At 38.0% G+C, this 1,153,433-nt stretch overlaps 20 protein-coding genes and 32 long non-coding RNA genes across 125 annotated transcripts; 34 read left to right on the top strand and 18 right to left on the bottom strand.

The window, feature by feature from the left end:
• Positions 1-106,237: 106,237 nt before the first annotated feature.
• LOC136247252 (uncharacterized) lies at positions 106,238-112,619 on the top strand. Of its 4 annotated transcripts, XR_010697242.1 has the most exons (11): positions 106,238-106,913; positions 106,964-107,060; positions 107,106-107,220; positions 107,263-107,342; positions 107,401-107,497; positions 107,547-107,643; positions 107,684-107,780; positions 107,839-107,936; positions 107,973-108,066; positions 112,346-112,508; positions 112,559-112,619. It is a non-coding gene; the product is annotated as an uncharacterized lncRNA (long non-coding RNA). The 4 variants fall into 4 exon arrangements; XR_010697243.1 differs by lacking the exon at positions 107,106-107,220; XR_010697241.1 differs by having other exon boundaries at positions 107,106-107,342.
• A 52,928-nt stretch (positions 112,620-165,547) lies between these two features.
• On the top strand, positions 165,548-165,954 carry LOC136246385 (uncharacterized). The gene is made up of 3 exons (XR_010696366.1): positions 165,548-165,635; positions 165,691-165,754; positions 165,815-165,954. It is a non-coding gene; the product is annotated as an uncharacterized lncRNA (long non-coding RNA).
• A 9,732-nt stretch (positions 165,955-175,686) lies between these two features.
• Positions 175,687-178,411, top strand: LOC136244898 (uncharacterized). Its single transcript, XR_010695633.1, has 3 exons — positions 175,687-176,366; positions 176,421-176,652; positions 178,078-178,411. It is a non-coding gene; the product is annotated as an uncharacterized lncRNA (long non-coding RNA).
• An 8,661-nt stretch (positions 178,412-187,072) lies between these two features.
• On the bottom strand, positions 187,073-187,964 carry LOC136244883 (uncharacterized). Of its 2 annotated transcripts, none has more exons than XR_010695615.1 (5): positions 187,693-187,964; positions 187,523-187,645; positions 187,361-187,468; positions 187,262-187,310; positions 187,073-187,208 (listed from the first exon to the last, which is right to left on the bottom strand). It is a non-coding gene; the product is annotated as an uncharacterized lncRNA (long non-coding RNA). The 2 variants fall into 2 exon arrangements; XR_010695619.1 differs by having other exon boundaries at positions 187,523-187,640.
• Positions 187,965-187,966: 2 nt separating this feature from the next.
• On the top strand, positions 187,967-190,446 carry LOC136244891 (uncharacterized). The gene is made up of 3 exons (XR_010695631.1): positions 187,967-188,053; positions 188,105-188,225; positions 190,284-190,446. It is a non-coding gene; the product is annotated as an uncharacterized lncRNA (long non-coding RNA).
• A 2,008-nt stretch (positions 190,447-192,454) lies between these two features.
• On the bottom strand, positions 192,455-201,910 carry LOC136244878 (uncharacterized). Its single transcript, XR_010695612.1, has 4 exons — positions 201,753-201,910; positions 196,133-196,251; positions 193,878-193,929; positions 192,455-192,693 (listed from the first exon to the last, which is right to left on the bottom strand). It is a non-coding gene; the product is annotated as an uncharacterized lncRNA (long non-coding RNA).
• Positions 201,911-237,223: 35,313 nt separating this feature from the next.
• On the top strand, positions 237,224-237,604 carry LOC136248072 (uncharacterized). Its single transcript, XM_066039886.1, has one exon. It carries the CDS (start codon positions 237,224-237,226, stop codon positions 237,602-237,604), a length of 381 nt encoding a protein of 126 aa, XP_065895958.1.
• Positions 237,605-241,268: 3,664 nt separating this feature from the next.
• On the top strand, positions 241,269-244,853 carry LOC136248070 (uncharacterized). The gene is made up of 3 exons (XM_066039884.1): positions 241,269-241,616; positions 242,143-243,116; positions 243,404-244,853. The coding sequence occupies exons 1-3, from the start codon at positions 241,269-241,271 to the stop codon at positions 244,851-244,853; spliced, it is 2,772 nt and encodes a 923-aa protein (XP_065895956.1).
• Positions 244,854-299,992: 55,139 nt separating this feature from the next.
• Positions 299,993-320,894, top strand: LOC136247261 (uncharacterized). Of its 3 annotated transcripts, XM_066038888.1 has the most exons (9): positions 318,512-318,712; positions 318,838-319,020; positions 319,069-319,231; positions 319,342-319,468; positions 319,715-319,779; positions 319,840-319,868; positions 319,959-320,051; positions 320,498-320,562; positions 320,622-320,894. In XM_066038888.1, the coding sequence occupies exons 4-9, from the start codon at positions 319,425-319,427 to the stop codon at positions 320,695-320,697; spliced, it is 372 nt and encodes a 123-aa protein (XP_065894960.1). In that variant the 5' UTR covers positions 318,512-318,712; positions 318,838-319,020; positions 319,069-319,231; positions 319,342-319,424; the 3' UTR covers positions 320,698-320,894. The 3 variants fall into 3 exon arrangements, with proteins under 3 accessions (XP_065894962.1, XP_065894960.1, XP_065894961.1); XM_066038889.1 differs by having other exon boundaries at positions 318,518-319,020; positions 319,919-320,051; positions 320,622-320,886; XM_066038890.1 differs by lacking the exons at positions 318,512-318,712; positions 318,838-319,020; positions 319,069-319,231; positions 319,342-319,468 and adding an exon at positions 299,993-300,015 and having other exon boundaries at positions 319,919-320,051; positions 320,622-320,886.
• On the top strand, positions 308,001-309,005 carry LOC136248069 (uncharacterized). The gene has a single exon (XM_066039883.1). The coding sequence runs from the start codon at positions 308,001-308,003 to the stop codon at positions 309,003-309,005; it is 1,005 nt and encodes a 334-aa protein (XP_065895955.1).
• A 20,132-nt stretch (positions 320,895-341,026) lies between the features above and the next one.
• LOC136247268 (uncharacterized) lies at positions 341,027-342,401 on the bottom strand. Of its 2 annotated transcripts, XR_010697298.1 has the most exons (6): positions 342,350-342,401; positions 342,241-342,300; positions 342,021-342,189; positions 341,431-341,960; positions 341,191-341,259; positions 341,027-341,139 (listed from the first exon to the last, which is right to left on the bottom strand). It is a non-coding gene; the product is annotated as an uncharacterized lncRNA (long non-coding RNA). The 2 variants fall into 2 exon arrangements; XR_010697299.1 differs by lacking the exons at positions 341,027-341,139; positions 341,191-341,259 and adding an exon at positions 341,315-341,379.
• Positions 342,402-343,438: 1,037 nt separating this feature from the next.
• LOC136248068 (uncharacterized) lies at positions 343,439-345,628 on the top strand. The gene is made up of 5 exons (XM_066039882.1): positions 343,439-343,465; positions 343,551-343,938; positions 344,008-344,496; positions 344,662-344,903; positions 344,969-345,628. Exons 1-5 carry the CDS (start codon positions 343,439-343,441, stop codon positions 345,626-345,628), a joined length of 1,806 nt encoding a protein of 601 aa, XP_065895954.1.
• Positions 345,629-345,640: 12 nt separating this feature from the next.
• Positions 345,641-347,871, top strand: LOC136248067 (uncharacterized). Its single transcript, XM_066039881.1, has 4 exons — positions 345,641-345,880; positions 345,938-346,625; positions 346,890-347,035; positions 347,155-347,871. Exons 1-4 carry the CDS (start codon positions 345,641-345,643, stop codon positions 347,869-347,871), a joined length of 1,791 nt encoding a protein of 596 aa, XP_065895953.1.
• Positions 347,872-356,461: 8,590 nt separating this feature from the next.
• LOC136247274 (uncharacterized) lies at positions 356,462-357,504 on the top strand. The gene is made up of 3 exons (XR_010697307.1): positions 356,462-356,677; positions 357,074-357,178; positions 357,437-357,504. It is a non-coding gene; the product is annotated as an uncharacterized lncRNA (long non-coding RNA).
• Positions 357,505-398,477: 40,973 nt separating this feature from the next.
• On the bottom strand, positions 398,478-399,807 carry LOC136248066 (N66 matrix protein-like). The gene is made up of 7 exons (XM_066039880.1): positions 399,760-399,807; positions 399,464-399,686; positions 399,282-399,398; positions 398,991-399,053; positions 398,863-398,943; positions 398,697-398,777; positions 398,478-398,629 (listed from the first exon to the last, which is right to left on the bottom strand). The coding sequence occupies exons 1-7, from the start codon at positions 399,805-399,807 to the stop codon at positions 398,478-398,480; spliced, it is 765 nt and encodes a 254-aa protein (XP_065895952.1).
• Positions 399,808-402,652: 2,845 nt separating this feature from the next.
• On the top strand, positions 402,653-403,040 carry LOC136244872 (uncharacterized). Of its 2 annotated transcripts, XR_010695608.1 has the most exons (3): positions 402,653-402,665; positions 402,714-402,798; positions 402,853-403,040. It is a non-coding gene; the product is annotated as an uncharacterized lncRNA (long non-coding RNA). The 2 variants fall into 2 exon arrangements; XR_010695605.1 differs by lacking the exon at positions 402,653-402,665 and having other exon boundaries at positions 402,674-402,798.
• Positions 403,041-413,048: 10,008 nt separating this feature from the next.
• Positions 413,049-414,494, bottom strand: LOC136248065 (uncharacterized). Its single transcript, XM_066039879.1, has 3 exons — positions 414,407-414,494; positions 414,208-414,361; positions 413,049-414,060 (listed from the first exon to the last, which is right to left on the bottom strand). The coding sequence occupies exons 1-3, from the start codon at positions 414,492-414,494 to the stop codon at positions 413,049-413,051; spliced, it is 1,254 nt and encodes a 417-aa protein (XP_065895951.1).
• Positions 414,495-414,771: 277 nt separating this feature from the next.
• LOC136248064 (uncharacterized) lies at positions 414,772-418,073 on the bottom strand. The gene is made up of 4 exons (XM_066039878.1): positions 417,050-418,073; positions 415,820-416,965; positions 415,647-415,743; positions 414,772-415,477 (listed from the first exon to the last, which is right to left on the bottom strand). The coding sequence occupies exons 1-4, from the start codon at positions 418,071-418,073 to the stop codon at positions 414,772-414,774; spliced, it is 2,973 nt and encodes a 990-aa protein (XP_065895950.1).
• A 9,769-nt stretch (positions 418,074-427,842) lies between these two features.
• Positions 427,843-430,666, bottom strand: LOC136248063 (uncharacterized). The gene is made up of 3 exons (XM_066039877.1): positions 430,381-430,666; positions 429,565-430,311; positions 427,843-428,885 (listed from the first exon to the last, which is right to left on the bottom strand). The coding sequence occupies exons 1-3, from the start codon at positions 430,664-430,666 to the stop codon at positions 427,843-427,845; spliced, it is 2,076 nt and encodes a 691-aa protein (XP_065895949.1).
• Positions 430,667-463,698: 33,032 nt separating this feature from the next.
• LOC136247265 (uncharacterized) lies at positions 463,699-505,238 on the top strand. 8 transcript variants are annotated; one of them, XR_010697291.1, is made up of 10 exons: positions 463,699-463,844; positions 464,498-464,578; positions 501,499-501,582; positions 502,505-502,695; positions 504,479-504,548; positions 504,602-504,670; positions 504,750-504,801; positions 504,853-504,914; positions 504,970-505,054; positions 505,109-505,238. It is a non-coding gene; the product is annotated as an uncharacterized lncRNA (long non-coding RNA). The 8 variants fall into 8 exon arrangements; XR_010697285.1 differs by lacking the exons at positions 463,699-463,844; positions 464,498-464,578 and adding exons at positions 498,542-498,824; positions 498,898-498,994 and having other exon boundaries at positions 499,369-501,582; XR_010697287.1 differs by lacking the exons at positions 463,699-463,844; positions 464,498-464,578 and adding exons at positions 498,542-498,824; positions 498,898-499,579 and having other exon boundaries at positions 501,028-501,582.
• On the top strand, positions 465,254-465,544 carry LOC136247279 (uncharacterized). Its single transcript, XR_010697313.1, has 3 exons — positions 465,254-465,297; positions 465,352-465,421; positions 465,475-465,544. It is a non-coding gene; the product is annotated as an uncharacterized lncRNA (long non-coding RNA).
• LOC136247272 (uncharacterized) lies at positions 489,157-491,775 on the top strand. 2 transcript variants are annotated; one of them, XR_010697304.1, is made up of 10 exons: positions 489,157-489,361; positions 489,509-489,552; positions 489,611-489,781; positions 489,831-489,891; positions 489,943-490,131; positions 490,193-491,208; positions 491,259-491,319; positions 491,371-491,450; positions 491,506-491,557; positions 491,614-491,775. It is a non-coding gene; the product is annotated as an uncharacterized lncRNA (long non-coding RNA). The 2 variants fall into 2 exon arrangements; XR_010697303.1 differs by having other exon boundaries at positions 491,371-491,557.
• Positions 492,331-729,611, bottom strand: LOC136247257 (uncharacterized). Of its 12 annotated transcripts, none has more exons than XM_066038884.1 (7): positions 729,444-729,611; positions 663,744-663,850; positions 643,321-643,461; positions 604,514-604,724; positions 591,464-591,585; positions 569,230-569,316; positions 492,331-493,908 (listed from the first exon to the last, which is right to left on the bottom strand). In XM_066038884.1, the coding sequence occupies exons 1-7, from the start codon at positions 729,553-729,555 to the stop codon at positions 492,490-492,492; spliced, it is 2,199 nt and encodes a 732-aa protein (XP_065894956.1). In that variant the 5' UTR covers positions 729,556-729,611; the 3' UTR covers positions 492,331-492,489. The 12 variants fall into 12 exon arrangements, 1 of the variants encoding a protein (XP_065894956.1); XR_010697262.1 differs by lacking the exons at positions 492,331-493,908; positions 569,230-569,316; positions 591,464-591,585; ... (1 more) ...; positions 643,321-643,461; positions 663,744-663,850 and adding exons at positions 700,795-701,113; positions 701,198-701,303; positions 701,360-701,450; ... (1 more) ...; positions 701,733-701,815; positions 701,868-704,364 and having other exon boundaries at positions 729,444-729,568; XR_010697258.1 differs by lacking the exons at positions 492,331-493,908; positions 569,230-569,316; positions 591,464-591,585; ... (1 more) ...; positions 643,321-643,461; positions 663,744-663,850 and adding exons at positions 700,794-700,904; positions 700,964-701,113; positions 701,198-701,303; positions 701,360-701,450; positions 701,500-704,364 and having other exon boundaries at positions 729,444-729,568.
• LOC136247263 (uncharacterized) lies at positions 525,044-600,793 on the top strand. Of its 11 annotated transcripts, none has more exons than XR_010697271.1 (10): positions 525,044-525,324; positions 526,448-526,491; positions 526,542-526,719; positions 526,769-526,825; positions 526,937-527,045; positions 527,096-527,237; positions 528,909-528,989; positions 529,041-529,128; positions 529,182-529,239; positions 600,724-600,793. It is a non-coding gene; the product is annotated as an uncharacterized lncRNA (long non-coding RNA). The 11 variants fall into 11 exon arrangements; XR_010697270.1 differs by lacking the exon at positions 525,044-525,324 and adding an exon at positions 525,886-526,297; XR_010697278.1 differs by lacking the exons at positions 525,044-525,324; positions 526,937-527,045; positions 527,096-527,237 and adding exons at positions 528,479-528,663; positions 528,714-528,858 and having other exon boundaries at positions 526,304-526,491.
• LOC136247275 (uncharacterized) lies at positions 527,574-527,818 on the top strand. The gene is made up of 2 exons (XR_010697308.1): positions 527,574-527,642; positions 527,694-527,818. It is a non-coding gene; the product is annotated as an uncharacterized lncRNA (long non-coding RNA).
• On the top strand, positions 556,696-559,185 carry LOC136244867 (uncharacterized). Its single transcript, XR_010695601.1, has 3 exons — positions 556,696-556,991; positions 557,046-557,276; positions 558,728-559,185. It is a non-coding gene; the product is annotated as an uncharacterized lncRNA (long non-coding RNA).
• On the top strand, positions 580,710-581,558 carry LOC136244854 (uncharacterized). Of its 3 annotated transcripts, XR_010695599.1 has the most exons (4): positions 580,710-580,761; positions 580,844-580,923; positions 581,083-581,380; positions 581,441-581,558. It is a non-coding gene; the product is annotated as an uncharacterized lncRNA (long non-coding RNA). The 3 variants fall into 3 exon arrangements; XR_010695595.1 differs by having other exon boundaries at positions 580,718-580,761; positions 580,844-581,380; XR_010695594.1 differs by lacking the exon at positions 580,710-580,761 and having other exon boundaries at positions 580,777-580,923.
• On the top strand, positions 598,825-599,836 carry LOC136247273 (uncharacterized). Of its 2 annotated transcripts, XR_010697306.1 has the most exons (4): positions 598,825-599,312; positions 599,463-599,506; positions 599,557-599,736; positions 599,784-599,836. It is a non-coding gene; the product is annotated as an uncharacterized lncRNA (long non-coding RNA). The 2 variants fall into 2 exon arrangements; XR_010697305.1 differs by having other exon boundaries at positions 598,825-599,506.
• Positions 691,413-978,377, top strand: LOC136247269 (uncharacterized). The gene is made up of 13 exons (XR_010697300.1): positions 691,413-691,605; positions 691,920-692,065; positions 692,117-692,143; positions 832,798-832,878; positions 833,268-833,351; positions 833,407-833,470; positions 833,531-833,597; positions 977,147-977,216; positions 977,270-977,339; positions 977,391-977,469; positions 977,521-977,582; positions 978,090-978,173; positions 978,228-978,377. It is a non-coding gene; the product is annotated as an uncharacterized lncRNA (long non-coding RNA).
• On the top strand, positions 692,767-693,468 carry LOC136247277 (uncharacterized). Its single transcript, XR_010697311.1, has 4 exons — positions 692,767-692,961; positions 693,026-693,109; positions 693,165-693,228; positions 693,289-693,468. It is a non-coding gene; the product is annotated as an uncharacterized lncRNA (long non-coding RNA).
• LOC136247271 (uncharacterized) lies at positions 693,652-694,208 on the top strand. The gene is made up of 4 exons (XR_010697302.1): positions 693,652-693,732; positions 693,786-693,847; positions 693,901-693,984; positions 694,039-694,208. It is a non-coding gene; the product is annotated as an uncharacterized lncRNA (long non-coding RNA).
• LOC136247266 (uncharacterized) lies at positions 734,315-736,003 on the bottom strand. Of its 5 annotated transcripts, none has more exons than XR_010697295.1 (4): positions 735,902-736,003; positions 734,862-735,827; positions 734,551-734,720; positions 734,315-734,496 (listed from the first exon to the last, which is right to left on the bottom strand). It is a non-coding gene; the product is annotated as an uncharacterized lncRNA (long non-coding RNA). The 5 variants fall into 5 exon arrangements; XR_010697294.1 differs by having other exon boundaries at positions 734,551-734,960; positions 735,235-735,827; XR_010697296.1 differs by having other exon boundaries at positions 734,551-734,960; positions 735,332-735,827.
• On the bottom strand, positions 767,652-769,082 carry LOC136244838 (uncharacterized). Of its 6 annotated transcripts, none has more exons than XR_010695593.1 (7): positions 768,767-769,082; positions 768,639-768,720; positions 768,458-768,592; positions 768,022-768,401; positions 767,895-767,965; positions 767,805-767,838; positions 767,652-767,756 (listed from the first exon to the last, which is right to left on the bottom strand). It is a non-coding gene; the product is annotated as an uncharacterized lncRNA (long non-coding RNA). The 6 variants fall into 6 exon arrangements; XR_010695581.1 differs by having other exon boundaries at positions 768,022-768,338; positions 768,767-769,081; XR_010695587.1 differs by having other exon boundaries at positions 767,895-767,976; positions 768,022-768,592.
• LOC136247251 (uncharacterized) lies at positions 769,715-772,228 on the top strand. Its single transcript, XR_010697240.1, has 2 exons — positions 769,715-769,846; positions 771,298-772,228. It is a non-coding gene; the product is annotated as an uncharacterized lncRNA (long non-coding RNA).
• LOC136247270 (uncharacterized) lies at positions 774,173-774,956 on the bottom strand. Its single transcript, XR_010697301.1, has 3 exons — positions 774,831-774,956; positions 774,653-774,714; positions 774,173-774,600 (listed from the first exon to the last, which is right to left on the bottom strand). It is a non-coding gene; the product is annotated as an uncharacterized lncRNA (long non-coding RNA).
• Positions 779,515-781,750, top strand: LOC136247278 (uncharacterized). The gene is made up of 3 exons (XR_010697312.1): positions 779,515-779,598; positions 780,892-780,974; positions 781,485-781,750. It is a non-coding gene; the product is annotated as an uncharacterized lncRNA (long non-coding RNA).
• Positions 814,707-817,453, bottom strand: LOC136244831 (uncharacterized). The gene is made up of 3 exons (XR_010695578.1): positions 815,404-817,453; positions 815,164-815,248; positions 814,707-814,974 (listed from the first exon to the last, which is right to left on the bottom strand). It is a non-coding gene; the product is annotated as an uncharacterized lncRNA (long non-coding RNA).
• Positions 837,304-860,078, top strand: LOC136247262 (uncharacterized). 4 transcript variants are annotated; one of them, XR_010697268.1, is made up of 10 exons: positions 837,304-838,089; positions 838,236-838,279; positions 838,330-838,831; positions 838,881-838,940; positions 838,992-839,176; positions 839,227-839,371; positions 839,422-839,502; positions 839,554-839,641; positions 839,695-839,752; positions 859,979-860,078. It is a non-coding gene; the product is annotated as an uncharacterized lncRNA (long non-coding RNA). The 4 variants fall into 4 exon arrangements; XR_010697267.1 differs by lacking the exon at positions 859,979-860,078 and adding an exon at positions 839,804-839,919 and having other exon boundaries at positions 838,881-838,936; positions 839,068-839,176; XR_010697266.1 differs by lacking the exon at positions 859,979-860,078 and adding an exon at positions 839,804-839,919 and having other exon boundaries at positions 838,881-838,936.
• On the top strand, positions 845,891-849,700 carry LOC136247259 (uncharacterized). Its single transcript, XM_066038886.1, has one exon. The coding sequence runs from the start codon at positions 845,963-845,965 to the stop codon at positions 847,592-847,594; it is 1,632 nt and encodes a 543-aa protein (XP_065894958.1). The 5' UTR covers positions 845,891-845,962; the 3' UTR covers positions 847,595-849,700.
• LOC136247258 (uncharacterized) lies at positions 847,533-849,726 on the bottom strand. Its single transcript, XM_066038885.1, has 2 exons — positions 849,340-849,726; positions 847,533-849,237 (listed from the first exon to the last, which is right to left on the bottom strand). The coding sequence occupies exons 1-2, from the start codon at positions 849,661-849,663 to the stop codon at positions 847,717-847,719; spliced, it is 1,845 nt and encodes a 614-aa protein (XP_065894957.1). The 5' UTR covers positions 849,664-849,726; the 3' UTR covers positions 847,533-847,716.
• LOC136247276 (uncharacterized) lies at positions 858,682-859,116 on the top strand. Of its 2 annotated transcripts, none has more exons than XR_010697310.1 (3): positions 858,682-858,768; positions 858,818-858,874; positions 858,930-859,116. It is a non-coding gene; the product is annotated as an uncharacterized lncRNA (long non-coding RNA). The 2 variants fall into 2 exon arrangements; XR_010697309.1 differs by having other exon boundaries at positions 858,818-858,878.
• On the bottom strand, positions 860,661-1,009,438 carry LOC136247256 (uncharacterized). The gene is made up of 7 exons (XM_066038883.1): positions 1,009,270-1,009,438; positions 949,427-949,533; positions 924,097-924,237; positions 908,632-908,842; positions 895,297-895,418; positions 871,763-871,849; positions 860,661-862,564 (listed from the first exon to the last, which is right to left on the bottom strand). The coding sequence occupies exons 1-7, from the start codon at positions 1,009,379-1,009,381 to the stop codon at positions 860,855-860,857; spliced, it is 2,490 nt and encodes an 829-aa protein (XP_065894955.1). The 5' UTR covers positions 1,009,382-1,009,438; the 3' UTR covers positions 860,661-860,854.
• LOC136247260 (uncharacterized) lies at positions 930,908-933,538 on the bottom strand. Its single transcript, XM_066038887.1, has 2 exons — positions 932,333-933,538; positions 930,908-932,171 (listed from the first exon to the last, which is right to left on the bottom strand). The coding sequence occupies exons 1-2, from the start codon at positions 932,603-932,605 to the stop codon at positions 931,587-931,589; spliced, it is 858 nt and encodes a 285-aa protein (XP_065894959.1). The 5' UTR covers positions 932,606-933,538; the 3' UTR covers positions 930,908-931,586.
• On the top strand, positions 976,436-977,126 carry LOC136247267 (uncharacterized). Its single transcript, XR_010697297.1, has 4 exons — positions 976,436-976,698; positions 976,763-976,846; positions 976,902-976,965; positions 977,026-977,126. It is a non-coding gene; the product is annotated as an uncharacterized lncRNA (long non-coding RNA).
• LOC136244821 (uncharacterized) lies at positions 997,152-998,198 on the top strand. Its single transcript, XM_066036373.1, has 4 exons — positions 997,152-997,506; positions 997,573-997,753; positions 997,830-997,903; positions 997,953-998,198. The coding sequence occupies exons 1-4, from the start codon at positions 997,297-997,299 to the stop codon at positions 998,085-998,087; spliced, it is 600 nt and encodes a 199-aa protein (XP_065892445.1). The 5' UTR covers positions 997,152-997,296; the 3' UTR covers positions 998,088-998,198.
• An 8,068-nt stretch (positions 1,009,439-1,017,506) lies between the features above and the next one.
• On the top strand, positions 1,017,507-1,117,835 carry LOC136247254 (uncharacterized). Of its 13 annotated transcripts, none has more exons than XM_066038879.1 (4): positions 1,030,388-1,032,592; positions 1,032,652-1,033,505; positions 1,055,568-1,055,677; positions 1,115,145-1,117,835. In XM_066038879.1, exons 3-4 carry the CDS (start codon positions 1,055,594-1,055,596, stop codon positions 1,117,662-1,117,664), a joined length of 2,604 nt encoding a protein of 867 aa, XP_065894951.1. In that variant the 5' UTR covers positions 1,030,388-1,032,592; positions 1,032,652-1,033,505; positions 1,055,568-1,055,593; the 3' UTR covers positions 1,117,665-1,117,835. The 13 variants fall into 13 exon arrangements, 4 of the variants coding, with proteins under 4 accessions (XP_065894953.1, XP_065894950.1, XP_065894951.1 ...); XM_066038880.1 differs by having other exon boundaries at positions 1,030,388-1,033,353; positions 1,033,403-1,033,505; XM_066038881.1 differs by lacking the exons at positions 1,030,388-1,032,592; positions 1,032,652-1,033,505 and adding an exon at positions 1,017,507-1,017,595.
• Positions 1,018,719-1,020,651, bottom strand: LOC136247264 (uncharacterized). Of its 4 annotated transcripts, none has more exons than XR_010697281.1 (5): positions 1,020,547-1,020,651; positions 1,019,268-1,020,472; positions 1,019,076-1,019,126; positions 1,018,958-1,019,031; positions 1,018,719-1,018,903 (listed from the first exon to the last, which is right to left on the bottom strand). It is a non-coding gene; the product is annotated as an uncharacterized lncRNA (long non-coding RNA). The 4 variants fall into 4 exon arrangements; XR_010697283.1 differs by having other exon boundaries at positions 1,018,958-1,019,126; positions 1,019,268-1,019,366; positions 1,019,880-1,020,472; XR_010697282.1 differs by having other exon boundaries at positions 1,018,958-1,019,126; positions 1,019,268-1,020,068; positions 1,020,119-1,020,472.
• Positions 1,117,836-1,120,713: 2,878 nt separating the features above from the next.
• LOC136247249 (uncharacterized) lies at positions 1,120,714-1,122,366 on the top strand. 2 transcript variants are annotated; one of them, XM_066038874.1, is made up of 2 exons: positions 1,120,823-1,120,970; positions 1,121,015-1,122,366. In XM_066038874.1, the coding sequence occupies exons 1-2, from the start codon at positions 1,120,958-1,120,960 to the stop codon at positions 1,122,328-1,122,330; spliced, it is 1,329 nt and encodes a 442-aa protein (XP_065894946.1). In that variant the 5' UTR covers positions 1,120,823-1,120,957; the 3' UTR covers positions 1,122,331-1,122,366. The 2 variants fall into 2 exon arrangements, with proteins under 2 accessions (XP_065894945.1, XP_065894946.1); XM_066038873.1 differs by having other exon boundaries at positions 1,120,714-1,122,366.
• On the bottom strand, positions 1,122,311-1,124,089 carry LOC136247250 (uncharacterized). Its single transcript, XM_066038876.1, has 2 exons — positions 1,124,036-1,124,089; positions 1,122,311-1,123,978 (listed from the first exon to the last, which is right to left on the bottom strand). Exon 2 carries the CDS (start codon positions 1,123,931-1,123,933, stop codon positions 1,122,395-1,122,397), a length of 1,539 nt encoding a protein of 512 aa, XP_065894948.1. The 5' UTR covers positions 1,123,934-1,123,978; positions 1,124,036-1,124,089; the 3' UTR covers positions 1,122,311-1,122,394.
• Positions 1,124,090-1,126,520: 2,431 nt separating this feature from the next.
• On the bottom strand, positions 1,126,521-1,127,222 carry LOC136244815 (uncharacterized). The gene is made up of 3 exons (XR_010695575.1): positions 1,126,925-1,127,222; positions 1,126,692-1,126,875; positions 1,126,521-1,126,642 (listed from the first exon to the last, which is right to left on the bottom strand). It is a non-coding gene; the product is annotated as an uncharacterized lncRNA (long non-coding RNA).
• A 4,061-nt stretch (positions 1,127,223-1,131,283) lies between these two features.
• LOC136247253 (uncharacterized) lies at positions 1,131,284-1,132,413 on the top strand. Its single transcript, XM_066038877.1, has 2 exons — positions 1,131,284-1,131,481; positions 1,131,652-1,132,413. The coding sequence occupies exons 1-2, from the start codon at positions 1,131,326-1,131,328 to the stop codon at positions 1,132,267-1,132,269; spliced, it is 774 nt and encodes a 257-aa protein (XP_065894949.1). The 5' UTR covers positions 1,131,284-1,131,325; the 3' UTR covers positions 1,132,270-1,132,413.
• A 4,095-nt stretch (positions 1,132,414-1,136,508) lies between these two features.
• On the top strand, positions 1,136,509-1,153,090 carry LOC136247247 (uncharacterized). 5 transcript variants are annotated; one of them, XR_010697237.1, is made up of 6 exons: positions 1,136,509-1,136,624; positions 1,152,277-1,152,388; positions 1,152,441-1,152,549; positions 1,152,608-1,152,707; positions 1,152,808-1,152,874; positions 1,152,920-1,153,090. It is a non-coding gene; the product is annotated as an uncharacterized lncRNA (long non-coding RNA). The 5 variants fall into 5 exon arrangements; XR_010697235.1 differs by lacking the exon at positions 1,136,509-1,136,624 and adding an exon at positions 1,143,940-1,144,067; XR_010697239.1 differs by lacking the exon at positions 1,136,509-1,136,624 and adding an exon at positions 1,144,088-1,144,409.
• The last annotated feature ends 343 nt before the right edge of the window (positions 1,153,091-1,153,433 follow it).

The raw sequence follows: 1,153,433 nt of genomic DNA, 5'->3' as shown, positions 1-1,153,433 counted from the left end.
TAGAGAGGTCAATAGAAGACATAGGCGGATCTAGGAGACACTGTCAGGGGGGCCAAGGGGGGCAAGAATTTTTAGTGCACAACAGTGTTTATTCTACTAGGAGCTGTGGGGAAATTCTAGAACACAAGTTATATTCATTAGCATAACCTTATTCAGCATATAGCTGGATGAATGATGGACATACAGTTTGTAAAACTGTAGTTGGAGAAGATTTTAAAAATCAGACTTCATAGGTTTGAATTTCAGAGCATTTTTGATAACACTTAGCTTTAAAAGTCTATGCTTTGCAATGCATACAAAGATTGGTTAGCTTATCTGAGATAACCTGTTTGATGGTAAAGTGTATACCAAATCAAAATAAGGAGTAGCTAGCATTGTTACGATTTGTAAAATTTGTAAATTGATGACATCAGAATTACGACTGTTCTATTAGGGTAGTGACTGCTCTATTAGAGTACCTCGATCTTTGCACAAAAATTCAAATTTATTTGCCTCACTTTCTTTACGGTGTACAGTTTAACTATAAATGTTAAGAACATTTAAAAGTGTTGTCTTCTATTTGCCTATTGGCTTTCTATACTTCTAAATACAGTGTGAATGCATGATTCTAGTTTCTGGTGTACATATAGTACTGTAGGTCTAAGGGGGGCCAGAGAATGGCCAAGGGGCACAGCACCTCTTGGCCCCCCCTCAGATCTGTCTATGATAGAAGAAGTTACCTTGCAGAGAGTTCAGCTACAGAGAAACCATCATGTAGAGAGTTCAGCTACAAACAAATCTTCCTGTATAGAGAGATAATCTAGAAGAAGATACCTTGTAGAGAGATCATCTACAAAGAAACCATCTTGTAGAGAGTTCAGCTGCAAACAAATCACCTGTAGAGAGATCAGCTAGAAGAAGTTTCCTTGTAGAGAGTTCAATTTCAAACAAATCACCCTGTAGAAAGATCAGCTAGAAGAAGTCACCTTGCAGAGAGTTCAGTTACAAAGAAACCACCATGTAGAGAGCTCAGCTACAAACTTGTGACCTTGTAGAGACATCAGCTAGAAGAAGTTACCTTGTAGAGAGTTCAGCTACAAAGAAATCACCATGTAGATAGTTCAGCTACAAACAATTCACCCTGTAGAGATAGCATTTAGAAGAAGTCATCTTGTAGAGTGTCAGGGGCGGATCTAGGATTTATGAAAGGGGGGGCTAACTCAATGTACTAATCTCTTGGATAGAGGTGTGTGAAGCACACTTCCCAGCATGCGAAGCGTGCTGGAACTAGGGGTTCTAGGGGCATGCCCCCCCCCAGGAAATTTTTGAAATATAGATGCTAAAATACTGCAATTTAGAGACATTTTCACATAAAATTCATAATATTTTCTGCCTGTAGATATTTTATATACTTCTTTTAGATTATAGGTATGGCTCTCTGAAGCATGTTGTTAATAGAAAAATTTGGGTAGGCACAGACAATCAAGTATACTTGATGCACCCCTCTCACAATTGCACAACACTGAATAGGTGTATGTTAGAATAATAGTGTTGAAAGTGGAAATTTTTGAAATTTGAACAATACAAGATAGAATCTGAGAGCATTTTCAATGGAAATTGTGTACCTGAATTAAGTATTGCCATACATATGTGACCGGGCCTGCGAAAACAGGGCATGTGGGCACAAACTACACCCTATCACTCTACAGGTCATATCTCAGTAGTGGAAAAGTATATTTCCATTCTGTAACTTGCATTGTGATGCCAATTAAATGCTTACTAAGTGCTAAAAATTGCAAAGCCATAGCATAATGGTACAGAAAGGTATGAGTGATGAAAGTGTGAAAAAGTAGGCAAAAATCATGTGCCCACATGCCCTATTATCGCAGGCCCAGTCACATATTAACTACACAAGTAGATGAATGCAGCCCTTTAAACAGACCGATACACTTCTTTGTATGTATAGGTGTAGGCAGATTTGGAAAAATTCCATAACAGAACCAACTACATGTTTTTTTCCTTCCTGTTACAAAAAAAAAGATATGTTAAAAAAGCCCCAAAGCTGGCACTATTCCAAAACAACCAAGCTGTAAAAAAGAGTTAAAAGAGATGTTTAACCCAAGGTGGCAGCCTGTGATGGTGGGTTGATGATAAAATTTTTAATAACGACAATTCAGGTGAATATGGTGTCGAAATCAAGTTATTCTTGCAAGATAAAGAAATCAACATCAGATAAATTATTTAGAGTGAGCAATGTCTACATCTCTTCTTCAAAGGCTTGTTCAATTCTGTAGTCTTTGGATTCCAAGTCATAAGGTTCTTCTTATATACATCCACGACAGTTTCCATTAATCTCATCTACCCAAAATGAATTTATCACCCATATATTCTGTAAGCTCTTCAAAACATGAGCAATGGTTGGGTTCACATAGGCACTGCCATATTCTTAGGCTTAAGTACATTATGCTTTTTAAATTATCTATTATTCTTTCTGTCAATTCTTTTTTATTCACCTATTATTCCCACAATTATTCCCAAATATTCCTGGAGTAATTCCAGGAATTGTAAAAGTCAAATGGATGTTCTTCTGCAGCTGAAAATATAACCACTTGCAAGTATAAAAACTATAACCAAAGGTTGAGATTCTTTAATAGAGCAGTGCTACTCATGTAAGAGAAATGGGGCAAATAGTCTATAATTGCAGCCTAGTGATTCACTATGCTAGAATGGCATGTCTTAGCCTTGGTTTTAGTGCCGACCCCAAGGCTAGGCATGCCTATTGTTTGCATTAATTATCATAAATGCCTACTTCTCCAGCAAAGCAGCGATCATGTATGGCTACTAATACGCATAGTATGCAACATGTCAGAGTTGAGCCATATAGTCAAGTGTTTCCTATCCATTTTTAATCCGTAGGTGTGTGCCCAATGTAAATGTTTTCTCACAAATGAGGAAATAGCAGATCATTCGTGAATGTTTTCTTCTGCCTGTTATATGGTACTTAACAGAAAAGACTGAAACTTTAACAGTCCATTTGTTATTCTTTCTAAACAACACAAATGTCATAAAATGAGGTTTGAGGTAAATGCTAGCGAGTCAGATTTTTGCTTAGTGAGTCACGTATGTCTAACTGTGATCAACTTGTACATTTAGCCATTATTGAGTTTAAAGGCTTCAAGCAGGAATTTTGTTCATCAGTCAGTATACCATTTCAATGAATCATTTAAACAGCCCATTAGAGCTAGGCCTGCATCAAATCTGCCAGTGTAATAAAAAGCATAATAGGCTGGAGTGCTATGCCAGCATTGTGCTAGCATATTAGGTGGATATTTCAAACTACGGAGCTTAATTCCTTGCAAGTAGGCACCGGCCTATTATGCCCAAACTTTTACCTATTATGCTTTAGAGTATTGCCCAAAAATTAAGCCTATTATGCTCAAAATTATGCTTTCAAAATCAAGATTATGCTCTAGAACTGACTGTTTTATTAGAGTATATCAGCCTTTCCTTACTGCTCTATTATAGTAAGTGACTACTCTATTAGAGTATATCGATCTTATTCCTGCAAAGTGTGAATAACCAACAAAGAAACGGTTTAATAAGTTATATTACTAATACCATACCTGTTTCACTGCCCATACAAAAGTCTCAATAGTAGCAGTGAAATTTATCCCGTATTTCACTGACAGCAGTGAAAAAGTTGTAATTGCAATTTCATTGGCTAGAATTTATGTTAACAATGTAGCGCCAATTAGTGTCGACGCGTGTTTAGTACATAGTGACAAATTGCGTACATGGCAACGCTAATGCACAGCATGCGTATATGCAGCGAGTATGGTATTAACTGGGAATAGCATGGGTAGCAGTGAAATTTGGGATAAATACCACTCTTGTTGTATTGGAAATGGTAAATTTCACTCGGCTTCGCCTCGTGAAATTTATCCCCATTTCCAATACAACACTCGTGATATTTATCCCAAATTTCACTGCTACCCATGCTATTACTAGTACGTATTTTTAAATATGAAATGCACTAATGATACTATTGGCAGTGAATATTTGCTTTCTTTCAGGCACACATATTTCGCATTTAATTAATTTTTCAAACATCGTCCCTATTATGCTATAAATTGGTCACCTATTATGCTATAAATTATGCTAGTATAATTGGCCAGTGCCTACTTGCAAGTAGATCAATTTTCCCTAATAAAGCAGTCAGCGGAAACTGTAAGCTGCAATAGAGCACTCATATGCATTGTAAATACCTCAAGATAAATTGTAAGAAATGTTGCTAACCTAGGAGTGTAACGCAAGCATAATAAGATAATAAGAGCACTAAAGAGTATAATAGATGAATTTTTTGGGAAATACCTGAAAGCATTTTAGGCAAAATTTTGAGCATATTTGACACAGGCTCAGTTGGAGCATTCGGATGTTCTTAAAGGCACTTTTGGGATTTATTATATCAACCAATACTGGAAAGGTACTATGAAATTATTGCTGGTTTCTGGTCGACATTATTGTGAAAACTTCTATGATTCATAACTACATAGAACTACAATAGTCTATGATGAGTAATTAATACTCATGATAATGACAAGAAAACCAAAAAGTGCAGATTTTTTATCTTTGAACTGCATTCACACAAAATATGTTATAAAATCAGAAGTACTAGTATATATCACATTATAAATTAAATAATACTGTTCAGCAACCTAGAAATTTAGCATCTGTGTGTTTTCAGCTAAAACAGTGTTTATGCATCCATGTGTGTAAGTCACCAATACTTAAGTGGGTTAAACCAAGATTTTTGGTGCTTTTTGTTAAGTTCCTTAATATCTTCCTCTTCTTTTTGAATTGTTAAGCTTTCTAGACCATGTTTGGCTTTTTCCAATATTTTAACATGTTGTTTGATATATTCATAATATTCAATACGTCGCTGGAAACCAGGTTTAGCTTGTTGTTTTTCAGCTTCTATTAACAAGTTTATATACTGGACTTGTGTAAGTGGACTTTGTTTTAATGCAATTTTATCTAACCGTTGTAAAACTCGTTGAAGTTCTTCTACTTTAAAGATGATACCATTCTCAACAGTTTGAAGAGAATACTCTATTTGTTGTACCATGTTTTCTACTTTTTTTTTTCTTTGTAATGCAGTTTTATATTTTTCATGCAATACTTCTGAAGACCTTTCTTCAGTATCCATGTAAAGCTCAAATGTGTATGGACTGCTTACATGCTGTTGCCAAAAGCATTTTTTTGGACATGCCATGCAATGTGCATTTGATTGTCCACCATTATCCATAGCCGAGCATTGGTACTTGTCTTTATCATCAGCATATATGCAGTTGTAATGGCAAGTAAAATTGCAGGTTAGACAGTTGGTAATGTAATGGCCAGTTGGAAGATCAATTTTTCTTTGCTTTTGAATAACTATAGTATAAGTATAATTTTTGTTTGCTTCGATTTCAGCTTTTATTTGTTGGAGAACTCTCTCTTCTTGTCTGAATTCCTCTAACTTTGTACAACCAGAACTGATTAGCTGTTTTACAGCTTGAGTAGTAGTTTCAAGCTGTTTTCTTTCTCTAATCACTTCTTTTGTTAAGTAAAGACCCACTCCATTTTTATTATAAAATGCACTGAAGAAATTTTTCAGAAAAAAATAACCCATGTTCCAAAACATTTCATTAAAATCTTCTTCTTCGTTCTTTTCTTTTTCCAAATGCTGTATGTGTTTATTGGAAGCAAACAAAGCAGAATTATTAAATTTGTAATATGTTGAGAATTGTATTTTAGCTTTTTTAATAGCAGCAATTACAGGAGGATCCTTGAAATCTGCAAATGTTACCATAATAAATATATTCTGTTCTACATCGTTGCCAAATACAGATAAAATTGAGTGGAAAATATAATTTTGTTGTGCAGTCAGTTGTGCGAGGGAAGCTTGGGTCACAATTCCAATTCCATCAAGATGATCAATTCCATTTTCACTTTGAACAGAAAAGAAATCCTGCATTTGTTGTATAATTTGTTTGCCACGTTCTAAATCAGTAATGTCTCCAAACCCCGGTGTATCAATAATGGTTAATGTATATTCAAACTGTGACCCTTCAGATGGATATATTGTGTATGCAGTAATTAACACTGTCTGACCATGTGCTTGGATTTTTGCTAGATCTTCTGCTATGAGAACTAGTCGAAAATCATCCGTCCACTTTACGCCAAAAAAGTAATTGATCATTCCATTGATTAAAGTAGTTTTACCTGCACCTGTAGCTCCAACTACCATTAAGACCTTTTCAATTACTCGTTGACCTGGTATTGGTGTTCCTATTACACATTTTGCCACTCCCTTAGTACGATTTACCATGATCCTTTTCATGGGAAGTTTGTAAGCTGCAATTTTGCTTTGTGGATTAGAAAGAAGTGTAGATTCGTTTTTCATTTTCAGTACAAGTGAACTTAAAATTTTATCATTTTCAACCTAAGTGAAAAAAGTGAGTGTTGAATTAATGTACTGTTATGTAAAATAGTGCAAGGGTTGGAAGTAGACTTATAATTTGTCTATGTAAAGCAACCTTGTGGATTCGATGTACTGACAATTTTAATACTCTTAACGAATCAGCATTTAAGTATTATTTAAATGCTCATGCAGGAGCGGATCCGGGGGGGGGGGGTTCCAAGAGTTCCATGGAACCCCCTTTTGAAACGTCTCTCTCACTCGAGATACTCTAATACAGCAGTCAAATCGAGATACTCTAATAGAGCAGTCACAGTAGTCTTTTGAGGAGCAGTGTAGCAAGCTGTATATCTAGTTATAAATAAGGAAGGAAATATAGTTGGTGAGGTGGCAGCAGGTGATGACCTATTTATAATTTTTTTTTTGGTCTTCAACTTATACAGCTAGGCTGAAGTCGCAATTTTAAAGTGGAATCCCCCTTTTTAAAAGTCTGGATCCGCCCCTGTTATGTCACAAACACCTATGTTTCTATTACATCCACAAGGCTGATTATGGGTGTAGACAGTAGAGTAGTAATGCTTGTTTATATTATCCAATTTACTGTGTGTACATTACTGTAAGTCTGCATTGTGAAGCAGTGATGACATTAATAATAATACAAAATGCATTAAAACTGTATCATGCTGTAATATTAATGAATGAATTTACATGAAAACTACAAGACATTTACTAACCAGGAATAGAATTGCTAGTGAATGAAGGAACAAATATGATGTATTATAGCTTGAGTTTAAATTTGTTGTAAAAAACTTGTACCTGCTATTGTAAAGCTGTTATTTTCAGCATGACATTGTTAACTTTGTGACTGTTAGTATAAATAAGCTGCTACAGTATGTTATATTATCTTCCTCTGATGCTGAGTTACAATAAAATTGATTCTAATAGTAGTTTGTTCAGTGGAGTATTACATTTGGGGGCTTATCCTAACCAAGAAAAATAAGAGCAGCAGTTTTGTAATGACAGCAATTGAGGCATTAAGACTACAATTGGACAATTTAAAAAAGAAAAGCGAAAGCTTGAGGTCAGACTCTTGCAGACACAGCCTGATACAAAGACTATTATTGAGATAGAACAGGAGAGAGACCTTTGGAAGAAGAATTATGAAGGAGTTGTATATGGTATTAGAGTACTACCGTATAGCGGGAAATTTTCGAAAGGTTAAATTTTCAATAAAAAGTGCTGGATTGCAAATTTGAAAAAATGTTTTCGAAACAAGTCTCTTTACTGCACTGCACAGTAGATAATTACTTCACGGAGGAAGCTAACTGGTTGCATTGGTCACATACATAGCTAGAATTTGCTGCTTTGATTGTTCAGTATAGCTAAATAAATGCCCTATGTTGTTTTGATAGAAGCTTGTCTAGCTACCCTAGGGTCTTCCTTCAATAGTTGAACCATGTTGTTAGGCGGAATTCGCCTCTGGTCTACAGATCTATAGCTATATGGTTAGCTTCTTTTGTGTGGCCCAGTGCCTAGCTAGGCCTATAGCTAGTAGAAATACATGAGTGCACTCGCAAAAAATCTTTTATATAAGAAAGAAAGAAGAAAGAAAGAAAGTTGGTAAATTTTGTTTAGCAGTCGGTCAAATGCTCTAATAGAACAGTCTCCACACAATTATAATTGTAAATTTTGGATAGAAAGAAAGAAAGAAAGAAAGTTGGTTAATTTTGTTTAGCAGTCGGTCAAATGCTCTAATAGAACAGTCACCACACAATTATAATTGTAAATTTTGGATAGAGGCATAGCCTGAACATCATATACAAAATTAAGTAGCTATACCCATTAAAAATCATACATTATATCTAGTATATTCTTAAATTGACTACGGGAGTTGGAGTCAATCACTGATTGGGGTAAGTTTTTAAGTTGGTTTTTTTGTGTTTTCTGCCATTAACAGCACCATGCTAGTTTCAAAACGTCTAATTGTTTCAGGCACAATCATAAGGGTGATATTCCAAAATTCGGTCACATTTGATGTTTGATTGCATATCATAGTAGCTTAAGTTGAGTAAATTTAGTAATGTGTTAGTGATCTCATAACTACATTGGTGAAAATAGCTAATAGGTACACAAAAATTAGTGATTTTGTTAATCCATCAAATATCAAATATGCCTAAAATAGCAGTTATAAACTGAAGGTAAACTGTGTGTTTTGTGTGCATGCTTAATATGTAGCTATATGAAATTAAGAACGTGCTAATCAAAAGGTTGCAGGTTTGATGCTCAGGCTGGGTTCTGTACATGTGAGGATCATTATCCTGTTGTGGCGGAATTTCTTGCAGTTGATCAGAAGATATATGTACAGGAATGAGATTGGTGAGGTCACTGTTGTCTGGTAATAGCACCGATGTATCATGATTAATGGTCATATCATGGTAATAAGTGTTGTTTGTAATTAACCGCTGTAGTGCTGTAAGCACTACTGATCTGCGGATTTTAAAATCTCTGTGAGATTGTGCTACTCCCTCTCTCCTAATTATAATTACATCTAAAGTAGCTGGACACTGTGAAAATGCTGAATTCTTTGTATTACATTTGGATCATCAATTTTAAGTGTTGAAACATTCCTAGACTGTGACTTGGATTATGGTCTGGAGTGTGGTTGTACTGTTTAACGATCAGTTTGCTCTTCTCTCATCATAGCGCATCTGTCTCTTCTTTGTTGCAGTACGGTTTCTCATTCTCTAGTCATTGCTGCTTGTCTTGCTCTGTCATATTCTCTGTGTCTAGCCAATCTATTTACATACAGTTGCGATATTGTATTATTGTTTATTAGGCCATACCACATTCAGTAATTTTAAGTTTCACAGATTGTGATTGACCTGGCAGGTAAAAAAAATAACAAAAATTGTAGCTGCGACCATAGATAATATGACTGAGTATATCAATCTTACGGATGACAGTGCTAAAAATTCAAAGACAAGAAAGAAGGACTTCCATCTCAGACTTCCGTTTTTCTCACTTTTATTCTTTAAGCTCTCCATTGCTACCAGCTACTACGCCAATTACTGATTCATTTTTAATAAGTTTAGAGTTTTTTATCACTCTTTTTAGCCAATCATGTGATTTTAATTTCGTTTTCAAGTTTGGCAAAGCAATGAGCCACCGCATCCATGAAAAATAAGATTAATTCGTCATGGCCTTAGTGATAAACCTTGCATCTCTTTCATCTCGTGATTCTTAGGCTCTTCTTTCTCTATCACGTTCTCTTCTTCTCCTTTATAATCTCTCCATGTGCGTGTGGGTGCTACTGTGCACGTGAGGTAGCTCTGGGACCTCTACCAAGTTTGGGGACTTTCCGATTTGTATAGGAAATCTTGTGCACGCAACGTATGTACCATTTCAACTACCAAGTGTGGGGATTTCCAGTTTCTTTTGGGAATTTTCGTGCACGCAACGCATGTACTATTTCAACTACCAAGTGTGGGGCTTTCCAGTTTCTTTAGGAAATTTTTTGTGCACGCAATGTTCGTACCATGGCCACTTGACAATACTGGGGCTGACTTAGGCTAACCCTAATAATACAAAATGCAATAAAATTGCATCATGCTGTAAAATTAATGAATGAATTTACATGAAAACTACAAGACATTTACTAACCAGGAATAGAATTGCTAGTGAATGAAGGAACAAATATGATGTATTATAGCTTGAGTTTAAATTTGTTGTAAAAAACTTGTACCTGCTATTGTAAAGCTGTTATTTTCAGCATGACATTGTTAACTTTGTGACTGTTAGTATAAATAAGCTGCTACAGTATGTTATATTATCTTCCTCTGATGCTGAGTTACAATAAAATTGATTCTAATAGTAGTTTGTTCAGTGGAGTATTACATTTGGGGGCTTATCCTAACCAAGAAAAATAAGAGCAGCAGTTTTGTAATGACAGCAATTGAGGCATTAAGACTACAATTGGACAATTTAAAAAAGAAAAGCGAAAGCTTGAGGTCAGACTCTTGCAGACACAGCCTGATACAAAGACTATTATTGAGATAGAACAGGAGAGAGACCTTTGGAAGAAGAATTATGAAGGAGTTGTATATGGTATTAGAGTACTACCGTATAGCGGGAAATTTTCGAAAGGTTAAATTTTCAATAAAAAGTGCTGGATTGCAAATTTGAAAAAATGTTTTCGAAACAAGTCTCTTTACTGCACTGCACAGTAGATAATTACTTCACGGAGGAAGCTAACTGGTTGCATTGGTCACATACATAGCTAGAATTTGCTGCTTTGATTGTTCAGTATAGCTAAATAAATGCCCTATGTTGTTTTGATAGAAGCTTGTCTAGCTACCCTAGGGTCTTCCTTCAATAGTTGAACCATGTTGTTAGGCGGAATTCGCCTCTGGTCTACAGATCTATAGCTATATGGTTAGCTTCTTTTGTGTGGCCCAGTGCCTAGCTAGGCCTATAGCTAGTAGAAATACATGAGTGCACTCGCAAAAAATCTTTTATATATACCTAGTTATACTTTATTTGATTGTCACTTCAAAGCTGGGATGTACTAGCTAGCTATTTTCGAAAACACATTGCTGTTTTCAAATTTTTCTAAAATTTAACCTTTTGAACATTTCCCGCTATGCAGTATATAATTATTGAAGTATAACTTACAGGAGGTTAGTCCAGTAGAGAGCAAAAAATCATTCAGTAGCAGGAACAGTTAAAAAAAGAGGAGGTGAATGTTAATCAGTGGAAGAGTAAGTGTGAAGAGTTTAATCAGAAAATTACAAAATGGAAATACCAATGTATAATGCTGGAGAATGAAAGGAGTAAGCTAGAGTAGCAGTGTGCATAGTTAGCAGGGAAGTTAGAAAGGGTAGAAGCTACTATAGAGTTATAATGTCAAAGGCAGAAGCAAAAGTTAAGAATCAGTGGGAAGCCTATGAAGACAGTATAGTTCAACAAATATAAAAATTGCAACGCCGAAACAGAATGCAAGAAGAAAAGTGATATTTACACCGCTAAGAGCAGTTAAACAGAGTGAAGATTTTTCAGTTAACCAAGCTCAGGTAATAGGAAGTACTTGTGTACTGATTGTGGATCAACAGCAGTCATTGAAATGTTGTTCCAGTAAACGACCTACTGATAGGGTACAACAGATTGGCTAGGAAGATGTTTCTGGAGAGCAGCACACATGTGAAATGGTGATATTGGTAGTTCAGAGTCATCTGTACAAATTGTTATTAATGATAATGCATGTGGTGTGTTGAATTCTTCCACATAATGTGTCCCATGTGAGGAACGAGGTGATCAATCTTTAGTAAGAACAAGAGTTATCGAAACAGTAAACACAAACCATACAACTGCTCATGTTAACCTTCCTATTATTTTAGGTGGAATAATCACACTGGTTCCACAACTGCTCATGTTGACCAGATAGGATCAGAGGTCTGACCTTGATCTGACCTTGTTGGCTCAGCAGTTACTACCCCTTCCCAAATTCAGTAGAGAATTAGATGACAGTGAGGAAGTAACTGGTACAATTCAAGAGTAGTTAGAGTAATTGCTGATATTTGCAATTGGTCTCCTCAGACTAAACTCGTGAACCTGATTACCAGACTAGGTAGTCAGGCTTATGCTTTTTTGATCCTGCACTATGGGGCAGCATACCAATTACTCACAATTAGTTGCTGAATTATGTAATAGGTTTACACCAGTCAAGCAATTGATAGAATTAATAAGTTTATTTCATGACAAAAAAAAGGAATAATGGAGACAGTAGATCAGTATGCACAAGATCTTCATTCCGTTTTAAACAAGGCATACCCTAGTGTACAGCAAGGTACAAAAGAAGTGAAAAAAATTGGACAAACTGTGTTAGTAAAGAATTTGTAGCTGGACTCCTTCCTGAAATAAAGTCAAAGGTACGTAGTGGAAATAAAGGATAGCTTTAGTCCATTACTTTCTAAAGCTAGGTTTAGGTTGCTACATTTTGGTTCTACCAGCTCAGAGGTTCTATTGAGTCAGACCAAGTTATATATTTTCCTGGTAATTCAAGATCTGTGATTAATCCTGAGAATGATATGCTTGCTTTAGACTATAAAGATCATGTGTTAATTAATTTTAAGTTAACCCTTTCACGGCTGAATTTCCCAGCGCGCTTTACAAGGCACGCCGAATCATGCGGTATAAGCCTCACTGTACACTAAACCACTTGGTTACTATACCTGTACGTAAACGCTGTGGACTAACAATCTTGACAGGGTTGTTTTTATTTACGTAAATAGACTAAAACCACAAAGCCGTAATTTTATAAGACAACAATACTACATACAAACTACGCTAAAAGCAGCCTTGAGAAACAGGCGGCCACTAATAAACTATCTACAAATAAGTGTTACAGTGTAAGAAACTATTTTATGTTGTTTCCTTACTGAATCATCGTCTTCATGGCTGGTTTCTTCGAGTTTTATCACAAATCCAGTGTCACACATGCGTATACGTACGGTGGGGACTATTCTACGGAACGGAACGGAACGGAACGGAACGGAATGATGGACTAAACTGCGGAACGGAATGCTTTCTCAGATTGAAGCTTGCAGCTTACCATTGCTGTACAAGTTATCAGTGGCACTTCCAGCAGGTAATCAAACGTACCCCAAGAAAGATAAAACGAATTTAAGGATCGATTGTGGGTTCTTGTTGGTTGTCATTAGTAACGAAGTACTAATTGTGGGAATAGCTGACTCAGTGATTTCATCTTCGGATATATCAAGTAGGGAACTTAATGCATGACTTTTTTTTACTAGTATGTGAGTTATTTTTACTTACTTGACTTTAGAATGTACAGTCTGAGGCCCAGCCTTTCTAATCGGCATAAATCAGTATGTGTATAGCTACACTACAAAGGAAACAAGTATGGTGACAAGCTGAATCAACTCAGTCTAAGTAGAATCTAAAGGAATTTTGTGCAGTGTGTGAGGAGCAAACATTCAGATACCTCAAGGAGGCTATATTGTGTGAACATCAATGATTCATTAACAGAGTAGTGGACTATTGTCAGATATCTCAGCCTGAGTACTGAGTTGAATTCTGGATGGGGTCTATTTTACAGAATGGAGTGCTTTCTGAATCAACTTGCAGCTTGGCTAGCTGCTATCATTGCTGAAATTGCATTTTATCAGTGGAACCTCCAGGAAAATGGAATAGGATAATTATAATACATTAATTAAGTGATTGTTTAGGTAATCATGACTTTATTCAGTCTAATAAACAGAATATATGGTTGATTGAGTGAGGTATCACTTTCAGAATGTTCAGACGACCAGTGATGAGATGCATGGATTCATCGAATTTTTGTTGTGGTTGGAGACATTAAATATCCAAAAGCAAACTGACTGTATAATATTAATTCACTTTCTTTATATTTTCTCAATTTTGAGCCTGTATACAAATAATTGAATTTTCCTTGTCAATAGAAATCCTAGAATAAGATGGGAGAGAAACTTATCTTTGTTTACCTATACTGTACAACCAAGAGTTCGTAATACTGATTTGTATGGGGGAGAGTGTCTAACTCTCAGTATGGCCTGTACAAACACCCTGCTTAAAGTTCACCTTTCATCAAATCAACACTTTTACTGGGGGATAGAAAACTGTTGATTAGAGTTGCTGAAGAAGGTAAAGCCTTTGTTCTGAAATAAGGCCGAGGTGTTACTTTAAGCAGGGTGTTTGGTGAATGCATTCAAGTTAGACACTCCCCACCTTATTATGAACTCTTGGTACAACTTCAAAGGAAATGAAGAAAGCATACAGATGAATCAATAAAATCACTACAGTAAGGTGAATTACAGACTAGTGAGATCTTGGTTAATTAATGACAGTGGTTGGAGATTAAGTGTGGTAGCTTCTTGCTCTTGAATATGTTGCAAAGTGGAAGTACAAATCAAAATGGGATATCAATTTCATTATGAAAAATTTGTATACATAAATAATCTAGCATTACTATTTCATTTGTCCTCCACTTAAACATGCTACAACAGTACTAGTGTCAGCAAATTGGCAGTGAGTCTACCTTGAAATCTCAACTCTAGAGTAGATCCAACACAGGACAGCCCGCACTGTAACAAATACATGTGATCCCATTGTAATTTCATGGACCAGCTGGACTGGAAATCACTTGAAAATAGACAAACAAATTTAACCTGTTTTGTTTGAAGCGAAGCATGTGAAATGTTACACTTAAGAAATCCTAGGATTCTTAGGTGGTATGTAATTAATGTAAGTGTTCCATTTCAGGTCTGACTAGATACATTGAAATTACACACACATCCTGGTCCAAATCACGTTTGCCTGGTAGCTACGGGCATGGTTTCACATGCGGCTTATAATAGAGATTTGGCTGATCTTGGAGTTTTGACATTTAGCCTGATTCAAGGCTAGCAGTCAGACACATCCTTGAATTGTGCAACAGATAAAATCAGCTCACTATTGAATGCGACATTAGTCCACTGCACCAGCTGTTAATATATAAATAACTCCATGCATACACTTCAGTGATGTTTGCAGAATATACCCTCCTTGCGGTCTGCCAAAATATTTGTTCCTCACACACTGCACAAAATTCTTCAAGTTTTAATTCAGCTGGCTCTTTCCTGTTACCAGTATCTTCCTGCTTGCTTTATTTATACACTGACTTATGACTTGAAAGACCGGCCCAGACTGTTTTGTAAAGTCTAAATAAGAAAAACAGCTCACATAAAGTTCCCTTCCGTATGGATGAACATCACTGATACAGCTCATCCCACAATAATACTTCGTTACTAATGACAACCAACAAAAACCCACAATCGATCCGTTAATTCTTTTTATCTTATGTTTAACCACCCACTGGAGATGCCACTGCTAACTTATAAGGGAAGTTTCAGCAATGGTAAGTTGCAAGCTTCAGTTTGAGAAAGCGTTCCGTTCCGTGGTTTAGTCCATCATTCCGTTCCGTTCCGTTCCGTTCCGTTCCGTTCCGTAGAATAGTCCCCACCGGAAGGTACACGATTGAATCACGCCACACGTCTGAAAAACCATCCACAGCTACTTTCCGGTTGTCTTAGCCTATCTACAGCGATATATATTTGTTCAAAACATTACTATCAACTCAAACATAAACGAAATAGCCCTATTTTCGAGAGAAAAGTTTTACTAGGTTATGTAATAAACCTGCAATAGTGCGCGAAATATCGTACTATGAAACGCACAATAGAAGTGCTAGCATGTTGGAATTGCATTCAGCGTGTGTTTTATACCGTTGTGCCGAATAAATCCAGTTACAGCCATGAAAGGGTTAAGTTTGAAATAGGGCTTAGGTGTTATAACTGTAAGTCATTATCTCATTTGATCAGGCAATGCCCTTATTCTATGCAGTAAAAGTACACAGAAGCTACTGGGAACAAACTTACTAATTCCAACAATACAAAAGATGTAAAAGGGGAGTCGATGTACTTTCAAATGTTACAACCGTGGAAAACGTTGTTGACAATAGCCAATCAAAGTTTGCAATAAGTAATCAACCCTCAGAGTCTAGCATGTTGAGGTTAACAAAGCATTGGATTCAGTAGTTGTTCTAATGCATGGCATTACATCAGAGCCCTTCACTGGAAATGTTCAGTTGGGTCCTGTCTTAAAAGCTCTGGTAAAAGTAGAAGGGGAACTGGTGGAGGCCTTATTAGATACTGGGTCCCCATTAAGAAGTATACAATTTGAAGCTCTTTAGAGATTTTGGCACAGCAGCTCCATCCAAGACAGACCCTATTGGAGGGGAGGACAGCAGTCATATCCCATTTGGAACCAGCCTCTCTCATTCTGCAGTACTACAGCGAGAACAATCCTAAGATAGTGCAGCAAATTAAGATTGACATGAGTTGTCCAGGGTATTCAACAACAGTAGTGGTCCAAATATAGAAGGGGGCTCCAGCTAAACTGTAATAGGAACAGATTTGCTGTCTCGATTAGGGAATTTTTTATACAGACAACAGAAGATGGTAGTAGTGAATGTGATTTGTTCTCTACTGAGATTCAACAATACAATCACCATGAGGTCTGTCTTCATCACTCTGATCTTCTTGTAAAACACTTACACTTTCTAATGAATTATCACCATTGTTTGATCAGATTTTAAGAATAATTCAGTAAACACGGTTGGCCAACCAAGAGAAATGAAGGCTGTAGATAAATCAAATGGTCCAAGTACTGGGAGTGTTAGTCTTGTTTAGGTGACTAGAATACCTGCTACACATTAATATCAATGAGAGCTAAAGTGACTGATGAATGTTACTGCAAAGTAGGCCTACGTTGAACATGCCATCACAATTTGGGCATAATAGGTAGTCAAAAGTATTGAGCATAATGCCAGCATAATATGCATAATTTTTGTGTATCGGTTGCCAGAGAGGCTAAAACTCTGCTTATTTTACATGATGTACAATGGGATAGTATGAAAACATGGTAAAAACCTGGTTTACAGCTACACTGTGAAGAAAGGATTAGTTCAAGATTGATTGATATTAGTGCTGAAACGATTATTCGGCTATTTGACTAATCGGTCAGCATGATACTATTCGATTCATTAAGACACTATTCGAATATTCGTTAGCACTTTGTTACATATAATTTATTTTAGAGGGAGTGCCACTTTTCTAATAATAAAACCTAAACTGGATGAAACTAAGTACTACCTTCTACTCCTGTATGCACTTCTAGGTAATATTACTATGCATAATACAGTACTTTGTACTGTAATGGACTATTAAGATTGAGGCCTAATCTGCTAGAGGTTTAATTTGCCACAGTTGAGTTCATTACTGACATGGAGTGATCTGTAGTAGGTATCCGCATCAGAAACCTACGGACACCCAGATTCCTGCTAGTTATTTACACAGGTAATGTCGCCAGTAGAGCACATGCAAGCAATGCTTGTGTCTTCTAGCTCGGCCATTCTTTTACGAGGTACTGGAACTGTGGAAAATCGTGGTGATAGACACAAGCCACATGAGTACCTTGCCACAGATGAGAACACTGGCCACTGAGTTTAGTAACTTCATATAGCACTTAAATCAAATAAACATTTGTGACTGAATCTGCCATATTATGTTTTATGCAAGCCTAGTTTTATGGTAGAATGCAATAAACAATGATAGAATGGTGCTAAAATACTGGGCTCTGCAGTGTGGAGAAAACGATTTCCCTTCCCTGAATACCTATTTTTGTAGTTATTGCAGTAGAATATATATGTGACTGGATGTTGGAAAAACGATCTAAGATTGCACATTAGAAGTTTCAAGATAAATGGTTTTAAATAATTCAAGTCAGCATAACTCACCAAGGATAGCAAGCACACATATGAAATTTACACAAAAGATGCATCAATCCATTACATACTTTTCAGATCACTTCCAGTACTTGTAGCTACTAGTAGAGTTTCCTGCCAAATAAGATAGAAAATCTGAGCAGGTGGATGAGTGAAGTAGTATCACGAGTGCTCACAAAAGGTGGAAGGTGGGGATTGTGGGGAGGGAAAGAGATAGACTTCAAAATGGAAGCAGATCACAATTGGAGTCCAGACGTGAGATTACAGGGCTGTGCTGTCTCCTTAGTGGCTGATATGTAACAAAATCAACAGAAAAATACCTGGCCAACATTATCAGGCCATCCACTAGTATACCACTGATTCTTGCCAAGCCAGACCCTTCACAAGGCCAGATACTGTCTTTCACAATTTCTACACCACCTAGAAAAGACGTCTGTTATTACCAGCCTCGAGTAGTTTAAGAAGTTCTGAGTGTCAAAACTAGTACTACAATAGTGTGGCTATCAACTGGTGGTGTTAGTTTGATTTAGTCTGATGTGCAGTATGGATTGGTTTTGTAAAATACGGTCACATATAAAATATTTCTGGAGCACCATGTGAGATCACATGACCTACCAAGAATCCTGGAGCAGTGGAAAGGCGTCTGGTCAGTGTATGATGGCTAGCACTGGTCATAGAATGATTACACAGTATGTTTTATGTGTTTGGCTCCTTTAAAGCCAGATAAATGTTATATGTGACTGGATTTTGGAAAAACAATCCAAATCACACATTAGAAGTTTTGAGATAAATGGTTTTAAAGAATTCAAGTCAGCATAACTTGCCAAGGATAGAAAGCACGGCTATGAAATTTGCACAAAAGATGCATCAATCTATTACATTTCAGACCACTTCAAGTACTTGTAGCTGCTTACAGAGTTTCCTGCCAAATAAGATAGAAAATCTGAACAATTGGATGAGCGAAGTAGTAACATGAGTGCTCACAAAGGGGTGGAGAGTTGGGGGTGGCAGAGAGGGAAAGACATAGACTTCAAAATGGAGGCAGACCACAATTGGAATCTAGTCATGAGATTACAGGGCTGTGCTGGCTCCTTAGTGCCCGATATGTATGTAGAAATATCAACAGAATAATGGTCTGGCCAACATTATCACGCCATCCACCAGTATACCACTGATTCTTTCCAAGCCAGACCCTTCAAAAGGCCAAATACTTCCTTTCGATATCTCTACACCACCCAGAAAAGTTGTCTGTTATAACCAGCCTCGAGTAGTTTAAGTAATGCGGAGTGTCAAAGCTAGTAGAATGAAATAGTGTGGCTATCCACTGGTAGTGTTAGTTTGATTTTGCCTTATGTGAGATTTGGATCGGTTTTGTAAAATCTGGTCACATATTGTAAGGTAGTTAGCTTCAAGGTAACTTGTAGGTGTACATGTTTTGTAGCCAGTTTCTTTTGTTTAGTAGCTACAGTAGTTATTTTAATTGTAATTTGCTGTTTTTATGTTATATCAATCATTATTCTTTTCAGTACTGCTTTGAAAAATAATTTCTTCATAAACACACAATGGGTGGAATGTTTATAAAATCAAAAAAAAAATCTGACTATTTAAAGAGCTTGCTTCATAACAAAGGAAGGTGATAACACTAAACACCTTGGTAGCATCATGATCCCCAAAGCAAGTGGAGTGTAAAATCTTTTGTTTCATGCAAGAATTCCTGAGATATGAGTGTTAGTCTGCCTTGCCTTCAATGAGCGGTTCTCAGTGCCTTTTTCTTAATGAAGGAAGGGACTAACAATAAAACATCTCCCTGTCATCTAAAACATCTGATATCATCTTATTCGCCTCTCAGGAGGAGTAACAAATCTTAGTTTCAGTGTGTAGTAGACTCAAAGGAATGCAAGTTACAGCTATTTGTTTATGTCACGTCAAAGTAATTTTATGCAATTGATCTTTCTTCACAAATTTTTCCTTCCTTTGAGATAAGGAAAGGTGAAAAAGACTTACCCTGTATTTGATTACCCTACTCATGGCTAACACAATGCCACAAATTTCAACCCTATACACTATTCCATTTATAAGTTAGAACTGTTGTAGTAAACACATGTATTTATTTTCCCTATACTTGCTGTACTAATCATTTTTTGTGCTGTTGCTACCATGAAGAGCTGTAACCTCAAAAGTTATTGGCATATTAGGCTGAAACTTTGTTAAACGGTACTCTTACAGTACCACCCAGATGTAACATTACACTCGCGAGCAGTTGACAGTGGTGTAGCCAATTTACGACCCGTGATTCCTTTGGCATGTGTGTGCTAACTAACTCACCATGTGTAGCCACGACATGTGAGCTTCTTCTGGTGGCTGCTCCAGTAACTGTGTGCCTTCACACGTGATGTATTCCAGTTGTGTGTCATGTCGAGTCTTGGCCTGGATTTAAGCACTTGCGAGGGATTGTAACATTACCTCTGGGTGGTACTGTAGCTAAGTAGATTATAATAATAAATTTTAATAAACAGGAGTTCGAAGAAAGCTTTTGTGGATTTTTTGTGTCATGTTTTTTGCAGATACAATCACACACACACACACATGCACACACACACACACACACACACACACACACACACACACACACACACACACACACACACACACGCACACACACACACACACAATTAATGTAAGTATGCCATCGTTAGACATTGAAATAAAGAGTTCAAAGGAATTTATAAACTCGAAAGACCCTGTGTTGTGGCACCCGAGTGAAGTAAGGGCACTACTACAGGATGTGAGGGTTTGTGTTTCAATGTCTAACTTATTTAGAGCATGACTGCTTTGTGGACTTTCTCAGCTGGTTGTGTCACAAGAAATGTAGTGCTCATTAATAGAAACAAGGCCGATACAATTGTCTGTAACTTGTAACAGCACTTGCTATCAAGTTAATTGCCTATGCATTGCCAATGTTACAGGAACTTAATTGGTAGGGTTTTTTTGTTTTTTTTTTCTCCAGCTATTGAAACAGAAATAGGGGATCTACAGCATTTAGATACCTGTAAGTAGCCAATGAAGTTTGCATAATTCATCTTACTGTAATCAAAATAATTATATAGAAATGTGAATTAACTAGTATAAGAAAAGATAGGAATTTTAAACTAGAGTAGGGACAATGTATATAGTACCACTATAAAAAGTGCTGAAACAAGCTGGATTTGAGTAGTATGTAATGTCCAAGAAGCAAATATCCCTACGGTTGCATTTCAATCTCAACAGAACAGTGTGGATATTTGCTCTTATTGTTATACAGCAGTTAGACATTACATATTACTCCAATCCACATTGTTTTAACACTTTTGATCATAGTACTACATTGTCCTTACTCTAGTTGAAAAATTTTAATACTAATTTGTGGATTTTTCTGCAAATTCATGACCACTAGATGTACTGTATATAATAGTAATGTAAATTAATCTAACTGGATTTTTAAAAATAGGTACTAATCCATATATGTGACCGGGCCTGCGAAAACAGGGCATGTGGGCACAAACTACATGCCATCATACAGCAGGCTGTATCTCAAGACTGGAATAGAATATTTGCACTCAGTAACTTTTGTTATAAAGCCAATTAAATGTTTAACAATACCTTAAAATTGCATGACCGTAGCATAGTGGCATAAAACGTTATGGGTGATGAACATTTGAAAAGGTAGGCAAATTTTATGTACCCACATGCCCTATTTTCGCAGGCCTGGTTACATATTATGTAGGAGCTGTGCATAGCCCAGAAATTTTTTCATCAATTTAGCAATGTTGGTGCTAACAATTCACCATATTTGAAGCCATCTGTCTGAAGTATGAATCATTAAAGTTGGCATATTGGATGTGCACACAGGAAGACTCTTTTCACAAAACTGACAGTTAATTAATTATACTGGATTATGCAAGTAGGCAGCAAATTTTGCCGATTAGTTAAAAGTATAACCCACCACATAATTATGTTATTGGGCCTGCAAAAATAGGGCATGTGGGCACATGATTTTTGCTTACTTTTTAAAACTTCCAATGCTCATATAATTATGTAACATTTTATACCATTAAACTATGGTAATGCAATTTCAGCTCTTGGCTAGCATTTAATTGGCTTTAGGATGCAAGTTACAGAATGCATATATTCTGTTCCAGTATTGAGATATCATCTGTTGTGTGACAGCATGTAGTTTGTGCCCACATGCCCAGTTTTCGCAGGCCAAGAAACATATTTGCTAAACTGTATTCACTTAGAAGTTTGTCAAGTTATTTAGCTTAACACAAGGTTCATTGACTTTGTTCGCATGGAAATATAGCTATATTATGTGGTTTGCTTGACACATCATGTGAAAAAATACAAAGAAAGTCATGAAGAAAAGAATCCTACCAGTCCAGATAATGATGAAGCAAACAAGATAAGCAGCTAACGCAGGGGCAAAGCTCTAATGGAACCCCTCTTTTTAACTGACAAGTTTTCTTCAATTCAATGAAGTTTGTTTATCAGTCCAAGAAACATTCATTGCAAAATTTTATACTCCTTGTACCTTTGCTTAGTGCATTAATAGTTCAAATATCAATTGAAACTGCTACATTTTTGCAACAGGTGCCTTTAAAAACAAATATTGCCTTTATCTTCTAAAGCTATTACAGCAACTGTTAAAGGCATCAGTTGCATTTCTGAAGGTCTAAATGGTAAGACTTAACAATGAAACATTGCTGGGGGAGTCTACCATTAAGAGTGGAACTTCCTTGTACAGATCCGTGCTTGTACTGAACATTGTCGGTCACAGTAGTTAGTTAATTTTGCTACAAACAAACACTTGTCTCTGATGCTCACTTATCACTGCAACATCTTCAACACATGTCTGCTGGCATACATGCATTATGTAACATAATGTTGTATAACATATAGCTACATCCGTGGATGCAAGTCCTACTCGCGATGAAGATCCTTCACTGGTACAGAAAGATAAAAAGCAATATAATACACGTGCTTTGTATGTTTATCGATATGCCAAAGGTTTCTTCCTGAGTGAATTTGAAACGTTTTCACGAAAGAAGTAGGGCTGTAGCTATATCCAGTTTTCTGTGATGCTTGATTGAATGGATCAGGCAGGCAGTAGAAAATTCCGTCAAAAAAATATCTAGCAACTTGACAAAAATCTTTTGGGTCAATATGAAAGCACATTTCGGCTTGGTTTTACCCAACCAATACTGTCATGTCACTGTGAAGAAAAATTGAAGCAGGGTTTGGGTGATATTTTGTCACTGTCCATGCCCACACTTTCATCGCACTGTATGATAGTGGTATCATCATCGCCTCCTGGGCTGTGCCACAGCAATCAACATGTTAACTGAAACTACATTGAATTTACAAAAGTATATGTGACCAAATTTGACAAAACAAGGCTTCCACACACATCCAATTTTCTGACTTTAACAAACTGTAACCTGACTGTTCAGTAAGCTATTGACCTAACATTGTCACACAATTCTTCCATAGCATTGTAAAATACCAGGTCAAATTTGAAACTAATGGCGTACTCCAACTTTGAATTATGGTTCTTCAAAGCCATAAAAGTGGATGTGTGTGGAAGCCTTGTTTTGTCAAATTCGGTCACATATACTGTGCCCTATTCCATGGTGAATCCCTGAGTTGGCAAATCTGAAGTGTACATTTCATTTTAAAATGTTTGAAGTGTACATAATTATAACCACACAGGGTATGTCTCTGTGCAAATAAGTTTAAAATATGAGCAAATTCTTGTAAGAGGATTCTGTCACATAAAACATGCACATGATTGTTACATTTTTGACAAGCTTTGTGAAAACATAACAACATACCTTGGCAGTCATTTTCTTGGACAAGTCTTCTAATTTGTTGCTTGATGCAGTTATCAGTGGGTGACTGACAGTATCATCCAGTTTTACCTAAAATAATGAACATTTTTAAATAGATGGTGTGCCAGCAATTCCCTGGAATAATTTGTAACAAATTTGAACTAATATAATTTTACTGGATTTGCAAAATGGGTTTTCCACACACATACAATCCTATGAACTTAAAAGATCATAACTAAGTGCTCAAAAAAACATATTAAGCTGAAAACGTTTCTGTGTACTAGGCTATATTGGTGCTCACTACTGACCACATTTCAGGTCAATATATACAGTGTATAGACTTTTCAATCTGAAAGTTATGAGTCATGAAAGTTGGTAAATTGGATGTGTGTGAGATCCCTTTTTGCAAATCTGGTCACATATGTAAATGTGACTGGATCTGCAAAAAGGGGTCTTATAGCCTTTCCAATTACATGTACTTGAAAATCCATAATTTCACTTGTGAGTATGGTACCAGCCTAAAAATTAGTCACTTTACACTCATATCATAGCATTATGCCTGGATGTAATTCTAGACAATGCGTTATACACATGTTATGACTCACCAAACCTGAAAATTTGGATAAGCTATAATACCCACTTTCACAGATCCAGCCACAGATTAGTTTTACGTAAATTTGTATAATATTATGTGTATGTAACTTTGGGCTAGTCCCCTAGACAAATCAGCATAAGCTTCCTGTTCAGTAGCTAAATTCAAATTTAAATCTGTACTATATATGTAGTAGCTGATTTGCAGTAAATGGGCTTTCAGATGATATGTACAAAACCCAGAAGAAAACATGATGTTTCGGTTTGGGAAAATCTCCATGATCTGTACTATTAATACTGTATAGTACAGATTTTGAAGGTTTGGGCTTTCTTGTCCAAACCAAAGCAGCATCACATTTTCTTCCATGATGCTGAGTTTTGGACATATCATCTATAACCAGCATCATGTCTACCTCTTCATAACAAATTAAGGTATTGGTAAGGTATAAGCATACCCAAAAATATGTACCTACTGTATTTTCAGCTAACTGACTATATAACTGATACTTTCAAACAACTGTGGTTATGCTACTGTTCAACATCACTTCGCATGCCTTTTTGCTAATCACAGCATTTAAGGTTCATGCATGCATCATGAATCTTATCACTGTCCTCCTTTGTGTCTAGACATACATCTGTTATGCCAGCATAATTTTGGGAATAATAGGTGGTTGAAAGAATTAGGGAATGTTCTGGAATAATCAGATGAGTTCCAGGAATAATTGGTACAAAATTATAAGTTTTCTTTGTAGCCTGTTGTAAAAATTTGAATACATCACTGAAACAGTGCAAGCATAAAAACGGTTGAAAACACTGAGATAGTCTAATAGAGCAGTCACTCACTCTAATAGAGCAATCAACTTTGAGCCCATAATTCTATTATAACAGTCAGGTATATAAATTCATAATTAATATGCTTATATATAGCACTAATTTCAGAAATAATTTTGGGAATAATAGGTACGTAGATGGGGAATAATATTGAGAATAATAGGTGAATAAAAAATATCCAGAAAGAATAATTGGAAGATTTTGGAGCATAATAGCCTATTTGTGTCCCATTTTTTCTCCACTACTGCATGTGTAGTTGCTGAGTTGCAGTAAACTGTGGTGACTTCAATGTAGCTGGCTGTCATGAGTATCTCATAGTGACTGGATTGATTGCAGAGACACTTCTCAAACTGTTCTTTGTTTGTAGTGCAATCTATTATAATGGATACAAAATGCTTGAAAACAAAGTGGAATGGCCAATTCACTTCTCAGTACATTAATAGTTGGGGCATGTGCTTAGTCACTATTTCCAGTGGCTGGATTAATTGTTTAAACTTTACTGAACAATACAAATAATAACAATTAGCAGGAATTATTTATAATACAGCAACAAATATAAGTTGTAGTCCTGAAGGTCAACCAGTGTCTGGCATTATAGTCTTCATTATTATGTACCAATTATAATTATCTATAACTACAACTAATTAATTACAAGGGTTAAATAAAGGATACAAGTTATTTAATAAAATAGTTTGTTAGAGCAAAAATGGTCACAAAGAAAAAAAAAACATTGGCATAGGAAGTTGTTGGCTGGGGGCCATCCCCCAATAATTTGGCTAACTATTTCAAGTCATCTCTTAAGTACTCAACTGTCTATACTTACTACCAACATATCAGATAACACTATAATTCATCTTTCTATTCAATGAACAATCCATAAAGACTTTATTAACCTATCGGCTTGCATAGTGACTCCTCTGCAATAGTTCAGATGAAAGATTGTGACAAGTGCCTCTAGAATTAAGTTTTGTATAAACAATGTTATTTTTGAGTGACATAGAAGTAAATTACACAAGTAAGAATACACTGCTGGATTGATTCTAGCATGGTTTACAACTTAATATGCTAAATTCAATCTCAAAGCGTTATATATATATTTTTAAATTTTGCTTAGTGCATGTTCCCAGATTCCGCCTAGTTTAGCATGTTTGTCATGCTCAGCTTTTCTTTTAACCATTATGTGAGGTGCTTGGTATGCCTATGAAAAGTACCTAAACAAAAGTCACTGCTTGAAGGTTCTTAGTTTACTAATTTGTTAAGATGCCTTACTGTAGTTATACTGATAGTAAAGTGTCAGTAAACTTAAGTATATGGAACATAATTATTTTACTAAGTTTTAAACTCTCAGTAAAACATCAGTGAATGCGGGTTTACTGAAAAACTACTAAAATAACAAACAATTAACTGTTCCATATACTGGGGATATACCACTGTAGTAAACTAAGATACTTCAAGCAGTGAGTATTGCAAAAGTATTTAATCCTTGGATTCGTATTCATTAAGTCGAAAGAAGTATTTGAGTTAATCTTGCATATTACTGGTCAGAATTAATGAGTAGAGAAAAGTAAACAATGAGGGCTTGGTCATGAGAACATGTGTTTAGATTTTTTAGAAGCTCTGAGATGATATTTTGGTAGTACATAGTATAATTTGATTGCTTTAATTTACTGCCATATTATTGGAGTAATTACTGTTTCACACTATCACGCTATTGTCAGTAAAAAACCAGCACAAGCATGGATTTTCAGAAAAAAAGAAATTTAAAATTGTAGATTGTGAAAATTATGGAAAACCTACCTTCTGGACATGTGCAAAAGTAAAACTCAATTGCAAATTTCAACAAAAGATTTTTTGCACATTTGGATATAGCAAAACTTTTATAAACCAAAAGCTTCTTGATATGTACAATCTAATCAAAAACAGCCAAGCTGTAAAAAAGGTGCAGCCCCCTAAAATGTCATGGTGGAAAAAGATGTGAAATCTGAGGTGGTGGCCTAGAAATGGCTGTGATGGTACGTTAGTGGTAAAAATTTTAATAACGACAATTCAGGTGAATTTTTTTCTTCTTAGTCATGGCACCTGAATTGTCGTTATTAAGATTTTTACCATTAACCTACCATCACAGCCATTTCTTGCCTGTCACCTTGGATTTCACATCTTTTTCCACCATGGCCTTTTTGGGAGCTGCATTGTTTTTGATTAGACATCACTTCTGTTTGTAATTGTATACCCCAAAGCCATCCTATAGCTAGCTTCTGGACTTTTTTAACATATATTATTTTCTTTACCATAGGAAGAAGAAAAAGACTTAAAGCAAATTTTTAATACTTCAACTATTTTTGATTTTATCAGTAATTATACAAACTATTTACATACATTAATTACATGCCAATTATTCCCTACAGGATAATTTATTTGCAGCTGATCTCTCTACTGTTTGACTTGAAATGTAACTGAACTCTCTAAAGGGTGATTTGCTTGTATTCAAAGCTGAACACTGTACAGGAGTCTCTCTACAGTATCCAACTGAACTCTATACAGGGTTATCTGTTTGCCGTTGAACTCTCTACAGGGCAATTTCTTTGTAGCTGAAGTGTCTACAGGGTGGGTGATTTGTTTGTATCTGAACTCTCTGCAGGGTAACTTGTTTGTAGTTAAACTCTCTACAAGGTGATTTGTTTCTAGCTGATCTCTCTATAGGGGGTGATATGTTTGTAACTGAACTCTTTACAGTGAAATTTGTTTGTAGCTGAACTCTGTGCAAGGTGATTTGTTTCAATCTAATCACTCTACAGGGTGATATGTTTGTAGCTGAACTCTCTAAAGAGTTATTTGTTGGCAGCTGAACTCTCTATAGGGTCAGTTGTTTCTAGTGACATAGTGGTTTCTTTGTAGCTGAACTCTCTACAAAGTGACTTGTTTCTAGCTGATCTCTCTACAAGGAGACTTCTTCTAGCTGATCTCTCTACAGAGTGACTTGCATCTAACTAAACTCTCTACAGTTTGATATGTTCATACATAACACAGGGTGATTTGTTCATAACTGAAGCCTCTACAGGATGACAAGCTTCTAGCTGATCTCTCTGCATGGCGATTCGTTAGTAGCTGAACTCTCTACAGGGTGATTTGTTTGTAGCTGAACTTTCTACAGGATTGTTTCTTTGTAGCTGAACTCTCTACAAGGTGACTTCTTCTAGCTGATCTCTCTACATGGTGACTTGTGTCTAGCTGAACTCTCTACAGGGTGATTTGTTTGTAGCTGAATTCTCTACAAAGTGACTCGTTTCTATCCGATAACTCTACAGGGTGATCAGTTTGTAGCTGAAATATCTACAGGGTGATTTGTTTGTAGCTGAAATCTCTACAGGATGGTTTCTTCGTACCTGAACACTGTGCGAAGTAGTTTCTTCTAGTTGATCTCTCTACAGGGTCTCCCTACAGGGATAAATTCTCTACTAAGTGACTTGTTTCTAGCTGATCTTTCTACAGGGTGATTTTTTTGTAGCTGTACTCTCTGTAGGGTGATTTGTTTGTAGCTGAACTCACTACAGGATGGCTTCTTTGTAGCTGAATCCTTTGCAAAGTAACTTCTTCTAGCTGATCTCTCTACAGGGTGACTTGTTTCTAGCTGATCTCTCTAGTTGGTGACTTGTTTGTAGCTGAACACTCTCTACAGGGTGATTTGTAGCTGAACTCTCAACAGGATGATTTCTTTGTAGCTGAACTCTCTACAAGGTGATTTCTTCTAGCTGATTGCTCTACAGGGTGACTTTTTCTAGCTGATCTCTCTACTGGGTGACTTGTTTCAAGCTGAACTCCTTCTAGGATAATTTGTTTATAGCTGAACTCTCTACAGGATGATTTGTTTGTAGTTTATCTCTTGTTTCTAGCTAAAATCCCTACAGGGTGATCTGTTGGTAGCTGAACTCTCTACAGGGTGACTTCTGTCTAACTGAACTCTCTACAGGGTGATATGTTTTCAGGTGAATTCTATACAGGGTGATATGTTTGTAGCTCAATTCTCTACAAAGTGACTTGTTTCTAGCTGATCTCTCTACAGGGTGATATTTTTTGTAGCTGAACTCTCTGCAGGGTGATGTTTTGTAGTTGTATCTTCTACAAGGTGATTTGTTTGTAGCTGAACTCTCTACAGGACAGTTTCTTAATAGCTGAACTCTCTGCATAGTAATTTCTTCTAGCTGAGCTCTCTGCATAGTAATTTCTTCTAGCTGAGCTCTCTACAGGGTGACTTGTTTCGTGCTGATCTCTCATAGGGTGACTTTTTTTCTAGCCGAGTTCTTGCAGGATGGTTTCTTTGTATCCAAACTCTCTCCAAGATGGTTTATTTATAGCTGAACTCTCTACAAGGTGACTTCTTCTAGCTGATCGCTTTTATCCGATCTCTCTCTACATTCAAAAATTGAAAAGAAACGTGCTGGGATGAATTAGGCCAAGTTATAGGCCATTCATAACTTAGAACTAACTAAAATGAAAGGAAACTTACAGCACTGGTCATTGTCCAACACCACTGAGCAGTACAGCCACACACAGCCATCACCTGGTTGGCCAGGGCTCCATCAAGACCCCAGACCACAAGTACAGCTCGCCACTGTGCTCTAAAAAAGCAGCCAGCAAAGGCAGACCACTTTACTCTGGTCGACTGTGGCAGTGAAACTTGATACTGCATTCATTAAGCTTGACTCTCTACAGGGTCTTGGGCGATAAGAACGGTTTTCGTAGATCCAGTCACATTTTTATTATGTACTCTTGCTGCTACTTTACAGCATGACTTGTTTCTATTTGAACTCTCTACAGGTGATCTGTTTGTAGCTGAACTCTATACAAGGTGGTCTATTTGTAGCTGAGCTCTCTACAGGGTGACTTGTTTCGTGCTGATCTCTCATAGGGTGACTTTTTTCTAGCTGAGTTCTTGCAGGATGGTTTCTTTGTATCCAAACACTCTCTACAAGATGGTATATTTATAGCTGAACTCTCTACAAGGTGACTTCTTCTAGCTGATCACTTTTATCCGATCTCTCTACAGGGGGATTTGGTTGTAGCTGAACTCTCAACAGGGTAATTTGATTGTAGTTAAACTACAAGGTGATTTGTTATCTCTACAGGGTGCTTTGTTTGTAGCTAAACTCTCTACAGGGTGACTTGTTTCTAAATGATCTCTCTGCATGGTAACTTGTTTAATTTATTATTTAATAATAACTTTATGGTGTAAACACCAATGGTCTGTTGGCAACATTGTGCCAACAGCTAGAAAATATAACTACACTTTATATATTTATTCACTTAACTACTTGAATTACATACATTAGTTACAAGTGATGCAAGGTTACAAGTCTCAGGACTTAAAGGGTATACTTACATACATACCTACTTACGTACATACATATGTTGGTTATAAGTGATGCAAGTTATAGATGGAAATGACACCTCAAGCAGGGACAAAGGTAATGTAGTGAACAGTTTATGTTATCATAAAAATTTAATTAAAAGTGGTTCCATTTTATCACAGGAAATGACAATTTCAGGTCTAGCACAGGTATAGAGTTCCAAAGTGGTGGTAATCTGTGAAGGTAGGAGTGGTAAGACATGTTTAAAGTGGTGAGGATGAAATAGTTTGTTTCTGGGACTGGATCTAGTGTTGGCAGAGCTAAATTTGATATGATTAGTAACATTAAACTGGTTGGTTGGTGTCTTAATGGATTCGACTGCAAAAAGTGTGTCCTGGAGTTGAATAAGTAAATCAATGGGAAAAGATTCAGTTTAGCCAGTCAAGATTTAGAGTAATCATTGAGTATGTATTTAGTGGCACGACAATGAATTTTTTCTATATCTTTCATTAAATGTGGGTGCCACAACTGAGTGAAATAAAGAAGATGTGACCTTACCAATGAAATATACAAATGTACAGCGTATTAGCCCTAAGACTTTGTAAGCACGGGAAATGATGAATTTATAGTGCTTATCCCAACTTAAATATTCTAACAATGCAAGTCCAAGATCTCTTTGAGAATATAGGTGAGGTATAGGCATATCAGACATGTAGGTTGTGTTGAAGACATGCTTGAATGATATATCTACAAATTTCCTCACATTGAAGTCCAAGTCTGAGTCATTAGATACAGTAAACAAAGCAGTGAAGTCCTCCTGGAGAGAATTGTGGTCAGGGAGAGAAGCAATGATTATGATTATGAAGAAAGCATTTTGTGTCATCAGCAAATTAAAATAGTTGACTTATATGAATACATGATGACATACCATTGACATATACCAGGGGGCCAAGAATACTGCCCTGTGGCACACCTGAAACAACAGGCAGCAAATCAGAGACACAGGTTGATTGAAACACTTTGGTAGCGGTTTAGCAAATAGTTATTAAACCAAGTCTATAGCATACCAGTTATGCCAGCTTACTCAACAAAATACCATTGAACACAGTATCAAAAACTTTGTTGATGTCAAGGTAGATTACATCAGTTTGAAAAGGGCTATGTATGATATGATCAGTAAACATTAACATCTGTTGTAATGCAGAACAATTTTGAGTAAAGCCAAATTGAGATGGGCTAGTGGATTTCTAGCTAAACTCTCTACTGGATGATTTGTTTGCAGCTGAACTCTCTACAGGATTGTTTCTTTGTATAGCTGAACTCTCTACAAGGTGACTTCTTCTAGTTGATCTCTCTACAGGGTGATTTATTTCTAGCTGAACTCTCTACAGGGTGATCAGTTCATAGCTGAGCCCTCTACAAGGTGGCTTATTTTAGCTGATTTCTCTACAGTGTGGTTTGTTTGTAGTGGAACTTTCTGCAGGGTGATTTGCTTGTAGCTGAACTCTCTATAAGGTGACATTTTCTAGCTGAGCTTTCTCTTGTTTCTAGCTAATCTCTCTACAGAGTAACTTGTTAGTAAAGCTGAACTCTTTACAGGGTGGGTTTTGGTTGTTAAACTCTCTACATGAAGACTTTTTTGTAGCAGAATTCTTTACAGAGTGAATAGTTTGTAGCTTAACTCTCTACAGGGTGCACGACTTGTTGATAACTGAACTCTTTTCAGTGTGACTTGTAATATTCTGAATCTCTACAGTGATATATTTGTAGCTGGACTCCCTAAAGGGTAACTTGTTTGTAGCTGAAATGTCTACAACATTAACTGGTTGCTGCTGAACTCCCTACAGCATAACTTCCAATGTAATAGAAATCTATAATGGAGTAAGTCATGAACTAGCTGAATGCTCTATTAGGGTAGGGTCCGCAAACAGAAAAATCAGTATCTTCAAATCGACTTACAAACTATAGTTATGTGTAGGGGTAGGTCTAATCAAGAAAACACTTGAGTGGCAGAAAATTTTGTCTATCTCTTTTAGTGAAAATAATGCAAAATACCTTGAATTTGATTGATTTTTTGCCATCGTAATTTGCAATGTTATTCTTTTATGCCAAAACTCTCTCTTAAGCTTTGAGAGGTTGTTCACTCTTACTATGGAGTATAGGTAGTTTAATATAATTGATCAATATTTAATAGTGACGTTGCGCGCATTGCCAATTGCCAGAAAAAAAAGACTTCACAATCAGGAGCACAGCAGACTTGCAAGAAATACTGCAACATTTACTGCAGTGATCACCTCCAAGTCAAGGACCTGTGTGCAGAATATGGTGTGGATTGAAGTTTGTTGACCATCTGGCTAAGATCAGCCTCGCCATATTTTGCAAAAATTCCTCTGTGATCCAACAAACACTGCAGTCACATGCACATAAACACCTTTATTTGTGTTGAACTATGGAAATGATTACTCAGCACAAGCACAAACTTTTAGTGAAGGCTAGATTACGAACACTTTAATTAATTACGGCATGCGAAATGCAATTTATTGCACAAAACCAAGCCTTTTGTAGCTAGTAAAATAATAATTTTTACAAAAATGTCGTGGAATATACTTGACAACTAATCTGAGTGGCATTAAATAATGATTTTTTTCAATTTCATTGATATTATGTAGAAAAAAATCAATTTCTGACTGTTCTATAAGAATATCTGACTGCTCTATTGGAGAGTTTCCTTCAAGTTATACATAACATAGCTATGTTGCATTGGTTTAAGTTGACCTATATAATTTAATGCTGGCATTTGCATGCCATAGTAAAATCATTATGCATTTTTCTAAAAAAAATGTCTTTTTCCTCATACTCAACAGGGTGAAACGGTATAGTCTAAACATAGCATCTGCATTTTCATTTTGTTATGCAATGTACTATTTGATATGTATATGAAAACTGAAACCGAAAGACTGAAATTGGTCAAAAACTTATATTAAGTAGCTACTAGTGCTCACCTCTTCAAAAATACAACCTCTATGATAAGACCACATAATTAAAGTGACCGTAATAATCCGGAGTATGCATCCAGATAATTAAAAGTGGGTCGAACCCAGACTAGAACAAAATGTGACCAGGATCTTTTTCATTGACAAAGCATTTATATTTGAAAGTTTTTGTAACTGCCCTCCTTTTAAAGGAGAGGTGTCATATTTTGGGTAGAAGTTTACACACATGAGCTTACCTCATGTTGGTGTGGTCGCCTGTTCAGTGTTGGTTTGATGTCCATAACAATAATACTTTTAACAAACAACAAGGAAATCATCTGCTATGAAACAAGGAATTATTCTGTTCCATATCATTAGTGTTTTTGTCGGTCATTTTATTAATCACATGATATCTGTATATCAACTGAATTACCATTGCCATCACTTGTTGAGTAGTGGCGTAGCTACACCTGGGCATACCCGGGCTCTTTCCCTGGCATCACTTCACTTTTTCCCGGGCATCAGAAAATGGTTGGGTCATGCAACCACTCGAAATATCATTTTTATCACATAAATCCTCCCCCACCCCTGTTACCATTAATTCTACGCTATTTGCCAGCAGCTTCTGCCTCAGGTTTTGCCTGTCATCAACACTTGCACCCTCTCTAAAAAAGGGTGCGCCGCGATAAGAAACAGATTAGCTCTGTGCGTTCAGTTAAAATCAGAAAATAGTGTTCTCCAAGTGAAGTGTGAGTGTTCACAGTTGGCTGTTGGTTGGATTATTGTTTGATGGTGCCAGGTCCATGATAATTCTCTAAACAGAGTCCTCTAATAGCGCCCAAATTTATTAAGATGCAACGTGACACAAGGGGAACAGTGTGCAGTGAGGTGTGGAGTCAGTGTTGTACGATTTAGGAGTGGAGTGTGATATGTGATGTGAGCTATTATTAAAATACAATTGTATTAGTCACAGTTGTAGGAGATCGTCAGATTTTTGCCAGTTTTGCCACCATTTTTTGAAGACCTGAGTTCACTGAAGCAGAGCCAGTCAGTGGATGAATTGTCATGTTTAGTGAGTCATATCTTCAATGGAGGATTGGAGGAGGACTTATCACACAAGATCTCTTAAGTATGTTGTGGCTCTGCACGTGATTACTACTACTACTACTACATATACATCCCACAATCATTCAGGTAGCAATCATGCAGTAGTGATTTAGCTAGATAGGCTGTATAAATGCTTACGTTCATGCACTATACAGATAGAGTTAACAGTTATACAGAATAGCTAGCCATACTTTGCAATAAAACAAATTTTTATGAGTACGTATGAACATCCCACAGGTTGCTCACTTAGTTGCTTGCAAGGTTAATGGTTTTCCTGGGCATCACAATTGGTCTAGATACGCCCCTGTTGTTTAGTAAGATGAAGCCCAGAGAAAGTTTATACAACAAAGTATGGCAAAGTTATGGTCTTTTGTGCATCAATATGCAAATGAAGAAGATGAAGATATAGTCCTTTTGTATTTTAAAAGCACAGAGTGAAGTTCTGTGATGAAAGATAGTACCATTTAAGCAAATATTTAATAGTAAGTAACATGATGTCTGTAGCTTTTAGACATCTTTAAATTTTTGTATTTTAGGAGTTTGCTTAATTAAAAGGCATGCGTATAATCCAGTTTTCAAGATTATGCATTTTCAGTGCTGGTGTATTTTAAAACAGCTGCAGGTTTAGGGGATGAACTTGTTAACTGGCTATGATAAATGATAATAACCAAGTACTAAGAATAATACAAAATGCGGTTAAAATTACATTATAAATTAACTAATAATTAATGTTCTCGAAAACTACGAGGCCTAGACACACAGGGATAGATTCACCTTAGAACGAAGGCACCAGGGCCAGAGGAAGTAGTTTATACGAGGGGGGGCTGTGCTGACTCATACTTATGGAAATGAGGCACTACGTTGTCTTGGTTTGGTAGGGTGAGACCAAGAAAAAGGTCACAACCACCTGACAATAGCTGCCAACCTCATAGGCTACCCATTTATAGCTGATAAACTACATAAAATCCTTACATAGCTCGCTACACACTGCTCTAATACTGTGACTGCTTTAACAGTGCGACTGCTCTATTAGAGTATCTCGATCTTTATCACGGTTTTCAGCCCCACTCCAAGGAGGATAATTTTGGTGTGATATAATTCTGAGGGGGGAGCCCCGTACCCCCCCATTCTGCTGCCTATGGAAGGCACAATCATAATAATTGTTGCGCCTGTTCGTGCTGATGACTTTAATGTACGTGTAATTCTATATAACACCCAGTACCACCACACCCATGCTTTAATTTCAGATTATGTGAAGGAGAAGATTAGCGAACAGGCGTGAGTGATTGCAGGAAAGCCAGAGGCCACTTTATGTGTAAACAATAAGATTGCAAGTATGTTCAGGTGCACATTGAGATCCAAGTTGCCATACCATTTGCCAGTGGACACATCACAGGTGATGAACAAGATTAAGAGTATGTTACGATGATTGTTTGTTGCGTATTTGTATTATTTTGTATACTTTTGTTCATCCTTTACCTGGCTTGCTGGCAGAATCATTTCCCTCTCCAGTGTTCAATACCAGCAATACATTGCTGCATACAGTTCTGTGGTATAAACTGCATCTCCTGTATGTTGTACAACATTGCGATACACATCATTATGCCATTGCCACACCATTAATGTACCAGCACTCAGCTACCAGTAATTTTGCATTGAGTATGGCAAGAAATTGTGTGGAGAACATTAACGCCGGCACAGTTTTTAGTTAATAAGTTTGTGTGTGAAGATACATAGCTCTCAACCTGAAGCCTTTGGTTCCAGGAGCGAGATCACTTTGTCACAGAAGCACAAGACCTCTAACAACTAGACACTTTCCTGAATATGCTGCGCTTTGTCTTTTCACTATTATGTTTTGCTGTGCTGGCTATTCGTGGGAGCAGAAAGCTATAGTCAACAGAACTTCCTGCTGTCTCCACTGAGCTGCGTTTAATGGAAAGCTGTATTCTTGTTGATTAGAACAATTATTGTGGTTGTTTGGTTTCATTTTAATTTATGTTGTTTTGTCATCACCATGCAATATTTTACTTTGACACAACATTTGTGACTTGCCCTGCAAAATTAGGGCATATGGACACAAACTACACACTAGCACAAAACAAGTCATATCTTAGTACTATGATGGAATACTTGCAATCTGTCACTTGCATTATACTGCCAACTAAATGTTCAATAAGGGCTGAAAATTATATGACCATATGATAACCACATAAAAAGTTGAGTCATGAAAGTTTGAAAAAGTAAGCAAATTTTGTGTACCCACATGCCCTATTATCGCAGGCCCAGTCACATTTTAGGACATATGTCCCAGAACAAAAAGACTCAGATAACAGTTTCTAGTGAAATACCCTGCTTCTTTTATCATTGAGGTCTGCTTTTGGAAACTTCAGCAACCATTCATGTCTTAATCCAGTACCCTGATTCATCCTCATTAAACATTACAATTTTAGGACTGTTTAATGGATGTATAAGCTTCATTGCTTGCATGCATGAGATTCAATGCGGTAGATATGAGAGCATGCGCTTGCATCTCGACTTGTAAGAATCATGCAGGAGGGGCAGTGACAATGCATTATGTGGTCTGCCATGGTCGGGTGTTCAATGCAACATAATAGTAGCAGACCCTCACAATTGTAATGGCATGTACCACTTAAGTTAACTGTATGTGCATCTTTTCCATCCACATGTACATTCTGTGCTGGTCGTGCACTGTTGTACTTGCCCCATTTGTAGAATGTCCCATTGGTGGTTGTACTTGGTTATAAGTGCCCCAGGCCTAGTAATAATAATAAGGCCAATGAAACTTGATTACCAGTTTCTCGCTCAGATTTTTGAAAATTTGCTGCGAGGGAGCGGTTATTATTCATTATTCATTATTTTTCCAAAAGCACAACACACATCCAAACATGAAGATTTATGCTAAAAAACAGTGAGATCTACAGTGATTACTCTTGCATTAAATAGCTAAAGTACGTTACTAATCTATAACAAGTGATTTTTCCATTAGAGTATAGCTGATTGCTCTATTAGAGTAAAAGTGACTGTTCTATTAGAGTATTTCGATCTGAAATACCAATATTATAGGCATTCCAGCCCGATTTTAAAATTTTAGAAAATGGGCTTTTTATATGATAGAGTATTGATTGCTGATCTCAGAAATATATAGTTTGTTGGGTTGGAATTAGCTACTTTGGCATGCACAGTGCTTAAAAACTGAAAAAAGGTACATTTTTTCTCCGAGGCTCCCCATACATTTTAAAGGGGAAAATGGCACAATTGAATCAGGAAGCCATCTAGCAATCTGAACTATCTTGAAACTGCAGTTGCTTCTAGCTGCAAGTTTGTACATGTGATGAGAGTAATTTCAGATCGTATCAGATCTCAGTGATCTTTGTATGCTTTGTGGTGAGCAAATATGTTTCACCCACTGCACACTTCTCAATACAATGGTGTATACCCTTAGGCAAGTGGCTATCTCAAGTAAGTAAAAACATCAAGTTAACAACTTATAGCTAAAGTGGAGGTGCCACAATGGTGCAACAATACTTAAGGTGGAGTTGTGGTTTCAATTATGGCATTGTTAGCTATGCCGACTTTGAAGTGGTTTATACTTTTGAGCTGATGACATAGCCATCAGAAAATTACTCTGCAGCTGAAAATCGCTAACCCAAGCGAAGTAATTACGCACTTTAAAGTAAGCACCAGTGACTACCTTCCACCCAACAGTACGTTTTTTAAAGTTTTAAAGTACTCTACATACATTGCATGACTTGAAAAGATTACAGAACAACACAAAACTTACTTATATGTAACGCTCACGATAAAACTAAGATTTTCATGACAATCAGCGTGTGGACAAACCCCACAGCGATTTTCATCCTCATTGGAGCTCGGACGACGGAGCAATCCCAAGTTATTTGTAACTATTATATATGTATGCATGTATAGTTTTTGTAGTTAAGTAATTAGTGCTCTAGGCTACTAGTGCAGGACACTGGTAGTCCTTCAGAATTGTATGTCTCTGTAATCACTATAGCCTCTACTGTATGTAATTCCAATTCTGTAAAGCAATTATTAAACACGAGTTGTTATTTTGTGCCAGGGTTCTATTGGGGAATATACGGAGATTTTTTTATTAAACAATCTCGGATACTGGAATGCCTATTGCCAATAATGAAATTCCATGCGGGTGTATCAAAAGCATGCGGGCGATGACGCGAAACTGCTAATCAAGTTTCATTGGCCTAATAATAGTTATACACCCAAGTACTAAAGATAATACGAAATGCGGTTAAAATTATGTCATAAATAAATAATAATCAATAATAATGTTCTCGAAAACTATGAGGTCTAGAGTAGGGATGCGCTGATTTTTCCGGCAAAATTTTTGGAAAATACGTTGGTAAAAGCAAAGAGCAAAATGCTGGAAAATTTGGTGGAAAATTGGAAAAATGGGCACAAAGGAATGGCAACTTGGCACATTTTGTATGATAAAGATTGAGATACTCTAATAGAACAGTCACGCATAGTATTAGGACAACATATGCTCATAGGAAATGGTGACTAAAGATCGAGATACTCTAATAGAGCAGTCACTACGTACGAAATATTCTAATAGAGTAGTCACACATACTTGTAAGCTAGAGATACTGCAATTAATTTTTACTGATGCTCAGCAAAATAGAAAAATTTAGAGCAAAATATTGAGCAAAATGGGTAAAAAATAAAATAATTGCTGGAAAGAAAAATAGGTGGAAAAAAGCAAAATAGGCTCATCCCTGGTCTAGAGACATGAGCTAACCGGGGATAGATTCACCTGTGAACGAAGGTATAAATGTATAATCGTTGTGCCAGTTAATGCTGATGACTTAATCATACATGTAATTCTATATAACACCCAGTATCACACCCTTGCTTAATTACACATTGCGCGAAGGAGAAGATTAGTGAATGTCCATGGAGATACTGCAGGAGAGCCAGAGGCCATCTTTCACATAAACAAGAAGATTACAAGTAAGTTAGTTTTTATGTTTGTAACATCTCAGGTCTCCATGCCAACGGGTGCGACACTTTCGAAAATCTGTACGTGATTTGGAACTTGATTTGTGATTTGAAATTGGATTTGTGATTTGAAACGTCATGCGTGATTGTCATAGTGTGATTTCTAAGGCTATTAATGGATTCTGAAGGACATTAGTTCTTGATTAAGAACTAGTATTGCATCAGTGTAAGCTTGTATTTTTTATAAATAGGCTATTGCTATTGTTCCGTTAGTCATGTGAATAAAACTTAGACAAAATGGTCCTCAAATGAAAAAAAAAGAAAAACAAACTTCCTTGAACAGGACTTGAACCCGGGACCTCCAGTGCTTCAGCCCAAAGTCCTACCCATTGTGCTACGTGGACCCAGCTACCCAACTCCCTTACTTTCTACCTTATATGTCTCCGAGTGGAGTAACTTCTATATAATAGATATTGAAGGTGAAGAAGAAACTAAAGCTGAACCTGACCCTAACCTAACACTGGAACTACTTTTCGCGTCCACTAAAGTTGAATGCTCGGGACAACAGTACTAGATGCATTCCCTAAAGTCGAACACTCGGGGCAACCTACTAGACGTGTGCCCTAAAGTCGAGTACTCGGGGCATACAGGGGCGGATCCAGGGGGGGGGGGGCTTTTGGGGGAAGCCCCCTCCCCCTTCATATTTAGGCTTTACTTGATCAATATGCTGAGTATTATAATGAAATTTTGTCTTAGCATAATTATATGATCACTAATAATACAAATACGCATAAAACCACCTTATAAACATCTTTCCAAGGTATTATCAGTGGATTTATGCTAAAGTTTATGCAACAAGGACCCGGATCAGCATTGGAGGTGTACAAGATTGAGATATTCTAATAGAGCAGTCAACTAACTACTCTAATAGAACATTCACTGGAAACATGTAGTTGGTTCTGTTATGGAATTTTTCCAAATCTGCTTGCACGTATACATACAATGAAGTGCATTGGTCTGTTTAAAGGGCTTCATTCATCTACTTGTGTAGTTAATATGTATGGCAATACTTAATTCAGGTACACAATTTCCATTGAAAATGCTCTCAGATTCAATCTTGTATTGTTCAAATTTCAAAATTTTCCACTATCAACATTATTATTTTAACATGCACCTATTCAGTGTTGTGCAATTGTGAGAGGGGTGCATCATGTACTTGGTTGTCTGTACCAACCCAAGCTTTTCCATAAGCAAAATGCTTCAGAGAGCCATACCTATAATTTAAAGGCAGTATGTAAAATATCTACAGGCAGAAAATATTATGAATTTTATGTGGAAACGTCTCCAAATTGCAGTATTTTAGCAAATATTTTTCAAAATTCGTCTAGGGCGCATGTGCCCCCCAGACCCCCTAGTTCCAGCATGCAAAGCATGCTGGGAAGTGTGCTTTGCACACCTCTACCCAAGAGATTAGACCTTGAGGTAGCCCCCCCCCCTTTTATAAATCCTAGATCCGCCCCTGGCATAGTATACAACTAGTATGCTTGATAGTGAGAAATCTAGTTGACTGCCGGAACAATATCATTGACAAAATATTTCCGGCTGCCGGAACAATAGCAACTTCGTTATAAATATGTTTTCGAGACTAGTTTTCAAGCAGCATTAATTACTTGTGTGGGAGAATCGCTGGAGATTTGTGATTTGGAACTGAAGGGTGTACGTGATTTGTAGAGGTGTTGTACCCCTTGCTCCATGCCAGCTGCCAGTGGATTCATTCACATAAAATATGTAACTAAACAATACAAGAAAACATTAAAACACATGCCACACTCTTTACAATACAGTTACATATAAAATACAAGTAAACAATTATTTTTGTCTTGTGCAGTTGGCATGGCGAACTTCCTTTGTGTTGGTGTCATGCAATTCAACACGTGATTAATCTTTTTTTCCTTCACCAGGCGTAGCTACCAGGCTGTGGCTGGCTTGGCTGTCTTCCTTTATCTGGTTCATCTGGCTTGTATACTTCTACAGTATTGTGTAGCTATCTTCTGCAAGTTTTGTATGCATAATTATAGTGTGTCACCCATCACTGTGCCATTGCTACACCACTGATGAACTCTATGTAGCTCTAGTTGATGTTGATATACTGTGCTGTATATTGGATAATAATTTTTATCTGGTGATGTTGCCTATAAAGTATTGCTGCATACAATGCTGCAATAATGTATAGTTCTCTCCTGTATGTTTTGTATATATACATATACTTTGTACACATCACTGTGCCATTACCACACCAATGATGTAGTGGCACTTAGCTACTGGTGGCCTTTAGTGACGATGTCACTATTGTATTATATCTGTCACAATTGTGACATATTGAGATGATTTGAGGATCGTGCCTTCGCCACCTAATAGCCTCACCAGGGGGCTGTCACTTTGGTGTTTGTACTTGGTTGCATGTGACGCGGTCCTAGTTATACAACCAAGTACTAAAGATAATACGAAATGCAGTTAAAATTACATCATAAATAAATAAATAATAAATAAATAATGTTTTAGAAAACTACGAGGTCTAGAGACATGAACTAACCGGGAATAGATTCGCCTGTGAATGAAGGCACAAATGTATAATCATTGCGCCTGTTTGTGCGGATGACTTGACCATACATGTAATTCTATACAACGCCCAGTACCACACCCTTGCTTAATTACAGATTGTTCGAAGAAGAAGATTAGCGAATGTCCGTGGAGTGACAAGCGAACTACTGTTCATTTGTGTTTAAAAGTGGGCGACAGCGGCTCTTTCGATTAGTAGACGAGTGGTTGCTACTCCTGCTTAATGAACGACATAATTAATTTGAAGTTGCTACTAATCACTGGAGGTTGATTAAACCACTTTGAAAGTCTTGTTTCTTTAGTCTCGCGTAATTAGGCTACCTTCACTTGTGTATGGGATGGGAGAAAGCCTCACCTGGCAGGCCATAGTGTGAAGAAGGTGCACTGAGTTTCCAGCTGGTAAGTTTGTGTGATGATGCATAGCTCTGCACCTGAAGCCTTTTAGTGCCTGGAGTGCCTAGACTGATCACTGATATGGGCCGGGCCCTGAGAATCTGCCAATTCATTTTATTTTATTTATTACTTTTTTTGGGAAGACTGCATCAGTAGAAAACTACTGCTTTTCAGCAGTGCCCATGCATAACATACAATATAATTACATACACATTAACATACACGCAAGTAAAAAGTAGTTAAAATGAGATTTATATAAATTGCATCTCACATACTAAATGCTGATGGAGAGAATAAACAACATACACAAAATGTGGCCTTCTGCTGTTAATTGCTAAGTGCATGGTTGTGCTTGCCATTAGCTGCTATATATATATTATTTGTTGCTACAGTCTGTAGCCATTGGCAATGCTCCACATACTTGTGCACACTGACATGTCCATGAAATTCTGGTATTGCATTTCAGTCACATTTGTTCTCCAATTTTGTTATTTTGGTCTTTCAGCGTATCCAGGGATGGAATTATGATGTGATCATTTTAGTACAAATGACCCAGCTCATGTTAAATATATACATAACTCAGATATCAGTTGTAGGTGGCAGACAGATAAAATACTCTGCTTTATCCCAATCTTACTGTGGTCTGCTAATACATCCATTACGTATATGTGCCAGTCAATTCCTATAGAAATGTATTATTGTGCATTTTGTCTACTGGCACATAGTGTGTTCTCCACGCACTGTTTGTACATGTCCCATTAGTAGGTTTTACGGTTGATGATTGTACTTGGTTGTATTTGCCTGGGGCCTAGTAATAATAATAATAATAACAATAATAATTATATAACCAAGTAGTAAAGATAATACGAAATGCGGTTAAAATTACTTCATAAATAAACAAATAATAGCAATGCATTGCCTCTGATCAATCTCGTCCTGGGGACATTTACCATCCTGATTTTACTCTAGGCCGTCATGCTTACTTTGACCTCTCTGTCAGCTGCGCAACTCAGCCTTCCTTTATTTTCGCTGCTGCATCTAAGGCTTGTGTAACTGCTGCTGCCGGTGAGGAGGCTAAGGATGACCATTATTTGGAAACTGTTAATTAATAACCATGGTGGTGAATTTTTTCCCTAGTTTTCGAGTCGTTTGGTGTTTGGACACCCTTTGCTTTATCAACCTTATCCACGATTGCCGACCGTACCACTGTTAAAAGTGGTATTCCCAGACAGTTAGCAAGGAAACAATTGCTTCTGCGCTTGCCAGTTACTCTTAGGCGATATAATGACAAAATGATCCTGAGGTATTATGGCTTATGCAAAGAAGATGGCATAGACTTGTTGAACTAAGTTATTAATTAAGGTTGTTTTGTAGTTAAGGTAGATAGTTTTGTAGTTAAAGTACTTAGTTTGGTAGTTAAGCTAGTTAGAATTTTGTATAGCATATTTGTAGTTTAGTTTAAGACTGATGTTTTTATAACTATCCCTATCCCTCATAATTAATAAATAATGTTCTTGAAGATTACCAGGTCTAAAGACATGAACTAACCGGGGATAGATTCGCCTGTGAATGAAGGCACAAACGTGTAATCGTCGCTCCTGTTCGTGCTGATGACTTGACTATACGTGTAATCAAGACACACGGTAGTGTGTCGTGCGGCCCAAGAAGCCGGCGCGCCACACCGTGAGTATGTTAACAGTAAGAAATAAAACGTCATTTTCACACTTTTGTATCTCGGTTATACCTTATCCGATTGACACCAAATTTGCTGCAGAGTTACCTGCCAGCTAGGGGAGTCTACATTCCAAGTTTGAAGGAAATCACTCAAGGAATTTCCGAGATACGAGCGGCCAAAGGTTCGTTTTTATCTTCGTTTTTTCTTCGTCTTTTCGCACACTTGCAAAAAGTGCTATAAAACGCAAACGCGTACTTCGATCGCCTTGAAATTTGGCACACAGAAAGAAAGTCCAAAGGCGAATCATAGCATCAAATGTGGTGCAAATCTGATGAATAATTCAGGAGTTATGACTGATTATTCGCGTAACACAAGATCGATTTGTTGTCACGCCTACAGAGTAAACCGCTTTATGGAATGGGTTGAAAATTGCTATGTAGATGGAGTAACCATCGTAGGAGTGCTTTTTGGTGGTTTGAAAGGAATCGAAATGAAGACCACGCAGATATGACACAAAACCCAACCTGTGTCACAATTACGTGACCGATTTTTAGGAATAAAAATGTGTAAGATTTTACGCCTACTAGGCAAACCGCTTTGAGCAATGAGCTGAAAATCGGTGTATAGCTGGAATAATCTTCATAGAAAGTCCTTGCAGTATAGATGAATTGGATTACAAACCACTGAGTTATGATTCGAAAGCCAACTCCGTGTAGCAAATGCGAGATCGAGATACTCTAATAGAACAGTCACCTAATAGAGCATTCAGCTAATTTATTTACTCCATTATAGAATTCTATTACATTACAAATTATTCTGTATAGGGAGTTCAGCTGCAAACATTTAATCTTATAGACAGTTCAGCAAGAAGCAAGTCACTCTGTGGAGAGTTAAACTAAAAATATATCACTGTAGAGATTCAGAACATTACAAGTCACACTGAAGAGAGTTCAGTTATAAACAAGTCATGCACCCTGTAGAGAGTTCACCTACAATTAAGTCACTCTCTAGAGAATTCAGCTACACACAAGTCGCTGTGGAGAGAGTTCAGCTACAAACAAATTACCCTGTAAATAGATTAGCTACAAACAAATCACCCTGTAGGGCGATCAGCTAGAAACACATCACCCTGAAGAGAGATCAGCTACAAACAAATCACCCTGTAGAGAGATCAGCTACAAACAAATCACCCTGAGCTACAAACAAATCAACCTGTAGAGAGATAAGCTAGAAACAAATCAGCCTGTAGGGAGTCAAGCTACAAAAAAAATCACCCTGTAGAGACATCAGCTAGAAACTAGACACAATGTAAGGAGTTCAGCTACAAGCAAATCACACTGTAGAGAGTTCAGCTAAAACAAATGAACCTGCAGAGAGATCAGCTACAAACAAATCACCTTATAGAGAGTTCAGCTACAAACAAATCAACCTATAGAGAGATCAGCTAGAAACAAATCACCCTGTAGAGAGTTCAGCTACAAACAAATCAACCTACAGAGAGATCAGCTACAAACAAATCACCTTGTAGAGAGATCGGCTACAAACAAATCATCCTGTAGAGAGATCAGCTAGTAGCTAGAAACTAGACACAATTCAAGGAGTTCAGCTACAAGCAAATCACCCTTTAGTGAGTTCAGCTACAAACAAATCAACCTGCAGTGAGATCACCTACAAAAAAGCACCTTGTACAGACTTCAGTTACAAACAAATTACCCTGTAGAGAAATCAGCTAGAAGAATTCACCATGTAGAGAGTTCAGCAACAAAGAAACCACCATGTATAGAGTTCAGCTGCAAACAAATCAGCATGTAGAAAATTCAGTCACAAACAAATCGCCCAGTAGAAAGATCAGCTAGAAGAAGTTACCTTGTAGAGAGTTCAGCTACAAAGAAACCATTCTGTAAAGAGTTCAGCTGCAAACAATCACCTGTACAGAATTCAGCTACAAACAAATCACCGTGTAGAGAGATCAGCTAGAAGAAGTTACCTTGTAGACAGTTCAGCTACAAACATTTCACCCTGTACAGAGATGAGTTAGAAAAAGTTTCCTTGTAGAGAGTTCAGCTACAAACAAATCACCCTGTAGAAAGATCAGCTAGAATAATTCAATTTGTAGAGATTTCAGCTACAAAGAAACCACCATGTAGAGAATTGCAATGCAGTCTCAGTATTGAAATGCAGTATTTGTAGTTTGTAACTTGTACCATATAGCCAATTAAATATTTAATAAGGGCTGAAAACTGCATGGCCATAGCATGTTGCCGTGAAGTATTATGAGCCATAAAAGTTTTAAAAGGTAGGCAAATTTTATGTGCCCACATGCCCTATTTTCGCAGGCCCAGTCACATATGTATTATATATATATATATAATTTGTACATTTACTGATAAATTCAGAAATATTTTAAGAATTTAACATCTGCTTCATCTTTTCTTCTTCCTGTGGTAAAGAAAAAAGATAGGTTAAAAAAGCCCCAAAGCCGGCTATACAAATACAAAAAGAAGTGAAATCTAATCCAAAACAGCCAAGCTGTAAAAAAAGTGTGCGGCCCTCAAAAAGTCTATTGTGAAAAAAGATGTGAAATCCAAAGTGGCGGCCAAGAAATGGCTGTGATGGTAGGTTAATGATAAAAATTTTAATAACGACAATTCAGGTGAATTTTGTGCCAAGACCAAGCGGCGCCAAAATTCACCTGAATTGTCGTTTTTTTCACCATAGCCTTTTTGAGGGCCGCACACTTTTTTTTACAACTTAGCTGTTTTGAATTAGATTCTATAAAATCCCAAGTACCACACCCTTGCTTAATTATTTACAGATTGTGTGAAGTAGATTAGCGATTCCCGTGCAGGAGAGCCAGAGGCCACTTTACGTGTAAAGAAGATTACAAGTAAGTTTTTTTATGTTTGTAACATCTCAAGTCTCCATGCCAGCTGCCAGTGGATTCATTCACGTAAATAAACAATACAAGAAAACATCAAAACATAGGCCATGCTCTTTACAATACAGTTACATATAAAATACAAGTAAACAATTATTTTTGTCTTGTGCAGTTGGCATGGCGAACTTCCTTTGTGTTGGTGTCATGCAATTCAATATGTGATTAATCTTTTTTGCCTTCACCTGGCGTAGCTACGAGGCTCTGGCTGGCCTGGCTGTCTTCCTTTATCTGGTTCATCTGGCTTGCATACTCCTACAGTATTGTGTAGCTATCTCCTGCAAGTTGTGTATGCATAATTACAGTGTGTCACCCATCACTGTGCCATTGCTACACCACTGATGAGCCCTATGTAGCTCTAGTTGATGTTGATATACTGTGCTGTATATTGGATAATAATTTTTATCTGGTGATGTTGCCTATAATTAGGGGTGGGCGGTATTTCGGTTATATCGTAAAACCGCGATATTATGATGTAGCGATACCAGTATCGTAAAAAAATTCTTGGAAACGATATTATCGCGATTTCGTGATTACCGCGGTGTTCTCCAATAATATTTGTATTAGCTAACTACTGTAAACATAGTGCTGCTGTTTAGCTCCAGGAAAGATCGAGATACTCTAATAGAGCAGTCACCTATATACTCTAATAGAGCAGTCAAGTAATTTACCTCTAGAGAATTCATGCGAATATGAAAGTAGCTACTAAAAGGACTTTATTATTGAGGAAAGAATATTTCTGCACATTGTGGCATTATAGCTAATAAAATGGCAATGGGTGAATGAGATTTTGTTGCTATAGTTAGCAGTCTTTTAGTCATGCATAGGAATCTGTAGAATTCCTAAACTTATGTCATGCACTTGGGTGTGTAAGACACATCCTCTCCATACTTAATTGTAGGTCTAGTTAATGTCTATATCTCCATGTATAGTTCAATAAATGGTTAATGCCATGTGTATATATTTTTGCACATCCATTCATGTTGCTGCAGGTTATATCACTTGTATAGGTAGGTGTAGTTTCATAGTACAGCATCTGTCAAAATATATTAAAATATCGTGATAATTAGTAATATCGTGATATTTTCTCCATGATATATCGTGATAGTAAAATTTCAATACCGCCCAGCCCTACCTATAATGTATTGCTGCATACAATACTGCAATAATGTATAATTCTCTCCTGTATGTTTTGTGTACATATACCTTGTACACATCACTGTGTCATTACCACACCAATGATGTAGTGGCACTTAGCTACTGGTGGCCTTTAGTTACCATGCCACTATTGTGTTATATATGTCACAATTGTGACATATTGAGATGATTTGGGGATCGTGCCTTCACCACCTAATAGTCTCACCGGGGGGCTGTCATGTTGGTGTATGTACTTGGTTGTATGTGATGCAGTCCTAGTAATAATAATAATAATAATAATAATCCACTCCACTGAGATACTCTGAGATCCTTAAAGTTTTGGAAAGAATTGTGGGGGAGTCCTTGCCAACATGATATCTCTATTTTACCACATATTAATGAAGCTTTGGGGCCTGTTGATTCCATGACTACTCCAGTGATTTCTTTAGACATTTTTGCGTATGCATTGTCCCGCATTAAGAACTGGAAAGCTCCTGGACCAGACTGTTTACACAGCTATTGGCTTAAACATTTTCCAGCTGTGCATAAGCAGCTTTTAGAATTTTACAATGATATTCTCTCTGGAAAGTCTACTGTTGACCCATGGCTATTACAGGGTCATACTACATTGATTATAAAGAATAGTAGCCGTGGCCCAATTCCATCTAATTACAGACCAATAACATGTTTCAGCACTAATCTATATAAAACTGTCCATCTTGTATTTTTTACTTCATGGTGCCACGAATATTCGATTATTTTTTAAGCATGAATTTCTGTTCAATAAGTACTGAAACCTTTGCTAGGGAGCAAGGTAAAGCCTGAGAGCTATTTCTATTTCTTTTAAAACAGAATCTATATGCCACTTTTTTAGAATATAAAGTTTCAAGACTGGTTTTATCCATCTGATCACAATGTACAAAGTGCTAACGAATATTCGAATAGTGTCTTAACAAATCAAATAGTGTGATGCTGACCGATTCATCAAATAACCGAATAATTGTTTCAGCACTAATCTGTCCATCTTGTAGTTTTACTTCATGGTGCCACTAACAGTGCATATATCAAAATGGGACTTTATTATAAAATTAAGTATTCATCATCTAGCAACTCCAAGTTTGTTGTTACAAGTCGCTACGTGCTTTCATTTGCTCTCTACAGAGCGTTGAAGGTGTTGGTATAGAGGAAAACTTGAGCTACATTCCTGTCAAAACCACCAATGAACAGCCAAAGCAGTAGGCAATATAAATGTTAACCCAAAGATCCAGGGTTTGATTCCTGCACATGACAACTTTTTCCTTCAGTGCCACCTTTTTGTGATCCACTTTTTCATATTTCAGCTATTAATGATGCTTATTCGGCAATCTGTGCATGTGTCGACATTTCACACACTAAATGAAATACTCACGATCCAGCTATGTATGTTGCAAAGTTTATTGGAAGCTTCTACATGCATTCCTTCATCTGCTACAGCACGTTGATGATGTAGAGAAAATATAAGTTGCATTACATTGCTAACCACACAATAAACAGCTCAGCTGGTAAAGCACCTCCCTGAAGTTGTTGTAGTAGGGTGAGAGTTTAAATCCCACCTATGACATTTTTCATTTTTGTGTACGTGTCTCTTTGATGCATTCTTTTTTAACTCAACTTTTTTTTCTTATAGTAAGTCTGGTATTTCTCATAGTATATCTGGTATTTTTCCACAGCATATAGAAAAGTTTATAATAGCACATGTGATAGGTATAGAGTAGGCATGGGGAGGGCAATTGGGTGCATGCTCGTTTGTCTGTGTGTTTGTCCCATGTGTTCTTTTAGGGTAAGTGCCTTCTCTTTGTAACTCTAATTTTTTGTGATGTTATCTACTTGCCTAAATTATAAAAACAATTAGCCAGCCGGAAGTGTGCGCCTTTGGATTAAGTTAATTTTGCTCAAACCTAATACTGCTTTAAACACTTTTTGTTTACCATGTTATTACAGTGCCTGCAGATAGGACAGCACCACATAATTTGCACACGTCTTGATAAGTTTGGTTTAGCTTACATGCAATTCTGCTGTTTAGCTAACCTTCATGTTCACATCATTTTAACTGTTAGGCTTGCATGATGGTGGAATAAGATTCACATAAAGACATCACCATACATGCTACTTTAGGTCATGATCTTTAATGATTAATGTTATTGTGGTTTATGTGAAATCTGAAATAGTCCTGCGCATAGGGCAGGTAGCAAAGCTAGTATCAAACAGTACGGTAATACCATTTAAGTAGAAATTGCCCTGAAACTTTTAAAGTGTTGCCCAAAATTCCACCTTTAAAATCATCCTAGAGACATTTTACATGATAAAAATCAACTTTACAGATTAGTACTACTGTAGTCCATATAATATAAAAATAAAACAGCATTAATGTAACAAAATACTTAGCAAATATTTAATGAGGGCTAAATTTGAATGGCCACATCTTTATGAAGTGTCATAAAGGTTTGAGAAAGCATTCATTTTCATATGTGCTCACATGTAAGACTGGTCACATTGTATGATTGTATATGCACTGTACAACATGTAAAGACCACATACATTTTTTTGAGTCTCCCGAGCTATTAGAATTTCCAGTTTCTTGACTGTTTCCACTCCTTTAACTATCTGTGACAGATCTTGTTTATCCAACATTAAAAAGATATCTCCATCTACATTGTTATCTGCAAAATATTTGCACATACAGTATATAATACAATATCTAAAATAAGAGATTGTAAAATTTTGGAAAACTTACTCTTTGTGCACATAAAAGTTTCTCTTTTTCCAGGGACTCTAGACAGTAATTGCTCATAACCCTGGAATCCTTAGAAATATCAAGCCAAAAAAGATAATTGAACACACAGTCAGGAGTGTATAAGTGTAAATATATAAGAGATTCTGATAGTTTATTCAACTACTCTTGTTAATTTTCTTCAATTAAATAACATGTTTTCATTGTGTAAAGACTTAGCTTTACCCATTCAAATATCTGAATAAATCACCCAACTTTTGGTTTCCTATGCTTGTGAAATTACTAGCTCCATGGTCTAAGATATCTCAGTTACTTTGGTTGTGAAACTTAGCAGCAGTAAGATTTAACAGGCACATTATCCAAATGTTCATTAAATAATAATATTTTTATTTTCAAAAGCTAAAATGTGACTGCCCTGTAAAAAATGGTGTGTTCCAGTACACTCCACTGGAGGCATTATATACTGTATACACCCATGCCTCAAAGGGTCCTTGTGTACAACCACAGAGTGTTTAGGTACACTCAAAAGTGTTTTGTCTGCAGGAGTTGTTTAATAGGCACTGTTAGGGTATAATTCCATACTACGCTGAAGTAAGCCCTCATACACTCCCGTGTTAATTATTACAAGATAAGAGTAAACAGAATGTGGGAACTATGCTCTTGATGACATTACTTGTGTTACTTCACTCCTTCAGTAATATTGCCATCCTATATTTTAATCCCACAATCAAAAGTTATATTCGGTGGTTATATATTATACAAATCCAAAGTCTTTAAAAGACAAGGAAGTCATTGCTGGAGAGAATTGTAGTAGGTAAGCTATTATGGTATTACACACTTCATGCATTACACTGAGTCAGCTGCAGACCTATATTGCTGTATTGTACAGTTCTCACATAGTGTTATACAAGAACTCTGTAGCACAGAATACCTCTTTTTTTTTACAAAAGAGGTATTCTTAATAGGCTCGTGTCAATTATGCTGGTTAATTTCAAGCATAATAAGCTAGCAAAAGCATCAAGCATTATGCCAGCACGATAGGATGATTTTCAAGACTTTTAATTAAATTGTGCAATGCGCGCATCAAAAATACGAACACATTGCACATTATTACTGCGTTTCATACCAAAAAAACTTGCAGTGTTATTATTTTACTATTTCTTGACTGATTATTCACACATTATGGAGATAAGATCAAGATACTTTAATAGAGCAGTCACTTTAATACAGCAGTCAGGAAATGCAGATATACTCTAATAAGTCTGTCAGCTCTTGAGCATAATCTTGATTATGATAGCATAATTTTCAGCATAATAGACTGGATTTTTGAACACTGCTCAAAAGCATAATAGGAAATTTTCAAAGCATAATTGAATGAACACCCCATAAGAGTGTAACTGAACACCTGTGGGGAGCCCAGATGTAATGGCAGATATTAACACCCCAGAAGGTTCTTATGTAAGGACCCATTTTTTTATAGTGTGAGAATGGAAAAACTGGACTTATCGCACATGACAATGGATTAATTTAGCTTGTAATGTACTGAAGGTATGTATTGGCATGCATGTTTGAATTGAGTACATAATTTCTCAATGAGTTTTGGCTTCAGGGTTTTCCCCCTAGGTACTGTTTTATTCCTTTTAAAATCACAAATACAATGGCACAAACTGTTTAGCCATTGAGCTATTGAGTTATAGCACTTTGTTTGGGTGCATGCATAAATGCCAATTTATCGGCATATTATGTGCATTTATAGTGCAGTGTTACTATAATTACATGCAAGTTTCAGGGTTATATGGCCTCTTCCCCTCCTCCTCCCACTCACTCCTTTTGGAACTCTCCTGATACAGTCAACATTGAGTTAAAACTACGTACGTATTCTAAAATGGTGGGAAACTTAGTGGTTAGCTTTTTGTACTGTTGATGCACTAGAAGGTAAGGATTTGGTGTAAAACATGCAAAAATTTTGTATACGTAGCTTCAACCATTGGTAAGTTACAACACAATGATTACTTAGAACTTGAGCAGTCCAACAGAACCCAAAAATCATGTGTAAGATTCCAAACCTCAACACCTTTTTGCAAAGATTCCTGATTCCAAACCAAGATCTCAGATTTCAAATTTTGAAATTTAGATAGCTAGGTACACGTATATCTTTTATGCACTCCAGGCTAATTGGATCCCTGGCAAGGGTGGAGATGTAGGTTAAAGTTGTGATATTACCTGCATGGGCGGATCCAGGATTCTTCAAGAGGGGGGTCTCTGAGCTGGATGGAGGTTAACCCCCTAAAGTTCACATATAAAACTCAGCATATCTGGCCTACAGCTGTAGCATTCATACGTAAAATGTGCCTTTTTAACAAGCATGACATGTGTATCTAGCTATAACTAGTTGGAAAGCTACACTGCTGTTTGTGCAGCTTATTGCTATACTATATTATGCTATTGTAGACTTATAGTACACAACTTCCTGGCATACAGTAATTATGAAGAATGATGGAGTACTTGTTCATCACACTATTCCTGACCAAGTTGAATAACTACTGAAGTAGCTAACTCCTTTGTCACTCCGTAATTCACACTGTCGAGTATGGGGACCAGAGTTCAGTTCAATCTGTGTCTTCTTGGTGAGGTCTCAACAACAGCTGAGTGATATAATGTGCCAAACCAAATGCCGGGCAGAGTCAGGTGCACTACCACAAAATAACACTGTGAAAAATGAGGGATATAAGATGGTATTTCCAGTGGCTTATTGAATACAAAAAAGCTTGATATAACCTGTAGTATACTAACAATCACATGTAAGGCTTTAGTTAATGCATTAAACATACTGAAACCATATATGTGATGGTATAGCGTGGGCATTATATTTGATATAAGCTATGTTAGGTAATGTGGTAAATAAACTGAAACCATATATGTAATAGTATAGTACGCATTATACTAAAGTATAACATGAGTATAATACAGGGTTTATATTAAGGCTTATTTGTATTCAATAAGCCACTGGAAATACCATATTATATCCACCTTTTTCACAGTGGAAACTACCGGCAGTAAAACACTACTTAAAAAGATTAAACAATTCAAATGTTCCTACATATACAACAATATCAGTGACTACAAATGCCGTTGCTTCCTTGCAGTTTCCAGCTCTGCACAGTAAGCGTGTGTCTTCACTTCAGTCTGCCATTTGTTGTACTTTAAACAATCCATATCACATGAACTATCATCACATGATGCTAAATCACAATTCAGTACATTACTCTTTCTGCTTTCCTTTGCTCACTTCCTGTCTTACATTTCCTGTTCAAGGTTCAACCTGAGGGAGTTTTGAGACTCCAAAGACCACCCTGGATCCACACCTGGCCTATACAAATGTGTTGGGACACATGCACAGCATTCACGAGACTAAACTGAGTGCAACACAACACTTGAGTTAATTGGCAAGAAATATATGGAAGTAATCCGACTTATAGACAATTTGTCAATATTTGGTTTGTCACAGATTCCAGGTTATTGAACAAGGTTCCAGTTTTCATGTTGGTTATTTTGGATTCCAGTTGGTGTCGCACCCCCACATTTATCGATACAATGGAGCACATTATTCTTTCACAAATTATGTGTCACCTAAATTGCAATAGTAAATCAACAGGGCTTTTCACTAATTTTCAGAGCAGATCATTGTTGTGGTACTTAGCTCATTACCCTAACAGAAGATATACTGCAGTCCCTAGATCATAATCAACAAGTTCATATTGCTTGATATTGCAAAAGTATTCAACACAGTCCCACATCAGATATTACTTGCAAAATTACAATATAAGAATAACATCTTTAACTGAATCAAAGGATGGTTAACTAGTGAGAACTTCTCAATGGAAAATGGTCAACCTCAGTATTGGGTACCACAAGGAACTATACTTATTAGTCTCATGTTTTTATTGTACATCATACAGGACAATAGTACTGTATAGTAGGGACCATGAAGGATTCCGCATGGCCCACAAAATCAGCTGATGATAAGGTAGTATTGAATAGGTAAACCTAAACCCAAACATGCTTTCAGATCAGCCCAAAATGCTTTCAACAAGTTACTATGGAACTTAAAATATTCTACAGAATTTTCTACTAACTGACTACTGGCTGACTGACTCAGTGACTGACTGATTCCTTCAGACAACCGTAGCTCAATAATGGCTAGGGCTATGGGCTTCATTTTTCACTGTTCGAATTCATTTCAGTCCAAGAGGTGCCTTTTGGTATACCACAGTATGTACAATGCATTTTTCATGGGCTTACCAGTTTCCTCCTTTGTGTCTCATTCATTTTGGCTGACAACAAAAGGTGTTGATTTGGTGGTAGCACATGGTTAGTAACGGAAATTGCCTGTATTTTCACAGTGACTACTTCTAATTGCAGAGGCACTTTTCAAACAGTTCTTGATTTGTAATGCTGTGTAATGGGTTGAACATACGTAGCTGATGATAAAACTGAGCGATAGTGGTGATTAATTGATTATCACGACAGTGATTATCAATCGCAATAACAATAGTATAGAATCGCATGATCACAATAATGTGTATCTGTAATTAATTGGTAAAAATGGATGGTGAGAGTGACAGTGGCGAGAGTTGTGTTGATATTCTTAGTGAAAAGTGAAAAACAAGACTACAGCCTGGACAATGAATTGAATGAAGATAACCCAACACGACAGTTTTTACCATTGGAAGGTTCCAGGAGTAAAGTTTGGGAACACTTCAGTTTTCCAGCATGTGATCTGTATGAAATCACACTTGTCAGTTGGGGAGGGGCTGATTTGGGAAGGGTGGCACAATGTCTGATGGGTGGCACATTGTCTGGTAATGCTACCCAGCCAGCTGATGGTATGGCTATATCCTCTCTATATGTAACAGGGCATAAATAGTATTATAAAATCTTTCCTCCCACATGCATGTATTAGTGTAATAATGTTTTAAAGTATCATATTTTGACTTTTTATAGGGAAAGATATTGAAGAAAAAAAAACTACTGATGACTGAACTATTAATATAATGTTTTTTTTTTAAATCACATAGTCACGTGATCTCAAGTGACGGAAAGTATTGCGAGCCTGACAGGAAGAAACGCAAGGTAGTCTACTGCATAGTTTGTAAAAATGGTTACAAATACTGTGGAAACACCACAAACATGCGATTCCACCTCAAAGAACACCATCCATTGGTCCATTGTTGTTTCAATCACTTCAGAATGACATTGGCAGCAGTAGTACTATCAGTAGTTGTGTTTCCACCGACATACCCCCTGGACAGCAGAGGAAACCCATGTTATTCTGTTAACAAGAACCGTTTTCAAGAAAGTGGATCAAGCTCACAGAGTCACTTTGTTATTTTCTGGCTAAAGATACCCAACCATTTGATACAGTGAATGGTGCTGGATTTCAGAAGTTTGTACATGACCTGGAACCTAGGTACAAGCCTCCTGACAGGAAAACTGTATCTTCTTCCTACATGCCTCAAAATTACAAAAGCAAAAGGCAAGCTACTCATGCAGATCTTCAGAACTCATGCAAAGAATTTTCTTTTACCACTGATATGTGGTCATCAAGAGCCACACATATTCGTATATTAGCTTCACTTTTCACTATATTAATGAACAGCATCTGCTAAAACATTACTTACTGGAAACCAAAGAATTTACGGAAGCACACACTAGTGATAATATTGCTGAAGAAGTGCATTGTGTTATGAGTGAGTGGTAACTAGAAAATATAGATCTGATTGCAGCAAAAACTGACAATGCATATGTACTTCCAATATAAAAGCTGCAATACAGTATTTGGAGTGTCTCCACATGACATGTTTCAGCCATGAACTTAACTGTAGAAAAGGCCATGGCAGTACCAGGAGTTTCTTGAGCTCTTTCTTGCTGTCATCAGTTAACTAGTCACTTCCATTGATCAACTAATGCATCTTATGTTCTTAAGAGAAAGCAAATTTACCTACACAGTCCCAAGCATAATCTAACACATGATGTTGTTATGAGGTGAAATTCTTCATATTACATGGTAGAGAGAGTTGTCGAATTACAGCAACCTATTTGTGCTGCATTGTTGGAGTTAAAAAGAGGCAAGTTGTTGCCTAGTGACACTGGGTTTGCTGCAATGTAAGGTTATCTATTTGTAATGAAACCTTACTGAAGCTTTAGGTGGAGAAAAATGGGATAAAATTACAGTGATATGACTTTTGTTACAAAAGCTACTTAATGTTGATCTGAAAGGTTCATCTACTGACACAAACTTACAAAAGTCTATGAAAAAGGCGATGTTTGACAATTTGTCAGGTCGCTACACTGGCCAAATTCTAAAACACATAACCAAGGCATGCTTCTAGACTCTAGATTGAAATTACCTGCATTTTTGAAAGATATGGAAAAAGATGAATTGATTAGTGATTTGAAAGCAGAATTTGAGCTATAAATAGGACCAGCAGAGTACAGAATTAAGTTATGCAAATGCCTCCAATTCATCACTGACGTCAAGATCACCTAAAGGAAGAAATTTGTTACTGTCCTTAGTAAGTGACATAGTACAATCTGATAATGCTGACTCTAACAATCCTTCACCAGAAGCTTCACAAGCTACTGTTTCTGAAAAAAATAGATCTGGAGATTATTTTTCTATTATTCTGAACCACCACCTATACTAGATTACAAGAATGTAAGAACGTACATTACTAAACTGGTGAAGCAAAACTGTTCTAGATATCCCTTTTTAGTAAAACTGCTAAGCAAGTACTTGTCAGTACCAACAACATCTGTGCCATTAGAAAGAGCTTTTAGTCATGCTGATCATATTGTTAATGACTGACAAGCTTGCCTTCTTCCACAGAATGCTAACATGTTAGTATTCTTCGCAGAAAACCTGTAAAACAAGTATACAAGTGATGAAACAATTGTTATCATTATTAAATAATGTATTTTCTTAAACTATTGTACTTTTAGAAACGTTATTAACTGGTCATCTGAGGTTGTTAATTGCCTTTGGTAATATTGTGATAGTATCGTTATCGTGATATAAAAGCTACTATCTATCGTGATTGTGATAGTTGTACTATTGTTCAGCAATAAAGCGTAATGGATACTTCTCTTTTCAAACAATAATTGGTAGCTGGGACATGCAATGCCATTTCTTTTGTTTGATGTGGTATGTGTGAGTTCACAAGTCATAATTTTTTTTATTATACACAAAGTTAGCAAACAAGTACATTAAAATGTTTGGAATTTTCAACTACAGTATGGACCATAGCATGTTGATAAAAAGTACTGAAACAAGATCAAGTAGTGCACATCATTTAATTGTAGTAAAACAATAAGAAATGTTATATCCCTACTGTGCTTAAAATACCACAAGAAGAGCACAGTAGGAATATAAAACTTCAAATTGCTTAACTGTGATATCGTGCATTACTCCAGCTTGTTTCAGTACTTTTTATTGATGTGCTATGGTCTCTAATCTAGTTGAAATTTTTTTTGCATACTTTTTAATTACATCACAAAAGTGTTAGATCACTACTATGGCTGTTTGCTGATGATTTTTCATAGTGTAGAGTAATCAATTCTCAGAATGACGCTTCTAGACATGTATTGACTTTTATGAGTTAGTTGTTCTGGAGTACCTAGCTATATAACTGTAAGTGTATGTGACCCAGTCTGGTCTTATCATCCATTTAAAAGTATTGAGAAATACTGGTTTTAAGCATTCTGTGTGTTGTAACTCACCAATAAGTGATGTGTACCAATTTTTTACATGTTTACATCAATTCCTTACCTTCCAGAACATCCTCTGTACAAGTAGCCAACAGCTAAGTTTCTACTTTCCTGCCATTTAGATAGATTTTTCCTCAATGTTGGGAGCAGTGAGTGGTAGGGGGAAAATGAGGGGAAGGGACTGTTTATAAAAATTAAAGAGGAATTCATAGGTATGAATTTTAATTAGGGAAAGTTATGTGCCAATTAGGTCTTACAACTACCTAAAAATGGGCTAAAATGAAAGGAGTTTTACAGTGCAGGCCTTAATTTAGCACCATGGAGCTCTACATCCTTTATTTAGCTAATCATAGTGGACTATTCTGATAATAATCATGGTACTGTAATAAGTGCAGCAAGAAGCTGTCTAACTAGTTAAAATTATTATAAGTAATTACATGCTTGCATATATATATACAACCTCACATGACGCAAGTATTAGTTATAACACACCCATGAGGTTTGCATCTGATTTGTAAACATCACACCCAAGGGTTGCAGGCCTGAGGGTGGAGTTGTTTACAATTCAGATACAAACCGAATGGGTGTGTTCTAACTAATTTGTGGTATGGGGCGTGCACAGATTAAAGGCACTTATTTGTAACACAGAAGGAACAAGAAAGTAAGGCTATAGCTACTGGCTACTGCTGAGCACTATGTACAAGGAACAATTTTACTTACTAATTGCTGTCTTGATGGTTGGTTAATTCATTGGTAGTGCTTTTACCATGCATGAGCATGAGGTGCCATCATCAATGCCCATCAACTCCAGCTATTGTACTACTTTGCAACATTTAGACAGGTGTAGCGGAGGTTTGTTCATTGTTGAGTGGTGCAGCAGTATAATAGCCTTGGTTAGCTTAATTTATTGTGGTACACAGTTAGCTACCAACTCAGCTTAGGCAGTTGTATTGCTTCCTTTCATTCAGATGAGTGCATTGTTGTGCAATTATTTGTTCCAGAGTGATTTACCTCCTTGTCAGTCCTTGATGTATTAACCTTGTATTGTGACTTCCTGTGTCAGTCTGATGTTCGGTTTCATTTCAAGTCTTCGAAATAATTAGAGCATGGCCAGACTGTGTGGTTAAAAGGAGCTACTTAGCCATGCTACAATTATTTGTAATTGTAAACCAGTTTACAACTGATTTGTAACACTGGCGACAGCCTTTGACCAGCCCATGCATCATACTACAATAAATTATTTTCCAGAATTTATATTATTACATCTATAATCACATAGTGATTTAGCTTGCCATACATTAGTCTCAATAGTAGGAGTGCAATTAATCCCAAATCACACTGCCTTGTTTCTGTAATTGCACTGTAAAGTAGCCAATAATATATCAGAATAACAGAAGCCTTTAAGCGCAACATTTGTAGACATTTTGAGTAGCCAATGAGAATTGCTGACATGTGAAGCCTTTTAAGTGCAACAGCAAAGAGAGATAACCATCATTATTATAATGAGACACAAACATTTGCATTAACATTAAGGATTCCTCGGTCACTCGATTTAATATAAAGAAGGATGACGCAATCACCTGGTAGAAGTTATTGGCCACAGTCAACTGGATAGATGTGTACTACAAACCATGAAGAGTGGTTACTATGTGATTAGTAGGCAATCACACACATTTGAGTGCAATTAGGGAATAACTGTACGAGTAACAGTCAAAATTGCGCGAGGTGAAGCTGAGTGCAATTTTAGCTGTTACGAGTATAATTATTCCATAATTGCACTCAAATGTGTGTGATTACCTATACTAATTACATGAAGACTGGCGGGAGTGAGTCGCGCGTCCAGTAAAGCAGAAACGCGCCGCATACAATAAATGACGCGACCACTACACGTGAGGATTTTACAGGAACGAACGTTGTCAAATTCGGCCTTCCTGTAACTCACCCGTCACTTACGCTATCCCTCTGAAACTCTAGAGTTAAGGCCACACCAAGTCAAACCTTAGTTTCTGGTCACCCGCCCGCATGGTAAACCTGAAACCCTAGTTTATGAGGACTATTATTAATATTACAGGTGCTTAAGTGCACGTGACCCAGCAAGATACTTATTTTTTACTGCAAAAGATCGATATACTCTAATAGAGCATTCAGGGATTCCAATAGAGCAGTCACACTACTCTTAACTCTAATATTAGGTATATATTAGGTATATATGCCACACTAATAAAATGTTTCTAACTATAGCTAGTTTTATCCTTGATTATATAGCTGTTCAGATTATAACTGTTACTAATGCTTCTGTAACCAAAGTAATTTTAGTAGCATTAACTACTAGTCCATGCAGATGGGCCATAGCTTTAACTTTATAATTCAAATGTAGTCCTCTAATGATTAGTCTAATTCCTTATCACTGAACACTACAGGGGTATGGAAAGCCGGCAACATTCGGTGAGCTTAAACTTAAACTTTTCCATAACTAAAATTAGATTGGCAAGTAGAAACCCTTATAGTTCAAACATTCCCAGATGATCACTAAAAAACAGTAGTCTGGAGCACTCAATGACTCAAAACTTTGACAGTTACTTTTCTCAAGGTTACTGAATAGAAGGCTGGAAACACATAACTAGTGGGCTAAGGCTTTACATTTGAAAGAAGAATTTCTGATGTGAAAATAGAAGTTAAATTTCATTGTGTATCATGATCATTTGAACAACTTAGCTATAAGTCATAGTAATACTTTCCTGACATAGCTAATGAGACCTTTATTTCACTTGGAAAGCATAAGTAGCTACATGAGCAAAACATTTCCTATAGTATATTCTAAATAAATAAATAAATATATACTTAAATGCTATACATCAGTGTATAGCTAGCCATGATCCATCAACAACTTTCCTAGTGCATTTTTTGCCGAAGCACAACTACTTATGTTGTTGGTTAAGTATAAAATCAACATGAATTAGCTAAATTGAGCAAATAATAATACCATACAGTATATTGTCACAGCAGAGTCTATAGTCCTGAAGTCCTGATCATCCGCCCGCCCGCATCCATTTGTAGGCTTGGGAGTGACCAGAAACTAAGGTATGACTTGGAGTGGCCTAAACTCATCGTGTCACTAGTAACTACCACACAAGCAGTGAAGCAAATCCATGCCGATTGTTTCATGATCAAAATTAATACAGCTACATACCGATTTTCAACTCGCTACGTGAAGCGGTTTACCCTGTAGGTGTTGTGAACCATACGCGTATTTGTCCTATACGCGTATGGGATATCCCATACGAATATACCTATACGGGCTTCCTATACGCGTATGGGGTATCCCGTACGCGTATGGGGTATCCCGTACGCGTATGGGTAACTAGCTTAAATCGATCTATTAGCTAAATCTTTCATCCAAGACAGTTTCATGACAGTTTCATGCAGTGGCGAATCTAGACGGTTTAGCTTTACTTTTGATTTTAAGGACCAGCGTCGTACATGTACGTCCAAATATAGCCTCACGCGAAAGCCCAGCGTCGTACATGTACGTCCAATATGTTAAGTAGTAAACAAAGAGCCATATCTTCGCAGTATTAGAAGCTATGGACTTTAAACAAAGACGATTTTGTTCGCCATTAGTAGGCGATTCTTTTGATATACAATGCCAATATATTACGAGAAACTACACTAGAAAGAACTAGCCTTCTGATTTTAAGTATACTATATTTACGTAACAACAAAACTAGCCTTGTACAAATCCGTCCATAACTTTCGCCTAGTAGCTCATATTGAGCAACAATAAAGTTCACGGCGCTCTTCATTTAGAGATGCATCTAATGATATACAAGATCACGTGATGGCGCTCTTTAAAAGGAGTAAAGCAATGGCTTGTAACAGATCGAATCGTGTAGAAGACAGATCGTCACCGGTGTAACAAATCGCTTTGCTAGTTGAAAATGGAAAGTTCTACACACTAATAACTTAGATATTTCTGCTTTAATATTATTGATAGGCGAATCTGTACTACAGTTTGTATTATCCCTTCCTACTTCCTGCGGTTTTAGTGACGCTACAAACTTGCTAAGTAATAGAATATGCAAATTTCATAAAACTTACGGGTTTTCAAGGTAGGCACTGCGTAAATTACTGTGGTCCTTAAAGGGTTAAGTGATCGAGATACTCTAATAGAACAGTCACTCTAATAGAGCAGTCAGGCTACAACTTAGTACAACTCTCGCTCTACAGTTAGTTTATTTGACAGTTATTAAAACTTCACAGCTTAAAAGCTGGAGGTCTACAGGACTCGACGGTCCTGTAGCCTGAAAACAAATTGCAGCTTTGCACACAGTGTTCGCATGAGTGAATTACAAGGAAATTGTGTTGAGTCACTGATCAGAGTTAATTGTGTTAAAAGTGTGGAAATTAGTTAAAACTGGAATGGCTGATCATCAATAATAGGAATAGACAGTATGAAATTTGCAAGATTAAGAATTCTTCCTGGAGATAGTTTATAAATGTTGCTTAAGTTGATGTACTAAAGAGATGTTTTGATTACAGGTAGATGACAGGGGCGGATTTAGGGAGGGGGCAGCCCTTTCCTTTTTAAGTTAGTACGTACTTGGCCAATAAAACCCTAAATCCTCTATGTGTATCAAAGCAGGATTATTTGAGGAACTACAGTATATACATCATTATCAACACAAATGATGTCTATGTAATTATACCTATTGTTCAACTCTGCTCCAGGAGAGTATATGCAGCTTCTTCTTCTTCAAGAATTCTTCAGGAATTGGTTTTGATTGTGGGTTGCGTCTCTATAGTTACAGAAGTTTAAATTGTGGGTTTTGTTTTAACCAGTGTTTCCCTCTATGGCTATAAGAGGTGATAATATGTGGTTTGATTCAAAGTGTTAGTTGGTTTAACTGGTTATAGTCAGTATAAAGATCCAAACTCAGCCATTTAGCAAAACTGTAGTCTTGGTAATTGACAGTCTGATAAGGTAGCTATAGCTATAGCATATTCACTTACTTTTGTCTACGAATGTTAAATTTGTATCTGATTCAGTTACCTGCTGATATGACCCTATGCTGTGGATTATGCATGGTGCTGGCATTTGTAACTACGTAGCTAGATCATGCAGTCTTCATGAACTGGCAGATCTAGTTGACTCATAATCGTAACAGCAAATTAATTCAGAAAGTTCATCATCATAAATGCAAGTATAGCTGCATACACCTTGCAAAGGATGACTAATAGCTACTAGTATACTGACTGCCTTCTGCTTTTACACTTTATTTGGTGCTTAAGGCTAACAAAGTGTCACTAAGCTAAGGAGCATGCATACTAATTATGATATTTAAATGTGTCATTATGCTCAACACTACTGCCATACCTGTTTCCATATCACAGATTTAGCTCCATGGCTAAGAGGAGCTGATTCATTAGGTAACAATAATACATAGCTATAGCTACAATAAATGCTTGGTAGTTACAAATGGAGATCATAATATTATGTGTGATACGCAGTGCATATACAGTGGAACCTCAGTTATCCAAACCCCTTGAGTTCATACTGTGTAGTAGTATGTGTACATTAGTGGTAGCAATTGTAGCTGTTCAAGTCGAGTTTTTAAAATAATAGTTAAAAGATTTAATATTATGAATTTCATTGACCTGCATTGAATGTATTATGAATTTCATTGTGTTGCAATGAATGCATTCCAATGTGAGTATATGTGACTGGGCCTGCAAAAACAGGGCATGTGGGCACATGATTTTTGTCTACTTTTTCAAACTTCCTTGACTCATAACTTCATATACCAATATGCTATGGCATAGAATTTTTATCACTTAAAGTAAACATTTAATTGGCTTCATGATGCAAGTTACAGAATGAAAATATTCTGTTCCAGTACTGAGATATGACGTTTAGTGTGATAGGGTGTAGTTTGTGCCCACATACCCTGTTTTTCATGCCCAGGGTTTGTTAGGCTTTTCCTGCAATGATTTTATAGCTATAGTGCTCTGACAATTGCAGATTGTCAGTAAAAGTAATCAAACCGAGGTCTTTTTTGTGAAATGCTTTGTTTGGAGAGTTGAAGTTCTTGGCCAAAATTGTACATGGATAGCTAAATTCAGCTTCGTTGTAAATAATATTAGTGTTGCAGCTCCAGAGTGAGATGATGTTAAGTCCTTGGTTTATATGAATTGATAATCTGCAGTCATTTAGTATCATCAGCAAACAGAAAAGGAATTGAAGAGCGAATATTCTTTGGAAAATTATTGATAATAATGGTGGCCCCTCGGATACTACCTTGTGGTACTCCTGAGAGAACATTGCACAGCATTTTGACACACTGAGATTGGTACTTTAAGATTTGAGCCATTGCCACAAATTAGTTAAGTGCTTAGTAGTTAAGGTAGCCTAAAATCTTTTAGAATCTCAAAACTTACTAGAATATCAAAATTTTCTAGCTGGGTTTCTTCAGAACTTTCATTCATTTCCATTATTATTTCAGAAACCCCTTACAAAAATCCTAGAACAGCCACAGAGTTTGCAACACCTATTTTAGTTTTAAGGCATCTCGAATTTTTTTGCAACAATTAATGTTTCAGTTTCTGGAAACCTCACAATCGCCCCTGACTGGCCTGGGCAGGATCAGTAGCTAATACTGTATACACGTGCCACCTGCGGCTGGGGCGAGCTGGGGATGGCAGTCCATCAAACCCAGGTAGCTAAATTAGAAAGGAGAGCTGTCCCATACGCGTATGGAGCGCCCATACACGTATGGTCGTCCCATATGCGTATGGGGCAGGTGATCTGCCCCATACGCGTACGGGGCAAAACACGCGTACGGTTCATAACATAGGCATGGCAACAATCGATCTTGTTTTATGCACTTAATTGATCACAAATCCTGAACTATTTATTGAATTTGCACCAAATTTGATATAAGGATTTGCCTTGGACTCCTTTTAAGTTTTGCCAAATTTCAAGATGATCGGATAACTTGTTTGTGTTTATAGCAATTTTTTTGCAAAGTGTGTGAAAGTAAAAAGCAAAGAAAAATCAAACTTTGGCCACTTGTATCTTGAAATTAGCTGGTGATTTCCTTCAAATTTGGAATGTGGACTCCCCTAACTGGCAAGGCAACTCTGAAGCAATTTGGTTCCTTTCAGATAAAGGATCACTAAGATACAAAGGCGTGAAAACGGCATTTTCTTTCTTCCTGGCATATACCCACAGTATAGTGTGCCGGCTTTTTCGAACACACGGCACACCATCGTGTGTCTTGATGCTAGTTAAAGTTGTGAGCCAATGTCATCATCACATGTACGTGTATTAGGTCACCAGTTTAAGTCTGAATGTGCTAGCTATGTAGAATTGAAAAGTGAAATGTGTGTATATTAGCATGTTACCTTTAAAAGCTTGACAGTGTTCTAAAGAGAATCCTTTTGCTTTCAACCATTCTGCAAAGTCATCAGTGTTCAGTTCTTTCACATCAATAACATCAAGGTTTGAAAATTTATGAGCTAATCTGGAAATGGTTGGACCAGCATATTCATCTAATAATGATGCGGAATCACTTCTGTGTTTAGTGGAAGGTAACATTTCTTTTTCTGGATTAGTCTGCAACAAATATACAGACACACAAATATATATTTATATATATATGACTAAATCCAGGCTTCCACATACATTAAATTCTTTGACATTTATTAACCACTTGTAACTTGACCACTGCTTCTGCTTGAGACCTACATTTTTTAAAAAATTCTTACATTGCATTTTGAAGTAACATGTCAATTATTTGAAATAGACAGCATATTTCTACAATAATATATGGTCCTTAAATCTGGATGTGTGTAGAAACCTGGTTTTGTCAAATCTGGAAATATACATTATAAGTATATATGTATATTAACACAGTTACGAGGGATATTAGTAAAGAGCACATGACATGTAGGTTTTATTTTTACTTAAATGTAATGTGTATAATGTATATAGATATCTAATCAAAAACAGCCAAGCTGTAAAAAAAGGTGCAGCCCCCAAAAAGGCCATGGTGAAAAAAGATGTGAAATCCAAGGTGGCGGCCAAGAAATGGCTGTGATGGTAGGTTAATGGTTACATTTTAATAACAACAATTCAGATGAATTTGGTGCCAAGATCAAGCGGCACAAAATTCACCTGAATTGTCGTTATTAAAATGTAACCATTAACCTACCATCACAGCCATTTCTTGGCCGCCACCTTGGATTTCACATCTTTTTTCACCATGGCCTTTTTGGGGGCCGCACCTTTTTTACAGCTTGGCTGTTTTTGATTAGATATCACTTCTTTTTGTATTTGTATACTGCAAAGCCGGCCTATGGCTGGCTTTGGGGCTTCTTTAACCCATGTGTTTTTTCTTTACTACAGGAAGAAGAAAAGAACTTAAAGAAGAATTTTAGTACTTCAATTATTTTTGATATTATTAGTAATTATACAAATTATATACATATATTTATTACATGCCCATTATGCTCCACAGGATATTTTTGCAGCTGATCTCTCTACTGGGTGACTTGAAATGTAGCTGAACTATATACAGGATGGTTTCTTTGTAGCTGAACTCTCTACAAGGTAACCTCTTCTAGCTGGTCTCTCTACAGGGTATTTTGTTTCTAGCTGAACTCTCTACAGGTGATTTGTTTGCAGCTAAACTGTCTACATGGTGGTGTCTTTGTAGCCGAACTCTCTACATGATGGTTTCTTTGTAGCTGAACTCTCTATAAGGTGACTTCGCCTAGCTGAATTCTCTACAGGGTGATTTTTTGTAGCTGCACTCTCTGCAGGGTGATTTGTTTGCAGCTGAACTGTCTACATGATGGTTTCTTTGTAGCTGAACTCTCTACAAGGTGACTTCGTCCAGCTGATCTCTCTACGGGGTGATTTGTTTCTAGCTGAAATCTCTACAGGTGATTTGTTTGCAGCTAAACTCTCTACATGGTGGTTTCTTTGTAGCTGAACTCCCTACATGATGGTTTCTTTGTAGCTGAACTCTCTACCAGGTAACTTCTTCTCTACAGGGTGATTTGTTGTAGTTGAATTCTCTACAAGGTGGTTTGTATGAGGCTGAACTCTCTACATGGCGGTTTCTTTGTAGCTGAACTCTCTACAGAGTGATTTGTTTGCAGCTGAACTCTCTACATGATGGTTTCTTTGTAACTGAACACTCTACAAGGTGACTTCTTCTAGCTGATCTTTCTACAGGGTGAATTGTTGTAGCTGAACTATCTACAAGGTAACTTCTTCTAGCTGATCTCTATACAGGGTGATTTGTTTGTAGTTGAATTCTGTACAGGTGGTTTCTTTGTAGCTGAACTCTGTACATGATGGTTTCTTTGTAGCTGAACTCTTTACAAGGTGACTTCTTATAGCTGAACTCTCTATGGGGTAATTTCTTTGTAGCTGAACTCTCTATATGTGACTGGATCTACGAAAACCGTTCTTATCGCCCAAGACAGGAAGTTTGATTTTTTCACACAAACACAAAGCTTAATGAATGCACTATCAAGTTTCACTGCCACAGTCGACCAGAGTAAAGTGGTCTGCTTTTGCTGGCTGCTTTTCTAGAGCACAGTGGCGAGCCGTACGAGTGGTCTGGGGTCTTGATGGAGCCCTGGCCGACCAGGAGATGGCTGTGTGTGGCTGTACAGCTCTGTGGTGTTGGACAATGACCTGTGCTGTACATTTCCTTTCATTTTAGCCAGTTCTGAGCCCTGAATGGCCTATAACTTGGCCTAATTCACCCTAGCACGTCTCTTTTCAATTTTTGAACACCATCTTGCCCGCCTTCCAGGGTCCCCGCCTCCCACCCCTTCTGGAGCTCGCCTGATACAGACAACCTCGGTTTAAAAACTATCTAAAATGGCGGGAAACTTAGCTGTTGACTACTTCTTCAGTGGATGATTGGGAAGGTAAGAAATTGTTGTGAAACGTGTGAAAATTTGGTATGCGTAGCTACCACCATTGGCCAGCTACAACACACAGAATATTTAAAACCGACGTTTCTCGATACTTTCAAATGGGCGATAAGACCGGTTTTCCCAGAGACAGTCACATATGATGGTCTCTTTGTAACTGAACTCTCTACAAGGTAACTTCTTCTAGCTGATCTTTCTACTGGGTGATTTGTTTGCAGCTGAACTCTCTACATGGTGGTTTCTTTGTTGCTGAACTCTACAAGGTGAATTCTTCTACCTGATCTCTCTACATGGTAATTTGTTTGTAACTGAACTCTGTACAAGTGCGTTTTTGTGGGTGATCTCACTGCAGGTTGATTTGTTTGTAGCTGAACTCTCTACAGGGTGATTTGTTTGTTGCTGATCGCTCTAAAGGTTGATTGTTTGTAGCTGAACTATCTGCAAAGTGTTTTGTTTGTAGTTGATTTCTCTACAAGGTGATTTTTGTAGCTGACCTCTCTTCAGGGTGATTTGTTTCTAGCTGATATCTCTAAAGGTTGATTTGTTTGTAGCTGAACTCTCTGCAAAGTGTTTTGTTTGTAGTTGATTTCTCTACAAGGTGATTTTTTGTAGCTGACCTCTCTTCAGGGTAATTTGTTTCTAGCTGATCACTCTACAGGTTGGTTTGTTTGTAGCTGAACTCTCTACAGGGTGATTTGAACTCCTTACATTGTGTCTAGTTTCTAGCTGATCTCTCTACAGGGTGATTTGTTTGTAGCTGATCTCTCTACAAGTTGAATTGTGTGTAACTGATCTCTCTGCAGGTTGATTTGTTTGTAGCCGATCTCTCTACAAGGTAATTTGTTTGTAGCTGAACTGTCTATAAGGTGATTTGTTTGTAGCTGATCTCTCTGCAGGTTGATTGTTTTAGCTGAACTCTCTACAGGGTGATTTGTTTGTAGCTGAACTCCTTACATTGTGTGCAGTTTCTAGCTGATCTCCCTACAGGGTGATTTGTTTGTAGCTGATCTCTCTACAAGTTGATTTGTGTGTAGCTGATCTCTCTGCAGGTTGATAACCGATCTCTCTACAGGTAATCTGTTTGTAGCTGAACTCTCTATAAGGTGATTTGTTTGTAGCTGATCTCTCTGCAGGTTGATTTGTTTTAGCTGAACTCTCTACAGGGTGATTGCTTGTAGCTGAACTCCTTACATTGTGTCTAGTTTCTAGCTGGTGTCTCTACAGGGTGATTTTTTGTAGCTGAACTCTCTACAGGGTGATTTGTTTCTAGCTTATCTCTCTACAGGTAGATTTGTGTTGATTTGTTCATTGCTGATCGCTCTAAAGGTTGATTTGTTGTAGCTAAACACCCTGCAAAGTGTTTTGTTTGTAGCTGATCACTCTAAAGGGTAATTTGTTTGTAACTGAACTCTCTCCACAGTGACTTGTGTGTAGCTGAATTCTGTGTAACTGAATTCTCTAGATAGTGACTTAATTGTAGCTGAATTCTCTACACAGTGCATGACTTGTTTATAGCTGAACTTTCTTTAGTGTGACTTGTAATGTTCTTAATCTCTATAGTGATATATTTGCTTAACTCTCCACATGGTGACTGTCTTCTTGCTGAACTGTCTATAAGATTAACTGTTTGCAGCTGAACTCCCTACAGAATAACTTGTGATGTAATAAAATTCTATAATGGAATAAATAAATTAGCCAAATGCTCTATTAGGGTGACTGTTCTATTAGAGTATCTCGATCTCGCATTTGCTACACAGAGTTGGCTTTCGAATCATAACTCAGTGGTTTGTAATCCGATTCTTCTGTACTACTGCAAGGACTTTCTATGAAGATTATTCCAGCTATACACCGATTTTCAGCTCATTGCTCTAAGCGGTTTGCCTAGTAGGCGTGAAAACTAATACTTTTTTAATTCATAAAAATTGATCGCGTAATTGTGACACAGGTTGGGTTTTGTGTCATATCTCCGTGGTCTTTATCTCGATTCCTTTGAAACCACCAAAAGGCACTCCTACGATGGTTACTCCATCTACTACATAGCAATTTTCAACTCATTCCATGAAGCGGTTTACCCTGTAGACGTGACAACAAATCGATCTTGTTTTACGCGAATAATTGGTCATAACTCCTGAACCATTCATCGGATTTGTACCAAATTTGATGCTAGGATTCGCCTTTGGACTCCCTTTCTGTGTGCCACATTTCAAGGCGATCGGAGTACGCGTTTGCTTGTTATAGCAATTTTTGCAAGTGTGCGAAAAGACGAAGAAGAAGAAAAAAACGAAGAAAAAAAACGAAACTTTGGCAGCTCGTATCTCGGAAATGGCTGGAGCGATTTCCTTCAAATTTGGAATGTAGACTCCCTTGGCTGGCGGGCAACTGTTTAGCAAATTTGGTTCCAATCAGATAAGTGATCACCGAGATACAAATGTGTGAAAATGACGTTTTCGTTCTTCCTGTCAATATACTCACGGGTGTGGCGCGCCGGCTTCTTGGGCCGCACGACACACTACCGTGTGTCTTGATCTAAACCAAAGCAACCAAGCTGTAAAAAATAGTTCGGCTCCCAAAAAGGCCAGGATGAAAGAAGATGTGAAATCCAAGGTGGCAGCCAAGAAATGGCTGTGATGGTAGGTTAATGGCAAAAATTTAATTACAAAAATTCAGGTAAATTTGTGTTTCCTCCTCCACTAGGATTCGGCACCAAATTTACTCGAATTGTCATAATTAAAACTTTTACCATTGACCTACCATCACAACGTTTTCTTGGCCACCACCTTGGATTTCACATGTTTTTCATCCTGGCCTTTTTGGGGCCGCACTCTTTTTTACAGCTTGTCTGTTTTGGTTTAGATATCATTTCTTTGTGTATTACAAGCCACAACGCCGGCCATTAACTGGCTTTGGTATTTACTCCTAACTTTTTTCTTTTCTGCAGGAGTTGTGGAACAAAGGAAGAAATTTTGCGTACAGCTTTTTGTCTGATTGAAATTATTTTTATATTTAACAATGAAAGATAATCACATACTGTAGGTAATAAGGTTACATAACTGAACTGTAACTGAAACTCTTATTGTTTGTAGCTGAACTCTTTTCAGAGTGACTTGTTTCTAGCTGAACTCTCTATTATTATTATTATTATTATTATTGTTACTGAGCAGACAGCACAGCTAATATGCTCAGGAAAAAAACTCTACTTGGTGATTTGTTTTTAACACATATTTCTACAGGGTGATTTGTTTGTAGCTGATCCCTATAGGGTAACTTGTATCTAGCTGATATCTCTACAGGGTGACTTGTTTGTAGCTGATATCTCTACATGGTGATTTATTTGCAGTTGACCTTTCTACATGGTGACTTCTTCTAGTTGAACTCTCTACACAGTGATCTATTGCAGGTGAACTCTCTACAGGGTGATTTGTTTGCAGCTGTGCTCTCTACATGATGGTTTCTTTGTAGCTGAACTCTCTACAAGGTAACTTCTTCTAGCTGATCTCTCTACAGGGCGATTTGTTTGTAGCTGAATTCTCTACAGTGTGATTTGTTTGCGGCTGAACTCTCTACATGATGGTTTCTTTGTAGCCGAAGTGTATGCAGGGTAATGGAGTTGTAGCTGAACTCTCTACAGGATGGTTTCATTGTAGCTGAACTCTCTGCAAGGTGATTTCTTCTAGCTGATCTCTCTACTTGGTGGCTTGTGTCTAGTTGTACACTCTACAAGGTGATTTGTTTGTAGCTGAATACTCTACAGGGCAGGGGCGTAGCTAGCCAGAAGGTGATGGAGAGGCAGGCATGACCCCACGAAACACTCAAAATCATTCATGATTGCAAAAAAAAGTCTAATGACCCAATGGGGGGCTAGCCAACATACGGTGTTGTATTATTACAGCTTAAATAACTAGTTACGTAACTATATCAGTACTGAATGCTTCCAATCGAGGTAGCTATATTCGTCGAGCATCATCGCACGTGCCACAACTGTACTCCAACAAATTCATCCAGTCCGGTAGAGCTAATACTTTAGTGCAAATACAAGTTATTTTACGTTAGCCACAGCCTGTGCTGCAGTCCTAGCACACTGCTGACAGGATGACGTATTCACTCACTTCACTCGGCGAAATTCAAATGCCATGTATTGCACGAAATCCCACCTGTCTTGCTAGCAGAACTTGTAAGCTTGACTGATCCACCTGACTGACTGACAAAGTAAAAACAGACTGCACTGCCGTACGTACAAAGGTCCAGTGTCTGAGTGATCGATTCGATAAAATAAACTTGGTACATTTATTTAGCTAACACTTTATCACCTCGTAGGCAGCAGGTTCGTAGCATCATCTGGTCTCCTTTGTCACTTGTGAGTTGTGACTCTTGCTGCGGAGAAGCGGGTCACTCTTTTTAGATTCAAAAAATGTTCTATCACGCGAGTAATCTAGGCTAAATATAGTCTCGTGCCCAGCCAGGCTCGCGCTAATGCGCAAACACTCTCGCTAATTCGAGCCCGGCTGGGCACGAGACTAGGCTAAATATAGAAGTATGTCTCTAATATTTTCGTTTGATGAATTCACGAGCGAGTTGAATGTTGTGTGTGCGCATTCACTAGCAACCGCTGCAGTGGTGATACCGCGTAGTAGTGTACATAATTTACAGTCATTTGCGTGTCAGTTTAATACTAGTAAACTTGTGACGAAGGTTTTAAAAAAATCATTTAGTGATGGGGGGGGCAAATTCCCCCCCTTGCCCCCCCTTAGCTACGCCTCTGCTACAGGGTGAAATTTTGTAACCAAACTTTCTGCAGGGTGACTTGTTTGTAACTGAACTCTCTACAGGGTGGTTTTTTGTTGCTGATCTCTCTACAGGTGACTTGTTTCTTACTGATCTCTCAACAAGATGGTTTCTTTGTAGCTGAACTCTCTATATGGTGATCACTTCACAGCTGAACCCTCTACAAGGTGGTTTCTTCTATCTGATCTCTCTACAGTGTAATTATGTTTGTAGCTGAACTCTCTATATGGTGATCACTTCACAGCTGAACCCTCTACAAGGTGGTTTCTTCTATCTGATCTCTCTACAGTGTAATTATGTTTGTAGCTGAACTCTCTACAAGGTGACGTTTTCTAGCAGAGCTCTCCTTTGTTTCTAGCTGACTACTCTACAGAGTAACTTGTTAGTAATGCTGAACTCTTTGCATGATGGGTTTTGGCCGTTAAACTCTCTGCATGAAGACTTATTTGTAGCAATTTTTTTACAGAGTGAATTGTTTGTAGCTGAACTCTCTACAGGGAGCATGCCTTGTTGATAGCTGAACTCTCTTCAGTGTGACTTGTAATATTCTGAATCTCTACAGCGATATATTTGTAGCTGATCTCTCTTCAGTGTGACTTGTTGTAATTATACAGCGATATATTTGTAGTTGAACTCTCTACAGGGTGACTTTCTTTTAGCTAAGCTGTCTACAATATTAACTGGTTGCTGCTGAATTCCCTACAGAATAACTTGCAATGCAATAGAAATCTATAATGGAGTAAGTCATGGACTGACGAGTATAGTGGGTTTACCTGTCGAGAGAACAATCCTGGTTACAGCATCAATCTTAAACGCTATTGGTGCGAGGGGGATACTGTAACGTTGGCTGAAACGAGACCGAAGCAAACGGACACCAACACGTGTTCACACTATAATCAAGCAAATTGGTACACGTGAGCAAAGTACAACCCACAACACATTAATAATTATACACAATTAAATACACGGCAATATACAATAGTTATTTAAGAGCTAGTCATTGTCCATGACATCCTCCGGGGGGGCACGTAGGGATGTGATCCACTCTTTCATTAGACTTTGTCCTCTCTTGGCTGCCTCTCGCATTGGTCTTTTAGAGGGCGGTGTGTCTCTTGTCTCAGGTACTGAGGTGGCAGATGACTGGGTTGCTACTTCTGAATCAGTTGCTGTTACTTCCAGAGGATAGATTCGGGCAATGGGACGATTTGTCTTTCCATTAGCGGTCCGGATGTTGGCTGAGCGGATCATGCCATCTGCTCCCTTGTTGACTGACTCAATAACAGCAAATTTCCAATTGATTCGTGTTGTGTCATCATGAACTAGGACAACATCTCCCACCTTCACCTGTTGGTCATTGGTTCCAGTCATTCTATGGGTTTCTCTTAGGGCTGTTAAATATTCATTTTTCCAGCGGGTCCAGAAATGTCCGATCACAAGGTCTTGCCTCTTAGCTCGGCGTCTCAGCTCAGAGCTTTCTCCGAAAGTGGGGTCAAGAATCTCATCGTCTTGAACTCTCAAGTGCGGTAGGGTAACAATCTTTCTTCCATGAAGTAGATTTGATGGTTAGATCGGTTCGGGATCCTTGACGTCTGAAGATGTATATGTTAGAGGCCTGTCATTGAGAAGTGTCTCAACTTCTACAATAATAGTCTGAAGACCCTCCAGAGTTACATGTGTCCTTCCCAATGTCTTCTTCAATGTGGTCTTGGTTAGTCCAATTAGGCGCTCCCAAAAACCCCCAAACCAAGGGGCGCGCTTGGGTATGAAAGTCCATTGGGTACCTTTGCGGGCAAGAGCTTCTGTTAGTTCTGCAGAGGCAAAGAGTGTCTTTAGTTCTTCCGCCGCCGCTAAAAATGTGGAACCATTGTCAGACATTAGGAGCTGGGGTACAGATCTTCTTCCTGCAAATGCTCGTTTCGTCTTAAATAAGCCTTGGAACAGACACCACCGTGACAGTATCACAGACATGTTAAATGAACTAAATTGGCCATCTTTACAAGAACGCAGAAAGCAAGCACGCCTCATCCTATTGTACAAGATAGTTAATCATTTATTATTAGTCCCAAATCGCTGTCTGCCATCATTAAATCAAACTGCTACCAGAGCCCATCATGATCAGAAATTTAATCATATACAGTCTTCAGTAAACACGTATCTCTATTCATTCCTACCCAGAACTATTCCCCATTGGAACGATCTATGCAATGGCGGATCCAGGATGGGGCATTTGGGGCAAATGCCCCCCTCCCCCTCCTCCTCACCTTTTGGAGGAACTATACTTCTGATTAAAATAACTAAACTTTATGTCAGGGCTAGATCAATTAACTCATGAAAACGATGTGCAAATTTTAGTAGTATTTATTACAAATTCACCGGAAATCAAAGCAAACCAAAGTCAAACTAACTGTGAAATTGCCCCAACACCTTTGTGCGTACTAAGCGCCTCTAAAAATAATTATCGTGTTGCTGTTGTTTAAGAGATTCATAGCCTTTTACACAACTTTTAAGACTCCACAACCATCTGCAAAAGCCAAAATGTCAAAAATCAACAGTGATACACTACTAAGTGGTGATTATTTGCTGCTTCAAAAATGCAGCAACTAACGAGAAGTTCCCCAACCACCTAGCTACAACTCAGCCTGTTTGTGCCCCTCCCCTTGCCAGCTCCTGGATCCGCCCCTGCTATGTATCCCTAATCTATCTACCATTGATCTTGAAACATTTAAACAATCAACTACTCCTACTTTGTAACTGTAACTTAGCACTTATTGTATTTATTGTAACTTAGCCCTCACTGTAATTTAGTATTCATTGTAATTCTAGCACTTATTGTAACTTACCACTTACTGTAATTTAGCACTAGTTGTAACCTAGCACCTATTGTAACTTAGCACTTATTGTAACTTAGTACTAATCATTATTGTAACCTAAATTATAGGCACTTATGTTATTGTAACTTAAACTAGGCACTTATGTGTACGTACCTTGTACATTAGCGTAAAAACCCTGTTGGGTGTTTGCTAATCAATAAATAAATAAATAAATAAATAAATAATCTTCGGAAAGCCTGGAGAAAACTATCTACAGTTAGATCTATGACTATCTCCAGGTGGACCGCACGGGAGACAGCGCATGTGAATAAACAGATATATACTTTTTGCTCTCCCTCTGGAGCTCGAATATACAATGCGCCAGTGAAATCGACTCCTGTCACACTAAAAGGGTCCAATTGGTTGACTCTTGACTTGAGGAGTGGAGGAGGGTCTGGCATGGCATAAGGTCTTCCAGATGTCTTCTTACATATAACACACTTTCTGATGACAGTCTTAATCCGTTGACGAGCTGATGGGATCCAATATTGTTGCCGTAGTGTTGTGAGAGTTGCATTGACTCCGCTGTGTAAGTGGGAAACATGAGCATTCCTGATGACAAGGATGGTAAAGTTGTGACGAGAGGGAAGGAGGTATGGGAACTTCATTAGTTCTGAGACAGGGGCATTGTGAATGCGCCCACCACATCGTAGGAGACCATCACTGTCCAGGAACAAGCGCAACTGTCTCACCAGTGGTAGACGGCGACTCTTCACCTTCAAGTTTGCTACTTCATCTGCAAACATCTCAGTCTGAGCTTGTCGTATCCATTGTAGGTTACTCTGTGTCAGTTCTGAAACTGTTAAGGGGCCTTCTACCCTTGATGTACCTTGATGACTAGAGTTGTAGATAAATCGACGGACATAGGCAGTGACTGCTATTAACTTGTTAAGGTTACTGAACTTGGTGAGATCGATGATCTTGTGGATACCAAGTTGGACAGCTGGAGCAGTACCCGGAGTAGAAGTTTCGCATTCTTCCTCTAATTCATCTGTTACTGCTTGAATATGGAGAACTTCAAGACGTTCCCAGGTAGGCCACTGCGATGGCAAAATCAGCCATTCTGGACCATGATTCCACTTCTGTGAGGTGATCAGTTGGTCAAATGTTATGACTCTGGTCAGTAGATCAGCGGGATTGTCAGCTGAAGGGCAGTATCTCCAACTGATCGAAACAGATCGTATCTCAGCCACTCGATTACTGACGAACGGTTTCAACTTCTTGTCACTGAAAATCCACGACAGGACTATCTGGCTATCTAACCAGAGACAAACTGTTGCAGTTGTGTTGAGTGAAGTTATAGCAAATGAACACAGTCGTGAAGCAACAACAGCTGTCATTAGCTCTAATCTAGGTAGAGTGTGAGGCTTAAGTGGCGCAGCTCTGGATTTTGACATTACAATAGCAGCATGTGTACCCTGCACCATGTAGACAACTGCTCCATATGCCTGAGGACTGGCATCTGCAAAAACATGTAGTGTAGTCTCTGACATAAGTGATAGAGATGTACATTGTCGTGGGAATGGTATTTCTGTAGCTCGAATTACATCATTGGAGATCCTGTTCCATGTCTCACAGAGCTCTTCACTTAATGGGACATCCCAATCCAGTTGCTGCTGCCACAATTTCTGTAGAAACAACTTGGTTGATACGGTCACTGGAGAAATGAGCCCTAACGGATCAAAAATGGTAGAGGCCCACTTCAGAATCTCTCTCTTGGTGGTGGCAGTAGTGACATAGGGAACGTCTGGTTTGGGAGATGAATAAATTAAATCTGACTGTGTATCCCACCACAGGCCAAGTACCTTGACTGGATTGGCACTCTCAGCAACATTGTGTTCGGCAGCTGTGGATCTAAGTAGGGTACTGTTGGAGGCCCAGGAGCGTAGATTAAAGTTGGCATTGCCCAGTACTGATCTTGAGGCTGTAAAGTAATCCATACACAATGACTCCGTTTGGCAGCCAGAAACCACATTGTCTACATAGAGATTACACAGAAGGTCTTGGGATACCTCAGAGTTATGCTGTGTCAAATGATAGGTAAGGGTGGCACTTAACATAAACGGTGAACATGTGGCTCCAAACAACACCACCTTAAATCTGAAAGTAACAAAGGGGCTGTTAGCATCGGATGGGTCAGACAGCCACAGAAATCGGGTGAAGTCTCTGTCCTCTACATCTAGATGAACATGCAGAAATGCCTTCTCTATATCGGAGGAGAAGCCAAAGTTGTGCTGTCGGAAGCGAATGAGAATGCCACAAAGGTCATTGAGGAATGGAGGACCGGCATGAAGGCAATCGTTCAGGCTGGCAGAGTTGGATGATTGTCTGCAGCTACAGTCAAACACTATACGTATAGGAGTGGTAGAGGACTCCTTCCTAACAGGGTGATGTGGTATGTAGTGTACCGCTGTTCGTACACAGTCATGATTCACCCTCTCAATAAATCCCTTTGCCTCCTGTTCTTGAATGATGGCATTGTATGTTGTTAATAGTTGTGGTATTCTTGCCAACCGATAAGCCATAGATCGAGTTCTCCTAGCACAAACGCCATAGTTTGATGGTAGTGGAGGATGAGAATTCTTCCACGGGAACTTGAGGCTATAAGCCCCATCTGGTTGCACTGATATCTTTGTCATCATATACTCCTTAAGAAAGTCAGATTCTGGGTTCTGCTTTGGAGATGTAGTACCAAGTGACTCTACTTGCCAAAGGGTGTTATTATTATTATTATTATTATTATTATTGTTACTGAGCAGACAGCGCAGCTGATATGCTCAGGAAAAGAAAAGCAATCATAAAATGAATTTAGCTACGTAGTTACAAAGATTACAGTTATTGAGTTCTATACAATGTTTGCAGTTCCGCTGAAAAAGAGTCAATATTGTTGCTCTCAATGATGGAAGATGGTAAGTTGTTCCAATCCTTAATTGATCTGGAGAAAAAGCTCTGTTGGTATGAATAGGTGGATGAGTTTGGTAGAATAAAACGATGTGGGTGATATAGTCAGGTGGATCTTGTCATTGAAATAAAATGAGGAGGAATTGACAGTAAATAATCTTGATGTATAATTTTAAAAAGTGCTTGTAATCTGGATATTTTACGTTTCAGCTGAAGGCTTGGCCAAGAAAGATGCTGTAACATAGCTGTGACTGAGCTGATTCGATTGAAATCATTTAGGACCCATCTAGCTGCCCTACGCTGTACTTTCTCTAGCTGTTGAATATTGTTATGGTGGTATGGGTCCCAGATGACTGCAGCGTATTCCATTGACGGTCGTACTATCGTAAGGTAGGCTGTTGCTTTGATGTTAGACGAGCAGCAACTCAGATTGCGTTTCAAAAAGTTTAATGTTCTATTGGCCTTAGCAGCTATATTACTAATATGTGGAGACCATGATAGTTTGTTGTCCAATATAACACCAAGGTAGGAGTGTTGGTTTGATGTATCCAAGTTGTGATTGTTTAGCTTGTAGTTGAAAATGATTGGTGATAATGATCTGGTAAACCGCATAATAGTACATTTGGTTACATTGAATCTTAATTGCCACTTAGTTGCCCATTCGTGTAATTGATCAAGATCATGCTGAAGTTGAATGGCATCCTCCTTGGTGGTGATAATTCTGTAAAGTAAACAGTCATCAGCAAATAACCGTAGTGGCGAATTTACATGTTCTGTTATATCATTAATGTATAGAAGAAACATCAAAGGGCCGAGGACCGTCCCTTGAGGGACTCCTGAGTGAACAGCTATCGAGTCAGAAAAAGTACCGTCCAAAGCTACTTGCTGTGACCTTCTGGTCAGCCAAGTATTGACCCACTGACAGATGTGATCGTTGATACCATAGTGTCTTAATTTAACTAATAGTCTTTGATGTGGGACACTATCAAACGCTTTAGCAAAGTCAAGGAGAATGACATCGGTTTGTTTCTGTTGGTCTAGAGCATGTGACAAGTCTTCTATCAGTGAAATAAGTTGGGTAACACAAGAGTGCTGGGATCTGAAGCCGTGCTGGGTATCAATGAGAATGCTATTAGAGTTTAAATGATTCATTATGGAATGATATATAATATGTTCCATAGTTTTGGAGCATACAGAAGTCAATGATATTGGTCGGTAGTTTGCGGTACTAGTACGGTTTCCTTTCTTGAAAACAGGACATACATTGGCCATGAGCCAATCGGAAGGTAGTATACCTGTGTCTAGTGATTGAGTGAATATAACTTGCAGTATAGGAGATATTTTGTTTGCACAATTCTTCAAGACATATGGATGAATGTTGTCTGGCCCACTGGCTTTGTTGGTATCTAATAGGGATAATTGATGGTGGATACCAGCCACTGAAAATGTAATACTTGGCATAGTAGGCAGAGCATTCACAGGGTTGTTGCAACCATTCATGGAAGGGATATTAGATAAGTTTTCTTTAGTGAAGACTGACTCAAAATAGTTGTTTAATGCATTGGCTTTACTCTTTGTATCTGAGATAGATTCACCATCTACAATTAGGGTGGAGATATTATGGTAGTCCTTACGTTTTGCTCTAATATACTTCCAAAATTGTCTACGATTTCCATTAAATGAGTTGTCAAACATTCTATTAAAATAATTATTGTGTGCTACTTTAATCTTGCTATTTATAGAGTTTTTAATCTTGCGATAGGCATTCCAGTCATTACTAGATTTGGTTCTTTTAGCTATGTTGTATAATTGTTTGCGTCTCTTCATATCCCTCTTTATTTCTCTGTTTATCCATGGTAATTTGGAGTTGGAACGTATAGTTTTGTATGGCACGTGCTTTGCAACACTGTCATTGATTACACCTTTTAGATCAGTCCAGTTTTGTTTGACAGTTTTACAGTAAGGATCATTCCCAAGAAAATAAGTTTGAAATTCAAGTAGGTCTCTTTTAATATTCTCAAGATTAGCTCGGTGGTATAAAGCAACTTTGTGTTCAGATTTAGTATTAGTATTTGTGTTATCTATATTATGATGGAAGACAACGGCCTCATGATCCGACATTCCTGGTGCAGTAGTTAAGTCCAAAATGGTAGATGAGGTAGAAAGTACAAGATCAAGTATGTTGTTGTTTCTAGTCGGAGTATTGACAAATTGATTAAGGCCAATATCATTAATTTGATCAAGAAATATATTATTTAGTTCTACTCCATAGCTAGGATTAGAGATAACCTGACCACTTCCATCTAACCAATTAATACCTGGAAGGTTGAAATCACCCATTACTATTATATTAGGTAGTTCAGTAAACCTACGTGTAAGAGTGTTCAAAGATAATCCCAATTGCAGTATGGGGTCAATGGACAGGTCTGGTGGACGATAAAATGAGCAAACATAAATGGGGGCCCTTTTAGAAGGAGTCACTTTTGCCCAAATGGTTTCAGCATTTACATCCAATTCAGGTTCTTCAGATACATCTAGGCCTTCCTTAATGCATAAGAATACACCTCCAGCACCCTCTACTCGATCCTTTCTTAATACAGTATATGTAGGAGGAAAAATTTCAGCGTTGTAATAAGAACTATCAAGATGTGATTCACAGCCACAAATAATATGAGGGTTGTGTTCATCAATTAAGGCTTGGAAATGAGCTCTTTTTCCGGAACTGCGTAAACTACAACAATTTAGACTCAAGATTTTTAGTTTAGTATGATTGTGATTTTGAAAATTTGAAGCATTGTAACTACTTGTAGCTGAGCAGTCATCAGGAAGACTGCTCCTGTGAGCGCGGTTGTTTCGTGTGTGTTATGTCCATTGGTTGAGCTGACGAATTCGAAGCTGTAGATGAAGAGTATTTAAAAACTGCATTAATAACCTCTCCATGAAGTTGGTTGTTGACAAAAATACGATTGTTGCTAAGTTTGATTTGTTTACGGTTATGACCAGCCTTGATTAGGGACCACCTTTCCTTTAGTAAAACTGACTCTATTGCTCTTTCTTGTGGTGACATATCAGGTTTGATAATCAATGGGGAAGGTAAGGAACTTTTGTTTGCTAAAATTGTATTTACGTCCATGGTACGTTAGAGTTTAATTAAGATGGGCCGTGGCCTAGATTGATTCTGTTTGAATTTCCCAAGACGAAAACAGTCGATTATGTGATCAGGGTTTATCTGAACCTTTATACTACTAAGGATTTCTAAAACGGCTTTAACATCATTCTGTTGTCTTTCGTGTCTAGATGTTCTTGAAGAGCATTCATCGATACCATACAAAACAACATTGGATTTGCGATCAGACACTTGTTGAGTAGGATTGGCTGTATGTCTATCAAGGGCATTTGACGTTGTTTGGATTTGGTCAACCAGCTTTGTCTCCTGCAACTGTAAGGTTTCTATTTTATTAGACAAATCGGACACAGCCTTTTCGATTTTGCAGTGTGCTGAAGCCAGTTGCTCAAGATCTGCTGATAAGGTTGAGACAGTTAGATCTGGTTGGGGTAGCCCAGCCTGGTGGATCATCCAATCATTAATGATACTTTTGAGACGAGTTAGACAATCATTAATATTGCAGTAGTACACACAGTTGTTGATTTCAGATAGGGTGTTAATTGCTTTGTACTGTTCTTGAGAAACATTATCACAATTAGTATGTACCCACATACGACATAAATCACATTGTATGGCATCATCATCTTCCTCACATTTCTTATTACATTTCCCACATACATCTAATTGCTTATTTAACACATAGTGGCACTTATCTGGTGAATCATCAAGTCCAGCTTTTCTCTTCTTGCTTCCAGCATTATCAGCCATTTCAGTGTATTAGGACTAGAAAACTCTAATTAAAGCCCACCTGCCAATGAAAAAAGGAAAATGCGTCAAAGTTGACTGCAATTAAATGGATAAAACCGACTGGCCTGTTAAGTGTACCATTAAGGAAGAAGCACAGCCACGGTACCACAACTGGGTCGCTTCAGGGGTTGCTTCAGGATACTCCACTTCAGGAAATGCGTACTCACTACGCGGGAGACCTTGTAAATATCCAGTGGGAGCAATAGCAGACACTTGAAGTCTAAAACAAGCCCCAAATGAAGAGGACGTACGGAGCGAAAAGGAATCATCCACACGCGAACCGCAATTTTTTTTTTTGTGTGTTCTGCCTCTTCCGTAATGCATGAGAGCATAGAGATGTGGAAGTTAGAAGTCTCAACCACCTGGGGTACTGGCAGTGGACCTGAGAGTAGATAGCCCAATCGTGACTGAACAGCCGTTGGTCCGTTACCACGTACTATGTGATCCTGGATGAACTGCCAGTAGTGATCGGCTCCGACAAGAACTGAGACATGAAAGTTATCATCACTGGTAATAGGATGGGCTAAATACAATCCCTTGAGGTACGGAAGTTGATGCAGGCAAGTGCGAACAGAGTTTCGAATAGGGGCAGCTAGTTTAGGCACAACAAGGACAGAAACTGGAATTCGGCCACCATTCAATGTATGAATACAGATTGTCGCTACGGCAAACTTCTTGGGAGTGGACACTTGTGCACCGAAGGAAGAAACTGTAATAAGCTCATGTCTAGTTGGTTGTAATTGCAAAGTGTCTACCAGTTCTTGCGTGATAAAGGAACGCTGAGCACCTTCGTCCAAAAGAATGTGCCCTTCTACTGTTGTTGACTCAGCTGAAATGTCCGCAATGGCAGTCTTTAAAAGGCAGACACTGGTGTATAGTGCGGATGGAGGTGGAGCTGTTACAGTGGTAAATGAGCTGGTAGGTACTGTGGTGTCTGTCTGTTGGGTAGTCGCACTAGTGTCAACCTGATTTGTGGCAACCTCAGAAGCTGACCGTGTTGACTCTGCACTTGTGCCAAGCGCATGACAAAGACTTGTGTGGTGCTTCTTGTTACAGTGTTTACAGCTAAACTTTGATGTGCAGTGGGACACCTTATGGCGGGCTAAGCAATTGAAACACAGACCAGCACTTCTTACTATGGCAAGCCTTTCCTTTGAGGGTGCGCCGTTTCACACGAAGACGCTTTGCTTCTTCCATCTGAAAGTTCGTCTAGTTGATCGGTTTCAGTCACAGCACCAAATGACGAGTATAGTGGGTTTACCTGTCGAGAGAACAATCCTGGTTACAGCATCAATCTTAAACGCTACAGGTGCGAGGGGATACTGTAACGTTGACTGAAACGAGACCGAAGCAAACGGACACCAACACGTGTTCACACTATAATCAAGCAAATTGGTACACGTGAGCAAAGTACAACCCACAATACATTAATATACACAATTAAATACACGGCAATATACAATAGTTATTTAAGAGTTACTCATTGTCCATGACATGAACTAGCTGAATGCTCTATTAGGGTGACTGTTCAATTAGAGTACCTCGATCTCGTATTTGCTACACGGAGTTGGCTTTGGAATCATAACTCAGTGGTTTGTAAACCTATTGTTCTGTACTACTGCTAGGAATTTCTACGATGACTATTCCAGCTACATACTCATTTTCAGCTAACTAATCTAAGCAGTTTGTCTAGTAGGCCTGAAAATTATTGATATTTTTATTCACGAATCTTAATCGCGTAATCGTTACACATCTTCGGTTTCGTGTTTTAACAGTGATGAACATGTACATGCACACATATACACATGCTTTGCAACAATCAACACATATAGTAGGGTCCTGTCAACGCACCAATGGTCCGGGCAAATAAGGTCCTGGCGGACCATTTATGCTGTCATAATAGGTTCGGCCGGACCGCTTGTGCTTACATACTTGGTCCCCCCGGAACACCCATGCCAGTGCATAAATGGTCCGATCTGAACATAAACGGTTCGCCCCAGTTTGTCATGCATGGACCCGATAATTATGCTGGCATGAATTTTGCAGCTAAGTTAAGATATCTGAAGCAATATGTGACAGAATTTTGGAAAACCGTCGATATACGCACAACAACAGTTTTGTAATAAACGTATTTAAAAAGTATGGGTATAAAACGCAAGCTCCAGAAAAAAATTTCCCAAGTTATTATCGCCTCGCTAGTGGGCGAATTAAGCCGCCAATGGATACATCCTGGGCATCATCTTGTTCACCTGTCCATAGGGAGTACAAAAATCTTTGTTTCATCTCCATACACAAAAAGATTCCAAAGTTACAGACGTTAGTTTACGTTGCGATGACGAAAGAATTTACCGACGATCGTTTTTCAGTGAATTTACCTTCCCTCTCGAACAAAGAAGTATGCCTGGGGGAAAACTATACCTTGGTAGATGCACAAATTGATGGCGAATACAATGAGCCAAGATTCAATTCCGTACGTCGTTGTATCAGTAAGTTATGATGGTTTATGTAAGTGCCTGTAGATACTTAACTCGATAGCTTCTGTACATATAAAAAATTTAATTACTTGTTCGTCCGGCTGTCTAGTGCTGTATTTCCAACGCTGCTTAGCTTAGGAAGCTGAAACTTTGCTAGTCCATTCCCCTGTCCCTGTAGAAAACAAAGAATAAATAAAATACATTTTGAAAATTGTGCGGATATTGACGGTTTTCTAAAATTAGATCACATATGATTGATGCTATAACGTATATATTAAACCCTTGCTCACAACGTAGTTCCTGAAAATGCATGTCGGTATACGGGGCGGATACAGGGGCTCTTGACCCCCTCCATAAATTTTAGTGCAAGTACTAAGATCGAAATACTCTAATAGAACAATCACTCTAATAAAGCAGTCACAGTAGTGTGTAGTGAGCTATGTAAGGATTTTTATGTACTTCATCAGCGATAAATACGTAGTTGGTGAGGTGGGCAGCTATTATCAACTGGCTGTGACATCTTTTTTGATCTCATCTTACCGGACAATGCAGTGCTTCTGTTCATTTTGACCCCTTTTCCATAAGTCTGGATCCACTTCTTCTAGCATATAAAAATTGGCTGACACTCTATAGATTAGATAATCAATTGATTAATAATTCCATTTATTATTAGTCTTCCCTTTCTAATATGATACTCAACTTCACTAAATGTGTATATGTTCCCTTCAAATCTACTTCCAACACTAGATATCTTATTTCTACTATTGTCATGAGACCCACAAAAATGACTTAGGAGTGGTGCTCACCAGTAACTTGAAGTGGATCAATCATTGCACTTTGACTTTGGTTAAGTTTGTAGGTCTAGTAGCCTCGGTTAGGTAATTATTTCGTCACTCAGTATAGCTAATCACAACAAGTAGTGGTTTAGCTTTAATAGCATTGACATTTATAACCCGGACCAGTTTTGCTCTGGTAGGACCATTTTTGCTGTCATAGCAGGTCCGGCCGGACCATTTATGTCAAACATATGCAGTCCAGCCGGACCGTTTATGCACGCAGACCAAATATTTTGTTACAGTCCTTAATCCGAAAAATCAACTTTCACAAATCGGCCCCCTACCATTGTGGGATGTTCATTGTAGTATCCCATTGCTAGATTCACCATTAAAACCGGAGGCAAGATTGTTGTCACAGAATTATCGATTTAGTATTTCGTGAGATGCAAAAAATATTTTTAAAATTCCGTGCTCCGCAGAAAGAACAGGATAGAACTTGCTGCTTACCTAGGTATTTATTTATTGTTAATCAGCAGAACCCTCCAGGGGTATAATGCTGATGCGCAATTACATCTGTACAATTTCAATTAGTTACTTAACTATATAAGTATGTACAATTACGACAGGTTACTTATTTATATACATATGTACAATTACAATAATAAACTATAAAAATGAGAGAGAAGAACGATAAGTTACTTAACTATATACATAGAAGGGGCTAATTTTTGCTTAAATTCTTCAACACAGTCAGTCTTAATAATCTCATCATCTAATCTATTCCATTCTGGTACAGCCCTTGGGAAGAAGGAATATTTATATACATCAATTCTTGGTTGGTAGGGTACTAGTTTAAAGTTGTGTGAGTGTTGGGTCCGCAATACAGCAGATTTAAATGGAATGTACCAGTTTGGTATAATTAATAAATCATGTAGTACTTTATATCGTAAAACTAATCTAGCTGATATTATCTAGAGTTAATGTAGTTGAAATGTACGCACAGTAATAAGTAAATGATTCAGTGGAGTTCCCGGCCCAGGGTTGCTTTCTCTCAAAAAGCATAAAGCAAAACACGAATTTTCGAATTGAAATTGCCCTACCAGCCAAGATAAGAAAGCCAAGTCTTCCTCATAGTGATGTGATAAGGTTGGATGCATAGTCTGTCTATGATGTTAGGATCTTAGACTTCTCAACATCTGGGTGAAGAACGTCAAAATTTTCGTGATCATTTCTAGGGATTCTCTCAATAGTACCAAAGTGTTATCCAGTACTTCTAACGCTACACTGGTCACTTAATTTTGTTTAGAATGATGATAAAGATGGTTAAAAACGTTTGGTAGTAGTAGTGGTAGTTAGTATTTCTGCGATTTCATATGCAGTATACCAGCAGCTCACCAGGAGCTCCACGCAGCTCGAATCAAAAATGAAAGAGTTTGCGAATTTTTCGGTTTGTTTAAGGATGTTTTGCAGCATAATGGTGATGTAGGGTGATCTAGTGAAGATTTGAAGCTGCTGTGGACCGTGAGAGGTGAAATCAAATTTGGACGATTTTGCTGCCTCCCTTGATGTATAGCTTAGAGCGAGGCGTGGAAACTGTGGATGAAATAATAATTGACAACCGCTGTTATCAAACGTTCAAGGACATCTTTTGCCATAGTTTTAGTCTATAATTGATGAATGTTGTGGCTGCAGAAGCGCTGGAAATGGATAGAAAGCGAGACACAATTCACACTGAGAAATGTCTACTGGTCGAATATACACAGGCACTGTGATTGACTGACCTTGGAATGACACAGTTAATTTGAGAGATGCACCCACTGGAATAGTTCACTGACTATAGTCTCTTAAGATCACAACTGGTTGTTGTAGTTCACTAGCTGGGATTTTGGCAGTTTGACCAATCTTCCTAAAGACATTGCAGTGGCGGATCTAGGAATTTATAAAGGGGGTTTCCAGTTTAGAAGGTGGAGATATATATTGACATGAGATACGCAAACGTTTGCACTACATCGTCTGGTTTGGTAAGGTGAGACCAAAAAAAAAAAAAAAAAAAAAAAAAAGGTCACAGCCTAGTAATAGTACATAAAATATATTAAAAACTTCCTACACACTACTTTAGTAGCTACTGTGACTGCTCTAATTACAGTATCTCGATCGAGACGCACGCCGCGATAATTAAAACATTTAATTGTTACGCAATCATTTTTCAAAGGGGGTTTCCGTGGAAACCAATGAAACCCCCCTGGATCCGCCACTGCATTGTATGATATTATTGTAGCTGAAGAGCCTGAATCTACCAGTCCACGAACTGGTATTCCCTCAATACTCACAGTGGCATAGAATAGAGGGCTTAGCGCACCAGTAACAGCTGTGATATCTCCTATGTGAGATGCATATGCCTGGGACATCTGTCGAAATTCAGCATCTGCTAAGGCTAGACGTAATTGTGCACATTGAACCACTGCAGAATTCTGAGGCTTGGGTTGAGAAAGTGATTCAGTGACAGTAATAACACTATTGGTTGCTTTAATATGGCCAGTAATAATAATAATAATAATAATAATATAGATTTAATGTACATACCTCCATAAGCAGAGTATAATCGTACATATCTGAATCACAGTTATGATTGTGTGTGAATGTATATTAACATTTGTAGTCAGTTAATTACAAGTGTGTGCATGTAGGCATGAGGCTATTATGCTCCAAAAATTGAGCATTATGCTCTTGAGCAGTGCTCAAAAAATCACCTATTATGCTTTTGAGAATTTCCCATTATTCCCAAAATTTTGCCACCATGATTGGCTAATAATGTCAGTTTATTGCTATATCAGGCCATTTTCATTGATGTTTAAGCTTCAAGTAGTCTTGAATTCTTCAGCTGGTTGCTGTATTAGAGTATTTCATTTCAATGTGACTGCTTTATTAGAATAAATAATATTCGATCACTGCTCTATTAAAGTTTCTGACTGCTCTATTAGAGTATCTCGATCTTTTTTAACGGAATTGTGCAATCTGCAGATTTTCCTACTGTTAAAGCTTTATAATCACCTCAATATGCTAGCATAATTCCTGATTCCCACGCATACCTATTATTATTATTATTATTATTATTGTTAATTAGCTAAGCCCACTAGGGGCAACACGCTAATGAGCATTACAATCACACATTATATTATATTACTTACAGCGTTCTTAAATGTTTCAAGATCTATTGTGTCGATGTTAGGAATTTGAAGGGAGTTCCATTGAATAATTGTTCGAGGGAGGAAGGAGTATTTGTACACATCAACTATTGTGCCCGAAATTATGCCGGCGTAATCGCCGCATCCCTAATGTGTGTGCAAGTTGGCTTGAAAATTTTCCACTGAGTTTTGATTGATAACATCTCCTGGCAAGGTATTCCAAAGTTTAATCGATGATGGCATATATGAATATTTGTATGCGTCCACTCTTGTGTACGGCTGCATGAGGTGACCACGTGTATAGTGACATGTTACTGGTACTAGTATATTGTCATCAATATCAACATCAACAATATCGTTAATTATTTTGTAAAACAATATCAGCTTTGCATTTGTTCTGCTTTGCAAACTAGGCCATCCCAAAGATTCCATCATTTAAGTCACACTAGCGTATCTGTCTTTCTTATTTAAAACAAATCTTGCTGATCGTCTTTGCACCATTTCTAGTCTGTCTATGTCTAACCATACCACTGATGCATACTCTAAAACTGGTCGTATACAAGTTTGATAGCATGATGATTTTACGGCGATTGGACAGTTTAAGTTTCGTCGCAAAAAAACAAGCACAGAATTTCCCTTCTTGACAACATTGTTGATGTGTTCATGCCAGTTCAGTTTTTGGTTTATGGTGACTCCGAGGTAATTAGCATGTTCAACTTGTTAGATATTAGTATAGTATATGTGATATGTAAGGTTAGGTAAGTTAGACTTGTTTGATATTCTTAAACACTCGCATTTACTTGGATTAAAGTTCATTTGCCATTTCTTGGCCCACTGAGATAATGAATTTAGACTTGTTGTAAAATAGTAATGTCATACTCTGAATTAATATTTAAGCATCATCAGCATATAACTTGACTTTAGATTTAAGTACTGTTGGGATATCATTAATGTAACACAAAAAGAGTAGCTGTCCCAGGACAGAACCCTGTGGCACTCCTGATATTACTGATTGTGGTTGACTGGTTTCTCCATTTAGTACAACTTGCTGCTTTCTATCAGTTAAAGAGGCATTGATCCAATTTAACAATTGGCCACGTATACCATATGAGGACAGTTTATGAGATAACTTATTGTGAGGAACAGTGTCAAAAGCCTATGACAAGTCCAGCAGAATCGCATGTACCTCTCCACCATTATTCAAAGTAGTTGCAAAGTTGTGTATGGTTGATATCAGTTGGGTTTCGCATGAGCGCCGCTTATGGAAGCCATATTGCTGTCTGCATATAATATGATTTTCTTCTAGATTTTGATAAAAACTGGTGGAAATTATATGTTCGAGTATCTTACAAACAATGTATGTTAAGGAAATTGGTCTGTAGTTAGAGGGGTAAGCATGACTTGCCTTCTTAAAGATTGGCACCATGGGGGCATTTTTCCAGTCTTGTGGAAGGACACACTGTTCAATGGAAGCTTGGAAATTAGAGAAAGTGATGGGGCAATTTCATTTGACATTAGCTTTAAGAGTCTACCAGAGATCTGGTCTGGTCCACTAGATTTGTGCGGTTCTATGTTAGAAAGGAGTTGCTCAACTCCTTCGACAGAAATGTTAAGGCTTCTTAATTCAGAGGAAAATTTGGCATCAGCAATAGTTGGGAAATTGTTGTCTTCTCTGGTAAAGACAGAACTAAAATACTTGTTTAACTCTTCAGCCTTTGCCAAATTATTAGTAACAGCTTCACTGCTTACTTCCAAGGTAGGAATTCCATTACAGTCTTTTCGCTGACTTTTGATATATGAAAATAGTTTTTTATTTGGACAATTTGATTGTGGATTTATCAAGTTTGTTAAATAATTATTATGTGCTATTCGACATGCACGTTGGGCTGCCCTTTCAGCTGTATGGTAAGCATTTCAGTCTTTGGTTGAGCCAGACATGCGAGCACGGTTATACAATCGCTTCTTCTTTCTAATATATTGTTTGGTGTTTGCTGCTATCCAGGGCTTGTTATATCTATTAGTCATTAACCCGGATGGTATTAAGTTGACACATTTCAAACAAATAGCTTTAAACTCTTCCCACATCTGTTCTATTGATGAACCTGGTGAATACTTGCTTAGAAATGTCCTAGTAAAGTTATTAATCAAATCTTTCAGATCATTCATGTTGACTTTTGACCACAACAATTGTTTCCTTTTAACTGGAGACGTATAGACAGCCTTCACAGATGATTCAATATAAACTATGTCATGGTCACTTATTCCTGGCAAAGGTATACATTTGTTAACTAAATTTGGTCGGTTCGTGGCAAAAATGTCAAGGGTGTTCTTATTTCTTGTAGGGAAATCAACCAACTGAGTCAAACCAGCATCACAAAACATGTCAAGTATGATATTACAGTAAGAACAAGGATAGTTGTTCCCCGAGATTGAACAATTTGACCAGTTGAAGTTTGGAAGATTCACATCTCCAGCAAACCATATCACAGCATTGGGATTTTTATCAGCTAAGTCATTTAAGCATTGACACATTATTTCTAGGTATCTTAAATCCGTGTTAGGTGCTCTATACACTGATACTATTATTAAAGACTCACTTCGAGATAATTCCAGTTCAGAAGCTATGAGTTCACAAGGGTACTTACTAGTATCAATTTCTTTCCATGAGTAAATTTTATTGCAGGCTAGAAAGACACCTCCAAAACCATCACTTCTATCATGTCTAAATACTTAGTATTCATCACAAAATATTTCACTGTTCTGTATGTCCGACCTCAACCAAGATTCTGTTCCTGCAATAATATCAGGTTTGTAGACAGAAACAAAGTTATCAAAGAGTGGTTTTTTTGCATGAATACTTCGGCAGTTTATAATAGCAAGTGTCAATGCAATGTTATCATTATCATTGCTTGTATTAAGAGTGGATGAGACATTTCTGAAGTTACATACAATTGGTGTAGTGAGATCATGATTACTGTCAGTTGTTAGATTAGAATAAATGGGAGACAAGGGTAAATCAAATTGTACTTTAACACTTTCTATATTAGGTACACTGATCAGCAAGATCAATCAGACTGGGCTGTTTTATTGGTGGGATTGGTTCAGATAAAATTTCCGGCTGTCGTCTAGGCTGCCTTATCACAATTGTGCCATTCTTGATAATTAGGTTCACTTCACCTTGTTGTTTTCTTTTCTTAAGTTCCTCTATCAGCTTCTTGTGTTTCAACCTCTGGAGTTTTGTCATGTCTAGTGCAATAAATGTGACTGTCTCTGGGAAAACCGGTTTTATCGCCCATTTAAAAGTATCGAGAAACGTCGGTTTTAAATATTCAGTGTGCTGCAGCTGGTCAATGGTGGTAGCTACGCATACCAAATTTTCACACGTTTTGCAACAATTTCTTACCATCCTGATTATCCACTGAAGTAATAGTCAACAGCTAAGTTTCCCGCCATTTTAGATAGTTTTAAACCGAGGTTGTCTGTATCAGGCGAGCTCCAGAAGGGTGGGAGGCGGGGGCCCTGGAAGGCGAGCTCCAGAAGGGTGGGAGGTGGGGGCCCTGGAAGGCGAGCTCCAGAAGGGTGGGAGGCGGGGGCCCTGGAAGGCGGGCAAGATGGTGTTCAAAAGTTGAAAAGAAACGTACTGGAATGAATTAGGCCAAGTTATAGGCCATTCAAGGCTCAGAACTGGCTAAAATGAAAGGAAATTTACAGCACAGGTCATTATCCAACACCGCGGAGCTGTACAGCCACACACAGCCATCTCCTGGTTGGCCAGGGCTCCATCAAGACCCCAGACCACACGTACGGCTCGGCACTGTGGTCTAAAAAAGCAGCCAGCAAAAGCAGACCACTTTACTCTGGTAGACTGTGGCAGTGAAACTTGACAGTGTATTCATTAAACCTTGTGTTTGTGTGAAACAATCAAACTTCCTGTCTTGGGCGATAAGAACGGTTTTCGTAGATCCAGTTACAAATATGTTTTTATACTCTTCATGAAATCTGAATTTAGGAGCTCTAGACAGAAGTTCTAACTTTTCGACTTCAGACTCTAATGCAACAAGAAGGGGTCTAGCTTTATTATCAGTTTTACGGCTAAGACAGAATAACTTATGGATTTTAATATCCAAATCAGTAGAATCTTTGCACATTTTTAGGAGCTTATCTCTTTCTGCTGTGTCTTCTGGAAAGTTGTAAATGATTATGTTGTTTTTCTTTCCTTCTGGTTCAGCTAATTCTTCTGCAATAGTTGTTGCTGTGGATGGTTCTTGTGAGCTGGAAATGTTTCCTTATGCCTGAGGTTGCTTTTGGCTAGAGAGAAAATCGTTAAATTTCTTTTTGAGAAACAGGTTGTTCTGGCTTAGTTCTTCGATTTGGGACCCAAGTTTTGACACTGTAGTCTTTAAAACTCCATATTGCTCACCAATCACTTTCAGGTCCTGAGAGATATTAACAGGAGAGTTATGGTTGGCAACAGAGGTGAATTGATTTAAACGCGAGTAGCACTGATTGTACTTACAACAATATACTAGATTAGGGATTTCTCCTACTACTTGGTTAAATAGCTTGTAATTTTCTTTAGGTATTCCCTCACAACTAGCGTGTATCCATCTATAACAAATTTCACATTGAATAGCATCACTTAGCTCAAGGGCAGCAAAGAACTTTATTTCAATCTAAGATGGTTAAATGGGCTGCTGTTTCTATTGGTGTCCCTCAAGGATACATCTTGGGTCCCTTGCTTTTTGCTTTATACATAAATGATTTGCCCTCGGTTGTAAGTCACTGCTTACTGGATCTCTATGCTGATGATGCTGAATTATATTTTTGTGGCTCGAATTTAAGGGTAGTGGAAAATGGTTTACAATCAGATCTGAATTCTGTAGCTACATGGTTAGGGAGCTCACGTTTGTGTTTAAATGTTGATAAGTCTAGTTGTATGCTCATTGGTAGCCGTCAGAGGGTGGCAGGTCAGACCCTTTCTGTCTCAATTGGTGGTAGGGTGTTGTCTCAGGTGCATTCTGTTCGGTATCTTGGAGTATTAATTGACTCTGCGTTGTCTTGGAACTTGCATATTTGTAATAATATGTTGTCTAGAGTTAGATCAAGGCTTGCTTCAATTATAGCTATTCGGTTTGGGTCTCTGCCACCTGCAGTGTTGTGTGTATTATATTCAGCATTTGTGATGCCACTTTTTGATTACTGTGATATTATCTGGATTCCATCTACGGCAAAACAGACTTGTATGATTGAAAGGATTCATTCCAAATTTATGCATAAGCTGCGTCATCTTTCAGTTCCAAGTTTCAATTTACATTGACTGAACGTCGCCGTTTTCATACAGCTATTCAGATTTTTAAATCTTTACATCGAATTTCTCCTCCTTATTTAGATGATATATTTCAGTTTTCGAAGGATGTTACTGGTCATCTTAGTCGTAATGTTAATCGTTTATTTGTTCCTAGAGTGTTTATCAACTATGGCAAGCGAACTTTTTTCTACCGAGGAACTGTTTTATGGAACAACCTTAAGTCCATTGTTACTGGGGCTGCCACTTTGTCGTCATTTCGTAATATTATCTTAATTCTTAATTCCTGTGTAATTTTGTCTATGTATCCTTAGTTGTGTATGTATGTTTGTTTGTTTTTTGTATATTATTAGTTATTGTATATATGTGTCTATTGTATGTTTGTTCAGGGCTCCACTGAAAATCAGTTTTACTGAGTGGACTCCCTGCTTAAAAATTACAATTACAATTACATTTGATTTACCTTTCGACGTGCAGCGTTTCATACAGTGACTACACGTATCACCTGGCAACTTAACTAGCTTGCTCTGGCTTTCTGTCGGCGAAGTATCCTGTGAGGCTGCAGTAACTTGATCCAATGACCGCATCATAGCTATGTCGTTCTAAATGAGTCGCACTGTAATGAAAAACTGCCACAAATAACCGTGTACACGATAACTTTACGCTCGCCTTTAGCTGTACCGTTAAAGGATGCTACGGTACAACAGCTTCTCGGTGTGTTAGTAGCGGAAAAGTACTTGAAGAGGAGGAGCGCGAAGAAGGACATCTGACTCCCACAATCCTATGACGCGTTTTGTTCAGTAGCCTCTGATGGTGGTATTGGAAGTGGACAATAACGCTGACGATGGCTAACCTTGCCACATGAAAAACAAGTTCCGAGAAACTCAGTGTTCTGCAATGGCTTTGCTCCAGTACTCCGTTTCTTTGAAGCATTGGTACTGCTAGGCTCTACATCTCCTAAAATCCGAGTATTGGTATTTCGGATGCTGCTTGTGCAAGTAGGCCAAATCCGAGGGTTCCGACACGAAGACCTTAAATTCAATATTTGCAAAAAATTTTCGGGGATTTCGGATTTTAATCAGGAATTAATGTATTTCAAATATTTTAAATATATTGAAATAAACCACTAGAATTGTGCAAAGTATTTAATTACAAAATAGCAGTGCAAGATCTACTAAATTTGAAGAATTCTGAATTATATTTTGGCGTTTTCTTCAATATCTGTTTAACATTATGAATATTCTATTAGAATAGTTTCAACTGCTGCAGTTGACTGTTCTATTAGAGTATCTCGATCTTGTACAAAGAATATACGGAGAATTGAGGAATAAAATACAAAAATTTACGCAATTTCAGGAAATTTAAGGATTTAAAGATTCGTTCAGCCTTAGAGATTTAAAGAATTTTATCCAAGATTTAAGGATTTGAATCCTGCTTAATGCTAGATTCCATACGTGTCGGACCCCTCGGCCAAATCCCTTTCTTTTTCCTCAGCTATGCGGGCTTGAAATAATGCATCTTCAAATGATTCAGCTGATGGTAGGACCCTCTCTTGCCACTTTAAAATGTAGACCTTGTACAAAACAAGTCGCACTTCAAAGTTGCTTTGGAGGCTGTATCCATTCCATGTCGCACACCATAGCTTTTATCAAACAGGCACTCAAAAGCTTGTGTATAATTATCGACTGACTCACGCCATTGCTGCTTACGATGCATTAGCTGAGCTGAAGCTAATGCATCCCGGCGAACAAGGTGGAGCCGCTCTCGCAGAGCTTCGATGGCTGCATCTAGCAACTTCTTGACATCTGCTGGCAATACTTCATTTATCTGTTCGACTTTCCCAGTCAGACGGAGTTCAAACTGCAACAGTTTCTCACGCGGGCGCCACTTTTGTAGCACTACGTGACGATCTAGTTTACGAAGCCACCTGTTGTATGAATCACCATCGTCTTGTCCCTTATTACCAAACATCGGTAGTTGTGGCAGACTGGTTATCTGTGATCAGTCATTGGCGAGTTCATCTGCTTGCACAAGTAACGCGGTTCTGTGTGATATACGAGTGCCTTCTGTAACAGTACTACCTGCATCGCTGGGTATCCCTTCCCGTGATACCGAAAGGCTTGGGTACGTGTCGAGGCCTCGACTGACCGTATACGAGGGAGACTTATGACTGACTTCCGTGTGTGCACGTGCTTTCGTTATACTATAATCACCGGATATTTCGGTGAGCTTTAATTTAAGCATACCAATTAAATCTGCCTGGGCGTCACACTCGCGCTTATGAGCGCTCTCTATTTCTTCCCTGATCTGGCTGACACGTCTATTAAATCGTTCCTCACACATTAGCAACTCCTGTTTCACCTCAGAAGCGACTGTTTCTTCCGCCTAACTAGCCGTGTGCTCTTCTTCTTCCAACATGTGTTCTAGTTCGGCACATCTCCGTTCCAGAATGTTGTACTGTTGTCTTAACTCATCAAGCTGTGTAGCGACGGATGAATCGCTGGGTTCCTCTTATTCCTGCTCACGACGTTTGAACTCGGCCACCTGACGCCTCAACTTTCGCACTTCTCGTTCCAACTCTGTCTTGGTATGCATCTGTATGACCTCCAAATGTAACCCCGCGGTCGGCGGTGTAGAGAAGACAAACACAATTGACGGATTAAATGGAAACAAAATACTGTCTGCCACGCACAAAAACTACAACATCACGTGACTCTCCCTATGATGCATGTGTACAATACTAATAATGTGTGCGTAAACGGGTTCATGTCACATATGTATGGAGCACCAACCTCCAGTGAACACTCTGTAAATTAGTATGCACCCACTCTGCGTAAGCAACTTGACAGTGCATTTGCTCTTGCACGGAGCTACTAACTATCAAGCCATCTTAGACAGAAGGAACTATATGATAAGAAAGTCCATGGGAAACTCTAAAAGAAAGGTAATTTTGTGTGGCTACATTCTCCCTTAAGTAAAAGAGGGGTCAATAAGAAATTATATCACCCATGGTCTGTACCATACAAAATTGTTAAATAATTATCGGATGCCAACTATAGAATCAAACAATTGCAAGGAAGAAGAAACAGGAAAGTTGTACACTTTGATTGACTAAAACTATGTCCTGCAAATATCCATCTGAATGAAGAACAAGTTGATGGACAAGAAGTCACAGACTCACAGAATGTACCATCAGAAGACGCCCAGCAAACAGAGTTATCTCCTGTTGGACAGAACTTACAAATCATAGACTATGATGATGAGGAACTACCAGTTGTACCAAATGAAGCAGACACAGCAACAGCTATGCTGCCATCTGTGGTATCAAATAGCGGAGTCCCAAGTAGTAGATATCCTAGAAGAGAACATCGGCCACCTATCAGATTTAATGACTTTGTGGCACTGAATTGTGTTGAAGATGGGACATCTTCTTAGAAGAGGGGGGATGTTGTAACAGTGATGGACATGTACATGCACACATATATACAAATTTGTAACAATCAACACATATAGATACTGATAGCCTGTATACGGATACACATATTATTCTGTCCTTAAGACTGTGATGAGTGTAGTGTGTCTAAGCGAGATCTTAATTTGTAACAGTATCATATCTCCATGATCTTTATTTCGATTGCTTTCAAACCACCAAAAGGCACTCCTACAATAGTTGAACTATCCACAAAATGATTTTAACTCATTCCTTGAAGCAGTTTACCCTGTAGGCTTAATCGATCTTGTTTTACATGAATTATTGGTCATAAATCCTCAACCATTCACCCAATGTGCACCAAAATTGATATTAGGATTCGCCTTTGGACTCTCTTTCTGTGTACCAAATTTCAAGGTGATCGGAGTACTCATTTGCATTTTATAGCAATTTTTGCAAGTGTGCAAAAAGACAGAGAAGTAAAAAAAGAAAAAAATTGAAACTTTGGCTGTTTGTATCTCGAAAATGGCTTGCATGATTTCCTTCAAATTTGGAATGTGGACTCCCCTAGCTGGCGGGAAACTCTGTAACAAATGTAGTTTCAATCAGATAAGGTATCACCGAGATACAAAAGTGTTAAAATGACATTTTCTTCCTGTCAATATACCCATAGTGTGGCATGCCAGCTTCTTTGGCCGCACAACACACTATCATGTGTCTTGATACTAGCATAATATTTGTGACCTGGTCTGCAAAAATAGGGTATGTAGCACACAAAATTTGACAACTTTTTCAAGATTTCATGCATTATAACTTTTTAGTTAACCAAGCTATGGCCATGCAATTTTCATCACGTATTAAACATTTACTTGGCATTATAATACAAGTTATAGAATGCAGATATGTAGTCCCTGTACTAAGATATAACTCTTAATGTGATGAGATGTAGTTTGTGTCCACATGCCCTATTTTTGTAGGCCCAGTCACATTTGGTGTTAGCTACAGCTGGACACATCAACTCTTATTATACTAAGTATGTGTGAGCTGCATTGTATTGTAGTAGAATGGCATTGCGCAAGTCATTTTCAATACAATTCTGAAGCTTTCCACATGCACAAATTGTACTCCTTATGACACTTATTCTTTGATATAGTACCATCACAGAGTAGACCTTTGGTGATTTTTTGCAGCCATCTGTGCATTGGAAATTCATCCTTTTTCTTCCTGAGGTATTATTTTACATATGGTTTCAAATTAATGATCTTGTTTAAAGCAACAACTTGAAGTCAAAAAATGATAATGTTTCAAAGTTATGACCATTTATAAGCCATGAAATTTATAAGTTTACCTACTCATTGGTAATTTAGACTCCAAGGATAAATAAATTCTAAGAATTTTGTAACTAAAATACAATGGTCAACATTGTGGAGTAGAATGTGCTATTAACTTCAAACAAATGTCAACTCATTTCTTAGGTCAACATTGATAAAATAATTTCAATCTGAAGCCTTGCCTCAGGGAAATCACACAGAATTGTGAATTTTCACTGTAAAAATGGTTGTAAAGGTCACCAAAGTCAAATCTGCAGTGGCACAAATAAACGTTGAAAGTTTCACAATTGTATCACGAAGTTAATGAAATGCCAATGTTGGCACTACGCCCATCTACCATTACTGCTTTGGTTTTTACTGTTTTGGTTTTCCATTGCCATTATGTTTATCAATACTATCACGTTTATGCATTAGAATTAAGTTGTGGAAGATCAGATTCTCATGTAACTAAATGTAATTGCAACTATGAAAGTACCAAATAGTGTACAAAAAGTTAAATAAAATAAAAATAAAACAGAGGAACTATGTAATAGTTAGACTTCAGGCCACATGGCTCTAAGTAATTTAGTAACCCTCAGGCCCTGTAGTAATGCCTTCACTTTGCTCAGGCACCACAACACAGGGCCATGGAGTTACTAAATTATTTACACCCCTGTGGTCTGAAGTTAAAGTTATTTAGACCCTATATGTAGTTGTAGTACCTTAACACTGTTGACAACTGCTTGTAACAGAGAAATTTAGCATTCATTAGTTGAAACAAGCCATTACTCCACTGTAACAATAGTTATGGGTTTATAATTAATTTTCAGGTTGTGATGCATTGCCAATGCTACCAGTGCAGGTGCACGTAATAAACATGAAAAGGGTCTAAGTAACTTAGACACCTCCAAAATCCACCACATCCACCACAAAAAGGGTCTAAAATAGCTTAGGAGAAGTGCTCTGTTCTGCATGAAAAATCCATTCACAAAAATTAATACCTATCTGAGCAATTTGAAAATGTCACTCAATTTAGTCTGATATTAAATTGGCAACCCAATAAGGCGTCTGTGTAATCTTTCATTTTGTATTTGGATATGCAATACCTTATGTAACTAGATTTTGGAAAATGATCAAATCACACCTTAGGATAAACAGTTTTGGAGAATTCAAGTCAGCATAACATGCCAAGAATAGCAAGCACGGCCATGAAATTTACACAAGAGATGCACTATTCTATAGCTTTCAGGCAACTTCCAGTACCCCCCCTTGTAGCTGCTTGTAGAGTTTCTTGCCAAATAGAACAAAAACTTCTAGTATTTGGATGAGTGAAGTAGTATCATGTGTGCTTACAAAGGGGAGGAGGTTGGTGGTGGCAGGGTAGGCAAAGGGAAGACTTCAAAATGGAGTCAGACAACTATAGAAGTCCATATACCAGATTACAAGGCTGTGCTGGATTCTTAATGGCTAATATGCAGCAAGATCAATAGAAAATTGTTATATTTGTTCATCCGCCAGTAAACTACTGACTCTTGCCAAGCCAGATGTTTCACAAGGCCAGAAACCACCATTCAAAATCTCTACACCACCTAGAAAAGATGTCTACATTTAGTAGTTTAGGTAGTACTGAGGGTCACAACTGGTAGTATAAAACTGTAGCTATCAGGTGGTGTTAGTGTGATTTAGCCTGATGTGCATTTTGAATTGGTTTTGTAAAATCTGGTCACATATTAGAGAATTCATTAAACCAAGGCCACATAATGTAAATTCCAAAAACATCATGTGTATTAAACATTTTGTACAGTAACAGGAATGCAATAACCGAAATCCACAATGAAATAACTATTACCCTTTGTAATATAGGTTACTTAAATTGCAATAATATTTAGGTATGTTAACTAGCTAGTGTATTTTACTGATGTTATATGTTTCTTGCTGTTTAGGGAATGTACATAAATTAATGCCCTATGACGTAGAAGATATACACATTGGCTCCATACTGTTTCCCATCTATACTGTGTTTAGGATATGTGCTGGCCTGGTCACATGTTAAAATACTACAAATTTACCTTTTGACACTACCTATCTCCAGGGTCGCCCAGAGAAATTAAGGGGCCCAGGGCAAAGAGTTAAAGTGGGGCCCTTGACCCAAGTTGTAAAGTGAAGACCAAAAAAAAAAGGTCACAACCTGCTGGCAATGACAATAACTACCCATCACCAACCATATCAAAGCTTGCTACACTGCTCCTCTGAAGAATACTGTGACTGCTCTATTAGAGTATTTAGATCTGACTGCTCTATTAGAGTATATCGATCTTTTAAACAGGGCCCTTCATGGGGCCTCCTGGGGCCCCTTTCAGGCTGGGGCCGGGGCAAAATGCCCCAGTTGCCCCCTGTGGGCGGCCCTGCCTATCTCACAAAATGTCTAGAAATTTGATATTAAGAGATGCCACCAAATCTCATCTATTGTGTGCTTTGAAATGTCAAGAAAATAATGTCATTCAATCCTACTATCAGGAATTGTTATGGAAATTGTGCCCTATACTACTTCAAGAAATGTCAAGTGTTCAAATTTCATGTACATCATAATTATACATTGCAGAGTTACTGTACATTTACAGGGATTTCCTAATACTGGAAATGCAGCTTTTCCTGTGGGTCCAGCTCATTCATTTGTAATGAGCTAAACATGTATAGCTCAAAATGAAACATAATGGCCATTTTATTTGGTGTGTATTCAGATGAAAACAATACACATGGTACCTATCATACTCTAGTAATATTGCAAAAAGGTAAATAAACAATTGCAAAAATGTTGGAATTTAAAGTCCAATTAAAATAAAAGCAGTAAAACGAGGGAGGTTACCTACACCTGAAGATATATATAATTCTGCATTTAATCCCTGATTCAGTCATCGGTAGATTGAAGTGGGGATTACATAAATTCTACAATTGTATCTTCAGATGTAGGTGAGACCACCTTCAGTCAATTTTATTTCTTAGATCCCTAATTGAAAATAATACTTCCTTGTACAATTATACAAGTTAATACTCTGCTGTGAGTAGAATATAGAATGATTAATAGCACAATGGTGCCATTGACAGAATAATATAGCATGAAGCAAGACAAAAGTGCTCTATTAGGTTGGAGAGCATGCAACATAGTTGTATTTTCATAGTGTTTGAGTGTATGTAGTACTTTAATTGGTTTATACACAGCTTAAATCACGATAAATACGGAGAGAACGTAGCACCGTCTTAGCAAGCTGCAAATGGGCAAGGACGTACTAATACGGAAATCAGTCCGTCTATGAAGAATTACGTGAATGCAATGCTGCTATGATTAAATACGAAGAGGACGGAACACGTCTTCGCAAGCTGAAAATAGGCAAGGACGTACTAAGACAGAATCAAGTTCGTCTCTGCGGGCCGTTGTAATGCTGTCATAATTTTTACGTTCATCAAGCTGAGAGGTTTACGAGACGGATGGATGACGATCGAACAGATCGTCAACCATAGATGGATGACGATCGAACAGAAGGGATGGCTCTAGATGGGTTACTGAAACTGGTTACTGCACCCCAGTGATTGCACAACTCTAGTCAAGCATACTCAAGTTACTAGTCCCAGCGCCAAAAATTACCCTGGAGGTTTCCCGAGACACAGCACTCGTATCTGCACAAGGTATACCATAGTAGAGGCGGATCCAGGAGCTGGCAGGGGGAGGGACACAAACAGGCTGAGTTGTAGGTGGGTGAGAAAAACCAGATCATGTTGTTAGTTGTTACATTTATGAAGTAGCAAATAATCACCACTTAGTAGTGTCTCACTGTTGATTTTTGACATTAATTTTTGCAGATGGTTGTGGAGTCTTAAAGCTGTGTAAAAGGCTATGAATCTCTAGACATGATAATTTTTGTTAGAGGCGCTTAGTACGCACGAAGGTGCTGGGGGAATTTCACAGCTAGTTTGACTTCGGTTTGCTTTGATTCAGGTGAATTTGTAATAAATTCTACTAAAATCTGCATATCGTTTTAGCCCTGACAAAGTTGAGTATTACTCATAAGTATGATTCCTCCAAAAGGTGACGAGGGATGAGGGGGGCTTTTGCCCCAAATGCCCCATCCTGGGTCCACCATTGCATAGCTACTTCCCTATGGTTATTGCCTATGTAATCAATGACTTGATCCACTGCCTGTCAAGGAACAATCATCACGAAAATACGTAATAATAAAAACATCATTATTTCTAAGTCTGGTTCCACTGGTGGTAGTGCATGTAATAAATATCATGAGTACTGTCCTGCAATTATTGCATGCATGGTACAACAACCATGCTCATCACAGAAAAAAGTAGAGGATACCAGCAATTATAAGTCAGGCTAATCCAGCTGCTCATATAATGTGAGCCTTGGAAATATAACTTGCTGTACATTGTAAACAAAATGGCACATAAAATGTCCATAATCTATATTTGCTGCACAATAAGATATCAGTACATCCTGAAATTTCACCAAAGCTTTAACAGTCACACTGCCATTCCCAAGGTGTTTATACCTAAGTTACAAAGCTCAATCTTTTGATTTTCATTTTCTTCTTTCAATATTTTTACAGCTTTTTAGCAATCTGTAAATACAAATAACACTGTTATTGGGACACAAAACAGGTCATCTTTGTGAGAAGACATGATACACATACAAGACCCAGAATCAGATTGCAAGTATGTATAATGTAACATGAATGATACACCTACAAATCTCAAAAATATATCAAAAGTGTGGTCACACCACACAATGATGCACATACAAGACCCAGAAACTGGTCAACAGTGTGGTAACAACAGACACACATACAAGACCCGGGAAAAGGTCAACCATATGTGGTAACACATCACAATTGACACACATACAAGACCTGGAAGCAGGTCGACAGTGTGTGGTAACACATCACAGTTGACACACATACAAGACCCGGAAGCAGGTCGACAGTGTGTGGTAACACATCACAATTGACACACATACAAGACCTGGAAGCAGGTCGACAGTGTGTGGCAACACATCACAGTTGACACACATACAAGACCCGGAAGCAGGTCGACAGTGTGTGGTAACACATCACAATTGACACACATACAAGACCTGGAAGCAGGTCGACAGTGTGTGGTAACACATCACAGTTGACACACATACAAGACCCGGAAGCAGGTCGACAGTGTGTGGTAACACATCACAATTGACACACATACAAGACCTGGAAGCAGGTTGACAGTGTGCGGTAACAAATCACAATTGACACACATACAGACCTTCAGTGCAGGCCACTATAAAGCTTTAATAATAATAATAATAATAATAATACAAGATCTGGAAAACGACATTGTGTAGTAACACATAATTAACATACATACAAGACTTTGAAACAGGTCGCCAGTGCTTAAATTACAAGGCGAATACCACACCTACAACGTCAGTGCGTGGAATTACAAAACAAAAGACAAATCTACATGATACAGGTTTCCAGTTGGTAAATACAACCCGAATTACACGTCTAGTTCATCTATTCAAACGAAACTTCGACGATTTCCACAACACTGACATGTGTTCACTAAAACAAACCTGATTGTCGACTGTTGTATTCCGCCTTGAAAAGATGGTTTAATACACCCAATAGCACCGTACCGCACCGTACTTTTCATCCTTTATCCCAGCGGCACTAAATAGAAATTTTCATAATGTGTTACGCACGTGATCGTGCAGCCACGAGGCGGACATGCGGCGAGACGGGATGGGAGACATGTATTTTATGTCGTTTGAGCTTGCGAATTAGACAGAAAATAAGCTCCCGCCATAATATGATGTGCACGTGCAGTAGGTTGGCACGTGAGATATGGTTATTTATAGTGCAAATGTGTGAACATGTGTCATTCTAGGCTGCCAGGCACAAATGTGATGGCTGCCCCACCCACCCACCCTCAAATGTGCTTGAAGCTGATATGTTATGTGATGATGGTGCTTAGTACCGAGACACCCTCCCTCAAATTTGCTTGAAGCCATGTGTAATCTACTGTGTGATTATGGAGACCCCACCTTCAGAGGTTGGCTCGGAGCTGATGTATTATCCACTATGTGATGAGGGCATTGAGTAACAAGAGACATTAATTTATGCACACAGTACACAGTTTGTTGACAAGGTGGTAGCACATGGTTTTTTCCTGGCAGGCAAAAAAAAAAAAGGTATTGCCTGTCTGGTTTTTTCCCTTGAGTTCATTTGGGCACAGTGAACTCTAGATTAATTGCACTGTGCAGGCCCCCACCTTGTGTAGGTACATAATCTTGTATTTTAGTGAGTTGTAAGGTTGGAGTTTTTAAGTTGCTAAATGTTGTAGCAACAGTGATGTACTTAACTACTTACTTTACTTATACAGCTGAGCTAGTGTATAGTTTTTGTACTGTTGTAAATTTATTAAAATAGTAGCCGCGCCTGCAGCTGCACACCTATATCAGTGTTGTAGTGTGGGTTAATGGGAGTATGAGGAGGGAGACAAGGTGGTCGTCAAGAAGTAAAGTATGCTGATCTGTAAAGCTTTATGGATGGGCAGATACTCGCAACAGATGTTGAGTACCAGATCTGCTACTAGTAAGTCGTCTGCCATTGTCGAGGCCATTGTTTAAGAGTCCAGAACGGAATGATTCGTGAAGAGAAATCCTGACGATAACAGCAGTGGAAGGATATATGTTAACGCAGTAGTGGAAGGGAAAGAACATACTTTTAGTCTCTTACTGCTGTAACTCTTCTCCAGATTGCAAGCGCTCATTAATTAGAAACTTACTGAAATACCGCCCCACCATTCTTCAAAAGTTTCTTACGTGAAAACGAATAGTGTTTAAGAGATGCTCTGTATCTAGAATTAACAGTTGTTGGAAATGCTGATGGAAAGGGAACCCAATGATAGTACTAGTGGAAGAGAAGGACTTGCCAACAGTCAGACAATATGTAGTACATTCTTAGATGATTGTTCTAAGCATTTAGAGTGTAATATTGTTTTGAGAAATGCTGGATGGCAACATTGGACAGGAAGAATAGCCGAGTACGATACTGGTAGAGAAAGATTAGCCAGCAGTGAGATGGTACTTGCTTGAAAATATTTCTTGGAAGATATTCCAGAAGAAAAAAAGCAGTAGTAGTGGAATAGGAAGACCTGTCAACAGGATGGTATGTACAGCACTTTAAATGGTTATTTATATGTAAGACGTTGCATTTAGAGTGACATATTTCTTGTAAGAAATGCTGTCTATATTGGAAGAAAGAAAAGTGAACGAGAGTTCTAGTAGAAGTGGAAGACCTGATATCAGTGGGACGGTATGTACAGCATTCTTGAATGATTATTATTGTGTAAAACTTTAGTGAAAGGAATACTGACTATATTGAAAGAAATAAAAGCGGACTGGTGTACTAGTAGAATAGAAAGAACTTCCAGTGGTGGGACGGCATGTATAGCATTCTTGAATGATTATTTTAGGTATGAAACACTGTTTTTAGAGTGAACTATTTTATTTCTCAGAAGAAACGCTGACTGCTTTTGAAGGAAGATAAGCGGACTACAGTACAAGTAGAATAGGAAGACCTGCCAGCACTGTGATGGTATGTACACAATTCTTGAATACTAGTGATTATTGTTTCTATAAATCTTTGTATTTAGAGTGAAATATTTCTCAGAAGAAATGCTAACTACTTTTGAAGAAAGATAAGAGGACTATAGTATAAGTAGAATAGGAAGACCTGTCAGCACTGTGATGGTATGTACAGAATTCTTGAATACTAATGATTTTAAATCTTTGCATTTAGAGTGAACTATTTCTCAGAAGAAATGCTGACTACTTTTGAAGAAAGATAAGCGGACTATAGTACAAGTAGAATAGGAAGACCGGCCAACACTGTGATGGTATGTACAGAATTCTTGAATACTAAAACTTTTTATTTAGAGTAAACTATTTCTCAGAAGAAATGCTGACTACTTTTGAAGAAAGAAATGCGGACTATAGTACAAGTAGAATAGGAAGACCTGCCAGCACTGTGATGGTATGTACAGAGTTCTTGAATACTAATGATTAATGTACCTATAAATCTTTGTATTTAGAGTGAAAATTTTCTCAGAAGAAATACTGACTATACGCAAGAAAGAAAAGTAGACTGGAGTACAAGTAGAAGAGCAAGACCTGATGTACAGCACTTTTGGTGATTATTTTATAAGTAAAACTTGTGCGTTTATAGATTGAAATATTTCTCGGAAGAAATGCTTACTATGCAAGAGAGAATGGACTTGAGTGCTGCTAGTAGAAGAGGAAGATTTACTATCAGTGAGATGGTATGTACAGCAGTTTTGAATGATTAAAATCACGTGATACGTGACGCGAGTGTGGCTAGGGTCTTCCTCTTCTTCCCTTGAAGAGTTTAAGACCCGGGAACTGCGTCTTTTTGTGTTTATTTTGTGTTACTCTACCCGTCCCAGTCGAATTATCGACTGGGATAGTCGCCAGCCTCGCCAGAAGACACTTTTAGATGTAAACTTTTGGAGTGGAAACTATGGCAACCCCTCGAAAACCCAAGAGGAAGCTGGCAGGAAGCTCTCCGCCCAAAAGAAAATCTAAAAACGTCAAGAACAGTGAAGCCGACTGCATAGTCTGCGAAGAAGCGATCTTGGAGCCTGGCGAAAATTCTGATGGTGATGAAGCCGTATTCTGTGAAGGTGACTGTCAAGGCTGGATCCACAGAAAATGCGCGGGCCTGACCCGTCCAGCATTTCTCAAACTAGGTGAGTCTGACTCTCAGTACTTATGCTCTCATTGTATGCTGGTTAACCAAAACAGTGAAATAAACAAATTAATGAATACCATTAAAGACCTAAACGCCAGCATAGTTTCACTTACAGAAACAATCACCCTACTACAGTCATCTGTCAACAACACAAATCAATCAGACCAGACAGCAGGCAACACATCGACATCTCTTAACATCCCATCAGAAGCCAGTGTCAATACTTCTGCAAATATAACCAATACCAAAGCCAGAAATACTGACAGAAACCACAACATTGTCATCTATGGTATCCAGGAGTGCCCTCCAAATATGCCAAGAGTCGCCAGATCTAAACTTGACTTGGAGAAAGTTCTCCCGATCCTTAACACCATCGACACTAGTATTGGTGATACTTCAATTAATGACATTCACCGTTTGGGAAAATTCTCAGCTGATAACAATCGTCCAAGACCAATACTAGTTAAATTTCTCCGTACACTTGATGCCAGCACTGTCTTATTCAACAGAAGCAAAACCAAAAAACCTATCCTGATTAAACCTGACATGACACCTGAAGAGAGAAAGATAGAATCAATCCTTCTTCATGAACGTTGGAACTTTATTCAACAAGGAATAGACCGTAAGGCTATAAAACTTCGCAACGGTCAGATTCTTATCAACAACAGACTTCATGGCATAGTTACAGACTTCAAATTTGTTAATTCCTCCAGTGGTTCATCTACTACAAGCTCTACATCTGCTAGTATTGCACCCGACTCTGTCCCTAATCAACAACCCTCTGTTCCTAATCAAAATCAATGACTACCTAATTGTTTCTACATAAACACTAGAAGTATTGTTAATAAGTTAACACAATTCCAATCCTTAGTTTACTCTCATGAATATGACTTGGTTGCTATTACAGAAACCTGGTTAACCAGCAATGTATTTAACAATGAAATTCTACCAAATCAATACATTATCTATCGCAATGATCGTAGGTCTAGAGGTGGAGGGGTCCTAATTGCCGTTCGAACTCATATCATCAGTAAACTCTTACCCTCCCCCACCAATCTTGAGATGTTGACTGTTGAACTAAAGCTACCCAAACGCCTAATCTTATGTGTGGTATACCTTCCTCCTGATCCAACATCATCTCAAATTCGATCCCTATCAGATCACATATCACAGTTCCAGCAGTCACACAGTGTTGTTCTTCTAGGTGATTTTAATCTACCACATATAAACTGGGAAACAATGTGTGGTAATTGTCGAGCCTCTGAAGACTTATGCGACATGACCTTTGAATTGAATCTTGTCCAACTTATAACCTACCCAACACACATTCATGGCAACATACTTGACCTCATTCTTACCAATGACGAAGACCTCATCACAAATGTCTCAGTTAATTCTCCAGAATGTTCTCAGATTTCATCTGACCATTTCCCAATTTCCTTCAGTATTAACCAAAACTGTCTACCACTTCACAATACTACTACATTACAAGCTTATGATTATTCAAAAGCTGACTTTACGAGTATGAATGACTTTATTTTAAATTCTAACATTGCTGACTGCTTAACCTGTGATGATGTTGAAAGCACTTGGTCTACCATCAAATCGGTCATCTCAGAAGCAATGTCCTTGTTTATACCCAAGTTTCAGTTGCGATCTAATCAGTATCCAAAGTGGTTTAGTCGTGATATAAGGCATCAGTTGAAGTGCCTTCACACTCTCAGAAGAACTCATAAACGTTCACCCACTCCCCATAATACTGCTAAACTTCGTCTAGCTGATGAACATTTTCAACAAAGTGTAGCTTTGGCCAAATCTAATTATGAGTCTTCCCTCATAAACAGTTATGCCGAATCCTCTAATCCTGCTATCTATCACTATATTAGAAGTTATACTAAATCTGGCACAATACCACCTACTGTACATCTCGATGACACTACAGCTTCAAGTGATGCTTCCCGAGCTAGTCTGTTCAATCGATACTTCCACTCAGTTTTTACAGCTCCAACATCTTCTGAACAAACCATTCCATCACTCCATCCAGATCAAATAAATTCTCTAACATTCACTGAGGATGAAGTATACTATGTTCTGTGCCAACTTGACCCTAAAAAAGCTACTGGTATCGACAAAATTAGTCCCAAGGTCCTCAAAAACTGTGCTTTCTCACTAACCCGTCCATTATGCCATCTTTTTAATCTCAGTCTGTCAACTGGGTCAATTCCTGAGGAGTGGAAGATTCATTTAATTGTACCTGTATACAAATCAGAAGATAGATCTTCAGTAAAGAACTATCGTCCGATCTCCCTCCTCAGCAACACGTCTAAAGTCCTTGAAACTCTAGTTTATAACAACATAATCAATCACACACTCAGCCATATCACAAATTGTCAATTTGGGTTCCTTCCTGGTAGATCAACTACCCAACAACTATTGCTATACTTGAACAGCATTCATCAAGTCACCACTCAAGGCCATCAAATAGACTCTATTTATTTGGATTTTCGCAAGGCCTTCGACAGTGTTCCACATATGAAACTGCTAAATAAATTGAAGTCTTGTGGAATCTCCGGTAATCTCCATAAGTGGTTCAGCAGTTATCTACATAATCGTCTACAATGTGTAAGAATCTGTAATTCCATTTCCAACTTACTTCCCGTCCTGTCTGGGGTGCCTCAAGGTAGCACCCTTGGCCCACTGCTCTTCCTGCTATACATCAATGACCTACCATCTGTCATAAAATTCTCAAGTATATTCCAGTTTGCTGATGATACCAAACTATCTAAAAGTATTGCTGTTTCTTCTGACCAACTGTGCTTACAAGAAGATCTCAACCATTTATTCACCTGGAGTGTTAACAATGATTTTAGATTCAGTGTACCCAAATGCATCCACCTGAGTTTCAACAGTAAATTCACTACCACATATTCTATTGATGGCTACCCACTCCCACAGCTTCTTTCTCATCGTGACTTAGGTTTGCAGCTTTCATCAGATATGTCCTGGTTCAAGCACTATCAAATCATAACTGCTAAAGCCTATAAATATTTAGGACTGCTGAGGCGTGTCTTCCATAGCTGCCATTCTATCAGAGCCAGAAAACTTCTCTATTTAACTCTAGTGAGATCTCAGTTAACTTATTGCTCACAATTGTGGAATCCTTATATGATCAAAGATACCACTATTCTTGAAAAAGTACAAAGACGAGCCACCAAGTTCATTCTAGCTGATTATGTCAGTGACTATAAAACACGCCTACTCCGGTTAGGTATCTTACCTCTAATGTATATGCTCGATCTCTATGATATTATGTTCCTTGTCAAAGCTTTACAACAGCCATCTTCTCAATTTAACATATACAACTACATATCATTTAGCTCTTCCAACACCAGGTCTTCGTCTACCAACAAACTAAATCATGTCCGCACTAATAGTAACTATGCCAGAAACTTTTACTTTAATAGAATTCCCAGGATATGGAACCAATTACCTTGCATTGACATCAACCAGTCCCTACCAGTCATCAAAGCTACTATTCAGAACTATTTATGGCAACACTTCACCACAAATTTCTCTCCTGACAATCCCTGCACCTATCATTACTGCTGTAGATGCAGCAAGTGCTATGATTCTGGACTGGCAATTAACTTTACTACATAAGTTTAATTAACTCCCGGCTGCCAGCACAGGTTGCTGGCAGACCATCAATGCAACTTTTTCTTCATCTATACCCACCTACACATGTATAATTGTAATTGTATGTTGCATTGTAAAGCATTAATAATAATAATAATAAAATAATTATTTTATAAGTAAAACTTTGTGTTTAGAGTAAAATATTTCTTGGAAGAATGCTGACTATTTTAGAAGGAAAAGCAGACTATAGTACAAGTATAAGAGAGATCTGCATCAGTTTTCATGGTGTGTAGAGTGGCACCAAAGTTGCTGGTAGTAGCAAAATTAGATGATAGCACTAGAGCAGAGAATGTGACGGTACGTACAAAATTCTTGATTATCAGACTATAGTAATGTATCCTGTTTAGAATTTTTGAGATGAAAGGATTTACGCCAGCACAGAAAGTGATGAATGCAAAAGAGATATGTTGAGAGTTGTTGCATTTTAATATTTTCAATCGATGTACACTAGAATTGAAAGAAATTGAGAAGGCAATCCCAAGGACGGTGAAGGCTGTATGAAAGAACTGACGGAAGTGAATATGAAGACCAGAATTTCATTACTTTTCATATATTTTTTATATTTAAATGAATATCCGGTTTTCGTACCTCAAGTATCCTTCGGGATCACGTGCGCGGCTACGTGACAGCACTTCCATGACGGGACGTAACTAGGTATATACGATGTATTATGACGGGTACTACGTCTGGACGTCTTGAAAAGTGGTCCCACGACGGATTACTACTAATCTCGTCTTGGGGTTACAGACGTTTTCCGTAGTTGCCACGTATCTTCGTTAATACGGGAGGAATTACGGGAAACTTTTCCACCGTATTTGTGGCGAATTTTGCTGTGATAGCATTGCATTAACTAATAAAATTATTGAAACGATTTATCTAGTGTGGCATTGTTTATGAAGGTACAGTGTAAAATTGAAAGATGTTGGCCTGCTGTTAGACCTTCACTTTTATATCAAAAGAATTGATGACCTTGTTGATTGATCAGTGTTATTTAGGCAGGAGATGGAGAACAGTACTGCAGTGTGGGAAGGCAGGAATTAAATTCTTATGATATGGCTGATTTTAGCTGCCAAAAAAGTAACTTTTAACACACAAAATTTGACCACTTCTTTTAAATTTGAAGCTTTAATACTTTTTATTAGGCTTGTACAAATTATGCTGGCATAATTCCGAGCATAATAGGCTAGCAAAAGCATCAAGCATTCTGCCATCATAATATGTGACTAGGCATGCGAAAATAGGGCATGTGGGTACAAAGCCACAAACTACACCCAACCACATAACATCTTGTACTTCAATACTGAGATAGGATATTTTTATCCTGTAACTTTCGTTTTACAACCAATTAAATTGTTAAGAAATGCAGAAAATGTCATGGCCAAACAATAATGGAATACAACGTTATGACAAATAAAAGTTTGAGAAAGTAGGCAATTTTTATGTGCCCACGTGCCCTATTTTTACAGGCCCGGTCACATATGACGATTTTCAAGAATTTTAATTAACACACGCAATACGCATTCCAAAAATACTGCACAACATGAACACACTGCACATTATTGCATTTCACATCAAAAACCTTGCAGTGTTATTATTTTTACTATTTTTGACTGATTATTCACACTTTATGGATATAAAATCAAGATACTCTAATAGAACAGTCACTTACTCTAAATGTGACCGGATTTGCAAAAATGAATCTTTCTTACACACAAATTTTGACCCATTTTCAAACTTTATGACTACATAACTTTTTAATCATTACATAATTATAATCATCTAAAATTTTCCATGAGTGAAGCTACAGTATCTGGCTGCATTTTGATGTGAAGAGCAACTTAATCAGTACAAGGAATCCACTGTTATGACATTTTGTTTCCTGTTATGTAAAATGTGTGGCAAAGGTATCTTTTCTCAAATCCGGTCACAAATAAACAGACAGGAAATGAACAAATACTCTAATAAAACAATCAGCTCTTGAGCACAATATTGATTTTGAGAGCATAATTTGAGCATAATAGGCTGGATTTTTTACCACTGCTCAAAAGCATAATTGGCTATTTTCAAAGCATAATTGGCTCAAGTCTACTTTTTATCATGGCAGATAATTAACTGAATGTTTCTATAAGTGTAGCTACTGTATTTGGCTGTATTTTAGTACTAATAACAAGTTTGTCAGTATAAGGAGTGAAATGTTGCATCATTTTGTTTGATGGTATGTAAAATGTGTGGAAAATGTGCCTTCTCGCAAATCTGGTCATAGATTGCTATAAATCATTAACTGTTTAATGTGCAAACCTCACCACCAAGCGTAGATTGCCGGTACTAAGGGTTCTGGAAAAATTCCCCATAAGGTGAAAGTTCATTGCTTTTAGATTGTATCTGAGTACCTTTTCAGCAGGGCCGCCCACAGGGGGGGCAACTGGGGCATTTTGCCCCGGGCCCCAGCCTGAAAGGGGCCCCAGGAGGCCCCCCTGAATACCTGTTTAAAAGATCGATATACTCTAATAGAGCAGTCAGATCTAAATACTCTAATAGAGCAGTCACAGTATTCTTCAGAGGAGCAGTGTAGCAAGCTTATAGATAAGGAGATATGGTTGGTGATGGGTAGTTATTGTCATTGCCAGCAGGTTGTGACCCTTTTTTTTTTTTTGGTCTTCACCTTACAACTTGGGTCAAGGGCCCCACTTTAACTCTTTGCCCTGGGCCCCTTAATTTCTCTGGGCGGCCCTGCTTTTCAGTGTTGCACAAGTACTCAAATAGCATACTTCTGTTGTAATGATTGTAATTAGAATGTTATAAAATTCACAAGTACATCAGTGTAAGGCCTTTGAAATAGCCAAATGTACTTGATCACCTATAAATCATACATTTAATGTAGACATATTTTAAAGAATTCTATAGCAGAATTAATTAGGTACCTGCTTTATTATCTTGTACACTTCCTCACATAATTTTCCATTGTTCTATTACAATCCTACTAAAATAAAGCGAAGTAGGTTAGTAAATGAGTAAGGGTATGGGCACAGGAAAAAAGAGAGGGGTACTGCCCTCCACATTCTGAAGTGTGGCAGTTACTCCCTCTGCTCCTCCTTTGCCCTGGATCTAGAAATTTCACACTTATAGCCATAATACTGTATTTCCTGGATTAATTAACATTTCTCATACTGTTCTTCATTTGTAATACTATGTAACCAGCAAATAGCTGAAACTGAAGCAATTTCACTTTTCAATTGATTGTTGGGTCATGCATTCAGATACAAAATCATTTTTAATTTTGTGACAAACCTGGTGCAATTATTTCTTTTTAAGTAGTACATTTAGGCAATTAAGTGTATGAAAAAGAAAATAAACAGGTATATAGAAGGAAAATTAATTAGGAATTTTAAGTTGGATTTCAATCTCCCTTGCATAGACTGGACCATGAGAAATTTTCTGGTAATTCCTGCAAGCAGGGAAATTTACAACAAAGTACAACAGTGTGTTTTATTTCAACATGTCCATGATACAACTTGTTTTAGGCCACTTTCAGCTCCTCACACTGCTTGAAGGTTCTTAGTTTACTAATTTGTTAAGATGCTTTACTGTAGTTGTACCTAGTTATGCTGATAGTAAAATATCAGTAACTTTAAGTATATGGAACATAATTATTTTACTAAGTTTTAAACTCTCAGTGAAACATCAGTGAATACAGGTTTACTGAAAAACTACTAAAATAACAAACAATTCACTGTTCCATATACTGAGGATATACTACTCTAGTAAACTAAGAAACTTCAAGCAGTGTCACATCTTAGAATTAGTATTTACAACTATAATAGAGTCCACTGATTACTGTTTGGAACTTGGGTCTAGTGACTATTTGTGTTTAAACGTTACTCTTTTATGTTTACCGACATCTGAAATTTTAATAAAAGGGATAATAGAACTTAGACAAATTCTTGGGGCAATAGACTTGTTAAATGATCTACAAGATTTAAATGAATATCAATTTTGAGAATTTTTTACTAAACATTCACAGTCTACCATGGATTATTGGTTTGTTGCATACTGAAACATCAAAAGCTGGTAATATAAAGTCACCTTAAGTCACTATCTGTGACTTGGTGTGGGAAAACCAGTCTTATCACCCATGTCAGCAGATTCAATTTTTTCACCAAGAACACAAAGGTATCTGAATAAACTATCAAATTTCACAATCAGAATCAGCTAGACTTAAGTGGTCTGCTCTTGCTGGATGCTTTTCCCAAGCCCAGCAGTGATCTATACGTGTGATGTGGGGCCTTATGGAGCTATGGTCAGCCTGGGGATGGCTGAATGTGGCTGTACAGCTTCATGCTGTTAACTAAAGACCTGTGCTGCGAATTTCCTTTCATTTATGCCAGTTTTGAGACTTAAATGGCTCATAACTTGGCCTAATTTATCCCTATGCATTCCCCTTCAATTTTTTTAACAGCATCTTGCCCTCCTTCTGGATCTCCCACCCCATTTGGAGCTTGCCTAATATAGCCAATCTCAGTTCAAATACTATCTAAAATAATGGGAAACTTAGCTGCTGGCTACTTGTACAGTGGCTACTTGTACAGTGGATGATCTGAAAGGTAAGGAATTGGCATAAAATGTGTGATAATTTGGTACACATAGCTTCAACCATTGGTGAGCTACAACACACTAAATACTTAAAACCAGCATTTCTCGATACTTTAAAATAGGTGATAAGCCTGGTTTTCCCAGACTGGGTCACATAATATTAAACATAAAGTAATTGACCTAAAATTTAAGAAGTAATTACGGAGAAAGTAACACTTTATTGGGAACCACTTTGGTTATAAAATTTTTAGGTTTGCTTGTATATACAACAAACACTTTGAGGAGCTTAACACATACTTTAAGAACTAAACTTGAGAGAGCAAATTAAATAAAGATGTTAAGAATAACCTAAAGCTTTGTGCATTATGCAAATTCTACAGTTAACATCAAGTTAAAAACTATCTGAAAATCGTGAAAAATTCAGTTATTGGTTAATTGTAGTACAGTGGATGTACTGGAAGGTAAGGAATTGGTATAACATGCGAAAACTTGACACATGTAGCTTCAACAATTGTCGAGCTGCAGAAAAGTAAATGATTTCTCTATATTGTTAAATACTGTAGTAGGGGTCCGTGAATTATGCCTGCATAATTTTGAGCATAATGATGGGGTAACAGAATTGGGAATTATTCTGGCATTTTAATGCGATTTAAGAGCACAATTGGCATAATATGTGATTTCATGTAAGTTGAGATCAAGATACTCTAATAGAGCAGTCACCTACTCTAATAGAGCAGTCCGCGGAATAATCTTTACTCTGTTGCATCAGTGACTAAGCATCTTAGCAGGTAAAAGTTAACCTACCAGTCTAATGGAACAGCATAATTATTGTACCAAAATCTTTCTTAACATTATAAATTGCAAAAAGTCGAAATTTTTTATAAAAATCGAGAATAATTTTGAGAATAATGAGTACATTTTGGGAATAATATGAGCATAATGATAACTTTTTTCGAGAAATTCAGAATAGAATAACGATGAAAATTTGGAGCATAATTCCCTGAGGCCTATACTGTAGGTGATAAGTCTGGTTTTTACTAACACAGTTACATGTACAATTATTGCAACTACATACATATTGTGGTGTAGCAGCAGGAGGTCGTCTTCTTGGCTTAATTGGAGGTGGATGGTGAGAAGGTGGAGAATCAACATTCTTTGTACTGACTAGTGATATTCCGTAATCTACATTATTACTACTTTCAGGTTTCCTTGTGACCTACAATAAAATACAAGTATTATAATACATGTAATTCTAAAACAATCAACATGAGAAAACAAAGCAGTCCAAGCATGAGTGTCCATGTTACAACTATCATATGCCACATGGGTGAATCACTTACACATGCAGTAGTGCAGACATAATGTGATTATACTGGATGATGTGATTTCTGATCATAGACAATCACAAGCATTTTGAGGATGTAAACATAAGAATTATGCCATAAACAAATTTAAAGCACAGGATAATGAAATGCAATTTGATCTTGTGTAAAAATCATGATTAATGAACTTGGTATTTAAATTTTCCAGCAATTGTATTATAATAATAATTATTGGAACTATTATGCTGAATTTTAAAAGAGGGTTTTTCACACACACACACACACACACACACACACACACACACATACACACACACACACACACACACACACACACACACATAGGTAGGGACCCGCCGATTATGCTGGCATAATTATAAGCATGATAGGTGCCTGAAAGCATTGAGCATAATGCTAGCATAATAGGTAGAATATTTTGTAACAGTATGAATTATTTCTTATAAAAATAGCTAACACAGAAAGGTCGATATACTCTAATAGAACAGTCAGTAACTTTAATAGAACAATCACATAACTGACTGTTCTATTAGAGTATATCGATCTTTTCTGTGATATGCATTTTGACAAGTATAGGTTTGTGCTCCAGCCACTTATTATTTATCCATAAACTGGAAATTATTAGCAGTGCATGGGAACTGAGGCATAAATAATTGGGTATAATTTGAGCATAATGGGTAAGTTTTGAGCATAATTTGAGCATAATAGGTAAGTTTTGAGCATAAATTTAAGCATAATAGGTAATTTTTTAGCAGTGCAGCATAGCATAATAGGTAAAATTATGTGCATAATTGGCGGGTCCCTACACATAGGGGTGGATCTAGGATTTATAAAAAGGGGGGGGTTAAATCAAGGTACTAATCTCTTGGGTAGAGGTGTGCAAAGCATGCTGGAACTAGGGGGGACTGGGGGCATGCCCCTCAGGAAATTTTTGAAAAATAGATGCTAAAATACTGCAATTTGGAGATATTTCCACATAAAATTCATATTTTCTGCCTGTAGATATTTCATATACTGCCTTTAGATTATAGGTATGGCTCTCTAAAGCATTTTGCTAATGGAAAAGTTTGGGTAGGTACAGATAACCTGCAAGTACATGATGCATCCCTCTCACAATTGCACAACACTGAATAGATGCATGTTAGAATAATAATGTTGAATGTGGAAAATTTTGAAATTTGAACAATACAAGATTGAATCTGAGAGCATTTTCAAGAGTTACTGTGTACCTGAATTAAGTATTGCCATATATATTAACTACACAAGTGGATGAATGAAGCCCTTTAAACAAACTAATGCACTTCATTGTAAGTATAGGTGCAGCCAGATTTGGAAAAATTCAATAACAGAACCAACTACATGTTTCCAGTGAATGTTCTATTAGAGTAGTTAGCTGACTGCTCTATTAGAATATCTCGATCTTGTACACCTGCAATGCTGATCCGGGTCCTTGTTGCATAAACTTTAGCATACATCCACTGATAATACCTTGGAAAGATGTTTATAAGGTGGGTTTATGAGTATTTGTGTTATTAGTGATCATATAATTATGCTAAGACAAAATTTCATTATAATACTCAGCATATTGATCACGTAAAGCCTAAATATGAAGGGGGCTTTAGCCCGCAAAGCCCCCCCGACCCTGGATCCGCCTCTGACACACACACAGAGACACACACAGACACAGACACACAGACACACAGACACGCACACACACACACGCACACACACACACACACACACACACACACACACACACACACACACACACACACACACACACACACACACACACACACACACACACACACACACACACACACATAATCAAGATACACGGTAGTGTGTCGTTCAGCCCAAGAAGTCGGCGCGCAACACCCGTGAGTATATTGACAGTAAGAACGAAAACGAAATTTTCGCACCTCCGTAGCTCTGTGCATCCTTGATGAAACAAAACGATTTTTACTGTGGACACATCCTCCAACTTGAGTACTCCACATTCCAAATTTGAGCGAAATTGCTTCAAGCGTTCCGAAGATATGCGACTTTAAAAATTGGCTTAGTTTCTTCGTTTTTCTTCTTGTTTTTCTTCCTCTTTTCGCACACTTACAAAAACCACTATAAAAGCGAACTCCTTATTCGATTTCCTTGAAATTTGGCACACAGAAGGGGATATAAAGGCGCATCTCGGAGCAGTTGTGGGTTAAAATAGAGTTATTAAACTACAGCTATTTACTAATTGGTACTATTTATCGTTCACCATCTACTGATCCCAATGTTAGCATATCCAAATTGTGTTGTGTATTTAAGGAGGTTTTAGAGTCAAGACCACCATATTTATTGATAGCTGGTGACTTTAATTTGCCTGGCATTGATTGGAGTGATGATAATTTTTCTGGCAATTCGTATGAGCAGGAATTCTATGATACAGTACAAGAATGTGTTTTATTTCAGCATGTTAATGAGCCAACACGTTTCAGACCAGGTTCATCCCCCCATGTACTAGACCTAGTACTTACCAATGAAGAGAACATAGTGAAATCCATCAAATATTCTTCTGGGCTGGGGTTGAGTGATCATTTGTGTTTGAATATTTCTCTTTCATGTTCTCCAATAACTATCAACCAGTCCAGTGATGTACTATCTTACAATTTTAACAAAGGGGATTATATGAAGCTTAAAAGCTTCCTTAACGAAACTGCCTGGTTGACGGAATTACAGGATCTAAATGTATGCCAGTCTTGGAATTTTTTTGTGCAACGTTTTAAGTCTGCTATGGAATGCTCTATCCCAAGGTACCATAAACCCCAATGTAGAAAATTACCATATACTAATCATAAAGTAATTGATCTTAAACATAAGAAGGAAACATTATGGAAAAGGTTCCGTAGAACTGGCAATCATTTGGATCATCTTAGGTTTACTGAAGTAAGAAATTCGCTTAGACGCCTTACACGTGACTTGAGATCTAAGTTCGAGATGAGAATTGCTAAGGAAGTGAAGACCAACCCTAAAGCTTTTTGGCGATATGTAAATTCTAAGGTCAGAGTTAAACCCTCCATTCCTACCCTGGTTGATGAGTCACTTAATGATACTGAAGCAGCAACTGATGAAAGTAAAGCGGAAATGTTGAACAAGTTTTTTACCAGCACATTTACCAGAGAATCCATGGATAACATCCCAGAGTTTCAAGACCGTGACTTTGTAACTAGTCTCGATGGCATATCAATTGATGTAGGCATTGTAAAAGAAAAGTTGTGTGATTTAAATTCTAGCAAAGCTACTGGACCTGATGAGCTCCCCCCCAGAGTGTTGAAGGAAGCTGCTGCTGAAATAAGCATACCTCTGTCTATAATTTTTAAGAAGTCATTAAGCGAGGGTAGACTACCCCCAGACTGGAAAGTAGCAACTATTATCCCAATTTTCAAGAAAGGAAACAAATCTTCACCCTGTAATTACCGTCCTGTAAGTTTAACATCTGTTGTTTCCAAAGTTTTCGAATCTATTATTCGTGAGGGAATGTTAGAGCATTTGTTTAACAACAATTTGATGTCACCATGTCAACACGGATTCCTCCCTCGCAAGTCTTGTATGACACAGTTACTGTGTGCACTTGATGATTGGACAGAGACTTTGGACAGTGGTAATTCAGTAGATGTTTTGTACCTTGACTTTAAGAAGGCTTTTGACTCTGTTCCTCATGAAAGGTTGCTCAAGAAGATTTATGCATATGGTTTTAGAGGTGATCTGTTTAATTGGATACAAGACTTTTTGAAAGGACGCAGACAAAGAGTTTCTGTGAATGGTTCAATGTCTGGTTGGAGTGATGTAATAAGTGGAATACCTCAAGGATCAGTCTTGGGTCCTCTCTTCTTTGCAATTTTCATCAATGATCTGCCATCATTATTAAGGAATAAAGTTCTTTTATTTGCAGATGACACAAAAATATATTCCAGCATTAGTCGTGCTAACCCAATATCCTCCCTGCAAGATGATATTAAAGCTTGCATTGAATGGTCAGTAATGTGGCAGTTGCCTTTCAACATTTCTAAATGTAAAATACTACATATAGGTCAGTTTAATCCAAGATATTGATATAAGATGGATGGGATGGACATTGTTAAGGTAAATGAGGAAAAGGATTTGGGGGTGTTGATTGATGGCAATCTCAAGTTTCATAGTCAGTGTTCGGCAGTGGTTAATAAGGCTAATAGACTTCTTGGCCTTATTAAACAGACCTTTTCGGATATTTCTGTAGATTCATTTACATGTTTATACAAATCAATAGTACGTCCTATTTTAGAATATGGTAACTTGGTTTGGGGACCTTACTATAAAACAGACATCCAAAAATTAGAAAAAATCCAACGGAAAGCAACTAGAATGATCAAATCTATAAGAAATCTTGACTACGAGGAACGATTGAAAGTACTTAACTTGCCATCATTACATTATAGACGTTATAGAGGTGACATGATTGCTGTCTACAATATGCTACATGATAAGTATGATATAGACCATTCTGATTTTTTTACTTTTTCACCCATTACCCATACCAGAGGTCATACATTTAAGCTATTTAAATATTTTTCAAGAACAGATGCCAGGAAATATTTTTTTTTACAAGAAGAGTTGTTGAACCATGGAATAATTTACCCCAAGAAGTAGCATGTGCAGCATCAGTTGATGATTTTAAGAAATTGATTGACCAATATTCATCTAACACTATGTATAAATGTATGTAATTAGTCTACTTGTACTTTTTTTACCTGTTGATCAGGTGTAACAGGCTGTTTAGCCTTATAAATTACCTGTAATAAATAATAATAATAATAATAGAATACGATAAACAGGCAAAGAGTTATTAGCGATTATTCACGAAAAATAACACCAACATGTTGCCACGCCTACAGGGTAAACTGCTCACGGGAAGAAGCTGAAAATCGGTAGATGAATAGGTTAACTATTGTACCTCAAACCTTTTGTGGTTTGAAAGAAATCGAGCTATAAACCAGGATGATACGACGAAAAAATCAACAGTGTGTAACAATTACGCAATCGAGATTAACTAATAAAAAAAACACGACTACTATCCACGCCCACCAGAGAAACCGCTTTGGGTAATGCTTTGAAATTCGCTGCACAGATGGAGTAATCATCTTAGAAAGGATCTTCAATGGTGTAGAAGAATCAGACTTAAAGCCACGGAATTATAACACGAAATCAAACTTGGTGTAGCAAATGAGAGATTATGATACAATAGAGCATTCACCCTAATATAGCAGTCACCCTAAAAGAATTCAAAAGATCAGCTAGAAGCTAGTAACCTGTATAGAGACAAGCTACAAACAGTTCATCCTGTAGAGATATCAGCTAGAAGAAGTTACCTTGTAGTGAGTTCAACTACGTAGTTCAGCTAGAAGAAGTCATCTTGTAGAGAGTTCAGCCACAGCTACAAAGAAACTACCATGTAGAGAGTTCAGCTACAAACAAATCGCCTTTTGAGGGATCAGCTAGAAGAAATTACCCTGTACAGACTTCAGCTACAAAGAAACCATCATGTAGAGAGTTCAGATGTAAACAAATCACCTGTAGAGAGTTCAGCTACAAACAAATTACCCTGTGGAAAGGTCAGCTAGAAGAAGTCACATTGTAGAGAGTTCAGCTACTAACTAGTGACCCTGTAGAGACATCAGCTAGAAGAAGTTACCTTGTAGAGAGTTCGGCTACAAACAAATCATACTGTAGAGAGATCAGCTAGAAGAAGTTACCTTGTAGATAGTTCAGTTACAAACAATTCACCCTGTAGAGAGATCAGCTAGAAGGACTCACCTTATAGAGTGTTCAGTTACAAAGAAACCATGCACCATGTAGAGTTCTGTAATAATATATGTATTATATATATCATAGGCGGCGGAAAGGGGGGGGGGGGGCTAGGGGGCTAAAGTCCTCTCTCGGTCTGCTGAGGGGGGGCTTAGCCCCCCCTCAGAATGATATCGCACCGAAATTATCTTTCTTGGAGTGGGGCTGAAAACCGTGGTAAAGATCGAGATACTCTAATAGAGCAGTCACTCTAATAAAGTAGTCAGTGTGTAGCGAGCTATGTAAGGATTTTTTATATAGTTTATCAGCTAGAAATGGTAGCTGGTGAGGTGGAAAGCTCTTGTCAGTTGGTTGTAACCTTTATTTTGTTGTTGTTTTGGTCTCACCTTACCAAACTATAGAAATAAGTCTGGGTCAGCCTAGCCCCCCCCTCCCTCATATCAACTACTTCCTCCGCCGCTGATATATATATATATATAATTTGTACATTTATTGATAAAATCAGAAATATTTAAAGTATTCATCTGCTTCATCTTTTCTTCTACCTCTGGAAAAGAAAAAAAGAGGTTAAAAAGCCCCAAAGCTGGCTATAGGCCGGCTTTGGGGTATACAATTACAAAAAGAAGTGAAATCTAATCCAAAACAGCTAAGCTGTAAAGAAAGGGTGCAGCCCACAAAAAGGCTATGGTGAAAAAATGTGTGAAATCCAAGGTGGCAGCCAAGAAATGGCTGTGATGGTAGATTAATGGTAAAAATTTTAATGATGATAATTCAGGTGAATTTTGTGCCAAGACCAAGCGGCACCAAAATTCACCTGAATTGTTGTTATTAAAATTTTTACTATTAACCTACCATCACAACCATTTCTTGGCCGCCACCTTGGATTTCACACCTTTTTTCACCATAGCCTTTTTGAGGGCCACACTCTTTTTTTACAGCTTAGCTGTTATGGATTAGATATTATATACAAATAAGGTAAGCTTCAGCTACCATGCTAGCTTGGTCATACTAACCCAGTCAGTCCCATTGAACCATCCTGGGACACCTGTGCACTACTCGTCAATGTAAGCAATTCCTTTTGGAACAAAACTTGTAACCTACAGGAGGCTGTACCACGACCCACACGTGAAGGTGATGTTACAGCTGGGTGGGCTGTTTCCCCACTTGACACTAGTGTATCTCTCACCCGCATCTGTTAAAAAATACCCAAAACAGGAAACTAGCAATCAACTTTACCTGGTCTTATGTTATGAACTCTTGCTAAATCAACATACGTTGACAACTGCTTGCTTAGCTAGGACAATGAAATAATTTGTAATGATATATATGTGCATAATGCGCCTTGTTTAGTGGGATGCTGGGTTAATCAGCCACCAACACGACTAACAAGCTACTTACTTATGTGTCTCTCACTTTGAGCAACGTATATGAACACATCTCCGCCTTTTGGTTTGACTGGTGGTGTGCAACAAAACCCACTGTCAGGCCCGCCCAGAGAAATTAAGGGGCCCAGGGCAAAGAGTTAAAGTGGGGCCCCAGGTGCAAGGAGGTTTCCATTCTGGATCATAACTTCACCCAAGCTGTAAGGTGAAGACCCAAAAAAAAGTCAATACATGCTCACAATGACAATAGCTACCCCTCACCAACCATATTTCCTTATTTATAAATTTGCTACACTGCTCCTCTGAAGAATACTGTGACTGCTCTATTAGAGTATTTATATCTGACTGCTCTATTAGAGTATATCGATCTTTTAAACAGGTATTCATGGAGCCCTTCATGGGGCCTCCTGGGGCCCCTTTCAGGCAGGGACCCGGTGCAAAATTCCCCAGTTTCCCCTCCTGTGGGCGGCCCTGTACTGTAAGGGCCATCACATACTAGTTTGTTGTGGTGTGGTGACTGATGTAAGGGCACGAATGGATGTCGTAAAAAAGGAAAGACCATGCTTTGATTGTTTAGGCCAACACAAGGCTTCACATTGTAATTCAAGAAACTGGTGTAAAAAATGCTATAGAAAAGACACCACACTAGCCTTTGTGAAATAGATAGTGGAACTTCCAGTTCAGGTCATATTAATTCAAACCCACAAGAAAATCAACCATCATCCTCGCAAAGTTCACTGCAGCCAACAGCAGCAAATTTTGTCCCTACTCTACCTGTTTCTGGTCTAACCACTGCAACAAATAGTGTTGGTAATTCTAATTGCAGCCCCATGTGTTTTTTGAAAACAGCTGTAGCATCAGTACAAAGTTGGGTGTACCAGTTTTCAGGCTAATATTTTATTTGATGAAGGGGCTAAACGGTCTTTTATCACCCAGGCTTTAATAAACCAACTAGGATCAATTCCACATACCAGAAAAAACATCCTTATCTCATCATTTGGTGGGGATACCAGTAAACAACATGCTGTGGATATTTGTGTTGTGCTTAAGACCGATTTAGGTGATGTAAATATTTCAGCCCCACTATTGCTACCCCACTTCATACCATTGTCAATCCAGATGTTCATAGTCTTCCGTACTTAAGTGGGCTGAAATCGACTCATCCAGTAAACACATCCTGCAGATTTGACATATCTATTTCAATAGGAGTGAACCACTATTGGGAAATTGTTGGGAATCATATTGTCAGGGGCAATGGACCCACTGCTATGCAGTCCAAGTTGGGCTACCTTCTATCAGGGCCATTACTGCAACAGTCTCAGTCAACCATTGCTGGGGTACTACACGCTTACATCTCACAAGAGTTCCCTGAATGTCCATTTGCAACACGTCAAGTTTGTCTACCAGTCCTTTAGCCTCCCATGAGCATATGTTGTCCTAATACTATGCGTGACTGTTCTATTAGAGTATCTCGATCTTTATCATACAAAATGTGCTAAGTTACCATTCCTTGGTGCCCATTTTTCCAATTTTCCACCTATTTTTCCAGCATTTTGCTCTTTGCTTTTACCAACGTAGTTTTCCAAAAATTTTGCCGGCAAAATCGGCGCATCCCTAGTGAGGATTGTATATAACTGCAGTTGTTGTCAATCAAAACACGATGTTAGCTAGAATGATTGCCTAACGGTTGGTGATCCACCCTTAAATGATCTTTGCGGCATACCCGTACGTCTACACCATTACGCATTATCCATAGATATTGAGAAGGCCTTCCTTCATGTGAACCTGAATGAACAAGACCGTGACTTTACCAGATTTTTATGGTGGGGTCTATAGAGGATATGCATGCTATATTATTCGAACGAAAAATGATCAGCGGCGCGGCGCTTCCAAAAAAGTTGATGGTGAACGACTATCGAAGATTTACGAAAATTCCATATAAAAGTACTGGGTAGTGAATGCGGCTCGAAGTATAAATCGCCTTTTAAGCTACAAGCAGACTTTCTGTTGTCGTGAATGATTACCACAAGGTCACGAAAAACTCGTATAAAAATATGGGCAGTGAATGAATGTTCGAACTGGAACTCGCCACTAAAGCCACGGGCCAGCTTCTTCTCGCCAGATGTACTACTTCTTAGGCAGAAGGATATGTCACTTAGTAAGAATTGCTCGTAACTGATCTACCGTCCATGTAATGAATCGATTCGCATTCCGTTCACCGTCATGACGTATGAAAAAATCACGTGTTCATTAGAATGTATTCGACAGTGCATATCCTCTATTCTACGGAACGGAACGGAACAGAACGGAACGGAATGATGGACTAAACTACGGAACGGAATGCTTTTTCAAATTGAAGCTTGCAGCTTACCATTGCTGTACAAGTTATCGGTGGCACTTCCAGCAGGTGCTTAAACGCACCCTAAGAATAATAGAACGAATTTAAGGATCGATTGTGGGTTCTTGTTGGTTGTCATTAGTAACGAAGTACTAATTGTGGGAATAGCTGACTCCGTCACTCAATGTGTTCATCTTCTGATGTATCAAGTAGGGAACTTAATGTATCACTTGTTTTTACTAGTATGTGAGTTGTTTTTGCTTACTTTGACTTTAGAATGTAGAGTCTGGGGCCCAACCTTTTTAATCGGCATAAATCAGTATGTAGCTACACTACAACAAACAAGTATGGTGACAAGCTCTCAGTCTAAGCACAATCTAAAGGAATTTTGTGCAGTGTGTGAGGAGCAAACATTCAGATACCTCAAAGAGGCTCTATTGTGTGAACAATGATTCATCAACCGAGTAGTGGACTAATGCCAGGTATCTAAGCCTGCATGAGAAGTAAGTTGAATCCAGGATGGGGTCTATTTTACAGAATGGAATGCTTTCTGGATCAAAACTTGCAGCTTGGCTAGCCGCTATCATTGCTGAGATTGCTTTTTGTCAGTGGAGCCTCCAGGATAATGGAATAGGATAATAATAAAATAATAACAGCTGTCTCATGCAGTGATTGTTCTACTACCTGATATATTAAGCAGGTCTCTTCAATTCATTTAGTGCATGACCAAGGCAAGTTTTGTTACTACGATACAGTAGCCGATTGGATGTCAGTTGTTTCTGCTGATCTTGACAAGATAAATAGTTCAGAAGACCACTCAATTTTTTCAGTTTCAGAGCATAATATGCACAGAGAAATTAACTAGAAAGTTACTGGTGACAAGAAAAGGCTAGGTGATCATGCCTTTATTCAGTCTAATAAACAGATCGAATAGTATGATTTTTTATGGTTGATTGAGTGAGGTATCACTTGCAGAATGTTCAGACAACCAGCGATGAGATGCATAGATTCATTGAATTTTTGTTGCGGTTGGAGACATTAATGAATATCCAAAAGCAAACCGACTGTATAACATTAATTCACTTTCTTTATATTTTCTCAATTTTGAGCCTGTATACAAATAATAAAATTTTTCTTAGTCAATAGAAATCCTAAAATAAGATGGGAGAGAAAATACATCTTTGTTTACCTATACTGTAAAACTTCAAAGGAAAATGAAGAAAACATACAGACAAATCAATTAAATTAGTACAACTATAATAAGGTGAATTACAAATTTAAATACTTAATATGAATTAGACCCTTTAAATAATTACTGTTTCAAAGCAAAGATGGAAAAAACGAAGACTGGTGAGATCTTGGTTAATTAACAACAGTGGTTGGAGTTTAAAAGGGTGGTAACTTCTTGTTCTTGAATATGTTGCAAAGTGGAAGTACAAATCAAAATCAATTTCATTATGAAAAATTTGTATACATAAATAATCTAGCATCACTGTATTCATTTGTCCTTCATTTAAACATGCTACAACAGTGTCAGTACATTGGCAGTCTACCTTGAAATCTCAACTCTAGAGTAGATCCGACATAGAGCAGCCCGCACTGTAATAAATACGTGATCCCACTGTAATTTCATGGACCAGCTGGATTGGGAATGACTTGAATAGCTGGCCCAGACTGTTTTATAAAGTCAAAATAAGCAAAACAGCTCACATAAAGTGCCCTTCTTGATATATCCGTAGATGAACCATGGATGAACATCACTGATACAGCTCATCCCACAATTAATACTTCATTACTAATGACAACCAACAAGAACCCACAATCGATCCTTTAATTCTTTTTATCTTATGTTTAATCACCCACTGGAGGTGCCACTGATAACTTGTAAGGGCAGTTTCAGCAATGGTAAGCTGTAAACTTCAATTTGAGAAAGTGTTCCGTTCTGTGGTTTAGTCCATCATTCCATTCCGTTCCGTTCCTTAGAATAGACCCCACTGATTTTTATGGCTATCAAACCCCAAGGACCCAGAGAGTACATTCACCACTTATAGATTTAAGTTGGTACTGTTTGGTTCTACTAGCTCTCCATTCATGCAAAGTGCCACTTTAGACTACCACCTCAACTTGTACAGATCTGCAGTTTCAGACAACATGAAACATAATTTGGATGTAGATAATATCATTTCAGGGTGCCAAACAAAAGAAGAGATTCTGCACTATTACACAACTGCAAGAACCATTATGAAGGAAGCCAATTTCAATTTGTGATCATGGGAAACAAACAGTCATAAACTAAAGGAGAAGGCCCTTGCTGACCACACACTTGATTCTGAGACAACAGTCAACATCCTAGGCCTCAAGTGGAATGCCCACACTGACAGTCACCCTTATGAAGAAACAGATCATACCTGATGATGCTCCCATAACCAAATGCAGTGTATTACAATCAGCGTCCAATCAATTTGACCCACTTGGATGGCTCTAACCTGTCACTATACGAGGCAAACTACTTGTGCAAAAACTATGGAAAGGGAAGGCACAATGGGATGCTCAACTAGATGATGACTTACAAAGCAGGTGGAAGGAGACATGGAAGAACCTGCTAATATCATACTAACACATAGGTACACTACCCTGTCTTCCGATTCCCCATTATTTCTCCATGTATTTACTGATGCAAGCACAAAAGCCTATGGAGCAGTGGCCTATCTCCCAAACACCACCACTGTTGATCTGATAATGGCTAAATCTCGTGTATCACCTCTAAAGGACATCACCTTAGCTAGACTAGAATTGAAAGCTGTTGTAATGGCTGCACATCTTGCAAAGTTTCTCATCACAACCTTAGAACTCAATGTGAAGAAAGCACAAGTCAGACTGTGGAGTGACAGTCAAATAGTATATTTAGTAACAAACAACTGAAGCCCTTTGTTGCCAACCGAGTTCAAGAGATTAATGCACTCTTCCCCTGCGCACAGTGGGGATACTGCCCCACAGAAGATGATGCAGCAGATCTCTTGACAAGGGGAATCACATCAACTCAGTTACAATTATCACATTTAAAGGCCCAAGGTCCACCCTGGTTGACATCAATGTGCAATTGGCCTACATGGTCGCCATCATCTGTACTTTACATCACAACATCTGAGGAGATAGAGCCCATCCCTGCAGTTACTAACAGTTCAGCTATCATATTAACCGAAACACACGTTATCATTGATATAAACAGGCACAGCAACCTGACGAAGCTTCATAGAGTAACAGCTTATGTGTTATGTTTCATAAACAATGTGAAAAACCCATCTCTGAAACGACTAGTCCACTAATCGCCATAGAACTTTACAATGCACAAAGGTTGTGGATCAAGACTGCTCAATAAGAAGTATTTGCAAAAAATTTACAGATCTTAAATCAAAAACAACAACTCGACTTCCATTTATTTGTCAACTACACCTCTTTTTAAACAAGGACTCTCTTATCTGCTGTGGGGGGAGGATACACAATGCACCAGTTTCGCATTCAACAAAGTTCCCTTACTTGCTACAAAGGAAACATAAGCTTACTGAACTCATTGCCCATGATGCACTTCCACACTGGAACAAGTGGCACTGTAACATATATCCGACAGAGGTACTGGATACCTGCAGCCAGGCAATGTGTGAAAAACATACTAAGGCAATCTGTTGTGTGCAACAAGCTATGTGGAAACCATTACAAGGCACCTAATCCACTGCCACCGCATACAGAAGATGGAACCATTCACAGTAACTGGCATAGACTTCACTGGAGCATTATACATTTGAACACCAGAAAGGGAGAATAAGACACACATATATATATGCTTATTCACATGTGCCAGTACTAGGGCTGTTCATTTGGAAGTGGTGACAGACCTATCAGAGGACACCTTCCTTCAAGCTTTTCGCCAATTCTCAAGCAGGAAATCCTTGCCACGAGTAGTAGTGTCTGATAATGCATCGACCTTTATGTCAGCTGCAGACGATCTCAAGGCACTGTTTGAATCCACTGTTGTACAAGAAAGTCTAGGTAATCAGGGCATAGAATGGAAATTCATACCACATCGAGCCCCCTGGCATGGAGGCTACTGGTAACATCTTGTTGGCTTGACAAAGAATGCCATAAAGAAGACACTTGGACATGCATTCATCACACTACCAGCTTACAGACTCTGATCGAGATGCACCTTAACAACAAACCATTAACATATATTAGCACAGACCTCGATGAACTGGAACCTCTGACACCATCACATCTTCTATATAGTAGAACCATCAACACTGTTCCACATCCCTTGACGGAAGAAGAAAAAATAATCAATGAGAACTTCCAAGAAACTGGTCTTAAGTTGCACCACACCTTAAGCAAGAAAGCTAAGACACAAGCGCTTATTATACAGCACTTCTGGAGTCAGTGGAAAAGGGAATATCTAACATCTTTACGAGAAACCCATACCAACAACATTGGAACTGATAAGGAAAGAATAAGGGTAGGAGACGTAGTGATAATTCATGATGACATTACCAGATTAAAATGGCATCTGACAGTAGTACAAGAGTTGCAGCATGGAAATGATGGCTTCATAAGATCAACTACCATTCGAACAACCAATGCATTACTAATAGACCCATCAGCAAACTCTACCTATTAGAAGTCAACACAGGAACAATTGTGTCAGAAGAGAAATCTCAAGAAGTGACTAAAGATAATGATGATGATTGTGTTTCAGATACTTTACAAACACCCGGACCACCATCATCCCCATGTCCTCTGAGATCAGCTGCAGTCAAAGCTAGAGAAAGGGTTTCTGAATGGAATAAAATCCTGCAGGGCCTGGAGGATGTCACAGACTGATCATCTACAGTAGTAGTACTAACATTAGTTTGTTGTTGTATTTCTTTCTTGTATTACATTTTAGACCTTAGGTTATATGCATGCGTATATGGTAGTGTGGATACTGTATACTATTGTTTTGGTTCATAATGAGTAGTGTGTAGCGTGCTGTGTTGTATCCGTGCGATCGCTATCCCTCCTACCTTCCACAGACTTGAACCTGCTATATCGTGTGCCATACATGACACTTTTTTCTAACCCCTCCTTCAGCCCAAAGCTTACTGTATAATTGTTGACACATGGATTTATTGTATAGCAGAACAAACAAAGATACTTTTTAATATAGCAACATTAATTTTTTGTATGGTGTTTGTTTTGTCTTAGGTATCTGCACATTTTTGATGCTTGTGAAGCTGATACCCTGAAGGAAACATTCTTACACACAGTGGGAATTAGTATTAGCCCGATACACTTATGCAAATGTGTGTATTATACTCATCATAGAAAGAACTCATTCTTGGCTATGTGTGTTAATGCAAAACCATCCCACCACTGACAGTAGCAATGCAGCACTAGTTTCTTGGGTATTCACCATAGTCTGATTTGGACTAGAACCAGGAGATGTGGGTACACTCTGCAGAGAAAGGTTTACTCTATGGGAAACCCACAACTGCCACAACTATGCGTGAGCGTATTATGATAATGACTAACCTGAAGCTCCACCATGACTGGTGGGAAGATTGGGCGGGCGCACACATGAGAGAGGTTGGCAATAATTGGAGAATAACATTGCGCATGCGTTACAAGAAAAAGGCGCGTGTAGAGGTGTTAGAATGCCGGCATGGTGCTGCATGGCATAGTGAATCTCGTCGTTTCGTTAATATATCGCCTAAAGGACGCTGCAAAAGGGGCTTTAAAATGGCAAAAAATTAAACGGTCACGGAACTATACCGGAAGTTTAGTGCTGCCAATTTAATGCAGTCGTCGTTTCGTCGATATTCCGCCAAAAGGACGCACAGGCGGGGCATCACAGAACAGTTAAGGAACTAGATCGAACGTTATTGCCAGTAGATTCGTCGATATGCTGCCTAAAAGATGCCGAGAAGAGATGATGTAGTAAGGCGTTACAGCCAGAGATAACGGAAAAGTCAGGGAACTTAACGGAGGTTACTGTTAATACAGAAACAAACAGAGGCTATTAAATAGCTCCCCTAATGTGGAATGACGTCCCCATAATCGTCCAAGAAGTTATGAGGTGGTTCCGTCTACACTAAACCTATGTATCGGTGATGCCAAGTAAGTTCTAATTACTATATCTTTGTCTTCGTAGTTTGTAGGCGACTCCCCTTCCATAGATGCTGTTGGGACCTTATTATTAGGGACACTCCTTGGTCTCAGGGTCCGCAGTGCCCCGGCGTGGACCACTGGGTGAATGTGCATACGTCTGTAGTGCCTTAACACATGCCTCCTTAGCATACAAACTGGCAAAGGGTAATTTGCAACAATCAGTGTTGACTGGTAACAAAGAGCATTAACCTGGGCAGATTAAGGTACTGCCCTCACACCCTCCCCTAAAGGAATAGAATGCTCATACATACTAATATGGGTGTGTGTGTATGTGTGTGTGTGTAATACATAGGGTGTTAAATGTTAGTAATTTGCATTTGTAGTCATTTTGGTACATGTATTATACTTACAACAAATGATTGTGTCTGAGGTGATAGTACAGAAAATATACGACCACCTCCTCTTCTCCATATATGCCATTGGGACCTTAATATAATGAACACTCCTCGGTCTCAGGGTCCGCAGTGCCCCAGCGCAGACCGCTGGGTGAATATGTGTGCCTCTGTAGTGCCTCCTTATATGAACTTATAGAACTTTGTGTGGGCGAGAACAAAGGAAAAAGTGTACTTTAAATTTCATAAAGTACACTCTCAGCTGGCTAACAGTGCTTCATCGACCACAAAAAGTGCTTTAATGCACCACAAAGAGTGATTTGGTTGTTTAATAAAACACTCTTTGTGGTGCAATAAAGCACTCTTTGCAGGCAATAAAGCACAGCTGCCCACGTGCTCTAGTGTAGGCTAATAGCCTATGGGGCTCATGCCAGTATGACTAATCACTCAAGCTGGTGAAGGCTGATAGCTTCACCGTGCTGGATGATCAATCCTCTAGCCAATACAAGTTCTACCACTGGATTGCTTTTATAGACATACCTAAATGTGACTGGATCTACGAAAACTGTTCTTATCGCCCAAGACAGGAAGCTTGATTTTTTCATACAAACACAAAGCTTAATGAATGCACTATCAAGTTTCACTGCCACAGTCAACCAGAGTAAAGTGGTCTGCTTTTTTAAAGCACAGTGGCGAGCAGTATGAGTGGTCTGGGGTCTTGATGGAGCCCTGGCCAACCAGGAGATGGCTGTGTGTGGCTGTACAGCTCTGTGGTGCTAGACAATGACCTGTGCTGTAAATTTCCTTTCATTTTAGCCAGTTCTGAGCCCTAAATGGCCCATAACTTGGCCTAATTCATCCCAACATGTTTATTTTCAATTTTTGAATACCATCTTTCCCGCCTTCCAGGACCCCCACCTCCCACCCTTCTGGAGCTCGCCTGATACAGACAACCTCGGTTTTAAAACTATCTAAAATGGTGGGAAACTTAGCTGTTTACTTCTTCAGTGGATGATCAGGAAGGTAAGAAATTGTTGTGAAATGTGTGAAAATTTGGTATGCATAGCTACCACCATTGGCCAGCTATAACACTCTGAATATTTAAAACCGACGTTTCTCTATACTTTTAAATGGGCGATAAGACTGGTTTTTCCAGAGATAGTCACAAATGCTTTGATGATGGGTGGGAGAAGGTAATATTGCTGTTACGTTTGTTAATGTAAACAGACAAATCCTGGAGATATTACGGAAATATTTCACCATGTGAATCACAATAAAATCGATTGTGGGTTACAAGCAAAACCTGGCAAAAGACGTGATGAACATCTACCATGCCAAACTATGGTGAAATACGCGTGAGTTACTTTGTTAAACTAGTTGTGTGTTGTTCAGGCTGCTAATAATTCATGCAACGCGTATTAATTATGAGTCCTAGTGTATGGTGAAGCAAAATGACTAGAAAGTTCCATAAATCATTTAAAGCATAGCCTTGCTCATGCTATTTGAAAAATAAAGTACTCGGCTCTTGGTCTCGATGCTAATAAAGCACTCAGTTCGCCTCATGCTTTATTAGCATCTCAGCCACGCGCCTCATACTTTATTTTTCATATAGCACTCGCGGCTATGCTTTAACATATACATACAAGTTGCAATAATTGGCAGAGGGTAAGTTGCAGCAGGGATAATTGAGTTTATGTGGCAAGCAGTGTTGACTGGTGACAAAGAGTTTTTCACCTGTGCAGAAAAGGTGCTGCCCCCACACCCCCTCCCCTAAAGGGATAGAACACATATATATACAAGTGTGTGTATGTATATGTGTATATATATGCGTGTGTATATGTATGTATGCATATATATAAGCATATGTATGTGTATGTATAAGCAACATGTAGTATATATATATGCATGCATGTGTGTAGATATAATTGTGCATGTTGGTAGTCTCATATACAGTGTAGATACAGTCATTCTTGTACATGTATATATTCATAATAACACAAATTGTTACTGAGGTGACAATACAGACAATATGTTTTGTGATTACGACACTTAAAAATAAATGAAGGAAATAAACTTTTTTTAAATGCCATGGCAGCACATGTTGCCCATTCATGTGATGGTATTTGGTTAGGAGAAGCTTATGCTAATCACTAATTCTCTAACCTGTTGGTCATTTCAAGTATCCCAACCCTGTAGAAATTTCTCATACCAAAGATACAATGAAGACTATGAACAGTGCCAGTCAAGCTGATTGAGAGAATATAAGAGAGAGAATTGACAAAGATAAAATTGAGCATGTCGCACCTGAGATGAGGCCAGCAAGCCTGGCCATTCCAAACAACAGCCAGTGAGTTTGATCCCTTGAATGACCCCAATGCTTTACCTGCTATGTATCTGGGGTGAGTCTGAGGTTTTCAGGGGGAGTTCTCCCCTAATTTCCCTAGAATAAACGCTGTCAATACTAATGTGATTGCTGTCTCAATTTGAAAAAAAATCCTGTAAAAAGTGAAAAGGTGGGTATATACACAGCTTGTATATGGAATATGAAGGAAATAAAACTACCGTTTTTTGGAAATTGAGATCAAAGAAACTTTATCTTCACATGTATGTGATTGTTAAAAGATATATGTTACCAGGCATGTGAAAAGGGATCTTATAGTTTTTCCAATTGTACGTATTTGGCAACCCATATCTTGACTTATGAATATGGTACTAACCTGAAATTAAACTTTGGTTACAGTGTACTACCCCTAACATACCACTACTGCATGAAAGTGATAATTTGAAAGCTCAAGGAGATGTGATTAGTCAAAGTTTGGATTTGGTAAGGATACAAGACCCCTTTTCACAGATCTGGTCACATATATCACCAGAAAGAGAAATAAAATAATGCTGAATTGATAAACAAACTGTGATTTTATGTTTGATCATTCACAAGTTATAGGCATTTTGTGTTTGCCTTTATGTTGCAAAAAGGTTTCCAATAAACTTTTAAGTGGTCATATCTCCAAAGTTATTTAGTAGAACAGGCTGAAATTTGGTGTTTTATTTTTTTAATAGCTAGACCCTTTATGTGCAACAAATTGCAAAGAGGTCATATATACCAATTTCATGCAGCAAAGTAAAATGTTCACAAATTAAATTACAATAGGTTGTTTTTGTCACCTTCAACCTTATGGAGTAGACTTTTTCTTAATTTTGCTGTGTAATTGACTCACTTTTTCCTGTAGAGCCAGTAACTTCCTGACAATACCTATTTTTTTGGCTAAGTCTTTAAAGTCTGACTCAGTCAAAGTCATGAAGGCTTCACCATCAACTTCTTCATCTGCAAAAACAACATACCATTTGCTTAGCTGCATACTCAAACCTTACAGAGGCTGATCTAAGGTAATATTAAGGTAGAAAACTTGGAGATGTTTCTCACACACTCAGTTGTGTGTAAAGCATGAGCTTTCTAGGGGATCTGTGGGTATGCTCTGTTCTCCAGGAAACTTTGACAAAAAGCTTCTGGAGATCTGGTTGTAATTTTGACTTAGGGTTAATTTTGACTTCATAACTAATATTATTTCAATAAAGCCTCAACACTGAAATTTGTAGCAATGCTACTTAGATATAAACCTAAACAGCTATAAAATGAATGGAGATTAGAGTCTATTATATGCCAAAATTAGCCTATTATGCTTTATGGCACTCCCCAATTTCCATCTATTATGCTTGTTTTTATTAGTGCATAAATGAATGTCGATTTTACGCTTGAAGGGTTTTAATGCAACATTCAAAGCTTTGGTGAACATTGTATGTAGCTATAGCTACAGTAGATATTAGGCAGTTGGCATAATTTTGACTGTATTGTAGCTTAATTAACTATGAAATTTAAAGTGGCTAGTAATAATTGTACGTTGTTTTGGCTGTTGGTTGCTACCAACAGACTTTTGGTATTTTCACACAATAAAGCCTAAATTAATTAATAATAATTAATTAACTCATTAAACAATAGTTGTAGTTCTGGCTTCCATTGGCAAAATAATGAGATTAGCACACAACAAGATGTAGCTGCTGTTTAAAAACCTTACAGCAGTACACAACTCATGTAAGGAGGCTCAAGGAGCCTGTAAAGCCTGATTTTCACAAAATTTATTGGCTATTAATAAATACAACTACACATGTTATACAACAATAATTAACTAATTAGTAATCATACAAAAACGTAGACCAGCTACAGTCAAGTATATTTTTAAAGTCATTCAACAAGGTGCATTAACTATGTGATGAGGTACATAGGTTATTCCACTCATTAATGGCTCACAGCAAAAATGAAAATCTCACACTTGTAGATGATTGTGGCTTAAATAGTTTGTAATTATGACCCCTAGTTATTGATGAACTATTGCTGGTTAGTAATTCTGATGGATCTATGTTAAGATTATTATGTAGAAGTTGACAAATCATTATCATATCCCCACGACACTTCTGGTATTTAGGAAAGCACCAATTTAGCTGGCAATTTTTAAGAAAATACTTTGGTAAAAGAAAAGAGCAAAATGCTGGAAAATAGGTGGAAAATTGCTAAAATGGGAACCAAAGAATGGCAACTTAGCACATTTTGTATGAAAAGATGAGGATGCTCTAATAGAACAGTCACACATAGAATTAGGACAACATCAAGACACACGGTAGTGTGTCGTGCGGTCCAAGAAGCCAGCGCGCCACACCATGAGTATATTGACAGGAAGAAAGAAAACGTCATTTTCACACCTTTGTATCTCGGTGATCCCTTATACGATTGGAACTAAATTTGCTACAAAGTTGTCCGCCAGCCAGGGAAGTATACATTCCAAATTTGAAGGAAATCGCTCCAGCCATTTCCGAGATACAAGCTGCAATAGTTTCGATTTTTCTTCGCGTTTCGCACACTTCCAAAATTGCTATAAAACGCAAACGCGTACACCGATCGCCTTGCAATTTGGCACACAGAAAAGGAGTCCATAGGCGAATCCTAGCATTAAAGTTGGTGCAAATCCGATGGATGGTTCAGGAGTTATGACCGATTATTCGCGTAAAACAAGATCTATTTGTTGTCACGCCTACAGGGTAAACCGCTTCATGGAATGAGTTGAACATTGCTATGTAGATGGAGTAACCATCGTAGGAGTGCCTTTTGGTGGTTTGAAAGGAATCGAGATAAAGACCATGGAGGTATGACACAAAACCCAACCTGTGTCACAATTACGCGATCGATTTTTATGAATTAAAAAGTATTAGTTTTCACGCCTACTCAGGGCCGCCCACAGGGTGGCGGGGCAACTGGGGCATTTTGCCCCGGGTCCCAGCCTGAAAGGGGTCCCAGGAGGCCCCATGAAAGGCCCCCTGAATACCTGTTTTACAGATCGATATATTCTAATATAGCAGTCAGATATAAATACTCTAATAGAGTAGTCACAGTATTCTTCAGAGGAGCAGTGTAGCAAGCTTATAGATAAGGAGATTTGGTTGGTGATGGGTAGTTATTGTGATTGTCAGCAGGTTGTGACCTTTTTTTTTTTTTTTTTTTTGTCTTCAACTTACAGCTTGGGTAAAGGGCCCCACTTTAACTCTTTGCCCTGGGCCCCTTAATTTCTCTGGGCGGCCCTGCACCTACTAGGCAAACCGTTTAGAGCAATGAGCTGAAAATCGGTGTATAGCTGGAATAATCTTCATAGAAAGTAGTCTCGCGTGCCAGACGGTTTGTGTGGGGGCGGCAAATAAACCGTCTGGTCACTGTTGCACACTTTCCGTGAACTCACTGGAATGCAATTACATTACATCACGGCATTGTTTTGCGCCAAGGATGATGCAATAATCGTTCCAATCACCTCTTTGAGCAGACTAAGACAATAATTGTACTGGTAATGTCCTGGTGACGTATTCGAAACATTGCTGAACGTCTTCCTCGACAATTCTGTCGTTTCACAAATCCGTAGCGAACCGCTATTGTTCTTATACGAACGCTTTTAAGAGCCCTGTACTAGGGAAACAAAGATCCTAAGCCCATGGCGTTGTTAAACTTTCGAAAAGGTTATCTGTAGCCGAGATTCAGTTCTTTATTACACTAAGAATTTGAATTATTAGTGGTTGTTTCGTCACAGAGTGCGCGAAGCGATCTGATTGGGTCTGCCAATATTCCGGCAGTGGTCCCGGAATGTGTGCAACAGTGACCAGACGGTTTATTTTCTGCCCCCACACAAACCGTCTGGCACGCGAGACTACATAGAAAGTACTTGCAGTAGTACAGAAGAATCGAATTACAAACCACTGAGTTATGACTCGAAAGCCAACTCCGTGTAGCAAATGGGAGATCGAGATACTCTAATAGAACAGTCACCTAATAGAGCATTCAGCTAATTTATTTACTCCATTCTAGAATTCTATTACATTACAAGTTATTCTGTAGGGATTTCAGCTGCAAACAGTTAATCTTATACCTGTTCAGCAAGAAGCAAGTCACCCTGTGGAGAGTTAAGCTATAAATATATCACTGTAGAGATTCAGAACATTACAAGTCACACTGAAGAGAGTTCAGCTATAAACAAGTCATGCACCCTGTAGAGAGTTCAGCTACAATTAAGTCACTATCTAGAGAATTCAGCTGCACGCAAGTCACTGTGGAGAGAGTTCAGCTACAAACAAATTACCCTGTAGAGAGATCAGCTAGAAGAAATTACCTTGTAGACAGTTCAGCTACAAACAATTCACCCTGTACAGAGATCAATTAGAAGAAGTTTTTTTGTAGAAAGTTCAGCTACAAACAAATCACCCTGTAGAAAGATCAGCTAGAAGAATTCACCTTGTAGAGATTTCAGCTACAAAGAAACCACCATGTAGAGAGTTCAGCTGCAAACAAGTCACCCTGTAGAAAATTCAGTTACAAACAAATCACCCTGTAGAAAGATCAGCTAGAATTCACCTTGTAGAGATTTCAGCTACAAAGAAACCACCATGTAGATAGTTCTGCTGCAAACAATTCACCCTGTAGAGAGATCGGCTAGAAGAAGTCACCTTGTAGAGTGTTAAGTTACAAAGAAGCCAACATGCAGAGAGTTCTGTAATAAATATATGCACAGGGGTGGATCCAGGGGGGGGGGGGGGGCTTTGGGGGCTGAAGCCCCACCCCTTCATATTTAGGCTTTACTTGATCAATATGCTGAGTATTATAATGAAATTTTGTCTTAGCCATAATTATATGATCACTAATAATACAAATACTCATAAAACCACCTTATAAACATTTTTCCAAGGTATTATTAGTGGATTTATGCTAAAGTTTATGCAACAAGGACCCGGATCAGCATTGGAGGTGTACAAGATCGAGATACTCTAATAGAGCAGTCAGCTAACTACTCTAATAGAACATTCACTGGAAACATGTAGTTGGTTCTGTTATGGAATTTTTCCAAATCTGCCTGCACCTATACATACAATGAAGTGCATTGGTCTGTTTAAAGGGCTTCATTCATCTACTTGTGTAGTTAATATGTATGACAATACTTAATTCAGGTACACAATTTCCATTGAAAATGCTCTCAGATTCAATCTTGTATTGTTCAAATTTCAAAATTTTCGACTTTCAACATATGTGACCGGATTTCACAAAACCAAGCTTCCACACACACAAAATCAAACTTACGATTTTACCAGAAATGGATTGCTGGTCTAATACACTATCATATTTCACACTGTACTTCCTTCAGCACTGGCAAGTCTGGTTTCTGTAGCAGCTTTCTTCCGACCCTGTCAAAGCCACGAGTGTGAGATTGGCACCATTAAATGGCCATGGCATTGTGATAATGGTGTGTAGTGAGCTGGGACTTCACAGAGAGCTCGCCAATAGTGTTCTCAGTCAATTTGGAGTAATTTGATGGCCATGGAGGGCCATGGAGAGCCCAAACTTGGCCTCTGGATTCCAATCGTCTTCTTACTCCATTTTATACCCGTATATTAAGACCACCGTCCACCCCCACCCTCCCACCCTATTACTATCATCTGTGATATTATTACCCGCTCGAAAAAAGCTGCTCAAAACAGGGCAAATTTTGGGTATCAGAAATGTATACACCCACTCAGTGATAGCTAGTGAACAGATGAACAATTGGTGCAAATTTTGTTTGCACAGCTGTAGGCACTGGGAAGTTATTACACAATGATTCCTTAAAATCGCCATATCTCCTAACAAAGCTTTGTGCGTCGAAGCCTTGTTTTGTCAAATTTAGTCACATATTATTATTCTAACATGCACCTATTCAGTGTTGTGCAATTGTGAGAGGGGTACATCATGTACTTGGTTGCCTGTACCTACCCAAACTTTTCCATTAGCAAAATACTTCAGAGAGCCATACCTATAATCTAAAGGCAGTGTGTAAAATATCTACAGGCAGAAAATATTATGAATTTTATGTGGAAATGTCTCCAAATTGCAGTATTTTAGCATCTATTTTTCAAAAATTTCCTGGGGGGGCATGCCCCCAGACCCCCCTAGTTCCAGCATGCTTTGCACACCTCTACCCAAGAGATTAGTACCTTGAGGTAGCCCCCTCCCTTTTATAAATCCTAGATCCGCCCTGATGCATTATATATATAATTTGTACATTTACTGATAAATCTAGAAAAATATTTAAAGTATTTAACATCTGCTTCATATTTCTTCTTCCTGTGGTAAAGAAAAAAGAAAGCCCCAAAGCCGACGGGGTGTACAAATACAAAAAGAAGTGAAATCTAATCCAAAACAGCCAAGCTATAAAAAAAGAGTGCAGCCCTCAGAAAGGCTACGGTGAAAAAAGATGTGAAATCCAAGGTGGCGGCCAAGAAATGGCTGTGATGGCAGGTTAATGATAAAAATTTTAATAACGACAATTCAGGTGAATTTTGTGCCAAGACCAAGCGGCACCAAAATTCACCCGAATTGTCGTTATTAAAATTTTTACCATTAACCTACCATCACAGCCATTTCTTGGGCGCCACCTTGGATTTCACATCTTTTTTCACCATAGCCTTTTTGAGGGCCGCACACTTTTTTACAGCTTGGCTGTTTTGGATTAGATAATATTATGCTATAGGAAATCATGACTAAAGGTTGAGATACTCAAATAGAGCAGTCACAAATAGAAAAAATAATATTGAGTAAAATATTGAGCAAAATAGGTAAGAAATAAAATAATTGCTGGAAGGAAAAATTTGAGAAAAAATGATGACAAATTTAATTCAACAAGACAGTCATCATAATCATACATTATCCTGAAGGTTGTGGATCAAATTGTTTGCTCTTTTCTGCACTTTCTCAATTATTTTCTGATAAAGGATATACTTAGGTCCCCAGACAATATTAACATAATTTCAACACAGGCTGAATATAAGATTTATTAAGGTTAATAACAGTGTTTTTGTTGAAATGTTGGAAGGTTTTTTGAATACTTGCTAAAAGATGATTGGCCTTCTTAGTAATTGTGGTGGTGTGATCATGAAACTCCAGTTGGCTATCTATTTGTACTCCCAAACCTTTAACAACATTACAAGATGTGATAGTAGTGCCGTCAATCATATATTCACCAAATCTATGTGGTTGTCCCAAGTGTAACCAGTTACATCTACTACTGTTAAACTTCATAGTGCCATTTCTAAGCTCACTCAGAAAGAATTACTAAAGTTGATGGAAATCATCAATTGTGACTGGGCCTGTGAAAATAGAGCTGTGGTAGGCTTGCGTCGATTATGCTGGCATAATTTTTGGCATAATAGGGGATGAAAACATAAAGCATAATGCTGGCATAATGGAGCATAATTAAGAGCATAATGGGTAAATTTCCGCCACACTAAGTATAACTTCTGCTACAACAGTCACAAAGTCAATGCTAACCTGTTTTGGATGGTGAGATGATTCTTGACAATGAGTAGAAAATGCACTATAGTCTTAGCTAGTACTAGACGGAATGAATGCTTTTCATTGTGGGTTTGAGTTTTATAAGACACATGTAGTCATGTGCCAACTAGTACCAAGGAATGGCAAAGCAGTTTAGGAATGCTTTTCATTGTGGGTTTGAGTTTTATAGGACACACATAGTCATGTGCCAACTAGTACCAAGGAATGGCAAAGCAGTTTAGCTGAGCTTCAATAATTGTATTTGGTATTATATAAAGCGTCTCATCAATAAAATGTGATATGATGATTATGATTATTGGAAGCTCGATTGGAAGACAATGCAATAGAAGCTCTGATAACAGTAAAGTTAGTGATGACCCGGTATAGCTAGTGAATATCTGCACATTAAAAATACTGAAGTCTTCATTGGTCTGCAGTGAGACTGGGGTTAACATCAAACCAGGAAACATGATCGAGATTCTCTAATAGAATAGTCAGTCAAACACTCTAATAGAACAGTCATCTCATGCAACAGAGAGAATGACAGTGTTTGCCCCCAGGAGGCTAACATGTTCTTGGCATGGTGCTGCAAATACAAGTAACATATTATAATGAGCAGTTGCTGTCCTTTGAATACCAATTGCTATAACTCAGAAGATCAATCAGCAAGTTAATCAGAAACCATGTGCATATAAAGCTGCAATAGATAATATTCGACAATAAATCCTTATAGCTTTTTAGGGACTATAGTAGGCATGAGGCTATTATGCTCCAAAAATTGAGCATTATGCTTTTGAGCAGTGCTCAGAAAATCACCTATTATGCTTTTGAGAATTGCCCATTATTCCCAAAATTATGCTACCATAATGTCAGTTTATTACTGTACCAGACCATTTTCATTGATGTTTAAGCTTTCAACAGTCTTGCTGGTTGCTGTATTAGAGTATTTCGTTTCAATGTAATGCTTTATTAGAGTAAATAATATTCAGTGACTGTTCTATTAGAGTTTCTGACTGCTCTATTAGAGTATCTCGATCTTTTTTAACGGAATTGTGCAATCTACTACTGTTAAAGCTTTATAATCACTTGAAAATGCTAGCATAATTCCTGATTCCCACACATACCTATTATGCCCGAAATTATGCTGGCATAATCGCCGCATCCCTAGACTATAGATATGCACCTCTTCTCTAATATGCCTACTAACTCTGTATCACATCCCAATTTCAAGCTATTGCTATTATTTGTATTTTGCAGTTAAAGTGACACTTCTCCATTTGTAACTGGGCCTGCAAAAATAGGGCATGTGGGCACATGATTTTTGCCTACTTTTTCAAACGTTCATCACTCATAACGTTTTGTACCATTATGCAATGGCAATGAAAATTTCTGCTCTTAGTAAGCATTTAATTGGTTTTGGGATGCATGTTACAGAATGCAAATATTCCGTTCCAGTACTGAGATATGACCTGTAAAGTGTCGGGATGTAGTTTGTGCCCACATGCCCTGTTTTTGTAGACCCGGTCACATTTAAATTGTACCAAATGAAGAACTTCTCTGTACAGGGGTGGATCCAGGGGGCGTTCAAAGGGTTCCATGGAATCCCTTTTTTGAAAAAGCTATTCTTACTCGAGATACTCTAATAGAGCAGCCAAATTGAGATACTCTTATAGAGCAGTCACAATAGTCTTTTAAGGAGCAGTGTAGCAAGTTATGTATACAGTTATAAATAAGGAAATTTAGTTAATGAGGGCATCTATGGTGAGGGGCAGCTATTGTCAACAGGTGACGACCTTTTATTTTTGTCTTCCACTTACAGCTAGGCTGAAATTGCAATTCAAAAGTGGAACCCCTTATTTAAAAGTCTGGATCCGCCCCTGCTGCACAAAGAAAAAACACAAAATTAAAGCATAAAACATTTCTGAAAAGCATAAAAACAAGCATAATAGGCAAAAATTTGGGGAAATGTCAAAAAGCATAATGGGCAAATTTTGGAGCATAATAGACTCAAGCCTAGCATTTGGCCACAGAAAAGTTGACTACTTTTTCATCTTTCATGTGTCATAACGTTTTTGTTAGTAGCTATGGCCATGCACTTTTAACCATGTTTTAAAATTTTAATTGGCATTATAATACTAGTTACAGAATATAGATATTCCATCCCAGTACTGAGATATAACCCGTAATGTTATGGGATGTAGTTTTTCCCACATTCCCTATTTTTGCAGGCCCAGTCACAGTTGATTAATAGTTCTAAACATTTTGGTGTCATCAGTAAATTGAACAATGGAGGTGTTAATAATTAAAGGCATATCCCTAAAATAGATATTGAATAAACAATGGAACTGTTAACTATTAAAGGCATGTCACTAACATAGATATTGAATGAACAATGGAGCTGTTAACAATTAAAGGCATGTAACTTAACATAGATATTGAACCGTGTAGGGCCTAAGATTGAGCCTTGATGCACTCTGCTTAGCACATCTGACCATTCTGATTCATGGTTGTTCAGAACAACTTTCTGCTTCCTTCCCACAAGAAAATTCTTAACCCATCTGAGAAGTTTACTGGGTATATGACAGCCTTGTAACTTTGAGATTAAAGTCTGTTTGGAACAGAATGAAAGCTTTAGGAAAGTCAAAATACAAAATATCAACATGTACACTGTTAATACAGAAGTGGTCATAACACACTAACACAGGTGTGATATTGCTGTCCAAACTGGCACATCTTTACAAGGGTAGTATGCACACCACATCAATCACACTGATAATAGTGTAACCAGAAATGTGCCACTAAATAATCACTCATGTATTTAGGAGTGGGAGGCATATCATGACATGCTATTATCAATGTCAATCACCCATCTCAGTATTGTTTGTATAATGCTGCATCAACTACAGTTTCGCAATTGGTGTTAAAATCCTGGAATGTCAACAATCTACAAACAGTACACAACACTATATGTCAGTCAACAACTTACCTACTTTAAAATCTATACTTAAACATGGTTTTCAAAATGTATTTAAAACCTATATCACTAAGCATGGAGTTTTTTAAATACTAGGATCATCTATATTGGCAAAGAATAGCTTTTCATGTATAAACATTGGTGTCACACAAACCAATGTACAGTCACACTGCTTGTCTTATGTGCTTTACACACCATATCTTGAAAGTGTGACTGCACCCTAAGGGTATGCTGCTGGTTAAGTGTGCTATGACCACCTCAGTTTTAACAGTGTAGAGTGTCCAGTGTCTAATGCTTTAGTCATTCATAGCCAGTAGTCATTGAGTTGTGGATGCTAATTAACTTGTTAGACACCTACGTAATAACTTCGTGTACACCACTTTCCATTACTTTCTAGTGTCTCAAGCAAAACTGCCCACAGCAAAAATTATACGTGACGTAATGAGCAGTTGGATTCTTGCAGTCTTCTTCGCACCAATATAACCACCAGGTTGCTCATGTACAAAATTCAAACTTCACTTGTGTCATTCAAATAACGCATTTCAAAAGTCTAAAATAATATTATTACTAGAGGTGTACCGATATGGGGTTTTGGCATGTACTGATATCTGATATTGATGTAACCATAAGAAGCCAAAAACCGATAATCGATCCGATAAAATTATTTGCATTAATATTTTAATCAAACAAAAGTGTACATTTACCTACCCTACAACAACATGTGCATGTATTCGTTGCTATATTCTGCCTGTGGTGGTGTACAGGTTGGGTTTCTATTGTGCAATCCAGACAATTAGGCACCCACAAACATTTTTATGCATACTCACATGAAGCCTTAAATGGATATTTCTGCATTACTCCGCATTCTAATGGCTTGTGAGAAAGCTGGTAAAGCAAGTCTCCGTTATCCTGTGATTCTTCTTTTATTACAAAGGTACTCTATAACTGCTTCATTTGTAAAGACTGTGATAAGCTTTCCAGTAATTAACACTAGAATCGCATGTATTTATATGGCTTCTAGTAGCATAGTGCTTGTTGCAGAGTAAACAATAAGCCAGAGCATAAAGGATCTATGGCAAGAACCACATGGATAAAGTAGAAAACCAATGCATAATCCGTTTGTGAACTATTGCTACTGTATAAATATTGGTAGCGATATCGGTCCTCCTGCTGTTCTGTACCGATGCCGATATTGGTAAAAAATAACACATCGGTGGCCGATATTGTAGCCAATCTGATTATCGGTACACCTCTAATTATTACCATAGTTGACCAGTTAATAGCCGTGGCCCTTACAATAGCTGCCTCAGGATTGCACTTGGATAAGAGCTACGGCTTGTATCCGATTATGCTGGTACAAATGTTGATATGACACTTTTTAAGCAGGAACCAGGCTCCTGCTTTTCTTTAAATTTCCCTAATAGAGCAGTCACAAGTAAAATAAGTATACTGTATGTAGTAAACTGCTGAAAATTCGATCACAAATGTCAATTAATATGGGTCATTTTCTTTATGTTTTTTTGGTCTTGAAAACATCTGACCGGCTTGCAAGCTAAAAGTTGCTATAGTTGCATTACAAACTGACACAACATCTACATTTTTGTGGCATCATTAGGGTTATGGGAACAAGGTAGAGAGGCCACCATCAATTGTGACACAAGCAGCAGATGCAGTAAGATCTTGACTATCCAAACCCTTTATTATTCGTTCTTTATTAGTGGCTGCTCTATTAGAGTATTTCTTCATTAGGTGAATGTTCTATTAGAGTAAGTGTATGTTCCATTAGATTACTTGAACGGAATTCTGTATATGTTTAAGCTGGCACACAGGTGTTTGGATAATGGAGGTCCTACTGTATTTATTATGCATCACAGTTAGACAAAGTAACCATAGGTTGTTTCATACATTAACTTTTATTACACCGTGTCTCGTAATTATTGGGATCATTTCCCTGCTTCTGTTGTGGAAAACAATGACATGAAAATTTTGTGGGACTTCAACTTTTATAATGACTATTTAAAAACTGCTAAACACCCAGATATTGTTGTGGTAGACAAACCCCAGAAAACAGTGCAGATTGTGAATATATCAGTTCCTTCAGATAATAATGTGGGACAGAAAGAATGTGAGAAAATTGAGAAGTACAAGGATTTATCAGTTGAACTTTCATCACTATGGAGAATGAAGTGTGAAGTAATACCTCTGGTTTGTTGGAGGACTTGGCTGTGTCACAGCAATGCTAGAAGTCTATTTACAAAGACTCACTATTAATCAGTTTGGTAGTTTAGAATTGCTCCAATTAACAGCAGTTTTGGGATCCAGCTTTATTTCATGCAGATTTTGTAAATTTTTTTAGCTTACAAATCTTGTTCATTTGTGCTATGCTTTTTGTACCAGCACCATTTGTGTTTGTACCATGCTGTCTAGGAAATTGAATCATTGCGCTCTGATCTTAGTAGACTTGAAGAGATTAGGGCAGGCAGGCTACAACAAGAACAATCAAGAGATAGCTTATTCTTCAAGTATAATGTACCTCAAAAATATGTAGGAGAAGTAATTGAGGGCCTGAAACAACAAGTTCAAGCTTTCCATGGTAGACTATATCACTATCACAAGCAAAAACTTAAGAAATCTCAAAATTAACAATCAAAGAGAGTTATATAATTATATAGGCAATTGAATTCTTCAAAATCTGATGATTCACAAAGAGAACCTGATGAGGAAGGCATCAAACAGTTTTGGGAGAGCCTGTGGTCAAGCGATGTTTATCACAACAAGAAGGCTTCTGACTTTAAACGAATTATACTCAGAATCAGTCCATCAGCAAGCTCAATTTACAATTACTTCTGCATCTGTATCCCAAGCACTTAAAAAGATTGCTAACTGGAAGGCACCGGGTAGTGATGCTGTCCATACTATTTGGTTGAAGCATTTGCCAAGCTTACACCAAAGAATTGCTACCCAGCTCCAGCACGCTTTTGTTGAGGGCCCCCAAGCTGGATGACAACTGGCAGAATAATATTTTGCTTATGAAAGACAAATCAAAGGGTCCCATTCCCTCTAATTTTAGGCCTATTACCTGTTTGCCGGTATTGTAGAAACTTTTGACAGCAATTTTGATGAAAGAGGTTTATTCACACCTTCGGAAAGAAGAACTCATCCCAGACGAACAAAAAGGCTGTACAAAATCTTCTAGAGCATCAAAAGATCAACTTATGATTGATTGTACTGTTTGAAGGAGGCAAAAACCAAACACAAGAATTTGGAAATGATATGGGTGGATTATGCTAAAGCATATGACTCTGTCCTACACAGTAGGATTTTGGAACGTCTGTCACTATTCAAAGTGCAACCTGATGTCTTGACGTTTATGACTACTGTCATGGGTATGTAGAAAACTGAATTGTTGCTGAATAATACTTCACTTGGCAATGTTGACATTAGAATGGGGAATTTTTCAGGGTGATTCTTTTTTGCCACTACTATTTATTATATCCCTTATTCCACTGTCAGTTTTGTTGAAACGAACTTCATTAGGATATAAGCTGAGCAATAGGAATGTGGTTATAAGTCACCTATTCTACAGTATATGGATGATCTGAAGCTTTATGCTAGAAATATAAGGGAGACTCAGTCACTGCTTAATTCTGTAAGTTTATTTAGCTCTGACATTAAGATGTCATTTTGCACTACCAAATAAGCACATCTGGAATTAAAGAGAGGGAAACAGTACTTAAATGATGGTTTAACTTTGCCTAGCGGTGAGTTGATAAAATCCCTTGAGCTTGGGAATGGTTACAAGTACCTTGGTGTTCTTGAGGGCTGTGGTATCCTTCACGATAGTATGAAAGAGAAGATCAGACAAGAATATTTTTGATGCCTCAGGTTAACTCTGAGGTCACAACTTAATATTAGAAATAAATTTAATGCTGTGAATTCATATTGTCTCCCCATTATTCGATATGCTACAGGGGTAGTAAAGTGGAATGTGGATGATTTGAGATCTGTGGATAGGAAGACTAGAAAGCTGTTGACAATCCACAGAGGATTTCACCCCAGAAGTGATGTTAATCGCCTATATGTTTCCAGGAAGAAGGGAGGTAGGGGGTGAAATCAGTTGAGATGTGTGATATATGAAGATAAATCAAATGCTCATTGTTTTATTACCTATCTAAAAGCCACAAGCCATTACTGAAAGGAGTGAAAGTATCAGGTCTAATCATAGCGTCTGAGTCTAAGAAGGATTTTATGCAGTGCCAACAGGTAGAGAGATTTAGTTGTTATTCTCAGAAGGCACTCCATGGATATTTTGTAAGATCACATGATAGAAATTTAGATGAGGTGGTTAGTGTGTATTGGCTAACAAAAGGCGACCTTTCTTTGGAAACAGAGGGCTTCCTTCTGGCCGAACAGGACCAGGCGCTCCATAAGAGAGCATTGCAGACTGTTTTCACCTACTCTTCTACCCCACTATACCGACTGTGCAATTCACAACCAGAAACTGTAGAGCACTTGATATCGGGTTGCACTCAGTTGGCAGGCACAGAGTATACGATAAAGTAGCCAAATATATCCACTGGCTGTTGTGCGGTAAATATGACATGCAATGGGAGCATCACTGGTGGAAGCACAACCCTGACAGTGTTACAGAGAATGACTTTGCCAAGATACTTTGGGACTTCAATATTTTTGTGGACTACATGTTATCAGCAAGGCGGCCAGATATTGTGATTATTGACAAGGTTTCTGCTCTTATCACAATGGCTGATGTATCTATTCCTGCTGACAAACATCTATCTGCTAAGGAAGAGCAAAAGCTCTAATTACCAGGACTTAAGAGTCGAAGTAGAAAGATTATGGCGAAAGAAAATATTGATGATTCCTGTAGTGATTGGAGCTCTTGGCTTTATTTCTAAGAGATTTTAGGTTCTTTTGGAACTTTTGAATCTTACCACGTTTAATATCTACTTCTTACAGAAGACAGCTCTATTGGGAAATGCAACCATCTTAAGAAAGGTTCTTCAGCCCTCAGAGTGTGGGTAGCACTCCGAGCTAGAAATGCTTTTACCAGTTCATGTATGTATTTTACATGCTTCTGTGATTAGTTTAATAATAATAATAATAATAATAATAATAATTGTTTTGGAAAAAGAATGAGTTAAAGTTGAATTACCTACTTTACCTTGATGATCTTAAGCTATTTGCCAAAAGTAAGTATGAATTGGAGTCTTTGTTGAATGTTGTCAAACTGTTCAGTAGTTCTATACATATGAATTTTGGACTAAACAAGTGTGCTACAGCTTCAGTTGTGAGAGCAAAACTTGTTGAAAGCACTGACATGACTTTAGTTTATAATGTTACTATCCAAGCATTAGATGTTTTTGATCTCGCAACTATTTGGGATTGTTTGAAATAAAGTTATCAAAAATTTAAAAATCAAGTTAATAGTTACATCTAAATACAAAAAGAGAGTTCGAAAAATTTTGAAGTCTGCTCTTAACGGTAGAACTGCCATAAACACTTGGGCAATCCCATTGATTAGGTACACAGCTGGAATAGTGAAATGGACAAAGGCAAAAATAAAAGCTTTAGATATCTCTACCAGGAAGTTGCTTGCACTACACAAGTGCTTTAGTATTACTGGTGATATCAACAGATTGTATGTCCCATGAACACGCGGAGGACGTGTGGCCTTCTGTCAGTAGAAAGCATTGTAGCCCAGGAAGAACTGGCTGTTGGAAGGTACCTGGAATTAAGTACTGAGCCTTGGCTTCAGAAAGTGTATACTTGCAGTGATTTTGACTGTGATTAGCGAATTCCAACCTACTGATTTTTCACACATACTTTTGCTAATCAAAATACAACCATTCAATAAATGTTTTACGAGCTACTGTTCTAGTACGTGATAGCCAATGCTTCGTACTTCGTAATGCACTTTGCCGAATTAAATTTCATCTAGTAGTTATTGAAATACGCCAAATCAAAGTTCTAAAAATAAAATTCCCCATTGGAAGCCCATACAAAAAATCTGTACAACGTAATGTATAGGAAAGTATGGGATTTTACGGCACCACTTGTTGTCATAAGTTATAGAGTTTTCCGCGAGTTTCTGTGGACTGTGAGGCTGAAAGAAGGCATCCTGGGCAAAGTGGACATGCTGATTTTGACTTTACCATCCGTTTTTTTGGTGAAGAGACGTTTCCGGTGGTCCACGACAAAAGTATGTCTTGTAAAAAGGTATACCACCATCTAGGACTGTTCAGAATCCTGCGTAACAACCACTCTGATGTTCAAGACACCCAACCGCATCAATCCAAGTATAGTTTAACAGTAAGCAGTTTGTTGTGTTGTGAGGAATAACTTTATAGCATGAAACATCATGCATAACTTTTAAAAAATCAATGTTAGGCACATGATGTCTACCTTGTAAAGCTTCTCAACTATACCTGTTGTGATATTCTGATGTACTACTGCTGTTATTGTCAATTATTTTTCAGCTGCAATGGTTGTAATTCTTGTCAAAAACAGCTTATTGTTGTTCTTTATTAAGTACGGTGATGTCATCATAATTATTATATAATAATTACTATTCTCCATACATTTAGTGTTGCATGTAAAGTGAAGTTGTACCTAAATTATTCTACCTTACCATAGCACTGAACAAAACATGATCGTGTATGTTGCAATCCGATTGTAATGTTTTTACTAAGTAATTGTTAACTATTCCTGTGACGCCAAAGGTCATATTCTGTGCATAATTAATTATACACAGGTACCACACATATATTTAGAGATAATTAACTGGTGATATTGTGTGCATTATTCTTAGCAAATTATTGACTCTATCATTAAATATTACAATTGGTCATTCTACAGAGAAGTGGTCACTTTAGAAAGGTTTTACTTATCTCATGCATTTTACTACATTGAGTGGTTTCGTGGTATAAATTTCATGTCATTAAGAGATTCCTGTTAAAAGTTTTGGCACTTTGGATATTGTGCTTGGTGCCATGCTAATGTAAAGAATAGCCCTAAAAATGTCGTACACGAAAATCACCGCTCTACCAACTTCTTTTGCTTGTATTTCTTGATTGGAAACACCGATTGAGGTGAGGTTTGTACTAAAATAATTCTAAAAAAATGCACAATATTTGCCATACCAAAGAATTTAAGGAATGTAAACTTTTTAATTTAGTTGGAAATCTCTACTGTGATGCGTCTCCCTCTGACTACAAGAAACGATGAATGCAAGAAAATGTTACAATGTGGAAATCTAAACCACTACATGGCCAATTTCTTAGAGATTCATCAGACACTGCAGATTACAAGTTTCAGTGGAGCTGGCTGTCTAACAGCAATTTTAAAAAGGAAATTGAAGGATTTCTCATGGCTTGCCAGGAATAGGCCATTAAAACTAATGCAATTAAAGTTGGAATTTACCATCAAGCTGGTTCTGCTAATTGTTGTTTGTGTGGGACACATGATGAGACTATCGATCATTTATTGACTAGCTGTAGCATAATTGCTCAAACATATTGTAAGAAGCGCCATGATGTATATAGTTGCTAAGATAATCCACTGGGAGTTTGCCAAGAGAGGTGGATTTGAGTGTGCTACCATGTGGTGGGAACATTGCCCACAGCCTGTAATACAGAATGACAATATGAAACTTCTGTGGGACTTTACCGTTCAAACATAGACATTCGCCCACAACAGACCAGATATAATATTTGTTGACTTTACAAAAAAACATGTTTCTCATTTACATTGCCATCCCAGAAGAAAGTTGCATATCTCAAAAGGTCAATGAGAAGAATCTGCAGTATATTGTTCTGTTTCACTGCAAGATCACGTGATGAGTATCCTGGTTTTGAAGAAGTGCCCTTCATCCATACCACCTATTAGTATTAATGTTGATGGAGTTAAGCAGCTGCTGGACAGTCTTGATGTGCAAAAATCTATTGGTCCAGATTGTATTCCTGCACATTTATTAAAAGAGTGGAGTTCTGAATTTGCATTAGCACTTGCCCACATATTTCAAGCATCTATATAACAAGGTCATTTACCAACTGAATGGAAAAAAGCGAATGTAGTTCCTATTTTTAAGAAAGACAATCGTAGTACACCAAGTAATTACCGTCCTGTGTCATTGACCAGCATAATATGTTGTAAACAGTTGGAACATATCAGATATTCACATGTATTTTCTCACATATAGATAACCACAATATATGTGACCAGATCTGCGAAAACAGGACATAATCACACATTTTTCGAATTCCTGTTGATTAAATGTGACTGGGCCTGCGAAAACAGGGCATGTGGGAATAAACTACACCCCATCACTCTACAAGTTGTATCTCCGTACTGGAACAAAATATTTGTATTCTGTAACTTTCATCATAAAGCCAACTAAATGCTTACTAAGAGCTCAAAATTGCAATACCATTACATAATGGAACAAAACGTTATGACTGATAAAAGTTTGAAAAAGTATGTAAAAATAATGTGCCAACATGCCCTCTTTTCGCAAGCCCAGTCACAAATATTTATAATCTACTTAGACAAGTACACCCACTGGCAAAGTTTCCGCTTCATATGCCAATAACGTTTGGAGTTACAGCCCTAAAAAGTAGCAACAACAGAAAAATCGATATGTACAGCAAGTATATAGGGAAAATAAATTGCAGGCGCTCACAAAAACGGTTATAATTTACTAACGGATTGAGGTATAGAGCTAAAATGTTCACCATCGTGTTCGCCATGGAATGGGGAATCAATTACTGGATAAGTTTGTCCTTAACTCGCCCTTCTTCATTGTACTATATACAAATGAAAAATTCGTGAAAAAAAATCGATCGCGTACGATCGTTTCGACATGACGTAGACAAACGCTCATAACTTACGTATCCTTGGAGCTACTGCAATGAAACAAAGATGTTCTAACTCCTCTTGAGCAGGCGAATAAGATGATATCCAGGTTTTTATTGTTAGTCCTTTCCTTCACTAAGAAAGAGGGATTTACAAAATTACGGAAGTTTTTCACTAATACGCAAGTATTTAATCCAATGTATTCAATGCTTTATACTGCAAATTTAGGCTTGTGCGATTATGTCCCTTTTTCGCAAATTCGGTCACGTATTATGTGATGAACAACATGGATTCCGAAGATATAGATCGTGCGAGACTCAGCTACTATTAACTCTACACAATTTGGCCAAAAACGTGAATGATGGTTTACAAACAGATGTTATGTTTTTAGATTTTTCTAAGGCTTTTGACAAAGTAGTTCATAACCTTTTATTACACAAACTAGAACATTTTGGTATTCGTGGACAGCTCCTATTGTGATTGACTGACTTTCTTTCAGAGAGAAAACAGGGGCATCATAGCTCTTCAGCTGATGTTACCTCTGGGGTACCACAAGGTTCTGTTTTAGGGTCCTTACTTTTCTTATGCTCTATTAATGACTTACCAACTGATGTTAGATGTAAGATTAAGTTATATGCAGATGATGTTTTGCTTTGCACTACCGTCAGAACAGTAGATCACTGCCACAAACTACAAGCTGAACTTTATTCTCTTTAACAGTGGGCTAAAAAGTGGAATATGCGATTTAATCCAGCTAAGTGTGAATTCCTCAGGTATCCAACAAGTGTAATCCTATATTAATGCAATATTATATTCAAGGACAAGAAATTAAGCACAGTACATTAGCCAAATATCTTGGCATAACAATTGACGAACATCTCAAGTGGAATGATCATGTTAATACTGTTACCAGTAAAGCAAACAAAGTGAAAGGTTTTCTCCAGCATAATATTAAGCACTGTCCAACTAATGTTAAAGTAAGATGTTGTAGCAGCATGATTAGGCCTATACTAGAATATGCCTCTGCCATCTGGTCTCCATATACGTACTCAAAGGAAGTTGACTTAGTAGAAGCTGTACAAGGACAATCAGTGAGGTTTATATTTAATAATTACTCACCTTATGCTAGTGTTGCAGAAATGTTAGAAAGAAATGATTTTAAGACTTTGACAGAGAGAATAAATGAATCAAAATTGATATATTTGTATGAGATTGTTAATAATTTAGTAGAAATAAACACAGATGATATGTAACTGAATTTGACAAAACCCGGCTTCGACGCACAAAGCTTTGTTAGGAGATATGACAATTTTAAGTAATCATCGTGTAGTATCTTCCCAGTGCCTACAGCTGTACAAACAAAATTTGCACCAATTGTGACCCAGTCTGACAAAACCGGGCTTATCGCCTATTTAAAAGTATCGAGAAATGCCGGTTTTAAGTATTTAGTGTGTTGTAGCTCGCCAATGGTTGAAGGTATGTGTACCAAATTTTCGCACGTTTTACACCAATTCCTTACCTTCCAGAGCATCCACTGTGTAAGTAGCCAACAACTAAGTTTCCTGCCATTTTAGATAGTTTTTAAACCGAGGTTGACTGTATCAGGCGAGCTGCAAATTGGGTGGGAGGTGGGGGCCCTGGAAGGCAGAAAAGATGTCGTACAAAAATTGAAATGGAAGGCCAACGGATGAATTGGGCCACGTTTTGAGCCATTGCGGTCTCACAACTGGCTAAAATGAAAGGAAATTCACAGCAGAGGTACTTATTCAACACCACAGAGCTGTACAGCCACATACAGTCATTCCCAGGCTGACCAGAGCTCCATTAAGGCCCCACACCACACGTACGGATCGCCAATGGGCTCAGGGAAAAGCAGCCAGCAAAACCAGACCACTCAAGTGTAGCTGATTTAAATGTGGAATTAGATAGTTTATTCATGTAGCTTTGTGTCCTGGGTGAAAATTCGAATCTGTTGACATGGGCGATAAGACCGGTTTTCTCAGGCTTGGTCACAATTATTTATTTATGTACTAGCTATCACTGAGTGGGTGTTTAAGTTTCTGGTACCCAAATTATGCCCAGTCTTGGGAAGCTCTTTTTGAGTTGGTAATAATATCACAGGTGGAAGTAATAGGTGTAGAGGTGGCAGGTGGCGGGTGGAATTAATATGGGAGTATAAAATGGAGCAAGAAGACAAATGGAATCCAGAGGCCACGTTTGGGCCCTCCATGGCACTCTATTGCCCTGAAATCACTCCAAATTGATTGAGAACACTATTGCCAAGCTCTCTGTGAAGTCTCAGCACACTACACACAATTACAACAAAGCCATGGCCAATTAATGGCGCCAATCTTTCACTCATGGTTTTGACAGGGTCGTAAGAAAACTGCTGCAGAAACCAGACTTGCCAGTCCTGAAGAAAATACAGAGTGGAATATGATAGTGTATTAGACCAGCAATCCAATTCTGGTAAAAACATAAATTTGATTTTGTGTGTATGGAAGCCGGGTTATATGAAATCCGGTCACATATACTTTTCCCTGAACACCTATTTATAATATAAGAGGGCACTAACTGAGATTTTTACCACCCCCCACCAGAATCAACTCCTACCACTACTCCTTTTTTTCCTTTAGCAATTCGACAATGGAAAAATCTTCCAGAATCTGTAATTAATTCATCAAGTGTAGAACATCTTACCTAATTGGTAACTATAGTGTGTTCTTATACTCTATTTTGAGGTCTTGCACAGTAATAAAATATAATAATAAGCAGATGGGTTTTTTTACGCTAACCTCATTCCCAGGCTACAAAAGAGTGTGCTGCTGAGCTCCTCTTATATCTTGCATCATTTTTGTGACTGAACACTGATTCTAATCTTTTGGATAAAGTAAAGAATAATTTAACTCGTGCAAGTTGCCATGATGATTTTTGTATAATAATTGACTTTGGAACTTGAGGATTGTTAAAGTTATTCCTATTGTTATTGGCTGTTTAGAAACTTGTACACCAAACCTGCTGAAATTTTTAACAGGAACTCCCTGGTAAGCATCCCCGGGGAACCAATTCTTAAATTTGCCATACTTGGTTCAGCTCACCTGTTAAGGAAGGTTCTGGGACTCCCAGAGATCAGGTAGATCTCCAGCAACAGAACTTTATTGATTGAGTAACAACTGTAATGTACCAGTAATTGTATACTGTTGTTTTAATTAAATGATAATAATATCTTCACCGTTCATTTCACATCGAGGGAGATGTGGACCACCAGTATGTTTCAAGAAGGATGGGAGGAAGAGCTCTGTTGTCTGTAACAGAGATTATTTCAAGTGAAGAAAGAAACTTATCAGTCTATGTTGCATCTTCATCTAAGAGACTGCTGCAGCTAGGGCACAGCTCTGTGGCATCATTGGTACACAGAGCTTTTTGTGATCACTTTGGAGTTAGTATATGTGATAAGCCATGGCTTCATACTCCACAACCTGTAATCATGGCCAACAATGTCAAGTCCAATTCTCCGTATCCACCTATGCCACATTTTGAGATTACCACACAAGGAGTTCACAATATACTAAATGAATGTAATTCAAACAAATCTCCAGGTCCTAACAAGTTACACCCTTATGTCCTAAAAGCCACAGCAGCAGATATATCACCTATGCTTACCCGCATCTTCCCAACAGTCTCTCAGCTATGGTAGACTACCAACTCAATGGAAGCATGCATATGTCACACCAGTTTATAAAAAAGGAGACAAATCAGATCCAAAAACTACCATCCGATATCACTAACTTCAGTAATCTGCAAAACCATGGAGTACATTTTTGTCAGCCAATTAATGAAACATTTAGAGTCAACCAGCATCTTAACAGAAAATCAATTTGGCTTCAGAGAACATCACTCCTGTGAACCACAACTGCTTGTGACTGTCGATGATATAGCCAAAGCAATAAACAATAAACTACAGGTAGATTTGGCAGTACTAGACTTCTCCAAGGCTTTTGGCAAGGTTGCATATGCTCGACTTCTAAACAAACGGGAGTATTATGAAGTGAGAGCAAGTTTGCTGGAATGGTTTGAATACTTTCTACATAACAGAACACAACAAGTAATAATAGAAGGCCATTATTCCATATCTTGTGACATATCTGTGGACAAAGACTATTTTTTACTGTTAATACCAACCCCACCCGATCTAATGGACTCAAACTTTACAAAAATCGCTTCAACACTGCTATTAGAGGTCATAGTTTTTCACAGAGAATCGTCAATGATTGGAACACCTTACCCCATGAAATTGTATCTGCACCTAATGTACTGATCTTTAAGACTAAATTAGCTGTATTTTTATATGACCGCCGGTTTGATTTTATTTAGATGTACTTGAGATAGGTTTTTATAAGACTTTGTCTTCCTTATACCAATTAATAAATAATAATAATAATAATAATAACATCTGGTGTTCCCCAAGGTTCAGTCCTTGGACCTGCCCTTTTCCTAATCAAGACACACGGTAGTGTGTCATGTGGCCCAAGAAGCCGGCGCGCTACACCGTGAGTATATTAACGGGTTTTACTCTTTTCACCACCTTTCATAACCCTTACGTAATATTAAGCTCAAAAGCATCCAGACTTTCTACTGTAGTTGTTGCTCTCTCTCTTCGACTTTAGGGCACACGTCTAGTAGTTGTCGCGAGTAGTGGACTTTAGGGGAAGCGTCCAGTAGTTGCCACGAGTAGTCGACTTTAGGGGAAGCGTCTAGTGTGTTAGGGTTAGGGTTAGATTTCAGCTTTGGTTTCTTCTTCACCTTTAGGGTTAGGTTCTTCTTACTATATACAGCTTACTCTGTGAGTCACATTTATAAGATAGAAAAGATAGGAATCAAGGGAGCTAGTAGCGGTAGCACACTGGACTATCGCAGTGGGATCCATGGTTCGATCCCCCTTCAGGATTGTATTTTTTCGCCTTTTTGGTTCACCGTTGTTTGTCTAAGTTCTACAGGGATATGAAATAGGGTGAAAAGAGTGATACCATATATTAACAGGAAGAAAGAAAACGCAATTTTCACACCTTTGTAGCTCTGTGATCCCCAATCCGATCAGAACAAAATTTGCTACAAAAGTGCTGGCCAATTATGGGAGTCTACATGCCAAAATGTGAAGAAAATCGCTCCAGCCATTTCCGTGCTCGGATCGGGCTGAAATTTGGCACACCTAAAGGGCTCATTAAGGCGGATCTCCGTACCAACTTTGGTAGGAATCCGATTAACATTCAAGGAGTTATGACCGATTGTTTGCGTAAAATAAGGTCGAAGGTCTGTCACGCCTACAGGGTAAATCCCTTGGAGGAATGAGTTAAAAATTGAAATGTAGATGGAGTAACCATTGTAGGAGTGCCTTTTTGTGGTTTAAAAGGAATCAAGATAAAGCCCATGGAGATATGACACAAAACCCAACCTGTGTTAAAATTACGTGATTGATCTTTATGAATAAAAACTATTAGTTTTCACGTCTACCAGGAAAACCGCTTAGAGCAATAAGCTAAAAATCAGTATGTAGCTGGAACAATCATCATAGAAATCCTTACAGTAGTACAGAAGAATCGGATTGCAAACCACTGAGTTATGATTCGGAACGCAACTACGTGTAGCAAATGCGAGATCGAGATACTCTAATAGAACAGTCACCCTAATAAAGCATTCAGCTACGTTTATAGCTTACTCCATTACAGAATTATATTATATTGCAAGTTATTCTGTGCGGAATTCAGCTACAAACAGTTAATCTGATAGACAATTCAGCTACAGGCAAGTCATCCTGTAGAGAGTTCATCTTGAAACAAATCACCCTGTAGAGAGATCAGCTAGAAGAATTCATCTTGTAGAGAGTTCAGCTACAAAGTAACCATCACGTAGAGAGTACAGCTGCATACAAATCACCCTGTAGAGAGTTCAGCTACGAATAGCTCACCCTGTAGAGAGTTCAGCTACAAACAAATCACCCTGCAGAGAGATCAGCTAGAAGAAGCTACCTTTTAGTGATAGTTCAGCTAAAAAGAAACTACCATGTAGTGAATTCAGCTACAAACAAATCACCCTGTACAGAGTTCAGCTACAAACAGATCACCCTATAGAGAGTCGAGCTAGAAACAAGTCATCCTTTAGAGAGTTCAGTTACAAAGAAAACACCATGTAGAGAGTTCAGCTAGAAGAAGTCACCTTGTAGAGAGTTCAGCTACAAAGAAACAATCATGTAGAGAGTTCAGCTGCAAAAAAATCAATCAACCTGTAAAGAGTTCAGCTACGAAAATATCACCCTGTAGAGAGTTCATCTACAAGCAAATTGCCCTGTATAGAGTTCAGCTACATTTGCAAGTTACCCAGTAGAGAGATCAGTTGCAAACAAATTATCCGTAGGGAATACTTGACATGGAATAACTGTATGTATTATATATATATATATATATAATTTGTACATTTACTGATAAATTAGTTAAAGTGTTTAAAATCTACTTCATCTTTTTCTTCTACCTGTGGTAAAGAAAAAAAGATAGGTTAAAAAAGCCCCAAAGCCAGCTTTGGAGTATACCAATACAAAAAGAAGTGAAATCTAATCCACAACAGCCAAGTTATAAAAAGAGTGCGGCCTTCAGAAAAGCTATGGAAAAAAGATGTGAAATCCAAGGTGGTGGCCAAGAAATGGCTGTAATGGTAGGTTAATGGTAAAAAAAAAATTATAACACAATTCAGGTAAATTTTGTGCAAAGACCAAGTGGCACAACTGAAATTTACCTGAATTGTCGTTATTAAATGTTTATCATTAACCTACCATCACAGCCATTTCTTGGCTGCCACCTTGGATTTAACATCTTTTTTCACCATAGCCTTTCTGAGGGCCGCACTCTTTTACAGCTTGGCTGTTTTGGATTAGATATATATCAACGACATAACTGCAAACGTACATAGTGAGTTGTTACTGTTTGCAGATGACGTTTTAATTTATAGACCTATACACTCACCAAGTGATCATAAGATTCTGTAGGATGACTTAAATACTCTTATAAAATGGGCAAATGAATGGCAGATGGACTTTAATGTATCTAATTGCAACATCATACAAGTTACCACACCACACCACCAAAATATTTACATATCAAATGAATGGAGTACCCTTGAAATCAGTAGAAAAGATTAAACATCTTGGAGTTTACTTGAACAATAAACTTCCATGGGACTATCACGTTGACTACATTTGCAACATAGCAAATTGATACTTGGTTTCCTAAGGCAAAACTTACATTCCTGTTCTAAACACTTCAAAGAATATGCCTACAAACAATTTCTGCTGCCATCTACTGAATATTGTTGTGCTATCTGGGACCCACACCACCAAAATGACATCTTTAAACTTGAAATGATCCAACATTGAGATGCTCGTTTTGTCTTAAATAAGCCTTGGAACAGACACCACCATGACAGTATCACAGACATGTTAAATGAACTAAATTGACCATCTTTACAAGAACGTAGAAATCATGCACCACAGGAGATTGAAGGCCTTTAAACGGTTGTTAACGAGTTACCATTAATTACCCAAATCACGGGACAATTTTGTATATCAAAACACAGCTACCATAGTTCGCGATATACAGTAAATGATTTTGTACACATGTGCATAACCACAGGTATGACCAGCTGCACTAGAAAAAAATGGTGTGGTGAACAGAGCATGTGGTGAACAGAGCATGTGCTGGAGCGTTTACGAGTGTTTACGAGTGCTCTGCTACATGCAGTAACAAAAGAACGGATTTTATAAAGAAAGATGTGCCATCAAATCGACTGAACAGTGTTTAGTTTTCAGCAAGTTTTATATGAGCGAAGGACTACTGCACGAAGGAAGAATTGGTTGTAAGCATACAAGTCATCCAGGCTTAGTCCTACGATTTACACAGAACTAGATGCTTTATGCGACTCTGGGAAGTCCACTTTATTACATGGTGAGCATTTATTAGATAGTCGTTCTGTCTGATATGTACAGTGAACTAGTATTAACAAAAATTGTTTCCTTCTAGGTACATCGCAACTGTAAATTGTAAGACATGGCTAATCCAAGAAGAAAAAGATGGAATGAGAAAATGAAGAGCCCGAAACTACATAATGGACCATGATGTATGATGATATTATTGTTCATGCTTGTATGGTCTCGTAAACAAGGCGTGTTTGTAGTGTATGAATGTGTTTCCCAACCAGCGATCAGCCTTGAGTGGTTTAGCTGTTGGTTATGTATTCATGTATCTGTGTTTCCAACCAGCGATCAGCCTTGAGCAGTCTAGCTCTTGGACTTGTATTCATGTATGTGTGTTTCCCAACCAGCGATCAGTCATGAGCAGTCTTGCTGGGGGGGACATGTATGTAATGTCTGTGTTTTATATAGAAACCCTGTATGTAGTATGTAACAATATTACAATTGATATGATATTTAGGACAACTGTGCGAAACTCTATCAGTCAAATTGATGACCTATGTAGCAGCAAAGATACATTCCACAAGATTTACCTCCGAAACTGATTATCTACATTTTTGTACCGCAAGTGGTTAACAATTTAAATGGATGAAGAATATTGATGAAGTACGTATGGAGAGAGATGGCACACTACCAGCTATTTTTTTATGTTGCCGTTATATTGTAGCTGAATTTCAAGAAAGGTGATCACAAGGTGCATAGTATTTATAGTATTTTTGTGTAGTTAACTTGCATACACAAACTGTATTAATGGAATCACCTCTGGAGAAAAATACTGCAGCTTTGATAATGAGGTGGTCTCAGTAAAGAGGTCATGAAGTACACCTTACTGACATGGCTACTATAATAATAATATTTTTGTAGTGCAGTAAATTCTGCTTTGTTTGACATCATTATTTAACTTATATAAATTAGATCATCTGTGTGCTCACCTGCAGCTAGCAGTGTTATTCCCTATCTCCCCCAGTAAAGGACATTTTCAGCATTATGAAGGGATTTAAATTTATTCCTGAGGGTACGGACATTAACTGAAGCCACGGCATATGGTCAAATCCCTATTTGTATCTCCAAAATGTAAACGTATCTGTTTTGTTATCAACCGTAATTCTGTTGTAGAATCACTTCTTCATTGTTTGGAATCAGAGGATGGGAGCAGTAAACTACAGGCATAGCAACAGTTGTGAAAAACTGGATTGTAAGTGATGCTTAGTTTTGTGTGGCTAGACTGCCTTCCACCTCTGCTCTTGCTTTGTGGCATTGTTTGTCAGCGAGATAGAGCATGGTGAAGTGTAGGGGTGACTTTCAACCAATATCCAGTGAAATTAATTCATTGGCTAGCTGTATGTTAGTATGGTGGACATAAACGCTACAGCAAAACTTGCAACAGAGCTGATACCATTGCTACATAGCATATTTTCCTGCAAGAACAGCAAGAAATTGTGGTAACTGTTTGCCTACGAATGCATTTTGTCAACAGTAATTCACAAGACCCTATCTCGCCAAACAATGACATCACAAAGAAGTAAGATAGTGGTCTGGCCATGTGAGAATTAGTGCCGTCCTGGTTATCTAACTGTTTGTTATAGACTATAAGTTTGTTTTTTTGGAGTAACTGAGGGTGGGGCAGTGAAATAATGCCAGAATAGAAATGGTTGTGAACAAGTGGAATTGTAAGTGTTCTCGTGCTATGTAACTGTTTTGTAATCGACCATAATTCTGTTGTAGAATATTTGGAGGAACTGAGAACAGAGCAGCGAAACAGTGAAAACTTTGATTACAGTTGTGAAATGTATGCAAGTGGTGGCATCATTATGTAGCTGTGTTGTTATCGACCATAATTCTGTTGTAGAATTAGTCTGTCATCGTTTAAGTACAGGAGCAGTGAAATATTGAAGCTACAGGCAGAATAGTGAAATATAAGTATACGGGTGTGCTCATCTTAACTGTTTTTATCTGCCATAAATGTTTAGTTCCTTTTTGTTTGAAATAACTGAACAGTGTAATAACAAAACTGCTAGTAGAATGGATTTTGTTAGAAATGTAAGTATTGGTGTGCTTATCTAACTGTTTTATAATCTGCCGTAATTCTGTAGTGCGGTTTTTGTGTGAAATAACTGATGAATGGAGCAGTAACTACAGGAAGAATAGTGAACAAGTGGAAATGTAAGTATAACCATGATTATCTTACCTGTTATAATTGCCGTATTACTTTAGTCCGTTTTTGTTTGAAATAACTGAGCAGTGGAATAACAAAACTTCAGTAGAATAGATTCTGTTGTGAACAAGTGGAAATGTAAGTATCGATGTGCTTATCTAACTGTTTTAATCAGCCGTAATTCTGTAGTCCCTAGAAATAACTGGCAAATGGTGCAGTAACTACAGGCAGAATAGTGAACAAGTGGAAATGTAAGCATTTGGTTCTTATCTTAACTGTTTTGTAATCGACTAAAATTCTGTAGTCACTTTTGTTTGAAACAATTGAGGCTGGACAGGAGCAGTGAAATGATGACGGAGTAAAAAGCAGTTGGATAGTTTTTGTAGAAGTAAACAGTGGTGTTTTTGAAACTGTTTTGTCATCTGTCATAATACTATTGCAGTGTTGATCCCTTTGACCTCCTTGTTGAGTCACTGTGATGGTGGTGGTGGTAAAGAAACTGGAAAACAATTGATTTTATTAATAAATTTATGCACGTGATCATATGAATTTTAATGATGCGCATTTATTCAAAACAATCTTTTAACGTGATGGGAGGCTTAGAAGACATATTGGGAACATTGTAAAAGGTTTGTAGGGTTATTAGTTACTAGACTGCTGGGTATACAATGAGGGACTATAAGTCTGAATGCGAGTAGTTTCCGTTTGCAAAAAGTCCCATTACAGAAATTTTGAAAAACCCGTTTCACTGCCAACGGGTTTGCAGATTAATGCACCGTAATTTGTTTAGCAGTGGCATTTTATGGGTGATTTTTGTACCGTTTCAGGGCCTACATTCTCCTGTGCATGTCTCATCCTATTGTACACTATAGTTAATCATTTATTACTTGTCCCAAATCGCTGTCTGCCATCATTAAATCAAACTGCTACCAGAGCCCATCACAATCAGAAATATAATCATATACAATCTTCAGTGAACACGTATTTCTATTTATTCCTACCCAGAACTATTCCCCATTGGAACAATCTATGTATCCCAAATCTATCTACCATTGATCTTGAAACATTTAAACAATCAACTACTCCTACTTTGTAATTACAACTTAGCACTTATTGTATTTATTGTAACTTACATAGCACTCACTATAATTTAGTATTCATTGTAATCTAGCACTGATTGTTACTTACCACTTACTGTAATTTAGCACTAATCGTAACCTAACACCTATTGTAACTTAGCACTTATTGTAACTGAAACTAGGCACTTATGTTATTGTATCTTATACTAGGCACTTATATGTACGTACCATGTACATTAGCACAAAAACCCTGCCGGGTGTTTGCTAATCAATTAATAAAATAAATAGATTTTATGGGATTTTGACATATGCACTGATCGCTTGATTTCTGCTCATCACGCTGACATTTTTGTTGTAATAGTGATTGTCGGAATTTTGATTGATGTGGCTATTCTTGCTGATGCAAATATTGTAAGTAAAGAATCTGAAAAATAGCCAAATATCAAGATCTGTGTATTGAGTTACAAAGACTTTGGAACTTGAGGACTGCTAAAGTTATTCCTATTGTTATCGGCTGTTTAGGGACCTACACACCAAACCTTCCGAAATTTTTAAAGGAACTCCCTGGTTAGCATCCCATGGCACCATTTATTAAATCTGCCATACTTGGTTCAGCTCACCTGTTAAGGAGGGTTTTGGCGCTCCCAGAGATCAGGTAGTTCTCCAGCAACAGAGCTTTATCAATTCAGTAACAACTGTGATGTACTATACTGTCGTTTTAAATGAAAATAATAATAAGGGACATCTTGTGGAATCAGATAGTGTTGTTCTTTCACCTGGTGATATGATCCAATCTTTACCCCTATAAGTTTTTACAAGTATTTGGATGTCCTCGAGCGAGATTCTTTGGAGACCTTGTCTATTAAAGGATATCGAATCACTTGAAAAATATAGCGAAGATCCACTAAATTTATTTTATCTAATTATAACTCAGAATACAAATTTAGATTAATCCAGTGTGGTTTACTGCCGTTAATGCACACTTACTAAATTGCTGACATCTTATTGTTTATCGAATCCATCGAACATCCATCTGATAAATTCGACATACTTAATTTTAATACTGGTACTACAAGAGCTGCTGGCTCAAAGTTCTACCCCAAGACAGCCCACACCAACCCTGTTATGAATTCATATTTTATCGTCTACTCAGACTGTGAAATTCCATACCAATAATTGACTTGTTTCAAACTTTAGAAGTGATTAAAGTAAAGCTGAGGAAATTTTTATGGAACCATTTTCTAGCCAATCTTGACAATACTCCTTGCAGATTTAATTACCTGTGCCCATATTATCGATTCTCCAAGACTCCTACACCAAGCAATCATAGACTAGTTATTTGTAAGTTACTTTAGATAATTGTAATTAGACAGCTAGTTAGTAGAGGTGTACCGATAAGGGTTTTTGGCATGTACCGATATCCGATATTGATGTAACCATAAGAAGCCGATAATCGATAATCGATCCAATATTTGCATTAATATTTTAAGCAAACAAAAGTGTACATTTACCTACCCTACAACAACATGTGCATGTATTCATTGCTATATTCTGCCTGTGGTGGTGTACAGGTTGGGTTTCTATTGTGCAATCCAGACAATTAGGCATCCACAAACATTTTTAAGTATACTGCCATGAAGCCTTAAACGGATATTTCTGCATTACTTTGCATTCTAATGGCTTGTGAGAAAGCTGGTACAGCACAGCTGATATGCTCAGGAAAAAAAGCAATCATAAAAATAATGAATTTAGCTACGTAGTTACAAAGATTACAGTTATTGAGTTCATACAATGTTTGTAGTTCCGCTGAAAAAAAGTCAATATTGTTGCTCTCAATGATGGAAGATGGTAAGTTGTTCCAATCCTTAGAGAAAAAGCTCTGTTGGTATGAATAGGTGGATGAGTTTGGTAGAATAAAACGATGTGGGTGATATAGTCTGGTAGATCTTGTCATTGAAATAAAATGAGGAGGAATTGACAGTGAATAATCTTGATGTATAATTTTAAAAGAGTGCTTGTAATCTGGATATTTTACGTCTCAGCTGAAGGCTTGGCCAAGAAAGATGTTGTAACATAGCTGTGACTGAGCTGAATCTATTGAAATCATTCTTTTATTACAAAGGTACTCTATAACTGCTTCATTTGTAAACACTGTGGTAAGTTTTCCAGTAACAAACACTAGAATCGCATGTATTTATATGGCTTCTCGTAGCGTAGCGCTTGTTGCAGAGTAAACAATAAGCCAGAGCATAAGGATCTATGGCCAGAGCCACATGGATAACGTAGAAAACCAATGCATAATCCGTTTATTTACAAACTATTGCTACTGTATAAATATCGGTAGCGATATCGGTCCTCCTGCTGTTCTGTACCGATACCGATATTGGTAAAAAATATCATATCGGTGGCCGATATTGTAGCCAATCTGATTATCGGTACACTTCTACTAATTAGTTAACTACATAGGATGCCAGAGCTGGTGTCTGGTAGACCCTCAGAATTGTATGTTCCTTGCAAGCCAAAGTTTTCTGCATGTGTAGTTGTACCACAATTTTGTGAAGCAATATGTGACTGTCTCTGGGAAAACCGGTCTTATCGCCCATTTAAAAGTATCGAGAAACGTCGGTTTTAAATATTCTGTGTGTTGTAGCTGGCCAATGGTGGTAGCTACGCATACCAAATTTTCACACGTTTCACAACAATTTCTTACCTTCCTAATCATCCACTGAAGAAGTAGTCAACAGCTAAGTTTCCCGCCATTTTAGTTAGTTTTAAAACCGAGGTTGTCTGTATCAGGCGAGCTCCAGAAGGGGTGGGAGGCGGGGGCCCTGGAAGGCGAGCTCCAGAAGGGGTGGGAGGCGGGGGCCCTGGAAGGCGAGCTCCAGAAGGGGTGGGAGGCGGGGGCCCTGGAAGGCGAGCCCCAGAAGGGGTGGGAGGCGGGGGCCCTGGAAGGCGAGCTCCAGAAGGGGTGGGAGGCGGGGGCCCTGGAAGGCGGGCAAGATGGTGTTCAAAAATTGAAAAGAGACGTGCTAGGATGAATTAGGCCAAGTTATAGGCCATTCAGGGCTCAGAACTGGCTAAAATGAAAGGAAATTTACAGTACAGGTCATTGTCCAACACCACGGTGCTGTACAGCCACACAGAGCCATCACATGGTTGGCCAGGGCTCCATCAAGACCCCAGACCACTCGTACAGCTCGCCACTGTGCTCTAAAAAAGCAGCCAGCAAAAGCAGACCACTTTACTCTGGTCGACTGTGGCAGTGAAACTTGATAGTGCATTCATTAAGCTTTGTGTTTGTGTGAAAAAATCAAACTTCCTGTCTTGGGCTATAAGAACGGTTTTCGTAGATCCAGTCACATATTATATTATTATTATGGTAAAAACACACGCTATGTACTACATGAGAATTTAATTATTCTGAAACTATGCCAGAGTTCATGGGTGTTCTGATATAAATCTTCTTAGTATGTGGCAGGAACCCAATAGACGGGTTGCCTTTTTAGGGCGTATCCTTCTGTAACGCGAGCAAACGCGTGTTTCCGTATTACGAATGTTGGTCAAGAAGTCAATAAAAACCCATTGCTAAAACTAGCTTAGCAAACAGTATGGATTCTTTAAAGGTACAAACATTTTAAAACCACTCAGTCTATCATTCTGACTAGTAGCGAAGTCTTAAGAATTTTTCAGTGAGTTTTATACATAGCTAGCTTTCCCAAAACCAGAGATTGTGAGGAAATCACTTTCTCTTTCATCCTTAACCTCACGCGCTGGATATGTTTTGGCTCGAACTTATTGCTATAACATACTTTCTGTTCTAAAACCTGGCTAGTACTAACATTTTAAAATTAACTGAAACATCTGTTTCCCCATTGGCCGTAATACATTTTTGACTTAGCAAACTTGGAAAGTATGCGGTAAGCTTACGGTAAAATGACCAGTGTTGCCATGCTGTGAATAAAGTTCATAGATTTATAAACTTTTTGTCTTGTTTGTGAACCTGAAATAATCTATGAACTTTTTATGAACTTTTGGCTGGTTTGTGAACCTGAAATAATCTATGAACTTTTTTATGAACCTGGAGTAATCTGTGAACTTTTGGCAATTTTAGGTGGTAACTTTTTTTTTTTTTTTTTTGCTCTTTAGTGCCCTACTAACCCAGAGATCCACTTATTTATAATGTGTAGGCTAGTTTTCGGAAAGTGACTATGGATTTATGAACTTTTTATGAACAACTTTATTTTTTCACATGAACATTTGAAGCAAATCATCTGGCAACACTGAAAATGATCACGCCTTAAAAGTAAACCAGTCTATAGGACGCTTTTCTGTAGTTTGGAAATCAAAGTTCCATAGAAGATGTTCAAAGATTGGAGATGTTTGGCCAAACACATGTGGATCAATCCAAGGGAACCAATCACAAGTGGCAATACAACAGCACGCATATTCCACATTCTCTGGATCTCAATTATCAAATCTGTATACCTCTCATGTTTCTCATTAATTTTCTGACTAAGCCTGCTGTCACCAGAGACAGCTACATCAATTTTAAAAAGCAGTATTATGTTGGTGGCTAACACATAAAATGTCAGGCCTTTTATGAGGCAAATGACGATCAGTTTCGATAGTAAAATCCCACAAAAGATTCATGGATGGGTTCTCCAACACAGGGGAGGGATGATGAAGCCACCATTTGTTTACAACGTGAAATCCTCCCTGCTTTGCAAGTTCATAAAGAACAATATTTGCAACAATGTCATGCCTCCATTTATAGTGTGTCTGAGCAATCACACTGCAACAGCTCATATCCACTGACTCAAACTGTTGATTACACAAATGACACTATTATTATTATTATTTCAATACATACAGAAGTAAAACAAATTTATAATTCTGGTACATAATTACAACATCGAAACCTAACAAAGGTTTAAAGATGAATGTTTAGTGTTTGACGTAACAAACCAGCAGTTTCCAACAAAACACTTTTCTGTAGAGTACAAGGATATAAATTTATATGTAGTGATTTCAGCCAGTCATCAAACTTAGGACTCACAGCACCAAGAGCACTGATAACAATAGGAATAATTTCGACCCTGACATGCCACAATCTTTGTATTTGCAGTAACAAATCCTGATACTTTTCAACTTTTTCAGCTTCTTTACGTGTTACATTATTGTCAAAAGGACATGAAAAATCTACTAAGTAAGCACGTCTTTCCTCTTTTAACACTAAAATTAGATCAGGTCGATTAGCATGGATGGTTCTGTCAGTGGTAATAGTAAAGTCCCACAATAGTTTGACACTCTCAGATTCTTCCACAAATCTAGGATTATGTTTCCACCACTCTTTAACAACTGGGAAGCCAAACTGTGAACAAAGTCACCAATGCAGGTGGAATCCAACTGCATCATGACTCTTCTTGTATGATGTTCCCACCAAAGTTGAACAGCCAGAGACAATGTGAGCAACAGTTTCATTGTTAGTGCAACAGAGACGACATAAAGAGTCAGACCCACAAAGGATGGATGTATTAAAATATTTTGTGTTCAGAGCCTGATCTTGGGCAGCCAAAATTAAACTCTCAGTCTCGATTTTCAAGTCAGAATAAACCAGCCACCCAAAAGAATTGAAACAGTTGATATCTTGTAAATTCCACACATACTTGCCATGTAATGGCTTATCTTGCCAATTCTGGAAATAAATGTGCAATATTAAGATGATCTTTGAATGCATCAGGGGCAATAGACATATCAGCTGGAGTTTTCACGAAACCACTAGACAACACTTCCTTCATCAGTACATCAGTATGATCTTCCAAATAGTAATAAAGTGCAGCACGCTTAAAACTGACTGTGTCCTCAACACCAAACAGACCACATCCACCCAAAGTACGCTACACATAAATCCTATCCACATCTGCACGTGCATGGGTGTAGACCACCATTCATTGTGAAAGTCTTCCTAGTTTTGCAATCAAGCACTTGTAATTCATTCTTGGTCCAATCCACAGCAAAAAATACCACATTTCCGGCAGTTATATCGGTACAGGAAATGTCAAGGAAATTTTCTGTTTGAATTTCTGACACATTTCCTGTACTTGTACATATCACCTTTCCAAGTGATTTCCAGTTTGACAGGAAATGCCACTTTCAAAAATGTCAAGGAATATTTTGTTCATATTTCTGGCACATTTCCTGCTCTAATACATACCACCTTTCCAGGCAATTTCCACTCATGCAGGAAATTTCACATTTCCTGGAACTGGGAATGTCTAGGAAATTTTTTGGTTTACATTTCTGACACATTTCCTGTACTTCTACATATCACTCTTCCATCTAATTTCCAGTTGTGCAGGAAATTCCACAACCATATTTTGTCAAGGAGTTCTTTGTTCACATTTCTGGAACATTTCCTGTACTAGTACATACCACCTGTCCAGGTGATTTCCAGTTATGTGGAAATTTCAAGGTAATTTGTTTACATTTCTGGTGCATTTTCTGTATTAGTACATATCACCTGTTACGGTAGTTTGCAGTTAGGCATGTAATATAAGTTTGACACGTGCCACTTTTACTGTCATTGATTTGAAGTTACTATGGAATTTTAAATTGATATGGTTACACTTCAGCTCAAATTACTGTAGAATTTTGCAATAAATTTATTTTCAGTTTGTACTATGCAGTTTAACTGGTAGCTAAAGGTAGAATTATTACATGAATATATCTGCATCCACTTAAAATTCTATCGCACACTTCACAGTTTTTGTTGTCTTGCAGAATATAGAAATTAACCCATGCACCAAACTTTAATCTCGTGATCAATATACCTATATATGTAATAACAAATTGTTACAACTCAAAAAATGCTAAATGCTGTTTGATATAATAGGTTTGCCACAATTTGTAAGTGCTAGTAATGGTTAAACAAACAAATGGGTGGCTTTCCAGACACTCTCTATTGAGCCCCATTGGTAACCATGGCACAAAACAGAAAACAAACAACCTTTGCATAATTACGTCACTTTGTATTATGATTTACACAGGATCACCATAAAATTAAATAATATTATAGGCTGTTATGTGTCATCTCACAATAAGCAAAAAATCATTTTATCGATGAGCTGGAACAATTTTCTATACACAGCGAACTGGGAAAATCATCTCCCATACATTTTCTACAGTACCTGTTGGAACTTCAGCACACACCTTTCTACTATTACCAGAGGAGTACCACTATAACCAGGTCAACACATAATTATGTATACGAAACCAATGAAGCTACCATCCAGTAGCCACTACTGCTACTGGATCATAGCAGTAGTGGCTAGGATCCATTGTGCCACTACAACTACAATAAAATTTCTGGGATAAATTCATAAAATTCTCACCAGCATACGTATATGTAGCTAACTCAACTCAGATATTTTACTATCAGCAGCCACAAACTATAGGACTATAGGGTAGTCCATTGAGAGACTATTGACAATAAGTCAATGAAGGGGACTGAACACCATTAGGAGCTATATTGGCTACAAGAAGTATATGTCTATTTAAGGTAGTATTCCCACACACTTTATCGTAGAAAAACGACTCTACATAATGAATGAGTTTGACACCACATCAAATGGGGTCGACATTGTAATGTGTGCTTTTGCTTTACATCTGATGCATAATTACTTACATAGAATGCACTTAAAAGATTTTGGTGTAGCTATTTGTCAATTTCCAGTTTAAATTTGGCTCAGTGGGAATTGCACATGCTGTGTAGCCAAAGCTGATCATACATGCAAAATTCTGTATCGAATTCAGGGGCAGATCCAGGGGGGGTTCAAAGGGTTCCATGGAATCCCCCTTTTGAAAGAAGAGCCTCTCTTACTCGAGATACTCTAATAGAGAAGTCACAGTAGTCTTTTGAGGAGCAGTGTAGCAAGCTATATGTATACAGTTATAAATAAGGAAATGTAGTTGGTGAGGGCATCTATGGTGAGGGGCAGCTATTGTCAGCAGGAAATTACCTTTTTTTTTTGATCTTCAACTTACAGCTAGACTGAAGTTGCAATTTAAAGTGGAACCCCCCCTTTTAAAAGTCTGGATCCTCCCCTGTAATTATATAATCAACTCCTTCATGTATTACAGTAGCTACTACGTGTTTCAGCATGTCTCGGGCACTGAGCCAGATTGCCAGTTGCTCACAGCACTAATCACCTGTGGGCACTGAAACCATCTCTGCCTCTAGATCCAGATTGCACTACTTGTCCTGAACAATTAAATTGATCAAATCTGATAAGTGTGAACCAAAGTGTGACCAAACAAGACTACCAAGCAGGGCTGGCTCTGGCAAAATAGGGGCGGGTGGGCCACCACAGTTGATGGCATAGCAATTGTAGCATATTTTCAAGGGGGTCTGGGGGCAGGCCCCCCCTCCACCAGGAAAATTTTTAAACTCATCACTCAAGCCTGAGATGCAGCAATTTGAAAGCATTTTTAACGTAATTTAGTTGGGTGCTGACAGTTGCATGCTGCTCAACAGAATCTTTGAAGTAAGTCTGAGTGTACTGAAGGGCTGAAATAATATCAAGTAGCAAACTATTACGTGCAATTGTATGGCTTCCCGTACGTTAGTCTGTGCACTAGAGTTTAAAACCATAGATTATAGCCCTCTATATAATCTATGGTATAGCTACGTATAATATTTAGCTAGCTGTGCATAATATGAGGGAAGATACTCTCTTTCTCTTCTAGAGTAAAAGGTTGGGTGGGTCGCAAAGAGCAAGAATTTTAACCGATCGATTTTAACCTAAACGCGCAACTTAATAGTTTTATTTTTCTGACAAAAGTTGAGGCGTTTGTTATGCTGCGCGGGAACATTAAAAATGGCGACGTTGGCAGGTGCTGGCAGAAAGTTGGAGAGAATCGAAGCGTTCTTCTGTGACATAGAGAAAGAGAAGACTCCGCAAGCAAGTAGTGAAATAAAAGAATGCCAGTGAAGCGGCCGTCTCGACTCGAGGGATTCTGGACTCAAGTCACTACTCGCACATCACCCACCTACCTTAACAGCTGTAATTCCATATGGGTATGTGAAAAGGAATGGTATTATTGCTACTGCTTCTAATGTGAGGAAACAAACAAGCTCTTCTTACTACAACTCGGTGCAGGAAAACAAGGTAGGCATCATTTAGAGTCGCCTAGTCCAGTACACAAATATTTATTATATCCAGGTTATCAAAATCACACTCATCAATAGAGTAGTATGTCTGGAGATAAATATAGTGTTACTCATCAGCAGAATGCACCACCAGATATATTAAGAGAATGGTAGCTTTGCCAAGATGGTGAACTATCATTAAGACTATAGCACCTGTTGAAAAAGTCCATCGGACCTCAGGATGCCAACCTACAATTGAGTTTGAGCTGTTACTGAATGTAGTTGATGTGTCACCTGGTCTGTAGGTGAGGTTCTCTTTTGTGATTACAAGTCTTGTTTGTAATTATGTGTTTATTTGTTTGTAGTATGTGTTTATTCTGTGGTGTATCATTAAACAAGGCCACAAACAGGCATCCTGTTCAAAATATGTGTAACTTTATATCCTACATTGCTCATATCTTGCCTACAGTAATTGTGCTAAGTAGTACCTTTAGTATGTATGCATTCCCAGGTGCATTTGGATTGAACATAATACCACACAGTACTTTACCATTATTTGTAACTTGATTTTAGAAAGCGGATCCAAATTATACACCAGGGGAAATTGAACAACCACCTCTAGTGGGTAGCTACACTATCAAACTATCCGGCGATTTTGATACTCAAAACTGGTTTCTTGAGGTTATGTTTTCTGGGTGCCCTGTCAGGTTCTAGTCACATTTTCTGGCTTTGACACGAGGACCTCACTTCATGAGAATCAGTGGTGGATGGCCTTCAACAGCCAGCCAAAGATTTTGGTATTGATTCTGCTGTATTTCAGCCACTTAAGGAGCTAGTTTTCAAGTATAGCTGCCAACCTGCTACTAATAGGCCTAATGTATTTTGTGGAGTGGACTCACACTAAGTTAGAAACAGCTTCTTAACAATTATCCAGGAATTTCCTAGTTCTTGTACCACTGTAGACACTAATGTCAAGCTAAAACTACTGAAGCTGCTCTTCCTACAAAGTCACAAATATCGTACGTGCACTAATTTATTAGAATATTTACAAGACGTTATAATAGTGCATAAATAGTTAGATATAGGCTACACATAGCCTTTTCTACACAGTCTATATAGTGACAACATATTTTTAGATGTAAACTAGCTTAGCGGGCAGCATTAAGCGGATAGCGCAATACTAACAACATCGCTAAGTATTTACTTCTAGTCATTCACAGTAGCCTATCCACTAGAACTAAGCAGTAAAGCAGCAAAGGAATTAATCCTACACAACTACAATAGCCTCCACCACTGCTAGTATGCACAAGTACATATGTTTTGTAAACATTCTATTAAATTAGTGCATTCGCGAACTCTGTAACTTTGTAGGAAGAGCAGCTTCAACAGTTTTAGCTTGATAATGGTGTTTCCAGTGGTACAGGAGCTAGATAATGTCTGGTAAATGTTAAGAAGCTGTTTAGTTCAGTGCATGAGTCCAGTCTGCGAAATACATTAGGTCCTACTATTAATGTGTTTTCTATGCATAGTATTAATGTATTCAGTTTTTCATATTTGTTGGCCCTGACCACAAACATTTTTCATATGGTTACACTGGATCTGTTTTCAGTAATCTTACATCTTTCAACTTTGTTAAATGTCCAAGAAAAATAGTTATATTGTAGTGTAGGTTGCATTTTTTTGTTAATGTGTATTATACCGTGCATTCATTTACATTATACAATTTGCAGAAACTTCAATAAAGTGGAGCAGCTGTAATATGCCGAACTTAAGGGCAAGGTGGAAATAGCTATCAATCAAGAAGATATTAAGTGACATCGATACACCAAGAGAGCAGAGAGACATCTAGCAAGGAGTGACACGATGAGCTAATGAAAGTTAAAACTCAAGCTTAAGGAGTAAACATGCTGATATGATGATAAAGATGGTAGTCAATTAAACAGGTTCAGCCCAGGTGATCACACTTTGTTCCAAGCAAAAGAAATTTCGTGATGGGTCACAAAATCTGATATATGGTACGGTACTATGTGACTAACTTGTAGCTATACTATACCCTTGACTAACTTGTAGCTATACTATACCCTTACATGTATATAATGTAATACCATGTAGATATTATTGTTTACAGTTTTTACCACATGTATAAGTTTCATTGATACTGTACAAGAAATGTATTTGAAATTTCATTAATACTGTATAGAAGAAATCTGTTGGAAATGTCATAGATATTGTATAATGGAAATCTGTAGGAAATTTCATAGATATTGTATAGGGGAAATCTATAGGAAATTTCATAGATATTGTATAGAGGAAATCTATAGGAAATTTCATAGATATTGTATAGAGGAAATCTATAGGAAATTTCATAGATATTGTATAGAGGAAATCTACAGGAAATTTCATAGATATTGTATAGGGGAAATCTATAGGAAATTCCATAGATATTGTATAGCGGAAATGTATTGGAAATTTCATAAATACCTTATAGAAGAAATCTGTAGGAAATTTCATATGTCCAGTGCAGGAAATCTGAAGGAAATTGTGCCCTATCATGTAGTAGGAAATGTACAGGAAATTTGCAAATTTCCTATACATTTCCATCTCCTGGATATGTGCTGGGAATGTCACCTGTCCTGTAAATTTCCTGCACATATCCTGCTACAGGAAATGCCACATTTTTTCCTGTGATATCAATGATAGTAGCAGAGTAGCGTAAAACAGGAATAGCAAACTCATTAATTGCTATGATCTTATGCCTTGCATGCAATTGTGAGGATAAGACTTTTCGCAAACGACGGAAATACTCAGCCTGAACTATTTCTTTGGTTTTAGGACAGTTGATTGAATCAGCTTCATACATACCCAAATACTTATAGTATTCCAATGGTGTCAATGCAGTAATAAGGCCATCAGGAAGTGTTATTCCACTAGAGGAACACTGTCTACCACGCTGCATAATCACACTTGCACATTTCTGAAAGCCAAATTGCATTCTCATATAGGCTGAGAAGTTGTGAGTAATTTGGACAAGAGTTTCCAGTTGTTCTTCTGACTTGGCGAATAGCTTAAGGTCATCCATGTACAGTAAATGGTTAATAACAGGATCTCCTGTAAAGGAGTATCCTAATTTCTCACGTTCAAGCAAAAAACTCAATGGAGCTAGTGCTATACAAAATAGTAAGGGAGAAATGACATCTCCCAGGAATATCCCACTTTTAATTGATACCATACCAATAACTGATGGTCCAGCTTTAAGAACAGTTCTCCAGGTGGCCATTGATTTCTCAAAAAACTTTACAATGGTAGGGGATACCTTGTAAAGGTTTAGCACAACAGAATCCAGGCATGAGGTACAGAGTCAAAAGCCTTTTTGTAATCTATCTAACACATAGCTAGATTGGTCCTTCGATGGTGACCATCATACATTATCATTTTATCAACCAAAAGATGTTCTTTAGTCCCCCAAACTCCACGCCAGTTTTCCTTTGGTTGGGAGAGTACAAAGAATTGACATTAAAATGTGAGTAAATAGAATTTCCAATAATCCTTGTTAATAGTTTCCAAATATTTGATAAGCAAGTGATTGGCCTATAGTTGCTGACATCAGATTGGCCTTTAGAACGATTCTTGATAAATAGATGAGTCAGTCCCTGAACAAGCCAAGATGGTGGATCATAGAACCATCAAAGGAAGATAAATTGCTGTTAGTTTCTTTAGCCAAAAACTGTGAATTTCATCAAAGCATGGAGCACTCCAATTTTTTATCTGCTTAACAGCACACTGAACATATTTTAGAGTAATAGAAAATTTATGAAAGGGAACTGATTGATTGGCTTTTCAATATCAGTAAACCAAAATGGTTTCTGAAAGAAAGGGATATTAGAGTCCTAGATGCTCCTCCAAAATTGTAAAGCTTCCTCTGGAGGAGGAGAGGGGATGCTATTATCTTCTGAGTTACAAATCTGTCCATAAAATTCAGTATGGTTAGTTTTGAATAGTTTATTCTGATAGTAAAAATTAGAACATTTGGTATATCTAGATAATCGAGATTACATGGCAAGTAGCTTTTGTTTAGATAACTCTAAAGCTTCATCAATGGTATTGTTGGAAGTGATATGGTGTCCTGAAATCAAATGATGTGTAAGCCTACCACAGCCTCTCTTTACAGCTTGTATTTGATTAACATCACGTCTAAAAGAGGTGGGGTCTATTCTACGGAATGGAATGGAACGGAATCATGGACTAAACTATGGAATGGAACGCTTTCTCAAAATGAAGCCTGCAGCTTACCATTGCTGAAACTTCCCTTACAAGTTATCGATGGGCCTCCAGCTGGTGATTAAACAAAGCTCCAAGAAAGATAGAAACAATTAAAGGACTGGTTGTGGGTTTTAGTCGGTTGTCATTAGTAACGAAATACTTATTGTGGGATTAGTGGCTCAGTGATGTTTATCTAAGAAGGGCAGTTAATGGATAGCTTATTTTCTCTAAAGCTTACAGTATGTACCTTGTTTATGCTTAGTGTGACTGTAGACTACAGTCTGGGGCCAGCATTTCAATCATAAATTAGTACACCGAATGTTGTATGCTAGCTACTCAGGAAACAAACAGGAAGGCAATGGTGACAAGAAAGAGCCAGCTGAAGGAACTCAGTCAAAATGTAAGGAATTTTTTGCAGTGTGTGAATGCAAACATTCTGGCGGACAGGGCTGTGTGCCACAAGGATGCTATATTATGTGAACATTGCTATAAGTGCATGAATCCATTAACTAAACAGGTGGGATCTATGGTACAGAACAGAATGGAATGATGGACTAAACTATGGAATGGGGTGCTTTCTCAAATTGCGGAAACTCATTGCTGAAACTATCCTCATTACAAGTTATCAGCAGACCTCCAGCAGCAGCAAGTGATCAAACATACCCCCATTAAAGGATTGATTGTTAGTTTTCATTAGCAACAAGATTAGCCTTCTCAATGATTGTTTCCCTAGTAGTGCTCTTCAATTCATTTATTACATGATTGTGGGGCTGTTATTGGATATATACAGTATAGCTGATTGGATGATGTCATGCAATTAATTGTTTCTGCTGATATTGATGAGATAGTACAATATTTAGAAGGTTAATCAATTTCATTGGTTTCAGAGCATAATCACAGTAGAATTTCCTGAAATTGTCTTCAGAAACCAGAAAAACACTGGTGTGACAGGAAAAGGTTAGTTGATCATAACTCGATTTTATTTGAACACATAGTACATGGTATCACTTTCAGAAAGTTTAGAGCACCAATGTGAAGGTTGATGAGATGCATGGATTCATCAAACTTTTGGACATTGATAAGAATTTTTTTCTCATTAAAAGAAAATTGTTCCATGTTTTAACTGTAAAAATTTTGCCTTATAAACATAAATAATTATGTACTAATAGTCTATAATTATTGTGTGCTAATTAATAAAGTATATGTAATATTTTACAAGTACATGTGAGTTGGATGATACTCTTGTTGGTGTTTCTTACTGACTGAAAACTTCTTTACTATAATCTGTAATCTTTTAGATGGCAGTCAAAGACGAGTGAGCCTAGATTTGGGTTGCAAGGCATTAAATATCCAAATTAAAGCAAATTGACTGTCATAATTATTGTCTTCTAAATTTTAAGTTTGTATAAATTTTCTCAGTTAATAGAATCCTGCCTTACAATTTACATATCTAGCTAATTTGTACTTTACAAATGGAGATATACACATAGCGGCAATTATTCAATATGGTGATTATAAAGAAATGATGTTAATTAGAGTGGCAAGGTTACATATATAATTTCACAAAATCACTGATGGAATAAAGGTGGACTGGTATGAGCTGGGTCTTGGATGAAGGTGAAGGTTGGAGACTAAAAGGTGGTAATTTCTTGTCTTGAATATGTTGCTAAGTGGATGTATGCACATCAAATAACTTCACATGTTGGGATAATCTTAACATTTTTCATCACTATTTTCAAGTGAGGATTCTTAGTCCATGCAGCTGGTCCATTGGGATCACAGGTTCTTGCTACGAAGTGTGCTGTGTACTAGATCTGCTGTAGTTGATATTTCAAGGTAGACTCCCAGGGAGCCCACACAAATCACACTGTTGCAGCAAATTACAGTACATGCTAGTTTCATTGTAAGGAAAGAAGCATGTGAAATGTTACACTCTAGAAATCCTTAGGATCTTGGTCCAAATCAAGGTCTAGACTAGTGGCTATGAGCATAGATGCATGAAAGGTTTAAGAGATCTGGTTGATTTTGTTGGTGGTCTCAAGTATTGATTCAAGGCTAACAGTCGAAGACTTGGCAAGCTCTTTATCATACAACAGAAAAATTTCAACTCGCAACTGGTTTTAGTCCACAGCAGTGTTAATAAATCCATGAATTTTATTGATATTCACAGAAAATAGCCTTGTTGTGGCACTCAGTTTTCCAGAATGTTTGCGCTTCGCACACTGCACAAAGTTCCTTACATTTTGACTGAGTTCCTTCAGCTGGCTCTTTCTTGTCACCATTGCCTTCCTGTTTGTTTCCTTTGTAGCATACAACATTCAGTGTACTGATTTATGATTGAAATACTGGACCCAGACTGTAGTCTATAGTCACACTAAGCATAAACAAGGTACATACTGCAAGCTAGAAAATAAGCGATCCATTAACTGCCCTTCTTAGATAAACATCACTGAGACAACTAATCTCACAATAAGTACTTCGTTACTAATGACAACCGACTAAAACCCACAATCAGTCCTTCGATTGTCTCTATCTTTCTTGGGGCTTTGTTTAATCACCGGCTGGAGGTCCATCGATAACTTGAAAGGGAAGTTTCAGCAATGGTAGGCTGCAGGCTTCATTTTGAGAAAGCGTTCCGTTCCGTAGTTTAGTCCATGATTCCGTTCTGTTTCGTTCGGTAGAATGGACCCCACCCGAGGGGTCACCAACTGCTTCGAAATCTCGTACACCTTCAGTGAAATCCTGCCTGAAATACGAAATCTTATGCAGTTATAGTGATTCTGATTCTATACTCGTTCTGGTACCATAGCTTACACTCAACTGCTCCTGCACAAAAGTAAGAATGAAATCCGATGTTCCCCATCGCTTCGGATTTGTATAATATAATCAAGTTGTGGAAGCTTCACAAAACCAGGAGCTGTGGGAAAGAAGCCGCACAAAACCAGGAGAGAATAATGAAATCTGATGTTCCGCTCCGTTTCGGATTTGTATTAAACGAGTTGTGGAAGCCAAACAAAACCAGGAGTTGTGGGAAAGAAGCCAAACAAAACCAGGAGAGAATCCATGCAAACCGTTCAAAAGTAAGAATAAAATCCGATGTTCCGCTCCGTTTCGGACTTGCATTAAGTGAGTTGTGGAAGCCAACAAAACCAGGAGTTGTGGGAAAGAAGCTACACAAAACCAGGAGAATCTATGCAAACTGCTCCTGCACAAACGTAAGAATGAAATCCGATGTTCCGCTCCTCTTCGGATTTGTATTAAGTGAGTTGTGGAAGCCAAACAAAACCAGGAGTTGTGGGAAAGAAGCCACACAAACTAGGAGAGAATCCACACAAACTAGGAGAGAATCCATGCAAACCGTTCAAAAGTAAGAATAAAATCCGATGTTCGCTCCATTTCGGAGTTGTATTAAGCGAGTTGTGGAAGCCAAACAAAACCAGGAGCTGTGGGAAAGCTACACAAAACCAGGAGAATCCATGTAAACCGCTCCTGCACAAACGTAAGAATGAAATCCGATGTTCCGCTCCGAATTTACTAAGCAAACTACAAACTGAGCAAACTTCATAAACTTTAATAGCAACACACCAACTACAAAAGCAACTTAAGCATACAGATGCTCCTGTTTTGTGGGGTTTCACACCAGATAGAGCTTTGACAGTTGCTCCTGGTTTTGAGGGGTTTCACACGGGATTTCCCCTGAATGCTTGGTCTTCAGGTTTCTTTGTTTATAGGGCTTCAGCTGCGAGTTTCTACTGGTTTTGTAGGGTTTCATTTAATAGTTATTCCTTTGCTTTACCCCTGGCTTTATATGGCTTCGCGATTAATCTCAATTTCGTGAGGCTTTGCTCCTACATGCCTGCTGAACTTCTGTTTCTTTCTCCTACTATTTTTGGTGATTTCAGAACTTATCTCTCCACACCAACCTGTACTTTAAAATTAGATTTTGCAGCTCTCGTTCGATTTGTGAGATCTTTTGAAATCCGTGAAATCTATAGAAATTTGTACAAGATTTTGAAATCCGTACCCCTTTTTCGTGAGTTGGTGACCCCTCGACCCCACCTCTTAAAGACTCAATTTTTCTCTAAAGACGAATCTTCCAAGCAGGAGTAACATCAGGTTGAGTGCCCTCTGACCTGGGTTGGAAACCATTCTTGGTAGATACCACTGTGGCAACAGCATATACAACATAACTTAGTTCCTGCAGTGAATTGACTGGGAAATGAGAAATAATTTTATTTGCAATTCTTGAATCATTACTGACATTCACGATGTTTAGGGGATGCAATCTCACACGTAACTGTAGAGACTGTAATAGTTTACTAACACTATCGTATATTTCCTGCTCCATTATTATTATTATTATTATTATTATTATTGTTTAAATTTTATCACAGCAAAATATACGTGCAAATACATTGCTGGTATACAAAAGAACCGGATTCTAACCAAGAGTCAAGGTTAATGTAAAAAAATTGCCAGCTAGCTATGAGACACACAAAGTACAATAAGCAAAGCATCAGTCAAATTGTTAAATACCGCCGTTACAATGATGTGGTAGAATATAACAGTCTTTTGAAATGTCTGAATTAAAGATGTTGGCAAATTCACCTCTAAATAACATGATAAATCCTTTGGTATGGATCCTAACGCCCCAACAATTATATGAATTATGGATACTTTTCTACATTCCCACACTCTAACAACTTCGAAGCAGCACGATCATGTCGGCTCTTATATTCTTTTTGTGCTAAAAAGGTACAACTTACAAGGTGGTCTATGGTCTCATCAAAAGAACCACAAAGCCGGCATCTAGCTGAACATGGGATTTTGTAGATATGAACTTTAACAACATTAATTTTGTGGATAAGGCCTGCTCTTGGGCCTCAAATACAAGTCCTTCCATTTCTTTAGTAAGGTTACCAAAGCGTAGCCATAACCACTGTGATTTAACACAAATCTGATCAGAAATTTCCCTTATGAATTGCCCATGGAGTAGCTATTATTATTATTATTACTATTATTATAAAACGCATTAAAGCATACACACAATGAAACAACAGTAAATATGACAATTAAACAAATATAATATATCTGTCACAACTGTCAATAAGATGTCTCATCAATAGCCACTCCATCTGCCAAATTTAGTGATCTCCATTTCGTTCGTGATCACGCACACATAATAAGGCTACTCGAATAAATGCAAATGATTTTTTTCGTGCCCTCACATATCCCATCGCAACACTAATTCTTTTCCCATTTAACTGATAAAGAGCCTGCAAGCCTGAGCAAACAATAATCAGTTTCTGAGCCAAATAAACCATCTACAAAAATGCACAGAGACGTGAAACTGGCACGACGCGCCAGACAAGCAGCACCATACTTCCTCCTTTTCTCAACTTCAGCAGTACGAAGGACAGCCTGAGGTGAACGAGATTGATATGAAGGAGCATCTGTGTCAACAACCCGAACATCAAACAAAGCATCAACTTGTGACTGCCAAACACCGCGAATTCTTAGCTACATCAGCAATCAGGGTTTCAGAAGATGGATCATCCATCTTTTCTTCGCAAACCACAGGCTCTTTTTGAACCTGTCCCCTAGCCAAGAAGCTAGATCACAAATTGAATCACGAACCTCGTTATGAGTCTGACAAACCAAGCCACCTATTGAGTTATTCTCATAAACTGCCTCAGGGTCACGCCAATAATCCCTAGTATGGGATCCAACAAGGTAGATATATGTTACCGTCTCAGCAAAACCCGACTTGTTCGCACAATTAAAAAAAGTTTTTTATTCACTCAGCATTATTGGCAGTGTCCAAGGAATGAATCACCAAAGTTTCAGCCTTCTGTGGTATGTAGTTTTGAAATTATAGCACTAGGCAGTACACTGTTAAAAAGAACATGTGCCCACCACACAAAATCTTGTGTGAAACACTTGCAACTTATTTCACACATTTCCTTGTGTGCTTAGCACACAAAATTTGTGTGGTGGGACCACATATTTTTGTGTACCCCATACATGACTTTTGTGTGTCTAGCACATGACAGCCATGTGATGCATACATGATTTAGGTGTTTCCCCCACGCTAGCTTCGTGTTATTTACCATAATACAATACCTTAAAGCAATAAAAAACATACAATAAAAGGTACAACTTGTGATGTATGTATTTGGTCTGTTTTGTAGACACCAGAATCAGGTGGGTAGGAGTAACATGGGCGGCTAGTCACAGACACCCCTCTACCATCTTGAGTGAGGAAGTATGTGGTCCCAACCGCCATCTAGAGAAGCTCCTTCTGTAGGCACCAAGCTTCACTTTATTTTACACTGCATAAAAAATGTAGCAATAATGAACATATCTTGAGTACACAATGTTCATACCTCAAACACCGCAAATATCAGTTCATCTTTGGGCATGACATCACACACACACACACACACACACACACACACACACACACACACACACACACACACACACACACACACACCAGATCTTGCTCTGTTAAATGCAATAAAGTCACAATGGACACAAAAATAAGAATCTTATTACCTAAGTCAAGGACTCCGAGTCTATAAAGTGGTTCATCTCAAACCTGCATTAATATCAATTTGGTAATACTTTGTATAGGAAATAGCACTGGCGTACCGGTTTCGGCTGTATAACTGTACAGTTGAATTTGGTCATTATTTTCTTCCTGCATCAATGAAGTTACATGACTACAACAGCAGTAGGTCGGTGACTCACCAATGGAGTGGACAAACCCATCGTCAATGTAATTTGGTTACATCAGTGGAATATCAGTGATGGGGCGTATGGTGGTAAACTCTTCAGGAATGCATGGAACATTGCAACCTAAAAAAACGCGTGAGTAGCTACAAACAATTTAAATTTTAATGGAAAACCAACTTTATAACAGCTTGAGTACTAGCTATACAAAAAGAACTGTCGTTTGCTTCTTCCAAGCTGCAGCCTGTATGAAGTCTGCATTATCCAGAACACGGCAATTCCACAATTCTAGAAACACCTACACTGACGTTACGGCTGAGTACCAGATTTTCCACAAGTACAAAACTTACACGCTGGAACTGTGTGGTTTACAAAAACAGTCATTATTGGCAACAAATTTCCACGTCAGCTACAGCGAGACTGAGCAGCAGAGCTAGGCTGGGTCAGTTCCGACGCCGCAGTACGGTCACTTCAGTACGGCATAGCACTTCCAGTCGTTAACAACAGCTGAGGTCCAACTAAGGCGACTATTCATTAGTGAAGAAAAGCAACGCAAACTCTAGCTGTCGGAGCCCGTCAAGTAACCAAGGAAACTAAAGTTCCCGGTAATTTTACACAAAAAAGTGCGGTTAGTGTGTAAAAAATATTAGATTTTGGTACCACTCCAAAATCAGCCTTGCAGTATGTTGCTGTGATTAAAGACTTCGAAAGGTGAGTGATTACATCAGCATCAAACCTGTTTGTTATACTCTCGACTTTCAGTACGGTGGGTGTCCGAGAACAGGACTCGAGATATGCGATCGAGACTGTCAGTCGCCTGAGCAGTGAGATGCCAGCTGAGACATCGATTTTTTTGTTAGGTTCGAGGAAAGCTGTATAACAGGTTCGTCTAATAAGTGGTGTTTGCTTGTAAGCAGTAGTTGGCTTACATGTTGTGACAAGAGCACGTCCATTGAACACACGTGATACGTACCTGCCTTGATGCAACTAATTTCTGTCACATATAGTGGACTATTTCTTGGGAATGGCTCGGTAGGCAGCAGCAAAAAATTAAGCCTTGGCTGATTGCTCATGAGGGGTCTTGGCATGCAGTAGCTAGTTGCTTCTTCCTATAGCAAGAGTTCGTAATAAACTAGTGTTTTTAAGACTTGTTATTTTCAGTAAAAATGCAGTAGAGATCCAAGCTATAAAAAGTACTGAAACAAGAGATGAGTGATGGTATTACAGCGTAGCTCTATAAGAAAATCCTTACATTGGCTTTCTCCCCAAGCTACAGTGTATACTGCAATACCATCATTCATCAACACGTGTGACTGTTCTATTAGGGTGTGTGCTGTATTAGAGTGTTTCGTGTCAGTTTCTGGCCTACCAAGGGGTGTGGCCATTATAGTACAGCCAGACCAATAAGTGGTATGGCATCCATGTTTGAGTAAATAGATTGTTAAGATGTATAGTGTATGCTGTCGACTTTTATGAGTCAACCTACTGTGAAGTTACAGGTATCCGGGTGTCCAGTACCTCTACAGTAGCGCAAGCACTTTAAATAATGTTGTGGTGTCTAAATATGCTGCTCAAGAAAAGTGTTGATACAGAAAATTAATGCCTCGAATCAATGTGGTTTCATTGCATGAAGAAGATGAAGAATAGCCTGATTGAAGATAAAAGGAAGGCAGGCCACACGCTCGTCAGAATCCCAAAAAGGCACATCCTAGCTGGTGAGTTTATCTTTGTTGTTGTGGCGTGAAAGGTGGCCATGTGCTGCTTCGTTTGGCCTCTAGCCTTGTGACTGCAGGCTGTGAAACTAAAATTTAAGTATTGGTGATTTTTTTATAAAATAATTATATCCGGCCACCCATAAGTGTTTTGTTGTTTGTAATGCTGCATTTAATGTCAGATGGACTAAACTTTACTACTGTGTCACACAAATAATACGCATGATTGAGCTTGTTAACTGCCGACTAGTCACCAGTCAAACTGTTGGTCAACAATCAAAAATACAAGCACAATTTAATAAGCGTGATTTTAAACTCTCACCATTTCATGTGCCTCACATTTTCCTTTCACTGCTGGGTATCTTCTCAACAACTTACTAAAGTCCTGATCAATTGTGCACAAGAACAGGTACAGTACTATTGTATAAATGTATGCTTAATCATACAGTTATATGGTAGTACTGTATGGTAGGGATTTGGATTTTCTTCCCCTTTCAAAATCATTCAACAGCAGCCTCTTTTTACTTCAAAACAGCTTGGCAGTATTAGTTACCAAGCCCAATGATTCCCTGATTATGGACAATGCTACAGGCTTCATTTCTTCACTGTTTGACATCGCTTCATCATGAGATGAGCATGCTGCAACTACAGTGCTTGCATTGTGGACCTATATCTTTGTCCTTCTTTGTGTCCTAATTTTTTCTCCACAATTGTGTACATGTTGATTCATGCATATGGTAACTCATGAGTGGATGCATATGGCTATCACAGGAATCATGCGTAGTTTCTGAAGTGACTAGATTGATTGCAGAAGTGCTTCTCGTACTGTTCTTCATTTGTAATGCTGTGTAATGGGTAGAATGTTCATTCTTGAAAACAAAGCGGAATCACTTCTCAGTGGTTGGGGTGCAGTTTCTCTGTAGTGAATGAATAGGTTTCAGAGGCGCTTCTCTTACTACAGCTATTCTAGTAGACATTTCCTACTCCAATCAAGGCTAACTCTGTATATGACTTAAGTAAGAATCAAATGTACACTAGCATAGCTGCACCTCCCTTGTTAGCTTTATAATTATACACTTACTGCTACATTTACTGTTTCTTGTCCTTAGGCTTAATTTGCTGTCTAAGTTCCTAATATCTGTGATTATAGATTCAGATTATAAGTTTTGTAACATTAAGCTTTGTGCAAAATATTGGTAATAAGAATTTTAATTGTGCATTGTGCATAGGGCCTTGCTTGATGGTGGTGCTGCAGTGATATCCTTAATTGCTGGCAAGCGTGTTCTAAAGAAGAAATGAAGTAGATCAGAGTTGTGGGAGCAGTTTATTATTGACAGCTTCATTAGAACAGTAACTGTTCAGCTTTATTTTCTGATGTTTGGTAATCAGATAATTCACACCTCAAAAGATAACTACCATATTGCCTCAAATAGTGGCCAGTCTCAAATAGTAACCTGGTCTCAAATAATGATCTGGGTAGTTGTCTACACGTTTATTTCACTGAAGTAGCTTTTCACCCAAGTCACTGGGTCTGGGTGAAAGTTGCTCGAAAGAAATCAACGCCCGGGCCACTATTCGAGACAATATGGTATTTTTATATTATCTGTATACAATTCTTACCACTATTCAATGATCAGGAAGCACTATTACAGTGCTATACTATAGTGACTTATAATACAGTTGAAGGCTTGAAACCAGACCAAGATTTTAGCCCAATTATCTTTTCCTCTCACATAACCAACCAACAGTAGTCAAAATCTAGGTTTTATTATATATACAACTTCATTTTAATTAAACCGCAATCTGATCCACATTACTATTTTGTGTATGTCCGTGTGCATGTGAGACTCATTATTTGCTGGTAAGATCAAGTGAGGATCAACATACTCTAATACAACAGTCGCCTTGAGGTGAAGTTGTAACTATGCTCTTAGAATGGGCAATTAGCAAACATTAATGCTAAGCAAAGGAGCATAATAGGTGAGAATAATAGAATTGTTGGAAAGAGAAATAGGGGGAAGAAGCAAGATAGACTCATCCAACAGCTTATGAGATGCTTCATAAACTCCTGATTCATCCATGCTCGGGTGTTTACAATATCCAAATATATAAGTGATGTGTAAAGTACACATCTTATGTCAATAATTGTGGTAATTGTTGCCTATGTGTCTTCTGTGTGAAAACATACTTCACCAATGTACTATGCAAAGTTGCAGAACCAAAGTTACCAAACACATCGTCTAGTTAAAAGGTGAACTATTTGTGAACATGCAGTGTATGCAACTATTAATAAATATGACACACACTACACATGTGCAGGGTATTCCCTAAAGAGCGGTAGAGTGGTGCTGCACCGCTCTACCTTGTTTTGATGTGGTAAAAGGAATGTATATAATTAATAAATGACTGATGTTGGTAGTAAATTGACAATTTTGCTACTCTACTTTGCTGGGGAAAAGTCTGCATGTGCATATAATACACACCCACACTTGAAAACTACAGTGGAACCTGTCATAGTTACCACCTGTATAGAAAGGCCACCTCTCCAAAAAAGCCAGCTTCAAATTCCCAATACTAACATACTAATCCACTTGTCTAAAGCAACCTATTAAAACCAAAATATTTTGTCCCAAAGATGACTGGTCCACTGTAACCATAATATACATGTGGTCATGTCTACCCAGTGAAACAATGGGCTATCAGGTGCTACAAGTCAGTGTGGGCAAATTCTGGGAATAGGACTTTTATTAGTGTTGAAGGTCTGTAGGACACTTGGTCCAAAAGATATTAATTCCTTCTATAGGTGCCATGTCTCATGTGGTCAACTGAGGTCCCACCTCATCAACAGATACAGTACACGCACAAATAGGCACAACACATACAGTACATGCAATACAGACCTACACTGCAGACAACAGACGCACACAGAGACATATACAGAACGATACACACACTACACATCCAATGCTATAAACTCAAGACTATAACTCAGTGTTTAAAAAATACATTAATCTGAAAGATTTCCATCCGCTAAACTATGTTGTTGCTCACTATACTGACCAAATTTCAGTCAACACCCTTTTCCAATCTTAAGTTATGAGTCATCAAAGTTGGTTGCATGGAAGACCCCTTCTCAATATGTGACTGTTCTATTAGAGTATCTCAATCTTTACTGCTAGGCTAACTGTAATTCCCACATGAGAAATGCATATGTTGACCTTGGTTAAATCTTTGCCTCAAAGATGATCAACTACAGTAGGCTCCTGTATATGGCACACATGCGAGATTAAGACCAAGCTCCACCAGGAAATCAATATAACAGCATCCTTCAACACATCCATGCATAGATGATTTCTCGAATACTGTATCATGTACTGCAATACAGAATGTTGACAAACTATAATTTTGTCAAAAATGTTTAGAAAATTTTGCATGGTATACACATTACACAGAATACAGAACATTAAATGAACCATGCTTCAGTACGATATTGATGACCTAAATCTTTACAAATTCAATTACATCACCATACACAAACTTTAATGTTTTGTTCTACTTGAGTGTTCTTTGAGTGAATGGACACTTGTTCTATGAGAGCTTTTCTGACCTGTTTTCTTTCTAAGGTCGCACGATTGGAATCTGTAGGAATAATATGGTGCACATTAACATCATTACAAACATGTGACCGGATCTGCAAAAACCCAACACAATAGCGCATTTTTCAAATACCTGTTTATTAAATAGTTATAATCTACTTAGCCAAGTATACCTTCTGGCAAAGTTTCAGCCTCATATACCAATACCTTTCGGAGTTACAGCCCTACAAAGTAGCAACAACAGAAAATCGATTTGTATAGTAAGCATAGGGAAATAAATTACAGGTGCTAGCTTACTAAAACAGTTGTAACTTATGAACGAATTGACGTACTGGGCTGAAAATTTCACCATCGTGTTTGCCATGGATAGGGGAATCATGTACTGGGTAAGTTTGTCCTTCTATCACCCTTCTTCACTGCATACAAAGGAAAAATTTGTGAAGAGAAATCAATCACGTACGATCGCTTCGACGTGACGTAAACAAACTCTCATAACTTGCATATCCTTGGGTCTACTGGAGTGAAACAAAGATTTTCCAACTCCTCTTGAGTAGGCGAATAAGAAGATATCCAGGTTTTTATTGTTACTCCCTTCCTTTGCTAAGAAAAAGGCATTCAAAAAATTTACAAATTTTTTCAATAATACACAAATATTTCACCAAGAGTTCATAATATATATACTGAGGAGAGTATCCTACTCTCATATACCCCTGTAGAAGGGCATATCGTGAAGTTATGATGTAATACTTCTGAGTTTGCCCGTTTTTCTTTGTATAATTAATGATGTCATTAGTTGAACATGGTATTGATTGAACGCGTGCCTAACAACGTCTCTAACTACCAAATTAATCTAAGAGTTTCTCACCAAACTACAATCGTTCCTTCATGGGTTAAGACTGCTTTGTAGGCATTTCTTGCTAGGCCATTCGCAAATACGGCTATCCTGAGCGTCACGAGTGTGAAATGGTGCTAACGATTCTTGTACTTTTATGGCTGCTTGCACGTCACAAACTGCAACATCTTGTCGTCACGTCATAACTTCACGATACGCCCTTCTACAGGGGTATATGAGAGTAGGATACTCTCCTCAGTATATATATTATGAACTCGTGATTTCACCCATTGTTTTCAATTCTTTATACTGGAAGTTTAGGCTTGCACTATTGTGTCGTGTTTTTTCAGATCCGGTCACATATATACATGCACTCAAGAAGTATTGCTAGTTACCTGTTCATGATTTCTTCTGAAACTGTAACATGAAGGATCTCATATGAGTTTCCTGTAAATTTACACATCTTAAATTACGATTTAAAGATTGTGCAAACAAGAGATCCTTATGAAAGGAAATACCGAGGGGTCACCAACTGATTCGAAATCTCGTACACCTTCAATGAAATCCTGCCTGAAATATGAAATCTTATGTTCTTATCGTGATTCTGATTATATACTCGTTCTGGTACCGTAGCTTACACTCAACTGCTCCTGCACAAAAGTAAGAATGAAATCATCAAGTCCAATGTTCCGCTCCGCTTTGGATTTGTATTAAGCGAGTTGTGGAAGCTGCACAAAACCAGGAGCTGTGGGAAAGAAGCCATACAAAACCAGGAGATGATCCATGCTGACTGCTCAAAAGTAAGATTGGAATCCGATGTTCTGCTCCGCTTCGGATTTGAGTTGTGGAAGCCAAACAAAACCAGGAGCTGTGGGAAAGAAGCCATACAAAACCAGGTGATAACCCATGCAAAATGGTGAAAAGTAAGAATGAAATCCGATGTTCCGCTTCGGATTTGTATTAAGTGAGTTGTGGAAGCCAAACAAAATCAGGAGCTGTAGGAAAGAAGCCGCATAAAACCAGGAGCATGTAAACTGCTAAAAGGTAAGAATGAAATCCGATGTTCCGCTCCACTTCGAATTTGTATTAAGTGAATTGTGGAAGTCAAACAAAACCAGGAGCTGTGGGAAAGAAGCCATACAAAACCAGGAGATAACCCATACCAACTGCTCAAAAGTAAGAATGAAATCTGATGTTCCGTTCCGCTTCGGATTTGTATTACGCGAGTTGTGGAAGCCAAACAAAACCAGGAGCTGTAGGAAACTGAGAAGCTGCACAAAATCAGAAGAAACCATGTAAACTGTTCCTGCACAAAAATAAGAATGAAATCCGATGTTCCGCTCCGCTTCGGAATTACTTAGCAAACTACAAAAACTTAGCAACACAAACTTAGCAAAACTTCATATTCATAAACTTATAGCAACACACAAACTACAAAGCAACTTAAGCATACAGATGCTGCTGGTTTTGTGGGGTTTCACATCAGATAGGGCTTCGACAGTTTGCTCCTGGTTTTGAGGGATTTCTCACGGAATTCCCCCTGAATGATTGGCCTTGTTTTCCGGTTTTACAATTTTGTGAAGCTTTGCTTCTACATGAACTCCTATTTCTTTCTCCCACTATTTTTTGGTGTTTCAGAACTTGTCACTCTACACCAACCTGTAATTTAAAATCAGATTTTGCAGATCTCGTTCGATTTTGTGAAATCCTTTGAAATCCGTGAATTCTTGAGAAATTTGTTCAAGATTTTGACATCCGTACTCCTTTTTCGTGAGTTAGTGACCCCTCGGGAAATACCCTTAGTAATTTAAATTATGAGCTGGTGCAAAAAGATTAGCTTGGCAAATAAATGTACATATGTAACCGGATTTGCGAAAAGGTACCTTTTCCACACATTTGACATACCAGCAAACAAAATGTCATAACTATTGACTCCTTGCACTGATTGACTTTCTGTTTGTATCAAAATGTAACCAACTAATGTAGGCATATTCATGGAAAATTGCAGACACATGCTTGCAATGATACAAAAGTTACAACGTTTGGAAGTTGAAAAAATGGGTCAAATTTTATGTGTGAAAAAGGTACCTTTTCGCAAATCCGGTCACATATTCAGTTGGGATGTACATTAAACCATACACTAGATTCCAGCATGTGGGAGTGTTGAAGTGATGCACTGGTTATAACTGAGACAGAGTGGCTGCAACTGTGTGATTAGTAAAGTTATCTTTTTACCCAGTAGCGAAGCCACACAAAATAATTGGTGACATAACAATCACAATTGCTATTATCAAATAGCCAAATACAGGGGTCCCTCTTGAGTCCATTATCGGCCATTGATTGACTGAAAAAACAGTAGAAATGAATGTTGTATTAGAATATTTTGTCTAAGGTGTGCATTGTATTAGGGCAGGTAAACAAATGGGGCTTCATTTACCCAAACGTTTCGATTATTTGAATGCACTCAGGATCCAACGAGTTTGGAAAATAGAGGAACCAGATTTTGACAAGATTTGATTTGACAAGTTGACAAAGGTGAACACTGTGTGCCAATCACATTCATGACCCCCCAAACACACACAAATTATTCCTACACCCGTTTGATGCACTGAACAACCAAGCTGAACTTTAAGCCACAAAAATAACTCACAAGTGGCATGTGCCATTTTGGGTTTCATGAAATTTCTGCCCTTTGTCTCTTGTCTCGCCATTAAAGACTCCAACCTTACCAACCATCTTCTATGGCTGCACTGATAACCATTGGTTCTCCTACAGAAAACAAAGCACAGTGACCACACCTCTAATGACTATAATGTACCACCAGAGGATCACTCAAAAAGATGAACAGCTAGTGATGTGAAGATTGGGTATACAGGCTGTGTGTATGTACATTATACATGTATCTATGCTATACATAACAGTGTATAACTGCGTTGAAGGGATCCAAGCAATAACAGATAGCAAACAGAGATACGAATGACAGTTCTATAACATGGCTCTGGAAAATCCCTACTTTTACACTGAACAGATTTTGATAACATGCCAAAACATGCTAGTTAATATTTATAAGCATGCTAGAAATTGTTCGCTTAGATGTTCTATTTAATGCCCACCAAACAGCATATTGTGTTTAAAACCATCGAGTTCAGTAGAGCTGAGCAATAGTTGTGTCTATCGATCATTGTGATAGCGAATAACAATATTATTATTGTGATAATGGTAGTATACAATTGTACTATCGTGATAATTATATTACACACGTCGGTGCTAAGTCAAAAACATGGATAGTACCGTATAGCCGGAAAGTTTGGCAAATTTGGCAAGTGAATGACGTTTCGCCAAACTAAAATGTGCCAAATCGTTTGTCAATAAAAATCTGTATTAGCTCAACAAATTCACCAAACTTTGTTCTCGCCAAAATACTATCTCGGCAAATTCGCCAAAGTTTCCTCCCTCCAAACTTTCCGGCTATACGGTATTAAAGTTGAAGAAACTGTAAAAGTCCTCACCACAAAAATTGCAACTGTAGTACATAATTGTTTTTACTAATGGAGTGTAAGAAAAGCAGATATGTGGAGCGTAACGGGATTATTTATGAGTGTCTGTAACTGGTAGTGATATTGTGATACTGTTATCGTGATGATAGTGATAGTTGTACTAATGCTCAGCTTTAAAGTTCAGTTTAATTGTGATGCAGAAGTACTTCTATATCATTTTAAAAGGTAAAGTACTAATCCTTTAGTAACAGTGAGGCTGGTTCTCTGAAGAGACTATATAATTCTACCAGTGATTTACCCGCTACACATCTTAGTAGCTGTGAATTACATTTAACAGTTCTCTATTTTGCTTCAAAAGTACCTGAATACCCTTGGCACTCTCTTGGCAGACGAGATTTAACTGCACTGCATGTCCTTAGATATACTAGATCCAAACACCCTATTAATGTCAATTACTACCTCTATAGAACGATCTTGAGGACAACTAACCAGCATAAGTATAGAGTTCAATAATTCTCTATCATGGTCAGACCACATTACCAACACTGCCAACAAAGCTATGAACTTTCTCAAACATCACCTCCTAATAATGTCAAAGCATCAGCATTAGTGCTCTGCGATATACCGGTAATACTGTTTATCATACTGTTTATTGTGATAAATTATCATAACCGACTGTCATACCATGACAGTCTTTGATAACCAATATATCAAAATACCGGTATATTAAGGTTACAGGTTAGGCTCTTAATAATAGGTTATTATTTTTCGATGCAATGATGATGATGCAATAGTGGCACCATAGAAACTCGAGCAGGTGTTAGTGAGAACGTTGTTAATTTCAAAGTGTTGTATAGCCATGCGATAATAGCGGAGGAATCATACAAAGTGAGTGTTAATAATTTACTGAGGAAGGTAGTCAAGTGTAAAATTAAGTCCCATAAAATTGGTTGAACCAGCATTTAGAGCTACTGCTTAATGTGGTTATTATTCATCAAAAATAGCAGCTATCAGCCAATTAGTACTAATTTTTTATGGCAGTGTCAATGGGTGGTTATATTATCTAGGTCCTGTCATGGAGACTTTGTGGGAAAACTGACTAAAGGCTGGTTAGTTATCGTATCTTTCAAGGATAATGGCAATTAGTTCTGCTACGGAAATACCGCAAGTCCATTACCGTGCTGTTACAATTTGATAACAACTCAATTCATTCGTGGGGACCTACAGTTGTAGAAATCACTAAGTAATAGCTTGTTAATGCTAAATATCATGATGTGGCTTCCCATGAAACCAATCAGCAGTTTCGCTGTTTAGTGCCTGCATTTCTGTACAAGCGCTTCCCTTGTTGAGTGTATCACCACTTATGTTATCACTTGTACATTAATATAGTACGTATTTTTAGTATGTTCTTCCATGCAAAATGTTTAAAACAGAACTATAAGCAAAGCTCCTACAAAATTACTTATCTGGTAACCCGTAACCTTAATGAATACCAGTATAGGATTGATTTTAACCCAGCCTTTGCTGTTTATTTGTTGATGGTTTAGCAGACATGCCCTAAAAAACTTGAGCTTGTCACATTACAACACATGCCTACTTGTACTTATATTTTAGGTTTTCCATACTAGGCTCAAGAAATGATGCAGTAGTTACAATAACAAGCTAACTATATACCGATATAGGGAGCCTGTATTCCGCGGAATACGGAATAGCATAATTACGGAATAAGCGAAAATCACATTCTAAATATTTTGTTATTGTTTATAGCCTCTATAACATTTAATATACATTCCTCACCTCGTAGAGAACACAATCACAATGACACCGATCCTCGGAGCGATCTTTAAATAGGATATGTACAAAGATATTCACCCTAGAACAATCTAACTAAGCTAAACTACTGTTAAATACACTTCACTACATAATAACTAGAAAACTAGAAGTTCTTTGTGCTATACTTGCTCATACCAGCTGTCACACACAAGCAGCTAGCTAGCTATCGGGCCGAATAGTTTAGGCCTGAGGACAAAACGATCCACCCCCTAGGTAGCTAGCTACCCTGCATGCATGGAATAATCTGACCTTTCTTATAACTCTGTTACCATTTCCTAAAGTGTTTCAAATAAACTCGGAGAATAATACTGCTTTCAGCTCCCAACATCAGAGCTCCAACCTCGGCTCTAACACTTCATATATAACTCTAATAAATTTGGGCAGTTACTCGTGTGTGACAGCTGGTATGAGTAAGTATAGCACAAAGGACTTCTAGTTTTCTAGCGATTGTGTAGTGAAGTGTATTTGATGGTAGTTTAGCTTAGTTAGATTGTTCTAGAGTGAATATCTTTGTACATATCCTGTTTAAAGATCGCCCCGAGGATCGGTGCCATCGTGATTGTGTTCTCTACGAGGTGAGGAATGTATATTAAAATGTTATAGAGGCTATAAACAATAACAAAATATTTAGAATGTGATTTTCGCTTATTCCGTAATACTGCTATTCCGGCCGTTATTCTGCTATTTCGTATTCTGCGGAATACAGGCTCCCTCCAATATACCACAATATTTTCCTGTTAACAGGGCCGCCCAGAGAAATTAAGGGGCCCAGGGCAAAGAGTTAAAGTGGGGCCCTTGGCCCAAGTTGTAAGGAGAAGACCAAAAAAAAAAAAAAAAAAAGGTCACAACCTGCTGGCAATGACAATAACTACCCATCACCAACCATATCTCCTTATCTATAAGCTTGCTACACTGCTCCTCTGAAGAATACTGTGACTGCTCTATTAGAGTATTTAGATCTGAGTGCTCTATTAGAGTATATCGATCTTTTAAACAGGTATTCAGGGGGCCCCTTTCAGGCTGGGGCCCGGGGCAAAATGCCCCAGTTGCCCCCCCTGTGGGCGGCCCTGCCTGTTAATAATACCGAATTTCAATACCGACGAGCAGTAATCAGCATACTTTAACATTTTCCATCCCATAATGGAGTATAGAGTTTGAGATCCCTAAACAGAGCAGATAATTATCCATTTCTGTACCATCTATAATGCATATAAAAATTGTAACTACTTTTCTCAATGTGGAAAACGTTGACATGAGAAATGTTACTAGCCAAGATAGTGCCATACCCACACCACACACACAATTGTTCATAAACCGATTTCAGAAACTAGTAACACACCCTACATCTAGTCTTTAGCTGGCTTCATAGCATGCACCTGGTTGAAATATATCTGGCTGGTGGACTACACTTGTCAACAATGAGGCGGAGCCTAAGAAGGGCCAGAATATTTCCAAACATTGGCTTGCAAGCCAACAATAGGGCTTGCATACGACATATCATGCTTTACTGAACCTATAGAAGTACTTTGCTCTAGAAATTTACAACATAATTACTGTATACACAAAAATAAGAATGAAATTGAACTTACAGCTTGTTACAGGCTTTAGAGGTTATGAAAGTCTATAACCTTGAAGAAAAGTTGAAAATAGATTATACTTAACTCACAACAAAATGAGAAGCTGTAGTCTTAAAGCTTAAGTCAAAAAATTCCCTACATGATACTGCTTTGAGCCAATTAATAATATACCAGTACATCAGCCTATTTGCATGGCTCACTTACATATACACTGTAGATATATCACAGGCCTTGTGTACTGGGCCTGCACAGGTTGTGTCCTTTTCATTTTCTCTTATTTTCGTGTCTCTTCTCTTACTAGGGACTTTAGTGAGTTTTATCGTAAAAGACTCGTAGGGGAGCCTCCCAAACAGTTACTACAAAGAAGAATTGGTTAGTTATTGCTCAAGTCTTCAATCATGTGTATCCATGGCTCCAGATGTCAAGCTCTGGACACCCTGCATTCCCTGTTCCAGCAGACCGCATACTTGCTGAGTCCAGGGTGTCCACTGCTTGTAATTTACCTAGGCTCCCTTCACTCTATTCTGTTCTGTGGCTTCTGTTTGTAGGTGTAGGTATAGGCACAACCTTTTAAACAGCACATCTTAGCATAGTGTTACAGTGTGCTGAATGGGCATGCCTTTAGGGCCGGTTCCTGTATCTTTTAAAACATAAAATAGAATATCCCATAATTTAACACCCAAATACTCTGGCAACCAGGCTGTTATTATAGTTTCTCAGTATCTCCTATAGACCTTGTGTGCACTAAGGCATGGAACTTTATCACATCATTAAAATAATGTATCCACCATTTTTGAGGGCAAAAACATACACATTCTATATATGCTCAGGAAAAATTTTTTAATGCTAATACGAATTGAAGGAATCATACTGAAAGATATAGTGCTGTTATAAAGTTATTAGGTAATAAGTACATAACATACTTGTGCCATGGTGAGTTATTCCACTTAAAAAAGATTTATACTCAATACTTTTGCCCTAAACCATTGTGAAACCTGAAGCCGTAGTTTTGCTGCGTAGTGCACACAAGGTCGTATCTAGCCATCATCGTACATATTTTTTATACTTCAGCAGGAATTAGGACCTGTGTAGCAGTGATGTAGTATACACTACCTTTAGCTGTGGTAATTATACGGTTAACCTATGTGATTCCAAAACTTGCAAGATTCCAAATAGCGCGCGTGTCAGTTCAATCACAGAAATTTGCGTAAGGTTTAAAGTCGCTACCATCGAGGCTACCATAAAGAAGATAGTTTCATAAGTACAGGAACTAAAACTGGTATGGAGTGTCGCAAAGGAGTCACTGGGCCTCCGGAATGTACGTGCATAAAGTGTGCAACCCAGCACATACATCGAAACATACCTCTCACAGCGATTGCTCCACTTTAGGACTGGTCAAGAATCATCCCTCCAGTTCACACCACCTTGTGTGTACCGGCCACACGCTAGACTGGGTACCGCACACGGACTCGTGTGGCAGCCACACAAAATTGAATCGCGTGACCGTCACACTGGCACGTGTGAGCAGGTGGGCGTGTGGCTACCACACGATATGCGTGTGTCAGGCACAACCCATTTTTAACAGTGTAGGAAGAGTAAGATAATCGATTTGTACAGCGACTATACTGAAAATAAACTACAGGCACTTACATTCGCAATCATAACTTCCTTTTGGATTAGTCTACAACGTTGCAATTTGGCTTAAAATGTTCGCCATGGATCAGCACATCAGCCAAGATATAGTGGTAGCCCTGTAGACACTTGTGCATATGGATATGAAGGCGGTTTGGTAGAAGAAACAATGACGATCTTGTTACGTTTACCGCATCGTAAACAAACGCACGTGACACGCATACCGTTGACGTTACAGAAACGAAACAAAGATTTTCGAACTCTCCATGAGCTGGCAAATAAGACAGTATATAGTTTTAATCAATTTGAGTCTTATTTCTTCGAATACTGGCCCGATATAAACTTGCGTTTTTTCTTTGTAGCATGCGTAATTATACGAAATATTTTTAAATTTCGTTTTTCTCAATACGTATGCTTGTGCGAACAAGTCGGGTTATTATTATTATTTTATTTAAATGATATTTAATCAGGGAAAATAGCGTCAGCCAAAGAAAGCTGTTTTTCAGCTATGCCCTGAGAGCACAAAAAATACAATACAATATAAGTACATACATACACAACAAAACAGAATTACATTGTACAAAATAATGTTTTAAAACCATTCACAGTTTTAGCACTGTATAGTGCTTTAGGTAATCTGTTCCATATGGCCGTACCCCTGTACGCCAAAGACTGTTTTCCATAATTAGTTCTAACACTTGGAACAAATAATCGGTGTAAGTTTCTACCAGAGCGACCAGTAACATCCACAGCATATGAAAAAATCCCCTGTAAATAAGGAGGGGAATCTTGTTGAGAATTTTAAAAACCTGTACAGCTGTGTGAAAAGTACGCCTTTCAGTTAAAGATGATCGGAAGTTAAAGGTATCAGAGGAATCGAAAGATGGTGTAAACTTAGAATGGAGTCTTTCCAAACGACGAGTACTACTAGAATTTGATGGTAACCACACAGTATCACAATAATCCAACACCGGTAAAATATAAGCTTGATATAGCAACTACAGAACTCTAGAAGAAGCCGGCCTAACCCGATTCATAGCAAAAAGTTTCCTTCTAACTCTACCAAGAACATAATCCACATGAACCTTGCCAAGAAAAATGCCGATCAAAATATACACCCAAATACTTAGTAGAACAAACTTGCTTCAAGATAGCACCATCCAACATTATTGTGAGATTCAGCCCTCCAGTTCTCTGGCGGGAACCAATGAGCATACATAATGATTTGGGTTTTTGCTGAGACGGTCACATATAGTATCTTTAACACTTGATTATGCCGCCGTAAATACATAGTAGGGGCAAGAGGTATACAGCTACTTAACAGATGCTCCACACTCTCCACACTTCGTCTGCAAATGCGACAGCTGTCGCATACATCAAGGCCAAAAATATGGTTTTGCATCGATGTAGTTGCTACTACACCACCTTGAAAAGCTAAAATGATTGATTCATTGTCACTGGTTATGTTACGATCTTATAACCACAAAAAGGAGAGATCCATATCGAACGTTCCTAAAGCCCTTTTGAGGAAGCCACTATGAAACACATGTGTCTGATAATGGTTTTCTAAGAGCAAATCTTGAAAGGATAAACACTGCTTTGCTAGTTTAAGCAACTTATTATTATTACTATTTGGGGGAAAAGGGCACACAGCAAAGCTGATTAAGCCCAAACAATCACAAATTATAAGTGCTGTTCAATCAAGTTTGAAAATTTAGCTAAAGTGTTCATCAATCAAGTTTGAAAATGTAGCTAGAGTGTTCAGTTCAAATAGGTGAGGTGGCAATGAATTCCATTCCCGGATGGTTCTTGGAAAGTAGCTTGTCATGTAGGTGGTGGTGTTTGTTGGTGGTACAATCAAGTGAAACTTATGCAACTGACTGGTTCCATAACACACACCATTAAACTTGACTGTGTGTCATGAGGTGAAAGCATAATTGTAACCGTCTCAGCAAAAATCCAACTTGTTCGCACGAGCATGCGTATTGAGAAAATCGTAATTTTAAAAGAATTCGTAAAATTACGAATGCTACAAAAAAACTTTTATCTAGCCAGTACTCGAAGAGGAAGATGAAAATCGATTAAAACTATATACCATCTTATTCGCGTGTTCATGGAGAGTTCCCGAATCTTTGTTTCGTTTCTTCAGTTCCAATGGTATGCTTGTCGGCAACAGGGGGTTGGCCAACGAAGCCACAGTTTTCTATAAGCGTCTGGCTTCCCTTCTATCGGCTAAGTGGGGTGATGAATACTCTGTAGTCCTGGGTTGGCTTCGGTGTTGTCTCTGCTCCGCTCGGCTATTCAGTGCATTCGAGGTGTGCGTTCATCCATTGGTGCTTACAGTAGGGCTCCACCACCAATGGATTTAGTGCAAGTGGAGTCCCACTTGTCAGAGTAACATGCTGGCTGTGTTACTCTTCCTTTTCTTTTGTTTTTTACAGTTGTCAAGCACGTGCCTTTGTGCTGGAGGTGTTAGGCAAGGGCAGCCCATAAAGCCCTAGTTTTTATGGTATGCATGTCACGTACGTTTATTTACGATGCGGTAAATGTAAACAGGATTGTCATCGTTTCTTCTACCAAACCGCCTTCATATCAAAATGCGCAAGCATCTACAGGACTAATATTATACCTTGGCTGATGTACTTATCCATGGTGAATGTTTTAAGGTAAATTGCAACGTTGTAGATTAATCCAAACGAAAGTTATGGCTGCGAATGTAAGCGCCTGTAGTATATTTTCAGTCGCTGTACATATCGATTACCTTGCTCTTCCTACTGTCTATCGCTATAATTCTAAAACTACACACCACAGAAGGCTGAAATTTTGGTGGTACACTGCTGATATTGCTGATTGAATAAATTTTTTTTAAATGTGCAAACGAGTCGGGTTTTTGCTGAGACGGTCGCAATTGAGTTACAATAAGCATAAACAATTCATGTTTCCCAGTGAAAAATATTTGAACCACTCCTCTCAAACTCATGTTTTGTGACACACTGGATTTAAATGCCTGTGGAGAGGGCAAGATAGCAGCAAAGATCAACTAGTAGACGCTCATTCAAATGCTCAAACAATAGCAACCCCCTGCCACCTTTAGAACATGGCAGATACAATCTAGACACTGATGACCTAAAGTGATGGGCCTTGCATGTAGTTAGCACTGATCGAACTTTAGTATCTAAGTCCCTGATTGTGGTAACTGGAATCTTCAAAGTGGGCATTATTTAGCTAACAACAAGAACAGCCCATGTATTGTGAGCTTTAACTTTGTGAAACCCACTCAAGTCAGATGACCACACAATATTAGCCCTCTTTAAGTACTCATTAGACAGAAGTCTGAAGTACACCCAGATATTTGTAAGGCTTATCTTGGTCAATATGTTCTATACCATCAATAGCATTTACCTCAGTCCCATCACTAGGATCCACAATCTATCCACGTTCAATAATGCAAATGTTTCTCTTTTCAACACAAAATTGTAGCCCAGCTTTGCTGCTTACATCAGACAAAACAGTAATCATCCTCTCCAGTTCCTTTCTAGAAGAAGAGTACATCTTTAAATCATCAATGTAGTATAAATGAGTGATAGTACACTGAGAATCTCTACATCGTGGCCTCCCAGGGGAATGCCCTTAAAATCTCTTTAATGCAAGACCAATAGAGAATAGACACAAACAAAACAAAGCAGGACTGAGGGAATCACCCTGGTAAAATTCCCTTTCTTATCTCAATTGATATACATGTCTAGTTAACACCAAATCCCAGTTCTAGTTGAGTGCACCAGTTTTGAACAAAGATAGCAAGCAATGATTGAAAAGGCATAGCAAAATGCAAAATAGATACAACCTCTAACATGTATCAATGAGAAATGGAGTCAAATGTCTTACAGTAGTCTATCCAACAGTATGATAAATTCCTTTTGTATAAGTGTACTTCATCCATAATCTTTCTATCAATTAGTAGATTCTCATGACAACCACGTTGGTTTCTGCAGACTCCTTGCTGCTGGGGATCGTACAAACCATCCCTCTCTACATGAAGATTAAAACGCTTCAATAAACAAGATGTTAGTATTTTGTATAAGTTAAGACATGTAATCAGACGATAATTACTAGGTTTTAGAGAATCTCCTTTCTTATGCAACAACACTGTCCTACCTGTGCATAGCCAAACATCATTTTCACCAATTGCCTTGCGATTGTTAAAAGCAATGGTGAAAACAGAATGAGTAGAATAAAACTTCTTATACAAAAATGTATGAATCTTGTCAGGTACTGGAGCTCTCCATTAAGAAAGCTTTTCCACCACAGTTTGTACTTCAGCAGTTGTAAACTTTTCCCATTGTATGGAGTCTGAGTCAAAATCACACCCTGAAGCAAAATCTCGTAGTACATTCAACGAGAAACAATCAGAATCAAATTGTCCTCCTGAGTGAAATAATTTCCAAAACTGTTCTGTAGCATCAGCATCAGGAATATTAATGACAATTCAGGTGAATTTTGTGCCAAGACCAAGCGGCACCAAATTAACCTGAATTGTCGTTATTAAAATTTTTACCATTAACCTACCATCACAGCCATTTCTTGGCCGCCACCTTGGATTTCACATCTTTTTTCACCATAGCCTTTTTGAGGGCCGCATACTTATTTTACAGCTTGGCTGTTTTGGATTAGATTTCACTTCTTTTTGTATTTGTATACCCCAAAGCCGGCCTATGGCCGGCTTTGGGGCTTTTTGAAGCTATTGTTTTTTCTTTACCACAGGAAGAAGAAAAGATGAAGCAGATGTTAAATACTTTAAATATTTCTAAATTCATCAGTAAACGTACAAGTTATATATATAATACATATATTTATTACAGAACTCTCTGCGTGGTGGTTTCTTTGTAACTTAACACTCTACAAGGTGACTTCTTCTAGTTGATCTCTATACAGTGTGAATTGCTTGCAGCTGAACTATAACCCTTCTTCCAGCTGATCTCTCTACAGGGTAATTTATTTGTAGCTGAAATATCTACAAGGTAACTTCTTCCAGCTGATCTCTCTACAGGGTGATTTGTTTGTAGCCGAATTTTGTATAGGTGATTTGTTTGCAGCTGAACTCTTTACAGAATGGTTACTTTGTAGCTGAACTCTCTACAAGGTAACTTTTTCTAGCCGATCTTTCTACAGGGTGATTTGTTTGTAGCTGAATTTTCTACAGGGTGACTTGTTTGCAGCTGAATTCTCTACATGGTGGTTTCTTTGTAGCTGAAATCTCTACAAGGTGAATTAATCTAGCTGATCTTTCTACAGGGTGATTTGTTTGTAGCTGAACTCTTTACAAGGAAACAGCTTCTAACTGATCTCTGTACAGGGTGAATTGTTTGTAGCTGAACTGTCTACAAGGTAACTTCTTCTAGCTGATCTCTCTACAGGGTGATTTGTTTGTAGCTGAATTCTGTTCAGGTGATTTGTTTGCAGCTGAACTCTTTACATAATGGTTTCTTTGTAGCTGAACTCTCTACAAGGTAACTTCTTCTAGCTGATCTTTCTACTGGGCGATTTGTTTGTAACTGAATTTTCTACAGGGTAATTTGTTTGCAGCTGAACTCTCTACATGGTGGTTTCTTTATTGCTGAACTGTCTACAGGTTAATTCTTCTAGCTGATCTCTCTACGGGTTAATTTGTTTGTAACTGAACTCTGTACAAGGTGCTTTTTTGTAGGTGATCTCACTGCATGTTGATTTGTTTGTAGCTGAACTCACTAAAGAGTGATTTGCTTGTAGCTGAACTCCTTACATTGTGTATAGTTTCTAGCTGATCTCTCTACAAGTTGATTTGTGTGTAGCTGATCTCTTTACAGGTTGATTTGTTTGTAGCCGATCTCTCTACAGGGTAATTTGTTTGTAGCTGATCTCTCTACAAGTTGATTTGTTTGTTGCCAACCGCTCTAAAGGTTGATTTGTTTATAGCTGATCTCTTTACAGGTTGATTTGTTTGTAGCCGATCTCTCTACAGGGTAATTTGTTTGTAGCTGATCTCTCTACAAGTTGATTTGTTTGTTGCCAACCGCTCTAAAGGTTGATTTGTTTTCGCTGAACTCACTACAGGGTGATTAACTTGTAGCTGAACTCCTTACTTTGTGTCTAGTGTCTAGCTGATCTCTCTACAGGATGATTTGTTTGTAGCTGATATCTCTACAAGTTGATTTGTGTGTAGCTGATCTCTCTGCAGGTTGATTTGTTTGTAGCCAATCTCTCTAAAGGGTAATTTGTTTGTAGCTGAACTCTCTGCAGGTTGATTTGTTTTAGCTCTACAGGGTGATTTGCTTGTAGCTGAACTCTCTACAGGGTGATTTGTTTCTAGCTTATCATTCTACAGGTTGATTTGTGTGTAACTGATATTTCTACAAGCTGATTTGTTTGTAGCTGATATCTCTGCAGGTTGATTTGTTTCTAGCTGATCTCTCTACAAGTTGATTTGTTTGTAGCCGATCTCTCTAAAGGGTAATTTGTTTGTAGCTGAACTCTCTGCAGGTTGATTTGTATTAGCTGAACTCTCTACAGGGTGATTTTTTTGTAGCTGACATCTCTTCAGGGTGATTTGTTTCTAGCTGATCGCTCTAAAGGTTGGTTTGTTTGTAGCTGAACTCTCTACAAGGTGATGTTTTCTAGTTGATCTCTCTACTGGATGACTTGTTTCTAGCCGAACTCTCTACAGTGAGATCTGTTAAGTTTCTACCTGATCTCTCTATAGAGTTATATCTTGTTTGTATAGCTGAACTCTTTAAATGGTGGTCTTTTGTTTGGTTGCTGAACTCTCTCCACGGTGACTTGTTTGTACTACAGAGTGACTTGTTTGTAGCTGAACTCTCTACAGAGTGACTTGCTTGTAGCTGAACATTGCATATAGTAACTTGTTTGTAGCTGATCTAGATGAACTCTCTACTGGGTAGCTTCTTTCGTAGCTGAAACCTTTACGCAGTGACTTATTTGTAGCTGAATTCTCTACAGAGTGACTTGTTGTAGTTGAACTCTCTACAAGCTGACTTGTTTATAGCTGAATTCTTTTCAGTGTGACTTATAATGTCTGAATCTCTACAGCAGCATATTTGTAGCTGAACTCTCTACACGGTGACTTGCTTGTAGCTGAATTGTCTATAAGATTAACTGCTTGTAGCTGAACTCCCTACAGAATAACTTGCAATGTCATATAATTCTATAATGGAGTAAGTTATAAACGTAACTGAATGCTTTATTAGGGTGACTGTTCTATTAGAGTATCTCGATCTCGCATATGCTACACATGGTTGACTTTGGAATCATAACTCAGTGGTTTCTTCTCCGATTCTTCTGTACTACTGCAAGGACTTTCTATGATAATTATTCCAGCTACATAACGATTTTCAGCTCACTGCTCTAAGTGGTTAGCCTGGTAGATGTGAAAACTTATAGTTTTTTATTCATAAAAATCGATCGCGTAATTGTGACATAGGTTGGGTTTTGTGTCATATCTAGCAATTTTCAGCTCATTCCTTCAAGCGGTTTACTCTGTGGGCGTGACAGACCTGCGACCTTATTTTTCGCAAATAATCGGTCATAACTCCGTGAATATCCATCGGATTCCTACCAAACTTAGTACTGAGATTCACCGTAATGAGCCCTTTAACTGTGCCAAAATTCAGTCCGATTGGAACACGCATTCGTGTTTTATGGCGGATTTTGCAAAGTGTGCGAAAAGAAGAAGTAGAAGAAAAAACCAAGAAAAAACCCAAACTTTGACCGCTCGTATCTCGGAAATGGCTGGAGCGATTTTCTTCAAATTTGGAATGTGGACTCCTCTACCTAGCCGGCACTTCTGTAGCAACTTTTGTTTTAATCGGGTAAGGAATCATGGAGCTACAATGGTGTGAAAATCGCGTTTACTTTCTTCCTGTAAATATACTCACGGTGTGGCGCGCCGGCTTCTTGGGCCGCACGACACACTACCGTGTGTCTTGATATCATAGTTAATTTTTCGTTTATTGCATCTAATTTATGTATGTATATAAATGAGTGTACAGGCTTCTAAGCCTCATCCCTAATCACATCATAATCATAATCATAAGGATATTTTCGTTGTTGTACTGCATTTTTAGTTCCTACACGCACTGCTTGAAGTTTCTTAGTTTACTAGAGTGGTATATCCCCAGTATATGGAACAGTTAATTGTTTGGAATTTTAGTAGCTTTTCAGTAAACCTGCATTCACTGATGTTTACTTAGAGTTTAAAACTTAGTAAAACAATTATGTTCCATATACTTAAAGTTACTGACATTTTACTATCAGTATAACTGGGCACAACTACAGTAAAGCAGCTTAACAAATTAGTAAACTAAGAACCTTCAAGCAGTGACGAAGGAGATGCAAAGAAGCGAAAAAAATGAAGTACGGAAAAGCAACTTCCTGACCATCTCTATATGTTATTCTAGGTGGCCCACCACAATTACAACCATAAAATTTAAAGATCGTTGCTTTATCTACCTTATATGGGGGCATAAAGGCGCACACTATTGTCGAAATTTCGATACTTTATGCACCCATATAAGGTAGATAAAGTAACGCCCTTTAAATTTTATGTTTGTATTTGTGGTAGGTCACCTAGAAAAACATAATAGGGATGGTCAAGAGGTTGCATTTCCTTACTTCATTTTTCACTTTTTTGCATCTCCTTAATGTAGGAGCTAAAAATGCAGTGCAACAACGAAAATATCCTTGATGTCAACCTCACAGTACAGTTCTAGAGTACACTGTAAAAATGGGTTCTTACATAAGCACCTTTTGGGGTGTCATACCTGCCATTACAACTGGACTCCCCTCAGGTGTTCAGTTACACCCTTATGGGGTGTTCCATTACACTCATAGGGTTTTCCTGTACACCCATAAGGTGTTTACCTCTTTTTAAAAAAAATCACTGAATGCTTTGTGCCACACAGTTCTTGGATAATACTATGTGAGAACTGTACAATACAGCAAACATAGATCTGCAGCTGACTCAGTACAATGCATTAAGTGTGTAATACCACATAACTTACATACTACAATTCTCTCCAGCGATGACTTCCTTGCCTTTTAAAGATTCTGGATTTGTATATATAACATAACCAACAAATACCACTTTCAATTTTGAGTTTAAATATAAGAAGGCAAATTTACTAAAGGAGTGAAGTAACACAAATAATGTCATAAGGAACATAATTCCCACATTATGATTACTCTTATCTCACAATAATTAACACCAAAGTGTATGAGGACCTACTTCAGATTACACCCTAACAGTGCCTATTAAACAACTCCTGTAGGACAAATTTTTACAAAACACCCTTGGATGTATCTAGACAGTCTGTGGGTGTACACAAGCACCTTTTGAGGCGTGGGTGTATATATAATGTCTCCAGTTGGGTGTAATGGAACACCCCATTTGTAAGCTGTTGATAAATAGAGTTTCGATTGTGGTAATGGTTGCTTTGAATTCCTCTTCGAGATTTTGATCTTTAAGGCTATAATTATTCAGATGCTAAAATCCTATACCTATCAGAGTGCTATGACGACTACAATCCGAAGAACCAAGAGAAAGCTTCCAGGGACGTCTCCACAGAAAAGAAAGGCCAAAGGTGTTAAAAATAGTGACGTTGACTGTCTAATTTGCAAAGAACCTATTCTAGAACCTGGCAAACACTGTGTCGGTGATGAAGCCTTGTTTTGTGAAGGAAGTTGCCAGAGTTGGTTACATAGAAAGTGTGCTGGAGTGACTCGTCCCGCCTTTGACAAATTGGGTGAGCCAGATACAGAATACTTGTGTTCGTACTGCATGTTGGTGATCCAGAACAGAGAAATATCAAAGCTTGCAAACACTATAAAGGATCTCAACTCTGTTATTGTTTCACTGACAGATACCATAACTTTGTTACAGTCTTCTGTTACTAAACAACCCTCTACCCCAGACCAGGTATCAAACGCCACTGCTGACATCACTGTTACAAAGAAAGCAACTTTTCAAGACAACTCCCAACAGGACCGTAAGTTTAATGTTGTCATCTACGGTATTGATGAATGTCCCAAGGGTACTCCAAGACATGAATGCTCAAGCCTTGACCTCAGTAATATTGCTCAAATTATTACCAAAGTAGATGAGAACATTAACCCTTTATCAATTTATGATCTTCATAGACTTGGAAAATACCAAGAAAAACCTAGACGTCCTCGACCCATCCTAACTAGGTTTACCAGGGCTATTGATGTATCCTTACTGTTATCCAAAACAAGTTCCCTTCCTAGTGATATCAGGATCAAACCCAATATGACTCCTGAAGAACGACATACTGAATCTATCCTTCTGAAAGAAAGGTGAACATTGATCCAAAAAGACACTGAACGTAGAGCAATTAAAATACGGGGAAATAAAATATTTGTAAATAACAAACTTCATAGTGAAGTTAAAAACTCCAGTCTTGTCTTGAATCATTTGCAAACCTCCCAAGACCAGCAAATGGATCAAACAAGTAATAATTGACTAGACCAAGAAGTACAAAGTAGAAGTCAAAATGATCATACTCTTAAATTTCTAATTATTAATTGCCAAAGTGTTAGAAGCCAGAATAAGAGAAAAGAATTAGCTGCTCTACTCTTACATTATGACAATAACATTGTACTCGGAAATGAATCTCATATTGACTCAACATTTTTATCTTCGGAAATTTTACCTAGTTCCTACAAAATTATCAGAATAAACCACTTGTTAGGTGGTGGTAGTGTATTTATTGGTTTTAGAGATGGTCTTATCACCTCAGAATTATCAATTCCATACAGTGAAGCAGAAATGGTCTGGGCAAAACTACAGATTCCTAATAATAAACCATTGTGTCTGTGTTCATTTTATAGACCACCAAATAACAATGTCACACCTATTACTATGTTGAATAATTTTCTGTCAAATATCTTCCATAATGAGTCATCTCAAACACCATAAATACTCTTAGCAGGAGATTTCAATCTACCTAGTATCTCCTGGATAGATGGTACAGGCCAAATCAATCCTAACCAAATTTATGGTACTGATGTTAACCAGTCACTGTTAGAATCCATAAATGAGTTTGGACTATATCAACTAGTTACAGAACCTACCCATGGAGAGAATATTCTTGGCTTAATATTTTCATCACACCCTGAATCAATCAGAAACATAGAAGTAATTCCTGGCATCTCAGATCATGAAGCTGTGTACTGTGAACTTATACTAAACAACAGACCTAAATCTTATGATTAGACATCCAATATTTCTTTATGACAGGGGTAACATGACTCAATTTAAATCTGACATGTCAGATTTCCAAACTGAATTTCTTTCCACAGACCCCTATTCTAATAATGTGCAAGAAAACTGGGACAAATTCAAGCAAGCAATTAATAATGCAATAATCAAAAATGTTCCACAAACAATGTCTAGATCTACTAAAGAACTACCATGGGTAACTTGTCACATCAAGAAACAAATGAAACAACGAAAAAGTTATACAATAAAGCAAAACATTTACAAACTGAGGAAGCATGGCGTGACTACCGTAACATGAAAAACACTATTACAAATCTTATCCATGAATCTCACAGTAAGTATCAAAACAAGATGTTCTCCAATAATGGGGGCATGAACTATAAGAAATTCTGGAGGTATGTCAAAACTATTTGTAAAGATACTCATGGAATTGCACCACTCAAAGTAGAAAATTCACTTGTGTACCATTCTGAAGACCAGGCTGAGATCCTTAACATTTCAATCTGTTTTTACCAAGAAAATCTATCTAATATTCCTGAATGCTCTGGACTTCCCATAACACCATTGCTTAATGTTCCAATCTCAGTTGATGGGGTTAAAAAGTTGCTATCTACTCTGGACCAACGTTGAAACCAGGTAACTACTGCTGACCCGGATGACGCACTGACCCGGATGTGACCCGGATTAGTTAAAGTCGAGGCGTGCGATAAGAGCTATGTTTCGGCTAGTCTCGAGCGAGCGAGCGAGACTACGTTTTGAGCGTTCGATTCGTGTTGAGTAAATATTGCAACTTCAGCCTAGCTGTGGGTTGAAGACAAAAAAATAAAGGTCATCACCTACTGACAATAGCCATAGATGCCCACAGTTTCGTGCTACATACTGTATTTACTAATAAATGGGCGTAGCTGAGTGTATGTTGGCAACGAGATAAGTGGGCGTGGCTCACGAAAGAGTTACGCGATAGCGTTTATAAGTTTTCATGTCGTAAAACGAACAATTTCGTTTCTCACGTGATCCAATCCGGGTCAGACCCAGATAATTTGTAAACCGGGTCGGACCCGGATGATCCGGAGAAAATGTGACCCGGTTGACCTGGATGACCCGACCCGGTTTCAACGCTGCTCTGGACCCATCCAAATTGTGTGGTCCTGATAACATACCAGCTCGTATTCTCAAGTATTGTTGTGATGAAATAGCTCCAGTTTTAACAGTGATATTTATTCAATCTTTGAACTCAGGCAACTTACCAGAAGACTGGCTTTCAGCCAATGTTACACCAATATTCAAAAAAAGGAGATAGAGCTAACCCTCGACCTATTTCGCTTATTTTCATATGTAGTAAACTGTTAGAACACATTGTATAATGAAACACTTAACCGCTTACCAAATACTTAGTGGCAAACAATATGATTTTAGGCCCAATCATTCATGTGAGACCCAGTTACTTAATGTTGTAGAAGAAATCCAACTAGCACTGGATCACCATCTTTCAGTTGACTTAATGTTTATTGATTTCTGTAAAACATTTGATACCGTTTCACACCTACGTTTAATGAAGAAACTATATCATTATGGAATTCAAGGTAATGTGTATAACTGGATATTCAGCTACCTTACAAAGAGAACACAACGGGTTGTCATTAAAGGTCACAGTTCAACTTACATCCATGTTGATTCAGGTGTTCCTCAAGGAACAGTTCTAGGCCCACTTACGTTTTTATTGTACATCACATCAATGACATTACTACTAATATTACTTCTTCTATCAGATTATTTGCAGACAACTGTGTTCTATACCGTGTCATTCACTCAGAACAGGATCATTGTCATCTACAACAAGACTTAAAATATATTATTCAATGGACTAAACAATGGAAAATGAGCCTAAATATCGACAAATGTGCTATACTTACCTGCTCTAGATCTACGTCACCACCTGAATTCCAGTATCACATAGACAATGAAGCACTCACTCGTACAAATCAACATCTGTATCTTGGAGTCCTATTTCATTCATCAATGTCATTCTCTCCACATATCAACAACATAGTGCATGTTGCTGTCAGACCTTCAGTGCTGGTCACTGTAAAGTGCTAATGACAATAACAAAGTAGTGCAATAAAGTCACTAAACTTTGCGAGATGTAACTTAAACAAATCTGATGAATCAGTAAAATTTGCTGCTTACCTGGGATTAGTCCAACCAAAACTAGAATACGCATCTTCAGTTTGGGATCCACACTTATCTAAAGACATTCAAGCTATTGAGAGAGTGCAGAGAATTGCAGCTAGATGGGTGAAATCCAATTATAATAGTGTGACCAGTATGCTCTCAGAGTTGCAGTGGCCAGCACTAAAAATTTGAAGATGTATTTCAAGGCTCACAATCCTATACCAAAGACTTCATAATTTAATATCATTAGAAATACCAGCCTACATCACAACTACCACCACCACCCATTTAACTAGATTCCAACATCCTTTTCACTTTAACATACCTACTGCTAGATCTAATCATTATCATGATAGTTACTTTTTAAAGACTTTCCGTGATTGGAACTTACTACCAATCTCTGATATTGAAGCTAGTACTCTGAATTGTTTTACAAATCAATTACGTAAGTTATTGACTGTTAATAATTAGTAATTGTAACATACATATTGTAACCTGCTGTTAATTGTAACATACACACTATAACTTGACTGTTTGTAATTAGTAGCTGTATATGTGTACTGTAACTTACTGTTTATAATTAGTGATTGTAATGTACATACCATAATTTAATTAGTAATTGTAACATACGCACTATAGCAAACTTTTAATGTAACACATACATACTGTAACTTTTTGTTCACAACTAGTAATTGTAGCATACGTACACTTATTGATTGTAATAAGTACTGCACTATTGTTGGTTTTACATCCTAGGCACACCAGCTGTGCAGTCTGCCTAGTAATTAATAATAAAGAATAAAACCACCAATGTTCGACCACCATCGGTTCGGGCGCGATTTTTCTTTAAAACCGCAACGAAACTTTCTGCTCTTGCTACGCCTTTGGAGAGGTCTAGGCCATAAACTCTTGCATGCAAAATTTCAGACCTGCAGCTTTCTTCATCTGACTGCAGGAGCTGCAAAAGTGACCTGTCCGAATGTTCTCAATTCTCTGACAAAAATATGTATTATCGGTCGAGTGGCACTGCTCAGGGGGGTACGGAAGGGGGTTTCCAGGGGTTTCAACCCTTTTGGATTTTACACAGTACTTGAAACATTAAGAAATGGAAACTTCAGATTTCCAGAATCTGGAATCTGTCATGGAACAGGGCACATTTTAAACTTTTATCTTGGTTATATAATAGTTTCTCACATGATAGTAATACTTATAACATTGATCTGAATTATGATTTTGGCGAAAAGATCGAGATACTCTAATAGAGCAGTCAGATAATATAAAATATAAAATACTTTAATATAACAGTCACTTAGCTGTAGTGGAAATCCCTTTTCAAAATTGCTGCGTACGCCCCTGCTACTCGTAATGCTTGAAGCTGATCAAGTCTTTCTATGCTTGATATGAAAGAGCAACTCTTATACTCTCCAAATATATACAAATATTTGGTTTAGTCCTTATTGGCTGTGAATTACAAAGCTCCAAAGTCACCTCTGTCGTGCAATCTTAAATTCGGCGCATGTGAAGCTCGTGCAAATGAAATAGTTACCTATATCCAATTCAAAGCTATTTTTATGAAAATTTCGAACATCAGCTACCATTCAATAGTAAATAGATACATGCATAATTACCGTACCTTGATTTTTGCCTGAATTGCTACATTGCATTTAGGCTTCTCTGGCAGCCTGGATACTGTACCGAGCACACACATACACAATCCAAATCGACTTAAATGGGGTTTTTACTATCCCCTATCTTTAAAATGTCAAAAGTTTCTCTAATGTCCAGCACATTAGCCAGGTCGAAACACTCTAATAAAACAGTCACCCATTATACAATTGGAGTAGTCAGAAAATCTGAGAGCCACACCCAGGCATATTCACTTCAATAAGACTATTTATATGTGAATTTCGTTGATTACAACGCATAAATGTGACCGGGCCTGCAAAAATAGGGCATGTGGGCACACAAATATTGACTACTTTATCAATTTTCAGCTGTCATAGCTTTTTAGTTAGTGATGCTATAGCCATGCAATCTTCATCACATATTCAATATTTAATTGGCAATATATTGCAAGTTACAGAATGCAGATATGCCATCCCAATACTGAGATATAACCCATAATGTGATATGGTGTAGTTTGTGCCCACATGCCCTATTTTCGCAGGCCTGGTCACAAATACTGATTACATGTGATAAAGCATTTACTGATCGTTATATTAGAGTAATTGACTACTCTATTAGAGTATTTCGATCTGGCTATTGTCCTAGACATTTTAAAGAGACACTTGACATTTTTAAGGCAGGGGATAGTGAAAACCCTTTTTAAGTCGATTTGGATTGTGTGTGTACTGGGTGCAGTAGCTAGGCTGCCTCTGTCAGAGAAGCCTAAATGCAATGTAGCTATTCAGGCAAAAATCAAGGTGCGGTATTTATGCATGTATCTATTTAATATTGAACGGTAGCTGATGCTCTCAATGTTCATAAAAATAGCTTTGAATTCGATATAGGTAACTGTTTGATTTGTACTAGCTTCACATGCGGCCGAATTTAAGATTACACGAAAGAGGTGACTTTGGGGCTTTGTAATTCACAGCCAATAATGACTAAGCCAAGTATCTGCATATATTTGGAGTATAAGAGTTGCTCTTTCATATCAAGCATAGAAAGACTTTTATCAGCTTCAAGCATTACGAGCAGTGCCACTCGACCGATAATACATATTTTTGTCCGATAATTGAGAACATTCGGACAGGTCACTTTTGCAGCTCCTGCAGCCAGACAAAAATGCTACAGATGTAAAATTTTGCATGCAAGAGTTTATGACCTAGACCTATCCAAAGGCATAACAAGAGCAGAAATTTTCTTTGTGGGTTTAAAGAAAAATGGCGTTGAACGATGGTGGTCAAACATTTGTGGCTTGCTCTATATATGCAAGGTGTTTATTTAACGATTTCTGTACTTTAGCACTTGTGCATTTCTTGCAGAAGCGTAGAATCAACTGGTGGGCATGGCTAAATAAAAATAAATAGCGTTGTTCGAAAATACCGCTAACTACTTCTAGGCTAAAGATATCGAAACTATTTTCTGGTCATTGGTAGCTAATGAACGCAGGTATATTATGCATAAATTTGAAAAAAAATGGGCATTGTTTTCTGGTAGCAAAACACAATGTTCGTAAATGGATGGTTTTGTTCGAACCTGGAATTATTGGACCTTGCATGCTATTAGCTGCAGCTCTCACTCTATTAATCCTACATACCTAATTATCGGAGGATAATTGCTACTAAGTTAGTATAGTCTACTTTGTGGTTAATAACCTAAGTTGTTGGATTTCGATGAAGTGAGTAACAGCTGTTCGAAAACCATAGTTCCCGATAATTAATAGTTGACTCTATAATTATTAAGACTCACGGTAGTGAATCGCGCGGCCAATAAAGCAGAAACGCGTGCCGCAGACAATAAATGACGCTACCACTACACGTAAGGTTTTATATATATTTATTACAGGTAAATTATAAGGCTAAAGGCTAAACAGCCTGTTACACCTGATCAACTGGTAAAAAAGTACAAGTAGGCTAATTACATGCACTTATACATAGTGTTAGATGAACACTGGTCAAGCAATTTCTTAAAATCATCAACTGCTGCTGCACATACTACTACTTGGGATACGTTATTCCGTGGTTCAACAACTGTTCTTGTAAAAAACGATATTTCCTGGCATCTGTTCTTGAAAAATATTTAAATAGCTTAAATGTGTGACCTCTGGTATGGGTAATAGGTGAAGAAGTAAAGAAGTCAGAATAGTCTATATTTATTTATTTATATATTTATTATTACTTTATGGCAAGTATGCCAAGGGTCTGCAAGCAACCGGTGCTTGCAGCCTAAAACACAAGTTATACATACATTATAATTACTTTAACTAATTATAACTTAGCTATAGTGTTTGAAAGTTTGATGGTGGCGAGAGATCGTGACATTTGCTGCACGGACATAGATAATGGTAGGTACAGTGATTGTCATCGTCAAAATAAGTTACAAAATGGTTCCACATAAATTTCTTTAGTTTAGCCTTGATGGTTGCAATTGATAAACTGGTATTGATTACAGGAAGAGCATTCCACAAACGAGGAAGACGATGGAAATAAGAGTTTCTAGTTAAGTTTGTACTATGGGGACGATGTTTGAGTTTATTATGTGTAGAGATCTGGTGTGACCCTGAGTAAATGTAATGTACCTATTAATGTCAAAGTTTCTTGTGGGTGACTTAAGTGACTTGATCGCAAACAAAACATCCTGAATCTCGAGGATATACATGAATGGTAGAAGATGAAGTTCTACTAACCTGGATTTGTAGCTGATATTATAATTATTCAAGATGTGTTTGGTTGCTCGACGTTGAATACGCTCAAAACATAAGATGTCCTTGATTAGGTATGGTCGCCATAACTGAGAGCAATAGGTAAGATGAGGATGAACTAAAGTAATATACAGATGTAGCTTGACTGATGGGTAGTGATTGGAACAAAAAGTACGTCATATCAGAGCCAACGATTTATATGCTTTAGATATTATAGAATTGTAGTGATTTGACCACTTCAGGTCACTGGAGACAATCACTCCCAGGTCTTTTTGAGTCTCCTTACAATTGATTTCTGAGCTGGAAATAAGGTATCTGGTATTGGACGTTGATTTGAAGGGAACATGTACACACTTGGTAAAGTTGATAGTTAGATTGGAAAAGAATGTTTAGTGAATAATAGAGTCAACATATTGTTGGAGCTTGATGCGGTCCTCATCACACGAGATGGTCATAAAACATTTCATTTCATCAGCAAACTTCAATACTTGACTAACTTCTATACTGGAAGAGATATTGTTCATATAAACAAGAAATAACAGGGGACCTAAAATACTTCCATGGGGGATGCCAGATATAACTGGTAGTACACTGTCAGATAAGGTATTGTTGATACATACCTGCCATACTCGGTCAGTGATATCATACTTATCATGTAGCATATTGTAGACAGCAATCATGTCACCTCTATAACGTCGATAATGCAATGATGGCAAGTTAAGTGTTTCAAATTGTTTCTCATAGTCAAGATTTCTTATAGATTTGATCATTCTAGTTGCTTTCCGCTGGATTTTTTCTAATTTTTGGATGTCTGTTTTATAGTAAGGTCAAGTGACCATGTTCTAAAATAGGATGTATTATTGATTTGTATAAACATGTAAATGAATGTACAGAAATATCCAAAAGGTCTGTTTAATAAGGCCAAGAAGTCTATTAGCTTTGTTAACCATGGCTGAACGCTGACTATGAAACTTGAGATTGTTATCAATTAACACCCCCTAATCTTTTTCCTTATTTACCTTAACAATATCTATCCCATCCATCTTATAACAGTATCTTGGATTAAACTGACCTATTTTTAGTATTTTACATTTAGAAATGTTGAAAGGCAACTGCCACATTATTGACCTTACAATGCAAGCATTAATATCATCTTGCAGGGAGGATATTGGGTTAGCACGACTGAAGCTGGAATACATTTTTGTGTCGTCTGCAAATAAAAGAATTTTATTCCTTAATAGTAATCGCAGATCATTGATGAAAATTGCAAAGAAGAGAGGACACCAGACTGATCATTGAGATATTCCACTTATTACATCACTCCAACCAGACAATGAACCATTCACAGAAACTCTTTGTCTGTGTCCTTTCAAAAAGTCTTGTATCCAATTAAACAGATCACCTCTAAAACCATAATTATGCATAAATCTTTTTGTGCAGCCTTTCATGAGGGACAGAGTCAAAACATGTACAGAATTACCACTGTTCAAAGTCTCTATCCAATCATCAAGTGCAAACAGTAATTGTGTCATACAAGACTTGCAAGGGAAGAATCCGTGTTGACATGGTGACATCAAATTGTTGCTAAACAAATGCTCTAACATGCTCTCATGAATAATAGATTCAAAAACTTTGGAAACAGCAGATGTTAAACTTACAGGATGGTAATTACAGGGTGAAGATCTGTTTCCTTTCTTGAAGATTTGGATAATAGTTGCTACTTTCCAGTCTACTCACTTAATGACTTCTTAAAATTAAAAATTATAGACAGAGGTATGCTTATTTCAGCAGCAGCTTCCTTCGACACTCTGGGAGGAGCTCATCAGGTTCAGTAGCTTTGCTAGAATTTAAATCACACAACTTTTCCCTTACAATGCCTGCATCAATTGATATGGCATCGAGACTAGTTACAAAGTCACGGCCTTGAAACTCAGGGATGTTATCCATGGATTCTCTGGTGAATGTACTGGTAAAAAACTTGTTCAACATTTCCACTTTACCTTCATCAGTTGCTGCTTCATTATCATTAAGTGACTCATCAACCAGGGTAGGAATGGAGGGTTTAACTTTGACCTTAGAATTTACATATCGCCAAAAAGCTTTAGGGTTGGTCTTCACTTTCTTAGCAATTCTCATCTCAAACTTAGATCTCAAGTCACGTGTAAGGCGCCTAAGCGAACTTCTTACTTGAGTAAACCTAAGATGATCCAAATGATTGCCAGTTCTATGGAACCTTTTCCATAACGTTTCCTTCTTATCCTTAAGATCAATTACTTTATGATTAGTATATGGTACATTGGGATTTGCAGTACCTTGGGATAGAGCATTCCATAGCAGACTTAAAACGTTACATAAAAAATTTCCCAGACTGACATACATTTAGATACTGTAATTCCGTCGACCAGGCAGTTTCATTAAGGAGGCTTTTAAGCTTCATATAATCCCCTTTGTTAAATTGTAAGATGGTACATTGCTGGAGTGGTTGATAGTTATTGGAGAACATGAAAGAGCAAACACAAATGATCACTCAACCCCAGTCCAGAAGAATATTTGATGGATTTTACTATGTTCTTTTCATTGGTAAGTACTAGGTCTAGTACATGTGTTTTTTTCGGCTTCGGGCCATTCTTGTGATTCCTAAGTCCTATCCAAGTCCTCACAGGAGTTTGTATGTTCTCTTCGATACTGGCTTGGTGTCCCTCTCTTTTCTGCCACTTCTCCGGTTCACTGCCCGTGTGGTAGTGTCGTTGATCAATTTGGTGATCTTCTACTGGGCTGTGGACAAGGACCCGTGCTAGGCCTGAGCCTATTATGCTTTTGAAATTGCCTATTATGCTTTTGAGCATTGCTCCAGAATTTCCCTATTATGCTCCAATTATGCCCAGTTGTGTTCCATCATGCTCCAAATATGCTCATATAAAATTGTGTCTTTACTGCTCTATTAGAGTACCATGCATCTGTGAACGTTCTATTAGAATATTTCATTATGCGGTGACTGTTCTATTAGAGTATATCGATCTTTAACTACCGTAAGTTCTCTAAAAATTCGGCCCCTCTATTTATTCGGCACCCGTATTTAACAGTGAAATAATTTCCTCTAATAAAAAATTCGGCACGTTTCCTATTTTTGCGATGGATGCTGATAGTGACGAGAACGTCAGAGTTGTCTAGTCTTAATATCGATGATACAAATTATACTGTGACGAGTGGTCAATCAACTAAAATTAGTGGTGATTACTATCTAATTATAGGCCGAAATTCGGCGAGACGAAAATTATTGATTTAAAAATATGCCGAATTTTTAGAGAACTTACGGTAATCTTTTTTTCACAACGTAGCTGTAAATCTGATTTTTACCATGTTTGCACACTATCCCATTCTGCATTATGCAAAATAGGCAAAGTTTCAGCTTCTCTGATAACCAATGCACAAAAATTTTGCCTATTTTGCTGGCATTATGCTGATGCTTTTGGTTACCTATTATGCCCCAAATTATGCTGGCATAATCGGCGCAGGCCTAACCCGTGCATATACGTAGGCATGATGCATTATGTGATGTAATATATCATGGTTTACTTCTGGTTGCCATAAAGAGCAACGGTGTGCTGGTTCCTGATTGAATCGCCCAGGTGATGTTGTTCACCCTGACTGTGCATGGGAAGCCTGTGTACTTTGATGTTACTGTGGGTTGTCCATTACAGGTATCTTTGTTGTGTCGGTCTGCAGTTTCAGAAGGTGTGGCGGCTGCTAAGGAAGAAGACAAGGATGCTCACCATGATGAGCTTGCAGGCTGCTGGAGATGTCTTTGTCCTCCTGATGGTTGAGTTCTTGGGTTTGTGGTCTGCTGCTAGTCGTCCTGTCTTGCAGGATATTGCTTTGAGGACAACCACCAGGAGTGGCATTTCTCGTGGCCTAGCATACCGCCATCTGCTAGAGCAACTCTCTGTTTGTCTGTGGCGCCACAATGCCTGGACATTTTTACATCTATTTAGCCTGTTGCCTGGCAGTCCTTTGTGGGAGTTGAACTCTTTTTGTCACTTGTGCCGTGCAATCCTCAGCTACATATGAAATTCGTGCACATGAAAGAGTCATCCATTCTCAAAAGTAACAAGATTTGTGAAACGTACCTTTCCACACATTTCAAGTACCAGGCGGATGTAACACTTGACTGCTTATACTGGTTAACTTTCTCTTAGCATCAAAATAATATCAAAAACTTTACGAACCTTCAAAGTTAAAACATGGGTAAAATTTTAATATGGAAGGTACCATTTTGCAAAACCGAACACAAATGCAAAACTATTGTATGAACGAAGTTGCTATTGTTCCAAAATAATTTACCAGGTTTATTGTTCCGACACCACATGAAGAAGGCCGTTTTACCAGGTTTCTACCACAATGAAAACCAAGCAGTAAACTAACAAATGGGAACATTTTGTTTACTGATGATTTACTTGCAATAAACCAACTAGTAAATCAACAAAACTGTGGATTTACTAGTTGGTTTACTTCAAGTAAATCATAAGTTAACAATACTATTATCATTATTGTGGAAGGAAATCACAACAACATAGTGGTACAAACACAAATGGTACTGGTATAACAAGTATAGCATAAATCAGCAAGATTTGTAAGCTAACAATAATTTACAAATATCTATGTAAAATAAAGTTGGATTCTAAAACTGCTGTATGCAGGAGCAGATCTAAACTACAAAACTGATTAATGATGAGCTTGTGTAAAGAGACTTCTAATATTACTGTGACACAGCCAAGTCCTCCAATAACCAAAGGTATTACTTCACACTTCATTTTCCATAATGATGAGAGTTCAACTGACAAATCCTTGTACTTCTCAATTTTCTCACCTTCTTTCTTTGTCACATTACAATCTGAAGGAACTGAAACATCCACAATCTGCACTGTTTTCTGGAGCTTGTCAATCACAACAATATCTGGGCATCTAGCAGTTATTAAATGGTCAGTATAAATGTTGAAGTCCCACAAAACTTTCATGTCATTGTTTTCCACAACAGAAACAGGGACAAGATCCCAATAATTATGAGACACAGTGTAATTATAGATATACTATACACATATGGATTGGAAACGGAACTCGCGCACTAAAACATCCGTGTTTCGGTTTGCGTCATCATGCGGTTACTAAGGACGAGATGGCGAGCATGTGTGCCCGTAGCTTATCTGTTTGTGGCTAACCTCACTTCAGGATGAAGAAGTTAAGTCTCCCAGGACAGTAACAAAAGTTTGAAGAGTTTGCAAGAACCATGTTTCGGCGAATTTGTGGTAGTGACACATTGGACGCTGGCGATTTATCAGTGTGACAGTGTCTGTTTAGTGACTGATTTTCAGCTACCCGTGGCCTTGTAGTCGTGGAAACGGAACTTAATCTATTCCTTACTGTGCTGTAAGTGTCCGCAACTATCGAACACCACCAGGCCACGTTCAACTGATTCCCAGTCGTATGATTAGATGAAGCCAGGAGACCTGAATGGAAGTCTTACGTTCCAGACTATGGAGTAGAAAACATATGATTGGTCCCAGTTATGACTTATTTCAGTGGTTTACTACACACCAATAAAGAAGCTGTCCAGTCGCTCTATCGCAGCAACGGTACACCTATAGACATAATAAAGTTTTACATATTCTGGCATCCAAGCTAACAACCCTCTTCGCTGACTGTCATGATGTCAAGGTCCACGCTGACCTACAGGGATTTCGCTCCAATGATTCTCCACCTGAAACCATTCATTTATCTGTCTTAGTCACCCCCTATAGACCTGATGTTGTTATCTACAATGCTAATTCCTCATTGCTGGGTATTGTAGAACTCACATGTCCACTCGACTCAGTTCAGCACAACGAATCAGCCCGTGACCGCAAACAGTTTAAACCAGAATATCAGCAACTTTTGGTTGAGTTAGATCATTTGAATATTTCTACCTGCTATAGAACTGTAGAAGTCAGTGTTTTGGGTCACTTTCAACCTAAGTCTATCCATGCAATCAAGGACGTAACTTGTTTCACCCAGCAAGTATTTTCTTTGTCTAAAGCTAGTATTAGAGGACTTTTGAATGAGATGGCCAGAGTCTCAATATCTGCTTCTCAGTAGATATTCTTTGATCGAAGCTCAAGGGAATAGACTGTCAACCCGGACTGCTTTTAAATTTACTAAATCTGATTTGTAATTATTTTTTGTGTGTGTAAATAGTCTTTCTTTTCCTTGCCATACCCGCGTGCTGACTCAATTACCAGTCAGTTGTGTGGTCGCATGTTGTTCGAAGATCCACTTGCTTTTATTTTGTATACACCCTGTTCATCATAATTTGATGGTTAAAAACCATTGCTACAAATGGCTAAAGCTATAGGGGTAGCTCCATCAGTACAGAATGCATTAAGTCAATAGTTCTTTGATAGTCTTTCACACTGTAACTAATGAAGAAACCATTTATTTCAACTGTACAGTGCAATATGTGTACATTGATTATGAATTACAAGTGTGCAATGTAACTGTGTTTTACATCAGTTCTTTTGAAGGTAGTCTGACTGTTTCAATGTATAATTTGGTAGTGCATCTTGAGCTCTTGCTTGTCGGTCATCAGTACACTGTCATTTGCTGTTCTTTGATGGATGTCTAATCATGTGGCTTGTGTGAATTCTTCAAAAAATTGTGTCTTATCAGAACATTCTGCCTTTCACCCCCATACCATATGGCACTGGTTTCAGAGCAATCCAACACACCCATTACACTTCCCTAGTGTGGTAGTAGTTGATGATATGGTCTGGCATTGCGTAGAAGTCCACTAAAAGTGAACAATTGAAAAGTGATAAGTAGTGAATTTATACAGTGTGACAATTAATACAATAAATCAAAGGTGCCCTTTACACCACACACTGTACATAGATGTTGAAACAAAACTAGCTGAGCTGCTTCCCAACACAGAAATTTTGTGAAAAGTCGACAAGCATGAGAGGGTGTGACCATAACACAATTTGCTTACCTCGTGACCTACTAGTGGTTTTGTGCATTAACAACAACAAGCTCCTGTGGTCACACACGCATTCCTGTTATCGTGTTTGTGGCTAGTTCACCAATTCGTTACATTACTAGTCGACAAATTCACAACCAATTGACATAAAAGTGCATTGAACATAAGCTCGCGCCCGTAACTACGGACAGTATCTATGGTGACTGTTTAGCGCAAGCGAAACACGAATGGCTCTTGGAGCTTGTTACGTCACATTGGGAATTTGTACAGAGGTGTCACGTGAGTTATTTCCGTTTCCAATCCCGTTGTAAAGTATATTGTATCTATGGTGTAATTAAAATGCTTCAAAATATAGTTCTCTTTACCATAAACTTTAAAAAATTTTGTCACAATTTTTAAAAATCATAACTCAGTGATGGGAAAATGGTATTACCGTAAAACTTGAAACTATGGCACAAAATTAGATATTTATTTTGAGAACCTATTGGCAAAGTATTTGTAAGTTCTGCATGAGAGACATTGATATTTGAGCTTGCAACTCTCTGATTTTCATACAAGTGAGTGACAGTTAAACATATTCTACATTTATAAGATTGAATGTGCTCAACTCTGGTAAAGTAAAAAGTTACAGAGCATTTTTTTGATTACTACTTTTAAATGATTTATGCGAACAATTATGTGACAAACCCATAAAGCGTATGTACTACCATATACTTGTAGGAATTAAAATTCTTTTGTGTGGAACAGACTTCATACTGCAATGTAGACAGAGCAATTTTAGCATAGTTTATTTGCTTGTGTATATATTACTCAATCTCCACAGACATGCAGTGATTCTTGCTTCAAAATTTTATGAAATTAATTTAAAATATGTTATAATCTAAGTTAATTGGCTTAATTTTTGTTTAATAATTCATATCTAATCAAAAACAGCCAAGCTGTAAAAAAAGGAGTGCGGCCCTTGAAAAGGCTATGGTGAAAAAAGATGTGAAATCCAAGGTGGTGGCCAAGAAATGGCTGTGATGGTAGGTTAATGGTAAAAATTTTAATAACGACAATTCAGGTGAATTTGGAGCCGCTTGGTCAATTGGCACAAAATTCACCTGAATTGTCGTTATTAAAATTTTTACCATTAACCTACCATCACAGCCATTTCTTGGCCACCACCTTGGATTTCACATCTTTTTTCACCATAGCCTTTTCAAGGGCCGCACTCCTTCTTTTACAGCTTGGCTGTTTTTGATTAGATTTCACTTCTTTTTGTTTTTGTATACCCCAAAGCTGGCCTATGGCCAGCATTGGGGCTTTTTAACCTATATTTTTCTTTACCACAGGAAAAGAAAAAGATGAAGCAGATTTTATAAATACTTTAACTTATTCTGATTTTATCAGTAAATGTACAAATTATATATATAATGCATATATCAAGAGTTCATAATATAAAAAGAGAGCATATATTTATTACATGTCAATTAATCCCCACAGGATAATTTGCAGCTGATCTCTCTACTGGGTGATTTGAAATGTAGCTGAACTCTCTAAAGGATGATCTGCTTGTATTTAGACTACAACAAGTTTGATACTGAAATTTGATTGGCTGAAAACGTGGTCTCTAAATCTCGTAGAGCCACGCTCATGTCCAATAGAGACCACGCTCTGAGGCGATACGAAACACGATAATTATGCGCCTGTAACATTGGCAACGCATGGGCGTTTAAATGGCTAGTAACAGCCGTACTAAATTAGAGGGAAGTGTAATGGGCTTGTTTGTACTAATCAACACTACATTACTTGCTTACAAGCAGCTGTCGAAGCACAACAACAGCAACAATGAGTTGTAGTCCAGTCGCTCAGTCCAGTACTTCGATACATACCACGCGCCTGTAACATTGGCAAAGCATGGGCGTTTAAACGGGTAGCAACAGCCACGCTGAGGTCCCGCCATGTAGGGAGGTGTAGAGGGCTTGTTTCTAGTAATTAGCCATTGATTTCCCGTTTACAAGCAGCTGTCAACTCAAGGTACAATAACGAGTTGTAGTCTAAATAATTTAGACGTCAAGAACCACTGGGTTCTTGACGTCTAACTATTATGTAGATGAACTCTATACAGGATTCTCTCTACAGGGTGACTTGACTCTAGCTGAACTCTCTGCAGGGTTATCTGTTTGTAGTTGAATTCTCTACAGGGTGATTTGTTTGCAGCTGATGAACTCTTTACAAGGTAACTTCTTGTAGCTGATCTGTCTACAGGGTGACTTGTTTCTAGCTGGTCTCTCTACAGGGCTATTTGTTTGTAGCTGAATTCTCTACAGGGTGATGTGTTTGCAGCTGAACTCTCTACATGGTGGTTGCTTTGTAGCTGAACTCTCTAAAAAGTGATTTCTTCTAGCTGAACTCTCTACAGGGTAATCTTTTCTTAGCTGAACTCTCTGCAGGATGATTTGCTTGCAGCTGAACTCTCTACATGATGATTTCTTTGTAGCTGAACTCTCTACAGGGTGATTTGCTTGTAGCTGAAATCCCTACAAGGTAACTTCTTCTAGCTGATCTTTCTACAGGGCGATTTGTTTGTAGCTGAGTTCTCTACAGGGTGTTTGTTTGCAGCTGAATTCTCTACGTGGTGGTTACTTTATAGCTGAACTCTCTACAAGGTAACTTCTTCTAGCTGATCTCTCTACAGGGTGATTTGTTTGTAACTGAACTCTCTAAAGGTGATTTGTTTGTAGCTGAACTCTCTACAAGGTGATACTTCTAGGTGATCTCTCTACAGGATGACTTGTTTCTAACTGATCTCTCAACAGGGTGATCTGTTCATAGCTGAACTTTCTACTGGGTGATTTGTTTGTAGCTGAACTCTCTACATGGTGGTTTCTTTGTAGCTGAACTCTCTACAAGGTAATTTCTTCTAGCTGAACTCTCTGCAGGGTGACTTGTTTCTAGCTGATCTCTCTGCAGGGTGATCTGTTCATAGCTGAACTTTCTACAGGGTGATTTGTTTGCAGCTGAACTCTCTACATGGTAGTTTCTTTGTAGCTGAACTCTCTACAATGTGACTTCTTCTAGCTGAACTTTCTACAGGGTGACTAGTTTCTAGCTGATCTCTCTACAGGGTGACTTGTTTGTAGCTGAATTCTCTACAGGGTGATTTATTTGCAGCTGAACTCTCTACATTGTGGTTTCTTTGTAACTGAACTCTCTACAGTGTGATTTGTTTGTAGCTGAACTCTCTACAGGGTGATCTGTTCGTAGTTGAACTCCCTACAAGGTAACTTTTTCTAGCTGATCTTTCTACAGGGCGATTTGTTTGTAGCTGAGTTCTCTACAGGGTGTTTGTTTGCAGCTGAATTCTCTACGTGGTGGTTACTTTATAGCTGAACTCTCTACAAGGTAACTTCTTCTAGCTGATCTCTCTACAGGGTGATTTGTTTGTAACTGAACTCTCTAAAGGTGATTTGTTTGTAGCTGAACTCTCTACAAGGTGATACTTCTAGGTGATCTCTCTACAGGATGACTTGTTTCTAACTGATCTCTCAACAGGGTGATCTGTTCATAGCTGAACTTTCTACTGGGTGATTTGTTTGTAGCTGAACTCTCTACATGGTGGTTTCTTTGTAGCTGAACTCTCTACAAGGTAATTTCTTCTAGCTGAACTCTCTGCAGGGTGACTTGTTTCTAGCTGATCTCTCTGCAGGGTGATCTGTTCATAGCTGAACTTTCTACAGGGTGATTTGTTTGCAGCTGAACTCTCTACATGGTAGTTTCTTTGTAGCTGAACTCTCTACAATGTGACTTCTTCTAGCTGAACTTTCTACAGGGTGACTAGTTTCTAGCTGATCTCTCTACAGGGTGACTTGTTTGTAGCTGAATTCTCTACAGGGTGATTTATTTGCAGCTGAACTCTCTACATTGTGGTTTCTTTGTAACTGAACTCTCTACAGTGTGATTTGTTTGTAGCTGAACTCTCTACAGGGTGATCTGTTCGTAGTTGAACTCCCTACAAGGTAACTTTTTCTAGCTGATCTTTCTACAGGGCGATTTGTTTGTAGCTGAGTTCTCTACAGGGTGATTTGTTTGCAGCTGAACTCTCTACATGGTAGTTTCTTTGTAGCTGAACTCTCTACAATTAGGGATGCGGCGATTATGCCGGCATAATTTCGGGCATAATAGGTATGTGTGAGAATCAGGAATTATGCTAGCATTTTGAGGTGATTATAAAGCTTTAACAGTAGGAAAATCTGCAGATTGCACAATTCCGTTTAAAAAGATCGAGATACTCTAATAGAGCAGTCAGAAACTCTAATAGAACAGTCACTGAAGATTATTTACTCTAATAAGGCAGTCACATTGAAATGAGATACTCTAATACAGCAACCAGCTAAAGAATTCAAGACTATTGGAAGCTTAAACATCAATGAAAATGGTCTGATACAGCAATAAACTGGCATTATTTGCCAAATATAGTGGCATAATTTTGGGAATAATGGGCAATTCTCAAAAGCATAATAGGTGATTTTTTGAACACTGCTCAAAAGCATAATGCTCAATTTTTGGAGCATAATAGCCTCATGCCTATCTACAATGTGACTTCTTCTAGCTGAACTCTCTACAGGGTGACTTGTTTCTAGCTGAACTCTCTACAGGGGATTTGTTTGCAGCTGAACTCTCTACAAGGTAGCTTCTTCTACCTGATCTTTCTACAGGGTGATTTATTTGTAGCTGAATTCTCTACAGGGTGACTTGTTTCTAGCTGATCTCTGTACAGGTTGACTTGTTCCTTCTGAACTCTCTACAGGTGATTTGTTTGCAGCTGAACTCTCTTATATGGTGGTTTCTTTGTAGCTGAACTCTCTACAAGGTTAATTGATCTCTCTACAACATGACTTGTTTCTAACTGAACTCTCTACAGTGTGATCTGTTCATAGCGGAACTTTCTACTGAGTGATTTGTTTGTAGTTGAACACTTTGCATGATTGTTTCTTTGTAACTGAACTCTCTACAAGGTAACTTCTTCTAGCTGATCTCTCTACAGGGCAATTTGTTTGAGCTGAACTCTCTACATGATGGTTTCTTTGTAGCTGAACTCTCTATTAGGTACCTTCTTCTGGCTGATCTGACTACAGGGTGACTTGTTTGTAACTGAATTCCCTACAGAATAATTTGCAATGTAATATAATTGAGTAAATTATAAATGCAGCTGAATGCTTTATTAGGCTGACTGTTCTATTAGAATATCTCGATCTCGCATTTGCTACACGTAGTTGCCTTTCGAATCATAACTCAGTGGTTTGTAATCCAATTCTTCTGTACTACTGCAAGGACTTTCTATGATGAATATTCCAGCTACATACTGATTTTCAGCTCATTGCTCTAAGCGTTTTGCCAGATAGACACGAAAACTAATAGTTTTTTATTCATAAAAATCGATCGCGTAATTTTGACAGAGGTCGGGTTTTGTGTCATATCTCCGTGGTCTTTATCCCGATTCCTTTCAAACCACAAAAAGGCACTCCTACGATGGTTGCTCCATCTACATAGCAATTTTCAACTGATTCCTCAAAGGAGTTTACCCTGTAGGTGTGACTGACCTTCGACCTTATTTTACGCAAATAATCGGTCATAACTCCGTGAATGTTCATCGGATTCCTACCAAAGTTCGTACACAGATCCGCCTTAATGAGCCCTTTAAGTGTGCCAAATTTTAGCCCGATCCGAGCACGCATTCGTGTTTTATGGCGGATTTTGCGAAGTGTGCGAAATGAAGAAGTAGAAGAAGAAAAAAAACCAAGAAATTAAAACGAAATTTTGTTCGCTCGTATCTCGAAAATGGCTAGAACGATTTTCTTCAAATTTGGTGTGTACACTTCCCTTACTGGCCAGCACCTCTCTAACAAATTTATTTCCAATCGGGTAAGGGATCACAGAGCTACATAGGTGTGAAAATTGCGTTTTATTTCTTCCTGTTAATATACTCATGGGTGGCACGCCGGCTTCTTGAGCCGCACGACACACTTAACTACCTTGTGTCTTGATAAAGCAGCATAAAAGTTTATGGGGTGGTTAGGATTTGCTATTGTAAAGTTGAAGTTTTTAAAAATATTTCAGAAGTTTATGGTAAGGAGAACCAGTGAATGATCTTTTATTATTATTATTATTAAATGAAATTACAGAAACATGTAATAACATGAAGTGGTACAAAAAGTTCTGTTCCAACTCGAGGTGTTACTCACACCCCGAGAGTTGAAGAATCTTGTGTAAAGTGGTTTCTGTTCCTAGTAAAGCAGTCTTTGAAAAAGGTAGACATTGAGTGTTTTAATATCTAGAATTTCCAAAAAGTTCTTAAGTCTTTTAGTAATGGAGCCAAGTGTTTCAATTACTACTGGAACTACCACTGTCTTCTTTCTACACAGTCTTTCCAACTCAATCGTTAAATCTTGATACTTGGAAAGCTTTTCCTCCTCCTCAGCTGATATTATTATTATACATCATCATGATAACTTGCATGAGTTAAGTTATCGTCTACTTAATCCGAAAGATTAGGATCGGTGTTCAGTCACAAAATGATGCAAGATATGAGAGTAGCTCAGCAGTATACTCTTTTGTAGCTTGGGGATGAGGTTAACATAATAAATACCCAACTGCTGCAGTGCACTCTTCAAGCTTGTAGGGATAGAACCAAGTGAGCCAAGTATTATAGGGACTATAGATTCTGAAGCTGTCATTGACCACATCTTCTCTGTATCAATCTTCAGATCAGCATACCGCTGATATTTCTCATTGACCTTTTGAGACATGCAACTGTCTCCTGGGATGGCAATGTCATAGAGAAAAGCATGTTTCTTTGTAAAGTCACTAAATATTATATTATCTGGTCTGTTGTGGGGAAAATGTCTATCTGTATGAAAAGTAAAGTCCCATAGACATTTTCATATTGTCATTCTGTATTACAGGCTGTGGGAAATGATCCCACCACTTGGTAGCACACTCAAATCCACCTCTCTTGGCTAACTCCCAGAGGATTATATTAGCAACTACATCATGGCACTTCTTACATCTTTGAGCAATTATGCTACAGCTAGTCAATAAAATTAATGATCAACAGTCTCATCATGTGACCCACACAATTGACAATTAGTAGAACCAGGTTGATGGAAATTCTAAACTTAATTGCATTAGTTCTAGTGGCTTGATCCTGGAAAGCAATCAGAAATCCTTCAATTTCCTTTTTAAAATTGCTGATAGACAGCCAGCTCCACTGAAACTTGTAATCTACAGTGTCTGATGTATCTCTAAGGAATTGGCCATGTAGTGGTTTAGATTTCCACATTGCAACATTTTCTTGCATTTGTCATTTCTTGTAGTCAGAGGGAGACTCATCACAGTCAAAATTACTGCAGGTATACACTTTCTGAAGTCAAGGCTCAGTACTTAATTCCAGGTACCTCCCAAGAGCAAACAGCAGCATTTGAAGAAGATCCAAATCTTTAATGACTTTGTTTTGATAATCTTCAGAAGGCAGCATTGTAAGGAACTGATGCTTTAATGAGATCTATTAATTTTTCTTGTGTAACTTATATATTTTTAACTGTTATACAATTTGTGTCTGTACAAATGTACCGGTGTAATTATTAAATGAAAACAAAGTAGTTTAGTAGTAGTTGTAGTAGTAGTAGTAGTAGTAGTAGTAGTAGTAGTAGTAGTAGTAGTAGTAGTAGTAGTAGTAGTAGTAGTAGTAGTAGTATATCGTCATAACTTAGTAGCTGGAGTGGTGCATTGGCATTTGATGAGGCTGCATGGATTTTTACCTGGTTCCTCGTGTTGGTTCACTCATAGACCCCCTGCTGTGGTTGAATCATCGGCAGTGAAGATCCTGTGGGATTTTAGCTTACAGTCTGCCAGTAGGCCCCGGCCGATTATGCCGGCATAATTTAAAGCATAATAGGCAGGCAAAAGCATCGAGCATAATGCTGGAATAATAGGCAAAATACACAAGCATATTGTTGTTTAATTTTACCAAACCTAGGCCATTCCATCATTCTTTGAGTTCCAGCTCGAGTTCCTGCAAACAACGATCTCTCGAACACTCTTCTAGAAGATCCAGCCATTAAGTAGCGCCTTAATACTAATAACTATAATTATTACAGAGTGGCGCTATAAATAAAGTGCCATGGCAGCTGGTGAAGGTGTACTAGCACAACTCAGTGAAGCGTCGTCTGCATCGAGTGATGAACAGGACAGTGATGTCGATGATCATGATACAGTTAGTTTAATATCTTCTACCTCGGGGACGTCTAAGACAACATCGCTAAGTGAATGTCATGGGGAAAGTAGGAGTACCTCTGCTACTGATAACGCTTTAAAGAGAGCTCCATCATCTCTTCTCTCAGTATTACAGCAAGCTAAAACATCAGATTTAAGTCGAAAAAGAGCAATTCGCAATAATCCACCTAAGGGAAAGAAAAGAAAAGTATCTACTGGCACTGGTTCATCTGCATCAACTTCAATGAAATCAGTGACCCCAAGAGATAGGTGCAATCGATTCCCGAAAGAGTACTTGACTGTGTCTGGTGGAAAGCTCTTTTGTGGATGTTGTAGAGAGGAGGTGTCAATGAAGCTTAGCAGTATAAAGCATCACATTGATTCCAATAAGCACAAAGTGAACAAGGAGAAAGAAGCCAAGAGAGTATGCGGTGACAAAACTTTAGCCCAGCAGTTGCAAGCATATGAAAGTGAAACTCATCCTAGAGGTGAAACTCTATCTGAATCGCACAAACTGTACAGAATAAAAGTAGTGACAGCTTTTTTGAAATCAGGAATACCACTTCAAAAGGTTGGCGGACTGAAAGAAGTTTTGGAGATTGGTGGATACAGGCTGACAGATGAAAGAGGTATGCGTGACCTAATACCATTTGTTCGTACTAATGAAGGGAATAAGATCAAGGAAGAGCTTTCAGGGAAATTTGTTTCCATAATTTTTGATGGCACTACCAGGCTTGGGGAGGCTTTTGCTATTGTACTACGGTTTATTTTAGCAGACAAAATTGTGCAAAGGTTGGTAAAGCTACAAATACTTGCAAAGCCAATGAATGGTGAGGAACTAGCTCGTGAGGTTATTAGTATTTTACAAGTTACGTATGGAGTAAAGTCAGATCAGCTCTTGGCATGCATGCATGACCGCGCATCTGTTAATGGTGCAGCCATGAGAACAATAAACGTAGTCTTTCCCTCACTTGTTGATATAGGATGCTACTCTCATACCATTGATTTGGCAGGAGATAAGTTTGATGTTCCAGTACTTGATGAATTTTTTCGACTGTGGGTCAGTTTGTTTGCTCACAGTTCACGGGCAAAAGTTGACTGGCGGACAACAACTGGGATTTCAATTAAGTCTCATAGTTGCACAAGGTGGTGGAGCAAATGGGAAGTGCTGCACCAAGTTTTCAAATATTTCGGTGATATTGTCTCATTTTTACGAAATACAGAAGCATCACCTGCAACTACAGTCAAATTACTGCAGTTGTTTTCTGACAGGCAAAAGCATGAGTATCTGCAGCTTGAACTAGCAGTAGTTATTGATGCAGGTGAACCATTTGTCAAGGCTACGTATAGCCTAGAGGGAGACGGGGCTTTGGCATTCAAATGCTATGAAATATATACCAAACTGCTTAGTGCTATAGAATTACAGCACTATCCCAATCTCTCTGCTGTGGCAAAAAGGTTGACAGGCAGTGTGCATTCCTTGCTTGACAGGTTTATGAAGTATGGGAAAGATAGGGTTACACCTGTTGTGAAGTATTTTAAATCTAAATTTTCAAATGAACTGTCTAAGAGTCTATCAATTTTTAAAGCTGCACGAGTCTTTGCTCCATCAAAAGTGAAAGAAGTGGCACCAGATGTTAGCATTGTTAATTCATTATCAGAAATAACCTTTTTGAACAACAAAACAACATTAGACAATCTCAAGTCTGAACTCCCGCAGTACATTGCGGTATCTGCAGATACATCGCCAGAAGTAGATGTCATGTCCTGGTGGGCTGAACATTCACAGGAGTTACCGCACTGGTCATCCGCTGCAATGATGGTTGCTCTTATACAGCCTTCATCAGGTGCTGTTGAAAGAGTATTCTCAATTTTAACAAACACTTTCAATGCACAGCAAGAGAGTTCCCTTCAAGATTATATTGAAGCATCCCTCATGCTGCAATATAACTATTAGTGACACTATCAGTGCATGTAAAAAACAATCAGTAATTATACTAAAACAATATACATGAATGTTATGTACTGTACTTGTAATGTAGCATAATAAGAAATGATGAGCATAATTTTGAGCATAATGGGCTATACTTTTGAGCAGTGCTCAAAAGCATAATGGGCAAATTTTTGAGCATAATAGGCCGGGGCCTATCTGCCAGTCACCACCTGAGTAATCGTCCAGATATTGTTTTATTTGACTATAACCTTAAGAAGATCTACTTCATTGAAGTTTCTTGTCCAGCTGATGTAAATGTGCCCTCTAAGGAGCAAGAAAAGTTACAGAAGTATCAATCATTGGCACATGATTATCACATGATGTACAGAATGCCGGTGATAATTATCCCTGTGGTGGTTGGATGTACAGGTGTTGTATCTTCTAACTGTATTACTCACCTTCGTCGTATCCCAGACTTTTCTAACAGTTTATTTTGTACCATTCAAAAGGCAGCCGTAATTGGAACTGTTCATGTCTTACGGTGTACAAATGTGATTTAATGAACATTATCTTATGTACTTGTACATGATTCTGTTCTTTCTCTGTACAATTGTGTGTACATGTAATTCTTTTAATGAAAAGTAGTAGTAGTAGTAGTAGTAGTAGTAGTTGTGTGTACATGTAATTCTTTTAATGAAAAGTAGTAGTAGTAGTAGTAGTAGTAGTAGTAGTAGTAGTAGTAGTAGTAGTCACGTGACTGAGATTGGTGTGATTTTTTGGCTTGGCTTCTACTTTGTGAATTTTGCTTTCTATCTCGTTGATTTTGGATGATTCCAACTTATATGTTACCACTCATCGGTCTTTTGATCGTAGGCCTTTGTTACAACGGTTTCTCGACTTTCTCTCCAATTAATGCCCGCCTAGATTGTGAACCAGCCTATCGTCCGATGTCAGGAACTAACGACGACGCTGTTTCTGTACCCCATTCTAGCGGGAGCTTGTCTGCTGAACTGCCGAGCGATGCTCGTTCTGTTACAAAACCAGTTCGCGTGAGGCGCCCCTGGTCCCGTCTGGAGAATGTCGAGCTGATGTGGTGCTACTACGAGGCAAGAGCTGATGGAAGAGGCTATCAGAAGAGACTGAAGACATTATGGGATAACCGTAACCCGGATAAATCATTTCGCACTGAAAACAATTTAGCTTGTCAAGCTCGTGCGATTATTAACTCGAAGCTGCTATCTGATCATGAGTTACAGGATATACAGCAGCGCCAAAGAGCAGATGATGAACAATTACCAAATGAAAGTAAACTTGAAACATCCCCGGAGGGCTCATTGCAAATGAGAAATATTTGTTAGATGCTCTTAAGGGATATAAGATGTCTTCAAGGTCGAATTTAACACATCTGATGTATATGGATGACATTAAACTATTTGCACAGAATGATAAGTGTTTACAGCCGCTTATAGACATTGTCAGAAAGTTTTCTGATGACATTCAAATGCAGTTTGGATTCCAAAAATATGCCAAGATGTCTGCAACCAGAGGGAAAATTGGTCTGACTGGGCCTTTACCAACTCTAGACAATGTGATTAATGAACTCGATTATGGCCAAACCTATCGATACCTGGGGTTTCCTGAGGCTGGCGGTATTGATCATGCTGCTAGCAAGTCAATTATAACTACTGAACTTCACAGACGATTGAAACTGGTATGGGGATCTTTGCTTTGTGGGCCACTTAAAGTGCGTGCTACCAACAGCTTTTGCATTCCGTTGCTCTCTTACGGATTCAATACTTGGCTGACCAGAAGGTCACAGCAAGTAGCTTTGGACGGTACTTTTTCTGACTCGATAGCTGTTCACTCAGGAGTCCCTCAAGGGACGGTTCTCGGCCCTTTGATGTTTCTTCTATACATTAATGATATAACAGAACATGTAAATTCGCCACTACGGTTATTTGCTGATGACTGTTTACTTTACAGAATTATCACCACCAAGGAGGATGCCATTCAACTTCAGCATGATCTTGATCAACTACACGAATGGGCAACTAAGTGGCAATTAAGATTCAATGTAACCAAATGTACTATTATGCGGTTTACCAGATCATTATCACCAATCATTTTCAACTACAAGCTAAACAATCACAACTTGGGTACATCAAACCAACACTCCTACCTTGGTGTTATATTGGATAACAAACTATCATGGTCTCCACATATTAGTAATATAGCTGCTAAGGCCAATAGAACATTAAACTTCTTGAAACGCAATCTGAGTTGCTGCTCGTCTAACATCAAAGCAACAGCCTACCTTACGATAGTACGACCGTCAATGGAATACGCTGCAGTCATCTGGGACCCATACCACCATAACAATATTCAACAGCTAGAGAAAGTACAGCGTAGGGCAGCTAGATGGGTCCTAAATGATTTCAATCGATTCAGTTCAGTCACAGCTATGTTACAGCATCTTTCTTGGCCAAGCCTTCAGCTGAGACGTAAAATATCCAGATTACAAGCACTTTTTAAAATTATACATCAAGATTATTCACTGTCAATTCCTCCTCATTTTATTTCAATGACAAGATCCACCAGACTATATCACCCACATCGTTTTATTCTACCAAATTCATCTACCTACTCATACCAACAGAGCTTTTTCTCCAGATCAATTAAGGATTGGAACAACTTACCATCTTCCATCATTGAGAGCAACAATATTGACTCTTTTTCAGCGGAACTGCAAACATTGTATGGAACCCAATAACTGTAATCTTTTTTTAACTACGTAGCTAAATTCATTTAATGATTGCTTTTTTTTTTCCTGAGCATATCAGCTGTGCTGTCTGCTCAGTAACAATAATAATAATAATAATTTGGCATTGTTGACTGGACCAAAACGGAGATTGCCCAGTTCGATATCACTGTCCGTAAGGTATTTACTGCTGCCAATAGCCATCATCCACGTGCGGCTGTTGAAAGGTTGTACTTGACTCGTAGAATGGGGGGAAGAGGTTTAGTGAACATTGAACAACTTTATCAACGACGTTTGGTTTTATTGGCCCACCATCTGCGGGCATCGAGGGATGATCTTGTACAGGCCTGCTGTGAGCTGATGTTGCAGAGTCCCTCACGTAGGTCTGTATTTTCTATGGCTGATGATGTTGCTTCTTCACTAGCTTTATGTGATGTGTTGAATTTTAGCTCGGACCAGTTAAGGACCGCTGTGGTAACTTCTCAGAGGAAGAAACTTTTGAACACATTGTATGCCAAACTATTGCATGGTAAATTCTTTACATGGGTACATTCATCCGTTATTAACACTGCACGTAGTTTTCGATGGTTGCAGTGTTCGATGCATGGCGAGTCCGAGAGCAGCATATTTGCTATCCAAGATCAGGTCTTATGTACAAGATCTTATCAGGCCAAAATAATGAAAATACCTGTCCAATCCATCTTGTGTCGTTTGTGTCAGGAGCATGAAGAGTCAATTCAACAACTGTTATCTGGCTGCCCTGCACTTGCATCAACAAGCTATCTTCGTCGACATGACATGGTGGGCCGGGTTCTCCATTGGCATCTGAGTAAGTGTTTCAAATTACCATTATCTGCTAAGCACTGGTATGACCATCAGCCCTTGCCGGTGGTTGAGAATGATTCTGCAAAGGTCCTATGTGACTTTAGTTTACAAACTGATGTTCATGTTCCTTCGAATCGACCTGACCTTGTACTGTTCCTGAAACATGAACATAGAATAATGTTTTTTGAAGTATCTTGTCCTGCGGACGTTAATGTACCTAATAAGGAGCAGGAGAAACTAACCAAATACCAACCACTTATCCGGGAGTTTTCTGAGTGTCATGGTCAGCCTGTTAGCATCATACCTGTTGTTTTTGGTCATTCAGGTGTGGTGTCAGTTAATCAACAGGATTACTTGAAGTAAATCCCAAATTACAATGAGAACTTGTTTAATAGCCTCCAGAAAGCTGCTATCTTGGGGACCGTAAACATCTTAACATCTTTGAACATTGGCTGTACTTAGGCTTATGCTTGTATTGTCATTGTATTTCTGTACATACTGTACATGTGTGTCAATTCATTTGAATGAAAAGTAGTAGTAGAGTAGGAGTCACGTGATCAAGTCGTGAGGCGTGACACAACGCTGCTGGTCAGCCTTCCCCCAAGCTCCTTTTGGGTGTGTTTAGCCGTTCCTGTTAAACTATGAAACTTCGTAGCTCAAGAACTGTCCGGTCACCGAGTGCAAGTAGTGAACTTACACCTGTAGTCCAAATTAATGCCCACCTGGATACTGAAGTCTCCCATCGCTGTGCGTCCGTGGAAGCCAGCGACGAGTCCTCTGCAAGTTTTCCTGGTGAGCGCGTCGATGCTGGGTTGTCGGGAGCTGAATGCCTACCGTCAGACACAACTCATGGTCGTCGCAAGTGGTCCTATGCTGAGAACATCGAACTGATGCACTGCTTCTATCTCGCCAAGCGTGATGGAGTAGGTTACCGGAATCGACTGAAGGCTATTTGGGATACTAGAAATTCATCTAAAGCGTCGATAAGTGTGAATACTCCTTGCTGTCACGCTAGAAACATTCAATCGTCTCACATGCTCTCTGAACATGAGTTATCTAATATCGCAACTTCTTGTACCAGATCGTCAGTGGATATCACACATGTGGTGGCTTTCCAGTAGGGCTGGGCGGTTTCTCGGTATTATAGTAATACCGCGGTATTGCAATGAAACGATATCTGTATCGCGTAGATTTCGGTGAAACGATAATATCACGATATCGATATTATTACGATTTTTAGTGTTTGTGACAGCTTTTTAAGCCCTTAAGGTTGTTATAATGCACACGTGATACTACTGCAAACAAGGACCTAGTACTAGCTAGTCAATTTTTTTTACAAAGATCGAGATACTCTAATAGAACAGTCAGCTAGGATCGAGATACCCTAATAAAGCAGTCAGCTACTCTAATATAGCAGTCATCTTTAATAACCGCGATAAATAGTAATATCGTGATATATTTCTGCACGATATATCATGAAGCAAAACTCCAATACCGCCCAGCCCTACTTTCCAGCCAATTAAGCCTGATGTAGTGGATCCTAAGCCAGCTGTCTATTCTGAATCAAGTTTACCAGATTCTCCTGAGAAGGTCTATCCTGAATCAAGTTTACCGGATTCCCCTGAGAAGGTTAATTGTCCAAAGTCTGAGGATATATCTGTTGTGTGTGTGGTGCATTTTCCTGAGGCACAATGTTTGGAACACAAGTTTTTTGAGGCTTCTTCCCAGGGGTTACTAGCCCCTAGTCTCCCTAGAATTACCATCAACAAACCAGTTTTGGATCTTATCACCAGTGTAAATGACTCTCTTGAAAAAGTTTTGGAATATTTTGATCCATCATTGCAACAGTGTGTGCATCTTCTATATGCTGCTGCTGCCACTGTGAATACGCTGTTATCGGGATCCCCAGCTCGACGATCACACAATTCATGGAAGTCACGTTTGGAGAACACTATATCAATTTTAAGAGGAGATTTGTCTCGTTTGGTGGCTGGAGGTTTCCCTCCTAGTGGTAGTAAGAAATTTATGCATAAGTTAAGACAATTACATTCTAAACATTGTATAACGTCATTGTCAGATTTTTCTGTAGTAATTGAAACTCTTAAACAGAAAATTTCAGGTTATGCAGCCAGGTTAAGGAAGTATAAGTCAAGATTATTGAGACAATGGCAAAACAAATTGTTTCGCCAGAATGAAAAGAGATTTTATTCTGAGTTGTTGAAGGGTACGGATGAAGTTCACCCATCCCCTGATTTGGCTGCCTTGGAATCTTTCTGGAAAAACATTTTTGAGAATCCAGCAAAAGCAAACTTGGATACCTCTTGGCTCAGTGACCTTGAGGGCAAGATTGCAGATAGGTCATTTATTGTGGAGCAGTCTGTCATTGATGAGGCTTGTTTTAATGGTTGTGTGTCTAGGTTACGCAACTGGGATGCTCCAGGTCCTGATGGCGTTCAGGGCTTTTGGATTAAACGATTCACGGCTTTGAGGTCAGTGATTGTCTCCCATTTTAACAACATGTTGAATTGAAGGATGGGTCTCTTATACCATCATGGTTTCCGAAGGGCAAAACTATTTTAATTCCCAAAGCTTCTGATACAGAAAAGCCAAAGAATTTTCGGCCAATAACCTGTCTGAACATTTTGTACAAGCTGTGGACAGGATGTATTAGTGAAGTAGTGCTAAGGCACTGTGTTGTTAATAATGTTTTACATCCAGCACAGAAGGGGTGTGCTAGAGGAGAGCTTGGATGCACAGATCATTTGTTGTTGAATAGTCATATTTGGAAGCAGGTCAAGTCTAAGAATCGATCACTTTCTGTTGCATGGCTTGACTATAAAAAGGCCTATGATTCTGTACCCCATAACTGGATTGTTTGTTGTTTAAAATTATTTCGATTTGACACCACCATAGTACAGTGTATTGAACAATTGCTCTCACTATGGAGTACTACTTTGTACCTTCGGATGCCTACTTGTGACCCAGTGATGCTGGCAGCAGTCTCTATTAAGCGCGGTATTTCCCAGGGAGACACACTTAGTCCTCTACTATTTTGCATTACTCTTACACCATTGAGTATGCTGTTGGATTCCTTGAGTGGGTATCACGCCACCACTACGAGAAGAGTAAATCATTTGTTGTATATGGATGACATTAAATTGTTAGCAAAATCGGATATCCAGCTTGAAAGGCTACTTCACACTGTTTATATGTTTTCCAATGATGTTTGTTTCACCTTTGGGCTTGAAAAGTGTGCAAAGTCCTCTGTAGTGAGGGGAAAGGTGGTTTCATCTGATGATGTTCCCCTATCAGACGCTTGCTCTATACGTGTATTTTGTGTTGGTGAGTCATACAAGTACCTGGGTTTTTATGAATCTGATGGACTAGATTGTGTCAAGAGTAAGGAGATGCTTACTGATTTATATAACCATCGATTGAAGCTAGTATGGAGCTCATTGCTCAGTGGACCTCGTAAGACAAGAGCTACAAACTCATTTTGTGTCCCACTCTTGTCCTTTGGCTTTGGAATTGTTCCCTGGACTAAGAAAGAGATCCAGCAATTTGATGTTAGCACAAGGAGGATCCTATCAGCCACTAGCAATCATCATCCTCGTAGTGCTATTGAGCATATTTATTTGCCACGCTCTGCTGGAGGTGTTGGGTTGGTGAACATTGAGAACTTGTATAACAGAAAGTTAGTCTCACTTGCTCATCATCTCTCTGTTTTTTCTGACTCTCTAGTCTTATTGTGCTGTGAGATTGACAGTGATTTGCCAAGGCGGAGTTCTGTGTTGTTCAGGGCCAGGGAATACTGTGCATCTCTATCTGTTACATCAGACTTTCAAAACATCTTGTTCTATTCACTGAAGTCTTTGATTCGTGACTGTCAGTTTAGCCGGCTAATGTCCTCTATCATCGACAAACCTCTTCATGGTCAGTATTATGCACTTTTAAACAAGAATTCAATTGACAAGACTAGAAGTGTGTGCTGGCTGAAAAGCCATGTTCACTCAGAGTCGGAATCTACAATACTTGCCATTCAGAATCAGGCCATCACCACCAGAGTTCTTCAGGTTAAGATTATGAAGATGAGCATTCCTTCTATAATGTGTAGATTGTGTGGAGAGCATGAAGAATCTGTTGTTCATTTGTTGGCAGCTTGTCCATCATTGGCTGCCACTGCTTATTTATATCGTCATAACTTAGTAGCTGGAGTGGTGCATTAGCATTTGATGAGGCTGCATGGATTTTTACCTGGTTCCTCGTGTTGGTTCACTCATAGACCCCCTGCTGTGGTTGAATCATTGGCAGTGAAGATCCTGTGGGATTTTAGCTTACAGTCTGCCAGTCACCACCTGAGTAATCGTCCAGATATTGTTTTATTTGACTATGACCTTAAGAAGATCTACTTCATTGAAGTTTCTTGTCCAGCTGATGTAAATGTGCCCTCTAAGGAGCAAGAAAAGTTACAGAAGTATCAATCATTGGCACATTATTATCACATGATGTACAGAATGCCGGTGATAATTATCCCTGTGGTGGTTGGATGTACAGGTGTTGTATCTTCTAACTGTATTACTCACCTTCGTCGTATCCCAGACTTTTCTAACAATTTATTTTGTACCATTCAAAAGGCAGCCGTAATTGGAACTGTTCATGTCTTACGGTGTACAGATGTGATTTAATGAACATTATCTTATGTACTTGTACATGATTCTGTACTTTCTCTGTACAATTGTGTGTACATGTAATTCTTTTAATGAAAAGTAGTAGTAGTAGTAGTAGTAGTAGTAGTAGTAGTAGTAGTAGTAGTAGTAGTAGTAGTAGTAGTAGTAGTAGTAGTAGTAGTAGTAGTAGTAGTAGTAGTAGTAGTAGTAGTAGTAGTAGTAGTAGTAGTAGTATTAGTAGTAGTAGTAGATGGGGACCTAGCTCAAGCTACAGCTGATGAATTGAAAAACTTAGTTTGTGATCGCCAGAGGTTGTGTCACTGGGATATTCTGCAGGTCAAACCACTGCATGGTAAGTTTGTTAACTGGTGTTGCTCCAACCCAATAGATGTATCAAGGAGCTTTCGCTGGCTTGGCGAGTTTTTGCATGGTGAATCAGAAAGCACTATTTTTGCCATCCAGGACCAGGTTATAAGGACTAGAGTGTATGAGGCAAAAATAATGCATGTCTCTATACCAACTCTAATGTGTCGTTTGTGTGGTAGTCACGAGGAGACCATTCAGCACTTAATGGCAGGATGCCCGATGCTGGCACCAACAAGCTATCTCCATCGTCACAACTTGGTGGCCCGTGTGATTCACTGGCATTTATGTCGTACTTTTGGCATTCGTACATCTGCCAACAGTTGGTATTCTCATCAGCCACTGCCTGTGGTAGAGAATGCCACAATCAAGATATTGTGGGACTTTGGAATGACCACCGTGTCCCAGGTTGTGAGCAATCGCCCAGATATTGTTTTTATGAAGGAGGCTCCGGAGAAGATTTTGCTTGTGGAAGTGTCATGTCCGGCTGACATTAATGTTCTTGACAAAGAGAATGAGAAGGTAACCAAGTACCAGCGGTTAGCAGGGGAGATGTCAAGGACTTATTGTCAGCCGGTAGTGGTTGTTCCAGTTGTTTTTGGAGCCTCTGGAATAGTTTCAAAGAATCAGAAGAGCCATCTGAAGAAGATTCCAGCCTATAATGAAGTAGTTTTTGCCACCTTGCAGAAGGCAGCCATTCTTGGAACAGTTGACGTTCTTAGGAATGTTAATTTGTGTATGATGTAGCTTAGGCTTTGGCTTGTTACATCATTACTATTGTCTGTACAATTTGTTGTACATGTAGAATTTCATTAAATCCGTAGTAGTAGTAGTAGTAGTAGTAGTAGTAGTAGTAGTAGTAGTAGTAGTAGTAGTAGTAGTAGTAGTAGTAGTAGTAGTAGTAGTAGTAGTAGTAGTAGTAGTAGTAGTAGTAGTAGTAGTGCTATTGAGCGTATTTATTTGCCTCGCTCTGCTGGCGGTGTTGGGTTGGTGAGCATTGAGAACTTGTATAACAGAAAGTTAGTCTCACTTGCTCATCATCTCTCTGTTTCTTCTGACCCTCTGGTCTTATTGTGCTGTGAGATTGACAGTGATTTGCCAAGGCAGAGTTCTGTGTTGTTCAGGGCCAGGGAATACTGTGCATCTCTATCTGTTACATCAGACTTCCAAAACATCTTGTTCTCTTCACTGAAGTCTTTGATTCGTGACTGTCAGTTTAGCCGGCTAATGTCCTCTATCATCAACAAACCTCTTCATGGTCAGTATTATGCACTTTTAAACAAGAATTCAATTGACAAGACTAGAAGTGTGTGCTGGCTGAAAAGCCATGTTCACTCAGAGTCGGAGTCTACAATACTTGCCATTCAGAATCAGGCCATCACCACCAGAGTTCTTCAGGTTAAGATTATGAAGATGAGCATTCCTTCTATAATGTGTAGATTGTGTGGAGAGCATGAAGAATCTGTTGTTCATTTGTTGGCAGCTTGTCCATCATTGGCTGCCACTGCTTATTTATATCGTCATAACTTAGTAGCTGGAGTGGTGCATTGGCATTTGATGAGGCTGCATGGATTTTTAACTGGTTCCTCGTGTTGGTTCACTCATAGACCCCTTGCTGTGGTTGAATCATCGGCAGTGAAGATCCTGTGGGATTTTAGCTTACAGTCTGCCAGTCACCACCTGAGTAATCGTCCAGATATTGTTTTATTTGACTATAACCTTAAGAAGATCTACTTCATTGAAGTTTCTTGTCCAGCTGATGTAAATGTGCCCTCTAAGGAGCAAGAAAAGTTACAGAAGTATCAATCATTGGCACATGATTATCACATGATGTACAGAATGCCGGTGATAATTATCCCTGTGGTGGTTGGATGTACAGGTGTTGTATCTTCTAACTGTATTACTCACCTTCGTCGTATCCCAGACTTTTCTAACAATTTATTTTGTACCATTCAAAAGGCAGCCGTAATTCGAACTGTTCATGTCTTACGGTGTACAAATGTGATTTAATGAACATTATCTTATGTACTTGTACATGATTCTGTTCTTTCTCTGTACAATTGTGTGTACATGTAATTCTTCTAATGAAAAGTAGTAGTAGTAGTAGTAGTAGTAGTAAGATATCATGCGTTTGTTTGTTTGTTGGGAGAGATGCTCCAAGGAACTGAGGGAGAGATTCTCCAAGGAATTTGTTGTTGATGATACTGAACCTGTTAATACTTTTCAGTTGTTTGTGGATATCCTCAGAAGATTGCAAAATTGGGCTTCCCCTGGCCTAGATGGAATACAAGGTTATTTGTGGAAGAAAATGATTTCTACTCATAAATTGTTATGTTCACACTTTTGTCAACTCCTTACTGGTGACGTAACTGTACAATTGTGGTTCCCACATGGCAGGACGCTCCTTTTGCCCAAGTGCAAAGATTTGTCTGCTCCCAGAATTACCATCCTATTTCCTGCTTAAATATTGTTTATAAATTATGGACTGGTTGTTTATCGTCTCTGATGTTTGACCATTGTGAAAAATATCAACTGATCCATCCAGCTCTAAAGGGGTGCTCCAGAAGCCAGTATGGCTGTGTTGATCATCTTTTGTTGACAGATAGTGTGTGGCACCAGGTACACAGTAAGTATCGTTCTTTGTCTGTGGCATGGCTAGATTACCGTAAGGCTTATGACTCAGTGCCTCACAACTGGCTTCTGGAGTGTCTAAGCCTTTTTCATTTTCCATCTTTGTTGACAACATGTATAGAACATCTAATGCCATTGTGGGGAACCTCCTTTGTTTGCCTGATAAAGCATCCTTGAAATTATCTGATGTCTCGGTGAAGTGTGGAATCTACCAGGGAGACACACTGAGTTCATTGTTATTCTGTTTGTGTTTGAATCCCCTAAGCTATATATTGGATGGTTTGAAGGGTTATAAGATCTCATCAACAGGAAATTTGACTCGTTAGCTTTATATGGATCACTTAAAGCTCTTTAACCAGAATGATGCTGGTTTACAGAAAATGGTGGATTTACTGAAAGTTTTCAGATGATATTAGAATGTCTTTTGGCATTAGTAAGTGTGCTAAGTTGATTGTGAAGTGAGGAAAACCTATATCTACTGGTCCTGTTTTGATGATTGGAGATGAGATTGGTGAACTGGCCTATGGTGAGACCTATCTCTACTTGGGCTTCCCTGAGTCTGGTGGAGTTGATCATGCCAAGTGTATGGAGACTATATCTGCTGAAATGTTTAGGAGACTTAAATTAGTGTGGAAGTCACTGCTTCATGGTAGGTTTAAAGTGCAGGCCACTAATGGTTATTGTGTTCCTTTACTTTCCTATGGTTTTGAAATTGTTAATTGGGCTAAAGCTGAGCTTTCACATTTTGATGTGTTAACACATAAGGTTATGACCACTGCAAACAGTCATCACCCTCATTCTGCAATTGAAAGTCTGTACTTACTCCATCAAGTGGGAAGTCGCGGACTGGTGAACATTGACCATTCGTACCAGTGTCGACTGTTAATGCTCACTCAACACCTTCAGATGTCATGTGACTCTTTGGTGAAAGAGTGTTTTGGTATAATTTCTCAGATGCCATCTTCTAAGTCACTGCTATCCAAGGCTAAGATATTTGCTGTGGACTTGGGATTGGACAACTTCTGGACGACTTGGGACGACTTGGACGACTTGGGATTGGACAACTTCTGTACTTCTGTACATGTGTAATCATTTTAATGACAAGCAGTAGTAGTAGTAGTAGTAGTAGTCCTCTGTTATTTTGTGTCACCTTAAACCCTTTAAGTTTGTTGCTGGACCACCTTGGTGGATACCAGGTCACTTCAAATAATACTCTCAATCATTTATTGTATATGGACGATTTAAAATTGTTTTCTAAAAGCAATGCTCATTTAGAAGTTTTGCTCCACACTGTTAAGATGTTTTGAGATGATGTTGGCCTAATTTTGGGTTGGACAAATGTGCCAAGTTGACAGCTAGTAGAGGGAGGATCTCTCAAACAGGCGATGTTGCATTCAGTAATGACTCTTGTATCCATGAATTGAATGTTGGAGACACATATAGATATCTGGGATTTCATGAATTTGAGGGAGTGGACAGCTCAAGGAGTAAGAAGTATATTTTGGATGTCTATTTAAATGTTTAAAACTAATATGAAAGTTGCTCCTCAGTGGTCCACGTAAAGTTAGAGCAACCAATTAATTTTGTGTTCCAGTATTGACTTATGGTTTTAGTATCATTCCATGGACCAAAAAAGAGATTGAGCATTTTGATGTTTTAACTAGAAAGAAAACTTATGACTGCATGTAATAGCCATCATCCTCGTTCATTTGTAGAGAGACTATATTTGCCACGCTGTAATGCAGGCCATGTGCTAATTAACATAGAGAACTTGTACAACAGGAAGTTGGTCCTAATAGCTCACCACCTTGTGTCATCCACTGACAAGCTGGTCCAGTTGTGCTCTGACCTTGACCATTCCCTGCTGCCTTGTATCTCCATCACTACCAGAACTAGAGATTATTGTTCATCTCTGCCATTGCCTTCTGACCTGACATTGTGTGATTCTGCCTCTTTGAGGCATGCTGTTGTTGAGAAGCAGATAGAGATTCTGGTGAATCGGTTGTCTACCAAACATTTACACAGCAAGTTCTTTTCACTGCTGGCATCTCATGATGTTCATAGGAGTAAGAGTACTCAGTGGCTTCGTCAGCATCTACACTCAGAATCTGAGTCTACCATCTTTGCTATACATGCAGGACCAGGTCATTGCCACTAGAGTTTATGAGGCCAAAGTGATGATGAAAAGTGTTCCATCAGTGAAGTGTAGAGTGTATGATCAGGCTGAGGAAATGATTCTTCACTTGATGGCTGCCTGTCCACGGTTGGCAACTTCAACTTATTTGTATTGCCACAATTTAGTGGCAAGTATAATCCATTGGCACTTACCTAAAGTATTCTCCTTGCCACTATCACCATCCTCCTGGTTTAATCATCATTCCCTACCAGTTGTAGAAAACTCACTGGCAAAGATTTGTGGGATTTCAGTTTAACCTCAGAAAACCATCATTTGAGTAACCATCCTCACATTGTTGTTTTTAACTATGTGAAAAAACTATATTATTTCATCAACTGTGTTGTGGAAGTAATACAGCTATTTGTACTTGTTTGTTTTAATGCAGAACAACAATTGTTCATGGGTGTGTGGCCCATGATAGAGTGATGTTTTAAAAGAAGATGTCATCACAAACCAGACTAACAGATTACTGAATCTCTGTAATTTCAACACAAGTAACTAAACAACTAAAATATATAGGTACTGTGGAAGTGATATTTTAAGTTACTGTTTGTGAAGACATTTTATTAAACTTTTAGTACTTTGAGTGAAACAAGTTCTTTGAAGGCTTGTATCTCTGTCACTGGGGAGAAATACGCCTAAAATGCTCCCAAAGAACCTAATAAATTTAATGTTCAGTATTACCATGCCATAGAACTTCTCATAGAACCTACAACTTTTGCTGCCTTTGGAGGCAGAAAAACATGTTAGTGACAGCTGGAGCTGAGCCAATGTAAGACTTACCTATCTTGCTACAACAACTTGTAGTGTTCCACCTGACTCAAACTATACTGTAGCAACTTAAAACATTAATATTTAGGGCTTTGTGTTCACTTTAAACCTTTCATACTGCTAGACTTAGTAGAGTGGTTTTATGGCCTTTTCGAAAAGCATTGATAGCCATTCAAAAATTTGAATGATTGCCTGTGACTATACTGTAACCTTAAGGCAAATTCATACAATCTATCAATCCGACTGTTTATTTGCTCACCTGGCCCTTCTGAGCCTTAGAATCTATTTGGAAAGCATAGCATGACTATTAGTTCAGTAGTCTCAGCACTAATGCACCAACTTTCAGTTCAGTAACCACTGCTTTATAGAAATATTCTTCATTATTTCTATTACCAGTGGATAGTTCCTGTTAGCTGCCTGAATATACTTTAGTATATTTGTATAATGAAGTTAATTGACAGTTTTGTTGATCTGTATATAGCAAAACAATGTACAATTATTGACAAACTGGTTCCATGTTGATTTTACAGATCAGGATATAGATGGTGAAGTGTTCATGCTTTTAACCGAACATGATTTAAAAGAACTGTTTCCAGGAAAAATTGGTATTGTGAAGAAACTGTGTGCCCACCAAGCAAAGGTATGTAAACAATGTAGGTATACATGCTACAGTGTGACTTTATTAATTTGAAAAATCTACATGTAATCACAATGTACATTATTCATAGATAATAATATAAAATAATAATAATTAAACTTACTTACTAATTGATTCCCCTGTTCATAGCGAACACGATGATAAAAATGGTAGCTACGTACCTCAATCCGTTGGTAAGTTACAACCATTTTTGTAAGCGCCTGTATTTTATTTTCCCTATACTTGCTGTACAAATCGATTTTTCTGTTGTTAGTACTTTGTAGAGCTGTAACTCCCAAAGTTAGTGGCGTATGAAGCTGAAACTTTGCCAGCGGATACACTTGGCTAAGTAGTTTATAAATATTTAATAAACAGGAATACGAAAAATATGCAATTATGTCCTCTTTTCGCAGATCCGGTCACCTTTGTAGAAGTAGCTATTTAAAGAAAAATATTGTACACTTAACATGCAGTATGTGAGTATAACGAACCTAGTAGCATATTAAAAATTATAAATTTAAAATGAAATAGGATTTCAAGCTATTAAAAGTAGTGAAATAAGAGATGAACAATGGTAGCTATTACTGATTAGCTCAGTGGGAAATCCCTGCTTTGGCATTGAACACAAAATAATTGTTATACCATGCCAAAGTAGGGAATTAACACTGAGCTATGCTGTAATAGCTACGACTGTTCATCTCTTGCTTCACTACCTTTTATAGCTTGAAACCCTACTTTATTTTTAAATTAATAATTTTTAATATACAAGTTTGTTTAGTTTTTTGTTAAAGCATACAGCTAGGTATAAACATGTGACTGTTTTATTAGACTGACTGCTGTATGAGAGTATCTCTAGTTAGCCTGCGAAGATGTGCTTGCCCCAAAAAGGAGTGTGGTCATCGTGGCTTCGATATCAGCCTACCAACTTAAGGGTGTGTGGTCACAAATACAGCTAACGTAAAAGGGGCGTGGTCATCGTGGTCTCGATCGATAGATCGATGATATGTAGAATTAAGAATGGGCGTGACCTTGTTACCTATTGTGGAGTACTGGTACCTCCGTAAAGTCGGGGGCCGTACAGTAGAGTAGTCTAAGCGCCTTAAATAATTATGTGGCGTCAACTATGCTGCTTAAAGAAAGTGTTGATATGGAAAATTAACACCTCGGTAAGGTTTCGTTGGATGAAAAAGACAAGCAGTCTGATTGAAGATGTTAGGCGCAATGTGTGAATTTGCGCAGTTTATAAATTTCGCTGCACACTTTGTGAATTCATAAAATGCGCAACAATTTATAATTGTTGTGCAATTTGTGAACTACCGTAAGAGCTGCGCATTTTGTGAACTCCCTGGATTCTGGTCCATTCAGTGTACCGCCGTTACGTTCTTGGCCGATTCAAGTGCGTAGCTATCATGGCTGCTCTTATTGAGGTATAATAAGCCCCTTAATAGCTATGTTTACTCCAGGTTTTACTACGAGGAACATGCATGGGTAAAGATCGCCGTGACGCACTAACTTCCATTTTCTAGTTTGGGTATTTCTCCCTTGCGTATTATTATACTGGGCAGGCTGATTGTGCCCAGGGGGCTCTGCAGCTGACCTGGATAAGGTGCACACTGTCTTTCTCTCTGCTACCCTCTGCGTACTACTTGTGGTAGCAGGTTCATCTGCCCGATATCTCTCCATGTGGGTTAGCTTTCACGGGCACAGGGACTACCGAGTCTAGCCTGTCGCTATACTTTTTCTAGCAGTTGTCCAGCACATACTAACACAGCGCATACGCTGCACCAGTAATGAAACATGTATCAGCATATAAGGTTTGGTGCATTGTAACTCGTGTCCAACATCATGTCCAGTCCAAATGGTACATGTACTTATAGTTTCACTCTCACATTATCCCATGCGTGCAGATGTAACACAACATGTGATTGCATAATGCCACCTCTGTGTGATACAGTTATTAGTGCAAACATATAGTGTTTGCATGGAATCAGGTATGTTGTGTGACACATATCATTATACTCCAATACATTAGTTACAAAGGTGCAGCTCCATTTGATGAACAGCAAGCCCCAGAAAAGTTATATTCATTTTCATCTTGCCTGGCTGTAACCACATGTCTTCCTAAAGACCGTTCATGGTACCCCCATGAGCAACTATTGCACTTGACCTATGCATGGAGTCCACACGTGAATACACAATTCGTTTACATAACTAGACCTCACCCAGGGCCGCCCAGAGAAATTAAGGGGCCCAGGGCAAAGAGTTAAAGTGGGGCCCTTGACCCAAGTTGTAAGGTGAAGACCAAAAAAAAAAAAAAAAAAGGTCACAACCTGCTGGCAATGACAATAACTACCCATCATCACCTACCTTATCTATAAGCTTGCTACACTGCTCCTCTGAAGAATACTGTGACTGCTCTATTAGAGTATTTAGATCTGACTGCTCTATTAGAGTATATCGATCTTTTAAACAGGTATTCAGGGGGCCCTTCATGGGACCTCCTGGGGCCCTTTCAGGCTGGGGCCCGGGGCAAAATGCCCCAGTTGCCCCCCCCCCCCCCCCCTGTGGGCGGCCCTGACCTCACCAATCAATTCTATCATCATCCAAACTAATCATTCCACAAAAATGACAATAGTCATCCAATGATTCTAAATAAACAAACATTATCTGTTAATGCGCATGACACATCATAACTCATTGACACAACAGACAATGAAAAGAAATTCACCAAATCACCCATAGAACAACAAGCTAATTGTCATCTATATAATTTATTTACATTCTGCATATGCAGTGAATGCAGAATCAGTGTCGGTTCTATAAGGTACAGATAAAGTGGATATTGTTACAACTATTAGCTATTATGCTAGCTAGTACCACAGTCATAACTATATAGCCATCAGCGTTGAAACCGGGTCGGGTCATCCGGGTCACATTTTCTCCGGGTCATCCGGGTCTGAACCGGATTGGATCACGTGAGAAACGAAATTGTTCGTTTGACGACGTGGAAACTTATAAACGGCGCTATCGTGTAGCTCTTTCGTGAGCCACGCCCACTTATCGCAATACCAACATACGCTCATTTGTTAGTAAGTGTAGTATGTAGCACGAAATTGAGGGTATCTATGGTGAGGGGTAGCTATTGTCAGTAGGTGAAGACCTTTTTTTTTTTGGTCTTCAACTTACAGCTAGGCTGAAGTTGCAATATTTACTCAACACAAATCAAACGCTCAAAATGTAGACTCGTTCGCTCGCTCGAGACCAGCCGAAACACGTCTCGGCTTTAATTAATCTGGGTCAATCCGGGTCACATCCGGGTCAGTGGGTAATCCGGGTCAGCAGTAGTGACCAGGTTTCAACGTTGATAGCCATGACCACTTCATTATAGTATCATGGTACAGTTTTGTATTGAACAATTTTTTGATGGTGATATGTGATACACAAGATGTACTGTATCACAGAGCACTAGTTGCTATGCCTATGAGGATCATGAAGGTTTGATCTTTCTTGCCAAAAGTATCAGATAAAATCCAGCCTGGCTTGCATGTCCTTCACAATTAACAGCTTGGCATTATTACAAAATTGGGAACCAGACTACTTCTTCAGTATAGAATATTGCTATAATATAATTAACTACTCATCTCCACAACCACGTCCAGAGTCTTATGACTAGTGGCTATTAATTTTTTGTGATGCTTGAGAATATGATAGCATACATAATTCACTATACTTCCATACCTCTGCGAGTGTCTTCTTGTTGCCCACATGTCCATTTTCAGTTGAATGCACATGCTCTAATAAGTCATCAACTGTTGTAACTAAACAATGGTGGCCAAAGACGGTTTTGTCATTCTCATTCTGTAGCTAATTACAGACTTTGTGAAGGGCAGGCACAAACAGATGGATTCTTACCCTATGCTTGGCAAGCAAACATAGAACATCTTCCAACTTCAGGTCTGGGTAGTTTAACAAAACAAACTTCTTTGTCATATAACCCACTGCAGAATTTGAAAAGGTTGGGAAATCCGGCCGGCTTCTGTTCCAGCCATTTAAAACGTCTGTAAACTTCTGCGCCTTCACCTCCGTTACTGTTTTGCTTTTGGATGTGTGATTGGGATCAAGATATTTTCCTCTACAGAACTTTTCAGTATCTCTCTGTCGTGACCTCTTTCGACACTGTATCTCCAACCAGTAGAAACTCCGAGAGAAACACACACCTCGCATGCACTGCACGAGGAAATCTCGTGATCTAACACTTAGAACGACAGTAGGTCAACAACCCAGTCGCCCTTGCCATGTCAGCCAAGCCGGACAACTGCGCAATTTATAAATTGTTGCGCATTTTATGAATTCACAAAATGCGCAGCGTAATTTATAAACTGCGCAAATTCATAGATTGCGCCTAACAAAGATAAAAGAAAAGACAAGGCGCACAGGGCGCACACTCGTCGGAACCACAAAAGGCACATCCCACCGATGAGTTTGTTGTTGTGGCGTATAATGGTGACCGTGCGCTGCTTCGTTTGGGCTCTAGGTTTGCGACTGTGGTCAGTGAGTGAGTGAGACGAAATTTCGCGTTTTTGCGATAAAAAATCTATATCTGGTCGCCAGTGAGTGTTTTTTGTTTTTAACGCTACGTTTGATGTTGTTATTATTATTTATTGTTAATCAGTAGGACCCTCCAGGGGTATAATGCTGATGTGCATTTACATGTGTACAGTTTTAATTAGTTACTTAACTGTATAAGTATGTACAATTACGACAAGTTACTTAATTATATACATATGTACAATTACAATAATAAACTATAAAATATATACAATTACTATAAGTTACTTAACTAGAGGAGCTCACCTGATATCGGACGGGCTCCAATATCAGACGCTATTTCTCCTAAATTATAGTAAATATTCAAACAGTCTGCACATCTCCAGGTAGGCCAATGCTTCATAAACTTGTGTACCAAGTTTCAGATCTCTCGGTTTCTTGGTCTCGGTACAGCAACCTTTTGAAGGCCAGTCCGAATAATACTTAAAATCGGAAAAACGCTCAATTCAAGGACAGCCATTGTTTGCAGATCACAATTGGATTAAATCAAAAGTCGCATACATTCAGATTGTAGGGCTACCCATGTACTTTCTAAATATGCATGGCTTATTTCATGTAAAGTATTGTCCTGATGAGTTATAGACCAAAGAAAAGAGGCTGTCACTGGAGCAATAATCGCCATAGCTATTTTTGCTCAAAATCAGAAAAAAATTGTTTGAAAATGCATACAAGGTGGATGGTTGTTTTCGATTATGTACTGAAAGTTGTTAAACACTAGTTCCTGCAAATCCAACACTATAAAGACGTAAAATACTGCAGACTTGACTGCAGAAATAGCAAAATCTGTAATATAGCTGTCAAACACTCTAACATAAAAAGTCAATCATTTCAGCTGAAAGCCTAAAATTCTAAAACAAAAAGTACGTAGAACCACATTTTAAGCATATCAGCATTATGTAGAATTGATTTACACCACCTTTTTGCAAAAAATTGGTGACTGTTATATTAGGGTATTTGACTGCTCTATTAGAGGGTTTTGGTATTCCTGTAATACTTTAAGTCTGGGGGACAGTGAATTCATTAGAAAAGCTGTTTGACAACTTGTAAATGATTAATTGTATGCAATTATCTACTTTAAAATATTTCAAAAGCATTGATTACAATTTTGAGTTAGGGCGATTATTGCTCCAGTGACAGCCTCTTTTCTTTGGTCTATAACTCATCAGTACAATACTTTAAATGAAATAAGCCATACATATTTAGAAAGTAAATGAGTGGCCCTACAATCTGAAGGTATGCAATTTTTGATTTAATGCAAGTGTGATCTGCAAACAATGGCTGTCCTTGAATTGAGCGTTTTTTCCGATTTTACGTATAATTCGGACTTGTCTTCAAAAGACTGCTGTACCGAGATCAAGAACCCGAGAGATCTGAAACTTGGTACACAAGTTGATGAAGCATTGGCCTACTTGGAGATGTGCAGAATGTTTGAATGTTCATTGTAGTTTAGGAGAAATGGCGTCCGATATTGGAGCCCGTCCGATATTAGGTGAGCTACTCTATATACATAGAAAAGGATAATTTTTGCTTAAATTCTTCAACACAGTCAGTCTCAATAATCTCATCATCTAATCTATTCCATTTTGGTACAGTTCTTGGGAGGAAGGAATCAAGACACACGGTAGTGTGTCGTGCGGCCCAAGAAGCTGGCGCGCCACACCGTGAGTATATTTACAGGAAGAAAGAAAACGTCATTTTCACACCTTTGTATCTCTGTGATCCCTTATCCCATTGGAACCAAATTTGCTACAGAATTGCCCGCCAGCTATAGGAGTCTACATTCCTAATTGGAAGGAAATCGCTCCAACTGTTTCCGAGATACTAGCTGCCAAAGTTTCGATTTTTTTCTTCGTTTTTTCGCACACTTGCAAAAATTGCTATAAAACGCAAACGCGTACTCCGATCTCCTTGACATTTGGCACACAGAAAGGGAGCCCAAAGGCGAATCCTAACATTACATTTGGTGCAAATCCGATGGATGGTTCAGGAGTTATGACCGATTATTCGCGTAAAACAAGATCGATTTGTTGTCACGCCTACAGGGTAAACCGTTTCATGGAATGAGTTAAAAATTGCTACGTAGATGAAGTAACTACCGTAGGAGTGCCTTTTGGTAGTGTGAAAGGAATCGAGATAAAGACCACGGAGATATGACACAAAACCCAACCTGTGTCACAATTACGCGATCGATTTTTATGAAAAAAATGTATTAGATTTTACGGCTACTAGGCAAACCGCTTATAGCAATTAGCTGAAAATCGGTGTGTATCTGGAATAATCTTCATAGAAAGTCTTTGCAGTAGTATAGAAGAATTGGATTACAAACCACTGAGTTATGATTCGAAAGCCAACTCCGTGTAGCAAATGCGAGATAGAGATGCTCTAATAGAACAGTCACCCTAATAAGCATTCGGCTAATTTATTTACTCCATTATAGAATTCTGTTACATTACAACTACAAGTCATTCTGTAGGGAGTTCAGCTGCAAACAGTTATCTTATAGATAGTTTAGCATGAAGCAAGTCACCCTGTGGAGAGTTAAGCTACAAATATATCACTGTAGAGATTCAGAACATTACAAGTCACACTGAAGAGAGTTCAGCTATAAACAAGTCATGCATCCTGTAGAGAATTCAGCTACAATTAAGTCACTCTCTAGAGAATTCATATGCACACAAGTCACCCTGTAGAGAGATCAGCTACAAACAAAACACTTTGCAGAGAGTTAAGCAACAAACAAATCAACTTGTAGAGAGATCAGTTACACACAAATCAACCTATAGAGAGATAAGCTAGAAACAAATAACTCTATAGAGAGTTCAGCTACAAAAAATCACCCTGTAGAGACATCAGCTAGAAACTAGACACAATGCAAGGAGTTCAGCTACAAGCAAATCACCCTTTAGTGAGTTCAGCTACAAACAAATCAACCTGCAGTGAGATCACTTACAAAACGCACCTTGTACAGAGTTCAGTTACAAACAAATTACCCTGTAGAGAGATCAGGTAGAAGAATTCACCTTGTAGAAGGTTCAGCAACAAAGAAACCACCATGTAGAGAGTTCAGCTGCAAACAAATCACCCTGTAGAAAATTCAGTTACAAACAAATCACCCAGTAGAAAGATCAGCTAGAAGAAGTTGCCTTGTAGAGAGTTCAGCTACAAAGAAAACATCATGTAGAGAGTTCAGCTAGAAACAAATCACCCTGTAGAGAGATCAACTAGAAGAGATCACCTTGTAGAGAGTTCAGCTACAAAGAAACCATCATGTAGAGAGTTCAGCTACAAAGAAATTACCCCGTAGACAGTTAAGCTAGAAGAAGTCACCTTGTAAAGAGTTCAGCTACAAAGAAACCATCATGTAGAGAGTTCAGCTACAAAGAAACCATCATGTAGAGTGTTTAGCTGCAAAAAATCACTTGTAGAGAGTTTAGCTAGAAACAAATCACCCTGTAGAGAGATCAGCTAGAAGAGGCCAACTTGTAGAGAGTTTAGCTACAAAGAAACCACCACATAAAGAGTTCAGCTGCGAATAAATCACTTGTAGAGAGTTCAGCTACAAACAAATTACTCTGTAGAGAGATCAACTACAAAGAAACCACCATTTAGAGAGTTCAGCATCAAACAAACCACCCTGTAGAGATTTCAACTACAAATCACCCTGTAGAGAAGAAGTTACCTTGTAGAGAATTCAGCTACAAAGAAACCATCATGTAGAGAGTTCAGCTACAAAGAAACCACCATGTAGAGAGTTTAGCTGCAAACAAATCACCTGTAGAGAGTTCAGCTAGAAACAAATCACCCTGTAAAGAGATCAGCTGGAAGAAGTCACCTTGTGGAGTTCAGCTACAAAGAAACCATCATGTAGAGAGTTCAGCTGCAAACAAATCACCCTGTAGAGAGTTCAGCTACAAAGAAACCATCATGTAGAGAGTTCAGTTACAAAGAAACCACCATGTAGAGAGTTTCGCTGCAAACAAATCACCTGTAGAGAGTTCAGCTAGAAACAAATCACCCTGTAGAGAGACCAGCTAGAAGAGGTCAACTTGTAGATAGTTCAGCAACAAAGAAACCATCCTGTATATAGTTCAGCTACATTTCAAGTTACTCAGTAGAGAGATCAGCTGTAAAAAAAATATCCTGTGGGGAATAATGGGCATGTAATAAATATATGTATATAATTTGAATAATTACTAATAAAATCAAAAATAATTGAATTATTTAAAATCTTCTTTAAGTTCTTTTTTCTTCCTGTAGTAAAGAAAAAAACACATTGGTTAAAAAAGCCCCAAAGCCAGCCATAGGCCGGCTTTGCAGTATACAAATACAAAAAGAAGTGATATCTAATCAAAAACAGCCAAGCTGTATAAAAAGGTGCGGCCCCCAAAAAGGCCATGGTGAAAAAAAATGCGAAATCCAAGGTGGCGGCCAAGAAATGGCTGTGATGGTAGGTTAATGGTTAAATTTTAATAACGACAATTCAGGTGAATTTTGTGCCGCTTGGTCTTGGCACTAAATTCACCTGAATTGTGGTTATTAAAATTTAACCATTAACCTACCATCACAGCCATTTCTTGGCTGCCACCTTTGATTTCACATCTTTTTCACCATGGTCTTTTTGGGGTCTGCACCTTTTTTTACAGCTTGGTTGTTTTTGATTAGATATTTATATACATCAATTCTTGGTAAGCCTGCGCCTATTATGCCGGCATAATCTTGAGAATAATAGGTCACCAATTTCGCGAGAATAATTCCGGAATAATAGGATGGTTACAGGCATAATTTTAGAATAATCGGACGACCACGGGAATAATCGGTGGAATTAGGTAACGTGTCTCTTCTTGATTGCCTAGAAGAAAGAGTTAAGCTACTACAAGTGATATAAAGCTGACAGGAGTGCTGGCTGAAAGGAGCTGAAAAGCCTCTAAAAGATCGATATACTCTAATAGAACGCTCAAATACTCTAATAGAGCAGTCAAATCGTTTCATGTTAACAATCTGCAGCCAGCATCAGGCATTTAACTGCATGGTTATCTGCAATTCTGAAACTTGTACATCTTATACCAGTGTATCTTCTTCAATTCTTTGAGCATTATTATCTACCTAACCTAGTAGCTATACAGTAGTTACAGCATATTATTATAATGCACTAATAATTAAATATACTTGAATTATTACTGTCAGTGGCGGATCTAGGAATTTATAAAGGGGGTTTCCAGTTTAGAAGGTGGAGATATATATTGACATGAGATACGCAAACGTTTGCACTACATCGTCTGGTTTGGTAAGGTGAGACCAAAAAAAAAAAAAAAAAAAAAAAAAGGTCACAGCCTAGTAATAGTACATAAAATATATTAAAAACTTCCTACACACTACTTTAGTAGCTACTGTGACTGCTCTAATTACAGTATCTCGATAGAGACGCACGCCGCGATAATTAAAACATTTAATTGTTACGCAATCATTTTTCAAAGGGGGTTTCCGTGGAAACCAATGAAACCCCCCCTGGATCCGCCACTGACTGTAGATAGCTATTCTAAGTCTGCTGTAACTATTATGGATATATAAAAATGATGTGTAAGGTGGAATGCTTCATAAAGTGGATAATAATAATTCGGACAAAACTACAGGTACTAATAGCAGCATCTTGAAAACTAAGCGACAAACCACAGATATAATTATAATACTGAGTGAGAATAATTATGAAATAATAGGCTAGATACAAGAATAACAAAAAGAATAATAGGAGAATTTTTTGGGAAATTCTGGAAAGAATAATAAGTAAAATTTTGAGCATAATAGGCTCAGGCCTAATTCTTGGTTGGTAAGGTACTAGTTTAAAGTTGTGAGAGTGTCGGGTCCATAATACAGTAGATTTAAATGTGAGGTAACAGTTTGGTATAATTAATAAATCATGTAGTACTTTATATGGTAAAACTAGTCTAGCTGATTTGCAACGTTCTTGTAGTGTAGGCCATTGCAAGCTTTCAAGGATGTTAGTGATGCTGTCTCTATTATTTCATCTCCATGGTTGACCTGTGACAAAATGAGCAGCTCTATGTTGGACCATCTCTATTTGATTTATGTTGGTTTGGAGGTATGGATCCCACACTGGTGAATAATACTCTAAAATAGGCAAGACAAATTGTTTATATGCTAGCTCACGTAGATAGCTAGGACAATGCTGAAGATTTCGTCGCAAAAAACCAACAGCTCTGTTTGCCTTATTGCAGATGTAATCTATATGTGGTTTCCATGAAAGTCTGTGATGTAACTTTACTCTAAGATACAAATGTTGTTCAGCTTGTTCTGTAACTGCCAGTGATGTGCCATTCATTACATACGAAAATAAACTTTTGTTATGGTGATTAGAAATTTGCATTATCTTACATTTGCTGATGTTAAAAGCCATTTGCCATTTATCTGCCCACTTTGACAGTATTGTCAAGTCTTGTTGGAGTGCTTGATGGTCTGTTGAACTGTGAATAACTTTGTATGTTAAGCAATCATCTGCAAAGAGTTTCATTTGGCTACTGATACCCTCAGTTATATCATTTATGTACAGTAAGAACAAGGTAGGACCCAAAACTGAGCCTTGTAGTACTCCCGATGTGACATTACAATGATTAGAAAAGGAACCATCTACGACAACTTGTTGGTAGCAATTGCTCAAGAAAGGCTCTATTCATTGCAAAATCTTGCCTCTAATGTCATAGAATTCAATTTTGCTTCGTAGTCTTTTATGTGGAACTTTATCAAATGCTTTGGACAGGTCTAGAATACCAACATCTACTTGGAGTTTATTATTCAATGCTTTTGCAAAGTCATCAGTAACAGTAAGCAGCTGCGATTCACAGGAATGCCTTGATCTAAAGCCGAATTGACAGGGGACTAAGATATCATGAGCTTCCAAGTGTTTCATAATTTGATTTGTGAGTATATGTTCCATTGCTTTGCAAATGATTGATGTCAGAGATACTGATCGGTAGTTTTGTGGGACAAATGACACAGATCTTTTGCCAGATTTGAAAATGGGAGTGACATGTGCTAGTTTCCATTGTCTAGGGACCACACCAGGGGACAAAGATTGTTGAAACAGATGGGTCAGCATCGGAGTAATTTCAGCGGCAGTTTGTTTTACTAAATGTCTAGAGATAGCATCAGGGCCACGGGATTTATAGGGATCCAACTCAGATAGTATTTTGAAAACCCTATTTGGTGATATATCAATGTTGTTTATAGATGGATATGAGGATGCTGGCATTTCAGGGATGCTTTCCAAATCCTCTTCCGTAAAGACAGATTTAAACTGGTTATTTAAAGTTTCTGCAGTTTCTTTGGGTGTAGTTACTTGATCAGTAGGTGTCTGTAATGTGCTAATGCCAGTTGTATCCTACTTTTGATACTTTATAAACCTCCAAAATGTTTTTCTTCTGTTGTTGTCACAATCTGAGTTTAGACTACTAGTAATATATTTAAGGCGCTGTTGCTTTAAAGCAGATCGTACTTGGGATTGCATGTCTTTATATGCTTTCCAATCAGAAGGGCGTTTAAATCTTTTAGCTTGCTTATACAAACATTGTTTTCTTTTAATCAGCCTTTTGAATTGAGAGGTCATTAATGGTAAACGACTTGATGTAGATATTTGCTTAGCTGGAATATGGTCTTTAATGATTTGTAGAATACTTTCATGAATAAAGTTCCAATTATGCTCCCACAGTTCTAGAGCTATTTTCATTCAAAGTTAAATACATGTCTGAAACTGTAGAAACCTCTTCCCTAATTATATCCCAGTTTGCTCTATTATAAAGGTATATTTTCTTCTGAACATTCTCGTGGCCAACCTGAAGATTGGCCAGTTCTACAATAGCTGCCTCAAGGTCACTGAAGCCTGATACTGTTATACACTGATGGATATAGTCAGGGTGGGTGGTAAAGCACAAATCTAAAATGTTGTTACCTCTGGTTGGTAAATTAACAGTTTGTTCCAACATAAAATCATGAGCTAGTGTTATCAAGGATTCTCGGAAACTTGATGTTATGTAAGAATCCATAAGTGAACCAGATGACCATTCCACCCCAGGGCAATTAAAGTCACCTCCCAATACAATCATTTTGGTTGGAAATTTTTGCCTTACTTGTGTTAAGCTTTCAGAGAGTCATCCCATACAGATGATGGAGAATTTGGAGGAGCATGGAAAGCTCCCAGGATGATGTCATGAGATGTAAAAGGACCCAGATAACTTCACAAGTTGAGTCTATCTATAAAATTGATGATGGTATGGATTTTTCAACTAGGATAAATACTCCTCCTCCATGAATATTTCTATCCTTCCTGAATACAGAATAGTTTCTGGAGAAAACTTCTGAATCAAAAATTGTATCGTTTAAGTGCGACTCAGTTCCTATTAATAAGTGAATATCTTGATTATCTAAAAACAATTCCAATTCAGCTTGTTTGTTTCTAAAACTACAAAAATTAGCAACGGCAAGCCGTGGTAATTTAAAACTAATTTCAGGGGAATCAGAGTTATCAATAGTACAGGGGCCAGGAGAAGAATCAAATTGGCTGTTATAGCTTAAATCAGATGTATGAGACATGGAACAGTTAATTAGGCAATTTTGAAAGTTGTCGGGAATGTTGGTTAGTAGTAGGTACAGAGTTGTGAGCAGCTGTGTTACCTCTAGCAGGTTTGGTGATTATAGCTCCATTACGGATTATTAGGTCAACCTCACCTTGTGAGCGTCTGTGTTTAAGTTCAGAAAGCAGTTTCTTATGTTTTTCTCTCTCAAACCCGGTTCTGTCCGGGGCTATGAACACGTTCTTGTAGGAATCATTATGGCGTAGAAGGTAAGAGCAAGAAAGCAACGTAAGTTTGTCTTCTTCGTGTTCTAAGCTCAATAACAGAGGCCTGTGTTTGTTAGGCAGCTTATTCCCCAATTGTACTGATTTTGTGATAGCATATGAACCATTGAAAACAGAAGAACACATAGCAGTAAATGAATCACTATCACTTTTGTTTGGAGCAGGTTCAGGTAGGTTATAAACAATCATGTTCTTTTTTCTTCTGTCACAGTCAGCAAGCTCATCAATTATACTTAAAGCAAGGCCGGCTGGGGGCGCAGCTGCAGAACTAGATTGGGTTGAGTTTAAAGATACTGAGGTACTTTCAATTTCCATCTGAAGGTTACTGCTAGAGGTGGACAGGTCATTCATTTTTGTTGATAAGTCTTTAACTGATATTTGTAGCTTTTTGCAAGTGTCCTCCAAGGCTGCTAAATTAGCTGCTTCAAAGCATTTAGTAAGATGGTGACTGATTCCTTTGTGAAACTTATCTTCCATAGACTGAAATCTCTTTTTGAACTCAGCATCAAGTTTGGAATAGGTGTTGTAAAGTGAGAGGACTTTTGAGACATCTGGCAAGCAATGATAGCAAAAAAAAATGAAACATTTTCATAATTACATAGCTCAAAGTCCTTTCTTGAATCGAGGCACAGGATCTATGCTCCCATTCAGAGCACCAATCACAGGAAATACAATCTTCAACCACCATTTCATAATATTTAACATATACATCTACTTTAGCCATTAGATGGACTAATATTATTCCATAAAGGTGATTTTTGTCGCGTAAGAAGTTCCTAAGCTGGTTTTCAAAGGCGGTACAGTACTGTTAGATACACACAGGGGCATAAGAAGATATTTAACTTATGAGTTCCAAGTGTTAAAGCTGAAGACAAAAAAAAGGTCGCAAGTGTACGTGACTGCTTTATTAGAGTCATTGACTGCTCTATTAGAGTATTTCAGTATTATATAGTACAGTGTGCTGACACCCATTAGTTATGCAACTGGAAATATTTATGGATGTCCAAGCACTTATGGCACCCATGCTTATTTTCACCAAAAACTTATAAGGACCAAAAGTGAAAAGTTTTACATTATGGGCTGACAACCAACTGCCTACATCTGAAGTAGTGTCTTTGGTGCTCTAACAGAATGGCTGCCCCCTTGCTGCAAGCCCTCACTGTCTCATATACTGTCACACACTAATTCCATCTCTATAGCCAGTTAGAACAGCATGCCTCTTACCATTAATTTTAAGGCCACGAAGTGCAGCCTCCTCCTTAATAAGTTAGATCAGAAAATTTTCTCCCTACCTGAATAATGACCAGTTTTCACTGTACTATTAGTGATTAGTGATCATGGAGGACTGTTTATTAAGATACTAAGATATACATATGCTATAACCTCCAAATATAGCAGTAAAATTTTCACCCTGGTCAAACGTCTAATAATCGTGATAGAGACTCTGTTATTAACACTTTACAGTGACCATCACTGAAGGTCTGACAGCAACAAGTGCTGCAGCCTACCTAACCTAATTTCAAGGACTTGGACTTAATGACTTACAGTGAAAATGTGTAACCTGTCCAAATATGTGTTATTATGATTTGCGCTAATCGCCTCGATAATCGCCTTTTTACAATTAGTCGCGAGGCCAAGAAGAACAAAGCACACGCCAACATTAATAATAAACATGCGACCACTACTGTGAGTCATTTACATGAGGGATTGTTTATGAAATCTTTTAAAATCTGCATGGCGAAATCTTACCCTTACTAAAAGATTCCGCCTCTAAACCAGGGGCATGTAACCTTTGTATAATGAGTAACTATCACACGAAAAGTCAGGCGAATCGTTGGAGTAATTTGTTCCTTCGCCCACCCATTTACAATGCATTACCTAAATTAATTATTCAAATGTGCATCGTTCTTTTTTTCATTCATTTTCTTCATCGTACATCCCATTGGAGCGATTTTCTTTCAACCATGAAGTTGTATTGTAAAAAGGCTGCGGGTATCAGGGGCTTTTTACACAGTGTATCTATACATTTAATTTCACTAAGAGTTGTTCGTTGAGTGCTTTTGTGCTCTTTGAAAATTCAAACTTGTCACCATGAAGTCAAGGTGTGAGGCACCCACCTCAATTCCCAAACCCAAACAGTGTGGAAGTGGGCAAGGTCATTAGCCATAGCGAGCTGGCTGATTTGATAGACATTGTGCTGTCAACTCTTAGTTTAATTGTGAGTCCAGTCACTGATTTGTTTTATAAATTCGCCACGGTATGCCTCCACTAACTCGTTATAGCGTGACTCCGGCTCATGCAGGGCCGTACATAGCTATAGCCAGCTGTTTCATACCCACTGTAGTGATATAGTTGAAGTAACTTACTGCTACATTACCCGTGCACGTCTTTAATCCCGCCCCAGCCCTTCAGTGCCTGTGAAACTTCATGCAGTGTTCATTTAAAAAGCCAGCATCAGTGCATCACCTTTCAGTACTTAACCCACAATTATAGGAACTCTTTAATGATAGCATAAATATACTGTAATCATAAACATTTACATTATGGTGATCCCGTAAAATAAAATAAAATGACTACAATAACACAAGAAGCCAGATACACTAGTGTTTGGCTATGAAGTACCACCAAGAGTTTATAATAATAGTAGTGGGGTCTTGGTACCACATATTAATTTTCCTTCACCATTTGTGTGATTTGTCCAATGACCATAAACTCACCCACCAACAGTCACAACATCAGTACCCATCCTGCATATACAGAAAGGGATACAGTATGGTAAGGCACAGCTAACTAAAAACATGTAATCATATAGTCAGACTAACATGTCAACAAACACTTAATTCCACTATTATGATTATTGTTAAAGTGAGCATCCCACATAGTCATTCCCAAGATGTATTCAGCATACTGCAGCAGTTGATGACCAATTTGGAATATATTACTTGACTTGTTTTGTGGTTCTCACCTACATTGTTGACATAACAATTTTTGTTGCTAGGAGACATATAAACTAGGAGAGACTAATGGTTATAGCATAATGGTAAACAAGTTATACAACAGCAAAGGAAATTTTAATAAACTAGCCGTGATTGGATAGTTGATAGATAAAAGTAGGAGACAATTTGTAGTTTTCCAGTCATAATTGTTTGAGAATAATCACATTAGCTGCTATAAGCATGAAAAAAGCAAGACAGACTAAATTTTAACACAAGCTTTATGATGCAAACACATTATGCACCTACCAATGCGTTACCCCACCACCCCCCTAGGATGTAAAGCCTGTAAGTGGGGATTTACAAGGCGAATTGACATGAAACAGCTGCTTCGCTATGGGAAATTTGACAATCATTCATTAGCACCCAAGTATTTTTACTACGCTATGTCAAATCCCCAATGTTGCAACTGGAGCCAATGGTGGGGATTTGACGCACTGGGTTTGCCCAACCATGGGGCATTTAACATTCTGTTGTGCCCACTGTAGCCCTATATATGCCTGAAGGGGGGTTTAGTATGGCAATACATTGATATTTGCATTATATATATTACGGTGCATCTACTGGGGTAAGTAGATTAAGCCTGTACTTTGCGGGCCTAAGCATGTTCCTATCCTGTTTTGAAAAATAAATAATCTTTTATTACCTGCCTCTAACTGGAGTTTGCCTGACACCTTCAACATCACAAAAAGCTATCTAAAACGGTTAATTTAGCTTTATTATTTATTATTTGTTTACTGTACAGAAACCTCCATATGGAGTATATACTACAACAGATTAAATTAAGAATAAATTGTAGTGATTGTATACGTACTTAGCTATAATTAATACATTGTTTAAATGTGCTTAAGGTAGGTGATTCCACAGTACTGCTAGATAGGTTATTCCGTAATTTAATTGTAGAGGGGTAATAAGAGTAAAGGTAAGAGTCAATTCTGGAGTGTAGCTGCAAAAATTGTTGATCGTGACCTCGTGTTTGGCTTGCTGTTGGAATTAAATAGTTTCTATTATCGATGTGAACTTGTCTATGCATCATTTTATACATCATAACTAGCTTCAAATGTGACTGTATTTTGGAAAAACGATCCAAATCGCACATTATAAGTTTCGAGATAAACGGTTTTAATGAATTCAAGCCAGCATAACTCTCCAAGGATAGCAAGCACACGTATGAAATTTACACAAAAGATGCATCAATCTGTTACCTTTCAGGCCACGTCCAGTACTTGTAGCTGCTTGTAGAGTTTCTTGCAAATAAGATAGAGAATCTGAGCAGTTGGACGAGCGAAGTAGTATCACGAGTGCTCAGAAAGGGGTGGGGGGTGGCGGGGAGGGCAAGAGATAGACCTCAAAATGGAGGCAGACCACGATTGGAGTCCAGACACAAGATTACAGGGCTGTGCTGGCTCCTTAGTGGCTGATATGTAGCAAAATCAACAGAGAAAACGTCTGGCCAACATTATAAGGCTGTCCACCAGTAAACTACTGATTCTTGCCAAACCAGGTCCTTCACAAGGCCTGAAACCGCCATTTGAGCACTCCACACCACCCAGAAAAGATGTCTGTTAAAACCAGCTTCGAGTAGTTTGAGTAGTACTGAGGGTCAAAACTAGTAGTACGATAGTGTAGCTATCCACTGGTGGTGTTAGTTTGATTTTGCCTGATGTGTGATTTGGATTGGTTTTGTAAAATCTGGTCAGAAATTGTTCCGTCGCTGTTCAAGAGTTGGTAGATTCAGGTGATCTAGTATCTCAGTTATACTAGCCCAGGGTGAATAATTGTTTGTAATAAACCTTGCAGCTCTTCATTGGACCATTTCTAACTTGTAGATGTTACTGTTAGTGTATGGAGACCAGACAGTTGATGCATACTCTAAGATAGGACATACCATTGCTAGATAACACAGCTTCTTAGTTTGTTGAGTGCAAGAGCTAATATTACGTCGCAAAGAGGCATTGACTGAGTTTGCTTTACAGGTAACATGTTGGATATGATTTGTCCACTTCAGGAGTTCATCTATTGTTACTCCCAGGTAAGTGGCATTATTAGATCTACAAATTTGATGTTGTTTCATAAAATTTGTTGAGTTAGTTGTTAATATCCTGTTAGTGATCTTGAGGTGTACACTTTTGCTAAGGTCGAAAAACATTTGCCAGTCTTCACTCCACCTCACTATGGCATCAAGGTATCTCTGCAATGCTAAAGTATCTTCATTTGAATAAATTGGTCTAAAACTAAGTATATCATTGGCGTACACTGTGAAAAATGAGGGATATAAGATGGTATTTCCAGTGGCTTATTGAATACAAAAAAGCTTGATATAACCTGTAGTATATTAACAATCACATGTAAGGCTTTAGTTAATGTGTTAAACATACTGAAACCATATATGTGATGGTATAGTGTGGGCATTATATTTGATATAAGCTATTTTAGGTAATGTGGTAAATAAACTGAAACCATATATGTAATAGTATAGTATGCATTATACTAAAGTATAACATGAGTTTAATACAGGATTTATATTAAGGCTTATTTGTATTCAATAAGCCACTGGAAATACTATATTATATCCCACTTTTTTCACAGTGGTAGAGTCATATCTGAGAGTTCACTAGAGCTGGTAGGTCATTGATAAAACAAGTAAATAGTAAAGGGCCAAGTACTGTACCTTGCGGTACGCCAGAGATAACTTCACACTGCTCACTAGTTACACCATTCAGAACTACTTGTTGTTGTCTTTGTCCAAGAAAATCTTTCATCCAATTATGGACAAATTCTGTAATACTTAAGTTTTTGAAGAAGTCTTACATGTGGAACTTTATCGAAAGCTTTGCTAAGGTCAAGAAACAAAGCATCCACTTCTCCACCGTCATTAAGTATTGTTGCAAATTCATGAATTGTGTAGATCAGTTGTGTTTCACAGGACTTATTTTTCTGAAAACCATGCTGTTCTTCTTGAATAAGTTGATGATTTTCCATATGAGAGCTGATGGAAGAATAGATGATGTGCTCTAGAACTTTATAATAAATTGGTGTTAAGGATATTGGAAGGTAGTTAGATGGTAATTTATGATCTCCATTTTTAAAAACAGGCACAACAGTAGCATGTTTCCATTCAGATGGAAGGTGGCCTTGATGCAAAGAGGCCCTGAAGATCAGCACAAGAAATGGCGTAATGTAGCTTGCAAAGGTTTTTAAAAATTGGGGTGGAATTTGGTCTGGACCTGGAGCTTTGTTTACCTCCAGGGTTTCTAATAAGTTTTTAACACCTTCTGGATTAATGCTGATAGGTTCCATTAGTGGGATAGGTAAATTTCAATATGTGGCACAGAATTTAAATCTTCTAGAGGAGAAATAGTCATTCAATAAGCTTGCTCTGGTTGCTGTATCAGAGATCAGAATGTCTCCTTTTAGTAATGGTGGTATGCCACAGTAGTCCTTCTTTTGATTCTTAATGTAACTCCATAACCTCTTAGTTGTAGAATATGTTCCAGGGGTGACTAAGTGTTGAATATAGGAGTTGTGGGATTGCCGACATGCCCTTTGAACTTCTTTCTTTATCTGTCGATATTTTTACCAGGCATCACTAGACTTGGAATGTCGGGCCAAATTATATAGTCTTTGCTTCCTTTGAGATAGACGTTTAATGGTGGGATTCATCCAAGGGGGACTATGGCCAGGTTTATAAGTTCTTGATGGAATCATATCTAGACACTTTTGACACATTTCATTGAACACTTTCCATAAGACATCAACTTGTGTATCCATACCATGTTCCTCTAAAAACTGTTCACTAGATCTTGTAATGTATTCGCTAATGATATCGTTATTTGCCCTGTTCCAGAGGTTTATAAGATCGCACTGAGGGATTGCTTTGTTGTTTGACTTCTACAGTAGACTTCACATACACGATATCATGATCACTAATTCCTGACAATGGTTTACAACAAAGTACTAATGATGGTTGGTTTGTTAGGAAAATATCAAGAGTATTTGCATATCTAGTTGGAAAGTTGACAGTTTGTGTTAGGCCACATCCTCAATGAAGTTGAGAAAAGTTTCACACAGATGTACAGGATAATTGTTACCACTAACTGAGTAGGAGTCCCAATCTATATTTGGGAAATTTGCATCGCCTACAATCCACACAACAGAACCAGGATTGTGATCGATTATATCACGTAGGACAGTGCAAAGATTTTCTAAATATGGTATATCTACATTTGGTGGGCGATACACTGAGCAAATAATAAGTGGAGGGCCTGTGGCTAACTGAATTTTACATACTACCAATTCACATAGAGATGTGGTATGGTATTCAAGTGCAGTAGACAACAATGAATTGTGACAAGCAATGAATACACCCCCATAACCATCGAATCTGTCTTTACAGTATACCTGATATTGTTGGGGGAAATTTTCACTTGAAACTATAGAGGGAGACAGCCATGATTCACAACCAATAATGATTTTTGGTGAGTGACGGTTTATAAAGTTCTGAAAATCAAGTCGTTTTGCAAGGACGCTTTGACAGTTGACAACAGCTACATCTAATATATCGGAATGATTCAAAAATTCAGGATTAAGGATAAATTATCAGTGCATGGGGCTCCTCTGCACTATTTTCCAGTTTTTTATTTTAAATTTGTTCCCATCTTTGTTTAGTTCTTTAAGTTCAGCACGTAGCTTCTTATTAACTTCCTGCTCCCTAGGTGTGAGATCAGGGGTGATAAAAACCTTTTGAATTATGTTAGGTAGGTTAACATTGTGAAATTTGGTACAATTTTGCATAATTGATGCCTTGTCTGACTCAGACGCAACCGAAACCTTCAAAAGTCTTGGCCTATCGCCTTTCTTGCTCAACCGGATTGCTCTAGTGATTGTGGCAGGGACTGTCAGATGTTTATGAAAGATGGATGACACAGAATCAATGTCATGCTTACGTCTAAGTTCAGGATCCTCAGATGTTGATTCAATAACATTATGTACTATAACATTCAAACGTCTCTTAGATTTTTCTTTTTCTTCATTAATGTTGGAAACACCATTTCAGATATTTGCTCTTTAGACTGAGAAACCGGCTGTGTTTGAAGAGTAGGCTGTGTTTGGTCACTAGGATTTGCTTCTGTTGAATCCACAGGTTGTAATTTCTTCAGATTGTCCTCTATCTGCGTTAGTCTTTTCTCCATTTCATCCTGCTCATCTTGTATGTCTGTGAAGAACTTCAGGGTTAGTGTGACCTTTGGCTTACATACAGTACAAAAAAACATGACATTTGATTCAGTGGGCTGACGATCCCATATATCCGCTAGCGCTTCTAATTCTGATGTAGATAGCCCAGCACACTCTCTGTGTTGCCATTTCCCACACCAATCACATTCAACACAATCAGTACTTGACTCCTTACTACAAGTAACACACAAACTAGCTGACTTCTTCCCCTCCTTGGACGGTGGAGTTCCCCCTGGTACTCTTCCATGCTTTGGCATACTCAAAATTGTTGTTCACAATAAAACTATAGGAAGCACCACAACAAAAACAGAACAAACAAGTACTGAAGTCTCACCTTTTGTGGTACTGTTTTACCAGACGTAGAAACGTTGGACACCACGGTACAAGGTGGAGCGTTTAGTGGCGAACGTTATTTGGAGTAAGATCCCTAGGATATCCACACCAGTGATCACACAAACAAACTTTGGTAAAACAAACATCAACAGAAGCCTAATCATGTTCAAAATATGCTTCTGGGAGCTATTAAAGCAACAATACAGCACTCTTGTCAAAGAACCACCATACGCAATCACGTGATCTGGTGTTCTTTCAACATTGACAAACTACAACACTCAACAATTATATCAGAGTATACATAACTCTATATATCTGCCCAGTTACTATATAGTACGGTCCATGGTTGTCTCAGATCTGCTTATATTATTATCACATCAATCAATCGATGCATAGTAATTACTGTCTATTGTATGTACGCACTGAGCTGACCCCTCAAAAATATTAACTCACTTGTAGGATTGATTTCCCTGCTAATCATTCAATTGCCTGACACATTATTTATAGTCAAAGTTTTCACCATATATTATAGGAAGCCATAAAAGTATATAGCCTATTAACCTTTCCTGAACTGTTGGTGGAAGCGTTTGTTTGCTATTGACATCTTTGTTGTCATCACCAATCACCTTGGTTGGTTGAAATGTTGAGAAAATATCCTCTTTCATTTTTAGCTGTTTTGTCGGGGTTCAGCTCAACTTGTTTGCGGTCTGACCCACACTGCTAGAACAAGCCAGCTACGAGGCTCTGTCCTACATAAGCATAGTATCCCAGGAAGCTACTATGGCATGGGAGATTCCTGTCTAAAATTGCGACAGTAGTTATATAGCCGTTTACAATGAATTAGCTATACACAAACTTACCCAGCAATTTGCTGGGAGAATAGTGTAATGCATTCAGTGCCGTCATGTCCATTCCGAGGCATACATTCAGCAACAACTCGCAGCTGATTCGGCTCCACTTGTCAAGCACAGATTTCAACTAGACTAGTTATATCACCAACCCACTGCTTCAGCAAGAACAGTTAAGACTGTAGCCTCGACTTTGCTGGTTCATATTTACGTGAAACATCACATGAGATATCACGTGAGTCCTTGTGGGAATTTGAACATTATTTTCAGTTTGAATGAGTTTTCTCTTAGCAAGTCACTTTTTGTAGTACTTCTAAACATTGAACACTGTGAAAAAATAGGGATATAAGATGGTATTTTCAGTGGCTTATTGAATACAAAAAAGCTTGGTATAACCTGTATTATACTAACAATCCCACATAAGGCTTTAGTTAATGTGTTAAACATACTGAAACCATATATGTTATGGTATAGTGTGGGAATTATATCAGATATAAGTTATTTCAAGTATTGTGGTAATTAAACTGAAACCATACATGCAATAGTATAGTATGCATTATACTAAAGTATAAGATGAGTATAATACAGGATTTATATTAAAGCTTATTTGTATTCAATAAGCCACTGGAAATACCATATTATATCCCACCTTTTTCACAGTGGAACTTGGAAGCTTTTGCTACTATTTTAGCTAGTTAATCTGTTGCCGAAGCTGTTATTATGCATCCATGCAAGCAGTGTCTCCTATGTAATATAATACCTAACTGTATGTTCTCTATTCAACAAAAAGTAGTGATATCCTGTGCCAAAAATAGCCCAGCTGTAAACAAAAAGGTGAGGCCAAGAATGCGCAAGTACAGTACATGTTCACGGAGTAACCAAAAGACATGATATCAAAATCTGGCCAAGAAAGCATTTACAGTATAGGCACTTTTGTGCATTCATTTTCTATATGCTTCACATTATCACATTCAGCTAGATGTGCATGTGTGCTTGCAATATAAACAATACTACCGAGATGATTAGAGATATTACACTGCATTGTTACCAAAATTAATTTAACAAAAAAATTACAATTGGTTTCTACTTGGCCATCTTTTTGCACTGTATATTAAAATAAACAGATGGCCAAGTAGAAACTAATTGTAATTTTTTAGTTAAATTAATTTTGGTAACAATGCAGTGTAATACCTTTTAACATCTCAGTAGTATTGTTTATATTGCAAGCACACATGTACAGCTAGCTGGATGTGATAATGTGAAGCATATAGATAATGAATGCCCAAAAGTTCCTATGCTGTAAATGCTTTCTTGGCCAGATTTTGATATAATGTCTTTTGGTTACTCCGTGAACATGTACTTGTGCATTCTTGGCATCGCCTTTTTTTACAGCTGGGCTGTTTTTTGGCACAGGTTAAGTTTTACAACACAAGTACATGTATAGTTAAACTCACCAATAGTGCCTCAGTGGCACTAAATCCCTTCAACACGAAAAGAAAACCTTCAGACGATGAGACAACAATCACAACCTATTCTGGTGTGCTTATTTAGTAGTAATATAATTTTTAATGGCATTTATTTACAACAGGACATAATTACGTGACCCTATATTGTCTCTGTACATACTTGCCATTTCTCTACTATTCTCATTTCATTTCACAAGAGCTCCTATTGATATGGGTAGGGGGTAGTTTCTCCGCTTGAGTTAGACAATGCTTGAAGTAGATCGAGATACTCTAATAGAGCAGTCAGTCACTCTTATAGAACAGTCACGTTTCTACAAGTGGTGTATCTGGGGGTGTCTATTTTACGGACCGGACCGGAAGTTCCTGCTTAGCAAGCTAGGTGTTTAGCAGGTCTATTTTATGGACCAGACCGGAAGAGGTATAATTAAGGCATGCATGCACGTGGATTGCTCGACGTGGATCGATGCTTTCATGATCGTGCGTGCTTTTTGAATTTTGTGTGTAAGGCTCTAAAGGCTGAAAGCTTGTGAGAGCTGCGGGTTTTCGGGTCCCATCAGAGCTAATGGTGTTCAGTAGCTATCTCAGCATAATGTAATGTGCCATTGTTTCAAGGTGGACAAGAGTGAAGATTTAGCCATACACGAAGTCATAAGATGGTTAATTTAAAGCTTCAGTGCAGGTGATTCAGGGACAGAGATTGCAGATTAGCCATGTGCAAAGCAATGTGCGACTTCTCTGCCTCTGGGGACTGGAGGCATATTTTTTATGCCTATAAGAGCTGGTGTGTAGTCCACGAAAGTAAACTCCCACTGTATCTATTTGTTGCTAGTTGTTACCTAGCTATAGCTAGTTGTCACTGAGCTGTTGAGCAGTCTGGGGAAGAAATTTTTCGGAAGGATAGTTAGCTATTGCTGCGTGCCAGCTGCAGAGCCAAAACATTGTTTCAGTGTGTAACCAACGGCAGCTTTGATCAAATTAATTAACACTTTTTCTTCTGATACAGATCAAGGAAAATTGGCCAGTCAAAAACAATAGTTAGCTATGGCCTTTTTAATAATACTTGCAATTGTATACATAGCTATACCAAGCTAGACTATAAAAAAAGGCTGTTGCTATTGTTCCGGCAGTCACGTGAATAAAAATAAAACTTAGACAAAAAAGGTCCTCAAAAAACAAAGAAAAACACAAAATGCCTTGAGCGGGAATCGAGCCTGGGACCTCCAGTGCTTGAGCCCAGAGTCCTACCCATTGTGCTACATGGCTCCTAGCTACCCAACTCCCTTAGTTTCTACCTTATATGTCTCCGAGTGGAGTAACTTCTATATAATATATATTGAAGGTGAAGAAGAAACTAAAGCTGAACCCGACCCTAACCCTAATACTAGAACTACTTTTCGCGTCCTCTAAAGTTGAATGCTCAGGGAAACCTACTAGACGCGTTCCCTAAAGTCGAATACTCAGGCAACCTACTAGACGTGTGCCCTAAAGTCGAATACTCGGGGCATAGCATACAACTAGTGTGCTTGATAGTGAGAAATCTAGTGGAATGCTGGAACAGTAGCACTGACAAAATATTTCCGGCTGCCAGAACAATAGCAACTTCATAAAAAAAACTGCTGTAATATTACACAGTAAGCGATATAGCGACTGTAACATTTTCATGTGATATTGGTTTGTTCGATAATTGTACACAGAGGACTGGAAATCTGACCATGCGGCATTGCATACCGGTATCAAAGTGGAACAAAAGAGCTTTTTGGTAGAGCTCAAGAAGGTTCACAGTGTGTGTGTGTGTGTTTGTGTGTGTGTGTGTGTGTGTGTGTGTGTGTGTGTGTGTGTGTGTGTGTGTGTGTGTGTGTGTGTGTGTGTGTGTGTGTGTGTGTGTGTGTGTGTGTGTGTGTGTGTGTGTGTGTGACACCAGATGGAAAGGACATGTGTGCAAGTCTTTTAAATGCTTGACTTGTTAAATATTACCTAGGTGTGATTCATGTGCAATACCACAGTGTACATATAGCAGTCCAGTTTCCACATGGAACTTATAGATCAGGGTGTTATAATCACTCAAAAAATTCAAACCACACAATGGTTACAAAAAACACACAGGTACATCCCTACTTTCACAACAGCATGAAACTACAGCAATTCTTACAAAACTGAAACTAAGTTGTATTACATCAAGGTGCATGTGGTTTGATGTAATTACAATTGATAATGTGCGTGCATTATTACAAGTCATTAGCTACATCTCCTCCTTTAATTGATGGAGCAATTATAATTAAATAGTAAATAATTCTGATACCTTTTATAGGTTTGGTATACAACTACATCTTGGGTTACAATGTGGCAAAAGGGAGGGAACAGTTTCTGTTATTGGGTTTTCCCTAGATGATCCAAATAGCTCAGTGACAGTGGTTTCTTGATGTCGTCTTAAATGGTCTTGATGTCTCCTCCATATCATGTCCCCATCTAACAAGCAAACTTTAAATGACGATGCATGGGCCACTCATGATTGGATGTAATTACAATTAATAATAATGTATGTGCATTATTATACAAGTCACTATACTCTGGGTTTCTGATAAAACATGCAGTGATCACCACAGGAGCATGGACAAATTGCAGTATTATCAATGCCAGCCAGTTAGTTTACCCTGTACAATCAGCCAATATGTTTTTAATGGACTCACAATGAACTATACATACTCAGCAGTCAGTGCTAGTTATATCCAAAAATTTAATGCTACATGATGGTGACAGACCTCACTGGCTAACTGTCAGTAACCTGACCAGGAATTACATACGTTTATGTTATATAGCATGTAGCTCCTGTTTGAGCTTAAATGGCATGTTTGCAACAGACAGAGAGTCCGTCCATCTATATTCTAAATTTTGTAGATGTGCATGCATACGTGAGAATCTTGATGACTGTGACATATTGTATAAATTACTAGCATTACTTATTCCATTGCTTTGTACCTTGGTTGACAACCTGGATCTTTATGACCAGCCGTGGGAATTTATTGAAATGTCTTCAAAATCAGCACTATAGTTTTCAATGTTTCCTAGTAAAGGAAACTTCTATGAATTTAAAGTCTGACAGCAAAATAGTGTAATTCTATATTCCAAGGCAACCAGATATCAGTGATCTGATGAAAAGTGGCACCCTCGGTGGTAGCTACTATGACAACAAAGATGCTTGGAACAGATATATGTTCCTTGGTCAGTAGCTATTGCTTACAAATTCAGGCTGTGCTTCAAATCATTATCTATACACATGCTTGATTATTTGGTTGTATGAAAAGCTTTCAAGCTGCTATCTACAGACTGATATATTTTTGAGTAGTCACTATTTTCAATCATTTGATTTGTTCTGTCACCTCAAAAGGGCTAGCATGCTTGACACTATATTAGCTAAATGGCCAGGTAGCTATAGTCCAGTAGATTTAAGGCTGGACCTGGAAAAAATTCGAAGAAAGCTGATTTTGGTATCATTAGAAAGTAATTTTTTATCATATCCAAAATCCTCTAAAATCCACCTCAGGGAAAATTTTTATGGCAAATTTAGTAATGAGGCATATGTGATGGGATTCGAGAAAGTGGATCTTCCACAAATATCCAATTTACCAACTATAACAACTCATAACTTCAGATTGGAAAATGGTATTGACTTGAAATTTGATCAGTAGTGAGCACCAGAGTTACTTATTAGTTAGAGAAAATTTCAGGTTGATATATATTCACCTTGTACACTAAGTTGTGGTTTCTTTATTAAATGCATTTGGTAGACCTATTTTTTCCAAATCTGGTCGTTTGTGACAAACAAAAATGCATATTATCCTTAAAATATTTTCTCATAAGAAATTCATTGCAATCAATATGAAATAAGAATAAGACTGGTTATAGAAATAAAAAGGTGCCTATCATGTAAGTTCTGAACAAATATATTTGTCACAATTATTGTAAACAGTTTCCTCAGCGCTTCTGCAACTCTCTCCCCTGTAACTGCCACATGCTGCAACATACTTTAATCCATGAATACAATGAGAGCATAATGCTGCTACCACATGGATTTGCAGTAGAAAGCTTGCATTTATATTGCACAAATTTAAGTAAGACTTCTGGTGCTATAGTATGTTCACGTTGAGCTGAATCCTCAAAAACATTTAATAACTCATGGATGCAATTACTCACGATCTTGAAATTTGGCTCATTTGTAGTACTGCTTGACCCGCTAAAAATATTTCAAAATCTTTTTGTTAAAATGTTTGACATAATATTTACGGCCAATCAATTTTTTTCACAATACATTTCTTATGGGGAAGCCATGCAAATACAGTGTCCATTATAGACCTTTCCCGAACTTGTAATGGAGCCAAACCATACATGTCTGTTGTTGACACCTTTGCTGTTACTAATAATCATCCGGTTGGCTGAAATGTTAACTCAGTTGAGAAAAAATCAACATTTAAATTTTAGCTGTTTTTTCAGGATTCAGCTCAACATGAACATACTATAGTCCCACGTCTGTCATCATCAGTTGCATATAGCCTCGATCCTTTTAGTTTCCAGCTCCATTATGGTAATGGATCAAGTTAGTCATCAAGTTCCTTCTAATGAATAACTTGTGGATGCACATACAAGTTGTGAAAGTGTGTTGCTCTTGCAATCATTTGCACATCATTTTCTTCTTGATTAGGCCAACTTTACCCTGTTCAAATGTTGCAGATGTTGTATCACAGCCACTCCATGCAAGCATGCGAAAAGAGAAGATGTAATTATGACATTACAGAGGACCTATATATATATATATATGTGCCCAATAATGTCATCAATTTTGCAATGCTCAAATGTTTCCCAACCTCTGAAAGAAAAGATATACTTGCTATGTTCTGGTGCACCATGCAGGAGGCAGTGTCATCAGCTACAACACACTTTACTGCCTTCAATTGCAAATTGAAGTGCACATTGAACAATCAGTGTGTCAGCATCCAAATTACCCTGATGCACAACCTGGCCATCATCTCTCAGGTATTGGAAAATCAATTGATGTTTGCTCTTTTCATTTGCAAGAAAACTTCCTGATTTTTGTACTGTATGCTTCCATAGATTCACTTGAATGAATGTCTGCACCTGCACATAACATAACATACCTGGGGATGCTGACAGCCCTACACACTGATTGCATACATGGAGATTCTGACACACTGATGGTCCAATGTTCACTTCAATTTTGAAATTGAAGGAAGTAGAGTGAATGTTGTAGCTGATGACAACAATGAAGTTCTTGTGCTACTGGTGCACGCTGGAAGCAGAACATGACAAGTACATATCACTTTACATTCAGAGGTTGTAAAACATTTGAAGATTTGGAAAAAATGATGATGTTATTGGCCACATATGTAGGTCCCCTTTTCACATGCCTAGGGTGGCTGTGATACAATGTCCGCAACATTTGAATAGGTAAAGTCGACCTAATCAGCAATCAAATGAAGTGCAAACGATTGAAAAGTTAATGATGGATTGTACAATGCAACAATTGCACATGTTGAAAAAGTTGGAGTTTGATGGAAATCAGTCTGATTCATTGAGGAGTCTCAGGTATACAAAACAAAATACATGGAAATGGTGGCATCAGAAAGTTATTACACATGCGAGCTGTGAAAGTGTGCTAACCCTTGCAGTTGGATGGAGTTTTAAGGATCAATGGTTTTAGCTGATTCAAAAAGTTATTCATTGGAGGGAACTTAATATGGGGCTGGAAACTAGAAGGATTAATACTGCAACCGATGATGATAGACATGGGACCAGTCCCAGAGATCATATACAATGGCGGATCCAGGATGGGGTATTTGGGCAAATGCCCCCCCCCCCTTCAAGAAATTGCATATAAGATCGAGATACTCTAATAGAGCAGTCAATTACTCTAATAAAGCAGTCAAAGTGTTCATGAGGCAGTGCAGCTTACTTATGAAGCTATAAATAGGATTTTATTTTACATAACATACTTGATATAATATATTTGGTAAAGGATAACTAGCTATTTTGTTGTGACCTTTTTTTTTTGCTCTTCAACTTTTTTCAGCAAAGTGCCCCCCCCCCCCCCCCCTCCCCTTCCAGACTCTGGATCCGCCCCTGATATATATTAATTTTGTACAATATAAATGCCAGCTTTTCACTGCAAATCCATGTGGTAGCAATATTATGCTCTTGTTGCAAACATGGAATATTAGTGTGTTGCAAAATGTGGAGGAGAGAGTTGCAGAAGTACTAAGGAAACTGTTTCTTATGAAAAAATAATTTAAGGATAACACATTTTTGTTGGTCACAAATGACCAGATTTGCAAAAATAGGTTTGCAAATGCATCTGATTGAGAAACCACAACTTAGTGTTCAAGTTGAATATCAATCTGAAATTTTCTCCACCTAATACGTGATGCTGGTGCTCACTACTGATCAAATTTCAAGTCAATACCATTTTCCAATCTAAAGTTATGAGTTGTCAAAGTTGGTAAATTGGATATGTGTGGAAGATCCACTTTCCCGAATCCAGTCACATATGCCTCAATACTAAATTGGCCATGAAAATTTTTAACCAAGGTGGATTTTAGAGGATTTTGGATATGTTATTCTATGAAAAATGTGCTTTCTAATGATACTAAAATCAGCTTCTTCGAATTTTTTCCGGGTTCACCCCTGAGAGAAAAACCATCAGTTTTATTGATGAAAACACAGTAACAGTATAATTATATCCTCGGACACATGCTACTACAAATAGGGCAATAAAAGCTCCAAAAGTGGGCATGGCAAGGGTAACATAAAAACAAAAACAGCATTACATATACACTCAATTAAAAAGACAAATTAATTATATTATATATTATACAAATACAACGTTCAAGTCTCCACACACCATTCCTGGCAGTCCTTCGCCATAAATATCCTCCTAGAGGAAGAAATTGATATCACTGCAAAGATCCTTTTACTTCTAGATTTAGTTATCGTAAACTCACTTTGAATAAAATTCACACAGTTTGTAAAAGATGACAATGAAATTGGTAGATAGTGGCCTAGTACACTCATCTCAATTGTATCGTAATAGCTAGAAATCCCAAGTCGATCTAATTCAGCCAAGAGTAGCTGATAATCTTCCTTCCCAAGCTTACGGTCTCTTGCAGATTCGAGATGATGGACAGAGTCCAAAGGACAGGTAAGCTCTAGTAAGGCCACTGAATTACTTCTCTGATTGTGAATCACAATATCAGGGCGTTTCAGTTATATCTACCGGACTACTAAGGGCATTAGCTAGCAAGATTGCTGTAGTCTCTGATAAGCTTCACCCCTGAACAGTTGCTATCGAGGTTGCTATTTACTGTAAGCTATACAGTTACTGTAGTTAATAAAATGGCTTTGCAGGGCTATGGCTATAGCTAGATACGTACGCCCAGCACGAGAGTGACCAGACCAATGCGAAGCTACAATCATCCGAGCATGACAGAGCTGGCAAAAAGTTCGTGGGCTGGCACACAGACTACTGGTCTTGTCCGTAAAATAAACTTGAACGTATTGAACACTTGGCTTGCTAAACAGGAACTTCCAGTCCGGCGGTCCGGTTCGGTCTGTAAAATAGACATTCCCGGTGTATCTTTATACTGTAAAGTCTGTAAGTAGCTAGTAATTTAAACTATACAATGCAATGCCTGGCAGAAGTTGTAACTATGTGTAATACCGATTGCTGGGTTAGAGTTGTTTTGTGACTGCTCTATCAAGACACACGGTAGTGTGTCGTGCTGCCCAAGAAGCCGTCATGCCACACCGTGAGTATTATTAACAGGAAGAAAGAAACGCAATTGTCACACCTATGTAGCTCTGTAATCCCTAATCAGATTGGATCCAAATTTGCAACAGACGTGTCGGCCAGTTAGGGGAGTCTACATACCAACTTTGAAGGAAATCGCTCCAGCCATTTCCGAGATACGAGCGAACAAAATTTTGCTTTAATTTCTTCGTTTATTCTTCATCTTCATTTCACACAATTCGCAAAATCCGCCATAAAACACGAACTCATGCTCCGATCGCGCTGAAGTTTAGCACACGTAAAGGGCTCAATTAGGCGGATCTCAGTACCAACTTTGGTAGGAATTCGATGAACATTCACGGTGTTATGATCGATGATTTGCGTAAAATAAGGTCGAAGGTCTGTCACGCATACAGGGTAAACCCCTAGGAGGAATGAGTTGAAAATTGAGATGTAGATGGAGTAACGATCGTAGGAGTGCCTTTTTGTGGTTTGAAAGGAATCGAGATAAAGACCATGGAGATATGATACAAAACCCAACCTGTGTCAAAATTACGCGATCGATTTTAATGAATAAACAACTATTATTTTTATGTAAACCTGCCTAGGCAAACCGCCTAGAGCAATGAGCTGAACATCAGTGTGTAGCTGGAATAATCATCATGGAAAGTCCTCAAAGTAGTACAGAAGAATCGGATTACAAACCACCGAGTTATGATTCGGAACGCAACTACGTATAGCAAATGCGAGATCTAGATACCCTAATAGAACAGTCACCCTAATAGAGCATTCAGCTACGTTTATAACTTACTCCATTATAGAATTATATTACATTGCAAGTTATTCTGTAGGGAATTCAGTTACAAACAGTTAATATGATAGATAATTCAGCTACAGGCAAGTCACCCTGTAGAGAGTTCAGCTAGAAACAAGTCACCCTGTAGAGAGATCAGATAGAAGAAGTCACCTTGTAGAGAGTTCAGCTACAAAGAAACCATCATGTAGAGAGTTCAGCTACGAACAGATTACCCTGTGGAGAGTTCAGAAACAGACAAATCACCCTGTAGAGCAGTCAGCTACAAAAAAAAAATCACCCTGTCGAGAGATCAGCTAGAAGAAGTCACCTTGTAGAGAGTTCAGCCACAAAGAAACTACCGTGTAGAGAGTTCAGCTGCAAACAAATCATCCTGTACAGAGTTCAGCTACGAACAGATCACTCTGTAGAGAGTTCAGCTAGAAACAAGTCATCCTGTAGAGAGTTCATCTACAAACAAATCACCCTGTAGAGAGTTCAGCTAGAAGAAGTCACATTGTAGAGAATTCAGCTACAAAGAACTACCATGTAGAGAGTTCAACTGCAAACAAATCACCCTGTAGAGAATTCAGCTACAAACAAATCGCTCTGTAGAAAGATCAGCTAGAAGAAGTTACCTTGTAGAGAGTTCAGCTAGAAACAAGCCATCCTGTAGAGAGATCAGCTAAAAGATTCACCCTGTAGAGGGCTATAAAAACAAATCACCCTTTAGAGAGATAAATCAGACAAAGTAACCCTGTAAAGAGATCAGTAAGAAACAAATCACCTTGTAGAGAGTTCAGCTACTGTATAAACACAATTAGCCTGTAGAGAGTTCAGTTACAAACAAATCACCTGGAGAGTTCAACTACAAACAGATAACCCTGGAGAGAGTTCAGCTAGAAAAAGTCATCCCATAGAGAGAATCCTGTAGAGAGTTAATCTACAAAAAATTACCCTGTAGAGAGTTCAGCTGCATTTCCAGTCACCCAGTAGAGAAATCAGCTGCAAACAAGTTATCTGTACGAAATAATTGGCTTGTAATAAATGTATGTATTTTTTTAATGTACGTATTTTATATATATGTACTAGACAAAGCACTGCCGCGAGTGCTATACGGGAAATATAGCACAAAAAGAGTGGGCGAGAGACAAATATAGCACGAAGTGAAGCCGAGTGCTATATTTCGTCTCGAGACCACTCTTTGAGTGCTATATTTCTTGTATAGCATGAGCGAAAGGCAGTGCTTTATCTGGTATAGAGAACTGTCAACTTGAGGTACACACAAGACACACGAAACAATTAGAAACTTACGGAGAAGTGTTATCATCGGTAGAATAGGCGTTTTGCCTGTGTTGCACTGTGCTGCGCCTTCATTAGTCGTTTTGTGAGACTAATCTGTCTTCTCAATACGAAATTTTTTTGATTGTGGTACTTTAATAAGCATATTTCTGTGATATTCTTAGGACTCGTCCGGTCATGTGAGCAAAACGTACTAAGAACGTTCACTACTGCTGACCACAAGGAACTATCATCGAAATCTTCAAGTGTGTCTATAAAATAAATCCATTGGTTTTTCTCTAGCTGGTTGGATTGACTGGTCAGCCAGCCACAGTCAGGCTATCAGCCTACACTGGCTTGGTTGATTGGTTGTACTGACCAAAATGAGTGATTACTCACTATAAGTAGGCTATCAGCCTACAAAATAGACCTGGCAGTTCTATAACTACCTGATATAGAACTGTGGTCTATTAAAGTGTTCTATAACTGCCCAATATAGAACACTTGTGCCTTTATGGCAAATATAGAACGTTTTTTTACTTTGATACTCCCATGCATAGTTCTTTATTATATAGTTATACAACGGCCATGAGTGCTCTGCCTGATATAAACGCACGAGCCTGAGGGCTGTCAGGCCCGAAGGCAAGTGCGTTTATACAGGTAGAGCACGAGTGCACGTTGTATAACTGTTATGTACCATTCACCTAATAGGTGGGGAGAGTCTCACAAGACAGCTGTAACACTTATAAAGGCCAGGTTTCTAACATCGATTGTGGGTAACCAAGCCTGACGTTGCGATGACGTTCCCCCTGCAGTACTGCAGCCACCTGAGATATTGAAAGCTAGTACGCTATGGGTTATATCACTAATCTGCATTCACTGTTCCACTCTCATCATGTAGTGCTCAGCATGCCAGCGTGCCATATAGACTAAGCACCAGACTAATCACCATAGTGATTCTCTGGAGTGAAAAAAAGCAGCTAAACAGAAGGTTTAAGTAAACAAAACCTAACTACTAAATGATATTAGTCTAATTCTTACTATTCACACTGGCTAAACTCGAATCTGGTGGCATGACAAAACTGGTTATCACAATTGAACGTAAAGGTTAGTATTATTTAGAATATATTTGTTTTATTGAGTCATTGTCGAAGTGGACTACAGTTTAATCTGGGCTAAGATGGCACCAGACTAGTAAAGTGTATAACTACGTTTATATATATGTAGACTAGAGTTGTGGCCACCCGCGTTGGCTTTTTCGATCGCCATTGGCTGCTTGTAAACATTATACGTATTGGTGACGTTATGGCCCACAATCGACCTTTACATGTCAGGCTATAAAAGAATTCGAGTGATCTGTGTAGTGTCTTTCCACCTATTAGGTGAGGTGTCGTAGTGGTCTTCGCCACTGGCACTTGTGCTATGCTGCACAAAACCGCAGCCAGTGCAATATCTGTATATTGTACTGCGGTTGGTGCATTATAACTTATAATGCGCTCGTTGTGGTCTACAAAACCACAACCAGTGCGTTATAAGTTATAATGCACTCGCTGCGGTCTGCAGAAGTGCAATATACAAATTATGGCACTGGCGGTGCCTTTGAACTGCCCACGCAGAGTGGTACATATATATATGTAATAGTTATACCATGGGCACGAGTCGTTAAGGCAGTGTGTAACGAGATATACAGGACAATGACTATGTATTAGTATTATATAGAATAGTTATAACTATTACTTAAGCTTGGCTGTTTTGGTACTGGGATATACGCACTACCTTAACGAGATATACGCACTGGTAGCAGTGCGTAGATCTCGTTAACATTTTGAGCCAGTGCGATATGTGATATATATGCACTGGATTTCCTTTGATCTGAGATGTTAAAGTGGTACATATGTATATATAATTTGTACATTTGCTGATGAAATTTGAAAATAGTTGAAATATTTAAAATCTACTTCATCTTTTTCTTCTTCCGGTGGTAAAGAAAAAAAGTAGGTTAAAAGGGCCCTAAAGCTGGCCATAGGCTGGCTTTGGGGTATACAAATACAAAAAGGAGTGAAATCTAATCTAAAACAGCCAAGCTGTATAAAAAGAGTGAGGCCCTCAGACAGGCTATGGTGAAAAAAGATGTGAAATCCAAGGTGGCGGCCAAGAAATGGCTGTAATGGTACCTTAATGGTAAAAAATTTAATAACGACAATTCAGGTGAATTTTGTACCAAGACCAAGTGGCACCAAATTCACTTGAATTGCCATTATTAAAATTTTTACCATTATCCTACCATCACAGTCATTTCTTGGCCACCACCTTAGATTTCACATCTTTTTTCATCATAGCCTTTTTGATGGCCGCACTCTTTTTTTACAGCTTGGCTGTTTTGGATTAGATTAGAGTATCTTGATCATTTTAATGCAGTAAAAGATGAAAGGCAAAGTGTTACTAAGGGTATACTGGTTCAAATGGGTGTTAGTTGACTGTAGTTGCATGCCACTAAAATTACAGTTGTATTTTAATATTCTGTCACTGTAATCTAGGGTTTCTGTCAAAACTATAAATACTCACCTACTGTTATCAACAGTGTATGCTTATTCTAACAAAACGTATTGAAATCCCATCCAAAAACAGCTTATAGCTGTAAAAAATGTGTGCGTCCAAGTAAAGCAGAGTTAATTGTGATAAAAGTAATGATATCATAATGTGACCACGTGCGAGGTGTGCAAGTTGTAAAATTAATATTAGGTAATCAGATAATACAATAGTATAGTTAAAGTGTTTATGAGAACTACGTGATGCTGCTAGTTTTTAAGAGTGTGAGTATCTAATTGCCACACAAATTTAAAAACTCAATGTGTGTAGATTCTCTGATAGTAATAAATAGTTTGAGTTTGGCTACCTTTCCTGTATATGGCAATGCTATGAACAAAGGAGAGGCAGCCATACTCAAACTATTTGTGACCGTCTCAGTAAAAACCCGACTTGTTTGCACAAGCATGCGTATTGAGAAAATTGAAATTTAAAAATAATTCGTAAAATTACACATGTTACAAAAAAAAATATGCAAGTTTAAAATGGGCCAGTATTCGAAGACGAAAGACTCAAATCGATTAAAACTATATACCATCCTATTCATTATTATTATCATGGAGAGTTTGAAAATCTTTGTTTCGTTTCTCCAGCTCCAAGAGTATGCGCTTCACGTGCATTTGTTTACGATGCGGTAAACGTAAACAATATTGTCATCGTTTCTTCTACCAAACCGTCTTCATATTTACATGTGCAAGTATCTACAGGGCTAATACTATACCTTGGTTTTGATGTGCTGATCCATGGTGAATGTTTTAAGCCAAATTGCAACGTTGCAGACTAATCCAAACGGAAGTTATGGCTGCGAATGTAAGCGCCTGTAGTTTATTTTCAGTATAGTCGCTGTACAAATCAATTACCTTGCTCTTCCCACTGTCTAGCGCTATAATTCCTAAACTACGCACCACACAAGGCTGAAACTTTGGTGCTCCATTCCTTGGACACTGCTGATATCGCCGAGTGAATAAATAATTTTTTTAATTGTGCGAACAAGTCGGGTTTTTGTTGAGACAGTCACATTTATTGCTATCAGAGAATCTGTACACATTGTTTTTTTGAGAATCAAATTTGTGTGACAATTAGATGCTCACACACTTAAGAACTAGCAGCATCACATAGTTATCATAAACACTTTAACTATACTATATATATATCGTATTATCTGATTATCTAATATTAATTTTACAACTTGCACAACTTGCACATGGCTGCATCATGATATCATTACTTTTTGTCGCAGTTAACTCTGCTTTACTTGTACATGCACTTTTTTACAGCTATAAGCTGTTTTAGGATGGGATTTTTTTACTAAGACAAGACCTCATGTATAAGTCAGCAAATCTTACTCATTTTAACCACAGATCTCACTCCAAGTGCACTTTCTAGGTTGAGGTCTCTCCAATCAGTATTATATATCAGCCGCTACACTTAAGAAGCAACCATCACTCTGTTACCAATGTACTGAGCTAAAGGCTAACATGTATCCTCAGAGTGACTGGCACATCCAGCAAGATATCCTGTCACTAGAACAAACCAATGGTGAACTGACCTGTTCATTAAACACCTTATGTCTTTGGTAAACGTATGTGGTGTATACCTAACCCACAAAATTCCATCTTCACAATTCCCCATGTTTTTCTGTAAAGCAATGAAAATAAAATATGATTATTAGGCCTTCAAAGACATTGTATGTTTGATAATTGATAATTGCTGTCAATAAGTCATCATACAGGCTTATTTATAAATTAGCTTTGTACTCATGGTTTTTAGCTTTCTAGATATTCCATCTTATGTTATTACAATTTTTGCAGTTTCAAAGCTGTGCAATTGCTTTAGCTCTGTACTCATAATTTTGTCAGCCATCAAGATGTGCCATCTTTTGTTGGGATGTCCTGTCAAGATGTTCCATATTTAGGCAACAAAATCCATTGTATAAATAGCTGTTTATCGAAATCAATGTTATTTCAATGTTTGCTGTTTCAAATCATGCAAAGTCTAGCTCTGTACTCATGATTTTCAACCATCAAGATATCCCATCTATAGTTGGCATTTCCTGTCAAGGTGTCCCATATTTAAGCAGGGAAATCAGTGGGTACATAGTTGTTTATCAATATCAATGTTATTATGATGTTCGCAGTTTCAAAGCCATGCAAGGTTTAGCTCTGTCTGTACTCATGGTTTCACTGCTTGAAACTTCTTTGTTTACTAGAGTGGTATATCCCCAGTATATGGAACAGTTAATTGTTTGGTATTTTAGTAGTTTTTCAGTAAACCTGCTGTTTTACGGAGAGTTAAAACTTAGTAAACAATTATGTTCCATATACTTAAAGTTACTGACACTTTACTATGGGTACAACTACAGTAAAGCAGCTTAGCAAATCAGTAAACTAAGAACCTTCAAGCAGTGTTTTAAGCCATCAAGATGTCTCATCTTTTTTGGCATGTCCTGTCAATATGTCCCATCTTTAGACAGAAAAATCCATGGGTACATAGCTAATTGTTTGCAGCTTTGAAAACATGAAAGCTTTCAGGAATATCAGCTAACAAGATATCCCAAGTGTTTCCTGCTGCCAAATTCCTCATGTGACCCAGTCTGGGAAAACCGGTCTTATCGCCAATGTCAGCAGATTCAATTTTTCACCCAGAATACAACACTAAATGAATAAACTATCTAATTTCACAAACAAATCAGCTAGACTTGAGTGGTCTGGCTTTGCTGGCTACTTTTCCCAATCCCAGTGGCGATCTGTATGTGTAGTGTGGGACCTTAATGGAGCTCTGGCCAGCCTGGGGATGGCTGTACAGCTCCGTGGTGTTGAATAAATATCTCTGCTGTGGATTATTTTATTTTAGCCATTTATTGAGACCTGAATGGCCCACAACTTGGCCTAGTTCATCCCTACGCCTTCTTTTTCATTTTTTGAAAAGACTATTTCCCTCCATCTGAGCCCCCGACTCTTGGAGCTCACCTGATACAGTCAACCTCAATTCAAAAGCTATCTAAAATGGTAGGGTCCCCAATGAAAAAAACCGACGTTCACCAAACAATTTTTTTACTACTGCAGGATACTTAGCTTGTTGTACTGATATTTGAATCACTAGCTACTAATCAGAAGCCGCGAGTCTTTTAGATTAAGAAATCAGCACATTGTGTTTTCACATATTGCGTGATTTGCAATAAAAACATGGAATTGTAAGTGCAGCTTCTTGCAAAGGACTGAGTCGAACTTTCTTATTAGCTGTATGTTATCTTAAGTTGTAGTGCTGTGTAAACATGCATAGTAGTGGGTAAACGTCTAGCTGGGTGGCTTACAATGGTTCATTTTTGCATCTGCAAAATCATGAAAAATGTGTTTATATTGCTCTGGCTCCTACTACGAGAGAAGTCAGATCTTCCTCACAGCATGGGCATGCAACTGGATGTTTCCTCAGTCCATAATGCAAGTTTGAAAAGAATCCTAAACTGTATGCTATCTCGCTGGTGACAATGAAATATTACGGTGATTTTATGAAAAATAATGCAGCCCGCTGATTGTGCAATTGAAACTACTTTACTAATTATAAGTTAATTGCAACACTAGCCACTTACACTTTAATTATATCAAACCAGATGGCACGAAGCTGCAGCTGCTTTGGTGGCAGAGATCGCTGACGTCCCAAATTGGTGACAAAATATTTCAATATTAGCAGCCAGATAGCATACATTCTTGGATTCCTTCTGCCTTTGCAGTGTAGACTAAGTAAGCATCCATCCGTGTCACCATGTGGTGAGGAAAATCTGCACTGTTATTACAAAAGTGGTCATAACACACCAGCACAGGTGTGATATTGCTGTCCAAACTAGCACATCTTTACAAGGGTAGTATGCACACCACATCAATCACACTGATAAGAGTGTGACCATAAATTTGCAACTGATAAAAAGCACTTAATGCTTAATGCATTTAGGAGTGAGAGGCATGTCATGACATGCTATTATCGATAGTCAATCACTAATTTCAATATTATTTGTGAAACACTGCATCATCTACAGTTTCACAATTGGTGTTACAATCCTGGAATGTAAACAATTTACAAACAGTACACAACACTATGTTTCAGTCAGCAACTCACCTACTTAAACATCTCTACTTAAACGTTGTTTTCAAAATGTATTTAAAACCTATATCACCAAGCATGGAGTTTGATTGTGGGTTTTGATTTCACTCAACCAAGGGCTTACATGTTCTACAGTACGATATGTACTGGCCCCACTGATCATTAGTGCACAGTAGGTTATCCCTTTACTGTTGTTTACATTCTGATGTCTGATGACATAATTGAATGTATTTTATTTAGCTATGAACTAATGGAAATTAATTTTGTTGATGCAAACATATTATACCAGCTTTGTACATTGATCTGAACTGTCTGTATGTAATGGCTTAGCACAAAATGAGTTTATTGTCACAATTATGTTTCAATAACACACAAATTCAATGAAAGTGATACTTTGCGATCCTTCTTACGACCCCTCAATGATAAAGGATGCCACAAAATACCTATTTTAAATGCTAGAATCATCTATGATGGCAGAGAATAGTTTTTCATGTATAAATATTGGTGTCATACACACCAATTTACAGTCACACTGCTTGTCTTGTGTGCTTAGGGGGCTGAAGCACCCCCGTCCAAAATTTTACAATGAGCAAACTAGGAAGCTTCTCGAAGCTGTAGTACAGGTGCAGTTGCATTTTATACACATGCATGGGCAATGAAAAGATGGAAAGAACAAGGGGAATAGCTAATCTTATCCAAAAATTACTAAGAGGGGTTCAAAATTATACTCCTGGAACAAGTCTTACCTTAGAAGCTACTAAAATCTGAAATACTCTAATAGAACAGTCAACTACTCTAATAGAACATCCATCATTAAAACAATAATTTTTAAGAAGTTACCAGAGTGTAAGCTGAAATTAAATCTATTCTTCTAGACCTGTGCACTGTTACCCTCACTATTGTACCAAACATCCTGCCAGATACCAATCACTTTTGGTAAAAGATTTATACCTTTAATGTACTATAAATTGTATAAAACATCATTAATTGAAAATCTATTCTGAAAATAACCTTTCTGTTAAATAGTTGAATTTTTTTAGGCTCTGCACAAACTTGGTTCTTGAGTTTAAATGCTTCTCTTTAGAGTAAAACTATAGTACTCTATAATAATAGTGAATTTCTTAGCATTACATGATGAAGTTCATAAGGCTGCAACATCAGAGCTGTTCGCTTTTGTTTCCCTTCCCTTACTTGATCAAATCCCATGCTACATTTGTCTAAATCTACAGGTTCTGGAGCTTGCACTATCAAATCCCTTGAAGCTCAACTTTAAGCTTAAAAGATACTGCAGCATTTATGCTGTCATGATCATTGTGTGGTGAAAAGGGGTTAGTCAATAGTCATGGCCAAAAACTAGTTGTAATTGTGGACTAGTTATAAAACAATTATGGTGATGGATGGATCCATCATTTAGAAAGTTAGATTAAAATAGTAGCCTGCACCACAGAACCGTGGCTATAATATGAATCTTGTGTGTTAAATATTCTCCTTGGCCTTACCTATACACTCTTATTCTCTTTGACAAGCCACTATTATACATTTTCGTAAAATCCAGTAACAAGAAGCATTGTATAGTTCTGTTTTTTAATTAAAATTACTTCCAACTGAACTCACTCATACTGTACCCACATTTGGTTAAAAATAGTTTCTAGATTTAATCTTGTAATAGCCATTTTCCAAAAATTTTCAGGGGGTCAGGGAGTATATATGTCACTAGATCTAGAGAGCCACTAGCTGGAGAATTCTATACTGCTGAGTACACATGCACTCCACACACTGGTGATTCAGTCTACTTGCCCACTCCACTCACACTTACCCTCTCTACTGTTTGGGCAGCTAGCGTAGTTTGAGCCATGAGACTGTAAATTATGCTATACTTCAAAACACAAAATTTAATTATGTACAGCTGATACCCATATGTCTCCACTACTAGTTCTTTAAAATGTTAGTCTAACATGAATTTTAGTTCCCTTTAGTTGACAACTGTAGGGGAATAATGGTATCACATAAACAAAGTGGCATCATTTTTCACTCAAAATTACTACCAACTTCGATCTCAATAGGCCAAATTTGCAAAAGTTTCCTGTGGGGGCATGCCCCCGGACTCTCCTAGATAGAGCATGCTCTGCATGCTCGGTGTACTTCACACACTAGTTGTATCAACTTTCTTGCCACATATATAAATGTCCATGTTAGCACCCCCCCCTTCTGAAATTCTAGACCCGTCCCTGCGGTTGGATGCTTACTTAGTTTATAATCCAAAGATGGAAAGAACCAAAAGATGTATGCTATCTGGCTGGTGATATTGAAATATTTTATGGCCAATTTGGGACGTCGGCAATTTCTGCCACCAAAGCAGCTACAGCTTAGTGTCATCCAGTTTGATATATTTAAAGTGTAAGTGGTTAGTTGCAACACTAACCCATAATTAGTAAAGTAGTTTCAATTGCACAAGCAGTGAGCTGCATTATTTTTCGTAAAGTCACCGTAATATTTTGTCGTCACCAGCCAGATAGCATACAGTTTAAAATTCTTTTCAAACTTGTATTATAGACTGAGGGAACATCCAGTTGCATGACCATGCTGATCTGGCTTCTGTCGTAGTAGGAGCCAGAGCAACTCAAACACATTTTTCATGATTTTGCAGACACAAAAACGAGCCATTGTAAGCCACCCAGCTAGACGTTTACCAATTACTATTCATTTTTGCACAGCACAACAACTTAAGATAACATACAGCTAATAAGAAACTTCGACTCAGTCCTTTGCAAGAAGCTGCACTTACAATTCCATGTTTTTACTGCAAATCACGCAATACGTGAAAATATGATGTGCCGATTTCTCAATCTAAAAGATTCGCAGCTTCTGATTTGTAGTGGTTCAAATATCAGTACAACAAGCTAAGAATCCTGCAGTAGTAAGGAAATTATTTGGTGAAAGTCGATTTATTCTTTGGGGACACTAAAAATGGTGGGAAACTTAGTTTTTGGCTACTTGCTCAGTGAATGCTCTGTAGGCTTGCATCGATTATGCCGGCATAAATTTTGGCATAATAGAGAATGAAAAGCATAAAGCATAATGCTGGCATAATGAAGCATAACTGCGAGCATAATGGGGAAATTTCTGCCACAGTAAGTATAATTTCTGCTATAACAGTCACAAAGTTAAGGGCTAACCTATTTTGGATGGAGAAATGATTCTTGATAACAGGTAGAAAAAGCACTACTACAAGTTTATACCCTCGACGAAATGAGTACTTTTCATTCTGGGTTTGAGTTTTATAGAACACATGCAGTCATGTGCCAACTAACATTAAGGCATAGCAAAGCGGTTTAGCTGAGCTTCAAGCATTGAATTTGGTATTATATAACACGTCACATCGTCTGATTTGGAATAAAATGTGATATGATGATTACAAATATTGTATTGTATTGTATTGTATTGTGTACTGTACAGGAACCATGTGTGATTATAATGCACAGGTGTAATTATAAAAGTGTCCAAATCATTACAGAACTCAGTGTATGTGGGAGCATTAGCAATGTTCTGGGGTAGATTATTCCATAGTTTAATCACTGAAGGGAAGAAGGAAAATTTAAAACTGTCCACTCTAGTATTTAGTTGATTAAATAGCCACTGCGTAAAAAGGAGGGAACGGGAGTTAAACAATCATCTGGAATATCAGCTAAACGATGAATGATTTTATACAGCATTTGTAATTTTAATTTTTTCCTTCTGCTCTGCAGGGTGTGTAGATCGAGATCAGTTAACATTGTGGAAATGCTGGAGAATCTAGAAAAGTCTTTATAGCACATTCTTGCAGCAGATCGATTGGTAAACAATACAATAGAAGCTCTAATAATAATAAAATTAGTGTTGAGTCAGATAGCTAGTGAATGTTTGAACGTTGAAAATAGTGCATGAGGCCTCTAGTGGGCTGAGGTTAATATCAAACCAGGAAAGTATTTCAAAAATTGAGATTCTCTAATAAAACAGTCAAACACTCTAATAGAACTGTCATCATGTGCAACAGAGAGAATGAGAACCATTAAGTGCTTATCCCCGGGAGGCTATTATGTTCTTGGCCTGGTGATGCAAATGCAATTTACATATTATACTGAGCAGTTGCTGTCCTTTGAATATCAATTGCTACAACTCAGAAGATCAATCAGAAACAGTGTATAACATTTCTTTTGCATACAAAACTACAAAGATATTAGACAATAAAATGACTATAACTTATGATGGACTATGCATATATCCACAGACCCCCTGCTCTAATATGCCTAAAAACTGTGGAGTGCATCCAATTTCAAGCTATTGCTATTATTTGTATATGTTGCAGTTGAAGTGACACTTCTCCATTTATTTTGTATCATAATTATGAAGAACTACTCTGCACAATGAAAAAACACAAAATAAAATTTCTGAAAAGCATTAAAACAAGCATATTAGGCAGAAAATTGGGGAAATACAAAAAGGCATAATAGGCAAATTTTGGAGTTTAATAGACTCAAGCCTACAGGCTGTAGCTGATGGCAGCTAGTGATGCAGAATACTTTACTGTCATTGATGTCCTAAAGGGATATCACCAATGTCCCCTAGACCAACACAGCCAGCCGCTGAAAACATTCATCACACCATTTTGGAGATTCAAGTACCTTTGCACCCCTATGGAATTTCCTCAATATCAGAGTACTACAACTGTCGGATGACTGAGGCTTTCAAGGGATTGTCAGCCTTTAGATGCATGATGCATGACTTTGTCATTATATGATGGCAACATCACAGATCACATTGCACATGTGAAACGGTCTCTTCAGTACTGTGCTGAACAACACATCACGCTCATTGCAGAGAAATATAGATTCTTCTAAACAAGACAACCTTTACTGGGTTCTTGCTCTCTGACCAAGGCTACCAGATAGACCCATCCATCACAGAAGCCATCTCAAAGTACCCTGTCCCAACCAACTTAACCACACAGAACTTTGCTCCTTGAATCATTGGACTAGTGACCCAGTTGTCCTCCAGCACCAGTGCAGTCACAACTCTCTTGACACCATTCAGACCTCTGTTAAGTACCAAGAATGAATTCAGATGGTCACCTTGTCATGATACATGCCAAGAAGTCTCTCACCACTCAGGCCATCTTGGCCTTCTTTGACCTTACCAAACCCACTAGACTCAACACTGATGCCAGTCGGCAAGGGCTAGAATATGTCCTTCAGCAACCACATGGTGACACGTGATCCTTAGTCCAAGCAGCATCCCAATTTCTTTCAGATGTTGAGTCTCGGTACGCAATAATTGAGATAGAGTTACTCACAGTTGCGTGGTCAGCCACAATATGCAAGACATTTCTAGTAGACCTTCAGCACTTCTCTGTGGTAACTGACCACAATTCATCGGTTCCCATCCTTAACAATCAAAGATTGGATGAGATCTAAAATTACAGGCTTCAATGACTCAAGTCTCGCCTAATGCCGTACAACTTTACAGCTCATTGGGTAAAGGGAAAAGGCAATAATGAGCCTGATTCCCTATCACACAACCCGGTTTCTAACCCTCAATGAGATGACTCCCTTGCTGAATATGACTGCCAACACCACCCAGAACCCTCAATTACAGAGATCAGAATCCTTCAATGTGATTAATATGACAGCATTTGCCTACATAACCTACGTGAAGAAGCCACCAAGGACCAGAGTGTAAACAGTTGCACCACACAATCACCTAGGGCTTTCCCAACTATCGCAATCAGCTGTGACTTGTAAACATTACTGGAACATTAGAGAGCAACTAACCATAGATGATGGGTTAATTGTATAAGGATGTTACTTGTTGATACCGGCATCTATGCGACAAAATGTGCTAGCCAACCTCCACAAATCACACCAATGAGCTATGCAAACCAAAGAAAGAGCCAAATTGTCAGTACATTGGCCGGAAATTGACAACGGTATTGACAATGTACTCTTGTCACGTAAGAAGTGTCAGGATCACCTCCCATCCATGATGCAATGGAGACTATGTATTATTGCATTTAAATACTATGCTATTATATTGCAACTCTAGCACGTATTTATAACAGGAATGTTTGTTAACTGTTTAGACATACTGGAGCCACACCCACTCATCTGGATTCTACAAATGGAGTCATACCAACTTGTTGTCATCATACTTACTCGTTACTCCCATTGTGTTTGGATGAATATACATGCCGTCATGTGAGACTTGCTACCATGGCGGGCCACTGGAAAACATTTGCATAGCAGTTATATTACAGTCATTATTTTTCAATTCTTACATTATTGTTGTGAAAAGTGTTTGGTATTCGTGTGTCTCCTCTGTATGTTGTAATTACATGTGTAATTTTGTGTGGGGGTGCTATAAAATGCAATAATGCATGGTGACAATTGTATTAGGCGATTTTGCACACTTCCTTTTAAGCTAGCTACATGTGCTAATTATTCACAGCTTGTGTCAACAACTGGTAACCGCATTTGTACTCTTGTGTCATTCTTTAAGCCGCGCCCTTAGAGGACAAATTATGTGGGGGCGACTAATTTCAAAACGAAGGATGGTATGCAGCACCATAGATTATATCTATGGACTATAATCTATGGCAGCACACTTCTTGGTGGCGATATGTACTGATTAACTACATAGAGCACCAGTTCATCAATACCCAGTGACCGCAGTTGTGCTCTGCGTCATTCTTTAAATTCCGAGTAAAATTCTTAGAGAGCAAATGACGTGGGGGCGACTAAATTCAAATTTCAAACTAGCCATTCTCGAAAACAAATGTTTCAATCTGAACGAAACTTTCAGAACAGTTTAAAGACACATTGCCCTACATGCCAAGCGAGTATTGCGGAAAACAACAATCTGGGATTTGTATTTGGCCTCTAGGTCGACTGAGGACGACTGAAACTTCGTTTGGTGCTGAAATCACGACTGTAGGGTAATCATGTATGGTGAAATCGATGATGTGAATCTTGAGGTGATTGAGTGAATACGAAGCGATAACAGGGCGATCAATGTTCGGAATGCACAAAGGAATGCAAGGCATACACCTGTGGTTGCGTCTAACCGCATGCGATTAAAAAAAAAATGAAACTTCCCTTTTGATGTAGGCAACCTCGATCATGAAACAATCGGCATGGATTTGCTTCACTGCTTGTGTGGTAGTTACTAGTGACACGATGAGTTCAACTCCAGAGTTTCAGAGGGATAGCGTAAGTGACAGGTGGATTACAGGAAGGCCGAATTTGACAACGTTCGTTCTTGTAAAATCCTCACGTAGTGGTCGCATCATTTATTGTCTGCGGCCCGCGTTTCTGCTTTACTGGCAGCGCGACTCACTACCGTGAGTCTTGATTCACTCAACTGTTCAGTTTCAAGAGTGCTGCGTTGCCACTCAGGTTAAAACAAGCAGTGGTGTGCTGGTAGTGTGTCTTATATAGGTTTACTGTACAGCTTCTGTGCAGGAGACCATCCATCTTTACATGGTGGCGTGTTTCGGTATTGCAGCAGTATCTGACACATAACATTTAGTTTCACCGATCTGTTACCCCAGGATGATGCAATGATCTTCTTCATGGTCTTTACAGTGGCCGCAATCTTACCATTACTCTGAGGGTAGTGTGATAACAATGTCTTGTGCTCATATCCCCACTGACTGGTAAAATTATTAAAATACTGGGAGGTGAATTGTGGCCTACCATCTTACCTCATTATGTCTTCAACTGCGGTGTGGTAGAATTACTGGGTCAATGATTGGACCGACTGCTGTGTGGAGGTTGGAGATAATGTCTGGCCAGTCCATGACGCAGTCAACCATGATAAGAAACTGCTGTCCACCGTAAATGCAGAAATCTGCAGCACCTCTTGTAATGGTCAGGATGGCTTTGGATTAGGCATGATGGACTCTTTGTAGTCTATCAAACGACACTAAGTGGAGGATATTGTTGCATCTCTAGTATGTACACTCTATCAGTACAACCTATCTTAATGGCAACTAGTATAGAAAGACAACCACTCTTGAAAAGCCAATTCCAATTGAGAATTTATACACTGTTACCTGCTGAATGAGTGAAGGTGGCAATAAACAAGTTCCACCGTAATTTATACACGTGATCTGATCCTGTATATTCTGTCAGTGGATGAGATCCACTTGGCCAGGACAAAATGTGACTCAAGTGCCCTGGATGATCCATACTCAACCAACTTATGACCCAGTGGCACAATGGAACTGACTATTTATAGAGAATACAATTATATTTATTTCTAAGATGTGTGGATGTCTGGACACATTACAACACATTACATGTACATACAAGACATGCTACGTACTGTTTTAGCATTTCAAGTCACCACATTATACACGTACCAGTCAACAATGCTTCATAGTGCCCATCAGTAAACCTAAAGAAAAGTTACGAAAAATAAAAAATTCACATAAGTACAATAAAACCTCATTAATATGGCAGGCTGTGAGACCAAAAAATTTGGCCTGAATAACAAGGTGGCCTTATTAATGAGGTCATAAGTAATGCTTAGCTATATTTGGGACCTACTAGAGGTGGCCAATATAATGAGGTGGTCTTATTAAAGAGGTGGCCACTAAGTGAGGTTTCACTGTACATATAGTTCACAATATAATTTGAACAATATTAATGGTTAACAATATACACTGAAACTTGCAGGTCACTTCTTGTGGAAGATTGCTCTCTACACAAAATGACACATTCAGAGATTGTATTTAGATGGATGATACAGTAACGCATTGTGACTTCAATACTCGTGATGTGTCACTGCTAGGCAGCAACCATATACACGGCACTGCCACATCGCACTTGCTCGCACACACAATTTTGCTAAAGATTTTACAAATTGATAATTAAGAGGTGTGGCAACTAGCTGTTTCGCTCGCAAGACTGTGTGGCAGCTGTTTCCCTTCTGTACAAGTGGCCACCAAGACAGGTCCACTGTGGATGAAAGCCAGGCATTAGATATTTGGTATTTCATGTGTTGAAGATATTCCAGGGCTTCTGGTAGTCTCAAATCTCACCACAGTTTAACTCAGGCAGTGTTGTGGTCACCACTAAACTACTGGAATGCTGTGTTATGTTCATCTTATGCTTGGCTACTATATTGTAGAACTGAAATGGATACTCTGAAAAATATATCCTATGGATAATTACTTCATCACTTTCTTCATCAGGAGCTTATAAGGACCAATAGTGAAACTTTTTACACTTGGGGCTGACAGTCAACTGCCTATGTCTGAAGCAGTGCTTTTGGTGCTCTAACAGATTGGCTGCCCCCTTGCTGCCAGCACTCACTGTCTCATACACTGTCATACACTAAATCCATCTCTATAGCCAGTTAGAACAGCATGCTTCTTACCTTTTTTAAGGCCGCATAATGCAGCCACCTCTTTAAAAGGCAAGGTTAGAAAATTTTGTCCCTACGGCCTGAATAATGACCAGTTTTCACTGTACTATTAGTGATTAGTGATCATGGGGGATTATTTATTAAGATACTAAGATATACAAACGCTACAACCTCTAAATATAGCAGTAAATTTTTTACCCTGGTCCAATGTCTCGTAATAATCATGACTTCGTGAGAGACTCTACTGTGACAAATACATGTTTATCATGATATGTGCTAATCGCCTTTTTACAATTAAGTTTTACAACACAAATACATGTATAGTTAAACTCACCAATTGCACTTCAACACGAAAAGACAAGTAATGAGACAACCTTGGAGCCAACAGCCACACAAGCCTATTCTGGTGCATTTATTTAGTAGTAATATAAATTTTAAAGGCGTTTATTTACAACAGGACATAATTACGTGCCCCTCTATTGTTTCTGTACATACCTGCCTTTTCTTTACTATTCTCATTTCATTTCACAAGATCTCTTGGCAGGGGCGTAGTTTCTTCACTTGAATTAGTTAATGCTTGAAGTAGATCGAGATACTCTAATAGAACAGTCACATTTCCACAAGTGCCATATTTTTATATTGTAAAGTCTGTAAGTAGCTAGAACTATACAATCCGATGCTAAGCAGGAGTTGTAACTATGCTAAATATTGATTGCTGTGTTACAGCTGCTTTGTGACTGTTCTAATAGAGTATCTTGATCGTTTCAATGCAGTACAAGATGAAAGGTAAAGTGTTGTTAAGGGTTTACGAGTTAAAATGGGTGTTAGTTGACTGCAGTTGCATGCCACTAACAGGGCCATCCAGAGAAATTAGAGGGCCCAGGAAAAAGAGTTAAAGAGGGGCCCAGGGGCAAGGAAGGGTCTAGATCCTGATTGCTCTATTAGAGTATATCGATCTTTCTTTAAACAGGTATTCAAGTGGCCCCTTTTGGGCTGTGGTAGGGGGAAAAATACCCCAGTTACCCCCAATGTGGGCGGCCCTGGCCACTAAAATTGCAGTTATATTTTAATATTCTGTCATTGTAATCTGGGGTTTCTGTCAAAACCATGGAAACTCACCTACTGTTATCAACAGTGCATTGCTTATTCTAACAAAAAGTATTGAAATCCCATCCAAAAACAGCTTATAGCTGTAAAAAAAGTGCGCGTCCAAGTAAAGCAGAGTTAACTGCGACAAAAAGTAATGATATCACAATGCGGCCATGTGTGATGTGTGCAAGTTGTAAAATTAATATTAGCTAATCAGATAATACAATGTTATTGTTAAAGTGTTAATGAGAACTATGTGATGCTGCTAGTTTTTAAGTGTGTGAGCATCTTCATAAATGCCACATAAATTTAATTCTCAATAAAGCAATGTGTATAGATTCTCTGATAGTAATAAATAGTTTGAGTTTGGCCGCCTTTCCTGTATACAGCAATGCTACGAACAAAGGAAAGGTGGCCAAACTCAAACTATTTATTACTATCAGAGAATCTATACACATTGCTTTATTGAGAATTAAATTTATGTGGAATTTATGAAGATGCTCACACACTTAAAAACTAGCAGCATCACATAGTTCTCATTAACACTTTAACAATAACATTGTATTATCTGATTAGCTAATATTAATTTTACAACTTGCACACCTCACACATGGCTGCATTATGATATCATTACTTCTTGTCGCAGTTAACTCTGCTTTACTTGGACGTGCACTTTTTTACAGCTATAAGCTGTTTTTGGATGGGATAATCTTTAGCACAGGAAGAGTTATATTACAACAGCCATGGTCAAGAACTCCAACATATTCAACTGGAATCCACAGTGGCTCTACAGAATCCTTGGAAAGCTTTGGGATGTATATGGCACTGTGGGCAACATTAGTCCCCACCGCAGAACTCAGTGAAGACTCAGAATGGACGAGTTCTGGTATTTAATAGAAGATCTTTACAACATTGTAATACACTCACAATTGTAACACTAGCACACAGTATACAATATTATGTATGATTGTACCTTGTTTTATTGCACACTATCACATGAGAGATAACTGAATACCTCATGGCAGATCCATTCCTACAGTGGATTACAAGAGCATTTCCATAAATACATTGATTTAGGGGATTGAAATAGACTTGAGTCTATTATGCTCCAAAATTTGCCTATTATTTATTTTGGAATTTCCCCAATTTTCTGCCTATTATGCTTGTTATTATGCTTTTCAGAAACACATTATGCTTTTATTTTGTGTACTTTTTACTTTGTGCAGAGTTCTTTATATGATACTACCTAAATGGAGAAATTTCACTTCAACTGCAACATACAGATAATAGTAATAGCTTGAAATTGGATGTGCTCCAGTGTTCATCATATTAGAGTAGGGGTCTGGGGAATATCTATAGTCCCTCAGAAGCTATAGATATTTTATTGTCTAACATCATTGTATAGTTTTGTACGCAAATTAAATATTATGCTTGATCTTCTGAGTTGTAGTAATTGGTATTCAAAGGACAGCAAATGCTCAGTATAATATGTAAATTGCATTTACAGCACCGTGCCAAGAACATATTAGCATCCTGGGGATATGGTTCTCATTATCTCTGTTGCATGCGATGACTGTTCTATTAGAGTGTTTGACTGTTCTATTAGAGAACTCGATCTTTATGAAATACTTTCCTGGTTTAACCTCAGTCTCACTCCAGACCTCATGCACTATTTTCAATGTCTAGACATTCACTAGCTATCTGACTCAACATTAAGCTTATTATCATCAGAGCTTCTATTATATTGCTTTCCAATCGGGTTTCCAATAATCATAAGGCCCCTATTTGGTGATTATTAGTTTCTCATCCACCGCCCACATCCTTCTTAAGCTACCACATGGTAAGCCATTATTTACTCTGTGCATGCTCAGAAGAACACATGATACCAAACTGTTATGATTTTTTGTTGATGAACGCTACAATGCGCTATATATCGCCAGGAGAACTGTTGTTTTCCTTAGCAAATTGTTGCAGTGCCAGTTGCAATCGTGCTCTATCAACTTCATCAAAGCTGGCAGGCTTTCAGTTGACTGTCAAAAAACAATTGGCGATCATGAAAAGTAGAATCAGCTGGTGAAGGAAATGTTTGTAGTAGGAAAGAAAGACAATTTGGACAAGGTGTGTACATCAGTGTGTTAATGTTGTAAAATAATGGCATAATGCAGACCTCTCAACTCTCACGGTTTCACCGTGAGGCTCAAGTTTTTGGGCGTCTTCTCAAGGTCTCACAGTTAGGTGCTAATTTCTCAAGGTCACGCTCCAGATCTCAAGAATTCTCAAGGTTTTATCCTATAAACGAAACTCAAACCCACAATCGAAAACTTTTCGTCAACTTAGTAAGAAATGGTATTCACGTGATAAATATTTAAAATTTATGGCACTCAAATCTATAAAAGGCGAGATAAAAGACTGGAACTAACCTGTAACCCAAGGCTGCATTACTGCATGGTAAGGTGACTTTTGGTTTTTGTTTAGTAGTAAATAAATATTTCTAACATTAATCAACTTTGTATGGACTTGGTTATGTAATATATCACGTGCCAGAGTAGAGGCCAGATTTGGACTTAGTGAAAGGATTAGTGATACCTACAATCATCACAAAGATAGGCATAAAGCTGAATAAGCAAACTTATGATTCACGTGATGCTACACTGTGCTTGGAATTTCAGGTTGCTTAGATTCTATGTGTAGATTAACACCATAGAGCAAAGAAATAAGCTGCAAGTAACAGCAGTATGCATGCAGTATAGCTAGTTCATGCTTGTTGACATTCTTTATTAACAAAATGTGTGTGCGCATGAGCCCCACTGTTGCATGAGGCCATGCACTTGGGGTGTCTCAAGGTTAACTCCAGTTCCAAGTTGAGAGATCTGATAATGGTAATACCCTTCCCGCCCGCATCATAATAATTATAAAGGCTATAGATGAGAAACTAATAATCACCAAATAGGGGCCAAATCATCATATCAAATTTTATTCAAAATCAAACGACAAGACGTGTTATATAATACCAAATTAATTCAGTGGTTGAAAACTGTTTTTTTGCCTTGCCTTGGTGCTTGGCACATGACTGCATGTGTCTTATAAAACTCAAAAACCCACAATGAAGAATATTCATTTCGTTGAGGTGTGTAAACTTGTAGCAACGTAGTAGTGCATTTTTCTACTCATTGTCAGGAATCATCCAAAATAGGTTAGCCCTTGACTTTGTGGCTTATAGCAGTAGTTATACTTATTTAGGGACCTACCGATTATGCTGGCATAATTATGAGCATAATAGGTGCCTGAAAGCATTGAGCATAATGCTAGCATAATAGGTAGAATATTTGTGTAACACTTGTTTTTCAAAGTAGCTATCACAGAAAGATCGATATACGCTAATAGAACAGTCAGTAACTCTAATAGAACAGTCATATAGTTGACTGTTCTATTAGAGTATATCGATCTTTTTTGTAATATGCATTTTGACAAGTAAGTTTGTGCTTCAGCACTTATTATTTATCCATAAACTGGAAATCACTAACAGAGCATGAGAACTGAGGCATAAATAATTGGGCATAATTTGAGCATAATAGGTAAGTATTGAGCATAAATTTAAGCATAATAGGTAATTTTTTTAGCAGTGCAGCATAGCATAATAGGTAAAATTATGAGCATAATCGGCGGGTCCCTATACTTATTGTGGCAGAAATTTTCCCATTATGCTCCTCCATTATGCCAGCATTATGCTTTATGCTTTTCATCCCCTATTATGCCAAAGTTATGCCAGCATAATCGATGCAAGCCTAGACTGAAATTGTTAGTACGGGGAATCAAAAATTGGAAGGACTTCATATAGGTTTGCCTCCAACCATTGTAGTACACCACATTAAGTAAAGTAATATATTATTAGGTGTATATATTGTGTAGTTCACTGTTTTTTCACTTAGGTTGAAAATGATAAAATTTCTAGTTCACTCGCACTGAAAATGAAAAATGAATCTACACCTCTTTCTAACACACAATGTAAAATTGCAGCTTACAAACTCCCCATTAAAAAAGTTATGGTAAATGAGAGTAAGGGAGTGGCAAAATGTGTAGTTGGAACACCAATACCAAGTCGACCAGTGATTGAAAAGGTCTTAATGTTAGTTGGGACTACAGGTGCAGGTAAAACTACCTTAATCAATGGAATGATCAATTACTTATTTGGTGTAAAGTGGAAGGATGATTTTCGACTAGTTCTCATAGCAGAATATCCAGTAAAAAGCCTAGCACATAGTCAGACAGCATTAATTACTGCGTACACAATATATCCATCTGAAGGATCACAGTTTGAATATGCATTAACCATTATTGATACTCCAGGCTTTGGAGACACTACTGGTTTAGAACGTGACAAACAAATTATACAACAAATACAGAATTTCTTTTCTATTAAAGGTGAAAATGGAATTGATCATCTTGATGGAATTGGATTTGTTGTGCAAGCTTCTCTTGCATGACTAACTATTCAGCAAAAATATATTTATGATTTAATATTTTCCATATTTGGCAGTGATGTTGTCAAAAATATATTCATTATGGTAACCTTTGCAGATGGGGGGTTCCTTCTGTGATTGCTGCTATTCAAGAAACTAAAATTGAATGCTCAAAATATTACAAATTCAACAATTCTGCTTTATTTGCTGTTAATAAAAAGCTTACTAAAGAATTAAAAGAAGAAGATGTAAGCTTCAATGAAATGTTTTGGAAAATGAGCTCTATTTCTCTACAAAGATTTTTCCAAGCTTTTCGTACAGTGAGTGGAGTGAGTCCATACTTTACCAAAGAAGTACTGCGAGAGCGCAAACAACTTGAAACTACTCTTGAAGCCTTACGACAACAAATCACAAGAGGTTGTGTTAAAATGGAGGAATTGAGAAAAGGAGAAATAGTTCTTCAACAAATAGAAGCTGAAATTGCAACCAATAAAAAATTTACCAACTCCGTAGAAATTCAAAAGCAAAGAAAATTTAATGTTCCAACTGGTCAATATGTAACCAATTGCTTAATCTGTCATTTTACCTGTCACATACACTGTGACTATGCTGATGACAGGGATAAATACAAATTCTCTGTCATGAATGGTAGTGGAAAGGACAATGCTTTTTGTACAGTCTGTCCTAACAAATGCTTTTGGAACAGGCATGTAAACAATCCATATAGATTTGAATTATACAGTGAAATAGAGGAACGAACCTCAAAAGAATTGCAGGAAAAGTACAAATCTGCATTGCAAGAAAAATGCAAAATAGAAAACACAATAGAGCAAATAAATTGTGATCTTCAAAGACTTGAAACTGCTGTTGCTATTGAAGTAGCAGAGCTTCAACGGGTTTTGCAGAGATTGAATAAAATTACATTAAAGCAGAGCCCACTTACACAAGTGCCATATCTGAAATTGCTAATAGATGTGGAAATTCAGCAAGCAAAACCTGGTTTCCAACAACGTATTAAAATGTATGAACATGCTAAACAGGCAGCTGAATTATTGGAGAAGGCAAAACATGATCCACAAAGCATAAGGATTCAAAAAAAGAAGGAACAAATTGAAAAAACTGGCCAAGGCAATAGTGGAGTACATCCTTATCTAACAAAAGAAGTAATAAAAGAGCGAAAATCACTTGAAGCTACTGTCGAAGCTCTACAACAACAAATTAGGGTTGGTTGTGCAAAGTTAGAGGAATTGAGACAAGAAGAAATAATTCTCCAACAATGAGAGGCCACAATGGCAGCAAACAAAGATTTTACTTATACTGTAGATATTGAAAAGCAAAGAAAAATTGATCTTCCAACCGGTCAGTATGTTACTAATTGTCTAACCTGCAATATTACTTGCCATGACAACTGCAGTTATGCTGATGATAAAGACAAGTACCGATGCTGCGCTATGGATGATGGTGGACAATCAAATGCACATTGCACAGTGTGTCCTAATAAATGCTTTTGGCAACAACATGTAAACAATCCATACAGATTTGAGCTTTACATGGATACTGAAGAAAGGACTTCAGAAAATTTGCATAAAAATATAAAACTGCACTACAAGGAAAAAATAAAGTAGAAAACATGGTACAACAATTAAACTATTATCTTCAAACTGTTGAGAATGATCTCATCTCAAAAGTAACAGAACTTCAACTAGTTTTACAACGGTTAGATAAAATTGCATTAAATCAAAGTCCACTTACACAAGTCCAGCATTTAAACTTGTTAATAGAAGCTGAAAAACAACAAGCTAAACCTGGTTTCCAGCAACGTATTAAATTTTATGAACATGCCAAACAAGAAGCTGAAATATTGGAAGAGCCAACGTGATCCAGAAAGCTTATTAATAAGCATTCGAAAAAAGACAAAGGAAGAAAGTAATGAACTTAGCAAAAACCATCCAAAACCTTGGTATACATCTCTGAAGTTTTGGTGACTTACACATATAGCATACTAGCATTGGTACCTGCCCTATGTGCAGGACCATCTCCACATTAAACATTTTAATGCCACGAAGAGGGACTAAGCATTAAACACCAGCACTGCTAATGTAGCTATGTAGGGTACATGGTGATGTCACATTTTTTAAAGAGCATGAGGTTTTCTTATGTCATTAATGATGCAAAACACTAAAGTTTATTGTTTGTGGTTTTGACAGGAATGTAGTTTAATTATTCAGTGCATCTTCCCTACCAGTGACTTCAACGTACTGTATAGAACAAACGGAACCTTTGCTGCTTTACATGAGAACTAATGCAACAATAATTAATATATTGGGAACCAAGCATAAATATTAGTGTCCTATATTTGCTGTGTAGCATGTATGTCGATAGTGCTTTAAAGTACATGATCCTTATGCAGTACATAATAATTTATAGTGAAGCATGCATGCAAGGCTAGCTAATTAGTTAAACTGCATGCGAGCTAAGGCAATTGTATACAGTATACCCTACATTACATACAGGTTGTGTACACACGGTGCAGTTTCAGTCTCTACATTTTGATGTTTACCTTACCGACTGTCACAAAGAGAAATGAACTTGAGCATAATTTAAAGTCAACACAATTTGCAGTTATAGTTACTGCATGGCAAGCAAAAGTTCAGAACTTGTCCTATGCACTTTCAGTTCTGATGTTGCAGTGACACATATACCTCTTGCCATACAAAAACCCAGTTTTGAAACACCTGCAGTGTAATTGACCAATAAGGTAATGTATGAATCTTTAGAGTGAAAGCATGTAAGCAGGATAGTGAAACAGTTGTGCCAGGTCAGATGCAGTTCCTCGGTGTAAATTATGGATCTGCATGGTTCCAGTATTATCATTTTTCAGATGCACAGTAGTATTTGTTCAATCATGCAAGCTGCCTATTACTACAGCAGTATTGAGGTAAGTCTGAACAAACAGTTTTTCATGTCAGTGCACACCTATGTGCTTAAAACAAAGATGTAGATTTTCTGGATACTGGTGAAAGAAGCTTTTACCTACTCTAATACAACACACTGGACCAACACACAGATCGACAAATATGTTGGCAATTTGTCTGCCCTGTCCCAAAAGTGCTATAAGAGTCCCTATTATGTGAGGTAATTCAGTACCAGTGCTGAAAAACTGATCATAAGAGTTTGTAGATGAAGACTTGCATGGAACAGATAGAGCAAAAAGGTGCATCAAAAAGGTCCCAAAAGTGAAAAAAAAAAGTTATGACCTAGGCGGGGATTGAACCCTGGCTGGTTATAATAACTTGGGGTTAAGGGAGGTGCACAAATCGCCACAGTTGTTTATCAGTGGTTTTGACAGGAATGTAGCTCAACTTTTCAGTGATCCTTCCCTACACCAGTGCCTTCATCGCCCTATAAAGAGCGAACAAAAGCACGTATTGATTTGCTACAACAACACTCGAGTTGCCAGATGATGGGCGTTTAATTTCGCTAAAGTCCCGCCTCGATACGTGCTTTGCATGCCAAGATATGATGAGCTAAAAGTCGTGTTCTAAAAAGGTGTTCACAAAAAGGTACTGAGTAGAAAGAAAAAAAATCTGTCAACACGTGGATTTGAACCCACGACCTCTTACACGCTAGTCAGGCGTTCTACCACTTGAACAGTATGTGCTGTGGTTTTCAAAGGAATGTTGCTCAAGTTTTCTCTACACCTTGGCCTTCTACGCGCTGTAGAGACCGAACGGAAGCACGCGTGAACTCGTGATAACAATCTTAGAGTACGCGGATGATGAGCGCTTCATTATCAGCACAGACTATGTCGATTCGCGCCAAGTCTGGTGAGTAAGCAGCGTGACCGTCAGACAGACAGACAGACAGACAGCTTTTCAGCTTTATATATGTGACCGGATTTGCGAAAAGGTACCTTTTCCACACATTTTACATACCAGCAAACAAAATGTCATAACTGTTTACTTCTTATACTGATTAAGTTGCTCTTTGCATCAAAACGCAGCCAGATACTGTAGCTACACTCATGGAAAATTTCAGATGATTACATGAAATGATTAAAATGTTATAAAGCTGTAAAGTTCAAAAAATGGGTCAAATTTTGTGTGTGAAAAAGGTACCTTTTCGCAAATCCGGTCACATATATAGATTATACATATGGAGCATTACGCATATAGAAAACATGTACTGCAATGTGCTATTATATTGAAAACACATACATACTACTTTTAAATACTAGGATGAAAATAATTCATTCCTTTTATGCTTACTTTAACCGTACATTACATATCTATGCAAAAACAACCAAAGTGTGAAAAAAATATGCAGGCCCAAAAAAGCATGGTGAAAAAAATGTGAAATCAAAGGTGGCAGCTGAGAAATGATCTGTAATGGTAGGTAATTTTAGTAACAATGATTCAGGTGAATATGTGTTGCCTTCTCCTAGGATTCAGCACCAAATTATTGTTATTTATTTTGTGTCATTGACCTGTCATCAGTCATTTCTTGGCCACCACATGCTCACATCACATGCTCTCACATCACATGCTCACACCACATGCTCACATCACATGCTCACCACATGCTCATTCATGCTCACATCTTATTTCACCCTGGATTTTTGGGGGACATACCCTTTTCTCACAGCTTGACTGATTTTGTATAGATTACACCTCTTTTTGTACCTGTGTACTCCAAATTAAGCATGATTCCAGCTTTCAAGTTTCCTTATTTGTCTTTTTCTTTACTGCAGAAAGGAGGAAGATATAAAGATCTGAATTCTTTGGATACTTTTTATCATGATGCATTTTTTCAATAAATATTACCTTATGTCCTCTCCCCTACAGATAGACTACCTTTAGCAGAAATCTCTACAAGGTAACTTGTATGTAGCTGAACTCGCTACAGGGTGACTTGTTTATAGCTGAACTCTCCAAAGTGTGACTTTGCTGTAGATTAATCAATTAAATCTAATCAGAGTAATTTGTTTAATACCTAATTTTCCAACCAGTGATTAGTTTGTAGCTGAACTTGTGATGCTCTACTGTTTTTCTTTGGTAGTTGAACTCTCCACAGATGATTTGTTTGTTGGAATGACTTGTTTGTAGCTGAACCTTCCAAATGGGAATTATTTTGCTGCTGAACTCTGTACAGGGTGGTTTGTTTGTATCTAAACTCTATACAGGATGATCTTTTTTGTGGCTGAGTTTTCCACAAGGTGGTTTGTTTGTAGCTGAAGTCTATACATGGAGACTCGTTTGTAGCTGAGCTTTCTACGTATACACAGTCACTTGTTTGTAACTGAGCACTGTACTGGTTCTGAGTGCTTTTTTGTAAATGCTCTACTGGGGGACATATTGTAGCTGAGCTCTACAGGTGACTTCTTTGCGGCTGAACTCTCCATGATTTATTTAGCTTTTTTTACATTGTAAAATAATTTATTCCAAAACAGCCAAGCTGTAAAAAAAGAGTATGGCCCTCAAAAAGGCTATGGTGAAAAAAGATGTGAAATCCAAGGTGGTGGCCAAGAAATAGCTGTGATGGTAGGTTGATGGTAAAAATTTTAATAACGAGAATTCAGGTGAATTTGGTGCTGCTTGGTCTTGGCACAAAATTCACCTGAATTGTTGTTATAAAATTTTTAACCATTAACCTACCATCGCAGCCATTTCTTGGCCGCCACCTTGGATTTCACATCTTTTTCACTATAGCCTTTTTGAAGGCCGCACTCTTTTTTTTACAGCTTGGCTGTTTATGATCAGATTTCACTTCTTTTTGTATTCGTATACCGTAAAGCCGGCCATAGGCCGGCTTTGGGGCTTCTTAACCTATCTTTTTTTCTTTACCACAGGATGAAGAAAAAGATGAAACAGATTTTAAATACTAAAACTAATTCTGATTTCATCACTAAATGTACAAATTATATTATATAATACACTGTACATATATTTATTACATGTTGATTATTTCCTATAATAGATAACTTGTTTGCAGGTGATCTCTCTACTGGGTGACTTGAAATGTAGCTGAAGTCTCTAAGGGTGATTTGCTTGTAGATGAACTCTCTACAGGATTCTCTCTACAGAGTTACTTTTTCTAGCTGAACTCTCTGCAGGGTTATGTGTTTGTAGTTGAACAATCCACAGCGTGATCTGATCTCTCTATAGGGTAACTTGTTTGTAACTGAACTATCTGCAAGGTGATTTGTTCATATCTGAACTCTCTACAAGGTGATCCTTCTAGCTGATCTCTTTACAGGATGACTTGTTTGTAGCTGAACTATCTGCAGGGTGATTTTTTTGTAACTGAACTCTCTACAAGGTGATCCTTCTAGTTGATCTCTCTGCAGGTTGATTTGTTTGTAGCTGAACTCTCTAAAAAGTGATTTACTTGTAGCTTAACTCCTTACATTGTGTCTAGTTTCTAGCTGATCTCTCTACAGAGTGATTTGAACTCTCTTCATGGTGATTAGTTTCTAGTTGATCTCTCTACAGGTTGATTTGTTTGTTGCTGATCACTCTACAGGTTGATTTGTTTGTAGCTGAACTCTCTCCACAGTGACTTGTGTGTAGCTGAATTCTCTAGAGAGTGACTTAATTGTAGCCGAACTCTCTACAGGGTGCATGACTTGTTTATAACTGAACTCTTTTCAGTGTAACTTGTAATGTTCTGAATCTCTACAGTGATATTTGTAACTTACGTAACTCTCCACATGGTGACTTACTTGTAGCCTAATTGTTTAAAAGAATAACTGTTTGCAGCTGAGCTCCCTACAGAATAACTTGCAATGTAATAGAACTCTGTACTTGAGTAAGTCATAAACTAGCCGAATGCTCTATTAGGGTGACTGTTCTATTATAGAGTATCTCTATCTCCAAGTTGCTACACGGAGTTGGCTTTCGAATCATAACTCAGTGGTTTGTAATCCGATTCTTCTGTACCACTGAAAGGACTTTCTAGGATGAGTATTCCAGCTACATACTGATTTTCAGCTCACTGCTCTACGCGGTTTGCTGGGTAGACGATACAAATTGTGACCAGATTTTACAGAACCGATCCAAATCGCACATCAGGCAAAATCAAACTAACACCACCAGTGGATAGCTACACTATCGTACTACAAGTTTTGACCCTCAGCACTACTCAAACTACACGAGGCTGGTTTTTACACACGTCTTTTCTGGGTAGTGTGGAGTGCTCAAATGGCGGTTTCACGCCATGTGAAGGACCTGGCTTGGCAAGAGTCAGTGGTTTACTGGTGGACAGCCTTATAATGTTGGCCAGACGTGTTCTCTGCTGATTTTGCTACATATCAGCCACTAAGGAGCCAGCACAGCCCTGTAATCTGGTGTCTGGACTCCAATCGTGGTCTGCCTCCATTTTTAGGTCCATCTTTTGCCCTCCCCGACACCCACCAGCCTCCACCCCTTTGTGAGCACTCGTGATACTACTTCGCTCGTCCAACTGCTCAGGTTTTCTATCTTATTTGGCGGGAAACTGTACAAGCAGCTACAAGTACTGGAAGTGGCTTGAAAGATAACAGATTGATGCATCTTTTGTGTAAATTTCATACGCGTGCTTGCTATCCTTGGAGAGTTATGCTGGCTTCAATTCTTTAAAACCGTTTATTTCGGAACTTCTAATGTGCGATTTGGATCGTTTTTCCAAAATCCAGTCACAATTATTGTTATTTTTATTCACGAATCTCGATCGCGCAATTGTTAGCTACACACCTTAGGTTTCGTGTCATATCTCTATGATTTTTATTTCGATTGCTTTCAAACCACCAAAAGACACTCCTACAATAGGTGCTGTATCCACAAACCGATTTTCAGCTCATTCCATGAAGCGGTTTACCCTGTAGGCGTGACAACAAATCGATCTTGTTTTACGCGAATAATCGGTCATACATCCTTCACCGTTCATCGGATTTGCACCAAATTTGATACTAAGACTCGCCTTTCGACTCCCTTTCTGTGTGCCAAATTATAAGGCGATCGGAGTACGCGTTTGCATTTTATTAGCGATTTCCAACCAACCAATTTTTCACACATATTTTTGCTACTTAAATTACACACCTTCAATAAATGTTTCACAAGCTGCCGTTCAAGTTAATGGCAGTCAATGCTTTGTACTTCGTAATGAACTTCACTGGATTAAAATCCATGCGGTATTTATTGAAATATGTCAAATCAAAGTTTGAGAAATAAAAATCCCAATAGGGAGCCCGTACAAATAATTGCGTACGTAATTCTAATTGGAAGAATGCGTCACTGGTGATAGTCAACGTTTCCGAGTGCTTTCGCGTGAATCTATGCCTGATGAGGACGAAAACAGTGTTCCTGGGCAAACCCTATACGCTGATTTCGATTCTGCCGTGTTTTTTGATTGGAGGACGATTGAAGTTGGATTACGACGAAAATATGGCTCTTTAAAAGCGGGTAAATCGCCAACTAGCACTGTTCAGAATCCAGCATTACAATCACCCGGGACTTCAAGGCATCCCTCTGCATCGATGCAAGTATAGTTTGAAGGTGAGCAGTTTGTTGTCTTGTGCGGAATTGCAATATAAGGTTCAAGGTTGAGCATAATCTTTTCAAAAGTGGAGACAGGCACGTGATACCAGCCTTGCATGGCTTCACACTCACCTGTTGTTATATTCTGTTGTATTTATTGCTGTTTTTATCCATTTTATAGCAGCTTCAGTGATTGTAATTTTGGTCAGAAACTATTTATAATTTCTCTTTGTAGTATATATCCACCCCCAAAACACCTTCGCTGTAAAAAAGGCGCGCCCAAGAAACTACAAGTACCTAGAACCCAATGTAAAAAAGAAAAAGAGAAATCAGCTTAGCTGAAGTGAAAAGTAACTGGTAACTTAAAGAGCTGATATCTGAAGCGGCCAAGAATACAATTACTAAAGTTTAATCAATGCAAGAACACCTTGGCTATAAAACAGGTGTATACATGAAAGTAACTGGCAACTGAAATGGCTGATATCTGAAGCGGCCAAGAATGAATGGTCATATACAACTAATTCAAAATTTAACACTGAGCCTTTATAATTCAGCTGTGTTCTATATTCACTCTTCCTGCATCGTCAAGTAATTTCTTTTAAATCTAATTGGCTGGTAATTTGGCCGCCTTTTTTAATAGTCAGTATAATAGAGCAAAAAGGGCGGCCAAATTACCAGCCAATTAGAGTTAAAAGAAATTACTTTACGATGCAGCAAGAGTGAATATAGAACACTGCTGAATTATAAAGGTTCAGTGTTAAATTTTTGAATTAGTTGTATATGACCATTCATTCTTGGCCGCTTCAGATATCAGCCATTTCAGTTGCCAGTTACTTTCATGTATACACCTGTTTTATAGCCAAGGTGTTCTTGCATGAATTAAATTTTGGTAATTGTATTCTTGGCCGCTTCAGATATCAGCTCTTTAAGTTACCAGTTACTTTTCACTTCAGCTAAGCTGATTTTTCTTTTTTTTTTTACATTGGGTTCTAGGTACTTGTAGTTTTCTTGGGCGCGCCTTTTTTACAGCGAAGGTGTTTTTGGGGTGGATATCACTCATTTTTGTCAGTGATAGACTCTACATTTGGTTTAAAAGGTAATTTTTTTTGGAAATGAGCAATTAACATTAATGCAGAATATTATCTTGGAGAGTCAGTAAAATCCATACATAATAATGATTGTTTCATAACACCGTAATTTGGAAGTATGAATTTACGGTGTAGTATGACTGTTCTATTAGAGTAAATTTATCTTTACTGCCTGCACGTGATGAATATATCTCATATCTGTGCATGTTAAATGCTTCAGACACCTAATTAAACTTGCAAGTGCCTAATTAGTTCACAGTTGCTACACAGCTATAAATACATTTGTAATTGTTATCATCATAATCATTTATCATGTTATAACCATTTTTTAATATTTTGGTCACAACTTCAGGATTAGAGCAGCAGAGAAAGGAATAGAGGACTCAACCATCAAGACTTGTATATGGGAGATGGAACAGTATTGCGATGGACAATGCTGGTACTAACCCCTCAAGGGTGTTGCAGTACAGTATAGATGCAAGACCAGAGCCTCGATCGTCACCTTTTGACTGTGGTCACAACTTCAGGATTGGAGCAGCAGAGAAAGGAATGGAGGACTCAATCATCAAGACTCGGGGAGATGGAATAGTATTGCCATGGACAATGCCAGCACTAACCCCTCAAGGATGTCACAGTGCAGTATCGATACAACCACTCCAACCAGTGCATCAGACCAGAGCTCGATCATCACCTTTTGACTGAAATTTTTATACTTGATGAAGCAATTAAAACAAAAAAGTTGTAGTACTTATACTTTCCTGAGGGAACATGTCCCCAGAGTCCCAGACTCCCTTGCCTGTTCAGCAGAATAATAGGATTGAGCCTTACTACCACTTTCACCTTTATTCTTGGCCTGAATGTACATATCAGCAACATAATACAGTAGCTGTAGATAATGCTAGTTAATGCCCCTAGGCAGAGCTATAGGGGTGGGAATTTTTCCCTACTATCATACTATCATAGTAGTTCTTCTCGCAGTTCTTTGCCTGGCCATCATCAACTGCTGTCCATCAACTGCTGTCAAAACATTAGTCTCGTCCCCCAGACCCTTCCTCAAGCATGCTTATCACACAAAAATAAATTAGTTTAGCAGTGTACAAACGATTATTCATTGACAGCTTATACTATAATAAAGTACACTTACCGCATTGTTGAACCATGTATACCACCAGAATCCACCAGATTGACAATTAACACGTGATCTATTTAGGGGAAATCTCATGGAAAGTCCCTAATTACCTTAAGCGGACACTCATGATACGTGGTTTTAAATTGAATGGTTTAAGAATGTAACTGGATGGTGAGGCGTACTTTAATAGGCTCGACTTTACTGAGAAACTTGAGCCCCTCGTGAGAAACTACTTCGCTTGAGCAACGCTTGAAAAAGTAAGAGTCAAGAATACTGAGGGACTCTATGATATATGCCGGTCTTGAATGCTAACGAAACGAGGAGTGAAGTTTGTGCAACGTGTCACATCGCCACACACTGATTCACCGTGTTAGTGCGATAGGGTTTTTGGACCTGTCAACCAGATGTTGAAAGGAAATTCATTCCAACTTGTGAAGTTGTTGGTATACTCATTGTTGGGGTCCATGGGGACATCAATGATCATTTACCAGTCAGCTGTAAGTAATGTCACAACAGAAGAAAAGAACCATTTCCATACCCCGGCTATGGCATACTGATTTTCCAGGTCAGTTTATGTACACCCAACCACAGAAATGTAGAACTTTGGTTGCAGGTGGAAAATAAACACCTTTTTACTCAGTTACAAGAGATTCACCCAGCTGGGATAAAATGTTGAAGTGATTGTCATTAGTACCTACTTGCGGTTCATCAGGTATTGGACAATTCCAAGTGTCCAGATTATTCGGTTGTCCTCATGTTCAAGTTTACACGTTTAGGCAAGTTCCACAACATCCATCAGTGTGGAATAATGCTTATATAATATTTTTCATATTCCAGGCTTTAGGTATGTGTATTGTATTTAACACCTGCTTGTTGGTTTTTGCAGGCCATCTGGTCATACTGGTTTATCCACTAGCAGTTGAATGTGATCATGGTACATATGTAAGTTGAGACCATGCAGGAACAAAGATGAGACCATGCAGGAACAAAGATACAGGTGTCATGAATTTCAGGTCAGTTGACATTCAGAGGAATTGTATTATTGCAATTGTTCTTTTTGTAGTTGTCAATTATCAGTGACCAGTTTGTGATAGCGTACTTTTGTTTGACTAATGACCAAATGTTCTGGTTTACATGCTTACCCAACAGTTATGTTACTCACTTAACCTGCATATGGGATATATATTTTTAGTTCATTTTGATTATTCATCCTTTATTGGAACAGCCTGCATATTGATTACATTCTCTTTTTAATTCAGTGCCTGCTGGATTGTTTCGTCAGATATCGAAACAGATGTCTTTGGTGTTGCGACCGATGTTCCAGGTCAGTTTGCATGTGTGTTTAATTTAAGGTTAACTTCAGTGCCTGCTTATTCTTTTACAGGTCTCGGTATTGAGTGTCATGAATTTCAGGTCAGTTGACGTGCAGAAGAATTGTATTATTGCAATTGTTGTTTTTGCAGTTATCAATTATCACTGTATACTAGTGATGTGAATTTGCAGGTCAATCTACTCAGATGTATCAGGCATAGTGTTGATGGGTTCGAACAAGTATCCAGTGTAGACTGTAGTGGCATCAAGGATGTTAATTTCCAGGTCAGTTTACATGTTGTGATGTTAGTGATTTTTTCCTAGTACCCAGATATTAAGTGTATTGTATTTAATGCCCACCTGTTATGTTTTTAAATTATGGTATAACAGTGTAGACAGTGCAACAGTAAGCCTTCTGTGTTGTAGTAACTATTTGTTTCATAATTATTATGCTGTTGTCCCAGAATGGCACAATTTTTGGGCAACCAGTGTGAAGTCCAGTGGTACAAACATTGTATTATGACCAAGTTGTGATAGCATACTTTTGTTTGACTAATGTCCTAATGTTCTGGTTTGACTAATGTCCTAATGTTCTGGTTTAACATGCTTACCCAACAGTTATGTTATTCATTCACTTAGCCTGGGATATAATATTTGTTCATTTTGATTATCCATGCTATTATTGACACAGCCCGGCATATTGATTTTTTGTACATTCTCTTTTAATTCAGTGCCTGCTGGATTGTGTCATCAGATATCGAAACAAGTGTTTTTGGTGTTGCGACCGATGTTCCAGGTCAGTTGCATGAGTGTTTAATTTAAGGTTAACTTCAGTGCCTGCTTATTCTTTTACAGGTCTCAGTATCGTCATGCTGACATACAAGAAATCATCACTATTGTTGGAACTATTTTTTGTCAAGTCTTGATGTGATGTTAATTAACGTTGTTACACATTGTTATATGTTTACCATATGGCAAGAAATTATCATGGCCATCATGAAATTTGAATATTGTGTAAGTTGTGTGGACCAACCCCAACTCATACATGGTCACTGGCAAACCACGAACCACATTCGAGCCACAACACCACCAACCACATTCGAGCAATCCATTACAAAATTTTGTTGCACCATTTGTGTGTGTGCATAATACTTAATGAAAGCCACAACACAAGCTACATGGTACACACTACATAGAGGTGGTAACCCCTAAAGGCTTGTTACCTTTTGTATTCACCTTACCGGCCTTTGTGGTTGATCTATTAAAAATTACATGTAAATAGAGAATTGAGGAGTATGCTTAAAGCACCTTCGATAGTGATTTTGTTCTTCAAACCATAAGACAACTGGCGATTTATAAACGCTCGCATGGGGTGTGGTACTAAATGGAATTTAAAATATTTCTGCTTAAAACGCCATCCCTAGGGAACTCACGGTTCAGCACGCTGTCACAACTTGTTTATCAGGCATTAGAGTTTGTATCCACGTCGTGCCTTTAAAAGTTATTGTAGGGATTAGAGGTTTGATTGAAGAAAATACGCATATAGGCAAACCAGGATTGGATAATGTCAGTGCTAGATGGACTATACAAACACGACTATATTGACTGGTATAACGTGACAGTAGTTGTAACGTAAGGTAGAGAAATAAAGTGAAATACGCCTATTTTTATTTTGCGATGGTTACTGTTTTATTTTAGCGAGGTCGCAAGAAAACTATAACGACTCCTAAAGATTTTTTATCACGTAACGCAATACAAATCTATTGAGAGATGTTGCGTAATTTAGGACTAATATTGCGAAACCGGTGTCACAGTGATATATGTTTCCCCGGGTAACGTGTTTCCCGCACACATATCCCTAGGGATCCGTGTTTCCCCGCACACATATCACTAACTCGCTAGCAACCTACAAGTCACAGTGATATGTGTTTCCCCGGGTAATATGTTTCCCCTTTATAAAGTCATGTGCAACGTACGTCACAAGTAGAGTAAGCCACCGATGTTCGGCCACCAGGAATTTTCGGACACTCGTACGCAGAAACTATGCAACGTATTCCCTTGCATTTTGCATTGCTATTACCTTAGATCATCACCATTTAGCCCACCAAGTTTCGTAGAATTTCTTCAAGGACTGTGTGTTTGGCGAGCCAATATGCATGTGTCCGAATCGCATGACGTTTTGGCCAAAAGTATGGATTTTCGGACTGTAGCTCGCAAAGCACAATAAATGCACGGATTTGAATGAAATTTGGCATGCAGCTAGGGTAATCACTCAAGGTTCAGCCCACCAAGTTTCAGCTTATAAATCGATTCTATGCCTCAGTAATTATTAAATCTGTAAGCGAATGTAGGCGTATCAAATATCGGACATTTATTGGCGCGAAAACTACAACTGCTGATTAAATTTTTGAGCAACTTCAGATGATTTCAGCTTTTACACACTATAAAGAGCAAACAAATCACAACTGATTGTTATTTGAGAGCTCACATGTCTTGTGACAGTCTGCAACTGCTCAGTTGACAAACTAGCTATGCACAGAGAGCCACAAACACCTGCTGCATAGCCATAACAAAGTGTAAGATCTTTTTTGGGAATATTCTCACATGAGAAATGATACAGCATGCAAGAATTGTGAAGAGATTTTTACTGTATCTAAGTGACTGTTCTATTAGGGTAGTTCATTTTGTCTGACTGTTTTAGTGTATATCTTGTCTTTATACTTACAATATGATCAGATAATGCTAATAAATGTCATGTAAGAAGCCATACATTGTTTAACTGCCAATACATAGCTATACCAAGAGTTCATAATAATCCCTCCCTATATATATGAACTCTTGGCTATACCTATAGCTAGTGCGAAGAAGTTTCCTGAAAATGTAACCCTTGAAACTAAGTATAAGAAGTTCACACTCTGAATTAGCTCTTCTCTTTTCTAAGTAAAATGGAATTAATTGCTTGTAATCTTATAAGTTTTATTAGATATCAAGGCAAAATAATTTGATACCATCTCCCAGTCCTGAATCCTACTGATATGAAGGAACCATTTCATGCCCTTTATACTATAACTTTCATGAAGCCATGTGCAACCTTTATTTTAAAGTGATTGAATGATTTTAAGCATTTTTACCCTGTTAAAGATCTTATTATGCATCGCTATACATATAGCTAATATTGTGCAAATTTTTGCATTGAATTGCTATTGTGTAAATCTTTTGTAAGTGCAAGTGTATATTTGTGCCTCCCTGAAGGAAAAATCATTATTGGAAAGTGAGAATCATTTGTCATTCAAGTAACCAATAAAGCTGCTTTCATCATGCCATAATATATGCATGATGTAATTATAACAAAGCTGCACTGTAAGGCTTTACTTGTGTAATAAGTGTGACAAGCATAAATGACTGCACAATTTGTTTAATGGACACATAGTGGAGGAAAAAGATAAATATTGTATAAATTGACTCTCTCATGAAAGCTTGGAAACTGAACCATCCCTAGCATGTTGCCATTTTCAATCTTCCATTGCGTATATCCTGCAAAGATTAATTGTGTAGGACAGTGGCTGCAATCAGGTGCTTACTTTTGATGAAGATTTGTATACATAGCTATCAATAATCTCTGCTATGACCCAAGAGCTGGAAACTCATGATAATACATTATGGTAAATGGATCAATTTAAAGTCTATGTAATTGTTTTCCTAAAATCGTATGCATCATCCATGCAATTTTACATGCCTGTACATGTATTTTCCTTTATTAAAAGTATACTGTTATAATATGAAACACTATTATTATGCTATGCAATTACTCAAGGTTTACTTGCTGTCATCATACAGAGTTCCAGTATGTTGATCACTCTTCAATCCTTACAATGGTAAAGCCATCCATGGTCTTACTGAACTCCTTCCAATAATAACTTAATCAATGACCTCGAGTGCATGACCATGCATATCAAACACATACATCATCCCCAGAGCTATCATGGAACTACTTACTGTGGGATGTAGTTCAACACTAGCAACAATCCGGGCTACATTGCATGTTCTTCAAGCTATACACTTCACATTACACCTCAATCAAATTTTGTAGCTAAATGGTTGGTGTGAATGTATTCATTGCATTTCTGCACTTGTATACATATGCAAACTTATCCTATTTAAAATAAATGGATAAGGAAAACCAAAATCAGAATAGTTGAATACACGTCGGTAGCAATAGAGCTATATGTATGTTATGGCAATGTATCTCTTCACTGTGTTATTGTCAAGCTATATTTATTTTATGAGATCTAATCTTGCAATTGCAAAGTGTCTATAAAATCTGGAAAATGCCACAGATTTTATAGGTGTTGGACTGGAGAAAGGCATATACCAAATTACTTAAATGTACATCTATTGTAGTTGCCTAATTTTATAAGGAAGAGTGGCATGTATAAATTCATCAGTCAGGGAATGCTATACCCACGCAGTTTTAAGTGGCTTCAGTACCCCTTTTATTTATTTTAAGTTATTATAGCTACTTGCAAGGAGCAAGACAATATCAAGAATTCTGGTTCCAAAATCAAGGATCTAACATAAACAGAAAACACTACAAATTTTATTTTAGTTGTAAGCAATGGTTTCTCACATGATATAGTATCAGTTATATTTAATGGCTTCCCATAATTTGAATAAAACACAAGATACTCTAATAAGGCAGTCAGGCAAAATGAACTACTCTAATAGAACAGTCAATTAGATACAGTAAAAATCTCTTCACAATTCTTGCATGCTGTATCATTTCTCATAAGAATATTCCAATAAAGATTTTACAGTTTGTTGTGGCTATGCAGCAGGTGTTTGTGGCTCTCTGTGCATAGTTAAGTTTGTCAGCTGAACAGTTGCAGACTGTCACAAGGTATATGAGCTCTCAAATAACAATCAGTTGTGATTTGTTTGCTCTTTATAGTGTGTAAAAGCTGAAACCATCTGAAGTTGCTAAAAAATTTGATCAGCAGTTGTAGTTTTTCGCGGCAATAAATGTCCGATATTTGATACGCCTACATGCACTTATAGATTTAATGATTACTAAGGCATAGAATCGATTTATAAGCTGAAACTTGGTGGGCTGAACCTTGAGTGATTACCCTAGCTGCATGCCAAATTTTATCCAAATCCGTGCATTTATTGTGCTTTGCGAGCTACAGTCCGAAAATCCATACTTTTGGCCAAAACGTCATGCGATTCGGACACATGCTTATTGGCTCGCCAAACACACAGTCCTTGAAGAAATCCTACGAAACTTGGTGGGCTAAATGGTGAGGATCTAAGGTAATAGCAATGCAAAATGCAAGGGAATACGTTGCATAGTTTCTGCGTACAAGTGTCCGAAAATTCCTGGTGGCCGAACATCGGTGGCTTACTCTGGTGTTATAGCATATAGGCACGCATGCACTTTTAATAATCATAGCTAGCAACCATACCTATACAACTAATGCTATAATTATACATGTTGATGGAGGAAATCAAGCCATTCACTGGCATTCAACTATAACTGCTAAACTGTGCTGTGATTTGGCTATGTAGCTATAGCATCAGTTTAATAAAACAGTAGCTAGCTACAAGTACATGTATATACAATAAAATGCTATCTCTAGCTATATAGAGTAAATCATGTGATTGCAGCTATGTATAACTAATCAATGTAGCTATAGCTTTGGCATGCAGTCAGTCATTATCTACCCCCTTGCCGGTTCTATCTGGGGTTCCCCAAGGGAGTATTTTGGACCTCTACTCTTCATTATTTACATGAATGATTTACCGTCTTGTGTTACCATCAGTAAAACTTTACTATTCATTGACGACACCAAGATTTATAATACTGTTTGTAGTCCTGGAGATATTTCACTGTTTCAAAATGATTTAGACTCAGCAACTTTGTGGAGTACGAGATATAATATGTCCTTTAATCCAAAAGAGTGTCCACTTATATTAATGCAAAAGTCATCACTAATTACAAAATAGCTGACACACTGGTTTTAACAAATAGTTCACATAAAAATCTCGGAATTATAATATCATCAGACCTATCTTGGGATAAACACTCAAAAACATAAGACCTACAGAATGCTAGGACTGCTCCATCGCAGCTTTAGCAAGCATCAAACAATGACAGCCAAGAGAACTTTGTATATTTCCTTAGTGAGATCGTAAGTTATATACGGTTCAGTGATTTGGAAACCTTAACCATATCAAGCAGAGGGGGGGGGGGGGGGGGGGGGCTGAAGCCCCCCTTCATATTTAGGCTTTACTTGATCAATATGCTGAGAATTATAATGAAATTTTGTCTTAGCATAATTATATGATCACTAATAATACAAATACTCATAAACCACCTTATAAACATCTTTCCAAGGTATTATCAGTGGATTTATGCTAACGTTTATGCAACAAGGACCCGGATCAACATTGGAGGTGTACAAGATCGAGATACTCTAATAGAGCAGTCAGCTAACTACTCTAATAGAACATTCACTGGAAACGTGTAGTTGGTTCTGTTATGAATTTTTTTCCAGATCTGCCTACGCCTATACATACAATGAAGTGTATTGGTCTGTTTAAAGGGCTTCATTCATCCACTTGTGTAGTTAATATGTATGACAATACTTAATTCAGGTAGACAATTTCCATTGAAAATGCTCTCAGATTCAATCTTGTATTGTTCAAATTTCAAAATTTTCCACTTTCAACATTAATATTCTAACATGCACCTATTCAGTGTTGTGCAGTTGTGAGAGGGGTGCATCATGTACTTGGTTGTCTGTACCTACCCAAACTTTTCCATTAGTAAAATGCTTCAGAGAGCCATACCTATAATCTAAAGGCAGTATATATAATCTACAGGCAGAAAATATTATGAATTTTATGTTGAAATGTCTCCAAATTGCAGTATTTTAGCATCTATTTTTCAAAATTTCCTGGGGGAAGCATGCAGGCCCCTCTAGTTCCAGCATACTTTTACTGAGCCCCCCTTTATAAATCCTAGATCCGCCCCTGTCAAGGACATCACACTTATTGAGCAGGTCCAGAGAAGAGCAACAAAGTTTATTTTAAATGACTATAGTTCTGATTATTAGTATAGCTAGCTAGTATAATTATTGTATTAGCTTATATAGTAGCTATATAGTTAGTTAGCTAACTATAGCTATATACATGCAATATGCATGGGTGTCTATTAGCTAGATATAGCAATATATCTACTGAATGGTTGGATCGCGTACTGTTTGCAACTATAGCCATACACAGTAAAAACAAACTAGTGAACGTCACTATACCAAATGTAGTGAAGGTCACTACTAATGTCTGCCACAATACTCACTATTTTTGCGTAGTGACGTTCACTACTAATTTTGTAGTGAATGTCACTACATTGACCACCAAGTAGTGACGTTCACTGCAAAAAGTAGTGACGTTCACTACAAAAAGTAGTGAACGTCACTACTTAAAAGTAGTGAGTATTGTGGCAGAGCAATTCACTACTAAATTTTTACAGTGTAGGACCTTGGAGTTACTGCACGATGGCTATATCTTAGTGGGAAACACGGATCCCTGTTGATATATGTGCGGGGAAACACGAATCCCTAGGGATATGTGTGTGCGATGAAATATTAAAAAAATCGCTACGGGAAACACATATCACTGACAGCTTTTGGTGGGAAACACAGATCCCTAGTGATATGTGTGCGGGGAAACACGGATCCCTAGGGATATGTGTGCGGGAAACACGTTACCCGGGGAAACATATATCACTGTAACACTGGCCCTACACGTAAATAACTCACAGTAGTGGCCGCGCGTCTTTTAATTGGGCGTGCGCTTTGTAGTTTCTTGGCCGCGCGACTCACTACCGTGAGTCTTGATATAGTGATGTCATTGTGTTATATAATAATTATCATCCTTAGTGCTTACAATGTGACAAATATAGCTGAACAGTGTCCAAACAAATCTATTTTAAAAATAATATTGGCCTTATACAGGGGCGGATCCAGGATTTATAAAAGGGGGGGCTAACTGAAGGTAGTAATCTCTTGGGTAGAGGTGTGCAAAGCACACTTACCAACATGCAAAGCATGGTGGAACTAGGGGGGTCTGGGGGCATGCCCCCCCAGGAAATTTTTGAAAAATAGATGCTAAAATACTGCAATTTGGAGACATTTCCACATAAAATTCATAATATTTTCTGCCTGTAGATATTTCATATACTTTATAGGTATGGCTCTCTAAAACATTTTGCTAATGGAAAAGTTTGGGTAGGTACAGACAACCAAGTACATGATGCATCCCTCTCACAATTGCACAACACTGAATAGGTACATGTTAGAATAATAATGTTGAACATGGAAAATTTTGAAATTTGAACAATACAAGATTGAATCTGAGAGCATTTTCAATGGAAATTGTGTACCTGAATTAAGTATTGCCATACATATTAACTACACAAGTAGATGAATGAAGCCCTTTAAACAAACCAATGCACTTCATTGTATGTATAGGTGCAGGCAGATTTGGAAAAATTCCATAACAGAACCAACTACATGTTTCCAGGGAATGTTCTATTAGAGTAGTTAGCTGACTGTTCTATTAGAGTATCTCGATCTTGTACACCTCCAATGCTGATCCGGATCCTTGTTGCATAAACTTTAGCATAAATCCACTGATAATACCTTGGAAAGATGTTTATAAAGTGGTTTTATGAGTCTTTGTATTATTAGTGATAAAATAATTATGCTAAGACAAAATTTCATTATAATTCTCAGCATATTGATCAAGTAAAGCCTAAATATGAAGTGGGGGGCTTCAGCCCCCAAAGCCCCCCCCTGGATCTGCCCCTGTTATATCAAGACACACGGTAGTGTGTCGTGCGGCCCAAGTAGCCGGCGCGCCACACCGTGAGTATATTTACAGGAAGAAAGTAAATGCAATTTTAACACCCTTGTAGTTCCGTGATTCCTTATCCTATTAAACCTAAAGTTGCTACAGAAATGCCGGCGAGGTAGGGGAGTCCACATACCAAATTTGAAGAAAATCGCTTCAGCCATTTCCGAGATACAAGCGGCCAAAGTTTGGGGTTTTTTCTTCGTTTTTTCTTCTTCTACTTCTTCTTTTCGCACACTTTGCAAAATCCGCAATAAAACACGAATTCGTGCTTGGATCGGTCTGAAATTTGGCACACTTAAAGGGCTCATTAAGGCGAATCTCAGTACCACGTTTGGTAGGAATCCGATGAACATTCACGGAGTTATGACCGATTATCTGCGTAAAATAAGGTCGAAGGTCTGTCACGCCCACAGGGTAAACCGCTTGAAGGAATAAGCTGAAAATTGCTATGTAGATGGAGTAACTATCGTAGGAGTGCCTTTTTGTGGTTTGAAAGGAATCCAGTTAAAGGCCATCGAGATATGACACAAAACCCAACCTATGTCACAAATACGCGATCGACTTTTATGAATAAAAAAACGAATACTTTTCACGCCTACCAGCCTACCGCTTAGAACAGTGAGCTGAAAATCGGTGTGAAGTAGAGCTGAAACAGATATCCGTATGATCCGGATATCCGGATAATAATTTACTATCCGGATAGTACTTTGAAGCCAAGCGGATAGTAATAACTTAAAGCCATTTATCTGTCCAACTTTCTCATTACTAGATGAATCAATTTTCATCATGGAGAGTTAGCTAAGCTAGATTATGTGAAGTTAACAGCAGCCTGGTAAGTTAATCAGTTTGCTCGCGACCACGCCCATCGCTAAATTACGAAGCGAGGCTGGGAATGTTGCTGAAGAAGTTGTAACAGAATAGTTATTGCCTTATAAAGAGTTCTTTACCACTAGTTGTACCTAGAAAAAGTCTTGTAGCAACTGCTACATCTTGTTTTCATGTTTTCTCCAGCTGCCAATCTCAGTTGTTACAGACGGTGCAAAGTAACACTGTAACATTACCACAAACCTTTTGCTATGTTAATGTTTGTTTGCTTCTAGTACTAGTAAAACAAGGATGTTTACAATAAACTATAAAATGTTTCTATAGCAAGTGATGATGTCACTATCCGTAGGATATCCGGATAGGTTTTGTTCAGGATATCCGGATAGTAAAAGTTGCTATCCGTTTCAGCCCTAGTGTGTATATGTAATAATTATCATAGAAAGTCCTTGCAGTAGTACAGAAGAATCGGATTACAAACCACTGAGTTATGATTCCAAAGCCAACTACGTGTAGCATATGCGAGATCGAGATACTCTAATAGAACAGTCACCCTAATAAACCATTCAGCAACGTTTATAACTTACTCCATTATAGAATTTCTTTGGCATTGCAAGTTATTCTGTAGGGAGTTCAGTTACAAACAGTTAATCTTATAGACAATTCAGCTACAAGCAAGTCATCCTGTAGAGAGTTCAGCTACAAATATGTTGCTGTAGAGATTCAGAACATTATAAGTCACACTGAAGAGAATTCAACTATAAACAAGTCACCTTGTAGAGAGTTCAGCTACAACAAGTCACTATGTAGAGAATTCAGCTACAAACAAGTCACTGCGTAAAGAGTTCAGCTACAAAAAAAGCTACCTAGTAGAGAGTTCATCTAGATCAGCTACAAACAAGTTACTTTATGCAATGTTCAGCTACAAGTAAGTCACTCTGTAGAGAGTTCAGCTACAAACACGTCACTCTGTAGTACAAACAAGTCACCGTGGAGAGAGAGTTCAGCAACCAATCAAAAAACAACCATGTAAAAGAGTTCAGCTATACAAACAAGATATAACTTTATAGAGAGATAAGGTAGAAACTTAATAGATCACACTGTAGAGAGTTCAGCTAGAAACAAGTCATCCAGACTGAGTAGAGAGATCAACTAGAAAACATCACCTTGTAGAGAGTTCATATCACCCTGCAGATAGTTCAGCTACAAACAAATCACCCTATAAAGAGATCAGCTAGAAGAAGTCACCTTGTAAAGAGTTTAGCTACAAAGAAACTACCATGTAGAGAATTCAGCTATGAACAGATCATCCTGTTGAGAGTTCAGCTAGAAACAAGTCACCCTGTAGAGAGATCAGCTAGAAACAAGCCACCCGTAGAGAATTCAGCTAGAAGAAGTAACATTGTAGAGAGTTCAGCTACAAAGAAACAACCATGTAGGAAGTTCAACTGCAAACAAATCAAACTGTACAGAGTTCAGCTACAAAAAAATCACCCTGTAGAGAGATCAGCTAGAAACAAGTCACCCTGTAGAGAAATCAACTAGAAGAAGTTACCTTGTAGAGAGTTCAGCTGCAAACAAACCATCATGTAGAGACTTCAGCTGCAAACAAATCACCCTGTAGAGAGTTCAGCTATGAAAGGATCACCCTGTAGAGAGTTCAGCTAGAAACAAGTCATCTTGTAGAGAGATCAGCTAGAAGAAGCTACCTTGTAGAGAGTTCAGCTACAAAGAAACCACCATGTAGATAGTTCAGCTGTAAACAAATCATCCTGTAGAGAGTTCAGCTACGAACAGATCACCCGGTAGAGTTCAGCTAGAAACAAGTCACCCTACAGAGAGATCAGCTAGAAACAAGTCATCCTGTAGAGAGACCAGCTAGAACAAGTCACTTTGTATGTAGAAAGTTCAGCTACAAAAAAATCACCCTGTAGAGAGGTCAGCTACAAACAAATCTCCCTGTATAGAGATCAGCTAGAAGAAGTTACCTTGTAGAGAGTTCAGCTACAAAGAAACCATTATGTAGAGAGTTCAGCTGCAAACAAATCACTTGTAGAGAGTTCAGCTACAAACAAATCACCCTCTAGAAAGATCAGGTACAAGAAGTCACCCTGTAGAGAGTTCAGTTACAAAGAAACCACCATCTAGATAGTTCAGCTACAAACTAGTGACCTTGTAGAGACATCAGTTACCTTGTAGAGAGTTCAGCTACAAAGAAACCATCATGTAGAGAGTTCAGCTACAAACAAATCTCCCTGTAGAAAGGTCAGCTAGAAGAAGTCACCTTGTAGAGAGTTCAGCTACAAAGAACCATCATGTAGAGAGTTCAGCTGCAAACAAATCACCTGTAGAGAGTTCAGCTACAAACAAATCTCCCTGTAGAGAGATCAGCTAGAAGATGTTACCTTGTGGAGAGTTCAGCTACAAAGAAACCATCATGTAGAGAGTTCAGCTTCAAATAAATCACCTGTAGAGAGTTCAGCTACAAACAAATCTCTCTGTAGAGAGAGCAGCTAGAAGAAGTTTCGTTCAATACAAACAAATCACCCTGTAGAAAGATCAGCTAGAAGATGTTACCTTGTGGAGAGTTCAGCTACAAAGAAACCATCATGTAGAGAGTTCAGCTTCAAATAAATCACCTGTAGAGAGTTCAGCTACAAACATATCTCTCTGTAGAGAGATCAGCTAGAAGAAATTACCTTGTAGAGAGTTCAGCTACAAAGAAACCATCATGTAGAGAGTTCAGCTGCAAACAAATCACCTGTAGAGAGTTCAGCTACAAACAAATCTCCCTGTAGAAAGGTCAGCTAGAAGAAGTCACCTTGTAAAGAGTTCAGCTACAAAGAACCATCATGTAGAGAGTTCAGCTGCAAACAAATCACCTGTATAGAGTTCAGCTACAAACAAATCTCCCTGTGGAGAGATCAGCTAGAAGAAGTTACCTTGTAGAGAGTTTAGCTACAAAGAAACCATCATGTAAAGAGTTCAGCTGCAAACAAATCACCCGTATAGAGTTCAGCTATAAACAAATCTCTCTGTAGAGAGATCAGCTAGAAGAAATTACGTTGTAGAGAGAGTTCAGCTACAAAGAAACCATCATGTAAAGAGTTCAGATGCAAACAAATCACCTGTATAGAGTTCAGCTACAAACAAATCTCTCTGTAGAGAGATCAGCTAGAAGAAGTTACCTTGTAGAGAGTTCAGCTACAAAGAAACCATCATGTAAAGAGTTCAGCTGCAAACAAATCACCTGTATAGAGTTCAGCTGCAAACAAAACTATCTGTAGAGAGATCAGCTAGAAGAAGTTACCTTGTGGAGAGTTCAGCTACAAAGAAACCATCATGTAGAGAGTTAAGGTGCAAACAAATCACCTGTAGAGAGTTCAGCTACAAACAAATCTCTCTGTAGAGAAATCAGCTAGAAGACGTTACCTTGTAGAGAGTTCAGCTACAAAGAAACCATCATGTAGAGAGTTCAGCTGCAAACAAATCACCTGTAGAGAGTTCAGCTAAACAAATCTCCCTGTAGAAAGGTCAACTAGAAGAAGTCACCTTGTAGAGAGTTCAGCTACAAAGAACCATCATGTAGAGAGTTCAGCTGCAAACAAATCACCTGTATAGAGTTCAGCTACAAACAAATCACCTGTAGAGAGTTCAGCTACAAACAAATCTCTCTATATATCAATCTGTAGAGAGATCAGCTAGAAGAAGTTACCTTATGGAGAGTTCAGCTACAAAGAAACCATCATGTAGAGAGTTCAGCTGCAAACAAATCACCTGTAGAGAGTTCAGCTACAAACAAATCTCCCTGTAGAAAGGTCAGCTAGAAGAAGTCACCTTGTAAAGAGTTCAGCTACAAAGAACCATCATGTAGAGAGTTCAGCTGCAAACAAATCACCTGTATAGAGTTTAGCTACAAACAAATCTCCCTGTGGAGAGATCAGCTAGAAGAAGTTACCTTGTAGAGAGTTTAGCTACAAAGAAACCATCATGTAAAGAGTTCAGCTGCAAACAAATCACCCGTATAGAGTTCAGCTACAAACAAATCTCTCTGTAAAGAGATCAGCTAGAAGAAATTACCTTGTAGAGAGAGTTCAGCTACAAAGAAACCATCATGTAAAGAGTTCAGATGCAAACAAATCACCTGTATAGAGTTCAGCTACAAACAAATCTCTCTGTAGAGAGATCAGCTAGAAGAAGTTACCTTATGGAGAGTTCAGCTAAAAAGAAACCATCATGTAGAGAGTTCAGCTGCAAACAAATCACCTGTAGAGAGTTCAGCTACAAACAAATCTCTCTGTAGAGAGATCAGCTAGAAGAAATTACCTTGTAGAGAGTTCAGCTACAAAGAAACCATCATGTAGAGAGTTCAGCTGCAAACAAATCACCTGTAGAGAGTTCAGCTACAAACAAATCTCCCTGTAGAAAGGTCAGCTAGAAGAAGTCACCTTGTAAAGAGTTCAGCTACAAAGAACCATCATGTAGAGAGTTCAGCTGCAAACAAATCACCTGTATAGAGTTCAGCTACAAACAAATCTCCCTGTGGAGAGATCAGCTAGAAGAAGTTACCTTGTAGAGAGTTTAGCTACAAAGAAACCATCATGTAAAGAGTTCAGCTGCAAACAAATCACCCGTATAGATTTCAGCTACAAACAAATCTCTCTGTAGAGAGATCAGCTAGAAGAAATTACCTTGTAGAGAGAGTTCAGCTACAAAGAAACCATCATGTAAAGAGTTCAGATGCAAACAAATCACCTGTATAGAGTTCAGCTACAAATAAATCTCTCTGTAGAGAGATCAGCTAGAAGAAGTTACCTTGTGGAGAGTTCAGCTACAAAGAAACCATCATGTAGAGAGTTCAGCTGCAAACAAATCACCTGTAGAGAGTTCAGCTACAAACAAATCTCCCTGTAGAAAGATCAGCTAGAAGAAATTTCCTTGTAGAGAGTTCAGTTACAAAGAAACCACCATGTAGAGAGTTCAGCTGCAAAGAAATCACACTGTAGAAAATTCAGCCACAAACAAATTGCCCTGTAGAAAGATCAGTTAGAAGAAGTTACCTTGCAGACAGTTCAGCTACAAAGAAATCATTCTGTAAAGAGCTCAGCTGCAAACAAATCACCTGTACAGAATTCAGCTACAAACAATCCACCCTGTAAAGAGATCAGCTAGAAGAAGTTACTTGTATATTGTTCAGCTACAAACAATTCACCCTATAGAGAGAGCAGCAAGAAGAAGTCACTTTGTAGAGTGTTCAGTTACAAAGAAACCACCATGGAGAGTTCTGTAATAAATATGTATTATACATATAATTTGTACATTTACTGATAAAATCAGAATTATTTAAAGTACATCTGCTTCATCTTTTCTTCTTCCTGTGGAAAAGAAAAAAACAGGTTAAAAATGTCCCAAAGCCGGCCTATGGCCGGATAGGCTGGCTTTGGGGTATACAAATACAAAAAGAAGTGAAATCTAATCCAAAACAGCCAGCTGTAAAAAAAGTGTGCGGCCCTCAAAAAGGCTATGGTGAAAAAAGATGTGAAATCAAAGGTGGCGGCCAAGAAATGGCTGTGATGGTAGGTTAATGGTAAAAATTTTAATAACGGCAATTTAGATGAATTTTTTGCCAAGATCAAGCGGCACAAAAATTCACCTGAATTGTTGTTATTAAAATTTTTACCATTAACCTACCATCACAGCCATTTCTTGGCCGCCACCTTGGATTTCACATCTTTTTTCACCATAGCCTTTTTGAGGGCCGCACACTTTTTTTACAGCTGGCTGTTTTGTATTAGATTCTGTTATCTGATTGTCATGTTTCCAAAGTATTTGTTGATTGTGACTTGTGATGTCACTACTTACCATGTTATATAATATTACTGATTTTTCTAGTTAGCTATCCCTGAAAATTCATTGGGTACCTGTGTATACTTAGTATTACACAATATACACAGTTTTATTTGTGAATCACTTGCTTTATTCATGTAATATTCTGAGTGGTCAGTCTACAAAGAAATGGTCACTCTTGAGAGGTTTTACCTATCTCATATACTGTTCTCTATAAAATAGATATGTGGTGAAAATTTCATGTTATTAATAGTATCCTATCTAGATTCATGACACTTTGAATAATTATTGTGTTTGGTGCCAAGTGATATACATAAAAAGTGTTGAAAATGCTGTACACAAAAATCATCACACTGTCAACTTCTTTTGCTTATATCTTTTGATAGGAACCACCGATTGAGGTGGGGTTTGCACTAAAATGACCCTGAAAAATAGCACAATATTTGTCATACCATGGAATGTCAGTTATTTAATTTAGTTGGAAATCTCTAATTTTATAGCAATATTTGCAAGTGTGCGAAAAGACGAAGAAAGAAAAATAAATTAATAAAAATAACGAAGATAATTAAAAACGAAACTTTGGCTACTTATATCTCGAAATGGCTTGAGCGATTTCCTTCAAATTTGGAATGTGGACTTCCCTAGTTGGCGGGCAACTGTACAGCAAATTTAGTTACAATCGGATAAGAGATCACCGAGATACAAAGGTGTGAAAATGCCGTTTTCTTTCTTCCTGTTAATATACCAATGGTGTGACGCGCCGGCTTCTTGAGACAAATGACACACTATCGTGTATCTTGATTTTCATATACAAAACTTGTACGAAAAATTCTTACTAGAAATTATACACATAAGATGAAACTACTCTAATAGAGCAGTTATTCACGTAAATTATACGAAATATTTTTACAACAACCTTTTTATCATGATTCTTTTGCACAAACGTAAAACGAATTATGGTTTGTTTGTAGTTCAGCTCTCTTGTCTGTAGCAGAGCTCTCTACAGGATGACTTTTTTGTATTTAAACTCACTACAGAGTGACTTTTCTGAAGGGACCCGCCGATTATGCTAGCATAATTATGAGTGTAATAGATGCCTGAAAGCATTGAGCATAATGCTAGCATAATAGAATATTTCAGCCATACTACAATCCTTGATGGCCAAACTACATGTCACAGAAAAAATGGATACACTCTAATAGAACAGTCAATAACTCTAATAAAACAACCAGGCAGCTGACTGTTCTATTAGAGCATATCGATCTTTTTGTCACATGCAGTTTTGAAGAGCAAAGATGTGTTTCAGCCACTTATTATGTGCCCATAACTGAAAATTTATTAGCAAAACATGGGAAAACATGCATAAAGCTTGAGCATAATTTGAGCATAATAAGTAAAAAATTTGAGCAGTGCAGCATAGCATAATGGGTAAAATTTTGAGCATAATAGGCGGGTCTTTACTTTTCTGTATCTCTACCAGGTGACTTGCTTGTATTAGGGCATGCTAAAAGGTGACTTTTGTAGCTGAATTCTCCATAGGGTGATTTGTTTGTTGCTAAACTCTCTATAAATTATACAGTATGACTTGTTTGTAGCTGAACCTTCCACTGTGTAATTGCTTGTAGTTGAATTCTCTACAGAGTGATTTAATTACAACTGTAGGGAAACTTTTAATAGCTGAACTCTACAGTTGACTTGTTTGTGGCTAAACTTTCCACAGGGTGATTTGTTTGTACCTCATCTCTCTACAGGGTGATTTGATTCAGTAGCTGAGCTCCTACAGGGAAACTTGCTTGTGGTTCAACTCACCACAAGGTGATTTGTTTGTGGCTAAAATTTCCATAATGTGACTTGTTTATTACTAAACCATTTACAGAGTGATTTGTTTGCAGCTGGACTCTCTACATGGTGTAGCTAAACACTCTACTAGTAGCTGAACTCTAAATGTGACTTGTTTGTGGCTGAGCTTCCTACAGAGTGACTCGTTTGCACCTGAACTCTCAACAGGATGACTTGTTTATGGCTGAATTCTTAATAGGATGACTTGTTTATAGCTGAGCTCTCCACAGGGTGAGATTTGTATGTAGAAGAAATATAGGGTGATTTGTTCGCAGCCGAAGTTTCTACAAGGTGACTTGTTTGTTGCTGAACTCTCTACAAGGTGACTTGTTTGTAGCTGAACTCTCTGCAGGGTGCTTTGTTTGTAGCTGAACTGTCTACAGGGTGATTTGTTTGTAGCTGAATTCTCTACAGGATGACTTGTTTGTAGTTGAATCTCTACAGCATGATTAGTTTGTAACTGAGTTCTCTACTGGTACTGGGCGCCTTAACTGCCTTTTCAAAGCTGAACTCTTTACTGGGTGACTTTTGTAGCTGAACTCAACAGGTGACATTTTTTGTGGTTGAACTCTCCACAGTTTATTCATAGGTGATCTCTCCACAAAGTGTTATGTTTCTAGTTGAACTCTCTATCCTACACGGAGAATAATTAAATTTCCTATTGTTTGGCGAGTTCAGGAATCATGCTGCACATGTAGGGCACATATTTCTAGAGGTGTACCGATAATCAGATCGGCTACAATATTGGCCACCGATATGGTAATTTTTACCAATATCGGTATAGCTACAGATTAGTAGGAGGACCGAAATCGCTACCGATACTTATACAGTAGCAATAATTTGTACAGAAACGGATTATATGTATTGGTTTTCTACGTTATCCATGTGGCCCTTTAGTGCCAGTGGCTTATTGTTTACTATGAAAAAAGCGCTATGTTACGAGAAGCCATACAAATACACATGATTCTAGTGTTTAGTATTTATTATTAGCACTTTACAATGACCAGCATTGAAGGTCTGACAGCAACATGTGCTGCAGCCTTAGGATTACTTAACCTAATTTCAGGGACTTAGATCTAATTACTTGTTTGTTGTAGAAAATTGACTGTGACATTAATTAGAATGTAACAATAATTAGAATACTCTAAATATACTGTGTGATCACGTGTGCTAATTTGTTGCTGTGTGTTGTTGCTTGTCATCATTATCCGTATCAATCACGCTCTACCGAGTCGTTAGCTCCTGGCTTGAACCTTCCTTCGCCATATTGGCATTATATTGTGGTGCTGTGACCAGTTTTGGTTCGCTACTCTCGTTGCTACTATTAACTCTAACGTCAGTCACAGAAGTCGTAGCACCGTGGCAATTTATTCTTAACGGTACCCGCCAAGGCAAGCCACTTCAATCATTTGAACTGTTATTGTTGCTATTGTTTTAGCGAACCTATGGAGGAGCAGACTCGTCTAATAGCCTCACGGAGAGGATACAAGGGACACGTGACTCGACTCTTCACTAAGATCGACGAACTAATTGATGGAGAATTTGACGATTACAATATCACGTCATTAAACAATTCCATAGAACAACTAACCAGAAAGATGGAGAAGTTGACACATATCGATGAGCAATTATTAAAACTGTACGATGACGCGAGTGAGCTAGAGACAGCTGTGATGGAAGCAGAATAGTTACATGATATTATCATATAATGGATAAGGTCGTTCGAGCATGGAGGTACATTGAATTAAACACTACAAGACAGTCTGGCAAAGTCTCTCCAACACCAGCTAGTCAGGTACAGTCTAACAGAGGCCAAACACAATCAACAAGTAAGGCCAATCAAACTTGATTAGCAGTTTCGCGTCATCGCCCGCATGCTTTTGATACACCCGCATGGAATTTCATTATTGGCATTTCAGATTGAAATACTCTAATAGAGCAGTCATTTTTACTCTAATGGAGCAATCAGCTATACTCTAATGGAAAAATCATTTTGTTATATGGATTAGTAATGTACTTTAGCTATTTAATGCAAGAGTAATCAATGTAGATCTCACTTTTTTGGCAGAAACCTTCATGTTTGGGATGTGTGTTGCGCTTTTGGAAAATAATGAATAATGAATAATAACCGCCCTCCCTCATCAAATTTTCAAAAATCTGAGCGAGAAACTGGTAATCAAGTTTCATTGGCCTAATGTAGCTCAAGCTAGTGTTATTCTCTTGTCGACTACCTCCATAACATCAGAAGCTACCTCCCATGTACCTACAGCTGCTACCTCACATGTACCTACAGCTGCTACCTCAGATGTATCTATAGTTGCTACCTCAGAAATATCTACACCAGCGTTGAAACCGGGTCGATTCATCCGGGTCTTCCGGGTCATCCGGGTCAACCGGGTCACATTTTCTCGGGGGTCATCCGGGTCTGACCCGGTTTACAAATTATCCGGGTCTGACCAGGATTGGATCACGTGAGAAAGGAAATTGTTCGTTTGACGACGTGGAACTTATAAACGCTATCGCGTAGCTCTTTCATGAGCCACGCCCACTTATCGCGTTACAAATATACGTTCAGCCACGCCAATGTATTAGTGAGTGTAGTGTGTAGCATGAAACTGAGGGTATCTATGGTGAGGGGTAGCTATTGTTAGTAGGTGATGACGTTTTATTTGTTTTTTTTTGGTCTTCAACCTACAGCTAGGCTGAAGTTGCGTCTGGATCCACCCCTGTTTACTCAACACGAATCGAACGCTCAAAAAGGTAGTCTCGCTCGCACGAGACTAGCCGAAACATAGCTCTTATCGCACGCCTCGACTTTAATTAATCCGGGTCAATCCGGGTCACATCCGGGTCAAATCCGGGTCTGATCCGGATTGCTATCCGGGTCAGTGGGTCATCCGGGTCAGCAGTAGTGACCCGGTTTCAACGTTGATCTACACCTGCTACTTCCCACTTATCTATGGCTAATTCCCATGTGTCAACGGCTACTACTTATCACTTACCTACAGATGAGTACAATGTTGAAGTAACTAGCACACAAGGGGCTACAATGCCACCCCCTCGAATGACAAGCTTTGCTGTACAGTGATGGATCAAGGCTACCCCCATTAATTCCAGCAACCTTCTACACAGCTGCCACACCTAGCAGTATCAGTCCTTACGGGCCATTTATGTCTACAGCATTTGCCCCAGGGAATCTCTATGAATCGCCGCTGTCCACACAAGCTCACAGATTCCCAGCCTCAGTAATCACAACTCATGTGGCTCCACCAATCCAAGACCATCAACAGTTTTCCAACACTCGTCTTCCCAAGCTTACGCTGCCTACGTTCTCAGGAGACCCCTTGAACTGGTTAAAATTCTGGGATTCTTTCTTATGACGATTCATGCCAACCCCAACTTCAGTGGGATCCAGAAGTTTTTTTATCTGAAGGTGCAGTTGCAGGGAGATGCTGCTAGGACAATTACAGGTCTTCCACTCACTGAGGCAAATTATACCAACTCCATTGCATTACTAAGACCGCTATGGTCAAAGGCACAACACTGTGAAAAAAGCTCAGAATAATAAGGTCTATAACAGTCTTATTATGTTAGTATTGGAATGAAATAGTACAGCATATATTATTAGATTAGGACTTTACTATAACAAGCTTATTGAATACATTTAAGACAGTCATATATTAGAGATTAAATCACTAGGATAGTGCAGTGTATTATCAGACTATACTAAGCCTATTTCAACCATATATTGGCAACTATACTACTGTACTTTTTTACTTTCCTATAATCTGTGGCTACTTTAATTAAATGATTTCTATAATTATATTTGCAATGAATTTAATTATGTAAATATGCTAAAACCACAATAGGTACAGCTAGTAAATCAATGTCTCCTTGGCTGGCCATGACGGTATCAAATCAATTTCGTCATTTATCAGTCTTTATCCAACTGCAGCAGGTAAGACAGTTAATAAAGTTCACAAGTTCCATTACAAATTACCTGCATTATCATCACCATGTAGAACTCTGTGACAATCTGTTAGTTGTCTGGTAGAACAGTCCCACAGCTCTAATACAAAGATGGTAAATATAATGTGTATTCTGGACAATCGTTGGACTTACAGTAAAACCGAGACCTTGTATGGAAACCTAGTATCACCATGTAGAATGGCGGCTAGGTCCCACAACTCTATTAAAGATGGTAAATATAATGCGTATACTGAACAATCATTGTACTTACAGTTTGTAACAATCTTCTAAAACTGAGACCGACTGACAACCCATGTACAAGTCTGATAAGACCAGGTCTCACAACCCTAAATGGAGGTAAACATAATTCATATTCTGGATTACTTGGTGTACTTACAGTTGCTATCAGTGAGTCTAACCAGACATAAAATGGCCACTTGGTATGTGACTTTGTTGAGCTAATATCAGACGAAGACTTTGTACGATAATATCTCAGCCAAGAACAATGATATCAAGCTGTAACTAGCAAGTATGGTTATCAAGTGTTAAAATAAGTACATTCAAGCATTGATGTATGTTAAATCCATATTCTTTGGCTAATGAATAAGCATACCTGCTAGTTAGAGTTTGATATGTTCACTCTTGGCTGAGATATAACCATTCAAAACACTTCGTCTGACATTAACCCATACCCAAAACTCACAAAAATACTCCTACCACGTGGCCATTTTTATGTCTGTTACATAAGCTCACAAGAAGCATCTGATACACTGATAACCAAGTCCAAGAATCTTGTAATCACTAAGTACAATTGAAACAAGACTAAAGATAATATAATTTGCATGCTCTCAGTAAACTTACTTTTGTTAGCAATACGAGCATGGTCAGTAAAATAAGGACAAACAAGATGGAACAGGTTCTTGAAAGCACTCAACTCATTTACAGTGCCAGTCGTACATGAGGTAGCAGCCATCAGCTGTTGATGAAAAGTAATGGAAAACATGAAGAAATGAGACCAGTTTCCACAAACCTAAACGAAGGTAAATATAAATTGTATACTGGACACTCTCAGTGTACTTACATACAGATTTTAGCAATAAGAAGAATCTCCTAGAACGAGACTAAGTCTGTAATTCCTACCCTATTGAAAAGAAAATGAATAAAAACACAATCAAGCTTAATGCACTTACAGCTGTAAGTAATTAGAAGTGGAGGTTGAACAACTCCGTGAAAAAAGAACAACTCCGTGAAAAAAGAACAAAACTGTCCACAATGGTTGTTACCAGATTCTTTAAAGGAAGCAGCTGCCATTGAAGGAAATTAACACTGCAGATGTCGTACACTGACAACCTGGAGAAATAAGAGGTCCGACAAGTAACTGTACGTCTGAAGAGATAATATACAAAATCATAAGAGCAGACCATGCATACTCTTACCAATGATGGCTGATGAACTGTGTCCACTCATCATCCGCCATAAGCTGAGATAACAGGTTATAAAATATGTAATACGTGCATAGCAACACCAAAGTTGAATCATTTATAGGCCATTGTCATACAATACACAATAAACAATTTAATACGGCTATACCTATTGTACAAGCTATCATTTTAGTCTAATACTTACTCATCTAGAGCTGTTTTTGATCACTGCTATCGTAGGAATTGGGCTACCACGCCGCCACTTCACCACTACATCCAGCAGGGATGTACAGTTGTGGTCCATAACTATCATCATGCGGTCATTGGACGATGGCGCCGATCACGCACACTCTCTCCGCGAGAGACACCGTCTCACATTTACAACCTCTCAGGCTCTGATACAACAATAGCGACAAAGATGGCGACTTAATTACATCTGCTACGCATGCGTACACCACTGACCCCACAAGCATTACTACCAACTTTTACAGGTGTGCTAACTGTGCAAAAAAATCTGGATTTGTATGACTCTTAGAAAGAATTGATTGAATAATTAATTTTTGCGGTATTATATGCTTTGCCGTATGAAAATGTGTGCATATAAAATTAGCTATCACAACAAAGCTAGCAATAGTGATTTAATATAACAGACTGTGTACTTATTGTAAAATCATCATGACTTTGTTCGATACAGTAAAAAAACCTTAAGTCACATGTTGTCTGCATGCATAAACAAAAGTCAATGAATAATGAGATGGTGAAGCTAAAAAGTCAGTTATCACATTTAGTTAAGTAAACAAAGCCATAGCAAAAGAACGTGTATTAAACTAAAGTATAATCTGTTTCCCATAATATAAGATGGGGTTTATACTAAAGTATAAGATAGTTAGTATAGTGCAAGACTATACTGAGATTATTTGTATAATTTAAGCCATTAGATATATCATCTTATATTCCTCTTTTTTCACAGTGCAAAATAGTGGATGCTCATATGCGAGCCCTCAGAGACATGCCATACCCATCAAACAGTCTTACTAGTCTTCGAATTTTTTATGAATCTGTGGAAAGCCACATTCAAGGGCTGGCATCATTAGGAAAATCAGAAACATCGTATGGTAAACTACTTGTAATGGTCATCTTAGATAAGCTACCCATAGATGTCCAGAGAAATTTTGCACGAGAAGATTCAAACTCTCAATGGATTATTTCTGATCTCATGGCTGTAATTCTTAAGGAAATTAGAGTCCTTGAGTGTGGGAAATGCAACCCGCACAAGCAGATTCCTAGATCAAGTGCAGCATTCATTGTTAATTCTAGAGACCACTTCAATAAAAAACAACGCCAAGATGGCCTCGACAGTAAGTGTAAGCAACAGTGTGTGCTTTGCAAAGGACTCCATCCTACACATAATTGTAATGTTGTCACAGATTATCAGAAACGACTTGACATTGTTAAGGAGAATACACTTTGTTTTAATTGTCTTGCTCGCCACCGGGTATCTCAGTGCCCATCCAAGTTTCGTTGCAGGAAGTGCAAAGAGAAGCACCACACCAGCCTTTGCAACAGTGAAACAACCAACACTTCAGAAGGGACGAGTAATGAGCAGAAGACAGAGGTCACCACACCCACCAGTGGACTCCTAACACCAGCATCGTACTGCAAGGCTTCTGAGAACAACACCATAACCTGTTTGCTTAAAACAGCTATTGCTCCAATAATTGCTGGTGGTATCAGGACCCAGGCAAATATACTCTTTGATGAGGGTGCACAACGCTCGTTTATTTTGCTGGCAATGGCTAATGAGCTACAAAGTACTCCTGTGTCAACAACAGATGTAGCAGTAGCCTCCTTTGGCACCACAGCTTTGACACAGCAGAAACTTGGAACCACCATGGTGGAGGTAGAAACAGAGTCTGGTGAGGTGATACCCTTATCTGTTCTAATTGTGCCTTCAATTTCAGCTCCCATTCAGAACTCAATTTCAACCTCTGTCCGCAGTATGCGACATCTTTGAGGCCTCAAATTAGCCCAACCAGTGACATCTGAAGGGAATTTTACTATATCTCTCCTTATTGGCACAGACTATTATTGGAGTTTTGTTCAAGACCACATTTTGAGAGGTCAGGGTCCCATTGCTCAACAATCCAAGCTAGGGTACTTGCTGTCTGGGCCACTACCAAGTGCACTTTCAGAGGAAAAAGCATCTGCCCTACTACAGATCACTTCAGTGATTACCATTGACGAACCCAAATCACCAGACCTACATAACTTCTGGTCAGTAGAAGCAGTTGGAACAGACGCTAATTCGAAGTCCATGGACTCAGTATTCCTCCAATAATACCAGCAATCTTCTATCACTCAAACCCCTGAAGGCCCATACATTGCAAGATAGTAGATAAGCCACATCTTCTCTCCAACTTTGCTATTTGCAAGAAGAGAACTCAAACACTCGTGAACAAGCTGAGGAAAACTCCTCACATCCTACAACTCTATGATGGTATTATTAAAGAACAGGAAGAACAAGGATTCATTGAGAGAGTATATGATGATTCCACACCTGATGTTCATTATTTGTCTCACCATCCAGTGAAGAAGGAGTCAGCCACCACTCCCATTAGAGTTGTGTATGATTGCAGTTGTTATGGTGACAGCAATTCAGCAAGTATAAATGATTGCCTCATGGTAGGGCCACCATTCTTAAACAACCTATGTGCAATCCTTCTATGTTTTCGTATCCATGCCTTTGCTCACTCAACCGATATAGAGAAGGCATTTCTCCATGTCAAGCTCCACCCATCTGACAGAAATTTCACTAGGTTTCTATGGCCAGCCAACCTGGAAACTCCAGACCTGGAGATGTGCACATACTGCTTTGCTGTTGTTCCCTTTGGCTCGTCCAGCTCTCCATTTATGCTCGGAGCAGTCCTCAATCTGCACTTGTCCAAGTTTGACACTCCAGTTGCACTAGATATGAGAGAAAATGTTTATGTTGACAATGTTCTATCTGGATGCAACACCGAAGATGAGCTCCTAGTGTACTACACCTAATCCCGAGACATCATGAGTCAAGCCAAGTTTAATCTCAGGTCATGGTCAACAAACAGCCATCAACTCAAGCAAGTTACCATGGAAGACAAAACTAGTGATTCTAGCACAACAGTGGGACTGTTAGGTCTGCGATGGAATACATCAACTGACATTCTTTCTCTTGCAACAAGACAATTTCTACCTGGCAACACCTTTGTTACAAAGCGTGATGTACTGCAGGCGTCATCACAGATTTTCGACCTGCTGGGATGGGTAACACCAGTAACAATTAAGGCCAAAATTCTACTGCTGGAAATCTGGTAAACAAAGCTAACTTGGGATGAACCCCTTCCTACTGTGAGCAAGGAGAAGTGGATTGCCATTCTTGCTGATCTACAAGAATTACCACAACTGATGATACCAAGAGTTTACTTCCCATCCAGTCAATCAAATATGCAGATAAGTAACATGTTTGTGTTTGCAGATGCCAGCACTAAGGCATATGGAGCTGTTGTTTACCTTAGTAGAGATAATCATATTTGTCTTGCTATGTCCAAGACCCGGGTGGCTCCTATCAAGGCTACTTCCTTACTAAGATTAGAGCGCATGGAAGCTGTTACTGCTACCAGATTAGCGAAGTTTGTTTATTCGGCAGTTCCTCACATTCAACAAGTACACTTTTGGACAGACAGCCAAATTGTGTTACATTGGATACACAAAGGCACAAATTCCAAACCATTTATTGACCACCGTGTTCGTGAGATTTGTGAAACATTTCCCACTGTTAACTGGTATTTCACACCCTCAGGTGACAACCCAGCTGATCTGCTTACAAGGGGAATATCAACCAACCAAATAAGAGTGTCTCACCTGTGGACACAAGGCCCACACTGGCTGCCCACAAAATCAGATTGGCCCACATGGACACCCACAAGTGTACTCCATCTACAGGCAGAAGGGGATGTTGAACCTGAAGCTATTCACACAACAGAGCTTACAACTACAGACAGCCACACAGGTATTTTATCTGTTATTGATGTATCATGATACAGTAGTTTTCATCGCATTCTGGCTGTCACTGCTTATGTTTTCAAATGGCTTCACAATCTACGCAAACAGCAACCCAAGTTATCTGGCCCCTTAATAAACATTGAATTGGCTAATGCTCGTAAACATCTGGTGAAGGGCATACAGGGTTCAGCTTACCAAGATGAACTTGCTTACTTACTCAAAAGGCAATCTAAGTGTCCCCCACTAGTCAGACAGTTACGCCTTTTTCTAGATGACAAACAGTTAATTCGTTACAGAGGACAGATTCACAATGCCCCCACCACAGAGCTGAGTAAATTCCCCTTCCTCTTACCCTCCAATTGCCAGTTTAGTGATACAATAGTCATAGACACTCACAACAAACTCCACCATGGAGATGTGAGCATTACTGTAACAGCTCTACGCCAGGTCTATTGGATACCCTCCATCCGGCAATATGTCAGGAAAGTGTTGAGGCAATGTGTCATTTGCAACAAGTTGATGGGGAAACCCTATAGAGCTCCAGACCTCCTCCACTGCCTAAGGTACGCATCGCAGAATCTCCACCGTTTACATTGACAGGTGTAGACTTTACTGGAGCCCTATATGTCAAGACAGGGGGACAAGAGAGAAAGGTGTACATCTGTCTTTTCACATGTGCTGCCACAAGAGCAGTGCATCTCGAAGTTGTTAGCGACCTTACCGTGGATACTTTCCTGTTAGCCTTTCGAAGATTTTCTTCAAGGAAGGCCCTACCACGCAAGATGATTTCGGACAATGCGTCAACGTACCTTGCTGCCGCGGAGGATTTACAAAGATTGTTTGAATCAGAGTCACTGAAAGGAGCATTAGAAGTTCAGAATGTAACTTGGCATTTCATTCCCAAGCATGCTCCCTGGTATGGAGGCTTCTGGGAGCGCATGATAGGGATCCCCAAGCAATCAGTGAAGAAAACTCTCGGAAGAGCCTTTGTTACTCTGAAACAACTTGAGACTATTATTGTGGAAATCGAAGCCATGTTGAATGACAGGCCACTAACCTATGTATCCTCTGATTTTGCTGATCCGGAGCCGCTTACTCCCTCTCATCTACTATATGGCAGGAGAATCCGCCCTATTCCTCACCCGCTATACAATCCAGAAGAGTTAGATGATCCAGACTTCCTTGATGCTGACAACATGAGGAGGACAGTAGACAAACAAGCACATCTTATTGAGCAGTTTTGGACACATTAGAAAAGAGAGTACTTAACTTCCCTGAGAGAGTTCAACAAGATTTCGGGACACAACAAACAAGCTATCAAACTAGGCGATGTTGTGAGTGTACATGACGACAAGCCAAGAATGCAATGGAGATTAGCTGTTGTAGAGAAACTCATTACGAAAGGACAATTTGGTTAGTGCAGCTCATATTAGAATGGGGATGTATAAGACATCTCGTGCTCTACCCATTAGAAGTTTCAAGTAAAGACGATGTTTCTCAAAGAGTTACTTATAACACCTCGGATGAATCTACTCAACATCTGAAGGACACTCAAGCATCGTCTAACAACATTATTTCCTCTGGAACACGTCCACGAAGGGATGCTGCTGCCAAGGCCTTACAGAAGATATCTAAGTGGACAACTATATTAGGCCCCGGAGGATGTAGGAAATTGACTGTGACATTAATTAGAATGTAACAATAATTAGAATAGTCTAAACATAGTTGTGATCACGTGTGCTAAGTTGTTGCTGTGTGTTGTAGCGTGTCATCATTATCCGTATCAATCACGCTCTACCGAGTCGTTAGCTCCTGGCTTGAACCTTCCGTCGCCATATTGGCATTATATTTGTTACTGGAAAGCTTATCACAGTCTTTACAAATGAAGCAGTTATAGCGTACCTTTGTAATAAAAGAAGAGTCATAGCATAACCAAGGAAACTTGCTGTTCCAGCTTTCTCACAAGCCTTTAGAATGCAGAGTAATACAGAAATATCCGTTTAAGGGTTCATGGGAGTATACATAAAATGTTTGTGGGTGCCTAGCTAATTGTCTGGATTGCACAATAGAAACCCAAGATGTATACCACCACAGGTAGGGTATAACAATGAATACGTACACATGTTGTTGTAGAGTAGGTAAATGTACACTTCGTTTGCTTAAAATATTAATGCAAATATATATCGGATTTACTATCGGTTATTGGCTTCTTTTGGTTGTATCAATATCGGATATCGGTACATGCCAAAAACCCTTATCGGTACACCTTTACAGATTTAATGGCGGGTCCAGGATGGGGCATTTGGGGCAAATGCCCCACTTCAAGAAATTGCATACATGATTGAGATACTCTAATAGAGCAGTCAATTACTCTAATAAAGCAGTCACAATGTTCATGAGGCAGTGTAGCTTACCTATGAAGCTATAAATAGGATTTTATTTTACATAACATACGTGATATATTTGGTAAAGGATAACTAGCTAGTATTGTTGTGATCTTTTTTCCTTTTTTTTTGGTCTTCAGCTTTTTTTCAGCAAGGTGCCCCCCTCTTTCCAAACTCTGGATCCGCCCCTGAGATTTCCAACAGATTTACTGTATCTTCCACATGAACTTCTCCTGCACCTTTCCCTGAATGCAGGACACTCCAAGTACACCTGGACTAAACCTCAGTGTAGGACATAATCATGAATACCTACACTCTACTATACACCAACTTATCTGCATTTGGAAAATGTATCTGTCATGCATTTGAAGATCTTTGACACCTGTCCAGTAGTGAACGATATGTCAACTTGACTATTGTATAGGAAATGTCATAAGCGGATTACTGCGGTCCAAGAAGCCAGTGATATTAGCACATATCAAAACATGTTAATGTATTTTGTCAAATGAATCCGTTTAAGTGCAAGCTCCGCATACTATTACGTGAGGTCTGCATACTATAATACGTTACCAGGCAATGGAGAGACGGAGAAGAAACAACGTTGGAGTAATTATCGCGACATAGCACACTGCAAGCTGCCACGGCAGCATAAAGTGAAGACAAAGTCTCAGGAGCTGTTCTCCGTGAAGGTCATCGAAGAAAAGGACTCCAGGGTAAAAGTGCACTACATTGGTTACAGCCATTCTTTTGATGAATGAAAAGAATGAGCAGAAATTGAAATATAAGAGGAAGAACAGGAATCTGGGTCAGTTGCAACAACTTGTGATCTGTATACCCCGTTTTCATCATTTGATGAGTTGCGTTTAAAGATCAAGAATGGACTATCGTGCAGTAGAATGACGTCCAAGATAAAGATAACAATGCTGTTTGATATATTGGTGTTTAATGGTAGTCTCAAACTAGCTGGTAACCTTCAAGAAAAGTTGGTGGTACACAGTACTACAAATTTTCAAGCTATCAAGATTTGAATGTTTTCTTGGGGCCCAACTGGCACTACAGAGGGATTAATGTTAAGGGTGATTATGGGTATGTGCTGAAAGAAACATTTGAATTTTACATCCGCATAAAGAGGCCATTTGTTGAGTACATGCCAAGTTTGGATTCTGCTCCTACTCGTGTTACCACAGACAGTGGACATTTGCTTAGTATTAGCTTTACTTGTGGACACGGTAATGCTGAAACATTTGGTAAAGATAGAAACATTTTTATATAATGAAGAACAGCATATCACGCGTAGTGTATCAGCAAATGGTAATTTACCTATTAACTTCCCAGTACAACACTAATAATAATAATAAATTCATGGTGTATGTTACATACAAACATAGAGTGAATCAGTTTAATTATTGGCTGATCCTTCCGTTCACCAAATAATCATAGTTGTACACGTTTTTTAGGACAGAGATGTTTGTTATGGCCAACTGATCCACATAGTGAGCTTTTCTGTGTCTTCTTTGTTCTGAAGAATCCACGATGCTCCAAAGTCTCTAGCCGGTTATGTTTTTCAAGGATCTGTTTTAAGCTGTCAAAATCATGATGGTTTGAAGCACGTTGATAAAAATTTGTAGTAATATTATTTACCTTTTCAAGGCCTTGTTGTGTGAAAGATGAAATATTCCCATGTAAATGTAAGAACTGTGACACATACATAGAAAATGCATGCATGTATGGGGTCACATCCTTTGTTTGGTATAGAGCTACAAATTCATTTACCCAGGATTTAGCAAGTGTTTCAAATTAGTCAATATCATCACACTCAGATTCTCCTAACTGTTGCACAAACGAATAGAAATCTTTCCACAGCTTCTGTACCCTATTGTTATTTGTAAGTATAGGAAACAGTTTTGGAATATCAATGTTTTCAAATAAGCGAATCTTTTCAGGTCCTGTAAGGTCACGATATTTTAATTGTTTCGATTCTTTATCAATAAACCAAGAAAATTTGATTTTGCAAGTACCATTTAAAAACTCCATATATGTACTAATGATTTTCCCTCTTTCTTATTTGGTAGTGTGCCTTTTAGGTCATCAGCAATCTGAAGATCCCGTATCAACAAACTTATTAAAACATCTGAAATTCTCAAAAACAAATGGAGGTGGTCAATAACTACACGTTCTATTGGAATAAATGGAAAGATTGGTTTGTTGGAGCAATTAAAGCGATATTTACTATTTGATGATAACTTGGCTTTATGAGATATTTCTTGAATGCTTCTTGCTCCCTTAGCAGAGTCATTTATTGACCATTTCAGGGTCATATCAGATCTCTCACCTTTTGGACATTTGCACCAAATGCAAGCATAGTTACTAGTTGCACTATCTAGACCACATACAAGAGCTAAAAATTTCCAGTCTCCACCTAAAAACCAAGTCACCTGATAAACTTTTCCATCTATAGAAATAACTTCTATATCCCTAGCTTCATCACAAACATCTTGTAGACCAGCCAGCATTTCATCATAACCTTCTGTAATTTTAAGTATTGCAAATACATGGTTTCCAGCAGCAGACTGAGCTCGGCTATCTTCTAAAATAGTAAAAGCGAAATTTATAATATTTAGCCCTCGGGCTATTCTAGTGCCATCACCATTGAGCTTTACCCTTATTTTATCAGGGAAATCTTTTCCATCTTTTGAAGCTTGTTCTACCAGTCTGGATAAACAAGTAGTAAGGCGTAGTCGCAGACTTTGTTGTACTCCTACAATATTATTAGGAGTAGGCTTTATTTCAAACTCAGAAGTAAGCTTTTTGGCAATTTTTTTAACTTGACCGCATTTTGGAAGAGTTGGGACAATTGAACTTAATTCATGAAAAGCTTTGTCTGAAATAGAAAATTTGTCTATAATGTATAATAGAGAGTGGGGTGAATTTGTAGCTGCCTCGTGATTTTCTTTGTCACAAAATGTACCAGTACTGATATCAAGTACATCAACGTCTCCTGTTTCGACATTTTGAAGTTCAACAGAATGTGGTTTGAAACCTTTATCTTCACAGAAGCTTAGGGCTTAGAGCAGGTGAAGTCGATTGCTGGATCGTGCAAATCCTATAGTCGGCGATGGTGAGACCTTGACCCTCGTAAACACATTACGGCAGAGCAAAGCAAGGGATAAAGCAGTTTACACACTTTTTAGTTTTAGTGGACCAGTTAACACATGGCTACTTACAAGTTGAGACATACAACAAGCACATGTACACATCTAGGTGAGTATTACATTAATAAAAATATCAAGTAAACATCATATTTATTTTGTAGAAAACCAGGCTGTTTTGTAATAACTTAACAATCAACAAAACTGTTACCTAATAATATTCTTGTCTTGTTATTATCAATTAAACTATTACCTTTGAATGTAGTATTTGGGTACATATTATTATTTAGAGGGTAAACACATGTTAAATAATTATATACTAATAGCCTAATAAAATTTGGATAGTAGTAAAGTCCACACTAACCAGTAGCTAATACTAAATGTAATTTAGCTAGAAGAATTTCATATATCAGTTGTTATGAATTAAAAGCCTGAGTATGTAATTGTTGAGAATTCACTTGAGTTCTAATACATACATTTAGGCTCTATTTAGGCTGTTTTGGGTGGGTAATAAATCTCATATACTCCCACCTTGTTTTCTAATATACTCCACACCTTCAGGCACAATATAACATACACTCAAAATCTCTAAGTTTATCAGATCACTATGCGTTGTTCACATGCAATGATTTAATGAGTGCAATAATTTTGTCACGTGAGGATGCACAGTTGCCATGGCACTAGCATTATCGCAAGAAAACCAGCTGCTTTTGCCAAGCCTACAGCAGAAACAGCCGTGGATGAGGTAAGTAATCTGAGTGTAATGTGAAATAGAGTCTAAAGCAGTTATTCAGGCACAATGTGGAGTCTATGAAATTTATAAACCCTCAGGCCCTTAGTAGTTCCCTCGCTTCGTTCATGCGCTACAGCCCAGGCCTTTAAATTTCATATACTCCACATTGTGCCCGTGTAACTATTATCCACCCCAAAAACACCTTCGCTGTAAAAAAAGCGTGCCCAAGAAACTACAAGTACCTGGAACCCAATGTAAAAAACAAAAAGAAAAACAGCTTAGCTGAAGTGAAAAGTAACTGGTAACTTAAAGAGCTGATATCTGAAGCGGCCAAGAATACAATTGCTAAAGTTTAATCCATGCAAGAACACCTTGGCTATAAAACAGGTGTATACATGAAAGTAACTGGCAACTGAAATGGCTGCTATCTGAAGCGGCCAAGAATGAATGGTCATATACAACTAATTCAAAAATTTAACACTGAACCTTTTTAATTCAGCTGTGTTCTATATTCACTCTTGCTGCATCGTAAAGTAATTTCTTTTAACTCTAATTGGCTGGTAATTTGGCCGCCTTTTTTTGCTCTATTATACACTGTTAAAACGAGGTGTTACAGGTACACCCATCGTAAAGGTGTTCATGTACACCCATGGTATTTACAACACCCTAGGGGAGTATTGTAGCACTTGGGGTGTTGTTGAACACCACAAATGTCATTTTACTCCCCAATAATAGCTAAGCCACTGTAAGGGTGTTTGCCTACACCTAGGTATATTGAAACCCACAATTGGATGCTTCTATTGAAAATTAGGTTATAAGTACAGTTTGCTAACTTCTATAAGAGTGACTTGGAAACAACTATGTGGTAAGTATAAGGTGTTGCAAATATATTATTGTGTACTGCTAATGTGCTTTGTTGTTGGTAGTCATTGAGTATAAATTGAAATCAACATGAAGGATACTGGAATGCTATAGCAAGCCTACATTACTTTTCAACAAAATGCCACCATGGAGAGCACTAGAACACCTTTATAGCTATTCCTAGAACACCTTTAGGGAGTGTTGCAATGCCCTTGTAACACCTTTTAGTTGCTCCTAGAGCACCCCTGGGGAGTACTACAACTCCCTTCAAAGGAGTTTAATTTAAACAGCAGTTAGAACTCCCCCAAAGGTGATTGGATTACACCCTATTTTTAACAGTGTACTGAGTATTAAAAAAGGCGGCCAAATTACCAGCCAATTAGAGTTAAAAGAAATTACTTTACGATGCAGCAAGAGTGAATATAGAACACAGCTGAATTATAAAGGTTCAGTGTTAAATTTTTGAATTAGTTGTATATGACCGTTCATTCTTGGCCGCTTCAGATAGCAGCCATTTCAGTTGCCAGTTACTTTCATGTATACACCTGTTTTATAGCCAAGGTGTTCTTGCATGGATTAAACTTTAGTAATTGTATTCTTGGTCGCTTCAGATATCAGCTCTTTAAGTTATCAGTTACTTTTCACTTCAGCTAAGCTGTTTTTCTTTTTGTTTTTTACATTGGATTCCAGGTACTTGTAGTTTCTTGGGCGCGCCTTTTTTACAGCGAAGGTGTTTTTGGGGTGGATATCACTCATTTTTGTCAGTGATAGACCCTACATTTGGTTTAAAAGGTAATTTTTTTGGAAATGAGCAATTAACACTAATGCAGAATATTATCTTGGAGAGTCAGTAAAATCCATACATAATAATGATTGTTTCATAACACCATAAATTCGGAAGTATGAATTTACGGTGTAGTATGACTGTTCTATTAGAGTAAATTTATCTTTACTGCCTGCACGTGATGAATATATTTCGTATCTGTGCATGTTAAATGCATCAGACACCTAATTAAACTTGCAAGTGCCTAATTAGTTCACAGTTGCTACACAGCTATAAATACATTTGTAATTGTTATCATCATAATCATTTATCATGTTATAACCATTTTTTAATATTTTGGTCACAACTTCAGAATTAGAGCAGCAGAGAAAGGAATAGAGGACTCAACCATCAAGACTTGTATATGGGAGATGGAACAGTATTGCGATGGACAATGCCGGTACTAACCCCTCAAGGGTGTTGCAGTACAGTATAGATGCAAGACCAGAACCTCGATCATCACCTTTTGACTGTAGTCACAACTTCAGGATTGGAGCAGCAGAGAAAGGAATGGAGGACTCAATCATCAAGACTCGGGGAGATGGAATAGTATTGCCATGGACAATGCCAACACTAACCCCTCAAGGATGTCACGTATCGATACAACCACTCCAACCAGTGCATAAGACCAGAGCTCGATCATCACCTTTTGACTGAAATTTTTATACTTGATGAAGCAATTAAAACAAAAAAGTTGTAGTACTTATACTTTCCTGAGAGAGCATGCCCCCACAGTCCCAGACTCCCTTGCCTGTTCAGCAGAATAATAGGATTGAGCCACTTTCACCTTTATTCTTGGCCTGAACGTACATATCAGCAACATAATACAGTAGCTGTAGATAATGCTAGTTAATGCCCCTAGGCAGAGCTATAGGGGTGGGAATTTTTCCCTACTATCATACTATCATAGTAGTTCTTCTCGCAGTTCTTTGCCTGGCCATCATCAACTGCTGTCAAAACATTAGTCTCGTCTCCCAGACTCTACCTCAAGCATGCTTATCACACAAAAATAACTTAGTTTAGCTGTGCACAAACGATTATTCATTGACAGCTTATACTATAATAAAGTACACTTACCGCATTGTTGAACCATGTATACCACCAGAATCCACCAGATTGACAATTAACACGTGATCTATTTAGGGGAAATCTCATGGAAAGTCCCTAATTACCTTAAGAGGACACTCATGATATGTGGTTTTAAATTGAATGGTTTAAGAATGTAACTGGATGATGAGGCGTACTTTAATCGGCTCGACTTTACTGAGAAACTCGAGCCCCTCATGAGAAACTACATCGCTTGAGCAACACTTGAAAAAGTAAGAGTTTAGATTAGATTAGATTATCAATTTTTGTCAAAGACATGGGTACACAAAAGACACAGCCTGCAAACGTGCTCCCCATACAGAACATACAAGTACAAAAAAACAAACACATAACAGTAACACAAAAACAAAACACAAAACAATAACATTAGAATACACGGATTGAAAAACAAAACAGTTACAAGATTATGCTAAAAGTAAATGACGAAGTGCAGTCCGGAGCGCAACTGGATTAGTCAATTTTAGAATACGATGGGGAATGGTGTTCCATAGGAAGGGAGAGTTGATGAAAAAGGAAAAACGCCGGGAGTTAATAGTGGAGGATGGAATAAATAACGACATTGGATGAGATCTAGTGACGGTGGTAGAAAATTTAAAACACTTAGAAAATGGGATAGCAACTCTATTATGTAAAATATCATGAGTCAGACTGGTCGAAAAGTAAGATCTTCTGGTATGAAGAGTTGGCCAATGAAGTTCCTGTAGGCAAGAGTCTGAAGACCTAGACCAGTTATGGTTAAGAGTCAAGAATACTGAGGTACTCTATGATATATGCTGGTCTTGAATGTTAACGAAACGAGGAGTGAAGTTTGTGCAACGTGTCACATCGCCACACACTGATTCACCGTGTTTGTGCGATAGGGTTTATGGACCTGTCCACCAGATGCTGAAAGGAAATTCATTCCACCACATGTTGAAAGGAAATTCATTCCAACTTGTGAAGTTATTGATATAGTCATTGTTGGGGTCCACGGGGACATCGATGATCATTTACCAGTCAGCTGTAAGTAATGTCACAACAGAAGGAATGGAACCATTTCCATACCCCTATAGCGTACTGATTTTCCTGGTCAGTTTATGCACACTCAACCACAGAAATGTAGAACTTTGGTTGTAGGTGGAAAACAAACACCTTTTTACTCAGTTACAAGAGATTCACCCAGCTGGGATAAAATGTTGAAGTGAATGTCATTAGTACTAACTTGTTCATCAGGTATTGGACAATTCCAAGTGTCCAGATTATGCAGTTGTCCCCATGTTCAAGTTTACACGTTTAGGCAAGTTCCACAACGTCCTATAATCTATTACTATATCAGTGTGGAATAATGTTTATATAATATTTTTCATATTCCAGGCTTTAGGTGTATTGTATTTAACACCTGCTTGTTGGTTTTTGCAGGCCATCTGGTCATACTGGTTTATCCACTAGCAGTTTAATGTGATCATGGTACATATGTAAGTTGAGACCATGCAAGAACAAAGATACAGGTGTCATGAATTTCAGGTCAGTTAACATTCAGAGGAATTGTATTATTGCAATTGTACTTTTGTAGTTATCAATTATCAGTGACCAGTTTGTGATAGCGTACTTTTGTTTGACTAATTACCTCATGTTCTGGTTTACATGCTTACCCAACAGTTATATTACTCACTTAACCTGCATATGGGATATATATTTTTAAGTTCATTTTGATTATCCATCCTTTATTGATTTTTTGCAGCTTGGCATATTGATTTTTTGCACATACTCTTTTTAATTCAGTGCCTGCTGGATTGTTTCGTCAGATATCAAAACAGGTGTCTTTGGTGTTGCGACCGATGTTCCAGGTCAGTTTGCATGTGTGTTTAATTTAAGGTTGACTTCAGTGCCTGCTTATTCTTGTACAGGTCTTAGTATCGTCATGCTGACATACAAGAAATCACATTCGAGCCACAACACCACCAACCACATTTGAGCAATCCATTACAAAATTTTGTTGCACCATTTGTGTGTGCATAATACTTAATGAAAGCCACGACACAAGCTACATCACACTACACAGAGGTGGTAACCTCTAAAGGCTTGTTACCTTATGTATTCACCTTACCAGCCTTTGTGGTTAATCTATTAAATATTACATGTAAATAGACAATTAAAGAGTATGCTTAAAGCACCTTAGCTAGTGATTTTGTTCTTCACACCATAAGACAACTAACGATTTATAAACGCTCGTATGGGGTGTGGCACTAAATGGAATTTAGAAGATTTCTACTTAAAACGCCATCCCTAGGGAACTTACGGTTCAGCACGCTGTCACAACTTGTTTATCAAGCATTAGAGTTAGTGTCCACGTCGTGTCTTTAAAAGTTATTGTAGGGATTAGAGGTTTGATTGAAGAAAATACACGTATAGGCAAACCAGGATTGGATAATGTCAGTGCTAGATCGACTATACAAACACGACTATGTTGACTGGTATAACGTGACAGTAGTTGTAACATAAGGTAGAGAAATAAAGTGCCTATTTTTTATTTTGCGATGGTAACTTTTTTTTATTTTAGCGATGTCGCAAGAAAACTATGATGATGATGACGACGACTCCTAAAGATTTTTTTATCACGTAACGCAATAAAAATCTATTGAGAGATGTTGCGTAATCTAGTACTAATATTGCGAAACCGGCCCTACACGTAAATAACTCACAGTAGTGACCGCGTGTCTTTTAATTGGGCGTGCGCTTTGCAGTTTCTTGACCGTGTGACTCACTACTGTGAGTCTTGATGATGTAATATTATTAATTAGTATATTGTACGTATGCGTGTACATGTAAAGAGTTGCGATTGTGGTATTGACACGAGTTTCGTAGTGTACGTAGTGTATCCGAACCCTTCCCTGTCTCGTCCATCCTTGGTCGAACCTCGTGATTGGCGTACCCCATCTTAACCCGCCACATTTTTGGTGCTGTGACAAGTACGTCATCTATACTATCATAACCGCGCTATAATGTAAGAGGCACTTATAAATGTCTACTAGCACCTGCCAAAGTAAAGGAACGGGTAAAAGAACTGGATAAAGGGACTGAGGACGCGAGTTAATGGCAGAGTAACTCCAAGTGACGTTGGTACATACATAGATACTACACCCACCAGGGATTGGAAACTGGTGTTTATGACACCTCTATCCGCACCTCCGTTGACACCTTTCTACATGAAATAAATATATGCTCTGCCAAGTTATCTATAAGTTATTGTAACACATGCTTTGAGATTATTATGGTGTTCACACCTCTCTGCAGGGGAAACCAGACGGGTGGACTTAATCATTTACAAGAATTCTTAGCCAAGTACTGCATAACAAAAGGATTTTAATGACAGTTATGTACAGGCATGGTATCACGATAGTTAATAACAAAAAATCGTGATATAGATACTTTCAAAATATTGCGATATATCGCTAAAACGGTAGTATCACTCAGCCCTACTGTATACATACATAAAACACACTCACGTTCATTATTATAAAATTGTAAAATTATACACACACAAGGTCTATAACTAGCTATGCTATAATGTAAACAAATGCTGCTTGCATAACATGCAAATTGATACACTTAACTATATTATGCTATTCTACGGTACTAATGTGCAAACCAGCAAACTCCTAGCTGGAATACTTATGCAGCATGCTTCTTAGTAAGCCTGTGACAAATATATCAGTAAAATAAGAAGCACAATAGGATAATGTGCGATGTCAGCATAATGCTAGCATATTAGGCAGGTGTTTCAAATTTAATTCCATCGATACTCCCTAATAGAGCAGTCAGTGAAAAATGCAAACTACAATGTAGCACTCAACTACATTGTGCATACAGGGGCGGATCCAGAGTTTGGAAAGAGGGGACACCTTGCTAAAAAAAGTTGAAAAAATTAAAAAAGGTCACAACAATAATAGCTAGTTATCCTTTACCAAATATGTATTATATCATGTATGTTATGTAAAATAACATCCTTATTTATAGCTTCATAGGTAAACTACACTGCCTCATGAACACTGTGACTGCTTTATTAGTGTACTTGACTGCTCTATCAGAGTATCTCAATCTTGTATGCAATTTTTTTGAAGGGGTGTATGTGTGGGGGGCGTGCCCCCATAGATCCGCCACTGGCATACCTCCTGGGATCAATACTCTCTAATAGAACAGTCAGTATGTAGTGAAACGCTCTAATAAAGCAATTGCTGATTAAAATATTCTAAAATTACGGTAAGGAATGTTGTTAAGCTAGCTGCATGAAGTGCATAATAGGTAAATATTTTGGGAAATTCATAAAAGCATTTTAGGCAAATTTTGAGCATATTTTGCTCAGGCCTACTTCTTAGTAACAAATTAAGTTTGGTACCACTGAGTTGTACTAAATGTACACTTTGCACAGATATAGTATCTACATAAATATGGTTAGAATTCTTCACAATGACTTGATCTTCTCTTCATTTCCTGTTCCATCCGACCCTCATGGCATATATCATAAATGTACAGGTTTTATGGAGCAGAATTTTCTTCTTTTCCACTGGCAGTCTATGTTCCTTGGGTGTGCAGCACTTTCTGTAGTAGACTAAAGTACAGTTGAACTGAAATGTCAAGGCCAACTACTCGAGATTGAATGGTGGCCATTACACTTCGCTCTTATATATTTCAGTCCATTACACAACGCTACAAATGAAGAGTTACAGTATGTACAAAATAAACGTGAATTTACTTGAGGTGTGAAAAGGGCTTTCCGTGAGATTTCTCCTAAATATATCATGTGATGTCAATCATAAATTCAGGCCTTTGGTAAAATCATAATTCAAACAATGTGGTAAGTGCCATATTGCTGTCACAGGGTTGTGTTTGCTCTGCCATGAATCTAGGTTAGCATAACTAACATTGAGTTAGTTACTTGTGATGGCTGGGAAAAGGTTGATGGATGGGAAAGGAACTGCAATGGTAGGGCAATGCCTGCTCATGCCCACCCTGGCCATGACTACACCTATGGTGTGTGTGTGTGTGTGTGTATGTGTGTGTGTGTATGTGTGAGTGCGTGTGAGGGTATGCGTGTGTGTGTACATGTGCATGTGTGTGTATCTGTCAAATATGTGTGCACATAATTGTGTGCTTTTATCCATGTACATGATGTGTGTGTGTGTGCGTGCGTGCGTGCGTGCGTATGTGTGTTTGTGTGTATATCTACATGTGTGCATATGTGTGTATACATGTGTGCATGTGTGTACATGTACAGTGTTTGAGTGTGTGTGTGTGTGTATGTGTGTATGTGTGTGTGTGAATTTTTGTGCCCATATGTGTACATAGTTTAGTGGGTGGTGATGATTGTGTGGTAGCAATAGTCTGTCCAGTAGTTTATTTTGTATGATAACTGATGAGGTCCTGGGAACACATCTACTGTTTGTTTTGCCATTAGTTAAGTCAACCCAGCAGTAGTAATGGAAAAGTGTTGACACTAAAGAAATGATTAGCAACCTCCTACATCTCACTTATTGGGTTGAAAGAAGGGGGAGTTGTGCCATCATTTGTGAACCTACTGCTGAATACTAATCTGTGAAGTACATGGTAATCAATAAAGCAAAGTGTAAGATTCTCTAGTGGCAATAAATAGTTTGAGTTTCGCTGACTTTCCATTGTACATAACATTGCCATATACATGGAAGGTTACCAAACTCAAATTATTTATACAAGGTAAAGGCTACCATAAATGCTATGTAATCGTGACAGAACCAGTTGATACAGTAGGACTTGAATCTTGATTATACAAACTCTTTATTATCTGAACAATGTAAGTGACTGTTCTATTTGAGTATTCTGTTAATAGGTGAACGTTCTATTAGAGTAAGTGTATGTTCTATTAGAGCAGTTGAACGGAACTTACTATATAAATGAATGGGCTTGATTTATACAAACGGATTCACTTATCTTAACACTTTTATAATTGAACTGGCACACAGATGCTTGGATAGTGGAGGTCCTACTGTACTTACTATACATCAGTTAGAGAAACAAAATAGAAGTTGTCTTATATGTAAACAATTTACTTGGTTATGTGTGACCCGGTCCTAGTTACATAACCAAGTAATAAGAAATGACGTCATAAATAATTAATTAATATACAGGACTAACTACGAAGTGCAAAAACTAATGCTCACCGGGGTTGTGATAGACGATACACGAACGTCAAAATTAACTATGGGTTTTTTCCCAAGTGCTTTCGTTAATGAGTTAGGTTTTCTAATAGACGCCTTCCTTTCCAGTTCTTGACAACCGGTTGAAACACACCACGCATTAGTTACTAGGCGTTCAACTCGTATAACCTGTTTGAGTAGCTACGGCCGCGTAGCAACCAGTTTACATGCACTGCGCGTAAAACCAAACATTGAACTCGTACAACCGGTTCGTAAACCAGGTTTGTAATTCTTAGCAATCATTTCATATGCACTGCGCGTTAAACGAAGCATTGGATACTACCCCGACGCTTCGACATGAGAACTCACCGGATGGAAATAGAGCAGCGTACTCTGTAGAAAGATCGAGATACTGGTGTGAGAGACTCTCGACCAAACAAAGAAAGAATACACGAGCGATTTATGCGAGAAAAACAGGCTGGAGTAGAAGGTTTTGTACTTAGACTGTGTGAATTTCTTTTAAACCGTTGCCCCCAGGTTAACCGGGCAACTTTTGTTATTACCTAAAGGGTGGGGCCTAAAAGGAAGCACAGGACGATGTCAAACACGAAAATTTGGTAATTATTTAATTAATGGAACCATATAGATGGTGGGGCCCTTGGACAATGCTTACAAGATCGAGATACTCTAATAGAGCAGTCAGCTACTCTAATAAAATAGTCACCTTTACAGTTCCTTTGAGCAGTCAGCTACTCTAATAAAATAGTCACCTTTACAGTTCCTTTAAATAGCTAGCAGTTTTTTTGTATGTTTTGTTGTAATTTCACTCCTTGCCATACCCACCTTATGGTCTTCCATGTTGTGGTCATGTGTGCCTGAGGACACAACACACTTTCAGTTACTGTATAAGATACATATGCACTATTTTCATCATCATTGATGGTTCTCTCTCTTAAGTGTTAGCTAATAACAGTGAAATTGTATAGGCTCTCTGGGCTTCTAAACTATGAACATTTGGGGGCAAACATCCAAATCACCAACATCTGTTGTATACAGCATCACCATGCCCCAGAACTGCCCATATATAGAGCCTACAGCTTTTGCTGCATTTGGCGACGGAAAACAAGGTAGTGATAGCTGGAGCTGAGCAATGTACAAGCTGGCTTACATGTCTTGCTACAACAACTTGTAGTGTTCCACCTGCCTCAAACTTCACTGTACTGTAATGACATAAAACCATTAAATATGAAAGGCTTTGTGTTCACTTTAAACCTTTCACACTGCTTGACTCAGTAGACTGGTTTTATGGCCTTCTCAACAAGTATCGATAGGCATTAAAAATTTCGAATGATTGCCTGTGATTATACCGTAACCTCAAATTGTTTTGATTAAAAGTTGGTGTTTTAGTTAAAATGCTTCAAATTGTACCCTAGAAATTAATTTTGGTGAACTTTGAGACGTTGCGAAAGCTATAATGGCTACAACTTCTGAGGGGGGGGGCTGTGCCCCCCAGACCCCTGCTGCCAGAAATTCTATACTCTGGTCAGCCCCCTCTCATATCAACTACTTCCTCTGCCACTGCTCCAACAACTATTTTCTACCCCTATGTTTTGGGCCTATATACCTTTTAGCGCATACACAAAACACATATGCGTACTTCTTTTGAAAGTGTTTGTCTACATGTTTTGCTTGTGTGTAGATGGGTATATTTGTTTGTTTGTGTGCGTGTGTGTGTGTGTGTGTGTGTGTGTGTGTGTGTGTGTGTGTGTGTGTGTGACTGTGTGTGTGTGTGTGTGTGTGTGTGTGTGTGTGTGTGTGTGTGTGTGTGTGTGTGTGTGTGTGTGTGTGTGTGTGTGTGTGTGTGTGTGTGTGTGTGTGTGTGTGTGTGTGTGTGTGTGTGTGTGACTGTGTGTGTGTGTGTGTGTGTGTGTGTGTGCGTGTGTGTGTGTGTGTGTGTGTGTGTGTGTGTGTGTGTGTGTGTGACTGCTTTATTAGTGTAATTGACTGCTGTATCAGAGTATATCAATCTTGTATGCAATTTTTGAAGGGGTGTGTGTGTGGGGGGACGTGCCTCCTGGATCAACTCAGCAGTAGTAATGGAAAAGTGTTAACACTAAAGAAATGATTGGCAACCTCCTACATCTCACTTATTGGGTTGAAAGGAGAGGGATTTGTGCCATCATCTGTGAACCTTCTGCTGAATGCTAATCTGTGAAGTACATGGTAATCAATAAAGCAAAGTGTAAGATTCTCTAATAGCAATAAATATTTTGAGTTTGGCTGCCTTTCCATTGTACATAACATTGCCATATACATGGAAGGTTACCAAACTCAAATTATTTATACAAGGTAAAGGCTACCATAAATGCTATGCAATGGTGACATAACCAGGTGATACAGTAAGACTTGATTATACGAACTCTTTATTATCCAAACAGTGTAAGTGACTGTTCTATTTGAGTATTCTGTTATTAGGTGAACGTTCTATTAGAGTAAGTGTATGTTCTATTAGAGCAGTTGAACGGAACTTACTATATAAATGAATGGGCTTGATTTATACAAACGGATTCACTTATCTTAACACTTTTATAATTGAACTGGCACACAGATGCTTGGGTCCTACTGTATTTACTATACATCAGTTAAAGAAACAAAATAGAAGTTGTCTTATACGTAAACAATTTACTTGGTTATGTGTGACCCAGTCCTAGTTACATAACCAAGTAATAATAATAATAAGAACGTGACGTCATAAATAATTAATTAATTAATTAATTAATGTCCAGACGAAACTGCGTAGTGCACACAAGAACACTCACCGGAATTGAGTTAGACGAAACCCGAACGTCAAATTGAAGTGAGCGTTTTTTCTCCGGTGCCTTCGTTAAGCAGGACACTTTTCTAAATAGTGCCTTTCTTCTACCAGTAACTCGTTAGTTACCACCCGTAAAACTTGTTAGCGTGCCCCAGTAACTAGTAATGCCGGTTTGTAGCTCATAGTAACCAATTTAAATGCGCTGCGCCGCCTGCGCGTTAAACCAGGAACCTGTCTCCTATGAGGGAAAGAACTATTATTGGTGGAAACAACGATGTTTTCTTACTTGGAGGTTAGTTCTGTGTAATGTACTCCAACTATTACTTTACTGCAGATAGTTTTTAGGGTATTCCATTTGAGTATTAAAATGCGCAAAAGCATTAGAATACACTTACGAGATTTTAGCCTATAGTCAGTAGAGGCATAGATAATAGACAACCCATATGTAGGGGTGTCTATTATCTTTGGTAGAGGCAAGTCTTATTATTGGACCATATTTGCAAGTCTGTGCTATTGTCCACTGATACTACGCTGTGTGGTCTGTTATTTAGTGACTAGTCCATAAGTGGCGACTTACTATTCATTGCTACTGTACAAGCATTGTTTAGCTAAAAGGTAGCAAAACAAAATTTCTATGGTAAAAGACTCTGTTTACTGTGCTCAGGATTGAGTAAGGGGCACCAAGAAATAGTTTATTATAGAGCAGTTGTTCTCATAAGACTTGTTTGTGTTTCATGTTCTGTAGACATGTCAGTACTGTGCATATTGTACACTAATGATGCAGTCACATGTGTCATAAGATAAATAATATGCTTTGAACATTTGCTTTTACCATACCTTTGCAGCACTGGATGTGCAACTATTGTACACAACATGGCTTATAGCTATTATAGCAATCAAACCAAGCATTGTAATACTGTTAACACTGAGTAATAATGATTACAATAGCAGTGCAAATGTAAGCTATTCAATTTGTGGATGGTAGCAGTGTTAGTGGAGTATGTACTAAGATTCTGTCTTATAACAGTGCTGCCTGTTCTCGTCTCGAAACTATCCCAAAGATTCACTTGCAAACAACTATAAACTTGTTACTAAGTACTCACGTAACACTAGTCTATATATTGCATACATACAGTATGCTATAGGATACTAATATAGTTATGTTCTGGTTAAATGTCTGTTGTTGCATATAGCTTGTAATGTATGACTGTGTACAGTGCGTATGTATGATAACTTACAATATGTGACTGTCTCAGCGAAAACCTGTCTAGTTTGCACAAGCATGTGCATTGAGAAAATTGAAACTTAAAAAAATATTTTTCGTTACATTATGCATGCTACAAGAAAAATATGCAAGTTTTTATCGGGCCAGTACACGAAGAAGGAAAATTTAAATCGATTAAACTATACACCATCTTACTCATGGAGAGTTCAAAATCCTTTGTTTCATTTCTGTAGCCCCAATGGTTTGCGTGTCACGTGAGTTTGTTTACGAAGCGGTAGACGCAAACAAAATTATTGCTATGCTTCAACAAAGCCGCCTTCATACGCCTACACAAAAATGAATGCAATGCTAAAACTATATCTCGGTTGATCTGCCAATCCATGATGAACATTGTAAGCCAAATTTCAACTTTGTAGACTAATCCAAACGGAAGTTATGGCTACGAATGCAAGCGCCTGTAGTTTATTTTTAGTAGTCACTGTACAAATCGATTTCCTTGTTCTTCCTACTTTCTAGCACTGTAATTCCAAAACTACTCACCACAGAAAGCTGAAACTTTGGTGAATCATTCCTTGGACAATGCAGATAATGCTGAGAAATTAAAAGCATATTCAGAGGTTGTGCGAACTAGATGGGTTTTCGCTGAGATGGTCACATATGTGACTATTGTATATACATTCAGTGAAATCAAGTAATGGATAACTCTCAATCTTTCTTTAATATTGCTGCTTCTGTGTTGTGTTGGCTGGTCCATCTGTAATTCTATAATTTTTATAGCATACTGTAGCATTGTTACAAAGTTGTACTGAGAATAAAGTAGATGGGGTTGATGATGGTCCTATTCAGTGTCACACATGGTAATGGGGACATTAGCTTTATATAAGTTGACCATATAATATTATTATGTATGTACACTGTGCAGGGTTGACGCTTGTTATCTGTATAGTAGTGTTGTAAACTGGTATGGAAAAACTGATTATAACTGGTATTGTCTTTTTCCCACTCACTTGGTAAACTTCTGCTGACAAGTGATAATGTCATAGCATAACCTCAAAACATGTGTAAATGTCGTGTAACAACAAAATAATATTTAGGAAATTTGTAGTTGGCAAAATTTTAATTTGGCGACATACGCACTATTTAATTTTTATTAAATTTACTGATAAATTGGCACTACACTGTTGCACATGTTGTAGGCTGACAGAAGGATGAATTTGTATCCTGAACGTTTCTTGTGCTGAAATGTCTGCATTGTAAATTTAGTGCTCAGTCACAGTAGGCTGTCCACTGATAACTTTCACAGGGTTAGATCATCCGACGCGTGATCAAATATCTGAGTCTGACCTGGATTGGATCACATGTGTAATGGATCAATTAGTTCACGTTGAAGTGTTTTAACCTAGTCCTGCCACAACCTAGTTTTTTTGTGAGCCACAACTACTTATCATGATCATGTATCTAAGTAATACAGTAAACCTTTGATTTTTTTAGGATGTCATGTCAAGTTACATATACAGTGTTAAGGAGTGTTGACAATGTCATCAGTGGACTGTTTATTGAAGCCAATCTACAAGGGTCATTGAAACTTACTACTGAGTAGAGACCTGACCAACTAACACATTGCAAGTGACTATAAGTATCGCATCATAACTTGGAGATATGCATTTGTACAGGCTATACCGAAGTAGGACACTCTCCTCTCTTTTTATATTATGAACTCTCGCTAGTGGGCTTGGCTCCATGTAAGCTTACAGACAGCATCAAACATAAGATTCATGCAGACTGTAATACTCTAATTGATAAATGAGCACAAGCAGAGTCTTATAATTAGAGCGAATTTGCTAGTTAGTGCATAGAATCACTGATATGAGCAGTTGTTCTTATAGATAAGACTTGTTCGTGTTTTATGTATACAGCTTCCCTAGACATATCAGTACTATCCATTTGGTGCATATAGACACACATGTCAGAGAATAATAGTATAGCTTTGAGCATCTTATTTAAAGATCACTTTCACCATACCTTGCAGCAGTTTGGATGTGTGACTACTGGTTAAGACAAATCTATTGTAGGTACACTTCTGTACACCTCGTAGAATGAAATTTGTGTGTATATACATGGCTTATAGCAACTGTAGCAATTAAACCAAGCACTTTATAATTAAATCAGAGTACTGATGACTACAATAGCAGTGCTAATATAAATGTAATGAGCTAGTCATTTTGGGAGTGGGTAGCCATGTTAGTAGTGTGCATACTAAAATTCTGTCATATAAACCATTGGCATATAGCTTATAATGTATGCGAACAGTATAGATCCTTGCTAATCCAAACTCCAATAATATGAACACTCGCTAATCCCAACAGTAGAAAAGACTGTTCTATTAGGGTATTTTGTGAACAAGTGTTTGTTCTATTAGAGTATTTGAATAGGGTTCTGTATATAGCCATTATTCTGAACAATTTCACTACATTGAGAACAGAGCTGTTCAGATTATTGAGGATCCACTGTTTAATAAATTGGTATAATATCCATTTTATTGTATTATTAGCTTACAATGTGTGACTGTTGTGCACACGTACAATGAAATTAAGTGATGGATAACTCTTAATCATTCTATGATAGTTCTTCTCTGTGTTGGCTGGTCCATCTGTTGCCCTATAATTTTGATAGCATACTTTAACATTGTTAGGAAGTTGTACTGAGCTTTCGTGTCTTTGTATTGGTTGGTACTGGTGACATCAGCTTTATAACATTACCATGTATTTTGTGTATGTATACTGTGCACATGGCTTTCCCCTTGTTATCATTTAAACTGGAAAGTTAAAACCCATTGATTTATCAGAATTCCATTCAAATGCTCTAATAGAACATACACACTTAAGCAAAATAATCTAATAGAACTGTCACTTTAGTTTGAATAATAGAGCATTTGTGTATCGATAGCTGAACATTAAAGGGACCACTGTACTAGGGTATGTGTGACCTATTAGAGTATTTTGTTATTACATGAACATTGTATTATAGTAAGTGTATGTTCTATTAGAGTAGTTGAACGTAACTCTATTATAAACAAATGGGCTTCATTTATTTGAACAAATGCACTTAACTGAACACTTTTAAGATTGAATTGAAACAGATGTTCAGATAGTGGAGGTCCTACTATATTTATTATACATCACAGTTAGACAAAGCAAATACAAATTGTTTTACATGTTAACAAATTTACTTGGTTATGTGTGACCCGGTCCTAGTAATAATAATAATAATAATAATAATAATAATAATAAAATAATGAGTCATCAAATCCTAGGTCCATGGTACTACATTAAATTTAAACTTGGTCTGAACTTTGGTACCAGTGTAAATGCCGATGCAGCATAGATGCAAGTATGAGTAAACATCAACAAATTGTTGATAATTTAAATGATGTTACCATTGGTCAGACATTTGGCTCAACAGAGTGGAGGGATCAGCTAATACAAAAGGAGACACCACCATTAAAAGTGCTACACAATATTTCTGAACCTCCTGAACAACGCATCTTCTGGTTTGGTTAGTTAGCAAGATGTTGATGGCACTGAGTACTGTTTTGATATTGGTAACAACTTTGCTTACTGCAACAGTAAAAACTGAAACTGAGGTAAGTGCGAATCAAAGTGATACACCATTACCAATCCTAGACTTAGTTACACATAACATGCAGTGTAGGTGTGTTAATATCATGCCATACATAAATTTATCTTCTTAGGTAAAGGTGGAGAAATCAGTGCTACCTCATCACCAGTTGATGACCCCCAAATGGCTGACTAAACATGCCAAAATTCACGTATCATATACCTATACAACTAACTACCTACGTATTCCTGCTGGGGTTGCAAACCAACACATTTTAGAAGTTCCACTTGTTCCTCCCAATGTACTGACTAATGCTGATGATCAATGTGTTACAGTAACCGTAACAATTAGTTTGGATACAACATGGGCTGATGGTCGTAGTGACCACAACCCTCACTTTGGAGTAAGTGATGGTGAAAGATTTATCGGCTTTATCGTAGTTGACAAAAACAACTATCCTGGCTTACCTCCATGTTATTCAGCTGAGGGAGATGATGTCAAGAATGTGCTTAAAAATTTAGTCCACGATTCATCTGGTACTAAGTTATCAAATCCCTCACAAGGTTACTCCAGTGAGGTTAAGATACAGATAAGGCCTTGTGAGAAATGGGGATCTTGCCTTACGGAACATGCAGAAGGATTTCGCTTCATTATGAATTACTAACGTCAACTTGATCTTACTAAAGGACTGTATTTTAACATGCATCGTCACAATGCTGGAGAAGTTTATCGTATTGAGCACATCAGAGTTGATGTTGAAATGGATTAATTCCACTCAAGAACAATGTGAACATTTGTGTATAGCTACAGAAGAATTCATATTAGTGTATTCTACAGTAGCTAACTAGATGTACCATTGTGTAAACACTACATATTTGTAGCTATGGTGATGTTTTTAAGCACAACCAAATTGTAGTCATCAGGAAACAATGAAAACACTCTCATGTAATATTTAGGAAGACCATAAATGTATGTTATAGATTTGCACCACAGAAAACGTGCCAGTATAATATAAAATCACTACAAACATTGACAACTCCACTTCTGGTATTCACAATGCTGTAGTGCCATTTCACTTTATGTTAATGCTTACACTGGTACATAGCTTTTACGTATTATGCAAAAAAAAAAAAAAATCACCAATTAAAACTGTACTATAGAAAGTACAAAGTGCAGGTCCAGCTTTGCGATTGGAGAAATCATGTGGTTGATGTATTTAATTTAGTGGTAGCCAATTGTTAACTACAAAAATGATGAGTCATCAAATATAACAGGATAAGTGCAGTCAAACTTGGTTGGAATGTTAGACTGCTTAGGCAGTCAAGATGAGGCTAACACTTTTCCAATTTCTCTATCATGTTAGTGAGATCTAACACGATTACGGATGGTTAGACAATCAACCCAGCATAGACCACAACTACAAGTATAAAAGAACCCCCCCAACAACACACAATAGTCCTTAACCTCTCAAGGAACATGTCTCATCTACAGCAAGTTAGTAAAATGATTCCAATATCGACTACGTACTATTGTTGCAACATTAACAGTAACCTGTTTGACTGCTACAGCAGATGCTACTGATGAGGTGAGTGTTGAATGCTTACCGTATAGCAAATGATTATAAAGTGCTGAAGATTTGAATTTCATACCAAATGTTCATGGTTAAACATGGAATTGAAGATGTACAAAAGAGATTATCCTATCAGATTTGTATCAATAAAGTCTTTTCTACTGTAATGATTTATTCCATATTCTTTTTTCAGGTTCCTTATCACCAGTTGATGACTCCCAAATGGCTAGCCAGACACGCCACTATTCATGGGTCATATACCTACAAGCATAACTATCTGGAGATCCTTTCCGGAATTGCAAACCAACATGTTTTACAAGTTCAACTGGTTCCTCCTGGTGTTCTAACTAATGACGATCATAAATGTGTAACTGTTACTATGACAATTGCCTTGGATACTGTGTGGGCTGATAGTAGAGATCATGATCCATTTTTTGGAGTAAGCGATGGAGAAAAGTTTGTTGGCTTTCGTGTGGTTGACAAAGGTAACTATGTCGCTGGACCACCATGTTATTTGACTGAAGCTGATAACATCAGTAATGTACTCACAAATGCTGTGTACAATACTGCTGGCCCAAAACCAAACTTCCCAAAAGGTTACTCCAAGATACAGATAAAGCCATGTAAAAAATGGGGATTTTGCCATACAGAACATGATGAAGGATATGTTTTAATTGCTAACTACCAACGTAACCTCGATCTGACCAAGGGTCTGTATCTTGATATGCATCGTAACAGTCCAGTAGAAATCTATCGCATTGAATACATTGCTGTTGCTGTTAAATTGGACTAACTATTCAGCACTACAATGGGAACATTGACATTAGTGTAGTTCAATACATACCGTATTATACAGTCAACTCATGATTATTACACTTCATCTTGTAACAATACATTAAACATTGTACAGCATGTATAGTGGTGTTCGTACTTCGTAGACAATATCTAGTATAAAATTGAATTAGCAAGGAAATGCAATGTGTAACACCTGTATCACGACATGCATGCATACACACACAAGGGTACAGTGTACAATATTCATGGAAAAAAGTTACGAGGCTACGAATACTATCATCTGCATACGTGATGCAGGACAAGAGTCTTACACTATGTATGCCTATGATAGTACAGTGTGTGATAGTACTTGCAGCCTCAACGTTTCTTCCCATGAATATATCTATACTCTACTGGGAACATATAATATAGGTGTAAAACAAGAGTTAGGCTTCAGCTAAAACCAAGCTTCTTAGTTGTTATTATTGGTAATTAACCATTACTTCATTTGCTAATTATAAATTACCTTATTTGATACTCATAATTAATTGACCATTACCAATTACACACACAACTGAATTAGTTACTATGGAATATCCCATAAAGTACAAAACTTTAATTACATGTATAATACAAATACAAGAAAATATTGTATCTATTACAACTTGTTAAACAGTGGAGACAACAATTCATTATAGATTGTTTCCAATTCATTCTTAATTCTTATCTATATAAATCCATAACGCAAGCCCATAATGATGTAGTGTCTTTCAATCCATTTATGTCATTAAAATAGTTAAATAACTGACCAAATATAACAATTCCTTGTAATTATGTTGTTTTGAAGTACACACTTCTTCACCTTGGGACCAAATGTATACTAATGCTAATCACACATGGATGAGTGTCCTCGTTATTGTCGTCGTCCTTTCTATGTATATCATGCATAAAAACAGAACATTTCAGCAAGCTGGATGGTATGCAGTGATCATTCTAATAAATGCAAACCTTCACAACTAAATAGCTTTCCAGAAAACAACAGTGCAGTTTGGAGTGGTAAAACTCAATAAAATTTGCAATGTGGACAGCTTCTGGGCCATATCCAAATGAACTCAGCCAGCTCACTTGGTATGGCACAATATTATCCACTAGACACATTAAATTATAATTTTAAGGTTGACAAACCTTGAAGAAGAAACCCAGAAATGAGGAAAGAAAGCCAAGAAAACACACTGTGTATACAATGTTGGCCCAACGGTTCCAAATCTTATAGCAAGACTGATGGAGTTAAATGGCTGAGCAAACATGTCACTGTTCATATAACTGGCTACGTAGGATGGGGTCTGATAATGACTCTACTTACAAGTTCAAGGTGATCACTCTTGGTGGTCTGACATATGTTACATATATATCTTAAATATGATTGTTACCACATCATATTTGCCATGGATACCACATAATACTTTTCCAGGTGAACTTGGTCACAACTAGTGTTAGTGACAGCATGAATTTGAGATCGACAATTGCTAGGGTGATAAACAAGTGATTTCTTAAACCTCTATATTATGTTAGTAACATATTAACATGAGTAGCAACTTGTTTTACTGTAGCAGTATCAAAGCTGCAATTGAGGTAAATCATTTGTGACCCGCTGAGTGAAAACCTGACTTGACTGCATTTTCCTCGAATTTCATTTTATGACTTTTGTTGTCTAGAGGGAAAAACCAATGGGTTGTTAAAGTTTCAGCCTTATCTGGTAAGTGCATTCAGAGTTATAGTGATAGACAACAAGAAGAGCAGCATAAGTCTAGAATGCAACAGGCTACAAAGTTGTCATTCTATTCACCATGAACTGAGGCATTTATCGAGGTATAGTTTTTGGCTTAAATACACCCACGTACTGTAGCTTAGAAATGATGACAATAAAGTTATGTTTTATGTAAGCAAACACACATAGCTCATGCTTACTTCATGATACAGAAACAAAACAAAGACACTTTCTCTCCATAAGGAGATGAATCCATTGGTATATTAGATATTTCAATTTGAGTCTTTCTTTGCTGTTTACTGAGGCAATTAAAACTGTAGCATGTATAAAATTATTAATGTAGCACATATATTTTTACCAAATGTATTTCAATGGCATTTATCTCAAAAACAAAATAATATTATGCAAACAAGTTGGGTTTTCACTCAGCAGGTTACATATCATATCCCATTTTCCAACCAATTGGTAATAGTACCTAGAAGCTAATGAAGGGAAATTACAGACATAGAGTCACATGTAACAAAAGATAATATAGACAAAACAACAACTGATGCTTTTCTAAGGATCGAGAACTGAGAAAAGTGACACAAAGTTGTTGTGAAATATACCAAAGAAAACAATTTCACCCAAAGTGGATACATGTGCTCGTGTAAGGTCCACTTGGCTTCAGAGAGCTGAAAGTCTATAACTCGTGAAAGTTGTATACAGAATCATTTATAAAAATTACTAAATACTTAACTTCAGGGCTAAGTGACATTATAATTTTAGTGATAGATCGTGATATTTTGTAATATCGTGATATTTTGCTATTAACTCTATCATGATACCATGCCTGTGCATTACTGTCCATTTGTTATGCAGTACTTGGCTAAGAATCCTTGTAAGTGATAACCTGGTTACCCGTAAAGAAAAGTGTGAACACCATAACATAACATGTGTTATAAACTATAAACAAGGATGATAGTGGCTAACTTGGCACTACCTTTAAAGACTTCCTGCAGGAATGCTGAGCAATGCACTATATGTAGCACCAGCTATGATTGACTTATTTGTGAATATCGCAAACTATTCAGTATCATGAATAGTGGTGGCTTTAGTATCGATCGTGATACTAAAACGGTAGTATCGCTCAGTCCTAGTACATTAATGACTACCCTAGAACACTCACTAAACATATTTACTATCCGGTTAACTCAAAATTTGAGTAGTTCGTGTTTGAATAACTGAAGTTCTACTGTACATGTCCAGGCAGTTAGCACACAAAATCATAGTTCAGTTAATTCATTAGCTATGTACATACTGTACATTAGGGGGAAAATTATACTACTATCACCAGGTCAGCAGTTAATACCAAGGTGATATATGTACCTGTTGTTCTGGCTGAGTTATTAGAAGAAATCTGAACCAGCAAGCCTTGGAAATCACATTCCACTAATGATATATTGAGCGTTTCAAAATATATGCATGTGAATGATGCAAAGCTAGTGTAGAGATATGCACTTATTCAAGATGTAAGTTCATCACTGTAAATACACTACCTAACCTGGATGAATTAAATGATTGCTTTAGTGGCAGCAAAGTTTGAACACATACACAATGGGTCATCAAACATATCCCATGTATGAAACTACAGCATTAAAATACTGGGTACAATTGGTCAGAACTTATGTGCCATGAAATTGGTGGAGCAGTATAGATGTGAGCTGAACGATACACAAGTGATTTGTAACTCTTGTTAGTGATAACATAATGTGATTACAGTCGGTTAGAAAACTGACTCATGTAGTCGAGGACTACTAAAATAAAAGGAGACAAATATAATATTTTACTACTAAACTACTCAAGAACAACTTGTGCTTTCAACCTGTTAGACAAAAATAGTGATAGTATTGAATACTGCTTGATATTGGCAGCTACTTGTTTTACTACAACAGTAGAAGCCAAAACTGAAGTAATTGATGTCTAAACCGAAACAGCCAAGCTGTAAAAAAAGAGTGTGGCCCCCAAAAAGGCTATTGTGAAAAAAGATGTGACATCCAAGGTGGTGGCCAAGAAATGACTGTGATGGTAAGTTTTACGACAATTCAGGTGAATTTGCATTGCCTCCTCCACTAGGATTCAGCACCAAATTCACCTGAATTGTTGTAATTAATTTTTTTGCCATTAACCTACCTTCACAACCATTTCTTAGCTGCCACCTTGGAATTCACATAGATCTTTTTTTCACTCACACTCTTTATTTACAGTTTGGCTGTTTTGGTTTAGATATCACTTCTTTTTGTATTGCAAGCCACAAAGCCAGCCATAAACTGTCTTTAGTACTTTCTTCTAACTTGTTTTTTTTCTTTTCTTTTCTGCAGGAATTATGGAACAAAGGAAGAAATGTTGTGTACAGCATTTTGCCTGATTAAAAATATTTGTATATTTAACAATGAAAGATAATCACACTGTAGGTAATAAGGTGACTTCTTATACATAACTGAACTGTAGCTGAAACCTCCATTGTGTGTAGCTGATTCTCTATAGGGTGATGTTGTTTACAGCTGATCTTTCCACAGGGTGATTTATTTGTAGCTGATCTCTCTACAGGGTGACCTGTTTTAGCTGAACTCTCTACAGGGTGACTTGTACCTAACTGATCTTTCCACTGAGTGACTTGTTAATAACTGGTCTCTCTACATGGTGATTTGTTTGCAGCACTTATATTGGGTGAAACTGATCTCTATAGGGTAACTTGTATTTAGCTTATGTCTCTACAGAGTGACTTGTTTCTATCTGATCTCTCTACAGGGTGATTTGTTTGTAGTTTAACTCTCTTCAGGGTGACTGCTCTATTAGGATGACTGCTCTATTAGATTATCTTGATCTCGCACTTGCTACACCAAGTTGAATTTCGTGTTATAACTCCGTGGCTTTATGTCTGATTCTTCTACACCATTGAAGAGCTTTTCAAAGATGATTACTCCATCTGTACAGTGATTTTCAAAGCATTACTCAAAACGTTTTATCTGGTAGGCATGGTAAGTAGTCGTTTTTTATTAGCTAATCTCGATTGCAAATCGTTACACACTGTTGGGTTTATCATTGTATCTTCGTGGTGTTTAGCTTTATTTCTTTCAAGCCACAATAGGTTTGAGGTTCAATAGCTAACCTATTCTCCCACCAATTTTCAGCTTCTTCCCATAAGCAGTTTACCATGTAGGCGTGACAATGGGGCTATTTTTTGTGAATAATTGCTAATAACTCCTTCGCTGATTATCGCATTTTAGCCAAACTTGGTAACAAGATGTACCTTTATACTCCCCTTTTGTGTGCCAAATTTCAAGACAATCAGATAGGGCGTTCTCATATTATGGCAGTTTTTGTAAGTGTCCAAAAAGAAGAAAAATAAGAAGAAAAAAAATGAAGAAACTAAGCCAATCTTTGAAGTCGCATATCTCAGGAAAGATTGAAGTGATTTCGCTCAAATTTGGTACGTAGAGTACTGATGTTGGCGGGCATGTCCACAGCAAAAATTATCTTGTTTCATAAAGGCAAACCAGAGCCACGGAGGTGCAAAAATCACGTTTCTTTCTTCCTGTCAATATACCCACAGTGTTGCGTGCCAGCTTCTTGGCCGCACGACACATTACCGTATGTCTTGATCTCTTATGGTTCATTAATTCTAGTAAGTATTAAGTCTGGTCACTATTATGTAAATGCAGGTGTACGTGTGCTCTCCAATAGAATAAAATCATCTGTTTTCTTGTATTAGATGAAACTGGTCAAAACAGTGTTACCTTATCACCTAGTTGATGACTCCCAAGTGGTTAGCCAAACATGTTACTATTCATGGGTCATATACCTACAAACCTAACTATTTGGAAATATTTTCTGGGACTGACCAGCAACATGTTTTACATGTTCAACTGGTTCCTCCTGGTTTTCTAACTAATGATGATAGCAAATGTGTAACTGTTACTCTAACAATTGTTATGGACACAGTGTGGGCTGATAGCAGAGATCATGATCCACTTTGTGGAATAGGTGATGGAGAAAGATTCATTGGCTTTCGAGTAGCTGACAAAGTTAACTACGCTACTCACCATCCATGCCACTCTGCTGAAGGTGATAAAGTCAAAGATGTATTAACAAATAAAGTATTAGATAGTTCTGGTCCTAAACCAAACTTCCCACAAGATTACTCCAGTGAGGTTAAGATACAGACAAAGCCATGTGAGAAATGGGGATCTTGCCACATGGAGCACGATGAAGGATTTGTATTTATAGCAAACTATCAACATAACCTTGATCTGACCAAGGGTATGTACTTAGACATATATCGTGGCAGTGCTGCTGAAATTTATCATATTGAATACATCACAGTTGATGTTAACATGGACTAACTTCAAACATTAAGAACAGTGAACATATATAATAACAGTTGCAAGTCTTCTATAACATTGTACAGTAGCATTTAGTAGTAGTAGTATAGCAGAAAATATAATAGTATTTACATTCTTAAGTTATAGTGTTCCAACTCTTTTGTATATACATTGTAACCCTATTAGATCAGAAAGCATGTTAAAGTTACATTCACGTCAGGGCCCTTAAACACCACAAGTTGCAACACTTATGGGCTCCTGGTTCAGATTGGACTATAATGGTTGGCCATCGGACATTTACCGACCAATTAGCTTGAAGACTGTCCAATTACCTACTGAACCGGTCAAGGATGGCTGACCGATTTCCACTAAAAAAGATTGATATACTCTAATAGAACAGTCAGATACTCTAATAGAGCAGTCGAACAGCTTTTTAAAAGATGTACCTAAAATGTTTTAAAAAGTGGGGAAAAAAGTTCTCCAACATGGGGAATCCAATCTACACCTTTCAATGAAGGGCAATCTGCACCATTCTACCACATGCTCAGACACTGTTTTAGTGGTTTCTACAGGGCCGCCCACAGGGGGGGCAACTAGGGCATTTTGCCCCTGGCCCCTGCCTGAAAGGGGCCCCAGGAGGCCCCATGAAGGGCCCCCTGAATACCTGTTTAAAAGATTGATACACTCTAATAGAGCAGTCAGATCTAAATACTCTAATAGAGCAGTCACAGTATTCTTCAGAGGAGCAGTGTAGCAAACTTATAGATAAGGAGATATGGTTGGTGATGGGTAGTTATTGTCATTGCCAGCAGGTTGTGACCTTTTTTTCTTTATTTTATTTTATATATTTTTAATTAATTTATTTTTTTGGTCTTCACCTTACAACTTGGGTCAAGGGCCCCACTTTAACTCTTTGCCCTGGGCCCCTTTATTTCTCTGGGTGGCCCTGGGTTTCTAAAGGGGTTTTAATTTTTTTATTATTTTTAACATAAGGTAGAGAAATAGGGGTTTTAAATGTCCTGCGGTTAAAACCATAACTGATATAGATACATGTCACAAAATATCACATTGAATAATTTTGTATTAAAATACAGATTTATATGTATGTGGTTTAACAGTGTAACAGTGCATGGCTGCTGAAGGAGTTTTGGGTGTCAAAATACTCACATCCAAGTTTCGAAAATTTATGTTTTTTTCAGGGGGTATGCCCCAACTTGGCATGTTTACGCATGCTGCTAAGCATTGCCATACTATGTCAGATCAACTTTAACTTTGATCTGACATAATGTCAGATCAATAAAAACTAGTTATAATCCTCTCTGTCCTGGTTATGTACTATATAACATTAAACCAGTGTGATGAGTGGGTATTGATCATAGCCAACAAAGTATGGTATTTGTGATATACACAACAGCACACATGTGCACAAGAAAGGCAAATACCATAATAAATACTTATGAACTAAAATGATCAAATTTGTTTAAACCCATTAAAAAATCACATAAGGGCTTTAGTTATGATTACAAACCAGTTTAATAACAAGTTGATGTTGTGTTACTTATAAAAACCATACTTTGCTAGCAAACCCATCTGGAATTAACTATAGACAGTATTTGCTACTATGAATTAACCAACTATGTATTATTATTTTACAATTGGGTAGTTTTTGGGTTGTGCAATAAAATTACTATTAGCTAATTCTCGTATTTAATAATTCATGAAATATTCGTAATTCGTTCAATTACTTTGCTATGCACTGCTAAGGAAGCGTTTGTTAAACAAACCGCTTTTTACCAACATATTACGCACAGAAGTATCTTCTAAACTGTTTTATAGTGTGACTAACGTGTTTTTGCCCACAAACTCTCTCGACAAAGCCTCAAAGCTGCTCTTCATTTCGTTCGCGTACGTAAGAGATACGCCCCCTTTCAACTCGAAGTGATAGGCTATTCCTGGTTGTGTACGAGTCCTGCACTGTTGTTTTTCAGTTGCTAAACGCCTGAAAACCCCAAGGGGAAGGTAGCCTGAGGAAAGTCGCCACACCCGTATTCAATCCGCCAAAAAGAAACCACCTCAGAGCAAAGTTCACCTATGCAGAAGTTTAATACAGACTTCACTTCACTTTTACTTCTTACGTAAAAGCTGCTTTTACCATTATTAAACGATTTAGCTCACGTGGGTGCGCACGGACAAACATAGGTAGATAGGTAGATATGTAGACAGGTACACACACACACACACTTTTACGAAAACATTTTTAGTAATCCGGGCGCGCCTGGTTTAATAAGTTCCTTACAAGCTATACTGCATGAATGATTATGAACTGGTCTAACTTATATGGATATTGTCCCAAAAATGCCATTGTTTGGGCAGCAAGCTTACCAAATAAAGCTCCACTAAAACATTTTCTTTCTGCTATAAATTTACAGCTACAGAAACAACTGTAAGGAAAATTTAGAAATTTTAAGATTGGTTAGAGATTATAGAAAAAAGCAGGGAAACAAGGGAGGTCAGTGGCGGATCCAGGATGGGGCATTTGGGGCAAATGCCCCCCCCCCCCCCCCCCCCCCTTCAAGAAATTGCATACAAGATCGAGATACTCTAATAGAGCAGTCAATTACTCTAATAAAGCAGTCACAATGTTCATGAGGTAGTGTAGCTTACCTATGAAGCTATAAATAGGATTTTATTTTACATAACAGACGTGACATAGTTGGTAAGGATAACTAGCTATTATTGTCGTGACCTTTTTTTTTTTTTTTTTTGGTCGTCAACTGGTTTTCAGCAAGTTTTTTTGGTCTTCAACTATTTTTTAGAAAGGTTCCCCCCTCTTTCCAAACTCTGGATCCGCCCCTGGAGGTCGCCTACACCTGCAGATATAAGTGGACATTTAATCCCTAATTCAGTCTATACCCATAAATGAATTAGGGATTAAATGTCCACTAGTTAATTTGCAGGTGTAGGAAACATCCTTGTTCAATCCTTTTTTTCTCTATGATTCCTAATCGAACTTCAAATTTCCTTATAATTGTTTGTTTATTTAAAATTATTATGACTGGTGAGCCTGTGCATACCACATCATAAGAAAGAATGGCTCCAGAGTTAATAACGCTTTCATCCCACTATCAAATATGACTTGAAAGTGAAGTGGCCATTATGCTTCACTTCAGTTATGTATAGCCTGTTACACAACGCTACAATTGAAGAACAGTAGGATGAAGCACCTCTGCAGTTAATCTAGTTATCATGGAAAATACAGACAATTCCTGTTTACAAATGCAAGGAAGCCATCCCACTACTTTGGATCAACACCTTGGACTGTCAGCAAAAACAAAGGTAAGTCCATGATGCATACATTGTATGCACGGCTGTTGGCACATTTCAGGCTGAAGCAACATCGAACAGTGAAAAAGTAAATTTGGAAGCATCATCCATAGTTGAGTTATGCTTGGCTGAAGGCATCAGTCAGTTAGTTAGGTAGTAGAAAAATTCAATTAGATAGGATCTTTTTAAAAATTTCATAACAACTTGCTGGAAGAGTTTAGGGTTGATCAAAGACATTCTTGGGCATGGCTTTGGCTAACCAATAGATAATATACATACCAAAAACATTCCAATAAGCACATGATCTTTTGACAGTGAATGAAGTACAAATTGATTCATAGCATGGACAGTATCAGCGCTTCTTATAAAGCGGTGATTTTTTCTACCTAGGAGGTAGTACACCTGGCGAGAGAAAGCCTGCCTGTAGCATTAGTGGTGAGTTATAATCTCAGCCACACTGGCTACTCATACTTTTACATGGACTTTTCACAAATGTTCGATAGTCGTTCACCGTCAACTTTTTTGGAAAGCACCACCGCACTATATTAATTGATCATTTTTCTTTTTAATAACATATCTTATTTATTTAAAATAAAAATACACTGTCCATTAGGAAAAACATACTACCATCACTAGGACAGCAGTTAAGGCCAAGGTGAAGTACTAGTTGTTCTGTACCAAAAGGCTGGGTATGTTCCTAAATACAACCGAGAGTCCTTATAATCAGCAAAGCCTTCTTTCCTGTTAGTGCTTTTGTCACGTTATGGAACATCTCAAGATATGCACAATGTGGGTAGTCCAGGTGTAGGTGAACATGAGAACAACAAGCTGTAAGAGAAATTTTTTTCATCATTTTATCAATGTACACAGCCTTATCTGGTTGAATTACCCGATTAATATCAGTGACAGTACAGTGCACCACACAATAACAACCATTCATCAAACATGTCCATATTTGGTCAGTACTTTGGTGCAATTCAAATTGCCGAAGCAGCATAAAACTAAAGTAATTTGTAACTCTTGTTAGTAATGATCTAACATGATTATTGTTGGTTAGAAATAATTGAACCAAGTAACAGTAAACAGTTACTATAAAAGGAGATGTCATCAACAAACATCACACAACACTAAATTTAACTACTCAAGAAACAACTCATGCTTTTGATAACAAGATGGTGTTGTTACTGAATACAGTTTTAATACTGACAGTGACTTGTTTTACTGTAACAGTAGAAGCTGACACTGAGGTAAGTGTTAGTCTTAATGATATCTCAAATAGTTCACCAATACTAGTATGTAAGTATGTAGTGAAGTGTTATACCTCAACATATACAACATGTATGTACAGTTGTGCTGTATAATGATGTGAAAAATCTTATTTTTTCCTTCTACTAGATAAAATTTGTCAAACCTTATCACCAGTTGATGACCCCCAAATGGCTAGCCAAATATGCTACTACTATTCATGGTTCATATACCTACAAACCTAACTATCTGGAGATACTTGCTGGTACTGATTTCCAACATGTTTTACAAGTTCAACTGGTTCCTCCTGGTATTCTAACGAATGATGACGATAGCAAATGTGTAACTGTTACTATGACGATTGCTACGGACACAGTGTGGGCTGATAGTAATGATCATGATCCAAATTTTGGAATAAGTGATGGAGAAAGATTCATTGGTTTTAATGTGCCTGACAATCGTGTAACACATCCATGTTACAAAATTGAAGGTGACAATGTCAACAATGTATTTACAAATAGAGTTTATGACAATTCTTATCCTATGTTGTCAAATCCTTCACAAGGTTACTCCAGTGAGGTTAAGATACAGATAAAACCATGTGAGAAATGGGGATCTTGCCATACAGAACATGAAGGAGGATTTGTATTTATTGCTAATTATCAACGTAACCTTGATCTTACTAAAGGATTGTACCTTGATATGTATCGTAGTAGTAATAGTGAAATTTATCGTATTGAGTACATCACAGTAAATGTTGACATAGATTAACTCCAAACATTATAACATGAATAGTAATAATAGTAGTATGTCTTTTATGTAATACTGAACAGTAGACATGTTGTAGTAGTATAGTAGAGTACATGATATGTAGTACATGCATTAAACTGTAGTGCTTGCATCTTTTCTATATGTATAACACAAAACTGTTAGATCAGGAAACACATTAAAGTTACAGTCATGTGATGCATAACATTACAAGTGGGTATTGCTTATGTCATTATATAACCCATAAAGGAGATTGTTGTACAGTGTTAGTGGTGCACAGTGAAGCACAACATGAGCAGAATGCAGGCAACCAACATACAGTACCTAAGATTTATGAAAAACGAAATTAACAGCTCTTCTACAAGAAATCAGTATGGTGTAAAAGCCAAACAATTAACAATGAACTATGCCTAAGATAAATTATTTACCAATTACTAATACTCATTCAGTGATATAATTATTTGGACAATACTTAATTACACATGCAAAATCCCATGAAATATAACTACTTATGTAGTCATAACAAAATGAATCTTCTGTTTTCATTGTGTATTGCATTCAAAAATGATTAAAACCATTTCTTCATTAAAGAGCAATGTTGTCCATGACACACTTAGTGCTCACTTCAAATATCACCAATATGCATGTTATCAAGATAAGTGTTTCTATATAGCGCTAACAGTCAACCATTGGTCAGACAGTCAGCTCACCACAGTGGAATATAAAAGGAGACATCATCATCATCAACAAACACCACACAGCAATGTAGAAACTCCTGACCAACACATCTTCTGGTTCAGGTAGTTAGAAAGATGTTGATTTTACTAAGTAACATTTGATATTGGTAACAACCTGCTTAACTGCAGAGTTAGAAGCTGGAAAGTGGAAATCAAAGTACCAATCCTAGTACGCTATAGGCTTAATCATACACGTACACAAAAATTTTTGGATTTTCAACTACAGTAGGGACCATAATACATCAAAAAAAAAAGTACTGAAACAAGTTGGAGTAGTGCACGATATTAAATAACAGTAAAACAATAAGAAGTGTTATTTCCCTACTGTGCATATCCATTATAGTATCTTGAGCACAGTAGGGATATGACACTTCTTACTGTTTTACTGTGATTAAATATCGTGCACTACTCCAGCTTGTTTCGGTACTTTTATCGATGTGCTATGGTCCCTACTGTAGTTGAAAATTCCAATTTTTTGTACTTGTTTGTTAACTTTTTTTTGTAAATACAATTATTATGACTGGTGAACCCATGCATACTGCATCAAAAGAAAGAAATAGCGCCACTCACCCCAGCTATCAATTATTGTCTGAAAAGTGAAGTATTCATTATGGATCGTTGTGAGCTATGTTCAACCTGTTACACAGCATTATGAATTAAGAACTGTTCGAAAAGCACCTCTGCAATAAAAGTAACCACTATGAAAAATACAGACAATTTCTGTTACAAAGGGAAGCCATCACATGCTACTGCCAAATGAACACTTTTGATTGTCAGCAAAGATGAATGGGACACAAAGGACACAGGATAATTACGGGTAAAGCTGTAGCCCGTCTTTATTCATGGAAATGGGATAGTTACTAACAGTTACAAAGTCATACCCGTATATGGACAATTACGGGGTTCGTTAAGTGCTACTATTAACTCAACCTCGTATATGGACAATTACGAGTTTCGTTAAAGTGGCACGATTCTACTAGTATGAGTGATATCCGTAATGAGGTTTTTTGACGTTGCGATTACAAAATTTGATGTCATATTTGACAAAATGGCCGTGTTAGTGTGGGGGCTTTAGAGACTTTGGCGCACAGTATTTGAAATGAATGTTGTCTGTATATTTTTACATATGGAACCACGAGATAATAAAGGTAAGAAGTAGTACACGTACCGTGACAGTGCAAAACGAGCTCCAACAAGGAAAGCAGACCGAAAATTTTAAAATCGCACACAAATAGGCTTATTTGAATTGCCTTATATACTATAAGCCCCACCTTCGCCTTTACTGGAATTTATAAACGCTATCATAGGGAACACCATCTCGCCCAATACCTCCATGTACAAAGTCCCCACACTACGGCGACCATTTTGTTTTGTGACATCACAGATAATGTGTGCTACGTCAAGAAACGTAATTGCTGATATCACTCATTGTATGGACTTTATTCACAATGACGTCACGAACAACAAGATGGCCGCATTATTTCGGGTACTAATGTACAGGTGCCTATGGAGAAATTGTTTTGATCCATCATATTTTACTCGTGAAGCAAGATATCGAGGATTAACCAACAGGTATGGGTATAAAGTAACAAAAACTATTGCAAACAAGCGTTAACTCGAAAATTTTCCGGCATGCGATACAAACCATTTGTTGTACTGTCTTGTAACCATACCTGTTGCTTAGAGCTTGATATCTTCTTCCCTGGCTGAAATATGATCGATCAAAAGAATTTCTCCATAGGCGCCTGTACATTAGTACCCCAAATAACGTGGTCATCTTGTACTTGTGACGTCATTGTGGATAAGTCCATTAAAGAATGTCTACCGAGCAGAGTGACAGGAAACGGCGAAAGACAGCTTGGGTATATTGCGAACATTGCAATCGAACGGTTTCAGTACCTCGACTTGGCTCCGCCACAAGAGATTCCGGCTTATGCCAGACGAAGAGACATCATTACTTAGTAGCTCGAGCGATGAAGAACTTTGTTGTTGAAGCTCACCATATAGACTTGGAGGAAAGTGATCGTAAAGAGGAAGACACATAGTCTACTGTGTGTATGATACAGAGATGTTAGAGGCACTTATGAATGTCTACTAGCACCTGCCCAAGTAAAGGGACGGGTAAAAGGACTGGATAAAGGGACCGAGGACACGAGTTAATGGCAGAGTAACTCCAAGTGACGTTGGTACATATTAGAAGTGCAGTTTAAAGCTAGATTCCGCAAATCTATTAGAGCGTCTAAATTAATTATCCCGGGTTTTCTTAAGCACCTATCAACATTAAGCCGTACTACCCTCCCGGATTACTAGGGGATTAGTGGAGGATTTAGGCCCAATTTGATCAGAAACTTTGCTTCGCTAGTATTTGATTGCTTTAGGCATTTGTTTAGCTTGAAAGCTATAAGATTTAGCTAATCATTTTCCCGAAGAATATTCCAGCCATACTACATGGAGATTTGACCATTAGTTGTTCCCCAGTTGGTGGAGAATTAAAATTTTCGAAAAGTCAAATCCCCACCATTTATACCACTACATCTAGTGGTGGAGGTGTTGGATAACATTGATAAGGCCAGGCCAAATTAATTCACAGTTTATCGTCACCGCCCGCATGGGTTTTTAAGAATAGAACAATAATTCCATAATTCATCATTTCTCACGTGATAACGCTTCTGAACTCGTTTTTGCATATTAAAACATGGTGTGTGCAACAAACGTGACGATTATTCCCAGCCTGGACTCATTAGATCAATCTCTTACTCCCAATTGAAGTATTCCACAGATCTTCGTATTGTTCACCATAATGTTAGGGGGCTTAGTTCAAAGGCTGTTGAAATAGCTGAATGGCATCATGTGGGTCATTGGTCATCGCTTTTTTTATGTTGTACTGAAACTTGGATCTCAAATGACGAATTTGTTTCTTCTAATGGATAGCTTTATCTCATATCACTCTCCACTTATTTCCAGACCTGACAAACCTAACAGCTTGTTACCGGGCTCCTGTATGTTTGTATCTTCAACTTTGAGTCCAGAACATCCATCAATTTGTGACGAGGCTGAACAAGTGTGTTCTCTACTGAATGTGGCTTGTTGTATTGTGACTTGTAGACATCATCGTATTGCAGTTATGTCTGTTTATCGTTCACCATCTGTTTCTGGCACAACCTGTATTGCTGAGTTGAAATCTGTGTTATTATTATTGTCATCCCGCGTTCATACCGTCGTGATGGCGGGTGACTTAAATATAAACCTTCTCTCTACTATTGATTCTATTACAAGAGCATACAGTGACCTTTTGACGGATTTTCAACTGGCTCAACACATAATGGATGCCACCCCAGTATGTGGATCTTCTGCCACATTAATTGATCACATAGTTAGTACTAGCGCCCTTGATGTTGTGAACTCTTTCCAAGCTTCTGGAATTAGTGATCATAGGATTCAAGTGGTGGATTTTCACTTTCTCCTGTGAGACCTCCACCAACGTCAATGTGGGTTCGATCTTTTAAGAAATATAATTGGACAGAGTTAAGAGCCTCCTTACAATCAGCTCCATGGCGTTTGATGGATTTGTTTAATGATAACGATGACAAATGGAATTTTTTTCATGCTATGTTAACCCAAGTGCTTGATGATTATATGCCACTTCATAAGGTTTTTTTCCCGTCATTCTAAGCAGCCAACTCCTTGGTTTACTGCACATATCTGTCATTTGATTTCACTTAAGAACAAGGCCAAACGTAAAGCCGAAGGACTGGTGATTCTGTTGACTGGAGTTTGTACTCGCGTATGAAGAACAAGTTGAAGACTACTATTAGAGAGGCCAAGCTGGATCATTTGGGATCTCTGTTATCCCGTGGTCGCAGTGTACCTAGTCAGGCAGCTGAAGTCTGGAGTTATGTTAACAATATGTTTGGTATGAATAAGTGCCGCCAATCCCCTCAACCGGAAATTGGCTCTTTGAACTCTATTAATAATCATTTTCAAAATGTGGCTATAGCTTCTCATTTGCAGTCACTGAACCCAGAAAATCTACTGATCCTGATGGATTGTCAGCTAGATTCCTTAAGGAAGTTTCCGCTGAGATTGCTCCTGCATTGACTGACTTATTCAATATTTCTTTGTCTAGTGGGGTATTTCCATCTGAGTGGAAGCGCTCTCACATTACCCCAATTCATAAGGGTGGATCTTCAGATGATCCTAGTAACTTCCGCCCTATCTCTGTGGTTCCTGTGGTGGCCAAGATTTTGGAGAAAATTGTTTCTATCCAGCTTAGTTCTTACTTGGAACAGAGATCCTTACTTCATCCCCATCAGGGTGCTTATCGCTGTGGACGTTCAACTGAAGACATACTCTTAGCTGCAGTTGATTTTATTGTTCAATCTCTTGATGCTGGGCATCCTGTGTGTGCAGCATTCCTGGACTTTCATAAGGCTTTTGACTCGTTGGACCATGTTACCTTACTTACCAAGTTACACCATTTGAATCTGAGTCCTCCAGTACTTGTGTGGTTTAAAGATTATTTATCAGACAGGCAGCATAGGGTTAAAGGTGTTGATAGTTTTTCTGATTGGGCTTTTATGAAAGGAGGCATTCCTCAGGGCAGTGCATTGGGCCCTCTCTTATTTTTAATATATGTGACCGGGCCTGCGAAAATAGGGCATGTGGGCACAAACTACACCTCGTCACTCTACAGGTCATATCTCAGTATTGGAACAGAATATTTGCATTCTGTAAGTTGCATCATAATGTCACATAAATGCTTACTAAGAGCTGACAATGTCATTGCCATACCATACTTGTACGAAAAGTTATGTACAATGGAATTTTGAAAAAGTAGGCAAAAATCATGTGCCCACATGCCCTATTATCGCAGGCCCAGTCACATATGTTAATGACTTACCATCTCAAGTCACCGGTAGTGTACTGCTTCAGTATGCTGATGATACCACTATTATATGCAGTGCACCTACTAAGGATGATGTAGCTTCATTAATGAATAGTCAGTTGAAGTTAATTGACCAGTGGACCAGTGCTAACAAGATGACAGTGAACTACAGCAAGTCATCTGTCATGTGATTTAGAGTGTCTAATAGAAGATTGCCACATGGTTACCAACCAATTATGATGGATGATGTTATACTATCTGTGGTGCCCAAACAGAAATACCTTGGTCTGATATTTGATAAGCGTTTAACATGGTATTACCATGTCTCAAAAGTGTGTAAATCCATGTCATACTATCTGCATTTGCTTTGTAAACATCGGCATGTCCTTACAGATGACTTCTTGAAAATTCTCGCAGAAAGTTTAGTTTTTCTCACTTGATCTATTGCCTGCCTGTGTGGGGTCCTTCATTGCCACATTGTTCATTTGAACACATCAAACATATGCAGAACCGTGCTGTCTGTTTGTGTAGATGACTTCACAAGTATGACCATGTTAGTCATCATTACCACTCATTGAACTGGTTACCTTTTCAACTATTAGTCCAGTATCGCTCTCTTTGTGCTCTGCATAGAATGTTCAAGTACCAACGTTTACCATTAGATCCACCAATTGTGTTTGGTAGTACACACTCCTACCATACTAGAACTTCTGCAATTTTTGCTCAGCCGATGCAATGTTGATTGTCTTTTGCACAAAAACATTTTAGATATAAGTTAACTATGTGGTGAAATGCTTTACCTGAGGAAATGGTGATGGCAAGAGATTTTTCTGATGAACTGTTTTTATGTTTATTGTCACTTACTTAATTGATTTTGTAATTATTTTCTGTATGTTTTGTGTTGTATTCTTGTGGTTGTATCATGTGTCATGTACTATATACCATAATGTACGTGTGTTTGTAGTCTTTTTTGTTGTGTGTACTCAACCAGGGAAGAATGGCTGGTGCTGACTGGTTTTGAGTTTAAATTATAAATCAAATCAAATCAAAACAATAAATGTGACCGAGCTTGCGAAAATAGGGCATGTGGGCACAAACTACATCCCGTCACTGTACAGGTCATATCTCAGTGCTGGAGCAGAATATTTGTATTCTGTAAGTTGCATCATGAAGCAAATTAAATGCTTAGCAAGCTCCGAAAATTGCACTGCCATAGCATTATGGTATAAAGGGTTATGAGCAATGACATTGTGAAAACGTAGGCAAAAATCATGTGCCCACAAGCCCTATTTTTGCAGGCCCAGTCACAAATGGATTTCTAAAGAGAGATTGCATAAACGAATAGCTAAGTATTAACAGTGATGTAATCAAATAAGTTCTGCAACCAGTGTTAAAGTAGCTAGCAAGTGTGTGAAGCTACTTTTAAAATGTTTTTCCATGTTAAAAAGATTATGAAATATGAAAAATTCCCTCCCGCCCGCATGACTTTTTCAAATATCCCGGACGATAAACTGTCAATCAACTTGGCCTGACCTAATATAATAGCGTAATATATAGTGGCATGTAGCTTTACCACTGCATGCACTTTGCAGACAGAAGTAACCCATTTGACAGAGGCAGAGTATGACAGTACAACACAGCTAAAATCATGATAAATACGGAGATTTCGGTAGCCCATCTTTGTAACTGAAAATAGGTAAGGACATACTGATACGGGCTTACGTCCGTTCATGGATATTGATGGAGAACATACTGTTCTTGGAAATGATCATGATAATAACATCGACAGAACCTAGGACCATGGACTAAACCACGAGTAAAAACTAGCATGCATGATGGTGAACACTAAATAATTAGTTCAACACTGACCGCACAAGCACTATAACGGAAGAGTGTAGAAGTCCCGTGATTTTCACTACAATGGCAGATATGTGGTTGCATAGACACCAGAAATCATTAAATATTACGTAGTCCCTAATAGAGTAATCACCCTAGCTAATAAAGTAGTCACTCTAATAGAGCAGTTACCCACCAACTAACATTATAATCGGGTGCAAATAAAACACTACATAGGTTGTCAATAAACTACAGTTGCATTACATTGCACAATATATCACAACATCTGGAAATTCAGCAAGTCTTCAAAGGCTTCATCCTCATAATGTCCAATATTTAAATTCAGCATGAGGTTTGAGGTTGCCTAAGTTCTGATCTCCAATCTTTGGGTCGTACTTTCTTCCACTGTCTTTCTTACTAGCAAATGAAGGTCTATAAAATACAGGTATTTGCACTATTTGATAGTCAGTGTGAAAATACAAAACAACCAACACACCTAGACTATGACACAGGTATCCCTTAGAAATAAAATATGCATAGCAACATGTCACCAGTGCATGGATACACAACAGAAAAATTTTCACAAACCTGCAACACTCAGATACAGGTCGCCAGTGCTTGGATACACAATACACCTACAATACCCAGATACAGGTCCCCAGTATATAACACGATAGACACATCTACAACACCCGGATACAGGTCTCCAGTAGTGCTGAAACGAATAGCAATTTTACTATTCGAATAGTTGTGAACAAAACAACCGATTGTTCGATTATTCTTAAGCATGACTAAGCACTGAAATCTTTGAGTTAAAATATTTCTACCTCTTCTAACATGGAATTTTTGAGTGTGAATATGCCATTTTGTTCACAATTTAAAGCTTCTTTAATTTCTAACATGGAATTTTTTAGTGTGAATATGCCACTTTGTTCACAATTTAAAGCTTCTAGGTTGGCTTCATCCATCTGATCAAAGCTTACTACAGTGCTAACGAATAATCGAATAGTGAGTTAACGAATCGAGTAATATCATGCCGACCGAATAGTCCATTGTCCGATTAATCGTTTCAGTACTATTCCGCAGTACATCGATACACAAAACAATTGACACACCTACAAGACCTGAATACAGGTCGCCAGTGCGTGGATTGTCATGCTACAACCGGTCCCCCAAAAATCGGTCCCCCCGGACCAGTTGCAGCAACCATACTTGGTCCCCCCGGACTTCTTGCAGCACTGAAACTTGTCCCCCCCGGACAACTTACACCGCCACAGTTGGCCCCCCTCTGCCATAAATGGTCCCCCTCTGTCATAAGTAGTCCCCCACTGGTTTTATCATAGACTCGATCATAGATCTTTGAGAAGGCGTAGGGCTAGGCACAAAGTGCCCCACTGTGCCGACCTAGCTTCCCGTTCCACTGTGGCCTTCGAGGTGGCCTTATAATTACTAGTATGCGTACGTGTTATACAACTTCGGATCGAGATACTCTAATAGAGCAGTCAGTCAATACTCTAATAGAACAGTCACCTAACATCTACAGTTGCATTGTTACATTTAGCCTGCTAAGGATATCTTGCAAATGAAATGTATGCGATCTTGTGTATGCCATTCTTTAGGGTCTATAATAATAATCTGCTGGCATGATTGTCACTTTGATGCCCCTATACAATTCTTGAGTCCACATAAAAAGCAGTATGATCTAAACCATTCAAGATATTTGTTCTGCAAAAAGCTTTATAGCTTCTACATGGGGCACAGATCCCTACATATACTGGTGCACCACCTTTGATAAACCCTGGATCAGCTCAGTGCTGTAAACATTATGGTTAAAAGCACTATATAGCTAGCTAGTACATACAGTGGAACCTCTCTTAACAAACTCCCCGAATTAAGGACACAATGGAAATAACCTCCATAATAATGACAAAAATTTTGGTCCCAAACGGTCTGGTCAATACATTTTTACCTCTGAAAAGAAAACCTCTATATTACAGCAAAAAGTGGCCAAAAATTCTGGGTCCCACAATGTCCATAATAGAGAGGTTCACTGTACAATTAAACTTGCAGCTTAATGCCGATAAAATAAATTACATATATATGATATAATAACAAATTTTTACTAACTATTAGTGTTCACAGTATTGAAGATGACTGGCACAATCCACTGGCAGAGCATATAATGTACCCACATCCACACATTACAGCTACATTGCTATCTAAATGATTATGAAAAGTATAATGGCTAAATACAAATCATGTAAATGCAATTATAAGAGGTTCTTGGAAAGGTAACCTTATGTTGTTGACATGAAGCATGATTGAATTAGGAGCCGGATTTTCATACAAGTACAGTAACACCTTCACTGATCTCATGCACAACACTATAATGCAGTCCACGATGAGCTGATATTGTAGTCATTAAGTCACCTGGAAGATCAGTGCCATCTGAATCAACAGCTATGTAGCAGTTGTAAACTGGAACTGCAATTTCACCATCTATAATTAAAGTACTTGAGCTCTTTACAGCTATTGACCATTGTAAACTGGAACTGCAATTTCACCATCTATAATTAAAGTACAGTTTGAGCTCTTTACAGCTATTGACCATTATCCTGCATAGTAATGCACAAGTAAAGAATGTCATAATATCAAGCAATAGAGATACCAGATATCGTTTTCAAGGATAATTGTTTGTAATGATCATGTGATCAATAACTAACTTATTCACACTTAATTAATAATATTATTTTATATTGCATGTATACTCTATTAGAGTCTTGCAACTTTGAGTGGCCAGTACAATCTTCGCAAAGAATTGTGTGTCAGTGCTTTTGTGAAGTGTTGTTGTGAACATGGTGAAACCTTTCCTATATAACCATGTGACACCCACGATCCTGTGTAAAATGGTGAAAGTAACTTAAACATTTGCATGGACATCAAGTGCATGAAGCTTTCAGATTTGGTAATTAGCTATTTAACTTGATTGGTAATCATCCTAACCTATACCTACCATAGCACTGGTCAACATTGAGGGTGGTCTGGTCATAACACTGATGCTTTCACACATTTATGGGTGAAACAATGGATATTACTAAATGAAAATTTTGCCAATGCTGGTATGAATCTTAACTACATGCAGGATTCAAGAAATGGAAAGCGTGAAAGTACATAGCACTGACTCATTATCACAATACACTGTAAATTCAGAAGTGTGAAGTTCATACTGATGGTATGACTCCTGCGGTCGCTTAGTGTGGTCGTCATACTTCTGAAGTATGAGCATCACACTAAGCGACCTTAGGAATCATACCATCAGTATGAACATCACACTTCTGAATTTACAGTGTAGAAATAAAATTAAAATACAATTCCTCCTTTTCATCCCAAAAATTTCTTGTACAACTCATTCAACTTGTCTTTATCAGTGACCTCTACTGACTCCACACACACAAGTCTGCTGACAACTGTTAAGTAACATCACTGAGTATACAGTATCTGCTGTAAATGTATACCTGATTTTCTACGTAAGTATAAGTCCTAAAATGTTAATCCTTGCTGGTTGTCACAATCAGTTGCTCCAAGTGACTGAAAAGCACATCAAGTTCAGTTAAAGTGAATAACAGATTAAAGTGAATAACATATTTTAAAATGGAGAATCTACATAACTGAACAAATGATTTCTTATTTTCAACTAGCCAAGTTGTGTTTTTACATGCATGCTGCTTAGGCTCATTGCCAGAAAGACAGCCTTTTTGCATTAGCTTTGGTTATTCTCTGCTATATGTAGGCTTGAGCTATCATGCTTTGAAAGTAGCCTATTATGCTTTTGAGCAGTGCTCAAAAATCCAGCCTATTATGCTCATTTAAACTGAATTGTTTTTGAACATTGAGAGGTGGTCAAGTTTGAATAGCCACCATATCGATTTTTGAAACTCAGGTAATAAATGCTACAGTGTTTAACCAAGTAAATAAGGTATAAGATATGTATAGAACAATAAAACCATTGTGTGCGGTGATTCAATTAAACTATTACATGTCACACTTTAAGTTTACTAACTTATTGGCTTGTAAGAACCACTTAAGGTCACCATATTGCATTAGTTCTATATAGTATCATTAATCATTATGGAGAGTTTGAAGTTTACAAACTAGACTAGTCTAAGAATAGAACTCTTCAGCTATAGCCTGCCTGTACGTATATACCATTTTCGATGAAACTGACATTTTAGTGTATGCTGAAATGTTCAAAAAATTATTATAGCTATTGAAGCCTGCATATGAGGCATGAAACATGCAGCTAGTAGTTCCCGATCGCTGTCCAAGTCTATATCCAAGTGAATTAATGGTTTTCACCATTAGTATAGAACAGCTGTCTAACCCTTACTCAAGCCTAAATCAGAGTATAGAGATTAAATCATGTTTTATTATAGAACTGAGAGAACTATAGCCAACTGTTCAGTTGGTGTGTCATGCATGGCCTCTGGAAAGTGGAGATGGTAAATTGAGCATTACAAGTTACACCAAAGTGATGGAGGTTCCCAGAAATTACCTAAGCCATGTCATAGTGGTGACTGTTCTATTTGACTGACTGCTCTATTAGAGTATGTTTTGTTAGTATATTTGAAAGGGGGGGATCGAAAGGGACACCGGTGCCCACAACGCGTTACACGAATTAAGAACCACGCGTGCAAATACAAAACAATGCAATGTGTTCAGATTTATATGTTTAAGAATAGCTATAGGTCATGTATGCATTACTCAAATTCCGCTTCACTGCTTCAAGACTCATATTTTGTGGAGGGCAGTGAGTTTTGATCAAGACGTTGAGCTAGTAGTGACTGGGAGGTTGATAGTGAAGATTTCATTGGGGGGACCATCTGTAGCAGGGCGGACCATCTGCAGCAACATTACATAGTCCGGCCGGACTACTTGAGGCACGGTAGTTGGTCTGGCAGAACCACTTGCGGCGGGGGACCACCTGCAGCGTGACAGGATACACAACACAACTGACACATCTACAAGACCCGAACACAGGTCGCCAGTGCATGGATACGCAACACAATTGACACACCTACAAGACCCAAAAACAAGTCGCCAGTGTGTGGATACCCAACACCATTGACACACCTACAAGACCCGGACACAGGTCGCCAGTGCGTGGATACACAACACAATTTACACACCTACAAGACCCAAAAACAGGTCGCCAGTGTGTGGATACACAACACAATTGACAAACACCAGCCCATAAATAACAGCACACCAAAAAAAGAGGTTAACAGTATGTGGAATTACAATAAGGGTGACGCACATACAAGGTCCGGGAACAGGTCACCAGTTTGTGCAACTACAACTTTGGAGCTCGTCTAGTTCGCCATTAACAAAATCGACATACTAAAATGTATATTAGAACACGAACCTGACTACAGAGTGTAATCTTCACGAAATTGTAGAACACGGGTCAGCATTGTACTACGTCACACTGTAACGCTCGCACTGGATTGCTTATCCTACGGCACTAATTAGAGTTGCCTGACAGTGTGCTTCTCAAGTGATGATGTAACTGTTGAACATAGCGATGGAACTCAGCATAGAGTAACCACTTTTGTTGTTGTTGTTGTGAAGTTCGCGTCGTATGCAAGCGCTTTGTAGATGGTAAAGTGATCTAACCAAAGTATGAGTGACGGATCGACTAGTAGTCCACCATTACTTGAAGACTTCACGTGCTCAGAATACGATACATGGAAAAGAAGTCGTTTTACTTGAATGATGCTTCTGAAAGACGTAGTAACAGTGGATGGAATGTGTTAGTCGCATAAAAAGTTTCTTCCTATTGGCGCTCATTAATAAGAAATTTGGACAGGAAAGCCGTTTCTAAGAGATTACCAAGTATGTTTAGTATTTGCACTGTTCCATTACAACATTATTTTATATCTAGATCAAGCAGATCGTAGATGAATTGACATTTCAGGTGATCAGCTACAACAGTTCTTTAGATCCTCCCAGTAGATACATCAGCAATGAGATGGTGAGTACAGAATTCTTGAATGTTCAATAATGCTTTGCTTAGATCAACAAAAGAATTGTTGGAAGTAGAAGAAGAGCTGATTAGAGAACAAATGGAAAAGAAGAACTGGCAAAGCAAAAGGGTGCTTTTGATTCAGAGGGATACGGCTATAAATACTGATGATAGTGCAAGACCCGAAAACAGTGAGATGGTGCATACAGCATTTGATTTACTAGTAGGGTGATCGTTTTGGTTAGGATGAAACAATTCTTGGAAAGGCTGACAACACTAATAGAAAGACTGGGACTGTATCTATATTATAACATCTTTGGGATTGGTTGTTTGAAGAAATGTTATTATTATTATTATTATTTGTTAATTGGTACAAGGAAGACAAAGTCTTATAAAAACCAATCTCAATACATCTAAATAAAATCAAACCGGCGGTCATATAAAAATACATCTACTTTAGTCTTAAAGATCAGTACATTAGGTGCAGATACAATTTCGTGGGGTAAGGTGTTCCAATCATTGACGATTCTCTGTGAAAAACTATGACCTCTAATAGCAGTGTTAAAGCGATTTTTGTAAAGTTTGAGTCCATTTGATGTTGACTGTAGTAGCAGAATAACAGAATGAACAGTAGCACTATATGGATAAGAAAAAGACTTTGAATGATTAAATGATATGTACAACATTCTTTTTGGAATAGTTTAAAATACAAGGCTTTGTGTGTGTAGTTATGGAAGTTCACGTATTAAAGAGACAGACTTCGAAACGGTGAGATGATGTGTACAACATTTGTGAGTGATTCCTTCATAGTACCATAAACATTATGTTTAGAGCAAATTTTGCTAGAAAGAATGCCAGGGAGGATGAAAAGTACTAGTAGAAGAGATAGATTCACCACTGGTGTTTACAGTGAAATGGCTCCAGGACGTGTTGGAAGTGGCACGAAAGGAAATGCCAGTATCCAAATGGTTAGTATAATATTGTTGAGGAATTGTGAGTGAAATTGTATCTTTAGAGTGAAGCGTGTACCCAACATCAGTGACAGGAAAGGAAGTGCTAGTAGCAAAATGGTAAGTATAACACTCTTGAGGAGTTGGTTGATCAATGAACTTATGTGCTAGGAGTGAAACAGCTAGCCAACATAGTGGTAGAAAAAACTCCAGGACCATAAGTGCCAACAGTAAATGGTAAGGCTAATATTATTAAGGGATAAGTTGGTAAATGAAATTAATTGTGTTTAGACTGAAACAGCTGAGCTAAATAGCACCAACTAAACAATAGTCGAGAACCATTTGAATGGAAAGACAGTGGTACGTACATAATTATTGTATATGCAACAGTTTATTAATATCTGTACACGTTATAGTATCAAGAGGAAGGAGGACTAGAAGTTTTTGACACACTAAGCGGAGATAATGGGAGTGACAGTGATCATGGGGGAATTGTGTTGTAAATATTATTATTGCAAGTATTAAAATTTTACGTGAATTTTATAACCCAAACCCGGAGTCGCGAATATAGATTAGCGATCACGTGCATGGCACAATTACGCCCATCATGACGACGCGTCTCGAGATTGAGACGAGTATAAAGACGGGTCCACGTCTTGAAATGTGGTTCCACCACGAGTAAGCTCGAACCTCGTCTTGGGGTTAAGTGCGAAACCCGTAGTTGTCGCGTATTTGCTCAGCTACAGGTATCTTTAAGGGATAATTTCGTTCCATAATAGTCTCTTATTTAGCTGTGCACTATTACCTACATTACCACTATTACTTACATTACCACTATTACCCATATTACCACTATTACCTATATTACTTACATTACCACCACTACCCATATTACCACTATTACCTATATTACCACTATTACCTATATATTTCCACTATTACCTACATTACCACTATTACCTATATATTACCTCCATTACCCATAATACCACTATTACTCATGTTACCACTACTACCCATATTACCACTATTACCCATATTACCACTATTACCTATATTACCACTATTACCTATATTACCACTATTACCTATATATTTCCACTATTACCTACATTACCACTATTACCTATATATTACCTCCATTACCCATAATACCACTATTACTCATGTTACCACTACTACCCATATTACCACTATTACCCATATTACCACTATTACCTATATTACCACTATTACCTACATTACCACTATTACCTATATATTACCTCCATTACCCATAATACCACTATTACTCATGTTACCACTACTACCCATATTACCACTATTACCTATATTACCACTATTACCTATATTACCTACATTACAACCACTACCCATATTGCCACTGTTACCTACATTACCCATATTACCACTATTACCTATATTACCCATATTACCTATATTACCTACATTACTACTATTACCTATATTACCACTATTACCTATATATTTCCACTATTACCTACATTACACCTATTACCTATATATTACCTCCATTACCCATAATACCACTATACCCATGTTACCACTACTACCCATATTACCACTATTACCCATATTACCGCTATTACCCATATTACCACTATTACCTATATTACCTACATTACCACCACTACCCATATTGCCACTGTTACCTACATTACCCATATTACCACTATTACCTACATTACCACTATTACCACTATTACCTATATATTACCTCCATTACCCATAATACCACTATTACCCATGTTACCACTATTACCCATATTACGACTATTACCTACATTACCGCTATTATCCACATCACCAGTGTTACCTGCATTACCGAGATTGCCCTTATAATCCATATTACCCACATTACCGCTATTACCCACATTACCAGTATTACCTATATTACCACTACTACCTTTATTATCACTATTACTACTAAATACTAATTGCTATATTACAATGATATCACAATGATGTAATGTAAGGAAAAGTTACACATAGAACCACCCTATTATTTTTTACGTCCTGTCCAGTAAAGTAGTAATGTAGTGTTTTCTGGAATTGTTCCATCCCGTCCCATTCCAGAAAGTATATATGCCCCTGAAACTATTAATCGGACAATCGACTATTCGGTCGGCATGATATTACTTAATTCGTTAACTCACTATTCGATTATTCGTTGGCACTCTAGTAAGCTGTGATCAGATGGATGAAGCCAACCTAGAAGCTTTAAATTGTGAACAAAGTGGCATATTCACACTCAAAAATTCCATGTTAGAAGAGGTAGAAATATTTTAACTCAAAGATTTCAGTGCTTAGTCATGCTTAAAGAATGATCGAACAATCGGTTGTTTTGTTCGCAACTATTCGATTAGTAAAAATTGCTATTCGTTTCAGCACTACTGGGGACCTGTATCGGGGTGTTGTAGATGTGTCTATCGTGTTATGTACTGGGGACCTGTATCTGGGTATTGTAGGTGTGTTGTGCATCCAAGCACTGATGACCTGCTGCTATGCATATTTTATTTCTAAGGGATGCCTGTGTCATAGTCTAGGTGTGTTGGTTGTTTTGTATTTTCACACTGACTATCAAATAGTGCAAATACCTGTATTTTATAGACCTTCATTTGCTAGTAAGAAAGAAAGTGAAAGAAAGTACGACCCAAATATTGGAGATCAGAACTTAGGCAACCTCAACCCTCATGCTGAATTTAAAGATTTGACATTATGAGGATGAGGCCTTTAAAGACTTGCTGAATTTCCAGATGTTGTGATATATTGTGCAATATAATGCAACTGTAGTTTATTGACAATCTATGTAGTGTTTTATTTGCACCAGATTATAATGTTAGTTGGTGGATGACTGCTCTATTTGAGTGACTGCTTTATTAGCTAGGGTGATTACTCTATTAGGTACTACATAACATTTAGTCATTTCTGGTGTCTATGCAACCACGAATCTGCCATTGTAGTGAAAATCACAGGACTTCTACACTCTTCGGCTATAGTGCTTGTGCAGTCAGTGTTGAACTAATTATTTAGTGTTCACCATCATGCATGCTAGTTTTTCCTTGTGGTTTAGTCCATGGTCCTAGGTTCTGTCGATGTTACTATCATGATAATTTCCAAGAACAGTATGTTCTCCATCAATATCCATGAACGGACGTAAGCCCGTATCAGTACGTCCTTACCCATATTCAGTTACAAAGATGGGCTACCGAAATCCCTGTATTTATCATGATTTTAGCTGTGTTGTACTGTCATACTATGCCTCTGTCAGATGGATTACTTCTGTCTGCAAAGTACATGCAGTGGTAAAGCTACATACCACTATATATTATGCTATTATATTATTAATTTTATCCAACACCTCCACCACTAGATGTAGTGGTATAAATTGTGGGGATTTGACTTTACAAAAAATTTAATTCTCCACCAACTGGGAAACAACCAATGGTCAAATCTCCATGTAGTATGGCTGGAATATTCTTCAGGAAAATGATTAGCTAAATCTTATAGCTTTCAAACTAAACAAATGCCTAAAGCAATCAAATACTACACTGTTAAAACAGGGGAGTAACAGTAACTATGGGAGTAAAATATTTTACTCTAAAAGGGGAGTTCGGATTACTTGGAGAGTAACAGTAACCCACTAAGGGTAAAGAGAACTCCAAGTAAGTGAAAGCACCAAACTGAAGAGTTCCCATTACCAGCTAGCTAGTAACTAAGGTGAACTCAGTAAATGAGCCAGTATATATATTTAATTAAATATAGCTAGCTGCTAAGACCACATAGCTGAACTGAATGATGAGCCACTTATAGCTGTCTCACTATGATACTTTCCCCATTAACTAGCCAGTTCAATTCTAACCACTCAATGTAAAAAGGAAAGTAATTATTTAGGTTTCCTTTCAATGGCAGCCATTTACTCATGTTTTATTTTACAGACTAACCAAGACATAGTGAAGGGAACAGACAGTACGAAAGCAAGAGGACGGAATTGTTACTCAAGAGTCAAAAATATTTTGAAATACGTATGTATAATTATTAAATACCATTTCTATTACAAGCGCATTATTTAGAGTGAAGAGTATCACCATAGAAACGGCTTCTTTAACAACAGAACCGTGTTGAGTAGTTGAAAGCGGTTTGTTTCTCTGAGGAATTGTAGTGTTTGAAAGGTGATACTAAAGTGTTTACTTGTTCGTGACTGGACGTTCACTATCTCGTTCATTCTTTCTTCAGGCACGTTTGAGCTCATATCTGAATCGTCTCGTGTGACACGCCGGGTTTATTAAACTGGCTCCAACAGAAGTCACCACTGCTCGTGAGGGTTTAGGCGCCTTATCGTGACACAGCAGAAATAGTTCAAGACTCGGGGAAAGAATAAATTCGGCGGACTCAATCGTATCACTGACTAGTACGTACAGTATTCAGCCCACTCGCCGCTATAGCTACTAGTATTCAGTGTGTAAGAAGTTGAAGACTTGAGGGAGGAGAGGAAAGCCACCTAGTTTAAACATGGCGTACATATCATGTCCGTCTGCTTTCAGTTAACGTTAGCAGCCGGACACAATGATATTGCTGGTAAGGTCAGTAGCCTGTATTGTTGTCAGTGTCTACATAATTATATGCAGATTCACTGGAATTAACTAGTAAGATATATCATCTGCAGTTAACAAGAATCTTTATGATACAATGTACATTGTGTGTCTTCGACTTCGGCAACTTTCCAAGACCTGTAAGGAGATAATGTTTATCGTTACGTAAGCACATATTTACTTTTTTTTAGCACGGATGTCTCAATGTCATTGAGAACATAGAATTTAAACAACATCCAGTAAGAGTGCTAACATACAGTTACTGTGCATCAATTTGTAAACATATATTACAGGTGCCACAAGAAATCAGTGAATGATGAACTCCAGGTAGCAAAAATGTGCTGTTTTGCATGATAGCAACTGTGGTTATTTTAGTTTACACTACCAATGCTGCTGGTCTGGCAGAATTGTTTTTACAACTTTGTTGGCAACTGCGTGTGATGTACCTTCAGCCATACAGGTAACAAGTGTGTGATTGTTGAATATTTCTTTACTATACTGCTATTTACTACAGCTGATAACATGTCATGCGACAGGCAGTAACTCCAGTGAAGTGGCAGTGAAGCGTCGTTTGCTGATGATGAAATGAAGCCTTGCTACTGATCTCTTGAGTGACTTTCCAATATTATAAAGCTGGATATTGTAAACATTTTGTTACAGTTTTGCTGTATGTCTTTAACATCATTTGAGATTTTATACGGAGTCATTTGTAGAATTTCATGGAGTAAAGGAAACACCTTGCATGCTTATGTGAACTCTCCTAGAGTAACTAAAACTCCCTACAATAGATTTTTCAAAGGGTTCCTGTTACTCCTTTGCAGGGTGTTGGTTACTCTCCACAAAAATATAGGGGTGTTAAATCCTCCCTACACTGGGAACTCTCCTAGGGGAGTAACAGTTACTCCTTATTTTTAACAGTGTAGCGGAGCAAAGTTTCTGATCAAATTGGACCTAAATCCTCAACTAATCCCCTAGAAATCCGGGAGGGTAGTACGGCTTATTGTTGATAGGCGCTTAAGAAAAAGCGGGATAATTAACTTAGACGCTCTAATAGATTTGCCGAATCTAGCTTTAAATTGCACTTCTAATATGTACCATAGATACTGCACCCCCCCGGGATTGGAAACTACGCATACTTCCCATACAAAAATCTGCTGTATCCGCACCTCCAGTTGATTGGTGTTAACTCAGAAGAACTTTCTTTAACTTCTGTAATACAACGTAAATTGAGTTGTGTGAAGTTGAAATTCCTTTCTTTTGGTGAACCATCACTGTCGGGCTTTTCTTGAACGCCAGACAGGACGCTAAGGACGATTACTCCTGTGGCCGCTCTCAAACTTTTGCTAGCTCTAAGTCTCAAATGGCAGTTTCTACAAAAGCCAATTTTGTACTGTGCAGGTAACTTGGTATGACGAATCGAACCAGCGTAATTGTGAAAAGCTTTTTTCATCACAAAGGCGTTTTTCAGTATTTGCGCTCCGCCCATCCTGGTCTTCTTCTTTTGCTAGCTATAGCGTAACGAATCGATGTCCTGTGTAAGTTATCATTTCATTTCCGGATAGACAAGAAATCAGATAATCGAACCAAAACAGTTTGAAACTCAACTATAGCCTTGAAAACAAAATTTTCTATCTAAAAAGTCACTATATGTGTCAACTGCGTAAAAATATTACTGTTTCAGTTTAACGCGCAGGAATTACGTTGTTCGCAACCACTTTGGTGCTTCTTTGGAAGTTTCTTTTACTGTTACTGCTTCGTTATTGTGACTACAGTATCGGCAATGGGAAGATAACTTGGCAGAGCATATATTTATTTCATGTAGAAAGGTGTCAACGGAGGTGCGGATAGAGGTGTCATAGAGTTGCGGATAGAGGTGTCATAGAGGTGTCAACGGAGGTGCGGATAGAGGTGTCATAGAGTTTCCAATCTCTGGTGGGTGTAGTATCTATGTATGTACCAACGTCACTTGGAGTTACTCTGCCATTAACTCGCGTCCTCAGTCCCTTTATCCAGTTCTTTTACCCGTCCCTTTACCTTGGCAGGTGCTAGTAGACATTTATAAGTGCCTCTTACATTATAGCGCGGTTATGATAGTATAGATGACGTACCTGTCACAGCACCAAAAATGTGGCGGGTTAAGATGGGGTACGCCAATTGCGAGGTTCGACCAAGGATGGACGAGACAGGTAAGGGTTAGGATACACTACGTACACTATGAAACTCGTGTCAATACCACAATCGCAAATCTTTACATGTACACGCATGCGTACAATATATTAATTAATAATATTACATCATCAAGACTCACAGTAGTGAGCCGCACGGTCAAGAAACCACAAAGCGCACGCCCAATTAAAAGACACGCGGTCACTACTGTGAATTATTTACGTGTAGGGACGGTTTCGCAATATTAGTACTAGATTACGCAACATCTCTCAATAGATTTGTATTGCGATACGTGATAAAAAATCTTTAGGAGTCGTCGTCATCATCATCACAGTTTTCTTGCGACATCGCTAAAATAAAAAAAGTTAACATCGCAAAATAAAAAATAGGCACTTTATTTCTCTACCTTATGTTACAACTACTGTCACGTTATACCAGTCAACATAGTCGTGTTTGTATAGTCGATCTATCACTGACATTATCCAATCCTGGTTTGCCTATACGTGTATTTTCTTCAATCAAACCTCTAATCCCTACAATAACTTTTAAAGACACGACGTGGACACTAACTCTAATGCTTGATAAACAAGTTGTGACAGCGTGCTGAACCGTAAGTTCCCTAGGGATGGCGTTTTAAGTAGAAATCTCTAAATTCCATTTAGTGCCACACCCCATGCGAGCGTTAATAAATCGTCAGTTGTCTTATGGTGTGAAGAACAAAATCACTAGCAAAGGTGCTTTAAGCATACTCTTTAATTCTCTATTTACATGTAATATTTAATAGATTAACCACAAAGGCTGGTAAGGTGAATACATAAGGTAACAAGCCTTTAGAGGTTACCACCTCTGTGTAGTGTGATGTAGCTTGTGTCGTGGCTTTCATTAAGTATTATGCACACACAAATGGTGCAACAAAATTTTGTAATGGATTGCTCAAATGTGGTTGGTGGTGTTGTGGCTCGAATGTGATTTCTTGTATGTCAGCATGACGATACTAAGACCTGTACAAGAATAAGCAGGCACTGAAGTCAACCTTAAATTAAACACACATGCAAACTGACCTGGAACATCGGTCGCAACACCAAAGACACCTGTTTTGATATCTGACGAAACAATCCAGCAGGCACTGAATTAAAAAGAGTATGTGCAAAAAATCAATATGCCAAGCTGCAAAAAATCAATAAAGGATGGATAATCAAAATGAACTTAAAAATATATATCCCATATGCAGGTTAAGTGAGTAACATAACTGTTGGGTAAGCATGTAAACCAGAACATGAGGTAATTAGTCAAACAAAAGTACGCTATCACAAACTGGTAACTGATAATTGATAACTACAAAAGTACAATTGCAATAATACAATTCCTCTGAATGTTAACTGACCTGAAAGTCATGACACCTGTATCTTTTTTCTTGCATGGTCTCAACTTACATATGTACCATGATCACATTCAACTGCTAGTGGATAAACCAGTATGACCAGATGGCCTGCAAAAACCAACAAGCAGGTGTTAAATACAATACACCTAAAGCCTGGAATATGAAAAATTTTATATAAGCATTATTCCACACTGATATAGTAATAGATTATAGGACGTTGTGGAACTTGCCTAAAGGTGTAAACTTGAACATGAGGACAACTGCATAATCTGGACACTTGGAATTGTCCAATACCTGATGAATAAGTTAGTACTAATGACATTCACTTCAACATTTTATCCCAGCTGGGTGAATCTCTTGTAACTGAGTAAAAAGGTGTTTATTTTCCACCTGCAACCAAAGTTCTACATTTCTGTGGTTGAGTGTGCATAAACTGACTAGGAAAATCAGTATGCTATAGGGGTATGGAAATGGTTCCTTTCCTTCTGTTGTGACATTACTTACAGCTGACTGGTAAATGATCATCGATGTCCTCGTGGACCCCAACAATGACTATATCAATAACTTCACAAGTTGGAATGAATTTCCTTTCAACATGTGGTGGAATGAATTTCCTTTCAGCATCTGGTGGACAGGTCCATAAACCCTATCGCACAAACACGGTGAATCAGTGTGTGGCGATGTGACACGTTGCACAAACTTCACTCCTCGTTTCGTTAGCATTCAAGACCGGCATATATCATAGAGTCCCTCAGTATTCTTGACTCTTACTTTTTCAAGCGTTGCTCAAGCGATGTAGTTTCTCACGAGGGGCTCAAGTTTCTCAGTAAAGTCGAGCCTATTAAAGTACGCCTCACCATCCAGTTACATTCTTAAACCATTCAATTTAAAACCACGTATCATGAGTGTCCTCTTAAGGTAATCTAATCCAAAACAGCCAAGCTGTAAAAAAAGTGTGCGGCCCTCAGAAAGGCTATGGTGAAAAAAGATGTGAAATCCAAGGTGGCGGCAAAGAAATGGCTGTGATGGTAGGTTAATGGTAAAAATTTTAATAATGACAATTCAGGTAAATTTTGTGAAGCAGCACAAAAATTTACCTGAATTGTCGTTATTAAAATTTTTACCATTAACCTACCATCACAACCATTTCTTGGCCGCCACCTTGGATTTCACATCTTTTTTCACCATAGCCTTTCTGAGGGCCGCACACTTTTTTTACAGCTTGGCTGTTTTGGATTAGATTTCATTTCTTTTTGTATTTGTATACCCCAAAGCCGGCCTATGGCCAGCTTTGGGACTTTTTTAACCTATGTTTTTTTTCTTTACTACAGGAAGAAGAAAAGATGAAGTAGATGTAGTTTAAATATTTAATCAGTAAATGTACAAATTATATATATAATACATATGTGACTGGATTTGCGAAAAGGGGCCTTCCACACACAATTTGCTAACTTTGACAATTGATAACTTCAGATTGGAAAAAGCTATTGCCTTGAAATTTGGGCAGTGGCGATTTCTTTGCAGCTGAACTCTCTACATGATGGTTTCTTTGTAGCTGAACTCTCTACAAGGTAATTTCTTCTAGCTGATCTCTCTACAGGGTGATTTGTTTGTAGCTGAATTCTGTACAGGTGATTTGTTTGCAGATGAATTCTGTACAGGTGATTTGTTTGCAGCTGAGCTCTAAATAGAATGGTTTCTTTGTAGCTGAACCCTCTACAAGGTAACTTTTCTAGCTGATGTCTCTACAAGGTGACTAGTTTGTAGCTGAACTCTCTACATGGTGGTTTCTTTGTAACTGAACTTTCTACAAGGTGACTTCTTCTAGCTGATCTTTCAATAGGGTGATTTGTTTGTAGCTTCACTCTCTACAAGGTAACTTCTTCTAGCTGATCTCTCTACAGGGAGATTTGTTTGAAGCTGAACTTTCTAAATGATGGTTTGTTTGTAGCTGAACTATCAATAAGGTAACTTCTTCTAGCTGATCTCTCTACAGGGTGATTTGTTTGTAGCTGAATTCTGTACAGGTAATTTGTTTGCAGCTGAGCTCTAAACAGAATGGTTTCTTTGTAGCTGAACTCTCTACAAGGTAACTTTTCTAGCTGATGTCTCTACAAGGTGACTAGTTTGTAGCTGATCTCTCTACATGGTGGTTTCTTTGTAACTGAACTTTCTACAAGGTGACTTCTTCTAGCTGATCTCTCTACAGGGAGATTTGTTTGTAGCTGAACTCTCTACAGGTGATTTGTTTGAAACTGAACTCTCTAAATGATGGTTTCTTTGTAGATGAACTCTCTATAAGTTAACTTCTTCTAGCTGATTTCTCTACAGGGTGATTTGCTTGTAGCTGGACTATCTACAAGATAACTTCTTCTAGCTGATCTCTCTATATGGTGATTTGTTTGTAGCTGAATTCTGTATAGGTGATTTGTTTGCAACTGAGCTCTTTTAATAATGGTTTCTTTGTAGCTGAACTCTCTCAAGGTAACTTCTTCTAGCTGATGTCTTTAAAGGGTCACTAGTTTGTAGCTGAATTCTCTACATGGTGGTTTCTTTGTAACTGAACTCTCTACAAAGTAAATTTTTCTAGCTCATCTTTCTACAGGGTGATTTTTTTGTAGCTGAATTCTGTACAGGTGATTTGTTTGCAGCTGAGCTCTTTAAAGAATGGTTTCTTTGTAGCTGCATGAACTCTCTACAAAGTAACTTCTTCTAGCTGATGTCTCTACAAGGTCACTAGTTTGTAGCTGAGCTCTCTGCATGGTGGTTTCTTTGTAACTGAACTCTCTACAAGGTGACCTCTTCTAGCTGATCTTTCTACAGGGTGATTTGTTTGAAGCTGAACTCTCTACAAGGTAACTTCTTCTAGCTGATCTCTCTATAGAGAGATTTGTTTGTAGCTGAACTCTCTACATGATGGTTTCTTTGTAGCTGAACTCTCTGCAAGGTAACTTCTTCTATTGATCTCTCCACAGGGCGATTTGTTTGTAGCTGAACTCTCTACATGGTGGTTTCTTTGTAGCTGAACTCTACAAGGTGATTTTTTCTAGCTGAACCATCTCTTTCCACAGTTGCATTAACTCCCTACAAGGTAACTTCTTCTAGCTGATCTCTCTACAGGGTGACTTGTGTGTAGCTGATCTCTCTACAGGGTGACTTGTGTGTAGCTGATCTCTATACAGGTTTCTTATTTCTAACTGATCTCTTGAATTCTCTTCAGGGTGACTGCTCTATTAGGATGACTGCTCTATTAGGATGACTGCTCTATTAGGATGACTGCTCTATTAGAGTATCTCGATCTCGCACTTGCTACATCAAGTTGGATTTCGTGTTATAACTCCGTGGCTTTAAGTCTGATTCTTCTACACCATTGATGAGCCTTTCTAAGATGATTACTCCATCTGTGCAACGATTTTCAAAGCATTATCCCAAGCGGTTTATCTGGTAGGCGTGGCAAGCAGTGGTTTTTTTATTAGCTAATCTCGATTGCGTAATTGTTACACACTGTTGGTTTTTTCGTTGTATCTTCCTGTTTTTTTGCTCGATTTCTTTCAGACCACAAAAGGTTTGAGGTTCAATAGTTAACCTATTCACCCACCGATTTTTAGCTTCTTCCCATACGCGGTTTACCCTGTAGGCGTGACAACATATTGGTGTTATTTTTCGTGAATAATTGCTCATAACGCTTTGCCTGTTTATCGTATTCCTGCCAAAGTTGGTACCGGGATGCGCCCGGTACCAACTTTGGTAATCGGATACGGCGTTCGAGTTTTATAGCAGTTTTTGTAAGTGTGCGACAAGAAAAAGAAAACTAAGAAGAAAAAAAACGAAGAAACTCAGCCAATTTTTGAAGTCGCATATCTCGGGAACGCGCGAAGCGATATCGCTAAAATTTGGAATGTGGAGTGCTGCAGTTGGGGGGCATGTCCACAGCAAAAATCGTCTTGTTTCATCAAGGAAGCACAGAGCTACGGAGGTGCGAATATTGCGTTTTCTTTCTTCCTGTCAATATACTCACGGGTGTTACGCGCCGGCTTCTTGGGCCGCACGACACACTACCGTGTGTCTTGGTTAGGGACTTACCACGAGATTTCCCCTAAATAGATCACGTGTTAGTTGTCAATCCGGTGGATTCTGGTGGTATACATGGTTCAACAATGCGGTAAGTGTACTTTAATATAGTATAAGCTGTCAATAATTGTTTGTGCACTGCTAAACTAAGTTATTTTTGTGTGATAAGCATGCTTTAGGAAGGGTATGGGGATGACACTAATGTTTTGACAGCAGTTGATGATGGCCTGGCAAAGAACTGCGAGAAGAACTACTGTGATAGTGTGATAGTAGGGAAAAATTCCCACCCCTATAGCTCTGCCTAGGGTCATCAACTAGCATTATCTACAGCTACTGTATTATGTTGCTGATATGTTCAGGCCAAGAATAAAGGTGAAGGTGGTAGTAAGGCTCAATCCTATTATTCTGCTGAACAGGCAAGGGAGTCTGGGACTCTGGGGGCATGCTCCCTCAGGAAAGTATAAGTACTACAACTTTTTTGTTTTAATTGCTTCATCAAGTATAAAAATTTCAGTCAAAAGGTGGTGATCGAGGCTGTAGTCTTATGCACTGGTTGGAGTGGTTGTATCGATACTGCACTGTGACATCCTTGATGGGTTAGTGCTAGCATTATCCATGGCAATACTATTCCACCTCCCCGAGTCTTAATGATTGAGTCCTCCATTCCTTTCTCTGCTGCTCCAATCCTGAAGTTGTGACCACAGTCAAAAGGTGACGATCGAGGCTCTGGTCTTGCATCTATACTGTACTGCAACACCCTTGAGGGGTTAGTACCGGCATTGTCCATCACAATACTGTTCCATCTCCCATATACAAGTCTTGATGGTTGAGTCCTCTATTCCTTTCTTTGCTGCTCTAATCCGGAAGTTGTGACCAAAATATTAAAAAATGGTTATAACATGATAAATGATTATGGTGATAACAATTACAAATGTATTTATAGCTGTGTAGCAACTGTGAACTAATTAGGCACTTGCAAGTTTAATTAGGTGTCTGAAGCATTTAACATGCACAGATATGAGATATATTCGTCACATGCAGGCAGTAAAGATAGATTTACTCTAATAGAACAGTCATACTACACCGTAAATTCATATTTCCGAATTTATGGTGTTTTGAAACAATCATTGTTACGTATGGATTTTACTGACTCCAAGATACTATTCTGCATTAATGTTAATTGCTCATTTCCAATAAAAAACAACATTTTAAACCAAATGTAGAGTCTATCACTGACAAAAATGAGTGATATATACCCTAAAACACCTTCGCTGTAAAAAAAGGCACACCCAAGAAACTACAAGTACCTGGAACCCAATGTAAAAAAAACAAAAAGAAAAAACAGCTCAGCTGAAGTGAAAAGTAACTGGTTACTAAAGAGCTGATATCTGAAACGGCCAAGAATGAATGGTCATATACAACTAATTCAGAAGTTTAACAGTGAACCTTTATAATTCAGCTGTGTTCTATATTCACTCTTGCTGCATCATAAAGTAATTTCTTTTACTTCTAATTGGCTGGTTATTTGGCCGCCTTTTTTTGCTCTATTATAATGACTATTAAAAAAGGCTGCCAAATTACCAGCCAATTAGAGCTAAAAGAAATTACTTTTCGATGCAGCAAGAGTGAATATAGAACATAGCTGAATTATAAAAGTTCAGTGTTAAATTTTTGAATTAGTTGTATATGACCATTCATTCTTGGCCGCTTCAGATATCAGCTCTTTAAGTTACCAGTTACTTTTCACTTCAGCTGAGCTGTTTTTTCTTTTCTTTTTATTTACATTGGGTTCCAGGTACTTGTAGTTTCTTGGGTGTGCTTTTTTTACAGCGAAGGTGTTTTAGGGTTTATAATAAATACCTATACAAGTTCTACAGTTCATCCGTCGTGACATCCTCGGGGGGGCAGAAAGAAGTTGAATCCACTCTTTCACTCTATCAGTAGCCTTTCTAGCAGAAGCTCTCTGTGGATGATTATCTTTGCCCCTGGGTTGATCTGAATCACTACTATGTTGCCGGCATTGTAAGAGTTCCTTCTGGTTCAACTATGGCGTCATCTGCTTCATTAAGTTATATGGAATACAGCGTGGTGATGGGTCTGCTTGTGGTTCCATTACTGGTGCATATGGTAGCTGCTCGCACAAGTCCATCTCTACCAACAATCAAGTCTTAAACTACGGCCATTTTCCAGGTTATTCATGGGGTGTCATCGTGAACAATGACGACATCGCCCTTCTTCACACACTGTTTGTTATCCCCGATACCTTGTGGTACTCCCGTAGTTAAGTGAGATACTCATTATTATTATTATTATTATTATTATTTGTTAATTGGTACAAGGAAGACAAAGTCTTATAAAAACCAATCTCAATACATCTAAATGAAATCAAACCGGCGGTCATATAAAAATACATCTACTTTAGTCTTAAAGATCAGTACATTAGGTGCAGATACAATTTCGTGGGGTAAGGTGTTCCAATCATTGACGATTCTCTGTGAAAAACTATGACCTCTAATAGCAGTGTTAAAGCGATTTTTGTAAAGTTTGAGTCTATTTGATCGGGTGGGGTTGGTATTAACAGTAAAAAAATTGTCTTTGTCTACAGATACTAAATTGTTCAGGATTTTGTAAGTCATAATCAGATCCATTCTGGTTCGACGGTAAAGTAAGCTGGATAGATTAAGTTCTTGGAGTCTTTCAGAGTATGTCAAATTATAGAAGGAGGGTATAAGTTTTGTGGCTCTTCTTTGAACTGCTTCTAATTTACGAATGTTTTTCATAAGATGAGGGTTCCAGACAGTTGACGCATAGTCCAAAATTGGGCGAACAAGAGTAACGTATAATAATCTTATTGTGTTGGCATCCCTGATCCACCTCTTCCTAAAGTCACTGAGCACAGCTGCCTGTACTCTAGCTCTCTTGCGTAGCTGTACTGCTGCTCCATAATTCGGGTCCGTAAGCTCATCAATGTCAATTTGCTGGTGTGGGAGGCATGTAATTCTGCGTCCATGTAAAAGATGTGCAGGTGTCAAGGGCTCTGGGTCTCCAAGGTCTGAAGGAACGAACGTCAGTGAGTGGTCATTGAGTATCGCTTATATTTCAACAATGATGGTTTCTAATGTTGATAGTGGGACGTGGCGTCTTCCAAGCACTTTCTTGATGGCAATCTTGGTGAGCCCAATTAAACGTTCCCAAAACCCCCCATACCAGGGAGCTCTCTTGGGTATAAATCTCCACGAGAAGCCTCTCTTGCCCAGATCTTCCTTGACTTCTGGCAACTGCATTAAGGAGTGTAACTCTTCTGCCGCTGATGAATAGGTCGAGCCATTATCGGATATCATTATTCTTGGGAGGGATCTCCGTGCTACAAACTTGCGGAATGCCAACAGAAAGGTTTGAGCTGTTAAGTCCTGCACTAGCTCCAGATGAACTGCACGAGTAGTGGCGCAAGTAAAGAGACACAAGTACACTTTCACCTCCTGCCTTCTTTGCTGTACATACAAGGCCCCTGTGAAATCCACTCCTGTGAATATAAAGGGGTGTACATCCTGTGTTCGCAATTTAGGTAGGGGAGAGGGGTCTGGAGCGGAATAAGGCTTCCCAGATACTTTACGACAGACAGTACAGTGATGTAAAATTGACTTTATGTACTGTCGAGCAGCCGGAATCCAGTAGGATTGTCGTAAGTCTGTCAATGTTTTAGTGGTACCTGAGTGACAAAGTCTCACATGTATATCAACAATAGCTAACTTTGATAATGAATGTCTTGGTGGCAACATGTATGGAAACTTGGTCGTCTCATTCACTGGAGTGTTATGAATGTGTCCACCACACCGTAGCAAGCCGTCTGTGTCTAAGAATAATCGGAGCTGCCTAACGAGCAGTGCTCTGGGGGTTCTGGGTTGCTTCGTAATCAGCTGGAGATTGTTGACTTCTTTCCAGTATATTGCTTGCTGTGTATCCTTTACCCACTTGAGGTTAACCATATGAAGTTCTTCAGCAGTGACAAGACCAAATTGTCTTTGCTGTGACTGTGCCTTCAGATTGCCCACAAAACGAATAACATATGAACTGACACACAACAACTTGTTAAGTGAGCTGTATCTGTCAGTAGAAATGACACAGTGCAGACCTAAGTCTGGTGGAGGTCGTTGAGTGGGGATAAATTCTGTTGCCACTGCCGCTGCTAAGACAAGTGGTTGTAAGGGTGGTGGTTGGAATGATGGCCAATGGCTTGGTGTAGTGAGTCACTTAGGTCCATAATTCCACAGTGATGAGGACATCAATGCTTCAGTGCTAGTACCCATTGATAACAAATCGGCTGGGTTCTCAGAAGTAGGACAATAATCCCAGTTGGAAGATGGCAGCAAGGAGTTCATCTCTGTTGTGCGATGACGTACGAACACTGGAAGGGGTTTATGGCTCTTAATCCAGTGTAGCACGAACTTACTGTCAGACCATATATAGATCGGTGAGTCATCAAAGGGAATTGCCTTCAGCACGAAATGTGTCAGACGAGCGGCCACCAGTGCTGCCATGAGTTCCAGGCGTGGTATAGTTATTGACTTCAGAGGTGCCACTTGGGCTTTCGCTATGACAAATTACACTTGGTTGTTCTGGGTAAAAAAACACTACAGCTCCAAATGCTTGTTGGCTAGCATCAGCAAAACAGTGGATAGTTGGATGTGTCATGCATGCATCAAAATAACATCGACTTACGGGAAATTTGGCTGTACTCTTTAAATCAGTAGCAATGTGTCTCCACTGGGCTTGCAGATCATCATCTAATGGCTCATCCCATGTGATCTTTAACTGCTATAGCTTTTGTATCATTATCTTGGCTTGTATGACCACAGGTGCAACAAATCCCAGGGGATCAAATATCTTTGATAAATCTTGCAAAACTTCTCGTTTGGTTACCAAGTGGTCATAAGCTAGAATAGATGGTTTTTCAGCCAGGTGAAGTATATCTGATGTGGGGTTCCAACGAAGTCCCAATAGATTAACGGACAGGGCTCCTTCAGCAGTGTTGTCCTTGGTAGCTGCAGTTATACGTTCAGCACTATTGGAAGACCAACTACGCAAGTTGAGTCTTGCTTTGCCCATGATGGTTCTGGCTTGTCTGTAATAAGCCACTGCTGCTTGTTCTGTATCACAGCCAGATATGATGTTGTCCACATAGAGGTTAGAGAGCATATCTTTCGACACAGGTGAATTGTATTGCTTGAGATGGTATTGCAACACGGCATTCAGCATTAATGGTGAGCTAGTAGCACCAAATGGTACAACTTTAAAGCGGTGGACACAAAGTGGACTGGAAAGATCTGTTGGATCAGAAAGCCAAAAGAAGCGTGTATAGCTCCTATCGACTGGGTGTAGCCGTACATGTAAGAAAGCCTTCTCAATGTCTGTTGATAAACCAAATGTGTGAGACCTGAATCGGACAAGAAGGATGCATAAATCATTGTCACCAATGATCAGACAATCATTGAGGCTGGGGTGTTTCGATGATTGTCGACAACTGCAGTCAAACACAATACGTATGGGTGTATGAACAGAGAATAAGAGATGTTGAAATGGGCTCATTCACTCCATTGGTTTTCTCCACTTTTGGAGGGATGGGTAATGTAGCTACAGTTGCTTATAAGCGTCTAGCTTCTATGCTATCTACTCAACGGGGCCAATCTTACAGCAGTGTTGTGTCATGGATTAGATGTTCCACCAGCTTCTCTTTGCTCAGGTCAGCAGTGACCTGCTTGTGTGGAGCAAGGTCACACCGTGGCAGCCCTGTGACCATTGGACCACTTGACCTTGCTATTTCGGAAGACCAAGTGTTGCCATCTCATTGATTTTTTGAGTTTACAGTCTTTTTGTCCAGCATTTTTACCATCTGGTGCTGGGGGTGGTGGAAAGGGGTGCAGGCACCCCAGGAAAAAAAACAAAAAACGTATGGGTGTTATCGTAGAATCTTTTTCCACAGCGTGATGAGGAATGTTGTGAATACTGGTGTGTGTTGTAGACTGGTCATCTAGACGCTCAATAAAACCCTTAGCTTCCTGCTCTGCAATGATTCGGCTGTACACCTTCAGTAGTTCAGGGGTTTGGGACAAATGCTTCACAAGTTGATTGGTTCTCTGCTTGGCTACAGTGAAATTAGTAGGAAGATCAGGGTGGTCTAGCTTCCACGGAAATCTAGCAACATAAGCTCCATCATGATCACGTGTGACACAAGAGGTTGAGTAGTTATCTAGTACCTTGTCTTCTGAAATGTCACCAGGAGGGGTCACACCTATAGATTCTAAGTCCCAAAAACGTTCCAAGCTCAACTCATTAGGTAAAAGAGTGAGCATCATGACACTGTTGGTAGTAGTAATAAATTGTCCAGCTGTGATTGGAGCTGGTCCAGAGAGCAAATAACCTAATTTAGACTCCACTGCTGTGGGTCCATCACCTCTTACGATAACATCTCCGACTACATCCCAATAGTGGTCCGCTCCCACGAGAAGAGAAATATCAAACTCCTTATTTGCACTGAGTGGGTGGGCTAGGGGGAGATTCTGAAGGTGTGGGAGATGAACTACATTAAAGGTCACTGTGTTCTGTAATGGTGTAGCGATGTGAGGTACCACAAGCACAGTCATTGGTGTGGTTTGGCCTGTCAGAGTATCTAGATTGATCACTGCAACATTGACTTCCTGGTTTAGTTCACGGCGTGCCCCAAAGGATGATATTACAATTTCTTCCTTATGATGAGTTTGTAGGGCCAAGGTGTTTGCTAAGTCTTCAGTGATAAATGACCTCTGGGAGCCTTCGTCAAATAAAACATTAGCCTTTGAATGGTAAGTTCCATTTCTGATGGTTGCTACAGCTGTTTTGAGAAGGCAAACAGTATTCTGTGGTAGTGGAACAGTCACTGACAAGGAAGCAGTGTCCACTGCATTAGTGTTTGTAGCAGTGGCTGGCTGATGTGTATGGTTCTGTGGTGGAGTCGTAGGTTGGGTGGACCTGTCTAAGGTGCCACCATGTTAGCCATTTGTGTACAGACTAGTGTGGTGTTTTCTCTGGCAGTTGTGGCAACGATGTCTGGAATTACACAAGGACACTTTGTGGTGTCCTAGACAGTTGTAGCAGAGCTTATTTCGACGCACTATGTCACACCGCTGCTTAGAATCTTTGAATGATTCACAGAGAGATGGATTATGAGGGCCTGCACAAAATGGGAATCGTTGTTGTTTGCTCTTAACTGTTGCAACAGGTTTCCTTGTGTCAGTATGAAATGTTGCTGTTGGGAGAGTTGCAGAAGTATGAGGTTCTGTTTGTGATCCCATCTCAAGTATGTATATTTCATTCAGAATAGCTGTTTGTAATTCTGACACTGTCCATTCCTTCTTGCCATGTGCCCTTACTAGATTCTGCTTGGTCTTGGATGGCAACTTATTCAGAAGTATGGTCACAAGGAGACTGCCATAGGAGTCCTCTGGCTTTCCAAGGGTTGATAGACTACGAATGTGTCCCTCAGTTGCATCATAAAATTCACGCAAGTTAGAAAGAGAGTTGCTTGGACTGTGAAGGTCAATCAGGGCTTGCATGTGGGCATCCACTTGCTTGTATGTCTTCCCGAAGCGTTCTTTCAATAAGGTAACTGAGAGTACGTAATTGTCATTGGTCAACTGGAATCCAGCTATGACACGGGCTGCATCTTCAAGGAGCTGTGCTCGCAGGTAGCTGAGTTTCTGCACTCCAGTCAAGGAGGGGTTGTTGTGGACTGCAGCCACGAAGCAGTCCCAAAATGACTGCCAGTAGAGGGGGTTTCCAGTGAACTGCGGTAGATCTAACTTGGGAAGTTGGGTGAAATGTTCATGAACTGGCACTGACGGTGATGGTGGTAGTGGTTGAACATCAGTTCTCTGTGGAATCACAGCTGAAGCGGAAGTAGTGGGTGTAAGGCGTTGTTTGATCTTAGCCTTTGCTGTTGATATTGAAGAGCTGCTTTCTTCGGTTTGCAGTACCTCTGTTTCTGTCTCAGTATCACCTGTAGTGTTTTCGAAGATGTTTGCATCTAGGTTTGAGATCAATTCTTGCTTTCTCTCGAGTTGCTCATATAAGTCCTTTAACATAGCGATCTTATCTTCACTGAGAGGAGGTTACGCTTCATTTAGAATATCCGTAAGTGTCTGTAGTAGCTTTGTGAGATGCGCACTGTATCCTCGTCGGGATGAAACAAGCCTCTTCAGTTCTGCCATCGTCTGAATTAAAATGATCCACAGCACCAAAAATGTAGCAGAGTTATGGTAGTATAGATGATGTACCTGTCACAGCACCAAAAATGTGGCGGGTTAAGATGGGGTGCGCCAATCGCGAGGTTCGATCAATGATGGACGAGACAGGGAAGGATTCGGATACACTACACACACTATGAAACTCGTGTCAATACCACAATCGCAACTCTTAACATGTACGCGCATGCGTACAATATACTAACTAATAATATTACATCATAATAAATACCCTATACAAGTTCTACAGTTCATCCATCGTGACATACATCGCTGTATCATACACACAGTAGACTATGTGTCTTCCTCTTTACGATCACTTTCCTTCAAGTCTATATGGTGAGCTTCAACAAGAAAGTTCTTCATCGATGGAGCTACTGCTGCTATTGATTAATGATGTCTCTTCGTCTGGCATAAGCCGGAATCTCTTGTGGCGGTGCCAAGTCGAGGTACTGAAACTGTTTGATTGCAATGTTCTCAACATATCCAAGCTCTCTTTCGCAGTTTCCTGTCACTCTGCTCGGTAGACATCCTTTAATACAATACTAGTAGAATCGTGACACTTTAACGAAACTCGTAATTGTCCATATACGAGGTTGAGTTAATAGTAGCACTTTAACGAATCCCGTAATTGTCCATATACGGGTATGAGTTCGTAACTGTTCGCAGGGGCGTATCTAGCCCAAAGATGATGCCCGGGCAAGTTCATTTACCTATACACCTACTCCAGTGAACAACCTGTGTGGGTTCATACATGCATTCATTAATGTGACTGAAGTTTGGAAAATCACCCATATGGGCGCACATAAAATATTAGAATTTTCATTTTTAGTGGGCTGCTAATAAGAGCAGGAAACAGTTCTAAAATTATTTCAAGAATTTTCTTGTAATTTAAGGTATTGAGATTGCCTTAAAGCCATCAACAAGTAGATTTGCACTATGAAGTTTGTAATCTAATCAATAAATATTTTAGGTGTCAAATGCACCCATATGGGTGATTTTCCAAAATTCAATTACAAATTGTTGTTTTCAAGTGCATGGCATGGTTAGCTACAGTTATTAACTCTTATCTATATGCATATAGAATAGCCCATCAGTCTACTGACTCCATACTAGTCTACTGACTCCAAACTAGTCTCTAGCTATGATGCATGTATTGATTGTGGGACTGCAGTATCATGTGCATACAAAAGGATACTTCCAACTCATAATGAACAATATTACTGAACCGGTAGATTTCTTGCACTGACTCGTACATGTGCGGATCACAAAACTCATGACACCGGTACTCAGTAGGGGCATCATCTATGTACAGGGGGCATCCATTCCCTGCAGCCACCCACTAACTCTACCACACCCCGCTGAGTGGTCCTATAAAGTATCGTCAGCAATTATCTCACGTTATTCCCTTGTCGTAGTTGTATCTCAATAAATCCGGGCACAGATTATTCAGCACTAGACCTCTACCTGCTGAATCTAGTAACCAAACAGCTAGTCATCTTCAGTATTTCCACTTCACACGGTCTATATACAGGCGAACTCCAAACTATCATCACTCGTAATTTACGGAGCTATTATTAGAAGCCAGTCTTTTAATTAAACGCGTAGCGCTTATTTTCCGTGCAAGAATTCGCTACAAGAATTCGCTACAGTCAGTGGTTCCCTAGTGGATAGAACTGTAATCGTGAACAGTGTATTCATGCGTGGTTCTTGTGCGTGGCTGCCACGCCAGAAGATTTTCTGATGCCTGGGCAAATGACCGGGTATGCCCGGATGTAGATACGCCACTGACTGTTCGTAACTATCCCATTTCCATGCATAAAGACGGGTTACCGCTTTACCCATAAGTATCGTGATTTAAGCTGTGTAGTTTGTATGCTTTTTAGTCTGCTCTAGCCATGCACTTATTAACTTTGATGACAGCTTCCTACAGTTGCACTCAAAAATCAATGGAACAAAAAATTATTGATATGATAAGGAAAACAATGACAGGCAGAGATGCAAAATTAATAGGTCTAAATTAGCAGAAATTTGGCTTCATTAAAGCAAATAACATTGCAGATTGATGAGTATTTTCAAGATAAGTTTGCTATTTTGAACGGGTGTTGTTACACAGAGCAGTCCAATGTATATGGACCTGTGACAAGCAGAAATCAATGCAACAGGTTAAATGTATTCTTTGGATAATAAAGTACACTAACATGTTCAAGGAAGTATTCAACCACGCACATCTCCTTAAATTTAACTATCAAGTGCTTGCAATTGAATGTAAAAAGTTCCACTTTAATTAGCCCATACATACACAGATTCCATCTGGATGCATGCCCCAGGGCTCTGAGACAGTACTTTGGGTGGCCATTTTCACTTTAAAAATCAAACAGCAACTAACAATTGTGATTAATTTTTACTACAAGAATTGACCACCAAAACTGGGAGACCATGGCCTTGTGGTTCCTTACCCTATTTTCATTACCTGTGCAAAACATGATTGGTGTAAAGACCACGATACTGAGCCCAAATCTATTTCCAGAGAAACTATACACAGTCTATCTGATTAAGAATCTCTTTAATCAACAGCAGTAAAAAATACAGCAGCAACAGCAAAATAACAACAACACACCAGGAGTACAATAACACCAGGAAAACGTACATGCTACACTATCTATTTATACACAATTATAAAGAAAGTTCTAGAACTTGCCAGATTCAACCTTTACATCTACACTTTCAATGTTGACTGTTTCACAACAACTAAGTTTATTTTTTCTTTATTCCATTTCCCCCTCCTCATGTTCTACATGATGATATAGGAGTTAGTGTAATATCAGTAGTAAATCGTTCTCTTTAAGTAATCTTTGGTGAAGGTATATTATCTCTCAATTTTCTGTACAAAATATTCTTATTTAGCTGATTCCAGTTCTAGTGGACAAAGCTTAACTATTGGTCTAACAAAGGTCTTATCTGCTACTTGAACTTTAACTGAGCGAACATTCCCATCTTGGCCCGAATATACTTCAAGAACTCTTGCCAAAGGCCAGTGAGCTCGTGGACTATCAGTTGTCATCATTGAAACTACATCACCCACTTTCAAATTGTTCCGCAACTTGAACCACTTCTTCCGCGGACTCAGACCTGGTACCCATTCATGAAACCATCGTTGCCAAAAATGTCTACTAAGTTCTTGTATTCTTCTCCATCGTCTCAGTGGATGGTAAGCTACCTCTTTTGTACTTTCAGGAGCAAAAGTTCCCCCATTTGACCATGTAACAAATGATTCGGTCTAAGGGGTACATCGTCATGTGGATTAGTAGATTGATAAGTCAAAGGTTTGCAATTAATCAAGACCTCCGCTTCAGTAAAAGCCGTCATCAATTCCTCATCAGTAATGTCTGAGTTACTTAGAATAGCCATGATTGCCCTCTTTGCTGCTTTAATTATCGTTTCGAAGACTCCTCCAAAGTGTGGGGCTTGGGGAGGATTAAAAGACCACTTTATCTTTCTTTTAATCATTGCAGAAGTGAACTTCGAATCGTTTACTATTTGGCATGTCATCTTCTTGAGTTCTTTATCTGCTGCCACAAAGTTAGTGCCGTTATCTGATCAAGACACACGGTAGTGTGTCGTGCGGCCCAAGAAGCCGGCGCGTAACACCCGTGAGTATATTGACAGGAAGAAAGAAAACGCAATTTTCGCACCTCCATAGCTCTGTGCTACCTTGATGAAACAAGACCATTTTTGCTGTGGACACTCCCTCCACCTTCAGTACTCCACATTCCAAATTTGAGCGAAATCGCTTCAAGCGTTCCCGATATATGCGACTTCAAAAATTGGCTTAGTTTTTTCGGTTTTTTCTTCCTCTTTTCGCACACTTACAAAAACTGCTATAAAACGCGAACGCCATGTCCGATTGCCTTGAAATTTGGCACAATGAAGCGGGGTATAAAGGAGCATCTCTGTACCAACTTTGACTAGGATACGATAAACAGGAAAATAGTTATGATTGATTATTCACGAAAAATAACACCAATATGTTGTCACGCCTACAGGGTAAATCGCGTATGGGAAGAAGCTGAAAATCGGTGGGTGAATAGGTTAACTATTGAACCTCAAACCTTTTGTGGTTTGAAAAAAATCTAGCTAAAAACCAGGAAGATACAACGAAAAAACCAACAGTGTGTAACAATTACGCAATCGAGATTAGCTAATAAAAAACGATTACTTGCCACGCCTACCAGATAAACCGCTTGGGGTAATGCTTTGAAAATCACTGTATAGATGGAGTAATTATCTTAGAAAAGCTCTTCAATGGTGTAGAAGAATCAGACTTAAAGCCACGGAGTTATAACACGAAATCCAACTTGGTGCAGCATGTGCGAGATCGAGATACTCTAATAGAGCAGTCATCCTAATAGAGCAGTCACCCTGAAGAGAACTCAAGAGATCAGCTACAAACAGGTAACCTGTTTAGAGATCAGCTACAAACAATTCACCCTGTAGAGTGATCAGCTATAAACAATTCACCCTGTAGAGAGATCAGCTAGAAGAAGTTACCTTGTAGGGAGTTCATGCAACTATGGAAAGAGATAGTTCAGCTAGAAGAAATCATCTTGTAGAGTTCAGCTACAAAGAAACTACCATGTAGAGAGTTCAACTACAAACAAATCGCCCTGAAGAGAGATCAGTAGAAGAAGTTACCTTGTAGATAGATCAGCTACAAAGAAACCATCATGTAGAGAAATCAGCTGCAAAAAAATCACCTGTAGAGAGTTCAATTACAAACAAATCTCCCTGTAGAGAGATCAGCTAGAAGAAATTATCTGGTAGAGAGTTCATCTACAAACAAATCACCCTGTAGAAAGATCAGCTAGAAGGAGTCACCTTGTAGAGAGTTCAGTTAGAAAGAAACCATCATGCAGAGAGTTCAGCTGCAAATAAATCTCCCTGTAGAGAGATCAGCTAGAAGAAGTTTCCTTGTAGAGAGTTCAGCTACAAACAAATCATCCTGTAGAAAGATCAGCTAGAAGAAGTTACCTTGTAGAGAGTTCAGCTACAAAGAAACCATCATGTAGAGAGTTCAGCTGCAAACAAATCTCCCGGTAGAGAGATCAGCTAGAAGAAGTTTCCTTGTAGAGAGTTCAGCTACAAACAAATCATTCTGTAGAAAGATCAGCTAGAAGAAGTTACCTTGTAGAGAGTTCAGCTACAAAGAAACCATCATGTAGAGAGTTCAGCTGCAAACAAATCACCTGTAGAAAGATCAGCTAGAAGAAGTCACCTTGTAGAGAGTTCAGTTACAAAGAAACCACCACGTAGAGAGTTCAGCTACAAACTAGTGACCTTGTAAGACATCAGTTACCTTGTAGAGAGTCCAGCTTAGGCCTGCGCCTATTATACCAGCATAATCTTGAGAATAATAGGTCACCAATTTAGTGAGAATAATTCCGGAATAATAGGATAGTTACAGGCATAATTTTAGAATAATTGGACAACAACGGGAATAATCAGTGGAATTAGGAGGCATGTCTTGTCTTGATTACCTAGAAGAAAGAGTTAAGCTACTACAAATGATATAAAGCTGACGGGAGTGCTGGCTGAAAGGATGAGCTAAAATGTCTCTAAAAAATTGATATACTCTAATAGAACGCTCAAATACTCTAATAGAGCAGTCAGATTGTTTCATGTTAACAATCTGCAGCCAGCATCAGGGATTTAACTGCATGATTATCTGCAATTCTGAAACTTGTACATCTTATACCAGTGTATCTTCTTCATGTCTTTGAGCATTATTATCTACCTAACTTACTGTAGTAGCTATACTGTAGTTTCAGCATATTATTATTATAATACACTAATAATTATTGTTAAATCTTGAATTATTACTGTAGATAGCTATTCTAAGTCTGCTGTAACTATTATGGATAGAAAAATGATGTGTAAGATGGAATGCTTCATTTATAGCTAATAATAATTCGAACAAAACTACTTATAGCAACATCTTGAAAACTAAGCGACTAGCCACAGATATATACTGAATGAAAATAATTATGGAATAATAGGCTGGATACAAGAATAACCAAAAGAATAATAGGAGATTTTTTTGGGAAATTCTGGAAAGAATAATAGGTAAAATTTTAAGCATAATAGGCTCAGGCCTAACAAAGAAACCATCATGTAGAGAGTTCAGCTGCAAACAAATCACCTGTAGAGAGTTCAGCTACAAACAAATCTCCGTGTAGAGAGATCAGCTAGAAGAAATTACCTTGTAGAGAGTTGAGTTACAAAGAAACCATCATGTAGAGAGTTCAGCTGCAAAGAAATCACCCTGTAGAAAATTCAGCCACAAACAAATTGCCCTGTAGAAATATCAGTTAGAAGAAGTTACCTTGTAGAGAGTTCAGATACAAAGAAACCATTCTGTAAAGAGCTCAGCTGCAAACAAATCACCTGTACAGAATTCAGCTACAAACAAATCACCCTGTAGATAGATCAGCTAAAAGAAGTTACCTTGTAGATAGTTCAGCTACAAACAAATCACCCTGTAGATAGATCAGCTAGAAGAAGTTACCTTGTAGATTATTCAGCTATAAGCATTCACCTTGTAGAGAGAGCAGCAAGAAGAAGTCACCTTGTAGAGTGTTCAGTTACAAAGAAACCACCATGGAGAGTTCTATGATAAATATATGTATTATATATATAATTTGTACATTTACTGATAAAATCAGAAATATTTAAAGTACATCTGCTTCACCTTTTCTTCTTCCTGTAGTAAAGAAAAAAAGACAGGTTAAAAAAGTCCCAAAGCTGGCCATAGGCCGGCTTTGGGGTATACAAATACAAAAAGAAATGAAATCTAATCCAAAACAGCCAAGCTGTAAAAAAACAGTGCGGCCCTCAAAAACGCTATGGTGAAAAAAGATGTGAAATTCAAGGTGGCGGCCAAGAAATGGCTGTGATGGTAGATGGTAAAAATTTTAATAACGGCAATTTAGGAGAATTTTTTGCCAAGACCAAGTGGCACAAAAATTCATCTGAATTGTCGTTATTAAAATTTTTACCATTAACCTACCATCACAGCCATTTCTTGGCCGCCACCTTGTTGGATTTCACATCTTTTTTCACCATAGCCTTTTTGAGGGCCGCACTGTTTTTTTACAGCTTGGCTGTTTTGGATTAGATATTATTTCCTCTGGTAGTCCTCTTCTATTAATCATTCGGCTGAAAGCAGTTAGAAAAGAATCAACATCCAAGCGATAAGCAATTTCCAAGTGAACATCTCTGCATGCGAGACACATGAAAAGACATAAGTAGCGTTTCTGTCTTCGCTTTCCTCAACCCTGTACCATGATAAATGGCCCAGCAAAATCTACTCCCACTCTTGCAAAAGCCCTCAAGGATGTTGTCAGCCTATTCAATGGTAAAGGTGCCATTATTTGTTCTGTCCTCTTTGCTTTCTTCCTCTTACACATGGCACACTCTCTCTCCCACTCAATGATTGCTTCCCTGGCAGCCACAATCCAATATTTGGATGATAAAGTGGACAATATCTGGTTAGTACCCACACTATGGTTCCCCAGCTCATGGTGATGCTTCACAATAAGTTTGGTTATCCAACTTTTCCTGGGCAGGATAATAGGATACCTTACATCATATGGAAGGAATTCACCATACTTGAGTCGGCCCTCTGATCTCATCACTCCATCATCATCCAGTCGTGGACATAAACTGAGTAATTTACTATTTTTAGGTAATTTCTTTCTTTTGACTATGGCTGTATACTCTTCTTTAAAACATTCTTTCTGTGTTGTCTTCAAAATTAGTTTTTCTGCATCCCTTATTTCCTCCAAATTTATCCCTTTGTCTAACAATCTTTCATGCTGTTGAGAACGACAATTTGTTGTACATCTCATAACCCAGGCTTGTAATCTAGTTAATTTATTCCAGCTGGAGAAACGTTCTGGTTGTAATCGTCAAATTATCTTTGTTGTGGTAGTCATAAAGGCTGATTTTTCTTCTGATGCTTCTTTCACTGTATATTTCTGTTTAACTTCTTCTACAGCTGATGCAGGTCTCTTGTCAACAACATTCCTTGGCCATTGGGATTCATCTTCTTTTAAATATTCTGGACCTTCCCACCACATCCTCAACTCTACTAACTCCATAAGTTTAACTCCACGTGTCAAATAATCTTCTGGGTTTAACTTGTTGGAACATATCGCCACTGATCAGGAGAAGAGGATGAGTGTATTTCTCCCACTCTGTTTGCAACAAATGACTTAAATGTTCTACTGTATTCCCTAATCCACCATAGAACATTTGCACTATCAGTCCAGAAAGTATAGGATTGTTTCTCCATATCTAAAGCATCTGAAATTGATGTAGCTAACCTGCTCCCTAACACAGCTCCCATGAGCTCTAAACGTGGTACACTCACTGACTGAAGTGGAGCCACCTTGGTCTTGGATGAAACTAAACGTACTGATAAACTTCCATCCTGATATTTGACTCTTACATAAACTACTGCACCATAAGCCTCCAGTGAAGCATCCACAAACACATGCACTGCAATTGAGCTCACCTCCTTCCTCAACTGTAAACACCTTGGAATTCTAACACTTGGTAAACTTGATAATTCTCTGAACCATGTTGTCACTTGTGTAGATGTATCCAGTGGTAACTCTTCATCCCAATCTACACCTTGTACCCACACTTCTTGCATTAACATTTTTGCTCGTATTACAAAAGGGGACAAAAAGCCCAATGGGTCGAACAAGGTTGCAATTTTCTTCAAAAAATTTCTCTTTGTTAACTCAAACCTTTGTTCCATCACTTTTGAATTAAACATAAACACATCCTCCGTAGCTAGCCACATTACTCCAAGTGTCTTGACTGAAGGTAAAGGGTCACTGTTTAGGTCAATCTCATAAATTCTATCCTTTACTGGAATCTGACTAAGAACCACATCAGAATTTGATAGCCATTTATGGACATGCATTCCTGCCCCTGCCCAAAGGTCGGATAGCTCTTGATAAAGTTGGACTCCCTGATCTTCACTCACAACTGAAATCATACTATCATCCATATAGGTTGACTTCAATATAATTTCAGAAGCCATAGGGTATCTTTCTTGATAAATCTTAGCATGATGTTGTGTCACCAATTGTGCCAACAACGGAGAACAATTTAAACCAAATACTAACCGATCAAACTCATACTCCTTTATGTCTTCCTCCAAACTTAAATTTCTCCACAGGAACCTGTGACTAGGCCGATCCTGTGGATAAAGCTTGATCTGTAAATACATTTCAGCTATATCACATATCAAAGCTACTGGGAGCTTTCTAAAACGTAGCAGAACTTGATATAATTCCTGCTGTAACTTTGGCCCTTGGTGTATAGCATCATTCAAAGACACTCCATCACATTGAGCAGAAGCATCAAATACAATGCGGGTTTTAGTTGTCAACCTTGACTTCTTAACTATCGCAAAGTGTGGTAAGTACCACTGTCTGTGGGACTTCTCTGAAGGATTAACTTGCCTGATGTAACCCTTCTCCAAATGTTGTTTAATGGTCTCTTGGTAGGACCTGGCCACCTCAGGATTCTTTGCCAGTCATTTCTCAAGGTTCTTCAAACGATTCACTGCCACAGAATAGTTGTCAGGTAGATACGCTGAATCTCCCTTCCATGGTATGGAGATTCTATAATGACTATCAACAAATTGAATTAATGTTTTTGTTTTTTCTAACACCAGTTTATCTTGAGGAGATAAGAAACTCACTTCTCCACTACAACTGTCAACTTCCCAAAATTTCTGTAATACAGCTTCAATCTTGCTGACATCAGTGTCCCCTGTGGTAAAGTAGGTTCTAGCAAAATTAGTCATACAAGCCTGTCCCTCATCATAGACAGGTCCAATGCAAGTCCACCCAAGTGGTGTAAGTCTAGCCACAGGCTGACCTGGTTCACCACGTACATCCCTGAAAGAATAATGTAAATCAGAACAATCCAGCCCTATTAACACATCAACTATCGGTCGAGGTCCTAATTTTTGAAACTCTATATTTCTTAAATGTGGCCATCTTCCTGCACACTTGACCCAATCAATAACTTTCATATTCCCGGTAACTCTACCTGTTGTAAGTGCAGTCACTTTCAAAGTAGTATTTCCATCTAAACATTCTATCAAAAGCTCAACTGGTGAAGTCTCAAAAGTTTCAACCTGGCTATTCAATACATTTACATTTATTCTCTGAAGCTTACCCTTCAATCCCAACTCTGATGCTACATCCGTATTCAGGTAAGTCTTAGTACTAGCATCATCCAAGAGAGCATTAACCATCAACTTTCTATGCCCATTCCTCACAAATACAGGTATTGTACTTAAGGCAATATTACTCGAGATTCCAGAAACCATGGTGGTATTTTGAGTTGATGTCACTTGGTCCCCCTCCCTGGGGGAATCCACTCTTGTCACTGGGACCCTCTCTTCTTGGGTACACTTTGATGCCTCAGTAGTAAGTGGCTGATCAACCTTAACTGTTGATCTTTTGTTTGTTGCTATTCTCTGTGATTCCTCAACGTTATCAGCTAAGGTAACTGGATTTCTATGTAACAGTCGGTGGTGAAGCTCTTTGCAACCATTCAAGCCACAAACTGTGGTACGTGTACAGTATTGGCCCAGGTGACCCTCGCCCAGACAACGGAAACATAGTCTTAATCTTTTTGCACATTCCCACCTTTTCTGGATATTCAGCTGTTTGAACTCATCACATGTCCATGTTCCATGTTGTTTATTACAAACTCTACATGACCTCTGACCCCGGGATTCACCAGACTCCAGCTTGGCATTTGACCTCCCAAAAAGGTCTGATGAGGTTCTCTAAAACCATGAGATCTACACTGCTTGAAGGTTCTTAGTTTACCAATTTGTTAAGATGCCTTACTGTAGTTATACTGATAGTAAAGTGTCAGTAAACTTAAGTATATGGAACATAATTATTTTACTAAGTTTTAAACTATCAGTAAAACATCAGTGATGCAGGTTTACTGAAAAACTACTAAAATAACAAACAATTAACTGTTCCATATACTGGGGATATACCACTGTAGTAAACTAAGATACTTCAAGCAGTGCTAGTCTCTGGCTTTCCATGCCTTCCAGTAGACAAACCTTGGACTGTTTCTATAGCCCTCATCTGGAATTCTGCCTCCTGAACTATTCATTCATGTAACACCTCAACATTTTCAATCTTGCAGTTTTCAAGCACCCAACGATGGTAAGCAGCCAGCATTTGAGTTGGTAATTTCTTTTGTAATTTGATATACAACATACCATCCCTTAACTCTTCAGGATAATGTGTTTCCTTCAAATTTACAATAGCAACATCCAATAGGTCTGCAAACTTTTCATTATCTTTGTAATTTCCAGGTCGAATCGGCTTAAAACTGTCAATTTCCTCCAAGTATATGGCTATTTGTCTTCTCTGACCCCCAAACTTTCGCTCTAATCGTTCTTTTGCTGCTTGATATGCTGCAGCACTGTGTCCCAAACTTTCAATTGTCTTTAAAGCTTCTCCAGCCAAACACTGTCGTAATTGAAGGAGTTTGTATTCTGGGGTGGCTGGTGCCTGATCCACACAGGCCAAAAAGGCAGCTTTCCAATTTGAGTATGTTCTTTTATCACCGGAGAAAACAGGAATACTAACCCTCTTGAGCTGTTTCCACAGGTCTTGTCCAATCAATGCAGAATCAGCCATATTCTGGCTTGTCCCTTCATCCAATGGATAATATGCCCCTCTTTCTGGTACTATAATCTGATGATCCACTGCCGAGTGAAGTGACACAGTGGGAATCTTACTTTTTACTATGCTGCCTTCTCTTACAACTCGCGGCTGGTGTTTTATATTATCTTTTAGATGTTCAGACTGCTGGTGTGCTATTAAATCCTCTGACTTTGATACCTCCCTTGAGGCTGTAGTCTTATAATCAGCTATTGTCTCTGACTGTTTGAAACTATCTTCTTCTAATCTCCTGACAAACTTGTTGAGGTTAGCTACTTTATTCAGTTCATCCAAGGTGTCTTGCACACGATCTTGTGCATTACTATACTCTAACTCAACCTTTTCTATTTCTTAGCTGAGTTTATCACCATTTTTACGATCTCTGTTTTCTCTAAAAGCATCTGCTAACCTAGTCATTGTGTCCATAACATTCGCCAAAGCCTCATCTAAATTTTCACAAGCATCCTTAATAACTTCTACAGTCACATCTTTTTTTTGTATCAAAACTAGTATTCTATGCCTTGCCTTAGTAAATAGTGTCTTTACTTTAGCTTTTTCTTGTCTTAACTCTAATATGCTATCTTCAAGCTGTTCATTACCTTGCTGCTGTTCTAAACCTTTCTCCAACTCTAGTATCTCACTATTAGTCTCCATAGTCATCAGCTTTTACCCTTGAACCATCCTCTGCTACCAAGAAATTGGTGTAAAGACCACGATACTGAGCCCAAATCTATTTCCAGAGAAACTATACACAGTCTATCTGATTAAGAATCTCTTTAATCAACAGCAGTAAAAAATACTGCAGCAACAGCAAAATAACAACAGCACACCGGGAGTACAATAACACCAGGAAAACGTACATGCTACACTATCTATTTATACACAATTCTGAAGAAAGTTCTAGAACTTGCCAGATTCAACCTTTACATCTACAGTTTCAATGTTGACTGTTTCACAACAACTAAGTTTATTTTTTATCTTTATTCCAATGATAAAAGACACTGTAAAAACATGTGTAATCTACTGATCTACTACACTTATAAAGTAATTGACTACTCACATTGACAAATAAAACTGTGAAGCTCTGCTTTACCTCTATCTCAGTCATGAATCAATAATTTCACAAACTCATAGACCATATACACAGCAGCGTTAGGGTATTATGGCTATACCTATATTACCGAGTTGTTATTTGCTTAGGCAGTTGCACGAGATACATTATTATTATTGTTAATTTTTGTATAGAAAACCAAAAAATGTGAGATTATCTGAGCTGGTTCTGCAATAGAGTGCTCCAGCTGATACAAAATGATTACTTCATAGCAAATGAATGGCATGGATTTCAAAATACAATACTATTAGACTCTCCAGCAACTGCATCTTAAGATTTAAATGTCCATAAATGCATACTTTCCAAGTAATCTATACAGCTGTTAAATTGACACATCGCAAAAGCAGATGGTAGTTGTATGCTGAACTATATAGTTTTTCTTATATACCGTATAGAGGGAAACTTTGGTGGGGGTAAACTTTGGCGAATAGCAAGCTAAATCGCATTTGGCGAAATAAACTTTGGCGAATTCAAGCTCAATCCATAGCTATAAAGATGCTAATCTCAGGTGCTATGAGCAATTGGCGGGTTAAACTTTGGCGAATTTGTAGCGAATCGCCAAATTTGCCAAAGTTATCCCCCGCCAAAGTTTACTTCTATACGGTAATACTGAATGTTCTATTAGAGTAGTAGCTTCCAATGACCTTTAAACTTTAAAAGTCAAGGATTTCACCACTTCTTAGAAACTTCAGATGTTCCTCTGGATCTTCCCATGATTTAAAGTTCCTAGGAAGAGAGTTTGTAACAGTAGGAAGGAGGCAACCCACCAAAATCATTGAAGATCATTGCACTGAAAATTTCATCTCTACCAACCAGATGGTTAGAAAGATCACAGCTCTTTCAAACTTGGTGTGTAGAATACTTATACATCCAACTTTATTACCATCTTATGTGATAGGATTGGCTTCTCTTCTCTTGGTTGGTAGAGCACCTCGAATGAAAAATTTTCTCGACCCATCTCCAGAAAATCAGCCTTCTTGGAAAACACAGGAAAATTTTACTCACTTCTATACATGGTTTGGTAGGGCAACAACACTTGATATCACACTCAAAATCTGAGAGCCCTGGACGTCTTCTTTAGAGTGCATGGAATAAAGATCAATCACGTGAGATTTTAAAATCTGCGTGTTGCTCCAACAAGGGAACTCAGTTCCAAACCAAGGGTAGTATTAGTGATGGGGCACTAAGGGTAACATACTATGATAGTCGGGGTTTTGTTTCTAGCAACTTCATTTTTCACGTTGCGGACCCTAGCATAGAATGGGTAAACGTCTAAATAGGTGGCTTACAATGGTTCATTTTTGTGTCTGCAAAATCATGAAAAATGTGTTTTAATTGCTCTGGCTCCTACAACGAGAGAAGCCAGATCTTCCTCACAGCATGGGAATGCAACTGGATGTTCCCTCAGTCTATAATGCAAGTTTGAAAAGAATCCTAAACTGTATGCTATCTGGCTGGTGATGACAAAATATTAAGGTGATGTTATGAAAAATAATGCAGCCCACTGTTTGTGCAATTGAAACTACTTTACTAATTATGGGTTAATTGCAACACTAACCACTTCCACTTTAATTATATCAAACCAGATGGCACGAAGCTGCAGCTACTTTGGTGGCATAGAGCGTTGAGTCCCAAATTGGTGACAAAATATTTCAATATTACCAGCCGGATAGCATACATCCTTGGATTCCTCGCATCATTGCAGTATAGACTAAGTAAGCATCCATCCATGTCGCCATGTAGTGAGGAAGATCTGGCTTCTCTAGTCGTAGATGGTAGTTCGTTCAAAACATTTTTTCATGATACTGTTTTGAAGAAAGCAACCTTGTGCGAACAATACAGCCAGACATTTGCCAATAACTATGCACATTTGCAGAGCATAGCAAGCCTAGATAACACCTAGCAAATAAAAAAAGCTCAAACTATTTCTTTGACAGTAGCTAGAAACTGGAACTAGAAACTGACCAAGCTAGGCCTAGGTCAGATTCTAGTTACTGTCAAAGATATTATTTGGGATTTTTTTATTTGCTAGGTGGTTATCTAGGCTTGCTATGCTCTGCAAACATGCTTAGTTTTACTGACAAATGTCTGGCTGTACTAAGGTTGCTTTCTTCAAAACAACATTGTAAAAAAATTGTTTTGAACGCACTACCATTTATGACGAGAGAAACCATATCTTCCTGACCACATGGTGACACAGTTCAAGGGCGGCTTTAGGGGGTGCTTAGGGGCTGAAGCACCCTCCTCCAAAATTTTACAATGAGCAAACTAGGAAGCTTCTAGAAGCTGTAGTACAGGTGCAGTTGCATTTTATACACATGTATGGGCAATGAAAAGATGGAAAGAGCAAGGGGAATAGCTAATCTTATCCAAGAATTACTAAGAGGGGTTCAAAATTATACTTCTGGAGTAAGTCTTACCTTAGAAGCTACTAAATTTGAAATACTCTAATAGAACAGTCAAATACTCTAATAGAACATTCATCATTAAAACAATAATTTTAAAGAAGTTACCAGAGTGTAAGTTGAAATTAAACCTATTCTTCTAGACCTGTGCACTGTTACCCTCACCACTGTACCAAACATCCTGCCAGATACCAATCACTTTAGGTAAAAGATTTATACCTTTAATGTACTATAAATTGTATAAAACATCATTAATTGAAAATCTATTCTGAAAATAACCTTTCTGTCAAATAGTTTAATTTTTTTAGGCTCTGCACAAATTTGGTTCTTGAGTTTAAATGCTTCTCTTGCAAGTAAAACAATAGTACTATATCATAATAGTGAATTTCTTAGCATTTCATGATCAAGTTCATAAGGTTGCAACATTAGAGCTGTTTGCTTTTGTTTCCCTTCTCTTACTTGATCAAATCCCATGCTACATTTGTCTAAATCTACAGCTTCTGGAGTTTGCACTATCAAATCCCTTGAAGCTCAACTTTAAGCTTAAAAGATACTGCAGCATTTATGCTGTCATGATCGTTGTGTGGTGAAAAGGGGTTAGTCATGGCCAAAAACTAGTTGTAATTGTAGACGAGTTGTAAAACAATTATGGTGATGGATGGATCCATCATATTAATCTTGTGTGTTAAATATTTTCCTTGGCCTTACCTATACACTCTTTATTCTCTTTGACAAATCACTATTAAACATTTTCTTAAATCCAATATCAAAAAACATTGTATAGTTCTGTTTTTTCAATTAAATTACTTCCAACTAAACTCATTCATCTTGTACGCCCATTTGGTTAAAAATAGTTTCTAGATTCAATCTTGTGATAGCCATTTTCCAAAAAATTTCAGGGAGTCAGGGAGTACATATGTCACTAGATCTAGAGAGCCCCTAGCTGGAAAATTCTATACTGCTGAGTACACATGCACTCCACACACTGGTGAGTCAGTCTACTTGCCCTTTCCATTCACACTTACCCTCTCTACTGTTTAGACAGCTAGTGTAGTTTGAGCCATGAGACTGTAAATTATGCTATACTTCAAAACACTAAATTTGATTATGTACAGATGATTCCCATATGTCTCCACTACTAGTTCTTTAAAATGTTAGTCTAAGACGAATTTTATCTCCCTTTAGTTGACAAGCTGTAGGGGAATATTGGTATCACATAAACAAAGTGGCATCATTTTTCACTCAAAATTACTACCAACTTCGATCTCAATAGGCCAAATTTACAAAAATTCCCATGCCCCCAGGCCCTACTAGATATAGCATGCTCCGAATGATCAGTGTGCTTCACACACTAGTTGTATCAACTTTCTTGCCACATATATATATAAATGTCCATGTTAGCCCCCCCCCTTTTGAAATCCTAGATCCATCTCTACGGTTGTATGCTTACTTAGTTTATACTGCAAAGATGGAAACAATCCAAAGATGTAGTTGTCCAGCACATGCCAACTAGTGCTGGAGATGGTGGCAAGGGCAGTCCATCTAGCCCGGAAATAACAATAAAAAAACAATAATACTATAAGTAACACTTTACATTCCATTAACCCCAATTCGGGTTAGTTAATTAATTTGCCTCAAGCTGGTAACTCCGAAAGTAACACATGTAACAACTTGGTTAAATACCTTGTTGACGAAGTAAGAGCCGGAGAGAAAGTGGTGTGGAAGCATCGGAAGCAACTCAGCATGGCCGAGTGAGGTGGACCTCAGAGCCCAGATCGACTGTTGGACCATGGATCCAGTCTGTGGTACACATTGCTGTGACGCAATTGGTTCTGCGCTATAGCCCCAGCGAATTATAAAAACACTTGTTCCAAAACTTGTGTGACCCGGTAAGACAAGGGGGTGTCACGCCAATAGCCTCTGTACGTGGTTCCGCAACCGTGGTCAAAATGGGTCAAGGTGGATTTAAGCTTTTGACCGTTGACTTGGCTCAAAATATCGTCTTGACCATTGACCAGCTAGTTCAACTGGCATTGACTCTGCTGTTAATCATTAGCTGTTGTTGCTGCATTATTCCAGGGTATTCAGCTAGCTAGAGAGCTAAATTCACGTGAAATTGGCTTAAATATAATTATGCATGAGCTGAACCCAGCCAGTAATGCACTTATCAAAGTTTTGCCCCACCTACCCCAATTCGGGGAAGGAGGGGACATAGGAGGGGATTTGACCAAATTCTAAGTCTAATTCCCCCACCCTGGAGCAAATTTGGAGGTCTAATCCCCCTCCTATGATGCCACCATCCATCAGATTTCTCAATCTTTAATTACAAGCATAGATCAAAGCCCCCACCCCTGGGGCTGAAATTTTTGTTTAATCCCCTCGTTATGCATCTCGTTTGCCCACATGGGCGTAGGTGGGGCAAAACTTTGATAGGTGCATAATCAATATTATGATGAAAGACGTCTTATTGATTAAGATATAACTGCATACAGGGGCCTAGACTCAAGGGTACCAAGCATTGATAGTCACAGAGTGGTCATGTATGTTGTATGGACTGAACTGGTTGACTCACACTTGTGCATGCACCACTAGTAGTTGTATCATGCTGACACATTCTGTACTTGTATTATAATTATATTGCACACTGCACGCATGCGCGATAGAGTCAGGTGTCAGAAGTTCCTTTCTGAAATCAGTGAAATGACTGCCTCGAGCTCTACGTACAACGTATCTCCACCACCATTTAACTTCAGTTCTCCGGATGAATGGCCCTAGTGGCGTCAACGCTTTGAACAGTTTCGAGTAGCGTCTGAATTGTGTAAAGAAGACGAAGAAAGACAAGTTAGTACGCTTCTGTATTGTTTGGGAGAAGATGCAGATGATGTTATTACTTCCACAAATATTTCTGGTGACAATCGCAAGAAATACGCCGAGGTGCTGGAGAAATTTGATGGCCATTTTAAGGTGCGGAAAAACGTGATATTTGAGCGTGCTCGTTTCAACGCCAGAGTGCAAGTTGAGGGGAATCCATTGAACAATACATCACTAGTCTCTATAATTTGATAGAACACTGCGAGTACGGCACCCTAAAAGAAGAGATGATCAGAGACCAGTTAGTAGTTGGTATCCGTGATAGTAGTTTGTCTGAACGACTCCAGATGGATGAATCATTAACCCTAGAGAAGGCCAAGAAACTCGTTCACCAAAGAGAGGCAGTTAAAGAGTAACAGTCCTTTCTAAAGAAGGAAGAATGTACTCTGGAGTATGTTAAACAGAAACCTACGGGTAACCCGGCTCGCACCAAGATGAAAGCGTCACTGTGCTCCAGATGTGGTAAAAGTCACCCTAAGGACCACTACCCTGCTAAAGGTGTAACATGCTTTAAATGCAAACCAACGTGGACATTTTGGCAAAATGTGTTTTTCCAAAACAGTGGCTATGGTATCTGAAGACATTCCTGATCCTGATGATGATGGCCAAACAGAGACATTCCTTCGCTACCTTGATGCCATAAATGATGAATCTGAACAACCAGCTACAGCCTGGTACATTCGAACAATGGTGAACAATAATGAAATGGTATTCAAGGTTGATACAGGAGCAGAGGTCACTGCAATTTCAAAGGAAGTCTATGATGCCATTGGTCAGCCCAGACTTCACAAGCCAACAAAGGTGCTTTGTGGACCAAGTCGACAGCCTCTGGATGTGTTGGGCAGAATTACAGTACAGCTAAGGTACAAAAACAACACAATAAAACATCACATGTATGTTGTAAAAACACTGAACCAGAATTTGTTAGGTCTCCCAGCCATTCTGGCTTTAAATATCCTTACAATGGTTGATGCTGTTGGCGACACTACCAGCAGCATTCCTTCCCAGTTCCCAGAACTGTTTCAAAGGCTTGGAACAATGAAAGCTGAATATGAAATAAAAATCAAACCAGATGCTATGCCATATGCACTGTTTTCAGCCTGCCGGATACCAATTCCCCTTAGACATAAGGTAGAACAAGAGCTTAAGCAGATGAAGGTCACAGGAGTTATAAGTAAAGTTGACCAACCAACAAATTGATGTGTAGGCATAGTAGTAGTCCAGAAAAAAGCCTGGAAGGGTTCGTATTTGTGTTGATCTAAAACCATTAAACCAGAACGTGCTTAGAGAAGTACATCCCATGCCACATGTGGAAGACACCTTGGCTCAACTTCAAGGAGGGAAAGTGTTTTCTAAATTAGATGCCAACAGTGTTTTCTAAATTAGTGTCGCCAACAGCATCAACCATTGCAAGTGCCTTTAGTTAAGAACTGCAGACACCTCAACACCTTTATTACACCTTTCGGGGATTATTGCTTCAATAAACTCCCGTTCGGGATATCTAGTGCCCCGGAGTTTTTTCAGAAATTAATGAGCCACATTTTAGAAGGTCTGCCAGGGGTCCTTTGTCATTTAGACGATGTATTAGTGTTTGGCAATGACAGAACCGAACATGACACTCAACTACAAGCTGTGCTGCTTAAAATCCGTGCTGCTGGAATAACTCTGAACAGAGCCAAGTGTGAATTTGGGAAACATGAAATTATCTTTCTTGGCCACATTATCAACCAATCTGGTATCTCTGCTGATTCTGAGAGGCTTTCTGCCATTAAAGAGATGTCTCCCCCTACTAATATTACTGAACTACGTAGGTTCATGGGGGTAATCAATTAGCTTGGAAAGTTTTCTCCAAACACAGCAGAACTCTCTGCTCCATTGCGTACACTGTTCAGCACCAACCAAGCTTGGTTTTGGGGTCCAGATCAAGATAGAGCCTTTAATCAATTGAAAACAGAACTCACAACACCTCACATATTGACCATGTATGACCCTAAGGCACAAACTAAAATATCCGCAGATGCTTCATCTTTTGGTCTTGGTGCAGTGCTCCTTCAGGCTAAGGACACATCCAGGCATCCAGTTGCATACGCTTGCCGTTCTATGACCAACACTGAACGTAGATACGCCCAAATAGAAAAAGAGGCCTTGACTATCACCTGGGCTTGTGAGAAGTTTAGTAGCTACATTATTGGAAATCAGATCCTCTTAGAAATGGATCATAAACCCCTTGTATATACCACTGCTGACTTACAAGCACCTAGAGAATCTTCCTCCAAGTGTACTTCGATTTCGACTCCGTCTAATGAGGTTTGATTACAATATTTTTCATGTTGCTGGTAAATACCTTCATACTACTGATCTACATTCCAGGGTACCACAACATACCTCTCCGGATGCCCAAAGTTTATCCCAGCAGGAGGATATTGAATATTTCATACAAAGTGTTACATCCTATTTACCAGCCAGTGAGAAACGTTTACAAGTCTACCGTCAAGAGCAATCTGAGGATCCAGTCACTAAAACAGTCATATCCTATTGTCAATCAGGGTGGCCTAAGCACTCTTCACTTCAAAAGGACCTCTAACCCTTTTGGCCACTTCGTGGTGAGTTGAGCCTATACGATGGGTTGTTGCTGTATGGGAGTCGTAATGTTGTACCTGTCAAACTTCGTACTGAGACTAAAGACAAAATCCACCATGGCCATCAAGGGATAAACCGGTGCCTCCTTCGATCAATTTCATCTGTATGGTGGCCTGGGATGTCTAAAGCTGTTGAAGCTTATGTAAAGAGCTGACCCCACTATCAGAAGACATACATTCCTCCACAAGAGCCACTGATCATTTTTCCACAAACTGTGGATCTATCGAAACTATATTCTTTCTCTGTTGCGTTTTCATCTTAGTGTTGATGCAGTTACACCTACTGCCATATCAAAGATGGAGTCTATGGTTACACGCTATTTGAAGAAATGGTGACACCTTCCACGAAGTGCTACACGTGTGACCCATTATTATCCAGGGATCTGTTGTCCAAGTGTGTCTCATATTACAAGAGAAGCTAAGCTCAGCCTCCTGTCATGCATTAACACTTCCTTGGACCCTAAGCTTCAAGAACTGGGTGTACATCTACACTTAGAGAGATTTTCTACAATTTTATGAGCATGATTATTCCATCCTGTTGACTGCTAGGAAGCAACTCTCTTCTTTGCCAACCACTAGGTCTCTCTATGTGAGAGCTAAGAATCAACTGCTCATTGAAGTCAAGTCCACCTCTGAGGATCATCTTCAAACACTTTCTGTCCAGTCCAAATTTGCAGACTCTGCTGAACTTGAGACCTCCTGTAGAACCTGGCACCGGTTATTGTCCAGTCTCCAACCTGGCCAATTGTCATTTCTTTTATGGACAGCTTCTTACACGTTACCAACTGCGATGAATTTGCAGCAGTGGAATATTCAGTGCAGTGCAAAATGTACTCTTTGTGATTCTTCGTGCCCCACCACTGCTCATGTCTTAAGTGGCTGTTCAACTGCATTATCTCAGTATAGGTACACTTATCGACGTGACTTGGTACTTCAGTCTTTGGTCACCTACTTTATCAAAATTTTTACCAATTTGCCATTTATTCGTGTCTATGCTGACCTTCCCAATTTGCGAGCCAGTGAGTCACCTTTGTCTACTATTCCAACAGGGGTGACGGCAACTCCTTTTAGACTGGACATTGTTATACACAATACCATCACTTCCAGTTTGTTGTTATTTGAACTGACATGTCCATTAGACAGTGCCCACCATCTTAGAGAAGCTAGAACTCGTGCAAGATAAAATTGAGTACCACCAAATACTATCGGAACTAGATCAGCTAGATATCACCAACTATTATGAGATCCTTGAGATCAGTGTGCTAGGGCATTGCCATCAATATTCTGTTACCAACACTTACAATGCACTCCGTTTTGTTGACCAGGATTTGTCTATTACTAAATCCTCAGTGAGACAACTACTAGATGATATCTCAAAGGTGTGTGTTGCAGCTTCCCAGAGAATTGTTATGGCGAGAGATTGCAGGGAGTGGCTGTGTCAAACCTAGTACTTGCATAATTATTGTAGTCCTAATTTTTACTTATATTTTATACATGTAGTTACTGTATAGCCTTATATATCTGTAGGTCATTTTCTTTTTTTTTTCCACCCTTGCCGTGGTCACACTGGGTTCATTTGCAAACCAGTATTTTGTGGTCGCATGAGACCGAGGTTTTTTTGTGGATTTGTATGTCTTCTCATTATTTATTAATAATGGTCTCAATCACACACGCACAATTACAACACGTGGCACGCAATCACTATAATATGGATACAACAAAAACAGTAACAATAGTATTGCACGTGAGTGCTACAATGTTTTACAGTAGTAATAGGGTGGGAGAGTGGGGGGGTAGTGGGAGAGTGGGGGAGGGGAGTGGTGGGTGGGCTTAATATAGGGGTATAAAATGAAGTAAGAAGACGAATGGAATCCAGAGGCCAAGTTTGGGCCCACCATGGCCCTCAAATCTCTTCAAATTGACTGAGAACACCATTGGCGAGCTTTCTGTGAAGTCCCAGCTCACCACACACCATTATCATAAAGCCATGGCCATGTAATGGCGCCAATCTCCCACTCGTGGTTTTGACATGGTCGGAAGAAGGCTGCTACAGAAACCAGACTTGCCAGTCCTGAAAGAAGTACAGTGTGGAATATGATAGTGTGTTTGACCAGCAATCCATTTCTGGTAAAAACGTAAGTTTGATATTGTGTGTGTGGAAGCCTTGTTATATGAAATCTGGTCACATTTATGAAATTTAGTTATTTCCCAAGAGCAATTGATGAATAGAATCATTTACCCCACCATTTACTTGAGTTGGAATCAGTTGATTTATTTGTAGTGAATGTAATTGCATGTATGTAAGTAGTTAGCTAATCATGTACGTGTGTATTTGATTTTTCTTGGGGCTGGTCCCCCTGGACACATCAGTAATTACTGGCTGTCCAGTATAATTAAACTAAAATAAATAAATAAATAGATGATTAGCTATGTATGCAGTATCCTGCACGTATATAGCTATCTAAACCAAAACAGCCTTGCTGTAAAAAAGAGTGCGCCCCCCCCAAAATGCCAGGATGAAAAAAAAAGTGAAATCCAAAGTGGCGGCCAAGAAATGGCTGTGATGGTAGGTTAATGGCAAAAGTTTTAATTACGATGATTCAGGTGAATTTGCGTTGCCTCCTCCACTAGGATTCAGCACCAAATTCACCTGAATTGTCGTAATTAAAATTTTTGCTATTAACCTACCATCACAGCCATTTCTTGGCTGCCACCTTGGATTTCACATCTTTTTTCATCCTGGCCTTTTTGGAGGCCGCACTTTTTTTTTACAGCTTGGCTGTTTTGGTTTAGATATCACTACTTTTTGTATTGCAAGCCACAAAGCCAGCCATTAACTGGCTTTGGTTCTTCCTTCTAACTTGTTTGTTTTCCTTTTCTGCAGGAATATTGGAACAAAGGAAGAAATGTTGTGTACAGTTTTTTTATCTGTTTAAAAATATTTGTATATTTAACAATGAAAGATGATTTTGTTTCCAACACATATTTCTACAGGTTGATTTGTTTGCAGCTGATCCCTATAAGGTGACATGTATCCAGCTGATATCTCTACAGGGTGACTTGTTTGTAGCTGGTCTCTCTATAGGGTGAGTTGTTTGTAGCTGATTTCTCTACATGATGGTTTCTTTGTAGCTGAACTCTCTATGAGGTAACTTCTTCTAGCTGATCTCTCTACAGGGTGACTTTTTTGTAGCTGAACTTTCAACTTGATGGTTTCTTTGTAGCTGAATTCTCTACAAGATAACTTCTTCCAGCTGATATTTCTACAGGGTGACTTGTTTGAAGCTGAACTCTCTACATGATGGTTTCTTTGTAGCTGAACTCTCTACAAGGTAACTTCTACTAGTTGATCTTTCTACAGGGAGATTTATTTGTAGCTGAATTCTCTACAGGGTGGTTTGTTTGCAGCTGAACTCCCTACATGATGGCTTCTTTGTAGCTGAACTCTTTCCAAGGTGACTTCTTTTAGCTGAACTGTCTACACAGTGATCTTTTCATAGCTGAACTCTCTACAGGGTGATTTGTTTTTAGCTGAACTTTCTACAAGATGATTTGTTTCTAGCTGATCTCTCTATAGGATAACTTGTTTGTAGCTGAACTCTCTACAGGATGGTTTCTTTGTAACTGATTTCTACAAGGTGACTTCTTCTAGCTGATCTTTCTACAGGGCAATTTGTTTGTAGCTGAATTTCTCTACAGGATGATTTGTTTGCAGCTGAATTCTATACTTGATGGTTTCTTTGTAGCTAAACTCTTTGCAGGGTGATGTGTTGTAGCTGAACTCTCTAAAGGGTGATTTGTTTGTAGCTGAACTCTCTACTGGATGGTTTCTTTGTAGCTGAACTCTCTGCGAGGTGATTTCTTCTAGCTGATCTCTCAAAAATGTAACTTCTTGTAGATGATCTCTCTACTGGGTGACTTGTGTCTAGTTGTATACTTTACAAGGCGATTTGTTTGTAGCTGAATACTCTACAGGGTGATTAGTTGTAGCCAAACTCTCTGCAGGGTGATTTGTTTGTAGCTGAACTCTCTACCGGATGGTTTCTTTGTAGCTGATGTTGCTACGGGTGACTTGTTTCTAGCTGATCTCTCTACAGATGGTTTCTTTGTAGCTGAATTCTCTACAGGGTAGATTTTTTCTAGCTGAACTCTCTCTAGGGTGATCACTTCACAGCTGAACCCTCTACAAGGTGGCTTCTTCTATCTGATCTCTCTACAGTGTGATTTGTTTGTGGCTGAACTCTCTACAAGGTGACGTTTTCTAGCTGAGTTCTCTCTTATTTCTAGCTGATCTCTCTACAGAGTAACTTGTTAGTTAGTAAAGCTGAAGTTTTCACATGGTGGATTTTGGTTGTTAAACTCTCTGCATGAAGACTTGTTTGTAGCAGAACTTCTGAAGAGTGAATTGCTTGTAACTGAACTCTCTACAGGGTGCATGACTTGTTGTTTATAGCTGAACTCTCTTCAGTGTGACTTGTGATGTGAGAATCACTGCAGCAATATATTTGTAGCTGAACTCTCTATAGCCAGTATAAGGTAACTTGCTTGTTGCTGAACTATCTATAAGATTAATTGTTTGCAGCTGAACTTCCTACAGAATAACTTGTAATGCAATAGAATTCTATAATGGAGTAAATAAATTAGCCGAATGCTCTATTAGGGTGACTGTTCTATTAGAGTATCTTGATCTCGCATTTGCTACACGGAGTTGGCTTTCGAATCATAACTCCGTGGTTTGTAATCCGATTGTTCTGTACTACTGCAAGGACTTTCATGAAGATTATTCCAGCTATACACCGATTTTCAGCTCATTGCTCTAAGCGGTTTGCCTAGTAAGCGTAAAAACTAATACTTTCTTATTTATAAAAGTTGATTGCGTAATTGTGACACAGGTTGGGTTTTGTATCATATCTCCGTGGTCTTTATCTCGATTCCTTTCAAACCACCAAAGGCACTCCTACGATGGTTACTCCATCTACATAGCAATTTTCAACTTATTCCATGAAGCGGTTTACCCTGTAGGCGTGACAACAAATCGATCTTGTTTTACGCGAATAATCGGTCATAACTCATCGGTTTTGCACCAAATGTGATGTTAGAATTCGCCTTTGGACTCCCTTTCTGTGTACCAAATTTCAAGGCGATGTGGAGGCACAATGCGAAAATGATACTCCGCCAGTATTCGCTTACTGCTGAGGACGAATTTCCTGACTTTGACATTGGTTAAGTTAAGTATGTAGGTAGTAATAAGTATATAGTTAGGTAATAAGTAGTAGTATGGTGTAGTGTTCAGTATGTACGTGTGTTATGTCCATAATTATTGTTATTGTTCACTTTCAAACACTAAAAAAAAAATATTTCAAGGCGATCGGAGTGCGCGATTGCGTTTTATAGCATTTTTTGCAAGTGTGCGAAAACACGAAGAAGAAAAAAACCAAGAAAAATAACCCGAAACTTTGGCAGCTCGTATCTCGGAAATGGCTGGAGCGATTTCCTTCAAATGTGGCATGTAGACTCTCCTGGCTGGCCGGCAACTCTGTAGCAAATTTTGTTGAAATCAGATAATGGGTCATCGAGATACAAAAGTGTGAAAATGAAGTTTTCTTTCTTCCAGCCAATATATCCATGGTGTGGCGCGCCGGCTTCTAGGACCGCACGACACGCTATCGTGTGTCTTGATGCCGGCAATAAAGCTGTTTGCAATTTTAACTTCTTCCATACAAATAAGTGGCACCACTTTAAAGGCTTGCATTTTCTGCTGAAGTAAAATAAATATATGTTCAATGTTGGCACATACAGTAGAAAAGTGACTTCAAGGCTACATGTGACCAGATTTTACAGAACCGATCCAAATCGCACATCAGGCAAAATCAAACTAACACCACCAGTGGATAGCTACACTATCGTACTACAAGTTTTGACCCTCAGCACTACTCAAACTACACGAGACTGGTTTTTACACACGTCTTTTCTGGGTGGTGTGGAGTGCTCAAATGGCGGTTTCAGGCCTTGTGAAGGACCTGGCTTGGCAAGAGTCAGTGGTTTACTGGTGGACAGCCTTATAATGTTGGCCAGACGTGTTCTCTGTTGATTTTGCTACAAATCAGCCACTAAGGAATTAGCACAGCCCTGTAATCTCGTGTCTGGACTCCAATCGTAGTCTGCCTCCATTTTGAGGTCTATCTCTTGCCCTCCCCGCCACCCCCCAGCTTCTACCCCTTTGTGAGCACTCGTGATACTACTTCGCTCGTCCAACTGCTCAGAGTTTCTATCTTGTTTGGGGGGAAACTGTACAAACAGCTACAAGTACTGGAAGTGGCTTGAAAGGTAACAGATTGATGCATCTTTTGTGTAAATTTCATACGCGTGCTTGCTATCCTTGGAGAGTTATGCTGGCTTCAATTCTTTAAAACCGTTTATCTCGAAACTTCTAATGTGCGATTTGGATCGTTTTTCCAAAATCCAGTCACATATGCTGTGTTTGAAGATAAATATATGATTTCCACAATGTTTTTCTTTTAACACACACTACATAGCAGGGACTATACTATTATATCCAATATTTCAAGTGGAAATTTCACTGATTTTAGTGATTTAGCAACTGGTACAGAACTGATTTTTGCATCATGCATGCCATGTGCACACCATAAAATTTCAGATCCTTAAAAATGCATAATTAGCTATACAGTAGTTTTCTAATCTGTTCAACCTCCAAAATATATGACTGTATGGATGAGTAGCTTTATAACCTTACTTGTGTAACATAATAGCTAAGCTATACCCTTGAAAATTTGAAATAGTAGCTAGCTATAGCTATAAGGATGAGTAAAATACATAAAGTCCAATGATGCATGGGCAAGGGTGGTTTGCAAATGCTTTCGCAGACATACAAACGTGTACAAGTTTCAAGTTATGATATAATATCGATATACCCACTGTGACATGCTTGCACCTAGGGGGTTCGAGAGGGTTTCTGAACCCCCTATTTTACAGCAGTACTTTTACTTTCACTTGTATGTTTCATTTGACATCTGCTTTCTAGTGCTGATTAAAAGCCTTATACATGCATGCATGGCTATAAAGTACTACGTCAAATAAAAACCGAGTTGACCACATTTGTGACAAGTTACTTCCTCAGGTATCTTTTGTGTGTGCCGAGACTGTAGTTCTCCCTCACTATAATTCTTCTCTCTCTGTGTATAACTTTTTGTTCCAGTTTGTTTAGCTTCTCCATCAGTTCTTCTAGCATTGCCATCATATTGGGTTGTGCAGTAGTACAGCTGTGCTCTTGGCTTGACTGGTCTAACACATTATCATTAACAGTGGTATCAGTATCTGGTGAATCACAACAGAATACTCCACATAAATATGACTCAAGCTGTAGCGTGGCTGCAAGTGCCTCGGACACAGTCTTCGGGTGGCATTGTCGAACTCCAAAAGTTACCCGCAAATCCAATTGGTTTAGATAACAGTTTAACGCGATGTATTCTCTTGAATCTTCCTGTTATACTCTGTTACGTAATTTTCCATACAGATATGGCCATAAAATTCACCAAAGCTCAACTCTGCGTTGGCACTATATCACAAATTGCATGTAACAAAGAGTACTATTTATGTGGAGAATTGCATGGTTATAATTATGAAAATGTGTGTAATATTTGGGTTTTGCCACTCTATTATAAGGATCTAATATGCTGCGATATCCCCTTAGAGGCGATTAGACCTCTTTCCCATAAGGTGATAAGTCCCATACCGAAAGTTTATTAAACTTACTGCATACAACAGATTCTACAGCATGCAGTAACAATTATTTTGTATCATTTGATATTTTAATTGCAGCCATTGCTTTGTCAGCAATCACCACATTCAGAGTCTTAGAACTTTCGTTGGTAGTGCTGAGAGGAATCACCATGGTCTCTGTTACGCAAAGATAAATGATGACCTTTGGAGTCTGTATATCTTTGAGCTTGTACAAGATGGAAGGCAAACATCTGGTTGGACTACAAAGACCTTTGTTACATGTGTTGGTAGGCAACCAGCTTACTCTACATGGGTACTGGGACCGAATATCCAAGTCAATAGCTCAGTAGACTTGATTCCATTGGAAGACCAGCAATACTATTGGTTTGTATTTAGTTACCAATGCTATGTGACTGGCTAATGTTTTAACTAGGTACCCCACAGTTAGACTGATACAGCATGCAGTGTCTAAAATGTAAAACTCAGTTTTATGAAGGGTCAAAATATAATTTTAGAAGGGGTTTTCAAATAGCCGGTCACATAATTATATTATAGAATATAACTGTTGCATAATAAATATAAACTTTTCTTATACAGTATGCTGCATACAATCTTTGTACAAATATGACCATGAATGTGACTGAATATCAACCATATGGGTGTGCTTGACACCAGAAATTATCAAACATCCCACTTTATTATGCATATCTGCCTGGAAATGATTATCAACAATTTTCAATGCCTTAAATGTTTGAAATATCCTTAAAATTGCACTATATGCTTTCCTCAGTACTTCACTAAACATAAAAATTCCAACACACCCACATAAGTGATTTTCAAAAATTTGGTTACAAATTTCAAAACTGCATTTTACCTATCATGTTATAGGTTAAAGCTTGTTTGTATACTGGTCATGATGATATATGATGAATAAATGTTTTAGCTAGAATACAGCTGTATACATGTTATACAAATGACAGTAAAACTCATGTGCTCTTTTTGCAGGTATTCTGGGTACTGTCATAATGGGACACAACTTCAAGAACTAAAAGTTGAACTACCCCTTTGTACAAACTCCCTTGTGCAACTAATAGCTGCTGAAAAAGAAGGCCTAGCCGACAATTTTATCAGCTCATTCATTGTACATGCAGGAAGTCTAGTAGTTTTTCATTCAGAAGTGCTGAAAGAGATCCAAGATGATTGTTCGATTATTCTATGCTACAGCAAACACTCTGGAACGGGTATATAAAATAATTCCACTATAATGAATTGTATGCAGATATGCATATAAAGTAAGCATGTTATAATGCTTAAATTGCTAACCTATGTTTTTGTATATTTTAAGGGAAATCTACAACAGCCAAGAACATTTTGAGCACCTTTGGAGCCTCCCAACATACATTTTCGGCAAGGTCAAGTACTGCCAGCATAGTCAATCATGCATCGATTTCAACAATATCATTGGGTAAGTTTAGCTAACTTTCTGTATGGTAACAATTGATATTCTTAGTATATATAAATAGTGGCAGATGACATTAACAGCGCAAAGAAATTTGAAGAACTGACAGTAGAATTGTACAATGATTTTTCAACTACTACAATGCAAGGGGGAGAGGCAAAACACAAAGCAGGAATCATAGTTACTGCAAAGACTGATTTGTTGAAACAAAAAGGTTAGTTTTAGTTTCATAATGTGTATAAAATCATGCATATGCACAACCATTAGTAGAGTAATGCCACCATGTATGTATGCATACCCATGATATACCAACAGAGGATATTATATCTGTGGCATACCCATATGATTTTTTTGTAGAAAACCTCAAAGAATTGTTCATGTTCCATTTCTTGAAACATTGCCAGTCCATGATGAAGCAAGACAAACTGAAATAGAAGACAGCTATAATGACTGCCGGAAAGCAGCATCTGGTGCAATAGGCTATATTATAAGCATAAGAGATCGCCTGTTATCATCAAGCAACAGAAGATACATTGGTGAACTACTGCTCCCTTTTGTAACAGCTCATGTGAGCAATGTCCACCATTGGACAAAGAAAGGCTATCCCCTTGTCCTTTTGGCAACAAAACTGGTAAGCATGCTCTCACAGTATTATAAATATTCAACTTTGCAATTCTAGCTTTGCAAAGTGATAAAAGGTGTTATCATGTTTGAAGGAGTTCTAGAGTTTTTTTTGTAAAGAAATGGGCCCCCATTGTGAATGTACTGCACAGTGCAACATCAGCAAAATTAATGATGTTGAAGAAGTGCTGTGGGAGGTGCTTGAAGTGATTAAGGAACTTCCAACAAATGAAGTGAGAAAGCTGCAAATATATATTTTATCATCATTATATGTGACCGGATTTGCGAAAAGGGGTCTTCCACACACATCCAATTCTATGAACTTGGAAAACCATAACGTACTGTTCAATAAAGATAAACACTTGAAATTTCATTCATCCACTAACCTATGTTGGAACTCACTACTGCCCAAATTTCAAGTCTACAGCATTTTCCAATCTCAAGTTATTAATTGTCAAAGTTCATAAATTGGATGTGTGTGGAAGACCCCTTTTCGCAAATCCGGTCACATATGTATATAGATAATACAGATGGTTCTTTCAAGCACCTTCAAGAGGAAGACCAAAACATTATATGTATCATTACATTGTCCAGTACTTAGAGAGCACCTAAATACAGAAGCAAAGAAACAACTCGAGGAAATCAAAGATGCTGTCAAACAAATGGGTGGGGAAAGCAATGGTGGATGTCGATTTCTAAAATCTGGGTGCAAGGACACCTGTTGTACCAGCAACAACACTTCCACTTGCAAAGGCGTGTTGCAAATACCCCGAGCAAACATATCTAAATGATTACTAAGGCTGACTTGGGTACGCGACAACTGTTTCATGAATTGGTAATATATGTAGCGCAATGTAACGATATACAGTATGCTACCCACACAAAGAGCAGCCAGGGGTGGAAGAAGAATCTGATACGCCACAAATCACTGGTAGTAGTAGGTCAACCTGGCAAGTCACTATAGCTGAGTTGCTAGGTGATCCTGACACAGAAGGTAAGTTTGATGTACAGTCAGGTCATATCATACAGTGTATGAGTAGTAGTAACGAACCCAGTAATTCTATAACAGTAACATGACACACCTGAACTTATGTAGAACTAACAATCTAACACATGGTTTTAATCATTAATTCTGATTGTTGCTAGATCCAAACCAATTTTTGGCTAATATGGATTGGGATGATCTAGGTAATATTAGAGCAAGTATTATCAGTCTTGCATATAAATTTTTTGAAGAGAATGATGGTGACTCACTTGGTAAGCTCAATCAACTACAGTATATACTTTATGGGTAGATACTACATACTTGGATAACATGGAGTGACAATAAGTTGTGCATAACTGCCTAACAATCTGTAACTAATCACCAAACTACAGACTTTAGAGTCATAGAACTATTGAACTCTTTGGTTGTCCATCAGTAGGGAATAGACTTATTTCAATTTAAACAGCTTTATAATTGCTGCTCGTGTTTTACTTAGTGTCGGCAACTCTGCCAGCTGCCCCAATAACGTTGGTGCCACCAATAGTTCCATCTACTAGTGGTAAGATGGTTTTATATTTGTATACACAGCTTTCTAACTGCTGTTGCTCATGTTTTACTCAGTGTTGACAACTCTGCCAGATGTCCCAGTAACTTTGGTACCACCAATAGTTCCATCTACTAGTGGTAAGATGATTCTATATTTGTATACACAGCTTTCTAACTGCTGCTGCTCATGTTTTACTCAGTGTTGACAACTCTGCCAGATGTCCCAGTAACTTTGGTGCCACCAATAGCTCCATCTATAAGTGGTAAGATGATTTTATGCTTTTATAGACAGTCTCCTGTTCATATTTTATGCAGTGTCAAAACTGTACCGGGTGCATCAGTTTCAGTAGCACCCACAGTTTAATCAGCCAGTGGTAAGCTCGCAGCTTATAAGTATATAGCATAGTATTGTGGTGCACAGCTGTATTATAATCACCACACTGGGATTTAAAATGCTGATCTGTGTTATCTTACAGTTTGGTAGTACTGTACATTTGGGATTAGAAAAATATGCATGTGGTCTATTAAAAATATCAACAACAAACCGATCTTGATTTTCCTTGCCGTACTACTGGGTAGGCATCATAGCCGAAATAAAAGCAATCAAAATGTTTCTCAATCTTTCCAACAAGTTTCGAATATTAAAGATTATATTATATCGGACTAACTTCACTGCTTCCTGATCAGAGTTGGGGTCGTTACACTAAAAATGTAACTAGTTACATATTATTCGTTACTTTTACGCGATGTAGTGCACTACAGTTACATATTACTTACCGAAAAAAGTAGCAAGTTACATATTACTCACTACTCTGAGGGCTGTAACTAGTAATAATATTACATATTACATTGGTTCATTACAAACTATAAAGTAAGTCCAACCTTCTAAGTACAAGCTACCAGCCTACAGCTACAATTGACACAAGCGAGACATGTGTTTCTCTGGTGTAGTTCAGTCACAAATTCTTAATTTGTTGTTGTATCTTGGCCTCAAGGGCACTCCCCATACACTATCATTCTTTGTGCATGCCTATAACACTATCTCCAGTATTGTCTGGACCCAAAATGCAATCAATCACGTGCCTGGATACAATGCGCCTTAAAAGGAAGTAACGTGTTTCATTCATTACAATTTCCGGATGTAATATCCGTTACTCGCTACTTTGTCATGTGACGAGTTATATTACTCGTTACCATAAAAGTAATATTATTACATAATGCGTTACATTTGTAATGCGTTACGCCCAACTCTGTTCCTAATACATTGATAAACTGGCTAAAATTACACTATTTACAGAAGCTTTTCAAATTTTGTTAAGGAAAGATCTGTGCGTTTTAGTAACCAAAGATGTCTTTCCTTTTGTCCTTCAATGCCAATCAGTCTGGCACATAATTGTCACAGTACATGACTTCTGATTTTCAGCAATTATACTTTCATGGATTTTGTGGTGCTGATGTGGGTGGTCTGTGTATATAGACTTGCCTATAGCACTGATACATATGCTTAATTCCAAAAAGCAATGTACAGCAAGTAACATTGTCCAGGTAATAATAATGTTATTGCATACTATATGCACAAATCAAGCATTATTTATCCGTCCAACAAATCAAATCGAAAATGTTACATTAGTAAATACTAGGAAAGAATGTGTACTGTTCACTGAAAAAAGGGCATATGTCTCCTTTGTACATTAGCAAAATTTAGGCTAGGATTAAGGGCGGTTAAGCCCCTTTCCTAATTTCTGTTACCCTAATACAGCAGTCAGGCATATAAAATTTTATTATCTGAAATGCTTCTGAAACACCCCTAAATTCAATTTTCTGACACTATATGTTCAAAAAATTTCTGGGGGGGTGCTACCTACTTAAATTTTGGACACCCTAACTTTTACAGCATTGATATCCTCCTTTAAGCACCACACAGTGCAAAGGAGCATGGCACTCAAGATATAGTTGTGCTATAACTTTTGTTGAATGCCATGTGGCCTGATATAGAGTGTATTAACCACCTGGGCAGTCACTGTTATATCAGATGTGGTCTAGGGTTTACAGCCAGTCATAAATAGTGTGTTCAGTAACACAGTTCAAACTTATAAAAGTGTGATTTCAATTAAAGTTCTATTGTTCTCCACTACAACCGAGAGAGCTTGTTCACAATGATTTTTTTATAATATTTTAAGTTGTTCAGACTCCTTTAATACTGTAATGATGCTTAAGTCCTCCTAACTCATTACAGCTTCCTTTAAAAACCAATATCATTAACAGTTTGAAGGTGATGATGCAATAAACCACAAAAGTGTTTAAGAATGGCTTCAACCACTAGTGTCACGTTCCTTCACACCTTTGGCACTTATAAACTCCTGATATTATGTTCCTTATACGTACAAATTTTTGAGGGATGCAATTTTGCAGATTTTGCGGATGCTTGTAAATCAGTGAATTTTTCGTCCTCGAAATAACAAAAATTTGGATTTAACCTATGCTGTACAATAGAAAAATCACCCATAGTATCAGCAATCCTCGAAAATAAAACTGCAAAAATTCTGAAAATTGCCAATTCATGAAAATAATGTACATACCTCGAAAATTTGTATATATACGGTATACCTTTACTATTAGTTGAACAGCAACATTTAGGTTGTATCCTCTGTATGTCGGGTCTAGAATCACCACTTCTACCAGGTCACTGTTCAGCTCAGCCCCCCCCCCCCCCCCTTGTAAAAATCCTACATCCGCCCCTAAAAATCGTGCACTTTTTTAGACCTTTTCTACCTACAGAATTTGTATAACGCAATTACTATGAAGCAAATTCTGAGAAGAGCGTAGGGGCATTTATTGTGTTGTGCCAGCAAAGAATCTAGGCAAAGTTTGTTCAAGGGTCCCCATTATTTTTATTTGCATACAATACCCTCCTAAAGGAGAGGCTAATTCATTTTTAGTGGGATAGATTTTAGAAAATATGAGGATACACTGGATAAAAGCAACAATTTTTTAATGATTGCTGAGTATCTATTTAACATATTCATATTTTTGTTAGGAGCCAAATTTAATTAACACGCGTAATTGCTTAATCACAGGTGACAGCTCTATTAGAATTGTAATAGTGCAATTTTACAACCAGAGTGTTTATGAATGTTCAAGCAATTCTGTCATGTTGCAAATCATGTTCTGAGTGTCCAGTTAAGATACTTTACAAAAAAAAGTACAATGGTGGACCAATTGTAAACAGTTACATTTACATGGATTAGTACTTGACAAACTAGCTTTCTGTAACTACATCTGGTTCCATGCCCCTTTTCACTTTTACAACTGCATTTTGCAAACTCCATGCATGCGCTGAAAGCTATTGGCTGAGCAGTCTAAACTGTAATCCTTATTTACTATGCTCATCCCATTTCCATCCCCAATACTCTTATTCTGCTGAAAGTTGTGGTGATAAGACCTAAAACACTTGCTTGACAAGAGCCCCTTTTGGCATGCTGCAATAAGGCATCTGCTGTTGGTAATATTCTCCAATGATTTATTTTCCTGACAACAACTTCATCCTTACAGTTTCCATTATTCTGGTTATATTCTACAAAATACCTGTTTACCTACCTATCCAACATCTGGAAGAGTAAACATTCTGTGGCAAGAGGTGTGTGGCTTTAGTTTGTACTGTTATTCAATGTTTACCATTGTCAAGCCACGAGGTACTTCAAACTAATTGTGCCTAAGGCCTTTTATAGCCGCCGGGCATAGGATAGAAGCCACTTATACCCCACCAGCACTCATAGGATATCTTCTTAGTTATTAATACCTCAGCCTCAGCTTTGGGTTAATAATGATATCCTACTTGTGGTGGGGTTTAACTATAACTAAAGAATCTGTTAAAGAATCTACACATATCTTCTAGATTAACAACATGTAACTATTAAAAATCCTTTGGTCATTCCAATTTTAAAAGCTCGAATTATACCTTTTTCTTACTCTTGTTTTTAGAGTCATGTTTCAATTCTTGAACACTGCTACAATATTGCAGTTTCTATTCTCTTTAATGAAAAATTATGGCAAGGCTAGCTCATGCGTAAATTCTAATTCATTTTCAAAACCAGTTATACTACAATAAAATCATTGCCTGGGGCAAATCATAGAAACTTCACACACATTCAAAGCATGACTATCTCTCATTAGACAATGGTATGCAGTATTTCCTTTGATGTGTGTAGGTGTATTATTCACGAAGACACCTGGTAGCAGGTCTCTTATAGACCTGGACTTGTTTACAACCACAGTGAGACCAACAATAATGCAATTAGCTGTTGTGGACAATTTAGATTTCACACATTTATAAACACCAAGCAATTGTGAACATGATTGTAAAGAAGAGATTACACTAAGGTACGCTTGTTTTCTGTTGGCTGAATCAATCATCATGGTAGCAGGCTAATAGCTAAGCCATATAATTCAGTTTTTATAGTGCACGCGACCATATGGTAGCCATTCATCGATCTGTAGGACTAGTCAGCTTGTCTGGCATTCCCATTCACTACCATTCTCCCACATCCCAGATGCTTAAAACCTAAATCAGTACAAACTTTATCAAGTAAAACTGCCCGATAGCACTCTATGGCTTTGTCTTACAATGTCGCAAATACGCTAGCACTAAAACCATGACTAAAACACTTTGGTATTTACAATAGGAACGCTCTATACTAGCTCACTGTCTGCTTGCCATTGTCTAAAACACTTAGACACTCATAGTAGGTGTCTTCGCGGATTTAAAAAACCACCGGTGACGTAAATAATTACCTCGGCTTTGCCTCAGTAATTATTGACGTTACCTCAGGTTTTTAAATTCTTGAAGACACCTACTATGAGTGTCTAACTATTACTTGTCGAATCTCCATTTTGAATATAATTATAACAACTCATTGTTTATGGTTTAACTGTACTCTATTATGTGCTACATGGAATTCACTGATTTGTGTGCTAATGTAAAACTGGGGAATCTTTATCATCTAATATTCTAATGTAGACTCTTCAGAAAGGAAAAAGAAGAGAGGCAAAGTTGAGCCATCAAAGGATATTTGTCCTTCAGATTATTGCAAACGCAAAGACAAGAAACTTGCAATGATGTGTTGCAATGGCTGCGACCAGTGGTTTCACTGTGTCTGCATGTCTACAACAATACGAGAAGCACGGAAGCTTCCATCATGGTACTGCCCTATGTGCAAACAATTATAGTTATAACAAAATTTTGCACTGTGCATATACCATATAAACTCTGGTTGTTAGGCGCATGCATTGCTATTGCATCCTGAGCACAGTAGGATATTTTTTATTTTTACTGTGGTTCCTTATTGTGTCCTAGTCTAGCTTGTTTCAATACTTTTCTTGATCTACTATGGTCCCTATACTGTAGTTGAAATTTCCTAAGTTTGTGTACTTGTACTGAAGCAGAGCATTATGGAGCTCAATTACAGAATTGGCCCTTGCTGGGCTGCCTTACAGAATTGGCCCTTGCTGGGCTGCCTCAGTGATGCTATCTGAGAAAATGAAGCTTCACTAGTACATAAATTCAAGGGTTTTGCTGTAAATATGCACTGTCTGTTATTTATGATGTGGTAGAATAGCATTCCCTTCTGAATGTTAACAAATGTTAAATAGTGAAGCACTCATGCCACACATGACTAAATATACTGTATGTGTGGTAACATGACACCACCCTAATGGATTGGAGTGTTTCTATAAATAGTCATGCTGAAGCCTTTTTGCTAGGCACATGCGCTTAACAAAACATTATGTTAATCGTAATATTTTAGACAAACATTTATTTACTATATACACCTAACCACCAGAGTCTATGGTATTTATGTATCTTTACTCTGAGTTGTGTAATATTCTTATGTGCAATTCTGAAATTCTTATTCAAGAAGCAGTTTTTGGTTGCATTAAATTTTATTTTGCTAATTAAGTACGGTCTGCATTGAACATAGAATAACTGTATATAGTCTGTTCTTACTTGTGGAGAAGAGTTTAGAGCACAAAGTGGCTAATATTATTTAGCAATTTAGCAATTCAACAACATTCATACTTTTTAAAACACACTTTCCAGATCTCAAAGGGTTTCAAGTACTTAACAAAATAAGGTTGTGTAAATGGAAAGCCTAACAAACTATTAAACAGTACTGATAATGCATCCGTATATCAGGATTTCTATTTATAAAACAGTTGAGATGCATGTGCGTAGTGCACGAGAAGCCAATTGAAATGCATATACAGGTTTTGACCATGTTGACATCCATGTACCAGATATTCTGAAAATAGTTTAGGTATCCCCACTGCATGCAAGTAAAATCACCATATATAACCTAGTCCATGGTGTACTGTAAGTAAACAATGGATTTATCACATGTTCAATGTACTTTGGAAGAATTGAGAATTTACACTGCAGGTACTGTGAACAATTGGTGAAAGTGCATTGTATGGGTGATTTTTCTTATAATCACATAGTGGTTTAATTTGCCATACATTAGTCCCAATAGTAGGAGTGCAATTAATCCCAAATCGCACGGCCTTGTTTCTGTAATTGCACTATAAAGTAGCCAATACAATAGCAGAATAACAGAAGCCTTTTAAGTGCAACAAAAAAGTGATATAATGAATAGGCAATCAAATAAGCTAACAATAGAAGCCTTTTAAGTGCAACATATGTAGACATTTTGAGTAGCCAATCAGAATTGCTAATACGCGAAGCCTTTTAAGTGCAACAACAAATGATGTAATACAAAGAAGGATGATGCAATCACCTGGTAGAAGTTAATGGCCACATAGAACTGTGTACTACAAACCATGAAGGGTGGTCACTATGTGATTAGTAGGCAATCACACGCATTTTCGTGCAATTATGGAATAACTGTACTCGTAACAGCCAAAATTGCACTCGGCTTTGCCTCGTGCAATTTTGACTGTTATTCGTACAATTATTCCCTAATTGCACTCAAATGTGTGTGATTACCTATACGAACCTAATCCATTTAGCTACTGAGAATGTTATAATCATACAATCAATTATGCATGCACTTAATAAATCATGCCAACATATTAGTTTGCAACTAAGCATTCTAGCAGGTGTGGATCTGAGGGGTCCCCCTTCCTGGTCCTTAGTTTGCCCTCTTGGACTAAGAGAAAATGTCCACACCATTAATGTGCTGTGAATTATTCATCAATGTATCAGAGAACCTCTTTTCTAAAGTAGGCACTTAAAGAAGCTATGTATTCCTATATGCATGAAATAATTTAATATTAACAATGTGTTGAGTTTTGAGCCATTAAAATATTTAAAATCTCAAAAACTGAGGGCTGTGTCCCCCAGACCTGGTAACTCAATATTGCTTTAGAACCCCTTTTCTAAAAATCCTAGCCATATATACTGGTATGCCACTGTAAAAGATGCCCTCTGGTGGACACATAGAAGGATGTAATTGTAACTACACACAACTTTTCTCAAAATATCTAACTACATAATGTTATACTCTCAAATTATAAAAGGTCTCTATCCTTTATCAAGCTATATCTGCTGAAATACAGTATGAGAAACAAATGTTACTTGTTCACAAGCCATTCTTTTTCTGCTAGTAGAATAAGCACTGTATTATCCTGCCCTTCCTTTGTCCCCCTAGGCTCCCTAACAATGACTCCTAGATCCACCCTTGCATCCTAGTCAAGCATTGACATAGCTGTATGTGGCTGTCTTTGAAAGTAACACATGCTTTAATATGATTATCATGAACAGCAGAATTAGATTCTTCTAAAATCTTGCAACAATCACAGCTTGGCTGATATCACTCTCTTTTTGTCTTGAGTTGAATAAAAGCCTTCTTGATGGAGAGACAGCCCTTCTGCCTATGTATATATATATATGTGTGACTATAAGACCAAAGATAACAAACTACCTAAATCTAAAACAAACTGTGTAAGTTTTGTATCTTTAATAAGCTTAAGAAATAGTCCAGCAGATAGGAGGTCAAAGTGTGCAAAATAGTCTATAGTTTATTTTAATGCAGTTTTGGATAGCCCACTAGTCCTCAAACAATATTCTGCCTGCTAGACAGGTGTCAGCATTAAGCATTTCCCCTAGCAACAGAAGTTTAAATAGCTAAATAGCAACCATAAAACTCATAATGCAACTGTTGCAGTTAAATTCTTACCACACTATACTTTTAAATCTGACATATTTCATCATTAAAACATTTTAAAATGAAACAAATTCATTGAAATTCAGTGACATTTTCATGACAAATTCATAATCTGACAGGTACATGCATGGTACATACATATCTGACAAATTGATTTATGAAAATAAGTAAATTTTGCTCAAGATCAATTGAATCATAGACTATAAAGGATTATAGGGAAATAAAAGTGTGATGGGTAGGCATGAAACTATACTTTGATGCTAGTTTGAGAAAAGGATGTAACACAAGGCACACCTCATAGAATAATATGGTTTTCAGATGTTTTAATTCAATTCAGAAGTACAGTGTACTACAAACTGAAGCAACAACATTTATGCTCTAAGTAAATCTGTTCAAGATAATTATATCAGTGCATGAGCATACAGCAAGACTGGGATGCTTGGTAATGGCCAGTTTACTGTTGTTGTTGTTTCCTAACTTTACTTAAATTGCTCCAGTGTCGCCATTAATTAAAATAAAGCATTATATAGTCAGCTGTATAATGAGTACCTGGTGGCCTAGCATTAAATGGGAAAGCAGCCTACCTAACTGTATAATGAAAGGATACCTGTTGCTAGTAAGGAAGCAAATGTTTAGCTGTTCTTGCAATTGTCTCCCTTAGTGGTGTTCGGATTGTTGTGGAACTTTGAGCTCTACAGCTCCTCTCCATTACACTTGCACAGTCCTTCTGCAGGTTGTTAACCCTACCCTAGGAGGATTTTTCTGCACTAACACAGAGTGCATGAGTTGTGCTCAGGCATCCCAGTTGTGGTTCACTGGGCAGAAATAGGCATGTTTAGCATGGCTACAATAAGCTTTGCTGTAAAACAACAGTTTCTTAAACTTCATAAAGCTTGAATAGTTTCTTTCCTTGGCACATGGTACTTGCCATAAAATAATTAAATAGTCATTATCTTCTTCCTCAATCACTTTAATTTAGTTTGCTCACCACCAATCTGAGAATTTGTGTATGTCAGTTTAATGTCTGCTGGATAATAATGCAATTTTTTGGTATGGATTTCTAAAGTGATATGCAATACACCTTTTACCAGGCAACACTGTTATGGTAAAGTATCAGTGTAAAATAGTGATAGGGGTGGAACACTGTGGTTAATGCACTAATTTCTCTTGCAAAATCCCATACAGTGCAACCAAACCTATATACCAGTATATATATATATTAGAATTAGTAAATTCTTGGCATTGAAGTTTGGATAGCAACTTGCTTTAAAATTATCATCAGAACGTCTATAGATATAAGCATGCTATTAAAATGGTTATAAGGTGTCCTCCAGTACTTCCATTCCTAAACAATATTAATTTTCAAGTGTAGCTATGTACATGCACAGACCTTTCCCTAACCCTGTAGCGTACTCTTTGTACTCTTGCAAAAAGACGAAAATTGAACTTGATCCCTATAATGAAAGCTGTTTGATAAATTGATTTTTTAAGAACCAACTTGCAGTTGGTTACATGGGATACTAGGCTCTGTACTATATTTCGAAGTTATGATTACAGAGTGTATATGTGCATAAAAATACACTGTTACTGGGCTCTTCTCATACTGTACATTCGACGCGATGGACAATATTTCTCCATATGGAATATAAATCACAAGGGTTACTGAACTGTTCCCATACATTCTACTGTAAGGTTACGACAGGCTACAGAAGCCTTTTTAAGCAAATGACAATATTTTTCTATGTGGCATATAGGGCAAAAGGCACAGGAGATTGAAGGCCTTTAAACGGTTATTAACGAGTTACCGTTAAGTATCCAAATCACGGGACAATTCCGTATATCAAAACACGGCTACCCCGGTTCGCGATATACGGTAAATGATTTGTACACGTGCGCGTAACCACAGGTAGAGTAAGCCACCAATGTTCGACCACCATCAGTTCGGAAGTTATTTTTCTTTAAACCCGTAAAGAAAAATTCTGCTCTTGCTATGCCTTTGGAGAGGTCTAGGCCATAAACTCTTGCATGCAAAATTTCAGGCCTGCAACTTTCTTTGTCTGGCTGCAGGAGCTGCAAAAGTGACCTGTCCGAATGTTCTCAATTCTCGGACAAAAATATGTATTATCGGTCGAGTGGCACTGCTCGTAATGCTTGAAGCTGATCAAGTCTTTCTGTGCTTGATATGAAAGAGCAACTTTTATACTCTACGAATATATGCAGATATTTGGCTTAGTCCTTATTGGCTGTGAATTATAAAGCTCCAAAGTCACCTCTGTCGAGCAATCTTAAATTCGGCCACATGTGAAACTAGTACAAATGAAATAGTTACCTATATGGAATTCAAAGCAATTTTTATGAACATTGAAAGCATCAGCTACCGTTCAATAGTATATAGATACATGCACAATGACCGCACCTTGATTTTTGCCCGAATAGCTACATTGCATTTAGGCTTCTTTGACAGCAGCAACCTATCTACTGCACCCAGCACAAATATGCACGATCCAAATCCACTTAAATGGGGTTTTGACTATCCCCAAGTCTTAAAAATTGTCCAGGATATTAGCCAGATCGAAATACTCTAATAGAGCAGTCACTTACGCTAATAATTATAACGATCAGCCAATGTATTATCATGTGTCATCAGTATTTAAACATTGTAATCAATGAAATTCATATATATAGTCTTATTGAAGTTAATATACCTCAGCGTGGCCCTCAGATTCTCTGACTGCTCCAATTGTATAATAGGTGACTGTTCTATTAGAGCGCTTCGATCTGGCTAATGTCGTTGACATTTTGGAGAGAAACTTTTGACATTTTGAAGACATGGGTTAATCAAAACTCCATTTAAGTGGATTTGGATTGTGTACATATGTACTGGGTGCAGTAGGTAAGCTGCTACTACCAGAGAAGCCTAAATGCAATGTAGCTATACGGGAAAAAATCAAGGTGCGGTCATTGTGCATGTATCTATTTACTATTAAACGGTAGCTGATGCTTTCAATGTCCATAAAAATAGCTTTGAATTCCATATAGGTAACTGTTTGATTTATGCGAGCTTCACATGTGGCCGAATTTAAGATTGCTGGATAGAGGTGACTTTGGAGCTTTGTAATTCATAGCCAATAAGGACTAAGCCAAATAGCTGCGTATATTTGTAGAGTATAGGAGCTGCTCTTTCATATCAAACACAGAAAGACTTGACCAGCTTCAAGCATTACGAGCAGTGCCACTCGACCGATAATAATACATATTTTGTTCGAGAATTGAGAACACTCGGACAGGTCACTTTTGCAGCTCCTGCAGCCAGACAAAGAAAACTGCAGGTCTGAAATTTTGCATGCAAGAGTTTATGGCCTAGACCTCTCCAAAGGCATAGCAAGAGCAGAAATTTTCTTTGCGGGCTTAAAGAAAAATCGCGTCCGAACCAATGGTGTCGAACATTGGTTAGATTAGATTAGATTAGATTATCGATTTTTGTCAAAAGACAAGGGTCACACAAAAGGCAAAGCCTGCAAACGTGCTCCCCTTACAAAGACATACATACATACATACAGTTACAAGTACAAAATAAAAAATACAGCAAAAACATGACACACGACAACTACATACCTATACAAAAAGAAAACAAAGAGAAAATTACAAAATCAGGTTAGCTGAGCAGAAATCGACGAAGTGCCATCCGAAAAGGAATTGCTTTGGAAATTTGGTGGCTTACTCTATGACCAGCTGCACTAGAAAAAAATGGCGTGCTGAGCAGAAATGTACTGGAGCGTTTACGAGTGTTCTGCTACGCGCAGTAACAAAAGAACGGATTGTATGAAGATGTGCCATCAAATCGACTGAACAGTGTTTTGTTTTCATTAAGTTTTACATGAGGCGTAGAACTACTGCACGAAGGAAGAATTGATTGTAAGTACGCAAGTCATCCAGGCCTAGTCCTACGATTTACAAAGAACTAGATGATTTACACGACTCTGGGAAGTCTAGTTTATTACAAGGTGAGCATTTATTAGATAGTCGTTCTGTCTGATATGTACAGTGAACAAGTATAGTACTAACCAGAATTGTTTCCTTCTAGGTGCATCACAACTGTAAATTATAAGACATGGCTAATCCAAGAAGAAAAAGATGGAATAAGAAAATGAAGATTCCAAAACTGCATAATGGACCATGATGTATGATGATATTATTGTTCATGCTTGTATGGTCTTGTACACAAGGCGCGTTTCTAGTGTATGAATGTGTTTCCCAACCAGCGATCAGCCTTGAACGGTCTAGCTGTTGGTTATGTATTCATGTATCTGTGTTTCCAACCAGCGATCAGCTTTGAGTGGTCTAGCTGGTAGGTTATGTATTCATGTATCTGTGTTTCCAACCAGCGATCAGCCTTGAGCGGTCTAGCTGGTAGGTTATGTATTCATGTATCTGTGTTTCCAACCAGCGATCAGCCTTGAGCGGTCTAGCTGTTGGTTATGTGTTCATGTATCTGTGTTTCCCAACCAGTGATAACCTTGAACGGTCTAGCTGTTGGTTATGTATTCATGTATCTGTGTTTCCCAACCAGCGATCAGCCTTGAGCGGTCTAGCTGTCGGTTATGTATTCATGTATCTGTGTTTCCAACCAGCGATCAGCCTTGAGCGGTCTTGCTGTTGGACTTGTATTCATGTATCTGTGTTTCCCAACCAGCGATCAGTCTTGAGCGGTCTTGCTGGGGGAACATGTATGTAATTTCTGTGTTTTATATAGAAATCTTGCATGTAGTATGTAACAATATGTGACCCGGTCTGCGAAAAGGGCTCTTATAGCCTTTCCAATTATCCATGTTTGGCTAATCATAACTCCTAATCTACTAAAGCTATCATCATGTAATTACACCCACAGCTACTGCCAGGTTAGGGTTGTTGAGTGACCAAATTGTAGGCTTGTACCATATTCACCAGTGAAGTTATGGGTTACCATATATATGCAATTGGAAAGGCTATAAGAGCCCTTTTCGCAGACCGGGTCACATATTATCATTGATGTGATTTTTAGGACAGCTGTGCGAAACTCTATCAGTCAAATTGATGACCTATGTAGCAGCAAAGTTACATTGCACAAGATTTACCTCCAAAACTGATTATCTACCTTTTTGTACCGCAAGTGGTTAACAACTTAAATGGATGAAGAATATTGATGTAGTACGTATGGAGAGAGATGGCACACTACTAGCTATTTTTTTATGTTGCCGTTATGTTGTAGCTGAATTTCAAGAAAGATGATCACAAGGTGCATAGTACTTCTGTGCAGTTAACTTGCATACAAAAACTTCATTAATGGAACTACCTCTGGAGAAAAATAATGCAGCTTTGATAGTGAGGTGGTCTCAATAAAGAGGTCATGAAGTACACCTTACTGACATGGCCACTATAATAATAATATATTTGTAGTGCAGTAAATTCTGCTTTGTTTGACATCATTATTTGTGACCGGATTTGCGAAAAGGGGTCTTCCATACACATCCAATTTACCAACTTTGACGACTCATAACTACAGATTGGAGAAGCTATTGTCTTAAAATTTGGTCTGTAGTGAGCACCAACATAGTTTAGTAGATAGATAAATTTTCACATTAATCCATTACTTGAGCACATAGTTATGGTATTCTGAATTCATAGAATTGGATGTGTGTGGAAGAGCCTGTTTCGCATATCCGGTCACATTTAGCTTGTATAAATTAGACTATCTGTGTGCTTACCTGCAGCTATCAAGGTTATTCCCCATCTCCCCCAGTAAAGGACGTTTTCAGCATTATGAAGGGATCTAAATTTATTCCTGAGGGTACGGACATTAACTGAAGCCATGGCACATTGTCATATCCCTATTTGTATCTCCAAAATGTGAACGTATCTGTTTTGTTATCAACCATAATTCTGTTGTAGAATCACTTCTTCATTGTTTGGAATCACAGAGGATGGGAGCAGTAAACTACAGGCATAGCAACAGTTGTGAAAAAGTGGATTGTAAGTGTTACTTAGGTTCGTGTGGCTAGACTGCCTTCCACCTCCTCTCTTTCTTTGTTGCATTGTTTGTCAGCGCGATAGAGCCTGGTGAAGTGTAGTGGTGACTTTAAACCAATATCCAGTGAAATTGATTCATTGGCTAGCTGTATGTTAGTATGGTGGACATAAACGCTACAGCAAAACTTGTAACAGAGCTGATACCATTGCTACATAGTATTTTCCCAGCAAGAACAGCAAGAAACTGTGGTAACTGTTTGCCTACGAATGCATTTTGTCAACAGTAAGTCACCAGGCCCTATCTCGCCAGCCAATGACATCACAAAGAAGTAAGATAGTGGTCTGGCCATGCAAGTATAAGTGCTGTCATGCTTATCTAACTGTTTGTTATAGACTATAAGTTTGTTTGTTTGGAGTAACTGAGGGTGGGGCAGTGAAATAATTCCAGAATAGAAATGGTTGTGAACAAGTGGAATTGTAAGTGTTCTCTTGCTATGTAACTGTTTTGTTATCGACCATAATTCTGTTGTAGAATATTTGGAAGAACTGAGAACAGAGCTGCGAAAGAGTGAAAACTATGATTACAGTTGTGAAATGTACGCAAGTGGTGGCATGATTATGTAGCTGTGTTGTTATCGACCATAATTCTATTGTAGAATTAGTCTGTCATCGTTAAGTACAGGAGCAGTGAAATATTGAAGCTACAGGCAGAATAGTGGAATGTAAATATACGGGTATGCTCATCTTAGCTGTTTTAATCTGCCGTAAATGTGTAGTCCCTTTTTGTTTGAAATAACTGAACAGTGGAATAACAAAACTGCCAGTAGAATGGATTTTGCTGGAAATGTAAGTATTGGTGTGCTTATCTAACTGTTTTATAATCTGCAATAATTCTGTAGTGCCTTTTTTGTGTGAAAGAACTGATGAATGGAGCAGTAACTACAGGCAGAATAATGAACAAGTGGAAATGCAAGTGTAAGCGTGCATGCTTATCTTAACTGTTTTAATTGCTGTATTTCTTTAGTCCATTTTTGTTTGAAATAACTGAGCAGTGGAATTACAAAACTTTTAGTAGAATAGATTCTGCTGTGAACAAGTGGAAATGTAAGTATCGGTGTGCTTATCTAATTGTTTTAATCTGCCGTGATTCTGCAGTCCCTTGAAATAACTGACAAATGATGCAGTAACTACAGGCAGAATAGTGAACAAGTGGAAATGTAAGCATTTGGTATGCTTATCTTAACTACTTTGTAATCGACTAATATTCTGTACTCACTTTTGTTTGAAACAAATGAGGCTGGACAGGAGCAGTGAAATGATGACGGAGTAAAAAGCAGTTGGATAGTTTTTTGGAGATGTAAGCAGTGGCATTTTTGAAACTGTTTTGTCATCTGTCATAATACCATTGCAGTGTTGATCCCTTCAACCTCCTTGTTGAGTCACTGTGATGGTGGTGGTGGTGGTAAAGAAACTGGAAAACTATTGATTTTATTAATAAATTTATGCACGTTCACTGTGAAAAAGGTGGGATATAATATGGTATTTCCAGTGGCTTATTGAATACAAATAAGCCTTAATATAAACCCTGTATTATACTCATGTTATACTATAGTATAATACATACTATACTATTACATATATGGTTTCAGTTTATTAACCACATTACCTGAAATAACTTATATCTAGTATAATGTCCACACTATACCATCACATATATGGTTTCAGTATGTTTAACACATAACTAAAGCCTTACATGAGATTGTTAGTATAATACAGGTTATATCAAGCTTTTTTGTATTCAATAAGCCACTGGAAATACCATCTTATATCCCTCTTTTTTCACAGTGGTGATCATATGAATAATTAATGATGCGCATTTATTCGAAAAAATCTTTTAACGTGATGGGAGGCATGGAAGGCGTATTGGGAACATTGTACAAGGTTTGTAGAGGGCAATGGGGTTATTAGTTACTAGAGTGCCGGGTATATAACGAGGGATGATAAGTCCGAATGTGGGTAAGGTTACGGGTTTCCGTTCGCAAAAAAAGTCTCACTATGGAAATTTAGAAAAACCCGTTTCACTGCCAACGGGTTCGCCGATTAATGCACGGTGATTTGTTTAACAGTAGCATTTTACGGGTGATTTTTGTACCGTTTCAGGGCCTACATTCTCCTGTGAGGGTTACTAGATTCTTTCCTATACATTTGAAGGTTATGACAGTTTACAGAGGTAAAAAGTCAAGGCTTTTTAATACAATATAAATTACAACATTTATCCTTGTGCATGTGAAACATAGGTTACGAGAGTTACTAGGCTATTTCTCATACATTTGACGGTTACAAAAGGTTACATGGTATTTTAAAAGCAATATAGACAATGTGGAATAGTAGATTACAAGACTTACCGGGCTCTTTCTCATACATTCAAAGGTTACAAAAAGGTACAGGAGTTTTAAAGCAGCCGGCAATATTTTTCCATGTAGAGTGATGATATACAGTGGAACCCCACTAGGAAGGACACCATTAGGAAATTTATTCTTGTCCTTTTCAAGATGTGTCCTTTATTGAAGGGTGCATGTACAAAGTACCTTTTTTTGATTAATTTGGGACCCAGACACATGTCCTTTATAAAGAGGTTGTCATCAGTTCAGGGGTGTCCTTTTAGAGGGGTTCCATTGTAGGTTACAAGCCACATTATAACACACTTTAATGAATCAAAGACCCCACTATACTGTTGTGACTGTAAAGGTGTCGTACCAACTGCACTGTATAGTACATATAAAATTAGAAAAGGTATGCTGGGATATTATGGGTTTTAAAGTGTGTTTGAAAAGGTGCTGCAGTCCACGATCAAACAAAGCTAAGTAGCCTTAACTCTGGACCCATTCCATTTACACTCAAATGCTTAGAGATCTACCAGCCAATTCAAGGATGTTTTCTCCCTGTGATTTCCATAATTATTACAGATGGAGACCAGCACATGGCAATGTTTCTTCACATATGTTAATGCAGTAGCATAGCATAACAATTGTGCATTTTGTGATACAAGCATCAAATATTGGTACAGAGATATATATGACTGGGCCTGTGAAAATAGAGCATGTGGGCACATGATTTTTGCCTACTTTTTCAAACTTTCATCACTCATAACTTTTAATACCATTATGATATTACAGTGCAATTTTCAGCTCTTGGTAAGCATATAATTGGCTTTATGATGCAAGTTACAGAATGCAGATATCTTTTCCAATACTGATATATAACCTGTAGAGTGATGGGGTGTAGTTTGTGCCCACATGCTCTGTTTTCGCAGACCCAGTCACATATAGACAATCCCATAAGGAACAAATCTGGATATTGCAACACTGCAGACCACGCTTCCTCCGCCCACTATTGATGCATACTAATATTAATTTGGGAATTGAGGCTACGTAAAGGTGGAAATGGGTTTTAAAACTTCTTCTTTGTGATGTAACCCGGATATTGGGCCTCCCCATTTGATAAGCCCCATCCACTTTTACTATGCATATAATGTGATTTATTCAAATAAAAAGCAGTGCCATAACAGTTTTGGCTAAACTTATTCTTCATGATGTAATAATGCACTTATGGGTATAATGCATTTTAGGCTATAGAGTTCTCAGTGGAGATATTACATTACCAGCATAACATTACTGTACAACCTTTAGGTGTGTACTCACTTCTGTTTTCATGTAGTCTAGTTCATGCACTGAGTAAATACCACTTATTTAATTCTAGCAATGGTCTAATCATGAGGAAAAACTCTGTCGTTGTTTTTATATTGAATTAGAATACTGCATACTGATTGTGTACATTTCGGACATGTGGTAACCTTTTGAATGTACATGGATATCCTATAGTGCAACCGGGCATGTACTGTACTTCCAAAAAGGTAAATTTCATGTTTCTGGTTATAACTTGAGACATACACCACACATCCTAATTCTGTTTTTTGCACATGGTTATACTCATGTATCTGTACATATCTGTACACAGGTTACCATGGCAACAACCACAATTATCTCAAAAATGGTATATTTATGGTTTTTGGTTTTTTTGTATCTAGTTTTATATACTTTTGAGTTTTCCAATAATTTTCTAGTAGATGAAAGGTCTCATCAAGCCCAACAATTTGTAGTACCAGGTTTGTAAAAAATGTTGTAAAAGTAAGTTATGGTGATTTTTGTGATTTTCATAGGGTTTCAAAAAATGTATCTAGTTTTACATACTTCAAATTTTTTACATGTACTCATTATTTTCTGAAAGAAGATAGACATGACTAAAATCAAGAGTTCATAATATATATATTTAGGAGAGTATCCAACGCCTATATTACCCCTTCAAAACACACTGCGTAATAATTGTGCAATATTGTGTAACATATCTGAATATTTTAGTATAATTTCAGTAAACTCCAACACATGGCTTCGCCATGAAAGACTTGTTGATAGGCGTTGATATACCAAAGGGAAGACCTGCAAGCACTTCAAGGCCCTTGTAGCTCTTGAAGCAAGTTAGCACCTATGGTGATGATGACTATTGCGTAACATTAATACGCAGTGCGTTTTGAAGGGACAATACAGCGTTGGATACTCTCCTAAATATATATATTATGTACTCTTGCTAAAATTTGTAGCTGGGGTTTTGTAAATTTCTTTTTACTTTTTGTTTTATGACATCGTAAAGTCAGATTGAGGATTTTTCTGTGAAATTTGTTGAAAACCACAATTTATAAAAGTACGCTCTGAGACACTGCAAATATGTATAACCACAAAAAAACAACAAATTATGAAATACTAATGAGCAAAGCAACACATGAAAGGATAAAAACATTATAGAATGTATCTAGTGGCATATAGAAATAAATGCGTGGGCGAGGAAGTAAAATAAGTTTGGAGGTTTATGCCTGGTTGCACTATAACTGAGCTGGTTTCATTGTTTTTTTTGCTCTGGAGCACACTGATTATGCTCACCAGATTCTCATTCATCTGAAAGATATTGCTATTTTATGGCTAACAAGACTGTTGTCCAATATTGCAATTAATGAAGTGCATCGACAAAACAATGCTTCAATAAAAAGAGATAGAGGAGTAATTGACCTCATAAATAATTAAGGTGCTCCACAATATGGAATGGGTGCAGGTGCAGATTTATCTAGAATAGTAGAAGAGCTTCACAAAAGCCTGATCACTTTTCCCAGATTGTTCAAACTAAATACAGCAAGGGTGCCTACTAGTGCAGCAGTATAGTAAAAGTACCTTTACCTATAAAATGTCGAGCATACCTTTGAATATAGTGTCAGAACCCACATACCTTGGTATCCGCCTTTATCATAAACTATCATGGGAACCCCACATCAATTATATCTGTGTCAACCGTATTCTTGGATTTTGAAAAGGAATTTATGTAATGCTCCAATCCAAATCAAAGAACACTTGTACAAGCAACTACTGTTACCTTCTATTGATACTGCTCAGCCATCTGGGATCCTCATCACCAAACTATAATTCACAAACTAGAAATGATCCAACATCGAGATGCAAGATTTGTCCTTAATGAACCCTAACACAAATCTAGTCATCAACAAGATGGTGTTTGAGATATGTTGAACTACCTAAAATGGCCAAGTTTGGAAAGTATATAAGAGAGGAGATGCGAGACTTGTATTAATTTTCAAGATTGTGAGAAACTTAGTAATGCTATCAAATCATTGTTTACCTCAACCAGCTCCTCTGTCATATACTCATTCCACAATTTGCACAGCTCCAATCCAGAATTGATCTATACAAGTACTCATTCCTACTAAGGACAATCATAGACTGGAACAAATTAACAATAGACAATATGCACACAATAAATATTGACACTTTTAAGGACATTATAGATAAGCTAAATCATTGTGATTTGTAATGTACATTAGCATGTTGCCCTTGGTGGGCTTTGCTAATTAAATTTTAAATAAAAAAGATCCCAGTACATCAAACTTATTGTGCACTTTGATAAAGCACCATAATTGGTTCACAAGTAGATTAATACCTAATGATCTTTTTTTGGATATGGAGGCACTTGTAATAATACTTATGGTGGCCATGGTAACAGTTTACAAAATGGTGGCCATGGAACTATACCATTTCCATTAAAACAGCACTAGTCCTTAAAATCTTGATATAAAAGTAAATAGGCAGCTCCAGAGATTTTGGTGACCAGTGTCCAATCCAGCCTTTTGTGAAGTCATAGATCTGAAGTTGAGACCAAAATAAAAGACCTTTAGCACTTGTGCTGTAAAGCCTTAATAAATAAATATATAAATGAATAAATAAAAAGGTCTCAAAAACTTCCAGATAACACTATCCTCTTTCAGCTCTTATTTCTCATTGCTTTATGAATCAGTTACTTATCAATTAATACTATACTGGTTTAGTGCAAGCATAGATCAGTGGGGTAGAAGATCTATGGTGTAAATGAAGTACTACTGATACAATAAATGCTCTATTAGGGTGACTGCTCTATTAGAGTAGTTTGATTTGCTTTACTGGTTTCTGAAAACCTCAGAAACTCTCCTGAAGCCGTCCCTGTACTCCAACAACCAGGGTCTGATGAAAACTACTGATAGTATTTTTGAGCCAAACGGACTATATTTCCAGAAGCTATACTCTAATAAAGCAGTCAGCTATACTCTAATAGAGCATGGAGTTAGAAGAATTGCATTGTTATCAACAGGTGTCAAAGGAAATTAAATGTTGAACAAAATAATGTACAGTAGGAATGCTTCTAGATCAGATACCATGTAGTTGATTCAACTAGGTGTGAATTTATACAGGGACGGTTTTAGGGGGTTTCCGGGGTTTCTGGAAACCCCTTTGGGTTAGCTCACCTCAGAGCATCTGTCCAACCATTAGATAATCAGTGAATAGGTAATAACTACTATAATTGTGCTGTTCTTTGTTTAACAGTAGCCATCTTCCTCTCAATACAGTAGTGAATTCAAGTAGAGCACAGGGTCCCTTCTCCATCCTCAATCCTATAGTTTCATCCCATAATTGTGTAAATAAAATTTCTTACAAGGTTGAGGTACTCTAATATAACAGTCAGTCAAATACTCTAATAGAACATTCACTAGGAGGTAACACTATTAAGAATCCTCCACATTTATTGCTACTTTTAAGGCCCTGTATATCTATCACCATTTCATGCACTTGTACAGTAACCTAGCTACAGCTACAGGATTTTTGTAAGTGAAGCACACATGGTTCTTAGCATGCTATATAATATGTTGTGTTCTATATAATTTATTGCGATTACTTCAGTTAGTCTTATAACTCAGCTACCCATACAGTAACTGATCCCTAATGTACACCAAACTTTATTTTCATGCTTCAAGTCAATCCAAAATGTATATTATACAAACAATATGTGACTAGGCCTGTGATAATAGGGCATGTGGGCACATGAGTTTTGCCTATTTTTTCACACTTTCATCACTCATAACTTTTTGTACCATTATGCTATTGCATTGCAATCTTCAACTCTTAGTAAGCATTTATTTGGCATCATGATGCAAGTTACAGAATGGACATATACTTTCTAATACGGAGATATGACCTGTAGAGCGATGGGGTGTAGTTTGTGTCCACATGCCCTGTTTTCGCAGACCCGGTCACATATTATCTTAATTTTCCTTCCCTGCAGTACTAGGTCAGGTGGCTTTAAGCTATATCACAAAGACCTTCTACCACTAATTGTAGCAAACAATGAACATTTTGTCAGGAACTGCATGCACAAGGCATTTCTAAAAATATTTTACTGTCCGGTTTACATAATTTATTATTAGATGATAATCACTGAGGTGCATCAGTTGGTAAGTCAGAAGCTCTAAACTTAATGTGTAGCTATTGTATAGTTTTAAACACTAAGCTTTTAAAGTTTAATATGAACTTTTGAGATATTGTGAGATTACAACCTTGTCAGCAGCTGGGGGCTGCACCCCCAGACCCCTGCTTATCAGCATAACTGGAAACCCCCTTCTAAAAATCCTAGATCTTCCCCTGTTATATATTATGCTGTAGTCAGAAGTCGCTAGTCATGTAAAGCTGAGTAACAACAACAATGTAATAAAATACACTCATACCATGATCATGCACTTCACTTGGGTGTATGCATATAGCATACCCTCATAACAGATGCATTAAAATGCTCAAGATTTTTCAGCACCTGAGGGCTGCATTCTGTCAGTTATTTTTGATAGACAGAGCTCCCTCTGAAAAACCCTGGCTACACACCTGGTCACCAATTAGTCTAAAATAGAAAAAGGATTGCCAATCAGGAGACAAAGCCATACCCAAAGTTACATTAGATACCTAGCTCCCATCAGATACCATGGTACAGCTGTTTAATCAGTATACTTAGCCTTTGTGATTGTGCAATAATTTACTAGTCTACTATAAATAAGCAATAAGGTGTTGATGCCTAGGTGTGATATATATTATAAAAGCATTCCATTACCCACTGTTGCCTGCTGTTATCTACTGTTACATTCTGTTACCCACTGTTGTCTGCTGTTACCCACTGTTTACTACCGTTACCCACTGTTACCTGCTGTTACCCACTGTTGCCTCCTGTTACCCGCTGTTGCCTACTGTTATACACTGTTACCTAATGTTACCCACTGTTGCCTCCTGTTACCCACTGTTACCTGTTGCTACCCACTGTTACCTGTTGTTACCCACTGTAGCCTCATGTTACCCACTGTTACCTACAGTTACCCACTGTTGCCTGCTGGTGCCCACTGTTTCCTACTGTTACCCACTGTTGCCTACTATTACCCACTGTTGCCTGCTGGTACCCACTGTTTCCTACTGTTACCCACTGTTGCCTACTGTTACCCACTGTTTAGACCTGGCTTAAAATGAGATAAACTAATCTAAACCAAAACAGCCAAGCTATAAAAAAAGAGTGCGGCCCCCAAGGTGAAAAAAGATGTGAAATCCAAGGTGGCGGCCAAGAAATGGCTGTGATGGTAGGTTAATGGCAAAAATTTTAATTACGACAATATAATTCAGGTGAATTTGTGTTGCCTCCTACACTAGGATTCGGCACCAAATTCACCTTAATTGTCGTAATTAAATTTTTTGCCATTAACCTACCATCACAGCCATTTCTTGGCCGCCACCTTGGATTTCACTTCTTTTTTCACCTTGGGGGCTGCACTCTTTTTTTACAGCTTGGCTGTTTTGGTTTAAATATAGAAACAAATCATCTTGTAGAGAGTCCAGCTACAAAGAAATCACCATGTAGAGAGTTCAGCTGCATACAAATCACCCTGTAGAGAGTTCAGCTAGAGACAAATCATCCTGTAGAGAGTTCAGCTAGAAACAAATCACCCTGAAAAGAGTTCAGCTACAAACAATGAGAGTTTCAGCTACAGTTTAGTTATGTAAGAGGTCATCTTATTAACTACAGTATATGATATCCTCATTCGATGGTAAATATACAAATATTTCATCAGACAAAAGCTATACATACAATTACAACCGTTCTTCCACAATTCCTTACAAGTTAAAAGGAAGCAGCATCAAAGCCATATGGCCAGCTTTGTGACTTGCAATACAAAAAGAAGTGAGCTGATATCTCTAGTGTAACTTGATTGTAGCTGAACTCTCTACAGGATGGTTTCTTTGTAGCTGATCTCTCTACAGGGTGACTTGTTTCTAGCTGATCTCTGGATGACTTGTTTCTAGCTGATCTTTCTACACGGTGACTTGTTTCTAGTTGAACTCTCTAGAAGGTTATTTGTTTTTAATTGAACTCTCTACAAGACGGTTTCTTTATAGCTGATCTCTCTACAGGGTGACTTGTTTCTAGCTAATCTCTGGATGACTTGTTTCTAGCTGATCTCTCTACATGGTGACTTGTTTCTAGCTGAACTCTCTATAGGGTTTTCTGTTTGTAATTGGTCTCTCTACAGGGTGACTTGTTTCTAGCTGATCACTGGATGACTTGTTTCTAGCTGATCTCTCTACACGGTAATTTGTTTCTAGCTGAACTCTCTATAGGGATTTCTGTTTGCGATTGAGCTCTCTACAAGATGGTTTCTTTGTAGCTGATCTCTTTACAGGGTGACTTGTTTCTAGCTGAACTTTCTATAGGGTTTTCTGTTTGCAATTGAACTCTCTACAGGTGGGTTTCTTTGTAGCTGATCTCTCTACAGGGTGACTTGTTTCTAGCTGATCTCTCTACACGGTGACTTGTTTCTAGCTGAACTCTCAATAGGTTTATCTGTTTGTAATTGAAATCTCTACAGGATGGTTTCCTTGTAGCTGCTCTCTCTACGGGGTGACTTGTTTCTAGCTGATCTCTCTACAGGGTGAGCTTGTTTCTGGCTGAACTTTCTACAGATGATTTGTTTGTAGCTGAACTCTCTACATGGTGGTTTCTTCTAGTTGATCTCTCTACAGGGTGATCTGTTCGTAGCTGAACTTTCTACAAGGTGATTTGTTTGCAGCTGAACTCTTTGTACGATGGCTTCTTTGTAGCTGAGCTCTGTACAAGGTAACTTCTTCTAGCTGATCTCTCTATAGGGTGACTTGTTTGTAGCTGAACTATCTGCAGGGTGATTTGTTTGTAGTTGAACTCTCTACAAGGTGATCTAGCTGATCTCTCTACAGGATGACTTTTTCTAGCTGAACTCCCTACAGGGTGATTTGTTCATAGCTGCACTCTCTACAGGGTGATATGTTTGCATCTGAACTCTCTACATGGTGGTTTCTTTGTAACCAAACTCTCTGTAAGGTGATGTCTTGTAGCTGATCTCTCTACTGGATGTCTAATTGTTTCTAGCTGATCTCTCTATAGAGTTATAACTTTCTCTATAGAGTTATAACATGTTTGTATAGCTGAACTCTTTATAGAGTAGTTTTTTTTTGATTGGTTGCTGAATTCTCCAGTTACACGGTAACTTGTTTGTACTACAGAGTGACATGCTTGTAGCTGATCTAGATGAACTCTCTACTGGGTAGCTTTTTTGTAGTTGAACCCTTTATGCATTGACTTGTTTGTAGCTGAATTCTCTACAGAGTGACTTGTTGTCTGTACAAGGTGATTTGTTTATAGCTGAATTCTCTTCAGTACGACTTATAATGTTCTGAATTTCTACAGCAATATATTTGTAGCTGAACTCGCTACAGAGTGACTTGCTTGTAGCTGAATTGTCTATAAGATTAACTGCTTGTAGCTGAACTCCCTACAGAATAACTTGCAATGTCATATAATTCTATAATGGGGTAAGTTATAAACGTAGCTGAATGCTCTATTAGGGTGACTGTTCTATTAGAGTATCTCGATCTCGCATATGCTACACGTAGTTGGCTTTGGAATCATAACTCAGTGGTTTGTAATCCGATTCTTCTGTACTACTGCAAGGACTTTCTATGATAATTATTTCAGCTACACACCGATTTTCAGCTCACTGCTCTGAGCGGTATTCCTGGTAGGCGTGAAAATTAAGTTTTTTATTCATAAAAATCGATCGCTTAATTGTGACACAGATTGGGTTTTGTATCATATCTCAATGGCCTTTAACTGGATTCCTTTCTAACTACAAAAAGGTACCTTACGATAGTTACTCCATCTACATAGCAATTTGCAGCTTAATCTTTCAAGCGGTTTACCCTGTGGGCGTGACAGATCTTCGACCTTATTTTACGCAAATAATCGGTAATAACTCTGTGAATGTCCATCGGATTCCTACAAACTTGGTACTGAGATTCGCCGTAATGAGCCCTGTAAGGGTGCCATATTTCAGCTCGATTAGAGCACGAATTCGTGTTTTACGGCGGATTTTGCAAAGTGTGCGAAAAGAAGCAGAAGAAAAACGAAGAAAAAACCCAAACTTTGACCGCTCGTAATTCGGAAATGTCTAGAGCGATTGTCTTCAAATTTGGAATGTGGACTCCCCTACCTATCCGGAACTTCTGTAGCAACTTTGGTTTCAATCGGATAAGGAATGACGGAGCTAAAAAGGTGTGAAAATCGCCTTTACTTTCTTCCTGTAAATATACTCACGGTGTGGCGTGCCGGCTTCTTGGCCGGCTTGATATGGGAATTGAAGTGCCCACTGTTACCATAGGTGTACAATGTTATTCATAAGATGACATTTTAAATGTCGTAACTAGGTTGTTATTATGTTACTATTGTAACCAGTAACAAACAGTTTAATTTCCAAACTTCCATACCTCATTTTAAGCCACATGGTGTCTTGATATATACCACTTTCACACCTCACTTCAAAGGGAAGAGAAGGTGTATAAGTGGTATATCAGTGCTTAGGAATGTATTGAGAAATTGAGGTAGTATATGCAAGTTATATCCCTCCCAGGAGTGATATAACTTGTACATACTACCTCCTATTCTTATTAATGCATTCCAAGCATTCTCAGAAATCATTCGATTTCTTTGATGAAACTGTGTGATCTCCTCTACTTTAATATAGCGACACTTCACAGGATTGATAGTGGGTTTTAATTTTGTACAGTGAGCCAAAGCATAGGTCATGGACTTGGGGAAGAAGATAGTTCGTTGTTTTACTGAACGAAGGAGGTCACAGGTTAGTTTATATTGACCATGTTGCATTCAATAGTCACGGCGATGTCCAGACACTAGGCATAGAGCTTAATTTATTTGGCCATTACTGTTAATAGCATTCACTACTTTAGTTTATTCATGGCTAGTAAAAGTAAGTACTTTTAATTGTCTTTATATGTGACTGTCCCTGGGAAAACCGTTCTTATCACCCATTTAAAAGTATCGAGAAACGTCGGTTTTAAATATTCAGGGTGTTGTAGCTGCGGGCCAATCGTGGTAGCTACGCATACCAAATTTTCACACGTTTCACAACAATTTCTTACCTTCCTGATCATCCACTGAAGAAGTAGTCAACAGCTAAGTTTCCCGAAATTTTAGATAGTTTTTAAACCGAGGTTGTCTGTATCAGGCGAGCTCTAGAAGAGTGGTAGGCGGGGGCCCTGGAAGGCGGGCAAGATTGTGTTCAAAAATTGAAAAGAAACCTACTGGGATGAATTAAGCCAAGTTATAGGCCATTCAGGGCTCAGAACTGGCTAAAATGAAAGGACATTTACAGCACAGGTCATTGTCCAACACCACGGTGCTGTACAGCCACACAGAGCCATCACATGGTTGGCCAGGGCTCCATCAAGACCCCAGACCACTCGTACAGCTCGCCACTGTGCTCTAAAAAAGCAGCCAGCAAAAGCAGACCACTTTACTCTGGTCGACTGTGGCAGTGAAACTTGATAGTGCATTCATTAAGCTTTGTGTTTGTGTGAAAAAATCAAACTTCCTGTCTTGGGCGATAAGAACGGTTTTTGTAGATCTAACCATACATCTGGGCACATTGGCCAATTTTATTTTTTATAGCTACAATGAAGCACTGAGTGGTTATCTACCTTGTGTGAAAATTTTGTGATGATACGTTGAAGCATTCCAAAGATATGGCCAATTTACTGTCTAATACATTACAAACTAACTTTTCATTATCAGTTCATAGAACTGAGTAGTGATCAGATGTGACAAATTGATGACAAATCACTTTGTTGACAAAGATCACCATTCTTACAATCTAAAATTATTGAAAAGAGATCCTTGAGAGTTTAATCATGTGTTCTTTGTGCTTTTTCTCAATTAAATCACTTGTAATATTGTGTAAAGACACGAAAATGTTGAATGAACAAATCACCCAATTTGTAAGTTAATTGTTGTCCCACGCATTGTGAAACTACTACATGGTCTGATATAATTCAGTATAGTAGAGCTGCTAAGTACTTTCTTTGTGCACTTTGTGATAAAAGTATGAAACTTGGTACATAGTTTGCATGTACCATAAAGGTCACTTTAAGATCGGGAGCCACCTCAGATTTGACCTTTTGTGACCTCTAGAGGTCAATTAAGTATTAAAAATGCCTAATTTCTACCTTTTGACCATTTCTACAATGAATAAATATCAAGTGTTGGGTATCAAATGAAAGCTGAATATTCAAGGAGTAAAATGAGACTGGAATTATGTCTGTACCATGTTCTGTTACAAAGATATACATTAAACATTGTCCCTGGAGACTCTTTTACTGCTGTATGTTAGGTCTATTTGGGAGGGAAATTTTCAGCTTTACATTGAATCCCTTGCAAAGATCACTCCCTGGATGTTTGCACTAGACCACATTCATTACTCCAGGTGGCTACCTGTACATATTCGTGACATGATGGCACTTTCTGAAAAGCATCCAGATATTGTGGCAGAATTTCATGCAGGAAAATTCGTCATCCACAAAACTAGCAACAAGTTTTCAGCAATGGCTATTGACCAGTACCATGAGCAAAATAATGCTACAGTCAAAGAGTCAGGAGGAGCAATTGGATTGACAACTGATCCCTTAGCTTTGAGGCGTTGGATGGTAGCTGGACCTGAAGTTGCAAGAATTGTAGTAGAATTTGAGGAGTATGCGAACATAGCACAGGAAGATGGCAAACACTTACATCATGAACAGTATTGTAGTGTTCAGCACACATTTCAGAAAGATGTAAATTCTTTAATTGCAGTGTTCGAAGAGTTTGGAAATCCATTTCTTGAGAAAGGTCAAGATTTATTGGTCCTTGATACAAGAGATATTATGGATAATTCTGTTGAAAAAACAGTCCAGGAAATTGAAGCGATTGGTGAGGATCAGTACAAAAGGTTTATTGAAGAACGACTTGAGAAATGTGAAAAACCCATCACAGAGCCAATCATCAAAAATAAGTTGTCTTTATTTAGCAAACCAACAATCAAACATCATCCTACAAGACAGCAGAATCAAATCACAGCACTAAAGAATGACTGTAGTCTTTTTTCTAGACTATATATAAATCTTGTCAAATCAGAGATGGGGATTTGGATACATTCTTTGCCCATGAAAATCAGGCCACTCCACCATCATTGTCATTGGGAGGAAAAATTAGACCTAGTGCAAAGTCAGATCTCCTCCATTGTCTTGAACTGTGTGAAAAACAGTTGTTACATGCACCTAACGTTGATGCCATAATTCTTGATGGTGCTGCTGTTGTTCACATGCTTCATCCTGGAACGGCAAGAACTTTTCAAGATTATGCAGACACAGTGTTTGGTTCATATATATTGTTTCAGTTACAGAATGCCAATAGAGTTGACATTGTTTGGGATGTGTATATGGAAAATAGTTAGAAAGCAACAACAAGGGAGAAGAGAGGAAAAGGCGTATGAAGAAGAGTTGCTTCTACTACAGTAATTCCACCTAAATGGAAAGATTTCTTACACTTGGATGAAAATAAAACTGAACGTTTCAGGTTTCTTTCTCACCAGGTAATAAAGATCCCAATTGTAGATGGTAAGAGTATATATGCAACTGACAGAACCAATGTATTATGCTCACTGGCTGATGCTGATCTAGATAATGTGGTTCCCTGTTCCCGAGAAGAAGCAGACACACGTGTATTCCTCCGTGCATCTGATGCTGTAAATAAAGGATATAGAAAGTTATCTGTGAGGACTGTAGACACTGACATAGTAATACTAGCGATTTCTATATTTAATGTGATAAACCTTGAGGAGTTGTGGCTGGCCTTTGGAACTGGATATAATTTTAGGTATATACCTATCCATGAAGTAGTTGACTAGTTGTTACCATGGATCCTAGAATTTGTGCTACTCTCCCAATGTTTCATACATTTACAGGATGCAATACTGTCTCATCATTTTGTGGTAGGGGCAAGAAGACAGCTTGGAATACATGGAAAGTTTATCATGAGGTCATCGAGGCTTTTGAAGAGTTTCCATTGATGCAAACTGAGATCAGTGATGTGGTAATGGAAACATTGGAACGGTTTGTTGTGCTGCTATATGATTGTACAAGTGATATCATGACTGTTAATGATAGTAGGAAATACTTGTTCACACAGTCTTGAGAACCTGCCACCAACTTGTGAAGTACTCAAACAACATATTAAACGAGCTAGATACCAGTCTATTTGCTGGAAAAGGGCCTTAACTCCTATGCAGGAACTTCCTAACCCTGCAAATTGGGGGTGGAGAAAGACTAGTACAGGCTGGGAACCTCTTTGGAGCACAATTTCAGAAGCATCCATAGCATGCCATGAACTAATCCATTGTGGTTGTAAAAAAGGATGTACCAGACAGTGTGTGTCAAGGCTGCACTTAAGTGCACTGCTCTATGCTTCTGCCAGGGAGAATGTCACTATGATTTATAAATGTAAACTATTGTCTGTGAACTTTCTATTGTTTAATTGAAATTACCATTGTTGTACAAATTTATATACATGTAATCAGGTAAATAATAGCATAAAATTACAATAGAATACAGTACAGACATGATTCTAGTCTCACTGTACTCCTTGAATATTCAGCTTTCATTTGACACCCAACACTTTATATTTATTTATTGAAAAAGTGGTCAAAAGGTAGAAATAAGGCATTTTTAACTTAATTGACCTCTAGAGGTCACAAAAGGTCAAATCTGAGGTGGCTCCCGATCTTAAAATGACCTTTAGGGTATATACAAGCTGTGTACCAAGTTTCATGCTTTTATCACAAAGCGCACAAACCTTCCTGTTTTTAAGACTTAGCAGCTCTACTAGTATATCTCCTAGATAAAAGAAGCTATGGGTATGAAATTTCACAGAAAGAAGGCTTAATAGTTGCTTTATCAGAATATGCAAAAAAATTAATTTTAAAAAAATCACTGAAATTTTCAATTGAGAATTCCCACAAATTTTGCATGTGCCCAGATGTATGGTTTTCCAAAATAGGGTCACATATTAGTTGTAACATGGGCACTTGTGATTTGTCTGAAATATACACACTCGCACTTGGGCTGCGCCTTGTGCTTGTGCATATATTTCGGGCAAATCACTTGTGTCCATGTTACAACTACTACATTATATATATTTTGTATAATTACTGATAAAATTAGTTAAAGTATATTAAAAATCTGCTTTATATCTTGATTATGATTATAATTAAATCTTTTTCATGTGGCAAATAATTAAAGATAGGTTTAAAAAGCTCCAGGGGTATACAATTACAAAAAGAATTTATATCTAATTCAAAACAGCCTAGCTGTAAAAAAAAGAGTGCGCCCCCAAAAGACTATCTTTTTTCGCCATAGTCTTTTGGGGGGGCCACACTCTATTTTTTACAGCTTGAGGGTTTTGGATTAAATGTCTTTTACTGAGAGTTTGACAAAATCACTGCAAGCTAGGGAACTGGATATAATTAAAGCTGTCCAACATGTTTCCGTTCTGAAACGATACTCACTCAGACATTGAAACACAATTCAAAATTTTGTTTACAAATGCATTCAAATGTGCTGAGAAGTATAATAATCCAGTTTCTATTCTCATTCACTAACTGCCCTGAGGTATTTAGGCGTTGTTCCATCTTGTTTCTCTTCTTCACAAAAGGCTACAGATAATGAAATAATAGCTTTCTTTGATGATGATGTGGATGCTGCTTCCACTGCTCATGCAGAACTTCAACTTTGGCATGCATATTGTGAAGATAAAGAACTTCCTTACACACTACCATCCTCCATTCAGCATACAAGTGCAATGATGTTTCCAAACATCAGGAGAATATTGATTCACACTATGGTACTGCCAGTAACATAACGTGAGGCAGAAAGATCATTTAGCACCCCACGTATGATTAAGAAATACCTTTGTACCACAATGAACCAAAATATGCTTAATGGATTGGCACTATTGAACATACACAACTCCACAGGCTATACTCCATCAGCAGCTGAAGTTAGAGATGAATTTCTAAAACAGAATCGCCATTTAATGGAGAGTACATCCCTTTAAAATGACATTGTAACTGCACTTGTTAGCTAACTAAGACAAGACTTTGGAAAAGCTACCTATTCCAAAAATTATTATATTAAATTTCACTTTACAATAGTCTAGAAGATCCATTATTAAATGATTTAAATACTAGCTAGCTAGCTTCTTATTTCAGTTAGATTGTACAAGTTAGTGGCTAAAATGCTACTAAATTCACTGTCATAGCTTCTAATTTTCAAATATTTTCTGGGAGGCATGCCCCTAGACCCCCTAAAATAAGCATGCTGAAAGTGCTTTGCACATTTACTTGTGATATAGATACATATTTCCAAATTATGCATATAGACCAATAAGGCAGTGATATATTGTCAGTAGGTAATCAAAGTTATTTTCAACAGCAATATATTCTTACTGATGGAAACCCTATAATTAGCTAGATATACCGCTGAAAAATGACTCCCTTAATTAAGTGAATGTGGACAAAGTGATAATTGAAAAATGTGACCGGATCTTGGAAAACCTACCTTTTGGGCACAAGCAAACAATTTGGGAAAACTCCATTGAAAATTTCAACAATTTTTTCAATACAAATTTTTTTTGCACATTTGGATAAAGCAACTATTAAACCTTCTTGCTGTGAAGTTTCGCACCCATAGCTTCTTTTTCTTAGGAGATGTGGATGATTATATCAGATTATGTAGTAATTTCACATGCGTGAGACAACAATTAACTTACAAATTGGATGATTTGTTCAGGTGCTGGAATGGCTAAAACTTAGTCTTAGACAATAATACATGGGATTTAATTGCAGAAATGTACCAAGAATACTTCATTAAACTATCAGAAATGTCTTTTAAAGTATTCTAGATGGTAAAAATGGAATTGCTAGTAAACAAAGTGATCTGTCACCATTTGTCACCCTTAATCACTCACAGAACTCAATACATTACCATAAAAGTTAGTTTGTAATGCACAGGAGAGAAAATTGGCCATATCTCAGGAATGCTTAAAGATATTAAGCTGAAATTTTGACACAAGATAGATGAGTAAGTACCCAGTACCTTATTTAAGCTATAAAACAGAAAATTGACGAATGTGCCAAAAAGGTAGGTTTTCCAAGATCAGGTCACAAATTGCAAGTTAAAAGCAATGATACAAGTGAGGTCATGTACATCTGCGACTATACTAGTGTACATTAAATTTCCACTTCAGTCCAATACAACCTGTAAAATAGTATACACTACAGAAAAATTGATTAACTTTCAAGTGCTTTCCAAGTCATCAGAAAAGAATTTTGTCATAGAAAATGCTATGGCAATGCAATTTTCAGTATTTATTAAATCTAATCAAAAACAGCCAAGCTGTAAAAAAAGGTGCGGCCCCCAAAAAGGCCATGGTGAAAAAACATGTGAAATCCAAGGTGGCGGCCAAGACATGGCTGTGATGGTAGGTTAATGGTAAAAATATTAATAACGACAATTCAGGTGAATTTGGTGCCAAGACCAAGCGGCACAAAATTCATCTGAATTGTCTTTATTAAAATTTTTATCATTAACCTACCATCACAGCCATTTCTTGGCCGCCACCTTAGATTTCACCTCTTTTTTCATCATGGCCTTTTTGGGGGCCGCACCTTTTTTTACAGCTTGACTGTTTTTGATTAGATATCACTTCTTTTTGTATTTGTATACTGCAAAGCCGGCCAATGGCTGGCTTTGGGGGTTTTTAACCCATGTGTTTTTTCTTTACCACAGGAAGAAGAAAAGAACTTAAAGAAGATTTTTAATACTTCAATTATTTTTGATTTTATTAATAATTATACAAATTATATACATATATTTATTACATGCCCATTATTCCCCACAGGATATTATTTTGCAGCTGATCTCTCCACTGGGTGACTTGAAATGTAGCTGAACTATCTATAAGGTGACCTCTTCTAGCTGATCTCTCTACAGGGTGATTTGTTTCTAGATGAACTCTCTACAGGTGATTTGTTTGCAGCTAAACTCTCTACATGGTGGTTTCTTTGTAGCTGAACTCTCTACATGATGGTTTCTTTGTAGCTGAACTCTCTACAAGGTGACTTCTTCTAGCTGAACTCTCTACAGGGTGATGTTTTTGTAGCTGAACTCTCTACAGGGTGATTTGTTTGCAGCTGAACTCTCTACATGATGGTTTCTTTGTAACTGAACACTCTACAAGGTGACTTCTTCTAGCTGGTCTTTCTACAGGGTGCTTTCTTTGTAGCTGAACTCTCTATTATGATGGTTTCTTTGTAGCTGAACTCTCTACAAGGTGACTTCTTCTAGCTGAACTCTCTACAGGGTGATTTCTTTGTAGCTGAACTCTATATGATGGTTTCTTTGTAGCTGAACTCTCTACAAGGTGACTTCTTCTAGCTGATCCCTCTACAGGGGGATTTGTTTGTAGCTGAACTCTCAACAAGTGATTTATTTGCAGCTGACCTCTTTATGTGGTGGTTTCTTTGTAGCTGAACTCACTATAAGATGACCTCTTCTAGCTCATCTCTCTCCAGGGTGATGTGTTTCTAGCTGAACTCTCTACTGGTGATTTGTTGCAGTTAAACTCTCTACATAGTGGTTTCTTTGTAGCTGAACTCTTTACAAGGTGACTTCTTCTAGCTGAACTCTCTACAAGGTGATTTCTTTGTAGCTGAACTTTCTACATGATGGTTTCTTTGTAGCTGAACTCTCTACAAGGTGACCTCTTCTAGCTGATCCTTCTACAGGGCGATTTGTTTGTAGTTGAATTCTCTACATGGTGATTTGTTTGAGGCTGAACTCTCTACATGGCGGTTTCTTTGTAGTTGAACTCTCTACAAGGTAACTTCTTCTAGCTGATCCCTCTACAGGGCAATTTGTTTGTAGTTGAATTCTCTACACGGTGATTTGTTTGAGGCTGAACTCTCTACATGGCGGTTTCTTTGTAGCTGAACTCTCTACAAGGTAACTTCTTCTAGCTTATCTCTCTACAGGGTGATTTTTTCTAGCTGAACTCTCTACAGGTTATTTGTTTGCAGCTAAACTCTCTACATGGTGATTTCGTTGTAGCTGAACTCTCTACATGATGGTTTCTTTGTAGCTGAACTCTCTAAAAGGTGACTTCTTCTAGCTGAACTCTCTACAGGGTGATCTTTTTGTAGCTGAACTCTCTACAGTGTGTTTTGTTTGCAGCTGAACTCTCTACATGATGGTTTCTTTGTAGCTGAACTCTCTACAAGGTGACCTCTTCTAGCTGATCTCTCTACAGGGTGATTTGTTTATAGCTGTGTGAACTCTCTACAGGTGATGTGTTTGTAGCTGAACTGTCTACATGGTGGTTTCTTTGTACCTGAACTCTCTACCAGGTGACTTGTTTCTAGCTGATCCCTCTACAAGGTGACTTCCTCGAGCTGATCTCTCTACATGTTGATTTGTTTGTAGCTGAACTCTCTACAGGGTGATTTGTTTGCAGCTGAACTCTCTACAGGGTGATTTGTTTGTAGCTGAACCCTCTACAGGATGGTTTCTTTTTTTACTAAACTTTCTACAAGGCAACTTTTTCTAGCTGATTTCTGTACAAGGGGACTTCCTCTAGCTGATCTCTCTATAGGGTGACTTGTATCTAGCTGAACTATCTACAGGATGATCTGTTCATAGTTGAACTCTCTACAGGTTAATTTGTTTGTAGCTTAAACCTCTTGTTTCAAACTGATCTCACTGTAGCATAACTTCTTTGTAGCTTAACTCTCTACAGAGTGATTTTTTTGTAGCTGAACTGTATATAGGGTGATTTGTTTGTACCTGAACTTTCTACAGTGTAATTTGTTTATAGCTGAATGCTCTGCAGGGTGATTTGTTTGTAGTTGATCTCTCTACAGGGTTTCTTTGCAGCTGAGTTCTCTACAGGGTGACTTCTTCTAGCTGAACTCTCTGTTGTTTCTAGCTGATCTCTCTACAGAGTAACTTGTTTGTATAGCTGAATTCTTTACAGAGTAGTATTTTGGTTGCTGAACTCTCTACACTGTGACTTGTTTGTAGCAAAATTCTTTACAGAGTGACTTGGTGGTAGCTGAATTCTCTAATGAGTGACTTATTTGTAGCTGATTTCTCTACAGAGTGACTTACTTGTAGCTGAACACAGTATAAACTATAAAGTGACTTGTCTGTATCTGAACTCTCTTCAGGGTTACTTGTTTGCAGGTGATCTCTATAGGGTAACTTGTTTGTATAGATGAACTCTTTACAGAATAGTTTCTTTGTAGCTGAACTCTCTCCACAGTGACTTGTTTGTAGCTGAATTCTCTAGAGAGTGTAGCCGAACTCTCTACAGGGTGCATGACTTGTTTATAGCTGAACTCTCTTCAGTGTGACTTGCAATGTTATGAATCACTACAGCGATATATTTGTAGCTGAACTCTCTATAGGGTGACTTGCTTCTTGCTGAACTGTCTATAAGATTAACTGTTTGTAGCTGAACTCCCTACAGAATATGGTAATAGAATTCTATAATGGAGTAAATAAATTAGCTGAATGCTCTACTGTTCTATTAGAATATCTCCATCTCGCATTTGCTACACGGAGTTGGCTTTCGAATCATAACTCAGTGGTTTGTAATCCAATTCTTCTATACTGCTGCAAGGACTTTCAATGAAGATTATTCCAGCTATACACCGATTTTCAGCTCATTGCTCTAAGCGGTTTTGCCTAGTAGGCGTGAAAACTAATACTTTTTTATTCATAAAAATCGATCGCGTAATTGTGACACGGGTTGGGTTTTGTGTCATATCTCCGTGGTCTTTATCTCGATTCCTTTCAAACCACCAAAAGGCACTCCTACGATGGTTACTCCATCTACATAGAAATTTTCAACTCATTCCATGAAGCGGTTTACCCTGTAGGCGTGGCAACAAATCGATCTTGTTTTACGCGAATAATCAGTCATAACTCCTGAATCATTCATTCTGAATCATAACTCCTTTGTACTTCCCTTCTGTGTGCCAAATTTCAAGGCGATCGGATTACGCGTTTGCGTTTTATAGCAATTTTTGCAAGTGTGCGAAAAGACGAAGAAGAAAAGAAAAAACGAAACTGTGGCCACTCGTATCTCGGAAATGGCTTGAGTGATTTCCTTCAACTTTGGAATGTAGACTCCCCTAGCTGGCGCGCAACTCTGCAGCAAATTTGGTTCCAATCGGATGAGGTATCACCGAGATACAAATATGTGAAAATGACGTTTTCTTTCTTCCTGTCAATATACTCACGGTGTGGCGCGCCGGCTTATTGGGCCGCACGACACACTATCGTGTGTCTTGATATTTAATTAGCTATATGGTACAAGTTAATATGTGACTGGGCCTGCAAAAAGATGATGGTTATGTATGCTCATGATTTTTGCCTATTTTTTCAAACTTTCATTACTCATAACGTTTTTTGCCATTATGCTATGGCAACGCAATTTTCAGCTCTTAGTACACATTTGATTGGCTTTAGGATGCAAGTTACAGAATGTAAATATTTCGTTCCAATACTGAGATATGACCTGTAAAGTAATGGGATGTAGTTTGTGCCCACATGCCCTCTTTTTGTAGGCACAGTCACATATTGTATTTCAATACTGAGATATGAGTGATAGTGTGGCAGGGTGTAGTTTATGTCCACATTCCCTCTTTTTGCAATCCTGCACTGTGAAAAAAGAGGAATATAAGATGGTATATCTAATGGCTTAAACTATACAAATAATCTCAGTATATAGTCTTGCATTATACTAATATCTTATACTTTAGTATAAACTCCATCCTATATTATGGGAAACAGATTATACTTTAGTTTAATACACATTCTTTATATGGCTTTGCCTACTCAACTAAATGTGATAACTTTTTAGCTTCACCATCTCATTATTCATGGACTTTTGTTTATACAGACAGCACGTGACTTAAGCTTTTTTTTACTGTATCAAACAAAGTCATGATGATTTTACAATAAGTGCACATGCACTGCTATTAATCACTATATTGCTAGCTAGCTTTGTTGTGATAATTTCATACGCACACATTTTCATATGGCAAAGCATATAATACCAGAAAAATTAATTATTAAATCAATTCTTTCTAAGAGTCATACAATTCCAGATTTTCTTGTACACCTGCAAAAATTCGTAGTAATGTTTGTTTAAAATTGAAGGGTAAGTGGTGCGCGCATGCGGATCAGATAATCTGCGTAGCCAGGCCATTTTCTTTCTTTTGTGTGGGGAGGGGGGGGGGGGGGGGGGGGGGGAAGAAAAGGGTCTGATGAACATAGTATAGCATCGTTGTTGGGCTATCTCGAGATTGTGGGGATTCTACTGCGCAGCTTCCGGAATGTTGATTGGTACGAATGACGTGTTTGCTAATATTGGCGTCATTTGCATCCTGTTACCATAGCTACTACTGAAATATCTATGGTAACAGGACGTAAATGCAGCAGATCACGTCATTTGCACCAAACAACAATCCGGAAGCTGCGCAGTAGAATCCCCACAATCTCGGGATAGCCCAACGACGATGCGATACTATGTTCACCAGACCCTTTTCTTTCCCGCCCCCACACAAAAGAAAGGAAATGGTCTGGCTACGCTAGACTACGTATCATATGCAATTAAGTCGCCATTTTTGTCGCTATTGTTGTGTCAGAGGTTGTAAATGCTGAAATGTGAATGATAATGACGTTGTATCTCGCGGAGAGAGTGTGCGCGATCGGCGCCATCGTCCAATGAACCATGCTCCGCACGGTGATAGTTATGGACCACAACTGTACATCCCTGCTGGCAGTCTGTAGTGGCGAAGTGGCGTGGTGGACAATTCCTACGATGGCAGTGATCAAAAACATCTCTAGATGAGTAAGTAGTAGACTAAAATGATAGCTTGTACGATAGGTTTAGCCGTATTAAATTGCTTATTGTGTATGACAATGGCCTGCAAATGATTCAACTTTGGTGTTGCTATGTACGTATTACATGTTTTATAACCTGTTATGATTATCTCAGCTAATGGTAGATGATGAGTGGACACAGTTCATCAGCCATAAACGGTAAGAGTATGCATTGTCTGCTCTTATGATTTTGTATATTATCTCTTCAAATGTACAGTTACTTTTCAGACCTCTTAGTTCTCCAGGTTGTCAGTGTACGACATCTGCAGTGTTAATTTCCTTCAATGACAGCTGCTTCCTTTTAAAGAATCTGGTAGCGACCATATGTGGACAGTTTTGTTCTTTTTTCACTGAGTTGTTAAACCTTATCTTCTAATTACTTACAGCTGTAAGAGCATTAAGCCTGATTGTGTTTTTATTCATTCTCTTTTCAAAAGGGTAGGAATTACATACTTAGTCTCAGCTCTAGGAGATTCTTCTTATTGCTAACATCTGTAAGTAAGTACACTGAGAGTGTCAAGTATACAATTTATATTTACCTTCGTTTAGGTTTGTGGGAAACTGGTCTCATTTCTTCTGGGAACCGGTCTCATTTCTTCATGTTTTCCTGTATTTATCAACAGCTGATGGCTGTTACCTCATGTACGTTTGGCAATGTAAATGAGTTGAGTGCTTTCAAGAACCTGTTCCATCTTGTTTGTCCTTATTTCACTTACCATGCTCGTATTGCTAACAAAAGTAAGTTTACTGAGAGCATGCAAATTATAGTATATTTAGTCTTGTACTTCGTGATTACAAGATTCTTGGACTTGGTTAGCAAAGTATCAGATGCTTCTTGTGAGCTTACGTACTAGACATAAAAATGGCCACATGGTAGGAGTATTTTTGTGAGTTTTTGGTATGGGCAAAAGTCAGACGAAGATTTTTGAATGGTTATATCTCAGCCAAGAGTGAATATGTGACCGGATCTTGGAAAACCTACCTTTTGGGCACAAGCTAACTTTTTGGGAAAACTCAAATGAAAATTTCAACAATATTTTTTAAATTAATTTTTTTGCAGATTTGGATAAAACAACTATTAAACCTTCTTGCTGTGAAGTTTCACACCCATAGTTTCTTTTTCCAAGGAGATATGGATGATTATATCAGACCATGTAGTAATTTCACATGCGTGGGACAACAAGTAACTTACAAATTGGGTGATTTGTTCAGCTACTGGAATGGCAAAAACTTAGTCTTAGACAATGAAACATGGCATTTAATTGCAGAAAAGTACCAAGAATACTTCATTAAACTATCAGAAATGTCTTTTAAAGTATTTTAGATGGTAAGAATGGAATTATTAGTAAACAAAATGATTTGTCACCATTTGTCACCCTTAATCACCCACAGAACTCACCATAAAAGTTAGTTTGTAATGTACAGGACAGAAAATCGGCCATATCTCAGGAATGCTTAAAGATATTAAGCTGAAATTTTAACACAAGATAGATGAGCACCTAGTACCTCATTTAAGCTATAAAACAGAAAATTGACCCATGTGCCAAAAGGGTAGGTTTTCCAAGATCAGGTCACATATATCAAACTCTAATTAGCAGGTATGCTTATACATTAGCCAAAGAATAGGGATTTAACATAAATCAATGCTTGAATGTACTTATTTTAACACTTGATAACCATACCTACTAGTTACAGCTTGATATCATTGTTCTTGACTGAAATATGACAGTTCAAAAATCTTTGTATGATATTAGCCCAACAAAGTCACATACTAAGTGGCAGTTTTATGTCTAGTTAGACTCACTGATAACAACTGTAAGTACACCAAGTAATCCAGATTATGAATTATTTTTACCTCCATTTAGGGCTGTGAGACCTGGTCTTATCAGACTTGTCTTAGTTCTACATGGATTGTCAGTCTCAACTGTAAGTACAATGATTGTTCAGTATATGCATTATATTTACCATCTTTAATAGAGTTGTGGGACCTAGCTGCCATTCTACATAGGTTTCCAGACAAGGTCTCAGGCTTTATGAGATTCTTATTGTTACAAACTGTAAGTCCAACGATTGTCCAGAATACACACTATATTTACCATCTTTGTATTGGAGCTGTGGGACTGTTCTACCAGACGACTAACAGATTGTCACAGAGTTCTACAAGGTGATGTAATTTGTAATGGAACTCGTGAATTGTATTTACTTTCTTACCTGCTGCAGTTGGATAAAGACTGATAAATGACGAAATTGATTTGATACTGTCATGGCTGGCCAAGGAGACATTGATTTACTAGCTGTACCTGTTGTGGTTTTAACATATTTACACAATTAAATTCATTACAAATATAATTATAGAAATTATTTAATGAAGGTAGCCACAGATTATAGGAAAGTAAAAAAGTACAGTAGTATAGTAGCCAATATATGGTTGAAATAGGCTTAGTATAGTCTGATAATACACTGCACTATACTAGTGATTTAATCTCTAATAACTGTCTTAAGTGTATTCAATAAGCTTGTTATAGTGATGTCCTAATCTAATAATATATGCTGTACTATTTCATTCCAATACTAACATAATAAGACTGTCATAGACCTTATTATTGTGAGTATTTTTCACAGTGCTGGTCACATTTAGCCATTATTGAGTTTAAAGGCTTCAAACAGGCATTTTGTTCATCAGTCAGTAGAGCATTCCACTGCATCATCCTTAAGCAACCTGTTGGAACATCCAAATGTTCCTAAAGGCTCTTTTGTGATTTATTATATCCAACCAATACTGCCAAGGTGTTGTGAAATTATTGTGAATCTGGTTTCTGGTCAATGTTTATTGTGTAATGATGTGAAAACTTCTATGATTCATAACTATATAGAACTCAATAGTCTATGATGAGTAATTAATACTTATGATTATGACAAGAAAACCAAAACGTGCATATTTTTTATCTTTGAACAGCATTCACACAAAATATGTTATAAAATCAGAAGTACTAGTATATATCACATTATAAATTAAATAATACTGTTCAGCAACCTAGCAATTTAGCATCTGTGTGTTTTCAGCTAAAACAATGTTTATGCATGCATGTGTGTAAGTCACCAATACCTAAGTGGGTTAAACCTAGATTTTTGGTGCTTTTTGTTAAGTTCCCTAATTTCTTCCTTCTCTCTTCGAATCCTTAAGCTTTCTGGATTATGTTTAGCTTTTTCCAATATTTCAGCTTCTTGTTTGGCAAGTTCATAAATTTTAATACGTTGCAGGAAACCAGGGTTAGCTTGTTGTTTTTCAGCTTCTATTAACAAGCTCATATGCTGGACTTGTGTAAGTGGACTTTGTTTTAATGCAATTTTATCTAACCGTTGTAAACCTCGTTGAAGTTCTTCTACTTTAAAGACGACATCATTCTCAACAGTTTGAAGATAATAATTTATTTGTTGTACCATGTTTCTTTGCTTTTCAATATCTACAGAATAAGTAAAATCTTTGTTAGTTGCAATTTCAGCTTCTCGTTGTTGAAGAACTATTTCTTCTTGTCTCAGTTCCTCTAACTTAGCACAACCAGCCCTAATTTGTTGTTGTAGAGCTTGAACAGTAGTTTCAAGCTGTTTTCGTTCTCTCAATACTTCCATTGTTAAGTAAAGACTCACTCCTATTTTACTATAAAATGCTTTGAAAAATTTTTTTAGAAAAAGAAAGCCCATTTTCCAGAACATTTCATCAAAATTTTCTTCTTCATTCTCATCTTCATCTGAAATCTTTATGTGTTTATTGCAAGCAAATAAAGCAGAATTATTAAATTTGTAATATGTTGAGCATTCAATTTTAGCCTCTTCAATAGCAGCAATTACAGGAGGATCCTGGCCATCAGCAAATGTTACCATAATGAATATATTCAGGTATACATCACTGCCAAATACAGATAAAATAGAGTGATAAACATAATTTTGTTGTGCAGTCAGCCGTGCAAGGGAAGCTTGGGTCACGAATCCAATTCCATCAAGATGATCAAGTCCGTTTTCACCTTGAACAGAAAAGAAATTCTGTATTTGTTGTATAATTTGTTTGTTACGTTCTAAACCAGTAGTGTCTCCAAAGCCTGGAGTATCAATAATGGTTAATGTATATTCAAACTGTGATCCTTGAGATGGATATATTTTGTACACAGTAATTAACGCTGTCTGACTATGTGCTTGGCTTTTTGCTGAATCTTCTGCAATGAGAACTAGCCGAAAATCATCCTTCCACTTTACGCCAAATAAGTAATTGATCATTCCATTGATTAAAGTTGTTTTACCTGCGCCTGTAACTCCGACTACCATTAAGACCTTTTCGATTACTAGTTGGCCTGGTATTGGTGTTCCAATTACATATTTTGCCACTCCCTTATTCTGATTTACCATGATCATTTTCATGGGAAGTTTGTAAGCTGCAATTTTGCTTTGTGGATTAGAAAGAAGTGTAGATTCATTTTTCATTTTCAGTGCAAGTGAACTTGAAATGTTATCATTTTCAGCCTAAGCGAAAATAAAAGATTTCCACAATTATATGCACATGATAATATTTTAATTTAAGCCATAATAGGGCAATAGTACTGTACAGCTTAGCTCCAACGTAATGTTCTTCCACATTTTGTGTGCTTCTCACACGTCCATATCAAATTACACTGTCACCACGTAGAGTCTATATACATGTCACAGTGCAATTTACTTGAAGTATAATGTGAGAGGACACGATTCACCCTTATTTTGCATGCATTTTCTCATCTTTTGCTTGCATTTTTGACTTGAACAAATTTTGTCTTGGAGCTGAGCTGTACTGTACAGTGGCATAGTGCAAAAAAATTGAGCATTTTATGCACAATTATGAAACTTTAAGTGTGCTTCTGATCACATTAATTTTATTTACTGACAAGTGCCACTGCATATTTTGTCTTTGGCAATCTTTACAGTTGTTTTTACATTGAAAATATTTATCTATTTGAGACAATATTTTACACTTTTAAACCATGCTTTCAAATTAAAGGTGTTGTTCAAGCCGAACAACCATTGTGTGGGGAGTAAATTAGCTCTGGACTGTTAACTTTATTGAATTTCATGGAATATCATTCTCAAGGCAAAACTAAATATAATTTCCTTTCTTTTTCAATGCAACAAAAGTAGTATATATCCCAAATTTCGCTGCTACTCATGATTTTCCCTGTTTTTTGATATTTATCTCAAATTTCACTGCTTTCCAATTGGCTGTCTAGCAACGGTTGTTTGAGTCTGATTGCTATGGCTCAAATAGACAACCAAATCCAAATATCCTATAGCAATCACTGTTAGGCAACCATTATAGCATGGTTGCTTAGTGACTGTTGCCACATAGACAATTTCTAAGGTAATATGCAATTTTTGGTAATAGCAACCACACCTTAGCAAAAGCTCTACTCCTTAGGACATACTCTAGCTAATAAAATCTAATCCAAAACAGCCAAGCTGTAAAAAAAGTGTGCGGCCCTCAAAAAGGGTATGGTGAAAAAAGATGTGATATCCAAGGTGGCAGCCAAGAAATGGCTGTGATGGTAGGTTAATGGTAAAAAATTTAATAACGACAATTCAGGTGAATTTTTGTGCCACTTGGTCTTGGTAAAAAATTCACCTAAATTGCCGTTAATAAAATTTTTACCATTAACCTACCATCACAGCCATTTCTTGGCCGCCACCTTGGATTTCACATCTTTTTTCACCATAGCCTTTTTGAGGGCCGCACACTTTTTTACAGCTTGGCTGTTTCGGATTAGATTTCACTTCTTTTTGTATTTGTATGGCCGGCTTTGGTACTTTTTAAACCTGTCTTTTTTTCTTTACCACAGGAAGAAGAATAGATGAAGCAGATGTACTTTAAATATTTCTGATTTTATCAGTAAATGTACAAATTATATATATAATACATATATTTATCACAGAACTCTCCATGGTGGTTTCTTTGCAACTGAACGCTCTACAAAGTGACTTCTTCTTGCTGCTCTCTCTACAGGGTGAATTGTTTGTAGCTGAACAATCTACAAGGTCACTTCTTCTAACTGATCTTTCTACAGGACAATTTGTTTGTGGCTGAATTTCTAAAGGGTGATTTCTTTGCAGCTGAACTATCTACATGGTGGTTTCTTTGTAATTGAACTCTCTACAAGGTAATTTCTTCTAGCTGATCTCTCTACAGAGAGATTTGTTTGTAGTGAACTCTCTACAGGTGATTTGTTTGCAGCTGAACTCTCTACATGATGGTTTCTTTGTAGCTGAACTCTCCACAAGGTAACTTCTTCTAGCTGATCTCTCTACAGGGAGATTTGTTTGTAGTGAACTCTCTACAGGTGATTTGTTTGCAGCTGAACTCTCTACATGATGGCTTCTTTGTAGCTGAACTCTCCACTAGGTAACTTCTTCTAGCTGATCTTTCTACAGGGTGATTTGTTTGTAGCTGAACTCTCTACAAGGAAACTTCTTCTAGCTGATCTCTCTACAGGGAGATTTGTTTGTAGTTGGACTCTATAAAGGTGATTTGTTTGCAGCTGAACTCTCTACATGATGGTTCTTTGTAGCTGGACTCTCTACAAGGAAACTTCTTCTAGCTGATATCTCTACGGGGAGATTTGTTTGTAGCTGAACTCTGTACAGTTTGATTTGTTTGCAGCTGAACTTTCTACATGCTTGTTTCTTTGTAGCTGAACTCTCTACAAGGTAACTTCTTCTAGTTGATCTCTCTACAGGATGACTTGTTTCTAGCTGAACTCTTGACAGGATGATCTGTTCATAGCTTAATTCTCTACATGGTAGTTTATTTGTAGCTAAACTCTTTACAAGGTGACTTCTTCTAGCTAATCTCTCTATAGGGTGATTTGTTTGTAGCTGAACTATCTGCAGGGTGATTTGAACTCTCTACAAGGTGATGTTTTCTAGTTGATCTCTCTACTCAGTCTGGATGGCTTGTTTCTAGCTGAATTCCAGTGTGATATAGATGAACTCTCTATTAGGTAGCTTTTTTGTAGCTACCTAATAACCATTGCAATTGCGATTTGGGTCGTTTTTCCAAAATCCAGTCACATATGTGTGTGTGTATCCATGTTAGCGCCCTCCCTTCTGAAATCCTAGATCCGCCCCTGTACAACATAATTATGTGGAAAGTTTTGTAATTGTATCACATTAATAGTTTTGATACAACATTCACAAGTGTTGGAGACAGGTATATAAGAAGTCCACAAAATAGAGTTGCTAAGAAACAAATTTTGATGAAATAGTTCACTTTGTAATTAAAGCACCAAATTTTCTCTGGAAGTTAAGTAAGGTATACTAAATGAATTGAGATTTGGTGCCACATCAAAATCATTGCCTTGGGCATGTTTGGAAGATTGCAAACTAGGTTATAAGCTCATTTATAGCTGGTTAAGAACAATACAAGTGCATTCAATATCTTTGTTTCTGCTTTAATAATATGAACTTTATTTCAAATTTACAGGTGCAATCCGAAAACTTTCAAAATGTGGTAAAATAAACTGTTTCTTAAATACTTCTAATGCAGTGAATAAAAGCACAAGCACAATCCAATATTGTACATCTATGGCATGACTCTCTGTCATTGACCTGGATGGTTACCTCACTTGATCAGTTTTTGGATATGACACTCCCTTGCTTGTCTATGCATATTCAAAGTTCCAGTATATTTACTATTAATTAATAACCAATTTACCGCTGTAGACACCATGTAACAGGACCTGCAAAAAGGGGTCTTATAGACTATTCAATTGCATAAACTTGATAATCCATAACTTGACCTGTGAGGATGACATCAGCCTGAAAATTGGTTACTGTACACTCCAAATATAGTGCTATTACTAAATATCAATATATAGCTTGCACATGATGAGTTATGACTCGTCAAACTTGGAAATTCAGAAAGGCTATAAGACTCCTTTTCACAGATCTGGTTATACATTAATATGTTGCATTTACTCTATAAATGTTCCCAGTGTTAATATTAAGGCAATCTGTGGCTTTCATTGTATCTTCTAGCAGCTAATGTGTTTAGTCTAAGATGGTCATGCTCCTACACAAATGGGAATAAGGATAAATGGATCTTCTCTCATGTACTAATTTGCATAATGTTATGTAATCGACAGATTTGTGATGGTGGTAATTGCCGTTCTGGTGGATACTTCAAAATGACTCTGGCATTATGAGTTAAAGGAAATGGTAAGAGATATATTAGACAGGTTTTAATGATTTCCTGGGTGGTTCCCTCTTCACACATTATTGGCCTTACTGGTTTATGTGCATGTGTGAATTGCTTCAGATTTATATGGAGTGGTGACCCTTATTGTACTGTTATAAACACTGTAACACTATTAATGTGTGTCAATTTGCTGGCTAAGTTTTGTGGTTATATAGCTGTGTAGGGGTTACCATTAAGTAAGCCATAATACCACAGTGGGATTCACTGTTTAATGGTGATTGATGTTATAATATGGGCTTCTGTCATATGGTTTGTGAAATATAGTGGCATAAAGTGTACAGTCTAGAATCTCTCAGAAATGCAATGGTGAAGTAGTTAAACACTTTTAAAGCCACCTCAATACTTTTTATTGATTTTTGTTGTCAGGCATAACAATGATGAGTAATTTTAATAGCACCGTATCTAAATCTGATTTGAGTAAATACTGTACCAAGTTTGGTGCTTTTGTCAAAATGTGAACATTTTTGTATTCTGCTTAGCCATTCTACGAATATAAATATAAAACAAGGTTTGATTTTCCTGTTGACTCGCTTTATTAATAATTTCATTCCCTGCATTCCATGCACTTCTAACATAAACACTCAAGCAACCCCACACACCTACATAAATTTCTGTAATAATTTAATCCACAAGGCAAGTAGCACCTGGGTTATTAGACCTTTAATTCTAATGTGGTTTATATATCAACTCTGTTGTATGTACACTAAGTGGCTACTATGAAGCACTAATATTCACAGGAGATTGAAGGCCTTTAAATGGTTGTTAACGAGTTACCATTAATTATCCCAATTACGGAACAATTCCATATATCGAAACACGGCTACCCCGGTTCGCGATATACGGTAAAGGATTTTGTACACGTGCGCGTAACCACAGGTATGACCAGCTGCACTAGAAAAAAATGGCGTGTTGAATAGAGTATGTGCTGGAGCGTTTACGTGTGTTCTGCTATGCGCAGTAACAAAAGAACGGATTGTATAAAGAAAGATGTGCCATCAAATCGACTGAACAGTGCTTTGTTTTCAGCAAGTTTTACATGAGCGAAGGACTACTGCACGAAGGAAGAATTGGTTGTAAGTACACAAGTCATCCAGGCCTAGTCCTACGATTTACACAGAACTACATGATTTACACGACTCTGGGAAGTCTAGTTTATTACATGGTGAGCATTTATTAGATGGTCTTCTGTCTGATATGTACAGTGAACTAGTATTAACCAGAATTGTTCCTTCTAGGTGCATCACGACTGTAAATTATAAGACATGGCTAATCCAAGAAGAAAAAGATGGAATAAGAAAGCAAAGAGCCCGAAACTACATAATGGACCATGATGTATGATGATATTATTGTTCATGCTTGTATGGTCTTGTACACAAGGCATGTTTGTAGTGTATGAATGTGTTTCCCAACCAGTGATCAGCCTTGAGCGGTCTAGCTGTTGGTTATGTGTTCATGTATCTGTGTTTCCCAACCAGCGATCAGCCTGAGCAGTCTAACTGTTAGTTATGTATTCATGTATCTGTGTTTCCAACCAGCGATCAGCCTTGAGCGGTCTTGCTGTTGAACTTGTATTCATGTATCTGTGTTTCCCAACCAGCGATCAGTCTTGAGCGATTTTGCTGGGGGAACATGTATGTAATGTCTGTGTTTTATATAGAAATCCTGTATGTAGTATGTAACAATATTATCATTGATATGATTTTTAGGACAACTGTGCAAAACTCTATCAGTCAAATTGATGACCTATGTAGCAGCAAAGATACGTTCCACAATATTTACCTCCGAAACTGATTATCAACCTTTTGTACCACAAGTGGTTAACAATTTAAATGAATGAAGAATATTGACGAAGTACGTATGGAGAGAGATGGCACACTACTAGCTATTTTTTTATGTTGTAGCTGAATTTAAAGAAAGGTGATCACAAGGTGCAAGGGCGTAGGAGCGATTTTTAGAGCGGAGGGCCAAAGGCATCCAAAATCAGCTAACTATAAACTGATCAACACCCAGCCCATGTAGGCTCACATTGATAGGGCTCCTGTAGCTCAGTTCATACGTGCGTTTATATATAGGTGTTGTGAAGTGTTATCACTAGCTAATAAATATAACCCTACAGCTACAATGTATGCACAGCTATCTGCTCACTCCCTATTCTGCTAATGGCTGCTATACCTACTGCATGTGCTCGATGCATGTATATATCACGTGAGAAATCATGGTCACGTGGAGGTCTTTCCTTTATGTTTATTGTACAGTACCTCCACTATAAGGATTATAACATTAACAGTGTTATCCGCTAAGCGAAACATAATACCTTGAAGAAACTGGGTTATCTGCTGTAGCCGGTTCCAACTGTGAGGATCACGTGAACCCCACATCACTACTGCGTTCACATTGGCTACTCTCATTTACATATCCTTGTATGCCTCTCTTTTAGACTAGTCTACTTGATAAATCAACTCTTCACCAAATTCAATGGTCAGTACTCAGAAGTCAGCAACTCCTGTACATTCAAGCACTACTATGAGACTGCATTCTTAGATCTGCTGCTATCCTTCCATTCGAGCGTAACCTTTCCCATCATAATACCACCGATGTGGCATTCTTTCCACTATTTAAGTTTCTCACTGCGCAGGCTCCAGGACGAGCTCTAGGAAAATATTTGAACAGCAGATGTCACGTGCAAGGACTAATCAAAAATAAAATTATAGGCGCTTTTGGGTGTATCAGTGAATAGCTTGGCAGTTGTGGAGGACTCAAGGGGGGGACTGGTGACGCCAGTACTGGTACATGGTGTTGTATGGCTTCTCGTATGGATGTATGTATTTCTGTGTATATAACTTTGGCTGATTGTTTCAACCTGGGCTAGTCAGCCCCAAAAGTGGGGGGCCAAAACATGCTTTTGAAAATAGTGTGGGGGCCATGGCCCCTTGGCCTCCCCTGTTCCGAGGCCCTTGCAAGGTGGATAGTATTTTTGTGCAGTTAACTTGCATACACAAACTTTATTAATGGAACCACCTCTGGAGAAAAATAATGCAGCTTTGATAGTGAGGTGGTCTCAGTAAAGAGGTCATGAAGTATACCTTACTGATATGGCCACTATAATAATATTTTTGAAGTACAATAAATTCTGCTTTGTTTGACATCATTATTTAGCTTATATAAATTAGATCATCTGTGTGCTTACCAGCAGCTATCGATGTTATTCCCCGTCTCCCCCAGTGAAGGACATTTTCAGCATTATAAATGGATTTATTCCTGAGGGTACAGACTTTAACTGAAGCCATGGCATACTGTCAAATTCCCATTTGTATCTCCAAAATGTGAACGTATCTGTTTTGTTATCAACCGTAATTCTGTTGTAGAATCACTTCTTCATTGTTTTGAATCACAGAAGATGGGAGCAGTAAACTACAGGCATAGCAACAGTTGTGAGAAAGTGGATTGTAAGTGTTACTTAGTCTCGTGTGGCTAGACTGCCTTCTGCCTCCTCTCTTTCTTTGCGGCATTGTTTGTCAGCAAGATAGATCCTGTTGAAGTGTAGTGGTGACTTTAAACCAATATCCAGTGAAATTGATTCATTGGCTAGCTGTATGTTAGTATGGTGGACATAAACGCTACAGCAAAACTTGTAACAGAGCTGATACCATTGCTACATAGCATTTTCCCAGCAGGAACAGCAAGAAACTGTGGTAACTGTTTGCTTACGAATGCATTTTGTCAACAGTAATTCACCAGACCCTATCTTGCCAACCAATGACATCACAAAGAAGTAAGATAGTGATCTGGCCATGCGAGAATAAGTGTTGTCATGCTTATCTAACTGTTTGTTATAGACTATAAGTTTGTTTGTTTGGAGTAACTGAGGGTGGGGCAGTGAAATAATGCCAGAATAGAAATGGTTGTGAACAAGTGGAATTGTAAGTGTTCTCGTGCTATGCAGTGGCGGATCTAGGATTTATAAAAGGGGGGGGGGGCTAACTCAAGATACTAATCTCTTGGGTAGAGGTGTTCAAAGCACACTTCCCAGCATCCTTTGCATGCTGGAACTAAGAGGGCCTGGGGGCATGCCCCCCCAGGAATATTTTGAAAAATAGATGCTAAAATACTGCAATTTGGAGACATTTCCACGTAAAATTCATAATATTTTCTGCCTGTAGATATTTTATATACTGCCTTTAGATTATAGGTATGGCTCTGAAGCATTTTGCTTATGGAAAAGTTTGGGTAGGTACAGACAACCAAGTACATGATGCACCCTCTCACATTGCACAACACTGAATAGGTGAATGTTAGAATAATAATGTTGAAAGTGAAAATTTTGAATACAAGATTGAATCTGAGAGCATTTTCAATGGAAATTGTGTACCTGAATTAAGTATTGCCATACATATTAACTACACAAGTAGATGAATGAATCCCTTTAAACAAACCAATGTACTTTATTGTATGCATAGGTGCAGGCAGATTTGGAAAAATTCCATAACAGAACCAACTACATGTTTTCCAGTGAATGTTCTATTAGAGTAGTCAGCTGACTGCTCTATTAGAGTATCTCGATCTTGTACACCTCCAATGCTGATCCGGGTCCTTGTTGCATAAACTTTAGCATAAATCCACTGACAATACCTTGGAAAGATGTTTATAAGGTGGTTTTATGAGTATTTGTATTATTAGTGATTATATAATTATGCTAACACAAAATTTCATTATAATACTCAGCATATTGATCAAGTAAAGCCTAAATATGAAAGGGGGGGCTTCAGCCCCCAAAGCACCCCTCCCCCCTGGATCCGCCCCTGCTATGTAACTGTTTTGTAATCGACCATAATTCTGTTGTAGAATATTTGGAGGAACTGAGAACAGAGCAGCGAAAGGGTGAAAACTATGATTACAGTTGTGAAATGTACGCAAGTGGTGGCATGATTATGTAACTGTGTTGTCATTGACCATAATTCTGTTGTGGAATTAGCCTGTCATTGTTTAAGTACAGGAGCAGTGAAATATTGAAGCTACAGGCAGAGTAGTGAAATGTAAGTATACGGGTGCAAGGGCGGATTTAGGGGTGGTGCTTGGGGCGCTGAAGCATTCTCCCTCCAAAATTATACAATGAGCAAGCTAGGAAGCTTCTAGAAGCTGTAGTACAGGGTGCAGTTGCAGTTTATACACATGTATGGGCAATGAAAAGATGAAAAGAGCAAGGGGAATAGCTAATCTTATCCAAGAATTACTAAAAGAGGTTCAAAATTATACTTTTGGAATAAGTCTCACCTTAGAAGTTGCTAAATCCGAAATACTCTAATAGAACAGTCAACTACTCTAATAGAACATCCATCATTAAAACTATAATTTTCAAGAAGTTACCAGAGTGCAAGCTGAAATTCAACCTATTCTTCTAGACCTGTGCACTGCTACCCTCACCACTGTACCAAACATCCTGTCATATACCAATCACTTCAGGTAAAAGATTTATTAATGTACTGATACCATTATTCCCCATACGGCTTGTCAATATAACTAAAGGGCGCAGCCATGTAACTAAAATTTAATCTTAGACTAACATCTTAAAGAACTAGTAGTGGAAACATATGGGTATCAGCTGTACATGATCAAATTTAGTGTTTTGAAGTATAGCATAATTTACAGTCTCATGCTTCAAACTACGTACACTAGCTGTCCAAATAGTGGAGAGGGTAAGTGTGAGTGGAGAGGGCAAGTAGACTACTCACCAGTGTGTGGAGTGCAAGTGCACTCAGCTGTATATAATTCTCTAGCTAGGGGGGCTTTAGATCTGGTGGCATATATACTCCTAGAACCCCTGGAAATTTTTGGAAAATGGTTATCACAAGATTGAATCTAGAACTATTTCTAACCAAATCTGGGTACAAGATAAATGATTTCAGTTGGAAGTAATTTTGATTAAAAAAACAGAACTATACACTGTTTCTTGTTAATGGATTTTAAGAAAATGTATAATAGTGGCTTGTCAAAGAGAGTATAGAGTGTATAGTTAATTGAATGTAAGGTCAAGGAGAATATTTAAAACACAGGATTGGATCTATCTTCATATGTAGCTACTGGTCTGAAGTGCAGGTTGCTATTTCAATCTAACTTTTAAAATGATGGATCCATCCATCATTATAATTGTTTTACAACTAGTCTACAAATACAACTAGTTTTTGGCCACAACTAACCCCTTTTTAGCACACAATGATCATGACAACATAAATGCTGCAGTATCATTTTAGCTTAAAGTTGAGCTTCAAGGGATTTGATAGTACAAACTCTAACGCTGCTAGATTTATACAAATGTAGCATGGGGTTTGATCAAGTAAGGGAAACAAAAATGAACAGCTCTCAGATGTTGCAGCCTTGTGAACTAGTTATAAAAGCTATTCACTATTATATAAGACTACTGTTTTATTTGCAAGAGAAGCATTTCAACCCAAGAATCAAGTTTGCAGCAGGGCCTAAAAAAACTGACAGAAAAGGCTATTTTTCAGAATAGATTTTCAATTAATGATGTTTATACAATTTATACATAAACAAAGTGACATCATTTTTCACTCAAAAGTACTACCAAATTCAGTCTCAATAGGCCAAATTAGCAAAATTTTCCTGTGGGGGCATGCCTCCAGACCCCCCTAGATAGAGCATGCTCCGCATGCTGAATGTGCTTCTCACACTAGTTGTATCAACTTTCTTGCCACATATATAAATGTCCATGTTAGCACCCCCCCCCCCCCCTTCTGACATCCTAGATCTTCCCCTGGGGTGTGCTCATCTTAACTGTTTTAATCTGCCGTAAATGTGTAGTCCCTTTTTGTTTGAAATAACTGAACAGTGGAATAACAAAACTGCCAGTAGAATGGATTCTGTTGGAAATGTAAGTATTGGTGTGCTTATGTAACTGTTTTATAATCTGCCATAATTCTGTAGTGCCTTTTTGTGTGAAATAACTGATGAATGAAGCAATAACTACAGGCAGAATAGTGAACAAGTGGAAATGTAAGTATAAGCATGCTTATCTTAACTGTTTTAATTGCCGTATTTCTTTAATCCGTTTTTATTTGAAATAACTGAGCAGTGTAATAACAAAACTTCCAGTAGAATAGATTCTGTTGTGAACAAGTAGAAATGTAAGTATCGGTGTGCTTATCTAACTGTTTTAATCTGCCGTAATTCTGTAGTCCCTTGAAATAACTGACAAATGGTGCAGTAACTACAGGCAGAATAGTGAACAAGTGGAAATGTAAGCATTTGGTATGCTTATCTTAACTGTTTTGTAATCGACTAAACTTCTGTAGTCACTTTTGTTTGAAAAAAATGAGGCTGGACAGGAGCAGTGAAATGATGACGGAGTAAAAAGCAGTTGGATAGTTTTTTGGAGATGTAAGCAGTGGCATTTTTGAAATTGTTTTGTCATCTGTCATAATACCATTGCAGTGTTGATCCCTTCAACCTCCTTGTTGAGTCACTGTGATGGTGGTGGTGGTGGTAAAGAAACTGGAAAACAATTGATTTTATTAATAAATTTATGCACGTGATCATATGAATAATTAATGATGCACATTTATTCGAAACAATCTTTTAACGCGATGGGAGGCTTGGAAGGCATATTGGGAACATTGTACAAGGTTTGTAGACGGCAAGGGGGTTATTAGATTGCCGGGTATATAACAAGGGACGATAAGTCTAAATGCGGGTAAGGCTACAGGTTTCCGTTTGCAAAAAAGTCCAACTACGGAAATTTAGAAAAACCCGTTTCACTGCCAATTGGTTCGCCGATTAATACACCGTAATTTGTTTAACGGTAGCATTTTACAGGTGATCTTTGTACCATTTCAGGGCCTACTTTCTCCTGTGATTATACAACCAAGTACTAAAAGTAAAGTTTCACTATAATTATACCAGCAAGTACTGAAAGTAATACTTACATCATAAGTAATGAATAAAATTAATGTGACTGGACTTTGAAAAAAACAGTTCAATGTGTACATTAGAAGTTTTGAGATAAAGAATTTTATAGAATTCAAGTCAGTATAACTCACCAAGGATAACAAGCACACATGTAAAGTTTACACAAACGATGCTTCAATCTATTACCTTTCAGACCACTTCCAGTGCTTTTAACTGCTTGTAAGGTTTCTCAGATAATAAATCTGAGCAGTTGGATGAACGAAGTAGTATTACTAGTGCTCACAAAGGTGTAGAAGGTAGGGGTGTCGGAAGAGATAATCTCAGATAGAATTCAAAATGGAGGCAGACCATGATTGAAGTCAAGACACAAGATGACAGGTTTTTGCTGGCTTTTTAGTGGCTGACATGTAGCAAAATCAACAAGAAAATTGGTCTGGCCAAAATTATCAGGCCATCCACCAGGAAACCACTGATTCGTGCCAAGTCAGATCCTTCACAAGGTCAGAAACCACCATTTGAGATATCTACACAACCCAGAAAAGACGTCTGTTAAAACTAGCCTCGAGTAGTTTGGGTAGTACTGAGTGTCAAAACTAGTAGTACAATATTGTAGCTATCCAGTGTTGGTGATAGTTTGATTTTTCCTGATGTACGAATTGGATAGGTTTTGTAAAATCTGGTCACATATGTGACCTAATTTTAGAAAATCATTGATATACGCACATTTATCAAATTCATTTTTTGGTTCTTTGTTGTCTACATGGACAGAGGAATGGACTGACTAAGTTTCAGCTTCATAAGTTAAGCAGTGTGGGAAATACAGCAGTATAGAGTGAATAAATATCGGGATATTTAGCCGGTCACCGGTCACGGTGCAAATATTATTTATCCGGTCGTTTGTTGGGAAGTGTCACCTATAACTCTAGTATCAAACACACTAGTTGTATGAAGGTAAGTTTTTGGGTGAGTTCGAGGCGAGCTAGGGTTGGAGCGAGTGAAGCCGGGCCAACCCTAGCTCGCCTCGAACTCACCCAAAATCTTACCTTCATACAGACAGTGAAAGTCATCATTACGTTTAACAGGCAAACGTCAAGTTAGCGTTAGAGTTTAGGGTCAGGTTCAGCTTTGGTTTCTTCTTCGGGTTAGACTATATAGTATTTTATATTTGTAACATTTAAATAGTACATAAACAAGAGGAATAGCAGGCAAGCACCAATGGCGGATCCAGGATGGGGCATTTGGGGCAAATGCCCCCCCTCACCTCACCTTGTGGAGTAGCCATAGCTAGGCTACTAAACTTACATCAGGCCTTATAACTCATGAAAATATGCACAGTTTAATAGCATTTATTATTACAAATTCACCTAAAACCAAAGCAAATCAGTCTAATTATGAAATTGTCACCTAGTACCTTCGTGCGTACTAAGCGCCTCTAAAAATAATTATCGTGTCGCAAGACATTAATAGCCTTTAAAGACTTCACAACCATCAAAATGGCTAAATCAGTAGTGAGACACTGCAAAAAGGTTACCATTGTCTGTTTCAAAAATACAGCAACTAATAAGAGAATTCAACCATTTACATGCAACTTAGCCTGTTTGTGCCCCTCCCCTTGCCAGCTGCTGGATCCGCCCCTGAGCACCGGTGGTACAGTGGTACAGCGTTGGTACTCCAAACCTGGATGTGTGGGTTAGAGTCTAGGTCATGTTACCCTTTTTTTTCTTCATTTCTTAAACCTTTCTGTGTCACGATTTTTTCTAAGTTTTTTTTAATTGCAATGACCAGCTAAATATCAACAGCCAATAAATATATAATATGTAGCTACAGAAGACAACGAGAAAATAATCTACAGGCACTTACATAAACCATCATAACTTACTACTTCAACAGCGTACAGAGTTGAATCATTGCTCATTGTATTTGCCATGCAATTGTGAATCCACCAAGGTATAGTTTTTGCCAAAGATATTCTTCTGTGATCTGAAAGGAAGGCGAATTCACTGAAGAAATATCATTGTAAATTCTTTCGGCGCCGCAACATAAACAAATGTCTGTAACTCAGAAACCCACCTGCGTATGAAGATGAAATAGAAATTATTGAACTCCCTATGACTAGGGGAAAACAATGATGCCCAGGGTTTATTTGCTGGAGTGTCAATTCACCGACCAGCAAGGTGATAAAAGCTAGCATAATTTTTTTTTGGAATTTGCATTTTATTACCTATTTTGTTAAATGCGTTTTATAACAAGAGTACTATTGTGCATAGATCAATTAGTTTTCTAAATTAGGTCACGTATAAATTTTATCCAGTACATCACATGAGATCATGTGACCTACCAAGAATTCTGGAGCAGTGGAAAGACATCTGGTCAGTGTATGATGGCTATCAGTGGCCATGGAGTGATTCCAAACTATGCTTCTTTGTGTTTGGCTTGTTTACAGTCAGATGAGCGTTATGTGACTGGATTTTGGAAAAACAATCCAAATCACACATTAGAAGTTTTGAGATAAACAATTTAAAGAATTCTAGTCAGCACAACTCACCAAGGATAGCAAGCATGCATAGGAAGTTCACACAAAAGATACATCAATTTATTACCTTTCAAACCACTTCCAGTACTTGTAGCTGCTTGTAGAGTTTCCTGCCAAATAAGGTAGAAAATCTGAGCAGTTGAATGAGCGAAGTAGCATCGTGAGTGCTCACAAAGGTGTGAGGGGTGGTGGGATGGGCAATAGATAGATTTTAAAATGGAGGCAGACCACGATTGGAGTCCAGACACAAGATCACATGGCTGTGTTGGCTTCTTAGTAGCTGACATGTAGTAAAATCAACAGAAAAATAATCTGGCAACATTATCAGGCCATCTACCAGTAAACCACTGATTTTTTACCAAGTCAGACCCTTCACAGGCCGTTTGAGCACTTTACACAGCTCAAAAAAGACGTCTGTTAAAAGTAGCCTTGAGTAGTTTTGGGTAGTACTGAGTGTCAAACTAATAGTGTGATAGTGTAGCTATCTACTGGCAGTGTTAGTTTGATTTTGCCTGATGTGTGATTTGGATCGGTTTTGTAAAATCTGGTCACAAACGAATGTACACAGAAACTACAAGGTCTACAAACATGAACTACCTAGGGATAAAATAGTCAGTAATTGAAGGCACAAATGTATACTAATTATGTTTGTGACTGAAAAGATATTAACAGCACTACAAAGCATGTAATTAAGACCGTTTCTGAGGTGATGGTGAATGGCTTGTGAAAAAGACCAGCAAAAAGATTAAAATAATGGCATGTCTGTGAGTATTGTCTGCTTGAGTTGTATATTGGTTTTTTCCTCAGTCTCACCTGGTTTGCTAGGCTTTAGCTGTCTGTTTTTGTCTGTATTGTAAAGCATGCAGTATGCTTTAAAGTTTGCTCCTTTTGTTTAGTTGTATTGTAAATTTTGCATATTCCTCCTTCACCTGGTTTGCTAGACTGTGACTGGATTGGCTGTCTCAGATATTCCTTCACCTGCATGGTTTGCATATTGGTGGTATCTAACTAGCAAGGTCTGTACTGTGTGTTGCCTAAATTTTGGGAGCACATGCTGGCCTTCACCACATTGTCATACATAGCTTCACTTCCTGAGCATCTTCAGAGACACCTCAGAACTGCAATATGAACATATACATTGTACATTTTGTATATTTCATCTATCCCTGGCTTGCTATTTTACACTTTCAGTGTTGCCAATAGTGTTTTGCTGCGTACAATACTGCAATAATATATAGCTCTCTGTGTGTTTTATTTTCTATCTAGTGTGTAGACATCCACTGTGAAAAAGGTGGGATATAATATGGTATTTCCAGTGGCTTATTAAATACAAATAAGCCTTAATATAAACCCTGTATTATACTCATGTTATACTTTAGTATAATGCATACTATACTATTACATATATGGTTTCAGTTTATTTACCACATTACCTAAAATAGCTTATATCAAATATAATGCCCACACTATACCATCACATATATGGTTTCAGTATGTTTAACACATTAACTAAAGCCTTACATGTGATTATTAGTATACTACAGGTTATATCAAGCTTTTTTGTATTCAATAAGCCACTGGAAATACCATCTTATATCCCTCATTTTTCACAGTGATCACTGTGCCCATTTCTACACCACTGATGTACTGGTACCTTGCTACCACTATCCTCTAGCTATCACTGCACCATCTCTGACTATTGTGCCTTGATTTGGGATCATTATGTGACCTGATTATGTGACCTGATTCCGGAAACGTACATTTTAGGCACATTGGTCAATTTTCTGCTTCGTAGCTAAAATGAGGTAATGGGTGTTTACTGTTTATCTGATCTGTCTTGTGTTAACCTTTTAGCTTGCTATCTTGAAGTATTTGTTTATGCCGTGATTTTTAGATTACAGTTTCGTTCTATTACAGTAGTTGAATGTTCTAATAAAATGTTTTGATATTTTGCAGCTTTTTGGTTAAGTCTTACACCAAAAGTATAACTTGTACCCCTCTCAGTAATTTTAAGAAAAGAGTAGCCATTCCCCCTTCTCTTTCCATTTTTTCAATGCCCATACATATGTGTAAGATGCTATTGCATCTATACTGCAACTTATAGAAGCTTCCTAGTTTGCATGTAGTAAAATTTTGCTTCAGCACTCCAAGCACCCCCCTTAATTCGCCCTTGGTTTAGTGATATGGCACATTTTATAGATATTTTCACACTTCTGACAAACATACGTGGAACTGAGAGGCATTACACAAGCTTTGATGATGACCAGAAGCAACACATGGTCATTAAGTGCTGCAACACTGATAATGGTGTTAGAATCACAGGTGTGTGCACATGCATCTGTGTGTTATTATAATTATTGAGACTTAAGCATTGTACTGTGGTGAAGTCGTTTATGGAACTTGTACCAAATTATAAGTCTCCAAAGCATTCATGGTGTGTGTGTGTGTGTGTGTGTGTGTGTGTGTGTGTGTGTGTGTGTGTGTGTGTGTGTGCAATTCTAAGTGAAAGACTCAGTCAAGACTTAATAGAAAAATTTGGGGGAGTGAGAGAATGTGTAGGCATGCGTACATTATGCCGGAATAATTTTTGGAATAATCAGTAGTAAAAAGAATCAGGAGTAATTCCGGAATAATAAGGTGATTTTCTGGAATAATCAATTAGAATTCACACGTTTTTCGCGTAGTAATGCAGAAAAACTCGTAAAGGAACATCCACAATCATTGCTAGCACAAAACCGGGCAAAAGATCGAGATACTTTAATAGAGCAGTCACTTACCCTAATAGAATAGTCAGACAAGTTTAGTTGTGACTGCTCTATTAGAGTATCTCGATCTTTGGTTATAGTTTTTATGCTTGCAAGTGGTTATATTTTCAGCTGCAGAAGAATATCCATTTGACTTTTACAATTCCAGGAATTACTCCAGGAATATTTGGGAATAATTTGGGAATAACAGGTGAATAAAAATAATTGCCAGAAAGAATAATAGGTAATTTAAAAAGCATAATGTACTTAAGCCTAAGAATGTGACAGTGCCAATGAGAACTCAACCATTGCTCATATTTTGAAGAACTTACAGAATATACGGGTGATAAATTCGTTTTGGGTAGATGAGATTAATGGAAACTGTCGTGGATGTATATAAGAGGAACCTTATGACTTGGAATCCAAAAACTACAGAATTGAACAAGCCTTTGCAAAAGAGATGCAGACATTGCTCACTCTAAATAATTTATCTAATTTTTATTTCTTTATCTTGCAAGAATAACTTGATTTTGGCACCATATTCACCTGAATTGTCATTATTATCATCAACCCACCATCACAGCCATTTCTTGGCTGCCACCTTTGGATTAAACATCTCTTTTCACCCTAGCTTTTTTGGGCACCACACTCTTTTTTTACAGCTTGGTTGTTCTGGAATAGTTGTCACTTCTTTTTGTATTTGTATACCCTATGGCCAGCTTTGGGGCTTTTTAAACATTCTTTTTATTTGTCACAGGAAGGAAAAAAGATTTAAAGTAGTTTTTATACTTCAACTCCTTTTGATTTTAGCAGTAAATATACAAATTATATATATATATATATATATATATATATTACATGCCAATTATTCTCTACTGGATAACTTGTTTGCAGCTGATCCCTCTACTGTGTGACTTGAAATGTAGCTGCACTCTCTACAGTGTGATTTTTTTTGTAGCTGAACTCTCTACATGGTGACTTGGTTCTAACTGATACTCTGCATGCAGGGTAAATCATATCTAGCTATTAATTTCTCTACAGTGTGACATGTGTCTAGCTGATCTATCTATGGGTGATTTGTTGTAGCTGAACTTTCTAGGCTGGTTTGTTTGTAGCTAAGCTCTTTATACAGGGTGATTTGTTTTTAGCTGATCTCTCTACAGGATGACTTCTTTCTAGATGAGCTCTTTACAGGGTGACTTAATTGCCTGTAGTTGAACTCTGTACAAGGTGATTTGTTGGCGGCTGAACTCTCTACAGGATGAATGGGTTTTAAGCTGATCTCCCTACAAGATGACTTGTAATGGTCTGAATCATTAGAGCTAATTATTTTAGCTGCATGGTGACTGTTCTATTACAGTACCTTGATCTCACTTTTGCTACACGTAGTTCACTTCCAAATCAATACTAAGTGGTTTGTAATCCGATTCTTCTGTACAACTACAAGGACTTTCTATCATGATTATTCCAGCTACATACTGATTTTCATCTCATTGCTCTAAGCGGTTTGCCTGGTAGGAGAGAAAAGTAATGGTTTTTTATTCATAAAAATTGATCGCGTAATTGTTGCACAGGTTGGGTTTTGTGTAATTATCTGATGGCTTTTATCTGGATTCCTTTCAAACCCCAAAAAGGCACTCCTACAATGATTACTCCATCTACATAGCAAGGCTCAGCGTATTCCTTCAAGGGGTTTACCCTCTGGGTGTGACAGAAGTTCAACTTTACTATACGTTAATAATCGGTCATAACTCCGTGAATCTTTATTGGATTCCTACCAAACGTGGTACTGAGATCCTCTGTAATGGTCCGTATAAGTGTGCTGTATTTCAGCCCAATTGGAGCACGCATTTATGTTTTATGGTGGATTTTGCAAAGTGTGCAAAATGAGAAGAAATTAAAACAAAATTTTGTTCACTGGAATCTTGTAAATGGCTGAAGTTATTTTCTTCAAATATAGTGCATAGACTCCCCTACCTGTCTGGCACTTCTGTAAGAAAATTTGGTTCCAATCAGATAAGGGATCACAGAGCTACATAGGTGTGAAAATCGCATTTTCTTACTTCCTGTCAATGTACTCAAGGTGTGGCGCACCGGCTTCTTGGGCCGCATGACACACTGCTATATGTCTTGATAATCAAGATACACGGTAGTGTGTCGTGCGGCCCAAGAAGCCGGCGTGCCACCCGTGAGTATATTAACAGGAAGAAAGAAAACGCAATTTTCACACCTATGTAGCTCTGTGATCCCTTATCCGATTGGAACCAAATTTGCTAGAGAGGTGCCGGCCGGTAAGGGGAGTCTACACACCAAATTTGATGAAAATCGCTCCAGCCATTTCCGAGATACGAGCGAACAAAATTTCGTTTTAATTTCTTCGTTTTTTTCTTCTTCTACTTCTTCATTTCTCACATTCGCAAAATCCGCCATAAAACACGAATTCGTGCTCGGATCGGGCTGAAATTTGGCACACTTAAAGGGCTCATTAAGGCGGATCTGTGTACCAACTTTGGTAGGAATTCGATGAACATTCACGGAGTTATGACCGATTATTTGCGTAAAATAAGGTCGAAGTTCTGTCACGCCTACAGGGTAAACACCTTTGAGGAATCAGTTAAAAATTGATATGTAGATGGAGCAACCATCGTAGGAGTGCCTTTTTGTGGTTTGAAAGGAATCGGAATAAAGACCACGGAGATATGACACAAAACCCGACCTGTGTCAAAATTACGCAATCGATTTTTATGAATAAAAAACTATTAGTTTTCGTATCTACCAGGCAAACCGCTTAGAGCAATGAGCTGAAAATCAGTATGTAGCTGGAATAATCATCATGGAAAGTCCTTCCAGTAGTACAGAAGAATTGGACTACAAACCACTGAGTTATGATTCGAAACCCAACTACGTGTTGCAAATGCTAGATCGAGATATTCTAATAGAACAGTCACCCTATTAGAACATTCAGTGTATAGCTACACATGCATGCACGCATACAGTTCATGTTACTTACAAGTTATTAGTTCATTGTGTAATAATAATGGAATTGATTTATTTGATAGTGCTTCTCTTTGTTCTTGTAGAAAAAAAGCAAAGAAAAAGATGTGATATCTATATGCATAAATATTGGAATTCATTTATTTGATGGTGTTTCTATTTGTTCTTGTAGAAAAAAACACAGAAAAGATGTGATATCCATGCATAGCTACCAAACTGGATGCTGCCAAGCTATATACATCATGGCTGCACCAAAGGCTAAGCCTGTACAAGGATGCTTCCACAACATACAACATACACAAAAAACTTGACACACACCTACATAAACTATACATTGTACCGATAATGTAGCATTGTTCATTATATGATTATATCACCTTTATACCAATTATCAAACTTCAACAAACATTAAGCACAATAATATTTATTATTTTCAATGTACGTAACTACACTCACTAATATAGAGAACATGCAATGCAGTTATAAGTAGGGCTCAGCTTTCAAGTGCATTATTATTTATACAACATTGGATATTCAAATAATATGATATTCAGGATGCTGTTCAACATTCTACTACTAGATCATTTATAATCATTAAGTGAATGCAGTACGTAGGACTAAACAGTATATAAATCTATGGGCTGCTCACTGGCAGCTCCACCTTACAATCAAAACTGCATAGTGAGGCTTTGCTGAAAACATAACATCATCCATAGCAGTGTTGTTTTAGTAAGGAATTTTAGTTTTAGTTATAGTCATGGCCAGTTTCGTCAATTTATTTTAGGTATAGTTTTAGTAATCTTTCCTAATTCCTTTTAGTTATTGATTTAGTTAAGGTTAGCTATATTTCTGTGTCATTTTAGTTTTAGTTAAAAGATGTGAAAATCTTTTAATTATAGTTTTAGTAAAATTATAAAAACCCAATTATAGTTTTAGCTGTACATAAGAAAATCTTTTGGTTTTAGTTATCTTAATTCTTTTTAGTTTTAGATTTAGTACTGGTAAATTATTGTGTTGCGTTTTAGCTATAGATTTAGCGTTTTAGTTTAATTAATATATTATGAAGTTGCTTTTAGTTTTGATTAACTAAAACACATATATATATATGTCTTACTAAAAGTACTTCAGGTTTAGTCATAGTTAACTAAAACAACACTAATCCTTAGATATCCATCGGAAACCCTCAGTCTCCACCACATCTGGAGTTTGCATTCTTACAGCAAGGTATCAAGACACACGGTAGTGTGTCGTGCGGCCCAAGAAGCCGGCGCGTAACACCCGTGAGTATATTGACAGGAAGAAAGAAAACGCAATTTTCGCACCTCCGTAGCTCTGTGCTTCCTTGATGAAACAAGACGATTTTTGCTGTGGACATGCCCCCCAACTGCAGCACTCCACATTCCAAATTTGAGCGAAATCGCTTCGCGCGTTCCCGAGATATGCGACTTCAAAAATTGGCTCAGTTTCTTCGTTTTTTTTCTTCTTCTTCTTATTTTTCTTTTTCTTGTCGCACACTTACAAAAACTGCTATAAAACTCGCACGCCATATCCGATTGCCTTGAAATTTGGCACACAGAAGGGGATATAAAGGCGCATCTCGGTACCAACTTTGGCTGGAATACGATAAACAGGCAAAGAGTTATGAGCGATTATTCACGAAAATTAACACCAATATGTTGTCACGCCTACAGGGTAAACCGCGTATGGGAAGAAGCTGAAAATCGGTGGGTGAATAGGTTAACTATTGAACCTCAAACCTTTTGTGGTTTGAAAGAAATCGAGCTAAAAACCAGGAAGATACAACGAAAAAACCAACAGTGTGTAACAATTACGCAATCGAGATTAGCTAATAAAAACGACTCCTTGCCACGCCTACCAGGTAAACCGCTTGGGGTAATGCTTTGAAAATCGCTGTACAGATGGAGTTATCATCTTAGAAAGGCTCTTCAATGGTGTAGAAGAATCAGACTTAAAACCACGGAGTTATAACACGAAATCCAACTTAGTGTAGCAAGTGCGAGATCGAAATACTCTAATAGAGCAGTCATCCTAATAGAGCAGTCATCCTAATAGAGCAGTCACCCGAAGAGAATTCAAGAGATCAGCTAGAAACAAGTAACCTGTATAGAGATCAGCTACAAACAAGCCACCCTGTAGAGAGATCAGCCACAAACAATTCACCCTGTAGAGAGATCAGCTAGAAGAAGTTACCTTGTAGGGAATTCATGCAACTATAGAAAGAGATAATTCAGCTAGAAGAAATCACCTTGTAGAGTTCAGCTACAAAGAAACCACAATGTAGAGAGTTCAGATACAAAGAAACCACCATGTAGAGAATTCGTTTACTAACAAGTCACCCTATAGAAAGATCAGCTAGAAGAAGTTACCTCGTAGAGAGTTCAGTTACAAAGAAACCACCATGTAGAGAATTCATTTACAAACTAGTGACCCTGTTGAGACATCAGCTAGAAGAAGTTACCTTGTAAAGAGTTCAGCTACATAGAAACCATTCTGTAAAGAGCTCAGCTGCAAACAAATCACCTGTACAGAATTCAGCTACAAACAAATCACCCTGTAGAGAGATCAGCTAGAAGAAGTTACCTTGTTGATAGTTCAGCTACAAAGAAACCATCATGTAGAGAGTTCAGCTACAAACAAATCTCCCTGTAGAGAGATCAGCTAGAAGAAGTTACCTTGTAGAGAGTTCAGCTTCAAACAAATCACCCTGTAGAAAGATCAGCTACAAACAAATCTCCCTGTAGAGAGATTAGCTAGAAGTTATCTTGTAGAGAGTTCAGCTACAAAGAAACCATCATGTAGAGAGTTCAGCTACAAACAAATCTCCCTGTAGAGAGATCAGCTAGAAGAAGTTACCTTGTAGAGAGTTCAGCTTCAAACAAATCACCCTGTAGAAAGATCAGCTAGAAGAGGTCACCTTGTAGAGAGTTCAGTTACAAAAAAACCACCATGTAGAGAGCTCAGCTACAAACCAGTGACCTTGTAGAGACTTCAGCTAGAAGAAGTTACCTTGTAGATAGTTCAGCTACAAAGAAACCATTCTTTAAAGAGCTCAGCTGCAAACAAATCACCTGTAAAGAATTCAGCTACAAATAAATCACCCTGTAGAAAGATGAGCTAGAAAAAGTTACCTTGTAGAGAGTTCAGTTACAAAGAAACCACCATGTAGAGAATTCAGCTACAAACTAGCGACCCTGTAAAGACATCAGCTAGAAGAAGTTACCTTGAGAGAGTTCAGCTACAAAGAAACCATTATTTAAAGAGCTCAGCTGCAAACAAATCACCTATATAGAATTCAGCTACAAACAAATCACCATGTAGAGAGATCAGCTAGAAGAAGTTAACTTGTAGAGAGTTCAGCTACAAACAAATCACCCTGTATAGAGATCAGCTAGAAGAAGTTACCTTGTAGAGAGTTCAGCTACAAAGAAACCACCATGTAGAGAGTTCAGCTGCAAAGAAATCACCCTGTATAAAATTCTGCCACGAACAAATTGCCCTGTAGAAAGATCAGTTAGAAGAAGTTACCTTGTAGAGAGTTCAGCTACAAAGAAACCATTCTGTAAAGAGCTCAGCTGCAAACAAATCACCTGTACAGAATTCAGCTACAAACAAATCACCCTGTAGAGAGATCAACTAGAAGAAATTACTTTGTAGAGAGTTCAGCTACAAAGAAACCACCATGTAGAGAGTTCAGCTGCAAACAAATCACCCTGTAGAAAATACAGCCACAAACAAATTGCCCTGTAGAAAGATCAGTTAGATGAAGTTACCTTTTAGAGAGTTCAGCTACAAAGAAACCACCCTGTAGAGAGATCAGCTAGAAGAAGTTACCTTGTAGATCGTTCAGCTACAAACAAATCACCCTGTAGAGAGATCAGCTAGAAGAAGTTACCTTGTAGAGAGTTCAGCTACAAAGAAACCACCATGTAGAGAGTTCAGCTGCAAAGAAATCACCCTGTAGAAAATTCTGCCACAAACAAATTGCCCTGTATAGAGAGATCAGTTAGAAGAAGTTACCATTTAGAGAGTTCAGCTACAAAGAAACCATTCTGTAAAGAGCTCAGCTGCAAACAAATCACCTGTACAGAATTCAGCTACAAACAAATCACCCTGCAGAGAGATCAGCTAGAAGAAATTACCTTGTAGAGAGTGAAGCTACAAACAAATCACCCTATTGAAAAATCAGCTTGTAGAAGTCACCTTGTAGAAAGTTCAGTTACAAAGAAACCATTCTGTAAAGAGCTCAGCTGCAAACAAATCACCCTGTAGAGAGATCAGCTAGAAGAAGTTACCTTGTAGAGAGTGAAGCTACAAACAAATCACCCTATTGAAAATCAGCTAGAAGAAGTCACCTTGTAGAAAGTTCAGTTACAAAGAAACCACCATGTAGAGAGTTCAGCTACAAACTAGCCACCTTGTAGAGACATCAGCTAGAAAAGTTACCTTGTAGAGAGTTCAGCTACAAAGAAACCATTCTGTAAAGAGCTCAGCTGCAAACAAATCACCTGTACAGAATTCAGCTACAAACAAATCACCCTGTAGAGAGATCAGCTAGAAGAAGTTAACTTGTAGAGAGTTCAGCTACAAAGAAACCACCCTGTAGAGAGATCAGCTAGAAGAAGTTACCTTGTAGATCGTTCAGCTACAAACAAATCACCCTGTAGAGAGATCAGCTAGAAGAAGTTACCTTGTAGATAGTTCAGCTACAAAGAAACCACCATGTAGAGAGTTCAGCTGCAAAGAAATCACCCTGTAGAAAATTCTGCCACAAACAAATTGCCCTGTATAGAGAGATCAGTTAGAAGAAGTTACCTTTTAGAGAGTTCAGCTACAAAGAAACCATTCTGTAAAGAGCTCAGCTGCAAACAAATCACCTGTACAGAATTCAGCTACAAACAAATCACCCTGTAGAGAGATCAGCTAGAAGAAATTACCTTGTAGATAGTTCAGCTACAAACAAATCACCCTGTAGAAAGATCAGTTAGAAGAAGTTACTTTGTAGAGAGTTCAGCTACAAAGAAACCATTCTGTAAAGAGCTCAGCTGCAAACAAATCACCTGTACAGAATTCAGCTACAAACAAATCACCCTGTAGAGAGATCAGCTAGAAGAAATTACATTGTAGATAGTTCAGCTACAAACAAATCACCCTGTAGAAAGATCAGTTAGAAGAAGTTACTTTGTAGAGAGTTCAGCTACAAAGAAACCATTTTGTAGAGAGCTCAGCTGCAAACAAATCACCTGTACAGAATTCAGCTACGAACAAATCACCCTGTAGAGAGATCAGCTAGAAGAAGTTACCTTGTAGATAGTTCAGCTACAAACAAATCTCCCTGTAGAGAGATCAGCTAGAAGAAATTATCTTGTAGAGAGTTCAGCTACAAAGAAATCATCATGTGGAGAGTTCAGCTGCAAAGAAATCACCACTGCCCAAATTTCAAGGCAATAGCTCTTTCCATTCTGAAGTTATCAATTGTCAAAGTTGGCAAATTGAATGTGTATGGAAGGCCCCTTTTCGCAAATCCGGTCCCATATGTATTATATATATAATTTGTACATTTACTGATAAAATATTTAAAGTACATCTACTTCATCTTGTCTTCTTCCTGTAGTAAAGAAAAAAAACATAGGTTAAAAAAGTCCCAAAGCTGGCCATAGGCCGGCTTTGGGGTATACAAATACAAAAAGAAATGAAATCTAATCCAAAACAGCCAAGCTGTAAAAAAAGTGTGCGGCCCTCAGAAAGGCTATGGTGAAAAAAGATGTGAAATCCAAGGTGGCGGCCAAGAAATGGCTGTGATGGTAGGTTAATGGTAAAAATTTTAATAATGACAATTCAGGTAAATTTTGTGAAGCGGCACAAAAATTCACCTGAATTGTCGTTATTAAAATTTTTACCATTAACCTACCATCACAGCCATTTCTTGGCCGCCACCTTGGATTTCACATCTTTTTTCACCATAGCCTTTCTGAGGGCCGCACACTTTTTTTACAGCTTGGCTGTTTTGGATTAGATATATGTATTTTACCAATAATTTTTATTTTGAACTACATATCACAATACAGCTTGGTCCTCAGAGACTGTGACTTTCCAGTCCATTTCTTATTCTATTGCTTGTACATCTCCATCACTGATGATGCAAAGGAAAAATCCATGAATGGTGATCCATTTATTTACTATAGCTACTTGCCTTGCTAATCACTAAACTCCCAGTGAGGTGCAATACGATTCGAACAGAGATTCCAATTTCAGTGACAGTGCTACTCATGTAAGAGAAATGGGGCAAATAGTCTATAATTGCAACCTAACGATTCACTATGCTAGAATGGCGTGTCTTAGCCTTGGTTTTAGTGCCGATAGGCGTGCCTAACATTCGCGCTAATTATCGTAAATGCCTACTTCTCCAGCGAAGCAACGATCACGCATGGCTACTAATACGCATAGTATGCAACATGTCAGAGTTGAGCCATATAGTCAAGTGTTTCCTACCCATGTTTAATCTGTAGGCGTGCACCCAATGCGAATGTTTTCTCACAAATGAGGAAATAGTAGACGCGAATGTTTTCTTCTGCGAATAATTCCAGGTTTACGGTACTTAACAGAAAATACTGAAACGTTAACAGTCCATTTGTTATTCTTTCTAAACAACAAAAATGTCGTAAAATGTCTAACTGTGATCAACTTGTACATTTAGCCATTATTGAGTTTAAAGGCTTCAAGCAGGAATTTTGTTCATCATTCAGTAGAGCATTCCAATTAGTCATTTTTAAAAGCCCGTTGCAGCTCGGCCTGCATCAAATCTGCCAGTATAATAAAAAGCATAATAGACTGCAGTGCTATGCCATCATAGTGCTAGCATAATAGCATATTAGATGGATATTTCAAATTATGGAGCTTAATTCCTTGAAAGTAGATCAATATTCCCTAATAAAGTGGTCAGCGGAAACTGTATGCTGCAATAGAGCACTCAAATGCATTGTAAACGGCTCAAGATAAATTGCAAGAAATATTGCTAATCTAGGAGCATAATGCAAGCATAATAAGAGCAATGAAGAACATAATGGGTGAATTTTTTTTGGAAATACCTGAAAGCATTTTGGGAAAAATTTTGAGCAGGCTCAGTTGGAGCATTCGGATGTTCTCAAAGGCAATTTTGGGATTTATTATACCCAACCAATACTGGAAAGGTACTATGAAATTATTGTGAGTCTGGTTTCTGCACAGCAAAAAAAAATATGAATTTTCCTTTTATGTGCTACCCTATCACAAGTGAAGCACATATAGTCATCTTTTTTGCTATACACAGGAAGAAAAGCTGCATTTCAGGTATTCGAAAATCCCCAGTAAATGTACAGTCCATATTTCTGTACATTTCCGGTGTTCATGAAATTTGCACATTTCCTTGACAATTTCCATGACATTTCCTAATAGCAGGATTGATAGCATTTCTTGACATTTCCTAATGCAGGATAGATGAAATTTACTGACATTTCTGAAACACAGGAAAGATCAAATTTCCATAAATTTCTTGACATTTCCTGCACTCAGGATAGGTGGTGTAAAATACAAATTTCCTGTCTAGGAAATGTCAGTAAATGCCATGTGTCAACACATTTCCTAAACACAGTATAGATGGGGGACAGTATGGTACCAATGTGCATTATACTCTCTACCAGTTCAGGACACATGACATTACAATTACAATTACATGACATTCATGGACATTTCCTAAATGACAAGGAATAGACAGGATTAGTACATTACAACTAGCTATCTTACCTACTTTAATAGAGTTTGCAAAATGTATAAGAAACCTATATTACCAAGGTATTACTTCATTGTGGGTTTGGGTTATCACATTTCCTGTTACTATAGGAAATGTCCAGTAAATATGATATTTTTTGAAATTTACATGATGTGTCCTTGGCCACTATAATGCACTGTATATATGTGACTAGGGCTGCAAAAATAGGGCATGTGGGCACATGATTTTTGCCTACATTTTCAGACTTCCATCACTCATAACTGTTTGTACCATAATGCTATGGCAATGAACTTTTTAGCTCTTAGTAGGCATTTAATTGGCTTTATGATGCAAGTTACAGAATACAAATATTTTGTTCCAGAACTGAGATATGACCTGTAAAGTGACGGGGTGTAGTTTGTGTCCATATGCCCTGTTTTTGCAGGCCCGGTCGCATATTGCATTTCCAAATACACAGGTTACATAGAGACCTCATCCTAATCTGTAAAGTGTTACAGTAGTCAAGTATATATGACCGCAGCTGGAGTGACAATCTTGGACTAAAAATGTGACTACATGCCATGTGTCCTTGACTTAGGAAATCTCATGTAAATTTCAAATTTCTGAATAGTATAGGAAATCTCACTACATGCCATGTGTCCTTGACTAAGGAAATCTCATGTAAATGTCAAATTTCTGAATACATGCAGGAAATCTAACAACATGCATGTCAACTTTTTGGTAGAGTAAATATCCAGACACATGAAGTTTCCCGTGTTTTAGGAAATGTCACAACATGTGTCATTTACAGTATACAGGTTTACTCCAGATTTGATATAGTAAATTCAACAGTTACATTTCCTGTACATTTCCTTGCTGATTTTTGGGCCGAAAATGTCACTTATTTTTCCTGTGATACATTTGTGCACTGTTCACATATGTAGTGAAGTTGCAAATATGTATGTGGTACTGGAGGAAATGTTTTGAAATACCATTTCCATCATATGTGGTCATGATTTGCGTATTCACAAATTTGACCTATTCTACACATTTCTGCAAACACATATGTTGCAAATTTGACCTATTTTACACCTGTGCTTAATATGCCATTTGGTGTGTAAATCCAATTTTTTGTAGTGCTGGTCGACATTATTGTGTAATGGGGTAAAAACTTCTATGATTCATAACTATACAAAACTACAATAATCTATGATGAGTAATTAATACTTATGAAGATGGCAAGAAAATCAAAAAGTGCATATATAGTTTTTATCTTTGAGCAGCATTCGCAAAAAATGCCATGGTACGTTATAAAATCAGAAGTCCTAGATATATTTTATAGTTATAACACACTTACGAGGGATATGACTAAAATATACGCACGATTCACAAGAGCGCGCAGCGCTCGAGTGAGAGTGCGTATATTTAGTCATATCCCGAGTGATCGTGTTATATCTGTTATGTTCTACACCCCAGTAGATGAAAACGATTATAGATAATAAGTTATAGTGAAACAGCACCTCATAGAGATGGAAATCAATAGAAATTCTTGATGGATCAGACGTTTTACACTTTTAGTGGTGCCACACCCACATAGTCGCGATTAGTGAGTTATCCACGAAGGAGACAAGGGTTCATCGAAAATTGTTTACAGGGGAGGAAGAAGTAGTTGATATGAGGAGGGGCTTGGCTGACTCAGACTTAATGAAATGATCTACATTGTCTCTGGTTTGGTAAGGTGAGACCAAAAAAAATAAAAAAGGTCACAACCAGCTGATTATAGTTAATAAACACATAAAATCATTACATAGCTCGCTACACACTGCTCTAAGACTGTGACTGCTTTGTTAGAGTGACTGCTCTATTAGAGTATCTCGATCTTTACCACGATTTTCATCCCCACTCCAAGGATAATTTCGGCGTGATATCATTCTCAGGGGGCTTCAGTCCCCTAACTTCCCTCCCCCTTTCCGCCGCCTATGCTTGTTCCAGTTCCTGAGGTGAATAATTGTTGGTTAATTTAGGCGCTTGTTATTAGAGACTTGTTTACCGTTTAGATAAGGATTTCGCGGAATGTGTGCAGTTACATCATATATGGTAAGCGTAGCCACAAAGCGTGGTATATCAGTTATATATCACAGTTTGCCGTGGTATATCAGTTATATACCACAGAGCCGCGCTTTTGATCTCAACCACAGGTGTGGTATATATGTCCTGAATTAGGTTAGGTAATCCTAAGTCTGCAGCACATGGGGGTTTAGAAAACCCGGACCGGACCGGACCGGACCAGGTCAACTTCTTCAAGTAAGCCAATTCACACAATAGCTGTAGCTAGCATACAATTCACGCAATAGCTAGCTATAACATACACTCTTCACCTTGTAGCCACTCTGCCAAGAACATACTTAGCTAGCTATATACGATGGCTCAGACTGCAACAGCGATCGCGCACGAAACTTCATCCAGTAGAAAACAACCTAACCAAGCGATTAAAATACTTTCTACTACATTACACTACACAATCGCTACAAACTCTTTCTGCTGTACTCAACTGTTACACACACCAGCGACCGACCGAATTTATTAGAATCGTGATATACAAAGTGAAAGGAACTAAGATAACAGCAAACCTTCGAACTTATGTAAAGGAATGGTCATGGATGACTGGCTAAACTAAGAAAGGTAAGCTAGTGCCCATGTATGGTAGCTATAATGAAGATTTCTGGAGTACTAAGGTTTTGTTCTATTTAAAACTTACCTTGACATGTAGCGAGCTTGTAGCTTTGTAGCGATTGTGTAGTGTAATGTAGTAGAAAGTATTTTAATAGCTTGGTTAGGTTGTTTTATCGTGGATGAAGTTTCGTGCGCGATCGCTTTTGCAGTCTGAGCCATCGTAGCTAGCTAATTATGTTCTTGGCAGAGTGCACTGTGAAAAAAGAGGAATATAAGATGGTATATCTAATGGCTTAAACTATACAAATAATCTCAGTATAGTCTTGCATTATACTAACTATCTTATACTTTAGTATAAACCCCATCTTATATTATGGGAAACAGATTATATTTTAGTTTAATACACATTCTTTGTATGGCTTTGTTTACTTAACTAAATGTGATAATTTTTTAGCTTCACCATCAGGTCTCATTATTGCCTCATTTTTAGCTTCACCATCTCATTATAAGCATCTCATGTGACTTAAGATTTTTTTACTGTACCAAACAAAGTCATGATGACTTTACAATAAGTAGCTACACTTCTGTTAATCACTATAGCTAGCTAACTAGCTTCAGTTTGTTGTGATAATTTCATGCGCACACATTTTCAAATAGCAAAGCCTATAATACCACTAAAATTAATTATTCAATCTAAGAGCCATACAAATCTAGATTTTCTTGCACAGTTAGCACACCTGCAAATGTTCGTAGTAATGCTTGTTTAAAATTGAAGGGGTCAGTGGTGTGCGCATGCGTATTAGGTGCAATTAAGTCGCCATCTTTGTCGCTATTGTTGTATCAGAGGTTGTAAATGTGAGTGATACGACGGTGTATCTCGCGGAGAGAGTGTGCGCGATCGGCGCTATCGTCCAATGAGCCACGATGATAGTTATGGACCACAACTGTACATCCCTGCTGGCTGTAGTGGTGAAGTGGCGCGGACAAGTGGACAATTCCTTCGATGGCAGCAATCAAAATCAGCTCTAGATGAGTAAGTATTAGACTAAAATGATAGCTTGTACGATAGGTTTAGCCGTATTAAATTGTTTATTGTGTATTGTATGACAATGGCCTGCAAACGATTCAACTTTGGTGTTGCTGTGTACGTATTACATGTTTTATATCCTGTTATCTCAGCTTATGGCGAATGACGAGTGGACACAGTTCATCAGCCATCAACCACTGTGAAAAAAGAGGAATATAAGATGGTATATCTAATGGCTTAAACTATACAAATAATCTCAGTATAGTCTTGCATTATACTAACTATCTTATACTTTAGTAAAAACCCCATCTTATATTATGGGAAACAGATTATACTTTAGTTTAATACACATTCTTTGTAGCTATGGCTTTGTTTACTTAACTAAATGTGATAACTTTTTAGCTTCACCATCATATCAGCCATTATTGTCTCATTATTAGCTTCACCATCTCATGTGACTTAAGATTTTTTTTGTATCAAACAAAGTCATGATGATTTTACAATAAGTAGCTACACTTCTGTTAATCACTATAGCTAGCTAACTAGCTTCAGTTTGTGACAATTTCATACACACACATTTTCATACAGTCAGTAAAGCATATAATACCAGAAAAAATATTTATTCAATCTAAGAGTCATACAAATCTAGATTTTCTTGTTCAGTTAGCACACCTGCAAAAGTTCGTAGTAATGCTTGTTTAAAATTGAGGGGTCAGTGGTGTGCGCATGCGTATTAGATGCAATTAAGTCGCCATCTTTGTCGCTATTGTTGTATCAGAGGTTGTAAATGTGAGTGACATGATGGTGTATCTCGCGGAAAGAGTGTGCGCGATCGGCGCCATCGTCAAATGAGCCACGATGATAGTTATGGACCACAACTGTACATCCTCTCGTACATCCCTGTTGGCTGTAGTGGTGAAGTGGCGCGGCCAAGTGGACAATTCCTTTGATGGAAGCAATTAAAAACAACTCTAGATGAGTAAGTATTAGACTAAAATGATAGCTTGTACGATAGGTTTAGCCGTATTAAATTGTTTATTGTGTATTGTATGACAATGACCTGCAAATGATTCAACTTTGGTGTTCAGTGCTGTGTACGTATTACATGTTTTATATCCTGTTATCTCAGCTTATGGCGGATGACGAGTGGACACAGTTCATCAGCCATCAACAGTAAGAGTATGCATGATCTGCTGTTATGATTTTGTATATTATCTCTTCAGAGGTACAATTTCTTGTCGAACCTCTTAGTTCTACAGGCTGTCAGTGTACAACATCTGCAGTGTTAGTTTCCTTCAATGGCAGCTGCTTCCTTTAAAGAATCTGGTAGCGACCATATGTGGACAGTTTTGTTCCTTTTTCATGGAGTTGTCCAACGTCATCTTCTAATTACTTACAGCTGTAAGTGCATTAAGCCTGATTGTGTTTTTATTCATTTTCTTTTCAATAGGGTAGGAATTACAGACTTGGTCTCAGTTCTAGGAGATTCTTCTTATTGCTAACATCTGTAAGTAAGTACACTGAGAGTGTCCAGTATACAATTTATATTTACCTCGTTTAGGTTTGTGGAAACTGGTCTCATTTCTTCTGGGAACTGGTCTCTACTTTTTATCAACAGCTGATGGCTGCTACCTTGTCTGGCACTGTAAATGAGTTGAGTGCTTTCAAGAACCTGTTCCGTCTTGTTTGTCCTTATTTCACTGACCATGCTCGTATTGCTAACAAAAGTAAGTTCACTGAGAGTATGAAAATTATATTATATTTAGTCTTGTTTCAGTTGTACTTTAGTGATTACAAGATTCTTGGACTTGGTTATCAGTGTATCAGATGCTTCTTGTGAGCTTACATACACATTAGCCCAACAAAGTCACATACCAAGTGGCTGTTTTATGGTCTGGTTAGACTCACTGATAACACCTGTAAGTACACCAGATAATCCAGAATATGAATTATGTTTGCCTCCATTTAGGGTTGTGAGACCTGGTCTTATCAGACTTGTCTTAGTTGTACATGGATTGTCGGTCTCAGACTCGGTTTCAGTTTTAAAAGCTTGTTACAAACTGTAAGTACAATGATTGTTCAGTATACGCATTATATTTACCATCTTTAATAGAGTTGTGGGACCTAGCCGCCGTTCTACATGGTAATACTAGGTTTCCAGACAAGGTCTCAGTTTTATGAGATTCTTATTGTTACAGAACTGTAAGTCCAACGATTGTCCAGAATACACATTATATTTACCGTCTTTGTATTAGAGCTGTGGGACAGTTCTACCAGACAACTAACAGATTGTCACAGAGTTCTACATAGCGATGATAATACAGGTAATTTGTAATGGAACTTGTGAATTGTATTTACTGGCTTACCTGCTGCAGTTGGATAAAGACTGATAAATGACGAAATTGATTTGATACTGTCATGGCCAAGGAGACATTGATTTACTAGCTGTACCTATTGTGGTTTTAACATATTTACAGAATTAAATTCATTACAAATATAATTATAGAAATTATTTAATTAAGGTTATGGAAAGTAAAAAAAGTACAGTAGTATAGTAGCCAATATATGGTTGAAATAGGCTTAGTATAGTCTGATAATACACTGCACTATACTAGTGATTTAATCTCTAATATATGACTGTCTTAAATGTATTCAATAAGCTTGTTATAGTAAAGTCCTAATCTATTAATATATGCTGTACTATTTCATTCCAATACCAACATAATAAGACTGTTATAGACCTTATTATTCTGAGCTTTTTTCACAGTGAACGGTAAGAGTATACATGGTCTGCTCTTACGATTTGTATATTATCTCTTCAGAGGTACAGTTTCTTGTCGAACCTCTTAGTTCTACAGGCTGTTAGTGTACAACATCTGCAGTGTTAGTTTCCTTCAATGGCAGCTGCTTCCTTTAAAGAATCTGGTAGTGACCATATGCGGACAGTTTTGTTCTTTTTCCACGGAGTTGATCAACGTCATCTTCTAATTACTTACAGCTGTAAGTGCATTAAGCCTGATTGTGTTTTTATTCATTCTCTTTTCAATAGGGTAGAATTACAGACTTGGTCTCAGTTTTAGGAGATTCTTCTTATTGCTAACATCTGTAAGTAAGTACACTGAGAGTGTCCAGTATACAATTTATATTTACCTTCGTTTAGGTTTGTGGAAACTGGTCTCATTTCTTCTGGGAACCGGTCTCATTTCTTTATGTTTTTCACTACTTTTTATCAACAGCTGACGGCTGCTACCTTGTCTGGTACTGTAAATGAGTTGAGTGTTTTCAAGAACCTGTTCCGTCTTGTTTGTCTTTATTTCACTGACCATGCTCGTATTGCTAACAAAAGTAAGTTCACTGAGAGTATGCAAATTATATTATATTTAGTCTTGTTTCAGTTGTACTTAGTGATTACAAGATTCTTGGACTTGGTTATCAGTGTATCAGATGCTTCTTGTGAGCTTACGTAACACGTTAGCCCAACAAAGTCACATACTAAATGCATGGCTGTTTTATGTCTGGTTAGACTCACTAATAACACCTGTAAGTACACCAAATAATCCAGAATATGAATTATGTTTGCCTCCATTTAGGGTTGTGAGACCTGGTCTTATTAGACTTGTCTTAGATGTACATGGATTGTCGGTCTCAGTTTTAAAAGATTGTTACAAACTGTAAGTACAGTGATTGTTCAGTATACGCATTATATTTACTATCTTTAATAGAGTTGTGGGACCTAGCCGCCGTTCTACATGGTAATACTAGGTTTCCAGACAAGGTCTCAGTTTTATGAGATTCTTATTGTTGCAAACTGTAAGTCCAACGATTATCCAGAATACACATTATATTTACCATTTTTGTATTAGAGCTGTGGGAGACGACTATCAGATTGTCACAGAGTTCTACATAGTGATGATAATACAGGTAATTTGTAATGGAACTTGTGAACTGTATTTACTGTCTTACCTGCTGCAGTTGGATGAAGACTGATAAATGACGAAATTAATTTGATAATGCCATGGCCAAGGAGACATTGATTTACTAGATGTACTTATTGTGGTTTTAACATATTTACAGAATTAAATTCATTACAAATATAATTATAAAAATTATTTAATTAAGGTAGCCACAGATTATAGGAAAGTAAAAAAGTACAGTACTATAGTAGCCAATATATGGTTGAAATAGGCTTAGTATAGTCTGATAATACACCGCACTATACTAGTGATTTAATCTCTAATATATGACTGTCTTAAATGTATTTAATAAGCTTGTTATAGTAAAATCCTAATCTAATGATATATGCTGTACTATTTCATTCCAATACTAACATAATAAGACTGTTATAGACCTTATTATTCTGAACTTTTTTCACAGTGGTGGCTACAAGGTGAAGAGTATATGTTATAGCTAGCTATTTCGTGAATTGTATGTTACAGCTATTGTGTGAATTGGCTTACTTGAAGAAGTTGACCTAGTCCGGTCCGGTCCGGGTTTTCTAAACCCCCGCAGCACATGTTGCTGTCAGACCTTCAGTGCTGGTCACTGTAAAGTGCTAATAATAATAATATTACAGTATTACATTAGAAAGATAAATTAAATAATACTGTTCAGCAACCTAGTAATTTAGCACATTTTCAGCTAAAACAGTGTTTGTGCATGCATGTGTGTAAGTCACCAATACTGAAGTGGGTTAAACCAAGATTTTTGGTGCTTTTTGTTAAGTTCCCTAATTTCTTCCTTCTTCTTTCTTCGAATCCTTAAGCTTTCTGGATCACGTTTGGCTTTTTCCAATAGTTCAGCTTCTTGTTTGGCATGTTCATAAATATTAATATGGTGCTGGAAACCAGGTTGAGCTTGTTCTTTTTCAGCTTCTATTAACAAGTTCATATGCTGGACTTGTGTAAGTGGACTTTGTTTTAATGCAATTTTATCTAACCGTTGTAAACCTCATTGGAGTTCTTCTACTTTAAAGATGACATCATTCTCAACAGTTTGAAGATAATATTTTATTTGTTGTACCATGTTTTCTACTTTATTTTTTTCTTGTAGTGCAGTTTTATATTTTTCATGCAATTCTTCTAAAGTTCTTTCTTCAGTATCGAAGTATAACTCAAATTTTTATGGATTGTTTACATGCTCTTGCCAAACGCATTTGTTAGGACATGCTGTGCAATGTGCATTTGATGGTCCACCATTATCCATAGCCAAGCATCGGTACTTGTCTTTATCATCAGCATATATGCAGTTGTCACAGCAAGTAAAATTGCAGGTTAGACAGTTGGTAACGTAATGGCCGGTTGGAAGTTTAATTTTTCTTTGCTTTTCAATATCTACAGAATAAGTAAAATCTTTGCTCATTGCAATTTCAACTTCTCGTTGTTGAAGAACTATTTCTTCTTTTCTCAGTTCCTCTAACTTAGCACAACCAGCCCTAATTTGTTGTTTTAGAACTTGAACAGTAGTTTCAAGCTGTTTTCGTTCTCTCAATACTTCTTTTGTTAAGTAAAGACTCACTCCATTTTTACTATAAAATGCACTGAAGAAAGTTTTCAGAAAAGAATAACCCATGTTCCAAAACAATTCATTAAAATTTTCTTCTTCATTCTTTTCTTTTTCCAACTGCTGTATGTGTTTATTGGAAGCAAACAAAGCAGAATTATTAAATTTGTAATATGTTGAGAATTGTATATTAGCATTTTTAATAGCAGCAATTACAGGAGGATCTGGAAATCTGCAAATGTTACCATGATAAATATATTCTGGGCTACATCACTGCCAAATAAAGATAAAATAGAGTGATAAACATAATTTTGTTGTGCAGTCAGCCGTGCAAGGGAAGCTTGGGTCACGAATCCAATTCCATCAAGATGATCAATTCCGTTTTCACCTTGAACAGAAAGGAAATTCTGTATTTGTTGTATAATTTGTTTGTCACGTACTAAACCAGTAGTGCCAAAGCCTGGAGTATCAATAATGGTTAATGTATATTCAAACTGTGATCCTTGAGATGGATATATTGTGTACACAGTAATTAACACTGTCTGACTATGTGCTTGGCTTTTTGCTGAATCTTCTGCAATGAGAACTAGCCGAAAATCATCCTTCCACTTTACGCCAAATAAGTAATTAATCATTCCATTGATTAAAGTTGTTTTACCTGCGCCTGTAGCTCCGACTACCATTAAGACCTTTTCGATTACTAGTTGGCCTGGTATTGGTGTTCCAATTACATATTTTGCCACTTCCTTATTCTGATTTACCATGATCCTTTTCATGGGAAGTTTGTAAGCTGCAATTTTGCTTTGTGGATTAGAAAGAGGTGTAGATTCACTTTTCATTTTCAGTGCGAGTGAACTTGAAATGTTATCATTTTCAGCCTAAGTGAAAATAAAAGATTTCCACGCACATGATAATATTTTAATTTCAGCCATAATAGGGCAATAGTACTGTACAGCTTAGCTCCAACGTAATGTTCTTCCACATTTTGTGTGCTTCTCACACGTCCATATCAAATTACACTGTCACCACGTAGAGTCTATATACATGTCACAGTGCAATTTACTCGAAGTATAATGTGAGAGGACACAATTCACCCTTATTTTGCATGCATTTTCTCATCTTTTGCTTGCATTTTTGACTTTAACAAATTTTGTCTTGGAGCTGAGCTGTACTGTACAGTGGCATAGTGCAAAAAAATTGAGCATTTTATGCACATTTATGAAACTTTAAGTGTGCTTCCGATCACATTAATTTTATTTACTGACAAGTGCCACTGCATATTTTGTCTTTGGCAATCTTTACAGTTGTTTCTGCATTGAAAATATTTATCTATTTGAGATAATATTTACACTTTTAAACCATGCTTTCAAATTAAAGGTATTGTTCAAGCCGAACAACCATTGTGTGGGGAGTAAATCAGCTCTGGACTGTTAACTTTATTGAATTTCATGGAATATCATTCTCAAGGCAAAACTAAATATAATTTCCTTTCTGTTTCAATGCAACAAAAGTAGTATATATCCCAAATTTCACTGCTACCCATGCTTTTCCCTGTTTTTTGATATTTATCCCAAATTTAACTGCTTTCCAATTGGTTGTCTAGCAACGTTTGTTAGAGTCTGATTGCTATGGCTCAAATAGATAACCAAATCCAAATATCCTATAGCAATCACTGTTAGGCAACCATTATAGCATGGTTGCTTAGTGACTGTTGCCACAGAGACAATTTCTAAGGTAATATGCAATTTTTGGTCATGGCAACCACACCTTAGCAAGCCATTGCTAAGCAAAAGCTCTACTCCTTAGCACATACTCTAGCTAATAAAATCTAATCCAAAACAGCCAAGCTGTAAAAAAAGTGTGCGGCCCTCAAAAAGGCTATGGTGAAAAAAGATGTGAAATCCAAGGTGGCAGCCAAGAAATGGCTGTGATGGTAGGTTAATGGTAAAAATTTTAATAATGATAATTCAGGTGAATTTTTGTGCCACTTGGTCTTGGCAAAAAAATCACCTAAATTGCCGTTAATAAAATTTTTACCATTAACCTACCATCACAGCCATTTCTTGGCTGCCACCTTGGATTTCACTGAAATCTTTTTTCACCATAGCCTTTTTGAGGGCCGCACACTTTTTTTACAGCTTGGCTGTTTTGGATTAAATTTTACTTCTTTTTGTATTTGTATACCCCAAAGCCGGCACTTTTTAAACCTGTCTTTTTTTCTTTACCACAGGAAGAAGAAAAGATGAAGCAGATGTACTTTAAATATTTCTGATTATGTACAAATTATATATATAATACATATATTTATTACAGAACTCTCCATGGTGGTTTCTTTGTAACTGAACACTATACAAAGTGACTTCTTCTTGCTGCTCTCTCTACAGAGTGAATTGTTTGTAGCTGAACAATCTACAAGGTAACTTCTTCTAGCTGATCTCTCTACAGGGTGGTTTGTTTGTAGCTAAATTCTGTGAAGGTGATTTGTTTGCAGCTGAGCTCATTACACAATGGTTTCTTTGTAGCTGAACTCTCTACAAGGTCACTTCTTCTAACTGATCTTTCTACAGGGCAATTTGTTTGAGGCTGAATTTTCTACAGGGTGATTTCTTTGCAGCTGAACTCTCTACATGGTGGTTTCTTTGTAATTGAACTCTCTACAAGGTAACTTCTTCTAGCTGATCTCTCTATAGAGAGATTTGTTTGTAGTGAACTCTCTACAGGTAATTTGTTTGCAGCTGAACTCTCTACATGATGGCTTCTTTGTAGCTGAACTCTCCACTAGGTAATTTCTTCTAGCTGATCTTTCTACAGGGTGATTTGTTTGTAGCTGAACTCTCTACAAGGAAACTTCTTCTAGCTGATCTCTCTACAGGGAGATTTGTTTGTAGCTGGACTCTATACAGGTGATTTGTTTGAAGCTGAACTCTCTACATGATGGTTCTTTGTAGCTGAACTCTCTACAAGGTGACTTCTTCTAGCTGACCTTTCTACAGGGAGATTGTTTGTAGCTGAGCTCTCTACAGGTGATTTGTTTGCAGCTGAAATCTCTAAATGATGGTTTCTTTGTAGCTGTACTATCTACAAGGTAATTTCTTCTAGCTGATCTCTCTAAAGAGAGATTTGTTTGTAGCTGAACTCTCTACAGGTGATTTGTTTGCAGATGAACTCTCTACATGATGGTTCTTTGTAGCTGAACGCTCTACAAGGTAATTTTTTCTAGCTGATCTCTCTACAGGGAGATTTGTTCGTAGCTGGACTCTCTACAGGTGATTTGTTTGCAGCTGAACTCTCTACATGATGGTTTTTTTGTAGCTGAACGCTCTACAAGGTAATTTTTTCTAGCTGATCTCTCTACAGGGAGATTTGTTCGTAGCTGGACTCTATACAGGTGATTTGTTTGCAGATGAACTCTCTACATGATGGTTCTTTGTAGCTGAACTCTCTACAAGGTGACTTCTTCTAGCTGATCTTTCTACAGGGTGAATTCTTTGTAGCTGAACTCTCTACAAGGTAATTTCTTCTAGCTGATCTCTCTAAAGAGAGATTTGATTGTAGCTGAACTCTCTACAGGTGATTTGTTTGCAACTGAACTCTCTACAACGTAACTTCTTCTAGCTGATCTTTCTACAGGATGATTTATTTGCAGCTGAACTCTCTACAAGGAAACTTCTTCTAGCTGATCTCCCTACAGGGAGATTTGTTTGTGGCTGAACTCTCTATAGGTGATTTGTTTGCAGCTGAACTCTCTACATGATGGTTTCTTTGTAGCTGAACGGTCTACAAGGTAATTTTTTCTAGCTGATCTCTCTACAGGGAGATTTGTTCGTAGCTTGACTCTATACAGGTGATTTGTTTGCAGATGAACTCTCTACATGATGGTTCTTTGTAGCTGAACTCTCTACAAGGTGACTTCTTCTAGCTGACCTTTCTACAGGGAGATTGTTTGTAGCTGAGCTCTCTACAGGTTATTTGTTTTCAGCTGAACTCTCTACATGATGGTTTCTTTGTAGTTGAACTCTCTACAAGGTAACTTCTTCTAGCTGACCTTTCTACAGGGTGAATTCTTTGTAGCTGAACTATCTACAAGGTAATTTCTTCTAGCTGATCTCTCTAAAGAGAGATTTGTTTGTAGCTGAACTCTCAACAGGTGATTTGTTTGCAACTGAACTCTGGTTACTTTGTAGCTGAACTCTCTACAAGGTAACTTCTTTTAGCTGATCTTTCTGCAGGATGATTTGTTTGCAGCTGAACTCTCTACAAGGAAACTTCTTCTAGCTGATCTCTCTACAGGGAGATTTGTTTGTGGCTGAACTCTCTACAGGTGATTTGTTTGCAGCTGAACTCTCTACATGATGGTTTCTTTGTAGCTGAACTCTCTACAAGGTGACTTCTTCTAGCTGATCTTTCTACAGGGTGATTTCTTTGTAGCTGAACTCTCTACAAGGTAATTTCTTCTAGCTGATCTCTCTAAAGAGAGATTTGTTTGTAGCCGAACTCTCTACAGGTGATTTGTTTGCAACTGAACTCTGGTTTCTTTGTAGATGAACTCTCTACAACGTAACTTCTTCTAGCTGATCTTTCTACAGGATGATTTGTTTGTAGCTGAACTCTCTACAAGGAAACTTCTTCTAGCTGATCTCTCTAAAGAGAGATTTGTTTGTAGCCGAACTCTCTACAGGTGATTTGTTTGCAACTGAACTCTGGTTTCTTTGTAGATGAACTCTCTACAACGTAACTTCTTCTAGCTGATCTTTCTACAGGATGATTTGTTTGTAGCTGAACTCTCTACAAGGAAACTTCTTCTAGCTGATCTCTCTACAGGGAGATTTGTTTGTGGCTGAACTCTCTACAGGTGATTTGTTTGCAGCTGAACTCTCTACATGATGGTTTCTTTGTAGCTGAACGGTCTACAAGGTAATTTTTTCTAGCTGATCTCTCTACACGGAGATTTGTTCGTAGCTTGACTCTATACAGGTGATTTGTTTGCAGATGAACTCTCTACATGATGGTTCTTTGTAGCTGAACTCTCTACAAGGTGACTTCTTCTAGCTGACCTTTCTACAGGGAGATTGTTTGTAGCTGAGCTCTCTACAGGTTATTTGTTTTCAGCTGAACTCTCTACATGATGGTTTCTTTGTAGCTGAACTCTCTACAAGGTAACTTCTTCTAGCTGATCTTTCTACAGGGTGATTTCTTTGTAGCTGAACTCTCTACAAGGTAATTTCTTCTAGCTGATCTCTCTAAAGAGAGATTTGTTTGTAGCCGAACTCTCTACAGGTGATTTGTTTGCAACTGAACTCTGGTTTCTTTGTAGATGAACTCTCTACAACGTAACTTCTTCTAGCTGATCTTTCTACAGGATGATTTGTTTGTAGCTGAACTCTCTACAAGGAAACTTCTTCTAGCTGATCTCTCTACAGGGAGATTTGTTTGTGGCTGAATTCTCTACAGGTGATTTGTTTGCAGCTGAACTCTCTACATGATGATTTCTTTGTAGCTGAACGGTCTACAAGGTAATTTTTTCTAGCTGATCTCTCTACAGGGAGATTTGTTCGTAGCTTGACTGTATACAGGTGATTTGTTTGTAGATGAACTCTCTACATGATGGTTCTTTGTAGCTGAACTCTCTACAAGGTGACTTCTTCTAGCTGACCTTTCTACAGGGAGATTGTTTGAAGCTGAGCTCTCTACAGGTTATTTGTTTTCAGCTGAACTCTCTACATGATGGTTTCTTTGTAGCTGAACTCTCTACAAGGTAACTTCTTCTAGCTGACCTTTCTACAGGGTGAATTCTTTGTAGCTGAACTATCTACAAGGTAATTTCTTCTAGCTGATCTCTCTAAAGAGAGATTTGTTTGTAGCTGAACTCTCTACAGGTGATTTGTTTGCAACTGAACTCTGGTTTCTTTGTAGCTGAACTCTCTACAAGGTAACTTCTTTTAGCTGATCTTTCTGCAGGATGATTTGTTTGTAGCTGAACTCTCTACAAGGAAACTTCTTCTAGCTGATCTCTCTACAGGGAGATTTGTTTGTGGCTGAACTCTCTACAGGTGATTTGTTTGCAGCTGAACTCTCTACATGATGGTTTCTTTGTAGCTGAACTCTCTACAAGGTGACTTCTTCTAGCCGATCTTTCTACAGGGTGATTTCTTTGTAGCTGAACTCTCTACAAGGTACTTTCTTCTAGCTGATCTCTCTAAAGAGAGATTTGTTTGTAGCCGAACTCTCTACAGGTGATTTGTTTGCAACTGAACTCTGGTTTCTTTGTAGATGAACTCTCTACAAGGTAACTTCTTCTAGCTGATCTTTCTACAGGATGATTTGTTTGTAGCTGAACTCTCTACATGGAAACTTCTTCTAGCTGATCTCTCTACAGGGAGATTTGTTTGTGGCTGAACTCTCTACAGGTGATTTGTTTGCAGCTGAACTCTCTACATGATGGTTTTTTTGTAGCTGAACGGTCTACAAGGTAATTTTTTCTAGCTGATCTCTCTACAGGTAGATTTGTTCGTAGCTTGACTGTATACAGGTGATTTGTTTGCAGATGAACTCTCTACATGATGGTTCTTTGTAGCTGAACTCTCTACAAGGTAATTTCTTCTAGCTGATCTCTCTAAAGAGAGATTTGTTTGTAGCCGAACTCTCTACAGGTGATTTGTTTGCAACTGAACTCTGGTTTCTTTGTAGATGAACTCTCTACAACGTAACTTCTTCTAGCTGATCTTTCTACAGGATGATTTGTTTGTAGCTGAACTCTCTACAAGGAAACTTCTTCTAGCTGATCTCTCTAAAGAGAGATTTGTTTGTAGCCGAACTCTCTACAGGTGATTTGTTTGCAACTGAACTCTGGTTTCTTTGTAGATGAACTCTCTACAACGTAACTTCTTCTAGCTGATCTTTCTACAGGATGATTTGTTTGTAGCTGAACTCTCTACAAGGAAACTTCTTCTAGCTGATCTCTCTAAAGAGAGATTTGTTTGTAGCCGAACTCTCTACAGGTGATTTGTTTGCAACTGAACTCTGGTTTCTTTGTAGATGAACTCTCTACAACGTAACTTCTTCTAGCTGATCTTTCTACAGGATGATTTGTTTGTAGCTGAACTCTCTACAAGGAAACTTCTTCTAGCTGATCTCTCTACAGGGAGATTTGTTTATGGCTGAACTCTCTACAGGTGATTTGTTTGCAGCTGAACTCTCTACATGATGATTTCTTTGTAGCTGAACGGTCTACAAGGTAATTTTTTCTAGCTGATCTCTCTACAGGGAGATTTGTTCGTAGCTTGACTGTATACAGGTGATTTGTTTGTAGATGAACTCTCTACATGATGGTTCTTTGTAGCTGAACTCTCTACAAGGTGACTTCTTCTAGCTGACCTTTCTACAGGGAGATTGTTTGTAGCTGAGCTCTCTACAGGTTATTTGTTTTCAGCTGAACTCTCTACATGATGGTTTCTTTGTAGCTGAACTCTCTACAAGGTAACTTCTTCTAGCTGATCTCTCTACAGGGAGATTTGTTTGTGGCTGAACTCTCTACAGGTGATTTGTTTGCAGCTGAACTCTCTACATGATGGTTTCTTTGTAGCTGAACTCTCTACAAGGTGACTTCTTCTAGCTGATCTTTCTACAGGGTGATTTCTTTGTAGCTGAACTCTCTACAAGGTAATTTCTTCTAGCTGATCTCTCTAAAGAGAGATTTGTTTGTAGCCGAACTCTCTACAGGTGATTTGTTTGCAACTGAACTCTGGTTTCTTTGTAGATGAACTCTCTACAACGTAACTTCTTCTAGCTGATCTTTCTACAGGATGATTTGTTTGTAGCTGAACTCTCTACAAGGAAACTTCTTCTAGCTGATCTCTCTATAGGGAGATTTGTTTGTGGTTGAACTCTCTACAGGTGATTTGTTTGCAGCTGAACTCTCTACATGATGGTTTCTTTGTAGCTGAACGGTCTACAAGGTAATTTTTTCTAGCTGATCTCTCTACAGGGAGATTTGTTCGTAGCTTGACTGTATACAGGTGATTTGTTTGCAGATGAACTCTCTACATGATGGTTCTATGTAGCTGAACTCTCTACAAGGTGACTTCTTCTAGCTGACCTTTCTACAGGGAGATTGTTTGTAGCTGACCTCTCTACAGGTTATTTGTTTTCAGCTGAACTCTCTACATGATGGTTTCTTTGTAGCTGAACTCTCTACTAGGTAACTTCTTCTAGCTGATCTTTCTACAGGGTGAATTCTTTGTAGCTGAACTATCTACAAGGTAATTTCTTCTAGATGATCTCTCTAAAGAGAGATTTGTTTGTAGCTGAACTCTCTACAGGTGATTTGTTTGCAACTGAACTCTGGTTTCTTTGTAGCTGAACTCTCTACAAGGTAACTTCTTTTAGCTGATCTTTCTGCAGGATGATTTGTTTGTAGCTGAACTCTCTACAAGGAAACTTCTCCTAGCTAATCTCTCTACAGGGAGATTTGTTTGTGGCTGAACTCTCTACAGGTGATTTGTTTGCAGCTGAACTCTCTACATGATGGTTTCTTTGTAGCTGAACTCTCTACAAGGTGACTTCTTCTAGCTGATCTTTCTACAGGGTGATTTCTTTGTAGCTGAACTCTCTACAAGGTAATTTCTTCTAGCTGATCTCTCTAAAGAGAGATTTGTTTGCAGCCGAACTCTCTACAGGTGATTTGTTTGCAACTGAACTCTGGTTTCTTTGTAGATGAACTCTCTACAACGTAACTTCTTCTAGCTGATCTTTCTACAGGATGATTTGTTTGTAGCTGAACTCTCTACAAGGAAAATTCTTCTAGCTGATCTCTCTAAAGAGAGATTTGTTTGTAGCTGAACTCTCTACAGGTGATTTGTTTGCAACTGAACTCTGGTTTCTTTGTAGATGAACTCTCTACAACATAACTTCTTCTAGCTCATCTTTCTACAGGATGATTTGTTTGTAGCTGAACTCTCTACAAGGAAACTTCTTCTAGCTGATCTCTCTACAGGGAGATTTGTTTGTGGCTGAACTCTCTACAGGTGATTTGTTTGCAGCTGAACTCTCTACATGATGGTTTCTTTGTAGCTGAACTCTCTACAAGGTAATTTTTTCTAGCTGATCTCTCTACAGAGAGATTTGTTTGTAGCTGAACTCTCTACAATTCGATTTGTTTGCAGCTGAACTCTCTACATGATAGTTATTTTTGTAGCTGAACTCTCTACAAGGTATCTTCTTCTAGCTGATCTTTCTACAGGGTGATTTCTTTGTAGCTGAACTATCTACAAGGTAATTTCTTCTAGCTGATCTCTCTAAAGAGAGATTTGTTTGTAGCTGAACTCTCTACATGATGGTTTCTTTGTAGCTGAACTCTCTACAAGGTAACTTCTTCTAGCTGATCTTTCTACAGGGTGATATCTTTTTAGCTGAACTATCTACAAGGTAATTTCTTCAAGCTGATCTCTCTAAAGAGAGATTTGTTTGTAGCTGAACTCTCTACTTGATGGTTTCTTTGTACTACAAGGTAACTTCTTCTAGCTGATCTTTCTACAGGATGATTTGTTTGTAGCTGAACTCTCTACAAGGAAACTTCTTCTAGCTGATCTTTCTACAGGATGATTTGTTTGTAGCTGAACTCTCTACAAGGAAACTTCTTCTAGCTGATCTCCCTACAGGGAGATTTGTTTGTGGCTGAACTCTCTACAGGTGATTTGTTTGCAGCTGAACTCTCTACATGATGGTTTCTTTGTAGCTGAACGGTCTACAAGGTAATTTTTTCTAGCTGATCTCTCTACAGGGAGATTTGTTCGTAGCTTGACTGTATACAGGTGATTTGTTTGCAGATGAACTCTCTACATCATGGTTCTTTGTAGCTGAACTCTCTACAAGGTGACTTCTTCTAGCTGACCTTTCTACAGGGAGATTGTTTGTAGCTGAGCTCTCTACATGTTATTTGTTTTCAGCTGAACTCTCTACATGATGGTTTCTTTATAGCTGAACTCTCTACAAGGTAACTTCTTCTAGCTGACCTTTCTATAGGGTGAATTCTTTGTAGCTGAACTATCTACAAGGTAATTTCTTCTAGCTGATCTCTCTAAAGAGAGATTTATTTGTAGCTGAACTCTCTACAGGTGATTTGTTTGCAACTGAACTCTGGTTTCTTTGTAGCTGAACTCTCTACAAGGTAACTTCTTTTAGCTGATCTTTCTGCAGGATGATTTGTTTGTAGCTGAACTCTCTACAAGGAAACTTCTTCTAGCTGATCTCTCTACAGGGAGATTTGTTTGTGGCTGAACTCTCTACAGGTGATTTGTTTGCAGCTGAACTCTCTACATGATGGTTTCTTTGTAGCTGAACTCTCTACAAGGTGACTTCTTCTAGCTGATCTTTCTACAGGGTGATTTCTTTGTAGCTGAACTCTCTACAAGGTAATTTCTTCTAGCTGATCTCTCTAAAGAGAGATTTGTTTGTAGCCGAACTCTCTACAGGTGATTTGTTTGCAACTGAACTCTGGTTTCTTTGTAGATGAACTCTCTACAACGTAACTTCTTCTAGCTGATCTTTCTACAGGATGATTTGTTTGTAGCTGAACTCTCTACAAGGAAACTTCTTCTAGCTGATCTCTCTACAGGGAGATTTGTTTGTGGCTGAACTCTCTACAGGTGATTTGTTTGCAGCTGAACTCTCTACATGATGGTTTCTTTGTAGCTGAACGGTCTACAAGGTAATTTTTTCTAGCTGATCTCTCTACAGGGAGATTTGTTCGTAGCTTGACTGTATACAGGTGATTTGTTTGCAGATGAACTCTCTACATGATGGTTCTTTGTAGCTGAACTCTCTACAAGGTGACTTCTTCTAGCTGACCTTTCTACAGGGAGATTGTTTGTAGCTGAGCTCTCTACAGGTTATTTGTTTTCAGCTGAACTCTCTACATGATGGTTTCTTTGTAGCTGAACTCTCTACAAGGTAACTTCTTCTAGCTGATCTTTCTACAGGGTGAATTCTTTGTAGCTGAACTATCTACAAGGTAATTTCTTCTAGCTGATCTCTCTAAAGAGAGATTTGTTTGTAGCTGAACTCTCTACAGGTGATTTGTTTGCAACTGAACTCTGGTTTCTTTGTAGCTGAACTCTCTACAAGGTAACTTCTTTTAGCTGATCTTTATGCAGGATGATTTGTTTGTAGCTAAACTCTCTACAAGGAAACTTCTTCTAGCTGATCTCTCTACAGGGAGATTTGTTTGTGGCTGAACTCTCTACAGGTGATTTGTTTGCAGCTGAACTCTCTACATGATGGTTTCTTTGTAGCTGAACTCTCTACAAGGTGACTTCTTCTAGCTGATCTTTCTACAGGGTGATTTCTTTGTAGCTGAACTCTCTACAAGGTAATTTCTTCTAGCTGATCTCTCTAAAGAGAGATTTGTTTGTAGCCGAACTCTCTACAGGTGATTTGTTTGCAACTGAACTCTGGTTTCTTTGTAGATGAACTCTCTACAACGTAACTTCTTCTAGCTGATCTTTCTACAGGATGATTTGTTTGTAGCTGAACTCTCTACAAGGAAACTTCTTCTAGCTGATCTCTCTACAGGGAGATTTGTTTGTGGCTGAACTCTCTACAGGTGATTTGTTTGCAGCTGAACTCTCTACATGATGGTTTCTTTGTAGCTGAACTCTCTACAAGGTAATTTTTTCTAGCTGATCTCTCTACAGAGAGATTTTTTTGTAGCTGAACTCTCTACAATTCGATTTGTTTGCAGCTGAACTCTCTACATGATGGTTTTTTTGTAGCTGAACTCTCTACAAGGTAACTTTTTCTAGCTGATCTTTCTACAGGGTGATTTCTTTGTAGTTGAACTATCTACAAGGTAATTTCTTCTAGCTGATCTCTCTAAAGAGAGATTTGTTTGTAGCTGAACTCTCTACATGATGGTTTCTTTGTACTACAAGGTAACTTCTTCTAGCTGATCTTTCTACAGGATGATTTGTTTGTAGCTGAACTCTCTACAAGGAAACTTCTTCTAGCTGATCTCTCTACAGGGAAATTTGTTTGTAGCTGAACTCTCTACAGGTAATTTGTTTGCAGCTGAACTCTCTACATGATGGTTTCTTTGTAGCTGAACTCTCCACAATGTATCTTCTTCTAGCTGATCTCTCTACAGGGAGATTTGTTTGTAGCTGAGCTATCTACAGGTGATTTGTTTGCAGCTGAACTCTCTACATGATGGTTTCTTTGTAGCTGAACTCTCTACAAGGTAATTTTTTCTAGCTGATCTCTCTACAGAGAGATTTGTTTGTAGCTGAACTCTCTACAGGGTGATTTGTTGGTAGCTAAACTCTCTACAATTCGATTTGTTTGCAGCTAAACTCTCTACATGATGGTTTGTTTGTAGCTGAACTCTCTACAGGATGATCTGTTCATAGCTGAATTCTCTACATGGTAGTTTCTTTGTAGCTAAACTCTTTACAAGGTGACTTCTTCTAGCTGATCTCTCTATAGGGTGATTTGTTTGTAGCTGAACTATCTGCAGGGTGATTTGAACTCTCTACAAGGTGATGTTTCCTAGTTGATCTCTCTACTCCGTCTGGATGGCTTGTTTCTAGCTGAACTCCAGTGTGATCTGTTAAGTTTCTACCTGATCTCTCTATAGAGTTATATCTTGTTTGTATAGCTGAACTCTTTTACATGGTGGTTTTTTGATTGGCTGCTGAACTCTCTCTCTACAGTGACTTGTTTGTACTACAGAGTGACTTGTTTGTAGCTGAACTCTCTACAGAGTGACTTACTTGTAGCTGAACATTGCATAAAGTAACTTGTTTGTAGCTGATCTAGATGAACTCTCTACTAGGTAGCTTTTTTGTAGCTGAACCCTTTATGCAGTGACTTTTTGTAGCTGAATTCTCTACAGAGTGACTTGTTGTAGCTGAACTCTCTACAAGGTGACTTGTTTATAGTTGAATTCTCTTCAGTGTGACTTATAATGTTCTGAATCTCTACAGTAACATATTTGTAGCTGAACTCTCTACAGGATGACTTGCTTGTAGCTGAATTGTCTATAAGATTAACTGTTTGTAGCTGAACTCCCAACAGAATAACTTGCAATGCCATATAATTCTATAATGGAGTAAGTTATAAACGTAGCTGAATACTTTTTTGGGTGACTGTTCTATTAGAGTATCTCGATCTCGCATATGCTACATGTAGTTTGCTTTGGAATCATAACTCAGTGGTTTGTAATCCGATTCTTCTGTACTACTGCAAGAACTTTCTATGATAATTATTCCAGCTACACACCGATTTTCAGCTCACTGTTCTAAGTGGTTTGTCTGGTAGGCGTGAAAACTAATAGTTTTTTTTATTCATAAAAGTCGATCGCGTAATTGTGACATAGGTTGGGTTTTGTGTCATATCTCTATGGCTTTTAACTGGATTCCTTTCAAACCACAAAAAGGCACTCCTACGATAGTTGCTCCATCTACATAGCAATTTGCAGCTCATTCCTTCAAGCGGTTTACCCTGTGGGCGTGACAGACCTTCAACCTTATTTTACGAAAATAATCGGTCATAACTCGGTGAATGTTCATCGGATTCCTACCAAACTTGGTACTGAAATTCGTCTTAATGAGCCCTTTAAGTGTGCCAAATTTCAGCCCGATCCAAGCACGAATTCGTGTTTTATTGCGGATTTTGCAAAATGTGCGAAAAGAAGTAGAAGAAGAAAAAAACGAAGAAAAAAAACCCCAAACTTTGGCCGCTCGTATCTCGGAAATGGCTTGAGCTATTTTCTTCAAATTTGGTATGTGGACTCCCCTACCTAGCCTGCATTTTTGTAGCAACTTTGGTTTCAATAGGATAAGGAATCACGGAGCTACAAAGGTGTGAAAATCGCGTTTACTTTCTTCTTGTAAATATACTCACGGTGTGTCGCGCCGGCTTCTTGGCCTGCACGACACACTACCGTGTGTCTTGATAGCAATTTCAACTTTTCACTGATATCATTAAAATAAGAGATTGGTTAATTTTCAATGCTGGTATAAGGACTTTTGTATTGCCAATGAAACAAGTATGGTGCTATAACTTGGAATAGAATGGGTAGTAGAGTATACATAATTACAACTCTTGTTGCATTGACAATGGGTAATATGTCACACGATGAATAAATCAACTTTGAATGAAATCTGGTTGTGGGCTGGTTGTGAGTAAAAACAACTGGCAACTCAAAGAGCTGATATCTGGAGCTGCCAAGAATAAATCTTATCATACAACTAACAGCCATGCATTGGCTGTAAAATAGGTGCACCCATTAAAGTGAAAGTAACTGGCAACTGAAACAGCTGATATCTGAAGTGGCCAAGAATGAATGTTGACATACAATCAATTGCAATTAACAAAAAATTAACATTGAACCTTTATCATTCAGCTGTGTTCTATATTCACTGTATATAGCTGCATCCTAAATTAATTTCTTTTAGTTCTAATTGGCTGGTAATTTGGCCACCTTTTGTAATAGTGTAGAGCAAAAAAGGTAGCCAAATTACCAGCCAATTATAGCTAAAAGAAATTAGTTTAGGATGCAGCTATATACAGTGAATATAGAACACAGCTGAATAATAAAGGTTCAAAGTTAATTTTTTGTTAATTGCAATTAATTGTATGTCAACATTCAATCTTGGCCGCTTCAGTTATCAGCTGTTTCAGTTGCCAGTTACTTTCACTTTAATGGGTGCACTTATTTTACAGCCAATGCATGGCAGTTAGTTGCACGATAAGATTTATTCTTGGCCGCTCCAGATATCAGCTCTTTGAGTTGCCAGTTGTTTTTACTCTCATGTGGTCTTTGTTTACAATTACTGAGCTGTTTTACAAGTACTTGTAGTTTTATGGACGTACCTTTTCTTACAGCAAAAGTATTTATGGGGTGGATATCACTCATTTTGTCAGTGATAGGCTCACTGAGGGAACAACAAATTGGTACAAATTGATATTTGGAAATGAGCAAGTACAATGTATAATAAAAAATATCTTAGGATGCACCTGTTGATTATTTTCATCTTTTTTTACAGTGTTATAAAAGGCATGGATAACTATTGACTGTTTTATTACACCAGAAGTATGGATTTGAATATACTGACTTTTCTATTAGAGTAGATCTATCTTTATAATGTGATGTTCTTTTACTACAGTATTTACAATATCTCATATCTGCATCTGGTAAATGCTTCTGACACCTTATGCTCAAATGTTTGTATAATTGTCAAGTGCCTAATCAAATAGTTCAAAGTTACTACACAGCTAGCTTTTGACTGTTCTATTAGAGTAGATTTATCTTTATTGTGACATTCAATAGAGTATCTCACATCTGTAGTAAATTAGTCATACTTCAGGCACCTTATGCATGCTTAAAATTAAACTAGCATAATTAGCAAGTCATGGGTGTCTAAATAGTTCATGGTGTTCTTATTTTGTGTTGCTGGATTCACAATTACTGAAGGCTTGTGGATTTTCTAGGTCACATTATAGAAGATGTAGAGGCTGAAGGTAAAGCATTAAGGCATCAGATAATTCAGCAATAAAACTTAGCTATAGAGCTACCTCATGCACATTTCTCATAGTACTTGGATGTATATATAGAACAAACAAATGTAATAATATGGATTGCATGGTTACACAACTTGAATAATAGCTAAAACAATATTTATTTTTACTATAGAGAGTCCTTAAATAATTAATTAATTATTTTCTATAACCATTTGTAAACATTGCGGTCATAGCTTCAGGATTGGAGTAGCATAGAAAGGATTAGAGGACTCATGATCAATCATCAAGACCTGGGGAGATGGAAACAGTATTGCACACCCAAAAGGACATCAGAGTATAGTATATGCAACCAGTGCATGAGACCACAGCCTTGATCACCACAAACTTTCAAACTAGCATTCAACTTAAAACTAAAAGTTGCAGTACTTATGCTTTGCTGAGGGAACATGCCCCCATGCAAGCTCCTTTGCCCATTCAACAGAATAATAAGCCACCTTATCATCATTGTATGTTTATATTTATATCAAATACTGTGCAAACCTCCCAAAATGGAGTATTTATATGCACAGATACAAACAATTGCACAAAATTTATACAGCAGCTAGGTTAATACAAAAATAATTATTTCAATACTCTCTTCTTAAAATCTTCTACATTTGTTGCTTCAGTAATTGTAACAGGTAAACTGTTCCACATTTTAAGAGTTGAGGAGAAAAGGATAAACATCAAAGTGAGCTTGCAACAGGGATGGTGGAACAGGCCAAAGAGTGAGGGGGGCAGGCCAACTGTAAGTTGAAGACCAAAAAAAAAAAAAAAGATCACAGCCTGCTGACAATAGCTGCTCTCCGCCAATTATATCTCCTCATTTATAACCACACATACGTACCTAAGTAGCTTGCTACACTGCTTCTCTGGATGCTGTGACTGCTCTATTAGAGTATCTATTCCTGACTGTTCTATTAGAGTATTTCGATCTTTTCTTGCAAGCAGTATCCAATAAAAGTGGGTGACCATGACCCCCTCCACCAACTATGTTTGCAATCAGTGTTGGAACCTTTGTGAATGCAACTATCCTGGCCTCTACATCAGTAGGGAACTTAGCTACCACTTTTACCTTTGCTCTGGTACCCCTGATGTATCAGCAACATACAGTAGTAGCTGTAAGATAAAGCTAGTTAATGCCCCTATATATAGGCACAGCTAGGGTGGGATTTACTCCTACTGACTATCACAGTTCCTCTCGCATTCTTTGCCCCACTATAACTGCTGTCAAACCATATGGTCAAACCATCACACAAATGATTTTAGCCGGCAGCGCACAAACAATTCTTGACAGCTTATAATAATACTATTATTAAAGTACATATACCGCATTATGACAATTCAAGTATCACGTGGTCTATTTAGGGTAAGTCCCTGTAGCACCTCAAGCGGAAACACGTGATGCGCGCTTTAAAATTAAATGTTTAATTGCAGTCCAAGCAAGACAGAGAAGTAAAGCTGTAGTACTAATAAGAAGCATTTTTTGGTATTGAACTGGATTTCAGTGGTGAGGCGTACTTTAGACTAATTGTAACGCGATGCACACTGCTTGAAGGATAAGAGAATGGAACGAGGAATGAAGAAAGATAAAGTTGGTGTGTAAAGTGTCACATTGCCACACACTGAGTAACCGCATCTATGTGATAGGTTTGTTTAGAGGTGTGCAGTGCAAATTCACTGAAAAATTCAAAGTAGCAGCAAAATCCTCATGTGGGATTGTCGACAAGACAACTCGTACCACTTGTCACTTGCCACTTACATCGTCAGAAGTCTGGGAACTTTGGCTGCAGGTGGAAGAAGTAGGCAAGTGTAACATGTGTAATGTTTGTATGTACTCATTTACACTTCATACTGGCCTAACCTAAATTAATGTATAGTAAAACCTGTCTAATCAGGTATCTATGTAATCACCTGTTAAAACCAGCCAACTTGTAAATCCCCAAAAGCATCATTTGTGCAAAAAGTGACAGATTTCAGGTGTAATGTATTCAATGCCCACCTGTTGGTTTTTACAGGTAATCTGGTTCTGGTCATAGCATGCAGTTCACCACTAGCAGTAGCAGTTAAAATATTTAGATGTGGTCATGGTACATACATAACTCAAGACCAGGCAGAAACTGAGTCATGAATTGCAGGTCAGTTTACATAAAGAGGAATTGTAGTATCTTGTGTCTTCTTTTTGTAGTTCTAAAATCAAGAGTACATAGACTGTAGTGACATCAAGGGTGTTGTGAATTTCCAGGTCAGTCTACATACTAAGGAATGTAGTCGTTTATTATCTCAGGTATTTTCTGAATTTCCAGGATCATCCACTAGCAGTAATAGTAGTAGTTGAATGTGGTTATGGTACGTACATAACTTGGGAACTAAGATCAAAGATTCAGGTCGGTTTACATACAGAGGAATTTTATTAGTGTTCCTTTTGTAGCTCTCGATTGTCAAGTGTACATGGACTGTAGTGGCATCAAGGACATTGTGGACTTCCAGGTGAGTCTGCTTACTTATCCAGACTTCTATTATCCAGAATGAAGTTTGGTTTAAATGAAACACAAGGAGAGAGCTTAAAAGTTGCTGTTTACCTATTTGGTGGCTTGTTTGTTCTACTAATAATAACTAACACTTTTTGCTAGGTGATAATGCATATTTACAGGCTAGGGAGTGACCATGAGTGCTCTGTAGTGAATTCCCCCTCTGCCCACTAAATTACACCACTGATATCAATCACAATACTTGTATTTAGTAGCGTGTAGTGATTAGTAGCATGCATTTCTTACTTACAGATATTTCTGAGATATGGACAGTTGTATGTACCAGACTGCCTGGATAAGAGAGGTTCTACTGTACCCAGATTTTAGGTACATTGTATTTAATGCCCGCTTGTCAATTTTGCAGGCTATCTGGTCATAGCGGTTTATCCACTAGTAGTTCATGGTATGTAACTTGGAACCTGGCAGAAGCCAAGATCAGAGTGTTGAGAATTTCAGTTAACAGCGGAGTTGTGTGTTCTCTTCTGTACTTCAGTCTATGTAACTCTAGTGATATCAAGGGTGTCGTGAAAATTCCAGGTCAGTCTATGTACTCAGGAATATTGTATTATCTCATGTTTCCTGAATTTCAAGGATAATGCATACTGTTATGATGGGACCAAACTAATGCCCAGGTCAGTTAAAATGTTGTGTATTTTCATAGTATCCAGATTTTAGGTTAATGCCCGCCTAACAGTTTTTACAGACCATCTGGTTTACATGTGCAATCGGATATGGTCATGGTGTGTAATTTGGGAACAGACAGCAAACTGAGATCAAGTGAATTTCAGGATTGTTGACAAGGTGTATGGATTGACCAAGTACCAAATAGCCGTGGCTCTCTTATCATTTGCCACTTACATCATCATCATCACTTTTAGTGTTAACTATTTGATGTGATGTTTATTAAATTTTTGTTACATGCTATGATACCATTGTTATATATGTTTAGCTATTGTAAGCAAAAAAAAATCATGGATTTTGCAGCCATCTTATCTGGAATTAGAATCGCCTCATTATCTGTTTGTAGCTGTCACGGCAGTTTCACACGTCCATGACAGTTCCACTCTTCCACAAAGCACTGATTAAGGTGAAGCTTGTATCGTGGCTTTCATTGTGTACATACTGTACAGCAACACCTTTTTGTCTGAAATGTGGTTTGTGACTGTACATGAGGTTAGGTCATTGCACACAACTTACAAAATCAGTAATTTTTGTATGGTGCATGGCACTAAATTTATGACTTACACCTTCCCTAGTGTCTGTACGTTCTCTATGCTTTTACACCTTGTTTATAAGACATGTGCTGATTATAAATGCTCGCACGAGGCATGGCACTGAATGGAGTCAAAAAGATTTCTGGTTAAAACGCCTTCCTAAAGTAACTAATGGCTCTGCACGCTTTCACAGCTTATTTGTCAGACATTAGGGCTTGTGTCCACATCATGTCTTTAAAAATTATTGTAGGGATTAGAGGTTTGAATGGAGAAAATACGCGTAGAGGCGATCCAGTACTAGATAATGTTAGTGCCAGATGGACTGTGGAAACGCGAGTGTATTTAGTGGTATAATGTGACGATAGCTGAAACACAGAGTGAAAATTGAGTGAATTATATCTAAATACACTTGTTAAGAGGTTGCGACAATAAACGATGACACCAAGTTTTTTAAAAATCACAAAATGCAGTATAAACCTATTGAGAAAGGTTGCACAATTCAGGGATAATATTGCAAAATCGTCCCTACACGTAAATAACTCACAGTAGTGACCGCGCGTTTTAATTCTGACGTGCGCTTTGTAGTTTCTTGGCTGCGCAACTCACTACCATGAGTCTTGATAACTACACAGATGCTAAAGCATATGGGGGCTGAGCTATGTCTTATTTGTGACCGCATTTTGGAAAATCACCCTTATGGGCACATTTGACACATTAAATATTTAGCTATGAAGCACAACATTATAAGTTAAATTTCCACCCATTTAAGGGTAGAATAAACCATATATACCTTGAATTACAAGAAAATTTTTAGAAATATTTAAAAAGTTTTTTCTGCTATTAACAGCACCATGCTAGTTTAAAAAATTCTAATTGTTTCAGGCGCAACCATAAGGGTAATTTTCCAAAATTCGGTCACATTTGGTGTTTGATTGCATATCATAGTAGCTTAAGTTGAGTAAATTTAGCAATATGTTAGTGATCTCATAACTACATTGGTGAAAATAGCTAATAGGTACACAAAAATTAGTGATTTTGTTTATACATCAAATATCAAATATGCCTAAAATAGCAGTTCTCAACTGAAGGTAAACTGTGTGTTTTGTGTGCATGCTTAATATGTAGCTATATGAAATTAAGAACGTGCTAATCAAAAGGTTGCAGGTTTGATGCTCAGGCTTGGTTCTGTACATGTGAGGATCATTATCCTGTTGTAGCGGAATTTCTTGCAGTTGATCAGAAGATATATGTACAGGAATGAGATTGGTGAGGTCACTGTTGTCTGGTAATAGCACCGATGTATCATGATTAATGGTCATATCATGGTAATAAGTGTTGTTTGTAATTAACCACTGTAGTGCTGTAAGCACTACTGATCTGCAGACTTTAAAATCTCTGAGATTGTGCTACTCCCTCTCTCCTAATTATAATTACATCTAAAGTAGCTGGACACTGTGAAAATGCTGAATTCTTTGTATTACATCAATTTTAAGTGTTGAAACGTTCCTAGACTGTGACTCGGATTGTGGTCTGGAGTGTGGTTGTACTGTTTGGCGATTAGTTTGCTCTTCTCTCATCATAGTGCATCTGTCTCTTCTTTGTTGCAGTACGGTTTCTCATTCTCTAGTCATTGCTGTTCATCTAGCTCTGTCATATTCTCTGTGTCTAGCCAATCTATATACATACAGTGGCGATATTGTATTATTGTTTATTAGGCTATACCACATTCAGTAATTTTAAGTTTCACGGATTGTTATTGACCAGCAGGTACAAAAAATAACAAAAATTGTACTTGCGACCATAGATAATATGACTGAGTATAGCGATCTTATGGATGACAGTGCTAAAAATTCAAAGACATGAAAGAAGGACTTCCGTCTCAGACTTCCGTTTTCCTAACTTTTATTCTTTAAGCTCTCCATTGCTACCAGCTACTACGCCAATTACTGGTTCATTTTTAATAAGTTTACAGTTTTTTTATCACTCTTTTTGGCCAATCATGTGATTTTTATTTTGTTTTCAAGTTTGGCAAAGCACTGAGCCACCGCATCCATGAAAAATAAGATTAATTCGTCATGGCCTTAGTGATAAACCTTGCATCTCTTTCATCTCGTGATTCTTAGGATCTTCTTTCTCTATCACGTTCTCTTCTTCTCCTTTATAATCTCTCATCTCTTTCCATGTGCGTGTGGGTGCTACTGTGCACGTGAGGTAGCTCTGGGACCTCTACCAAGTTTGGGGACTTTCCGATTTGTATAGGAAATCTTGTGCATACAACGTATGTACCATTTCAACTACCAAGTGTGGGGATTTCCGGTTTCTTTTGGGAATTTTCGTGCACGTGACGTACGCACCATTTCAACCAGCAAGTGTGGGGCATTCCGATTTCTTTAGGGAATTTTCGTGCACGCGATGTACGTACCATGGCCACTTGACAATACTGGGGCTCGCTCAGGCTCACCCTAATAATACAAAATGCATTAAAATTACATCATGCTGTAAAATTGATGAATGAATTTACATGAAAACTACAAGACATTTACTAACCAGGAATAGAATTGCTAGTGAATGAAGGAACAAAAATGATGTTTTATAGCCTGAGTTTAAATTTGTTGTAACAAGCTTGTACCTGCTATTGTAAACCTGTTGTTTTCAGCCTGACATTGCTAACTTTGTGACTGTTAGTATAAATAAGCTGCTACAGTATGTTATATTCTCTTCCTCTGATGCTGAGTTACAATAAAATTGATTCTAATAGTAGTTTGTTCAGTGGAGTATTACATTTGGGGGCTTATCCTAACCAAGAAAAATAAGAGCAGCAGTTTTGTAATGACAACAATTGAGGCATTAAGACTACAATTGGACAATTTACAAAAAAGAAAAGCAAAAGCTTGAGGTCAGACTCTTGCAGACACAGCCTGATACAAAGACTATTATTGAGATAGAACAGGAGAGAGACCTTTGGAAGAAGAATTATGAAGGAGTTGTATATGGTAGTAGAGTACTACCGTATAGCGGGAAATTTTCGAAAGGTTAAATTTTCAATAAAAAGTGCTGGATTGCAAATTTGAAAAAATGTTTTCGAAACAAGCCTCTTTACTGCGCTGCACAGTAGATAATTACTTCATGGAGGAAGCTAACAGTGGTTGCATTGGTCACATACATAGCTAAAATTTGCTGCTTTGATTGTTCAGTATAGCTAAATAAATGCCCAATCTTGTTTTGATAGAAGCTTGTCTAGCTACCCTAGGGTCTTCCTTCATAGGTTGAACCATGTTGTTTGGCGGAATTCACCTCAGTGGTCTACGGATCTATAGCTATATGGTTAGCTTCTTTTGTGTGGCCCAGTACCTAGCTAGGCCTATAACTAGTAGAAATACATGAGTGCACTTGCAAAAAATCATTTATATATACCTAGTTATACTTTATTTGATTGTCACTTCAAAGCTGGGATGTACTAGCTAGGTATTTTCGAAAACACATTGCTGTTCTCGAATCTTTCTAAAATTTAACCTTTTGCAAATTTCTCGCTATGCAGTATATAATTATTGAAGTATAACTTACAGGAGGTTAGTCCAGTAGAGAGCAAAAAATCATTCAGTAGCAGGAACAGTTAAAAGAAGAGGAGGTGAATGTTAATCAGTGGAAGAGTAAGTGTGAAGAGTTTAATCAGAAAATTACAAAATGGAAATACCAATGTATAATGCTGGAGAATGAAAGGAGTAAGCTAGAGTACACAGCAAAAAATACCACATTTCCGGCGGTTATATCGGTACAGGAAATGTGAAGGAAATTTTCTGTTTGAATTTCTGACACATTTCCTGTACTTGTACATATCACCTTTCCAAGTGATTTCCAGTTTTGCAGGAAATGCCACTTTCAAAAATGTCAAGGAATATTTTGTTCATATTTCTGGCACATTTCCTGCCCTAATACATGCCACCTTTCCAGGCAATTTCCACTCATGCAGGAAATGTCACATTTCCTGGAACTGGAAATGTCAAGGAAATTATTTGGTTTACATTTCTGACACATTTCCTGTACTTCTACATATCACTCTTCCATCTAATTTCCAGTTTTGCAGGAAATTCCACAACCATATTTTGTCAAGGAGTTCTTTGTTCACATTTCTGAAACATTTCCTGTACTAGTACATACCACCTGTCCAGGTGATTTCCAGTTATGCGGAAATTTCAAGGTAATTTGTTTACATTTCTGGTGCATTTTCTGTATTAGTACATATCACCTGTTACGGTAGTTTGCAGTTAGGCATGTAATATAAGTTTGACACGTGCCACTTTTACTGTCATTGATTTGAAGTTACTATGGAATTTTAAATTGATATGGTTACACTTCAGCTCAAATTACTGTAGAATTTTGCAATAATTTTATTTTCAGTTTGTACTATGCAGTTTAACTGGTAGCTAAAGGTAGAATTATTACATGAATATATCTGCATCCACTGAAAATTCTATCGCACACTTCACAGTTTTTGTTGTCTTGCATAATATAGAAATTAACCCATGCACCAAACTTTAATCTCGTGATCAATATACCTATATATGTAATAACAAATTGTTACAGCTCAAAAAATGCTACATGCTGTTTGATATAATAGGTTTGCCACAATTTGTAAGTGCTAGTAATGGTTAAACAAACAAATGGGTGGCTTTCCAGACACTCTCTATAGAGCCCCATTGGTAACCATGGCACAAAACAGAAAACAAGCAACCTTTGCATAATTACGTCACTTTGTATTATGAATTACACAGGATCACCATAAAATTAAATAATATTATAGGCTGTTATGTGTCATCTCACAATAAGCAAAAAATTATTTTATCGATGAGCTGGAACAATTTTCTATACACAGCGAACTGGGAAACTCATCTCCCATACATTTTCTACAGTACCTGTTGGAACTTCAGCACACACCTTTCTACTCTTACCAGAGGAGTACCACTATAACCAGGTCAACACATAATTATGTATACGAAACCAATGAAGCTACCATCCAGTAGCCACTACTGCTACTGGATCATAGTAGTAGTGGCTAGGATCCATTGTGCCACACAACTACAATAAAATTTCTGGGATAAATTTATAAAATTCTCACCAGCATACGTATATGTAGCTAACTCAACTCAGATATTTTACTATCAGCAGCCACAAACTATAGGGTGGTCTGTTGAGAGACTATTGACAATGAGTCAATGAAGGGGACTGAACAGCATTAGGAGCTATATTGGCTACAAGAAGTATATGTCTATTTAAGGTAGTATTCCCACACACTTTATCGTAGAAAAACGACTCTACATAATGTATGAGTCTGACACCACATCAAATAGGGTCGACATTGTGATGTTTGCTTTTGCTTTACATCTGATGCATAATTACTTACATAAAATGCACTTAAAAGATTTTGGTGTAGCTATTTGTCAATTTCCAGTTTGGCTCAGTGGGAATTGCACATGCTGTGTAGCCAAAGCTGATCATACATGCAAAATGCTGTATCGAATTCAGGGGCAGATCCAGGGGGGTTCAAAGGGTTCCATGGAACCCCCCTTTTGAAAGAAGAGCCTCTCTTACTCGAGATACTCTAATAGAGAAGTCACAGTAGTCTTTTGAGGAGCAGTGTAGCAAGCTATATGTATACAGTTATAAATAAGGAAATGTAGTTGGTGAGGGAATCTATGGTGAGGGCAGCTATTGACAGCAGGTAATGACCTTGTTTTTTTTTTGATCTTCAACTTACAGCTAGACTGAAGTTGCAATTTAAAGTGGAACCCCCCCTTTTAAAAGTCTGGATCCTCCCCTGTAATTATATAATCAACTCCTTCATGTATTACAGTAGCTACTACGTGTTTCAGCATGTCTCGGGCACTGAGCCAGATTGCTAGTTGCTCACAGCACTAATCACCTGTGGGCACTGAAACCATCTCTGCCTCTGGATCCAGATTGCACTACTTGTCCTGAACAATTAAATTGATCAAATCTGATAAGTGTGAACCAAAGTGTAACCAAACAAGACTACCAAGCAGGGCTGGCTCTGGCAAAATAGGGGCGGGTGGGCCACCACAGTTGAGGGCATAGCAATTGTAGCATATTTTCAAGGGGGTCTGGGGTCAGGCCCCCCCTCCACCAGGAAAAATTTTAAATTCATCACTCAAGCCTGAGATGCAGCAATCTGAAAGCATTTTTAACGTAATTTAGTTGGGTGCTGACAGTTGCATGCTGCTCAACAGAATCTTTGAAGTAAGTCTGAGTGTACTGAAGGGCTGAAATAATATCAAGTAGCAAACTCTTACGTGCAATTGTATGGCTTCTCGTACGTTAGTCTGTGCACTAGAGTTTAAAACCATAGATTATAGCCCTCTATATAATCTATGGTATAGCTACGTATAATATTTAGCTAGCTGTACATAATATGAGGGAAGATACTCTCTTTCTCTTCTAGAGTAAAAGGTTGGGTGGGTCGCAAAGAGCAAGAATTTTACCGATCGATTTTAACCTAAGCGCGCAACTTAATAGTTTTTTTCTGACAAAAGTTGAGGCGTTTGTTATGCTGCGCAAGAACATTAAAAATGGCGACGTTGGCAGGTGCTGGCAGAAAGTTGGAGAGAATCGAAGCGTTCTTCTGTGACATAGAGAAAGAGAAGACTCCGCAAGCAAGTAGTGAAATAAAAGAATGCCAGTGAAGCGGCCGTCTCGACTCGAGGGGTTCTGGACTCAAGTCACTACTCGCACATCACCCGCCTACCTTAACAGCTATAATTCTATATGGGTATGTGAAAAGGAATGGTATTATTGCCACTGCTTCTAATGTGAGGAAACAACAAGCTCTTCTTACTACAACTCGGAGCAGGAAAACAAGGTAGGCATCATTTAGAGTCGCCTAGTCCAGTACACAAATATTTATTATATCCAGGTTATCAAAATCGCACTCATCAATAGAATAGTATGTCTGGAGATAAATATAGTGTTACTCGTCAGCAGAATGTATCACCAGATATATTAAGAGAATGGTAGCTTTTCCAAGATGGTGAACATCATTAAGACTATAGCACCTGTTGAAAAAGTCCATCGGACCTCAGGATGCCAACCTACAATTGAGTTTGAGCTGTTACTGAATGTCGTTGATGTGTCACCTGGTCTGTAGGTGAGGTTCTCTTTTGTGATTACAAGTCTTGTTTGTAATTATGTATTTGTTTGTAGTATGTGTTTAATCTGTGGTGTATTATTAAACAAGGCCACAAACAGACATCCTGTTCAAAATATGTGTAACCTTATATCCTACATTGCTCATATCTTGCCTACAGTAATTGTGCTAAGTAGTACCTTGAGTAGTATGTATGCATTCCCAGGTGCATTTGGATTGAACATAATACCACACAGTACTTTACCATTATTTGTAACTTGATTTTAGAAACCGGAACCAAATTATACACCAGGGGAAATTGAACGACCACCTCTAGTGGGTAGCTACACTATCAAACTATCCGGCGATTTTGATGCTCAAAACTGGTTTCTTGAGGTTATGTTTTCTGGGTGCCCTGTCAGGCTCTAGTCACATTTTCTGGCTTTGACACAAGGACCTTGCTTCATGACAATCAGTGGTGGATGGCCTTCAACAGCCAGCCAAAGATTTTGGTATTGATTCTGCTGTATTTCAGCCACTTAAGGAGCTAGTTTTCAAGAATAGCTGCCAACCTGCTACTAATAGGCCTAATGTATTTTGTGGAGTGGACTCACACTAAGTTAGAAACAGCTTCTTAACAATTATCCAGGAATTTCCTAGTTCTTGTACCACTGTAGACACTAATGTCAAGCTAAAACTACTGAAGCTGCTCTTCCTACAAAGTCACAAATATCGCACGTGCACTAATTTATTAGAATATTTACAAGACGTTATAATAGTGCATAAATAGTTAGATATAGGCTATACATAGCCTTTTCTACACAGTCTATATAGTGACAACATATTTTTAGATGTAAACTAACTTAGCGGGCAGCATTAAGCGGATAGCGCAATACTAACAACATCGCTAAGTATTTACTTCTGGTCATTCACAGTAGCCTATCCACTAGTACTAAGCAGTAAAGCAGCAAAGGAATTAATCCTACGCAACTACAATAGCCTCCACCACTGCTAGTATGCACAAGTACACATGTTTTGTAAACATTCTATTAAATTAGTGCATTCGCGAACTGTGTAACTTTGTAGGAAGAGCAGCTTCAACAGTTTTAGCTTGATAATGGTGTTTCCAGTGGTACAGGAGCTAGATAATGCCTGGATAACTGTTAAGAAGCTGTTTAGTTCAGTGCATGAGTCCAGTCTGCGAGTCCTGTCTGCGAGTTCAGTCTGCGAAATACATTAGGTCCTACTATTAATGTGTTTTCTATGCATAGTATTAATGTATTCAGTTTTTCATATTTGTTGGCCCTGACCACAAACATTTTTCGTATGGTTACACTGGATCTGTTTTCAGTAATCTTGCATCGTTCAACTTTCTTAAATGTCCAAGAAAAATAGTTATATTGTAGTGTAGGTTGCATTTTTTTGTTAATGTGTATTATACCGTGCATTCAGTTACATTATACAATTTACAGAAACTTCAATAAAGTGGAGCAGCTGTAATATGCCGAACTTAAGGGCAAGGTGGAAATAGCTATCAATCAAGAAGATATTAAGTGACATCGATACACCAAGAGAGCAGAGAGACATCTAGCAAGGAGTGATACGATGAGCTAATGAAAGTTACAACTCAAGCTTAAGGAGTAAACATGCTGATATGATGATAAAGATGGTAGTCTATTAAACAGGTTCAGCCCAGGTGATCACACTTTGTCCCAAGCAAAAGAAATTTCGTGATGGGTCACAAAATCTGATATATGGTACTGTACTATGTGACTAACTTGTAGCTATACTATACCCTTGTAACTGTGTACTTGTATATAATGTAGTACCATGTAGATATTATTGTTTACAGTTTTTACCACATGTATAAGTTTCATTGATACTGTACAAGAAATGTATTTGAAATTTCATTAATACTGTATAGAAGAAATCTGTTGGAAATGTCATAGATATTGTATAAGGGAAATCTGTAGGAAATTTCATAGATATTGTATAGAGGAAATCTGTAGGAAATTTCATAGATATTGTATAGGGGAAATCTATAGGAAATTCCATAGATATTGTATAGAGGAAATGTATTGGAAATTTCATAAATACCTTATAGAAGAAATCTGTAGGAAATTTCATATGTCCAGTGCAGGAAATCTGCAGGAAATTGTGCCCTATCATGTAGTAGGAAATGTACAGGAAATTTGCAAATTTCCTGTACATTTCCATCTCCCGGATATGTGCTGGAAATGTCACCTGTCCTGTAAATTTCCAGCACATATCCTGCTACAGGAAATGCCACATTTTTTCCTGTGGTAGCAGTGTGCATAGTTAGCAGGGAAGTTAGAAAGGGTAGAAGCTACTATAGAGTTATAATGTCAAAGGCAGAAGCAAAAGTTAAGAATCAGTGGGAAGCCTATGAAGACAGTATAGTTCAACAAATACAAAAATTGCAACACCGAAACAGAATGCAAGAAGAAAAGTGATATTTACACCACTTAGAGAAGTTAAACAGAGTGAAGATTTTTCAGTTAACCAAGCTCAGGTCATAGGAAGTACTTGTGTACTGATTGTGGATCAACAGCAGTCATTGAAATGTTGTTCCAGTAAACGACCTACTGATAGGGTACAACAGATTGGCTAGGAAGATGTTTCTGGAGAGCAGCACACATGTGAAATGGTGAGTAAAACTGATATTGGTAGTTCAGAGTTATCTGTACCAATTGTTATTAATGATAATGCACGTGTTGTGTTGAATTATTCCTCATAATGTGTCCCATGTGAGGAACGAGGTGATCAATCTTTAGTAAGAACAAGAGTTATCGAAACAGTAAACACAAACCATACAACTGCTCATGTTAACCTTCCTATTATTTTAGGTGGAATAATCACACTGGTTCCACAACTGCTCATGTTGATGAGATAGGATCTGTCTTGTTGGCTCAGCAGTTACTACCCCTTCCCAAATTCAGTGGAGAATTAGATGGCAGTGAGGCAGTAACTGGTACAATTCAAGAGTAGTTAGAGTAATTGCTGATATTTGTAATTGGTCTCCTCAGACTAAACTCGTGAACCTGATTACCAGACTAGGTAGTCAGGCTTATGCTTTTTTGATCCTGCACTATGGAGCAGCATACCAATTACTCACAATTAGTTGCTGAATTATGTAATAGGTTTACACCAGTCAAGCTATCGATAGAATTAATAAGTTTATTTCATGACAAAAAAAAGGAATAATGGAGACAGTAGATCAGTATGCACAAGATTTTCATTCCGTTTTCAACAAGGCATACCCTAGTGTACAGCAAGGTACAAAAGAAGTGGAAAAAATTGGATAGACTGTGTTAGTAAATAAATTTGTAGCTGGACTCCTTCCTGAAATAAAGTCAAAGGTACGTAGTGGAAATAAAGGATAGCTTTAGTCCATTACTTTCTAAAGCTAGGTTTAGGTTGCTACATTTTGGTTCTACCCGCTCAGAGGTTCCATTGAGTCAGACCAAGGTATATGTTTTCCTGGTAATTCAAGATCTGTGATTAATCCTGAGAATGATATGCTTGCTTTAGACTATAAAGATCATGTGTTAATTATTTAATAACCCTTTCACGGCTGAATTTCCCAGCGCGCTTTACAAGGCATGCCGAATCATGCTGTATAAGCCTCACTGTACACTAAACCACTTGGTTACTATACCTGTACGTAAACGCTGTGGACTAACAATCTCGACAGGGTTGTTTTTATTTACGTAAATACAACCACAAAGTAATTATAAGACAACAATACTACATACAAACTACGCTAAAAGCAGCCTTGAGAAACAGGCGGCCACTAATAAACTATCTACAAATAAGCGTTACAGTGTAAGAAACTATTTTATGTTGTTTCCTTACTGAATCATCATCTTCATGGCTGGTTTCTTCGAGTTTTATCACAAATCCAGTGTCACACATGCGTATACGTACACGATTGAATCACGCCACACGTCTGAAAAACCATCCACAGCTACTTTCCGGTTGTCTTAGCCTATCTACAGCAATATATCTTTGTTCAAAACATTACTATCAACTCAAACATAAACGAAATAGCCCTATTTTCGAGAGAAAAGTTTTACTAGGTTATGTAATAAACCCGCAATAGTGCGCAAACTATCTGGTTATCCCAGAAACTGGACCTCTGTGGGCATGCCTGCTTTAGGGCTAGCGCATCGTACTATGAAACGCACAATAGAAGTGCTAGCATGTTGGAATTGCATTCAGCGTGTGTTTTATACCATTGTGCCGGATAAATCCAGTTACAGCCATGAAAGGGTTAAGTTTGAAATAGGACTTAGGTGTTATAACTGTGGGTCATTATCTCATTTGATCAGGCAATGCCCTTATTCTATGCAGTAAAAGTACACAGAAGCTACTGGGAACAAACTTACTAATTCCAACAATACAAAAGATGTAAAAGGGGAGTCGATGTACTTTCAAATGTTACAACTGTGGAAAATGTTGTTGACAATAGCCAATCAAAGTTTGCAATAAGTGATCAACCCTCAGAGTCTAGCATGTTGAGGTTAATAAAGCATTGGATTCAGTAGTTATTCTAATGCATGGCATTACATCAGAGCCCTCCACTGGAAATATTCAGTTGGGTCCTGTCTTAAAAGCTCTGGTAAAAGTAGAAGGGGAACTGGTGGAGGCCTGATTAGATACTGGGTCCCCAGTAAGAAGTATACAATTTGAAGCTCTTTAGAGATTTTGGCACAGCAGCTCCATCCAAGACAGACCCTATTGGAGTGGAGGACAGCAGTCATATCCATTTGGAACCAACCTCTCTCATTCTGCAGTACTACAGTGAGAACAATCCTAAGATAGTGCTGCAAATTAAGATTGACATGAGTTGTCCAGGGTATTCAACAACAGTAGTGGTCCAAATATAGAAGGGGGCTCCAGCTAAACTGTAATAGGAACAGATTTGCTGTCTCGATTAGGGAATTTTTTATACAGACAACAGAAGATGGTAGTAGTGAATGTGATTTGTTCTCTACTGAGATTCAACAATACAATCACCATGAGGTCTGTCTTCATCACTCTGATCTTCTTGTAAAACACTTACACTTTCTAATGAATTATCACCATTGTTTGATCAGATTTTAAGAATAATTCATTAAACACGGTTAGCCAACCAAGAGAAATGAGGGCTGTAGATAAATCAAATGGTCCAAGTACTGGGAGTGTTAGTCTTGTTTAGGTGACTAGAATACCTGCTACACATTAATATCAATGAGAGCTAAAGTGACTGATGAATGTTACTGCAAAGTAGGCCTACGTTGAACATGCCATCACAATTTGGGCATAATAGGTAGTCAAAAGTATTGAGCATAATGCCAGCATAATATGCATAATTTTTGTGTATTGGTTGCCAGAGAGGCTAAAACTCTGCTTATTTTACATGATGTACAATGGGATAGTATGAAAACATGGTAAAAACCTAGTTTACAGCTACACTGTGAAGAAAGGATTAGTTCAAGATTGATTGATATTAGTGCTGAAACGATTATTCGGCTATTTGACTAATCGGTCAGCATGATACTATTCGATTCATTAAGACACTTTGAATATTCGTTAGCACTTTGTTACATATAATTTATTTTAGAGGGAGTGCCACTTTTCTAATAATAAAACCTAAACTGGATGAAACTAAGTGCTACCTTCTACTCCTGTATGCACTTCTAGGTAATATTACTACGCATAATACAGTACTTTGTACTGTAATGGGCTATTAAGATTGAGGCCTAATCTGCTAGAGGTTTAATTTGCCACAGTTGAGTTCATTACTGACATGGAGTGGTCTGTAGTAGGTATCCGCATCAGAAACCTACAGACATCCAGATTCCTGCTAGTTATTTACAGTACAGCTCACAGGTAATGTCGCCAGTAGAGCACATGCAAGCAATGCTTGTGTCTTCTAGCTCGGCCGTTCTTTTATGAGGTACTGGAACTGTGGAAAATCGTGGTGATAGACACAAGCCACATGAGTACCTTGCCACAGATGAGAACACTGGCCACTGAGTTTAGTAACTTCATATAGCACTTAAATCAAATAAACATTTGTGACTGAATCTGCCATATTATGTTTGTGCAAGCCTAGTTTTATGGTAGAATGCAATAAACAATGCTAGAATGGTGCTAAAATACTGAGCTCTGCAGGGTGGAGAAAACGATTTCCCTTCCCTGAATACCTATTTTTGTAGTTATTGCAGTAGAATATATATGTGACTGGATGTTGGAAAAACGATCTAAGATTGCACATTTGAAGTTTCAAGATAAATGGTTTTAAATAATTCAAGTCAGCATAACTCACCAAGGATAGCAAGCACACATATGAAATTTACACAAAAGATGCATCAATCCATTACGTACTTTTCAGATCACTTCCAGTACTTGTAGCTACTAGTAGAGTTTCCTACCAAATAAGATAGAAAATCTGAGCAGGTGGATGAGTGAAGTAGTATCACGAGTGCTCACAAAAGGTGGAGGGTGGGGATTGTGGGGAGGGAAAGAGATAGACTTCAAAATGGAGGCAGATCACAATTGGAGTCCAGACTTGAGATTACAGGGCTGTGCTGTCTCCTTAGTGGCTGATATGTAACAAAATCAACAGAAAAATACCTGGCCAACATTATCAGGCCATCCACCAGTATACCACTGATTCTTGCCAAGCCAGACCCTTCACAAGGCCAAATACTTCCTTTCGATATCTCTACACCACCCAGAAAAGTTGTCTGTTATAACCAGCCTTGAGTAGTTTAAGTAATGCGGAGTGTCAAAGCTAGTAGAACGATATAGTGTGGCTATCCACTGGTAGTTTTAGTTTGATTTTGCCTTATGTGAGATTTGGATCGGTTTTGTAAAATCTGGTCACATATTGTAAGGTAGTTAGCTTCAAGGTAACTTGTAGGTGTACATGTTTTGTAGCCAGTTTCTTTTGTTTAGTAGCTACAGTAGTTATTTTAATTGTAGTTTGCTGTTTTTATGTTATATCAATCATTATTCTTTTCAGTACTACTTTGAAAAATAATTTCTTCATAAACACGCAATGGGTGGAAGGTTTATAAAATCAAAAAAAAAAAATCTGACTATTTAAAGAGCTTGCTTCATAACAAAGGAGGGTGATAACACTATACACCTTGGTAGCATCATGATCCCCAAAGCAAGTGGAGTTTAAAATATTTTGTTTCATGCAAGAATTCCCGAGATATGAGTGTTAGTCTGCCTTGCCTTCAATGAGCGGTTCTCAGTGCCTTTTTCTTAATGAAGGAAGGGACTAACAATAAAACATCTCCCTGTCATCTAAAACATCTGATATCATCTTATTCACCTCTCAGGAGGAGTAACAAATCTTAGTTTCAGTGTGTAGTAGACTCAAAGGAATGCAAGTTACGGCTATTTGTTTATGTCACGTCAAAGTAATTTTATGCAATTGATCATTCTTCACAAATTTTTCCTTCCTTTGAGATAAGGAAAGGTGAAAAAGACTTACTTACCCAGTATTTGATTACCCTACTCATGGCTAACACAATGCCACAAATTTCAACCCTATACACTATTCCATTTATAAGTCAGAACTGTTGTAGTAAACACATGTATTTATTTTCCCTATACTTGCTGTACTAATCATTTTTTATGCTGTTGCTACCATGAAGAGCTGTAACCTCAAAAGTTATTGGCATATTAGGCTGAAACTTTGTTAAACGGTACTCTTACAGTACCACCCAGATGTAACATTACACTCGCGAGCAGTTGACAGTCGTGTAGCCAATTTATGACCTGTGATTCCTTTGGCATGTGTGTGCTAACTAACTCACCATGTGTAGCCATGACATGTGAGCTTCTTCTGGTGGCTGCTCCAGTAACTGTGTGCCTTCACACGTGATGTATTCCAGTTGTGTGTCATGTCGAGTCTTGGCCTGGATTTAAGCACTTGCGAGGGATTGTAACATTACCTCTGGGTGGTACTGTAGCTAAGTAGATTATAATAATAAATTTTAATAAACAGGAGTTCGAAGAATGCTTTTGTGGATTTTTTGTGTCATGTTTTTGCAGATGCCATCGCACACACACACATGCACACACACACACACACACACACACACACACACACACACACACACACACACACACACACACACACACTATATGTAAGTATGCCATTGTTAGACATTGAAATAAAGGGTTCAAAGGAATTTATAAACTTGAAAGACCCTGTGTTGTGGCACCCGAGTGAAGTAAGGGCACTACTACAGGATGTGAGGATTTGTGTTTCAATATCTAACTTATTTAGAGCATGGCTGCTTTGTGGACTTTCTCAGCTGGTTGTGTCACAAGAAATGTAGTGCTCATTAATAGAAACAAGGCCGATACAATTGTCTGTAACTTGTAACAGCACTTGCTATCAAGTTAATTGCCTATGCATTGCCAATGTTACAGGAACTTAATTGGTAGGTTTTTTTTTGTTTTTTTTTTGCCCCAGCTATTGAAACAGAAATAGGGGATCTACAGCATTAAGATACCTGTAAGTAGCCAATGAAATTTGCATAATTCATCTTACTGTAATCAAAATATATAGAAACGTGAATTAACTAGTATAAGAAAAGATAGGAATTTTAAACTAGAGTAGGGACAATGTATATAGTACCACTATAAAAAGTGCTGAAACAAGCTGGATTTGAGTAGTATGTAATGTCCAAGAAGCAAATATCCCTACGGTTGCATTTCAATCTCAACAGAACAGTGTGGATATTTGCTCTTATTGTTATACAGCAGTTAGACATTACATATTACTCCAATCCACATTGTTTTAACACTTTTGATCATAGTACTACATTGTCCTTACTCTAGTTGAAAAATTTTAATACTAATTTGTGGATTTTTCTGCAAATTCATGACGACTAGATGTACTGTATATAATAGTAATGTAAATTAATCTAACTGGATTTTTAAAAATAGGTACTAATTCATATATGTGACCGGGCCTGCGAAAACAGGGCATGTGGGCACAAACTACACCCCGTCATACAGCAGGCTGTATCTCAAGACTGGAATAGAATATTTGCACTCTGTAACTTTTGTTATAAAGCCAATTAAATGTTTAACAATACCTGAAAATTGCATGACTGTAGCATTGTGGCATAAAACGTTATGGGTGATGAACTTTTGAAAAAGTAGGTAAATTTTATGTACCCACATGCCCTATTTTCGCAGGCCTGGTCACATATTATGTAGGTGCTGTGCATAGCCCAGAAAATTTTTCATCAATTTAGCAATGTTGGTGCTAACAATTCACCATATTTGAAGCCATCTGTCTGAAGTATGAATCATTAAAGTTGGCATATTGGATGTGCACACAGGAAGACTCTTTTCACAAAACTGACAGTTAATTAATTATACTGGATTATGAAAGTAGGCAGCAAATTTTGCCGATTAGTTAAAAGTATAACCCACACTGTTAAAAATAGGGTGTAATCCAATCACCTTTGGGGGAGTTCTAACTGCTGTTTAAATTAAACTCCTTTGAAGGGAGTTGTAGTACTCCCCAGGGGTGCTTTAGGAGCAACTAAAAGGTGTTACAAGGGCATTGCAACATTCCCTAAGGGTGTTCTAGGAATAGCTATAAAGGTGTTCTAGTGCTCTCCATGGTGGCATTTTGTTGAAAAGAAATGTAGGCTTGCTATAGCATTCCAGTAACCTTCATGTTGATTTCAATTTATACTCAATGACTACCAACAACAAAGCACATTAGCAGTACGCAATAATATATTTGCAAAACCTTATACTTACCACATAGTTGTTTCCAAGTCACTCTTATAGAAGTTAGCAAACTGTACTTATAACCTAATTTTCAATACAAGCATCCAATTGTGGGTTTCAATATACCTAGGTGTAGGCAAACACCCTTACAGTGGCTTAGCTATTATTGGGGAGTAAAATGACATTTGTGGTGTTCAACAACACCCCAAGTGCTACAATACTCCCCTAGGGTGTTGTAAATACCATGGGTGTACATGAACACCTTTACGATGGGTGTACCTGTAACACCTCGTTTTAACAGTGCACCACATAATTATGTTATTGGGCCCGCAAAAATAGGGCATGTGGGCACATGATTTTTGCTTACTTTTTAAAACTTCCAATGCTCATATAATTATGTAACGTTTTATACCATTAAACTATGGTAATGCAATTTTCAGCTCTTGGCTAGCATTTAATTGGCACAAGTTACAGAATGCATATATTCTGTTCCAGTATTGAGATATCATCTGTTGTGTGACAGCATGTAGTTTGTGCCCACATGCCCTGTTTTCGCAGGCCAAGAAACATATTTGCCAAACTGTATTCACTTAGAAGTTTGTCAAGTTATTTAGCTTAACACAAGGTTCATTCACTTTGTTTGCATGGAAATATAGCTATATTATGTGGTTTGCTTGACACATCATGTGAAGAAATACAAAGAAAGTCATGAAGAAAAGAATCCTACCAGTCCAGATAATGATGAAGCAAACAAGATAAGCAGCTAATGCAGGGGCAAAGCTCTAATGGAACCCCTCTTTTTAACTGACAAGTTTTCTTCAATTCAATAAAGTTTGTTTATCAGCCCAAGAAACATTCATTGCAAAATTTTATACTCCTTTTACCTTTGCTTAGTGCATTAATAGTTCAAATATCAATTGAAACTGCTACATTTTTGCAATAGGTGCCTTTAAAAACAAATATTGCCTTTATCTTCTATAGCTATTACAGCAACTGTTAAAGGCATCAGTTGCATTTCTGAAGGTCTAAATGGTAAGACTTAACAGTGAAACATTGCTGGGGGAGTCTACCATTAAGAGTGGAACTTCCTTGTACAGATCCATGCCTGTACTGAACATTGTCGGTCACAGTAGTTAGTTAATTTTGCTACAAACAAACACTTGTCTCTGATGCTCACTTATCACTGCAACATCTTCAACACATGTCTGCTGGCATACATGCATTATGTAACATAATGTTGTATAACATATAGCTACATCCGTGGATGGTAGTCCTACTCGTGATGAAGATCCTTCACTGGTACAGAAAGATAAAAAGCAATATAATACAAGTGCTTTGTATGTTTATCGATATGCCAAAGGTTTCTTCCTGAGTAAATTTGAAACGTTTTCACGAAAGAAGTAGGGCTGTAGCTATATCCAGTTTTCTGTGATGCTTGATTGAATGGATCAGGCAGGCAGTAGAAAATTCCGTCAAAAAAATATCTAGCAACTTGACAAAAATCTTTTGGGTCAATATGAAAGCACATTTCGGCTTGGTTTTACCCAACCAATACTGTCATGTCATTGTGAAGAAAAATCGAAGCAGGGTTTGGGTGATATTTTGTTACTGTCCATGCCCACACTTTCATCGTACTGTATGATAGTGGTATCATCATCGCCTCCTGGGCTGTGCCACAGCAATCAACATGTTAACTGAAACTACATTGAATTTACAAAAGTATATGTGACCAAATTTGACAAAACAAGGCTTCCACACACATCCAATTTTCTGACTTTAACAAACTGTAACCTGACTGTTCAGTAAGCTATTGACCTAAAATTATCACACAATTCTTCCATTGCATTGTAAAATACCAGGTCAAAATTTGAAACTAAAAGGCATACTCCAACTTTAAATTATAGTTCTTCAAAGCCATAAAAGTGGATGTGTGTGGAAGCCTTTTTTTGTCAAATTCGGTCACATATACTGTGCCCTATTCCATGGTGAATCCCTGAGTTGGCAAATCTGAAGTGTAAATTTCATTTCAAAATGTTTGAAGTGTACATAATTATAACCACACAGGGTATGTCTCTGTGCAAATAAGTTTAAATATGAGCAAATTCTTGTAAGAGGATTCTGTCACATGAAACATGCACATGATTGCATTTATTGTTACATTTTTGACAAGCTTTGTGAAAAGATAACAACATACCTTGGCAGTCATTTTCTTGGACAAGTCTTCTAATTTGTTGCTTGATGCAGGTATCAGTGGGTGACTGACAGTATCATCCAGTTTTACCTAAAATAATGAACATTTTTAAATAGATGGTGTGCCAGCAATTCCCTGGAATCATTTGTAACAAATTTGAACTAATATATTTTTACTGGATTTGCAAAAATGGGTTTTCCACACACATACAATTCTATGAACTTAAAAGATCATAACTAAGTGCTCAAAAAAAACATATTAAGCTGAAAACGTTTCTGTGTACTAGGCTATATTGGTGCTCACTACTGACCACATTTCAGGTCAATATATACAGTGTATAGACTTTTCAATCTGAAAGTTATGAATCATGAAAGTTGGTAAATTGGATGTGTGTGAGATCCCTTTTTGCAAATCTGGTCACATATGTAAATGTGACTGGATCTGCAAAAAGGGGTCTTATAGCCTTTCCAATTACATGTACTTGAAAATCCATAACTTCACTTGTGAGTATGGTACCAGCCTAAAAATTAGTCACTTTACACTCATATCATAGCATTATTTCTGGATGTAATTCTAGACAATGCTTTATACACATGTTATGACTCACCAAACCTGAAAATTTGGAGAAGCTATAAGACCCACTTTCACAGATCCAGCCACAGATTAGTTTTATGTAAATTTGTATAATATTATGTGAATGTAACTTTGGGCTAGTCCCCTAGACAAATCAGCATAAGCTTCCTGTTCAGTAGCTAAATTCAAATTTAAATCTGTACTATATATGTAGTAGCTGATTTGCAGTAAATGGGCTTTCAGATGATATGTACAAAACCCAGAAGAAAACATGATGTTGTTTCGGTTTGGGAAAATCTCCATGATCTGTACTATTAATACTGTATAGTACAGATTTTGAAGGTTTGGGCTTTCTTGCCCAAACCAAAGCAGCATCACATTTTCTTCCATGATGCTGAGTTTTGGACATATCATCTATAACCAGCATCACGCCTACCTCTTCATAACAAATTAAGGTATTGGTAAGGTATAAGCATACCCAAAAATATGTACCTACTGTATTTTCAGCTAACTGACTATATAACTGATACTTTCAAACAACTGTGGTTATGCTACTGTTCAACATCACTTCGCATGCCTTTTTGCTAATCACAGCATTTACTGTTCATGCATGCATCATGAATCTTATCACTGTCCTCCTTTGTGTCTAGACATACATCTGTTATGCCAGCATAATTTTGGGAATAATAGGTGGTTGAAAGAATTAGGGAATGTTCTGGAATAATCAGATGAGTTCCAGGAATAATTGGTACAAAATTATAAGTTTTCTTTGTAGCCTGTTGTAAAAATTTGAATACACCACTGAAACAGTGCAAGCATAAAAACGGTTGAAAACATTGAGATAGTCTAATAGAGCAGTCACTCACTCTAATAGAGCAATCAACTTTGAGCCCATAATTCTATTATAACAGTCAGGTATATAAATTCATAATTAATATGCTTATATATAGCACTAATTTCAGAAATAATTTTGGGAATAATAGGTACGTAGATGGGGAATAATATTGAGAATAATAGGTGAATAAAAAATATCCAGAAAGAATAATTGGAAGATTTTGGAGCATAATAGCCTATTTGTGTCCCATTTTTTCTCCACTACTGCATGTGTAGCTGCTGAGTTGCAGTAAACTGTGGTGACTTCAATGTAGCTGGCTGTCATGAGTATCTCATAGTGACTGGATTGATTGCAGAGACACTTCTCAAACTGTTCTTTGTTTGTAGTGCAATCTAATATAATGGACACAAAATGCTTGAAAACAAAGTGGAATGGCCAATTCACTTCTCAGTACATTAATAGTTGGGGCATGTGCTTAGTCACTATTTCTAGTGGCTGGATTAATTGTTTAAACTTTACTGAACAATACAATTAGCAGGAATTATTTATAATACAGCAACAAATATAAGTTGTAGTCCTGAAGGTCAACCAGTGTCTGGCATTATAGTCTTCATTATTATGTACCAATTATAATTATCTATAACTACAACTAATTAATTACAATTGTTAAATAAAGGATACAAGTTATTTAATAAAATAGTTTGTTAGAGCAAAAATGGTCACAAAGAAAAAAAAAACATTGGCGTAGGAAGTTGTTGGCTGGGGGGCTATCCCCAAATAATTTGGCTAACTATTTCAAGTCATCTCTTAAGTACTCAACTGTCTATACTTACTACCAACATATCAGATAACACTATAATTCATCTTTCTATTTAATGAACAATCCATAAAGACTTTATTAACCTATCGGCTTGCACAGTGACTCCTCAGCAGTAGTTCAGATGAAAGATTGTGACAAGCACTGTGAAAAAAGAAGGATATAAGATGGTATTTCCAGTGGCTTATTGAATACAAAAAAGCTTGGTATAACCTGTATTATACTAACAATCCCTATAAGGCTTTAGTAAATGTGTTAAACATACTGAAACCTTATATGTGATGGTATAGTGTGGGCATTATATCAGATATAAGCTATTCCAAGTATTGTGGTAATTAAACTGAAACCATACATGTAATAGTATAGTATGCATTATACTAAAGTATAACATGAGTATAATACAGGGTTTATAATAAGGCTTATTTGTATTCAATAAGCCACTGGAAATACCATCTTATATCCCACCTTTTTCACAGTGAAGTGCCTCTAGAATTAAGTTTTGTATAAACAATGTTATTTTTGAGTGACATAGAAGTAAATTACACAAGTAAGAATACATTGCTGGAATGATTCTAGCATGTTTTACAACTAAAAATATGCTAAATTCAATCTCAAAGCATTATATATATTTTTTAAATTTTGCTTAGTGCATGTTCCCAGATTCCCCCTAGTTTAGCATGCTTGTCATGCTCAGCTTTTCTTTTAACCATTATGTGAGGTGCTTGGTATGCATATGAAAAAGTACCTACTGTAAGCAAAAGTATTGCAAAAGTATTTAATCCTTGGATTCGTATTCATTAGGTCGAAAGAAGTATTTGAGTTAATCTTGGATATTACTGGTCAGAATTAATGAGTAGAGAAAAGTAAACAATGAGGGCTTGGTCATGAGAACATGTGTTTAGATTTTTTAGAAGCTCTGAGATGATATTTTGGTAGTACATAGTATAATTTGATTGCTTTAATTTACTGCCATATTATTGGAGTAATTACTGTTTCACACTATCACGCTATTGTCAGTAAAAAACCAGCACAAGCATGGATTTTCAGAAAAAAAGAAATTTAAAAATTGTAGATTGTGAAAATTATGGAAAGCCTACCTTCTGGACATGTGCAAAAGTAAAACTCAATTGCAAATTTAAACAAAAGATTTTTGCACATTTGGATATAGCAAAACTTTTATAAACCAAAAGCTTCTTGATATGTACAATCTAATCAAACACTGTGCAAAAAGTGGGTTATAATTATGGTATTTCCAGTGGCTTATTGAATACAAATAAGCCTTAATATGAATCTTGTATTATACTCATTTTATACTTTAGTATAATTCCATACTATACTATTGCATATATGGTTTCAGTTTATTTACCACATTACCTCAAATAGCTTATATCTAACATAATGCCCACACTATACCATTGCATATATGGTTTCAGTATATTTAACACATTAACTGAAGTCTTACATGAGATTGTTAGTATAATACAGGTTATACCAAGCTTTTCTGTATTCAATAAGCCACTGGAAATACCATCTTATATCCCTCTTTTTTCACAGTGAAAAACAGCCAAGCTGTAAAAAAGGTGCAGCCCCCTAAAATTTCATGGTGGAAAAAGATGTGAAACCTGAGGTGGTGGCCTAGAAATGGCTGTGATGGTACGTTAGTGGTAAAAATTTTAATAACGACAATTCAGGTGAATTTTTTTCCGCTTAGTCATGGCACCTGAATTGTCGTTATTAAGTATTAAGATTTTTACCATTAACCTACCATCACAGCCATTTCTTGCCTGTCACCTTGGATTTCACATCTTTTTCCACCATGGCCTTTTTTGGGAGCCGCATTGTTTTTGATTACACATCACTTCTGTTTGTAATTGTATACCCCAAAGCCATCCTATGGCTAGCTTCTGGACTTTTTTAACACATATTATTTTCTTTACCACAGGAAGAAGAAAAAGATTTAAAGCAAATTTTTAATACTTCAACTATTTTTGATATTATCAGTAATTATACAAACTATTTACATACATTAATTACATGCCAATTATTCCCTACAGGATAATTTATTTGCAGCTGATCTCTCTACTGTTTGACTTGAAATGTAACTAAACTCTCTAAAGGGTGATTTGCTTGTATTCAAAGCTGAACACTGTACAGGAGTCTCTCTACAGTATCCAACTGAACTCTATACTGGGTTATCTGTTTGCCAGTAAACTCTCTACGGGGCAATTTCTTTGTAGCTGAAGTGTCTACAGGGTGGGTGATTTGTTTGTATCTGAACTCTCTGCAGGGTAACTTGTTTGTAGTTAAACTCTCTACAAGGTGATTTGTTTCTAGCTGATCTCTCTATAGGGGGTGATATGTTTGTAACTGAACTCTTTACAGGGAAATTTGTTTGTAGCTGAACTCTGTGCAAGGTGATTTGTTTCAATCTAATCACTCTACAGGGTGATATGTTTGTAGCTGAACTCTCTAAAGAATTATTTGTTGGCAGCTGAACTCTCTATAGGGTGAGTTGTTTCTAGTGACATAGTGGTTTCTTTGTAGCTGAACTCTCTACAAAGTGACTTGTTTCCAGCTGATCTCTCTACAAGGAGACTTCTTCTAGCTGATCTCTCTACAGAGTGACTTGCATCTAACTAAACGCTCTACAGGTTGATATGTTCATACATAACACAGGGTGATTTGTTCATAACTAAAGCCTCTACAGGATGACAAGCTTCTAGCTGATCTCTCTGCATGGTGATTCGTTAGTAGCTGAACTCTCTACAGAGTGATTTGTAGCTGAACTCTCAACAGGATGATTTCTTTGTAGCTGAACTCTCTACAAGGTGATTTCTTCTAGCTGATTGCTCTACATGGTGACTTTTTCTAGCTGATCTCTCTACTGGGTGACTTGTTTCAAGCTGAACTCCTTCTAGGGTTATTTGTTTATAGCTGAACTCTCTACAGGATGATTTGTTTGTAGTTTATCTCTTGTTTCTAGCTAAAATCCCTACTGGGTGATCTGTTGGTAGCTGAACTCTCTACAGGGTGACTTCTGTCTAGCTGAACTCTCTACAGGGTGATATGTTTTCAGGTGAATTCTATACAGGGTGATATGTTTGTAGCTCAATTCTCTACAAAGTGACTTGTTTCTAGCTTATATCTCTACAGGGTGATATTTTTTGTAGCTGAACTCTCTGCAGGGTGATGTTTTGTAGCTGTATCTTCTACAAGGTAATTTGTTTGTAGCTGAACTCTCTACAGGACAGTTTCTTAATAGCTGAACTCTCTGCATAGTAATTTCTTCTAGCTGAGCTCTCTGCATAGTAATTTCTTCTAGCTGAGCTCTCTGCAGGGTGACTTGTTTCGTGCTGATCTCTGATAGGGTGACTTTTTTCTAGCTGAGTTCTTGCAGGATGGTTTCTTTGTGTCCAAACTCTCTGCTAGATGGTTTATTCATAGCTGAACTCTCTACAAGGCGACTTCTTCTAGCTGATCGCTTTTATCCGATCTCTCTCTACGTTCAAAAAAATTGAAAAGAAACGTGCTGGGATGAATTAGGCCAAGTTATAGGCCATTCATAGCTTAGAACTAGCTAAAATGAAAGGAAACTTATAGCACTGGTCATTGTCCAACACCACGGAGCAGTACAGCCGCACACAGCCATCACCTGGTTGGCCAGGGCTCCATCAAGACCCCAGACCACTCGTACGGCTAGCCACTGTGCTCTAAAAAAGCAGCCAGCAAAAGCAGACCACTTTACTCTGGTCGACTGTGGCAGTGAAACTTGATAGTGCATTCATTAAGCTTTGTGTTTGTGTGAAAAAATCAAACCGGCTTCCTGTCTTGGGCGATAAGAACGGTTTTCGTAGATCCAATCACATTTTTATTATGTACTCTTGCTGCTACTTTACAGCATGACTTGTTTCTATTTGAACTCTCTACAGGTGATCTGTTTGTAGCTGAATTCTATACAAGGTGCAGGGGCATAGCCAGGATTTTTTGAAGGGGGGTTCCAGCACCAGCATTGAGTTACTAGAAGCAGGGGTCTGGGAGCGCAGCCCCCAGCTGCTGAGAGACTTTTAATATTTAATAAATTAAAACTCAGCAAATTGCTATATTTTATGCAAAAAGGACATTAATTATGATACATTAAGTGCCCTTGGGATGAAGGTAGTACTAGATAAAGTCACCTATAGTGGAAACAGACAGCATAACACATAGAGACACATATAGTAATCTGTAAGTGATGGTTATATCTCACTGTGGTATAGGAGCCATGAATCCACTGATACAAATGACAATCAAAACAATATAACTATACAAATATGCATAGCATGAATTCATTTCGCATAACACAAGTGATAAATTACTGGAGCTCTATATCTTTAAACACTGCACACCAAAGCTATAGCAGTATAAGGTCATGCTAAGTTTTGCATTTAATGTTGGAATGTCTGAAAAACTTCATATGGACATGGATATTTACATGCATGTTCTATTAGAGTATACCTGACTGCTCTATTAGAGTATATACCTGACTGCTCTATTAGAGTATATCGATCTTTTTAACAAGTTTTGAAGAGGGCTCATGTTACCTCTGTAAATCCTTCCCTGAGAGATGAATGTAAGTTTTATCAATTGTTGTGCTGTGCCATTACACTATATTGCTCACTTATTTTGTCCTGCCACACTAAATGGTGTGTTAGGATCCTGCTTGCAGAAGTCAAAATTTTACAGGGGGGTTCCTGAACCCCCCGGAACCCCCCCTCCCTACGCCCCTGACTGGTGGTCTATTTGTAGCTGAGCTCTCTACAGGGTGACTTGTTTCGTGCTGATCTCTCATAGGGTGACTTTTTCTAGCTGAGTTCTTGCAGGATGGTTTCTTTGTATCCAAACACTCTCTACAAGATGGTTTATTTATAGCTGAACTCTCTACAAGGTGACTTCTTCTAGCTGATCACTTTTATCTGATCTCTCTACAGGGGGATTTGGTTGTAGCTGAACTCTCAACAGGGTAATTTGATTGTAGTTAAACTACAAGGTGATTTGTTATCTCTACAGGGTGCTTTGTTTGTAGCTAAACTCTCTACAGGGTGACTTGTTTCTAAATGATCTCTCTGCATGGTAACTTGTTCAATTTATTATTTAATAATAACTTTATGGTGTAAACACCAATGATAAAAACGATATTTCGAGTGTCTGCATGACCCAACCATTTTCTGATGCCCTGGGAAAAGTGAAGTGATGCCCGGGAAAGAGCCCGGGTATGCCCAGGTGTAGCTACACCACTACTCAACAAGTGATGGCAATGGTAATTCAGTTGATATACAGATATCATGTGATTAATAAAATGACCAAGAAAAACACTAATGATATGGAACAGAATAATTCCATGTTTCATAGCAGGTGATTTCCTTGATTTCCTTTTCAAACCAACACTGAACAGGCGACCACACCAACATGAGGTAAGCTCATGTGTGCCAACTTCTACCCAAAATATGACACCTCTCTTTTAAAAGGAGAGCAGTTACAAAAACTTTCAAATATAAATGCTTTGTCAATGAAAAAAGATCCTGGTCACATTTTGTTCTAGTCTGGGTTCGACCCACTTTTAATTATCTGGATGCATACTCCGGATTATTACGGTCACTTTAATTATGCGGTCTTATCATAGAGGTGGTATTTTTGAAGAGGTGAGCACTAGTAGCCACTTAATATAAGTTTTTGACCAATTTCAGTCTTTCGGTTTCAGTTTTCATATACATACCAAATAGTACATTGCATAACAAAATGAAAATGCAGATGCTATGCTTAGACTATACCGTTTCGCCCTGTTGAGTATGAGGAAGAAGACATTTTTTTTAGAAAAATGCGTAATGATTTTACTATGGCATGCAAAGCCAGCATTAAATTATATAGGTCAACTTAAACCAATGCAACATAGCTATGTTATGTATAACTTGAAGGAAACTCTCCAATAGAGCAGTCAGATATTCTTATAGAACAGTCAGAATAATTGATTTTTTGTACATAATATCAATGAAATTGAAAAAAATCATTATTTAACGACACTCAGATTAGTTGTCAAGTATATTCCACGATATTTTTGTAAAAATTATTATTTTACTAGCTACAAAAGGCTTGTTTTTGTGCAATAAATTGCATTTCGCATGCCATAATTAATTAAAGTGTTCGTAATCTAGCCTTCACTAAAAGTTTGTACTTGTGCTCAGTAATCATTTCCATAGTTCAACACACTTAAAGGTGTTTATGTGCATGTGACTGCAGTATTTGTGGGATCACAGAGTACAGGGCGACTTGGCTTGTAGCTGAACTGTCTATAAAATTAACTGTTCACAGCTGAACTCCCTACAGAATAACTTGCAATGTAATAGAAAATTCTATAATTGAGAAAGTCATAAACATAACTGAGTGTTCTATTAGGGTGACTGTTCTAGTAGAGTATCTTGATCTTGCATTTGCTACACATAGTTGGCTTTCGAATGAAAAAAATATAAATATATAAAATGGTGTTTCGGAAGTGGTTACATGTGTTTTTGTGGCTGGTGACTATTCACTTTTTCCAGCGGTTTTGTGGTCACATTTCTCCATTTTTAACTTTAAACTGTATTTTGAGTGATCAAGAGAAGTGCTGTTCATTTGTGGAGACGTTCTCAGTCGGACAAAATGGTTTTCGTCCGCTATTCTCATATTACGCTCGTCACCATGGGGTTTTCTGGCATTTTATGCTCTTGTTGTGTGGTGATGTTTCGCTGAATCCAGGCCCATTCAAGTATCTATATACCATCTGTAGAAGGTGGGTTCGTTCAAATCTATGTGCACTACAGTGTGATAGGTGTCAGTTATGGTCTCACATCACTTATGTTTGTGTTGACCATGATTTTTATGCTGAGTTACAGGATAAATCTGAGATCTCATGGCTGTGCCTGTCTTGTCTATTTTCGGTTCTACCATCCTTTGATGTGTGTGATGACTTACAGAGTGTAATAGCCAGTGTACAGATAGTCACAATGATTCTAAGGTCACCCCAGATGACATGAATGACAAAAATTCTATTTTGCTAGTGCTGAAGGACAATCCATCTGGTGTAAGAATTGTACATCATAACATTCAAGGTCTGTGTTCCAAGTTTGACGAGTTATCACTCTGGTTTTCTAATCGTGTTAAGACTGCTACAATTTTTGCTTTACTAAAGCATGGCTCTGCCCAGGAAGTTCTGATGTTACTGTACCTGGATGTACTGTTTATACTTCACCTATGTTGTGTCACCCTGGTAAAGCTTCTAGCTACCCATATATGAGAAGCTAGAACAGTCATGTAGATTATTGAATATAGTGTGCTGATACGTTACTTGTAAACACACCAGATTATTGTTATGGCTGTATACTGATCTCCTTTTACTGATTTCAAGTAGGGACTCACAGTATTAACCAGTCTCTTCAATGAGATCTGTTTCCTCAGTGAAAACATTGTTGTTGTTGGGGACTTCAATCCACTATTCAAGCTCAATATGTTGATTTACTAACTGACTGTTCTATGGTTCAACATTTATTGGACCCTTCTGGAGTTACTCATAACTCTGCTACTCTCATTGATCATGTTATAACTTCTAAACATGTTGCAGTCTCTTCTGTTCGGCAATCAGTTGGTGTGAGTGGTCACATGATTCAAGTGATGGACATTGATATGTTGACTGTTCGTCCAGAGTGTCAGTTTGGTCATTTTGAAATTGTGATTGGGATAAAGTTAGGGAATTAATTAAGTTGTTCCTTGGCAGGTAATGGATACATTTGATGATATCAATGACATGTGGGAATTCTTTTGGTCTTCCTTGCTCTCTATTCTAAACAGTTTTACTCCTTAGAAGTCAGTACCCTCCTCTTCATCTAAAATACCTACACCCTGGATGACCCCTGATATACTTACAGCCATAAAGAATAAACATCATGCTAAACGGAGGGCTGCAAAATCTCACGATGCACAGGATATTGCTTACTATAAGTCACTTAAAAATAACCTGAAGGTGACTATTTGTCAAGCAAAATTATCATATTTAAACACTCTACTAAAGCTATCTCAATCCAATCCTTCACTTGCAGGTAATTTATGGTCAGGTATCAATATGGTTATTGGTAGACAGAAGAAAAGAGAAGGAGGCATCAGTTCCAAGCTCTCACTGGACTCAGTAAATAAATTTTTTCGTGATGTTGCACTGACTTCTGATCATCAACCCTCTTCCAAGTTTGTCCCTAATGCTGCTTGTGAATCAACATCATTTCATTTTAGATCAATACAGGCTGACACAGTTGAATTTGCTCTTAAGCACCGTGATATTTGGAAGTCTACTCATCCCGGTGGCTTATCTGCTCAATTTTTGAGGGAAATTGCTGCTGATATAGCAGTTCCTTTAACCAAATTGTATAACTTGTCTCTACGCACTGCTACAGTTCCAGATGAATGGAAGAGAGGTAATATTACACCTGTCCATAAAAGTGGTCCACAAAAAATCCATCAAACTTTCGTCCTATATCTGTAGAGTCCATCATTGCTAAAATTCTTGGGAAATTTGTTGCAGCTTGGCTTGAAACATACTTTGAAACCAGTCAATTGTTGAGCCCTTACCAGGGGGCCTAACATCATGGTAGATCCACAGACCAAAGACTTCTTTTTGTCACTGACCTTATCATACATGCTTTAGACAATAACAAAGTTGTGTGCTCAGCTTTCCTTGATCTTAGAAAAGCATTTGACTCACTTGATCATGTACTACTGTTGCAAAGCTTAAATAGTATGGGGATCCATGGAACTGAAATAGCCTGGTTTACTGATTAATTGACCAACCGTTTGCAGAGAGTAAAATCCGAGGGTTCTTTTTCATCATGGATTACTGTTCATGGAGGTATGCCACAGGGAAGTGCCTTAGGGCCACTTTTATTCCCAGTATATGTCAATGATATGCCCTCCCTAGTGCACCATGGTAACCTCTTGCAGTTTGCTGATGACACAACTCTAATTTGTTCTGGATATACTTGTGAAGAAGTTGAGAAGAAGTTATCACACAACCTTGAGCTGATTTCTAAGTGGATCTCTCAGAGTAAGATGCGGCTTAACATTAACAAATCAAGTGTGATGTGGTTCTCTTCCAAGCACAGCAAAAGTAAGTTAGAATATCCTACTATTATGATTGATTACCAACTTATTACAGCTGTCACTCAGCAATCGTATTTAGGAAAATTTTTTGTTTTATTATATATTATAATGTGCAGAACCTCAAAAAGAGTGTGTGGCACAACATTACAAGTGGGTGAGTTGTGGGAAATGGGGGTGTGACATATTACAAAACAGTTCGTACATACAGTCATGTTATTATAAGTGTTCTTTTGAAGTGATCTAGAGTTGGAGAGTTAATGGTTTGCTGGCTAAGGCTGTTCCACAATCTGATGGCTGACGGGAAAAAGGAATATAAGTGAGTGTTAATTCTTGAGTAAGGGAGCTGATAGCAGAGTTGATGATGGCGAGTGTGGGAGGTGCAAAGGATAAGAGATTGGTTGCAAGGCATATTTATCAAGTTATTAGATATCTTATACATCATTGTAGCTTTTATGCATGCTCTTCTATTTTGTAGACTTTTCCATCCAAGGTTGTTAATAAGGTTAGTTACACTAACAGACCAAGAGTAACTGTTCGTAACAAATCTACTTGCACGCCTTTGAATCTTTTCCAACATTAGGATATCTTTTTGAGTATGGGGATCCCAAACTGTGCACGAATATTCTAGAATTGGTATAACTAAGGATTTGTAACAGGATTCCTTGATGTGGGGTGGACAGGATTTTAAATTTCTATGCAAAAATCCCAAGACAGAGCTTGCCTTTTTGGAAATATTGGAGATGTGCTCTGACCAGTTCAGTCTCTCATTAATGGTAATTCCTAGGTATTTAACTGATGAAACTTGTTTTATAGCTGTACCATCCATTCTATAGGTTATGGTTAATGGTGAACGTTTGTTTGTGATGCAAAGAAATTCGCACTTATTAAAGTTAAACAGAAGTTGCCAATCCTTGGACCATTTGACCAGTCTGTTGATGTCATCCTGGAGAAGGCTTTGATCATCTCTGGTTTCGATTTTGCGATATAATAAGATATATAGTTTGATTTTGGAGGCTATATTTAGGGAAATATCGTTTACAAAGCATAAACAAAGGAGGGGGGCTAAAACAGTTCCTTGGGGTACACCAGATGTTACTATGGAAGAATTGCTACTTGTGCCATCTATTGTTACTTTTTGACTTCTATTATAAAGATAGTGCTTGATCCATGACAAGAGGGGGCCTCTGATCCCATAATGTGATAGTTTATTGCATAGTCTGGAGTGTGGTACTCTATCAAAAGCTTTTGAAAAGTCCAGAAAAATGCAGTCCATTTGTGCATTATCATTGAGGCAGTTGACTAAATCATCTATGGTTGTTATTAGTTGAGTTTCACATGATTTGCCTGCTTGAAAGCCATGTTGTTCTTCAGCCAGAATGTTATAGTTAGTTAAATGTGAAAAGATACAGCTGTAAACAATATGTTCAAGAATTTTACTACAAATTGACGTTAAGGAGACAGGACGATAATTGCAAGTCTGAGTACGGCTGCCCTTCTTGAAGATGGGAACTATGTTTGCAACCTTCCAGTCATCCGGTAGAAACCCTTGGTGTAAGGATGATTGAAAAATCAGAGTTAAAATTGGTGCTAGTTCCTCTGATAGCTCTTTTAAGAAATATGCTGGAATATTATCTGGTCCAGTAGCTTTGTGATGGTTTAAAGTACGTAATAAATTGGCAACTCCCTCTTCAGAAATTGAAATGTGTGGTATTTCAGGAAAAGGAATACCATTCATTGTAGGTACTGCTGACAAGTCTTCTTGGGTAAATACTGATGTAAAGTAATCGTTGAATGCATTGGATTTTTCCTGGCTGTCTGTAAGAGTAATATCATTAACATGTATTGGGGGTATACTACATTGATCTTTTTTTTGGTGTTTAATGAATGACCATAGCCTCTTTGTTACGTTACCATTTTCGGCCTCAATAAAGCTGTTGATGTATGCATTGTAAGCTCTTTGACATTCCCTTTGGCATTCTTTTTTAAGACGATAATACAACTGCCATTCCTCAGCACAATGAGAATGTTTAGCTCTGTTGTAACAACGCTGCTTTCTTCGTGAAAGCCTTTTTATGAAGGGGGAAATCCAGGGTTGGTGATTTTTGGTAGAAGTAACTTTGGAAGGTATTAAACTGAGGCAGTCGTCACACAAATTTTTAAAATCATTCCACAGAATATTGACAGGGAGATCAGGGGAATATTGAGATTGTAAAATTATAGAGAACTGTCGAACTTTTTCCTTAATAGAAGGTAAATTTGCCTTTCGCCATAAATAGATTTTCCGTAAGGTGGGGGGTTGGGTTCTTGCAGTCACATGAGATAGCATTACGACGGCCTCATGATCACTAATACCAGGGATTGTTGTACATTCTGTAACTAAAGAAGGCCGGTTTGTGGCAAAGATATCTAATACATTATGATTCCTGGTGGGAGAGTCTACAAATTGAGTCAAGTTATGATCCGCCAAAGTATAATAAGTTTGATTATTGTCTTCAGTGGAATGCTCAGGTGTCTGAAGTATGTCGCAAGTACTCTTACAATTTACATCTCATTGGATGCAGTCACAAACATCTACCTGTTTCCCTTCTTAAGTTGCTAATGGAGTCCCTCATTTCATCGCGCATCATGTATGCCCTGCCAGTGTGGGGACCCCCTCTTCTCAATCACCAAGTTGGCCACTTACAGCATACAGAATAGGGCAGTGAGGGTAATCTTCTCCCTTAAGAAGTTTGATCATGTGTCTGTACCACGTGACCAGCTAGGTTGGCCTAACATATCAGAAGAAATTGAGATCCATAGCTTGGCAGAATTTCATCGTCACTGTTTTAGATGCCAGTGCCTGCAACTGCAACCTCCAATAACATTTAGTTGCTCTCACACCTATAATACTCGGCATAAGGCCTATTTTGTTAACAGCACTTACCATCATCTGGCTAGAGCACAGCAATATTTTCAACATTGTGCCACTTGTTGGTGGAATAAGCTACCATTTGAAGTGCCCCACAAGCATGGAGAATTTTTCACTTTAACGAAGACCCACTGTATGACCAATAATAGTTAATTTGTGTATTATTTAAATGTATTGCTTTGTGTCTTGTATGTTTTTCAGTTTTGTACTAGGGTTGGGCGATATTGAAAATTTCCTCCCATGGTTATTGTGGAGCTTATTATCACAATTATTGCAAATTTCACAGTATTGAAATGAACTATAGCAAGTACACTCAAAATGGTTTACACATCATATATTTGCATGGGCAGACTTTGTTTACTAGCTATGTACCACACTGAACTGCAAGGAGTTTGGAAAAACCAGCTTAACTTATAGAGATGCCATGGATCGGACTGCATATAAAATTAATTTTGAAGGAGGTATAGTTCCTATGTATATAGCTAGCAAAGGTGAGACCAGAATCTTCATCGCATTATCACAGTAGTGTTACATCCAGTACACGTGCCTCGCATGTATTCTAATAATTAGTGCATTGCTTAGTGTAGTAGTGCATGGGTTAGGCTTGTTTGCTAGGATGAAATACTGAATGACAAGTACAATGTGGTATTGTTAACACATGTAAGTGTGTAGTTGCAGCTGTATCACCTGTTATCTAATAATTAGTTCATCGTTTTGTGTAGTAGTGCATGGGTTAGGCTTGTTTGCTAGTACAAGATGGCTGAAATATTGATTGACAAGTACAATGTGGCATTGTTAACACATGCAAGTTTGTAGTTGCAGCTGTATTCCTGCTGTGATATCGCAATAACCGTTTATACCAGTATGGTGGTTTTTCAAAAACAAGGCGGTATCGGTTATTGCCAGCTGTAATATCACCTTGTTACTGTCATACCGGTATATCGCCCAACCCTATTTTGTACTTGTGTATTTGTATGTGTCTCAGTGTACTCTGACTTGGAAGAATAGCTATGCCTAACATCATGAGTCTAAACAAAAAAAATCAAATCAAAATCAATCATACCAATCATAGCTCAATGGTTTGTAATCCAATTCTTCTGTACTACTGCAATGACTTTCTACAATTAGTATTCCAGCCACATAGCAATTTTCAGCTCATTGTTACTAACGGTTTGCCTGGTAGGCATAAAAATTATTGGTAATTTTATTTACGAATCTCAATCACTAAATTGTTACACATTTTAATTTTGATTGTTTTCAACCACCAAAAGGCACTCCTACAATGGTTGATCTATTTACAAACTGATTTTCCACTCATTCCATGAAGCGGTTTACTCTGTAGGCATAATAACAGATCGATCTTATTTTACGCGAATAACCGGTAATAACTCCTGAACCATTCCTCGAATTTGCACCAAATTTGATACTAGAATTCACCTTTGGACTGTGTTTATGTGTACCAAATTTCAAGGTGATCTTAGTACTCATTTGTGTTTTATAGCTATTTTCAAAGTGTGCAAAACGATGAAGAATAAGAAAAAATAAATAAAATAAATAAATAACAAAAGAAATAAAACGACATTTTGGCCAATCATATCTAAGAAATGGCTACAACGATTTTCTTCAAATTTGGTATGTAGGGTGGCCTACCTGGCGGGCACCTCTGCAGTGAAACTGGTTCCAATCAGAATAAGGATCATAGAGCTACAAAGTTGTGAATATTGTATTTTCTTTTTCCTGTCAATATATTATACTAATGGTGTGGCACGCTGGCTTCTTGGACCACACCACACACTACCGTGTGTCTCGATTAAATACAGCTGTTTGCCTTATATATCTTTGAGATGTAATTATAATCCACTCAAAAACAGCCAAGCTGTAAATAAAAAAAAGAGTGCAGCCTTCAAAAGCCTGGGTGAAAAAAGTTGTGAAGTCAATAGTGGTGACCAAGAAATGGCTGCAACGATGTTAATGCTTATAAATTTTAACAATGCACACAGCCATTTTCTAAATTTTTTTGCATTAACATCATTGCAGCCATTTCTTGGCCACCACCTTTGATTTCACAACTTTTTCACCCAGGCTTTTGAGAGCCGCACCCTTTTTTTACAGCTTGGCAGTTTTTGAGTGGATTTCATTTCTTTTTGTATTTTCAAAAACCAAATCTTGCACCTTTAACTGAGATATGATTTCCAGTGTGTTGTATCACAAGTTTTTCTAGCATAGCACTTATTATGATGAATATGATGATGATGATTGGTGCGAGTCAGTTATACTAGTCTTCTTGCAGACTTTCTGGGGACGAAACTAAGTTAATACTATAAAATATCACTGATTGACACAAAAATGACTCTGATATGATGAAATAGCTACTAGATTGAGCCTCAAAGTTTTGCAACAATAGTATGGTGCTAATGCTCTAATACAGTGCATGTTTCTGCTTTTGCTGAAATTATCTAATAGAACACACATAGAATGTTCTAGAACAATCTAGATTTTCTATTGGTAGATCAGTTTTACTTATTAAGCTAGAACTTTCATTGATAATAAGGTAGAAATTAAGTGAAGTGATCAGCCGAGATAGCAACGGTTCAATGGTTAAGGATGCAGGTGTTAGGTGTGGAGGTCCTTGGTTCAAATTCTGGTTATGATCAGTTCATTTTTTCAACATTTTTCGTGAACCTTTTTTTCTCCCCAGTGACTGCTCTATTAGAGTATCTCAATCCCATGATTTTATTCTTGCTGGTTTTTGCTTTATAACTTTGTAGCTGTAAGTTTGTTGCTGTTCTAACCACCAAAAGGCACTCCTATGATGATTGACCTATGTACACACGAATTTTCAAGTTATTCCTCTACTTGATTTACCATGTAGCCATGACAAAATAATTATTGTTTTTTTTACGTGAATAAGCGCTCATAACTCCTTTGATATTTGTGACCTAGTCTGGGAAAACCGGGCTTATCGCCTATTTAAAAGTATCGAGAAACGCCAGTTTTAAGTATTTAGTGTGTTGTAGCTTGCCAATGGTTGAAGCTATGTGTACCAAATTTTCACATGTTTTACACCAAATCTTTACCTTCCAGAGCATTCACTATGCAAGTAGCCAACAACTAAGTTTCCCACCATTTTAGATAGTTTTATACCGAGGTTGACTGTATCAGGCGAACTGCAAATTGGGTGGGAGGCGGTGGCACTGGAAAGCGGAAAAGATGGTGTTCCAAAATTGAAAAGGAAGGCCAAGGGATGAATTAGGCCAAGTTTTGGGCCATTGAGGTTTCAAAACTGGCTAATATGAAAGGAAATTCACAGCAGAGGTACTCATTCAACACCACAGAGCTGTACAGCCACATACGGTCATCTCCAGGCTGACCAGAGCTCCATTAAGGCCCCACACCACACGTACGGATCGCCACTGGGCTTGGGAAAAGCAGCCAGCAAAACCAGACCACTCAAGTCTAGCTGATTTTGATTATGGAATTATATAGTTTATTCATGTAGCTTTGTGTCCTGGGTGAAAAACCGAATCTGCTGACATGGGCGATAAGACCGGTTTTCTCAGACTGGGTTACATTTATCAGACTCATAGCAACCTTGGTATGAAAATGTACCTTTATACAATCTTTACTTGTGCCAAATATCAATACAATGGAGTTACAAGTTTGTGTTTTATAGCAATTTTTGCAAAGTGTGTAAAAAGAAACTGAAGCTCCTGTAGCCCCACTACAGCAAAGAAAAAAATAGAAATTAAAACAAAACTTTGTCCACTCATATCTCAGAAATGGCTAGGAAGATTTCCTTCAAATTTAGTATGTGGCATGGTTTACCTGGTGGGCAGCCCTGTAGTGAAACTGCTTCCAATTGGATAAGGGATCATGGAGCTACAAAGGTATGAAAATTGCATTTTCTTTCTTCCTGTAAATATACTCACGGTGTGGTGCACAGGCTTCTTGGGCCCAATGACACACTAATGTGTGTCTTGTTGTGGTCTTTGTATGGAGGTAGTGTTTGCAAGAAGGTGGTCTTTAAGGAGTAGCCACTATACATGAGTTTTACTTAGGGACATATTTATATGACAATTTGATCATTCCATTTCTGTTTTCGATTTCCATTTCCAATTTCCTTGATTTACTGTCACGCTTACAAAATGGAAAGGACTACTAGGAATAACACTTGAAAAACATTCCACAGATCAGTAAGCTATGATGGCAGTAAAGTATTCCTTTTAATACATATGTGGCGATTTCTTTATCCAAATAGCTCACTACAGTATATGACTGTGGTACTAGCAGTAATCATTTGTTTAACACATGTGACCATATTTGCAAAAGAGGGTCTTCCACACACATGTAATTCTATGAACTTGGAAGACCATAACTCATGCAGTGCTCAAGAAACATAATAACAAAAAAAATATCCATCAAGCTAGGTAGGTACTCACTACTGACCAAGTTTCAAGTTAATAGCCTTTTCCAATCTGACGCTATGACTCGTCAAAGTTGGTAAACCGAATGTGTGTGGAAGAAGTCCTTCACAAATCTGGTCACATACAAACATTGTGCATAATTATATTGATAATGCGAAAATGCATGAATGCATGTGCACGTTAATGGACCAGGAAATACACACAGCATAATTCATATACAAAATTAATACTGCTATTAATTTTATTCTGTTTCTGTTTTGGTGCTGGAACTAATTTTACCCATACTCAGACAAAATCAGACCACACACCCCAATACTGAATAACACTGGAGTTATTTGTAGATTTGTGGTCCATTTTCTATTGTTATAGGGACTTTTTGAATTAGTTGTTCCAATACTGACTAAAGAAGGAGTTCATATAGGTGTTATTGGGACACTATTTTATTTTTTTTGCTGTGACAAAATCAAGCTCAAATATGTTGACTGATTACACTCTATCACATATCAAATTATATCTCAAAGTTGGAATAGCCCTTCTCTCTATACATATATATTATTGCTGAAACGAATAGCAATTTTTACCATTCGAATAGTTGTGAACAAAACGACCGAATGTTCGATTATTCTTTAAGCATGAATTTCTGTTCAATAAGTACTGAAACCTTTGCTAGGGAGCAAGGTAAAGCCTGAGAGCTACGTATTTCTATTTCTTTTAAAACAGAATCTTTATGTCACTTTTTCAGAATATAAAGTTTCAAGACTGGCTTTATCCATCTGATCACAATGTACAAAGTGCTAACGAATATTTGAATAGTGTCTTAACAAATCAAATAGTGTGATGCTGACCGATTCATCAAATAACTGAATAATTGTTTCAGCACTAATCTATATAAAACTGACCATCTTGCATTTTTACTTCATGGTGCCACGAATATTCGATTACTTTTTAGCATGAATTTCTGTTCAATAAGTACTGAAACCTTTGCTAGGGAGCAAGGTAAAGCCTGAGAGCTATTTCTATTTCTTTTAAAACAGAATCTTTATGCCACTTTTTTAGAATATAAAGTTTCAAGACTGGTTTTATCCATCTGATCACAATGTACAAAGCGCTAACGAATATTCGAATAGTGCCTTAACGAATCAAATAGTGTGATGCCGACCGATTCATCAAATAACCGAATAATTGTTTCAGCACTAATCTTATATAAAACTGTCCATCTTGCATTTTTACTTCATGGTGCCACTAACAGTGCATATATCAATATGGGACTTTATTATAAAATTAAGTATTCATCATCTAGCAACTCTAAGTTTGTTGTTACAAGTCGCTACGTGCTTTCATTTGCTATCTACAGAACGTTGAAGGTGTTGGTGTAGAGGAAAACTCAGAGCTACATTCCTGTCAAAACCACCAATGAACAGCCAAAGCAGTAGGCAATATAACTATTAACCAAAAGATCCAGGGTTTGATTCCTGCACATGACAACTTTTTCCTTCAGTGCCACCTTTTTGTGATCCACTTTTTCATATTTCAGCTATTGATGATGCTTATTCGGCAATCTGTGCATGTGTCGACATTTCACACACTAAATGAAATACTCACGATCCAGCTACGTATGTTGCAAAGTTTATGGAAGCTTCTACATGCATTCCTTCATCTGCTACAGCACGTTGATGATGTAGAGAAAATATGTGACTGTCTCTGGGAAAACCGGTCTTATCGCCCATTTAAAAGTATCGAGAAACGTCGGTTTTAAATATTCAGTGTGTTGTAGCTGGCCAATGGAGGTAGCTACGCATACCAAATTTTCACACGTTTCACAACAATTTCTTACCTTCCTGATCATCCACTGAAGAAGTAGTCAACAGCTAAGTTTCCCGCCATTTTAGATAGTTTTTAAACCGAGGTTGTATCAGGCAAGCTCCAGAAGGGTGGGAGGCGGGGGTCATGGAAGGCGAGCTCCAGAAGGGTGGGAGGTGGGGGCCGTGGAAGGCGAGCCCCAGAAGGGTGGGAGGCTGGGGCCTTGTAAGGCGAGTTCCAGAAGGGTGGGAGGCGGGGGCCTTGGAAGGCAGGAAAGATGGTGTTCAAAAATTGAAAAGAGACGTGCTGGGATAAATTTGTCCAAGTTATAGGCCATTGAGGGCTCAGAACTGGAAGAAAATTTACAGCACAGGTCATTGTCCAACACCACAGAGCTGTACAGCCACACACAGCCATCTCCTGGTTGGCCAGGGCTCCATCAAGACCCCAGACCACTTGTACGGCTCGCCACTGTGCTCTAGAAAAGCAGCCAGCAAAAGCAGACCATTTTACTCTGGTCGACTGTGGCAGTGAAACTTGATAGTGCATTCATTAAGCTTTGTGTTTGTGTGAAAAATCAAACTTCCTGTCTTGGGCGATAAGAACGGTTTTCGTAGATCCAGTCACATATAAGTTGCATCCCATTGCTAACCACACAATAAACAGCTCAGCTGGTAAAGCACCTCCCTAAAGTTGTTGTGGTAGGGTGAGAGTTTAAATCTCACCTATGACATTTTTCATTTTTGTGTACGTGTCTCTTTGATGCATTCTTTTTCAACTCAACTTTTTTCTCATAGTAAGTCTGGTATTTCTCATAGTATATCTGGTATTTTTCCACAGCATATAGAAAAGTTTATAATAGCACATGTGATAGGTATAGAGTAGGCATGGGGAGGGCAATTGGGTGCATGATCGTTTGTCTGTGTGTTTGTCCTATGTGTTCTTTTAGGGTAAGTGCCTTCTCTTTGTAACTCCGATTTTTTGTGATGTTAACTACTTGCCTAAATTATAAAAACAATTAGCCAGCTGGAAGTGTGCGCCTTTGGGTTAAGTTAATTTTGCTCAAACCTTTGCTTGCAGTATAGCTACAATAAATAATACTGCTTTAAACACTTTTTGTTTACCATGTTATTACAGTGCCTGTAGATAGGACAGCACCACATAATTTGCAAACGTCTTGATAAGTTTGGTTTAGCTTACATGCAATTCTGCTGTTTAGCTAACCTTCATGTTCACATCATTTTAACTGTTAGGCTTGCATGATGGTGGAATAAGGTTCACATAAAAGACATCACCATGCATGCTACTTTAGGTCATGATCTTTAATGATTAATGTTATTGTGGTTTATGTGAAATCTGAAATAGTCCTGCACATAGGGCAGGTAGCAAAGCTAGTATCAAACAGTACGGTAGTACCATTTAAGTAGAAATTGCCCTGAATCTTTTAAAGTGTTGCCCAAAATTCCACCTTTAAAATCATCCTAGAGACATTTTACATGATAAAAATCAACTTTACAGATTAGTACCACTGTAGTCCATATAATATAAAAATAAAACAACATTAATGTAACAAAATACTTAATGAGGGCTAAATTTGAATGGCCGCATCTTTATGAAGCGTCATAAAGGTTTGAGAAAGCATTCAATTTCATATGTGCTCACATGTAAGACTGGTCACATTGTATGATTGTATATGCGCTGTACAACATGTAAAGACCACATACATTTTTTTGAGTCTCCCGAGCTATTAGGATTTCCAGTTTCTTGACTGTTCCCACTCCTTTAACTATGTGTGACAGCTCTTGTTTATCCAACATTAAAAAGGTATCTCCATCTACATTGTTATCTGCAAAATATTTGCACATACAGTATGTAATACAATATCTAAAATAATAGATTGGAAAATTTTGGAAAACCTACTCTTTGTGCACATAAAATTTTCTCTTTTTCCCGGGACTCTAGACAGTAATTGCTCATAACCCTGGAATCCTTAGAAATATCAAGCTAAAAAAGATAATTGCGCACGCAGTCAGGAGTGTATAAGTGTAAATATATAAGAGATTCTGATAGTTTATTCAACTACTCTTGTTACTTTTCTTCAATTAAATAACATGTTTTCATTGTGTAAAGACTTAGCTTTACCCATTCAAATATCTGAATAAATCACCCAACTTTTGGTTTCCTATGCTTGTAAAATTACTAGCTCCATGGTCTAAGATATCTCAGTTAATTTGGCTGTGAAACTTAGCAGCAGTAAGATTTAACAGGCACTTTATCCAAATGTTCATTAAATAATAATATTTTTATTTTCAATAGCTAAAATGCGACTGCCCTGTAAAAAATGGTGTGTTCCAGTATGCCCTACTGGAGGCATTATATACTGTATACACCCATGCTTTTAAGGGTCCTTGTGTACACCCACAGAGTGTTTAGGTACACTCAAAAGTGTTTTGTTTGCAGGAGTTGTTTAATAGGGACTGTTAGGGTGTAATTCCATACTACATTGAAGTAGGCCCTCATACACTCCCGTGTTAATTATTACAAGATAAGAGTAAACAGAATGTGGGAACTATGCTCCTGATGAAATTACTTGTGTTACTTCACTCCTTCAGTAATATTGCCTTCCTATATTTTAATCCCACAATCAAAAGTTATATTCGGTGGTTACATTATATATTATACAAATCCAAAGTCTTTAAAAGACAAGGAAGTCATTGCTGGAGAGAAATGTAGTATGTAAGCTATTATGGTATTACACACTTCATGCATTGCACTGAGTCAGCTGCAGACCTATATTGCTGTATTGTACAGTTCTCACATAGCGTTATCCAAGAACTCTGTAGCACAGAATACTTCTTTTTTTTACAAAAGAGGTGTTCTTAATAGGCTCGTGTCAATTATGCTGGTTAATTTCAAGCATAATAAGCTAGCAAAAGCATCAAGCATTATGCCAGCACGATAGGATGATTTTCAAGACTTTTAATTAAATTGTGCAATGCGTGCATCAAAAATACGAACACATTGCACATTATTACTGCGTTTCATACCAAAAAAACTTGCAGTGTTATTATTTTACTATTTCTTGACTGATTATTCACACATTATGGAGATAAGATCAAGACACTTTAATAAAGCAGTCACTTTAATACAGCAGTCAGGAAATGCAGATATACTCTAATAAGTCTGTCAGCTCTTGAGCATAATCTTGATTATGATAGCATAATTTTCAGCATAATAGACTGGATTTTTGAACACTGCTCAAAAGCATAATAGGAAATTTTCAAAGCATAATTGAATGGAACACCCCATAAGGGTGTAACTGAACACCTGTGGGGAGCCCAGATGTAATGGCAGATATTAACACCCCAGAAGGTTCTTATGTAAGGACCCATTTTTTATAGTGTGAGAATGGAAAAACTGGACTTACCGCACATGAAAATGGATTAATTTAGCTTGTAACGTACTGAAGGTATGTATTGGCATGCATGTTTGAATTGAGTACATAATTTCTCAATGAGTTTTGGCTTCAGGGTTTTCCCCCTAGGTACTGTTTTATTCCTTTTAAAATCACAAATACAATGGCACAAACTGTTTAGCCATTGAGCTATTGAGTTATAGCACTTTGTTTGGGTGCATGCATAAATGCCAATTTATCGGCATATTATGTGCATTTATAGTGCAGTGTTACTATAATTACATGCAAGTTTCAGGGTTATATGGCCTCTTCCCCTCCTCCTCCCACTCACTCCTTTTGGAACTCTCCTGATACAGTCAACATTGAGTTAAAACTACGTACGTATTCTAAAATGGTGGGAAACTTACAGTTGATGCACTAGAAGGTAAGGATTTGGTGTAAAACATGCAAAAATTTTGTACACGTAGTTTCAACCATTGGTAAGTTACAACACAATGATTACTTAAAACCTGAGCCATCACCTTGTAGAGAGTTCAGCTTCAAAGAAACAATCATGTGAGAGTTCAGGTACAAACAAATTGTCCTGTAGAGAGATCAGCTAGAAGAAGCTACCTTTTAGAGAGTTCAGCTACAAAGAAACCATCAGGTAGATAGTTCAGGTACAAACAAATCACCCTGTAGAAAGATCAGCTATAGAAGAAATCACCTTATAGAGAGTTCAGCTACAAAGAATCTATCATGTAGAGAGTTCAACTACAAACAAATCACACTGTAGAAAGATCAGCTATAGAAGAAATCACCTTGTAGAGAGTTCAGCTACAAAGAAACCATCATGTAGAGAGTTCAGCTACAAACAAATCGGCCTGTAGAGAGATCAGCTAGAAGAAATTACCTTGTAGAGAGTTCAGCTACAAAGAAACCATCATGTAGAGAGTTCAGCTGCAAACAAATCACCTGTAGAGAGTTAAGCTACAAACAAATCTCCCTGTAGAGAGATCAGCTAGAAGAAGTCACCTTGCAGGGAGTTCAGTTACAAAGAAATAAACCATGTAGAGAGTTCAGCTGCAAACAAATCACCTGTAGAGAGTTCAGCTAGAAACAAGTCACCCTGTAGAGAGATCAGCTAGAAACAAGTCACCTTGTAGAGAGTTCAGCTAGAAGAAGTCACATTGTAGAGCTACAAAGAAACTACCATGTAGAGTTCAGCTGCAAACAAATCACCCTGTAGAGAACTCAGCTACAAACAAATCGCCCTGTAGAAAGATTAGCTAGAAGAAGTTACCTTATAGGGAGTTCAGCTATGAACAGATCACCCTGTAGAGAGTTCAGCTACAAACAAATCACCCTGTAGAGAGTTAAGTTACAAAGAAACCACCATGTAGAGAGTTCAGCTGCAAAAAAAATCAATCACTCTGTAGAGAGTTCAGCTAGAAGAAGTCACCTTGTAGAGAGTTAAGCTGCAAATAAATCACCCTGTAGAGAATTCAGCTACAAACAAATCACCTTGTAGAAAGATCAGCTAGAAGAAGTTACTTTGTAGAGAGTTCAGCTACAAAGAAACCACCATGTAGAGAGTTCAGCTGCAAACAAATCACCTGTAGAGAGTTCAGCTTGAAACAAGTCACCCTGTAGAGAGATCAGCTAAAAACAAGTCACCCTGTAGAGAGTTCAGCTAGAAGAAGTCACATTGTAGAGAGTTCAGCTACAAAGAAACTACCATGTAGAGAGTTCAGCTGCAAACAAATCATCCTGTAGAGAGTTCAGCTAGAAGAAGTCACCTTTTAGAGAGTTCAGCTACAAAGCAACCACCATGCAAAGAGTTCAGCTGCAAAAAACCCAATCACCTTGTAGAAAGATCGGCTAGAAGAAGTTACCTTGTAGAGAATTCAGCTACAAAGAAACCACCATGTAGAGAGTTCAGCTGCAAACAAATTACCTGTAGAGAGTTCAGCTAGAAACAAGTCACCCTGTAGAGAGTTCAGCTAGAAGAAGTCACATTGTAGAGAGTTCAGCTACAATGAAACTCCCATGTAGAGAGTTCAGCTGCAAACAAATCACCCTGTAGAGAACTCAGCTACAAACAAATATGCAGTGTAAAAAGATCAGCTAGAAGAAGTTACCTTGTAGAGAGTTCAGCTACAACGAAACCACCATGTAGAGAGTTCAGCTACAAACAAATCACCTGTAGAGAGTTCAGCTAGAAGAAGTCACATTGTAGAGAGTTCAGCTACAAAGAAACCACCATTTAGAGAGTTCAGCTGCAAACAAATCACCCAGTAGAAATTTCAGCTATGAACAGATCACCCTGTTGAGAGTTCAGTTAGAAACAAGGAATCCTGTAGAAAGATCACCTAGAAGTATCGCCTTGTAGAGAGTTCAGCTACAAACAAATCACCTGTAGAGAGTTCAGCTACAAACAAATCACACTGCAGAGAGATCAGCTAGAAGAAGTTACCTTGTAGGGATTTCAGCTACAAACAAATCACCCTGTAGAGAGTTCAGCTACAAAGAAACCATTCTGTAAAGAGCTCAGTTGCAAACAAATCACTTGTACAGAATTCAGCTACAAACAAATCACCCTGTAGAGAGATCAGCTAGAAGAAATTACCTTGTAGATAGTTCAGCTACAAACAAATCACCCTGTAGAAAGATCAGTTAGAAGAAGTTACCTTGGAGAAAGTTCAGCTACAAAGAAACCATTTTGTAAAGAGCTCAGCTGCAAACAAATCACCTGTACAGAATTCAACTACGAACAAATTACCCTGTAGAGAGATCAGCTATAAGAAGTTACCTTGTAGATAGTTCAGCTACAAACAAATCTCCCTGTAGAGAGATCAGCTAGAAGAAATTACCTTGTAGAGAGTTCAGCTACAAAGAAACCACCATGTAGATAGTTCAGCTACAAACAAATCACCCTGTAGAGAGAGCAATTAGAAGAAGTCACCTTGTAGAGTGTTCAGTTACAAAGAAACCACCATGGAGATTTCTGTAATCAATATATGTGACCGGATTTGCGAAAAGGGGTCTTCCACGCACATCCAATTCCGTAAACATTGGAGACCATAACTCAGTGTTCAAGTAACATATTAACCTGACAATTTCACCATGTATTCAGCTATAGTGGTGCTCACCACTGCCCAAATATCAAGGCAATAGCTCTTTCCAATCTGAAGTTATCAATTGTCAAAATTGGCAAATTGGATGTGTGTGGAAGACCCCTTTTCGCAAATTCGGTCACATATGTATTATACAGTATATATAATTTGTACATTTACTGATAAAATATTTAAAGTACATCTACTTCATCTTTTCTTCTTCCTGTAGTAAAGAAAAAAACATAGGTTAAAAAAGTCCCAAAGCTGGCCATAGGCCGGCTTTGGGGTATACAAATACAAAAAGAAATGAAATCTAATCCAAAACAGCCAAGCTGTAAAAATAGTGTGCGGCCCTCAGAAAGGCTATGGTGAAAAAAGATGTGAAATCCAAGGTGGCGGCCAAGAAATGGCTGTGATGGTAGGTTAATGGTAAAAATTTTAATAACGACAATTCAGGTGAATTTTTGTGCCAAGACCAAGCGGCACCAAATTCACCTGAATAGTTGTTATTAAAATTTTTACCATTAACCTACCATCACAGCCATTTCTTGGCCGCCACCTTGGATTTCACATCTTTTTTCACCATAGCCTTTCTTAGGGCCGCACACTTTTTTTACAGCTTGGCTGTTTTGGATTAGATACATATATACTGGGGAGAGAATCCTTCTCTCATATATATACCCCTGTAGAAGGGCATATCGTGAAGTTATGACAGAGCACTTCTGAGTTTGCCCATTTTTCTTTGTATAATTAATGATGTCATTAGTTGAACATGGTAACGATTGAATGCATGCTTAACAAAGTCGCTAGCAACCAAATTAACTCCAGTTCTAAACATTTCTCATCGAACTAATATCGTTCCTTCATGGGTTAAAACCGCTTTGTAGGTGTTTCTTGCTAGCCCATTCATGAATACAGTCATCCTGAACATTGCAAGTGTGAAGGGTGCTAAAGATTTTTGCACTTTTGCGGCTGCCCATATGTCACACACTTCAACATCTTGTTGTTACATCATAACTTCATGATATGCCTTTCTACATGGGTATATGAGAGTAGGATACTCTCCTCAGTATATATCTTAAGAACACTTGATCATAGTAGTGAAGATGAAAATGATGCAACATCAGAAAAGGGTTTTTGGACAAAATGTGGAGGTATATACATAGCTTAATCAAAAAGAATTACAAAGATTTTCCAATGGTAAAGAACTGTCAGTCCTGCACATTAATGCTTTCCAAAACCTATTGAAGATACAACTTTGTTCAAGTGGTGGATTACAAAGTACATTATTACAACACAAATGATCACCACTTTTCAGGAAACAGGAAAGAAACTTACAAATTGTGACTGGGCCTGTGAAAACAGGGCATGTGTGGCACAAACCACACCCCTTCACAATACAGGTCATATAGCAGTATTGAGAAAAAATATTTGCATTCTGTAACTTGCATCAAAGGGCTAATTAAAGGCTTAACAGGAACTGAAATTGTATTGCCACAGAGCATAGTCAAATAAAAAGTTATGAATGATAGAAGTTTGAAAATTAGACAAAAATCAGGTACCCACATGCCCTATTTTCAAAGGGCCAGTCACAATTATACATGCGTACTATCATAAGTCAAAAAATCAAACATTGGGCTGTCTTTAAAATAAACAGTGATAGTAGAATTCATCTGTATGATTCAACCTATACCACAATTGTTGGAGATCAGGGGAGGATCCAGGAGTTGGCAAGGGAGGGGCACAAGCAGACTAAGTTGTAAGTGGTTGGGGGAGAGCCAGATTCTCTAGTTCAGTGCTGTATTTTTGAAGTAGCAAATAATCACCTCTTAGTAGTGTCTCACTGTTGATTTTTGCCATTTTGGCCTTTTCAGATAGTTGTAAAGTCTTAAAAGTTGTTTTAAAGGCCCTGAATGTCTTAAACAACTGCGACGCGATAATTATTTTTAGAGGCGCTTAGTACGTACAAAGGTGCTGAAAGACAATTTCTCGGCTAGTTTGACTTTGGTTCGCTTTGGTTTCAGGTGAATTTGTAATAAATGCTAGTAAAATGTGCATATTTTCATGAGTTTCTTGGCCTGACAAAGTTTAGTAGCTATTTTAATCAGAAGTATGGCTGGCTCCTCCGCAAGGTTAGGGAGGGGGGGGGGGCATTTGCCCCAAATGCCCCATCCTGGATCCGCCATTGGAGATGGCAGACAAATTATTGCACAGATGTTGAACACAGATAAGTAGACATTTTCTGTGATATGAGGAAGCAGTTAGATACTGCAGACTGTGAATATAGCCAAATTGATGTGCACTGTGAAAAAAGAGGAATATAAGATGGTATATCTAATGGCTTAAACTATACAAATAATCTCAGTATAGTCTTGCATTACACTAACTATCTTATAGTTTAGTATAAACCCCATCTTATATTATGGGAAACCGATTATACTTTAGTTTAATACACATTCTTTGTATGGCTTTGTTTACTTAACTAAATGTGATAACTTTTTAGCTTCACCATCAGATCTCATTATTTTTAGCTTCACTATCTTATGTGACTTAAATTTTTTTACTGTACCAAACAAAGTCATGATGATTTTACAATAAGTAGCTACACTTCTGTTAATCACTATAGCTAGCTAACTAGCTTCAGTTTGTTGTGATAATTTCATACGCACACATTTTCATATAGCAAAGCATATAATACCAGAAAAATTAATTATTCAATCTAAGAGTCATACAAATCTAGATTTTCTTGCACAGTTAGCACACCTGCAAAAGTTCGTAGTAATGCTTGTTTAAAATTGAAAGGGTCAGTGGTGTGCGCATGCGTATTAGATGCAATTAAGTCGCCATCTTTGTCGCTATTGTTGTATCAGAGGTTGTAAATGTGAGTGATATGACAGTGTATCTTGCGGAGAGAGTGTGCGCGATCAGTGCCATCATCCAATGAGCCACGATGATAGTTATGGACCACAACTGTACGTCCCTGCTGGCTGTAGCCAGTGGTGAAGTGGCACGGCCAAGTGGACAATTCCTTAGATGGCAGCAATCAAAAACAGCTCTAGATGAGTAAGTATTAGACTAAAATGATAGCTTGTACGATAGGTTTAGCCGTATTAAATTGTTTATTGTGTATTGTATGACAATGGCCTGTAAATGATTCAACTTTGGTGTTGCTGTGTACGTATTAAATGTTTTAGCTATATCCTGTTATCTCAGCTTATGGCGGATGACGAGTGGACACAGTTCATCAGCCATCAACGGTAAGAGTATGCATGGTCTGCTCTTATGATTTTGTATATTATCTCTTCAGTGGTACAGTTTCTTGTCGAACCCCTTAGTTCTACAGGCTGTCAGTGTACAACATCTGCAGTGTTAGTTTCCTTCAATGGCAGCTGCTTCCTTTAAAGAATCTGGTAGCGACCATATGTGGACAGTTTTGTTCTTTTTTCACGGAGTTGTTCAACGTCATCTTCTAATTATACTTACAGCTGTAAGTGCTAAGCCTGATTGTGTTTTTATTCATTTTCTTTTTAATAGGGAAGGAATTACAGACTTGGTCTCAGTTCTAGGAAATTCTTCTTATTGCTAGAATCTGTAAGTAAGTATACTGAGAGTGTCCAGTATACAATTTATATTTACATTCGTTTAGGTTTGTGGAAACTGGTCTCATTTCTTCTGGGAACCGGTCTCATGTCTTCATACTTTTTATCAACAGCCGATGGCTGCTACCTTGTCTGGCACTGTAAATGAGTTGAGTGCTTTCAAGAACCTGTTCCATCTTGTTTGTCCTTATTTCACTGACCATGCTCATATTGCTAACAAAAGTAAGTTCACTGAGAGTATGCAAATTATATTATATTTAGTCTTGTTTCAGTTGTACTTAGTGATTACAAGATTCTTGGACTTGGTTATCAGTGTATCAGATGTTTCTTGTGAGCTTACATAACACGTTAGCCCAACAAAGTCACATACTAAATGGCTATTTTATGTCTGGTTAGACTCACTGATAACAACTGTAAGTACACCAAATAATCCAGAATATGAATTATGTTTGCCTCCATTTAGGGTTGTGAGACCTGGTCTTATCAGACTTGTCTTAGTTGTACATGGATTGTCGGTCCCAGACTCGGCCTCAGTTTTAAAATATTGTTACAAACTGTATACGTAAGTACAATGATTGTTCAGTATACGCATTATATTTACCATTGTTAATAGAGTTGTGGGACCTAGCCGCCATTCTACATGGTAATACTAGGTTTCCAGACAAGGTCTCGGTTTTATGAGATTCTTATTGTTACAAACTGTAAGTCCAACGATTGTCCAGAATACACATTATATTTACCATATTTGTATTAGAGCTGTGGGACAGTTCTACTAAGCCAACTAACAGATTATCACAGAGTTCTACATAGTGATGATAATACAGGTAATTTGTAATGGAACTTGTGAATTGTATTTACTGTCGTACCTGCTGCAGTTGGATAAAGACTGATAAATGACAAAATTGATTTGATACTGTCATGGCCGGCCAAGGAGACATTGATTTAATAGCTGTACGTATAGTGGTTTTAATATATTTACAGAATTTAATTCATTACAAATATAATTATAGAAATTATTTAATTAAGGTAGCCACAGATTATAGGAAAGTAAAAAAGTACAGTAGTATAGTAGCCAATATATGGTTGAAATAGGCTTATTATCGTCTGATAATACACTGCACTATACTAGTGATTTAATCTCTAATATATGACTGTCTTAAATGTATTCAATAAGCTTGTTAGTAAAGTCCTAATCTATTAATATATGCTGTACTATTTCATTCCAATACTAACATAATAAGACTGTTATAGACCTTATTATTCTGAGCTTTTTCACAGTGGTGTTTAGCACATAGCAGGGACACGTGTATCACTGTTTTTAAGAAAAGAATTGTGACCACATTTATGGAAGATAAGGATAAAGTGAATAAGAGAAATTTTTCCTCTTTACAGCATCACAAATGTAAATCAAGAATTCTGAAAACTGAAGTAAAATTGTATGCTGTGATGGATACAACAAAGGGTTTCATGCAGTTTGTGTAGACTATTCTGATAATAATCATGGTACTGTAATAAGTGCAGCAAGAAGCTGTCTAACTAGTTAAAATTATTATAACTAATTACATGCTTGCATATATATATATATACAACCTCACATGACGCAAGTAATAGTTATAACACACCCATGAGGTTTGCATCTGATTTGTAAACATCACACCTAAGTGTTGCAGGCCTGAGGGTGGAGTTGTTTACAATTCAGATACAAACCGAATGGGTGTGTTCTAACTAATTTGTGGTATAGGGGCGTGCACAGATCAAAGGCACTTATTTGTAACACAGAAGGAACAAGAAAGTAAGGCTACTGGCTACTGCTGAGTGCTATGTACAAGGAACAATTTTACTTACTAATTGATGTCTTGATGGTTGGTTAATTCATTGGTAGCGCTTTTACCATGCATGAGCATGAGGTACCATCATCAATGCCCATCAACTCCAGCTATTGTACTACTTTGTAACATTTAGACTGGTGTAGCGGAGGTTTGTTCATTGTTGAGTGGTGCAGCACTATAATAGCCTTGGTTAGCTTAATTTATTGTGGTACACAGTTAGGGATGAACCTATTTTGCTTTTTTTCCACCTATTTTTCTTTCCAGCAATTCTTTTATTTTTTTACCTATTTTGCTCAATATTTCGCTCTATTAGAGTATCTCGATCTTTATTATACATAATGTGCTAAGTTGCCATTCCTTGCTGCCATTTTTTCCAATTTTCCACCTATTTTTCCAGCATTTTGCTCTTTGCTTTTATCAACGTAGTTTTCCGAAAATTTTGCCGGCAAAATCGGCACATCCCTATACACAGTTAGCTACCGACTCAGCTTAGCAGTTGTATTTCTTCCTTTCATTCAGATGAGCACAGTGTTGTGCAATTATTTGTTCCAGAGTGATTTACCTCCTTGTCAGTCCTTGATGTATTAACCTTGTATTGTGACTTCCTATGTCAGTCTGATGTTCGGTTTCATTTGAAGTCTTCGAAATAATTAGAGCATGGCCAGACTATGTGTTTAAAAGGAGCTACTTAGCCATGCTACAATTATTTGTAATTGTAAACCAGTTTACAACTGATTTGTAACACTGGCGGCAGTCTTTGATCAGCCCATGCATCATACTACAATAAATTATTTTCCAGAATTTATATTATTAGCCATACATTAGTCCCAATAGTAGGAGTGCAATTAATCCCAAATCACACTGCCTTGTTTCTGTAATTGCACTGTAAAGTAGCCAATAAAATATCAGAATAACAGAAGCCTTTAAGCGCAACATTTGTAGACATTTTGAGTAGCCAATGAGAATTGCTGACAGGTGAAGCCTTTTAAGTGCAACAGCAAAGAGAGATGACCATCATTATTATAATGAGACACAAACATTTACATTAACATTAAGGAATCCTCGGTCACTCGATTTAATATAAAGAAGGATGATGCAATCACCTGGTAGAAGTTATTGGCCACAGTCAACTGGATAGATGTGTACTAAAAACCATGAAGAGTGGTTACTATGCGATTAGTAGGCAATCACACACATTTGAGTGCAATTAGGGAATAACTGTACGAATAACAGTCAAAATTGCGCGAGGTGAAGCCGAGTGCAATTTTGGCTGTTACGAGTACAATTATTTCATAATTGCATTCCAATGTGTGTGATTACCTATACTAATTACATCAATACTCGCGGCAGTGAGTCGCGCGGCCAGTAATGAAAAACCGCGCGCTGCAGACAATAAATGACGCGACCACTACACGTGAGGATTTTACAGGAATGAACGTTGTCAAATTCGGCCATCCTGTAACTCACCCGTCACTTACGCTATCCCTCTGAAACTCTAGAGTTAAACTCATCGTGTCACTAGTAACTACAACACAAGCAGTGAAGCAAATCCATGCTGATTGTTTCATGATCAAATGTGACCAGATTTTACAGAACCGAACCAAATCGCACATCAGGCAAAATCAAACTAACACCACCAGTGGATAGCTACACTATCGTACTACAAGTTTAGACACTCAGCACTACTCAAACTACACGAGGCTGGTTTTAATAGACGTATTTTCTGGGTGGTGTGGAGTGCCCAAATGGCGGTTTCAGGCCTTGTGAAGGACCTGGCTTGGCAAGAATCAGTGGTTTACTGGTGGACAGCCTTATAATGTTGGCCAGACGTGTTCTATGTAGATTTTGCTACATATCAGCCACTAAGGAGCCAGCACAGCCCTATAATCTCGTGTCTGGACTCCAATCGTGGTCTGCCTCCATTTTGAGGCCTATCTAGGCCTATCTTTTGCCCTCTCCGCCACCCCCCAGCCTCCACCCCTTTGTGAGCACTCGTGATACTACTTCGCTCGTCCAACTGCTCAGATTTTCTATCTTATTTGGCGGGAAACTGTACAAGCAGCTACAAGTACTGGAAGTGGCTTGAAAGGTAACAGATTGATGCATCTTTTGTGTAAATTTCATACGCGTGCTTCCTATCCTTGGAGAGGTATGCTGGCTTCAATTCTTTAAAACCGTTTATCTCGAAACTTCTAATGTTCGATTTGGATCGTTTTTCCAAAATCCAGTCACAAATATAGTTACATACCGATTTTCAACTCACTACGTGAAGCGGTTTATCCTGTAGGCATGGCAACAATCGATCTTGTTTTATGCAATTAATTGATCATAAATCTTGAATTATTTATTGAATTTGCACCAAATTTGATATAAGGATTTGCCTTGGACTCCCTTTAAGTTTGCCAAATTTCAAGATGATCGGATAACTTGTTTGTGCTTATAGCAATTTTTTGCAAAGTGTGTGAAAGTAAAAAGCAAAGAAAAAATCAAACTTTGGCCACTTGTATCTTGATATTAGCTGGTGATTTCCTTCAAATTTGGAATGTGGACTCCCCTAACTGGCAAGGCAACTCTGAAGCAATTTGGTTCCTTTCAGATAAAGGATCACTAAGATACAAAGGCATGAAAATGACATTTTCTTTCTTCCTGGCATATACCCACAGTATAGTGTGCCGGCTTTTTCGAACGCACGGCACACTAATGTGTGTCTTGATGCTAGTTAAAGTTGTGAGCCAATGTCATCATCACATGTACATGTATTAGGTCACCAGTTTAAGTCTGAATGTGCTAGCTATGTAGAATTGAAAAGTGAAATGTGTGTATATTAGCATGTTACCTTTAAAAGCTTGACAGTGTTCTAAAGAGAATCCTTTTGCTTTCAACCATTCTACAAAGTCATCAGTGTTCAGTTCTTTTACATCAATAACATCAAGGTTTGAAAATTTATGAGCTAATCTGGAAATGGTTGAACCAGCATATTCATCTAATAATGATGCGGAATCACTTCTGTGTTTAGTGGAAGGTAACATTTCTTTTTCTGTATTAGTCTGCAACAAATATACAGACACACAAATATATATTTATATATATATATATGACTAAATCCAGGCTTCCACATACATTAAATTCTTTGACATTTATTAACCACTTGTAACTTGACCACTGCTTCTGCTTGTGACCTACATTTTTTTTACACAATTCTTACATTGCATTTTGAAGTAACATGTCAATTATTTGAAATAGACAGCATATTTCTACAATGATATATGATCCTTAAATCTGCATGTGTGTAGAAACCTGGTTTTGTCAAATCTGGAAATATACATTATATGTATATATTATATTAACACAGTTACGAGGGATATTAGTAAAGAGCACAGGCATGTAGGTTTTATTTTTGCTTAAATGTAATGTGTATAATGTATATAGATATCTAAACCAAAATAACCAAGCTGTAAAAAAATAGTGCGGCTCCCAAAAAGGCAAGGATGAAAGAAGATGTGAAATCCAAGGTGGCAGCCAAGAAATGGCTGTGATGGTAGGTTAATGGCAAAAAATTAATTACAAAAATTCAGGTAAATTTGCGTTGCCTCCTCCACTAGGATTCGGCACCAAATTCACTCGAATTTTCATAATTAAAATTTTTACCATTGACCTACCATCACAACGTTTTCTTGGCCACCACTTTGGATTTCACATGTTTTTCATCCTGGCCTTTTTGGGACCGCACTCTTATTTACAGCTTGTCTGTTTTGGCTTAGATATCATTTCTTTGTGTATTACAAGCCACAACGCCAGCCATTAAATGGCTTTGGTACTTCCTTCTAACTTTTTTTCTTCTCTGCAGGAATTGTGGAACAAAGGAAGAAATTTTGTGTACAGCTTTTTGTCTGATTGAAATTATTTTTTATATTTAACAATGAAAGATAATCACATACTGTAGGTAATAAGGTTACATAACTGAACTGTAACTGAAACTCTTATTGTTTGTAGCTGGACTCTTTTCAGAGTGACTTGTTTCTAGCTGAACTCTCTATTAATATTATTATTATTGTTATTATTGTTACTGAGCAGACAGCACAGCTGATATGCTCAGGAAAAAAACTCTACATGGTGATTTGTTTTTAACACATGTTTCTACAGGGTGATTTGTTTGTAGCTGATCCCTATAGGGTAACTTGTATCTAGCTGATATCTCTACAGGGTGACTTGTTTGTAGCTGAAATCTCTACAGGGTGATTTATTTGCAGATGACCTTTCTACATGGTGACTTCTTCTAGTTGAACTCTCTACACAGTGATCTATTGCAGCTGAACTCTCTACAGGGTGATTTGTTTGCAGCTGAGCTCTCTACATGATGGTTTCTTTGTAGCTAAACTCTCTACAAGGTAACTTCTTCTAGCTGATCTCTCTACAGGGCGATTTGTTTGTAGCTGAATTCTCTAAAGTGTGATTTGTTTGCAGCTGAACTCTCTACATGATGGTTTTTTTGTAGCCGAAGTGTATGCAGGGTAATGGAGTTGTAGCTGAACTCTCTACAGGATGGTTTCATTGTAGCTGAACTCTCTGCAAGGTGATTTCTTCTAGCTGATCTCTCTACTTGGTGGCTTGTGTCTAGTTGTACACTCTACAAGGTGATTTGTTTGTAGCTGAATACTCTACAGGGTGAAATTTGTAACCAAACTTTCTGCAGGGTGACTTGTTTGTAACTGAAATCTCTACAAGGTGGTTTTTTGTAGCTGATCTCTCTACAGGTGACTTGTTTCTTACTGATCTCTCAACAAGATGGTTTCTTTGTAGATGAACTCTCTATAGGGTGATCACTTCACAGCTGAACCCTCTACAAGGTGGTTTCTTCTATGTGATCTCTCTACAGTGTAATTTGTTTGTAGCTGAACTCTCTACAAGGTGACGTTTTCTAGCAGAGCTCTCCTTTGTTTCTAGCTGATTACTCTACAGAGTAACTTGTTAGTAAAGCTGAATTCTTTGCATGGTGGGTTTTGGTTGTTAAACTCTCTGCATGAAGACTTATTTGTAGCAAAATTTTTACAGAGTGAATTGTTTGTAGCTGAACTCTCTACAGGGTGCATGCCTTGTTGATAGCTGAACTCTCTTCAGTGTGACTTGTAATATTCTGAATGTCTACAGCGATATATTTGTAGCTGATCTCTCTTCAGTGTGACTTGTTGTAATTATACAGCGATATATTTGTAGCTGAACTCTCTACAGGGTGACTTGCTTGTAGCTAAGCTGTCTACAATATTAACTGGTTGCTGCTGAATTCCTTACAGAATAACTTGCAATGTAATAGAAATCTATAATGGAGTAAGTCATGAACTAGCTGAATGCTCTATTAGGGTGACTGTTCAATTAGAGTATCTCGATCTCGCATTTGCTACACGGAGTTGGCTTTGGAATCATAAATCAGTGGTTTGTAAACCTATTGTTCTGTACTACTGCTAGGAATTTCTACGATGACTATTCCAGCTACATACTCATTTTCAGCTCACTAATCTAAGCAGTTTGTCTAGTAGGCCTGAAAATTATTGATATTTTTATTCACGAATCTTAATCGCGTAATTGTTACACATGTTCGATTTCGTGTTTTAACAGTGATGTACATGTACATGCACACATATACACATGCTTTGCAACAATCAACACATATAGTAGGGTCCTGTCAACGTACCGATGGTCCGGGAAAATAAGGTCCTGGCGGACCATTTATGCTGTCATAATAGGTCCGGCCGGACCGTTTGTGCTTACATACTTGGTCCCCCCGGAACACCCATGCCAGTGCATAAATGGTCCGATCTGAACATAAACGGTTCGCCCCAGTTTGTCATGCATGCACCCTATAATTATGCTGGCATGAATTTTGCAGCTAAGTTAAGATATCTGAAGCAATATGTGACAGAATTTTGGAAAACCGTCGATATACGCACAACAATACTTTTGTAATAAACGCATTTAAAAAGTATGGGTATTAAACGCAAGCTCCAGAAAATAATTTCCTAAGTTACTATCGCCTCGCTAGTGGGCGAATTAAGCCGCCAATGGATACATCCTGGGCATCATCTTGTTCACCTGTCCATAGGGAGTACAAAAATCTTTGTTTCATCTCCATACACAAAAAGATTCCAAAGTTACAGACATTAGTTTACGTTGCGATGACGAAAGAATTTACCGACGATCTTTTTTCAGTGAATTTACCTTCCTTCTCGAACAAAGAAGCATGCCTGGGGGAAAACTATACCTTGGTAGATGCACAAATTGATGGCGAACACAATGAGCCAAGATTCAATTCCGTACGTCGTTGTATCAGTAAGTTATGATGGTTTATGTAAGCGCCTGTAGATACTTTTCTCGATAGCTTCTGTACATATAAAAAAAATCTAATTATTTGTTCGTCCGGCTGTCTAGTGCTGTATTTCCAACGCTGCTTAACTTAGGAAGCTGAAACTTGGCTAGTCCATTCCCCTGTCCCTGTAGAAAACAAAGAACAAATAAAATGCATTTTGAAAATTGTGCGGATATCGACGGTTTTCTAAAATTAGGTCACATATGGTTGATGCTATAACGTATATATTAAACCCTTGCTCACGACGTAGTTCCTGAAAATGCATGTCAGTATACGGGGCGGATACAAGGGCTCTTGACCCCCTCCATAAATTTTAGTACACGTACTAAGATCGAAATACTCTAATAGAACAATCACTCTAATAAAGCAGTCACAGTAGTGTGTAGTGAGCTATGTAAGGATTTTTATGTACTCCATCAGCGATAAATACGTAGTTGGTGAGGTGGGCAGCTATTATCAACTGGCTGTGACATTTTTTTGATCTCACCTTACCGGACAATGCAGTGCTTCTGTTCATTTTGACCCCCTTTCCATAAGTCTGGATCCACCTCTGCTAGCATATAAAAATTGGCTGACACTCTATAGATTAGATAATCAATTGATTCATAACTCCATTTATTATTAGTCTTCCCTTTCTAATATGATACTCAACTTCACTAAATGTGTATATGTTCCCTTCAAATCTACTTCCAACACTAGATATCTTATTTCTACTATTGTCATGAGACCCACGAAAAAGACTTAGGAGTGGTGCTCACCAGTAACTTGAAGTGGATCAATCATTGCACTTTGACTTTGGTTAAGTTTGTAGTAGCCTCGGTTAGGTAATTATTTCGTCACTCAGTATAGCTAATCACAACAAGTAGTGGCTTAGCTTTAATAGCATTGACATTTATAATCTGGACCAGTTTTGCTCGGGTAGGACCATTTTTGCTGTCATAGCTGGTCCGGCCGGACCATTTATGTCGAACATATGCAGTCCAGCCGGACCGTTTATGCACCCGGACCAAATATTTTGTTACAAGTCCTTAATCCGAAAAATCAACTTTCACAAATGGCCCCCCTACCATTGTGAGATGTTCATTGTAGTATCCCATTGCTAGATTCACCATTAAAACCGGAGGCAGGATTGTTGTCACAGAATTATCGATTTAGTATTTCGTGAGATGCAAAGAATATTTTTAAAATTCTGTGCTCCGCAGAAAGAACAGGATAGAACTTGCTGCTTACCTAGGTATTTATTTATTGTTAATCAGCAGGACCCTCCAGGGGTATAATGCTAATGCGCAATTACATGTGTACAATTTCAATTAGTTACTTAACTATATAAGTATGTACAAGGAGCTGGTCCATCTACTAATGCTCTAGACATTATAGATGAGATGGCAGATAGAGATCGAAGGAAAAATAACATTGTCGCATACAATTTCCCGGAGTCCACTGACCGAAACGTTGATATTCAATCATTTAAGGCCCTAAGTGACACAGTTTTCAAATTGGATCTGGATGTAACCAAGGCTATTCGTTTGGGACCAAAGATCCCTAATAAACACAGACCATTACTATTGACTGTTGAAGATGTTGACGACAAGACTTTCATGCTCTCTCATTCTCACTTTCTGAAGCGACACGAACAGTACAACAAAGTATACCTTGTCCCTGATAGAACAAGACTTGAACGTGCTAAGCACAAAAGGGTTGTTGACGAGTTAAAACAAAGGAAGGCCAATGGAGAAACTAATCTGATAATTCGTAATGGCATTATTTCACGGTGGGGACTATTCTACGGAACGGAACGGAACGGAACGGAACGGAATGATGGACTAAACCACGGAACGGAACGCTTTCTCAAATTGAAGCTTGCAACTTACCATTGCTGAAACTTCCCTTATAAGTTAGCAGTGGCATCTCCAGTGGGTGATTAAACATAAGATAAAAAGAATTAACGGATCGATTGTGGGTTTTTGTTGGTTGTCATTAGTAACGAAGTATTATTGTGGGATAAGCTGTATCAGTGATGTTCATCCATACGGAAGGGAACTTTATGTGAGCTGTTTTTCTTATTTAGACTTTAGAAAACAGTCTGGGCCGGTCTTTCAAGTCATAAGTCAGTGTATAAATAAAGCAAGCAGGAAGATACTGGTAACAGGAAAGAGCCAGCTGAATTAAAACTTGAAGAATTTTGTGCAGTGTGTGAGGAGCAAACATTTTGGCAGACCGCAAGGAGGGTATATTCTGCAAACATCACTGAAGTGTATGCATGGAGTTATTTAACAGCTGGTGCAGTGGACTAATGCCGTATTCAATAGTGAGCTGATTTTATCTGTTGCACAATTCAAGGATGTGTCTGACTGCTAGCCTTGAATCAGGCTAAATGCCAAAACTCCAAGATCAGCCAAATCTCTATTATAAGCCACATGTGAAACCATGCCCGTAGCCACCAGGCAAACGTGATTTGGACCAGGATGTGTGTGTAATTTCAATGTATCTAGCAGACCTGAAATGGAACACTCACATTAATTACATACCACCTAAGAATCCTAGGATTTCTTAAGTGTAACATTTCACATGCTTCACTTCAAACAAAACGGGTTAAATTTGTTCGTCTATTTTCAAGTGATTCCCAGTCCAGCTGGTCCATGAAATTACAATGGGATCACATGTATTTGTTACAGTGCGGGCTGTCCTGTGTTGGATCTACTCTAGAGTTGAAATTTCAAGGTAGACTCACTGCCAATGTACTGACACTAGTACTGTTGTAGCATGTTTAAGTGGAGGACAAATGAAATAGTAATGCTAGATTATTTATGTATACAAATTTTTCACAATGACATTGATATCCCATTTTGATTTGTACTTCCACTTTGGAACATATTCAAGAACAAGAAGCTACCACACTTAATTTCCAACCACTGTCATTAATTAACCAAGATCTCACTAGTCTGTAATTCACCTTACTGTAGTGATTTTATTGATTCATCTGTATGTTTTCTTCATTTTCCTTTGAAGTTGTACCAAGAGTTCAAAATAAGGTGGAGAGTCTAACTTGAATGCATTCACCAAACACCCTGCTTAAAGTAACACCTCGGCCTTATTTCAGAACAAAGGCTTTACCTTCTTCAGCAACACTAATCAACAGTTTTCTATCCCCCAGTAAAGGTGTTGATTTGATGAAAGGTGAACTTTACGCAGGGTGTTTGTACAGGCCATACTGAGAGTTAGACACTCTCCCCCATACAAATCAGTATTACAAACACTTGGTTGTACAGTATAGGTAAACAAAGATAAGTTTCTCTCCCATCTTATTCTAGGATTTCTATTGACAAGGAAAATTCAATTATTTGTATACAGGCTCAAAATTGAGAAAATATAAAGAAAGTGAATTAATATTATACAGTCAGTTTGCTTTTGGATATTTAATGTCTCCAACCACAACAAAAATTCGATGAATCCATGCATCTCATCACTGGTCGTCTGAACATTCTGAAAGTGATACCTCACTCAATCAACCATATATTCTGTTTATTAGACTGAATAAAGTCATGATTACCTAAACAATCACTTAATTAATGTTTTACAATTATCCTATTCCATTTTCCTGGAGGTTCCACTGATAAAATGCAATTTCAGCAATGATAGCAGTTAGCCAAGCTGCAAGTTGATTCAGAAAGCATTCCATTCTGTAAAATAGACCCCATCCAGAATTCAACTCAGTACTCAGGCTGAGATATCTGACAATAGTCCACTACTCTGTTAATGAATCATTGATGTTCACACAATATAGCCTCCTTGAGGTATCTGAATGTTTGCTCCTCACACACTGCACAAAATTCCTTTAGATTCTGCTTAGACTGAGTTGATTCAGCTTGTCACCATACTTGTTTCCTATGTAGTGTAGCTATACACATACTGATTTATGCCGATTAGAAAGGCTGGGCCTCAGACTGTACATCCTAAAGTCAAGTAAGTAAAAATAACTCACATACTAGTAAAAACAAGTCATGCATTAAGTTCCCTACTTGATATATGCGAAGATGAACACACTGAGTCAGCTATTCCCACAATTAGTACTTCGTTACTAATGACAACAAACAAGAACCCACAATCGATCCTTAAATTCGTTTTATCTTTCTTGGGGTACGTTTGATTACCTGCTGGAAGTGCCACTGATAACTTGTACAGCAATGGTAAGCTGCAAGCTTCAATCTGAGAAAACATTCCGTTCCGCAGTTTAGTCCATCATTCCGTTCCGTTCCGTTCCGTTCCGTTCCGTTCCGTAGAATAGACCCCACCTTATTTCACAGAGACAACCCCGTGTAAATATAATTGCTGAAACCACCAACACTCAGCAGGCTACTAATTGTTCCTGATAGAAGTCTTGCTGGTTCTTCAGTAATGATAAGTAATACAATGTTAAGAACTTTGTATACAAACGCTGATCAGTTTTTAAATAAGCGTGATCTTCTTTCAGCTCAAATTACAGGTAGCCACCCCCCTGACATAATTATTATTACCGAATTGCTTCCTAAATCACCAAATTCTACTGTTAGCTCAGCTCTACTGGCACTTCCTGGATATTCTCTTTACGTTAACTTTGATCCAAACACATATACCCCTGTCACCTCTCACATACGTGGAGTTGGAATATTTGTCTCTGAGAAGCTGCAGGCTCATCAAGTATTTTTTCACTCACCTGATCTTGAAGATCAAGTATGGGTTAGAATTCAACTTTGTGGATCTGATTCACTGTTAGTTGGCTGTCTGTATCGTAGTCCTATGGGTGATCTCAGTACTAGTGTTTCATCTCTTTGTAATTTATTTACCAAACTCGATAACTATTCTCACTTATTAGTATGTGGCGACTTCAACTTTAAAGAAGTTACTTGGTCAGACCTTTCAGGTTCAACTACTAATTCTCATATAGTACCTTTTCTCGACTCAGTAGATGATTTATTCTTGTTTCAGCATGTCAACAAGCCCACAAGAATTAGACAGGGTGATTCCCCAAGCCTACTCGATCTAGTATTCACAAACGAAGAGAATATGGTTACAAACTTGTTGCATCTTCCACCCTTGGGTAATAGCGACCACATTTGTATACAGTTTGATCTTTTGTGCTATTTGGAGCCGAAGAAGACTGACAACTTGAAATATAATACAAGAGCGGCAAATATTGATCTAATGAAGCAAACTCTTGGTGATGTTGACTGGGTATCCTTATTGGACCCCCTTGATATGAGCGATGCTTGGTTGCAATTTAGGTCAATCTTTCAGGATGCTCTTGACAATTGTGTTCCTACTTACAAGCCCAAGGAGAAGAAAAGCCTATACAGTAACTCTGAAGTGTTTAGTTTGAAAAGGAAAAAGAATCATCTTTGGAAAAAGTACCTCTCGACCCGTTCTCTCATAGACCTTGCAAACTTTAAATCAGTAAATAATCAGCTTAGAAGCTTGACTCGTAACCTTAGAAAAGACTACGAAAAGAATCTGGCTCAAGGTGTCAGATCTAGGCCTAAAGCATTCTGGCAATATGTTAACTCAAGGACAAAAGTACGCCCAGGTGTTACCGAGTTGGTCTCCTCGGATGGTTCTGCAATACATTCCGATACTGAAATGGCTACTCACTTTAACGAATACTTTTCTAGTGTATTTACCTGTGAGGACACCACAAGTATTCCAACAGTTGATTCAACTAGTTCCCCTCTCCTTGATGACTCCATTGAAATCACTCCTGAAACTGTTTTCAGCAAGCTAATAGCTCTACAAAGTAATAAATCCTCTGGACCAGATGGATGGCCTATAACTATTATCAAATCTGTAAGTGAATTTATTTCTGTACCATTATCTATCCTGTTTAATAAATCGCTAAATAGTGGCACTTTACCTTCAGATTGGAAGTGTGCCAATGTAACACCTATTCACAAAAAAGGTGCACGGAATCTGGCCTGCAATTATAGACCAGTCAGCCTCACTTCTATTTTCAGCAAGTTAATGGAATCCATTGTCAAAGATCATATACTGAACCACCTATCCACAAACAACTTACTGTCTCCCTATCAATTTGGCTTCATACCAGGAAGATCGTGTTCCACTCAACTGCTTCTGATGCTGGATTATTTAACTCATCATCTTGATGAGGGCTATTCTATTGACGTAATCTACTTAGATTTCCAAAAAGCCTTCGATACTGTTCCACACCGACGTTTATTGCAAATGTTAACATCGTTTGGTATTCATGGAAATGTGCTAAAATGGATTGAAAGTTTTTTATCTAACAGAGTGCAACAAGTTGTACTTAATGGCCATAAATCTTCCACCATTCCAGTTACTAGTGGTGTCCCCCAGGGTTCTGTGCTGGGTCCCCTACTATTCACGATGTTTGTAAATGAGATACCATCAATTGTATCAAGTCCGGTGCTATTGTTTGCTGATGATACAAAAATCTTTCGAGTCATTAGAAATAGAGAAGACTATACTGCGTTACAGAGTGACTTAAACTTACTTCAAAGATGGTCACAACAGTGGCTTTTGAATTTTAATATTTCCAAGTGCAAACACCTTCACTTCGGCCCAGCCCACCACTATGGTCCTTACTGTCTCAACGGAATATTTATTGACATCAATGCAACGCACAGCGACCTCGGTATTGTTTTTGACGATCAGCTTAAATTCCACCATCACACCACTCAAGTTACTACCAAAGCTAACCGAGTACTTGGTTTGATTAAGAAATCATTTGAATACCTTGACTCTACCATGCTAACTTGTCTGTTCAATACATTAGTTCGACCTATCTTGGAATACAATAATCCTATTTGGGGGCCTCATTATATTCTAGACAACAGAAAGGTAGAGAAGATACAACGAAGGGCTACTCGTCTCATCCCACTACTTCAAGACAAATCTTACTCAGAGAGATTGACACAACTAGATTTGCCATCTTTTCATTATAGACGTTTGAGAGGTGATCTAATATTTCTTTTCAAAATTCTTAACAATTATTTCACCACCGATTTTACTGATATATATACGTACTCAAGATCTATTACCAGGGGGCATCAATTCAAATTGTTTAAGGAACGCTCAAGACTATTATGTAGATCTAATTACTTTATCAATAGAATCACCAACAATTGGAATAGTTTGCCTAATTATGTTGTAAATAGTTCTTCGATTAACACTTTTAAATCATTATTAGATAGTCATTTAATTGATTCAAGATTTATTTTTGTATAAGTTATTTAATTGATTCAAGAGTTATTTTTGTATAATTACTGCATTGATCGGGTATGCAGGCTGTGCCTTTACCCGTATTTAATCATAATCATAATCATAATCATAATGTACAATTACGACAAGTTACTTATTTATATTCATATGTACAATTACAATAATAAACTATAAAAATGAGAGAGAAGAACGATAAGTTACTTAACTATATACATAAAAGGGGCTAATTTTTGCTTAAATTCTTCAACACAGTCAGTCTTAATAATCTCATCATCTAATCTATTCCATTCTGGTACAGCCCTTGGGAGGAAGGAATATTTATATACATCAATTCTTGGTTGGTATAGTACTAGTTTAAAGTTGTGTGAGTGTTGGGTCCGCAATACAGCAGATTTAAATGGAATGTACCAGTTTGGTATAATTAATAAATCATGTAGTACTTTATATCGTAAAACTAATCTAGCTGATATTATCTAGAGTTAATGTAGTTGAAATGTACGCACAGTAATAAGTAAATGATTCAATGGAGTTCCCGGCCCAGGGTTGCTTTCTCTCAAAAAGCATAAAACAAAACACGAATTTTCGAATTGAAATTTCCCTACCAGCCAAGATAAGAAAGCCAAGTATTCCTCATAGTGATGTGATAAGGTTGGATGCATAGTCTGTCTATGATGTTAGGATCTTAGACTTCTCACCATCTGGGTGAAGAACGTCAAAAATTTCGTGATCATTTCAAGGGATTCTCTCAATAGTACCAAAGTGTTTTCCAGTACTTCTAACGCTACACCGGTCACTTAATTTTGTTTAGAATGATGATAAAGATAGTTAAAAACGTTTGGTAGTAGTAGTGGTAGTTAGTATTTCTTGCGATTTCATATGCAGTATACCAGCAGCTCACCAGGAGCTCCACGCAGCTCGAATCAAAAATGAAAGATTTTGCGAATTTTTCGGTTTGTTTAGGGATGTTTTGCAGCATAATGGTGATGTAGGGTGATCTAGTGAAGATTTGAAGCTGCTGTGGATCGTGAGAGGTGAAATCAAATTTGGAAGATTTTGCTGCCTCGCTTGATGTATAGCTTAGAGCGAAGCGTGGAAACTGTGGATGAAATAATAATTGACAACCACTGTTATCAAACGTTCAAGGACATCTTTTGCCATAGTTTTAGTCTATAATTGATGAATGTTGTGGCTGCAGAAGCGCTGGAAATGGATAGAAAGCGTGACACAATTCATACTGAGAAATGTCTAGTGGTCGAATATACACAGGCACTGTGATTGACTGACCTTGGAATGACACAGTTAATTTGACAGATGCACCCACTGGAATAGTTCGCTGACTATAGTCTCTTAAGATCACAACTGGTTGTTGTAGTTCACTAGCTGGGATTTTGGCAGTTTGACCAATCTTCTGAAAGACATTGTATGATATTATTGTAGCTGAAGAGCCTGAATCTACCAGTCCACGAACTGGTATTCCCTCAATACTCACAGTGGCATAGAATAGAGGGCTTAGCGCACCAGTAACAGCTGTGATATCTGCTATGTGAGATGCATATGCCTGGAACATCTGTCGAAATTCAGCATCTGCTAAGGCTAGACGTAATTGTGCACATTGAACCGCTGCAGAATTCTGAGGCTTCGGTTGAGAAAGTGATTCAGTGACAGTAATAACAGTATTCGTTGCTTTAATATGGCCAGTAATAATAATAATAATAATAATAATAATAATAATAATAATATAGATTTAATGTACATACCTCCATAAGCAGAGTATAATCGTACATATCTGAATCACAGTTATGATTGTGTGTGAATGTATATTAACATTTGTAGTCAGTTAATTACAAGTGTGTGCATGTAGGCATGAGGCTATTATGCTCCAAAAATTGAGCATTATGCTCTTGAGCAGTGCTCAAAAAATCACCTATTATGCTTTTGATAATTTCCCATTATTCCCAAAATTTTGCCACCATGATTGGCTAATAATGTCAGTTTATTGCTATATCAGGCCATTTTCATTGATGTTTAAGCTTCAAGTAGTCTTGAATTCTTCAGCTGGTTGCTGTATTAGAGTATTTCATTTCAATGTGACTGCTTTATTAGAATAAATAATATTCGATCACTGCTCTATTAAAGTTTCTGACTGCTCTAGAGTATCTCGATCTTTTGTAACGGAATTGTGCAATCTGCAGATTTTCCTACTGTTAAAGCTTTATAATCACCTCAATATGCTAGCATAATTCCTGATTCCCAAGCATACCTATTATTATTATTACTATTATTACTAGGACCGGGTCACACATAACCAAGTAAATTTGTTAATATATAAAACAACTTATATTTGCTTTGTCTAATTGTGATGTATAATAAGTATTGTAGGATTTCCATTATCCGAACATCTGTTTCAGTTCAACATTAAAAGCATCCAGTTAAGTGAATTTGTTCAAATAAATGAAGACCATTTGTTTATATAGAGTTACGTTCAACTACTCTAATAAAACATACACTTTTTCTAATAGAATGTTCACTAAATGACGAAATACTCTAATAGGTCACACATGCCCCAGTGCAGTGGTACCTTTAATGTTCGGCCATCGATACCCAAATGTTTTGTTATTCAAACAGTAGTGACTGTTCTATTAGAGTATTTTGTTCACTGTATGTTCTATTAGAGTATTTGAATGGAATTCTGTATATAAATCAATCAGTTTTAACTTTCCATTATTTAATGAATTTAAATTATAGAAGGACCATTGTACAGATAACAAGGGGAAAGCCATGTGCATAGTGTATATACACAAAATACATGGTCATATTATAAAGTTGATGTCACCAGTACCAATACAAAGACACTGAAAGCTCAGTACAACTTCGTAACAATGTTAAAGTATGCTATCAATATTATAGGGCAACAGATGGAACAGCCAACACAGAACAGAACTATCATAGAAAGATTGGGAGTTATCTATCACTTAATTTCATTGTATGTACACACAACAGTCACACATTGTAAGCTAATAATACAATAAAATGGATATTATAGCAATCTATTAAACAGTAGATCCTCAATAATCTGAACAGCACTGTTCTCAAGTTGATAAAAGTAGTGAAATTGTTCAGATTATTGACTATATACAGAACCCTATTCAAATACTCTAATAGAACAATAGAACAAACACTTTTTCTCAAAATACCCTAATAGAACAGTCATTTCAACTGTTGGGATTAGCAAGTGTTCAGATTACAGGAGTTTGGATTAGCAAGGATCTATACTGTCCACATACATTATAAGCTATATGCCAATAGTTTATATCATAGAATCTTAGTATGCACACTACTAACATGGCTACCCACTCCCAAAATGACTAGCTCATTACATTTATATTAGCACTGCTATTGTAGCCATCAGTACTCCGATATAATTGTAAAGTGATAGGTTTAATTGCTACGGCAGCTATAAGCCATGTTTAGACACAAAATTAATTTCATTCTACGAAGTGTATAGAAAAGTGTATCTACAATGGATTGGTCTTAACCAGTAGTCACACATCCAAACTGCTGCATGGTATGGTGAAAGTGATCTTTAAATGTGACTGGGCCTGCGAAAATAGGGCATGTGGGCACATGATTTTTGCCTACTTTTTCAAACTTTCATCACTCATAATATTTTGTACCATAATGCTATGGCAATGCAATTTTCAGCTCTTAGTAAGCATTTAATTGACTTTAGGTTGCAAGTTACAGAATGCAAATATTATATTCCAATACTGAGATATGACCTGTAAAGTGACAGTGTGTAGTTTGTGCCCACATGCCCTGTTTTCGCAGGCCCGGTCACAAATAAGATGTTCAAAGCTCTGCTATTATTCTCTGACATATGTGCCTATATGCACCAAATGGACAGTACTGATATGTCTAGGTAAGCTGTATACATGAAACACGAACAAGTATTATTTATAAGAACAACTGCTCATATCAGTGATTTTACACACAAACTAGCAAATTTGCTCTAATTGTAAGACTCTGCTTGTATTCATTTATCAATAGTATTACAGTCTACATGAATCTTATGTTTGATGCTGTCTGTAAGTTTACATGGAGTCAAACCCATGGCCACTAGCAAGAGTTCATAATATATAAAGAGAGGAGATCTTCCTACTTCAGTATAGCCTGTACAAATGCATATCTCGAAGTGATGATGCAATACCCACAGTCACTTTCAATGTGTTAGTTGGTCAGGTCTCTACTCAGCATTAAGTTTCAATGATCCTTGTAGTTTGGCTTCAATAAGCAGTCCACTGATGACATTGTCAACACTCCTTAACACTGTATGTGTAACTTGATATGACATCCTAAAGAAATCAAAGGTTTACTGTATTACTTTGAGATATACACCCTGTACATGGATCATGATAAGTGGGTGTGGCTCACAAAAAACTAGTTTGTAACAGGACTATGTTAAAACACTTCAACGTGAACTAATTGATCCATTGCACACATGATCCAATCCAGGTCAGACTCAGATATTTGATTACGCGTCGTGTGATCTAACCCTGTGAAAAGGATCAGTGGACAGCTCGCTGTGACTGAGCACTAAATCTGCAAGGCAAACATTTCAGCACAAGAAACATTCAGGATACAAATTAATCCATCTGTCAGCCTACAACATGTGCAACAGTGTAGTACCAATTTATCAGTAAATTTAATAAAAATTAAATAGTGTGTATTTTGCCAAATTAACAACTGCAAATTGCCTAAATATTATTTTGTTGTTACACAGCATTTACGCATGCTTTGAGGTTATGCTATGACGTTATCACTTGGCAGCAGAAGTCTACCAAGTGAGTGGGAAAAAGACAATACCAGTTAATAACCAGTTTTTCCATACCGGTTCACAACACTACTATACAGACAACTCTGTGCTCAGTATACATACATAATAATAATAAGCTAATGTCCCCGATACCATGTATGACACTGAATAGGACCATTATCAACCCCATCTGCTTTATTCTCAGTACAACCTAGTAACAATACTGCAGTATGCTATAAAAAAGTATAGCATTACAGATGGACCAGCCAACACAACACAGAGCAACAATATTAAAGAAAGATTGAGAGTTATCCATTACTTAATTTCACTTTAATGTACTTACAATAGTCACATATGTGACCATCTCAGTGAAAACCTGTCTAGTTCGCACAACTTTCAAATATTTTTTTTAAATTTCTCAGCATTATCTGCATGCATAGTTCAAGGAATGGTTCACCAAAGTTTCAGCCTTCTGTGGTGAGTAGTTTTGGAATTACAGCACTAGAAAGTAGGAAGAATAAGGAAATCAATTTGTACAGTGACTATACTAAAAATAAACTACAGGCGCTTGCATTCGTAGCCATTACTTCCGTTTGGATTAGTCTAAAAAGTTGGAATTTGGCTTACAATGTTCACCATGGATTGGCAGACCAACTAAGGTATAGTTTTAGCCTTGTATTCACCTGTGCATAGGCGTATGAAGGCGGTTTTATTTAAAAAAACATCAATAGCTTTGTTTACGTCTACTGCTCCGTAAACAAACTCACGTGACACGCAAATCATTAGGGCTACAGAAATGAAACAAAGATTTTCGAACTCCCCATGAGTAAGATGGTGTATAGTTTAATTGATTTGAATCTTCCTTCTTCGAGTATTAGCCCGAGAAAAACTTGCATAGTTTTTCTTGTAGCTTGTGTAATTTTACGAATTATTTTAAAATTTAGATTTTCTCAATACTCATGCTTGTGCGAACTAGACGGGTTTTCGCTGAGACGGTTACATATTGTAAGTTATTATACATATGTACTGTACACAGTCATACATTACAAGCTATATGTAACAACAGACATTTAACCAGAACATAACTATATTATAGTATCCTGTATGTGTACGATATAATATAGACTAGTGTTATGTGAGTATTTAGCAACAAGTTTATAGTTGTTTGCGAGTGAATCTTCGGGTTTGTTTTGAGACGTGAACAGGCAGCACTGTTATAAGACAGAATCCTAGTACATACTCCACTAACACTGCTACCATCCACAAATTGAATAGCTCATTACATCTGCATTTGCACTGCTATTGTAGTCATTATTACTCAGTGTTAACAATATTACAGTGCTTGGTTTGATTGCTATAGTAGCTATAAGCCATGTTATCTACAATAGATTTGTCTTGACCAGCAGTCGCACATCCAGTGCTGTAAAGGTATGGTAAAAGCAAATGTTCAAAGCATATTATTTATCTTATGACACGTGTGACTGCATCGTTAGTGTACAACATGCACAGTACTGATATGTCTACAGAAGCTGCATACACATGAAACACAAACAAGTCTTATAAGAATGACTGCTACATGACAAACTATTTCTTGGTGCCCCTTACTCAATCCTGAGCATAGTAAACAGTCTTTTGGCCGATAGAAATTTACCTTTTAGCTAAACAATGCTACCTTGAATGCTACAAATAGTAAGTCGCCACTTATGGACTAGTCACTAAATAACAGACCACACAGCGTAGTATCAGTGATTTGACAGTAGCACAAACTTGTAAATTTGGCCCAATAATAAGACTTTTCCCCTACTGACTATAGGCTAAAATCTCGTAAGTGTATTCTAATGCTTTTGCGCATTTTAATTCTCAAATGGAATACCCTAAAAACTACCTGCAGTAAAGTATTAGTTGGAGTACACTACATAGAACTAACCTCCAAGAAAGAAAACATTGTTGTTTCCACCAATAATAGTGCTTTCCCTCAAGAGACTTGTTTAACGTGCAGGCGGCGCAGCGCATTTGAATTGGTTGCTATGAGCTACAAACCGGCCTTACTGGTTACTGGGCACGCAAACAGGTTTTACGAGTGGTAACTAACGAGTTACTGGTCGTCAGGTACTGAAAAGGGATGGCGTTATATGGAAAACTCTATTCAATAACGAATGGACGGAAGAAAAAATCCCTTTTTATTTTTCCTGTTTTACTATCGTCTAACACAATCCCGGTGAGCATTTGTGTGTGTGCCAAGTAGTTTCGCTGTACATTAATTAATTAATTAATTATTTATGACGTCACTTATTATTATTATTACTTGGTTATGTAATTATTGTTAATTAGCAAAGCCCACTTGGGGCAACACGCTAATGAGCATTACAATCACAAATTATATTATATTACTTACAGCGTTCTTAAATGTTTCAAGATCTATTGTGTCGATGTTAGGAATTTGAAGGGAGTTCCATTGAATAATTGTTCGAGGGAGGAAGGAGTATTTGTACACATCAACTATTGTACCCGAAATTATGCCGGCATAATCGCCGCATCCCTAATGTCGGTGCAAGTTGGCTTGAAAATTTTCCACTGAGTTTTGATTGATAACATCTCCTGGCAAGGTATTCCAAAGTTTAATCGATGATGGCATATATAAATATTTGTATGCGTCCACTCTTGTGTACGGCTGCATGAGGTGACCACGTGTATAGTGACATGTTACTGGTACTAGTATATTGTCATCAATATCAACATCAACAATATCGTTAATTATTTTGTAAAACAATATCAGTTTTGCATTTGTTCTGCTTTGCAAACTAGGCCATCCCAAAGATTCCATCATTTAAGTCACACTAGCGTATCTGTCTTTCTTATTTAAAACAAATCTTGCTGATCGTCTTTGCACCATTTCTATTCTGTCGATGTCTATCTGGTAATGTGGTGACCATACCACTGATGCATACTCTAAAACTGGTCGTAGACAAGTTTGATAGCATGATGATTTTATGGTGATTGGACAGTTTGTTAAGTTTCGTCGCAAAAAACCAAGCACAGAATTTCCCTTCTTGACAACATTGTTGATGTGTTCATGCCAGTTCAGTTTTTGGTCTATGGTGACTCCGAGGTATTTAGCATGTTCAACTTGTTGGATATTAGTATAGTATATGTGATATGTAAGGTTAGGTAAGTTAGACTTGTTTGTTAGTCTTAAACACTCGCATTTACTTGGATTAAAGTTCATTTGCCATTTCTTGGCCCACTGAGATAATGAATTTAGACTTGTTGTAAAATAGTAATGTCTTCCTATGAATTAATATTCAAGCATCATCAGCATATAACTTGACTTTAGATTTAAGTACTGTTGGTATATCATTAATGTAACACAAAAAGAGTAGCTGTCCCAGGACAGAACCCTGTGGCACTCCTGATATTACTGATTGTGGTTGACTGGTTTCTCCATTTAGTACAACTTGCTGCTTTCTATCAGTTAAAGAGGCATTGATCCAATTTAACAATTGGCCACGTATACCATATGAGGACAGTTTATGAGATAACTTATTGTGAGGAACAGTGTCGAAAGCCTATGACAAGTCCAGCAGAATCGCATGTACCTCTCCACCATTATTCAAAGTAGTTGCAAAGTTGTGTATGGTTGATATCAGTTGGGTTTCGCATGAGCGCCGCTTATGGAAGCCATATTGCTGTCTGCATATAATATGATTTTCTTCTAGATGTTGATAAAAACTGGTGGAAATTATATGTTCGAGTATCTTACAAACAATGCATGTTAAGGAAATTGGTCTGTAGTTAGAGGGGTAAGCATGACTTGCCTTCTTAAAGATTGGCATCATGAGGGCATTTTTCCAGTCTTGTGGAAGGACACACTGTTCAAGGGAAGCTTGGAAATTAGAGAAAGTGATGGGACAATTTCACTTGACATTAGCTTTAAGAGTCTACCAGGGATCTGGTCTGGTCCACTAGATTTGTGCAGTTCTATTAGTGTTGTTTTAGTACTGCTAAATCATTTTAGTTTGATTCTAGTTTTAGTACCATTAGTCAGCTGTAGTTTTAGTTAGTTTAGTTCTAGTACCCCTAAATACCTGCAATTTTAGTTGGTTTTAGTTCTAGTACTCTCAGCTAACTATAGTTTTAGTTAGTATTAGTTCTAGTACCCAGCTCTTCTGTAATTTTAGTTAGTATTAGTTGCAGTACCTAATTTTAGTTAGTTTTAGTTAGTGTACTACTAGTATGTGCAGTTTTTATTACAATCTGAATCTGAATCAGTGAAACCAAATTCAACCCTTGCCATACAGAGGCTTTTAATATACCCAGATGCACACTTTCACACATATCTATTGCACAGCAAGAATTTAAATTATATTTGAATGTACATTTTGTTCTTTCGCAAGAATATCTCTCGTTCTAGATTATGGTTTTTTAAACGATTTCTTTTACCTCTGGTAACCTCTCCCCCTGAAGAAAAAATTCTCTCAACAGGAGCTGATGATGCAGGTGTTGCGAGAATTTCACAAGCAGTTAAAGCCAGATCTGGAAACTCATTGTTTTTCTTCTGCCAAAACTCAAAAGAATCGATTTCTTTATCATCTTTACTAACTCTGGATTCTATGCACCGATTCAATTGTTGCTCCTCCAGCGATATTGTGGTTGATATGTTCTCTTGATGGTCCTGTTCATCGTCTTCTTCATCTAGCAGTCTGCTGACTCGATCTAAATGTTTAAAGCGTTTTGCAGGTGGGGGCTGTCCATCTTGATCACCATTTGAAATTAGCAAATTAATTTCTTCATTGTCATTTTCTTGACTTCCTGGTGACGATTGTTCCATTTCTTCAGCGTGTCTATTAATATGCATTAGTTGTAATATGAGCTCTATTGCCTTTTCTAGCTGTTTATCATTCAGTATCTTACGATATGCAGGGTTTACCAAAGTGGTTGCTACATAAACCAGATCAAAATTAGGCATATCAGGATTGGCAGCAAACATAAATCTTCGGTTTAAATCAATAAGCATTCTCCTGGATACTACAGCTACTCCACTGGTTTTGCACATTTCTTCTAAGTGCAGGTTTAGTTCTTTAAGACAGGAATAACCATTGCAATGGTTGTGCTGTTTTCGGCTGAAGTGATGTTAGTGTGGTGAGGAAATGGCTGAAGTAGCTGTTGAATGAATTCTAAATGCTTCCACTGTGTTGCAGTAAGGTTGTCCCAGGCCAGTTCATCAAAAACTGTGGTAAGATGATTTTTAACATTTGATAACCTTGCAATCATTAGAAAGGTGGAGTCCCATCTAGTAGGACAGTCACCAATAAGTTTTTTTTCCTGCAATTCTTATCAATTTCTCTGTAGCTTTACAAGACTTGTTAACTTTCTTGACTATGCTGTGTGCTTTCTGTAATGAATTCCGAAATGAAGGATTAGTTTCAAAAACTTTTACTACCAACTGAAAAGTGTGGATGAAACAGCTTATTCGTTTAAAGCTCATGCCAGTGAAAGCTTCATTGTGTCTAATTTCAGTCTGTTCAAAGTTTGATATTTCAGAGGAAATGGTATTGTCACTATCAAATTCTACATCTGATATGCTGTCCAAGTCTTCACAATCACCTTCATCCTCACTTTCCAGGCTATTATTTACTTCAGAATCTGTGGCAGTACCTAACTCAACATTTTCTTCATTTGTATTCTCACTGTGGTCTAGCAAACGATTTTTGAAGGCTGCAACCATGTTACTACTATTATCTGTTAAAATTCGAAAAATGTGATGTCTTGGCAAGTTCCATTCACGAAGAATATTATCAACTGTATTGGAGATTCTCTCAGCTGTATGAGGGGATGGCAAATTACAAACTGCTAATGTAACTGTGTGACGCTGGTTATCATTGCTTGATAAATAATGAGCTGTTATGCCCAAGAATGATGCTGTCATGCCTGGCTTTGACCAGATATCTGCACAAATGCTTATTTTGGTAGCACCCCCCAAACTTTCAGAAACTTTAGCATTGGAGTTTTGATAAATCTTTTCTATTTCACTTTCCATTTTATTTCGATGAGGCAAACTGTACCGGGGATCCAGCTCTTCAATTAGTCCACGGAATTCACTGTTATCTACTAAAGCTAGTGGTACATTGCTAGCACATATAAATGTTGCTAGACGAAATGTAATGGCCTTATGTTTCCTGCTATAAATATCATATGATTTAGATCCTAAACCACATACTGGCAAGGTGGACTGTTTTAACCTAGAAGAACCTTTTCTTTCTTTTTCTTTTGTCTTTTCAATTTCAGCAGCTTCAAAGCATTTGTACTCATCAGAATGGCTTGTCTTCAAATGCTTCTTCAAGTTTGTAGGATACTGGCCTTTAAATTCTTTACCACAAACTGAACCATCATTAGTTTTTACATCACACACACTTTTGTCATTGATCTTATCATACCTAAAGTAGCTCCATACTCCACTTGACTTTGGTCTTCCACCTCCACTTGCCATTTTATACAAATAACCAAATGCTTTAAATAATTGAGTTTAAATAGCAGAAAGAAAAATGCTTAATCAGCAGAATCAATGGTAACACATTTGTGGTATGTGTATCATTTGCAAGCATCAGCATCTTCAAAGAAAAGTGCTAATAGGAATAATCTTTTAGGCATAGGATTACATGAAACCTTTTAGTTAGTTCCAGTTCTTGAACTCAAAGTTGAAAAGGTTTTGGTTTAGTTTTAGTTTTTTAACCAGAAGTTTAAAGAATTTTAGTTTAGTTATAGTTTTTGAACCAAACTTATTCATAAATTTAGTTTAGTTCTAGTGTACTAAAACTAAAATTAAATAGCTGTACTAAAAGTGTATTTAGTTCTAGTACTTTAGAACCAAAACAACACTAGGTTCTATGTTAGAAAGGAGTTGCTCAACTCCTTCGACAGAAATGTTAAGGCTTCTTAATTCAGAGGAAAAATTGGCATCAGCAATAGGTGGGCAATTGTTGTCTTCTCTGGTAAAGACAGAACTAAAATACTTGTTTAACTCTTCAGCCTTTGCCAAATTATTAGTAACAGCTTCACTGTTTACTTCCAAGGTAGGAATTCCATTACAGTCTTTTCGCTGACTTTTGATATATGAAAATAGTTTTTTATTTGGACAATTTGATTGTGGATTTATCAAGTTTGTTAAATAATTATTATGTGTTTTTCGACATGCACGTTGGGCTGCCCTTTCAGCTGTATGGTAAGCATTTCAGTCTTTGGTAGAGCCAGACATGCGAGCACGGTTAAACAATCGCTTCTTCTTTCTAATATATTGTTTGGTGTTTGCTGCTATCCAGGGCTTGTTATATCTATTAGTCATTAACCCGGATGGTATTAAGTTGACACATTTCAAACAAATATCTTTAAACTCTTCCCACATCTGTTCTATTGATGAACCTGGTGAATACTTGCTTAGAAATGTCCTAGTAAAGTTATTAATCAAATCTTTCAGATCATTCATGTTGACTTTTGACCACAACAATTGTTTCCTTTTAACTGGAGGCGTATAGACAGCCTTCACAGATGATTCAATATAAACTATGTCATGGTCACTTATTCCTGGCAAAGGTATACATTTGTTAACTAAATTTGGTCGGTTAGTGGCAAAAATGTCAAGGGTGTTCTTATTTCTTGTAGGGAAATCAACCAACTGAGTCAAACCAGCATCACAAAACATGTCAAGTATGATATTACAGTAAGAACAAGGATAGTTGTTCCCCGAGATTGAACAATTTGACCAGTTGATGTTTGGAAGATTCACATCTCCAGCAAACCATATCACAGCATTGGGATTTTTATCAGCTAAGTCATTTAAGCAGTGACACATTATTTCTAGATATCTTAAATCCGTGTTAGGTGCTCTATACACTGCTACTATTATTAAAGACTCACTTCGAGATAATTCCAGTTCAGAAGCTATGAGTTCACAAGGGTACTTACTAGTATCAATTTCTTTCCATTAGTAAATTTATTGCAGGCTAGAAAGACACCTCCAAAACCATCACTTCTATCATGTCTAAAGACTTAGTATTCATCACAAAATATTTCACTGTTCTGTATGTCCGACCTCAACCAAGTTTCTGTTCCTGCAATAATATCAGGTTTGTAGACAGAAACAAAGTTATCAAAGAGTGGTTTTTTTTGCATGAATACTTCGGCAGTTTATAATAGCAAGTGTCAATGCAATGTTATCATTATCATTGCTTGTATTAAGAGTGGATGAGACATTTCTGAAGTTACATACAATTGGTGTAGTGAGATCATGATTACTGTCAGTTGTTAGATTAGAATAAATGGGAGACAAGGGTAAATCAAATTGTACTTTAACACTTTCTATATTAGGTACACTGATCAGCAAGATCAATCAGACTGGGCTGTTTTATTGGTGGGATTGGTTCAGATAAAATTTCCGGCTGTCGTCTAGGCTGCCTTATCACAATTGTGCCATTCTTGATAATTAGGTTCACTTCACCTTGTTGTTTTCTTTTCTTAAGTTCCTCTATCAGCTTCTTGTGTTTCAATCTCTGGAGTTTTGTCATGTCTAGTGCAATAAATCTGACTCTCTGGGAAAACCGGTCTTATCGCCCATTTAAAAGTATCGAGAAACGTCGGTTTTAAATATTCAGTGTGCTGCAGCTGGCCAATGGTGGTAGCTATGCATACCAAATTTTCACACGTTTTGCAACAATTTCTTACCATCCTGATGATCCACTGAAGTAATAGTCAACAGCTAAGTTTCCCGCCATTTTAGATAGTTTTAAACCGAGGTTGTCTGTATCAGGCGAGCTCCAGAAGGGTGGGAGGCGGGGCCCTGGAAGGCGGGAAAGATGGTGTTCAAAAGTTGAAAAGAAACGTACTGGAATGAATTAGGCCAAGTTATAGTCCATTCAGTGCTCAGAACTGGCTAAAATGAAAGGAAATTTACAGCACAGGTCATTGTCCAACACCGCGGAGCTGTACAGCCACACACAGCCATCTCCTGGTTGGCCAGGGCTCCATCAAGACCCCAGACCACACGTACGGCTCGCCACTGTGGTCTAAAAAACCAGCCAGCAAAAGCAGACCACTTTACTCTGGTAGACTGTGGCAGTGAAACTTGACAGTGCATTCATTAAACCTAGTGTTTGTGTGAAACAATCAAACTTCCTGTCTTGGGCGATAAGAACGGTTTTCGTAGCTCCAGTTACAAATATGTTTTTATACTCTTCATGAAATCTGAATTTAGGAGCTCTAGACAGAAGTTCTAACTTTTCGACTTCAGACTCTAATGCAACAAGAAGGGGTCTAGCTTTATTATCAGTTTTACGGCCAAGACAGAATAACTTATGGATTTTAATATCCAAATCAGTAGAATCTTTGTACATTTTTAGGAGCTTATCTCTTTCTGCTGTGTCTTCTGGAAAGTTGTAAATGATTATGTTGTTTTTCTTTCCTTCTCGTTCAGCTAATGCTTCTGCAATAGTTGTTGCTGTGGATGGTTCTTGTGAGCTGGAAATGTTTCCTTATTCCTGAGGTTGCTTTTGGCTAGAGAGAAAATCGTTAAATTTCTTTTTGAGAAACAGGTTGTTCTGGCTTAGTTCTTCGATTTGGGACCCAAGTATTGACACTGTAGTCTTTAAAACTCCATATTGCTCACCAATCACTTTCAGGTCCTGAGAGATATTAACAGGAGAGTTATGGTTGGCAACAGAGGTGAATTGATTTAAACGCGAGTAGCACTGATTGTACTTACAACAATATACTAGATTAGGGATTTCTCCTACTACTTGGTTAAATAGCTTGTAATTTTCTTTAGGTATTCCCTCACAACTAGCATGTATCCATCTATAACAAATTTCACATTGAATAGCATCACTTAGCTCAAGGGCAGCAAAGAACTTTATTTCAATCTAAGATGATTAAATGGGCTGCTGTTTCTATTGGTGTCCCTCAAGGATCCACCTTGGGTCCCTTGCTTTTTGCTTTATACATAAATGATTTGCCCTCGGTTGTAAGTCACTGCTTACTGGATCTCTATGCTGATGATGCTGAATTACATTTTTGTGGATCGGATTTAAGGGTAGTGGAAAATGGTTTATAATCAGATCTGAATCCTGTGGCTACATGGTTAGGGAGCTCACGTTTGTGTTTAAATGTTGATAGGTCTAGTTGTATGCTCATTGGTAGCCGTCAGAGTGTGGCAGGTCAGACCCTTTCTGTCTCAATTGGTGGTAGGGTGTTGTCTCAGGTGCATTCTGTTCGGTATCTTGGAGTATTAATTAACTCTGCGTTGTCTTGGAACTTGCATATTTGTAATATGTTGTCTAGAGTTAGATCAAGGCTTGCTTCAATTATAGCTATTCGGTTTGGGTCTCTGCCACCTGCAGTGTTGTGTGTATTATATTCAGCATTTGTGATGCCACTTTTTGATTACTGTGATATTATCTGGATTCCATCTACGGCAAAACAGACTTGTATGATTGAAAGGATTCATTCCAAATTTATGCATAAGCTGCGTCATCTTTCAGTTCCAAGTTTCAATTTACATTGACTGAACGTCGCCGTTTTCATACAGCTATTCAGATTTTTAATTCTTTACATCGAATTTCTCCTCCTTATTTACATGATATATTTCAGTTTTCGAAGGATGTTACTGGTCATCTTAGTCGTAATGTTAATCGTTTATTTGTTCCTAGAGTGTTTATCAACTATGGCAAGCGAACTTTTTTCTACCGAGGAACTGTTTTATGGAACAACCTTAAGTCCACTGTTACTGGGGCTGCCACTTTGTCGTCATTTCGTAATTATTATCTTAATTCTTAATTCCTGTGTAATTTTGTCTATGTATCCTTAGTTGTGTATGTATGTTTGTTTGTTTTTTGTATATTATTAGTTATTGTATGTGTCTATTGTATGTTTGTTCAGGGCTCCACTGAAAATCAGTTTTACTGAGTGGACTCCCTGCTTAAAAATTACAATTACAATTGCAATTACAATTGATTTACCTTTCGACGTGCAGCGTTTCATACAGTGACTACACGTATCACCTGGCAACTTAACTAGCTTGCTCTGGCTTTCTGTCGGCGAAGTATTCTGTGAGGCTGCAGTAACTTGATCCAATGACCGCTTCATAGCTATATCGTTCTAAATGAGTCGCACTGTAATGAAAAACTGCCACAAATAACCATGTACACGATAACTTTACGCTCGCCTTTAGCCGTACCGTTAAAGGATGCTACGGTACAATAGCTTCTCGGTGTGTTAGTAGCGGAAAAGTACTTGAAGAGGAGGAGCGCAAAGAAGGACATCTGACTTCCACAATTCTATGACGCGTTTTGTTCAGTAGCCTCTGATGGTGGTATTGGAAGTGGACAGTCACGCTGACGATGGCTAACCTTGCCACATGAAAAATAAGTTCCCAGAAACTCAGTGTTCTGCAATGGCTTTCCTCCAGTGCTCCGTTTCTTTGAAGCATTGGTACTGCTAGACTCTATATCTCTCCTAAAATCCGAGTATTGGTATTTCGGATGCTGCTTGTGCAAGTAGGCCAAATCCGAGGGTTCCGACACGAAGACCTTAAATTCAATATTTGCAAAATTTTATCAGGGATTTCGGATTTTAATCAGGAATTAATGTATTTCAAATATTTTAAATACATTGAAATAAACCACTAGAATTGTGCAAAGTATTTAATTACAGAATAGCAGTGCAAGATCTACTAAATTTGAAGAATTCTGAATTATATTTTGGCGTTTTCTTCAATATCTGTTTAACATTATGAATATTCTATTAGAATAGTTTCAACTGCTGCAGTTGACTGCTCTATTAGAGTATCTCGATCTTGTACAAAGAATATACGGAGAATTGAGGAATAAAATACAAAAATTTACGCAATTTCAGGAAATTTAAGGATTTAAAAATTTTTATCCAAGATTTAAGGATTTGAATCCTACTTAATGCTAGATTCCATACGTGTCGGACCCCTCGGCCAAATCCCTTTCTTGTTCCTCAGCTATGCGGGCTTGAAATAATGCATCTTCAAATGATTCAGCTGATGGTAGGACCCTCTCTTGCCACTTTAAATGTAGACCTTGTACAAAACAAGTCGCACTTCAAAGTTGCTTTGGAGGCTGTATCCATTCCATGTCGCACACCATAGCTTTTATCAAACAGGTACTCAAAAGCTTGTGCATAATTATCGACTGACTCACGCCATTGCTGTTTACGATGCATTAGCTAAGCTGAAGCTAATGCATCCAGGCGAACAAGGTGGAGCAGCTCTCGCTGAGCTTCGATGGCTGCATCTGGCGACTTCTTGACATCTGCTGGCAATACTTCATTTATCTGTTCGATATTCCCAGTCAGACGGAGTTCAAACTGAAACAGTTTCTCACGCGGGCGCCACTTTTGTAGCACTGCGTGACGATCTAGTTTACGAAGCCACCTGTTGTATGAATCACCATCGTCTTGTCCCTTATTACCAAACATCGGTAGTTGTGGCAGACTGGTTATCTGTGATCCGTCATTGGCGAGTTCATCTGCTTGCACAAGTAACGCGGTTCTGTGTGATATACGAGTGCCTTCTGTAACAGTACTACCTGCATCGCTGGGTATCCCTTCCCGTGATACCGAAAGGCTTGGGTACGTGTCGAGGCCTCGACCGACCGTATACGAGGGAGACTTATGACTGACTTCCGTGTGTGCACGTGCGTTCGTTATACTATAATCACCGGATATTTCGGTGAGCTTTAATTTAAGCATACCAATTAAATCTGCCTGGGCGTCACACTCGCGCTTATGAGCGCTCTCTATTTCTTCCCTGATCTGGCTGACACGTCTATTAAATCGTTCCTCATACATTAGCAACTCCTGTTTCACCTCAGAAGCGACTGTTTCTACCGCCTAACTAGCCGTGTGCTCTTCTTCTTCCAACATGTGTTCTAGTTCGGCACATCTCCGTTCCAGAATGTTGTACTGTTGTCTTAACTCATCAAGCTGTGTAGCGACGGATGAATCGCTGGGTTCCTCTTATTCCTGCTCACGACGTTTGAACTCGGCCACCTGACGCCTCAACTTTCGCACTTCTCGTTCCAACTCTGTCTTGGTATGCATCTGTATGACCTCCAAATGTAACCCCGCGGTCGGCGGTGTAGAGAAGACAAACACAATTGACGGATTAAATGGAAACAAAATACTGTCTGCCACGCACAAAAACTACAACATCACGTGACTCTCCCTATGATGCATGTGTACAATACTAATAATGTGTGCGTAAACGGGTTCATGTCACATATGTATGGAGCACCAACCTCCAGTGAACACTCTGTAAATTAGTATGCACCCACTCTGCGTAAGCAACTTGACAGTGCATTTGCTCTTGCACGGAGCTACTAACTATCAAGCCATCTTAGACAGAAGGAACTATATGATAAGAAAGTCCATGGGAAACTCTAAAAGAAAGGTAATTTTGTGTGGCTACATTCTCCCTTAAGTAAAAGAGGGGTCAATAAGAAATTATATCACCCATGGTCTGTACCATACAAAATTGTTAAATAATTATCGGATGCCAACTATAGAATCAAACAATTGCAAGGAAGAAGAAACAGGAAAGTTGTACACTTTGATTGACTAAAACTATGTCCTGCGAATATGTGACCAGATCTTGGAAAACCTACCTTTTGGGCACAAGCTAACATTTTGGGAAAACTCAAATGAAGATTTCAACAGTATTTTTTAAATTAAGTTTTTTGCACATTTGGATAAAGCAACTATTAAACCTTCTTGCTGTGAAGTTTCATATCCATAGTTTCTTTTTCCTAGGAGATATGGATGATTATATCAGACCATGTAGTAATTTCACATGCGTGGGACAACAAGTAACTTACAAATTGGGTGATTTGTTCAGGTGCTGGAACGGCTAAAACTTAGTCTTAGACAATGATACATGGCATTTAATTGCAGAAAAGTACCAAGAATACTTCATTAAACTATCAGAAATGTCTTTTAAAGTATTTTAGATGGTAAGAATGGAATTATTAGTAAACAAAGTGATTTGTCACCATTTGTCACCCTTAATCACCCACAGAACTCAATACATTACCATAAAAGTTAGTTTATAATGTACAGGACAGAAAATCGGCCATATCTCAGGAATGCTTAAAGATATTAAGCTGAAATTTTAACACAAGATAGATGAGCACCTAGTACCTCATTTAAGCTATAAAACAGAAAATTTACCCATGTGCCAAAAAGGTAGGTTTTCCAAGATCAGGTCACATATCCATCTGAATGAAGAACAAGTTGATGGACAAGAAGTCACAGACTGACAGAATGTACCATCAGAAGACACCCAGCAAACAGAGTTATCTCCTGTTGGACAGAACTTACAAATCATAGACTATGATGATGAGGAACTACCAGTTGTACCAAATGAAGCAGACACAGCAACAGCTATGCTGCCATCTGTGGTATCAAATAGCGGAGTCCCAAGTAGTAGATATCCTAGAAGAGAACATCGGCCACCTATCAGATTTAATGACTTTGTGGCACTGAATTGTGTTGAAGATGGGACATCTTCTTAGAAGAGGGGGGATGTTGTAACAGTGATGGACATTCACATGCACACATATATACATGCTTTGTAACAATCAACACATATAGATACTGATAGCCTGTATATGGATACACATATTATTCTGTCCTTAAGACTGTGATGAGTGTAGTGTGTCTAAGCGAGATCTTACTTTGTAACAGTATCATATCTCCATGATCTTTATTTCGATTGCTTTCAAACCACCAAAAGGCACTCCTACAATGGTTGAACTATCCACAAAATGATTTTAACTCATTCCTTGAAGCAGTTTACCTTGTAGGCTTAATCGATCTTGTTTTACATGAATTATTGGTCATAAATCCTCAACCGTTCACCCAATGTGCACCAAAATTGATATTAGGATTCGCCTTTGGACTCTCTTTCTGTGTACCAAATTTCAAGGTGATCGGAGTACTCATTTGCATTTATAGCAATTTTTGCAAGTGTGCAAAAAGACAGAGAAGTAAAAAAAGAAAAAAATCGAAACTTTGGCTGTTTGTATCTCGAAAATGGCTTGCGTGATTTCCTTCAAATTTGGAATGTGGACTCCCCTAGCTGGCGGGAAACTTTGTAACAAATGTGGTTTCAATCAGATAAGGCATTGCCGAGATACAAAAGTGTTAAAATGACATTTTCTTCCTGTCAATATACCCATAGTGTGGCATGCCAGCTTCTTGGGCCGCATGACACACTATCATGTGTCTTGATACTAGCATAATATTTGTAACCGGGTCTTCAAAAATAGGGTATGTAGCACACAAAATTTGACAACTTTTTCAAGATTTCATGCATTATAACTTTTTAGTTAGCCAAGGTATGGTCATGCAATTTTCATCATGTATTAAACATTTACTTGCCATTATAATACAAGTTACAGAATGCAGATATGTAGTCCCTGTACTAAGATATAACTCTTAATGTGATGAGATGTAGTTTGTGTCCACATGCCCTATTTTTGTAGGCCCAGTCACATTTGGTGTTAGCTACAGCTGGACACATCAACTCTTATTATACTAAGTATGTGTGAGTTGCATTGTATTGTAGTAGAATGGCATTGCGCAAGTCATTTTCAATACAATTCTGAAGCTTTCCACATGCACAAATTGTACTCCTTATGACACTTATTCTTTGATATAGTACCATCACAGAGTAGACCTTTGGTGATTTTTTGCAGCCATCTGTGCATTGGAAATTCATCCTTTTCTTCCTGAGGTATTATTTTACATATGGTTTCAAATTAATGGTCTTGTTTAAAGCAACAACTTGAAGTCAAAAATGATAATGTTTCAAATTTATGACCATTTATAAGCCATGAAATTGATAAGTTTACCTACCCATTGGTAATTTAGACCCCAAGGATAAATAAATTCTAAGAATTTTGTAACTAAAATACAATGGTCAACATTATGGAGTAGAATGTGCTATTAACTTCAAACAAATGTCAACTCATTTCTTAGGTCAACATTGATAAAATAATTTCAATCTGAAGCCTTGTTTTAATAGTGTGTAGAATAATGCCTCAGGGAAATCACACAGAATTGTGAATGTTCACTGTAAAAATGGTTGTAAAGGTCACCAAAGTCAAATCTGCAGTGGCACAAATAAACGTTGAAAGTTTCACAATTGTATCACGAAGTTAATGAAATGCCAATGTTGGCACTACGCCCATCTACCATTACTGCTTTGGTTTTTATTGTTTTGGTTTTCCATTGCCATTATGTTTATCAATACTATCACGTTTATGCATTAGAATTAAGTTGTGGAAGATCAGATTCTCATGTAACTAAATGTAATTGCAACTATGAAAGTACCAAATAGTGTACAAAAAGTTAAATAAAATAAAAATAAAACAGAGGAACTATGTAATAGTTAGACTTCAGGCCACATGGGTCTAAGTAATTTAGTAACCTCCAGGCCCTGTAGTAATGCCTTCACTTTGCTCAGGCACCACAACACAGGGCCATGGAGTTACTAAATTACTTACACCCCTGTGGTCTGAAGTTAAAGTTATTTAGACCCTATATGTAGTTGTAGTACCTTAACTAGGGCTGGGCGGTTTCTCGGTATTATAGTAATACCGCGGTATTGCAATGAAACGATATCTGTATCGCATAGATTTCGGTGAACGATAATATCACAATATCGATATTATTACGATTTTTAGTATTTGTGACAGCTTATTAAGCCCTTAAGGTTGTTATAATGAACCTCAAATAATCACGTGATACTACTGCAAACAAGGACCTAGTACTAGCTAGTCAATGTTTTTTACAAAGATTGAGATACTCTAATAGAACAGTCAGCTAGGATCGAGATACCCTAATAAAGCAGTCAGCTACTCTAATATAGCAGTCACCTTTAATAACCGCGATAAATAGTAATATCGTGATATATTTCTGCACGATATATCGTGAAGCGAAACTCCAATACCGCCCGGCCTAACCTTAACACTGTTGACAACTGCTTGTAACAGAGAAATTTAGCATTCATTAGTTGAAACAAACCATTACTCCACTGTAACAATAGTTATGGGTTTATAATTAATTTTCAGGTGGTGATGCATTGCCAATGTTACCAGTGCAGGTGCGCGTAATAAACATGAAAAGGGTCTAAGTAACTTAGACACCTCCAAAATCCACAAAATCCACCACAAAAAGGGTCTAAAATAGCTTAGGAGAAGTGCTCTGTTCTGTATGAAAAATCCATTCACAAAAATTAATACCTATCTGAGCAATTTGAAAATGTCACTCAATTTAGTCTGATATTAAATTGGCAACCCAATAAGGTGTCTGTGTAATCTTTCATTTTGTATTTGGATATGCAATACCTTATGTAACTGGATTTTGGAAAATGATCAAATCACACCTTAGGATAAACAGTTTTGGAGAATTCAAGTCAGCATAACATGCCAAGAATAGCAAGCACGGCCATGAAATTTACACAAGAGATGCACTAATCTATTGCTTTCAGGCAACTTCCAGTACCCCCCCCCCCCCCCCCCCCTTGTAGCTGCTTGTAGAGTTTCTTGTCAAATAAAACAAAAACTTTGAGCATTTGGATGAGTGAAGTAGTATCATGTGTGCTTACAAAGGGGAGGAGGATGGTGGTGGCAGGGTAGGCAAAGGGAAGACTTCAAAATGGAGTCAGACCACTGTAGAAGTCCATATACCAGATTACAAGGCTGTGCTGGATTCTTAATGGCTAATATGTAGCAAGATCAATAGAAATATGTTTTATTTGCCCATCCGCCAGTAAACCACTGACTCTTGCCAAGCCAGATGTTTCACAAGGCCAGAAACCACCATTCAAAATCTCTACACCACCTAGAAAAGATGTCTACATTTAGTAGTTTGGGTAGTACTGAGGGTCACAACTAGTAGTATAAAACTGTAGCTATCCAGTGGTGGTGTTAGTGTGATTTAGCCTGATGTGCATTTTGAATTGGTTTTGTAAAATCTGGTCACATATTAGAGAATTCATTAAACCAAGGCCACATAATGTAAATTCCAAAAACATCATGTATATTAAACATTTTCTACAGTAACAGGAATGCAATAACCGAAATCCACAATGAAATAACTATTACCCTTTGTAATATAGGTTACTTAAATTGCAATAATATGTAGGTATGTTAACTAGCTAGTGTATTGTACTGCTGTTATATGTTTCTTGCTGTTTAGGGAATGTACATAAAATTAATGCCCTATGACGTAGAAGATATACACATTGGCTCCATACTGTTTCCCATCTAAACTGTGTTTAGGATATGTGCTGACCTGGGCACATGCTGAAATACCACAAATTTACCTTTTGACACTACCTATCTCACAAAATGTCTAGAAATTTGATATTAATAAGAGATGCCACCAAATCTCATCTATCGTGTGCTTTGAAATGTCAAGAAAATAATGTCATTCAATCCTACTATCAGGAATTGTTATGGAAATTGTGCCCTATACTACTTCAAGAAATGTCAAGTGTTCAAATTTTCATGTACATCATAATTATACATTGCAGAGTTACTGTACATATACAGGGATTTCCTAATACTGGAAATGCAGCTTTTTCCTGTGGGTCCAGCTCATTCATTTGTAATGAGCTGAACATGTATAGCTCAAAATGAAACATAATGGCCATTTTACTTGGTGTGTATTCAGATGAAAACAATACACATGGTACCTATCATACTCTAGTAATATTACAAAAAGGTAAATAAACAATTGCAAAAAAGTTGGAATTTAAAGTCCAATTAAAATAAAATAAAAGTAGTAAAACGAGGGAGGTTACCTACACCTGAAGATATATATAATTCTGCATTTAATCCCTGATTCAGTCATCAGTAGATTGAAGTGGGGATTACATAAATTCTACAATTATATCTTCAGATGTAGGTGAGACCACCTTCAGTCAATTTTATTTCTTAGATCCCTAATTGAAAATAATACTTCCTTGTACAACTATACAAGTTAATACTCTGCTGTGAGTAGAATATAGAATGATTAATAGCACAATGGTGCCATTGACAGAATAATATAGCATGAAGCAAGACAAAAAGTGCTCTATTAGGTTGGAGAGCATTCAACATAGTTGTATTTTCATAGTGTTTGAGTGTATGTAGTACTTTAATTGGTTTATAGCATTGCATTAACTAATAAAATTATTGAAGCGATTTATCTAGTGTGGCATTGTTTATGAAGGTAAAGTGTAAAATTGAAAGATGTTGGCCTGTTGTTAGACTTTCACTTATATATCAAAACAATTGATGACCTTGTTGATTGATCAGTGTTATTTAGGCAGGAGATGGAGAACAGTACTGCAGTGTGGGAAGGCAGGAATTAAATTCTTATGATATGGCTGATTTTAGCTGCCAAAAAAGTAACTTTTTAACACAGAAAATTTGACCACTTCTTTTAAATTTGAAGCTTTAATACTTTTTATTAGGCTTGTACAAATTATGCTGGCATAATTCCGAGCATAATAGGCTAGCAAAAGCATCAAGCATTCTGCCATCATAATATGTGACCAGGCATGCGAAAATAGGGCATGTGGGCACAAAGCCACAAACTACACCCGACCACATAACATCTTGTACTTCAATACTGAGATAGAATATTTTTATTCTGTAACTTTTGTTTTACAGCCAATTAAATTGTTAAGAAATGCAGAAAATCTCATGTCAAACAATAATGAAATACAACGTTACGGCAAATAAAAGTTTGAGAAAGTAGGCAATTATTACGTGCCCTATTTTCACAGGCCCGGTCACATATGACGAATTTCAAGAATTTTAATTAACACACGCAATATGCGTGCCAAAAATACTGCACAACATGAACACACTGCACATTATTGCATTTCATGTCAAAAACCTTGCAGTGTTATTATTTTTACTATTTTTGACTGATTATTCACACTTTATGGATATAAAATCAAGATACTCTAATAGAACAGTCACTTACTCTAAATGTGACCGGATTTGCAAAAAAGAATCTTTCTTACACACAAATTTTGACCCATTTTTCAAACTTTATGATTACATAACTTTTTAATCATTACATAATTATAACCATCTGAAATTTTCCATGAGTGAAGCTACAGTATCTGGCTGCATTTTGATGTGAAGAGCAACTTAATCAGTACAATGAGTCCACTGTTATGACATTTTGTTTCCTGTTATGTAAAATGTGTGGAAAAGGTATCTTTCCTCAAATCCGGTCACAAATAAACAGACAGGAAATGAACATACACTCTAATAAAACAATCAGCTCTTGAGCACAATATTGATTTTGAGAGCATAATTTGATACTAATAGGCTGGATTTTTTACCACTGCTCAAAAGCATAATTGGCTATTTTCAAAGCATAATTGGCTCAAGTCTACTTTTTATCATGGCAGATAATTAACTGAATGTTTCTATAAGTGTAGCTACTGTATTTGGCTGTATTTTAGTACTAATAACAAGTTTGTCAGTATAAGGAGTGAAATGTTGCATCATTTTGTTTGATGGTATGTAAAATGTGTGGAAAATGTGCCTTCTCGCAAATCTGGTCATAGATTGCTATAAATCATTAACTGTTTAATGTGCAAACCTCATCACCAAGCGTAGATTGCCGGTACTAAGGGTTCTGGAAAAATTCCCCATAAGGTGAAAGTTCATTGCTTTTAGATTACATCTGAGTACCTTTTCAGTGGTACACAAATACTCAAATAGCATACTTCTGTTGTAATGATTGTAATTAGAATGTTATAAAATTCACAAGTACATCAGTGTAAGGCCTTTGAAATAGCCAAATGTACTTGATCACCTATAAATCATACATTTAATGTAGACATATTTTAAAGAATTCTATAGCAGAATTAATTAGGTACCTGCTTTATTATCTTGTACACTTCCTCACATAATTTTCTATTGTTCTATTACAATCCTACTAAAATAAAGCGAAGTAGGTTAGTAAATGAGTAAGGATATGGGCACAGGAAAAAAGAGAGGGGTACTGCCCTCCACATTCTGAAGTGTGGCAGTTGCTCCCTCTGCTCCCTCTTTGCCCTGGATCTAGATATTTCACACTTATAGCCATAATACTGTATTTCCTGGATTAATTAACATTTCTCATACTGTTCTTCATTTGTAATACTATATAACCAGCAAATAGCTGAAACTGAAGCAATTTCACTTTTCAATTGATTGTTGGGTCATGCATTCAGATACAAAATCATTTTTAATTTTGTGACAAACCTGGTGCAATTATTTCTTTTTAAGTAGTACATTTAGGCAATTAAGTGTATGAAAAAGAAAATAAACAGGTATATAGAAGGAAAATTAATTAGGAATTTTAAGTTGGATTTCAATCTCCCTTGCATAGACTGGACCATGAGAAATTTTCTGGTAATTCCTGCAAGCAGGGAAATTTACAACAAAGTACAACAGTGTGTTTTATTTCAACATGTCCATGATACAACTTGTTTTAGGCCACTTTCAGCTCCTCACACTGCTTGAAGGTTCTTAGTTTACTAATTTGTTAAGATGCTTTACTGTAGTTGTACCTAGTTATGCTGATAGTAAAATATCAGTAACTTTAAGTATATGGAACATAATTATTTTACTAACTTTTAAACTCTCAGTAAAACATCAGTGAATGCAGGTTTACTGAAAAACTACTAAAATAACAAACAATTAACTGTTCCATATACTGAGGATATACTACTCTAGTAAACTAAGAACTTCAAGCAGTGTCACATCTTAGATTTAGTATTTAAAACTATAATAGAGTCCACTGATTACTGTTTGGAACTTGGGTCTAGTGACTATTTGTGTTTAAACTTTACTCTTTTATGTTTACCAACATCTGAAATTTTAATAAAAGGGATAATAGAACTTAGACAACTTCTTGGGGCAATAGACTTGTTAAATGATCTACAAGATTTAAATGAATATCAATTTTGAGAATTTTTTACTAAACATTCACAGTCTACCATGGATTATTGGTTTGTTGCATACTGAAACATCAAAGGCTGGTAAATATAAAGTCACCTTAAGTCACTATCTGTGACTTGGTGTGGGAAAACTGGTCTTATCACCCATGTCAGCAGATTCAATTTTTTCACCAAGAACACAAAGGTATCTGAATAAACTATCAAATTTCACAATCAGAATCAGCTAGACTTAAGTGGTCTGCTCTTGCTGGATGCTTTTCCCAAGCTCAGCAGTGATCTATACGTGTGATGTGGGGCCTTATGGAGCTATGGTCAGCCTGGGGAAGGCTGAATGTGGCTGTGCAGCTTCATGGTGTTAACTAAAGACCTGTGCTGTGAATTTCCTTTCATTTAAGCCAGTTTTGAGACTTAAATGGCTCATAACTTGGCCTAATTCATCCCTATGCATTCCCCTTCAATTTTTTAAACAGCATCTTGCCCTCCTTCTGGATCCCCGTCTCCCACACCATTTGGAGCTTGCCTAATATAGCCAATCTCAGTTCAAGTACTATCTAAAATAATGGGAAACTTAGCTGCTGGCTACTTGTACAGTGGATGATCTGGAAGGTAAGGAATTGGCATAAAATGTGTGATAATTTGGTACACATAGCTTCAACCATTGGTGAGCTACAACACACTAAATACTTAAAACCAGCATTTCTCGATACCTTAAAATAGGTGATAAGCCTGGTTTTCCCAGACTGGGTCACATAATATTAAACATAAAGTAATTGACCTAAAATTTAAGAAGTAATTACGGAGAAAGTAACATTTTATTGGGAACCACTTTGGCTATAAAATTTTTAGGTTTGCTTGTATATACAACAAACACTTTGAGGAGCTTAACACATACTTTAAGAACTAAACTTGAGAGAGCAAATTAAATAAAGATGTTAAGAATAACCTAAAGCTTTCTGCATTATGTAAATTCTAAAGTTAACATCAAGTTAAAAACTATCTGAAAATCGTGAAAAATTCAGTTATTGGTTAATTGTAGTACAGTGGATGTACTAGAAGGTAAGGAATTGGTATAACATGCGAAAACTTGACACATGTAGCTTCAACAATTGTCGAGCTGCAGAAAAGTAAATGATTTCTCTATATTGTTAAATACTGTAGGTGATAAGTCTGGTTTTTACAAACACAGTTACATGTACAATTATTGCAACTACATACATATTGTGGTGTAGCAGCAGGAGGTCGTCTTCTTGGCTTAATTGGAGGTGGATGGTGAGAAGGTGGAGAATCAACATTCTTTGTACTGACTAGTGATATTCCGTAATCTACATTATTACTACTTTCAGGTTTTCTTGTGACCTACAATAAAATACAAGTATTATAATACATGTAATTCTAAAACAATCAACATGAGAAAACAAAGCAGTCCAAGCATGAGTGTCCATGTTACAGCTATCATACGCCACATGGGTGAATCACTTACACATGCAGTAGTGCAGACATAATGTGATTATACTGGATGATGTCATTTCTGATCATAGACAATCACAAGCTTTTTGAGGATGCAAACATAAGAATTATGCCATAAACAAATTTAAAGCACAGAATAATGAAATGCAATTTGATCTTGTGTAAAAATCATGATTAATGAACTTGGTATTTAAATTTTCCAGCGATTGTATTATAATAATAATTATTGGAACTATTATGCTGAATTTTAAAAGAGGGTTTTTCACACACACACACACACACACACACACACACACACACACACACACACACACACACACACACATAGGTAGGGACCCGCCGATTATGCTGGCATAATTATAAGCATGATAGGTGCCTGAAAGCATTGAGCACAATGCTAGCATAATTGGTAGAATATTTTGTAACAGTATGAATTCTTGCTTATAAAAATAGCTAACACAGAAAGATCGATATACTCTAATAGAACAGTCAGTAACTTTAATAGAACAATCACATAACTGACTGTTCTATTAGAGTATATCGATCTTTTCTGTGATATGCATTTTGACAAGTATAGGTTTGTGCTTCAGCCACTTATTATTTATCCATAAACTGGAAATTATTAACAGTGCATGGGAACTGAGGCATAAATAATTGGGCATAATTTGAGCATAATAGGTAAGTTTTGAGCATAAATTTAAGCATAATAGGTAAAATTTTGAGCAGTGCAGCATAGCATAATAGGTAAAATTATGAGTATAATCGGCGGGTCCCTAGACATAGGGTAGTCTCGCGTGGCCAGACCGCTTTTTTCCGTATATTGGGTTGGGAAAAAAGGGTCTGGTCCAACTCCAATAGCTGTTTACTTCTGAGTCGTCCCCACATTCCAGGGACGCTAATTGAATAACATTGGTCACAAAGGAGGTGCCATGACGTCAGTAAGTTAACTAGAGATCTGTTTATCCTTTAAACGAATCTTAATTTGCTCCGATGTCTCTTTTATAGCGTCTTGAAAGTTAATCCTCATCGTGTAACAAGACTCACAACCGGAGCAGGAGTGTAGGAATACTTCATAGTTTTACTGACGTCATGGCACCTCCTTTGTGACCAATGTTATTCAATTAGCGTCCCTGGAATGTGGGGACGACTCAGAAGTAAACAGCTATTGGAGTTGCACCAGACCCTTTTTTCCCCACCTAATATACGGAAAAAAGCGGTCTGGCCACGCGAAACTAGACATAGGGGTGGATCTAGGATTTATAAAAAGGGGGGCTAACTCAAGGTACTAATTAGTCTCGCGTGGCCAGACCGCTTTTTTCCGTATATTGGGTGGGGAAAAAAGGGTCTGGTCCAACTCCAATAGCTGTTTACTTCTGAGCCGTCCCCACATTCCGGGGACGCTAGTTGAATAACATTGGTCACAAAGGAGGTGCCATGACGTCAGTAAGTTAACTAGAGATCTGTTTATCCTTTAAACGAATCTTAATTTGCTCCGATGTCTCTTTTATAGCGTCTTGAAATTTAATCCTCATCGTGTAACAAGACTCACAACCGGAGCAGGAGTGTAGGAATACTTCGTAGTTTACTGACGTCATGGCACCTCCTTTGTGACCAATGCTATTCAATTAGCGTCCCCGGAATGTGGGACGGCTCAGAAGTAAACAGCTATTGGAGTTGCACAAGACCCTTTTTCCCCACCCAGTATACGGAAAAAAGAGGTCTGGCCACGCGAGACTAGGTACTAATCTCTTGGGTAGAGGCGTGCAAAGCATGCTGGAACTAGGGGGGACTGGGGGCATGCCCCCCCAGGAAATTTTTGAAAAATAGATGCTAAAATACTGCAATTTGGAGACATTTCCACATAAAATTCATAATATTTTCTGCCTGTAGATATTTCATATACTGCCTTTAGAATATAGGTATGGCTCTCTAAAGCATTTTGCTAATGGAAAAGTTTGGGTAGGTACAGATAACCTGCAAGTACATGATGCATCCCTCTCACAATTGTACAACACTGAATAGGTGCATGTTAGAATAATAATGTTGAATGTGAAAAATTTTGAAATTTGAACAATACAAGATTGAATCTGAGAGCATTTTCAATGGTTATTGTGTACCTGAATTAAGTATTGCCATATATATTAACTACACAAGTGGATGAATGAAGCCCTTTAAACAAACCAATGCACTTCATTGTAAGTATAGGTGCAGCCAGATTTGGAAAAATTCCATAACAGAATCAACTACATGTTTCCAGTGAATGTTCTATTAGAGTAGTTAGCTGACTACTCTATTAGAATATCTCGATCTTGTACACCTGCAATGCTGATCCGGGTCCTTGTTGCATAAACTTTAGCATACATCCACTGTTAATACCTTGGAAAGATGTTTATAAAGTGGGTTTATGAGTATTTGTATTATAAATGATCATATAATTATGCTAAGACAAAATTTCATTATAATACTCAGCATATTGATTAAGTAAAGCCTAAATATGAAGGGGGGCTTCAGCCCGCAAAGCCCCCCTCCCCCCTGGATCCGCCTCTGACACACACACAGACACACACAGACACACAGACACACAGAGAGACACAGATACACACAGACACACACAGACACACACAGACACACACAGACACACACACATACACATAATCAAGATACACGGTAGTGTGTCGTGCGGCCCAAGAAGTCGGCGCGCAACACCCGTGAGTATATTGACAGTAAGAACGAAAACGCAATTTTCGCACCTCCGTAGCTCTGTGCATCCTTGATGAAACAAGACGATTTTTACTGTGGACACGTCCTCCACCTTCAGTACTCCACATTCCAAATTTGAGCGAAATTGCTTCAAGCATTCCCTAGATATGCGACTTCAAAAATTGGCTTAGATTCTTCGTTTTTCTTCTTGTTTTTCTTCCTCTTTTCGCACACTTACAAAAACCGCTATAAAACGCGAACTCCATATCCGCATAACATAACAATTTTGCGAATTTGGTGAATGCTCTATTAGAGTTAGTGAATACAGTCATAATGGGTTTTGGTACTATACAGAGCATTTCAAGAATACTTTTAAGCAGAAATGTTTAGCACAGTGCTATATACACCATAGGGACTAACAAACTTCCTTTTAATAATAATGAATCACATTACAGAAGTCAAACGTTTCAGACGTGTCGCCAGTAGCGGTGTGAATATAGTTCACAATTGTAGAGATTTCATTAGCTAGGTAAACAGCCATCTAACCACTCAATATGTCAAAGCAAATACAGTGATTACAAGTATATAACTACTGGTGATATGAGCACAATTATTTTGAGTTACTCTAATAAAGCAGTCACCCATTTTTAGATTTATTTTTGTTACAACGTACAGCAATCCTTCAAAGACTAATTATAGGTTTTGACGTTTAGAGTATTATTAGCAGTACTGTATGGACTAATGAATTCATTGCAACTATGAATCTTGTTTAAGATAATAGTGGCGACATAGTCCAGACTAAATGACACTTATAACCATATGAATATAATTTGTACTTGTATGGATTTCATTAGTTAGATAAGCTACTGGTTGATCAATAAAGCTGTCTGAACACATCAATTAGCTCTCAGTACCACTATTTGTGAGTTATGCCAAAGCCATTTTAAAACTTTCTAATAGAGCAGTCTTTCGTTTTTAAGTATTAAATAGTTGGTAATTCGATTTCCTTGAAATTTGGCACACAGAAGGGGATATAAAGGCGCATCTCGGTACCAACTTTGGCTAGAATACGATAAACAGGCAAAGAGTTATTAGCGATTATTCACGAAAATTAACACCAACATGTTGCCACGCCTACAGGGTAAACCGCTGACGGGAAGAAGCTGAAAATCGGTGGATGAATAGGTTAACTATTGTACCTCAAACCTTTTGTGGTTTGAAAGAAATCGAGCTAAAAACCAGGACGATACGACGAAAAAATCAATAGTGTGTAACAATTACGCAATCGAGATTAACTAATAAAAAATACGACTACTATCCACGCCCACCAGAGAAACCGCTTGGGGTAATGCTTTGAAATTCGCTGCACAGATGGAGTAATCATCTTAGAAAGGATCTCCAATGGTGTAGAAGAATCAGACTTAAAGCCACGGAGTTATAACACGAAATCAAACTTGGTGTAGCAAATGAGAGATTGTGATACAATAGAGCATTCACCCTAATATGTGACAAGATTTTATAGAACCGATCCAAATCGCACATCAGGCAAAATCAAACTAACACCACCAGTGGATAGCTACACTATCGTACTACAAGTTTTGACCCTCAGCACTACTCAAACTACACTAGGCTGGTTTTTACACACGTCTTTTCTGGGTGGTGTGGAGTGCTCAAATGGCGGTTTCAGGCCTTGTGAAGGACCTGGTTTGGCAAGAGTCAGTGGTTTACTGGTGGACAGCCTTATAATGTTGGCCAGACGTGTTCTCTGTTGATTTTGCTACATATCAGCCACTATGGAGCCAGCACAGCCCTGTAATCTCGTGTCTGGACTACAATCGTGGTCTGCCTCCATTTTGAGGTCTATCTCTTGCCCTCCCCGCCACCCCCCAGCCTCCACCCCTTTGTGAGCACTTGTGATACTACTTCTCTCGTCCAACTGCTCAGATTTTCTATCTTATTTGGCGGGAAACTGTACAAGCAGCTACAAGTACTGGAAGTGGCTTGAAAGGTAACAGATTAATGCATCTTTTGTGTAAATTTCATACGCGTGCTTGCTATCCTTGGAGAGTTATGCTGGCTTCAATTCTTTAAAACCGTTTATCTCGGAACTTCTAATGTGCGATTTGGATCGTTTTTCCAAAATCCAGTCACATATAGCAGTCACCCTAAAAGAATTCAAAAGATCAGCTAGAAGCTAGTAACCTGTATAGAGACAAGCTACAAACAGTTCATCCTGTAGAGATATCAGCTAGAAGAAGTCATCTTGTAGAGAGTTCAGCTACAGCTACAAAGAAACCACCATGTAGAGAGTTTAGCTACAAATAAATCGCCTTTTGAGGGATCAGCTAGAAGAAATTACCCTGTACAGAGTTCAGCTACAAAGAAACCATCATGTAGAGAGTTCAGATGCAAACAAATCACCTGTAGAGAGTTCAGCTACAAACAAATTACCCTGTGGAAAGGTCAGCTAGAAGAAGTCACATTGTAGAGAGTTCAGCTACTAACTAGTGACCCTGTAGAGACATCAGCTAGAAGAAGTTACCTTGTAGAGAGTTCGGCTACAAACAACATACTGTAGAGAGATCAGCTAGAAGAAGTTACCTTGTAGATAGTTCAGTTACAAACAATTCACCCTGTAGAAAGATCAGCTAGAAGGACTCACCTTGTAGAGTGTTCAGTTACAAAGAGACCATGCACCGTGTAGAGTTCTGTAATAATATATGTATTATATATATATAATTTGTACATTTATTGATAAAATCAGAAATATTTAAAGTATTCATCTGCTTCATCTTTTCTTCTTCGTGTGGAAAAGAAAAAAAGAGGTTAAAAAGCCCCAAAGCTGGCTATAGGCCGGCTTTGGGGTATACAAATACAAAAAGAAGTGAAATCTAATCCAAAACAGCTAAGCTGTAAAAAAAAGGGTGCAGCCCACAAAAAGGCTATGGTGAAAAAATGTGTAAAATCCAAGGTGGCAGCCAAGAAATGGCTGTGATGGTAGGTTAACGGTAAAAATTTTAATAATGATAATTCAGGTGAATTTTGTGCCAAGACCAAGCGGCACCAAAATTCACCTGAGTTGTTGTTATTAAAATTTTTACTATTAACCTACCATCACAACCAATTCTTGGCCGCCACCTTCGATTTCACACCTTTTTTCACCATAGCCTTTTTGAGGGCCACACTCTTTTTTTACAGCTTAGCTGTTATGGATTAGATATTATATACAAATAAGGTAAGCTTCAGCTACCATACTAGCTTGGTCATACTAACCCAGTCAGTCCCATTGAACCATCCTGGGACACCTGTGCACTACTCGTCAATGCAAGCAATTCCTTTTGGAACAAAACTTGTAACCTACAGGAGGCTCTACCACGACCCACATGTGAAGGTGATGTTACAGCTGGGTGGGCTGTTTCCCCAGTTGACACTAGTGTATCTCTCACCCGCATCTGTTAAAAAATACCCAAAACAGGAAACTAGCAATCAACTTTACCTGGTCTTATGTTATGAACTCTTGCTAAATCAACATACGTTGACAACTGCTTGCTTAGCTAGGACAATGAGATAATTTTTAATGATATATATGTGCATAATGCGCCTTGTTTAGTGGGATGCTGGGTTAATCAGCCACCAACACGACTAACAAGCTACTTACTTATATTTATTAATGTCTCCAACCGCAACAAAAATTCGATGAATCCATGCATCTCATCGCTGGTCGCCTGAACATTCTGCAAGTGATACCTCACTCAATCAACCATAAAAAATCATACTATTCGATCTGTTTATTAGACTGAATTAAGTCATGATCACCTAGCCTTTTCTTGTCACCAGTAACTTTCTAATTAATTTCTCTGTGCATATTAATTCACTTTCTTTATATTTTCTCAATTTTGAGCCTGTATACAAATAATAAAATTTTTCTTAGTCAATAGAAATCCTAAAATAAGATGGGAGAGAAAATACATCTTTGTTTACCTATACTGTAAAACTTCAAAGGAAAATGAAGAAAACATACAGACAAATCAATTAAATTAGTACAACTATAATAAGGTGAATTACAAATTTAAATACTTAATATGAATTAAAGCCTTTAGATAATTATTGCTTCAAAGCAAAGATGGAAAAAATGAAGACTAGTGAGATCTTGGTTAATTAACAACAGTGGTTGGAGTTTAAAAGGGTGGTAACTTCTTGTTCTTGAATATGTTGCAAAGTGGAGGTACAAATCAAAATCAATTTCATTATGAAAAATTTGTATACATAAATAATATAGCATTACTGTATTCATTTGTCCTTCATTTAAACATGCTACAACAGTGTCAGTACATCGGCAGTCTACCTTGAAATCTCAACTCTAGAGTAGATACAACATAGAGCAGCCCGCACTGTAACAAATACATGATCCCACTGTAATTTCATGGACCAGCTAGATTGGGAATTACTTGAAAATAGATGAACAAATTTAACCTGTTGTGTTTGAAGTGAAACATGTGACTAGGATTCTTAGGTGGTATGTAATTAATGTGAGTGTTCCATTTTAGGTCTGACTAGATACATTGAAATTACACACACATCTTGGTCCAAATCAAGTATGCCTCGTGGCTATGGCATGGTTTCACATGAGAAGGCTTATAATTGAGATCTGGTTGATCTCGGAGTTTTGGCATTTAGCCTGATTCAAGGCTAGCAGTCAGACACATCCTTGAATGTGTGCAACAGAAAAATCAGCTCATTATTGAACACAGCACTAGTCCACTGTATCAGCTCTTAATAACTCCATGCATACAATTCAGTGATGTTTGCAGAATATAGCCTCCTTGTGGTCTGCCAAAATATGTGCTCCTCACACACCACAAAATTCTTCAAGTTTTAATTCATCTGGCTCTTTCTGTTACCAGTGTCTTCCTGCTTGCTTTATTTGTGCACTTGACTTATGACTTGAAAAGCTGGCCCAGACTGTTTTCTAAAGTCAAAATAAGCAAAACAGCTCACATAAAGTGCCCTTCTTGATATATCCGTAGATGAACCATGGTTGGACATCACTGATACAGCTCATCCCACAATTAATACTTCGTTACTAATGACAACCAACAAGAACCCACAATCGATCCTTTAATTCTTTTTATCTTATGTTTAATCACCCACTGGAGGTGCCACTGATAACTTGTAAGGGCAGTTTCAGTAATAGTAAGCTGCAAACTTCAATTTGAGAAAGCGTTCCATTCTGTGGTTTAGTCCATCATTCCGTTCCGTTCCGTAGAATAGACCCCACCGATTTTTATGGCTATCAAACCCCAAGTAACCAGAGAGTACATTCACCACTTATAGATTTAAGTTGGTACTGTTTGGTTCTACTAGCTCTCCATTCATGCAAAGTGCCACTTTAGACTACCACCTCAACTTGTACAGATCTGCAGTTTCAGATGACATGAAACATAATTTGGATGTAGATAATATCATTTCAGGGTGCCAAACAGAAGAAGAGATTCTGCACTATTACACAACTGCAAGAAATATTATGAAGGAAGCCAATTTCAATTTGCGATCGTGGGCAACAAACAGTCATAAACTACAGGAGAAGGCCCTTGCTGAACACACACTTGATTCTGAGACAACAGTCAACATCCTAGGCCTCTAGTGGAATACCCACACTGACAGTCACCCTTATGAAGAAACAGATCATACCTGATGATGCTCCCATAACCAAATGCAGTGTATTACAATCAGCGTCCAATCAATTTGACCCACTTGGATGGCTCTGACTTGTCACTATACGAGGCAAACTACTTGTGCAAGAACTATGGAAAGGGAAGGCACAATGGGATGCTCATCTAGATGATGACTTACAAAGCAGGTGGAAGGAGACATGGAAGAACCTGCTAATATCATACTAACACATAGGTACACTACCCTGTCTTCTGATTCGCCATTATTTCTCCATGTATTTACTGATGCAAGCACAAAAGCCTATGGAGCAGTGGCCTATCTCCTAAACACCACCAATGTTGATCTGATAATGGCTAAATCTCGTGTATCACCTCTAAAGGACATCACCTTAGCTAGACTAGAATTGAAAGCTGCTGTAATGGCTGCACATCTTACAAGGTTTCTCATCACAACCTTAGAACTCAATGTGAAGAAAGCACAAGTCAGACTGTGGAGTGACAGTCAAATAGTTCTCTATTGGATATTTAGTAACAAACAACTGAAGCCCTTTGTTGCCAACCGAGTTCAAGAGATTAATGCACTCTTCCCCTGCGCACAGTGGGGATACTGCCCCACAGAAGATGATGCAGCAGATCTCTTGACAAGGGAAATCACATCAACTCAGTTACAATTATCACATTTATAGGCCCAAGGCCCACCCTGGTTGACATCAATGTGCAATTGGCCTACATGGTCGCCATCATCTGTACTTTACATCACAACATCTGAGGAGATAGAGCCCATCCCTGCAGTTACTAACAGTTCAGCTATCATATTAACCGGAACACATGTTATCATTGATATAAACAGGCACAGCAACCTGATGAAGCTTCATAGAGTAACAGCTTATGTGTTATGTTTCATAAACAATGTGAAAAACCCATCTCAGAAACGACTAGTCCACTAATCACCATAGAACTTTACAATGCACAAAGGTTTGGGATCAAGACTGCTCAACAAGAAGTATTTGCAAAAAATTTACAGATCTTAAATCAAAAACAACAACTCGACTTCCATTTATTCGTCAACTACACCTCTTTTTAAACAAGGACTCTCTTATCTGCTGTGGGGGGAGGATACACAATGCACCAGTTTCCCATTCAACAAAGTTCCCTTACTTGCTACAAAGGAAACATATGCTTACTGAACTCATTGCCCATCATGCACTTCCACACTGGAACAAGTGGCACTGTAACATATATCCGACAGAGGTACTGGATACCTGCAGCCAGGCAATGTGTGAAAAGCATACTAAGGCAATCTGTTGTGTGCAACAAGCTATGTGGAAACCATTACAAGGCACCTAATCCACTGCCACCGCATACAGAAGATGGAACCATTCATAGTAACTGGCATAGACTTCACTGGAGCATTATACATTTGAGCACCAGAAAGGGAGAATAAGACACACACATATATATATATATATATGCTTATTCACATGTGTCAGTACAAGGGCTGTTCATTTGGAAGTGGTGACAGACCTATCAGAGGACACCTTCCTTCAAGCTTTTCACCGATTCTCAAGCAGGAAATCCTTGCCACGAGTAGTAGTGTCTGATAATGCATCGACCTTTATGTCAGCTGCAGATGATCTCAAGGCACTGTTTGAATCCACTGTTGTACAAGAAAGTCTAGGTAATCAGGGCATAGGATGGAAATTCATACCACATCGAGCCCACTGGTATGGAGGCTACTGGTAACATCTTGTTGGCTTGACAAAGAATGCCATAAAGAAGACACTTGGACAAGTATTCATCACACTACTAGCTTACAGACTCTGATTATGGAGATCGAGATGCACATTAACAACAGACCATTAACATATATTAGCACAGACCTCGATGAACTGGAACCTCTGACACCATCACATCTTCTATATAGTAGAATCATCAACACTGTTCCACATCCCTTGACGGAAGAAGAAAAAATAATCAATAAGAACTTCCAAGAAACTGGTCTTAAGTTGCACCACACCTTAAGCAAGAAAGCTAAGACACAAGCGCTTATTATACAGCACTTCTGGAGTCGGTGGAAAAGGGAATATCTAACGTCGTTACGAGAAACCCATACCAACAACATTGGAACTGATAAGGAAAGAATAAGGGTAGGAGACGTAGTGATAATTCATGATGACATTACCAGATTAGAATGGCACCTGGCAGTAGTACAAGAGTTACAGCATGGAAATGATGGCTTCATAAGATCAACTACCATTCGAACAACCAATGCATTACTAATAGACCCATCTGCAAACTCTACCCATTAGAAGTCAACGCAGGAACAATTGTGTCAGAAGAGAAATCTCAAGAAGTGACTAAAGATAATGATGATGATGATTGTGTTTCAGATACTTTACAAACACCTGGACCACCATCATCTCCATGTCCTCTGAGATCAGCTGCAGTCAAAGCTAGAGAAAGTGTTTCTGAATGGAATAAAATCCTGCAGGGCCTGGAGGATGTCACAGACTGATCATCTACAGTAGTAGTACTAACATTAGTTTGTTGTTGTATTTCTTTCTTGTATTACATTTTAGACCTTAGGTTATATGTATGCGTATATGGTAGTGTGGATACTGTATACTATTGTTTTGGTTCATAATGAGTAGTGTGTAGTGTGCTGTGTTGTATCCGTGCGATCGCTATCCCTCCTACCTTCCACAGACTTGAACCTGCTATATTGTGTGCCAGACATGACACTTTTTTCTAACCCCTCCTTCAGCCCAAAGCTTAATGTATAATTGTTGACACATGGGTGTATTGTATAGCAGAACAAACAAAGATACTTTTTAATATAGCAACATTAATTTTATGTATGGTGTTTGTTTTGTCTTAGGTATCTGCAAATTTTTGATGCTTGTGAAGCTGATACCCTGAAGGAAACATTCTTACACACAGACACAGTGGGAATTAGTATTAGCCCGATACACTTATGCAAATGTGTGTATTATACTCATCATAGAAAGAACTCATTCTTGGCTATGTGTGTTCATGCAAAACCATCCCACCACTGACAGTAGCAATGCAGCACTAGTTTCTTGGGTATTCACCATAGTCTGATTTGGACTAGAACCAGTAGATGTGGGTACACTCTGCAGAGAAAGGTTTACTCTATGGGAAACCCACAACTGCCACAACTATGCGTGAGCGTATTATGATAGTGACTAACCTGAAGTTCCACCATGACTGGTGGGAAGATTGGGCTGGCGCAGACATGAGAGAGGTTGGCAATAATTGGAGAATAACATTGCGCATGCGTTACAAGAAAAAGGCGCGTGGAGAGGTATTAGAATGTCGGCATGGTGCTGCATGGCATAGTGAATGTCGTCGTTTAATTAATATATCGCCTAAAGGACGCTGCAAAAGGGGCTTTAAAATGGCAAAAAATTAAACAGTCACGGAACTATACCGGAAGTTCAATGCTGCCAATTTAATACTGTCATCGTTTCGTCGATATGCCGCCAAAAGGACGCACAGGCGGGGAATCACAGAACAGTTAAGGAACTAGATCGAATGTTATTGCCAGTAGATTCGTCGATATGCTGCCTAAAAGATGCCGAGAAGAGATGATGTAGTAAGGCGTTACAGCCAGAAATAACGGAAAAGTCAGGGAACTTAATGGAAGTTACTGTTAATACAGAAACCAATAGAGGCTATTAAATAGCTCCCATAATGTGGAATGACGTCCCACAATCGTCCAAGAGGTTAGGCCACTCCAATTGGTAATTATGTTTCTGGTCCTTTGAAAATCAGTTTTAGATGCGGGCGGGCGGAATTCAGCAACAAAGCAACAATGAAGTGACTGCTCAATTAGAGTACTTTTTGTGATTTACTGACTGTTCTATTAGAGTATATCTATCTGTACTATGCACGATGTCCACCTCTTGCAGGTTTTCACTGATAAAATACAAATTATGTCACTTAGATCGTTAGATTTAGCAGCCCAATGTTTGTTTCTGAAATTCAGGTTTATCAAAAAGCTGATGCGGACATTTTACTCTTGTATTTCCGAAATTGCACATTCTCTAAAAACGATGCGGTGGTGGACCAGAAACATAATTACCAATTGGAGTGGCCTTATGAGGTGGTTCCGTCTACACTAAACCTATGTATCGGTGATGCCAAGCAAGTTCTAATTACTATATCTTTGTCTTCGTTGTTTGTAGGCGACTCCCCTTCCATAGGTGCTGTTGGGACCTTATTATTAGGGACACTCCTTGGTCTCAGGGTCCGCAGTGCCCCGGCGTGGACCACTGGGTGAATGTGCATACGTCTGTAGTGCCTTAACACATGCCTCCTTAGCATACAAACTGGCAAAGGGTAATTTGCAACAATAAGTGTTGACTGGTAACAAAGAGCATTAACCTGAACAGATTAAGGTACTGCCCTCACACCCTCCCCTAAAGGAATACAATGCTGATACATACTAATATGGGTGTGTGTGTGTGAAATACATAGAGTGTTAGATGTTAGTAATTTGCATTTGTAGTCATTTTGGTACATGTATCAAGACACACGATAGTGTGTCGTGCGGCCCAAGTAGCCGGCGCGCCACACCGTGAGTATATTGACAGGAAGAACGAAAACGTCATTTTCACACCTTTGTATCTCGGTGATCACTTATCTGATTGGAACCAAATTTGCTACACAGTTGCCCGCCAGCCAAGGGAGTCTACATTCCAAATTTGAAGGAAATCGCTTCAGCCATTTCCGAGATACGAGCTGCCAAAGTTTGGTTTTTTTTCTTCGTTTTTTTTCTTCTTCTTCTTCTTCGTCTTTTCGCACACTTGCAAAAAATTGCTATAACAAGCAAACGCGTACTCCGATCGCCTTGAAATTTAGCACACAGAAAGGGAGTCCAAAGGCAAATCCTAGCATCAAATTTGGTACAAATCCGATGAATGGTTCAGGAGTTATGACCGATTATTCGCGTAAAACAAGATCGATTTGTTGTCACGCCGACAGGGTAAACCGCTTCATGGAATGAGTTGAAAATTGCTATGTAGATGGAGTAACCATTGTAGGAGTGCCTTTTGGTGGTTTGAAAGGAATCGAGATAAAGACCACGGAGATATGACACAAAACCCAACCTGTGTCACAATTACGCGATCGATTGTTATGAATAAAAAAGTATTAGTTTTCACGCCTACTTAGCAAACCGCTTAGAGCACTGAGCTGAAAATCGGTGTATAGCTGGAATAATCTTCATAGAAAGTCCTTGCAGTAGTACAGAAGAATCGGATTACAAACCACTGAGTTATGATTCGAAAGCCAACTCCGTGTAGCAAATGCGAGATCGAGATACTCTAATAGAACAGTCACCCTAATAGAGCATTCGGCTAATTTATTTACTCCATTATAGAATTTTATTACATCACAAGTTATTCTGTAGGGAGTTCAGCTGCAAATAGTTAATCTTATAGACAGTTCAGCAAGAAGACTGTCACCATGTGGAGAGTTAAGCAAATATATCACTATAGAGATTCAAGTCACACTGAAGAAAGTTCAGCTATAAACAAGTCATGCACTGTGTAGAGAATTCAGCTACAATTAAGTCACTCTCTAGAGAATTCAGTTACACAGAATTCAGCTACACACAAGTCACTGTGGAGAGAGTTCAGCTACAAACAAATTACCCTTTAGAGTGATCAGCTACAAACAAAACACTTTGCAGGGTGCTCAGCTGCAACAAATCAACCTTTAGAGCGATCAGCAATGAACAAATCAACACAAATCTACCTGTAGAGAGATCAACTAGAAACAAATCACCCTGAAGAGAGTTCAGCTACAAAAAATCACCCTGTAGAGACATCAGCTAGAAACTAGACACAATGTAAGGAGTTCAGCTACAAGCAATCACCCTGTAGAGAGTTCAGCTAAAACAAATCAACCTGCAGAGAGATCAGCTACAAACAAATCACCTTATAGAGAGTTCAGCTACAAACAGATTACCTGTAGAGAGATCGGCTACAAACAAATCAACCTGCAGAGAGATCAGCTACACACAAATCAACTTGTAGAGAGATCAGCTACAAACAAATCACCCTGTAGAGAGATCAGCTACAAACTAGACACAAAGTAAGGAGTTCAGCTACAAATAAATTACCCTGTAGAGAGTTCATCTACAAACAAATCAACCTGTAGAGCAATCAGCTAGAAACAAATCACCCTGAAGAGAGGTCAGCTACAAAAAATCACCCTGTAGAGAGATCAGCTAGAAACAAATCACCCTGAAGAGAGGTCAGCTACAAAAAAATCACCCTGTAGAGAGATCAGCTACAAACAAAACACCAGTAAGTTCAGCAACAAAGAAACCACCATGTAGAGAGTTCAGCTACAAACAAATTACCCTGTAGAGAGATCGGCTACAAACAAATCAGCCTGTAGAGAGTTCAGCTAAAACAAATCAACCTGCAGAGAGATCAACTACAAACAAATCACCTTATAGAGAGTTCAGCTACAAACAAATTACCCTATAGAGAGATCGGCTACAAACAAATCAACTTGCAGAGAGATCAGCTACACACAAATCAACTTGTAGAGAGATCAACTACAAACAAGTCACCCTGTAGAGAGATCAGCTAGAAACTACACACAATGTAAGGAGTTCAGCTACAAATAAATCACCCTGTAGAGAGTTCTGCTAAAACAAATCAACCTGCAGAGAGATCAGCTACAAACAAATCACCTTTTAGACAGTTCACCTACAAATAAATTATCTTGTAGAGAGATCGGCTACAAACAAATCAACCTGCAGAGAGATCAGCTACACACAATTCAACTTGTAGAGAGATCAGCTACAAACAATCACCCTGTAGAGAGATCAGCTACAAGCAAATCACCGTGTAGAGAGTTCTGCTAAAACAAATCAACCTGCAGAGAGATCAGCTACAAACAAATCACCTTTTAGACAGTTCACCTACAAATAAATTACCTTGTAGAGAGATCGGCTACAAACAAATCAACCTGCAGAGAGATCAGCTACACACAATTCAACTTGTAGAGAGATCAGCTACAAACAATCACCCTGTAGAGAGATCAGCTACAAGCAAATCACCGTGTAGAGAGTTCAGCTACAAACAAACCAACCTGTAGAGCGATCAGCTAGAAACAAATCACCCTGAAGAGAGGTCATCTACAAAAAATCACCCTGTAGAGATATCAGCTAGAAATAAATCACCCTGAAGAGAGGTCAGCTACAGAAAATCACCCTGTAGAGAGATCAGCTACAAACAAATCACCCTGAAGAGAGGTCAGCTACAAACAAAACACTTTGAAGAGAATTCAGCTACAAACAAGTCAGCTTGTAGAGAGATCAGTTACACACAAATCAACCTGTAGAGAGATAAGCTAGAAACAAATCACCCTGTAGAGAGTAGCTACAAGCAAAACACCCTGTAGAGAGTTCAGCAACAAAGAAACCACCATGTAGAGAGTTCAGCTGCAAACAAATCACCTTATAGAGAGTTCAGCTACAAACAAATCACCCTGTAGAGAGATCAGCTAGAAACTAGACACAATGTAAGGAGTTCAGCTACAAGTAAATCACCCTGTAGAGAGTTCAGCTAAAACAAATCAACCTGCAGAGAGATCAGCTACAAATAAATCACTTTACAGACAGTTCAGCTACAAACAAATTACCTTGTAGAGAGATCGGCTGCAAATTAATCAACCTGCAGAGAGATCAGCTACACACAAATCAACTTGTAGAGAGATCAGCTACAAGCAAATCACCCTGTAGAGAGATCAGCTAGAAACTAGATACAATGCAAGGAGTTCAGCTACAAGCAAAATCACCCTTTAGTGAGTTCAGCTACAAACAAATCAACCTGCAGTGAGATCACCCACAAAAACGCACTTGTACAGAGTTCAGTTACAAACAAATCACCCTTTAGAGAGATCAGGTAGAAGAATTCACCTTGTAGAGAGTTTAGCAAAAAAAGAAACCACCATGTAGAGAGTTCAGCTGCAAACAAATCACCCAGTAGAAAGATCAGCTAGAAGTAGTTACCTTGTAGAGAGTTCAGTTACAAAGAAACCATCATATAGAGAGTTCAGCTACAAAGAAATTACCCCGTAGAGAGTTCAGCTAGAAGAAGTCACCTTGTAAAGAGTTCAGCTACAAAGAAACCATCATGTACAGAGTTCAGCTACAAAGAAACCACCTGTACAGAATTCAACTACAAACAAATTACCCTGTATAGAGATCAGCTAGAAGAAGTTACCTTGTAGATAGTTCAGCTACAACAATTCTCCCTGTAGAAAGATCAACTAGAAGAAGTCACCTTGTAGAGAGTTCAGCTACAAAGAAACCATCATGTAGAGAGTTCAGCTGCAAACAAATCACTCTGTAGAGAGTTCAGCTACAAAGAAACCGCCGTGTAGAGAGTTCAACCTCATACAAACCACCTTGTAGAGAATTCAACTACAACAAATCACCCTGTAGAGAAGAAGTTACCTTGTAGAGAGTTCAGCTACAAAGAAACCATCATGTAGGGAGTTCAGCTACAAAGAAACCACCATGTAGTGAGTTTCGCTGCAAACAAATCACCTGTAGAGAGTTCAGCTAGAAACAAATCACCCTGTAGAGAGACCAGCTAGAAGAGGTTACCTTGTAGAGAGTTCAGCTACAAAGAAACCATCCTGTATATAGTTCAGCTACATTTCAAGTCACCCAGTAGAGAGATCAGCTGCAAAAAAATATCCTGTGGGGAATAATGGGCATGTAATAAATATATGTATATAATTTGTATAATTACTAATAAAATCAAAAATAATTGAAGTACTAAAATTTTTCTTGAAGTTCTTTTCTTCTTCCTGTAGTAAAGAAAAAACACATGGGTTAAAAAAGCCCCAAAGCCAGCCATAGGCCGGCTTTGCAGTATGCAAATACAAAAAGAAGTGATATCTAATCAAAAACAGCCAAGCTGTAAAAAAAAGGTGCGGCCCCCAAAAAGGCTATGGTGAAAAAAGATGTGAAATCCAAGGTGGTGGCCAAGAAATGGCTGTGATGGTAGGTTAATGGTTACATTTTAATAATGACAATTCAGGTGAATTTTGTGCCGCTTGGTCTTGGCACCAAATTCACCTGAATTGTTGTTATTAAAATGTAACCATTAACCTACCATCACAGCCATTTCTTGGCCGCCACCTTGGATTTCACATCTTTTTTCACCATAGCCTTTTTGGGGGCCGCACCTTTTTTTACAGCTTGGCTGTTTTTGATTAGATTATATTTACAACAAATGAGTGTGTCTGAGGTGATAGTACAGACAATATGCGACCACCTCCTCTTCTCCATATATGCCATTGGGACCTTAATAAATTATAATGAACACTCCTCGGTCTCAGGGTCCGCAGTGCCCCAGCACAGACCGCTGGGTGAATATGTGTGCCTCTGTAGTGCCTCCTAATATTAACTTATAGAACTTTGTGTGGGCGAGAACAAAGGAAAAGGTGTACTTTAAATTTCATAAAGTACACTCTCAGCTGGCTAACAGTGTTTCATCGACCACAAAAAGTGCTTTAATGTACCACAAAGAGTGATTTGGTTGTTTAATAAAACACTCTTTGTGGTGCAACAAAGCACTCTTTGCAGGCAATAAAGCACAGCTGCCCACGTGCTCTAGTGTAGGCTAATAGCCTATGGGGCTCATGCCAGTATGATTAATCACTCAAGCCGGTGAAGGCTGATAGCTTCACCGCACTGGATGATCAATCCTCCAGCCAATACAAGTTCTACCACTGGATTACTTTTATAGACATACCTAAATGTGACTGGATCTACGAAAACTGTTCTTATCGCCCAAGACAGGAAGCTTGATTTTTTCATACAAACACAAATCTTAATGAATGCACTATCAAGTTTCACTGCCACAGTCCACCAGAGTAAAGTGGTCTTCTTTTGCTGGCAGCTTTTTTAAAGCACAGTGGCGAGCCGTATGAGTGGTCTGGGGCCTTGATGGAGCCCTGGCCAACCAGGAGATGGCTGTGTGTGGCTGTAAAGCTCTGTGGTGCTAGACAATGACCTGTGTTGTAAATTTCCTTTCATTTTAGCCAGTTCTGAGCCCTGAATGGCCCATAACTTAGCCAAATTCATCCCAACATGTTTCTTTTCAATTTTTGAATACCATCTTTCCCGCCTTCCAGGGCCCCGCCTCCCACCCTTCTGGAGCTCGCCTGATACAGACAACTTCGGTTTTAAAACTATCTAAAATGGTGGGAAACTTAGCTGTTTACTTCTTCAGTGGATGATCAGGAAGGTAAGAAATTGTTGTGATACGTGTGAAAATTTGGTATGCGCAGCTACCACCATTGGCCAGCTATAACACTCTGAATATTGAAAACCGACGTTTCTTGATACTTTTATATGGGCGATAAGACCGGTTTTCCCAGAGATAGTCACAAATGCTTCGATGATGGATGGAGAAGGTAATGTTGCTGTTACGTTTGTTAATGTAAACAGACAAATCCTGGAGATATCACGGAAATATTTCACCATGTGAATCACAATAAAATCAATTGTGGGTTGCAAGCAAAACCTGCCAAAAGACGCGATGAACATCTACCATGCCAAACTATGGTGAAATACGTGTGAGTTACTTTATTAAACTAGTTGTGTGTTGTTCAGGCTGCTAATAATTCATGCAACGCGTATTAATTATGAGTCCTAGTGTATGGTGAAGCAACATGACTAGAAAGTTCCATAAATCATTTAAAGCATAGCCTTGCTCATGCTATATGAAAAATAAAGTACTCGGCTCTTGGCCTCGATGCTAATAAAGCACTCGGTTCGCCTCGTGCTTTTTAGCATCTCAGCCACGCGCCTCATACTTTATTTTTCATATAGCACTCGCGGCTATGCTTTAACATATACATACAAGTTGCAATAATTGGCAGAGGGTAACTTGCAGCAGGGATAATTGAGTTTATGTGGCAAGCAGTGTTGACTGGTGACAAAGAGTTTTTCACCTGTGCAGAAAAGGTGCTGCCCCCACACCCCTTCCCCTAAAAGGATAGAACACATATATATACATGTGTGTATGTATATGTGTATATATATGTGTGTGTATATGTATGTATGCATATATGTAAGTATATGTATGTGTATGTATAAGCAACATGTAGTATATATATATATGCATGCATGTGTGTAGATATAATTGTGCATGTTGGTAGTCTCATATACAGTGTAGATACAGTCATTCTTGTACATGTATATATTCATAATAACACAAATTATTGTTACTGAGGTGACAATACAGACAATATGTTTTGCGATCTACGACACTAACATACCACTATTGCATGAAAGTGATAATTTGAAAGCTCAAGGAGATGTGATTAGTCAAAGTTTGGATTTGGTAAGGATACAAGACCCCTTTTCACAGATCTGGTCACATATATCACCAGAAAGAGAAATAAAATAATGCTGAATTGATAAACAAACTGTGATTTTATGTTTGATCATTCACAAGTTATGGGCATTTTGTGTTTGCCTTTATGTTGCAAGAAGGTTTCCAATAAACTTTTAAGTGGTCATATCTCCAAAGTTATTTAGTAGAACAGGCTGAAATTTGGTGTTTTATTTTTTTAATAGCTAGACCCTTTATGTGCAACAAATTGCAAAGAGGTCATATATACCAATTTCATGCAGCAAAGTAAAATGTTCACAAATTAAATTACAATAGGTTGTTTTTGTCACCTTCAACCTTATGGAGTAGACTTTTTCTTAATTTTGCTGTGTAATTGACTCACTTTTTCCTGTAGAGCCAGTAACTTCCTGACAATACCTATTTTTTTGGCTAAGTCTTTAAAGTCTGACTCAGTCAAAGTCATGAAGGCTTCACCATCAACTTCTTCATCTGCAAAAACAACATACCATTTGCTTAGCGGCATACTCAAACCTTACAGAGGCTGATCTAAGGTAATATTAAGGTAGAAAACTTGGAGATGTTTCTCTCACACTCAGTTGTTTCTAAAGCATGAGCTTTCTAGGGGATCTGTGGGTATGCTCTGTTCTCCAGGAAACTTTGACAAAAAGCTTCTGGAGATCTGGTTGTAATTTTGACTTCATAACTAATATTATTTTAATAAAGCCTCAACACTGAAATTTGTAGCAATGCTACTTAGATATAAACCTAAACTGCTATAAAATGAATAGAGATTAGAGTCTATTACATGCCAAAATTAGCCTATTATGCTTTATGGCACTCCCCAATTTGCGTCTATTATGCTTGTTTTTATTAGTGCATAAATGAATGTCGATTTTATGCTTCAAGGGTTTTAGTGCAACATTCAAAGCTTTGGTGAAAATTGTATGTAGCTATAGCTACAGTAGATATTAGGCAGTTGGCATAATTTTGACTGTATTGTAGCTTAATTAACTATGAAATTTAAAGTGGCTAGAAATAATTGTACGTTGTTATGGCTGTTGGTTGCTACCAACAGACTTTTGGTATTTTCACACAATAAAGCCTAAATTAATTAATTATAATAATTAATTAACTCATTAAACAATAGTTGTTGTTCTGGCTTCCATTGGCAAAATAATGAGATTAGCACACAACAAGATGTAGCTGCTGTTTAAAAACCTTACAGCAGTACACAACTCACGTAAGGAGGCTTGTAAAGCCTGATTTTCACCAAATTTATTGGCTATTAATAAATACAACTACACATGTTATACAACAATAATTAACTAATTAGTAATCATACAAAAAGGTAGACCAGCTACAGTCAAGTATATTTTTAAAGTCATTCAACAAGGTGCATTAACTACGTGATGAGGTACATAGGTTATTCCACTCATTAATGGCTCACAGTAAAAAATGAAAATCTCACACTTGTAGATGATTGTGGCTTAAATAGTTTGTAATTATGACCCCTAGTTATTGATGAACTATTGCTGGTTAGTAATTCTGATGGATCTATGTTAAGATTATTATGTAGAAGTTGACAAATTATTATCATATCCCCACGACACTTCTGGAATTTAGGAAAGCACCAATTTAGCTGGCAATTTTTAAGAAAAATACTTTGGTAAAAGAAAAGAGCAAAATGCTGGAAAATAAGTGGAAAATTGCTAAAATGGGCACCAAAGAATGGCAACTTAGCACATTTTGTATGAAAAAGATGAGGATGCTCTAATAGAACAGTCACACATAGAATTAGGACAACATCAAGACACACGGTAGTGTGTCGTGCGGTCCAAGAAGCCGGCGCGCCACACCATGAGTATATTGACAGGAAGAAAAAAACGTCATTTTCACACCTTTGTATCTCGGTAATCCCTTATACGATTGGAACTAAATTTGCTACAGAGTTGTCCGCCAGCCAGGGAAGTATACATTCCAAATTTGAAGGAAATCGCTCCAGCCATTTCCATGATACGAGCTGCGATAGTTTCGATTTTTCTTGGTTTTTTTTCTTCGTGTTTTCGCACACTTCCAAAAATTGCTATAAAATGCAAACGCGTACACCGATCGCCTTGAAATTTGGCACACAGAAAGGGAGTCCAACGGCGAATCCTAGCATTAAAGTTGGTTCAAATCCGATGAATGGTTCAGGAGTTATGACCGATTATTCGCGTAAAACAAGATCAATTTGTTGTCACGCCGACAGGGTAAACCGCTTCATGGAATGAGTTGAACATTGCTATGTAGATGGAGTAACCATCGTAGGAGTGCTTTTTGGTGGTTTGAAAGGAATTGAGATAAAGACTATGGAGGTATGACACAAAACCCAACCTGTGTCACAATTACGCGATCGATTTTTATGAATAAAAAAGTATTAGTTTTCATGCCTACTCAGGGCCGCCCACAGGAGGGCGGGGCAACTGGGGCATTTTTCCCCGGGCCCAAGCCTGAAAGGGGTCCCAGGAGGCCCCATGAAGGGCCCCTTGAATACCTGTTTAAAAGATCGATATACTCTAATAGAGCAGTTAGATATAAATACTCTAATAGAGCAGTCACAGTATTCTTCAGAGGAGCAGTGTAGCAAGCTTATAGATAAGGAGATATGGTTGGTGATAGATAGTTATTGTGATTGTCAGCAGGTTGTGACCTTTTTTTGGTCTTCAACTTACAGCTTGGGTGAAGGGCCCTACTTTAACTCTTTTCCCTGGGCCCCTTAATTTCTCTGGGCGGCCCTTCGCCTACTAGGCAAACCGTTTAGAGCAATGAGCTGAAAATCGGTGTATAGCTGGAATAATCTTCATAGAAATTACTTGCAGTAGTACAGAAGAATCGAATTACAAACCACTGAGTTATGATTCGAAAGCCAACTCCGTGTAGCAAATGAGAGATCGAGATACTCTAATAGAACAGTCACCTTATAGAGCATTCAGCTAATTTATTTACTCCATTATAGAATTCCATTACATTACAAGTTATTCTGTAGGGAGTTCAGCTGCAAATAGTTAATCTTATACCAGTTCAGCAAGAAACAAGTCACCCTGTGGAGAGTTAAGCTATAAATATATCACTGTAGAGATTCAGAACATTACAAGTCACACTGAAGAGAGTTCAGCTATAAACAAGTCATGCACCCTGTAGAGAGTTCAGCTACAATTAAGTCACTATCTAGAGAATTCAGCTACACACAAGTCACTGTGGAGAGAGTTCAGCTACAAACAAATTACCCTGTAGATAGATCAGCTAGAAAAGTTACCTTGTAGACAGTTCAGCTACAAACAATTCACCCTGTACAGAGATCAATTAGAAGAAGTTTCCTTGTAGAAAGTTCAGCTACAAACAAATCACCCTGTAGAAAGATCAGCTAGAAGAATTCACCTTGTAGAAATTTCAGCTACAAAGAAACCACCATGTAGAGAGTTCAGCTGCAAACAAGTCACCGTGTAGAAAATTCAGCTACAAACAAATCACCCTGTAGAAAGATCAGCTAGAAGAATTCACCTTGTAGAGATTTCAGCTACAAAGAAACCACCATGTAGATAGTTCTGCTGCAAACAATTCACCCTGTAGAGAGATGGCTAGAAGAAGTCACCTTGTAGAGTGTTAAGTTACAAAGAAGCCACCATGCAGAGAGTTCTGTAATAAATATATGCATTATATATAAAATTTGTACATTTACTGATAAATCCAGAAAAATATTTAAAGTATTTAACATCTGCTTCATCTTTTCTTGTTCCTGTGGTAAAGAAAAAAGAAAGCCCCAAAGCCGACCATAGCTATAAAAAAAAGAGTGCAGCCCTCAGAAAGGCTATGGTGAATAAAGATGTGAAATCCAAGGTGGCGGCCAAGAAATGGTTGTGATGGTAGGTTAATGGTAAAATTTTTAATAACAACAATTCAGGTGAATTTTGTGCCAAGACCAAGTGGCACCAAAATTCACCGGAATTGTTGTTATTAAAATTTTTACCATTAACCTACCATCACAGCCATTTCTTGGCCGCCACCTTGGATTTCACATCTTTTTTCACCATAGCCTTTTTGAGGGCAGCACACTTTTTAACAGCTTGGCTGTTTTGGATTAGATAATATTATGCTATAGGAAATCATGACTAAAGTTTGAGATACTCAATAGAGCAGTCACTATAATATTATACGAGATACGAAATATTCTAATAAAGCAGGGACACATCCTTTTAAGCTTGAAATAAATTTTATTGGTGCTCAGCAAAATAAAAAAAATAATATTGAGTAAAATATTGAGCAAAATAGGTAAGAAATAAAATAATTGCTGGAAGGAAAAATTTGAGAAAAAATGATGACAAGTTTAATTCAACAAGACAGTCATCATAATCATGCATTATCCTGAAGGTTGTGGATCAACTTGTTTGCACTTTCTCAATTATTTTCTGATAAAGGATATACTGAGGTCCCAAGACAATATTAACATAATTTCAACACAGGCTGAATATAAGATTTATTAAGGTTAATAACAGTGTTTTTGTTGAAATGTTGGAAGGTTTTTTGAATACTTGCTAAAAGATGATTGGCCTTCTAGTAATTGTGGTGGTGTGATCATTAAACTCCAGTTGGCTATCTATTTGTACTCCCAAACCTTTAACAACATTACAAGATGTGATAGTAGTGCCGTCAATCATATATTCACCAAATCTATGTGGTTGTCCCAAGTGTAACCAGTTACATCTACTACTGTTAAACTTCATAGTGCCATTTCTAAGCTCACTCAGAAAGAATTACTGAAGTTGATGGAAATCATCAATTGTGACTGGGCCTGTGAAAATAGAGCTGTGGTAGGCTTGCGTCGATTATGCTGGCATAATTTTGGCATAATAGGGGATGAAAAGCATAAAGCATAATGCTGGCATAATGGAGCATAATTAAGAGCATAATGGGCAAATTTCCACCACACTAAGTATAACTTCTGCTACAACAGTCACAAAGTCAATGCTAACCTGTTTTGGATGGTGAGATGATTCTTGACAATGAGTAGAAAATGCACTATAGTCTTAGCTAGTACTAGACGGAATGAATGCTTTTCATTGTGGGTTTGAGTTTATAGGACACACGTAGTCATGTGCCAACTAGTACCAAGGAATGGCAAAGCAGTTTAGCTGAGCTTCAATAATTGTATTTGGTATTATATAAAGCGTCTCATCGATAAAATGTGATATGATGATTATGATTATTGGAAGCTCGATTGGAAGACAATGCAATAGAAGCTCTGATAACAGTAAAGTTAGTGATGAGCCAGTATAGCTAGTGAATGTCTGAACATTAAAAATAGTGAAGTCTTCATCAGTCTGCAGTGAGACAGGGGTTAACATCAAACCAGGAAACATGATCGAGATTCTCTAATAGAATAGTCAGTCAAACACTCTAATAGAACAGTCATCACATGCAACAGAGAGAATGCAGTGTTTGCCCCCAGGAAGCTAACATTTTCTTGGCATGGTGCTGCAAATACAAGTCACATATTATAATGAGCAGTTGCTGTCCTTTGAATGCCAATTGCTATAACTCAGAAGATCAATCAGCAAGTTAATCAGAAACCATGTGCATTTAAAGCTGCAAAAAATAATATTCGACAATAAATCCTTATAGCTTTTTAGGGACTATAGATATGCACCTCTTCTCTAATATGCCTACTAACTCTGTATCACATCCCAATTTCAAGCTATTGCTATTATTTGTATGTTGCAGTTAAAGTGACACTTCTCCATTTGTAACTGGGCCTGCAAAAATAGGTCATGTGGGCACATGATTTTTTCCTACTTTTTCAAATGTTCATCACTCATAACGTTTTGTACCATTATGCAATGGCAATGAAAATTTCCGCTCTTAGTAGGCATTTAATTGGTTTTTGGATGCAGGTTACAGAATGCAAATAATCCGTTCCAGTACTGAGATATCACCTGTAAAGTGTCGGGATGTAGTTTGTGCCCACATGCCCTGTTTTTGCAGACCCGGTCACATTTACATTGTACTACATGAAGAACTTCTCTGTACAGGGGTGGATCCAGGGGGCGTTCAAAGGGTTCCATGGAATCCCTTTTTTGAAAAAGCCTTTCTTACTCGAGATACTCTAATAGAGCAGCCAAATTGAGATACTCTTATAGAGCAGTCACAACAGTCTTTTAAGGAGCAGTGTAGCTAGTTATGTATACAGTTATAAATAAGGAAATTTAGTTAATGAGGGCATCTATGGTGAGGGGCAGCTATTGGCAACAGGTGACGACCTTTTATTTTTGTCTTCCACTTACAGCTAGGCTGAAATTGCAATTCAAAAGTGGAACCCCTTATTTAAAAGTCTGGATCCGCCCCTGCTGTTGGAGCATAATAGACTCAAGCCTAGCATTTGGCCACACAAAATTTGACTACTTTTTCACCTTTAATGTGTCATAACGTTTTTGTTAGTAGCTATGGCCATGCACTTTTAACCATGTTTTAAAATTTTAATTGGCATTATAATACTAGTTACAGAATATAGATATTCCATCCCAGAACTGAGATATAACCCGTAATGTTATGGGATGTAGTTTTTTCCCACATTCCCTATTTTTGCAGGCCCAGTCACAGTTGATTAATAGTTCTAAACATTTTGGTGTCATCAGTAAATCGAACAATGGAGGTGTTAATAATTAAAGGCATATCCTTAACATAGATATTGAATAAACAATGGAACTGTTAACTATTAAGGGCATGTCACTAACATAGATATTGAATGAACAATGGAGCTGTTAACAATTAAAGGCATGTCACTTAACATAGATATTGAACAGTGTAGGGCCTAGGATTGAGCCTTGAGGCACTCCGCTAAGCACATCTGACCATTCTGATTCATGGTTGTTCAGAACAACTTTCTGCTTCCTTCCCACAAGAAAATTCTTAACCCATCTGAGAAGTTTACTGGGTATATGACAGCCTTGTAACTTTGAGATTAAAGTCTGTTTGGAACAGAATGGAAAGCTTTAGGAAAGTCAAAATACAAGATATCAACATGTACACTGTTAATACAGAAGTGGTCATAACACACTAACACAGGTGTGATATTGCTGTCCAAACTAGCACATCTTTACAAGGGTAGTATGCACACCACATCAATCACACTGATAATAGTGTAACCAGAAATGTGCAACTAAAAAAGCACTCATGTATTTAGGAGTGGGAGGCATATCATGACATGCTATTATCAATGTCAATCACCCATCTCAGTATTGTTTGTATAATGCTGCATCAACTACAGTTTTGCAATTAGTGTTAAAATCCTGGAATGTCAACAATCTACAAACAATACACAACACTATGTCAGTCAACAACTTACCTACTTTAAAATCTATACTTAAACATGGTTTTCAAAATGTATTTAAAACCTATATCACTAAGCATGGAGTTTGATTGTGGGTTTTAATTTCACTTAACTAAGGCTTACATGTTCTACGATATGATATGTACTGGTATTAGTGCAGTGTTGTTATCCCTTTACTGTTGTTTACATTCTGATGTCTGATAACATAATTGAATGTATTCTATTTAGCTATGAGTTAATGGAAATTAAATTAGTTGATACGAACATACCAGCTTTGTGCACCGATCTGAACTGTCTGTGTGTAATGGCTTACCACAAAATGAGCTAGTTTAATGTCATGGTTATATTTTAATAACACATAGATTCAATAAAATTGATGCTTTGCGAACCTTCTTACAATCCCTCAATGATAAAGGATGCCACAAAATACCTATTTTAAATACTAGGATCATCTATATTGGCAGAGAATAGCTTTTCATGTATAAACATTGGTGTTCTTGAGGGCTGTGGTATCCTTCACAATAGTATGAAAGAGAAGATCAGACAAGAATATTTTTGATGCCTCAGGTGAACTCTGAGGTCACAACTTAACAGTAGAAATACATTTAATGCTGTGAATTCATATTGTTTCCCCATTATTCGATATGCTACAGGGGTAGTAAAGTGGAATGTGGATGATTTGAGATCTGTGGATAGGAAGACTAGAAAGCTGTTGACAATCCACAGAGGATTTCACCCCAGATGATGTTAATCGCCTATATGTTTCCAGGAAGAAGGGAGGTAGGGGTGAAATCAGTTGAGATGTGATATATGAAGATAAATCAAATGCTCATTGTTTTATAACCTATCTAAAAGCCACAAACCATTACTGAAAGCAGTGAAGGTATCAGGTCTAATCATAGCGTCTGAGTCTAAGAAGGATTTTATGCAGTGCCAACAGTTAGAGAGATTTAGTTGTTATTCTCAGAAGGCACTCCATAGATATTTTGTAAGATCGCATGATAGAAATTTAGATGAGGTGGCTAGTGTGTATTGGCTAACACAAGGCGACCTTTCTTTGGAAACAGAGGGCTTCATTCTGGCCACACAGGACCAGGCGCTCAATAAGAGAGCATCGCAGACTGTTTTCACCTACTCTTCTACCCCACAATGCCAACTGTGCAATTCACAACCCCAAACTGTAGATCACTTGATATCAGGTTGCACTCAGTTGGCAGGCACAGAGTATACGATAAAGTAGCCAAATATATCCACTGGCTGTTGTGCGGTAAATATGACATGCAATGGGAGCATTACTGGTGGAAGCACAACCCCGACAGTGTTACAGAGAATGACTTTGCCAAGATACTTTGGGACTTCAATATTTTTGTGGACCACATGTTATCAGCAAGGCGGCCAGATATTGTGATTATTGACAAGGTCCTGCTCTTATCACAATGGCTGATGTATCTATTCCTGCTGACAAACATCTATCTGCTAAGGAAGAGCAAAAGCTCTCTAATTACCAGGACTTAAGAGTCGAAGTAGAAAGGTTATGGGGAAAGAAAATATTGATGATTCCTGTAGTGATTGGAGCTCTTGGCTTTATTTCTAAGAGATTTTAGGTTTTTTTTGGAACTTTTGAATCTTACCACGTTTAATATCTACTTATTACAGAAGAAAGCTCTATTGGGAAATGCAACCATCTTAAAAAGGTTCTTCAGCCCTCAGAGTGTGGGTAGCACTCTGAGCTAGAAATGCTTTTACCAGTTCATGTATGTATTTTACATGCTTCTGTGATTAGTTTAATAATAATAATAATAATAATAATGATTGTTTTGGAAAAAGAATGGGTTAAAGTTGAATTACCTACTTTATCTTGATGATCTTAAGCTATTTGCCAAAAGTAAGTATGAATTGGAGTCTTTGTTGAATGTTGTCAAACTGTTCAGTAGTTCTATGCATATGACTTTTGGACTAAACAATTGTGCTACAGCTTCAGTTGTGAGAGGAAAACTTGTTGAAAGCACTGACATGACTTTAATTTATAATGTTACAATCCAAGCATTAGATGTTTTTGACTCTCGCAACTATTTGGGTTTGTTTGAAATGAAGTTATCAAAGATTCAAAAATCAAGTTAATAGTTAGAGTAGTGGTGGTAGTTATGAGACACTTAACTTCAAAACATTGCTATTACCTTAAACTGTAACCCTGGTATTTCACAATACTAATAGGGAAAGGTATACCCATAAACTATATTATCCTAAAATTTCAAAAAATTGCATTACATTTGGTGGTATGTATGATAATTTTTCTGGAACACTGTAGGTGCGTGTATTATGAGACATATGGGGGTATTATGAGATGCTGTGCTTGAAAGTTGATTATTTCATATTTGATTGTGGTACATTTCATATGTAAAAGGTAGCAGGGACACTGTAGACAGTCAAAGTAGATTAGTTGTCTTAGTATAGGCATTTCACATCTTCATACTCTTTACTGCATTGTGAGCGGTACAAAGACAACCAATGACAGTCTTCCAATATGATATGTGACCGGGCCTGCGAAAACAGGGCATGTGGGCACAAACCACATGCCGTCACACTAAAGATCATATCTCAGTACTGGAACAGAATAATTACATTCTGTAACTTGCATCATAGAGCCAATTAAATGCTTTCTAGGTGTTAAAACTTTCATTGCCATAGCATATTGTTATAAAACGTTATGAGTCAAGGAAGTTTGGAAAAGTAGGCAAAAATCATGTGCCCACATGCCCTGTTTTCGCAGGCCCAGTCACATATAGCAAATTTTAGGAGCTATATTATTCTATAATTAGAATTGTGGTTGACTTATAATCACTATCTGTAATGATCTGAATAGGTACTATCTCTTTACTCCTAAATCTGCAGGATTTAACCCACTATATTTGTTTTATGCTATGTGACCATATTACCCCCTGTCCCAAAATACCAGCCTTTACTCTACATCTAAATACAAAAAGAGAGTTCAAAAGATTTTGAAGTCTGCTCTTAACGGTAGAAATGTAATCACTGCCATAAACACTTGGGCAATCCCATTGATTAGGTACACAGCTGGAATAGTGAAATGGACAAAGGCAAAAATAAAAGCTTTAGATATCTCTACCAGGAAGTTGCTTACACTACACAAGTGCTTTAGTATTACTGGTGATATCAACAGATTGTATGTCCCATGAACACGCGGAGGATGTGTGGCCTTCTGTCAGTAGAAAGCATTCTAGCCCAGGAAGAACTGGCTGTTGGAAGGTACCTGGAATTAATTACTGAGCCTTGGCTTCAGAAAGTAGTGTATACTTAGTCTCGCGTGGCCAGACCGCTTTTTCTCCGTCACGGCGCTTATCGATTAGAGATTATAAGCGCCTACTCCAAAAAAGGGTCTGGTCCAGAATCAATACGTAAACTCGTTTTCACACCCCAAGCAAAAGCTCGGGGTGTTTAATCAGATTTCGTCATAAAACGTATACTTCCTTTTAAATTTCAAGCCACGTACGCTCTGGAAATGCCATGAACGTAAGCAGGTAGAGTTGATGAGAGACACTGAGGCAAGGCTAAAAGGACACGGGTTGATTCCTTGCTCAGTTCGCCTTTAGCCTTTTCGTTTTCACAAGGAACCGATCCGTGACCCTTTTAACCGTAGAAAAACAGCCTCAGTGTCTCTCATCAACTCTACCGGCTATCGTTCATGGCATTTCCAGTGCGTACGTGGCTTGAAATTTAAAAGGAAGTATACGTTTTATGACGAAAGCTGATTAAACACCCCGAGCTCTTGCTTGGGGTGTGAAAACGAGTGTACGTATTGATTCTGGACCAGACTCTTTTTCGGAGTAGGCGCTTATAATCTCTAATCGATAAGCGCCGTGACAGAGAAAAAGCGGTCTGGCCACGCGAGACTAGTGTATACTTGCAGTGATATTGACTGTGATTAGCGATTTCCAACCTACTGATTTTTCACACATACTTTTGCTAATCAAAATACAACCATTCAATAAATGTTTTAAGAGCTACTGTTCTAGTACATGATAGCCAATGCTTCGTACTTCGTAATGCACTTTGCCAAAGTAAATTTCATCTAGTATTTATTGAAATACGCGAAATCAAAGTTCTAAAAATAAAATTCCCCATTGGAAGCCCATACAAAAATCTGTACGACGTAATGTATAGGAAAGTACAGGATTTTATGGCACCACTTGTTGTCATAAGTTATAGAGGTTTCCGTGAGTTTCTGTGGACTGTGAGGCTAAAAGAAGGCATCCTGGACAAAGTGGACATGCTGAATTTGACTTTACCATCCGTTTTTTTGGTCAAGAGACGTTTCCGGTGGTCCACGACAAAAATATGTCTTGTAAAAGGTATACCACCATCTAGGACTGTTCAGAATCCTGCGTAACAACCACCCTGATGTTCAAGACACCCATCCGCATCAATTCAAGTATAGTTTAACAGTAAGCAGTTTGTTGTGTTGTGAGGAATAACTTTATAGCATGAAACATCATGCATAACTTTCAAAAAAAATCAATGTTAGGCACATGATATCTACCTCGTAAAGCTTCTCAACTATAGCTGTTGTGATATTCTGCTGTTATGGTCAATTATTTTTCAGCTGCAATGGTTATAATTCTTGTCAAAAACAGCTTATTGTTGTTCTTTATTAAGTACGATGATGTCATCATATTGTATAATAACTACTATTCTCCATACATTTAGTGTCGCATATAAAGTGAAGTAGTACCTAAAAAATTCTACCTTACCATAGCACTGAACATAGCTCATTGTGTATGTTGCAATCTGATTGTAATGTTTTTACTAAGTAATTGTTAACTATTCCTGTGATGCCAAAGGTCATATTCTGTGCATAATTAATTATACACAGGTACCACACATATATTTAGAGATAATTAACTAGTGATATTGTGTGACAGAATGCATTATTCTTAGCAAATTATTAACTCTATCATTAAATATTACAACTGGTCATTCTACAGAGAAGTGGTCACTTTAGAAAGGTTTTACTTATCTCATGCATTTTACTACATTGAGTGGTTACGTGGTAAAAATTTCATGTCATTAAGAGATTCCTGTGAAAAGTTTTGGCACTTTGGATATTGTGCTTGGTGCCATGCTAATGTACAGAAAAGCCCTAAAAATGTCATACACAAAAATCACCGCTCTACCAACTTCTTTTGCTTGTATCTCTTGATTGGAAACACCGATTGAGGTTAGGTTTGTACTAAAATAATTCTAAAAAAATGCACAATATTTGCCATACCAAAGAATTTAAGGAATGTAAACTTTTTAATTTGGTTGGAAATCTACTGTGATGCATCTCCCTCTAACTACAAGAAACAATGAATGCAAGAAAATGTTGCAATGTGGAAATCTAAACCACTACATGGCCAATTCCTTAGAGATTCATCAGACACTGTAGATTACAAGTTTCAGTGGAGCTGGCTGTCTAACAGCAATTTTAAAAAGGAAATCAAAGGATTTCTCATGGCTTGCCAAGAATAGGCCATTACAACTAATGCAATTAAAGTTGGAATTTTCAATCAAGCTGGTTCTGTTAATTGTTGTTTGTGTGGGTCACATGATGAGACTATTGATCATTTATTGACTAGCTGTAGCATAATTGCTCAAACATATTGTAAGAAGCGCCATGATGTATATAGTTGCTAAGATAATCCACTGAGAGTTAGCCAAGAGAGGTGGATTTGAGTGTGCTACCATGTGGTGGGAACATTGCCCACAGCCTGTAATACAGAATGACAATATGAAACTTCTGTGGGACTTTACCGTTCAAACATAGACATTCGCCCCACAACAGACCAGATATAATATTTGTTGACTTTATAAAGAAACATGTTTCTCATTGACATTGCCATCCCACGAGATAATTGCATATCTCAAAAGGTCAATGAGAAGTATCTGCGGTATATTGTTCTGTTTTCACTGCAAGATCATGTGATGAGTATCCTGGTTTTGAAGAAGTGTCCTTCATCCATACCACCTATTAGTATTAATGTTGATGGAGTTAAGCAGCTGCTGGACAGTCTTGATGTGCAAAAATCTATTGGTCCAGATTGTATTCCTGCACATTTATTAAAAGAATTGAGTTCTGAATTTGCATTAGCACTTGCCAAACATATTTCAAGCATCTTTATAACAAAGTCATATAACAACAGAATGGAAAAAAGGGAATGTAGTTTCTATTTTTATTAAGAAAGACAATCGTAGCACACCAAGTAATTACCGTCCTGTGTCATTGACCAGCATAATATGTTGTAAACAGTTGGAACATATCAGATATTCACATGTATTTTCTCACTTATAGATAACCACAATATATGTGACCGGATCTGCGAAAACGGGACATAATCACACATTTTTCAAATTCCTGTTGATTAAATGTGACTGGGCCCGCCAAAACAGGGCATGTGGGAACAAACTACACCCCATCACTCTACAAGTTGTATCTCCATACTGGAACAAAATATTTGTATTCTGTAACTTTCATCATAACGCCAACTAAATGCTTACTAAGAGCTCAAAATTGCAATACCATAACATAACGGAACAAAAAGTTATGACTGATAAAAGCTTGAAAAAGTTGGTAAAAATCATGTGCCCACATGCCCTATTTTCGCAAGCCCAGTCTTAGACAAGTATACCCACTGGCAAAGTTTCTGCTTCATATGCCAATAACGTTTAGAGTTACAGCCCTACAAAATAGCAACAACAGAAAAATCGATATCTACAGCAAGTATATAGGCTCCAAGAAACTCCTCTTGATTCTTCGAGTGATCTTCGGTCCTGGTATTCGCTTCCTGGCTCTGGACACGGCGCTAAGTAGGTTGAGTTTACCATTTGTTACCGTGTTATTCTCTCGCTCTGCTTCTTGAGTTCTGATCCTTTGATGCGCACTTATTGGAATGCCCGGACGGCGTAAGAAGAGCCGTCAAAAACAACCAGTTGATCTGTCTAATAATGACGTCGATGTTGACGATGATGACCCTGACCGTGTGTGGTGCTCTTGTGGGCGGCCTTTTGGTACTGATGGGTTTATGATTAAGTGTGATGGCCACAGTGAGAACTGCTGCCAGTGGTATCATGGCCATTGTGTCGGAATCACTACTGCTGAAGGTAGAATACTTGATGTTGATAATGGACCATTTATTTGCCCCACTTGTGCAACCAGTTCAGATGTGCGAAACCTTCCTTCCTTTAACTTGTCAACTCTTACTACTTTTGAGTGGCGTGGCTCACCAAGCCCTGCTGTGCTTGAATTACTTGACCAACTATACTTTCAAGTTGTCCATTGGAAACCAAACCTGTTTACCGTGCCATCAGGTAACTTGGGTAAATCCTTTGTATCTGAACTTGCATCATTGCTGCATTCCTTTAGTAAACAGTCAGCTCTAGAGCCATTTGCCTTAAAGGCTGCCATGTTGATGCCCAACTTGCTTTTACAGAAACCCCACAACGAGTCCAAACTCAGTTTTCGAGTAGTTCGCTCTTGCCTTCAGAGACGACTTGATCTTTGGCTTAAGGGTGATTTTTTAGCTTTATTTAATGAAGGGATTGTCATACAGAAACATCTATCTGCTTCACCTCGCTATCGTCCTTCCTGTGATGATCAAACTCATTCTTCCAGGTTTTCCCACCTTATGACTCAGGGCCGTGTTAATGCTGCTCTTCGCTGTCTGTCTCCTTCTTGTGACTGTGGCCCTCTTAACTTGGATCATGTAGTGGGTTCCTTGTCTGATGGTTCTCCCAAAACTGTGTTTGATGTATTGCATGAAAAACATCCTCATGGTCGTGCTGCAGACCCTGATGCTATACTTGATCCCGTTGACTCCTCTCAATCGTTTCATCCAGTTCTATTTGATGGCTTAGATGCTGCTTTAATTAAATCAGTGGTCATGCAGATAAGTGGCTCTGCAGGCCCTTCTGGTCTTGAAGCTCATGCTTGGAGACATCTTTGTACAGCGTTTGGTGATGCTTCTAATGACTTATGTGCAGCTGTTTCTACTTTTGCCCATCGTATTTCCACCTCTTATGTTAATTCAAAATATTTATCTGCTTACTGTGCTTGTTGCCTAATTCCTCTTGACAAGCGTCCTGGTGTTCGCCCTATTGGTGTGGGTGAAGTTTTGCGAAGAATTATTGGAAAAGCTGTGATGAGTTATAAGGCGTGATTTACAGCAGGCTGCAGGATCCTCTCAATTATGTGCTGGTCAAATGGGTGGTTGTGAAGCTGCTGTCCATGCAATGAAACAAATATTTGACTTGCCTGAGGTTGATGGTGTTCTCCTTGTTGATGCTAAGAATGCCTTCAATGAGTTAAATCGTCAAGTAACACTCCGAAACGTTGAGGTCCTCTGCCCTTCTCTTGCTCCCATTTTAATTAACACTTATCGTACTGATGCTTTTTTGTTTACTGGAGGTCGTACCATCTTTTCTAGTGAAGGGACTACCCAGGGTGATCCTCTCGCTATGGCTATGTACACTATCGGTACTTTGCCCTTGATTTCTCGTCTTACTGGTCTAGTAAAGCAGTGCTGGTATGCTGATGACTCTGCTGCTGGTGGCAAGCTTTCCAAGCTTAAGCAGTGGTGGGACTTGTTATCTTCCGTAGGGCCCCGTTATGGCTATTTTCCAAATGCTACTAAAACTATCTTGATAGTCAAGGAAACTGTTTTAACTGATGCTAGAACAATTTTTGGAGACTGTGACATTCAGGTTACTGCTGAAGGACACCGTTATCTGGGAGGTGTAATTGGCACTCCTGCCTTTGAACAGCTATTTTTGAGACGTAAAGTGGATGGCTGGATTGATGATCTTAAGACCTTGAGCCTCTTTGCCGAAACACAACCTCATGCTTCCTATGCTGCTTTTTGTCATGGTCTCTCTTTCCGATGGAACTATTTTTTTCGTGTTTCTTCTTGTTCTACAGACCTTTTCCTTCCTCTTGAACATTTTGTTAAATCTGTTTTCCTTCCTAGTCTATTGGGTCGAACTGTCCCTGGTGATGTTGAGAGAAAGCTATTTGCCTTGCCTGTGCGGCTAGGAGGCCTTGGTGTGTTTGATCCTTCGATTGTTGTGTCACAGCAGCGTTCCTGCTCTGTAGAAGTAAATGCTGGTCTCGTTGGCTTGATTATCTCTCAGGTACATCAACTAGGTGACTGTCTTGATGCACAGGTTCAGTTGCGATCCAAGATTCACTCTAGGAGCCATCAAGAGCAACTTCAATCTGCCAATCATTTGTTCGATGAACTTCCTCCTAGCATGCGTTCCTCAGTCATGTTGGCTCAGGAGAAGGGTGCATCGAATTGGCTCTCTTGTCTTCCATTGAAGTCGCATAATTTTGTGCTTCATAAAACTGCTTTTCGTGATGCAATTGCGCTTCGCTATCATTGGCTACCATCTGCCTGCCCTACTTCCTGTGCCTGTGGTCACTCTTTTACCATAGAACATGCTCTGTCTTGCCCAAAGGGTGGGTTTCCTTCTCTGAGACATAATGAAGTGCGTGATCTAACTGCCAATTTACTTTCCGAGGTCTGTAACAATGTTGTCACTGAACCCCACCTTCAGCCTCTTTCTGGTGAGACCCTTCAATACAAAACAGCTAATCGTGATGATAACGCAAGGCTTGACATTGCAGCTAATGGTTTTTGGGGAGGACGGTTTGAGAGGTCATACTTTGATGTCAGAATTTTTAACCCTAGTGCACCCTCAAATCAACCCCTACACTCTGCATACCGACGTCATGACAAGGAAAAGAGACGTGAATACCAACAACGGGTTCATGAAGTAGAGAATGCCTCATTTACTCCCTTAATTTTTACCAGAGATTGGCCAACCTTTTGAGTGCAAAGCACAGTCTTTCCTACGGAATAGTGATGGGATGGCTGAGATGCAAATTGAGTTTCTCTTTGTTGAGGTCTGCAATTATGTGCATTCGCGGTGCCAGGTCCAGTTTGCGCTGTCCCATTGCTGAGGCACCGATTGCAGTGCAGGTCGCTGAGGCCCATATGTAAGATAATTTGTTTTTGTTTATTATGTACTGTTTTATCTAAAAAAAAAAAAAGTATATAGGGAAAATAAATTGCAGGCACTCACAAAAATGGTTATAATTTACTAACGGATTGAGGTATAGAGCTAAACTTTTCACCATCATGTTCGCCATGAAATGGGGAATCAATTACTGGGTAAGTTTGTCCTTAACTCGCGCTTCTTCACTGTATACAAAGGAAAAATTCGTGAAGAAAAATCGATCGCGTACGATCATTTCAACATGACGTAGACAAATGCTCATAACGTACGTATCCTTGGAGCTACCGCAGCGAAACAAAGATTTTCTAACTCCTCTTGAGCAGGTGAATAAGATGATATCCAGGTTTTTATTGTTAGTCCTTTCCTTCACTAAGAAAGAGGGATTAAAATTACGGAATTTTTTCACTAATATACGCAAGTATTTCATCCAATGTATTCAATGCTTTACACCGCAAATTTAGGCTTGTGCAATTATGTCCCTTTTTCGCAGATCCGGTCACGTATTATGTGATGAACAACATGGATTCCGAAGATATAGATCGTGCAAGACTCAACTACTATTAACTCTACACAATTTGGCCAAAAACGTGAATGATGGTTTACAAACAGATGTTATGTTTTTAGATTTTTCTAAGGCTTTTGACAAAGTAGTTCATAACCTTTTATTACACAAACTAGAACATTTTGGTATTCGTGGACAGCTCCTATTGTGATTGACTGACTTTCTTTCAGAGAGAAAACAGGGGCATCATAGCTCTTCAGCTGATGTTACCTCTGGGATACCACAAGGTTCTGTTTTAGGGTCCTTACTTTTCTTATGCTCTATTAATGACTTACCAACTGATGTTAGATGTAAGATTAAGTTATAATTATGCAGATGATGCTTTGCTTTGCACTACCGTCAGAACAGTAGATCACTGCCACAAACTACAAGCTGATCTTTATTCTCTTTAACAGTGGGCTAAAAAGTGGAATATGCGATTTAATCCAGCTAAGTGTGAATTCCTCAGGTATCCAACAAGTGTAATCCTATATTAATGCAATATTATATTCAAGGACAAGAAATTAAGCACAGTACATTAGCCAAATATCTTGGCATAACAATTGATGAACATCTCAAGTGGAATGATCATGTTAATACTGTTACCAGTAAAGCAAACAAAGTGAAAGGTTTTCTCCAGCGTAATATTAAGCACTGTCCAACTAATATTAAAGCAAGATGTTATAGCAGCATGATTAGGCCTATACTAGAATATGCCTCTGCCATCTGGTCTCCATATACGTACTCAAAGGAAGTTGACTTAGTAGAAGCTGTACAAGGACAATCAGTGAGGTTTATATTTAATAATTACTCACCTTATGCTAGTGTTGCAGAAATGTTAGAAAGAAATGATTTTAAGACTTTGACAGAGAGAAGAAATGAATCAAAATTGATATATTTGTATGAGATTGTTAATAATTTAGTAGAAATAAACACAGATGTTAGGCGCAATCTGTGAATTTGCGGAATTTTCTAAATTTCGCTGCACATTTTGTGAATTCATAAAATGCGCAACAATTGTCGTGCTGCCATATGGCAAGGCGAGATGCAACACGTACAGACTGTTGTATCGGTTGCCGACCAACTGTCGTTCCAAGTGTTGGATCACGAGGTTTCCTCATGGCAGTGTATGCGAGGTGTGAGTTTCACTATGAGTTTGTGAGGTACGTCAAAAGAGGGTCACAGAGAGCTGGCTATTTGAAAGGTTCTGTAGAAGAAAATATCTTGGTCCAATCACACCTCCAAAAAGCAAAACAAAACAGTAACGGAGGAGAAGGTGCAGAAGATCATGTTTGATATCAGACCGTTTTGAATGAAATGGAAAGAAGTGATGCTCTAATTAGCCCTGCCTTTCATTACAACAAAGAAGTTTGTTTTGTTAAACTACCCAGAGCTGAAGTTGGAACAAACGAAGGGTAAGAAACTTTGTGCCTGCCCTTCACAAAATTTTGTAATTACAGAATGATCATTTAGTTGCAACAGTTGAGAAATTTTATGACATAGTAGAGCCACGTGTGCATTCAACTGAAAATGGACATGTAGACTACAAGAAAATACTTGCAGAGACATGGAAGTATAGTGAATTATGTATGCTATCATATTCTCAAGCATCACAAAAATTTATAGCCACTAGTCATACAGTGTGCGTTGTGGAGATGGGTGATACCAATACTCTGTACTGAACAAGTAGTCTGGTTCCCAAGTTTGTAATAATGCCAAGTTGTGAAGGACAAGTCAGGCTGGATTTTAGCTGATATTTTTGCAAAAGACCAAGCCTTTGTGGTCTCCATCGACCTATCAATTTATGGAGCCCACCTATCAATTTTCTGATATATTAGTTTGCAAAAAGATTGCGACACTCTAATAGAACAGTCATTTGTTCTAATAGAGCATTCAGTAAGTGATCTCAGAAGGAATCTGTAGGGGCATGCCTCCAGACCCCCTAGTAAGACCATATGTGTATTTTGTACATGGTTCTCAGCTTTACAACTACCTGGAACAGACCCCCTGCTACGGGCTTGATTTCTTCACTGTTCAGCGTTGCTTGGTACCTTAATTTGGCATGCTGCAATACGTATAATGAGAACATCATGGACCTACTTGAGTCTTCCTTTATGTATCTTTGCTGACAGTGGAAGGTGTTGATTTGTGGTAGCTAGCACCATGCATGTAATGGCTTCCCTCAAAAATTATTATAATTATGCATCTATTAATTGCTTCAACAATCAGTTCGATATACATCATCACATTGCGTCATTTGTACCATTAAGTAAACATGTATGTGTTTGTTCATGTTGTGGTAAAATGTATCTATATTAGCTTAAATAACTTCTTGATGAATAGTTGGATTCTTGGTGAACCAGCAAATTTCTTTTCATCGTCTGTTGTATTATACCGATGAGTTATGATGTGTCACATGCATAATAATGTTTGTTTATTTAGAATCATTGGATGACTATTGTCAATCTTGTGGAATGATTAGTTTGGATGATGATACAACTGACATGGTGAAGTCTAGTTATGCATACAAATTAATGTATGGATTCCATAGGTCAGGTGCAATAGTTGCTCATGGGGTACCATGAACAGTGTTTAGGAAGACATGTGGTTATAGCCAGGCAAGATGAAAATGGATACAACTTTTCTGGGTCTTGCTGTTATTTGTAACTCATGTATTAGAGCATACTAAGTTATATGTGTAACACAGCATATCTGATTCCAAAAACTATATGTTTGCACTAATAACTGTATCACACAGAGGTGACATTATGTAGTTAACCACGCGTTGTGTTACATCTGGATGCATGGGATAATGTGAGAGTGAAACTAACTATGTGTACCATTTAAGGCTGGACATTAAAGATATGGTGTTGGACTTGAGTTACAATGTACCAAACCTTATGTGCTGATATGCATTTCATTACTGGCGCAGCATGTGCAGTGTTTGCATGTGCTGGACAACTACTAGAAGTAAAACATGCAGACTGGACTGTGCCCATCAATATCAGCTCATCAAAACGAATGGCTTAGCCTACCACAAATGCTGTAGTATACGCAGCGCAACACTGAGAGAGAAAGACAGTGCACCTTATCCAGGCCAGCTGCAGAGTACGCAAAGGAACCTTGGAGGGAGAGATAGTCGGGTAGAATGCGTCTGTATCCATGTCCCTTCAGCTAGTAAAAGGGGGAAAAGAAGCCTGTCATTCCTCCCTGTGATACGTACTTGAAGCAGCCAAGAACGTAACGGCGGTACCCAGTTCATAAAATGCCCAGCTCTTACGGTAGTTCACAAACTGCGCAACAATTTATAAATTGTTGCGCATTTTATGAATTCACAAAATACGCAGCGCAATTTATAAACTGCGCAAATTCACAGATTACGCCTAACACAGATGATATGTAACTGAAGTTGACAAAACCCGACTTCGACGCACAAAGCTTTGTTAGGAGATATGGCAATTTTAAGTAATCATCGTGTAGTATCTTCCCAGTGCCTACAGCTGTACAAACAAAATTTGCACCAATTGTGACCCAGTCTGACAAAACCGGGCTTATCGCCTATTTAAAAGTATCGAGAAATGCCGGTTTTAAGTATTTAGTGTGTTGTAGCTCGCCAATGGTTGAAGGTATGTGTACCAAATTTTCGCACGTTTTACACCAATTCCTTACCTTCCAGAGCATCCACTGTGCAAGTAGCCAACAACTAAGTTTCCTGCCATTTTAGATAGTTTTTAAACCGAGGTTGACTGTATCAGGCGAACTGCAAATTGGGTGGGAGGTGGGGGCCCTGGAAGGCAGAAAAGATGGTGTTCAAAAATTGAAATGGAAGGCCAACGGATGAATTAGACCAAGTTTTGAGCCATTGCGGTCTCACAACTGGCTAAAATGAAAGGAAATTCACAGCAGAGGTACTTATTCAACACCACAGAGCTGTACAGCCACATACAGTCATTCCCAGGCTGACCAGAGCTCCATTAAGGCCCCACACCACACGTACAGATCGCCAATGGGCCCAGGGAAAAGCAGCCAGCAAAACCATACCACTCAAGTGTAGCTGATTTAAATGTGGAATTAGATAGTTTATTCATGTAGCTTTGTGTCCTGGGTGAAAATTCGAATCTGCTAACATGGGCAATAAGACCGGTTTTCTCAGACTTGGTCACATTTATTTATCTATGTACTAGCTATCACTGAGTGGGTGTTTAAGTTTCTGGTACCCAAATTATGCCCAGTCTTGGGAAGCTCTTTTTGAGTTGGTAATAATATCACAGGTGGAAGTAATAGGTGTAGAGGTGGTGGGTGGCGGGTGGCGGGTGGACTTAATATGGGAGTATAAAATGGAGCAAGAAGACAAATGGAATCCAGAGGCCACGTTTATGCCCTCCATGGCACTCTATTGCCCTGAAATCACTCCAAATTGATTGAAAACACTATTGCCAAGCTCTCTGTGAAGTCTCAGCACACTACACACAATTACAACAAAGCCATGGCCAATTAATGGTGCCAATCTTTCACTCATGGTTTTGACAGGGTCGTAAGAAAACTGCTGCAGAAACCAGACTTGCCAGTCCTGAAGGAAATACAGAGTGGAATATGATAGTGTATTAGACCAGCAATCCAATTCTGGTAAAAACTTAAGTTTGATTTTGTGTGTATGGAAGCCGGGTTATATGAAATCCGTTCACATATCCTTTTCCCTGAACACCTATTTATAATATAAGAGGGCACCAACTGAGATTTTTACAACCCCCCACCAGAATCAACTCCTACCACTACTCCTTTTTTTTCCTTTAGCAATTGGACAATGGAACAATCTTCCAGAATCTGTAATTAATTCATCAAGTGTAGAACATCTTACCTAATTGGTAACTATAGTGTATTCTTATACTCTATTTTGAGGCCTTGCACAGTAATAAAATATAATAATAAGCAGATGGGTATTTTTACTCTAACCTCATTCCCAGGCTACAAAAGAGTGTGCTGCTGAGCTCCTCTTATATCTTGCATCATTTTTGTGACTGAACACTGATTCTAATCTTTTGGATAAAGTAAAGAATAATTTAACTCATGCAAGTTGTCATGATGATTTTTGTATAATAATTGACTTTGGAACTTGAGGATTGTTAAAGTTATTCCTATTGTTATTGGCTGTTTAGAAACTTGCACACCAAACCTGCTGAAATTGTTAACAGGAAATCCCTGGTAAGCATCCCCGGGGAACCAATTCTTAAATTTGCCATACTTGGTTCAGCTCACCTGTTAAGGAAGGTTCTGGGACTCCCAGAGATCAGGTAGATCTCCAGCAACAGAACTTTTTGATTGAGTAACAACTGTAATGTACCAGTAATTGTATACTGTTGTTTTAATTAAATGATAAAAATATCTTCACCGTTCATTTCACATCGAGGGAGATGTGGACCACCAGTATATTTCAAGAAGGATGGGAGGAAGAGGTCTGTTGTCTGTAACAGAGATTATTTCAAGTGAAGAAAGAAACTTATCAGTCTATGTTGCATCTTCATCTAAGAGACTGCTGCAGCTAGGGCACAGCTCTGTGGCATCATTGGTACACAGAGCTTTGTGTGATCACTTTGGAGTTAGTAAATGTGATAAGCCATGGCTTCATACTCCAGAACCTGTAATCATGGCCAACAATGTCAAGTCCAATTCTCCGTATCCACCTATGCCACATTTTGAGATTACCACACAAGGAGTTCACAATATACTAAATGAATGCGATTCAAACAAATCTCCAGGTCCTAACAAGTTACACCCTTATGTCCTAAAAGCCATAGCAGCAGATATATCACCTATGCTTACCCACATTTTCCCAACAGTCTCTCAGCCATGGTAGACTACCAACTCAATGGAAGCATGCATATGTCACACCAGTTTATAAAAAAGGAGACAAATCAGATCCAAAAACTACCATCCGATATCACTAACTTCAGTAATCTGCAAAACCATGGAGTACATTGTTGTCAGCCAATTAATGAAACATTTATAGTCAACCAACATCTTAACAGAAAATCAATTTGGCTTCAGAGAACATCACTCCTGTGAACCACAACTGCTGGTGACTGTCAATGATATAGCCAAAGCAATAAACAATAAACTACAGGTAGATTTGGCAGTACTAGACTTCTCCAAGGCTTTTGGCAAGGTTGCATATGCTCAACTTCTAAACAAACGGGAGTATTATGAAGTGAGAGCAAGTTCGCTGGAATGGTTTGAATACTTTCTACATAACAGAACACAACAAGTAGCAATAGAAGGCCATTATTCCATATCTTGTGACATATCTGTGGACAAAGACTATTTTTTTACTATTAATACCAACCCCACCCGATCTAATGGACTCAAACTTTACAAAAATCGCTTCAACACTGCCATTAGAGGTCATAGTTTTTCACAGAGAATCGTCAATGATTGGAACACCTTACCCCATGAAATTGTATCTGCACCTAATGTACTGATCTTTAAGACTAAATTAGATGTATTTTTATATGGCCGCCGGTTTGATTTTATTTAGATGTACTTGAGATTGGTTTTTATAAGACTTTGTCTTCCTTATACAAATTAATAAATAATAATAATAACATCTGGTGTCCCCTAAGGTTCAGTCCTTGGACCTGCCCTTTTCCTAATCAAGACACACGGTAGTGTGTCATGCGGCCCAAGAAGCCGGCGCGCTACACCGTGAGTATATTAACGGGTTTTACTCTTTTCACTACCTTTCATAACCCTTACGTAATATTAAGCTCAAAAGCATCCAGACTTTCTACTGTAGTTGTTGCTCTCTCTCTTCGACTTTAGTGCACACGTCTAGTAGTTGTCGCGAGTAGTCGACTTTAGGGGAAGCGTCCAGTAGTTGCCACGAGTAGTCGACTTTAGGGGAAGCGTCTAGTGTGTTAGGGTTAGATTTCAGCTTTGGTTTCTTCTTCACCTTTAGGGTTAGGTTCTTCTTACTATATACAGCTTACTCTGTGAGTCACATTTAGAAGATAGAAAAGATAGGAATCAAGGTAGCTAGTAGCGGTAGCACACTGGACTATCGCAGTGGGATCCATGGTTCGATCCCCCTTCAGGATTGTATTTTTTTCGCCTTTTGGTTCACCGTTGTTTGTCTAAGTTCTACAGGGATATGAAATAGGGTGAAAAGAGTGATACCCTATATTAACAGGAAGAAAGAAAACGCAATTTTCACACCTATGTAGCTCTGTGATCCCCAATCCGATTGGAACAAAATTTGCTACAAACGTACTGGCCAGTTACGGGAGTCTACATGCCAAATTTGAAGAAAATCGCTCCAGCCATTTCCGTGCTCGGATCGGGCTGAAATTTGGCACACCTAAAGGGCTCATTAAGGCGGATCTCCATACCAACTTTGGTAGGAATCCGATTAACATTCACGGAGTTATGACCGATTGTTTGCGTAAAGTAAGGTCGAAAGTCTGTCACGCATACAGGGTAAACCCCTTGAAGGAATGAGTTAAAAATTGAAATGTAGATGGAGTAACCATTGTAGGAGTGCCTTTTTGTGGTTTAAAAGGAATCAAGATAAAGCCCATGGAGATATGACACAAAACCCAACCTGTGTTAAAATTACGTGATCGATTTTTATGAATAAAAACTATTAGTTTTCACGTCTACCAGGCAAACCGCTTAGAGCAATAAGCTAAAAATCAGTATGTAGCTGGAACAATCATCATAGAAATTCTTACAGTAGTACAGAAGAATCGGATTGCAAACCACTGAGTTATGATTCGGAACGCAACTACGTGTAGCAAATGCGAGATCGAGATACTCTAATAGAACAGTCACCCTAATAAAGCATTCAGCTACGTTTATAGCTTACTCCATTACAGAATTATATTATATTGCAAGTTATTCTGTGCGGAATTCAGCTACAAACAGTTAATCTGATAGACAATTCAGCTACAGGCAAGTCATCCTGTAGAGAGTTCATCTTGAAACAAATCACCCTGTAGAGAGATCAGCTAGAAGAATTCATCTTGTAGAGAGTTCAGCTACAAAGTAACCATCACGTAGAGAGTACAGCTGCATGCAAATCACCCTGTAGAGAGTTCAGCTACGAACAGCTCACCCTGTAGAGAGTTTAGCTACAAACAAATTACCCTGCAGAGAAATCAGCTTGAAGAAGCTACCTTTTAGTGATAGTTCAGCTAACAAGAAACTACCATGTAGTGAATTCAGCTACAAACAAATCACCCTGTACAGAGTTCAGCTACAAACAGATCACCCTGTAGAGAATCCAGCTAGAAACAAGTCATCCTTTAGAGAGTTCAGTTACAAAGAAAACACCATGTAGAGAGTTCAGCTAGAAGAAGTCACCTTGTAGAGAGTTCAGCTACAAAGAAACAATCATGTAGAGAGTTCAGCTGCAAAAAAATCAATCCACCTGTAGAGAGTTCAGCTACGAAAATATCACCCTGTAGAGAGTTCATCTACAAGCAAATTGCCCTGTATAGAGTTCAGCTACATTTGCAAGTTACCCAGTAGAGAGATCAGCTGCAAACAAATTATCCGTAGGGAATAATTGACATGGAATAACTGTATGTATTATATATACATATATATATATAATTTGTACATTTACTGATAAATTAGTTAAAGTATTTAAAATCTACTTCATCTTTTTCTTCTACCTGTGGTAAAGAAAAAAGATAGGGTATACCAATACAAAAAGAAGTGAAATCTAATCCAAAACAGCCAAGTTATAAAAAGAGTGAGGCCTTCAGAAAAGCTATGGAAAAAAGATGTGAAATCCAAGGTGGTGGCCAAGAAATGGCTGTAATGGTAGGTTAATGGTAAAAAAAATTATAACACAATTCAGGTAAATTTTGTGCAAAGACCAAGTGGCACAACTGAAATTTACCTGAATTGTCGTTATTAAATGTTTATCATTAACCTACCATCACAGCCATTTCTTGGCTGCCACCTTGGATTTAACATCTTTTTTCACCATAGCCTTTCTGAGGGCCGCACTCTTTTTACAGCTTGGCTGTTTTGGATTAGATATATATCAACGACATAACTGCAAACGTACATAGTGAGTTGTTACTGTTTGCAGAAGACATTTTAATTTATAGACCTATACACTCACCAAGTGATCTGTAGGATGACTTAAATACTCTTATAAAATAGGCAAATGAATGGCAGATGGATTTTAATGTATCTAATTGCAACATCATACAAGTTACCACACCACACCACCAAAATATTTACATATCAAATGAATGGAGTACCCTTGAAATCAGTAGAAAAGATTAAACATCTTGGAGTTTACTTGAACAATAAACTTTCATGGAACTATCACGTTGACTACATTTGAAACATAGCAAATTGATTACTTGGTTTCCTAAGGCAAAACTTACATTCCTGTTCTAAACACTTCAAAGAATATGCCTACAAACAATTTCTGCTGCCATCTATTGAATATTGTTGTGCTACCTGGGACCCACACCACCAAAATGACATCTCTAAACTTGAAATGATCCAACATTGAGATGCTCGTTTTGTCTTTAATAAGCCTTGGAACAGACACCACCGTGACAGTATCACAGACATGTTAAATAAACTAAATTGACCATCTTTACAAGAACGTAGAAAGCATGCACCACAGGAGATTGAAGGCCTTTAAACAATTGTTAACGAGTTACCATTAATTATCCAAATCACGGGACAATTTTGTATATCAAAACACAGCTACCATAATTCGCGATATACAGTAAATGATTTTGTACACGTGCGCATAACCACAGGTATGACCAGCTGCACTAGAAAAAAATGGTGTGGTGAACAGAGCATGTGCTGAACAGAGCATGTGCTGGAGCGTTTACGAGTGTTTACGAGTGCTCTGCTACATGCAGTAACAAAAGAACGGATTTTATAAAGAAAGATGTGCCATCAAATCGACTGAACAGTGTTTAGTTCTCAGCAAGTTTTATATGAGCGAAGGACTACTGCACGAAGGAAGAATTGGTTGTAAGCATACAAGTCATCCAGGCTTAGTCTTACGATTTACACTGAACTACATGATTTATGCGACTCTGGGAAGTCCACTTTATTACATGGTGAGCATTTATTAGATAGTCGTTCTGTCTGATATGTACAGTGAACTAGTATTAACCAGAATTGTTTCCTTCTAGGTACATCGCAACTGTAAATTGTAAGACATGGCTAATCCAAGAAGAAAAAGATGGAATGAGAAAATGAAGAGCCCGAAACTACATAATGGACCATGATGTATGATGATATTATTGTTCATGCTTGTATGGTCTTGTAAACAAGGCATGTTTGTAGTGTATGAATGTGTTTCCCAACCAGCGATCAGCCTTGAGCGGTTTAGCTGTTGGTTATGTATTCATGTATCTGTGTTTCCAACCAGCGATCAGCCTTGAGCAGTCTAGCTGTTGGACTTGTACTTATGTATGTGTGTTTCCCAACCAGCGATCAGTCATGAGCAGTCTTGCTGGGGAGGACATGTATGTAATGTCTGTGTTTTTTATAGAAATCCTGTATGTAGTATGTAACAATATTATAATTGATATGTTATTTAGGACAACTGTGCGAAACTCTATCAGTCAAATTGATGACCTATGTAGCAGCAAAGATACATTCCACAAGATTTACCTCCGAAACTGATTATCTACATTTTTGTACCGCAAGTGGTTAACAATTTAAATGGATGAAGAATATTGATGAAGTACGTATGGAGCACTACTAGCTATATTTTTATGTTGCCGTTATGTTGTAGCTGAATTTCAAGAAAGGTGATCACAAGGTGCATAGTATTTATAGTATTTTTGTGTAGTTAACTTGCATACACAAACTTTATTAATAGAATCACCTCTGGAGAAAAATACTGCAGCTTTGATAATGAGGTGGTCTCAGTAAAGAGGTCATGAAGTACACCTTACTGACATGGCTACTATAATAATAATATTTTTGTAGTGCAGTAAATTCTGCTTTGTTTGACATCATTATTTAACTTAGATCATCTGTGTGCTTACCTGCAGCTATCAATGTTATTCCCCATCTCCCCCAGTAAAGGACATTTTCAGCATTATGAAGGGATTTAAATTTATTCCTGAGGGTACGGACATTAACTGAAGCCACGGCATATTGTCAAATCCCTATTTGTATCTCCAAAATGTAAACGTATCTGTTTTGTTATCAACCGTAATTCTGTTGTAGAATCACTTCTTCATTGTTTGGAATCAGAGTATGGGAGCAGTAAACTACAGGCATAGCAACAATTGTGAAAAACTGGATTGTAAGTGATGCTTAGTTTTGTGTGGCTAGACTGCCTTCCACCTCTGCTCTTGCTTTGTGGCATTGTTTGTCAGCGAGATAGAGCCTGGTGAAGTGTAGGGGTGACTTTCAACCATTATCCAGTGAAATTAATTCATTGGCTAGCTGTATGTTAGTATGGTGGACATAAACGCTACAGCAAAACTTGCAACAGAGCTGATACCATTGCTACATAGCATTTTCCCAGCAAGAACAGCAAGAAACTGTGATAACTGTTTGCCTACGTATGCATTTTGTCAACAGTAATTCACCAGACCCTATCTCGCCAACCAATGACATCACAAAGAAGTAAGATAGTGGTCTGGCCATGCGAGAATTAGTACTGTCCTGCTTATCGAACTGTTTGTTATAGACTATAAGTTTGTTTGTTTGGAGTAACTGAGGGTGGGGCAGTGAAATAATGCCAGAATAGAAATGGTTGTGAACAAGTGGAATTGTAAGTGTTCTCGTGCTATGTAACTGTTTTGTAATCAACCATAATTCTGTTGTAGAATATATGGAGGAACTGAGAACAGAGCAGCGAAACAGTGAAAACTTTGATTACAGTTGTGAAATGTACGCAAGTGGTGGCATGATTATGTAGCTGTGTTGTTATCGACCATAATTCTGTTGTAGAATTAGTCTGTCATCATTTAAGTACAGGAGCAGTGAAATATTGAAGCTACAGGCAGAATAGTGAAATATAAGTATACGGGTGTGCTCATCTTAACTGTTTCTATCTGCCATAAATGTTTAGTTCCTTTTTGTTTGAAATAACTGAAAAGTGTAATAACAAAACTGCTAGTAGAATGGATTTTGTTGGAAATGTAAGTATTGGTGTGCTTATCTAACTGTTTTATAATCTGCCGTAATTTTGTAGTGCGTTTTTTGTGTGAAATAACTGATGAATTGAGCAGTAACTACAGGAAGAATAGTAACCAAGCGGAAATGTAAGTATAACCATGATTATCTTACCTGTTATAATTGCCGCATTTCTTTAGTCCGTTTTTGTTTGAAATAACTGAGCAGTGGAATAACAAAACTTCAGTAGAATAGATTCTGTTGTGAACAAGTGGAAATGTAAGTATATCGATGTGCTTATCTAACTGTTTTAATCTGCCGTAATTCTGTAGTCCCTAGAAATAACTGGCAAATGGTGCAGTAACTACAGGTAGAATAGTGAACAAGTGGAAATGTAAGCATTTGGTTCTTATCTTAACTGTTTTGTAATCGACTAAAATTCTGTAGTCACTTTTGTTTGAAACAATTGAGGCTGGACAGGAGCAGTGAAATGATGACGGAGTAAAAAGCAGTTGGATAGTTTTTGTAGAAGTAAACAGTGGTGTTTTTGAAACTGTTTTGTCATCTGTCATAATACTATTGCAGTGTTGATCCCTTTGACCTCCTTGTTGAGTCACTGTGATGGTGGTGGTGGTAAAGAAACCGGAAAACAATTGATTTTATTAATAAATTTATGCACGTGATCATATGAATATTTAATGATGCGCATTTATTCAAAACAATCTTTTAACGTGATGGGAGGCTTGGAAGACATATTGGGAACATTGTAAAAGGTTTGTAGAGGGAAAGGGGGTTATTAGTAACTAGACTGCTGGGTATATAATGAGGGACGATAGGTCTGAATGCGAGTAGTTTCCGTTCGCAAAAAGTCCCACTACGGAAATTTTGAAAAACCCGTTTCACTGCCAACGGGTTTGCCAATTAATGCACCGTAATTTGTTTAACAGTGGCATTTACGGGTGATTTTTGTACCGTTTCAGGGCCTACATTCTCCTGTGCACGTCTCATCCTATTGTACACTATAGTTAATCATTTATTACTTGTCCCAAATCGCTGTCTGCCATCATTAAATCAAACTGCTACCAGAGCCCATCACAATCAGAAATATAATCATATACAATCTTCAGTGAACACGTATCTCTATTTATTCCTACCCAGAACTATTCCCCATTGGAACAATCTATGTATCCCAAATCTATCTACCATTGATCTTGAAACATTTAAACAATCAACTACTCCTACTTTGTAATTACAACTTAGCACTTATTGTATTTATTGTAACTTACATAGCACTCACTATAATTTAGTATTCATTGTAATCCACCACTGATTGTTACTTACCACTTACTGTAATTTAGCACTAATCGTAACCTAACACCTATTGTAACTTAGCACTTATTGTAACTGAAACTAGGCACTTATGTTATTGTATCTTATACTAGGCACTTATGTGTACGTACCATGTACATTAGCACAAAAACCCTGTCGGGTGTTTGCTAATCAATAAATGTGACCGGATCTTGGAAAACCTACCTTTTGGGCACAAGCAAACTTTTTGGGAAAACTAAAATGAAAATTTCAACACTTTTTTAAATTAATTTTTTTCATATTTGGATAAAACAACTATTAAACCTTCTTGCTTTGAAGTTTCACACCCATAGCTTCTTTTTCCTAGGAGATATGGATGATTATATCAGACCATGTAGTAATTTCACATGCGTTGGATAACAAATAACTTACAAATTAGGTGATTTGTTCAGTTGCTGGAATGGCAAAAACTTAGTCTTAGACAGTGATACATGGCATTTAATTGCAGAAAAGTACCAAGAATACTTCATTAATCTATCAGAAATGTCTTTTAAAGTATTTTAGATGGTAAGAATGGAATTATTGGTAAACAGAGTGATTTGTCACCATTAGTCACCCTGTCACCCTTAATCACTCACAGAATTCAATACATTACCATTAAAGTTAGTTTGTAATGTACAAGACAGAAAATTGGCTATATCTCAGGAATGCTTAAAGATATTAAGCTGAAATTTTAACACAAGATAGATAAGCACCCAGTACCTCATTTAAGCTATAAAACATAAAATTGACTAATGTGCCAAAAAGGTAGGTTTCCAAGATCAGGTGACAAATAAAATAAATAGATTTTATGGGATTTTGACATATGCACTGATCGCTTGATTTCTGCTCATCACGCTGACATTTTTGTTGTAATAGTGATTGTCGGAATTTTGATTGATGTGGCTATTCCTGTTGATGTAAATATTGTAAGTAAAGAATCTGAAAAACAGCCAAATATCAAGATCTGTGTATTGAGTTGCAAAGACTTTGGAACTTGAGGACTGCTAAAGTTATTCCTATTGTTATCGGCTGTTTAGGGACCTACACACCAAACCTTCTGAAATTTTTAAAGGAACTCCCTGGTTAGCATCTCATGGCACCATTTATTAAATCTGCCATACTTGGTTCAGCTCACCTGTTAAGGAGGGTTCTGGCGCTCCCAGAGATCAGGTAGTCCTCCAGCAAAAGAGCTTTATCAATTCAGTAACAACTGTGATGTACTAGTAATTGTATACTGTCGTTTTAAATGAAAATAATAATAAGTTACATCTTGTGGAGTCAGATAGCGTTGTTCTTTCACCTGGTGATATGATCCAATCTTTACCCTATAAGTTTTTACAAGTATTTGGATGTCCTCGAGTGAGATTCTTTGGAGACCTTGTCTATTAAAGGATATTGAATCACTTGAAAAAATATAGCGAAGATCCACTAAATTTATTTTATCTAATCATAACTCAGAATACAAATTTAGATTAATCCAGTGTGGTATACTGCCGTTAATGCACACTTACTAAATTGCTGACATCTTATTGTTTATCGAATCCATCGAACATCCATCTGATAAATTCGACATACTTAATTTTAATACTGGTACTACAAGAGCTGCTGGCTCAAAGTTCTACCCCAAGACAGCCCACACCAACGCTGTTATGAATTCATATTTTATCGTCTACCCAGACTGTGGAATTCCCTACCAATAATTGACTTGTTTCAAACTTTAGAAGTGATTAAAGTAAAGCTGAGGAAATTTTTATGGAACCATTTTCTAGCCAATCTTGACAATACTCCTTGCAGATTTAATTACCTGTGCCCATATTATCGATTCTCCAAGACTCCTGCACCAAGCAATCATAGACTAGTTATTTGTAAGTTACTTTAGATAATTGTAATTAGACAGGTAGTTAGTAGAGGTGTACCGATAAGGGTTTTTGGCATGTACCGATATCCGATATTGATGTAACCTTAAGAAGCCGACAACTGATAATCGATCCGATATTTGCATTAATATTTTAAGCAAACAAAAGTGTACATTTACCTACCCTACAACAACATGTGCATGTATTCATTGCTATACGCTGCCTGTGGTGGTGTACAGCTTGGGTTTCTATTGTGCAAACCAGACAATTAGGCACCCACAAACATTTTTAAGTATACTCCCATGAAGCCTTAAAGGGATATTTCTGCATTACTTTGCATTCTAATGGCTTGTGAGAAAGCTGGTACAGCACAGCTGATATGCTCAGGAAAAAAAGCAATCATAAAAATAATGAATTTAGCTACGTAGTTACAAAGATTACAGTTATTGAGTTCCATACAATGTTTGCAGTTCCGCTGAAAAAGAGTCAATATTGTTGCTCTCAATGATGAAAGATGGTAAGTTGTTCCAATCCTTAATTGATCTGGAGAAAAAGCTCTGTTGGTATGAATAGTAGTGTTGTTTTAGTACTGCTAAATCATTTTAGTTTGATTCTAGTTTTAGTACCATTAGTCAGCTGTAGTTTTAGTTAGTTTAGTTCTAGTACCCCTAAATACCTGCAATTTTAGTTGGTTTTAGTTCTAGTACTCTCAGCTAACTATAGTTTTAGTTAGTATTAGTTCTAGTACCCAGCTCTTCTGTAATTTTAGTTAGTATTAGTTGCAGTACCTAATTTTAGTTAGTTTTAGTTAGTGTACTACTAGTATGTGCAGTTTTTATTACAATCTGAATCTGAATCAGTGAAACCAAATTCAACCCTTGCCATACAGAGGCTTTTAATATACCCAGATGCACACTTTCACACATATCTATTGCACAGCAAGAATTTAAATTATATTTGAATGTACATTTTGTTCTTTCGCAAGAATATCTCTCGTTCTAGATTATGGTTTTTTAAACGATTTCTTTTACCTCTGGTAACCTCTCCCCCTGAAGAAAAAATTCTCTCAACAGGAGCTGATGATGCAGGTGTTGCGAGAATTTCACAAGCAGTTAAAGCCAGATCTGGAAACTCATTGTTTTTCTTCTGCCAAAACTCAAAAGAATCGATTTCTTTATCATCTTTACTAACTCTGGATTCTATGCACCGATTCAATTGTTGCTCCTCCAGCGATATTGTGGTTGATATGTTCTCTTGATGGTCCTGTTCATCGTCTTCTTCATCTAGCAGTCTGCTGACTCGATCTAAATGTTTAAAGCGTTTTGCAGGTGGGGGCTGTCCATCTTGATCACCATTTGAAATTAGCAAATTAATTTCTTCATTGTCATTTTCTTGACTTCCTGGTGACGATTGTTCCATTTCTTCAGCGTGTCTATTAATATGCATTAGTTGTAATATGAGCTCTATTGCCTTTTCTAGCTGTTTATCATTCAGTATCTTACGATATGCAGGGTTTACCAAAGTGGTTGCTACATAAACCAGATCAAAATTAGGCATATCAGGATTGGCAGCAAACATAAATCTTCGGTTTAAATCAATAAGCATTCTCCTGGATACTACAGCTACTCCACTGGTTTTGCACATTTCTTCTAAGTGCAGGTTTAGTTCTTTAAGACAGGAATAACCATTGCAATGGTTGTGCTGTTTTCGGCTGAAGTGATGTTAGTGTGGTGAGCAAATGGCTGAAGTAGCTGTTGAATGAATTCTAAATGCTTCCACTGTGTTGCAGTAAGGTTGTCCCAGGCCAGTTCATCAAAAACTGTGGTAAGATGATTTTTAACATTTGATAACCTTGCAATCATTAGAAAGGTGGAGTCCCATCTAGTAGGACAGTCACCAATAAGTTTTTTTTCCTGCAATTCTTATCAATTTCTCTGTAGCTTTACAAGACTTGTTAACTTTCTTGACTATGCTGTGTGCTTTCTGTAATGAATTCCGAAATGAAGGATTAGTTTCAAAAACTTTTACTACCAACTGAAAAGTGTGGATGAAACAGCTTATTCGTTTAAAGCTCATGCCAGTGAAAGCTTCATTGTGTCTAATTTCAGTCTGTTCAAAGTTTGATATTTCAGAGGAAATGGTATTGTCACTATCAAATTCTACATCTGATATGCTGTCCAAGTCTTCACAATCACCTTCATCCTCACTTTCCAGGCTATTATTTACTTCAGAATCTGTGGCAGTACCTAACTCAACATTTTCTTCATTTGTATTCTCACTGTGGTCTAGCAAACGATTTTTGAAGGCTGCAACCATGTTACTACTATTATCTGTTAAAATTCGAAAAATGTGATGTCTTGGCAAGTTCCATTCACGAAGAATATTATCAACTGTATTGGAGATTCTCTCAGCTGTATGAGGGGATGGCAAATTACAAACTGCTAATGTAACTGTGTGACGCTGGTTATCATTGCTTGATAAATAATGAGCTGTTATGCCCAAGAATGATGCTGTCATGCCTGGCTTTGACCAGATATCTGCACAAATGCTTATTTTGGTAGCACCCCCCAAACTTTCAGAAACTTTAGCATTGGAGTTTTGATAAATCTTTTCTATTTCACTTTCCATTTTATTTTGATGAGGCAAACTGTACCGGGGATCCAGCTCTTCAATTAGTCCACGGAATTCACTGTTATCTACTAAAGCTAGTGGTACATTGCTAGCACATATAAATGTTGCTAGACGAAATGTAATGGCCTTATGTTTCCTGCTATAAATATCATATGATTTAGATCCTAAACCACATACTGGCAAGGTGGACTGTTTTAACCTAGAAGAACCTTTTCTTTCTTTTTCTTTTGTCTTTTCAATTTCAGCAGCTTCAAAGCATTTGTACTCATCAGAATGGCTTGTCTTCAAATGCTTCTTCAAGTTTGTAGGATACTGGCCTTTAAATTCTTTACCACAAACTGAACCATCATTAGTTTTTACATCACACACACTTTTGTCATTGATCTTATCATACCTAAAGTAGCTCCATACTCCACTTGACTTTGGTCTTCCACCTCCACTTGCCATTTTATACAAATAACCAAATGCTTTAAATAATTGAGTTTAAATAGCAGAAAGAAAAATGCTTAATCAGCAGAATCAATGGTAACACATTTGTGGTATGTGTATCATTTGCAAGCATCAGCATCTTCAAAGAAAAGTGCTAATAGGAATAATCTTTTAGGCATAGGATTACATGAAACCTTTTAGTTAGTTCCAGTTCTTGAACTCAAAGTTGAAAAGGTTTTGGTTTAGTTTTAGTTTTTTAACCAGAAGTTTAAAGAATTTTAGTTTAGTTATAGTTTTTGAACCAAAATTATTCATAAATTTAGTTTAGTTCTAGTGTACTAAAACTAAAATTAAATAGCTGTACTAAAAGTGTATTTAGTTCTAGTACTTTAGAACCAAAACAACACTAATGAATAGGTGGATGAGTTTGGTAGAATAAAACGATGTGGGTGATATAGTCTGGTGGATCTTGTCATTGAAATAAAATGAGGAGGAATTGACAGTGAATAATCTTGATGTATAATTTTAAAAAGTGCTTGTAATCTGGATATTTTACGTCTCAGCTGAAGGCTTGGCCAAGAAAGATGCTGTAACATAGCTGTGACTGAGCTGAATCTATTGAAATCATTCTTTTATTACAAAGGTACTCTATAACTGCTTCATTTGTAAAGACTGTGGTAAGTTTTCCAGTAACAAACACTAGAATCGCATGTATTTATATGGCTTCTCATAGCGTAGCGCTTGTTGCAGAGTAAACAAAAAGCCAGAGCATAAGGGTCTATGGCCAGAGCCACATGGATAACGTAGAAAACCAATGCATAATCCGTTTATGTACAAACTATTGCTACTGTATAAATATCGGTAGCGATATCGGTCCTCCTGCTGTTCTGTACCGATACCGATATTGGTAAAATATATCATATCGGTGGCCGATATTGTAGCCAATCTGATTATCGGTACACTTCTACTAGTTAGTTAACTACATAGGATGCCAGAGCTGGTGTCTGGTAGACCCTCAGAATTGTATGTTCCTTGCAAGCCAAAGTTTTCTGCATGTGTAGTTGTACCACAATTCTGTGAAGCAATATTATATTATTATTATGGTAAAAACACGTCATGTACAACATGAGAATTTAATTATTCTGAAACTATGCCAGAGTTCATGGGTGTACTGATATAAATCATCTTAGTATGAAATAACACCAATATTACACATAATTTTCAATCATTCTCTGTCAACTAACTCATTGCCATCTGATTGGTTAAAAGCCAATATATGTCCAGTATTCAAGAAAGGTAACCACAGTAGTGTTAGTAATTATCGCCCCATATCTTTGACCTCCATTTGTGCAAAGGTTATGGAACACATTATATATCATTCCATCATCAACCATCTAAACGAAAACAACATAATTAATTGAAAATCAACATGGGTTCAGATCTAATCATTCATGCATAACTCAACTAATTACTCTTACAGAAGACATATCCTTTGCTCTAGACCATCAGAAACAAATAGATATCATCCTATTGGATTTTTCTAAAGCATTCGATACAGTACCACACCAACGCTTAATGACCAAACTAAGATATTATGAAATTAATGGCAGTACTTATAACTGGATCCAAACTTGGCTTACCCAACGTACTCAGTGTGTTGTTTTAAATAGTGAATCCTCTAGTCCAGTGTCGGTAATGTCTGGGGTACCACAAGGCACAGTACTTGGACCTCTAATGTTCTTATTGTATATAAATGACATAACTAAAGACATCAACTCACCACTCCGCCTGTTCGCTGATGATTGCTTGCTTTATAGAGTTATCAATAGTGTAGAAGACATCAACAGACTTCAAGAAGATTTAAATAAACTGTCAGAATGGGCCGATACTTGGCAACTTAAGTTCAATATTAGTAAATGTACAGTTATACGTTGCACGAGATCCTTATCACCACTCACTTACGACTACACACTTCACAGTCACATACTAGATATATCTGATCAACATATGTACCTAGGAGTCTTAATTCATAAATCACTGTCTTGGTCACCTCACATATCAAATGTTGTCAATAAAGCATCTAGAACACTCAATTTCTTAAAACGCAATCTAAACAAATGTTCAAAACAAGTTAAAGAATCAGCTTACCTAACAATGGTGAGACCACAACTAGAGTATGCATCTGCTGTCTGGGATCCCTACCACATTGGAGATATTTCAGAGTTAGAGAAAGTACAACGAAGAGCAGCGCGCTGGGTGTTGAATGACTATGGCAGATTCAGTTCAGTTTCTCTAATGTTGGATCAGCTGAAATGGCCTACATTACAAATTCGTCGGAAATTATCTAGGTTACAAATATTGCATAAGATACACTACCAACAGTTATCACTCTAAATTCCTCATTATTACTTACCAAAAACACGACCAACAAGACAATACCACCATCTTCACTATATTTTACCTACCTCATCCACCACGGCATACCAAAACAGCTATTTCTCAAGAACAATAAACGAGTGGAACATACTACCAACTGACACAATTGAAATTGCAGATACTGATCTATTTACAGCTAGACTCCAATCATATTATTGTACCTAATGTATTTGTCTATGTGATTCCTGAGCACACCAGCAGGGCTGACTGCTCAGTAAACAATAATAATAATAGTATGTGGCAGGAACCCAATAGACGGGTTGCCTTTTTAGGGCGTATCCTTCTGTAACGCGAGCAAACGCGTGTTTCCGTATTACAAATGTTGGTCAAGAAGTCAATAAAAACCCATTATTAGGCGCTGATCACGTGATTTCGAGTGATTGGCTCTCCAGTGCCTCCTGTCTTTCCGCGTCCTGCGAGCTACTAGGCACGCTGTTCGACTGCCTTCACCGACGCACGGTGTTACGAAATGTTGGCCAATGCTTTGTTGTCGCGTGGTTTCTCGCTTGTCGCTTTTTTGCAGGGTTGTAGGAGGCATTAATTGGAAATGCGTCGCTCGTCACGACGTAAAGCTGCTGTGGATGCTGCTGCGGAGGTGAACAACGCTCCAGACAAGCTGTGGTGTTCTTGCCAACAACCAGAGAACATCGTTTTATGATTTCGTGTGATATCCGTAGTGAGGCTTGTAAGATTTGGTACCATGGAGACTGTGTAGGAATTACCAAGGCTCAAGGGAGGCGAACAGTGCGAAATGGTGAGCAATATATCTGTCCAATTTGTTTGCCGTTCTTTTCTGCCACCTCTGAGGTAGCAGAGGAGGGAGTGGAGCCTGTCCCCTCCGTGACGGCCCAGCTGCCTCAGTTTTTAAGTATATCCTCCCCCTCCTTTGAGTGGAATGAAGTTGATGGTGAGTTTTTTGTGCAGGAGATTTCATCCGCATACAATATATTAGTGCACTGTCGCTGTAACCTGTTTGTGGTCCCATTTGGGAGGGTTGGCAAAGCCTTTGTTCAGGAATTGGCCAGATTATTTGCTGCGTATAGGGAAGGGTAGTTCTCTTGAGTGTATTGCTATTAAGGCTGCTATGGTAATGTGTGCTCTTTTACTGCAGAAACCACATCGATCTGCTAAGTCAAAGGATTTTATTGCTTGTTTGGAACGTCGTCTTGATTTGTGGAAGCAAGGCCAGATTGCTGAGTTGCTGAATAAAGGAACAGTTATACAGCAACGTCTTTGTGCACAATCTAAGAACTCTACAGATAACACTGAACACTTGTGCCGTCGATTTGCTAACCACATGTTGCGTGGCAATGTAAAGGCTGCTATCAATCTCATTGATTCCACCGAGCGTTCCGGCGCTCCAATAAAGCTAGATACACCTCTGGACCTTTTTTCTTTTTTTTTAACCCGGGCTTGATGGACTGCCCTTGCCTACCACCCCCAGTACATAAATGGCCTGTGCTGGACAAACCGGGACTTTCTTAGTCCACGGCAAACTGAGACTCTGCCCGAATCAGCTCCACAATTGGGGGAGTCTTAACATAGTGACCGATGGATGAGCGGGCTCCGCGGATGCATTGTATGGAGGACCGCAAGAGAGAAAAAGATAGACAGCACCTTAACCACCCCATGACAACAGAGTAATCATCGCCCTGTTCTATACCATATGCGTATTTTGTACCATACGCGTATGGTACATACCATATGCGTATACGCGTACGGTACAACCATACGCGTATGGTACGGAAAATCGTACCATCTGAGTATAGCTAACCTGGTATGCGTATAACATCAAGCAGAAGGGTTTTGCACTACCGTACCTATTGACTACGCCGGATGGAACTCTGCTTTCATTTCTTTTCGGGGAAGAGGGAGGGGGAGGCGCTAGTCTCGCTTAGCGGTTTCTGTTCAGTGAAGACCGAGATATTCTAATAGAGCAATCGTATTTAGCTATTCTATTCTCTAGAGCTGAGAATTTAGCTTTACTGCGATTAAGATATAATTTGCTTTACTGCATGATGCAAATTAACCACCTTGTTGATATCCCAGCAAATCCATTTCTGACACCCATATCCAATGTACCAGAGGTCATAATATGAGATTTATACAACCAATGACACGGATTGATTCTTATATGTACTCCTTTTTCCCTTCAGCAATTAAAATCTGGAATGATCTACCCCAAAATGTGATTGACTCCAGTATAAGTCTGAAAAGTATAAATCAAAAGAACGGGATTAAATATAATATGTCTTGATTTATACATAGTCATTGGTGCATAATCTATAACAATGTATCTCGTTGTCTGTTTAACATTTCATTTCATCAAAGTATCTGACAGTTCCACTAAATACAATAGTGCCATCACCCATACAATTATGATGGTTTATGTAAGCACCTGCACAGTAAAAAATGCCAAAAAAATTCAGCAGAACTGTTAATTGCTGTTTTAACATTCTAGATGTTTTAACAAAAAGTGACTGTTAGTGTAACGACAATTTTTTACTTTAACAAGGAAATGATGTTACAACAACAAAAATTCCCCATTGTTATTTTAATAAATGAAGTGTTTGCTGTTTTTTGCAGCAGGGATAATAAGTTCTTTGTTAAAATGAAAAATCCTTTTTTACAGTGTGTATATTATTTTCTTGATGTCTTCTGACTTTTGTACATATTGATTTATTGGCTCATCCAGCTGTCTACTGCCTTATTTGTCATGGATTTTCATCTCACATTTTTATAATAGATGACTTCATTTCTCCATAGTGGAAATGCTATTGATTTGAAAATACACAAGCTGGCATACTATACGTTCTTTAGAATAGTTGAGTTACAATGACCAGATTTGTGAAAAGGTACCTTTTCCACACATTTTACATACCATCAAACAAAATGGTGTAACACTTAACTCCTTACACTGATAAACTTGCTCTTAGTATCAAAATGCTGCTAGATACTATAGTAGCTACTGTACACTCATGGATAATTATAAGGTATATGTTTAAAAACTTATAAAACCCTGAAGTTCATGGGTTAAATTTTGTGTGTGGAAAGGTACATTTTCGCAAATCCGGTCACAAATTATCTAGCTGTTGCATAGCAACTGCACACACTGACAACATAATTATGGTAAATTTTATTTTTTGTTTCTTCTTCCACACATGCAGTACATTTTGGCTGCAATTGCTACACATATGTTGCTTCCTATTGGATTCGTGGTCCATTGTTTAATTGATATAATGAAAATTCAAAAACTAGGCCATTATTACATAATGCTATGTAGAGTTAATGATGTAATGTAATGATGTGACATGATGTAATATAATGTAATTTATGCATATATACCTGTAATATTAATATTGTGTACTGTAGTTGTAAGAGTTAGTTGTTATTGTGTACTTTCAGTTATTGATTAATAATATTATATATGGTGGTCTGTTTTGCCTATAAATGGTCTGCCCAAGAGCCTATGTTTCCCTACAATTAGAACAATACCCACACATGTGTGTTTACAAATACTCCTGAAGATAGTCAAAGATTAGTACAATAATTAAAGACTATAGAGCGATATTACCCAAAAAACTCTACTATAGGAGCTTCTCTATACTTGTATATATGAACTTTGTAAAAATGTGTTTGGGTTTAAAGGTACCCAATTATCCTTTCAACATAAAACAAGAGCAGCATGCTCCTTGCCTTACTCAGAAACTGAAATTTGAAGTTTGATCTTCTAAAGCATTATTTAGGACAAAAGACATTGATTTCTGTTAGGCTTAGAATTGTGCCAGCATATTGGTATTCACGATTTTTCAATGAATATAACAGGAATGCATGGTGATATAAACACTAAGCCTGAAGTAGAGGTAGCATTGTAGCTAAATATAAACATAAGATTTTGATATAATTATCCATATAAATACACATTAAAATACTGCGTTCTGATTGGTTAAAACACAGCAACCATATTAAATAATTTACATCCATTGGCAAATCAAACCAATTTTTTCAGGGCATATATATATGCATATTATTTCATTAAATATTTTATTTTATTGTTGCTACATATAATCTATTGTTTACCTTTAATTTGTTACTTAAAAATGGATATTTATGCCTGGTGGCACTAAAGGAGTGTTGAGCAGACAATTACAATCAGATGAGCTCAAGAAGTACATTGTAATGATTGCTCAAACAGAGGAAGACCTGGAGAATGTTGATACAATAACATTGAGGGAGGTAGGAAAGAGATATAATAACTGTAGAGAAAGTAATGTTTCAGTTTGCAAATTAATGTAAACCTACATGGCTGTAACTTATAGCAATATTAGACATGCTATACTCTAAGACTGATGTGCATAGCAATTAATTGTGCAATATTTGTTTTAAAACTGCAGTTTGCTGAATCTTTGCTATTGAATGAGGCATGCACATTGCCTAATGAGATGAAGTAGGAAAACATATAACATGACAGAGATTTTATGGTGAGTTTATGAGTTCTAATGAGTAATTCAGTAATGAGTGTATATTATCTAGCATTGTTTAATTGTTATAAGTGTGTTGTATAGCTACTCACTACTTACTGTCATGCTTGCATGTGGATGGGAAGACAATGTGTTTAGCTACTCTTATCTGAATGTACTCTTTACCATCCACATTAATTTTTGCTGTAGGTCCAGTGTGATGAATGTGAGTGGTGCATGGTACTATTTACAGTATGTATAATCAAGAAAAGTACTTAAACAAGAAATTGGATCCTCAAAAGAAGAGTGTACATAGTATATCAAAATGCAAATACAGTGAGGAACATGCATGGCATGTTGCACAACTGATGACACTTACGAAGTTCATTTTTCAAGTTATTAGCTTTGCACAAGCAGTATATGTATAATTCAGTTAGAACCTACTAGCTACCATGCACATTGTAATTGCTCTCCTCGCTTATTTACCTACTTGTGTTGTAAATTGTCATGCAGTTATCCACATTTATAATTGAGTATGAGACCATCTGCATGTTTCTGATAGCTATAAAGTAGCATACATACACAGTACCATGCATTCATGTGAAGTTCTGCAGACAATGTGAGATCATGTACATAAGATTTAGGTACATCAGTGTAGGACTATATAGTGGGAAATGCATGGGCATGGCAAGGATAAAATGCATGTGTGTGCTGATGAATGAATAAATCTACATAGTTACAGCTCAGTAGTAAGCAGATTATTATGTTGTGTTCTAAGTTTACTCAGCTAGAAATGCTTGTAAAGACAGCCCATTGTAGCTAGGTGATGGCAAGGCTAGAAGACACTGAGAAAAGGCATAATACGCATATGGTACGTGCCATACGCGTATGTCCATACCGTACGCATATGGTACGGAAAATCGTACCGTACGCGTATGGTATGTACCATACGCGTACGGTACAAAATACGCATATGGTATAGAACAGCCCCACTTGTTTGAAAGTTGATGAGCCAAGCGTTGATGAGCGTTGGGCTTGGCTCATCAACGCTTGGCTCTTCAACTTTCAAACAAGTGGGGCGATGATTACTCTGTTGTCATGGGGTGGTTAAGGTGCTGTCTATCTTTTTCTCTCTTGCGGTCCTCCATACAATGCATCCGCGGAGCCCGCTCATCCATCGGTCACTATGTTAAGACTCCCCCAATTGTGGAGCTGATTCGGGCAGAGTCTCAGTTTGCCGTGGACTAAGAAAGTCCCGGTTTGCCCAGCACAGGCCATTTATGTGCTGGGGGTGGTAGGCAAGGGCAGTCCATCAAGCCCGGGTTAAAAAAAAAGAAGTTGATGAGCCAAGCCCAACAGAGTAATCATCGCCCCAGACTCTCCTTCTTGGACCGTTTATAATGAACTTTTGAAGAAACATCCTCAGTGTCAGCCTGCTCACCCTGATATCCTCAAGCCATTGTCAAATAATGATGAAAAATTTCATCCAGTGATTTTTGATGCCCTGGATGGGACTGTGATTCGTCGTGCTGCCCTTCGAACTCAGGGCTCTGCAGGCCCATCTGGACTGGATGCCTATGGATGGAGACGCCTTTGTACCTCATTCCAGCGGGCATCTGATGATCTGTGTAACTCTCTGGCACTGGTTGCTCGCCGTTTATGCATCTCCTGTGTTGATCCTGGTGGTATCGATGCTTTGGTGGCATGTCGTCTCATTGCCCTCAACAAATGTCCCGGAGTACGTCCTATTGGAATAGGCGAAGTGGTGAGACGGATCATTGCCAAGGCTGTTTTGCTGATCATTAAGCTGGATATTTTGGAGGCAGCTGGGTCACTTCAGCTGTGTGCGGGGCAGGATGCGGGCTGTGAGGCAGCTGTCCATGCCATGAGATCCATCTATTCTGATCCATCATCAGAAGGGGTGTTGTTAGTGGATGCTTCAAATGCATTCAATTGTCTTAATCGTCAGGTGTCACTCCATAATATGCAGTCATTGTGCCCTCCTCTTGCCAACATTCTCATTAACACTTACCCGAAAGACATCCCCCTGTTCATTGATGGTCGCCATATACTTTCTTCTGAGGGAACCACACAAGGCGATCCTTTAGCCATGGCTATGTACTACATCAGCGTTACACCATTAATTGCCTCACTGCAGGATCCCCATGTGGCACAAGTCTGGTTTGCCGATGATGCGACGGCTGGGGGCACTCTGCGGGGCCTGCATGATTGGTGGTGTAAGCTCAAGGACCTTGGCTTAATGTATGGGTATTTTCCTAATGCTGCGAAGACATGGTTGATTGTTAAACCAGAACCTTTAGATGAAGTGAAACAACAGTTCGCTGGCACGGGAGTGAGCATCACTGTAGAGGGCAAACGTCATCTTGGAGCTGCTCTTGGTTCCCGCGCCTTTACTGAGGCATACATTACTGAGAAAGTCGAGTCATGGTCCCGTTGTGTTCGCCGGATGGTTAATATTGCAAAAACTCACCCTCATGCTGCGTATGCTGCGTTTACGCATGGCTTGTGTAGCAAGTGGACCTATTTTGTGCGTACCATCCCAGCAATCTCCTCCCTTCTCGAACCACTGGAGGACATCATCTTTCTTCAACTTTTGCCCGCACTGACTGGGAGATCTATTAGTGATGTGGAGAGGGCTCTTTTTTCCTTACCTGTTAGACTGGGTGGTCTTGGTATCTGTGATCCCAGATCTCATTCTGATGCTCAGTTTGATTCTTCTGTGAAGATTACCTCTGCGCTTATTGCTTTGATTGTTCAGCAGGAGCTAAAATTTAGCATTGACACCTTGGAGGCCCAACTCTCGGCTAAGTGTGAAGTTGTGCGAATGAAGCATCGAGCGCATGATGAGGTCGCTGCCACTTTGTGTCAATCATTACCAGTTGGTCTGCAGAGGATTGTGGCACTGTCTAGCGAGAAAGGGGCCTCCTCTTGGCTTTCCGCTTTGCCTGTAGAGGAGCATGGTTTTGCTCTGCATAAGGGTGCCTTCCGTGATGCTCTCTGCTTACGCTATGGGTGGCTCCCATCTGGATTGCCAACCCAGTGTGTTTGTGGTCAAGGATTCTCTGTGAACCACTCCATGAACTGCCCTACAGGTGGCTACCCCACCCTTCGGCACAACGAACTTAGGGATTTTACTGCTGCCATCCTGTCAGAAGTCTGTACTGATGTGTGTGTTGAGCCCCCTTTACAGTCTCTCTCTGGTGAAACACTCACATGCGCTACTGCAAATCGTGAGGATGGAGCACGATTGGATGTTTCAGCTGTTGGGTTCTGGGGAAATCACCACCAACGGGCTTTCTTTGATGTTAAGGTGTTTAATCCAACTGCTTCGTCATACCGTGCTACACCAGTGGCTTCATTGTATCGGAGATTTGAAAAGGAGAAACGTAGGAAATATGAGCAGAGGATTAGGGAGGTTGAGATGGGTTCATTTAACCCATTAGCCTTTTCAACGTTTGGTGGAATCAGTGGATGTACCAGCATCTTTTACAAACGTCTAGCCTACTTACTGCCCCTGAAGAGAGAAGTTCCTTACAGCAGCGCGATGTCTTGGCTACGTTGTCGCATCAGCTTCTCGTTGCTCCGCTCAGCGATTGCGTGCCTTAGGGGGGCGCGCTCCCACAGTGGTTGTCCCATCAACCATAGGGCACTTGACCTTGTGCTATCAGAGGGTCGGGTGCCTTCCCCCTAATTATTTAAATTGCTCCCTTCAATCTCAGTCCAATTTTTGTCTAGCACTTCAACATCTAGTGCTAGGGGTGGTGGCAAGGGGTGCTGGTTACCCCGGGAAAAAAATAAAAAATAAAAATAAAAACCCATTGCTAAAACTAGCTTAGCAAACAGTATGGATTCTTTAAAGGTACAAACATTTTAAAACCACTCAGTCTATCATTCTGACTAGTAGCGAAGTCTTAAGAATTTTTCAGTGAGTTTATACATAGCTAGCTTTCCCAAAACCAGAGATTGTGAGGAAATCACTTTCTCTTTCATCCTTAACCTCACGCGCTGGATATGTTTTGGCTCGAACTGATTGCTATAACATACTTTCTGTTCTAAAACCTGGCTAGTACTAACATGCTAAAATTAACTGAAACATCTGTTTCCCCATTGGCCGTAATACATTTTTGACTTAGCAAACTTGGAAAGTATGCGGTAAGGTTATGGTAAAATGACCACGCTTTAAAAGTCAACCAGTCCATAGGACGCTTTTCTGTAGTTTGGAAATCAAAGTTCCATAGAAGATGTTCAAAGATTGGAGATGTTTGGCCAAACACATGGGGATCAATCCAAGGGAACCAATCACAAGTGGCAAAACAACAGCACGCATATTCCACATTCTCTGGATCTCAATTATCAAATCTGTATACCTCTCACGTTTCTCATTAATTTTCTGACTAAGCCTGCTGTCACCAGAGACAGCTACATCAATTTTAAAAAGCAGTATTATGTTGGTGGCTAACACATAAAATGTCAGGCCTTTTATGAGGCAAATGACGATCAGTTTGGATAGTAAAATCCCACAAAAGATTCATGGATAGGTTCTCCAACACAGGGGAGGGATGATGAAGCCACCATTTGTTTACAACGTGAAATTCTCCCTGCTTTGCAAGTTCATAATGAACAATATTTGCAACAATGTCATGCCTCCATTTATAGTGTGTCTGAGCAATCACACTGCAACAGCTCATATCCACTGACTCAAACTGTTGATTACACAAACGACACTATTATTATTATTATTTCAATACATACAGAAGTAAAACAAATAAATAATTCTGGTACATAATTACAACATTGAAACCTAACAAAGGTTTAAAGATGAATGTTTAGTGTTTGACGTAACAAACCAGCAGTTTCCAACAAAACACTTTTCTGTAGAGTACAAGGATATAAATTGATATGTAGTGATTTCAGCCAGTCATCAAACTTAGGACTCACAGCACCAAGAGCACTGATAACAATAGGATTAATTTCAACCCTGACATGCCACAATCTTTGTATTTGCAGTAACAAATCCTGATACTTTTCAACTTTTTCAGCTTCTTTACATGTTACATTATTGTCAAAAGGACATGAAAAATCTACTAAGTAAGCACGTCTTTCCTCTTTTAACACTAAAATTAGATCAGGTCGATTAGCATGGATGGTTCTGTCAGTGGTAATAGTAAAGTCCCACAATAGTTTGACACTCTCAGATTCTTCCACAAATCTAGGATTATGTTTCCACCACTCTTTAACAACTGGGAAGCCAAACTGTGAACAAAGTCACCAATGCAGGCGGAATCCAACTGCATCATGACTCTTCTTGTATGATGTTCCCACCAAAGTTGAACAGCCAGAGACAATGTGAGCAACAGTTTCATTGTTAGTGCAACAGAGACGACATAAAGGGTCAGACCCACCAAGGATGGATGTATTAAAATATTTTGTGTTCAGAGCCTGATCTTGAGCAGCCAAAATTAAACTCTCAGTCTCGATTTTCAAGTCAGAATAAACCAGCCACCCAAAAGAATTGAAACAGTTGATATCTTGTAAATTTCACACATACTTGCCATGTAATGGCTTATCTTGCCAATTCTGGAAATAAATGTGCAATATTAAGATGATCTTTGAATGCATCAGGGGCAATAGACATATCAGCTGGAGTTCTCACGAAACCACTAGACAACACTTCCTTCATCAGTACATCAGTATGATCTTCCAAATAGTAATAAAGTGCAGCAAGCTTAAAACTGACTGTGTCCTCAACACCAAGCAGACCACATCCACCCAAAGTACGCTACACATAAATCCTATCCACATCTGCACGTGCATGGGTGTAGACCACCATTCATTGTGAAAGTCTTCCTAGTTTTGCGATCAAGCACTTGTAATTCATTCTTGGTCCAATCAATGATAGTAGCAGAGTAGCGTAAAACAGTAATAGCAAACTCATTAATTGCTATGATCTTATGCCTTGCATGCAATTGTGAGGATAAGACTTTTCGCAAACGACGGAAATACTCAGCCTGAACTATTTCTTTGGTTTTAGGACAGTTGATTGAATCAGCTTCATAAATACACAAATACTTATAGTATTCCAATGGTGTCATTGCAGTAATAAGGCCATCAGGAAGTGTTATTCCACTAGAGGAACACTGTCTACCACGCTGCATAATCACACTTGCACATTTCTGAAAGCCAAATTGCATTCCCATAGAGGCTGAGAAGTTGTGAGTAATTTGGACAAGAGTTTCCAGTTGTTCTTCTGACTTGGCGAATAGCTTAAGGTCATTCATGTACAGTAAATGGTTAATAACAGGATCTCCTTTAAAGGAGTATCCTAATTTCTCACGTTCAAGCAAAAAACTCAATGTCGCTAGTGCTATACAAAATAGTAAGGGAGAAATGACACCTCCCAGGAATATCCCACTTCTAATTGATACCATACCAATAACTGATGGTCCAGCTTTAAGAACAGTTCTCCAGGTGGCCATTGATTTCTCAAAAAACTTGACAATGGTAGGGGATACCTTGTAAAGGTTTAGCACTGATAGAATCCAGGCATGAGGCACAGAGTCAAAAGCCTTTTTGTAATCTATCCAACACATAGCTAGATTGGTCCTTCGATGGTGACCATCATACATTATCATTTTATCAACCAAAAGATGTTCTTTAGTCCCCCAAACTCCACGCCAGTTTTCCTTTGGTTGGAAGAGAACAAAGAATTGACATTAAAATGTGAGTAAATAGAATTTCCAATAATCCTTGTTAATAGTTTCCAAATATTTGATAAGCAAGTGATTGGCCTATAGTTGCTGACATCAGATTGGCCTTTAGAACGATTCTCGATAAATAGATGAGTGAGTCCTTGAACAAGCCAAGATGGTGGATCATAGAACCATCAAAGGAAGATGAATTGCTGTTAGTTTCTTTAGCCAAAAACCGTGAATTTCATCAAAGCATGGAGCACTCCAATTTTTTATCTGCTTAACAGCACACTGAACATATTTTAGAGTAATAGAAAATTTATGAAAGGGAACTGATTGCTGGCTTTTCAATATCAGTAAACCAAAATGGTTTCTGAAAGAAAGGGATATTAGGGTCCTAGATGCTCTTCCAAAATTGTAAAGCTTTCTCTGGAGGAGGAGAGGGGATGCTATTATCTTCTGAGTTACAAATCTGTCCATAAAATTGAGTATGGTTAGTTTTGAATAGTTTATTCTGATAGTAAAAATTAGAACATTTGGTATATCTAGATAATCGAGATTACATGGCAAGTAGCTTTTGTTTAGATAACTCTAAAGCTTCATCAATGGTATTGTTGGAAGTGATATGGTGTCGTGAAATCAATTGATGTGTAAGCCTACCACAGCCTCTCTTTACAGCTTGTATTTGATTAACATCACATCTTAAAGAAGTGGGGTCTATTCTACGGATTGGAACGGAACGGAATCATGGACTGAACTATGGAATGGAACGCTTTCTCAAAATGAAACCTGCAGCTTATCATAGCTGAAACTTCCCTTACAAGTTATCGATGGGCCTCCAGCTGGTGATTAAAGAAAGCTCCAAGAAAGGTAGAAACAATTAAAGGACTGATTGTGGGTTTTAGTCGGTTGTCATTAGTAACGAAATACTTATTGTGGGATTAGTGGCTCAGTGATGTTTATCTAAGAAGGGCAGTTAATGGATAGCTTATTTTCTCTAAAGCTTACAGTATGTACCTTGTTTATGCTTAGTGTGACTGTAGACTACAGTCTGGGGCCAGCATTTCAATCATAAACTAAAACACCGAATGTTGTATGCTAGCTACTCAGGAAACAAACAGGAAGGCAATGTTGACAAGAAAGAGCCAGCTCAGTCAAAATGTAAGGAATTTTTTGCAGTGTGTGAATGCAAACATTCTGGCAGACAGGGCTGTGTGCCACAAGGATGCTATATTCTGTGAGCATTGCTATAAGTGCATGAATCCATTAACTAAACAGGTGGGATCTATGGTACAGAACAGAATGGAATGATGGACTAAACTATGGAATGGGGAGCTTTCTCAAATTGCGGCAACTCATTGCTGAGACTATCCTCATTACAAGTTATCAGCAGACCTCCAGCGGCAGCATGTGATCAAACATACCCCTATTAAAGGATTGATTGTTAGTTTTCATTAGCAACAAGATTAGCCTTCTCAATGATTGTTTCCCTAGTAGTGCTCTTCAATTCATTTATTACATGATTGTGGGGCTGTTATTGGATATATACAGTATAGTTGATTGGATGATGTCATGCAATTAATTTTTTCTGCTGATATTGATGAGATAGTACAATATTTAGAAGGTTAATCAATTTCATTGGTTTCAGAGCATAATCACAGTAGAATTTCCTGAAATTGTCTTCAGAAACCAGAAAAACACTGGTGTGACAGGAAAAGGCTAGTTGATCATAACTCAATTTTATTTGAACACATAGTACATGGTATCACTTTCAGAAAGTTTAGACCACCAATGTGAAGGTTGATGAGATGCATGGATTCATCACACTTTTGGACATTGATAAGAATCTTTTTCTCATTAAAAGAAAATCATACCATGTTTTAACTGTAAAAATTTTGCCTTATAAACATAAATAATTATGTACTAATAATCTATAATTATTGTGTGCTAATTAATAAAGTATATGTAGTATTTTACAAGTACATGTGAGTTGGATGATACTCTTGTTGGTGTTTCTTACTGACTGAAAACTTCTTTACTATAATCTGTAATCTTTTAGATGGCAGTCAAAGACGAGTGAGCCTAGATTTGGGTTGCAAGACATTAAATATCCAAATTAAAGCAAATTGACTGTCATAATTATTGTACTTTACAAATGAAGATATACTCATAGCGGCAATTATTCAATATGGTGATTATAAAGAAATGATGTGAATTAGAGTGGCAAAGTCTTTGGCTAGGTTACATATATAATTTCACAAAATCACTGATGGAATAAAGGTGGACTGGTATGAGCTGGGTCTTGGATGAAGGTGAAGGTTGGAGACTAAAAGGTGGTAATTTCTTGTCTTGAATATGTTGCTAAGTGGATGTATGCACATCAAATAACTTCACATGTTGTTAACATTTTTTCACCACTATTTTCAAATGAGGATTCTTAGTCCATGCAGCTGGTCCAGTGAGATCACAGGTTCTTGCTACGAAGGGTGCTGTGTACTACAGCAGGTCTATAGATCTGCTGTAGTTGATATTTCAAGGTAGACTCCCAGGGAGCCCACACAAACCACACTGTTGCAGCAAATTACAGTACATGCTAGTTTCATTGTATGGAAAGAACCATGTGAAATGTTACACTCTAGAAATCCTTAGGATCTTGGTCCAAATCAAGGTCTAGTGGCTATGAGCATGGATGCATGAAAGGTTTAAGAGATCTGGTTGATTTTGTTGGTGTTCTCAAGTATTGATTCAAGGCTAACAGTCGAAGACTTGGCAAGCTCTTTATCATACAACAGAAAAATTTCAACTCACTACTGGTTTTAGTCCACAGCAGTGTTAATAAATCCATGAACTTTATTGATTTTCACAGAAAATTGCCTTGTTGTGGCACTCAGTCCGCCAGAATGTTTGCGCTTTGCACACTGCACAAAGTTCCTTACATATTGACTGAGTTCCTTCAGCTGTCTCTTTCTTGTCACCATTGCCTTCCTGTTTGTTTCCTTTGTAGCATACAACATTCAGTGTACTGATTTATGATTGAAATACTGGCCCCAGACTGTAGTCTATAGTCACACTAAGCATAAACAAGGTACATACTGCAAGCTAGAAAATAAGCGATCCATTAACTGCCCTTCTTAGATAAACATCACTGAGACAACTAATCTCACAATAAGTACTTCGTTACTAATGACAACCGACTAAAACCCACAATCAGTCCTTCGATTGTCTCTATCTTTCATATGAGGCGATATATAGGGGGAACAGTAGCAATTAAATACTGAAAAACCCGGTTTTATAGGTTTTTGGGTTTTCACAATTTTGCGGCTAGCTAACTACAGACCTTCTTCTGACATTCGCTTGTCAGTATGTATAGGGAGCTCAGTCAGTGACTCTACTCCATCAACAATACTTCCCATGCACTATGCAATGTAGACTGGACAAATCACGGCCGAACTCGGAGGTAAGTTTTCCTTTTCATATTGAAGAAATATGCCTCAAAGTGATTAAGACCAAAGAGACTACGCAGCTGTAAATTATTTTACCTGTTTAGGCCACTCCAAGAAAATTCATTGTCTCTCATTTCCCGCCCGCATGCAAATTTTCTGCCCGCATGGTGGTTCATTATTTGTGACCAGGCCTGCGATAATAGGGCATGTGGGCACATGATTTTTGCCTACTTTTTCACACTTTCATTACTCATAACATTTTGTACCATTATGCTATGGGATAGAAATTTTCAGGTCTTAGTAAGCATTTAATTGGTATCATGATGCAAGTTACAGAATGGAAAAATACATTTCCAATACTGAGATATGACCTGTAGAGTGATAGGGTGTAGTTTGTGCCCACATGCCCTGTTTTCGCAGGCCCGGTCACATTTCATTATTTGCCCATGCAGTAATTGCATTGCAGTTGCACACAGGCACTGAGAACAACTTGGTGTGTAGAATACTTGTACATCCAACTTCATTACCATCCCATGTGATAGGCTTTTCTTATCTTGGCTGGTAGGCCGCCTCGCGAAGGAAATTTTTACTCGACCCATTCACAGAAAAACTAGCCTCCATGGAAAACATAGGCGAAGTTGTACTCACTTCTATGCATGGCCTGATAGCCCAACAACACTTGAAACCACACTCAAAATCTGGGAGCTCTGCATGGGTGTCTTCCTTGGAGCACTGGAAATTTTGGAAAAATATATAATCAATCACGTGAGATATTAAAATCCGTGTGTCTCTCGAACAAGGGAGCCCGGTTCCAAACCAAGGGTGGTAGTATAGTGATGGGACACTAAGGGTAACAAACTACGATATAGTCGGGGAATTGTTTCTTGTAACTTCATTTTCACGTTGCGGACCCTAACACTGGCATCAGCGTGTTTTTGCTTTGCTTTTTTGTTTTGTTTTGTTAATGCTTTACGGTGACCAGCACTGAAGGTCTGACAGCAACATGTGCTGCAGCCTTTAGAATTCTCCTAACCTAATAAAAATGGCTTTGAGTCTAGCAATTTACCTGAAATTTGTGCAATTATCCCCAAGAATTGATGTTAATAAAGTCAGTTTCTACCCTAGTGTCATTCAATTATGGAACAATTTACCAGCCTGATTATATAAGCTCAGTGTAATCTTTCGATATTTAAACCAGGCGCGTGCTCGCAGCCGGCCGAAGGCCTGGTTTACTGAAATTGTTTCCGGAAAAACGTGTGTGTGTACCTATGTACATTATCAAGAGTTCATAATATATATACTGAGGAGAGTATCCTACTCCCATATACCCCTGTAGAAGGGCGTATTGTAAAGTTATGATGTAACAACAAGGTGTTGTGGTTGGTGACGTAAGCGAAGCCATAAAAATTCTAGAATTGATACGCTGTGACACGCCTTCGAAGCTAAAGTGCAGCCATATTACTTGAAGGACTAGCTAGTAACGCCTATACAGTCGTCTAAACTGGTGAAATATGCTTGTGCTTTAGTGAAAACGGCTAAATGCTCCATAGCTTCGTTCGGTTGCTAGCGACGTTGTTAGGGAACATCTGTCACTGGATTAGCACCTGGCTTACTGAAAGATCTCAACAAGTAGTTTCCTCATCAGACCCAGTCAGGGCCGCCCAGAGAAATTAAGGGGCCCAGGGCAAAGAGTTAAAGTGGGGCCCTTGACACAAGTTGTAAGGTGAAGACCAAAAAAAAAAAAAAAAAAGGTCACAACCTACTGGCAATGACAATAACTACCCATCACCAACCATATCTCCTTATCTATAAGCTTGCTACACTGCTTCTCTGAAGAATACTGTGACTGCTCTATTAGAGTATTTAGATCTGACTGCTCTATTAGAGTATATCGATCTTTTAAACAGGTATTCAGGGGGCCTTTCATGGGGCCTCCTGGGGCCCCTTTCAGGCTGGGGCCCGGGGCAAAATGCCCCAGTTCCCCCCCCCCATGTGGGCGGCCCTGGACCCAGTAATTGTCCAGTCTGGGGTACCCCAAGGAACTGTTCTTGGCCCCTTGATGTTCCTCTTATACATTAATGACATTGCAGATGGTTTAAGTTCACCATTACGATTATTCGCAGATGACTGCCTATTGTATAGAACAATCAACTCGGAAGAGGATGCCATCCAACTGCAGAATGATTTGGACCAACTATCTACCTGGGCAAACAAGTGGCAGCTACGGTTTAATGTAATCATGGTTCTTCCCAAAATGGAATATGCTGCAACTGTATGGGATCCATATTATCAAAATGATATCCAACACTTAGAGAAGGTGCAATGTAGGGCTGCGAGATGGGTGTTAAATGACTTTAGTAGATACAGCTCAGTCACTGATATATGTTACAGCAACTTTCCTGGCCAACTCTCCAAGTACGTCGTAGGATATGTAGACTACAAACACTATTTAAAATCATCAACAATGAATGCCCTCTGTCTATTCCATCATAATACTTAGAAATGGAAAGAACCACCAGACATTACCATCCAAGACGTTACATTCTCCCCACTTCATCCACCAATATATTCCAACAAAGTTTCTTCTACAGAACAATTCGTGAATGGAATGCTCTTCCCCCCAGAACAGTTGATAGTGTTGACATTGACCAATTTACTGATGAAGTCAAACAAATTTATAACATATAATTTATGTATTTAAATCATTGTAACTGTAATTTTTCCTTTTTTTCCTGAGCTAACCAGCACTGGGTGCTGCCTGCTCAGTAATAATTAATAAATAAATAGGGACACGTTCAATCGATATTTTGTTTAGGAAATGACATCATTAGTTTTACAGAGAGAAACAGATGAACTCGGAAACATTACATCGTAACTTTACAATACGCCCTTCTACAGGGGTAAATGGGAGTAGGATACTCTCCTCATGCGGTATATATATTATGAACCCTTGCATGACATTATGTACCAGTGGCGGATCCAGGATGGGGCATTTGGGGCAAATGCCCCCCCCTTCAAGAAATTGCATACAAGATCGATATACTCTAATAGAGCAGTCAATTACTCTAATAAAGCAGTCACAATGTTCATGAGGCAGTGTAGCTTACCTATGAAGCTACAAATAGGATTTTATTTTACATAACAGACGCGATATAGTAGGTAAGGATAACTAGCTATTATTGTTGTGACCTTTTTTTTTTTTTTTTTTTGGTCTTCAACTGGTTTTCAGCAAGTTTTTTTGGTCTTCAACTGTTTTTCAGAAAGGTGCCCCACCTCTTTCGAAACTCTGGATCCGCCACTGTGTACCTATCTATGTTTGTCTGTACGCACCCACGTGAGCAAACCATTAGCTAAGTGGTTAAAGCAGCTTATCCACAACAAGTTAAGGCTAAGCAAAACCTGTAGTTAACTACCGCACTGGTTAGCTTTGGCTTGAAGGTGGTTTCTATTCCGAGTTTTAAAACAGGTCTATAGCGACTATCCACAGGCTTCGAGATTGGCTTTCCTAGTGGGCTGTTCAGGTGTTCTACAACTGAAAAACGTCTCGTAGGCTTCCAGTAGATGCGTATCTCGCCGTTCTAAAAGTGGGCGTGACCCGTACTTACGCGAACGAAAATGAAGAGCAGCTCCGAGGCTTTGCTGCAAGAATTTTCAAAGAATAATACTATAGATAGACTATAAAACAGTTGAAAAGATACTTCTGTGCGTAATGTGTCGGTTAGAGCGGTTTATTACAATTATGCTTCCTTAGCAACACATAGAAACATATTTCGGAAAATTCTTGTATTTCATGAATTACGAAATACTAAATTACAATGAAGTGTATGCGTAACTGTCTTTTACAGTATGTAAAATTACAGAACAAAAACCTTATATAATAGTATAGCATTGGTGAATGGTGATTACGTTCAGGTAGAACTACACAGTGGCGCCTGATTTTTAGAAGTAGTACAACATCAACTTGTTTTAAAATGACATATTAGCAAAAAAGACTTTATTTAAATTTTAACTTTAGTATGGCTTGCAATGTGCAATTAATTCTAATTAATACTCACTATAACAATCAATAGACGATATGCACAACTTGTTTGACCGTAAATATTCTAATGAACACGTGATTTTTTATTGCGTCACGACGGTGAATGAACGTATTGTGGGCTATGGCAAAAAGTACGGGTCGCTTCAATAAGTAGACAGTAGACCTGTTGGGAACGCTTCCTTCAGACAGATGTATCCTACTACCTGGAAAGGAAGGTTTGGTGGGTAGGAAGCTCTATGTCGTAACTCTAGTGGCGAGTTTTTGTCCGAGCCGCATTTGCTACCCGCACTTTTATATGGGCTCACGAGACTCATTCACCGTCAACTTTGGCGCCGCTGGAATCTAATTGATCATTTTTCATTCGAATAATAACTTGTGCATATCCTCTATTGTGGTGGTGCCATGTGATGGCACGCAGGGGGCGTACAAAAGGGGTTTCCAGGACTAGTCTGGCGCGGCCGCCCTTCGCATAAAGAGGAAGGGTCTGGTCACTCTAGCATAGCCCATTTGTAGAAGTGGAATGTAATTATAAACTGCTTTACGATGAATCACGTCACAATACGTGACCGGATAGAGAAATGGCGCGGGAAACTGTGAAGATATTTTGTGCTGGTTGTGGCGAGAATATCACAGCTTTAAGAGTGGATCACACCTTGGACAAAACTATACCTTCGTGGCACTATCTTTCTGATGAAGAATTCTAACAAACGGAAACAAAAAACCAGCTTTGCAGTGCTCCATGGTAATGTTCTTTGTGACCACTTACTGAACCGCTCTATAAAACCATCAAAACAAAACCCCAAAAACCAGCCTTGCAGTGCTCCAGAAACGTTCTTTGTGACTTACTACCAGAACATGATAAACCATTTGCCAAAACCCACCGCATACAACATAGCTACACAACGAGTACACAAATATCATATCAGCAGTCACTGGCTATATACACATAAATAAACCGCCATGTTGCCTCACGCGCTTAACTTACTTCACTATCATTCTTTAGACAGAGCCACCCGATGCAACTCATCATGTAAAACCTTCAAAACCAGGTTTTTCCATTCTTAAAATATACATATATCCCCCTTTATATCGCCATATCTATCTCAACCACAGGTTCAGGATGGTGTTGCAACCAATAATTGGACCTCGAAAAGCTACAGGAGCCACACAGACTACAATAAATGGCAGATGCGACAGCATTTTGCCTGTCCAGGTAAACAGTCTGTGCCATCATTGAACATCCAGCAACTATGTGCTCGAAACTCTCTGCAAACTGTCCACACATCCTGCAGTGATCTGAAGGTGCAGTTCCCCAAATAAAAATTATGGTGTCTTTACCATTTGGTGCATAGAGCGGTCTTGCACAGTGAAAACAAACTAGTGAACGTCACTACTAAATGTAGTGAACGTCAGTAGACTACTAATGTCTGCCACAATACTCACTATTTTTATGTAGTGACGTTCACTACTAATTTTGTAGTGAACGTCACTACATTGACCACCAAGTAGTGACGTTCACTGCAAAAAGTAGTGAGTATTGTGGCAGAGCAATTCACTACTAAATATTTTGCCTGTCCAGGTAAACAGTCTGTGCCATCATTGAACATCCAGCAACTATGTGCTCGAAACTCTCTGCAAACTGTCCACACATCCTGCAGTGATCTGAAGGTGCAGTTCCCCAAATAAAAATTATGGTGTCTTAGCCATTTGGTGCATAGAGCGGTCTTGCACAGTAAAAACAAACTAGTGAACGTCACTACTAATGTCTGCCACAATACTCGCTATTTTTATGTAGTGACGTTCACTACTAATTTTGTAGTGAACGTCACTACATTGACCACCAAGTAGTGACGTTCACTGCAAAAAGTAGTGACGTTCACTACAAAAAGTAGTGAACGTCACTACTTACAAGTAGTGAGTATTGAGGCAGAGCAATTCACTACTAAATTTCATGGGCGGCCATAATTAATGTCTCTGTAACAGACATAAGATGTGCTTTCCTAAGCCAAGCAGAGGTTGAACACTTCTCTCAAGTAGTAACTTAGGCCATTGGGCATGCAAAGCCTTAGAGTGTCACTGTTCAATATGCTGATCAACAGCAACGGCCTTAGTTGTACAAGTGTCCTGCTGCATAAACAAACGTTCTTTACTTTTCTCATGATTAGATCTTCATGGCAACTAACATAGGAAGCCAAGGCACTCATCTCCACCTGCACTACATCAGAAACAGAAAGTAGGCCTCTTCCACCCTATTTACTTCGTAGATACAGTCGATTAACACCAGCCCTAGGATGAAGGGCCTTGTAAGGAGTCATCTGTTTTCTAGTCAATCTACTAAGATCCAAACATTCATTAATTGTCCAGTGAATTATACCAACAGTGTAGCGAACTACAGGTATTGCAAAACCATTAATTGCAATGATCTGATTGTGGCCACTCAGTTTAGATTTTAATATGGCCCTCAAACGATGTTTGTATTATTATTATTTTCTTTTATTATTACTATTTTTAACAAATAAACGCAATAAATTATGTCAAATGTATGAGAAAAATCCTGAATGTCACCGACGCTTCAGGTATCAGTCAGATGTCTCCTAAGAATGTGGGTTGGGCTCAACAGTATGCTCTTCTGCATCCTTAATACTAGTTGCTTTTTGAATAGTTCCCAGCAGCTTCAAAGAGTTTGTAAGTGAAGTTGGAATGGAGCCCAATGCTCCTAGAATGATCGGTACTACAGTTACTGGTTGCTGACACATCTTCCTAATTTCAAGTCTGTGTACTTCTGCATCTTCTCTTGAAACTTAGAAGCCATGCATCCATCACCAGGAACAGCAACATCTATAAGATAAACATGATTTCTACTACTGCTGACATAAATAATGTCAGGCCTGTTGTGAGGAAGGTGTCGGTCTGTCTAAATTGTAAAATTCCATAGCAATTTGCTACCATTACCACACACACTTGGCTGAGGCTTGTGATTCCACCGTTGTGATATCACATCGAATCCTTCCAGTCTGGTTAATTTCCAATGCAGCATTATAGCTACCTCATCATGACGATGCTTGTGCAACCTCTGAGCAATTACTTCACAGCTACTTATAAGATGATCAATAGTTTCATCATGTCGACCACAAAGTTGACAAGAAGGAGTGACGGGTAAGTGGAAGATGTTACATTTTATTGCATTTGTAGTAATAGCCTGATCCTATGCTGCCAATATAATCCCTCAGTTTCTGGCATTAAACATCCTGAAGTTAGGCATTATTATTACTATTTTTATTATTATTATTATTATTATATTCTTATTACTCATAAAGCTTTTTTTATAATACAAATTACACTACAACTAAACTACAAACACAATTAATTACAACAGTGGTTCTTATTACTTGATTATGTAATTATTATTGCTATCTCAACAAAAGAATATAAGAGACGTGTACGGAAGTTTCTTCGTTCAAACTAGCATTTAATTTCTGCAATAAATAGTTCGAAGTAGATGTTTAGCCGGTCACCGGTCACGGTGCAAATATTTATTTAGCCGGTCGTTTGTTGGGAAGTGTCACCTATAATTCTAGTATCAAACACACTAGTTGTATGAAGGTAAGTTTTGGGGTGAGTTCGAGGCGAGCTAGGGTTGGCCAGACTTCGCCGGGACGCTCGCTTCGCTCTCTCCAACCCTAGCTCGCCTCGAACTCACCCAAAAACTTACCTTCGTACAGGCAGTGAGATTCATCATCAACGTTTAACAGGGGTTAGCGTTAGGGTTCAACTTTGGTTTCTTCTTCACTGGTATGGTTAGACTATATGTTATTTTATATTTGTAACATTAAATACAGTACAAAAACTAGAAGAGTAGCCTGCAAGCACCGGTGGTACAGTGGTAGAACGTTGGTACTCTAAACCTGATTGTTTGGGTTCGAGTCTAGGTCACGTCACACTTTTTTCTTCGTTTCTTAAACCTTTTTGTGTCACGATTTTTTCTAAGTTTTTTTTTAATTGCAATGACCGGCTAAATATCAACAGCCTAAATAGTTGTGCCATCTCATTGTTACATTATACTGGAGGAATGATGAATTGGACCACCCAAGCTGAATTGCGTAAGGTGGATATTGATACAAGAACATTGATGACTATGCATGGTGGTTTTTTATTGAATAGTGATGTGGACCGTCTTTATGTCTCAAGGAAGAATGAAGGTAGTGGCCTGATCTCAGTGAAGTTTGCATTTGAACATGAGAAGAGAAAGTTATCATTTTACGTACACCACTCTGATGATCCTTATTGCAACAGGTTATCAGATGTTTGAGGAGCATGGCAAAGAATACAAGAAATTATCCAACTTGGAACATCTACAAACTTGAATAACAAGCCTCTGCATAGTCGATTCATAAGGAAAATGTCTGAACAGATTTGTATTAAATCACAATACTGTGGTTATGTGTACCCTTTGGTAGGGTCCGCAATGCGAAAAATCGATGTCCTCCAATCAACTACCTAACTATTGTTATGTGTTAGTCTAAGTGTAACTTAAATAATACCAGCGTGGCAGCCAAGTTTGTCACTTTCTTCTGGTAGAAAACGATACAAATGTCTTAAAATCACGTGATTTTTCGTTGCAGCAATTCGTAGGGTTCTTCGTATGCCACGATATTCACTCTCAACATTATTCAAGTAGTCTATCATCAACTCAAGGTATTGGTGGTTTGATTTTATTTGTTAGTTTCTGGTGGCAGCACGATCTGTGCAGCTTTTTGGCGACAGACAAAATGTTTCTTCCTCTGGAGCACAGGACAAGCAGAACAGCAACTGCGCCGTGGGTCAGCAATGACCAGTACTAGGTAAAGTACCTGCATGCGGAGTATGGTTATAATTGAAGCTTGTTAGCCATCTGGCTGAGCCATCTATATGCTGAAATTAGGCCAAAATGACACGATTTTTGCAAACAAATACCAGAATGGTTGATACATCAGTGAGACAGTCTCCAACAGCAAGGATACGAAGCTTATAAACACCTAACAATACGGCTATCTTGCCCAGTAAACGCATAGAGTAATCCAATGCATGAAATAGGCACTCACGTGATAGAAATTCAAATCGCGGAAATACCCACTAAATCGCTTTCATTTCTGAATAGGAACCATGCAGTCTGCTTCTTTTGTAAATATTTTTGTTAATTGTTCACTCAGGCGCGGTCTGGGCCAGTGCAAATGTGTTTTATGCTGTGATGGCATCATAGGGAGAGTCTTAGACTGCTGGGCTAATCGAGATGCTGAACCTAATGCACACAAACTGATTGTCACTTAATTCCAAGTGATTTTAAGGTCATTACAATAGATTATGGTTGTATTTTCCAAGATTTGAATATCGATCACGTGGGTGGCTATTTCATGCATTGGATTGCTCTATGCGTTTACTGGGAGAGATAGCCGTATTGTTAGGTGTTTATAAGCTTCGTATCCTTGCTGTTGGAGACTGTCTCACTGATGTATCAACCATTCTGGTATTTGTTTGCAAAAATCGCATCATTTTGGCCTAATTTCAGCATATAGATGGCTCAGCCAGATGGCTAACAAGCTTCAATTATAACCATACTCCGCATGCAGGTACTTTACCTAGTACTGGTCATTGCTGACCCACGGCGCAGTTGCTGCTCTGCTTGTCCTGTGCTCCAGAGGAAGAAACATTTTGTCTGTCGCCAAAAAGCTGCACAGATCGTGCTGCCACCAGAAACTGACCAATAAAATCAAACCACCAATACTTTGAGTTGATGATAGACTACTTGAACAATGTTGAGAGTGAATATCGTGGCATACGAAGAACCCTACGAATCGCTGCAACGAAAAATCACGTGATTTTAAGACATTTGTATCGTTTTCTACCAGAAGAAAGTGACAAACTTGGCTGCCACGCTGGTGTTATTCAAGTTACACTTAGCCTAACACATGACAATAGTTAGGTAGTTGATTGGAGGATATCGATTTTTCGCATTGCGGACCCTACCTTTGGTAACCTTGCTAAAGAAATAGAAGGACTTGTATTTTCGGCCAAAGAGAAGGCCTTATTAACAAATGCTGTTACAGCTCATATCTACAAAACCCCATGCTCAACTAGATGCTGGCTTTGTGGTTCTTTTGATGAGACCATTGACCATCTCGTAAGTTGCTCTTTTTCCAAAAAAATCATAAGAGCTGGCATGATCGTGTTGCTTCTCATGCTCACTAGATGCTAGCAAAGCAAGCTGGATTCCCTGTGCAAGATCTTTGGTGGAAACATTTTCGTCCACGAGTTTACGAAAACAATGTCTGTAAACTGTTGTGGGAGTTTTCCATTGTACTATGGTATTAAAGCAAACAAATGAAGTCTACCTAATTGGTTTTGCTATTCTCGAAGATTCCTGATTTGATTTGATTTATATATTTATCCCGACTTTCTCAAAAGGTTGTTGAAAAGCAAACAAAACATGCGGATTTAAAAATTGAAGTTGTTAGAGTGTAGAAATGTAGAAAGTATTCATCATTCCTATAATTGTTGAGGTGTTAGAATCCATATATCAAGATTATTCACTGCCAATTCCTCCTCATTTTATTTCAATGACAAGATCCACCAGACTATATCACCCACATCGTTTTATTCTACCAAACTCATCCACCTATTCATACCAACAGAGCTTTTTCTCCAGATCAATTAAGGATTGGAACAACTTACCATCTTCCATCATTGAGAGCAACAATATTGACTCTTTTTCAGCGGAACTGCAAACATTGTATGGAACTCAATAACTGTAATCTTTGTAACTACGTAGCTAAAATCATTTTATCATTGCTTTTTTTCCTGAGCATATCAGCTGTGCTGACTGCTCAGTAATAATAATAATAATAATAATAATAATAATAATAATAATAATAATAAGGATTTATAGAAATTTCGTTACTTCTTGCACCAGTAGAAAGCCAAAAGCGTAAAGCATGGTATGGGGTCTAACATGTTACTTACCCATAAAAAATGCATTATCAACTCCTTTGTTTACTGTTAACATTCCTTATTTATTTTTATTTATTTGTTGTTACTGGGCAGACGGCAATTGCCGATGCGCCCAGGGGGCGATCAACACCCCAAAGAAATCACACTTATATATAAGATATACAGCAAACAATTAGATAGACAATAAGTAATTAGTAAATGTATCTATGTTTTCTGATTCTATGACAGATACTGGCAAGCTGTTCCAATCTTTGATTGTTCTTGGAAAAAAAGCATGTTGATAATAACTGTACCGTGTATTGGGTTGGATATAAAGTGGTGAGTGTGGTGGTTATTATTGTTATTATTATTAATTAGCAAAGCCCACTAGGGGCAACACGCTAATGAGCATTACAATCACATATTATATTACTTACGGCGTTCTTAAATGTTGCAAGAAGTAATGAAACTTCTGTATCATTTGTGACTGGATCTACGAAAACCGTTCTTATCGCCCAAGTCAGGAAATTTGATTTTTTCACACAAACACAAAGCTTAATGAATGCACTATCAAGTTTCACTGCAACATTCGACAAGAGTGAAGCGGTCTGCTTTTGCTGGCTGCTTTATTAAAGCGCAGTGGCGAGCCGTACGAGTGATCTGGGGTCTTCATGGAGCCCTGGCCAACCAGAAGATGGCTATGTGTGACTGTACAGCTCTGTGGTGCTGGACAATGACATGTGCTGTAAATTTCCTTTCATTTTAGCCAGTTCTGAGTTCTGAATGGTCTTAACTTGGCCGAATTCATCCAAACACGTTTCTTTTCAATTTTTGAACACCATCTTTTCCGCCTTCCAGGGGCCCCTCCTCTCAACCTTCTGGAGCTTGCCTGATACAGACAACCTCGTTTTAAAAACTATCTAAAATGGCGGGAAACTTAGCTATTGACTACTTCTTCAGTGGACGATCAGGAAGGTAAGAAATTGTTGTGAAACGTGTGAGAATTTGGTATGCATAACTACCACCATTGGCTAGCTACAACACCCTGAATATTTAAAACCGACGTTTCTCGATACTTTTAAATGGGCGATACGATCGGTTCTCCCAGAGACAGTCACATTTTATTTACAGAAGGTCAACTTGCCATTGTCTCTAATTCGGACATTTTAAAAGACTATTGTATTCCACAACGGCGTTACTTGACAATTTGACTGATGCTTTGTTTATTGTACTTTGTGTGTTTTATAGCTAGCTGGAAACTTTTTACATTAACCTACACTCTTGGTTAGAGACAGGTTATTTGTATACCAGCAATGTATTTGTACGTATATTTTGCTATGATTAAGTTAAGATATAATAGTAACGACGAAGAAGCCTTGTTTGAGCAGGCTGCTCGCACTGCTATATCTCCTACTAACACAGAACTTTAAAAAAATCTAGGGACTGGGATCTATCGGCTTATCTAAATTTAACTGTTCTGGGTGTTATATATTATTGTATGTACTTTTATAGTGTAAGTCTTGCCATGGCTACTGTACTGTCCACCCATTGTATGGTACGCTTGAGTCTATACTTCGATAATCATGTTGTATATTGTCTTAACAGATAAGGTATCCCTCTCCCTTGTAGTTGCGTTAAACTGTCAGCATGAGCAACCTGAACACAAATCTCACCTTCAAAGGCTTGGCATACTTCGTCTGAATAGCCTTTTTCTTTAAGCCAATGGGAGAATTCGTCAGGTCTTAGTAATTTTAAATCTTCTGTAGAGTTCAATGACACTGCCATACTCAATAATAACTGTTTCAAAATGTAATAAAGAGACAAGTTAATTTCTACCTATTCCTTTATTATTTTATAAATAATATCTAGTTGTTGTGTGGTGCATGTTTTATATCTATGTATCCGTAAACCCATGCAGTGTATGCAAACGTATTGCATGAAACATTGCACAAAGCATTTATTTTCACGAATAACACAATCTACTTTATTGTCAAGCACATTGGTTGTATGAAGGTAGGATTTGGCGGGTTTGAAGCGATTTTTGATTAGAGTAAAACAATCAAGTCAGGCCAACCCTTGCTCCACTAAAACTTCACCTAGAGATTAGCTTCATAAAGACAATGAATGATACCAATATGCTTATAACATTATTATTATTATTAATAATAATAAATAATTAACACAGTTTTACAATACTGGTAAAGATGGCTAATAGTCAACAACAGTTCCGGCTTAGCCAAAGCAGTTTCACTGTAGTACGGCTATGTAGAGATGTCCGATTAGAGAACAAACTGCTCTAATCGAATACCCTTGAATCTATAATACCAACTACATATTGAAAAAAACGAAGTTATCCACTGGATTGAAAAATGGCTCACAGTACGTAAACAACGAGTTTTACTGGATGGAGAATCATCTGACTATGTCCCTGTGTCATCTGGAGTACCTAATGGTACAGTGTTTGGTCCGCTGATGTTCTTGATTTATATCAATGACATCACAGAAAATATTTCATCTTAGCTAAGACTTTTTGCAGATAACTGTTTATTGTATCGTGCTATTAAAACAGAACAAGATTGTATCCTACTCCAACAGGATTTAGACACTCTGTCCCAATGGGCAGTCACTTGGCAGATGAAGTTCAATCTTAGTAAATGCACTGTTATGAGATGTACAAGGTCCCAGAATCCTATGATTGCAGATTGTTCCCTTCATGGATCCATTTTATCTCTATCACATAATCATTTATACCTTGGAGTTATGCTAGATGACCACCCCTCATGGTCCACCCATGTTACAAACGTTGCTAACAAGGCTACAAGGATGTCGAACTTCCTTAAATGTCGTCTTAGTAAGTGTCCAACACATGTCAAGGCATCTGCTTATCTACGTACTTATGGTTGGACCAGTAATGGAGTATGCAAGCGTTGTCTTGGACCCATACTATCAGACTCAGATATCAATCTTAGAAAAGGTTCAGAGGAGTGCAGCTAGATGGGTTCTATCTGACTATAGTTATCACAGTAGTGTTAGTGCCATGCTGGAACAACTCAACTGATTACCCCTAGTGAAGAGAAGGAAACAACAGAGGCTTAATCTGTTCTAACAAATAATGCATGGAGGAATTGGCTTATCTTTACCAGAATACATTAATTTTACCACCAGACACACTAGACATCATCATCCGTTTAACTTGATTGTACCACCAACAAACACCACCACCTACATGACAAGTTACTTTCCAAGAACCATCCGGGAATGGAATTCACTGCCACCGCACCTAATTGAACTGAACACTCTAGCTACATTTTCAAACTTGATTGAACAGCACTTATAATTTGTGATAGTTTGGGCTTAATCAGCTTTGCTGTGTGCCCTTCCCCCAAATAATAATAATAACTACTAAGCAGCTGCATACCATGACTGACATCCACTGAACTGAGACACAGTCTCAAAGTAAATAATTGCACTGTTAAACTGTCACACCGCTTCACAGTACTCACTACTTGTGATATTTTCTTACGAGTAGTAGCCTTCATTCCCAGCTTTAGTCATTCATGCTTCAATTGGTATTGTCACAGTCGTGTGTTGCCGGTGAGAAAACATGTTTCGTTAGGGAGGGAAATGTTCACCTACGTAGTTGTCTGTAGCGTTCAAAACATCGCTTGAGGAATAGATTTTGATGTGCCATTCCGTGCCATATTCAACCCGAGATTCAATCTGGTCCGAGATCTGGTCAAGCCAATGTGACTTTACGTAAATCAAACAAAAACGGTAAGTTCACAATAATATGTGAAAAATTCTTGAAGTCAAAGTGGGCCCAAAAAATAAAATTAAATAAAATTCGCGCCTACGTGTAGCCATCGTCTTAACCTCATACCCCCACCTTCATCAATAAATACTAGACGATATACTTATTTTGTCCGTGTTTGTTTTGTGTGGAGCAAAGTACCAATGAGTATTGTGGGAATTGAGAGCCATTCTGTTTTTCGCCACGCTATTTACAAACAGTTTTGTTGTAAATTTTAAATGTAATTTATCATCGTTGATTTGTTGTTTTGTAGATGTAATTATATTTGTGACCCAGTCTGACAAAACCGGTCTTATTGCCCATGTCAGCAGATTAGATTTTTCACCTAGGACACACAGCTACATGAATAAACTATCTAATTCCACATTTAAAATCAGCAAGACTTGAGTGGTCTGATTTTGCTGGCTGCTTTTCCCGAGCCAAGTGGCGATCCGTACGTGTGGTGTGAGGCCTTAATGGAGCGGCTCTGGTCAGCCTGGGAATGACTGTATGTGGCTGTACAGCTCTGTAGTGTTGAATAAGTACTTCTGCTGTGAATTTCCTTTCATTTTAGCCAGTTTTGATACCTCAATGGCCCAAAACTTGGCCTAGTTCAACCCATGGCCTTCCTTTTTAATTTTTGAACACCATCTTGCCTGCCTTCCAGGGCCCCCACCTCCCATCCAATTTGCAGCTCGCCTTCCAGGGCCCCCACCTCCCACCCAATTTGCAGCTCGCCTTCCAGGTCCCCCACCTCCCACCCAATTTGTAGCTCGCCTGATACAGTCAACCTCGGTTTTAAAACTATATAAAATGGCGGGAAAATTAGTTGTCGGCTACTTGCACAGTGGATGCTCTGGAAGGTAAGGAATTGGTGTAAAACGTGTGAAAATTTGGTACACATAGCTTCAAACATTGGCGAGCTACAACACACTAAATACTTAACACCGGCATTTCTCGATATTTGTAAATAGGCGATAAGCCCGGTTTTGTCAGACTGGGTCACATTTGTTGTTGATTTGTTTTGTAAGTGTTATTTTGTGTGTTTTGTCTAGTGGTTTTATGTGTTTTGTACTAGGACAGTACCTTACACAGGCTTGCCTTTTGTGCGCTATTCCTTCCCTCGTGGTAAATTGATAATAAATAAATAACAACAGGAAGATTTATGCTTAGGGGAGACTTATGGCTCCCCTGTTTCCCGTCCTGAGCATGACGTTAAACTGCTTGGAGGATGTGATTAAGTTTACCACACTCCTTCTAGGGATTCAATGACATTTATTTAATGACATCTGTACCACATTATACTTCCTGTAAACATCATATGACCATCATGTGATATATCAGGTGATATTGTAAGACCATTTTGTGTACAAATATGTGACTGGGCCTATGAAAATAAAGCATGTGGGCGCATGATTTTCACCAACTTTTTAAAATTTCCATCACTTATACCTTTTTGCACAATAATGCTATGGCAATGAAATTTTCAGCTCTTATTAAGCATTTAATTGGCTTTATGATGCAAGTTACAGAATGCAGTTGTTTCAATCCTGAGATATAACCTGTAGTGTGATGGGGTTTAGTTTTCACCCACATATCCTGTTTTTGCAGGACAGGTCACATATGGTTGTGAGTATTTTGTATAAATGCACGTATGCTTTGAAATGTTTCATGATTTGTCCAGACTAAGTAATTGTAGCTGTCATAGTTAGACACCTACTAGTTGAGACGTAATAGTCCTACTTTACCTTTCCCTGCTTGGATCCTTTTATAATAATAAAATTAATATGTGACTGGATTTTGGAAAAACGATCCAAATCGCACATTAGAAGTTTCGAGATAAACGGTTTTAAAGAATTGAAGCCAGCATAACTCTCCAAGGATAGCAAGCACACGTATGAAATTTACACAAAAGATGCATCAATCTGTTACCTTTCAAGCCACTTCCAGTACTTGTAGCTGCTTGTACAGTTTCACACCAAATAAGATAGAAAATCTGAGCAGTTAGACGAGCGAAGTAATATCACGAGTGCTCGCAAAGGGGTGGAGGCTGGGGGGTGGCAGGGAGGGCAAAAGATAGGCCTCAAAATGGAGACAGACCACGATTGGAGTCCAGACACGAGATTACAGGGCTGTGCTGGCTCCTTAGTGGCTGATATGTAGCAAAATCTACAGAGAACACGTCTGGCCAACATTATAAGGCTGTCCACCAGTAAACCACTGATTCTTGCCAAGCCAGGTCCTTCACAAGGCCTGAAACCGCCATTTGGGCACTCCAGACCACCCAGAAAAGACGTCTACTAAAACCAGCCTCGTGTAGTTTGAGTAGTGCTGAGGGTCAAAACTTGTAGTACGGTAGTGTAGCTATACAGTGGTGGTGTTAGTTTGATTTTGCCTGATGTGCGATTTGGTTCGGTTCTGTAAAATCTGGTCACATATAGTAATTGTGACCAGATCTGCGAAAAGGGACATAATCGCAAAAGCCTAAATTTACAGTATAAAGCATTGAATACATTGGGTGAAATACTTACATACACTGTTTAAAAAAGGAGTAACTGTTACTCCCCTAGGGGAGTTCCCAGTGTAGAGAGGATTGAACACTCCTATATTTTTGTGGAGAGTAACTAACACCCTGCAAAGGAGTAACAGGAATGCTTTGAAAAATCTATTCTAGGGAGTTTTAGTTACTCCAGGAGAGTTCACATAAACATGCAAGGTGTTTCCTTTACTCCATGAAATTCTACAAATAACTCTGTATAGAATCTCAAATGATGTTAAAGACATACAGCAAAACTGTAACAAAATGTTTACAATATCCAGCTTTATAATATTGGAAAGTCACTGAAAAAGAGATCAGTAGCAAGGCTTCATCATCAGCAAACGACGCTTCACTCCACTTCACTGGAGTTACTGCCTGCCACGTGACATGTTATCAGCTGTAGTAAATAGCAGTATAGTAAAGAAATATTCAACAATTACATAATTGTTACTTGTATGGCTGAAGGTACACACAGTTACCAACAAAGTTGTAAAAAACTATTTTGCCAGACCAGCAGCATTGGTACTGTAAGCACAGTTGCTATCATGCAAAACAACCCTTTTTTGCTACCTGGAGTTCATCATTTTGTTTGTCTATTTGTTCACTGGTTCCTTGTGGTACCTGTAATATATGCTTATAAATTGATGCACAGTCACTGTCACAGCAAAAATAGTGTTCCAATACTACATATTCTAACCCCGTCTTTATTCAGTATTGGAACAACTATTTTTAAAAAACTCCCTATAATGAGACCAAACAAACCTCAAATCTATAAATGACTCTAATGTTATTCACTATTGGGGGCTGTGGTCTGTTTTTGTTTGAGCCAAGGTAGAATTTTCGGACTATTAGTTCCAACACCTAAATATAGACAGAATAAATACAGTCAGCATTTGTGTATGAATTATGCTGTGTTCAATGGTAAACAGTAATCATTGCAATTTAAATTAAAGAATGAACATTTCAGAATCTGAGCACACTATAACCATTGGAACTTTAAAAACTGAAGTGTCCACAGGAGGTAAATCTCCTGGGCCTGATGAAATCATTGCCATCTATTATATATATTCAATAAGTTGTTTAATAGTTGTATAGATGTTGTAGACTGAAAGTCTGCCCATGTTAACAAACTTACTGGATGTTGTTTAAATTCTATGTTCTCAGTGACATTGAGACATCCGTGTTAAAAAGGTGAACATATGCTTATGTAACTATAAACATGATCTCCTTACAGGTCAAGAATAACTTGGAAAGTTGATGAAGTCAAAGACACACAATGTACATTGAATCAAAGATTCTTGTTAACTGCAGATGATACACCTTACTAGTGAATCTGCATGTAATACAGACAATGATACAGGTTGATGACCTGACCAGGCAATATCATTGTGTCCAGCTGCTAACAACTGAAAGCAGACAGGCATGATATGTAGCTACGCCATGTTTAAGCTACGTGGCTTTCCTCTCCTCCTCAAGTCTTCAACTTCTTACACACTGAATACTAGTAGCTAGCGGTGAGCTTGCATGGGTTGAATACTGTAAGTACTAGTCAGTGATACGACTTAGTCAGCCGAATTTTATTCTCTCTCCCTGAGTCTTGAACTATTTCTACCGTGTCACGATAAGGCGCCTAAACCCTCACGAGCAGTGGTGACTTCCGTTGGAGCCAGTTTAATAAACCCGGTGTGTCACACGAGACGACTCAGATATGAGCTCAAACCGGCGTACCTGAAAAACAATGAACGAGATAGTGAACGTCCAGTAATTATTCACGAACACGTAAACACTTTAGTAGCTTTCACCTTTTAAGCACTACAATTCCTCAGAGAAGCAAACCGCTTTCAACTACTCAACACGGCTCTGTTGTTAAAGAAGCCGTTTCTATGGTAACGATCTTCACTCTGAATAATGCGCTTGTAATAGAAATGGTATTTAATAATTATACATACGTATTTCAAAATATTCTTGAGTAACAATTCGTCCTCCTGCTTTAGTACTGTCTGTTTCCTTCACTATGTCTTGGTTAGCCTGTAAAATAGCTAAAACGTGAATAATTGGCTTCCATTGAAAAGGAAGCCTAAAGAATTACTTTCCTTTTTACATTTCATAGCTAGAATTGAACTGGCTAGTTAAGGCCACTACAATGAGATTACTTGTTTCTCATCAGCTTCTCATAGAATCACACATGCGGGCGGGAGGGTTATCTCATTATTTTTAAAGTCATATAAATTGCAGAAGTTTAATGTAGCTACTACTATAGCTACACTAGAGAATCTATGACAAAACCAATAATAATGGTCTACCTTTTTATTTTAGAATTTTAGGTGTTTGGCGTGCAGTTCAGAATTCAAATATACTTCAGCTTCTTCACCACAGTAATAACAAGGCTTTCTAAATCAGAGAGTCCTTTAAGAGAACTCCACAGTAGTTAGTACCTTCACCATGCAGTCTTGGGGTGGCATATCTTCAGCAGCAGCAGCAAGCAGAAGCTGCCGATGCCGTGTTAGCTAGCATCTCCAGGCTGATTAGTCTATTAGGGGAGGGGCTGCTGCAGGCTTGTAACAAAAGAAACACTAGAGCTACTATGACTCTTAGAGATGATAACCCATTCGTAGACATAGGGTAGGTCACGGTACTAATGCTAATATTCTCATATAGCACTCACTGATGGTGCCTCAGTGGTTGTTGATGCTCTAGAAAGCATTGGAACCAGCACAGTAGTGAAAAAACTCACGAGTAATGTCTGAATCTGCAATAATGAGTTCACATGTACACAAGAAAATTTGATGCGGGCGGTTGATGAGAAACAAGTTATCTCATTGTAGTAGCCTAATGGAGAAAATATCATAGTGAGACAGCTATAACCTGCATGTGGCTTATTCGAATGTGGCCTCAGTAGCTATACTGGCTCACTGAGTTCACCTTATCTACTAGCTAGCTGTTAATGGGAACTCTTCAGTTATTTTATTATTATTATTGTTTACTGAGCAGTCAGCCGTGCTGGTGTGCTCAGGAATCACATAAACAAATACATTAGGTACAATAATATGATTGGAGTCTAGCTGTAAATAGATCAGTATCTGCAATTTCAATTGTATCAGCTGGTAGTATGTTCCACTCGTTTATTGTTCTTGAGAAATAGCAGTTTGATGCCTTCACTTACTTGGAGTTCTCTTTACCCTTTGTGGGCCACTGTTACTCTCCAAGTAATCCAAACTCCCCTTTCAGAGTAAACTATTTTACTCCCCATAGTTACTGTTACTCCCCTGTTTTAACAGTGTATCACTTTAAAAATTCCGTAAATACTTACCCAGTAATTGATACTCCTATTCATGGCGAACATGATGATGAAAATTGTAGTCCCGTATCTCAATCTGTTGACAAGTCACAATGGTTTTTGTAAGTGCCTGTAATTTATTATTCCTATACTTGCATTAATTTTTTTCCATAGCAAACAACTAATAACATTTTAGAAAATGATAATAATATCAATCAATAAAAAACAGTGGGCAGCTAGGCAAACTCTGCCCAGTCCTGGGATGCTGGGATTGTTGCCATTACAGAAGCAACATTGCCACGTTGAACATCAATGGCAACTTTCTAATCAAAAATTGGGTGGCCCTATTATCACGAGCCTGAAAAAACTATACTTGCTGTACAAATCGATTTTTCTGTTGTTGCTACTTTGTATTGCTGTAACTCCTAAAGTTATTGGCAAAAGATGCTGAAACTTTGCCAGTGGGTACACTTGGCTAAGTAGATTGTAAGTATTTAATAAAACGAAATTCTAAAAAAATGCGATTATGACCTGTATTCTCAGATCCGGTCACAACTACAGTGTGACCAACATGCTTTCAGAGTTGCAATGGCCCGCATTGAACATTTGAAGACAAATTTCAAGGCTCTCTATCTTATACCAAGGACTACACAATTCAGTTTCACTAGAAATACCTACTTATATTACAGCCACTACCACTACACCCCTCACTAGATTTCAACATTATTTTCACTTCAATATACCTACTACTAGAACTAATTACTATCATAATAGTTACTTCCTACAATCCTTTGGTGATTGGAACTTGCTACCCATTTCTACTATCGAAGCTGCTACTCTAGATAATTTTACTAATCAACTACGTAAGTTATTAATTGTATAATTATATTATCGTAACTTCTTTTTTTTTTATTGTAATATATGCACTATAACTCACTGATTGATTATAACTAGCAATTATATGTATGTACTGTATGCTGTAACTTATTATTTATGAATAGTAATTGTAATCAACACATGCACTGTTTATTATTAGTGGGTGTAATATTCACATTGTAGCATACATACTTTAATTTATTGATTGTAACGTGTTCTGTGATTTACATCCTAGGCAAACCAGCTGTGCTGCCTGCCTAGTAATTAATAATAAAGAATAAAGAACTACATGAGCGTGTCTTTCTGTACTACTGTCTATGGCGTAGGTACACCCAGGCCTTCACGGGAACAGCCCCGGACAATCATTACTAGTACCCAGGTAGCGAATCTCGTATTGTTATATTATTATTATTATTATATTATTTAATTAGCAGAGCCCGCCTGGGGCATAAGTGCTAATGTACATTAAAACCAAAAGTGATTGTATAATAATTGTTTGAAGCTGTCAATAGTTTGTTGGTTGATGATGTCTTGTGGTAGTTCCATTCTGGTATTGTTCTTGGAAAAAATGAGTATTTATAGTTGTCTATTGATGTATGATAGTGTAGGAATTTTTGTTCATGATTAGATCTTGTAATGGTGACAGGTGATAATGTTGGTAAGTAGCTATTAGGTATTTCGGTTAGGTTGTGGATAATCTTGTATAAAAGAGTTAATCTTGCACATTTTCTCCTTAATTGGAGTGGTGGCCATTCTAATGATGTTAGCATTTCAGTTACACTATCTCGCATATTCCATCTCCATGGTCGATTCAGGACAAATCTAGCTGCTCTATGTTGTATCATTTCTATTTTATTTATGTCTTTTAAGTGGTATGAGTCCCAAATTGCAGCAGCATATTCCAGCACAGGTAAGATAAATTGTTTATAGCTTAATTCTTTAAGTGCACATGAACAATTTCTTAAGTTACGCTGTAAAAAACCGATTAGTCTGGTTGTCTTGTTGCATACATGGTTAACTTGTGGTCCCCAAGAAAGATGGTGATCTATTATTATTCCAAGGTAAGAATGCTGTTCAACAACTTTGAGGGGTTTGTTTGACATGTGATAAAGAAATGTTGTTTTATGGTGGTGTTTGGATAACTGGAGAATGCAATACTTGTCAACATTAAATTTCATTTGCCATGTTTTAGCCCAAGTATTTAGTGTATTTAAGTCTTGTTGTAATAACTGATGATCATTAGGAGAATTTATTGGTCGATAGATAAGACAGTCATCAGCAAATAAACGAACAGTGCTCTGAATATTTGATATTAGATCATAAATATTATAGTAGAAATAGTGTTGGTCCTAAAACTGTACACTGAGGTACTCCAGAAGTAACTTTGCATGGGGATGAGTATGTGCCCTCAATGACTACTTGCTGTGATCTGTTGTGTAGAAAAGATGTAATCCACAGAAGCGTTTCCCTTGTATACCGTAATAGTCTAATTTCTTCACAAGCCTGGTATGTGGAACTTTATCAAATGCCTTTGAGAAGTCCAGAATTCCAATGTCGACTTGTAGCCTGTTATTTAATGCACGAGCAAAATCATCAATTGTTAGCAGGAGTTGTGATTCGCAAGAGCGTCTAGCTCTAAATCCGTACTGGTTGTTACACAATAATTATACTATTTGTTTCCAGGTGTTTCATAATCTGACTGACTAAAATATGTTCCAACGTTTGCAGACAACTGATGTTAAGGACACTGGACAATAGTTAGATGGATCATATCTTTTGCCTTTTTAAATATTAGAGTTACAAATGCAGACTTCCACTCCTGTGGTATATCGCCAGTAGTCAAAGATTGTTGAAATAGGTGTGTAAGCATTGGTGTTAACTGATATGCAAGTTCCTTAAGTATTCGAGCTGGAATGTTGTCTGGGCCCCCTGCTTTGTGTGGATCTGTCTGAGATAAGAGAGCAAAGACACCAGGTTCTGTGATGGTTATCTCTTCTATGGGTGGATGAATTGATTCAGGTAATGTAGGTAAGGAAGTTTGATCTTCTACTGTAAAGACTGATTGAAATGTACTATTGAGAATTTCAGCTTTATTGCTTGGTGTAGTAACTATTCCATCAGGGTTTTGTAGTACACTAATTCCGGTGTGGTCACGGTTCTGAGATTTGATGAAGTTCCAAAAGGGTTGGTTTCCTTTCAGTTTACTTGTGGAATTAAGAATGTTGGTAAGGTAGTTGTTATGTTGTAGTCGGATAGATCGGCGTACTTGCTTTTGAATGTTCTTAAATTGTGCCCAATCAGTAGCTGTCCTGGTTCGCTTTGCTTTATTGTAAAATCTCTGCTTTTTCCTTATTAGTCTTTTAAGGCAAGGTGTCATCCATGGAAGTTTCTTCTGACTAGAAATATATTTCATTGGTATGTAGGTGTCAACAGCTTGTAAGAGGTTTTCACGTATATAATTCCAGTTTTCTTCAACAGATCTCGAGTTGGTTTCATTTAGTCGTAAATAATCTGTAGAAATGCTGCTTGCTTTGTCATGGAGAGTGACCCAGTCTGCTCTTTTAAAACAGTACATTTTCTTTCTAGGTTTGCTAATACAAGGAATACAATTCAACAGATCAACAATTACTGTATTATGATCACTTAAGCCGGAAACAGTTCTAGATTGGCAAACATAGCTAGGATGTGATATAAAACATAGGTCTAAAATATTTTCTTCTCTAGTAGGCTCGGTAACTATTTGCTCTAATAAAAAGTCTTGGGATAGCAAAATTAATGATTCTCTAAATGCTGCTGGCAAATAAGATTCAGTTACACAACCAGAAGACCAATCAATTCCTGGGGAGTTAAAATCACCCCCAAGAATGAGTACTGCATCAGGAAACATTTGTTGAATTTGTTGCATACATTCAGATAGTTCTTCCCAAATTGATATTGGAGAATGAGGAGGACAGTAGAAGGATCCTAAAATTATATCGGGATGGTTCTGTACATGTACTTGTGCCCACACTACTTCACATGGAGAATCTATCAACACTTGACTAGATGGAACATTTTTGTTAACTAATATGAACACTCCTCCACCATGACTGTTTCGGTCTTTCCTATATGCATGATAGTCTTTTGGGAATACTTCTGAATTTGTAATTTCTTGATGCAAATATGATTCTGTACCAATTAAGAAACGTATACTATGTAAAACTAAGAATGATTCTAGTTCAGCGTACTTATTTGTTACGCTGCAAAAGTTAATAATTGCAAGATGTTGTAGCAGATTTTCGTTTGAACTACTGGTAGATTTTACAGGTGAACTACCACAGTTTATGCCTAGAGTGTTGTGACTAGGAATTGATTGAGTAGGGGTAAAATCATCAGGACAATAATTTCTTTTATCAGAATTTAGTCATTGGGAATCAGTGGAAGTAGTGTCCATAGTTTGAGATGGCTCAGGCTGAGATGTATTTGTACTTGTAGCATCAGATGAAAAAGGAGCAAGCTGGCTGAGTTGGTTGAACTTTGAATTGGTGACTATGCCATGTGGCTGATTATTGACATAAATGTGAGCATTACGAATTTTGATAGTTTTGCGAGAATAGCCTTGTTGGATAAGCTTCCATCTTTCTTTAAGTAGTAAAGATTCAGTGTTTCTCTCTTCAGGGGCCATGTCAGGCTTGGCAAGTATAGGAGGAGAAAGCTTACTTCTATCATACAGGACAGCTTGAGCATCTAGTGCAAGGAGAAACTGTACTAAAAGTGGTCTTGGGGGTTGCTGACTTGGTTTGAATTTCCCTAGTCGGTGTAAATCTTTAATTGCTGAACTTTCGATATTGGGTACAGCTGAGAGTATGTTTTTAAGATCAGATTGTGATCTAGCAGGTTTAGATGTGTTTGGAGGACATTCTGCGATAACATAAATTACTACATTGCACTTCCTGCCGGATGACCTTTGCTGATTGATGAGGGGAGTTTTAGGTTGGCTAGGGGGACCAAGCAATTGTTTACTAGGCAACATTGGCTGCTGGTGAATAGTTTTAGGATGGCTAGTCTGGTTCCCTTCTAGCTTGCTTATTTTGTCAGTTAGGGTCTTTATGGTCTCTTTTAAAGCATTGATTTCATTATATTGTTTGCCAAGGGTGCAGTGTGGACACAAGTATGGAGCGGACTCACTTAGTAACTTCTTAAATACAGGACGAGTAATGCCGGCAGAATCTCTATGAACCCACCCCTGACATTCCCCTTCGCAGAATACAGAGTCGTGACCATCTGTGTTTTCTCCAGGCTCTAATATGATGCTGTCACAAATTAAATATTCGATCTGGTTGTCATCCTGAGTTTCCTTAGTCTTCTTAACAACACTGTTGTTAGGAGGAGTGTTATGAATAGGCTTTTTCCGTTTGATCTTTCTAGTACGTCGACTAGGAGTACTCATTTCATGTGTTTCGCGTGGTGACTGCAAAATAACGACAGAAAACACACAGTTCAATTGTTTAGAATGGTCGAACCTTTACAGATACCGTTAGTGATGCTTAGCCACGGTACAACAGCGTAAACGTTTTGGCGGGAATAGTCCGATGTCCGGGACTATAAGATTCTTCTCGTCTGACGTGTTCGGTTTCTTCTCGACGTAATTCTTCAATTTCAGCAGTATAGTTGAGGTCTTACAACACCAGAGGACGACGAAACACTCGGAGGTAGTTTAACGCTGCAACCCACAATCGAATTACTCTTAGCGTAATAACAATACTCACTAAAACACGAACCTACTATCTTTTTGGAGCGTCTTGTAGTACTTTCCAAAAAGTATCATCAAAAAAATCGCGTATACTTGAGTTTACAGATTCCTCCGTCTATTTCGTAAAGTTCTATGTAATGCCCAGCATAACGTGATAACATATTAAGATTTGAGCGCGCATAGAGACAACTGAACACGAAGTCAAACATATGTTGCAATTTGGTGGAACGTTCAACCACTCAGTGGAATACAGTGCTGGATATAAAGTAATTGTTTTATGATTATTATGATTATGATTATGATTATGATTAAATACGGGTAAAGGCACAGCCTGCATACCCGATCAATGCAGTAATTATACAAAAATAACTCTTGAATCAATTAAATAACTTATACAAAAATAAATCTTGAATCAATTAAATGACTATCTAATAATGATTTAAAAGTGTTAATCGAAGAACTATTTACAACATAATTAGGCAAACTATTCCAATTGTTGGTGATTCTATTGATAAAGTAATTAGATCTACATAATAGTCTTGAGCGTTCCTTAAACAATTTGAATTGATGCCCCCTGGTAATAGATCTTGAGTACGTATATATATCAGTAAAATCGGTGGTGAAATAATTGTTAAAAATTTTGAAAAGAAATATTAGATCACCTCTCAAACGTCTATAATGAAAAGATGGCAAATCTAGTTGTGTCAACCTCTCTGAGTAAGATTTGTCTTGAAGTTGTGGGATGAGACGAGTAGCCCTTCGTTGTATCTTCTCTACCTTTCTGTTGTCTAGAATATAATGAGGCCCCCAAATAGGATTATTGTATTCCAAGATAGGTCGAACTAATGTATTGAACAGACAAGTTAGCATGGTAGAGTCAAGGTATTCAAATGATTTCTTAATCAAACCAAGTACTCGGTTAGCTTTGGTAGTAACTTGAGTGGTGTGATGGTGGAATTTGAGCTGATCGTCAAAAACAATACCGAGGTCGCTGTGCGTTGCATTGATGTCAATAAATATTCCGTTGAGACAGTAAGGACCATAGTGGTGGGCTGGGCCGAAGTGAAGGTGTTTGCACTTGGAAATATTAAAATTCAAAAGCCACTGTTGTGACCATCCTTGAAGTAAGTCTAAGTCACTCTGTAACGCAGTATAGTCTTCTCTATTTCTAATGACTCGAAAGATTTTTGTTAGTCGTCTAATGGTATAGACGGTAAAAAGCCAATTCCAGGCCCCCGCTCGCTTACTGAAGGCAGGAGTAAGGATGATCATACTTTATTCAAGCTTTTTTAATGTTGGCATGCTAAATCGCTGAAGCAGAGAAGACAGAAGGTAGTCAATGTTGGGGCTGGAGTTGTCAATGATGAAGTATTTTGCCTATAAATCACTGCCGGTATCGGAAGAAGAGTAAAAAGAAGCCAGGCCGATACTGGGGTTGGAAGCTAACTTAGTCGATCATTGTTTAAATCTAGCTTCTACATTTTTGTGCAGTAGTATCTTCTATTAAGTATAATTAAGCTTCACAAACAGCAGTGTGTAGTAGCTAGCTAGGTACATGTAGCTATGCACTTTTAACTGTTTTTAGAAAGCAAATGTGTAAAAAAGAGTCTACAGAGATGGGCTCGGTGGGGACTATTCTACGGAACGGAACGGAACGGAACGGAACGGAATGATGGACTAAACCACGGAACGGAACGCTTTCTCAAATTGAAGCTTGCAACTTACCATTCCCTTATAAGTTAGCAGTGGCATCTCCAGTGGGTGATTAAACCAGATTAAACATAAGATAAAAAGAATTAACGGATCGATTGTGGGTTTTTGTTGGTTGTCATTAGTAACGAAGTATTATTGTGGGATGAGCTGTATCAGTGATGTTCATCCATACGGAAGGGAACTTTATGTGAGCTGTTTTTCTTATTTAGACTTTAGAAAACAGTCTGGGCCGGTCTTTCAAGCCATAAGTCAGTGTATAAATAAAGCAAGCAGGAAGATACTGGTAACAGGAAAGAGCCAGCTGAATTAAAACTTGAAGAATTTTGTGCAGTGTGTGAGGAGCAAATATTTTGGCAGACCGCAAGGAGGGTATATTCTGCAAACATCACTGAAGTGTATGCATGGAGTTATTTATATCTTAACAGCTGGTGCAATGGACTAATGCCGTATTCAATAGTGAGCTGATTTTATCTGTTGCACAATTCAAGGATGTGTCTGACTGCTAGCCTTGAATTAGGCTAAATGCCAAAACTCCAAGATCAGCCAAATCTCTATTATAAGCCGCATGTGAAACCATGCCCGTAGCCACCAGGCAAACGTGATTTGGACCAGGATGTGTGTGTAATTTCAATGTATCTAGTCAGACCTGAAATGGAACACTCACATTAATTACATGCCACCTAAGAATCCTAGGATTTCTTAAGTGTAACATTTCACATGCTTCACTTCAAAAAAAAACAGGCTAAATTTGTTCGTCTATTTTCAAGTGATTCCCAGTCCAGCTGGTCCATGAAATTACAATGGGATCACATGTATTTGTTACAGTGCAGGCTGTCCTGTGTTGGATCTACTCTAGAGTTGAGATTTCAAGGTAGACTCACTGCCAATGTACTGACACTAGTACTGTTGTAGCATGTTTAAGTGGAGGACAAATGAAATAGTAATGCTAGATTATTTATGTATACAAATTTTTCATAATGAAATTGATATCCCATTTTGATTTGTACTTCCACTTAGCAACATATTCAAGAACAAAAAGCTACAACACTTAATCTCCAACCACTGTCATTAATTAACCAAGATCTCACTAGTCTGTAATTCACCTTACTGTAGTGATTTTATTGATTCATCTGTATGTTTTCTTCATTTTCCTTTGAAGTTGTACCAAGAGTTCATAATAAGGTGGAGAGTGTCTAACTTGAATGCATTCACCAAACACCCTGCTTAAAGTAACACCTCGGCCTTATTTCAGAACAAAGGCTTTACCTTCTTCAGCAACACTAATCAACAGTTTTCTATCCCCCAGTAAAGGTGTTGATTTGATGAAAGGTGAACTTTACGCAGGGTGTTTGTACAGGCCATACTGAGAGTTAGACACTCTCCCCCATACAAATCAGTATTACGAACTCTTGGTTGTACAGTATAGGTAAACAAAGATAAGTTTCTCTCCCATCTTATTCTAGGATTTCTATTGACAAGGAAAATTCAATTATTTGTATACAGGCTCAAAATTGAGAATATAAAGAAAGTGAATTAATATTATACAGTCAGTTTGCTTTTGGATATTTAATGTCTCCAACCGCAACAAAAATTCGATGAATCCATGCATCTCATCACTGGTCGTCTGAACATTCTGAAAGTGATACCTCACTCAATCAACCATATATTGTTTATTAGACTGAATAAAGTCATGATTACTTAAACAATCACTTAATTAATGTTTTATAATTATCCTATTCCATTTTTCCTGGAGGTTCCACTGATAAAATGCAATTTCAGCAATGATAGCAGCTAGCCAAGCTGCAAGTTGATTCAGAAAGCATTCCATTCTGTAAAATAGACCCCATCCAGAATTCAACTCAGTACTCAGGCTGAGATATCTGACAATAGTCCACTACTCTGTTAATGAATCATTGATGTTCACACAATATAGCCTCCTTGAGGTATCTGAATGTTTGCTCCTCACACACTGCACAAAATTCCTTTAGATTCTGCTTAGACTGAAGCTTGTCACCATACTTGTTTCCTTTGTAGTGTAGCTATACACATACTGATTTATGCCGATTAGAAAGGCTGGGCCTCAGACTGTACATTCTAAAGTCAAGTAAGTAAAAATAACTCACATACTAGTAAAAAAGTCATACATTAAGTTCCCTACTTGATATATCCGAAGATGAACACACTGAGTCAGCTATTCCCACAATTTGTACTTCGTTACTAATGACAACCAACAAGAACCCACAATCGATCCTTAAATTCGTTTTATCTTTTTTGTGGTAAGGTAAATGCGGGTATTTCCGGACAGCGCACAATTCCGGACACTTTGGCACCTTTACCAAGCTAGCCCAGGAACGAAACAACGGATTGCCTTGAAATTTCTGGTGTGAATAGCTATTCTTATAGGGATTATAAAAATCGAAAAGTGTGTTCTAGTTGATTCATTCTTGGGTGCTATACATAAAGTGTCCGGAATTGTGCGCTGTCCGGAAATACCCGCATTTACCTTACGTTTGATTACCTGCTGGAAGTGCCACTGATAACTTGTACAGCAATGGTAAGCTGCAAGCTTCAATCTGAGAAAGCATTCCGTTCCGCAGTTTAGTCCATCATTCCGTTCCGTTCCGTTCCGTAGAATAGTCCCCACCGATGGGCTCGCGTTTCTTGCTAATTAGTTTGCATGGGGACAGTTAAACCTTGTGCCCGGGTAATCCAGAAAGCTAGCTACGCCCCTGCTCCTGTCACATTGTATCGCGATTGGCAACTGAACATTAATCCTAAATCTTTTGTAAAATGTGAGATACTTTAACTCATGTAAATATTATGATGTTTCTATAAGTAAATAACAACAGATTGTTCGTGTTTAATATATTAGTTGTAATGATATTGAAATAATAACAGTATTGGCTACCTTAATTTAAAGATCACTAACAGTGTAATAGCTCTCCCCTTTAAATGTAAGCCTAATTTTGGTGGCTTCCTGTGTGTTACGTAAATCATCACATTTTCAACATATACCTTAACATAACGTGCATTTAATCTAAATTTCCTTTTCATTATTCAAGTTTACCATGTCTGCATCTCTACAGTTATGTGAAGGTATAAAATCTCTTGACTGTGAAGAATTAGTGAAGTGCCTTAAATCAAATGGTTTTTCGGATTCTATATGTCAGATTATGGAAGGTAATGATTTCATTTTAGTAGCTTGTTATGATTTGTGACCATCTCAACGAAAACTCTTTTAGATCGCACAATTTCTGAATTAATGTCTTTTTCTTAGCATTATCTGCATTTCCAAGTAATTGTTCGCCAAAGTTTCAAGTGAGTAGTTTTGGAATTATACCGATACATAGACACTTGGGAGTATATTTAAGATTAAGATTTAAGATCAGATACTGGGCAGTCAGCTCCGCTGGTTGGTCCAGGGGGTGAAAATCCCCAAAAGGTACAATCACATGCATACATCCTATTAAACTAATAATTACAATAATTAAGATGAAGTAAGTAAATTCGTCTATGTCTCTTCATATTAATTGAGTACAAGGAAATCAATTTTAGATTTTTCTTACGATGTTCACAATGGATTAGCAGATTAACCGATGTATAGTTTTAGCCCTGCAGTCACTTGCGCAGTGGTGTATGAAGGCTGTTTAACTGAAAAAACTGCGACGATATTACCTTCGTCAACCACATCGTAAAAAAACGTCGTGACACACAAATCACGGGGGCTACAGAAGCGAAACAAAGATTTTATAACTCCCCATGAGTAGGCGAATAAGATATAGTCAAAGTTCAATCGATTTAAGACATCCTTTCCTGAGGAATGGCTTGTTTAAACTTTTGTAATCTTTTTTGCAACACGCGTAGTTTCTATTTTTCCCTTAAACGCACGCTTGTGCAAAACTAAAGGATTTCGAACTAAACGGGTTTTCGCTGAGACGGTTGCATTTGCTACTAGTGTCAACTATCAATTATCGGGCACTGTGGTTTTCAAACAACTGCCACTCACTTCACAGAAATCCAACAGCTTAGGTTATTATACCACAAAGTAGCCTACACTTAGCAGCAATTATCCTCCGATAATAAGGTATGTAGGATTAATAGTGTTAAAACTGTAGCTGATGGTATGCAAGGTCCGACAATTCCAGGTTTGAACAAAAACATCTATTTACGAACATTATTATTATTGTTGTTATTATTATTATTGTTATTGCTAATTAGCAAAGCCCTACTTACAGCATTCTTAAATATTTCGAAATTTATTGTGGCGATGTTAGGAATTTGAAGTAGGACTTGGGGAATAGTATGTGCATATCGTAATTTCGGGATAGTATCACTATCGGTATCGCCAAAAAAGGCTGTTTAATATCTTATGCAAAATACATGCATGGATACATCCCTCCTTACAACTCTCTTTGAAGGCAACTAATAGGAAATATGTGAATTATCACTATCGTTTTACTATCGTCTATCGTGAACAGTGTCTTGATATCGTTCAGACAGTGAAAATTTCACTATCGCTCAGCCCTAATTTGAAGGGAGTTCCACTGAATAGCTAATTGTTCGAGGGAGGAAGGAGTATTCGTACACATCAACTCTTGTTTGCAATTGAGTTAGCTTGAGGGGATGTTGAGTACAGGTGTAGGACACTGGAGTTCGTGATGGTAAGCAATGATCAGGTATTGCTAGTAAGTTCCTGACAATCTTGAATAGGAAAGTGAGTCTAGCAATTGTTCTTCTGTTTTGAAGTGTAGGCCATTCAAGACTGGTTAACATGTATGTGATGCTATCATGGGTTTGGTTAGATCTGTACCAGGGTTTGTTCAAAACAAAACGAGCAGCGCGGTGTTGAATCATTTCTAGTTTACCAATACTAGTGTGATGATAGAGGTCCCAGATGGCTGAGCAGTATTCTAATGATGGTAAGAGGAATTGTTTGTAAACATGATCTTTAATTTCTGATGGTGCACTGTGGAGATTTCTTTTTAAGAATCCAAGTAGTCGATTTGCCTTGTTACAGATGTAATTGATGTGGGGATCCCATGATAGTTTGTGGTGGAGACGGATTCCAAGGTTATCGTGTTCTAATACTGTAGCCAGTGGAATGTGCGACATTTTGTATGTTAAAGCACTCTTGCTATGTCGTGTTGTTTTCTGTAAAATTTTACATTTGGAGATGTTGAATTTCATCATCCAGTCAGTTGCCTATTTTGTTAGTGAGTTTAAATCATCTTGAAGTATTTTATAATCTTGTGGTTTTTTAATGGTTTTGTAAATAAGAGTATCATCTGCAAAAAGACGGATCTCACTTTGGATGTTGGCAATGATGTTATTGATATAAATCAAGAATAGAACTGGTCAAAGAACAGACCTTTTGGGAACACCAGCTGTTACATCACAAATGAATGATTTAGAACCTTCTACTATAACTTGTGTGCAACCATGAAGAAAGGATTCAAGCCAGTATAATACATTCTCTTTTATTCCATAATGCCTTAATTTGCAGAGGAGTCTTGAGTGAGATACTTTGTCAAAAGCTTTAGAAAAATCTAGTGTTGCAGCACCTACTTGTAAATTTGTGTCTATTTGTTTGGCAATGTCGTTGATGGGGATAAATAATTGTGACTCACAAGAGTGCTTAGACCTAAATCCAAATTGTCTGTCAGAAAGAATAATTGATCTTCCAGATGTTTCATTATTTGATGTGTTCCATTGATTTGCATATTACTGATGTTAATGAGATGGCATGATAGTTTTTGGGTCAGATTTTTAGCCTTTCTTGAATATTGTACTGACATAGGCATGTTTCCATTGGGATGGTACAGTTCCAGTTTCTAGTAATTGTTTAAATATGCGAGTAATCATAGGAGAAATTTCAGCTGCTGATGTTTTTAGTACAAGTGTATAGAGTTTGGACCAGGAGATTTTGATGGATCACAGTTGTTTAGAATGTTGTAAACTCCTTGTTTAGTGATTTCAAATGCTGGTATAGATGGATGTAATGAAGGACCTTTGTCAGGAATGGTACTGCTGTTGTCATCAGTTGTGAATCCAGATTTGAAATGATCATTTAAAACAGCTTCCTTTTCAATTGGGTCTGTTAAAGCATTGCCATTTTTGGGATGTATTAATGTACTAATGTCATCGTTATCTTGCTTACGAGTTTTCAGGTAGTGCCAAAGAGATTTTCTGTTGTGTGATGATGATACAAGATTTGTCACATACATTTTGTGCTGGTGTTTAAGTTTAAGATTTACCTCTTTCTGTAGCAATTTATATTTGGACCAATCATTGTCATGATGATAGTGCCTGGTTTGATTATAAAGTCTTTGCTTCTTTCGGATTAGCCATTTCAAAGTGGTAGAGATCCATGGTAAGTGAGTTCTAGTAATTGATGTTTTAGTAGGAGTGTGGTCTTCAATAATTTGCTAAAGATTCTGCATAAAAAGGTCCAGTTTTCTTCAAAGCTTTGAGATGACATGCAATTTAATTCAAAATAGGTATGAAAAAGGTTGCATAGTTTTCTCTGATTTTGTCCCAATTTGCCAATTTGTAAAGGTAGATTGTTCAAGAAGGTTTCTTTGGCATATGATTGGGAATTTGAATGGTTGCTAATACTGCATTATGATGGTGGGGTCTATTCTACGGGACGGAATGGAATGATGGACTAAACCATGGAACGGAATGCTTTCTGAAATGAAACTTGCAACTTACCATTGCTGAAACTGCCCTTGCAAGTTACAATGGGTGATTAAACATAAGATATAAAGAATTAAAGGATCAATTGTGGGTACTTGCTGGTTGTCATTAGTAACGAAGTATTAATTGTAGGATGAGCTGTGTAAGTGATGTTCATCCATAGTTCATCTACAGATATAATTATCAAGAATGGCACTTTATGTGAGCTGTTTTGCTTATTTTGACTTTAGAAAACAGTCTGGGCCAACTTTTCAAGTCATCTGTCAGTGTACAAAGCAAGCAGGAAGATAGGAAACAGCCAGCTGAATTAAAACTTGAAGAATTTTGTGCAGTGTGTGGGGAGAAAATATTTAGGCAATCCGCAAGGAGGCTATATTCTGTAAACATCACTAAAGTGTATGCATGGAGTTATTAGCAGCTGGTGCAGTGGACTATAATGCCGTGTTCAATAGTGAGCTGACTTTTTTTCTGTTGCACAAATTCAAGGATATGTCTGACTGCTAGTCTTGAATCAGGCTAAATGTCAAAACTCCAAGATCAATCAAATCTCAATTATAAGCCTTCTATACATGTGAAACCATGCCCATAGCCACTAGGCCAACGTGATTTGGACCAAGATGTGTGTGTAACTTCAATGTATCTAGTCAGACCTGAATGGAACACTCACATTAATTACATACCACCTAAGAATCCTAGGGTTTCTTAAGTGTAACATTTCACATGCTTCACTTCAAACAAAACAAGTTAAATTTGTTTGTCTATTTTCTAGTGATTCCCAGTCCAGCTGGTCCATGAAATTACAGTAGGATCACATGTATTTGTTACAATGTGGGCTGCTCTGTGTTGGATTTACTGTGGAGTTGAGATTTCAAGGTAGACTGCCAATGTACTGACACTGTTGTAGCATATTTAAGTGGAGGACAAATGAATACAGTAATGATAGATTATTTATGTATACACATTTTTCATAATGAAATTGATATCATATTTGATTTGTACCTCTACTTTGCAACATATTCAAGAACAAGAAGTTAGAACCCTTTTAATCTCCATCCACTGTTGATAATTAACCAAGATATCACCAGTCTTTGTTTTTTCCATGTACACAATTTTGCTTTGGAACAATAATTATCTAAAGGTTCTAATTCATATAAGTATATTTAAATCTGTAATTCACCTTATTGTAGCTGTACTATTTTTAATGATTTGTCTGTATGTTTTCTTCATTTTCCTTTGAAGTTGTACAGTATAGGTCAATCCCATCCAAAAACAGCTTATAGCTGTAAAAAAAGTGCGCGTCCAAGTAAAGCAGATTTAACTGCGACAAAAAGTAATGATATCATAATGCGGCCATGTGCGAGGTGTGCAAGTTGTAAAATTAATATTAGCTAATCAGATAATACAATGTTATTGTTAAAGTGTTAATGAGAACTATGTGATGCTGCTAGTTTTTAAGTGTGTGAGCATCTTCATAAATGCCACATAAATTTAATTCTCAATAAAGCAATGTGTATAGATTCTCTGATAGTAATAAATAGTTTGAGTTTGGCCACCTTTCCTTTGTTCGTAGCATTGCTGCATACAGGAAAGGAGGCCAAACTCAAACTATTTATTACTATCAGAGAATCTATACACATTGCTTTATTGAGAATTAAATTTATGTGGCATTTATGAAGATGCTCACACACTTAAAAACTAGCAGCATCACATAGTCCTCATTAACACTTTAACAATAACATTGTATTATCTGATTAGCTAATATTAATTTTACAACTTGCACACCTCGCACATGACCACATTGTGATATCATTACTTTTTGTCGCAGTTAACTCTGCTTTACTTGGACGTGCACTTTTTTTACAGCTATAAGCTGTTTTTAGATGGGATTTCAATCCTTTATTGTTAGAATAAGCAATGCACTGTTGATAACAGTAGGTGAGTTTCCATGGTTTTGACAGAAACCCCAGATTACAGTGACAGAATATTAAAGTATAACTTTAATTTTAGTGGCCAGGGCCGCCCACATTGGGGGTAGCTGGGGTATTTTGCCCCCTACCACAGCCCGAAAGGGGCCACTTGAATACCTGTTTAAAGAAAGATCGATATACTCTAATAGAGCAGTCAGGATCTAGACCCTTCCTTGCCCATGGGCCCCTTTTGTTACTCTTTTCCCTGGGCCCTCTAATTTCTCTGGACGGCCCTGTTAGTGGCATGCAACTGCAGTCAACTAACACCCATTTTAACTAGTAAACCTTTAACAACACTTTGCCTTTCATCTTGTACTGCATTGAAGCGATCAAGATACTCTATTAGAGCAGTCACAAAACAGCTGTAACACAGCAATCAATATTTAGCATAGTTACAACTTCTGCTTAGCATCGGATTGTATAGTTTAAATTACTAGCTACTTACAGACTTTACAATATAAAAATATAGCACTTGTAGAAATGTGACTGTTCTATTAGAGTATCTCGATCTACTTCAAGCATTGACTAATTCAAGTGAAGAAGCTACGCCCCTGCCAAAAGATCTTGTGAAATGAAATGAGAATAGTAAAGAAAAGGCAAGTATGTACAGAGACAATAGAGGGGCGCGTAATTATGCCCTGTTGTAAATAAACGCCTTTAAAATTTATATTACTACTAAATAAACGCACCAGAATAGGTTTGTGTGACTGTTGTCTCCAAGGTTGTCTCATTACTTGTCTTTTCGTGGTGAAGGGATTTAGTCGCAATTGGTGAGTTTAACTATACATGTATTTGTGTTGTAAAACTTAATTGTAAAAAGGCGATTAGCACATATCATGATAAACATGTATTTGTCACAGTAGAGTCTCTCACGAAGTCACGATTATTACGAGACATTGGACCAGGGTAAAAAATTTACTGCTATATTTAGAGGTTGTAGCGTTTGTATATCTTAGTATCTTAATAAATAATCCCCCATGATCACTAATCACTAATAGTACAGTGAAAACTGGTCATTATTCAGGCCGCAGGGACAAAATTTTCTAACCTTGCCTTTTAAAGAGGTGGCTGCATTATGCGGCCTTAAAAAAAGGTAAGAAGCATGCTGTTCTAACTGGCTATAGAGATGGATTTAGTGTATGACAGCGTATGAGACAGTGAGTGCTGGCAGCAAGGGGGCAGCCAATCTGTTAGAGCACCAAAAGCACTGCTTCAGACATAGGCAGTTGACTGTCAGCCCCAAGTGTAAAAGTTTCACTATTGGTCCTTATAAGCTCCTGATGAAGAAAGTGATGAAGTCATTATCCATAGGATATATTTTTCAGAGTATCCATTTCAGTTCTACAATATAGTAGCCAAGCATAAGATGAACATAACACAGCATTCCAGTAGTTTAGTGGTGACCACAACACTGCCTGAGTTAAACTGTGGTGAGATTTGAGACTACCAGAAGCCCTGGAATGTCTTCAACATAATATGAAATACCAAATATCTAATTCCTGGCTTTCATCCACAGTGGACCTGTCTTGGTGGCCACTTGTACAGAAGGGAAACAGCTGCCACACAGTCTTGCGAGTGAAACAGCTAGTTGCCACACCCCTTAATTATCAATTTGTAAAATCTTTAGCAAAATTGTGTGTGCGAGCAAGTGCGATTTGGCAGTGCCATGTATATGGTTGCTGCCTAGCAGGGACACATCATGAGTATTGAAGTCACAATGCGTTACTGTATCATCCATCTAAATACAATCTCTGAATGTGTCATTTTGTGTAGAGAGCAATCTTCCACAAGAAGTGACCTGCAGGTTTCAGTGTATATTGTTAACCATTAACAATATTGTGAACTATATGTACAGTGAAACCTCACTTAGTGGCCACCTCTTTAATAAGACCACCTCATTATATTGGCCACCTCTAGTAGGTCCCAAATATAGCTAAGCATTACTTATAACCTCATTAATAAGGCCACCTTGTTATTCAGGCCAAATTTTTTGATCCCACAGCCTGCCATATTAATGAGGTTTCATTGTACTTATGTGAATTTTTATTTTCGTAACTTTTCTTCAGGTTTACTGATGGGCACTATGAAGCATTGTTGACTGGTACGTGTATAATGTGGTGACTTGAAATGCTAAAACAGTACGTAGCATGTCTTGTATGTACATGTAATGTGTTGTAATGTGTCCACACATCCACACACCTTAGAAATAAATATAATTGTATTCTCTATAAATAGTCAGTTCCATTGTGCCACTGGGTCATAAGTTGGTTGAGTATGGATCATCCAGGGCACTTGAGTCACATTTTGTCCTGGCCAAGCGGATCTCATCCACTGACAGAATATACAGGATCAGATCACGTGTATAAATTACGGTGGAACTTGTTTATTGCCACCTTCACTCATTCAGCAGGTAACAGTGTATAAATTCTCAATTGGAATTGGCTTTTCAAGAGTGGTTGTCTTTCTATACTAGTGGCCATTAAGATAGGTTGTACTGATAGAGTGTACATACTAGAGATGCAACAATATCCTCCACTTAGTGTCGTTTGATAATGATGCAATGGAGACTATGTATTATTGCATTTAAATACTATACTATTATATTGCATGTGGTGGATACGCATGCGCATGGCTCACGTGGGATATAAAATTACTTGCTTAATGATTGTAGTAGTTGCTGTTGCTGTGATTATTGTAATCTGTATGATATTACAGTTTTCATGATTAAGAATCTTTAATCACGATACTACATTTCTGGCGACGAAGATGGCGGTAGCATTTGGCAAAGTCTCTGCGTTCAACTCGAGTCAAGATGAATGGCCGTTGTATGTCGAGCGACTGGGACATGTTTTCGTGGCAAATGGGATTACCGAAGCACCCAAGAAGCGAGCTATTTTTCTTTCAGTCATCGGTGCCAGCAACTACAAACTGTTGTCTAGCCTCGTGGCTCCAGCTAAGCCCAGAGAAAAAGAGTACACTGAACTGGTCGAGAAACTTTCTGAACACTTTACTCCGGCTCCTTCAGAGATTGTCGAACGTTTCAAGTTTCACACAAGGTTTAGAAAACCTGGAGAATCAGTTACTTCTTACGTGTCTGAACTACATTCCATTGTGAAGCGTTGCAACTTTGCAGCTACCCTGGAGACCATGTTAAGAGACCGCATTGTCTGTGGGATCAATGACGCTGTTCTTCAACGCCGTTTGTTGTCTGAGAAAGAATTGACTTTTAAATCCGCGTTGGAAATAGCTCAAGGAATGGAGTCGGCTGCTCAGAATGTTAGAGAACTGACAACTCGTCCTGACCCCGTGCCTCCTGCACCTGTACATCATGTAACAGACTCTACTAGACTGACAAACGTTTGTTATCATTGTGGACAGCATGGCCACTACGCTCCAACTTGCAAACACAAAGAAACTGTGTGTAAGAAATGTGGTAAGGTTGGACACTTGCAGAAAGTCTGCCGCAGTAAGAGGACTAAACCTACAGAGCAATCAGGTTCTTCCAAGAGCACAGAACAGTCCAATGCTAAAAGCAAAGGAGTTAACACTGTTGTCAAAGAAGGAACTGATGAGTATGCACTATTGAATGTTACCTCACCTGGAAAAGCCACGCCCTGGAATGTAATTGTTGACATGGAAGGTGTTTCTGTCTCAATGCAATTAGACACAGGAGCTTCATTGTCTCTCATGTCTGAGACCACATTCAGAGAACACTGGCCTCAGAGAGAACTTGCTCCCTCTGAAGTCAGACTGTCTTCCTACTCTGGTGAGTCTATTCCTGTTTTGGGTTCTGTTGATGTCGAAATTACATACAAATGTCAATCATTTACTGTGCCACTAGTTATTGTCAAAGGGTCTGGCCTCACATTGTTAGGTCGTAATTGGCTACAAAGGCTCAAACTTGATTGGCAGGAAATATTTCTTGTACACGACGACTCGCTTCCTCTAGTTTTGCAGAAACACTCAAAAGTTTTTGAAGAAGGCTTAGGCACTCTTACAGGCTTTCAAGCCAAAATTGTGATAGACCCTTCAGCTCAACCCAAATTCTGTAAGGCACGTACGGTCCCTTATTTTCTACGTGACAGAGTTGAGAAAGAGTTAAATCATTTAGTGGATGAGGGAACATTAGAAACTGTCGAAGTGTCTGACTGGGCCTCTCCAATCGTTTCAGTTTTAAAGCCTGACAAAGTCAATGTTCGTATTTGTGGAGATTTTAAACAAACTGTCAATCCTGTCTCCACCCTAGACAAATATCCAATACCTAAAGTAGAGGATTTGTTTGCCACACTAGCAGGTGGAAAATTTTTTAGTAAGATTGATCTTAGTCAAGCATATCAACAACTTCCATTAGCTGATGAATCTAAGCAGTATGTAGTCATTAATACACACAAAGGCCTCTTTCGTTACACACGTCTGCCGTTCAGTGTTTCGTCAGCACCTGGAATCTTTCAGCGTGTGATGGAGAATGTATTGCAAGGTATACCAAATGTTGTTGTATATTTAGACGATATACTTCTTTCAAGTGCCAATAAATCTGATCATTTAAAGTTAATTGACCAAGTTTTAGATCGCCTTGAAAAGACTGGGCTAAGAGCTAGAAAAGAGAAATGTGAATTCTTTGCAGATTCTGTGGCATACCTAGGCCATAAAATTGACAGTGAAGGCTTACATCCACTTCCTGATAAAGTTGAAGCTATTCAAAATGCCCGAGCACCAACAAATGTTCAAGAATTGAGAGCTTACTTAGGACTGTTGACTTATTATAGTAGATTCCTGCCAAATCTGTCTACTGTGTTATCACCCTTAAATCAGTTGTTGCAAAAATCTTCCAAATGGAAATGGACTGCTACAGAACACAAAGCATTTGTGGCTTCCAAAGAATTGTTATTGTCATCCCGACTACTAGTTCACTTTGACCCAAGCATAAAGCTTACTCTTGCAGTGGACGCTTCTGCCTATGGGTTGGGGGCTGTTTTAGCACACAAATATCCTAACGGCTCCAAGAGACCAATTGGTTATGCATCTCGCTCACTAAGTACTGCAGAAAAGAACTACAGTCAAATTGAAAAAGATGGGCTTGCTTGTGTATTTGGTGTAAACAAATTCCGTTCATACTTACTGGGACACTCATTTGAATCGGTCACAGACCACAAACCTTTGCTATCCTTGTTTCATCAACACAAGGCAACTTCTGCACAAGCTTCTGCTAGAATCAGACGTTGGTCACTAACTTTGTCTGCCTATGAGTACACTATCGTTTTCCGTGGTACCAATCAGCACAGTAATGCTGATGCTTTGAGCCGATTGCCATTGTCTACAACCCCAACTGAAGTGCCTATGGCACCAGAACTCGTTTTACTGATGGATCATTTGGCTAACTCGCCAGTGACTGTTAATGACATTCGTACTTGGACCAGACGTGATCCTGGATTAGCTCAAGTTCTTCAATTTGTCGAACAAGGTTGGCCCAATCATTGTGATTCAACATTATCTGCTTACTCATCTCGTAAAACAGAACTCTCAGTTTTAGATGGTTGTATTTTGTGGGGGTCTAGAGTGGTAGTACCTGAGAATGGCCATCATGCAGTTTTACAAGAATTGCACAGTGCTCACCCAGGCATGACAAAAATGAAAGCACTTGCTAGAATGTATGTCTGGTGGCCAGGTTTAGAAACTGATATCGAAGAATCAGTACGTTTGTGTAATGAATGCCAGCTCAACCAATCCTACCCTCCAACAGCTCCACTTAATCCATGGAACTGGCCATCACGACCATGGGCAAGATTGCATATTGATTATGCCGGACCATTTGAAGGCCGCTATTTACTTATTCTTATTGATGCTCACTCAAAGTGGATTGAAGCTTTTCCGGCAGCGTCTCCGTCTTCCAGTGTTACTATTTACTTACTTCGTTCAGTTTTTGCTCAGTTTGGACTGCCTGAAACAATAGTATCAGATAACGGTAGTTGTTTTGTGAGTGAAGAATTTCAGCAATTTCTGAAATCCAATGGTGTTAAACAAGTAAACTCTGCACCGTATCACCCTTCTAGTAATGGACTAGCTGAAAGGGCTGTACAAATTGTGAAGAAAGGGCTAAAAAAGACCACAGATGGCACAATTAAATCTAGAATTGCTAGAGTGTTGTTTGCTTACCGTAGTACTCCTCACTGCACAACTGGCAATTCGCCAGCTACACTTCTTTTAGGAAGACAACTCCGTACAAGGCTAGATTTACTTAAGTCGAACACTGCTGCACAAGTTGAAAGTAAGCAGCTGAACCAGAAGATCTCTCACGACAATTCAGTGCAACCAAAACAGTTTGCAAATGGTCAGTCAGTGTTAGTTCGTGTTTACAATCAACAATGCAAGTGGACACGTGGCAAAATCCTTAGATCTACTGGTCCAGTGTCTTACATAGTAAAGCTATCTAATGGTCTCACTTGGCGTCGACATCAAGATCAACTGAAAAGTTGTTCAGTACCAATAACAGTACCATCTACTGAATTACCTGAAACTGTTCCTCAGGACATGCTTTCTGCTCCTTCAACTTTTGTTTCATCAGAACTTCCAGACTCAGTGTCTTCTAATTCTGACTTTCAACCATCGGTTTCAACTCGCCGTTATCCACAAAGAACACGTCAACTTCCACGAAAGTATTCATCTTACCCATATACTAACACTTAATATTGCTCATTATTGTATTTTACTTTGTTTTGCTTCTTGTACTTCATTTTTTTTCCTTTTCAGTTAAGTGTTGTATTTTTTTTAGGGGGGATGTGTGGTGGATACGCATGCGCATGGCTCACATGGGATATAAAATTACTTGCTTAATGATTGTAGTAGTTGCTGTTGCTGTGATTATTGTAATCTGTATGATATTACAGTTTTCATGATTAAGAATATTTAATCATGATACTACATTGCAACTCTAGCACGTATTTATAACAGGAATGTTTGTTAACTGTTTAGACATACTGGAGTCACACCCACTCATCTGGATTCTACAAATGGAGTCATACCGACTTGTTGTCATCATACTTACTCGTTACTCCCATTGTGTTTTGATGAATATACATGCCATCATGTGAGACTTGCTACCATGGCGGGCCACTGGAAAACATTTGCATAGCAGTTATATTACAGTCATTATTGTACAATTCTTACGTTATTGTTGTGAAAAGTGTTTGGTATTCATGTGTCTCCTTTGTATGTTGTAATTACATGTGTAATTTTGTGTGGGGGTGCTATAAAATGCAATAATGCATGGTGACAATTGTATTAGGCGATTTTGCACACTTCCTTTTAAGTTAGCTACATGTGCTAATTACTCACAGCTTGTGTCAACAACTGGTAACCACAGTTGTACTCTTGTGTCATTCTTTAAGCCGCGCCCTTAGAGGACAAATTATGTGGGGGCGACTAATTTCAAAACGAAGGATGGTATGCAGCACCATAGATTATATCTATGGACTATAATCTATGGCAGCACACTTCTTGGTGGCTATATGTACTGATTAACTACATAGAGCACCAGTTCATCAATACCCAGTGACCGCAGTTGTGCTCTGCGTCATTCTTTAAATTCCGAGTAAAATTCTTAGAGAGCAAATGATGTGGGGGCGACTAAATTCAAATTTCAAACTAGCCGTTCTCGAAAACAAATGTTTCAATCTGAACGAAACTTTCAGAACAGTTTAAAGACACATTTCCCTACATGCCAAGCGAGTATTGCGGAAAACAACAATCTGAGATTTGTATTTGGCCTCTAGGTCGACTGAGGACGACTGAAACTTCGTTTGGTGCTGAAATCACGACTGTAGGGTAATCATGTATGGTGAAATCGATGATGTGAATCTTGAGGTGATTGAGTGAATACTGAAGCGATAACAGGGTGATCAATGTTCGGAATGCACAAAGGAACGCAAGGCATACACCTGCGGTTGCGTCTAACCGTATGCGATTTGAAAAAAAATGAAACTTCCCCTTTGATGTTGGCAACCTCGATCACGAAACAATCGGCATGGATTTGCTTCACTGCTTGTGTGGTAGTTACTAGTGACACAATGAGTTCAACTCCAGAGTTTCAGAGGGATAGCGTAAGTGACGGGTGGATTACAGGAAGGCTGAATTTGACAACGTTCGTTCATGTAAAATCCTCACGTAGTGGTCGCGTCATTTATTGTCTGCGGCGCGCGTTTCTGCTTTACTGACCGCGCGACTCACTACTGTGAGTCTTGATTTTCTCTCCCATTTTATCTTTTCTATTGACTAAGAAACATTTAATTATTTGTATACAGGCTCAAAATTGAGAAAATATAAAGAAAGTGAATTAATATTATAGTCAGTTTGCTTTTTGATATTTAATGTCTCCAACCACAATAAAAATTTGTTGAATCCATGCATCTCATCACTGGTCGTCTGAACATTCTGAAAGTGATACCTCACACAATCAACCATATATCATATTAGATTGAATAAAGGGTCACCTAGCCTTTTTTCTGTCACTAGTAACTTTCTAGTCAATTTCTCTGTGGATATTATGCTCTGAAACTGAAGAAATTGAGTGGTCTTCTAAACTATTTATCTTGTCAAGATCAGCAGAAACAACTGACATCCAGTCAGCTACTGTATTGTAGTAACAAAACTTACCTTGGTCATGCAATAAATGAAATGAAGAGACCTGCTTGATATATCAGGTAGTAGAACAATCACTGCATGAAACAGCTATTAATATTAATTTTTGATATCCTATTCCATTTTCCAGGAGGCTTCACAGATAAAATGCTATTTCAGCAATGATAGCGGCTAGCCAAGCTGCAAGTTTTGATATAGAAAGCATTCCATTCTGTAAACTAGACCACATACTGGATTCAACTCACACTGTAAATACAGAAGTGGTCATAACACACCAGCACAGGTATGATATTGCTGACCAAAGTGACACGTCTTTACGAGGGTAGTATGCACACCACATCAATCACACTAATAATAGTGTGACCATAAACACAACTGATAAAAAGCACTTAATGCATTTAGGAGTGGGAGGCATGTCATGACGTGCTACTATCAAAGTCAACCACTAATCTCAGTATTATTTGTGAAATGCTGCATCATCTACAGTTTCACAATTGGTGTTACAATCCTGGAATGTCAACAATCTACAAACAGTACACAACACTATGTGTCAGTCAGTAACTTACCTACTTTAACATCTCTACTTAAACATTGTTTTCAAAATGTATTTAAAACCTATATCACCAAGCATGGAGTTTGATTGTGGGTTCAATTCACTCAACCAAGGCCTACATGTTCTACAGTATGATATGTACTGGCCCCACTGATCATTAGTGCACAGTATTGTTATCTCTTTACTGTTGTTTACATTCTGATGTCTGATGACATAATTGAATATATTTTATTTAGCTATGAGCTAATACAAATTAATTTTGTTGATACAAACATATATACCAGCTTTGTGCATTGATCTGAACTGTCTGTGTGTAATGGCTCAGCACAAAACGAGTTTATTGTCAAGGTTATCACTGCTTGAAGGTTCTTAGTTTACTAATTTGTTAAGCTGCTTTACTGTAGTTGTACCCAATGGCGGATCCAGGATGGGGCATTTGGGGCAAATGCCCCCCTCCTTCAAGAAATTGCATACAAGATCGAGATACTCTAATAGAGCAGTCAGTTACTCTAATAAAGCAGTCACAATGTTCTTGAGGCAGTGTAGCTTACCTATGAAGCTATAAATAGGATTTTATTTTACATAACAGACGTGATATAGTTGGTAAGGATAACTAGCTATTATTGTCGTGACCTTTTTTTTTTTTTTTTTTTTTGGTCTTCAACTGGTTTTCAGCAAGTTGTTTTGGTCTTCAACTGTTTTTTAGAAAGGTGCCCCCCTCTTTCCAAACTCTGGATCCGCCCCTGGTACCCGTAGTAAAATGTCAGTAACTTTAAGTATATGGAACATAATTGTTTTACTAAGTTTTAAACTCTCAGTAAAACATCAATGAATGCAGGTTTACTGAAAAACTACTAAAATAACAAGCCATTAACTGTTCCATATACTGGGGATATGCCACTCTAGTAAACAAAAATTTCAAGCAGTGTATATTTTAATAACACATAAATTCAATGAAATTGATACTTTCAGATCCTTCTTACAACCCTTCAATGATAAAGGATGCCACAAAAAACCTCTTTTAAGTACTAGAATCATCTATAATGGCAGAGAATAGCTTTTCATGTGTATATAAATATTGTTGTCATACACACCAGTTTACAGTCACACTGCTTGTCTTATGTGCTTTACACACCATAATTATCCTGAAAGTGTGACTACACCCCAAGGGTTTGCTGCTGGTTAAGTGTGCTATGACCACCTGAGTTTTAACAGTGCAGGCTGAGATACTGGCATTAGTTCACTACTCTGTTAATGAATCATTGATGTTCACACTATATAGCGTCAAGCTCCTTGAAGTATCTGAATGTTTGCTCCTCACACACTGCACAAAATTCCTTTAGATTCAGCTTAGACTGAGTTAATTCAGCTTATCACCATACTTGTTTCCTTTGTAGTGTAGTTACACCATACTGATTTATGCCAAGTAGAAAGGCTGGGCCCCAGACTGTACATTCTTAAGTCAAAAGAAGCAAAAACAACTCACATACAAGTCATGCATTAAGTTCCCTAATTGATGCACCCGAAGATGAACACATTGAGACAGCTATTCCCACAATTAGTACTTTGTTACTAATGACAACCAACAAGAACCCAAAATCGATCCTTAAATTCATTTTATCTTTCTTGGGGTGTGTTTGATTACCTGCTGGAAGTGCCACCGATAACTTGTACAGCAATGGTAAGCTGCAAGCTTCAAGTTGAGAAAGCATTCTGTTCCATAGTTTAGTCCATCATTCTGTTCCATTCCATTCCGTAGAATAGACCCCACCCATCATGATCGCTTAACCCTGGTACTGGATGACAGGGTAGTACAGAGTCAGGATGATTAGTAAACAATAAGTCTAATGTATTATGGGCTCTTGTAGGAAAGGTGACTAGCTGTGACATCTGGGTATCGTGTGCTAGTGTAATAAGTTTTTGACAGAAATAACATGAAATATATATATAATTCAGTTAGAGTACCATGTTTCCAATCAACATCAGGGCAATTTAAATTACCACCAAGGATGACACGGGCATGAGGATATTTCACATTGTGTTTTACTACAAGAAAACAATATTTGTGGTAGGTCACCTAGAAAAACATAATAGGGATGGTCAAGAGGTTGCATTTCCTTACTTCATTTTTCACTTTTTTGCATCTCCTTCGTGTAGGAGCTAAAAATGCAGTGCAACAACGAAAATATCCTTGATGTCAACTTCACAGTACAGTTCTAGAGTACACTGTAAAAATGGGTTCTTACATAAGCACCTTTTGGGGTGTCATACCTGCCATTACAACTGGACTCCCCTCAGGTGTTCAGTTACACCCTTATGGGGTGTTCCATCACATACCAATTTTTTTTTCATTTTTTTTTCAAATTGATGTAGAATATACCTGTGTTCATTAGCTACCAATGACCACATAATGGTTTCAATATCTTTAGCATAGAGGGACTATGGGCCTTTCGAGTACTTTGACATTTGGCAGTATTTTCGAACGTCGTATGTTTTTTATTTAGCTATCCCCACCAGTAGATTTTATGCTTCTGCAAGAAATGCACCAGTGCTAAAATACAGAAACTGGTAAATAAACACCTTGCATGCATGTATAGAACTGTACTGTGAAGTTGACATCATGGTTAATGTAATAATTATCTAATCCAAAACAGCCAAGCTGTAAAAAAAGTGTGCGGCCCTCAAAAAGGCTATGGTGAAAAAAGATGTGAAATCCAAGGTGGCGGCCAAGAAATGGCTGTTATGGTAGGTTAATGGTAAAAATTTTAATAACGACAATTCAGGTGAATTTTGTGCCAAGACCAAGCGGCACCAAATTAACCTGAATTGTCGTTATTAAATTTTTTACCATTAACCTACCATCACAGCCATTTCTTGGCCGCCACCTTGGATTTCACATTTATTTCACCATAGCCTTTTTGAGGGCCGCACACTTTTTTTACAGCTTGGCTGTTTTGGATTAGATTTCACTTCTTTTCGTATTTGTATACCCCAAAGCCGGCCTATGGCCGGCTTTGGGGCTTTTTGAAGCTATTGTTTTTTCTTTAACACAGGAAGAAGAAAAGATGAAGCAGATGTTAAATACTTTAAATATTTCTGAATTCATCAGTAAACATACAAGTTATATATATAATATATATATTTATTACAGAACCCTCTGCGTGGTGGTTTCTTTGTAACTTAACACTCTACATGGTGACTTCTACTAGTTGATCTCTCTACAGGGTGAATTGCTTGCAGCTGAACTATAACCCTTCTTCCAGCTGATCTCTCTACAGGGTGATTTATTTGTAGCTGAAATATCTACAAGGTAACTTCCTCTAGCTGATCTCTCTACAGGGTGATTTGTTTGTAGCCGAATTCTGTATAGGTGATTTGTTTGCAGCTGAGCTCTTTACAGAATGGTTTCTTTGTAGCTGAACTCTCTACAAGGTAAATTCTTCTAGCTGATCTTTCTACAGGGTGATTTGTTTGTAGCTGAATTTTCTACAGGGTGACTTGTTTGCAGCTGAATTCTCTACATGGTGGTTTCTTTGTAGCTGAAATCTCTACAAGGTGAATTAATCTAGCTGATCTTTCTACAGGGTGATTTGTTTGTAGCTGAACTCTCTACAAGGAAACAGCTTCTAAATAATCTCAGTACAGGGTGAATTGTTTGTAGCTGAGCTGTCTACAAGATAACTTCTTCTAGCTGATCTCTCTAAAGGGTGATTTGTTTGTAGCTGAATTCTGTTCAGGTGATTTGTTTGCAGCTGAACTCTTTACATAATGGTTTCTTTGTAGCTGAACTCTCTATGAGGTAATTTCTTCTAGCTGATCTTTCTACTGGGCGATTTGTTTGTAACTGAATATTCTACAGGGTAATTTGTTTGCAGCTGAACTCTCTACATAGTAGTTTCTTTGTTGCTGAACTCTCTACAGGTGAAATCTTCTAGCTGATCTCTCTACGGGGTAATTTGTTTGTAACTGAACTCTGTACAAGGTGCTTTTTTGTAGGTGATCTCACTGCAAGGTGATTTGTTTGTAGCTGAACTCACTAAAGGGTGATTTGCTTGTAGCTGAACTCCTTACATTGTGTATAGTTTCTAGCTGATCACTCTACAGGGTGATTTGTTTGCAGCTGATATCTCTACAAGTTGATTTGTGTGTAGCTGATCTCTCTGCAGGTTGATTTATTTGTAGCCGATCATTCTACAGGGTAATTTGTTTGTAGCTGAACTATCTATAAGGTGATTTGTCTGTAGCTGATCTCTCTGCAGGTTGATTTGTTTTAGCTAAACTCTCTACAGGGTGATTTACTTGTAGCTGAACTCCTTACATTGTGTCTAGTTTCTAGCTAATCCCTCTACAGGGTGATTTGTTTGTAGCTAATCTCTCTACAAGTTGATTTGTGTGTAGCTGATCTCTCTGCAGGTTGATTTGTTTTAGCTGAACTCTCTACAGGGTGATTTGTTTGTAGCTGAATTTTCTACAGGGTGACTTGTTTGCAGCTAAATTCTCTACATGGTGGTTTCTTTGTAGCTGAAATCTCTACAAGGTGAATTAATCTAGCTGATCTTTCTACAGGGTGATTTGTTTGTAGCTGAACTCTATACAAGGAAACAGCTTCTAACTGATTTCAGTACAGGGTGAATTGTTTGTAGCTGAGCTGTCTACAAGATAACTTCTTCTAGCTGATCTCTCTACCGGGTGATTTGTTTGTAGCTGAATTCTGTTCAGGTGATTTGTTTGCAGCTGAACTCGTTACGTAATGGTTTCTTTGTAGCTGAACTCTCTACAAGGTAACTTCTTCTAGCTGATCACAGGAATAACACACCTTGATTGCGGACAACGTACCAAGGGAATTAGACACCGCGTAGTGGGAGCAGGCGGTTGAGATGCGATTATCCGCGTAGGCGTACGCGGACTACTGTTAGTACCCCGTTTGGGACCACTTGTACGCGGATGTACGCGTCTCACCTGCGAAGAAATCCGTACGGTGCCATCAATAAACCGCCTAGTTCTCCGTAAGCACATATCCGGTGTCCGCCAATGAGCCTAAAGGGTCACGCAGGATCCTACGCGCGGGCCGCTGTGTCCGATAATGAATTCAGTTTTAGTCACGTGAGAGCATAATTTAAAATGCATAAAATTCCACAATAAAAATAAAAATGTCTTGTTCATTCTTTTACACAACATTCTTAGCTCCATGCATTCCAACGTTCCAGTTCTGTCAATAACAAAAGTAAGATGATGCAGCTACACACTACACATGTACCTTGAATAACTGTTCGAAGCAAAGCAAGTTCAACCTGAAGAAAAACATACATTACAGTGTATCACAAACTGCATATTACTATACACTAACCTAGCACATGCCAAAGTACCAGATGTGGACACTACTTGTGTGAATAGTTTTTGTTGCAAACACGACAACACCTGGAAAAAGCCTATACATAATGGAAAGAAAATAGTTACACACTATCAGCATGTACCATAGTCATGTGTCCATCAGCTACCACAGTTTACAAGTTGACTTTGACATTAGCAGAAAGTGGAATATCCATTAGAAGTTTCTGGGTAAGGTAAAGAGTTTGTTTTGTGGTTGATGTCTGCCATCACGTGCCAGAGGGGTCATCATACTGCTACGATCAGCTTGCAACAATCTGGCTTGCAAAGACTGGCTTAATGCCATAGGAGTCTGTTAACGGTCTCTGGTGTTTCAGTTATTGAGTACTTGACAGCTTATTGCAAGTAGTGGCAAGGGAATTCCATTGAGATGCTAATGCTGTAAAATATCTTGTAGGAAATCCTAAAAGATAAAGGCAAAATAATTTGATAGCACTGAACTACTGTTGGAAAGCTGGCTAGACAACTGGTACACAGAGAAACACATTAAATTATATCAAGCTACACTAAAACAAGTCTTACCATGAATTTGAATAGTAGGTAACTAAAATCCTTACAACAGCCAAACAGCCCATGGTACGATTGCATCCCAGCAACATAGCAGATATTGGGTTGAAATCATCCACTAAGGGCATGGTCCAATAAACTGCGACTACACTACAAAGCAGCCATGGCTTACCAACCAAAACACAACTATACTTACCAAAGAGTACATACCAACACACAGCTTAGTGTTCTAACAGAAGAAAGCAGACTAGGACGGTAGTTCTCTCAACCTGGAATGTCTGTTATAATACATAAAACAGTTATTAAAAACAATACGTATTTCACCGTATCGATTGGTGAAAACAATCTGAGGTGTTTGACACGATGGTATCCTTCACATCTAGATCTGCTCAGTCAAGCGCCATTACGTCTCAGCTGCCAAGCACCTGAAAACCCTCCAATTTCCATGAAAGTATCGTCGCAATCATTGGTATTGAGTAGCGCCAATGTTGCGCCATGTTTAACCCTAGTTTTCTTCAACAATCCGGCTGCGTTAGACTGCTTAGCGTCAGTATCCAATCACTTCCGTCAAAAAGAAACCGCACGTGATTTTGATGATCAAAGATGGTTTGTTGTGCGCATGCCACCACCAGTTAAAAGGTGCGCATCTGTTAAAATAATTCCAGAACAATCTTTATACCTCGTGTGATACCTATCATTCTGCTACTGTATTGTGTTCAAGTATTGGACGATAAACGGAAGAAACAAGGCTGTGCCTAGAGTCACGGCAATCACGTGAATAAAAAAACTTAGACAAAAAAACCTAAGAAAACTAAAAAAAAAGTTTGGCTAAAGCGAGGATCGAACCCAGGACGTCCCATACTCTAGCCCAGCGCTCTACTAGTGTATCACTGCGGTTCCAGCTACTATACTCCCTTAGTTTGTACCTTATATATGTCATTCATGAAGAAGCCTATATAAATAACACCAATAAAGAAGAAACTAAACCTGAACCCTTACCCTAACCCTAACTCTAAAGTACAAGGCGCATCCCCTAAAGTCGAATGCTCGGGGCATACTACCAGGTGCATCTTCTAAAGTTGAATGTTCGGGGAATACTACTAGGCGCGTGCCCTAAAGTCGAATGCTCGGGGAATACTAGACTCTGCCAAGTCTAGCTCGCCTCAAACTCAACAGAAACTTACCTTCATACAACTACTGTGTGAAGTCTGGTTGACTGCGCCGTGACTTTAGCACCAGTCACGGTGCTGTGACTCTAGGCACAGCGAAGAAACAACTGTCTCTTCGTTACCGACGTACTGAGCTAGCGGCTAACATGTAGCTATCCTCAGAGTGACTGACACATCCGACGAGATATCCTGTTAGATAGTATACTCTCCGTACCCTCACTAGAACAAAAAAATGGTGAGCCGACCTGTATTTAAGTCTTTGGTGAATTCAAGAGGTGTAAACCTAACCCACATCGTAATTCCATATATGTATCTGTATAGCAATGCAGAAAATAGGCCACTTCAAAGACGTTCTATGTTTGATGATCGCTGTCAAAATATAAATTAACTTTGTACTCATGGTTTTTAGCTTTCAAGATATCTCATTTTATGTTATTACAATGCTCACAGTTTTATAAACTGCAAGCTTTAGCTCTGTACTCATGATTTTCAGCCATCAAGATATCCCATCTTTTGTTGGCAAGTCCTGCCAAGATGTCCCATCTTTAGACAGGAAAAATCAGTGGGTACGTAGCTGTTTATCAATATCAATGTTATTACGATGTTCGCAGTTGCAAAACGGTACAAGCTATAGCTCTGTACTCATGATTTTCAGCCATCAAGATTTCCCATCTTTTGTTGGAAAGTCCTGTAAAGATGTCCCATCTTTAGTCAGGAAAAATCAGTGGGTACGTAGCTGTTTATCAATGTCAATGCATTACAATGTTCACAGTTTCAAAGCGGTACAAGCTTTAGCTCTGTACTCATGATTTTCAGCCATCAAGATGTCCCATCTTTTGTTGGCAAGTCCTGTCAAGATGTCCCATCTTTAGGCAGGAAAAATCAGTGAGCACGTAGCTGTTTATCAATATCAGTGTTATTATGGTATTTTCAGTTTCAAAGCCGTACAAGCTTTGGCTGTGTACTCATGATTTTCAGCCATCAAGATGTTCCATCTTTTGTTGGCAAGTCCTGTCAAGATGTCCCATCTTTAGTCAGGAAAAATCAGTGGGTACGTAGCTGTTTATCAATATCAGTGTTATTACGGTGTTCGCAGTTTCAAAGCCGTACAAGCTTTAGCTCTGTACTCATGATTTTCAGCCATCAAGATGTCTCATCTTTAGGCAGGAAAATCAATGAGCACGTAGCTGTTTATCAATGTCAATGCATTACGATGTTCACAGTTTCAAAGCGGTACAAGCTTTAGCTCTGTACTCATGATTTTCAGCCATCAAGATGTCCCATCTTTTGTTGGCAAGTCCTGTCAAGATGTCCCATCTTTAGGCAGGAAAAATCAGTGGGTACGTAACTGTTTATCAATATCAATGTTATTACGATGTTCGCAGTTGCAAAACGGTAAAAGCTTTAGCTCTGTACTCATGATTTTTAGCCATCAAGATGTCCCATCTTTTGTTGGCATGTCCTGTCAAGATGTCCCATCTTTAGACATGAAAAATCAGTGGGTACGCAGCTCACTGTTTGCAGCTTTGAAAACATGAAAGTTTTCAGAAATCTCAGCTATCAAGATTTCTCATAACCAATTTGTTGGTGTTTCCTGCCATATTCCTGGTGTGTGGGTGTGTGTGTGTGTGTGTAAGTACTTAGCTGATTTACCAAACTGGATTAGCATAAGTGTGTATAAGATAGGGTGATTGATCTTTACTACCCTAAACCAGAAGAGCTCATGGTTCGCCGTGTGTCATAGCCCTACGACATTGCCTGCAGAACCAAACGGGGCACTGAAAATATCATCGTCCATATGGAGTCCTTTGACACTTTTAAGTGGGTATGCATAATGTTCGTAGCATTTGTTTATTAGTTATGAAAGCCAAACAAGTGTTGAGTAGGGTTCTGGGAACCATAATCTATGGTTCCCAGAGTCCTTTTAAAATAATTAAATTCAATAATTTTTAGCATCACAGTTGAATGGTTTGAACAATTTTGGAGACCATAAGATGTTTGATGTAGCATGACCAGCCTCCTCTGCAAGATGTTAATTATATATCCACTGATATTGATAATGAACAATTTCCTCTTTACTGTGCATTAATCAGATCAAATGCTTATAAATATTCTTTAATGTTGTGACTGTGTAGCAAGATTTAAACTTCCCAATTGCCTGGCATGTGGAACTCCAAGCTTGTATTAGTGGCATAGTTAAAACTGTGAAATGGAGCTGAATTGTGGGATGGTATGCAGGGGTGGTGGGACAAGCCCACAGTAACTATATAATATGCTAACTATTATTCATATGTACTACCTGCTGAAAGTAAAACAATTGTATAACAATGATTATATTGTAAAGCCGTGTCTGCCACATCATTCCTTCCAGGATGTGATTTGTCCATTATGTGTTTGTCAGGTTTGATAATTAATGAATTGTACATATACAACACTTATACAGGCCCAACAGTGGTGCTTTGTGATATGCCGAGGATTTTGCTGAGTTGGACACATACGAGGATTTTGCTGAGTTGGACACATACGGCTATTGAAACTACTACATTTAAAAATGTATTGAGTTGTTTGTTTCTGTTTGCAGGCTAAATGAACTGTCACAGTGAAATTATCATCGTAATATATGTCACCTGTCTATGCACATACTGGACGTGGTAAAGGTATGCAACTGGGCTAACAACTTTGCCATGTGATTGAAGCTAGCCTATAACTATGAGCTGCTGTCAAGTTGGACAGTACATACCATAAATGGGAAACACGAATGAAAGAAGTATAATAATTTATAATTGATTAATGCATGAGAAACAATGTTCTGAGTGTCCTATTGAAGAAGGGGGATGTAGTATACTGTTACGGAGTTAGTTTAGTTACTTGGTCCATGAAGCCACACTTCCCATGATGTCAAAGCTCCAATTCAAGTATTTGTTAATATGACAGCTTTTATGATGAGTTCTACCATACTTCAATGCACTATTCATGTCTCACTCCAGGTAGGGTGGGGAATACAGCAGATTTGACAAGGTCTAGTGTCAAATTTCCCAGTACTGAAGCTAAAACCCCACTATATTCCCACCTCAAAAGGGGGTTTCCGAGGGGAATTAATTTATCAAAATGATTTTTGACTGCCACCATCAAAAGCCCCAGGATGTAGATGGTCAAATCCCCAGTAGGTGTATCGGGATTCCGGGGGTGGGGCTAGCTTAAAAAGTTGATGTAGGTATATTGTGCCATAATATGCCACTGAACTGCAGGTCTGGTACTCTTGCAGCTAATCTTGCCACTAAACACGAGTGCTGGGGTATAATCTGTGGCGAGGAGGGGTCTCATGCTAGCTGATGCATCATGTGCAAAGTGTTTCCAGCACCGAGACACAGTGGTCGCCTGCTTTCAAGTGCCCAGGCGTTTCACCATTAATACCTAAATAACTCCAAAGCATCGATACTCCCGATTTTTCTTATCAGTCGTTCATTGGCCTCTATGTGTCCAGGCTCGTGATAAGCACCTCGTACAGGTTTTGCCTCTAATGTTCACCTTCCAGTACCTCACTGGTAAAGTGGACAGTAGTGAGTGCAGGCCTCAAGCTATATAACGCGCATGGGCTATATTTCTGAACCTGTGGTTTTAGCCCTATGGATACATCATTGTGGGAGCCTGTAGCTACTATAATTATTATTATTATTATTGGGGGTACAGGTAAGGAGGCAAAGCCTGTAAAAACCTGATCTAAACAATCAAACTACTACAAAAATAACTATACAATATCATACTGGTAATCATAATAAAATCTATCTAGGTGTGTCTTAAACAAATTGGTTAAATGAACATTAACTGAGTCATATGGGAGTCCATTCCAATCATTTATAATTCTTACTGAATAATAATCTACCCGTTACTTCCGTCTTGTCCGCGTTGTAGAATAAGTTGCTTTGCGGGTATAGGCGTTGTATCCGCGTAGTGGAGGAAGCCATTAGGCGCACGGTTTTACACCCGTATACAGTCCGCCAAGTGAAATGATTCGCGGACAGCGTCCATTCCGTATACAGTGCTAGTATCTCCTGTGGATCTTTCTACTGGGCGATTTGTTTGTAACTGAATATTCTACAGGCTAATTTGTTTGCAGCTGAACTCTCTACATGGTGGTTTCTTTGTTGCTGAACTCTCTACAGGTGAAATCTTCTAGCTGATCTCTCTACGGGGTAATTTGTTTGTAACTGAACTCTGTACAAGGTGCTTTTTTGTAGGTGATCTCACTGCAAGGTGATTTATTTGTAGCTGAACTCACTAAAGGGTGATTTGCTTGTAGCTGAACTCCTTACATTGTGTATAGTTTCTAGCTGATCTCTACAGGGTGATTTGTTTGCAGCTGATATCTCTACAAGTTGATTTGTGTGTAGCTGATCTCTCTGCAGGTTGATTTATTTGTAGCCGATCATTCTACAGGGTAATTTGTTTGTAGCTAAACTATCTATAAGGTTATTTGTCTGTAGCTGATCTCTCTGCAGGTTGATTTGTTTTAGCTGAACTCTCTACAGGGTGATTTACTTGTAGCTGAACTCCTTACACAGCATTTCAGCTACCCTGATACGCGGCGCGTACATACGTATCTAACGTCGTCTTTTTTTACTAGACGATATGAATACGCGAACGTCTATACCCTTCGTCTAAAAGCGTATCTGTCGTAATGGTACCACTCCTTTAGACGAGGCTCGTATCGTGCCTCGTATCACGCGACGTCTACAGTCGTATAGTGCTAATAGATTATTCATTGTTCGCCATATAAGGGTACAACGATTATTGTTAATTATAGAATAGAGGTCAACTGATGGTACAACCATTAATTTTGCACAATTAAAATCGTTAAGTAGGTTCAATCTTTCTATCATCGCGGACTCGCGAAGGTGGCTGCATGCTGCTGTCCCGTGACAGTGAAAGTAGCTAGCTACATGTGTCGGCTTGTTCAGCTATAAACTGTAAGTATCCCTTGCTCATTGCCTGCAATGGTTTAAGAGCAGTTAATATAAGCAACACATTGATCTTTTGTTACCTGACTGAATCGAGCACCACACAAACAATTTTTTTGTTGCTGATAGCATAGTACAACTTCACCTGTATGCATTAAAATAATAATTATGTAGCATATGTCGAATAGTACAAAATAGTTCAAGTGCATTAACTTTATGCATACAGTTTTGTCCATTATTGTTGCATTGTACTATACTTACAGGAAATGGACCAGTGTGCAGTTGCTGACAGAGAACATAGAAGAAACGAAGCACAATAATATGTGACAGAAGAATGACCATGTGAAACTGAACTTTATTACAACTGAGACATGACCAGGATCAAATTTTACCTGTGCCAGAAATGATTTCTTTTCTTCAGACTGATGGACTGCCCTTACCACCACCCCAGTACTGGCTAGAATTACCAACTACTGAACAAATCACTTGAGAGTGCCACATTCATGGTAACCTTAGAGTAGGCCAGCTCGACATTTGATGTTAACAGAGGACAAGTGGATGACCAATACCATAATGTCATAAGCACACTACAGGTGGAAATGAAATTGATTTACACCTGCTTTATATGAAAAACAACACATAACACTCCAATTTTTTTTTGTACATACCTAATCCGAGATTTTTCAGTAGCTACACACAAAATTCCTTGATGATCAACGCTGCATGTGTAGGCACAACTTTAAGTATAGCAGTCTAAAATCGTCCCTTTGTGGAACCAACATCATAGAACACATTTACCTGTAGGAAGACATTCAACATTTCGGTCAACTGTTTATTTCTTCCGCGTCATGATTGGATGCCAATGTAAACCCTTCTTTGCTAGGAAATATTTCAACTTAAATGTCTATTTTTACTTAAGTAATATGTAACGTACAACAACTGATCCACGCTGGCTCATGCCAATGCACGACAGTTACGGTGTTCTGTCATCACACTGACCAGCGACTGCCCGGCGTGAAGTATCTCGTTTTGTATATCCGGCGTAACTACTACGCGACTACACAGCAACTATTCCACTGTGTCATGGTTTCGATACCTTAGACAATTGACACATGTAGAGCTTACGTCGAGCCTCATGTTCACTCGGCTTTCAAAATCTTCCGCTGCTATCTCGTGATCACGTGAGTTTACTATACAATCCTGGCGTATTCGGTGACCGCATCTTCACTAGTCCACCGGGAGAACAAGCTACGTGGCGGGAATGAATCGAGGAAGGTAACTTGACTTTACTGCTATGCTTGGTGATCACCTATACATACTAACACAGGTTTGCTGATTTCACCACCATCCTTTCCGGCGTCTCGTGTAGGCTAGGTGTGCTAGTTTGAGGCTAGTTTCAAATGTTGAGGAGAGAAAGAATAAATGAGATAAGTCCATGCAGCGTAATTCTTTTTGTACAGATCAGGCTTTACAGGCTCCTTGAGCCTTCTTTACCTGTAAGACAAATACTACTACTAGTAATATATTATAATGCGTAATTCATACTGCCTGTATTTATGCCGTCTATATTTTGGTCTTTACCTATGCACAGACAACTGAAATGAGATCATGCACAAGACCCGATACTGAGCATTGGATATAGGTTTGTCACAGGTCCATTTTCTCTCAATGCGGGGACTTTTTGAATTAGTTGTTTTAAAGACAGAGTTCATATAGGCTGTATTGGAGCACTATTTTTGCTGTGTTATGAGACCTAGGTCTCTTGCAACCACAGTCAGATCATCATAGTATAAGAGACTACAGAAAGGTGTGTGTGTGTGTGTGTACGTGTACGTGTACAGACGAATAAAAAAAAGTGAACACAGTTAAGTTGTTGACCATTCACTACAGTTCCGAACCATGAAAATATTTTGCGAGCATGTCATACATGGACAAGCTGTGTGTCTGTCTGAATGCTAGCTATAAACAGTTGTACAAAGTAGTGATGTACCGATAAGAGATTTTGCTGATTATCTGATTAGCCGATATTGAAACTCATATAATGGCCAATACCGATAACTGATCGAATGTTTATGTTTACCAAAATTTCACACATAATATTATTTTGTAAAATTGCCATTTTTAAACTTCATTTTTGTGTTATTTTTATGAAAACAATACCATCAGGGTCAGTAAAATTAATCAGCTAAATAATCTACTAATAATTACTGATACCGATATTGCTGAAATGGGGCCAATAAACCAATTTCCGATTATTTACCAATTAATCAGTGCATCACTAGTACAAAGTAAAATTTTGATGTTTTGAATCAGCATGCTATTTACAATTATTTCATGAATTGTTGGAAATTGACAGATTGTAGTAAAATTCTGTAAGTAATATTGATGATACTCAGTCTTGTCTTGTTATCTAGATCTAACAGAATGAGATTGGAAGTTTACTGAGTCTAGAGGGAATGTTAGTTCAAGTAAAGTGACAGAGGATGTATTCTGGGTTACATTCAACAACATCCAGCAACAACGGTATGGTTAAACAGAATAATATATAGTTGTGAGGTGTTTGTAAACTATGGCAGCCAGAACTAGAAAGGATAGATGGATAGTTGATGAGCAATTCTAATTCAGAATTTAAAGATCATTGTGGTAAGTATATCTCTGTTACAACATTAATTTTATTTTCACATGTAGCCTGAGGACAGAATGAGACACTTTATGTATAGAGTTGCTAGCTATTGCTATTGTTGCAAGGTGTGCATAGCTTTAGGCTAGTGTTGTTTCAATTATCTAAGGACCTAGTTATTGGAGTGGTAAGGGATGATCGATGTCAGGTGCTTGAATGAACTTTAATCCAGTAATGTTGGCCTGGCTGGTATTAGGCCTAAACACAGCTGAATAGCTATAGTAAATATACTGCGTACATAGGAATGTCACCAGTACTTTTATATAGAAGGGATTTTCTGTTACTAATGAGATCCACACACAGATCTGCAACTTCTATGAAGAATTAATACTGAATGTAATTCCTTTATCATTTTTAGCCTAAACTATATTCACCTCTCTTCTGTTAATAAAACTAAAATTTTTATTGCCATATATTATATAGAATTGCCATAGCACATGAAAACCTTCATGTATTTGTGCTTAATGATCTTGTTTATTAACAACTAACAATACTTTATTATGCTGACAAGCAAGTGAATTACATATCAACATTAGTCATCAGTCTTATGGTCAGCTAAATCTTCTGTAAACTGTAAAGTTTACTTAAGCATCTTAATGTTTGTGAGACTACGTGTGTCTTATAATACATTTACTTCTCCACAGATCATCCCTAGTTGATTGAAGATTGAGGCAAAGTGATCGATGTACTTTGAGGTACGAACATTCTAACCATGTTTATATTGGTTTAAAGTATTTATACCACTTTTATTTTCTTCAATTGATTATAGCATACTCTGAAATTACTTACTAAGGGTAGTTGCTAGAACGGGTTTGGACCATTGCTGTCTTTGAACCTGTGAATGGCTATATGCTTAGTAAGATATATCCCATCCAAAAACAGCTTATAGCTGTAAAAAAAGTGCGCGTCCAAGTAAAGCAGAGTTAACTGCGACAAAAAGTAATGATATCATAATGCGGCCATGTGCGAGGTGTGCAAGTTGTAAAATTAATATTAGCTAATCAGATAATACAATGTTATTGTTAAAGTGTTAATGAGAACTATGTGATGCTGCTATTTTTAAGTGTGTGAGCATCTTCATAAATGCCACACAAATTTAATTCTCTATAAAGCAATGTGTATAGATTCTCTGATAGCAATAAATAGTTTGAGTTTGGCCACCTTTCCTTTGTTCGTAGCATTGCCGTATACAAGAAAGACGGCCAAACTCAAACTATTTATTGCTATCAGAGACTCTATACACATTGCTTTATTGAGAATTAAATTTGTGTGACATTTATGAAGATGCTCACGCACTTAAAAATAGCAGCATCACATAGTTCTCATTAACACTTTAACAATAACATTGTATTATCTGATTAGCTAATATTAATTTTACAACTTGCACACCTCGCACATGGCCGCATTATGATATCATTACTTTTTGCCGCAGTTAACTCTGCTTTACTTGGACGCGCACTTTTTTTACAGCTATAAGCTGTTTTTGGATGGGATTTCAATACTTTTTGTTAGAATAAGCAATGCACTGTTGATAACAATAGGTGAGTTTCCATGGTTTTGACAGAAACCCCAGATTACAGTGACAGAATATTAAAATATAACTGTAATTTTAGTGGCCAGGGCCGCCCACATGGGGGGGGGGGTAACTGGGGTATTTTTCCCCCTGCCCCAGCCCGAAAGGGGCCCCTTGAATACCTGTTTAAAGAAAGATTGATATACTCTAATAGAGCAGTCAGGATCTAGACCCTTCCTTGCCACTGGGCCCCTCTTTAACTCTTTTCCCTGGGCTGTCTAATTTTTCAGGACTGCCCTGTTAGTGGCATACAACTGCAGTCAACTACCACCCATTTTAACTAGTAAACCCTTAATAACACTGCCTTTCATGTTGTACTGCATTAAAACGATCAATATACTCTATTAGAACAGTCACAAAACAGCTGTAACACAGCAATCAATATTTAACATAGTTACAACTTCTGCTTAGCATCGGATTGTATAGTTTAAATTACTAGTTACTTACAGACTTTACAATATAAAAATATGGCACTTGTAGAAATGTGACTGTTCTATTAGAGTATCTCGATCTACTTCAAGCATTGACTAATTCAAGCGAAGAAGTTATGCCCCTTCCAAGAGATCTTGTGAAATGAAATGACAATAGTAAAGAAAAGGCAAGTATGTACAGAGACAATAGAAAGGCGCGTAATTATGTCCTGTTGTAAATAAACGCCTTTAAATTTTATATTACTAGCTACTAAATAAGGGCACCAGAATAGGCTTGTGAGGCTGTTGTCTCCAAGGTTGTCTCATTACTTGTCTTTTCGTGTTGAAGGGATTTAGTCACAATTGGTGAGTTTAACTATACATGTATTTGTGTTGTAAAACTTAATTGTAAAAGGCGATTAGCACATATCATGATAAACATGTATTTGTCACAGTAGAGTCTCTCACGATTATTAATACGAGACATTGGACCAGGGTAAAAAATTTACTGCTATATTTAGAGGTTGTAGCGTTTGTATATCTTAGTATCTTAATAAATAATTCTCCATGATCACTAATCACTAATAGTACAGTGAAAACTGGTCATTATTCAGGCCGTAGGGACAAAAATTTTCTGACCTAGCTTTTTAAAGAGGTAGCTGCATTTTGCGGCCTTAAAAAAGGTAAGAAGCATGCTGTTCTAACTGGCTATAGAGATGGATTTAGTGTGTGACAGTGTATGAGACAGTGAGTGCTGGCAGCAAGGGGGCAGCCAATCTGTTAGAGCACCAAAGGCACTGCTTCAGACTTAGGCAGTTAGCTGTCAGCCCGAAGTGTAAAAGTTTCACTATTGGTCCTTATAAGCTCCTGATGAAGAAAGTGATGAAGTCATTATCCATAGGATATATTTTTCAGAGTATCCATTTCAGTTCTACAATATAGTAGCCAAGCATAAGATGAACATAACACAGCATTCCGGTGGTTTAGTGGTGACCACAACACTGCCTGAGGTAAACTGTGGTGAGATTTGAGACTACTGGGAGCCCTGGAATACCTTCAACACATGAATTACCAAATATCTAATGCCTAGCTTTGTGTGGACCTGCCTTGGTGGCCACTTGTAAAGAAGGAAAACAGCTGCCACACAGTCTTTCGAGTGAACAGCTAGTTTCCACACCTCTTAATTATCAATTTGTAAAATCTTGAACAAAATTGTGTGTGCGAGTAAGTGAGACGTTGTGCATCGGCAGTGCCGTGTATATGGTTGCTGCCTAGCATTGACACATCAAGAGTATTGAAGTCACAATGTGTTACTGTATCATCCATCTAAATACAATCTCTGAATGTGTCATTTAGTGTAGAGAGCAATCTTCCACAAGAAGTGACCTGCAGGTTTCAGTGTATATTGTTAACCTTTAATATTGTTCGCCATTGTGATTGTGAACTGTATGTACAGTGAAAGCTCACTTAGTGGCCACCTCTTTAGTAAGACCACCTCATTATATTGGCCACCTCTAGTAGATCCCAAATATAGCTAAGCAGTACTTTATTACCTCATTAATAAGGCCACCTTGTTATTCAGGCCAAATTTTGTGGTTCCACAGCTGGCCAAATTAATGAGGTTTCATTGTACTTATGTGAATTTATTATTTTTCGTAGCTTTTCTTCAGGTTTACTGATGGGCACTATGAAGCATTGGTGACTGGTGCGTACATAATGTGGTGGCTTGAAATGCTAAAACAGTACGTAGCATGTCTTGTATGTACATGTAATGTGTTGTAATGTGTCAACACATCCACACATCTTAGAAATAAATATAGTTGTATTCTCTATACTCAGTTCCATTGTGCCACTGGGTCATAAGTGGGTTGAGTATGGATCATCCAGGACATTTGAGTCACATTTTGTCCTGGCCAAGTGGATCTCATCCACTGACAGAATATACAGGATCAGATCACGTGTATAAATTACAGTGGAACTTGTTTATTGCCACCTTCACTCAATAAGCAGGTAATAGTGTATAAATTCTCAATTGGAATTGGCTTTTCAAGAGAGATTGTCTTTCTATACTGGTGGCCATTAAGACAGGTTGTACTGACAGAGTGTACATACTAGAGATGCAACAATATCCTCCACTTAGTGTTGTTTGATAGTGATGCAATGGAGACTATGTATTGTTGCATTTAAATACTATGCTATTATATTGCAACTCTAGCACATATTTATAACAGGAATGTTTGTTAACTGTTTAGACATACTGGAGCCACACCCACTCATCTGGATTCTACAAATGGAGTCATACCAACTTGTCATCATACTTACGTGTTACTCCCATTGTGCTTGGATTGGATGAATATACATGCTGTCATGTGAGACTTGCTACCATGGCAGGCTACTGGAAAACATTTCATAGCTGTTATATTACAGTCATTATTGTACTATTCTTACATTATTGTTGTGAAAAGTTTTTGGCATTCATGTGTCCTCTGTATGTTGTAATTACATGTATAATTTTTGTGTGGGGGTGCTATAAAATGCAATAATGCATGGTGACAATTGGCTAGCCACATGTGCTAATTACTCACAGCTTGTGTCAACAACTGGTAACCGCAGTTGTACTCTGTGTCGTTCTTTAAGCCACGCCCTTAGAGGACAAATTACGTCACGGTGGGGGCGACTAAATTCAAATTTCAAAACGAAGGATGGTATGCAGCACCATAGATTATATCTGTGGACTATAATCTATGGCAACACACTTCTTTGTGGCTATATGCACTGATTAACTACATAGAGCGCCAGTTCATCATTACCCAGTGACCGCAGTTGTGATCTGCGTCATTCTTTAAATTCCGTGTAAAATTCTTAGAGAGCAAATTACGTGGGGGCGACTAAATTCAAATTTCAAACTAGTCATTCTCGAAAACATATGTTTCAATCTGAACGAAACTTTTAGAACAGTTTAAAGATACATTGCCCTACATGCCAAGCGAATATTGCGGAAAACAACAATCTGGGATTTGTATTTTGCCTCTAGGTCGACTGAGGACGACTGAAACTTCGTTTGGTGCTGAAATTACGATGGTAGGGTAATCATGTATGGTGAAATCGATGATGTGAATCTTGAGGCGATTGAGTGAATACTGAAGCGATAGCAGGGCAATCAATGTTTGGAATGCACAAATGAACGCAAGACATACACCTGCGGTTGCGTCTAACCGCATGCGATAAAAAATAAAAACGAAACTTCCCCTTTGATGTCGGCAATCTCGATCACGAAACAATCGGCATGGATTTGCTTCACTGCTTGTGTGGTAGTTACTAGTGACACGATGAGTTCAACTCTCTAGAGTTTCAGAGGGATAGCGTAAGTGGCGGGTGAGTTACAGGACGGAGAATTTGTCAACGTTCGTTCCTGTAAAATCCTCACGTAGTGGTCGCGTCATTTATTGTCTGCGGCACGCGTTTCTGCTTTACTGGCCGCGCGACTCACTACCGTGAGTCTTTATTTCAAACTAGAGCTACCATAATGATGGTAACTTACATATCACCCTATTTTGGTGTAAAATACAGGTGGTATACAAATACCTTAGATATAATTATGCACTGGTATATAACTACATGCACATGCAGTATTACTACACTCTTTCTTTCTCCACAGATCATCCTTAGTAGGTTTTAGATGTTTCTATGAGGCGTACTTTTAGTAAGGTATATTCTACCATGTTTTATCAGTTTAAAGTCTTTGTACCATTATACTACTGTACTTCCAACTTACTTACTAAACGTAGTTGCTAGAACGGGTTTGGACCATTGCTGTCTTTGAACCTGTGAATGGCTATATGCTCAGTAAGAAATATTCTAAATTATAGCTACCACAATGATGGTAACGTATCACCACATTTTGTTGTAAAATACAGGTGGTATACAAAGACTTTAATATAATTATGCAAGTAGTATCAATCTGATATATAACTACATGCACATGCAGTATTACTACACTCTTTCTTTCTCCACAGATCATCCTTAGTAGGTTTTAGATATTTCTATGTGGTGCACTTGTAATAAGGTATGTTCTACCATGTTTTTATCAGTTTAAAGTTTTTGTACGATTATATGTGAATGAATTTGACAAAACAAGGCTTCCACACACATCCACTTTTATGACTTTGAAGCACCATACCTCAATGTAGGAGTATGCCATTAGTTTCAAATTATGACCTGTTATTTTACAATCCTATGGAAGAATTGTGTGAAAGTTTAGGTCAGTAGTCAAGTTACAGTTGGTTAAAACAGAAAATTGGATGTGTGTGGAAGCCTTGTGTTGTCAAATTTGGTCGCATATAGACTTTCTAATACTGTACTTCCAAATTAATTACTAAGCGTAGTTGCTAGAACGGGATTGGACCATTGTTGTCTTTGAACCTGTGAATGGCTATAAGCTTAGTAAGAAATATTCTATAAGCTACAGCTATCATGATAATGGTAACTTACGGGCAAAGATTTTTGGCATTTATACATTAATAGCATGCACTGATTTGTTATTGCTGCAATAATATGTACATTATGTTACTACATTTTTCTTTCTTTCCAGATCGAGTTGGTTTGGAGATGTTTGGATGGATAAACCATATCTGTGATGTTTCTTTCCTCTTGTGTTATTTCGCCTTTTTTCTAAAGATTTTAGGCTGCTCACATGCATTCTTTCAGCCTCAGGGATGTCAGTGGAGATTTTGAGAGCTACTGAGATGCACTGAAGCATACCAGCAACTCCACAGTCACTATGCATGGTATGCAGAAGCTTAGGCTTGCATGGGTTCAAATGTGCCGGCATAACACTGAAGTAGAGTTCTATGCCGTCATAATCGGTGGGTATAATTATTAAACAATGAGCTTAATTTCTTGAAAATAGGTCGACACTCCTTAATAGAGCGTAGGGTACGTATCAGCGTTGAAACCGGTTCACATTTTGCCCGGGTCTGACCTGGATTGGATCACGTGCGAAGCAAATTAATTGGTTGGGATGATGCAGAAGTGTATAAACGCGTCATAGTCAAGCGAAGATGCAACCCAGCTTCTTTCGTGAGCTACGTCCACTAATCAGATGACTGCAGCCATAAGTTAAGTCACGCCCATTTGTCTGTATAGGTATGGAAGAATCTACTGAGCCACGCCTACTAATCGTCGTATGAGACATGGTCTAGCTTTGCATCAGGCCAGCTTTTTCGTGAGCCACGTCCACTCTTTAGGAATTCGTTATAAAGGTGTGCTAGGTATGCTAAAGCCACACCCACTTGCAGGAAACGTGTCTTGCCATCTGGAAACTTACGTGGAACCATTCCGGATATCTGCTTAGTTTTTATATTTCTACTCTCGTACATGCGTACGCGTAACGCACTAGTTGACCACTCAAAGTGTAGCCATCAATTTTAATTAATCCAGGTCAGCGGTCAGTAACCCGGTTTCAATGCTGGTACGTATAGAAGCTATGCTCCTAAGATAAATATTTGTTCAGTCTGAAATTAGCTATTGCTGAAAACGCGTAGTTTTAGTAGTTATGAACGTGAAAATTGATGTTGCTGCAGCGGGCACGTTTATGCATTGTGGACTGGCGTAGTCGTACATGATCAGCCTTTCCAAAAGGTATACGTGCGTATAACGGATTAGAAGCCTTATTGGAGTAGCGTGTGGTCATAGCAGACAATTTATGGGCGAGGGTAGATAGCCTCGTAGGGTTTGATTGTTCTAGACGCTTCAGTCTTCAGTGAATATAATGTGCTTGCAAGGATTCTCACTTAATACGTGATCGTCTCAAGCAATTATCTCGTCTAGCTTGTATTCAAGCCGTCTATAGCGATTAGAGATGCGTCTCGTCTATTTAGTCTCAAGGAACCTAAAATGCTGTGTTACATTGTGTCTAGTTTCTAGCTGATCCCTCTACAGGGTGATTTGTTTGTAGCTAATCTCTCTACAAGTTGATTTGTGTGTAGCTGATCTCTGTGCAGGTTGATTTGTTTTAGCTGAACTCTCAACAGGGTGATTTACTTGTAGCTGAACTCCTTACATTGTGTCTAGTTTCTAGCTGATCTCTCTACAAGTTGATTTGTGTGTAGCTGATCTCTTTACAGGTGTATTTGTTTGTAGCCCATCTCTCTACAGGGTAATTTGTTTGTAGCTGAACTCTCTATAAGGTGATTTGTTTGTAGCTGATCTCTCTACAAGTTGATTTGTTTGTTGCCAACCGCTCTAAAGGTTGATTTGTTTATAGCTGATCTCTCAACAGGGTGATTTGTTTCTAGCTGATCGCTCTACAGGTTGATTTGTTTGTAGCTGAACTATCTATAAGATGATTTGTTTGTAGCTGATCTCTCTGCAGGTTGATTTGTTTTAGCTGAACTCCCTATAGGGTGATTTGCTTGTAGCTGAACTCTCTACAGGGTGATTTGTTTCTAGCTTATCTTTCTACAGGTTGATTTGTGTGTAACTGGTCTTTCTACAAGCTGATTTGTTTGTAGCTGATCTCTCTGCAAGTTGGTTTGTTTCTAGCTGAACTCTCTACAAGTTGATTTGTTTGTTGCCGATCACTCTAAAGGTTGATTTGTTTGTAGCTGAACTCTCTACAGGGTGATTTTTTGTAGCTGACATCTCTTCGGGTGATTTGTTTCTAGCTGATCGCTCTAAAGGTTGGTTTGTTTGTAGCTGAACTCTCTACAAGATGATGTTTTCTAGTTGATCTCTCTACTGGATGACTTGTTTCTAGCCGAACTCTCTACAGTGTGATCTGTTAAGTTTCTACCTGATCTCTCTATAGAGTTATATCTTGTTTGTATAGCTGAACTCTTTACATGGTGGTCTTTTGTTTGGTTGCTGAACTGTCTCCACGGTGACTTGTTTGTACTACAGAGTGACTTGTTTGTAGATGAACTCTCTACAGAGTGATTTACTTGTAGCTGAACATTGCATATAGTAACTTGTTTGTAGCTGATCTAGATGAACTCTCTACTGGGTAGCTTCTTTTGTAGCTGAAACCTTTACGCAGTGACTTGTTTGTAGCTGAATTATCTACAGAGTGACTTGTTGTAGTTGAACTCTCTACAAGGTGACTTGTTTATAGCTGAATTCTCTTCAGTGTGACTTATAATGTCTGAATCTCTACAGCAGCATACTTGTAGCTGAACTCTCTACAGGGAGACTTGCTTGTAGCTGAATTGTCTATAAGATTAACTGTTTGTAGCTGAACTCCCTACAGAATTACTTGCAATGTCATATAATTCTATAATGGAGTAAACTATAAACGTAGCTGAATGCTTTATTAGGGTGACTGTTCTATTAGAGTATCTCGATCTCGCATATGCTACACATGGTTGGCTTTGGAATCATAACTCAGTGGTTTGTTATCCGATTCTTCTGTACTACTGCAAGGACTTTCTATGATAATTATTTCAGCTACACACCGATTTTCAGCTCACTGCTCTAAGTGGTTTTCCTGGTAGATGTGAAAACTTATAGTTTTTATTCATAAAAATCGATTGCGTAATTGTGACATATCTCGATGGCCTTTAACTGGATTCCTTTCAAACCACAAAAAGGCACTCCTACGATAGTTACTCCATCTACATAGCAATTTTTAGCTCATTCCTTCAAGCGGTTTACGCTGTGGGTGTGACAGACCTGCGACCTTATTTTTCGCAAATAATCGGTCATAACTCCGTGAATATCCATCGGATTCCTACCAAACTTGGTAGTGAGGTTCACCTTAATGAGCCCTTTAAGTGTGCCATATTTCAGTCCGATTGGAGTACGCATTCGTGTTTTATAGCGGATTTTGCAAAGTGTGCGAAAAGAAGTAGAAGGAAAAAACGAAGAAAAACCCAAACTTTGGCCGCTCGTATCTCGGAAATGGCTGGAGCGATTTTCTTCAAATTTGGAATGTGGACTCCCCTACCTAGCCGGCACTTCTGTAGCAACTTTGGTTTCAATCGGGTTAGGAATCACGGAGCTACAAAGGTGTGAAAATCGCGTTTACTTTCTTCCTGTAATATAATTACGGTGTGGCGCGCCGGCTTCTTGGGCCGCACGACACACTACCGTGTGTCTTGATATCATAGTTAATTTTTCGTTTATTGCATTTAATTAATGTATGTATATAAATGGGTGTACAGGCTTCTAAGCCTCATCCCTAATGACATCATAATCATAATCATAAGGATATTTTCGTTGTTGCACTGCATTTTTAGTTCCTACACGAAGGAGATGCAAAGAAGTGAAAAAATTAAGTATGGAGAAGCAACCTCCTGACCATCACTATATGTTACTCTAGGTGGCCTACCACAATTACAACCATAAAGTTAAAGAGCGTTGCTTTATCTACCTTATATGGGGGCATAAAAGCGCACACTATTGTCGAAATTTCGATACTTTATGCAACCATATAAGGTAGATAAAGCAACGCCCTTTAAATTTTATGTTTGCACTCATAGGGTTTTTCTGTACACCCATAAGGTGTTTACCTCTTTTTAAAAAAAATCACTGAATGCTTTGTGCCACACAGTTCTTGGATAATATTATGTGAGAACTGTGCAATACAGCAAACATAGATCTGCAGCTGACTCAGTACAATGCATTAAGTGTGTAATACCACATAACTTACATACTACAATTCTCTCCAGCGATGACTTCCTTGCCTTTCAAAGATTCTGGATTTGTATATATAACATAACCAACAAATACCACTTTCAATTGTGAGTTTAAATATAAGAAGGCAAATTTACTGAAGGAGTGAAGTAACACATAAGGAACATAATTCCCACATTATGATTACTCTTATCTCACAATAATTAACACCAAAGTGTACGAGGACCTACTTCAGATTACACCCTAACAGTGCCTATTAAACAACTCCTGTAGGACAAATTTTTACAAAACACCCTTGAATGTATCTAAACACTCTGTGGGTGTACACAAGCACCTTTTGAGGCGTGGTTGTATATATAACGCCTCCAGTTGGGTGTAATGGAACACCCCATTTGTAAGCTGTTGATAAATAGAGTTTCGATTGTGGAAATGGTTGCTTTGAATTCCTCTTCGAGATTTTGATCTTTAAGGCTATAATTATTCAGATGCTAAAATCCTATACCTATCAGAGTGCTATGACGACTACAAGCAGGAGAACCAAGAGAAAGCTTCCAGGGACGTCTCCACAAAAAAGAAAGGCCAAAGGTGTTAAAAATAGTGACGTTGACTGTCTAATTTGCGAAGAACCTATTCTAGAACCTGGCGAACACTGTGTCAGTGATGAAGCCTTGTTTTGTGAAGGAAGTTACCAGAGTTGGTCATTGAGAAAAGCATGTTTCTTTGTAAAGTCAACAAATATTATATTATCTGGTATGTTGTGGGGAAAATGTCTATCTGTATGAAAAGTAAAGTCCCATAGACATTTTCATATTGCCATTCTGTATTACAGGCTGTGGGAAATGATCCCACCACTTGGTAGCACACTCAAATCCACCTCTCTTGGCTTAATCCCAGAGGATTATATTAGCAACTACATTATGGCACTTCTTATAATATCTTTGAGCAATTATGCTACAGCTAGTCAATAAGATTAATGATCAACAGTCTCATCATGTGACCCACACAATTGACAATTAGTAGAACCAGGTTGATGGAAATTCTAACCTTAATTGCATTAGTTCTAGTGGCTTGATCCTGGAAAGCAATCAGAAATCCTTCAATTTCCTTTTTAAAATTGCTGATAGACAGCCAGCTCCACTGAAACTTGTAATCTACAGTGTCTGATGTATCTCTAATGAATTGGCCATGTAGTGGTTTAGATTTCCACATTGCAATATTTTCTTGCATTTGTCATTTGTTGTAGTCAGAGGGAGACTCATCACAGTCAAAATTACTGCAGGTATACACTTTCTGAAGTCAAGGCTCAGTACTTAATTCCAGGTACCTCCCAAGAGCAAACAGCATCATTTGAAGAAGATCCAAATCTTTAATGACTTTGATTTGATAATCTTCAGAAGGCAGCATTGTTAGGAACTGATGCTTTAATGAGATCTATTAATTTTTCTTGTGTAACTTAGGTATTTTTACCTGTTATACAATTTGTGTCTGTACAAATGTACCAGTGTAATCATTAAATGAAAACAAAGTAGTTTAGTAGTAGTAGTAGTAGTAGTAGTAGTAGTAGTAGTAGTAGTAGTAGTAGTAGTAGTAGTAGTAGTAGTAGTAGTAGTAGTAGTAGTATCACGTGACCAAAGTGGTAGCGCTTGGAAGCTGGCTTCGAATCTTGCGCTTTTACTTTCTCCCTTCCTTGCTAGTTGATTCTATAGACGATTTGATGTTGATTTATTCGTTTGGCTGCCGCTTTGTCTGATATTAACAACATTTTTCAAAGTTCAAGATTCTCCAATTAATGCTCACCTGGATAAAACTTTGCTTATCGGCCTGGACTAGCTTCTATGGACGAAGCGGTTTTTTTGCCCTATTCGGGTGAGAGCCTTGCCACTGGGTTGTCGGACGCTGTGCGTCCTTTGTTGCAACCAGCCCAGGGGCGGCGGAAATGGACTCGTGAGGAGAATACTGAATTGATGGTATGCTACTACTTCGCTCGATCGAAAGGGAAAGGCTACAAGAATCGCTTGAAGGATCTGTGGGATGCTCGAAACCCTAGTAAGCGTTATAGATCTGTAAACAATTTGTGCTGCCAGGCTCGTGCTGTTATACACTCTAAGCTTTTGACTGAGTTTGAGCTGCAGGCCATTCAACAATCGGTATCAGCGGATTCAGCTGCTGATGCCAAGGGTGCAGATACTATCATTGGCTATGCTCCGTGTAATCCTGTAGAGCCGGATGAGTTGCTTGACGAAATTGTCTCTCCTAAGAAGTTTGATCCTGTTCGGGTGAATGTATCATTTGATGGCACTGCTCCTAACGAAACTGCCTCTCCTAAGTGTGATCCTGTTCGGCTGAATGTGTCATCTAATGGCACTGTTCCTATTTTTGATTATGTATTAAGTGATGATGTTGTGAACCCTGCTACTGTGTTGACGACTAGTCCTGCTGTTGGTGCTGTCAATGCAGCTGCCAGGGAATTTGACTCATTGCTGTCATGTGCTAGGCATTGCTTCTCTAAGGCTACGCCTGAAATGGCAAGGATGTTTGAACAGGTGATCACTTTTCTACAGGATTTTGACACCACTTGCTTTTCTTCCAGGACCCTTGTGTCCAGAGTTGCTGAGACTAAAACTGTGAAAAATCTGATACATCTTGCTAATCAATGTATATCTGAAATATTGATGACCATGGAACTTGACATGTTGGAGTGTAATTGTTTAGTGTATGCTGCAGCTAAGGCTGTTGTGTACATTGCAAAGGGTAATTCAAGCAACTCATTTGGTGGACATAATAGTGGGGAGCATTGGAAGGAAAGGTTGACATCTAGGATCAGTAAATTAAGAAAGGATTTGTCTCAGTTAGTGGCTATTAATTCGTGTACCACTCTTACTCCTAGATTATTTGCTATTAAGAAACGTCTCTATAAGGTATATAAAATTAATAGTGTGCATTCATTTTTGATTGCTACGGAAACTCTTAAACAGAAAATTACATGCTCAGCAGTGCGTTTGAAGAAGTATAAAGAAAAAGTAACCCGTTTTAGACAAAACACCTTGTTTCGCTCTAATCAACAGAAATTTTACCGTCAACTTAAGCAATGTAGTGATGATATTATTGGACAGCCTTCATTACCAGACTTAACTAGTTTCTGGGTGAATATCTTTGAAAAACAATCTAGTGCAGACTTAAGGACTCCCTGGTTGTCCCAATTGCGAGAAGAGTTTGTGGAGTCCTCACATACAGTGCTGACACCTTGTATTGATAGTAATGGAACTGGGCCTCCCCTGGGCTTGACGGTATTCAGGGTTTTTGGTGGAAACGATTTGGATCTGTTCATTCTTATTTGTGTCGTATATTTGATAGATTTCTACAAGATGAGCAGAGTGTTCCATCCTGGTTACCTCTTGGTAGGACTCTGTTGATACTCAAAACTAATGATCCAACTAATCCACAAAACTTTCGGCCTATTACTTGCTTAAATATTGTATACAAGATCTGGACAGGATGTATAACTTCGTTGATGTTTGACCATTGTGAAGCTAACCAATTAATTCATTCTGCACAAAAGGGCTGTGCTATGGGTCAATATGGATGCACTGATCACCTACTATTATCTAATCGTGTCTGGCACCAGGTACACAGTAAGAATCGCTCCTTGTCAGTGGCATGGATAGATTATAAAAAAGCATTTGACTCAGTGCCACACAATTGGATAATTGAATGTTTACATCTTTTTAATTTTCCTCTGGTTTTAATCACTTGTTTGCAGCTGCTGTTGCCTTTATGGTGGACAACTTTATTCCTTCACATGCCAAACACTACTCCAGTGCAGTTATCTACTGTGTCTGTCAGATGTGGCATTTTTCAAGGGGACACATTAAGCCCTCTGCTGTTTTGTCTTGCTTTAAACCCGCTGAGTTATTTGTTGGACCGACTTGATGGTTATAAGGTGAGTTCTGATGTATACTTGACCCATCTTTTGTATATGGATGATTTAAAATTGTTTGCTCGGAATGATGAGAGTCTTTATAAGTTGGTAGATACAGTCCAGAGGTTTTCAGATGCTATCCAAATGAGTTTTGGAATTTCAAAGTGTGCGAAGTTGACCATCAAGAGGGGAAAGAGTGTTCAGACTGGCTCAATACCTATAATGAGTGGCCCTGAGATTCCTGAGTTGGAGACTGCTGGTTTGTATCGCTACTTGGGTTTTCCTGAAGGAGGTGGGATTGATCATGCCCACTCTAAGGATGTTGTACTTAGTGAGTTTAAAAGTAGACTTAATCTGATCTGGAGTAGTTTTCTACATGCACGTTTTAAGGTGCAAGCTACTAACTCTTTTTGTATACCAGTGCTATCATATGGCTTTGGGATTGTTGACTGGACTGTGGCTGAGATTACACAGTTTGATATTTTGGTACGTAAGATGATGGTAACATCTAGAAGTCTGCATCCTCACTCTGCTGTGGAACGACTCTATCCTCCTCATTGCTTGGGTGGTAGGGGTTTGTCAAATGTTGAGGATCTTTATCGTCGCCGTGTCATTCTTCTGGCACATCATTTGAGAACATCTGATGATGCTTTAGTTAAAATGTGTCATCTGCTAGATGTGTCGTTGCCATCACGCAAATCAGTCTGCTCAAGGGAGGATGCTTATGTCACAGCATTATCTGTTGATATTGATCTAACTCAGGCTACAGCTGATGAAATAAAGAATTTAGTCTGTGATCGTCAGGAGGTGTCTCGTTGGAAGACTTTGAAGAATAAGCCATTACATGGTAAGTTTATTAACTGGTGTGGTTCCAACCCTGTGGATCTATCTAGAAGTTTTCGTTGGCTTTGTGAGTTTTTACATAGTGAATCAGAAAGCACCATCTTTGCTATTCAGGACCAGGTTGTGAAGACTAGGGTGTATGAGGCAAAAATAATGAATCTGTCAGTACCAACTTTGATGTGTCGCTTATGTAGCAGTCATGAGGAAACTATTCAACATCTGATGGTAGGGTGCCCAATGCTAGCACCAACAAGTTATATCCATCGCCATAACTTAGTGGCATCGGTGATTCACTGGCATCTATGTCATACTTTTGGCATTGGTGAAATTGCCAATAATTGGTACTCTCACCAACCATTGCCGGTGGTTGAGAATGCCAGCATCAAGATGTTGTGGGACTTTGAAATCATCACCTTGTCCCACATCCCGAGCAATCGTCCAGACCTGGTAGTGTTTTTGAAGGAGACTCCAGAGAAGATTTTACTAATAGAGGTCTCTTGCCCGGCTGACATTAATATACTGGATAAAGAAAATGAGAAGATCACAAAATATCAAAGATTAGCTGGAGAGATGTCAAGAACTTACTGTCAGCCGGCAGTGATTATTCCTGTTGTGTTTGGAGTATCTGGAGTGGTTTCAAATAACCAGAAGAGACATTTGGAGAATATTCCAGCCTTTACCCAATTAACTTTTGCTAACTTACAAAAGGCAGCCATCTTGGGAACAGTTAATGTTCTTAATAATATCAATTTATGTGTGGTGTAACTTAGGCTTTGCTTGTTTCACCATTATTGTCTGTACAATGGTACATGTTAAATTTTATCAAATCCGTAGTAGTAGTAGTAGTGGTAGTGGTAGTGGTAGTGGTAGTGGTAGTGGTAGTGGTAGTGGTAGTGGTAGTGGTAGTAGTAGTAGTAGTAGTAGTAGAAAGATATCATGCGTTTGTTTGTTTGTTGGGAGAGATTCTCCAAGGAACTGAGGGAGAGATTCTCCAAGGAATTTGTTGTTGATGATACTGAACCTGTTAATACTTTTCAGTTGTTTGTGGATGCCCTCAGAAGATTGCAAAATTGGGCTTCCCCTGGCCCAGATGGAATACAAGGTTATTTGTGGAAGAAAATGATTTCTACTCATAAATTGTTATGTTCACACTTTTGTCAACTCCTTACTGGTGACGTAACTGTACAATTGTGGTTCCCGCATGGCAGGATGCTCCTTTTGCCCAAGTGCAAAGATTTTTCTGCTCCACAGAATTACCATCCTATTTCCTGCTTAAATATTGTTTATAAATTATGGACTGGTTGTTTATCGTCTCTGAAGTTTGACCATTGTGAAAAATATCAACTGATCCATCCAGCTCAAAAGGGGTGCTCCAGAAGCCAGTATGGCTGTGTTGATCATCTTTTGTTGACAGATAGTGTATGGCACCAGGTACGCAGTAAGTATCGTTCTTTGTCTGTGGCATGGCTAGATTACCGTAAGGCTTATGACTCAGTGCCTCACAACTGGCTTCTGGAGTGTCTAAGCCTTTTTCATTTTCCATCTTTGTTGACAACATGTATAGAACATCTGATGCCATTGTGGGGAACCTCCTTTGTTTGCCTGATAAAGCACCCTTGAAATTATCTGATGTCTCGGTGAAGTGTGGAATCTATCAGGGAGACACACTGAGTTCATTGTTATTCTGTTTGTGTTTGAATCCCCTAAGCTATATATTGGATGGTTTGAAGGGTTATAAGATCTCATCAATAGGAAATTTGACTCATTAGCTTTATATGGATGACTTAAAGCTCTTTACCCAGAATGATGCTGGTTTACAGAAAATGGTGGATTTACTGAAAGTTTTCAGATGATATTAGAATGTCTTTTGGCATTAGTAAGTGTGTTAAGTTAATTGTGAAGTGAGGAAAACCTATATCTACTGGTACTGTTTTGATGATTGGAGATGAGATTGGTGAACTGGCCTATGATGAGACCTATCTCTACTTGGGCTTCCCTGAGTCTGGTGGAGTTGATCATGCCAAGTGTAAGGAGACTATATCTGCTGAAATGTTGAGGAGACTTAAATTAGTGTGGAAGTCACTGCTTCATGGTACGTTAAAAGTGCAGGCCACTAATGGTTATTGTGTTCCTTTACTTTCCTATGGTTTTGAAATTGTTAATTGGGCTAAAGCTGAGCTTTCACATTTTGATGTGTTAACACATAAGGTTATGACCACTGCAAACAGTCATCACCCTCATTCTGCAATTGAAAGTCTGTAAAACCCCATCAAGTGGGAAGTCGCGGACTGGTGAACATTGACCATTCGTACCAGTGTCAACTGTTAATGCTCACTCAACACCTTCAGATGTCCTGTGACTCTTTGGTGAAAGAGTGTTTTGGTATAATTTCTCAGATGCCATCTTCTAAGTCACTGCTATCCAAGGCTAAGATATTTGCTGTGGACTTGGGATTGGACAACTTCTCATGTTTACATACTGGACAACTTGAGAGTATTATTTGTTCTTCGCGGAGGCAGAATCTTGTTACTAAACTGCTTCTTCATAACAAGTTTTTTACTTATATGAGATTGATAACATCAATACTAGTCATAGGTCTCAGTGGCTAAAACACTCCCTTCATAGTGAGTCTGAGAGTTCAGTATTTGCAGTACAATATCGGGTGTTATCACTGTTATGTACCAGAGTGTACCAGTCTAAAATAATGAGGTTACCTGTTCCCTCTTTATTGTGTCGGTTTTGCTTTGAACACGAAGAGACCATTCAGCATGTCCTGGCTGGGTGTACCATTTTGGCTAAAACCAGCTACATCCAGCACCATAATATGGTAGCCAGTGTAGTGCACTGGAATTTGTGCAGGACTTTTAGCTTTCCACTCTCTGCTAACAGTTTGTTCTCTCATCAGTCTTTACTGTAGTGGAAAATAATGATGCTAAAATTTTATGGGATTTTGGAATATATACTAATATGAGAATTCCAAATAACAGGCCTGATATTGTTTATTTCTGAAAAAATCATCATTATATTGTTTGTTGAAATTCTTGCCCAGCTGATGTTAACGTGTTTGAAAAAGAGGATGAATAGATTTCCAAGTATTTACCCCTTCCCAGAGAAGTTTCCACTTGCTACAGCCAGCTTGTTGAAGTTATTCCAATTTTTTTGGGACATTCTGGTGTTGTTTTGTGTCACCATCAGAAGTTTCTTAAGAAGTTACCATGTTACTGTGATAGTCTATTCCAGCAGCTCCAATAAGCAGCACTACTTGGGACTATCTCAATTATTAGGGTCACTAATTTTCATTTTGGTGTGATTTAAACTTTTTTGCTCGTGCACCAAATTTTTTCTGTATTATATTGTACATGTGTAATCATTTTAATGACAAGCAGTAGTAGTAGTAGTAGTAGCAGTAGTCCTCTGTTATTTTGTGTCACCTTAAACCCTTTAAGTTTGTTGCTGGACCACCTCGGTAGATACCAGGTCACTTCAAATAATACTCTCAATCATTTATTGTATATGGACGATTTAAAATTGTTTTCTAAAAGCAATGCTCAATTAGAAGTTTTGCTCCACACTGTTAAGAAGTTTTGAGATGATGTTGGCCTAATTTTGGGTGGGACAAATGTGCCAAGTTGACAGCTAGTAGAGGGAGGATCTCTCAAACAGGCGATGTTGCGTTCAGTAATGACTCTTGTATCCATGAATTGAATGTTGGAGACACATATAGATATCTGGGATTTCATGAATTTGAGGGAGTGGACAGCTCAAGGAGTAATAAGTATATTTTGGATGTCTATTTAAAATGTTTAAAACTGATATGAAAGTTGCTCCTCAGTGGTCCACGTAAAGTTAGAGCAACCAATTAATTTTGTGTTCCAGTATTGACTTATGGTTTTGGTATCATTCCATGGACCAAAAAAGAGATTGAGCATTTTGATGTTTTAACTAGAAAGAAAACTTATGACTGCATGTAATAGCCATCATCCTCGTTCATTTGTAGAAAGAGTATATTTGCCACGCTGTAATGCAGGCCGTGTGCTAATTAACATAGAGAACTTGTACAACAGGAAGTTGGTCCTAATAGCTCACCACCTTGTGTCATCCACTGACAAGCTGGTCCAGTTGTGCTCTGACCTTGACCATTCCCTGCTGCCTTGTATCTCCATCACTACCAGAGCTAGAGATTATTGTTCATCTCTGTCATTGCCTTCTGACCTGACATGGTGTGATTCTGCCTCTTTGAGGCATGCTGTTGTTGAGAAGCAGATAGAGATTCTGGTGGATCGGTTGTCTGCCTAACATTTACACAGCAAGTTCTTTTCACTGCTGGCATCTCATGATGTTCATAGGAGTAAGAGTACTCAGTGACTTTGTCAGCATCTACACTCAGAATCTGAGTCTACCATCTTTGCTATACATGCAGGACCAGGTCATTGCCACTAGAGCTTATGAGGCCAAAGTGATGATGAAAAGTGTTCCATCAGTGAAGTGTAGAGTGTATGATCATGCTGAGGAAATGATTCTTCACTTGATGGCTGCCTGTCCACGGTTGGCAACTTCAACTTTTTTGTATTGCCACAATGTAGTGGCAAGTATAATCCATTGGCACTTGCCTAAAGTGTTCTCCTTTCCACTATCATCATCCTCCTGGTTTAATCATCATTCCCTACCAGTTGTAGAAAACTCACTGGCAAAAGGTTTGTGGGATTTCAGTGTAACCTCAAAAAACCATCATTTGAGTAACCGTCCTGACATTGTTGTTTTAAACTATGTGAAAAAACTATATTATTTCATCAACTGTGTTGTGGAAGTAATACAACTATTTGTACTTGTTTGTTTTAATGCAGAACAACAATTGTTCATGGGTGTGTGGCCCATGATAGAGTGATGTTTTAGAAAAAGATGTCATCACAAACCAGACTAACAGATTACCGAATCTCTGTAATTTCAACACAAGTAACTAAACAACTAAAATATCTAGGTACTGTGGAAGTGATATTTTAAGTTACTGTTTGTGAAGACGTTTTATTAAACTTTTAGTACTTTGAGTGAAACAAGTTCTTTGAAGGCTTGTATCTCTGTCACTGGGGAGAAATACGCCTAAAATGCTCCCACAGAACCTAATAAATTTAATGTTCAGTATTACCATGCCATAGAACTTCCCATAGAGCCTACAACTTTTGCTGCCTTTGGAGGCAGAAAAACATGGTAGTGACAGCTGGAGCTGAGCCAATGTAAGACTTACCTATCTTGCTACAACGACTTGTAGTGTTCCACCTGACTCAAACTACACTGTAGCAACTCAAAACATTAATATTTAGGGCTTTGTGTTAACTTTAAACCTTTCATGCTGCTAGACTTAGTAGAGTGGTTCTATGGCCTTTTTGAAAAGTATTGATAGCCATTCAAAAATTTGAATGATTGCCTGTGACTATACTGTAACCTTAAGGCAAATTCATACAATCCATCAATTCGACTGTTTATTTGCTTAGCTGGCCCTTCTGAGCCTTAGAATCTATTTGGAAAGCATAGCATGACTATTAGTTCAGTAGTCTCAGCACTAATGCACCAACTTTCAGTTCAGTAACCACTGCTTTATAGAAATATTCTTCATTATTTCTATTACCAGTGGATAGTTCCTGTTAGCTGCCTGAATATACTTTAGTATATTTGTATAATGAAGTTAAATGACAGTTTTGTTGATCTGTATATAGCAAAACAATGTACAATTATTGACAAACTGGTTCCATGTTGATTTTACAGATCAGGATATAGATGGTGAAGTGTTCATGCTTTTAACCGAACATGATTTAAAAGAACTGTTTCCAGGAAAAATTGGTATTGTGAAGAAACTGTGTGCCCACCAAGCAAAGGTATGTAAACAATGTAGGTATACATGCTACAGTGTGACTTTATTAATTTGAAAAACCTACATGTAATCACAATGTACATTATTCATAGATAATAATAAAAATTAATAATAATTAAACTTACCTACTAATTGATTCCCCTGTTCATGGCGAACACGATGATAAAAATGGTAGCTATGTACCTCAATCCGTTGGTAAGTTACAACCATTTTTGTAAGCGCCTGTATTTTATTTTCCCTATACTTGCTGTACAAATCGATTTTTCTGTTGTTAGTACTTTGTAGAGCTGTAACTCCCAAAGTTAGTGGCGTATGAAGCTGAAACTATGCCAGCGGATACACTTGGCTAAGTAGATTATAAATGTTTAATAAACAGGAATTCGAAAAATATGCAATTATGTCCTCTTTTCGCAGATCCGGTCACCTTTGTAGAAGTAGCTATTTAAAGAAAAATATTGTACACTTAACATGTAGTATGTGAGTATAAGGAACCTACTAGTGTAATAAAAATTATAAATTTAAAAAATGAAGTAGGATTTCATGCTATAAAATGTAGTGAAATAAGAGATGAACAACGGTAGCTATTACAGATTAGCTCAGTGGGAAATCCCTGCTTTGGCATTGAACACAAAATAATTGTTATACCATGCCAAAGTAGGGAATTAACACTGAGCTATGCTGTAATAGCTACGATTGTTCATCTCTTGTTTCACTACCTTTTATAGCTTGAAACCCTACTTTATTTTTAAATTTATAATTTTTAATATACAAGTTTGTTTAGTTTTTTGTTAAACCATACAGCTAGGTATAAGGCCACTACAATGAGATAACTTGTTTCTCATCAACTTCTCATAGAGTAACACATGCGGGCGGGCGGGTTATCTCATTATTTCATTATTGCACAAACCATAGCTATAAATTGCAGGATGTATATATTTGTACAAAACCAACATAACAATCCTTTATTTTAGGTAATTGGCAGGTACACACCAAGCAATGGTGCACACTGAGGGTAAAACTCCAAGTTCACATAAGCTTCAACTTCAGTAACAAAGCTTTCATTTCCTTTACAAGAGCTCCACCAGTCTTGGGGTCATTTACCATACCCCAGTACAGCAAAATCAGCAGCAGCAGCAGCAGCAACAGCAGCACTGAGCAGTAGCAAACATCAGCAAACATGCAGCAGCGGGGTTAGCACGTGTAGGATGGTCAGTCTTATTAGGGGGGAGGGGCTGTCTTATGCACTAAAGCTACTATGACTCTTAGATATGCACATAGGGCATGCAGGTCACGGTACCAATGCTAGTGTATAGTCTACTGTACACTGTAGTCACAGTGTTGATGCCTTGATGGTTTTTGATGCTCCAGAAAGCACTCTAATCAACACAGAAGTAAAAAAACACTAATAAACGATGTCTGTATCTCAATGGGGTTGTAATTTTCCATGGAAATAGTGCTTTTCTACGTGACAAGTCCACTACCACAATACTCAAAAAAGTTATGCTGCAATCTCGTGCACTAATGAGTGCGCATGGGCAAAAGAAAACTTTGGTGCGGGCGGTTGATGAGAAACAAGTTATCTCATTGTAGTGGCCTAAACATGTGACTGTTTTATTAGGCTGACTGCTTTATGAGAGCATCTCTAGTTAGCCTGCGAAGATGTGCTTGCCCCAAAAAGGAGTGTGGTCATCGTGGCTTCGATATCAGCCTACCAACTTAAGGGTGTGTGGTCACAAATACAGCTAACGTAAAAGGGGCGTGGTCATAGTGTTTTCGATCGATAGATCGATAATATGTAGAATTAAGAATGGGCGTGACCTTGTTACATATTGTGGAGTACTGGTACCTCCGTAAAGTCGGGGGCCGTACAGTAGAGTAGTCTAAGCGTCTTAAATAATTTAGTGGCGTCAACTATGCTGCTTAAAGAAAGTGTTGATATGGAAAATTAACGCCTCGGTAAGGTTTCGTTGCATGAAGAAGACAAGCAGTCTGATTGAAGATGTTAGGCGCAATCTGTGAATTTACGCAGTTTATAAATTGCGATGCGCAATTTGTGAACTCCCTGGATTCTGGTCCATTCAGTGTACCGCCGTTACGTTCTTGGCCGATTCAAGTGCGTAGCTACCATGGCTGCTCTTAGGGAGGCATAATAAGCCCCTTAATAGCTATGTTTACTCGAGGTTTTACTACGAGGAACATGCATGGGTAAAGATCGCCGTGACGCACTAGCTTCCATTTTCTATTTTGGGTATTTCTCCCTTGCGTATTATTATACTGGGCAGGCTGATTGTGCCCAGGGGGCTCTGTAGCTGACCTGGATAAGGTGCACACTGTCTTTCTCTCTGCTACCCTCTACGTACTACTTGTGGTAGCAGGTTCATCTGGTGATATCTCTCCATGTGGGTTAGCTTTCATGGACACAGGGACTACCGAGTCCAGCCTGTCGCTATACTTTTTCTAGCAGTTGTCCAGCACATACCAACACAGCGCATACGCTGCACCAGTAATGAAACATGTATCAGCATATAAGGTTTGGTGCATTGTAACTCGTGTCTAACATCATGTCCAGTCCAAATGGTACATGTACTTATAGTTTCACTCTCACATTATCCCATGCGTGCAGATGTAACACAACATGTGATTACATAATGCCACATCTGTGTGATACAGTTATTAGTGCAAACATATAGTGTTTGCATGGAATCAGGTATGTTGTGTGACACATATTATATTCCAATACATTAGTTACAAAGGTGCAGCTCCATTTGATGAACAGCAAGCCCCAGAAAAGTTATATTCATTTTCATCTTGCCTGGCTGTAACCACATGTCTTCCTAAAGACCATTCATGGTACCCCCATGAGTAACTATTGCACCTGACCTATGCATGGAGTCCACACGTGAATACACAATTCGTTTACATAACTAGACCTCACCAATCAATTCTATCATCATCCAAACTAATCATTCCACAAAAATGACAATAGTCATCCAATGATTCTAAATAAACAAACATTATCTGTTAATGTGCATGACACATCATAACTCATTGGCATAACAGACAATGAAAAGAAATTCATCAATTCACCCATAGAACAACAAGCTAATTGTCATCTATATAATTTATTGACATTCTGCATACGCAGTGAATGCAGAATCAGTGTCGGTTCTATAAGGTACAGATAAAGTGGATATTGTTACAACTATTAGCTATTATGCTAGCTAGTACCACAGTCATAACTATATAGCCATGACCACTTTATTATAGTATCATGGTACAGTTTTGTATCGAACAATTTTTTGATGGTGATACGTGATACACAAAATGTACTGTATCACAGAGCACTAGTTGCTATGCCTATGGGGATCATGAAGGTTTGATCTTTCTTGCCAAAAGTATCAGCTAAAATCCAGCATGACTTGCATGTCCTTCACAATTAACAGTTTGGCATTATTACAAAATTGGGAACCAGACTACTTCTTCAGTATAGAATATTGCTATAATATAATTAACTACTCATCTCCACAACCACGTCCAGAGTCTTATGACTAGTGGCTATTAATTTTTTGTGATGCTTGAGAATATGATAGCATACATAATTCACTATACTTCCATACCTCTGCGATTGTCTTCTTGTTGCCCACATGTCCATTTTCAGTTGAATGTACATGCTCTAAAAAGTCATCAACTGCTGTAACTAAACAATGGTGGCCAAAGACAATTTTGTCATTCTCATTCTGTAGCTAATTACAGACTTTGTGAAGGGCAGGCACAAACATGATGGATTCTTACCCTATGTTTGGCAAGCAAACATAGACATCTTCCAACTTCTGGTTTGGTAGTTTAACAAAACAAACTTCTTTGTCATATAACCCACTGCAGAATTTGAAAAGGTTGGGAAATCCGGCCGGCTTCTGTTCCAGCGATTCAAAACGTCTGTTAACTTCTGCGCCTTCTCCTCCGTAACTGTTTTGCTTTTGGATGTGTGATTGGGATCAAGATATTTTCCTCTACAGAACTTTTCAGTATCTCTCTGTCGTGACCTGTTTCGATACTGTATCTCTAACCAGTAGAAACTCCGAGAGAAACTCACACCTCGCATGCACTGCACGAGGAAATCTCGTGATCTAACACTTAGAACGACAGTAGGTCAACAACCGAGTCCCCCTTGCCATGTCAGCCAAGCCGGACCACTGCGCAATTTATAAATTGTTGCGCATTTTATGAATTCACAAAATGCGCAGCGTAATTTATAAACTGCGCAAATTCATAAATTGCGCCTAACAAAGACAAAAGAAAAGACAAGGCGCACAGGGTGCACACTCGTCGGAACCTCAAAAGGCACATCCCACCGATGAGTTTGTTGTTGGGTATCACTCTTTTCACCCTATTTCATAACCCTACAGAACTTAGACAAAAAACGGTGAACAAAAAGGCGAAAAAAAGTGCAGTCTTGAGGGGGGATCGAACCCAGGATCCCAGTGTGGTGGTCCAGCGTGCTACCGATTATGCTACCGCTGCTAGCTTCCTTGATTCCCTTCTTTTGTATCTTATAAATGTGACTAACGAAATAAGCTGTTTATAGTAAGAAGAACCTAACCCTAAAGGTGAAGAAGAAACCAAAGCTGAACTCTAATCCTAACCCTAACGCTAACACTACTAGACGCTTCCCCTAAAGTCTACTACTCGTGGAAACTACTGGACGCTTCCCCTAAAGTCTACTATTCGCGGCAACTACTGGACGCATCCGTAAAGTCGACTACTCGCGGCAACTACTAGATGCGTGCCCTAAAGTCGAAGAGAGAGAGCAACAACTACAGTAGGAAGTCTGGATGCTTTTGAGCTTAATATTACGTAAGGGTTATGAAAGGTGGTGAAAAGAGTAAAACCCAATGACACCATCGTCGCCTAGAGAATTTACCGCTGCAACAATCCTGCCCTTCTTCGAAGAGGAAGACGCCATTACAATACTTTGGTGCGAGAAAATGCCGCCTAGCTGAACAAATGGAGTGATTTGTTCCCATCTTCGTTTATGAACGGCAAGTGAGTCTCTACACACCTGCACTTTTCGCTTTATACCTCAGTGAGTGAAACAATTATGCAAATAATAATAGCAGCATAGCAAAGTTAAATGATGTAGCTACGTGTGGATGTAATACAAAAGGGGGGGGTTCGGAAAATCTGTTTTTGCCTATATCTCGATTTTATAAATGTGCGATTTGGATCGGTTTTCCAAAATTCGGTCACATATGTGTATTATGCCTTTTCTCAGTATCTTCTAGCCTTGCCATCACCTAGCTACAATGGGTTGTCTTTACAAGTATTTCTAGCTGAGCAAACTTAGAACAAAACATAATAATCTGCTACTGAGCTGTAACTATAAATTTATTCATTAGCACACACATGCAGTTTATCCTTGCCATGCCCATGCATTTCCCAGTATAGTCCTATACTAATGTACCTAAATCTTATGTACATGATCTCACTTTGTCCGCAGAACTTTACATAAATGGTACTGTGCATGTATGCTACTTTATAGCTATCAGAAGCATGCAGATGGTCTTATATACTCAATTATAAGTGTGGATAACTGACAATTTACAACAGAATTGGGTAAATAAGCAAGGAGAGCAATTACAACATGCATAGTAGCTAGTAAGTTCTAACTGAATTACACATATACTGCTTGTGCAAAGCTAATAACTGGAAAATGAACTTCGTAAGTATCATCAGTTGTGCAACATGGCTCCTCACTGTACTATATACACTCTTCTTCTTTTGAGGATCCAATTTCTTGTTTACGTACTTTTCTTGTTTTTACATACTGTAAATAGTACCACCACTCACATTCATCACACTGGACCTACAGCACAAATTAATGTGGATGTTGTTAACTTTAAAGAGTACATTCAAATTAGAGTAGCTAAACACATTGTCTTGATCTTCCCATCCACAAGCATGACAGTAAGTAGCGAGTAGCTATACAACGCACTTAACAATTAAACAATGCTACTTAATATACATTCGTTACTGAACTATACATTAGAACTCATAAACTCACCATAAAATCTCTGCCATGTTATGTTTTCCTTAGTAGGCAATGCACATTCCTCATTCAATAGCAAAGATTCAGCAAACTACAGTTTAAAAAAAATATTGAACAATTAATTACTATGCACATCAGTCTTAGAGTATATCATGTCTAATATTACTATAAGCTACAGCCATGCAGGTTTACATTAATTTGCAAACTATAAAAACATTACTTTCTCTACAGTTATATCTCTTTGCTACCTCCCTCAATGTTATTGTATCAGCATTCTCCAGGTCTTCCTCTGTTTGAGCAATCATTACATTGTACTTCTCGAGCTCTTCTGATTAAAATTGTCTGCTCAACACACCTTTAGTGCCATCAGGCAAAAATATCCATTTCTAAGTGGAAGCTAGTGTACTAACAAATTAAATGTAAACAATAGATTATATGTAGCAACAATAGAATAAAATATTTAATGAAATAATATATATATGCCTGAAAAAATTGGCTCCATTTGCCAATGGATGCAAATTATTTAATATGGTTGCTATGTTGTAACCAATCAGAATGCAGTATATGGATAATTATATCAAAATCTTATGTTTATATTTAGCTACAATGCTACCTCTACTGGCTTAGCATTTATATCACTATGCATCCCAGTTATATTCATTGAAAAATCATGAATCAAGACACACGATAGTGTGTCGTTCGGCCCAAGAAGCCGGCGCGCCACACCGTGAGTATATTGACAGGAAGAAAGAAAACGTCATTTTCACACTTTTGTATCTTGTTGATGGCTTATTCGATTGAAACCAAATTTGCTGCAGAGTTGCCCGCCAGCTAGGGGAGTCTACATTCCACATTTGAAGGAAATCACTCAAGCCATTTCCGAGATATGAGCTGCCAAAGTTTCGTTTTTTCCTTCGTTTTTATTTCTTCTTCTTCTTCGTCTTTTCGCACACTTGCAAAAATTGCTATAAAGCGCAAACGCGAGCTCCGATCGCCTTGAAATTTGGCACACAGAAAGGGAGTCCAAAGGCGCATCCTAGCATCAAATTTGATGCAAATCCGATGAATGGTTCAGGAGTTATGACCGATTATTCGCGTAAAACAAGATCGATTTGTTGTCACGCCTACAGGGTAAACCGCTTCATGGAATGAGCTGAAAATTGCTATGTAGATGGAGTAACCATCGTAGGAGTGCCTTTTGGTAGTTTGAAAGGAATCGAGATTAAGACCACGGAGATATGACACAAAACACAACCTGTGTCACAATTACGCGATCAATTTTTAGTAATAAAAAGTATTAGTTTTTACGCCTACTAGGCAAACTGCTAAGAGCAATGAGCTGAAAATCGGTGTATAGCTGGAATAATCTTCATAGAAAGTCCTTGCAGTAGTATAGAAGATTTGGATTACAAACCACTGAGTTATGATTCGAAAGCCAACTCTGTGTAGCAAATGCGAGATCGAGATACTCTAATAGAACAGTCACTCTAATAGAGCATTCAGCTAATTTATTTACTCCATTACAGAATTCTATTACATTACAAGTTATTCTGTAGGGACTTCAGCTGCAAACAGTTAATCTTATAGACAGTTAAGTAAGAAGCAAGTCACCCTGTGGAGAATTAAGCTACAATTATATCACTGTAGAGATTCAGAACATTACAAGTCACACTAAAGAGAGTTCAGCTATAAACAAGTCATGCACCCTGTAGAGAGTTCACCTACAATTAAATCACTCTCTAGAGAGTTCAGCTACACACATATCACTGTGCAGAAAGTTCAGCTACAAACAAATTATCCTGTAGAGAGATCAGCTACAAACAAAACACTTTGAAGAGAGTTCAGCTACAAACAAATCAATCTTTAGAGTGATCAGCAACAAACAAATCAACTTGTAGAGAGATCAGCTAGAAATAAATCAACCTGCAGAGAGATCAGCTACAAACAAATCAGCTTGTAGAGAGATCAGTTACACACAAACTAACCTGTAGAGAGATAAGCTAGAAAAAAATCACCCTGTAGAGAGTTCAGCTAAAACAAATCAACCTGCAAAGAGATCAGCTACAAACATATCACCTTATAGACAGTTCAGCTACAAACAAATTACCCTGTAGAGAGATTGACTACAAACAAATCAACTTGCAGAGAGATCAGCTACACACAAATCAACTTGTAGAGAGATCAGCTAGAAACAAATCACCAACAAACAAATCAATGTGCAGAGAGATCAACTACAAACAAATCACCCTGTAGAGAGATCATCTAGGAACTAGACACAATGTAAGGAGTTCAGCTACAAGCAAATCACCCTTTAGAGAGTTCAGCTACAAACAAATTGCCCTGTAGAGAGATCAGTTACAAACAATTCAACCTGCAGAGAGATCAGCTACACACAAATCAACTTGTAGAGAGATCAGCTACAAACAAATCACACTGTGGAGATCAGCTAGAAACTAGACACAATGTAAGAAGTTCAGCTACAAGCAAATCACCCTGTAGAGATTTCAGCTGCAAACAAATCACCCTGTAGAGAGATCAGGTAGAAACTAGACACCATGTAAAGAGTTCAGCTATAGAAGAGGTCACCTTATAGAGAGTTCAACTACAAAGAAACCATCATGTAGAGAGTTCAGCTGCAAACAAATTACTCTGTATAGAGTTCAGCTAGAACAAGTCACCTTGTAGAGAGTTCAGCTACAAAGAAACTGCCATGTAGAGAGTTCAGCCTCAAACAAATTACCGTGTATAGAATTCAACAACAAGCAAATCGCCCTGTAGAGGGATCAGCTAGAAGAAGTTACCTTGTAGAGAGTTCAGCTACAAAGAAACCATCATGTAGAGAGTTCAGGTACAAAGAAATCACCACCTAAAGAGTTCAGCTACAAAGAAATCACCCTGTAGAGAGTTCAGCTAGAAGAAGTCATCTTTGTAGAGAGTTCAGCTACAAAGAAACCGTCATGCAGAGAGTTCAGCTACAAAGAAAGCACCATGTAGAGAGTTTAGCTGCAAACAAATCACCTGTAGAGAGTTCAGCTAGAAACAAATCACCCTGTAGAGAGATCAGTTAGAAGAGGTCACCTTGTAGAGAGTTCAGCTACAAAGAAATCACCACCTAAAGAGTTCAGCTGCAAACAAATCACCCTGTAGGGATCAGCTAAAAGAATCCACCTTGTAGAGAGTTCAGCTACAAAGAAACCATCATGTGGAGAGTTCAGCTACAAAGAAATCACCCTATAGAGAGTTCAGCTAGAAGAAGTCACCTTGTAGAGAGTTCAGCTACAAGGAAACCATCATGTAGAGAGTTCAGTTATAAAGAAACCACCATGGATGTAGAGAGTTTAGTTGCAAACAAATAACCTGTAGATAGTTCAGCTAGAAACAAATCACCTGTAGAGAGTTCAGCTAGAAGAAGTCACCTTGTAGAGAGTTCAGCTACAAAGAAACCATCATGTAGAGAGTTCAGCTACAAAGAAAGCACCATGTAGAGAGTTTAACTGCAAACAAATCACCTGTAGAGAGTTCAGCTAGAAATAAATCACCCTGTAGAGAGATCAGCTAGAAGAGGTCACCTTGTAGGGAGTTCAGCTAGAAACAAATCACCCTGTAGAGAGATCAGCTAGAAACAAATCACCCTGTAGAGAGATCAGCTAGAAGAGGTCACCTTGTAGAGAGTTCAGCTACAAAGAAACCATCATGTAGAGAGTTCAGCTACAAAGAAACCATAAGGTGGAGAGTTCAGCTACAAAGAAATCACCCTGTAGAGAGTTCAGCTAGAAGAAGTCACCTTATAGAGAGTTCAGCTACAAAGAAACCATCATGTAGAGAGTTCAGCTACAAAGAAACCACCATGGATGTAGAGAGTTTAGCTGCAAACAAATCACCTGTAGAGAGTTCAGCTAGAAGAAGTCACTTTGTAGAGAGTTCAGCCTCAAAGAAACCGTCATGTAGAGAGTTCAGCTACAAAGAAAGCACCATGTAGAGAGTTTAGCTGCAAACAAATCACCTGTAGAGAGTTCAGCTAGAAACAAATCACCCTGTAGAGAGATCAGCTAGAAGAGGTCACCTTGTAGAGAGTTCAGCTACAAAGAAACCATCATGTGGAGAGTTCAGCTACAAACAAATCACCCTGTAGAGAGTTCAGCTAGAAGAAGTCACCTTGTAGAGAGTTCAGCTACAAAGAAACCATCATGTAGAGAGTTCAGCTACAAAGAAACCACCATGGATGTAGAAAGTTTAGCTGCAAACAAATTACCTGTAGAGAGTTCAGCTAGAAACAAATCACCCTGTAGAGAAATCAGCTAGAAGAATTTATCTTGTAGAGAGTTCAGCTACAAAGAAACCATCTTGTATATAATTCAGCTATATTTTAAGTCACCCAGTAGAGAGATCAGCTGCTAAAAATATACTGTGGGGAATAATGGGCATGTAATAAATATATGTATATAATTTGTATAATTACTAATAAAATCAAAAATAATTGAAGTATTAAAAATCTTCTATAAGTTCTCTTCTTCTTCCTGTGGTAAATAAAAAAACACATGGGTTAAAAAAGCCCCAAAGCCAGCCATAGGCTGGCTTTGCAGTATACAAATACAAAAAGAAGTGATATCTAATCAAAAACAGCCAAGCTGTAAAAAAAGGTGCGGCCCCCAAAAAAGCCATGGTGAAAAAAGATGTGAAATCCAAGGTAGCGGCCAAGAAATGGCTGTGATGGTAGGTTAACGGTAAAAATTTTAATAACGACAATTCAGGTGAATTTTGTGCCACTTGGTCTTGGCATTAAATTCACCTGAATTGTCGTTATTAAAATTTTTACCATTAACCTACCATCACAGCCATTTCTTGGCCGCTACCTTGGATTTCACATCTTTTTTCACCATGGCCTTTTTGGGGGCCGCACCTTTTTTTACAGCTTGGCTGTTTTTGATTAGATATCAATATGCTGGCACAATTCTACAGCCTAAAAAATCAATGTCTTTTGTCCTAAATAATGCTTTAGAAGAACAAACTTCAAATTTCAGTTTCTGAGTAAGACAAGGAGCATACTGCTCTTGTTTTATGTTGAAGGGATAATTGGGCACCTTTAAAACCCAAACATATTTTTACAAAGTTCATATATACAAGTATAGAGAAATCTCTAGTAGAGTTTTGGGTAATATCGCTCTATATAGCTTTTAATTATTGTACTATAATCTTTGACTATCTTCAGGAGTATTTGTATAAACACATAAATATTATGTGTGGGTATTGTTCTAATTGTAGGGAAGTGTAGGCAGACCATTTATAGGCAAAACAGGCTACTGTATATAATAGTATTAATCAATAACTGAAAGTACACAATAACAACTAACTCTTACAACTACAGTACACAATATTAATGTTACAGGTATGCATAAATTACATTATATTACATCATGTCATATCATTACATTACATCATTAACTCTATTATAGATATATATGAAGGAAGAGTAGCATTATGTAATAATGGCCTAGTTTTTGAATTTTCATTGTATCAATTAAACAATGATTCATGAATCCAATAAGAAGCAATATATGTGTAGCAATTGCAGCCACAATGTACTGTGTGGAAGAAGAAACAAAAAATTAAAATTTACCATACATTGTCAGTGTGTGCAGTTGCTATGCAACAGCTAGATAATTTGTGACTGGATTTGCAAAAGGTACCTTTTTCACAGACAAAATTTGACTCATGCATATTTGAACTTCGGGGTTTCATAAGTTTTTGAACATATACCTTATAATTGCCTGCATGCAATTATCCATGAGTGTACAGTAGCTACTAGTGTCTATCTACATTTTGATAATAAGAGCACGTTTATCAGTGTAAGGAGTCAAGTGTTACACCATTTTGTTTGCTGGTATGTAAAATGTGTGGAAAAGGTATATACCTTTTCACAAATCTGGTCATTTTAACTCAACCATTAACTATACCAGCTTTTAACTATACCAGCTTGTGTACTTTCAAATCAATTACACTGTGGAGAAATGAAGTCATTTATTATAAAAATGCAAGATGGAAATCCATGACAAATAAGGCAGTAGACAGCAGGACGAGGCAATAAATCAATATGTACAAAAGCCAGAAGACATCAAGAAAATAATCTACAGGTGCTTACATAAACCATCATAATTACATGGATGATGGCTCTATTGCATGTATTTTGTGGAACTGTCAGATGCTTTGATGAAATGAAATGTTAAACAGACAACGAGATACATTGTTATAGATTATACACCAATGACTATGTATAAATCAAGACATGTTATATTTAATCCACTTCCTTTGATTTATACTTTTAAGACTTATACTGTATGTAGCTAGGTGTTATCATATTTTTCGTAAAGCTTCCAACCCAGACAATTGACCTTTATTAGTTTTGACTATGTAGAATTACATCAGATCCTACCAGATCAGCATGACTTAACACAATTCAAGACTGGATCTGCCAACACTGTGATGAATTCATGATTGTTTTTATCATATATTGTCCTAAATCAAGATGTCAGTTTCATCACTTATATAGTCATGCGAGATATCATGCTATTCTTATATTTTAAGGAATGCTTTATTTTATATATTATTATTATTATTATTTAATGGACTTGTAGATGCCAAGGCAAGCTAACTTGCCAGGCTAGGCTGCAGGCCTTTGAAGGTGCCCATATCTAGATTGCTTCCAAAAATTATCCAAGCGCAGCTTGAAGGTTGCAACTGTTGGTGCTGAAATGATAAAGTCAGGTAATATAGGTTTGTATAATGTAGTAAAGCAAATTATATCTTAATCGCAGTAAATCTAAATTAATCCTAGTTCTAGAGAATAGAATAGCTATAATCAGATCAACTTACCCTGCCATTCACTAGAATTGACACATATAAATTCAGCTTCTTTCCTTCCACTGCTATATGGAACAACTTGCAACCAGAGACTGTTGAAGCTTCATCTATCACCGTGTTTAACAACCTTCTTATAAATGAACTGTAAAATTGTAATTAGTTAGCTGAGGCTATATATTTGATTTGTATATTGCATTTATACTCGCTGTGCGAGGTCTTGCAATTATAACAATAATAAAATATATAATTGCTCTATTAGAGTATCTCGATCTTCACTGAACAGAAAGACTAGCTCCTCCCCCCTCCCTCTTCCCCGAACAGAAATGAAAGCAGATCTAGAGTGCCATCAGGCGTAGTCAATAGGCACGGCAGCGCACAAACCTTCTGCTTGATATTATACGTATACCAGGTTAGCTATACTCAGATGGTACGATTTTCCGTACCATACGCGTATGGTTGTACCGTACGCGTATACGCATATGATATGTACCATACGCGTATGGTACAAAATACGCATAATTATGGTATAGAACAAGTTCACTATCTAGTAAAACAATTTCATCCAATTCCTTCACCAACTTTCGTTTTCGTCCTTTCCTGGAAGACATAGCTCACACTGTATATACAGGGGACTGTGACGTAATACAGGACCAATCATAAACTTTAGAATTTTATACAAAATTTTAAATTTAAATTAGGCGGCAACCAGCTTTCTACAGGTCGGCTGACCTAGTGCATACAGTAAAGTGATTTATAGCTCCTGTGCTTTCTGTTCGTCGGACCTAATGGCTTCGGGAGGAAGTGCAGCTGGATCGAGTTCAAAGTTTAACAGCGTATTTACACTAGACGTAGAATTCGAGCTATTGTGGGGTAATTCGATTTGTGCCGATTAGCGCTTCGGTGTAAACACATGTCGAATCGAGCCATGCAAATTCGAATGGGGCTACCTACCTGAGGTGGTCCAGTTCGATTCAATTCGACTCACATCTGCGTGTAAACAGTTGTGACCTTGCAGTTCGATTTAACTCCAATAAACGGAATAAAATTACGGACAGTTACAGCTAAAATAGCGACTGTAATAATGAAATAAAGATGGGTGATCAGGATGCCCTGACTTTGCGTTATGGTTGGCCTCCCCTGCGTACTCCAACTCTTTGTGCTTGTAGGGCTTCATTCTCTGTGGATCATGTGCTCTCTTGTCCGGAGGGGGGACTACCTTCCCTTCGCAGCAATGAGATAATGGACCCCACTGCTACCCTTTTGACAGAGGTGTGCTCCCAGGTATGGTCTGAACCAGAACTGCAGCCCGTCCACAATCCTGATGAGTTCCATCTTTCCACCTCAAATACTCAAGAAGGGGCTCGCTTGGACATTGCCATGAATGGTTTTTGGGGTAGTCGTTCTGAGAGATGTTTTAATGATATTCGCGTTTATAATCCACTTGCCCCATCTAACAGTTCTTCATCACTTGCTTCTACCTTTAAGAAGCATGAGAATATCAAGCGTCGAGCTTATGGTCAGAGAATTCGTGAGGTTGAACATGCTTCTTTTACACCTATCATCATGTCGGCAACAGGGGGGTTGGCTCACGAAGCCACAGTTTTCTACAAGCGTCTGGCTTCCCTCCTGTCGGCTAAGTAGGGTGATGAATACTCTGTAGTCCTGGGTTGGCTTCGGTGTTGTCTTGGCCTTTCTTTGCTCCGCTCGGCTATTCAGTGCATTCGAGGTGCGCGTTCATCCATTGGCGCTTACGCTAGGGCTCCACCACCAATGGATTTAGTGCAAGTGGAGTCCCGCTTGTCAGAGTAATATGCTGGCTGTGTTACTCCTTTTTTCTGGTCTTTTACAGTTGTCAAGCACGTGCCTTTCTTTGTGCTGGGGGTGGAAGGCAAGGGCAGTCCATCAAGTCCGGGAAAAATAATGAAATGAAGCAACAATGAAGTATTTAGGCGACGATAAGGAAACACAGCTTTAAGAACAACACAAGGGCTCTAAGCAAACATGAGTACGCGTGCGAATCAATAGTTATTATTATTAGTAGTAGTAGTAGTATTACTGTGCAGAAATCAGCAGGAATCAGATTATAACGCACAGGTGTTATGCATATAAGTATCTAAGTTAATACGTCCTATCTTAGAGTATGCATCAACTGTCTGGTCTCCATACACTAACAGTAACATCTACAAGTTAGAAATGGTCCAACGAAGAGCTGCAAGGTTTATTACAAACAATTATTCGCCCTGGGCTATTGTAACTGAGATACTAGATCACCTGAATCTACCAACTCTTGAACAGCGACGGAACAATTTGAAACTAGTTATGATGTATAAAATGGTGCATAGACAAGTTCACATCGATAATTGAAACTATTTAATCCCAACAGCAAGCCAAACATGAGGTCACGATCAACGATTTTTGCAGCCACACTCCAGAATTGATTCTTACCTTTACTGTTATTACCCCTCTACAATTAAATTATGGAATAACCTATCTAGCAGTACTGTGAAATTATTATTATTATTATTATTTTAATTATTAATTATTATTTAATGGGCTTGTAGATGCCAAGGCAAGCTAACTTGCCAGGCTAGGCCGCAGGCCTTTGAAGGTGCCCATATCTAGATTGCTTCCAAAAATTATCCAAGTGCAGCTTGAAGGTTGCAACTGTTGGTGCTGAAATGATAGTCAGGTAAGGAGTTCCATAGATTGACTATTCTATTTGTAAAAAAATTCTGCCTAACAAGTAATCTTGATCTTTCTTTAAAAAGCTTAAGAGAGTGGCCCCTGGTGGTAGTGTTCTATACCATATGCGTATTTTGTACCGTACGCGTATGGTACATACCATACGCGTACGGTACGATTTTCCGTACCATACGCGTACGGTATGGACATACACGTATGGTACGTACCATATGCGTATTATGCCTTTTCTCAGTGTCTTCTAGTCTTGCCATCACCTAGCTACAATGGGCTCTCTTTACAAGCATTTCTAGCTGAGTAAACTTAGAACACAACATAATAATCTGCTTACTACTGAGCTGTAGCTATAACTATGTAGATTTATTCATCAGCACACACATGCATTTTATCCTTGCCATGCCCATGCATTTCCCACTATATAGTCCTACACTGATGTACCTAAATCTTATGTACATGATCTCGCTTTGTCTGCAGAACTTCACATGAATGGTACTGTGTATGTATGCTACTTTATAGCTATCAGAAACATGCAGATGGTCTCATACTCAATTATAAATGTGGATAACTGCATGACAATTGATTTACAACACAATTAGGTAAATAAGCGAGGAGAGCAATTACAACGTGCATGGTAGCTAGTAGGTTCTAACTGAATTATATACATATACTGCTTGTGCAAAGCTATAATAACTTGAAAAATGAACTTCGGAAGTGTCATCAGTTGTGCAACATGCCATGCATGGCTCCTCACTGCATGTATTTGCATTTTGATATACTATGTATACACTCTTCTTTTGAGGATCCAATTTCTTGTTTACGTACTTTTCTTGATTATACATACTGTAAATAGTACCACCACTCACATTCATCACACTGGACCTACAGCAAAAATTAATGTGGATGTTAAGGAGTACATTCAGATAAGAGTAGCTAAACACATTGTCTTAATTCCCATCCACAAGCATGACAGTAAGTAATGAGTAGCTATACAACACACTTATAACAATTAAACAATGCTAGATAATATACATTCATTACAGAATTATTCATTAGAACCCATAAACTCACCATAAAATCTCTGCCATGTTATGTTTTCCTACTTCATCTCATTAGGCAATGTGCATGCCTCATTCTATCGCAAAGATTCAGCAAACTGCAGATTTAAAAAAAATATTGCACAATTAATTACTATGCACATCAGTCTTAGAGTATAGCTTGTCTAATATTGCTATAAGTTACAGCCATGTAGGTTTACATTAATTTGCAAAATGAAACATTACTTTCTCTACAGTTATATCTCTTTCCTACCTCCCTCAATGTTATTGTATCAGCATTCTCCAGGTCTTCCTAGCTCTGTTTGATCAATCATTACAATGTACTTCTTGAGCTGTAATTGTCTGCTCAACACTACTTTAGTGTCACCAGGCATAAATATCCATTTTTAAGTAACAAATTAAAGGTAAACAATAGATTATATGTAGCAACAATAAAATAAAATATTTAATGAAATAATATACATATATATATATATGCCCTGAAAAAATTGGTTTGATTTGCCAATGGATGTAAATTATTTAATATGGCTGCTATATTTTAACCAATCAGAATGCAGTATCAAAATCTTATGTTTACATTTAGCTACAATGCTACCTCTACTGCAGGCTTAGTGTTTATATCACCATGCATTCCTGTTATATTCATTGAAAAATCGTGAATACCAATATGCTGGCACAATTCTAAAGCATAACAGAAATCAATGTCTTTTGTCCTAAATAATACTTTAGAAGATCAAACTTCAAATTTCAGTTTCTGAGTAAGGCAAGGAGCATGCTGCTCTTGTTTTATGTTGAAAGGATAATTGGGCACCTTTAAACCCAAACACATTTTTACAAAGTTCATATATACAAGTAGAGAAGCCCCTATAGTATAGAGTTTTTTGGGTAATATCGCTCTATAGCCTTTAATTATTGTACTAATCTTTGACTATCTTCAGGTGTATTTGTAAACACATATTATGTGTGGGATACAAACAACGAGATACGGCATTGTTATAGATTATGCACTAATGACTATATGTATAAATCAAGACATATTATATATTTAATCCCCTTCCTTTGATTTATACTTTTCAGACTTATACTGTATGTAGCTAGGTGTTATCATGTTTTTCGTAAAGCTTCCAGTCCAGACGATTGACCTTTATTATTTTTGACTATGTAGAATTCCATCCGGCAGATCCTATACCAGATCAGCAGGACTTAACACAATCCAATACTGGATCTGCCAACAGTGTGATGAATTCATGATTGTTTTTATCATAAATAAAGATGTCAGTTTTATCACTTATATATAGTCATGCAAGATATCATGCCATCAATATTCATTTATTTTAAGGAATGCTTTATTTTAAATAGGTTATTATTATTATTATTGGTTATACTGTGCAGATCTCTATACTAGAGTCTATACACTGTTAAAATGAAGAGTAACCACAACTCTCAAGGAGTTCCCAGTGCAGTGTAGGGAGGATTTAACACCCCTGGAGAGTAACCATTACTCTAAAGGAGTAACTGGGGAGTAACACATGCTCTGAAGGTGGTGTCACTTACTCTTCAGAGTAATGGTTATTCTCTTCAGAGTGTTGGTTACTCTCCATGAGGTGTTAAATCCTCCCTACACTGGGAAATCTCAGAGTGGTGGTTACTCTTTATTTTTAACAGTGTAGTGCATAGGTCACAACATACATACAAGTACAAATACTAGTTTTTGTTTGAACTGATCAATATAATTGGAGTCAATCACATTTTGGGGTAGATCATTCCAGATTTTGATTGCTGAAAGGAAAAAGGAGTACATATAAGAATCAATCCGTGTCATTGGTTGCATAAATCTCATATTATGACCTCTGGTACTATATATGTAGCTATACATTGGATATATGCATGGGTATCAGAAATGGATTTGCTGGAATATCAACAAGGTGGTTAATTTGCATCATGCAGTAAAGCAAATCATATCTTAATCGCAGTAAAGCTAAATACATCTCAGCTCTAGAGAATAGAATAGCTAAATATGATTGCTCTATTAGAATATCTCGGTCTTCACTGAACAGAAACCGCTAAACGAGACTAGCGCCTCCCCCTCCCTCTTCCCCGAAAAGAAATGAAAGCAACCGGCGTAGTCAATAGGTACGGCAGTGCAAAAACCTTCTGCTTGATGTTATACGCATACCAGGTTAGCTATACTCAGATGGTACGATTTTCCGTACCATACGCGTATGGTTGTACCGTACGCGTATACGCATATGGTATGTACCATACGCGTATGGTACAAAATACGCATATGGTATAGAACAGTAGCAGTATTTAAAGTAAAAAATGTAGATGGGTCCAAATCATAATGTCGTTTAAGTATCTTATATGTTTCAATCATATCACCCCTTTGACGTCTGCAATACAGAGAATAGAGATCCAGAATTTCAAGACGGCTTTCATAAGTCAAGTGGGCTAATCCACGAAGGTGTTTAGTTGCACGTGTCTGAACCTTTTCAAGGGTGTCGATGTCTCTGGCCAAGTACGGACTCCAAGATTGCACACAATATTCCAAATGCGGTCGAACATACATCTTATACAGAAATATAAACATATCAGTAGAGTCAATTCTAAAAGATCGCCTAATAAGCCCTAGAACCTGTGTAGCCTTGACTGCAGCTTTTGGCAGTGTAGAGATGGCTTGAGATCACTTGTGCACCACACTCCAAGGTCCTTCTCCTCGTTCACTAGTTCTAGGTCAGTAGATACATTTGTAGTGCCATCGTACATGGTGTTTGATGCAGGAAGAGAGTTACCAATCTGCATTACTTTGCATTTGGCTGCATTAAATCTAAGCAACCAAACACTTGACCATTGCATTAACTTGTTGATATCATGTTGTAGTTTAAGGCTGTCATGAAAAAATTTAATGACCGAGTATATCTTGGTGTCATCTGCAAACATCTTCAAATTACTCTCAATGCGGTCAGGCACATCGTTGACATACAGTATAAATAATAAGGGACCCAAGACTGAACCTTGAGGTACTCCACTCTGAACATTAACCCAATCTGACTTAGACCCATTAACCACTACTCTCTGAAAACGATTTGTGAGAAAATTGGATAACCACAGGACAAGTTTCCACGCACACCATATGCTTCAAGTTTAGAAATCAATCTACGATGTGGTACAGAGTCAAATGCCTTACTGTAATCCAGGTATACCACATCAACCCCATAACCCTGGTCCACCGCACTTGTCCAGTCTTCAAAGGTTTCCAACAAATTAGTTAAACATGACTTGTTGCACACAAAACCATGTTGCTGATGGTTAAGAATGTTATTTTCTAAAAGAAAGTCAAATAACTCTGTACGAATAATAGATTCTAAAATTTTAACCACAGTAGATGTCAGACTGATTGGTCTGTAGTTGATAGCCTTAAACTTAGAACCTTTCTTATATACTGGTATTACGTGGGCTTTCTTCCATTCGCAAGGGAGATCTCCACTAGTCAAGGACTGATGGAATAGCATGGTTAAAGGAGTACAAAGTGTATGGGCACAAGCCTTGAGAACATAAGAATGGATGCTATCTGGACCAGGAGCCTTATTATCTTTCAGAGTACTCAATTTCTCCAATACAATAGACTCAGATATGTTGACATCACATATAGATTCTTCATATCTAAAAGGAGGCGCTGGAATATACGATATATCTTCTTGAGTAAAAGTTGACTCAAAATATCTGTTGAGAACATCAGTAATTTCCTCATCACTGGTAGTGGAAGAGCCATCAGTCTTCTCTAAAGGGCCAATACTAGGCTTAACCTTTTGTTTAGATTTAACGTAGGAATAGAAGGCTTTTGGGTTGGACTTAAATTTATTTAAAAGTGATTGTTCATATGACTTTTGGGCAGTTCTAAGTTTACATTTGACTATATTATGTTTGGTCTTGTAGTTAGCATAGTCAGCACAAGACCTAGACCTCCTATATCTAGAGAAAGCAGAATGTTTAGCTTTGATTGCTACAGATATACTTTTTGTCCACCATGGAGGAGATTTGCTAGCCTTAGGAGTAGAGGTAGGAACAAACTGGACCGCAGCATCATTCACCAACCGTTTGAATACCTCCCAATTATCATCTATGCTATCACTACACATACGATCTGCCCAGTCAATTCCCATGAAGTATTCATTCATACCTTGGTAGTCACCTTTTCGATAATTAAACATGGGAACTATAGGTTTCGAGAGAGGTGGTATGTCATAGCACTTGTATTTCCATAAAAGGCAGTCATGGTCACTGCTTCCCTAACCTGATAAATTAATAACTTCATCGATAAAGTTGGGATCAGAAGAAAAAACCAAATCGAGTAGTGAAGACAGCTGGCCTTGTCTATGCCTAGTACAATTTGTTACGTGCTGAACGAAATAACTGTCCTGAACAGCATCCAGGAACAAGGAGGCCAAGGAGTTTTCCCCACTAGAGCATACAAGATCTACCCAATTGATTGATGGAAATTGAAGTCCCCCATTATTAGCAAGTGAGAAAAAGATGTTTCATAAAGGTTACTGATGATTGACAATAATTTTTGATTGTTGTCAATGGATGAAGATGGAGCCCTATACAATACTCTACCAAAAGCTTGTCATTGTCGGTCAGGGAAATTGTATACCACAAAGAGTTATCAAAACCAACATCATTTAACACTTTACATGGGACAGCAAGCAATCCTTCATGGATGTAAAGCATAACACCACCACCAATACCAGATTTGCGATCATCACGGAACAAATTATATTCCTGCAGGTGAAGCTCAGCGTCACCAACATCACTGTTGCACCAGGATTCAGCAATTCCTATAATCTGTGGTGAGTGTTGATACACAATGGCTTGTAACTCTTGCAGCTTATTCAAAACACTTTGTGCATTGGAAAAAAGACATGTAATTGACTGGTTACTGTTAGCATTATTGGATGGTTCACACACTTCATTCTGATAATTATCAGTGCAGAGGGAACAGTCTAAGAGTTCCTCTGCACTATCTTTCCATTTTTTATCTTGTACTTTTTACCATCCTTGTTTAGTTCAGCTAGTTCAGCTCATAGATGCTTGTTTTTTTTCCCTTTCTTTAATAGTCATGTCAGGAGTGATAAAAACCTTTAACAAACACTGAGGCACATCCTTACCTCTCAGCTTAGTACTATTGCACAAAATTACAGCTATAGAGTGCTCTGAATCAACAGAAACTTTCAGTAAACGAGGCTTGTTATTTTTTTTACCCAATCGTACAGCATTGGTCACCTTAACAGTCACACCCAAATTTTTCTGGAAGATATTAGAGACATGCTCAATATCTTCTTTCTTTTTGTAGTTACCATCATCTGAACTGGGTTCAGTAACATTATATAAAATTAAATTTAACTTCCTCTTATCTCTTTCCTTTTCCTCTGATATTGCTGAGGCAACAGCAGAGGTAATTCCACCAGTGTCAAACTTAGGTAAAAGACCACTAGGTCTAGTTGGTTCTGTATTGTTTCCAGCACTGTCGTCACAAGACATCTCAATAACATCAACACCATCAGGAGGGCCACACAGGCCTTGAGTTAGTTTACCCAATTTATACTCAATGTTCTGAAGCCGCTTGTCAAATAGACTCTGTCTACTATACATGTTATCATGTGCCAGCCACCACACACTGACCAGACTTGTTTCCACTGCTCCAGGATTCTTGGCAGGTCATGTGATCTCACGTGATGCTCCAGAAATAATTTATATGTGACCAGATTTTACAGAACCAATCCAAATCGCACATCAGGCAAAATCAAACTAACACCACCAGTGGATAGCTACACTATCGTACTACAAGTTTTGACCCTCAGCACTACTCAAGCTACACGAGGCTGGTTTTTACACACGTCTTTTCTGGGTGGTGTGGAGTGCTCAAATGGCGGTTTCAGGCCTTGTGAAGGACCTGGCTTGGCAAGAGTCAGTGGTTTACTGGTGGACAGCCTTATAATGTTGGCCAGACGTATTCTCTGTTGATTTTGCTACATATCAACCACTAAGGAGCCAGCACAGCCCTGTAATCTCGTGTCTGGACTCCAATCGTGGTCTGCCTCCATTTTGAGGTCTATCTCTTTCCCTCCCCGCCACCCCCCAGCCTCCACCCCGCCACCCCCCAGCCTCCACCCCTTTGTGAGCACTCGTGATACTACTTCGCTCGTCCAACTGCTCAGATTTTCTATCTTATTTGGCGGGAAACTGTACAAGCAGCTACAAGTACTGGAAGTGGCTTGAAAGGTGACAGATTGATGCATCTTTTGTGTAAATTTCATACGCGTGCTTGCAATCCTTGGAGAGTTATGCTGGCTTCAATTCTTTAAAACCGTTTATCTCGGAACTTCTAATGTGCGATTTGGATCGTTTTTCCAAAATCCAGTCACATATGTTCAAAAAATTTCTGGGGGGTTACTACCTACTTAAATTTGGACACCCCAACTTTGACAGCATTGATATCCTCCTTTAAGCACCACACAGTGCAAAGGAGCATGGCACTCAAGATATAGTTGTGCTATAACTTTTGTTGAATGCCATGTGTCCTGATATAGAGTGTATTAAACACCTGGGCAGTCACTGTTATATCAGATGTGATCTTGGGTTTACAGGTAGCCATAAATAGTGTGTTCAGTAACACAGTTCAAACTTACAAAAGTGTGATTTCAATAAAGTTCTATTGTTCTCCACTACAACCGAGAGAGCTTGCTCACAATGATTTTTTAATAATATTTAAGTTGTTCAGACTCCTTTAAGTACTGTAATGAAGCTTAAGTCCTCCTTACTCATTACAGCTTCCTTTAAAAACCAATATCATTAACAGTTTGAAGGCGATGATGCAATAAACCACAAAGTGTTTAAGAATGGCTTCAACCACTAGTGTCACGTTCCTTCGCACCTTTGGCGCTTATAAACTCCTGATATTATGTTCCTTATACGTACAAATTTTCGAGAGATGCAATTTGCAGATTTTGCGGTTGCTTGTAAATTAGTGAAATTTTCGTCCTCGAAATAACAAAAATCAAGATTTAGCCTATGCTGTACAATAGAAAAATCACCCATAGTATCAGCAATCCTCGAAAATAAAACTGCAAAAATTCAGAAAATTGCCAATTCATGAAAATTATGTACGTACCTCGAAAATTTGTATATATACGGTATACCTTTACTATTAGTTGAACAGCAACATTTAGGTTGTATCCTCTGTATATCGGGTCTAGAATCACCACTTCTACCAGGTCACTGTTCAGCTCAGCCCCCCCTCCCCTTTTTAAAAATCCTACATCCGCCCCTAAAAATCGTGCACTTTTTTTAGACCTTTTCTACATACAGAATTTGTATAACGCAATTACTATGAAGCAAATTCTGAGGAGAAGAGAGTAGGGGCATTTATTGTGTTGTGCCAGCAAAGAATCTAGGCAAAGTTTGTTCAAGGGTCCCCATGATTTGTGACCGAATTTGACAAAACAAGGCTTCCACACACATCCAATTTTCTGACTTTAACTAGCTGTAACTTGACTACTCAGCAAGCTATTGGCCTAAACTTTTAACAAAGTCCTACCATAGCATAGTACAATACCAGGTCAACATTTGAAACTAATGGCATGCTCCTACATTGAGTTATGGTACTTCAAAGTCATAAAAGTGGATGTGTGTGGAAGCCTTGTTTTGTCAAACTCGGTCACATTTTTATTTGCATACAATACCCTCCTAAAGGAGAGGCTAATTCATTTTTAGTGGGATAGAGTTTAGAAAATATGAGGATACACTGGATAAAAGCAACAATTTTTTAATGATTGCTGAGTATCTATTTAACATATTCATATTTTTGTTAGGAGCCAAATTTAATTAACACGCGTAATTGCTTAATCACAGGTGACTGCTCTATTAGAATTGTAATAATGCAATTTTACAACCATGAATGTTCAAGCAATTCTGTCATGTTGCAAATCATGTTCTGAGTGTCCAGTTGAGATATTTTACAAAAGAAAGTACAATGGTGGACCAATTGTAAACAGTTACATTTACATGGATTAGTACATGACAAACTAGCTTTCTGTAATTACATCTGGTTCCATGCCCCTTTTCACTTTTACAACTGCATTTTGCAAACTCCATGCATGCGCTGAAAGCTATTGGCTGAGCAGTCTAAACTGTAATCCTTATTTACTATGCTCATCCCATTTCCATCCCCAATACTCTTATTCTGCTGAAAGTTGTGGTGAGAAGACCTAAAACACTTGCTTGACAAGAGCCCCTTTTGGCATGTTGCAATAAGGCATCTGCTGTTGGTAATATTCTCCAATGATTTATTTTCCTGACAACAATTTCATCCTTACAGTTTCCATTATTTTGGTTATATTCTACAAAATACCTGTTTACCTACCTATCCAACATCTGGAAGAGTAAACATTCTGTGGCAAGAGGTGTGTGGCTTTAGTTTGTACTGTTATTCAATGTTTACCGTTGTCAAGCCTCGGGGTACTTCAAACTATTTGTGCCTAAGGCCCTTAATAGCCGCCGGGCATAGGATAGAAGCCACTTATACCCCACCAGCTCTCATAGGATATCTTCTTAGTTATTAACACCTCAGCCTCGGCTTTGGGTTAATAATGATATCCTACTTGTGGTGGGGTTTAACTATAACTAAGAATCTACACATATCTTCTAGATTAACAACATGTAACTTAAAAATCCTTTGGTCATTCCAATTTTAAAAGCTCGAATTATACCTTTTTCTTACTCTTGTTTTTAGAGTCATGTTTCAATTCTTGAACACTGCTACAATATTGCAGTTTCTATTCTCTTTAATGAAAAATTATGGCAAGGCTAGCTCATGCATAAATTCAAATTCATTTTCAAAACCAGTTATACTACAATAAAATTATTGCCTGGGGCAAATCACAGAAACTTCACACACATTCAAAGCATGACTATCTCTCATTAGACAATGGTATGCAGTATTTTCTTTGATGTGTGTAGGTGTATTATTCATGAAGACACCTGGTAGCAGGTCTCTTATAGACCTGGACTTGTTTACAACCACAGTGAGACCAACAATAATGCAATTAGCTGTTGTGGACAATTTGGATTTCACACATTTGTAAACACCAAGCGATTGTGAACACGATTGTAAAGAAGAGATTACACTAAGGTATGCTTGTTTTCTGTTGGCTGAATCAATCATCATGGTAGCAGGCTAATAGCCAAGCCATATAATTCAGTTTTTATAGTGTACGCAACCATATGGTAGCCATTCATCGATCTGTAGGACTAGCCAGCTTGTCTGGCATTCCCATGCACTACCATTCTCCCACATCCCAGACGCTTAAAACCTAAATCAGTACAAACTTTATCAAGTAAAACTGCCCGATAGCACTCTATGGCTTTGTCTTACAATGTCGCAAATACGCTAGCACTAAAACCATGACTAAAACACTTTGGTATTTACAATAGGAACACTCTATACTAGCTCACTGTCTGCTTGCCATTGTCTAAAACACTTAGACACTCATAGTAGGTGTCTTCACGAATTTAAAAAACCACCGGTGACGTAAATAATTACCTCGGCTTTGCCTCAGCAATTATTGATGTCACCTCAGGTTTTTAAATTCTCGAAGACACCTACTATGAGTGTCTATCTATTACTTATCGAATCTCCATTTTGAATATAATTATAACAACTCATTGTTTATGGTTTAACTGTACTCTATTATGTGCTACATGGAATTCACTGATTTGTGTGCTAATGTAAAACTGGGGAATCTTTATCATCTAATATTCTAATGTAGACTCTTCAGAAAGGAAAAAGAAGAGAGGCAAAGTTGAGCCATCAAAGGATATTTGCCCTTCAGATTATTGCAAACGCAAAGACAAGAAGCTTGCAATGATGTGTTGCAATGGCTGCGACCAGTGGTTTCACTGTATCTGCATGTCTACAACAATACGAGAAGCATGAAGCTTCCATCATGGTACTGCCCTATGTGCAAACAATTATAGTTATAACAAAATTTTGCACTGTGCATATACCATATAAACTCTGGTTGTTAGGCGCATGCATTGCTATTGCATCCTAAGCACAGTAGGATATTTTTTATTTTTTACTGTGGTACCTTATTGTGTCCTAGTCTAGCTTGTTTCAGTACTTTTCTTGATCTACTATGGTCCCTATACTGTAGTTGAAATTTCCTAATTTTGCGTACTTGTACTGAAGCAGAGCATTATGGAGCTCAATTACAGAATTGGTCCTTGCTGGGCTGCCTCAGTGATGCTATCTGAGAAAATGAAGCCTCACTAGTAAATAAATTCAAGGTTTTTGCTGTAAATATGCACTGTCTGTTATTTATGATGTGGTAGAATAGCATTCCCTTCTGAATGTTAACGAATGTTAAATAGTGAAGCACTCATGCCACACATGACTAAATATACTGTATGTGTGGTAACATGACACCACCCTAATGGATTGGAGTGTTTCTATAAATAATCACGCTGAAGCCTTTTTGGTAGGAACATGCGCTTAACAAAACATTATGTTAATCGTAATATTTTAGTACCAACATTTATTTACTATATACACCTAACCACCAGAGTCTATGGTATTTATGTATCTTTACTCTGAGTTGTGTAATATTCTTATGTGCAATTCTGAAATTCTTATTCAAGAAGCAGTTTTTGGTTGCATTAAATTTTATTTTGCTAATTAAGTATGGTCTGCATTGAACATAGAATAACTGTATATAGTCTGTTCTTACCTGGGGAGAAGAGTTTAGAGCACAAAGTAGCTAATAATATTTAGCAATTTAGCAATTCAACAACATTCATACTGTTTTAAACACACTTTCCAGATCTTAAAGGGTTTCAAGTACTTAACAAAATAAGGGTGTGTAAATGGAAATCCTAACAAACTATTAAACAGTACTGATAATGCATCCGTATATCAGGATTTCTATTTATAAAACAGTTGAGATGCATGTGCGTAGTGCACGAGAAGCCAATTGAAATGCACATACAGGTTTTGATCATGTTGACATCCATGTACCAGATATTCTGAAAATAGTTTAGGTATCCCCACTGCATGCAAGTAAAATCACCATATATAACCTAGTCCATGATGTACTGTAAGAAAACAATGGATTTATCACATGTTCAATGTACTTTGGAGGAATTGAGAATTTACACTGCAGGTACTGTGAACAATTGGTGAAAGTGCATTGTATGGGTGATTTTTCTTAGAACCTAATCCATTTAGCTACTGAGAATGTTATAATCATACAATCAATTATGCATGCACTTAATAAATCATGCCAACATATTTAGTTTGTAACTAAGCATTCTAGCAGGTGTGGATCTGAGGGGTCCCCCTTCCTGGTCCCTAGTTTGCCCTCTTGGACTAAGAGAAAATGTCCACAACATTAATGTGCTGTGAATTATTCATCAATGTATCAGAGAACCTCTTTTCTAAAGTACGCACTTAAAAAAAGCTATGTATTCCTATATGCATGAAATAATTTAATATTAACAATGTGTTGAGTTTTGAGCCAGTAAAATATTTAAAATCTCAATAACTGAAGGCTGTGTCCCCCAGACCTGGTAACTCAATATTGCTTTAGAACCCCTTTTCTAAAAATCCTAGCCATTATACTGGTATGCCACTGTAAAAGATGCCCTCTGGTTGACACATACAAGGATCTAATTGTAACTACATACAACTTTTCTCAAAATATCTAACTACATAATTATACTCTCAAATTATAAAAGGTCTCTATCCTTTATCAAGCTATATCTGCTGAAATACAGTATGAGAAACAAATGTTACTTGTTCACAAGCCATTCTTTTTCTGCTAGTAGAATAAGCACTGTACTATCCTGCCCTCCCTTTGTCCCCCTAAGCTCCCTAACAATGGCTCCTAGATCCACCCTGGCATCCTAGTCAAGCAATGACATAGCTGTATGTGGCTGTCTTTGAAAGTAACACATGCTTTAATATGATTATCATAAACAGCAGAATTAAATTCTTCTAAAATCTTGCAACAATCACAGCTTGGCTGATATCACTCTCTTTTTGTCTTGAGTTGAATAAAAGCCTTCTTGATGGAGAGACAGCCCTTCTGCCTATGTATATATATATGTGACTATAAGACCAAAGATAACTAAACTACCTAAATCTAAAACAAACTGTGTAAGTTTTGTATCTTTAATAAGCTTAAGAAATAGTCCAGCAGATAGGAGGTCAAAGTGTGCAAAATGGTCTAAAGTTTATTTTAATGCAGTTTTGGATAGCCCACTAGTCCTCAAACAATATTCTGCCTGCTGGACAGGTGTCAGCATTAAGCATTTCCCCTAGCAACAGAAGTTTAAATAGCTAAATAGCAACCATAAAACTCATAATGCAACTGTTGCAGTTAAATTCTTACCGCACTACTTTTAAATCTGACATATTTCATCATTAAAACATTTTAAAATGAAACAAATTCATTGAAATTCAGTGACATTTTCATGACAAATTCATAATCTGACAGGTACATGCATGGTACATACATATCTAACAAATTGATTTATGAAAATAAATAAATTTTGCTCAAGATCAATTGAATCATAGACTATAAAGGATTATAGGGAAATAAAGGTGTGATGGGTAGGCATGAAACTATACTTTGATGCTAGTTTGAGAGAAGGATGTAACACAAGGCACACCTCATAGAATAATATGGTTTTCAGATGTTTTAATTCAATTCAGAAGTACAGTGTACTACAAGCTGAAGCAACAACATTTATGCTCTAAGTAAATCTGTTCAAGATAATTATATCAGTGCATGAGCATACAGCAAGACTGGGATGCTTGGTAATGGCCAGTTTACTGTTGTTGTTTCCTAACTTTACTTAAATTGCTCCAGTGTCGCCATTAATTAAAATAAAGCATTATATAGTCAGCTGTATAATGAGTACCTGGTGGCCTAGCATTAAATGGGAAAGCAGCCTACCTAGCTGTATAATGAAAGGATACCTGTTGCTAGTAAGGAAGCAAATGTTTAGCTGTTCTTGCAATTGTCTCCATTAGTGGTGTTCGGATTGTTGTGGAACTTTGAGCTCTACAGCTCCTCTCCATTACTCTTGCACAGTCCTTCTGCAGGTTGCTAGCCCTACCATAGAAGGATTTTCCTGCACTAACACAGAGTGCATGAGTTGTGCTTAGGCATCCCAGTTGTGGTTCACTGGGCAGAAATAGGCATGTTTAGCATGGCTACAATAAGCTTTGCTGTAAAACAACAGTTTCTTAAATTTCATAAAGCTTGAATAGTTTCTTTCCTTGGCACATGGTACTTGCCATAAAATAATTAAATGGTCATTATCTTCTTCCTCAATCACTTTAATTTAGTTTGCTCACCACCAATCTGAGAATTTGTGTATGTCCGTTTAATGTCTGCTGGATAATAATGCAATTTTTTGGTATGGATTTCTAAAGTGATATGCAATAAACCTTTTACCAGGCAACACTGTTATGGTAAAGTATCAAGTGTAAAATAGTGATAGGGGTGGAACACTGTGGTTAATGCACTATTTTCTCTAGCAAAATGCCATGCAGTGCAACCAAACCTATATACCGGTATATATATATTAGAATTAGTAAATTCTTGGCATTGAAGTTTGGATAGCAACTTGCTTTAAAAGTATCATCAGAACGTCTATAGATATAAGCATACTATTAAAATGATTATAAGGTGTCCTCCAGTACTTCCATTCCTAAACAACATTACTTTTCAAGTGTCTGTACATGCACAGACCTTTCCCTAACCCTCTAGCATACTCTTTGTACTCTTGCAAAAAGCCGAAAATTGAACTTGATCCCTATAATGAAAGCTGTTTGATAAAAATGATATTTTAAGAACCAACTTGCAGTTGGTTACATGGGATACTAGGCTCTGTACTATATTTCGAAGTTATGATTACAAAGTATATATGTGCATAAAAATACACTGTTACTGGGCTCTTCTCATACTGTACATTCGACGCGATGGACAATATTTCTCCATATGGAATATAAATCACAAGGGTTACTGAACTGTTCCCATACATTGTACTGTAAGGTTACGACAGGCTACAGAAGCCTTTTTAAGCAAATGACAATATTTTTCTATGTGGCATATAGGACAAAAGGAACAGGAGATTGAAGGCCTTTAAACGGTTGTTAACGAGTTACCGTTAAGTATCCAAATCACGGGACAATTCCGTATATCAAAACACGACTACCCCGGTTCGCGATATACGGTAAATGATTTTGTACACGTGCGCGTAACCACAGGTAGAGTAAGCCACCAATGTTCGACCACCATCAATTCGGACGTGATTTTTCTTTAAACCCGCAAAGAAAAATTCTGCTCTTGCTATGCCTTTGGAGAGGTCTAGGCCATAAACTCTTGCATGCAAAATTTCAGGCCTGCAACTTTCTTTGTCTGGCTGCAGGAGCTGCAAAGGTGACCTGTCCGAATGTTCTCAATTCTCGGACAAAAATATGTATTATCGGTCGAGTGGCACTGCTCGTAATGCTTGAAGCTGATCAAGTCTTTCTGTGCTTGATATGAAAGAGCAAGTCTTATACTCTACGAATATATGCAGATATTTGGCTTAGTACTTATTGGCTGTGAATTATAAAGCTTCAAAGTCACCTCTGTCGAGCAATCTTAAATTCGGCCACATGTGAAACTAGTACAAATGAAATAGTTACCTATATGGAATTCAAAGCTATTTTTATGAACATTGAAAGCATCAGCTACCGTTCAATAGTATATAGATACATGCACAATGACCGCACCTTGATTTTTGCCCGAATAGCTACATTGCATTTAGGCTTCTTTGACAGCAGCAGCCTATCTACTGCACCCAGCACAAATATACACGATCCAAATCCACTTAAATGGGGTTTTGACTATCCCCAAGTCTTAAAAATGTCAAAATTTCTCTTCAAAATGTCCAGGATATTAGCCAGATCGAAATGCTCTAATAGAGCAGTCACTTACGCTAATATAACGGTCAGCCAATTTATACGAGCTTCACATGTGGCCGAATTTAAGATTGCTGGATAGAGGTGACTTTGGAGCTTTGTAATTCATAGCCAATAAGGACTAAGCCAAATACCTGCATATATTTGTAGAGTATAAGAGTTGCTCTTTCATATCAAACACAGAAGGACTTGACCAGCTTCAAGCATTACGAGCAGTGCCACTCGACCGATAATACATATTTTGTCCGAGGATTGAGAACATTCGGACAGGTCACTTTTGCAGCTCCTGCAGCCAGACAAAGAAAACTGCAGGTCTGAAATTTTGCATGCAAGAGTTTATGGCCTAGACCTCTCCAAAGGCATAGCAAGAGCAGAAAATTTCTTTGCGGGCTTAAAGAAAAATCGCGTCCGAAGCAATGGTGTCGAACATTGGTTAGATTAGATTAGATTAGATTAGATTATCGATTTTTGTCAAAAGACAAGGGTCACACAAAAGGCAAAGCCTGCAAACGTGCTCCCCTTACAAATACATACATACATACATACAGTTACAAGTACAAAATAAAACATACAGCAAAAACATGACACACGACAACTACATACCTATACAAAAAGAAAACAAAGAGAAAATTACAAAATCAGGTTAGCTGAGCAGAAATCGACGAAGTGCCATTCGAAAAGGAATTGCTTTGGAAATTTGGTGGCTTACTCTATGACCAGCTGCACTAGAAAAAAATGGCGTGCTGAGCAGAAATGTGCTGGAGCGTTTACGAGTGTTCTGCTACGCGCAGTAACAAAAGAACGGATTGTATGAAGATGTGCCATCAAATCGACTGAACAGTGTTTTGTTTTCAGCAAGTTTTACATGAGGCGAAGGACTACTGCACGAAGGAAGAATTGGTTGTAAGTACGCAAGTCATCCAGGCCTAGTCCTACGATTTACACAGAACTAGATGATTTACACGACTCTGGAAATTTAGTTTATTACATGGTGAGCATTTATTAGATAGTCGTTCTGTGTGATATGTACAGTGAACAAGTATAGTATTAACCAGAATTGTTTCCTTCTAGGTGCATCACAACTGTAAATTATAAGACATGGCTAATCCAAGAAGAAAAAGATGGAATAAGAACATGAAGAGCCCAAAACTGCATAATGGACCATGATGTATGATGATAATTGTTCATGCTTGTATGGTCTTGTACACAAGGCGCGTTTATAGTGTATGAATGTGTTTCCCAACCAGCGATCAGCCTTGAATGGTCTAGCTGTTGGTTATGTATTCATGTATCTGTGTTTTCAACCAGCGATCAGCTTTGAGCGGTCTAGCTGGTAGGTTATGTATTCATGTATCTGTGTTTCCAACCAGCGATCAGCCTTGAGTGGTCTAGCTGGTAGGTTATGTGTTCATGTATCTGTGTATCCCAACCAGCAATAGCCTTGAACGGTCTAGCTGTTGGTTATGTATTCATGTATCTGTGTTTCCCAACCAGCGATCAGCCTTGAGCGGTCTAGCTGTCGGTTATGTATTCATGTATCTGTGTTTCCAACCAGCAATCAGCCTTGAGCGGTCTTGCTGTTGGACTTGTATTCATGTATCTGTGTTTCCCAACCAGCGATCAGTCTTGAGCGGTCTTGCTGGGGGAACATGTATCTAATTTCTGTGTTTTATATAGAAATCTTGCATGTAGTATGTAACAATATTATCATTGATGTGATTTTTAGGACAACTGTGTGAAACTCTATCAGTCAAATTGATGACGTATGTAGCAGCAAAGATACGTTCCACAAGATTTACCTGCAAAACTGATTATCTACCTTTTTGTACCGCAAGTGGTTAACAACTTAAATGGATGAAGAATATTGATGTAGTACATATGGAGAGAGATGGCACACTACTAGCTATTTTTTTATGTTGCCGTTATGTTGTAGCTGAATTTCAAGAAAGATGATCACAAGGTGCATAGTACTTCTGTGCAGTTAACTTGCATACACAAACTTCATTAATGGAACTACCTCTGGAGAAAAATAATGCAGCTTTGATGGTGAGGTGGTCTCAGTAAAGAGGTCATGAAGTACACCTTACTGACATGGCCACTAAAATAATAATATTTTTCTAGTGCAGTAAATTCTGCTTTGTTTGACATCATTATTTGTGACCGAATTTGCGAAAAGGGGTCTTCCATACACATCCAATTTACCAACTTTGACGACTCATAACTACAGATTGGAGAAGCTATTGTCTTAAAATTTGGTCAGTAGTGAGCACCAACATAGTTTAGTAGATAGATAAATTTTCACATTAATCCATTACTTGAGCATGTAGTTATGGTCTTCTGAATTCATAGAATTGGATGTGTGTGGAAGAGCCCTTTTCGCATATCCGGTCACATTTAGCTTGTATAAATTAGACCATCTGTGTGCTTACCTGCAGTTATCAATGTTATTCCCCATCTCCCCCAGTAAAGGATGTTTTCAGCATTATGAAGGGATTTAAATTTATTCCTGAGGGTACGGACATTAACTGAAGCCATGGCATATTGTCAATTCCCTATTTGTATCTCCAAAATGTGAACATATCTGTTTTGTTATCAACCGTAATTCTGTTGTAGAATCACTTCTTCATTGTTTGGAATCACAGAGGATGGGAGCAGTAAACTACAGGCATAGCAACAGTTGTGAAAAAGTGGATTGTAAGTGTTACTTAGTTTTGTGTGGCTAGACTGCCTTCCGCCTCCTCTCTTTCTTTGTGGCATTGTTTGTCAGCGAGATAGAGCCTGGTGAAGTGTAGTGGTGACTTTAAACCAAAATCCGGTGAAATTGATTCATTGGCTAGCTGTATGTTAGTATGGTGGACATAAACGCTCAACAAAACATGTAACAGAGCTGATACCATTGCTACATAGTATTTTCCCAGCAAGAACAGCAAGAAACTGTGGTAACTGTTTGCCTACGAATGCATTTTGTCAACAGTAAGTCACCAGGCCCTATCTCGCCAGCCAATGACATCACAAAGAAGTACGATAGTGGTCTGGCCATGCAAGAATAAGTGCTGTCATGCTTATCTAACTGTTTGTTATAGACTATAAGTTTGTTTGTTTGGAGTAACTGAGGGTGGGGCAGTGAAATAATTCCAGAATAGAAATGGTTGTGAACAAGTGGAATTGTAAGTGTTCTCTTGCTATGTAACTGTTTTGTTATCGACCATAATTCTGTTGTAGAATATTTGGAAGAACTGAGAACAGAGCAGCGAAAGAGTGAAAACTATTACTACAGTTGTGAAATGTACGCAAGTGGTGGCATGATTATGTAACTGTCTTGTTATCGACCATAATTCTGTTGTAGAATTAGTCTGTCATTGTTTAAGTACAGGAGCAGTGAAATATTGAAGCTACAGGCAGAATAGTGAAATGTAAATATACGGGTGTGCTCATCTTAACTGTTTTAATCTGCCGTAAATGTGTAGTCCCTTTTTGTTTGATATAACTGAATAATGGAATAACAAAACTGCCAGTAGAATGGATTTTGCTGGAAATGTAAGTATTGGTGTGCTTATCTAACTGTTTTATAATCTGCCATAATTCTGTAGTGCCTTTTTTGTGTGAAAGAACTGATGAATGGAGCAGTAACTACAGGCAAAATAATGAACAAGTGGAAATGCAAGTTTAAGCGTGCATGCTTATCTTTACTGTTTTAATTGCTGTATTTCTTTAGTCCGTTTTTGTTTGAAATAACTGAGCAGTGGAATAACAAAACTTTCAGTAGAATAGATTCTGTTGTGAACAAGTGGAAATGTAAGTATCGGTGTGCTTATCTAACTGTTTTAATCCACCGTAATTCTGTAGTCCCTTGAAATAACTGACAAATGTTGCAGTAACTACAGGCAGAATAGTGAACAAGTGGAAATGTAAGCATTTGGTATGCTTATCTTAACTGCTTTGTAATCGACTAAAATTCTGTACTCACTTTTGTTTGAAACAAATGAGGCTAGACAGGAGCAGTGAAATGATGACGGAGTAAAAAGCAGTTGGATAGTTTTTTTTGAGAAGTAAGCAGTGGCATTTTTGAAACTGTTTTGTCATCTGTCATAATACCATTGCAGTGTTGATCCCTTTGGCCTCCTTGTTGAGCCACTGTGATGGTGGTGGTGGTAAAGAAACTGGAAAACTATTGATTTTATTAATAAATTTATGCACGTGATCATATGAATAATTAATGATGGGCATTTATTCGAAACAATCTTTTAACGCGATGGGAGGCTTGGAAGGTGTATTGGGAACATCGTACAAGGTTTGTAGAGGGCAAGGGGGTTATTAGTTACAAGATTGCCGGGTATATAACGAGGGACGATAAGTCTGAATGTGGGTAAGGTTATGGGTTTCCGTTCGCAAAAAGTCTCACTACGGAAATTTAGAAAAACCCGTTTCACTGCCAACGGGTTCGCCGATTAATGCACCGTAATTTGTTTAATGGTAGCATTTTACGGGTGATTTTTGTACCGTTTCAGGGCCTACATTCTCCTGTGAGGGTTACTAGATTCTTTCCTATACATTTGAAGGTTATGACAGTTTACAGAGGTAAAAAGTTAAGGCTTTTTAATGAAATATAAATTACAACATTTATCCTTGTGCATGTGAAGCATAGGTTACGAGAGTTACTAGGCTATTTCTCATACAATTGACGGTTACAAAAGGTTACAAGGTATTTTTAAAGCAATATAGACAATGTGGAATAGTAGATTACAAGACTTACCGGGCTCTTTCTCATACATTCAAAGGTTACAAAAAAGTACAGGAGTTTTTAAAGCAGCCGGCAATATTTTTCCATGTAGAGTGATGATATACAGTGGAACCCCACTAGGAAGGACACCATCAGGGAATTTATTCTTGTCCTTTTCAAGATGTGTCCTTTATTGAAGGGTGCATGTACAAAGTACCTTTTTTGATTAATTTGGGACCCAGACACATGTCCTTTATAAAGAGGTTGTCATCAGTTCAGGGGTGTCCTTTTAGAGGGGTTCCATTGTAGGTTACAAGCCACATTATAACACACTTTAATGAATCAAAGACCCCACTATACTGTTGTGACTGTAAAGGTGTCATACCAACTGCACTGTATAGTATATATAAAATTAGAAAAGGTATGCTGGGATAAAATGGGTTTGAAAGTGTGTTTGAAAAGGTGCTGCAGTCCACGATCAAACAAAGCTAAGTAGCCTTAACTCTGGACCCATTCCATTTACACTCAAATGCTTAGAGATCTACCAGCCAATTCAAGGATGTTTTCTCCCTGTGATTTCCATAATTATTACAGATGGAGACCAGCACATGGCAATGTTTCTTCACATATATTAATGCAGTAGCATAGCATAGCAATTGTGCATTTTGTGATACAAGCATCAAATATTGGTACAGAGATATATGTGACCCAGTCTGCGAAAAGGGCTCTTATAGCCTTTCCAATTATCCATGTTTGGCTAATCATAACTCCTAATCTACTAAAGCTATCATCATGTAATTACACCCACAGCTACTGCCAGGTTAGGGTTGTTTAGTGACCAAATTGTAGGTTTGTACCATATTCACCAGTCAAGTTATGGGTTACCATATATATGCAATTGGAAAGGCTATAAGAGCCCTTTTCGCAGACCGGGTCACATATATGACTGGACCTGTGAAAATAGGGCATGTGGGCACATGATTTTTGTCTACCTTTTCAAACTTCCATCACTCATAACTTTTAATACCATTATGATATTACAGTGCAATTTTCAGCTCTTGGTAAGCATATAATTGGCGTTATGATGCAAGTTACAGAATGCAGATATCCTGTTCCAATACTGATATATAACCTGTAGAGTGATGGAGTTTAGTTTGTGAACACATTCCCTGTTTTCGCAGGCCCAGTCACATATAGACAATCCCATAAGGAACAAATCTGGATATTGGGACACTGCAGACTACGCTTCCTCCGCCCACTATTGTTGCATACTAATATTAATTTGGGAATTGAAGCTACGTAAAGGTGGAAATGGGTTTTAAAACGTCTTCTTTGTGATGTAACCCGGATATTGGGCTTCCCCATTTGATAAGCCCCATCCACTTTTACTATGCATATAATGTGATTTATTCAAATAACAAGCAGTGCCATAACAGTTTTGGCTAAACTTATTCTTCATGATGTAGTAATGCACCTATGGGTATAATGCATTTTAGGCTATAGAGTTCCCAGTGGAGATATTATATTACCGGCATAACATTACTATACAACCTTTAGGTGTGTACTCACTTCTGTTTTCATGTAGTCTAGTTCATGCACTCAGTAAATACCACTTATTTAATTCTAGCAATGGTCTAATCATGAGGAAAAACTCTGTCGTTGTTTTTATATTGAACTAGAACACTGCATACTGATTGTGTAGTAAAAGTACATTTACCTATAAAATGTCAAGCATACCTTTGAATATAGTGTCAGAACCCACATACCTTGGTATCTGCCTTCATCATAAACTATCATGGGAACCCCACATCAATTATATCTGTGTCAAAGCAAACCGTATTCTTGGATTTTGAAAAGGAATTTATGTAATGCTCCAATCCAAATCAAAGAACACTTGTACAAGCAACTACTGTTACCTTCTATTGATACTGCTCAGCCATCTGGGATCCTCAGCACCAAATTATATTATTCACAAACTAGAAATGATCCAACATCGAGCTGCAAGATTTGTCCTTAATGAACCCTAACACAAATGGCCAAGTTTGGAAAGTATATAGGAGAGGAAATGCGAGACTTGTATTAATTTTCAAGATTGTGAGAAACTTAGTAATGCTATCAAATCGTTGTTTACCTCAACCAGCTCCTCTGTCATATACTCGTTCCACAAATTTGCACAGCTCCAATCCAGAATTGATCTATACAAGTACTCATTCCTAGTAAGGACAATCATAGACTGGAACAAATTAACAATAGACAATATGCACACAATAAATATTGACACTTTTAAGGACATTATAGATAAGCTAAATCATTGTGATTTGTAATGTACATTAGCATGTTGCCCTTGGTGGGCTTTGCTAGTTAAATTTTAAATAAAAAATATCCCAGTACATCAAACACTGTGAAAAAAGAGGAATATAAGATGGTATATCTAATGGCTTAAACTATACAAATAATCTCAGTATAGTCTTGCATTATACTAACTATCTTATACTTTAGTATAAACCCCATCTTATATTATGGGAAACAGATTATATTTTAGTTTAATACACATTCTTTGTATGGCTTTGTTTACTTAACTAAATGTGATAACTTTTTAGCGTCACCATCAGGTCTCATTATTGTCTCATTTTTAGCTTCACCATCTCATTATAAGCATCTCATGTGACTTAAGATTTTTTTTACTGTACCAAACAAAGTCATGATGATTTTACAATAAGTAGCTACACTTCTGTTAATCACTATAGCTAGCTAACTAGCTTCAGTTTGTTGTAATAATTTCATACGCACACATTTTCATATAGCAAAGCATATAATACCACTAAAATTAATTATTCAATCTAAGAGCCATACAAATCTAGATTTTCTTGCACAGTTAGCACACCTGCAAAAGTTCGTAGTAATGATTGTTTAAAATTGAAGGGGTCAGTGGTGTGCGCATGCGTATTAGGTGCAATTAAGTCGCCATCTTTGTCGCTATTGTTGTATCAGAGGTTGTGAATGTGAGTGATACGACGGTGTATCTCGCGGAGAGAGTGTGCGCGATAGGCGCTATCGTCCAATGAGCCACGATGATAGTTATGGACCACAACTGTACATCCCTGCTGGCTGTAGTGGTGAAGTGGCGCGCCCCGGCCAAGTGGACAATTCCTTCGATGGCAGCAATCAAAAACAGCTCTAGATGAGTAAGTATTAGACTAAAATGATAGCTTGTACGATAGGTTTAGCCGTATTAAATTGTTTATTGTGTATTGTATGACAATGGCCTGCAAACGATTCAACTTTGGAGTTGCTGTGTACGTATTACATGTTGTATATCCTGTTATCTCAGCTTATGGCGGATGACGAGTGGACACAGTTCATCAGCCATCAACGGTAAGAGTATACATGGTCTGCTCTTACGATTTTGTATATTATCTCTTCAGAGGTACAGTTTCTTGTCGAACCTCTTATGCACCTATCAATGTTAAGCCCCACTACCCCCCTCCCGGGCTTACTAGGGGATTAGTGGGGGATTTTGACCTGATTTGATCTGAAACTCTGCCCCACTAGTGGGGCATTTGACTGCTCGAAATTTTAGGCGTTTGTTTTAACTTGCAAGCTAAAGGAATTGACCTGTTTCCTAAAGTACCTAACAGCCATACTACATGGAGATTTGACCACTAGTCATTCCCCCATGGGTGGAGAATTTGATTTTTCAAAAAGTCAAATCCCCATCATTTCCCCCACTACGCCCGGGAGGGGGTAGGTGGGGGATAACATTGATAGGTGCATTAGTTCTACAGGCTGTCAGTGTACAACATCTGCAGTGTTAGTTTCCTTCAATGGCAGCTGCTTCCTTTAAAGAATCTGGTAGTGACCATATGTGGACAGTTTTGTTCTTTTTTCACGGAGTTGATCAACGTCATCTTCTAATTACTTACAGCTGTAAGTGCATTAAGCCTGATTGTGTTTTTATTCATTCTCTTTTCAATAGGGTAGAATTACAGACTCGGTCTCAGTTCTAGGAGATTCTTCTTATTGCTAACATCTGTATGTAAGTACACTGAGAGTGTCCAGTATACAATTTATATTTACCTTCGTTTAGGTTTGTGGAAACTGGTCTCATTTCTTCTGGGAACCGGTCTCATTTCTTCATGTTTTTCACTACTTTTTATCAATAGCTGACGGCTGCTACCTTATCTGGTACTGTAAATGAGTTGAGTGTTTTCAAGAACCTGTTCCGTCTTGTTTGTCCTTATTTCACTGACCATGCTCGTATTGCTAACAAAAGTAAGTTCACTGAGAGTATGCAAATTATATTATATTTAGTCTTGTTTCAGTTGTACTTAGTGATTACAAGATTCTTGGACTTGGTTATCAGTGTATCAGATGCTTCTTGTGAGCTTACGTAACACGTTAGCCCAACAAAGTCACATACTAAGTGCATGGCTGTTTTATGTCTGGTTAGACTCACTGATAACACCTGTAAGTGCACCAAATAATCCAGAATATGAATTATGTTTGCCTCCATTTAGGGTTGTGAGACCTGGTCTTATCAGACTTGTCTTAGATGTACATGGATTGTCGGTCTCAGTTTTAAAAGATTGTTACAAACTGTAAGTACAGTGATTGTTCAGTATACGCGTTATATTTACCATCTATAATAGAGTTGTGGGACCTAGCCGCCGTTCTACATGGTAATACTAGGTTTCCAGACAAGGTCTCAGTTTTATGAGATTCTTATTGTTGCAAACTGTAAGTCCAACGATTATCCAGAATACACATTATATTTACCATCTTTGTATTAGAGCTGTGGGAGACGACTATCAGATTGTCACAGAGTTCTACATAGTGATGATAATACAGGTAATTTGTAATGGAACTTGTGAATTGTATTTACTGTCTTACCTGCTGCAGTTGGATAAAGACTGATAAATAACGAAATTGATTTGATACTGCCATGGCCAAGGAGACATTGATTTACTAGCTGTACTTATTGTAGTTTTAACATATTTACAGAATTAAATTCATTACAAATATAATTATAGAAATTATTTAATTAAGGTAGCCACAGATTATAGGAATGTAAAAAAGTACAGTAGTATAGTAGCCAATATATGGTTGAAATAGGCTTAGTATAGTCTGATAATACACCGCACTATACTAGTGATTTAATCTCTAATATATGACTGTCTTAAATGTATTCAATAAGCTTGTTATAGTAAGGTCCTAATCTAATAATATATGCTGTACTATTTCATTCCAATACTAACATAATAAGACTGTTATAGACCTTATTATTCTGAGCTTTTTTCACAGTGAAACTTATTGTGCACTTTGATAAAGCACCATAATTGGTTCACAAGTAGATTAATACCTAATGATCTTTTTCTGGATATGGAGGCACTTGTAATAATACTTATGGTGACCATGGTAACAGTTTACAAAATGGTGGCCATGGAAGTATACCATTTCCATTAAAACAGCACTAGTCCTTAAAATCTTGATATAAAAGTAAATAGGCAGCTCCAGAGATTTTGGTGACCAGTGTCCAATCCAGCCTTTTGTGAAGTCATAGATCTGAAGTTGAGACCAAAATAAAAGACCATTAGCACTTGTGCTGTAAAGCCTTAATAAATAAATATATAAATATATAAATGAATAAATAATAAATAAAAAGGTCTCAAAAACTTCCAGATAACACTATCCTCTTTCAGCTCTTATTTCTCATTGCTTTATGAATCAGTTACTTATCAATTAATACTATACTGGTTTAGTGCAAGCATAGATCTGGGGTAGAAGATCTATGGTGCAAGTGAAGTACTACGTACTGATACGATAAATGCTCTATTAGGGTGACTGCTCTATTAGAGTAGTTTGATTTGCTTTACTGGTTTCTGAAAACCTCAGAAACTCTCCTGAAGCTGTCCCTGTACTCCAACAACCAGGGTCTGATGAAAACTACTGATAGTATTTTTCAGCCAAACAGACTATATTTCCAGAAGCTATACTCTAATAAAGCAGTCAGCTATACTCTAATAGAGCATGGAGTCAGAAGAATTACATTGTTATCAACAGATGTCAAAGGAAATTAAATGTTGAACAAAATAATGTACAGTAGGAATGCTTCTAGATCAGATACCATGTAGTTGATTCAACTAGGTGTGAATTTATACAGGGACGGTTATATGGGGTTTCTGGGGTTTCTGGAAACCCCTTTGGGGTTAGCTCACCTAAGAGCATCTGTCCAACCATTAGATAATCAGTGAATAGGTAATAACTACTATAATTGCGCTGTTCTTTGTTTAACAGTAGCCATCTTCCTCTCAATACAGTAGTGAATTCAAGTAGAGCACAGGGTCCCTTCTCCATCCTCAATTCTATAGTTTCATCCCATAATTGTGTAAATAAAATTTCTTACAAGGTTGAGGTACTCTAATATAACAGTCAGTCAAATACTCTAATAGAACATTCACTAGGAGGTAACACTATTAAGAATCCTCCACATTTATTGCTACTTTTGAGGACTTGTATATCTATCACCATTTCATGCACTTGTACAGTAACCTAGCCACAGCTATAGGATTTTTGTAAGTGAAGCACACATTATCTTAGCATGCTATAAAATATCCTGTGTTCTATATACACTGTAATATGCTGTGTTCTATATAATTTATTGCGATTACTTCAGTTAGTCTTATAACTCAGCTACCCATACAGTAACTGATCCCTAATGTACACCAAACTTTATTTTCGTGCTTCAAGTCCATCCAAGATGTATATATACAAACAATATGTGACTAGGCCTGTGATAATAGGGCATGTGGGCACATGAGTTTTGCCTATTTTTTCACACTTTCATCACTCATAACTTTTTGTACCATTATGCTATTGCATTGCAATCTTCAACTCTTAGTAAGCATTTAATTGGCATCATGATGCAAGTTACAGAATGGACATATACTTTCCAATACGGAGATATGACCTGTAGAGCGATGGGGTGTAGTTTGTGTCTACTTGCCCTGTTTTCGCAGGCCCGGTCACATATTATCTTAGTTTTCCTTCCCTGCAGTACCAGGTCAGGTGGCTTTAAACTATATCACAAAGACCTTCTACCACTAATTGTAGCAAACAATGAACATTTTGTCAGGAACTGCATGCACAGGGCATTTCTAAAAATATTCGACTGTCCGGTTTACATAATTTATTATTAGATGATAATCACTGAGGTGCATCAGTTGGTAAGTCAGAAGCTCTAAAACTTAATGTGTAGCTATTGTATAGTTTTAAACACTAAGCTTTTAAAGTTTAATTGAAGTTTGAGAAATTGTGAGATTACAACCTTGTCAGCAGCTGGGGGCTGCACCCCCAGACCCCTGCTTATCAGCATAACTGGAAACCCCCTTCTAAAAATCCTAGATCTTCCCCTGTTATATATTATGCTGTAGTCAGAAGTCGCTAGTCATGTAAAGCTGAGTAACAACAACAATGTAATAAAATACACTCATACCATGATCATGCACTTCACTTGGGTGTATGCATATATCATACCCTCATAACAGATGCATTAAAATGCTCAAGATTTTTCAGCACCTGAGGGCTGCGTACTGTCAGTTATTTTTGATAGACAGAGCTCCCTCTGAAAAACCCTGGCTACACACCTGGTCACCAAATTAGTCTAAAATAGAAAAAAGGATTGCCAATCATGAGACAAAGCCATACCCAAAGTTACATTAGATACCTAGCTCCCATCAGATACCATGGTATAGCTGTTTAATCAATATACTTAGCCTTGTGATTGTGCAATAATCTACTAGTCTACTTTAAAATAGCAATAAGGTGTTGATGCCTAAGTGTGATATATATTATAAAAGCATTCCATTACCCACTGTTGCCTGCTGTTATCTACTGTTACATTCTGTTACCCACTGTTGCCTGCTGTTACCCACTGTTTCCTACTGTTACCCACTGTTACCCACTGTTACCTGCTGTTACCCACTGTTGCCTCCTGTTACCCGCGCGCTGTTGCCTACTGTTACGCACTGTTGCCTAATGTTACCCACTGTTGCCTCCTGTTACCCACTGTTGCCTGTTGCTACCCACTGTTACCTGTTGTTACCCAATGTAGCCTCATGTTACCCACTGTTACCTACTGTTACCCACTGTTGCCTGCTGGTGCCCACTGTTACTTTCTGTTACCTGCTGTTACCCACTGTTACCTGCTGTTACCCACTGTTACCTGCTGTTACCCACTGTTTCCTACTCTTACCCACTGTTGCCTACTGTTACCCACTGTTGCCAGCTGGTACCCACTGTTGCCTGCTGGTACCCACTGTTTCCTACTGTTACCCACTGTTGCCTCATGTTACCCACTGTTGCCTGTTATTACCCACTGTTGCCTCCTGTTACCCACTGTGGCCTGTTGTTACCCACTGCTGCCCACTGTTACCTTCTGTTACCCACTGTAACCCACTGTTGCCTACTGTTACTCACAGTTGTCTACTGTTACCCACTGTTTAGACCTGGCTTAAAATGAGATAAACTAATCTAAACCAAAGCAGCCAAGCTATAAAAAAAGAGTACGGCCCCCAAGGTGAAAAAAGATGTGAAATCCAAGGTAGCGGCCAAGAAATAGCTGTGATGGTAGGTTAATGGCAAAAATTTTAATTACGACAATATAATTCAGGTGAATTTGTGTTGCCTCCTCCACTAGGATTCGGCACTAAATTCACCTTAATTGTCGTAATTAAATTTTTTTGCAATTAACCTACCATCACAGCCATTTCTTGGTGCCACCTTGGATTTCACTTCTTTTTTCACCATGGGGGCTGCACTCTTTTTTTTACAGCTTGGCTGTTTTGGTTTAAATATCACTTCTTTTTGTATTGCAAGTCACAAAGCTGGCTATATGGCTTTGATGCTGCTTCCTTTTAACTTGTAAGGAATTGTGGAAGAAAGGAAGTAATTGTATGTATAGCTTTTGTCTGATGAAATATTTGTATATTTACCATTGAATGAGGATTATCACATACTGTAGTTAATAAGATGACCTCTTACATAACTGAACTGTAGCTGAAACTCTCATTGTTTGTAGCTGAACACTTTTCAGGGTAATTTGTTTCTAGCTGAGCTCTCTACAGGATGATTTGTTTCTAGCTGAACTCTCTACAGGGTGATTTGTATGCAGCTGAACTCTCTACATGGTGATTTCTTTGTAGCTGGACTCTCTACAAGATGATTTGTTTCTAGCTGATTTCTCTAGTGTAACTTGATTGTAGCTAAACTCTCTACAGGATGGTTTCTTTGTAGCTGATCTCTCTACAGGGTGACTTGTTTCTAGCTGATCTCTGGATGACTTGTTTCTAGCTGATCCTTCTACACGGTGACTTGTTTCTAGTTGAACTCTCTAGAGGGTTATTGTTTTTAATTGAACTCTCTACAAGACGGTTTCTTTGTAGCTGATCTCTCTACAGGGTGACTTGTTTCTAGCTGATCTCTGGATGACTTGTTTCTAGCTGATCTCTCTACACAGTGACTTGTTTCTAGCTGAACTCTCTATAGGTTTATCTGTTTGTAATTGAACTCTCTACAGGATGGTTTCCTTGTAGCTGCTCTCTCTACGGGGTGACATGTTTCTAGCTGATCTCTCTACAGGGTGAGCTTGTTTCTGGCTGAACTTTCTACAGATGATTTGTTTGTAGCTGAACTCTCTACATGGTGGTTTCTTCTAGTTGATCTCTCTACGTAACAGGGTGATCTGTTCGTAGCTGAACTTTCTACAGGGTGATTTGTTTGCAGCTGAACTCTTTGTATGGTGGCTTCTTTGTAGCTGAGCTCTGTACAAGGTAACTTCTTCTAGCTGATCTCTCTATAGGGTGACTTGTTTGTAGCTGAACTATCTGCAGGGTGACTTGTTTGTAGTTGAACTCTCTACAAGGTGATCCTTCTAGCTGATCTCTCTACAGGATGACTTTTTCTAGCTGAACTCCCTACAGGGTGATCTGTTCATAGCTGCACTCTCTACAGGGTGATATGTTTGCATCTGAACTCTCTACATGGTGGTTTCTTTGTAACCAAACTCTCTGTAAGGTGATGTCTTGTAGCTGATCTCTTTACTGGATGTCTAATTGTTTCTAGCTGATCTCTCTATAGAGTTATAACTTTCTCTATAGAGTTATAACATGTTTGTATAGCTGAACTCTTTATAGAGTAGTTTTTTTGATTGGTTGCTGAACCCTCCAGTTACACGGTAACTTGTTTGTACTACAGAGTGACATGCTTGTAGCTGATCTAGATGAACTCTCTACTGGGTAGCTTTTTTGTAGTTGAACCCTTTATGCATTGACTTGTTTGTAGCTGAATTCTCTACAGAGTGACTTGTTGTCTGTACAAGGTGACTTGATTATAGCTGAATTCTCTTCAGTGCGACTTATAATGTTCTGAATTTCTACAGCAACATATTTTTAGCTGAACTCTCTACAGAGTGACTTGCTTGTAGCTGAATTGTCTATAAGATTAACTGCTTGTAGCTGAACTTCCTACAGAATAACTTGCAATGTCATATAATTCTATAATGGGGTAAGTTATAAACGTAGCTGAATAGGGTGACTGTTCTATTAGAGTATCTCGATCTCGCATATGCTACACGTAGTTGGCTTTGAAATCATAACTCAGTGGTTTGTAATCCGATTCTTCTGTACTACTGCAAGGACTTTCTATGATAATTATTTCAGCTACACACCGATTTTCAGCTCACTGCTCTGAGCGGTATGCCTGGTAGGCGTGAAAATTAAGTTTTTTATTCATAAAAATCGATCGCTTAATTGTGACACAGATTGGGTTTTGTGTCATATCTCAATGGCCTTTAACTGGATTCCTTTCGAACTACAAAAAGGTACCTTACGATAGTTACTCCACCTACATAGCAATTTGCAGCTTATTCTTTCAAGCGGTTTACCCTGTGGGCATGACAGACCTTCGACCTTATAGAGCGTTTTCATCACGTGCGCATGGTTACGTAATTTTATAGCTTGCCCACACGTCGGCCATTTTGTTGCACATGCCGAGGTAGTTGCGATGGGACTTTGTGTGATTTTTGGTTGTAATAATCGTTCTGATTCAAAAGTACGACGTGTTTCTTTCAGCAGAATCCCTGCCATAAGGTATCATTATGGAGAACAAGAGTATCAGCTGTCACTGAAAAGAAGAACTGCTTGGCTTGCTGCTATTTCGCGGGATGATCTCGACGAGAGCAACATGCAAAACTATATGATCTGTTCGAAACACTTTCATTCCGGTAAACCAGCCAAAGCCATGGATGAAACTAACATAGACTGGGTCCCTACACTCCACCTCGGACATGATAAACTCCAGCAAAGTTCACAGACTACACAGCTGCAAGTGAAGAGATCTGACAGAGCTAGAAAAAGAGCTGAAAGACAACGGCAGGCAGAAGAGGAGCAGTTAATGTTATCTGAAGTGATAAGTATTGCTAACAATGAAATCGTTGATGAAACTGTTGGTGAGCTGATCAATGAAATTGGTTTTAATGTCTTTCAGTTGTTTGAAATCGAGGCTGCTGCCATGGAGCTGGTGACAGAAAGGATAATGATTGAAGAGTTTTCAATTTCCATTAAGGATCTGGTAAAGGAAGAAGTCAGATCAGCTATGCTTGCCTTTACATGCACTGAAGGCAGTTGTAAGTGTGCAGATGAAGTGACCAGGCTGAAAGAAGAATTACTAAAATGTCATGAGATAATTCAAGAGCTGTCATCCAAACTTGAACTGCACTTGCCTCCCTTTTGTGAGGAGTCTCTCAAGGATGACAGCATTGTGAGCTTTTACACTGGATTACCAAATCTAAAAGTTTTAAGAGCCATTTTCAATCATGTGTGTATTACACTACCAGGTGAGAGATCTGCACAATGTAAACTTACAAAGTTTCAAGAATTCATGGTGGTAATGCTGAAATTAAGAATCAACCCGCCTTTGGTAGATTTAAGTTATCGGTTCAATGTTTCACCATCGACGGTATCCAGAATTTTACTCAAGTGGATAACGCAAATGGACATCAGACTAAAAGGTCTCATCATTTGGCCTGAGAGGGAAAATTTACAGAAGACCATGCCCAATTGCTTTCGCCTATCATTTGGCAAGAAGGTAGCAATTGTGATAGATTGCTTTGAGATCTTTTTGGAACGACCATCCAATTTGAAGGCGCGATCATCAACTTGGTCCAATTATAAACATAGGAACACTGCTAAAGTACTACTTGGAATTGTTCCCCAAGGAGCAGTTGCTTTTGTTTCAGAAGCCTGGGGTGGTCGTGTAAGTGACAAGCATTTGACAGAAAACAGTGGGATTTTAAGGAAGTTATTACCAGGCGACATTGTGTTGGCAGACAGAGGGTTTGATATTAGCGAATCTGTTGGTATGATGCAGGCCAGATTACACATTCCTGCATTCACCAAAGGAAAAGATCAGTTGTCTGCAGTTGAGATAGAGGAAACCAGGACAATCGCTAATGTCAGGATTCATGTAGAACGTGTAATCGGAATGGTTCGGCAAAAATATTCCATTTTACATGACACCATACCGATTGATTTTGTTATAATCAGAAAGGGAGAAGATACTCCATTATTGGACCGCATCATTCGCATTTGCTGTGCTCTTACTAATGTTTGTAATCCAATCGTACCAATTGATTGAATTATTGTAAATAACTTTAACACAACAAATCACAACAATGACAAAATTATGATTATATTCAAGAAACCATAGTAATACAACAGCTCTAACTATTTGCGTGGCAAGAGAACAGCACAGGGAATTTATTTCTTTTTGCTTCTCGTAAATTGTGTCAATTTTCGACAATCAGGGCAATACCATTTACCCTTAGGAATGGCAGTTAACTGGAGACATTCAAAATGGAACCACTCAAATCGACAATTAGGGTTGTCACAAGCTATCATTGTGCCATCTTCAGGCCCACGACAATAACAGTATTTAGGCTCACTGTTTGCATCTGATGTTTCGAGGTTAGCATTGGGAAATTCAGTGGGCCTAGTGTACCAGTTTCCCAAAAGCTCTGGGAGAAGACATGTTCTAAAGAATTCTTCTGCTTTTGGTACACATTCTTCAAGCCAAAATGAGAAGTTTTTCTCAATCCGTTCAATATACACATTGTCTTGATCACTTTCAGAGGCAAACGTGCATACACAAAAATCAGAGTACTGTGCATCACAAACAAACAGCTGTGTTTGAACCTGATAATAATAAGAATGTGTCTCAACTAAAGTTAGTTTGCCATTTACCTCCTTCAGACAAAATTTAGGATCCTCCCTAGCTGCAGCAACCACTGAAGTGTCTCTATGGCAATATGGACATTTAATTTCCAGCACACCTTTTCCACAACAACTACATTCAATAACCCCATCAGGGGAAGCCCCAATAAATGGCCATTGTGGGTTTATGACCAGTCCGCTATCCAAAACTTTAAAATCATTATGCAAGTTGGAATTAATTCTGCAATAAATATCTCGAGCTTGTTTCTCGTGTTTGCATCCCCATTCCGTCTGCTTGCTGACAAAGCTAAAAGCCTCAGGATAGCAGATACCCTTAACTAGTGACTGTGATGGATGAGCCAAATTCGTATGACACACAGCTTTCATCCGTGAGGCCGTCACCCTTCCAGCACGGTATGCAAACCACAACTTGGAGTTACTTTGTGATCGGGTTGCCTTTTCCACTGATTGTGCCATCTCTAAGGTGAGTTCAATTTCGATAGACTTGCAAGCTTGCAATAAGCTTGGATAGCTTAAAGTGATGTGGCTTGATTGTTGTAGGGACTTTAAAGGTACTGGAAAGGTATCCAGGGTAGACTTTGGGACATATTCATCAGAGTGTTCTGGAATCAATGACAAAACCAATGGCTTGGTACCTCCAACACTCAGATTTGCAAACAATGTTTCCAATTCTGACGCCGTAGACTCTTTACCCATAGCTGTTGCTCCATGCTCAGTAGCATCGTCATTGCCTTCTTCGTCTATTGCTTCATCCAACTTCCTTTTTTTACCCTTTGCAGATGTAAAATCAAGATCTTTGATAGGTAAATATTCAGCGTTTTTCAGAAAGGATGGAATAATCCATTGGCACTTCTCCTGAGTGCAAGTAGGTGAAATACCTTGTATTTTTACCACAGCTTCAAGGTAAAACAAAATACTTGCAATGTGAGAACACACTTCTCCAAGCCCTGCCATGCAATTGCAGTGGGCGCAGCATATTTCTCCTGATTCCTCTATGATTATCCAGGAACGTAATGGAGGTTCACTTAGTCTTTGGGAATGACGGACCTACAACAATAGCAATTTTATTAGACAGTACTGTGTTAGCATATGCATAAGTGTATATAGTCACATTTAATTCTTATGTACAATATTACAGTAACAGCTTACACGGCCAGTGGTCAAATATTTTCCAGCAATCTTTCTTGTAACAACATCTTTTACCCACCCGCAAACAAATTGGTTATAAGCTTCCAAACTTTTACGGCCTTTAAATTGTGATATAGTAACGAAACTAGTCTTTAAAACCAGATACGAAAGCAAGTCAGTAAGGTCCACAGGGGGTAAATCGCTCGTTGCTCCGGCTCCTGGAAACACTCCCAGAAAAGGATCCACGTTGTTTATCAGCGATATCTTCTTGACATATCGATCTTTCGCATCACGTGGAAGACCAGCAGCGTACGACGACAGATTCAAGGTCATAATTGCGACCATTCACAGGAGTACTGAGATTTCAACATGTGCAACAAAATGGCCGACGCGTGGGCAATCTACAAAATGACGTGAGCATGCGCACGTGATGAAAACGCTCTATTTTACGCAAATAATCGGTAATAACTCCGTGAATGTCCATCGGATTCCTACCAAACTTGGTACTGAGATTCGCCGTAATGAGCCCTTTAAGGGTGCCATATTTCAGCTCAATTAAGCACGAATTCGTGTTTTACGGCGGATTTTGCAAAGTGTGCGAAAAGAAGCAGAAGAAAAACGAAGAAAAACGAAGAAAAAAACCCAAACTTTTACCGCTCGTAATTCGGAAATGTCTTGAGCGATTGTCTTCAAATTTGGAATGTGGACTCCCCTACCTATCCGGCACTTCTGTAGCAACTTTGGTTTCAATCGGATAAGGAATCACGGAGCTAAAATGGTGTGAAAATCGCCTTTACTTTCTTCCTGTAAATATACTCACGGTGTGGCGTGCCGGCTTCTTGGCCGGCTTGATATGGGAATTGAAGCGCCCACTGTTACCATAGGTGCACAATGTTATTCCCAGTAACAAGCAGTTTAATTTCCAAACTTCCATACCTCATTTTAAGCCACATATGGTGTCTTGATCGAGGGGTCACCAACTGCTTAGAAATCTCGTACACCTTCAGTGAAATCCTGCCTGAAATACGAAATCTTATGTTGTTATCGTGATTCTGATTCTATACTCGTTCTGGTACCGTAGCTCACACTCAACTGCAAAGTAAGAATGAAATCCGATGTTCCGCTCCGCTTCGGATTTGTATAATCAAGTTGTGGAAGCCACACAAAACCAGGAGCTGTGTGAAAGAAGCCGTACAAAACCAGGAAAGAATCGAATTAAGAATGATATCCGATGTTCCGCTCCGTTTCGGATTTGTATTAAGCGAGTTGTGGAAGCCAAACAAAACCAGGAGTTGTGGGAAAGAAGCCACACAAGCCAGGAGAGAATCCATGCAAACTGCTCAAAAGTAAGAATAAAATGCGGTGTTCCGCTCCGTTTCGGATTTGTATTAAGCGAGTTGTGGAAGCAAAACAAAACCAGGAGCTGTGGGAAAGGAGCCACACAAAACCATGCAAACTGCTCCTGCATGCACAAACGTAAGAATGAAATCCGATGTTCCGCTCCGCTTCGGATTTACTTAGCAAACTACAAACTTAGCAAAACTTCATAAACTTAGCAACACACCAGCAACTTAAGCATACAGATGCTCCTGGTTTTGCGAGGTTTCACACCAGATAGAGTTTTGACAGTTGCTCCTGGATTTGAGGGGTTTCGCATGGGATTTCCCCTGAATGATTGGCCTTGTTTCCTGGTTTATGGGGCTTCAGCTGCGAGTTGCTCCTGGGTTTCATTTAATAGTTATGTCTTGGCTTTACTCCTGGCTTTATATGGCTTCGAAATTCCTCTAGGCTTTGCTCCTACATGCCTGCTGAACTTCTGTTTCTTTCTCCCATTATTTTTTGGTGATGTCAGAACTGATCACTCTACACCAACCTGTAATTTAAAATCAGATTTTGCAGCTCTCGTTCAATTTTGTGAAATCTTTTGAAACCCGTGAAATCTTGAGAAATTTGTTCAAGATTTTGAAATCCGTACCCCCTTTTCGTCAGTTGGTGACCCCTCGGTCTTGATATATACCACTTTCACACCTCACTTCAAAGGGAAGAGAAGGTGTATAAGTGGTATATCAGTGCTCAGGAATGTATTGAGAAAATAATTGAGGTAGTATATGCAAGTTATATCCCTCCCAGGAGTGATATAACTTGTACATACTACCTCCTATTCTTATTAATGCATTCCAAGCATTCTCAGAAATCATTCGATTTCTTTGATGAAACTGTGTGATCTCCTCTACTTTAATATAGCGACACTTCACAGGATTGATAGTGGGTTTTAATTTTGTACAGTGAGCCAAAGCATAGATAATGGACTTGGGAAAGAAGATAGTTCGTTGTTTTACAGAACGAAGGAGGTCACAGGTTAGTTTATATTGACCATGTTGCATTCAATAGTCACGGCGATGTCCAGACACTGGGTATAGAGCTTAATTTATTTGGCCATTACTGTTAATAGTATTCACTACTTTAGTTTATTCATGGCTAGTAAAGGTAAGTACTTTTAATTGTCTTTATATGTGACTGTCCCTGGGAAAACCGTTCTTATCGCCCATTTAAAAGTATCGAGAAACGTCGGTTTTAAATATTCAGAGTGTTGTAGCTGCGGGCCAATGGTGGTAGCTACGCATACCAAATTTTCACACGTTTCACCACAATTTCTTACCTTCCTGATCATCCACTGAAGAAGTAGTCAACAGCTATGTTTCCCGAAATTTTAGATAGTTTTTAAACTGAGGTTGTCTGTATTAGGCGAGCTCTAGAAGGGTGGGAGGCGGGAGCCCTGGAAGGCGGGCAAGATGGTGTTCAAAAATTGAAAAGAAACGTGCTGGGATGAATTAGGCCAAGTTATAGGCCATTCAGGGCTCAGAACTGGCTAAAATAAAAGGACATTTACAGCACAGGTCATTGTCCAACACCACGGTGCTGTACAGCCACACAGAGCCATCACCTGGTTGGCCAGGGCTCCATCAAGACCCCAGACCACTCGTACAGCTAGCCACTGTGCTCTAAAAAAGCAGCCAGCAAAAGCAGACCACTTTACTCTGGTTGACTGTGGCAGTGAAACTTGATAGTGCATTCATTAAGCTTTGTGTTTGTGTGAAAAAATCAAACTTCCTTTCTTGGGCGATAAGAACGGTTTTTGTAGATCTAGTCACATATGTGACCATATTTTGGAAAACTATACATCTGGGCACATTGGCCAATTTTGTTTTTTATAGCTACAATGAAGCACTGAGTGGCTATCTACCTTGTGTGAAAATTTTGTGACGATACGTTGAAGCATTCCAAAGATATGGCCAATTTACTGTCTAATACATTACAAACTAACTTTTCATTATCAGTTCATAGAACTGAGTAGTGATCAGATGTGACAAATTGATGACAAATCACTTTGTTGACAAAGATCACCATTCTTACAATCTAAAATCAATGAAAAGAGATTCTTGAGAGTTTAATCATGTGTTCTTTGTGCTTTTTCTCAATTAAATCACTTGTAATATTGTGTAAAGACACGAAAATGTTTGGTTTTGGGAATGAACAAATCACCCAATTTGTAAGTTAATTGTTGTCCCACGCATTGTGAAACTACTACATGGTCTGATATATTTCAGTATCTCTTCTAGATAAAAGAAGCTATGGGTATGAAATTTCACAGCAAGAAGGCTTAATAGTTGCTTTATCAGAATATGCAAAAGAATAATTTTAAAAATCACTGAAATTTTCATTTGAGAATTCCCACAAATTTTGCATGTGCCCAGATGTATGGTTTTCCAAAATAGGGTCACATATTAGTTGTAACATGGGCACATGTGATTTGTCTGAAATATACACACTCGCACTTGGGCTGCGCCTTGTGCTTGTGCATATATTTCGGGCAAATCACTTGTGCCCATGTTACAACTACTACATTATATATATTTTGTATAATTACTGATAAAATTAGTTAAAGTATATTAAAAATCTGCTTTATATCTTGATTATGATTATAATTAAATCTTTTTCATGTGGCAAATAATTAAAGATAGGTTTAAAGCCGGCCATAGGCTGGCTTTGGGGTATACAATTACAAAAAGAATTGATATCTAATTCAAAACAGCCTAGCTGTAAAAAAAAAGTGCGCCCCCGAAAGGCTATCTTTTTTCACCATAGTCTTTTGGGGGGACACACTCTATTTTTTACAGCTTGGGGGTTTTGGATTAAATGTCTTTTACTGAAAGTTTGACAAAATCACTGCAAGCTAGGGAACTGGATATAATTAAAGCTGTCCAACATGTTTCTGTTCTGAAACGATACTCACTCAGACATATTCAAAATTTTGTTTACAAATGCATTCAAGTGTGCAGAGAAGTATAATATTCCAGTTTCTATTCTCATTCACTAACTGCCCTGAAGTGTTTAGGCGTTGTTCCATCTTGTTTCTCTTCTTCACAAAAGGCTACAGATAATGAAATAATAGCTTTCTTTGATGATGATGTGGATGCTGTTTCCACTGCTCATGCAGAACTTCAACTTTGGCATGCATATTGTGAAGATAAGGAACTTCCTTACACACTATCATCCTCCATTCGGCATACAAGTGCAATGATGTTTCCAAACATCAGGAGAATATTGATTCACACTGTGGTACTGCCAGTAACATAATGTGAGGCAGAAAGATCATTTAGCACCCCACATATGATTAAGAAATACCTTTGTACCACAATGAACCAAAATAGGCTTAATGGATTGGCACTATTGAACATACACAACTCCACAGGCTATACTCCATCAGCAGCTGAAGTTAGAGATGAATTTCTAAAACAGAATCACCATTTAATGGAGACTACATCCCTTTAAAATGACATTGTAACTGCACTTGTTAGCTAACTAAGACAAGACTTTGGAAAAGCTACCTATTCCAAAAATTATTATATTAAATTTCACTTTACAATAGTCTAGAAGATCCATTATTAAATGATTTTAAATACTAGCTAGCTAGTTTCTTATTTCAGTAAGATTGTACAAGTTAGTGGCTAAAATGCTACTAAATTCACTGTCATAGCTTCTGATTTTTCAAATATTTTCTGGGAGGCATGCCCCTAGCCCCCTAAAATAAGCATGCTGAAAGTGCTTTGCACATTTACTTGTGATATAGATACATATTTCCAAATTATGCATATAGACCAATAAGGCAGTGATATATTGTCAGTAGGTAATCAAAGTTATTTTCAACAGCAATATATTATATTCTCACTGATGGAAACCCTATAATTAGCTAGATATACCGCTGAAAAATGACTCCCTTAATTAAGTGAATGTGGACAAAGTGATAATTGAAAAATGTGACCGGATCTTGGAAAACCTACCTTTTGGGCACAAGCAAACATTTTGGGAAAACTCCATTGAAAATTTCAACAACTTTTTCAATATAAATTTTTTTTGCACATTTGGATAAAGCAACTATTAAACCTTCTTACTGTGAAGTTTCACACCCAAAGCTTCTTTTTCTTAGAAGATGTGGATGATTATATCAGACTATGTAGTAATTTCACATGCGTGGGACAACAATTAACTTATAAATTACAAATTGGGTGATTTGTTCAGGTGCTGGAATGTCTAAAACTTAGTCTTAAACAATAATACATGGGATTTAATTGCAGAAATGTACCAAGAATACTTCATTAAACTATCAGAAATGTCTTTTAAAGTATTCTAGATGGTAAAAATGGAATTGCTAGTAAACAAAGTGATCTGTCACCATTTGTCACCCTTAATCACTCACAGAACTCAATACATTACCATAAAAGTTAGTTTGTAATGTACAGGAGAGAAAATTGGCCATATCTCAGGAATGCTTAAAGATTTTAAGCTGAAATTTTGACACAAGATAGATGAGTGAGTACCCAGTACCTTATTTAAGCTATAAAACAGAAAATTGACCAATGTGCCAAAAAGGTAGGTTTTCCAAGATCAGGCCACAAATTGCAAGTTAAAAGCAATGATACAAGGGAGGTTATGTACACCTGCGACTATACTAGTCTACATTAAATTTCCACTTCAGTTCAATACAACACTGCTTGAAGGTTCTTAGTTTACTAATTTGTTATGATGCCTTACTGTAGTTATACTGATAGTAAAGTGTCAGTAAACTTAAGTATATGGAACATAATTATTTTACTAAGTTTTAAACTCTCAGTAAAACATCAGTGAATGCGGGTTTACTGAAAAACTACTAAAATAACAAACAATTAACTGTTCCATATACTGGGGATATACCACTGTAGTAAACTAAGATACTTCAAGCAGTGCAACCTGTAAAATAGTATACACTACAGAAAAATTGATTAATTTTCAAGTGCTTTCTAAGTCATCAGAAAGGAATTTTGCCATAGAAAAATGCTATGGCCATGCAATTTTCAGCTTTTATTAAATATTTAATTAGCTATATGGTACAAGTTACACAATACAAATATGTGACTGGGCCTGCAAACATAGGGCATGTATGCACATGATTTTTGCCTATTTTTCAAACTTTCATTACTCATAACTTTTTTGCCATTATGCTATGGCAACGCAATTTTCAGCTCTTGGTAAACATTTTATTGGCTTTAGGATGCAAGTTACAGAATGTGAATATTTCGTTCCAATACTGAGATATGACCTGTAAAGTAATGGGATGTAGTTTGTGCCCACATGCCCTCTTTTTGTAGGTACAGTCACATACTGTATTTCAATACTGAGATATGAGTGATAGTGTGGCAGGGTGTAGTTTATGTCTGAAAAAAGAGGAATATAAGATGGTATATCTAATGGCTTAAACTATACAAATAATCTCAGTATATAGTCTTGCATTATACTAACTATCTTATACTTTAGTATAAACTCCATCTTATATTATGGGAAACAGATTATACTTTAGTTTAATACACATTCTTTGTATGGCTTTGCCTACTCAACTAAATGTGATAACTTTTTAGCTTCACCATCTCATTATTCATGGACTTTTGTTTATACAGACAGCACGTGACTTAAGCTTTTTTTTTACTGTATCAAACAAAGTCATGATGATTTTATAATAAGTGCACATGCACTGCTATTAATCACTATATTGCCAGCAGGGGCGTAGCCAGGATTTTTTGAAGGGGGGTTCCAGCACCAGCATTGAGTTACTAGAAGCAGGGGTCTGGGGGCATAGCCCCCAGCCGCTGAGAGACTTTCAATATTTTAATGAATCAAAACTCAGCAAATCGTAATATTTTATGCAAAAAGTACATTAATTATGATGCATTAAGTGGCCCTGGGATGAAGGTACTGTAGTACTAGATAAAGTCACCTAGTGGAGCAGACAGCATAACACATAGAGACACATATAGCTAGTAATCTGTAAGTGATGGTTATATCTCACTGTGGTATAGGAGCCATGAATCCACTGATACAAATGACGATCAAACAATAAAACTATACAAATATGCATAGCATGAATTCATTTTGCATAACACAAGTGATAAATTAGTGGAGCTCTATATCTTTAAACACTGCATACCAAAGCTATAGCAGCATAAGGTCATGCTAAGTTTTGCATTTAATGTTGGAATGCCTGAAAAACTTCATATGGACATGGATATTTACATGCATGTTCTATTAGAGTATACCTGACTGCTCTATTAGAGTATATACCTGACTGCTCTATTAGAGTATATCGATCTTTTTAACAAGTTTTGAAGAGGGCTCATGTTACCTCTGTAAATGTAAGTTTTATCAATTGTTGTGCTGTGCCTTTACACTATATTGCTCACTCATTTTGTCCTGCCACACTAAATGGTGTGTGAGGATCCTGCTTGCAGAAGTCTAAATTTTACAGGGGGGTTCCTGAACCCCCGGAACCCCCCTCCCTACGCCCCTGGCTAGCTAGCTTTGTTGTGATAATTTCATAAGCACACATTTTCATATGGCAAAGCATATAATACCAGAAGAATTAATTATCCAATCAATTCTTCCTAAGAGTCATACAAATCCAGATTTTCTTGTACACCCTCCAGTGCCTAACTGGTAAAGTAGATAATAACAACAACATTTCCCTACTTAGGTGGCCTCCCCAAAGTTGGCTCCGAGCGTGGCGCTTGGCCGGAATCTGGGTGGCCTGCGGATCAAGTCACAATGGGGTTGCCTTTTTTCAGCCCTTCTAGGTATTTGTCCCGTTTCACTTCAGGATATTTAGCTCAAAGATTTTCGCTTAGGCTCCTAGGCTATGGGTAAACACCTTGAACAGGCTCTGCCTTCTGTGTACACCCTCCAGTGCCTAACTGGTAAAGTGGATAATAACAATAACAATAACCTGCAAAAGTTCGTAGTAATATTTGTTTAAAATTTAAGGGTAAGTGGTGCGCGCATGCGGATCAGATAGTCTGCGTAGCCAGGCCCTTTTCTTTCTTTTGTGTGGGGGCGGGGGAGAAAAGGGTCTGATGAACATAGTATAGCATCGTCGTTGGGCTATCCCGAGATTGTGGGGATTCTACTGCGCAGCTTCCGGAATGTTGATTGGTACGAATGACGTGATTTGTTAATATTGGCGTCATTTGCATCCTGTTACCATAGCTACTACTGAAATATCTATGGTAACAGGACGTAAATGCAGCAAATCACGTCATTTGGACCAAACAACAATTTAATCCGGAAGCTGCGCAGTAGAATCCCCACAATCTCGGGATAGCCCAACGACGATGCGATACTATGTTCACCAGACCCTTTTCTTTCCCGCCCCCACACAAAATAAAGAAAAGGGTCTGGCTACGCTAGACTACGTATCATATGCAATTAAGTCGCTATCTTTGTCGCTATTGTTGTGTCAGAGGTTGTAAATGCTGAAATGTGAATGATAATGAAGGTGTATCTCGTGGAGAGAGTGTGCGCGATCGGCGCCATCGTCCAATGAGCCATGCTCCGCACGATGATAGTTATGGACCACAACTGTACACCCCTGCTGGCAGTCTGTAGTGGCGAAGTGGCGTGGTGGACAATTCCTACGATGGCAGTGATCAAAAATATCTCTAGATGAGTAAGTATTAGACTAAAATGATAGCTTGTACGATAGGTTTAGCCGTATTAAATTGTTTATTGTGTATATTGTATGACAATGGCCTGCAAATGATTCAACTTTGGTGTTGCTGTGTACGTATTACATGTTTTATAACCTGTTATGTCAGCTAATGGTGGATGACGAGTGGACACAGTTCATCAGCCATCAACGGTAAGAGTATGCATGGTCTGCTCTTATGATTTTGTATATTATCTCTTCAAATGTACAGTTTCTTTTCAGACCTCTTAGTTCTCCAGGTTGTCAGTGTATGACTCTGCAGTGTTAATTTCCTTCAATGGCAGCTGCTTCCTTTTAAAGAATCTGGTAGCGACCATATGTGGACAGTTTGTTCTTTTTTCACGGAGTTGTTAAACCTTATCTTCTAATTACTTACAGCTGTAAGTGCATTAAGCCTGATTGTGTTTTTATTCATTTTCTTTTCAAAAGGGTAGGAATTACATACTTAGTCTCAGCTCTAGGAGATTCTTCTTATTGCTAACATCTGTAAGTAAGTACACTGAGAGTGTCAAGTATACAATTTATATTTACCTTCGTTTAGGTTTGTGGAAACTGGTCTCATTTCTTCTGGGAACCGGTCTCATTTCTTCATGTTTTCCTGTATTTATCAACAGCTGATGGCTGCTACCTCATGTACGTTTGGCACTGTAAATGAGTTGAGTGCTTTCAAGAACCTGTTCCATCTTGTTTGTCCTTATTTCACTGACCATGCTTGTATTGCTAACAAAAGTAAGTTCACTGAGAGTATGCAAATTATAGTATATTTAGTCTTGTACTTAGTGATTACAAGATTCTTGGACTTGGTTATCAGAGTATCAGATGCTTCTTGTGTGCTTACGTACCAGACATAAAAATGGCCACATGGTAGGAGTATTTTTGTGAGTTTTTGGTATGGGCGAATGTCAGACGAAGATTTTTGAATGGTTATATCTCAGCCAAGAGTGAATATATCAAACTCTAATTAGCAAGTATGCTTATACATTAGCCAAAGAATAGGGATTTAACATAAATCAATGCTTGAATGTACTTATTTTAACACTTGATAACCATACCTACTAGTTACAGCTTGATATCATTGTTCTTGACTGAAATACGACCGTTCAACAATCTTTGTATGATATTAGCCCAACAAAGTCACATACTAAGTGGCCGTTTTATGTCTGGTTAGACTCATTGATAACAACTGTAAGTACACCTAGTAATCCAGAATATGAATTATGTTTGCCTCCATTTAGGGCTGTGAGACCTGGTCTTATCAGACTTGTCTTAGTTCTACATGGATTGTCAGTCTCAACTGTAAGTACAATGACTGTTCAGTATATGCATTATATTTACCATCTTTAATAGAGTTGTGGGTCCTAGCTGCCGTTCTACATAGGTTTCCAGACAAGGTCTCAGGTTTTATGAGATTCTTATTTTTACAAACTGTAAGTCCAACGATTGTCCAGAATACACACTATATTTACCATCTTTGTATTACATCTGTGGGACTGTTCTACCAGACGACTAACAGATTGTCACAGAGTTCTACATGGTGATGTAATTTGTAATGGAACTCGTGAATTGTATTTACTTTCTTACCTGCTGCAGTTGGATAAAGACTGATAAATGACGACATTGATTTGATACTGTCATGGCTGGCCAAGGAGACATTGATTTACCAGCTGTACCTATTGTGGTTTTAACATATTTACATAATTAAATTCATTACAAATATAATTATAGAAATTATTTAATGAAGGTAGCCACAGATTATAGGAAAGTAAAAAAGTACAGTAGTATAGTAGCCAACATATGGTTGAAATAGGCTTAGTATAGTCTGATAATACACTGCACTATACTAGTGATTTAATCTCTAATAACTGTCTTAAGTGTATTCAATAAGCTTGTTATAGTGATGTCCTAATCTAATAAGATATGCTGTACTATTTCATTCCAATACTAACATAATAAGACTGTCATAGACCTTATTATTGTGAGCATTTTTCACAGTGCTGGTCACATTTAGCCTTGTTGAGTTTAAAGGCTTCAAACAGGCATTTTGTTCATCAGTCAGTAGAGCATTCCACTGCATTATCCTTAAACAACCTGTTGGAACATCCAAATGTTCCTAAAGGCTCTTTTGTGATTTATTATACCCAACCAATACTACCAAGGTGCTGTGAAATTATTGTGAATCTGGTTTCTGGTCAACGTTTATTGTGTAATGATGTGAAAACTTCTATGATTCATAACTATATAGAACTACAATAGTCTATGATGAGTAATTGATACTTATGATTATGACAAGAAAACCAAAAAGTGCATATTTTTTATCTTTGAACAGCATTCACACAAAATATGTTATAAAATCAGAAGTACTAGTATATATCACATTATAAATTAAATAATACTGTTCAGCAACCTAGCAATTTAGCATCTGTGTGTTTTCAGCTAAAACAATGTTTATGCATGCATGTGTGTAAGTCACCAATACCTAAGTGGGTTATACCAAGATTTTTGGTGCTTTTTGTTGAGTTCCCTAATTTCTTCCTTCTTCTTTCTTCGAAGCCTTAAGCTTTCTGGATCATGTTTGGCTTTTTCCAATATTTCAGCTTCTTGTTTGGCATGTTCATAAATTTTAATACGTTGTTGGAAACCAGGTTTAGCTTGTTGTTTTTCAGCTTCTATTAACAAGTCCATATGCTGGACTTGTGTAAGTGGACTTTGTTTTAATGCAATTTTATCTAACCGTAGTAAACCTCGTTGAAGTTCTTCTACTTTAAAGATGACATCATTCTCAACAGTTTGAAGATAATAATTTATTTGTTGTACCATGTTTTCTACTTTATTTTTTCCTTGTAGTGCAGTTTTATATTTTTCATGCAATTCTTCTGAAGTTCTTTGTTCAGTATCAAGGTATAACTCAAATTTATATGGATTGTTTACATGCTGTTGCCAAAAGCATTTGTTAGGACATGCTGTGCAATGTGCATTTGATTGTCCACCATTATCCATAGCCGAGCATTGGTACTTGTCTTTATCATCAGCATATCTGCAGTTGTCATGGCAAGTATAATTGCAGGTTAGACAGTTGGTAACGTAATGGCCGGTTGGAAGATCAATTTTTCTTTGCTTTTCAATATCTACAGTATAAGTAAAATCTTTGTTTGTTGCAATTTCAGCTTCTCGTTGTTGAAGAACTATTTCTTCTTGTCTCAGTTCCTCTAACTTAGCACAACCAGCCCTAATTTGTTGTTGTAGAGCTTGAACAGTAGTTTCAAGCTGTTTTCGTTCTCTCAATACTTCCTTTGTTAAGTAAAGACTCACTCCATTTTTACTATAAAATGCTTTGAAAAATTTTTTTAGAGAAAGAAAGCCCATTTTCCAGAACATTTCATCAAAATTTTCTTCTTCATTCTCATCTTCATCTGAAATCTTTATGTGTTTATTGCAAGCAAATAAAGCAGAATTATTAAATTTGTAATATGTTGAGCATTCAATTTTAGCCTCTTCAATAGCAGCAATTACAGGAGGATCCTGGCCATCAGCAAATGTCACCATAATGAATATATTCTGGGCTACATCACTGCCAAATACAGATAAAATAGAGTGATAAACATAATTTTGTTGTGCAGTCAGCCGTGCAAGGGAAGCTTGGGTCACGAATCCAATTCCATCAAGATGATCAATTCCGTTTTCACCTTGAACAGAAAAGAAATTCTGTATTTGTTGTATAATTTGTTTGTCACGTTCTAAACCAGTAGTGTCTCCAAAGCCTGGAGTATCAATAATGGTTAATGTAAATTCAAACTGTGATCCTTCAGATGGATATATTGTGTACGCAGTAATTAACGCTGTCTGACTATGTGCTTGGCTTTTTGCTGAATCTTCTGCAATGAGAACTAGCCGAAAATCATCCTTCCACTTTACGCCAAATAAGTAATTGATCATTCCATTGATTAAAGTAGTTTTACCTGCGCCTGTAGCTCCAACTACCATTAAGACCTTTTCGATTACTGGTTGGCCTGGTATTGGTGTTCCAATTACACATTTTGCCACTCCCTTATTCGGATTTACCATGGTCTTTTTCATGGGAAGTTTGTAAGCCGCAATTTTGCTTTGTGGATTAGAAAGAAGTGTAGAGTCATTTTTCATTTTCAGTGCGAGTGAACTTGAAATGTTATCATTTTCAGCCTAAGTGAAAATAAAAGATTTCCACAATTATATGCACATGATAATATTTTAATTTAAGCCATAATAGGGCAATAGTACTGTACCGCTTAGCTCCAACATAATGTTCTTTCACATTTTGTGAGCTTCTCACACGTCCATATCAAATTACTCTGTCACCACGTAGAGTCTATAAATTGCACTGTGACATGTATATTATACATGTCACAGTGCAATTTACTCGAAGTATAATGTGAGAGGACACAATTCACCCTTATTTTGCATGCATTTTCTCATCTTTTGCTTGCATTTTTGACTTGAACAAATTTTATCTTGGAGCTGAGCTGTACTGTACAGTGGCATAGTGCAAAAAAATTGAGCATTTTTGCACAATTATGAAACTTTAAGTGTGCTTCTGATCACATTAATTTTATTTACTGACAAGTGCCACTGCATATTTTGTCTTTGGCAATCTTTACAGTTGTTTTTACATTGAAAATATTTATCTATTTGAGACAATATTTTACACTTTTAAACCATGCTTTCAAATTAAAGGTGTTGTTCAAGCCGAACAACCATTGTGTGGGGAGTAAATTAGCTCTGGACTGTTAACTTTATTGAATTTCATGGAATATCATTCTCAAGGCAAAACTAAATATAATTTCCTTTCTTTTTCAATGCAACAAAAGTAGTACATATCTCAAATTTCGCTGCTACCCATGCTTTTCCCTGTTTTTTGATATTTATTCCAAATCTCACTGCTTTCCAATTGGTTGTCTAGCAATGGTTGCTAGAGTCTGATTGCTATGGTTCAAATAGATAACCAAATCCAAATATCCTATAGCAATCACTGTTAGGCAACCATTATAGCATGGTTGCTTAGTGACTGTTGCCACAGAGACAATTTCTAAGGTAATATGCAATTTTTGGTCATAGCAACCACACCTTAGCAAACCATTGCTAAGCAAAAGCTCTACTACTTAGCACATACTCTAGCTAATAAAATCTAATCCAAAACAGCCAAGCTGTAAAAAAAGTGTGCGGCCCTCAAAAAGGCTTTGGTGAATAAAGATGTGAAATCCAAGGTGGCGGCCAAGAAATGGCTGTGATGGTAGGTTAATGGTAAAAATTTTAATAACGACAATTCAGATGAATTTTTGTGCCACTTGGTCTTGGCAAAAAAATCACCTAAATTGCCGTTAATAAAATTTTTATCATTAACCTACCATCACAGCCATTTCTTGGCTGTCACCTTGGATTTCACATCTATTTTCACCATAGCCTTTTTGAGGGCCACACACTTTTTTACAGCTTGGCTGTTTTGGATTAGATTTCACTTCTTTTTGTATTTATATACCCCAAAGCCGGCCTATGGCCTGCTTTGGGACTTTTTAAACCTGTCATTTTTTCTTTACCACAGGAAGAAGAAAAGATGAAGCAGATGTAATTTAAATATTTCTGATTTTATCAGTAAATGTACAAATTATATATATAATACATATATTTATTACAGAACTCTCCATGGTGGTTTCTTTGTAACTGAACACTCTACAAAGTGACTTCTTCTTGCTGCTCTCTCTACAGGGTGAATTGTTTGTAGCTGAACAATCTACAAGGTAACTTCTTCTAGCTGATCTCTCTACAGGGTGGTTTGTTTGTAGCTGAATTCTGTGCAGGTGATTTGTTTGCAGCTGAGCTCTTTACACAATGGTTTCTTTGTAGCTGAACTCTCTACAAGGTCACTTCTTCTAACTGATCTTTCTACAGGGCAATTTGTTTGTGGCTGAATTTTCTACAGGGTGATTTCTTTGCATCTGAACTCTCTACATGGTGGTTTCTTTGTAACTGAACTCTCTACAAGGTAATTTCTTCTAGCTGATCTCTCTACAGAGAGATTTGTTTGTAGTGAACTCTCTACAGGTGATTTGTTTGCAGCTGAACTCTCTACATGATGGTTTCTTTGTAGCTGAACTCTCCACAAGGTAACTTCTTCTAGCTGATCTCTCTACAGGGAGATTTGTTTGTAGTGAACTCTCTACAGGTGATTTGTTTGCAGCTGAACTCTCTACATGATTGCTTCTTTGTAGCTGAACTCTCCACTAGGTAACTTCTTCTAGCTGATCTTTCTACAGGGTGATTTGTTTGTAGCATACAATTTGAAGCTCTTTAGAGATTTTGGCACAGCAGCTCCATCCAAGACAGACCCTATTGGAGTGGAGGACAGCAGTCACATCCAATTTGGAACCAACCTCTCTCATTCTGCAATACTACAGTGAGAACAATCCTAAGATAGTGCTGCAAATTAAGATTGACATGAGTTGTCCAGGATATTCAACAACAGTAGTGGTCCAAATATAGAAGGGGGTTCCAGCTAAACTGTAATAGGAACAGATTTGCTGTCTCGATTAGGGAATTTTTTATACAGACAACAGAAGATGGTAGTAGTGAATGTGATTTGTTCTCTACTGAGATTCAACAATACAATCACCATGAGGTCTGTCTTCATCACTCTGATCTTCTTGTAAAACACTTACACTTTCTAATGAATCATCACCATTGTTTGATCAGATTTTAAGAATAATTCAGTAAACACGGTTGGCCAACCAAGAGAAATGAGGGCTGTAGATAAATCAAATGGTCCAAGTACTGGGAGTGTTTGTCTTGTTTAGGTGACTAGAATACCTGCTACACATTAATATCAATGAGAGCTAAAGTGACTGATGAATGTTACTGCAAAGTAGGCCTACGTTGAACATGCCATCACAATTTGGGCATAATAGGTAGTCAAAAGTATTGAGCATAATGCCAGCATAATATGCATTATTTTTGTGTATTGGTTGCCAGAGAGGCTAAAACTCTGCTTATTTTACATGATGTACAATGGGATAGTATGAAAACATGGTAAGAACCTGGTTTACAGCTACACTGTGAAGAAAGGATTAGTTCAAGATTGATTGATATTAGTGCTGAAACGATTATTCGGCTATTTGACTAATCGGTCAGCATGATACTATTCAATTCATTAAGACACTATTCGAATATTCGTTAGCACTTTGTTACAAATAATTTATTTTAGAGGGAGTGCCACTTTTCTAATAATAAAACCTAAACTGGATGAAACTAAGTGCTACCTTCTACTCCTGTATGCACTTCTAGGTAATATTACTATGCATAATACAGTACGTTGTACTGTAATGGACTATTAAGATTGAGGCCTAATCTGCTAGAGGTTTAATTTGCCACAGTTGAGTTCATTACTGACATGGAGTGGTCTGTAGTAGGTATCCGCATCAGAAACCTACGGACACCCAGATTCCTGCTAGTTATTTACAGTACAGCTCACAGGTAATGTCGCCAGTAGAGCACATGCAAGCAATGCTTGTGTCTTCTAGCTCGGTCATTCTTTTATGAGGTACTGGAACTGTGGAAAATCGTGGTGATAGACACAAGCCACATGAGTACCTTGCCACAGATGAGAACACTGGCCACTGAGTTTAGTAACTTCATATAGCACTTAAATCAAATAAACATTTGTGACTGAATCTGCCATATTATGTTTGTGCAAGCCTAGTTTTATGGTAGAATGCAATAAACAATGCTAGAATGGTGCTAAAATACTGGGCTCTGCAGGGTGGAGAAAACGATTTTCCTTTCCCTGAATACCTATTTTTGTAGTTATTGCAGTAGAATATATACATGACTGGATGTTGGAAAAACGATCTAAGATTGCACATTAGAAGTTTCAAGATAAATGGTTAATAATTCAAGTCAGCATAACTCACCAAGGATAGCAAGCACCCATATGAAATTTACACAAAAGATGCATCAATCTATTATGTACTTTTCAGATCACTTCCAGTAATTGTAGCTACTAGTAGAGTTTCCTGCTAAATAAGATAAAAAATCTGAGCAGGTGGATGAGTGCAGTACAGTCACGAGTGCTCACAAAAGGTGGAGGGTGGGGATTGTGGGGAGGGAAAGAGATAGACTTCAAAATGGAGGCAGATCACAATTGGAGTCCAGACGTGAGATTACAGGGCTGTGCTGTCGCCTTAGTGGCTGATATGTAACAAAATCAACAGAAAAATACCTGGCCAACATTATCAGGCCATCCACCAGTATACCACTGATTCTTGCCAAGCTAGACCCTTCACAAGGCGAGATACTGTCTTTCACGATTTCTACACCACCTAGAAAAGACGTCTGTTATAACAAGCCTCGAGTAGTTTGAGAAGTGCTGAGTGTCAAAACTAGTACTACAATAGTGTGGCTATCAACTGGTGGTGCTAGTTTGATTTAGTCTGATGTGCAGTATGGATTGGTTTTGTAAAATACGGTCACATATAAAATATTTCTGGAGCACCATGTGAGATCACATGACCTAACAAGAATCCTGGAGCAGTGGAAAGGTGTCTGGTCAGTGTATGATGGCTTACACTGGTCATGGAATGATTACACAGTATGTTTTTGTGTGTTTGGATCCTTTAAAGCCAGATAAATGTTATATGAGACTGGATTTTGGAAAAACAATCCAAATCACACATTAGAAGTTTTGAGATAAACAGTTTTAAAGAATTCAAGTCAGCATAACTTGCCAAGGATAGAAAGCAAGGCTATGAAATTTGCACAAAAGATGCATCAATCTATTACATTTCAGACCACATCAAGTACTTGTAGCTGCTTACAGAGTTTCCTGCCAAATAAGATAGAAAATCTGAACAATTGGATGAGCGAAGTAGCAACATCAGTGCTCACAAAGGGCTGGAGAGTGGGGGGTGGCAGAGAGGGCAAGACATAGACTTCAAAATGGAGGTAGACCACAATTGGAATCTAGTCATGAGATAACAGGGCTGTGCTGGCTCCTTAGTGCCCGATATGTATGTAGAAATATCAACAGAAAAATGGTATGGCCAACATTATCAGGCCATCCACCAGTATACCACTGATTCTTTCCAAGCCAGACCCTTCACAAGGCCAAATACTTCCTTTCGATATCTCTACACCACCCAGAAAAGTTGTCTGTTATAACCAGCCTCGAGTAGTTTAAGTAATGCGGAGTGTCAAAGCTAGTAGAACGATATAGTGTGGCTATCCACTGGTAGTGTTAGTTTGATTTTGCCTTATGTGAGATTTGGATCGGTTTTGTAAAATCTGGTCACATATTGTAAGGTAGTTAGCTTCAAGGTAACTTGTAGGTGTACATGTTTTGTAGCCAGTTTCTTTTGTTTAGTAGCTACAGTAGTTATTTTAATTGTAGTTTGCTGTTTTTATGTTATATCAATCATTATTCTTTTCAGTACTGCTTTGAAAAATAATTTCTTCATAAACGAATGTTTATAAAATCCAAAAAAAAAATCTGACTATTTAAAGAGCTTGCTTCATAACAAAGGAAGGTGATAACACTATACACCTTGGTAGCATCATGATCCCCAAAGCAAGTGGAGTTTAAAATATTTTGTTTCATGCAAGAATTTCCGAGATATGAGTGTTAGTCTGCCTTGCCTTCAATGAGCGGTTCTCAGTGCCTTTTTCTTAATGAAGGAAGGGACTAACAATAAAACATCTCCCTGTCATCTAAAACATCTGATATCATCTTATTCGCCTCTCAGGAGGAGTAACAAATCTTAGTTTCAGTGTGTAGTAGACTCAAAGGAATGCAAGTTACGGCTATTTGTTTATGTCACGTCAAAGTAATTTTATGCAATTGATCATTCTTCACAAATTTTTCCTTCCTTTGAGATAAGGAAAGGTGAAAAAGACTTACTTACCCAGTATTTGATTACCCTACTCATGGCTAACACAATGCCACAAATTTCAACCCTATACACTATTCCATTTATAAGTCAGAACTGTTGTAGTAAACACATGTATTTATTTTCCCTATACTTGCTGTACTAATCATTTTTTATGCTGTTGCTACCATGAAGAGCTGTAACCTCAAAAGTTATTGGCATATTAGGCTGAAACTTTGTTAAATGGTACTCTTACAGTACCACCCAGATGTAACATTACACTCGCGAGCAGTTGACAGTCGTGTAGCCAATTTATGACCTGTGATTCCTTTGGCATGTGTGTGCTAACTAACTCACCATGTGTAGCCATGACATATGAGCTTCTTCTGGTGGCTGCTCCAGTAACTGTGTGCCTTCACACGTGATGTATTCCAGTTGCGTGTCATGTCGAGTCTTGGCCTGGATTTAAGCACTTGCGAGGGATTGTAACATTACCTCTGGGTGGTACTGTAGCTAAGTAGATTATAATAATAAATTTTAATAAACAGGAGTTCGAAGAATGCTTTTGTGGATTTTTTGTGTCATGTTTTTGCAGATGCCATCGCACACACACACATGCACACACACACACACACACACACACACACACACACACACACACACACACACACTATATGTAAGTATGCCATTGTTAGACATTGAAATAAAGGGTTCAAAGGAATTTATAAACTTGAAAGACCCTGTGTTGTGGCACCCGAGTGAAGTAAGGGCACTACTACAGTATGTGAGGGTTTGTGTTTCAATATCTAACTTATTTAGAGCATGGCTGCTTTGTGGACTTTCTCAGCTGGTTGTGTCACAAGAAATGTAGTGCTCATTAATAGAAACAAGGCCGATACAATTGTCTGTAACTTGTAACAGCACTTGCTATCAAGTTAATTGCCTATGCATTGCCAATGTTACAGGAACTTAATTGGTAGGGTTTTTTTTTGTTTTTTTTTGCCCCAGCTATTGAAACAGAAATAGGGGATCTACAGCATTTAGATACCTGTAAGTAGCCAATGAAATTTGCATAATTCATCTTACTGTAATCAAAATATATAGAAACGTGAATTAACTAGTATAAGAAAAGATAGGAATTTTAAACTAGAGTAGGGACAATGTATATAGTACCACTATAAAAAGTGCTGAAACAAGCTGGATTTGAGTAGTATGTAATGTCCAAGAAGCAAATATCCCTACGGTTGCATTTCAATCTCAACAGAACAGTGTGGATATTTGCTCTTATTGTTATACAGCAGTTAGACATTACATATTACTCCAATCCACATTGTTTTAACACTTTTGATCATAGTACTACATTGTCCTTACTCTAGTTGAAAAATTTTAATACTAATTTGTGGATTTTTCTGCAAATTCATGACGACTAGATGTACTGTATATAATAGTAATGTAAATTAATCTAACTGGATTTTTAAAAATAGGTACTAATCCATATATGTGACCGGGCCTGCGAAAACAGGGCATGTGGGCACAAACTACACCCCGTCATACAGCAGGCTGTATCTCAAGACTGGAATAGAATATTTGCACTCTGTAACTTTTGTTATAAAGCCAATTAAATGTTTAACAATACCTGAAAATTGCATGACTGTAGCATTGTGGCATAAAACGTTATGGGTGATGAGCGTTTGAAAAAGTAGGCAAATTTTATGTACTCACATACCCTATTTTCGCAGGCCTGGTCACATATTATGTAGGAGCTGTGCATAGCCCAGAAAATTTTTCATCAATTTAACAATGTTGGTGCTAACAATTCACCATATTTGAAGCCATCTGTCTGAAGTATGAATCATTAAAGTTGGCATATTGGATGTGCACACAGGAAGACTCTTTTCACAAAACTGACAGTTAATTAATTATACTGGATTATGAAAGTAGGCAGCAAATTTTGCCGATTAGTTAAAAGTATAACCCACCACATAATTATGTTATTGGGCCCGCAAAATAGGGCATGTGGGCACATGATTTTTGCTTACTTTTTAAAACTTCCAATGCTCATATAATTATGTAACGTTTTATACCATTAAACTATGGTAATGCAATTTTCAGCTCTTGGCTAGCATTTAATTGGCGCAAGTTACAGAATGCATATATTCTGTTCCAGTATTGAGATATCATCTGTTGTGTGACAGCATGTAGTTTGTGCCCACATGCCCTGTTTTCGCAGGCCAAGAAACATATTTGCTAAACTGTATTCACTTAGAAGTTTGTCAAGTTATTTAGCTTAACACAAGGTTCATTCACTTTGTTTGCATGGAAATATAGCTATATTATGTGGTTTGCTTGACACATCATGTGAAGAAATACAAAGAAAGTCATGAAGAAAAGAATCCTACCAGTCCAGATAATGATGAAGCAAACAAGATAAGCAGCTAATGCAGGGGCAAAGCTCTAATGGAACCCCTCTTTTTAACTGACAAGTTTTCTTCAATTCAATAAAGTTTGTTTATCAGTCCAAGAAACATTCATTGCAAAATTTTATACTCTACATCCGTGGATGGTAGTCCTACTCGTGATGAAGATCCTTCACTGGTACAGAAAGATAAAAAGCAATATAATACAAGTGCTTTGTATGTTTATCGATATGCCAAAGGTTTCTTCCTGAGTGAATTTGAAACGTTTTCTCGAAAGAAGTAGGGCTGTAGCTATATCCAGTTTTCTGTGATGCTTGATTGAATGGATCAGGCAGGCAGTAGAAAATTCTGTCAAAAAAATATCTAGCAACTTGACAAAAATCTTTTGGGTCAATATGAAAGCACATTTCGGCTTGGTTTTACCCAACCAATACTGTCATGTCATTGTGAAGAAAAATCGAAGCAGGGTTTGGGTGATATTTTGTTACTGTCCATGCCCACACTTTCATCGTACTGTATGATAGTGGTATCATCATCGCCTCCTGGGCTGTGCCACAGCAATCAACATGTTAACTGAAACTACATTGAATTTACAAAAGTATATGTGACCAAATTTGACAAAACAAGGCTTCCACACACATCCAATTTTCTGACTTTAACAAACTGTAACCTGACTGTTCAGTAAGCTATTGACCTAAAATTGTCACACAATTCTTCCATAGCATTGTAAAATACCAGGTCAAAATTTGAAACTAATGGCATACTCCAACTTTAAATTATAGTTCTTCAAAGCCATAAAAGTGGATGTGTGTGGAAGCCTTGTTTTGTCAAATTCGGTCACATATACTGTGCCCTATTCCATGGTGAATCCCTGAGTTGGCAAATCTGAAGTGTAAATTTCATTTTAAAATGTTTGAAGTGTACATAATTATAACCACACAGGGTATGTCTCTGTGCAAATAAGTTTAAAATATGAGCAAATTCTTGTAAGAGGATTCTGTCACATGAAACATGCACATGATTGCATTTATTGTTACATTTTTGACAAGCTTTGTGAAAACATAACAACATACCTTGGCAGTCATTTTCTTGGACAAGTCTTCTAATTTGTTGCTTGATGCAGGTATCAGTGGGTGACTGACAGTATCATCCAGTTTTACCTAAAATAATGAACATTTTTAAATAGATGGTGTGCCAGCAATTCCCTGGAATCATTTGTAACAAATTTGAACTAATATATTTTTACTGGATTTGCAAAAATGGGTTTTCCACACACATACAATTCTATGAACTTAAAAGATCATAACTAAGTGCTCAAAAAAAACATATTAAGCTGAAAACGTTTCTGTGTACTAGGCTATATTGGTGCTCACTACTGACCACATTTCAGGTCAACATATACAGTGTATAGACTTTTCAATCTAAAAGTTATGAGTCATGAAAGTTGGTAAATTAGATGTGTGTGAGATCCCTTTTTGCAAATCTGGTCACATATGTAAATGTGACTGGATCTGCAAAAAGGGGTCTTATAGCCTTTCCAATTACATGTACTTGAAAATCCATAACTTCACTTGTGAGTATGGTACCAGCCTAAAAATTAGTCACTTTACACTCATATCATAGCATTATTTCTGGATGTAATTCTAGACAATGCTTTATACACATGTTATGACTCACCAAACCTGAAAATTTGGAGAAGCTATAAGACCCACTTTCACAGATCCAGCCACAGATTAGTTTTATGTAAATTTGTATAATATTATGTGAATGTAACTTTGGGCTAGTCCCCTAGACAAATCAGCATAAGCTTCCTGTTCAGTAGCTAAATTCAAATTTAAATCTGTACTATATATGTAGTAGCTGATTTGCAGTAAATGGGCTTTCAGATGATATGTACAAAACCCAGAAGAAAACATGATGTTGTTTCGGTTTGGGAAAATCTCCATGATCTGTACTATTAATACTGTATAGTACAGATTTTGAAGGTTTGGGCTTTCTTGCCCAAACCAAAGCAGCATCACATTTTCTTTCATGATGCTGAGTTTTGGACATATCATCTATAACCAGCATCGCGCCTACCTCTTCATAACAAATTAAGGTATTGGTAAGGTATAAGCATACCCAAAAATATGTACCTACTGTATTTTCAGCTAACTGACTATATAACTGATACTTTCAAACAACTGTGGTTATGCTACTGTTCAACATCACTTCGCATGCCTTTTTGCTAATCACAGCATTTACTGTTTATGCATGCATCATGAATCTTATCACTGTCCTCCTTTGTGTCTAGACATACATCTGTTATGCCAGCATAATTTTGGGAATAATAGGTGGTTGAAAGAATTAGGGAATGTTCTGGAATAATCAGATGAGTTCCAGGAATAATTGGTACAAAATTATAAGTTTTCTTTGTAGCCTGTTGTAAAAATTTGAATACACCACTGAAACAGTGCAAGCATAAAAACGGTTGAAAACATTGAGATAGTCTAATAGAGCAGTCACTCACTCTAATAGAGCAATCAACTTTGAGCCCATAATTCTATTATAACAGTCAGGTATAAAAATTCATAATTAATATGCTTATATATAGCACTAATTTCAGAAACAATTTTGGGAATAATAGGTACGTAGATGGGGAATAATATTGAGAATAATAGGTGAATAAAAAATATCCAGAAAGAATAATTGGAAGATTTTGGAGCATAATAGCCTATTTATGTCCCATTTTTTCTCCACTACTGCATGTGTAGTTGCTGAGTTGCAGTAAACTGTGGTGACTTCAATGTAGCTGGCTGTCATGAGTATCTTATAGTGACTGGATTGATTGCAGAGACACTTCTCAAACCGTTCTTTGTTTGTAGTGCAATCTAATATAATGGACACAAAATGCTTGAAAACAAAGTGGAATGGCCAATTCACTTCTCAGTACATTAATAGTTGGGGCATGTGCTTAGTCACTATTTCCAGTGGCTGGATTAATTGTTTAAACTTTACTGAACAATACAATTAGCAAGAATTATTTATAATACAACAACAAATATAAGTTGTAGTCCTGAAGGTCAACCAGTGTCTGGCATTATAGTCTTCATTATTATGTACCAATTATAATTATCTATAACTACAACTAATTAATTACAAGGGTTAAATAAAGGATACAAGTTATTTAATAAAATAGTTTGTTAGAGCAAAAATGGTCACAAAGAAAAAAAAACATTGGCGTAGGAAGTTGTTGGCTGGGGGGCTATCCCCAAATAATTTGGCTAACTATTTCAAGTCATCTCTTAAGTACTCAACTGTCTATACTTACTACCAACATATCAGATAACACTATAATTCATCTTTCTATTCAATGAACAATCCATAAAGACTTTATTAACCTATCGGCTTGCACTGTGACTCCTCAGCAGTAGTTCAGATGAAAGATTGTGACAAGTGCCTCTAGAATTAAGTTTTGTATAAACAATGTTATTTTGAGTGACATAGAAGTAAATTACACAAGTAAGAATACATTGCTGGAATGATTCTAGCATGTTTTACAACTAAAAATATGCTAAATTCAATCTCAAAGCATTATATATATTTTTAAATTTTGCTTAGTGCATGTTCCCAGATTCCCCCTAGTTTAGCATGCTTGTCATGCTCAGCTTTTCTTTTAACCATTATGTGAGGTGCTTGGTATGCATATGAAAAAGTACCTACTGTAAACAAAAGTATTGCAAAAGTATTTAATCCTTGGATTCGTATTCATTAGGTCAAAAGAAGTATTTGAGTTAATCTTGGATATTACTGGTCAGAATTAATGAGTAGAGAAAAGTAAACAATGAGGGCTTGGTCATGAGAACATGTGTTTAGATTTTTTAGAAGCTCTGAGATGATATTTTGGTAGTACATAGTATAATTTGATTGCTTTAATTTACTGCCATATTATTGGAGTAATTACTGTTTCACACTATCACGCTATTGTCAGTAAAAAACCAGCACAAGCATGGATTTTCAGAAAAAAAGAAATTTAAAAATTGTAGATTGTGAAAATTATGGAAAGCCTACCTTCTGGACATGTGCAAAAGTAAAACTCAATTGCAAATTTCAACAAAAGATTTTTTGCACATTTGGATATAGCAAAACTTTTATAAACCAAAAGCTTCTTGATATGTACAATCTAATCAAAAACAGCCAAGCTGTAAAAAAGGTGCAGCCCCCTAAAATTTCATGGTGGAAAAAGATGTGAAACCTGAGGTGGTGGCCTAGAAATGGCTGTGATGGTACGTTAGTGGTAAAAATTTTAATAACGACAATTCAGGTGAATTTTTTTCCGCTTAGTCATGGCACCTGAATTGTCGTTATTAAGTATTAAGATTTTTACCATTAACCTACCATCACAGCCATTTCTTGCCTGTCACCTTGGATTTCACATCTTTTTCCACCATGGCCTTTTTTGGGAGCCGCATTGTTTTTGATTAGACATCACTTCTGTTTGTAATTGTATACCCCAAAGCCATCCTATGGCTAGCTTCTGGACTTTTTTAACACATATTATTTTCTTTACCACAGGAAGAAGAAAAAGATTTAAAGCAAATTTTTAATACTTCAACTATTTTTGATATTATCAGTAATTATACAAACTATTTACATACATTAATTACATGCCAATTATTCCCTACAGGATAATTTATTTGCAGCTGATCTCTCTACTGTTTGACTTGAAATGTAACTAAACTCTCTAAAGGGTGATTTGCTTGTATTCAAAGCTGAACACTGTACAGGAGTCTCTCTACAGTATCCAACTGAACTCTATACTGGGTTATCTGTTTGCCAGTAAACTCTCTACGGGGCAATTTCTTTGTAGCTGAAGTGTCTACAGGGTGGGTGATTTGTTTGTATCTGAACTCTCTGCAGGGTAACTTGTTTGTAGTTAAACTCTCTACAAGGTGATTTGTTTCTAGCTGATCTCTCTATAGGGGGTGATATGTTTGTAACTGAACTCTTTACAGGGAAATTTGTTTGTAGCTGAACTCTGTGCAAGGTGATTTGTTTCAATCTAATCACTCTACAGGGTGATATGTTTGTAGCTGAACTCTCTAAAGAATTATTTGTTGGCAGCTGAACTCTCTATAGGGTGAGTTGTTTCTAGTGACATAGTGGTTTCTTTGTAGCTGAACTCTCTACAAAGTGACTTGTTTCCAGCTGATCTCTCTACAAGGAGACTTCTTCTAGCTGATCTCTCTACAGAGTGACTTGCATCTAACTAAACGCTCTACAGGTTGATATGTTCATACATAACACAGGGTGATTTGTTCATAACTAAAGCCTCTACAGGATGACAAGCTTCTAGCTGATCTCTCTGCATGGTGATTCGTTAGTAGCTGAACTCTCTACAGAGTGATTTGTAGCTGAACTCTCAACAGGATGATTTCTTTGTAGCTGAACTCTCTACAAGGTGATTTCTTCTAGCTGATTGCTCTACATGGTGACTTTTTCTAGCTGATCTCTCTACTGGGTGACTTGTTTCAAGCTGAACTCCTTCTAGGGTTATTTGTTTATAGCTGAACTCTCTACAGGATGATTTGTTTGTAGTTTATCTCTTGTTTCTAGCTAAAATCCCTACTGGGTGATCTGTTGGTAGCTGAACTCTCTACAGGGTGACTTCTGTCTAGCTGAACTCTCTACAGGGTGATATGTTTTCAGGTGAATTCTATACAGGGTGATATGTTTGTAGCTCAATTCTCTACAAAGTGACTTGTTTCTAGCTTATATCTCTACAGGGTGATATTTTTTGTAGCTGAACTCTCTGCAGGGTGATGTTTTGTAGCTGTATCTTCTACAAGGTAATTTGTTTGTAGCTGAACTCTCTACAGGACAGTTTCTTAATAGCTGAACTCTCTGCATAGTAATTTCTTCTAGCTGAGCTCTCTGCATAGTAATTTCTTCTAGCTGAGCTCTCTGCAGGGTGACTTGTTTCGTGCTGATCTCTGATAGGGTGACTTTTTTCTAGCTGAGTTCTTGCAGGATGGTTTCTTTGTGTCCAAACTCTCTGCTAGATGGTTTATTCATAGCTGAACTCTCTACAAGGCGACTTCTTCTAGCTGATCGCTTTTATCCGATCTCTCTCTACGTTCAAAAAAATTGAAAAGAAACGTGCTGGGATGAATTAGGCCAAGTTATAGGCCATTCATAGCTTAGAACTAGCTAAAATGAAAGGAAACTTATAGCACTGGTCATTGTCCAACACCACGGAGCAGTACAGCCGCACACAGCCATCACCTGGTTGGCCAGGGCTCCATCAAGACCCCAGACCACTCGTACGGCTAGCCACTGTGCTCTAAAAAAGCAGCCAGCAAAAGCAGACCACTTTACTCTGGTCGACTGTGGCAGTGAAACTTGATAGTGCATTCATTAAGCTTTGTGTTTGTGTGAAAAAATCAAACCGGCTTCCTGTCTTGGGCGATAAGAACGGTTTTCGTAGATCCAATCACATTTTTATTATGTACTCTTGCTGCTACTTTACAGCATGACTTGTTTCTATTTGAACTCTCTACAGGTGATCTGTTTGTAGCTGAATTCTATACAAGGTGCAGGGGCATAGCCAGGATTTTTTGAAGGGGGGTTCCAGCACCAGCATTGAGTTACTAGAAGCAGGGGTCTGGGGGCGCAGCCCCCAGCTGCTGAGAGACTTTTAATATTTAATAAATTAAAACTCAGCAAATTGCTATATTTTATGCAAAAAGGACATTAATTATGATACATTAAGTGCCCTTGGGATGAAGGTAGTACTAGATAAAGTCACCTATAGTGGAAACAGACAGCATAACACATAGAGACACATATAGTAATCTGTAAGTGATGGTTATATCTCACTGTGGTATAGGAGCCATGAATCCACTGATACAAATGACAATCAAAACAATATAACTATACAAATATGCATAGCATGAATTCATTTCGCATAACACAAGTGATAAATTACTGGAGCTCTATATCTTTAAACACTGCACACCAAAGCTATAGCAGTATAAGGTCATGCTAAGTTTTGCATTTAATGTTGGAATGTCTGAAAAACTTCATATGGACATGGATATTTACATGCATGTTCTATTAGAGTATACCTGACTGCTCTATTAGAGTATATACCTGACTGCTCTATTAGAGTATATCGATCTTTTTAACAAGTTTTGAAGAGGGCTCATGTTACCTCTGTAAATCCTTCCCTGAGAGATGAATGTAAGTTTTATCAATTGTTGTGCTGTGCCATTACACTATATTGCTCACTTATTTTGTCCTGCCACACTAAATGGTGTGTTAGGATCCTGCTTGCAGAAGTCAAAATTTTACAGGGGGGTTCCTGAACCCCCCGGAACCCCCCCTCCCTACGCCCCTGACTGGTGGTCTATTTGTAGCTGAGCTCTCTACAGGGTGACTTGTTTCGTGCTGATCTCTCATAGGGTGACTTTTTCTAGCTGAGTTCTTGCAGGATGGTTTCTTTGTATCCAAACACTCTCTACAAGATGGTTTATTTATAGCTGAACTCTCTACAAGGTGACTTCTTCTAGCTGATCACTTTTATCTGATCTCTCTACAGGGGGATTTGGTTGTAGCTGAACTCTCAACAGGGTAATTTGATTGTAGTTAAACTACAAGGTGATTTGTTATCTCTACAGGGTGCTTTGTTTGTAGCTAAACTCTCTACAGGGTGACTTGTTTCTAAATGATCTCTCTGCATGGTAACTTGTTTAATTTATTATTTAATAATAACTTTATGGTGTAAACACCAATGATAAAAACGATATTTCGAGTGGCTGCATGACCCAACCATTTTCTGATGCCCGGGGAAAAGTGAAGTGATGCCCGGGAAAGAGCCCGGGTATGCCCAGGTGTAGCTATGCCACTACTCAACAAGTGATGGCAATGGTAATTCAGTTGATATACAGATATCATGTGATTAATAAAATGACCAAGAAAAACACTAATGATATGGAACAGAATAATTCCATGTTTCATAGCAGGTGATTTCCTTGATTTCCTTTTCAAACCAACACTGAACAGGCGACCACACCAACATGAGGTAAGCTCATGTGTGCCAACTTCTACCCAAAATATGACACCTCTCCTTTAAAAGGAGGGCAGCTACAAAAACTTTCAAATATAAATGCTTTGTCAATGAAAAAGATCCTGGTCACATTTTGTTCTAGTCTGGGTTCGACCCACTTTTAATTATCTGGATGCATACTCCGGATTATTACGGTTACTTTAATTATGCGGTCTTATCATAGAGGTGGTATTTTTGAAGAGGTGAGCACTAGTAGCCACTTAATATAAGTTTTTGACCAATTTCAGTCTTTCGGTTTCAGTTTTCATATACATACCAAATAGTACATTGCATAACAAAATGAAAATGCAGATGCTATGCTTAGACTATACCGTTTCGCCCTGTTGAGTATGAGGAAGAAGACAATTTTTTTAGAAAAATGCATAATGATTTTACTATGGCATGCAAATGCCAGCATTAAATTATATAGGTCAACTTAAACCAATGCAACATAGCTATGTTATGTATAACTTGAAGGAAACTCTCCAATAGAGCAGTCAGATATTCTTATAGAACAGTCAGAATAATTGATTTTTTGTACATAATATCAATGAAATTGAAAAAAATCATTATTTAACGACACTCAGATTAGTTGTCAAGTATATTCCACGATATTTTTGTAAAAATTATTATTTTACTAGCTACAAAAGGCTTGTTTTTGTGCAATAAATTGCATTTCGCATGCCATAATTAATTAAAGTGTTCGTAATCTAGCCTTCACTAAAAGTTTGTACTTGTGCTCAGTAATCATTTCCATAGTTCAACACACTTAAAGGTGTTTATGTGCATGTGACTGCAGTATTTGTGGGATCACAGAGTACAGGGCGACTTGGCTTGTAGCTGAACTGTCTATAAAATTAACTGTTCACAGCTGAACTCCCTACAGAATAACTTGCAATGTAATAGAAAATTCTATAATTGAGAAAGTCATAAACGTAACTGAGTGTTCTATTAGGGTGACTGTTCTAGTAGAGTATCTTGATCTTGCATTTGCTACACGTAGTTGGCTTTCGAATCAAAAAAATATAAAATGGTGTTTCGGAAGTGGTTACATGTGTTTTTGTGGCTGGTGACTATTCACTTTTTCCAGCGGTTTTGTGGTCAAATTTCTCCATTTTTAACTTTAAACTGTATTTTGAGCGATCAAGAGAAGTGCTGCTCATTTGTGGAGATGTTCTCAGTCAGACAAAATGGTTTTCGTCCGCTATTCTCATATTACGCTCGTCACCATGGGGTTTTCTGACATTTTATGCTCTTGTTGTGTGGTGATGTTTCGCTGAATCCAGGCCCATTCAAGTATCTATATACCATCTGTAGAAGGTGGGTTCATTCAAATCTATGTGCACTACAGTGTGATAGGTGTCAGTTATGGTCCCTAATGCTGCTTGTGAATCAACATCATTTCATTTTAGATCAATACAGGCTGACACAGTTGAATTTGCTCTTAAGCATCGTGATATTTGGAAGTCTACTCATCCCGGTGGCTTATCTGCTCAATTTTTGAGGGAAATTGCTGCTGATATAGCAGTTCCTTTAACCAAATTGTATAACTTGTCTCTACGCACTGCTACAGTTCCAGATGAATGGAAGAGAGGTAATATTACACCTGTCCATAAAAGTGGTCCACAAAAAATCCATCAAACTTTCGTCCTATATCTGTAGAGTCCATCATTGCTAAGATTCTTGGGAAATTTGTTGCAGCTTGGCTTGAAACATACTTTGAAACCAGTCAATTGTTGAGCCCTTACCAGGGGGCCTAACATCATGGTAGATCCACAGACCAAAGACTTCTTTTTGTTACTGACCTTATCATACATGCTTTAGACAATAACAAAGTTGTGTGCTCAGCTTTCCTTGATCTTAGAAAAGCATTTGACTCACTTGATCATGTACTACTGTGGCAAAGCTTAAATAGTATGGGGATCCATGGAACTGAAATAGCCTGGTTTACTGATTAATTGACCAACCGTTTGCAGAGAGTAAAATCCGAGGGTTCTTTTTCATCATGGATTACTGTTCATGGAGGTAAGCCACAGGGAAGTGCCTTAGGGCCACTTTTATTCCCAGTATATGTCAATGATATGCCCTCCCTAGTGCACCATGGTAACCTCTTGCAGTTTGCTGATGACACAACTCTAATTTGTTCTGGAGATACTTGTGAAGAAGTTGAGAAGAAGTTATCACACAACCTTGAGCTGATTTCTAAGTGGATCTCTCAGAGTAAGATGCGGCTTAACATTAACAAATCAAGTGTGATGTGGTTCTCTTCCAAGCACAGCAAAAGTAAGTCAGAATATCCTACTATTATGATTGATTACCAACTTATTACAGCTGTCACTCAGCAATCGTATTTTGGAATAATTTTTGTTATATTATTATATATTATAATGTGCAGAACCTCAAAAAGAGTGTGTGGCACAACATTACAAGTGGGTGAGTTGTGGGAAAGGGGGTGTGACATATTACAAAACAGTTCGTACATACAGTCATGTTATTATAAGTGTTCTTTTGAAGTGATCTAGAGTTGGAGAGTTAATGGTTTGCTGGCTAAGGCTGTTCCACAATCTGATGGCTGATGGGAAAAAGGAATATAAGTGAGTGTTAATTCTTGAGTAAGGGAGCTGATAGCAGAGTTGATGATGGCGAGTGTGGGAGGTGCAAAGGATAAGAGATTGGTTGCAAGGCATATTTATCAAGTTATTAGATATCTTATACATCATTGTAGCTTTTATGCATGCTCTTCTATTTTGTAGACTTTTCCATCCAAGGTTGTTAATAAGGTTAGTTACACTAACAGACCAAGAGTAACTGTACGTAACAAAACTACTTGCACGCCTTTGAATCTTTTCCAACATTAGGATATATTTTTGAGTATGGGGATCCCAAACTGTGCACGAATATTCTAGAATTGGTATAACTAAGGATTTGTAACAGGATTCCTTGATGTGGGGTGGACAGGATTTTAAATTTCTATGTAAAAATCCCAAGATAGAGCTTGCCTTTTTGGAAATATTGGAGATGTGCTCTGACCAGTTCAGTCTCTCATTAATGGTAATTCCTAGGTATTTAACTGATGAAACTTGTTTTATAGCTGTACCATCCATTCTATAGGTTATGGTTAATGGCGAACGTTTGTTTGTGATGCAAAGAAATTCGCACTTGTTAAAGTTAAACAGAAGTTGCCAATCCTTGGACCATTTGACCAGTCTGTTGATGTCATCCTGGAGAAGGTTTTGATCATCTCTGGTTTCGATTTTGTGATATAATAAGATATCATCAGCATATAGTTTGATTTTGGAGGCTATATTTAGGGAAATATCATTTACAAAGCATAAAAAAAGGAGGGGGGCTAAAACAGTTCCTTGGGGTACACCAGATGTTACTATGGAAGAATTGCTACTTGTGCCATCTATTGTTACTTTTTGACTTCTATTATAAAGATAGTGCTCGATCCATGACAAGAGGGGGCCTCTGATCCCATAATGTGATAGTTTATTGCATAGTCTAGAGTGTGGTACTCTATCAAAAGCTTTTGAAAAGTCCAGAAAAATGCAGTCCATTTGTGCATTATCATTGAGGCAGTTGACTAAATCATCTATGGTTGTTATTAGTTGAGTTTCACATGATTTGCCTGCTTGAAAGCCATGTTGTTCTTCAGCCAGAATGTTATAGTTAGTTAAATGTGAAAAGATACAGCTGTAAACAATATGTTCAAGAATTTTACTACAAATTGACGTTAAGGAGACAGGACGATAATTGCAAGTCTGAGTACGGCTGCCCTTCTTGAAGATGGGAACTATGTTTGCAACCTTCCAGTCATCCGGTAGAAACCCTTGGTGTAAGGATGATTGAAAAATCAGAGTTAAAATTGGTGCTAGTTCCTCTGATAGCTCTTTTAAGAAATATGCTGGAATATTATCTGGTCCAGTAGCTTTGTGATGGTTTAAAGTACGTAATAAATTGGCAACTCCCTCTTCAGAAATTGAAATGTGTGGTATTTCAGGAAAAGGAATACCATTCATTGTAGGTACTGCTGACAAGTCTTCTTGGGTAAATACTGATGTAAAGTAATCGTTGAATGCATTGGATTTTTCCTGGCTGTCTGTAAGAGTAATATCATTAACATGTATTGGGGGTATACTACATTGATCTTTTTTTTGGTGTTTAATGAATGACCATAGCCTCTTTGTTACGTTACCATTTTCGGCCTCAATAAAACTGTTGATGTATGCATTGTAAGCTCTTTGACATTCCCTTTGGCATTCTTTTTTAAGACGATAATACAACTGCCATTCCTCAGCACAATGAGAATGTTTAGCTCTGTTATAACAACGCTGCTTTCTTCGTGAAAGCCCTTTTATGAAGGGGGAAATCCAGGGTTGGTGATTTTTGGTAGAAGTAACTTTGGAAGGTATTAAACTGAGGCAGTCGTCACTAAGGACCCACCGATTATGCTGGCATAATTATGAGCATAATAGGTGTCTGAAAGCATTGAGCATAATGCTAGCATAATAGGTAGAATATTTGTGTAATAGTATGAATTCTTGCTTATCAAAATAGCTATCACAGAAAGATCGATATACTCTAATAGAACAGTCAGTAACTCTAATAGAACAATCACATAGCTGACTGTTCTATTAGAGTATATCGATCTTTTCTGTGATATGGATTTTGACAAGTAAGTTTGTGCTTCAGCCACTTATTATTTATCCATAAATTGGAAATTATTAGCAGAGCATGAGAACTGAGGCATAAATAATTGGGCATAATTTGAGCATAATGGGTAAGTATTGAGCATAAATTTAAGCATAATAGGTAAGTTTTTGAGCAGTGCAGCATAGCATAATAGGTAAAATTATGAGCATAATCGGCGGGTCCCTAGTCATCACACAAATTTTTAAAATCATTCCACAGAATATTGACAGGGAGATCAGGGGAATATTGAGATTGTAAAATTATAGAGAACTGTCGAACTTTTTCCTTAATAGAAGGTAAATTTGCCTTTCGCCATAGATAGATTTTCCGTTAGGTGGGGGGTTGGGTTATTGCAGTCACATGAGATAGCACTACGACGGCCTCATGATCACTAATACCAGGGATTGTTGTACATTCTGTAACTAAAGAAGGCTGGTTTGTGGCAAAGATATCTAATATATGTGACCGGATTTGCGAAAAGGTACCTTTTTCACACATAAAATTTGACCCATTCTTTCAACTTCCAAACGTTGTAACTTTTGTATCATTGCAAGCATGTATCTGCAATTTTCCATGAATATGCCTACATTAGTTGGTTACATTTTGATACAAACAGAAAGTCAATCAGTGCAAGGTGTCAACAGTTATGACATTTTGTTTGCTGGTATGTCAAATGTGTGGAAGAGGTACCTTTTCGCAAATCAGGTCACATATTATGATTCCTGGTGGGAGAGTCTACAAGTTGAGTCAAGTTATGATCCGCCAAAGCATCAATAAGTTTGATTATTGTCTTCAGTGGAATGCTCAGGTGTCTGAAGTATGTCGCAAGTACTCTTACTATTTACATCTCATTGGATGCAGTCACAAACATCTACCTGTTTCCCTTCTTAAGTTGCTAATGGAGTCCCTCATTTCATCGCGCATCATGTATGCCCTGCCAGTGTGGGGACCCCCTCTTCTCAATCACCAAGTTGGCCACTTACAGCATACAGAATAGGGCAGTGAGGGTAATCTTCTCCCTTAAGAAGTTTGATCATGTGTCTGTACCACGTGACCAGCTAGGTTGGCCTAACATATCAGAAGAAATTGAGATCCATAGCTTGGCAGAATTTCATCGTCACTGTTTTAGATGCCAGTGCCTGCAACTGCAACCTCCAATAACATTTAGTTGCTCTCACACCTATAATACTCGGCATAAGGCCTATTTTGTTAACAGCACTTACCATCATCTGGCTAGAGCACAGCAATATTTTCGACATTGTGCCACTTGTTGGTGGAATAAGCTACCATTTGAAGTGCCCCACAAGCATGGAGAATTTTTCACTTTAACGAAGACCCACTGTATGACCAATAATGGTTAATTTGTGTATTATTTAAATGTATTGCTTTGTGTCTTGTATGTTTTTCAGTTTTGTACTAGGGTTGGGCGATATTGAAAATTTCCTCCCACGGTTATTGTGGAGCTTATTATCACAATTATTGCAAATTTCACGGTATTGAAATGAACTATAGCAAGTACACTCAAAATGGTTTACACATCATATATTTGCATGGGCAGACTTTGTTTACTAGCTATGTACCACACTGAACTGCAAGGAGTTTGGAAAAACCAGCTTAACTTATAGAGATGCCATGGATCGGAGTGCATATAAAATTAATTTTGAAGGAGGTATAGTTCCTATGTATATAGCTAGCAAAGGTGAGACCAGAATCTTCATCGCATTATCACAGTAGTGTTGCATCCGGTACACGTGCCTCGCATGTATTCTAATAATTAGTGCATTGCTTAGTGTAGTAGTGCATGGGTTAGGCTTGTTTGCTAGGATGAAATACTGAATGACAAGTACAATGTGGCATTGTTAACACATGTAAGTGTGTAGTTGCAGCTGTATCACCTGTTATCTAATAATTAGTTCATCGTTTTGTGTAGTAGTGCATGGGTTAGGCTTGTTTGCTAGTACAAGATGGCTGAAATATTGATTGACAAGTACAATGTGGCATTGTTAACACATGCAAGTTTGTAGTTGCAGCTGTATTCCTGCATGCTGTGATATCGCAATAACCGTTTATACTAGTATGGTGGTTTTTCAAAAACAAGGCGGTATCGGTTATTGCCAGCTGTAATATCACCTTGTTACTGTCATACCGGTATATCGCCCAACCCTATTTTGTACTTGTGTATTTGTATGTGTCTCAGTGTACTCTGACGTGGAAGAATAGCTATGCCTAACATCATGAGTCTAAACAAAAAAAATCAAATCAAAATCAATCATACCAATCATAGCTCAATGGTTTGTAATCCAATTCTTCTGTACTACTGCAATGACATTCTACAATTAGTATTCCAGCCACATAGCAATTTTCAGCTCATTGTTACTAACGATTTGCCTGGTAGGCATAAAAATTATTGGTAATTTTATTTACGAATCTCAATCACTAAATTGTTACACATTTTAATTTTGATTGTTTTCAAACCACCAAAAGGCACTCCTACAATGGTTGATCTATTTACAAACTGATTTTCCACTCATTCCATGAAGCGGTTTACTCTGTAGGCATAATAACAGATCGATCTTATTTTACGCGAATAACCGGTAATAACTCCTGAACCATTCCTCGAATTTGCACCAAATTTGATACTAGAATTCACCTTTGGACTGTGTTTATGTGTACCAAATTTCAAGGTGATCTTAGTACTCATTTGTGTTTTATAGCTATTTTCAAAGTGTGCAAAACGATGAAGAATAAGAAAAAATAAATAAAATAAATAAATAACAAAAGAAATAAAACGACATTTTGGCCAATCATATCTAAGAAATGGCTACAACGATTTTCTTCAAATTTGGTATGTAGGGTGGCCTACCTGGCGGGCACCACTGCAGTGAAACTGGTTCCAATCAGAATAAGGATCACAGAGCTACAAAGTTGTGAATATTGTATTTTCTTTTTCCTGTCAATATATTATACTAATGGTGTGGCACGCTGGCTTCTTGGACCACACCACACACTACCGTGTGTCTCGATTAAATACAGCTGTTTGCCTTATATATCTTTGAGATGTAATTATAATCCACTCAAAAACAGCCAAGCTGTAAATAAAAAAAGAGTGCAGCCTTCAAAAGCCTGGGTGAAAAAAGTTGTGAAGTCAATAGTGGTGACCAAGAAATGGCTGCAACGATGTTAATGCTTATAAATTTTAACAATGCAAACAGCCATTTTCTAAATTTTTTTGCATTAACATCATTGCAGCCATTTCTTGGCCACCACCTTTGATTTCACAACTTTTTCACCCAGGCTTTTGAGAGCCGCACCCTTTTTTACAGCTTGGCAGTTTTTGAGTGGATTTCATTTCTTTTTGTATTTTCAAAAACCAAATCTTGCACCTTTTAACTGAGATATGATTTCCAGTGTGTTGTATCAAGTTTTGCTAGCATAGCACTTATTATGATGAATATGATGATGATGATTGGTGCGAGTCAGTTATACTAGTCTTCTTGCAGACTTTCTGGGGACGAAACTAAGTTAATACTACAAAATATCACTGATTGACACAAAAATGACTCTGATATGATGAAATAGCTACTAGATTGAGCCTCAAAGTTTTGCAACAATAGTATGGTGCTAATGCTCTAATACAGTGCATGTTTCTGCTTTTGCTGAAATTATCTAATAGAACACACATAGAATGTTCTAGAACAATCTAGATTTTCTATTGGTAGATCAGTTTTACTTATTAAGCTAGAACTTTCATTGATAATAAGGTAGAAATTAAGTGAAGTGATCAGCCGAGATAGCAACGGTTCAATGGTTAAGGATGCAGGTGTTAGGTGTGGAGGTCCTTGGTTCAAATTCTGGTTATGATCAGTTCATTTTTTCAACATTTTTCGTGAACCTTTTTTTCTCCCCAGTGACTGCTCTATTAGAGTATCTCAATCCCATGATTTTATTCTTGCTGGTTTTTGCTTTATAACTTTGTAGCTGTAAGTTTGTTGCTGTTCTAACCACCAAAAGGCACTCCTATGATGATTGATCTATGTACACACGAATTTTCAAGTTATTCCTCTACTTGATTTACCATGTAGCCATGACAAAATAATTATTGTTTTTTTTTTACGTGAATAAGCGCTCATAACTCCTTGGATATTTGTGACCTAGTCTGGGAAAACCGGGCTTATCGCCTATTTAAAAGTATCGAGAAACGCCAGTTTTAAGTATTTAGTGTGTTGTAGCTTGCCAATGGTTGAAGCTATGTGTACCAAATTTTCACATGTTTTATGCCAAATCTTTACCTTCCAGAGCATCCACTATGCAAGTAGCCAACAACTAAGTTTCCCGCCATTTTAGATAGTTTTATACCGAGGTTGACTGTATCAGGCGAACTGCAAATTGGGTAGGAGGCGGTGGCACTGGAAAGCGGGAAAGATGGTGTTCCAAAATTGAAAAGGAAGGCCAAGGGATGAATTAGGCCAAGTTTTGGGCCATTGAGGTTTCAAAACTGGCTAATATGAAAGGAAATTCACAGCAGAGGTACTCATTCAACACCACAGAGCTGTACAGCCACATACGGTCATCTCCAGGCTGACCAGAGCTCCATTAAAGCCCCACACCGCACGTACGGATCGCCACTGGGCTTGGGAAAAGCAGCCAGCAAAACCAGACCACTCAAGTCTAGCTGATTTTGATTATGGAATTATATAGTTTATTCATGTAGCTTTGTGTCCTAGGTGAAAAATCGAATCTGCTGACATGGGCGATAAGACCGGTTTTCTCAGACTGGGTTACATTTATCAGACTCATAGCAACCTTGGTACGCAAATGTACCTTTATACAATCTTTACTTGTGCCAAATATCAATACAATGGAGTTACAAGTTTGTGTTTTATAGCAATTTTTGCAAAGTGTGTAAAAAGAAACTGAAACTCCTGTAGCCCCACTACAGCAAAGAAAAAAATAGAAATTAAAACAAAACTTTGTCCACTCATATCTCAGAAATGGCTAGGAAGATTTCCTTCAAATTTAGTATGTGGCATGGTTTACCTGGTGGGCAGCCCTGTAGTGAAACTGCTTCCAATTGGATAAGGGATCATGGAGCTACAAAGGTATGAAAATTGCATTTTCTTTCTTCCTGTAAATATACTCACGGTGTGGTGCACAGGCTTCTTGGGCCCAATGACACACTAATGTGTGTCTTGTTGTGGTCTTTGTATGGAGGTAGTGTTTGCAAGAAGGTGGTCTTTAAGGAGTAGCCACTATACATGAGTTTTACTTAGGGACATATTTATATGACAATTTGATCATTCCATTTCTGTTTTCGATTTCGATTTCCAATTTCCTTGATTTACTGTCACGCTTACAAAATGGAAAGGACTACTAGGAACAACACTTGAAAAACATTCCACAGATCAGTAAGCAATGATGGCAGTAAAGTATTCCTTTTAATACATATGTGGCGATTTCTTTATCCAAAATAGCTCACTACAGTATATGACTGTGGTACTAGCAGTAATCATTTGTTTAACACATGTGAACATATTTGCAAAAGAGGGTCTTCCACACACATGTAATTCTATGAACTTGGAATACCATAACTCATGCAGTGCTCAAGAAACATAATAACAGATAAAAAATTATCCATCAAACTAGGTAGGTACTCACTACTGACCAAGTTTCAAGTTAATAGCCTTTTCCAATCTGAAGATATGACTCGTCAAAGTTGGTAAACCGAATGTGTGTGGAAGAAGTCCTTCACAAATCTGGTCACATACAAACATTGTGCATAATTATATTGATAATGTGAAAATGCATGAATGCATGTGCACATTAATGGAACAGGAAATACACACAGCATAATTCATATACAAAATTAATACTACTATTAATTTTATTCTGTTTCTGTTTTGGTGCTGGAACTAATTTTACCTATACTCAGACAAAATCAGACCACATACCCCAACACTGAATAACACTGGAGTTATTTGTAGATTTGTGGTCCATTTTCTATTGTTATAGGGACTTTTTGAATTAGTTGTTCCAATACTGACTAAAGAAGAATTTCATATAGGTGATATTGGGACACTATTTTATTTTATTTTATTTTCTGCTGTGACAAAATCAAGCTCAAATTTGTTGACTGATTACACTCTATCACATGTCAAATTATATCTCAAAGTTGGAATAGCCCTTCTCTCTATGCACATCAAGACACACGATAGTGTGTCGTGCGGCCCAAGAAGCCGGCGTGCCACACCGTGAGTATTTTAACAGGAAGAAAGAAAACGCAATTTTCACACCTATGTAGCTCTGTGATCCCTTATCCGATTGGAACCAAATTTGCTAGAGACGTGCTGCCCAGTTAGGGGAGTCTACATACCAAATTTGAAGAAAATTACTCCAGCCATTTCCGAGATACGAGCGAACAAAATTTCGTTTTAATTTCTTCGATTTTTTCTTCTTCTACTTCTTCATTTCGCACACTTCGCAAAATCCGCCATAAAACACGAATTCGTGCTCGGATAGGGCTGAAATTTGGCACACTTAAAGGGCTCATTAAGGCGGATCTCTGTACCAACTTTGGTAGGAATCCGATGAACATTCACGGAGTTATGACTGATTATTTGCGTAAAATAAGGTCGAAGGTCTGTCACGCCTACAGGGTAAACTCCTTGGAGGAATCAGTTGAAAATTGATATGTAGATGGAGCAACTATCGTAGGAGTGCCTTTTTGTGGTTTGAAAGGAATCGGAATAAAGACCATAGAGATATGACACAAAACCCAACCTGTGTCAAAATTACGCGATCGATTTTTATGAATAAAAAAACTATTAGTTTTCGTGTCTACCAGGCAAACCGCTTAGAGCAACAAGCTGAAAATCAGTATGTAGCTGGAATAATCATCATGGAAAGTTCTTGCAGTAGTACAGAAGAATCGGATTACAAATCACTGAGTTATGATTCGAAAGGCAACTATGTGCAGCAAATGCGAGATCGAGATACTCTAATAGAACAGTCACCCTAATAAAGCATTCAGCTGCATGTATAATTTACTCAGTTATATTACATTGCAAGTTATTCTGTAGGGAATTCAGCTACAAACAAGTCACCCTGTAGTCAGATCAGCTAGAAGAAGGTACCTAATAGAGAGTTCAGCTACAAAGAAGCCATCATGTAGAGAGTTCAGCTGAAATAAATCATCCTGTAGAGAATTCAGCTACAAACAAATTGCCCTGTAGAGAGATCAGCTAGAAGAAGTTACCTTGTAGAGAGTTCAGTTACAAAGAAACAATCATGCAAAGAGTTTAGATGCAAACAAATCACCCAGTACTCAGAAAGTTCCGCTATGAACAGATCACACTATAGAGAGTTCAGTTAGAAACAAGTCATCCTGTAGAGAGATCACCTAGAAGAAGTCACATTGCACAGAGTTCAGTTACAAAGAAACAATCATGCAAAGAGTTTAGCTGCAAACAAATCACCCAGTAAAAAGTTCCGCTATGAACAGATCACACTGTAGAGAGTTCAGTTAGAAACAAGTCATCCTGTAGAGAATTCAGCTAGAAGAAGTTACATTGTAGAGAGTTCAGCTAGAAGAAGTTACCTTGTAGAGAGTTCAGCTACAAACAAATCACCCTGTAGAGGGTTCAGCTACAAACAAGTCACCCTGCAGAAAGTTCATCTAGAAGAAGTTACATTGCAGAGAGTTCAGCTACAAGAAACTACCATGTAGAGAGTTCAGCAGCAAACAAATTGCCCTGTAGAGAATTCAGCTACAGACAAATCACCTTGTAGAAAGATCAGCTAGAAGAAGTTACCTTGTGGAGAGTTCAGCTACAAACAAATCACCCTGTAGAGAGTTCAGCTAGAAACAAGTCAACCTGTAGAGAGATCAGCTGGAAACAAGTCACCCTGTAGAGAGTTCAGCTAGAAGAAGTTACATTTAGAGAGTTCAGCTACAAAGAAACTACCATGTACAGAGTTCAGCTGCAAACAAATTTCCCTGTACAGAATTCAGCTACAAACAAATCACCCTGTAGAAAGATCAGCTAGAAGACGTTACCTTGTAGAGAGTTCAGCTACAAACAAATCACCCTGTAGAGAGTTCAGTTAGAAACAAGTCACCCTGTAGAGAGTTCAGCTAGAAGAAATTACGTTGTAGAGAGTTCAGCTACAAAGAAACTACCATGTAGAGAGTTCAGCTGCAAACAAATTGCCCAGTAGAGACAAACAAATCATCCTGTAGAAAGATCAGCTAGAAGAAGTTACCTTGTAGAGAGTTCAGCTACAAACAAATCACCCTGTAGAGGGTTCAACTACAAACAAGTCACCCTGTAGAGAGTTCAGCTAGAAGAAGTTACATTGTAGAGAGTTCAGCTAGAAGAAGTTACATTGTAGAGAGTTCAGCTACAAACAAATCACGCTGTAGATAGTTCAGCTAGAAACAAGTCACCCTGTAGAGAGATCAGCTACAAACAAATCACCCTGTAGAAAGATCAGCTAGAAGAAGTTACCTTGTAGAGAGTTCAGCTACAAACAAATCACCCTGTAGAGAGTTCAGTTAGAAACAAGTCACCCTGTAGAGAGTTCAGCTAGAAGAAATTACGTTGTAGAGAGTTCAGCTACAAAGAAACTACCATGTAGAGAGTTCAGCTGCAAACAAATTGCCCTGTAGAGACAAACAAATTATCCTGTAGAAAGATCAGCTAGAAGAAGTTACCTTGTAGAGAGTTCAGCTACAAACAAATCACCCTGTAGAGGGTTCAACTACAAACAAATCACCCTGTAGAGAGTTTAGCTAGAAGAAGTTATATTGCAGAGAGTTCAGCTACAAAGAAACTACCATGTAGAGAGTTCAGCTGCAAACAAATTGCCCTGTAGAGAATTCAGCTACAAACAAATCACCCTGTAGAAAGATCAGCTAGAAGAAGTTACCTTGTAGAGAATTCAGCTACAAACAAATCACCCTGTAGAGAGTTCAGCTAGAAACAAGTTACACTGTAGAGAGATCAGCTAGAAACAAGTCACCCTGTAGAGAGTTCAGCTAGAAGAAGTCACATTGTAGAGAGTTCAGCTACAAAGAAACTACCATGTAGAGAGTTCAGCTGCAAACAAATTGCCTTGTAGAGAATTCAGCTACAAACAAATCACCCTGTATAAAGATCAGCTAGAAGAAGTTACCTAGTAGAGAGTTCAGCTACAAACAAATCACCCTGTAGAGAGTTCAGCTAGAAACAAGTCAACCTGTAGAGAGATCAGCTAGAAAAAAGCTACCCGTAGAGAGTTCAGCTAGAAGAAGTTACATTGTAGAGAGTTCAGCAGTTTAGCTGCAAACAAATCGCCCTGTAGAGAATTCAGCTACAAACAAATCACCCTGTAGAAAGATCAGCTAGAAGAAGTTACCTTGTAGAGAGTTCAGCTACAAACAAGTCATCCGGTAGAGAGATCAGCTAGAAGGGTCACCTTGCAGAGAGGTCAATCACCCTGCTTCAACTTTTCTTCTTCCTGTAGTAAAGAAAAAATGACAGGTTAAAAAGCCTTAAAGCCGGCCATAGGCCAGCTTTGGGGTATACAAATACAAAAAGAAGTGAAATCTAATCCAAAACAGCCAAGCTGTAAAAAAAGAATGCGGCCCTGAGAAAGGCTATGGTGAAAAAAGATGTGAAATCCAAGGTGGCGGCCAAGAAATGGCTGTGATGGTAGGTTAATGGTAAAAATTTTATAACAACAATTCAAGTGAATTTGGTGCCCCTTGGTCTTGGCACAAAATTCACCTGAATTGTCGTTATTAAAATTTTTACCATTAACCTACCATCACAGCCATTTCTCGGCTGCCACCTTGGATTTCACATCTTTTTTCACCATAGCCTTTCTCAGGGCCGCACTCTTTTTTTACAGCTTGGCTGTTTTGGATTAGATATATTATTACTGAAACGAATAGCAATTTTTACTATTTGAATAGTTGTGAACAAAACGACCGAATGTTCGATTATTCTTTAAGCATGAATTTCTGTTCAATAAGTACTGAAACCTTTGCTAGGGAGCAAGGTAAAGCCTGAGAGCTATTTCTATTTCTTTTAAAACAGAATCTTTATGCCACTTTTTTAGAATATAAAGTTTCAAGACTGGTTTTATCCATCTGATCACAATGTACAAAGTGCTAACGAATATTCGAATAGTGTCTTAACGAATCAACTAGTGTGATGCCGACCGATTCATCAAATAACCGAATAATTGTTTCAGCATTAATCTTATATAAAACTGTCCATCTTGCATTTTTACTTCATGGAGCCACTAACAGTGCATATATCAATATGAGACTTTATTATAAAATTAAGTATTCATCATCTAGCAACTCCAAATTTGTTGTTACAAGTCGCTACGTGCTTTCATTTGCTCTCTACAGAGAGTTGAAGGTGTTGGTGTAGAGGAAAACTTGAGCTACATTCCTGTCAAAACCACCAATGAACAGCCAAAGCAGTAGGCAATATAACTGTTAACCCAAAGATACAGGGTTTGATTCCTGCACATGACAACTTTTTCCTTCAGTGCCACCTTTTTGTGATCCACTTTTTCATATTTCAACTATTGATGATGCTTATTCAGCAATCTGTGCATGTGTCGACATTTCACACACTAAATGAAATACTTACGATCCAGCTACGTATGTTGCAAAGTTTATTGGAAGCTTCTACATGCATTCCTTCATCTGCTACAGCACGTTCATGATGTAGAGAAAATATAAGTTGTATCCCATTGCTAACCACATAATAAACAGCTCAGCTGGTAAAGCACCTCCCTGAAGTTGTTGTGGTAGGGTGAGAGTTTAAATCCCACCTGACATTTTTCATTTTTGTGTACGTGTCTCTTTGATGCATTCTTTTTTAACTCAACTTTTTTTTCTCATAGTAAGTCTGGTATTTCTCATAGTATATCTGGTATTTTTCCACAGCATATAGAAAAGTTTATAATAGCACATGTGATAGGTATAGAGTAGGCATGGGGAGGGCAATTGCGTGCATGCTAGTTTGTCTGTGTTTTTGTCCCATGTGTTCTTTTAGGGTAAGTGCCTTCTCTTTGTAACTCCAATTTTTTGTGATGTTAACTACTTGCCTAAATTATAAAAACAATTAGCCAGCCGGAAATGTGCGCCTTTGGGTTAAGTTAATTTTGCTCAAACCTTTGCTTGCAGTATAGCTACAATAAATAATACTGCTTTAAACACTTTTTGTTTACCATGTTATTACAGTGCCTGCAGATAGGACAGCACCACATAATTTACACATGTCTTGATAAGTTTGCATGCAATTCTGCTGTTTAGCTAACCTTCATGTTCACATCATTTTAACTGTTAGGCTTGCATGATGGTGGAATAAGGTTCGCATAAAAGACATCACCATGCATGCTACTTTAGGTCATGATCTTTAATGATTAATGTTATTGTGGTTTATGTGAAATCTGAAATAGTCCTGCACATAGGGCAGGTAGCAAAGCTAGTATCAAACAGTACGGTAGTACCATTTAAGTAGAAATTGCCCTGAAACTTTTAAAGTGTTGCCCAAAATTCCACCTTTAAAATCATCCTAGAGACATTTTACATGATAAAAATCAACTTTACAGATTAGTACTACTGTAGTCCATATAATATAAAAATAAAACAGCATTATTTAACAAAATACTTAGCAAATATTTAATGAGGGCTAAATTTGAATGGCCACATCTTTATGAAGTTTCATAAAGGTTTGAGAAAGCATTCAATTTCATATGTGCTCACATGTAAGACTGGTCACATTGTATGATTGTATATGCGCTGTATAACATGTAAAGACCACATACATTTTTTTGAGTCTCCCGAGCTATTAGGATTTCCAGTTTCTTGACTGTTCCCACTCCTTTAACTATGTGTGACAGCTCTTGTTTATCCAACATTAAAAAGGTATCTCCATCTACATTGTTATCTGCAAAATATTTGCACATACGGTATGTAATACAATATCTAAAATAATAGATTGTAAAATTTTGAAAAACCTACTTTGTGCACATTTTTTTTTCTTTTTCCAGGGACTCTAGACAGTAATTGCTCATAACCCTGGAATCCTTAGAAATATCAAGCTAAAAAAGATTATTGAACACGCAGTCAGGAGTGTATAAGTGTAAATATATAAGAGATTCTGATAGTTTATTCAACTACTCTTGTTACTTTTCTTCAATTAAATAACATGTTTTCATTTGTAAAGACTTAGCTTTACCCATTCAAATATCTGAATAAATCACCCAACTTTTGGTTTCCTATGCCTGTGAAATTACTAGCTCCATGGTCTACGATATCTCAGTTACTTTGGCTGTGAAACTTAGCAGCAGTAAGATTTAACAGGCACTTTATCCAAATGTTCATTAAATAATAATATTTTTATTTTCATTAGCTAAAATGTGACTGCCCTGTAAAAAATGGTGTGTTCCAGTACGCCCCACTGGAGGCGTTATATACTGTATACACCCATGCCTCAAAGGGTCCTTGTGTACACCCACAGAGTGTTTAGGTACACTCAAAAGTGTTTTGTCTACAGAAATTGTTTAATAGGCACTGTTAGGGTGTAATTCCATACTACGCTGAAGTAGGCCCTCATACACTCCCGTGTTAATTATTAAAAGATAAGAGTAAACAGAATGTGGGAACTATGCTCCTGATGATATTACTTGTGTTACTTCACTCCTTCAGTAATATTGCCTTTCTATATTTTAATCCCACAATCAAAAGTTATATTCGGTGGTTACATTATATATTATATAAATCCAAAGTCTTTAAGGAAGTCATTGCTGGAGAGAATTGTAGTATGTAAGCTATTATGGTATTACACACTTCATGCATTGCACTGAGTCAGCTGCAGACCTATATTGCTGTATTGTACAGTTCTCACATAGTGTTATCCAAGAACTCTGTAGCACAGAATACCTCTTTTTTTTACAAAAGAGGTGTTCTTAATAGGCTCGTGTAAATTATGCTGGTTAATTTCAAGCATAATAAGCTAGCAAAAGCATCAAGCATTATGCCAGCATGATAGGATGATTTTCAAGACTTTTAATTAAATTGTGCAATGCGCGCATCAAAAATATGAACACATTGCACATTATTACTGCGTTTCATACTAAAAAAACTTGTAGTGTTATTATTTTACTATTTCTTGACTGATTATTCACACATTATGGAGATAAGATCAAGATACTTTCATAGAGCAGTCACTTTAATACAGCAGTCAGGAAACGCAGATATACTCTAATAAGTCTGTCAGCTCTTGAGCATAATCTTGATTTTGATAGCATAATTTTCAGCATAATAGACTGGAGTTTTGAACACTGCTCAAAAGCATAATAGGAAATTTTCAAAGCATAATTGAATGGAATACCCCATAAGGGTGTAACTGAACACCTGTGGGGAGCCCAGATGTAATGGCAGATATTAACACCCTAGAAGATTCTTATGTAAGGACCCATTTTTTTATAGTGTGAGAATGGAAAAAACTGGGCTTATCACACATGACAATGGATTAATTTTGCCTGTAACGTACTGAAGTATGTATTGGCATGCATGTTTGAATTGAGTACATATTTTCTCAATGAGTTTTGGCTTCAGGGTTTTCCCCCTAGGTACTGTTTTATTCCTTTTAAAATCACAAATACAACGGCACAAACTGTTTAACCATAGAGCTATTGAGTTATAGCACTTTGTTTGGGTGCATGCGTAAATGCCAATTTATCGGCATTTGTGACCCAGTCTGAGTAAACCAGTCTTATCACCCATGTCAGCAGATTTGATTTTTCACCCAGGACACACAGCTACATGAATAAACTACAGTATCTAATTCCACACTTAAAATCAGCTAGACTTGAGTGGTCTGGTTTTGCTGGCTGCTTTTCCCGAGCCCAGTGGCGATCCGTACATGTGGTGTGGGGCCTTAATGGAGCTCTGGTCAGCCTGGGAATGACTGTATGTGGCTGTACAGCTCTGTGGTGTTGAATGAGTACCTCTGCTATAAATTTCCTTTCATTTTAGCCAATTTTGAGACTTCAATGGCTCAAAGCTTGGCCTAATTCATCCCTTGGCCTTCCTTTTCAATTTTTGAACACCATCTTGCCTGCCTTCCAGGGCCCCCACCTCCCACCCAATTTGCAGCTCGCCTGATACAGTCAACCTCGGTTTAAAAACTATCTAAAATGGTGGGAAACTTAGTTGTTGGCTACTTGTACAGTGGATGCTCTGGAAGGTAAGGAATTGGTGTAAAACATGTGAAAATTTGATACACATAGTTTCAACCATTGGCGAGCTACAACACACAGAATACTTAAAACCGGCATTTCTCCATACTTTTAAATAGGCGATAAGCCCAGTTTTGTCAGACTGGGTCACATATTATGTGCATTTATAGTGCAGTGTTACTATAATTACAAGGAAGTTTCAGGGTTATATGGCCTCTTCCCCTCCTCCTCCCACTCACTCCTTTTGGAACTCTCTTGATACAGTCAACATTGAGTTAAAACTACGTACGTATTCTAAAATGGTGGGAAACTTAGTGGTTAGCTTTTTGTACAGTTGATGCACTAGAAGGTAAGGATTTGGTGTAAAACATGCAAAAATTTTGTACACGTATCTTCAACCATTGGTAAGTTACAACACAATGATTACTTAAAATCTGAGCGGTCCAACAGAACCCAAAAATCATGTGTAAGATTTCAAACCTCAACACCTTTTTGCAAAGATTCCTGATTCCAAACCAAGATCTCAGATTTCAAATTTTGAAATTTAGATAGCTAGCTACACGTATATCTTTTATGCACTCCAGGCTAATTGGATCCCTGGCAAGGGTGGAGATGCAGGTTAAAGTTGTGATATTACCTGCATGGGCGGATCCAGGATTCTTCAAGAGGGGGTCTCTGAGCTGGATGGAGGTTAACCCTCTAAAGTTCACATATAAAACTCAGCATATCTGGCCTACAGCTGTAGCATTCATACATAAAATGTGCCTTTTTAACAAACATGACATGTGTATCTAGCTATAACTAGTTGGAAAGCTACACTGCTGTTTGTGCAGCTTATTGCTATACTATATTATGCTATTGTAGACTTATAGCTTACTACATACGCAACTTCCTGGCATACAGTAATTATGAAGAATGATGGAGTACTTGTTCATCACACTTATTTCTGACCAAGTTGAATAACTACTGAAGTAGCTAACTCCTTTGTCACTCCGTAATTCACACTTTCGAGTATGGGGACCGGAGTTCAGTTCAATCTGTGTCCTCTGGATGAGGTCTCAAGAACAGCCGAGTGATATAATGTGCCAAACCAAATGCCGGGCAGAGTCAGGTGCAATACCACAAAAGAAACTACCGGCAGTAAAACACTACTTAAGAAGATTAAACAATTCAAATGTTCCTACATATACAACAATATCAGTGACTACAAATGCCATTGCTTCCTTGCAGTTTCCAGCTCTGCACAGTAAGTGTGTATCTTCAGTCTGCCATTTGTTGTACTTTAAACAATCCATATCACATGAACTATCATCACATGATGCTAAATCACAATTCAGTACATTACTCTTTCTGCTTTCCTCTGCTCACTTCCTGTCTTACATTTCCTGTTCAAGGTTCAACCAGAGGGAGATCTTGAGACTTGAAAGACCACCCTGGATCCACCCCTGGCCTATACAAATGTGTTGGGACACATGCACAGCGTTCACGAGACTAAACTGAGTGCAACACAACACTTGAGTTAATTGGCAAGAAATATATGGAAGTAATCCGACTTATAGACAATTTGTCAATATTTGGTTTGTCAGAGATTCCAGGTTATTGACCAAGGTTTCAGTTTTTGTGTTGGTTGTTTTGGATTCCAGTTGGTGTCGCACCCCCACATTTATCGATACAATGGAGCACATTATTCTTTCACAAAATTATGTGTCACCTAAATTGCAATAGTAAATCAACAGGGCTTTTCACTAATTTTCAGAGCAGATCATTGTTATGGTACCTAGCTCATTAGCCTAACAGAAGATATACTGCAGTCCCTAGATCATAATCAACAAGTTCATATTGCTTGATATTGCAAAAGTATTCAACACAGTCCCGCATCAGATATTACTTACAAAATTACAATATAAGAATAACATCTTTAACTGAATCAAAGGATGGTTAACTAGTGAGAACTTCTCAATGGCAAATGGTCAACCTCAGTATTGGGTACCTCAAGGAACTATACTTATTAGTCTCATGTTTTTATTGTACATCATACAGGACAATAGTACTGTATAGTAGGGACCATAAAGGATTCCGCGTGGCCCACAAAATACATCTCCCAAAAACCAGCCAACGATAAGGTAGTATTGAATAGGTAAAACTAAACCAAAACATGCTTTCACATCAGCCCAAAATGCTTTCAACAAGTTACTGTGGAGCTTAAAATATTCAATAGGATTTTCTACTAACTGACTACTTGCTGACTGACTCAGTGACTGACTGATTCCTTCAGACAACCATAGCTCTATTAATGGCTAAGGCTATGGGCTTCATTTTTTACTGTTCAAATTCACTTCAGTCCAAGAGGTTCCTTTTGGCATACCACAGTATGTACAATGCATTTTCATGGGCTTACCAATTTCCTCCTTTGTGTCTCATTCATTTTGGCTGACAATGGAAGGTGTTGATTTTGTGGTAGCACATGGTTAGTAACGAAAATTGCCTGTATTTTTCACAGTGGCTACTTTTAATTGCAGAGGCACTTTTCAAACAGTTCTTGATTTGTAATGCTGTGTAATGGGTTGAACATACATAGCTGATGATAGAACTGAGCGATAGTGGTGATTAATTGATTATCACGACAGTGATTATCAATTGCAATAACAATAGTATAGAATAGCATGATCACAATAATGTGCATGTGTAATTAATTGGTAAAAATGGACGATGAGAGTGACAGTGGCGAGAGTTGTGTTAATATTCTTAGTGAAAAGTGAAAAACAAGACTACAGCATGGACAATGAATTGAACGAAGATAACCCAACATGACAGTTTTTACCATTGGAAGGTTCCAGGAGTAAAGTTTGGGAACACTTCAGTTTTCCAGCATGTGATCTGTATGAAATCACAATTGTGGGTTGGGGAGGGGCTGGTGTGGGATGGGTGGCACAATTTCTGATGGGTGGCACAATTTCTGATGGGTGGCACATTGTCTGGTAATGCTACCCAGCCAGCTGATGGTGTGGCTATATCCTCTCTATATGTAACAGGGCATAAACAGTGATATAAAATCTTTCCTCCCGCATGCATGTATTAGTGTAATAATGTTTTAAAGTATCATATTTTGACCTTTTATAGGGAAAGATATTGAAGAAAAAAACTACTGATGACTGAACTATTAATATGATGTGATTAATTTTTTTAAATCACATAGTCACGTGATCTCACGTGATGGAAAGTATTGCGAGCCTGACAGGAAGAAACGCAAGGTAGTCTACTGCATAGTTTGTAAAAATGGTTACAAATACTGTGGAAACACCACAAACATGCGATTCCACCTCAAAGAACACCATCCATTGGTCCATTGTTGTTTCAATCACTTCAGAATGACATTGGCGGCAGTAGTACTATCAGTAGTTGTGTTTCCACTGACATACTCCCTGGACAGCAGAGGAAACCCAAGTTATTCAAGAACCATTTTCAAGCAAGTGGATCAAGCTCACAGAGTCACTTTGTTATTTTCTGGCTAAAGATTCCCAACCATTTGATACAGTGAATGGTGCTGGATTTCAGAAGTTTGTACATGACCTGGAACCTAGGTACAAGCCTCCTGACAGGAAAACTATATCTTCTTCCTACATGGCTCAAAATTACAAAAGCAAAAGGCAAGCTACTCATGCAGATCTTCAGAACTCGTGCAAAGAATTTTCTTTTACCATTGATATGTGGTCATCAAGGGCCACACATATTCGTATATTAGCTTCACTTTCACTATATTAATGAACAGCATCAGCTAAAACATTACTTACTGGAAACCAAAGAATTTAAGGAAGCACACACTAGTGATAATATTGCTGAAGAAGTGCATTGTGTTATGAGTGAGTGGGAACTAGAAAATATAGATCTGATAGCAGCAAAAACTGACAATGCATATGTACTTCCAATATAAAAGCTGCAATGCAGTATTTGGAGTGTCTCCACATACCATTTTTCAGCCATGAACTTAACTTACATGTAGAAAAGGCCATGGCAGTACTAGGAGTTTCTCGAGCTCTTTCTCGCTGTCATCAGCTAACTAGTCACTTCCATTGATCAACTAATGCATCTCATGTTCTTAAGAGAAAGCAAATTGACCTACACAGTCCCAAGCATAATCTAACACATGATGTTGTTACGAGGTGGAATTCTTCATATTACATGGTAGAGAGAGTTGTCGAATTACAGCAACCTATTTGTGCTGCATTGTTGGAGTTAAAAAGAGGCAAGTTATTGACTAGTGACACTGAGTTTGCTGCAATGTCAGGTTATCTATCTGTAATGAAACCTTACTGAAGCTTTAGGTGGGGAAAATGGGTTACAATTACAGTGATATGACTTTTGTTACAAAAGCTTGACCTGAAAGGTTCATCTACTGACACAAACTTACAAAAGTCTATGAAAAAGGCAATGTTTGACAATTTGTCAGGTTGCTACTCTGGCCAAAATCTAAAACACATAACCAAAGCATGCTTCTAGACTCTAGATTGAAATTACCTGCATTTTTGAAAGATATGGAAAAAGATGAATTGATTAGTGATTTGAAAGCAGAATTTGAGCTATAAATAGGACCAGCAGAGTACAGTATTAAGTTATTCAAATGCCTCCAATTCATCACTGACGTCAAGATCACCTAAAGGAGGAAATTTGTTACTGTCCTTAGTAAGTGACATAGTACAATCTGATAATGCTGACTCTAACAATCCTTCACCAGAAGCTTCACAAGCTACTGTTTCTGAAAAAAATAGATCTGGAGACTATTTTTCTATTATTCTGAACCACCACCTATACTAGATTACAAGAATGTAAGAACGTACATTACTAAACTGGTGAATCAAATCTGTTCTAGATATCTCTTTTTGGTAAAACTGCTAAGCAAGTACTTGTCAGTACCAGCAACATCTGTGCCATTAGAAAGAGCTTTTAGTCATGCTGGTCAGTCATATTGTTAATGACCGACAAGCTTGCCTTCTTCCACAGAATGCTAACATGTTAGTATTCTTGGCAGAAAACCTGTAAAACAAGTATACAAGTGATGAAACAATTGTTATCATTGTTAAATAATGTATTTTCTTAAACTATTGTACTTTTAGAAATGTTAGTAACTGGTCATCTGAGGTTGTTAATTTCCTTTGGTAATATTGCGATAGTATCGTTATCATGATATAAAAGCTACTATCTATCGTGATTGTGATAGTTGTACTATTGTTCAGCAATAAAGCGTAATGGGTACTTCTCTTTTCAAACTATAATTGGTAGCTGGGACATGCAATGTCATTTCTTTTGTTTGATGTGGTATGCGTGAGTTCACAAGTCATAATTTTTTTTATATTATACACAAAAGTTAGCAAACACGTACATTAAAATATTTGGACCATAGCATGTTGATAAAAAGTACTGAAACAAGCTCAAGTAGTGCACATCATTTAATTGCAGTAAACAATAAGAAATGTTATATCCCTACTGTGCTTAAAATACCACAAGAAGAGCACAGTAGGAATATAAAACTTCAAATTGCTTAACTGTGATATCGTGCATTACTCCAGCTTGTTTCAGTACTTTTTATTGATGTGCTATGGTCTCTAATCTAGTTGAAATTTTTTTTGCGTACTTTTTAATTACATCACAAAAGTATTAGATAACTACTATGGCTGTTTGCTGATGATTTTTCATAGTGTACAGTAATCAATTCCCACAATGACGCTTCTAGACATGTATTGACTTTTATGAGTTAGTTGTTCTGGAGTACCTAGCTATATATCTGTAAGTGTATGTGACCCAGTCTGGTCTTATCATCCATTTAAAAGTATTGAGAAATACTGGTTTTAAGCATTCTGTGTATTGTAACTCGCCAATAAGTGATGTGTACCAATTTTTTACATGTTTACATCAATTCCTTACCTTCCAGAACATCCTCTGTACAAGTAGCCAACAGCTAAGTTTCTACTTTCCTGCCATTTAGATAGATTTTTCCTCAATGTTGGGAACGGTGAGTGGTAGGGAGAAAATGAGGGAAAGGGACTGTTTATAAAAATTAAAGAGGAATTCGTAGGTATGAATTAGGCAAAGTTATGTGCCAATTAGGTCTCACAACTACCTAAAATGAAAGGAGTGTTACAGTGCAGGCCTTAATTTAGCCCCATCGAGCTCTACAGCCTTTAATTAGCTATTCATAGTGTACATGGCGTTGTAACGTGCCCTGTACAATTGAGATAGGCAGTCACCTATTAAAGCATTCAGTTATATTTCGAGTTACCCAGTAGAGAGATTAGTTATATTACAGCTAATCTAGTACATAATACAGTGTGAGAACTGATGAAATAGATTATGGAGTCAATTAAAGAGGGACGGAGCAGGGACACACATCATGAGTCCAATTGACTGACATTTTAAGAGGCTGTTAGCTGCTATATATTTGCATTGATTATAATGGTAAAGATTTTCTGAACTGTATGAGCATTTACTCATATCTGTATGGGATAACCCCAAGGGGTGCAACATAAATTGGAGTCCCATACAACTTTTTTAGAATCCCTCAAATCACACATAGAATTGCCTTGGAATCTGGATTCTTATCTTAGAATCTGGATTCTTGGTGAAATACATATGATTCAGGAAACCTCTGGATATTCAGAATACTTTTAATAATGAGTATCCTAAACACACAATTCACAAGCAAACCGGTTGGCGTACATCAACTTGCTTTTCAAGGTGTTCTTTGAACCTCGCTTGAAAGTAAAATTCAAAGTGTTTAAGCTGCTTTTCAACCAGTTTACTTTGGGGTGCCAGATTCAAGAGAGTAGGTTAAGTGTAGTATGAGGGTTTGGTAGCTAGTCTGAGACAAGCAATGAGACATGCTACTCTATTGCATACAGTTATGTCAAGAAAGCTCACAAGAGAGTAATCCACAAGGAATAACCCTAACAACACTTAGCCTTGCCCTGAGCTCAACCCAACCTAGTCCTAGCTGCTTCAGAGCTGGAAATCCCATGTAGGAGAATTAGTTGAAGCTGTTAAAATAAAGTAAGCAGCAAGTTTCTTAACAGTGTGTAATTTGGATGAGTTTGAAGCTGAGTATTATTCTGCTGGTGCAGGTCCTGGAATTTGATTCACTATCCATAGTAGAAACTTTAATTGATTTTAGTGTCTAGCTATAGAAAGCAACACCTCAAGATCTACAATTGGTGTAATTGTGATTCATGATAGCAAGAGTTCATAATACATATATACTGGGAAGAGTATCCTACTCTCATATATATACCCCTGTAGAAGGGAATATCGTGAAGTTATTACATAGCACTTCTGAGTTTGCCCATTTTTCTTTGTATAATTAATGATGTCATTAGTTGAACATAGTAACGATTGAATGCATGCCTAACAAAGTTGCTAGCAACCAAATTAACTCCAGTTCTAAACATTTCTCATCGAACTAATATCGTTCCTTCATGGGTTAAGACCACTTTGTGGGTGTTTCTTGCTAGCCCATTCATGAATACAGTCATCCTGAGCATTGCAAGTGTGAAGGGTGCTAACGATTTTTGCACTTTTGTGGCTGCCCATACGTCACATACTACAACATCTTGTTGTCACATCATAACTTCATGATATGCCTTTCTACATGGGTATATGAGAGTAGGATACTCTCCTCAGTATTTATCTTAAGAACACTTGATCATAGTAGTGAAGATGAAAATGATGCAACATCAGAAAAGAGTTTTTGGACAAAATGTGGAGGTATATACATAGCTTAATCAAAAAGTATTACAGAGATTTCCAATGGTAAAGAACTGTCAGTCCTGCACATTAATGCTTTCCAAAACCTATTGAAGATACAACTTTGTTCAAGTGGTGGATTACAAAGTACATTATTACAACACAAATGATCACCACTTTTCAGGAAACAGGAAAGAAACTTACAAATTGTGACTGGGCCTGTGAAAACAGGGCATGTGTGGCACAAACCACACCCCTTCACAATACAGGTCATATAGCAGTATTGAGAAAAAAAATTTGCATTCTGTAACTTGCATCAAAGAGCTAATTAAAGGCTTAACAGGAACTGAAAATTGCATTTCCATAGAGCATAGTCACATAAAAAGTTATGAATGATAGAAGTTTGAAAATTAGACAAAAATCAGGTGCCCACATGCCCTATTTTCAAAGGGCCAGTCACAATTATACATGCGTACTATCATAAGTCAAAAAATCAAACATTGGGCTGTCTTTAAAATACACAGTGATAGTAGATTTCATTTGTATGATTCAGCCTATACCACAATTGTTGGAGATGGCAGACAAATTATTGCACAGATGTTGAACACAGATAAGTAGACATTTTCTGTGATATGAGGAAGCAGTTAGGTACTGCAGACTGTAAATACAGCCAAATTGATGTGTTTAGCACATAGCAGGGACACCTGTACATGTATCACTGTTTTTAAGAAAAGAATTGTGACCATATTTATGGAAGATAAGGATAAAGCAAATAAAAGAAATTTTTCCTCTTTACAGCATCACAAATGTAAATCAAGAATTCTGAAAACTGAAGTAAAATTGTATGCTGTGATGGATACAACAAAGGGTTTCATGCAGTTTGTGTAGACTATTCTGATAATAATCATGGTACTGTAATAAGTGCAGCAAGAAGCTGTCTAACTAGTTAAAATTATTATAACTAATTACATGCTTGCATATATATAAAACCTCACATGATGCAAGTAATAGTTATAACACACCCATGAGGTTTGCATCTGATTTGTAAACATCACACCCAAGGGTTGTAGGCCTGAGGGTGGAGTTGTTTACAATTCAGATACAAACCGAATGGGTGTGTTATAACTAATTTGTGGTATGGGGCGTGCACAGATTAAAGGCACTTATTTGTAACACAGAAGGAACAAGAAAGTAAGGCTATAGCTACTGGCTACTGCTGAGTGCTATGTACAAGGAACAATTTTACTTACTAATTGCTGTCTTGATGGTTGGTTAATTCATTGGTAGCGCTTTTACCATGCATGAGCATGAGGTGCCATCATCAATGCCCATCAACTCCAGCTATTGTACTACTTTGCAACATTTAGACAGGTGCAGCGGAGGTTTGTTCAGTGTTGAGTGGTGCAGCACTATAATAGCCTTGGTTAGCTTAATTTATTGTGGTACACAGTTAGCTACCGACTCAGCTTAGGTAGTTGTATTGCTTCCTTTCATTCAGATGAGTGCAGTGTTGTGCAATTATTTGTTTCAGAGTGATTTACCTCCTTGTCAGTCCTTGATGCATTAACCTTATATTGTGACTTCCTGTGTCAGTCTGATGTTCGGTTTCATTTGAAGTCTTCGAAATAATTAGAGCATGGCCAGACTGTGTGGTTAAAAGGAGCTACTTAGCCATGCTACAATTATTTGTAGTTGTAAACCAGTTTACAACTGATTTGTAACACTGGCAGCAGCCTTTGATCAGCCCATGTATCATACTACAATAAATTATTTTCCAGAATTTATATTATGACATCTATAATCACATAGAGATTTAGCTTGCCATACATTAGTCTCAATAGTAGGAGTGCAATTAATCCCAAATCACACTGCCTTGTTTCTGTAATTGCACTGTAAAGTAGCCAATAAAATATCAGAATAACAGAAGCCTTTAAACACAATATTTGTAGACATTTTGAGTAGCCAAAGAGAATTGCTGACATGTGAAGCCTTTTAAGTGCAACAGCAAAGAGAGATGATCATCATTATTATAATGAGACACAAACGCTTACATTAACAGTAAGGAATCCTCGGTCACTCGATTTAATATAAAGAAGGATGATGCAATCAACTGGTAGAAGCTATTGGTCACAGTCAACTGGATAGATGTGTACTACAAACCATGAAGAGTGGTTACTATGTGATTAGTAGGCAATCACACACATTTGAGTGCAATTAGGGAATAACTGTACGAGTAACAGTCAAAATTGCGCGAGGTGAAGCCGAGTGCAATTTTGGCTGTTACGAGTACAATTATTCCATAATTGCACTCAAATGTGTGTGATTACCTATACTAATTACATCAAGACTCGCGGCAGTGAGTAGCGCGGCCAGTAAAGCAGAAACACACGCTGCAGACAATAAATGATGCGACCACTGCATGTGAGGATTTTACAGGAACGAACGTTGTCAAATTCAACCTTCCTGTAACTCACCCGTCACTTATGCTATCCCTCTGAAACTCTAGAGTTAAACTCATCGTGTCACTAGTAACTACCACACAAGCAGTGAAGCAAATCCATGCCGATTGTTTCATGATCAAATACAGTTACATACCAATTTTCAACTCACTACATGAAGTGGTTTACCCTGTAGACATGGCAACAATCGATCTTGTTTTATGCAATTAATTGACCATAAATCCTGAACTATTTATTAAATTTGCACCAAATTTGATATAAGGATTTGCCTAGGACTCTGTTTAAGTTTGCCAAATTTCAAGATGATCGGATAACTTGTTTGTGTTTATAGCAATTTTTTGCAAAGTGTGTGAAAGTAAAAAGCAAAGAAAAAATCAAACTTTGGCTACTTGTATCATGAAATTAGCTGGTGATTTCCTTCAAATCTGGAATGTGGACTCCCCTAACTGGCAAGGCAACTCTGAAGCAATTCGGTTCCTTTCAGATAAATTAGGATCACTGAGATACAAAGGCATGAAAATGGCATTTTCTTTCTTCCTGGCATATACCCACAGTATAGTGTGCCGGCTTTTTCGAACACACGGCACACTATCGTGTGTCTTGATACTAGTTAAAGTTGTGGGCCAATGTCATCATCACATGTACGTGTATTAGGTCACCAGTTTAAGTCTGAATGTGCTAGCTATGTAGAATTGAAAAGTGAAATGTGTGTATATTAGCATGTTACCTTTAAAAGCTTGACAGTGATCTAAAGAGAATCCCTTTGCTTTCAACCATTCTGCAAAGTCATGAGTGTTCAGTTCTTTTACATCAATAACATCAAGGTTTGAAAATTTATGAGCTAATCTGGAAATGGTTGGACCAGCATATTCATCTAATAATGATGCGGAATCACTTCTGTGTTTAGTGGAAGGTAACATTTCTTTTTCTGTATTAGTCTGCAACAAATATACAGACACACAAATATATATTTATATATATATATATATGACTAAATCCAGGCTTCCACATACATTAAATTCTTTGACATTTATTAACCATTTGTAACTTGACCACTGCTTCTGCTTGTGTCCTACATTTTTTACACAATTCTTACATTGCATTTTGAAGTAACATGTCAATTATTTGAAATAGACAGCATATTTCTACAGTGATATATGGTCCTTAAATCTGGATGTGTGCAGAAACCTGGTTTTTTTCAAATCTGGAAATATACATTATATGTATATATGTATATTAACACAGTTACGAAGGATATTAGTAAAGAGCACATGGCATGTAGGCTTTATGTTTTGCTTAAATGTAATGTGTATAATGTATATAGATATCTAAACCAAAACAACCAAGCTGTAAAAAATAGTGCGGCTCCCAAAAAGGCTAGGATGAAAGAAGATGTGAAATCCAAGGTGGCAGCCAATAAATGGCTGTGATGGTAGGTTAATGGCAAAAATTTAATTACGAAAATTCAGGTAAATTTGCGTTGCCTCCTCCACTAGGATTCGGCACCAAATTCACTCGAATTGTCATAATTAACATTTTTACCATTGACCTACCATCACAACCTTTTCTTGGCCACCACCTTGGATTTCACATGTTTTTCATCCTGGCCTTTTTGGGGCCGCCCTCTTTTTTACAGCTTGTCTGTTTTGGTTTAGATATCATTTCTTTTTGTATTACAAGCCACAACGCCGGACACTAACTGGCTTTGGTACTCCCTTCTAACCTTTTTTACTTCTCTGCAGGAATTGTGGAACAAAGGAAGAAATTTTGTGTACAGCTTTTTGTCTAATTAAAATTATTTTTATATTTAACAATGAAAGACAATCACATACTGTAGGTAATAAGGTTAAATAACTGAACTGTAATTGTAACTGAAACTCTTATTGTTTGTAGCTGAACTCTTTTCAGAGTTACTTGTTTCTAGCTGAATTCTCTATTATTATTATTATTATTATTATTATTATTATTACTAGGCCCGGGGCACATATAACCAAGTACAACTACCAATGGGGCAATCTATAAATGGGGCAATCTACAAATGGGGCATGTACAACAGTGCATGACCAGCACAGTGAATAGTGATAGTCACAGGTTTAACGATAAAATAACTATTTTGCAAAAAAATTAATTCTTGCAGGCTACATAAGTTCAAGTATAAGAAAAATTAGGACTACACTGTAGAGTAGGAACAATGTACATGTATATGTGTATATGCAAGTAGTCAGCAAATTTTTGCCGATTAGTTAAAAGTATAACACACCACATATTGCTAAACTGCATGTACTCACTCAGAAGTTTATCAAGTTATCTAGCTTAACACAAGGTTCATTCACTAACTATGTTTACATGGTATTACATGTATAGCTATATTATGTGGTTTGCTTGACATATCATGTGAAGAAACACAAAGAAAGTCACGAAGGAAAGAATGCTACCAGTCCGGATATGATGAAACAAACAAGAGAAGTGTGCTTGACTTTATCCAGCCAATACTGTTATGTTATTATGAAGAAAAATCAAGGAAAGTTTTTGGGTGATGTTTTATCACCAGCTGTGCCCACCCTGTCATCATCTTTACTATGCAGTACTATTGTACTGTATAATAAATGTGCCCTTGGGATGATGCTACTGATGCAAATTTTCATACTCAATGGAGGATTTTACTAGTGTTGCATATGGTGACTGTTTTATTAGAGTATTTGACAAGACTACAAAATCTTGTGTACAGAATTAGTGTGTGTCTGTCTGTCTGTGGGGAGGGACGGAGACTGTCAGTTGAGTGGTTTCCACAGCCTCAGCCTGTGCATGGAGCTAAGGTCCATTGGAGAGACAAGGCGAGGCAGGACCTGACTCAAGAGATTCAGTACTGCCTTGCCAAAAACAGGAACATGTAGAGAGATGTGTGCCAGAAGGTGCAGAACACTACTCTTTCTGCACAGGAACTTGTCACCATAAATTTCAAAGTAGACAGGGTATTGCCAGACAAGTATTAAATGACATGTCCACAAGAGAGGAAGAGGTAGCCATGGTTTGGTTCACTACCAAAGGTGTGAGGTATCGTCCAGTGGATGGCTTCACTTTAATGGTCAATGGTGTATGTGTGTGTGTGTGTGTGTGAGAGGAAAGTGACATGTGCCCTGTACCCCCTCCCAGGGGCCAGGGCCGCCCACAGGGGGGAAACTGGGGCATTTTGCCCCGGGCCCCAGCCTGAAAGGGGCCCCAGGAGGCCCCATGAAGGGCCCCCTGAATACCTGTTTAAAAGATCGATATACTCTAATAGAGCAGTCAGATCTAAATACTCTAATAGAGCAGTCACAGTATTCTTCAGAGGAGCAATGTAGCAAGCTTATAGATAAGGAGATATGGTTGGTGATGGGTAGTTATTGTCATTGCCAGCAGGTTGTGACCTTTTTTTTTTTTTTTTTGGTCTTCACCTTACAACTTGGGTGAAGGGCCCCACTTTAACTCTTTGCCCTGGGCCCCTTAATTTCTCTGGGCGGCCCTGCCCCTTCCCACCACACTCAATAGCATTGTAACCTTTCACTTGTGATACATGCACTGTATATTTGTGGAAATTTGATGTTTAATAACACATAAAATATTATAGTAATGTCAATACAGTATGTACACATTATGTGCTATGACTTCAAGTTCGGTGACACTAAACTAAGGGCAGCCATACAAGGTTAATTTGACAGCATGTTTGTGGTTATGCACAACAAATGCAGAAACCCAGACCATACTGAAAAATCTCAGTGGACTAACTTACGTATGTACATTGTCCAAAGTGGCAGAATGGATCAGATAAAGCATAATACAATTTTAAAAGGAGACTACTGCAATTCATGGAATGTATGCAGTGGCCAAAATAAATGCTGATTTTAGATTATGTGGCAGTAGGTTGGAAAACCAGTTACTGATGAGGAAGTTTAAACATTGTAATTGAGTGGACATCAGAGATACCCTTCCACAGCAGTGTGAACATGACAATCACAAAGTTCACACAATGTACTTATTCCGAATAGAGCAATCACCAATATGTGGTCAGTACAATTTATTGCTTCACACTATCAGAGAGTAGCTGGGAAAGAAATAACACTTATTTTGCTTAAATTATAGTACAGTTGCCATTACAGTATTTTCGCCGGTCATGAGAACTGTGTGAAAAATCGAACACAATGACCATTAACATGAAGAGACACCTGCACTTAGCAGGCAGACATTCAAAAGAGATCAATCTAAGAACTACTTGATGTGGCACAACAATACTGCAAATGACAGTCAAAACCGTTCACCTTATGATGTGTGGTGATAAACAAAAGCTAAATAGAACCTACATTATTGAGGTAACTTTCAACTACTCTATTAGCGTATCTTGATGCAGTTGACATTAGTGCTGCCACAATATGTGACTAGATGATATAGCAAATCAACCATATGGGTGCAAGAGCCAAAAATGAGAAAACACCAGCATGAAGTTGCTGCACTATCAGGCTAACAATTTCCATATCAAACTCCTCTTCAACTTGTCAGGTCTGCTTGTGGTAGACTGTTTTCTGGCGGCCTGTATAACCATGCCAGATGTCTGTACAGATTTGTGAACAGCAGGGAAGTGCTTTTGGGGTTTATGTATACACTCTGGGCAGACGATCAGTAAGCTGAATGTGTGATGTATGTTTGTTTGTGAGATTTCAGTCTATTCCTGCCTCTGATGGGCTGTTTTGTGGTCTGGTGCCTTCAATTACCATCCTCATCCATTTTGTAGTCTATCTCTTACCCACCCTGCCACCCCGACACTCAGCCCCTTTTTGAGGATTCATGATATAGCAACACTGGTGAAAAATCTATCTAAAATGGTGGGAAACTCTACAAGAGTTATTTTGGCCACCAGGTGCTCTTAAATGTTATGAATTGCTCCATCTTTGTTGAAAAATCCATACGTGTAGTTGCCAAGGCTGGTGAGTAACAATGCATTAAATTATTAAAATACATTTTTTCTCTGAATCAACAATGCACCCACAAGGTGATTTTCCAAAGTCCAGTCACACATAGAAAAACTCCATATCATATATCACCAAGGTTTATGTCACGATACAAACTTATATTATGATAACTAACTATAACATGACAAACTCCTCCTTGTAAATTAAAATATCTAAGTTGGACATATACCTCAAGTTAAAGTTACTCATGGTAATCAGGTTTAAAGCATCTTTTACTACAGATGAGAAAAGTGGTTAGCACTCTATAGAAACCTTAAAATCTCAGTTTACTTCGGGGTTGAATTGTGCCCACCACTATAAACCATCAACGCATACTTAATTAAATAACAAATACCATATGTCTGGCCTCCCCACATCATTGTACAGGGTACAAAGTGGTGCATACCTGCTATGCATCCATATTATAACATACCTGCTGGTTAGAGCTCGATATCTTCCGTCTTAGCTGAGATATCGCCATTCAAAAATACATAGTCGCCCATACAAATTTTACAAACGTCCCCACACTACATCAGTCTTTACAGTAGAGGACTTGGAAAGCATCCCTGAAATGCCAGCATCCTCATATCCATCTATAAACAACATTGATATATCACCAAATGGGGTTTTCAAAATACTATCTGAGTTGGATCCCTATAAATCCCCTGGCCCTGATGCTATCTCTGGACATTTAGTAAAACAAACTGCTGCTGAAATTACTCCAATGCTGACCCATCTCTTTCAACAATCTTCGTCCGCTGGTGTGGTCCCTAGACAATGGAAACTAGCACATGTCACTCCCATTTCCAAATCTGGCAAAAGAACTGTCCCACAAAACTACCGACCAGTATCTCTGACATCAATCATTTGCAAAGCAATGGAACATATACTCACAAGTCAAATTATGAAACACTTGGAAGCTCATGATATCTTAGTCCCCTGTCAATTCGGCTTTAGATCAAGGCATTCCTGTGAATCGCAGTTGCTTACTGTTACTGATGACTTTGCAAAAGCATTGAATAATAAACTCCAAGTAGATGTTGGTATACTAGACCTGTCCAAAGCATTTGATAAAGTTCCACATAAAAGACTGCTAAGCAAAATTGAATTCTATGTCATTAGAGGCAAGATTTTACAATAGCTAGAGTCTTTCTTGAGCAATCGCTACCAACAAGTTGTCGTAGATGGTTCCTTTTCTAATTATTGTAAAGTCACATCGGGAGTACCACAAGGCTCAGTTTTGGGTCCTACCTTGTTCTTACTGTACATAAATGATATAACTGAGGGTATTAGTAGCCAAATGAAACTCTTTGCAGATGATTGCTTAATATACAAAGTTATTCACAGTTCAACAGACCATCAAACACTCCAACAAGTTTGACAATACTGTCAAAGTGGGCAGATAAATGGCAAATGGCTTTTAACATCAGCAAATGTAAGATAATGCAAATTTCTAATCACCATAACAAAAGTTTATTTTCGTATGTAATGAATGGCACCTCACTGGCAGTTACAGAACAACATTTGTATCTTGGAGTAAAGTTACATCACAGACTTTCATGGAAGCCACATATAGATTACATCTGCAATAAGGCAAACAAAGCTGTTGGTTTTTTGCAACGAAATCTTCAGCATTGTCCTAGCCATCTACATGAGCTAGCATATAAACAATTTGTCTTGCCTATTTTAGAGTATTGTTCCCCAATATGGGATTCATATCACCAAACCAACATAAATCAAGTAGAGATGGTCCAACATAGAGCTGCTCGTTTGGTCACAGGTCAACCATGGAGACAAAATAATAGAGACAGCATCACTAACATCCTTGAAAACTTGCAATGGCCTACACTACAAGAACATCGCAAATCAGCTAGACTAGTTTTACTATATAAAGTACTACATGATTTATTAATTATATCGAACTGTTATCTCCCATTTAAATCTACTGTATTATGGACCCGACACTCACACAACTTTAAACTAGTACCTTACCAACCAAGAATTGATGTATATAAATATTCCTTCCTCCCAAGAACTGTACCAGAATGGAATAGATTAGATGCTGAGATTATTGAGACTGACTGTGTTGAAGAATTTAAGCAAAAATTAGCCCCTTTTATGTATATAGTTAAGTAACTTATCGTAATTGTATATCTTTTTATAGTTTATTATTGTAATTGTACATACGTATATAATTAAGTAACTTGTCGTAATTGTACATACTTATATAGTTAATTAACTAATCGAAATTGTACACATGTAATTGCACATCAGCATTATACCCCTGAAGGGTCCTGCTGATTAACAATAAATAAATAAATACAGCGGCTATTTTACATCTGTGACGTAATTTTGGATAAGGCTCATTAGGATAGCACAACATTTTATTTCTACTAAATACATAACACCCAAGAAAATTTTAAACTTTAGACCCTCTGAAATTGAATGCGAGACAGATTTCAGCAGTTTAATAGAATAGCTAATACTGAATACTCTGATTTGCCTGACTGCTACATTAGCGTGACTGTTCTATTAGAGTACCTCGATCTTTTTAGTTATGCTCGGACCTGGGCCTCGATTCCCGCTACGCCTCTGTCAGCCTGGTACTACCTTTCAGTCCTACCCCTACTTAAATTACAGAAACTTACAACACTTCTAGCCAGTTTAGTTGTAAATCTTGGGCTCAGTTGTTTCACCCTTTCAATGCCGCTCAGCAGTAGCCGTCCTTCTGGTCGAGCAGCTAGTCTATCCCAAACACTAGCTTTCTATGTAGTATGACGGTACCAGTATGATACTCTAGCCAACGGCGGTTCATCCTAATCCGCTGAGTTTGTCTTGAAAAAGTTCAAAGTAGTATCTAACGCCAAGTTAAACGCGCAGCGCATAGCTATGAACTGGTTGCTATAAGCTAAAACCGGTTCCGAACAGTTCTCAAACAGGTTATACAAGTTCAATGTTTACTGTTGCACGTAGTGAATATAAACTGGTTGCCGTACACTCAAACCAGTTATACGAGTGGAATGTGTTGTAACTAACGAGTACTGCGTTTGAACTAGTTGCCAGGTACTGAAGAGGTGTTACTATGGATAGCGCTATATAGAAAACCTAACTTGGTAATGAAGAGTTGCAGAAACAAACCTGTCGTTTTATTTAATGTTCGGATATCGCTTCATCTAATACCGGTTAGTGTTCTGTTGTATACCTTGTAGTTTTCTCTGTGAATTAATTATTTATGACGTCACGTTTGTATTGTTCTTATTACTTGGTTATATAATTATTATTGTTACTGAGCAGACAGCACAGATGATATGCTCAGGAAAAAAAACTCTACATGGTGATTCGTTTTCAACACATATTTCTACAGGGTGATTTGTTTGTAGCTGATCCCTATAGGGAAACTTGTATCTAGCTGATATCTCTACAGGGTGACTTGTTTGTAGCTGATTTCTCTACAGGGTGATTTGTTTGTAGCTGAAATCTCTACAGGGTGATTTATTTGCAGTTGACCTTTCTACATGGTGACTTCTTCTAGTTGAACTCTCTACAGAGTGATCTATAGTAGCTGAATTCGCTACAGGGTGATTTGTTTGCAGCTGAGCTCTCTACATGATGGTTTCTTTGTAGCTGAACTCTCTACAAGGTAACTTCTTCTAGCTGATCTCTCTACAGGGCAATTTGTTTGTAGCTGAATTGTCTACAGTGTGATTTGTTTGCGGCTGAACTCTCTACATGATAGTTTCTTTGTACCCAAAGTGTATGCAGGGTGATGGGGTTGTAGCTGAACTCTCTACAGGATGGTTTCATTGTAGCTGAACTCTCTGCAAGGTGATTTCTTCTAGCTGATCTCTCTACTTGGTGGCTTGTGTCTAGTTGTACACTCTACAAGGTGATTTGTTTGTAGCTGAATACTCTACAGGGTGAAATTTTGTAACCAAACTTTCTGCAGGGTGACTTGTTTGTAACTGAACTCTCTACAGGGTGGTTTTTTGTAGCTGATCTCTCTATAGGTGACTTGTTTCTTACTGATCTCTCAACAGGATGGTTTCTTTGTAGCTGAACTCTCTATAGGGTGATCACTTCACAGCTGAACCCTCTACAAGGTGGTTTCTTCTATCTGATCTCTCTACAGTGTAATTTGTTTGTAGCTGAACTCTCCACAAGGTGACGTTTTCTAGCAGAGCTCTCCATTGTTTCTAGCTGATCTCTCTATAGAGTAACTTGTTAGTAAAGCTGAACTCTTTGCATGGTGGATTTTGGTTGTTAAACTTTCTGCATGAAGACTTGTTTGTAGCAAAATTTCTACAAAGCGAATTGTTTGTAGCTGAACTCTCAACAGGGTACATATCTTGTTGATAGCTGAACTCTCTTCAGTGTGACTTGTAATATTCTGAACCTCTACAGTGATATATTTGTAGCTGATCTCTCTTCAGTGTGACTTGTTATAATTATACAGCGATATATTTGTAGTTGAACTCTCTACAGGGTGACTTGCTTGTAGCTAAGCTGTCTACCATAGGGCTGGGCGGTATTGAAATTTTACTATCACGATACATCATGGGGAAAATATCACGATATTACTAATTATCACGATATTTTTTCATATTTTGACAGATGCTCTACTATGAAACTACACCTAGCTACACAAGTGATATAACCTGCAGCAACATGATGGATGTGCAAAAATACATGTACATGGCATTAACCATTTATTGAACTATACATGGAGATATAGGCATTAGCTAGACCTACAATTAAGCATGGAGAGGACGTGTCTTACACACCCAAGTGCATGACATAAAATCAGGAGCTCTACAGATTCCCATGCATGACTAAATGACTGCTAACTATAGCAACAAAAGCTCATTCACCCATGCACATTTTATTAGCTATAATGCCACAATGTGCAGAAATATTCTTTCCTCAATAAAAATGCAAAATAATAAATCCCTTAAATAGCTACTTTCATATTCGCATGAATGCTCTATAAAGTTACTTTACTGCTCTATTAGAGTATATAGGTGACTGCTCTATTACAGAATCTCGATCTTTCCTGGAGCTAACAGCACCACTATGTTTACAATAGTTAGCTAATACGAATATTATTGAAGAACACCACGATATCGCGATAATATCGTTTCCAAGAATTTTGGCGATACTGGTATCGTTACATCAGAATGCCGCTGTTTTACGATATAACCGAGATACCGCCCACCCCTAGTCTACCATATTAACTGGTTGCTGCTGAATTCCCTACAGCATAACTTTCAATGTATTAGAAATCTATAATGGAGTAAGTCATGAACTAGCTGAATGCTCTATTAGGGTGACTGTTCTATTACAGTATCTCGATCTCGCATTTGCTACGCGGAGTTGGTTTTGGAATCATAACTCAGTGGTTTGTAAACCTATTGTTCTTTACTACCTCTAGGAATTTGTACGATGACTATTCCAGCTACATACTCATATCCAGCTCACTAATCTAAGCAGTTTGTCTAGTAGGCCTGAAAATTATTGATATTTTTATTCACGAATCTTAATCGCGCAATTGTTACACACCTTCGATTTCGTGTTTTAGCACACATATACACATGCTTTGTAACAATCAACACATATAGTAGGGTCCTGTCAACGCACCAATGATCCGGACAAATAAGGTCCTGGCGGACCATTTATGCTGCCATAATAGGTCCGGCCGGACCGCTTGTGCTTACATACTTGGTCTCCCCGGAACACCCATGCCAGTGCATAAATGGTCCGGACTGAACATAAACGGTCCGCCCCAGTTTGTCATGCATACACCCGATAATTATGCTGGCACCAATTTTGCAGCTAAGTTAAGATATCTGAAGCAGTATGACCGAATTTTGGAAAACCGTCGATATACGCACTACAGTTCTTTTGTAATAAACGCATTTAAAAAGTATGGGTATAAAACGCAAGCTCCAGAAAAAAATACGCAAGTTTTTATCTCCTCGCTGGTGGGCGAATTAAGCCGCCAATGGACAAATTCTGGGAATCATCTTGTTCGCCTGTCCATAGGGAGTACAAAAATCTTTGTTTCATCTCCATACACATAAAGATTCCAAAGTTACAAACGTTTGTTACGTTGCTGTGACGAAAGAATATAACCGGCGATCGTTTTTCAGTGAATTTGCCTTCCTTCTCGAACAAAGAAGCATGCCTGGGGGAAAACTCTACCTTGGTAGATGCAAAAATTGATGGCGAACACAATGACCAAGATTCAATTCCGTACGCCGTTGTATCAGTAAGTTATGATGGTTTATGTAAGCGCCTGTAGATTCTTTTCTCGATAGCTTCTGTACATATAAAAAATCTAATTATTTGTTCGTCCGGCTGTCTAGTGCTGTATTTCCAACGCTGCTTAGCTTAGGAAGCTGAAACTTGGCTAGTCCATTCCCCTGTCCCTGTAGAAAACAAAGAACAAATAAAATGCATTTTGAAAATTGTGCGGATATCGACCGTTTTCTAAAATTAGGTCACATATGGTTGGTGCTATAACGTAAATATTAAACCCTTGCTCACGACGTAGTTCCTGAAAATGCATGTCGGTATACGGGACGGATACAGGGGCTCTTGACCCCCCCAAAAATTTTAGTGTACGTACTAAGATCGAAATACTCTAATAGAACAATCACTCTAATAAAGCAGTCACAGTATTAGAGCAGTGTGTAGTGAGCTATGTAAGGATTTTTATGTACTTCATCAGCGATAAATACGTAGTTGGTGAGGTGGGCACCTATTATCAGCTGGCTGTGACATTTTTTTGATCTCACCTTACCGGACAATGCAGTGCTTCTGTTCACTTTGACCTCCCTTTCCATAAGTCTGAATCCACTCTTGCCAGCATATAAAAATTGGCTGACACTCTATAGATTAGGTAATCAATTGATTAATAACTCCATTTATTATTAGTCTTCCCTTTCTCATCATATGATACTCAACTTCACTAAATGTGTATATGTTCCCTTCAAATCTACTTCCAACACTAGATATCTTATTTCTACTATTGTCATGAGACCCACGAAAAAGACTTAGGAGTGGTGCTCACCAGTGACTTGAAGTGGATCAATCATTGCACTTTGACTTTGGTTAAGTTTGTAGTAGCCTTGGTTAGGTAATTATTTCGTCTCTCAGTATAGCTAATCACAACAAGTAGTGGCTTAACTTTAATAGCATTGACATTTATAACCCGGACCAGTTTTGCTCGGGTAGGACCATTTTGCTGTCATAGCTGGTCCGGCCGGACCATTTATGTCAAACATATGCGGTCCATCCGGACCGTTTATGCACCCGGACCAAATATTTTGTTACAGTCCGTAATCCAAAAAATCAACTTTCACAAATCGGCCCCCCTACCATTGTGGGATGTTCGTTGTAGTATCCCATTGCTAGATTCACCATTAAAACCGGAGGCAGGATTGTTGTCACAGAACTATCGATTTTAGTATTTCGTGAGATGCAAAAATTATTTTTTAAATTCCGTGCTCTTCAGAAAGAACAGGATAGAACTTGCTGCTTACCTAGGTATTTATTTATTGTTAATCAGCAGGACCCTCCAGGGGTATAATGCTGATGCGCAATTACATGTGTACAATTTCAATTAGTTACTTAACTATATAAGTATGTACAATTACGACAAGTTACTTATTTATATACGTATGTACAATTACAATAATAAACTATAAAAAGATATACAATTACGATAAGTTACTTAACTATATACATAGAAGGGGCTAATTTTTGCTTAAATTCTTCAACACAGTCAGTCTTAATAATCTCATCATCTAATCTATTCCATTCTGGTACAGCCCTTGGGAGGAGAGAATATTTATATACATCAATTCTTGGTTGGTAAGGTACTAGTTTAAAGTTGTGTGAGTGTCGGGTCCACAATATAGTAGATTTAAATGGAATGTAACAGTTTGGTATAATTAATATATCATGTAGTACTTTATACAGTAAAACTAGTCTAGCTGATATTATCTAGAGTTAATGTATTTGAAATGTATGCACAGTAATAAGCAAATGATTCACTGGGTTCCCGGCCCAGGGTTGCTTTCTCTCAAAAAGCAGAAAACAAAACACGAATTTTCGAATTGAAATTGCCCTACCAGCCAAGATAAGAAAAGCCAAGTCTTCCTCATAGTGATGTGATAAGGTTGGATGCATAGTCTGTCTTTGATGTTAGGATCTTAGACTTCTCACCATCTGGGTGAAGAACGTCAAAATTTTCGTGATCATTTTAAGGGATTCTCTCAATAGTACCAAAGTGTTTTCCAGTACTTCTAACGCTACACTGGTCACTTAATTTTGTTTAGAATAATGATAAAGATGGTTCAAAACGTTTGGCAGTAGTCTAATGGTAGTTGGTATTTCTGCGATTTTATATGCAGTATACCAGCAGCTCACCTGGAGATCCACCCAGCTCGAATCAAAAATGAAAGATTTTGCGCATTTTTCGGTTTGTTTAGGGATGTTTTACAGCATAATGGTGATGCACAGTGATCTAGTGAAGATTTGAAGCTGCTGTGGAGCGTAAGAGGTGAAATCAAATTTGGACGATTTTGCTGCCTCCCTTGATGCATAGCTTAGAGCGAGGCGTAGAAACTGTGGATGAAATAATAATTGACAACCGCTGTTATCAAACGTTCAAGGACATCTTTTGCCATAGTTTTAGTCTATAATTGATGTATGTTGTGGCTGCAGGAGCGCTGGAAATGGATAGAAAGCGCGACACAATTCTTCGATGCTGCAGAAAATTTTGACACTCGTCACCCAGATGGTGAGAAGTTTCAAATCTTTTCCAAACTAACAGCATAGACAGACTGTGCACCCAACCGTATCGAAACACTATGAGGAAGAGTTGGCTTCTCTTGCTCTGGGTGGTAGGGCAGTTTGAATTCGAAACTTCGTATTTCTTTGTCTGTTTTTACAAAGAAAGTAACTCTGTGCCGGCACCCAGCAAATCATTTACTTATTTCTGTGCGTAGTTTTCATCTACAACAACTCTGGATACGATTTGGCTAAAAAGCAAGTTTCATCCAGTCCTTTGTGTGGAGTACGAAATTACGGTACCCGGAGAGGTGAAAGTGTGTCGCATATTAAACTGTTTGTTCTTTTCGAACCCGTCTAGAGTCTGATGCCGAAAAGAGAGCGACTGTAGCAGTTGGAGCAGTCAGCACGGTGAAGTCAATGGCTCAAGGAGAATGTCCTCAGTTGTTACCTGAGAAGTTTGACGGTACCGGAAGTTTTGATGACTGGGTGAGTAATTTTGAGTGCATATCTGAGATCAACGGCTGGAACGAAGAAGAAAAGGCCCTTTGGCTGAGAGCTTACGTGACGGGAAAAGCTCACGTGGAATTTTAGTGTTTTAGTCACGAGATCCAAGGGACTTTTAACCAAGCGAAAGCGCCTTTATGAGACCGTTTTGTGGCGCTGTTGCAGTTTTTCAGGAAGCTACCAGTCTGTTTTGCTGTAAAGCAATGCTAGCCTAAGTTAGGGTCCGCAACGTGAAAAATTGATATCCTCCAATCAACTACCTAACTATTGTCATGTGTTAGGCTAAGTGTAACTTGAATAACACCAGCGTGGCAGCCAAGTTTGTCACTTTCTTCTGATAGAAAACGATACAAATTTCTTTAAAATTACGTCATTTCTCATTGCAGCTGTTAGTAGGGTTCTTCGTATACTGAAAAACTACTAAAATAACAAACAATTAACTGTTCCATACACTGGGGATATACTACTCTAGTAAACTAAGAAACTTCAAGCAGTGTCACATCTTAGATTTAGTATTTAAAACTATAATAGAGTCCACTGATTACTGTTTGGAACTTGGGTCTAGTGACTATTTTTGTTTAAACTTTACTCCTTTGTGTTTACCAACATCTAAAATTTTAATAAAAGGGATAATAGAACTTAGACAAATTCTTGGGGCAATAGACTTGTTAAATGATCTACAAGATTTAAATGAATATCAATTTTGAGAATTTTTTACTAAACATTCACAGCCTACCATGGATTATTGGTTTGTTGCATACTGGAACATCAAAGGCTGGTAAATATAAAGTCACCTTAAATCACTATCAGTGACTTGGTGTGGGAAAACCGGTCTTATCACCCACGTCAGCAGATTCGATTTTTCACCAAGAACACAAAGGTATTTGAATAAACTATCAAACTTCACAATCAGAATCAACTAGTCTTAAGTGGTCTGCTCTTGCTGGATGCTTTTACCAAGCCCCAGCAGTGATCTATACGTGTGATGTGGGGCCTTATGGAGCTATGGTCAGTCTGGGGATGGCTGAATGTGGCTGTACAGCTTCATAGTGTTAACTAAAGACCTGTGCTGTGAATTTACTTTCATTTAAGCCAGTTTTGAGACTTGAATGGCTCACAGCTTGGCCTAATTCATCCCTATGCATTCCCCTTCAATTTTTTTAACAGCATCTTGCCCTCCTTCTGGATCCCCGTCTCCCACCCCATTTGGAGCTTGCCTAATATAGCCAATCTCAGTTCAAATGCTATCTATAACAATGGGAAACTTAGCTGCTGGCTACTTGTACAGTGGATGATCTGGAAGGTAAGGAATTGGTATAAAATGTGTGATAATTTGGTACACATAGCTTCAACCATTGGTGAGCTACAAATCACTATATACTTAACTCAAACATTTCTCGATACTTTAAAATAGGTGATAAGCCTGGTTTTCCCAGACTGGATCACATAATATTAAACATAAATAATTGACCTAAAATTTAAGAAGTAATTATGGAGAAAGTAACATTTTATTGGGAACCACTTTGGTTATAAAATTTTTATGTTTGCTTGTATATACAGCAAACACTTTGAGGAGCTTAACACATACTTTAAGAACTAAACTTGAGAGAGCAAATTAAATAAATATGTTAAGAATAACCTAAAGCTTTGTGCATTATGCAAATTCTAAAGTTAACATCAAGTTAAAAACTATCTGAAAATGATGAAAATTCAGTTATTGGTTACTTGTAGTACAGTGGATGTACTGGAAGGTAAGGAATTGGTATAACATGCGAAAACTTGACACACGTAGCTTTAACAATTGTCGAGCTGCAGTAAAGTAAATGATTTCTCTATATTGTTAAATACTGTAGGTGATAAGTCTGGTTTTTACAAACACAGTTACATGTACAATTATTGCAACTACATACATATTGTGGTGCAGCAGCAGGAGGTCTTCTTCTTGGCTTAATTGGAGGTGGATGGTGAGAAGGTGGAGAATCAACATTCTTTGTACTGACTAGTGATATTCCGTAATCTACATTATTACTACTTTCAGGTTTTCTTGTGACCTACAATAAAATACAAGTATTATAATACATGTAATTCTAAAACACTCAACATGAGAAAACAAGGCAGTCCAAGCATGAGCGTCCATGTTACAACTATCATATGCCACATGGGTGAATCACTTACACATGCAGTAGTGCAGACATAATGTGATTATACTGGATGATGTGATTTCTGATCATAGACAATCACAAGCTTTTTGAGGATGCAAACATAAGAATTATTACATAAACAAATGGAAAGCATCACAGGTTATGCCAATAATGAAACGCAATTTGATCTTGTGTAAAAATCATGATTAATGAACTTGGTATTTAAAGTTTCCTGCAATTGTTTTATAATAATAATTATTGGAACTATTATGCTGAATTTTAAAAGAGGGTTTTTCACACACACACACACACACACACACATAGGGGTGGATCTAGGATTTATAAAAGGGGGGGGGGGCTAACTCAAGGTATATACTAATCTCTTGGGTAGAGGTGTGCAAAGCATGCTGGAACTAGGGGGGACTGGGGGCATGCCTCCCAGGAAATTTTTGAAAAATAGATGCTAAAATACTGCAATTAGGAGACATTTCCACATAAAATTCATAATATTTTCTGCCTTAGATATTTCTTATACTGCCTTTAGATTATAGGTATGGCTCTCTAAAGGATTTTGCTAATGGAAAGTTTGGGTAGGTACAGACAACCAATTGCAAGTACATGATGCACCCCTCTCACAATTGCACAACACTGAATAGGTGCATGTTAGAATAATAAAGTTGAATGAGGAAAATTTTGAAATTTGAACAATACAAGATTGAATCTGAGAGCATTTTCAATGGTTATTGTATACCTGAATTAAGTATTGCCATATATATTAACTACACAAGTGGATGAATGAAGCCCTTTAAACAAACCAATGCACTTCATTGTATGTATAGGTGCAGCCAGATTTGGAAAAATTCCATAACAGAACCAACTACATGTTTCCAGTGAATGTTCTATTAGAGTAGTTAGCTGACTGCTCTATTAGAGTATCTCAATCTTGTACACCTCCAATGCTGATCCGGGTCCTTGTTGCATAAACTTTAGCATACATCCACTGATAATGCCTTGGAAAGATGTTTATAAGGTGGGTTTATGAGTATTTGTATTATTAGTGATCATATAATTAGGCCCCTATTTGGTGATTATTAGTTTCTCATCCACCGCCCGCATCCTTCTTAGGCTACCGCATGGTAAGCCATTATTTACTCTGCGCATGCTCAGAAGAACACGTGATACCAAACTGTTATAATTTTTGTAGATGAATGCTACAATGCGCTATATATCACCAGGAGAACTGTTGTTTTCTTTAGCAAATTGCTTCAGTACTAGTTGCAATCGTGGTCTATCAACTTCATCAAAGCAGGCTTTCAGTTGACTGTCGAAAAACAGTTGGCGATCACGAAAAGTAGAATCAGCTGGTGAAGGAAATGTTTGTAGTAAGAAAGAAAGACAATTTGGACAAGGTCTGTACATCAGTGTATTAATATTATAAAATAATGGCATAACGGTAATACCCTCCCGCCCGCATCATAATAATTAGAAAGGCTGGATGAGAAACTAATAATCACCGAATAGGGGCCTTATGCTAAGACAAAATTTCATTATAATACTCAGCATATTGATCAAGTAAAGCCTAAATATGAAGGGGGGAGGCTTCAGCCCCCAAAGCTCCCCCTGGATCCGCCCCTGACACACACACACACACACGTACACATAATCAAGACACACGGTAGTGTGTCGTGCAGCCCAAGAAGTCGGCGCGCAACACCCGTGAGTATATTGACAGTAAGAACGAATACGCAATATTTTCGCACCTCCGTAGCTCTGTCCAGCCTTGATGAAACAAGACGATTTGTACTGTGGACAGATCCTCCAACTTCAGTACTCCACATTCCAAATTTGAGCGAAATTACTTCAAGCGTTCCCGAGATATGCGACTTCAAAAATTGGCTTAGTTTCTTCGTTTTTTCTTCTTGTTTGTCTTCCTCTTTTCGCACACTTATAAAAAATCGCTATAAAACGCGAACGCCATATCCGATTTCCTTGAAATTTGGCACACAGAAGGGGATATAAAGGCGCATCTCGGTACCAACTTTGGCTAGAATACGATAAACAGACAAAGAGTTATTAGCGATTATTCCCGAAAAATAACACCAACATGTTGTCACGCCTACAGGGTAAACCGCAGACGGGAAGAAGCTGAAAATCGGTGGATGAATAGGTTACCTATTGAACCTCAAACTTTTGTGGTTTGAAAGAAATCGAGCTAAAAACCAGGACGATACTACGAAAAAATCAACAGTGTGTAACAATTACGCAATCGAGATTAACTAATAAAAAAAAACGACTACTATCCACGCCCACCAGAGAAACCACTTGGGGTAATGCTTTGCAATTCGCTGCACAGATAGAGTAATCATCTTAGAAAGGATCTTCAATGGTGTAGAAGAATCAGACTTAAAGCCACAGAGTTATAACACGAAATCAAACTTGGTGTATATAGCAAATGCGAGATTGTGATACAATACAGCATTCACCCTAATATAGCAGTCACCCTAAAAGAATCCAAAAGATCAGCTAGAAGCTAGTAACCTGTATAGAGACAAGCTACAAACAGTTCATCCAGTAGAGATATCAGCTAGAAGAAGTTACCTTGTAGGGAGTTCAACTACGTAGTTCAGCTAGAAGAAGTCACCTTGTAGAGAGTTCAGCTACAGCTACAAAGAAACCACCATGTAGAGACTTCAGCTACAAACAAATCGCCTTTTGAAGGATCAGCTAGAAGAAATTACCCTGTACAGAGTTCAGCTACAAAGAAACCATCATGTAGAGAGTTCAGATGCAAACAAATCATCAGTAGAGAGTTCAGCTACAAACAAATTATCCTGTGGAAAGATCAGCTAGAAGAAGTCACCTTGTAGAGAGTTCAGCTACTAATTAGTGACCCTGTAGAGACATCAGCTAGAAGAAGTTACCTTGTAGATAGTTCAGTTACAAACAATTCACCATGTAGAGAGATCAGCTAGAAGGACTCACCTTGTAGAGTGTTCAGTTACAAAGAAACCATGCACCATGTAGAGTTCTGTAATAATATATGTATTATATATATATAATTTGTACATTTATTGATAAAGTCAGAAATATTTAAAGTATTCATCTGCTTCATCTTTTCTTCTTCCTGTGGAAAGAAAAAAAGAGGTTAAAAAGATGTTCTATGGATGTGCGGGTGTTCAACCCTCTGGCTGCTTCTAATGCGTCCTCATCACTGGCCTCCTGTTATCGGAGGCACGAGAACATTAAGAAACGTGCGTATGCTCAGAGAATTCGTGAGGAGGAGCATGCCTCTTTTACCCCCCTAGTAATGTCTGCCTCTGGTGGTCTGGCTCATGAGGCTTCTGTTTTTTATCAACGCTTGGCTCATCAACTTTCAAACAAGTGGGGCGATGATTACTCTGTTGTCATGGGGTGGTTAAAGTGCTGTCTATCTTTTTCTCTCTTGCGGTCGTCCATACAATGCATCCGTGGAGCCCGCTCATCCATCGGTCACTATGTTAAGACTCCCCCAATTGTGGAGCTGATTCGGGCAGAGTCTCAGTTTGCCGTGGACTAAGAAAGTCCCGGTTTGTTCAGCACAGGCCATTTATGTGCTGGGGGTGGTAGGCAAGGGCAGTCCATCAAGCCCGGGTAAAAAAAAAAAAATTAAAATAAAAAATAAAAATAAAAGCCCCAAAGCTGGCTATAGGCCGGCTTTGGGGTATACAAATACAAAAAGAAGTGAAATCTAATCCAAAACAGCTAAGCTGTAAAAAAAGGGTGCAGCCCACAAAAAGGCTATGGTGAAAAAATATGTGAAATCTAAGGTGGCAGCCAAGAAATGGCTGTGATGGTAGGTTAATGGTAAAAATTTTAATAATGATAATTCAGGTGAATTTTGTGCCAAGACCAAGCGGCACCAAAATTCACCTGAATTGTTATTAAATTTTTTACTATTAACCTACCATCACAGCCATTTCTTGGCTGCCACCTTGGATTTCACACCTTCTTCACCATAGCCTTTTTGAGGGCCACACTCTTTTTTTACAGCTTAGCTGTTATGGATTAGATATTATATACAAATAAGGTAAGCTTCAGCTACCATGCTAGCATGGTATTACTAACGCAGTCAGTCCCATTGAACCATCCTGGGACACCTGTGCACTACTCGTCAATACAAGCAATTCCTTTTGGAACAAAACCTGTAACCTACAGGAGGCTGTACCACGACCCACACGTGAAGGTGATGTAACAGCTGGGTGGGCTGTTTCCCCAGTTGACACCAGTGTATCTCTCACCCAAATCTGTTAAAAAAATACCCAAAACAGGAAACTAGCAATCAACTTTACCTAGTCTTATGTTATGAACTCTTGCTAAATCAACATACGTTGACAACTGCTTGCCTAGCTAGGACAATGAAATAATTTTTAATGATATATATGTGCATAATGAACCTTGTTTAGTGGGATGCTGGGTTAATCAGCCGCCAACACGACTAACAAGCTACTTACTTATGTATCTCTCGCTTTGAGCAACGTATATGAACACATCTCCGCCTTTTGGTTTGACTGGTGGTGTGCAACAAAACCCACTGTTAGGCCCGCCCAGAGAAATTAAGGGGCCCAAGGCAAAGAGTTAAAGTGGGGCCCCAGGTGCAAGGAGGTTTTCATTCTGGATCATAACTTCACCCAAGTTGTAAGGTGAAGACCCCCCCAAAAAAGTCAATACATGCTCACATTGACAATAGCTACCCCTCACCAACCATATCTCCTTATTTATAAACTTGCTACACTGCTCCTCTGAAGAATACTGTGAATGCTCTATTAGAGTATATCGATCTTTTAAACAGGTATTCAAGGGGCCCTTCATGGGGCCTCCTGGGACCCCTTTCAGGCAGGGACCCGGGGCAAAATTCCCCAGTTGCAGCCCCTCTGGGCGGCCCTGTACTGTAAGGGCCACCACATATTAGTTTGTTGTGGTGTGGTGACTGATGTAAGGGCACGAATGGATGTCGTTAAAAAAGGAAAGACCATGCTTTAATTGTTTAGGCCAACACAAGTAGTAAGAGAGCTAAGCCTTTAAAAAAGGCCTTTTTGTGCACTTTTGGATAAAAGCATACAACTTGGCACATAGTTAGTTTTCATCATAAAGGTCAATTTTCAGTAGGGAGCCACCTCAGATTTGAACTTTTGCGACTTCTACAGGTCAATTAAGTACGCGAAAATACATCATCTTACAATAACACCAGTTCCACAAATAATAAACCTTAAGTGTTGGGTATCAAATGATAGCTGACACTTCAGGGAGTGTAATGAGACCAAAATTACACCTGTAGCATGTATTTCATATTAACACATGTATATTAAAGTTTTTTATACAATCAAATAATAGCATGCATTACAATCACATTATCATTTGTTTTATTGGCATTCTCCCTGACAGAAGCATAGAGCAGTGCACTTTAGAGCAGCTCTCATGCACTTACATTGCCTAGTGCACCCTTTCTTACATCCACAATGAATCAGTTCATGGCACACTTAAGATGCTTCGGGTAAAATAGTCCATAGTGGCTCCCAAACAGTGTCACTTCTTTTCCATCCCCAATCTGCAGGATCAGGAAGGTCTTGCACAGGAATTAGTGCTCTCTTCCAGCAAATAGACTGGTAAGTGGCTCGTTTGATGTGCTGCCTCAGTGCTTCTTGAGTAGGAGGGAGATTATCAAGACTCCTTGACTTCAGTGTAAACAAATTAATGCTTCCTACTATCATTAACACTCATGATGTCACTTGTACGATCATAGAGCAGTACCACAAACCATTCCAGAGTTTTCATAGTTAATTCACTAATTTCTGTTTGCATCATTTGCAGCTCCTCAAATGCTCTTGTAACATCAGGGTAAACATTCCACGTATTCCATGCAGTCTTTTTACCTCTGCAGCAGAATGAAGAGATGGTATCACATCCTGTAAATGCATGGAGCATAGGAAGAGTAGAACAAATTCTTGGTTCCATGTTAGTCACAACTTCATGAATAGGTATGTATCGGAATTTTGTTCCTGTGCCAAAAGCCAGCCACAGTTCATCAGGATTAATCGCATTGAAAGTGGAAATAGCTAACACTACTACATCAGTGTCTACTGACCTTATACACAACTTTCTGCATCCTTTCCTTACAGCATCAACGGCATGGAGAAATAGACGAGTATCTGCTTCCTCATGGGAACAAGGGACTAGGTTACTTAGATCAGCATCAGCTGAGGAACACAATACATTGTTGCCATCAGTTGCATATACATTTTTGCCATAAGCAGTTGGAACTTTTACAGTCTGTTGAGACAGAAACTTAAAAAGCTCGGTTTTGTTATCATCTAGATGTAAAAAATCCTTCCATTTTGAAGGTAGGGTTGTGGAAGAAGCAACTCTTCTTCGAACACCTTTTCTTCTTTTTTCCCTAGTTGTTGCTTTCAAACTGTCTGAGATGTACACATCCCAAACTACATCAACTCTATCAGCCTTCTGCAACTGGGACAACACATAAAAAGTAAAAACCATGTCTGAATATTCTTGAAAAGATTTTGCTCCTCCAGGGTTAAGCATTTGAACAACAGCAGCACCATCTAGGAGTATGGCATCAACATTATGTGCCTGTAATAACTGTTTCTCTTTCAATTCAAGGCAACAGAGGAGGTCTGACTTAGTACCTTGTCTTAGTTTACCACCGACTGATAATGATGGTGGAGTGGCCTAGTTTTCATGAGCAAAAAATGTGTCCAGATCACCATCTCTAGTTTGACAAGATATGTACAGTCTAGAAAACAGATTACAATCATTCTTTAATGACATTAGTTGAATCTTCTGCCTCGTAGGATGACATTTGACTGAATGATTACTGTAAAGCGCTAGCTTGTTTTTGCTGATTGGTTCAGTAATGGCTTTTTCACATTTCACAAGTCGCTCTTCTACAAACTTTGCATACAGATTAGCACCTAGTGCTTCAATTCCTAACACTGTTTCTCTGACAGAGCTGTCAATGATATCTCACATATCAAGAACCAGTAAATCTTGGCCCTTTTCAAGAAATGGGTTTCCATGTTCTTCAAAAACCACAACTAGTGACTGCACTTCTTTCTGAAAAGCAAGCTGAGCACTTGGATGCTGTTGATAGTGCAGATGCTTTGCATCTGCATGTGTCACTATTGCATACTTCTCATACTCTGTCGCAATTCGAGCAACTTCAGGTCCAGCCACCATTCAGCGCCTTAATGCACAGGGATCAGTTGTCAATCCAATTGCTCCTCCAGACTCTTTAACCGTTGCATTATTCTGCTCATGACATTGGTCAATAGCCATTGCTGAAAACTTGGAAATGGTTTTGTGGACGACAACTTTCCTGCATGGAATTCTTCTAGAACTTCAGGGTGTTTATTAGTGAGTGACATCATGTCTCGGATGTGTATAGGTAGCCACCTTGAATAGTGAACATGGTCAAGTGCAAACATCCAGGGGGTAATCTTTGACAGGGATTCAATATAAAGCTGAAAGTTTCCTTCACGGATGGACCTAATGTACAACAGTAGCAGAATCTCCAACGACAATGAATTCAACCAGTAGTTAAACATTAAGCTTTGCTGTGCTTGTGCCAAACACCATTGCTCTAATGTCATTTGAGAACCTGACTCAGAAGTATACTCATCATATGCCTCCTTCAGCAGTGCATAGAGACTTGCAGCTGTTACTTGGTGAGCATGTCTAGTTCTTGCAACATGGCATACTTTGATGAAGGAGTCAGCTGTACCAGTGTCTGCAATACCTGCTTGTACTAGTGCACTAGTCCATCCACTTCCATCCAGCCAGTCTCCTAGTACCTAAGTTTACAATAGATGTAGTTATTTTCCAGTGTGGAAGATATAGCATGATGTGTGCATAATACATTTGAATTATGTACATCATACTTATGTATGGTTTTGTATGTATGCATGACGTATGTATATGTATGATGTACATGTATGTACCCATATATGTTTACCTTTAAAATTGCCATCTCTATGTGCAAACCACCTAGCATCAGCACAAAGTGATCTTCTCCAAAATCATTTGGCCAAACCCTCTGAATCTGCTTGGCAAGTGCATACAACAGCTGGTCAGCAGAAAGAATAGGAGTTTGACCAGGGTTGAGATACTGCACAGTAGTTTTGACCATTTCCATTGAATGTTTAATCATTGCTACAGAATGAGCACTGTCTAAGAACAAGGGTAACAGTGCATTGATTGCAGCTGGTTGAATCACTGCAGTTTGCATGTTGGAATGATAGGCAGACCGGTTATCCAATCAGATTTCTGTAATGGGCTCTTCTTGAGATTTTCCTTCACTATTTCAAGCCATTTTCATTCTGCCTTTGTTCCCTCATCAGTAGCATTGAAATTGGTAGGTTGTACAGAGCCATTGACAGGAGGAACATTAAATTCTTTGGTTTTAAAAGCAGCTGGAAGTACACTAGTATATTTCTGAGGAAGCGGAGTAATTCTTTTTCCATGAGAAACGGTTTGATCAATGATTAGCACACCTCGATCATTACCTTCGAATGTGTGGGAAGGATGTTGCATGAGTGAAATGCATGTGCTATGAAATGAGTCTTTTGCTGTTGTAGCACTAGGGTTGTAATCAAGGTTGTCTACTGCTGCTACTGTGAAAAGTCTACTACGCATCTTTGGAGGACACACAACACCATCTAACTCAAATCGCTCACACACTCCATTGCCTAAATCAGATGTCAACTGCAGAAGGCGGTCATATGAAGTACAGATACCCAAATTGAAAAATGCATCAATAAGGGATCTTTTTCTAGTAGCAATATGGAGCTTAAATGCCACATACAAAGCTAGTAGCGTTTCACGATCACGATTATGTCGTTCACGACTGTGATTAACAGAATCTGCGCCTCGACAATATTTCACACTGTTGAGCATAAGGATTTGAGATAAGGAAAGAGCAGCCCTCGAGGTGGACATGCCAGTGTCAGACTGATGCTTGATGCTAGGGCCATCTGTGATGGTGCTACAGCTTCTTGTTCAGTTGAGTGCTTGGAAGATCCATCAAACAAAATTTTCTTTTCAAACATTTCTTTGCGCACTATTTGCGCTGCACATACTAAGTGCATTGCATCATCATCAAAATCACAAGCTTTTGTAAGAGCTACAATAAAATCTTCATTAAAACTGAGAATGACACTATTGTCTTGTAGATGTGCCTGAAGATCTGGAAGTGCTGACAACAACCTGTCTTTGAGCCTTGAAGAATGTATGCGACCTTCAACAACAGCACCAAGCTGTTCAAATCGATTCTTGTACATCTGTGTAAGATTTGTCAATTTGAAAACTGGTGCAATATCTTCCTTCCGAAGGTCTTCCATAAATGCAACTAATTCTGCTAAAGCAATTCCATGTAAATGAGCCTCACAATCTTTTTCTTGACCTGCTCTGTCCAGTGCCCTAGCTATGTTGTATAGATCCACAAAACATTTCTGATGATACTTGGCTTCTAGAGCAATCATGTCCCCAGGTTCAAGCTTGGCTAGAAGGGTAGTGTCTTTCAAAGCTATGGCACATTTGCATACTTTTGCATCAATGTTGTATGTTGAAGCATTGTGTAGACCTTCAGATCCACCTGGATTATCGCAAAGAAAACACTTTTCATCTTTAAGGCCAATAGATCTGTGACTTGAACGTCTGTGTACAGATGGAGGCGTACTAACTTTCTCATTTTGTTGTTTCTTTAGTCGTTCTAACTTGTGTCTGGTTAAATTTCAGACGACAGGACTTATGCCATCAAGCGCGGTTCCTTGCCAATGTGGCTTCAATACCACCACCATCATCTAGCTGTTTGATATCAACATTGATTGGCACGTGACCAAGCTCATTAAAGCTAATTAGCTGTTCCGCTAAAGACTTATAGCCACTATCAGTAATCATCTTCTTATTTTTTAATTGCATATGGACACTGCAGTCCTGTCCCATTTTCTTGGCACAGTATACAAAACTCCCAATTAATGCCCCCTATATCAATTCTTTTTGGTGTGGGAGTCTCAATATCCACTAACACATGGCGCTTTGCCATTACAGAGCGTTATTAATACTTTTTAGAGGCCATATCCTGTATTAAGAGTGTATGTTGCAATATTGTTAACTTACATACAATACATGCCTTACCTGACTTAGTAGAGCACAACTTTACAGAATCCACCCTTAAAATTTTTGAAGACTATGGTGTTGGAATGTTTAGAATGACAGGCATGAAAAAATCAGGCAGGCATGAAAAATCAAGTCAAGAGAAGGTTGTGCTATTGAAATACCTTCACACAGGTCATGTTTAAAACTAAAAAAATTGGCAGTAAAAACATATCTATGATTTGGTACGTACTACAGGTGTAATTTTGGTTTCATTACACTCCCTGAAGTCTCAGCATTCATTTGATACACAACACTTAAGGGTTATTATTTGTAGAACTGGTGTTAATGCAAGATAATGTATTTTCGTGGGCTTAATTGACCTGTAGAGGTCGCAAAAGGTCAAATCTGAGGTGGCTCCCTACTGAAAATTGACCTTTATGATCAATACAAACTATGTGCCAAGTTTCATGCTTTTATCCAAAAGTGCACAAAAAAGGTCTTAGCTGCCTTACTAAAGGCTTCACATTGTAATTCAAGAAACTGGTGTAAAAAAATGCTATAGAAAAGACACCACACTAGCCTTTATGAAATAGATAGTGGAACTTCCAGTTCAGGTCATGTTAATTTAAACCCACAAGAAAATCAGCCATCATCCTCGCAAAGTTCACTGCAGCCAACAGCAGCAAATTTTGTCCCTACTCTACCTGTTTCTGGTCTAACCACTGCAACAAATAGTGTTGGTAATTCTATTGCAGCCCCATGTGTTTTTTTGAAAACAGCTGTAGCATCAGTACAAGTTGGGTGTACCAGTTTTCAGTCTAATATTTTATTTGATGAAGGGGCTAAACGGTCTTTTATCACCCAGGCTTTAGCAAACCAACTAGGATCAATTCCACATACCAGAAAAAACATCCTTATCTCATCATTTGGTGGGGACACCAGTAAACAACATGCTGTGGATATTCGTGTTGCACTTAAGACCGATTTAGGTGATGTAAATATTTCAATCCTAGTAATTCCCACTATTGCTACCCCACTTCATACCATTGTCAATCCAGATGTTCGTACTCTTCCGTACTTAAGTGGGCTGAAACCGGCTCATCCAGTAAACACATCCTGCAGATTTGACATATCTATTTCAATAGGAGTGGACCACTATTGGGAAATTGTTGGGAATCATATTGTCAGGGGCAATAGACCCACTGCTATGCAGTCCAAGTTGGGCTACCTTCTATCAGGGCCATTACCGCAACAATCTCAGTCAACCATTGCTGGAATACTACACGCTTACATCTCACAAGAGTTCCCTGAATGTCCATTTGCAGCACGTCAGGTTTGTCTATATACCAGTCCTGTAGCCTCCCAACAAAACTCGGTCCAACCTTCCGAATCATTCATGGAACTTTATCAACGCAACCATGTATCACGAAACAGTAATGGTTCTTTCATAGTTGGTTTCCCCTGGAAACAAGACCACCCCAGATTGCCAACTAATTTGATGGTCTACAAATGCCAAACACGAACGCTAGCGAGAAGGTTGGGACGTCAACCAGAATTATTCACACTTTACAATACAATCATAGTTGAGCAGGAGCAATGTGGCTTCATCGAGAAGGTTGACCCATCAGAAGTGGAGAACAAAAGAACATGCTACATACCACACCATCTAGTTCACAAGAACTCGCCCACTACCCCAGTGAGGATTGTATATAACTGCAGTTGCTGTCAATCCAAACACGATGTTAGCTTGAATGATTGCCTAACGGTTGGTGATCCACCCTTAAATGATTTTTGCAGCATACCTGTACGTTTTTGTCTACACCATTATGCATTGTCCACAGATATTGAGAAGGCCTTCCTTCATGTGAACCTGAATGAACAAGACCATGACTTTACCAGATTTTTAAGGCTATCGAACCCCAAGGACCCAGAGAGTACATTCACCACTTATAGATTTAAGTTGGTACTGTTTGGTTCTACTAGCTCTCCATTCATGCTAAGTGCCACTTTAGACTACCACCTCAACTTGTACAGATCTGCAGTTTCAGATGACATGAAACATAATTTGGATGTAGATAATATCATTTCAGGGTGCCAAACAGAAGAAGAGATTCTGCACTATTACACAACTGCAAGAACCATTATGAAGGAAGCCAATTTCAATTTGCGATCGTGGGCAACAAACAGTCATAAACTACAGGAGAAGGCCCTTGCTGACCACACACTTGATTCTGAGACAACAGTCAACATCCTAGGCCTCAAGTAGAATGCCCACACTGACAGTCACCCTTATGAAGAAACAGATCATACCTGATGATGCTCCCATAACCAAATGCAGTGTATTACAATCAGCGTCTGATCAATTTGACCCACTTGGATGGCTCTCACTTGTCACTATACGAGGCAAACTACTTGTGCAAGAACTATGGAAAGGGAAGCCACAATGGGATGCTCAACTAGATGATGACTTACAAAGCAGGTGGAAGGAGACATGGAAGAACCTGCTAATATCATACTAACACATAGGTACACTACCCTGTCTTCCGATTCCCCATTGTTTCTCCATGTATTTACTGATGCAAGCACAAAAGCCTATGGAGCAGTGGCCTATCTCCCAAACACCACCACTGTTGATCTGATAATGGCTAAATCTCGTGTATCACCTCTAAAGGACATCACCTTAGCTAGACTAGAATTGAAAGCTGCTGTAATGGCTGCACATCTTACAAAGCTTCTCATCACAACCTTAGAACTCAATGTGAAGAAAGCACAAGTCATACTGTGGAGTGACAGTCAAATAGTTCTCTATTGGATATTTAGTAACAAACAACTGAAGCCCTTTGTTGCCAACCGAGTTCAAGAGATTAATGCACTCTTCCCCTGTGCACAGTGGGGATACTTCCTAGGCCTGAGTCTATTATGCTCAAAATTTTACCTATTATTCTTTCCAGAATTTCCCAAAAAAATCTCCTATTATTCTTTTTGTCATTCTTGTATCCAGCCTATTATTCCATAATTATTCTCAGTCTGTGGCTAGCTAGTTGCTTAGTTTTCAAGATGCTGCTATAAGTAGTTTTTTCCGAATTATTAATAGCGATATATGAAGCATTCCACCTTACACATCATTTTTCTATCCATAATCATTACAGCAGACTTAGAATAGCTATCTACAGTAATGATTCAAGTGTATTTAATTATTAGTGTATTATAATAATATGCTGTAACTACTGTATAGAGTAAGCCACCGATGTTCGGCCACCAGGAATTTTCGGACACTTGTACGCAGAAACTATGCAACGTATTCCCTTGCATTTTGCATTGCTATTACCTTAGACCCTCACCATTTAGCCCACCAAGTTTCGTAGGATTTCTTCAAGGACTGTGTGTTTGGCGAGCCAATAAGCATGTGTCCGAATCGCATAACGTTTTGGCCAAAAGTATGGATTTTCGGACTGTAGCTCGCAAAGTACAATAAATTAACGGATTTGAATGAAATTTGGCATGCAGCTAGGGTAATCACTCAAGGTTTAGCCCACCAAGTTTCAGCTTATAAATTGATTCTGTGCCTCAGTAATTATTAAATCTGTAAGCGCATGTAGGCGTATCAAATATCGGACATTTATTGCCGCGAAAACTACAATTTCTGATTAAATTTTTGAGCAAATTCAGATGATTTCAGCTTTTACGCACTATAAAGAGCAAACAAATCACAACTGATTGCTATTTGAGAGCTCACATGTCTTGTGACAGTCTGTAACTGCTCAGCTGACAAACTAGCTATGCACAGAGAGCCATAAACACCTGCTGCATAGCCATAACAAACTGTAAAATCTTTGTTGGGAATATTCTCACATGAGAAATGATACAGCATGCAAGAATTGTGAAGAGATTTTTACTGTATCTAAGTGACTGTTCTATTAGAGTAGTTCATTTTGTCTGACTGCTTTAGGGTATATCTTGTCTTTATACTTACAATATGATCAGATAATGCTAATAAATGTCATGTAAGAAGCCATACATTGTTTAACCGCCAATACATAGCTATACCAAGAGTTCATAACAATCCTTCCCTATATATATATATGAACTCTTGGCTATACCTATAGTGCGAAGAAGTTTCCTGAAAATGTAACCCTTGAAACTAAGCATAAGAAGTTCACACTCTGAATTAGCTCTTCTCTCTTCTAAGTAAAATGGAATTGCTTGTAATCTTATAAGTTTTGTTAGATATCAAGGCAAAATAATTTGATACCATCTCCCAGTCCTGAATCCAACTGATATGAAGGAACCATTTCATGCCCTTTATACTATAACTTTCATGAAGCCATGTGCAACCTTTATTTTAAAGTGATTGAATGATTTTAAGCATTTTTTACCCTGTTAAAGATCTAATTATGCATCGCTATACATATAGCCAATATTGTGCAAATGTTTGCATTGAATTGCTATTGTATAAATCTTTTGTAAGTGCACGTGTATATTTGTGCCTCCCTGAAGGAAAAATCATTATTGGAAAGTGAGAATCATTTGTCATTCAAGTAACCAATAAAGCTGCTTTCATCATGCCATAATATATGCATTATGTAATTATAACAAAGCTGCACTGTAAGGCTTTACTTGTGTAATAAGTGTGACAAGCATAAATGACTGCACAATTTGTTTAATGGACACATAGTGGAGGAAAAAGATAAATATTGTATAAATTGATTCTCTCATGAAAGCTTGGAAACTGAACCATCCCTATCATGTTGCCATTTTCAATCTTCCATTGCGTATATCCTGCAAATATTAATTGTGTAGGACAGTGGCTGCAATCAGGTGCTTACTTTTGATGAAGATTTGTATACATAGCTATCAATAATCTCTGCTATGATCCAAGAGCTGGAAACTCATGATAATACATTATAGTAAATGGATCAATTTAAAGTCTATGTAATTGTTTTCCTAAAATTGTATGCATCATCCATGCAATTTTACATGCCTGTACATGTATTTTCCCTTATTAAAAGTATACTGTTATAATATGAAACACTATTATTATGCTATGCAATTACTCAAGGTTTACTTGCTGTCATCATACAGAGTTCCAGTATATTGATCACTCTTCAATCCTTACAATGGTAAAGCCAAACTGAACTCCTTCCAATAATAACTTCATCAATGACCTCGAGTGAATGACCATGCATATCAAACACATGCATACATCATCCCCAGAGCTATCGTGGAACTACTTACTGCGGGATGTAGTTCAACACTAGCAACAATCCGGGCTACATTGCATGCTCTTCAAGCTATACACTTCACATTACATCTCAATCAAATTTTGTAGCTAAATAGTTGGTGTGAATGTATTCATTGTATTTCTGCACTTGTATACATATGCAAACTTATCCTATTTAAAATAAATGGATAAGGAAAACCAAAATCAGAATAGTTGAATACATGTGGGTAGCAATAGAACTATACGTATGTTATGGCAATGTATCTCTTCACTGTGTTATTGTCAAGCTATATTTATTTCATGAGATCTAATCTTGCAATTGCAAAGTGTCTATAAAATCTGGAAAATGCCAGATTTTATAGGTGTTGGACTGAAGAAAGGTATATACCAAATTACTTAGATGTACATCTATTGTAGTTGCCTGATTTTATAAAGAAGAGTGGCATGTATAAATTCATCAGTCAGGGCATGCTATACCCACACAGTTTTAAGTGGCTTCAGTACCCCTTTTAAGTTTATTTTAAGTTATTATAACTACTTGCAAGGAGCAAGACAATATCAAGACTTCTGGTTACAAAATCAAGGATCTAACATAAACAGAACACACTACAAATTTTATTTTAGTTGTATAAGCAATGGTTACTCACATGATATAGTATCAGTTTTATTTAGTAGCTTCCCATAATTTGAATAAAACACAAGATACTCTAATAAGGCAGTCAGGCAAAGTGAACTACTCTAATAGAACGGTCACTTAGATACAGTAAAAATCTCTTCACAACTAGATTTGCCATCTTTTCATTATAGACGATTGAGAGGTGATCTAATATTTCTTTTCAAAATTCTTAACAATTATTTCACCACCGATTTTACTGATATATATACGTACTCAAGATCTATTACCAGGGGGCATCAATTCAAATTGTTTAAGGAACGCTCAAGACTATTGTGTAGATCTAATTACTTTATCAATAGAATCACCAACAATTGGAATAGTTTGCCTAATTATGTTGTAAATAGTTCTTCGATTAACACTTTTAAATCATTATTAGATAGTCATTTAATTGATTCAAGATTTATTTTTGTATAAGTCATTTAATTGATTCAAGAGTTATTTTTGTATAATTACTGCATTGATCGGGTATGCAGGCTGTGCCTTTACCCGTATTTAATCATAATCATAATCATAATCACAATTCTTGCATACTGTATCATTTGTCATGAGAATATTCCAATAAAGATTTTACAGTTTGCTGTGGCTTTGCAGCAGGTGTTTGTGGCTCTCCGTGCATAGCTAGTTTGTCAGCTGAGCAGTTGCAGACTGTCACAAGATATATGAGCTCTCAAATAACAATCAGTTGTGATTTGTTTGCTCTTTATAGTGTGTAAAAGCTGAAATCATCTGAATTTGCTAAAAAATTGATCAGTAGTTGTAGTTTTTCACGGCAATAAATGTCCGATATTTGATACGCCTACATGCGCTTATAGATTTAATAATTACTGAGGCATAGAATCGATTTATAATCTGAACCTTGGTGGGCTGAACCTTGAGTGATCACCCTAGCTGCATGCCAAATTTCATTCAAATCTGTGCATTTATTGTGCTTTGCGAGCTAAAGTCCGAAAATCCATACTTTTGGCCAAAACGTCATGCGATTCGGACACATGCTTATTGGCTCGCCAAACACACAGTCCTTGACGAACTCCTACGAAACTTGGTGGGCTAAATGGTGAGGGTCTAAGGTAATAGCAATGCAAAATGCAAGGGAATACGCTGCATAGTTTCTGCGTACGAGTGTCCGAAAATTCCTGGTCGCCGAACATCGGTGGCTTACTCTAGTTACTAAGTTAGGTAGATAATAATGTTCAAAGACTTGAAGAAGATACACTGGTATAAGATGTACAAGTTTCAGAATTGCAGATAATTATGCAGTTAAATCCCTGATGCTGGCTGCAGATCGTTAACATGAAACTATCTGACTGCTCTATTAGAGTATCTGAGCGTTCTATTAGAGTGTATCGATCTTTTAGAGGCTTTTCAGCTCCTTTCAGCCAGCACTCCTGTCTGCTTTATATCATTTGCAGAAGCTTAACTCTTTCTTCTAGGTAATCAAGAAGAGACACGCCCCCTAATTCCACCGATTATTCCCGTGGTCGTCCGATTACTCTAAAATTATGCCTGTAACCACCCTATTATTCCGGAATTACTATCACAAAATTGGTGACCTATTATTCTCAAGATTATGCCAGCATAATAGGCGCAGGCTTAATACTTCCCCACAGAAGATAATGCAGCAGATCTCTTGACAAAGGGAATCACATCAACTCAGTTACAATTATCACATTTATAGGCCCAAGGCCCACCCTGGTTGACATCAATGTGCAATTGGCCTACATGGTCACCATCGTCTGTACTTTACATCACAACATCTGAGGAGATAGAGCCCACCCCTGTAGTTACTAACAGTTCAGCTATCACATTAACCGGAACACACGTTATCATTGATATAAACAGGCACATCAACCTGACGAAGCTTCACAGAGTAACAGCTTATGTGTTATGTTTCATAAACAATGTGAAAACCCATCTCAGAAACGACTAGTCCACTAATCGCCCTAGAACTTTACAATGCACAAAAGTTGTGGATCAAGACTGCTCAACAAGAAGTATTTGCAAAAAAATTACAGATCTTAAATCAAAAACAACAACTCGACTTCCATTAATTCGTCAACTACACCTCTTTTTAAACAAGGACTCTCTTATCTGCTGTGGGGGGAGGATACACAATGCACCAGTTTCGCATTCAACAAAGTTCCTTTATTTGCTACAAAGGAAACATAAGCTTACTGAACTCATTGCCCATGATGCACTTCCACACTGGAACAAGTGGCACTGTAACATATATCCGACAGAGGTACTGGATACCTGCAGCCAGGCAATGTGTGAAAAACATACTAACGCAATCTGTTGTGTGCAACAAGCTATGTGGAAACCATTACAAGGCACCTAATCCACTGCCACCGCATACAGAAGATGGAACCATTCACAGTAACTGGCATAGACTTCACTGGAGCATTATACATTTGAACACCAGAAAGGGAGAATAAGACACACACACATATATATGCTTATTCACATGTGCCAGTACTAGGGCTGTTCATTTGGAAGTGGTGACAGACCTATCAGAGGACACCTTCCTTCAAGCTTTTCGCCGATTCTCAAGCAGGAAATCCTTGCCACGAGTAGTAGTGTCTGATAATGCATCGACCTTTATGTCAGCTGCAGACGATCTCAAGGCACTGTTTGAATCCACTGTTGTACAAGAAAGTCTAGGTAATCAGGGCATAGAATGGAAATTCATACTACATTGAGCCCCCTGGCATGGAGGCTACTGGTAACATCTTGTTGGCTTGACAAAGAATGCCATAAAGAAGACACTTGGACATGCATTCATCACCCTACCAGCTTACAGACTCTAATCGAGATGCACCTTAACAACAGACCATTAACATATATTAGCACAGACCTCGATGAACTGGAACCTCTGACACCATCACATCTTCTATATAGTAGAATCATCAACACTGTTCCACATCCCTTGACGGAAGAAGAAAAAATAATCAATGAGAACTTCCAAGAAACTGGTCTTAAGTTGCACCACACCTTAAGCAAGAAAGCTAAGACACAAGCGCTTATTATACAGCACTTCTGGAGTCAGTGGAAAAGGGAATATCTAACATCTTTACGAGAAACCCATACCAACAACATTGGAACTGATAAGGAAAGAATAAGGGTAGGAGACGTAGTGATAATTCATGATGACATTACCAGATTAAAATGGCATCTGACAGTAGTACAAGAGTTGCAGCATGGAAATGATGGCTTCATAAGATCAACTACCATTCGAACAACCAATGCATTACTAATAGACCCATCAGCAAACTCTACCTATTAAAAGTCAACGCAGGAACAATTGTGTCAGAAGAGAAATCTCAAGAAGTGACTAAAGATAATGATGATGATTGTGTTTCAGATACTTTACAAACACCCGGACCTCCATCATCCCCATGTCCTCTGAGATCAGCTGCAGTCAAAGCTAGAGAAAGGGTTTCTGAATGGAATAAAATCCTGCAGGGCCTGTAGGATGTCACAGACTGATCATCTACAGTAGTAGTACTAACATTAGTTTGTTGTTGTATTTCTTTCTTGTATTACATTTTAGACTTTAGGTTATATGCATGCGTATATGGTAGTGTGGATACTGTATACTATTGTTTTGGTTCATAATGAGTAGTGTGTAGCGTGCTGTGTTGTATCCGTGCGATCGCTATCCCTCCTACCTTCCACAGACTTGAACCTGCTATATCGTGTGCCAGACATGACACTTTTTTCTAACCCCTCCTTCAGCCCAAAGCTTACTGTATAATTGTTGACACATGGATGTATTGTATAGCAGAACAAACAAAGATACTTTTTAATATAGCAACATTAATTTTTTGTATGGTGTTTGTTTTGTCTTAGGTATCTGCACATTTTTGATGCTTGTGAAGCTGATACCCTGAAGGAAACATTCTTACACACAGTGGGAATTAGTATAAGCCCGATACACTTATGCAAATGTGTGTATTATACTCATCATAGAAAGAACTCATTCTTGGCTATGTGTGTTCTTGCAAAACCATCCCACCACTGACAGTAGCAATGCAGCACTAGTTTCTTGGGTATTCACCATAGTTTGATTTGGACTAGAACCAGGAGATGTGGGCATAGGCGGATCTAGGAGACACTGTCAGGGGGGGCCAAAGGGGGGAAAGAAGTTTTAGTGCACAACAGTGTTTATTCTACTATGAGCTATGGGGAAATTCTAGAACACAAGTTATATTCATTTGCATAACCTTATTTGGCATATAGCTGGATGAACGATGGACATACAATTTGTAAAACTGTAGTTGGAGAAAATTTAAAAAATCAGACCTCCCAGGTTTGAATTTCAGAGCATTTTTGATAACGCTTAGCTTAAAAAGTGTATGCTTTGCAATGCATACAAAGATTGGTTAGCCTATCTGAGATAACCTGTTTGATGGTAAAGTGTATACCAAATCAAAATAAGGAGTAGCTAACATTGTTACGATTTGTAAAATTTGTAAATTGATGACATCACAATTGCGACTGTTCTATTAGAGTAGTGACTGCTCTATTAGAGTATCTCGATCTTTGCACAAAAATTCAAATTTATTTGCCTCGCTTTCTTTACGGTGTACAGTTTAACTATAAATGTTAAGCACATTTATAAGTGTTGTCTTCTATTTGCCCATTGGCTTTCTATACTTCTAAATGCAGTGTGAATGCATGATTCTAGTTTCTGGTATACAAATGGTACTGTAGGTCCAAGGGGGGCCAGAGAAGGGCCAGGGGGGCACAGCACCCCTTTGCCCCCCCCTCAGATCCGCCTATGGATGTGGGTACACTCTGCAGAGAAAGGTTTACTCTATGGGAAACCCACAACTGCCACAACTATGCGTGAGCGTATTATGATAATGACTAACCTGAAGCTCCACCATGACTGGTGGGAAGATTGGGCGGGCGCACACATGAGAGAGGTTGGCAATAATTGGAGAATAACATTGCGCATGCGTTACAAGAAAAAGGCGCGTGTAGAGGTGTTAGAATGCCGGCATGGTGCTGCATGGCATAGTGAATCTCGTCGTTTCGTTAATATATCGCCTAAAGGACGCTGCAAAAGGGGCTTTAAAATGGCAAAAAATTAAACGGTCACGGAACTATACCGGAAGTTCAGTGCTGCCAATTTAATACAGTCGTCGTTTCGTCGATATTCCGCCAAAAGGACGCACAGGCGGGGCATCACAGAACAGTTAAGGAACTAGATCGAACGTTATTGCCAGTAGATTCGTCGATATGCTGCCTAAAAGATGCCGAGAAGAGATGATGTAGTAAGGCGTTACAGCCAGAGATAACGGAAAAGTCAGGGAACTTAACGGAGGTTACTGTTAATACAGAAACCAACAGAGGCTATTAAATAGCTCCCCTAATGTGGAATGACGTCCCCACAATCGTCCAAGAGGTTATGAGGTGGTTCCGTCTACACTAAACCTATGCATCGGTGGTGCCAAGCAAGTTCTAATTACTATATATATCTTTGTCTTCGTAGTTTGTAGGCGACTCCCCTTCCATAGATGCTGTTGGGACCTTATTATTAGGGACACTCCTTGGTCTCAGGGTCCGCAGTGCCCCGGCGTGGACCACTGGGTGAATGTGCATACGTCTGTAGTGCCTTAACACATGCCTCCTTAGCATACAAACTGGCAAAGGGTAATTTGCAACAATCAGTGTTGACTGGTAACAAAGAGCATTAACCTGGGCAGATTAAGGTACTGCCCTCACACCCTCCCCTAAAGGAATAGAATGCTGATACATACTAATATGAGTGTGTGTGTGTAATACATAGGGTGTTAGATGTTAGTAATTTGCATTTGTAGTCATTTTGGTACATGTATTATACTTACAACAAATGAGTGTGTCTGAGGTGATAGTACAGACAATATACGACCACCTCCTCTTCTCCATATATGCCATTGGGACCTTAATATAATGAACACTCCTCGGTCTCAGGGTCCGCAGTGCCCCAGCGCAGACCACTGAGTGAATATGTGTGCCTCTGTAGTGCCTCCTTATATTAACTTATAGAACTTTGTGTGGGCGAGAACAAAGGAAAAAATGTACTTTAAATTTCATAAAGTACACTCTCAGCTGGCTAACAGTGCTTCATCGACCACAAAAAGTGCTTTAATGCACCACAAAGAGTGATTTGGTTGTTTAATAAAACACTCTTTGTGGTGCAATAAAGCACTCTTTGCAGGCAATAAAGCACAGCTGCCCACGTGCTCTAGTGTAGGCTAATAGCCTATGGGGCTCATGCCAGTATGACTAATCACTCAAGCCGGTGAAGGCTGATAGCTTCACCGCGCTGGATGATCAATCCTCTAGCCAATACAAGTTCTACCACTGGATTGCTTTTATAGACATACCTAAATGTGACTGGATCTACGAAAACTGTTCTTATCGCCCAAGACAGGAAGCTTGATTTTTTCATACAAACACAAAGCTTAATGAATGCACTATCAAGTTTCACTGCCACAGTCAACCAGAGTAAAGTGGTCTGCTTTTTTAAAGCACAGTGGCGAGCAGTATGAGTGGTCTGGGGTCTTGATGGAGCCCTGGCCAACCAGGAGATGGCTGTGTGTGGCTGTACAGCTCTGTGGTGCTAGACAATGACCTGTGCTGTAAATTTCCTTTCATTTTAGCCAGTTCTGAGCCCTGAATGGCTCATAACTTGGCCTAATTCATCCCAACATGTTTCTTTTCAATTTTTGAATACCATCTTTCCCGCCTTCCAGGACCCCCACCTCCCACCCTTCTGGAGCTCGCCTGATACAGACAACCTCGGTTTTAAAACTATCTAAAATGGTGGGAAAATTAGCTGTTTACTTCTTCAGTGGATGATCAGGAAGGTAAGAAATTGTTGTGAAACATGTGAAAATTTGGTATGCATAGCTACCACCATTGGCCAGCTATAACACTCTGAATATTTAAAACCGACGTTTCTCGATACTTTTAAATGGGCGATAAGACCGGTTTTTCCAGAGATAGTCACAAATGCTTCGATGATGGGTGGGAGAAGGTAATATTGCTGTTACGTTTGTTAATGTAAACAGACAAATCCTGGAGATATTACGGAAATATTTCACCATGTGAATCACAATAAAATCGATTGTGGGTTACAAGCAAAACCTGGCAAAAGACGCGATGAACATCTACCATGCCAAACTATGGTGAAATACGCGTGAGTTACTTTGTTAAACTAGTTGTGTGTTGTTCAGGCTGCTAATAATTCATGCAACGCGTATTAATTATGAGTCCTAGTGTATGGTGAAGCAAAATGACTAGAAAGTTCCATAAATCATTTAAAGCATAGCCTTGCTCATGCTATTTGAAAAATAAAGTACTCGGCTCTTGGTCTCGATGCTAATAAAGCACTCGGTTCGCCTCGTGCTTTATTAGCATCTCAGCCACGCGCCTCATACTTTATTTTTCATATAGCACTCGCGGCTATGCTTTAACATATACATACAAGTTGCAATAATTGGCAGAGTGTAAGTTGCAGCAGGGATAATTGAGTTTATGTGGCAAGCAGTGTTGACTGGTGACAAAGAGTTTTTCACCTGTGCAGAAAAGGTGCTGCCCCCACACCCCCTCCCCTAAAGGGATAGAACACATATATATACAAGTGTGTGTATGTATATGTGTATATATATATGCGTGTGTGTATGTATGTATGCATATATATAAGCATATGTATGTGTATGTATAAGCAACATGTAGTATATATATATATGCATGCATGTGTGTAGATATAATTGTGCATGTTGGTAGTCTCATATACAGTGTAGATACAGTCATTCTTGTACATGTATATATTCATAATAACACAAATTGTTACTGAGGTGACAATACAGACAATATGTTTTGTGATCTACGACACTTAAAAATAAATGAAGGAAATAAACTTTTTTTAAAATGCCATGGCAGCACATGTTACCCATTCATGTGATGGTATTTGGTTAGGAGAAGCTTATGCTAATCACTAATTCTCTAACCTGTTGGTCATTTCAAGTATCCCAACCCTGTAGAAATTTCTCATACCAAAGATACAATGAAGACTATGAACAGTGCCAGTCAAGCTGATTGAGAGAATATAAGAGAGAGAATTGACAAAGATAAAATTGAGCATGTCACACCTGAGATGAGGCCAGCAAGCCTGGCCATTCCAAACAACAGCCAGTGAGTTCGATCCCTTGAATGACCCCAATGCTTTACCTGCTATGTATCTGGGGTGAGTCTGAGGTTTTCGGGGGGAGTTCTCCCCTAATTTCCCTAGAATAAACGCTGTCAATACTAATGTGATTGCTGTCTCAATTTGAAAAAAAATCCTGTAAAAAGTGAAAAGGTGGGTATATACACAGCTTGTATATGGAATATGAAGGAAATAAAACTACCGGTTTTTTGGAAATTGAGATCAAAGAAACTTTATCTTCACATGTATGTGATTGTTAAAAGATATATGTTACCAGGCATGTGAAAAGGGATCTTATAGTCTTTCCAATTGTACGTATTTGGCAACCCATATCTTGACTTATGAATATGGTACTAACCTGAAATTAAACTTTGGTTACAGTGTACTACCCCTAACATACCACTACTGCATGAAAGTGATAATTTGAAAGCTCAAGGAGATGTGATTAGTCAAAGTTTGGATTTGGTAAGGATACAAGACCCCTTTTCACAGATCTGGTCACATATATCACCAGAAAGAGAAATAAAATAATGCTGAATTGATAAACAAACTGTGATTTTATGTTTGATCATTCACAAGTTATGGGCATTTTGTGTTTGCCTTTATGTTGCAAAAAGGTTTCCAATAAACTTTTAAGTGGTCATATCTCCAAAGTTATTTAGTAGAACAGGCTGAAATTTGGTGTTTTATTTTTTTAATAGCTAGACTCTTTATGTGCAAAAAATTGCAAAGAGGTCATATATACCAATTTCATGCAGCAAAGTAAAATGTTCACAAATTAAATTACAATAGGTTGTTTTTGTCACCTTCAACCTTATGGAGTAGACTTTTTCTTAATTTTGTTGTGTAATTGACTCACTTTTTCCTGTAGAGCCAGTAACTTCCTGACAATACCTATTTTTTTGGCTAAGTCTTTAAAGTCTGACTCAGTCAAAGTCATGAAGGCTTCACCATCAACTTCTTCATCTGCAAAAACAACATACCATTTGCTTAGCTGCATACTCAAACCTTACAGAGGCTGATCTAAGGTAATATGTGACCGGGCCTGCGAAAACAGGGCATGTGGGCACAAACTACACCCCATCACTCTACAGGTCATATCTTAGTACTGGAAAGTATATTTCCATTCTGTAACTTGCATCATGATGCCAACTAAATGCTTACTACGAGCTGAAATTTGCAATGCCATAGCATAATGGTACAAACAATTATGAGTAATGAAAGTGTGAAAAAGTAGGCAAAAATCATGTGCCCACATGCCCTATTATCGCAGGCCCGGTCACATATTAAGGTAGAAAACTTGGAGATGTTTCTCGCACACTCAGTTGTGTGTAAAGCATGAGCTTTCTAGGGGATCTGTGGGTATGCTCTGTTCTCCAGGAAACTTTGACAAAAAGCTTCTGGAGATCTGGTTGTAATTTTGACTTAGGGTTAATTTTGACTTCATAATTAATATTATTTCAATAAAGCCTCAACACTGAAATTTGTAGCAATGCTACTTAGATATAAACCTAAACAGCTATAAAATGAATGGAGATTAGAGTCTATTATATGCCAAAATTAGCCTATTATGCTTTATGGCACTCCCCAATTTCCATCTATTATGCTTGTTTTTATTAGTGCATAAATGAATGTCGATTTTACGCTTCAAGGGTTTTAATGCAACATTCAAAGCTTTGGTGAACATTGTATGTAGCTATAGCTACAGTAGATATTAGGCAGTTGGCATAATTTTGACTGTATTGTAGCTTAATTAACTATGAAATTTAAAGTGGCTAGTAATAATTGTACGTTGTTTTGGCTGTTGGTTGCTACCAACAGACTTTTGGTATTTTCACACAATAAAGCCTAAATTAATTAATTAGTAATTAATTAATTCATTAAACAATAGTTGTAGTTCTGGCTTCCATTGGCAAAATAATGAGATTAGCACACAACAAGATGTAGCTGCTGTTTAAAAACCTTACAGCAGTACACAACTCATGTAAGGAGGCTCAAGGAGCCTGTAAAGCCTGATTTTCACAAAATTTATTGGCTATTAATAAATACAACTACACATGTTATACAACAATAATTAACTAATTAGTAATCATACAAAAACGTAGACCAGCTACAGTCAAGTATATTTTTAAAGTCATTCAACAAGGTGCATTAACTATGTGATGAGGTACATAGGTTATTCCACTCATTAATGGCTCACAGCAAAAATGAAAATCTCACACTTGTAGATGATTGTGGCTTAAATAGTTTGTAATTATGACCCCTAGTTATTGATGAACTATTGCTGGTTAGTAATTCTGATGGATCTATGATAAGATTATTATGTAGAAGTTGACAAATCATTATCATATCCCCACGACACTTCTGGTATTTAGGAAAGCACCAATTTAGCTGGCAATTTTTAAGAAAATACTTTGGTAAAAGAAAGAGCAAAATGCTGGAAAATTGCTAAAATGGGAACCAAAGAATGGCAACTTAGCACATTTTGTATGAAAAGATGAGGATGCTCTAATAGAACAGTCACACATAGAATTAGGACAACATCAAGACACACTACCTGCGGTCCAAGAAGCCAGCGCGCCACACCGTGAGTATATTGACAGGAAGAAAGAAAACGTCATTTTCACACCTTTGTATCTCGGTGATCCCTTATACGATTGGAACTAAATTTGCTACAAAGTTGTCCGCCAGCCAGGGAAGTATACATTCCAAATTTGAAGGAAATCGCTCCAGCCATTTCCGAGATACAAGCTTCGATAGTTTCGATTTTTCTTCGTGTTTTCGCACACTTCCAAAATTGCTATAAAACGCAAACGCGTACACCGATCGCATTGAAATTTGGCACACAGAAAGGGAGTCCAAAGGCGAATCCTAGCATTAAAGTTGGTGCAAATCAGATGGATGGTTCAGGAGTTATGACCGATTATTCGCGTAAAACAAGATCTATTTGTTGTCACGCCTACAGGGTAAACCGCTTCATGGAATGAGTTGAACATTGCTATGTAGATGGAGTAACCATCGTAGGAGGGCCTTTTGGTGGTTTGAAAGGAATCGAGATAAAGACCATGGAGGTATGACACAAAATCCAACCTGTGTCACAATTACGCGATCAATTTTTATGAATTAAAAAGTATTAGTTTTCATGCCTACTCAGGGCCGCCCACAGGGGGGCGGGGCAACTGGGGCATTTTGCCCCAGGCCCCAGCCTGAAAGGGGTCCCAGCAGGCCCCATGAAAGGCCCCCTGAATACCTGTTTTAAAGATCGATATATTCTAATATAGCAGTCAGATATAAATACTCTAATAGAGCAGTCAGATATAAATACTCTAATAGAGTAGTCACAGTATTCTTCAGAGGAGCAGTGTAGCAAGCTTATAGATAAGGAGATTTGGTTGGTGATGGGTAGTTATTGTGATTGTCAGCAGGTTGTGACCTTTTTTTTTTTTTTTTGGTCTTCAACTTACAGCTTGGGTGAAGGGCCCCACTTTAACTCTTCGCCCTGGGCCCCTTAATTTCTCTGGGCGGCCCTGCGCCTACTAGGCAAACCGTTTAGAGCAATGAGCTGAAAATCGGTGTATAGCTGGAATAATCTTCATAGAAAGTAGTCTCGCGTGCCAGACGGTTTGTGTGGGGACGGCAAATAAACCGTCTGGTCACTGTTGCACACTTTCCGTGAACTCACTGGAATGCAAGTACATTACATCACGGCATTGTTTTGCGCCAAGGATGATGCAATAATCGTTCCAATCACCTCTTTGAGCAGACTAAGACAATAATTGTACTGGTAATGTCCTGGTGACGTATTCGAAACATTGCTGAACGTCTTCCTCGACAATTCTGTCGTTTCACAAATCCGTAGCGAACCACTATCGTTCTTATACGAACGCTTTTAAGAGCCCTGTACTAGGGAAACAAAGATCCTAAGCCCATGGCATTGTTAAACTTTCGAAAAGGTTATCTGTAGCCGAGATTCAGTTCTTTATTACACTAAGAATTTGAATTATTAGTGGTTGTTTCGTCACAGAGTGCGCGAAGCGATCTGATTGGCTCTGCTAATATTCCGGAAGTGGTCCCGGAATGTGTGCAACAGTGACCAGACGGTTTATTTTCTGCCCCCACACAAACCGTCTGGCACGCGAGACTACATAGAAAGTACTTGCAGTAGTACAGAAGAATCGAATTACAAACCACTGAGTTATGACTCGAAAGCCAACTCCGTGTAGCAAATGGGAGATCGAGATACTCTAATAGAACAGTCACCTAATAGAGCATTCAGCTAATTTATTTACTCCATTCTAGAATTCTATTACATTACAAGTTATTCTGTAGGGATTTCAGCTGCAAACAGTTAATCTTATACCTGTTCAGCAAGAAGCAAGTCACCCTGTGGAGAGTTAAGCTATAAATATATCACTGTAGAGATTCAGAACATTACAAGTCACACTGAAGAGAGTTCAGCTATAAACAAGTCATGCACCCTGTAGAGAGTTCAGCTACAATTAAGTCACTATCTAGAGAATTCAGCTGCACGCAAGTCACTGTGGAGAGAGTTCAGCTACAAACAAATTACCCTGTAGAGAGATCAGCTAGAAGAAATTACCTTGTAGACAGTTCAGCTACAAACAATTCACCCTGTACAGAGATCAATTAGAAGAAGTTTTTTTGTAGAAAGTTTAGCTACAAACAAATCACCCTGTAGAAAGATCAGCTAGAAGAATTCACCTTGTAGAGATTTCAGCTACAAAGAAACCACCATGTAGAGAGTTCAGCTGCAAACAAGTCACCCTGTAGAAAATTCAGTTACAAACAAATCACCCTGTAGAAAGATCAGCTAGAAGAATTCACCTTGTAGAGATTTCAGCTACAAAGAATCCACCATGTAGATAGTTCTGCTGCAAACAATTCACCCTGTAGAGAGATCGGCTAGAAGAAGTCACCTTGTAGAGTGATAAGTTACAAAGAAGCCACCATGCAGAGAGTTCTGTAATAAATATATGCACAGGGGCGGATCGGGGGGGGGGGGGGGGGGGCTTTGGGGGCTGAAGCCCCCCCCTTCATATTTAGGCTTTACTTGATCAATATGCTGAGTATTATAATGAAATTTTGTCTTAGCCATAATTATATAATCACTAATAATACAAATACTCATAAAACCACCTTATAAACATTTTTCCAAGGTATTATTAGTGGATTTATGCTAAAGTTTATGCAACAAGGACCCGGATCAGCATTGGAGGTGTACAAGATCGAGATACTCTAATACAGCAGTCAGCTAACTACTCTAATAGAACATTCACTGGAAATGTGTAGTTGGTTCTGTTATGGAATTTTTCCAAATCTGCCTGCACCTATACATACAATGAAGTGCATTGGTCTGTTTAAAGGGCTTCATTCATCTACTTGTGTAGTTAATATGTATGACAATACTTAATTCAGGTACACAATTTCCATTGAAAATGCTCTCAGATTCAATCTTGTATTGTTCAAATTTCAAAATTTTTCACTTTCAACATATTATTATTCTAACATGCACCTATTCAGTGTTGTGCAATTGTGAGAGGGGTACATCATGTACTTGGTTGCCTGTACCTACCCAAACTTTTCCATTAGCAAAATACTTCAGAGAGCCATACCTATAATCTAAAGGCAGTATGTAAAATATCTACAGGCAGAAAATATTATGAATTTTATGTGGAAATGTCTTCAAATTGCAGTATTTTAGCATCTATTTTTCAAAATTTTCCTGGGGGGGGGGGGGGGCATGCCCCCAGACCCCACTAGTTCCAGCATGCTTTGCATGCTGGGAAGTGTGCTTTGCACACCTCTACCCAAGAGATTAGTACCTTGAGGTAGCCCCCCCCCCCCCCCTTTTATAAATCCTAGATCCGCCCCTGATGCATTATATATATAATTTGTACATTTACTGATAAATCTAGAAAAATATTTAAAGTATTTAACATCTGCTTCATCTTTTCTTCTTCCTGTGGTAAAGAAAAAACAATAGCTTCAAAAAGCCCCAAAGCCGGCCATAGGCCTGCTTTGGGGTATACAAATACAAAATGAAGTGAAATCTAATCCAAAACAGCCAAGCTATAAAAAAAGAGTGCAGCCCTTAGAAAGGCTATGGTGAAAAAAGATGTGAAATCCAAGGTGGCGGCCAAGAAATGGCTGTGATGGCAGGTTAATGGTAAAAATTTTAATAACGACAATTCAGGTGAATTTTGTGCCAAGACCAAGCGGCACCAAAATTCACCCGAATTGTCGTTATTAAAATTTTTACCATTAACCTACCATCACAGCCATTTCTTGGCCGCCACCTTGGATTTCACATCTTTTTCATCATAGCCTTTTTGAGGGCCGCACACTTTTTTACAGCTTGGCTGTTTTGGATTAGATAATATTATGCTATAGGAAATCATGACTAAAGGTTGAGATACTCAAATAGAGCAGTCACAAATAGAAAAAATAATATTGAGTAAAATATTGAGCAAAATAGGTAAGAAATAAAATAATTGCTGGAAGGAAAAATTTGAGAAAAAATGATGACAAATTTAATTCAACAAGACAGTCATCATAATCATACATTATCCTGAAGGTTGTGGATCAACTTGTTTGCTCTTTTCTGCACTTTCTCAATTATTTTCTGATAAAGGATATACTGAGGTCCCCAGACAATATTAACATAATTTCAACACAGGCTGAATATAAGATTTATTAAGGTTAATAATAGTGTTTTTGTTGAAATGTTGGAAGGTTTTTTGAATACTTGCTAAAAGATGATTGGCCTTCTTAGTAATTGTGGTGGTGTGATCATGAAACTCCAGTTGGCTATCTATTTGTACTCCCAAACCTTTAACAACATTACAAGATGTGATAGTAGTGCCGTCAATCATATATTCACCAAATCTATGTGGTTGTCCCAAGTGTAACCAGTTACATCTACTACTGTTAAACTTCATAGTGCCATTTCTAAGCTCACTCAGAAAGAATTACTAAAGTTGATGGAAATCATCAATTGTGACTGGGCCTGTGAAAATAGAGCTGTGGTAGGCTTGCGTCGATTATGCTGGCATAATTTTTAGCATAATAGGGGATGAAAACATAAAGCATAATGCTGGCATAATGGAGCATAATTAAGAGCATAATGGGTAAATTTCCGCCACACTAAGTATAACTTCTGCTACAACAGTCACAAAGTCAATGCTAACCTGTTTTGGATGGTGAGATGATTCTTGACAATTAGTAGAAAATGCACTATAGTCTTAGCTAGTACTAGATGGAATGAATGCTTTTCATTGTGGGTTTGAGTTTTATAAGACACACGTAGTCATGTGCCAACTAGTACCAAGGAATGGCAAAGCAGTTTAGGAATGCTTTTCATTGTGGGTTTGAGTTTTATAGGACACACATAGTCATGTGCCAACTAGTACCAAGGAATGGCAAAGCAGTTTAGCTGAGCTTCAATAATTGTATTTGGTATTATATAAAGCGTCTCATCGATAAAATGTGATGTGATGATTATGATTATTGGAAGCTCGATTGGAAGATAATGCAATAGAAGCTCTGATAACAGTAAAGTTAGTGATGAGCCGGTATAGCTAGTGAATGTCTGCACATTAAAAATAGTGAAGTCTTCATCGGTCTGCAGTGAGACTGGGGTTAACATCGAACCAGGAAACATGATCGAGATTCTCTAATAGAATAGTCAGTCAAACACTCTAATAGAACAGTCATCACATGCAACAGAGAGAATGACAGTGTTTGCCCCCAGGAGGCTAACATGTTCTTGGCATGGTGCTGCAAATACAAGTAACATATTATAATGAGCAGTTGCTGTCCTTTGAATACCAATTGCTATAACTCAGAAGATCAATCAGCAAGTTAATCAGAAACCATGTGCATATAAAGCTGCAATAGATAATATTCGACAATAAATCCTTATAGCTTTTTAGAGACTATAGATATGCACCTCTTCTCTAATATGCCTACTAACTCTGTATCACATCCCAATTTCAAGCTATTGCTATTATTTGTATGTTGCAGTTAAAGTGACACTTCTCCATTTGTAACTGGGCCTGCAAAAATAGGGCATGTGGGCACATGATTTTTGCCTACTTTTTCAAACGTTCATCACTCATAACGTTTTGTACCATTATGCAATGGCAATGAAAATTTCTGCTCTTAGTAAGCATTTAATTGGTTTTTGGATGCATGTTACAGAATGCAAATATTCCATTCCAGTACTGAGATATGACCTGTAAAGTGTCGGGATGTAGTTTGTGCCCACATGCCCTGTTTTTGCAGACCAGGTCACATTTAAATTGTACCATATGAAGAACTTCTCTGTACAGGGGTGGATCCAGGGGGCGTTCAAAGCGTTCCATGGAATCCCTTTTTTGAAAAAGCTATTCTTACTCGAGATACTCTAATAGAGCAGCCAAATTGAGATATTCTTATAGAGCAGTCACAATAGTCTTTTAAGGAGCAGTGTAGCAAGTTATGTATACAGTTATAAATAAGGAAATTTAGTTAATGAGGGCATCTATGGTGAGGGGCAGCTATTGTCAACAGGTGACGACCTTTTATTTTTGTCTTCCACTTACAGCTAGGCTGAAATTGCAATTCAAAAGTGGAACCCCTTATTTAAAAGTCTGGATCCGCCCATGCTGCACAAAGAAAAAACACAAAATTAAAGCATAAAACATTTCTGAAAAGCATAAAAACAAGCATAATAGGCAAAAATTGGGGAAATGTCAAAAAGCATGATGGGAAAATTTTGGAGCATAATAGACTCAAGCCTAGCATTTGGCCACACAAAAGTTGACTACTTTTTCATCTTTCATTTGTCATAACGTTTTTGTTAGTAGCTATGGCCATGCACTTTTAACCATGTTTTAAAATTTTAATTGGCATTATAATACTAGTTACAGAATATAGATATTCCATCCCAATACTGAGATATAACCCGTAATGTTATGGGATGTAGTTTTTCCCACATTCCCTATTTTTGCAGGCCCAGTCACAGTTGATTAATAGTTCTAAACATTTTGGTGTCATCAGTAAATTGAACAATGGAGGTGTTAATAATTAAAGGCATATCCCTAAAATAGATATTGAATAAACAATGGAACTGTTAGCTATTAAAGGCATGTCACTAACATAGATATTGAATGAACAATGGAGCTGTTAACAATTAAAGGCATGTAACTTAACATAGATATTGAACAGTGTAGGGCCTAAGATTGAGCCTTGAGGCACTCTGCTAAGCACATCTGACCATTCTGATTCATGGTTGTTCAGAACAACTTTCTGCTTCCTTCCCACAAGAAAATTCTTAACCCATCTGAGAAGTTTACTGGGTATATGACAGCCTTGTAACTTTGAGATTAAAGTCTGTTTGGAACAGAATGAAAGCTTTAGGAAAGTCAAAATACAAGATATCAACATGTACACTGTTAATACAGAAGTGGTCATAACACACTAACACAGGTGTGATATTGCTGTCCAAACTGGCACATCTTTACAAGGGTAGTATGCACACCACATCAATCACACTGATAATAGTGTAACCAGAAATGTGCAACTAAATAATCACTCATGTATTTAGGAGTGAGAGGCATATCATGACATGCTATTATCAATGTCAATCACCCATCTCAGTATTGTTTGTATAATGCTGCATCAACTACAGTTTCGCAATTGGTGTTAAAATCCTGGAATGTCAACAATCTACAAACAGTACACAACACTATATATATGTCAGTCAACAACTTACCTACTTTAAAATCTATACTTAAACATGGTTTTCAAAATGTATTTAAAACCTATATCACTAAGCATGGAGTTTTTTAAATACTAGGATCATCTATATTGGCAAAGAATAGCTTTTCATGTATAAACATTGGTGTCACACAAACCAATGTACAGTCACACTGCTTGTCTTATGTGCTTTACACACCATATCTTGAAAGTGTGACTGCACCCTAAGGGTATGCTGCTGGTTAAGTGTGCTATGACCACCTCAGTTTTAACAGTGTAGAGTGTCCAGTGTCTAATGCTTTAGTCATTCATAGCCAGTAGTCATTGAGTTGTGGATGCTAATTAACTTGTTAGACACCTACGTAATAACTTCGTGTACACCACTTTCCATTACTTTCTAGTGTCTCAAGCAAAACAGCCCACAGCAAAAATTATACGTGACGTAATGAGCAGTTGGATTCTTGCAGTCTTCTTCGCACCAATATAACCACCAGGTTGCTCATGTACAAAATTCAAACTTCACTTGTGTCATTCAAATAACGCATTTCAAAAGTCTAAAATAATATTATTACTAGAGGTGTACCGATATGGGGTTTTGGCATGTACTGATATCTGATATTGATGTAACCATAAGAAGCCAAAAACCGATAATCGATCCGATAAAATTATTTGCATTAATATTTTAATCAAACAAAAGTGTACATTTACCTACCCTACAACAACATGTGCATGTATTCGTTGCTATATTCTGCCTGTGGTGGTGTACAGGTTGGGTTTCTATTGTGCAATCCAGACAATTAGGCACCCACAAACATTTTTATGCAAACTCCCATGAAGCCTTAAATGGATATTTCTGCATTACTCCGCATTCTAATGGCTTGTGAGAAAGCTGGTAAAGCAAGTTTCCGTTATCCTGTGATTCTTCTTTTATTACAAAGGTACTCTATAACTGCTTCATTTGTAAAGACTGTGATAAGCTTTCCAGTAATAAACACTAGAATCGCATGTATTTATATGGCTTCTAGTAGCATAGCGCTTGTTGCAGAGTAAACAATAAGCCAGAGCATAAAGGATCTATGGCAAGAACCACATGGATAAAGTAGAAAACCAATGCATAATCCGTTTGTGAACTATTGCTACTGTATAAATATCGGTAGCGATATCGGTCCTCCTGCTGTTCTGTACCGATGCCGATATTGGTAAAAAATAACATATCGGTGGCCGATATTGTAGCCAATCCGATTATCGGTACACCTCTAATTATTACCATAGTTGACCAGTTAATAGCCGTGGCCCTTACAATAGCTGCCTCAGGATTGCACTTGGATAAGAGCTACGGCTTGTATCCGATTATGCTGGTACAAATGTTGATATGACACTTTTTAAGCAGGAACCAGGCTCCTGCTTTTCTTTAAATTTCCCTAATAGAGCAGTCACAAGTAAAATAAGTATACTGTATGTAGTAAACTGCTGAAAATTCGATCACAAATGTCAATTAATATGGGTCATTTTCTTTATGTTTTTTTGGTCTTGAAAACATCTGACCGGCTTGCAAGCTAAAAGTTGCTATAGTTGTATTACAAACTGACACAACATCTACATTTTTGTGGCATCATTAGGGTTATGGGAACAAGGTAGAGGGGCCACCATCAATTGTGACACAAGCAGCAGATGCAGTAGGATCTTGACTATCCAAACCCTTAATTATTCGTTCTTTATTAGTGGCTGCTCTATTAGAGTATTTCTTCATTAGGTGAATGTTCTATTAGAGTAAGTGTATGTTCCATTAGATTACTTGAACGGAATTCTGTATATGTTTAAGCTGGCACACAGGTGTTTGGATAATGGAGGTCCTACTGTATTTATTATGCATCACAGTTAGACAAAGTAACCATAGGTTGTTTCATACATTAACTTTTATTACACCGTGTCTCGTAATTATTGGGATCATTTCCCTGCTTCTGTTGTGGAAAACAATGACATGAAAATTTTGTGGGACTTCAACTTTTATAATGACCATTTAAAAACTGCTAAACACCCAGATATTGTTGTGGTAGACAAACCCCAGAAAACAGTGCAGATTGTGAATATATCAGTTCCTTCAGATAATAATGTGGGACAGAAAGAATGTGAGAAAATTGAGAAGTACAAGGATTTATCAGTTGAACTTTGATCACTATGGAGAATGAAGTGTGAAGTAATACCTCTGGTTTGTTGGAGGACTTGGCTGTGTCACAGCAATGCTAGAAGTCTATTTACAAAGACTCACTATTAATCAGTTTGGTAGTTTAGAATTGCTCCAATTAACAGCAGTTTTGGGATCTAGCTTTATTTCATGCAGATTTTGTAAATTTTTTTAGCTTACAAATCTTGTTCATTTGTGCTATGCTTTTTGTACCAGCACCATTTGTGTTTGTACCATGCTGTCTAGGAAATTGAATCATTGCACTCTGATCTTAGTAGACTTGAAGAGATTAGGGCAGGCAGGCTACAACAAGAACAATCAAGAGATAGCTTATTCTTCAAGTATAATGTACCTCAAAAATATGTAGGAGAAGTAATTGAGGGCCTGAAACAACAAGTTCAAGCTTTCCATGGTAGACTATATCACTATCACAAGCAAAAACTTTAGAAATCTAAAAATTAACAATCAAAGAGAGTTATATAATTATATAGGCAATTGAATTCTTCAAAATCTGATGATTCACAAAGAGAACCTGATGAGGAAGGCATCAAACAGTTTTGGGAGAGCCTGTGGTCAAGCGATGTTTATCACAACAAGAAGGCTTCTGACTTTAAACGAATTATACTCAGAATCAGTCCATCAGCAAGCTCAATTTACAATTACTTCTGCATCTGTATCCCAAGCACTTAAAAAGATTGCTAACTGGAAGGCACCGGGTAGTGATGCTGTCCGTACTATTTGGTTGAAGCATTTGCCAAGCTTACACCAAAGAATTGCTACCCAGCTCCAGCACGCTTTTGTTGAGGGCCCCCAAGCTGGATGACAACTGGCAGAATAATATTTTGCTTATGAAAGACAAATCAAAGGGTCCCATTCCCTCTAATTTTAGGCCTATTACCTGTTTGCCGGTATTGTAGAAACTTTTGACAGCAATTTTGATGAAAGAGGTTTATTCACACCTTCGGAAAGAAGAACTCATCCCAGACGAACAAAAAGGCTGTACAAAAGCTTCTAGAGCATCAAAAGATCAACTTATGATTGATTGTACTGTTTGAAGGAGGCAAAAACCAAACACAAGAATTTGGAAATGATATGGGTGGATTATGCTAAAGCATATGACTCTGTCCTACACAGTAGGATTTTGGAACGTCTGTCACTATTCAAAGTGCAACCTGATGTCTTGACGTTTATGACTACTGTCATGGGTATGTAGAAAACTGAATTGTTGCTAAATAATACTTCACTTGGCAATGTTGACATTAGAATGGGGAATTTTTCAGGGTGATTCTTTTTTGCCACTACTATTTATTATATCCCTTATTCCACTGTCAGTTTTGTTGAAACGAACTTCATTAGGATATAAGCTGAGCAATAGGAATGTGGTTATAAGTCACCTATTCTACAGTATATGGATGATCTGAAGCTTTATGCTAGAAATATAAGGGAGATTCAGTCACTGCTTAATTCTGTAAGTTTATTTAGCTCTGACATTAAGATGTCATTTTGCACTACCAAATAAGCACATCTGGGATTAAAGAGAGGGAAACAGTACTTAAATGATGGTTTAACTTTGCCTAGCGGTGAGTTGATAAAATCCCTTGAGCTTGGGAATGGTTACAAGTACCTTGGTGTTCTTGAGGGCTGTGGTATCCTTCACGATAGTATGAAAGAGAAGATCAGACAAGAATATTTTTTGATGCCTCAGGTTACCTCTGAGGTCACAACTTAATATTAGAAATAAATTTAATGCTGTGAATTCATATTGTCTCCCCATTATTCGATATGCTACAGGGGTAGTAAAGTGGAATGTGGATGATTTGAGATCTGTGGATAGGAAGACTAGAAAGCTGTTGACAATCCACAGAGGATTTCACCCCAGAAGTGATGTTAATCGCCTATATGTTTCCAGGAAGAAGGGAGGTAGGGGGTGAAATCAGTTGAGATGTGTGATATATGAAGATAAATCAAATGCTCATTGTTTTATTACCTATCTAAAAGCCACAAGCCATTACTGAAAGCAGTGAAAGTATCAGGTCTAATCATAGCGTCTGAGTCTAAGAAGGATTTTATGCAGTGCCAACAGGTAGAGAGATTTAGTTGTTATTCTCAGAAGGCACTCCATGGATATTTTGTAAGATCACATGATAGAAATTTAGATGAGGTGGTTAGTGTGTATTGGCTAACAAAAGGCGACCTTTCTTTGGAAACAGAGGGCTTCCTTCTGGCCGCACAGGACTAGGCGCTCCATAAGAGAGCATTGCAGACTGCTTTCACCTACTTTTCTACCCCACAATACCGACTGTGCAATTCACAACCAGAAACTATAGAGCACTTGATATCGAGTTGCACTCAGTTGGCAGGCACAGAGTATACGATAAAGTAGCCAAATATATCCACTGGCTGTTGTGCGGTAAATATGACATGCAATGGGAGCATCACTGGTAGAAGCACAACCCCGACAGTGTTACAGAGAATGACTTTGCCAAGATACTTTGGGACTTCAATATTTTTGTGGACCACATGTTATCAGCAAGGCGGCCAGATATTGTGATTATTGACAAGGTTTCTGCTCTTATCACAATGGCTGATGTATCTATTCCTGCTGACAAACATCTATCTGCTAAGGAAGAGCAAAAGCTCTAATTACCAGGACTTAAGAGTCGAAGTAGAAAGATTATGGCGAAAGAAAATATTGATGATTCCTGTGGTGATTGGAGCTCTTGGCTTTATTTGTAAGAGATTTTAGGTTCTTTTGGAACTTTTGAATCTTACCACGTTTAATATCTACTTCTTACAGAAGACAGCTCTATTGGGAAATGCAACCATCTTAAGAAAGGTTCTTCAGCCCTCAGAGTGTGGGTAGCACTCTGAGCTAGAAATGCTTTTATCAGTTCATGTATGTATTTTACATGCTTCTGTGATTAGTTTAATAATAATAATAATAATAATAATAATAATAATAATTGTTTTGGAAAAAGAATGGGTTAAAGTTGAATTACCTACTTTACCTTGCTGATCTTAAGCTATTTGCCAAAAGTAAGTATGAATTGGAGTCTTTGTTGAATGTTGTCAAACTGTTCAGCAGTTCTATACATATGAATTTTGGACTAAACAAGTGTGCTACAGCTTCAGTTGTGAGAGCAAAACTTGTTGAAAGCACTGACATGACTTTAGTTTATAATGTTACTATCCAAGCATTAGATGTTTTTGATCTCGCAACTATTTGGGATTGTTTGAAATGAAGTTATCAAAAATTTAAAAATCAAGTTAATAGTTACATCTAAATACAAAAAGAGAGTTCGAAAGATTTTGAAGTCTGCTCTTAACGGTAGAACTGCCATAAACACTTGGGCAATCCCATTGATTAGGTACACAGCTGGAATAGTGAAATGGACAAAGGCAAAAATAAAAGCTTTAGATATCTCTACCAGGAAGTTGCCTGCACTACACAAGTGCTTTAGTATTACTGGTGATATCAACAGATTGTATGTCCCATGAACACGCGGAGGACGTGTGGCCTTCTGTCAGTAGAAAGCATTGTAGCCCAGGAAGAACTGGCTGTTGGAAGGTACCTGGAATTAATTACTGAGCCTTGGCTTCAGAAAGTGTATACTTGCAGTGATTTTGACTGTGATTAGCGAATTCCAACCTACTGATTTTTCACACATACTTTTGCTAATCAAAATACAACCATTCAATAAATGTTTTACGAGCTACTGTTCTAGTACGTGATAGCCAATGCTTCGTACTTCGTAATGCACTTTGCCGAATTAAATTTCATCTAGTAGTTATTGAAATACGCGAAATCAAAGTTCTAAAAATAAAATTCTCCATTGGAAGCCCATACAAAAAATCTGTACGACGTAATGTATACGAAAGTATGGGATTTTACGGCACCACTTGTTGTCATAAGTTATAGAGTTTTCCGCGAGTTTCTGTGGACTGTGAGGCTGAAAGAAGGCATCCTGGGAAAAGTGGACATGCAAATTTTGACTTTATCATCCGTTTTTTTGGTGAAGAGACGTTTCCGGTGGTCCACGACAAAAATATGTCTTGTAAAAAGGTATACCACCATCTAGGACTGTTCAGAATCCTGCGTAACAACCACCCTGATGTTCAAGACACCCATCCGCATCAATCCAAGTATAGTTTAACAGTAAGCAGTTTGTTGTGTTGTGAGGAATAACTTTATAGCATGAAACATCATGCATAACTTTTAAAAAATCAATGTTAGGCACATGATGTCTACCTTGTAAAGCTTCTCAACTATACCTGTTGTGATATTCTGATGTACTACTGCTGTTATTGTCAATTATTTTTCAGCTGCAATGGTTGTAATTCTTGTCAAAAACAGCTTATTGTTGTTCTTTATTAAGTACGGTGATGTCATCATAATTATTATATAATAATTACTATTCTCCATACATTTAGTGTCGCATGTAAAGTGAAGTTGTACCTAAATTATTCTACCTTACCATAGCACTGAACAAAACATGATCGTGTATGTTGCAATCCGATTGTAATGTTTTTACTAAGTAATTGTTAACTATTCCTGTGATGCCAAAGGTCATATTCTGTGCATAATTAATTATACACAGGTACCACACATATATTTAGAGATAATTAACTAGTGATATTGTGTGCATTATTCTTAGCAAATTATTGACTCTATCATTAAATATTACAACTGGTCATTCTACAGAGAAGTGGTCACTTTAGAAAGGTTTTACTTATCTCATGCATTTTACTACATTGAGCGGTTTCGTGGTATAAATTTCATGTCATTAAGAGATTCCTGTTAAAAGTTTTGGCACTTTGGATATTGTGCTTGGTGCCATGCTAATGTAAAGAATAGCCCTAAAAATGTCGTACACGAAAATCACCGCTCTACCAACTTCTTTTGCTTGTATTTCTTGATTGGAAACACCGATTGAGGTGAGGTTTGTACTAAAATAATTCTAAAAAAATGCACAATATTTGCCATACCAAAGAATTTAAGGAATGTAAACTTTTTAATTTAGTTGGAAATCTCTACTGTGATGCGTCTCCCTCTGACTACAAGAAACGATGAATACAAGAAAATGTTACAATGTGGAAATCTAAACCACTACATGGCCAATTTCTTAGAGATTCATCAGACACTGCAGATTACAAGTTTCAGTGGAGCTGGCTCTCTAACAGCAATTTTAAAAAGGAAATTGAAGGATTTCTCATGGCTTGCCAGGAATAGGCCATTACAACTAATGCAATTAAAGTTGGAATTTTCCATCAAGCTGGTTCTGCTAATTGTCGTTTGTGTGGGTCACATGATGAGACTATCGATCATTTATTGACTAGCTGTAGCATAATTGCTCAAACATATTGTAAGAAGCGCCATGATGTATATAGTTGCTAAGATAATCCACTGGGAGTTTGCCAAGAAAGGTGGATTTGAGTGTGCTACCATGTGGTGGGAACATTGCCCACAGCCTGTAATACAGAATGACAATATGAAACTTCTGTGGGACTTTACCGTTCAAACATAGACATTCGCCCACAACAGACCAGATATAATATTTGTTGACTTTACAAAAAAAACATGTTTCTCATTTACATTGCCATCCCAGAAGAAAGTTGCATATCTCAAAAGGTCAATGAGAAGTATCTGCAGTATATTGTTCTGTTTCACTGCAAGATCACGTGATGAGTATCCTGGTTTTGAAGAAGTGCCCTTCATCCATACCACCTATTAGTATTAATGTTGATGGAGTTAAGCAGCTGCTGGACAGTCTTGATGTGCAAAAATCTACTGGTACAGATTGTATTCCTGCACATTTATTAAAAGAGTTGAGTTCTGAATTTGCATTAGCACTTGCCCACATATTTCAAGCATCTATATAACAAGGTCTTTTACCAACTGAATGGAAAAAAGCGAATGTAGTTCCTATTTTTAAGAAAGACAATCGTAGTACACCAAGTAATTACCGTCCTGTGTCATTGACCAGCATAATATGTTGTAAACAGTTGGAACATATCAGATATTCACATGTATTTTCTCACTTATAGATAACCACAATATATGTGACCGGATCTGCAAAAACAGGACATAATCACACATTTTTCGAATTCCTGTTGATTAAATGTGACTGGGCCTGCGAAAACAGGGCATGTGGGAATAAACTACACCCCATCACTCTACAAGTTGTATCTCCGTACTGGAACAAAATATTTGTATTCTGTAACTTTCATCATAAAGCCAACTAAATGCTTACTAAGAGCTCAAAATTGCAATACCATTACATAATGGAACAAAACGTTATGACTGATAAAAGTTTGAAAAAGTATGTAAAAATAATGTGCCAACATGCCCTCTTTTCGCAAGCCCAGTCACAAATATTTATAATCTACTTAGACAAGTACACCCACTGGCAAAGTTTCCGCTTCATATGCCAATAACGTTTGGAGTTACAGCCCTAAAAAGTAGCAACAACAGAAAAATCGATATGTACAGCAAGTATATAGGGAAAATAAATTGCAGGCGCTCACAAAAACGGTTATAATTTACTAACGGATTGAGGTATAGAGCTAAAATGTTCACCATCGTGTTCGCCATGAAATGGGGAATCAATTACTGGATAAGTTTGTCCTTAACTCGCCCTTCATTGTATACAAAGGAAAAATTCGTGAAAAAAAATCGATCGCGTACGATCGTTTCGACATGACGTAGACAAACGCTCATAACTTACGTATCCTTGGAGCTACTGCAATGAAACAACGATTTTCTAACTCCTCTTGAGCAGGCGAATAAGATGATATCCAGGTTTTTATTGTTAGTGCTTTCCTTCACTAAGAAAGAGGGATTTAAAAAATTACGGATTTTTTTCACTAATATGCAAGTATTTAATCCAATGTATTCAATGCTTTATACTGCAAATTTAGGCTTGTGCGATTATGTCCCTTTTTCGCAAATCCAGTCACGTATTATGTGATGAACAACATGGATTCCGAAGATATAGATCGTGCGAGACTCAGCTACTATTAACTCTACACAATTTGGCCAAAAACGTGAATGATGGTTTACAAACAGATGTTATGTTTTTAGATTTTTCTAAGGCTTTTGACAAAGTAGTTCATAACCTTTTATTACACAAACTAGAACATTTTGGTATTCGTGGACAACTCCTATTGTGATTGACTGACTTTCTTTCAGAGAGAAAACAGGGGCATCATAGCTCTTCAGCTGATGTTACCTCTGGGGTACCACAAGGTTCTGTTTTAGGGTCCTTACTTTTCTTATGCTCTATTAATGACTTACCAACTGATGTTAGATGTAAGATTAAGTTATATGCAGATGATGTTTTGCTTTGCACTACCGTCAGAACAGTAGATCACTGCCACAAACTACAAGCTGAACTTTATTCTCTTTAACAGTGGGCTAAAAAGTGGAATATGCGATTTAATCCAGATAAGTGTGAATTCCTCAGGTATCCAACAAGTGTAATCCTATATTAATGCAATATTATATTCAAGGACAAGAAATTAAGCACAGTACATTAGCCAAATATCTTGGCATAACAATTGATGAACATCTCAAGTGGAATGATCATGTTAATACTGTTACCAGTAAAGCAAACAAAGTGAAAGGTTTTCTCCAGCATAATATTAAGCACTGTCCAACTAATGTTAAAGTAAGATGTTATAGCAGCATGATTAGGCCTATACTAGAATATGCCTCTGCCATCTGGTCTCCATATACGTACTCAAAGGAAGTTGACTTAGTAGAAGCTGTACAAGGACAATCAGTGAGGTTTATATTTAATAATTACTCACCTTATGCTAGTGTTGCAGAAATTTTAGAAAGAAATGATTTTAAGACTTTGACAGAGAGAATAAATGAATCAAAATTGATATATTTGTATGAGATTGTTAATAATTTAGTAGAAATAAACACTTATGATATGTAACTGAATTTGACAAAACCCGGCTTCGACGCACAAAGCTTTGTTAGGAGATATGGCAATTTTAAGTAATCATCGTGTAGTATCTTCCCAGTGCCTACAGCTGTACAAACAAAATTTGCACCAATTGTGACCCAGTCTGACAAAACCGGGCTTATCGCCTATTTAAAAGTATCGAGAAATGCCGGTTTTAAGTATTTAGTGTGTTGTAGCTCGCCAATGGTTGAAGGTATGTGTACCAAATTTTCGCACGTTTTACACCAATTCCTTACCTTCCAGAGCATCCACTGTGCAAGTAGCCAACAACTAAGTTTCCTGCCATTTTAGATAGTTTTTAAACCGAGGTTGACTGTATCAGGCGAGCTGCAAATTGGGTGGGAGGTGCGGGCCCTGGAAGGCAGAAAAGATGGTGTTCAAAAATTGAAATGGAAGGCCAACGGATGAATTAGGCCACGTTTTGAGCCATTGCGGTCTCACAACTGGCTAAAATGAAAGGAAATTCACAGCAGATGTACTTATTCAACACCACAGAGCTGTACAGCCACATACAGTCATTCCCAGGCTGACCAGAGCTCCATTAAGGCCCCACACCACACGTACGGATCGCCAATGGGCTCAGGGAAAAGCAGCCAGCAAAACCAGACCACTCAAGTGTAGCTGATTTAAATGTGGAATTAGATAGTTTATTCATGTAGCTTTGTGTCCTGGGTGAAAATTCGAATCTGTTGACATGGGCGATAAGACCGGTTTTCTCAGGCTTGGTCACAATTATTTATCTATTTACTAGCTATCACTGAGTGGGTGTTTAAGTTTCTGGTACCCAAATTATGCCCAGTCTTGGGAAGCTCTTTTTGAGTTGGTAATAATATCACAGGTGGAAGTAATAGGTGTAGAGGTGGCGGGTGGCGGGTGGACTTAATATGGGAGTATAAAATGGAGCAAGAAGACAAATGGAATCCAGAGGCCACGTTTGGGCCCTCCATGGCACTCTATTGCCCTGAAATCACTCCAAATTGATTGAGAACACTATTGCCAAGCTCTCTGTGAAGTCTCAGCACACTACACACAATTACAACAAAGCCATGGCCAATTAATGGCGCCAATCTTTCACTCATGGTTTTGACAGGGTCGTAAGAAAACTGCTGCAGAAACCAGACTTGCCAGTCCTGAAGAAAATACAGAGTGGAATATGATAGTGTATTAGACCAGCAATCCAATTCTGGTAAAAACGTAAATTTGATTTTGTGTGTATGGAAGCCGGGTTATATGAAATCCGGTCACATATCTTTTTCCCTGAACACCTATTTATAATATAAGAGGGCACCAACTGAGATTTTTACCACCCCCCACCAGAATCAACTCCTACCACTACTCCTTTTTTTCCTTTAGCAATTCGACAATGGAATAATCTTCCAGAATCTGTAATTAATTCATCAAGTGTAGAACATCTTACCTAATTGGTAACTATAGTGTGTTCTTATACTCTATTTTGAGGTCTTGCACAGTAATAAAATATAATAATAAGCAGATGGGTATTTTTACGCTAACCTCATTCCCAGGCTGCAAAAGAGTGTGCTGCTGAGCTCCTCTTATATCTTGCATCATTTTTGTGACTGAACACTGATTCTAATCTTTTGGATAAAGTAAAGAATAATTTAACTCGTGCAAGTTGCCATGATGATTTTTGTATAATAATTGACTTTGGAACTTGAGGATTGTTAAAGTTATTCCTATTGTTATTGGCTGTTTAGAAACTTGCACACCAAACCTGCTGAAATTTTTAACAGGAACTCCCTGGTAAGCATCCCCGGGGAACCAATTCTTAAATTTGCCATACTTGGTTCAGCTCACCTGTTAAGGAAGGTTCTGGGACTCCCAGAGATCAGGTAGATCTCCAGCAACAGAACTTTATTGATTGAGTAACAACTGTAATGTACCAGTAATTGTATACTGTTGTTTTAATTAAATGATAATAATATCTTCACCGTTCATTTCACATCGAGGGAGATGTGGACCACCAGTATGTTTCAAGAAGGATGGGAGGAAGAGCTCTGTTGTCTGTAACAGAGATTATTTCAAGTGAAGAAAGAAACTTATCAGTCTATGTTGCATCTTCATCTAAGAGACTGCTGCAGCTAGGGCACAGCTCTGTGGCATCATTGGTACACAGAGCTTTGTGTGATCACTTTGGAGTTAGTACATGTGATAAGCCATGGCTTCATACTCCACAACCTGTAATCATGGCCAACAATGTCAAGTCCAATTCTCCGTATCCACCTATGCCACATTTTGAGATTACCACACAAGGAGTTCACAATATACTAAATGAATGTAATTCAAACAAATCTCCAGGTCCTAACAAGTTACACCCTTATGTCCTAAAAGCCACAGCAGCAGATATATCACCTATGCTTACCCGCATCTTCCCAACAGTCTCTCAGCTATGGTAGACTACCAACTCAATGGAAGCATGCATATGTCACACCAGTTTATAAAAAAGGAGACAAATCAGATCCAAAAACTACCATCCGATATCACTAACTTCAGTAATCTGCAAAACCATGGAGTACATTGTTGTCAGCCAATTAATGAAACATTTAGAGTCAACCAGCATCTTAACAGAAAATCAATTTGGCTTCAGAGAACATCACTCCTGTGAATCACAACTGCTTGTGACTGTCAATGATATAGCCAAAGCAATAAACAATAAACTACAGGTAGATTTGGCAGTACTAGACTTCTCCAAGGCTTTTGGCAAGGTTGCATATGCTCGAATTCTAAACAAACGGGAGTATTATGAAGTGAGAGCAAGTTTGCTGGAATGGTTTGAATACTTTCTACATAACAGAACACAACAAGTAATAATAGAAGGCCATTATTCCATATCTTGTGACATATCTGTGGACAAAGACTATTTTTTTACTGTTAATACCAACCCCACCCGATCTAATGGACTCAAACTTTACAAAAATCGCTTCAACACTGCTATTAGAGGTCATAGTTTTTCACAGAGAATCGTCAATGATTGGAACACCTTACCCCATGAAATTGTATCTGCACCTAATGTACTGATCTTTAAGACTAAATTAGCTGTATTTTTATATGACCGCCGGTTTGATTTTATTTAGATGTACTTGAGATTGGTTTTTATAAGACTTTGTCTTCCTTATACCAATTAATAAATAATAATAATAATAATGACATCTGGTGTTCCCCAAGGTTCAGTCCTTGGACCTGCCCTTTTCCTAATCAAGACACACGGTAGTGTGTCATGTGGCCCAAGAAGCCGGCGCGCTACACCATGAGTATATTAACGGGTTTTACTCTTTTCACCACCTTTCATAACCCTTACGTAATATTAAGCTCAAAAGCATCCAGACTTTCTACTGTAGTTGTTGCTCTCTCTCTTCGACTTTAGGGCACACGTCTAGTAGTTGTCGCGAGTAGTCGACTTTAGGGGAAGCGTCCAGTAGTTGCCACGAGTAGTCGACTTTAGGGGAAGCGTCTAGTGTGTTAGGGTTAGAGTTAGATTTCAGCTTTGGTTTCTTCTTCACCTTTAGGGTTAGGTTCTTCTTACTATATACAGCTTACTCTGTGAGTCACATTTATAAGATAGAAAAGATAGGAATCAAGGGAGCTAGTAGTGGTAGCACACTGGACTATCACAGTGGGATCCATGGTTCGATCCCCCTTCAGGATTGTATTTTTTTTGCCTTTTTGGTTCACCGTTGTTTGTCTAAGTTCTACAGGGATATGAAATAGGGTGAAAAGAGTGATACCATATATTAACAGGAAGAAAGAAAACGCAATTTTCACACCTATGTAGCTCTGTGATCCCCAATCCGATCGGAACAAAATTTGCTACAAAAGTGCTGGCCAGTTATGGGAGTCTACATGCCAAAATGTGAAGAAAATCGCTCCAGCCATTTCCGTGCTCGGATCGGGCTGAAATTTGGCACACCTAAAGGGCTCATTAAGGCGGATCTCCGTACCAACTTTGGTAGGAATCCGATTAACATTCAAGGAGTTATGACCAATTGTTTTCGTAAAATAAGGTCGAAGGTCTGTCACGCCTACAGGGTAAACCCCCTGGAGGAATGAGTTAAAAATTGAAATGTAGATGGAGTAACCATTGTAGGAGTGCCTTTTTGTGGTTTAAAAGGAATCAAGATAAAGCCCATGGAGATATGACACAAAACCCAACCTGTGTTAAAATTACGTGATTGATTTTTATGAATCAAAACTATTAGTTTTCACGTCTACCAGGCAAACCGCTTAGAGCAATAAGCTAAAAATCAGTATGTAGCTGGAACAATCATCATAGAAATCCTTACAGTAATACAGAAGAATCGGATTGCAAACCACTGAGTTATGATTCGGAACGCAACTACGTGTAACAAATGCGAGATCGAGATACTCTAATAGAACAGTCACCCTAATAAAGCATTCAGCTACGTTTATAGCTTACTCCATTACAGAATTATATTATATTGCAAGTTATTCTGTGCGGAATTCAGCTACAAACAGTTAATCTGATAGACAATTCAGCTACAGGCAAGTCATCCTGTAGAGAGTTCATCTTGAAACAAATCACCCTGTAGAGAGATCAGCTAGAAGAATTCATCTTGTAGAGAGTTCAGCTACAAAGTAACCATCACGTAGAGAGTACAGCTGCATACAAATCACCCTGTAGAGAGTTCAGCTACGAACAGCTCACCCTGTAGAGAGTTCAGCTACAAACAAATCACCCTGCAGAGAGATCAGCTAGAAGAAGCTACCTTTTAGTGATAGTTCAGCTAAAAAGAAACTACCATGTAGTGAATTCAGCTACAAACAAATCACCCTGTACAGAGTTCAGCTACAAACAGATCACCCTATAGAGAGTCAAGCTAGAAACAAGTCATCCTTTAGAGAGTTCAGTTACAAAGAAAACACCATGTAGAGAGTTCAGCTAGAAGAAGTCACCTTGTAGAGAGTTCAGCTACAAAGAAACAATCATGTAGAGAGTTCAGCTGCAAAAAAATCAATCAACCTGTAGAGAGTTCAGCTACAAAAATATCACCCTGTAGAGAGTTCATGTACAAGCAAACTGCCCTGTATAGAGTTCAGCTACATTTGCAAGTTACCCAGTAGAGAGATCAGCTGCAAACAAATTATCCGTAGGGAATACTTGACATGGAATAACTGTATGTATTATATATATATATATATATATATATATATATAATTTGTACATTTACTGATAAATTAGTTAAAGTATTTAAAATCTACTTCATCTTTTTCTTCTACCTGTGGTAAAGAAAAAAAGATAGGTTAAAAAAGCCCCAAAGCCAGCTTTGGAGTATACCAATACAAAAAGAAGTGAAATCTAATCCACAACAGCCAAGTTATAAAAAGAGTGCGGCCTTCAGAAAATCTATGGAAAAAAAGATGTGAAATCCAAGGTGGTGGCCAAGAAATGGCTGTAATGGTAGGTTAATGGTAAAAAAATTTTTTATAACACAATTCAGGTAAATTTTGTGCAAAGACCAAGTGGCACAACTGAAATTTACCTGAATTGTCGTTATTAAATGTTTATCATTAACCTACCATCACAGCCATTTCTTGGCTGCCACCTTGGATTTAACATCTTTTTTCAGTATAGCCTTTCTGAGGGCCGCACTCTTTTACAGCTTGGCTGTTTTGGATTAGATATATATCAACAACATAACTGCAAACGTACATAGTGAGTTGTTACTGTTTGCAGATGACATTTTAATTTATAGAACTATACACTCACCAAGTGATCATAAGATTCTGTAGGATGACTTAAATACTCTTATAAAATGGGCAAATGAATGGCAGATGGACTTTAATGTATCTAATTGCAACATCATACAAGTTACCACACCACACCACCAAAATATTTACATATCAAATGAATGGAGTACCCTTGAAATCAGTAGAAAAGATTAAACATCTTGGAGTTTACTTGAACAATAAACTTCCATGGCACTATCACGTTGACTACATTTGCAACATAGCAAATTGATACTTGGTTTCCTAAGGCAAAACTTACATTCCTGTTCTAAACACTTCAAAGAATATGCCTACAAACAATTTCTGCTGCCATCTACTGAATATTGTTGTGCTATCTGGGACCCACACCACCAAAATGACATCTCTAAACTTGAAATGATCCAACATTGAGATGCTCGTTTTGTCTTAAATAAGCCTTGGAACAGACACCACCATGACAGTATCACAGACATGTTAAATGAACTAAATTGACCATCTTTACAAGAACGTAGAAATCATGCACCACAGGAGATTGAAGGCCTTTAAACGGTTGTTAACGAGTTACCATTAATTACCCAAATCACGGGACAATTTTGTATATCAAAACACAGCTACCATAGTTCGCGATATACAGTAAATGATTTTGTACACGTGTGCATAACCACAGGTATGACCAGCTGCACTAGAAAAAAATGGTGTGGTGAACAGAGCATGTGCTGAACAGAGCATGTGCTGAACAGAGCATGTGCTGGAGCGTTTACGAGTGTTTACGAGTACTCTGCTACATGCAGTAACAAAAGAACGGATTTTATAAAGAAAGATGTGCCATCAAATCGACTGAACAGTGTTTAGTTTTCAGCAAGTTTTATATGAGCGAAGGACTACTGCACGAAGGAAGAATTGGTTGTAAGCATACAAGTCATCCAGGCTTAGTCCTACGATTTACACAGAACTAGATGATTTATGCGACTCTGGGAAGTCCACTTTATTACATGGTGAGCATTTATTAGATAGTCGTTCTGTCCGATATGTACAGGGAACTAGTACTAACCAAAATTGTTTCCTTCTAGGTACATCGCAACTGTAAATTGTAAGACATGGCTAATCCAAGAAGAAAAAGATGGAATGAGAAAATGAAGAGCCCGAAACTACATAATGGACCATGATGTATGATGATATTATTGTTCATGCTTGTATGGTCTCGTAAACAAGGCGTGTTTGTAGTGTATGAATGTGTTTCCCAACCAGCGATCAGCCTTGAGCGGTTTAGCTGTTGGTTATGTATTCATGTATCTGTGTTTCCAACCAGCGATCAGCCTTGAGCAGTCTTGCTGGGGGGGGACATGTATGTAATGTCTGTGTTTTATATAGAAATCCTGTATGTAGTATGTAACAATATTACAATTGATATGATATTTAGGACAACTGTGCGAAACTCTATCAGTCAAATTGATGACCTATGTAGCAGCAAAGATACATTCCACAAGATTTACCTCCGAAACTGATTATCTACATTTTTGTACCGCAAGTGGTTAACAATTTAAATGGATGAAGAATATTGATGAAGTACGTATGGAGAGAGATGGCACACTACTAGCTATTTTTTTATGTTGCCGTTATGTTGTAGCTGAATTTCAAGAAAGGTGATCACAAGGTGCATAGTATTTATAGTATTTTTGTGTAGTTAACTTGCATACACAAACTTTATTAATGGAATCACCTCTGGAGAAAAATACTGCAGCTTTGATAATGAGGTGGTCTCAGTAAAGAGGTCATGAAGTACACCTTACTGACATGGCTACTATAATAATAATATTTTTGTAGTGCAGTAAATTCTGCTTTGTTTGACATCATTATTTAACTTAGATCATCTGTGTGCTTACCTGCAGCTATCAATGTTATTCCCCATCTCCCCCAGTAAAGGACATTTTCAGCATTATGAAGGGATTTAAATTTATTTCTGAGGGTACGGACATTAACTGAAGCCACGGCATATTGTCAAATCCCTATTTGTATCTCCAAAATGTAAACGTATCTGTTTTGTTATCAACTGTAATTCTGTTGTAGAATCACTTCTTCATTGTTTGGAATCAGAGGATGGGAGCAGTAAACTACAGGCATAGCAACAGTTGTGAAAAACTGGATTGTAAGTGATGCTTAGTTTTGTGTGTCTAGACTGCCTTCCACCTCTGCTCTTGCTTTGTGGCATTGTTTGTCAGCGAGATAGAACCTGGTGAAGTGTAGGGGTGACTTTCAACCAATATCCAGTGAAATTAATTCATTGGCTAGCTGTATGTTAGTATGGTGGACATAAACGCTACAGCAAAACTTGCAACAGAGCTGATACCATTGCTACATAGCATTTTCCCAGCAAGAACAGCAAGAAACTGTGGTAACTGTTTGCCTACGAATGCATTTTGTCAACAGTAATTCACCAGACCCTATCTCGCCAACCAATGACATCACAAAGAAGTAAGATAGTGGTCTGGCCATGCGAGAATTAGTGCCGTCCTGCTTATCTAACTGTTTGTTATAGACTATAAGTTTGTTTGTTTGGAGTAACTGAGGGTGGGGCAGTGAAATAATGCCAGAATAGAAATGGTTGTGAACAAGTGGAATTGTAAGTGTTCTCGTGCTAAGTAACTGTTTAATAATTGACCATAATTCTGTTGTAGAATATTTGGAGGAACTGAGAACAGAGCAGCGAAACAGTGAAAACTTTGATTACAGTTGTGAAATGTACGCAAGTGGTGGCATGATTATGTAGCTGTGTTGTTATCGACCATAATTCTGTTGTAGAATTAATCTGTCATCGTTTAAGTACAGGAGTAGTGAAATATTGAAGCTACAGGCAGAATAGTGAAATATAAGTATACGGGTGTGCTCATCTTAACTGTTTTTATCTGCCATAAATGTTTAGTTCCTTTTTGTTTGAAATAACTGAACAGTGTAATAACAAAACTGCTAGTAGAATGGATTTTGTTGGAAATGTAAGTATTGGTGTGCTTATCTAACTGTTTTATAATCTGCCGTAATTCTGTAGTGCATTTTTTGTGTGAAATAACTGATGAATGGAGCAGTAACTACAGGAAGAATAGTGAACAAGTGGAAATGTAAGTATAACCATGATTATCTTACCTGTTATAATTGCCGTATTTCTTTAGTCCGTTTTTGTTTGAAATAACTGAGCAGTGGAATAACAAAACTTCAGTAGAATAGATTCTGTTGAGAACAAGTGGAAATGTAAGTATCGGTGTGCTTATCTAACTGTTTTAATCTGCCGTAATTCTGTAGTCCCTAGAAATAACTGGCAAATGGTGCAGTAACTACAGGCAGAATAGTGAACAAATGGAAATGTAAGCATTTGGTTCTTATCTTAACTAAGGACCCGCTGATTATGCTGGCATAATAATAAGCATAATAGGTGCTTAAAAGCATTGAGCATAATGCTAGCATAATAGGCAGAACACTTGTGCATTACCATAAATTCTTGCTTACCAAATACAAATCACAGAAAAAGATCGATATACTCTAATAGAACAGTCAGAGAAGAATCAGACATCTGACTGTTCTATTAGAGTATATCGATCTTTTCTGTGACATGCATTTTGACAAGCAAGGATTTAGAATCTGTGCTTCGGAAACTTACTGTTTTCCCATAAAGTACAAATTTACTAGAAAAACATGGGAACTGAGGTATAAATATTGAGCATAATTTGAGCATAATAGGTAAATATTGAGCATAAATTTAAGCATAATTGGCAAAATTTTGAGCAGTGCAGTATAGCATAATAGGTAAAATAATGAGCATAATCGGCGGGTCCCTAATCTTAACTGTTTTGTAATCGACTAAAATTCTGTAGTCACTTTTGTTTGAAACAATTGAGGCTGGACAGGAGCAGTGAAATGATGACGGAGTAAAAAGCAGTTGGATAGTTTTTGTAGAAGTAAACAGTGGTGTTTTTGAAACTGTTTTGTCATCTGTCATAATACTATTGCAGTGTTGATCCCTTTGACCTCCTTGTTGAGTCACTGTGATGGTGGTGATGGTAAAGAAACTGGAAAACAATTGATTTTATTAATAAATTTATGCACGTGATCATATGAATATTTAATGATGCGCATTTATTCAAAACAATCTTTTAACGTGATGGGAGGCTTGGAACACATATTGGGAACATTGTAAAAGGTTTGTAGAGGGAAAGGGGGTTATTAGTTACTAGACTGCTGGGTATATAATGAGGGACGATAAGTCTGAATGCGAGTAGTTTCTGTTTGCAAAAAGTCCCACTACGGAAATTTTGAAAAACCCGTTTCACTGCCAACGGGTTTGCCGATTAATGCACCGTAATTTGTGTAACAGTGGCATTTTACGGGTGATTTTTGTACCGTTTCAGGGCCTACATTCTCCTGTGCACATCTCATCCTATTGTACACTGTAGTTAATCATTTATTACTTGTCCCAAATCGCTGTCTGCCATCATTAAATCAAACTGCTACCAGAGCCCATCACAATCAGAAATATAATCATATACAATCTTCAGTGAACACGTATCTCTATTTATTCCTACCCAGAACTATTCCCCATTGGAAAAATCTATGTATCCCAAATCTATCTACCATTGATCTTGAAACATTTAAACAATCAACTACTCCTACTTTGTAATTACAACTTAGCATTTATTGTATTTATTGTAACTTACATAGCACTCACTATAATTTAGTATTCATTGTAATCTAGCACTGATTGTTAAATACCACTTACTGTAATTTAGCACTAATCGTAACCTAACACCTATTGTAACTTAGCACTTATTGTAACTGAAACTAGGCACTTATGTTATTGTATCTTATACTAGGCACTTATGTGTATGTACCATGTACATTAGTACAAAAACCCTGTCGGGTGTTTGCTAATCAATAAATGTGACCGGATCTTGGAAAACCTACCTTTTGGGCACAAGCAAACTTTTTGGGAAAACTCAAATGAAAATTTCAACACTTTTTTTAATTCATTTTTTTTCACATTTGGATAAAGCAACTATTAAACCTTCTTGCTTTGAAGTTTCACACCCATAGCTTCTTTTTCCTAGGAGATATGGATGATTATATCAGACCATGTAGTAATTTCACATGCGTTGGATATCAAATAACTTACAAATTAGGTGATTTGTTCAGTTGCTGGAATGGCAAAAACTTAGTCTTAGACAGTGATACATGGCATTTAATTGCAGAAAAGTACCAAGAATACTTCATTAATCTATCAGAAATGTCTTTTAAAGTATTTTAGATGGTAAGAATGGAATTATTGGTAAACAGAGTGATTTGTCACCATTAGTCACCCTTAATCACTCACAGAATTCAATACATTACCATTAAAGTTAGTTTGTAATGTACAGGACAGAAAATTGGCTATATCTCAGGAATGCTTAAAGATATTAAGCTGAAATTTTAACACAAGATAGATAAGCACCCAGTACCTCATTTAAGCTATAAAACAGAAAATTGACTAATGTTCCAAAAAGGTAGGTTTCCAAGATCAGGTCACAAATAAAATAAAAAGATTTTGTGGGATTTTGACATATGCACTGATCGCTTGATTTCTGCTCATCACGCTGACATTTTTGTTGTAATAGTGATAGTCGGAATTTTGATTGATGTGGCTATTCCTGCTGATGCAAATATTGTAAGTAAAGAATCTGAAAAATAGCCAAATATCAAGATCTGTGTATTGAGTTGCAAAGACTTTGGAACTTGAGGACTGCTAAAGTTATTCCTATTGTTATCAGCTGTTTAGGGACCTACACACCAAACCTTCTGAAATTTTTAAAGGAACTCCCTGGTTAGCATCCCATGGCACCATTTATTAAATCTTCCATACTTGGTTCAGCTCACCTGTTAAGGAGGGTTCTGGTGCTCCCAGAGATCAGGTAGTTCTCCAGCAACAGAGCTTTATCAATTCAGTAACAACTGTGATGTACGAGTAATTGTATACTGTCGTTTTAAATGGAAATAATAATAAGGGACATCTTGTGGAGTCAGATAGTGTTGTTCTTTCACCTGGTGATATGATCCAATCTTTACCCCTATAAGTTTTTACAAGTATTTGGATGTCCTTGAGCGAGATTCTTTGGAGACCTTGTCTATTAAAGGATATCGAATCACTTGAAAAAATATAGCAAAGATCCACTAAATTTATTTTATCTAATTATAACTCAGAATACAAATTTAGATTAATCCAGTGTGGTATACTGCCGTTAATGCACACTTACTAAATTGCTGACATCTTATTGTTTATTGAATCCATCGAACATCCATCTGATAAATTCGACATACTTAATGTTAATACTGGTACTACAAGAGCTCCTGGCTCAAAGTTCTACCCCAAGACAGCCCACACCAACCCTGTTATGAATTGATATTTTATCGTCTACCCAGACTGTGGAATTCCCTACCAATAATTGACTTGTTTCAAACTTTAGAAGTGATTAAAGTAAAGCTGAGGAAATTTTTATGGAACCATTTTCTAGCCAATCTTGACAATACTCCTTGCAGATTTAATTACCTGTGCCCATATTATTGATTCTCCAAGACTTCTGCACCAAGCAATCATAGACTAGTTATTTGTAAGTTACTTTAGATAATTGTAATTAGACAGCTAGTTAGTAGAGGTGTACCGATAAGGGTTTTTGGCATGTACCGATATCCGATATTGATGTAACCATAAGAAGCCGATAACCGATAATCGATCCGATATTTGCATTAATATTTTAAGCAAACAAAAGTGTACATTTACCTACCCTACAACAACATGTGCATGTATTCATTGCTATATGCTGCCTATGGTGGTGTACAGCTTGGATTTCTATTGTGCAATCCAGACAATTAAGCACCCATAAACATTTTTAAGTATACTCCCATGAAGCCTTAAACGGATATTTCTGCATTACTTTGCATTCTAATGGGTTATGAGAAAGCTGGTACAGCACAGCTGATATGCTCAGGAAAAAGCAATCATAAAAATAATGAATTTAGCTATGTAGTTACAAAGATTACAGTAATTGAGTTCCATACAATGTTTGCAGTTCCGCTGAAAAAGAGTCAATATTGTTGCTCTCAATGATGGAAGATGGTAAGTTGTTCCAATCCTTAATTGATCTGGAGAAAAAGCTCTGTTGGTATGAATAGGTGGATGAGTTTGGTAGAATAAAACAATGTGGGTGATATAGTCTGGTGGATCTTGTAATTGAAATAAAATGAGGAGGAATTGACAGTGAATAATCTTGATGTATAATTTTAAAAAGTGCTTGTAATCTGGATATTTTACGTCTCAGCTGAAGGCTTGGTCAAGAAAGATGCTGTAACATAGCTGTGACTGAGCTGAATCTATTGAAATCATTCTTTTATTACAAAGGTACTCTATAACTGCTTCATTTGTAAAGACTGTGGTAAGTTTTCCAGTAACAAACACTAGAATCGCATGTATTTATATGGCTTCTCATAGCGTAGCGCTTGTTGCAGAGTAAACAATAAGCCAGAGCATAAGGGTCTATGGCCAGAGCCACATGGATAACGTAGAAAACCAATGCATAATCCGTTTATGTACAAACTATTGCTACTGTATAAATATCGGTAGCGATATCGGTCCTCCTGTTGTTCTGTACCGTTACCGATATTGGTAAAAAATATCATATCGGTGGCCGATATTGTAGCCAATCTGATTATCGGTACACTTCTACTAGTTAGTTAACTACATAGGATGCCAGAGCTGGTGTCTGGTAGACCCTCAGAATTGTATGTTCCTTGCAAGCCAAAGTTTTCTGCATGTGTAGTTGTACCACAATTCTGTGAAGCAATATTATATTATTATTATGGTAAAAACACACGTCATGTACAACATGAGAATTTAATTATTCTGAAACTATGCCAGAGTTCATGGGTGTTCTGATATAAATCTTCTTAGTATGTGGCAGGAACCCAATAGACGGGTTGCCTTTTTAGGGCGTATCCTTGTGTAACGCGAGCAAACGCGTGTTTCCGTATTACGAATGTTGGTCAAGAAGTCAATAAAAACCCATTGCTAAAACTAGCTTAGCAAACAGTATGGATTCTTTAAAGGTACAAACATTTTAAAACCACTCAGTCTATCATTCTGACTAGTAGCGAAGTCTTAAGAATTTTTCAGTGAGTTTTATACATAGCTAGCTTTCCCAAAACCAGAGATTTTGAGGAAATCACTTTCTCTTTCATCCTTAACCTCACGCGCTGGATATGTTTTGGCTCGAACTTATTGCTATAACATACTTTCTGTTCTAAAACCTGGCTAGTACTAACATGCTAAAATTAACTGAAACATCTGTTTCCCCATTGGCCGTAATACATTTTTGACTTAGCAAACTTGGAAAGTATGCGGTAAGGTTATGGTAAAATGACCACGCCTTAAAAGTCAACCAGTATATAGGACGCTTTTCTGTAGTTTGGAAATCAAAGTTCCATAGAAGATGTTCAAAGATTGGAGATGTTTGGCCAAACACGTGGGGATCAATCCAAGGGAACCAATCACAAGTGGCAAAACAACAGCACGCATATTCCACATTCTCTGAATCTCAATTATAAAAATCTGTATACCTCTCACGTTTCTCATTAATTTTCTGACTAAGCCTGCTGTCACCAGAGACAGCTACATCATTTTTAAAAAGCAGTATTATGTTGGTGGCTAACACATAAAATGTCAGGCCTTTTATGAGGCAAATGACGATCAGTTTGGATAGTAAAATCCCACAAAAGAATCATGGATGGGTTCTCCAACACAGGGGAGGGATGATGAAGCCACCATTTGTTTACAACGTGAAATCCTCCCTGCTTTGCAAGTTCATAATGAACAGTATTTGCAACAATGTCATGCCTCCATTTATAGTGTGTCTGAGCAATCACACTGCAACAGCTCATATCCACTGACTCAAACTGTTGATTACACAAACGACACTATTATTATTATTATTTCAATACATACAGAAGTAAAACAAATATATAATTCTGGTACTTAATTACAACATCGAAACCTAACAAAGGTTTAAAGATGAATGTTTAGTGTTTGACGTAACAAACCAGCAGTTTCCAACAAAACACTTTTCTGTAGAGTACAAGGATATAAATTTATATGTAGTGATTTCAGCCAGTCATCAAACTTGGGACTCACAGCACCAAGAGCACTGATAACAATAGGAATAATTTCAGCCCTGACATGCCACAATCTTTGTATTTGCAGTAACATATCCTGATACTTTTCAACTTTTTCAGCTTCTTTACATGTTACATTATTGTCAAAAGGACATGAAAAATCTACTAAGTAAGCACGTCTTTCCTCTTTTAACACTAAAATTAGATCAGGTCGATTAGCATGGATGGTTCTGTCAGTGGTAATAGTAAAGTCCCACAATAGTTTGACACTCTCAGATTCTTCCACAAATCTAGGATTATGTTTCCACCACTCTTTAACAACTGGGAAGCCAAACTGTGAACAAAGTCACCAATGCAGGCAGAATCAAACTGCATCATGACTCTTCTTGTATGATGTTCCCACCAAAGTTGAACAGCCAGAGACAATGTGAGCAACAGTTTCATTGTTAGTGCAACAGAGACGACATAAAGGGTCAGACCCACCAAGGGTAGATGTATTAAAATATTTTGTGTTCAGAGCCTGATCTTGGGCAGCCAAAATTAAACTCTCAGTCTCGATTTTCAAGTCAGAATAAACCAGCCACCCAAAAGAATTGAAACAGTTGATATCTTGTAAATTCCACACATACTTGCCATGTAATGGCTTATCTTGCCAATTCTGGAAATAAATGTGCAATATTAAGATGATCTTTGAATGCATCAGGGGCAATAGACATATCAGCTGGAGTTTTCACGAAACCACTAGACAACACTTCCTTCATCAGTACATCAGTATGATCTTCCAAATAGTAATAAAGTGCAGCACGCTTAAAACTGACTGTGTCCTCAACACCAAGCAGACCACATCCTCCCAAAGTACGCTACACATAAATCCTATCCGCATCTGCACATGCATGGGTGTAGACCACCATTCATTGTGAAAGTCTTCCTAGTTTTGCGATCAAGCACTTGTAATTCATTCTTGGTCCAATCAATGATAGTAGCAGAGTAGCGTAAAACAGGAATAGCAAACTCATTCATTGCTATGATCTTATGCCTTGCATGCAATTGTGAGGATAAGACTTTTCGCAAACGACGGAAATACTCAGCCTGAACTATTTCTTTGGTTTTAGGACAGTTGATTGAATCAGCTTCATAAATACCCAAATACTTATAGTATTCCAATGGTGTCAATGCAGTCATAAGGCCATCAGGAAGTGTTATTCCACTAGAGGAATACTGTCTACCATGCTGCATAATCGCACTTGCACATTTCTGAAAGCCAAATTGCATTCCCATAGAGGCTGAGAAGTTGTGAGTAATTTGGACAAGAGTTTCCAGTTGTTCTTCTGACTTGGCAAATAGCTTAAGGTCATCCATGTACAGTAAATGGTTAATAACAGGATCTCCTGTAAAGGAGTATCCTAATTTCTCACGTTCAAGCAAAAAACTCAGTGGAGCTAGTGCTATACAAAATAGTAAGGGAGAAATGACATCTCCCAGGAATATCCCACTTCTAATTGATACCATACCAATAACTGATGGTCCAGCTTTAAGAACAGTTCTCCAGGTGGCCATTGATTTCTCAAAAAACTTGACAATGGTAGGGGATACCTTGTAAAGGTTTAGCACTGACAGAATCCAGGCATGAGGTACAGAGTCAAAAGCCTTTTTGTAATCTATCCAACACATAGCTAGATTGGTCCTTCGATGGTGACCATCATACATTATCATTTTATCAACCAGAAGATGTTCTTTAGTCCCCCAAACTCCATGCCAGTTTTCCTTTGGTTGGGAGAGAACAAAGAATTGACATTAAAATGTGAGTAAATAGAATTTCCAATAATCCTTGTTAATAGTTTCCAAATATTTGATAAGCAAGTGATTGGCCTATAGTTGCTGACATCAGATTGGCCTTTAGAACGATTCTTGATAAATAGATGAGTCAGTCCCTGAACAAGCCAAGATGGTGGATCATAGAACCATCAAAGGAAGATGAATTGCTGTTAGTTTCTTTAGCCAAAAACCGTGAATTTCATCAAAGCATGGAGCACTCCAATTTTTTATCTGCTTAACAGCACACTGAACATATTTTAGAGTAATAGAAAATTTTTGAAAGGGAACTGATTGATTGGCTTTTCAATATCAGTAAACCAAAATGGTTTCTGAAAGAAAGGGATATTAGGGTCTTAGATGCTCCTCCAAAATTATAAAGCTTCCTCTGGAGGAGGAGAGGGGATGCTATTATCTTCTGAGTTACAAATATGTCCATAAAATTGAGTATGGTTAGTTTTGAATAGTTTATTCTGATAGTAAAAATTAGAACATTTGGTATATCTAGATAATCGAGATTACATGGCAAGTAGCTTTTGTTTAGATAACTCTAAAGCTTCATCAATGGTATTGTTGGAAGTGATATGGTGTCGTGAAATCAATTGATGTGTAAGCCTACCACAGCTTCTTTTTACAACTTGTATTTGATTAACATCACGTCTTAAAGAGGTGGGGTCTATTCTACGGAATGGAACGGAACGGAATCATGGACTAAACTATGGAATGGAACGCTTTCTCAAAATGAAGCCTGCAGCTTACCATTGCTGAAACTTCCCTTACAAGTTATCGATGGGCCTCCAGCTGGTGATTAAACAAAGCTCCAAGAAAGATAGAAACAATTAAAGGACTGATTGTGGGTTTTAGTCGGTTGTCATTAGTAACGAAATACTTATTGTGGGATTAGTGGCTCAGTGATGTTTATCTAAGAAGGGCAGTTAATGGATAACTTATTTTCTCTAAAGCTTACTGTATGTACCTTGTTTATGCTTAGTGTGACTGTAGACTACAGTCTGGGGCCAGCATTTCAATCATAAATTAGTACACCGAATGTTGTATGCTAGCTACTCAGGAAACAAACAGGAAGGCAATGGTGACAAGAAAGAGCCAGCTGAAGGAACTCAGTCAAAATGTAAGGAATTTTTTGCAGTGTGTGAACGCAAACATTCTGGCAGACAGGGCTGTGTGCCACAAGGATGCTATATTATGTGAACATTGCTATAAGTGCATGAATCCATTAACTAAACAGGTGGGATCTATGGTACAGAACAGAATGGAATGATGGACTAAACTATGGAATGGGGTGCTTTCTCAAATTGCGGCAACTCATTGCTGAAACTATCCTCATTACAAGTTATCAGCAGACCTCCAGCGGCAGCATGTGATCAAACATACCCCCATTAAAGGATTGATTGTTAGTTTTCATTAGCAACAAGATTAGCCTTCTCAATGATTGTTTCCCTAGTAGTGCTCTTCAATTCATTTATTACATGATCGTGGGGCTGTTATTGGATATATACAGTATAGCTGATTGGATGATGTCATGCAATTAATTGTTTCTGCTGATATTGATGAGACAATACAATATTTAGAAGGTTAATCAATTTCATTGGTTTCAGAGCATAATCACAGTAGAATTTCCTGAAATTGTCTTCAGAAACCAGAAAAACACTGGTGTGACAGGAAAAGGTTAGTTGATCATACCTCGATTTTATTTGAACACATAGTACATGGTATCACTTTCAGAAAGTTTAGATCACCAATGTGAAGGTTGATGAGATGCATGGATTCATCAAACTTTTGGACATTGATAAGAATTTTTTTCTCATTAAAAGAAAATCATACCATGTTTTAACTGTAAAAACTTTGCCTTATAAAAATAAATAATTATGTACTAATAGTCTATAATTATTGTGTGCTAATTAATAAAGTATATGTAATATTTTACAAGTACATGTGAGTTGGATGATACTCTTGTTGGTGTTTCTTACTGACTGAAAACTTCTTTACTATAATCTGTAATCTTTTAGATGGCAGTCAAAGACGAGTGAGCCTAGATTTGGGTTGCAAGACATTGAATATCCAAATTAAAGCAAATTGACTGTCATAATTATTGTCTTCTAAATTTTAAGTTTGTATAAATTTTCTCAGTTAATAGAATCCTGCCTTACAATTTACATACCTAGCTATTTTGTACTTTACAAATGAAGATATACACATAGCGGCAATTATTCAATATGGTGATTATAAAGAAATGATGTGAATTAGAGTGGCAAAGTCTTTGGCTAGGTTACATATATAATTTCACAAAATCACTGATGGAATAAAGGTGGACTGGTATGAGCTGTGTCTTGGATGAAGGTGAAGGTTGGAGACTAAAAGGTGGTAATTTCTTGTCTTGAATATGTTGCTAAGTGGATGTATGCACATCAAATAACTTCACATGCTGGGATAATCTTAACATTTTTTTTCACCACTATTTTCAAGTGAGGATTCTTAGTCCATGCAGCTGGTCCATTGGGATCACAGGTTCTTGCTATGAAGTGTGCTGTGTACTAGATCTGCTGTAGTTGATATTTCAAGGTAGACTCCCAGGGAGTCCACACAAACCACACTGTTGCAGCAAATTACAGTACATGCTAGTTTCATTGTAAGGAAAGAAGCATGTGAAATGTTACACTCTAGAAATCCTTAGGATCTTGGTCCAAATCAAGGTCTAGTGGCTATGAGCATGGATGCATGAAAAGTTTAAGAGATCTGGTTGATTTTGTTGGTGTTCTCAAGTATTGATTCAAGGCTAACAGTCGAAGACTTGGCAAGCTCTTTATCATACAACAGAAAAATTTCAACTCACTACTGGTTTTAGTCCACAGCAGTGTTAATAAATCCATGAACTTTATTGATTTTCACAGAAAATTGCCTTGTTGTGGCACTCAGTCCGCCAGAATGTTTGCGCTTTGCACACTGCACAAAGTTCCTTACATATTGACTGAGTTCCTTCAGCTGGCTCTTTCTTGTCACCATTGCCTTCCTGTTTGTTTCCTTTGTAGCATACAACATTCAGTCTACTGATTTATGATTGAAATACTGGCCCCAGACTGTAGTCTATAGTCACACTAAGCATAAACAAGGTACATACTGCAAGCTAGAAAATAAGCGATCCATTAACTGCCCTTCTTAGATAAACATCACATAAGTACTTCGTTACTAATGACAACCGACTAAAACCCACAATCAGTCCTTCGATTGTCTCTATCTTTCTTGGGGCTTTGTTTAATCACCGGCTGGAGGTCCATCGATAACTTAAAAGGGAAGTTTCAGCAATGGTAGGCTGCAGGCTTCATTTTGAGAAAGCGTTCCGTTCCGTAGTTTAGTCCATGATTCCGTTCCGTTCCGTTCCGTAGAATGGACCCCACCTCTTAAAGACTCAATTTTTCTCTGAAGACGAATCTTCCAAGCAGGAGTAACATCAGGTTGAGTGCCCTCTGACCTGGGTTGGAAACCATTCTTGGTAGATACCACTGTGGCAACAGCATAATACAACATAACTTAGTTCCTGCAGTGAATTGACTGGGAAATGAGAAATAATTTTATTTATTTATTTATTATTATTGATTAGCAAAACCCATTGGGTAAATCGCTAATGTACAAAAACAAAATTTTAGTGTCTATGCATTTTGCAAACAGTTCTTGAAAGCAAGTAAGTCTATATTGTCAAGATCTTCCATATCTAAATTGTTCCAGTCTGGTATTGATCTTGGTAAGAAAGAGTTACTATATCGATTTGTTCTGGCATACAACTGTAATAGCTTCAAGGGATGGTTTGCCCTGGTACTTGTTGCAGGAGATAACACTGGAAGATACTGATTTGGAACATAAATTAATTTGTTTACAAACTTAAACAACAGCATCAGACGTGCCTGTTTCCTACGATCTTCCAGTGTTGGCCATTTTAATTCCACTAACATTTCAGTTATACTGTCCCTATGATTTATTTGAAATTCTTGAATCATTACTGACATTCACGATTTTTAGGGGGTGCAATCTCACACGTAACTGTCCATGCTGTAGAGACTGTAATAGTTTACTAACACTATCGTATATTTCCTGCTCCATTATTATTATTATTATTATTATTGTTTAATTTTATCACAGCAAAATATACGTGCAAATACATTGCTGGTATACAAAAGAACCGGATTCTAACCAAGTGTCAAGGTTAATGTAAAAAAATTGCCAGCTAGCTATGAGACACACAAAGTACAATAAGCAAAGCATCAGTCAAATTGTTAAATACCGCCGTTACAGTGATGTGGTAAAATATAACAGTCTTTTGAAATGTCCGAATTAAAGATGTTGGCAAATTCAACCTTCTCTAATTAACATGATAAATCCTTTGGTATGGATCCTAACGCCCCAACAATTATATGAATTATGGATACTTTTCTACATTCCCACACTCTAACAACTTCGAAGCAACACGATCATGTCGGCTCTTATATTCTTTTTGTGCTAAAAAGGTACAACTTACAAGGTGGTCTATGGTCTCATCAAAAGAACCACAAAGCCGGCATCTAGCTGAACATGGGGTTTTGTAGATATGAACTTTAACAACATTAATTTTGTGGATAAGGCCTGCTCTTGGGCCTCAAATACAAGTCCTTCCATTTCTTTAGTAAGGTTACCAAAGCGTAGCCATAACCACTGTGATTTAACACAAATCTGATCAGAAATTTCCCTTATGAATTGCCTATGGAGTAGCTATTATTATTATTATTACAATTATTATTAAACGCATTAAAGCATACACACAATGAAACAACAGTAAATATGACAATTAAACAAATAGAATATATCTGTCACAACTGTCAATAAGATGTCTCATCAATAGCCACTCCATCTGCCAAATTTAGTGATCTCCAATTCGTTCGTGATCATTCACACATAATAAGGCTACTCGAATAATTGCAAATGATTTTTTTTTCGTGCCCTCACATATCCCATCGCAACACTAATTCTTTTCCCATTTAACTGATAAAGAGCCTGCAAGCCTGAGCAAACAATAATCAGTTTCTGAGCCAAATAAACCATCTACAGAAAAGCACAGAGGCGTGAAACTGGCACGACGCGCCAGACAAGCAGCACCATACTTCCTCCTTTTCTCAACTTCAGCAGTACGAAGGACAGCTGAGGTGAACGAGATTGATATGAAGGAGCATCTGTGTCAACAACCCGAACATCAAACAAAGCATCAACTTGTGACTGCCAAACACCGCGAATTCTTAGCTACATCAGCAATCAGGGTCTCAGAAGATGGATCATCCATCTGTGGGCCAGACAACATTCATCCATATATCTTGAAGAATTGTGCAAACGAAATATCTCCTATACTGCAAGTTATATTCACTCAATCACTAGACACAGGTATACTACCTTCCGATTGGCTCATGGCCAATGTATGTCCAGTTTACAAGAAAGGAAACCGTACTAGTACCGCAAACTACCGACCAATATCATTGACTTCTGTATGCTCCAAAACTATGGAACATATTATATATCATTCCATAATGAATCATTTAAACTCAAATAGCATCCTCATTGATACCCAGCACGGCTTCAGATCCCAGCACTCTTGTGTTATCTAACTTATTTCACTGATAGAAGACTTGTCACATGCTCTAGACCAACAGAAACAAACCGATGTCATTCTCCTTGATTTTGCTAAAGCGTTTTATAGTGTCCCACATCAAAGACTATTAGTTAAATTAAGACACTATGGTATCAACGATCACATCTGTCAGTGGGTCAATACTTGGCTGACCAGAAGGTCACAGCAAGTAGCTTTGGACGGTACTTTTTCTGACTCGATAGCTGTTCACTCAGGAGTCCCTCAAGGGACGGTCCTCGGCCCTTTGATGTTTCTTCTATACATTAATGATATAACAGAACATGTAAAATCGCCACTACGGTTATTTGCTGATGCTGTTTACTTTACAGAATTATCACCACCAAGGAGGATGCCATTCAACTTCAGCATGATCTTGATCAACTACACGAATGGGCAACTAAGTGGCAATTAAGATTCAATGTAACCAAATGTACTATTATGCGGTTTACCAGATCATTATCACCAATCATTTTCAACTACAAGCTAAACAATCACAACTTGGGTACATCAAACCAACACTCCTACCTTGGTGTTATATTGGACAACAAACTATCATGGTCTCCACATATTAGTAATATAGCTGCTAAGGCCAATAGAACATTAAACTTCTTGAAACGCAATCTGAGTTGCTGCTCATCTAACATCAAAGCAACAGCCTACCTTACGATAGTACTACCGTCAATGGAATATCTACGCTGCAGTCATCTGGGACCCATACCACCATAACAATATTCAACAGCTAGAGAAAGTACAGCGTAGGGCAGCTAGATGGGTCCTAAATGATTTCAATCGATTCAGCTCAGTCACAGCTATGTTACAGCATCTTTCTTGGCCAAGCCTTCAGCTGAGACGTAAAATATCCAGATTACAAGCACTTTTTAAAATTATACATCAAGATTATTCACTGTCAATTCCTCATTTTATTTCAATGACAAGATCCACCAGACTATATCACCCACATCGTTTTATTCTGTACCTATTCATACCAACAGAGCTTTTTCTCCAGATCAATTAAGGATTGGAACAACTTACCATCTTCCATCATTGAGAGCAACAATATTGACTCTTTCAGCGGAACTGTAAACATTGTATGGAACTCAATAACTGTAATCTTTGTAACTACGTAGCTAAATTCATTTTATGATTGCTTTTTTCCTGAGCATATCAGCTGTGCTGTCTGCTCAGTAGCAATAATAATAATAATAATAATAATAATAATAATAATAATCTTCGCAAACCACCGGCTCTTTTCAACCTGTCCCCAAGCCAAGAAGCTAGATCACAAATTGAATCACGCACCTCGTTATGACTCTGACAAACCAAGCCACCTATTGAGTTTTTCTCATAAACTGCCTCAGAGTCACGCCAATAATCCCTAGTATGGGATCCAACAAGGTATTTATATGTTACCGTCTCAGCAAAAACCTGACTTTTTCGCACAATTAAAAAAGTTGTTTATTCACTCAGCATTATTGGCAGTGTCCAAGGAATGAATCACCAAAGTTCAGCCTTCTGTGGTATGTAGTTTTGAAATTATAGCACTAGACAGTAGGAAGAGTAAGATAATCGATTTGTAAAGCGACTATACTGAAAATAAACTACAGGCGCTTACATTCGCAATCATAACTTCCTTTTGGATTAGTCTAAAACGTTGCAATTTGGCTTAAGATGTTCACCATGGATCAGCACATCAGCCAAGATATAGTGTTAGCCCTGTAGACACTTGTGCATATGGATATGAAGGCGGTTTGGTAGAAGAAACAATGACGATCTTGTTACGTTTACCGTATCGTAAACAAACGCACGTGACACACATACCGTTGACGTTACAGAAACGAAACAAAGATTTTCGAACTCTCCATGAACTGGCAAATAAGACAGTATATAGTTTTAATCACTTTGAGTCTTCCTTCTTCGAATACTGGCCCGATATAAACTTGCGTTTTTTCTTTGTAGCATGCGTAATTATACGAAATATTTTTAAATTTCGTTTTTCTCAATACGTATGCTTGTGCGAACAAGTCGGGTTATTATTATTATTTTATTTTATTTAAATGATATTTAATCAGGGAAAATAGCGTCAGCCAAAGAAGGCTGTTTTTCAGCTATGCCCTGAGAGCACAAAAAATACAATACAATATAAGTACATACATACACAACAAAACAGAATTACATTGTAAAAAATTATGTTTTAAAACCATTCACAGTTTTAGCACTGTATAGTGCTTTAGGTAATCTGTTCCATATGGCCGTACCCCTGTACGCCATAGACTGTTTTCCATAATTAGTTCTAACACTTGGAACAAATAATCGGTGTAAATTTCTACCAGAGCGACCCGTAACATCCACAGCATATGAAAAAATCCCCTGTAAATAAGGAGGGGAAATCTTGTTGAGAATTTTAAAAACCTGTACAGCTGTGTGAAAAGTACGCCTTTCAGTTAAAGATGATCGGAAGTTAAAGTTATCAGAGGAATGGAACGATGATGTAAACTTAGAATGGAGTCTTTCCAAACGACGAGTACTACTAGAATTTGATGGTAACCACACAGTGTCACAATAATCCAACACCGGTAAAATATAAGCTTGATATAGCAACTACAGAACTCTAGAGGAAGCCGGCCTAACCCGATTCATAGCAAAAAGTTGCCTTCTAACTCTACCAAGAACATAATCCACATGAACCTGCCAAGTGAGATGCCGATCAAAATATACACCCAAATACTTAGTAGAATAAACTTGCTTCAAGATAACACCATCCAACATTATTGTGAGATTCAGCCCTCCAGTTCTCTGGCGGGAACCAATCAGCATACATAATGATTTGGGTTTTTGCTGAGACGGTCACATATAGTATCTTTAACACTTGATTATGCCGCCGTAAATACATAGTAGGGGCAAGAGGTATACAGCTACTTAAAAGATGCTCCACACTCTCCACACTTCGTCTGCAAATGAGACAGCTGTCGCATACATCATGGCCAAAAATATGGTTTTGCATCGATCTAGTTGCTACTACACCATCTTGAAGAGCTAAAATCATTGATTTATTGTCACTGGTTATGTTACGATCTTATAACCACAAAAAGGAGAGATCCATATCGAACGTTCCTAAAGCCCTTTTGAGGAAGCCACTATGAAACACATGTGTCTGATAATGTTTTTCTAAGAGCAAATCTTGAAAGGATAAACACTGCTTTACTAGTTTAAGCAACTTATTATTACTACTATTTGGGGGAAAAGGGCACACAGCAAAGCTGATTAAGCCCAAACAATCACAAATCATAAGTGCTGTTCAATCAAGTTTAAAAATGTAGCTAAAGTGTTCATCAATCAAGTTTGAAAATGTAGCTAGAGTGTTCAGTTCAATTAGGTGCGGTGGCAATGAATTCCATTCCCGGATGGTTCTTGGAAAGTAGCTTGTCATGTAGGTGGTGGTGTTTGTTGGTGGTACAATCAAGTGAAACTTATGCAACTGACTGGTTCCATAACATACACCATTAAACTTGACTGTGTGGTCATGAGGTGAAAGCATAATTGTAACCGTCTCAGCAAAAATCCAACTTGTTCGCACGAGCATGCGTATTAAGAAAATCGTAATTTTAAAAGAATTCGTAAAATGTGACCGGGCCTGCGAAAATAGGGCATGTGGGCACAAACTACACCCTCTCCCACAATAGGGAATATCTCAGTACAGGAGTAGAATATTTGCACTCTGTAACTTTTGGTATAAAGCCCGTTGAGTATTTAATGCATGCTGAAAGTTTCAAGGCCATAGCATGATGGTATAAAATGTTATGGGCAATAGAAACCTGAAAAAAGAGGAAAATTTTATGTGCCCACATGCCCTATAGTCTCAGGCCCGGTCACAAATTACGAATGCTACAAAAAAATTTATCGAGCCAGTACTAGAAGAGGAAGACGAAAATCGATTAAAACTATATACCATCTTATTCGCGTGTTCATGGAGAGTTCCCGAATCTTTGTTTCGTTTCTTCAGTTCCAATGGTATGCTTGTCGGCAACAGGGGGGGGTTGGCCAACGAAGCCACAGTTTTCTATAAGCGTCTGGCTTCCCTTCTATCGGCTAAGTGGGGTGATGAATACTCTGTAGTCCTGGGTAGGCTTCGGTGTTGTCTCTGCCCCGCTCGGATATTCAGTGCATTCGAGGTGTGCGTTCATCCATTGGTACTTACAGTAGGGTTCCACCACCAATGGATTTAGTGCAAGTGGAGTCCCACTTGTCAGAGTAACATGCTGGCTGTGTTACTCTGCCTTTTCTTTTGTTTTTTACAGTTGTCAAGCACGTGCCTTTGTGCTGGAGGTGGTAGGCAAGGGCAGCCCATCAAGCCCTGGTTTTTATGGTATGCGTGTCACGTACGTTTATTTACAATGCGGTAAATGTAAACAGGATTGTCATCGTTTCTTCTACCAAACCGCCTTCATATCCAAATGCGCAAGTATCTACAGGACTAATATTATACCTTGACTGATGTACTTATCCATGGTGAATGTTTTAAGGTAAATTGCAACGTTATAGATTAATCCAAACGGAAGTTATGGCTGAGAATGTAAGCGCCTGTAGTATATTTTCAGTCGCTGTACATATCGATTACCTTGCTCTTCCTACTGTCTATCGCTATAATTCCAAAACTGCACACCACAGAAGGCTGAAACTTTGGTGGTACATTGCTGATATTGCTGAGTGAATAATTTTTTTTAAATGTGCGAACGAGTCGGGTTTTTGCTGAGACAGTCGCAATTGAGTTACAATAAGCATAAACAATTCATGTTGCCCAGTGAAAAATATTTGAACCACTCCTCTCAAACTCATGTTTTGTGACACACTGGATTTAAATGCCTGTGGAGAGGGCAAGATAGCAGCAAAGATCAACTAGTAGACGCTCATTCAAATGCTCAAACAATAGCAACCCCCTGCCACCTTTAGAACATGGCAGATACAATCTAGACACTGATGACCTAAAGTGATGGGCCTTGCATGTAGTTAGCACTGATCGAACTTTAGTATCTAAGTCCCTGATTGTGGTAACCGGAATCTTCAAAGTGGGCATTATGTAGCTAACAACAAGAACAGCCCATGTATTGTGAGCTTTAACTTTGTGAAACCCACTCAAGTCAGATGACCACACAATATTAGCCCTCTTTAAGTACTCATTAGACAGAATTCTGAAGTACACCCAGATACTTGTAAGGCTTATCTTGGTCAATATGTTCTATACCATCAATAGCATTTATCTCAGTCCCATCACTAGCATCCACAATCTATCCACGTTCAATAATGCAAATGTTTCTCTTTTCAACACAAAATTGTAGCCCAGCTTTGCTGCTCACATCAGACAAAACAGTAATCATCTTCTCCAGTTCCTTTCTAGAAGAAGAGTACATCTTTAAATCATCAATTTAGTATAAATGAGTGATAGCACACTGAGAATCTCTACATTGTGGCTTCCCAGGGGAATACCCTTGAAATCTCTTTAATGCAAGACCAATAGAGAATAGACACAAACAAAACAAAGCAGGACTGAGGGAATCACCCTGGTAAAATTCCCTTTCTTATCTCAATTGGTATACATGTCTAGTTAACACCAAATCCCAGTTCTAGTTGAGTGCACCAATTTTGAACAAAGATAGCAAACAATGATTGAAAAGGCATAGCAAAGTGCAAAATAGATACAACCTCTAACATGTATCAATGAGAAATGGAGTCAAATGTCTTACAGTAGTCTATCCAACAGTATGATAAATTCCTTTTGCATAAGTGTACTTCATCCATAATCTTTCTATCAATTAGTAGATTCTGTAACAAAATATTTGGTCCGGGTGCATAAACGGTCCGGCCGGACCAAATATGTTCGACATAAATGGTCCGGCCGGACCATCTATGACGACATAAATGGTCCTACCCGAACATAAATGGTCCGGGTTACCAAACTAAACTGCAACGACTATTTGCCACCGTACAGTCGACAAGAATAGCTATATACACCAAATATAGGTTAGCCTCATCTCTTTGAAGCGGTGCCTTCAAAGAAATCTCGCAAAATCTCTCAGCATGCTGACATAAACTAAATCCAATAGATATCTCAGTACTGCTTAGTTAGCTCAAATAGCAGACAGAGTTGGAGTGTATAGACTGTATAACTGGTTGTTGCGGCCGTATCTTGTTGGTATAGGGAGTCTGGTAATTAGCTTATACAGCATATCCGGCTAAGGAGCAAGATTCGATACGACGCAGTCGCGTTCCGGCGTTCAATTTACTGACTGAGGATCCGCGGCTATACTGCAGCTACAGCAGGACTATATACTAGCTCTAACGAACACGAAAGGCTCAGAGATCAAGTTTAGAGTGAATAATCTGCAACTTGAAGTGGCGCAAGTTGCTTGCTTCCAGTGATGGCTCATAATACTGATAAGGAGGATAACCATTTCGAGGACGAATTGGAAACTGACACACTAGAAGATGTTTATGTTTATATGACAAGGAAGCAGTATAGAGAAGGCCTTACTCAAAATCAGAAGCGAATTGTAAGAAGAAAGGCAGCAAACTTTTGTGTGGTTGATGGAGAATTGGTGTTTAGAAAAAAACATAAAGGAAAGGATGAGGTGTGGCTATAGTGCACATACATGCATGTATATGTAGCCATATCATTTCTTAATTTGCATGTTCAGGTGCAACAAGTTCGATACATTAGAGAAAGAAAGGAACAGCTTAGCATTGTACAAGCTTGTCATGGAGATCAGACCTCTGGCCATCTTGGATACAGGAAGACACTGGCAAGAATTACTGAGAGGTTTATGTGGATTACACAAGCACGGATTGATATAGGTGTTACGTTGCTTTCATACTCAGGTACTATAGTACATAATGACCTCTAGCTACAAACGAATGTGCCTGCATTATGGTATTTGATATACACATTCTATAGTTGATATGACCGAAAGGTGTATAATGTGTGGTGCAGGGGAACAAAGTATAAGTCATCCACAATATGTTGATTGGGTAAGACTAATACACAATAATATATGCACATTTTAATGTATTTTTACAGGTACGATGTGATAAATGTAAGCAATGGTCACACATCATCTGTACCAACCTGAAGCCTGAAGAGGCCAAGAATGTAAAAACTTTTTCATGCCACGAATGCTCCCAGGACATTCACCAGATTAATGACTTTGAATAATTGCAACCATGCCATGTATCTTTATAGCTACAGTGCTTTAGCATTATAATCTTATTTTAATAGCAAAATTCACCTGTGGAAAATTGTAACAGAATTAGCTACGTAGCAAGATATGAGTAACTATACCTAACATAGCTACAGTTAATTATTATTAGCTGTGCCAGAATATAGCTACACTGCATGTTAATTCGAAAATATGAACTTCATACACTGTAGATAACACCTGTGGCAACTTGTATGAATCTCATACATGTAGCTATGATTTGTATGATCTTCATGCAAGTTGGCACAGGAGTCATCCACTCGAATTAACAGTGTAATTATTCTAATCACGAATTGTTCTGGAATAGAAACTACAGTATAGTACACCATAGTTGTTTATGCTAGCAAAGAGACGTTCTACTATAGGGTCGGCTATATTATGCTCAGTCCAGGTACTGGTATTGATATAGCTTTCTTGTAGCAAAGCCACGGCATCAGGCATGCGTTTGTGGACGCTTAGTTACGGTGGCAGAGGGATCCCTGGTGGCACAGTGGCGGAATACTTGAGGTAGGGAGTGCCGTTATGGCCGGCTAATGAAAGACTGGAGGCGGACCATTTATGTTCAGGCCGGACCATTTTTGCACAGACATGTATGGTCCGGGGGGACCAGTTATGCATGCACAAATGGTCCGGCCGGACCATTTATGACAGCATAAATGGTCCGGCCGGACCGTTTTTGCCCGGACTATCGGTGCGTTGACAATTCTCATGACAACCACGTTGGTTTCTGCAGACTCCTTGCTGCTGGGGATCGTACAAACCATCCCTCTCTACATGAAGATTAAAACGCTTCAATAAACAAGATGTTAGTATTTTGTATAAGTTAAGACATGTAATCAGACGATAATTACTAGGTTTTAGAGAATCTCCTTTCTTATGCAACAACACTGTCCTACCTGTGCATAGCCAAATATAATTTTTTCCAATTGCCTTGCGATTGTTAAAAGCAATGGTGAAAACAGAATGAGTAGAATAAAATTTCTTATACAAAATGTATGAATGTTGTCAGGTACTGGAGCTCTCCATTAAGGAAGCTTTTCCACCACAGTTTGTACTTCAGCAGTTGTAAACTTTTCCCATTGTATGGAGTCTGAGTCAAAATCACACCCTGAAGCAAAATCTCGTAGTACATTCAACGAGAAACAATCAGAATCAAATTGTCCTCCTGAGTGCAATAATTTCCAAAACTGTTCTGTAGCATCAGCATCAGGAATATTTTGAGGAGTGTGTGATTTTTGGAAGTCTCTATAAACATACCTTTGATCTCCAACAAACCGTGAATTAAGCTTTCTTGCTGAAGCCCTAGGTTTGTTATAATTTTAGCGTGTTGTAGCCACCTTTAACATTTTAATTAAAGATTCATGAAGGACTTTTAGATTTCTAGTGTTCCATGCAGATACACGGTATTTATCCTGTAAATACCTCTTTATTGTGTCTTCTTTTTTTAGTGCGACTCCTCAGGTTAGTACGCATTCGGAACAGTTCATTACTTACACGTGCCAAGTCAGATCTCACCAATGACACTTCATCTTTCAGAGGTTTCTGCTGTTTATCAAACTGGTGAGGTCTACACTTTAATCTACCCATTGATTCCAACAATACATATGCGGCTGTGTACACAGAACAATTTAGAATCCACAAATCTTAAAAATCTGTAACAGAGTTGGAAATACAATCATCTAAAAGCTGCAAACTTTCTGGTTGGATGACACAGTTTGGTCTAGGGATAATTCTCCTTGATATGAGGCTAGTTGACAAAATCTTTGGCAGTATCTCTTGAAATCTAATAGCTAGAGGATCAGTAAATTGCTGTTGCTCTCGATCAGAGGCTGGATGAAATGATGAGGCAGCAGCCAGTTCATGAAACATAACTAGATTTATCTCCTGAGCAGTTTCCTCCACTCTTTCAGTATTAATTGCTGTATCATTTGTTGAAGAATTCGTAGAATCAGCAGTTAACATCATCAGTCCTAACAGTCATAGAATACTGCGCAAAAAAAAGCGATTTTCTTGGCAAGTCTGTTTGCCTGGTCACGTAAATGTTGTCGAGAAAATGACAAATTTGGGTAGCGTTCTTTTAGGAGTCGATTCATGTAACCTCGGCCTTCACTCCTGGCCTTCTGATACATTGAATAAAGATCGCAATTCATTTCAAATTACCATTGAAAGCGGCGTTCCTGATACGCACACCCTGGTGGCGTCTGGGTCTCCGTGGCTTACTACCTGAGCTCGCTAGCTCATTAGTTCTGTCTCCCTTGGAAGAAGTTGATTGAAGTGTTATTATTATTGTTATTATTATTATATTGAAATTAGCACCATACAAGGGTAAATGTAATTAACACAATAAAAGAGTTCTCGAGTTCAGTTAGAACTTGGAAGAGCTGGGTGTCTTCTCGGAATAGTACCAGTCTATATAGCACAGTCTTCTGCAGTTGGAGGAAATTGATATCACTTCCTCGCAGTAAGCTCAAACTAGTTAAAACACTGATATTCAAATGCACCAAAGATAAGAGGCACTATCTCAACTGTGGTGTTCCATAAACTTTGTAGTTCAATCATCAAGCTTAAATACTAATATACTTTTTCCTTTAGCTTTGTCATCACATTTCGATCCATTACACAGGCGATGTCAATCAGGTAGTCTAAGTGTTTCTACTTTGCTTGTCAACATAAACTACGTCAGATCTTCTGGCTGATAATGATCAGTAAAAATGTTAACAACTTATAATTCTCATTCTCAACCACAGGTTCAGGATGGTGTTGCAACCAATAATTGGACCTCGAAAAGCTACAGGAGCCACACAGACTACAATAAATGGCAGATGCGACAGCATTTTGCCTGTCCAGGTAAACAGTCTGTGCTATCATTGAACATCGAGCAACTATGTGCTCGAAACTCTCTGCAAACTGTCCACACATCCTGCAGTGATCTGAAGGTGCAGTTCCCCAAATAAAAATTATGGTGTCTTAGCCATTTGGTGCATAGAGCGGTCTTGCACAGTGAAAACAAACTAGTGAACCTCACTACTAAATGTAGTGAACGTCAGTAGACTACTAATGTCTGCCACAATACTCACTATTTTTATGTAGTGACGTTCACTACTAATTTTGTAGTGAACGTCACTACATTGACCACCAAGTAGTGACGTTCACTGCAAAAAGTAGTAAGTATTGTGGCAGAGCAATTCACTACTAAATATTTTGCCTGTCCAGGTAAACAGTCTGTGCCATCATTGAACATCCAGCAACTATGTGCTCGAAACTCTCTGCAAACTGTCCACACATCCTGCAGTGATCTGAAGGTGCAGTTCCCCAAATAAAAATTATGGTGTCTTAGCCATTTGGTGCATAGAGCGGTCTTGCACAGTAAAAACAAACTAGTGAACGTCACTACTAATGTCTGCCACAATACTCGCTATTTTTATGTAGTGACGTTCACTACTAATTTTGTAGTGAACGTCACTACATTGACCACCAAGTAGTGACGTTCACTGCAAAAAGTAGTGACGTTCACTACAAAAAGTAGTGAACGTCACTACTTACAAGTAGTGAGTATTGAGGCAGAGCAATTCACTACTAAATTTCATGGGCGGCCATAATTAATGTCTCTGTAACAGACTTAAGATGTGCTTTCCTAAGCCAAGCAGAGGTTGAACACTTCTCTCAAGTAGTAACTTAGGCCATTGGGCATGCAAAGCCTTAGAGTGTCACTGTTCAATATGCTGATCAACTGCAACGGCCTTAGTTGTACAAGTGTCCTGCTGCATAAACAAACGTTCTTTACTTTTCTCATGATTAGATCTTCATGGCAACTAACATAGGAAGCCAAGGCACTCATCTCCACCTGCACTACATCAGAAACAGAAAGTAGGCCTCTTCCACCCTATTTACTTCGTAGATACAGTCGATTAACACCAGCCCTAGGATGAAGGGCCTTGTAAGGAGTCATCTGTTTTCTAGTCAATCTACTAAGATCCAAACATTCATTAATTGTCCAGTGAATTATACCAACAGTGTAGCGAACTACAGGTATTGCAAAACCATTAATTGCAATGATCTGATTGTGGCCACTCAGTTTAGATTTTAATATGGCCCTCAAACGATGTTTGTATTATTATTATTTTCTTTTATTATTACTATTTTTTAACAAATAAACGCAATAAATTATGTCAAATGTATGAGAAAAATCCTGAATGTCACCGACGCTTCAGGTATCAGTCAGATGTCTCCTAAGAATGTGGGTTGGGCTCAACAGTATGCTCTTCTGCATCCTTAATACTAGTTGCTTTTTGAATAGTTCCCAGCAGCTTCAAAGAGTTTGTAAGTGAAGTTGGAATGGAGCCCAATGCTCCTAGAATGATCGGTACTACAGTTACTGGTTGCTGACACATCTTCCTAATTTCAAGTCTGTGTACTTCTACATCTTCTCTTGAAACTTAGAAGCCATGCATCCATCACCAGGAACAGCAACATCTATAAGATAAACATGATTTCTACTACTGCTGACATAAATAATGTCAGGCCTGTTGTGAGGAAGGTGTCGGTCTGTCTAAATTGTAAAATTCCACAGCAATTTGCTACCATTACCACACACACTTGGCTGAGGCTTGTGATTCCACCGTTGTGATATCACATCGAATCCTTCCAGTCTGGTTAATTTCCAATGCAGCATTATAGCTACCTCATCATGACGATGCTTGTACAACCTCTGAGCAATTACTTCACAGCTACTTATAAGATGATCAATAGTTTCATCATGTCGACCACAAAGTTGACAAGAAGGAGTGACGGGTAAGTGGAAGATGTTACATTTTATTGCATTTGTAGTAATAGCCTGATCCTATGCTGCCAATATAATCCCTCAGTTTCTGGCATTAAACATCCTGAAGTTAGGAATTATTATTACTATTTTTATTGTTATTATTATTATTATATTCTTATTACTCATAAAGCTTTTTTTTATAATACAAATTACACTACAACTAAACTACAAACACAATTAATTACAACAGTGGTTCTTATTACTTGATTATGTAATTATTATTGCTATCTCAACAAAAGAATATAAGAGACGTGTACGGAAGTTTCTTCGTTCAAAACTAGCATTTAATTTCTGCAAGCATAGGATGTATTTGCCTCTCATTATGAGTCAATTCTTAAGGAATGTATACCCTGCCATGCACTTAAAATGAAGAAGAAAAACATTTATATGACACGTGAAGCATTTCGTATGAAGAAGAAAAAATGTAAGCTTTGGAAACAGTATAAGCTATCTGGCACAAAGACAGACTATTCACTATATAGCAAAGCCAGAAATGAGCTGCGTAGTTTGACAAGGTCTCTTCGCAAGTCATATGAAGAGAAAATCGCCTCCAATATTAAAACTAACCAGAAAGTATTTTGGAAATATGTAAACTCCAGATTAAAATCAAAGTCTAGTATCAATTGTCTACAACATGCTGATGGTTCCATGACACACTCCAACACTGAGATGGCTAATGTTTTCAACAATCATTTTGCCAGTGTATATACTAGAGAGGATATATCCTCAGTACCTTCATTTCATCTTGATCACACAGTACCAACACTTAATGATGTCGATATAACACCATCCATTGTACTTGACAGGTTAGAGAAAATCAATGTAAACAAATCATCAGGACCTGACGGTTGGCCTCTACTCTCATTAAAGGAAACTGCTTTACAACTTAGTGTTCCATTGTGTATACTGTTTAAAAAGTCACTTAGTAGTAGCTATCTCCCTAGTAGTTGGAAACACGCCCATGTCACACCAATTCACAAGAAGGGAAATCGTTCTGCTGCTGATAACTACCGCCCAATAAGTTTAACGTCACCTATAGTCCGAATATTGGAGTCAGGGGCGGATCCAGAGTTTCGAAGAGGGGGGGCACCTTTCTGAAAAACAGTTGAAGACCAAAAAAACTTGCTGAAAACCAGTTGAAGACCAAAAAAAAAAAAAAAAAAAAAAAAGGTCACAACAATAATAGCTAGTTATCCTTACCTACTATATCACGTCTGTTATGTAAAATAAAATCCTATTTGTAGCTTCATAGGTAAGCTACACTGCCTCATGAACATTGTGACTGCTTTATTAGAGTAATTGACTGCTCTATTAGAGTATATCGATCTTGTATGCAATTTCTTGAAAGGGGGGGGGGGGGCATTTGCCCCAAATGCCCCATCCTGGATCCGCCACTGGGAGTCAATCATTAAAGATCATATCACACACCACATGCTCACTAACAGTTTATTTTCTCCAAGCCAACATGGTTTCATTGCTGGCAGGTCGTGCACAACACAGCTTCTTACAGCAATGGACTACTGGACCCAATCACTTAATGATGGCTATCCTGTTGACGTTATATATTTAGATTTCCGAAAGGCGTTTGATTCTGTCCCTCATAATCGACTACTGATGAAATTGAAGGCATATGGCATGGGCGGGTCTCTACTAAGATGGGTACAGAATTTTCTTTCTGGTAGAAGGCAACGAGTTGTGCTTAATGGTGATCACTCTGGTTGGTCCACAGTCTCTAGCGGGGTTCCCCAAGGTTCAGTCCTTGGCCCCTTGCTCTTTCTGTTATATGTTAATGATATTCCGTTATCTGTGGACAGCCCAATCTTACTATTTGCTGATGATGCCAAGATCTTTCGATCAATTAGATGTGAAGCCGATTACTTACAACTTCAACGGGATATTGATATATTGTTTGAATGGTCGAGAACCTGGTTGCTTAATTTTAATATTAGCAAGTGTTATGTTTTGCATTTAGGTCTCACCCACTCCTATGGAAATTATTGTATTGACGGTAATGTTATAACATCTACTGAGTCAGTCAAAGATTTGGGAATCATCGTTGACTCTTCTCTGAAGTTTCATAACCATACTGCTATAGTAACTGCAAGAGCTAATCGTATACTAGCTGTGATTAATAAATCGTTTGAGTACTTGAGCACCAACATGTTACTCCAACTGTACAAATCTTTTGTTCGTCCCATATTAGAATATGGAAATATTATATGGGGTCCACAGTTCATACTTGATCAGCAGTCAGTTGAAAAAATTCAAAGAAGAGCTACCAAGTTAGTGAGCGAAATTAAAGACTTGCAATATGCTGACAGATTAAACCACCTAAACTTACCATCTCTCAGATATCGACGTCATAGAGGGGACTTAATTTACACATACAGACTATTTCATAACATGCTGGACATGGATAGCTCATCTTTATTTACCCTTCGATCATCTTCTATAACAAGAGGTCATGATTTAAAGATCTACAAACCACACGCTACCTGCTTGCCACGCCGTCACTTTTATTCAGTAAGAATTATAAATGATTGGAATGGACTCCCATATGACTCAGTTAATGTTCATTCAACCAATTTGTTTAAGACACACCTAGATAGATTTTATTATGATTACCAGTATGATATTGTATAGTTATTTTTGTAGTAGTTTGATTGTTTAGATCAGGTTTTTACAGGCTTTGCCTCCTTACCTGTACCCCCAATAATAATAATAATAATAATAATAAATAGTTCGAAGTAGATGTTTAGCCGGTCACCGGTCACGGTGCAAATATTAATTAGCCGGTCGTTTGTTGGGAAGTGTCACCTATAATTCTAGTATCAAACACACTAGTTGTATGAAGGTAAGTTTTTGGGTGAGTTCGAGGCGAGCTAGGGTTGGCCAGACTTCGCCGGGACGCTCGCTTCGCTTGCTCCAACCCTAGCTCGCCTCGAACTCACCCAAAAACTTACCTTCGTACAGGAAGTGAGAGTCATCATCAACGTTTAACAGGGGTTAGCGTTAGGGTTCAACTTTGGTTTCTTCTTCACTGGTATGGTTAGACTATATGTTATTTTATATTTGTAACATTAAATACAGTACAAAAACAAGAAGAGTAGCCAGCAAGCACCGGTGGTACAGTGGTAGAGCGTTGGTACTCTAAACCTGATTGTTTGGGTTCGAGTCTAGGTCACGTCACACTTTTTCTTCGTTTCTTAAACCTTTTTGTGTCACGATTTTTTCTAAGTTTTTTTAAATTGCAATGACCGGCTAAATATCAACAGCCTAAATAGTTGTGCCATCTCATTGTTATATTATACTGGAGGAATGATGAATTGGACCACCCAAGCTGAATTGCGTAAGGTGGATATTGATACAAGAACATTGATGACTATGCATGGTGGTTTTTTATTGAATAGTGATGTGGACCGTCTTTATGTCTCAAGGAAGAATGGAGGTAGTGGCCTGATCTCAGTGAAGTTTGCATTTGAACATGAGAAGAGAAAGTTATCATTTTACGTACACCACTCTGATGATCCTTATTGCAACAGGTTATCAGATGTTTGAGGAGCATGGCAAAGAATACAAGAAATTATCCAACTTGGAACATCTACAAACTTGAATAACAAGCCTCTGCATAGTCGATTCATAAGGAAAATGTCTGAACAGATTTGTATTAAATCACAATACTGTGGTTATGTGTACCCTTTGGTAACCTTGCTAAAGAAATAGAAGGACTTGTATTTTCGGCCAAAGAGAAGGCCTTATTAACAAATGCTGTTACAGCTCATATCTACAAAACCCCATGCTCAACTAGATGCTGGCTTTGTGGTTCTTTTGATGAGACCATTGACCATCTCGTAAGTTGCTCTTTTTCCAAAAAAACAAAAGAGCTGGCATGATCGTGTTGCTTCTCATGTTCACTAGATGCTAGCAAAGCAAGCTGGATTCCCTGTGCAAGATCTTTGGTGGAAACATTTTCGTCCACGAGTTTACGAAAACAATGTCTGTAAACTGTTGTGGGAGTTTTCCATTGTACTATGGTATTAAAGCAAACAAATGAAGTCTACCTAATTGGTTTTGCTATTCTCGAAGATTCCTGATTTGATTTGATTTATATATTTATCCCGACTTTCTCAAAAGGTTGTTGAAAAGCAAACAAAACATGCGGATTTAAAAATTGAAGTTGTTAGAGTGTAGAAATGTAGAAAGTATTCATCATTCCTATAATTGTTGAGGTGTTAGAATCCATATATCAAGATTATTCACTGCCAATTCCTCCTCATTTTATTTCAATGACAAGATCCACCAGACTATATCACCCACATCGTTTTATTCTACCAAACTCATCCACCTATTCATACCAACAGAGCTTTTTCTCCAGATCAATTAAGGTTTGGAACAACTTACCATCTTCCATCATTGAGAGCAACAATATTGACTCTTTTTCAGCGGAACTGCAAACATTGTATGGAACTCAATAACTGTAATCTTTGTAACTACGTAGCTAAATTCATTTTATGATTGCTTTTTTTTCCTGAGCATATCAGCTGTGCTGACTGCTCAGTAATAATAATAATAAGGATTTATAGAAATTTCGTTACTTCTTGCACCAGTAGAAAGCCAAAAGCGTAAAGCATAGTATGGGGTCTAACATGTTACTTACCCATAAAAAATGCATTGTCAACTCTTTTGTTTACTGTTAACATTCCTTATTTATTTTTATTTATTTATTGTTACTGGGCAGACGGCAATTGCCGATGCGCCCAGGGGGCGATCAACACCCCAAAGAAATCACACTTACATATAAGATATACAGCAAACAATTAGATAGACAATAAGTAATTAGTAAATGTATCTATGTTTTCTGATTCTATGACAGATACTGGCAAGCTGTTCCAATCTTTGATTGTTCTTGGAAAAAAAGCATGTTGATAATAACTGGACCGTGTACTGGGTTGGATAAAGTGGTGAGTGTGGTGGTTATTATTGTTATTATTATTAATTAGCAAAGCCCACTAGGGGCAACACGCTAATGAGCATTACAATCACATATTATATTATATTACTTACGGCGTTCTTAAATGTTGCAAGAAGTAATGAAACTTCTGTATCATTTGTGACTGGATCTACGAAAACCGTTCTTATCGCCCAAGTCAGGAAATTTGATTTTTTCACACAAACACAAAGCTTAATGAATGCACTATCAAGTTTCACTGCAACATTCGACCAGAGTGAAGAGGTCTGCTTTTGCTGGCTGCTTTATTAAAGCGCAGTGTCGAGCCGTACGAGTGATCTGGGGTCTTCATGGAGCCCTGGCCAACCAGAAGATGGCTATGTGTGACTGTACAGCTCTGTGGTGCTGGACAATGACATGTGCTGTAAATTTCCTTTCATTTTAGCCAGTTCTGAGTTCTGAATGGTCTTAACTTGGCCGAATTCATCCAAACACGTTTCTTTTCAATTTTTGAACACCATCTTTTCCGCCTTCCAGGGGCCCCTCCTCTCAACCTTCTGGAGCTTGCCTGATACAGACAACCTCGTTTTAAAAACTATCTAAAATGGCGGGAAACTTAGCTATTGACTACTTCTTCAGTGGACGATCAGGAAGGTAAGAAATTGTTGTGAAACGTGTGAGAATTTGGTATGCATAACTACCACCATTGGCTAGCTACAACACCCTGAATATTTAAAACCGACGTTTCTCGATACTTTTAAATGGGCGATACGATCGGTTCTCCCAGAGACAGTCACATTTTATTTAGAGAAGGTCAACTTGCCATTGTCTCTAATTCGGACATTTCAAAAGACTAGCTATTGTATTCCACAACGGCGTTACTTGACAATTTGACTGATGCTTTGTTTATTGTACTTTGTGTGTTTTATAGCTAGCTGGAAACTTTTTACATTAACCTACACTCTTGGTTAGAGACAGGTTATTTGTATACCAGCAATGTATTTGTACGTATATTTTGCTGTGATTAAGTTCAAATAATTAAGTATGATATAATAGTAACGACGAAGAAGCCTTGTTTGAGCAGGCTGCTCGCACTGCTATATCTCCTACTAACACAGAACTTTTAAAAAATCTAGGGACTGGGATCTATCGGCTTATCTAAATTTAACTGTTCTGGGTGTTATATATTATTGTATGTACTTTTATAGTGTAAGTCTTGCCATGGCTACTGTACTGTCCACCCATTGTATGGTACGCTTAAGTCTATACTTCGATAATCATGTTGTATATTGTCTTAACAGATAAGGTATCCCTCTCCCTTGTAGTTGCGTTAAACTGTCAGCATGAGCAACCTGAACACAAATCTCACCTTCAAAGGCTTGGCATACTTCGTCTGAATAGCCCTTTTCTTTAAGCCAATGGGAGAATTCGTCAGATCTTAGTAATTTTAAATCTTCTGTAGAGTTCAATGACACTGCCATACTCAATAATAACTGTTTCAAAATGTAATAAAGAGACAAGTTAATTTCTACCTATTCCTTTATTATTTTATAAGTAATATCTAGTTGTTGTGTGGTGCATGTTTTATATCTATGTATCCGTAAACCCATGCAGTGTATGCAAACGTATTGCATGAAACATTGCACAAAGCATTTATTTTCACGAATAACACAATCTACTTTATTGTCAAGCACATTGGTTGTATGAAGGTAGGATTTGGCGGGTTTGAAGCGATTTTTGATTAGAGTAAAACAATCAAGTCAGGCCAACCCTTGCTCCACTCAAACTTCACCTAGAGATTAGCTTCATAAAGACAATGAATGATACCAATATGTTTATAACATTATTATTATTATTAATAATAATAAATAATTAACACAGTTTGACAATACTGGTAAAGATGGCTAATAGTCAACAACAGTTCCGGCTTAGCCAAAGCAGTTTCACTGTAGTACGGCTATGTAGAGATGTCCGATTAGAGAACAAACTGCTCTAATCGAATACCCTTGAATCTATAATACCAACTACATATTGAAAAAAACGAAGTTATCCACTAGATTGAAAAATGGCTCACAGTACGTAAACAACGAGTTTTACTGGATGGAGAATCATCTGACTATGTCCCTGTGTCATCTGGAGTACCTAATGGTACAGTGTTGGGTCCGCTGATGTTCTTGATTTATATCAATGACATCACAGAAAATATTTCATCTTAGCTAAGACTTTTTGCAGATAACTGTTTATTGTATCGTGCTATTAAAACAGAACAAGATTGTATCCTACTCCAACAGGATTTAGACACTCTGTCCCAATGGGCAGTCACTTGGCAGATGAAGTTCAATCTTAGTAAATGCACTGTTATGAGATGTACAAGGTCCCAGAATCCTATGATTGCAGATTGTTCCCTTCATGGATCCATTTTATCTCTATCACATAATCATTTATACCTTGGAGTTATGCTAGATGACCACCCCTCATGGTCCACCCATGTTACAAACGTTGCTAACAAGGCTACAAGGATGTCGAACTTCCTTTAATGTCGTCTTAGTAAGTGTCCAACACATGTCAAGGCATCTGCTTATCTACGTACTTATGGTTGGACCAGTAATGGAGTATGCAAGCGTTGGCTTGGACCCATACTATCAGACTCAGATATCAATCTTAGAAAAGGTTCAGAGGAGTGCAGCTAGATGGGTTCTATCTGACTATAGTTATCACAGTAGTGTTAGTGCCATGCTGGAACAGCTCAACTGATTACCCCTAGTGAAGAGAAGGAAACAACAGAGGCTTAATCTGTTCTATCAAATAATGCATGGAGGAATTGGCTTATCTTTACCAGAATACATTAATTTTACCACCAGACACACTAGACATCATCATCCGTTTCACTTGATTGTACCACCAACAAACACCACCACCTACATGACAAGTTACTTTCCAAGAACCATCCGGGAATGGAATTCACTGCCACCGCACCTAATTGAACTGAACACTCTAGCTACATTTTCAAACTTGATTGAACAGCACTTATAATTTGTGATAGTTTGGGCTTAATCAGCTTTGCTGTGTGCCCTTCCCCCAAATAATAATAATAACTACTAAGCAGCTGCATACCATGACTGACATCCACTGAACTGAGACACAGTCTCAAAGTAAATAATTGCACTGTTAAACTGTCACACCGCTTCACAGTACTCACTACTTGTGATATTTTCTTACGAGTAGTAGCTTTCATTCCCAGCTTTAGTCATTCATGCTTCAATTGGTATTGTCACAGTCGTGTGTTGCCGGTGAGAAAACATACTTCGTTAGGGAGGGAAATGTTCACCTACGTAGTTGTCTGTAGCGTTCAAAACATCGCTTGAGGAATAGATTTTGATGTGCCATTCCGTGCCATATTCAACCCGAGATTCAATCTGGTCCGAGATCTGGTCAAGCCAATGTGACTTTACGTAAATCAAACAAAAACGGTAAGTTCACAATAATATGTGAAAAATTCTTGAAGTCAAAGTGGGCCCAAAAAATAAAATTAAATAAAATTCGCGCCTACGTGTAGCCATCGTCTTACCCTCATACCCCCACCTTCATCAATAAATACTAGACGATATACTTATTTTGTCCGTGTTTGTTTTGTGTGGAGCAAAGTACCAATGAGTATTGTGGGAATTGAGAGCCATTCTGTTTTTCGCCACGCTATTTACAAACAGTTTTGTTGTAAATTTTAAATGTAATTTATCATCGTTGATTTGTTGTTTTGTAGATGTAATTATATCTAATCCAAAACAGCCAAGCTGTAAAAAAAGAGTGCGGCCCTGAGAAAGGCTATGGTGAAAAAAGATGTGAAATCCAAGGTGGCGGCCAAGAAATGGCTGCGATGGTAGGTTAATGGTAAAATTTTTAATAACGACAATTCAAGTGAATTTTGTGCCAAGACCAAGTGGCACCAAATTCACTGAATTGTTGTTATTAAAATTTTTACCATTAACCTACCATCACAGCCAATTCTTGGCTGCCACCTTGGATTTCACATCTTTTTTCACCATAGCCTTACTCAGGGCCGCACTCTTTTTTTACAGCTTGGCTGTTTTGGATTAGATTTCACTTCTTTTTGCATTTGTATACCCCAAAGCCGCCGGCCTATGGCCGGCTTTAGGGCTTTTAACCTGTCATTTTTTTCTTTACTACAGGAAGAAGAAAAGATGAAGCAGGGTGATTTCTTTGTAGCTGACCTCTCTGCAAGGTGATCCTTCTAGCTGATCCCTCTACCGGATGACTTGTTTGTAGCTGAACTCTCTACAGGGTGATTTGTTTGTAGCTGAACTCTCTACAAGGTAACTGCTTCTAGCTTATCTTTCTACAGGGTGATTTGTTTGTAGCTGAATTCTCTACAGGGCGATTTGTTTGCAGCTAAACTACTGAACTCTCTACAATGTAACTTCTTCTAGCTAAACTCTCTACGGTGGCTTGTTTCTAGCTGATCTCTCTACAGGGTGACTTGTTTGTAGCTGAACTCTCTACAAGGTGATTTGTTTGTAGCTGAACTCTCTACAAGGTAACTTCTTCTAGCTGATCTTTCTACAGGGTGATTTGTTTGTAGCTGAATTCTCTACAGGGAGATTTGTTTGCAGCTAAACTGCTGAACTCTCTATAATGTAACTTCTTCTAGCTAAACTCTCGACGGATGGCTTGTTTCTAACTGATCTCTCTACAGGGTGACTTGTTTGTAGCTGAACTCTCTACAAGGTGATTTGTTTGTAGCTGAACTCTCTACAAGGTAACTTCTTCTAGCTGATCTTTCTACAGGGTGATTTGTTTGTAGCTGAATTCTCTACAGGGCAATTTGTTTGCAGCTGAACTCTCTACATGGTAGTTCTTTGTAGCTGAACTCTCTACAATGTAACTTCTTCTAGCTGAACACTCTACAGGATGACTTGTTTCTAGCTGATCTCTCTACAGGGTGACTTGTTTGTAGCTGAACTCTCTACAAGGTGATTTGTTGTAGCTGAACTCTCTACAAGGTAACTTCTTCTAGCTGATCTTTCTACAGGGTGATTTGTTTGTAGCTGAATTCTCTACAGGGCGATTTGTTTGCAGCTAAACTGCTGAACTCTCTACAATGTAACTTCTTCTAGCTAAACTCTCTACGGTGGCTTGTTTCTAGCTGATCTCTCTACAGGGTGACTTGTTTGTAGCTGAACTCACTATACAAGGTGATTTGTTTGTAGCTGAACTATCTACAAGGTAACTTCTTCTAGCTGATCTTTCTACAGGGTGATTTGTTTGTAGCTGAATTCTCTACAGGGCGATTTTTTTGCAGCTAAACTCTCTACATGGTAGTTCCTTGTAGCTGAACTCTCTACAATGTAACTTCTTCTAGCTGAACTCTCTACAGGATGACTTGTTTCTAGCTGATCTCTCTACAGGGTGACTTGTTTGTAGCTGAACTCTCTACAAGGTGATTTGTTGTAGCTGAACTCTCTACAAGGTAACTTCTTCTAGCTGATCTTTCTACAGGGTGATTTGTTTGTAGCTGAATTCTCTACAGGGCGATTTGTTTGCAGCTAAACTGCTGAACTCTCTACAATGTAACTTCTTCTAGCTAAACTCTCTACGGTGGCTTGTTTCTAGCTGATCTCTCTACAGGGTGACTTGTTTGTAGCTGAACTCACTATACAAGGTGATTTGTTTGTAGCTGAACTCTCTACAAGGTAACTTCTTCTAGCTGATCTTTCTACAGGGTGATTTGTTTGTGGCTGAATTCTCTACAGGGAGATTTGTTTGCAGCTAAACTGCTGAACTCTCTATAATGTAACTTCTTCTAGCTAAACTCTCTACGGATGGCTTGTTTCTAGCTGATCTCTCTATAGGGTGACTTGTTTGTTTCTGAACTCTCTACAAGGTGATTTGTTTGTAGCTGAACTCTCTACAAGGTAACTTCTTCTAGCTGATCTTTCTACAGGGTGATTTGTTTGTAGCTGAATTCTCTACAGGGCGATTTTTTTGCAGCTAAACTCTCTACTTGGTAGTTCTTTGTAGCTGAACTCTCTACAATGTAACTTCTTCTAGCTGAACTCTCTACAGGATGACTTGTTTCTAGCTGATCTCTCTACAGGGTGACTTGTTTGTAGCTGAACTCTCTACAGGGTGATTTGTTTGTAGCTGAACTCTCTACAAGGTAACTTCTTCTAGCTGATCTTTCTACAGGGTGATTTGTTTGTAGCTGAATTCTCTACAGGCGATTTGTTTGCAGCTGAACTCTCTACATGGTAGTTTCTTTGTAGCTGAACTCTCTACAGTGTAACTTATTCTAGCTGAACTCTCTACGGGTGGCTTGTTTCTAGCTGATCTTTCTACAGAGTATCTTGTTTCTAGCTGAACTCTCTACAGGGTGATTTGTTTGTAGCTGAACTCTCTACAAGGTAACTTCTTCTAGCTGATCTTTTTACAGGGTAATTTGTTTGTAGCTGAATTCTCTACAGGGCGATTTGTTTGCAGCTGAACTCTCTACATGGTAGTTTCTTTGTAGCTGAACTCTCTACAATGTAACTTCTTCTAGCTGAACTCTCTACATGGTGACTTGTTTGTAGCTGAACTCTCTACAGGGTGATTTGTTTGTAGCTGAACTCTCTACAAGGTAACTTCTTCTAGCTGATCTACTTTTCTACAGGGTGATTTGTTTGCAGCTGAATTCTCTACAGGGCGATTTATTTGCAGCTGAACTCTCTACATGGTAGTTTCTTTGTAGCTGAACTCTGTACAATGTAACTTCTTCTAGCTGGACTCTCTACAGGCTGACTTGTTTCTAGCTGATCTCTCTACAGGGTGACTTGTTTGTAGCTGAACTTTCTACAGGGTGATTTGTGTGTAGCTGAACTCTCTACAAGGTAACTTTTTCTAGCTGATCTTTCTACAGGGTGATTTGTTTGTAGTTGAATTCTCTACAGGTGATTTGTTTGCAGCTGAACTCTTTTACATGGTGGTTTCTTTGTAGCTGAACTCTCTACAAAGTGACTTCTTCTAGCTGATCTATCTACAGGATGACTTGTTTCTAACTGAACTCTCTACAGTGTGATCTGTTAATAGCGGAACTTTCTACTGGGTGATTTGTTTGCAGCTAAACTCTTTGCATGATTGTTTTCTACAAGGTGACTTCTTCTAGCTGATCTCTCTACAGGATGACTTGTTTCTAACTGAACTCTCTACAGTGTGATCTGTTCATAGCGGAACTTTTTACTGGGTGATTTGTTTGTAGCTAAACTCTTTGCATGATTGTTTCTTTGTAACTGAACTCTCTACAAGGTAACTTCTTCTAGCTGATCTCTCTACAGGACAATTTGTTTGTAGCTGAATTCTCTACAGGGTGATTTATTTGAGCTGACCTCTCTACATGATGGCTTATTTGTAGCTGAACTCTCTATTAGGTACCTTCTTCTAGCTGATCTGACTACAGGGTGACTTGTTTGTAGCTGAATTCCCTACAGAATAACTTACAATGTAATATAACTGAGTAAATTATAAATGCAGCTGAATACTTTATTAGGGTGACTGTTCTATTAGAGTATGTCGATCTCGCATTTGCTGCACCTAGTTGCCTTTCGAATCATAACTCAGTGATTTGTAATCCGATTCTTCTGTACTACTGCAAGGACTTTCTATGATGATTATTCCAGCTACATACTGATTTTCAACTCATTGCTCTAAGCGGTTTGCCTGGTAGATACGAAAACTAATAGTTTTTTTATTCATAAAAATCGATCGCGTAATTTTGACACAGGTTGGGTTTCGTGTCATATCTCCAAGGTCTTTATCCCGATTCTTTTCAAACCACAAAAAGGCACTCCTACGATGGTTGCTCCATCTACATATCAATTGTCAACTGATTCCTCCAAGGCGTTTACCCTGTAGGCGTGACAGACCTTCGACCTTATTTTACGCAAATAATCGGTCATAACTCCGTGAATGTTCATCGGATTCCTACCAAAGTTGGTACGGAGATCCGCCTTAATGAGCCCTTTAAGTGTGCCAAATTTCAGCCAAATCCGAGCACGCATTCGTGTTTTATGGCGAATTTTGCAAAGTGTGCAAAATGAAGAAGAAGAAGAAAAAAACGAAGAAATTAAAACGAAATTTTGTTCGCTCGTATCTCGGAAATGGCTGGAGCGATTTTCTTCAAACTTGGTATGTAGACTACCCTAACTGGGCGGCACGTCTCCAGCAAATTTGGTTCCAATCGGATAAGGGATCACAGAGCTACATAGGTGTGAAAATTGCGTTTTCTTTCTTCCTGTTAATATACTCACGGTGTGGCGCGCCGGCTTCTTGGGCCGCACGACACACTATCGTGTGTCTTGATTTGTGACCCAGTCTGACAAAACCGGTCTTATTGCCCATGTCAGTAGATTAGATTTTTCACCTAGGACACACAGCTACATGAATAAACTATCTAATTCCACATTTAAAATCAGCAAGACTTGAGTGGTCTGATTTTGCTGGCTGCTTTTCCCGAGCCAAGTGGCGATCCGTACGTGTGGTGTGAGGCCTTAATGGAGCGGCTCTGGTCAGCCTGGGAATGACTGTATGTGGCTGTACAGCTCTGTAGTGTTGAATAAGTACTTCTGCTGTGAATTTCCTTTCATTTTAGCCAGTTTTGAGACCTCAATGGCCCAAAACTTGGCCTAGTTCAACCCTTGGCCTTCCTTTTTAATTTTTGAACACCATCTTGCCCGCCTTCCAGAGCCCCCACCTCCCATCCAATTTGCAGCTCGCCTTCCAGGGCCCCCACCTCCCACCCAATTTGCAGTTCGCCTTCCAGGTCCCCACCTCCCACCCAATTTGCAGCTCGCCTGATGCAGTCAACCTCGGTTTTAAAACTATCTAAAATGGCGGGAAACTTAGTTGTCGGCTACTTGCACAGTGGATGCTCTGGAAGGTAAGGAATTGGTGTAAAACGTGTGAAAATTTGGTACACATAGCTTCAAACATTGGCGAGCTACAACACACTAAATACTTAACACCGGCATTTCTCGATATTTGTAAACAGGCGATAAGCCCGGTTTTGTCAGACTGGGTCACATTTGTTGTTGATTTGTTTTGTAAGTGTTATTTTGTGTGTTTTGTCTAGTGGTTGTATGTGTTTTGTACTAGGACAGTACCTTACACAGGCTTGCCTTTTGTGCGCTATTCCTTCCCTCGTGGTAAATTGATAATAAATAAATAACAACAGGAAGATTTATGCTTAGGGGAGACTTATGGCTCCCCTGTTTCCCGTCCTGAGCATGACGTTAAACTGCTTGGATTATGTGATTAAGTTTACCACACTCCTTCTAGGGATTCAATGACATTTATTTAATGACATCTGTACCACATTATACTTCCTGTAAACATCATATGACCATCATGTGATATATCAGGTGATATTGTAAGACCATTTTGTGTACAAATATGTGACTGGGCCTGTGAAAATAGAGCATGTGGGCACATGATTTTCACCAACTTTTTTAAATTTCCATCACTTATGCCTTTTTGCACAATAATGCTATGGCAATGAAATTTTCAGCTCTTATTAAGCATTTAATTGGCTTTATGATGCAAGTTACAGAATGCAGTTATTTCAATCCTGAGATATAACCTGTAGTGTGATGGGATTTAGTTTTCACCCACATATCCTGTTTTTGCAGGACAGGTCACATATGGTTGTGAGTATTTTGTATAAATGCACGTATGCTTTGAAATGTTTCATGATTTGTCCAGACTAAGTAATTGTAACTGTCATAGTTAGACACCTACTAGTTGAGACGTAATAGTCCTACTTTACCTTTCCCTGCTTGGATCCTTTTATAATAATAAAATTAATATGTGACTGGATTTTGGAAAAACGATCCAAATCGCACATTAGAAGTTTCGAGATAAACGGTTTTAAAGAATTGAAACCAGCATAACTCTCCAAGGATAGCAAGCACACGTATGAAATTTACACAAAAGATGCATCAATCTGTTACCTTTCAAGCCACTTCCAGTACTTGTAGCTGCTTGTACAGTTTCCCACCAAATAAGATAGAAAATCTGAGCAGTTAGACGAGCGAAGTAATATCACGAGTGCTCACAAAGGGGTGGAGGCTGGGGGGTGGTGGGGAGGGCAAAAGATAGGCCTCAAAATGGAGACAGACCACGATTGGAGTCCAGACACGAGATTACAGGGTTGTGCTGGCTCCTTAGTGGCTGATATGTAGCAAAATCTACAGAGAACACGTCTGGCCAACATTATAAGGCTGTCCACCAGTAAACCACTGATTCTTGCCAAGCCAGGTCCTTCACAAGGCCTGAAACCGCCATTTGGGCACTCCAGACCACCCAGAAAAGACGTCTACTAAAACCAGCCTCGTGTAGTTTGAGTAGTGCTGAGGGTCAAAACTTGTAGTACGGTAGTGTAGCTATACAGTGGTGGTGTTAGTTTGATTTTGCCTGATGTGCGATTTGGTTTGGTTCTGTAAAATCTGGTCACATATAGTAATTGTGACCAGATCTGTGAAAAGGGACATAATCGCAAAAGCCTAAATTTACAGTATAAAGCATTGAATACATTGGGTGAAATACTTACATACACTGTTAAAAATAAGGAGTAACTGTTACTCCCCTAGGGGAGTTCCCAGTGTAGAGAGGATTTAACACTCCTATATTTTTGTGGAGAGTAACTAACACCTTGCAAAGGAGTAACAGGAATGCTTTGAAAAATCTATTCTAGGGAGTTTTAGTTACTCCAGGAGAGTTCACATAAACATGCAAGGTGTTTCCTTTACTCCATGAAATTCTACAAATAACTCTGTATAAAATCTCAAATGATGTTAAAGACATACAGCAAAACTGTAACAAAATGTTTACAATATCCAGCTTTATAATATTGGAAAGTCACTGAAAAATAGATCAGTAGCAAGGCTTCATCATCAGCAAACGACGCTTCACTCCACTTCACTGGAGTTACTGCCTGCCACGTGACATGTTATCAGCTGTAGTAAATAGCAGTATAGTAAAGAAATATTCAACAATTACATAATTGTTACTTGTATGGCTGAAGGTACACACAGTTGCCAACGAAGTTGTAAAAAACTATTTTGCCAGACCAGCAGCATTGGTACTGTAAGCACAGTTGCTATCATGCAAAACAACCCTTTTTGCTACCTGGAGTTCATCATTTTGTTTGTCTATTTGTTCACTGGTTCCTTGTGGTACCTGTAATATATGTTTATAAATTGATGCACAGTCACTGTCACAGCAAAAATAGTGTTCCAATACTACATATTCTAACCCCGTCTTTATTCAGTATTGGAACAACTATTTTTAAAAAACTCCCTATAATGAGACCAAACAAACCTCAAATCTATAAATGACTCTAATGTTATTCACTATTGGAGGCTGTGGTCTGTTTTTGTTTGAGCCAAGGTAGAATTTTCGGACTATTAGTTCCAACACCTAAATATAGACAGAATAAATGTGACCCGGTCTGCGAAAAGGGCTCTTATAGCCTTTCCAATTGCATATATATGGTAACCCATAACTTGACTGGTGAATATGGTACAATCCTACAATTTGGTCACTCAACAACCCTAACCTGGCAGTAGCTGTGGGTGTAATTACATGATGATAGCTTTAGTAGATTAGGAGTTATGATTAGCCAAACATGGATAATTGGAAAGGCTATAAGAGCCCTTTTCGCAGACCGGGTCACAAATACAGTCAGCATTTGTGTATGAATTATGCTGTGTTCAATGGTAAACAGTAATCATTGCAATTTAAATTAAAGAATGAACATTTCAGAATCTGAGCACACTATAACCATTGGAACTTTAAAAACTGAAGTGTCCACAGGAGGTAAATCTCCTGGGCCTGATGAAATCATTGCCATCTATTATATATATTCAATAAGTTGTTTAATAGTTGTATAGCTGTTGTAGACTGAAAGTCTGCCCATGTTAACAAACTTACTGGATGTTGTTTAAATTCTATGTTCTCAGTGACATTGAGACATCCGTGTTAAAAAGGTGAACATATGCTTATGTAACTATAAACATTATCTCCTTACAGGTCAAGAATAACTTGGAAAGTTGATGAAGTCGAAGACACACAATGTACATTGTATCAAAGATTCTTGTTAACTGCAGATGATACACCTTACTAGTGAATCTGCATGTAATACAGACAATGATACAGGTTGATGACCTGACCAGGCAATATCATTGTGTTCAGCTGTTAACAACTGAAAGCAGACAGGCATGATATGTAGCTACGCCATGTTTAAGCTACGTGGCTTTCCTCTCCTCCTCAAGTCTTCAACTTCTTACACACTGAATACTAGTAGCTAGCGGTGAGCTTGCATGGGTTGAATACTGTAAGTACTAGTCAGTGATACGACTTAGTCAGCCGAATTTTATTCTCTCTCCCTGAGTCTTGAACTATTTCTACCGTGTCACGATAAGGCGCCTAAACCCTCACGAGCAGTGATGACTTCCGTTGGAGCCAGTTTAATAAACCCGGTGTGTCACACGAGACGACTCAGATATGAGCTCAAACCGGCGTACCTGAAAAACAATGAACGAGATAGGGAACGTCCAGTAATTATTCACGAACACGTAAACACTTTAGTAGCTTTCACCTTTTAAGCACTACAATTCTTCAGAGAAGCAAACCGCTTTCAACTACTCAACACGGCTCTGTTGTTAAAGAAGCCGTTTCTATGGTAACGATCTTCACTCTGAATAATGCGCTTGTAATAGAAATGGTATTTAATAATTATACATACGTATTTCAAAATATTCTTGAGTAACAATTCGTCCTCCTGCTTTAGTACTGTCTGTTTCCTTCACTATGTCTTGGTTAGCCTGTAAAATAGCTAAAACGTGAATAATTGGCTTCCATTGAAAAGGAAGCCTAAAGAATTACTTTCCTTTTTACATTTCATAGCTAGAATTGAACTGGCTAGTTAAGGCCACTACAATGAGATTACTTGTTTCTCATCAGCTTCTCATAGAATCACACATGCGGGCGGGAGGGTTATCTCATTATTTTTAAAGTCATATAAATTGCAGAAGTTTAATGTAGCTACTACTATAGCTACACTAGAGAATCTATGACAAAACCAATAATAATGGTCTACCTTTTTATTTTAGAATTTTAGGTGTTTGGCGTGCAGTTCAGAATTCAAATATACTTCAGCTTCTTCACCACAGTAATAACAAGGCTTTCTAAATCAGAGAGTCCTTTAAGAGAACTCCACAGTAGTTAGTACCTTCACCATGCAGTCTTGGGGTGGCATATCTTCAGCAGCAGCAGCAAGCAGAAGCTGCCGATGCCGTGTTAGCTAGCATCTCCAGGCTGATTAGTCTATTAGGGGAGGGGCTGCTGCAGGCTTGTAACAAAAGAAACACTAGAGCTACTATGACTCTTAGAGATGATAACCCATTCGTAGACATAGGGTAGGTCACGGTACTAATGCTAATATTCTCATATAGCACTCACTGATGGTGCCTCAGTGGTTGTTGATGCTCTAGAAAGCATTGGAACCAGCACAGTAGTGAAAAAACTCACGAGTAATGTCTGAATCTGCAATAATGAGTTCACATGTACACAAGAAAATTTGATGCGGGCGGTTGATGAGAAACAAGTTATCTCATTGTAGTAGCCTAATGGAGAAAATATCATAGTGAGACAGCTATAACCTGCATGTGGCTTATTCGAATGTGGCCTCAGTAGCTATACTGGCTCACTGAGTTCACCTTATCTACTAGCTAGCTGGTAATGGGAGCTCTTCAGTTATTTTATTATTATTATTGTTTACTGAGCAGTCAGCCGTGCTGGTGTGCTCAGGAATCACATAAACAAATACATTAGGTACAATAATATGATTGGAGTCTAGCTGTAAATAGATCAGTATCTGCAATTTCAATTGTATCAGCTGGTAGTATGTTCCACTCGTTTATTGTTCTTGAGAAATAGCAGTTTGATGCCTTCACTTACTTGGAGTTCTCTTTACCCTTTGTGGGCCACTGTTACTCTCCAAATAATCCAAACTCCCCTTTCAGAGTAAACTATTTTACTCCCCATAGTTACTGTTACTCCCCTGTTTTAACAGTGTATCACTTTAAAAATTCCGTAAATACTTACCCAGTAATTGATACTCCTATTCATGGCGAACATGATGATGAAAATTGTAGTCCCGTATCTCAATCTGTTGACAAGTCACAATGGTTTTTGTAAGTGCCTGTAATTTATTATTCCTATACTTGCATTAATTTTTTTTCATAGCAAACAACTAATAACATTTTAGAAAATGATAATAATATCAATCAATAAAAAACAGTGGGCAGCTAGGCAAACTCTGCCCAGTCCTGGGATGATGGTATTGTTGCCATTACAGAAGCAACATTGCCACGTTGAACATCAATGGCAACTTTCTAATCAAAAATTGGGTGGCCCTATTATCACGTGACTGAAAAAACTCTACTTGCTGTACAAATCGATTTTTCTGTTGTTGCTACTTTGTATTGCTGTAACTACTAAAGTTATTCGCAAAAGATGCTGAAACTTTGCCAGTGGGTACACTTGGCTAAGTAGATTGTAACTATTTAATAAAACGAAATTCTAAAAATGCGATTATGTCCGGTATTCTCAGATCCGGTCAAAACTACATTAGCGTGTCTTTCTGTACTACTGTCTATGGCGAAGGTACACCCAGGCCTTCATGGGAACAGCCCCAGGCAATCATTACTAGTACCCAGGTAGCAAACCTCATATTATTATATTATTATTATTATATTGTTTAATTAGCAGAGCCCGCCTGGGGCATAAGTGCTAATGTACATTAAAATCAAAAGTGATTGTATAATAATTGTTTGAAGCAGTCAATAGTTTGTTGGTTGATGATGTCTTGTGGTAGTCCATTCCATTCTGGTATTGTTCTTGGAAAAAATGAGTATTTATAGTTGTCTATTGATGTATGATAGTGTAGGAATTTTTGTTCATGATTAGATCTTGTAATGGTGACAGGTGATAATGTTGGTAAGTAGCTGTTAGGTATTTCGGTTAGGTTGTGGATAATCTTGTATAAAAGAGTTAATCTTGCACATTTTCTCCTTAATTGGAGTGGTGGCCATTCTAATGATGTTAGCATTTCAGTTATACAATCTCGCATATTCCTTCTCCATGGTCGATTCAGGACAAATCTAGCTGCTCTATGTTGTATCATTTCTATTTTATTTATGTCTTTTAGGTGGTATGGGTCCCAAATTGCAGCAGCATATTCCAGCACAGGTAAGATAAATTGTTTATAGCTTAATTCATTAAGTGCACGTGAACAATTTCTTAAGTTACGCTGTAAAAAACCGATTAGTCTGGTTGTCTTGTTGCATACATGGTTAACTTGTGGTCCCCAAGAAAGATGGTGATCTATTATTATTCCAAGGTAAGAATGCTGATCAACAACTTTGAGGGGTTTGTTTGACATGTGATAAAGAAATGTTGTTTTATGGTGGTGTTTGGATAACTGGAGAATGCAACACTTGTCAACATTAAATTTCATTTGCCATGTTTTAGCCCAAGTATTTAGTGTATTTAAGTCTTGTTGTAATAACTGATGATCATTAGGAGAATTTATTGGTCGATAGATAAGACAGTCATCAGCAAATAAACGAACAGTGCTCTGAATATTTGATATTAGATCATTAATATATAGTAGAAATAGTGTTGGTCCTAAAACTGTACCCTGAGGTACTCCAGAAGTAACTTTGCATGGGGATGAGTATGTGCCCTCAATGACTACTTGCTGTGATCTGTTGTGTAGAAAAGATATAATCCACTGAAGTGTTTTCCCTTGTATACCGTAATAGTCTAATTTCTTCACAAGCCTGGCATGTGGAACTTTATCAAATGCCTTTGAGAAGTCCAGAATTCCAATGTCGACTTGTAGCCTGTTATTTAATGCACGAGCAAAATCATCAATTGTTAGCAGGAGTTGTGATTTGCAAGAGCGTCTAGCTCTAAATCCGTACTGGTTGTTACACAATATACTATTTGTTTCCAGGTGTTTCATAATCTGACTGATTAAAATATGTTCCAATGTTTTGCAGACAACTGATGTTAAGGACACTGGACGATAGTTAGATGTATCATATCTTTTGCCTTTTTTAAATATTGGAGTTACAAATGCAGACTTCCACTCCTGTGGTATATCGCCAGCAGTCAAAGATTGTTGAAATAGGTGTGCAAGCATTGGTGTTAACTGATATGCAAGTTCTTTAAGTATTCGAGCTGGAATGTTGCCTGGGCCCCCTGCTTTGTGTGGATCTGTCTGAGATAAGAGAGCAAAGACACCAGGTTCTGTGATGGTTATCTCTTCTATGGGTGGATGAATTGATTCAGGTAATGTAGGTAAGGAAGTTTGATCTTCTACTGTAAAGACAAATTGAAATGTACTATTGAGAATTTCAGCTTTACTGCTTGGTGTAGTAACTATTCCATCAGGGGTTTGTATTACACTAATTCCGGTGTGATCACGGTTCTGAGATTTGATAAAGTTCCAAAAGGGTTTGTTTCCTTTCAGTTTACTTGTGGAATTAAGAATGTTGGTAAGGTAGTTGTTATGTTGTAGTCGGATGGATCGGCATACTTGCTTTAGAATGTTCTTAAATTGTGCCCAATCAGTAGCTGTCCTGGTTCGCTTTGCTTTATTGTAAAATGTCTGCTTTTTCCTTATTAGTCTTTTAAGGCAAGGTGTCATCCATGGAAATTTCTTCTGACTAGAAATATATTTCGTTGGTATGTAGGTGTCAACAGCTTGTAAGAGGTTTTCACTTATATAATTCCAGTTTTCTTCAACAGATCTCGAGTTGGTTTCATTTAGTCGTAAATAATCTGTAGAAATGCTGCTTTCTTTGTCATGGAGAGAGACCCAGTCTGCTCTTTTAAAACAGTACATTTTCTTTCTAGGTTTGCTATTACAAGGAATACAATTCAACAGATCAACAATTACTGCATTATGATCACTTAAGCCGGAAACAGTTCTAGATTGGCAAATATAGCTAGGATGCGATATAAAACATAGGTCTAAAATATTTTCTTCTTTAGTAGGCTCGGTAACTATTTGCTCTAATAAAAAGTTTAGGGATAGCAAAATTAATGATTCTCTAAATGCTACTGGCAAATAAGATCAGTTACACAACCAGAAGACCAATCAATTCCTGGGGAGTTAAAATCACCCCCAAGAATGAGTACTGCATCAGGAAACATTTGTTGAATTTGTTGTATACATTCAGATAGTTTTTCCCAAATTGATATTGGAGAATGAGGAGGACAGTAGAAGGATCCTAAAATTATATTGGGATGGTTCTGTACATGTACTAGTGTCCACACTACTTCACATGGAGAATCTATCAACACTTGACTATAGTACGTTCGCGTTGAGCTGAATCCTGGGTTGTTGATTAAGAAGCCATACAAGATCAAAGGCTTTAAACATAATGTTTATGACGCATTTATTCGTAAGCCCATGTTACGGGCGCGCACTTAATTGTTGAGAATATGGCATCCAGTGTACCGTCAGCGAGTGCGGAGCGGAACCCTTTTGGAAAGATGTTAAACAGCCAAACAAAGTATCTACTTATGAAACTATGGGAGTACTTTAAGCAAGAAGCGAAGAAATGTAAAATTTCTATCAACATCACGGAGAGAATCTCGAAGGCCACCGGTATTGTATCATGCCTTCTTTGCAGGGTATTGGCATACATTACGCCACGCAGGGATTTCAAGGACATCCATTAGAATGGAGCACCGCAAGAAAGGCGGTTTATTTACGCCAAGAAAAAGGTACAAAATGCACTTTGCACAAGCCCGCTCAATTCTGTAATCGTCAGGTACAAATGTTCACGAGTCCATGTTAATACAGACAGTTTTGACCCAGATACTATCAGACAAGATCCATTCATTGTACGGAAGGGAGGAAATCTATCGCTCTCAAAGATTTTGGTAAGTTAAATTTTGAAACCTGGAACTTTGTCACTTACTCCGTCTTAGGCCAAACTTAAGAATGATGGTGTTTTCTCTGGGGGTAGAACATTGCTTTAAAGAGTGTTGAGTGATATGGGATTTAAGTACAAGACGATTAATGACAAGAGGTTAGCATTGAAACTGTTTGTGCTTTAATTTCACTACACGTATGTGCAGGGTATGCTATGAGCAGCCCTGCACAGTCCATCAGTATCATAAATATTAAAGACGAACGAGGTACAACAGAACTGAAGGAAAACCAGTTGTGTATTTGGATGAGACTTGGGTAATGAAGAACTTCTAGAGCAATTCCTCATCCAAATCGGCAGTGATAGTGAAGATGGTGATGGTGGTATTAATGAATTGTCCACTAGCAGCAGCCGGTCCAAGTCTTCTTCTGGGCTTACTTCATCTGATGTAAGATTGTTTGATATTTGCAGCATTGGTGTTACAACTTGATTTTGTTCCCCAGGAGTCATCAGGTAGCTGGGATTAAACTCTGTGAAATACATGAAAATACAGATGAAGTGTAAGTGTGTGCACTTTAATAAAAATATCATTGCTTTATTGTGCTATCAGAAGTTGAACATACCATCCCTTGTATATTTAATCAGTGCAGGAGTGTTTGGAAGTCACTACAGGTACTATCAGCCCAAATTCATACAAATAGTATTATTTCATTTGTTGAAACTTTTAGAGTTTTTTGGGAATGTAACTTCAAAAACAAAATGCTGGCTGGAAAAACTGTGTACATGTGTGGCGAAGTGATGAGAAAAGGATTAAAATGACAAATTGACTAAATGGGAACAGAAGACGATAGTCAGCTGTGGTGAATGTGAAGTAAATTACATGTTGTTTGGCTCACTTGCAGGAACACCAATGCTACATAACGGATTTTGAGCTGTTATAATTTGGTTTTTTTTCTCTTTTGAGGCTGAAGAAGTTTTTACCCGAATATAAGCAGGCCACTTATCTTCTAAATACAGTACAACAGTGGCCCCAGCTCTTCTACTTATGCAACTCTGTTTTACACACACAAAATCTGTTTTATTTTTCTTGTAAAAGTGTAGTACATCCTCTTACATAAGGGATGGAGAAATCATGCGTGTTGAGGGCGGGTATGTGACGTCTGGCTTCGCCACAAACATGTGTCAACATGACCATCAAAGGGCCGCGCTTTAGAGGCTTCCCCATTGAAAATGTATGGCGAAACTTTACAGTGTCATAACGGGAGTGTCTTACAGTCGAATGAAGCGCTTTTAATATATTTTTAGCGGATCGAGAAGCGCTACGTATCGAGCAATACAGGAGTCCCATGCGATGTAGCAACCGTAAGTTATTAATCGTTTTTGAGGGTTCAGCTCAACGCGAACGTACTATAGATGGAACATTTTTGTTAACTAATATGAACACTCCTCCACCATGACTGTTTCGGTCTTTCCTGTATGCATGATAGTCTTTTGGGAATACTTCTGAATTTGTAATTTCTTGATGCAAATGTGATTCTGTACCAATTAAGAAACGCATACTATGTAAAACTAAGAATGATTCTAGTTCAGCGTACTTATTTGTTACGCTGCAAAAGTTAATAATTGCAAGATGTTGTAGCAGATTTTTGTTTGGACTACTGGTAGATTTTACAGGTGAACTACCACAGTTTATGCCTATAGTGTTGTGACTAGGGATTGATTCTGTAGGGGTAAAATCATCAGGACAATAATTTCTTTTATCAGAATTTAGTTATTGGGAATCAGTGGAAGTAGTGTCCATAGTTTGAGATGGCTCAGGCTGAGATGTATTTGTACTTGTAGCATCAGAGGAAAGAGGAGCAAGCTGGCTGAGTTGGTTGAACTTTGAATTGGTGACTATGCTATGTGGCTGATTATTGACATAAATGTGAGCATTACGAATTTAGATAGATTTGCGAGAATAGCCTTGTTGGATAAGCTTCCATCTTTCTTTAAGTAGTAAAGATTCAGTGTTTCTCTCTTCAGGGGTCATGTCAGGCTTGGCAAGTATAGGAGGAGAAAGCTTACTTCTATCATACAGGACAGCTTGAGCATCTAGTGCACGGAGAAACTGTACTAAAAGTGGTCTTGGGTGTTGCTGACTTGGTTTGAATTTCCCTAGTCGGTGTAAATCTTTAATTGCTGAACTTTCGATATTGGGTACAGCTGAGAGTATGTTTTTAAGATCAGATTGTGATCTAGCAGGTTTAGATGTGTTTAGAGGACATTCTGCGATACCATAAATTACTACATTGCACTTCCTGTCGGATGACCTTTGCTGATTGATGAGGGGAGTTTTAGGTTGGCTAGGGGGACCAAGCAATTGGTTACTAGGTAACATTGGCAGCTGGTGAATAGTTTTAGGATGGCTAGTCTGGTTCCCTTCTAGCTTGCTTATTTTGTCAGTTAGGGTCTTTATGGTCTCTTTTAAAGCATTGATTTCATTATATTGTTTGCCAAGGGTGCAGTGTGGACACAAGTATGGAGCGGACTCACTTAGTAACTTCTCAAATACAGGACTAGTAATGCCGGCACAATGTCTATAAATCCACCCCTGACATTCCCCTTCGCAGAATACAGCGTCGTGACCATCTGTGTTTTCTCCAGGCTCTAATATGATGTTGTCACAAATTAAACATTCGATCTGGTTGTCATCCTGAGTTTCCTTAGTCTTCTTAACAACACTGTTGTTAGGAGGAGTGTTATGAATTGGTTTATTCCGTTTGATCTTTCTAGTACGTCGACTAGGAGTACTCATTTCGTGTGTTTCGCGTGGTGACTACAAAATAACGACAGAAAACACAGTTCAATTGTTTAGAATGGTCGAACCTTTACAGGTACCGTTAGTGATGCTTAGCCACGGTACAACAGCGTAAACATTTTGGCGGGAATAGTCCGGTGTCCGGGACTATAAGATTCTTCTCGTCTGGCGTCTGCGGTTTCTTCTCGACGTAATTCTTCAATTTCAGCAGTATAGTTGAGGTCTTACAACACCAGAGGACGACGAAATACTCGGAGATAGTTTAACGCTGCAACCCACAATCGAATTACTCTTAGCGTAATAACAATACTCACTAAAACATGCACCTACTATCTTTTGGAGCGTCTTGTAGTACTTTCAAAAAGTATCATCAAAAAAATCGCGTATGCTTGAGTTTGCAAATTCTTCCGTATATTTCGTAAACTTCTATGGAATGCCCAGCATCACGTGATAACATATTAAGATTTGAGCGCGTATTGAGCGACAACTGAACACGAAGTCAAACATATGTTGCAATTTGGTGGAACGTTCAACCACTCAGTGGAATACAGTGCTGGATATAAAGTAATTGTTTTGTTAGTCGTCTAATGGTATAGACGGACAAAAGCCAATTCCAGGCCCCCGCTCGCTTACTGAAGGCAGGAGTAAGGGGGATCATACTTTATTCAAGCTTTTTTAATGTTGGCACGCTAAAGCGCTAAAGCAGAGAAGACAGAAGGTAGTCAATGTTGGGGCTGGAGTTGTCAATGATGAAGTATTTTGCCTATAAATCACTGCCGGTGTCGGAAGAAGAGTGAAAAAGAAGCCCAGCAGATACTGGGGTTGGAGGCTAACTTAGTCGATCATTGTTTAAATCTAGCTTCTACATTTTCGTGCAGTAGTATCTTCAACTAAGTCTAATTAAGCTTCACAAACAGCAGTGTGTAGTAGCTAGCTAGGTACATGTAGCTATGCACTTTTAACAGTTTTTAGAAAGCAAATGTGTAAAAAAGAGTCTACAGAGATGGGCTCGTGTTTCTTGCTAAATAGTTTGCATGGGGACAGTTAAACCTTGTGCCCGGGTAATCCAGAAAGTTAGCTACGCCCCTGCTCCTGTCACATTGTATCGCGATTCGCAACCGAACATTAATCCTAAACCTTTTGTAAAATGTGAGATACTTTAACTCGTGTAAATATTATGATGTTTCTATAAGTAAATAACAACAGATTGTTCGTGTTTAGTATATTAGTTGTAATGATATTGAAATAATAACAGTATCGGCTACCTTAATTTAAGGATCACTAACAGTGTAATAGCTCTCCCCTTTAAATGTAAGCCTAATTTTGGTGGCTTCCGGTGTGTTACGTAAATCATCACATTTTCAACATATACCTTAACATAACGTGCATTTAATCTAAATTTCCTTTTCATTATTCAATTTTACCATGTCTGCATCACTACAGTTATGTGAAGGTATAAAATCTCTTGACTGTGAAGAATTAGTGAAGTGCCTCAAATCAAATGGATTTTCGGATTCTATATGTCAGATTATGAAAGGTAATGATTTCATTTTAGTAGCTTGTTACGATTTGTGACCATCTCAACGAAAATTGGTTTAGATCGCACAATTTCTGAATTAATTTCTTTTTCTTAGCATTATCTGCATTTCCAAGTAATTGTTCGCCAAAGTTTCAAGTGAGTAGTTTTGGAATTATACCGATACATAGACAGTTGGGAGTATATTTAAGATTAAGATTTAAGATTAGATACTGGGCAGTCAGCTCCGCTGGTTGGTCCAGGGGGTTAAAATCCCCAAAAGGTAGAATCACATGCATACATCCTATTAAACTAATAATTACAATAATTAAGATGAAGTAAGTAAATTCGTCTATGTCTCTTGATTCAATCATATTAATTGAGTGCAAGGAAATCAATTTTAGATTTTTCTTACGATGTTCACAATGGATTAGCAGATTAACCAATGTATAGTTTTAGCCCTGCAGTCACTTGCGCAGTGGTGTATGAAGGCGGTTTAACTGAAAAAACTGCGACTATATTACCTTCGTCGACCACATCGTAGAAAAAACGTCGTGACACACAAATCACAGGGGCTACTGAAACGAAACAAAGATTTTATAACTCCCCATGAGTAGGCGAATAAGATATAGTCAAAGTTCAATCGATGTAAGACATCCTTTCCTGAGGAATGGCTTGGTTAAACTTTTGTAATCTTTTTTGCAACACGCATAGTTTCTATTTTCCACTTAAACGCACGCTTGTGCAAAACTAAAGGATTTCGAACTAAACGGGTTTTCGCTGAGACGGTTGCATTTGCTACTAGTGTCAACTATCAATTATCGGGCACTGTGGTTTTCAAACAGCTGCTACTCACTTCATAGAAATCCAACAGCTTAGGCTACTATACCACAAAGTAGCCTACACTTAGCAGCAATTATCCTCCGATAATAAGGTATGTAGGATTAATAGTGTTAGAACTGTAGCTAATAGTATGCAAGGTCCGACAATTCCAGGTTTGAACAAAAACATCTATTTACGAACATTATTATTGTTATTATTATTATTATTGTTAATTAGCAAAGCCTTACTTACAGCATTCTTAAATATTTCGAAATTTATTGTGGCGATGTTAGGAATTTGAAGTAGGGCTTGGGGATAGTATGTGCATATCGGAATAGTATCACTATCGATATCGCCTATATCGCTTGAAAATTTACTATCGGACAGTAATTAACAAGTAAAATACGGAGAAATATCTGCAAAATACTTTAAAATAATAACTTTTTGGAACAAGAATCAGTCTAAAAGGCTGTTTAATATCTTATGCAAAATACATGCATGGGTACATCCCTCCTTACAACTCTCTTTGAAGGCAACTAATAGGAAATAGGTGAATTATCACTATCGTTTTACTATCGTCTATCGTGAACACAGTCTTGATATCGTTCAGACAGTGAAAATTTCACTATCGCTCAGCCCTAATTTGAAGGGAGTTCCACTGAATAGCTAATTGTTCGAGGGAGGAAGGAGTATTCGTACGCATCAACTCTTGTTTGCAATTGAGTTAGTTTGAGGGGATGTTGAGTACAGGTGTAGGACACTGGAGTTGGTGACGGTAAGCAATGATCAGGTATTGCTAGTAAGTTCCTGACTATCCTGAATAGGAAAGTGGGTCTAGCAATTGTTCTTCTGTTTTGAAGTGTAGGCCATTCAAGACTGGTTAACATGTATGTAATGCTATCATGGGTTTGGTTAGATCTGTACTAGGGTTTGTTCAAAACAAAACGAGCAGCACGGTGTTGAATCACTAGTTTACCAATACTAGTGTGATGATAGAGGTCCCAGATGGCTGAGTAGTATTCTAATGATGGTAAGAGCAATTGTTTGTAAACGTGATCTTTAATTTCTGATGGTGCACTGTGGAGACTTCTTTTTAAGAATCCAAGGAGTCGATTTGCCTTGTTACAGATGTAATTGATGTGGGGATCCCATGATAGTTTGTGGTGGAGACGGATTCCAAGGTTATCGTGTTCTAATACTGTAGCCAGTGGAATGTGGGACATTTTGTATGTTAAAGCATTCTTGCTATGTCGTGTTGTTTTCTGTAAAATTTTACATTTAGAGATGTTGAATTTCATCATCCAGTAAGTTGCCTATTTTGTTAGTGAGTTTAAATCATCTTGAAGTATTTTATGGTCTTGTGGTTTTTTAATGGTTTTGTAAATAAGAGTATCATCTGCAAAAAGACAGATCTCACTTTGGATGTTGGCAATGATGTTATTGATATAAATCAAGAACAGAACTGGTCAAAGAATAGACCTTTGGGGAACACCAGCTGTTACATCACAAATGAATGATTTAGAACCTTCTACTATAACTTGTGTGCAACCATGAAGTAAGGATTCAAGCCAGTATAATACATTCTCTTTTATTCCATAATGCCTTAATTTACAGAGGAGTCTTGAGTGAGATACTTTGTCAAAAGCTTTAGAAAAATCTAGTATTGCAGCACCTACTTGTAAATTTGTGTCTATTTGTTTGGCAATATCGTTGATGGGGATAAATAATTGTGACTCACAAGAGTACTTAGACCTAAATCCAAATTGTCTGTCAGAAAGAATATGTGACCAGATTTGCGAAAAGGTACCTTTTCCACACATTTGACATACCAGCAAACAAAATGATGTAACACTTGACTCCTTATACTGATTAACTTGCTCTTAGTATCAAAATGTACCCGGATACTGTAGCTACATTCATTGAAATTTCAAGCACTTACATGCCATGATCAAAAGGTTATGAAGCTTTAAAGTTCAAAAATGGGTCAAATTTTGTGTGTGGAAAGGTATCTTTTCGCAAATCCGGTCACATATTTTGATCTTCCAGATGTTTCATTATTTGACTTACTATAATGTGTTCCATTGATTTGCATATTACTGATGTTAATGAGATGGCATGATAGTTTTTGGGTCAGATTTTTAGCCTTTCTTGAATATTGTACTGACATAGGCATGTTTCCATTGGGATGGTACAGTTCCAGTTTCTAGTGATTGTTTAAATATGCGAGTAAGCATAGGAGAAATTTCAGCTGCTGATGTTTTTAGTACAAGTGAATGTATAGAGTTTGGACCAGGAAATTTTGATAGATCACAGTTGGTTAGAATGTTGTAAACTCCTTGTTTAGTGATTTCAAATGCTGGTATAGATGGATGTAATGAAGGACCTTTGTCAGGAATGGTACTGCTGTTGTCATCAGTTGTGAATGCAGATTTGAAATGATCATTTAAAACAGTTTCCTTTTCAATTGGGTATGTTAAAGCATTGCCATTTTTGGGATGTATCAATGTACCAATGTCATCGTTATCTTGCTTACGAGTTTTCAGGTAGTGCCAAAGAGATTTTCTGTTGTGTGATGATGATACAAGATTTGTCACATACATTTTGCGCTGGTGTTTAAGTTTAAGATTTACCACTTTCTGTAGCAATTTATATTTGGACCAATCATTGTCATGATGATAGTGCCTGGTTTGATTATAAAGTCTTTGCTTCTTTCGGTTTAGCCATTTCAAAGTGGTAGAGATCCATGGTAAGTGAGTTCTAGTACTTGGTGTTTTAGTAGGAGTGTGGTCTTCAATAATTTGCTGAAGATTCTGCATAAAAAAGTCCGGTTTTCTTCAAAGCTTTGAGATGACATGCAATTTAATTCAAAATAGGTATGAGAAAGGTTGCATAGTTTTCTCTGATTTTGTCCCAATTTGCCAATTTGTAAAGGTAGATTGTTCGAGAAGGTTTCTTTGGCATATGATTGGGAATTTGAATGGTTGCTAATACTGCATTATGATGGTGGGGTCTATTCTACAGGACGGAATGGAATGATGGACTAAACCATGGAACGGAATGCTTTCATGGAACGGAATGCTTTCTGAAATGAAGCTTGCAGCTTACCATTGCTGAAGCTGCCCTTGCAAGTTACAATGGGTGATTAAACATAAGATAAAAGGAATTAAAGGATTGATTGTGGGTTCTTGCTGGTTGTCATTAGTAACGAAGTATTAATTGTAGGATGAGCTGTGTAAGTGATGTTCATCCATGGTTCATCTACAGATATAATTATCAAGAATGGCACTTTATGTGAGCTGTTTTGCTTATTTTGACTTTAGAAAACAGTCTGGGCCAACTTTTCAAGTCATCTGTCAGTGTACAAAGCAAGCAGGAAGATAGGAAACAGCCAGCTGAATTAAAACTTGAAGAATTTTGTGCAGTGTGTGGGGAGAAAATATTATGGCAATCCGCAAGGAGGCTATATTCTGTAAACATCACTAAAGTGTATGCATGGAGTTATTAGCAGCTGGTGCAGTGGATTATAATGCCGTGTTCAATAGTGAGCTGATTTTTTTTCTGTTGCACAAATTCAAGGATATGTCTGACTGCTAGTCTTGAATCAGGCTAAATGTCAAAACTCCAAGATCAATCAAATCTCAATTATAAGCCTTCTATACATGTGAAACCATGCCCATAGCCACTAGGCCAACGTGATTTGGACCAAGATGTGTGTGTAACTTCAATGTATCTAGTCAGACCTGAATGGAACACTCACATTAATTACATACCACCTAAGAATCCTAGGGTTTCTTAAGTGTAACATTTCACATGCTTAACTTCAAGCAAAACAGGTTAAATTTGTTTGTCTATTTTCTAGTGATTCCCAGTCCAGCTGGTCCATGAAATTACAGTAGGATCACATGTATTTGTTACAATGTGGGCTGCTCTGTGTTGGATTTACTGTGGAGTTGAGATTTCAAGGTAGACTGCCAATGTACTGACACTGTTGTAGCATATTTAAGTGGAGGACAAATGAATACAGTAATGATAGATTATTTATGTATACAAATTTTTCATAATGAAATTGATATCATATTTTGATTTGTACCTCTACTTTGCAACATATTCAAGAACAAGAAGTTACCACCCTTTTAATCTCCATCCACTGTCGATAATTAACCAAGATATCACCAGTCTTTGTTTTTTCCATGTACACAATTTTGCTTTGGAACAATAATTATCCAAAGGCTCTAATTCATATAAGTATTTAAATCAGTAATTCACCTTATTGTAGCTGTACTAATTTTAATGATTTGTCTGTATGTTTTCTTCATTTTCCTTTGAAGTTGTACAGTATAGGTCAATAAAGATAATTTTCTCTCCCATTTTATCTTTTCTATTGACTAAGAAACATTTAATTATTTGTATACAGGCTCAAAATTGAGAAAATATAAAGAAAGTGAATTAATATTATAGTCAGTTTGCTTTTTGATATTTGATGTCTCCAACCACAATAAAAATTTGATGAATCCATGCATCTCATCGCTGGTTGTCTGAACATTGTGAAAGTGATACCTCACTCAATCAACCATATATCATATTAGATTGAATAAAGGGTCACCTAGCCTTTTCCTGTCACTAGTAACTTTCTAGTCAATTTCTCTGAGGATATTATGCTCTGAAACTGAAGAAATTGAGTGGTCTTCTAAACTATTTATCTTGTCAAGATCAGCAGAAACAACTGACATCCAGTCAGCTACTGTATTGTAGTAACAAAACTTACCTTGGTCATGCAATAAATGAAATGAAGAGACCTGCTTGATATATCAGGTAGTAGAACAATCACTGCATGAAACAGCTATTAATATTAATTTTTAATATCCTATTCCATTTTCCAGGAGGCTCCACTGATAAAATGCAATTTCAGCAATGATAGCGGCTAGCCAAGCTACAAGTTTTGATATAGAAAGCATTCCATTCTGTAAACTAGACCCCATCCTGGATTCAACTCACTACTCACACTGTAAATACAGAAGTGGTCATAACACACCAGCACAGGTATGATATTACTGACCAAACTGACACATCTTTACGAGGGTAGTATGCACACCACATCAATCACACTAATAATTGTGTGACCATAAACACAACTGATAAAAAGCACTTAATGCATTTAGGAGTGGGAGGCATGTCATGACGTGCTACTATCAAAGTCAACCACTAATCTCAGTATTATTTGTGAAATGCTGCATCATCTACAGTTTCACAATTGGTGTTACAATCTTGGAATGTCAACAATCTACAAACAGTACAAAACACTATGTGTCAGTCAGTAACTTACCTACTTTAACATCTCTACTTAAACATTGTTTTCAAAATGTATTTAAAATCTATATCACCAAGCATGGAGTTTGATTGTGGGTTCAATTCACTCAACCAAGGCTTACATGTTCTACAGTACGATATGTACTGGCCCCACTGATCATTAGTGCACAGTATTGTATCCCTTTACTGTTGTTTACATTCTGATGTCTGATGACATAATTGAATGTATTTTATTTAGCTATGAGCTAATAGAAATTAATTTTCTTGATACAAACATATATACCAGCTTTGTGCATTGATCTGAACTGACTGTGTGTAATGGCTCAGCACAAAACGAGTTTATTGTCAAGGTTATCACTGCTTGAAGGTTCTTAGTTTACTAATTTGTTAAGCTGCTTTACTGTAGTTGTACCCATAGTAAAATGTCAGTAACTTTAAGTATATGGAACATAATTGTTTTACTAAGTTTTAAACTCTCAGTAAAACATCAGTGAATGCAGCTTTACTGAAAAACTACTAAAATAACAAGCCATTAACTGTTCCATATACTGGGGATAAACCACTCTAGTAAACAAAGAAATTTCAAGCAGTGTATATTTTATTAACACATAAATTCAATGAAATTGATACTTTGAGATCCTTCTTACAACCCTTCAATGATAAAGGATGCCACAAAATACCTCTTTTAAATACTAGGATCATCTATAATGGCAGAGAATAGCTTTTCATGTATATATAAATATTGGTGTCATACACACCAGTTTACAGTCACACTGCTTGTCTTATGTGCTTTACACACCATAATTATCCTGAAAGTGTGACTACACCCCAAGGGTTTGCTGTTGGTTAAGTGTGCTATGACCACCTGAGTTTTAACAGTGCAGGTTGAGATACTGGCATTAGTTCACTACTCTGTAAATGAATCATTGATGTTCACACAATATAGCCTTAAGCTCCTTGAAGTATCTGAATGTTTGCTCCTCACACACTGCACAAAATTCCTTTAGATTCAGCTTAGACTGAGTTGATTCAGCTTATCACCATACTTGTTTCCTTTGTAGTGTAGTTACACCCTACTGATTTATGCCGAGTAGAAAGGCTGGGCCTCAGACTGTACATTCTAAAGTCAAAAGAAGCAAAAACAACTCACATAAAAGTCATGCATTAAGTTCCCTAATTGATGCACCCGAAGATGAACATTGAGTCAGCTATTCCCACAATTAGTACTTTGTTACTAATGACAACCAACAAGAACCCACAATCGATCCTTAAATTCGTTTTATCTTTCTTGGGGTGTGTTTGATTACCTGCTGGAAGTGCCACCGATAACTTGTACAGCAATGGTAAGCTGCAAGCTTCAATTTGAGAAAGCATTCTGTTCCGTAGTTTAGTCCATCATTCTGTTCCATTCTATTCTGTAGAATAGACCCCACCCATCATGATCACTTAACACTGGTACTGGATGACAGGGTAGTACAGAGTCAGGATGAGTAGTAAACAATAAGTCTATTGTATTATGGGCTCTTGTAGGAAAGGTGACTAGCTGTGACATCTGGGTATCGTGTGCTAGTGTAATAAGTTTTTGTCAGAAATAACATGAAATATATATATAATATATGATTCAGTTAGAGTACCATATTCCCAATCAACATCAGGGCAGTTAAAATTATCACCAAGGATGATACGGGCATGAGGATATTTCACATTGTGTTTTACTACCAGAAAACAATACCATTTTTTTTTTCAAATTGATGTAGAATATACCTGTGTTCATTAGCTACCAATGACCACAAAATGGTTTCAATATCTTTAGCATAGAGGGACTATGGGCCTTTCGAGTACTTTGACATTTGGCGGTATTTTCGAAAGTCGTATGTTTTTTATTTAGCTATCCCCACCAGTAGATTTTATGCTTCTGCAAGAAATGCACCAGTGCTAAAATACAGAAACTGGTAAATAAACACCTTGCATGCATGTATAGAACTGTACTGTGAAGTTGACATCAAGGTTAATGTAATAATTATCTAATCCAAAACAGCCAAGCTGTAAAAAAAGTATGCAGCCCTCAAAAAGGCTATGGTGAAAAAAGATGTGAAATCCAAGGTGGCGGCCAAGAAATGCCTGTGATGGTAGGTTAATGGTAAAAATTTTGATAACGACAATTCAGGTTAATTTGGTGCCGCTTGGTCTTGGCACAAAATTAACCTGAATTGTCGTTATTAAAATTTTTACCATTAACCTACCATCACAGCCATTTCTTGGTCGCCACCTTGGATTTCACATCTTTTTTCACCATAGCCTTTTTGAGGGCCGCACACTTTTTTTACAGCTTGGCTGTTTTGGATTAGATTTCACTTCTTTTTGTATACCCCAAAGCAGGCCTATGGCCGGCTTTGGGGCTTTTTGAAGCTATTGTTTTTTCTTTACCACAGGAAGAAGAAAAGATGAAGCAGATGTTAAATATTTTAAATACTTCTGAATTCATCAGTAAACGTACAAGTTATATATATAATACATATATTTATTACACAACTCTCTGCGTGGTGGTTTCTTTGTAACTTAACACTCTACAAGGTGACTTCTTCTAGTTGATCTCTCTACAGGGTGAATTGCTTGCAGCTGAACTATAACCCTTCTTCCAGCTGATCTCTCTACAGGGTTATTTATTTGTAGTTGAAATATCTACAAGGTAACTTCTTCTAGCTGATCTCTCTACAGGGTGATTGTTTGTAGCCAAATTCTGTATAGGTGATTTGTTTGCAGCTGAGCTCTTTACAGAATGGTTTCTTTGTAGCTGAACTCTCTACAATGTAACTTCTTCTAGCTGATCTTTCTACAGGGTGATTTGTTTGTAGCTGAATTTTCTACAGTGTGATTGTTCGCAGCTGAATTCTCTACATGGTGGTTTCTTTGTAGCTGAAATCTCTACAAGGTGAATTAATCTAGCTGATCTTTCTACAGGGTGATTTGTTTGTAGCTGAACTCTCTACAAGGAAGCAGCTTCTAACTGATCTCTGTACAGGGTGAATTGTTTGTAGCTGAACTGTCTACAAGGTAACTTCTTCTAGCTGATCTCTCTACAGGGTGATTTGTTTGTAGCTGAATTCTGTTAGGTGATTTGTTTGCAGCTGAACTCTTTACATAATGGTTTCTTTGTAGCTGAACTCTCTACAAGGTAACTTCTTCTAGCTGATCTTTCTACTGGGCGATTTGTTTGTAACTGAATTTTCTACAGGATAATTTGTTTGCAGCTGAACTCTCTACATGGTGGTTTCTTTGTTGCTAAACTCTCTACAGGTGAATTCTTCTAGCTGATCTCTCTACGGGGTAATTTGTTTGTAACTGAACTCTGTACAAGGTGCTTTTTTGAAGGTGATCTCACTGCAAGGTGATTTGTTTGTAGCTGAACTCACTAAAGGGTGATTTGCTTGTAGCTGAACTCCTTACATTGTGTATAGTTTCTAGCTGATCTCTCTACAGGGTGATTTGTTTGCAGCTGATATTTCTACAAGTTGATTTGTGTGTAGCTGATCTCTCTGCAGGTTGATTTATTTGTAGCCAATCATTCTACAGGGTAATTTGTTTGTAGCTGAACTATCTATAAGGTGATTTGTCTGTAGCTGATCTCTCTGCAGGTTGATTTGTTTAAGCTGAACTCTCTACAGGGTGATTTACTTGTAGCTGAACTCCTTACATTGTGTCTAGTTTCTAGCCGATCCCTCTACAGGGTGATTTGTTTGTAGCTGATCTCTCTACAAGTTGATTTGTGTGTAGCTGATCTCTCTGCAGGTTGATTTGTTTTAGCTGAACTCTCTACAGGGTGATTTACTTGTAGCTGAACTCTTTACATTGTGTCTAGTTTCTAGCTGATCTCTCTACAAGTTGATTTGTGTGTAGCTGATCTCATTACAGGTTGATTTGTTTGTAGCCGATCTCTCTACAGGGTAATTTGTTTGTAGCTGATCTCTCTACAAGTTGATTTGTTTGTTGCCAACCGCTCTAAAGGTTGATTTGTTTATAGCTGATCTCTCTACAGGGTGATTTGTTTCTAGCTGTTCGCTCTACAGGTTGATTTGTTTGTAGCTGAACTATCTATAAGATGATTTGTTTGTAGCTGATCTCTCTGCAGGTTGATTTGTTTTAGCTGAACTCACTACAGGGTGATTAACTTGTAGTTGAACTCCTTACTTTGTGTCTAGTTTCTAGCTGATCTCTCTACAGGATGATTTGTTTGTAGCTGATATCTCTACAAGTTGATTTGTGTGTAGCTGATCTCTCTGTAGGTTGATTTGTTTGTAGCCGATCTCTCTATAGGGTAATTTGTTTGTAGCTGATCTCTCTACAAGTTGATTTGTTTGTTGCCAACCGCTCTAAAGGTTGATTTGTTTATAGCTGATCTCTCTACAGGGTGATTTGTTTCTAGCTGATCGCTCTACAGGTTGATTTGTTTGTAGCTGAACTCTCTATAAGGTAATTTGTTTGTAGCTGATCTCTCTGCAGGTTGATTGGTTTTAGCTGAACTCTCTACAGGGTGATTTGTTTCTAGCTTATCTTTCTACAGGTTGATTTGTGTGTAACTGATCTTTCTACAAGCTGATTTGTTTGTAGCTGATCTCTCTGCAGGTTGATTTGTTTCTAGTTGATCTCTCTACAAGTTGATTTGTTTGTTGCCGATCACTCTAAAGGTTGATTTGTTGTAGCTGAACTCTCTACAGGGTGATTTTTTGTAGCTGACATCTCTTCAGGGTGATTTGTTAATGGTAAAAATTTTAATAACGACAATTCAGGTGAATTTTGTGCCGCGTCGTTATTAAAATTTTTACCATTAACCTACCATCACAGCCATTTCTTGGCCGCCACCTTGGATTTCACATCTTTTTTCACCATAGCCTTTTCAAGGGCCGCACTCCTTTTTTTACAGCTTGGCTGTTTTTGATTAGATTTCACTTCTTTTTGTATTTGTATACCCCAAAGCCGGCCTATGGCCAGCTTTGGGGCTTTTTAACCTATATATTTTTCTTTACCACAGGAAAAAGAAAAAGATGAAGCAGATTTTATAAATACTTTAACCTATTCTGATTTTATCAGTAAATGTACAAATTATATATATAATGCATATATCAAGAGTTCATAATGTAAAAAGAGAGCATATATTTATTACATGTCAATTAATCCCCACAGGATAATTCGCAGCTGATCTCTCTACTGAGTGACTTGAAATGTAGCTGAACTCTCTAAAGGGTGATCTGCTTGTATGTAGATGAACTCTTTACAGGATTCTCTCTACAGGGTGACTTGACTCTAGCTGAACTCTCTGCAGGGTTATCTGTTTGTAGTTGAATTCTCTACAGGGTGATTTGTTTGCAGCTGATGAACTCTCTACAACATAACTTCTTGTAGCTGATCTGTTTACAGGGTGACTTGTTTCTAGCTGGTCTGTCTACAGGGCCATTTGTTTGTAGCTGAATTCTCTACAGGATGATGTGTTTGCAGCTGAACTCTCTACATGGTGGTTGCTTTGTAGCTGAACTCTCTAAAAAGTGACTTCTTCTAGCTGAACTCTCTACAGGGTGATCTTTTCATAGCTGAACTCTCTACAGGATGATTTGTTTGCAGCTGAACTCTCTACATGATGATTTCTTTGTAGCTGAACTCTCTACAGGGTGATTTGTTTGTAGCTGAAATCCCTACAAGGTAACTTCTTCTAGCTGATCTTTCTACAGAACGATTTGTTTGTAGCTGAGTTCTCTACAGGGTGTTTGTTTGCAGCTGAATTCTCTACGTGGTGGTTTCTTTATAGCTGAACTCTCTACAAGGTGACTTCTTCTTGCTGATCTCTCTACAGGGTGATTTGTTTGTAACTGAACTCTATACAGGTGATTTGTTTGTAGCTGAACTCTCTACAAGGTGATACTTCTAGGTGATCTCTCTACAGGATGACTTGTTTCTAGCTGAACTCTCAACAGGGTGATCTGTTAATAGCTGAACTTTCTACTGGGTGATTTGTTTGCAGCTGAACTCTCTACAAGGTAATTTCTTCTAGCTGAACTCTCTGCAGGGTGACTTGTTTCTAGCTGATCTCTCTGCAGGGTGATCTGTTCATAGCTGAACTTTCTACAGGGTGATTTGTTTGCAGCTGAACTCTCTACATGGTAGTTTCAATGTAGCTGAATTCTCTACAATGTGACTTCTTCTAGCTGAACTCTGTACAAGGTGACTTGTTTTCTAGCTGATCTCTCTACAGGGTGACTTGTTTCTAGCTGAACTCTCTACAGGTGATTTGTTTGTAGCTGAACTCTATACATGATGGCTTTGTTGTAGCTGAACTCTATACAAGGTAACTTCTCCCAGCTTATATTTTTACAGGGCATATTTGTTTGTAGCTGAGTTCTCTACAGGGTGATTTGTTTGCAGCTGAACTCTCTACATGGGAGTTACATTGTAACTGAACTCTCTACAATGTGACTTCTTCTAACTGAACTCTCTACAGGGTGACTTGTTTCTAGCTGAACTCTCTACAGGTGATTTGTTTGCCGCTGAACTCTCTACAGGGTGATTTCTTTGTAGCTGAACTCTCTACAAGGTAACTTCTTCAAGCTGATCTTTCTACAGGGTGATTTGTTTGTAGCTGAATTCTCTACGGGGTGATTTATTTGCAGCTGAACTCTCTACAAGGTGACTTTTTCTAGCTGAACTTTCTACAGAGTGATTGATTTGTTTGCAGTTGAACTCTCTACATTGTGGTATCTTTGTAGCTGAACTCTCTACAAGGTGATCTGTTCATAGCTGAACTTACTACAAGGTAACTTCTTCTAGCTGACCTTTCTACAGGGCGATTTGTTTGTAGCTGAGTTCTCTACAGGGTGATTTGTTTGCAGCTGAACTCTCTACATGGTAGTTTCTTCGTAGCTGAACTCTCTACAATGTGACTTCTTCTAGCTGAACTTTCTACAGGGTGACTTGTTTCTAGCTGATCTGTCTACAGGGTGACTTGTTTGTAGCTGAATTCTCTACAGGGTGATTTATTTGCAGCTGAATCTCTACATTGTGGTTTCTTTGTAACTGAACTCTCTTCAGTGTGATTTGTTTGTAGCTGAACTCTATACAGGGTGATCTGTTCGTAGCTGAATTCCCTACAAGGTAACTTCTTCTAGCTGATCTTTCTACAGGGCGATTTGTTTGTAGCTGAGTTCTCTACAGGGTGATTTGTTTGTAACTGAACTCTCTACATGGTGGTTGCTTTGTAGCTGAACTCTCTAAAAAGTGACTTCTTCTAGCTGAACTCTCTACAGGGTGATCTTTTCATAGCTGAACTCTCTACAGGATGATTTGTTTGCAGCTGAACTCTCTACATGATGATTTCTTTGTAGCTGAACTCTCTACAGGGTGATTTGTTTGTAGCTGAAATCCCTACAAGGTAACTTCTTCTAGCTGATCTTTCTACAGGACGATTTGTTTGTAGCTGAGTTCTCTACAGGGTGTTTATTTGCAGCTGAATTCTCTACGTGGTGGTTTCTTTATAGCTGAACTCTCTACAAGGTGACTTCTTCTTGCTGATCTCTCTACAGGGTGATTTGTTTGTAACTGAACTCTATACAGGTGATTTGTTTGTAGCTGAACTCTCTACAAGGTGATACTTCTAGGTGATCTCTCTACAGGATGACTTGTTTCTAGCTGAACTCTCAACAGGGTGATCTGTTAATAGCTGAACTTTCTACTGGGTGATTTGTTTGCAGCTGAACTGTCTACATGGTGGTTTCTTTGTAGCTGAACTCTCTACATGGTAGTTTCAATGTAGCTGAATTCTCTACAATGTGACTTCTTCTAGCTGAACTCTGTACAAGGTGACTTGTTTTCTAGCTGATCTCTCTACAGGGTGACTTGTTTCTAGCTGAACTCTCTACAGGTGATTTGTTTGTAGCTGAACTCTATACATGATGGCTTTGTTGTAGCTGAACTCTCTACAAGGTAACTTCTTCTAGCTTATATTTTTACAGGGCATATTTGTTTGTAGCTGAGTTCTCTACAGGGTCATTTGTTTGTAGCTGAACTCTCTACATGGGAGTTTCATTGTAACTGAACTCTCTACAATGTGACTTCTTCTAGCTGAACTCTCTACAGGGTGACTTGTTTCTAGCTGAACTCTCTACAGGTGATTTGTTTGCAGCTGAACTCTCTACAGGGTGATTTCTTTGTAGCTGAACTCTCTACAAGGTAACTTCTTCAAGCTGATCTTTCCACAGGGTAATTTGTTTGTAGCTGAATTCTCTACAGGGTGATTTATTTGCAGCTGAACTCTCTACAAGGTGACTTTTTCTAGCTGAACTCTCTACAGAGTGATTGATTTGTTTGCAGCTGAACTCTCTACATTGTGGTATCTTTGTAGCTGAACTCTCTACAAGGTAATTTCTTCTAGCTGATCTTTCTAGAGGGCGATTTGTTTGTAGCTGAGTTCTCTACAGGGTTGTTTATTTGCAGCTGAATCTCTACATTGTGGTTTCTTTGTAACTGAACTCTCTACAGTGTGATTTGTTTGTAGCTGAACTCTCTACATGGTAGTTTCTTTGTAGCTGAACTCTCTACAAGGTGATCTGTTCGTAGCTGAACTTACTACAAGGTAACTTCTTCTAGCTGATCTTTCTACAGGGCGATTTGTTTGTAGCTGAGTTCTCTACAGGGTGGTTTGTTTGCAGCTGAACTCTCTACATGGTAGTTTCTTTGTAGCTGAACTCTCTACAATGTGACTCCTTCTAGCTGAACTCTCTACAGGGTGACTTGTTTCTAGCTGATCTGTCTACAGGGTGACTTGTTTCTAGCTGAACTCTCTACAGGGGATTTGTTTGCAGCTGAACTCTCTACAAGGTAACTTCTTCTAGCTGATCTTTCTACAGGGTGATTTGTTTGTAGCTGAATTCTCTACAGGGTGACTGGTTTCTAGCTGATCTCTGTACAGGGTGACTTGTTCCTGCTGAACTCTCTACAGGTGATTTGTTTGCAGCTGAACTCTCTTACATGGTGGTTTCTTTGTAGCTGAACTCTCTACAAGGTTACTTGATCTCTCTACAACATGACTTGTTTCTAACTGAACTCTCTACAGTGTGATCTGTTCATAGCGGAACTTTCTACTGGTGATTTGTTTGTAGCTGAACACTTTGCATGATTGTTTCTTTGTAACTGAACTTTCTACAAGGTAACTTCTTCTAGCTGATCTCTCTACAGGGCGATTTGTTTGTAGCTGAGTTCTCTACAGGGTGATTTGTTTGCAGCTGAACTCTCTATATGGTAGTTTCTTTGTAGCTGAACTCTCTACAATGTGACTTCTTCTAGCTGAACTCTCTACAGGGTGACTTGTTTCTAGCTGATCTCTCTACAGGGTGACTTGTTTCTAGCTGAACTCTCTACAGGGGATTTGTTTGCAGCTGAACTCTCTACATGGTAGTTTCTTTGTAGCTGAACTCTCTACAATGTGACTCCTTCTAGCTGAATTCTCTACAGGGTGACTTGTTTCTAGCTGATCTCTGTGCAGGGTGACTTGTTCCTGCTGAACTCTCTACAGGTGATTTGTTTGCAGCTGAACTCTCTTACATGGTGGTTTCTTTGTAGCTGAACTCTCTACAAGGTTACTTGATCTCTCTACAACATGACTTGTTTCTAACTGAACTCTCTACAGTGTGATCTGTTCATAGCGGAACTTTCTACTGGGTGATTTGTTTGTAGCTGAACACTTTGCATTATTGTTTCTTTGTAACTGAACTCTCTACAAGGTAACTTCTTCTAGCTGATCTTTCTACAGGGTGATTTGTTTGTAGCTGAGTTCTCTACAGGGTGATTTGTTTGCAGCTGAACTCTCTACATGGTAGTTTCATTGTAACTGAACTCTCTACAATGTGACTTCTTCTAGCTGAACTCTCTACAGGGTGACTTGTTTCTAGCTGAACTCTCTACAGGTGATTCGTTTGCGGCTGAAATCTCTTACATGGTGGTTTCTTTGTAGCTGAACTCTCTACAAGGTTACTTGATCTCTCTACAACATGACTTGTTTCTAACTGAACTCTCTACAGTGTGATCTGTTCATAGCGGAACTTTCTACTGGGTGATTTGTTGTAGCTGAACACTTTGCATGATTCTTTCTTTGTAACTGAACTTTCTACAAGGTAACTTCTTCTAGCTTATCTCTCCAAAAGGCGATTTGTTTGTAGCTGAGTTCTCTACAGGGTGATTTGTTTGCAGCTGAACTCTCTACATGGTAGTTTCTTTGTAGCTGAACTCTCTATAATGTGACTCCTTCTAGCTGAACTCTCTACAGGGTGACTTGTTTCTAGCTGATCTCTCTACAGGGTGACTTGTTTCTAGCTGAACTCTCTACAGGGGATTTGTTTGCAGCTGAACTCTCTACATGGTAGTTTCTTTGTAGCTGAACTCTCTACAATGTGACTCCTTCTAGCTGAATTCTCTACAGGGTGACTTGTTTCTAGCTGATCTCTGTGCAGGGTGACTTGTTCCTGCTGAACTCTCTACAGGTGATTTGTTTGCAGCTGAATTCTCTTACATGGTGGTTTCTTTGTAGCTGAACTCTCTACAAGGTTACTTGATCTCTCTACAACATGACTTGTTTCTAACTGAACTCTCTACAGTGTGATCTGTTCATAGCGGAACTTTCTACTGGGTGATTTGTTTGTAGTTGAACACTTTGCATGATTGTTTCTTTGTAACTGAACTCTCTACAAGGTAACTTCTTCTAGCTGATCTTTCTACAGGGCGATTTGTTTGTAGCTGAGTTCTCTACAGGGTGATTTGTTTGCAGCTGAACTCTCTACATGGTAGTTTCTTTGTAGCTGAACTCTCTACAATGTGACTCCTTCTAGCTGAACTCTCTACAGGGTGACTTGTTTCCAGCTGATCTCTCTACAGGTGATTTGTTTGCAGCTGAACTCTGGTTTCTTTGTAGCTGAACTCTCTACAAGGTAACTGATCTGACTACAGGGTGACTTGTTTGTAACTGAATTCCCTACAGAATAATTTGCAATGTAATATAATTGAGTGAATTATAAATGCAGCTGAATGCTTTATTAGGGTGACTGTTCTATTAGAGTATCTCGATCTCACATTTGCTACACGTAGTTGCCTTTCGAATCATAACTCAGTGGTTTGTAATCCAATTCTTCTGTACTACTGCAAGGATATTCTATGATGATTATTCCAGCTACATACTGATTTTCAGCTCAATTCTCTAAGCGGTTTGCCTGATAGACACGAAAACTAATAGTTTTTTATTCATAAAAATCGATCGCGCAATTTTGACACAGGTCGGGTTTTGTGTCATATCTCCGTGGTCTTTATCCCGATTCCTTTCAAACCACTAAAAGGCACTCCTACGATGGTTGCTCCATCTACATAGCAATTTTCAACTGTTTCCTCTAAGGAGTTTACCCTGTAGGCGTGACAGACCTTCGACCTTATTTAACGCAAATAATCGGTCATAACTCCGTGAATGTTCATCGGATTCCTACTAAAGTTGGTACACAGATCCGCCTTATTGAGCCCTTTAAGGTTACGGTATAGTCACGGGCAATCATTCAAAATTTTGAATGCCTATCGATACTTTTTGAAAACCCCATAAAACCAGTCTAGCAGCGTGAAAAGTTTTAAATGAAGGTGAAGCCCTTCATATTTAATGTTTTTATGTAGCTACAGTGTAGTTTGAGGCAGGTGGAACACTACAATTTGCTGTAGTAACACAGGTAAGCCAGTCCGCACATCGCTCAGCTCCAGCTGTCACTACCATGTTTTTCCGCTGCCAAATACAGCAAAAGCTGTTGGTTCTATTGGCATTTCTGGGGCATAGTGATACTGTATATTAAATTTATTAGGTCTTGTGGAAGCGTTTTTGGCGTGTTTCTTCCCAGTGACTCAGATACAAGCCTTCAAAGAGCTTGTTTCACTCGAAAAACTACTAAAAGTTCAATAAAACGTCTATACAACCAGTAACTTTAAAAAACGCTTTCACAGTACCTAGATACTTTAGTTGTTTAGTCACTTGTGTTGAAATTATAAGGATTCGGTAATCTGTTAGTCTGGTTTTTGGCGGCGCGTTTTTATAAAACATCGCTCTATTGTGGACCACACACCCAAGAACAGTCGTTGTTCTACAGTAAAAACAAACAAGCACAATTAGTTGTATTGCTAACACAACACAGTTGTTGAAACTATTTATCACTGCTTAGTTTAAAGCAGGTTTTGTAATTTGTTCCGCCCACGCCTTATAAACTATTCCGTAACCTTAAGTGTGCCAAATTTCAGCCCTATCCGAGCACGCATTCGTGTTTTATGGCGGATTTTGCGAAGTGTGCGAATTGAAGAAGTAGAAGAAAAAAACGAAGAAATTAAAACGAAATTTTGTTCGCTCGTATCTCGGAAATGGCTGGAGCGAGTTTCTTCAAATTTGGTGTGTAGACTGCCCTTACTGGCCGGCATCGCTCTAGCAAATTTGGTTCCAATCGGGGAAGAAATCACAGAGCTACATAGGTGTGAAAATTGCGTTTTCTTTCTTCCGGTTAATATACTCACGCGTGGCACGCCGGCTTCTTGGGCCGCACGACACACTAACGTGTGTCTTGATAAAGCAGCATAAAAGTTCATGGGGTGGTTAGGAGTTGCTATTGTAAAGTTGAAGTTTTTAAAAATATTTCAGAAGTTTATGGTAAGGAGAACCAGTGAATGATTTATTATTATTATTATTATTAAATGAAATTACAGAAACATGTAATAACATGAAGTGGTACAAAAAGTTCTGAGGTGTTACTCACATCCCGAGAGTTGAAGAATCTTGTGTAAAGTGGTTGCTGTTCCTAGTAAACAGTCTTTGAAAAAGGTAGACATTGAGTGTTTTAATATCTAGAATTTCCAAAAAGTTCTTAAGTCTTTTAGTAACAGAGCCAAGTGTTTCAATTACTACTGGAACTACCACTGTCTTCTTTCTACATAGTCTTTCCAACTAAATCGATAAATCTTGATACTTGGAAAGCTGTTCCTCCTCCTCAGCTGATATTATTATTATACATCATCATGATAACTTGTATGAGTTAAGTTATCGTCTACTTTATCCAAAAGATTAGGATCAGTGTTCAGTCACAAAATGATGCAAGATATGAGAGTAGCTCAGCAGTATACTCTTTTGTAGCTTGGGGATGAGGTTAACATAATAAATACCCAACTGCTGCAGTGCACTCTTCAAGCTTGTAGGGATAGAACCAAGTGAGCCAAGTATTATAGGGACTACAGATTCTGAAGCTGTCATTGACCACATCTTCTCTGTATGAATCTTCAGATCAGCATACTGCTGATATTTCTCATTGACCTTTTGAGACATGCAACTGTCTCCTGGGATGGCAATGTCATTGAGAAAAGCATGTTTCTTTGTAAAGTCACCAAATATTATATTATCTGGTCTGTTGTGGGGAAAATGTCTATCTGTATAAAAAGTAAAGTCCCAAAGACATTTTCATATTGTCATTCTGTATTACAGGCTGTGGGAAATGATCCCACCACTTGGTAGCACACTCAAATCCACCTCTCTTGGCTAACTCCCAGAGGATTATATTAGCAACTACATCATGGCACTTCTTATATCTGAGCAATTATGCTACAGCTAGTCAATAAAATTAATGATCAACAGTCTCATCATGTGACCCACATAATTGACAATTAGTAGAACCAGGTTGATGGAAATTCTAACCTTAATTGCATTAGTTCTAGTGGCTTGATCCTGGAAAGCAATCAGAAATCCTACAGTTTCCTTTTTAAAATTGCTGATAGACAGCCAGCTCCACTGAATCTTGTAATCTACAGTGTCTGATGTATCTCTAAGGAATTTGCCATGTAGTGGTTTAGATTTCCACATTGCAACATTTTCTTGCATTTGTCATTTCTTGTAGTCAGAGGGAGACTCATTACAGTCAAAATTACTGCAGGTATACACTTTCTGAAGTCAAGGCTCAGTACTTAATTCCAGGTACCTCCCAAGAGCAAACAGCAGCATTTGAAGAAGATCCAAATCTTTAATGACTTTGTTTTGATAATCTTCAGAAGGCAGCATTGTTAGGAACTGATGCTTTAATGAGATCTATTAATTTTTCTTGTGTAACTTAGGTATTTTTACCTGTTATACAATTTGTGTATGTACAATTGTACCGGTGTAATTATTAAATGAAAACAAAGTAGTTTAGTAGTAGTAGTAGTAGTAGTAGTAGTAGTAGTAGTAGTAGTAGTAGTAGTAGTATAATAGTAGTAGTAGTAGTAGTAGTAGTAGTAGTAGTTGTAGTCGTAGTCGTAGTCGTAGTCGTAGTTGTAGTCGTAGTCGTAGTCGTAGCAGTAGTAGTAGTAGAAAAATATCATGCGTTTGTTTGTTTGTTGGGAGAGATTCTCCAAGGAACTGAGGGAGAGATTCTCCAAGGAATTTGTTGTTGATGATACTGAACCTGTTAATACTTTTCAGTTGTTTGTGGATGCCCTCAGAAGATTGCAAAATTGGGCTTCCCCTGGCCTAGATGGAATACAAGGTTATTTGTGGAAGAAAATGATTTCTACTCATAAATTGTTATGTTCACACTTTTGTCAACTCCTTACTGGTGGCGTAACTGTACAATTGTGGTTCCCGCATGGCAGGACTCTCCTTTTGCCCAAGTGCAAAGATTTGTCTGCTCCACAGAATTACCATCCTATTTCCTGCTTAAATATTGTTTATAAATTATGGACTGGTTGTTTATCGTCTCTGATGTTTGACCATTGTGAAAAATATCAACTGATCCATCCAGCTCAAAAGGGGTGCTCCAGAAGCCAGTATGGCTGTGTTGATCATCTTTTGTTGACAGATAGTGTGTGGCACCAGGTACGCAGTAAGTATCATTCTTTGTCTGTGGCATGGCTAGATTACCGTAAGGCTTATGACTCAGTGCCTCACAACTGGCTTCTGGAGTGTCTAAGCCTTTTTCATTTTCCATCTTTGTTGACAACATGTATAGAACATCTGATGCCATTGTGGGGAACCTCCTTTGTTTTCCTGATAAAGCACCCTTGAAATTATCTGATGTCTCGGCGAAGTGTGGAATCTATCAGGGAGACACACTGAGTTCATTGTTATTCTGTTTTTGTTTGAATCCCCTAAGCTATATATTGGATGGTTTGAAGGGTTATAAGATCTCATCAACAGGAAATTTGACTCGTTAGCTTTATATGGATGACTTAAAGCTCTTTACCCAGAATGATGCTGGTTTACAGAAAATGGTGGATTTACTGAAAGTTTTCAGATGATATTAGAATGTCTTTTGGCATTAGTAAGTGTGCTAAGTTAATTGTGAAGTGAGGAAAACCTATATCTACTGGTCCTGTTTTGATGATTGGAGATGAGATTGGTGAACTGGCCTATGGTGAGACCTATCTCTACTTGGGCTTCCCAGAGTCTGGTGGAGTTAATCATGCCAAGTGTAAGGAGATTATATCTGCTGAAATGTTGAGGAGACTTAAAATTAGTGTGGAAGTCACTGCTTCATGGTAGGTTTAAAGTGCAGGCCACTAATGGTTATTGTGTTCCTTTACTTTCCTATGGTTTTGAAATTGTTAATTGGGCTAAAGCTGAGCTTTCACATTTTGATGTGTTAACACATAAGGTTATGACCACTGCAAACAGTCATCACCCTCATTCTGCAATTGAAAGTCTGTACTTACCCCATCAAGTGGGAAGTCGCGGACTGGTGAACATTGACCATTCGTACCAGTGTTGACTGTTAATGCTCACTCAACACCTTCAGATGTCGTGTGAATCTTTGGTGAAAGATTGTTTTGGTATAATTTCTCAGATGCCATCTTCTAAGTCACTGCTATCCAAGGCTAAGATATTTGCTGTGGACTTGGGATTGGAAAACTTTTCATGTTTACATACTGGACAACTTGAGAGTATTATTTGTTCTGCGCAGCGGCAGAATCTTGTTACTAAACTGTGTGAGAAGCTTCTTCATAACAAGTTTTTTACTTATATGAGATTGATAACATCAATACTAGTCATAGGTCTCAGTGGCTAAAACACTCCCTTCATAGTGAGTCTGAGAGTTCAGTATTTGCAGTACAATATCGGGTGTTATCACTGTTATGTACCACAGTGTACCAGTCTAAAATAATGAGGTTACCTGTTCCCTCTTTATTGTGTTGGTTTTGCTTTGAACACGAAGAGACCATTCAGCATGTCCTGGCCTGGTGTATCATTTTGGCTAAAACCAGCTACATCCAGCACCATAATATGATAGCCAGTGTAGTGTACTGGAATTTGTGCACGACTTTTAACTTTCCACTCACTGCAAACAGTTGGTTCTCTCATCAGTCTTTACTGTAGTGGAAAATGATGCTAAAATTTTATAGGATTTTGGAATATATACTAATATGAAAATTCCAAATAACAGGCCTGATATTGTTTTATTTCTGAAAAAATCATCATTATATTGTTTGTTGAAATTCTTGCCCAGCTGATGTTAACGTGTTTGAAAAAGAGGATGAATAGATTTCCAAGCATTTACCCCTTCCCAGAGAAGTTTCCACTTGCTACAGCCAGCTTGTTGAAGTTATTCCAATTGTTTGGGACATTCTGGTGTTGCTTTGTGTCACCATCAGAAGTTTCTTAAGAAGTTACCATGTTACTGTGATCGTCTATTCCAGCGGCTCCAATAAGCAGCACTACTTGGGACTATCTCAATTATTAGGGTTACTAATTTTGATTTTGGTGTGACTTAAACTTTTTTGCTCGTGAACCAAATTTTTTCTGTATTATATTGTACATGTGTAATCATTTTAATGACAAGCAGTAGTAGTAGTAGTAGTAGTCCTCTGTTATTTTGTGTCACCTTAAACCCTTTAAGTTTGTTGCTGGACCACCTCAGTGGCTACCAGGTCACTTCAAATAATACTCTCAATCATTTATTGTATATGGACGATTTAAAATTGTTTTCTAAAAGCAATGCTCAATTAGAAGTTTTGCTCCACACTGTTAAGATATTTTGAGATGATGTTGACCTAATTTTGGGTTGGACAAATGTGCCAAGCTGACAGCTAGTAGAGGGAGGATCTCTCAAACAGGCGATGTTGCGTTCAGTAATGACTCTTGTATCCATGAATTGAATGTTGGAGACACATATAGATATCTGGGATTTCATGAATTTGAGGGAGTGGACAGCTCAAGGAGTAAGAAGTATATTTTGGATGTCTATTTAAAATGTTTAAAACTGATATGAAAGTTGCTCCTCAGTGGTCCACGTAAAGTTAGAGCAACCAATTAATTTTGTGTTCCAGTATTGACTTATGGTTTTGGTATCATTCCATGGACCAAAAAAGAGATTGAGCATTTTGATGTTTTAACTAGAAAGAAAACTTATGACTGCATGTAATAGCCATCATCCTCATTCATTTGTAGAGAGACTATATTTGCCACGCTGTAATGCAGGCCATGTGCTAATTAACATAGAGAACTTGTACAACAGGAAGTTGGTCCTAATAGCTCACCACCTTGTGTCATCCACTGACAAGCTGGTCCAGTTGTGCTCTGACCTTGACCATTCCCTGCTGCCTTGTATCTCTATCACTACCAGAGATAGAGATTATTGTTCATCTCTGTCATTGCCTTCTGGCCTGACATTGTGTGATTCTGCCTCTTTGAGGCATGCTGTTGTTGAGAAGCAGATAGAGATTCTGGTGGATCGGTTGTCTGCCAAACATTTACACAGCAAGTTCTTTCCACTGCTGGCATCTCATGATGTTCATAGGAGTAAGAGTACTCAGTGGCTTCGTCAGCATCTACACTCAGAATCTGAGTCTACCATCTTTGCTATACATGCAGGACCAGGTCATTGCCACTAGAGTTTATGAGGCCAAAGTGATGATGAAAAGTGTTCCATCAGTGAAGTGTAGAGTGTATGATCAGGCTGAGGAAATGATTCTTCACTTGATGGCTGCCTGTCCACGGTTGGCAACTTCAACTTATTTGTATCGCCACAATTTAGTGGCAAGTATAATCCATTGGCACTTTCCTAAAGTGTTCTCCTTGCCACTATCATCATCCTCCTGGTTTAATCATCATTCCCTACCAGTTGTAGAAAACTCACTGGCAAAGGTTTGTGGGATTTCAGTTTAACCTCAGAAAACCATCATTTGAGTAACCGTCCTGACACTGTTGTTTTTAACTATGTGAAAAAACTATATTATTTCATCAACTGTGTTGTGGAAGTAATACAGCTATTTGTACTTGTTTGTTTTAATGCAGAACAACAATTGTTCATGGGTGTGTGGCCCATGATAGAGTGATGTTTTAAAAAAAGATGTCATCACAAACCAGACTAACAGATTACTGAATCTCTATAATTTCAACACAAGTAACTAAACAACTAAAATATCTAGGTACTGTGGAAGTGATATTTTAAGTTACTGTTTGTGAAGACGTTTTATTAAAATTTTAGTACTTTGAGTGAAACAAGTTCTTTGAAGGCTTGTATCTCTGTCACTGGGGAGAAATACGCCTAAAATGCTCCCACAGAACCTAATAAATTTAATGTTCAGTATTACCCTGCCATAGAACTTCCCATAGAGCCTACAACTTTTGCTGCCTTTGGAGGCAGAAAAACATGGTAGTGACAGCTGGAGCTGAGCCAATGTAAGACTTACCTATCTTGCTACAACAACTTGTAGTGTTCCACCTGACTCAAACTACACTGTAGCAACTTAAAACATTAATATTTAGGGCTTTGTGTTCACTTTAAACCTTTCATGCTGCTAGACTTAGTAGAGTGGTTTTATGGCCTTTTCGAAAAGTATTGATAGCCATTCAAAAATTTGAATGATTGCCTGTGACTATACTGTAACCTTAAGGCAAATTCATACAATCTATCAATCCGACTGTTTATTTGCTTACCTGGCCCTTCTGAGCCTTAGAATCTATTTGGAAAGCATAGCATGACTATTAGTTCAGTAGTCTCAGCACTAATGCACCAGCTTTCAGTTCAGTAACCACTGCTTTATAGAAATATTCTTCATTATTTCTATTACCAGTGGATAGTTCCTGTTAGCTGCCTGAATATACTTTAGTATATTTGTATAATGAAGTTAATTGACAGTTTTGTTGATCTGTATATATATATAGCAAAACAATGTACAATTATTTACAAACTGGTTCCATGTTGATTTTACAGATCAGGATATAGATGGTGAAGTGTTCATGCTTTTAACCGAACATGATTTAAAAGAACTGTTTCCAGGAAAAATTGGTATTGTGAAGAAACTGTGTGCCCACCAAGCAAAGGTATGTAAACAATGTAGGTATACATGCTACAGTGTGACTTTATTAATTTGAAAAACCTACATGTAATCACAATGTACATTATTCATAGATAATAATAAAAAATAATAATAATTATACTTACCTACTAATTGATTCCCCTGTTCATGGCGAACACGATGATAAAATGGTAGCTACGTACCTCAATCCGTTGGTAAGTTACAACCATTTTTGTAAGCGCCTGTATTTTATTTTCCCTATACTTGCTGTACAAATCGATTTTTCTGTTGTTAGTACTTTGTAGAGCTGTAACTCCCAAAGTTAGTGGCGTATGAAGCTGAAACTATGCCAGCGGATACACTTGGCTAAGTAGATTATAAATATTTAATAAACAGGAATTCGAAAAATATCAATTATGTCCTCTTTTCGCAGATACGGTCACCTTTGTAGAAGTAGCTATTTAAAGAAAAATATTGTACACTTAACATGTAGTATGTGAGTATAAGGAACCTACTAGTATAATAAAAATTATAAATTTAAAAAATGAAGTAGGATTTCATGCTATAAAAAGTAGTGAAATAAGAGATGAACAATGGTAGCTATTACAGATTAGCTCAGTGGGAAATCCCTGCTTTGGCATTGAATACAAAATAATCAAGACACACGGTAGTGTGTCGTGCGGCCCAAGAAGCCGGCGCGCCACACCGTGAGTATATTGACAGGAAGAACGAAAACGTCATTTTCACACCTTTGTATCTTGGTGATCACTTATCTGATTGGAACCAAATTTGCTACACAGTTGCCCGCCAGCCAAGGGAGTCTACATTCCAAATTTGAAGAAAATCGCTCCAGCCATTTCCGAGATACGAGCTGCCAAAGTTTGGTTTTTTTTTCTTCGTTTTTTTTCTTCTTCTTCTTCGTCTTTTCGCACACTTGCAAAAATTGCTATAACAAGCAAACGCGTACTCCGATCGCCTTGAAATTTGGCACACAGAAAGGGAGTCCAAAGGCGAATAGTAGCATCAAATTTGGCACAAATCTGATGAATTGTTCAGGAGTTATGACCGATTATTCGCGTAAAACAAGATCGATTTGTTGTCACGCCTACAGGGTAAACCGCTTCATGGAATGAGTTGAAAATTGCTATGTAGATGGAGTAACCATCGTAGAAGTGCCTTTTGGTGGTTTGAAAGGAATCGAGATAAAGACCACGGAGATATGACACAAAACCCAACCTGTGTCACAATTACGCGATCGATTTTTATGAATAAAAAAGTATTAGTTTTCACGTCTACTAGGCAAACCGCTTAGAGCAATGAGCTGAAAATCGGTGTATAGCTGGAATAATCTTCATAGAAAGTCCTTGCAGTAGTACAGAAGAATCGGATTACAAACCACTGAGTTATGATTCGAAAGCCAACTACGTGTAGCAAATGCGAGATCGAGATACTCTAATAGAACAGTCACCCTAATAGAGCATTCGGCTAATTTATTTACTCCATTATAGAATTTTATTACATCACAAGTTATTGTGTAGGGAGTTCAGCTGCAAACAGTTAATCTCATAGACAGTTCAGCAAGAAGACAGTCACCATGTGGAGAGTTAAGTAAATATACCACTATAGAGATTCAGAACATTACAAGTCACACTGAAAAAAGTTCAGCTATAAACAAGTCATGCACTGTGTAGAGAATTCAGCTACAATTAAGTCACTCTCTAGAGAATTCATTTACACAGAATTCTGCTACACACAAGTCACTGTGGAGAGAGTTCAGCTACAAACAAATTACCCTTTAGAGTGATCAGCTACAAACAAAACACTTCGCAGGATGTTCAACTGCAACAAATCAATTACCTTTAGAGCAATCAGCAATGAACAAATCAACACAAATCTACCTGTAGAGAGATCAGCTAGAAACAAACCACCCTGAAGAGAGTTCAGCTACAAAAAATCACCCTGTAGAGACATCAGCTAGAAACTAGACACAATGTAAGGAGTTCAGCTACAAGCAATCACCCTGTAGAGAGTTCAGCTAAAACAAATCAACCTGCAGAGAGATCAGCTACAAACAAATCACCTTATAGAGAGTTCAGCTACAAACAGATTACCTGTAGAGAGATCGGCTACAAACAAATCTACCTGCAGAGAGATCAGCTATATACACACAAATCAACTTGTAGAGAGACCAGCTACAAACAAATCACCCTGTAGAGAGATCAGCTAGAAACTACACACAATGTAAGGAGTTCAGCTACAAACAAATCACCCTGTAGAGAGTTCATCTACAAACAAATCAACCTGTAGAGCAATCAGCTAGAAACAAATCACCCTGAAGAGAGGTCAGCTACAAAAAATCACCCTGTAGAGAGATCAGCTAGAAATAAATCACCCTGAAGAGAGGTCAGCTACAAAAAAATCACCCTGTAGAGAGATCAGCTACAAACAAATTGCCCTGTAGAGAGATCGGCTACAAACAAATCAACCTGCAGAGAGATCAGCTACACACAAATCAACTTGTAGAGAGTTCAGCTACAAACAAAATACCCTGTAGAGAGATCGGCTACAAACAAATCAGCCTGTAGAGAGTTCAGCTAAAACAAATCAACCTGCAGAGAGATCAACTACATACAAATCACCTTATAGAGAGTTCAGCTACAAACAAATTACCCTGTAGAGAGATCGGCTACAAACAAATCAACCTGCAGAGAGATCAGCTACACACAAATCAACTTGTAGAGAGATCAATTACAAACAAATCATCCTGTAGAGAGATCAGCTAGAAACTACACACAATGTAAGGAGTTCAGCTACAAATAAATCACCTTATAGAGAGTTCAGCTACAAACAAATCACTCTGTGGAGAGATCAGCTAGAAACTGGACACAATGTAAGGAGTTCAGCTACAAGCAAATCACCCTTTAGTGAGTTCAGCTACAAACAAATCAACCTGCAGTGAGATCACCTACAAAAAAGCACCTTGTACAGAGTTCAGCTACAAACAAATCACCCTGTAGAGAGATCAGGTAGAAGAATTCACCTTGTAGAGAGTTCATTTACAAAGAAACCATCATATAGAGAGTTCAGCTACAAAGAAATTACCCCATAGAGAGTTCAGCTAGAAGAAGTCACCTTGTAAAGAGTTTAGCTACAAAGAAACCATCATGTACAGAGTTCAGCTACAAAGAAACCACCTGTACAGAATTCAACTACAAACAAATCACCCTGTATAGAGATCAGCTAGAAGAAGTTACCTTGTAGATAGTTCAGCTACAACAATTCACCCTGTAGAAAGATCATGCTAGAAGAAGTCACCTTGTAGAGTGTTCAGTTACAAAGAAACCATCATGTAGAGAGTTCAGCTGCAAACAAATCACTCTGTAGAGAATTCAGCTACAAAGAAACCACCATGTAGAGAGTTCAGCCTCATACAAACCACCTAGTAGAGAATTCAACTACAACAAATCACCCTGTAGAGAAGAAGTTACCTTGTAGAGAGTTCAGCTACAAAGAAACCACCATGTAGAGAGTTTAGCTGCAAACAATTCACCTGTAGAGAGTTCAGCTAGAAACAAATCACCCCGTAGAGAGATCAACTGGACGAAGTCACCTTATAGAGAGTTCAGCTACAAAAAAACCATCCTGTATATAGTTCAGCTACATTTCAAGTCACCCAGTAGAGAGATCAGCTGCAAAAAAATCCTGTGGGGAATAATGAGCATGTAATAAATATATGTATATAATTTGTATAATTACTAATAAAATCAAAAATAATTGAAGTACTAAAATTCTTCTTTAAGTTCTTTTCTTCTTCCTGTAGTAAAGAAAAAAATACATGGATTAAAAAAGCCCCAAAGCCAGCCATAGGCCGGCTTTGTAGTATACAAATACAAAAAGAAGTGAAATCTAATCCAAAACAGCCAAGCTGTAAAAAAAGTGTGCAGCCCTCAGAAAGGCTATGGTGAAAAAAGATGTGAAATCCAAGGTGGCGGCCAAGAAATGGCTGTGATGGTAGGTTAATGGTAAAAATTTTAATAATGACAATTTAGGTAAATTTTGTGAAGCGGCACAAAAATTCACCTGAATTGTCGTTATTAAAATTTTTACCATTAACCTACCATCACAGCCATTTCTTGGCCGCCACCTTGGATTTCACATCTTTTTTCACCATAGCCTTTCTGAGGGCCGCACACTTTTTTTACAGCTTGGCTGTTTTGGATTAGATTGTTATACCATGCCAAAGTAGGGAATTAACACTGAGCTATGCTGTAATAGCTACGATTGTTCATTTCTTTTTTCACTACTTTTTATAGCTTGAAACCCTACTTTATTTTTAAATTTATAATTTTTAATATACAAGTTTGTTTAGTTTTTTGTTAAAGCATACAGTTAGGTATAAACATTTGACTGTTTTATTAGGCTGACTGCTGTATGAGAGTATCTCTAGTTAGCCTGCGAAGATGTGCTTGCCCCAAAAAAAGAGTATGGTCATCGTGGCTTCGATATCAGCCTACCAACTTAAGGGTGTGTGGTCACAAATACAGCTAACGTAAAAGGGGCGTGGTCATCGTGGTCTCGATCGATAGATCAATAATATGTAGAATTAAGAATGGGCGTGACCTTGTTACCTATTGTGGAGTACTGGTACCTCCGTAAAGTCGGGTGCCGTACAGTAGAGTAGTCTAAGCGCCTTAAATAATTTTGTTGCGTCAACTATGCTGCTTAAAGAAAGTGTTGATATGGAAAATTAATGCCTCGGTAAGGTTTCGTTGGATGAAAAAGACAAGCAGTCTGATTGAATATGTTAGGCGCAATCTGTGAATTTGCGCAGTTTATAAATTGCGCTGCGCACTTTGTGAATTCATAAAATGCGCAACAATGTATAAATTGTTGCGCAATTTGTGAACTACCGTATGAGCTGCGCATTTTGTGAACTCCCTGGATTCTGGTCCATTCAGTGTACCGCCGTTACGTTCTTGGCCGATTCAAGTGCGTAGCTATCATGGCTGCTCTTAGGGAGGTATAATAAGCCCCTTAATAGCTATGTTTACTCGAGGTTTTACTACGAGGAACATGCATGGGTAAAGATCGCCGTGACGCACTAGCTTCCATTTTCTATTTTGGATATTTCTCCCTTGCGTATTATTATACTGGGCAGGCTGATTGTGCCCAGGGGGCTCTGCAGCTGACCTGGATAAGGTGCACACTGTCTTTCTCTCTGCTACCCTCTGTGTACTACTTGTGGTAGCAGGTTCATCTGCTGATATCTCTCCATGTGGGTTAGCTTTCATGGGCACAGGGACTATCGAGTCCAGCCTGTCGCTATACTTTTTCTAGCAGTTGTCCAGCACATGTGACTGCATAGAGTAAAAATGGAAGCTTATGCACATTTTGAATATGTTTAGATTTTAAATCCTGTATGCTACATGTATATTTATAAAAGCTTTTTAATATTATCAAGTTATGTTCAATCCTTTGTCATGGAACTAGTGTTCATTGTGTACCCTATATCTGTTTCACGTGGTTGTAATCAGTGATTAAAATCAGTTTTTCTTCAAAAATTAGGCGTGTTTAATCTTCCGTTTTTACTATATGCAGTCACACATACCAACACAGCGCATACGCTGCACCAGTAATGAAACATGTATCAGCATATAAGGTTTGGTGCATTGTAACTCGTGTCCAACATCATGTCCAGTCCAAATGGTACATGTACTTATAGTTTCACTCTCACATTATCCCATGCGTGCAGATGTAACACAACATGTGATTACATAATGCCACCTCTGTGTGATACAGTTATTAGTGCAAACATATAGTGTTTGCATGGAATCAGGTATGTTGTGTGACACATATCATTATATTCCAATACATTAGTTACAAAGGTGCATCTCCATTTGATGAACAGCAAGCCCCTGAAAAGTTATATTCATTTTCATCTTGCCTGGCTGTAACCACATGTCTTCCTAAAGACCATTCATGGTACCCCCATGAGCAACTATTGCACCTGACCTATGCATGGAGTCCACACGTGAATACACAATTTGTTTACGTAACTAGACCTCACCAATCAATTCTATCATCATCCAAACTAATCATTCCACAAAAATGACAATAGTCATCCAATGATTCTAAATAAACAAACATTATCTGTTAATGTGCATGATACATCATAACTCATTGACACAGCAGACAATGAAAAGAAATTCATCAATTCACCCATAGAACAACAAGTTAATTGTCATCTATATAATTTATTGACATTCTGTATACGCAGTGAATGCAGAATCAGTGTCGGTTCTATAAGGTACAGATAAAGTGGATATTGTTACAACTATTAGCTATTATGCTAGCTAGTACCACAGTCATAACTATATAGCCATGACCACTTTATTATAGTATCATGGTATAGTTTTGTATCGAACAATTTTTTGATGGTGATACGTGATACACAAAATGTACTGTATCACAGAGCACTAGTTGCTATGCCTATGGGGATCATGAAGGTTTGATCTTTCTTGCCAAAAGTATCAGCTAAAATCCAGCCTGACTTGCATGCCCTTCACAATTAACAGCTTGGCATTATTACAAAATTGGGAACCAGACTACTTCTTCAGTATAGAATATTGCTATAATATAATTAACTATTCATCTCCACAACCACATCCAGAGTCTTATGACTAGTGGCTATTAATTTTTTGTGATGCTTGAGAATATGATAGCATACATAATTCACTATACTTCCATACCTCTGCGATTGTCTTCTTGTTGCCCACATGTCCATTTTCAGTTGAATGTACATGCTCTAATAAGTCATCAACTGTTGTAACTAAACAATGGTGGCCAAAGACAATTTTGTCATTCTCATTCTGTAGCTAATTACAGACTTTGTGAAGGACAGGCACAAACATGATGGATTCTTACCCTATGTTTGGCAAGCAAACATAGAACATCTTCCAACTTCAGGTTTGGTAGTTTAACAAAACAAACTTCTTTGTCATATAACCCACTGCAGAATTTGAAAAGGTTGGGAAATCCGGCCGGCTTCTGTTCCAGCCATTCAAAACGTCTGTTAACTTCTGCGCCTTCTCCTCCGATACTGTTTTGCTTTTGGATGTGTGATTGGGATCAAGATATTTTCCTCTACATAACTTTTCAGTATCTCTCTGTCGTGACCTGTTTCGACACTGTATCTCCAACCAGTAGAAACTCCGAGAGAAACTCACACCTCGCATGCACTGCACGAGGAAATCTCGTGATCTTACACTTAGAACGACAGTAGGTCAACAACCGAGTCGCCCTTGCCATGTCAGCCAAGCCGGACAACTGCGCAATTTATAAATTGTTGCGCAATTTATGAATTCACAGAATGCGCAGCGTAATTTATAAACTGCGCAAATTCATAAATTGTGCCTAACAAAGACAAAAGAAAAGACAAAGCGCACACTCGTCGGAACCTCAAAAGGCACATCCCACCGATGAGTTTGTTGTTGTGGCGTAAAATGGTGACCGTGCGCTGCTTCGTTTGGGCTCTAGGCTTGCGACTGTGGTCAGTGAGTGAGTGAGAAGAAATTTCGAGTTCTTACGATTAAAAAAATCTATATCTGGCCGCCAGTGAGTGTTTTCTTGTTTTTAACGCTACGTTTGATGTTGTTATTATTATTTATCGTTAATCAGCAGGACCCTTCAGAGGTATAATGCTGATTTGCAATTACATGTGTACAATTTCAATTAGTTACTTAACTATATAAGTATGTACAATTACGACAAGTTACTTAATTATATACATATGTACAATTACAATAATAAACTATAAAAAATATATACAATTACGATAAGTTACTTAACTATATACATAGAAGGGGATAATTTTTGCTTAAATTCTTCAACACAGTCAGTTTCAATAATCTCATCATCTAATCTGTTCCATTTTGGTACATTTCTTGGGAGGAAGGAATCAAGACACACGGTAGTATGTCGTGCGGCCCAAGAAGCTGGCGCGCCACACCGTGAGTATATTTACAGGAAGAAAGAAAACGTCATTTTCACACCTTTGTATCTCTGTGATCCCTTATCCCATTAGAACCAAATTTGCTACAGAATTGCCCGCCTGCCATAGGAGTCTACATTCCTAATTGGAAGGAAATCGCTCCAACCGTGTCCGAGATACGAGCTGCCAAAGTTTCGATATTTTTCTTCTTCGTGTTTTCGCACACTTGCAAAAATTGCTATAAAACGCAAACGCGTACTCCGATCGCCTTGACATTTGGCACACAGAAAGAGAGCCCAACGACGAATCCTAGCATTAAATTTGGTGCAAATCCGATGGATGGTTCAGGAGTTATGACCGATTATTCGCGTAAAACAAGATCGATTTGTTGTCACGCCTACAGGGTAAACCGCTTCATGGAATGAGTTGAAAATTGCTATGTAGATGAAGTAACCATCGTAGGAGTACCTTTTGGTAGTTTGAAAGGAATCGAGATAAAGACCACGGAGATATGACACAAAACCCAACCTGTGTCACAATTACGCGATCGATTTTTATGAATAAAAAGTATTAGTTTTCACGGCTACTGGGCAAACCGCTTATAGCAATGAGCTTAAAATCGGTGTATAGCTGGAATAATCTTCATAGAAAGTTTTTGCAGTAGTATACAAGAATTGGATTACAAACCACTGAGTTATGATTCGAAAGCCAACTCCGTGTAGCAAATGCGAGATCGAGATACTCTAATAGAACAGTCACCCTAAATAAGCATTCGGCTAATTTATTTACTCCATTATAGAATTCTGTTACATTACAACTATTCTGTAGGGAGTTCAGCTGCAAACAGTTATCTTATAGACAGTTCAGCATGAAGCAAGTCACCCTGTGGAGAGTTAAGCTACAAATATATCACTGTAGAGATTCAGAACATTACAGGTCACACTGAAGAGAGTTCAACTATAAACAAGTCATGCACCCTGTAGAGGATTCAGCTACAATTAAGTCACTCTCTAGAGAATTCAGCTACACACAAGTCACTGTGGAGAGAGTTCAGCTACAAACAAATTACCCTGTAGAGAGATCAACTACAAACAAAACACTTTGCAGAGAGTTAAGCAACAAACAAATCAACTTGTAGAGAGATCAACTAGAAACAAATCAACCAGCAGAGAGATCAGCTACAAACAAATCAGCTTGTAGAGAGATCAGTTACACACAAATCAACCTATAGAGAGATAAGCAAGAAACAAATAACTCTGTAGAGAGTTCAGCTACAAAAAATCACCCTGTAGAGACATCAGCTAGAAACTAGACACAATGCAAGGAGTTCAGCTACAAGCAATCATCTTTCAGCTAAAACAAATCAACTTGCAGAGAGATCAGCTACAATCAAATCACCTTATAGAGAGTTCAGCTACAAACAAATTACCCTGTAGAGAGACTGGCTACAAATAAATCAACCTGCAGAGAGATCAGCTACACACAAATCAACTTTTAGAGAGATCAGCTACAAACAAATCACCCTGTAGAGAGATCAGCTAGAAACTAGACACAATGCAAGGAGTTCAGCTACAAGCAAATCACCCTTTAGTGAGTTCAGCTACAAACAAATCAACCTGCAGTGAGATCACCTACAAAACGCACCTTGTACAGAGTTCAGTTACAAACAAATTACCCTGTAGAGAGATCAGGTAGAAGAATTTACCTTGTAGAGGGTTCAGCAACAAAGAAACCACCATGTAGAGAGTTCAGCTGCAAACAAACCACCCTGTAGAAAATTCAGTTACATACAGATCACCCAGTAGAAAGATCAGCTAAAAGAAGTTACCTTGTAGAGAGTTCAGCTACAAAGAAAGTACCCCGTAGAGAGTTCAGCTAGAAGAAGTCACCTTGTAAAGAGTTCAGCTACAAAGAAACCATCATGTAGAGAGTTTAGCTGCAAAAAATCACCTGTAGAGAGTTCAGCTGCAAACAAATCACCCTGTAGAAACTTCAGTTACAAACAAATCACCCAGTAGAAAGATCAGCTAGAAGAAGTTGCCTTGTAGAGAGTTCAGCTACAAAGAAACCATCATGTAGAGAGTTCAGCTACAAAGAAATTACCCCGTAGATAGTTAAGCTAGAAGAAGTCACCTTGTAAAGAGTTCAGCTACAAAGAAACCATCATGTAGAGAGTTCAGCTACAAAGAAACCACCATGTAGAGTGTTTAGCTGCAAAAAATCACTTGTAGAGAGTTCAGCTAGAAACAAATCACCCTGTAGAGAGATCAGCTAGAAGAGGTCACCTTGTAGAGAGTTCAGCTACAAAGAAACCACCACATAAAGAGTTCAGCTGCAAATAAATCACTTGTAGAGAGTTCAGCTACAAACAGATTACTCTGTAGAGAGATCAACTACAAAGAAACCGCCTTTTAGAGAGTTCAGCCTCAAACAAACCACCCTGTAGAGATTTCAACTACAACAAATCACCCTGTAGAGAAGAAGTTACCTTGTAGAGAGTTCAGCTACAAAGAAACCATCATGTAGAGAGTTCAGCTACAGAGAAACCACCATGTAGAGAGTTTAGCTGCAAACAAATCACCTGTAGAGAGTTCAGCTAGAAACAAATCACCCTGTAGAGAGATCAGCTGGAAGAAGTCACCTTGTGGAGTTCAACTACAAAGAAACCATCATGTAGAGAGTTCAGCTGCAAACAAATCACCCTGTAGAGAGTTCAGCTACAAAGAAACCATCATGTAGAGAGTTCAGCTACAGAGAAACCACCATGTAGAGAGTTTAGCTGCAAACAAATCACCTGTAGAGAGTTCAGCTAGAAACAAATCACCCTGTAGAGAGATCAGCTGGAAGAAGTCACCTTGTGGAGTTCAACTACAAAGAAACCATCATGTAGAGAGTTCAGCTGCAAACAAATCACCCTGTAGAGAGTTCAGCTACAAAGAAACCATCATGTAGAGAGTTCAGTTACAAAGAAACCACCATGTAGCGAGTTTCGCTGCAAACAAATCACCTGTAGAGAGTTCAGCTAGAAACAAATCACCCTGTAGAGAGACCAGCTAGAAGAGGTCACCTTGTAGAGAGTTCAGCTACAAAGAAACCATCATGTAGAGAGTTCAGCTACAGAGAAACCACCATGTAGAGAGTTTAGCTGCAAACAAATCACCTGTAGAGAGTTCAGCTAGAAACAAATCACCCTGTAGAGAGATCAGCTGGAAGAAGTCACCTTGTGGAGTTCAACTACAAAGAAACCATCATGTAGAGAGTTCAGCTGCAAACAAATCACCCTGTAGAGAGTTCAGCTACAAAGAAACCATCATGTAGAGAGTTCAGTTACAAAGAAACCACCATGTAGCGAGTTTCGCTGCAAACAAATCACCTGTAGAGAGTTCAGCTAGAAACAAATCACCCTGTAGAGAGACCAGCTAGAAGAGGTCACCTTGTAGAGAGTTCAGCTACAAAGAAACCATCCTGTATATAGTTCAGCTACATTTCAAGTTACTCAGTAGAGAGATCAGCTGCAAAACAATATCCTGTGGGGAATAATGGGCATGTAATAAATATATGTATATAATTTGTATAATTACTAATAAAATCAAAAATAATTGAAGTATTAAAAATCTTCTTTAAGTTCTTTTTTTCTTCCTGTAGTAAAGAAAAAAACACATGGGTTGAGAAAGCCCCAAAGCCAGCCATAGGCCGGCTTTGCAGTATACAAATACAAAAAGAAGTGATATCTAATCAAAAACAGCCAAGCTGTAAAAAAAGGTACGGCCCCCAAAAAGGCCATGGTGAAAACAGATGTGAAATCCAAGGTGGTGGCCAAGAAATGGCTGTGATGGTAGGTTAATGGTTAAATTTTAATAACGACAATTCAGGTGAATTTTGTACCGCTTGGTCTTGGCACAAAATTCACCTGAATTTTCGTTATTAAAATTTAACCATTAACCTACCATCACAGCCATTTCTTGGCCGCCACCTTGGATTTCACATCTTTTTCACCATGGCCTTTTTGGGGGCCGCACCTTTTTTTACAGCTTGGCTGTTTTTGATTAGATATTTATATACATCAATTCTTGGTTGGTAAGGTACTAGTTTAAAGTTGTGTGAGTGTCATGTCCATAATACAGTAGATTTAAATGTTAGGTAACAGTTTGGTATAATTAATAAATCATGTAGTACTTTATATGGTAAAACTAGTCTAGCTGATTTGCAACGTTCTTGTAGTGTAGGCCATTGCAAGCTTTCAAGGATGTTAGTGATGCTGTCTCTATTATTTGATCTCCATGGTTGACCTGTGACAAAACGAGCAGCTCTATGTTGGACCATCTGTACTTGATTTATGTTGGTTTGGTGGTATGGATCCCACACTGGTGAATAATACTCTAAAATAGGCAAGACAAATTGTTTATATGCTAGCTCACGTAGATAGCTAGGACAATGCTGAAGATTTCGTCGAAAAAACCAACAGCTCTGTTTGCCTTATTGCAGATGTAATCTATATGTGGTTTTCATGAAAGTCTGTGATGTAACTTTACTCTAAGATACAAATGTTGTTCAGCTTGTTCTGTAACTGCCAGTGATGTGCCATTCATTACATACGAAAATAAACTTTTGTTATGGTGATTAGAAATTTGCATTATCTTACATTTGCTGATGTTAAAAGCCATTTGCCATTTATCTGCCCACTTTGACAGTATTGTCAAGTCTTGTTGGAGTGCTTGATGGTCTGTTGAACTGTGAATAACTTTGTATATTAAGCAATCATCTGCAAAGAGTTTCATTTGGCTACTGATACCCTCGTTTATATCATTTATGTACAGTAAGAACAAGGTAGGACCCAAAACTGAGCCTTGTGGTACTCCTGATGTGACATTACAATGATTAGAAAAGGAACCATCTACAACAACTTGTTGGTAGCAATTGCTCAAGAAAGACTCTATTCATTGTAAAATCTTGCCTCTGATGCCATAGAATTCAATTTTGCTTAGTAGTCTTTTATGTGGAACTTTATCAAATGCTTTGGACAGGTCTAGAATACCAACATCTACTTGGAGTTTATTATTCAATGCTTTTGCAAAGTCATCAGTAACAGTAAGCAGCTGCGATTCACAGGAATGCCTTGATCTAAAGCCGAATTGACAGGGGACTAAGATATCATGAGCTTCCAAGTGTTTCATAATTTGATTTGTGAGTATATGTTCCATTGCTTTGCAAATGATTGATGTCAGAGATACTGATCGGTAGTTTTGTGGGACAAATGACACAGATCTTTTGCCAGATTTGAAAATGGGAGTGACATGTGCTAGTTTCCATTGTCTAGGGACCACACCAGGGGACAAAGATTGTTGAAAGAGATGGGTCAGCATCGGAGTAATTTCAGCGGCAGTTTGTTTTACTAAATGTCCAGAGATAGCATCAGGGCCAGGGGATTTATACAGATCCAACTCAGATAGTATTTTGAAAACCCCATTTGGTGATATATCAATGTTGTTTATAGATGGATATGAGGATGCTGGCATTTCAGGGATGCTTTCCAAATCCTCTTCCGTAAAGACAGATTTAAACTGGTTATTTAAAGTTTCTGCAGTTTCTTTGGGTGTAGTTACTTGATCAGTAGGTGTCTGTAATGTTGTATCCTACTTTTGATACTTTATAAACCTCCAAAATGTTTTTCTTCTGTTATTGTCACAATCTGAGTTTAGACTACTAGTAAGATATTTAAGGCGCTGTTGCTTTAAAGCAGATCGTACTTGGGATTGCATGTCTTTATATGCTTTCCAATCAGAAGGGCGTTTAAATCTTTTAGCTTGCTTATACAAACATTGTTTTCTTTTAATCAGCCTTTTGAATTGAGAGGTCATCCATGTTAAACGACTTGATGTAGATATTTGCTTAGCTGGAATATGGTCTTTAATGATTTGTAGAATACTTTCATGAATAAAGTTCCAATTTTGCTCCACAGTTCTAGAGCTATTTTCATTCAAAGTTAAATATATGTCTGAAACTGTAGAAACCGTTTCCCTAATTATATCCCAGTTTGCTCTATTATAAAGGTATATTTTCTTCTGAACATTCTTGTGGCCAACCTGAAGATTGGTCAGTTCTACAATAGCTGCCTCATGGTCACTGAAGCCTGATACTGTTATACACTGATGGATATAGTCAGAGTGGGTGGTTAAGCACAAATCTAAAATGTTGTTACCTCTGGTTGACAAATTAACAGTTTGTTCCAACATAAAATCATGAGCTAGTGTTATAAAGGTATATTTTCTTCTGAACATTCTTGTGGCCAACCTGAAGATTGGTCAGTTCTACAATAGCTGCCTCATGGTCACTGAAGCCTGATACTGTTATACACTGATGGATATAGTCAGGGTGGGTGGTTAAGCACAAATCTAAAATGTTGTTACCTCTGGTTGGCAAATTAACAGTTTGTTCCAACATAAAATCATGAGCTAGTGTTATCAAGGATTCTCGGAAAGTTGATGTTACGTAAGAGTCCATAAGTGAACCAGACGACCAATCCACCCCAGGGCAATTAAAGTCACCTCCCAATACGATCATTTTGGTTGGAAATGTTTGCCTTACTTGTGTTAAGCTTTCAGAGAGTCATCCCGTACAGATGGTGGAGAATTTGGAGGAGCATAGAAAGCTCCCAGGATGATGTCATGAGAATGTTGGAGATGTAAAAGGACCCAGATAACTTCACAAGTTGAGTCTATCTCTAGAATTGATGATGGTATGGATTTTTCAACTAGGATAAATACTCCTCCTCCATGAATATTTCTATCCTTCCTGAATGCAGAATAGTTTCTGGGGAAAACTTCTGAATCAAAAATTGTATCGTTTAAGTGCGACTCAGTTCCTATTAATAAGTGAATATCTTGATTATCTAAAAACAATTCCAATTCAGCTTGTTTGTTTCTAATACTACAAAAATTAGCAACGGCAAGCCGTGGTAATTTAAAACTAATTTCAGGGGAATCAGAGTTATCAAAAGTACAGGGGCCAGGAGAAGAATCAAATTGGCTGTTATAGCTTAAATCAGATGTATGAGACATGGAACAGTTAATTAGGCAATTTTGAAAGTTGTCAGGAATGTTGGTTAGTAGTAGGTACAGAGTTGTGAGCAGCTGTGTTACCTCTAGCAGGTTTGGTGATCATAGCTCCATTACGGATTATTAGGTCAACCTCACCTTGTGAGCGTCTGTGCTTAAGTTCAGAAAGCAGTTTCTTATGTTTTTCTCTCTCAAACCTGGTTCTGTCTGGGGCTATGAACACGTTCTTGTAGGAATCATTATGGCGTAGAAGGTAAGAGTAACAAAGCAACGTAAGTTTGTCTTCTTCGTGTTCTAAGCTCAATAACAGAGGCCTGTGTTTGTTAGGCAGCTTATTCCCCAATTGTACTGATTTTGTGATAGCATATGAACCATTGAAAACAGAAGAACACATAGCAGTAAATGAATCACTATCACTTTTGTTTGGAGTAGGTTCAGGTAGGTTATAAACAATCATGTTCTTTTTTCTTCTGTCACAGTCAGCAAGCTCATCAATTATACTTAAAGCAGGGCTGGCTGGGGGCACAGCTGCAGAACTAGATTGGGTTGAGTTTAAAGATACTGAGGTACTTTCAATTTCCATCTGAAGGTTACTGCTAGAGGTGGACAGGTCATTCATTTTTGTTGATAAGTCTTTAACTGATATCTGTAGCTTTTTGCAAGTGTCCTCCAAGGCTGCTAAATTAGCTGCTTCAAAACATGTAGTAAGATGGTGACCGATTCCTTTGTGAAACTTATCTTCCATAGACTGAAATCTCTTTTTGAACTCAGCATCAAGTTTGGAATAGATGTTGTAAAGTGAGAGGGCTTTTGAGACATCTGGCAAGCAACGATAGCAAAAAAATGAAACATTTCCATAATTACATAGCTCAAAACCCTTTCTTGAATCGAGGCACAGGATCTATGCTCCCATTCAGAGCACCAATCACAGGAAATACAATCTTCAAACCACCGTTTCATTACATTTAACATATACGTCTACTTTAGCCGTTAGATGGACTAATATTATTCCATAAAGGTGATTTTTGTCGCGTAAGAAGTTCCTAAGCTGGTTTTCAAAGGCGGTACAGTACTGTTTGATACACACAGGGGCATAGGAAGATATTTAACTTATGAGTTCCAAGTGTTAAAGCTGAAGACAAAAAAAAAGGTTGCAAGTGTACGTGACTGCTTTATTAGAGTCATTGACTGCTCTATTAGAGTATTTCAGTATTATATAGTACAGTGTGCTGACACCCATTAGTTATGCAACTGGAAATATTTATGGGTGCCCAAGCACCTATGGCACCCATGCTTATTTTCACCAGAAACTTATAAAGACCAAAAGTGAAAATTTTTACATTATGGGCTGACAACCAACTGCCTACATCTGAAGCAGTGTCTTTGGTGCTCTAACAGAATGGCTGCCCCCTTGCTGCCAGCCCTCACTGTCTCATAAGCTGTCACACACTAATTCCATCTCTATAGCCAGTTAGAACAGCATGCCTCTTACCATTAATTTTAAGGCCACGAAGTGCAGCCACCTCCTTAATAAGCTAGATCAGAAAATTTTCTCCCTACCTGAATAATGACCAGTTTTCACTGTACCATTAGTGATTAGTGATCATGGAGGACTGTTTATTAAGATACTAAGATATACATATGCTATAATCTCCAAATATAGCAGTAACATTTTCACCCTGGTCAAACGTCTAATAATCGTGATAGAGACTCTGTTATTAACACTTTACAGTGACCATCACTGAAGCTCTGACAGTAACAAGTGCTGCAGCCTACCTAATATAATTTCAAGGACTTGGACTTAATGACTTACAGTGAAAATGTGTAACCTGTACAAATATGTGTTATTATGATATGCGCTAATCGCCTCAATAATCGCCTATTTACAATTAGTCACGAGGCCAAGAAGAACAAAGCACACGCCAACATTAATAATAAACACGCGACCACTACTGTGAGTCATTTACATGAGGGATTGATTATGCGATCTTTTAATATCCGCATGGCGAAATCTTAGCCTTACTAAAAGATTCCGCCTCGAAACCAGGGGCATGTAACCTTTGTATAATGAGTAACTATCACACGAAAAGTCAGGCGAATCGTTGGAGTAGTTTGTTCCTTCGCCCACCCATTTACAATGCATTAATTAAATTAATTATTCAAATGTGCATCGTTCTTTTTTCATTTTCTTCGTCATACATCCCATTGGAGCAATTTTCTTTCAACCATGAAGTTGTATAGTAAAAAGGCTGCAGCTATCAGCGGCTTTTTACACAGTGTATCTGTACATTTAATTTCGCTAAAAGTTGTTTGTTAGTTTATGTGAGTGCTTTTGTGCTCTTTGAAAATTCAAACTTGTCACCATGAAGTCAAGGTGTGAGGCACCCACCTCAATTCCCAAACCCAAACAGTGTGGAAGTGGGCAAGGTCATCAGCCATAGCGAGCTGGCTGATTTGATAGACATTGAGCTGTCAACTCTTGGTTTAATTGTGAGTCCAGTCACTGATTTGTTTTAAATTCGCCACGGTATGCCTCCACTAACTCGTTATAGCGTGACTCCGGCTCATGCAGGGCCGTACATAGCTATAGCCAGCTGTTTCATACCCGCTGTAGTGATATAGTTGAAGTAACTTACTGCTACATTACCCGTGCACGTCTTTAATCCCGCCCCAGCCCTTCAGTGCCTGTGAAACTTCATGCAGTTTTCATTTAAAAAGCCAGCATCAGTGCATCACCTTTCAGTACTTAACCCACAATTATAGGAACTCTTTAATGATAGCATAAATATACTGTAATCATAAACATTTACATTATGGTGATCCCGTAAAATAAAATAAAATGACTACAATAATACAAGAAGCCAGATACACTAGTGTTTGGCTATGAAGTACCACCAAGAGTTTATAATAATAGTAGTGGGGTCTTGGTACCACATATTAATCTTTCTTCACCATTTGTGTGATTTGTCCAATGACCATAAACTCACACACCAACAGTCACAACATCAGTATCCATCCTGCATATACAGAAAGGAATACAGTATGGTAAGGCACAGCTAACTAAAAACATGTAATCATAGTCAGACTAACATGTCAACAACAAACACTTAATTCCACTATTATGATTATTGTTAAAGTGAGCATCCCACATAGTCATTCCCAAGATGTATTCAGCATACTGCAGCAGTTGATGACCAATTTGGAATATATTACTTGACTTGTTTTGTGGTTCTCACCTACATTGTTGACATAACAATTTTTGTTGCTAGGAGACATATAAACTAGGAGGGACTAATGGTTATAGCATAATGGTAAACAAGTTATACAACAGCAAAGGAAATTTTAGCAGTGATTGGATAGTTGATAGATAAAAGTAGAAGACAATTTGTAGTTTTCCAGTCCTGATTGTTTGAGAATAAGCACATTAGCTGCTATAAGCATGAAAAAAGCAAGACAGACTAAATTTTAACACAAGCTTTATGATGCAAACACATTATGCACCTACCAATGCGTTACCCCACCACTCCCCTTGGATGTAAAGCCTGTAAGTGGGGATTTACAAGGCACATTGACATGAAACAACTGCTTCGCTATGGGGAATTTGACAATCCTTCAATAGCACCCAAGTATTTTACTACGCTATGTCAAATCCCCAACGTTGCAACTGGAGCCAATGGTGGGGATTTGACGCAATAGGTTTGTCCTACCATGGGGCATTTAACATTCAGTTGTGCCAACTGTAGCCCTATATATGTCTGAAGGGGGTTTAGTATGGCAATACATTGATATTTGCATTTTATATAATACGGTGCATTTACTGGGGTAAGTAGATTAAGCCTGTACTTTGCGGGCCTAAGCATGTTCCTATCCTGTTTTGAAAAATAATCTTTTATTACCTGCCTCTAACTGGAGTTTGCCTGACACCTTCAACATCACAAAAAGCTATCTAAAATGGTAAATTTAGCTTTATTATTTATTATTTGTTTACTGTACAGACACCTCCATATGGAGCATATAGTACAACAGATTAAATTAAGAATAAATTGTAGTGATTGTATACGTACTTAGCTATAATTAATACATTGTTTAAATGTGCTTAAGGTAGGTGATTCCACAGTACTGCTAGATAGGTTATTCCGTAATTTAATTGTAGAGGGGTAATAAGAGTAAAGGTAAGAGTCAATTCTGGAGTGTAGCCGCAAAAATCGTTGATCGTGACCTCGTGTTTGGCTTGCAGTTGGAATTAAATAGTTTCTATTATCGATGTGAACTTGTCTATGCATCATTTTATACATCATAACTAGCTTCAAATGTGACTGTATGATTTTTGGCAAAACGATCCAAATCGCACATTATAAGTTTCGAGATAAACGGTTTTAAAGAATTCAAGCCAGCATAACTCTCCAAGGATAGCAAGCACACGTATGAAATTTACACAAAAGATGCATCAATCTGTTACCTTTCAGGCCACGTCCAGTACTTGTAGCTGCTTGTAGAGTTTCCTGCAAATAAGATAGAGAATCTGAGCAGTTGGACGAGCGAAGTAGTATCACGAGTGCTCAGAAAGGGGCGGGGGGTGGTGGGGAGGGCAAGAGATAGACCTCAAAATGGAGGCAGACCACGATTGGAGTCCAGACATGAGATTACAGGGCTGTGCTGGCTCCTTAGTGGCTGATATGTAGCAAAATCAACAGAGAAAACGTCTGGCCAACATTATAAGGCTGTCCACCAGTAAACCACTGATTCTTGCGAAGCCAGGTCCTTCACAAGGCCTGAAACCGCCATTTGAGCACTCCACACCACCCAGAAAAGACGTCTGTTAAAACCAGCCTCAAGTAGTTTGAGTAGTACTGAGGGTCAAAACTAGTAGTACAATAGTGTAGCTATCCACTGGTGGTGTTAGTTTGATTTTGCCTGATGTGTGATTTGGATTGGTTTTGTAAAATCTGGTCACAAATTGTTCCGTCGCTGTTCAAGAGTTGGTAGATTCAGGTGATCTAGTATCTCAGTTATACTAGCCCAAGGTGAATAATTGTTTGTAATAAACCTTGCAGCTCTTCATTGGACCATTTCTAACTTGTAGATGTTACTGTTAGTGTATGGAGACCAGACAGTTGATGCATACTCTAAGATAGGACATACCATTGCTAGATAACACAGCTTCTTAGTTTGTTGAGTGCAAGAGCTAATATTACATCGCAAAGAGGCACTGACTGAGTTTGCTTTACAGGTAACATGTTGGATATGGTTTGTCCACTTCAGGTGTTCATCTATTGTTACTCCCAGGTAAGTGGCATTGTTAGTTCTACAAATTTGATGTTGTTTCATAAAATTTGTTGAGTTAGTTGTTAATATCCTGTTAGTGATCTTGAGGTGTACACTTTTGCTAAGGTTGAAAAACATTTGCCAGTCTTCACTCCACCTCACTATGGCATCAAGGTCTCTCTGCAATGCTAAAGTATCTTCATTTGAATAAATTGGTCTAAAAATAAGTATATCATCGGCGTAGAGTCATATCTGAGAGTTCACTAGAGCTGGTAGGTCATTGATAAAACAAGTAAATAGTAAAGGGCCAAGTACTGTACCTTGCGGTACGCCAGAGATAACTTCACACTGCTCACTAGTTACACCATTCAGAACTACTTGTTGTTGTCTTTGTCCAAGAAAATCTTTCATCCAATTATGGACAAATTCTGTAATACTTGAGTTTTTGAAGAAGTCTTACATGTGGAACTTTATCAAAAGCTTTGCTAAAGTCAAGAAACAAAGCATCCACTTCTCCACCATCATTAAGTATTGTTGCAAATTCATGAATTGTGTAGATCAGTTGTGTTTCACAGGACTTATTTTTCTGAAAACCGTGCTGTTCTTCTCGAATAAGTTGATGATTTTCCAAATGAGAGCTGATGAAAGAATAGATGATGTGCTCTAGAACTTTACAATAGATTGGTGTTACGGATATTGGACGGTAGTTAGATGGTAATTTACGATCTCCATTTTTAAAAACAGGCACAACAGTAACATGTTTCCATTCAGATGGAAGGTGGCCTTGATGCAAAGAGGCCCTGAAGATCAGCACAAGAAATGGCGTAATGTAGCTTGCAAAGGTTTTTAAAAATCGGGGTGGAATTTGGTCTGGACCTGGAGCTTTGTTTACCTCCAGGGTTTCTAATAAGTTTTTAACACCTTCTGGATTAATGCTGATAGGTTCCTTTAGTGGGATAGGTAAATTTTCAATATGTGGCACAGAACTTAAATCTTCTAGAGGAGAAATAGTCATTCAATAAGCTTGCTCTGGTTGCTGTATCAGAGATCAGAATGTCTCCTTCTAGTAATGGTGGTATGCCACAGTAGTCCTTCTTTTGATTCTTAATGTAACTCCATAACCTCTTAGTTGTAGAATATGTTCCAGGGGTGACTAAGTGTTGAATATAGGAGTTGTGGGATTGCCGACATGCCCTTTGAACTTCTTTCTTTATCTGTCAATATTTTTACCAGGCATCACTAGACTTGGAATGTCGGGCCAAATTATATAGTCTTTGCTTCCTGTGAGATAGACGTTTAATGGTGGGATTCATCCAAGGGGGACTATGGCCAGGTTTATAAGTTCTGGATGGAATCATATCTAGACACTTTTGACACATTTCATTGAACACTTTCCATAAGACATCAACTTGTGTATCCATACCATGTTCCTCTAAAAACTGTTCACTAGATCTTGTAATGTATTCAAAGATGATATCGTTATTTGCCCTGTTCCAGAGGTTTATAAGATCGCACTGAGGGATTGTTTTGTTGTTTGACTTCACATACACGATATCATGATCACTAATTCCTGACAATGGTTTACAACAAAGTACTAATGATGGTCGGTTTGTTAGGATAATATCAAGAGTATTTGCATATCTAGTTGGAAAGTTGACAGTTTGTGTTAGGCCACAATCCTCAATGAAGTTGAAAAAAGTTTCACACAGATGTACAGGATAATTGTTACCACTAACTGAGTAGGAGTCCCAATCTATATTTGGGAAATTTGCATCGCCTACAATCCACACAATAGAACCAGGATTGTGATCCATTATATCACGTAGGACAGTGCAAAGATTTTCTAAATATGGTATATCTACATTTGGTGGGCGATACACAGAGCAAATAATAAGTGGAGGGTCTGTGGCTAACGGAATTTTACATACTACCAATTCACATAGAGATGTGGTATGGTATTCAAGTGCAGTAGACAACAATGAATTGTGACAAGCAATGAATACACCCCCATAACCATCGAGTCTGTCTTTACGGTATACCTGATATTGTTGGGGGAAAATTTCACTTGAAACTATAGAGGGAGACAGCCATGATTCACAACCAATAATGATTTTTGGTGAGTGACGGTTTATAAAGTTCTGAAAATCAAGTCGTTTTGCAAGGACACTTTGACAGTTGACAACAGCTACATCTAATATATTGGAATGATTCAAAATTTCAGGATTAAGGATAAATTATCAGTGCATGGGGGGCCCGGCTAGGGGCTCCTCTGCAATATTTTCCAGTTTTTTATTTTAAATTTGTTCCCATCCTTGTTTAGTTCTTTAAGTTCAGCACGTAGCTTCTTATTAACTTCCTGCTCCCTAGGTGTGAGATCAGGGGTGATAAAAACCTTTTGAATTATGCTAGGTAGGTAAACATTGTGAAACTTGGTACAATTTTGCATAATTGATGCCTTGTCTGACTCAGACGCAACCAAAACCTTCAAGAGTCTTGGCCTATCGCTTTTCTTGCCCAACCGGATTGCTTTAGTTATTGTGGCAGGGACTGTCAGATGTTTATGAAAGATGGATGACACAGAATCAATGTCATGCTTACGTCTAAGTTCAGGATCCTCAGATGTTGATTCAATAACAATATGTACTATAACATTCAAACGTCTCTTAGATTTTTCTTTTTCTTCATTAATGTATGAAACACCATTTCAGATATTTGCTCTTTAGACTGAGAAACTGGCTGTGTTTGAAGAGTAGGCTGTGTTTGGTCACTAGGATTTGCTTCTGTTGAATCCACAGGTTGTAATTTCTTCAGATTGTCCTCTATCTGCGTTAGTCTTTTCTCCATTTCATCCTGCTCATCTTGTATGTCTGTGAAGAACTTCAGGGCTAGTGTGACCTTTGGCTTACACACAGTACAAAAAAACATGACATTTGATTCAGTGGGCTGACGATCCCATATATCTGCTAGTGCTTCTAATTCTGATGTAGATAGCCCAGCACGCTCTCTGTGTTGCCATTTCCCACACCAATCACATTCAACACAATCAGTACTTGACTCCTTACTACAAGTAACACACAAACTAGCTGACTTCTTCCCCTCCTTGGACGGAAAAGTTCCCCCTGGTACTCTTCCATGCTTTGGCATACTCAAAATTGTTGTTCACATTAAAACTATAGGAAGCACCACAACAAAAACAGAACAAACAAGTACTGAAGTCTCGCCTTTTGTGGTACTGTTTTACCAGACGTAGAAACGTTGGACACCACGGTACAAGGTGGAGCATTTAGTGGTGAGCGCTACTTGGAGTAAGATCCCTAGGATATCCACACCAGTGATCAGACGAACAAACGTTGGTAAAACAAACATCAACAGAAGCCTAATAACGTTCAAAATAAATTATGCTTCTGGGAGCTATTAAAGCAACAATACAGCACTCTTGTCAAAGAACCACCATACGCAATCACGTGATCTGGTGTTCTTTCAACATTGACAAACTACAACACTCAACAATTATATCAGAGTATACATAACTCTATATATCTGCCCAGTTACTATATAGAACGGTCCATGGTTGTCTCAGATCTGCTTATATTATTATCACATCAATCAATCAATGCATAGTAATTACAGCCTACTGTATGTATGCACTGAGCTGACCCCTCAAAAATATTAACTCACTTGTAGGATTGATTTACCTGCTAATCATTCAATTGCCTGACACATTATTTATAGTCAAAGTTTTCACCATATATTATAGGAAGCCATAAAAGTATATAGCCTATTAACCTTTCCTGAACTGTTGGTGGAAGTGCTTGTTTGCTATTGACATCTTTGTTGTCATCACCAATCATCTTGGTTGGTTGAAACGTTGAGAAAATATCCTCTTTCATTTTTAGCTGTTTTGTCGGGGTTCAGCTCAACTTGTTTGCGGTCTGACCCACACTGCTAGAACAAGCCAGCTACGAGGCTCTGTCCTACATAAGCATAGTATCCCAGGAAGGTACTATGGCATGGGAGATTCCTGTCTAAAATTACGACAGTAGTTATATAGCCGTTTACAATGACTTAGCTATACACGAACTTACCCAGCAATTTGCTGGGAGAATAGTGTGATGCATTCAGTGCCGTCAGGCTTTATGTCCATTCCGAGGCATACATTCAGCAACAACTCGCAGCTGATTCGGCTCCACTTGTCAAGCACAGATTTCAACTAGACTAGTTATATCACCAACCCACTGCTTCAGCAAGAACAGTTAAGACTGTAGCCTCGACTTTGCTGGTTCATATTTACGTGAAACATCACATGAGATATCACGTGAGTCCTTGTGGGAATTTGAACATTATTTTCAGTTTGAATAAGTTTTCTCTTAGCAAGTCACTTTTTGTAGTACTTCTAACATTGAACACTGTGAAAAAAGAGGGATATAAGATGGTATTTCCAGTGGCTTATTGAATACAAAAAAGCTTGGTATAACCTGTATTATACTAACAATCCCACATAAGGCTTTAGTTAATGTGTTAAACATACTGAAACCATATATGTGATGGTATAGTGTGGGAATTATATCAGATATAAGCTATTTCAAGTATTGTGGTAATTAAACTGAAACCATACATGCAATAGTATAGTATGCATTATACTAAAGTATAAGATGAGTATAATACAGGATTTATATTAAGGCTTATTTGTATTCAATAAGCCACTGGAAAAACCATATTATATCCCACCTTTTTCACAGTGGAACTTGGAAGCTTTTGCTACTAATTTAGCTAGTTAATCTGTTGCCGAAGCTGTTATTATGCATGCATACAAGCAGTGTCTCCTATGTAATATAATACCTAACTGTATGTTCTCTATTCAACAAAAAGTAGTGATATCCTGTGCCAAAAATAGCCCAGCTGTAAACAAAAGGTGAGGCCAAGAATGTGCAAGTACAGTACATGTTCACGGAGTAACCAAAAGACATGATATCAAAATCTGGCCAAGAAAGCATTTACAGTATAGGCACTTTTGTGCATTCATTTTCTATATGCTTCACATTATCACATTAAACTAGATGTGCATGTGTGCTTGCAATATAAACAATGCTACTGAGATGATTAGAGATATTACACTGCATTGCTACCAAAATTAATTTAACAAAAAAATTACAATTGGTTTCTACTTGGCCATTTTTTTGCACTGTATATTGAAATAAACAGATGGCCAAGTAGAAACTAATTGTAATTTTTTAGTTAAATTAATTTTGGTAACAATGCAGTGTAATATCTTTTAACATCTCAGTAGTATTGTTTATATTGCAAGCACACATGTACAGCTAGCTGGATGTGATAATGTGAAGCATATAGATAATGAATGCCCAAAAGTGTCTATACTGTAAATGCTTTCTTGGCCTGATTTTGATATGTCTTTTGGTTACTCCATGAACATGTACTTGTGCATTCTTGGCCTCGCCTTTTTTTACAGCTGGGCTGTTTTTGGCACAGGTTAAGTTTTACAACACAAGTACATGTATAGTTAAACTCACCAATAGTGCCTCAGTGGCACTAAATCCCTTCAACACGAAAAGACAACCTTCAGACGATGAGACAACAATCACAGCCTATTCTGGTGTGCTTATTTAGTAGTAATATAATTTTTAATGGCGTTTATTTACAACAGGACATAATTATGTGACCCTATATTGTTTCTGTACATACTTGCCATTTCTCTACTATTCTCATTTCATTTCACAAGAGCTCCTATTGATATGGGTAGGGGGTAGTTTCTCTGCTTGAGTTAGACAATGCTTGAAGTAGATCGAGATACTCTAATAGAGCAGTCAGTCACTCTTATAGAACAGTCACATTTCTACAAGTGGTGTATCTGGGGGTGTCTATTTTACGGACCGGACCGGACTGGAAGTTCCTGCTTAGCAAGCTAGGTGTTTAGCAGGTCTATTTTACGGACCAGACCGGAAGAGGTATAATTAAGGCATGCATGCACGTGGATCGCTCGATGTGGATCGATACTTTCATGATCGTGCGTGCTTTTTGAATTTTGTGTGTAAGGCTCTAAAGGCTGAAAGCTTGTGAGAGCTGCGGGTTTTCGGGTCCCATCAGAGCTAATGGTGTTCAGTAGCTATCTCAGCATAATGTAGTGTGCCATTGTTTCAAAGTGGACAAGAGTGAAGATTTAGCCGTACACGAAGTCATAAGATGGTTAATTTAAAATTTCAGTGCAGGTGATTCAGGGACAGAGATTGCAGATTAGCCATGTGCAAGGCAATGTGTGACTTCTCTGCCTCTGGGAACTGGAGGCATATTTTTTATGCCTATAAGAGTTGGTGTGTAGTCCACAAAAATAAACTCCCACTGTATCTATTTGTTGCTAGTTGTTACCTAGCTATAGCTAGTTGTCACTGAGCTGTTGAGCAGTCTGGGAAAGAAATTTTTCGGAAGGATAGTTAGCTATTGCTGCATGCCAGCTGCAGAGCCAAAACATTGTTTCAGTGTGTAACCAACGGCAGCTTTGATCAAATTAATTAACAGTTTTTCTTCTGATACAGATCAAGTAAAATTGGCCAGTTAAAAACAATAGCTAGCTATGGCCTTTTTAATAATACTTGCAATTGTATACATAGCTATACCATGCTAGACTATAAAAAAAGGCTGTTGCTATTGTTCCGGCAGTCAGGTGAATAAAAATAAAACTTAGACAAAAAGGTCCTCAAAAAAAAAAAGAAAAACACAAAATGCCTTGAGCGGAAATCCAACCCGGGACCTCCAGTGCTTGAGCCCAGAGTCCTAGCCATTGTGCTACGTGGCTCCCAGCTACCCAACTCCCTTAGTTTCTACCTTATATGTCTCCGAGTGGAGTAACTTCTATATAATATATATTGAAGGTGAAGAAGAAACTAAAGCTGAACCCAACCCTAACCCTAATACTAGAACTACTTTTCACGTCCCCTAAAGTCGAATGCTCGGGGTAACCTACTAGACGTGTTCCCTAAAGTTGAATGCTCAGGGCAACCTACTAGACGCGTTCCCTAAAGTCGAATACTCAGGCAACCTACTAGACGTGTGCCCTAAAGTCGAATACTCAGGGCATAGCATACAACTAGTGTGCTTGATAGTGAGAAATCTAGTGGAATGCCAGAACAATAGCACTGACAAAATATTTCCGGCTGCCGGAACAATAGCAACTTCATAAAAAAAACTACTGTAATATTACACAGTAAGCGATATAGCGACTGTAACATTTTCATGTGATATTGGTTTGTACGATAATTGTACACAGAGGACTGGAAATCTGACCATGCGGCATTGCATACCGGTATCAAAGTGGAACAAAAGAGCTTTTTGGTAGAGCTCAAGAAGGTTCACAGTGTGTGTGTGTGTGTGTGTGTGTGTGTGTGTGTGTGTGTGTGTGTGTGTGTGTGTGTGTGTGTGTGTGTGTGTGTGTGCATGTGTGTGTGTGTGACACCAGATGGAAAGGACATGTGTGCAAGTCTTTTAAATGCTTGACTTGTTAAATATTACCTAGGTGTGATTCATGCGCAATACCACAGTGTACATATAGCAGTCCAGTTTCCACATGGAACTTATAGATCAGGGTGTTATAATCACTCAAAAAATTCAAACTACACAATGGCTACAAAAAACACACAGGTACATCCCTACTTTCACAACAGCATGAAACTACAGCAATTCTTACAAAACTGAAACTAAGTTGTATTACATCAAGGTGCATGTGGTTTGATGTAATTACAATTGATAATGTGCGTGCATTATTACAAGTCATTAGCTACATCTCCTCCTTTAATTGATGGAGCAATTATAATTAAATAGTAAATAATTCTGATACCTTTTATAGGTTTGGTATACAACTACATCTTGGGTTACGATGTGGCAAAAGGAAGGGAACAGTCTCTGTTATTGGGTTTTCCCTAGATGATCCAAATGGCTCAGTGACAGTGGTTTCTTGATGTCGTCTTAAATGGTCTTGATGTCTCCTCCATATCATGTCCCCATCTAACAAGCAAACTTTAAATGACGATGCATGGGCCACTCATGATTGGATGTAATTACAATTAATAATAATGTATGTGCATTATTATACAAGTCACTATACTCTGGGTTTCTGATAAAACATGCAGTGATCACCACAGGAGCATGGACAAATTGCAGTATTATCAATGCCAGCCAGTTTACCCTGTACAATCAGCCAAGATGTTTTTAATGGACTCACAATGAACTATACATACTCAGCAGTCAGTGCTAGTTATATCCAAAAATTTAATGCTACATGATGGTGACAGACCTCACTGGCTAACTGTCAGTAACCTGACCAGGAATTACATACGTTTATGTTATATAGCATGTAGCTAGCTCTCCTGTTTGAGCTTAAATGGCATGTTTGCAACAGACAGAGAGTCCGGTCCATCTATATTCTAAATTTTGGAGATGTGCATGCATACGTGAGAATCTTGATGACTGTGACATATTAATTCGCTTTGTATAAATTACTAGCATTACTTATTCCATTGCTTTGTACCTTGGTTGACAACCTGGATCTTTATGACCAGCCGTGGGAATTTATTGAAATGTCTTCAAAATCAGCACTATAGTTTTCAATGTTTCCTAGTAAAGGAAACTTCTATGAATTTAAAGTCTGACAGCAAAATAGTGTAATTCTATATTCCAAGGCAACCAGATATCAGTGATCTGATGAAAAGTGGCACCCTCGGTGGTAGCTACTATGACAACAAAGATGCTTGGAACAGATATATGTTCCTTGGTCAGTAGCTATTGCTTACAAATTCAGGCTGTGCTTCAAATCATTATCTATACACATGCTTGATTATTTGGTTGTATGAAAAGCTTTCAAGCTGCTATCTACAGACTGATATATTGTTGAGTAGTCACTATTTTCAATCATTTGATTTGTTCTATTACCTCAAAAGGGCTAGCATGCTCGACACTATATTAGCTAAATGGCCAGGTAGCTATAGTCCGGTAGATTTAAGGCTGGACCCGGAAAAAATTTGAAGAAAGCTGATTTTGGTATCATTAGAAAGTAATTTTTTATCATATCCAAAATCCTCTAAAATCGACCTCAGGGAAAATTTTTATGGCCAATTTAGTAATGAGGCATATGTGATGGGATTCGGGAAAGTGGATCTTCCACAAATATCCAATTTACCAACTTTGACAACTCATAACTTCAGATTGGAAAATGGTATTGACTTGAAATTTGATCAGTAGTGAGCACCAGCGTCACTTATTAGTTAGAGAAAATTTCAGGTTGATATATATTCACCTTGTACACTAAGTTGTGGTTTCTTTATTAAATGCATTTGGTAGACCTATTTTTTCCAAATCTGGTCATTTGTGATTAACAAAAATGCATATTATCCTTAAAATATTTTCTCATAAGAAATTCATTGCAATCAATATGAAATAAGAGTAAGACTGGTTATAGAAATAAAAAGGTGCCTATCATGTAAGTTCTGAACAAATATATTTGTCACAATTATTGTAAACAGTTTCCTCAGCACTTCTGCAACTCTCTCCCCTGTAACTGCCACATGCTGCAACATACTTTAATCCATGATTACAATGAGAGCATAATGCTACTACCACATGGATTTGCAGTAGAAAGCTTGCATTTATATTGTACAAATTTAAGTAAGACTTCTGGTGCTAGTCCCATGTCTGTCATCATCAGTTGCATACAGCCTCGATCCTTTTAGTTTCCAGCTCCATTATGGTAATGGATCAAGTTAGTCATCAAGTTCCTTCTAATGAATAACTTGTGGATGCACATACAAGTTGTGAAAGTGTGTTGCTCTTGCAATCATTTGCACATCATTTTCTTCTTAAGTAGGCCAACTTTACCCTGTTCAAATGTTGCAGATGTTGTATCACAGCCACTCCATGCAAGCATGCGAAAAGAGAAGATGTAATTATGACATTACAGAGGACCTATATATATATATATATGTGTGCCCAATAATGTCATCAATTTTCCAATGCTCAAATGTTTCCCAACCTCTGAAAGAAAAGATATACTTGCTATGTTCTGGTGCACCATGCAGGAGGCAGTGTCATCAGCTACAACACACTTTACTGCCTTCAATTGCAAATTGAAGTGCACATTGAACAATCAGTGTGTCAGCATCCAAATTACCCTAATGCACAACCTGGCCATCATCTCTCAGGTGTTGGACAATCAATTGATGTTTGCTCTTTTCATTTGCAAGAAAACTTCCTGACTTTTGTACTGTATGCTTCCATAGATTCACTTGAATGAATGTCTGCACCTGCACATACTATAACATACCTGGGGATGCTGACAGCCCTACACACTGATTGCAAACATGGAGATTCTGACATACTGATGGTCCAATGTTCACTTCAATTTTGCAATTGAAGGGAGTAGAGTGAATGTTGTAGCTGATGACAACAATGAAGTTCTTGTGCTACTGGTGCACACTGGAAGCAGAACATGACAAGTACATATCACTTTACATTCAAAGGTTGTAAAACATTTGAAGATTTGGAAAAATGATGATGTTATTGGCCACATATGTAGGTCCTCTTTTCACATGCCTGGGGTGGCTGTGATACAACGTCCGCAACATTTGAATAGGTAAAGTCGGCCTAATCAGCAATCAAATGATGTGCAAACGATTGAAAGTTAATGATGGATTGTACAATGCAACAATTGCACATGTTGAAAAAGTTGGAGTTTGATGGAAATCAGTCTGATTCATTGAGGAGTCTGTATACAAAACAAAATACATGGAAATGGTGGCATCAGAAAGTTATTACACATGCGAGCTGTGAAAGTGTGCTAACCCTTGCAGTTGGATGGAGTTTTAAGGATCAATGGTTTTAGCTGATGCAAAAAGTTATTCATTGGAGGGAACTTAATATGGGGCTGAAAACTAGAAGGATTAATACTGCAACCGATGATGATAGACATGGGACCAGTCCCAGAGATCATATACAATGGCGGATCCAGGATGGGGTATTTGGGGCAAATGCCCCCCCCCCCTTCAATAAATTGCATACAAGATCGAGATACTCTAATAGAGCAGTCAATTACTCTAATAAAGCAGTCACAATGTTCATGAGGCAGTGCAGCTTACTTATGAAGCTATAAATAGGATTTTATTTTACATAACATACTTGATATAATATATTTGGTAAAGGATAACTAGCTATTATTGTTGTGACCTTTTTTTTTTTTTTTTTTTGCTCTTCAACTTTTTTCAGCAAGGTGCCCCCCCTTCTAGACTCTGGATCCGCCCCTGATATATATTAATTTTGTACAATATAAATGCCAGCTTTTCACTGCAAATCCATGTGGTAGCAATATTATGCTCTTGTTGCAAACATGGAGTATTAGTGTGTTGCAAAATGTGGAGGAGAGAGTTGCAGAAGTGCTAAGGAAACTGTTTCTTATGAAAAAATAATTTAAGGATAACACATTTTTGTTGGTCACAAATGACCATATTTGCAAAAATGGGTTGGCAAATGCATCTGATTGAGAAACCACAACTTAGTGTTCAAGTTGAATATCAATCTGAAATTTTCTCCACCTAATACGTGATGCTGGTGCTCACTACTGATCAAATGTCAAGTCAATACCATTTTCCAATCTGAAGTTATGAGTTGTCAAAGTTGGTAAATTGGATATGTGTGGAAGATCCACTTTCCCGAATCCAGTCACATATGCCTCAATACTAAATTGGCCGTAAACATTTTTCCCCAAGGTGGATTTTAGAGGATTTTGGATATGTTATTCTATGAAAAATGTGCTTTCTAATGATACCAAAATCAGCTTCTTCGAATTTTTTCCGGGTTCACCCCTGAGAGAAAAACCATCAGTTTTATTGATGAAAACATAGTAACAGTATAATTATATCCTCGGACACATGCTACCACAAATAGGGCAACATAAGCTCCAAAAGTGGGCATGGCAAGGGTAACAAAAAAACAAAAACAGCATTACATATACACTCAATTAAAAAGACAAATTAATTATATTATACAAATACAACGTTCAAGTCTCCACACACCATTCCTGACAGTCCTTTGCCATAAATATCCTCATAGAGGAAGAGATTGATATCGCTGCCACTGAGTCAAAGATCCTTTTACTTCTAGATTTAGTTATCGTAAACTCACTTTGAATAAAATTCACACAGTTTGTAAAAGATGACAATGAAATTGGTAGATAGTGGCCTAGTACACTCATCTCAATTGTATCGTAATAGATAGCAATCCCAAGTCAATCTAATTCAGCCAAGAGTAGCTGATAATCTTCCTTCCCAAGCTTACGGTCTCTTGCAGATTCAAGATGATGGACAGAGTCCAAAGGACAGGTAAGCTCTAGTAAGGCAACTGAATTACTTCTCTGATTGTGAATCACAATATCAGGGCGTTTCAGTTATATCTACCGGACTACTAAGGGCATTAGCTAGCAAGATTGCTGTAGTCCCTGATAAGCTTCACCCCTGAACAGTTGCTATCGAGGTTGCTATTTACTGTAAGCTATACAGTTACTGTAGTTAATAAAATGGCTTTGCAGGGCTATGGCTATGGCTAGATATGTACGCCCAGCACGAGAGTGGCCAGACCAATGCGAAGCTACAATCATCCGAGCATGACAGAGCTGGCAAAATACTCGTGGGCTGGCACACAGACTACTGGTCTGGTCTGTAAAATAAACTTTAACGTATTAAACACTTGGCTTGCTAAACAGGAACTTCCGGTCCGGCGGTCCGGTCCGGCCTGTAAAATAGACATTCCCGGTGTATCTTTATACTGTAAAGTCTGTAAGTAGCTAGTAATTTAAACTATACAATGCAATGCCTGGCAGAAGTTGTAACTATGTGTAATATCGATTGCTGGGTTAGAGTTGTTTTGTGACTGCTCTATCAAGACACACGGTAGTGTGTCGTGCTGCCCAAGAAGCCATCGTGCCACACCGTGAGTATTATTAACAGGAAGAAAGAAATGCAATTTTCATACCTATGTAGCTCTGTAAACCCTAATCAGATTGGATCCAAATTTGCAACAGAAGTGCTGGCCAGTTAGGGGAGTCTACATACCAACTTTGAAGGAAATCGCTCCAGCCATTTCCGAGATACGAGCGAACAAAATTTCGCTTTAATTTCTTCGTTTAATTTTCATCTTCATTTCACACAATTCGCAAAATCCGCCATAAAACACGAATTCATGCTTCGATTGCGCTGAAATTTAGCACACGTAAAGGGCTCAATTAGGCGGATCTCAGTACCAACTTTGGTAGGAATTCGATGAACATTCACGGTGTTATGATCAATAATTTGTGTAAAATAAGGTCGAAGGTCTGTCACGCATACAGGGTAAACCCCTCGGAGGAATGAGTAGAAAATTGAGATGTAGATGGAGTAACAATCGTAGGAGTGCCTTTTTGTGGTTTGAAAGGAATCGGGATAAAGGCCATGGAGATATGATACAAAACCCAACCTGTGTCAAAATTACGCGATCGATTTTTATGAATAAAAAATTTTATTTTTCATGTAAACCAAGCAAACCGCCTAGAACAATGAGCTGAACATCAGTGTGTAGCTGGAATAATCATCATGGAAAGTCCTTAAAGTAGTACAGAAGAATCGGATTACAAACCACCGAGTTATGATTCGGAACGCAACTACGTGTAGCAAATGCGAGATCTAGATACTCTAATAGAACAGTCACCCTAATAGAGCATTCAGCTACATTTATAACTTACTCCATTATAGAATTATATTACATTGCAAGTTATTCTGTAGGGAATTCAGTTACAAACAGTTAATATGATAGATAATTCAGCTACAGGCAAGTCACCCTGTAGAGAGTTCAGCTAGAAACAAGTCACCCTGTAGAGAGATCAGATAGAAGAAGTCACCTTGTAGAGAGTTCAGCTACAAAGAAACCATCATGTAGAGAGTTCAGCTATGAACAGATTACCTTGTGGAGAGTTCAGAAACAGACAAATCACCCTGTAGAGCGGTCAGCTACAAAAAAAATCACCCTGTCGAGAGATCAGCTAAAAGAAGTCACCTTGTAGAGAGTTCAGCCTCAAAGAAACTACCGTGTAGAGAGTTCAGCTGCAAACAAATCACCCTGTACAGGGTTCAGCTACGAACAGATCACTCTGTAGAGAGTTCAGCTAGAAACAAGTCATCCTGTAGAGAGTTCATCTACAAACAAATCACCCTGTAGAGAGTTCAGCTAGAAGAAGTCACATTGTAGAGAGTTCAGCTACAAAGAACTACAATGTAGAGAGTTCAACTGCAAACAAATCACCCTGTAGAGAATTCAGCTACAAACAAATCGCTCTGTAGAAAGATCAGCTAGAAGAAGTTACCTTGTAGAGAGTTCAGCTACAAACAAATCACCCTGTAGAGAGTTCAGCTAGAAACAAGCCATCCTGTAGAGAGATCAGCTAAAAGATTCACCCTGTAGAGGGCTATAAAAACAAATCACCCTTTAGAGAGATAAGTCAGACAAAGTAACCCTGTAAAGAGATCAGTAAGAAACAAATCACCTTGTAGAGAGTTCAGCTATAAACACAATTAGCCTGTAGAGAGTTCAGTTACAAACAAATCACCTGGAGAGTTCAACTACAAACAGATAACCCTGCAGAGAGTTCAGCTAGAAAAAAGTCATCCCATAGAGAGATTCCTGTAGAGAGTTAATCTACACAAAATCACCCTGTAGAGAGTTCAGCTACATTTCCAGTCACCCAGTAGAGAGATCAGCTGCAAACAAGTTATCTGTACGAAATAATTGGCTTGTAATAAATGTATGTTTTTTTAAATGTATGTACACTGTATTTTATATATATATATATATATGTACTAGATAAAGCACCGCCGCGAGTGCTATACGGGAAAATATAGCACGAAAAGAGTGGGCGAGAGACAAATATAGCACGAGGCGAAGCCGAGTGCTATATTTCATCTTGAGACCACTCTTTGAGTGCTATATTTCTCGTATAGCACGAGCGAAAGGCAGTGCTTTATCTGGTATAGAGAACTGTCAACTTAAGGTACACACAAGACACACGAAACAATTAGAAACTTACGGAGAAGTGTTATCATCGGTAGAATAGGCGTTTCTCCTGTGTCGCACTGTGCTGCGCCTTCATTAGTCGTTTTGTGAGACTAATCTGTCTTCTCAATACGAAAATTTTTGATTGTGGTACTTTAATAAGCATATTTTCGTGATATTCTTAGGACTCGTCCATTCATGTGAGCAAAACGTACTAAGAACGTTCACTACTGCTGACCACAAGCAACCATCATCAAAATCTTCAAGTGTGTCTATAAATTAAATCCATTAGTTTTCCTCTAGCTGGTTGGATTGACTGGTCAGTCAGGCTATCAGCCTACACTGACTTGGTTGATTGGTTGTACTACCAAAATGAGTGATTACTCACTATAAGTAGGCTATCAGCCTACAAAATAGACCTGGCAGTTCTATAACTACCTGATATAGAACTGTGGTCTATTAAAGTGTTCTATAACTGCCCAATATAGAACACTTGTGCCTTTATGGCAAATATAGAACCCTTTTTTTGCTTTGATACTCCCACGCCAAGTTCTTTATTATATAGTTATACAACGGCCACGAGTGCTCTGCCTGATATAAACGCACGAGCCTGAGGGCCGTCAGGCCCAAAGGCAAGTGCATTTATACAGGCAGAGCACGAGTGCATGTTGTATAACTGTTATGTACCATTCACCTAATAGGTGGGGAGAGTCTCACAAGACAGCTGTAACACTTATAAAGGCCAGGTTTCTAACATCGATTGTGGGTAACCAAGCCTAACGTTGCGATGACGTTCCCCCTGCAGTATTGCAGCCACCTGAGATATTGAAAGCTAGTACGCTATGAGTTATATCACTAATCTGCATTCGCTGTTCCACTCTCATCATGTAGTGCTCAGCATGCCAGCATGCCATATAGACTAAGCACCAGGCTAATTGCCATAGTGATTCTCTCGAGCGAAAAAAAGCAGCTAAACAGACGGTTTAAGTAAACAAAACCTAACTACTAAATGATATTAGTCTAATTCTTACTATTCACACTGGTTAAACTCGAATCTGGTGGCATGACAAAACTGGTTACCACAATCGAACATAAAGGTTAGTATTATTTAGAATATATTTGTTTTATTGAGTCATTGTCGAAGTGGACTACAGTTTAATCTGGGCTAAGATGGCACCAGACTAGTAAAGTGTACAAGTACGTTTATATATATGTAGACTAGAGTTGTGGCCGCCCGCGTTGGCTTTTTCGATCGCCATTGGCTGCTTATAAACATTATACGTATTGGTGACGTTATGGCCCACAATCGACCTTTACATGTCAGACTATAAAAGAATTCGAGTGATCTGTGTAGTATCTTTCCACCTATTAGGTGAGGTGTTGTAGTGGTCTTCGCCACCGGCACTTGTGCTATGCTGCACAAAACCGCAGCCAGTGCAATATCTGTATATTGCACTGCAGTCGGTGCATTATAACTTATAATGCACTCGTTGTGGTCTACAAAACCGCAACCAGTGCGTTATAAGTTATAATGCACTTGCTGCGGTCTGCAGCAGTGCAATATACAAATTATGGCACTGGCGGTGCCTTTGAACTGCCCACGCAGAGTGGTACATATATATATATATATATATGTAATAGTTATACCATGGGCAGGAGTCGTTATGGCAGTGTGTAACGAGATATACGCACTGCCTTAACGAGATATACGCACTGGTAGCAGTGCGTACATCTCGTTAACATTTTGAGCCAGTGTGATATGTGATATATATGCACTGGATTTCCTTTGATCTGAGATGTTAAAGTGGTACATATATATATAATTTGTACATTTGCTGATGAAATCTGAAAATAGTTAAAATATTTTAAATCTACTTCATCTTTTTCTTTTTCTTCTTCCTGTGGTAAAGAAAAAAGGTAGGTTAAAAGGGCCCTAAAGCTGGCCATAGGCTGGCTTTGGGGTATACAAATACAAAAAGGAGTGAAATCTAATCCAAAACAGCCAAGCTGTATAAAAAGAGTGAGGCCCTCAGAAAGGCTATGGTGAAAAAAGATGTGAAATCCAAAGTGGCAGCCAAGAAATGGCTGTAATGGTACCTTAATGGTAAAAATTTTAATAACGACAATTCAGGTGAATTTTGTACCAAGACCAAGTGGCACCAAATTTACCTGAATTGCCATTATTAAAATTTTTACCATTAACCTACCATCACAGTCATTTCTTGGCCACCACCTTAGATTTCACATCTTTTTTCACCATAGCCTTTTTGATGGCCGCACTCTTTTTTTTACAGCTTGGCTGTTTTGGATTAGATTAGACTATCCTGATCATTTTAATGCAGTAAAAGATGAAAGGCAAAGTGTTACTAAGGGTATACTGGTTCAGGGGCGTAGCCAGGATTTTTTGAAGGGGGGTTCCAGCACCAGCATTGAGTTACTAAAAGCAGGGGTCTGGGGGCGCAGCCCCTAGCCGCTGAGAGACTTTCAATATTTTAATAAATCAAAACTCAGCAAATTGCTATATTTTATGCAAAAAGTATATTAGTTATGATGCATTAAGTGCCCCTGGGATGAAGGTAGTACTAGATAAAGTCACCTAGTGGAAACAGACAGCATAACATATAGAGACACATATAGTAATCTGCAAGTGATGGTTATATCTCACTGTGGTATAGGAGCCATGATCCACTGATACAAATTGCAATCAAAACAATATAACGGCTATACAAATACGCATAGCATGCATTCATTTTGCATAACACAAGTGATAAATTACTGGAGCTCTGTATCTTTAAACACTGCACACCAAAGCTATAGCAGTATAAGGTCATGCTAAGTTTTGCATTTAATGTTGGAATGTCTGGAAAACTTTATAATATTATGGACATGGGTATTTACATGCATGTTCTATTAGAGTATACCTGACTGCTCTATTAGAGTATATCGATCTTTTTAACAAGTTTTGAAAAGAGCTCATGTTACCTCTGTATATCCTTCCCTGAGAGATGAATGTAAGTTTTATCAATTGTTGTGCTGTGCCATTACACTATATTGCTCACTCATTTTGTCCTGCCACACTAAATGGTGTATTAGGATCCTGCTTGCAGAAGTCAAAATTTTACAGGGGGTTCCAGAACCCCCCGGAACCCCCCCTCCCTACGCCCCTGCTGGTTTAAATGGGTGTTAGTTGACTGTAGTTGCATGCCACTAAAATTACAGTTGTATTTTAATATTCTGTCACTGTAATCTGGGGTTTCTGTCAAAACCATAAATACTCACCTACTGTTATCAACAGTGTATGCTTATTCTAACAAAACGTATTGAAATCCCATCCAAAAACAGCTTATAGCTGCAAAAATGTGTGCGTCCAAGTAAAGCAGAGTTAATTGTGATACTGAAAAGTAATGATATCATAATGTGACCATGTGCGAGGTGTGCAAGTTGTAAAATTAATATTAGGTAATCAGATAATACAATAGTATAGTTAAAGTGTTTATAAGAACTATGTGATGCTGCTAGTTTTTAAGAGTGTGAGTATCTAATTGCCACACAAATTTAAAAACTCAATGTGTGTAGATTCTCTGATAGCTAGCAATAAATAGTTTGAGTTTGGCTACCTTTCCTGTATATGGCAATGCTATGAACAAAGGAGAGGCAGCCAAACTCAAACTATTTGTGACCGTCTCACCAAAAACCCGACTTGTTCGCACAAGCATGCGTATTGAGAAAATTGAAATTTAAAAATAATTCGTAAAATTACGCATGTTATAAAAAATTACGTAAGTTTTAAACGGGCCAGTATTCGAAGAAGAAAGACTCAAATCGATTAAAACTATATGCCATCTTATTCGCCTATTCATGGAGAGTTTGTTTCGTTTCTCCAGCTCCAAGGGTATCCGCGTCACGTGCATTTGTTTACGATGCGGTAAACGTAAACAATATTGTCATCGTTTCTTCTACCAAACCGTCTTCATATTTACATGTACAAGTATCTACAGGGCTAATACTATACCTTGGTTGATGTGCTGATCCATGGTGAATGTTTTAAGCCAAATTGCAACGTTACAGACTAATCCAAACGGAAGTTATGGCTGCGAATGTAAGCGCCTGTAGTTTATTTTCAGTATAGTCGCTGTACAAATCGATTACCTTGCTCTTCCCACTGTCTAGCGCTATAATTCCTAAACTACGCACCACAGAAGGCTGAAACTTTGGTGCTCCATTCCTTGGACACTGCTGATATCGCCGAGTGAATAAATATTTTTTTTAATTGTGCGAACAAGTCGGGTTTTTGTTGAGACGGTCACATTTATTGCTATCAGAGAATCTGTACACATTGTTTTTTTGAGAATCAAATTTGTGTGGCAATTAGATGCTCACACACTTAAAAACTAGCAGCATCACATAGTTATCATAAACACTTTAACTATACTATATATATACTATATATCGTATTATCTGATTATCTAATCTAATCAAAAACAGCCAAGCTGTAAAAAAAGGTGCGGCCCCAAAAAGGCCATGGTGAAAAAAGATGTGAAATCCAAGGTGGCGGCCAAGAAATGGCTGTGATGGTAGGTTAATGGTAAAAATTTTAATAACGACAATTCAGGTGAATTTGATGCCAAGACCAAGTGGCACAAAATTCACCTGAATTGTCGTTATTAAAATTTTTACCATTAACCTACCATCACAGCCATTTCTTGGCCGCCACCTTGGATTTCACATCTTTTTTCACCATGGCCTTTTTGGGGGCCGCACCTTTTTTACAGCTTGGCTGTTTTTGATTAGATATCACTTCTTTTTGTATTTGTATACTGCAAAGCCAGCCTGGCTTTGGGGCTTTTTTAACCCAGGTGTTTTTTTATTTACCACAGGAAGAAGAAAGAACTTATAGAAGATTTTTTCATACTTCAATTATTTTTGATTTTATTAGTGATAATACAAATGATATACATATATTTATTACATGCCCATTATTCCCAACAGGATATTTTTTAGCAGCTGATCTCTCTACTGGGTGACTTAAAATATAGCTGAACTATATACAGGATGGTTTCTTTGTAGCTGAACTCTCTACAAGATAAATTCTTCTAGCTGATTTCTCTACAGGGTGATTTGTTTCTAGCTGAACTCTCTACAGGTAATTTGTTTGCAGCTAAACTTTCTACATCCATGGTGGTTTCTTTGTAGCTGAACTCTCTACATGATGGTTTCTTTGTAGCTGAACTCTCTACAAGGTGACTTCTTCTAGCTGAACTCTCTACAGGGTGATTTGTTTGTAGCTGAACTCTCCACATGATGGTTTCTTTGTAGCTGAACTCTCTACAAGGTGACCTCTTCTAGCTGATTTCTCTACAGGGTGATTTGTTTCTAGCTGAACTCTCTACAGGTAATTTGTTTGCAACTAAACTCTCTACATCCATGGTGGTTTCTTTGTAACTGAACCCTCTACATGATGGTTTCTTTGTAGCTGAACTCTCTACAAGGTGACTTCTTCTAGCTGAACTCTCTACAGGGTGATTTCTTTGTAGCTGCACTCTCCAAATGATGGTTTCTTTGTAGCTGAACTCTCTACAAGGTGACCTCTTCTAGCTGATCTCTCTACAGGGTGATTTGTTTCTAGCTGAACTCTCTACAGGTGATTTGTTTGCAGCTAAACTCTCTACATGGTGCTTTCTTTGTAGCTGAACTCTCTACATGACGGTTTCTTTGTAGCTGAACTCTCTACAAGGTGACTTCTTCTAGCTGAACTCTCTACAGGGTGATTTCTTTGTAGCTGAACTCTTTAGGTGGTGATTTCTTTGTAGCTGAACTCTCTCCAAGGTGACCTCTTCTAGCTGATCTCTCTACAGCGTGATTTGTTTGCAGCTAAACTCTCTACATGATGCTTTCTTTGTAGCTGAACTCTCTACATGATGGTTTCTTTGTAGCTGAACTCTCTACAAGGTAACTTCTTCTAGCTGATCCCTCTACAGGGCGATTTGCTTGTTGTTGAATTCTCTACACGGTAATTTGTTTGAGGCTGAACTCTCTACATGATGGTTTCTTTGTAGCTGAACTCTCTATAAGGTGACCTCTTCTATAACTGAACTCTTTACATGGTGTCTAGTTTCTACCTGATCTCTCTACAGGGTGATTTATTTGCAGCTGAAATCTCTACAGGGTGATTTGCTTGTAGCTGAACTTCTTACATTGTGTCTAGTTTCTAGCTGATCTCCACAGTGTGATTTGTTTGTAGCTGATCTCTCTACAAGTTGATTTGTGTGTAGCTGATCTCTCTGCAGGTTGATTTGTTTGTAACTGATCTCTCTACAGTGCACTTTGTTTGTAGCTGAACTCTCTATAAGGTGATTTGATCTCTCTGCAGGTTGATTTGTTTGTAGCTGAACTCTCTAAAGGGTGATTTGCTTGTAGCTGAACTCCTTACATTGTGTCTAGTTCCTAGATGATCTCTCTACAGGGTGATTTGTTTGTAGTTGATCTCTCTGCACATTGATTTGTTTGTAGCTGATCTCTCTACAAGTTGATTTGTGTGTAGCTGATCTCTCTGCAGGTTGATTTGTTTGTAACTGATCTCTCTACAGTGCACTTTGTTTGTAGCTGAACTCTCTATAAGGTGATTTGATCTCTCTGCAGGTTGATTTGTTTGTAGCTGAACTCTCTAAAGGGTGATTTGCTTGTAGCTGAACTCCTTACATTGTGTCTAGTTCCTAGATGATCTCTCTACAGGGTGATTTGTTTGTAGTTGATCTCTCTGCACATTGATTTGTTTGTAGCTGAACTCTCTACAAGGTGATTTATTTCTAGTTGATCTCTCTACAAGTTGATTTGTGTGTAGCTGATCTCTCTGCAAGTTGATTTGTTTGTAGTCGATCTCTCTACAGGGTAATTTGTTTGTAGCTGAACTGTCTATAAGGTGATATGTTTGTAGCTGATCTCTCTGCAGGTTGGTTTGTTTTAGCTAAACTCTCTACAGGGTGATTTGTTTCTAGCTGATCTCTCTACAAGTTGATCTGTGTGTAGCTGATCTCTCTGCAAGTTGATTTGTTTGTAGTCGGTCTCTCTACAGGGTAATTTGTTTGTAGCTGAACTGTCTATAAGGTGATATGTTTGTAGCTGATCTCTCTGCAGGTTGATTTGTTTTAGCTGAACTCTCTACAGGGTGATTTTTTTCTAGCTTATCTCTCTACAGGTTGATTTGTGTGTAACTGATCTCTCTACAAGCTGATTTGTTTGTAGCTGATCTCTCTTCAGGTTGATTTGTTTCTAGCTGATCTCTCTACAAGTTGATTTGTTTGTTGCTGATCACTCTAAAGATTGATTTGTTTGTAGCTGAACTCTCTGCAAAGTGTTTTGTTTGTAGCTGATCTCTCTACAGGATAATTTGTTTGTAGCTGAACTCTCAGCACAGTGATTTGTGTGTAGCTGAATTCTCTAGAGAGTGATTTAATTGTAGGTGAACTCTCTACAGGGTGCATGACTTGTTTATAGCTGAACTCTCTTTAGTGTGACTTGTATAATGTTCTGAATCTCTACAGTGATATAATTGTACCTTAATTCTCCACAGGGTGACTTGCTTCTTGCTTAACTGTCTATAAGATTAACTGTTTGTAGCTGAAGTCCCAACAGAATAACTTGTAATGTAATAGAATTCTATAATGGAGTAAATATGTTAGCTGAATGCTCTATTAGGGTGACTGTTCTATTAGAGTATCTCGATCTCGCATTTGCTACACAGAGTTGGCTTTCGAATCATAACTCAGTGGTTTGTAATCCAATTTTTCTATACTACTGCAAGGACTTTCTATGAAGATTATTCCAGCTATACACCGATTTTCAGCTCATTGCTCTTAGCGGTTTGCCTAGTAGGCGTAAAAACTAATACTTTTTTATTACTAAAAATCGATCGCGTAATTGTGACACAGGTTGGGTTTTGTGTTATATCTCCGTGGTCTTAATCTCGATTCCTTTCAAACTACCAAAAGGCACTCCTACGATGGTTACTCCATCTACATAGCAATTTTAAGCTCATTCCATGAAGCGGTTTACCCTGTAGGCGTGACAACAAATTGATCTTGTTTTACGCGAATAATCGGTCATAACTCCTGAACTATTCATCGGATTTGCACCAAATTTGATGCTAGGATGCGCCTTTGGACTCCCTTTCTGTGTGCCAAATTTCAAGGCGATCGGAGCACGAGTTTGCGTTTTATAGCAATTTTTGCAAGTGTGCGAAAAGACGAAGAAGAAAAAAAACGAAGAAAAAAACGAAACTTTGGCCGCTCATATCTCGGAAATGGCTTTAGTGATTTCCTTCAAATTTGGAATGTAGACTCCCCTAGCTGGCGGGCAACTCTGCAGCAAATGTGGTTTCAATCGGATAAGCCATCACCGAGATACAAAAGTGTGAAAATGACGTTTTCTTTCTTCCTGTCAATATACTCACGGTGTGGCGCGCCGGCTTCTTGGGCCGCACGACACACTATCGTGTGTCTTGATATTAATTTTACAACTTGCACAACTTGCACATGGCTGCATCATGATATCATTACTTTTTGTCGCAGTTAACTCTGCTTTACTTGTACATGCACTTTTTTACAGCTATAAGCTGTTTTTGGATGGGATTTTTTTTACTAAGACAAGACCTCATGTATAAGTCAGCAAATCTTACTCATTTTAACTGCAGATCTCACTCCAAGTGCACTTTCTAGGTTGAGGTCTCTCCAATCAGGATTATATATCAGCCGCTACACTTAAGAAGCAACCATCACTCTGTTACCGATGTACTGAGCTAAAGGCTAACATGTATCCTCAGAGTGACTGGCACATCCAGCAAGATATCCTGTCACTAGAACAAACCAATGGTGAACTGACCTGTACATTAAACACCTTATGTCTTTGGTAAACTTATGTGGTGTATACCTAACCCACAAAATTCCATCTTCACAATTCCACATGTTTTTCTGTAAAGCAATGAAAATAAAATATGATTATTAGGCCTTCGAAGACATTGTATGTTTGATAATTGATAATTGCTGTCAATAAGTCATCATACAGGCTTATTTATAAATTAGCTTTGTACTCATGGTTTTTAGCTTTCTAGATATCCCATCTTATGTTATTACAATTTTTGCAGTTTCAAAGCTGTGCAATTGCTTTAGCTCTGTACTCATAATTTTGTCAGCCATCAAGATGTGCAGGGGCGTAGCCAGGATTTTTGAAGGGGAGTTCCAGCACCAGTATTGAGTTACTAGAAGCAGGGGTCGCTGAGAGACTTTCAATATTTTAATAAATCAAAACTAAGCAAATTGCTATATTTTATGCAAAAAGTACATTAATTATGATGCATTAAGTGCCCCTGGGATGAAGGTAGTACTAGATAAAGTCACCTAGTGGAAACAGACAGCATAACACATAGAGACACATATAGTAATCTGTAAGTGATGGTTATATCTCACTGTGGTATAGGAGCCATGAATCCACTGATACAAATGACAATCAAAACATTATAACTATACAAATATGCATAGCATGAATTCATTTTGCATAATGCAAGTGATAAATTACTGGAGCTCTATATCTTTAAACACTGCACACCAAAGCTATAGCAGTATAAGGTCATGCTAAGTTTTGCATTTAATGTTGGAATGTCTGAAAAACTTCATATGGACATGGATATTTACATGCATGTTCTATTAGAGTATACCTTAGTGCTCTATTAGAGTATATACCTGACTGCTCTATTAGAGTATATCGATCTTCTTAACAAGTTTTGAAGAGGGCTCTGTAAATCCTTCCCTGAGAGATGAATGTAAATTTTATCAATTGTTGTACTGTGTCATTACACTATATTGCTCACTCATTTTGTCCTGCCACACTAAATGGTGTGTTAGGATCCTGCTTGCAGAAGTCTAAATTTTACAGGGGGGTTCCTAAACCCCCCGGAACCCCCCTCCCTATGCCCCTAATGTGCCATCTTTTGTTGGGATGTCCTGTCAAGATGTTCCATATTTAGGCAACAAAATCCATTGTATAAATAGCTGTTTATCAATATCAATGTTATTTCAATGTTTGCAGTTTCAAATCATGCAAAGTCTAGCTCTGTACTCATGATTTTCAACCATCAAGATATCCCATCTATAGTTGGCATTTCCTGTCAAGGTCTCCCATCTTTTAGCAGGAAAATCAGTGGGTACATAGTTGTTTATCAATATCAATGTTATTATGATGTTCGCAGTTTCAAAGTCATGCAAGGTTTAGCTCTGTCTGTACTCATGGTTTTAAGCCATCAAGATGTCTCATCTTTTTTGGCATGTCCTGTCAATATGTCCCATCTTTAGACAGAAAAATCCATGGGTACATAGCTAATTGTTTGCAGCTTTGAAAACATGAAAGTTTTCAGGAATATCAGCTAACAAGATATCCCAGGTGTTTCCTGCTGCCAAATTCCTCATGTGACCCAGTCTGGGAAAACCGGTATTATCGCCAATGTCAGCAGATTCAATTTTTCACCCAGAATACAACACTAAATGAATAAACTATCTAATTTCACAAACAAAATCAGTTAGACTTGAGTGGTCTGGCTTTGCTGGCTACTTTTCCCAAGCCCAGTGGCGATCTGTATGTGTAGTGTGGGACCTTAATGGAGCTCTGGTCAGCCTGGGGATGGCTGTACAGCTCCGTGGTGTTGAATAAATATCTCTGCTGTGGATTATTTTATTTTAGCCATTTATTGAGACCTGAATGGCCCACGACTTGGCCTAGTTCATCCCTACGCCTTCTTTTTCATTTTTTGAAAAGACTCTTTCCCTCCATCTGAGCCCTGTAACAAAATATTTGGTCCGGGTGCATAAATGGTCCGGCCGGACCACATATGTTCGACATAAATGGTCCGGCTGGACCAGCTGTGACAACAAAAATGGTCCTAACCGAGCAAAACTGGTCCGGGTTATAAAGTTAATGTCAATGGTAAAGCTAAGCCACTAGACTCACTACTTGTCATCACGGATTAGCTATAGCTCATAGTATAATATTATACTGAGTGACAAAAATAGTTGTTATAGCTACGTATACGTAGCTAGCTACCATATAACTATTGCCGTACATAGTTTCAGCCAAGTCTCTTTGACAGAGGCGTAAACAAAACCAGGGCCACTTAGGTCCCAGGCCCTGGGCAACCATAATTGTACACTACAATAATTATAATAACATGAAGATCGAGATACTCTAATAGAACAGACAACGTACAGCAGTCTGGTAAATGTTCAATAATATATAACCAGGGGCGGATTTTTGACTGCTCAAGGTACTAATCTCTTGGGTAAAGGTGTGTGAAGAAAGCATGCTGGAACTAGGGGGATCTGGGGGCATGCCCCCCTGGAAAATTTGAAAAACAGATGCTAAAATACTGCAATTTGGAGACATTTCCACATAAAATCCCTAATATTTTTTGCCTGTAGATATTTTATATACTGCCTTTAGATTATAGGTATGGCTCTCTGAAGCATTTTGTTAATGGAAAAGTTTGGGTAGGTACAGACAACTAAGAATAGGTGCATGTTAGAATAATAATGTTGAAAGTGGAAAATTTTGAAATTTGAACAATACAAGATTGAATCTGAGAACATTTTCAATGGAAATTGTGTAAGTATTGCCATACATATTAACTACACAAGTAGATGAATAAAGCCCTTTAAACAGACCAATGCACTTCATTGTATGTATAGGTGCAGGCAGATTTGGAAAAATTCCATAACAGAACCAACTACATGTTTCCAGTGAATGTTCTATTAGAGTAGTTAGCTGACTGCTCTATTAGAGTATCTCGATCTTGTACACCTTCAATGCTGATCCGGGTCCTTGTTGCATAAACTTTAGCATAAATCCACTGATAATACCTTGAAAGATGTTTATAAGGTGGTTTTATGAGTATTTGTATTATTAGTGATCATATAATTATGCTAAGACAAAATTTTATTATAATACTCAGCATACAGTATTGATCAAGTAAAGCCTAAACATGAAGGGGGGACTTCAGCCCCCAAACTTCCCCCCCCTGGATCCGCCCCGTATAACAGCTACAAATAAGCTGCTGAAACTAGCCACATGTTAAGTAACCCAAAATATTTTGATTGGATAAGAAAAAGTATAGATATGATCTATTATTTCTTTTTGCAGATAGATGTATAAGCTATGGCCTGACACTATTAATTTTGCGTAAACATGAAACCTGAAGATGTCAAAGAAGGTGTCTTTATTATGGAACCATGAAACCTGAAGATGTCCTGCGTAAACATGAAATCTGAAGATGTCCTTAAACATGAAACCTGAAGATGTCTTTATTATTTCGATTCTAATTTATAGAGTGTCAGTCAATTTTTATACTCCGGCATACATTTTCAGGAACTACGTCGTGAGCAAGGATTTAATATTTACGTTCAGTGTAGCATCAACCATATTAAATGCTTCAGATAGCTATAATTACACTGCAAATTCTCGCGCCAGCATAATTGGTGGGTGCATGCACGGCAAACTGGAGGCGGACCGTTTATGTTCAGCCCGGACCATTTATGCACTGGCATGGGTGGTCCGGGGGGACCAGTTATGTAAGCACAAGTGGTCCGGCCGGACCATTTTTGACAGCATAAATGGTCCGCCCGGACCTTATATTCCCGGACCATTTGTGCGTTGACAGCCCCCGACTCTTGGAGCTCACCTGATACAGTCAACCTCAATTCAAAAGCTATCTAAAATGGTAGGGTCTCCAATGAAAAAAATCGACGTTCACCAAACAATTTTTTTACTACTGCAGGATACTTAGCTTGTTGTACTGATATTTGAATCACTAGCTACTAATCAGAAGCCGCGAGTCTTTTAGATTAAGAAATCAGCACATTGTGTTTTCACATATTGCGTGATTTGCAATAAAAACATGGAATTGTAAGTGCAGCTTCTTGCAAAGGACTGAGTCGAACTTTCTTATTAGCTGTATGTTATCTTAAGTTGTAGTGCTGTGTAAACATGCATAGTATATAGTGGGTAAACGTCTAACTGGGTGGCTTACGATGGTTCATTTTTGCATCTGCAAAATCATGAAAAATGTGTTTAAATTGCTCTGGCTCCTACTATGAGAGAAGCCAGATCTTCCTCACAGCATGGGCATACAACTGGATGTTTCCTCAGTCCATAATGCAAGTTTGAAAAGAATCCTAAACTGTATGCTATCTGGCTGGTGACAACGAAATATTACGGTGATTTTATGAAAAATAATGCAGCCCACTGATTGTGCAATTGAAACAACTTTACTAATTTTAGGTTAATTGCAACACTAGCCACTTACACTTTAATTATATCAAACCAGATGGCACGAAGCTGCAGCTGCTTTGGTGGCAGAGATCGCTGACGTCCCAAATTGGTGACAAAATATTTCAATATTACCACCCAGATAGCATGCATCCTTGGATTCCTTCTGCCTTTGCAGTATAGACTAAGTAAGCATCCATCCATGTCACCATGTGGTGAGGAAAATCTGCACTGTTATTACAAAAGTGGTCATAACGCACCAGCACAGGTGTGATATTGCTGTCCAAACTGGCACATCTTTACAAGGGTAGTATGCACCAGCGTTGAAACCGGGTCGAGTCATCCGGGTCAACCGGGTCACATTTTCTCCGGGTCATCCGGGTCTGACCCGGTTTACAAATTATCCGGGTCTGACTCGGATTGAATCACGTGAGAAACGAAATTGATCGTTTGACGACGTGGAACCTATAAACGCTAGTCGCGTAGCTCTTTCGTGAGCCACGCCCACTTATCGCGTTACAAACATACGCTCAGCCACGCCCATTTATTAAGTGCAGTCTGTAGCATGAAACTGCGTCCGTTTCTGTCTGCAAGCTTACGTGAAGCCACGCCCACTAATCGATTAATGTATGAGTTGTATATGGTCTAGGTCTAGTCGTTATTGTTATTATTATCTACTTTACCAGTTAGGCACTGGAGGGTGTACACAGAAGGCAGAACCTGTTCGAGGTGTTTACCCATAGCCTAGGAGCCTAAGCGAAAATCTTTGAGCTAAATATCCTAAAGTGAAACGGGACAAATAAATACCTAGAAGGGGTGAAAAAAAGCCAACCCCATCGTGACTTGATCCGCAGGCCACCCAGATTCCGGCCAAGCGCCACACTCGGAGCCAACTTTGGGGAGGCCGCGCCACGCTCGGAGCCAACTTTGGGTAGTCTTGCAGCAGGATAAGTACTTTTGTGAGCCACACCCATTTTAATATATTGGAAAATTGAAATACTAAGTATGTATGAAGCCACACCCAATTGCTGTCTGTAAACTCACAGAAGCTACGTGGAAACAAACCCACTGACTGATTTTAAATTATAAACTTACCGGGGTCATCCGGGTCAGCAGTAGTGACCCGGTTTCAACGCTGGTATGCACAGCACATCAATCACACTGATAAGAGTGTGACCGTAAATTTGCAACTGATAAAAAGCACTTAATGTTTAATGCATTTAGGAGTGAGAGGCATGTCATAACATGCTATTATCAATAGTCAACCACTAATTTCAGTATTATTTGTGAAACACTGCATCATCTACAGTTTCACAATTGGTGTTACAATCCTGGAATGTAAACAATTTACAAACAGTACACAACACTATGTTTCAGTCAGCAACTCACCTACTTAAACATCTCTACTTAAACATTGTTTTCAAAATGTATTTAAAACCTATATCACCAAGCATGGAGTTTGATTGTGGGTTTTGGTTTCACTCAACCAAGGCTTACATGTTCTACAGTACGATGTGTACTGGCCCCACTGATCATTAGTGCACAGTAGGTTATCCCTTTACTGTTGTTTACATTCTGATGTCTGATGACATAATTGAATGTATTTTATTTAGCTATGAACTAATGGAAATTCATTTTGTTGATACAAACATATTATACCAGCTTTGTACATTGATCTGAACTGTCTGTGTGTAATGGCTTAGCACAAAATGAGTTTATTGGCACAATTATGTTTTAATAACACAAATTCAATGAAAGTGATACTTTGCGATCCTTCTTACGTCCCCTCAATGATACAGAATGCCACAAAATACCTCTTTTAAATGCTAGAATCATCTATGATGGCAGAGAATAGTTTTTCATGTATAAATATTGGTGTCATACACACCAATTTACAGTTACACTGCTTGTCTTGTGTGCTTTTCACACCATATCCTGAAAGTGTGACTGCACCCCAAGGGTGTGCTGCTGGTTAAGCGTGCTATGACCACCTCAGTTTTAACAGTGTGGCTTCTCTCGTCTTAGATGGTAGTTCATTCAAAACATTTTTTATGATGCTGTTTTGAAGAAAGCAACCTTGTGCAAACAATACAGCCAGACATTTGTCAATAACTATGCACGTTTGTGGAGCATAGCAAGCCTAGATAACACCTAGCAAATAAAAAAGCTCAAACTATTTCTTTGACAGTAGCTAGAAACCAGGACTAGAAACTAACCAAGCTAAGCCTAGATCAGATTCTAGCTACTGTCAAAGATATGGTTTGTGCTTTTTTATTTGCTAGGTGTTATCTAGGCTTGCTATGCTCTGCAAACATGCTTAGTTACTGACAAATGTCTGGCTGTATTAAGGTTGCTTTCTTCAAAACAACATCGTAAAAAATATTGTTTTGAACTCACTACCATTTACGACGAGAGAAACCAGATCTTCCTGACCACATGGTGACACGGTTCAAGGGTGGATTTAAGGGGGTGCTTAGGGGGCTGAAGCACCCCCCCCCATCCAAAATTTTACAATGAGCAAACTAGGAAGCTTCTCGAAGCTGTAGTACAGGTGCAGTTGCATTTTATACACATGTATGAGAAATGAAAAGATGGAAAGAACAAGGGGAATAGCTAATCTTATCCAAAAATTACTAAGAGGGGTTCAAAATTATACTCCTGGAACAAGTCTTACCTTAGAAGCTACTAAAATCTGAAATACTCTAATAGAACAGTCAACTACTCTAATAGAACATCCATCATTAAAACAATAATTTTTAAGAAGTTACCAGAGTGTAAGTTGAAATTAAATCTATTCTTCTAGACCTGTGCACTGTTACCCTCACTATTGTACCAAACATCCTGCCAGATACCAATCACTTTTGGTAAAAGATTTATACCTCTAATGTTCTATAAATTGTATAAAACATCATTAATTGAAAATCTATTCTGAAAATAACCTTTCTGTTAAATAGTTGAATTTTTTTAGGCTCTGCACAAACTTGGTTCTTGAGTTTAAATGCTTCTCTTTCAAGTAAAACAATAGTACTCTATAATAATAGTGAATTTCTTAGCATTACATGATGAAGTTCATAAGGCTGCAACATCAGAGCTGTTCACTTTTGTTTCCCTTCCCTTATTTGATCAAATCCCATGCTAAATTTGTCTAAATCTACAGGTTCTGGAGTTTGCACTATCAAATCCCTTGAAGCTCAACTTTAAGCTTAAAAGATACTGCAGCATTTATGCTGTCATGATCATTGTGTGGTGAAAAGGGGTTAGTCAATAGTCATGGCCAAAAACTAGTTGTAATTGTAGACTAGTTATAAAACAATTATGGTGATGGATGGATGCTTCACACACTAGTTGTAGCAACTTTCTTGCCACATATATAAATGTCCATGTTAACACCCCCCTTCTGAAATCCTAGATCCGTCCCTGCGGTTGGATGCTTACTTAGTTTATAATCCAAAGATGGAAAGAACCCAAAGATGTATGCTATCTGGCTGGTGATATTGAAATATTTTATGGCCATTTTGGAACGTCGGCAATTTCTGCCACCAAAGCAGCTACAGCTTAGTGTCATCCAGTTTGATATATTCAAAGTGTAAGTGGTCAGTTGCAACACTAACCCATAATTAGTAAAGTAGTTTCAATTGCAAAAGCAGTGAGCTGCATTATTTTTCGTAAAGTCACCGTAATATTTCGTCGTCACCAGCCAGATAGCATACAGTTTAAAATTCTTTTCAAACTTGTATTATAGACTGAGGGAACATCCAGTTGCATGACCATGCTGTGAGGAAGATCTGGCTTCTGTCGTAGTAGGAGCCAGAGCAACTCAAACACATTTTTCATGATTTTGCAGACACAAAAATGAGCCATTGCCGGTAAGCCACCCAGCTAGACGTTTACCAATTACTATTCATGTTTGCACAGCACAACAACTTAAGATAACATACAGCTAATAAGAAACTTCGACTCAGTCCTTTGCAAGAAGCTGCACTTACAATTCCATGTTTTTACTGCAAATCACGCAATATGTGAAAATATGATGTGCCGATTTCTCAGTCTAAAAGATTCGGGGCTTCTGATTTGTAGTGGTTCAAATATCAGTACAACAAGCTAAGAATCCTGCAGTAGTAAGGAAATTATTTGGTGAAAGTCGGTTTTTTCTTTGGGGACACTAAAAATGGTGGGAAACTTAGTTTTTGGCTACTTGCTCAGTGAATGCTCTGTAGGCTTGCATCGATTATGCCGGCATAAATTTTGGCATAATAGGGAATGAAAAGCATAAAGCATAATACTGGCATAATGGAGCATAACTGCGAGCATAATGGGGAAATTTCTGCCACAGTAAGTATAATTTCTGCTATAACAGTCACAAAGTTAAGGGCTAACCTATTATGGATTGAGAAATGATTCTTAATAACAGGTAGAAAAAGCACTACTACTAGTTTATACCCTCGACGAAATGAGTACTTTTCATTCTGGGTTTGAGTTTTATAGAACACATGCAGTCATGTGCCAACTAACATCAAGGCATGGCAAAGCGGTTTAGCTGAGCTTCAAGCATTGAATTTGTATAGGTAATCACACACATTTGAGTGCAATTAGGGAATAATTGTACGAGTAACAGTCAAAATTGCATGAGGCGAAGCCGAGTGCAATTTTGGCTGTTACGAGTACAATTCTTCCATAATTGCACGAAAATGCGTGTGATTGCCTACTAATCACATAGTGACCACCCTTCGTGGTTTGTAGTACGCATCTATCCAGTTCTACGTGGCCATTAACTTCTACCAGGTGATTGCATCATCCTTATTTGTATTACATCATTTGTTGTTGCACTTAAAAGGCTTCATGTGTCAGCAATTCTGATTGGCTACTCAAAATGTCTACATATGTTGCACTTAAGAGGCTTCTATTGTCAGCTTATTTGATTGGCTATTCATTATATCACTTTCTTGTTGCACTTAAAGGGCTTCTGTTATTCTGCTATTTTATTGGCTACTTTACAGTGCAATTACAGAAACAAGGCCATGCGATTTGGGATTAATTGCACTCCTACTATTGAGACTAATGTATGGCAAACTAAATCACTATGTGATTAGGTATTATATAACACGTCACATCGTCTGATTTGGAATAAAATGTGATATGATGATTACAAATATTGTATTGTATTGTATTGTGTACTGTACAGGAATCATGTGTGATTATTATGCACAGGTGTAATTATAAAAGTGTCCAAATCATTACAGAACTCAGTGTATGTGGGAGCATTAGCAATGTTCTGGGGTAGATTATTCCATAGCTTAATCACTGAAGGGAAGAAGGAAAATTTAAAACTGTCCACTCTAGTATTTAGTTGATTAAATAGCCACTGCGTAAAAAGGAGGGAACGGGAGTTAAACAGTCATCTGGAATATCAGCTAAACAATGAATGATTTTATACAACATTTGTAATTTTAATTTTTTCCTTCTGCTCTGCAGGGTGTGTAGATCGAGATCAGTTAACATTGTGGAAATACTGGAGAATCTAGAAAAGTCTTTATAGCAAATTCTTGCAGCAGATCGATTGGTAAACAATACAATAGAAGCTCTAATAATAATAAAATTAGTGTTGAGTCAGATAGCTAGTGAATGTCTGAAAGTTGAAAATAGTGCATGAGGCCTCTAGTGGGCTGAGGTTAATATCAAACCAGGAAAGTATTTAAAAAATCGAGATTCTCTAATAAAACAGTCAAACACTGTAATAGAACTGTCATCATGTGCAACAGAGAGAATGAGAACTATTAAGTGCTTATCCCCAGGAGGCTATTATGTTCTTGGCCTGGTGATGCAAATGCAATTTACATATTATACTGAACAGTTGCTGTCCTTTGAATATCAATTGCTACAACTCAGAAGATCAATCAGAAACAGTGCATAACATTTCTTTTGCATACAAAACTACAAAGATATTAGACAATAAAATGACTATAACTTATGATGGACTATGCATATATCCACAGACCCCCTGCTCTAATATGCCTAAAAACTCTGGAGTGCATCCAATTTCAAGCTATTGCTATTATATGTATATGTTGCAGTTGAAGTGACACTTCTCCATTTATTTTGTATCATAATTATGAAGAACTACTCTGCACAATGAAAAAACACAAAATAAAATTTCTGAAAAGCATTAAAACAAGCATATTAGGCAGACAATTGGGGAAATACCAAAAGGCATAATAGGCAAATTTTGGAGTTTAATAGACTCAAGCCTACAGGCTGTAGCTGATGGCAGCTAGTGATGCAAAATACTTTACTGTCATTGATGTCCTAAAGGGATATCACCAATGTCCCCTAGACCAACACAGCCAGCTGCTGAAAACATTCATCACACCATTTTGGAGATTCAAGTACCTTTGCACCCCTATGGAATTTCCTCAATATCAGAGTACTACAACTGTCGGATGACTGAGGCTTTCAAGGGATTGTCAGCCTTTAGATGCATGATGCATGACTTTGTCATTATATGATGGCAACATCACAGATCACATTGCACATGTGAAACGGTTTCTTCAGTACTGTGCTGAACAACACATCACGCTCATTGCAGAGAAATATAGATTCTTCTAAACAAGACAACCTTTACTGGGTTCTTGCTCTCTGACCAAGGCTACCGGATAGACCCATCCATCACAGAAGCCATTTCAAAGTACCCTGTCCCAACCAACTTAACCACACAGAACTTTGCTCCTTGAATCATTGGACTAGTGACCCAGTTGTCCTCCAGCACCAGTGCAGTCACAACTCTCTTGACACCATTCAGACCTCTGTTAAGTACCAAGAATGAATTCAGATGGTCACCTTGTCATGATACATGCCAAGAAGTCTCTCACCACTCAGGCCATCTTGGCCTTCTTTGACCTTACCAAACCCACTAGACTCAACACCGATGCCAGTCGGCAAGGGCTAGGATATGTCCTTTAGCAACCACATGGTGACACGTGGTCCTTAGTCCAAGCAGCATCCCAATTTCTTTCAGATGTTGAGTCTCGGTATGCAATAATTAAGATAGAGTTACTCACAGTTGCGTGGGCAGCCACAATATGCAAGACATTTCTAGTAGACCTTCAGCACTTCTCTGTGGTAACTGACCACAATTCATCGGTTCCCATCCTTAACAATCAAAGATTGGATGAGATCTAAAATCACAGGCTTCAATGACTCAAGTCTCGCCTAATGCCGTACAACTTTACAGCTCATTGGGTAAAGGGAAAAGGCAATAATGAGCCTGATGCCCTATCACACAACCCGGTTTCTAACCCTCAATGAGATGACTCCCTTGCTGAATATGACTGCCAACACCACCCAGAACCCTCAATTACAAGAGATCAGAATCCTTCAATGTGATAAATATGACAGCATTTGCCTACATAACCTACGTGAAGAAGCCACCAAGGACCAGAGTGTAAACAGTTGCACCACACAATCACCGAGGGCTTTCCCAACTATCGCAATCAGCTGTGGCTTGTAGACGTTACTGGAACATTAGAGAGCAACTAACCATAGATGATGGGTTTATTGTATAAGGATTTTACTTGTTGATACCGGCATCTATGCGACAAAAGGTGCTAGCCAACCTCCACAAATCACACCAAGGAGCTATGCAAACCAAAGAAAGAGCCAAATTGTCACTATATTGGCCGGAAATTGACAACGGTATTGACAATGTACTCTTTTCTCGTAAGAAGTGTCAGGATCACCTCCCATCCAACTACAAAGAGTCCATCATGCCTAATCCAAAGCCATCCTGACCATTACAAGAGGTTGCTGCAGACTTCTGCATTTATGGTGGACAGCAATATCTTATCATGGTTGACTGCGTCATGGACTGGCCAGACATTATCTCCAACCTCCACACAGCAGTCGGTTCAATCATTGACCCAGTAATTCTACCACACCACAGTTGAAGACATAATGAGGTAAGATGGTAGGCCACAATTCACCTCCCAGTATTTTAATAATTTACCAGTCAGTGGGGATATGAGCACAAGACATTGTCATCACACTACCCTCAGAGTAATGGTAAGATTGAGGCCACTGTAAAGACCACGAAGAAGATTATTGCATCATCCTGGGGTAACAGATCGGTGAAACTAAATGTTATGTGTCAGATACTGCTGCAATACCGAAACGCGCCACCATGTAAAGATGGATCGTCTCCTGCACAGAAGCTGTACAGTAAACCTATATATAAGACACACTACCAGCACACCACTGCTTGTTTTCACCTGAGTGGCAATGCAGCACTCTTGAAACTGAACAGTTGAGTGAATAATCTTTAGCACAGGAAGAGTTATATTACAACAGCCATGGTCAAGAACTCCAACATATTCAACTGGAATCCACAGTGGCTCTACAGAATCCTTGGAAAGCTTTGGGATGTATATGGCATTGATGGCAACATTAGTCCCCACCGCAGAACTCAGAGAAGACTCAGAATGGACGAGTTCTGGTATTTAATAGAAGATCTTTACAACATTGTAATACACTCACAATTGTAACACTAGCACACAGTATACAATATTATGTATGATTGTACCTTGTTTTATTGCACACTATCACATGGGAGATAACTGAATACCTCGTGGCAGATCCATTCCCTACAGTGCATTACGAGAGCATTTCCATAAATACATTGATTTAGGAGATTGAAATAGACTTGAATATGCTCCAAAATTTACCTATTATTCTTTTTGGAATTTCCCAATTTTCTGCCTATTATGCTTGTTATTATGCTTTTCAGAAACACATTATGCTTTTATTTTTTGTACTTTTTACTTTGTGCAGAGTTCTTCATATGATACGACCTAAATGGAGAAATGTCACTTCAACTGCAACATACAGATAATAGTAATAGCTTGAAATTGGATGTGCTCCAGTGTTCATCATATTAGAGCAGGGGTCTGGGGGAATATCTGTAGTCCCTCAGAAGCTATAGATATTTAATTGTCTAACATCATTGTATAGTTTTGTACGCAAATTAAATATTATGCTTGATCTTCTGAGTTGTAGTAATTGGTATTCAAAGGACAGCAAATGCTCAGTATAATATGTAACTTGCATTTACAGCACCATGCCAAAAACATATTAGCATCCTGGGGATATGGTTCTCATTATCTCTGTTGCATGCGATGACTGTTCTATTAGAGTGTTTGACTGTTCTATTAGAGATCTCGATCTTTGTGAAATACTTTCCTGGTTTAACCTCAGTCTCACTCCAGACCTCATGCACTATTTTCAATGTCTAGACATTCACTAGCTATCTGACTCAACATTAAGCTTATTATCATAAGAGCTTCTATTATATTGCTTTCCAATCGGGTTTCCAATAATCATAAGGCCCCTATTTGGTGATTATTAGTTTCTCATCCACCGCCCGCATCCTCCTTAAGCTACCGCGTGGTAAGCCATTATTTACTCTGTGCATGCTCAGAAGAACACATGATACCAAACTGTTATGATTTTTTGTTGATGAACGCTACAATGCGCTATATATCGCCAGGAGAACTGTTGTTTTCCTTAGCAAATTGTTGCAGTGCCAGTTGCAATCGTGTTCTATCAACTTCATCAAAGCTGGCAGGCTTTCAGTTGACTGTCAAAAAACAATTAGCGATCATGAAAAGTAGAATCAGCTGGTGAAGGAAATGTTTGTAGTAGGAAAGAAAGACAATTTGGACAAGGTGTGTACATCAGTGTGTTAATATTGTAAAATAATGGCATAATGGTAATACCCTCCCTCCCGCATCATAATAATTATAAAGGCTATAAGATGAGAAACTAATAATATCCAAATAGGAGCCAAATCATCATATCACATTTTATTCAAAATCAAACGACGAGACATGTTATATAATACCAATATAATTCAGTGGTTGAAAACTGTGTTTTTTGCCTTGCCTTGGTGCTTGGCACATGACTGCATGTGTCTTATAAAACTCAAAAACCCACAATGAAGTTGTCGAGGTGTGTAAACTTGTAGCAACGTAGTAGTGCATTTTTCTACTCATTGTCAGGAATTATTTCACCATCCAAAACAGGTTAGCCCTTGACTTTGTGACTTATAGCAGTAGTTATACTTATTTAGGGACCCTCCAATTATGCTGGCATAATTATGAGCATAATAGGTGCCTGAAAGCATTGAGCATAATGCTAGCATAATAGGTAGAATATTTGTGTAACACTTGTTTTTCAAAGTAGCTATCACAGAAAGATCGATATACGCTAATAGAACAGTCAGTAACTCTAATAGAACAGTCATATAGTTGACTGTTCTATTAGAGTACATCGATCTTTTTTGTAATATGCATTTTGACAAGTAAGTTTGTGCTTCAGCACTTATTATTTATCCATAAACTGGAAATCATTAACAGAGCATGAGAACTGAGGTATAAATAATTGGGCATAATTTGAGCATAATAGGTAAGTATTGAGCATAAATTTAAGCATAATAGGTAAATTTTTAGCAGTGCAGCATAGCATAATAGGTAAAATTATGAGCATAATCGGCGGGTCCCTATACTTATTGTGGCGGAAATTTTCCAATTATGCTCCTCCATTATGCCAGCATTATGCTTTATGCTTTTCATCCCCTATTATGCCAAAGTTATGCCGGCATAATCGATGCAAGCCTAGACTGAAATTGTTAGTACAGGGAATCAAAAATTGGATGGACTTCATATAGGTTTGCCTCCAACCATTGTAGTACACCACATTAAGTAAATTAATATATTATTAGGTGTATATATTGTGTAGTTCACTGTTTTTTCACTTAGGTTGAAAATGATAAAATTTCAAGTTCACTCGCACTGAAAATGAAAAATGAATCTACACCTCTTTCTAACACACAAAGTAAAATTGCAGCTTACAAACTCCCCATTAAAAAAGTTATGGTAAATGAGAGCAAGGGAGTGGCAAAATGTGTAGTTGGAACACCAATACCAAGTCGACCAGTGATTGAAAAGGTCTTAATGTTAGTTGGAGCTACAGGTGCAGGTAAAACTACCTTAATCAATGGAATGATCAATTACTTATTTGGTGTAAAGTGGAAGGATGATTTTCGACTAGTTCTCATAGCAGAAGATCTAGTAAAAAGCCAAGCACATAGTCAGACAGCATTAATTACTGCATACACAATATATCCATCTGAAGGATCACAGTTTGAATATGCATTAACTATTATTGATACTCCAGGCTTTGGAGACACTACTGGTTTAGAACGTGACAAACAAATTATACAACAAATACAGAATTTCTTTTCTATTAAAGGTGAAAATGGAATTGATAATCTTGATGGAATTGGATTTGTTGTGCAAGCTTCTCTTGCACGACTAACTATTCAGCAAAAATATATTTATGATTTAATATTTTCCATATTTGGCAGTGATGTTGTCAAAAATATATTCATTATGGTAACCTTTGCAGATGGGGGGGTTCCTTCTGTGATTGCTGCTATTCAAGAAACTAAAATTGAATGCTCAAAATATTACAAATTCAACAATTCTGCTTTATTTGCTGTTAATAAAAAGCTTACTAAAGAATTAAAAGAAGAAGATGTAACCTTCAATGAAATGTTTTGGAAAATGAGCTCTATTTCTCTACAAAGATTTTTCCAAGCTTTTCGTACAGTGAGTGGAGTGAGTCCATACTTTACCAAAGAAGTACTGCGAGAGCGCAAACAACTTGAAACTACTCTTGAAGCCTTACGACAACAAATCACAAGAGGTTGTGTTAAAATGGAGGAATTGAGAAAAAGAGAAATAGTTCATCAACAAATAGAAGCTGAAATTGCAGCCAATAAAAAATTTACCAACCCAGTAGAAATTCAAAAGCAAAGAAAAGTTAATGTTCCAACTGGTCAATATGTAACCAATTGCTTAATCTGTCATTTTACCTGTCACATACACTGTGACTATGCTGATGACAGGGATAAATACAAATGCTCTGTCATGAATGGTAGTGGAAAGGAAAATGCTTTTTGTACAGCCTGTCCTAACAAATGCTTTTGGAACAGGCATGTAAACAATCCATATAGATTTGAATTATACAGTGAAATAGAGGAACGAACCTCAAAGGAATTGCAGGAAAAGTACAAATCTGCATTGCAAGAAAAATGCAAGATAGAAAACACAATAGAGCAAATAAATTGTGATCTTCAAAAACTTGAAACTGCTGTTGCTATTGAAGTAGCAGAGCTTCAACGGGTTTTGCAGAGATTGAATAAAATTACATTAAAGCAGAGCCCACTTACACAAGTCCCATATCTAAAATTGCTAATAGATGTGGAAATGCAGCAAGCCAAACCTGGTTTCCAACAACGTATTAAAATGTATGAACATGCTAAACAGGCAGCTGAATTATTGGAGAAGGCAAAACATGATCCACAAAGCATAAGGATTCAAAAAAAGAAGGAAGAAATTGAAAAAACTGGCCAAGGTAATAGTGGAGTACATCCTTATCTAACAAAAGAAGTAATAAAAGAGCGAAAATCGCTAGAAGCTACTGTCGAAGCTCTACAACAACAAATTAGGGCTGGTTGTACAAAATTAGAGGAATTGAGACAAGAAGAAATAATTCTCCAACAACGAGAGGCCATAATGGCAGCAAACAAAGATTTTACTTATACTGTAGATATTGAAAAGCAAAGAAAAATTGATCTTCCAACCGGTCAGTATGTTACCAACTGTCTAACCTGCAATATTACTTGCCATGACAACTGCAGTTATGCTGATGATAAAGACAAGTACCGATGCTCGGCTATGGATGATGGTGGACAATCAAATGCACATTGCACAGTGTGTCCTAATAAATGCTTTTGGCAACAACATGTAAACAATCCATATAGATTTGAAATATACACGGTTACTGAAGAAAGGACTTCAGAAAATTTGCATAAAAAATATAAAACTGCACTACAAGGAAAAAATAAAGTAGAAAAAATGGTACAACAATTAAACTATTATCTTCAAACTGTTGAGAATGATCTCATCTCAAAAGTAACAGAACTTGAACAAGCTTTGCAACGGTTAAATAAAATTTCATTGAAACAAAGTTCACTTACACAGGTCCAGCATATAAACTTGCTAATAGAAGCTGAAAAACAACAAGCTAAACCTGGTTTCCAGCAACGTATTAAATTCTATGAACATGCCAAACAAGAAGCTGAAATATTGGAAAGAGCCAAACGTGATCCAGAAAGCTTATTAATAAGCATTCGAAAAAAGACGAAGGAAGAAAGTAATGAACTTAGCAAAAACCATCTAAAACCTTGGTATACATCTCTGAAGTTTTGGTGACTTACACATATAGCATATTATACATATGGAGCATTACGCATATAGAAAACATGTACTGCAATGTGTTATTATATTAAAAACACATACATACTACTTTACTAGGATGAAAATAATTCATTCCTTTTATGCTTACTTTAACTGTACATTACATATCTATACAAAAACAACCAAAGTGTGAAAAAATATGCAGGCCCAAAAAAGCATGGTGAAAACAATGTGAAATCAAAGGTTGCAGCTGAGAAATGATCTGTAATGGTAGGTAATTTTAGTAACAATGATTCAGGTGAATATGTGTTGCCTTCTCCTAGGATTCAGCACCAAATTATTGTTATTTATTTTGTGTCATTGACCTGTCATCAGTCATTTCTTGGCCACCACCTGTTATTCATGCTCACATCTTATTTCACCCTGGATTTTTGAGGGACATACCCTTTTCTCACAGCTTGACTGATTTTGTATAGATTACACCTCTTTTTGTACCTGTGTACTCCAAAGTAAGCATGATGCCAGCTTTCAAGTTTCCTTATTTGTCTTTTTCTTTACTGCAGAAAGGAGGAAGATATAAAGATCTGAATTCTTTGGATACTTTTTATCATGATGCATTTTTTCAATAAAGAATACCTTATGTCCTCTCCCCTACAGATAGACTACCTTTAGCAGAAATCTCTACAAGGTAACTTGTTTGTGGCTGAACTCGCTACAGGGTGACTTGTTTATAGCTGAACTCTCCAAAGTGTGACTTTGCTGTAGATTAATCAATTAAAGGGGAGGACGCGTCTGACTCTATAGACAAACTACAGAACTGTGGCATATTAGCAACCTAGTTTTGTTTCAGTCATAGCAACCATCTGCGAATATGACTCGTTTAACTGAAAAGCCATAAATTCTTGACAACTTGGAGAAAGCAATTTCTGTTTTAATTTCTATTTCACCCATGATCTGTACATTTTGTGTGGGCGGGAGAAAGCAGTGGCAGTAATCCCAGCGATTTCAGTACATTTGAGTAGATAATAAAGATATTCGAGGTCGCCATTATCTCAGCAAACACGGAGACGTTGTGTACTAAAGATATTCGAGGTCGCCACTATCTCAGCGGACACGGAGAGGTTGTATACTAAAGATATCCGAGGTTGCCACTGTCTCAGCGAACACGAAGACGTTGTGTACTAAAGATATCAGAGATCGCCACTATCTCAGCGAACACGGAGACGTTGTGTACTAAAGACTGTCTAATAGCCATGGCTATTAGACAGTCTTTATATCAAAGGCATATCGTGCTGCTGAAGTCTCCGCGTTTGTGGTGAGTTTGATTCAAAGGCTTTTTCAAGTTACCATAATCTTGGCTATTAGACAGCTTTTATATCAAAGGTACAGCGTGCTGCTAAAGTCTCCGCGTTTGTGGTGCGTTTTATTCAAAGGTTTATCAAGTCGACATAATCTCGGCTACTATGCTCGACTTCTAAACAAACTGGAGTATTATGGAGTGAGAGGAAGTTTGCTGGAATGGTTTGAATCATTTCTACACAACAGAACACAGCAAGTAGTAATAGAAGGCCGTTATTCCATATCTTGTGACATAACATCTGGTGTCCCCCAAGGCTCAGTTCTTGGACCTGCCCTTTTCCTAATATATATCAACGACATAACTACAAACATACATAGTGAGTTGCGACTGTTTGCAGATGACATTTTAATTTATAGGCCTATACACTCACCAAGTGATCAGAAGATTCTGCAGGATGACTTAACTACTCTTATAAAATGGGCAAATGAATGGCAGATGGACTTTAATGTATCTAAATGCAACATCTTACAAGTTACCACACACCATACCACCAAAACATTTACATATCAAATGAATGGAGTGCCCTTGAAATCAGTAGAAAAGATTAAATATCTTGGAGTTTACTTGAACAATAAACTTTCATGGCACGATCACATTGACTACATATGCAACAAAGCAAATCGATTACTTGGTTTCCTAAAGCGAAATTTACATTCCTGTCATAAACACTTCAAAGAATATGCCTACAAACAATTTCTGCTACCATCTATCGAATATTGTTGTGCCATCTGGGACCCACACCACCAAAATGACATTTCTAAACTTGAAATGATTCAACATCGAGCTGCTCGTTTCGTCTTAAATAAGCCTTGGAACAGACACCACCGAGACAGTATCACAGACATGTTAAATGAACTAAATTGGCCATCTTTACAAGAACGCAGAAAGCAAGCACGCCTCATCCTATTGTACAAGATAGTTAATCATTTATTATTGGTCCCAAATCGCTGTCTGCCATCATTAAATCAAACTGCTACCAGAGCCCATCATGATCAGAAATTTAATCATATACAGTCTTCAGTAAACACGTATCTCTATTCATTCCTACCCAGAACTATTCCCCATTGGAACGATCTATGTATCCCTAATCTATCTACCATTGATCTTGAAACATTTAAACAATCAACTACTCCTACTTTGTAACTGTAACTTAGCACTTATTGTATTTATTGTAACTTAGCCCTCACTGTAATTTAGTATTCATTGTAATTCTAGCACTTATTGTAACTTACCACTTACCGTAATTTAGCACTAGTTGTAACCTAGCACCTATTGTAACTTAGCACTTATTGTAACTTAGTACTAATCATTATTGTAACCTAAATTATAGGCACTTATGTTATTGTAACTTAAACTAGGCACTTATGTGTACGTACCTTGTACATTAGCGTAAAAACCCTGTTGGGTGTTTGCTAATCAATAAATAAATAAATAAATAGACAGCCTTTATGCAGGGGCGTAGGGAGGGGGGGTTCCAAAATTTAGACTTCTGCAAGCAGGATCCTAACACACCATTTAGTGCGGCAGGACAAAATGAGTGAGTTGATAAAACTTACATTCATCTCTCAGGGAAGGATTTACAGAGGTAACATGAGCCCTCTTCAAAACTTGTTAAATAGATCGATATACTCTAATAGAGCAGTCAGGTATATAGAGAGTTTTCATCGCGTGAGCAAAATTACGTAATTTATTGAAGCCGCCATATTGGAGCACCAAAATCCTCAAGCACGAGTTACTGATAAACCCTGACTGATAACAATGGTTCAGTGTGTGGTATGCGGATGTACTAACCGTACTGATCCTGGTCCGGGCAGTAACCAAGATGAAAACATTTCATTTCACAGAATACCGGCAGTGCATGACAGAGAAGGAAAGAAAGACTTCGAGTTGAGGAAACTACGACGAGACGGGTTTCTTGCCGCTATTCACAGAGCAGACCTCGACATGGATGACCTACAAAAGTACAGAATTTGTTCGAAGCATTTTGTATTTGGTCAACCTGCAGACTTGTACAAGCAAACCAGACCAAACTGGCTACCAACTTTACATCTTGGGCATAAACGCAGTAACACTGAAAGTGTTTCGACAGCAGCAGTGGAAAGGTATGAACGGGCTCGAGAAAGGGACCAAAGGCGTCTTGTAAACCAGGAAATGGAAAAAGTGCTACCTACCATAATGGCTAATGAAATTGATGTGATCATTATCGAAGAGGTGAAACTGATTGTGACAGAGCAGATTGAAATTGCATACCAATATTTTAAGGCAAAGGAGGATAATGATTGTGAATGTTCCAGCAAAGTTGCTTTGTTAGAGAAGGAGCTTGCAGATAGTAAAGAAGCCATCAAATCTTTGACTGAACAGTTACAACAAATGAACGAGAAGCATTCACGAGGTCCCTTTACAGAAGAAAGCCTGCTTGATGCAAGTGATGATGCCATAAGCTCATACTCTGCCTTACCAAATTTTAAAGTCTTGAAGGCTATTTTTGATCACGTACACAAAACCTTACCAAGTGATGGCATCACCAAGTTGTCTCCTTTTCAGGAATTCATGTTTGTGATACTTAAGCTTCGGATCAATCCTCCTCTGCAATTTATGGCTTATCAGTTTAGAATTTCTACAGCTACTGCCTCAAGGATTTTTATGAAATGGCTGAAACAAATGGACTTGCGATTGCAAGACCTGATAATCTGGCCAGACCGAGATGCCCTTCAAAAGACAATGCCTATGTGTTTTCAAGCATCATTTGGAAAGAAGGTAGCTGTGATAATTGATTGCTTTGAAATATTCATAGACCGGCCATCGAATTTGTTAGCACGTGCTAGCACGTGGTCTAATTACAAGCACCACAACACTGCCAAAGTGCTGCTAGGAATTGCACCTCAGGGAATTGCACCTCAGGGAATTGTTTCATTCGTTTCAGAATGTTGGGGAGGTCGAGTAAGTGATAAGCATCTCACTGAACAGTGTGGGATTTTAAAGAAGTTATTACCAGGTGATGTTGTTTTGGCAGATAGAGGGTTTGACATTGCGGAGTCAGTAGCTATGATGCAGGCACAGCTCCACATTCCTGCCTTCACAAAGGGTAAACAACAGTTGTCAGCAATGGAAGTAGAAAGTACGAGGAAGATTGCAAACGTAAGAATTCATGTGGAACGTGTTATTGGTTGTGTTCGTCAGAAGTATTCCATATTACGAGGCATTATTCCAATTGATTTTGTAACAAAAAGACTGGGTGAAGAAATCCCTGCCATTGATCGTATTGTACGAGTATGTTGTGCCTTAAATAATGTATGTGCATCTGTTGTACCATTTGAATAACCATGTTTTGAATTAATACACAATAATACAATTACTGTTATGGTTTTAATGTTAATAGAATTAATCACTGTTGTATCTTTCTTGACTTTCCTTTTCCTTTGGTTTTACTGATCTTTTGGCAATCACTACAGTACCATTTTCCTTTTGGTATAGACTTGTCACTCATTTTCAAGCATTTGAGATGGAACCACTTGATTGCACATTCATTATTATCGCAGCAAATCATTGTCCCCTCATCTGGGCCATTGCAAATGCAAAAGTGTTCATCTTCATTTGAATGGTCATGGGAAGCACTTAGTTCTGTGGTCTCAGCTGCAGCTTGAAAACTGGTGGAATGTTTTTCCAAATCATCAGATGATGTTACAGTTTCCCGTGTATACCAATGGCCTATAACTTCTGGCAACAAGCATGTAACAAAGAAACGTTCAGATCTCACCACACAGTCATCCCAAAAAGAGTTGTTTCTTGTTATACGCTCAACATACAGACTAGGTTCCATGTCGGAAGAGCCAAATGTGAGCAAACAAAAGTCACAGTACTGTACATCACAAACAAAAATCTGCGTTTGCACTTGGTAATAGTAAGCATGTCTCTGATCCAATTGGAATGAATCACCTTGTTTAACCAGGCAAAACTGTCCATCACTAGCCACTGCCTCTTCAATGCTATCCTCGCGGTGATTGTAAGGACACTTCACCTCAAGTACACGCTTATCACAACAGTCGCACTCTACTATGCCGTCAGGGGAAGCTCCAATGTATGGCCACCTTGGATTAATAACTAACCCATTTTCTAATACCTGCAGGTTCTGATGATCCTTGCTGACAGCCTTTATATATTCTTCACGTGCAAGCTTCTCATGCTTCCGTCCCCAATCTGTTTGCTTGCTTGTGAAAACAAACAACTCAGGGTAACAAATTCTTTTAATAAGGCTCTTTGATGGCTTTGTACTATCCGTGTGGCAGACTGCTTTCATATTAGAAGCAGTAACTCTCCCAGCTCGATACTTAAACCACAACTTGGAATTTGCTTGTTGCCTCGTCTGCAACTCAACCTGTTCAGCCATTTCATGTGTTACAGTTAGTGTAACATCTTTGCACACATCAAGCAAACACTGGTATCCAAGAGAAACATATTCCAGCTTGTAAAGTGAAGCAATTGGTTGGGGGAATGTTGACAAAGTTGTCTTCGGCACATACACATCAGAATACTCTGGGACAACTGATAGCACAGCAACCTTTGGACCAGTAATGCTCAAGGCACTGAAAAGCTGTGTCAATTCATCACTGGTTGATCTCATGCCTTCTCTAGACTTATGTACTTCTTTAGTACCTTCACATCCATCAACTAACTCATCTAATTTTCGCTTTTTACCTCGAGCAGAAGTAAAATCGATGTCCTTGATTGGTAAGTACCGTGCAGATTTCAGCAAAGACGGCAACGCCCAAGCACACTGGCCATCCGTACAGCTTCTCACTCCTTCAAGTCTACTTAGCGTTTCTATATAGAATAGCACAGCAGCAACATGAGTGCAAACTTCACCAAGGCCTGCCATACAGTTACAATGGGCACAGCATACTTCACCATTTTCCTCTATAATCATCCAACACTTTAAAGGAGTGTCATTCAATCGTTGGGAATGGAACACCTGTAATAAAAGCATAGTAAGCATTGTGTTTACTTTAAATCTTTAAAATCTTCTTACCCTTCCAGTTGTAACGAATTTTCCAGCAACCCTACGGGTGACAACTTCTTTAACCCATCCACACAAATTGATTGTATGCCTCTAGTCCCTTTCTTGCTACGAATTGTTCTTTACTTAAAAAACTAGTTCTAACAACCAAATACGACAGTAAGTCACAAGCATCTACAGGAGGGCAGTCGTCACATCCAGAGCTCTCAACTGGTGGAAATCACTTTGAGTGAGAACATAAGTGAAAATGAGTGAGATTGGTATGAAAATGAGTGAGATTAATTAGAGGATAGGAGACTCACCAGCAGTGTGTCAGTCATACTCCTAAATGCAAAGGATTTTGCATCTAGGGGGTCTGGGATATGAGAAAAGTTTGCAACTCAAGACATTCTCAGATGCTATTTTGATCAAAATTCATGATTTTTGGACAAAATTTATACAGACTTTAATCACATACAGAAAGAGATTATATTGCATAATGTATACGTAGCTATTATATAATTCATTGTTTGCTGCTGCTGTGTGCCCTGTTATATTCTGATGTTGCTTTCTTTGCAGATTTGAGCACCGCATCTGCAGGGCTGCATTTATAACTAGGCTCTGTTTTGATTATAACAGATAATGACCAAGATACATACAATAAATATACAGCATGGAAATGACTAAGTATAGCTAATAAATAATAATGTGAAGTCAGTTAATTATATAGCTAGCCATATTATGTAGTGTCCAATGAGTCAATAATGGGAATAGGAAATTAAACTTTCTGTTTACATGGCTTCTGTTGATGGTTAGTGGCAGAACAACCCTAACATATGTGAATATAATAATCACTCTCATGCATACAAGCATGCAAGACCCTTACGAGTGATCACGTGATGCTAAGAAACGGCTGCTTTGGCTCGAGATTCATGCTGTGAGTCAGAGAGATTAATGCGTGAGTTTTGAGGTGTTGTGAGTGAGAGAGTGAGATTTTGCTTCAATGCGTGAAACTCACGCAGAATGAGTGAGAGTTGAGAGCTCTGCACATCGCTCAAGATCTCCTAGAGCACTGGTACAAAAGGATCGATTCCACCGATTTTTCCTATCTTATTCAAGTAACGAGACCTTGCTTCATCTGGTAAACTACCTGCATTAGATGAAAGAGTAATATCTCCAACTTCAGACATCATAAATTCACTGTTCCACAAGCATTTAGAATCCAGTTGTAAAGTGGTGCTCCAATATGGCGGATTTATTAAAATACGTAATTTTGCTCACGCGATGAAAACACTCTATACTCTAATAGAGCAGTCAGGTATACTCTAATAGAACATGCATGTAAATATCCATGTCCATATGAAGTTTTTCAGACATTCCAACATTAAATGCAAAACTTAGCATGACCTTATACTGCTATAGCTTTGGTGTGCAGTGTTTAAAGATATAGAGCTCCAGTAATTTATCACTTTTGTTATGCAAAATTAATTCATGCTATGCATGTTTGTATAGTTATATTGTTTTGATTGTCATTTGTATCAGTGGATTCATGGCTCCTATACCACAGTGAGATATAACCATCACTTACAGATTACTATATGTGTCTCTATGTGTTATGCTGTCTGTTTCCACTAGGTGACTTTATCTAGTACTACATTCATCCCTGGGGCACTTAATGATCATAATTAATGTACTTTTTGCATAAAATATAGTAATTTGCTGAGTTTTGATTTATTAAAATATTGAAAGTCTCTCAGCGGTTGGGGGCTGCGCCCCCAGACCCCTGCTTCTAGTAACTCAATGCTGATGCTGGAACCCCCCTTAAAAAAATCCTGGCTACGCCCCTGTTTATGTCAAACGTTTTTGAAGTTGCTGATATAACAGACGCTACTGTCGCCTTTAATACAACTTTTGTTACCTCCAATATTTATATATTATATATATACCCAATTTGACAGCATTTTTTGATATGCACTAATCGCGTATGAGTTCTAGTCTAGTCAGTAAGCCACACCCATTTGCATGCATGGAACCACGATAATTTACCAGTTTCAGCAGTATCCACGAAGGTTTGTAAAAAGCCTACTTCAACAACTGCTTGACCCAAGGTTTGAAAATAATATTGACGAAATTTAAATTTGGCGGTTTAGTGACAAATCGCCAATTCGCCAAATTTAGTTCACCGCCAAATTTAATTAATATACGGTAACTGAAGGTGTATACTCTTCCTCTTGGATTTGTCCTAGTGAGTAAACAATGAAGTATATTATTGATGTAAACTCCGCTAGCACAATACACACATATGCATGCATACAAACATACACACAGAGCACGAAGATGGTACATAAACAAGGATGTAGGCAGGGGGGTTCGGATGGTTCGGACGAACCCCCCTTTCAGAAGCAGAATTTTTTTAAATTAAAAATCACACCAAATCTTACAGCCCTGGAGCTCTCCGGTAGCTACTTTCCATGCAACTGGCACTCCTCTGTACTACTCTTTTGTGGAATTAATGGCAGTACTTATAACTGGATCCAAACTTGGCTTACCCAATGTACTCAGTGTGTTGTTTTAAATAGTGAATCCTCTAGTCCAGTGTCGGTAATGTCTGGGGTACCACAAGGCACAGTTCTTGGACCTCTAATGTTCCTATTGTATATAAATGACATAACTGAAGACATCAACTCACCACTCCGCCTGTTCGCTGATGATTGCTTGCTTTATAGAGTTATCAATAGTGTAGAAGACATCAACAGACTTCAAGAAGATTTAAATAAACTGTCAGAATGGGCCGATACTTGGCAACTTAAGTTCAATATTAGTAAATGTACAGTTATACATTGCACGAGATCCTTATCACCACTCACTTACGACTACACACTTCATAGTCACATACTAGATATATCTGATCAACATATGTACCTAGGAGTCTTAATTCATAAATCACTGTCTTGGTCACCTCACATATCAAATGTTGTCAATAAAGCATCTAGAACACTCAATTTCTTAAAACGCAATCTAAACAAATGTTCAAAACAAGTTAAAGAATCAGCTTACCTAACAATGGTGAGACCACAACTAGAGTATGCATCTGCTGTCTGGGATCCCTACCACGTTGGAGATATTTCAGAGTTAGAGAAAGTACAACGAAGAGCAGCGCGCTGGGTGTTGAATGACTATGGCAGATTCAGTTCAGTTTCTCTACTGTTGGATCAGCTGAAATGGCCTACATTACAAATTCTTCAGAAATTATCTAGGTTACAAATATTGCATAAGATACACTACCAACAGTTATCACTCCAAATTTCTCATTATTACTTACCAAAAACACGACCAACAAGACAATACCACCATCTTCACTATATTTTACCTACCTCATCCACCACGGCATACCAAAACAGCTATTTCTCAAGAACAATAAACGAGTGGAACATACTACCAACTGATACAATTGAAATTGCAGATAAAGATCTATTTACAGCTAGACTCCAATCATATTATTGTACCTAATTATAATGTATTTGTTTATGTGATTCCTGAGCATACCAGCAGGGCTGACTGCTCAGTAAACAATAATAATAATAATACTCTTGAGGGTCACATCACATTAATGCTGAACCCTGCAAATCATATCTATTGCATCATGTGATCAATTGCGCACATGATGAATGGCGTGAGTGAAATGGCGAAGGACTGTTCAGTGGTTGGTTGAGACATATTACAAGCTTAAGGCAGCAGCTGCTAAACTTGAGTGGTCACGTTATACATGTGTCAGGTTAGAACGAACTGTGAATTGTTGATGTATATTTACCTGATGAATTGTTTGTTTATTTATTACATGTTGTGGTCACGTGATGTCTCGAACATATAGGAGTACAAGCCAAGTCTGAAGTTATTGACCATCAACAGGAGGACCGGCAGAGAATAATGTATATAGCTGGAAAGAAGTATTGCCAACTAACGGACTCGAGTGTGGAGGGCTTCCGTGTGCTAGGAAATTGAAGTTGGCTGTCAGTATGCTGTCTGGAAGTGAAGATTAGTTAGTTTTACAATAGGTTTATAGTTTCTATAAGCTGCAACAGCTACAAACAAATCACCCTGTAGAGAGATCAGTTATAAACAAATCTCCCAGTAGAGAGATCAGCTAGAAGAAGTTATCTTGTATATAGTTCAGCTACAAACATATCACCCTGTAGAGAGATCAGCTAGAAGAAGTTACCTTGTAGGTAGTTCAGCTACAAACAAATCTCCCTGTAGAGAGATCAGCTAGAAGAAATTACCTTGTAGAGAGTTCAGCTACAAACAAATCTCCCTGTAGAGAGTTCAGCTGCAAAGAAATCACCCTGTAGAAAATTCAACCACAAACAAATTGCCCTGTAGAAAGATCGGTTAGAAGAGGTTACCTTGTAGAGAGTTCAGATACAAAGAAACCATTCTATCAAGAGCTCAGCTGCAAACAAATCACCTGTACAGAATTCAGCTACAAACAAATCACCCTGTAGAGAAATCAGCTAGAAGAATTCACCTTGTAGAGTGTTCAGTTAAAAAGAAACCACCATGGAGATTTCTGTAATAAATATATGTATTATATATACAATTTGTACATTTACTGATAAAATATTTAAAGTACATCTACTTCATCTTTTCTTCTTCCTGTGGTAAAGAAAAAAGATAGGTTAAAAAGTCCCAAAGCCGGCCATAGGCTGGCTTTGGAGTATACAAATACAAAAAGAAATGAAATCTAATCCAAAACAGCCAAGCTGTAAAAAAAGTGTGTGGCCCTCAAAAAGGCTATGGTGAAAAAAGATGTGAAATCCAAGGTGGCGACCAAGAAGTGGTTGTGGTGGTAGGTCAATGGTAAAAAGTTTAATAATGACAATTCAGGTGAATTTTGTGCCAAGACCAAGCAGCACAAAAATTCACTTGAATTGTTGTTATTAAAATTTTTACCACTAACGTACCATCACAACCATTTCTTGGTCGCCACCTTGGATTTCACATCTTTTTTCACCATAGCATTTTTGAGGGCCGCACACTTTTTTTACAGCTTGGCTGTTTTGGATTAGATACTAAATTACAACAGTAATGACTTGCTTTATTGCAGCAGTAGAAGGCTGAAACTGAGGTACCGTAGTGTAAATCAAGTGATTTTCCACCAACATTCATAGTAAATGCTACTAGACTTTGTCTTTATATGTATGTATACATAACAAGCAGTGCCATAAATAAACAATTAAAACTAATACGCATGGATAATAACCTGTTTGGGCTAACAACTAAAGAAAGATACAAACAAATACAATTTTTCCACATTAAAACATATCATCACAATAGTGGTAAAAATTCACAACCACTTTAAGATAAGTTCTAACGTGCACTACATACGTATGTACTATACAACCTCAAAATGTGGTCACACTTTACATATCAGCAAGAGGATTTGTCACATTCAAGATCCATGCATGGCAATTGATTATTCTGATCATTTTGTACTGGTACACATGACATCTCATTGTAACTGGTACATGCCTAACAACAGTGCTATCATGGCTACACTACAGCTCTTAGCACAACTTGTCAATTGTAACTACTGATCACTGATAGTCAATATCTATCTGTAACTACAACAGTACTACATGGATTGATGCTAACAACTGCCAAACCTCTAAGAAAACATGTCACTTCTTTAGCTCAAAAATCTAATGCTGGGGTCTGATTACAAGTTCAAGGTGATCACTCCTGGTGGTCTGACATATGTTGTGTATATCTAGTGATAATGTTGTTATAGATACCAATTTATTTGGTCACAACTTCATATTAGTGAAATTGATGAAACAACATGAACATGTAACCAACACTTGCTAGGGAGGCAAACATCTGATTTCTTAAATCTCTACATCATTTTAGTAACATATGAACATGAGTTTGTAGCAACTTGTTTAACTGCACCTGCGCAGCAGTAGAAGCTGAAACTGAGGTAAGTGATAATATGGATCCACCAATCAACCAATCGCTCTACAATAGCTTCCGCATCTGCAACCAATAGCTTCCGCATCTACGTAGAAGCTACACAACTATTCAAGGAAAACCACAGAAATGAAGTGACATGAGCAAAAGAACAACTGCTGCTCTTCTAAAGATTGAGAGAACTGAGTTAAGCATAACTGACAAACAAATTGCTATACATCTGGGAACCTTACTATAAATTTGAGAACTGTGAAATATACCATAGAAAACAGAATTTCATCCTATCTAAATATTACGTATATGTGACTGGGCCTGCGAAAATAGGGCATGTGGACACAAACTACACCCTGTCATACAACAGGACATATCTCAGTGCTGGAATGAAATATTTACACTCTGCAAATTGTATTATAATGCCAATTAATAGCTTAATACCTGCTGAAAATTTGAAAGCCACAGTAAGATGGCACAAAAAGTTATGGGCAATAAACGTTTGAAAAAGTAGACACATTTTATGTGCCCACATGCCCTACTATCACAGGCCTGGTCACATATTTAAAAGCTCAAGTAGGGTCCACTTAACGTCAGAGAGCCAAAAGTCCATAACTCTGAAAGCTGCATACACAGACATTGCTTTAAAACATATTAATAGTAAACTTTGTGCACATTCATAACTACCTTATAGAGACATACTTACCGAATACATTTGGCATCTGGTTAACTGAAAGTTTGGATAGGTTGGTGTTTGGGGTTTGACCATATTTATTCAGGCAGTTAGCACTAGTATACAGGTTAGCACACAAAAAAATGGTTTAGTCAATCCATTAGCTAAGTACAGTATATACTGCACATTAGAAAAGAAACAATACAATACAAAACAAAATAATAATCACTAGGACAGCAATTAAGGACAAGATAAATGCACTAACTGGAAAGAAGGCTTTGTTGATTATAAGGGCTCTCTTGAGTGTGTTTAAAAAACCATACCCAACCAACTGCTACTTGATCTTCACTTTATGTTACAGAACACCTCAAGTTATATACATGTGGGTAGTCCAGGTGAAGGTGAAGATGAGACCAACAAGTTACAAGAGAAATATTTTTCATCATTTCATTAATGTACACAGCCTAATCTGGTTGAATTGTGACAGTAAATATAGCCTATTACCGCATAAACAAACAGTCATCAATCGCATCACACATAACCATGTTTGGTCAGAACTTTGGTGCCAGTCAAATGGCTGAAGCAGCATAATATACTAAGTGATAAACAAGTAATTCATAACTCTTTTTAGTAATCTAATATGACTATTGTTGGTTAGAAAGTATTGACACAACTAGTAGTCAACAGTTACTATGAAAGGATATGTCATCAACAAACATCACACAATACTAAATTTAACTACTCAAGAAACAACTCGTGCTTTTAACAAGAAGATGGTGTTGCTACTGAATACAGTTTTAATGCTGACGGTGACTTGTTTTACTGTAACAGTAGAAGCTGACATTGAGGTAAGTGTTAGTCTTAATGATAACTCAAATAGTTCACCAATACTAGTATGTAAGTATGTAGGGAAGTGTTATGCCTCAACATATACAACATGTATGTACAGTGTAGGTGAAGGTGTACTCTATCTTTGTAGTATAATGGTGCAAAAAAAGCTTCTTTTCTCTTCTACTAGGTAAAACTTGTCAAACCTTATCACCAGTTGATGACTCCCAAATGGCTAGCCAAACATGCCACTATTTATGGGTCATATACCTACAAACTTAACTATCTGGAAATACTTGCTGGAATCAGCAGACAACATGTTTTACAAATTCAACTGGTTCCTCCTGGTGTTCTAACCAGTGATGATAATAGCAAATGTGTAACTGTTACTATGACAATTGCTATGGACACAGTGTGGGCTGACAGTACTGATCATGATCCATATTTTGGAATAAGTGATGGAGTAAGATTCATTGGCTTTGGTGTACATAACAAAGGTACTACATCTCCATGTTACAAAGCTGAAGGTGACAATGTCAACAATGTGCTTACAAATAGGGTATATGACAGTTCTAGTCCTAAGTTATCAAATCCTTCACAAGGTTACTCCAGTGAGCTTAAGATACAGATAAAGCCATGTGAGAAATGGGGATCTTGCCATACAGAGCATGAAGAAGGATTTGTATTTATTGCTAATTATCAACGTAACCTTGATCTCACTAAAGGATTGTACCTTGATGTGTATCGTGGCAGTGCTGGTGAAGTTTATCGTATTGAATATGTCACAGTTGATGTTGACATGGATTAACTTCAAACATTATGAATAGTGTGAACATGAACTAGTAATAGTTGTATTGTATGTCTTTGATACAATGTTGAACAGTAGATATATGTTACGTATGTACATTGTGATGTTAGTTTCTAATTTTACAAACATACAATATAAAACAACTATTTAGATATTCAGAAAGCATAATTTATTTTACATTTACATAACAGTGTGATGAGTGAGTATTGATTACTAAGCATAAACGTAGCTCACAAAGAAAATCATATAACATTTGAGGTACACACAGAAGCACACAGGTGTACAAGGAAGGCAAAATAGTACCTGAGACTCATAAAATAAAATGTAAAATTCTTGTTGTTTAAATGCCAAACAATTTAATGTCTAAGTTACTTTCTATAGTTTAAAATACAGTATTGACTGTTAACTAATCACTTACCAATAACACAATTAGTAAGTACTTGCACAGAATCTCCAACTCCCTTCACACAATTTCATGCCTTATCCAAACAGCAAGTGGAGATAATCATGTTGAAGTTTGTAGTAGTGTTGAAATCACACAACAACCGTGTGGTACTTGAGCATGAACACATCTGGCTTTGATCACTATTACCAAGAGGCTTAAGTTTTTATATCTGCTGAATTACTAGTCATGACACTACACAGTCACGTACAACTCTACACAATTATAATAAACATGTAAACATCAGAAAGTGACAGTGGAAGGCTTTACTCAAGAGTAATGGGGAAAACAGTTCAGCTGATTCTCTATGGCGGTTTTATGGTCTGCTTAGCATCCTGCTTCTCTGCCACAAATCATCCATCCACACAACACATCATAATCATTTATAGTCAACGTGTCTAAGTACAGTAATAATTAATGATCAAGTGTGTGCAACCAGGTTGACCGGATGATCTTATACCTGGTTAGGTTGAGTGTCATGGGATCAAGACTGCATAAAGGTGACAGGTTAACGGCATCACGTGTACGACAAATGCATGGTACAGTGAGCATACACGACTCAGAGGTGTAAAGCAGGTTTCTTTATCAGCAGGATAGCTGGTCTGCCATAACAGAGAACAATAACTTGCTGTACAGGGACAGACTGAAGTCTATGGTTGAGAAAAGTGGCAGATAGAAGGTTATGCAAGGGCAGAGTTGGACAAATGATACCTTGCTATTACCACTACCACATTTACATGTGGTAAGTAGAAGCCCCCACCTCAAAGGATTCTCCCTGTAACCATATATGGTTCAGAGATGACATGGGATACTAATATCAACTGAATTGTCTCAAAGAAGCTTTGCTATGTATGAGGTACATATATTATACAATGATTGGTCATTTCAAGTTGTTTTTCTGATTCATCCAATGGTTGCTTCTAACAAGATTGTTTGTTGTATGGTTGATAAGTACTGTAACAGCTACATGTGTTTTCTATGGCTTGTCAAAGTTTACAATTAATTAAATTTGTCAGTGGTTTACTGTCTGGGTTAACTGAGGCCATGCATGCCATAACAGGCCACCAAGCATTGCCAGTGATTCTTAGCACTTTGAATCACATTCTAACTAGAATAGAGAGAAATACAGATGTTAAAGTTCTATAATTAGTTTCCTCCAGGCTTAATGGCTACACTTTATTATAATCAGTATGTCAGATCAGTATCAGTGATAAGTATATTGGATTATATCGGATCACTTCAAAATTTCTCTATCAGCACACTTCTACATTATACACTGTATGGTATCACTAATTAAGACAGCAGTTAAGACAACCAGTTGGTTGGGTGTTTTTAAAATAAGCTCGAGAGTCATTATAATCAGCACAGCCTGCTTTTGTGACATTATGGAACAGTTCAAAACATATGCAAGTATATAGTCCAGGTCTATGTAAACATGAGACCAACAAGTTATAGTTAAAAGAGAAACATTTCATCAACACAAGTAAACAACTTTATCTGGTTGAATTAACTGATTAATTTAGTGGCAGTACAGCACAACCACATAAACAACCAGTCATCAAACATCACATATAACCATATTTAGTCAGAACTTTGGTGCCAGTCAAATTTTTGAAGTAGCAAAATATGCAAGACTGAGTGATAAACAAGTAGTTCATAACTCTTGTTAGTAATCTAACATGGTTATTGTTGGTTAGACAATATTGACACAAGTAGCAGTATAAAAGGAGATGTCATCAACGAACATCCCATGATACTAACTTAAACTACTTAAGAAACAATTCATGCTTTTGACAACAAGATGGTGCTGTTACTGAATGTAGTTTTAATACTGACAGTGACTTGTTATACTGTGACAGTAGAAGCTGACACTGAGGTAAGTGTTAGTCTTAATGATATCTCAGATAGTTCACCAATACTAGTATGTAAGTATGTAGGGAAGTGTTATACCTCAACATATACAACATGTATGTACAGTGTAGGCAAAGGTGTGCTCTATCTTTGAAGTATAATGATGTGGAAAAACTTACATTTTCTCTTCTACTAGGTAAAACTTGTCAAACCTTATCACCAGTTGATGACTCCCAAATGGCTAGCCAAACATGCCACTATTCATGGGTCATATACCTACAAATCTAAATATCTGGAAATACTTCCTGGGATTTATAACCATCATGTTTTACAAGTTCAACTGGCTCCTCCTGGTGTTCTAACAAATGGTGATGATGATAGCAAATATGTAACTGTTACTATAACGATTTCTATGGACACTGTGTGGGCTGATAGTAATGATCATGATTCAAGTTTTGGAATAAGTGATGGAGAAAGATTCATTGGCTTTCATATACTTGACAAATATCATATACATGTTTTAGAGCTGAAGGTGACAATGTCAACAGCGTACTTACAAATACAGCATTTGATAGTTCTGGTGCTAAGTTATCAAATCCTTCACAAGGTTACTCCGGTGAGGTTAAGATACAGATAAGGCCATGTGAGAAATGGGAATCTTTCCATACAGAACTTGAAGGAGGATTTATATTTATTACTAACTATCAATGTAACCTTGATCTTACTAAAGGATTGTACCTTGATATGTATTGCAACAATGCTGATGAAATTTATCGTATTGAATACATCACAGTTGATGTTAACACGGATTAACTTCAAACATTATAAACAGTGTGAACATGAATAGCAATAATAGTATTATGTCTTCTATGTAATACTGAACGGTAGACATGTTGTAGTACTATAGCAGTGTATCTGATGTAGTATATGCATTAAGCTGTAGTGCTTCCATCTTTTCTGCACATACAATATAAAACTGTTGGATCAGAAAGTTATGGTCATGTGATGCATAACATTACATCAGTATGATGAGCGGATATTGCTCCTGTCATTATAGAACCCACAAAATAAATTTTGTATAGTGTTTGTGGTACACACAGAAGCACAACATGAGCAGAATGCAGGCAACTGACATATGTGTACAGTACCTAAGATTTATTAAAAAATGAAATTAATAGTTCCTCCACAAAAAGTTTGTGTTGTGTAAAAGCCAAACAATTAACGATGCACTATGCCTAAGATAAGTTCTATAGCTTTCGTACACTATACTTAAAAAATTACTTCAAATATTATTTTCCAATTAGTGCTGTAGATTCCCTAAAATTATGGTATCTCTAAACATTCGGCACTCCCCATGTATTCCCCATATCATGCTCTAAATTTTGGCAAACAAGACAAAGTTTCTAATTATAAGAGCACTACTTTTTTGGCACCTGGAGTACTAGTTGACAAAGATCTCTGGAATACTTACGATTCCCAGTGACCTCATACAATATGCTACCTTGATGCTGGATGAAGTACCAAGTGTGAATTCGAAATATGTTCAGGAAGCATGTGCCCAATGTTATCATCATGTGTGACCAGATTTTACAAAACCGATCCAAATCACACATCAGGAAATATCAAACTAACACCACCAGTGGATAGCTACACTAACGTACTACTAGTTTTGACCCTCAGTACTACTCAAATTACTCGAGGCTGGTTTTAACAGACGTCTTTTCTGGGTGGTGTGGAGTGCTCAAATGGCGGTTTCAGGCCTTGTGAAGGACCTGGCTTGGCAAGAATCAGTGGTTTACTGGTGGACAACCTTATAATGTTGGCCAGACGTTTTCTCAGTTGATTTTGGTACATATCAGCCACTAGGGAGCCAGCACAGCCCTGTAATCTTGTGTCTGGACTCCAATCGTGGTCTGCCTCCATTTTGAGGTCTATCTCTTGCCCTCCCCGCCCATTTGTGAGCACTCGTGATACTACTTCGCTCGTCAAACTACTCAGATTTTCTATCTTATTTGGCAGGAAACTCTACAAGCAGCTACAAGTACTGGAAGTGGCCTGAAAGGTAACAGATTGATGCATCTTTTGTGTAAATTTCATACGCGTGCTTGCTATCCTTGGAGAGTTATGCTGGCTTCAATTCTTTAAAACCGTTTATCTCGAAATTTTCTAATGTGCGATTTGGATCGTTTTTATAAAATCCAGTCACATGTGACGTATCAAAGTTACTGCAAAACGATCCATTCTTTTCCAAATTCCTGTTTACAGAATAAGATCTCTCCAATAACAGGAACCCACATATCCTTATAACATGATACCGCTATCTACTGTTAAATCGTGGAACACACCAGCATCTGGTAGCAAAATTTAATCATCATGTGCAAATCAATTAAATTAATAATATTATTAATTGTGGTTTCTTTTTTATTTAGTTGCTGAAATTCAAAAGTAATGTAGCTAGTTATGATATTAAGCAGTCATAGTATAGCTATAGCGACTTTTCTTGCACATTTCTGATTCAGTGCCGGAGTGTTGTAGTATCATCATTCCGCCTGAAGGCATTCCTGTTGGTTCCTGTAAACCAGAAAGTAAGCAATAATTAAATGTAAACTGATCATAACAGCCATGAAGCCTGCAGACTGTATCAAGGATAGATCCTGACAATAGCAGTGGATTGGTACAATTTTTTAATCATTCAGCCAGACACAAATGTAATTAACTTATTCCTGCCGAATTTTTAAAGAATATATGGTAATACTCGTTTAATAATGAATAATGTAATTACTTGGACAATCAATAATTACACATGCAAAATCCCATAAAATATAACAAAATGAATCTTCTGTTTTCATTGCACATTGCATTCAAAAATCACTAAAACCATCCCTTTGTTAAAGAGTAATGTCATCAATGACACACTGATTGCTCACTTCAAATATAACTACCATATGTACGTATATCAAAACACACGATAATGTGTCTTGCAGCCCAAGAACCCAGTGCTTCAGGTCATACCCATCTTGACATAAAAAGGCACTTAATCTTGGTAGGGGTTTGTTTCATCATGATTGTCGCCGCTTGTTTCAGTGGCTGCTCTCCATGCGAGTAGTGCACAATCTAAAGATAGCTAGCTGTAGTTGCATTGAAGTAGTATAATAGTAGCTAGCTTACCCTTGCACGACTAAGGGACTTGTATGTAAGTATACCGCAGCCACTACAGTAACTAGAAGGGCTATTCCAATAATGACACCAGCAGCCAGTGACTCAGTATCCACAGAGCTACTGGGTTGCACGAGGCAAAGAGGATTTCCAAAGCAAAGCAGTAGTAAAATCCATGTAGATCTTGATCTCCACAGGGAACACATCTCTACACTATTGTTTAAAGAAACAAGGATTTTTTTTAACAATGCTCACGTGATTAGTTTGCATCACGTGACATTTGTATCACGTGGTTTACAAAGTTACATCAGGAGTAAAGCTCTCAAGTGGATTTCCTACCTTCTACCAGCATTTTACATCAGTGTAAAGTACATAAAATCTTCCCATGAGTGTCCCAAGGGTAGAGTGACGCTATTCCTTCCCCATGAGTGACCCATGGGACTACTCACATTAAATCTTCCTATGGGAGCCCCATGTATTTAAGTGCCTTTTTACGTCAAGATGGGTACGACCATGCACCACACCGTGGGTATATTGAAAGGAAGAAAGAAAACGTCATTTGTACATTATTGTATCTCGGTGATCCCTTATTCCATTGGAGCCAAATTTGCTAGAGACGTGACGGCCAGCTAGGGGAGCTCACATTTCAAATTTAAAGGAAATCGCTCTAGCCATTTCCGAGATACAAGCTGCCAAAGTTTTGATCGTTTTTTTCCCCATTTGTCTTTTTGCACATTTCGCAAAAATTGCTATAAAACACAAACACGTTATCTGATCACCTTGAAATTTTGCACACATAACGGGCATCCAACGGCAAATCCTAGTATCAAATTTGGTGCAAATCCAATGAATGGTTCAGGATTTATGACCAATTATTCGCGTAAAACAAGATCAATTTGTTGTCACGCTTTAAAGCGCTTCATGGAATGAGTTGAAAATTGGTTTGTGGATAGGTCAACCATTGTAGGAGTGCCTTTTGGTGGTTTGAAAGCAATCAAAATAAACATCATGGAGATATGTGACCTGATCTTGGAAAACCTACCTTTTTGGCACATGGGTCAATTTTCTGTTTTATAGCTTAAATGAGGTACTAGGTGTTTATCTATCTTGTGTTAAAATTTCAGCTTAATATCTTTAAGCATTCCTGAGATATGGCCGATTTTCTGTCCTGTACATTACAAACTAACTTTTATGGTAATATATTGAGTTCTGTGGGTGATTAAGGGTGACAAATGGTGACAGATCACTTTGTTTACTAATAATTCCATTCGTACCATCTAAAATACTATAAAAGACATTTCTAATAGTTTAATGAAGTATTATTGGTACTTTTCTGCATTTAAATGCTATGTATCATTGTCTAAGACTAAGTTTTAGCCATTCCAGCACCTGAACAAATCACCCAATTTGTAAGTTACTTGTTGTCTCACGCATGTGAAATTACTACATGGTTTGATATAATCATCCATATCTCCTAGGAAAAAGAAACTATGATTGTGAAACTTCACAGCAAGAAGGTTTAATAGTTGCTTTATCCAAATGTGCAAAAAAATTAATTTAAAAAATATTGTTGAAATTTTCATTTGAATTTTCCCAAAAAGTTAGCTTGTGCCCAAAAGGTAGGTTTTCCAAGATCCGGTCACATATGACACGGAACCGAAGTTGTGTAACAATTAGACTAAGTGATCGAGATTCGCGAATAAAAATACTAATAATTTTCACGTATACCAGGCAAACCGCTCACTGGAGCAGCAAACTGAAAATCGGTATGTAGCTGGAATACTCATGGTAGAAAGTCCTTGCAGTAGTACAGAAGAATCGGATTACAAACTACAGAGTTATGATTCGAAAGCCAACTCCGTGTAGCAAATGCGAGATCAAGATACTCTAATAGAACAGTCACCCTAGTAGAGCATTCAGTTAGTTTATGCCTTAGTCCTATTACATTGCAAGTTATATTGTAGGGAGTTCAGCTGTAAACAGTTAATCTTGTAGACAGATCAGCTAGAAGTAAGTCATCCTGTAGAGAGTTCAGCTACAAATATATCGCTGTAGAGATTCAGAACATTACAAGTCACACTGAAGAGAGTTCAGCTATAAACAAGTCATGCACCCTGTAGAGAGTTCATCTACAAACAAGTCACTCTCCAGAGAATTCAGATAGAAACAAGTCACTGTGGAGAGAGTTCAGCTACAAAGAAACTACCCTGTAGAGAGTTCATCTATACAAACAAGTTACCCTATAGAGATCAGCTGCAAACAAGTAACCCTGTAGAGAGTTCAGCTACAGACAAGTCACTCTGTAGAGAATTTTGCTACAAAAAGTCACCGTGTAGAGAGTTCAGCAACCAAAAAACAATCCTGTAAAGAGTTTAGCTATACAAACAAGTTATTTGTATAGAGATCAGCTAGAGCTCAGCTAGAAGAAGTCAATCTGTAGAGATTTCAGCTACAAAGAAACCCTGTAGAGAGATCGACTATAAACAAACCAGCCTGCAGAGTGAACAGCTACAAACAAATCACCCTGTAGAAAGTTCAGCTACGGACAAATCACCCTGTAGAGAGTTCAGCTACAAAAAAAATCACCCTGTAGAGAGTTCAGCTACAAACAAATCACCCTGTAGAGGGTTCAGCTATACAAACAAATCACCGTGTAGAAAATTCATGTACAAACAAATCATCCTGTAGAGAGTTTAGCTACAAAGAAACCATCCTGTAGAGAGTTCAGCTACAAACAAGTAATTCCCCTATAGAGAGATCAGTTTGAAACGAGAGATTTCAGCTACAAACAAAAGATCACCCTGTGGAGAGTTCAGCTACAAACAAATCACCCTGTAGAGAGTTCAGCTAGATAAAAGTCACGCTGTAGAGAGATCAGCTAAAAGAAGTCACTTTGTAGTAGTCTGGTTCCTTATGGTTTTGATCATGACATGGTGGACCAAAGCACCAAACTTTGTACAGTGACTCCTTGGGATATGACAAGTGATTTTAGAAGGGTGCCACCATGAACTCACGCTGCACCCCTTTGTAAGACAGCTAATTTTGACAGTCTGCAAAATTAAAACTGACTCTACTGAATAATTCTTTTTTTTCCTTAACAGATTGCAAAAGTTATTAGCTTGTAGTTTGGAGCGAGTAGTCCATGACATCCCATAAAAGTTTCATTGAAGTATTATGAATCTGTGTAAAGATACAGACTTAAAACAAAAAATAAAAGTTTAGCGAAAATTAAAATCACTAAAATTTAAACACGCTAGTCATTCATAAAGATTTTTCACAATATTAGCTTATTACTTATTTTCTATCAAAGAAATCTCTATGTTTCCACTACACTGGCTAAGTACAGTACACAAAACACCTGTTCACTGAATATACTTCACTTCCTGGTGGTAATTACCAAGTTACCAAAGTTACCAAATGTGAAATTTACTACTCTGCAACAGCAGCAATGGCCCCATCAAGCAACTCTAAATCAGCTGGCTCAACTGTCTCTGTCATAACAGCTCCTTGAGAAGATGCAGGAGTGAACTGAATGTGTGAACGTTGAATAACAACATCATGAGGATCTGCATATATATTTAAGGTCCAAAGAAGTATGTTTGACAGAGAGCTATGAAAACCTATTGGTGACAGGAACTAGCTCAGAAGGAAAGTTACTATCAGACACTGCGTTGTCCCTGCAGAAGCCAGATGATACTTCTATCCAACTTTGTTGACCCATATCAGCACAGGGCTGACTGTCATCTCCTTCAACAACATCTTGGGGCAAATCCTCTAAGCAGCTATCCTCCTCAATTGAACAACCCTGCAATCAATCATCTTTGGAGTGGGGGTGAAGTGCCCAAAAACATAAAATTTTAATCATTTTGGCATTGTAATGGTATAATTGAACAATCAGCCATTCAACAAGGTGGTGAAAAGCCTTGCCTGTGGACAGCCCATTCCGCACAGTGGAAATCTGAGCAATTGAGCAAAGAATCTCTACACTTAAAGGTGTCCAAATACCAAGGTTATCCACTAATAAGGGTAAAAATTCACCTCCTGCTGCTTCTACAAGCATATTGTGCTGATCATCTTTCTCCATCTCTCCTCTGAAAGCTGCAAATCCAGGAATGATGGCTGAATGTGACACAACCCCAGAATGGAGGGCATTTCTAACAGAAACATCAAAGTACGTAGGTGGGATGACTACTGTAAGAATCCGGATGAAAAATATCACCAGGTCTAGCAGCAGATTTCCCAGACACCTTCTATTCCTTCCGCACATCCAAATTATCCTCCAATAGTGCATAATAAATAATGCCACGATATAAAATATTATACGAAGTGGATCATGTCCACATCTTATCAGGTGATCTTCGAAATGATCAACCATTTATCCTCATAATATACACAATGGTGAATATGCATCAGAGAAGACTGGAATACTCAGCCAAAGCCGGAGAGCAACAACAAACTCAGCAGGTGGAATTGTTAACCCAAGTTGAGGGAAAGGTATCACTTGAAGCCAAGCACAAGCCAAACCAGAGGAATCTGATAAAGCTAGTAAACGATCCTTATCAAGCATACTCTGTTTAAACAAAGCTTCAGAGTAAAAATGCTCATCAAGATGTAACTGCATATCTGTTTGTGAAGCAGGGGAGAAGCTGAAAGTTGATGGAAGTAGACCAATCAAATTTAGCTGTGCTATAGCTTCTCCCACCAACATGAAATCACTATCTCTCTTGATGCCCAACAATTGATTAACCAGGTCCTTGAAATCTGAACATCTGCCAAGGTAAGCTGCATAAACCATGTCAGAGGCTTGACAAATGCCCAAATCACCCATTCTCATAGGAAGAATAGCTTGTTGCCAAGTGAGATCTGAAAGTGAATGGTGAACAACATGAGAAAGGCTAGAACAAAGTTGGTTGTCAAAATTTGAAAGGTGGCTCAGCAAATGTGGAGGCACTGTGCAAAGGATATGAACATTTTAAAACAACTCATGAGACTGACACAGAGGTTGAAGTTCCAACTGGGTGTTATCAACATCCTTCTGATCTGCAGTTGGTTCCCCTGGCTTCTCAATGCAGCAGAGGTGTACAACAAGGATACCCTCTAGGCCCCTTAGTGTTCTCTCTGGTTTTGTTAGCAGATTTATTGGACCTCTTAACAACACAAGGGCCATCCTTTGGACTCACCCTCAACCTGTAAAAGTGTAAAGTTTTTTGGCCAAGTGCAAATCCACCTTTTCCTACATTTCTGAAGGAGGTGCTGTAGGCCGTTCATTGCAAATTTTGGATGGTGTTGAGCTGTTGGGATCCCCTATTTTCGACAGTCCCAAGTTCTTTGATGATTTTGCTGGTTCTCTTTTTGACAAGGTTCATTGTTTACAAGACTTACTACCTAGTTTGAAAAACCATTGGCGACTGTCCAGACAATTTGACAGCACAATATTTTGACACTATTTCGAGCACTGCTACACAGTATATATATGTACCACTTTCACACCTCAGATCAAAGGAAAGCCAGTGCATATATATCACATATCGCATTCACTCAAAACACTGTTAAAAATAGGGTGTAATCCAATCACGTTTGGGGGAGTTCTAACTGCTGTTTAAATTAAACTCCTTTGAAGGGAGTTGTAGTAGGGCTGGGCGGTTTCTCGGTATTATAGTAATACCGCGGTATTGCAATGAAACGATATCTGTATCGCGTAGATTTCGGTTAAACGATAATATCGCGATATCGATATTATTACGATTTTTAGTGTTTGTGACAGCTTATTAAGCCCTTAAGGTTGTTATAATGCACCTCAAATAATCACGTGATACTACTGCAAACAAGGACCTAGTACTAGCTAGTCAATTTTTTTTACAAAGATCGAGATACTCTAATAGAACAGTCAGCTAGGATCGAGATACAGTACCGCTCAGCTACAACTTGACATCGGCACGCGATTTCACTACTAGTTACACGCGGTTTCAACTGGCATGAACTACTGTGCTCACGCAGACCACACGCATTTCTCTGCATAGCTGGCTCAGATGATACGCCTGGTGCAACGCAGTGGACACGCCACCGCAGCCAGTGCACACGCCGTCTGGCATCACCGCAACTAGTGGACACGCCATCACACGCTAATATCCTTGCGTGTAAACTACAGTACTAACTGGGCGTGTATTCGCGTTGAACCATCGCTGCATACGTGCTCACGCGTTTCAGTTTGCCATATAGATATAATTCTAACATTTTAGTGCGAAAGGCACGTGGACAGCAGGATAAGCCGTTTTAAAGATGCCCCGGACTGGTTGAGTCTAGAACTCGGAAGAGAAGTACATGGATTCAAAAATTCAGAAATTCAGTAGTAAGTTATTTTAACTTTTATAAACTGTAAGCCAGCAAATCTTACTTTGTCTGAGAAAACAACTTCAGTTCGACATTTATCTCGGCATTTATAACAATTGCTTAATGATGAATATACTATTAAGACAAGCGTACATACCTCTGATAGAATTCTTTTTTTGTTCTATTCTATTTAATACTCATCGCTTCTATGCTATTTAATGCCTATCGCGAGATTATGATAATGCAATCTCAGCTGTGTGTGCTACAGTTGTTTGTTGTTGTAGCATGAAAGTTATCTAATACTTTATCTACACTTAATTGACAACCAAGAAGTTGGCTTAAGGGTTTACTATTAAAATAGGTAAGACCTTGATATGGAATGCTAACAATAGTGCTGTCAAAGTAATAGAGATTGTATTTATATTCCAGTATTTATATTCCAGTATGATACGGTATAGTTTCATGGATGATTGTACGTTTGCTTTCTTACCGGCTAAATAATGTATTTCTTTGTACCTTTATGGCATATTTACAGTGTGGACTTTATCCCCCAATGATGTCATAATTGACAAGATGGCCATCTTAGTAGGGGCAATTTGTCAATTGTTTATCTGTAGTAAAGAAAGCTAACTTAGTTTGCGATTTAGGACATGGAACCACTGGATAATGAAAGTAGGAGACCAGTTAGTATAATGTGGCAATGCCAAATAATCCCACCAATCAAAACCAGTGTGATATGGATGCAGAACAGTGCGCATTTGGCTTATTACACACCTTTTCCCTTGCTGCTGTATGTAACCACTTATATGTTCTCCCAATATCACTGTGTACAAAGTTCCCCTACTATCACTGTCATTTTTGTGTTGTGATGTAATTGTGGATAGAAGTGTCTTAAGAACGACCCAGGGAGGTTGCCAGTGTGTGTGTGTATATTAAGTTAAGGCATAATGCATCTTCAACAAATAAAAATGCCATTTTTACTTGAACAGAATCAGTCACCTGTGGATTTATATTCCTATCATTGATCTCAGTCTATGTTTTAGCATAATTAAATATCGTATTAACTCTTATTTCTGGTACCACTTCATTGCAAACTTTCATCCTGATGATCCTCATAAACTCCATTCCCTTTATCCTTGTAGCTCCTGCATACCCATCAATTTTCCCGTCAATTCCAATCATCTTTGACTTAGGTAGAGAATGAAATATAATTATTAATATTGAAATTATCGGTGGGTTTTTTGAGGTTCTTTATCAGAAAAAGAATGTCAGATATCTCAAGAGTGTACATGAGAGGAAGAATCTGAAGTCAAGTTAATGGGATATCCACACTAACAGTCATTTGTCCAGTCTTGAGTCCCACCAAATGCTATATTTTGAGAATTGGCTTTACTGTTTATTTTGTAAAGTCACTTGTATGGGTGTATTAATGAAAATTACTTCTTGTTTAGAATTTTGGCTTCAATAATAAAGACAATTCATTCAGATATTAAAACTTACCAGTGAAAGAAGGTAGACGATGACCAACTATCTGTATAAACAATGAATGTTATGTTTCATGATAAAGTCATTTGGTATGTATATATGTCACCAGGTCAGGCAATTGTTAGGACTAAACTTATCACCTTCACTCAAGGGCTGGATCATGTGGCCTCCGCAAGAGATGCTCTTGACTAATGGATCAAACGTTGCATCCGGAGTTTTAGCCAAGAATGGTTAGAAGGTGTGTGTGTGCGTACGTGCGTCTGTGCATGCGTGCGTGTGTGTGTGACCAGCATAGGCAAATAAAACATTCAGGAATAGACCCACCATAATGTCCTATCACATGCAAACTTGGTCGATCGTGGTAGGACATTTTCAATCAAAAGTCAGAATGTACTAGATAAATCAATGCTATTAATAACTGTACACAGCTTTGGTGGTTGTTGCTATGAGCTAACAGGTGCTGCTAATTGAATGGGAGTAAGCCTAGTACATTCATGGCCACCCCCATAGGGTTGTAAGAATGTACTGTATCCAAGCAACCAAGTGGTAGTTATGATTAGCAGTACAAGTCATATATCAAACAGATAAACTGTATAAGTTAGGTTTCTTTTGATGGGTTGGTGTAAACTCTGGACCATGGACTGGACTCTGGACTGTAATATGGACTGCATTCTCTTGCAATATGTACAGGAATTATTCATGCTAGATTGTTTTGCCATTAGGGAACCCATATAGACAGGGTAATGTGGCTCTTAGGCACTCCGCCAGCTGCTTTGGGGATCCGACAAGTCATGATCACTGACTGGTACATTGCAGACACATTAAATTTTTGCGTTGCATCTGGTTGTTCTATTACAACATTCCTCTGAGAGCTTAAAGCAGTATTATACACTCTTTTGAACTTCGTGGCAGTTCATTCCAGAGCAGTCGTTCGTCTTGAATTTCGTATGGCTTGACCAGTTTTCTGTCTAATACATGGTTAGGGTTTCCCCATACAGAATGCAGTCCCAAGTTGCACTAGATTATCTTGCAGGGCCAAGGTACCATGACATTATTTAATCTTGACCGTTGATCTAGATTACTGGGTACTTCTCAGCTCACTTCTCAGGTTTGCATGTGCTTTGACAATCAGCCAGGACTGCAACTGGCCTTCAGTTTCAACCATAATACCTGTTAATGTGAGAAAACTTGGCCTGAAAATCATCAAGCTGCAGTCCAGAGTGCTGCTGCCTAAGGGTACTAAGGGTAAAATGATCCAACATGAATAATTAGAGTACATATGGCGAGAGAATGCAGTCTATATTACAGTCCAAAGTCCAGTCCAGAGTCCAGTGTTAACACCAACCCTCTTTTGATAGCTACACTGTAGGACATTGTGTCTGAACAAACTGAGTTATGGTCAGACATGTAGACTATTTGGACGGAAATGTCCAGTGATATTTGCCTCTGCACTGCGTGTGGTTTGTGCACACACATGCGTGTGCGTGCAATGCGTGTGCATGAGACATGCATGTATGTAAGTTATTTAGGCGTGTGTGTGTGTCAGGTTAGCAAATTTGGCAAATCAGTGGCAATCTTCCAAGCTTTTCTTTTGCCAAATTTCAGGTTTCACTGATAACGTGGGTAAACACATCAGAACATGTGAGGTTGAAACTGTGAGCAGCAGAGTCTCAGTGAAAATAGTTGTGTCAATCTTGAAGTACAGTATTTCAATTGTACCAGTGAATCTGTGTCATTCACCACAAGTAGTGCCACATTACCTGGTGCTCAGAGTTATCATGCATGGCTCTCAAAGTAATTAAATGTTGTGTGAATTTGCCAAGTCTTCTTTTTCCAAATTTCTGATTAATATAGGTTCCCGAAGTTTTTCAACACTACTGTTCAGTATTTGTGACCCACTGAGTGAAAACCTGACTAGTTTGCATTTTTATCAAACTTCTTTTATAACATCTTTGTTATCCAGAGGTAAAAACCAATGGGCCGTCAAAGGTTTCAGCCTTATCTGGTGAATAGTTGTGGAGTTATAATGATAGACAGCAGGAAGTGCAAAACAGTTGGTTTATACGGTGACTATACGGGAAAAAATTGCAGGCGCTTGTATAGTCAATCATAACTCACGAAGGAAACATACTACGGAGATGGGACTTGGCTCATTGTCTTCACCATGAATTGGGGCACTCAGCAAGGTATAATGTTTGCCCTACACACACCCATACGTTTAGCTGTTTAAACTTAGAAATGGCAACATTTATGTAATGTTTCACCACATTGTAAACAAATGCCCATAATTCACGTTTGCGTCATGACACTGAAATGAAACAAGGATATAATTACTCACCATTAACAGGTGAATCCATTGGTCACTTAGTTTTATCAATTAGAGCCTTTTTTCACTGTTTGCTGAAGTGATTAAAATGCACGTAAAATTATTTATGTAGTCCTTTATTTACCCCATGTATTTCAATGCTGATTTTCTCAAAAACAGAATTATGCTAACTAGTTGGGTTTTTGCTCAGCGGGTTACATTTGCTATAATTATTATTTCACATATTAAGGTGTCAATAAGTCATAGAGATTATCTTCCAGATATTTACAGATCAGGTCATACAGAATATCATCCAAACAAATTATTTGAAGTATTTAAATACAAATACATTATGTTTCAAAGGTACAAAATACAATTGCAAATAGTATTTCAATCCAAATACTTGTGTATTTGATCCCAAGATTGGTTTGCGTACGTGTGCGTGTGTCTGTGTGTAAGTGCTTGTGTCTGTGTCTCTGCGTGTGTCTGTGTAGATTGCGTATGGGTGTGTAGTTTGTGTGTGTGTGTGTGTGGTCCCAGGTTTGATTTCCGGTTGAGCCACTTTGGTGTTGTTGTTTCCTTGAGCAAGAAACTTTACTTACATTGCTGCTGTATGGGGACCTGGTGTCAACTGGGGAAGCAGCCCACCCAGCTGCATCATAAATGGGTGCCTGGTGTAAACTGGGATAGCAAATTCCCAACTTCCCTTGTCTCGCTTGGTGGTGTTGGGGTCATTGTAGAACTTTAGGTCCTGTGACCTCTCTCCATGAGACCTGTACAGTCCTTCTGCAGGTTACTAGTCCTTCTGCTGGTTACTAGCCCTGCCCCAGGAGGTTTTTCCTGCACACGGTTCAATCATCTGAGTAGTGCCAGTGCTGGTTCAGTGGGCAGCAATAACTATGTTTCGCATGGCTGCCATAGGCTTTGCTGTTTGTGTGTGTATGCAGTTTGCGCATGTGTATGTTGTTTGCACGTGGGTGTGTAGTTTGCGTATGTATGTAGTTTGCGTGTGGTAATAGGCAGGTGTGTTTGCATGCGTGTGTGTATGTAATTTGCCGTGCGTGCGGGTATGTATAATATGTACTGTAGTTTGCATACATGCTTGTAGTTTGCGCGCGCGTGTGTGGTTTGCGTGTGTGGGGGGGAGGTTTGCGTGTTGGTATGTGCAGTAGGGGTCATTAAAAAGTTATACTCTGTTTTGTTTTAACAATAGTTTACTCTTTGAATGGTTACAAGAAAACAATTAACTATCTTTCATAACAGAAAACGTTCGTTGTATCAACAGAACCTTCTATAGCTGATTTTAACCTCTGATTACAGTGGAACCCCTCTAAGATGGACACCATTGGGGAAATGAAATATGTCCTTTATATGGAGGTGTCCTTATTTAAGGGGTTTTCTAAACTTATCAGTTTAAATGCACAAGATTAGATCAAGTGGTGGAGCAAGATAGGTTATGGGTGGCTACCATGTGAACCAGGTGTGATCATGCATTGTTATAGCAACAGAAGTGATGTATTGAGCATGGGTTACTTATGGTGTGTGGCCTCTACTACACTATCCAGACAATTAGGCACCACAAGAATTTTTTATGCATGCTCCCATAAAGACTATATACTCAGGATTACTCTGTATTTGATTTGTTATCAAGATGGTTGGCTATACAGATTATGTAGTTTACATCCTGTGGTGTATTTTATTTATTCTTAGACAATGGTATGCAGCATTTCGTTTGATGTGTGGAGGTCAGACAATGGTATGCAGCGTTTCGTTTGATATGTGGAGGTCTCTTATTTGCGAAGAAACTTGGTATCAGGTGTCTTACTTGTAAGACACCTGACAGTTGTTTACAACCACAATGTGGCCTACAGTAATGCAATTAGCCTTTTGTGGACAATTAGTATTTCGCACATCAGTAAACACCAAGCGATTGCGAGCAGATTATTATAAAGAAATTACACTCAGGTATGCTGTTATTGTGGGTAGCTCAGCGGATTTATAGACCATCGTGATACAAGCCATTAATTCAGTTTGTGGCCATCACCATATTAAAGCACGCTCTGTAGACCATGCAAGACAGCCATGTTGGCACTGGCTATTCCCATTTGCTGCCATTCACACGTATCCATAATGCCTCAAACATACTTTTTATCGACTTTACAAACCTTCAGTTAGCTATTCGCGTTTCATTTGCGCAACCTCACATCTTTTGCTTGCTGAAATACCCTAGGTGTTTACAATGGGAACTCTCTATACTAACTCACTGCTTCTACGCTATTGTCTAAAACACTTAGACACTCACAATAGGCATCTTCGAGGATTTAAAAACCATCGGTGACGTCAATAATTACCGAGGCACAGCCGAGGTAATTATTGACGTCACCTCAGGTTTTTAAACCCTCGAAGACACCTATTGTGAGTGTCTAACTATTACTTAGACAATGGTATGCAGTGTTTCGTTTGATGTGTGGAGGTCTCTTATTTGCGAAGAAACCTGGTATCGGGTGTCTTACTGGTAAGACACCCGACAGTTGTTTACAACCACAATGTGGCCTACAGTAATGCAATTAGCTTTTTGTGGACAATTAGTATTTCGTACATCAGTAAACACCAAGTGATTGTGAGCAGATTATTACAAAGAAATTACACTCAGGTACGCTGTTATCGTGGGTAGCTCAGTGGATTTATAGACCATCGTGGTACAAGCCATTAATTCAGTTTGTGGCCTTCGCCATATTAAAGCACGCTCTGTAGACCAAGACAGCCATGTTGGCACTGGCTATTCCCATTTGCTGCCATTCACACGTATCCATAATGCCTCAAACATACTTTTTATCGACTTTACAAACCTTCAGTTAGTCGCGCTTCATGGCTTGCGCGACCTCACATCTTTTGCTCGCTGAAATACCCTAGGTGTTTACAATGGGAACTCTATACTAACTCACTGCTACTACGCCATTGTCTAAAACACTTAGACACTCACAATAGGCGTCTTCGAGGATTTAAAAACCTGAGGTGACGTCAATAATTACCTAGGCTGCGCCTCGGTAATTATTGACGTGACCTCAGGTTGCGCCTAGGTAATTATTGGCGTCACCTCAGGTTTTTAAATCTTCAAAGACACCTATTGCGAGTGTCTAACTATTACTTTAAGTGCACCAACTACTATTTTCAGAAGACTCTGTTAAGAATAGTAACAGCAGTGCTTGTACCTATATATGCATTTGTATGGCTTCTGATTTCAGCACTTTGTCTTGCACTTTGTAGAACAGACAATAGTTACAGAGACAATGCTTTTTGCATTAAATGATATAGTTTGATTGATTGTTGTAACTGGCAATTAACCTTTGTTGCTAGCGTCTGCGATTAGCGAGGTGTTGTACTGTAGTGTTTACCATGTTTGAGATTTATGTAGTGTTCGGTTTACGTAGTAGAGGGGTGTCCGCTATTGAGGGGGCATTAATACACACAGGTATTGGAAGTTGCATTCGGGAATTTATTAATTGTCCGTGTACCCCAGGGCAGTGCTCTGGGGCTTCTCTTGCTTTTGGTTTACATGAATAATCTTCCATTTCAGATCACTAATGGTTCAGTATGCATAATCTGCAGATGATACCACTCTTATGTGTAGTGGTTTTACAGTTGACGAGGTTGCTGCCACATTAAATACTCAATTGTCTTTATATTCAAAGTTAGGTTATAGCTAAACTAAATTTGAAGAAGTCTACAGTTATGTGGTTCTCTGTAAAAGCCTCTAAAAGGCGCCAATATATATCCCTCTATTGTTGTGGGAGATTCATTGTTGTGGGAGATTCTCCTCTTTATGTTGTTGATGGATGGAAGTACTTGAGACTAATTTTTGATAAAATGGCATACTGTCACCATTAAGCATAGACATGTTATGAATTCTGCTGTTTTGAAAATGCTAATAAACTGTTTCACACCTCCTCTATGCTCTCACAGTGTGGAGACCACAGTTGAACATATAATCGCAGTCTCATGCTCAATAGAGTAGTACGTATTACTGTTTCTCTCCATAAATACGACGTTCCAAGTTATTTTAACCATCTTGGATTGCTACCCTTACAGGAACTTATTCAGTTTTGCTGTCTATATTCTATGTTTGCTCAGTACCGTCAGCACTGACTGCTGTATCCCACCAATTGTATTTGGACTCCAACATGTATACAATACTACAAGACCTGCGAGTGTTCCACTTTGTCATCTTTCATTTACTCAATGATTTTTTTGTTATAAATCTATTCAAATGTGGAATTCGTTGTCCTTGGAAGTAAGGGAAGCATCATATAGTGACTTTGTCTCCTACATTTTATTGCATATTTATTGTATATGTTATCGTGTATGTTGCTGTAGTTGTTATTGTAAGTATGGCTATGCATTGTGGATTGTAATGTGTGTGTGTTTATACCTCTTGCAGGGAAGAACGGCTATTGCTGACTGTCTGGAGTTTAAGTCATCAATCATTTCAGCCACTGATATCCTGACACAGTTGAGTGTTGAGCACAAGTGCTGGGCAAAGCAATTCTGAGGTAGGTGCCACACAGTGTAGCATGCTAGTAATGTCACATGTTTGTGTTGCAGTCAGCTCATCGTTTATAACACTTGGTAAATTCCAAGGTTTGCTGACATACACCAACTACTGAATGTGGGCTCAAAGCAGGACTTCTTTAAGACCATCTAACGCATTCAGGTAATAAAGGGATGTCAATTTCTCTTGCTTTTAGTTATGGTGGTTTATGTATCTGCAGCATCATCATAGAACATGGGTTATCTGCCGCTTGTCAGACTCTGCTCTTCCGGAACGTTCACAGCTACCTACATCCCAAAGAGGAAAGCAAACTTGAACAAGTACGAATACTGTATAGTACCTGTATTTGTTTATATCTAATCTTAAGTACGTATGTTAAATACTTGCTTATACTTAGTTACTTATTTTTTTTGTGACTAGATTCAAGGTGCGGGATGACAGAGAGTCAGTTTTGGAAACATCTGTAACGTTTGCTAAATTCCCAAAGGTAATAATGTGGTCTGTTTACTAAGCTCATATTTACTTTCACCAGACAACTCTCTGCAAAAGGGGAACATACTTGTTGTATGACTCATAGCAGGCGTCTATACAGTCTGGACGTTGTGATGTGAAAAAACTACAAATGAATAATTGATGTTATATCTCTGTATATTTAGTGCTGTACAGCTTATTTTACTTGCATGAAGTCATGAATTATTTTTGATGTACGACTTGAAGCTATATGGTATGTACTTGTGCATGCATTAGATAATCAAGTGTTGACACAAATGCACGCACTTAAAAGAATGAATCTCACCATACGCTTATAGAGAACATTCTTTACCACCTATGTGGAAAGTGTGGTCTGATGGTCACTATGGTAACCTTTTGCTTTCCTTTCCACTTCTGTTTGAAGTGAACTGTATCACTGAAAACAATTGGCAATTGTAAAGCTGACATATGCACTATACTTGACAAGTTTCTGAGCCATGCATACTTAACCAAAGTCAAGAAATTCGTCCTCAGCAGTTAAGGAATAGTGGCAGGGTATCAAAATTACAGTGAAT

The sequence above is a fragment of the Dysidea avara genome, chromosome 2 (genome assembly GCF_963678975.1).
Source record: "Dysidea avara chromosome 2, odDysAvar1.4, whole genome shotgun sequence".
NCBI lineage: Eukaryota > Metazoa > Porifera > Demospongiae > Dictyoceratida > Dysideidae > Dysidea > Dysidea avara.
This window is presented reverse-complemented; position numbering and strand designations above follow the sequence as displayed.

What these genes read in the sequence shown, in the direction of transcription:
- LOC136248072 (XM_066039886.1), top strand. Translation starts at nt 237,224, where the DNA reads ATGGGCAAATTTTTGAGCATAATAGGCCGGGGCCTATCTGCCAGTCAC.
- LOC136248070 (XM_066039884.1), top strand. Translation starts at nt 241,269, where the DNA reads ATGAAACTTCGTAGCTCAAGAACTGTCCGGTCACCGAGTGCAAGTAGT. An exon ending in CATCTAAAGCGTCGATAAGT is followed by an intron (nt 241,617 to 242,142) that starts GTGAATACTCCT and finishes CCTACTTTCCAG; the next exon opens with CCAATTAAGCCTGATGTAGT. An exon ending in AAACGATTCACGGCTTTGAG is followed by an intron (nt 243,117 to 243,403) that starts GTCAGTGATTGT and finishes GTTGTTGAATAG; the next exon opens with TCATATTTGGAAGCAGGTCA.
- LOC136248069 (XM_066039883.1), top strand. Translation starts at nt 308,001, where the DNA reads ATGAGCTCTATTTCTCTACAAAGATTTTTCCAAGCTTTTCGTACAGTG.
- LOC136247261 (XM_066038888.1), top strand. Translation starts at nt 319,425, where the DNA reads ATGAGACCATGCAGGAACAAAGATACAGGTGTCATGAATTTCAG. An exon ending in TTGAGTGTCATGAATTTCAG is followed by an intron (nt 319,869 to 319,958) that starts GTCAGTTGACGT and finishes GTGAATTTGCAG; the next exon opens with GTCAATCTACTCAGATGTAT. An exon ending in TCAAGGATGTTAATTTCCAG is followed by an intron (nt 320,052 to 320,497) that starts GTCAGTTTACAT and finishes CTTTTAATTCAG; the next exon opens with TGCCTGCTGGATTGTGTCAT.
- LOC136248068 (XM_066039882.1), top strand. Translation starts at nt 343,439, where the DNA reads ATGGGGTTTATACTAAAGTATAAGATA. An exon ending in ACGCCAAGATGGCCTCGACA is followed by an intron (nt 343,939 to 344,007) that starts GTAAGTGTAAGC and finishes ATGTTGTCACAG; the next exon opens with ATTATCAGAAACGACTTGAC. An exon ending in ATTCGAAGTCCATGGACTCA is followed by an intron (nt 344,904 to 344,968) that starts GTATTCCTCCAA and finishes ATACATTGCAAG; the next exon opens with ATAGTAGATAAGCCACATCT.
- LOC136248067 (XM_066039881.1), top strand. Translation starts at nt 345,641, where the DNA reads ATGAGTCAAGCCAAGTTTAATCTCAGGTCATGGTCAACAAACAGCCAT. An exon ending in TTTTCGACCTGCTGGGATGG is followed by an intron (nt 345,881 to 345,937) that starts GTAACACCAGTA and finishes TGGTAAACAAAG; the next exon opens with CTAACTTGGGATGAACCCCT. An exon ending in ACAAACTCCACCATGGAGAT is followed by an intron (nt 347,036 to 347,154) that starts GTGAGCATTACT and finishes GAAACCCTATAG; the next exon opens with AGCTCCAGACCTCCTCCACT.
- LOC136248066 (XM_066039880.1), bottom strand. Translation starts at nt 399,807, where the DNA reads ATGGAACAATTCCAGAAAACACTACATTACTACTTTACTGGACAGGAC. An exon ending in TGGTATTATGGGTAATGGAG is followed by an intron (nt 398,778 to 398,862) that starts GTAATATATAGG and finishes GTGGTAATATAG; the next exon opens with GTAATAGTGGTAATATGGGT. An exon ending in TGGTATTATGGGTAATGGAG is followed by an intron (nt 398,630 to 398,696) that starts GTAATATATAGG and finishes GTGGTAATATAG; the next exon opens with GTAATAGTGGTAATATGGGT.
- LOC136248065 (XM_066039879.1), bottom strand. Translation starts at nt 414,494, where the DNA reads ATGGCAGCACTGGTGGCCGCTCGTCTGACACATTTCGTGCTGAAGGCA. An exon ending in GATCTATATATGGTCTGACA is followed by an intron (nt 414,362 to 414,406) that starts GTAAGTTCGTGC and finishes AACCCCTTCCAG; the next exon opens with TGTTCGTACGTCATCGCACA. An exon ending in CTGTGGAATTATGGACCTAA is followed by an intron (nt 414,061 to 414,207) that starts GTGACTCACTAC and finishes TTCTACTGACAG; the next exon opens with ATACAGCTCACTTAACAAGT.
- LOC136248064 (XM_066039878.1), bottom strand. Translation starts at nt 418,073, where the DNA reads ATGTTAAAGGACTTATATGAGCAACTCGAGAGAAAGCAAGAATTGATC. An exon ending in AAATGCTGGACAAAAAGACT is followed by an intron (nt 415,744 to 415,819) that starts GTAAACTCAAAA and finishes CAATGGTCACAG; the next exon opens with GGCTGCCACGGTGTGACCTT. An exon ending in ATCCATGACACAACACTGCT is followed by an intron (nt 415,478 to 415,646) that starts GTAAGATTGGCC and finishes GTTTGACTGCAG; the next exon opens with TTGTCGACAATCATCGAAAC.
- LOC136248063 (XM_066039877.1), bottom strand. Translation starts at nt 430,666, where the DNA reads ATGGAGACTAATAGTGAGATACTAGAGTTGGAGAAAGGTTTAGAACAG. An exon ending in AAACAGAGATCGTAAAAATG is followed by an intron (nt 430,312 to 430,380) that starts GTGATAAACTCA and finishes ATCGTGTGCAAG; the next exon opens with ACACCTTGGATGAACTGAAT. An exon ending in TCCTGAAGAGTTAAGGGATG is followed by an intron (nt 428,886 to 429,564) that starts GTATGTTGTATA and finishes CACGTACCACAG; the next exon opens with TTTGTGGCTTGAATGGTTGC.
- LOC136247257 (XM_066038884.1), bottom strand. Translation starts at nt 729,555, where the DNA reads ATGGCAGTGTCATTGAACTCTACAGAAGATTTAAAATTACTAAGACCT. An exon ending in AGTATGCCAAGCCTTTGAAG is followed by an intron (nt 663,851 to 729,443) that starts GTGAGATTTGTG and finishes TTGTTTTTGCAG; the next exon opens with ATGAAGAAGTTGATGGTGAA. An exon ending in TACTGGCTCTACAGGAAAAA is followed by an intron (nt 643,462 to 663,743) that starts GTGAGTCAATTA and finishes ATTTTATTGTAG; the next exon opens with GTCACAAGAAAACCTGAAAG.
- LOC136247259 (XM_066038886.1), top strand. Translation starts at nt 845,963, where the DNA reads ATGGGACTTTGTGTGATTTTTGGTTGTAATAATCGTTCTGATTCAAAA.
- LOC136247258 (XM_066038885.1), bottom strand. Translation starts at nt 849,663, where the DNA reads ATGGTCGCAATTATGACCTTGAATCTGTCGTCGTACGCTGCTGGTCTT. An exon ending in AATATTTGACCACTGGCCGT is followed by an intron (nt 849,238 to 849,339) that starts GTAAGCTGTTAC and finishes CTATTGTTGTAG; the next exon opens with GTCCGTCATTCCCAAAGACT.
- LOC136247260 (XM_066038887.1), bottom strand. Translation starts at nt 932,605, where the DNA reads ATGCAAACTGCAGTGATTCAACCAGCTGCAATCAATGCACTGTTACCC. An exon ending in TAGAGATGGCAATTTTAAAG is followed by an intron (nt 932,172 to 932,332) that starts GTAAACATATAT and finishes TTGTAAACTTAG; the next exon opens with GTACTAGGAGACTGGCTGGA.
- LOC136244821 (XM_066036373.1), top strand. Translation starts at nt 997,297, where the DNA reads ATGGCTCATAATACTGATAAGGAGGATAACCATTTCGAGGACGAATTG. An exon ending in TACGTTGCTTTCATACTCAG is followed by an intron (nt 997,754 to 997,829) that starts GTACTATAGTAC and finishes CACATTCTATAG; the next exon opens with TTGATATGACCGAAAGGTGT. An exon ending in ATCCACAATATGTTGATTGG is followed by an intron (nt 997,904 to 997,952) that starts GTAAGACTAATA and finishes GTATTTTTACAG; the next exon opens with GTACGATGTGATAAATGTAA.
- LOC136247256 (XM_066038883.1), bottom strand. Translation starts at nt 1,009,381, where the DNA reads ATGGCAGTGTCATTGAACTCTACAGAAGATTTAAAATTACTAAGATCT. An exon ending in AGTATGCCAAGCCTTTGAAG is followed by an intron (nt 949,534 to 1,009,269) that starts GTGAGATTTGTG and finishes TTGTTTTTGCAG; the next exon opens with ATGAAGAAGTTGATGGTGAA. An exon ending in TCACTGTCAAGCTTTTAAAG is followed by an intron (nt 895,419 to 908,631) that starts GTAACATGCTAA and finishes AATATTTTGCAG; the next exon opens with ATAACAATGTAGATGGAGAT.
- LOC136247254 (XM_066038878.1), top strand. Translation starts at nt 1,030,125, where the DNA reads ATGTCTGCATCACTACAGTTATGTGAAGGTATAAAATCTCTTGACTGT. An exon ending in TATATGTCAGATTATGAAAG is followed by an intron (nt 1,030,237 to 1,055,567) that starts GTAATGATTTCA and finishes TTGATTTTACAG; the next exon opens with ATCAGGATATAGATGGTGAA. An exon ending in TGTGTGCCCACCAAGCAAAG is followed by an intron (nt 1,055,678 to 1,115,144) that starts GTATGTAAACAA and finishes TTTTTCACTTAG; the next exon opens with GTTGAAAATGATAAAATTTC.
- LOC136247249 (XM_066038873.1), top strand. Translation starts at nt 1,120,768, where the DNA reads ATGGTTCAGTGTGTGGTATGCGGATGTACTAACCGTACTGATCCTGGT.
- LOC136247250 (XM_066038876.1), bottom strand. Translation starts at nt 1,123,933, where the DNA reads ATGATTATAGAGGAAAATGGTGAAGTATGCTGTGCCCATTGTAACTGT.
- LOC136247253 (XM_066038877.1), top strand. Translation starts at nt 1,131,326, where the DNA reads ATGAAAGGATATGTCATCAACAAACATCACACAATACTAAATTTAACT. An exon ending in CAGTAGAAGCTGACATTGAG is followed by an intron (nt 1,131,482 to 1,131,651) that starts GTAAGTGTTAGT and finishes CTCTTCTACTAG; the next exon opens with GTAAAACTTGTCAAACCTTA.